A 1,096,250-nucleotide genomic window follows, 5' to 3' on the forward strand; every position below is an offset into this window, starting at 1 on the left:
CATCAACCCCGACTTTTACAGCGCAGAGGGACCCGCTGCCCGTCCCGCTTGACGGACAGACGGACAGACACAGACGGACGGGCATCGGCGGCGCGGAGGGGGAGTAGTCCTGAGGAGGCTGCGGGGTCTCGGCCCCGGGGACCGAAACTGGCGCTTCCCAAGGACCTGCGGGCCCCGAGGGACCCCTCCTGTCCCCCGGCCCCAGCCTCGATCCCTGCACCGCCCGCCGAGGCCGAGCCGCTGTTCGGGGCAGTGGTCGTGCAGGGGGAGAGCGGGGCTGGGACCCCCAACTGCAGCTCCAGCAGAGCTCCAGGGGGAACAGGACTAGGACCTCTCCGGTGAGAGCAGGGCTGGGACTCCCAGTTCCAGCAGAATTCCAGGGAGAGGTCCCTGCGAGGAGCCGGACAGCCGGCCCGGCTGTGTGCGGGTGGACACACGTACCCCGGTGTCCGGCTGGAGTCCCCGGTGCAGGGAGCGCCCCGAACGCTCCGCCGGTACCCCCGCCCGGCTCCGGAGGTCAGGACGGGGCGGCCCCGGCCCGGCCGAGGCGCGGATGTTCCCGGCACCCATCGCACCGAGGAGCCGGTGACCGGCGAGCACAGGTGGGAGGTGTCCGCGGCGAGCCCCGAGGGCCCGGCTCCTGCCCCGGCCGGGGACCCCGGTGCTCCCGGGATGGAGCAGGTTGGCCGGCGGGGAGCAGCGGGACAGGCTGGCGGCGGTGTCCCGACACAGGCCGGGGCTCGGCGGGCTGCGGGGAGTCCCGCACCCTTGGACTCCCCTCTCCCTCCCGTCCTTCCCCCCGCACCCCAGGAACTCACACAGCCGGCCGAGGGGCAGAAGGCACAGCGGGGGGCTCCGGGCTTGGCCTGGGGGCGGCTGCGGCATGAAGAGCATCCGCGGGGCGCTCAGGCCGGGCGCGGCTCCGCGGCCCCCGATGGCAGCGGCGTGCGGGGCATCCCCCGCTGCGCGGATTCACTTTCCCTTGATCTCGGCGGAAAATGTTCCATAAAGATCCAGTTTGGGGCCTTTCGACTCCCTCCCTCTTTGTCTCCCCCCCCTCCCTTTTCCCTTCCCCTCCTGTTGCTGACGTTGCCGCTGTCAATCACGTCCCCACAGACCGGCTCTGGCCCGCTCCGCCCGGCCCGGCCCGCTCGCCCCGGCCCAGCCCCACTCCCGCCCGACGGTCCGCACCGGGGGGCACCGGTGGGGGCAGCGGCCGCCCGGCCCCAGCGCACCGGACCCGGCCGCGGCCTTCCCCGGCCTGCCCCGGCGCTGAGCCGGGCCTGGCGGCGAGCGGAGCCGCTCGCTGCTCCGGGGGGAGCCCGGGGAGGGGGCACATCCACGGCACCACCGCCCCCTAACAGCCCTGAGGGTCCTGGCGCTCCCCACCGCCCGCCGGGGAGCCGGGCCGGGCCGGGGCTGCAGCGGGGCAGGGGGAAACAGGCCGCGCTGGTAGCGCACCTGGTTCGGCGGGAGCCGGGACAGCCCGGGAGAGGTGGTGGGAAAGAGCCAGGATCAGGCCTGGGCAGGGGTCCCGCCTCGGGAGGGGTCCGCAACCCCCGTTCCTTTCCCCGACCCTGCGGCACGGCAGCCGAGCCGTCCGAGTCCACCCGCCTGGGGCCTGCCTTCGGTCACGGGTCTCCCTCTGAGCCCAGGGACGAGGACAGGGCTCCCCGTCCTCCCCTTGTCGTGACAGAGAGCCCCGAGCTTTGCCCCAAGGCGGGCAGGATCTGTGCGGCCACAACAAAGCGGCGGCCAGGCCGGGTCGGCGAGGCCGCCCTGAGGGGAGACGAGAGCTCGACCCCGCACACCAGCCAGCTAGAGGCCCCGCACCCTACGGCCACCGGCACCGCCTGCTCGGGGCTCCACCGCCACGCCAAACCCCAAAATCAGGGGGAGAACCCCCTCGAGTGCTGTCGCGACTTAAAGGCGCCACTTTGCTGTCGCTATTACCAAGACACAAATACATCCCCACAGCGCTGCTGTCGGGGCTGCCAGCCCTGTGCTGAACCGACTCGCACATCCGAAACGCGCCCGGGCTCCCGCGCTACCACCTGTGCCTTTGCCTATCGCGACAGCTCCACTGCCGCTCACCGCGCTATATCGCGACAGCACCGCCAGGCTCTGTTCTGCACCGCGCCCCTCGAACCCCTGCGCACCCCCTCGGCCCCGCTCCGCGCCCGCGAGAGCCCTTACCCGAGCCGGGGGTCCCGGGCGGGCGCCGAGGCTCCGCTCGCTCCCGCAGCCCCGGGCTCACAGGGACCCCGCCATGGGGCTGGACGGGCCGGGGGTCTTATCGGGGTTTTCTTGAAAGTGAATTTAAACCCAAACTCACTCCCACCGTCACGTGGTGCCGAAATTGGGAACAGGAGCAGAATAAAAAGTAAAGTGGGGTCAACCTCGTAATGAACCTTTTCCCCACTCCTACCAAAAAAAAAAAAAAAAAAAAGAAAGGAGAAGGAAAAAAAAAAAGGACCCAGTCGGGCCAGGGGACGCGAGGTTGAGAGCGGCGAGCGGCTCCCGCAGGAGCAGGAGGGACGGGGCAGGTAAGACCAGGCCGGGCCGGGCCGGGCCCCGACGGGGGACCCGCCACCGTCCTGCCCTCGCACAGGCGAAACAGGGGCTGAGAAGGGCCCAAGGGTGAGGAGCCGTCCCGGCGAGGGGCAGCGAGAGACCCAGTTCGGTCTGGGGCTCCCAGGAGCGCTGCTCCTGCCACTGACCTGCCCTGCTCGCCTCCGTGCGCGGTCGCGCTGGTTCCGCGCTCGCAGCTGCCTCTGAGGCACGGGCCGGGCCCAAACCCCGCTGCCGCGGAGGGGCCGCTCCTCGCTTGCACCTCTCCGTGCCCCCCGGTTCCCACCTGCGGGCCGGGCTCCGTGGCAAAGTGAATTTTGGTGTTACTGGTGCCGGGGGCTCCGCTCTGTTTGGGTGAGTCTCCCTGCAGCCCTTCCTCCCGCAGCTGCGCGAGGACAACGGGAATCTCGGCCGCTGCCTGCGCTTCCCTCCCTTAAACGCAGGTTTTTTCCCCCTTGAACAAAAAAGTGCGGAGGTGGCGATCGCAGCTGTGGGGGATTTAATTAAAGCAAAGCCGAAGGCTCCCCCGCCTCCCTGTAGCCCCGGCCTTCCCCGTCGGCGCGTACGGGGGTGCTGGGGCGGTGGGGTCGGGCCCACTCCCGGGCCCTCTCTTGGGTCCAGCCGCGCTCGGCTCACCGTGCCCTGAGCCCGGACAGCCCCTGCCCGCAGCGGGCTCGGGGCCGGTTCCCTCATCCCCCGGCCGGCGCCGAGGGGTGAAGCGTCCCCGCCGCTCGAAGCCTCCGGCCAGGGCAGCGCCGTGCGCTTCGCGGGGGCTCCCGCAATTCACGGCGAGGCGAAACCAGCCCGACTGTCATCACCCGGCAGATAAACGGCCGGATCCCCGACGGCAGGGTGGCTCCTATTCACGGCTCATCAACGCCGAGCCAAGGGAGCAGGGGGAGGATAAGCCCCGCTTTCAGGGACCAGCGCTCCAAACCACTCATCACTGTCACCGAGCTCGCTCATGCCTTGGCCCTAAACACCGGCGATTAATAAAAGTTTACTGTCGCTTTTCTCCAATCGTTACACTCAGCGCGCGGGCCCGGAAAACCCGAGTGGGATCCGCTCCGCGGGATGCTCCAGCGCTCTTCCAGCCGCGGCGGCCGCCGCCGCCCCCTTTCACTGGCTCCTCTTCCCCCAGAAAAACCTGATTCTCTTCCCCCCCTAGAAAAGCTGCCAACCACGACGGAGACAAGGGGAGAAGCGAGCCCCGAGCCCGCACCCGACGATATCCCGCGGCCGAGCGTCTCCGAGCCCTGGGCGAGGCGAGGGGAAAGTCAGGACCGAGCCTCGGCCGAATGGGTTGGCATAGATTTACTGGCTTGAGAGGAAACTCACCGGTTTACACTGCTGAGAAGGGTTTGAATGGATGAGGACTGAGAAAAAGTTGCCGAATTTGGCCAGTAACAAGGCTGGAAGAATGGAAGGCTAATACTGAGTTATGCATGGACTCGGGAGGAATTACACAGCATCAGAGTCGGGCTTCTAAAGAGCGACAGTGCCAAATTTCTAATAACTGTGTAATATGCTTATTTATACCATACAAGGACTTACAAACCTCATTGTGCATAGCAGCTGGGTCATATTTCCTTACCCTTCCATTCCTCAGGCTCTTTTGCCAAGAGACTGGCACCAAACACTTCTAGGCTGGAAGGAAAACACAAAATTTAATCGCAAAGAAACGATGACAAGGAAGCGTGGGTAAGATACGGGCTGACGTGCAGCCCTTTAATCTCAAGCATCTGCCTAAAATAGATGCTCTAAGGGGGTATTGGAAATATGCACGGTTTGAAATGCGAGCGATTCTCAGCTTTTAAATCGTTCAATCGAATTATCCACGTGTATTTCCCTGACCTGACACGTTTGTAGGCTCTAAGGCTTTGTTTTAAACCGTTAAGTAAATATTTTAACGAATGTTTTAAGACGTTGTAAACTAATGTGCTGCTCAGTCTCTGCACCAAGGTCCTCTGAAACTGGGTAAATCAAACGAACAACCATATTTCGATTTGTTTTTAAATATTTGGGGGATATTTGTTAATTTTATCCCAGCGTACCAAGTGTACTTACCCCCGGAATTTCAAGCAAAGACATGTGAGATACACCCCGGCAACGTGTAGCAAATATAATTAAAGTATGAACGAATATTCATGCATCTAGATATTTTTAAAAAGCTTAAGTATTTCACAAATAAAAGCAAACAATTGTGGGGTTGGTTTAACTTTTAAAACTAATATTAATTTGGTCTAAATGCTCTGGATTTTTATTTTTGAATGTGCTCTCTTACTATTTTTTTCAAAGTAGCATCTAAAAAACTCACATTTCAGATCTATTGCACTTTTTTTTTTTTTTAATGGAAGAGACTTTACCATGAGCTTGGCAACGGTCTTCATAAGAATGAATAGTCCAAAGATCACTGCCCTGGTGAATGTCAGACTGAGATAGTCCCCAATGGTATTTCCCAGCCAAAGCTCTGATTTAACTTCAATATATATATTAAAAAAAAAAAAAATAAAAAAAAATTGCTCCAACTACTTTGCAATTGCTTTTTAGTTTTTTTAATGAGAAGAGCCCTAAAGCTACAACATGCTGGAGGATGGAGCAGTCAAATGGAGCCAGGCTGGAATGGGAACGATGGTTTGAAAAACAAAAGCAGAACAAAGCCCAGCGCTGGGAGCACTGTGATTTCTCCACAGCCTGGCTGCAAACACCACAGCAGCCACAGCTCTGCACCCACCGAAATGGGGTGGGGGCTGAACAGGCCCTGCCATTGCCACGGGATGGGGTCCGAGCAGGCCCTGCCAGCGCCGTCCCACCACTTACGGCAGGTCCATGGCTCTGGTCACACAATCCCCCAGCGGGACGTGCCGCGCTCCCCGGCACCGCCGAGGCCTGGAGGACAGCCTGGGACACAGGGAACTCAGGCAGCCCTGTGGGTTGGGGTGGCAGCCACATGTATGCATGGAGAGGGGACAGCAGCCCCAGGGCAGCCCAGTGTCCTGCGGGGACCTTGGAGGAGCGGGAGGAGGACACGTGGAACCTCCTGGGTGAGCGGCCCTGGAGCACACGGGCTGCAGGCAAGAAACCAGAGGCACATCCAAGTGACAACACTGCAAATCACTTCTCACCAGGCAGGAAGAAAAGAGGAGAGGCTGGTCTCAAGCCTTAAATCAGAGCAAGAAACTGCCTTAAAGTATTGCAAAACCAGCCCAGCACACTCATCATGGCTATGCACAGAGCACCCACCCGTCCCCGTGCAGGGGATGAGGGACTCAGGGCGAGTCCTGCCCAAAGGGATTATTTAATTTCTGCTGGGGATGAGGAGGAGGTTATTGCTATGGGAAATCGCTGTCCTCCAGGGTAAACAGAGGAAAATGCTGGTCTGGGTGAGAAATTCCCAGTGGGAGGGATGAAGGCAGCCAGCTGCCAGCTCTGTCTCTGCCCTGGAGCTGGGTGTAGACTGAGCACACTGCCTGAGCCTGCAGTGTGGCACAGTGTGATGCTGTGCCAGGGCAACTGGGGCCAGTCAGGTCAAACTACCCTGTTTAAACGACCCTCACCATTGGAACAGACCCCACTGAGCAAGGCAAGACATAAATGCATGTGCCAGCAGTGCCTGGTGAGCCCTCCCATTCCCTGTGAGGGGGGGCTGCATCTCACACTCCCACTGTTTGCTGTGGTGTCCCTGTGCTGTTTAGATAAAAGCATCATCTCAAGCCATCGGCAAAGCCATCACCTTCCAGGCTGGCACATGCAAGCTCCCACACCCCACCAGAGCCTGCAGCTCTTCCCAGCCAGTCCCTTTCCACCATGGTGCTGCCCAGAGGGAATCCTCCTGGGAATGCCAGACCCACAGCATGAGTGGGGCAAAGCAGGGCTCAGCTGTAGCTATGGGGGAGAAACATCCCCTCTTTGGGGCTTATGGAAAATGCTAAGCCAGGACCAAACAGGGGCCCTGGGGATTTAAACACTTGCCAGATGCCTACGATAGCCGTGTATCATCCCGGGAATCAGTCCTGTCCCGGGTCCTTGCTAAATCACCAGGGCAGATTTAGGGGCGTGAGGCTTTGGGAGCGCGGGAAGGGATTTAAAGGGGCAGAGAGGAGCAGGGAGCAGCCTCAGAGTGTAGGGGAGAGGCACAAACACTCATCTGGATGTGGAGTTGCTGGTGAGGAGGCAGCAGGACGGGATGGAGGAAGGTGAGGTGAGAGGCAGATGAGAGCTGAGAGGAAGGGAGATGCCGGGGGTCTGGGCAGCAGGAGGCTGAGGTGGGAAGGGGCTGCCCTGGGGAGGGGTTTTGCTTCCAAGGGCAGCATGATTGCCTCAAGTTTGTGCCCTGCAGATGAGGGGGGTGAGCTGTGGGGCCAGCCCCAGCCTCAGGGGGATGCAGAGCTGCTGGGGAGCTGGTGGTGGTGAGGAACGAGGCAGGGAGGGAAAGAAGGGGGAGTAAAAGGTTCTTCCTAGGGAAGCAGGTCAGCCAAGCCGGTCAAAATTCACCACTGTATCCCTCTGCTGTCAGAACATGTTAGGATGGGATTTCCCCAGAGCATTTCCCAGAAAGAGGCAAACTGTCTGCTCAGGGTTGGTTCTCAACAGAAAGCCACCCCACATCATCAGCTGACCTCTGGGATGTGGTGACTTGCTGCCTGCTCAGTCACATCCCTCCCATGGCTCCTTCCTGTCCTGGGATGCTGCTATGAAACATTCCTGCAGTGAGGCAGGGCCAGGCCTGGGACAAATGCTCTTCTCCATTTTGGGCATTTTCCTCCTTGCCCAGGGAGCAGGTTTGCTCTGAAAGCCTTCAAGGGGGGCAAGAGCTGCAAAAAGGGATCATACTCCCAATTTCTGGGGGAGTTTCTCAACAGGAGAAAGCAGGAAGGGAAATGATAGCCAAGTGGGATGGGGCCCAGGAGTTGGGAATTTCCTCCTTATGGGACATGACTTGCTGTGGGACCCCAAATTTGCTGCAGGTAGAAGGAGGGAAACTAGAGAGGGGAGGGATGAAGTGCTGGAACAGCATCTGCCCCTGCCTGGCTCCAGCAAGGAGAGAAAGGATGGCTGAGATTCATTAAATAAAGAGACAGGAAAACCTTGCTTAAGGAGCTGTCTGGGAAAGGGGCCATTTCAGGCCTGCTGTATGCAAGTGCCAGTGATTTGGGGCCAGAAGAGACAATTGCTAAATTTTCCTCCAGGCTTGGCTGCACAAGGAGCTGCTCTTAAGCAGAGCAGTCACAGAAAGTCGTGAGAAGCTTACTGGTGCTTTTCTGCCTGGGATAGGTGACCAAGATGGCTCCATCAGGAGAAGAGAAGGAAAAAGACCCCCCAGATTAGCATTTTTCCTTCTCACACAACAGCTCAGGGCACTGACTGGTGGTGCAGAGAGGCCAGGGCAGCTCCAGCTGGAGGGAGGGCATTCCATGTCCACAGCCATGTTCAATGGCACGGGCACAAGTGTCTCACCAGGCAGTGGGAACACTGAAACCGATGGAAAAGGGGCTTCTTGATCCTCTTGGTGAGTCTGCACCTGTCATAAACCAACAGGATGAAATCTGGGAAGGAGCAGGAGCAGTGGGGACAGCAGGAGATGCTCCCATGGAGCCTTGTTGCTGAGTGCACCAGGATGGAGAAGGTTTGTACCACTGAGTGTCATCACAGCCACAGCTACAGAGGGAGTCCAGGAGCTTCTGCCCCTGCCATTCCCTGCACTTACATGGAGCCAGCTATGGAAGGGGGCAAAATGGGCTCTGCCCCAGACCCCAACCACGAGAGAAGAGAGATCCATGATGGGATCTCTCACCTTGTCCCATGGAGATAAGGCTGCTACACATTTGCCAGCTGCTCAAGGGGCTGGCCAGGATGCTTTGGGCCATCCTCAAGGATCCCTAGAAAAGTGTAAAAAACATGGATAAGCAATGATTGTCAGTGCTTTCCACTCAAGCATCCATCTCTGTGTACCACACATACTCAGCACCTCCAGTGAAGGAGAACGCTGTGGTTTTGCCTCTGTGCTGGTGCCACTGACACAGCACAGAAAAGCCTCAGGGCTCAAGATAAATGCCCTGAAACAGATGAAATCAGCCAGGAACACCTGATACTCATTCCCACAAGGTTATGGTAAAGGTTGCGAAACGAAGGAAGTGCTGCACTGGCAGGCTGGCAGCAAATCAAAGCAAATGACATTAATTAAAGCATATGTTAGGAATAGGAAATTAAGCTAAAGCAACATTTCATCTGCAGCGTCTTCTCCGGGCACTTTAGAAAGGGTATAAGTTTACTGTAGAGAAAGAGAAATGAGGAGGCTGGTGCAGAGGATAGATGTGCGGGAAGTTAAAAGAATTAGAGGAGAGTTTTAAAAGCTTTAGACTATACACTCAAGGTCATGTTCACTCTCTGTATTTATTTTGAATTGTGAGTGAATGGGAGGGCTGAGAGTGCTGACTGGCACTGTGAGGAGACTCAGGCTGACGTGGATCCCAGTATCCTCGACAAGGGGGCTCAGCCCCAAAATCCTGATCCTCCACACTCCTCCCTGCACAGCTGCACCAGGCACTGTTGGACCTTGGCACCCATTTGTCTGGTTTTGCAAAAATACACATTGTTTCCCAGTTTTGCTTTTCTCCAGCTCACTCAGCCCCAGGACTTCCCAAGCTCAGCCCGACGCTCTGGGCACCCCGGGACAGGGGCACCACTGGCCCCTGCACAGAGGGGAAACTGAGGCATGGCATGACTGACAGTCTTGGGCATGGAGCAAGCACGGGGCTGGGAACACCCCCTTGGGGAACCATGAGCAGCCCCTCAGCCCCTCCCTCACCAGGTCTGTCTCAGCCGTGGGCCCTTCCTCCTGCTCCCGCCCTGGGGGCTGGCAGTGGTGTTGCAGTCCCAACCCACCAGGCGTGTTTCTGGGGCCACACTGACTCACCAGCCACCCGTGTCATCCCAGGTCACCCAGTTTTTTTCCGTCAGCCGTTCCAGGGCCGCCCGCCTGTGTCACTGTGTCGGGGCTGTGGACGGGGCCAGCGTGGCCATTCCCATGTTCCACGTGGCTCATGGAGGCGACCGGTGGCAAAGGGCATCAGGAATGTCCCCACGGGAAGGGGGTGACCTCCCCACTGCTCAGGCCGTGCCAGGAGCTGTGACACACAGCGGGACAGGAGCACAGCAGGTTCTGCACCCCCTGCACACATCGGGGGGTGGCCGTGCCACGCGCGGGCAGCGACGGGCAGAGGCAGCGCTTGAGTGACGACTGCTGACCCCGGGCGTTCTCCTCCTGCACGCTGCTGCTCCGCTCCTGATCCAGCTGCTCCGTTTCCCCCGCAGCCATAAATTGCACGCCGGGGCCGGCGGCCCTCGCGCGGCCGCCGCTGCCTCCCCACGGCGGGTGTCTGTGCGATGAGTTACGAGGAGCGAGCGCCGCGGCCAGGGCTCGGCTCCAGAGCCCCGGCACGAGCGAGGCAGCGCAGCTCCCTCCCTACGCTCGCTCCAGAGCCCTGTCCCTCCCGCTCCCACCCGGCCCACGCTGCCGTCCCGGAGGGGTTCACCCCATGGGACCCCCCCGTTGCCTCGCGGCGTTCCGGGCAGGGCTGGCTGCGGCGCCGTGTTTACCCAGGGCGAGCGGGCAGATGGCTTGCTGACAGCTTCAGGAACACCTTGTAGCAGTTGCGGTGATTCCCGAGATCCGTTGCTTCCCATTTCAATTCACACATCATGATTTCTAAACCTCAGCTCGTACCTTTTCCCGGCAGAGCTCCCCACCTCCAGCCCGGCTGCGCGCGGTCACTGCCGGCTCGGGAGCGATGGGAAGGGGAACCTGCGGCAGCAGCAACAGCCATCCCGGCTCTGGCACTGCCTCCTTCGGTGGCCTGGGGCAAGTCCCTCAACCTGCCAAAAAAAGGGGCACAAAGAGCACAGGAGCAGCACAGGAGCTGAAAAACACTTAGAGGATGTAAGGCTGTAAGCACTTAGGGATAAAGATTCTCTTCCCATTCCCTTCTCCAGCTGAAAAACGCTTGTAAATGTATGGACTGGAAATAGGGGGCAGTGGGGCCTGAGGTTGGCACATGTGAGTCTCTAGACATCTTGATGCAGAGTATCTTCCCTTGGAATGAGGTCCTGCCATCAGCTGCTGGGGACCAGCACTGAGCCAACCCCACTGGGCTGTGGGAGCCTGCTCAGCCCCTGATGACATTTGGAAAGAGCTCACAAAGACAAAACTGCAGCTGGGACCAAGCCTGGCCATGGTGGCTCCTAAAACCCGTGCAGGTTTGGTCAGCAGGAGGCTCACACCCAGCTTCCCCACCTGGAATAGCTGTTGGCCCCCCCACCCTCCCACAAGGAATTGCTTTCTGGGTCTGGTGGGACCCCAGAGCCAATTGTGGGGACCTCTCCCACAAACTTCCCTGAGCAAGTGAGAACCAGAGCATCTCTCACTTGTGTACATTCCTCTGCCCTCCTTGTGCTGCTATGGTAGTCTTGGCCTCAGGGTGATAAAAGGAGTATGTTTTTCCAATTAAAAGAGCCAAATGCGTTTTCCTGCCAGTATTTAGTCCAGCCTAACATGCAATGTCTACATTTTAGCCTTGAAGAAGCCTCTAGAGACACTGCAAAATAAATCAATACTAGTCCACATGCTCAAAAACAGAACCAATAAATAACTTCAGAGCAGCTTTTCTGTTTACCCTATGAAATTCCCACTCTTGGCCATGCACTTCAAAACAGCATCTCAAAATAAAATAGAAAAGAAAAACAACCCCCTGAGCCCTTCATTAGCGACGCAGCGTGAGGCTCTCCAGCCAGGCAGGGCTGGTTTCAGGTTGCAGGTGCAGGGCCAATTCTCTGCTGACCCCTGGGCTGGGACTCGGGATCGAGGTTGCCTGCACAATGGTTTAAAAATTCTGAATAAAAACCATAATAAATAAATAAATAAAATTTAAAAAAACAGTGCTGCGTGGCTTCTTGTGGCATGGAAGGTGCTGGAGGAAAACAAGCACCCAGGTGTTCGATAGGCACATCCCCAGCCCAGTTCTGAGCCCTGATCCACAGCTCCAGGTGCTGCACCCAGAACTCCTTGAGTCTATCCCAGCCATGGGGGTCTGCACCCCATGAGCAGCCCAAGGTTTTCACCTGGTGTCATTGACGTGTCCCCAAATGTGCCAAAGGGTGGCCCTGGACCTGCTCCCTCTGCTCTTCCCAGGTCACCCAGTCTGGAGCCAGCCAAGGACTCCCCAGTTCTCCCTCCTTTCTGACAATAATAAATGTGTCTTTAGGTTTAACATAAAATAAGATTTACAAGAGCTATTAAAAGGAAACTTAAAGGCATCTTTTTTTCTGCATCCTGTTGCAGAAAGGTCTCATGTGGGAGGCAGGTGGGTCTGTAGGACCCTGATGGGGAAGTTCTGCCCTGGACCAGGTCCACGTGTGTGCAGGGACACACAGTGGTGTGAGCAGGTCATGGGCACCCTACCTGTGCATGCAGAGGTCTGCAGACCCTTCCTCTCACACACTCAGGCAGCAGTGGGGCAAACTGCCAACAGCCAGTGGTGCCATCAACAGCCTGAGCTGGTGACAGTGTGGAAACGAGCCCACAGCATCCCCTGCACAGAGTGACACCAAGCTGCATCAAATGGCCTGGGACGGACAGACGGACACACAGAGCCACAGGTAGCTGCAAATGGAAGGGTGGCAGGAGGCAACTCGACTTCCCCAGCCTCCCACCCCAGCAGGGATGTACCACCCACAGGGAAAACCCATCCACTGGCCAGGGGACAAATTGGAAGCCGTTTTCTTCCTATCCCTCTCTTTCTGCTCCCCTCCCCCGGGGGCTCCCTGTTGTTAGAGGTGCATTGTGGAGGCAGGACAGCTCTGTTAGTCACACATGTCACTGGAAAAGCACACCCAGCTTGGAAAAGCACACCCAGCTGTGGTTAGCAGGGCTGAGCCCAACACACAGGATCTGATCAGCAGAACAAGCCCTGGGGCACAGGGTAACCTGGTGGAAAAGCATCCGGGGGAACCAACCCCAGAATGCTTTTTTTACATGTTGATTCAGGAGCAAAATCTCTGCTGTCCCACCCCCACTAGGAGCTGCTCCTGTCAGAGCAGGGTATGTGTTTCCTCAGGGGCAGAAGCAGCTGACACCTCTCTGGGCTGGGCTCTGCCTCTAAAGCACTGACTACATCCCAGGAACTCCAAATGCCCTTCCCTGAGAGCTCCTAGCAGGGAGGAGCAGGACCAGGAATTAATCATGCTGGAAAAATCAGTGCAACCATTACAACTTTGGCATTCACACTGGTTTGGCACTCACCCCTGTGGCCGGTTTTCCAGACCAGCTCAGTTTTCACTGAGGCATCGGAAGTGTCTGAGCTCTCAGACAGCAGCAGACTCAACACTGAGCTCTTCCACAAGCACCCACCCAAAGCTGCACAGGAGAAGGTGCTGAGCACCTGAAATCACAGCACTGCACCCACCTGCAGAGATTTATCCCCAAAGCCAAGGTCAGCAGGACATCGTGGGCTGGCTGGAGCACAGAGCAGGACAGGACATGCCCACTGTGGGTGCAAAGGTGGAACAGCTTCAGGTTCTCACTGCCAGAAGGGTCCATGTCCCTGCAGTGACCATGACATCCAAAGGATGGGTGCAGGGGGGTAGGTGTGAGCCCTGAGCACAGCTTTGGGCTCTGCACAGGCCCTGCAGCAGGTCTCCAGGAGTCCTGTGGGAAATGGGATGGAGGCAATATCAGCTTTTTATAGTTGGACACCAGAGAAGAAAACACAGGGGGAAAGGGATGCACAGACCTGCAGCTCACACAAGCTGAACCCCAAATGCATCCCAGACTGTGTCACACGGCTCACACCCCCACATCCCTTCCTGCTTTGGGGCCACTGCTGCAGCCTGGGGACCTGATGGCACCACTGCCAGCCCTCTGCTCCTGTCCCTGTCCTGGACAGCGAGGGGAGAGGGCACGACCTCACCAGCCACAGGCTTGGTGTGTGTCACACCCATCACACGCCTGCAAAAACACACCGTGGGTATAAACTGGGCAGATCTGGTGACTGTGGGGCCTTCTGTTCTTCCTGACATCTCTGGGCCACTTCCCCACCCCTTAAAATGCTTTACATTATTTATTACGTTTCATTTAACCCCAGCCACGTCCTCCAAATAAAATTTATTTTGCAGCTGTCATTCAGGTTTACTCTGGCCTTAACCTCGTAATCCTATTGATTCCCTCATTATTCTGGGAGCGCGGGATTGATTTCATGCCTTCTGTGTTATGGAGAAGCCTTTGCTCATTAATCTCACGCACATTTACAAACATTCAATCCTGGTCATTCATTATTTTCTCATTCCCTACATAGCCTGACTCGCAGAGGTTCTCAGCTTGTCTGCTTTGCCTCCTTATTTTGGGGTATGGATGGAGAGAGAACACGATCCCTCCCCTAAAGGGTGTCCACTCTGCATCCTCACAACCTGGACATGAAGCCCTGAGGCAGAGGGTGATGGGTTCCTATGCAGAGAATCACCCCAAAATCGTGCTCTGCATCACCTGGAGATGCCCCAGGACTGCATTCTGCTTGGGAAGGTCACTGCAACCAACTGGGCTGGGAAAAACAGAATACCAGGACAAAACCAGGTTGGAAAAGGACCTTGGGGGTCTCCAGATCAACCTCCTGCACACACCAAGGGGCACCTCGGAGTCAGACCATGCTGCTTGGGACCCTACAAGTACCTGTTGCTGGCAACCACTGATGCACAGACGTGTGCACGCCTCCAAACACAACCCAAGTGTGTTTATACAGTGTGATTAATCATCCTGAGCATTTAATACAGCCCCATCAGAGAGCACAGCACTGTACAGTATATGGAGGAAGACATGACCCCTGTCATAGAGGCTTAGAGTAAAAAATAGGCAGACACTATAGTTCAGACACGTAATAAATCCCACAGAAGGGCCAATCTCAAATATTTCAGCTGTTTCTCCCTCCCCCCCATAATGTATAATTGTCTTTGTTGGATCAATACAGAGGGGCTTTGTGGAAGGAGCGTGTTTTAAGGGAAGATTAATGTAGTGAATTAAAAATGCAGCTAGGAAGAATTCTAATATTTAACTTCTAGGAGGAGAGGGAAGGTTTGTGCGATCAAACCCTCCTTCCAGGATGGGAACACAGTGTCTGGTGGTGTGGGCAGGCAGGGAGGTGTGAGCACCTCTTGCTCCCAAGGACCTGCTCCTGTGGGATGGTGGCAAGAGCCTTCCTGAAGGGATGGATGGATGGATCTGGCCAGGATGGGTGGATTCAGTTAGAGATTTCAATGAGACTTCAGCACGGCATAAACCCCTGTGCCTGGGGTGCCTCTCTCAGCCCTGCTCCAGCCCCACTTGGGCTTTTTGGGCAGGTTTTGTCCCACCACATCTGCCCATGAGGCCATGCACTGTGGTGCTGGGGTGGCTGTGTGGCAGCAGCACATCTCACCCTCCAGACACAGCCAGCAGTGAGCCAGCAGGGCCGAGCAGCAGGAACCTGAGTGATGCTGGTCACTAAACACCTACCATTTATCCACAGCAAAGCCCTGTGATCATTTCCCTGGGTACAGAGACACAAACCCAGAGCATCATACACAAATTAATACCCCTAATCTCATTAATGTGCAATGACACAGGGGCTGAGCCCTCCCTCTGGTGAGCAGAGCAGGGCTCGGCAAGGTGTGCATCCTGCAAAGGCTATCATATGGAACAGATTTAACTGAATCAAGTTTTGATTAAATGCCATAAATATGATTGATTTGGTTACATACCCTCTGTATGACGGTCTGTTTAATTTATTTTTTCATTCTGAGAGGGGATGTTGCATTGATCCCAAACATTAGCTTTGACTACCACCATAAATTCCCATTTTAGGGCAACCCGCAGCAGCCTTATTAATATTTTTACACTTACCCAGCAGTTGCCAGGGTTAACCCTTCAACAACATGCCCAAATTGTGCTGTGCTGTGGGGGCAGGAGGGGTGACCTGAGCCAGAACCAGGGGCTGCAGCCCGTGGGGGGAACTCACCTGTTTTAATGCCACCACTGCAAAACCACCAGCCCTCCAGCAGCTCCTAAACCTGCACCTTGAACCCCTTACAGCAAAAACCCCCAGTCAGCATCTCCACAAGCCCTTTGGCAAAGGAACAGTGCCCCAGGCACTGCTGTAGCGTGCCCAGAGAGGGATGTCTGCTCTCTGAAATCCCACAAAACCCAGCACACCTCTCACCCTCCTCACCACGCCAGCCTTTGGACCAACACTGCTACAGATTTCCTCACAACAGCTTCTATATCTTGCTTTTTATCAAGGAGGGGGAAAAAAAAAGCCCAGATATTTTTTTTATATTACTAATAAATTGGAAAAATGCTTTATGTTTTCAATATATTTTCAATTTACTGCCACGGTCAGTATCTTGGTTGCTATGCATGTTTTATAAGCAATGCCAATGATAACCAGACTTAGCTGTTGATTTTTCCATAAATACCGTGTAATCCACTGAAAGTGATCTCTGGTAACACAGTGTCATTAAAAATAATGCTGAAAAGTGTCAGGGAAACACCAAAAGCAAAAACTAATAAATCACTTCCAAGCACGTCTTGGAGATACTGGAATTTCTGAGGGTTTGTTTGGAAGATAAGCTGATTTTTAATACATATTTTGGACAGATTCTGCAATCCCAGTATCCACAAAGTGCTGAAGAGACACATGAACTCATTCCAGGCTCTCCCTGACCAAAGGATGAGGAGTTTCTATGCACTCAGACTCAAGACAGTGACAAAAGCCACTTTGAGCCCATCCAGGTCCCAGCACTGGGAATCTCATGAGTCCATCAGCTGGGACCTGCTTTACATTGTTCCCATCTCCTGTGTCATTTTATATCATTCCTGTCATAGAATCACAGACTGGTTTGGGTTGGGAGGGACCTTAAAGATCATCTCATCCCACCCCCTACCACGGGCAGGGACACCTTCCACTATCCCAGGTTGCTCCAAGCCCCGTCCAACCTGGCCTTGGACACTTCCAGGGATGGGGCAGCCACAGCTTCTCTGGGCAACCTGTGCCAGGAAACAGAAAACCCCATGGAGCTGTGGGCATCAGCTGGGGGCTGGTGCCTCTTGGGTGCCAGAGGAGCTGGTTTTGGAGTGGGTGTTCCCTTAATATCACCAGGTCCTCCCAGGAGCTACTGAGCTGATTGATCTGCAAACAGCCCCACGGTGCAGCTCACTGGATTAATACCCTGGCACCACTAAGGGGTCAAATTTTGCCTATATATATTACTGAATAATTTAACTGATGATGAAATCCTTGGCTGAGCAAGCTCCAGACAGGGATCTGAACAGCTGAGCAGGACATGAGCTGTGAGGGTCTCTCTAAACACTGAATTATTCAGCAGAAACATTTCTGCTGTCCTCCCTCCAACCCAATTAAGCTTTATGCTCAACTGCAAAGCACACTCCCCCTGTTTTCACAAAACAGTGGGACTGACCAGTGAGTCAGTGATTCTTAGGGAGAAGTCAGATGCAGCAAAGACTTTGCTTAGGATTAAGATCTTTCCTACCAGAGTCCAGCCCAAGAAGGAGTTGAGGCAATGGAGTGACCCACCCTCAAGGAGCAAAGCTGGAAGAGTGGTGCTTTGTCCAGGCTGGGGTTTTCTGCAGCAACAGATCCCTCCCACTCACCCCTTCCTTCTTTCTGGATGCAAACAGCACAAACTCACCCAAACTCACTCAAACCTACACATCCCCCAGCAGGCAAATTTTAGCCTTGTTGCAGGCAAATTTCTCACTCACCTCAGCTCTCTTTTATGAGCCAAACAGTTTGTTCTCACCAAAGTCATGTCCGTCTTTCCAAGGTGTTCTGCCACCAGGGTGATCAAGGGAAAGCATCCAAATCACTCAGTAAATGACCCAGCACAGCCTGAAACACCTCAGCACTGCAGCACTTCAAATCCCAAACAGCTCTCCCAAAGCAGCACCTGGAACGGGGCTGGGCTGCAGCCCTTTAATTAATAAATAAATTAATGCTCTACCATTAATTCACGAGTTGATAAGAGTCCCAAACTTCCCAGGACCCCACAAATGTGACAGGAGGTAAACCATCACACCTCCAGCTACGTGTGGATGGGTGGATGGGTAGCACCCAGCAAGCCCTGTGAAACAGCCTTGGAAATACAAAATCCCAACACAAACCTTTGGCAGCACAAGGGGTTTGTCCCCCTTCACCCTTGGCAGAAGCCAGGAGACCCTCAGCTCAACAGCAGCAGAGTATTTTCCCATGGTATGCTGGCTTTCTTGCTTTAAAAAAGAAAAAAAAGAAAAGAAGAAAAGAAATTATTTAAATTTTCACAGCTCCTTTTCATCTAATATTTAACGTGTGAGAGTTTCTGCGTGCCCAGGTTAGATAAACATTAGAGAAGATTGTTTATAGAAATTATACACAGAGCAGCGCTGGTTTAATTTATCAAAAAAGGTTTTGTTGAAATAAATTCATTTTACAGTGAAACCCACTTAAACCTGCTAAAAGGAGTGACCTTGTTTAAGCAAGACCTGTTTGTGCTTCACCTCGAGGGGCAGCTCGAGCTGCACCACGATACCATCTTCCAGTGTAAATATTCCCCTGCTCTCCCAGAGTGCGGGACATCGCTGGCAGGAGCTGTGCCAAGGAGAGGAGAAATGCAGCTCTTGGCAGCCTCCAAACTGGGGGGATAAAGGGCAGGGAGAACCCTCCAGCCTCTGCCTGTCCCTCTGCTTCGCCTGACACTTCTGGCTTGTTCTTGCACTGGTTGCTGTTGACACCACTGTCATTATCAGCTTGACCACACCGCTCTTATTTGGGGAAATAATAACAGAAATAAGCCAGTAGCCATTTTTCCCCTTCTCCTGAAATTCATTGCCAAGCGGGGAAAAGCACAATCTCTGCTCTCGCCTCCCCTCTGCTGGCGCCAGCAGCACTTGGCTCGTGCCTGGTTTTGCTCCTCTGCTTTAGAAGAGTTAAGATCAGCGAGGACAAACCGGGACTAGGCGGAATACAGGGGGGAAAAACCCACCAGCATTCCTCCCTCGTGGCACGGGTCAGATTAACAGGGGGAAATTAATGCTAGCACGTTTAATGGAGATGAAACGCTTTAGGAATGAGTAGATGCATTAATTTGAAGCATGTGGCTTTAAGAGTTAATCTGAGCATGGGAGCAATACCGGGAAGCACATTCATTCATTCATCCATTCAGGAGGCATCAGCCAGGTACAGAGCTTTGTGCTGTTCCCACAGTCTGGCCTAAAGGTATTTATAGCCTGGAGCTGGGGGAAAGAAAACAGAGAAAAAAGGGATGGGATAAGGGAAACTGCACTTTGGAAGCAGTCTACACAAAATCCACCAAGGCAGAATTAATATTGTCTCGTTAACAGGGGGAGCAATTTGAAATTATATGGGGAAAGGTGGATAAAACCTGGAAAGCATAAGAGCCAGCTCTGATTTCAAAGTCTATGGGAGCATTCCAAGGCAAAGCTTTAAAATTAGAAACAGCATGCAAAGTTACTTTTCCATTGAAATGTCATGTTTTCCTTGAAAAGAGCTTTTTCCATCTCGAGAAGGGGTTTTGTCACCGAGCAGTAAGTGCACCACTCCCGACAGATTTGCTGAAGCAAAAACTCCTGGAAAAAAATGGAGAACCGCATCCGGGTGCTTGGCAAACAAATAAAGGCCAAGGAGGGAAGAGTCTGGGCAGCACATTCCCATCCTGGGAGGTTTGTGGCTCGTCCCGGGTTCCTGACTCCACTTGGCCCCTCTGCTCCCCCACACCTGCCCTGGCACTGCCCATATTGCTCCTTTAGGGCAGTGAACACACCCCATGATGCCCAGGAGGGTGTTTGGGAGCGTATTCCCAGAGGCCAGACACTGCTTGTACCATAGTGTGCTGTATATCTGCTATTTCTCACTTGAGGCAGAGTCAAAAATGAAGGGCAAATACGTCTGCTGGATTCAAGAGTCTTTCCAGCAAATCTACAGAAATCACCACCAGCTGAATTCAGGTGATGCCTCCAGCCTAAAGCACGAGGTTCACATCCTCCAGCTCCTGCTCAGAGCACTTTTGGGGTCAAATCACTTGTGAATGACCTGGGAAGGAGCAGATCTCACCTTCAGCCTTTGCTTGGATGCAGGAGAACCCCAGTGCTTTGGGCAAAGGTTCCTCTGTGACAGCTGGAGACTCACCAGCATCACCCAAGCTGTGACAGGCACAACCATCACCCTGAAGGCCAACACAGTCACAGCTCTCCTGGACGCTGCACTACCCACCACCCTCTTGTTTCCAGGTGGTCTAAATGCCAAACTCCACAAACACTCTGTGAAACCCCCCATGTCCCCCCAGCACTGGGCTGGGTGTCACCAACCACTCCTGGTGCTTGTCCCTGGCCACACCACATCCTGTGTGCTACAGGGGAGAAGAGGAAATTTGGTTTAAGTGGGAATGTAAAAAGGGGATGCAAAACTCTGAGAGGTCACTGGTCCCTGGCTTAGCAGTGACCCCACTCCCCACTGCAAGGCTGATCTTAGGAGTGGGACAAAAAGGGTCAGGAAAAAGAGCACTCCTGACATGTCCCACCACACGTCCCTGGGCAGCCACAAACACACTGAGGGAGCAGACTCCCAGTGCACAGGGGGGGTTGCTGGAGGCCAGACCCTCCCAGTGCCCGTGTCCTGGCTCCCACGGGGCTGGCAGGTGCCGTGGGGACACAGGGACATGGGGACACAGGGACATGGGGACACGGGGACACAGGGACACGTCCCTGCCGCTCCTGCCCGCGCCTCTCCCCCCGGGCCGCCCGGAGACAGCCCCGCTTTGAAGCCGTGCCGAGACTGGCGGCAGCGTCGGGGCTGGAATAAGATGGCTTTTAAACTCGGAGTGAGATGAAAAGCAGCCGGAAACGCATCTAAAGGGTGACTGGAGGGCTAAGCCTGCTTTTCTCATGCTCACTTATCCCGGGCTGCTCCACCAGAGACCGTGTCCCCGGGGAGCCGCTTTCTCAAGCTCTGCTGCCTGCCCCAGTCCTTTGCTGCTCACGTCCCTCGTTCTCCGAGAGGTGAAACAGCAACAGATTTTCAGCAGAGACGCAAAAAACCATTTTTTTATCATTAAATCTCCCGTGGTGTTTCCTGCCACGACTCCCAGGAGCCCAACTCTGGCCCTGAAGCAGCAGCCAAGGTGCTTCACCCCAGGAGCAGCTCTGCAAAAAGGGACACTCCTGTGCTGCTTCTCGGAGCGATTTGGGAGGAGAAGTGGGAGACACAGAGGCCTGTCACTGCCCAGGAGTGGGCAGCGTTCAGCAGGCATGCACAGCACCAACAGGAGAAAAATCACTGCCTTTCCCAGAGCACTCCAGGCTAAACCTGCAATTCCTACGTTTTCTGGGCACCGACCACCTCTGCTGCTAAACTGTTAATGGAACACTATAAAACCCTGCCAGACAGCCCTGTTCCCCACGGTGCCAGGCCACCAGCCAGACAAGTGCAAGAGCCAACAGAGAGCAGGGCTCTTGGGTCTGAGCACCACAGCCCCACAGGAGCACATCAGAGCAGAGACATCACCATGTGCCTGTCGCTCAACAGGGGAAACACAGGGAACACCCCTGGGCACCATCACTGCCCTAACAGAGCAGCCAAAGCTTTAAATCAGGTTTAAAACACCAAAGGACCTCGAATGGCTTTTTACCTATTAGATTTCTGCTCTCCTGCCCATTAAGCCTAATGGAAATGGTTCTGAGAAGAGCAAGCCCGAAATGCTCCCCAGGGATGCAGTCGTGGGCTGAGCACCCACAGCACCAGCTCAGAATTCACTGGAAAGGAGTTCCTCACTCGTAGCCTGCACAGAACCCCTGTGAGAGCTGCTCCTGGCATTAGGAACACAGGAGGCCAGGAGAAGCACGGATCTAATGAGATTTGTGCTAATTCACGTGATTGTTTATAAGAACAACGCCACACTAAGCCCATTAAGCCATTCTGGCTGGCCAGGGCTATCTGCTCCCACCGGCCTGGCCTCGGCTGCGCACCCCCCAGAGCCTGAGGGTTGCTCACAGCAGCTGGGCACACATTTCCCCTGGGAGAATACAGCGTGCACAGAGAAATCTTTGCCATTTCTCCCAACCAGGGCACCCTCAGAAAAGATCTCACTCTGTTTTGATGAGGATGCCCTCCCTACACGGCACCAGGTGTGTGTTGCACCCGTGCGAGCCCTGCAGGGCACGTGCAGCTGGGACAGCAAAGCAAGAGCACCCCCAGAGCTTTCCTGCATCCTGCAGCTGCAAATCCACCACCTCTGGGCTTCTCACTGGGCTCTCAATCAAGAATTTACAATAGTATATGGTTGATGAAGAAGCCCACAGGGACAAACCCTCCACAGCAACTCACTCCCTGCCCCACAGGTCACAGCTCACAGGAACCAGTGGCATCTCAGAGCTGAGCCAGACTTTCTTCCCACCACCCTGATGGAGAAAACTGTTGTTGTTGTGTGTTCCTTTTTTTCTTTTCTTGATTGAATATTGTCTGAGCCCTCCTTGCAGCCAAGGAAAAGGTTACCCCAGTAATCAGCCCCGTGGTGCCAAAGAGTCTGCACCGAACTCAGCTCCGGCCTCCCTGGCTCTGGGGGAACCAGACATAACTACGGGTCTTTAATCTCAGCCACACTCGCTGATAATCTGCTCTGCAGTTTGCAGATAGGGTAGTCTGGGCTCTCACAGGCTCTGGGGATGCACAGGGAGGGCAAGGGGAGGCAGGACCAGGTCCCCTCCCAGGGCTTGGGCTAGTCGTGCATCTTTCTTGCAAACCACCCACAGCACACGTGGCCACCAAGGCACCCAGACTTGATCCTGTGCCCCCACAAGTGGGAGTTTTGGCCTTGGATTTGTGGCAGTCACTTGGGAAATTATAAACAACCCATTCCCATTCTAGAAGGATCACAGGCATTGGTGGGGGCTTAAAGGGACTGAGGTTTGAAGAGGGGAGCAGTGAGATGGGGAGTAGTGGGACCTGCCCTTCCAGTCCTGAAATGGGTCCCCAGAAAAGCACCCCAGGGCACAGGGCAAGTGTGTGAGCTGAAAAAGCCACTTTTTGCCACAAGGAGACACACTGGGGTATCCCAGGGTCAGGGTCCATGGTGGGGCCCTTGTTTGGCCACTCATGTCCTGCCCCACACTCAACCCAGACCAGTCACAACAATCACCAGTCACCCCAGTAAGAGGGACTTCTCCTCTTTGATAGGGCCAAAAGGAAGAAAATACCCTCCATCCTCCTCTTCACAAGGAACAGGACCCTGCCACCCAACCAGGGAAAGAGCAGGATTTCCCCTGGTGTCACCAAAGCACAGCACGTGGCACTATGACAACACCACAGTTCTCTCAGGAGAGCCGAGATTTCTGCCCAGTTCTCCTTCATCCCGGGAAAACGGGCATTTCATGCAGGCAAAGGGCTCAGACAGCCAGGTCTGTCAGTGTGAGGCTGTGCCCGACCCAGAGGAATGGTCTCTGCTTGAAAACAACCGGGGAAAACCAAAACAACCCAGCTGGAATAAAAACCCCTGCAAATGCTCCCTCTCGTGGAGGCTGGCTCTCCTGCTGCCTCGGGAGACTGGGAGAGGTCTTGTCCCAAAACCTTCCCAGGGATGAGGGGCCCTGCAGGACTGAGGGGTGTGTGGGGGCCAGTGACACACTCCCCTCACAGCACTGTGCATCCTCCCCATGGAGCCAGCCCTCGGTGCCCAGCAGGACCTTCGGAGTGAGTGGGACAAAGCAGGCATAGGATGGAATGAGCTCAGGGCTGGGGACTCCTCTGTGTCCACCATCCAGGGATCTCAGGTGCTTTTGAGGCTTTAGCAGCCAAACCACCTTCCACTCTCACTGATGTGGGGAGAAAGTGCAAATGGGGGAGTAGAGGGAAACCCCAGGAAAACCTGTTGGTATTGGCCTTGGCTGAACCCCACTGCATAAAATTTGCCTCTTTTAAAGCTGCTTTGAGGGTGTCCCTGAGGCCTGACGTGGCCTGGATGCAGCAGGGCAGGGACAACAGCACTGCAGCATCTCCACCAGCTCATTATTTCCCAGCCTGGGGAATTATTTCCCAAAAGTCTGTAACAGATTCCCCCCAACCGCACAGGATTTTGCACTGACAACACCTTTGTGCTGGGAACCGAGCCAGGATCTCCACAAGGTCATTTTGCAAAGACAATTAGGTAGTCCCTCGGCAGCGCTGTCTCACTTTAATTAGATCTTACTTCCAAAGAATTACCAAGTGTGCCAGGCCCAAGGCTGGAGGCAAGGACCATTTACAGGAATCAACGGGAAGCAAAGGACAGATGTACCTGTGCTTACATCACCAGTTACAGCAGTGACAACTCGGGGAAGGAGAGGAGCGGCCTCTCCTGCACGGTTTCATCCGGTGATACGTCAGGCAATACACAATCCAGCGTGTAGAAGACACAGCACCAGTAATCCTGGATGCTTGGTGGGGCTTACGTGCCTTGGAGCGAGCATTCACTGCATTCTGAGGGGGTCTGTAGGTGTAGCAGAGTGAACCTTTTCGGCAGAACAAACGCACAGAGAAAGTGAACACAAACCCACACAAACGCCCTCAGAAAGGTGCAACCTGGCAGTGCAGGGGGGCAGGACACAGGGTGTGAGAGCAGGGGACAGAGGGACCAGAGGCTGGGCACATCGTGGGGGGGTCCTGCAGACCTCCCATCCGTGAGGTCTGTAGGAAGTCAAACCCCCGGGATCACTGATGCTGGCACTGGCACGGGCTGCTGCCTCTGGGGAACCCCCCGGGGAGCCCCGACACCGACCAGCCCCCCGGGGAGCCCCGACACCGACCCCCCCCCCCCCCCGGGGAGCCCCGACACCGACTCCCCCCCCCGGGGAGCCCCGACACCGACTCCCCCCCCCCCGGGGAGCCCCGACACCGACCACCCCCCCGGGGCTGCCCCCTCGGCGCGGCCACTTCGCCACCTGGTGGCCGATCCCGGGATAGCGCCGGGCACGGCCGGGACGGGGCTGGGATGTTCCCGAGCCGAGGAACATCCAGGGAAGGAAAAAACCCTGCCTTTTTTTTTTTTTTTTTTTTTTTCACCTTTCGACCCCAGAACCAAGCGGTGCCGCTGCCCTTCGGCGAGGGCTGGGAGCGGTCTGGACCCCCGAGGAGAGCAGCGGAGCCTCCGGTGCCTCCCGTCGGATGTCCCGAGCAGAGAGCACCGTCGGGCGCGGCCGCGCCTCCTCCCTTCCCGGCGCGGCTCCGGGGAAGGCCTGGGAAAGGGCCCGGGCGGGCGCCGAGGGGCGACAGACCCGGCTCTCCCTCGCCATCACCCGGCGCTGTAAACAACCGGAATAAACCGAGAGCCTCCCCTTTCCCCTTTCCCACCCTGCCTCAGAGCAAGGACGGAGCAAACGCTGCCTGCGGCTAAGAACCGGCTTCGCATCAAAATAAACAGCTGCTTTTCCCCTGATAATGTTTTTAAACTACACACACACCCCCACCTACCCCCCAAAAAAACACCCGCACGGATCAAAGTGTCTCTGGGTTCCCAGAACCTGGACCCCGCTGTGTCCTCCCCGCACCCCCGGCCCGGGACAAGGACCGTCCCCCCGCGGGCACAACGGTCCAGAACTGGATGAGTGGGGTCAGGAAACCTGTGAGATGCCTCTGCCTGGAGGAAGGACCCGGGCAGAGGCTCCGAGGGGAAAATCCCTGGAGCGGGCAAGGGGGACTGAGGCTCACCCAAGGCGGGACCAGCTGTGCTCCACACCGGGGCTCCAGGACGCCCCAAGAGGGCTCAGCCCCGCAGCCCCACTGACAGGGCGGGAGGGAGGAGAGGGCCCCGCGCAGCCCCGTAAATCCCCTCCGGGCACAGGTGCGGAGCCGCGGCCCCGAGCGCGCAGGTGAGGCCGGTGCGCGGGGATGCCCGGCCGGGATGGGGGGCGAGGCTTCGCTGGGCACGGGGGTGTGTCTGTGCGTGAGCAGGGGCTCCGCCGGGGTCCCGCCGCTGCCCTTTGTCTATTGATCCGCGATCGGGAGCCGCAGACAGAGCGGCGGCCCCGCGGGTAATTGGGGCTCCAGGGCCGTGACCGCGGCTGATCGCCCCCCGCCCCTGCGCGCCGCGGGGGGCAGCGCCGGCGGGGCCTTAATTGGGAGCCGGGGCCGGGGCTTGGCCAGCTCCGCTTTGTCCCGGGCGCGGAGGCAGCGCGGCGGCAGGACGGCGCCAGCCCGGCATAAAGAGCTGCCACCACCCCGCCCGCCCCGTCGGACCGGGGCTCCTCTGCCCCGACGGCCGCACCCTGTAGTCGCACGGCCGGGGCTGGCCGAGCGGCCCAGATATTCACTGAAATGTTCAAATGGGGGACTGGAACCTGTGTGTGGCACCAACAGGCCCTGGGAGCCCCCAGGGCTGGGGGAGCTCCCGAGGTGGGACAGGACCCTGGCACCACGGCATGCCCAGTTCCATGGAATCATTCTCAGGATGCTGCCCATCTGCATTTCCTCCAGGCTGTGCAGTGTCTGCTCCTATAAACCCCACTCAGCAGTAACAAAAAGCCCTATTTCCACACCCTTCACAGCAGTCAGGGCCTGGGTGCACACAGAGAGGTGCCAACACCTCCCTTGCCCCTTCTGCAAATTTCAGTACTTAAAAGGGGGGTTATAAAAAGATGGAGAGCACAGAGTTTACACAGACAGATAGGATAGGACAAAGAGGGGACAGTTTTGAACTAAAAGAGGGGGAGATTTAGATTAGACGTTTGGAGGAAACTCTTCCCTGTGAGGGTGATGAGACGCTGGTACAAGGTTCCCAGAGAAGCAATGGATGCCCCATCCCTGGAAATGTTCAAGGCCAGGCTGGACAGCGCTTGGAGCAGCCTGGGATAGTGGAAGGCACCCCTGCCATCCAGGAGATTGCAGTGAGAAGAGCCTTAAGGTCCTTTCCAAACCAAACCATTCTATGGTTCCATTATTCTGCCCTGCATCCATGACCCAACATGCTCGGGCAGTGCACGGTGGCACTGGGATAACACACGGGCACGGGGCCAGCAGCACAGCCCTGCAGCCCAAATGAGGGCTGGGTGGTCCTGAAAAGCCACCACTGGGCTGCACAAGGACGGGACCTGTGGCAACGTTCCCCCTCCACGGGGCTGCGAGATTCTCTGGCATGAATCCATATTCCTGTTTACAAACAGCCGCCCGTGGAGCTGTTCCAGCAGCACTATTGTGCTGCACGGCAGCTGAGCGGCCAAATCGGCCGGGGGTTTGTCCACCAGGCCCACGAAACCCTCAGGGCAAGAATGCTATTTTTAGTGTCTGGCCAAGCACCTTGTGCATTTAGCTAAGGAAATTCAGAATTCTCCGCTAACACTGGTGGAGACGTCAGTGTTCAAGGATCTCACTGCGTTGGTGACATGGCACCAGCGTTACCTGCTGGTTAAACACCAGCCCTGGAGGTCACTGGAGCACCCAGAGCTTTATTTTCATGACTTGACAGTGCCCACGGGACCATGGCCAAGCCAGGTTTTGCCGGGTGCAGAGCAGCAGAGCCATGTGGGGGTTGTGCCGGGTGTGCCCCTGCGAGGCCTCCCAGAGCCTTTTCATAGCTGAGGAAAATAATCCCAGCGCAGTGCGTGACTAATCGGTAGCTGCTCATCGAGCTGCTTGAATAGGGTTTCTCAGAGCCTAGGTTTGGCCAGGGCAGGCCTGGAGCAGCTTGGCTCCTGCCAAAACACCCCAATGCCCATACCCCCTGCCTGGGGGGGCCCTGCTCCCTGCCCTCGGGCACCGTCCCTTGGGGTCACCATCGTGAACCCACGCTCTGCTCAGAACACTTTTCCTCTCTCCAGCAAAGAGCAGCTTTGTGCTCAGTGGGCAGGTTGGGATGTCCCACTGGCACCAAGAAGGAAGTGATGTTTAAACACTCACTGTCCCACAGAACCAAGATGGGTGATGTGGCTGTCCCTGACCCACCAGGGTGGCAGGAACCTGGCACGAGGCTCCCCGGCGTGTTCGGCAACACTGTCACCATCTCCCTGCTGTGATTCTCCCAGCCAGCTCAGCCTAAATCCAGCATGGTTGGATTGGAGGGGGAAAGGGCCAGGAGATCCCCCACACTGGCACATGCTGTGCCCCCTCACTAAAAATAGAGCCCATTAAATCGCTACTCATCCTGAGTGATGTTTATTCGGAAATAAGCCTAATTTTACTCACTACACTTCCCTCCTCCTGCTTAAGCCGTTCCCACCCTGCCGGTCTCCCCCCGCCGGCGGAAATGGCCTCACTCCTCTCGCAGAGGCAGCGGCTCCTCTCCCGCCGTCGAGGGACCCAGCGCCAGCATCTCCCCTCAGACACGGCCACGACGGGTGTGTGGGGGGGTGGTCCAAAGCCCCTTCCCCGCCTGCGGCCCCCCTGGAGGGCTGGAGCGGGGGTTCGGGGGAGGCCGAGGAGGAGCCGCGCCCGCCCACGACCCGCCCCGTCGGGGCCGCGCGGCGGCGGGAGCGCGGCGGCACCGGCAGAGGGAGCCCCGCGCCCGGCGCTGCCGCTCCGGCCCGAGGGGGCCGCGCCCCCGCCCCCGCCGCCACCGGGGCCGTAAATCTTCCCGGGAACGGGAGAAGGGTAATTGGTGAGGAAAAGGGCTGTTTGCGTCCTCCGCGGCCGCGCTCCGCAACGCCCCGAGCGGCTGCGGGCGCGGGGGGAGACGTGGGGACCCACAGCCCCCTCGCCGGGCCAGCCACATCCCCGACGGTACCGGCGTGTCCGTGTCATTCCTTCACCATCCCTGACGGTACCGGCGTGCCCGGACCTCTCCTTCACCATCCCCGACGGTACAGGTGTGCCCGGGTCATTCCTTCACCGTCCCCGGGTCACGCCTTCACCATCCCCGGCTCACCCCTTCCCCGTCACCCCTTCCCCGTCACCCCTTCCCCGTCACCGACGGTGCCGCTCTGCCCCGGTCACCCCCTCCTCACCGGTGCCGGTGTGACCAGCGCACCCCGGTCCCCGCCGGTACCGATGCTCATCCCCTCAGCCCGGCGGGACGGCACCGGCGTCCCCTGGCTCTGCTTTCGCGGGTGGCCCCAGGACAGCGCGGGCAGACTCCCGGTGCCGATCCCTCCCGCCGCACCCGGCAGAGCCCCGTGCGCACCTCCGCGCCCCCGCCCGCGCACCTGCCGCGCCACCCCCGCCCGCAGCGGGGTCTTACGGGGCCGGTAAAGGCCCTGAAGGCAGCGATCCCCGACGGGCAGAGCCGGCGGAGGGTCCCCCTGCCCCAAGAGCCCCTTGCAACGCTCCGCCGGCGCGGTGGCAACCCGGGGCGTTTTCTTCCCCCAATAAATAAGGGGCTCGGCTGCGGAAGCTCCGCGCAGCTCGGAAGGGGGGCGGCTCCCAGCGCTGCGCACCTGCGGAGGAGCGGCGGCCCCGACAGGAATGAAACAGGCGGGAGCCGGCAGGACTTCTCCGAGTAGATTTTTTTTTTTTTATTGAAAGATGTGAGAATTCATCAAAACCGAACAGACAGATACCCGAGTAACCAGCACGTTGCAAATCATGTATCTTTTTTATTTTAAAACAAATATAGAGCACAGTCCTGTGATATTTAAATTTATTATACTTTTTTTTTTTTTTTTTGTTCTGGAGTGAAAAATAAAAACCTGAGGTTTATTCCTGCATTCTCTATACCCCGCACTGTAGCGATATTTTAGTTAAGTTTTGGATTTGCTGTTTTTTTTTTCTTTTTTCTTGCAAAAGTCCATTAAAGGATTGAACTCTTAGTTTCAATGACTCCAAAAATCGTTTTACTGGTGGCACATGATTGTCCTAGAGAACAGGCGGGATAAACAATATTTTAAAACACAGTTAGAGAAACCGATATCTCCTTCAATCACAAAGAGCTAAATAGTTTTCATTTACAATATATATGTTCATGTAAAATGAAAAAAAAAAAAAGAAAAAAAAACCTTAAATGCGATGAGTTAAACTCTAAATATTATGTACACACCAATGTACAACTCTGAATAAATTAATACCAATTTGCATATTCTGGGATCCTTATAGCTTATTTACACAAATTACCATTTATTTCATAAATATCTGCCCAGGTACCCACGAGGCTCCCCCGCCGTGCCCGCTCTGCGCGGTGGCTGCCGAGGCGGCTTGTTTTCCATCTTCTGTTTCTTATATCTTTTTTTTTTTCTCCTTACTTTTTTAATTATTTTTTTCTTCCCCCTCCCCTTGCACAGATGAGGGTTTGGCCCCTCTCACCTGCCCGGGATGGGGGCTGGGGCTGGAGTCGGGGTTGCCCCATCCATCAGGTGTCTCCACATGGGCTCGTTACCCCCCCTCGAGCTGCCCGGAACGGGGGAACGGGGTGTCCTGGGGGCTCCGTGGCCTCGCTGGAGTGGGGGGAGCCGCTCCCAGCCCCACAGCTGAAGGGGCAGGTGAGCCCCGCGCTCCGACCGCTCCCTCCTGGCTCTGGGGTGGTGGGTCCGCTTGGCCGGCGGGGTCCATCCCTTTGCTCCAGCACTCCGCTCCCTGTCCGCGCCCACCCCTCGCTCCACAATAAATATTTATACTGTGCTGTACAAAATACCAGTGCTTTCCGCCCCGCCGGGAGGGCTCGCCGCCTGCCCCGCCGGTCACTTGGGGGACTCTCTGCCGGGCGACAGCTCCCGCTGGCTCTCCAGCCCGCTCACCAGTCTCTGGATGTTCTGCAGTTCATTGAGGGACTCCTTCAGGGAGCCCTTGGGGGAGGCGGCGGGGCGCTGGCTGCCCCCCTTGTGCAGGGGCACCTCGGGGAGGGGGCTGGATTCGCGGCTGCTGCCGGCCTTGGAGCCCTCGGAGCCGGGGTTGAGGCTGGCGGGGAGGCCGGTGGTCAGCAGGTTGGTGCTGGGCGGGATGGTGACCGGGAGCTGGTAGGGGCTGAAGCGCAGGCGGGGGCGGCTGCTGCCCAGGAAGGGGTTGCGGGACAGCGGCCCCGCGGCCGCGGCGCTGGTGGCCGGCATGGCCGAGGCGGCCGCCGCTGCCGCCGCCATGTAGGTGTAGGGGTAGGGGAAGAGTCCGCCGAAGGTGGGCATCGGGATTCCCTGTGGAGAGAGGAACAGGGGTCAGAGCTGTGCAGATGCTGGGTCAGAGCTGTGGCGATGCCTGCTGTGTTCCCCCACTCCTGCCTGCCCCCCTGCTGCCTTCCCCCAGGAAAGCCAAGGCAAAGCTGGGACACCTCAGTGTCACCCTAAAAACACAGTGTGGGGATATCCATGTGGAACAGGCTGCGGGATGGGGGTCCCCATCCATCCCAGGCTGATGACACCAAACACAAACCCCTCTTTGAGGCCTGCCCCGTCCCCTCCCTGCGTGCTGCGTGCCCTCGTCTGTGCAGCATCACAGCCCTTTAACCACATTAAAACACATTGTTAAGCAGGATCGATAAATTAGGGGAGTTCAAAGACATCTTCATGTATTTCATCAGAGGGGATGGGAAAGGCAGCACAAGCCCAGGCATTGTGGAAGCTGTTTCAAAGCTGACAGGGAGATGGTGGGATGCTGGATGGGGACAGCCAGGTCAGGCAGGGCCACAGATCCTGACTCTGCCCTTGCTTATGGAAGAACCATGGCAGCTGCAAAAAAAATCAGGATTCCTCCTCAAATCACCCCTGAGGCCAACTTTCTAAATGTCTCTCATCAGGCAGTAATGTCAAGGGTGTCACCCTCTTGTCCCCAGAGGCTGCAGAGGGCCTGGGGGGGACGCTGGGGGCACCAAAAGCTCTTTTCCTGCACTGGGGCCACCCCACATGTCCCCACAGGGAGGTGATGCTAGCCAAGCCTGGCCTGCATCCCCAAAGTCCTCCATCATTCAGGGTGCCTTTTGGGAGGACATGGAGAGGAGGTGCTGGGGCCTGACCAGACAGCAGGGATGGGGATAGGGATGCAGGACAGGCGCAGGGTCTTACCTGAGAGGCCAACATGTGCTGGGAGAGGTGGAAAGGGAAGGGGGTGGCCGTCCCTGCCGCGCCCGGGGCGGATGAGAGGGCTCCATTCTCCAGGCTGCCCCCACCGGTCACCGAGGCCAGCAAGTGTCCCATGCCCATGGCAGAGAAGGCGCCGGGGGCCATGGCGAACTGTCCCGGGTGGATGAAGAGGGGCTGCCCGGCGCCCAGCGGGCTGAAGAACTGCTGCCCGTGGAGGCCGGAGAGCGCCAGGCTCTGCAGGTGCCCGGCGCTGAGGTGCGGGGGGCTGTCCGTGTGCACCATCAGCGGGGCGAAGGCCTCCTTGCCCAGCCCGCCGCCCTCCGTGTCCTTCTTGCCCGGCTCCGTCTCTTTCCTCCGTCCTTCCACCTTGTCCTTCTCCAGGCCCCGTGTGCCGAACAGGCCCTCGCCGGGACCCTCCCGGGGGGATGCGCCATCCTTGACCTTCTCCGGGCTGTGCCTCTCCTTGCCCCGCTCCTCCAGGCACCGGGGGCTGCCGCGGGGCGTCGCGTCCTCCCCGCTGGGGCTGGCGGCTGCCACCGGCCGCTCCTCGGGCACCTTCTCCACCTCCGCATCGCTGTCGGCCCCCGGCTTCTCCTCTGCAAGGGGATGGAGGGGCAGAGGGTCAGAGCAGAAGCACCCAGGGGAGGCGAGGAGCGGGTCACTGGCGAGAGCCCTGGTGTCAGGGAGAGGTTGCGACAGCGAGGCTGCGATCGTTATTAACGAGAGAAACTCATTTTGGGGGCAGAAATGGGCCCTCGCGCTACGGCCGCTCTGGGGAGAAAGGGATTAGCAACAGCAGTCCTGCTGCTCTGCCAAACAGAAAAACATGTTTGATGGAGAACCAAAATCTATTACAGCATCGCTCTCGTTAGCTGCAAACTCCGAGCGGGGGATGAGGAGAGCGGGCGCTGGACAGCGCGGGAGGAAATGGTCCTCCATAGATTTAATTACGTGGAGCTGATCAACTGCGTGCCGTGGATTTATTCCAAATGTGCAGGTTGAGGCAGGTTAAAGAGGCAGTTTTAAGGCAGGGAGTACGGCACAGACCCTCCTAAAAGGGGCTTTAATTTAAAAAACCCCATTGAGCTCTCGGAGGAGGATGGGGGATGCGAGGGGCTGGCGAGGGGAGCTGAACCCCTGCCCGGCTCCACTAAACGAGAAAAGCCTTTTGGTGCGGGTGAGGTGAAGCTCTGCAGGCTGGGGCGAATATTCGGGGAAGCCTTTGAAAGTGGAGAGGGGTGTAATAAACCCTCCCTCCAGCTCGGGAGGGGGGGGGGGGTTGCAGTTTTGATGAAGGTTTGCAGGGAATCGGGCTGGTGGAAAGTTTAAAGAGCAGACTGATAGTGCGGCAAGACAAAACCCAGCATCGAAAAACTGCTACGTGGAGCTGCTGGTTTATTTTCGTTCACCAGCTTGCAGCCCTGGAGTTACAACATTTTTTTCTCCTTTCAAATGAATTAATTCTGAGTTTTTATCCTTCTTTTTCTTTTTTTTTTTTTTTTTTTTAGGGAATGTGAGCTTCCCATGGAAGGCAGGGCACACACCAGTAAGGAGCCAGGCTAATATGGAGAGCGCACAGTCTGCCTTGCCATTTCTCCTTGTATAATATAAATACAAGATATAAACTGTATAGAAGATGCAATATATAGTCAAGATAAAACATATAAAGAGAAAAAACATTGCAACTCGTGAATGCCATTTGAGTTTGCTCAGTTCTTGTCTTTTCCTCCCTGCGCATCCCCATCTTTATTCTCCTTGGTGTTTTGCCTCACTGCCCCCAAGAAATCAGCACACAGCAGCCCTGAGGGAGCAGAACCCCGATGTTTGAGGACGTTTGGGGATGTCTGGGGACCGAGACTCCTCCATTACCTCTGCCGCTGCCCTTGAGGCGCAGGGGGCTGGGGAGGGCACCCACGGGCGAGTGGAGGGCGTCGCGCACGGCCGAGGGCTCGCAGGAACTGGCGTCCGACTCCCCGCCGTCGCGATCGGGCTTGCAGGGCTCCTCGTACATCCGCAGGGACGGCAGCGAGAGCTGCTTCCTACGGGCGAGAGGCAGCGTCGGGCACTGCCCGTCCCCCCGCGGGCGGGCGCGGAGCCGTGGAGGGGACGGGAACACCCCTTACCTCTTCTCCCGCCGGCCATTGCCCGTGTCCCGAAAGCCCTTGGCGAAGGGGTTGTTATCGATTTTCAGCTGGGTGATCTGTGGAGGGGGAGAAGGACAGAGGAGGCGGTGTGAAGCCCTGGCCGCCCCCTCCCCGTCCCCGCCGCCGTCGGGGAGCGCGGGGTGCGCGGCGCAGGCTGCGGAACGCGCCGCGGCCCCGCGTTAACACACCGCATGCTTTATTAAAAATGATGCTGAGGTTTGGGCTTGAATTATTAATGGCGTCTTAATGATAGGAAGTTATTTTTCACGGCCCCCCGGAGGGAAGATGGCGACTGAGCTGCGCGGCCGCTGGTTAAAAGCTATTCTTATCCCTCCCCGCGCCACGGGCTGCCGGGGCCCGGCGACATCAGGGCGCTCAATAATGCATGGCTCTGAAACACGGCCCCGAGAGGGGGCTCTGCAAAAGGCCCGGCTGCCCGGCCCCGCCACGACCCCCGGCCCGAGCATCCCCCGGCCCGAGCATCCCCCGCCCGACGGGGCCCACGGCCCGGCGGCCGCCCCGCTCTGCTTGCGGCGGGCGAGCAGACAAAGTGCTCTTTAATCGATTGTGACTCTTCGCCATAAACTTTACGAGGGAAACAAGCCCACCAGGACCCTCAGACAGAGCTGTCAATTAGCATCAGCAGCCAGGGGTGGAGGTGGGGGTCAGCTTTTGGGTTAAAACACACACACGTACACACAACTCTTGGAGGGGGACGGCAGAGGCTCTCTGCTCCCCACCGAGCTCTCCAGGCTCTGGTTGCTCACAGGGTGACACTTGCTAAATCACGAAAGCAACTAAAATTAGCTTATCTGGCTCTATTTTTTGGCTCCTCCAGAGCCCAGGGCACCTTCTCGGTGAGGCTGCCCAGGCCTGGTGCTGCTCTCCACAGCCTGGGCCTGCAGCAAAAACTCCCACGGCCCAGAAAGACACAACAAACCCCAGGAGGAAATTATTAATAGTAATAATTGAAATACTGATAATGACGTTGGTATTAGTATTAAAAATAGCGACAATAATAGGAGTAAGTATGAGGGTGCACCCTGCTCTGAGGGCTTGGGGTTTAACCTTTCTCCTATTACTGCTTTTTGGCCACTCTGCCCCGAAATATCCTCACGCACACACATGTATGTAAATACACCCTAATAAAGGGGTGAGGGTTGGGACAGGGGTGAGAGCAGGGGCAGGGACAGGGCACAGGGACAGGGCAGGGGCTGCCCGGCCATACCTTGTCGTTCTGGTAGGCAGTGACGGCGATGAAGTCGGTCTCGGGGAACACGTAGGTGCGGAAGGTGCTGTAGGGCAGCTTGAGGATGTCGTTGGCCCGGACTATGTGGAACCTGGGCTGGTACTTGTGCATGGAGTTCAGGATGGTCTGGGTGGGCGAGAGAGCAGAGCCCGCGGCTGCCATCAGCCCCACAATGCGCGGGACGTGCGCGCGTCAAGCTGCCTCCCTAAATAAAAATCCCTTTTCTCCCGAAAACAACCCAAAAAAATAACCCCCACGAATTTGCCGCGAGGAAGGAACGCCGGCGGATGCCAAAGAGGGAGATTTCTTGGTTTTTTTGTTGATGCCGTTGCAGGATCTGCTCCCAAAGAAGCAGGTCAGGCAAGGCAGGCACAGCAGCATCTTTGCGGGTGCTAAGCACGGCAATAAAGCAGCAAAAGGGATCGCCCTGTTTTATTACAACCCTGTGAACGAGGCGAATTTTCAAGGTGTTTCTCGCCGCTTTTCATATTTCCGTCCTCAAAAAATAAAAAAAGTTACTCTCCCTCGCCACCACAAAAAAATAATGTTAAAAGGCTCTGGGTTAGTGTCGGGGGCGGCAGGAGCCGGTGCCAGCCCCAGCCAGCGCCTGCGACCTGAAAGGAGCGTTTCACCACGAACCATGGCAAATTTATGTCTCGGAGCAACGTTGCAGAAGGAACAGACACTTTTTTTTTTTTTTTCCCCCAGTCAGGTGTCTAAAAGCCTCGCCAACACTCAAAGCCGTTCTCTACCCTCTCGTTTTATTTTTTCGGGTTGGTTTGTTGTTTGTTTGTTTGTTTGTTTTAAACCCGAGTTCCCCGCAATTTGGCTGGGGATTTTCGGAAGCGCCGGAATCATCCCCCCCCTCCCCGAGCCGCGCCCCTGGGGCGGCTCCGACCCTCTGCCCCTCGCTGCCTGTTTTCCTGCCCGATAGCGTTTAAATAATTCCCCAACCTGCTGTGGTCGGACTGAAATGCAGAATTCATCGCCCAGAATTGGTAGAGGAACGGCGAAAGCTTGAGTAATTATTGTCAAAGAACGTCGGCCAAATGGCCAAATAATTATCACTTCATTTTGGTTTAGAAGGTAATAAAAAAAATCCCCTCTTTTTTCTTTTTTTTTTTTTTCTTCTTAACCCAAGCGATAATCACCTGCTGATGAACTGTCGGATCGCTGTTATATTGATATAATCTAGACGGGATTTATCATGAAAATGGTGCAAAAAGTCTCATTGAGGCGTGCAAATCTGCATTCCTTTAAAAAAAAATAATCATCCCTCTCCGACCAGATGGGCACTGGCTAAACCCTCATCTCCCAGATTTAACACAGTCCGGATTTTGGACAACGACAGATACCAGAAATCTTTAATTGAAGGAGGCGAACCGTTAAAAACGCTGAATCAAACCAGTTTTTAACCAGTACAAAAAACCCCGTATTTTTTAGACTCCTTCTCTATCGATTTACCTTGCTGGCTATAAATAACCTCGCAATGTATTATTTAACAAAGACGCTGTTTCCTGCCTAAAGAGAAAAAATAAAAAGAGAGGAGGAGAAAAAAAATAAAAAAAAGAGAGAGGAAAAAATCAAAAGAGGAGGGGGAAAAAATAAAAAGAGAGAGGAAAGCTCTCCGGGAGGTGCGGAGCTGCTCTGCCCTCCCCACCTGAGCGGGGTCCCGCAGCTCCCGCAGCTCCGCCGGCCCCGGCTCCCCACTAATTACCGTATCACCAACGCTGCACGATGAACTTTCCCTTTATCGCCCTAAATGCGTGTCCAGAGGCTACAGAGCTGGTTGGGGCGCTGGGATTTGCCCCTCCGTGCGTTCCCGCAGGATCGCGCTCCCCTCGCGTTCTGACCCTGCCTTCTGCGGGTCTCTGCAAACGGCCAACACGCTGCGCTTTCTTTCTTTCCTTTCTCTCTCTTTTCCCTCTCTTTGTTTATTTTGGTTGGTGGGGGTTTTTGGCTGTATTTTTTTGTTCTGTTTTACCTCCTTTAGGTGATGCAGATATGATCAATAGAGAATTAAATAAGGGCTTTTAGACGCAGCTGGTGTGGAGCCGAGGCTGCCAACGACTCCAGCCCTGCTCTCGGCCGCGGGAACCCAGCGCAGGTGCCGCTGCCTCCATTCCCCCGGCCCGGCCCGGTTCGGCTCGGCCAGGCCGGCACTGACAGCCCCTGGTCGGCCGCGGCCCCGCCGCCCCGTCGGGGCTGCTCTCGCTGCATCTCCCGCACGGCCTCGGCCCGCACATCCACCGCCCCAAGTCCCTGTCCCCGCAGAGCCTCGAGGGCCGGGAAGAAGCGGCAGGACAGGCCGTGGAGGCCGCGGATGTGGGAGCCAAGCGGATCCCGAGGCTGCCCGCACCCCAATCCCCCCTTTTCCCCCGGGGAAGGGGAGCTGCCCCCTCCGTGCCGGGCAGGAGCAGGGGCTGGGTGGCTGCGGGACAGCCACATCACCGCAAGGCCCGGCCAGGCCCCGCCGCCCAGCCCGACCCGGCTGGAGGAGCCCTTAAAACCCCGCCGTTCCCCCCGGCCTGGGCAGCACCGGCACCGGGACACCCGCGCCTGCCCGGGGGGCCACACTCTGCCCCGCAGCCGCACTTACAAAGCCGTGCTTGTCCGAGATGTTGTTGGTGAGCTTCAGCTTGTGAAAGGCAACAGGTTTGGCCATCCACTGCTCCCCCGTGGCCGGGCTGTCGGGGTGGATGTACATGCGCTTGGGCATCTCCGGGTCGGCCTTGCCGGCCACCATCCAGCGGGAGTTGTGGAACTTGTACCGGCAATCGTCGGCCGCCACTATATCCATCAGCAAAATGTACTTGGCCTTCTTGTCCAGGCCGCTCACCCGCACCTTGAACGGGGGGAACATCCTCCTGCGGAGAGACCCAGAGAAGTACAGGGCTGTGCCCGCCCGCAAACGACCCCCGACGGCCGCGGCCCCGCCGAGCCCCCCGCACCCCCCGGCCCCGCCGAGCCCCCCGCACCGCCCGGCCCCGGGTGCCGCTCCCAAGCCACCATCTTCTAATTTAGTTCGCTGAGGATTCCCAGACTTCCTCACGTCCCATCGCTTCTCATCCCGCTCTGCAGCTCACAGAAAGCAGGGAAAAGCTCAAAAATCCCATTCCGGGAAATAGGGGGGCGAAAACACATCCTGGTTTTACCCCATTTCTCAGCCCTCCGCCGATCCGCTCGCCCAGCACCCCGGCAGCCCCGCCGCTGCCTCCCCCGGGCCCGGGGCCAGGGCCAGGGCCGGGAACGACCCCGGACGCGGGGAAAGTTTGGCAGGAGGGAAGGAAGCGGCGGGAAGCGGCGTAAACAACGGGAGAGGCGGATTCCGGGCGCTCAATTAACGCGCACGAATTTAATTTGGGATCGCGTTCCGAAAAGTAGTAATTGGAGGGTGGCGAGAAAGCTCGGAGGAGGTGTGGGGGGGGAAACACCTCCGAAAAACTCCAGAGATCGAAACTCCCCGCGTTAATTCTCGGGGGCGGATGGGAAGCGGGATGGAGAGAGGGGCGAGGGCGCTGCGCGGCCGCGCAGGTGCGGGGCGGGCTGTGGGGGCCGCGCGGGGCCGGCTCTTACCTCCCGGACTTGGTGATCACCATCTCGGTGCCCAGCTTGTGAAACTGGTCCCAGAGCTCTTTGGCTTCCAGCGTTACTTTGGGGTCGTCCTCGACCTCCTCCTCGGGCTCCAGGCTCTTGAGCGAGCGCAGATGGGCGGCTTGGTGGTGGTGTCCCAGGGCCGAGACGTGCAGCCCGGCCTCGGCCGCCCCGGCCAGCCCCGGGTCCGGCATGGGCTTCGCCAGCGCCGCCGGAGGCAGAGCCAGAGCCGGGAAAAAGGACGGCTGGGCGGCTGCGAGGAAAGCGGACATGGGGAAGTCAGCCGGCCGGGGTGCGTGGAAGGGGTGGTAAGCCATGGCAGTCCCTGGGAAGGCTGGATCTCTCATCGGTGCATCCACAAATCCAGGAGAAAAAGAGGGATTCCCTTTACAAAAAATGCGCGTGTGTGTATTTGTTGTATTTTTATTTTTTTTCCCTTCTCCTGCCCAGCGAACTCGCTTGAGTCTCTGGAAGAGGAAGGAAAATCAAGAGCACACACACACGCTCCAAAAAAAAGCATACAAAAAAAAAAAAAAAAAAAAAGGCGAAAATCAGCGGAACTAGATTCGGGAAAAAAAAAAAAAAAAGGAAAAAAATTAAGAAGAAGAAAGAAAAACAAAAAAATATCGAGGCAGTTCCCGGCTCCTGGGACTCCCAGTCTGCGGAGGGGAGACAGTAGGTCCTTATTTTTTGTTGTTGTTGTTGCAGCGAGGGAGAGCGAGCGAGGGAACGAGCCCTCCCAGGAAAGTCCTTCTCGACACTAAAATAGAAACAAAAGCCGGGTTGGGGCTGCGCGGGGCTGCGCGGGGCGCGGCGGGGCAGGGGCGGCCGCGCTGCCCTCACACCCCCGCGGGCCCGGGCTGAGCCCCGGCGGGGCCGGCCCGGCTCCGCGCTCCGCGCTCGGCGCTGGGGCTCGGGCTGCTCATGGCCAAAGGAGCCGAGTGGGAACGGTGAGATCTTGTCCTGATCTCTGTAAAACTGTGACTATCTCACATGTCCTTCCTGCTCTGATCCGCCCGCTAATGAGCCAAGCCCCCTTGATTGCTGATTTTACGCGTTTCAGACCAATTGTGGATCTGCATAGGCGGGGTTTTGACAGCTCCGGCCAAGCTCCGGGCTCGGGGGGGCGGGGGGCGCGGAGGGAGGGAGGAAGGGAAGAAGAGGGGGAAAAAAAAAAGGGAGGAAAAAAAAAAAAGAAGAAGGTGTCGGAAGCATCGGCAGTAAGAAAACATGTCAACAGAATAAAATATTAACCAATGACAGAGAAAAGTGCTCGAAATCCCACCCCCGGCTCCTTTCCGCATACCGGGTCAGCCCCGGCTGCGCCGCCGGTGCGGGGCCAGCGCGGAGCCACCTCGGCGGAGCGGGGAGCGGAGCCACGGGGGCGGGGGGCGGCGGCAGAGGCCCCCGCCGGTCTCCGCGGGGGCGGCGGGGCCGGGGAGGGGGGGGGAGAGCGGCCGGGCGAGCCCGGCTGCGGCCGCTTTACGACAGATCCTGGAGAGCGGATCGCGGTGGGGCGCGCCCCGCCCGCCGCTCCGCGCACAACCGCGCACGGCCGCGCAGCGCCGACGGGGCGGCCGCCGGGAGCGCGGCCCTGCGGAGAGCTGCGGGCGGCGGCGAGGCCCCGAGCGGCGACCTCCAGCGCGGGTGAGTCGCTCCCAGCCGTCGCCCCCCGCCCTGCCGGCAGCCGCCCGGACCGCGGAGGGGGGGTCCCGCCCGTAGCTCCGCGCCCACGACGGAGGCGCGGACCCCGCCGTCGGGGCGCGTCGGCTGCCCGGCCGGGGGCCGGCGCGGCTGTGCCCGGCCGGAGGGGCTGTTTACCCGGGCAGGGGGAGGCAGATAAGGAGGAGGGGGGACACTCCGGGGCTGTTTGCTGAGGGATTAGGGCCGGTCCCGCCGCGCCGGGGCCCGGGGGGGGGGGCGGCGGGCGCGGTGGGTGTCCCCTCGGAGAGGCCGGTTTGGAGATCTGCGCTGATTAACTGAGGGCCGCGGTGGCTGAAGAGGGCCCTGGCGCCAGGCGGCTGAGCCCTCACAATAAAGACCCGTCTCTTGTCACTTCATATTTACCCCCAAATCTTCAAAAAGCGCCCTGCCATCCTTCCAAGGCTCCTGCCCCCGCCGCCTGCGCTGCGGCCAGGCGGGACGGGGGGGTGACGGCCGGCCCACTCCTCTGTCCCCCGGCCTGGCCCCCTCTCCGCCCCCGGCCCTCACGCTCCGCGGATGCGCAGCGAGGAGCGGCCGCAGCCGCTCGGAGCCCTCGTGGCCGTGTGTCGCTGCTCCCCGCGCAGGGCGGGACGCAGGGACCTCCCGATGCCCCCTTCCCATCCCGGCTTCTCCTCTTTATCCCTCTGCCCCCGTTCATCCTGCCGATAGCGACCCCCGCCCGCTGTCCCCCGGCGCCACGCGGAGCCCCGGCCCCAGGCTGTTCTCCGGGCCGATCACCACCTGCCCGCGTCCCGCGGCAGGTTCACCTCTGCCCGCACCGCGCCCGGCCCCGCACCGCGCGTCCCCCCCCGCGGCTGCCCCGGGTGGCAGGGCCGGGGGGGTCCCACTGACCATTGAACGGGCAGCGGGGACTGAAATTTAGACCCAATTTGGACTTTGCTTCCTTGCCGCCGCGGAAAACTGCTGACGGCAGCTTTGGCAAAAGTGGGGCTTGCTTGTAATTTTTTTTTTTCCGAATTCCCCCCTCACAAAGCAAAAGCGGAGTCTTTCGTTGCCCCGCGGCGAATCCCCTCAGGCCGCGGCTGTTCTCTCACGGACACCTCGCCTGCTGTTCCTCTGGGCCCGGACACAGCCGTGTCCCCGCGAGGAAAGGTCGCCTCCCCTCGGGGCCACTGCCCGGCCCCCCGCCCGCGCCCCCCGCCCCGCTGTAAACACCACAAACGGCCTCGCCTGAGGAATAAAACCGATCCAGAGCAGCCTCGTCTCCTCGAACTTCCGCAGGGACGCCCCACAAGGGGACTGCGGGGGTAGGGGGATAGCGGGGACCAGAGTATCCACTACGGGCGCGGACACGACTCAGGATCCCGCACCCATGGTCGGGACAGGCTGCGCATCGCCCCGTCGGTGACCGAGCACCGGGCAGGGAGAGAGGAACCGACGTCCTCGGCTCCCACTCTGAGGGCAGCTGTGCCCCGGGGACAGGGGACGACAGCTGTCCCCGCGCAGCCCCCTTCCAGGGAGGGTTTTCCAACCTACAGCGCTCGGGGCCACCGTGTCCGGCTCCCGGGAGCCGCCCCGGCCGCCTGCGGGCCCGGCACTACACCGGCGTGCGGTCCCCAGGCTGGGGCGGATGGAGGCCGGGCCGTCTCGCGAATTCGTCCCGAAGATCCGTCCTGGGGATCTGTCCCGGTCCAGCCCGGAGAAACTGTCCCATCGGGCCGCCTCCGCCCCCCGCCCGCCCCGCAGCGCGGCCCCGCTCGCTCTTCCCCTTTCATCTCTGCCCATCTCCACTCATCATCCTTTTTCTATTTTTAGCCGGTAGACTTAGGCCTTGGCGCCAGGCCGTTTAAGACCTGTCAAAGTCCTTCATATTTCCCTCATGTCACATGGACCTTTCGCTCCCTTCCCCGCGCCATGCGAGGGCCGTAATTTGGATCTGTGAGCTGGTGAGCAAATGCAATTTGCTCTTCTCCATCGCTGTGTTGTCTCCGTGACCCCAGCCAGCAGGACGGCTGGTGTCCTGTCCGGGGCACTTACACAAATTGCGGGTGATTGATGAAAAATAACAATTCTCACAAGCAGCCGGGCCTCCGCCTTCCCCTCCTCCCGGCTCCACCGGGCTGCGGCGGCCCCGCGCCCCGGGGAGCGCTCCCCCCGGACGGGGTGCACCAGCCGCGGCCGAGGAAGGGGCTCCAGGCGAACGGGTTTTCCGCCGGCCCCCCCGTTCCCGGCACTGATGCCACGGCAAGAGGGCACCCCGGGGCCCCTGGCGAGGACGACCGAGCTTCTCGCACCTTCCCAAGCGGAGGGACCAGAGCGGGGGTGGAAACAGGCCGTGCCGTGGAGGGAGGGGGACGGTGCCACAGGACTGGGTTCCACGGTGCTTCCCCGGGAGAAGAACAGACACGGGGATGTCAGAGGCCCCCCAGAGCGAAGCCGCAGGTGCGGGGTGGGGAACTCCCTCTGTCCCGAAGGTACTGGGTCCCCGCGGGACTCGGTGGCCCCCACCAGTCCCAGGGTGTGCCCCCCGGTCCGACCTGGCCCTCCCGCCGCAGCTGGGCCGTGGGGCAGGCGGGGAGGAGGCGAGGGGCGACCCCACAGCCCCAGCAGCTTCCTCGGCCGCTCTTCTCTGCTCCACCTGGAGAGGAAAAGAACCCCACGTGTGATGAATCCATCCTCGTTTGCTCTCACCCACCCGCGTCCACCCCTCCTCTGCTTCCCTTCCGCGGGGCGCCGCATCTCCCCTCACACCCCTCGGCGGGGTGGGAATTCCCTTACCCCCGGGAGATCCCGGGAAAACGACTCTGCCCCCCTCCGGTGCTCCGGTGCCCGTTGGAGGGGACGGGGAGGGGCCGCCGGGCACCGGGGGCCGCCTGATGCCCTTTTATCGACAGGCACCGAGAGAGATGCTCGACCCGACACCAGCCCCGGCCCCGCCGCCCTCCTTCCTCCCTCCTCTTCCTCCCGCCGCGCGGCCGCAGAGCTCCGCGCCCCTTCCGTGCGCAGGGAACCCCGCGGAGCCCCGCCAGCGCGGCAGCCCCCGGGCTGTCCCCCCTGCTCCGAGCTCCCCCTGCCCTCAGACTGTTTAGATTTCTTTCCAGCTTTAAAGAAAATATTTCCAGTAATCCAGATTTCTGGAAAATAACAACAGGCGGGGAGACGCAGACACAAACGCCGCTGAAGTTTATCCAGAGTTTGAACAATTTATAAACACATTTCCCGGCTTGTTTGTCAGGGCGGGCGGCGAGTGACCCCGGCCCGGCCGGGGGGGACACGCGTCCTCCGCTCCCCCGTTACTCCACGTTGCTTTGAGCCAGGAGCCCGCTCAACCCTCCGCCTGATTGAGTTTTAAATTATTTCATTAATTTTTTTTTTTTAATTACGGAGCGCTCTCCCCGCGCGGGGCGGAGTGACCCCCCCTCCAGCCCCGCGCCCCCGGGGCTGCCCAGCTCCCCACGTCGGGGCGCGGCGCCGAGCCCGCACCGAGCCCACTGCCTTAAAAGGCGACGGGAGCCCCAGTCCGGGCCGTCCCAGAGCGGGGGGACCCGCCTGGAACCCGCGCTGGCACCGAGGATGGGAATGGGAATGGGTACAGGGATGGAGGGGCACGGTGGGGGATCATGTAAATCCCTCTGTTTAAAAAACTTCCATTTGAGAAAGTGTGTCACATCCCGGCGCGGGCGCGTAATCCCCGGGCTAATGGCATTATCGCCGCCTCATCGCCGTCATGGGATGGGGCTGGGGGCGAGCACACCCCGCCCGCCGCCACGCGTGACCGCGGCTCGGTTCCGCGAGGAAACGGAGCGCCGGATCCCCCGCTCCGTTGGGGGACCCTGGGGTCGGTGTCGACCCCCCTCCCGGGTCCCTCGATTCCCCCTTGGAGGCAGTATCGATAATCGGGCGCCTATCGATAATCGGGGTCCCGTTGTCCGCCCGGGTTCCCCGAGCGAAGTCCGTCCCGGTTCCCCTGCGCTCCGCGGCTCGTCTCTGAACTCAAAGGGCTTCAACAAACGGCGTTACTTGATAAAATGATGCTCTTGGGCCCCCCACCCCCTTCCTCTGTGAGATTAACAGCGAGGATTTGGGGTCGTCCCGCTGCACAGTGCCCGGAGCAGCTGGGACGAGGCCGCCCGACTCCCACAGCAACGATGTCCCGGGAAAAATCGGGGAAAAGCGGCAGGAACGGCGGTTCTGAGAGCGGAGCGGCGGGGCCGGGAGTGAAAGGGAAAACTATCACGAAGGGCTCCACGATCATCGGTCCAACCTCCCCCGAGGCAAAATCCCCTTCTGGGGAGGGACCTCGCCTGTTCAGGGACAACAGGGCAGGGGATGTCCCGGGCTGGGTCCTGGCCCACGGTTTCTCTCCCTCATTAGTTTTATTTTTCAAACTGTGCCTGGTGGGTGCAGTCCCCACTGGTTGCCCCTGGAAGGGGGAGAGGTGCAGGGCAGCCCCCAGCTTCATGAGGGTCACTCAGCCCTCCTGGTTCCCAGTCCCTTTGCATCCCCAGAAACCCTTTTCTCCCTGTTTGGGGCCAGGAGTTTGGCAGAAGTTACAGGATCAAAGGAGGGGCGAGTGAACCGGCCCTGGGTGGGCAGAGCTGAGGGGGTCTCACATCTTGGCCTGTCTTCTTCAGATGGGATCTGGGAACGTGTCTGGAATCACATCTAAAGCAGGATCTGATGCCGCCATTCCCACGTCACGTGAGTTGTGGGTTTGGTCTAGGTTTGACTTTTAGGATTGCAGAAAATCACCATCTTGTGTTTGTAGGAGAGAGCATTTCGCTGCCGAGAGAATAAAAACAGTCAGAATAAATCAGGAGCTGGTCCTGGGCAGGGATAACACTTTTCATTGCACCTGTCCCTTTCCTGGGTGCTTCACCATGAACAAATCTGGTGTACACCAGCACTGCATGGAAGGGCCAACTCTCATCATCTTTATCCACATTTCCTCCAAGACACAGCACTCCTCTGGGCCCTATTCTGCCAGAGGCACAGAGAGGTGGAGCAGGGCTCTGAAGGCAGGACAGGCTCTTCCCATCTTTCAGTTCTTGAAACCAGTCTGCAAACTCAAACTGCTGTGGGGCAATGCCCCGTCACGGCCCTGGATCCATCTCCGTTCCTGGGCACCTCTGCACTGCACTAAATTTTCTCATTGCCCAGCTTTTTCCTCACTTCTCTGTAGGTCCTGGGCTCTTGTGCTGACTGCCCTGAGGGTCCTGGGGTCTTGGCACAGGCACACAGTGAGCACACTGAGACCTGCCACCCTCAAGCCTCTCTTCTCCCAGCTCCTCGCCTGCATGAGCTCTGCAGTGCCGGCAGATTGCTCTCCAGGCGTGTTTTCCATGGATACCTCAACGGAGGCAGCACCAAATAACAAGTAAATAACAGCCCCCGACGCCGGGCTGCCGGCACAAAGCAAGCAATTGCCCTTCACGCAGGTCACTAATCTCTTGACACATGGTCTTTGAGACCTGGGCCACGGGGAGGGAGGCTGAAAGGGAAGAAAAGATAGTGGGGACAATGGCAGGGCCGCCGGCTGGCTAATAACCCTTCTCCCAGCTTTGTCTGGGTACACTCAGCGCGACGCTGGGATCAATTCATCTCCGCAGAGAAAAACACACTCCTGCCCCCACCGTGGTGCCCGTGAGGGTCCCGACTCGCCGGGCTAAGTGCAGAGCTCGAGATGCTGCAGGTATTAATAGCCCCCATTTTGTAGCCAGCAGTAATTCCCTCCTGTGTTTTCCCCTCCACGCTGAAAACAAATCCTTCACTTCATCCGTTTGTCCTCTCCAGTTGCCATCTGTCTTCCATCCTTCAAATCTCACCTTAAAAACAGTGCCTCTTGAGCAAATCCTCCCCGCCGTCCCCGCGTGCCGTCTCGCCCGGCGCAGGCCTGACACTACAAGCGCTCATTGAAGTGAAGGGGATTTGAGAGTGCACAGGACACGGCGGGATTAAGGCCACAGATTGTGCTCCCCGGGCCGCGCTGTGCCGGCGCAGCACAGCCCGGCCTTGCGGCTCTGCCTGCCTTGGGGCTCTGCTCCCTCCCCTCAGCTGCTCCTTCGCGCCGGGGGGCGGCCAGTGCGCGGGCATCCCCATCCCTCTGCCCTTCAGGTGCTGGTGGGATGGAGGGAAGCACCTGAGCTGACCTCCCTGGCTGCCTCCAGGTCCTTTCCTATGCGGACGGAAGCAGGAGAGGTCACCCCCTGTGCCCCGGCCGGGAGGCACGGGGGGGGGGGGGGTTCACGTGGTGGGACTGCTGTTTGCACAGATGTGGCAGGTGCTGTCTCACATCCTGGCATCCCATCCCATCCTGTCCCATCCCGTCTTGCCCTGCACCACCCAGGGGCAGCATCTGCGGGGCGGCCCCGGCCAAGCCGTGAATCACAGCGCACATCAAAGCGCCGGCAAGGAGAGCACTGCGGCCCCGGCAGCCTCGGAGCGGACAGTGCCTGTGCAGATGTTCAGCAGCAGCTTTTATCAATTACAGACAGCAGCAGAATTTACCAGAAAACCCAGGGAAGGGAAGGGAAGGAGTTCTGGCCAGTGCAGGGGCCACAGCGGAGCCCACGCAACCGTTGCAGCTCCACGGGATGGGTCATTCCAGCACATCACCACTTCCCTCCATTTTAGCACCAGTATAACATTCCATTCCATTCCATTCCATTCCATTCCATTCCATTCCATTCCATTCCATTCCATTCCCCCACGTTCCCCTCCAGCCCTTGCTCTGGTAGGGGGTCACCTGCTCCCATCAAAATCTTGGACTTCTTCTGGAAACCCCCACCTTGCTGGGCTTCACAGGCACGAGGGAGAGATCAGACATGACCACTCCTGATCCAAACCTTTGGAGCTGGTGAGATTCCTCCTGGAAAATAAACCCACACAATATCAAAGCCAATCACATGACCTGTGGCAGTGTGACACTTGGTGTTTTTTGGCTGAGCCTGGCAAGCTCCCACAGACACTGTGGACTACCAGGAGTCTCATGGTCCGGTCAGTCACCCAGGCAGGACAATGGCATCACTCCCACATGACAGCTGGACTTTCCCCTTTCGACAGCAAAAAGGGCAAAATTCAATGTACCTTGAGAGGTGGCTGTAACATGGACCCCCTCATGTGGGAGGAGAGGCAGCGGGACGTGTCCATCCCTCCCGCAGAGGGAGTCATGGAATGGGTGTGAGGTGGGGTGGGAGGCAGGGTACAGGCCGGGCTGCAGGGGCTGTCTCTGGTTTTCTGCTTGAATGAAGCTGCTGGTCTGGACGTGGTTCATAACCTTCAGCCCACAGCAGACCCTTGGCAAAGTCCTCTCCCCAGGCTGTTCAGAAATGAATGTGCTCGCCCGTCGTTTCCACCTGGGTTGTCAGGTACGGCTCCTCCCAGGGGCTGGTGACAGGCTGTGGTGCTGGCCCAGAGAGTCCTCCTTACTGGGGGATGCAGAGACACGGTGCTCCCTCCAAAACACCCCAGGGGGGCCCCGTCCCCCTGCTCCTGAGGTGTATTTAAGTGAAAACACTATCGGTTCTTTCCTCATCCTGCTTCCCACCTCCCCAGAGAAGGGGCTGGGTGGGAGTGGGATTAGTGCCCAGCTGGCACTGGGCTGCCACACGGGCCATGGCACCCGCCTTTTATCAGTGTCCTGTAATAATACTGTAAATACTCACTGGGCAGTAATTACACCCTATAAAAGAAGCAGCAGCCTGTGGTGTGAGCCAGGACCGGTTCACGACACTCGCTTTAAAGAGACGTTTCATGTCTCGTTTATAGATTAGATTTTAACCTGACAACCTTTTAACATTGTATTAAATTAGAAATTAACTTCGTATGACTGCTCACCGTATAATTGACCCAGGGACAGGCTGAGTGCTACAGAATATTTCAGATACCTTTCAGACAGCGAAGTTCCCAAGAAAATTCAGAGCCTCCTCCTTGATCTAGACCAGGGCTTTGCTATTAATTAGTAATTATGATCAGGTGCCAGGAATTCTTCCCGTGGAGGGAGGGCTGCCAGGGAGCAGCGTCCCTGCTGCGCCGTGCCCATCCCCAAGGGATGTGATGGAGGGAAGGAGACAAGAGGGGACAGGGAAGGCTGCAAGCCCCTGACCCTGCCGTCGGTATTTTAGTGTAATTTCCTGCAGCAGAAATTCCCAAGAAAGGCAAAAATTCAGCCTGGGAACTCACTGACAGATGCACAGCTTCAAATTACATCTGAGCCCAGTGAGGGATGGGGTGGCAATTGATGGCACAGTGTCAATGCCCAGGCACAGCCAGGAATGGCCGTGTGTCCCAAAGGCTGGGGGGACATGTGGCACGTTCCCAAGGCTGATCCTGCAGTGGGAAACACCAATTCCAGCACTGCCCCTGCTCGTGGGCAGTGTTGGAGGAGCGAGGGCACAGCCAGGCACGGTGTGGGACAGGGAGGCAGCGACCCTGCCACGTCCCTGGTCCAGCTCCAGCCTTAGTGACTTGTATCCCGCTGTGTCCTGCCCTTTGCTTCCACCAGGGTAAAGGCATTTTCTGGGATAATTGAAACCTGCTCCCAGCACGTGCAGGAGGCGGGAGCGGGAACAAACCCAGTGACATCAGCCAGAGGAGGCTTCACCCTGGTTGGGCCGGGAGGACTCTTCAGTACGAGCCCCAGCTTACACTTGTATTCAATTCACGTTATGCAACGTCCATATTAAATAAATTGAATATTAATTATAATTTTTATACACTTTAATCTCATTACGTGAGATTGAACAGCCCCTGTGCCCCAGTTTTCCACCCCAGTAAGGCTGGTGATGGGAGGCCTGGATGCTCTGCCGTGGCAGGGACAGGTGAGGGGCACAGCTGAAGCCTCTTGACTCTTCCCAATTCTGTTCCCACCAGCTCTGCTCCCACACGTGGGGAGCCACGAGCTCGGAGAGGGGCTCCTGCAGTCCCTGGGACAGGCACTGCCTCCACAGCCACATGCTTGTCCCGGTGCCTTTTCCATCTGTGAAGCAGGCCAAGCAGTGGATTCAATTATTTTTTCCTAGCACACATAAGCCACTAATCATTTATTGCATTAAAAAACCCCCTCGTCTCCGCAACTTTTGTTCCCGTTTTATCCAATTAAAACTCAGGACAAAAAAAAAAAAAGTTTCGTTTTCTCTTTTTTTTTTTCTTTTGCAATCACAAAGACCCGATCTCAGCCCCATTGACTCGCTAATTGTAAGCACTCAGATGGTGGGGTTTAAAGTTACACTTAGCAGCTGTGAAACATTAGGGTGAAGTGATTACAACCTACTGGAGGATACCGAACATTTTTACAATATCTCAGGAGCACAAGGGAAAGACAACAGGAAATGGCGCAAACTTTCCTACCCTGCACAGCAACAAGCCAGAGCGAAGGAGCGAGAAAATAAATGCGGAGACGTGGCGGAGACGTGGTCTGGATCCTCAAAACAATCACTAAGGAAGCCCCGGTGACAGCACCATGGATTTACCTCCTTGCTTGGGCGGTCAGAGAGGAGGGGGAGCTGCACTTTGCAGCAAAACTGCTCCGGGCTTTCTGCTGAGGAAGGAGGACAGAGATCTTGGCAGAATTTTGCCCTCGGTCGGTCCTTTGCCTTCTCCCAGCCTTGTTGCCGGCAAATGTTGTTCTGGGGCTGGGGAAAGCTGCTCAGGGCAGGACAAGCAGGGTCTGTCCCCTCGAGGGATGGGCAGCAGGATGGGGTTTGCCTGGGCAGAGCCCCATCTGGGCTCAGCAAGGCTCAGCATCACCAGCAAAACCAACAAATCCTGAGCCCTACGCACACCCTGCAAAGCACTGGGGAACACCAGCCCTGCTGGTTATACCCAACCCCTGGGCTGGTTCTGAGATTTGATTTCATTTGAACTCCGAGCTGTCACATTTGGAGAACCTTTGACTTCCCACTCCTTTTCAAACAGCCAAACATCCCCCTTCCCATGATTTAAGCCCGCTACACGCGTGTGTTTATTACAGAAACCAGGGTAGGATAAGAAAGCAATATTTCATGTTAATTCATGAAATCTGAACTCAACTTTTAATAGAAGAGCCCCACTTTATGCACAGAGTGATATACAGTCCGCCCTGCTTTAAATGAGACGTTTTGCCTTTTGAACTCAGCAGGAGCCCGCTGCTTACTACTACTGGAAACAGTTTAAAAACCTGCCAGTCCGTGTGTCTTTTGGGGCTCTTTGGTTTATATCATGGCACAACATTCTTGCTGGGCTGCCTGTGACCGCCTGCCAGCCCCTGCACTCGAAAACCCGGCGTTCCAGAAACTCACCTGGAGAATTTCCACGGCAACGGGAGCCGCCCGTCCCAAGTCCTGCGAAGCCCACGAGCCTCTGGTTGTTTCTGCTTTAAGTGGGGTTTGGATCAGTTGCCTCAGCTGAAAACCTGGTCGTGTTAAAAGTCAGGGGCAAACCTCCCCGAGGAGCAGCTTCTAGGCATCATCAAGGAGCAGAAATATTCCCTCTTGGTGCCTGAAAAAGAGTTATCATATGGCTGCTGAGGTCAAGGAGGAGGAAAGGTGGGGTGGCACAAAAGCAAGTGGCACCCCGTTGAAATGGGGGGTTTTTGTGTGTAGGCTACAGGCAGGGCCATGGGTGGGAGCAGGTGTGTGCTGTGAGTGAGGAACAAGGTGCAGGGATGTGTTGAGCCAGACCCTACAGAGTTACTGATGAACCAGACCCTCCAGAGAGATCAGTGAATCAAACCTTACAGACTTATTGATGCATCAGACCCTACAGAGTAATTACTGAATCAGACCCCATAGAATTATGATTAAATCAGACCCCATGGAGTTTTGTTGAATCAAACCTTATAGAATTATTGATAAATCAGACCCTACAGAGTTATCATTAAATCAGACCCTATAGTTTATCAATGCATCAGCCACTGTACAGTTATTGTTATATCAGACCCTATAGAGTTATCAATGAATCAGACACTATACAGTCATTGTTGCAACACACTCAGTTCTCTCTGGCTCACAGAAGAGCTGGAACTTGGTTATTCTGCTGGGTCATCTGTGAAAGTATCAAATTAAAGTTAAATTAACTGCCTCATAGCAATGCTTTTTTTTTTTTAAGCTCTAGGCTTTCTTAACAGTTTGGCTACGGGGCTATCAACAGCAGGGAATTTAGGACATTCTTTTCAATGAACCAGACTGAAAATATTTTGGTACAGCCCCAGTTTGTAGGGTTTTTTTGAATCCCTTTCCCCCCCCTTTTAAACAAAACATCCTGATTCAAAGGAGCTTCTTGCAGACTGGGAATTTCCACATGGCCATATTGCAGCACTTATAAAAAGTGATTTAATGCCTGCCAACAACAAATACATTTGCAATGACACCACTCTGTGTTATGTGCTATCCTAGTTTGTGTGCTCAGTAAGAACCAGCCAAGCTGTCCCAGGCAGGAGGGAGAAGAGCCGCCTTCCTTCCTCTGCAAGAACTTTGTCCCTTCCCCTGCTCCTTGGAAAGCCTGAAAGGAAACAAGCATCACGGTGACAACACAATCCCTTCTGTATGTGTTAATCTGGATTTTGTTTGAACTTTTGGAGCTGACCTTGGCTTGAACTGTGTTAAAAACCCTGACTGGTGTGGACTGACTTGACCCTGCAGTCCCATTTGTGCCAGCCCTGCCCTCAGCCCCTTCCTTACTTCAAGCCATTATTTTACAGACAAAAAGGAACATAGCATTACAGCAGATATAGCCAGCGGAGCTGCAAGTACTTACTTACAGGCAAACTCTCCTCTGATTTCATCCCAAGGAAGTTTTTTTTTTTTCTGCTTAAGAAAGGACTGACTGAAAACCAAGCAAGAAGCTGAAATTATTGCTGTAAACTCTCAGTTTTTTATTAGCGGTTTCCAAGCCTGAAGAAAACAAAACCTTCTGAGTGGCTGCATTACAGTTAAAAACAAAACAAAACAAAAAAAGAAAATCAAGCCCAGGACTGAACTGGGTATTTGGTGTTTGGGGATGGAGGAGGAAGAGGGTGGTCGGTTCTGTGTCCCTTGGCAGGGCTGGTTTGAGCTGTAAGAGTGCGAGAAGATTTGTGGGTTTAGATAGTTTCCTCTCCTCACCATGACTCAAACGGCTTCTATTAAAAACAAGTAGTGGGAAGGAAATTTCATAAGCTGACAGTCCCATCTCACTCTGCTTCTCGACACAAGTTGGCTGAGATGTAGGAATTCGTGTGGTTATGATGTGTGAGCCCAGGACTGTTTTATCAGCAGAGTTATGCGGGGCTGGTTTTGACTGTGCACGTTCCGAAGGGCACAGAGGTTCAGGCTGTTACACAGCTCTGCAAAGCCTCTGATCCGTGATCCCACAACTGAACGGGTGGAGGTGGGTGCTCCCAGCACCTGGTCCTTGTCCCACAGAAATCAGTGGGACAAAGAAGAAGGGCCCCAGCCAAGATGAGGAGCTGGAGCTGGGCTCAGACACCCCCAAGAGATGGGTGTTGGTTATCAGAGGTGCCAAGGCACCACCTAAATATCTTGGGTTTAATATCCCTTATTTTTAATATCCCTTACTTTTAATATCCCTCACACACAGGGATGAGGGAGTGGGGAGGCAAACCCAAGCTAGACTGGCTGCCTAACAACCACTGATGGCTTTAATTAAAGCCCTTGAGTTAGCAAATATGCCCAGAGTCTGGTCCAGGGAGATACACAAAGCCCACAGTCAGCCCAGTAACACTCCATGAACATTGCCATTTAAGCAGTTTCTTGTTTAACTTAGATTTATTCAATGACACATGCATTTCTGGACAGATATCTGAGTTCCAATGAACAACTTTTATAACCAAATATGAGAAATCTGTGACTGCAGTTTAGTCAATTAAGTACGTTTCTAAAATACATGACTAGAAGAAAACCGGAGCAATAGAGAGAATCCTTCCAAAGAACAGAAAAGAAACATTTCCATTTGTAATACTCCTGGCATCGATGAGTGTCAGAGGGGAAGGAGGGCAGCAAGGAGACGCGACGAGGAAGGAACGACATTATCAACCCTGTCCACACAAAGTCCTCCAGTTTCCAGTCTCTCCAGTTCATCCATTAATGCTCGGCACTTGCACCAACGGCGAGAGCTCCTCTGAGTTACAGAAATTCATCTCTCAACACGAAGAAAGCAGAGAGCGGCCGTGAGACCGCGCGCCTGACCCAAAAATGGCTTAGAAATATCTCTCCTCACCCAACCTCTTCCTGAAGACAGCGAGAAAAGGAGCCGCAGGGCTGTCAGGATTTGAAGACGGAGCCTCTTCATATTGCACAGGGACACAGAGTCAAGATTTCGTGAGCACAGTTTCAGGAAGGTCTGAGAGTCGTCAATATTCATCAGGGTAACGAGAACCATCCAGCGCCGCGGGAGCCGGCAGGTGACGGACACAGCGGGATTGTTTAGGCGGAGAGGCGGCTAGTTACCCTGTCTGGATCTCTCCTTGGATGTTCGGCTAATTTAGGGGAATCCCGTGGGGAACAGGCTGAGGGGCTGGTTTTCGTTAGTCGGGAGGGGGGACCGGTAGCCGTCGAAGTTGCGCGGGATGCTGCCGCTGGTGGAGCCAGAGCTGTTACTCAGCGTCTCTATGCTTCCCTCTCGCTGAAGCTCTGCAAGGGGAGAGAGAGCAGGGCCTGGTTAGTGTTTGGGACAAACCCAGAGTGCCGTTAGACAGGCTCTTAACTGACAAATCCCTCATTGCTCCAAGGTTTGCTCATCATCTTTCTTTTCTGGGGTGATCTGGGAATCACTCCCAGGGGATGCCAGCTCCTGGTTCTACTTCCCTGCTGGGCTCACAGCTCACCTGAGCCTAAGAGGAGCTGGAGGGAGGCATTACCTGCTGCCTGGCAGAGCAGCCCCTTCCCTGGGGTCGAGGCTGCTGAGTCATGACATGTCAGGACCTGACAGTGGGGATGCTCATGGCAGAACTGAGCAGGGCACAAAGAGAACAGTGGTAGATGATGGAACATCTTCCCTCCCAGCCATGTGGGAAGGGGCACTGGCAGCAGCACTGCTTACTGCTGGTGTGTACCAACAGTGCCTAACCACTGCCATTCTCCACCTTGGGAACACCAGGGACTTCCCACACCCTGTTATCCTGTCCAAAAGGACGTAAATAACTCTGCTTTTTCAAGTCATAGAGAAAATATCCCCCTTCCTGAGCTGTGCCTCAAAGCAAAGGAGAAAGCAGCCTGGCTGTGGCTCTCCCTCTCTTGGTCACACACACCCAGACATCTCCCCTCTCTGACCTCCCAAAGCCTTTCCTGCTCCCTAATCTCGGAACAGGAGGATTTCTGTGTGTGCAGAGCATCGTTTCCAGCCGTGGCCTCTCTGTGAGCCACTTGAACCCAGCGGTGGCCCCGGCGGCAGCAGCGCTGCTGGGCAGCGTCCCCCCGGCAGCACTCAGCAGTGGCAGGCAGGGTGAGATTAGGCAGAGCCCACATCCACCACAGGAATCCTCTCCCAGACACGCGGTGACAGGGGACAAGAAATATTCCGGTGGGTTGCGACTTCCGTCTGCGCAGCCCGGGCTGGGACAGGGACAGGAGCTTCAAATAATTCCTCTGCTGCCAAGGGGGAGAGAGCACCTAAAGGGGCTCCAAGAGAGCTGGAGAGGGACTTTTCACAAGGGCATGGAGGGACAGGACAAGGAGGAATGGCTTTAAATTGAAACAGAGTACATTTAGGCTGGATATCAGGAAGAAATCCTTCCCTGTGAGGGTGGAGAGGGGCTGGCACAGGTTGCCCAGAGAAGCTGTGGCTGCCCCTGGATCCCTGGAAGTGTCCAAGGCCATGTTGCGATAGTGGAAGGTGTCCCTGAACATGGCAGGGGGGTGGAACTGGATGAGCTTTAAAGTCTCTTCCCATGCTATCCATTCTATGGTTCCCAATAAGGCACAGGGGTGAACTCTTGGAGGAGACAGGCAGCTTTCCCTGTCCCTGCATCCCGAGTTTTGCTTGGCTGGGATGCAAAGGAGCTGGTGGAGCTGTAGGAGCAGTGCCCTCTCTGCTCTCTGCAAAATATTCCTGCAGGTCCACAACTTCCACTGCTTCACCTGGGATATTTTACCTCCTGTGAACGCCCTGGCAGTCCTTTTGCTGCAGTGAGACTATGTGATAAGGGCAGATCTATATATAAAGTGCATGGCAAAGCAAAAAGTCAGTTCTTCCCCAAACCAAAGAGCATCCCACCTTCCCACCCCAGCATCCTTGGACACTGCCCTGCTCCCCTCACCACCTGAGCACTGCAGGGCAGCAGCCAGGCAAGCACACACCTAGCAGTGAGGGCTGTGGGATTTAATCCCTCATCCCCAAGGTAACCTGTGATGGAGATAATCTGCCCAGGATACAAGGGAAACAAATCAGCAGGAAGCTGGTCACCCTGTGAGCAGCAGTGAGCACGACCTGGGCTGTGTTCACCACCATGCCTCGCCAGTACTGGGTGAAGGAATGTCCCTGTCTAAACCTCTTCATTCTCCTCACATCCTTACTCTCCCATGAGTTCAGGAAGTAAAACCAGTAATTTAAATCAGAACTGAGTGGCGTATCCCACACTAATGCCGTGCTTATCCTGTCTGATTTGGGGCTTTTATCTCCCTCAGCACACAGCTGGCTTTGGTTAGACATCCCACGTCAGAGCTCGGGGCGCTGGGCTCCCCCAAACCCGGCGCGGCTCCTCGTGGGGGGACTCTGCTCTCTCTTCAAGCTATAATTGATTTTCGGGCAAATGTGTTTCTAGTAACTGTGGCTGAAGAAGGGAGAGGGACAGAGCGAGGAGCATTTGTTCCCCTGTGGATCCTGCGTGGCTGTTCCTGCTCCTTGGGGCTGAGCTCCTGCCTGTCCATGCCCACACCGTGTCCTGCCTGTCCCTCGGTGCCCTGTGCGGGACCGCACGCCCTGCTGGGATGGGATTTGGGGGAATTCGGGCTTTTCTGGGGTCTGCAGGATTTCTGCAGCCGACAGTGCTTGTCACCTCTGCGGGGGCCTGCCAGGGGGTGGCACTGCAGAGACTGATGCCAGCCAGGGAAAAAGCCTGGATCAAAAATCAGGAGGAGACAGAGCGGGTGGGCGCAGGGCCTGGACGGGGTCCCATCCCAGCTGTGTCCCACAGCTCCGAGCGTGGCCGCCCTGAGCTGCCCTTGCTGCTGCCAGGCAGGAAAACCTGACAATTCATGACAGGGAGGGACAAAACAGAGGGTATGGAAGGTGCAGGGGGTCAGGAGGAACTGGAGGGGATGACGTCCAGCCCTCTGTCCCCCTCTGGGTTCAGAGAGTGCCGGGCTAAAACCCGAGCAGCTCCCACATCCGAGCTGCCACCCCAAGCGCTGCGGATGGGACATCCTCGCATTCCCCATGGAATATGAGTCCGGGCGCTCTCAAACAGCCCGGCACTGCAAACTCTGGAACTCATTAGCCAGCGAGGCAGACGAGCAGTGTATTTTGATACCCAAGGAAGCCCTGTAAAAGTGCCGAGCGCTGCCGCAGAGACACCGCCGTGCTCAGGAAATTGGGCTCTTGCCCTCACCCTCGCCCGGCGCTCGAGCACGGCGGGGTCACGCCAGGGGGGCAATTAGCCTTTACATGGTCACCAGGGACTACCTGCCCGCACGTCTGACCCCCTGCATCCCCGTCAGCACGTTTCCCTGCATGCCCCTAAATCGGCCTGCTTCATTAATAAAAAAGAAAATTTAAAAAATCCCAATACTTAATATTATTCTTTCCCCCAGCCCTTCCAGCAGACCAGGGCACGGCAGAGGGACATCGATGCCATTCCCATGGGAAGCTCAGACAAGGCTGGGAATGGCTCCATGACATGGGGACAACCCTCCTATTACGGACTAAAAACTGGAGGACGATTTCTGATAGACCCGATGCCTGGAGAGACCCAACAAGTGCAGAAGAGCCACCACGGTGTAGTGGGGCTGTGGGTACCAGGAGAAGCCAGTCCCTAAAACAAAAAGCAGCACCCTGGGATGGAACAGCCAAGCCTCGTGGCACAGCTGAAAGGGACTGAAATACTTCCCAGACCTCAAGAAGACCCATCACACAACCAGTCAGACCACTGATGCCCTCTGTGCTGGGAACACGCTGCTGGAAAGCACAAAACAGAAGCAAACCCAAGGATCCCCTCATGGAAGGATGGGGCTGAGGGGCAGCAGAGCCCAGAGCAGCAGGATCAGGGCTCAGCACCGTGCCAGCAGAGCAGGACATGGCTGCCCAGCAAGTGATTTCGTTTACTCCAGTGGAGTTACGCCAGGAATGGACTTGGCCCCAGCATGTCTGAGGGTTATTGTATCTGCATTCCCCCATGCATATACTGTCGAGATGTATTAACTTCCTTAAATGTACCAGTAAAACAACCTCTTATGATACACTTTAATGAACTTGTACAGTAGCCAACAAATTGTGCATCATATAAAACCCATTCGGCCTTATAGACTCTCTGGCTATTTTGTAATAACTGCAATTTGCTTCTGCTGAAGCAAGATAACCAGGGTTGAGAAGTCAGGCTTTGCAGAAACCTAAATATTTGATTTGGGGGGGAGTGGGTGGGAGAAGGAAGAAAGGGGCCTTTGGGAGCTATTTATGGGGTCAAAATAACATGAGACCTGCTCTTCTCGTAGCATTTCCACCATCAAGGAAATGAAATACTGTGAGAAGACCAGCACTTGCATTATTTTGGCCCCATAAATGGCTCCCTGAGGCTTTCAGAAGCCCGTGAAAAACAAACACAAATACAAATAAATGCTAATACTGGAAACGTAAATACTAAAACCTGCCCATGTCCCCGGAGGAAACGACTCACAAAGTCCTGACTGCCCTAAAAAAAAAATTAAAAAAAAGGGAAAAGAGACGAAGGAGCTGGAACATCTGCTGAAGCCATGAGGAGAAAGTCACTTCAGGGGAGCTGGGAACAGCCCTGCCTGCGCTTTTGACAGTAACAGTAATGGGCACCGCTGGCATCACCCAAGGTCCCAGGGTAACAGGGATTTTCAGGGCACACGCGCTCTCCACCGCGGCGGAGGCGGCAGCAGCAAAACTCCTCGTGGCTGCCGGTGTGGGGAGGGAAGGTGGCACAACCAGTGGCCAGCCGGGGTGCCCACCCCACCCCAGGGGAGCCACCCCATCCCATGGCCCCACACCACGCTCCAGGGCTGTGGGAACATTTGGAGAGCAATGGGGCATGGAAGGAGCTGCAAGCAGATGCTGGTGCTCCCTGCCTGGCAGCGCTGCCTGCAGGCCTGCCCGCAGCCTGGCACCGGCACGGCCCTCCCGCGGGGTGGATGGTGTTCCAGGAGAGACTGAAAATGAAACCTCCCAGGAAACATTGCTTGCTGCTGATATTCCCGACAGCCACGCTGTGGCCAGACTGTCCTGTCCCTTGTTCTGCTGCCTGAGCTGGCTGCCAAGGTGGAGGGGAGGAGGAAGAGCAGGAGGAGCTGCTCAGGGGACAGCCTGGGGTCTGCAGGCCTGGGGCAGCAGTGCCATTCCCTGTCCAGCCAGGCGGCTGCACCCTCAATTCCAGAAAGCTCCAGGGACTGTCAAAGGACTCTGACAAATCCAGAAAGGTACAAAGCCCTGCCAAGCTTAAATGTGAAATAATTTTCTGGGGTGCATTAATCTGATGCCTGTAGAAAATCTATATAAGCCCTCTTTTGCCCGGAACACTCATAAATTATGCTGCCTTCCTTATCCGTGCTCTCCTGCAGTGGCCCTCTCAAAGCCCTGGTATCTCCTTTATGTCTACTCAAAAATCTCCTCTCCGGTGCATTATTTCTCCTAATGGTTTTTCCTTTCTCTCTCTCTGTTTGCTTTCCCCTGTTAAGCACAGTTTCAAAATATCCTCCCAAATCATTTGCTGGAAGAGCTGACCCTTTCCTCCTTACCTACGGAGGGGCTGCCCAGGCTCCGGCAGAGCCCGGCCGGGATAACTGATACAATGACAGCAGCCTGATGTGTCAGGGCAGCGGGGAAGCGGCAGCAACTCTGAATACAAGAATTATTCTTCATCATCTCAAACTGTCACAACACATTACCCTCAAAGCCGCAGCTCGCTGAAGGAGTGACCCTGGACTGAATGGGAGAGTGCTCGGGGAAAGAACTAATTGTAGCCTCTTTTCACACGTCAGTCACTTTTCACAGCACCAAGCCTTTCAAGCTCAACTAATGTCAAGTTCCCTTTTCCTTTTGCTGGGCTGAGTATTTCTGATTTTTAAGGATGGCATTTTTAAAGGAACAAGGTCTCTGGCGAGGGATGAGGCCAGGGAGGGGAGGGAAGGAAGCGCCGGAGTGAGCACGCATCAGAAAGTCCATCAGACGCCCGAAGACTCGTTAGGAATTAGACAATTAACAAGTAGGAATGCAGGAAGCGGGGTAATGGCCAGCAGAGCTCGAATCTCCTCGATTTCATTTCTGTCATTCACAGCAATTGTTTTGGGGAACTTCCCGGGCTCTGCCGTGCGCTGAGGGGCCGCAAACGCGGGAATGGACTTGGCCCCTTGCTGAAATCAGGATGCAAGACAGGCATTTTCCAGCGGTGGGGGACAGAAACAAGGTGCTGCTCACTAAACCCACCTCTCCCCAACCACACAAGCAGTTTTGAACAAACGGCTAAAAGGCCAAAATTCGAGCCTCATTTTAAAACCAAAGACAATTCCCTTCCTCTGGAGGAGAAGTGAGGAGATTCCCTGCAGATAGAGCTCTGGGAATGACAGCCTGGGGGCTCTGGGGCAGGCACACATAAGGGCCCTTCACCCCTCCTCGTCTTTAACTGAAATCCTGACATATTCTGCAACAAGGACTATTTTTTCACCTTTACATTTACACAGTGCCCATCACGGGGGACTTGCAGAACCGACTGGGGCTTCTGAGTGTTACTTATTAACTGTAATGAATAATAATTATGTAGCTTCTGCCATCTGGATTCTCACTCAAAAGGGTCCTATATAAAGGGATCGCTAAAAGGCAATTTGTATCAACACAATGGAAGTCTTGAGGATCTCTTAAACTGTAATTTACACAACGCTCCCCAGTGAATGGCTTAGTTAAACATTTTAATTTTCCTGATTGCGGATGTGCTCCCCCGGAGGAGCTCACACTGGCCCTGGACACAGACACGGTGCTTGTACACGGAAAATCTCCATCTTTCAGTATTTAGACAACATCCCAAACTCTGCTGGATGCTTTTGGCTCTATTTCTGCATGCAAATTCACTAAAAGCATCATAAGTGGTGCCCAGGGGAACCAGTGCTGCTGCCTGGGACGTGCACGGTGCCGTCCAAGGTGGAGAAGAGCTCCAAAGCTGACGTGAGGTCAGAAACCGAACCGGGATGCAGAAATACTGGGATGCTTGGAAATTGCATTATTGCTGCTGCTGTTGGAGGTTTTTCTTGAGTATTCCCATTTTTTTTTTAATGAAATGCAATTATGCTAACGAGGGAGCTCTAATTATAATCCATCTCCACCACCCTTGGCGGCTGCTCCGAGCGAGGACCTGCGGAACTGGCTCCAGCCCTGCCAGCGGCTCCGGCCCTGGGGAGGGCAGAGGAGGGCACCACACCCCCGGGGGAACCTGCACTTTTGGGTATTGGGATAAACAAAAATCGTTAATATTAAATCACAGTGGAACGAAAGCACCGAGTTCTCATAAAGGCTCTTAATTTTCCTTTTAATTTGAGATGGCTGAAATTTCTGGGCAAACGTATTTTTTGTATTGCTCCCTTTCCAAAGGGAGCACAGGCAGAAAGTCAGTTCTCAGTTTTATACATTATGATAATGTTTAAAAGTCAATCAAAGCTGCTCCCTGCCCCAAGCCTTGTGCCTGTTTGCCTGCACTCCGGCACCCAGCACAGGCAGCTGTGGGAACAGATTTACTGTGATGCTTTGGGTGGCTGTGATGACCTTCTCCTAAGAAATGCTTCATTTTCCTTCTTTTTAAACCAGCAGTTTGAGAAAAAGAGATTTTAAACTCTATTCAAAAGAGAAAATTAAAAAAAAAATTAAAACTATGGCATTCCAACATTGAAAATTGATTCCCACAACCTGAAAGACATCGAGGTGCCACAAAAGCACCTCCATTAAATTTTCAAATAAAGAAGACTGGAAAACACTGCCTGAACAACTTCTGTGAAATCAGGATTCAGTGGCCTATGTAAAATATTAGTTACTGTCAAACTACCTTACAATAACTCCAGTGCTGAATCCACACAGAGTTGGCTCATGCCGTGCACTTGGAGATGAAACTTGGCATCTTGGAACAAAGGTGGCAGGATCCAGCAAGGAGATGAGGATGTACAGGAGGCAGGAGAGAACCAGGGAAATGAAGACTGAGCCTTCTGAACATCTGAGCCCCTCTGAGACCCCAAATCTAATTTCTGGTGCCTGATTTCGCTGTGGAGATGCCAAACAACTTAACACTTACAAAACGGGGAGGACACCTGAATTTACAGGAATGTCTGGGTCTACTTCAGGCACAAAGAGATTGGGGAGATAAGGACAGAGCATTTTCATGCATGAACTTCTGAAGAATTCTGTCTACTGAAAAAAAAAAAAGGCAAGCAGCTTGTTTACCCCTTTAAAAAGAGAATCCAAGAAGCTCCACACGACTCAAGCCCATGGAGTAGGAGAGACCCAAGACTTTGGCATCTCGCCAGACTTGACTCTGAGCATTTTATGGAAGGTCAAAAGTGCACCAGATAAAGGACTGGCATTTAGAGGGAGAATATTCTTCATGAGAGGCACTTTCACAATGACTCCAGTGCTTTTAAAAAATAATCTCGAGTTTCCTAGAGCTGTATGTTTTTGTAAAAAGGTTTAGGATGTTTTCCTACATAAATGGCACTTCAGAAGGATGAGCTGCTGATTTTAGTCAGCATGTGAAATTTCAAAAGCTACCACAGTCAAATGCTTGTAGAAAACAATTTCTGTAGCCCATCACATCCTGCAAGCCTTGTACAACATTTCCAAAGGAGGTTTTTAAACGAATACGAAACTGTGGTTGTTTGGGTTTAAAGGACTTCTCTCCTGCCCCTTCCTGAAAGTTTCACTATGTTGCTACTATAAAATCCTGTAAGATATTCTGTATGTAATACATGCTTTCCTGTGTGAGCCACTGTGTAGGCAAGTTTTTTAATGTATTTAGGCAGAACTCTCTTGCATCTTCAGTTACGCAAGCAGCACATCTGTGTATATCAGACCAAAAGCATTTGCAGAGAAAACACTGCATTAAAATTCCTGGGTTTGGTCTCTCATTCCCAGGGTTATGGGAGTGCCTCGGATTGCTCAACACTGACCCCTCTGTCAGCCTCGACTCCACAAAGGAAATTACAAATTCAAAGTAAAATGTGTGTTTATGACACCTACCAGCTCCGTGTCCTGCACCCACTGGACTCTTGGGATCTTACTCAGGAGTTCTGGAGGCAATGCTCCTATTCCTGAAACACCAGGCTTCTATCCAGAGCAGGTGTGGACCCCACGTGTGGATCTGAGCATCCCTCTTCCCACCAGAGATGGAGCCACTCAAGGTCTCGGGATGGGAAGGGTCCTGTCCCAGAGGAGGCTGCAGCAGGAGTGTGATGGCCAGGAGCACTTGGGGAGTGCTGGGGGGCTCCTTCTCCTCCTTGGGCTTGGCCAAGCAGTCCCAGCAAAAAGGCTGGGTAAGAAAAAGCTGCCTGAAGGTCAAACCCACAAACCTGGTGGTCAGCTCAGGGTCTGGGCGGTGCTCGCCAACACGCTGCATGGGGGATTTCAGACCTGACCCTCCAAATTGCAGTTTCTTTCACAGCAAAGACCCAATTTTTTCCTCTGTGTGACTCTACCTCAGTCAGGGGGCCTCCTTAAAAATCCTCAGGTGGGAAGGCAAGGCAAGCCAGAGGAGCACAACTCCTGTGCTCAGTGCATCTTGCGTGCGTGCACTCTGTGCTCCTGACACAAACACATTGCCAAGCTCATTTTAAAAGTATAATATTACAAAGCAAAGTAATTCTGGCACAACTTCTAGTACTTCTGACACAAAGTGGCCTTTTGGGCCAGTGAGAGGCTCTGGGCTGTTCCCCTGGTGCAGAGTGATGCTGAGGAGGAAGCTAGACCAGACTGGAATTTGGGTTTGATTCAAAGGAAAAGTTAAAAGTCTGGGGGAAGCAGATGCTCAGCTGGTCCAAATCAGAAGAATTTTGTTGAAGCTCACGAAATGATGTCACCACAGCCTCAGCCTTGCCTGCTCATCTAAACAGTTCAAGGCTCTTGAGTGGGGAGAGCTCAGGTGGAGATCTGAGGAGCAGAGCCCTCCTCCTCTCATTTCCCCAGAGCTAGTTTAGTGTCACTGAGAAACTCCAAACCCATCCAAGTAATCCTAATGCAACTTATTTAGTCTATCTAGTCAATTCTTTTAAAGATTACGTGGATATGGCTGCTTCAAACAGACCAGTTTTCTATGCACAGCCCTAATTTTAAGAAGCACTCACAGCTCGGCCCCTTAAAATCATGGCTTTACCTTGGCTGAGTATTAACCCAGCCTGGAAAAAACAACAGGCCAACCTCGTGGGCTCTCTCCCTTGAAGGATTGCTTGAGGCTCTTAATACACTCTCTCTTATTTATACAGCTCCAAATTCTGATGTTAGACATAAATAGGAGAGGGCCTCGATAAAAATGACATCTGAAGCTTAATTCGGCCCTTTGTTAATGGAGCTGTTCAACACAGCAGCTCCCATTTGTGCTCCTGAAGCCAGAAGGCAGCTGGAAATAGTAAACTGGACGTTTTTGCTTTTTTAAAAGTCATATTTTAAAAACTGTTCTGAGTATTGATTCTATTATGCCTCATCTTTGTAGTTACACTCCTACAAAGGTGTGGATGAGCTGCAGCTGCTGGAGGAGCACGTGGTGGAAGGTAACCCTGTGTGAAACCTGAAAGACCTGATGGCAAACCAAGGCATTCCTCTGGTCACATCCCACACAAAAGGCCATTTAAGTCATCTCAGGCTGGGCAGATCCTGCCTTGCACTTGGGCATCTGGCAGTGAAGTTCACATAAGTACCTGCTCCTCACGTTGTGCTCCTCTGCAGACTTTTCGCTCACATTTTGATGGGTGACCAGCCACGTTTCCAAAAGATAAACCAAGGAGGAGACAACACAATCCTGGCATAATATAATAAAAATATTTTTTTAAGGGTTTGGATAAAAGTAGCCCTGAGTGGAGGCAAGAAAGCACCCCCAAATCTCAGGTTAGGGATCTGTCCCTGTACAGCTCCCCTCCCACTGCTGCCTCCACGGCTGCAGATGAGGGAGGAAGGCTGTGAAGTTAATCTGCCCCTTGATTAGGACTCCAAATGTCATTTCTACCTGACATCAGGGCTCTGCCTGTGCTTTCCATTCCCAGCCACTCCTGGCTCCTCGCTCCCATGCCATGACACCAAGTTGGAGCTGGAACAGAGGCAACAGGGCAGGTCCTGGCTGCTGACCCTGCCAGCACCTTCCTGCCTGCAGCCTTCCCAGAAAAACATCTTTGGAAACAGCCAGAGAAGTGATACTGACCCTTTGTCTTTCACAACACCATCAGCTTTTGGTGTAAACACAGAGTTCATGGGTTGGGCAGTTACTGAGAAAGTCACTGACCAAGGGAATAACAAATAAATACCAGAAATAAATAAATAAAAGAAGATGGTATTTTAGCTCTGGGGGTCTTTTTGGAAAATGGGATAAAATGAGTCACACATAAAAGGGCAGTAAACAGTTTATGTCCTGGAACAGCCATGTTACAGTGGAGTGTCCAGAGGTGACACCACCAGCCACATCAGGCCCTCTCAAATTTGATGTCTTTTCACAACAGTGGATAGTTGCTTCTAAAATTCATCCCCTCACCACCTGCTTCTGTCTGCATGGAAAACTAATTCCTTCCTCCCCAGGATGCAGGACAGACTGTGGGGAAGCTGCTCCCTGCCCGTGGTGGGAAATGCCTTGGAGGAATCTCCAAGGTTGTGATGTCTGAGGAACAAGGAGCAAAGCCAGAGAGCACCAAAGCACCATCACCTCACCTGAAGAGACAGGAATTAAAGGCAGAATAGAAGCAACAGGAGTGGGGGAAAAGCTATTTACATTTTTTTAGGCGTTTTTACTCTTTTTTCTAACTTAGCTCACACATTCTCAAGCATGAAGCCACCACTGATGTCGTTTCACAGGGCATCACCAGAAACACAAAGAAAAAAAGCAGCTGGTTTAGGATCTTTTTGTCTTTATGTTTTGCCTCAACATCCTTTTCGTTCTCAGTGAAGGTACAACTTTTACACAGCCCCATTTTTACAGGAAGAATGTCCCTTTGGAGGTTCCACCACCTGCATGAACCTCTGCAGGGCCCCAAAACACCTTCCCCTTTTGTGGGGGCAGCAGCACAGATAGTTTATTCATTTCCAAAATGCTTCCAACCAATTTGTCATTTTTTTTTTCTTTCTCTTAGCATTTCTGGTCACACAATATTGAGCAATAATAACCAGAGGAGGATGAAAACTGCTGCAGCTTGAGAAGTGAGCTCAGGATATGATTCCTCCTCACCGGATGCCTGGAAGATGTCACTGAAATTCTCTCTCCCTCAGTGCAACCCGTGTGGAGCCAATATGAACTCCCAGCAAAGTGCTTAAAAAGCCATTATTTATAATAACTGTTAAATGATGAGACATTGTTTACCCAGATTGTAAGATAAATTCTCACTTACAGAATGCTTCCCTGACCGTCCTGAACGTCATCTGGTTTTTATTTAAATGCAAAATGAAATTAGGCTCCCAATAACACAGCAGAAGAATTCAATAAGATGGGGCTTTTCACTTACAGTTTAATATTAACATTTTCCCATAAATGTTAATGAATAAAAGTCTACTGTTTTATGTATTATCCATGGTGGGGAGACAGCAGGCTAGGAATGGAAGGGAAGCTAATCTTTTCATACCACAAATTAGGATATATACTTCAAGGAGAACTAAGCATTCCCAGCATTGCCAGGGACCTGGCCACAACCCTGCTTCCTCCGGGGGCAGCCACTGGATCTGGTCCCACAGGGATGCTCCAGGGAGTCTCCTTCCCCACTGATCAGTGAGATCCTCCCCCAGCCAAAATCTCCTTTGGGTTTGTTTCTCCTTTTCCCTATTGCTCTCTCCTTCTGCCTGACCACATCCCCTAAGACACCCTACAAGCATCAGACAGCCAACACCACCATCAGCCAAGGCCTGATATTCTCAGACTCCACCATGGATAGCAAGGCAGGATTATGGCAAAAATCAGTTATTATTTGCCTGATCTTCTGCCAGAGAAAGGGGTGATGAGAGGTGAGGGCAGAGCTGCAAACTGCAGCACAACAGGAAACGACACAGCATCCAGAGGGGTGGGAGAAGGACCTGGAGATGGCAGAGGTGGCACTTTGGGGGCTCACCAAAGGACCTGTGCCTGCTGCTACCAAAGCAGGAGGTTTGGATCCTGCTGTGGGAGAGGGGCTGGGAGCACTGGAGGCTGCAGGGCCAGAGGGTTGGCTCACACCGGAATATTTGCATTGTTTTGGCTCTTGACCTTCCATTTACTGCCGGGGGTTTTGCTGTGTTAATGTGTATTTTGCTGTTTGGTGACTCATGCTTCGTCCTACCTCCCTAATAAGTGTTCATTTAACAGTTTGACTGCTTAACAATTTATTGCACAAATGGGTTTCCATTCCACAGCCTCCTCTCCCATCTCCCCCGGAGAGGGCAATGCACAGTTTATGAGAGTTTTGTGATGGCCTGTGCTGCACACCCCAAAAATCAGCAAATACCAAACAGCTCTCTGGGGCTGCTGGGCTCGGGAGGAGGGACAGGAACTGTCTTGTCTTTATTCTGCCACCACCTCAGCAGCTGCAACAAGTTTTGGCTCACAAAACAGCTGTAAAAATACCAGTTCTGGTTCAAATGCTGGGAGACGAGGGCTCTTGTACTTACTAAGAGAGATATGCTTGCCATAAGTCGTATTCTACATAAAAATACCATGCAAAGAATCCTAAAAGGAATGACAAGGTAATTATAGAGATTAGAGATGGAAAAACCCTGTAGTCTCCTGCCCCCTGCTCAGTGTGGGACCACTCGGTGTGGGGCAGACTTCAGGCCTCAGACTTTTAAAGGGAAGATTTAATAAACACTGAGAAACATTTCTAAATATTTAGAAAACTCAAAATAACAGATTTCCAAGCCAAGCTGTGCAAACAGAACATGAATTTAGAAAACTTGTTAAAAAATCAACAGCTTCTGCGTGCACCCAAATATATTTCTTTGGATTAGCAGGCATCACCTCATGGGCAGGATGCTGCATGTGGAGCTGGGAATTCCCTGTGGGAATACCTACCGTGGCTCTCCTCTTGTTCCCCCTGGAATTAACAGCAGAAGCCTCAGGGATGCAAACAGCTTAATGCTTTAGGAGGGACTCAACAGACAGTCAAACGTGAGCAAAGCCAAGCGAGACAGGACAGAGCTTTAAATTTTCCTGTGAAATTCTGGAGTATTGCAGTTAATTTGCTTCATCATTAGGAGGAAAAACAACAACCCAAAGCAAACCAAAACAAACCCCAACAACAATAACAAATCTCTAAGGAGAAAGGGAACTGTGTCTCTGCTCACCACTTTGAGACAAAGCACTGGAAGGAAAATGTCCAGTTCCAATAATGTCATAACCTGATTACAGCCTGACCAGAAGAGCTAAAACACTTGCAGAACAATGAGTAAGGAATTAAGTTTTAAATTGAGTGCTGGCCCTATCTCGTGTCACTTCTTTATATTCCAGTAGAAAGGACACTGCTGAGCTCATTGCATCCAGAGCAGTGTGGATGCCTGGATGCAGACACCATTTAGTCATCTCCTATATGTTCCTCCCCATTTCTCTCTCCGGGAGGAATGACAAATCCAGAAATGTGACTGCACTTTGTTTTATTATGATATCGATTTTTCTGCAAAGGGAAAAGTGCATTTATCCCCCAGGTCTGTGCGCTGGCAGGAAAGGGTTAACAAAATGTTTATCACAAAGCTGGCTTCAGAGTTGAAAGTAATGTGATCAGTAATGAATTTTGTGTTACATTAGGTTGTATAAATGGACAGACAAGCGCAGACAACAAGTGGCCAGGAGTCGGGGCTAATCTAATGATGTAAAAATAGAGACAGCACCAATTATACTTGGGGCCAGCTCAGAGCTCCTGCAGGGACTGCAAATGAATAGGTACAAATCAAATTACTGACTAATAGACGCACTACAAGAGAGGGCAGTCAATGCTAAATACATTAGGGCCTTGTGACCTCTCTGCTCTGAACAGCAGAATCCTAAATTTGACTTAAAAAAAAAAAAAATAAATCAAAGAAACTCTTGTTCGTTTAAGGAGAGAAACAGAACAATGTTATTTGTGAAATGACTTGAGACACTTTGATTTTTTTTTTTTTTTGGGGGTTGTCCCCCTACGGCCACGTTAGGTACGTGTAGCCCTTGGAAAGCTGAGAGAGGGTTTGCTTTTTAGAACAAGGAAAAAAAATATATTCTTTGTGCAAAAGTTAAGACCTGATAACAATACAGTTGTGTTACATACCAAAACATTTCAAAGCCATGTGCCTCTTTGTGGTGATGTTTTTTACTGCTACTTCACCGGTTGTGTCTGTATCAAAAATAAAATATTTCTTAAAAAAAATGCCTTGATTTAATAAGAAGAAAAAGAAAAGGAATCTCCCCACACCACAATTGATAATAAGCAACTTGTTATCGAATGGCAGAAAAGTCAGAGTTGTCTTGTGGCTTCAGTGCTCCCTTTAGAATTTTTCTACAAACAGCAATGAACTTAAATTCACACCAGAAACATTCATGGTATCAGCATTGACATCCCCCTCCCCCTTAAATAATGTATGACCTGGAAGAACTTCCACTAAAAACTCCCAGGGCCGGTGGCAAGATGGATTTGGAGACCTGGGAAATTACAGGGAAATGAAAAATGCTCCCTGGAAGGGCTGTGGGATGGGACTGCTCAGGGACACCCTTGGGCAGGAGAGAGCAAGAAGCCCAGGCTGAAGTGCTCCATGTCCCAAAATGTGTGCAAGGCCAATGCTCCTCTTGCCCAGCACTTCAAAAGTTGTGGCTCCTAAAGAGCCGGAATTTTCCTTCCTTTCAAACGAGGCCCATCCAAATAAACCTTTTGCAGGAAGAACTGCACTGAGCTCTTCGACTTATTTGAGGGGGTAATTTAATCTCTGACCCTGGGATGAATATTCTGAAAGCTCAAAGGCTGCTTTTAGCATGGATGTTATTTGATCCACCAGTGGGTTTGCTGCCTGAGCTGGTTTTGCACTGAACCTGTGCAGAAATCTCTTGGCAGAAATGCTCCACAGAGGGAAAATCCACTGCTCTGTGTTCCTACAGCCCATGTCTGAGTTAGGATTAGGACCATCTGAGGAGAGAGAAGGGGAAAACTGTCTTGGGTAAATTAAAAGGAAGAGGAAGGAAAGAATGAAAGGAGGGAGAGGCAGAGAGAGGGGAAGGTACCAATGGAAGCTCTTACTCTATAAATGGCTAATCCTATTCCTGAAATTAAATGTACAGCTACATCTATGCTCAGGTGGCTGCTGATCTTTGAACAGAGCTTGTGACCACAGTTATCTTTGGAAAAAATCCCCAGGAAGGATGTTCCTTGCACAGGAGTCACTGGCTCGCTCTCCTCCCTCCGCTTCCCACCTCATCCAGGCACACCAGGAAACGTGTGACTTCACCTCTCTCCAAGCCCCAGATTCCACAGAAAGATCTCCAAATCATCCTCCTGCAAATCTCAAAGGTGTCCAGACTCGAGTTAGACTCAGGCTGGTGTAACCACATGGCTTTGGCCGAGGACCAGGATCCCAACTGCCCGGAACACCGATGCCGGGTTTCCTACGGGCTATTCCCTAACAGCACGTCTAATTAGCTCCACTTACTTACATCCCATTAATCAGGTTAAAGAGTTTGCTTCAACATATGAGCTTCCTTCATCGCATTATGAGTTTGTTCATGACGTTTGGAAGGAATCCAGATGGTTTCCTCCGAGGGCCAGAGGTGCAACTCACCGCTGTGCCACGGGGCTTCCCACGGGCTTGGGAGTTTTGCAGGAGTTTTGGAAGAAATATATATTTAAAAAAACCCCAAACATCCTCTTGCTCAGACTGTAATGGTTTGGTCCCCTATGATAGACTAATTTTAAATATTAAGCCTAGAAATCACCAAAATACATTTGAAAGCTTGAAAAACGTACTTGCTGAAGGAATAGGTGAATCAGAGGATTTACTGATTACTAAATTGTATTTTTGGAGGGAAAGATTTCTAGCCTGGGCTGGCAATTTCTGCATGTCCAGCTGAAGTGGAATGCTGTCAGAGATATTTGTCTCCTGAAAGCACAGTTTCATAAATCACATAAATCTTTTTTTTTTTTTGGGAATGCACTGTGAAGTTCCAGCACACACTCAGAAACTGCACTGCAAATGTAAATATTGTAGCTGCTTGAAAACAAAGCTTTGCAAGCAAAAGAGGGCACTGACCACTAACATTTGGGAGTAGACCTAATTTTTTTTTTTGTCAGTGAGAGTTTGACAGAAACAGCAAAAACATCTTTTTGCATCTTTGCCAATTTACGCCCTCTTTGGAATTAAATGTGTATCTGGGCTGACAGCTTATGTACAGCAGACTCCACTTAAGATAGACATGGGTCGTCTGGATAATTGAATAACAAGGAGAAAAGCTGGTTTCCCAATCAAGTCAACTAGCTGGATGACTGGAGTTATCATTTAGGTCACGAGGAAAGGAGATTTTTGGGGGGTCATTTTCCAGACCTGGTTCTTCTCCCATCCACTGTCCAACAGCCCTTGGCAACCAGCTGGAGTTGGAGGTGGGAAAGACCCATCTAATTCCCCTTCCCTGCAAATGCCAGATTATCCCTCGTGTTTTTAGCATCCTCCAGTTTGATGTTTCTGGAATGACCAATCTTTGGGTCATTTCTGCCTCTGCCAGTAGCCAGGACCCAGGGTTAGTGTTGCCATTCCTGCTCTGCAGTGCAAGGGGGCAGGTATCAAAGACCCTGTGAGTATCTACCCCCCCTTAGGTCTGTGCACCACAAGCACATGCTTCCTCCTCACTCCTGCAGCACATCAGCCCTGACTACTAAATAAATCTCTGTGTCAGCTATGCCCTAACAGTTAAGGCATTAAAAGAATCTATTTATCTCTTGCCATTAAGTGCATGTCAGGGCCAGTTGAGCACTTGACAAAGTCTCACTGTCCACCCTACTGCCCATTTTTTGTCCACACAGTGGACCTGTGCACTGCATGTGCTCCATATCTCGACATTCCGAGTTAGAAATGTTCATTAATTCGTGTTGCAGCTCGAGTAAGACTTTGCAAGTTCCGTTAAATCTCTGCAAAATCTATTTAAGGACTGAAGCGAATCCAAGGAGCACAAACAGGGGTTGCAGCATGCACAACATAAAGGCATGAGCAAGTTAAAATAAGCCATTTTAGGATTATTAGAAGGAAGATTATAACTTCCACAATTCTGAGTCCAATGCAGAAATATAACCACTGGTTTTGGAAGCAGCGCCAACATAAAAATCAACTACCAACAAGCAAACCTTCAAAACCTTCAGTGTGTCCTTTTCTGCTGAACTCTTTGCTGTCCTTTTGCTGCAGTGAGTGGGCAGCAGAGAAAACAAGGAAGAAAACTGCATGTTTTCAAAGCTAAACCAGTTCAGCTGAGGTTGGGTACAATGTAAGTGCTTTGGGGAAAGTGAAAACTCTCCTACTTGTTACGAGGCAACAAAGACGCCTGTTCTTTGAAGCCAGGGTAATGTAGCTCCACACTTATCTTCCCCCATTTATTAAGCAGCAGACAGATGAGCCCTTCCCTGTGCTCCCAGCCTGAGGAATGGTGCTGGCAGCCAGTGCCAGTCGACTCCCTCGGCAAGTGCAGCTCTCCAGGTACCATCTGAGCAGGAGAGAACTTTTTATGTCTGTCTGGTAAGAGGAGCAGCTCAAGAGCTGTCAGGGGATGGAAGTGGAAAGGGCACGGGAGTTCACCGCCTTATCACCAGGTTCTCTCTGCTGCTCTGAGTCACCACATGCCCAGATCCTGAGAATAAAGTATGTTAGTGGTAGAGAGAACCCCACAACAGGCAGGAAAACACAGAGTGTTAATGAGAGCAGGAGGAGGGTGGTGGGATGGGGTGAGCTGGGTCAGTGCTCACGTTACTCATTACTGCCACGTACATTTGCTGCTCTGAGTTGGCACCCACCTTGCACTCATTAGGAAGATTTATGTGTCTGGAGTAAAAGCAGGGAGAAATCTCTCTGGATGAATTTTAGCTCAGTGATGGTATCCCTGCAAACAGCTCCTTTCTGCCTTTACACCTGCAGTGCTGTGAGCCTCAGCCTTTGCCAGAGAAGTTGGCTCTCACTGCCATCAGCTGGGCTTGGTGGAAATGGAAGGAAAATACAGGGCTCTGCCTCTGACAAAGTTCTTGGTTTACAATATAATATACTGTGAAGTCTCCAGGGCAGTCAGTCACCTTAGCTTGGCATGTCTGGAAGGCTTCAGCTTTCAGAGAAGGTATTCCCCTCACCTTTCCCCTACCATCCACAGCCTGAGGGGTGCTGACCCATTATCAGCAGCGGATACCCTCCCAAAGTTCACACTGATCACAGTGTGGGTCAGTAAGTGATGAAATATGTGCCTTTCTCTATTTTCACAGCCTGTTTTTTCCACCTTCCAAGCCCTTTACAGACACGAGCTGATTAAACTCCACACCAGCACCGTGAGGCAGCTCTATCCTCACTGCAGTGATGGAGCTCTGGAGTCATGGACATGTGAAGTGCCTCATCCAAGGCAACAAGCTGGTGAGGATTTGCACCAGATCTCTAAGAGACCCACACTTAGTCTTCAACCAACTCTTTCTGTTAATACCAAATCTTAAACCAAATCCTTTGACTTCATTTTTCCCAAGATGGAAATCAGAGGAGAGACAGTTGGAAAGGTGACCAGTTGGGTTAAAAGGGCTTAAATTCTGCTCTGAATCCTTCTCCTGCAGACTGTGGGAGGCAGATGCAGTTTTTGTACCTGCTGTATGTGCCCAAAGGTGACCCACCTGCAAAGCAGGGGAGGAGCCCTGGTGGGAGAGACCCTGAGCCTTCTGGAGGAGCGGGAAGAGCTCAGAGCAGCACAAGACTCTCAGCAACACATGAGGGCAAAAGCAAAAGGAAGAGACAACTCCTGCCTTACACAGCCTTCCTGAAAGGTCCAGGGGTTGGCATTCCCACACCCTTCTGCCAGAGTTCCTCCTCTTTTTCTTTCCCAGGCAAGCTGCCAGAAGGGCAACAAGCGAGCTGGCAGCTGATGTCAGGAGCCACCATAACTGTTGGGTGTTTTTACTAGAGGTGTTTTTTAGAACAAGTCAAAATTAATGGAGACAATAAAACCGCAATAGCTGCGTTTTAATTTCTGAGCATCTCCTACCACGGGGCCCCTCCTGACAGCATAATCTCTGACGTGCCATTCCATTTACTTAAACAGATGATATAATTTATCAATATAATGGACACTGATGAAGATGGATTAATTTGGATTACAGAACCAGCGGCTCTATTCAGGACACAAAATGAGGATATGTGTGATTATGACATTGTTTGGAGCAGGGTGGGCAAGGGCAGCAATCTGCAGAGAAACTTGGGTGCTCCTGAGCTGGCAGGAGAGGGAGGAGAGCCCTTATGATAAAGGGCTTCACGTGCCAGTATTTTTCTTCAAGTTATTTAAGGCTTCTCAGACTGTGTTTATGGGAGGTATCACTATGAATGACCTCGCTCGCACTGAGATATCCCCCACCCAAAAGTTAATCAGAGAGAGAGAGAGAGAGAGAACATACAGAGAAAAAGAAAAGCAAAACTTAAAACAAATAAATAAATAAAAAAAAATTAAAAAAACAAAAATCACCATTGGGTGAGATGTACGTGATCTCTGATCACACCTCTTCTTTGTACCTGTTCCTGATCCCACCATGTCCCTGCTGGGGGATTCGCACATCGCGTCGGCCAGGCGCTCCCGCAGGCCCTCCTCCGTGTGCTCCATGGAGGACATGTGGCGAAGACCGAAGTTCTCGGGCCAGCTCCCGCACACCTCCAGCAAGGTCATGCTCCGGTCGAAGGCACCTGCAACAGACAAACAGGACACGTTTGGGACACGTTTGGGACATGTTTGGGACACGTTTAGGACATGCCGGGACCGACCTCCTCCCGCGCGGATCACGAGGGAAAGAACAAAGCCCCTTTTCGCGTCTGGAGGATGTGGAAAGGTAATTTTGGCAACTTGGTTGTGAGTGTTGGTGCTACCAGCACAGCAGAGCCTTAAATACTGACCAGCCGAGACCAAGCAGTTGTAAACGAAATTAAAATAAAATTAAAATACAGACTCAATTCTGGTCTCGCACCAGTGAGGGTCGCAAAAGCAGCATAATAATGCAAATGTGAATGATGTGTAATGTTAAAAAAAATGCACTTTTAAGTATATGTTAGACATCTAGAAATTATTTTTCAAGTTGATTTGTCTTGGTGTTACCAGCACAGCAGGATTAGATAGAGCCCTAAGTACTACTGACCAGCTTTGAGCAAGCAAAAAGGTTAAATTAAAAATACAGACCCAATTCCGGTCTCACAGCAGTGAGAGTCATGAAAGCAGCACAGTAACAAAATGTGAATGACATGCAATGTTAAAAAACGTACATATGTTTTTAAGTACATGTTAGACAACAAGAAATTACTTTTAAAGTTGATTTGTCTTTCACTGGGCTGCTGCTGAGATCCTTTCCCCCCTTCCTACCTCACACAGTGGAAACAGTCAAGTCATTTTGTCTTTGCCAATAGGCAGAAATTTTAGCTAAAACCCCTTTCTTGCACTTAAAACAGAGAACTGCAACAGTGTGGCAGAGCTGCCTTGTGTCTGAAGTGTGTTTGCTGAGGGAAGAAACCAAGCCCTTCCCTCAGTCTGGGGTATCTGTGGGTTTTCTCTGTTCCTGCCTGGTGAAGTTTTAGGTCAAACGTGCTCCAAGAGAGACTCTTTCACCAGCAGCACGTTCCTGAAGATGCTGGTTCTTGTGACGGAGCGCACGTACCTACAAAAGACACTTCAAATAACCCCTTGACTTGCAGTTATTACCTCATTCACAGCAGGGTATGATGTTCTGCCGAATGCAAAGATTAGATTCCGAATTCAGGATCACTTCAAAGTACAAATTAAAATGATTCTCCTTTATTATACAGCAAGTCTTCTGCGAAGGCTTACTTAAATCATTCCCACTTGGAACAAGATTACAGTTATGCTTTGTTGCTTCAAGCACATACCATTTACTCCACTATTAGGTAACCGAATATGCAGCGTTTATTGTGCCTGGTTTCTGCCAGCCTACGGGAGGGGGGGAGCGGGGAGGGGGGAGAAAAAATGCAAATGCCAATGTTTCTCAAAGTTAAAAGTACATGAAACACGTCCTTGTTATCAGGCCTTTGGTTTTCCCCTTTGATCAGCCGTCAGAAACTATCTACACTTGTAGTCTGTGACTGTACAGCTTCACAACACACCCCCTGCCACTGACAGGTGGTAATAGAAAGGGTGAGAGACCAAGCCCCGCGGCAGGCGTCCCTTCCTCTGATAACGTCCAAAGTACCGGGTGATAACCGTTAGTAAACACTCGGGCAGCCAGTTAATCCATACATCAGCAAAGAGGGGCAGATAATTTTGAACTCTAATGGCACGGACAAAAGCACCAGGGCTGGCATTTCAGGGATTTATATGGGCTGCAATGGTGACTCCTGGCTCCTGAATTTCATCGGCGCGCAACAAACTTTGATTTATCTCCTCGCCTGGCTGCAGAGTGGATTCCTGGCACTAGAAAACCATCAACACTAAAATGGACCTCTACAAAATGGGACCGTGGCTCTTATGTGATACATGCACTTGAACTCTGGATGAATCCCAGTTTAAACCAAGAGGAGGAATGACCAAATATTTCAGCTTTTAATGGGTCTTTGGATTTATAAGGTTGCTCCAGTCTACTAATTTGTTTTAAAGCAAGGGTTCTTGAAGCTTGTTTGAGAAAATGCAGCGAGGAGGCGAAGTAATTCCGGTGATGTTTAAGTCTCTGAAACATTTTCATGATGTCAGCTCTCCTAAAGGCAGGAGGAAAAGCAAAATTTGATCTTTTTTTGAAGCTTTTTTCCCCCCAAGTCATCCTTCTACAGTTTCATGCAACCCTGAGACTCCCACTCTGCACATACTCCAAGACCCCATGGATTTCAGCTGTTTTTGACAGGCCTGTTCACATACCCAGAGAGCCACTGGGGGGGCTTTTAAACCTGCTTCCCAAACCCCAGGGAAGCAGCGGAGGGATGATGAGCTCCCACAGGTTTGCAGGGTTGTGCCAGAGATGAGAAATCTCCTCTTTCCTGGTGTCTGCCTTTATTCCTGAAGTGAGAAATGGGAGCATTTCTGCTCCTATAAGCAGACACATGAATAATAAGGCAAATGGCTTTTGAAGCTCTGCCAAGATGCCTGCTTATGTGTACAGGGAGAAACTTCGTGGAGCGCCGGGCTCTGGCTCCTGAGATACTTGAGTGAGAGCAAAGGAGACAAGTGCAGCGTTACCTCTGCAATCAGGGCCAGGAGCTGCCAAAACTTCTTAGCAGCAACGTGTGAGGTTGCAAGTGTTAATGCAAATGCAGGTTAGAGGGATTAACTGCACTGAAAGTTTTCTTGTAAAAAAAAAAACCAAAGCAACCTGTAAGGCTGGGGAAGCTCTAGTTTTATCTTTCCTCCCTTTTCAGTCCTTCTCCACGTTAGCAGTGCACATCTGGCAACAGCATCCATGTCCAGACATCCAGCTGTGATTCAGCAGCCACCGCTGCACCCCGTGGGTGAGTGCCCTGCCTGTGAGTAACAGGAGAGGTCTGTGCACCAGCATCTGCTCTGTGCTGCAGTGGCACCCACAAATTCCTCCTTATTTCCATACACACATTGATAAAAGGTGTTCCGGGTAAAGCTGAACACGCAGAGTGTGACTGAGGTTATTCCGGGTGTGGGGGTAGAAAATGGGACCTTGCTTGAGCAGGCAGGTCCTTTCCTACTGTAAATCCCTGGCTCTGTCCCTCTCTGATGTAAAACAAAACCGCTCCAGCAAAAACAAGACCAATTGTCATACACCTTCCTGTCTGTCCTGCCACTGCATTGGCAGACAGCACATGTATCAGAGTAAAATGATTTTTTCAAGGCAGAATTAGGTCCTGGGTATTTTTACACTTTGGAAAATTCTTCTGTGGAGTGTGTGTGACACGGCAGTGGGCTGGTTGCTCCCAGGAGCCTGTGGGTGCTTTGCCCTCCGTGCATCGTTCCCGACGGCACACGGGTTAATGGCATTAAACTTACACTGATAGCAGCTCACCCTATCTCTGCTATTTATTAAATTGTAATCTCTCTCTCTCTCTCTCCCTGGCTGCCTCGCTCTCCCCTTTTCAATCCCAGTATCTCACTTGATAACGGATCAAATTCCCCATCGCCGGCCAGCGAGAAGTTTACAAATAAACCTCAGTGGAGCGTCCCCGCTCCCAAAATCCCCCAACCCCGCCGCCGGAATGTGCCTGCAGAACCAGCGGGGCTGAGAAAGCTCCTGCTGATTCCAGGGATTACTGAGGGTTGAGAGAAGGCAGGCTTTGCCTTGTGCTGCCACTGACAGACCGCTGAAACCCTACTGACAGCCACCAATATCAGACCCTGACGTGTGAAGCCCAGACTTCCCTCTGTCCCCCGCCCGGATACGGCTTTGGCAGGGGAACAGGTTCCACCTAAAAGGAGCAATTCATTTAGAAACAACTCAAGAACCAGCAAATTGGGTATTATTTGAGTCAAGCAATTACTAGTGAAACCCTGGTGAAACCTCATTAAATCACTGAAAAAAAAAATCCCCTTGACTTAAAATTATGTCGATATTTCATCCTATTGCACAGTGTTTTCAGGCCAGCAGAACACTCACTTCTCTGCTTATTTACTGGAGATGAAACTGGGTGGGAATAAAGACCACCAGCCTTCTTTGTATGATGTCCAAGCATCATCCCAGACCCACAGCACTACCAATAAAAAAACCCAGATCAACCCAAATGGAACAAGAATGACCCTTGGATTGACCATTTGGGTCAAAAGTGCTTTGTTTTGCAATTGCAGTTTAAGTTTACACTGCTCCAAATGCTCCGAGCTAATTCTGCTCCACACACAGAATTTTCCAATTACAACTCTAATTTTTGCCTGAAAACAACCTCCCACTTCTCCCCTTCCATGGATATTTGTCTCCATTTTCTCCCACCACTGCCAATGGAGCAGAATCAGGTCCTCATCTTTCTGCTTAACGTTTCTCGCATTTTATTAATGGCAAAGGCTTCTGTTATTACTCACACCAAATTACCTTGCTTAGACACACAGGATTTAGCATTGCAATTGTTTCAAGGCTTTTAATATAAAAGCAAAATAAATTCTACAGAAGTAATTAAAAAAAACCCCTCACCCTAAACCTTGGAAATGTCCTTTCATTTCCCAGCCCCACCAACCAAGAGCGAGAAAACCAGAGAAACTTATTTTCTCCTCTGAAAAAATTTAGTAGTAAAAAGTATTTTTACAAAATGTTTTAATGCTTCTAGTGTGTTATTTTTCTAAGTCAAAATAGCTAAGCTAAATCTTTCACCATAGCCCTTTAATTCGAAAGCCAGGGAAAATTTTTTTCATTAAACCTCTGGACGGCTTTGTTTAAAATATGAAATCAAGTAGCTCCATTTCCTGTCTTCTAAGGAACAGTAAATCAAACAGAGAACGTTCTCCAAAAATACAGTAATGGTTCTATTAAAGAGCTTGACAGTTTTGAGCCTCACCTCGCATATTGCAACATCAGGGTGAGCAAAAATAACAGAGTCAAGGGGGGGGGGGAACGACCTGCCAGTTTTCACTGATAGAAGATGCATCCTGATCAATGGGATGGGGGTTGACCCTGTGTGATGTTGTACCTGGGGGGTACCAAGGGGGGCTTGGAGGGACAGGAGGGGTCGCCCATCACTTCTCCTGCCTCTTCAGAAGCAAGAGAGGGCTTTGAAGGAAGTCCCAACCCACTTGGCACTGGCCATGCTGGTGAGCACAGCGGGGGCAGGACGGAGCTGCCCAGAAACACCTTGGCCGGGAGCGGGAACCCCACGGGCGTGTGAGGGACCAGCACATGGAAACCCTTGCCCAAAGCAGTGAGTCAAACTGTAACAGACCCCGTTCAAACATTAAGGGTTGAACTTTCCTACAGGCCCTGCCAATTCCCTTCCGTGCCATAACTTTGTGACTCCAGGGGGAATGGTACAAAGCGGCCGCTCTCAGTGCTCCAACGGGGATCTGCCCAAAGCCTCATTTGAGGGTGGAGGAAGAAACATCCCCCTGACCTGCCCCAGATCTGGCTGCTGACCATGTGGCACGTGCTGCTGATCCCCACCCATGCACAACTGCCATGCTGCAGTCCCAGCCCCCTGTGGTCAGCTCAAGTGGGACAGAATGCTCCAAGAATGCTCCAGCTCATCCCCGTGAACCACTGCTACACCAAGGTGTAAGTGCTAATTACTGCCTTTGGAAACGATGGCAGGAGCTTCAGCCTTCGGAGTGACTCTATTCCCTGTCATCTTCCCTCCCACAGAGTTTCTTTTTTTCCAGAACCTCTCACAGTTCTGTTATAAACAGGACATTACTCACCAGCCCTGTATCCTGTGAGTGCACTTCATTAACGGAGCCTTCGGCCGGGGTACCCAGTCCCACAGGCAACCAACACTTCCAAATCCCTTTGAACTCCTGGCTGAGCGAGCCCGAGAGGTTCCTCGTCCCTCCCCAGCACTCCAGGCTTGTAAACAAAACCCCTGTTTATTCCTCTGTCAGTGTTTCTAAAGGAGCTCTGAGCAAACATGCAGCTGCCGGGAGCTGCCTCGGGAGCCCCCGTGCCCAGCAGCTCCATGGGATGAAGGATGGTCCAGAAGGAAGTTGCCCAACCACTGCCCATGTCCCACACGGCCACAGACTCAGGACAGTGGCCAAGGCAATGATGGCAACATTCAGGATCACAGTGATGTCGTGGTGAAAGCTCAGCAGGTCCTTAGGGACCATCTCACCCTCCTGCTCCTCCTCACATCCTGAAAAACTCCATCTCCCCCTGCACAAGGGGTTAACCAGGGGCTCAGGAGGAGCATTTTGGATGATTAGGAGCATAGCCAGCGATCACAGCCATCCTGAAGGCTTTCAAACACGAGCGAGGCTGCAATTTTCAGAGCTGGAGCAGCGAGACATTTTTATAAATACATAAATCTTTTCAAGGAAAAACAAATATAGAGGAAAGAATGTAAACATTATTGTAAAATGCATAATAAAATGTCTGTTGTTTGTTAATTTTGCTCCTTATTATCCAGCCTATCTGTACCACCGATGTTGAAATATTTGCCTTTTTTTTTTTCCTTTTTTTAAACTCTCTTATTCATTTAAAAATAGTTTCCTGCATGTTATATGAATAAGCAAAACCTAAGGTCCTAAATCCAGGGGAACTTTGAAGTATGAAACCCGTGGTCTATGGGAACTATGTTTTCATTAATCAAAGTAGATGTTTCTAAAGCCATCAGATTTATCATGACTGGATTTCATATGTGAAACCCAATATACACACAGACATACACTGCTTGTCCTTTTGGATTAGTGCTGACCTTTTACTCTCCTTTCTGAAGGATCTGCCTTTCCTCAGAGCAGGGCTGCCCTGCTTTGCCAAAGGAGCCTTGACAGAGTGCGGTTCCAACTCTCCGCTTTCTGTGTCTGAGGACGAGTCTGGGCTAAGGTCAAAACATAAATGATTAAGTGTATTTATTAAACTCTGCCTTTGCCTTGAATGCTCCCAGCCACTCTGTTAGATGCCATCCAAGTGCAGATTCCTGCTGGCAGCACACCTGGCCACCAAACCAGGCACCCCAGAGCTGCCACCACACGATGCTGAGCCCCGCAATCGCGACGCTGAGCGAAGCCCCCCCAAGCCCCTTGAGCACTGCCAAGAGCTCCTCCGGCCCTTGCTGAGCTCCTGGCTTCCCCAAGGCATGGAGGTTAGTGAAAGGACATGGCAGAGACTGGATGGCTTAAAAACCAGGAGGCAGGATGTGACATCCATCCAGAGCAGGACTTAAAAGATAAAACGCAAAAAAATGCGCGTTCGGTGTCAACGGGGGAATTGATGCCGTGGTTTTGCAGCACCAGAAGCACAGGACTTTGTCATCTTGCTCTGAAGAGTCATGTGGGGGCTGGGGCACAGGTGGGGACAGGTGGGTGCTGTCATGGGCTGCAGGCACCCATGGAGAAGGTGCAACTCACCCCCAGCCTAAGGAGCACAGCGCACTGAAAAATCAGATGAGCGCATTTTTCCAATACTGGATGCCATTTATCCAGCTGTCTAAAAGCAAAAAAGGAGATGGAAACTACAGTATAAGTGGATGCTATTATGATTTTAAAAACAAAATATCCCTTCGTAATAAAATTAATTTCCAAGAAATTCCCTCCCCCTCCCCAGTCCCCTCGAACAGCAAGATTCCTGCATATTTTAACGCTTTAAAGAATCAGAAAGCCTGGAAAAAATCAGGAATGCTACAATCAGCCCCAAACCCCCTTAGAGATTAACATTTCTTTGTATTTAATCCTGGCATAGAGCAGAGTGTCCTGAAGGACAGAGGGCTCTGCAGGAGCCGGGGTGGGTGTGAGTCACCAGGTACGACTCTGCACAGCAGAAAAACTTCACCTGATGTTCTTTCAACCTCCAGGTCTGGAAATTTCATTAAAAAAGGATTCGCAAAAGATCTTCAGCACTTCTTAGTTTTTGCAAGGTTGGAAATGTTTTCTTGTGGTATTCACATACTTACAATTCTCAGTCCTGGTTAAAATTAGAAAATCCAGTAACGTGTTTTTTTTTTTTCTTTTTTTCCCTCCTAGTAAAATTTCCCACTCTCTGAAGATCTACGACTTAGCTAAGCTTACAAGAAGATGATTATTGAGATTTTCAACAATGCCTAGGAAATTTAAACACGCAGTGAATTCCATTAAATCTCAGTGGAGGCTTTTTTAGAGGAGTCTTTATTTTGTTTGACTTCTCAGCTGAAGAAAAGCCACGATTTTAGGATGCTGTGGGGAGAGCTGGGTAAGATGCAGGAAGGACACATCTGGCATTTCTGTGACACTACAGAATGATCCTGATTTGCCTATTTGTTTAGATGCCAAGTAATTTCTGAACTCCTGGGAAGAGGTTTGCAGGCCTACCTTGCCTTAGTGAGGTGGAAATGCCAATTCCACTGCAGGGACTGGAATAATGCATTACTTCCCTTAAGAAAACAGCAAGATTTATCTTGCTTATTATCAATCTCGTGGCATGTGCAAATGCACACATATATATACATGTACAAAGGACACATAATGGATTATAAAAGGCTCATATTTACCCACAAGTAAGGAAAGATCTGACAACTCATCGGGGTTTTTGGGATAACTAAGATCTTATGTTACACTTTGAGACACAAGCGTGGATTTGTCATATTGCTTGGGAGTTAGTGGTAACTGCTCGAGCCAAGGAATTTAATTCTGATTGTTTCATTTGAATTAAAAAAAAAAAAAATCTTAAGTGCTGAAAAAACATTGGAACCGTGCTATGTACTAATATATCACTCAAATTGTAATAGGAGACTCTTTCTTGTGTAATAGAAACAGAGAGTGTAATGCTTGGAAAGGCCAAGTTCATTGTGGGTACAGCTCATCTGCAGCTGAATGCTGGGGATACTGGATTTTAAACCTGCTGCAAAGGAAGGGGGGGTGTCATTTCTTCTTCATAAGTAATTTGCAGCCAGAAAAATGTTCACGAACAAGGGGAGATAATGGGCAGCTTGTTGTCAGCCAAGAGAGGCTCCCAGCAGAGCATCTGTGGGGAAGCAGCTGAGCATCGATGCTCCGGAAACACGAAATTTCCTTTACATCACTGACAACTTGGTAAGAGAGAAACTGAAATATTTTTTGCATTATAACAGCAAAAGTTCCTCTGGTCTCATATCACCTTTCCCAGACGAAACATTTCACAACCCAGCTGACATATAAACAGAAACCAAAATATTTTCCTAAGGTGCATCACTAATCCAGCTCGGGGCCTCCGACTTGTAATTTATTTATCTTACCTCACTATGAGATAATGTAAGCGCCAGTTCCGAGCTACTGTCTAATAACTACTTGTACATGGGATAAATAAATCTCATTTGCAAACACCAGGCACTCGCTGGGTGTTTGGGAAGAGCTCACAGGGTGACTTTTCCTGCTGGTCTCTCTGCCCAGCACGTGGATGGTCACACCCAGCCCCTGCCATCGCCTGCAGCACAAGGCACAGAGTTATGGAAGGGTTTGGGTTGGAAAGGACCTTACAGACCACCTTGTTCCACCCCCTGCCATGGGCAGGGACACCTCCCATTATCCCAGGTTGCTCCAAGCCCTGTCCAACCTGGTCTTGGACACTTGCAGGGATGGGGCAGCCACAGCTTCTCTGGGCAACCTGTGCCAGGGCCTCCCCACCCTCCCAGGGAAGGATTTCTTCCTAATGATGAACCTTCTGACACTTGTTACCATTCAACTTATTAGGGTTATATCCACTGCTGGACTCACAATTTTAACATATTTCACAACCAGCACAAGATGAATTCAGGTATTAAACCAGGGTGATGGAAATGTCTGTGTCTGGGGTAGCTGAGCAGCTGCTGTGAGGATACAGCACCACCAACATCAGGAACTGGTTTGGAAACTCAGCAACTTCTGAGTGACCAAGATCAGGGAATGGAGGAAAGACTGCAAAACACACCTAAAGGACCAAACTATTTGCTGAGGCAAACCAAATTTTCAGTGTTGACAGAGTTTTATTGCTCACACCAGGGAACAGCTGGAACATCAAGGTTTAACCAGCTCACCCAAGCCAGGGCTGCCCAGAATGAAATCTTCTGCCTGAGGACAACCCAGTGCAATGCCACATCTTCCTACAAAGTATGAAAACATGGACAGGACTTCCAGACCCACCACATTCTGCCCTGGGCAGGCAGCACATCCCAGGTACTACTCTGTCAGCTCTGGGCCTTTTGGAAACTGCTCACTCCAAGCCTCTGGGTCCCTCCAAGAACACCAGGAAAATGTGTTTCTTTAGGGGCTACAGAGAAACGTGAAATTTTATGTTTAGAAAATAATAAAAAATTCAACAAAACCTTAAACTTGTTTCCTTGTGAGCCTTCCAAGTCCGGGAAGATAAATTCTTTTGGCCCGATTCTGAATTCATTAAAAGCATGTGCCAAGTTGCACGAGCGAGTTATCTGAGCTCCAGCAAAGGACTGGACCTACAAAGCACTGAAATCTCTGGTCCTGAGCCAGCTTAAGCATATACTTACTTTTAAGCATGCAAAGAGCCACAGTGACTTCAATGGGGGTATATATATATGCTGAAAGTTAAGTGTGTGCTTAAGTGTGCTGCTGGAGTGGGGCCAGAGCACTCGGGGACTCACAGCACCAAGGTCTGATCTCCTCCCAAACCCCATCCAAGGCAGGGATTTCACTCCAGCCAGGCAGGACCCAGCTGGTCAGGAGCCAGCAGCCCCGTCCTCGCTGTCTGAAGTTTTCCTCCGCATCCATCGAGGAGGTTTTGCCCTTGTCACTTGTGTTATCCATCAGGCATCTGGTGGCTGGATAAGGCAGAGCGACGTTGCAAGGTGAGATGATGGAGTGAAAAAATGATTGCAGCTGGCATGTCCCAGCCTAAGGCTTTCGGTCATTTAACTCATCTCCCTCTCATCCCCAGCACAGACTGCACTCAAAGGGCAGCAGATTTACCCTTCCACAAAGCTCCACGTTGGCACTTGGAGATTTGCAGGAACAACTCCAAGAGCAAACAGGATTCAGGCAGCGGCGGCTTGCCCTTCATGGCCAACAGCAAAGCTTTCAGGAATAAGCAAGAACTACTTAAAAAAACCCAGAGTCACACAAGGACTTTGACTGCCTTGAGTAACAGCACCGTTTTTTCACTTGACAGCAGCACTCTGACCTCCTGCTGCAGGAATCACTACAGGTGACCAGAAGGGTGTGCCTGTAGGGCATCATCCTTATGGGGACAAATTAAAATGGATTTTTTTTCTTACTTTTCTTCCTTACTTCCTACAAGAATAGGAAAAAAGTGGGTGCACCAAGCCAAGCAAACGCAAAATAAATCACAGTTAAGAGGAGTGTCTGATAAATCACGCTGTGCTGTTAACTCATGAAACATGGTGTGCTCTAAGCTGGAAGCACAAGAACTGGGTTTTTACAGTCAATTTTCTTCTTTATTTCTTCAGTAAACCCTATTTTGGAGCAGTGATGGCAAGGACATACTTTTCACTGATTTATGATGCAATATAACCCCCAATGTCATTTGGGATGCACCATTCCACAAGGAGTCACCCGGTACAGAGAAGACACTTGGGTGTCTGGAAGTCCAAATCATGATGCCCCAAATCCCTGCCTGACCCAACAGGCTCTGTCAGACAGATTTCCCTGGATCTGTGAAGAACTGCCCCAGTTTTCCCAGCACTGTGGCCCCTCCCCAGGACTTCCAGGATGGTTCAAGTGGGTGTTTCTCACTGCCTGATTCAGCTTTACTGCACCCTCAAAACACATTTTATAGCACCAAGAGGCTTAAGGACCCCAGGAAAAGTGGGATCATTCACACCTGGAGCTGCCCAGTTGCACATAGGAGAGAAACCCCAGGTCTCTCCACAGGGACCAAAGCACTGAAAATCAGGTGCTGTGACCTTCTGGGTTGCAAACACCCAAATCCTCCTGTGAAATCAGCTTCAGCTCATGTGAATAGTTTGATGGTCATAACGATGCTGCTTGCCAAGGAAAGATGGATTCTGAGAGCTGCAGTCTCCCATTCTTGTGGACAATAAATATTCCACTTGAGTCATGGCTTGTACGTTTTTGAAAGGATAAACCTGCTCCTAATAACTACGAATCAAAAGAGAAGATTCCAATTTTTATGCCAGAGAGCTAACAAAAATCTTCAGTGTGTTATAAACAAGTATCTATCATTATAAACTAAGTCCAGCATGTAAAAATCCAAAGATGGAGTTTATTGTCCTTAATGGCTGAGAAATGACAAGAGTGTTTGGTTGAAAAGGAATTTAGCAAGAAGTAGTTCTGTACAAGAACCAAAACCTGTCTTTAAACAAGAAAATCACTGCTGACAGTTTTACAGTAGAATTAAGCCGCGGTGAACTCTCAGAAGTGGGGCTAATCACAAGTTTCTGGGGAATTTAATATGGAAAAGAAAGCTGATTATTAGGGAGACTCCCATAACTCAGGTAGAAGCTGATCCTACACCTTTTCCAGGCTAAAACTACGAGTGAAACCGCTGATGTTTTGCAGAGGGAACTGCTTTCTGCAGCCTGCTGAGCCACCTCCCTTTGGTGAGCACAGCGAGGATCTACGAGCCCATTGGATCAACTTCTGCTCCAGCTCCACCCTCCCATCAGCTCAAAGCATCAGGAGGAAAAACTTTCAAACCAGAGAGGAGGTGAGGAAGCTAATGAAGATGTGAGAGGGATGCACCACTCGTGATGATGTGGCTGTGTAAATTCAAGGGGAAGTTTTTCCTCCAGTGGGCAAGCTCAAAGGTGGAAGCCATCCAAGGGGAATCTCTCAAAAGCCCTGGACAGCAGCAAAAAATGTGACAAGAAACCTGCCAAATGTTTTAGTGCTGTGCTGAAAGATCAAGGTGAAAGGAGCCTCTGCGCTGGAAGCCTTGGAACAAAGACAGAATTTCCTGGAACGGAGCATGTAACTGTTCAAACATCAACCCATCATCCCAGTTGTGAACTGAAGAAATAACAGTAATAATTTTATAGAGAGGGGAGGAAAAGGAAAGGGGGAGAATTGAAGCACAATCTTTTGCCAGGTCCAGGTAACACTGACCTCCCAATCTGCAGATTAATTTAAATCAAAGAATGAGAAAAAACAGGAAGCGGGACATGAGATGAAGGAAAGGGAATATTTCTAAGTGGCCAGATTGGGAATGTATCCTGGGAGAAGTCACTTCTCCTAAGCACTGTTGTTACCTTTGATGTGCTAAAGGTTCAACAGAGGCACGAGGAGTTTCCTAAAAGGGGAATAGATTCCAAAGGTACGTCAGGGCACGTTCAAAGCGCCGGGGGAGCGGCGGGGCAGCTCTGGTGTCTATCAAGCCATGTTTATTGATGTTCTTGCTAGCTGAGGCAAGGTTTGGGAACACGGATCATAACACCATTTTTATACCCTATAAAATGCGCTGTGAAGTGATGAGAAATGGGAATTGTTGAGCTGCTCCAGGCAGGTCCGTTAGAAAGGAGCGTGCTTTTTTCGTGAGGGCTTTTACAACGCACAGAGCAATTCTCTTCTCGCTGTGGAAAAAAAAATAAAAATTGGGAACCCTCCAAAGCATGTGTTTCACAAATCTCCAAAAAGTGGAAAACAAGATTCCAAGAGGAGAAGTGTAAGAACAGAAGTTCAGGGCGAGCATCCTGTGTGTCCCGCGCTGGGGACTGAGAGGGCAGGGACCAGCCCAGGACACTTGCAGCCTCCTCAGGCTGTTTGCCTCATATCTGGTCTTAGGATGGGATTTGGGACTGCACTGGAAGCTGGTTATCCTTCCTGAAATCACAGCAGAGTTTGTTTAATTGCATTCAAAACAGGAGGCAAAAATTGAGATGTTTAAGATCACCTGCATTTTCTGCTTAATCGAGCAGAGAACTGCCTTCTCATTCCAAGGAGAGAATTAGCATCTTAGCACCTTGTCTCTCCAAGACATTTGACCTTTGTAGCTCTACAAAGCAAGACACTGGCTAATTTTCATCTAGTTGGGCACCGTTTGGAAACTACTGAGGAAGTGGGATATGTTGGAGGTGTTTTGGTGAAATGTTTAAACTGGAAAGTTGCCACTGAGCTGAAGGCACCTTGTCCCCAGAGCCCCTGCAGCCCTGCCAGGGTGCAGTGGGAAGATGGTCTGGAGATGATAATGACCTTTATGTGCATAATCCCATCTTTTCCATGTCAACTTTGAAAGTCAGACCCAAACACCCAAACCCACGCCCACATCTGGACATGTCAGGTCATCAGCTGGGAGAAGGGAAAGCATCCCTGCAAAGGTTTTATCAGGATGATCTTCTTTGGGTAAATGAAAATAAGGTTGCAAGGATTTCCTTACTGGAAATGTTTCCAACACACTCTGAGTACTGTGAAAACCAGGGCAAATGGAGGTAGAAAAATAACTCTCCAGCTTTACATCTGAGTTTTGTTGATACTCTTGTGACCAGCCCAGTCCATCTTACACCTCAGTTTCTCCATCTGTCTAATAGACGTGAGACAACAGAGCTACTTGATTTCAGTTTTCAAGAAATAAGTATCTGGGAATGCTCTGAGGTTTCAGTAGCAAGTCACTGCATATTGCTGCTCACAGAAGACCCCTTGTAGTAACAATATGACTCTGGAACACCTCGAAAATCCAAACCAGATGAGTTCAGTGCCCATCTACATCAAAAAGCTGTCTTTTTCCAGACCATGCTGTTGTTAGGTCAGAGAGCTGCAAGGCTTTGGCTTCTGTGGGCTGAGCATCAAAAGGTTCAGGCAGGTTTAGAGACCCCATCCTAATTTCCTAATTCTCACAGAAGTGGAGACAAACAGCCTCAGCTGAACTGGCAATCTCACTGTTCATACAGAATGCAGTTCACCTCTGCACTGAGAAGGCCAATATAAGATTTAAGACCCATTTTCAGGGCTTAGTAAGACTTAAGTGGTGCACAGACCTAGGGCCAGCCTTTGGCACAGGAGGGGATTTTACTCCCAATAAACTACCAAGAGCCCTTAGTGCAAATTTCTGCAGGACCCTTGACAGGATGACAGCTACAGAAACATAATAATCCAACAGACTCGTAACCACTGAGTCCACGTACCCTCCTCGTATAAATAATAGGTCCAAGACAAAGGAAGTGGGAATTAGATGCTTGTGGTGAATTGCAGAGAGCCAAAGACCTTATACGATACCCAGTACTTACATCTACACTTAATTAGGAGTGAAACTGCAGACATGAGACCTCAACATGTGGTATTCACATGTGGGCTCAAAAACACTGTCAAAGCCAGTTTTCTTACGGTTAAAATGTCGGGGATGTGATGCACAGGGAGAGTCTGGAGGTGGCTGATGGACACACTGTGCCCCACCAGCTCCGAAGCTCACGCCGGGGCCGAGCGCTGCCCTCGCACCCCCTGCAAGCCAGGCAGCCACAGAGAGGTCCTGAGATGCCTGTTGTAAGCACTGATTGAGCAGTTAAACCTAAACAAGATGAAATCTGAAATTCAGATGTTAGTGTCAGCACTAATAGGAAACAGGATGCAGCTACAACACAGCTCCAGTGGTCCAAGTTCTGGTCTCAGTTACGGCCCGGCGAGTCCAATATGATCTACATTCTGTTGTACATTAATGAAGGACTGGGTCTCATAGAGCTTAAAAACAAACATGCAACTTTTTTTGACCCTGTGTAAAACCCCAGCAAGATTTCATCCAGGAACAGACACAAACCTGCTTGTTGTCCTGATGCTACTTCACTTCAGAGATGCCTATGGCACTCATGGTCTACTGGTGAAATCCCAGTTCCACCAAAACCAACAGGAGTTTTGCCAAGGCACTCAGTGAAGGCTGGGTTTCACCCCAAATCTTTGAAGGAATATAATTTTCAAAGAGAAAAATACATTAAAACCCAAACAAATGCTTTTTTTTTTACAGGTATTTTAAACAGCTTTCAAAGAAGTTATCTGAGAGTGCAACTGTGTGGATGTCACTGTCACGTTGTGTATGAACAATCCATCATTTCTACAGCACTGCAGTGAGTTGGACTAGCTCTCAGCGAACAAAACCAGAGACATCTGCAAATCGGATTTAAAACCTTCTTTTTTTTTTTTTTTTTTAAACAAAATGATTAAAAGTTGAAGAAACACTTCCATATGGAAGAATCTTACCCCAACAGGTCACCACAAAGACACTTCAAACACAATAAAACAGGAAGTGCTAAAAAAAGCATAGCAGCTCACAAAAACCCCCACAACCTTTTCCACAGAAAAAAAATATATGTCGCCCTGCGAAGAAAAACCATTTGGCAGCGTAATGTGTCTTTAATCTGCTCAATTTGCTTATTATAGTAAAGGGTTAGAGGAATTTTCAAGCAGTGGCCAAAAATACTACAATGATATCCTCCCCTCGAAAAGTAAACTTACTTAAAGTGAATTAACTTCTTCAACTGAAATATTTCAAAGCTCAAAGTGCCCCCATTGAAAAGAAAAAAAAGCTCCTGGCCACAAGGGCTGGTTTAACTGCTCGAGGCCAGGACCAGCATCGTTTGCCCACGCCAGGCTGTGCCAGGTTCTGCTCCTGGACAGCCCTGCAGCACTTGCAGCAGGGGAGCAGCAAACACCCAGCTGAGCTTCTCATGTGCCTCTTATTGGACTTCAGAAGGGCAAATGCACTTTGAAATGAAATATTCCAGTATTCCTCAACCCTAATCCCGATGGTCGCATGCACAGGGCTGGGAGCGTGGAGCACGCTGGAGCAGAGCCCTGCTGGCACCAGAGCCAAACTCAGGATTACCCCACGTCAGAAACAAATTGATTTTGAGCCTATTGATTTGCCAAATTGCTTATCGGGTTTGAGAGCCTTTAAAAGTCGAGATAATAGTTAGAGGAGATGGATACAACCCAGGGAAACCACACTCTGTTTGTGCCAACCCTCACACAAATGGGGCACGGGGCGATTTTAGTGACCATCACTCCTGATCTCCACCCCACTGACCCAAGTGTTTGGTCATGTTAAAGCTGATAATTTATAAAAATGGCCATTTTCCAGGTTATCTACAGTTAGGAAACCATGCATGTGACCAACTTGCAACTGCCTGTGGCACAGCTGGGCACAGCACTGAGCCGGGGGGAAGCACCATCCCTCCTCCTGGCACCACAGACACGCCTGGAGGAGGCCAACAAAGACAATGAGAGGAAAACTTAAGGAAATCAAGGCTGTTTGCTCTTGATATTTAATATCCACGAGTTAAAGACAGAAAGGTGCAAAAAGCTTAATAGTATTTGTGGCTGAAATTAAAACTTTAAAAGGAACTTATAGTGAACAGTAATGTATGCAATGACATCTGGGACTGTAATCAGCAAACTGCTTTCAAGAGCTGCCAAAGCAAACAGCCAAATAACAAATCCACTTTACAGATCATCAATCTGGTCGGGCACTTGCCAAGGTAAATAGTACAAGGCTGAAGTTTGCTTTGCAAACCAGTGAGCTGGGAGTTTAGCAAGGCCTGCTTCCAGGACAGCAAGGCTGGGGCAGGGTCCTCGAGGGCTGGCGCGGAGGGAAGTTCAACAATCCGATACTCAGCCAGTGATCGGGGTGTGTAGAGAGATGAAAGATAACCAAAATTAGGGATTAAAAAAAATAATCAGAGGGATTCAGGCTGTGTTCATAACCCACTTCACGACGAGGATTATTAGTGCTGGTACAACTCAAACACAGAGCCTCAGCTAAAGCAGAGTTTATTGTAACGCTGCCTTGCAGATTGGGCAACACTTCATGGGAACTCCAAACCTAAGACTGAAAAAAATTAGTAGGAAATGAACCTTCTTTTATTTTCAAATGAGATAAAATCTGGCTCCAACTACCATATTTTACATTTTAGGGAAGAGGATATAAAACATCAAACAGTGATTTTTTTTTTTTCATTATGAATGCAAGAAAGATAATTTATGGCGGCTGCAAAACATTTATGTAAGAAGTAAAGCCTTTATGTTCTGTATACAATTTATAGGGCTGTAAAAGAAAGAAGTGAAACAACTGCAGCCATAACATGTGCATTTATGAATAATAATTGTAAGTCCACTTTGCTAAATACAACTTCTGCTTCAGAGTTCATTCCTCAGTTGATTGGGAAGTCCTCGAGTGCAACCTCAGACTTGTTTAAGGTTACACTCTTGGCTAAAAAGGGAGTTTAAGACAAAATTGCTCAGCAGTGTATGTCAAGAACTGAACAGACTAATACTACAATTAATGTAGAATATTTTTCAACTGGTGAGAGATGGCATGTTCCTGGTGGGAATTACCTCAGCTCTGCCTTCAAGTACAAATATTTGATTTTTGCTGCAGTCAGTGGGTTGCGACACAGACTGAGGAGAACCTCCAGCCAGGACACCCCACGCATGGCTCCTCATCCCTCACCTCGGGGTGAGACAGAGATGGACTCATTCCCTTATTGCAACCAAAACCCCATTGCCTAAGTGCTCTGTTGATAAACACAAGCCAAATGTGATGAAATTGGCCCAATATTTACTGCAGGAAAGGTGACTATTAGCACAGCTGGGACATGATGGGGACCCACAGGCTGGGGCTGTGCCTGCATGTGTGTGCAGGCAATTAAATGCACAGTTACCTCCATTTTTGGCATTTATTTGTCATTTCTCCTGGGGTGAATAGGCAGCACGGTGAAAGCTGCAGGTCCTTCAGCACTCAGGAACCTGTACAGGGGTTGCCTCCAACCACATCCAGGCTCTGCACCCCAAGAGTTCCTACTCCATCCCCTATGGCTTGATCACCATCACCTGTTTTTTCGTTACAGTAAGTGCCTCAAACAGTTACTGCAAGATTTTAGCTAATCAAAGCACGATGAAGCATGGGAACAATTTAGAACTGTAGTTGGAAATAACTAAGTGGATCCCCCACAGGCACAAAAAAATCCTGATGACGAACCCTTCATGCTAATCAAGAGGTCCTGTATTCGTAACGAGCCGAGTCTCACGAACGCCCGTGCGGCGGGGCCAAGTTCCCACTGGGTATTTATGACACTGCCTGCTTTGAAGGCCTCAGCTTTCCAACTCCAGGCACCATTTTCCTGCCTGTATCCCACAGACTGTTCTCGGAAGAGCACAGTTCTGCCCCAGCAAACTCCGCTTCTCCACGGATCCCACCGATCCACGTGGATCTGTCCGGTGGCCGCTGTCCAGCCATCCACCTCCATCCTTCCCTTACACTCCAGCTCTAACGAGGCTAATGCTGACCCTCAGCTTCCCTCGGGGAGAGGCTGGACTTAACTCACACGGATATCTTCTATTTTTGGGAAGCTTTCCCTTCCACTCCTGTTTCTCTGAGGAAAGCCAGCATCTGGTATCACAACACAAACAGATATGGCTTCCCCAAACACCGAGCTTTCAGAGGCTTGGCAGGATCCCTGCTCCGCGCTGCGAGGAGCTGCCGGTGGCCAAATACACTGATAAAAAGGATGTGTAACTCCTCAACACTATCCATGATGGAAACAACTGCAGCTCTCACTGGAGGTCAGGACGCACACGAAAACAAGCCGACATGTGTAGCAGATTACAACAAACACATGGCCGAGATGGACTCGACAGATCAAATGTTGGAATCGTACGATGACACATGGAAAAGCGGGAGTTGAGCAGGGGGAAAAAAAAAGAGCAAGGGAGAGCCCCATATGTTCAATTAGCGAGATACAAAGCTTTTGTTGTATACCAAAAATAGCAAATAAAAGTCTGTTGTCATTTTCGGAGATCCAGATGTGTTTCATTTCCAGCTTCACATCTGAACGTGTGGACCTGCCCGAAGATGAAAGGGAGGAAAGTGTGGCAATGGCTGAAGGGTATAATTACATCAAAACTCTTCCTTCCAAACAATGGGTGATCGCTTTCCCCCCCCTGCACCTGACGTGGCCCAGCCTGTGCACGAGCAGGAGAACCTCCTGTGCACGAGCCCAGCGCCGGCTGCTTGGCATCCAGTGGGATTTTACCTGCTTCCCAGAGCAAGGGCTGCTCCTTGCAGAGACATTATCTCACCAACATGATCCCTGCTTGTGCCAACAGCTGGACAGGCTGCCCCTCCCAGGCACTGTCAGCCCATTGCCTTGGCTCCCGTGGTGACGAAATCACATCCCCGTGGGAGACATGGGCTGCAAGTGGGAATTCTTGGTGACCAATGAAGTCTCATTTTTGATGGTTACTTGAAAGATCCCACTTTTTCAAAGAACAGTAACAGGAGCAGGATTTATACTTCCCGAGCAGACTCTCAGAGGGCAGAAGTGGGTGCCAAGTCACGAGCAGAACAAGAGCTACCTGGCCCGCGAGCGTATAAAGCAAACACCAGTCTATAACCAATAAACACAAGTTACTTAGGTAGCACTCAAACAAAACCAGATGGTCTCATCTACTGCAGGTTTCCCTCCTCTTTTCTCATTTTTTCCCCTCGTTGCTTTTGAATTTAAATTGTGTTCAAACAAGGAACATTTGCCAACGATGTGACTTCCCAGACTTCAGGTGTGCCTCCCTGGTCTGACAGGCTGTCTAATTAAGGCAGGAGTTTATTCCAGCAGCCTTTGGAGAAGGAGTTATTCAGGTATAACTCTGAAGACCCTCAGCAGAGCACCTGGGGAGACTTATCCTGGTGGTCACCGGGACCATCTCCATGCCCACACCTCCCACATAGCAACGTGTTTCTCCTCCTGGCATGGCTTGGGGCAGGGTTATTATCTCTCATTCACAAATGGAAAAACTGAACACACAGAGATTCAGTTACATGCCCAGGATCACCCAAGAAGCCTGTGGCTGAGCTGGGATTAGACCTTGGAGCTCCCCAGTCCTTGCCCAGCTCTTAACCACAAGACCATCCTTCCTGAGTGCTTTCATGTAGTTATATTTATCTTTATGTAGGGTCATCTTGGCTCCCATTATGAAAAGCACATATGGTTTCCAGTCCTCAAATTGCCTGGGTAAGGGTTAAATATTCAAATATAATGTTATTCCTGGCATTTATGGAAAAGTTTCTCAGTGCTGACTCCAAAATCCCATGGCTTTTTTGGAGCTGCTGCTCAGTATCACTGATAGTTATAAACAGGCTTGTCACTGCCATGCCTGTGAATTGATAAAAACAAAGTACTTTATCCAAAGGACTCAAATGAGGGTAAATGATGAGAATGTGGCTATGCATTTGCATTTGCTAATGTTCTAATATGAATTTTATATATTGAATTTTATATAAGTTATAAGTGCTACCAACAGAATTACAGGAAGAAGAAAGGCCAGTGAATGCTGCTGCAACAACCTGTGCACACCCAGCTTAATCCAGCTCAGATTCCGTGTGTTAGAGAACTTTATAATAAATTCTCAACTCATAAACCCCCTCTGGACTGCAGTGAACAGCTGTAGCACACAAAAGGTTAATCACAAAAGAAATGACACAAGTACCAAATACAAACAAGCCCCTCTTACCACCCCGATCTCATCAGTGCCGCTGCAAAACTGATTACTAAAAGAAATCCAAATGGCAAAGCCACTGGTTCCAATCTGTACTTAGGGGATATTTTGGGCACTGCCTCCACCTGGGGCTGTGGTTAAGCACTTTATTCCTGATTCAGCTAAACCAGAACTGCTGCACTTCACCTAAAAAGGCCCTTTGGTCTCATCCAGACCATTCCAGTAACCACCTTGTGATGCCAAGAGAAAGGCAGCTCTGGCTCATGGTCAGGGGTGCAGTGGGCAGGTACAGTGCCCAAGGCATGACCACTGTAGAGACAGATGGTTTTACACCCTGGTGTGCATCCAAGCAACTTAATTCTTCCTGTATTCCTACACTCTGTTGTACTGCTGTGTGTAAAGACCAGAAAGGAGATGAAAAAAGGAAGATTTACTGTCACAGTCTATCTTCTGGGTTAGTAATGATTGATGGACTCTGTGTTTATATCTGATTTTTGTTTCCACTCTGTGTAATGTATAAAGGAATAAGAGGAGTAATATATCTTGCTCCCAGAGAGCAGCAGGCAAACAAACCCCTCCTGGCATCACTGCCAGCACCACCATGGGGGGCTGCCCTGGCAAGCACCAAGGGACAGGGGCTCCCTGCATCACCCCCAGCCCCCTGCTGCTTCCCCAACAAATGTCAAACTGCCACTCTGGGGGGGGTCATCATGTTTTTCAGCTCCTCCAGAAAGGATGTGGGACAGTATCTGCACGTGTGGCTGGGGGAGCACCGATAACCGACACCGCGTTCTGCCCCATCTGTGCCACGTGCAGCTCTAAGATACCACGTCGTGTTGTTCATGCAACTGTTCACTTAATTATTTTTAAAGAGATCAGCCAAAACAAGGAGAAAACACGTTCCACATACCAAAGGCAGTTGGATAAAAAACCCTTCCTGCACTCATTAAACACCGTGTCAGACGCTCACCAGGCACCACACTTTTCAAAGAGCTGAACGTTTACGCCATCGTTACTAATATTCAAGATACATTTGAACTCAATAGGTTAGGAAAGCATTTGATCTCATTGCTGCACAGTGCAGAATCCCAGTAGGCTGGATTTCCTGGTAGGGTGAAGTATTCCGAGATTCCTTAAAATCTCCACTTGTTCTCCTCTAGTCCAGCACTAACACCACTGCTGCCCTGGGGAAAGCAAAGTGCTGTGGAGAACAAAAAATCTGTGTGATTCACTTAGTAACCAATAGCTGTGGCCCCAGTTCAGCAGAGGTCCAGGAACTGACTGTAACTGTGCCCAAGCTGACTACAGGAGCCAAAATCTCAGCCAACACCACAGGTCGCCCAGGGAGGTGGAAGATGCCCCATCCCTGGAAGTGTCACACTGGACAGGGCTCTGAGCAGCCTGATTTGGTTGAAGATGTCCCTGCTCACTGCAGGGGGTTGGGCTAGATGTCCTTTAAAGATCCCTCCTGCCCCCCCAAGGCAGTGCCAGCAGTGCCCACTCAGCTCTTCACCTGCCTGGCCCTTCAAACAAACCCCTCAGCATCACTTGGCTTTAGCAGCAGCTGCAAGAACACCCATTCTGGCACCCAAGTCTGAAAAACTGCCACTGCCATGTCCTTCCCAGCCCTTCCCCACGTCCCTCATCAGCTTCATCACACCACACTCTCTGTCTATTCATACACGTGTTAAAGAAATGTGCTCTACTTGATCACTGAAACAATGCAAGAAAGATGGAACAAAAAACCCAACCCAAAGCCACAAACACCAAAAAGTTGCAGCAGCAAAGCTGAGGGGAAATGAAGTGTGGGGTTGGAAGGAGAAGGCAGGGTCAGGGAAGGGCTGGGAGCCTCTTAAACTGGCTTTGCTGTGGGATAAGATGCTCATGTAACTACACCCTTATTAGTGTTATTTTTTTAAAGCTGGATCATTTCACAGATCTGCTTTAAAAACATGTCATAAATGAGATCTGCTGCAATGGAGCAGTAATATGTGCCTACAGCTGGAGCCTGAGAGGAGCTGTGCTAATTTAGCCCAGCTGAAGACCTGAGCCTGCACTACCCCAAACTTCACTTCACCACTCCGAAGGGGGGAAAAAGTCCTAATTGCCCATGCACTGCTCTTCCCTCAAACGTAACCCCTGTCTAGAAGATTAATTTTCTCAGTACTAAAGATTAAAAAAAAATTAAACAACCTCCTCCAAGCCATCGATTTAATTTAAGGTTTCATTTCGAAACAGCTGGACAATGTCCAGATCTTCAAAGTTTTGACCAAAAATAGAAAGTATATTCTGCAACTGATTTTAAAGATCTGTTCTGTTTATTTACTTATTCTAATATTACCACAAGCACTCTTTTAAGAAATGAACCCCAAGGGATTCCTTGCCATTCAGCCCCCTGACAGGGAGGCACCTGCACTCCTCACCCTCCATGCAGGTGGTGATGCCAGGGCAGGGAAATCCAGGTAACTACATAAAGGGATTACCTGGCACTCTTTAACAGGGTGGCAGGAGAGCCCTTTGGCTTTTTAAATACCCAAATGAATGAGAAGTGCCTGAGGAGAGGAGAGAAGGCCTGGTATCCCTGCAATCCCAGCTTCCCACTGAAAACCAGGCAGGAAGGGAGCACAGACAGGAGCTGGAGCGCTGGTGCTGCATGAACACCATGGCATGAACATGCAACCCAAGGTGCTGCTGCTCTGGGGTGATACAGGTCCCTTGTCCATACAGGCCCTATACAGCAGGGAGAGAAGAAAAACAACACACACAGACAGACTGTCCTGTCAGAGCCCCCGTGTCTTCCCTGTGGAAGAGGCACCACCGCAGCTCCTGCCTCTGCCACAGCACCCGAAGCGCAGCCTCGGGCAGGTCACTTCATCTCCAAAGCTGTTCTGCAGCTGCCTCAGCAGCACAGACAGTTAATACCTCCTTGCACTGCGAAGCACAACTCACTAATGCCTATAAAACAGTGGGTGCTTTCCACATGCAAGTGCGAGGAGGAGGCGGGGTGGGGCCGCGCTTTCAAGGAAATGTTCTGCGGCGATTACACCGCGAGAGACACCCCGGCCCTGCCAAGTGACAGCATTAGGAAAGTATGTAGACAAAACCCAAAAGACAAAACCTTTTTAATTATGGCCCTGGCACTTGAGCGACGATTCGTTTTTACGAGGCTCCGCGCGAGCGACTCGTGCTCCCGCTGACGGGCGCGCACGGCTCGGAGGAGCTGGGGATGGGGTTTGCACGGGGCTGGCACCCCCACCAGTCATCCTGCTGGGATGGGAGATGTGCCTGCCACCTCACAGGAGGAGAAGAAGGGGATGGGGAGGGCAGAAAAAGTCTTGTCACTCCTGTTGAACAGCAGAGCGAGCGGGTGATGGAGTCACGGGTCACACCTGGATCCAGGGATGCCTGGTAGGACTCTCCTTCCCCACCTGCTCATGTGGCCTTCCCCATCAATGTGGAAGCTGGTCCTTAAACACTAATTATCCTTGTTTTTTCTGACCTTCTTGTTCAAATCCTGGTAGCTGTTGGTCTAATACTTCACATGTTTTTAAAGACATTCTAGTATTTTAGGTGGTTTTGTACTTCTAAGGGATTGAATGCGTTTCCACTGGAAGACTCCCCTCAGCTACGATGGGAAGGAGCACCATTCCTGCAGGAAAAACAGGAATGTGACCAGAGAGGAGAGCCTGAATCACAGCTGGTGTCTCTGCCACCCTGCCAGGATGCCAACAGGCAGCACCAGGACCTCCCCTGCCTTCACCCACCACGGCGGCAACTTCTACTGCTCTGCCACATCTGCCTTTTTGACACGTTCTGCATAAATAATTTATTGTGGAGACAGATTAAAGTTACAAGGCATTAAATCTTGCACTTTCAGTCTCACACAAGTTTTCAGAACTGCTGGGCCTGGGGCTTGTTTTGAGTAGCCTGGAGGGGGGAAAATCCACAGCGCTCCCATGATATATGTCAAAGTAAGCTGCTTTTTATTTCAGTTTGGGAAAAGTTAAGTAAAGCAAACCCTCGGATCTAAGCTACGGGATTGAAGGAGCAGGTCACAAGGAAAGGAGGAAATTCAACCATATCCACATGAATGACTTAATTTTGGTTTCTAAACCCATATCTGATTAACCAAAGACTCCCCTTTTCATCTAGTGAGTACATTAAACACAAACAGACATCCATCACAGAGCGAAAACAGTAATTACTATCTGTTGAAGCCATCACTTCCATGCCATTTGGCAGAGATCTGTTCATGAAAAGCCCATAATTTGGCATCTTGGGGCAGTGAGAGATGATGCTCAACACTGGCAGCCCCATGGGTCACTCCACTCACGGGAAGAGCTGAAGGGCATCCACTTCTTTAAACCCCTGAGCATCAATATACTGTAGCAGAAGCATAAAACTCTGCTAGGATCCTTTCAAAACCACCAAGCCACTTAATTTTTTCCCCTGTCTCTCTAGAACAGCTGCACCCAGTGAACTCTCTGCCCATTTAAGAGTCAGACCGAGATTTTTGGTCCGGGTTCAGACCCACGACACAACGGTCTGACTGATGCAAAATGTAAGGACTTGTCACCAAAGCCATCCTCTGGGAAGCTGTCTCAACACTTGGCTTTTGAGCTTAATAAGATCCTTTTCAGACCTACTGTTATCTGTGAAAGATCAGAATATGGAGCAACATTTCTCAGAGATGTTTAAAAAAAAAAAAAAATTCAAGTGGGGAACCTCTAACAGATCAAAATGTCTCTAATACAAATATATTCTAAGAAACAATAATACTGGGGTGGAGGGCTGGTATTTTTGCAAATTACATTGATGAACTTCAAGACACTTGGGAGCTGGATTTCTCACAGGGACCGTTCTGCAGAGCTGCACCACACAACCAGAGCAGCAGAGAAGGGACAACAGATAAACATCAACTTCTGGTGGCCCTTCCACAATTTATGAAAACCGAGTTAAGAGTCTCAGTCCACTTAACAAAGGCATCCAAAAAACAACCAAAACCCAACCAAACCACATAATATTCTTCAGTTTTACATTCCAAAAGACTTTTCCTAGTTGTCATTAGATGGCACTTTTGTTTGTGAGCTGAGCAGAGACACCAAAAACGGAGAAATTACACAGAAATAGGATTTTAGGCTATTCCTCCCTCTCTAAAACTGGTCCCTGTACACTGGGATGGACCCACCCTGACAAAGCCATCCTGTGCACAATGCTACCAACACAGCGCTCTCATGACCTCCAAATTCACTTATTTTAATAAAACATGCTACTCCAGCCATCTGACATTTATTATGCTTAAGCAACATAAAATAGGAAAGAAATATCTATGACCAGAAACAACCCTTCAGCCCACTTTTATTGCCAAGGTCCTGAAATTCTTTTTTTTTCCCCCCCTTTCCTCTTCACCAATAACAGCCCCCCCACTCCACCTTGCTGCTGGAATATTGCAGGAAATTCCCTGAAGGAAACCTTAACATGGATGGCAGCTGTGCAGTTTGAAGCTGAACAGGGCTTTATTTCAGGGGTTTGAGCTGGACTGAATGTTCCCATGTCCCGTTCTGAAGGTGCAGAACACTTTTCCTGCTCCTTCACAGAGCTTTCCTCATGGAAAGGGCTGTTAAGCATTGGAAAGGGCTGCCCAGGGAGGTGGTGAAGGCGTCCAAGGAACGACTGGATGTGGCACTCAGTGCTCTGGGCTGGGTGACAAGGTGGGAATGGGTCACAGGTGGGACTCCATCACCTTGGAGGTCTTTTCCAACCTGAATGATTCTGTGTTTTGAAGCACTTCCACAGTGGAATGAACGCTCAGAGAGACACGTGTCCACTCCAAAAAGTCCTGGAGCACCAAGGCCGTGCCGTGGGATGTTAAACCTCACTGGGGATGTTAAACCTCACTTGGCAGAGCCATCCTGCTTCAGATGTGGGAGCCAGGCAGGCGAGCAGAGGAGCTGTGTGTCTTTAAGCTCTCGGCCCTCTCCCCGTGCCCATATATCACTGCTCCATGCTGCGGTGGCTTTCCTGCCTGCTGCTCAAATTTGTCCAATTAGACACGGCCCCACGGGGTGGAATTCAGTGTGAAATGTGCCCTACTGATGTCTGCAAATTAACCAACACACAGACATGCTGCTTTAAGGGGCCTGGAAGTGACAGGCAGAAAAATGCCTTGCCCAGGACAAAAGCAGGACTGGCTGTGCAAAAGCCCGGATCAGCCTGTTAAGGGATTCCCAGACTCAGAAGGTAAAGTGTGTGAGCTGCCGTGGCACTTCGCACCTCAAGCTGTGCTGTCTCACACCACTGACCCCTCCATGGCGACATAAGTCTCAAGAAGAAGCCAGGATTATCTGTCTAAGAGCCTTACATGTGTCATGCAAGGTCAGGTGCCAACTGCAATGTAAATTAGTAGTTAAGAGTATTGGTAGCTAGACAGATGCTGGGAGCCTCAATTAGAAAGAAAAGTCAGATTATAAGTAATTAAGAGGTACAAAAAAATGCTTCAGGAGATAAATACCTAAACTGCCTGCAGGGTTTTTTGGTTTTGTGTTTTTTTTTTTTTTTAAATAAAGCATGCATTCCTGAGCTCTCCCAGATTCCACTTGGAACATCTCTGTAGACCCCAAAGCTGGTCTCCATGCAGGCAAAAATCCCTGGTAGTGCTGGTGTTAGAAGGAGCAGAAGGGGAATTCCAGAAGCAGGTGTATTTATTGGGCAGAGCACACCACCACAGCTGCTAGAAAAGGGTAAGCTTTTCATCTTCTGCCATTGAGGGGTCCCACAGCTTTCCAAATACACGTGTAATTTAATAATTTCTGGTTTGAATGTTGTTAAAGAGGAAGAGTGACAGCTCTGTGTCCTCTGAGAAGAGTTCCTGCTGCTGCTGCCCCCCCCAGACTCAGCACTGCACTCGAGTAACCACAAGCCCAAGCACTCACAAGTTGCTGACGGCCTGGTGACCTGAATTCATTTTATAAAGACCTATAATATCTGCAGCACAGGAAGGAAATAAAATCATGAGTCTCCTTTTAGAGACAGGCAAACCAGCGTGGAAAGTCTAAATGATCCAGCCTGGGGCCCAGGAAGGGTGCCTTAGCATCCCACCTCCCCTCTTTAGGTACACAGCATTTGATTTTTATTCAGTTCTTAGCACCTTTCCTTGAAAGATTTGCCACATTTGCCCACTGGCATCGAAAGATTTGGATATTCAGCCAGCTGAGAAGAGAACTTTTAAGACTTCAGAGCCATCACGATTTAAGAACTCAGCCTGGAAGAAGTTAAGCAGACACTTGAGGATATTCTGGAAGCAAGGGCAGAGCAGTGACCTTGGTGGGACAGGAACTGTGGGGACCACTGGCCCCATGGGGTGTGTCTTACACTTCAGAGAGCGTTAAAACACGGGGAAAACCACACACTTGGGCTCCTTATCGGGGCGCTCCAGCTTTGAAGAAGCCACTCACTATTTTTAAGTGTTTTTCTTTTTATTTTTTTGTGAGGCCAAAAGACTGTAATGGGCTCCTGAGAGCTCTGTGAGACGACAGTAGCACCTGCAGAGGACTAAGGAACATTTATGTCAACAGGGAGCTCAGTGCTAAGGCAAGCACTTCAAAATCCTGAGAAAATTCTTCCAAAATAGTTTCATGTTTCAGTTTGCTGTGTTTCCAAAATACCCCCTTCGGGGGGTCGGGGGGGGAATGCTCCTTGTTATTTTACAAATCATTCTGTATTTTCACAACCATAAATCACGGCAGGAATTGACAATCTCCTGACGTTGATTAAATGGCAGCTGATCCCTGAAATGATATTACCACTGTTTGTACAACACCTAAGGTTCCCCAATGCTGTTATGCCCTGGACAGCCCTAAAAAAATCCTCTGTTTGCATTTTCTTGCACAGCAAAAAGATCATGAGCAAATAAGCTCAAGCAGAAGAGGGTGGAACCCAAAATGCTGTTGCTGCCATGCAGATGTAACACTTGAATGGGGTAAAAGAGAGTAATGTAAAATATATGGTTGATGTCAAAGGATAACTAAATTTTTTACTTCCAAAAAAAAAAAAAAGCATATTTATGGTAAAAGTATTACAATGCTACTGTATGACCTTCCCACCAGAGGCAAAGGCCCTGAACTGCCCTCTTATGTCGAAGGATGCCCGAGACAGAAGCATCAATCACTCAGATAAATGCAACTATCTCTGTGGTTTTACTCTTATTTTTGTTATTTAGAATCATAGGAGAGTTTGGACTGGAAAGAACCTTTAAAGCTGATCTAGTCCAACCCCCCTGCCATGGGCAGGGACACCTTCCACTATCCCAAGTTGCTCCAAGCCCTGTCCAACCTGGCCTTGGACACTTGCAGGGATGGGGCAGCCACAGCTTCTCTGGGTAACCTGTGCCCGAGATTCGCCAATTCCTTGGCGAAAAGGCAATTTTTCTCCCCGAATTAAAGCTCTGGAGAAGTTGTACCTCAGCAGAGCCCCTGTGTGCAGCCCTACCAGCCTCACCAAGGGGAGCAGCAAAGAGGAGAGCGGGAGGAGAAGCCGTTTGGGAGCCCCAGGGAGGAGGAGCCGCTGGTACGGGCACCGAGCCCCTTCCTGCAGGAACAAGGAGCTCTTGGTTATCAGCAGGCATAGGGCTAATTGAAGACCCCATCTTATGCTCACAAGTTTTGCCACAGGACAGGGAGCACAACAAACTCCTTTGTAATTCAGATCACAAGTTACAGAGATATTATCCTGTGACGATGAAACTTCCCTTACGCAACGAGCGAGGGCTGGACACGGGCGAGGGAAAGACTGGGAAGTATTGTTAACATGAACCTCTGCAAAGGGTTTCTGCATATTTTTGTCACCCTTTTGTCCTTTCAGAAGCTGTGTGGATAGTTATGGCAGGGCTGGCTACGTTATCTTATGTACTAAATCCGCCTAGATCTGTAGATGATGTCTTAGGGGGTGAAAAAGATTAATAAGGAATCACTCCAATGGCTTTAGGACAGCTAAGAATCTTAACCCATTTAACCTCCCCTAAAACACACAATCAGATCAGAGGAAGTTGTAGGAAACTCATTTCAAAGACTCCAGGCGACACTTTTTAGGTCAGATTTACAAAGCTCATTAGAATGAAGGTCTGTTACTTTAGATTTTAATACTAAGACATACTAAGAAACCCTCTTGCCCCATTTAGGAAACACACAAAGCAAAGAATGCAAATTTTAAAAAGAAACTTAATCTTAATGCATGTGTTCTGCCACCAAATCTGAGTAAAACCCTCCTAGCTTATGTTCTTACGGAAAATGGGAGAAAACACATCAAAAAGGGACAACAAATGCCTATTTATTTACATCTTTTTATCCTCTGAAGCAGCACATGTACAGGGAATATGATTCTTTATAAATTACATTTGCTTTGGAGGAAACAGTACTATTGAAGCACCACGAGCTACTGATTTTTCTGGTTCTTGTCACCTTCCTAAAAATCTGTTTTTCCTAAAGGTGGGAGTGTGTGTGGAGGAGCTGGAAGGTTGTTCATGGATTCATGGCCACTGATCAGCATCCACTCGCCCATCTGGGTCCGGTCCACACACAACCACAAGGAGAGGGGAAGGAATGAGGGTGGTCAAGGCCCCTGCTCTGTTTTGTGCAGAAAGCACAAGAACTGAAGGCGAGCTCTGGCTGATCTTCTTTGTGATAAGACAGTGCCTCTTAAGTAGAGGAATTAGGCCAGAAAAATAGAAAAAAAAAAAAAAACAACTACAAGAAAAGCATGTCATTACATCCCCTAATATGATTGTACATATCTGGCCAGGTTTTGGTCGAAGGGAAACGGCTTCCCCAACTTGAAATAAAAAGGAAGAGATTACTTTGTGCAATATCAGAATGACAAGCCATCAGAATTCTGTGGTTAATTAGGAGGAAAAAGTCCTGTGTAGAATGAGGTAGATGGCTTGGCAAACTTTAAGTTTAATCTTGTGATATCTCCTAACAACAAAAGGCCTCCATGATCTATCAAACAAATTTATAAATGTATGATCAATGCATTTGACATGTTATTTAATTACGATTCTTCGTGACAGAGACAATATGAAAAACTAGTGTCAACATTCTGACAGTGGAATAAATAAATAGATGTAATTATTTCTCATACTGATCCCAGATGAATTGTAATGTATCAGGCCAGACTGCAGACCAGAGTTCTAAGGTTTCCTTAATATGATAGAGTTTGATGTAAGGGGTGTCATGTATCCAATATTTTGCTGTTTTATTAGAATAAAAAGCTCTCTGGGGATTTCAAGTTCAAATGGTCACAAGTCTCCCTCTTCCAGTGCTATTGTGCTTAATGCAAGCATAAGCACGGAAATATGTTCAGAAAAATGCTAGTACAGCTGGAAAAATCAAAACATCAGCCCGTGCATGAATCTGAAAAAACCCCAAAACACCCTGTGGTTGCTCAAAATCTACCCCTAGATGCGATTTCTTGGTGATTTTTCCCTGCCCTGAGCACGTGCCAGTCTTGGAAGAGAGGTTTGGACATACATGTGATGTGTGTGTGTGGGCACTTCTCAGGGACAGGCCCGGCCTGGAGGTTTCTGCAGGACAAACCCGCTCCCCGGGGCAGAGCTGGGCCTCGACATTCCTTGTGGAGGAGAGCGGGGAGCTGGAGCGGCGGGTCGGGCCGAAGGCAGCCAGCACACTTGTGGCCATTATCACACAGACAGGAAAGAATGCACTATCTGTTCCCTGGGCCAAGAGAAATTAGAGTTAACATTTAACATGAGGGAACGGACTTCAAAGGCGAAGCCAGCTGGATTTGAATAATGGGAGATGAAAATGCTAACACCAGCACAAACTTGCAGGTGGTCATATTTGGCTGGGAAGAGCATCCGCCGTGGAGGAGCCTGCACAGAGCAACCCTGAGACAACACTGCTGCTGTGGGAGCCAGGAGGGCTCTGGTGAGCTGGACACGAGTCATGGAATCACACAGCATGGAATGGGTTGGGTGGAAGGAACCATAAAGATCACCTGGTTCCATGGGCAGGGACACCTTCCACTAGCCCAGGTTGCTCCAAGACCCGTCCAACCTGACCTTGGACACTTCCAGGGATGGGGCAGCCACAGTTTCTCTGGGCAACCTGTGCCAGGGCCTCACCACCCTTCCAGCCAAGAATTTCTTCCTAATATCCCATCTAAACCTGCCCTCCATTTCTGAATGCTTTGGCAATTATATGGCCACTGCTTATCTTACTTTTTAAAAATTCCATTTGAAGGCAGCAAACATTTAATTCTCGGCCATTATCAGAAGCCAAAGAGACATAAAATATTGGCTTACAGAAGCTTCTGGTACTGGGGAGAATCTGCACACCCAGTGCTTGAATTTACCTGCAGACTGTGGGTTAGTCCTGCCCTCAGCTCCCTCCAAAGAAGCCTGGATGCAGATAAATCCCTGACCTGCCCAGCTTTCTGCACGGACAGAGCAGGGCCAGAAATATCTGCAGTGTAAGGGAAGGAAACAGGCACAGCGCTGCGTGGCAGGAATTTAAAAAGGAATAAGGACTGACATGGAATACAAATATAGCTGTAAATTGAGTTTTAGACAACCTTGCATGAAGCACCAGGGTAAGATTTGCTGCGGTGCCTGTTTTGAAGCATAACCCAGCGTTCCCTCAGTTGTTAAGCAGATGATGCTAGTTTTAACAAATGAAGCTGGATTAATTTAAAGTATTTAAAGTGATCAGCAGCCCTTAGGTTAACGAACATATGTCATTTTCTTCCAAGTTTGTGTTTTGATGCAAATATCCTGCCAATCCGGGCTCCTCGTGCAGGGAAGGTACCTGAACCCTTGGCTACCTGCCCCGGCCCCTCGGAGAGGCTGCACCAGCAGCTGCCACGGGATTAATGGACAGCAACCTTCGGGGAGATGGATTGGGGAGGTCAGGGAGATGCAAACGGCCGTGACACGTGTCATGGATCACTGTCTGCTCTGCCCACCGCCCTCCCCGGCCGCCGCTGGGAAATGGCAGAGCTCGCCCCAGCGAGCCCACTTAAAGGGCTAATGGGTAAATGCATAAAACTATTAAATGCATAAGAATCCTCTTCACCAAATGGCAAAATATAATGAAAGTTTAAACGGTTAATTGAATAAACCTCTTAAAGACAGAGTGCACCAGGGCGGGATGTTTAGCAGTTTCCCAGTTTGGTGCCGCGGGATTCCCGAGGCGCCGTGTGGAATGTGCCTGGATCACTCTCTGTTCACCCAACTCAGGCTTAGCACGGTGATCATCACCCTGAGTTGCTTTCCCCACCCTTGCTTTTAAATGCAGAAAGGCCTAAAAATGTTATTAATGTCTAGTGAAAGGCAATGAGCTCCCAAGCTGCTGCTGCTCCGGGTGCAGCGCTGCCTGAGCTGGGAAATCCTCCTCCTGCAGCCTGAGTCAAAGGCACATCAAGGAGACAAGAAACCAGGAGTTCTCTGCATGGTTTTTGGAGGATGGGTTGTTCTGGTTGGCTCTGGTGATGTCAGAGCCTGTGGATGCTCCATGAGCCACGAGCACGGCCCTGAGTAACATCCCAGGATTTTGGCCTTTGGCAGTCAAACAAAGTTCAGAAGGCTGTGAACCAATTGCAAAAGAATCCCCCAAGTGCTGCATTTTGGGTTTATTTTGGACTACTTTGGACACAAAATCTCGTTGTTGCTATTTGTAAGGGGTGGAACCTGCGATAATTGATGTTCTGTAGAGATTTCCTGGGCAATAACTGGCTTCTCCAGAGATAAGCACTGCCTCTGGCCTCATGGTTTATCCTCCCAGCAACAAGATTACTGCCTCATAAAACAATTGCAAAGCCACAGTACTGTTATCCTTTAAACAGTAAAAGAAGAAGGAAAAAAAAAAATGATTTATGAAAAATACCATGATCCTCCACAAAGCAGAGCCTGAGCGACAGCAATTCCAGCGACAGTAACTAATCTAATGGTGCATTAGGACGGCACAAAGAAGTAGATTTGGCCACTGAACCAGAGTCATCAAAGATTAGACCAGCTGGATTCACAGCTAAGAAATGCTTTTCCCTATCTGAGCACAGGATACACTGGAAGTTGTTTTATGATTGAATGTCTCCGTGGTAAACGATGCGACTTTTTGGATAAATCAATGGCTGATGTTGACAGGACAGAAAACTCAAGGAGCTGAGGGTGGCTTTGAAACCCAGCTTTCCAAAGCTAAGCTAAGAAAAACAGACTCCATCCCAAAATAAACCTGCATTAATGTATACTGAAATATGTATAAATATGTATAAAATACTTATGCAACGAGAGTCCGTAACACTGCATTTTTAAAAAATATTTATACAAAAGCTATAATTATTTCTATCAAAGGAGAGTGTGCCTAGCCACCTTTTATACTAAATGAGAAAAGGAAATAAATAAGGTGGAAAAAAATCAGGATGAAAATAGGTGAGAGAAAGGAAGATAAGGAAAAAAGGAAAAGAAGGGGGAAAAAGGAAAAGAAGAAAAAGGAAAAAGGGAAAAAAGAAAAATAGGGGGAAAGGGAAATGAGGAAAAAAAAAAGAACAGAAAAGGAAAAAGGAAGAGACAAAAAAAGGAAAAGATGGAAAAAAGCAGAAGAAAAATGGAAAAGAAGAAAAAAGCTAAAAAAAGGGATAAAAGCTTCAGCTGCCCAATGTCAACAGAGTTGGAACGTACATAGAAGGACAAGAGACTTCTTTACACTATCTCTCCCAAGTATGAGCTGTGGGCCATCCAGCAAGTTAAAATATCAAAATATATTAAATCAGTCAGTGGCATTTAACCTTAACATACACACACTCATGATATATCCACCAAATATAGATATTAAATATATACCAACCCCAAACATATGTTTCTAGATCTCCATCTATACACTACAACAAAGGAGAACAGCCTCAAAGGAAAGGCACCAGCAACAGGATTCCTTTTCTCTATGGAAAGCTTTTGCCATTTGGGAGACACACACACAGCTCCCAGCATATTCAAATAGTGCACATATAACAAATATTGGTGTGGTGTCCAGGAGCACCATCAAAATCAGACCTCCTGGACGTGTGGAAGAGTCACAGGACAGCAGATAAAATCTGTCAGTGGGGTTACTAGTGCTGGCAACTGTTCTTAGTTCACATTCACAGTGAGAGGTGCTCCCTGCTTGGCAAAAAAATTGTCAGAAGGGACAGGAAACCGTTTCAGTGCCCAAAAAACAGAGCCTCTGGGATGGAAGGTCACTAAATAAGACCAATTACTTCGTGGTACTTAAGTCTCCAAAGGGGAATCCAGGAAAACAGTGCTGGATCTGGCTCAAGATGCTCCAGTGCCAGGAGTACACTGGGATATTGTTAATGGGACACAGGGAACTCAAACATAAATAGTGAGCGGGATTTTCCTTGCGTTGGCTACAATACATATGTTTGTTCAAGAAAAAAATAGCTGGAGCAAGAAGACATGCACGTCTGGTGTCGAAGAAAAGCCTGTTTGTGTCAGATACAGTGGGGAAATTGTTCCAGAATAGTTCATCTTTAAATGAAGATCCCCCTAATAATGTTGCCAAGGTCTGTGGCACTCGGGTTTTTGGCTGTGGAAGTGCTGCAGCACAAGTCAAATCTGCCCTGGTCTGGGCTTTAAATGTGGATATCTGACATTTCACTGTGTTTTCAAGGAGTGGTTCAACTTCTTTGTCACTAGTGGTGCCACTGAGCCTCATCCTCCCTGCACACAAGAAAAGTGGCCACAGTTAAGGCAAAGGTAAAAAACCAGGAGTTCAATCCCAGTTCAATAAAGAGTTCGGAAAGAGCAGCATTTGTTGAATGTTCAGAATTGGATTCTGGGTCATAATCAATGAACACAGCTGGGAATAAGAGAGTTAAAATGCTTCCCATCTTCCTCCTTTGTTGACTAAGAATCCACTCATCCCTACGTATGTGCCTGTCCCGCCACTGCCAGGGCAGTGATGTATCCTTAGGGCAGTGTCACCCCTCAACCTCCCCACACTCACACTGCTCCAACACCTTCTACAATAAAAGGGAAAGCCTCCCTTCAAAAGCCCGAGTTTTGGTCTTTATGAGCCCAGAAATGCCTGTAATTCACCACCAACATTTTTCACTCGTGACCTCTCCATTCGGAGTTCCCGATTTTCTTCATTACACGTTTCTAATTTATCACAACCTCAAGTGCTTCCAAAGCCTTGCACGTTCTGACACAACCACGGGCAAGGTATTCCAAGGAAACCTCTGAGCTGATTCATATTCTCTCCCCTCTGACACCAGAGGTTTATGTGATTTAGGAATAACAGAGCTGCTAAAATTAATGGCTGAAGGGCAAGGCATTCTCTTTGTCACATTATATATAATGCTCTGGTTCAGCAACAGAGTAGCTGGATTATTTTGATTCTTTACTCCTAGTTAATTACAATTAAAAGTAAGACTGTAATTACCTTTCTTGTAAACTTTGGCCTTAACTGCTGAGCACAGCAAAACAGGAGGAGGCTTGGTTAACCTCAGTGGAAAAAAAAATAAAGGGTTTCTTCTGAAATAGCTGGAGCCTGGGCATTCAGGGGGAACGTTCCTGGGAGGGTGAGACAAAGGCAACCCAAGAGCCAGAATCAGACAGATCATTTATAAACCAACAAAGCTTCAGGTGGGAGGGAAGGGGGGGGAAAGGACTCGCTGACCCCCCGGCAGCTCAGGGGGACACACCGTGTTTCCCAGGGCTGCGATTTTCAACCAAGAGAGCTCAGTGCAAACCTTCCCCTGCTTCTACTTCTCACTTTTTATTTATTTTAACAGTTCACTGCTATTGTTTGCCTGGGGAAAGCAGCTGCTCCTCGTGCCTGCTGCATGGATCTCCAAGGGATTCCCTGTTTCCCTCTATCCAGGGCAAACCACCCACTTTGTCCTGGCTTTGCCGATGGGAACTCGGGGTCCTGCGCTGCCCTAAGACTTCCAGTCCCCATTTTTCAAATAGGACCCTTTTTTCTCTCTTTGACTACAGAAGAGGCATCTCCAGGCATTTCTAACACCAGCCAAAGGATTGTCCTGGGCACACACAGGAGCTTTGCAGACAAACAGACGTGTCTCACTCCAGGTTGTTCTGTCCCTGAGCAGCCCCACGGAGAGGCCGCTCGTGCAGCTGCAGAACTGGCCTGCCAGGAAAGAACAATCCATAGGAAAGGGAGACTATATTTTAATTCCATGGCCATGTCTGTGCCAGGCCCAGCCCAGCCTGGCACCAGGAGGATGCCCAAGGGCTCCCACTGACCCCACCAGACGACGACAAACGTGCCATTGTGGCTCCATCGCCTTGGGACACACGGACGGACAGAGGGGAGGAAGGAGGGAAGGAAGGAAGGAAGGAGCTCTGGAAGACAAAGTTGTTCTTTGGACAGCAATTATAGATATTTAGAGATCTCAATTAATAGCCACAGGAGGAACTTTTGATTTCGCAGCGTGTAATCACTTCCCCATCCACGATCCAACGCTGGAGGTTCTGGGGAACACAGTTAAGCCATGGAACAGGCTCTGTCATAAGCACCATTATCTTTTATTATTATGGAGAATATCTAAAATGTAAGTACGTTAAAAATTCCATTTCTCCAGAATTAATTAATTTTTCAAGCGTTCCCTTTCTCCGGAATATTTTCTTTGGTGAATTTTTTTAAATCTTTACAAGCATTTGTCTATAGGGTTTAGTAATAATAAGTGTAGGAGGAAAGAAACATAAAATAACCCAAATCCCTGCCCAACAAATGCTGCTAGTACATAAACTTTATAAATACAATGTTGGCAGATTCAGATATATAAAAAGGTAGCTAAAAAAAAGTAAGAGCCATAAATAATGCCAAGTAATAAAGGAGGTGAATGTTTTTGTTATTAGATTCTTTCATTGTATAAATCTGTTTAATAAGCTGGCTAGGAATCATTGATAGAAAACAGACTGCTTGTGGTGTTACAGATCAACCTGTTCTAAATGTTCTTTCCTACGCTCTGTGCCAAGCAATACTTTTTACAAATACAATTTAAAAATTGAACGTTCTTTCATCATGCAAAGGGAGCAAATGGCACTAAAAGTCAGGAGGCACCTTTTGAAGAAGGCACGACACGTGTCTGCATCAGCAAAGCACAAAATCTTTGTTTTCCAAGTGTTTAAGTCTGCTTGCTGTGATTCAGAGTAATTAATACCATACATCTGATTCGTCAAATGTGATCGGTGGATGTGTAAAACTCTTGATTTAGAAGCCTTATTTCCCAACATGTGTGTATTTTTGGAAAGCCCCTATCATATATTTTTCTTCAGAAGTTCATGTAAAAAGTCTGCAGTAACATTGCACTGTAATGAAAACTAAATGTTGTGAAATGTTATTGAGGTCAGCGATGGGTTTGTGACGTTAATCTCTGTACACTATTGGTTCTCATTACTGTGGGGTATTTTTGGTTTTCATTATTCCTGGAGGAAAGGACAGAAAAAAAAATCAAGATGCTGTAACCCAAATAAGGAAAAAGGAATAAACACTCAAATGCAAAAACGAAGATGACAATAAGAAAAAATAAAACCCAACCCTTTAGGGTGTTATTGGATAATAAACTGCTGAACCTAAAAAACCACCCCACATTAAAATGTTAAAATGCAGACGGGCTTTTGTGTGTTATTAGCACACAGATATCCTTGTTTCTGCTTTACATTTTTTTATTGCTGCATCGAGTTCTAGCACAGGTGGTTTAAGAGTGCAGCTCTCATTATCCTCATAATCATTTCAGGTTCTGCCCCCAGTCCTGATCTGAGCCCAAACAGCTCCAGTTTCAGTGGCTCCTCAACTTTGGGAACCTCATTCAGTGATTCACCAACTGGTGCTCAGGAAGACACTGAGGTCTCCAGGAAAGAGCCCATTCTCAGACTACATCAGAAGGATAAATTATATAATCAAAACCAGAAATAATATCATCAGAAATAGAGATTATATCATCAGAAGTAGAAATTCAGACAGGATGTCTGAATTTATTTTAATTTACCATGAGTAGATTTGTACCCAGTGGTACAACTCAGCTGCACTGAGGGCAAGAGAGCCCCTGCCTGTGCAGCCACTCCCTGAAATCCCTGACACACACCCAGCCAGGATTCCCTGTGCCTCACATCCACCCTGCCAGGAAAGCCCCCAGCACCTGCCCAGCTGGGTCCTCACACTGTGTCCCACCACGGCCCAGCAGCGAGTGTGGAACAGGCTCTAAAAACTGAAATGGCCCCTTTTTCAATTAACAGCCTCATCTCTAACGAGGTGCAGATTTATCAGAGGGAGCCCTCGGAGAAAGTGAAGCAGGCAAAATTCTCAGCAAACACTGAGAGTCAAAACCCCCTCTGCCCATCAAACTAATGAGGTGTGTCCGAGCCCTGAGTGCTCTGGGAACAGGACACTTCCAGCTCTAAATCACCACTTTCAATCAGCCTGTGTTGCCGTGACTGACTGTAGCCACCATCTGTGGCTACTGTGCCACAAGGGATTTGCCGGGGGTCTCACCCTCACTCCTGTGGGATAAGGCAGATGCCGTGGTCCTCCCGGCACCCTCACCCCGGGGCTGACCTGGCTGGGGTGGAAGTGGCGGATCAGGTGCTGACCCCACACCTCCAGCGAGGCAGGACAGCTCCTCTCACCCTGTTGCAGCGCCCCGTGGAGACCCAGAGACCTCGGGGTGCTTCAGCTGCCACTTTCACAGCTCCCACCGAGCTGTTTGACACCTAACAATGAGCACTGTTTATAATGCTCCCAGGAATGTAAAGATTTCCTGAAGTGCTGTGCACAAACATCATCATATAATCCCCCCGAGCTTCAAAGCCAATCCCAACAAGTAATCCCGCAGATAAACAAAGCTAAATCTCTATTTGCCAGCAAAAATAATGAGCAAACATTAGGGCTATCAGTGTATTGGAGGTCCCCAGCCTTCCGAGGGAAGATCTCAACTGTCACCCAATTTATGCTGTGAAGCCCAAATCTACTGTAAATGACAAAATCTAATTAAAACGAGGGAAACTGCTGCAGGTAAACCCTTCAGAGCAACTCTGCTAAGATTCATAGCTCTGCTAGTCTTCATTTCAATGAGCTGTTTGCAAACCTTGCACTCCCAGCATGGCACTTCAGCCATGTGCCTGGCCTAAGTGCTTCCTCATGCTGTATAGAATAGATTTATAGCTCAGATCCACACTTAGGGTATACTATTGGTCAGGTTATCTATGACATGCTCAGGCTCTCTCTAAAATAACAGCATTAAACATTGTTCAGCCTCAAGAGATACTGAGATGGGTTTAAGCTCTGTTGCAAAGAACTCCACACAGACACCAACCTATAGATTTACAGCTTCTTTAAGGCACTAACAGGAAAGAGGAACTCCACTTGTGTGACACCACAGCCATAAGGAATGGACACCCCTGGGGGAAAAGGAACTAAAGGAACTGCAGAGGTGTCACTCCAACAACTGATCATCACAGTTGCTACAGTGGCAAGGCAATGAGGAGATAAATCAGGTGGTTGCCAGAGGTCTGCTGAATAATTAAAGGAAGTAGCACACTGCAAAACAAACAAAGTTTTCATTTCTTTCCAGATACTTGCAGTGCAAGACAGTTTAAATCCTGACCCGGAGCGCTCGAGCAACTTTGTGCATCCCCTCAGGATGGACAGTGTGGATAACGTTCCTGAGTGGAGGAACCACCACAGAACCTGCTGTATTTGTTTCAAGATTTTCCAGCTGATGAGACTAAGAGCCTGTGTGAAACACAACCAGGACACAGCACTCACCAAAAGCATTGCTGCACAACCCCCTCAGAGCGAGGTTAATTCTTTTACACCTTGTTCTTATCAGCATCGTTTCATCTTCAGGGTTTTTTTTTTTAAATTAACATCAAATTCCAACAACAACACTAAATGCCAACCCAGGGCCAGAAAAAAAACATGAGCCACAGTGACTACAAAGCAATGGTTCTGCATCTCACCCACCAGGACAGCAAAGTTCTGGGTAACAGACCACGTGCTCTTTCATTCCCACCACCAGCCGAGCACAACTTTGGCAGGTTTCTCAGAATGTCCCTTGAAGCCACCCATCTTTTGAGGAAGATTCCTTGAAAACAGCAGTTTCCACTGCACTTGGTGGTTCTCTGACTAAAGGCAGCTCTTGGAGGGACCATAGAAATCCAGCTCCAAGTCTCTTCTCTCAGTGACGAGCGCTTAGGCGCCGTAAGCAAACACCGGGAGCTGATGACGCGTCAGATATACGAGTGTTTTCTTTGTCAGCAAATGTTTGCTGACTGGGGCTCCCCCTGAGCTGAGGTTTCCTCTTTTTCCTCCTTCAGATTTATTGATTGGAGCCAATAATGGCGACTCAACTCTTTTTTTCGTCGCCAACCAGCAGAATCAAAGGGGGAAATTCAGCAAACGGGGAAGAAAATTGGTGTTGGTGGAGCAACGTTTGCCTTGAGAACACGAGGGTGGGAAGTGGCAGCGTGTTCAGGAAATTAGATGTCAAAACTAGTAAAAACATGTTGAAGTGGATATTAATGGAGGCTTAAATCACCCTGAAATTCTTGAAGAAATACAAATCTGTGTTACTATGAAAACGTAAACACAGTTGGAGAATAGAACAGTAGGGAAACTACTCTTGCCTTCTTATTATTAAATGAAGCTTAAACATTCAGTGAAATTAGGTACTGAACTACTCTAAACCCAAGGAATAATGGAATGGAAATAATGGCTCTGGGTGTCTTGGTCTAGTGGGAGGTGTCTCTGCCCACATCAGGGATGTTGGAATTAGATGATCTTTAAGGTCCCTTCCAAGCCAAACCATTCTATGATTCCATGATTGAAGAGCCTCTGCTTTCATCTGAAATGGTAGTAAGTGGAAATCTAGGATTTTCTGCATAGTCTAATTTTTTATTTATTGAAAAAATTCCTCCCTCCAAAACAATCAAAAAATGCTTTTACTGAATCCAAGAGCCAGATCAAATGGAAGGAGTTTTGTTGCTGAGATTCAAGTTCAAGGCTCTGTTCTTCCTTTGCAGGGACCAAGAGCCTGACCCAACGCTCAGCAGACCTGGGAGCTGTGTGTAACACGGAGTTTTCCTTATCTCTTCCAGGAACAGCACAGTAGAAGGGAAGTGGAAAGTAAATCCCCATTTGCTAATCTGGTAAATGTTATAAAAAAGTGAAAAAAAAAAAATAAAAATCCTGATATTTGTCGGGTTTATCTCACTTCAAAGAGCACGGAGCAGGAGAAGGGATTTTGGAGATGCAGGGAGAAGCTATTTTTAAAAGCAGCCACAGGACTGTGAAATAAGATGTAGGTTTTGTGGAAAAAGCTTTCCAGAGTTTTTGGCTGTCCCGCACCTCCAAACTCGATTCTTTCCAAGAGTTCTCACAGGGAATTAATGATAAGTGACCACGAGACTTTGACAAAGATGTGATTAGGAAATGAGAGGCAAAAGATGGATGTTGAGGCTTCAGCCACCGTCAGGACTGGCTGGTGCCCTCCTGCTTTTGTCACTCCCCTGCTGGCACTGATGTGTGGTTGTGGCTCTGCTGGTAGAAGGAAGCAATGGGAGAAGGAAACAGAGAAAAAGGAGAGATTCAAAAATGGAAAGGGGAGAAGTGGTTTTACCAGTTGGCCCCTCAGATGAGAGCACCCAGGTCCCAGCAGGACAGGGAGGCTCAACCCCTTTTCTCCCTGCAGCAGGACGGCGCTCGGGAAGCGCTCGGCGGCTGCGGCGCCTGGCTTCCAACAAAACAAACTTCAAAGCAAACTGAATTAGGCCAATGTCAAGAGCTTTCCAAAGTCTCACCCTTAAATCCTTAGTGCTCATAACTCTTCCTGAAGGAAAGCAGATAGTCAGGCCTGTGGATCCACGCAGGCACTGGAGACCTCAGTTAAAGGGACTGAGCCTGGATAAGCCCCACCAGCGAGTTCACGCTCTGAAAAAGGTTAATCTTACCCAATTTTCCATGCTGGGCAAGTCTGAGTGTGAGGAGTCCCTGGGAACAGAGACTTCTCAGGAGAGGTTGCTCAGGGAAAGGGACATCTGAGAGTCCCTCCAGCCCTGACAGGGTGCAGGGTCCAGCACTGCCCTCCTTGAAGGAAAACTCCCATTGCACAAAAACCTTACGGGGAAAACTCTGTTAAAAACAGTCCCTCTTTGAAAGGTCTGCTGCAATTTAATTTTCACTAAAGCTCCTTTCCCAGTGCTGGACACACACACCTGTCCCTGGAGCAGCTCTTTGTGTCACTCTTTGCATCCAGAGGTGCACAAACCCCAGCCATGAGCCTGCAGCCATCATGGTCTGCAAACAGCAGCAGGGTCCAGTGAAGAGGCTGCAAACATCTGGCCTTTCAGTTTGAATAAAATCGACTTTTTAAAATGTAAAAATCTACACTGAAGCCAAATCAGACTTGGAAACATCTGACTAAAAACACCTCCTTACTCAAGAGCCAATTTGCACAGAACAACCCTCCCCATAAACAGCACTGGAAGCAGCAAGGCAGGAATCAGAGCATCTCCCCTCCTGAGCAACCTGAGAATCACAACTACACCTTTTAGCACTGAATTTGGCCCATTTATTTTATAAAACACTTGTTCCCAGCCTGCCAGGGCTGCTGGGCACACTTCACACTGCAGCAGAACAGATCAGTCCTTAAGTCACAGGTTCAACTTGAGAACGAGGGCATTTGTTTTCTTGTCTGATCAAGGTCAAAACTATTAAAATACCCTTAGGTTCTCAGCCTAGTGAAATGAACTGGTAATACATTTGGCAAGTTAATCTGTGGATTGCCTTCTCACATGAGACCAGCTGTTGTGTTTCTAAGTACAAGCAGTATTTACCTCCAATAATGAAATGACTGAATATAATATGAAAAAAAAATAATCAGTGTTCCCTTGCCTACTGCACAGCCCTGGGTTACACTTACAGTCCTAATAAACTGATTTGTCAAACCCGTCAGGATCGAGGATGATCATCTGGATACCACATGAACTAAAATACATGTAATTATAAGTTGTCCATTTGTTCTCTTTTATCTCCCACATATCTCTCCTTTGCTCTCAGCTACGTGTGTGTGTTTATGTGCAACCAAGCATTTAGCTATGGGTCTAAACCCCAGGCTTTTATTACCACTTTTACTGTAGTATAACACCAGAGAGTTCTTACTTCACGGAACATTCATGCAGAATAAGAATCTGGTGATGTCACTTTAGTATTTCAATGCACATGGACACCCTGTACATACACACACCTACAGGCAGATATAACATATTTCCCAACCTAAATACAGACTCAGCTCATCTATCAAACATGTCCTACAGCTGAAAATTATGGAGTCAAACATAATTTGATTCTAGTTTACTTCATTTCCTAAACGTTAGTGGCTGCTTTCTTTCATAACATTTATTATTATGTAGAGGAGTAGATATAGGACCACACTGCTACACAGGAACTAGTGTTTTACTTCTACCCCTTGAATCAGGATGTTAGAAAACACCAGAGGTGTATTGGTGAATATTTATAAAGGTTAAATATTCTCTTTTTCATGTACTTATACGAGCAATATTTCATAGTGTGTATTTAAAATATATATATGGCAAGGAATAATCTGAACAGACACACTCCCTGCCTTGCAGAAACTTTGACAGAAAAACAGAGAGCAGGGCACAGAAAAAAATTATAAAGGAAGATGTGGGAGAGATTATCAGTGACAGGGGAGGAGGAAGAATTTCCTGGAAGATGTCAGTTTTAAGGAGGGATTTGAACGAACGGACAGCGAGGTGCTGGAAAAGGGGGGGGAGAAACCTCAAGAAATGGTACCTGAGGGTGAGTAAGAAACCCTGAGGAGGAGGATGCCAGGGAAGGAAGGTGTGGAAGTAAAATCAGGCATGAAAATGAGCCCGGGAACAGACACCAGGACAAACAAGCTCAACTTCTGTGGGACTCCAGCCCTCTTTAGTAAGAGGAGGAAGGGACCGGTGTGTTATCCCAAGATTTCCTGCAGCCTGCCCTGGTTGGAATATTAAGACCAGTGGTTACAGTAATGAAGTGGTTTTACTAAACTTCATTAAGCTCATCAGTCAAAATAAACCATTTTCATGAACTTGGGGTACAAAGCTGATTATACAACTCTACCTGAAGCAAATACAGACTAAATTCAGCCCAAATACTCATCTGCAGGTGGGTTATTACTTCCACAAAAAAAAATCAGAACTCCTTCCATGTTAGAACTGTTTCAGATTGCTTCTAAAAGCACTGGTTTAAGAGAGCTCCTTTTTAACATCTTTTTACTGATAAAGATGTCCCTATACAGCATCTGCACAGAGTCATTGGGGTATCCAGTTGGTTTATAACATCCTGTTCAGATCGGCCATAAAGATTTCAGTGGCCACTGCAAAACAGCATCTCCTTTAAGATATTTAAGATATTCCTATTTATAAAGCTGTCAGAACAGCTCTGAGACATAACTGCCTGGTATTTAAGTCAGAAGTTGTTGATCTCCTCTACTGAGCTGTACCCAAGTGTTCCAAAAACAGTTTGGCTACTGGAGGAAGTTGGGATTTCGGACACTGAAATTACACACCACCATAAACTTATCTAGAAGAGAAATGCCCATTGCTAACAACAGAGAAAAAACCACATATTTATTTTTTTTTTTTAGTAAGGACTTAAGCATTTTTAAACTTCACTTAAGATCCCTAAGTGCTCAACATGCCCCTGTGTTGTTCAATCAGAGGAGGGAGTCCTGTCTCCACTGCAGCCAGCGATGGTTTTGCCAGTGATTTCAATACAGGCAGGATTTCAGTGTCTGGAGCACAACAGAGCCAGCAAAGCTCATGCTCATCACTGATCTGGAGGTTTTACTCCAGCAAAACTCCCAGGACTTGCATAAAGGTCTTTAGATTTGGCTCTGAAGCCAGGGAGTAAAAGTGTGATTTACACCAGCGTGGCTCTGCCACCTGGAGAGAACTGGCTGCTGGGAGGGGACAGGAACCATTGCACAGGATTCCACACTCCCCTTCCCAATGCCAAGCCAAACTCCCACTTCCTACACACACAGCTCATTGGAGGGTTGACCTTTCAATTCCTCCATCACACCAGTGCCAGAACTTTCACAAGCTTCTCCATCTGCAAGCCCTGCACAGACAAACATCAGATCGTGACAGCCACAAAATCTACAGCTAATCCACAGGGAGAAAGAATGGGGAATGAAAGGAAGACTTCAATCACTGAGAGGAAGTGCCAAGGGCAGTCGAAACACCTCTCAGGACTGGGCTAAAAATCTGCAATCCTGGCAAAGAGAGCCCTTCCTGGGAAATTATAAATCAGCTGGAACAGGCTGCCCAGAGAAGCTGTGGCTGCCCCATCCCTGGAAGTGTCCAAGGCCAGGTTGGACTGGCCTTGGAGCAACCTGGGCTAGTGGAAGGTGTCCCTGGATGAGCTTTAAGGTCCCTTCCAAGCCAGGCCATTCTGTGATTCTCGGATGGAAGCCTCAGCATGGTGGTGTTTCAGTGACTGAGGCCCTGACTCTCCCCCTGCCTCGCTCCAGGCACAGAACTAGTCACTAAATCATGGACTGCATTACACAGTTCCTATGAGTTTCTTAAAAAGTCACTGGAGAAGATGAAATAAACTCAAGCTCTTTTTCTCAGGTGCTGAATCCCATCTGGGACGGATCCTGGCCCTTGGGCATTCATAAACACCCACAATTTTTTCCAGATATAATAACAGTTCACACTTATTGGCTCCCATATGGTCATTTTAAAACACTCAGTGGAAATAGTCTTATTCTCAGTTTGTAAGAGGGGAGAGTGAATTCAACTACAGACTATGGGAAGTAGTGGCAGAATCACAAATAAAACTCCTGTCTTCTGACCTCTGGTTCTCACTCCTTCCCCCACACATGTGAATTTTCAATTATACACACCCCAGTAAGAGTCTAAAAATCCAGGTTTTGGTCCATCTCCCTCCTCCCAGTATTGAAAACTCCCTGTGTTTATATACAAATCAGACTTGGAAAAGGTAATTTTCTAGTCAGAAGAAATTCCCTCTCTCAACACCCTGAGTGGGAAGATGGAAGCAATGCCAGCAGGAAAGCTGGGAGCTGCACAGGGAGCTGGGAGCAGGACAGGCCACTCTGGGCACAGCATCCAAAAACTGCCTCGAGCACAGTCACTACAGGGTGTCCCTAAATAGATCTGTTCCGTGCCTGAATCCCAAGTTTCTCCCTACACCTTTCTATATATTTAGCTCATTAGAAAAGCCCCTTTTGCAGAGGTGCTAAAACAGAAAACCAGGATGGAATACTTCAACCCTGGCAGATAAACTGCGAGACTGAGCTCCCCAAACTTCTCCAGACTTCAAAGCCCCGCAGATATTGTTTAATCAATGATAGAGCTGCAAGGCCAGCTGTGTTCTTCTGTTTGTTCTTACATGCTAATCCAAGTTTACCAAAACTGAGGGATTTTGCATCTGGGGTATTTGGATTCAGGCCCACTCCTCTGGTAACCTGTCCTTGGCCTCTCCTTCCGCCTCTGTGTCACGTTCCATCCCTCTCTCCGCCGTCCCTTGTGCTTTTTTAGTGCTGCTTCCCCTGTCAGGGAGATCAATAATTGCTTTGTCATGCTTAGGGACAAGACCTCTCTGCTCCTGGGTTCCCCTGCAAGCCCACTGTGGGTTTAGACAGAGCTGACATTTATAAACAGCGTCTGAAAGCTCTCTGGGCTGTGCCTTCATAAATCTCACGATATATCTCAGTTCTCTGCCGCTTCCTGCCCCGGGTTTTAGGCAAGAAAACAACAAAGTGCTCGTAAGTTAATTATATTCAAAGCTGAAATGTATGAAAAACTGAACTTTTTAGGTTTCAGAGACCCTTGTGTACGTCACCTTTGTCCCCAAACCAGCATCAACCTTTTCTCTGCACTGCTTCGTCCTCTGCTTCTTTGTGTTCTTACCACTTCCTATTTTATTTGTGAGAGCCTGAACAGACACAAAGTACCACGAGAAGAAAAATAAAGCAAAGACTGGTGTTAGGTAAACAATGGTGAGGGGGTACAGCATTGTTTGGGGTTGGCACTCCCCAAGAACAATGTTGTTTGGCGGGTGACTGTGGGGCAGGAAATAACCTTTGGGAGCCTGTGACCCCTCTGCTGCCACGGAGAAAAACAACCTGGTAAAACCAGGAGTGGTTCCTCCAAATTGTAATGATTTGCCCCAACGAGGGCTCTGTTGAGAGCCTTAAGCAGAAGAGGAATGTGTGATCGCCGGGTTTGGCTTTTGTCCCTTTTTTTTTTTTCCCCTTTCTACAGAACTAGTCTAACAGAAGGCAGCTTTTTCTCCGAGTGTTTCACATTTTTCGAGCTTCAGTCAATTGTGTTTCTAAATCCTTTCAAGATCACCCTTCTGGGAGCACAGCCTCTTCCACAGGTTGCCTCAGCAGAGAGGATTCTTTGTCATAAAAATGCTATTACCATTAGGGCGTGAAAAAAATACCCATTTCACAGGCTCCTGGAGTCCAGACTAATCTCTCCCCTATCCCGCCTCATCTCCTGGCAGAGGAAAGGGAACAGGGAGCGGGATCCAGCTCTCTGCTGGGAAGCTGTGAGGGTTGTCCGGCGGCTCCGGGTCCCGGCTATCGCGGCTCGTTTCTGACAGATGGCTCCTGCAACCACGGCCTTTTCTCAGGGTGCTCTATCTGAGAGGAAGGAAATTGAGATTCCACCCCAAATCCCAGCACATAGTTCTGAGGATTCCCACATCTTCCAAGGATTAAGTTGCCACATGTACAGCCTAACGTGCCCCGAGGTCCAGAGCGAGGCACAAATTTAGAGGGTTGGGTCGGAAGAACTGCTAAGAGGCTACAATCCTTTGCAGTTTGCCCCAAAGACATTCAGGAAGGGGTTTCAGGAGGAGGAAAGAGATACAACTCTGATGTGGGATGAAAGAAGGATCCAAAGGACCTGAAAGAGCATATCCTTGCTCAACAACCAAGAATAAAGACACAGCCTGTATCTACCTACAGAGCAACCCAGCTGTGGGTCTCCAAAGGGTTGGAGACTCCAATGCCAGTATGCACAGGACAAACCTGAAGGAGAAAGGTGGATAAAGTTCTTCCCTGTGAGGGTGGGGAGGCCCTGGCACAGGTTGCCCAGAGAAGCTGTGGCTGCCCCATCCTTGAAGTGTCCAAGGCCAGGTTGGACGGGGCTTGGAGCAACCTGGGCTAGTGGAAGGTGTCCCTGCCCATGGCAGGGGGTGGGACTGGATGATCTTTAAGGTCCCTTCCAACCCAAACATATGTTTCTATGATTCTGTGATAAAGGTAATTGTCTCCTGTTTGAAAAAGCAAGACAGTGCTAAGGCAGAACGAGGCAAAAGCCTGAAATAAAAGTCACCACCATGAACTGGACTGACAACTTTAGGCCTTCCCAAAACACAATTATCTGGAGGGGCTTTTGGTCATGAGTTTGTTTTAAACTCTGCCACCAGGCCTGCCATCTACATTGCTCACAGAGAAAATATTTTATCCCCTACACAAATGCACTGGATCCCCTTCAGCAGGACTTCTGCTGAGGGGAAGAGTAGGAAGGTTCATGTGCACCACACAGTGACTCAAAGCTCCATGTAGATTCTAAAATAATTTCCCTGCCACTTTCTAGATAATTTTCAAGTTAATTTGAAAACACTTAAATTATCCCCTGGAGAGCAGGAAAACAAAAGCATAGAAGAACCTGGTATTATCTTAAAAGACAACCGGACAAAATTTATCCCTAATTTAAGTCAAAGGTGATGTTTTAAACCAGGGCTGACGTATCCAGCATTTCTAGACCATCCTGACATATTTCTTCCTCCCACCCACAAAGGCAAGCAGGGGATGTGCTGGGCACACCAGCACTCATCCAGCCACAGACCACTGGCACAGAGGGGCGAAGCCCATGGGAAGCAGTCGGTGCTACCACAGCATGATCGCGCTCGTAATCCCGACGGGATAATCACAGATGTTGTGACCCACTTAAAAAATGAGTTCATTTTCCAGATATCCAATTTCAGTGGCTTTTTAGGACATTACCCCCCTGTAGGTTTATGGGCAAATGAGTGTTCAGCTTATTCTCCATCATTTTCTGCACCAGTAATGCTATGCCATAGCAAGTGTGAAATTAGGACATAATCTTTAAGCTGCCTTGTTTTCTGGATGACGGATACTTGCTTTGCTAATAACCCCAACCTTGCAGGGCTGCATTCCCTGGGAGCCAAGGCAGCACACGGAATTTTGTGCTACCTTGCCAGTCAAAAATGCCTTCTTAAATTAGTCACTTCCACCCAATCAAATCTTTGACACGGATGCAGCACCAAAGAGAAACCAGGGAATTTCAAAAGGAGGGAAAAGCGAGAAATCAGGTGGCAGAAGGAGCGAGAACACATGTTTTTTCATCAAGTCATCCTTGTAATTGTACTCTGTGTCCAAACCAGGGAAAAATCCCGGTGTCCAGAAGATGCCAGGGATGGCAGGAAGCTCCGGTGGGAAAGAGGGAACCTCTCCCCACACCGGGATTCGTTTTTCACTTCTCCACGTCCGTGTGACCAGGTGCCCAATTTAAAGTCAATCCCATGCAATGCTGAGGCTGACAGGGGTAGCCTGGATTTCCTAATTCTACCTATGCTCCTGCCTTTTTTTTTTTTTTTTTTCAAAAAATACAATCGGCATGGAATTTTTTAATAAAAAGAGGAATCCCAAACACTTACTGTAACTATTTTGATTCTGCTTCTAATACAGATAAATTAAAAATGAAAGATTTGCTTGTTTGAGGGATTTTTTGCAGTCCTGGTTACTTCTTCCCCCTGTTGGGAAGCGACACAACCCGATGTGTTAATTCCAAAATTTCCTTTACACGGTATTTCTGTTGTCCTTCTAGAAGAGAAAACTCCTTGTAACTACTCAGAAAACCCAGTGATATTTGTTTTAATTGTGCTTCTCCTCTTTGAGTCCCTTTTCATGCAGGGCATTTTTGTAGGATAGCAACCACTGTAAGGAGAAGTGGGGAAAAAAAACCCTGTATATTCCTAAATTAGCATTACCTTCTACCAGGAAGAAGATGACCTTTTCTTCCATAAATGACATGGTACTTCCAGCCAAAATATAAGTGATTTTCGATTTTGATCACAGTAGAGTAGAAATTTGGCCAGCCTTTCCTCTAGACAGAGACATCACCCCTGCTGATACTGCTGTCCTTGGGAAGTCCATCCCTTGGAAAGCCCATCCAGGCAGCTTTCAATCACATCCCAGTACAGCTACAAACACAAACTGTCACATGAGAGCAGGCATAAAGTCCCTCCCAAATTTCTTTTAAGAGTGCAAACTTAACAGTCCAGCTGAACTAATGAAGCAGCAAAGCTTTTAAAAATACATTTCTAAGCTGGACACGCTCCAGTATCCTATTTCCAAATGATTCCAGTTCAACAGTTACTTGGGTTTAAGCAGTCCCAAACCAAACCAGTTTTGGCACACCAAAGTTTATAATTTTTAAACGTTCCAGTCTTTGCCTCAGATTTAGAAGTGTTTTGCAGCTTTCAGGACTTGGCTCAGGGGTGTCAGAGGAAAAGAGATGACAGTCAGTCAGCAATGCTGACGAACAGCCAATCCCAGAATCACTGCGGTGGGAAAAGACCTCCAAGATCATTGAGTCCAACCTTTGACCAAACACCCCCACGCCCAATGAACCCTGCCATGAAATGCCACATTTACCCTGTTTTTTGAGCACTTCCAGGGGTGGTGACTCCACCACTTCCCTGGGAAATGTTCCCTGGATGTTCCACCCAGCAGAGATGACCAAAAGAGCGGCGACTTACTGAACCGCCGGACAGCAGGAAGAATTAAGGGGAAGAAAATTGGATTTTTTTTTTTTCCCTTATAAGCTGCATTTCACTTCTTCACACACCACAAAAAAATTCCAGAACCAGAGCGCTTCCCCTGTTTCAAAATGGCCTTTCTTGGAGGCATTTCCTCCCACCAGAAGGACACGCTGCGCCGCTTCGTAGCCGGCGCTTTCATTCCCTCTCTTTCCAACCCAAACCACCGAACCGGTCGTCGCTTCCCACTTCTCCCCAAACCACTTTCAGAAGGAAAAACACACACACAAACACCGGCTGAGCTTTCCCAGCGCTGCCTGTGGGTGGTAAGGAGCGCCCAGCCCGAGCCTTTTCCGTGCGAGGCGACGGCTCCGCTCGGCGAATCCACAGGCCCGTGGCAGGTCCTGCTTTTTCCAAAACGCTCTCCCCAGCTGCAGCGCATTACCCGTGGCAACTCTGCTTGGATCTTAAATGGGTTTTGAAGCCATGCTGTCAGCTGCCTCCATGTCACCCCACTATATTATGATTGAATCTCCTGTTCCTTTTATAGAGTTGTTCTCTCCTAATAAAACACGGCCTGCTGGTCTGAGCGTCGGCATCGCCGCTCGGGGCTCTGATAACCTCCTGCTCCGCTCCCTGCTCGCCTCCAAAGTGCACTTGGGAAGCGTTCACCCCAACCGGGGCCGGATCCTCAAACGTGCATCCAGCCAGCCCCAGAAAACTCGCCGTGTTTATACAATATCTTGACCCCACCCCCCATTTCTGGTTATTTTAAGAGCTCATACTTTGGAACTGGGCAATATTCCTGAGCACATGAAAGAACACACGGAGTACAAACAGCTATAAATGAATATCTGCAATTCATTGCGGCAGCCGCCTACAAAGGTGATACCTTCAAGCTGTTTGTCAGGGTAAACCAGCAAAAAAAGCTGTTACTTGTCAGCTTTTGGATAAGATACATTGCAAAACAATATTCATTTTCCCTGGCAAACGCAAGCCCCACATTTTATAGGTGTGAACTATTTCCAAACTTCAAAACTGTACCGTAAATGAACTGTGAACGGGTAGAAAAACAGTTGCAAAGAAGCAAATGACTTCAAATGTGGAGAATTAAAATAATCACAGTTTATTTTTAATACGTTTAAAGACTAAAAATATTTTCACCTTCCATCCTACTGCATTTGAACAGGATCCATCAACAAGAGCTTATAAATCTGTTATTCTTAATGGGTTTCATGCCAATGTTGTGTTTAAAGTCATGAGACTAAAAGAAAAACTACATTCCTGGGGCATAATGTTGCACAGTGAAACAGAAATGCTTCGCTGAAATCTAACTTGACAACATTTGTTGTTAGGATTTCCAGGACTTTCATCAGGGATGTTTCTCAAAGAATCCTGTCTCGCAGAAATTGTTTTTGTCGTGGTAACAGACTTGACTATTAATGAGAAAACAGTAAGAAGCTTTAGTGTCCTAATGGATACTAAATGACCTGGAGGATCTGAAACACTTATGTGCAGGAAAAAAAAATACATATGTGCAATTCCTTTGGCTTGGGGTATTTGTTAGCTGGGATGCAATGTATTAAAGGAGGGAGCTGAATACATGTGGGAAAACAATAGTGGTTTACATATAAACAATATCATTAACTTTTGCAAGTCAAAAAAAAATAGTATATCCTGCTTAAATGTGACTTTCACAAATCAGAAGAAAATCAGGTCATAATAATGGATAAATATGCAGTGCCTGGAAGCCTCTGTACGTCCTCAAGACAGCGAGGCTACGAGCAAACACTGACATTTGACACAGATACAGCTGTTTAAAATATGTCTTCATCCTACTCGGACGGAGATAGAGGCGGAATAAAATTCCCCCAGAATAAACCCAAAGGTTAAAAAAAAGCAATCTAAAACCAGATGCTGCGGAACGTGCAAAAATGAAGATGCAAATTTAATTTCGCCAAAGCCGGAGGGAAATCCCCGCCGGCGTTCACGCTCGGTCCACCTTTAGGGAGAAGCCCACAAAAGTTACACAAAAATCAACAGCAATAAATATTTTGAAGGAGGAAAACTCTGTAAAGTCTATTCATCTGACTTTCTGAAATGGTGCAAAAATGTTACCTACTCCCTGTGCAGTTATTAGTCTCCGTAATGTAACATAACAGATACTTTCTAAATCCTTTTAGGCCTTCTCCCCCTCACTGGAAAGATCATCATTTTTTTATTTCAAAGTGGATTTAATAAAGAAAAGGAGTGCTGTTAAAGTAATACGTGAGGCTTTGACATTAAGCAGTGCAACCCTGCAGAGTCGGCAAGAACAGGGTCTCTAATCTCCAGTGATTTATAGAGGGCTCTTCCTTCATCTCTGCACTCAGGGAGGGCCAAAAAGTTTAGAGACAGGCTGGCGTCCCCCCTGCTCCACACGGCCAGCTCCTGCTGGCCAGGCTGCCGGCACAAACCTTTAACCACTTCGCTGCTGGCTCCCCCTGCACCCATTAAAGGGCCTTTTATTTATTTGTATTTATAGAACAAAGTGATCTCAGAGTTAAGTAATGCCCACGGAGGTAAATGTTTATGTCTGTCATCAGAAATTTATAAGCAGAGGAGGGGGGAAGCTAATAGGCAGAGAGGAAAGACCAAAACTATGCCGTGTTTGATGCTCCTCTGAGTAAGCTCTGAAAAGCTCCGAGGAGAAACACATCTTAATTAAAAACTTACAAATATATACAGTTCATTTTGAAGCTAAATAACTGAATTACAGACACCAGACAGCCTATTACCAACTGAAGAAGAATGTTTGCCTTATACTGGCTGAACGCTACGCAGAAGTTCAAAGAATATGTTTCCAAACACAAATGCAAGAAGCTATTAAGCTCTTGTCACAAGACAGAAATATCTCATTTGAATGGATTTCAAATTCATCAATTTTTTGAGGGAAATGACCAGTTCCTTCTGCACTGTAAAACCACAGAAGCCTTTGCTGCTCATCGAATAAATTAAACCTGAGTCTAACATGAACTCAGTGCTGGGAGATTTGCATCACCACCAGGAATTCAACTGGGTCAAGAGGATTAGAATAAAACTGAAGACATGGTGAAGTCATGCTCAGGCACCTTTTCCTGCACAGGTGACCCCTCTGAGTCCAATGGAAATTACAACCAGGTGCCCACAAAGTCCAGCAGTGCTTTTCCCTTTAAGGTCAATGTATGTCTCTGTATCCCTTGATAGTTTCCTCTCTCCTTTCCCCGGATTCCCAGCAGTCCCAACACAGTAGGACTCCATATAAGAACACGAAAAATCAAACTAAAATTCACCACAATGTTAACAGGTTCTGCTGTTTCCCATTTGGAGGAACACACAGAGAAGCCACAAAACACGTGCAGAACCTCCCTGCGCTTTTCCAGACCCGTGGAGGTAACAGGGGCATCTTTTAGCTGCCACTCCTTGGACTGGAAACTTTCTGGTCAGATCAAGCTGCCCTTGAAAACTGAACCCTGCACAAACATGTGCTGGATGTTTTAGGTTTGTTTTTTTTTTATATATATTCACACAAAATTACCCTAAAAGGTTGGGGAATGGGAATATTGACTTACTAATTCGACATTCATTAACCAGCATATTGCAACCTATACAATATATTGGCACTCAAGATGCATTATTTTAAAGCTTGCTGAATTTTCTTTTGAGTGATTGAGCTCATTCCTTACTCCTTCTCTTGCCAGTGAGGCTGAAATTCCCCTATGGAGCTGTCTCAGGGATAAACTTGGAGATTAAAGTTGCTTCTGTGTGGACACTCTGCTCACAGGGCACTTTTCCCGTGTTCCCAGCAGCAGGGAGGGCAGGATGGCCAGGCTGGGAGCCCCAGGGCTGTGATGGGGCAGAGCACTGGGTGTTTCTGTGGGTTATTATTGAGGGGGCTGCAAACACTCATTTTTCTGTGCCTAAGAAACAATCCCCGAGTTGCAAAGGGAAACCCTTTATTTCATTTTTACCTTTGACTCCTTTTGTTTAATCTGACAAACAGATGCAATTTAGGCAGGGATGCTTTAAAATTAGCTCAGATTTAAGATGATCACAGGATGTTACTTTATCCCAAAGGCTTTCTGTGGGCTGTTTCAATAACACTACACGTTGTACCCTTGGTGTACCAACGGGTGCTCAAGCAGGGCTGTCAGAGGGGTGTGTATGAACACCCAGAATGCTGGAAAACACATGCCATGCTGCTGCTTTTCTTCCCATTTAGGAAAAAACCCAGCAATCTGAGCCCGCTGGGTACCAGCCACGCTGCACAATCAACTGTTCTCAGGGGGTTTAAAAGTTTAGGTTAAGATTTTTCACACAAGGAATGGGGTAGGAGCATCCCCCACCCTCTGTACGATGTTTAATGACAACTTAATTTAAGGTACAGCTTTCTTGGTGCTGATTGTCACCCTGCAGACAGCATAGAGGCAGCCCCAAGCTGAGGAAGATGGAAGGGGAAAAACACTATGAATAGAAAAACCCTCTGGGCAGCAGGAAGGACTTGCAGGTTGTGCCCACACCACCTGCACACGCACTGAACAGTACAGGGGGGCTCATCCTTCTCTTCAAGGGTGAGTGGTGTGAAGCTCCCAGGGAAGGAAGGGTGCTGGAGCTGCCCGTGGATCCTGCCCTTTCCCTCCCATCTCCCTGTGCCTACAAAAGGAGTGGAAACTTGGCAGGCTGGAGCTCCGAGCGCAGTCAAGGGTCGGGAGCGGAGACCAACTGCTCCCGTCCCGCGCCGTGGGAATCACACCAAAAAGGTAACAGAAGCTGGGGAACGTGCTGGCTTTTCCATGGAGCCTCCCAGCACCAGCCCTGACAGCTGGGCAGGCGGGAATGGCTCCTTCCCAGGGCTGGGCCCTGTGCTCTGGGCAGTCTCTAGAGCCCGGCTCTAGGGAGCTCCTGTTTCCCAGCTCGATGAAGGACTGAGCAGGGTCACGGCCACTTCCCTAAGGGATCCAGATCTCCTGGGATGGGCAGGGTGAGCAGGGTCACGGCCACTTCCCTAAGGGATCCAGATCTCCTGGGATGGGCAGGGTGAGCAGGGTCACGGCCACTTCCCTAAGGGATCCAGATCTCCTGGGATGGGCAGGGTGAGCAGGGTCACGGCCACTTCCCTAAGGGATCCAGATCTCCTGGGATGGGCAGGGTGAGCAGGGTCACGGCCACTTCCCTAAGGGATCCAGATCTCCTGGGATGGGCAGGGTGAGCAGGGTCACAGCCACTTCCCTAAGGGATCCAGATCTCCTGGGATGGGCAGGGTCACCCCACGAGCAGCTCCTGCCACATTCGGCCCCGCCCCAGGCTCAAGAAAGGTGTTAACAGTTAAAAATTCCTTTTCCAAACACGAGTTTTTAGACAACTTAATCCTTTAACACTTCTGCTCCCTGAGGGTGAAGGAACTGAAACGGGAATTTCAGGTCTCCAATCCTGCATCAGACAGGAGATGGCATTTGGATTTTCTCCTGCATTAGACCCTTCCCATGCAATAGTAACCAGAGCAGGTAATGGAGCCTTAAATGGCCCAGTGCTGATGCTCAGCAGGCCTGTGACAAGCTGCTCTGGCAGTAAACAGGGCTTATCAGGGCACCCACAATTAACTGCTGTAACCAGAGAACGTAAATCACTCCAGCCCGGCAGACGTGTGATCCCAATTTGCACCTCATCCAAGTCAGCTCCATCTACATTATTTACACAGCCCTGGATCTCGGCTGAACTTGCTGTGGGATGAATGTCTGTGCTTAATACAACTGCAAAAAAGTAAAAAAAAAAAAATCAAAAGTAGAGGGGGAAAAAGAATTTCCTAAGATGCCTCTTAGGGGGTCCCACTGAACAGCCCACCAGGTTCTGATCATGACACAGCTTCTAACTCCATTCTCAAAGTAATTTTTACTTGCTAGTAGTGAAAGGATGAGGTTCTACATTTATTCTGCAGAGTGAAGTGATACAACCTGGGAAGCCACAACTTCCCTCAAGGCTCCTAAAGCAGCAATAATCTTGTTTTCTTTGTACAGTTCCTGGCACATGTGAACCCAGTGTACAGCTGGTGCCTAAAGACACTACTCCAAAATAAATCTGAAATGCAAATAACTTATTTAAACTATAATACAATCACATTTCTTTTTATAGTAATCATAAATCTCCTTCTTTATTATAATCACATCTTATCACATATAAAGTAATTTAATACAAGACCTACCTTCCTACACGTTATTGCATTAAGGAAAGCAAACTTTTCCAGTGTTATTTATTTCTAGGAGAATCTCCAGGAGGCACTCTGGCTCTGGAAGGATCGTGGCCTAATTTGTATTTTAGAATAAATTCTTTAGCCTTCATTAGGTCAGAGTTGCTAAATGAGCTTTAGTTAGAGCTCTCTCCAAGTGAAAAAGTTCCTGAACACCCCGAGCAATCTGAGAGAGGACATGTGGGAGATTATCCTGAAACCACAGGAGCACCACATCTTCCACGAGATGGAAACAGATCCCAAAATACATCCCTAATTCAGCTGAAATTTCAGTGTGTGCACACAAGTGCTATAAACAGGCTACAAACCAGAGCAGCTTCAGGCCAGTGGGAGGCTGGTTACAGGGCAAGGAGAACTTTGCTGGTTTGCTGAGGACCTTCATCCACCAGCTCCCCCCAAATAACCTGCCAGAAGAACGAGCACGACGAGCCACCTTGACATCGTCGTGATCCGAATTCCAGCCTGTGGAGCTGCTGCAATTTGCCCTAATTTTTGAAGAAGGGAGGCTCTGGGTATGGAAGAGACTCAAGATCTCTCAGAGGGATGACCCTGCCAGCAGCCACCAGCCAAGCCAAGCAAACAGTTAATGCTGAGGGAGCCCAGCAAAGTCCTGCCCTGCCACAACCCTCCAGGCTCCCCGAAGGGAAGCCAACACGCTGGGCTGTGGTTACCTGCCCCACTCCCTGTTGCACAACAGGAGATCCCAACAACCCCCAGCCACTGTGGCACCACGGGTTAGGATCCCATTAGGAACATATTTTGCAACCCACATAATAAACACTTTATCCGACTCAGTAAAACAAGCCCGGAGGCAAAAATGAGTGTAAACACAGGCACAAAACAACTGATATGTGGACAAAATACTTGACAAAGTGAGGGTCAAAACTTGCCAAGCATCATTCTGAAAAGCCCATGGCTTTCTAAAACAAGCTGTGCTTTTTTATCTTTGGTTTACCAAAGATTATGTGCAGCAGCCAATACACCATCAAAGCTCAAACCTCAAGTCCCTGCAATCTCCTACCCATCAAAACACTTCCCATGGTTTTATTAGCACTAACAATGAAGTCAATGGCAGAAGAGTCTGGCCAAAGCCAAAACAAGAAAAACCTCACACGCCATATTTTGCACAAAATGAGCAGAAGACTTGTGAGAAAGACAGTGTCATCTAGCAGGGAACCACAGACATGGAGCCTCTGTATAACCAGCTCCTTCCCCAAGCAAAGGCTGATAAAAACAGATAAAGAAAAGAGCAGTGTAAGAGAACAAACAATCCCACCCCTCCTGTTCACAAGAAAACCTAGGATAAGATGGGCAGATGAATAGGCTGAAGCTCAGTGTGTCTGCAACAGGGAGTACCAAAACTTCTTTCCAGTGAAGGGTTAGGGGTTGGAAAACCAGCTGGTGACCTGCCAGCAAAACCCCAGCACCCTTCTACTGAACAGCAGTTCTGAAATCTTGAGGAGTGATTTGGAAAGGACACAAATAAACCTCTGCTGTCGAGCAGGGGGATGTTTTACACCCAGAATTTATCAGCAGTGGAGAACCCTTCCCATTACACCTGAGCCACGATTTCCCAACAGCAGGGGCAATAAATACATTGTGGTGCCAATCAGGAAACACCAAAAATGTGCTGAAAGGAGAAGTTGTTCCAGCCAACAAGGATCAAGAGAGAGAAAGGTTCAAACAACCCCCCTGTACCCTGTCCTGCCTCCCTCCAGTTCTGCTCTGCAGGCAAAATCCAGTGGTTAAATATGTTGTAGTGCTGGAAAACAAATTAAAACCTCAACACTGAACAAGGAAAGGGTGTCTGCTGTGGTGGTTGTCATTTAGAGAGGAAGAGAGACTTTAGAGAGACTTCATTTTGCTCCCCACCCCTCTCTTCCAGTTCTGGGGGCTGAGTACCCTGAGGACAACAGAGTTTACTGTTACAGACTGAGGCAAACAAGGCATTGAGCACCTCAGCCTTTTAGTCACTATGTTTCCCCTGCATCCAACAAAGGAAGGAGATTCTCCTCACCCTCCTTTTGTTGATGATGTATTCGTGGAAACATTTTTGGTGTCTTTTTTAGGCAGGTTTAAGTTCCAGTCGGGCTTTGGCCATTTTAATTTTCTCCCTGCAAAACCTCACAACGTCCTTCATCCTCCTGAGATGAGCTGAACCAGCAGCAGATTTACTTTCTTTTGCAACCACTCCAATGTTTGGTGGATTTAATTCCTGTCTGTGAATGGGGGTGTGTGTGTTATCAACACACACGAGCGAGGACATTGTACACTTCTATACAAGTGATTCAAACAACATGAATCAGGAATTCCTCAGCTCAAATTCCTTAGGATGTAGGGAAGCTAAAGACTGTCTCAGACACTGCTAAAATGCAGCAGAACAGCTGTGGGCTCAGGATCCTACGAGAAGTTTGAATTCCCAGCAGAGTTTGCAGCCGGACGTCTCCCGGCCATCCCACCCCACCGTGACGTCCAAGCTCCTGTGTTTACAGTATCCATAGCCAGGAGCCGCTTGATGGAGCTTATACTTGTCTAATTACAGCTTAGCAATTATAAGCAGAGATCCCAAGTATAAAATCAAGCATTTTGGTCAGCTACAGGCTGAATCAAGCCATAAAGTCTCCTCCAGCAAGTTCCTACTTGTCACACGCGGTGCCACGTTTCGGATGAGACCCAATGCCACCAGCAGCAGGCTCTGAAACACCAACTTGTAATTCCAAACTTTGTTTACAAATTCAGCTACATGGCAAGAAGTATTCTGAACTCCTAAATGGCCAAGCTGGACAAAATGGTGGAGGTTTCCCCCTTTGAATTTCTAATGAGTTTACAGGCGGCTGGGTTTAGAAACCCTGTCTCTTCACGAGGAGGAGAGGAGAGGCTGCCTGGGGACATTGTTTATTAAAGCCTTTTGTTCAATTTACAGATTGAAACAAATAATTGTGGAGACGTTTGCAGCTACGGAAAAAACGTGTTTACAAAGTGGAATAAAACCCAGACTAAATACGTTTGGATTACAGCAGATCAAAACATGCGAGTTTCTAACACAGCACAAAGGGCGGTCAACGCCACGAGGACAGGAGGGAAGGCGCCACTGAGTCATGGGTTTTATAACAATCTGGTCACTCGAGAGATTTTGGATAGTTTTACTCTCAGAGTCCTAAGCATGCAAGAATCTTAGAGCCACACTCAGCAGTGACCAGCCCTCGAGATCACAGACAACCCGTCCCGGGGACACCCACCTGCTCCTGACAGATGCTTCCTAGGAGGAAAGCAAGCTCCCTGACTTCCAGCTGATATTCCATTGGAATATTTCTTGCTGCTTTACTTGGGTTTTGGTTTAAATGCAAAACCTGAAATTGCAAAGCCCTGTTGGACCATCTCAGCTGTCCCTCCCACACACCCAGCACTGCTCTCTGCAGAGACATCTGTCTCACTCCACATGTCCTGCATGGTGAGGTTGTTACCTCTCAGAAGGTTATTCTGTAGCTTAACTCTGATGTTCTTGGGAAAATATGCTCTGGATACTGGATAAACAATCCTGATGGCTGAATTGTGTTAACAGTACTTAGATTGGATATTGGGAAAAAATTCCTCCCTGGGAGGGTGGGGAGGCCCTGGCACAGGGTGCCCAGAGAAGCTGTGGCTGCCCCATCCCTGGGAGTGTCCAAGGCCAGGTTGGATGGGGATGGAGCAACCTGGGATAGTGGGAGGTGTCCCTGCTCATGGCAGGGGGTGGCACTGGATGATCCAGTTCCCTTCCAACCCAAACCATTCCGGGATTCCGTGATCTGTCATGGAGAAGGCAATTGTATCCCCTGCCCCACCAAGGGGAATTAGATCAGTGGAAAAATGGCACAAGAGGGATGAAGTGATGTTCCTAAATGTGAGCTCTCAAAAGCCTATGTAAACAACAATTTCCTATAATATCTTAAATAATAACACAATGACAGAATCAAGCCCTGTCCGTAACACTAAGGGGAATTTCCAATAAAAGATAACTATCACCATTTAAAAAAAAGGGACAGAATTAATCAACCAAATTGTTCTACAAGTTTACAAACTCCATGCAAAGGAAAAGAGCCATTACTGCAAATGGAATACCATGACTAAGGATCTCTTAGTAGCACAGAAGTATTTTCTTAACATCAGTGAAGTATGTTAACTAATATTATATTTAGTCAGCTGAACTCCTCCAGGGATTAAAGGCCCACTGTGCCTAACAAAACTTTGTCTTGAAACAGCCTAGCAAATGTTATTTTAGCACAAAGTATTTGATAGCTAATCATGCTATAAAACTATAAAATAAAGTTGTGTTTATTGGTACAATTAATCCCTCCCTAGCCCACAGGGCTACAAAAGAAAATGGGGGGATGAGGGAGTTCAGACCAGGGGGGTGGGGTGAGAAAGGAGGGATTATCAGGAAGAGGGAAGGACCAGGATTGAAGCAGTGGATGTGACTTCAGGGAACTATTCACAGGGAACTATTATTATTATTATTATTATTCCAGTTGTAATCAAGAACACCATCCCCATCTGGGAGTGCCTGAGAGAGGAAAAAAAGGCAAATTTCAAAAAAAAAAAAAAAAAATCCCCCCCGACCAGAGCTGGACATTTATAGAACCCCACAAAGCACTAACACAGCAGCACCCAGCAGGGTCACTGCACAGCAGAACATCCCCAGCCCACCCCAACAAATACATTCCCTGAGATAATGCAAATCACAATTCTTTCCCACTGTCTGAATCTGCTAAAAGCTTTCCCAACGAGGAACGACCTGGAGTAAAAAACCCCCCCAATGTTCTGTGATAGAAGAAACACATGCTTGAAATCCAGCAAGCACGTTAATTGTGGTTAATATGTGAATCAAATGAGGAATGTAAACATCACTAACACTCAGAGCCTATGCAGTGACTTCCCATTTTCATTTTTACAGCTCTGGCATTAATAACCACCAAGTGCTTACAGTTGCCAAAGGCTTCTCCTGCACTTCAAATCTAAGTTACTGGATATTAATGGACAGGAAATGTTTCTAAGCCAAAATGTGTAGTGCCTTCATCTTGAATTAAAAAAAATAACACACCTGAGGGCAACGAGGAGAAAACTTGATAAAATACAATTTTATACCGCTTTTCATTAATCTCTGTAGGGAGTGATGAGGGAGAACAGTCAGAAGTTTACTGTGAATCCCTCCAGGAGGCCTTTGGGATGGACATTTTATGCACAAAGAGCTATAAAATCTCCAGTGATTTAAGCACCGATCCACAGAACCCCAAATCCCCTTTGGGGCAATGAACTATTCCCAAACTCCAAAGGAATTCAGCCCACAGAGGCCTGGTTGGTTCTCCTGAAGCCCAAGGCTGATGGTACAGCCGCTGGGCCAGGTGAGAGCACGTTCCCTCCCTGGTTTAGTCCAGGAATAAAACCTCTTCCATACACTTTGCAGCACATACAATTTGCATTTTTAAGGGTGATTAACCACATAGCCATAATTTTCTCACAGAAGTGTAATTTTTCTCTAAGAAGTGACTACAGTTGCAATGAGGAAACGGGGAAATGAATGACAAACAGCGCATGGTGTGTTTGTGCATTCCTTATCTTAAATTCCAACGTGGATTAAAGACAGGAGAGCTCTGATAACCCCACCTCATGTCACTGTGTGGGACTTGTGATCACTCTTTACTATTCCCATGCCACGGGTACCTGATGGTCCCAGCCCTAGGAAACGTTTTACACATTTTATTAATACAGGCCAAGAAGCTGCCAGACCCCAAAAATTCTGCTACGAGACTGGGAAGAGAAACTACAGGTGGCAAAAACAGCTGCCAAAAGCAAGATAAGAGTGAGACAGGCATGATGATTAGCCTGGGAAGTGATGATCACAGACATTTCAGTGTCCTCAGGCAGTTGTTGGACTGGTCACAGGCTCGGGTTAATATTTGTATTAAGGAAAAGCCCTTGGGTTCAATTGAGATCAGACAAATGTTGTGTGAGGTACAAGTAGGGGACAAAAGCTCTCCTCAGGAGAGTGTCCTCCTAAAGTACACTGAGTATACTGTATTATTATTACAAGTAATTGAAATTACAAATAGTATTCCCAGCACAGCATCTCTGAACACAGAACAGCAGCTCCTCGGTGCTGCTGGTGGTATCAATCTGCTGACAAAGGCAGTGCTAGTAACAATTAATATGCAGGAAAAATTGATAGATGGCGATTTTTCCAAAATAAATCATCGTTTGATGGAGTTGTTGCATTAATTCCAAAGATTAAAAAAAATAAACTCTCGGGATGGAAATAAACACAGCGCTTTTAAATGAACCTAATAACATGAAAGTAATGAGTTTGGAAAACAGATGTGGGAAAAGGCAAGTGAAGGCTACAATACACTCCACACAATCTGGGGAGGAATGATAAAAAAATTTACAAGCTGTTTTGAGGCCCGAATAAAAGGGGTAATCAAGGCAGGCTGGGTTATGAGCGGGACGGGCACAGCATCCTGCAGCAGAGACTAAGCAGAACACCTCACCCTCCTGCACTGTATGCAGAGGCTTTCCCGAGCTGCTGGAGCTCCTAATTCCTGCTTTGGCAGTTCATAACTCACAGCACGTTACTGTAAGGCCTTGTCACCCTCTCTTTTCCCCCTGTTTGTTTGATCTTTGACATTCTGCCGGGGCAGAAAGTGCCCGTGCGCCGTCCCAGACAAAGCGTGGGGCAGCAGGGGAAACAGAAAAACCCAAACCAAATCATGAGATAACATAATACCCCTAAAGAAAGATACCTCAGTGCAAGACAAAGTGCACCCAGAGGTTATTTCCATGATGCCTCTCCTGTTAACCATGATTTATGACAACATCTCTGCAAGGCACCCGTCGGTTCGCGGAGGACGTTCGTACAAAGCTGTTCTCAAAATGGCACTGTGAGAAAAGTCCCCTCTGCAGTTGTTTTACTTCTGCCTCCGAAAAGCTTTCAAATTGAACTGCTAAAGTTCAGCCAGCATCTAATTTTAACCGTGAGTTCCAGGAGAGAGTAAAGCTGGTGGGAAGATTACAGAGTTCCTTGAAGCTCTGACCTACAACAGGAAGAGAGTTGTCAGCCTTCATGTCTCTCACTCTAAATCCCAAGGGAAACAACACTGGCAGAATGTTTTATAACACGTTCCCACTGTAAAATTTTGTATTTGAGAAATATGATGCTTGCTCACTCCTTCTCCTGGACCTTTGGTGTGTCAGTAAAAACAGATGACCTTAAAATGAGTAATTTTAGTTTTGTCTTTACACCGCAGCTCGGGTACTCAGGGTTCACAGGGCTCTGTTTACAAAATCACAGAGAACTGATACTACACAAGAGCAACACATGCACCCACACCTTTAAAATATTAGCCAGGAGCTGGCAGCTTGTAGCAATGTAATAAGGCCTTTTTTCTGCCTTCTCAGGTTAACTCTATAACTCAAGAAATGCCCCCACGAAGGCTGCAATCTGGGATTTTCATAAGGAAGGCTGAAAGGCTTCTGTCAAAGGGCCAAAAAGTAGCATCTGCAAAACAGCTCAGGAAAGAGAAATTAAAAATAAAATAATTGGATTATGATCTCCCAGCTAATGAAATCAGATACACTGTTTTTCCCCGAGTCATGGATTTTAGACAATGCACAGTGGTGCAAGCCTGGATCCTTCCTCTGCTGCTCTAACTGCCCACGGGATCAGGATTTCAGGTGTTGCACAACATCAGGAATCAAACCAGGAATACAGCAGAGAAACTGAATCCGTTTTCATCCTGACAGTGATGAAGGTGTGGTGACAAATAACCAGCAACTGGGCAGGATATGAATAATAAATATGGGAAAACTGTTATTCCAGTAGTAGGTCTTTGAGTTCACGGGCAGCTGAAGGAATTCAGTCACCCTGGATCAGCTTAAATAACATTTTTTCCCCTGCTCCTTTTCACTCCTCAGCTTTTCAGTCCCTGGGAATGATGCCCTGATACCTGAAGCCCAGCTAGAGGGAAGCAGAGGAACCCCAGAGCTCTGAGCAAACCCACATCACCCCGTCCTCAACGCAGACCTCGGGATCTGAGCACGGCCGGGAGGGAGCAGAGGCAGGAACAGCTCCTGAACTTTCTCCTCTCCTCTATTCCTGCAGATAATGAAATCCAGAAACACTATTCTGGGACACAGTTGTTACAGACCTCACATTATCTGCTGCTGACCCTCGACTGAGACGTCTCTTAGTCAGGGATGATGATTTTTGCGCTCATGAATAATTAGTTTTGCTGGTTTTAAGGAAAAAAAAACCAAACAAAACCCGTATCTTTTAATCAGAATCTAAATGAAAAAATGCTAAAAGCTATTCCCTAACATCTGCCAGTTGAGCATAGATTTAGAAATAAAAAATCAAGAGGTATAGACTCATCTCAGGGAATTATGTGTTCAAATCCTCATTTATGGAGATGAGAATGGAAGTGTTAACGTTCAGAGTCTTCTGCTGCAGATCCGAGGCTTTAGGGTGGCTTAATGAGTCACTGTCTGAAACCAAGAACAAGCTGAAGTTCCTCCCTCACACACACACATGCACACACTGAATTTTGTGTATAATTACTCAGTTCTGAGTAATGACAATTTATTAGATTTTCCCATCAAGCGCAGGAGTTGTTAATGTACAACATGTTGCTAATACCCAGGGTTCTTTCCAAGAAAAGCCAGGAATTTTTATTGACCCAAGTGTTAGATGGAACCACGCACTTCATCCCCCCCATTTCTCTGTAAAAAGGGTTTTGAAGTGAACTCAGTGGCTGTGAAAAGCAGATTTTTCTAACCAGGGGATCCATTTCTAAGGGTAAAAGAGCAGTTTGAGAGCCCTGAAAAGAGTCTGTACAAATGACCAGCACTGACTTCCACAGTGAAATAAAGCACAGCCAAAGGATAACTCTCACGAAGGAGTGACTGGAGAGCAATTGTGTTCCCCTTGTATTTAATATAACATATACCACTGCAGCACTTCAGAAAAATCAAATTTTATATTATTCTCAATACCTGGGGGTTTCCACAGAGCTGGTTGAGAGGGAGAAAGGGGGAAATGTGGGTAACAGAGATACTGAAGAAGGACTGGGTGTACTGGGTCACCAGCGAGTCCCATTTTGACCTCTTCCTAACAGAAAACAGCAATGAAAATGTCACCAGGAGTCCCAGAAGCCACGATATTATGAACTAAACTAACTCCTTGCCAAGGTTGTTTTCCCTCACCACCGTGATCACAAAAAGCAGGAAAGTTACCACGTGGAGGAAACAATCCATCCCCACGGATCCCCTTGCCCTGTACAAGCACCAAGCCTGGTGGGCCAGTGGTCCACCCCCACCTTCTACCACCCAAATGCCCGATGGAGACAAGGAATCCTGGAGAAACGAGCTGAGTGACACCAGCCCTGGACCTGGAGGAGACAACACCTCATCTGACCAACATTCACAGGGCTCCCAGCCTGGCCATGCCACCAAGCTGCCCCCTTCTTCCCTCACACAACAGTTCTGGGCATATTTCCCAGAATCCCAGGGTGTGTTGGGTTGGATCTTAAATACCATCCAGTTCCAACCCCCTGCCATGGGCAGGGACACCTTCCACTAGCCCAGGTTGCTCCAAGCCCCGTCCAACCTGGCCTTGGACACTCCCAGGGACAGAGCAGCCACAATTTCTCTGGGCAACCTGTGCCAGGGCCTCCCCACCCTCACAGGGAAGAATTTCTTCCCAATATCCAACCTAAACCCACGCTCTTCCAGCTTAAGGCCATTCCCCTTTGTCCTGTCACAACACGTCCAATTTATTATGGATCTTGCTGGGACAACACCCTCGTGCTCCTCAGCTCCTTCACCAAGAGGCACACCTGGCACAGGCCCCCGGGGAGCAGAGGACGAGCTCTGGGAGCGGGTGCCACGTTCCCTCCCGCGCCGGCACCGAGCGGATCCCGGCGGACCGGCCGCGAACCGCGGCAGCGGGACCGGGCCGCTGCTCCATTCCCAGGCTTCTTTTATTTATCCATTTCTATTTTAATAAGCAGCCTGTTCCCTCGGCCCCGCCGTGCCTCCCTCCCCTCGGAGCCCTGGGTTATGTGAAAATGCGTGTGCCAAGCGGCGGGGGCGTGGTGAGGGCTCCTGGCTCGCCGGGACATGCTCCTGACGTACTGTGTGGTCAAGGAGCCGGGACTGGGGGGCCTGAACGAGGGCCAAGCCTTGCACTTCAGCTTCCTGACCTGGCAGCCATTCAGAGAGACCCTGCTAAGTGCTATTTCCTAAATACACCAGCTTTTCATAACAATCTTACCACATTGCTTTCCTTTACAAGCTCTCTTAAAAGAGAACTGGACTCCTTCTGGTTAATCTACACAGACTGCATTTGGAAGCCATCAGAAACTGAACTGTAAACAAAACGTTATTAATGTGTTGTAATCTGCCCTCAATGTTCCAGATGAAAAGAAAATGTTTTATAGTTTTGGAGTATACATTTTAATTGCCTTTTAAGAGTGCATATACTTTTAGTGCTCTCTGTTATAAAACTGCAGTATCTGTTTCTTGATAACTGTTGAATGATCTCAGCTATTTTTATTAGGTTTTCTCCCCCACCCTGGTCCCCCTTCCTTAAGCTACCACCACTGCAAGGCTTTTCCAGACCGTTCCTGATACTAGGCTGGCAAAAAGTTCCACGTCTAAGATAAACTCCATTATAAACAACTCCTTTACAACATCCCCTCACTATAAAAACACCCGGATCTAGAAAATTAGTTCTTTAAATGAACTTAGAATCCAGTTACTCTCGGTAAAAATCTGATCTAAATAAGGGCTACACTGAATTTCCCAGATTTTCAGACCTTCCCTGCTCGGTTTGCTCTCAGTGCCTTGTTCCTGTCGTGGCTGGAAGTGCTTGGGAAGGGATGCAGGAACTTGGCAGTGGAGATGTCACGGCCACCCCCGCCCACTGTGGCTGCCAGAGCTGGCAGAGGGCACGTGGCACTGTCCCAGCCTGAGCCACTGAGAGAAGGTGGGCTCGTGGTAAGATCCTGCCTGAGCTGTAAGTCCCAAATTCCTCAGGATGCAATTCTCCCTCTGGAACTGGGGAGCAGAGCCTGGGAGGGTTTGTTGTGCTCAGTCGTCTTCCCTCAAAGCAAACGCTGGCCTGGACAACGAGGCCTTTCGGTCCTCCTGGGATAAATGGGAAGGGGATCACAAAGTTACCTGGCAGGCTTTCGGGGTATCTCCTTACTAGAAAAGTACTTGATAAAACAAATAGAAATCCAGGGTCATAAAACTAACCATGGGCTTTGTCGTTCATGAAGCTGCAGTTTCAAAAGGCGAAGGGAACCCTTAAAATGCTCCACTCCAGGAAATATCAGGATTTTTGACATCACTGTTATCCTGTTTGTATTAGCAAACGTGCTAGAAAAGAATGGACTTAGCTATCCAAATTTAGCTGTGCACTCCTTAAACCTCAAAGCCTGCTCTCCTAGAATTTGGTTCTTAAACACCTTCACTCTTTGTTTCTTTTGAAGGTAATTAACTTCTCAACCCCCCAACATTACCTCCAGCTCCTCCTGTGATGTCTCTAACACCTCCCTAATACTTTCTTGACTTGCAAGATACTATTACTTGATACAATGCAGGCCAGGATATTCCACAGGGCCTGGAGAACAACCACTTTGCAACGTTTTCCTCTTTTAAAATATTTGAAGTGGCAGAGCCCCCCCCTCACGTGGGACTGGGATCCACATAATAACTGCAAGTGAACTGCAGTTCATCGTTGCTCTTTTGGTTCTTTTTATCTTCAAAATCATCAGCGCCTGTTAATTTTTTTTTTTTTTTAATGTTGTTTTTAAAAACTTTTTTTTTTTTTCAGTATGCAGATGTGCTTGTGAAGATTAATGGACTGGGAACACTGAAATCTTGTATTAATCAACTACAAGGGAAGGCAACTGCTGAGTAAAATTTTCCACAGCGCTGCACACAGGAGTTTATCCAGAGAGCTCCTTGTCTCGGAGGATTTTTCTCCTGGGCCTTCTCCGAGGCAGTTTGGAATTCTGCAGTGGCACCAGTCATGGGTGACTCTTCCCTGCTCAACCGTTCCCTGAACAAGCCACACCACGGGGAACCTGTCAAGGGTTCATCATGGTTCCTCTCATCAAAAAAAGGTGATTTGCCCCACGTGCCAGTTAATCTTGGCAGCAGCCACCCCTCCTTGGAGGTTCATCCCTCCAGAGAGCAACTTTCCCATCAGGACCTCGGGCCAAGGAGTGAAGAGCCAGGAGAAGCAAAATTCCTTCACCATGAGGGTCATCAAGGCCCAGCACAGCTGCCCAGGGCAGAGGTGGAGTCACAGTCCCAGGAGGGATTTAAAAGATGTGGCACTTTGGGGACACGGTTTAGTGGTGGCCTTGGCAGTGCTGGGGAACTGCTGGACTCCGTGATTTTAGAGGTATATTCCAACTTAAATTATTCTATGATTCTACATGCTTTCAATATAGATGATATGGAGAGAAATTTGCTTTCTGCAACAGGATAATGAAGGAAACCCAACCCCAAACCAGCGACTGAGAGCAGAGTGTGCGCCCACATTTCATTAATGGATAGGTTAATTACACCAATTTTCTTACTAATTGGATCAGCTCAAACCTGCTGCATGGGAAGTGTCCTGGCAGACAAAAATGTTACCAGAATTACAAAAACAACTGGTTTCTCGAGTTATGTAATTCCCCCAATTAAGCAATTCCTCCATTTGTAAAACAAACCCAACCAGGGCCATTTTTGGGCAGTTTTGACTCATTTTCAGCACCGTGCTCCTTCTCAGTGCTGATGTCCACAAAATCCTGCCCCATCACTCGTGGCAGTTGGGTTCATGTCGGTTGAAATAATTGAAGAGGATCTGCCAGAGCGCTGGGAAAAGGTCCTGGTGGAAAGGAAAACCCACCTAAGCTTTAAATGCTGCTTTTGATATATAAACCTTTGAGGTTTGGAAAGGTTGATCACAGCCTGAAGAACAACCACCACCCGTGCTTGGAGCTTGGGAACTGCTACAAAGCAAAGTTTTCCTGCGGCAGCACAAGGCTCCAAACTCGGGTGGAATTTGCCCAAACCAGAAGGAGTTGGACATCACACAAGAAAATCTTTTCACTGATCACGTTAAATAGTTTGTCAAGGCAGGCTGTGGTGAAGGAGAAAGCTGCTGGCCCGTGACCAGTTCTCTCCCCTCACCAACAGGTCCCCACTCGAGTCAAACTGAAATTACTAAATCAACTGAAACCACCACGAGGAATAAATGTGAGTAAATAGTCTGATTCTATGAAATCAAAAGGCAAAACCAATTTTACCTTCTATTTTTAGCTTCCTGAAACCAAACAGAAATGCTAAAATTTTTTAGAAAGTTAAAAAAAAAAAGAAAAAAAGAGAATAAATCACTGTTTTTCATGACATTTTCTATTCAAAGCCCAGGGACCTTCAGAATAAGTATTTTTAAGGACTGTGCTCCTGACAAGTTGCATGTTAACACTGATTGAACAGTTCCTATAGGCAGCAGGAGTCCCCAAGTGTTTTCTTCTGGAAAGAAATCACAGAGCTTGATGTGAAACAAAGAAACCCACAAAAATTATATTTAGCTGATCTCTGTATCAACACAATTTCATCTCCAGGGAGTTTCTGCCATCACAGACATAATATGAAATTTCATGTGAAGTTCTGGAAGTTAAATAACATCCCACCTCCCAGTACATCCAACCCAGAGCAGAATTAAGAGTCTCCCTTCCCCTACATTTAATACCACTGAAGGTCCATCTGCTGAAAAAAGCAGATAAATGAACCCCCACTGCAGTTTGTAAAAGAGCACTGCTTGGGAAATAACCTTTTGAGCCACTGGAAAAAACTCTTGAGTTCAATCAACTTTATTTCCAGTACAAAAGCAATTAGATTTTTCCCATCAGAAATCAGATGAAGTAGTAAATTAGGATTTGCCAGTGATGGGAATTCTTAACTTGTGGCATAAATAGAATTTCCTTATTATTATTTTCGGCTTTGGCCATCTCTGTAAACCTCCCTTCCCAACACAATGTGTGAGAGAAAAAGCTGTATTACAGAGTTATCGCAGATACCTACATTTAAATGGAATTTTCCTCCTTCTTTTTAAGCAAAAGCTACTTTAATTAAGCTTAAAACAACAAACAATCAACCTACAAGAACCAACAGTCTTGGCTGCTGTTCCATTCACCCATTTCAGCAAATCTCCAACCATTTGCATCCCTGTTCCCCTCAGGATGCTGCAGCTATTTCTGTGTGTGCATCAACCAGTTCCAAGAAATCAAAACACAGATAAAAACGCAACTTTTAAACTGGTTTTTGTACAGTCAAGGAAGGTGTTTTGTAACATGCGATATTAATTAAAATTAAATAAATTATAATGCATCTGGAGCATCCAGAGTGGTTCCTGCAGCAACAGCCTCAGAGACAAAATAGTTCAAAGTCTCTTCTTACTTAAATAATGGGCATTTTTTGAATACAGCTCATGCTCTATGAGAAATACACTTTTCTTTCCCCAGTACAGCTCTCACTGCCTGATGAAACTTTACTGAGGACCCCTCCTGGCTTTGACTCCTCCTCCACCACGAACCTTCTTTTCTTTGACTGTGATTGAATTTGAACTGTTTTAATGTGAAAGTGACTATTAATTCACAATAAATCCATGATGCAAGAAATACAAAAGGTGGGAACTAGTAACTCCAAAAGAGCTGTGCAATGGCACCCAACTCGTGCCCTGCTTCCTTCTCCTTCCCTCCCTGGATGATCCAGGAATAAAGCTACTGAACAGAGGAGAAGGGAGAAAGAGAAGAGGAACTAGATAAGGCCACAGATGGGAAAAATTAAGACTGGGAATAATTTCTGAATACAATACTGGCTACCTGAAGTCTGATCCAAGATTGTTTCTTAATTAGCAATGCAGGAAATATTGAAAAGCAAAGCTGCTGGACTGAACCTCTCCTGCAGACAGAGCCTGTTGCTCACATTTATCCATGGATCATTCCTGCTGACGACTCCTTGGCAGCTGAAAGTACATTCAGACTGTCTGAGGAGAGATTCTAAAATCTGAGATTCCCCCTGTCAACAGCTCCATGACCATCCCATCTGCAAAGCCTCGTGGATCCTCTTCTGTTTGAACAGCAAGGATGTTTTCTGATGGATATTGCAGGTTCTACGGACACTTGGATCTAGGTTGTAAACCTGGGTCCCCTAAATCAGCAAAGCACCACTTCAGTCATCCCACTGTGGCACAACTTGAGTACAGACAAAAAGCAAGGACAGCAGATGTAATAAATACAGGATTTCTTCTGGCCAGAAACCAAATACTGGTGCTGGAAATTAAATATTGTCATGGAAAAGCCTCATTGGGGCATCCCTGCTGCTGAGAACTGGGGGAACACGGAGCAGGAACCTGATTCCTCCCCACAGCTGGGAGGAGAAACCCTCTGATGGCCTTCCAGGCACATGCCAGACAACCTCAAAGGAGACAAAGTCCAATATCTGCCCTCAGAAAGCAGGTTTGGGTTCCTCCTCCTGCACCGTTCCCCCCTCCAGGCTCAACAGTCTCCAAAAAAAAGTCAGGAGTTTTATGGGAAGTGGCCCAAAGTTGCCCAAAGTCCTGGTTTCCAGAGGGAGAAGTTCTCCCTTGAGCCACGACCATGGAAAATGCTGAGTGCTGGACTGCAAAGCCAACAGGTCCTGCACCACAAAAACCCCTTTTTAGAACAGCCACCACTTGAAAGGTCACGTTGTAAAGTCACTCGATTAAAATAGTAATTAAAGAGTAAACATTAACTCGCAATCTTTCCTTAGGTCTTTCTTCCTTCCAGTTGGTATCATTCCTCCCAGACCAGGCTGCACCTTATGGATCTGTGGGTTTATCTTGATGAAAAATCTTTAACTTCTCAAGTTTTCAATGGAAGAAAACGAAATGTCCTTCCATTCAAAAAGACCTGCTCTGTGCTCTCTGAACTCCCACGGGATCGTGACTGCAGCACTCACATATTACCCAAATTATTTGTCACTGCTGGGACAAAAGTACCCTGAAACACGGGCAAAACTGCCATGATAAAGGAAATTAACTCTTAATGATTGTGAACTTTTGTTCTGTGCAAAGAAGACAAAAGGTAACTTCTTGCAGACACTCTGGATAGTCCTGACTGCTTGAATTTCAATCATTATCCCTCAGTAAGGTTCTTCAGAAAACGCAGACAATAAAAGACTTTCTTAAAAAAGAAGCTGAGATAAACCTGGGCACAAAAAACCCCCATCAGGTGGATCGGGGACCAGCCCCACTCCATGGCAATTAATGCAAAGGCACTGATTTGTTCCAGGCTGATGATAAGGTCTCCTGGTTTAATTTTAGGAGAAGAACTTTCATTTTCTGATTGGCAGTGAGAACTATTTATGACACAACCAGAAAACCAAAGTTTGGCTTTGCAAGGGACTGATTGAAGCCAATCCCCCTCTGGAGGAGTGAAGGGAAGGCAAGTCTGAAATGGGCAACAGCACTCCCTTAAAATAAAACCCAACTTCTGCCTCACATCCCCTGCCTCCTGCCCACCCTGGAGCAGCTCCACGAGGATCTGAAGTTGGTATTTGAAGACATTTTCCCAGAGAGGTGAAAATCACCACAACTCCAAGGACCATCTGAGATCCTACACAGATGCCAACTTTTTTTTCACAGCGAGAGGAAATAACAAAAAGAAGAGAAAGTCAAATAAAACCACAGCAACGCCATCAGAAAGGCAACAGGGAGATAAACAACAAGCTGCCTGTTGTATTCTCATTCCTTATCTCAGAGAAATCCTGGAGGGTCATGAACATCCACTCCAAGTGCCACAACATCCAGCCCAGTGCTGGCACAGCAGCACGGACACACGGACACAACTGTTTATCCCATTTATTGGCCTGCAAGAGTTTGCCTGAGCACTGACTGCAATACTTGGCCCTCAGTTCTCTGTGTTCAAAGAGTTAAGCTCCGTCCTGAGAAGATAAAAATCTCCATTTTTACGACTTTGTACAGCTCCTACCCGAGGAGGACCCAGCTGCAACTGTAACATTCCGAGCTCCGAAGGTGCCAAGTTTTACTAACTATAATTTAACCGGCCCAGCTGACGCAGCCTCCAAATTCTTGTTTGGATAATCAGCCTTTGTTTAAATATGGACTGAAGGGAAAAAAAAAAAAAAAGAGAGAGAAAGGGAAGAAAGAAAGCCCAGGCCAGCCTTAGCCTCCAGGCACGTCATGTGAGCTGATTACCCGCAGCAGTAGCAGACACTGGTGCACAAGAGCAGGATTATTTTGCCAGTATTGCTGTTAGGGTAACACAGAATCAGAGCTTCTCCCCCCAGCCCCCACCCTTTCTCTTTTCTTCCCTTTTCTTTCCCCCCCCCTCCACAATTCACAAGTCTTCTTTCCAAGTTCAAATGAAGTTTAAAGGTGAAAAGGGCAAGAAAGTTTCATGACTGGCTGTTGAAAGAGGGAGAAATAACCAGGGTCTCCAAGTTTGCATACACTAAAAGCTCAACAATTTTGCATTTTGCTGCAATTCATAACCGTACAAATCCCCTTTGTTGGGTCTGTTTGGACTGAAATTAAACACTTGTTAATAATTTATAACTTAATATCATTAGAAAATAATAATAACTGTCAAGCGACTACATTCAACACATAAAGCAACTTGAGTGGCTCGTTAGATTATTTGTCACAGCAACAATTTCTATATATTTTAGCTTATTTCTACTGGGAACAGCGGTTAAAGAGCCACCCAGCTTGCTTGGAAACCATTTCTCCACCAGCTGGGAGCAATTCCCAAATTGCTGCACCTCACCCACATCCAAGTGATGCTGGCTGAGTTTAAAAGCACTTCAGGAGGTGCCTTGAAAGCGCTGGAGGAGGGATGGCCAAGGACCTTTGCTGCTCACAGACCAAAAATGCATCCCCACAGCAACGTGGTGCACGTGGCTCACTCTAAATCCCACATCTCAGTGGAGGTGAATCAGTGTTTGGCCAACAAACCCACTGTCAAAATGAGGCACTTGAGAAAGAGAAAATTTTTATATTTTATGTCTGCTGGTGAGGGACCTGAGCCCCACGAAGCACAGGGGCCAGGCACAAAGCTGCCTGCAGGAGCAGAGGGTGCTGCCTTCCCCAGAGCTTAAAGCAAACAGGAGAAATACTTGAGGTGTGAGGGGTTTTTGAGGAGTAAAATTCACTTTTTAAATGTCACAGGCTCTGGTTGTTCTTGGAAAGCCAAGAGCCTTCCTGTGCTGGGCAGTTTGGAAAGATAGACAGGATCTCAGAATGGTTTGGGTGGGAAAAGACCTTAAAGATCACCCTGCCATGGGCAGGGACACCTTCCACTTATCCCAGGTTGCTCCAAGCCCTGTCCAACCTGGCCTTGGACACTTCCAGGGATGGGGCAGCCACAGCTGCTCTGGGCAACCTGTGCCAGGGCCTCATCACCCTCCCAGGGAGGAATTCCTTCCCAAAATCCCATCTAATCCTGCCCTCCTTTAGGTTGAAGCAGATAAATATAAAAATAGATGGACAGATAGACAGAAAACCAAAGTATTCAAATATTCTTCAAATACAGGCAGTTCCCCTAAATCAGGAGGATTCCAATACCTTCAGGTGGAACAAAGCAAATCACATCTCTATGTACTTGCCAGGACCTTAAGTGATTAAAATCAATGTAATCTCCCTCCAGTCATGTCAATATTCATCAGCCAGAGTATCCCAGTCCATCCAAGATAAAAGCAGCCATGCAAATGTTCATTATAATGGACAAACTAACAGCTGGGATCCTCTGATATCAAAGATCATCAGACATCCCATCTATTTTATCACTTTTCTCTCCCTGTGAGTTCCTCTGCCAATTCTACTTTTGTTGCACGTTAATTTATGAAGTTAGAAAACATCAATTTAAATACACAAAGCAAGAAAGTTGGAAGTTCAGATTAAAAAATTAGTCTGCCCCAACCCTGAGTCGTGTAAACTGATTTAAGTCAGCGGTGCCACAACAACTGACATTGGTCAGGGAGCTGCTCTTGTTTTCATCTATTTATCTGATATAATTTCTAATTTACTTACTGAATGAGTCTCTTGTCTTTTCATTCCTGTCAACTCCTCTTGATTTTGTTTCTTCTATCCTTATATACAAATAGGCTTTGGGATCCTTTTTAAAGTGACCACGTAAATGAGAAAGGCAATAAGAGAAATTGTATTTTATTTCATTTTATTTCGTTTTTAAAATCTCCTGTGCTTGGCCCAGAAATCAAATGGTGCCTAGAGAGGAACCAAAAGATGCCACTCTGGTTGGTCACAGTAGGTCCTTATAAGTTGATTTTTTTAGTTCTTTAATCATTAGTTAAATGTGGAAGCTTTCCTTTTGTGTTTTTTTTTTTTTCCCAGTGAATTCTCTCAAACACATGGAAAAAAAAAGATATGAATCGATAAAATTGATCTATGCCATGTTTTTACTTGAGAAAGGATTACAAGGTTGAATCTTAACATTATATACTTAAAACCATTTCTCGTTCCGCCGCCTTTACAGCTCCAAAAAAAATGTACATTTTGGAGACAAAGGCCTTTATCCTCTTAAAGGCTGTGGATTTCATGCCAATCTCCCAATGTAAAGCAGACTTCAGGCTCAGACCCCAGAGAAACGGTCTCGGAAAGATTAGATTTTCCACCACAAAATAAATCCCTCGTGTGGTGAACCATCCAACACCTCCTTCCTCCCAAGCGCTTGTTCGACACCGAGAAACCCCCCCGGCCCGGCCCAGCCCTCTCTTCCAAATGGAAGTGGTTTGATCATTCCTCTGCTCCCCTGCCAGCCACTTTTTTTCCACGTGTAAAATTTCCAGAACTGTCAATGTACCTGAAAATCTATTGATTTTTCTCGGAGTTTTTTGGTTTGGTTTTTTTTTTTTTTAACAGGTTGCTCTTCATATTAATGAAAAAATTTAATTCTCCTTGGTGATGTAATGTAGGTAAACTCACTGTGAGTGATAGATGATGAACATAGTGAAAAACTCTTTTAAATCAGCAAGGTATTTTTAAGAGTTGCCCATCAAAGGTGTGCACCTCTAATAAGAACAGTATTAGGAACAGTATATTACAAGGAATTAATTTTGCCAAGTATCTGGCAGCTCAACAAATACAAGAGGAAACTTTCTTAAACTACCCCTGTGGTAGAAAGGTATTTTGTCAATCATCCCCATACTAGAAAACACAGATTTTTCAGGATATTTCAAAATCCATTGACAGTAATAAAGTAGGACAAGCAAGGAAAGGAGGGAAATATAGACTCAAACACAATGTAGCTGCTGGGGATTAAATTTGAACACCACCAAAGCCACACAAAAAAGAATAAATTCAAGAATCAGAAGATTAAAACTGCATGTAGTCAGCGTGGGATTGGTCAGCTCCAGATGGAAACTTTCTTGACAACACACAGTTTAAATTCTAGTCAGGACCAGACCGTGACTAAACGCTCCCACAATTTTTTGAGCACATCACTCGTTTCCTACTGGCTACTGAAACACAAAAGACATCTCCTGCAAACATATAACTAGAAAAAAAAAAAAAAGTGCAAGTAAAAGCCATTTAGGTTTCCAGCAAAGACATAAAAGCAAACCAGCTAATGGACATCCAGGGTAGTCAAATCACTTCTGCAAAATCCATTAGTTACTGAAAGTTCTGGAGGGCTCAGTTTTTACAGTGAAACCTGTAAAAACTCAGTATCCAGTTTCTCTGTTGGGACACTGAGGTGTGAAGATCCAAACGAGGCTGGAACTGAACTTGTATATTTGAACCTTTTGAACTCCATCTGCCCTTCATAAATTACTTTACCACCGGCTTTAACGCGTTCCGAACCCACCGCGCAAGAGAGAGGAGGGATCGCTGAAATAACTGGAAATGGAGCTCACTTTCTAACACTTCCAGTGGAATTTGCCTGGGTTCAAAAGACAAGCACCTATAACTGAACTGGGGGATGAGAAAAAGCTTCCAGACAGGGCAGTGAAATAACATCTGTCTTCACACCGCGAGAACAAAGCAGCAGAGCCCCAAACCCAAACCCAGCTGAAGGGGATGGAAAGGGCCCCGGACAGGAACAGACAGTTGCATCTGGAAACACTGTCAAATGGAAGCAAATCCCACAAAATTCCCAGCTGATGCAAGAACTTGGTGCTGCACCTCAGACAGGGCCGTGCTGCTCTGGGCAGATGTGGCTTTGTGATGCTGGGAGTCCTCCCAGGGAGAGGATCACCCACAGGGAGATTCACCCTCTGAGGGAAGCTGGAACAGCTTAAAAATTAATCCAACTGCAAGGTAATGACCATAAAGATTCTTCATTAGTTCTGAGGTGCCTTAAACTGAAAAAAAGAGATCCCAGCAAAGGAGGGAACCCAAGGGCAGCTCAGCAGCTCAAACACGACGTTTCCTGCTTTGCAGGGACTGTGAGCAGGTTCCTCCTTGTTAGTTTTGAGGTTGCCAGCATGTTTACAGACAGTCAATCACAGGGATTTAGGAGAAAAACTAAGGCTTTATTTGAAGTCCAGAAGAATGGAAAGGCCGGTTCCCAAATGAGACAGGGCATTATCACAAGCAAAACAACCCACAAAGCAGATACTCCTCCTTCCTACACCTCCCCAGCCTGCCCAGAGCTCAGCACCCAAAGCTGTGTGCAGGAACACAGAATCCAAAGCCTTCACAGGAACTCTTCAGCTCCTGACTGCACAAGGGATTTCTTTGGGTTCAGGAAAGTCACCTCATTTTTTTTTTTTTTTTCCATCTGAGATTTGTCATTTACAAATGAGGAAACTGCCCATCTCAGAGGAGAGCTATGAGAATGTGCTTTCAGGAGGTCAACTAATATAAAAATACTGCTTTTCCCTCTGGATTAAAATGTTATCATATTATATCTGGACACTGTGTTTCAACTTCTCTTTAAAGTGATCTTGCTAAGCAGCAAAGGGACACAGCAGCTCCCATTCACAGGTCACCTCAGGTCTCCTGAACAAACCATGCCCCGGGCTTTTAGTGAAACTCAGGAATTCCAAAAGCAAAGCACATTGCCCTCAGTCCAAAAAAACGCTTCTGATTCGCAGAATGACACAAATGTACAAGAAAAAAAAAAAAAAAAGGATGCCTGATTATTTTTTGTAATGGATGGCTTTTAGATGGGCAGAGCACACTTACGCATTTCCTAAACCCCCAAACGAGGGCTTTCCAACAATGGCCTTGTGTGAAGGGCTGCTTGCTTATCAAAAAGACTCAGAAAAAAGGAGAGAATTTCAGGGGTTGAACTCTTGAGTTTTAACCCTGGACAAGGAGTCAGATGCTGCAGCAGTGTGTGCTCCCGGGTGCTGTGGGCAGGCAGCCTGCCCCAAGTACCCGTGCCCTGAGACACGATGCCACCACAGCTCTTTAATCCTTCAGATTGATGAAGCTGCATGAAATTATTTGACATTTCAAAAGCAAATAAATCATAAAGAAAAACGACAAAGCTTTCTGACTTTCTTCCCATGGAGATCCGTGTCACAGTTTGCCTGTTTAAGCAATAAGGAACAAGATACGTGAAAAATCTTATTAAACGTGTGCTTGCAATTTATTGAATTACCATCTCCATTAATTATGGCCCCTAATGAGACGTTACAAGTGCCCATGTGGACAGTCCAAGCCAGATGAATGAACACAGATGTCAGAAAAAATGCTCACTAAAGATCAGGTAATTTAACCTGTTTTACTTCCCACTTGCACGAAGGAAAACTTGTGGTTTTGCATTCCCTCTCCACCAGCACAGACTGGCTTTTTTTTTTTTAACTTGGTTCCCCAGCTTGGAAACGAGGCATGGATCATTTATAGACTTCTGAGGTTTGGTGCAGCACTTTCTGAGGATCACTTTGCACCATGGCACCACATTCCAAACCGGAGGGACGCGGGTACAAGCCTTTAAAAAACCAGGCCGACAGCCAGAGTGGTCATCAATAATTCTTGTTTAAATATATTAGCAACATAATTTAAAATAATCCAAGTATCCCACCATCATGCACAGGATCTACAGTCATTGCATCCCATCAGCCACAAAGGACCTACATTTCTGACATTAAACAAACAGTAGACAAGGCACCAAACCCAAATCCCAACAGGCCCCTGGCCAAACCCTGTCCCATGGAATCCAGCTGTTCCAGGAAGCAAAGGTATCCATATCCCAGCTCGTATCCCTTGGAGCTCATAGGTTTTGGACTCAGGAGCAGCAGCAATAGGTAAAAGCAGGGGCTGATCTCCTCTAAGAGCTACGGGTTCATCTGCTGGGGGCCTCACAGAAGAGCAGAGCTCAGCCCTGCCCGATGCAAACGTTAAGTCACAAGAATAACATTACATAATGTGCAGCAAAACGTTCATTTACAGGCATCAAATCAGGCTTTTTTTTTTTTTTTCTCCTATGTACAGCACACCATCCACAGGGTGGGATGGCATGAACGAGTCAGTGTTACAAACGTTTCTGGGGGTTATGCCACTTTTGGTTTATATTTTGTTTCGCTGGTTGATAACCTCCCAGCCCAGGAAAGCCATGCTGCTGGGGAGGTACTAAATCACACCAAAAGAGCTAAGGTTTTTAGATGAAACAAGAAGCTGATTACACATGCACCGAGGATACCAGTCACTAAGCGTTTCTGGATTGCAGGGATAAGATACTCTCTTTGCTTATTACTGCCTCCTTGATCCAAAGAGATTTAAGCAACTGTTTTCAATTAGATGTTTTTTAAGCTAGTAAAACTGCATCCATAAAGGCATATTTATAGAACAACTTAAAACTAGAAGAATTAAAACGGCTACAAAACTGATGAATTCCATTCCCCCACCAACCCCCCCCCGGCCCCGAATCGTTTACTGACCATTAACGAGCAAAAAGCACTGCAATTTTAAGAATTAATCCACTGTTGCAAAATTAAATCAGATACACTAGGAGGGATAATGACAAACTGGTGGCTCCAGCGTTGTCAGTTTGCGGGTGATACAAGTTCAAGTCGTCTGTGCTAGTGGCCACTCTGTTGGAACAAACATGAACATAAAAGGGAACATTAAAAGTGCAGCAGCACCAACTGAATCAATTCTGTCACTGAGGACGCAGCCTATAAGTGGCAGAGGGTAAATATTGCATTTTAGAAATGACCTGCCCAGTTCCGAGGCCGCGAGACCTCAGAGCACTGAAATAAAGCAAGACACAGCCATGGAAGTAAATGAGAGAGAGAGAGAGACTATCCTTCATTTCCCTCTAAATTCCAGAGCACAGGAGCCTGGCAGCGTGGCTTTGCCACACATGACTTGCTTTCAGCCCCGGGAACCCATGACGGGCGTTCTGAGATCTGCAGGAACAAAACCCAGCTTTGATAGTTTTCACCCGACAGCTGCTTCAACAAAAAATTTGCCTAAAACACTCTGCAGCATGTGACTAGAAATCCCTGCAGGAGGAGTCTCCTCAGCTCTGCTCACTGAGGAACACAAGGCCAGGGCAGAGGCTTCCCCACGAGCTGCTCAGGCCTCTGCCAAAACCAGGAGCATCACTGAGCAGCTGCTCACTGACAGCTCAGATCCGTACCTGGCTGGCCCAGGTTGGAGGCAAAAAGCCTGGTGAGCAAACCCTGCTCCAGCCCTGCCTAAAAACCACCTGGAGAAGCTCAAGGCATCCCCAGTTTCACCTTCCCTACGAGCCCGATTTGTTCCTACCTAAGCACATCGTCAGGAAAACACTTAAAAGCACATTAAGAGATTCAAATACATCACTTAAACATACATATTTTATACACTTGATACCCTTCAGGATCAGACCATAAACACAAATGGATATTACAAAGCATGAAGAAGGGGCTCAGCTTTCTCCTGTTGCTGTGGCCTTGGCCTGGGCACCCTGTGGTGGGTGCTGTGCCCAGGACAGCCTGGGAATCTCACTCCTAAAGCACAAACCTTCATAGGGAAGCACAAGGATATTTTATTTTTTATTTTCCTTTTTTTTTTTTTTTAATTGAGCCCCTGCAGCTCACATTTGCTTCATGTGCTGAAAAAGCACAGGCTACATAAGGAAATTTTAGCAATTATTTGTGGTGAATTTACCTACAGAGTTACACACAGGGTCTATTTTTAAGGAAACTCTTAAACCCTGAAGCAAGGAATTGCCCCTTGGCTGTGCAGCACCTTGCCTGTCCCCAATGGGATAAAAGCCCATTTGGGAATAAAGGAAAGGAGACAGAGAGAATTCAAGTAGTGACATAACCAGTGCAATCCTACACTGGTTTCTGTTCCATGATGTTAAAGAAAAGCTGCAGTTGATGGATTCACCCCTTAAATCTCTCTGTATTGATCCTGCACAGCCCAAACCTGCCTGGATCCTCACACACCTCCAGGAATCACATCGTGCACCCAGAGGAACCACTGAATCATTCAGGTTGGAAAAGACCTCCAGGGTCACTGAGTCCAACCAGAAGATCCATAACTCCATGGGACACCCTTCTGAATGAATGGGACTGTGATTTCTGATTGATTTGGATCTTGTTTACAAGATCCTGTTTACAATGTGTTAGGAAACAAGATTAAAGATAATTCATCTTTGTTCATGGGAAACTCAGGAATAGCAAGGCCAATCCAATGCCTTTTATTCACCGAATGTCTTTTTGCAGGGTTAAAGGATGGCTCCTGTGAGAAGAAGTCACAGGGTAGAACCAAAAGCCAAGTTTCATACAATTATATCCAAATTGGCAGAGCAAAATACGAGATAGAAGTGAACATAAAAGCAAGTGAAATAACACAGACAGCGAAGCAGCAAACAATCTTTGCCTAAGGCACAACACTAATGCAAGACTGACTTCAAAGCAGCAACTGAACCAGCACAGGTGACAAACAATCTGCATAATAATAACAATAAACTTCAACCAGCACTGGCTCCTTTTTCTTCCCTTAGTCAGGATCCAACCCAACGGGAAGGAGCAGCACGTGGATCACCATCACCCTGAAGTGCATTCTGACTGTGGGATGTGGCACTTGGTGCTGCAGGATGAGGGGAGGAGAGGGAGGAAAAAGGAAGGAGAAGGACTTCCAGCTCTCATTCCTGGCTCTGAGGCTCTGGCACACCAGGTACCCCAAAGCCTCCAGTGGCCTCAGGTCTCAGGTGCCTCACTGGGGTGTTGTTATGTACAGATAAATAATGTCTGCAGTCTGAAATACTTCATGTGAACACACAGCTGAGCATAAAGCTCTGCCACTCAAAGAGTGCTGTCAAACAAATACTGCCAGATTCTGTGACTCCAAATACGAGGTTAGTACATCCTACAAACTTCTGGCTCGATAATAACCTCCAGAATTTCAAACAGATAATCCCCAAGCAAGTTCTGTTCTTGCTCATAAAACACTTTTAACATTTTTTTTTTCATTTTGGACACTGAACAATGTATATAAACGAGATACAGCACTTTGGCTACAAGTTTCCTCCAACAAACGAGGCTGAGAGAAGTCCCCCGCATCAGAAGCTTTATTCTGCCTATTTCTTTTTGTTTTGCTAATTGTAATTTATAATGAACCTCTTCCCCAGTAAGCTGACTCAGGGAAAAACCACTCTGAAAGGCATCAGCTACTGATGAATTGTTTTTATTAATTAAGTTAGAGAAACAAAAACCACAGTTGGTTTTCAGTGCTGCAGCTCACAGCAGAACCCACAAGCTTGGAGGCAGAAAGAAGTGTGAAAGTCAGAGCTCTGCTCTGCTCCATTTACTGGGGGGGCTGAAATCCCACGGGCAAGGGGGTTTTTCTCTCTCTCTTAACCCAAAGATTTGGTCCTTGGAGCAGCTGCTTTGGACTTAAGAAAGCACCACAACAGCCACTGCCTTAAAAACTGCAATAATGGGTATTAGGCAGAAGTAGCTTTTATAACACACTGATATTGGAGGGGTTCAGCTCGCGACGGGCTTTGCTGAGAGAAGAGTAGATGGAAGAATAGAGTTAAGAAAAGCATTTAATCCTGGTGAGTCCCAAAGACCTTCAGATTTTCCCTTGAAGTTTTAGCAGCCAAGAGATTCAAGTTTTATTTTCACTCAGGATTTGAGACTGAGGACATTGAGGAGAATCTCTGGATTTAGGACATTTAACCAGCCAACAACTCCAGCTGCTCTCGGTGCTGGGACATCAAGGAAGGTGGGGTTCCCTTGCTGGGATTTCTCCCTTTAAACATGTAATAGATGGAGCAACTCATAATTTTCAATAAAACTTTGGGATTCCCTTATTTAAGCCAGAATCCTCTTAGAACAGTGATATTTTATATCACGAGCCCTATTTATAACCAGCCTCTACCTCTGGCCATCAGCTCTTCTTCTGCTTGCCCACTCACCACTCTTCTATCCAATCTCACTCATCTTTTATGGAAAGGACCAAAATACCCTAAAATGTGCACATGCAATCAAAAGGAAGTTTATTCACACAGTTAGGACATGCTTTTTCATGCACTGCTGGTTACTGGAAAGTTTAGCTTTTGTTAGAGGATAGAAATAAAGCAAAACAGGAAAGTGGATATTTTTCTTACTTATTTCAAGTGTACATATTTTGGGTAATTTTATTTTTTCCCTGTGACACAGAATAGAGACTCTTCTTGGAGTCTGTAATAGCCCTCAGCGTGTTTTCCACCAAGAATGCAAAAAAGAAACACTTTTTCTGAACAAGTCATGGAAACTGGTAAATTGAAGACACAAGCCCTCATTGAAAACCTATAATTTTTTAATTAAATTTACATGTCAGTGGATCTTTTGAGCTTGGCCTGTATGTTTTTTATAATGTACGTTTCCCGTGCTTTTTTCCCATGGGTATTTCTGCACTATTTCTAAACTGGGATTACTCAAGTCGAAGTGTGATAAAGGGCACATTATAGTTATATTAAGCAAAATGGGGAGGAGAAAGCTTTTCCATAGTCCAAAGAAAGCTGTGCCCAGAGCTTCATTTCTGGTAACAAGCAGAGCAAGGCAACCAGTCAGCTAGAAAGTGCTGCCATCAAACCAACGCTTTGTCTCGGGAAGGAGGGATTCATTCCACCCCGCTTTGTTCTCAGCTCAAAAATAAAGGTTGTTCTCTCCCAAAATCGTTAAGTCCTGCTCTGGGGTATCATGGAAAACATGTTGTGAGCTCCTTGTTGTGCACTGGTGTAAGCTGTACGATTCCTCTTTGGAAGAGCTGGCGGAGAAGGGGGGATTTGTGAACGCGCGGTGGGTTCCCGGCTCATCCCTCCGCTCCTCCCGGCGCTTTCACGGCCGTGTCGTTGCTCTTCACAGCTCCCCCCAAAGATGCAGGAGCTTGCACGGTGCCCACAGTGCCTGGCCCAAATCAGAAGGACTTGTCAACAGCGCTGCAGCCTCCGAGACAGGCAGCAGCTGGATGGGGAAGGGAAGGCAGGAAAGGAGGGCACGTCAGCTCAGAGCGGCAGAAAAGGTTTTTCACGGCAGCTATTTGCAACCCTCCAAGGAGCTACAGAGGCTGCCCATTAAAACCCTGTTAAAACACTTCTGATGTTGTCAGCAGTGGAGGGCTGAAAGAGCACAGTGATCACTGAGATACTATCTGCCTCAAGCAGTTCACTGGTACTGTCAATAATATGAGCAAGAAGGTACAAGATGAGCAACAACCTAATTCCTGCATCAAAATTTCATAAACTCCCTCAGCTGGTAAACACTGGAGATGTGGGCAAACACAGGCCAGCCAATAAACCACCCAGAAAAGATGACCTCTGGGCTGGCATCCTTCCCGAAAGCTTTGAGCCTGGAAGTTAATTTACACTTTGAAAGCAAGGCAGTGGAATGGCAAAGGGAAAGCAGGAGGGATGAGGTGATGGCTCTCCCATCCCATCAGTGCTCCTCAGCTGCTCCTCAGCTTCACCAGAGGATAAACCACAGCACCACTTTTAGGCACATGCCCTTCCAAATATCCCACACTATAGTCTCTCCCCTCTGGTCTCTCCTTTGATTTTTGATTGATTTTCAGTGGCAATTCCTTGGGGTGGTTTTTGCAAGTACAGTCCTGCCAGGCAGGAAAATTTGCCGCTTCTTGAGGAGAGCGATGCCTTGCTTGAAAACAGACCTCCTGATGTGCCAGGGTCCTAAAACTGTGAGCAATGATAGAATCATCTCCTTCTCTGCTACTCTGTGCTCATGAGTAAGTGCTACTCCCAGTGAATAATGGCTGGAGAAACAGGGCCAAGGTGAAGAGTTATTTATAATACAGTAGCCAATGAGTAAGTGCTTAGTTATGAATTTACTGCTCTGGCCACGATTTCATGAGAAAACGAACAGAGCCAGCTTTTGGGTTTCCAGTTTTAAAAGCTGCACACCCACTAAAAAGTAGTAAAAACAATTTAAGAAGGATTGGGGTGGTTATTTATAAAGCAGCTATGACAGAGATCGTGTGCACCTCCAGCTCAGTGCAAGAGAACCAGGGATGTTTTAGTTCCTCAGGTGCCTCCTTGGGATCGCTGTGGCAGGCAGGGAAAGTCCTAGACTTGTACTAAACCAGATGCTTCCCCCTTTTCACCCAATAAATACCCACTGCAGAGGGCCAAAAGCCAGAGCTCGCTGGGAATGAGGCAAAGAATTGCTCAGTTCTGGGTTTGGGGGTCACAGTATCCACCCCCTTTTTAATAGGAAGTGGCTGTGCTGATAAATGTCAGAACAAACTTCTGCCAGGTGCTCCCTGGACCTGCAGAGATGCTTAGGAATAGTTTTTAGTTGTTTCTGCCAGCCCAGAACGAAGCAAAAGGTATTTCTAGAAATGCATTACTTTCACCCAAAGTAGTACTGCTAGTAATAATAATAATAATAATAATAATAATAATAATAATAATAATAATAATAATAATAATAATATATTTTGGCATATTAAAAAAACTGATTAGGAAAATACTGGGGCAACAGGATTAAGCTCACCACTCTTCTGAATTTCCTATAGTGAAACATGTGATGTCCCAGTACATCCTGCAGAATAAATGGGTATTTTCCAACTCCCACATTACAGGCCACGACTTACTGGTGCTAATTTGGATTCTTATCCCACTGCAGTTGGGATGGCAAGACACTTGGGCTTGGCATTGCATATCTGAAGGCTGGTTTATAGGAAGGGCCTCTGGTTTTTACCCCACAAGGACATATGGCTCAGATTTGGGATGGAAGCAGACGCTTGGAAAAGCAGAAGTAAAGATTCCCCAGGACTGCAATTTAACTCTGAGCTGCAAACACACAAGGGATGGTTTCCTAGGGAATTCTTAAACCAACTGCTGGCTTTACTATCTGTTGTGCTTCCAGCTTGGAGAGTGCAAGGGGTGTATTTTCACCTTGACATACAAAGTTAGATGTGAAACTAAGCTCTTCCCTCTTTCTTTGGGGAGCTGGTTGTTTTGGGGCTGCTGAGCCCGTTACAACTGGAAGCCTAAAATTAGCCTAAAAGCCTAATTAGGCACTTTTACGAACCCTAAGTATCTTGTACATTTTTACTTTTATAAAGTCCTCTTTCCCCCTCTCCTTTATCTAAAGGAAAGTTAAAACCATTCAGTGTCAGAAAGAAGGACTATCAAGAGTAATGACAGTCTTACTCCCCTGCTCTCAGTTAAATACCTGCCTTTGTACAACTGTTCCCCTTCTTTTATTAGCTAAATATTGTGGCACCAGAGCACAAGGAATAAAATTACAACCATTTGAGATGAGTGTAACTTTCACAAGAGTCAGATATCCCCAGCAACCCGACAGTCAATAGCCCAGCACAAATTAACTCTGGCAAATAATAGGTGTGTTGACCCTAAATTCATGAGGCAATAAAACCTACCAACAGCCCGTTGTTTTTAAAATACTCGGGCAACTTCTCAGAGACAATATAGTTTTTGTTTGGGAGCAAGAAGATCATTAATTAGGAAAGCTTTTAAAAAAAGTTTTATTATCATTAGCAAGAACTAACTGGGAAAATAAATTAACTTACAGCATCTGACACCAAGCTTGGAAAGAAAGGTATTAAAAAGCTAGATCTGCCTAATCCATGCATGTCCCAAGGACTGCACCCCATACACCCTCTTCTCCACAGATTTCCATAACCACAATAAAAAAATTAGATTTCCTCCCTTTCTTATTGCATTTTGTGTTGGGGTTGCTGCCAGTACAGATCTGTTGGATGGTGCAGTCACAGCGACAGAATCTGAACCAGCTCTGTCCACCTCTTCAACTCCACCACAAGGAAAACACACTTGGAAACTCAACATAATAGTCTGTCCTTCCAACTCTGCTTATTTTCCTGAGAGCTTTCTAAGAACAGGTACAGTTGTCCTGCTGTGTGAATTCTTATTCCTTGAAGGAAAGCAAATTTTTCTAAATATTTTGAGATTCTGTTAAAAAAGAATTTTAAAACAACACACCACAAAAGGTGGCCTAAAATATTTTATGGCTTTGAGGAAAATTCTGTTTTCCCTTGCCCCTGGATGCTTGCTCAGGGACGCCACAATGTCTGTCAAACAATCACTGCCTGTGAAGGAGAGCCCATAATGACACTGTCCATTATTTCAACCATGCCAGCTAAGGAATTATGAAAGATTTATACCTACTTTAAAATTATTTAGCAAATGTCACACAGCACAGCAAAAAAAACCCCACGGGCACATTATTGAGAGGGCAGCAGAGCTCTCAGCCCGATGCCCAGCAAGAGCAGACTCTGCAAGCAAAGTGTTTATGTGGCCACAAAACCCTACAGTGACAAAACATCTTTTTTTTTTTCCTGTTTTTCTACGAAGGAAGAAAACACAGAATTTAAATATCACGCAATTTAAGAAGGAAAATTAAACATTAATAACACATATAAAATTTTGGAAAACGAAGGGAGACAATTGAAATGCCCTTGTAACAGCAGCAGCTCAGCACATCAACCCCGTGCTCCTGCCTGATTTAAGCAGATGATGCACTTCCCTCTCTTCCCTTTTGCTCCAAGCCTTCCTTCTATGAGAAGTCAAGTAATTAACTTGCCAGGGGAAGAAATTTTCCTCTTCAATACCTTTACATTTGAGGAAAGCAAACTCCTAGAGTGCTGATGCCAAGCCCCAGAGGGCAGAGCCTCGTGCTGTGCCCACCCTGGCCTAGACCACCTTAAATCCCCCCCCGAGCCAGAGCTGGACACCCCCGTGATGCAGCAGGGCCCACAGTGTCCTCCTGCTGGGCTGGAGCTGATCCACAGGAAATATGAAGGGAAGATTCACGCTCAGCTGCTTAATGGGAGCTGACATGGCATCTCCAGAGAGAGAGAAACTTTGGATGTCAGGCAGGTTAGCACAGGGCAAGCAGACGGTCAATAAAATATTCAATAAAGTACTCTGATATGATAGATCTAATACTGTGGAAAAAGCCAGAAGTCCCCCTCCTTTTTTTTTTTTTTTTTTAAATAAGAAAATGAGTTTAAAATGGTCTGTATACAATATTAACCTCCCAAAGCTTGAAAACAATTGTGGCTGGGTTTTGAACTTGTTAGAGAAGGTAAAAACGAGTAACGGCTCATGGAGCACAAAATGCTCTTCTGGGGACAGGCAAAGTGGGTAATTCAGAATAAGGGCACTAAACCTCTCCAAAATAATTTTACAACTAGTTTCTAATTATTTAAAAAAAAAAAAAAAAAAAAGAAAAAGAATATCTACTGATCACCTCATCCACCTGATGCTCAGGAAAACAGGCACAAACCTCACCCAGCCTGGATCCCAGCAGAGATCCCGACCTGAGCAATGCCAGGGTGGGCTTCTCCCCTCCCCACCTGATCCAACCTGCTGCTCATTTTCCCGAGGAGAATTCCTCCCAGATCTCCCCTCTGAGCAACTTGCCCAGGACAGCTCCTTCATGCCCTGCTGTCAGGGACTTCTCCACTTGTGCCCCCACGTCACCGGAGCCGAGGGGTTGGCAGGAAAGCCCCGGAGGGATCAGGGAAGCAGCCAGGCCATGTGCAGGGAATCCCTGCAATCACTCTAATGAAGCTAAACCTTGGAGTTTACATAAAAGGAAAATTAAATCAAGCACTGGAGTGGATTGGAAAGAAATACACCAGGAGATGGATAAAGTTAATCACGTTTAGTGGAGGCTAATGCTGACCTACTCAGCCCTGCCTTGGAGATCCCTTGGACTGGCTGGAAGTTTTACTCTATGGGAACACAGAGCTTGTACCAGCTGCCCTGAATTCCTGCAGAGCTTTATGTGTGCACACTGCAGGAAAAGCACCACTTCATCCCTGCATCACTGCCAGAGATCACGGATGGGAATGCTGGAAACAGGGCTGTGGATTGTGGCTCGGGTGCTCCTGAAGCTTGGCTGTGTCCTCCCAACCCTGCAGACAACAACATGTTCTACAGGTAAGTCAGAGGAAAACTCCCTCACCTCAGCAAAACAACAAGAGCAAAATTTCATCCTTACATTATATCACAGAATCACTGAAATTGGAAAACCCTCTAAGAGCAGTATCAGCCACACAAACCCCACAGTCTCTTGATGAAGGAGCAAAAGATTAGGATATGAATCTGTCAAGTTTGGAATATTTTTTTCTGTACAGCTCTGTTAAATCACTGAAGACAATAAGGCTTCAGTATGTTCTGAGAATAGCTCATTTGTCCTTTATTTCAGTGCCACAGAAAAGATTATTTGCAACTATTCACTTCCTTACAAAATATTCAGATTCTTCAATGAAAAGCGTTTCCCACATTGTGGAACCACCCACACAGCCCCATTTGAACGTGAATGAAAAGCTCTGCTTGATGCTGCTGAATATATTAACCTCTCCCAGATCCCCAGCCCTGGTGAGCCACCCTTCTCCAGCATCCACAAGGAACAGTGTGGAACACAAGCAGGATTCTGTTGATTACGGACAAATAAAGACAACAAAGGCATCAGATGATGTTGACTGAAATATCAAAATCTGCTTCATTTCTGGCAAACTGACCCAACATTGAAGCTTGCTAAGAATTAATTGTAATGTGTAACAGGCCATAATTAGTGATGGGATATGAACATTTTCCCTTTTCCTTTGGGCTGCTGGTGTCAGCTTTGCCCAGTTTTAACTCAATCAGAAGCCACTGCCAGTTAATGACCAGTTAGTGGTCAGTGTGAAACAGCCTCGTGGTTGAAGTCCCTTCCCTAATCACAGGTGCCATCACTGTGACAATGAGCACTCGTGACAGCAACCCCAAACCAAATGATTGAGGGAACATCCACTCCCATCCTTCTGCCTTTTTAAGAAAAGTGTAACTTGCTTTTTAGAAAGCCCCCTGTGCTCATAACCACCTTGACACCTCACCAAACTCTCTGTGACACCCCAGATGAGGACAGGGGGGGTAGGACCCCTCTCCCTGTGCAGGACCTGCTGCCACAGCGTGCTCAGAGGAGGGCACGTGTGGGGCAGGACACTTGTGGGGTACAATGACCTCAGGTCGAGCAGTGCTGGAGAAATGACAACTCTAAACCAGCAAACCCTCCCATCTGCTGGTTCATATTTACTGAGGGGCTTTAAACCTGAACAACAGCTCTGGGCTAGTCCTCTCTTGCAGAACCAGGGGACACCAGGGGACACCTCTCCACAGTGCTGGTTCCTACAGACCCTCGAACGTTCTGAGCTCCACCACGTGCTGCCAAGAGCCAGCCCACAAGCCTGGCACCTCCCCAGCAAACATGAGCAAGAATCACCAGGATGAACCCACCCCGAGGGTTCAGATTACCCAAACACCCCAAACAACCCCCTTTGCAACTGGACCAGAACACGCTGCAGTCCCACAACGTCACTCACTCAGCCATCAGCTCTTTCAGTCCTGTCCTTCTCCCCCAGTTTTCCTCATTTCCCTGCCCACGTGTCCCTGCCCTGTGAATCCCAACGAGGTGAGGGAGGCTTAGGCCAACGTGTATCACTTTTCCCTCCCCGTCATCCCGTTTCACTGGGAAATCTGACTCTCCCATCTGTCCCTCCCTCCTGGCCCCATCTGGTGACACTCACCCAGCCCGCCCGGCTCCTTTAAGAGCTCACTGAAAGAGATGTCAGAGCACTGGAGAAACTCAGAGGGGAGGAGGGGGAAAAAAAAGGAAAGAGAAAGAAAGAAAGAGTTGCTCTTCTTTGAGAGCTGGCCGGAGTGGAGAGCTATCTTCATAAATAGACAGGAAACAGAAAAGACTAATGTTGGGCAGATGACAGATCCCTGAATTCAGTTAACTGGCCTTCAAGATATGAACTGTTCTATTAAACATAGAGGCATTATGTTGGTCATCCACTTTAAGCCCAAGAGTGATTAAAATGCTGGCAGAAAATAAAAACTGGCTATTGAAGAGCTTGCCCCGAGGTCCTAATTTCAAATCAAATTTTACAGCGCCGCACAGGAACAATGGCAGCCCAGTACTCCAAGTCTTCTTTTTGTCACTTTGTACAAAGAAACCCCCTCAAACTCTCTCAAAGAACAATGGCCCCTCTAGATTCGCAACTACGCCAAGAATGGGCTCAAACCATACAAAAACACATTTTAAAAATACATTTTACACTGCCCTTGACATTTGAGATAAATAGAAGCCAATGCATTGAAATTCCAAGTATTTTTTTTTTTATATCCCTTTCACAATGTGAATTTTTTATTTTCTCCAGTCTACTTGATCTTTGACATTCTGGCCTCTGCAAGGGAAGGACACAGCAGAGCAGTCAAAGAAATTAATTATGCAGATAATTGCATTTTATTAAAATGATTGCTGTAGCAGGGAACGCACCGAACGCCAGCGACACGAACCTGGCCCCCCTGAAGAAACCAAGAGGACACAAACAGTTCATTTTTAATCGAAAAACTTCTCAGCTATTAACATTTAATTATCTGTTACCGATATATGGCACTAGCTCAATTATTCTATTTTTCTATATGTCAGGTTGGCTTTTCAGTCAACCCCCCCTTTTTTAAAGTTCCTCTGAGCTGCTGCAGGTTCCCCCCTTTCCTACAGCCCGAGTTTATTTGAATTTTGGCAGCTTGGATACAGCCAGTTGTTTCCTAGTGAACAGCACACAAGACCATATGTTTCAACATTTAAGCAATTCAGAATCAGAGGTATAATTCTGAGTGTCCTTAGCAGAAATTGTACATTAAATGCCCAAAGGATCTGAGCCCTACAAGAGATCCAGCCTTTTTTAGCACTTTTCCCATAGCAACAAAACCACTCCACGCTACTTATTTCGTCCCCTGGAACCACAAGCATGTGGAGAGAGTGGTGAGCTGGCTGTGTGTCCTCAACAGCAAGGGACAAGCAAGTACAGCCTTTTCCCTCTCTCTTTCCTGCACCTCTTTCCCACCAGGATTCATCCCAAATTGCTTTCGAAACACGCCCACGGTCAGGACTCGTACCCAGTTTCTTGATTTGTGGCCACCTACTTTTCAGAAGAAGACATTAATCAATAATTTCTCTGGGCCAAACATGCTGCTTGTGTCGTTCTCTTTATTTCTGGGATGATGAACATCTCCAGAACTGTGGATTTAAGCTCAGACACAGCCAAGGCACGCGATGCCCTTGTGCCCGTTTGTCCACTCTGGTGTGAGGTCACACAGCCTCCAAACTGCACAAGAATATCCTAAAAGTAGGTTCAGAGAGATAAAAAACCCCAACAGATCCTGAGGGGATCTGTTCTCTTTATTTGAGATAAATAGAAGCCAATGCATTGAAATTCCAAGTATTTTTTTATATCCCTTTCGCAATGTGAATTTTTTATTTTCTCCAGTCTACTTGATCTTTGACATTCTGGCCTCTGCAAGGGAAGGACACAGCAGAGCAGTCAAAGAAATGAATTAACAGATCCTGAGAGGATCTGTTCCATCAGTGAATCTGTTTTGAGTGCTCACTGTTTTCACCCCAATAATTTCACCTGCAGCACAACCAGGACGAGAACGGCACCACAAGATTAAAACTGAGTGATATTTCCTGCTGGAAGGAGGGGCACAAACCAGGGAAGCCCTCAAGGATCCGAGGGAAGGCTCGTCCTTGTGCTGGCCCTGCCCACGATCCCCCCGGAGTCACACAGGACATCCCGGATCACGAGTCGACCACGGGGTCGCAGCTCCTGATCCTCGGGCACACAAACCCCACACTCCACATTTCCCACTTTCACTCCCTTCTAACCACTTCTCTGAGCACGTGCCGCGTAACAGTCACTTATTATCCAATTTTTCACACTGAACTGAAAGAGGAAACGGGTTTTTCCCGGAGTGGGAATGTGCCATGTAGGATGCAGGGATGCAGGACTGCCCTGCTCCAGCAGCCTGAGCCTCTGTGGGGCTGTAACCACTCAACAGGACTCTTATTTTCATCCTTTTATTTTTTTTCCATCCCATATATGTAAGGAAACTGAAGCAAATATTTGTTTACTTGAATTTACTTAATTCACATTAATTAAATACTCATTTACTTCAGTATTCCAACTCATTTCTTTCTAGCTTTCATTATGACACTGGCATTAAATAACAAATATTAAATTAATAATTATAATTTCTAGACACAGAGTGTTTTCAAAGCATTTTCCCTCAATATCTAAAGGCTGTTTTCCTTTGGTGAAGGTTCTGCCTCTCCTTTTGACTTGGTACCCTGGCATAGAAATTCCCTCCGAATGCCTGAGTGATTCTGAGTGATTAAAACAAGCAAACAAACCCTCTAGAAATAATTCCATTTGTGGGTATTTCCTTTAACAGCATTAATAATCTAATGCATTTAAAAGGAAGATTTAGAATTCTAATTCACTTGTATTTCACGGGATTAAAAATGCAATAAATGTAATATAGCCACGGGATAGAAACACAACCAGATCATGGAGGTATTTTGCCAACAGCCATTCCTGTTGTGCAGGAGTCCAACACCTTTGTAGGTCATTTAAATTTTCCTTCCTCAGTCTGTAATGCCCAAAGAAAATATTTATTGCTCAGACAGGCCTGAAAATACACATTCACTGGGATCCAGCTCAAAGAACAGACTGAGCAGGACTGAAAACAAAACCAAGAATAGCTTTGTCATTTAGAAACAGATTTAAATCTGGTACCCAGTCCTGGGTGACCTGCACACCTCACAGAAGACACGACCTTCTCTAAATTCCTTTACCTCCTGTATCATCAACTGCCCATTTCCAACAAAGTGTTCAATAAACCAGCTGATTTTATTTCTTCACTCTGAAATATCACAGGGAAGTGATTCTTTCAGAAAAAAAGAACACTGAGAGGGACTTGCTGTAGGTCAGGTCCAAGAGAAACAATAAATACGTTAATAAATGTATTTTTGAAAAGGAAACAGAGGAGGGAGAGGAATTCCCACTCCTGGGAGTGCTGGATACCTGGGCATGAGGAGCCCCACATGCCCTTCTCCAAGCAGCCCAGGTTATTCTTATCTCCTTTTTTCCCCTAGAAATTCCACCCTGACCCTGAGAAACTGTCATCCAAACAAGGCCATTTCCATGAAATGTATCTCCACTGCGAAAACATGCAAGGAAAACATTCCCATCCCATTCTAATTTTAATTTGTGCTCAGTTTCAACGCAAAGAACAGGCACAGCTGTCTGATTTCCTCCTCCAAAGAGCCCCCAAGTTTCAAGTTCCCTGCCCAAAATATGAAATTAAATCTATGGGATTTTTAAGGCACACGAGGCAAATTAGCATTTAGGAAAATTAAGCTTTAATGAAATAAAATGCTGCTGAAATATTACTGGACTCTCTGGCTATATCTAATGGCAAGACTACTAAATAAAGCCCTTATAAGAAAAAAAAATGCACACTGAGGGAAAATAGGGCTGTTATTTTTAACACTGATAATTTTGTTTAAAAGAAGATTCCTTCCTGTGTTTCATCATTTTACGTTGTGCGCTATTATAGAAACTGATGTGGGAAAAAGAGATCAGAAAAATCCAGGCCCGGAATATTATGGAAAAAAGAACCACCAAATGTAAAGGTCCTGTAATATTTGGTATCTTCAGATTTTTCTGCACTGGTTCACATGACCCCCACATTTATTTTTAGAAAGGCAGCAATTCCCACTTGGACACGGTGCAATACCTTGTACCCGAATGTTGCTTTGCACAAATAAACCATAGAAAGTGTTGACTTAAAAATAAAACATTGGAAAAGGAGAAAGTTTTGGGGGTTTTTTTTCCCCCCCCTCTGCGAAAATTTCCGGAAAAGCCGTAAACAAAGGCAGGTTTGGCTCGGTGGTTGAGTGGCTCTGTTGAGCTGCTGAGGATGGAGAACATATCAAACCTCACAGAGTGAGGAAATGTTTGTAAAACAGTCAGTAAATCACGGGCAGCGAGGTCACCGCGTTCAACGGCGGGAGGGACACTCGGCCAAAAGCCCAGCTGTGAAAGGGCGGGTGCACAGCCGGGCTCTTTGCTCACTTGGTCTTCTTCACGTCCCAAATTTCGTTGGAAGAAATCAAATAAACCTCTTGAAAAGCAGGGAAGACGTAGGGGATTGCAAAGGGAGGAGCTCTGCTGGGGTGACACGCTCGTCCATCGGGTCATTCCAACGCTTGGTTCTGTTCTCGTCCAAGCTGGGAAAGCACCAGGGAACTCTGCAGTGGAAGCATTTCCCTATGGATTGATACCTTTCATCTCAAGGATGGAGCTTTAAATTCCTGCTCTAAATTCACAACCCCAAAAATCTGCCCTGTCCCAGAAGCGGCGTAGCCAGAAGGTGAATTATACACCTTTAAATACAAACCCCTGTGTGAACAGTGAGAGTGCAGTTCATCTGATGCCAAAAAAACCCCAAAATCAACCCAGGAATGGTTATTTCAAGTAGAAAAGTTGTCATGGAATCACTTCAGAGCATGGAGAGATTTATCAAGTGACTCACCTGCTACTGTAGGACCCCGAGCCCACGTCACGGCGCTGGCAGGGGATGCAAAGGAAGCACTTAAGCACATACTTGACTCCAACTCCTCACATGTTTGAAGTTAAGCATGGATTTAAGTGCTCTGCTGGACTGGAGCCTATATGCTGGACAACCACGAGGAAAAAAAAAAATCCTTCCAAATTTCTTATATATTACACCTCTATTGAAGTGCTGGGGTTTAAGTGGCAGCTCACGAGGGGGGTTTTCGAGCGTCCTGGTTCCTCTGTTCGCCACCTTATGAGACCACAGGGTGAGGAATTAGGGAGGAAAACTTGGCCTGCAGGGATGAAAGCAGTTTTTGCTTTTTGGGAAGAACCCATGGGGCACTTCTCCTTCCTTTAGGTGGCAGAAAAGGGACACTGTAGTTGGTAGGGAGGAGATTAAATAAGGAATAATTTGCTCGATGCCTGTTAAATGTAGGTACGAACTCCAGCACAAAGCCACTGAAGTTTAGTACCAAAGTTAAATGTCTTCTTGCTTCATACTGGAGAAAAAAGCAGGAATAAATATTCAATTGAGGGGGAGGCAGTTTTTCTTTTACATTATTTTCTGCTTTGCACTCTAAATCCTCTCTTTTTGTCTCACTGCTGCTTTCTTTATAAAGCAAAAGTTTCAGTTAAAGTGGCCCCTGAATCCAAACTCAGCGTGTTTTAGACAAACTCACAGTGTGGTTAAAATGCTTCTCCTCATCACTGACCCAACCAAACCCTGGGGCCTTAAGTGATTTTTTAAGGCATGTTTTGGGGGGTTGCTCGACAGCTAAAGATTGAAACTTTGCAAGTGAAACTCAAACTGCCTTTAAATGCACTTCAAATCCTGCAGCCACGGGTGGGCCACCACCAAGGGCCACTGGGCCACCAGAGAAAGCAAGCCCTGCTTTGCCAGCAGGCTCCAGGGCAGGTGTGTGTTCAAAGCTCAGTGTCAAGGAAAAGGAAGGAAGGAAATGACTTTAAGCTGCACTGAAGTTCTTATTTTCGCTGGGTTTGCCGCTTCAAACCCGAAGATGACTAGTGAGGAAAAATATTCACAGTATAAATTTCAGACAGAGAAGCACTAAAGGATAATTAAGCAGTGAAGTTACATTTACAGGGGACTTGCAAGGATCAAGTAAGCTAACACCAAATAATAAAAATTGAGGCCAACTGTGTGTATATGACATGGCAAGGCACTAATTCTCCTGACACTACACTACAGAACTAGGAGTTTCTGTAGCATATTTAACAAGAACTCTACGATCAGTGCAAAAGGAGGAAGAGGAAATTTATCCTAAAGGCAAATAACTGGAGAACAATAAGACCAGAGGTTAGTTTAGTACTACATAAACCTGAGAGTGACTTAAAATAATTAAGCCACAGTAGTGCAACTTCAATCATTTCACCTGGCTCTGTTTTAAGATGAGAGACTCTCTCTTAAATGGAAAATCCTACGGGGAACTGATGGACCTGACTATTAATTAACCAGTCCTGTGTGCTGAGCATTTCCATTTGGTTAATCTTCTGGAAAGGAATTACTGTTTCATTTTATGAATTCTTCTTCTTTGCTCATTCCACGAAGCTTTCGGCATGTCTGCTACCGCAGAGTTTGTTTTCCAGCCTTTTCTCCTGCTTTGGCCCTTCCTGTTCAGGTTCTGTTCAGTTCTATGGATCAGTTGAGCAGTTCAATGAGATTAAATCAACAATATGTCTTGAGCTGCCAGTACATAAGTTAAATTTTACCTCCCTTAATCCATCTTATGTGCTCCAGAATTGTGCTCCAAGTACCAGAGATATTAATTAACAGACAACACATGTACTATTTTATTACTGAAATTCCTAAGGAAAGCTCTTGCTGCCTAATATTACTTTGCCACCTCTTATTTAACACACAACCCTTCCTTCCACTTCTGCATCCGAGACATTCTTGTGCCTCTCCTGTCTCCAAGATATTCAGGGACCATCCCAACCGCCCCATCTCAGTCTGCAGGAATCGGAATTTGTTTATTTGCTACCAATGGAGCTAAAACTGTCCTGAAACGCTTCAAAAGGGACTGGTGGAGCTCAGACATTCCCATGGAGTGCTGTTGTTCCAGATGGTGGCTGCTCCTCGAGGAGAAGCCCACAGATTATGCCATGGAGGCTGAGTTCTCATCCCAGCTCCGCATTTCCCTCGGCTTGGCCTCAGGGAACGTTTCCCTGCCCGCTGCTCTCAGCACCACGTTTGTTACAGGGAAAAACAAACAGGCTTTTTTAGGTTTTGTAAGGTAGGTTGTGTGCCCTGAAAGAGCAGCTGATTTGACCTGGATTCTGGACTTGAAATTATTCAAGCACATCCCATGAATGTTATCGGTCTCGGACATTTCCTACCAGTCACCTCATGAAATATAGTTCAAATACTTTAAATTTTCTCTCACTCTGCTTTCTGCTTCTATCAAACGCTGCAAAGAGACAAATTTACAATAGTTTCATCATTGCTGATCCAACTATTGTTATTTGTGAGGGTTTCTAGCAGTAAACTGCCACCTTCAGCATTATTCTTACACGTGCTAAGCTTTATATTTTCATCGAATTATTTTGTTAACACAGGCATCCCTTAATGCAAATGTCTTAATGACTACTTTGGAGTCTCAATGCCATGCATGCCTCAGTCTTTTAACTTGATACACCATCCCCATCTACTGCTTTAAACTTCTTGTCCCATTCAGACAAGATAACACAGAGCCCACTCAATGCTCTTATTTTGCTGAGCCCTGTTTCACACAAACTAAGCAAGCTGACACTTTATAAAATTAACTCTGACAAGACAGAAGTCTAGCAAAAATCTTTAAGAAGAAATGAGACTGCTTGGCTTTCACAATAGCCTGTTCTCTCTCTCCCTCCAGTGCTGAAGCTTGGCTCAACCATCCACCTCTGACAGTAACTCCTGACACCTGGTCTTCAAAACCCCATCTCAGAAAGACAAGAGTTAAGAGAAAAAATTCAGCTAGCAACTGAATGGGGTTTATTAATATGTCTATTAATCCTTCTGTCAACTGTTTGTGGAACTGGAACCTCTCTAAAGTATTCTGATTTATATATTCTGATTTTTACATTCTGATTTCTACACGTGCTCCTTCAAGCTGTAAAAGTCTCAAGGTACATTTTCCATTAAAAAGAAGTCGAATGACAATATCCGAGTAAAAATGTAGACCCCCCCCTCTTCAGCAAATGCCCTCCTAGCTGGACACTGCAAAGCCACTTCGACTCCCCAAATATCCTGGGCACACATTTCTATTTAAAACCAGCCCTCCTGCTGCCCTTATCTCTGGAGGAGATTGCTGGCCCTGCACGGGCTGCTCGGTGTTTCCAATTTCCTTATATAACAAGGCTCCAATGTGGGGAGGAAGTGGGCAGATACTGAGAAATCAGGGCGGATAAAAAGCACTAGACCCGTAACCTCCGGGGTCAGGAGGTTATGACTGCAGGGCCCAACAGTAAGGTGGAAGGATGTGTTCAGGTAGTTTTAAATTACCTTGTTTTATTGGTCTTTTCCAAGAGGAAAAGAGATAAGATCAAATCCAGAAGATTAATATCACCTACATGAATATACACACGCAGCCAACACGAGCTTTACTTCTTATTTCCAACTGTAAAGTAGTTTGAGTGTTCAGAGGTTGAAAAACCTCTCCCCTGCCACACTGCTGTGATTTCACAGTTAGAGGAGCTCAATCCTGACCAGCTACCCAGGAGCTCTTCCAGCCTCCCTGCAAATAACTATTCCAGAACCAAAAGGTGAATTTGTGTGACCATAAGTTGGTTTCCAAATCCTGAGAGGTGTGGGGACACCTGTGACCAACTGCAAATGGAAAACACAGCTTCAGCCACGCGTGAGGGGTTTTACGTGCAGCAGAAAGGACAGAAATCCTCTCCCCAGCTATGAAGGGGTGAAATCCCAGTTTTTAACTTAAATGCTCAAGTGATGACTTCATGATTGTCAAAGAACTGACACCACTGGTCAGGATGGCAGGAAACAGAAGTCGTAATGTGACATTAATGATCACAAAACACCATTAGCAACTGTGGGAGAACTTCCCCGACATCACCACGTGGATGGCAAGGATGCTGAAGGAAAGAACATTTAATGGCTCGTGGCTGCCCAAGTTTCTGCTCTGACTTGACTGTGCCAAGAGCACACTTAAGAGTAAAAGCAAATTGTATGAAGAACAAACTGTATCTGCTTGTTAGAACTCAGAGAGACGCAACCAGCAACTTCTTTCTCTCTCCTTCCATTGGTTCTGACTCTGTGAATGCTCAGAAGACACGAACTGAGCATAAATCTTCACATGATTCTTCAATCTGCCTACAAATGACCATGACATTGCACATAAAGCATTCTATGGAATATATCTGCTTCCCCTTCCAAGAGTTAAGGACTGTATCAGACGCCGCGATAAACACACAAAACCGAGCGTGAATACCAATAAATGCAAGCCTTCCGCCTCGGAAACTCCTCACTTATTTGATTAAGTTAGGTGAAAAACAGAGCAGTCATGCTTGTAGCTTTTCTTCCTCTTTCCTTCCCTCCACTCTCTTTATTCCTAATGCGAATCGGAAGTCTATGTGGAGCAGCCTGGCTAGCCCCGGTCTAACCTCCCCATCTGGAAGGGAACTAACCAGCCTTGGGGCTACTTCCAACCCTTCCCAGCTGTTGGCTTTGGGTTTTTTGTTTTTGCGGGCTTGAGAAAGCATATTTATATAAATGATTGCCATATCCTTTGCCAGCTGTTGACCCCGCTCCGGGCCCGGCCGGGGCATGTTTTTCATTTGGGGGGCGGCGGAGCGGGGCTGACCCCGCCGGCACCTCCACGCCGTGCAAACGGCCCCACGCGCTCCCCGGCAGGACAATGGGTGCCCAGTGCTGCCCCGGCGCTTCCCTCCGGGCTGGAGTCACACAGCCCCCCGAGCTGGAAGCTGGAAGGGCTCAGGAAAAATAAATGATGAGATTCCCAGCGCCGGCCGGAGCCTTCCTGTCCCCGGCAGAAGCGCTCGGAGGTTTCAGACCCCGCTCGGGTTTAGCAGAAAAAGGTTAAGGAAAACACACAGGGGAAAAAAAAAAAAAAAAGGCATTTTCGCTCTTCTGTTTGGGAGCAGAAAGTTTCCTGAGCTGAACTGTCAAAACATTCCCGGGCTGTTTTTGTAGACTTGGTTTTCCCCCCGTGGAACTGCAACCCGATGGATCTTCACTAGAGTGCTTGAAAAGATTTGCAGCTAAATAATCAGCTAAACCAATAGTAACTAGTACTACTGCTACTACCAAATCATAACATCCAACTCTAATGATTTCCAACTTTCACATCAAGTGCATCTGAGCAGGAAAACCACTGTCTGTGTATCCCAGAGCACTGCTCTGTGTATGACACACATCACACATCCCCATCACCTGTAGCTTTGCTGGAACAAAACTGGTCTGAACTACAGTAAAGAAATCCTCTGAGAAAGGGAGATTCTCCCAACAAGCCCTTCTGAAGCACCAGCAGCTGCTCACCTTGGCTGGTACCTCATTAACCAGCCCTGCTGAAGTTAAATGGGACACAGACAATGAACTCCATCCAGCCCTTACAACTTTCATAAGCATTATCAGATTTTTTGATAATAAGTAGAGGTGGCATATGTGTTCTGTTTAGTATGCAGAAGAGCCTCATTTTATTCTCAATGCACAGATTTAATTAAAAATAAATTTACTGTTAACGCTTAAAGTGGTGCCAAGATTATCCAAACAGAAGGTTTATGATACTTAATAATTGATAAGGGGAGGGAAATTCACAGATTGCAAGTGATTATTATTTAGTAGGCCTGTTTGCAAAGGTGAAAGTGGCATTACAGCTAGCCAAAAGGAAGAAAACCCTTTATCATTTGTATGATTAGAAATATTTGAATTTAGCAAACACTCTGTAGAAGCCTTGGGAATGAAACCCATGACAGACCCCGACTACTTCGGATAATATTGAAAGTATTCAAAGTGTTTTCTCAACCATCAGAGTCAATCCAATTCTACACAAGGGATGGGTTATTTTATCTCTCTCTCTCTTTTTTTTTTTTTAATTTGGGCACATGTTGGAGATCAGCTTCTTTAAGGCCGGGATTCTCCGCTTGGATTTCAAACCAGCTTTAGCACAATGTGCCAGAAATTTCCGCAAGTGCTGAGAGAATTAACTGATGGGATCTTTGAAGCCTCTCTATCCCAGATTAACTAATGCAAAATCTGTGAAATCACAGTTCAATCTTCTTTTTTTCCTGGCTGGATGTGTTTGCAGCGGTCGGCATGACAAGATGCTCCCCAAGCCATCTGGCTCCTCGCGCAGGATTTGAGTCGGAAAATTAATAGTAACACCATTGGTGTGCACATATTGCATCAGTCCAGACACGTAGGCCTGGTTACACAACCCCACGCCGAGGTTTTGTAATTCCCCCCACAGGTCCCACAGGCTGGAAACGCCGAGGTTTGCCCGGGAAAAGCTTCCCATAAAATCACGGGAGTGACGAGGGAGCGATTCCACTAAACCCCGAGCCCGGGGCTGCCCTGCTCTGCTCACCTCTCCCCTCATTTCCCAGGGAAAAGCTGGACTTTGAGCACTCCCCACAGAACAAAAAGGGGGGAAAAAAAATATTTTTCTACTTTCATGTATTATGCAAATATAACGTCCATAAATAATGCAGCCCCCTGCTTTCAATAAGTGCTATCTCGCACGTATCAGCCGAGGAATTAAACCCTTCTTTTAGGACTATCACACTCCAGACGTTTTCATGGATGAGGAAAAAAGCTCTGGTAGAGGCAGGCTGCAAGTTTTATTTACAAACCAAATTCTGAACATCCAAACAACAGGACTGGGGGAATTTAAAGGCAGCTTTAGACAACTTTTTTTCTTTTTTTTTGGTGTAATTCAAAACCCCCATGATTCTACATGAAAAAAAAAAAAAAAGCTTTTTGGCAGGAGTGATGCCTCCCAGAAAAGACTTTGGGTTGGAAGAAACTTGTATAAATTATCCATGTTAGATAAATTGTGTATTAAAATGTTACTTTAAGAGATTATTTTAGTTTGGTTCAAGCTGAACATCTTACTATATTTTACATAATTCAAAGCTTATTCCCATTAAAATTCATTAGATCTGTGTATTCAAATCCACAAGGTACCTTCGGGAAACACTAAGCTCGTGTTTAACTGCAACTGTGAATTTCCAGCTTTCTTTAAGGGTTTCTAAAGAGGGTTTTCTGGTGCTGCAGCAGAGGTTGCCTGGCAGAGGAGGCACAGGGAGCTCTCGGGGAAACACCTCTGTGTCAAACACACGAAAAGGATGGGAACAGAGGGAATTTCAAACAGGTACATCCACTCTCCGAGTGCCCCGTGGTGCAGGGAGGGTGAGGGCTGTACACGATTCCAAACACAGTGTCACTTGTAAATACAGGGAACATTAATGGGAACAGTTTTGTCTCTTTTCCCGGTGCTGACGGACTGCAGAGCTGTGTGTGAAATAGGGGAAAAGCCTCGCACTCCTTTCCTCCTTAGGAATTTTTAAACCCCCTGACGGTCCCAGGAAACACAGCGTAACAAAGTACATAATAAAAAATTACTTTGCCTTCAGAGCATTCCAAGCAACAGCATCTATAAAAGTCAAGGAGGTGAGAGATCCTCAGGGAACACTCGGCTCCCTGGAAGCCTGGCGGCTGCAGCGAAGCACTGAATAAACAAGGCACTAACGACCATCCTCCGCAAACACAGCCCGGGATATTTTTGGGCAGCACTCCCGTGTTTTCCCTCTCAGAGCTCGTTTGGAAACACCTTCGGGGGAAGTGCTTTTAGAGGGCTGCACTTTCTCAAAGGCTGCTCACCCAAACCACCCATCACCGCCGCAAACCCCCGGTTCAGGTTATTCCGGGTCTGCAAATTCCAAAGGGAACTGGCAAAGGTGGAAAAACTTCTGCGTGTGAAAGATTAACTTCACTTTTTTTGTCCCCTATGCCATCAGTCCTGAGCTGAGGTTTCAGTCCCAGTCACTGCCGATGCCTTTTATTCTGTGACGTGTCGGATTAGCCCGAGACTGCTCCAATGGAAAACTCCCCCTGCTTCCAAAGCAGAAGGGAATTAAACCCTTCCATGAGTAGCTTGCCTTCGGTGCAAAGATCAGGAAGCCCATAAAACCACACAGAGATAGATACAAAACACAAGAGACTTTACCCTGCCCAAAAACCCCCCCAGAATTCAAACCCTACAAAACCTCTTGCAGCCCAGTCCTTCGAGACACACCAGTTTAGAAGGTGCTGAGGCCCCAGTCTATCCAGGGCTGCACCAGTTGCTGCTAAACTTAGGTTAATAGCTGATGACCTCTTCCATTCCTAACCCCGAGCTCTGACCTCCTGACCCGCCCCGGTGCCGGTGTTTATAAGCATGTTGCCACTGGTGTAAATAAAAAAGGAACACAATGTGCTGAAATTGTTACTGGTGATGACAACTGACACACATTTTACACCGCCAGTGGGCAAACCCATCAATAAATAACTCCAAAGCTGTTGGTAATGTGTTTAGAGCTTCTTGCAGTGGTCCTGTCATTTGGGCTGGTTTTCTTCTTTTTTTTGTGGGACAAACAGAAAGCTCCCAACGAGGAAACCAACCGAAATTAAGGCAGCTGGTGGACAAGGTTTGCCATCAGCATTACACCACAGCTGCATTTTCTACCTTCCAAGGTATTCCTTCGAGCACCAAAAAAACCCCATGAAAATCTGCTGCACCACAGCCTGTTTTCTAAAAGCTTCCAAGTGAAAAAGCACGTGGCTCGTGATGAAAATACAGGTTTGGAAGGTCCCTGGCCATGGGGTCCTGTGAAAACTCTTGTTCTCTGGGCTGTCCACAAGTTAACCTAAGCAAACTTTAAAAAAAAACCCCACAAATAATCCTATAGAAATGCTTGGCATAAAAATAAGACAAAAGGACAGACTGTAACTTTCACCCATCTCTTAAAAAACCCCCAACTATCTTGTGGTTTTTTTTAATTAAATAATTTGTTTCTAAGCTTATTGTAACTTCAGTTTTAACCCAGATCAGAGTTACAAGGTGAGGAAGTTTTTAATATACACAACTGTATTTTACACACATTCAAACACACCAGAACATGGATTTCTGTAATGGAAATTTGCACTTTTTACTGAAGATATTGCAACCATGCATATATTTTTCTTAATTGAGGTAAATTGTTTCAAATTAAAAAGTATGTAGGGTGTAAAGGTGCACAGGACTTCTTCTGGGGCAGCCCAGGAGTGCATCCCTGGCTGGGCTCTGGCAATGGCTCAAGTGGAAACACAGAGGGAGGAAAAAACAAAGGGGAAACCACCAATTCTAAAATGTCACACAGGTTTCAACATCTCGGAGTTGAAGCAGTTTATTCTGACCACCTAAAGCAACTTGTCAAGTAGGAAATCCTGCTGCAAAGGCCACTAACAGCACAAAAACTATAGAGCATGGAAAAGAGTGGATTCCTGACAACCAGCTGATCAGGAAATGCAGAAAGACATAACAGCAAAATGTAAGTATTTCTCAGACTCCTGTCAGCTGCCACGCAGGGTCTCACATTTTAACAGGGAACAGCTAAAATCTATTTTCTCTTATTGCTGCTGCTACAATTTGACGAGACAAAAGGTCCACGAACACGCTCCTAAAGGCACAAGTTACAAAAACCATCACAGCAGATGTAACAACCTATAAAACACGGTCAAAACCAGCCATCTCTCTTTCTGGAAAAGAAAAAAAACCTGATTAAGTGGAATCACAAAATCTAATTTACATTCTCCCATTTCCCACTGAAATTCCCACTTTTGGGGAAACGCTCCCTGCTCCCAAGTTGTGCCCGTGCAAAAGGTGCTGTGACAGGTTTCTAACTGATTTTTTTTACACTGTCCAAGGGATAAGAGGGACTTGCAGGAGAAGGTTTTCTGCCCTACACTCATCCCTCATTTGCCCATCTTAATTCAATTAAAGGAAGTAAGGACGGTTTGACCGATGAATGAACCATATTTTAACTGAGGACATTTCTGTGTAAACTGGGAGATACCAACCACTAATTCTCAGCCAGTTACTTCCGATCTGCAACTTTTATTTTGAAAGGTCACGGCTTGGTCACCGAAAAGACAGAGGATATTAAATGCTGGCAAGGGTTGTACAACAGTGCAAAACTGCAGGCTGATATCAGGAGGTTTCAAACTCAAATGCAATTTATATGCAAACAGGCTGTATTTATTCTGAGCTGTCAGTAGCTGGAAGTTAAAGCTTTAAAGCAACCACTCTTTAAAAAAAACAAACAAAAACACCTTTAAAAACCTCTTAAAACAACACAAGCCAGTGCATTGTGTGTTTATTCCTTGGAAGGACATTAAGGAAGAGATAATTTTTCTGGTTCCCAGAGGATTTCTATTATATTGGTGGGAATTGCTATACCCAGGACACCAAATGTATCACTTCTGTGGGTTGTAAAGGAAACAGGTACAGAAACATCCCAGCTACCAAAATTTATCCCATTTATTACTAATTTATACAAAAGACAAGGTGTGAAGCCTGTGACAGGTCAGTGTGAGTCTGCACATATCCATAGCTACCTGGAACACAGTTCTGCTCTCAGCAGTGGTATAACCCTCTCCTTTGACTTGGAATACCCTGGAATATTGGGATATATTTTAATCTAGCAGAGAGGTTTGCAGTGGAACAGAAAGCAACAGCATCAAAGCTTAATTTAAACATGTTCTACTATTTCCTGAGGGTGTAAAGGAGATGGTGTCACCCAAGCTCTGACTCTAATGAGGGCATTTGTTTCTGCATCAAGTAGAAAGGTTCTCCATCCTCATCCTCCTCCCAGACATGGGCACTTTGCTGCTCCTGCACTGCAAGGCCAGTGGAGAAAATCCCTTCAGGTCCAAGGGAAATAAAGCAGCTTTGATTAGGCCCATCCAAATGAGCAGGAGCAGCATAATACAGGGGTGCAACAACACTCTCTGGAGAGTATTATTAGACAAAAACAACATTTCAAGGAGAAACAGGTATTAATACATTTGCAGGGCTGTGCCCTCAGCACCTTCTGGCCACTGCTCTTCACCTCACTGCATAACAAGAGGTGCTACAGTCAATGACAGAGCAGGGAATGCTACAAGAAGGGTATTTTTAAGGAAATACTTGCTGACAGCATGCTGAAATGAGGATAAACACATGCCTACTGTTGCAAAACAGCAGCAAAGGCTGAATTTTTATTAAATAAACACGGCAAACAAGCGAGCTCCAGCCCACAGGCAAGATGCTCTGGCACAGGGAGGTGAGGATGATGAGGTGTGTCCTTGACCAGCTCATTGGGAAGCTCCTCCTGAATCAAACAGTGTCAAGGAACTCCCCAGGGGTTTAAATCTGAATTTCCACTGCAGAATAAAGAACAGTAGGACATGTCCACACCAACGACAAGGCCAAATTCCAGATCAACAAGGGCCTCTAAATGTGCCTCCTCTCACTCCCTCTGCTGCCTTGGAGCTCACTGGAGATCCCTCACAGCCTCTCCAGACAACAGATTATCAACCCAAACAGCTTCACTTCAAAAATGCAGATTAGAGTTCGTGCAGTTTGGGTTTGGTTTCTAAGCCAATCTGCTGCCAGGAGAACTTTGGTGAGTCCAAAGCCACTTCTAACCTGTCACCAGAGAAGTGCAGAAAATACCAAGCAAAAGCTGCATGTTACAATTCTGCTGCTGCTTTTCAGATACAAGAGAGGAGTAAGAGGCACATGGCTCTCCCCACAACAGACTTCAGCCAGGAGTTGGGATATTTTCAGGTTTAATTTTAGATCAGTGGTCTCACACACTTGCCCCTTTAACAGGCACTCAGGTTAAAAGGGAACGCAATAAATTTCAATTAGGATGGTGTCTACATTCACTGAGAAGATTAGCTGCTGAAAATATAAAACCCCTGACAGGTTTTAGGTCTCACATTTTGGTGACCAGGCAGAATTGGAGTCGCTTCTGAAAATCTCCCGTTTGGACCTCACAGCACAGACCACCCTCTCTCCTTGGATCTGTGCTTGGGTCCAGCCCCTGATCCCTGCCCAGGGTCCCTCCTGGTGTAAGGATGGTTGTTCAGAGCTGATATCCCATCCCTACAACATCATGCTACAAAGAGGGTCCTCTCCTGCCAAGTAACTCAGCACAAGCTCCTGGTTAAGTTTGGGCTCGAGGCCAACCAGCACCATTCCCCTTGGAACAGCACGTGTTCGTGGTAGGAAGTGTCGTGGCTGTTCCCAGAAGCAGAGAGTGAAAATCCAGGGGACAGGAGAAGCAAATCAGCTTTGGGAAGGGGACCATAACAACGTGCCGGGAGCGGTCGGAAGAACAATCCCTGCTTTGAACTGCACTGGGACCTTACATGGATTAAATGGCCCAACTCCAAACATTCCTGCTGGGAATCAGCAGAGCCCGTGCTCAAACCCACTGCTGGACCCAAACAGTCACACCAACTGCCTGTGCAGGCAGAATCACTCCTCAGAGTCGGGCAGCAGAGCCAGTGTCATAAATAAAGGCCATCCAGCTCGAGGGACGGGCAGGAGTTATTCCCATTTGTGAGCCTTTCCTGGAGCGAGAGCAAACTCCACGAAATATTCCTGCCTGCCCCGGTGTGCACGAAGAGCCCGGAGCACATAAATCTGGGGGAATATTGCTCTGAGAGGGACCAGGACAGGCACACACCGGTGCCCACACGTGGTGTACACGATTTAAAGGGAACAACAGCCTCCTGGACGTGGGTTTGGGGTCGCTGCATCCGTAGGAGTGTTCCCACATGCCATGGGGTGCCGGGGTGGCAGCGGTGGGACCGTGCCCGTGCCGCTGCGTTAATGACCTCGCAGCAGTAGACAGATCCAGTCCTTCTGCTTTTCTTTCTCACTGAATGATTTCCCTAAAGCCAAAGCCGGGCAAAATGCCACTAATGCTGCCGTAAAACTCCCGCTGCGTTAGGAGGGAGGCAGGCGACTGAGGGTTAGGAGGTAATCAAGCTTACAGATTAAGGCTCGCTAAAGCTACAAGATCAGCACGGCTCGGGGTGTTTATTAACTCTTTGAAAACCAAGATGCACAATTTCGTGTCACGTTTAACAGGAAGGACGTTTTCTAACCACACACCTGACAGCTGAGCCGCTTTGGGGGGTTAATTCTAATTTGAGCAGAGCGAGGAGTAGGGAAGGAACGCTCCTTAAACCCCTCCTCAAACCCACCTGCATCACTTTCAGTATAAAATGTGCTTCAAACCACGAGACTGCACGAGCAGAAACCTCCCAAGAATCAGAGACAAGTAAAAGCTGCCGTCGTTCTCCCCCTCAAACGCTGCTCTTTGAATTAAACCAGGTGTGCCGAAATTCAACCAGCTCAACATCCTTCCAACCCACTCACTGCCTGAAAGCCTTGACCCGGGAATCCCTCCTCGGGAGCAGCGCAGAACGGGTTAACTTCTGCATATGAAATGAGGTTGCTGCAATCTGGGTGTTTTTTGTTTTGTTTTGTTTGTAACACAAAGCAAAATATACTCTACAGATGCTTGATTAAAATGCAACAGCTGTTTATGGCGGAGCATTTTCCGCTAATTTGCTGGGGCAGATTTTTCAAGGAGCCTTGTTTTATTGCAGCTTCATTTGCATAAACATTCATAGACCACAGCGGTCTGGCCACTTGGCCCTGGCTTGGCTAATATCTAAGGTTTAAATTCAAATTCAGCTGAGCCAGCCACTCCCAGAAGGGAAAAAGAGTTTTGAGGGGAAGGTGTTCCAGCCCTGCCCCGGATCTAACCTGCACTTTGTACGTATTTAACTTCCCAATCCAAAACATTTCAGTTTTTGGCATCGTACACAACTAATATTTAATCTGTTCTTCACATCTGTCTGGGTAGGCCTGGTGCCTCTTTTTTTTTTTTTTATATATATTATTATTTCCCTTTTGTTTATTTGATCTGTTACATTCCTTAAGCTTGACGACTAATCCAAATTATTAACAAATACAAAAGGGTTTATGTAAATTATTGTGATGAACAAACCCAAATCACAATTAAAACATTGTTAAGTGAATTAGACAACAATGGCTGCAGCTTCCCTATCATAGATTGAGGTGGATGGATTTGAACTTTATTGACAGTAGCAGCAGAAAGCCTTAATCACTAAGCACCAGCACAGTCTGGGTTTCGTAGGGTAATGACCCATCTATATATTCATAACAAGGGTCTCATTCATCATAATTCATATTAAAAAAAAACCCTCTTGCAAAACTAATGGAGGGAATGTGTGAAAAGTGATTGGATGGGTAAAACTCCATGGGGCTGGAAAGGCTTTAATTGATTTTATTGTGCTGTGTCTAAGCCTCCTTGCCCAGTACATCAGATCTGTATCTAACTGCATTTCAATTGATTTTCACTGATAGGCTTCTTTCTTATGTCTAGGGCTTAAGTACTAAACTAATAAAAGGATAAAAGACTTGGTAATACAGATTTTGAAAATAATGTGCACGCATGATTTCTGCAGAATAAAATGTTATGATGTGTGTTTGTCCTGCCCAAGTGACCGCAGCCAAATGCAACCCAAAAAAATGCAACTAACACGAAGGAGATTACTAAGGGTGGGGGGGAAAGGGAAGAAAAAGAGAGAAAACAAGGAAAAAACGTCCCTTGGCTAAAATCAGCTTGATTGTAAGCAGACTTGACTTCAATGGAGTTGTACCTGCTCACATTAGGGCTGATTTTGACTGATATCTCAAACTTGATTGAAAGAGATTATAATTCATTTCAGATGTGGGTTAGTTCATCACCATTTTAAATAAGGAATCATATTCTGATAAAAGTACCAGAGGTACACATCCTGATAAAATGACCTAAAGCAGAAGGAACTGGGTTTTAACTGGGTTGGGATGATCCTTTCTTTGGACCTTTCAAACACATTCATTTTTAAAGCATCTAACCCGTGGCAGTGACATTCTGACAGATGCCAAACTCCCCTCAGTGCAGCTGCATTTATAACCCAGGTCAGGCTCAGCTTATTCAAGCCCCAGGATGTTGCTGAGGGGGCTTTGGATCAAATGACCCCTAGGAAGTCACAGAAGGTGCTAATTCACTTTGAACAACTCATCATAAAAGCAACAGGTTCACCTAAAGCACGTAAATGTAAACACCCAAACACAAGGGGAAAAAAACCCCCCTAAATTTGGCAAGTGGAAACACCTCCAAAAAGCCATTTTCCCTGCTATTTATTGCCCATACCCCACCACCACTGGGTAATGCTGCTGCAAACAGCCCTATCTGCTCCTCAGATGGCTCCCAACATCTGTATAACAAATGATAATGTACAATAGTTGTTCTGGGTTTGTGTTCCTTTACGAGGCTTGGTGTTGATAATCTCCAAAGCACACCCCTGATTCTTTAAATTAAACATAAGAATCTTGTCTCACAGTACAGCTAGGTTATCCATGTGTAAGAGCCCAAGCCAAGTAATTACACATCCGCTCAAAGGATTAGACACATAAGATTTCTTTAAATTTTTAATAAAACTGCACAGCTGTTGTAGGGAAAAAAAAACTCTTTTGTTCTAGATTTTTTTTTTTTGAAAACCATTAAGCTCAAAGTGATTCACAGTTATGCTTCAAGAAAAGTACTTTCAAAGTATTTCTGTTAGGTACTTTTTTTTTTTTTTTTAAAGTAGATTTAACATCACTTGAACCTCACGGCAACAGATTTGAGCCAGGAATAACCTCATGGAAAGGTATTTGGTCAAGTTTTGAAGAACATTTCAAGAACATCCCAGAACACCTGCAAAATGCATTTTACTCAGCCACAGAACCATGTGCAGTGGGGACATAAAACCATGTGACATTTGGGTTTGTGAAGTCAGGCTGTGGGATGAGCAGAAAGATGGTGTTTGAAGGGACCACACGATGGGACGTGATGGACACAGTCACCCCAACAGCCTCTGCTGCCCTGAAATATGGATCTGACTGCCTTGGGACGGGGCCACCACTGAGAAATAACTGTGGGTTGGGAAATGCCCAAGTGCTGCTGCAATGAGCACGTGGATCCTGCTCCAGAACTGGAGGGGCAGGTGAGGTGTGGAACCACACACTGCTGGAAGTTCATCAGACCAGCCCTGGGAAGGACAAGGGAAACAAGAAATAGGGGAGCAGCACATGTGTGCTCTTCAAAAGATAAACGAGGGGTTGGAATGAAAGCAGGACCTGGCACTGGTGACACGGGCAGAGATGGAGGAAGTGACACTGAAAGGGCTCCAAACAAGCTCCAGCAAAGTCAGGGTGAACTGGAGAGAACCAAAAGACTGTGCTGGTCAAACATGACCAAGGAAAAGGTCTTTACATGGCCTTCAAATGTGAGGCTTTTGGAAAGAGAAGGAAGAAACCAGGACAAGGATGCTGATAATGAGGATGGACCATCCAAAAGAGAGGGAAGCTCCTGAGGACTGTGACCAACCCAGGCACAAGGTGTGTCAGCACAGAGTGCAGGGCTGGGAATGCAGGAGCTGGAGAGGCTGTGAGGGACTGGAGAAGGTGACTCCTGGCCCAAGGACAGCCATGGGCTGGCTGGCACGGCCGTGCTCCAGCACACACCGCAGAAAACAGGGATTTTATCTTGTTCAGCACAGGGGAGAGATGTCATCTCACACACCCCCCATCCCCGTGTTCCAGCTGAAAACTTGAAAGGGATACAAAGCAGCCTGACGAGGGGAACAGAAACCCTGGCTCAGATAAGGAGGGAGAGCAGCAGGGCTCCTTCCCATTCCAGCTGGGAGCCAGGATGAGCACATGACCACACTCCACAGACACTCCAGGGAGGGAAAAACTACTGAACTTCAAGGACAGCACCAGCACAAACCCAAGTGTACCTTAAAAGATCGAGTACAAAATGCAGGGGCAGAGCTCTGGCCAAAGACAGAGGGACACAAGTCTCATCCCCATGTCCATCCTGGTTTTCCAATTGAAGTATTTCAACTTTAGCTTTGCACTTAGTGTACATTTACCACCTTAATACCTTTGCCATAATATGCAATATTACTACACAACAATATGTAGGATTTAAAAGATAAACTACAGTATGTGGGTATATTTACAGCGAATCTAAATCTCTGAAGATTTTAATGAACTGCAGCTGACCTTGATCAGTGATTCAAAGCCCAGAGCAGCTTCTACTCTCTCACACATTACTAACCTTTGCTACAACATTTATCAATTTACCTTCTTGATCTCTCAAGCAGGTCATGTTTTCTAATCAGCCACTAGCTCAAAGACCCACATCCCAATTAAATTACTGAATGAAGACATGCTGGAATGTAGGCTTCTTTTGAAAGAATTAGCACAAAATACACTTAAACACTGGATTTGCCGTGTCTGAACTGATTTTTTCAAACACTTCTATGGAATATGCAAGCACAGACACATATCCTGCTCAGAACTGTTAATGTCATCCCCGAAACACTCTGTTTCCTTGGATGTTTTCTGGTTTTGCTTCCCCAAGTGTTCTGTGCATTAATTCCAACCTGAGCTTTAAATCATCTCCTCTGAGCCACGAGCTCTTCAGACACTGCCTTGTCTGAAATCTTAGGGTACAAAAAAAAAACCTACACAGCTGTTTATTATTAAGCACAGGAGTAGGTTGCAAGTAGTTTTAAGTCTGTGAAGCTAAGTTAGATGCTTATTAAAATGTCCACAAAAGCTGAGCCCAATTTTCCCCCCCCTTTCAGTGCAGAACATATATTGAAGGGGTTAAATATCCAGCTGTGGGGGTGCAATGTCCAGCTGTGGGGCTTCATGCAGCCCCACAGGGCAGTGGATCCTAGAGCAAAGTTCCCAGAGCTCCCTTCCCAAGGGAAGGAGGATTTGGGGCGGTGGCAGCGGCGACCCCCCAGCATTGCAGCCGCCCCTTGCTTTGGTTTAAGAAGCAGATTGAGCCCCAAGTGGCTGTGTGCTGGCCAGGCCAGGGTGCTGACAGAGCCTGGCGTGTGCAGTAGCTCATCCACACGCCCGGTAGCTCGGATGCTTCCTGGATGTGATGCACATGTTGGGAATGCCTGTGCCCAGCATGTGCAAAACCAGTCACACAGGAGGGGGAAGAACGGGAACGCGGCGTGCTGAGCCTCCCAGCAGCCTGGCTGGATGGTTAAATAAAGATCACACACGCTGCTGCTGCTTTTAACAGCGCTGCTGCAAGCACAGGGGAGGAGGAGGAATCCCCTAAAAGAGAAGGAATCCCCTGACATTTGTGTTTTTATCCTTGTTTCTATTTTTTGCTGCTCTGGGAATTAGCAATCGGCAACGACGAACGCTGTCAAACCCCGAACACCCAACGCTTCCCACACACACAAGTCGTGTTACAGCCACTAAGACAGAGATGACAGACATTCAGAGCACCCAAGGAGCACCAGTTTCAGATAAAAATTTAGATTCCAGCGGGGATTCCTCTGATTTTGAAAATCAGCTTCCTTGCCCTTACAGCTCTAGCTCTCACACACTCGTTTTCTACCAGACTCAACACTTCCCCCACTTTATCATTTCATAGTAAATTCAGACTCACAAGAAATGAGAAGCCACATTTTATGTAACACAAAGAGTTTGGATTATTTTAGTTTTCACCAGGGTGCAGGAGATGCCAAATCTGCAGGTGCAGCCTGTGAGAACCGTGTTGCTGCTGCTGGAAATCTGCTGTGGAGCAAAGGCTGCAGCACCTGGAATCCAACAGCAGCACCACAGGTTCACAGGGATAAGAGACCTCAGGAAGGTGGAGGGATCTGAGGTGTGGAAAAGGATGAGAAGTCCTGAACTGGGGAAATCCAGTCAGGTGAGCTAGTTCAAAAAGACATCATGTCTTCACAGCAAACTGGTCAAATGCTGCTGAATTTCTATTTTAATTTTCCTTCTCCGTGCCCATTCTTCAGCTACAGGATGAATTAAATTTATTGTATAAAATACTTCTGATGTCTAAAAAGGGGAGTGTTGAACCCCAATACTTTGGGGGTTAAATGAGCTGCCATTTCTGGCCCCTGTCCATCCTACTCTGTGTTACTTCGTAAAACTGCCTCTAATTTATTTAAATTGTTTTTCCTGCAATAATTACAGCAAAGATCATTTCCCTGCACTAATGCCAGGGCTCTGCCACAGGTAACAGCTCAGGACCTCTTCCTTTCAGGAGTACTTGAGGACACACAATCCTCACAGGTATCATATTTTGATGCTGCCGTCACTGGAAAATAAAAACATGCTGCAAAAACTGTACGAGAAAACACTCCTTGGTCCAGGCCTAATTTATTTGTTGACAGAGAAGATCTACTGTGCCTAATGTAAAGTTCAATAGAAATCCATGTACCACAGATATCTCGAATAGTAACTGCAATAAAATAAGCTCCACATTTATCTGGCTGTTAAACGCAGCTCCAAATGTATCGGTAAAAAGGAATCAAATTTGGTTATGGCATAAAATATATTCCTTGCCTTCCAAGAGCAAGCCACCCCAGCTCAATCCATCACAACAAATCAGTGCTGTTAATCTCTCCCCGGGCCGGGATTTCCAGCCGTGCTCACGGAGCGGGAATGGGAACGGGGCTGCCCTCCCCACCTTGCCACAAACCCAGGGAAGAAAGAGCAGCAGCTACAAATACCATTGCCCACAGCAAACATCAGCCCTCCAGATGGCCTGCTTTGCCCTTGGTTTTGTTGTTATTTTTTAAATAAAGCCCTCAGCTGACGGGCGGGTCCTGAGTGGATCCTCTCAGGTTTGCTCCCAGAGATCTTTTAATGGGATCCTCGGAGCTGATCCACGCAGAGCCAGGCACTCACTGCACCACTACTACTTACAGAGTCATTTCAAATGGTGACAGGAATAATTTACAGCAAATATTTATGACAAAAAAGAAAAATAATAGTATTTCATCAGCTCCTCCAGCTGCTGTTTCAGTAAGTTCTCCTCCAGAAGGATCTACATTAAAACACTGAACACTTGTACTTATTGTACATATCTTCCCTAATTAAAAATTCATAAGGGCAAGAGGATTTCCTTGGTGAGAGATCCAACATGTTTCCTTTTGCCTTCAGCTTCCTACGCTGGCTACTGAAAACACAATTCACTAAAAATGAAATAATTTGCCCGTTTTAATGTGGCCTGAGCTTCCTGTCAAGGTTGGGACCTCATGGAGACTTTTGATCTGAGTTATTCTTTGGAGGCTGTAACATATTTTAAGAGCAGATCTCCTGCAACCCTTACTGAAAGCTATGGGGAATAAAATAATAAAGAAAAAAAGGTGGTGGGGGGGAACCCTCCGTTTATCAAAGTCAATGGAAATACAAGGTATTAATTATGCTAAACGAAGAAATATGAGGATTTGGTTACTTTTGTGGGTCAGAACTACCTTACTGTGGTGCTGCCAGCAGCCCTGACCTGTGTGCATCCCTATCAGCTGCGGGATCACATCAAAGCAGGAGGGAGTGAGGAAAGCAGCGGCCAGAGCCGGGGCCAAGGTCAGCGGGCTGACTCCAACCAGCACATTGTTATCAACTACAATCACTGATAAGGACACGACCTTTTTTTTTTTTTTTTCTTTTAAGGCACATAAACGGAGGGGGGATATCCCTGTGCCCCGTGTGCCGAGAGGAGGAATAAAACTGCCCAGCACATTTCAATTGTCAAACGGGCACCGAGGGGGAAAAAACCACGCCCCGGAGCCCGGCGCTGATAAGATCCACTCAGATCCCCGGCTGCAGCTCCCCTGATTGGGTTAACCGAGCTAAAACACAGGGCAGAGCACAATTAAAGCCCAGGGGAAATTGTATTTCTCCCCCTCCAGACGGCTCTTGTGAAGTTTCATCAAAGCAAACCCCCAAAAATGTCTTTATTATAACGGGACCTACAGCAGGAACACACGTAACCCGAAGTAAGTGGTGGTGGTGTACAGCAGTAAGTCACCTAGTAAAATAAAAGTATATTTTCAATAAAGATTAGCCCTGCGTTTTATTCCTGAAAATTCTTTGATCAAGTAATTTTGGACTACATAAAAACCAGCCAGACCTCCCTAAGTGAGCATTCCTCCAGAGGCTGTTCTGCTGCACACAAAATGCTGCAGTTGCATCCGACTCTACTTCAGGTGATGTTCCCCCTGTTCATTCAAAACACGTCACAAGTTTTGCTCACATTTGTTGCAGATGCATTAGTTTGGAGAAAAGGAAAGCTCCAGATACAGACAGTCCTGTTTCCCAACCAGAATGAAAAAATATTTTTAAGGTATTTCAGTATTTTAAGCTTTCTCGAAAGCCCTGAGAAAATTACACCGAGGAAGGCAGAATATAACTGAAATCCTTAATGATTTAAAATGCCAGATCTAATTCATTCCCCTTGCAGTCAGAATGAACAAGAAATCAAAATGTTAACACTGTGGATCATCTTGGCTTTTGCAAACCGAAGTTAAACACTAACTAGTTTACTCTGTGTGCCCAAAATATTTACTAGCTCTGACTCAGATTGAAACAGTATAAAATATGATCATTCTGGAGTGCAGAACAGTTCTTACACATACAAAAGAGGTAATGAGGTGAAACTGGAAGGTACAGAGCTGTATCTTTCCAATCTACCTACAGGTCTGGATTTTACAACGTTTTTTCCCCCTAAGGGGACCAAAAGAGTCGTATGTGGTGCTACGGAATTAAAGGGCTACGAGTATTTCATGTACTTTTGGAATTTAGGATGAAGTTAAGCGTAGAAAACACAGTCAAGGAGACTGTTTAAAAGCCCGTGGAAGGAACAGGAGGATGTAGCCTTTAATCCTTTAATAAACTTCACTGTCTGTGCCAGGAGGCAGAGAGAAAAATACATTTTACATTTTATAAATAGTCGTGAACATAAGCTAAAGCATTTTGCCACTTCTGGGAAATCAATAAGCAAAAAAAAAAAAAAACAAAACCAAAACAAAACAAAAAAAAAAAAACCCCAAGCCACTCATTTGCAAATAATTTATGTGGCTTTTTTTGCTAATGCAGGACAATCTCTCTGTGAAAAGGAGGGCAATAACTTTATTATGCTCATAAATGCAATGCAAAGCAAAGGGAGACTGATGCCCCTGCTCTATCTGCTGAACAACAGCACAGCTTCGATCAGGTACATCAGAGGCTGGGGAGCTGCACAGCTCCTTTGAGTGAGGCCAAATTACAGCGCAGACGGAACCAAAAAAGCCACAATGTTTAAAATACATCAGAGAAAGCTGCTGTTTGTCACTGCTGAAAAGTGCAAGGAACACGGGACTGGCATTTCTGCGGAGGAAACACCTCTGGAGCTGCCTGGCACTCCTGCCCGGGAGCAGAGCTGCCATCCCAAGGCTCTGGTTTTCCTGGGAAAGGAGTGCAGAATGAGGCCAATTATCCCCCAGCCCCGATCCCGCTCCTGAATCCACCCAAACAAACGCCAGGCACAGATTTTGGGGCGGGGGGAAGGGTCGGCCCCCACGGCTCAACCATCACTAGACACACAAAGCTCCTTAGTCAGGTCTGAAGATCAGAATGTAGGGCAGGGAAAAGAAAGACCATCCTCCTCTCCAGCTGTGTGGGACACGAGCTGGATAATTACTGCAGCATTCCCTCCCACACGGGGGGATCCTCCTTTGGGAAGTGGGAGAGGAGCCCTGGAGGGGTTTTGTGGGAGTGGTGCCCTCTGAACACCCCTTCCCCAGGCAGGGCCAGCCCGGCACGACACGGCACAGCAGCGATTTCAGAGTGGTGCCTGTGGCTTAGGATTCAACAAAACCAAAAAGTTTATATTCCTTAAAAATGCCCCAACTTCACCAGAAACTTCCCTCTGAAGGGGGAGGACAGGTAGCAGCTCTCAGGGATTCTGCTGCTCAACCAGGAACCCAGCTTGCAAGTCCATAATTCCACCCAATCTGCCCTATATCACTCTAGTTGGTTTTTTTTTTCAAAGCTTAGCTATTATTTTATAAAAAGAAGGATAAAGGAAAATAGTAACCCGTGTAAAACTTGTATTTGCCGTAGGCTGTTAATGCATTGTGTTACTGCTTTGCTTGCAAATGTCTAATAAATTACAAGGGCTGCATAAAACCCTTATAGAAAACATCAGCTCATGAGTTAGCCCTGTCTTGAACACCACAGAAACAACTGATATAAAACATAATCAAAGCAAAGACTGCTTGAAAGTATTTCAGAAAGTTGTTCGGCTTTGCTATGGATTTGATGGTCTCATTTCAAAGGACAAAATGTTAAACTTCTCCAAGACTAAAGAGAGGGGGGGGAAAAAAGAGTTTCCATTTGTGCAAGAGAAAAGCACAAAACATCCATGATTAAATAAAACTTCCTGTGATTGAATCTGACTACCATTTTACAATATTAATGCTAATGGATTATCATCCTCTTGTTTGCATGTTTGACTTCGGTTCCCATAAAAGTTGCTTGTACACAGGATCAGAGGGAAATGGCATTTCAGAGACCAAAAACAAAACACACACACACACAGAGGCTAAAAAGCAAAGGGCTACAAAATCAGCAACATCCAGACAATAATCAGCTCCACAATGTCAGACCAGGAAGTTCGGGCAGCAACAGAAAAAGATGCCTTCGGAAAAAAAAAAGAAAAAAAAAAGACAAGACTTTTAGGAAACAGCAAAATTAAACCAGGAGTAGATATGTAAAATAGATGAATGAAGACAACGTCTTCCTGCACCGAGGGAGTTGTTTAAGGAGAAACAGTGTCCGTTTGTGGGCAGCGATAATACTTTCCATTCAATAGAGTTTGCAGCTTGCTGATTCATATGATTGCAGGCTGGCGCCCCGCTGGCGAGCCCCCTCCGCTGAAATTAAATCCACTCTCCTCAGTTATAAATTATAATGCTCTATAAACAACACTCCCACTGGGAACGGCGAGGGAGAGAGAGCTCTCTGCATAGTCCACTCACTGTTTAATGCTCTGCTCTTCTGCCACAAACAAGGACTGTATGTCTGCCACAGACAGCACTCTGGCTGTAATTTATATACTGTTTGATGTCGAGAGCAGGGAGAGGAAAGTAGGATTGTAATGCGAGTCAAAGAGGAAAAGAAGTTGGAAGTGGGTGAGTGTGCAAGGAGGAGGAAGGATGGAGTGCATTTTACACACATATTTTATAGATACATCCCCGTGTGTATCTTTGCTGCCCCCCAGGAATTATCCCCCCCTTCCAAAAAAAAAATAAAAATCTGGAATAGCACTTAAAATAAATGAGACGTGCGACGCCAGGATCATTCCAGATCAATCAGGAGCCATCTCCACGGCTGAGACTTGAAGTCTGTTATCCCAGAGAATATGAAAACGTTACAGTGATAAGGATTTAACTACAACTGACAGCAGCCCAGCAATTCCCAGCCCAGGCTGACGTGCTCTTCCTGGAGCGCCGTGCCCACCGCGCCCGGATCCACGTGGTGCTGCCGGAGCCAGACCCACACCAAGACACCCAACTGGGGCAGCTTCCTGCTTATTCCCACCTTCCTCAGCTGTGCTGGGCACGGGGAGACCATTCTGGCTGCTCTCCACGATTGTTATTAGTTATTTTTAAAATCAACGTGCCACAGACACCCAACTGCTCCAAACACACACACACAAATGTGACTTTTTTTTTTTTTAGCCAAACAGATTAAAAAATGCCAGAGAAACTATGCCTGCTGTGGGAAAGATGCAGACTCCAAGTAAAAAGTATATTATTATCTCTAAGAGCAGCCTAGGTTAGGCGGCTGAGAGGGAACTGGGAAATGCCCCACGGGCCAGCGGGAGCTCTGTCGGGAGCGTAAACCAGCACCAATTTCAGAGCAGAACCCCCTAATTATTGTCATGGAAATTGCAAACTAACCCGTGAGAGAATGACAGAGCGCTCAAGGGAGCGGACGTGGGGATTGAGATGTCCATGGCTGAGGATTGTGATGAATGACTGGTAACTCAGTGATCCACTGCCCGACCAGAAAATCCCAGTTCTCCCAGCACTGGCACAGCCCAGTCACGTGCAGCTCTCCACAGAGGAGTTTTAAGACTTGCATTGCCCCCAATGTTTGTTTTTTTTTTGGTTAATAATATTTTTTCAGTTTTCCCCCAAGCCCCACCACTACACCTTTTCTTCTCTTTATACTTTTGGAACCGAGCAGCTTTTAAGTTTGGGGGAGGAAGGGAGGGTAAAAGCCTCCTTTACTGTGAGGTTGAACCCTTGTATGTCAAATCTGGCCTGGAGCAAATTTTCACAGCTGAATTATAAACCCTGTAAACAAGGGTTTATGATGGAAACGCTGACACAACCTTAATTACAAACAGCGTGAAGTGGGGGAGGCTCTGTAACACACACTCCTTTTCACTGCCAGTCCTCTGGCACTGCCAGCCACGGAAAAACCAGTCCTGCTCCTGCTCCTAAACCCTCACTGCTCAAGCAGGGGCATTTATAGCAAATCTAGTTGCTCCACACTGTCTTTTAGAAAAGAAAAAAAAAAAAAGAAAAAGAAAAACACACCCTTGATTTTGTAATAAAAGTATAATGTATAGCTTAAAAATAAATTAAATAAAGGAAACATTAAAAGATAAATGGAGCAGGATGCTCTATGGCTGAGGTAATTTGAGTGGAAAGGGAAGGAGGGAGTTTACATTAATAAATGATTAAAGGCCTTAACGAGGGCCTATCTGGTTGAAGAGAGGAACATACTTCTCCACCTCTCCTCCTTCAGCCCAGCTTTTTTACATTTGTTCTCAATGCTGATCAATATGGTTTTCATTTAGTGATTTCCATAATGCCATATGTGATCTGCTCTCCTGCCACAACGAAGGCAGAGGGAGAGCTGAAGTCATTTGAACGTTCTCGCTCGCATGTCTGTCCCCAATTTAGAAAATAAATATCTATTGAGAGTTAGAGTTTCCTCCTGTCTGGGAGGAACAGGGCAGGATTTGCATATGCAGATTGCAAAGCCTGCTTTTCTCTCTTCTCCCCCTCCTTTTTTCTTTTTAATAAATAAAAGTGATGTTGAAGAATATCTCCCCCCCCCCCCCCAGTGTTGCAGTGAGTTTGTGTTCTTGTAATGAAGAAGGAATATTATTAAAGTTTAAAACTGAATGAGGGTTGGCTTCCCTTTGCTCCAGCAGAGATTTGCTTGGCATCCCAAAAAAGCAAAGGTTTTCTGTCTGCTGAGTCACATTGACCTGCTGGATACCATCAGAGACCACCTCAGATTGAAAAGCAAGAAAAATAAAATGTGTATTAAGCCACACATGCTTTCAACGTGCCCTTGTCTTCGTGAGCAGAGTCTAAATCAATATTGCAGAGACATCACCCTTGTAAACTGAGCTCTTCTCCCCCTCTCAGAGTTATGCTTTATGGTGTTATATAAATGCTGTAGCTGGTTAAGAAGAATGCAAGACTGGCAGGTGCCTTCTGGAGGGTTGGAACTGGGGTTCCTGCCACCTGTAAAACATCCCTGGCACGGGAACAGGGCAAGAGCCAGAACTGAACTGTAAAAACATAAATGGCTTGTGACAGACAAGACACCACAGCAGATCTAAAGGTGTTGGGCAGCCAGTTGAGCTCTCTCTGTAGTCAGATGTCACAGGAAAGGATGAAACCAGAGGCTTCTAAACCCTCCCCCTTTGGCTGCAATCACTTCCCAAGGATGCCTGACTGTGACTCAGTGGCTCTGTTCATAAAAGTGAGCCACAGGTTCAAAGATGCACTTGAGAGTGTCATTATTTGGGGGATTCCACCACGACCCAAATTCACAATTCCTCACCAGGGAAAAGGAGATGTGATCTCCTGAGTTACATTTCCTGCCTGCTGTGGGTGGGGACCAGCAGCCCCCCCAGGGATGCTCCAGCTGGAGCACAGAAATCTGGGCTGCAAAGGGGGGATTCTTCCCAGAAGAGGTTTTGCTTTTAATACACAACATGTAAACAAGCGAAACAGCACAGGAAAAATTACAGTTTGCATTGAATTCAAGATCCAGGCTGCTGCTCTGGCTTTACAGCCGAGCAAGGAAATTAGGATAAATTAAATGTTGGATTACAAAGGTTTCAAAGTTTTACTGGTCACTCAGTTGAACAATGAGCCATGAAAGTATTACTTGAGTTGCTGTTAATAAAACTTGCAGTTCATTAAAGGTATCTGACGGAGAGAAATCCATGTAAATAGGGATTTGTGACTGGTGAGCCACTTTTCCATCATAAACAAACTCTCTTTGAGGTTCAAAGAGTTTAGTTAACGATTTAAAGATTTTTTTCTCGTTGTTTTCGTGCATTGCCAACTCTTTGTCTACGAGAAAATAGCTTGAAAAAGCTGCTCCTTGTACACATTTTCCAAGTTTCACAAATTCCTCTAGATATAAAATACAACAATGGAAAAAACCCCCGCTGCTGAATTCTGAGAAGGATGTCAAAATTAAAATACCCTGATGATATTGCAAAAATTATAAAGGTTCTCCCTCTCTCTGGAAGTGCAAAGCAACATTAAAAGAATTTCTTCTCCTTCTGCTTCTATCACACTTCTGCATCTCTGTTTACCCAGTGTAACTAATGGTAAGGGATTTCAGCTTCCCAATTATGATATTGCATTGACCTAATTGGGTTTCTGCAGGGCTTCAGGGAATTCTGTGCTTAAAGACTTTGTTCCCACTAAATTAAGAAAGATGTAGAAGCACGGCAGCTTCAGGAGGGGACAAATGAACCTCCTGATCCAGAGCTGGAGAAATAAGTTCTGGAATCAACGGAAACACAACCCCCAGTGCCTCGAACTGCAAACCCCTTGCTGGGATTAATAAATCTGAGCCTGAAGAAGGGCCGGGAAAGCTCCACCGACAGCGCGTCCCGAGGATCGGAGCCGCCAATCCACGGGCTCCCAGTGACCTCCCGGCCAATTACAGCCTCATTGGCAAAGCAAACAAGGAATTATTGGCTGTTTAGTCGGGCTTTTCTTCTCCCTCTCGCTCCCCTGGTTCTCATTCTGGTTTTTTCTCCCCTTTTCCTGTTAGGCAAAAGGAAAAAAAAAAAAAAAAAAACAACAAACCAACCCCAAACCCCAAGCAAGCCCGTCTGCAAACACCTGATATTCATCTGAGTCGCTGCAGTTGTACAGTCTTGTTAAATTGTTACCACCTTTTCCACAAGCAGTTTTGGCAATTAACCTCGTGGTCATACACTTCAAAGGGAACAACTGTTGAGTTTAACCTCCTTGAGCTACCATGGATTCCTTTATGATTTTTTTCTTCAAACACTTTCATCCCTTCCAAAAAAAAAATAAAAAAATGCAGACTGATAAGATTGGTGTTTATTTTTCCATTTTGTCAGTTTATTAAGATGACAAAATACCTCGACCAGTCACCACCAGTTTGTGCTCCTCCAAATCTGTGCAGAAGGAAGCTCTCCTATTAATTCACATTTCTAAGGCAGGGTCTCTGCTTGCTGGAATCCATGGATATGATACATCTGACCTCTCCTTGCCCCTGTTTGCAAATCTCTCATATATTTCTCACAATGCCCAAAAGCTCTGAAAACAGAGCATACAAGTAGAGTTAATGCTGAGGACATGAGAAGCCATTAGAAATATATATATATATATATATATATTTTTATTCTTTAAACCCCCACCATCACAGAGAGACAGGACTACTTTGCACATAAAAAGAGCTAAAAAAAAAATAAATTCCTCCACCTTCAATTAGAATACCAGTTAGTGGGATCAGGATCTGTGTCAGTACAAACCAAAGTTAACTTTTCCTTCTGACTAAACTTTTGACTACAAAATATATTAATTTACCAGACCCTGCAGCTGCTCCTTGAGCAACTGGACAGTCAATGATAGGAAAGTACCAAAGCAAATACTACAGGAGTACGATCGGATTACTGGGAATGTTGTTTCCCCCCCACATTTACATCCTGGTATTGTAGCACTCTTTTTTCTTTTTTTCCCTCCAAAGTAAATCACAAAAATGTAAAATGGGGTATTCTTTGGAGAGCCAAAAAACAACCCCCCAAAAAAGGTGTTTGAATGACTTTTGGGTAAGGAGTGAGCACACCCGGCCGGGTTGGTGGAAGCATCACTTTTCTCTGGCTGCAAACTGCCCTGGGTGGGAGAAGGAACAAAATCCTTGTCTAGGGAAAGAGTGGAACAAAAGTTTCGTATCTGTCTTGCAGTGCAAGAAGGGGAAGCATTTGGGCAAGCATATGGCACGTGTTTCAGCTTGTGAGGGAGGAAAAAAAATAATCCCGATGTTCCGTGCAGTTCAGACCAAATAGAAAACTTATTCTGACTATTCTCATTTGTCAGAGGCTTTTCAAAACTAAGCAGATCTCTCTGTAGCTCCAATGTCAAAGGAGGAAGGAACCAGTGGGTATTGAGTTTACATTTTAGGTTCTCTTTTAACCGTTTCCACTTTTAATTTTAATATGCTTGTCAACAAAATGAGAAACCGCTTCAGTCAAAAAAAAAAAAAAAAGAAGGAATGAAAGAAAGAAGAAATTAGCACATTAAATGATACATGGGTCTGGTGCTATGTTGCACAGTTCAGTGAACCCCTGCACAGATCAGCAAGATGGCTGGAAATGTCTCTTTCCGTCTGTTTTCCATCTCGGAAGGCTGTGGACTCAGCAGAGTGTGAAGAGTGCCTCTCTCCCCTCCGACCGCTCCTGCTCCCCCCCCAAAAGCCCCTGCAGCAGAGAGCAGGAACTGGAGCAAATGCTTTTGTGAATTAAGAGATCTTGTGAGCGTAAATTTGGTCAGGCTGCTCCTTTCTGCAGGCCAGCCCCGGCTGCTGCCCCAGGATGTGAACTGTCAGTTCGCATAGCTGGTGATGAGTTGCAGAACCATCAGGAAAGGTGAAGACGGCAGAAGCAAGAAAGATTCAAGACTGGTGGAAATCATTTCACAAGGAAAATTTCAGCCATCAGTGGGAGGAAGCTTTGAAAAATGCTGCCATTTCCGAGTCAGAACGAAGGAAAAATTAAATTACTGCCGGTGAGGCGAGCCAAAGTCGCATCTTACCCCAGGGAGAGGTTTGATAATGGTAAACATTTGACAGCTGGCCTGAAGTTGTTATCTTGTTCTAACAGTTGTTATAGTCTGAGTGAACATTTCTGATAAGAGAACAGAAAGAAAAACACTAACCCATTTTTAATTTCTTGCTTTCTGTGTTTTAAGCTGCAGTGCCCAGAGCCAAACAGGTTTAAAGCCGTTTGCCACCATCGCTCCGATTAAAGCTTCGGTTTTTACACCAAGCACTGGACCAGGGTTGGGAAGGAAAGGCAGCACCACGTCAGCTGGATGACACCGAGGGGGCACAGCAATACCTTGAGAATAATTTAAAATAACTCCAACCCACTCGCTTTCAATAGCCCTTAAATATCCCTTCTCTGTTTCACCACGAGCAGTCACAAGAATTAACCCCAAATTAGAGTGAAATTGAAAAAAATTAATCAAGTTAAATACTTAACTTCCACATCTACCACAAAATCTTGTTTCGGTGTTACTTTACTTCAAGCTGTTGATGTACAACCACAAAACTTTAATTCCTTTATTATTCTTTATTAAAGAATAACTATTTGGACACGTTAGAAAGGCAGCAACCTCAGTTCCACCTGAGAGGAGCAATAATGAATGACCCCCAGTTCTGTTTAAGCAGAAAAAGGTATGCTATCTTCACAGGAAATTTAATTATACCTCAGGTTTTTTGTGCTGGGTTGTTCCTGACAAAGCCTGTATTGAGGAGGGAAACACGGCTCTGCTCTGTCCTGCCATCAGCAGCTCCTCCTTTAGGGAAACAGTGTGGATATGGAAAGTACATTACATGTATGTCAAAATCCAACTACCACTCTGGCAGAGGAACGTTCTGGGTTGGTTTGGTTGGTTGGTTTTGTTTCTTTTTTTCCCTTTTTTTAAATCAGGAATGCATTTCTAGGCCGTTTAATGCAGCTTAACCTCGCGCGACGCGGGCACCAAACGTTTCCCTCCCGTTCGAAATAATTCAGATGAATTTGTGCCGTGGCTATTAAACTCTCTGACATGGACTGTGGGCAAATCTTCCTATCAGTGAGCACCTAAAACCTGCCTGCCCAGCGCCCAGGGAGCAGGCACACCCAGGTGGCACCGGGAAAGCCGAGGGATCCGCTTTCCCTGATGGTCATGATCCCAACCCCAGGCAGACGATAAGGCTCCAATTAGACAGGCAGCATGTAAAGCTTGTCCCTCAGATACATAAATTAACTCCCCAACTCCCTCTGTATCTCCTGCATTAACAGGTAGAAAGTGTTTCATTACTTTTGCGAACGACTCTGCCCCGTCTTGAAGCGGGAGGGTATAAATTGATATTAAAGTATGGTATTTTGAGAATGTTTCAAAGTAAGGTCAAACTCGTATTAAAAACCTACTAGTGTAGGCTAAAATAACAGTCTGGCTGAGCAGCCTTCGGTGCATCTGGGTTCAATTACCCACTACATCCTTGCTATGTTTTCTACCAGCAAGAACAACGCAAGCAAGGCTCGGAGTTCACGAATAATGTCAAAGTTAGGTTACTCAGAAGAGGAATGAGATAAATCATCCAAATATCACAGTCCTATTGGCAGACAATTTTTTTCCCCCCCCTTCTTCATCACCGAAAGCAGCACAATATTGCATAACAACAAATAGAGGACAAAAGTCCTCACCTCGGGAGGAAGAGTGAACCCAGCTGGAATGCTGCTCCCGACACACTGGAGCAGGGAATGAAAAGCACACGCTGAAACGATGGCTGGAAAAAGAGAGGCAGAGCCCAACCTAATGCACAAAGCAAACAAACACGATTTACCACACTGTCACCCTGACTGAGCTCTTTTTTCTTGGTGTTTGACCCTGGAACAATGAGGCTGGATTAACAGTCATTATTTGCATTCAAGGAGCTGTCGTGTGGAGCAGGAACTGCTCCAGCACCAGCCTGAGAAACAAGGGAGGCTGGGACACTCGGGGAAGGGTTGGCTCCCTCCTTGCTGACTCGCTCAACAGCACCCAAAACTTTGTCCAAACACAAGTGTCTTGCTTTCATGTTGGCAACTGGTTAATGAGGATTTAAGAGCTGGCAGGGGGAGGAAGGATACTGGGGGCTCCACTCAGCAGCACCCCGGGTAAGTCCTGAGGATCCCATCAAATCCAACACAAATGGCCTAAGACAGACTCCAATGTCACCAGCCCTCCCAAGGGACAGGTGCCACATCCTTGCTCCACACCTCAACCTTCCTGACTAGTCCCAAATTGGGAGGTTGTGCTTAGATCCTGAATAAAACCACGACAGTGTCTCTGTCTGCAAAGACAGACGCTCCTCCAGGGAACGTGAAGATTGTCATTTGCTTCCATCAAGGCCCATAAAAAAGCAATTGTCAGTAAAGTTGCTCAAAATTATGTATGTTCTGGGATCACTGTACGAAGTCTTTTTAAAGCACCATGTTTAATTCCGAGCAGCTCTGCAGGAAACATGGTAAAAGGCAGCAATAAATCACCACCATCCAAACTCGTGGTGCACGAGGAGTTAGTTCATCCATTCTGGAATTCTATTTGCATCAAAGCAATAACACATTTGCAAAATGATCAATCAGGTTAAATTTAGAGGAAAACGTGTCTTTTACCCAGCCAGTGCTTGTCAGAACCCTCCCAAATTAGAACAAAGATTTCACATCGTGCAGTATCCAGTGCCCCGTCGTATCTATATATTTATTATAAATTCATATGACTGTAATGTACCTAATTATATAAGGTCATTTCTTATAGAAAAGCACAAGTATAAAAGTTTGATGCCAGAACAGTCTGGCTGTTTATTAATTTACTATTGCAGATGAGAAACCCTGCACTGTCACAGGGCCCTATGCAACACACTCCTGCACTCCAGAAAAGCAACCTGCCCAGCTCACAAAATATTTACCAGCCCCCAGAACTCCGGGATGAAGGGGTTCCAAGGCTTGGTCCCTTCCCACATCCACACAGGAGCCACGTCTCCCTCTCCCAGCACTTCCCTGTTTCCCTGGAGACAGGCATTTACCACCAGGGCTATAAATACTCGCAGGAATTGGGCATCTTTGGAAGCAAACCTTCCAAGCCATTTGCCATCTCAGGAATGTTTTAACTTCTGGAGCAGGGAATGGTCTCTGTTGGAAAAGAATCTGAATGCAGCTCTCTGATGGGCCAAGGTCAGAGCTACAGGGAGGGAGAACCATGAGGGAAAAGTCATCCTGGGTTTAAATGGTGAAATAACACCTTGAGCAAAAACTCCCAAGTATTTTGGGATGGATAGGACTGAAGATACCCATTTACAATAATTGAATTTCAACTCTGTCATGAACCAAGCACTTCTCCAGCCAGGAAAAAAACCCCAACTTCTTTTGCACATGGTACTCAGGTAAAACTTTGATTAGTCAGGCACTAATGAGCAGAGAAACAGCAGATTCATATTTTATTCTTACAACCCTTAACATCTGACTGGCACAATGGTAAATCAAAGAAAACTTCATTATGAAAACTAAGTTGTCAGGTATAAGGAGTTAAATGCAGCCTTGCAGGGGAGAACAGAGTTTCCCCCCCAGCTGCTTTTTGGAGCAAACCACCCCAAGCATGTCAGAGTTGGATTCACGGAGCACCAGAACAGTGTTTGGTACATTAACATAAACCTGCTCACAGCCCAGCTGACTGAGGTCTGCTTTTATGGCTTGATCTTGCTCCACCTGAGCCAAATTCAAAATTCCCAGGTAAAATAATCATCCCTCCCATCAGACAGGGTGATTAAACACTGAGACACACGATCCACAAACCCCAAAGCAATCCCTGTTTCCCTGCTGGATGTGCTGGGAAGAACTCGACACTGAACTGTGCAGGGGGAAGAGATGAAGTCCTCTCTCCCAGGACAGGTTTAATGCCTGCACTAAACCTGTTCAGGGCTGAATTTACTTCCAGAATTTCAACCCTTCCCTCGCATGCTGGAACTGGGAGGTCTGGCAGAAGGGGAGGGTGGGGGGCTGTTTGCATCTTATGAAGAACAAAGAGAAGCAACTTCAATCCAACCTTGAAACAGAGCTGCAGGCAGAATGGTCTTTTGTAAAAATGATATTCCTCTGACGCTGGTGTGTAAGTATCTGCTCTTATCTAATAAAAAGAGCCTTTTGAAGTAAGTGGTTGGTTGGGCTGTGCCAGTGCTCGTGTTACTGACGCAGAAGAAAGGCCTCCTGAATGCAGCATCCAAAGGCTTTGTCTGATCTGCAGCACTTTGAACCATAAAAGCAGCAAAGAGTGAAAACAGAAGGGAAGCCAAAGTGCTTAATACTGGACAGCGACTTTCTTTAAACCTCTTCTGCTCCCTAATTAACTCCAGTGACTCTCCTGTGCCACAGCAGTGGGTGGTGGGTGCCTTTCCTGCATCCATGAACATCCAGAAATCCAGAAGGTGCACGGGGGCACGGAGCAGAAAGAAGTGATGCTTTGCCTCCAGTTTTTGTGGTTGTTTTTTTTTTATTTTTTGCTTTACAGCCAGGGAAGATTTAGATTAGACATTCAGAAAAATTTTTTTTTCATGGAAAGGGTTGTGAAGCATTAGAACCAGGGAAGTGGTGGAGTCATCACCCATGGAATTGTTCAAATATGTGTGGATGTGGCACTGGAGGACACGGTTTAGTGGTGAAGGTGGTGGTGCCCCTGGGTTGGACTTGGTTGTTCTAAAGGTCTCTTCCAACCTTAACAATTCTGTGATTCTAAGATTTGTGAAAGGACACATCACTAAGGAAGTGTTTTGAGAGGGTGACTAAACCCAACAGGAAACATGCAATGATTCCATGATTTGTGAGACAGAGCTAAAGAAGTGTTTTGGGAGGACATCTCAAATCAATATGAAATAACCATAAATCCAGGCTCTTCTCTCCATTTGCATGTTATTTATTATAAAGTGGGCAAGCAAACAACACTGAAATGGAAAGTTCAAAGATTCTCTTTATATAGTTTTCTAAAAAATCATCACTTTGGAAGTTATCTGAAAAATTTACACCAGAAATGGATGATTTGATTTGATGGTAGAAAAATGCAAGAGGACCACTGAAGCCATTCAGTTCCATAAAACAGATGTAGAGGGCAAGTTTGTCTAGAATTTAGCCAGCACTTCTTAAGTGGCCTTCTCTTTTTCCAGTGTGTTGGAACTGCTGAGATGTCACTCACAGAAGAGCAGCCATCACTCACCCTGGTATTTATGAAGAATTCATAGTGGCAACTCTTCAGATGCTCTGGCATCGTTCTGAAGCACCACGAATTCTACACTGGTGTTTTGGGAAGAGTTGGGGACCTTATTTCCAGTGCATTAAGAATGAAGGTGGGGGTTTTTAATGTATATATATGTATTTTTAATGTTCAGGTTTATTTTCTCTTGAGCCCTTTAGGGCTGTGAGACCCTTCAGCTTTTTCCAAGGGAGGTTTGTGCTTCAGAGTGGACAACTTGACTCGGTGCTTAAAACACTATGTGCCCAAAATCCCAGTCCAAGAGGCTACTGCTCTACTGAGCAACTCAGAAATAAGAATCCAGGGGATATTATTTAATTCTGCAACTTTGGAGAACAGTTGTTTAGATTTGCAGGAGTATCACATTGCCTGACACTGAATGTCACCAAAAGGAACACAGACCAAGCTGTCCTTGCTCTGGATTATCCCTCTCAAGCTCGTGCACATCCAGAACCTCACGGTGCTGAATGCAGCCCCACTCTGGAATTAGCAAATTCTCTTTAAACACTCTCCATGTGATTACTCCCTAATGAATAAACAAACACACATTTACGGCGGGGGAGATGTCACGGTTCAAAAAAGCAACACAACATCTCTCAGCTACCCTTTCTTAGAACCCTGATATGCCTGTGCATAAATCAAGCCCTTCTCTTGCTTGGGTAGCCCCTCACTGAGACGTGCCCATGGTGCTAATTCAGAGCAGAAAACGCTCTTATTCCAGGCCACTGCAGTGAAGTGACATTTACCTAATGCAGCTATAAATTTCCTGATAATTAGTGGGCAGCTGATGGTGATGCAAGCTGACTAGTGCAGCAATGCCAGCCTCAAACTAGCTCTCCAACACCCACAAGTTAATCAGATTTAAGCCCAAAAATGTCCAAAATTCGAACCAGTGCAGTGGCTCAGAGACAAAGGCTGGTGCCACCGAGCCTCCACCAGTTGCTGTGATCTCTTAATGGCCCAGGCACTGTTACTAACGAGATGGAGCTCCCCTGTACACTCCATTTCTCACATCAAAAAAAAACAAAACTCACATGACTTTTCACTTAGAAACAAGTAATCAGCCCTTCCTGAATCCTGGGCAATTGTGGAGTAAATGTAGAGTAGCTCACATGGAACTAAAACCCAAGCGGCGCCTTCAAAAAAAGTAACTTCCAAAAGCCACTTCTAAAATTTCACAAGCCTTTGAGACTCCTCAGCCAGTTCACCTGGATTTTCAAAGTAGCTGAGTGATTAAAAAAGTTTAAAGAGAAGTCTAAAAACCTGCCACCAAATCACAACCTTTCACCCATCATGAAGTGCAGGGTCCCCAACGCTGCTTCGTTCTATGGCACTACCACACAAAATAATTCACTTTGACAAAATGATATTAAGGAACCTCAATTTTTTGTTTTCTTTTTCAAACCTAATGCTGGACAATGTTTATAATTCTAATACTTGGGAAGTATTAGAATTAGAATCAGTGTAAGACTGATTAAATAGCTGCCTTAGATGTACAGTAAGTTTATTTAATGCCGCAAGAACTACTATGGAAGTTGTAAGTAGCTTCCCAGACAGAGAGAAAACACAGACCCATCCTTTAAAATACTTTCTCAAAACAGTCTTTGACCTTTTGGGTGCATCATGAACGAGGCCAGTCAATCAGAGAAAACCCTGCTCCCTGCTTTTCTCTGGGATGAACTGTTTCTTTATCACACTATTTTAGGAAGAAGAACCTTCCTGCATGATAGGTCAGAATGTTGTTCTAAAGCAAAGCATGAGCTAAAAATCTCATGAGAAAGTTAATTAACATTTGGAAAACACCCTGAAATTCTCACTGAATGCAAAGGGCCATCCAGAAATTCTCACTGCTCAGGAAGTGTCCAGCTCTCCACTTCATTCCCAAAGGAGGGGAACAGGGACTGCCAGGATGGCACAGGAGCAGTGCCCACATTCACCAGTGTGCCCATCTCTGGGCTGGGCATCAGATTTACCCTTCTGGGACACAGGATCACAGCACTTTCCTTTCAGTTTTGCCTGTTGCCTTGGATAATTAAGCACAGAAAAAGGGATGAAGAGGCCACGCTGTGCTGGCAGCAGTGGAGTATCCAGGGGGGCTGTGCTGGGACTGTCCTCTCTAACACCTGGAAGAGGTGATCTTTAAAAATGAAAAACCCACAGAATGAAAAGAAACCCAACCCCAAACTACAACAGGGTGAAACCATTCCATTTATCTGTGTTTTGAATTCTTAGTTAATACAAGTGTCAGACCATCCAGACCCTACCAATGTGCTTTTGAGATCTGTCTCTGGTTACACGTCCAACACTAGATAGGAACTTTCTGACCTCTCTGTGATTTAAAACCTGGTTGTGAGCATTACTTTTTGTCCTTCTTTTTTTCCTTATTAAAAAGGGCAGTGAGGAAAAAAAGATGATTAAAGATATCAAACAAACACCAAACCTCCTGTGAATGGACTGTTGGAAAATAAAGTACGATTTAATGACGTGAGAAATTAGATGAAACTGTCAAGTTTAAAGAATCTTAAAATGGTTAACAGGTCAAAACATAAAAACTTCTTTATGTATAGAGTGAATATAAAGGGAACATGGTAAGTATCTGCCAAGGGTTAATTGCAACCCTGCATGAAAAGCAGTTAACAAGTGAGAGTTAGAACACCCAGGAGGAAAAGAAAAATTTTTCCAGTGCCATGAGAAATAAACAACAAGGGGGAAATATTTCCTTTGGCCACTGTTACCTCCTCTCCAAAAGCTCAGAGGAGCAGTGGGAATGCCAAGGCCTGGTTTGCTCTTGACTCCCTCCGAAACATTTGTCTTCATTACCACTCTTTTTAATCAGGGCTCCTTCGTGAGTGTTTCTGCTCAGCCCCCAAGGGGCAGCTCTCGGCTGCGATAAATCAGCATCCACACCGCAAGTCACTAATCAGCACTCTCAGGGAAAGAATAACAGAGGAGTGCAGACCACTAAAGGCTTGGAGGAACCTGAAGGCTCGGTGGCCTCGAGGAAGAACGGCCTACATCAAAATAACAACCCAGTGAACCATCTCTACCTTCCAGGCTCAGCAGGACTCGCACTCGGAGATATTATTTAAAAGCCTCTCGCACGCGGATTGTTCTCGCTGGATAAAGGGACTTTATTGATAAAGAGGGGCTGTGCTCTCACCCTTGAGCTTGGTTCCACTAATTCAGTGTATTGCACTTGTGCCTCCTGCTAGAAAGCATTCAGGGAAACAAACTTGGTAATGGACACCTCGTGCTGCTGTCCTGCAATTTGTAGAGGGGAAAAAAAAATCAGTGTACAAGGAAACTGGAGAGGAGGAGGAAAGGGAAATGGATAGAAGATAACACATTCCCAAGACACCTCCTGTATCACTGCAATGGAGGAAGAAAGTATTTTGTCCATTTCTCCTGTTTTCAAAGGCTATTTATAAACACAACCAAACAGATATCATCTTAAAAGGAAAATATCTGCACAGGTTGTCTGTGCTCAGACCCAATTCCCTCCATGTGATCCCTTTAAAACTACTGCCTGATCCTTCAACTGCAGAAACAATTAATGCTTCTGCAGTTGTTATTATTCCTTAAAATTGTCCAAATTCCCAAGTCTGCACCAGTTCTTGCCAAACACATCACAGAAAAAAGCTGAATGCACACCCAGGCCCTCCTGCCTTTCCCCACAGTGGGAGCCAGCACCACTGAAATAACCCTACGGAGCGTTGGCACCCAAATTAGCAACCTAAGCATCCTCCCATCCAACAGCTGTTAAACAAAAATCCCAGAGCAAGCTTTTCCAAAACCACAATTGCAGCCAGCCACAGGTTTTTTTCCTCCCCTGTTAAGACTCATCTCTATGGTACCTGGAAACCTGGCCCAGGGAGATAAAGTGATTATGGCCATACATGGAAAAATCACAGGAAAGGAAGAATCTTCCACTGTTGCTACTTCCAAAGCTCAGGAAGGTCCCAGGAATCACATCCCTCAGCAAGGTGATTCCAGCACTGAAATTCAGCATTACTGTAGAAAACCCTTTTACCATCCTAAACCAACAAACCAGAGCTATTTACTGTTGCCTGCTTCCTTTTCCTTGAAGCTCTGGACCATATAAACTGCAGAATGGATTCAGTTTGAGCTGGGAGGTGAAGGAAGGCACATGAAAATGCTTCTACACAGCCCAAATTTTGAGGTCTAGCATGTGCTTCACTGGTATTTCCCTGGTGGGAGGCACAGCCATAGTCAAGTCAGCTTCTGAGACTCAGACACCCCTAGTTTTGGATTCTGGGTTTAGCACTGACTTAAATTAAGACAGGATGAAGGTCCTGTGCTTTAGCAGCAGCAGATTTTGCCTCTTTGCAAGTGTCCCATTAGCAGAGGGTCTCTGTCAGGGTATTAAGAAGCTTCCTCAGGACCTGGAGTGGCAGGACCTCGTGCCTGACCTCTGCCAAACTACTCCCAAAGCAGCAGAGAGCAGCACTGGGATGGAGCAGCTTCTGCCCAAAGGTTTGATCCTGAAGGGAGGGGAAGCAAGAAGAGACAACCTTTGCTATGAACTCATCGTGAACTTCTGGAGAGTCTGAGGCTCATACTCAGGTTTATTACAATTACAGGGGTTACCGTGAGCAACATAAAAATATTTACTGTGGAACCAAAATACAAGTAAATAATCTGCTAATCATGCTTACTGATTAATACTCATTTGAATTTTAGAAGTTATCTAGGTAGCTAATTTCAGATCAGAGCATTCAGTTGATAAACTCTGCTCTAAAGCCTACAGCTTTAGACTATAGTTTTAGTCTAAACTCTGTTCTCAAGTCCACAGCACTTTTGAGTGCTACAAATAGGTGGCTTAGGAGAGTTAGAGATGGGTTATATTGGAGGAGCTGCTAAACCAGAGCGTGGAATGTAACAAAAATATTCCCTCCATCAGCCGCGCTCCGCTACTTCAAAGAATTCAATATGCTCCAGCGTTCCCTTCCCCGAGATGAAAATCGTCATTTAAGTTGTCTGGTCCCACTCCACTTAAATGATCCTTTAATTTCCTTTCTTATCCCCGAGCCCTCAGGTGGCTCGGGCGGCGCTCCCTGCCCCGGGTCGCGGGGAGAGTTCACAGCTCCTCTGCTGAGCTCCTGATCCTCTCCCCAAACAGCCCTTTCCTGTCTCGCTGGGCCTTGCGTGATGTGCAGCTCGGCCTCCTCGGCTGCCAGGCTCAATCCCTGCCCCTTCCCCCTCCAGCCCGGGCCTGACATCCGGAACTGACTTAGGAAGTACTCTAATGGTTACCAAATTTTTGGGAACTGCCTCAGCTTTTCGGAGCTCGACACATGTTCGGTGCAGGCAGCGCCCACCGTCACCACTTGACCTCGCGGCAGCCTTTGACTTGCTGATTTCTCTCTGCCCCCTTTTTTTTTTTAATCCCCCCCCCCCCCGAAAAAAACAAGAGAACTTTTACCAGATAACACATGATGTAAATGCAAAATTATGTTGTGAAATGACTGCAAACATGCTGTTTTCCAGATGTTTGACGAGACAGTAAAGGAACAGCACAAAGAAGGGTCAACAGTTTCCGTCAGAGACTCTGCTGGGTTCCACGTGAAAAAAAAACCAACCAAACCAAAAAAAAACCAAACCCCAACATTCAGATCTCATAAATTCAAGGGGCTCTGCACGGCTGACAAGCCATTTAGACTTCAGAAATAAAACGTGAGGTTCCTCTGTCATCTGCCAAATTTCACTCCATCCATAGGTGGTTAAAAGCCGTTTGACTGTGAACATTCTACGAATTTCCTAAACCCATTACGGCCTCAAATGCACGAGACTGCCTGGGAATCACTGCCTGGGAATTGCTGCCCCTGGGAAAAAGCTATCTGAGGTAAGCAGGGCTGCATCCTCTCTTCACTTATAAACACAACCCCAAAACTTCACAGCAGAAAACGATCAAAAAGAGTTGGGAGAAGAGATGAAAGAGAGTAGCAGCTGCCAGGCACTTCCCCTCATCCCACCACACCAAGAATGACCCACGCTGCTGCCACAAGGAATCCCAGCCTTTGTTTTTCAGCAGCTAATCCCCAGCTGATGCCAGAAGGACAGACAGATCCCCCCGTGGAGCACGAACGCTGCGGGGCCCCGGGGAGCTGTGGAGCACTGGACGTCTTTGCATGAGTCCATCAGGATTGGCAGGGCTGGAATTCCATTTCTTTCCAACTCTGCTTCCCCTCGCAGGACACAGATCTGTCCTTCTAGACCAGACCATCAGCATTAATTGAAATCATCAGACTGTCCTTGCTGTGCTTTTCTTCTGTCACCTTTTCCACTCCAGCGATTTTTACAGCCTTGTGATGGGCTGGGTGATACATTTCACAGAAACCCAACGGATTCATCTTAAATTTCAGCGTGTTTCTACACAGGAAAACACCAACCATCATTTACAGACAGCTGTGCCAAAATGGAAGCTCTGGTTCCAGCCCCATTTGTCAGCGTGGGATCCACTCCATGCAGGATCACTTTTAAAGACGTGGCTCAGTCCCACCCTGCTGTGTTTACACGGGTGCCTCAGACAAGGGGAGCAAGGTCAGGCTGCTGCTCTGAAACCCAACTCCCACCCTGCACCCAGAACATTCTGGATGCAAGGAAAGACACCCGGTGTGGCCGTTCTACACCAGGATACTGATGATGTGATTACAGTGAATTATGGTATGTCTTTACGTGAGAACATCACCACTGAGAACATTTTAGCTCCAGACAGAGCATCTGTGGATCTCTCTAAAACTCCTGGTCCTGTTCTAGCTGCACTAATCAATTCCCCTGCAGACAAACCCCGAGCCCACAATGAAATAATTCACTATATTCAGCAGCAAGTAATAGCCAGTAGTTGGCAGCACGGTCCCTCTACCTCAGCCACATGCCTTGGGGAAATCTCCCCTGGCTGGCAGAAAACTGCATCTAATGGTATGTTAGGAACATTTTTGTTCTCCTTCTCTGCAGTAATCAGGATAAAAAGTTCATGTGCTCTGCCTGCCTCACTGTCCAAGCAGGATATTCCTCTTCCAGGAGAATCTGACTCAAGATGAGCTGGATTTCCCTGGGTTACTGACTCAACAAAATCCCCAGCTTGTCTTTTGCTGTGTTGTTACAGCATTAAAATATTGCATGAGTTGAAATACACACTTAATTTTATTTACAGTGAAGGAAATCAGTCCTTTGGTTGTGAAAGAGTTAATAAGGAAGAAAATCACACACAGTGCGTGTTAAAGGTTAGAGGAATAATCAGTCATTTGAAAAACACTACATAAACATTTTTCCGGATGCAATTTTCAGTCCAAGGATACATTTCCCAGTAGAAATCAGCAGCTAAAAAGGAAATCATTTAGTCTCCATAAGTGCCAAATTGTATCCTGATTTTTCCTGGTCTGGCTCGACTTTCAAAACTAGCGGTTCAACTTCTGCAATCTTTCACCCAATGACTATATAAACACATCCTTATAAGACAGACATAATCCTTGGGTGGGCCAATTTATGTTGGATTATGAAAATACTTAAAGTACAGAATCGTATAATGACTGTTGTCCTTTGGTTTCCACTAAGAGGGGAAAAAACCCCTCCCTCTAGCACAGACAGTCTCTGCTCCTTCCAAAGGCTCCCCGCGACAGTCGTCTCCGGCAACTGTGTCAACATCTCCTGAAAGTAATTAGGTACCACTAAATTTATTATTTAGTTATCACAAGCTCTATTTTAATGACACCTAATGTGACATGGATCTGTTTAGAGCTTTCACGTGCAAAGGGGGGCAGGGGGGGAAATAATCTCTGGCAAATTGTCCACGTGTCAACGTGGTGAGTTCCTGCCCGGCGCGAGGGGAGGGGACGGAGCTGTTGCCCACCCCGGCCAGAAAAGCAGTTCTCACTCTCAGAAATACTTTGGCTACTCTCTGTTTGGTTAAAGGTTATATAAATAGTAGCTTTAAGAAGGATAAAACAATCTCCATACAAAGCAAACATATTCCTTTGTGATTTACTGCTGCCCGATGCACGTACACACACAATACCCATGTAGAGATGTTCACCTCCAGAAAATTATCTGCTCCTGCCCACTTGTACTTTCAGTGATGGGACTGAGGGACAATGGAAACTTTTCTTCTTTGTGGAAAAGGTGGATTCTGTTTTTTCACTTCCCTTCTGAAACTCTAGAGTTTTTACAGGCAACTACAAAAGTCAGCGTGTCAAAGCCAACAGTATCCGATCTTCAACACTCACCATGTGGTAGAACAGAACTTTCCTTTCCCTACAATGTATAAAGTTATGTGTAAGAAGACATTTTTCTAGTCCACAGAGAGTAGAGGATAAATTATAGTGATAAGATCTGGAAAAGTTTGGTTGGAAGTTAAGAGATTTTCACATCTGTGTCTACACATCCATGCCTTGGGAATAATGTATCTCGAGTACCAGTCACATAAAAATGCAAGAAATTGTTCCTCTCTCAAATGCAGCAAAATCATTCATTGTACTCATGTCTGCACTTTGACTGGTAGCTCACAGCAGAGATCTCAGCTAGCAGACTGCTTTCTCCTAATTTCAAATACCATCAAACGTGTGTATGCATTAAAAAATACATAATGACTAACATACACACATCTTAATTCACCGTGACATTATTCCCTCTTTGAGCTCGAATAAGTTAATTTATTCATGCTGTTCAAACACAGGCTGAGTGATACTGCAGTGAACCTGCCTGTAACACCACGGCCAGCCTGATTTATGTCCCTGAAGTCAATGACCCTCTTTTCCCTTTGTTTCTCAGGGCTTTGGGATTCACCTCCACTACTTTTCCAGGCAGATTCCCACATTGTGTTACGAACAATAGTCCAATGTCACGTCAACAACAGCTGAGGAATTACTCCTCGTTTATTTAAATCAATGTAATGGTGCAGCCTTTCATGAGCCTCGTGCAGAACACTTGCAGGCATCACACAACAGGAACACAAGGAATTGGGCTGTTTGAAATGCTTCTGGAAGCTTTTCTGTGCCACCCCAAGACTGGAAATCAAGTCAGATGTGCAGCCTAACCTTGTGTGGACGCTGCCTCCCTGTCCAGCACAGCTACTCAGGCAACAGAAATCCCACACACTCCTTAACACACCTTTCCACAGCTTTATTCCCATGAAATAAAAAGAAATGGAACAAAATTATTTAAGCCATCAAGACTCTCGTGCTTTTGTGTGGTTGTCTAGGACAATGTAGGAACTATTCCAAAGGCAGATTATATTATGAACCTTTAATTCAGTGAAATAATTATTAAAAACCACCCCCCTATTCCAAAAACACTGGAGTAACCATGTAAAACACACACTGAGGTCCTCCAGTTTTAGGATTGAAGTGCTATTCAGTGTAACATCTCAGATGTCCACTTTGTGCTACTTCTTGACAGGACAAAACATTCCAACAGGTTCAACAGGGCACAATTGTACCTGACACACTAAGGAAGCCCCAGCCCCTCTCTGAACCACAAACCAAAAGATTTTGTTCGAAAATCAAGAATTTCTGGCCGACATATTTCACGTTCCTTTCGGGTTTTACAACCCCCTGCCCCCTGAAAGCCACCATTATTTCCAAGTGAAGAAAGAAAAGGGAATTTGCCCCCGTTTCTCCCCCGCTCCTCACCCCGCCATTGTCCCCTGTATCTGTTTCCAGGAAGCCCATATTCATTAGGGTTAATCTGCCTACTAAATGAATAAACAAAGGATTTCTCTGTGGCTCAGGGGGCCAGGTGAGCCGATATCATCTCCCGACACAGAAAATCATCCGCACAAATTCCGCGCAGGAAATTACCTGCTGCAATCCCACACCTGGGATCGTTTGGCGAGCGCCTCAGAAATGTTGAGTAGATGACTGAAATCAAGCTAATTATATATTATTTTTTTTTTTAATGCAGGTCTTCTATCGGGAGGAAAAAAAGGCCCTTCTAAAAATGTGATGTAAAAAAGGTCTCGGATCTCTTGGCTTGCTACACTTATTAATAGCTCAGAAAACTTCAGAAAACTTCCTCCTATGAAAATGTTCTAGGATTTGTGTGATTAAAGTATCCTGCTTACTCACTTAATGACAGTCACCTCTGGCTGTCTCCACACATCAAAGTTTACAAATTGTTGCTGTAAGAATCTAATGAAAGCTCAAAAAAAAAAAATAAATCTAACTGAGATGACATAAATACAGCACCTAATCCAATAATATCCACCTGCACAGGGGATTCCTCACAGGGACACAGATGGAAGTGCTGTTAGTTTGCATATTTTTGGGAGATATCAGAGCTTCAGTTTGGGGAGCTGACACCAGAAAAAAGGCCTTCTTGTGGAGAAGCAAATCACTGAATGACGGATTGGTTTGCGTGGGAAGGCATCTCAAAAACCATCCAGTTCCACCCCTGCCATGGGCAGGGACACCTTCCACTAGCCGAGGTTGCTCCAAGTCACATCCAACCTGGCCTTGGACACTTCCAGGGATGGGGCAGCCACAGCTTCTCTGGGCAAATACTGAGAGATATTAAGAGTACAAAGAGAAGTTGGAGGAATTTACCAAAAACCCCAAAGATGAGATGGGAACAAGCATTTCTTAGTTGGAAGAGGATGAACCGTGCACATTATGGCAGAAGAGGAACCAACACACGGATCAAGAACTACAGAAAACACTGTGGCAAAGGAGGGAGACGTGTCCAGCAGCTGCAACTGGGACTGACGGAGACCTGGGGAGACCTGGGGATCAAGGAGACAAAATTCAAGAAAAGGAGGCACACCTGGGCAGAAACAAACCCCAAAGTTCACAGCTGGGCAACGGGGAGGAAGAAAGGGCAGGATTTGGAGCTGGCTGGGATGAAGGGTGCTCCCAAAGCTCCGCAGCAAAGGGCTCCCTCCCTTCCCTCCCGCGACCACGGGCTCTGTTTGATGTTCCTCAGACAGCAAGCAAGAAGAGATAAATTAAAACTGAGAACCTACAGAGGGCTTTGATCCTATTGCCTGGAAATATGTACAAGAATATTTTCTCCAGACGTACTTTTTGCTATATATGGAAACCAAATGCTGACTAATCATATAAACCTTATGGTGCCTGAGCACAGCTGTAATCTGCAGCAGAACACTGTCACAGGGGCAGAGGAAAATGTGGAAAACTAAAGAAGTTCGCTGTGGTGCTGGGAAAGAGGAGAAAATGGTGATCAAAGGCACTGGAGGCCTGATCAGACAGGAGGGAGAGTTTCTAGCTGGTTAGCTTTTAAGATACAAGTGACATATTTATGACTTATTCTTGTATTACTGAACTTTAACAGTCCAAGTAATGATTATCCGTTTTCCAAGTTTGGAGAAAAATGATTGTCTGAGAGACCTGCTGACTCAGGACGGCGGTAATGGGATACAAAAGCCTGAATTTTGGTTTATTGGTTTATGGATAGAGTCATTTAGAGCTGTTTATCAACACATGGCCTCATGTTCCAGGCACACAGAGGGATGGGACGTGGACAGAAGCACCTCCATGGCATCATCAGGGGCCAGCCCAGCTCGGGAGCAGCTCCAGTGTGCCTGGGGAACGTGGGGGTTGGATTTCTCCGGGGACTCCTTGTCCTCTGAAAGGACACCACGATAATCTGCAGAAATGGAACCAATTTCCCCTTTGAAAGGACAAACCATATGGAACTTCTACATTCTTAAAGGGATTTCAGTTTACGGGAACGGGGTTATATCAGTCCACAAACATCGGGATGGAACTTTGTTTTTCGAGCTCGCATTCTTGGCTGCTAAGACACTGTGTTGGTGGTTTTATGTTAACAAAGACTGTGGAAACACACAAATCCCTTCCACTGGTGACTAAACATCAGGAGAGAACATACAATATCACCAAATCTGCTGGAGAACGGGAGTAACATTTCTGAGCAAATCGACCTCAAGATAAACCTCTGCAATGCTACTGCTTTATCTTTAAATCACTTTTTTCAATCAAATCATATTCCTTCAGGATTCATTAGTCAATGTGAGCGACCACAGCATTTAGGGAAATGCTTCTACTGAGTGTATAAAAATCCAGTGGTCTTTCCCATGGTGTGGTTTGGAATTCCACATGAACTGAAGGGAGCTGATAAGAAAGATGGAGAGAGACAAAGGCTTGGAGGGACAGGAAAAGGGGAAATGGCTTCACGCTGCCAGAGCAGGTTTAGATTGGATATTAGGAAGGAATTCTTCCATGTGAGGGTGGTGAGGTGCTGGAATAGAATTCCCAGAGAAGCTGTGGCTGCCCCATCCCTGGAAGTGTCCAAGGCCAGGCTGGAGCAACCTGGGCTAGTGGAAGGTGTCCCTGCCTATGGCAGGGGGTGGAACTGGATGGGCTTTAAGGTCCCTTCAACCCAAAGCATTCCAGGATTCTGGGTTACAGGGATCACCCAAAGAACATCTCAGCAAGCTGCCACTGGCACAGGATCACTTCCACTCCCTTCCCACTGACACACTACACGTATCTCCTCAGCACCAAACCACTGACTGCCTTGTTAATTGTGAAATTTGAGAGCACAGAGCACCCCAGTCAGCCTTTGCTGCTGGAGTTCATCAGTCACCTACTGCACCCCCGGCACAAGCAAGGGGAGAAACACAAACTGGAAGGGCAGCATCAGTTCCTGCTTTTCACCTCGAGTGCTCATCAGCATGGCACAGCTAATTAATGCTTTCAATAGGTGTTAAAAATTCCTGGGCTGCAAGGCAGCAAATGCATTCTGAGCAGGCAAAGGCAAGTGGCTACAGTTTAGAAGCACAAAGGTGAGATAATGGCCTTCCACGTCACTGAACTGTCAGCCTCGTTTAGCACAAAGCCCGGCATCTGGAGACTTCAAATCATACAGCCGTTTAAAAATATATAGAATGTTAAATTAAATGACAAACACGGGACATGTCACCTTTTAGAGGCAGAAATGTAAAACCAAAGCATATGTTCTCCAACTGTATTTGCTTCAGGATCAGCAATATTTTTGTAACCTCATTAGGTTCTCGACTTGGTTTTAAACATGGAAGGATGGATGGACAAATAAGTAACAGGTCCTCCACGTGATATCCTCAATTATGAGTCAGTCTTTACTAGCAAAATAAATGAAGAACACTGGGTTTAGCTCTTAGAAAGTCTGGAAGGTCAGGAAAATTTCTGCAAGCTCTCAGGGATAAAGTCACTGTGTATTTCGAGTTCTGAATCTCACTGAGTCAAACCTACATTTACAGACAGCCAGGGATGAGGGGAAGGTGATAAACTCTTCTCCCCAGCATCATTTGGGTACCTCTGCTGCTCTTCTGCCACTCTTGGGAGCCCAGTTTGCCCTGGAAAAGGGGGGGTGGGCTCCTGCACCCCCTCACCTGCCACCCCTCGGACGGATTCGTGTCCTCCCGTCACGTTCCATCGCGGCAGAGCACACGTTAGCACTTCACGGCTTGCACAATGTGCCACTGAAGGGTTATTAAAAGGCCATAACTAGGCCAATAAAGCTGAATTTTATTTGTTCACACAGAGCCGAGGGGGAGCAGTGCCCTGCTGATGGCACTAAACAAAACATCACACCCACAATCCAAATTCTTCGTCGAACCCCTGCTATAAAAGCAGGTGAGTTAAAAGTGGCCAGTTTGACACAGAGAAGGGAAGTGCTGAAGAACAGTCATGTCAGGGGAGTACATCAGGCAGAGCTGGTGCCCCTCCACCTTCCCCTCCTCACCCCCAGCAAAACCAGTTTTATAGCACAAGGAATATTTGATACCCCCTAATGATCACCAATTAATTAATTAATGGCCTCACTGAGCCAGAGCATCTTTAAGCACGTGGCTGTGCATCCTCCCAAGGATGGATCTGCAGGACCAGCACAGACCAACTGCAGCAGAACTGAATTTTTTTAATTGCCAGCCAGATTCCCAAAGTTTCAGTCACACGTTTCACTGGAGAGAAAGGAAAAGGCACGAGCCAAAACTTTGAAATAAAATAATGAAATGGTGAAGCCCTGCTTGCAGTTCAGCTTACTGGGCATCAAAGTTTAAACTTTGCTTTCAGCCTCGCTTTTCCAAACAGGCTGTCACTCACCATAAGATGGGTTAAAAATAAGAGAGAGCAAAGATGAAATGTAAATGATTTAAATGCATGCATATGTTCTTTTGTAAAATGCAACATGCAGCTGCAAGGTTTCTCCTCATATTTTGGACACAAATCAAGGGGGAAATGGCTCACTTATGATACAGTGAATTTTTTATCGAACTTCAGTGGTAAAATGTCTTGTCCCTGTAAGTGTTTCACTGCATACTGTGTGCTGCTTTGGGTTTATTTTGGGTGTTTTTTTAGAGCTTAAATAGGAACACCAAAAGCAAAAGACTAACACCAGAGTATTCCTTTTCTTTTCCAAATTCTTTCATGGCAACTTTCTGATTCTTAAAGAAAAAAAATCCACCAGCAACACAAAAACTCTGCAGATGTTCCATGGCCATTTACTACATCTGACATTCAATCACAAGTTAAGTTTTGAGGACATTATGTCGGCTTTTAAAATGCATTTTAAGTGATGGGCAAACAGCAGAACACACAGTGGTTTGCTCAGCATTCCCGCTGTAAATAAGAGAGGTGAAAGTCTGAAGAGCTGCTTTTCCAATTAATGGGAATGCAGTGAATGGGAATTGCAAGGTTCTGACTGCAACAGTGGCTTCTCCTGCTTTTTTGTATCAAGGCAAATTTAGGCAGGTACTATCTTTGTAGAGGGGCACAGTCAGGGCTATTTGTAGTGCCCTAAAAAAGGCCACAAATTAGAGAGATCCCAGTTCTTGAGCCGCTTTTCTCCCATCAGCATCACCACAACCTGGAGCAGAGGAAACGCAACACGAAGGGAACGACGGAGACACCAAACCCAAACCCTCCAACCCAACCCGGGGCTCCCCAGCGAGCTCCGGCCCCGGTGCCAGAGCCTCACGAATTCCAGGAGCTCTCCAGCAATCCAGGTGGGTCGTGCAGAGCCAGGGCCAGCTGTGCCTGGGACAAGTGCCTGCTCCTGCGAGCAGATGTGAGCTCCAGGGAGAGCAGCTGTGCCGGAGCCCCCGCGGGCTCTCCCACACGAGGCACAAATGGTTGCCCGCCGTTGCTGGAGGGAGATATCAGGGAAGAAAGACTTGGCAAGCCCAGGATTTCAGGAGAGGAGGGGGCCTGCACCCCACCTGACCTGGGGACATGGGGTTTTTGATAGGACTATTACAGTCACACAGCTTATAAAACAGATTTGGAAAGGCTTTCGTGTCGGGTTTGGGATAGGATACGAAGGCCCCAGGAATCCACTGGGAGGCCTTAAAGCTGTGGCCAAACTCCAGAAAAAGACATATGTTAGTCATAGCACCACCTTTTGCTTTTCCCTGATCCTGCTCCATCTTACAGGCCTGTTCCCTGCACGGCACAGGCCTCAGTGCTCCCAGAGCACCTCTCACCTGGAGAAATCCCTGCTAACAATGTTGATAATCCCAAACCTGTTCTCTGTCATTTACCCACTGTGACCTGCTTGTTTTCACCTTCCCAAGGGGAGCAGCACCAGCAGGTTTATGCACACGGAATAACTGGCTTCCCGTGCTCCGCATTCCAAGACTCCGCGTTCCTTTTGGAAGGAGGTGATTCCTGGGTGGGATGTCCCCAGAGGTGCTCAGGAGTCAGAGCCCCCCAGCTGGAGGCACTGCCAGGACCTGCTTGCACCTGAGAGCTGGCTGAGGAGGAGGATGGTGCCAAACAGGGGCTCCTCTCACCCCACATTCCCCTTCCCGGCTCATCCCACATTCCGGCCGCTCTCCACAGCAAACACTTGCTGGCACCAGCTCTGGCTCTTTGGAGCTCTGCACCCGGAGCTGGGGCTGTAACCAGCACCCAATTTAGCTCGGGTTGCAATAAAAAGTGAAAGTTAAAAGCAGTGCAAGCAGCAGATAAAGCACTATTAAAAACTGGCTGGGACGACGCCAGGGATGGAGTCCAAGGCAGGGGAGGAGCCACGACTCCAAGCCAATGGGTATTCCACAGCAGTGGATAATTAAGGAAAACAAAATATTTTCCATGTGTTTCTTTGCCCCTTACGTCACCGAGGCAATAAAATATATACACAAGTAAGTACCAACAGGCCATATTTCAACTTGGATATAAATATTTACTTCCAGCAGAGAACATCCTTATTTCAGCAAGAAGCCAGGGTGAGGAGGCTGTGATTGTGACACCCTCCAAGCACCAAACTCCACCTTCAAACAGATCAGTCAGGCACTGGATCTATCAACCCAAATAGCTCAGTTTTGTGTGTCATACACCTCAACTCACACTTGTGCTCACTCATCCTTATCACACCCCAACGGCCAATTGCTAAAACCCACTCATTTTGGATTAGCAACGGTGAAAATAGGTACATTTGCTGATATTACAGTAAAAAAAACCCCTGTGTGAGGAGTGATGCTCTTGTTTAAAGCTGTGTCAGTAAAGATCCAGGTAAAGTCTTTCCACCACGAGCAGTGGATTGGGCCAGATAAATTAAAAAAATCAGATATTAAACCTGTGGTGGTTTATAAAGCAACAAGTTTCTGTGGCTCTGGAAATATTAACTGTCAAACATTTCATTATTAAAGAACAAAGTATTACCCACAAAAGAATATATTATCTGTAGTATGAGGAAATACTAAAAAGCTAGTGTTCACTAAGGAACTAGCAGACATTGCTTAGCAAAATGTTGAGCAAATACTTCAAAAATACTTCAAAATATAAAGCCTAATTTAGTGAAATCACTTAGTAAGAATTACTCTATTCTAAACTGGGAAAACTGCTTATAAATGAAAGCTTGCCCTGAAACAACAGCAACTCTAAAATTCACTTGCAGATGGATGTTCAAATCCCCCCCTTTTAACATGCACAAAGAACACTGTTTTAAAGCCACTTCAAGCAGTCCAGATTAATAGATGAGCTTAGAATCTATTACAGGCTTATAAAAATATAAAGATTTGCAAAATGCTTCCTTTAAGCACTGCAGGAAAAGAGCAGAAATGTCAATGAACAAATACCACACGGTGTGTTATTTCTGTGCAATCTCTAAAAACACAAGTACAGACACTGAGGTTTCTGGATCTCTTGTAAGTTTAACAGTAGCTGGGAGCTCTTAGATCTCAAGCTATAATAAATATTGTATCCTACAGGAGCCCATCGGGAATCTCAGCTCATGTGTTGCTCCACGGAAGATTGTGGTGTCAGATATGATTAGAATCAACACTTTCCACTTATCCAGAGCTTTAAAGCTACCTACACACAACATTAACAACTGCTAAGGACAGATAATTAGGGGCATATAAGACAATATCATATTAGGAGTGAGTTTTAACTAGTGATGTGCAAAACACCCAGGATATTAAGATTTTTTTTTTCCCTCCCCATAAATAAACCCAAGGCACTTCTGTGCTGGACCTGCTGCTGTTTTTCAGCTGACAAACCATTATGTGAGCTGAAGGTGGCTTCCCCAACTGGAAGTCAGCTCCCAGCACTTGAGTGATGAGACACTGCAGTGCTGCATTAATGGCCCGCGGAACACGCGCCCCACGGGTTGTGTGACACGAGAACAACTGTCTGGGAGCAGCAGGACTGGGCCAGTGACCATTAGCGTGGCCCCTGGAGGCCCCACTGCAACTTATCTTCAGGGAAGGGGAAGAAAAACCTCATTCCCCTGTGTTTGGTTGTGATGCTGGTCAGGTCACAGCTTGGCTTTCATCGAGAACGTGGGAACTGCTGGGCCAAAAATCACATTATTGGCCAGGTGAAGGAGGTGACCAGGCTTGGGGGATTAAGCACCTTGAGGAACTTAAATTGCTTAAAATCAAACTCAACTCAAGGCAGCAATGTCTAGAAATCGTTGATTTTTGATCTTCACTTCCATCAGTGAAGTTAATTGCACGCTGCACTATTTTTTTAAGCTGACACACACTCGTGTGCTGGAGCACAACCACCTTCAAAGGATGAACTGCTTCAGTTACTGGGAGCCTCCTCAGCTGCCCCAAAAGCAAACTGGATGAGGAGTAACAGCCCCCCCCATCACTACCTTGTGCTGTGCAGAGTGAGCTCCCACCTCCAGAACCGACTAAACCACTCACAACCATCCCAGAGAGGGAAATTAAATCAGTATATAACGATTCTGCTGCCTTTCAGTCACTGCTCCCGTGCTTGTCCTCTCTCCACTGTACTTCTCCTGCCTGGAGAAAACACCCACTGGTGTTTCAAGACATTAATGCTACTCCATGTCTCCCTGCAGCTGAGTCTTTTCCCAGCCCAGGCAATGATCCAGCAGCAAGTGCCCAGTCAGTAGTGTCAGGTCATTTTAATTTCTCCTCACATCTCTCCCCAGTCTATAGGGCATAGCTGGTTCTGGATGTAATCATGTACACTGCCTTGGCATCCTGGAGCCTGTTGAAGTCACTTCTGTCTTAAGGCTCTCTTCAAAAATCATCAGATAACATTTTCTCAAATTAGATGAAATAAATCAAGTTGAAAACATTCTAAGTACCAGAATTTTGCATTATGCAGCTCATGCACACACATGCTTAGCAAGGCAGATGAGCAGGATGGAGAGAGCAGGAGCACATGTGAGTGTGTGCTATTGCACTGAGGAAACAGATACCTGACATATCCCACAGGCTGTCACTAGTCAAGGAATAATGCATAAACTCATGCAAATCAGTAACATAATAACCATTTTAAATAGATGTATTAACAGAATTGGCACAGGAGTTACTCCAGGAAAGAACCACAACTTAAACTCACTTAACTTTAAGCTGAGGGGATGCAGAAATCCAAACCAAGCAGTGCTGGGTACATTTTTGTGTTGCTGAACAGGTGATGCCCTCTAAGAGCAGCTTGTTCTCTGCCCATTATTAAAACCTCTCAATTGCTGTGAGGAACAGACCAAGGGCCAAACCTCTCCCTGGGCTTCAAAGCTCAGCATTATACTGACTGCAATCTCTACCTGCCCCACCTTTATCCCAGCCAGGTAATTACAGGTTGAGGTCAAGGACTCAGCCCCTATTGATTTCATCTCTCTGCAACGAGGACCCTCCAGCCCTGCCTGGCTCCACTCAGGCACAGCAGCTCAAGCATCCGTGACATTCCCGGGCCCTTCCAGAGCCTGGGATGGGAAAGCAGGCACGGCCCAGGCCTGCCAGTGATTGCCTGTGGCAGGAAGGACAGCCTGGGAATTGGTAATGCCGGTGACTTCATCTGCCAGCTGCATTCCCACATCTTTACTACCTGAATAACTGAGCTGCTGCCAGGCAGCACTTTGTGGTGTGCAGGGCTGGGCAATGAATATTTGATTGTGCAGACAACAGAGAAGAGCTCGGCTGGTTTAAGGTGTGACAGCACAAGTGTTGATTAAATTCCAAGGGAAGAGAGCACTGCTGGACAGTAAGGATTTGTCCTGTGGTCCCTGTCTCCCAGGTGTGGGGATGAACAATGAAAGGGCCTTGGCAGGCAGCAGGGAGGGAGGGAGGAGAGGCCAATTCCCTCCCCCACAGAACCCAAGTCAATCCTCCTGTTCATTAAACCCTCTGCAGGCACAGAGTTATCTGTCCATGACCAGCCAGTCGCACACAAAGAAAGGGAAGTACTAAATTACAAGCTGATTTTAAGTGGGCATTGATTGAAGTAACCAGAAGAGAGCTTAGTGTTGTCAGAGTTTCATACAACAGTAATAAACAAGCTTCATTAAAAAATTATGTGCATCCCTAAGAAGCACAGCCAGGTTTCAGATGAGAACATTAAGGTGCCCCCCACCCCACACACAGTCAAAGAAGGGGGAAAAAAATTCCTCAGGATCTTTTTCTCCTACAAATTTAATTTTGTTCATTAAATAATACCATTCATTAAAATCCTTCCCACTCTAACTTCTGCTTTGGTCCCAAGCAAGACAAAAACAAAGATTCTATTCTATGATCTCCTCCAAGCAGGAAAAGGTTGATGCTAAAAAAGAGATCAGACAACTTCTTTGTCAACGTTCTCCTACACCACCAATGATGCAACCAAGTCATTATTTGGCTGCTGGGTGTCCAAAACCTCTTTGTGTGAGGGAATAAACACGACTTTTCATACACACAAATGCAGCCACTTCCCTTAGCTGAGCAGGGCTGACTCACTGAGCACACCTGAGCCCACACATGTGCTGCACTTTGAGGGCAACACTTGCCCACACACTCAGTGCAGCTGTGTGAGCAAATTCACTGTGCTCAGGAACTGCTGCAAACCTTTTCCCTGGGGGTTCTCTAGCTCTGAACACTCAGAGTTGTCTGTACAGGTATCCCAGCCTCCCTACACTCTTAATTTCTGTATTATGGATTATTCATGGAGCTCTATCAGCTTTGATTGTTCAGGTATGGAACACACATGATGTGCATCACTCCTCCACAGGCCATTGCATGAACATTCAGAAAGGTGCCTGGAAATACTCAACTGCATGTCTGGCCTATGCTCATATTTTCTACATTAGTCCCCACTATCCTGTAGCTCTGCTCAGCTGGCCCAAAATCAGATCTAATGCACAGCAAAAAAAGAAGGAAGAGCATTCAGTGCACACAGGTAATGCAAGATTTCCAAATCCTGCTTGCAGGGTGGTTTTCTGCAACACAAGACAGGTCATTCAGCACCAATGTTTCTGGTCACACCACAGACTGTGGTGCAGGGTTGGTTGGTTTGGGTGTGTAAAGGGTGTGACCTTCAGCTGCAGCATCTCCTGCACACGGAGCCCCCTTTAAGGTTTTTCTTTCATCTCTGGTGTCTAATAAAGTCTGAAATACAACCTGACTTACTAAGGCTCCCCCCAGCTGTGTCACAGGCAGAGCACACTGTGGGAAGGACGGACACAGAGACACTCCTGACACACAGTCAGCAGCTACTGCCTGCACAGCACTGGCTCTCCTGCTGCATTATCAGTAAAAGCTTCCTGCTTTACACAGATTTAAACTCAGTGTTGGCCCTTTAACATCTCCAACTGGCAATCTGGAACAGCAGCTGGAATTACAGCGTGTTTAATCCTTCAGGGTATATTCTCTCCATGATGCACACGACTAAAATGTGTGCACTGAGGGACAAATGTCCAGTAGCTTTAGGTGACTGCAGCTTTGCAAACTTCCCTTCAAGATTTGATTTTAAAAAAATGAACCAGAGAAGAATATCTCAGGGGAATTTTGAGTTGAGATAACCTGCCATACTGAAATATAGCTTTTTTTTTAATTTATCCAAGGAATGGTTATAAAAACAACCATCCAAGTTAAAATAGCATTGCAAAATTTCCTTATTGATAACAGCATTAGTTTTGTAAGGAAATCTAAAACCCATGACATACTTCTTAAAGGCAGATTTTTGAAAATTACCTGATTGTCATAAGCACAACCCCAGTTTTACAGACGTGAAAATCATGATAAAAAAAAAAAAAAAGCACATAAATTTCTTATTAAATGCAACAACAGAGTTGTCACCAACGGGGGGAGAAGGAAGGAAGCCATCAAGAATGGCAGGAGGATAATGGGAGATGATAAACATGTACTTGAAATCTTTTGCTAGGAAGAAGAAGTGATGAGTCAGATAAGCAGAGGCGCCACATGGGTTCTATCTCCAAGCAACAGGCAATGAAACCTCCAGATAAGCATCTTCATAAAGTGCAACGGGCTCAAATCACAGGGCAGAGCTGAAGAATCACTTCCTGGGTCAGCTCAGGCAGGAAAAATTTATGACCTACTTAAAAAAAAATCCTTCAAACCTAGAAATGTATTTTCCATAAAGAACATCAGCCACTGGGGGCACGCCCTGGGAACAGCAGGAAATGGGAATAATTGCAGCACCAAAATGCAATGGTGTGCATGAGCACTGTTTAAATAAAACCTTCACATCCAGAGCTGAGCTCAGTGTCATTTTCTGCACATCTCAGAGATGGGAAGAGGAGAAAATGAGCATAAAATACTCCACTTTGCTGGGCCCTGGTACAAGAACATCTCAAAGTCTCAGAACACAGTGTATGGTTTTTCCTTGTGTCTCCTTTACTCTGTAGCAGAATTCACAGCCCTGCACCATCACACATAATCTAAAATTTGCACTAATTTCTGCATGGGAAAGGACAGGGCTCAGGCAATACAAAAACTGATAATAGATGGTGAAGCCCCTGAATCAAAAGTCAATTCAAATCCAACCTGTCTGGCAGTGAAGTAAATAAATCCCTGCCATCAGCATGTCCCTTACAAACCCCATGTATTGTTTATAAGAAACTTATGAGGTGCTACAACAAAACTGAGTCACTGCTGTACAGTAAATATATCTTCAGCATCCTAAAAACTTATACAATGGGCTGTGGCAACTGTAATATGGACACACATGTTAAAGGCATTAAAAATGGAGCTTCATCACCTTCACATGGGCCAGTTCATATTAAAGCTCCATCCACACCTCAGGAAAAGTTGTTTAGCATGGAAGAGCTACAAGTCCTATGTGTTCATTGCTTCTACTGGAGGTGGAATAACAGTTTCAGAATGGTCATATTTCAGAATTATTACACATCCCTGTCACAGGTAAAGGCACTGCCCCTACACAAGAGGGAAAATTCCCCACCCTGATAATCCTGATATCTCTGTACCAGCTAATAGGGAGGAACAGCTCTGCCATTAATCACTCTGAATCTCCAGTGTCACACACACAGACAGAAGCACTCCTGTGATTCAAACTTGTAACCTTTCAGGGCTAACAGGTATAGATGAACCAGTCCAAAAAAAAATTATAATGGATGCATCGATGTTCTCTTCTGTATCAAACAATTATTTTCAAAATTACTCTGCCTTGTAGTAAAAGAAACAAAATTCCCCTTAAACAACCAGCATCAGATGTTTGTCTAAGCTCAATGTGAATTAATTTAGCGACTTTTAAATATTTGAAAATGGAATTTATAATGACAATTCTCAATATCCAAAGTAAACGTGGTTATTATCGAACTCAGTTATAAACACATATAAGAAATACCCTGCAATACCCAAATAAATTCATTTGGCAAACAATGGAGTGTCTTGGACTCAGCATTTATATCAATAGCAGAGTCTGAAACAGGAGCTTTTATTTTAACTCTCTTTAGACCACCCTTCAGAACCCTGTTTCTGTATGTGTTACAGTCTCTCTTTACAGTTTAACCTCAATCCAATCAGCAGCCTCCAGGGATTTTCAAATCGCTAAAGATTAAAATCCTCTCTGACTTGACTGTTTGACTAATGCTGTGTGTTTAATAATTCTACTTGTGAGAGATTTTATTTGACAAAATCCTGCTGTGTGGACCCTCAGACGCTGCACAGCTGCACTGGAATATAAAGCTCTGCTGCCCTTGTTTCTTTAGACAGGCTACACCCCACCACTGAGGGGAAAAAGAGAACTTTATAGCACATATATTACTCTGTTGATATTAACATAACCACTGTGGTATTAAATTTACACACCCCTTCAGAGCAGAGTAGTGAAAATGTGCCCATTACACAAACATCAGATAAACTCTCCTGTTGTCCTGACTGTTCACAGAAATCAATTACATTTATGATTACATTTCAATGAAAGCTCTTTTATAAATGAGATGGAACTGTAATATTCTCTGCTTCGGGCATTCATTAATAAAAGCAGTTCAGTGTTAGTATTTGTAAATGTTCTGCTTTTTAGTTTAGGCAGATTTTAGCATTCTAGAGCTCGTGTTAAACCTCACGTAAACAGTGTGTCCAGATCTTACCACAATGCTGGTAAAAAAAACCAAACCAACAAGTCCTCATGATGGCAGCACTCAGTGAGTATTTGTATAACAGCACTTCCCCCGGTGTGCAGCTGAAAATCACAATACCCCTCAAGCCTGTGGCAATGGTTAGTGAACATTTACCAGAGGAAAAAACCAGCAGGTTGATGAACATTGACTGAAAATCACGATACCCCTCGAGTCTGTGGCAATGGTTAGTGAACATTTACCAGAGAAAAAAAACCAGCAGTTGATGAACACCATAGAAAACCAGAAATGAAGGTGTTCCTACCTGAAGTAGCATCGATGACTGTGGAGACCCCTCTGCGGTCGGCGGCGGGCCGCGGTGACCCCGGCATGCTGACGGGCTCCGAGCGCACCGGCTGGATCCTGCGGGACACACACGGTCACCTCGGGGCACAGCCAGGCCTGAGCCCAGCCCTCAACCAGCTGGAGCCACCAACCATCGACTGGTTGTTTCAAAATGTGTTTGAAGCTGTCAAAAACTTTGGTTTTCCCTTCTCCCAAGATCTGGAGAATCCATCTGGAGATGGATTGAGACTCACACAAAAGGAGTGTTCCCGATGGGAGCTCTCAGGGAGCCTCAAATGGAAGCGCTCACCCCACCCAAGCTGCTTAAAAAGCCTCCAGCACCTCCCCAACAGCAGGTGTTGTCACTTTAGGAGAAATGACTCGTTTGTAACTGCCCACTCCTTTAGTAACATAGATCCACCTGAGTATTTTTTGAGACTTACACAAAGGGAGTATTCCCAAGGCATGGCTCAGATGGGAGCTCTCAGGGGGTCTCAAAGGGAAAAGCTCACCCTACCCAAATAGGTTAAAAAGCCTCTTTCCCCTTCTGAACAGCAGCATTTTTTTTGGTAATTTTAGGAGAAAAGACTCATTTGTAATTGTTCATTCCTTTTGTAACACAGATCCATAGTAGCATTTTTTGAGACTTACACAAAGGAAGTCTTCCCAAGGCATGGCTCAGATGGGAGCTCTCAGGGAGCCTCAAATGCAAGTGCTCACCCCACCCAAGCTGCTTAAAAAGCCTCCATCACCTCCTCAACAGCAGGTGTTGTCACTTTAGGAGAAAAGACTCATTTGTAATTGCCCACCCCTTTTGTAACACAGATCCACATGAATATTTTTTATTTCAGTTTTCTTTCTTCATACACACACAGATATACAATAAAAAATAATATGTTTGACAGCCATATCCTTACTCATGGCAATAATTGCAAACAAGGAGAAATCACACATTTCTAACCCATGGATTTCCAGTCTGCCCAGTTTTAATGGGATTAGTCATAAGATCCATCTCTCTTATTTTACTGCTAAGAGTTTCAGACAGAGTCCCAAACCATCCAAGTCCCTACCACAGAACTCTGGACTCCAAGTCACATGAGGAGTCAGAAGCATGGAAACTTGTTAGATCTGGAGTTCCTGGACACAAACACATGGTGCATAAAGCTCTTCTACAAACCACCAGTAAATACAGACCCACAGTTGCCTTCGCTCTCCTTCCTTCCCTTCCCTAGGCCCAGCCCTTGCCCCCAGTTCCAAATCAGCCAATGTCCAAAACCAGATGAATCAAATACATGAAAAAGAATTACAGGGAAGGGACCAAAGGAAGGGAAAAAACCCAAAAACCAGGGAACAGGAAAACATTCCAGAAGTTCACTTACTGTTCCAACACACTGACCGCTGATAGTCAGCATCTAAATCCAGGGCACAAAGCTCCCACTCATGGCTGAGAAAATGGATTTATTAGAGGATGCTGAGCAAGGCCACCAGGCTTTGTCCTGTCTTTCCCTGTCGTGTGCCCAAGAAGGGGCAGCAAAAGGAACCTGAGCTGCTTGGCCTGCGTGGGTTTTTACTGGGGGTGAGTCACGCGCTCTTCTGAGACTCTCATCTGGACAGGCCTGGTGAAAGCTGTGACACATCCTGCACAGATGGCCCCGTTTAAGCAGGAGGCGAGTTATTCACACAGCAAATGTGAAGCAGCTTGGAAAGGGGCTGTGTTTTTACCTGAGACTGTTGAGATCGAGATCGTCCGTGTCGAAGTCCAGCAGGGGCTGGGGGGTGTCGCTGGGGCCGTGCGACTGCAGCACCGAGGAGCTGGAGGAGATGACGGTGGTTTGGCCCGAGGGGTGGATTGTTTTGAACTGGAACTGGGGGCCCATCCACAGGCGTCGGTGGGGCCCCGTGTGAGTCACTATTTCGACCTGTGGGAAGGGAATGTGGGAAATGATGAATGCAATGAGAGGTTCCCTCCGAATGCTGAGCGCCCGGAGCCCGGCCGTGTTCAAGGGAAAAGGGTGTTCGGAGCCGTCCATCTGGAGGAGGGTCTAACAAGGGAAAGTTTGGAATGTCTTTGCTGGAGAAAAGATGTGTTAGCCAAAGCCAAGAGCTTCTGGCAGAGCCTGGAAAGTCCATGAACCTCCAGCCTGAGGACACTGAACCCTTGTTCTGAAGACTGACGCTCCATCCTGGCCATCCCCTCACCTGCTCCTGCTCATTCCTCCCCTTGCCACAATGAAATATGTGCTCTAACTCGAACCCAATGAAACTGCCCTTGTGGTGTAACCAACAGGGGAACACATTCCTGCCTAAATCCACATGGAGCAGCCAGAGAAAATCCCATCCCGACCAGGGCAAGGGATGCTCTTTTGGGAATCTCATTGCAGCTGCTTTGTGGAAGTTCACACCTTTAACAGCGCTGCTTCCCACGGACACAGCGCGAGCTGGATTTCAAATCCAAGCTCATAATTCCTGTTGGCACATGTGAGGAGATGGCTGGCAGGGAGCATCTTGCTGGGAAGCACAAGGTTTGTAACCGAGAGCGATGGGAAGGGCCCTGGGATGAGCCCGGGTCGTGTTGTCACCACGTAACACAAACAAGGGTGTGCAGCAGAAGGGCAGCCACACACAAATATACTCATTTAACCAAAACTCTGACAATTAAACCAGAGGTGGGGTGCTTGTGTGCACTGAACAACTGCCCAATATTATACAATAGGCATATTTGGGATATTTACTGCACGTACACACAGAGACAAAAGTTTCACAGCTCCAAGGCTGCTTCCAAAAGGCACAGAGAATTCCTGTGGTGTGTCTAACAATAACTTCAAATATTCAAGTTTTCCTCTGGGTGCTTGCTCCCTGTGAAAGTCTGGATGGGGACTTTGGAAAAATAAGTTGTTTCAGTAAATGAAGCATCCAAAATATTTTAAAAATGTCTTTTCACACTGATAACTTTAAACGTGATGAGCAGCAATTCTGATGAAGTATTAAATAAGGCAACTGTAGGACTGCAAACAACCAGGAAAATTTAAGATGGTAACTGGAAAATTAGGCCTTGTAATTAAATAGGTAAACAAAGCATAGAACTTCTGTAATTATAGAATAGAATCATTAAAGCTGGAAAGATCGTACAGCACCAAAAATCAAAAAGAGCTTTTAAAAATCAGAAAAGGGGAATATGAAATAAACATATTAAGCTCTGGCAAACTCACACTTTCAAGACAAAAAAAAGACTATTAAATTCCTATCAATTCTGCTAAAATAACAAACAGCAGAAATATAACTCAGTGAGGGAATTCAGGAAAATAGATTTTGTGTACACATGGCAGAGATGTCCACTAGCAGTGATTGTCAAGCTTTCAGAGGCAGTTTGAAACGCTGGGTGCTGGTGAAAGACAACAATCCCCCAGCCTGGGCAGCGCTGTTTCCAGCCCTGCACTTCTCTCAGCCTAACTCAGCTTGGCTGCAGCCCTTTCTGAGGCAAGTGGCTTTTATGTAGCAGTGTAAATTAGGCCACAGATAAAGTAATCTGTATATTTTAAGCTTGAAACCATCAGTGTCACAGAGCCGAGAGGTAAACAGATGCCTTTGCAATTTTACTGAGGCTACGGCCAGATGTTCCTATTCACTCTCCTGTTGTGTGCAGGACAAACATATTGTATCTACTTCCCACTGACAGCACACATTACCCACTGTTCTAATTGAAAAGCTGAAGTGAAGGGCGGTGTTTTTTCGCTGCATGCTGTTACTGTTGATAACAACACTTTCATTTTGAAAAGCACACTCGCACTTGGGGCTTAATCTGAAGTGGCTTTGCTCGGGGAGCGGCAGCGCCTTCGTGCTCCGAGGGCTATCACCACCCCTTCACTCAGCAAAAATTAACCATTCTGGAAGCATCCTTGGAATTATCTGCCTTCTGTGACATCAACTGGGAATTTTTTTTAATTTTTTTTTTTGCCTTGTAAATATATTTGCTCTTTCAGAGGGATGGGTGTGATGAAGTTCAAGAGGTCTTTAGTTCCGCTGACACCTTTTATCGTCCAAGAATTAGTGATAAACAGACACCCATAAGGTAGATTTACCTTAATCTCTTTTTCCTGTGGTTTTCTGCTATACCACAAAGTCACCAGAAGAGTAAAATAACTCTCCAAAAAGTACTGGAGAGGTGGAAAACTACAGTTGAGATCTCAGGGATAGAAGTCCTGCTGACTGCCCTGACTGAGCTGTTCCACCACCTTTGTGCTGCGAGAAATTAGACCCAGCACAGACAAATGAGATGTCTCAATGTGCAGCCACAGCTGGAACCCCAGGCCAGGGAAGTGGATTCCCATGGCAGGATTCCCCAGTGAATGTGCTCCTGGACAGGTGGAAGCCTAACCTCTCATTTTAGGAGAAAGCTGTGTATGATTTATTCACCAGCGGGAGAAGCGAATCCCATCCATGAATATTTCATATTTATGCCATACACCCCAGCAACACATTTAATGCATCACTCCCATAACAACATTGTTCTTAAACCAAAGGAAACCCACCTAATTTGTCAGGATGAATTCCATGGATCAGGTACCTTGTAATTGCTTCGGCAAATCCAGAGCATTTGTAAATGTTATTTATTTATTTAGCTCTAACCTTTTATTTCTAACAGAAACTAATTCTCAGTGTATTATTCATGACCTACATTCATAAACTGAACTTCTATTTTGAGCCAAATGGTCAAGTATTTACTGAGTTTTTAAAGAGGAGCTTCATTGACTGAGACAAAGCAAGAATGGATAAAAACACAAAGATTTGACCTCATATAAAAATATTCCACCAAGCAGGATGATTTCAAAGCAATATAGTGTTTATATCTAGCTATAACTCACAGGAATTATCAGCAGGAAATGCAGATAACCAGAAAAGGAAGGAAGTAAACCATTTTTATGGTAAAATGCAGCACAGTCACCACCCAAAAGTCATTTTGCCAAGCCAACCTCCTTTTTCGCGTCTGTCAGCAGAAAGAGGGAGAGGGGTAACTTGCTGCTGCCAACTGAAACTTCCCACTTCATCCTGAGCTTCCCAAAGATGTGATTGTGTCAGTAATGATGGGGCTTTGTCTGTTTTTATCTAATTTGTTTAAAATGTAGAGGCCACCAAACTCACACCACGTTAAACCGGGAGCGAACGAGTTTCACCCACAGCAACACCCCTGGTCGTTGGAAGCTTACTTCCCATTTGGAGGGAAGGTGTTAAATTTACTTCCAGTGGCTAATATTCCTGTTTTCCTGAACTGGAACACCCCAGAAATGTACCTGGGACAGCCACTCCTCGTCCTCCTGCCCGCTGTGGTCGGAGGCCAAGCTGTCGTAGGACTCGTGCCGGGTGATGGGCCCAGGGCTCCCCGGTGGCACCACTGAAAAAGAGCCAAAAGAAGATGAAAAATCAGATCCGCTGTTAAATGAATAAAAATCAGATCCACTGTCAAATGAATAATATAATAACTTTTTCAATAAGTTATTGGTACAGCAATTTTCCTAAAATCTGCGACAACAGGTTTCCGGGAAGCGCAGAAAGAGCTCAAATGTTGACATCAAAAGGGATGACAAGATTCCTGTTCTTCAACTTGGATGCATCCATAGAGCCATTGGGAAAACCCATTGGCTCTTCTCCTTTTAACCTTAAGTTCTTAAAATACTGAAGTATTTTTACAGTCACACAATTTTAAAATCACTCAAAGTTTTGAAAATTATTTTTTGCAAATTAATTTTTCAAAACTGTGTTATTGCAGGGTCGACCTTTCTGTGTCAGGTTTCCAACCACCACAAATGTTTCCAGCCATGCTGTAAACCCCCCAATAACTGGAGTTTTAATGGCAAAGCATAAATACCCATAAATTTGGAATGCCTCTGGAACGTGAACAGCACAGGGGCTGCAGAAATCCATGGAATAAAGGGAATCTCATCCTGCTTGTGTGAGTGGGTGTCTCAAGCTCTGGAGCCATGAGATACCATGCACTGGATATTGGGAAGGAATTCTTGGCTGTCAGGGTGGGGAGGCCCTGGCACAGGTTGCCCAGAGAAGCTGTGGCTGCCCCATCCCTGGAAGTGTCCAAGGCCAGGTTGGACAAGGAGCAACCTGGGATAGTGGGAGCAGCTTGGGATAGTAGGAGGTGTCCCTGCCCATGGCAGGGGGTGGAATAGATGATCTTTAAGGTCCCTTCCAACCCAAACCATTCCATGCTTCCATGATCTGCCACACTCCCTGCACACACCCCTCCACAGCCCCTGGGTCAGCAGTGTCTCTTCAGCAGTTTTCAGACAATATAAAAACTGCCTTCAACTGCTCCACTGCAGCCATGTCAGACCTAAGTCAACAACTTTGGGATGTGTCTGTCTAGTCCACACCAAACTCCTTTCAAGAGAACACTCCCCCCCTTCCAGGGTCACAAACACCTGAGGATTCCCAGGAAAATCTGAATATGAAACCACAGTGCCCAACCTTCAAGCTCTATATTTGAAACCAAAGAAACAAACCCTTATTCTGACACATTTTGCTGTTGTCCTGATGTTCCCCACATCCCCTGGCTCCCTCCACTAAATCCTCCTGCCTGTTCCAGAGGGCACAGCTGATCAACTGCAGGCTTTCCTGTTATTGAACTCCCTGACAGGCTCTTCGTGGCTCCAGCAGATGGTTTTGCTTTCAAACCAACGGGAACTTTATGGACTGCTCTGAATTTTTTTTGTTCTTTCTATCCCAGGGGCAACTACTAGAGCTGTCAAGATTAGGGAAGCTGCAAAAACACAGCCCAGGGAGCAGCATCCCCCCTGCTCGCTCACCGCATTTCTCCCTCGTGGAATGACTTCTACGTTTTCCTGGAGCTCCGAGACAGCTTTACAGCAAGGAAGAAATTATAAAAAAAAGTAAAAAAATTAAAAAGTTGAAAAAAATGATAGTTTGGATGCTGTGCTGCAAGGCTCTTCCTGAGGAATCACAGCTTTGCACAGGTCTTGTGCCTCCCTGCAGCTCCCGAGCGCGGTGTTAACTCTTTCCACCCGAAAAGTGACGACATGCTGAATTCCACGGAAAAGCTCTGCCTCAGAGTTCACCAGCAGGGCAGCACTGATAAAGCCTCAGCTGGGGTCAGCCCTCAGTAATTTATTTGCCTATTTAATAAACCAGTGTTTCTGTCCCACACCTATCACAAAAGCAGCGTTCAGAGGGGCAGGTTTGGATCCGTATCTGGGATCCGTAACGCTGCTCCCGGTCTCCACTCCCACCATTCCCAGTGTGCTGGGAGATAGGACTTTCTAAGACAAGTGATCCTTGCTGGAGATTTGCCATCCCTGTGCTGCTTATTCCACATATACATATGGTCATTTTTTTTTTCAAGTTTAAAATGCCCTTGAAGTTGCAGGAACAAACACGGTCTGAGAATGCAAACCCCATTTTCCCCCCTCATTTCTGGGTCACGCACCTCTCACATCAGTATCAAGTTCCAAGATGAGATTAATTTAAGCCCAGAGGGACATTTCCAGGAATTTGAGCTCAAAAGTAATCTTTTATCTTCCAGCTTAATTCTTTGAAAATCTGAATTCACACTGGAAATTACGGCAGCCTCTCCCCCACCAGTGGGGCTTTTCTTATGCTGCAGCAAAGAATTGTTTCAATTTCCCAAGAATTTCACTATCAGACAGGATATAAAATAATTAAATTAAATTATTCCGAAGCTTTGCAGCAAGCAGTGTTTTTTCTGGCACTCCTGGAATTCCTCTTTCATTGGGATAAGTCACAAATGGAGCACACACAGACCAGGAGCAAGCAAACCTTTGCTGCACAGAGGTATTTTACTGGCAATTGCAGGTGGTTTGCACCTTCCTCAAATAATCAATTCAATGCCTTGTGTCAGAGCTGTGCCAATTTTTAACCTTTTCTGTTTTTACACCAACATCTGGAACAAACATATATCAAATATCAGAATGCAACTGAGTTTGTTTAATTGAGAAATACACAAAGGGAAGTGAAAAAGTACAAAGAAAACAGGTGTTTATTCAAAATCTAAGGTGAGAATTAGAACATACAACTTCTGTCCATGCAGTATGACAGGACATGAGTTTCTAAAGTCTGCTTGTAAAGGCTAATAAATCTAAAAATAAGCACTCAAAGGCACTTCTGAAAAACTGCACTGGTACCTGCAGCAAAAATCAGGGTTTGGCCATAAATATTTGGCAAGGGGCAAAAACCAGCTCTGAGCTGCCCAAAAGGAAGAGTAGCACTTTTAAGCTCTGTCCTCCTTCAAGTGAAAAGTGATGCAGATCAACTCTAAATGTGGAATATATTCCTGCCCCTGCACCCTGAGCAGCTCTGCTGAGCCACTCCACATTTAACCAAAGGGGCTGAAAGAAACCACATTACAAATGAAGTTATTTGTGTGATAATTGTCAGTGCCAGGAAAGCTGCACAGAAGGGACTGTGGGGACAGAGATTTCAACACAAGCCAAAGCAAAGGCTGAAATACAGCAGAGCTGATATTTCCCTGGAATTCTCTGGATGTGATTCACACACTTTCATGATTAAGTATGAAAAAAAACTAACCCATTGTTTCAAAACTTCCCTGTGACATTTAGTGACAAGTAAAGAAAACAAACAATTTGTATTAATCTCAAATAATTTGCATAGACATTTCTGACACGTGAGCAGCACCCAGACAAATACTCACGTTTGAGGAATATTGGAATTAACATGCAGCGGGTTTGTTCATAGATGGGCTAATTATACAATAAATACCTAGAGCAAAGACAAATCTTCATTCAAAGATTATAAATTGTCATCTTTCAGCAGCATGAAAGTGTTGGAACAAAGAACCACTACAGCTCAATTGTAGTGCGTGCACTTATGGTTTTAATTTGGGAACAATAAATCATTAGTTTTACTTAGTGCTGTGTACTCCTCGAACCAAAAGGTTTTAATTTTCTCATTTATATAAATAAGCTTTGCACAAGTCAATTTAATTGAGAGTTATATATGAAATTCCCGATGTGCTCTTCTCTAAGAATGTTTGTCCAAACTGGGAGCAAACAAAGGCGCTCGAGGACTATAAAGCCTATTTGTTTGGTGCACATGCCTGCAGACAGCCCCAGAGCTTGCCTTTATTCCAGCTAAATACACACTTCCAGGCTGAAATAAGTTTCTAAAATCCAGTAGAAACAGGCCAGTGTACTCCTAACCAATCCATTCAGCTCTGGTGGCAAACAGGTACTCGGGATAAAAGGACACATCCTTGGTTTCGTACAAATCCCACCCTAACATCTGATTGTGATGCTTTTCCTGTGGTTCCTCAGTTATACCTAAAACAACCAGAGGTGGTTTAGAGACCTGAGGTAATCACAGGCTTGTCAACAAGCTTCAGGAGTGCTTCTCCCCAGTTGGATTTACTTCATGCTCCTCCTGGAACTGCTGGCATTGGTTACCCCGTGTCACCCACGACAAGCACGAGGGGATGGTTCTGCTTTAGGTCTGCAGGCAGCCCCTTCAAATTCACCTCACAGATGTGATCTCCCTCCTGCCAGAGGCTGGTTTTGGTGTCCCACAGTTGGCTTTGCCATGCAGTGCATACCCAAGGAGCCCTCAGTGAGTTTGTCAGTGAGTTGGGGCTCTGTGCCTGCTCTCCCTCTGCTCGTGTCTGACAGTCAAGAGAAGATCAGAGGTTCATTTGGAATGCTCACAGCCATGTTTACAATAAACTCTTTGCAGTCTGGTGATATGCTCTACATGTTTTTACTTGTGGCTCTGTGTTACTGAACCAAGTTCTGGTTTTAATGCAGCTTTCAGCTTGTAAACTTCTGCAGGAGCACAGCAGGCAAATTAAAATATCTCCTTTTACCCAAAACTTCTCCCCACTCACTTTTTTTTCCTGTGAGGACTTTCTGACATCCTTATATACATAAATATCATAAAATTAAGCTTAAAAAAAAGCCCTGTAAAGTAGTTTAGTTGGGCTAAGAGTTATTTCACCCCAACAACTTATTGGAGCTTTATTCAGTCATTATTTGTGTACTGCCCAAAGTTTATTGGTGCTTTATGGACCATCCATTCTCTGTATCAGCATTTTAATACAGGAATAAGTAGGTCTGTAATCAGGATATGAATTCTCCTCAGATCTTCCCAGCTTTGATGACTGCTTTACCTCCTCCTTACTTACACTGGTCTGATGGTCAACAGCCTGGAGGTTTTTTCCCCCAAAAAGGTGTTTAGGCCTCACCATCACTCCTGGTTGTACTGCAAGGCTGGTATATATTCCCTGTGCTTAACTCCAGCTTCCATCTCTAAAGTTCCCTTAGGAAACCAGCCAAGCACGATGAACTTTCAGGCTGGGCAGAGCTAGAACCTGATATTACTCACAGTCCAGAGCACCTTAAGGCTCAGACTGTGAGCACACAATCAGTTCTGCACCAAAGGAGAACATACCTATCCTTCCCCGAGTTAAAGAACAATTCCGACCGCACGAACCCGCGGCGGAATCCATCTGATGGCCATCTTTAAAGAATTATGGAAGAGGTAACCATTTCTATAATTCACCGACTTCAAAAGTATGTTTGACATTATTGTCGGGAAAATTATGTTAACCATGGATTACTGTTACAATCAAAGTGTGCAGTGAGAAGTCAAGAGGCTCAGCAGTAAATTTTCAAAGCGGAGCGTGGGGATTTACCCGTTTGACTCCCATTAACGGCGATGGGAGTCGCGCGGCCAAATCCCCGAACACTGCTTTGAAAACTGACCCCTGCGTGTCCACGGACCCCGCTCTAAGGAGTTCCAGATGACCCTGCCAGAGCAGTAAAGAACCATTTCAGCATGTGCCCTCGTTCATTAGGGTTGTTTGTACACATCTGAAAGCGTTTCCATCCCCGGACGCCGCGCTGCTTCCAGCGGTCGGTTTGTAAGACGCGGGTTAGGGAGGGTGAGCCGACAGAGCCACGCACGTGCCCAGGTGTATCCCTGCATCAAACCCTCAACACACACCTTCCCAGCACCCAGAGCACCTCACAGAGGTAATTTTTATCCACCTTGTCTATATTATTTCACAAACAGCAATTATGGCTGGAGAATATATCGTGATTTACTCCACTGCTCACGGGACCATGCAGCTCTCTCATGACCTGACCCCGCTCCCATTTACCCCAATCAGCCCATGCTCAGGCAGAAATTAAATTTGCTTCCCTTTAACACTCAATCCTGGTTCCTGCAGGGAGCAGAAAGTGCAGGTTACAGTTTTAGGGAAACATAGTTTTCCCTTAAAAAAATAGCATGAACTGCAGTTTCATTAGAAACACCTTTTCTGGAAGGGGACCCAGATCAGTCTGGAATCTGTTACACCTCCAAGTGTAAGAAGTAAACCTGAAAATTCCATTTCCACTCTTTGTGCCTATTGCCAAAAAAATCCAAATACATGTAACAATTCTGTAAGAGAAATGCACATTTGGAATCAAGTTTCACTGGGAATTCTGTAACTGTACTCATAAAAAAATAAATATAAATGTATATATTTCTAGCATATCTATTTAAGATCTGCAACAGTTTTACATGCAGTAAAAAATTCCAAATTTTAAATCGCCAAAATTCTTCTCCAACATATTTTACCTGTTTCACTTATATGTTCATACAGATACCTATATCTTTAATTGATCAGCTCTATTATTTCAAACTGAGTTCCCTTGTGATAGACATTGAACATCCCCAGAGCAAGGGCCAGCTCTGGCCTCCCCAAAATCACCCCACCACACACCAGAGGGGATGTACCATAACCTGTATTCTTGGGAGGGATCAAACCCACTGTTAAATACTCACACACAAAAGAATGCAAGGAGGAAAATGGAGGTAGAACACTAAATGTCCCTCTCAGCCCCAGTTCATTCACCTGGGAAGGGCTGGCAGACCAGAATGACCAGATTCCTCCTGTGTCTGTGGTGTAACTCCTGTGGCAGCAGCTTGGCTGTGACTCCAGGCACCACGGCTTGGTTTTCATAGGATCTGTCTTCACAGCTCACAGTCCCACAGTTATTTAATACACCCTCCCCTCCCACCCTCCACACTGCTTTCCACAGTATTCACCAGCTCTGTGTATGTAATTTTTATTTCCATCAATGGAATGTAGGAAAGGAATATAAATGGGTCATAAAGAACCCCAGTGCTGCTGGGAGAAGCCTTGCTCAGGGTGCACAGCCTTCATGAGAGGGAGAAGGAAGTGCAAACATGATGTCAGAGTTACAGAGATTATCTGTATAAATGGTGTTATCATTTAGCCCAAACAAACAGCAGGGGAAGGCTCACCCCTTCCCTTTGAAGACAATGGATAGTTACTAAATTGGACTTCTAATGAAAGCCACTTTCAGTAAAACACAAGATATGTGCAGCAGTTGGTCCAGAAATGAAAATCTGCTGTAACAGCCAAAAGTCAAAGGCAGCTATAAATACAGGCCTTAATCTTTTCAAGAATCCCTTAACAAAGTCTATAAAACTGATCATATCTTCAGGCCCAACTCAAGAGCAAATTCTTACTCAGAAATAAGTAACAGCCCTGCAAGTATTACTTGGAGACCAGGACAGGGACAAAGAAGGAGAATGCAGAGTACTGGTTTGAATCCCAACATCTTGGAATACAAATTACATTGCATTTAGAATAAACAGTTAATGAGGCAGTGGCAGCCTGGGCTACAGGTCCATTTTTCTGAGGGAGAAACAATTTGCAGAAGCGGTCAGGGCGGGATGCAGAAACAACTGCACCATTCCTTTTAACACAACAGAAATGCTCTTTGATTATTTAAAAGCCAATTGCAAAGATCTGTCTTCAAAACCTCCTATTGCAGGTTTAATAGCAGAGAGGTGCAAGTACACTTACCAGCAACACTGGAGTAAAGTACAGACTTTTGTTTTAACAAAATCTATATTTATACGATTACATTTCCTATGGTTGAGGGCAGCTGTAATTAATGGATTTCCCTCCTTCCCCTAATGCAGTCATTTGTCAATTTAAACACAGAATGCCCAATCAATTTTGATGTATTTAGTAAGCAATTTGTCAGAGTACTGCATACCAGTTAATATATTAATTCTTGTCACTGGCCCACTCCTGACAACTGCAGGTCGTGTCCATAAAATTGGTCCTGATGAGCCAAAACTCTTGCCTGGAACGTGAAGGTGCCCTTTCCAGAGCCAGAGGAGAGAAATCAGACCTCAGTTTATTCAATACCTTCGTGGGGCAGTTTTTGGTCTAATTCAGGGGGTTTATTCATTAATGTGTTAGTTGGCCACCTTTCAGATACTGCAAGTCCTGTCCAGCCCTCCAGTGCAATGAAAAAGTGAATTCCAAGTGGAGGGATAAGGAAGAGAGGAAAAGAGAAGAATGAAACAAGGATGGCAGACTTTCTGCTGTGATGCCAAGTTCCCTATTTCCATGGAAATTCCACTGTGTGCCAGGCTCGTGTCTGTGTGGATTCAAATGTGCCAGGTTGGACAGGGCCTGGAGCAACCTGGGCTGCTGGAAGGTGCCCCTGCCCATCCTCACAGCATCCTCAAGAGTTTATGCTGCCAGAACCATCCTAATTCCTAAGTATCAAACAGCTGGAAGAAAGCAGGATTTAATGACAAAACTTGGCAGTTCTCTGGAGAAAGCCAAGTCCTTTCTATTTAAAGTTCCTGTGGACACCAAAACCTCTCCTGTGCACGTGTGTAGGGCCTTGCATGACTCTCCTCCCACTGCAAGGTCTGCTAGGAGAGTCTAACTACATCACCTGATGGTATTTATGCTAGAGAAAAAACAATCAGGAAGAATAAAATGTGACTTAAGATTTCCTTCTTCTGCTGTGCTTAGATTTAGAAGTTGCTCAAGACACAGGGAGGGAATACCAGAGACACAAATAAGCTAAAATACTATGGATTAAATCAGAAAAATATCTGAGTCCTAACACCCAGCATTGAGGATCTGAGGATTGTAATAAATCTGGGGTTTTGAGGGATGAACTCTTATGGAGACAACAGCGAGTCTGGAATCTGCTCTGTGAGAAGTGAGGAGGTCTCAGGATGGGATATTTTCACACTGACCAACTGCAGAAAGCCTGAAAACAGTTGGCAGCAGGATCCTGACACTTCCTGCAGGCCAGCAGGTTGTGGAATTCCACATGCAAGTTCACTTTCAAGCCACGAAGGGTGCAAATCTCCCGCTCCCCCCTTTCTCCCCTGTGCCCAGCCCTGGCCGTGCTGACGAGCTCAGGTAGGCACAAACTGCACACTCTCAGCCAGGTTTCTGCAGCAGATGTCCCAGATGACCCCAAAGCAGTGGAACAGCTGTGCTGATCCACTTACAAATACCCTTGGGATAAAGGTCTTGGACACTTGTTGGACAAAACCTTCCTTCAAACAATGGCTCCTTGTTCCTTCCCTCTGAGCTGCGAATGCAACTCCGAGATTCTTCAAAGCCATTAAAAGCTGAGCTGGGTGTCAATAAATGGTTTTTTAGATTATTCACTGTTCAGCACCAGAAGCCACCGACCTGGTTTATACTTTTGGAGAGGCTGAGGAAGGTTTTTGGCCCCGTGTTTTGGCACCAAAGCTCTCCTTTCTGGAAGGCTGCCCGTGCAGCCCCGCGAGCAGCCCTGCCAGACGTCTCATTGTTCTGCCGGGCTGCTGACAGAGGTACTCTGTGCTAAAAAGCACACTGAGGGTTTTTCAATGACCCAGGGGGGGCAAAGGTCACTTATTATAAATGGATAATGAGACCTAATGCAATGTTCCGAGTGTGGACAAAGAAAGGGTCTATCCATACCCCCTTGTGACTTGGTCATTCAGGCTTTTATTTCCCCTGCACACTTAATGGAGCCAAACAATTGGTAGAAATGCTATACAGGGCTGGGGAGGAGCTGCTGTGCTCCACCTCGGGGACAGAGCCAGGCAGAGCCCCTGCACGGCGCCAGGGCTCTGGAGCATCCCCCCAGCCCCTGCCTCAGCCACCTCCTGGCAATGAAAGGCCCTGATGGAAGCAGGAGCACGTGGAAGCCCAGGCTGCAGGTCCTGGCAGAGCTGCAGGAGAGCAGGGCCACAGGACCCGGGGCAGCAGTTATTTACCAGGTGTCTGGGGCTCTGCTCTGGGAAACCTGCTCTGACTCCGTTTTTTTTCAGGAATTCCACTGAGTGGAGTCATACTGAACCAATCTGAAGACACACACAGATTTCTCTGTTATGTCATTTTTAACATGTCCTCTAGATGATTTTTCGTGTTTATTATTCTGTTTGTATTTGGTGTTTATTATTCTATTTTGGTGTTTATTATTCTGTTTTTCTTTGCATTTTCTCTGCATTTCATAAAGACTGGAAGTGGCATCAGTGCCATGATCTGGCAGATGAGGTGGTGGTGGGTCAAAGGTTGGACTTGATGATCTCAGAGGTCTTTTCCAACCTCTGTGTGATTTTCATTAAAGAACTCCCGTTATGTGAATTAAAACCCGAATAAAAAGTCACATAATTCAAATAATACAAGTTCATCATATTGTTGGAATTTGGCTACCCCTCATTCTCCTTCCTTTACAAAGTTTTCAGTATAAAACCATTTGAAATGTGCAGCAATTGAGCTGTTAAAAAAATGTTAATGAAATACAGAGTGAGCACCATCCACCCCTGATTTTAGGTGTGGGATAAATGTGACCTGTGCATGTGATACTCACAGAAAGGCTTTTGTTCAGGCTCTATCTTTGCAAAACACGGCTTTTAATTTCAACAGAAACTAAAAAGCAGACAAAGTACTTACACAAAATGTCCAGAATTCTCCAGAGAGCATCCTGTGCTCTTGGACCCACATGCAGTAACTGTGTGCTACATACAGTAATTTCTATATTTCTGTGCAGGGGAAATAGCTGAAACAATATGGATGATAAAGACATCTAAAACTGGAGCAGAGAATTTGGGAAGGGGGAGGAGGGGGAAGAAATTTGCCCCAAGCAGGTGAGCTGCACAAATATAGGTTGTAGTTGTGAATTAAAACTAATTTTGGAGACTGGCTGAAGACCACTCAGCAGCAACAAATGCACAAGCAATGGATCAAAATATTAACACCAAAATAAATTATCAGTACAAGCACATTGTGTGGCAGCAGTTATTTAAAGTACAACATGAAGTTAGACTTATGCTCTACAGTTAACAACATCTATTACATGCTTTGCTATAAATTACTAACATACTTGTTGACATGATTGTACTCTGTGTTTCAAAATATTCATATGAAAATTCCAGTCCAGGCTTGCACACCTCATTTTTGACAGGCTCACTTGAAAATGGTGATCTGTGTTTGTATCCTAAAACATAGAACCAAAATACACCCTTGCACTGACCCTGGAGCTCCCAGCAGAACCCTCTTACTTAGAAGTGGAATTAAAATAAGGCAGGGATTCAGCAAAAAATTCTGCCCAAAGTGCAAATCTAATGGTGCTGTGCACTATTAATTACTTTTTCATATTCTTGTCCACCTTTTGAGTTTCATTCCTATCTTCTGTGCAGCACAGGAGGAAGAACCTAACCCTGCAGGTTTCCAAACACCCTGGGCTCGTGCAGCAGACGCACAGGGAGAAGCAACAGCTCAAATCTGGCCCCAACATCCCTTTTTCCCAGTCACACCCAAACTGCCTCCTGGCCCACATGTCCACTGGCTGCATTTTAAATGTCCTGTCACAGCCCCTGCTGGCATTGGCTGCACTCACAACTGTGCAGAGGGTCTGGTTTCCCCAGGGGTACCCTGACAGATGCCAAGAGTTGTTCCCTTGTCAAACTTGGACTGTTACATTGCTTTGATCCTCACTATACCCTGGATAAAACAGAGGCTTGCTACTCACTGATAGTAGTCTTCCCTTTTTTGAATTGTCAAATAAAACCTCACAAAGATACTAATTTGTCTGTAAAACCCAAACATGGGTTTGTAAAAAAAATACATATATATAAACACACACATACAAATTTTACCTATAGACATAGATATATAAATGTCTCTGGATATGCCATGCCATGCATATTGGCTCCCTGGGAATGATGTGGCTGGTGGAAGCAGTGCCAAGGTTCCTGAGGGAAGCAGCTCCCTGAGGCTCTGGCTGGAAGGAGCCCAGCAACCAGGGGAGGGGGAAAATGCAGATGCACTCACTTGTCACTGAATTCATGTGGAATTCACGAGAGGAAATGGCAAAAAGTGTGAGAAGGAACAAGGTGAGGAAACCCTGAGGACTTCAGGGGATCCAGTGGGCCCTGCTCTCAAGTCAAACACTCCCATCTTGGCTGTGTGACAGCCTCTCAACTCTGCTTCATGTAAAAAATCCCAAAATGACATTCAGTGCTCCACACAGTTAGTTGTACACTGAACATACACTGAAATTATTACAGGCTGAAAAACCAGCTCAGAAAGCCCCACTCTGCAGAAAATGTGCACATCAGACAAGACAAGAAGTTGTCAGCTACTCACAGCCAGCCAGAAGATACTGGTAGTACTGCACAGCATCTGCAGCCAGGAGCAGAGGATGGTTTGCATTAAATGGTGGTTGGAGCTCATTCCACTGAGGAGTTCTGAGGTAAAACACAAGACTATTAATATTTAAGCTAATACAGAGAATGTAAATCAGTGTTTCTGTCATCACATGCAATTATCTATACAAGCTCGCAAAATGTTTGTAATTATTTAAATTAGCTTGTTCAAACACTGCAGCACACCACTGGCAGTGCAGCAGCAGGGCCAAACCCTGCAGACTGTGAGGCAAAGACAATTCTTCTTTGTTGACTTGCAGCATGGATTGCACACACACACAAAAAAAAAACAAAAACAAAAAGCCAAAAAAAAAACCAAGAGGGAGGTTTAGATTAAGTTGGCAAATATGTTTAGGACCATTGTATGTCATGCTGACGTTATATAAACACACAACAGAAACTGGGGAACTTTTTTTGTTCTGTTCACCAGCACTGCTCCCGCCCTGGGAAGGCATTGAGCACTTTACAAACTGTGAAAATAAAGCTGTGTAAAGTTAGGGGCTATTGATCCAATTAGAATTTTCAATTCCATTACAACCTACTCATTTCAACAATAATGGCCCCGAAGTCTGTGTTGTAATTTTAATTAGGGTGGGCCATTCCTAAATAGCTTGGTAAATCAAGTATTGATCAGTCCAGCCCAGCCATGAGCAGCACTAAGGAATATGGGAGCCGAGGAAAATCGATGGGAAAATATTTTAAAATGTCCAAAGCACTGAGGACACTTTCTCATCAATTTTTGTTTACTTCCCTCCACCTGTCAGGAATAATTTCTTCAACTGTCTTAAGAACTGCTACCTTCAGCTGGCTCCCAGGATAACTTGCCTAACTCTTTGCAATGCCTCAGTGTGGAAACCTCCCTCCTGTCTCACAGCAGAATTCTGGACTTCAACACCACTAAAATAATTGTTTCCGGTCCTCATATAAAAAGTAAATTACAATCTGATCATTTAAAATCACCAATTAATAAGGAGCTCTGTTGATTTGTAAATATGTTCATGTAGCTCCACGTCCACAGAAGTATTTAAATGGGACACATAAACACTAACAGAACTATATGGGATTTCCCATCAAGTGTCCCCTCCTTCAATGGAACACTTTAAGAGTCTTTAGGATGAGTTTTAAAATAAAAATATGAGTGATGCAGGTCATGGAAAAAAGAAAGATCACAACCACTTTCTGGACCAAAAGAAGGCAAAGTGAAAGGAATGAGCTACCTAACCAAAGTCCAGCTGGCTCTGGGGCAGGTCAGCATTTCCAGGGGGGTGTCATCACTGATTTTGGGAGCTGTGCTGAGGGGCCTTGGCTCCAGGACGTGCTCCACCAGGCTCCCATAACAGCTGATGATGTACAAGGACTCCACCACAAACTGCTTGGATTGATCTGTTTGCAAAAGGAAAGAAAATCTCATTGCAGCAGAAACAGAGAAAAACATTTACAGAAATAGCAGACTCTGCGTTCTTTTAAATCTTTTCCTCGCTGGCAAAAAATGGGAATTAAAAGAAGTGAAAGGGCTGGAAAGACAAAAAGAAAACTGTGCAAAGCACACCATTTCCCCCTTGTTTCAAAAAAATACAAATATCTCATAAAAGAGAAAGAGGGTGGAACAGAGTTTCTTGCCAAGGTGTGTTCTGGGAATTATAAACCCCCAAAATTTGTGTCTGGACATTTGCTTTAGCAGAGGTGTCTCACCTTTACCTCACAGGCTTTTCAGTGCCCCTTCACACAGTAGCTTTGGATTGAACTATCAAAGTTTGTTTTCTCTCACTGTATCATAATAGAAGATCAATGATTTATTTCCCTAATTAAAATGTCTTGTTAATTGTCCTGTCTACCAAAGCACCCCAACCGTGTACCCAAAAATCTCCATTGTCAGGGAGTTTAAGGAATAAAATCCACACTGATTTCTCAGAACTTGTCACAAGATGAGAAAACAAAGCATTTAAATTTAAATTTAAATTCACAAGCCCTGATTTTGTCAGACACCCACCTTTTTCCCGCTTCAGACCGGAATTGTTTGCAAACCACGACCTTGATGATCCAAAGACTGCGGCGACACAAAACTCTCCCCCCACAGACTTACTGGGTGAAATCTGGGGAGCTGGTTTGGATTTGCTTTAAAAGAAAGAACAAAACAGAATTATACAAGTTAAAAAGGAAGGTGTCCCTTCCTTAACAGTCATTTTAACCTCCTAGTTCAGACTATCTGCAGTTCCCATAAGACTGAGCAGGATTTACAGATGCTCAGTGTCTCCCAGTGATAGGTCCCAAATTCCCCTGGATCACTGAACTTATCAACTGGAAGAACAGCACTGGCTCCTAATGGAGAACTGGGCTGTTTAAAAGACCCAATATTGAATATTGACATCCAACAGAAACAATTTCAGAAGTGAACACAAACACTTGTAATCCTCAATCCTTTGGGAATGAAAATACAGATTCCGGGGCAGCCATTCCAGGTGGGGGAGATTTTCTGGCATTTGCAAAAGAAAGTCAGGAATAACCTGGGCTGCTGCTCAGTTCTAACTCAGCACAGCACTGAAACCACGGGATATAAGAAGGGGGAGAGGGAAAACATGCAGAGGATAAAGGGAAGGGAAAGGATGCAACACTCACGAGCCACGGGTTAGAACAGACCAGGAATTATATCAGGGAAAAGCAGATTAAGAGACATTCTCCTCTGCAACCACGATGTGTATGGAGCAGGTAAAAGGGTTTATATGGAAATTTTATGTCTGTTTTCCTAAAACACCACGCAGTGGTTCCTGCCCACAGGAACCTGCAGGTACAGAACACTGCTGTGCACAAACTCAGCACTGTGTCCAGAGCATTGCCTGTTTAAACCAGATTAAACCAGGATCCCACCCTTTCCTTAAGGGAAAAGCTGTCTCAGAAGTCCACACAGGATTTCTCCTTCTCCATTTTTTTTTCTTCCCCATCTTTTTAATCAAATTATTTTATATTTCTCCATCTCTACTCTCTTTCCCTGCTCCCTTCTCTTGCTGCCTCTTCCTCCTTTCCTTTTTTCCTCTACTAATATATTATTTCTTATTTCTTCTACTAATTTCTTGCTCCACTCTATTTCAGCCTGTGATTACACCACATTAACCTGGTCAGTTTTAAGGAACAATCTTCAATTTTTAAGCAATGATCTTCAGAGAATGGTTCTGAGTGTGCATATAAATGTGTGCAGACAAATCACTGCAAGTGTTACAGTGCAATTAAGCAGCAGAAAAATACTCTGAAGTGGCAGAAAACAATTTAAATGTTGTATAATTGTAGTTAATTTATACTAAAATACCACACATACTAATAAATCACTCACATAGCAAGCCAATGTATCAATTAGAAATTGAAACAAAAATTCCAAAGGAATTCCATCACATTGATCAGAGATCATGGAAAGATTCAGACAAACTTCCATGGACTTGGATCAGACCTGAAGCTCTACAAGTGGGAGAAGCTGGAATGTCCCAAAAGAGCAATTGCAATTTATAGTCAGTAACTCTGCTATTGAACCACCACAAAGCACTTAATATCCAACTGTTAAACCTCCAGCTACACATGGCTGGGTCAGAAACTCTGTTCCAAAAAGTTCCTGACTCTAAATATATTTATTCCCTTGCTTGCAGTGGCACAGCACAATCTATATTAGGATATTTAAATTGATAGTGTGTTAACTAATAAGTGTTTTATTAGCTGGTCATAATAAAACAAGAATAGATTTCTTTCACTTTGAAATAATCATCTGTCACACAAACAGTATTTTTAAGCAAATTGTATGTTGAGAACTATTTTAGCTCTCGCCTTTCAAGTGTTCCCACACTAAAATTCCTTCAGAAATTAAAATAGAAATGCATCCACTAATTAGAGCCTTGTTACTGGTCTACATTTCAGTAAAGGATTGTTTTTAGTAAAGAAGATTGTTCAGAAGGACAGTGTCCCCCATCAGTCAATACAAGGCACACCACGAGCACAGGTCTCACTCAGCCACACTCAGTCTTAGGAACTCTTGACACTACACTCTCCTAATATTCTCAATATTCTCAATTTTTACTCAACACAACCTGATGGATTTATGAAATTATCATTTAAATTATTAAAATAACTGTCAGAGGTTCATAAAATAATTCAAAATGGGAAAAAAAATGTGGAAGTAAACGCTACTCTCAGCTACAAACTGGAGCAAACTTCAGCAGAGACAGAACTGATTTCCACTCCTTCAGGCCCTGAAGCAGAAGTGAACCTGGGACTGTGACAATACATTTTTCTTGGGTTCTCCACACTCTTGTGTTCAACCAAATCCAGTCACAAACACTCTCAGAGGAAATGGTCCAAGCTGGGTTCTATTTCCACCTTGTCTCTGAGATGTACATCTTTCAAGGCAGGCACTTAAGTGTTGGTTTCAGTGCCAGGACATTTTCCCTCGGAGGAGGATGTTTTGTAGGCAGAGAGAGCAGAACTTGTAAAACACAGATTACTCCTGTGGTTAAACTCAGCCCTGCTGGAAAACAAAGCAAACAAACAAACAAAAAAAACCAAAACACCCCCAGTGCATCTATTGGTTTGGACAGAGCTCTGAAAAGACTGCTGAGATGTCAACAAGTCTCTTCTGAAACCTCTTGCAACTGAGGGATTTTTAATTTTACCCCCATTTTCCTCCATCCCTGAGTTTTCATCAACACATTCCAGCTCCAGTTTCATCCCTTCAGCAAAGCTCCGAAGCCCAGTTATCCTCAGCCATCAGCAAAATACATTTTCGTGTCATTGTGATATTTTAACAGCTTGGAAACTATAAATCCTCGTTGTTCTGCAGATGCAAACACCCTCTCAGCTTTATAAATGATAACAAAACAATCATGTTGAAGGTGGGTGCTGAATGACTTGTTTCTGCTCTGAACTCCTGCTCTTTCCTTGCTCTTGGCTTGTCAGCACTTCATAAATTATTCCAAGAGCTGAAATTGAGGCACATTTGGCCTCACTTTTAAAAAACAGTTAATTTTAAAAGAATCTTCACAATATAGTAACTTCCAAAATGTTGTGCCAGAGGTTTTTCCTGAAAAGGGAGGCAGGAAGAAGCTCAGGGTGTTGGGAATCAACACTAAAACCAGGACAGCGAAGCAAATGGGACCAAAACATTCCCCATTATAATTTCAATCTTCATTTCTTTCAAACATTAGAAACAGCAGCACTACATGTAAGACATCAGAAGAATGAAAAAGCAGTTTACTTTTTCCTCTCTGGTTCTACTCAACTGTGCAACTACACCTGGAATTCAGTGAGACACAGCAGCAGTTTTATCCCAGTTGTATCTCTGCAGAAAACTCTATCACAAATACAACAGTAATAAAAACACCTTTGAAATCTTGTCCTTTTAGCTCTTGCTCTGCTGTAAATTTAATAAGAGCTGTGTCTCCACTGCAGACCATGTCACATCACCTGCCCCTGCTGGAGTCAAAGTCACCTCCAAAAGTCAAGTTAATGCCAAAACCTGGCTCAACATCACAGGATCTGGGGAAATCTGTGCTGTTATTAACTTTTCTAACACAACTCTGGAGGGTTATTTCCATTTTAAATGCAGAAGCACCGAGATGGAGACACAGGGAAAAACACCCACTGGTATTTTCTGCTGGAATGGCACAAAGAGAGATGGGAGGGAACTAAAGAGGAAAATTAAGACATCACTTGGTCAGAGCTTAAAAAGCAGTGAAGGGACCCAGCACAGCGTGGAAGTTCTTTCATGTTGCCAACACAACAAGAACAGATTAAGACCTATGGAAACTATTCAGTGCCACCACTTGTTGACTTTGTAACACACCAAACTCTGCCCTAATCTCTGGGAATGTACTGTGCTAGCTCTCTATAAAAATGCTAAATAGTTACAATATTTTAACTAGTTTGCATTTTCTGTTCTATTTTATTGATATGAATTAACATTAGTAAACTATTTTGAAAGCCAGAAGGCTGTGCAGTTCACAACTGGGGTTCCTCAAAGAGCTTTATGTCTCACAAAAGTCTTCTGGCTCCTAAATGTACCTTTAAGTTCACAGTCAAACCAGTGACATGAGTTTTAAACAATAAATGAATTGCAAATGTATGATATGAATAAACTGCCTTATAAATTCCAATATTATTAATCAATAGTAAGAGGCTGCAAAGACTGAGAATCACTTTGATTTTATATTTCCAACAAACACGTGAGAGTCATAAAAGCATTTATCCACAATTCCACACTAAACCCACCAAAACACTGCTGAAGGGAAAAGCTTTATCTCAACTACAAAAGCAGCAATAAAAGCATCAGGAGAAAAATCCTGGGTGAAATTCGCAATTGCACATAAAATTACCAAAAAAAAAATCCCCCTCCAAGTACATAAATTTTAATTAGTTCATCGTTGTGCCTCAAACAAGGAAACCAAAGCCACGTTTCCAGTTGTCACATCACGACCAAAGCATGGAAAAGCAGGGGAAAGGAATGGTGGGCTCCTTTATTCACCAGGCTCTTCCCTGTCAAACCTCCACTCATTTTGTTTACAGAATTTTAGGTCTCATTAAGACCTTAATGGAAACAACATGATTTCTTCCCCCACCCAAAGCGTGTTTTTTATCCTTAATTTCTCTGCAGACTTAGCAAGGACCATATTTCTGAGCTTGCACTGGCATTAAACAAACCACAAAAAGAGTCTTGGGAAAGACAGGCAAGGATTTCTGAGCCTATTTCCTATATTCCCCCCCTTTAATCTCAGCCTTTTAATCTTGCCTCCATCTCAACTCATTTCTGGCTGATAAATTTGTGCACGGGGTGACTGCCACAATCCCCTGCCAAAACTCTTCCTCCAGAGCCTCTGGTGCTCTTAGAGCCCCATCAGTTAAAATTCTGAGCTGTGTCATAATCTACATTTGGAAATGGGGTTTAGGGAGATGCTTCAGTAATTAGAAATTCTCCAGGGTTAAGGCAAAGTCCCCTTCTTTCCTTTGCTTCTCCTGGGTCAGCTCCCATAAACCCCACAACTGTCCTCAGCCTTTCCCTAGAGAGGTTTGTGTCCCAACGAAGCTCTGAAGAAATTCTTCCTGCTGGACACAATATTTTGGCACAGACACAAGGGGTGATGAACGTGGAACCAACTTCCAGCAGCAAAACCAGGAGCCACGGACAAATATTCCAACAGACACTGACAGGAACAGCTCAGCAGCATCTCGAGCTAAATTAAAAACAGGCAGAAAACCCCCAACCCCAAAAGAACCAAAGCCCCAAAACCTCCAAGCTGAAAGTTTTTAGATTTTCTAAGATACTCCCACTTCCCCAGTTCTTGCTGCTCAAAACTTGGACCGCCCAACCCTCATCCCATTAGGAAATGGAGGTGATGCAGCACTGCTCAAACACTGAACCAAGCCCCAAACCCAAAAAACTTGTTAAAACTTGCTCCTTCTCCTGTCTTTATTCTGATAACATGCTGCAATTTTTCCTATTAAACCAAAACCCCCTCATTATTTCAAATATCCTGATTTTAACAGCACTGTTTCCCATGGCAGGGGGTTGGAATGAGATGATCCCAAAGGTCCCTTCCAACCCAAATCATTCCGTGGGGTTTTTTTCTCCAGTGAAATCAGCTTTTCTTTTTCCAGTGCCCATTTTATTTGCTGCACCTCTCTCTCCCTGCAGTACTTTACTGCCTACTCACTGCTAATCTGGCTTATTTTCCAGAGGTCATCATCGATGTTTTCTGTCTGTAAGCAACTTAGTGCTCCAATAATAAAGGAAGCAATATAGAATTAAAAAAAAAAAAAGAGCCTTGTTTGGAAAGACATTGCAGTAATTTCTGCCCACTTAGAAATAATTTATTTTTTCAACTTCCCTGCTACTTAAAAATTAAATGCACTCTCAAAAGTAAAAAAGAAATCAAGAAGGTGAATGCATTTCTTTGCAATGCTCGGGGGTGAACACACATCTCATGGTTTGAAAGTGAAGTTATGGGGGTGGAAACCTATGGATCAGCCATGCAGGTAAACAAGGAAATTAATCCAAAATTAAGAAGTCTAAGCACAGAGTTATTTTCAGCCAGGACAGCAAATGGATTTATAGGCATGCTGGGTTGGAACTGGGAACTCACCAAGGAGCTTTTATGGAAAAACATCCTGCTCCAAACAGGTAAGGTCTTCACGGAAAGGGGAAAAATGCACAGAAATTAGATGAAAACTCCATTCCCAACAAGTCCACTGTACATCATGCCATTAAGATTTACTCAGAAAGTCCCCAGAATAGCTTGTGGAACCCTTCCTGATGCCCTGTCCTGGAAGCAGCACCCTGAGCTCCCACCCAGCACAACCCCCCGGGAAGGCTCCTCATGCTGGGACACGGGGAGTGCATCCGTGCAAGCTGGGCTCGGGGTTACAGCTGGGGTTAGACTCAGCTTAGGGCTCCTTCCTCACACCTGCTCACACATCTCAGGCAGTGGCAGATATTAAAGCCAAAAGTGACAGGAAAATTAGCACCAAACCCAACAAATCCGGGGGTGTTTCCCGAGAAACGCTGAAGGTCCGAGTGAGGCAGTTTGACAAATTTACTGGGAGGAGGCAAGTCCTGAGTAAAAACAACGACAGGTATGAGCACAATGAATCCAAAATTAAAAAGCCTAAAGCCCCCTTTTAGGGGAAATCACTCCAGCCTTTTGCCAGGACAGAAATACACCTTAAATTCAAGATCTTTAGCAACTCTGTGACCCAGCAAATCTTCTGCCCCCACATCAAAGCTTGCACAGATGCAGGAGGGAGAACCCTGACTTGGTTCAGAGGTATCTGATGTTCAAATCACCAGACACAGAGCTGAGTGCTTTTGGCCACCCCAATCATTTATCTACACTGTGGTTTTATTGTCATTTTTGTTCAGGTATTTTGCACAGTGGGTGGTTTTTAAAGTGGCATCACCCCCATGAATCCGAGGGCATTTCCAACGGGTATCTCCCTTTAGAAAGCCATTGCCACACTGACATTTGCATAAAATCTGAAAAGGAGGAGCAGGAGGCAAATTTGGAGCTACTTACATGCCCAAGGCTTCTCTGATTCTCATCTGGGCTGTGACATCAGCCCCAAAATCGCTGACTAATTGATTTTGTAAATGCCAATGGCTCGTTTTCCTTTTTCCACCCTGACTCAGCCATAAATCCTGGCCAGTTGAAACAGGTGGAATATTTTCAGGCAATGAACTCCCAGAAAAGGTGCAGCACTAAAGCACTCAGCCACAGGCCTACACAGTTAAAAGGATACCAGCCTGATAAAAAAGGATTCGGTGAACTAAATCTGGCACGAGCACAACATCAATGAATGAAGGCATCCTCCCAAAAAAACATTTAGGTGGAGGTACAGACCTAAAACACACATCCCTCAACATGCAAAGATGTAAAAACCCAATAAAGAATAGAATATTGTAGAAAAACCCACTATTTTTAATTAGTACTATAGGCAAAAACATAATGAAGAGCTTCTGAGCTCTGTGTAAGGGACTGGTCTTTAGTTTTTTGTATCTAATAGATGTTTAGTCAACATTTTGGGGGATAGAGCTCATTTGGTAGAACCAACCACCCTTCTAGACCTAATATATCATCTTTGAACAGAGAGAGAACCCAGCTGAATTGTCTGAACTGTCTGATCTCCTCCGAAGCCAACCCTCAGCCCGAGTCAAAGGCCGCTCTAACGGCTCAACAAAAGATGAGCCCAGCACTATTGCACTGCTTAAATATTTAACTGAAAGCTAAATCTCCTGCAAGACCCACAGCCAACACAATTTAAAACACAGAATGCAGCTTGTGTGGAAATCTGAAGGGTCACTGCAGAGTGGTGGGATCTGCCCGGGAGCTCAGAGTTAAATTTCTAAATTATGATCACGGAGGTTTTTTTGGCAACTGTTTTTTTTTTTTCTTCTCTGCCTCAGTGGCTCTGTCTGCAAACATCAAGCAAATGACACTTAGCTGAGCCCATTAGAACATTTCAGAAGATAACACAGGCTTTTACTTTCTCCACAACATACTACGTTGAGCTGATTATACTTGCAAATGAACAAATTCTCCTTATTTTAATTACAAATCGACCCAGGTGGACACAGGCTTCAACTGAAGGTTTTGTTTGGTTGGTTTTGGATAGAAAATCTTGTATCACGAACAAAATGCAATTACACTTGCAGAGACCACAGCAGAGCCTCAGGAAAAAGCTTTAAGTGCGAGAAAAACAACTCAGCGTTTCCTTTCTGCTCACGAGACCTGATTCCTTTAAAGACGACCATTTTTCCCCCCTCTATGATATTTATATAAGGGATTGTTTTCCACTCTTTCCTTCCCATAATATGGATGGAATGCTAATTGAGAGCGAGAGGGAGAGCCCACAAATTAGAGGAGAACCCAACCTTGAAGAGACAGCACCAGATGGCCGCGCTCGGTGACAGTCAGAGAGGCACAAACTCACCGAGCTGCCCCTTCCTCGTGGCTACTGAGAAATTCCAGAGGGAAATCAGGGAAGGAAGACGACTTAGGATTCAAAATTCTGACAGAGTTTTCCCAGTGTCTCACCTCATTCTGAGTTTGGGTGAACTGAAAACCGAAACGCTTTGATTTCGCGTTGTAACGTTTGATAAAAGCTATTTAAGCTTTTAAATGTGCAATAGGCATTTATTCTGACCCTCGCTGGGACATGTTGCCATGTCAGGAAGCTTTTCATAAACAGTGAGATCTGAGCAAAATTTAGTGCAAGGAACTGTATTTCATATCAATTACAAATCATTACAGCACTTGCTTTATTCCCAGAATGTATTGCAGAAGCTCAAGGTGACACAAAACACGCTTGAGAAATGGGTCCAGCTTCAGACAATTGTGCTGAATTCTTGGGCTTTACTTTTAACTTTTTAATGGACCTTTTCAGCTACTTTTTCCTACTTAATTGTATCATGACCCCACACTGTGGGGTGACTTTGCACTCCTTGTTTTTGTTTGCTCCAGCAGCAGAACCTGGGACAAAGGAAGTTCTCTGGCACAAAATGAACCAAACACCAGGGATTTGCTGTGCAGAAATATTAGAATGGTAAAATTGCACCAGACACTTTACCTATTTCCCCCTTCCTCACTGGGGGTGGAATGAGGGATGAGTTAAGATAGAGGGGATAGAGTTTCATGTTTAAAAACACACTGTCTGAATCTCCTGGCTGGATAAAGGCAAGGTTTCTCCCTTTCCTGGAGGAAACACTGGATGCCTCTGTTTTGACAAGGCCCAACTAATGCAGGTTCCATCCTGCTGTTCACTCCAGCAAGGATGAACTGGAGAGTGAAGTATGATCCAAATATAATGACCATGTCCCTGGAGGAACTTAAAACAAATACTGCTGTCAGAGGAGCCAACTTGGACAAGAGTTTTTCTTTCGGGGCAATTATTGTATCTTTTCTTTCCCTTTTTCCATGTCCCCACGTTCTTACCAACTGGAAACAAACTGCAACTCATCCCACAAACACAAGGAACACTTATAAAGCTCCTGCAAAGCACAAAGCTGTCTTCTAGAATGTTCTGATTCACTGCCTTTTATAGACACCGAGATGGATCATCCAGCTCTCCCCCTCTCAAATCTATAAGCTCTTTGTAAATGAGCAATGAATTAACCCATTCACCAGCCCTGACAAGGAATTCAGCATCACTATTAAAAGTTTGAGAGGGAAACTGAGGCATGGATATATAAAGACTTATTAAATCCAGCTCTTGTGCTGTCCTGCATCCCCCTGATCTTTAAAACATCCGATGCTTCCTCACTCATTAGTGTTAGAGCCCCTTTGGGAAAGCCTCTCTGCTCCTTCAGGATGTGCTGACAGCACAAACTGCAGGAAAGCCAGGCAATGGGATGGCAAAATGTAGGGACAGAGATGAAGTGCTTGATGGAGGTGAGGAAATTACAGTGAGAGACTTGAAAAAGCAAGGAGAGAAGCAAGGGAGAAGGAAAGGCCAGCGATGGCAGCACAGGAGGTGACGCTCCCAGACACTCCCTGCCCAGAACAGGGGGTTTGTTCACAGCAGTGACTGATCAGGACACGTCCCAAACATCTACGTGATTGCACAGCACAGAAAAAGCACCTGTGATGAACAGCACAGTCAGGACACAACTCCAGACTCCCTCCTTCACTCCCACGGGGCTACAGGGGAACACTTCTGAAAAATTTACTGCCCTTCCACCTGTCAAGCACCGTGACATGCTCTGCAGCTCTGCTCCAGACACATGGTACTAAGGGCACTGATCAGTCCTTTCGGTACCTGGAAAATATTTTGCTGTCTTGGATACCAGCAGAACAAAACCCACCCTGACTTTGGGGTTAACAAAACCTCCAAGACTCCCTGAAGACGTTCGGAACTAAAGAAGCTTTTTGTACGTTAAAAGGAAGGTCAATCCAGACTTTTCATTTTACAGCATTTCAAGCCCGATTTTGACTTTTAGAGCTGTGCTGCAACAGATGAAATTTTTTTAATTTTTAAGGCTACAACAGCAGAAGAGGAGTGAACAGAGAGTGTAAAAGCCAACTGCCTCTGAGCTCCTCTCCCCCTCTGATCGCTGCACAGTCGCAAGGTGAAGCAGCTGCTCCCAAGGAAGAGCCTTGTTTCCTCGGAGCGCTGCTCAGAGGTGCTGCCCATGTAGGTGTAAATACATCTGTCTTTTGCCATTTGCAGTAATGCAGCCTCCTCCTCTCCCCCAGTGAGGCAGATGGTCCCTGTCCTGTGGAAAGCTCACACTGCACAGCCCCGCAGTGCGACGTGTTCGCAGAAATACGAGGGCAGATGTTAAATATGTTAAACACACGCTTTGCCCCCTGGAGGTTTAAGTTAAGGCTGTTGTCTCAATTTGGTCATTTTAGGCATGCCAGGCTTCTGGGATGCGAGGCATTCCTCTGAAATGTGCTTTATAAATGCAGCTTTTCATGTTAATTCGCTGTGCTTTCATCAGATATTTTGGATGCAGAACAAATGAAGGGAGCCCTCGGCTCAGTGTGACACGGCGACGTGGGCCGGGCTGGAAATTATGATCCTCATCCACCAAAACTCTACTTACACAGCAGGGTATTTCCCAGGACTGTTGTCTTCCCCCCTTGCATAAGCCTCACTGAGCATTTTAAATTTAATTAGCTTTTAAAATCGCACAGAACGGGGCAGAGACAGTCAGTGAATAGTATAATTTATGGGAAAACCATGAATATGAACACTCTGAATATGTTTAAGATATTCAAGAATGAAATATTCCATAAAGTAATGCAGACTTACTACACATGCAACAATTTTAGAAAGGTTTGCTGGTATCACCAAGCATTCAGGAACAGCCTTTGTAATGGGTTTTGCATGAATTATTATTGCAAACCAAGTGTTTTTCCCCAAATCCTGCTCCTCCCCAGCACTCCTGTCCCCTACCTCCCTGGCAGGCCTTCAGGTGGATTTTTAATTCCTCTCTCTGCCTTGTCCCATCTGGTTCTAAGTGTCTCTCCCAGTTCCAGGAGCCCAGATTTCCATTTCTGTCCTTCCCTGACCGTACTCTTCAAGCCACAGTTTCATTATTTCCCCTCTTTGAGGAGCTGTGACTTCCTGCTCGTCTCCTTGCACACCAACCTCCCCCTCATCCCACCTCCCTTCCTGGCCTCATCCCCATCACACCTGGCTGGGCTTTCCACATTCACCTGACCAGCAGCACAACCTTTTTTTCCCCTCACCTGGGTTTAAACTGCAAGCAGGAAAAAAGAAGGCAAAAATCAGCAGCTGAAATGTGTGTGTGGAGGAAGCTAAACCCCAACACGACCCTCAGACTGCTTCTTTACTGTTTCCTAAGTTCCATTTCCAACTCTCTGTGAAGTTCAGGGATTTCTCTGTGCTGAGGGCAACTGTGTGTTCAGAGCTCATGATCTGGCTCCATGAAATTCCAGTTTCCATGGGTAAGAGCAGGATTGTTGGACAGACACGTGTGTGGATACACATTTATGTGCACACAGATCAAGGTTCTGATGGTCACCAGGCACCACTCAGTGCACCAAACAACACAGATCTTACAGGATGGCCTGGATGCTGAAGCACAGATTGTGGGAATTACTCAGGGAGAGGGGGAATATCCTGAAAAATAATTCCCAGTTCATGAAACACAAGGTAAAAATTCCCCTCACGAGCAGAGTTTGAGCAAGAAAGCACTGAGGCAAAGGAAGGCAGTGCCTGCACTGGGCAAAAAGCAGGAAAATGTTAGGAAGCTGGAGGACTCCCAGTTGTTTTGTCCAACAACATGCCATGCTCGATCTATTTTCCTTAAAAATGTAAAAACCCTCTGTAAATTAATGGATGAATCAGACTTTTAATTAGAAAATATTCAGGGATTCGAAGCACTAAAAATTAAGAGGGAAAAAAATGTACTCATCACCCAGTAGCTTTCTGTGTTAATTGTAATAAGAGATTTGAAGTTTAGAAGTATCAACTGTTGAACAGTGTGAATTAACTTAATATTGTTATAGTTTATGAAGCTCACAAAAATCTTCCTAGTAATTGTATGTATATTTAGAGGAGCTTTTCCCAACAAATATCCTGAAATGCTTGATCCTGGCCCAGTGAGAAGTAGCAAAGTGCAGCTGGCTCTGGAGTCCACACGTGAGTTACACAGTCCAGCACAGTCACTTCAGAGGAAAAATAAGGTCAAGGAAAACAGCAGGATTAAGTTCTGCCTTTCTGCTCAACCTGCCTTTACTGTCTTTGCAGCTCTGATAGTCAAAAAAATCAATTCTGCTTGAAAAGGTTGGAAATCCAAACAAACTTTTCCAAAAAAAAGAAAAAAAAGTAAACCCGTATTTTATTCTGATTGAATACAGCTCTGCTCATGTTTCATTCCCATTCCTGGTGTGAAAACTTCTCCTGAGCCACCCAAATGAATATTCCTGAATTTGCAGAGATCTCTTTGCAGGTTTAATTCACTCCTCTGATGCTGGTTTTCTTGTCTCCTCTTCCCCCCCAACCCCTTCTGCTGCCAAGTAAATTCCGTACACTGGAATTAAAGTAAGGAATAAAACTAATTCTCACCAGTAACCCAAATTCTTTGCCCGTGAGTGATAACTAAGAAGGTTAAGGAAGGTTTGTGCACTCACCCTGTGCGTTTGGTGATGGTCCCCAACGTCATTGGCTGCTTGATCTGAGCAAGAGGCAACACCACAGTCAGGCTTGGAAGAGGCAGCAGCCGAGGGTTCCCAGGGTTGTTGTTTGTGAAGTTGTTGTAAGTGTCTTGGCTGTTCAATTTACCTTCATGGGAACAGAGATGGGAGAAAACACGTTATTGGGATTTTTGTCTTCGTTTGGCATTTCTACATCGGACTGAAATAAGATTAAAAAAAAAAAAAAGCCCCCAAAAATAAACCAAAAAAATGATCTCCCGTCGCAATTAAAAAAAAAAATCTGAAAAAATTCATCTTCAGATAAAAAATAAACGGCAATGGAGGCAGCAAATACTAATTTTATACAGGGGGATAAGCAAGGATTTCCTTCCATGGAAGGGAAATGATTCCTGCTGCTGCTGCTGCTGCCCTGACAGTTTTGTTCACCAACAAGTATTTGAGTTCGATTTGAGGAACAAGCTCTGGATTCCAACTCTCTATTTAAAAAGAAAAGAATATCTGGAAGGGAATTATTTTCCTAAAGTACCACATACAGTGTCGGTAATTGGAAGTCCTGAAAAGGTCGCTTTTGTTGTCCCAGTGGATAAAGACACAGAGAATAATCATCTGCAGAACTAAGGCTGGGGGAAAATCTCAAGTAACTATATAAAATAAAACCAGGCCAAACTACATGTAAAAATCAAGAAAGTATCAAAAAAGTCATAAACTTCATCTTTGTTCAGAAAGGAGAAAATGAAACATAGGTACTGAAAAAAAATGAAAAAAAAAAAAAAAAGGAAAGGGAAAACACAAGCAGAAAACCCCCGAGAAGCCTAAATTTAGCTTGTTTCAAAGAGGTCTGTGCTGGATGGATGCCCAGTCTGGATATGCTTTTCTTACTCCCTGTATCACTCTGTAGTCACAACCTTTCATTCTTCAGTTGGAAAAGGAAACGAGCTCCAAATTTCATGGACAGTAAAGAAAGAAATGCGAAGAAACCAAAGAAAGAAGTTAAACAAAAAAAGGGGCCAGTCTGTTTATAGCAGAATCAAAAGTGCTTTAAATAGACAAGCAACCATGAATTAAAAGGTTTAGATCATTAACTTGTTTTTCTGTGTTCCTGTAATGCTGTGAAACGCTGGCTTTGTTCTTAATCAAAAGGGAGCCATATTGGGAATTAGGTTCCTAAACAACTGCTGCATTCTACACAGATATTATACAAATCCCAGGCCAAATCCATACAATCTGCCTCAAGAGCAGCCACCTTTTTTCAAGGAAGAAAAACAGCACAGCAAAGGGTTTCTCACAGGAAGCTGCCTGAAAAGCTTTAATGGTCCTTCAGATGGATTGAAAATAGGAAAAGGAAGGCGGAAAAATCTTAATGAATGTCTCATCATCCTAAAGACACTCAAGGCTTCCTTCACCCTTCTTTTAATACTATATAACTGTGAGCTTAGGGGGTTTTATTGGGGGTTTTCTGCAAAGTCCCCAGAGCTCTGCATGTCAGGCTGGCACGATAAGAGAAATGCTGAAATCACAGAGTGGATTTTGTGGGAGTCTCTGCTCGCTCAATGCGTTTTAAGAGAAATGGCCAGGCTTTAATGAAGAACGAGCCCATTGAAGTCCCAGACAGCAGATTTCATTAATAGCAATTTTCCTGCACCAACATGGAATAAAAAGAAAAGGGAAAAAAACAAAAACAAAACCAAAAAAAACCAGCCTGGGTCAGTTTTAAATTAAGACTGAGATGCAATTAATTTTTTTAAGATTAGCTTAATAATACAGTCTTGGTTCTTGCAGAAAGGCCCATGAATAGTTTTGTGCATTATTGTCTAATTAGTTACTGTTCATGCAGCCAAGGCCTCTCTGAGAGTGTCTCCCTCTCCCATCTTCCCCTTGATCCACATTTGCACAGCAAACACCCCCAGTATCTGCAGAGGGGGCTCCAAATCTGCCTGTAATCTGTTTTCTTTTACTTGTTTGGAATATAATGATTAACTAGGAACTCCTGACCCAAAGGCTGTGGTAACAGCCCCTGTCCCCTCTCAAGGCACATTTAATGACCCACTCCCAACTTCCATGTGGTTTTCCACATGCAAACCCATCAGCTGATTTGATGGAATATTTGCATGCAGAGGAAGGAGGAATTTACAGACGTCCTTCCAACACAAGGATGAGCTGCTCTACTTCCAAGCAAGTTGAGGAATCCCAAGGCAGTCAGGGATACTCAGAAAACTGCAGGATTAAGTCACTCCCTCAGAGCTTTTTATTAATTGTAGTTATAACATCCTGCAGTTCTCAGCCTCACACATAAGAAAACACAGAGCAAAGGGAAAAAAGCACTAAGCTATTAAGAGAGAATGAAAAGGTATAAAAGAGATGCTGAATAGGACCAAAATCTAAGATGATTCCCCTTTGCAAAAAAAACCAAACCAAACCAAAAAACGTTCAGCATTTAATTTGTAAATATATATTTAGAAGTACAGCTTAATCTGATGTATACAAACCTCAATAAAAAATTAACTAAAGCAGAGCTCATAATGCACAGCCCAACCACGAGAAAAAAATTCAGCTGTGACAAATGAAAAAGCTGTAACTACCAAACATATGTCACAACAACCATTGCCTGCCAGCCTGTATTTTCTGCAGCAACATTCAGTTGCTTAACTGCGAAAAAATGTAATTAAAAGTGATAGAAGTAAAAAATTCCAAGTTGGAACGCTGCAGAAAGGAGAGAGATTATTTCTGACAGTGAAGTTGTTCTTCAGAATCTAAATACAGTAATATTAAGATGGTGTGGACCATTAAGGTTAAAGAAAACCCCATAATTTTCTGGTGTGCTGCTGTAGCCCTCCAGAAATTGGAAAAATTCCCCTTCCATTCCTCCAGCCTGTCCAAGTAGGAAACTCCTGCAGTAAACAGGAGTTGTGTGTGCACAGGGCTGCTGGATCAGGCCAAAAGAGCACAAAGAATGCAGTCAAGCATCAACATTATTTCTACAGCTCGAGCAGTTGTTGATTCACTGTCAAAGGACGGGCAACAAATAAGCCAAAGTTTAGGTCTGCTCGAAATATCCAATATTTTTCATGCAGAACCCTGAACTCCAGTTACCTCGGGACACGTGCACAGCGCACTCAGCTGTGAGGGGGAACTGGGTTGTGCACTGACAGCTGCACACAGATCACATCCCACTGCCTGCTCAGGGACACTTCCTGCTGAATTCAGAGAAATTCAGGGGGATCAATGGCCACCCTCCCAGTCCCATGGCAAACACGTCCTCTCAAGGCTCACTCTGAAGGTTTCCAGGGGAGCATCCCGAGGGAGGGGGCTCCTTCCCTCGGTACTCACCCGGAGCTGATCTCAACAGCCCTCAGGACCCCGTGCAAGGCAAGTCCCTTGGGTCAAGTATTTGTCGTTCCAGGGGCTGCCAGGGAAGAGTTGTTTGGATCAGAGTTCAAGAGCTGTGCACGGAATGCATTAAAGCCAGTTTAGGCTCAGCTTTATTTTCCCATGTGCCTGCACTCCCTCTCCAGCCCGGGCCACAGCTCAGGACTTGCATTATTTCCACTCAAGGTATGAATTCCTGCTAAACCCACAACAAAAAATTCCTCTGGTTAATCCTAATTCAGCCTTTCAGATCTCCACTGGAGAGAAATAAAAGAAAAACAGGCTTATGTCTCAATTTAAGCTGCTGGTAAATCTCTTACTAATTTTACTAAGGGACTTGCAAAAAGCCAGGGATGCTGTGGCTCTGGAGTCTGACTGAAGTTTATTTCCAAGTGCAGCTTTACACACTGGATGAACTTCCATACCTACAGAGACATGGAAAACCAGCCTTACACACTGGATGAACTTCCATACCTACAGAGACATGGAAAACCAGCCTTACACACTGGATGAACTTCCATATCTACAGAGACACGGAAAACCAGCCTTACACACTGGATGAACTTCCATATCTACAGAGACACGGAAAACCAGCCTTACACGCTGGATGAACTTCCATACCTACAGAGACATGGAAAACCAGTGGGTTCTGCCTTTGTACCTGTTTGCTGAGAGCCTCCAAACCCACCCCCATCTTATCCCCTCTCCCCCAAACCTGAGCCACGCTTTTCCAGACATTTCATTCCACGGATAACCAAAGGCAAAACGCATTAAGCTGAGGATAAAAGTGAAGAGAGCAAACAACAATGTGCTTTGTTGTCAGAGGGAGGGAGCGGCCGCCGGGCCGGGCTGTATTCCCAGACCAGCCATCACTGACAGACTCACTTCCACCGAGGAAAACAGGGAGGCCTGAAAGGGCCGGACAAAAGAAATCCCAGCAGGCAGAGAAACAACAAATTAAAAGCGCCATTATAAAACACAGATGCTATAAGGAAAATAAACTTCACAAGATTTAGTGGGTTTTGACAGAGCTGGACATCTGTGGAAAAGCCATCAGGAGCAGCTCCCAGGTATGGCTGGACAGGCATCTCCTCCCTCCTCACCACGGCCTCTCTGGGAAGAGTCACCCTCAGCTCTCCACACACCTTCACCACTGCGGTGCTCCTTTATCAACAGCCACAATTCTATTTATGATTATTTTATTTATATGTGTTAAACCCATAAGCTGCTCTTCAAACATTTGATCAAATCACTCTGTTTTCTAGCTGTATTTTTGGATAAGAAAGGAAAGCTACTCCAAGCAGAAAATGTGTGAGACTTGCAGGCCTCTAACACCGTTCGAAAAGCAATCAATCGACTGAAAGCAATTAATACAGTAACTTGTCCTCTTCTGATCAACTCAGAGCCTTGATGAGTTCAGGCCAGATTTCAAATTGGTCAGTGTCTGAACAGAGGACTTGAGGGCACTGCTGTCAGAGCCCATCTCTGAGGAGAGAGGAGCAAAACCACCCTGAGTTTTGCCACTGTAATGACACAATTCCACAGCCAAGTGCAGCCCCGAGGAGCACGTTGTGCATCAGCACCGTGTGGGCAGAGTTATGGGATCCTGAAAGAACCAGTTTGATGCAGCTCCACTGTATCTGTATATACGACCTGCCTCCCTGTTTGAGTACTGCTTTTCTTTGCTGTCAAGAAATTCCACCCTGCCAGCGAGCAAAGCAAAGAGGACTTGGCCCAGACAATTTTTTTTTTTCTGGTAGGAAAGTAATGATCAGAAGGATTTTAGTTTTTCTATACACTTTACATGAAAAACTAAAGTGGTATCAAGCACCTCTCAGCCTTATAATAAAATGCTTCTGTGTTGATTTTTTCCATTTTTGTTCCATTACTCCAATACAAAAAGCTTAGTAATGCAGTGTCATTAAAATTCAAACCCCACTTGATTAGCTTTTATATCTTACAGTATTTAACAGACTCCATTTCAAAGGGTACCACGTAGTCTACTGACATTAACACTACATATAAACAACTATAATTTGGGAAATAAAAACAGTAACTCCAGGCTATGCAATCATGTGGAGGCCGAGTTACAGGAAAAAGAACCGTGTTTGGCCATTATTTCTGTTTAGTGTAACACTGAGGATTCCTCAGCTAAACATTCCCTAATCATATAATGCAAGGGAAATAAAATCCTTTCTAACAGGCAGGCAGAAAAAAAAGAAAAAAAAAAAAAAGGGCAGGAAAAACAGAAGTGTCATGGACGTGGTGGTTTATTTTGCTTTGCCTTTTATTCCACACAAAAAAGTTTCCCGGATGAGAATGGAAAGCTTCCCAGCTCCAGCTCCAAGACTTTCACCCTCGCTCCTGACCTTTTCTCAGACATGTTCCAGTCTAATCTGTAATCTACTACAGTCGGAAGAGGAAACAGCAGCGCCCTGGTGAGAAACGCTGCCTTGTGACCCGAGGAGGGAGCCCAGCGGAAGCAATGCTGGCTCACGGAGCCCTGGGGAAGAGCCTGACAGGCAAAACTCAACAGCCTCCGAGGGAACACGCTCGGCACCACGAGCCCTGACTGCTGCCAAAGTGGGCTCTTGCTTTCATGGTTTGTTTTAGCCAGTTGAACGTGTGTTATCTTTCCTCGTGAAATGTTAAGATGCTTTCCTAGAAAAAGTCAGGAAACTCATTATTTTAGTTAACGATCGCCTCTCAATTCAAGTCACATTGCCACTTCCTTCAATTGTGTCCTATCAAATTTAAACTCATTTCACACCCTCAATATTTCCAATACAATTAGGCCCATTAAAGGAAGAATATTATGTCTTGGCTACTGCATGTACATGCACTTCATGTAGCTACTCAGAGCAACTTTTCCTCCCAGCTAAAGTGGTCCAAGTCCAAAACCTGTCACTAATCTGATTCCACTGGAATGGATGGGAGAAAACAACGCAGCCAGTTGTTTGTGTAACATTTCAAAGCTCTCGATATCAAACCTTTGGAAACACAGCTGCACTAAATCTCACAACTGTCCTAAGGAAGAACTTTCTCCCTGTTTGCATCCAGGCAAGGCATGTGATGGTGACAGTCAGAGTGCTCTGCCGAGACGTGCAAGCGCCAGCCCAAGTGTCTGAGGCCCTGCTGAGCCAGAGCCCTCTGCCCTCTCACCCCAGCTCCTTGAACTCCAGCTCTTCCAACTGCTCATCAGCCTCCTCCACTCCAGATCTGAACAGGACCTCCCAGCAGTGCCTTCCTCCTCCTGAAGTTTTCCTTCTACTATCAGAAACTTTGCCCCCCAGTTACAGAGTGTCCCACTGATGCTCAATGATCTCCTCTTGTCCTGGGCACAGGAACTGCCATGACCCCTTTGCTGCCTGTACCTCTACCTGGCCAAAGATGGATTGTGAAAGAACAGTTCCAACCTCAAGCTCTACCTGGGATTTGAACCTGTCATTTACTTATACAACTACTGATGGTACAGTACAGCTGGTCATTTTTCCTACCTCCTTGTGTATTTCTTCCTTCCCTGTATGGAAAAGAAATTACACTGACAGTCCAGAGAAATCAAAAAGGAGAGGAAACCACTCTGCCAGAACAGCAACCATGTTCTGGGCCCCATGGCACCTCTCACAGCAGTGAAGACATCCACAGTGTCAACTGCCTGGTGCAAAAAATAACTCCTTGAAAATCTGACACAAATACCTGCTTCTTCTTCCCTTGCTGCTTCCCATCCTCACTGTGTACATCCTCACACCACTTTGCTGTGCTAAAGACAACAAAGGTGTCTTGAAGCATCTCCTTAGAAAACAAACCCTCTACCACACATACAAATCTGGCACAAAGATAATTTTTCTGGACTTATTTAACTAAAAATACTGTTGGTGCAAATCTCCAGCCCATTTATGGGCAGAACTCGAAATAAACCCCAGGAAACTGGTTTGCCAGCTGTTGGCTCCGCAGGCAGCGGCGGCAGCGCTTCAGCCGGGCTCTTCCATGTGGTGGTTCCCAGCCCAGAGAGCCAAACTGGCCCTCCTGCTCTTGGGTCATGTCCAGGAAGCACCAGGCACAGGCAGGGTTGGGTCCACACCTTGCCATCCTCTCTGAGCCAGACCTTGCACCTCCAACTCTCCACAGATGGAAAGACTCCAAGACCAGCGTCTTGTAACTACTACGGGTGTAGCTCCGGAGTGTTTCTGAGCAAACAGGCAGGAGCAGTGCCATCCTCCCCTCCTGGGCACTCTGGGCCACAGGCTGTGGCTGCAGCTCCCACAGCACTGAACTGGAGTTTGCAAACCCTTCTGAGGACAGGACTCTGTGAGCTCAGACTAACACTGCACTAATGAGGTTATCGCACAGGCAGCCTCCGGGCACTGTGCAGAGACTCTGCTACTCCGATTCCTTGCACATGGGAATTTTGCTAACACTGTCTGCTGGTGAATGATGAAGCGCTTGAGAAAACAAGTATGTACTACTGCTGCTGCCCCTTGTCACGTCTATCCATCATAATTCATATCAGCACAGCTCTGAAGTCAAAGCCTCCTTTCAGGGATGACTCCGAGGCACTGCAGCGTTGGGAACTCGGGGAAATTCGGGCGTCTCACACTCCTCTTCCAAATGATACAGAATAAAATGATCTTCAGGAACCTCATTTTTTTTGTATCGGGACAGAAAAACTGATCAGCGCATCTTAGAAACTGCAGAATTTCTAAGACATCTGGGAATTTCTGGAGGACATCTCTGTGTGCAGCTGTGTCGGGTGAGAAGACAGGGAAAGTTTAAAGGTAGCTCCTTACTCAAAGGCTGAGCTTATTAGAATTGAATTTTGTATTGATGATAAACTCCATATTAACACATCTGTGATTTTTTTATCCCCACCTTTTTATCTCTGCCTCATTTTCCCCTCTAGCTGCAACCATTAGCACAGATATTTAGCATCTGATTTCAATCCGGGTCGAATACACAGGATTTATCCCAAGTTATGTGGAAGGAAAAAAAAAAAAGTGCCTTGAGAACCACTGCATTTGAGAACTTGATAATAATATCCATGGGTAATTATAATAAATGGCTTGTCTGAAACACCCACAGAATAGGAACTGAAGCAAACCACGGCAATCTCTCCCTCCTGCACCCTCCACACACCCTCGGCAGCTCTGCTCTTTTACCCATGACCGTTGAGGATGTTTTCTGGCTCCGTGACAGCATCGTGACTCAGGTCATGAGAAGTGTCAAAGATGCATTTCCTTGAGATGGGAAAAAGCAACTGATTTTAACAGCCTGCAAAGACTAAGCAAAAAAGAATAAGCCCAATCAGCATATTTAAGGGTAAAGATAAACCTTTTAAAAGATACGAGTATATTTTATTTCCAATCTTAATGCTTACGTTTCTTTCCACAAAGTGTTTGCATTTTTCAGACTACCAAAAATGCACATTTGATTAAATGCCTTACTTAGGAATAATAACTGTGCTGGAAAAAGAAAGGACAATAAGGGCAGCACCCATTTACTGCACAATCCATCACCAATCATATGGATAGGGAGTCTGATTCAGGCTGCAGGCACGAGGGAGCAGCCCCAGATTCCCAGAATACCCATTGCCAGGGGAAGCAAAAGGTGTTTGGGCTTGAACCCAGCAGGTCCATCAGATAAAATGATTGTTCCCACCAGCTCTTGTCCCATTCCTTCCCCTCGCTGGTTCCTCACACGGAGCTTCACATGCTTTCACCTTCCCTCATGCCAAACCTTCCTCGTCATACAACACCCTCCATACTTAAACCTCCTCCTTCAGCTGATACAGTCTCTTGAAAAACTCTGGATTCTACTTTCTCACCTTGTGATCAAACATCCTACAGGCCTGTATCAGGTGAGCAAAGCCACTTTTTGTCATTTCACTGATCGCAGCTCCCTCGAGCCACTTACATTCCTTGACCCACCAACAAATGCCTGGACCCTGCTGTCTCCCCTGCACTAGACCTCTCTTCTCCTGCCCTAATTCCTGCCTTTCCCCTTTTGTGCTTTGGACACAACCACCATGCAAGAACCATTCCTGCACTGCTCCTTCAGTGACTGGCTCTTTTCAGCTGCCTTGTTATTTCAAAGCTCAGTCTTAGTGATGGGTTTTATGCTGATTGCACTGATTTCTCCCTAAAACACCGTTCAGCTGTACACAAGTGTATCTAGCCCTCTGCACAGACATATAAGGCACACTGAGAAGACAAAGCTGAGTGTGTTCCTTCTCAGGGATCATTAATATTGTTTATCAATTTCCAATTGGCAACTGAAAACCCGATCAAAGCGATGCATCAGCTGCAGGATGTTGTTACTACTCCCAGCGTAGAGAAGGAAATGCACCAGCCTGTCCTTTATATCCCTGGTTAACTGGGAGATTTGCGGATGACAAAGCATGGGTTTACTGTAAATTAAGAGGAAGCAATTGAGGGAACAATTGAAATAACCATAAAATCCCAAAATGTCATTTTAGTAAGTCATTTTCAGACAAACGCTTAAAATTCCAGTCACCGCTCCTTGCACTCCCTCGGTACCTGCCTCTCACACATCAGCACTTGACCCTATCAAAATTTTCTTCAATGTGATGTTACCAAGACTGAAATCATCCATCTTGACAGGAAAACTTCAGTGGGACGCTCACATGTGGTAATCCAGCTCCCGCCTGCCTTCCCCCTTCCTTTCCCCCCGCGATCCATCTTTGCCATCGCGGTCTCCTGTGCACTGCCGATCGCTTCCCCTCCGCCTGCCTACCCACAACCTTTGCTCTGACCACTGCTACGGCATTTGCTGGGCTAAATCACTCACTCAGAGAGTTTTACACTCCAGATCTCAAGAGCTGCAATTCCCTTCTGATGTCTGTCTCCTTCAATCTCCGATTTATCCAGAATATTCACAGCTTCTCTTTCAACTATTAAGGCAAACATGTATTCGACCCCAGTTTACGCTGCTTACAAAAACCTGCTTTAAAATAACTTATGTACAGACACGAACTTCCCTGGTGACAGAATTTATCAGTCTACTTCCCCATTTATCTGAAGGGAATGGATCTTTTCCTTCCACTTCAGAAACTATCCAAAATATACCACCCACTTCTTCCACTCCACTGACTCTTTATCCATTACCAAAAAAAAAAAAAAAAAAAAAAAGAGGGGGGAGAAAAAAAAGGTAGCTAAAAACACAGCTCATTTACAACCAGTAAGCTGCTGGCCAGTTCCCAAACTGGTGCTTCCAGCTGTTCCCACCTCTTTTCCCGGCCCTACACGTGGGGCTGCTCTGGGCACTTCCATCGCCAGCCCTGGGACTGCTCCAGAAGGAAGGAGTCATCACAGAATCATAGAATCGGTCTCTAAAAGCCGTTAGCAGGAAATTCCCACCAGGCAAACTAAGTCCGTTTCTCCCCAACTGGGTTAAAAACTGCGAAGAGAAACTCCAGGTGAGGGCGTGAAACTAAGAGGGCCGCCGGGCGCTTCAGGCCAGCGAAGGCGGAGGGTTTATATTTGCAACCGAATAAATATTTATAACGCTTATACGAGTAGCTCAGTGCTTGTACGAGTGGAGGGGGGGACAAAAAAGGAGGTTTCATCCTCCTCGCCACCATCTGCCCGCCGAGCAGGGCCCCCCTCAGGGCCCCCCTCAGGGCCGGCCCCGCCTGAGGCGCCATGCCCGGGAGGACGGCGCCCCCTGCAGGCCGCGCCGGGCACCGGCGGGAGCGCTGAGGGGACCGAGGGAGCGCGGGGAGCCTCCAGCTGCAAAATCGATAAAAAAATAACCGGTTTCCCATCGGAAATCGATAAGTAATGACATTAATGATCCGCCAGAGGGAACGCGCTCGACTTCTTGTCTTCTCGGAGCGCTCCGTGTGTCCGTGCGGAGGGTTAGGTACACTCATGCAGCTCCTTCTTCTAAGGAGAAATTAGTGCAATCAGCTTAAAAGCAGTCACTAAAACCGAGCTTTGAAATAAGAAGAGAGACGCGTTCAGGCTTTGAACCGAGGCTGCAAAAAGAACTACGCGAAATTACATCTGTATAAAAAAGAGCCGGGTGCGATGCTGCGGAGAAGCACAACAATCCTACGCAAATACAAACGTTAAATTACATTAAAACTACGGGCGATGCTGCAGCTTGATTTACTGCTTTTACACATTTCTGAAAACCGCTTTTATCGAGAGACGCTGCAGATCGCAAAGGGAAAAATTAAACTCCACGGAGAGTTTTCAAAGAACAGTTTCCAGCTCGTGTTCGCAGCGTTTGGAGTTAAAACTCCGCGAAGGAACTGCCCTCCGGTGCTTTAAGTTATTATACAGTTAATTTTCCTCGAAACTATTTTTGTCTGCCTCTCTCTAAATAGGTGGTTTCTTAAGTGAGTGTTACTTAAAGGAAACCAATCTGTTTTTCAGGAAGGGCTGATGATGTCAGTCCTTTCAACTCCGCTTTCCCATAAGAATTCTTCTAGTAAAAGGAGTTTCACTCTGGGAAATAGTGAAAAGTAACGTGAAAATATTTAAAGCATCTCAGGGCTGCATGTTTATCGAACTTCCAGTTTTATGCCTGGATTTTAATCATGTTGTGATTGTAACAAATGAAGGAAAAGCGAGACGAAACCTTTTGACTTTTAAAATTAGAAGAGATTTTGCAATGAAAAACGTGCCATACTAAAATATTTATGAAGAGATAAATACAAGCCTTGAATGCACTATATCCAGAACAACATGTTTTTTCACAATTCTAAATTTATCTACTCCATCTCAGCATTGGTATTAAATCTGGAAAAAACCCCATGGTGTACTATGAACAGTTTTTTGGCAAAATTATGCCATCCAAATAAATACTTCAATCCCCAGCAAAATGCAGGACAAATTCAGAGAGTATCATATTATTATGGAATGGTTTTAGTAGGTGTGGATATATAGGTTGAATCTGTGTTTAACTTACTGCATAATAATAATAATTATTATTATTATTATTTGTTCTGATACTGGAAATCCCTGCAGCCAGCAACAGAGAAACTGAGCTGAGCTACAGAGACTTTATTTCACTTACTGGTGGTGCAAGAAGTAATGACAATAACACTCTGTAAATTTTAATCTGCAGAATAACAATACTTAGAGAGAGAGATATTTTTCAATCTTCCAAGTAAAACATTACTTTTTAACACCCAAATGCTCTTTGCTATTCCCATATAGGTGTCCTGAGGAGACCAGGGACACTTTTGCATCACCAAGGACATAGTTTTGTTTTTACCACTCATCCCTTAAATCCCCACATCATACCTGTGAGATAGGTAAGAACCATAAACCCCATTTTATACAAGTAAAAAGGTCATGTAAGGCCAAATTCTACCCCAATATTCACCCCCACAACCAACTGATGTCGTAATAGTCTTATAATAGTAAAAGCCCATAAAAGGATCCCAACCCAACTCAGATATTCCTGACAACTCTGGCAATCCAAAGGAATGACAAAAATACAACGTCGCTGGAGTAAGAGACAGAGCAGCCCAAACAAAATCTCTGTCGGCTGTAAAAGGTGCAAAGGAAATATCTCTTTATCATCCTCCCTTTAACAGTTTACTTCATTCTGCTGAAAAGAACAAAGCCCAGCTATGATTCATTTGGAAATGAAATCATCCCCAGCCCCAGTAAGGGCTGACGTTGTGTGGGTAAACAGTTCCTGGGGCGCTCCGACAAAATGTAAATAGATTGCCTCGCTGCTATACACACAGCAAACAGCTTCGGCTTGAAACTGGGAGGTGAAAAATACCACAGAGCACGAGCTCTGAAAATATTTACCAGAACAAAAGCTAATCACAAGTTGCCATCAATAAGTTAGGATTGCTAATCAGAAAAAGAAGATAAGGAGCCAGTGCTTTGTGCGTGGCAGTCCGTTCTTTTGGCACGAGGTTGTAGCAATGAGATTTTAATGCAGAAGAAATATTAGTAGGAGGATTAACAGCAGGGTTTTTTTTTAAATTGGGGTTTATTTAAAGTTTTCTGGATTGCAAAGGACACCAAAAAAAAAAAATCTTCCAGTTTGCCACAATCTCCTCTGAATCAGTCACCTAATCAACAATTTGTCCCAGTGCAAAGGTGCTCTCCAGGACATGGCCTTTGGTTTTATTTCCATTATAATCAGCTGCATTTAGAGGGATGATTAAGGAAAGCAATGGTTATTCTTCTTGAAGAAAATTACAAAATTAAAGTAATTCCACACATGGGGAACACACAGATTATTACTGCTGTCACACATCACAAAACTGATAGACAGAATCAGCTCAATCAAATTTACTAAGGGTTGCAGAGCGAGTTAAAAGTAAAATCCAGGACTGCTCTTCCCTCTCTGGAGTACTGGCTTACACTCCTGTCACCAGACTGTCCTAACTCCTCCAAACAACAATCATTTAACATTAGAATATGGGAAGGAGCTGTTACAATCTGAGTAAACACATCTTAGCTCACAAATTAAAATAATCATCAGTCTCTGGCTAATGCAGCTGCCACACACACAGATAGACACACACATACAATCCCTCTGCTGAAAGTCCCTGTGAACTTCAGGGTTTTGGTTTTTTTTAACAAGTTGATGATAAATGGCTTTTTATAAAAAGCCTATAATGGGGTTCAATATCCTGCCTGCCTGCAGCCAGGTAAACTGAAAGATTACTGAAATGAAAAAGCAGCAATAAAATTACTGAAAATATTACAGTGTTTTCTCAAATGGACTTTTTTAAAATGGAACCATTTTATCTTTCTTTTTCCCCCCTAAGATTTTTTTAAGACAACTCTGCTAACTCCTCTACACGATCCCCGCAAACTTCTCATGGAAAACTTTCCCAAGCAGGTTTGTGAGTTACCAGCACACGGTCTGAGCTCGTGTCCAACTCCAAGCCCTTCATCATCGAAGTGATGAGCACAATCTGTGTGAAATCCTCCAGGAGCCACAGTTACCTTCCTGCCTTAACTGCCCGTGCCCACGTGCAGCCCTCCAACAGAGCTGACTGTTTAAACAGAGCTCATTCTCAAGCCATGATCTTGAAAGAAATCTGATTTATTATCTTTCGGGACAGACATTTGCCAACCAAAGTCTCAGAACTCTTGGGACGCTCCCCTGAAAGCTGCTCCCTTTCTCTCAGGGACTCGGCCACGCACAACCTGCCCACCACTGAGCATCCTGGGGGAGGTGGAACTGCTGAGCCTTCTCTCAGAAAGAAGTGTCAAATCTATTCCAAACTTCAAATGCCCCTCAGAGCTCTGCAAAGGCAACAACTTACTGCAGCTCCCCTTGACAGAAAACAGAATTGGCTGGATGAAAGCTACACAAATTGATAGTTCCTTCCTCTCCTCTGTGTGATGTCAACAGTTAAAAGGGATTTGCCATAGCAAAGCTTTAGCAGTCCCCAGCCTGTCTCAGGCCTGACAGGCTGAGCTGCTCTGCAGCAAGGACAGAAAGTAAACTGGTAGATGATACACAACTGTCTGCGAGGAGGAGGAAACTTCAGAGCACGTTTTGGGTGCCTTCCAGTGGCTCCAGGCAGAAGAGCAGGGCTCCAGAACAGCTCTGCACAAACCTTTGTTCAGAAAAGTCCAAAGAAAGGAGAAAATACAGAGGCTTCTGCTGAGACAAGCCTGGTTCCCTTAATAATCACCAAGACATAAAACAGTCCCTTTGACTCTGAATCCCCACAAAGGTTCTCTCTATAGCAGAGAGCCCAGCACAGAGTTGGGCTTTCACAAGCACCAGCCCTACTCATAATTAGGGAAGAGGGACTGTCCTTGGCCATTTTGAACACTCTCAGACTGGAAAAGGGTGGGCACCCCAAACAAACTGCTATTGAAACTTCACTTCCATGGAAGTTGTGACTTACTCTTAATGGAAAGGAGGCACAAGGATGCAGCAAATCCCGAATCCAAACAAAGCAGCTTCTAGCACAGACCTCATGAAAGAGAAAGGCAGAAAGAATGGCAAAGACAAAACTGAAGAAGCTGTGGCAATGATGATTTTTGAACATTTCTGAGGCTCCCCTTCACATCCTTCGGGTGTCTCCACCACAGGACCAGGATGGACAGATCAATTCTTACAGACTGTTTTCCCTTTGCACATTATTTGTCACATTGCTCACACACACACACACACACACACACAAAAAAGTGGACAAAAATCTGTGCCATCAACTTCCCACTGTCTGGTTTCCACATTTCTCCTCGAGTAGCATTTATTGCAGATATCCAGATGTGCTTCCTGACCACTGGGGCCGATGAGCAGTGAGAATTTTAGGTAATGGCACTTGAACACAGACCAGATTACTGACCTAGATGGAAACTAGAGACCTAAAGACCCCCAAACTTTCAGTTTAGAGTGGAAATCATTAACACATCTGTGATAGCATCGTTTACTTGAGCTGCAGAACTAGAACTGTCCTTCTGAGGTACGTCCACCTTGGCTCATTCCTGTAATACCTGCTTACATCACATATTTTTGCACAAAACCCGCAGCACCTTACGTTAGGAATTCTTGCTGATATAAGGGGGAGGGAAGAAAGGAAAGCAGTGGATTTACCGTGGAGGGGTGAGCCAGAGGGGCTGCTGGACAGGCCTGGCACGGGGCTGCAGCGTCCCCCTTGCTTGGACGTGAGCTCCTGCTCGATCTCCTCCAGCCCCGCGCTCTTCTGGAAGCGGCTCATGCGATTCACCACCCGGGGGGACATGTGTGTCCTCACACAGGGCTGGCCCCCGTAGGGATTGATGGGAAAAACGTGGGAAGTGCCCCGCAGCGTGCTGACCACCACCCAGCGACAGTCGTGGCTGAAGGAGATGTCCTGCACCTGGAAAACAGGGGAGAAGCGGGATGGAGTCACCAGCGTTCACGTGGGAAACAGCCACGTCTTACACCAACACAAATCTTAACTGGAAAAGGGAATAAAAGCATATTTTATATAAATCAGAAAAGCATATTTTATATAAATCAGCTCTATGATTGAACATGAGCAGCAGTGTAATACCCACTGCCAAATTTTGGGCACTTCTCAAAAGATTTCTGAGATTTTCCTTTTCAACAAGGCCCGAACTTAACGAAAACAAACCACGCTGCAAAGGGCCACAGAAAGCCACAAGAGCCTGGTGGAAATTTCAAATAGAACTCAAAGCTCTAAAAAGAGCTGGGAAATCATTTCAATTACATGTTTTGTATTGGCTGGTTTAATTTGTAGAGATTGCCCAAAAAGGGGGAAAAGGAGGGATGAGAAGGAAGAGACATCTCACCACTGGGCCTGATTTTGACAAATCCTGGCACAAGTCTTATTTTAGCTTAAAATGGCCAGTTTTGAAGCAAATACAAAAATACAGTTAAACATTTTCCACTACAGTTACTCCTTGCATAGATCTCAGATACGAAGTCCAGAAGGATTTAATTCTCTTTTAAGTGTGCTCTACACAACGTTTTGATGGAAAGCAAATTCTTGTTTCTGAAGGAATGCTTGAAAAGAGAGATTAAAGTTTGTTTCTAGCCCGGCCCTGGCAGACAACTCAAGAAAACAAGTAGTGGAGGTTAAAATGATTTATCATAGAGAAAAAAAGTCCTAAAACAATTCTTCCAAAATTGTTTTTAAAGGTAAAAGCTGACTAAAAAGAACCAGTATGCAAGTGGGATTTACCACAGCAAACAAACATGCAGACGAAGGATTAGTTCTCATTATATTATTAAACAGCATAAACTCCATAAAATTCTTCAAGATTTCGCTGAAGCCAGTTTTACAATACACTAGGTACTCAAATTGGAGTAAACACTGATAAAATCTTGACAAATATTCCAGAAATGCACTCCAGCTATTCCAGACAAAAGCAGCAAAGTATTCATCAAAGTGCAAGTTTCCAGCCGAGCCCCCGAAGCCTTGGGAGATAAAAAAAGGATTTAAGTCTTGTGACTTGTGACAAGATATTTGGCTGACAGACTGTCGGGACACGAAATGCTTCATCGACATCACACAGATAAAGCAAAAACCAGCTGCACACCTGCTCCTTCAGTCCTGGGGACAGACCCCAAGGACCCACCAACCACACAGCTTGACCAGCCCCCCAAAATCAGAGATTCTGCTCTTCCTGACCTACAGTCACAGCACTCAGAGCTCTGAGTCTGCTCACAAAGTGCTTCACCCCCACAGACGGCTCAAAAAAGGGTTAGAGACCCCACAGGGATTAAGGAGGGCCAAAAAAGGAAACCCCAAAAATGATGGCACCGAGGGTATTTCTGTTTAAAGGGAAAATTCTCCTGGTCAAAACCAAATATTAAGAGTTGTGTAAAAACTGCCACCCTCAGTCACAACAGAGCTGTGAGATGACAGAGGGAAAAAATGACATCTCACCGTCCCGTGCAACAGAAGTGTGTGTTTCTACTTCAATACTTCCAGTTGGCATCCTGGGGTTATGGTGTTGTAAAAACTACACACAACAGCCCTGGCACATGACAACCCACACCAAGAAACTGGGAAACAATCACTACAGGATGTTTTTTTTTTTCTCTCAGTGTAAACATTAGACACAGAAATAGTATCCCTGATCTACAGGAGGAAAGAGTGGAACTACATAACCCAAAATGCTCTCTTGCAAACAGCCCTCGGGGTGTGCAGTCAGGGTATCTGAAAACATGGCTGAAAACACAGAGGTACAAGGCTTTTAATAGTAATAATGGGGAAAAAAGTGTTGACAGACGAGTGTGCAGTGAATTAAGATTTTTAGGAACAGGGCCACCAAACCCTCCTCAGCAGTGACAAAAAGGCCTCTGGAAGCTGCTGTCACACAGGCAGGAATTCCACCTCTCTCCTCCTGGTGTCAAACACAGCCTCGTTTGTCCTCCACAGATAAACCAGGAGTAACAGAACCACAGAAATTCCAGGAGGTAATTCAGGGAATATTTCCAATTCCAAGGGCAGAATTAAACACGTTCATCTCAGACCAGCCCAAATCCACCTGTGCCCTGCGAAGGAGCCCGGAACTTTCCAGCAGCCCTGGAAGAAGGCAGCGGACCAGGCTGAGAGGAGAATGCTCAGAAATGACTCCAAAAAATCAAAAAATCAGCTGTGTGTGTCCATGACAAACCCCATAAATCTTCCACCACGCTGCTCCTGTACATTACACAGAGTTCTTGACTGCTCAGAGTATAAACAAACTGCACAGTGGCCCATTAGTGGTTTTCAAGTTTATGCTAAGCGTTGCAATTTATTGCTGTCCTTTAGGCTAATGTACTATTATTTCATGTATTTAGAATATATTTCTGGATTTGTTGTTAATTATGATGTAATGTTTAGATACCAAAGATCAATCAAGACCCCATAGTGTTTACAGACACATGTTAATAAAGCACAAAGTACACCAGATCTCTCACGATGCACAGTTTATTCTATAGCTCAAGGTCAACATCTCATTTAATACTCACGTCTGTAATTCAAAATTTTATCTATCCTCCCCTGTCTGGGGCAGTAAAGGCAATTACAGACCTGAGATTTTGCATAACTTGGGAGCCCTTAAGATGTTTTCAGTTGCAATACTAAATCCTTTCGTGGGAACATCAGTGCCCTCTCCCAGTTTTACACCCATTTCTTCGGAGCAGTTTGGTCCCTTAAGCTTCACACTACATTTCCCGCATATCCAAAAGTCTTGGTGAAATCCCTGGATACCTCAAGCCCTAATTAGAAGCACCAAAGCCTCTTCTGGCCCAAAGGAATGCATTTAAGGCAACCACAGAATGTTATAAGGGCAACAAGGTGCATCCTCCAATTCTCTCGTGTCTAAACAAGGATCCTGAGAGTCCCACCCTCAGCTTCCTTCGGCTCTGCCACTTCTCTCACCTTCACACAACCCTTTCCACCAAAGAATTCACTTCTAACTCTGTAAATTCTTTTCAGTCTTCCCCTCTCTTCAAAGAATTCCAGAATGGTTTGGGTTGGAAGGGACCTTAAAGCTCATCCAGTCCCACCCCCTGCCACGGGCAGGGACACCTTCCATAGCCCAGGTTGCTCCAAGCCCTGTCCAACCTGGCCTGGGACACTTCCAGGGATCCAGGGGCAGCCACAGCTTCTCTGGGCAACCTGTGCCAGGGCCTCACCATCCTCACAGGGAAGGATTTCTTCCCCAAATCCAATCTAACCCTGCCCTCTGGCAGTGGGAAGCCATTCCCCAGTGTCACTGTCACTCCAGACTCCTGTAAATAGTCTCCCTCCATCTTTCTTGTCAGCCCCTTCAGGTCCTGGAAAGCTGTAAGTAGGTCATCCCAAAGCTTCTCTTCTCCAGGCTGAACAATCCCAATTCCCTCAGCCTTTCCCCCCAGCAGAGCTGCTCCAGCCCTCTGATCATCTCGGTGCCTCCTCTGGACTCACTCCAACAGGTCCATGTCTTCCCTGGCTCCCCCTGTTTTCCTGCAATCACTCTTCTATCCTTCTACCTTCCACTATCCTATTTCCCCGTGTTTCCAACACTATGATGTCAAATCCTCCACAAAACTGAATTACAATGTAGCTGCCCCGTTCAGAGCCTGCCCCAAGCGAGACAGTCGGGTAATTTAATCCCTGGAGTCCTACAAGGACACACCAAGTGCCAACAGCCCTCCCAGAGATCAGCTTTCAGGCCTGCACAGATCAAAAATCACTTCTGATATTACAGAACCACCAGTGGGGCGGGTTGGAAGGGGCCACAGTGGGTCATCTGCTCCAACCTCCCCCACTTGCAGCAGAACCCTCACACAGGTACTGGCACCTCTTTTCTTAGCAAGGAGAAGGAGCTTTCCTGGGCTGTCCCAGCACCTCCCAGGCAAATCCACCCCTGATGCACGTGCACCCTGCAACAGTCAGAAAACAGAGCTCCCAATAAAGAAATAAAGCACATTTTGATCTTCCCAGTGCTCTTTTTTTTTTCCCCCCTACAGCCACTTTTTCAGGTGTGGGGAGTTCCACCAGCTGCCATCTGTATATTCTGGTGCACTTCACTGCATTTAATTAAACTTTGATAGTTAATTGAAACAACAGTGGAGAAGGCCCAGCAGTGCTGAGGCAGGAACTTGACCTGTTCATGCTCACTGTGCCGTGTCACAGAGAAAACACACCGTTATTTGAGGCACTGGACTCAAGTATTTAATTATGCTGTGCAGAGAGATGGCAGAAAGCAAAAACCACTATCATTAACAATGAGAAAGAGCAGCAGCACTGAGGAGCTAAGGGTCGAAATAAATTAGAAAACTGGTCTGCACCTGAATTTTTTTGGTCGAGAAAATTAAGGAAATGATGAAGCAACGAACACAAATGAAAAAATAATAAAATCATGGGCTACACAATAAGATTTATCAGACCCACACAGACCCAACTCTGTCTCCCCAAGTCCTCAAAACTGATTTCAGATGCCAGTTTCTCCCTGGGCACAGGGAGATGCTCGTGTGGGGTCCCCCAGCCAGAGCAGAGCTGCCTATTAATAACTGAAACTACAAAGGCCACTGCTCCGAGCTCTGGCTCCTCAAGGCACTCAAGCTACTTCTAATTGCAGCAGCTTCTTCGTGTCTGCTCCCATCCAAGACTGATCAACTTCCCAAAATCAATCTTCATTATTTCAAGTCTGTCCCCGGCTTATTTCCTAGAAATTAGAAAGTCTCTCTTCCAGAGACTATTTCAATAAGTCCTGTCTGTCAAAGGACAGGAAGGAATTTCTCTGGCCATGGAGGTTCACCTCGAACGTTTGTGAGCTGTTCCAACATTTCACTCCCCGGACATGGGACACGACACAACCTTGCCCGGTCCCTGTGGAATCACATCACAGGAACATTCCTGCATTCCCTGGAAAAGTGGCAGCCCGAGCTGGAATGTTTTCCTCATTCCCTGGGTTTGCCTGTGCCCACTGAAGTCAGCCAGAGCAGCAGCAGCAGCAGGCTGACAGTGCAGGAGGTCAGGGAGGGCCCTGGCCACGGGCCCGCTGACGCTATCGCTGCGTTTATTTGTTCTGGGCTGAGATAATTGTGTTTTCAGGGATTTTGTCTGTTCTGTTTACGATTTCAGATCAAAGGCAAAGGATCATCAGGTGACGCTCTAACTTTCATCTGCAAGCAAATGAGCTTCCTCAGTTCAGAACATGCTATACCTTCATTAAAAGCCTTCCAGAATGCTCCTGGGGAAAAACATGAGTGTGGGAAGTGTTGACTCACAATGCAAGAGCTGCAGGACAAGAAAAGGTATCCTTGACCAAACCATGCACCACAGACACGGGCACATTTTTCCTCTTTGCAGCTGAACTGTCCAAATGTGGATCCTCTGAGAGCTTCAGGTCTCTCTCTGGCACAGTTAAATACAACCAGCACTTGCAGTGGACCTTCCTGGTGTTACTCAGTGCCTCAGACATGCTGCTTTTTGTCCTCTTAAGGGGAAAAAAAAAATAAAATTCAAAGTGTAAGTGGCACTTCAGGACTAGCAGATCTGAATCTGATGTAACCAAAACAGTGACTTCTGTCTGTGTTTGCAGAAAAGTGACTTTGAGCATTGTGACCTCGGGACTTGCATCGTGAATCATCTGAGCTCTTCACATCCTTCCATGGCCATTGTCCCTGCAATTCCCTTCTGAGGCAGAGCTCCCCTTTCCATCTCACCCCATCTTCATCCCAGTCACAGGAAAGTGGCTTTCTTAGGAAGTGACTGATCTTCACAGTCCCGACCCAATGTTTGATTCAGCACAGAAGGCTTCTTCCTGTATTTGCTGCTCAGTGTCAGCCAATGCAACACAATTTGCAATAACAGCACTTTAAAACTCAATAATGCTCTGTTTCATCGTTCAAGGCACCCAGGAGGAGAAAAGGAAAGCTGGGTTAGGAACAGTTCTGGAGGGACAGGAATAATGCTGCTGCTCACCCTGAATTTGTGTCAAGGGGAGGGGAAGCTCAGAAACCCAACCTCACCAGGAATGGTACCTAAACATCCTCAGCACCAGGACACCAAGTGGGCTGGCAGGGACAGGCCCCTTAAATGAAGATCACTGACATGTGGGTGACATGGAGACACTGCTTGACTGCAGTACCTGATCAGAAAACACCCTCATAAAGTCACAACACTTGCTTCTTTTCCTTTAATGCACATTAAGTGTGCAGCTTAATCCACTTAGGATGCTTCAGTTCAGGAATGACAGAGGGGACTTCCTCTCACTTCCTCTTAGGAGACACATGAGAAGTACAAGCTCCTGCTCTGCCCTCCAACCACCAAAGCCAAGGTAAAACAGAGACCAGGAATTCTGCAGCCCTGCAAACAGGGACATTCCAGGGCTGGGATTCCAAACTGGGGGAAATTGCAGTTCACACCAATAAACTTGGATCCCAAATTTCTGCTCCCAGAGTGAAAATGGCCTGTCCTGTGTTACACTGCAGATCCAACACGTCTTGGGTAAATCAGTCTCACGGTGCATTCCATGTGAAGTCCATTTGTGCAGGAGCAGGGATCCCCTGTGGAAACTTCTGTGTGTCCAGAGCTCAGGCCCAGCCACAGAAAACCACCTGAGAGTTCTAAAAACACCACCCATGTACCAGTTCTTTGTCCATGGACTGAATGGTCTTATATTCTCAGTAATTAGTATTAGCAAGAAAAACACTAATGGAGAACAAAGCAAAAAAAAAAAGCCTGTGAAAGAAGGAGATTTTGGGAATGTGGGGTGAAGCTCTGCTGGCCAGAATCTCGTGTCCAAAAGCAGATGATTTCAGCAGGGACATTAAAATCCCACATATAACACGGGCATAATGATGATGTTTAACCAATTTATCATGGGTACTAGCTAAACAAATTCTGACACTGATAATCACTCATGTCCATCAACACAAATTAGAACTTTTTATAGCTCCAGTGCAGAAGGTGACCTTTAAGACCATTGGCCTTGATTCACAGTTAGCTTTAAACCAGGGGGGGGAAAAAAAGGAAAAAGGTCTGGTGGCAAATGTATAAACACTGTTCTAACCAGAAAGGAGGTACAGAGGCTCCCAGTGTGGGCCACAGAATATCTGCATTGAGGATTTTACACTGAACAGTCTCCAAAATTCATGTCTAATGCTACTCATACGTGACATTTACACAACAAAAGAGCAGCACCCCATACTACTCTTCTCACTAAACAGCTACAAATACTTCTATTCCAAAAGAAAACAATAAAACAATTCATCACATTCTGTAAATCTTTTAAATGCTGTGTATTGAGGATCACAGGTACCAATGGAATATTGTTTAATTATCCAGGGAGCTGTGAAACTCCCACCAGCACACCTCAGACTGGTTAGAATTTTCCCCATTTTCCGCCATTCCAAAAGCCATACTGTTCACATCCCAAATGGAAACTGTGTGGCAAACTTGGAAAAAAATTTTACTATGTTGATTCTGAGGATTTTAATGCAATGCTTTCACAGAGATGCTAATACTATACCCCAAAACCCCGGGTATCAATAAGGGTTTCTTCTCTAAGACATGTTCTGTTTGGTTTCCAATGTGTGCCTTGAAAACAAATTTATCAGCTGTAAAAACCAGAAGAACATCTTTGTTCCTTGTGACTGGAGTCCTGTGCTTTGGTTTTCAATATTGAGTCTTTGTATGAAAGGAGAACAAAAATAACTCTAAAACATTAAACACATTATAGAACAGGCTCAATTAGATGACAGAGTGTGTGTATACACACAGATCTCATTGCTCTGTGCATTATTTATAAAAACTACTTGTTAGTACTATATATATTATCCCATAGGCACAGTTTTTCCTAATTTCCTCTCACTTTCCAGATGGGTTATTCCTTCTTATAGCAAACCACTACCTATAACAGTAATTACACTTTTTCAGAATGGCAGCAGCAAAGCCTAACTTAAACCATCAGCAAATTAAATTCACACAGATTGAAACATTATCAACCACTGCTACAAGCAACAAGGTTTTCAGATTCTACTTGTTACAGAGGCAAAAAATTGAAGGGAAATGGCACAACTCATAGGGAAAAAAAAAAAGGTTTGAAGGAAGTATAATCAGGGTACCACACTAATCCCAGCTCCCAGTGCCAGGGTCATAATCACAGCGCCCCAGGCTTCTCCCTGTCACACTGCTTTACATCTGCCAGGCTGTCACAAGCCCGTGCTCGCAGTGTGTAATTGCATCAGCGAGTGCAATCCTCATTTCTTAGCCCGTGGTGACAGTTTTATTTCTGTATTTAGAGCGGGTTCCTCGGCAGTTACTCAGTGCCACGAAGGTGGGGCCCTCCCGGTGCCCCAGAGCGACGCTGGGCTCGAGCAGAGCCCCGGCAGTGCCAGCAGGAGCAGCTCCCTGTCCCCCACCCTGCCAGAAAATCACCTCACTGAGCACTGTTTAGAACAGCAGACTTGCCCACCCTTGGCTAACATCCTAACCTGGGGTTCCACCTTTCAGGGGGGGATTTCTCAGCTGGGCAGTTGGACACGTATCACCGCAAAGAGAAGTTAATGGCAGCCCTCTGATTAAGCCTTCCCTTCAACTCTTTAATTGTCTGTCTGTGGCTTTTACCACCAAAGGCAAGCACAGAGCCTGACAGTTGCTCCACGGGCACGAGACAAATGTTGAACATGTTACATGAGAAAAGGTTAAGTGCAAACACAGCCAATAATCGGGGCCCTTTGGAGGCAGTGCCAGAGCTGAATAAATCTGACAGCACCTCATTGCAAAGGGCAAGAATTTATTCTTGTCCAGGTTAAACGCTCTGCTCTTATCCCTTCTGTGGCTGGAACACAAGAAAGGCTCTTTGTGTGCTGAAACAAACATTAAAGTGCCAACATACACAGAATGTATAAGGTGTCTGGGGATTATTCTGCAGCAAAAAGAGTTGGACTTACTTTGGCTTCAGTCTCTCCCCTGTGAAGTGTGTACAAATGATGGACAGCACTTTGTGAGGATGACCAAGGATGTGTCAGGATTTGGAAAACATGGAAATCATGGCCTAACGTGTCAGTGGTGACCAGCAACATCCCTGGGTAAAAAAAAACAAAAAAAAAAAAAAAAAGAAAGAAAAAAAAATTAAAAGAAACACAAAAGCACAAGAGATTAATCATTGCAAAAGAAGAGGCTTAAAATGTCTATCTAAAAAAGCAAGCGTGGCTTACATTTGGGTTTCTGGAAACAGGAGAAAACAGACACAGAAAATTAGTGAATTGAAAGGGATTCACCTCGTAAAAATGAATCAGAAATTCAGCTGAAATCATATTCACAGTATTACTACTTAATATCTTATTAAGCATTCATATAGTATTACAACACAAATCCATAAAAAAACAACTGAAAAATCTGAATATTCTAACTAAATTTGAGAACTGTGTGACCAATATGAAGCATTGAAATGATGGATGTTACAGCAAAACCCCAAAATGCTCTTCCCTAGGCAAGACTGATGTCTCCACAATAACAATTTCTGGAAGAAGAGACATTATCAAAACCCAACCAAAACAACCCAGACCAAACCAATCTTGAAGAAGCATCTTTCTTATAAATGAAAGAAACTGATTTATTGGTGAAAGGCAGGCAAATCAGAGTTGAGAGCTTTCAAGTGAAATACTAAATTAGGTATTAACTTCATTGAAAACAGGTCACTGGTGGAAGTACTGAAATGATTCCATTAAAAGATCAGCAAAATCACAGTAACTTGTGTTTGTTACTTACTTTTTTCTCCCACTATGAGTCAGTCCATAATCCAGTTTTTAAACATTTATAAACATATTTGAAGTCGATTTGCCATAAAAGTGCATGATTTTATACCAAAAATTAGGTATTTTTGTACATATAAGAGAAGTGCAGCATCCTGGCAGAACACAGAGCTATGGCAGCAAACTTCAGATTCATTTTTCTGTATAAAAATGTCCACAGTACCATGCTTATCAATGAAATCTAATAAGTTATCAACCCAAAGTAATCCTCTGGCATTTGATTTCTGTCAAATACCAAGTGGTTTTAGCAGTTTAACAGTGACATTCTAAGCAGTTTTCAAGGAACCCATCTGTTAAAGGAGCCCAGGAATTCCCACATAGCTCTGTTGTGATGACTCTCCACATAAGGCAAAACTGAAATCTTTCATCCTTTAGGAAGAGAACCTTATCTCCACGTTTTACATGACACCTATTTAAAGGAATAATGATTATCTCACTGCTGTCATAAAAAAGCATTTGCTTCCTTGGGTTATTTACACGTGGCTCCAGGATTCATCTTCCCCTCAGACACAGACAGGACACATCTAAAGCTCTCACAGCGTCACCACTGAAGTCCCATCTTATGACACTTGGAACATTTTAGAATGAAACTGGAATAAAATCCTCTTGTGCACCGAGCAGCTGAGAAACAGCCTCTTAGCAAAGATTAATTAATTTTTCTACTGGGCCACCATTCCATCACTGGATTGGTATCCTGAGTGTTTTCCCTCCTTGGCAATCCTGGAATCCCCCTTCCCTTCAGCCCACATGGAAAAATTTCAGTGGCCAAGGAGGCCTTGACCTTGTGGGCCCAACTGAGGGGTCTGTGAGGACATGTGAGGCACAGCCCAGTCCCGGCCCCTCCAACCGGGACAACCCGGAATCATCAACGGCTCTGTGGGAGCACCAGGGCTGCACCCCTGGGCCCCTCAGGAAATCAGCATCCTGAGAGGGCAAACACCTCCTTTGGGGCAGTGAGGCCCACCAGCAGCAAGGGACAAACTCAGAGAAATCCAAATGGCATCAGAGACAAAGCTGCCCTCGAGTCTCCCCTCAGCGCGAGCAGCGAGGCCGGTGGGGCCCGGCCGGAGCGCGGCCACCCACGCAGCTCCCACCATCCCTCACCGTCACACCAGCACGGCACCCCAGGCCTGACCTCAGCAAGATCCCCTCCAGCAGACATACTTTTACTGTTACCGGCTGGGACCGCGGTCCCGGGTGTTGGAAATGAAAGGGAGTTTGTTATGGAGCTGAGAAACCCGGCAGTGCACTGGGGTATTATGTTTGGGCGGGAAGGCATGTGAGCTGAGGTTGGTCTGGATGTTAATGTTGGCTTAACTGGCAATTTCCTTGATTTGTAGTGACTGTGTTGATAGGAAATACAGCTAAAGTCGCTCCGGTGCAAGTCAGCCAAGTCTTTAGTGTGGGATTATGCACACAATTTGCATTAATTCTGTTCTGCAACATCACAAACTCCACTTCCCTCCTAGTGAAGTGTGCGGTCCTCAATAATATATAGCATTTCCAGCAGAGAAAGCTGGAAGCAAACTGGGGCTTGTGTGCTGGAATTAGGCTGCCACTGTTACTGGAGCAAGGATATTCCAAAAGGTCTAATTCAACCCAGTAAGAATTTATTTTCCCTATTCCCGTGTTTTTCTCTGCTCACATGTCAGACAGCTTCATACAGAAGTGGAGTGTGCTTTGAGTCCTTTTGAGTTCTCCATTATTCCCTTTGGAGAAGCTGGAAGAGATGAATCCATGAGGCTCCTCTCAACAGTGAGCAGACAGCCTGAGCAAACGCAGAGAGTTTTTTCTTCCCCCAAAGCTCTAGAAGTGTTTTATAAACCCGGACACAGCGCTGAGTGCACCCAGAGATCCCAGCAGAGGTTCCCTGTGGGATCCCATCCCACAGCACGGTGTGAGGAAGATCATAAAAAAAATACTTTAAACGAGCCAAAAATCTGTCTGGAACTGGGGACAAAAAGCTGCCAGTGAAAACACCGGCACCCCCCCCCGTGTTGTCCATCACAGCCATCGGTGTTTGGCCAACCGGGATCTCGTTTCCAGCGCCGGCGAGAACCGCAGGTGTCTGCGGGCAGCCAGTGAGCCCACACGGGATAGAATTTCACCTCACAGCCCTTCCCCCAAATCCCCAAACCCCTCTTTAACCTGAGCTTTAACCTGCGGTGCACGAACCCCCGGAGCCCACGGTGGTACCTGTTTGTTCACGGCCCGGATGGCTCATCCCTGCGGGCTCTGATCGCTTCCAGGTGATCCACACGGTCCTCGGTTCCACACCCACGTGCCTCACCTTTGGGTTTTTCAGGGGTTTCGTGGGTTTTGGGTCTTTTTTCCTGTCTTTGCTAACTTGAAGGAGCCCAGAGGTGAAAGATAATACATTTGTGGGTGGAAAGGAATTGACTTAAAAATAGAAAGATGGGTGGTATCTGATCTGGCAATTTTGCCTAATCCAAACTCCTGCTGCCTGTCCTGTTTGGAACAAATGCATTTTAGTAGATGAAAGCCGAGGGGAAACAGGCCCTTCGCTTGTTATTAGCGACTCTTTTTCAGTAAGTTAAAGCAGGACCTTTCACACCCACATTTGCATTTCAAGTACAAATATATACTGGCAGAACTTGTATCAACACGGAGGTCCCAAGCACAACACCACAGATGGGAAAGAACGTGTATTTATAAAACAGCATTTTGAAATGTCTTCCTCACCCCTGTTATTCAAACAATAAATCACCACTGGTTTAGAACACTGCGCTTGGGTTTTGCCGTGGTATTTTCCAGCCCTCACACTGAAGAATCCCGGTTTTCCATTATCACAGCTCAGCCATTTTGTTGCTCTCTCCATCTCCCTGCAGGAATACCTAATCCCAGCAGGGAAACTTGAACTGGAATCCTGGTCCTCACCTCACTTTCACTTTCAAGCGCAGGAAACTCCAACTCGGCTTTCTAAGAGACCTTGTGACAGTTTTCCCAAAAAGTTGTTTAGACGGAAATACGGGTTTAAAGCTGCCATAAGTTCAGCCCGGAATGTTTTCTCTTGTGATGTACTTTATGGATGAATAATCAGAGATGAAAAGTGAATAATTCTTGAGGATTTCCTGCTTATTTTTCAAACTGGCAATAATCCCTGTTTAACAGATAACAGCTGAAGTCTTGCATACACAGGACCCAGTGGAAATTTATGTGTAAAACAGACATTATTTAGAACGTATCTCACTGCAAAAATTCTGATTTGGCTTATCCATAGTAAGAGGGTGCAGCCAGAATAAATTAATAACTGTTTTACTGTGTGACTGTTTTAAATCCACGAAGCTGATTAAAATCCATACTTAAAGGAGGAGATAGATATCCTAGATGGGAAAAAAAAATTAGCAAAGCTTTGTTTTACCTGCCCTAATTTACAGCTTCCTACTTTTCCTGCATTCTTTTTGGGAAACAATAAGCTTCTTTCAGGATAGAAAAGTTTAAAAGCACCGGGAATACATGCATAAAAGGAAAAACTGGTACAGATGTAGACTGTGGGCTAAGAGCTATTTATGCAGTATCAGAAGACTAAACCAGACTCTGGCCTGGCCATAAACTAAGCCCACGCCCTAAATGAGGTGCCAAGCCACAAAAAGCATTTGCGTCAACTGGGAATACAAGGAAAAGAAGGACTTCTAATTATAGGGCCTGGAAGCGGAAGCCCAGAGTGATTAGGAGTTTAGGCGCTGCTGTATGTTTATCTGGGAGCTTCCTCTCGCTCGCTCTGGGCCCGGCTTTGATAGATGAGGCTTGGCCTAAAGGGTGGGATGGCAGTCGCCGCCGGTACACGGAGTTCTCCGCAATCCCAAGGAGCCCGGGCGGGCTGCGCCGGCACAGAACCCTTGGCAGCTCGGCGTCGGCGGGGCAGCCCCGGCGGCAAATTAGAGAGCAGGGCCTGCTCTGGGCAGGGGCTGGGAAGCTGGGAGAGCCGAGCAGCCCCAGCACCCCACCACATCCTATTTATAACACCTCCCGAACTGCAGAGCTGCCCATTGCCCGGGCAAACGGGGCCCCGGAGGCTTCACCTCGGGCTGGAGCTTCACGGGGAGCTTTGGGCTCCACTGGGCAGAGCACGGGGCTGGGAACACCAAGGCTGGGGGGCTGAGCCCAGATGAGCCACTCGCCAGATCTCGATGATCCTCAGGGATCCCTTCCAACTCCCAGTATCCTGTGACTCTAAATTCCCATTTTCAGAGGGACAGGAGGGTTTCCCACCTCCCAGAACGATGCCATTCTGTCACCACTCACTGAAGGACTCGACACGTCCGAGCTGGGTGGGATTCCTTTCCAAAACACCAAGGGCAGGGTTGGGAAGGCAGGCACACATCTGCATGGAGGGCATGTGAATCCATGGATATATTCCATTGGGAAGGCAGGCACACATCTGCATGGAGGGCATGTGAATCCATGGATATACTCCATTAGGAAGGCAGGCACACGTCTGCAGGGAGGGCATGTGAATCCATGGATATACTTCATTGGGAAGGCAGGCACACATCTGCATGGAGGATGTGTATCCATGGATATACTCCATTGGGAAGGCAGGCACACATCTGCATGGAGGATGTGTATCCATGGATATACTTCATTGGGAAGGGAACTCTTCCATTTCCACGCACAGCCATGGACAGACCAGTTCAGTCACTGCACAAACTATTTGCACAATTGGTTAAAAATATGATCTTCTCAGATTTTAAATACGAACTTTGATCCCATTCAACGCTCTCCAGGTTTCCAAATTCCAGGATCGGAGCGCTCAGAAGAACCACTCTGACTTCCAGCCACTCCTGATTCAGTCCACATGGATTTCTCCCGGCATTCCCACCTTCCCCATGCTCCTTGCACAGCCTCCTGCTCCCCTGCAGCTCTCTGGCAGAAGCAGTTGCAGACGTATCTTGTTAAGATGTGACAAAGTCTGTATGGTTTTGTGAAGCATCTGACCCGACCTATGAACAGGAGCTTTATTTATACTCATTTCACTCCTCTCCCGGGCTGATGGGAGTCAAAATACTGCCAAACATCAGTGCTGCTCAGCCCAGGGAGACTCCACATGTAACCTCTGCTCCAGTTGCAAAAATTTAGTCCCAAAGACACTTAACCAAACAGAGAAATTCTGATTTTAACAAAAATTCACCACAAAAGAAACACAAGGACGTAAAGATACCCAATATATTCAAAATAAATATTTTCTAAAAAATCCCAGCGAGTCAAAAGGAAGGGAAGAACAATAAACTATTATTTTGTGAATAAATAACTCCCTGTGACTGTACTCTGGAGATTTCTAGACACTGCAACGCTCAGGACAAGGCAATAATTCAAGTTGAAAAACAAAAGTCAAAATAAATAGGAAAATAAGTAATTATTCTGTCATTAAATAATTACAGCTCATTTCCCTCCAGATGAGTGCTTTTCTGCCCACTTGCTCTTTTCAATGGGAAAAACTTCTGCAGGGATGTTCCAATTTCAACCTCTTTAACAATTAACTCAAGGCCACCGTCATGTTTCAATACAGAACATTTCAATAATCAGAGCAATTTCAGGTCTGTTAAAGGTGCAGTCAGGCATCCTAAGGGGGACACAGTTTAATCTGTTTTACTGCTGGCCCAACATTAATTTTCTCGTTATTAATGGGTGGAAAAATCTCTTTTGTAGCCAAGGGAGCGTAATTATTTTCAATTTTCGATGTGTTGCACTTCACAGCTCCCAGCTGCTAAGCTGGCAGGAGCAACACTCCTGGAAAGCAGATCATTTATTTACCACAATTAAAAGAAAAAAAAAAACAACAAACCAGGTATGTATAAATCAGCACCATCTTTTGGTTGCTTACTAACTGAGAACCTTGCTTGAAGGACTCACTTCTTCCTCTCCAAACCCGTTTCTCTGGAATCTTTTTTACCACCTTGCCATTAATTCCATATGGATCAAGTCTTACAGCCTCCACCTTTCCAGCCTCAGGTAGAGGTCCAAAAACTCATCCCATTCTGCACATGCAAGGAGTGTGAATTCACACTTCTCTATGCAATATATGTAATAATACCTATTAATTATGTATATTGGAATGCACTTGCCCCATCCCATCCATTCCCACACTGAGTGTGGACTCTGCTACAGCTACAGAAATGTTTTAATTATTGTATTTTCAGTTTGTTTTTAAGGGCTTGTACCGAAAAATTTTGGGTCTGTGGCTCCCCCTAAAAGGGTGAGAAGCCAGGACACAATCCTGCCTCTGGAAATTCAGTGTGGAGAAAAGTTTTTATGGAGAAACACTGTCCCAGGAGAAGACCACCAGGAAGCCTTTGTAACAAAATGTCCTTTTCAGAGGCTCTAAGGCTACTTACTTGCCTTAACAAATTGGCAGTTGAAGCACAACCTCTTAAAAAAAAAAAAAATCAAATAGAGGATAATTCTCATCTTTCCTGGCTGCCCACAGCCACCTACTGGGTTTGCTGTACATATAGTTCTTGGCAGTGCAGCTTTCCCTCCCCAGACCCACTGAGAAACGAGGCACAAACCTGCCAAAAACAGGAATGAAGGATTTAAACAACCTTCAAACAGACCTGTAAACTTCTCCCTTGACCCAACTCCCAAAACAAACCCAAGTAACAGATAGGTTTGTATGGATGCTCCTGGAAATAAGGAATAAAAGCACAGCAGTGACAGCTCTCCAGTGGAGCCCAAAGCCACAATCCCAGTTGGAATCAGCCAGTCCCAGCTCAGCTGCAAAAGGGAAACCCTGGAGCTGGGAGGGAATAAACTACTGTCACACATTTATTTGTTGTGTCAAACCTGGTCCAATCAGCAACTCGAGCTAACCCAAAAAGAATATTCATCCTAGTGGTTCATATTTCCATAAATCCTCAAAAAAATCCCGATTTTATGACCCTGAACCACTCCAAACAAAGAGAATGCATGTGTCAGCTCCAGCCCTGACTGCAAGTGCTCACAGAGAAGTTCCACTTTCCCACCTCAAAAATTCTGTCCCACACGAGCCACGGCCTGCAGACAAAAGACATCACTGCAGGCAAGAGATTTCAGCCTTCAAAAAATAATAAAGGTGGAGAACAGCAATAAAAATGAGGGGTTTGGTTATTCCCAGGCTCCTTGGTAGCATTTCTAAAGCAGCTGGTCCAGACTGAAAGGCTGAAGCTCCCGTTTCCCAGCCCAGCATCATTTCCAGTCCTCACACGAGGAGGGAGGGGAAAAGAAATTCTCTGAGTTCTACCCCTGTGTCATCTGAATTAAACCCTTCACCTCCAGAACTTTCAAATTCTAAATAATTTCCTTCCTGCCTTCTTCGAAACACCAGCAGGGAAAGCAAAGATATTAAAAACTCGTTTGTTCCACGTTTAAATAAAAAGTTAAAATAATAAAAAAAAAAAATCAATACTTTCAGATCGGTGTTTATAAAATTTAATTAAGCTTGGCACGGCTATAAAATTTTCTGTTTTCCTAGAGAGTGGAGAGGAAACTTCCAGTTTATCATGAAATTTGGGTAACAGAACTGGTAAATAAGGTAGAAACCCCTGTCTGGAACTGATTTCTGAAGCACTGATCTGATTTCCTTCCTTACAGACTCTGTTTTTATTGTATTATCTATGGCTGTAGAGAACTTGCCCAAGTGTAGACAACAATGAATTTAGCAACTCATATTCAGCTTTAGCACAAATAAAACATCCATAATTCGCCTTTAAATGTGGTGAAGTAAAGACAATTGACTGAAATAAAGCTGCAGCCCAACAGACTCTAAAATTACTCTTAAAAGCACATACAACAATTCCTGCAGTATGGAGAGATGTGTATAATTTACACACAAGTTGGTTTTAATTATCACAGTTCATAAAGGCCTTTATACCTCCGAGCTGCCTCAACGAAGAGAGGATTCTGTTCGTTTTCAACGTGGCAAAAATGGATAAAAGGGTCCTCCCTCCTGAAACCCAGACCTTTTAAGCATGACCAGCTTGCTAAGAGGACTAAAAAAGCAGATTCCAGGCTTGACCAGGGCTGTGATTTACAGAGATCCCACTTGGAGAAGCCCCACCGAGGGCGACTCCGGCCCCGCCGGACGGGGCTCCCTCTCCCCTCCCAGCTGGAGCCCCGGCCGGGGGGTTCCAGCCAACACCATCCCCGCTGCCATTAAAATATTTGTTTTAATTCTGACCCCAGAGTCACAGCTAATAAACAAGAAAGGCAGGCAAAAATTGGAAAACAAACTGAATGCAGCTGTCGGGCTGGACGGCCCACAACGGCTTCACCGCGTCCCGCGATGCCACGAGCAGCGGGGGCTGCTCTGCACTTCCTCTGGCACAGTTAAACCAGGGACATTTTACTGGATTGTTACTGGATTCTTATTGGATTTTGACTGGATTTTACTGCCCTCTGAGCTGTGGGCAGCAAACAGCAGGCAGTGATTTCCTGGGGGCTCCTCACCGGGACACGGACGGTGTTTGTGTCGAGTTCCATCACTGCCCTCACACACGAGCCAGCAGCATTTTGTGTCTATAAAACACGGTTGTGTGGCAGCCCAGAGTCCACTCCAACATATCCAGGGACCAGAGGATTCATGTTTTAGGAACTACTCAGAAAGGCATTCCAGAATGACACAAAAACCCCACCCAGAGGGGGGAGACACGAAGCCTCTGCTGCTCCACGGACTCCCCAAAACTGACTCGTTGTCCTCAAAAAGTACTATGTTTTTTAATATGTCTTTATAAAAATTAATTAAAAAACACCTTTCCAGAATGCACAGTATTAATATGAATTAGAGAATCAGGAATCTGAACATCCCTGAAAGGAATCCATTCAGAACAGGGCAAAGGGAGCCACGTCCTTTTAAAATTGTAGACACAAAGAACTGAGGATTAAACATCAGGGTAGTAAAGGAGCCAGAATTTTCAATTTGTTTTGAAATATATGGAGGAAAACACAGGTAAATTTAGTTTGCAAAAAAATTACAGCACATTGGTGTGTTTTTCAAAGATGTACCCCCCTCCTCTCCTCAGCCCTCAGGTTTGGGTTGTGAAGAGAGAAGAACGAGCACCTCACAGCCCTCCAAAAGTAACCACTGTTTGCTTTCTGTGGTTTTTAATTCAAAAAATAAAAATAAAACCAACAGATATTTATTTTAAATACGTGGAAATCCAACTTCCAAATAAGTGATATTATTATATTGAAATAAAAAATAAAAACAGGAGGGAGACTTAAATCTCCCCAATCCCACTGCAGTGCTAATTCCCAGTCCCAAATCCCACTGCAGCCCTAATTCCCAGTCCTGCCTCAACCCTAGGTATTTGCTTCCACAACTTTGCTCCAATCCCAGGCCCTTACATGAAAGTGAAACAGTGAATTCTTTGGACCAAAAAGCAAAGGAGCAGCAATAACCCAAAGCATGTGAGTGAAGCCATGCAGGGAATTTCCCTGGCAGCCCCTGCTCCGGGTGGGATGGGACAGGAACAAAGGGAATGAACTTTCATGGACACCACAACTGGTGAGGTTTTTTTCCTCCTTTGGAAATCAGTGTCTAATACAACTTAATGAAAAATGAGGATATTTGCTGGGTTCCCTCAGTCTCCAGTCTAGACACTCTCCAGTTCAGACTAATCCAGTTTATCACTGAGAACCCTTTCCAAGTGCAACATTTAATCCTTCCCTTCCCTCTCCCGTTCCCAGCCCTGCACACACTCACCAGTCCTGGCAGCCTCTCCCCAACACGTTAAAAGCTTGGAGGCTTTGCTGTAAACATCTTCATTTCAGTGACCCCCCTCTGGGGCTTCCTGCCTTTTGTGGACTTCCAAAACCTAGTCCAGGTCACCTCCACCCAGAGTTTAAATAATGAGCTTTACATTAAGTAGCAGAGAGGCTCTAATGACCACGTCCTTCTCCAACTGGTTTCTTAATTAGATAAACGAGTATAAAATCTAAATATATAAAAATATATGTAAATATTACAGACCCATAAAAGTTCAAAGCCTCCTAATGATAAATTCTCGCACAATCTTGCACTGACAGAAAAACATCTTAATAACCAGGAAAATATTTACCTAATTATTTTTTTTTTCCCCTCCTGGCTGCATTTTAATAATGGCAAAAATTCAACCATAATAAATAAGGGACCTTGGTGTCAATGCTGCTGCTTTACCTCATGCAACAGAGAGGTTTTACTGGTTATAAAACTGTTACTGGTTGTACATGGAATCATGGAATGGGTTGGGCTGGAAGGGACCTTAAAGCTCATCCAGTCCCACCCCCTGCCATGGGCAGGGACACCTTCCACCAGCCCAGGTTGCTCCAAGCCCCATCCAACCTGGTTTTGGACACTTCCAAGGAAAATATGATGCACAAGCTGGGAGCAGATCCCCACTTCTGCAGCCTGATTAATTAATTTAAATTACCCACTGGGAATTAGTAACCAGCACGATGGTTTTTTGTCTGGACACTCTGCCCACAGTAAGCTGGCCTCCAATTCAGCCAAAACTGAATATTCAAGCTACAATAAATCAAGCCAATGTTAAGGCTGACTAAAAGCATCCACACACAAAAGCTTAATGTGATTTTCATTTAATAAGTGAATTAAAGTAACTGTTCCTAGAGCCTCTTGGTCAGCACGAGCCTCTTGCTTCCACTGCACCAACATCCCTGCCAGAGGGACATTAATAAAGCCTCCAGATTATTAATATTACTCCACTTCCTTGTATTATTTATTCTCATCTTAAAGACTTTTCAGAAAAGGCTTAAAGTCTCTGTTCAGAACCAAGGGGGGGACTTGGGGCTGTGACTCTGCTGCAGCAGCTGCTCCCACAGACCATCCTGTGGGGCTTCAATGGAGCAGGTTGAAGAATTAATAATAATAATAATAATAGTAACATTATTGTTATGATTATCATCATTATTATTCCCCAATCCACCAGGAAACTGTGCTGTAACCAAGAGCCACTCAAGAGCCTATGGCTGATCACCCACAGCTCCCAAAAAACTCACAGATCCCTGGTTCCTGACAATCCACAGCATCTCTTGCCTGGCACTTGGAAGTGCCATAATAAATCTAATAAATCATGATGAGAATGTTATTTATTCAATATTGGATGGATGTCTAAGAGAAATCAAAAGAGGAGTACTCCAGAAGAGGGACCTTACCCTCCTGTAAGTCACAAAAGCCACCACTTTTGGCCTATTGTATAAATAATCTCCATTTTGACTTAAAAATGTAGAGAAAAACTGTGACACCACAGAAGGAAATGGTACAGGAAACACTCAAATTCTGAATATTAAAAAAAGAGAACAACCAGAAGTGCCAGGCTGGCTGAACTGGGAACCTGGGCTGGATTTCTCAGGCACATTTCCCAGAGCAGAGCAAGGATGTCCCAGTCACCAGCAGGACCAGTGTCCCCCCAGCGACACCACCACGGCACTGGGAGGGGTCCAGGGGGGTCACATCATCCTTCCTGCTCTTCCCACTGGGATAAGGACCCCCTCAGCATTCCATGGCTGCTTCCCAAAGCCTCCAGCAGCAGCAAAGAGCCAGGGAGGAGCAGTCCTGGCTCCCTTTTATTGCCCCACCCCACCTCTTACCCATTAAAATGAAAAATGTCCAGCACAGAGCCCAGAACAAGGTAGGAAGGGACCTGGCCTTTAGGAATTCCATAGGAATGGGGAATTTTGGGCATGAGATGTCTGGCTGCACATTTTCAGCTGTGGCAGAAACCCTTCTCTCTCCTCCACCCCCCATAAAATCCCCAGCAACCCATTCCCAAGAGTAAACCATCAACTTTTCCTAAAAATTAAAATTTGCTGTGTACAGGAAAAAACCCAGAGAAAACCTGAACTGCCAGGGACTGACATTTTCTGCTTTATGGCTTTTTTTTCTTTTTTCCCTTTAATGATAAACATGATTTGCTGCATGTTTTAGCCTGAGACTTTTACAGTCTCCCTAAAAATCAGCTGCCTCAGAAGCTGTTATGACCAGAAGGGTCTGGGGAAGAGAGAGATCCAGGGCAGCAGGGAAAAAACAACTTATGGTGCCCCCTAAGTATGTTCAGAAGGGATATTTCAGGTTTGTTATTTTTTTATTCACCCAGATTTTCAGAGCAGCCACGGATCTAATACCAAAAAAAGCTGACTGCACATAAATTCCTTTGAATACCTCAAAAAAGATGTATTTGGGGGGAAAAAAAAATCTGACTGTCATTTACTGACTCCAGGGAGCCTCTTTCCTCCCATTGGATTGTTCCTGGAGATCCAGCAGTGCAGCAATATATTCCCAAGGAGCTGTTCTCACAATACCCACCCATTCTGTACTCTTATTTTATCACAATTAACTTGTCCCCAGCAGAAACAAAACAAAAAAATGCATCTTACTGGCAACTGATTCCTTTAAAATAGAGCTTGAAGGGGTTGTGGCACTAGTTCAGTACACAAAAATCATACCTATCTTCCATCTCCACTGACCTTCAGTGCCTTCCAGTGTCACTGGTGGCTTTATTTGGGATTTTTTTAAACACAAACCTGCCAGTTTTCACAGAGCTGAACCCCTGGGCAGCTCACGGGCCCGTGGGCTGAGATGTGATGAAATTAAATTTATCAGAGAATAAAACAGTGCAGCGAAACAGAGCAGAGTTCCCTGTTTGCCTTTACAGCACAAGTTTGCAGTTGCTGGGCTTGAGATGAGGGGCAGAAGTGGTTTTTCCCTGCAAGCAGCCAAGGACAGTATCAAAAGCCACCTCTTGTTTTGTTGTCTGTAATGAGCTCGGTCTGATTGCCAATATACCACTACAGAATGGATTGAGATGATGTTACAGCCCTGGCTTCAAACAAAACCCTGCCTTGATGTTAAATAAAGAGCACAGAACCCTGGGCTAAGTGCTGCTCTCAGTGGAGAAGAGTTTTCTCCTGGTTTGCTCTTGCAGTGCCCAGGACACGAGGGATGATCCCCCTCCCTCCTGCAAACACCCCCGAGCTGGCAGCCAAAACCACCAGCAATTAAAAAAGGTCTCACCCTGCTCCATCACACACAAATTACTGTCATTGCAGCACCTGAGCAAAACAAAGAATTTGATCCTAATAAAAATATTCCAGTCATCTGCAAAAATACCCTTCCATTTTAAAAATAAGTTAATTCGGTTTTCTATAAACATTCTGCTGCCCTTAAATTTATAAATCCTAAAAACTGTCTTAAGGAGGCATTTAAATAATATCCATAAACCATCCTAATTTAGGCAGCTGTATTTATTTTCACCTAATTAGCACTGCTCAACTCCAGGTATCATCCTGCTTCCAGGGCACAGAGCAAAATGACTGCTCTGGAGTAGCTGATTCTCACTTCAATGCACAGAATTCCACAAAAAAAATCCTCCTAAAAGAAAACCCAGCCAGATGAGAATACAGCTTTTTCTGTCACAAACTCCCAGTGAAAACCCTGTGAACTGCACAGCTCTATTAAAGAGTTCTGACACAACAGATGGGGTGTCAGAATAACACCAACTGGTCAGTAAAAGTGAAAACATAAATGACAGACACGGAGTTTTATTCTCTGAAATGTGACTTCACCCTCATGATCTTCATGGCATTTGCTGCATTATAGAAATTGTTAATTTAGGCCAGTGGAAGCTGTTGATTCCCTGACTATCTCCCTGACATCAGCCAAATTTATTGTCTACAAATTATTTGTCTACAGATAATGAAAGTGTTAACTGTCAGGTTAATAAGATTTATTAATCCACAAGGTTTGTATATCTCTCTGCTGCCCACAGTCACTGTTTGTTTATAAAGAGGAAGGAGAGAAAGAGGTAATTTTGAGGAGTTCCTTACAAGTATTTTGAGATTAGAGTTATTTCACCCAGGAGAGAGGGCAGAATCAACAACCAGATCATGGCAGTGGAAGTTACTTTTAAAACCAGCAAAACGATTTTATTTTCATATTTATGGAGGAATATAATCTAACCCATGTGCTGCTCCTCTGGGTACCTGTGGACCACAACATCTGGGGACCTGGCTGGCAGGATTCCAACAGATGGGAATTCCTCAGGGACAGACTGAACCTCCTGACTTTTACCAGAGTACAACAGTTGCTAAAGTTTGAAATCCCCAGCAAAGACAAATTACAGGAAGGGACAGACTGAACCTCCTGACTTTTACAACAGTTGCTAAAGTTTGAAATCCCCAGAAAAGACAAACTCCCCCAAATATGACACATCCAGCACCGAGCAGGGCACGGAGCTGGGCACCTGCAGGGGTCACAGTGGGACCTGCAATCCCTCCCAAGCCCTGGAACACATCCCAGCAGTATTCACTGCCTGCATCTTGCTTACAGCTATCACAGGAAGCAGGAAAATCTCTTACCACTGGGGTTAAAGGCCATGCAGCAAATGGGCTTCTCGTGGGCAGGGAAATGGGCCACGATGCCGTCGCTGTCCGAGTCCTCGCTCACCAGCACCTGCAACAGGGACAGGGGTCAGCAGGGAAAACACACCTGAGGGAAAAAGCCACCTTACTGCCACAGGGATTGGTTTATGAGATGCCCAGAGTGGTGCAATTCCCAATAAAACTGCAATATATAACATATATAACAAGTCACATATAACAATATAACACAGTCCTCTGGAGTTTTTTCACATAGACACGAGACTGCTCCAATAACTAGTGAGGATTATGGTTGTTATACCTGATCTCCTATTCACTTGTCCTATTCAAACAGGACAAAACAGTGAAATATTCCTGTTTTGCTCTATGATTTATTCCTGCCTGTGCAGCAGCTCGTTCCAACAGGACTCTGTGCTGTGCAGGAAGAGATATTTGAGGTTTCCACTTCCCTTGGCTGAAGCAAAAGGGCTGGGACCTCTCTGGATGCCCATAATGGAGGGGTCTATTGCCCCTAAATTTGTGAGGGAACTCTGCTGCTCCTCCAGCTCTCCCACAGCAGGAGCTCCCATCCCACCAGGCTCCCTGGAATCACAGAAGGAGGATCACTGGAATTCCACTGGAGAGGGCACAGAGTTCTTTAAACACATGATTTTCTGTAGGCAACAACAGGAGTCACACAATAGAAGGGAAAACAAGAGGCAGCACAGAGACTTTTAAAGAAAAGGGGATATTTAATCCTTAAATAAACCAGATTTTTCTCTGGGAGGATTCAAAGCACACAGGGCAAGTGAGTGGAAAACCAGACCAAAACCCCCAAAAGAGTGGGTTTGCTTTCCATCAGTCACACAGGTGGGAACACTAGAGGGATCTGCATTTCCAATGGATGCAAGAAATGCCAAGGGCTGGGAATGTGGATGGAAGCAGCTGCACTGGAAATAGCAGCTAACAGGAGTTTTCTCTGTCCTGAAACTGCCTCAGCGAACACCAGATAAAATGATTACAAGGAGTTGTTCATCAAAACCCCTTTAAAAAAATCATGCTCTCATAAAATACCTTCCTGTGAACAAAAAAAGGAATTAAAAGATAGGAGAGAGCTTTCACAAGAGTGGGAAATTCAGTGGAAAATACCTGGACTGGGATCAGTGTTGTGCAACATCTTCCAGAGAAAAGGACAAAGGATGAGCTTTTGGAGTTTTTAAACAAAAGCCAATTTGAAGCTGAAAAAACTCCTGAAGCTGACTGTGAGGACATCCAAAGGGACACCCAAAGGGACACATATCAATGTCTCACTGAATGAAAAGCAAAGATATTCTTAGATTTATAGAAAAGAACCGAAATTTGTGTGGGCACAACACATGCAAGAGCTGCAGGGGTATTTTATTCCTTGATTACATCATTTTCAAGACTAAATTAAGCAAAACAAAGGGAAAGATCTGTCAGAGAAGGGCTTAAAAAAGCCACCTCCTTAACAAGACACTTCCAAACCAATCTGAAGGTTTTTAATACTTCCCATCCCGAGCAGATATCCAAATGATTCGGGGATATTTTTGTGCTTCAAAAAGAGGGGCTCATCTTTAAGTGTTTAAGGCAGTCACGGAACGGGGCCGGAGAGTCGGCCCTGCCTGGCTCTGGCTGCTCAGCTGCCTTGGCACTGTCCCCCCACACAATTATGGCTTTTGCTTCCCCCTCGTCAGCATTTCGTGCTCGCTCCAGAACCACGAAACCAAAAGGTCTGGAGATCTTCCGAAGGGCTCTTCAAAGAGAGCCTCTTCTCCCCTCAGCCTGCAGCAACTGCACTCTGATTTCCCACACATCATCCCCTCACGGCCTCAACGTTTTGCTCAAATTATAAACTAACACCACGAAATAAAAATATTTAATCTAGAAACGTGTAGGTATCAACAGCACCTAAATCACTGCTCAAAAACAGCTGTACGGGGTAATTCATGTGCAGGCTGTAAACTGGATTAATTCAACGTGGCTTTATTTTAAGGAAAAATAAAAGTGATAAATGCACTGCTGTTATCACCCCCTGTCCAGCAGACAGGGGAAGATTCCTCCTTTTACTCTGCGTGGTAAGGTGATCTTTAAATATTTTTCCTCTGGAAATACGATACAAAGCAAAAATGTCACAACATTAAAAGTTGTCAGACACCTCAGTTACACCACTCTGAGAACACAGTAAAGCCCAAATCTGTATCTGTAGGAAATGTTAACAGATTCCATGCTTTTTCTGCCAATCACTGCTTAAAATTATCTTCCTGAAAAAAAAACACTCCAAAAAGGAGTTTTTAAAAATCTCCACTTCTCACTGTAAAAGCTGATTTACAGGTCCAGCAAAACCAGCCCTTATGAGGAGCTTTCAGATTTAAACTCAAATGTGTTCATCTCCTGCTCTGGCCAAGTAAATTAAAAAAATATATTTAAAAAAAAAAAAAAAACACAAAAGCACCTTCATTACTCAAAAATGTGGAAATCCTTGGAGAATGTGACACTCAGGGCTGTGATGGTGCCACCCCACACCCTCTGTGGACACCTGATCCGTGTCCCTGCCCAGGACTCACCACAGGATGGACAATCTGGCTTTGGAAACACACATGGAAACAGCACTTGCTGTTTCAGAACACTGAAAAAAATGTTCTTCATCTTTTTCAAATCAGCAGGAAGACATTTTAGGAACAGAGAAAAAGTGCCTTGCTTAAAATCACTGATTTCTATTTAAGTTTTCAGGATTTGTCACATCCTTCCCCTGCCCTCCTGCACAGCTGGGGAAAACACACGTCCCTTTTTACAATTCCAACACTACAAAGGAAGGAGGTAAAAAATAAAATCCAAGGGATTAGATTTAACATCATCAGCCAAAGAGCCTCTTTGGGAATGTCCCTCCCTAAAATGCCACCAACCCAAAGCCTGGTTCCCGTCCCAGGTCAGACCTTGCACAGCTTCAAATCCCAGGGTGATTTTCCCCTTTTAATACAACCTAAGGAAGTCAAAATTATGCTGATGGCACACATGCTGCCTTAGGAATACATTATTTTCTGTATTAGAGATCCTGATGTGGATTTAAGTGCCTCAGTACAGCAGGGTTTGTATCAAGCTGGATGGATCGAATTGCACAGATTTCGGGTGGACAAGGATGAAACTGGAACTGTGCAACAATTAAAAATCATCCCAGGCCTCTGTCACACAAATGTCACAGATTTTAGAGCCTCTCCTGGCAGAGCTGAAGTGGAAGATGCTGCTGGAGGGACTTGCAGGGTAACAAATGGCCCCTCAAATCAACACCCACATCGTCCCACCGGCTCCTTTCAACCAGCTGATGGTTTCTTACCACTGCAAACAGCAGAGCTGGAAATTTTTCCTGGAAATCACAACAGTGGGACAATTTCCCTAATAACACACCCAAGTGCTGTGGGGGAGCTCAAGGGAAGCAGCTCATTCCCCCTCCCAGAGCCCACAGGAATCCCCAGCCTGCAATTTTTTTCGTGCCAACCAGGCTTCGTTCTCCAAGGTGGGGGCCTCTAACCACCCTACTATTAGGAGTAAAAGGCCTTACAAAGTCTCTCACTGAGAAAGGTTCATAAATCTGAGCATTACTCACTCACTGAGGCTCCTCAGGGTGCTCGAGGACCTTCCCTGCAGAGCTGGCAAAAAACAACCGACGAGAAACGGACGCTCGGACTGTTCCACCCAGACACCCTCGCAAAGAAATGAGCACTTGTACTAAATGTAACAAAGGAATAAACATAATAAACTGCAATAAATGAGCTATTCCTGATGCCCAAACAGGGTTTTACCAAGAGAGTTGCAATAAGATTTTCCAAAGAGCTGCCCAGGACGGAGCCCGTGGCCGGACACGCCGAGCCAAGGCCGCGGCTCCCAAAGCAGCTCCAACAGAACACTGAGAGAAGGGTCATCAAACCCTCTTTATCTCCCTCAAAAATGAAGAGATAGAACACCAAGGGCATTGTTACATTTACTACCAGCCACCAGTGTCTGCTCTGAGGGCTGAAGCTGCAGCTTTTTCCTCCTATGCCATATTTTTCTTCATCCGCCGTATTTTCCGTCCTGCTCAACAGAAGCCACCAGTAATTATGACTCCAATTATTTTAATCTTTAAAGGCAAATTACACCACTTATCCCAGTGGAGACATGTTTTTAAATAAAACATGAAAGTAACACAAGTAAAAAATGGGCCCAAATCTAATCAAGCCGGTCCTACTCTTAATACAATTAAGAAAGAGTAATCCCATCATCATAAAAACGAATAGCTTTGGCAATAATTATAAATATGAATATTATATCATAAAGATATCTTGGCTGATGAGATCTCCAATGGTTTAAATAGCTGAAGGTAGGGTTTGATTCAGTTCCTACCCACAAACACCGACCCCCTCAGCCTCCCCCAACTTACAGCCAAGGTCAGACATCAGTGGAAAGGGGCTAAAAGTGATAGATCTGTGGCATTAAACTACTGCTCTCCTTTTAATAGAATCCAGCATAAACTCAAACCAGCCCCGTGCTCAGCCTGAACCATTTATCTGAGACAAAAATGTCTTCTTGACAAAAACCAGATCTCCTTTAATAAAAGTGAGGCAGACAGTATTATGCTCCCAGGGAATCCTGGTGCTCCTTTTTTATATTTACATATAAAAAGAATTCTTCTGTAATACACAGAGACATAAAAAGTGAAGAAAATCGAGGCTAAATGTCTGAGCAAGAGAACATCAGGTCAGGCTCTGTGAGAGCTGCTCCCAAAATAAAAGCCCTGGTGTTAATGACCAGTGGAATTATGTCCACAGTTAAAGTTTTATTATGGAATATGCTCTATTCTTTGAGCTTCTCCCTGCTTCAGACCAAAGTTTCCCAACAATTCCTGCTCCTGATAAGCATCTTGATTTGGTTCAATTGCCATCAACTCCTCACCAAATGAAAATGAACTTTTGAAACTGCAGCGGTCGGCTGGTCGTTGGGTTGGTTTTTTTCCCCTGAAAATTCCTCTTTAATGCAATAAAAAGTTAATAGGGAACAGGGAGGGAAAAAAAAAAGCCCCAATCACATTTTAAAACATAAACAGATCAACATGTTATCTTCTTCTCCTGAGTTGTTTTGCAAATATTGCCCCAAACCCTGGCCTGGGTCGGGGATGAGCCGCTCGGCGATGGCTCGTCCATCACCGGGTCCTGCATTTTGGAAGGCCCACATCATTTCTCTGTCAGCCAACTGCTGGATGTTGAACAGATTTGACATTCAAGCCCCCAAAAAACTGGCGACTTTTTGAGCAGGGTGGTTATTGCAGCCTGCACGTGGGTGGCCCAGTGGATGAATTAATTAAAATACAGAAAACAAAGGTCGAGGGGAAAATAATTTTTGCTTTCAAAGCCCGAGCCAATAAAGTCTCACACATTTAATTCCAATTACTGCAAAAAAAAAAAAAAAAAGAGGACATCTGTAGGGCTTTAGTTTTAGCCATTTCAACTAATTAACAGATTCAAATAAATAGTGGTTCCATCCAACTGAAAAGTTTGCTAACACTTCATTAGAAGGAAGTTTAAACAAGCACACAACCTTGTTAACATACTTTGGTTTACCACAAAGTTACTTGGGCATCTCGATAATTATTTTTATTCCTTTCACAAATATCTCATGACAGCCAACGTCAATAATTCTGCATTCCTCTGCATTTATTTAATGACCTCATAATTCAAATTTTCTTAAAGTATCGCCAATTAAGCAAGTAGGAGCTATCACATAAACAACTGCTGGGGATGGGAGTTTACTACAATATCTACATTCATCAGGTTTATTAAAAATATTTCCCCATATTTAATCCTGGGAGATTCCACAAGGAGACTTCTTTGGTCTCTAACTGCGTGTTTTTCAGTGGTGAGTTTGCATTTCACCCCCCGTGCAGTGCACAGAACACATCGAGTTCCACCTCACATTCCTCATGTTTGATGTCTTTGAAATGGGAGAAATAACAAAAAAATTAGTGAAAACTTAAAGCTGCAAAAAGTCCCTCTGGCTTGTAACCAAAATATGTTCCCTAATCTTCCTACTGGCAAATAAATTGCTGTATTTGCACAGAGCAGCTCAGTCCATCTTTAAAACCTGTGCTGTTGTGCTCAAAGGAACCGGACAAGCACTTGCCTAATTAATTTGCAAGCCTTTAAATACATTTATTTTTTTAAAAACTCTGCTTCCCCACTGAAAAAAAGCAGTTATTCTTCCTCCAAAATGATGTCCTTGCCTGCCTTAGGTTTACTTTCTCTTTTTTAAATCAGATTTCTTCCTTTCTCTTTTTTTACCACAGGTTATCTTAAAGATGTATTCATAACTTGGAAATTGTTTTATTTCACTGCAACACCCAAGTTCTCAGGCTGTGCAGGTCGAGGGAAATCTTTATGGACCTGAAGGAGGGGAGGGATTTATTTAATAATAAGAAAATAACTCATTCCTGCTTCTGAAACTCCCCTCGGTTACAACCAGGCTGCCACCCCTCCTGGAAACCATGGAAGCAGCCACAAATCTACACTGAGGGAGGGATGCAAGGCTTTCCAAGGGCTGATCCAGCCCAGGAAGCACTTGGCTGGCATTCCTAATTTGGGGGTTCCCAAGGAGTGCAGGGAGAGTGAAGTCTGTGATGGGCACAGCGACGAAACCCTCCCCGGAACAGGCACGAGGAAAGAGGAATGCTGCTGTTTGTTTGGTCCCACCCAGACCTGTTTATTCCCTGAAATCTGAAAACTGGGATGACAAGACAAGGGGAAAAAAAAGAAAATCTCTTCAGTGAAAGAGTGGCCAAGCAGTGGAAGGGAAGCAGAGTCACCATCCCTGGCAGCATCCAAAAAACGAGCGGACGTGGCACTTCATGGGATGGGGGGATTAGATCAAAGGTTGGACTTGATGATCCATCAGGTCTTTTCCAACCTTAATGACTCTGTGATTCCATAAACCAATAACTTTGGAAAAAACATTCCATCAGGAAAACAGGGAGTGACCCGTGCGAGGCAGTCGCTGGACGGCGGCGGCTCTCCCCAAAACCCCCCTTTTCTCCCCAAAACCTGCTCCATCCCCTGCCCTGCCAGCCACAGGCTGGGCACAGCTACTCTGGGTGACCACTGCCAGCAAGCAGACTGGCCCCAGAAGAGCAGAATAATGTCAGAAGTCCACAGAATGAGGGATAAGCTGTGGAATCAGCTGGATGCTCCCCCACCAGCAGCAGGCCCAGGTAGCTCAGGGAGCTCCTCGCCCGGTTTCAAGGTCAGATGTGCTAAAACACTCCCCTGAACTGAAGCTTCACTCAACTCTGCCATAAAAACCAGCCAGGCCAAACACGTGCCACCTGCCCTGGCCTGGCACTCCTTGCCCAGCACACAGCACCAGATCCCTGCCAGGCTCCTCGGGAAACACCCAAAATCAGGCTCCAGCACAGCCAAAAGTGCCCAAAAACTTACATTTCCCCTGGAAATGGAGCTGGAGGGACAGGGAAGAGCTCAGTGGGGACTGGGAGCAGCCAGGACACGCCTCATGTGAGGAGGTTCTGTGCTGGGGCCGTGGGGAACGACCAAGTACAAAGTGTATTCAGTTATTTTTAATCAACTTTCCTTTTGCTAGAAGCACATTTCAGCAAGAAAAAACTGTTAAAAATAAGTCTCCTGCACAGTGAAAAATCTAACATTGCAAAAGAAAGGTTATTGTCATTCCCTGGAAAGAAACACAATGCTAATGCTGAAAGCAAATCCCAGCACTGAAAATAATAATCTGACAGATTTAAAATAATAATAATAATAATAATAATAATAATAATAATAATAATAATAATAATAATAATAATAATAATAATAATAATAATAATAATAAATCATGCATATTTAAAATTAAAATTAATAATATTGATAATAATTAAAATAATAATAATTTTATTAAAATAATAATCTGACAGATTTAAAACTTCAGCTCACAAAAATATGAATGCAGCACACACCAACAATTAGGACATCCAACTTGGAGCCTCCTTCCCTGGAGATCCAAGGCAAAAATGATTTTCCTAGAACTGATGGCTTATTTATGTTAGAGCAGCAGTATTTGGACAAGGCAAACGTTATCATTTTTACAACTACTCTCCTATAGTGCCCTTTAGGCTTGAGAGCTCCCTACTATTGTTAAGGTCAGAGGACAAGTTCATAAAACCTCTAAATCATACATAACAAGTCTTAAAACCCTAAGATCTATCATTTTTTTTTCCCCCTAGGCCTGTGCAGAAGAATCAAAGCACAGACAACGAGGGGCAGGAATAATGACCACATTAAAAAGGCTTCATCAGAAATTTATGAAGGAAAATTCTTCTTTTTTTTTCCCTGGTTGTATATGAAGAGCCAAAAGACCTTTGTTTTTTTCCCCTGGAAACAAAAACAAACCCCAACAGCCAACAGAATTATTTTAAGACCTGACTCTTAAGATCTTAAGTAAATAAATTCTTTTTCCATCCTCTTTCTTTCTTTTTCTTTCATTTCAATTTTGGAAGAAAAGGCCCATAATGTTTTCTGAACAACCCCCTTTCAATGAAACATTGCTTGGTTAATACTTCCAAAACTAATCCTCAGGAACAAGCACAACAGGGTTTTTAATTTTGTTTTGTTTCTTTTCAAGTAAAACATTTTCTTTTCCCACCTGACTACTGATGTGTCCTTAATACCTCACCTGCAATGAGCACCATAAACACAGGGGGAAACAAGAAAAAATAAAGGCTTTGTCTTTTTAAATTCAATAAATGGGACCACGAGGAAAAAAAAAATATTACCAGTTACAGAATAATGGAGTGTGTGGGAGTTCTGCATAAACACTGGATCCAGGACCAAAAATTAAATGAGAGAACAAAACAAAGTAGGACATGGAAATCTTCTCTGCCCTAAAGACAGTAAAATACACCCATTTATAGGGGGTGTGATAATGGGATGGATTTTGTAACAAATGGTTTTGCCTGATGCACTGTATGTATATTATTACATACATAATATACTGTATGTATATTATTACATACATAATATATTGTATGTATATTATTACACACAGCAAATTTATTATATTCTTGGTAAAACAGTGCAAATGCCTCACAAAACAGCTGTGTGGTAGCCTTGAGATTTATATAAAATTATAAGCTTTTATAATAAACTCCACTCAGCATCTTTTTTTCACCTGGAATTCAACAGTTCTCTGCATTTTCTAGACCATCACGTTTTCACATTAACAAATATAATCAGGCTCCACCTCCACCTCGGCTGATCAGCATCAATCAGTGTCAATTAGGAACAAGTGTCTGAGAGACAAAATGTGACACTTCACACTCTGCCCTGTCAAAGTGTCACATAAATACCCTGCAAGGACGATATTTATATATTTTGGCTTCGTTTCAGCCCCGAGCAGGACTTTATCTCAGCGCTGCGGGACCGGAACGAGCACCGAAAAATCTGATTTATTTTTCATTTTCAAGGGCGTTTCGGTGAGGTTTCAGTGCAAATGCAGGTCCTGCCTGTGTGCTGACATTACCTGTCCCTCTGCCACCGTCTCGGTGTCGATGATGGTGACGATCCCGGGCACCAGAGGGCTCCGGCGGAGGTTGCTGTGAGCCAAAATCTCCTCCTCGGTGGCTCCCGACGGCAGCGTCCCCGTGAGCTGAGTGACCACCTTCCCAACCATGGTCAGCCCCGTCTTTATCGTCTGCCAAGAGGAAAAACACCCAATAAATGACATTTTAGGGCCGCGGGGTGGATTTATCTGCAGTGTTTTCTGCATGTGATGTATCGGCTGCAAAGGGCTGGAGGAGGAACAGCTTGAAAAAATTTCACCTCGGGTTTGGAATTCAGTTATTCCAAAGCATTCTTCAAGAAAAAAAAAAAAAAAAAGAGTATTTTAACGTTTAAATGATTTTTAATATTTTAAGTATTTCGGCTTTTAGTTTCTTTAATTTTGTTTTGACTTCTTTCAAGAGCCTGGGAAGGATTAAATGATGAGGCCGAGCTGGGTGTGTAGGAGGGCAGAGCTCACACAAAAACACCCTGAGATGCTGATCCTGACAGAGTTTTGTCTCCTGCACAGGGCAAGGGATGGGATTTGGCCTTTCCTGGATCCGACACACTCCTTGGCAATTAAAGCCTTTTGCACCGTGAAAACTGAACCTGGGATCAAACCCAGGAAAATTACAAATGCCCCTCTGAAGGTCCTGGACAGCAGAACCCCCGTCCCCAGCTGCACATCCCAGCACAAGTTCTGGGACTTTCCAGGCTCTGTGTGTTTTCCAGACGTGGCTTTTGAAAACATTTTCACCGCACCAGCTTTTATCAGCTAAAGATGCTGGAGATTGTTTTTATGTTGCTTTATTTTGTTTGGAGAAAGAGGGAGAGTAGACACAGTAGGAGAGATGAGGATTTAAAGCAAAACAACCCCGACTACAACTTGAAATGTTTTCTCCTTGAATCAAGGACTGCGCCCGGTTTGCCTGCAAGAGAACTGAGCAGATTTATTAGGCAATATAAATAAGAAATAGCAAAAGAGATCAGAATGGAATGACACTGTAACAAGCCAATTCTTAACTAAAAAGACAAGCTAAGCTGCCTGCTAAATTGAAAAGGGAAAAAAAAAAAAAAAGGCACCCAGATGCCAGGCTGCAAAAACCAAGAAGCGGCCACAAATCAATAGCAACTGCTTTGTTTAGTGCTAAAATCTCGAACTGCAGTGATTAGAAAACACATTAGTGTTCATCAATTAGCAGCCAAACGTTTGTTTTAATAATTCATGGGCAATGAGTTGTGGGTGTGCTGTCAGGAGAGCCCGGGCAGGGCCCAGGGCAGCAGGCGCCACACGGTATCGATGGCCAGGAAGGCTGATTAACCTCTGAGATGCCTCTGCTGATGGACTCACCCCATTACTGCTAATGGAGATACTTCCACTTCAAAATCGAGCCAGGCCTTGAGCACAGTGATGGCTTTTTGGGGTTTAAAGTCTTTAGTAATATCCTGCCATTTGTTTCTGATTATTTCTTTTTATACCCAGCGACGGGCGGGGAGTGGAATAAAATGAGGCGGAGGGATGAGAATTGTGACATAAAGCAGGGACTGAGGGGTGAGGGACAGACTAAAATAGCCACCACGGGGAGGGGGGGTCCAACTCTCCTCCCAAAAACTGACCAGGCAGGGTTTTTTTGCACTTAAAATGCCCTAAAATGATTTGTTTCTAGTTTATCCAGCAGGAAGGAGAAATCAGGAAGCGCCACACGGCCAAGTGAAAAAAGGCCAAAAACTCTAATTGACCTGTTTTAGGAAAATATCTTTACTATTTATACCTCGAGCGCTGGGATGACACAGCGCCAAGGAGAAATTTAGAGCTCTCCAGGAAAAAAAACTCAAGTGCTTCTCGAGCCAAATGAATTCCTGCCCCCTGGAGCAGGAATCCTGAGGAGCAGTGGGTGTGCAGGGATGAGCCCATTAGCCCAGGACTATCAGTGGGAAGCCATTCCAGCACCGACTGCCCCGTGCTGTTGTGTATATTTGCCAAACTGCCCGGGTAATCTTTAACCTTTCCCAGGCCATATCAGCTGTCCCTCCAGCCATTAGGACTAATGACCTTGCTCTCACATAAGCTGTTAGTCCTCATTAAGGAGTTATCAGGTAACAAGAGAAAACAGATGCAGCCTTTGCTAAATCACTTTACCTCGCCGGGATTAAAAGATATGGAGAAAGAATCAACCAAAGAAGTTATGAGGTGAGAAGGAGCTGGTTTATAATTTGATGCGAGACATGTGACAGACCAAATACATTTTAAATGAAATAGGTTAAAGTTTGCACTGTCCCAGCTCCTCTGTCACTGATGGGAACCTGCCAGTGAAGTTTGCTTATAAATAAAATTAAAATCCTTGATCCAGTTCCTTTTAAGCAACGATGCACATTGTGCAGACACACATATTATTTATAACTCACATCCACCCTATCTACTTAAAAACAGGATTGCTCACGTTCATTTAAATATAAAGAAATACATATATTTAATTAAAATAAATATATGCACTCATATCCCATTTAATTGAAGAATAACTGCAGCTTTAATTAGATGAAAAGAATTAAAATGCATCATTCGGTGCTTTTTAGGCTCTTTTGTTCCAACAAAGGCCTTGCATCCTTTTAGAGACAACACAGTATATTGCTCCTGTTTCTCATAATAAATGCATTTTATATGATTTATTTGCTGTCAAATGAAAAATCTATAGAAAGCAGGAAGATATCAAGAAGATCTGCCTTGGGTGTCAGCACAGTTGAGCCTCACAGTCAGTGTGAACAAAGTGAACGTTCAATCAATTACAGATTCAAGTTCAAACTAAATATTTGTGGAAATATTCAGGCTTTGCAAAGAAGTTTCCCTTTCCTGCTCTTGCCCCATGTTCTGAAAAGAGGGAAGATAGGGAATAAAACTGTTAGGAAATTCCTCTTAAGCAGAAAGTGTGAGCTCCACTTGAACACAGAGTGTGCTGGGACACGGGGGGACCAAAGTTCTCCTCAACAAGACACGGGGAGAAAAGAAACAAGAATGTCTTTTCCTAATTCCCCTTCCTTGCTGCATCCAAAATGGATAAATATGGACAATTATAACAAAAAAAATTCACATTTCACCTGAACATTCTCCCATCAGCAACACCGTTAGGTAATAATGGAGTTTGTTCTGAAAGTTAATCTACTTCCATCCTACTCCATCCAGCAGGAGGGAAAAGAAACTTCATCCCATAAGGAACAATATTTTCATTTTTCCAAACACATGAGTTTCTATCCTTGATAACAATGAACCTAAATGGGAATCTTGAGACATGTTCTATTTCCAGAAGTTTTCTGCTGGGTCAAATGATAGAAGTTATCAGAGTTTTTAGAATAGGAACAGCAAGAAAAGCACCAAAGTGTGGAAAATCAGAGATAGAGTTGGGCAAGATGTGTGTGTTTTCCAGCAGCAGCAGCAAGCAATGCTCCTGCGAGATGCATTTAAGGAGAAACAGCAAAAAGCTCAATTTTAAAAATAAAATCCTCCTGGAAATCAAATGGGAAGATGACACAAAGGAATTCTTCATGGTGTCACCTGAATAACAAGAGTTCTGGCACCAGTAACAACCCACCCAAACAGGATCACAGCTTTGACCTTGGCATTCTGAGCCAAGAGGGACCTTTTGAGTTGATTAGGGAGGGAATTCCTCGAGTGCAGGACACAGCAGGAGCTCCCAGGGAGGACAAAGCCACTGTCACCACCAGGACACATCTCCTCAAAAGGAAAACCATGAAAGTCAGTATTCTGTGCTGCCACTGAGAGGATCTCAGAGGCAACTCTCCCAAGTGGCCCTGCTGAAACCCCTCTTTGCTCTCAGCTTTTCCTCTCTTTTATAGGAAGGTCCTTTCACTTCCTTCAGGAAGAGACTGGAACCCGAACAGAGAACAGGCTGGAAGCCAAGGGAACCTGGCAAAACAAGAACTTTAACAGAACCACTTCTGAACCAAAAGGGGGAAAAAAAGGAGCTCCACTTCCCAAAGAGCTGCCACCTCTGCTGATGAAAGCAAAGGGATGACAAACCACTGCAGGCTGAGAGGACACAGCAGCAGGAGAGGCTCAGAAGTGATGGCTCACATAAGGATGGAGTAAAGCTGGTGGTGAGGCAATGAGATGGACAGAGAGCACCAGATATTTGCCAGCAAGTCAGCACTGGAGTTATCAGAGATGAAAACTCGCTGGATAACAAGCCAAGGCTCAGTGAACTCACTAATAAATTAAACATTTCGGAGTCACAGTTGCCTTATTTGCGGGTAACAAATTAATACACTGAGGCTGAGACAGACTCAAGAGCCAAATGGTGCAAATATTTAAAAGTGTATCAGTATTAATCTTGTCTGTTACAGTAACAGTGAGGAGCACAAGCCATGTGCAAACACCAAGTAGTGCAGACACTGTGCCCTGGGGATTATCCCTTTTCCTGACTCTCACTGCGAGTTTATCTCCGTACAGAGGCAAACAATCTTTTCTTTCCTATGATTATAAACACATTTTATCTTCAGGATCTACTCACATGATGCAATAGCACTACTTCAGTGTGATAAATTCAGCTTAACATCGGAATTTCTGGATTATGCTCCTTGGCTAGTGCAGCTCAGCAGGGAAGGTCATCAGCTGCAGGGATCTGTTTTGGAGGATTTTATCACATCTGATCCAAACTGTGGCTGATCACACTAAGCCAGTCACTTCTTCAAACTTATCTCTGCTATAAAAAGAGATGTTCATGATACTGAGATTGAAGGAGTTTGGGGAGAATTTCCCCACACATCTTTTTTTTTTTTCCACTCTGCTGATGGTGAAAGTAGACAGAGATGCAGCAAATCACAGCAGGAGAGGAGCAATTCCAGTTCCCCTCAACTATGTAAAAAACTGTGATTTTTCTCCTCCTCCAGCCACACTGGGATTGTGAGGGAATATGTTTGTTTTTATGTTTTGTTTTTACATGAGCTGGCCTGCCCTGTGTCTCTCTTTGTGGCTTCTCCTAAGTGTTGTTTTCTCCAGTGACACTGAGCCTTCTTGTCCTGTGCTGTCATTTCATTCCTATTATTAGGTTTGTTTTGTTGTGCATATCAGAAATGAAAAGGCTCGTGGTTACAGGGAAAGCTTCTAATCAGCACCGAGTTCACCAGGCAGGGCCAAAACTCACCCTGTGTGTGTCTGTGTGTGAGAAAAAGAAAGCACTTGGCAAAATGTTGGAGCTGGGGGGGAACAGTTAAACAAAAGTTGTGCATACTCTGTCCTGTTTAAGAGTTTTCCAAGCCATGGTCTTCCTTTGGTATTATGAAACCCCAGATATTTCTCTGAAAAGGGGGATATTATAACATTTGAACCAAGAAAATGAGGCAATGGGACCTATATGTAAACAGTCATTAATAAGCTCTAACCTTCAAAGCAGGTGATTAATTAGCTCCAGGACTGCACTGTCATCCTTCAGAGAGATTAAAATGCACAGTGTGAGTGTGATGGAGCCCGAGAAGCACCAAGCACTTGTAAAGTCACTTTTCATGATGCTAAAAGACTAATAATTCAAAATGTTGATAAACTTGTACCATTAGGAGCAGCCATTACACAAACCCATTTTACTGTGACTTCCCCCCTAATATGAAGAGCTGCTTGCAATAAAGAAAACCCTTAAAAATCAGCTCAGGCCTGGGAATACTTTGTGGAACACTCTGTGGAACACTCTGTGGCTGCTCCCAGATCTGCAGGGTCGGGGAGCACAGGCACAGGGTGCTGATGCTTGCAGGGTTCTCCTGTCTGGGAAGGGAAGGGGGGTGATGACACACAGCCCAATTCAGCAGGGAAACCTAATAATTATGTTCCACGAGAAGCTCCCCCCGAGCAGATGATGGACTCACTTTGGCAGCACTAATGACTGTGGCAGTGTAAGACTGGATGTTGTCTCCACAGGCTCCACCACGGGATTGATGGCATCGGATCAGCTACGAGAAGAAAAGACAGCAACCAAGTAACTACTATTAAACTACACAAACCCATAAGCCATTACCAGAGCTCTTATTTATCATGTACAGTGGTGTGTGTTTTTTTTTTTCCCCTACAAATAGCAGAAAGCCCTGCTGAGACACTTAACCCCTTTTTATAATCTTCTGGGTGCCACCCAGACTGTCGCGTCCTCCGCTCCAGTTTTCAATTACCAGCTGAGTAGTCACTGAGAATTCATAAACTTTTGAAATGGTGGGATTTTTGGTCTGGCAGCAATACCACAAATAAATTTAAATAAATATAATCAAAAGCTTTAGCCGTGTATATGTAACATTAAATATCAGACATTCTAAGAATCCGAGTGTGGCTTTTCCCCCCCCCCCCTCTTTAGGAGCAAAGGAGATGACAAAGGAAAAAGAGCTGCTTGAAACTTTACATTTAATAGATTAAAGGAAATGTATTTTGCTTTATATTGCCTTCCTGCAAAATTAATAAATCAAAACAAGACTCTTGTACCTGCCATCAGCCTACAAAAGGTTCTGCCTTTGAACCCTAAATAACAACAGAATCTCTGCTTCTGACCAAATAAAATGATAAAAAACTATAGGCATTTGTTGCTTGCACACAGAAAATGTTGCCTGTTTGAGCTAAAGAAAATTAAAAATCACTGTAAGATGGATTTGTTTCTACAGGCTTTTCTGTCTTAAGTATCTAAATAAAAACAGCTAAACTAGAGAGAAAGGGGAAGCCCACAGGGAATTTACCTGGGAACACACAAACCATTTAAATTCCCTTTGTGATGTAATTCTTTTGCAGATCAGCAACTTATATTTTGTCAGCAAAATGCAACTTTTTAAATCCCAGGCTGGCTGGTTAAGTTTTACAGCACCAGGCAGGCGTGGCACTGAGGCAAAGGCAGGCCTGGGTTTGGGAAGGAATCAGTTGTGCTGGGAGAGGTGTAACAGCAAATGCATTTCTAAAGTCTGCCTCTGATAATTCCTGGCTCAGCTCTAGAAACAGCTACTCCACTCACACAGGTGGAAGAGAGGAAAAAAAATCTGCTTTGAAATAAAAAATAAGGCTTTAGAAGCTGAATTTAGACTTTTCAAACACTCTGAGCTTTAAATACACGATCGCACCCCTGGTCCAGGGCTGGGTAAAAGGAGTGATCATTTCTTTGCTTGGGATCTGTTTTCTTTGCCTCTAGAAACAAGAACAATTATCTAAATATTTTCTTTTTTTTTCCCTGAAGCTTAACATTTTCAACAAAGATGTTCAGAAGTGGGTATTTTGATGCTATTTTCTGCATTGCTGTGCTGTTTCACACAAACTCACGGGCTCTTTCCAGACTCAGCCCCCCCCCAAAACAGAATTTAGGAACTGTTTTGCCTTCAGAAGTGTCTATAATTAAGTGCTTTAAACTTTTAAAGCACAAAAGGGGTTGGTTATTGAGTTACCTCACTGAAAACACACATTGAGGGCTTGTCTTCTCTGCCTCCACATATTTATGCCTTCCAAGTTCATGTGCACAGTAAATATATGATATATAAAAATACCTATTAGGTCTGTCATTTTAATGCAACTCCTCTTACAGACCTTCTTTTTCACACACCTTTTTCCTGAGACTTTTTCTTTTCTTTTTTTTCCCCCTACATATACAAAAAATCTGGAATGAAACCCAGAAGTATTTTTTGCAATTAAACCTTCCCTTACCTTATTTTCTGCATAAGCAAGCCAACGGCTTCCGAGGGCAATAGGATTCATGTTTGGCCCTGGACAAGGATAGCAGCCTGCAAAGATGGGAAAGGGAACATTAAGAAATATCTTAATGACTTCTCACAAAGAATTCTATTTATTGCCAAGAAAACAAAAAAAAAGTCTAAACAAACCTCTTTGGGTTGCTAATATCACTCAGTGGATGGTTGCATTTTTGTTCCTCCAGATAAGGCTGTGGTTAGATGAGCTATTCTGAACATTTAATTATGTGTAAATAACGATTTCTCCTTATGTTTGCATTTTTAGTGCCATTTTGATACAGTGGGGTGAGGGGATACTGAAGTTTGACCCGACTGGTTCTGTATCTTCAGGTTTTAATTCATTTTATTTGACTGCCATTTTTCTGTTGGTGAGCAGTTTGCTCACTTCGAGCTCTTCTGGATTTTTTGTTGTAGGAAAGGGTGCAGTGTGCTTTGGGTTTGGTTTTAATCATTCTACACAGAAGCCCTCAGCCTTTCAAAATGCTTTTGGTTTTGATTTTAACAATTTTATATACAAGCCCTCAGCCTCTCACTGTGCTTTTGCACCCACTTAACTTTACACAGTGAGAGAATTTGTAATTCATTTAAAATCAGCGGCCACCTTTCCATTTTTCACCTGCTTTCCATTACCTTTACACTGCCATTAAAAACAGATACACACACAGATAAAGATCAGAATAAAACAGAGAATTATTCCTGAGGATTAAAAGGTGAAAACACCTATATGAGAAAATAGCTGTGAATGAAAATATGGCAAGGCTTAAAATAAATCAGGCCCATGTTAAATGGCATTTAATGAATAAAGTTTAAAAAATACATGTTTTTAATGAAATTTTATAAATAAGACATTTTTATAAATAAAATTTTTAAAACTAATTTATATTTTAAAAACCACATTAAAAAAAGGGAGGAGAGAAAATGAGGGAAAGGAGACTATGAAGCAAGTGGTTAATCTCAGTTTTCAACAGCCAATTTAGTAATTTAAATTCTCTCATGGATTGCCCAAGATTTGATCACAACATTTAAAATCTTATAGACATGTGTGTGTGATTTAAAGGAGCCCTGGGCAGCTGGTCCTGTGTCACATCTGAAGGAGCGCTGGGATCAGGGGAAAACCAGCATTTTAGGAGAACATACATAACACACAACTGTAAAATCCTAAAAAAAAAAAAAAATTAAAAATACAACAGAGACAGCCAGCTAAGCTTTTATTGCCCCAAAATCTCCTGTATCAGACTCTGACACTGCTCTGCCAAGCACAGGGAGAAAAGGCAAACTGACCTTCGCAAACACTCCCGACTTTGTGAACAGGCCCCAAAAAAGCCCAGAGCGTTTGCTGAGGGGAACAGGGCTTTTATAAGCAGAATGGCTTTATTTTCAGTGCTTGCAGAGTGGTGGCAAAGGTTGTGGGAGGGCGTTATAACAGGTTTAAAGTGACTTTTGACAACGTTTTCGGTGCGTTCTGCCAGGCCCGCGCAGGCCCCACTGCCGCCGAGATAAACCAGCTCTGCATTTCATCTTTCAGAGCACAGCACTGAGGGCACTGCAAAATCTGAAAGATCATTTCAGAGGTCATAAAGGAAGGGAAGGAGAGAAAGTAGCAATTCATCCAGTTAAACCCATCCTGGGCCGGGAAAAGCAGAAACCAAAGCGAATGTTTTGCGAGGCCTCATCGCCGCCCCGATCTCAGCAAGGGAAACGGATTCTGAAGAGATGATGCCACAATTGTTATTGCCTTCCAGAAGGGCATAAAATGTGGGCAGCCAGAGCCTCTTAAGGAACAGAGTAAGCAAAAAAAAAAAAAAAAGGTTGTAAATACAACCCTGGGTTGTAAACACAAACATTCTTCCGATGACTTTACGGATCAGGACCGGAGAGGTTTTAATGCCGACTTCTGCCTCAGCAGCTCTGATCTGGGTCAGTAAAGGCATTCAGGTCCCCCACATCTTTTTGTCTTTCTTTTTACGGATAAAATATAGCACTAAAAACTGCCAGATGATAACCCTCATCATGTAAATCTCTACAGTGACTTTAGAATCAGGGATTTATGTTTCCCAAACTCTGCAATACCCCCACAGGAGAAAAACTAAAGGAGTCTCAGCAATTCAACAACTCACAGCAAAAAATGAGTCCTGCTTGGAAAAGGGAGCTGTTCTCAAATACTTCAGCGAACTGAAGTAAATGAAGAACTACAAAAAAGCATCCTTCCAATCAAAAATTGATCATGTAATAGAAGAGTTACTTGGGAAAGCTGGGACTGCCCTCCACAAACCCACTGGTGGTGGTTTGTTCCATGAACTGGGCTCAGTCAATCAGACTCCACACACAAATCAGCCAGTTCTAAGAATAAACTCCACAGAGGTCAACAATTCAGCTCGGTCCTAAACTCTACTCTCCAACACGAAAAACAGCATTAAAAAAAAAGAGCTATTTCCTCCCTTTCTTTTCTTTGCAAGTCTCTGCATTTCGGAGAGCGAGCACAAGGGATAAACAAAGGGTTATACTTGATGGGAAGGAAAAGCAAACTGTTTTTCTGCTTTCCAAAAAAACAGCTGGAGTCAGCAGAACATCATCTGCAAGGCAAAGGAAAAGGCAGACACGGCGTGACCCACCAAGCTGGGCCATCCAACCCTCACCAGCCTCACTCTCTTAAAGATTAACTTCCAATTCTACTGGACTTCAAAACAACAGAGGAAAAGGCCATTCTAAGCAGCAACAGCAGCAACTTTGGTGTGTTTACAATAGGAATGAACATAATGAGAATGCAGAACTAACTGTCAAGGAGACCAAAGTTTCCAAGTTTTAATGACAGCATGGAGAGGTCATCCAAGAAAGCATCGCTGAGGGAAAGGCCTTCCAGAAGTGCAGCAAACCAAGCAAGCACCAAAAAACATCTGAGCTTGGAGCAAGCTGTAGTGGGCCTATCACCCCCAAAATATAGGTGAAAAACCTACTGGGAGTGACAAGGTTTTGAGTACACAGCCACTCTCTCCCTCTAAATGCACGTGAAAAAAAAAGTGGAAAAACTATAATTTGAAAATTAGAATGGAAGTGCAAGTTTGTCTGCTCATTTGATTCAGTTCCTACGGCCAAAAATTCCAACTAGGCAACACTGAGGAGTACAAAACAGGCTCCCTCCAAACGAGGACTTGGCTAAGAGCACCCTGGTACCTCATATCCTGTGCCTTGGTCTTCCCATTTCCAAGGCACATGTTTTACCTACACCAAAACAGCATCACAGATAAAATTCTTTAGTGCTACAGTTTCTTAGTTTCTTCCCTTTTTTGAATAAAATGATCATCTGAAATTGGATTATTATGATTAATTGGATTCAAAGATGCTTCTAACATCTCTGCTGCTCTGCTCATTTTATATATTTGGTTTTACTGAGAACACAGGAATGTCAGAAGTTACAGTTCTCCAAAGAGCTACACAAATGTTTGCTTAGTGAGTGAGCAAAGAGAAGGTACATTTATCTTACATTATTTTTCAATTACTACCCTTGTGCTAATTATGAAAATCCCTACCCCCCCTCTGGAAATTCATATCCATAAGCCAACAATAAACCAAATGGCCTCTCTCAGGTGTGATGACCATGACACTGGGATGGGATACAAGCAGCAAACACCAGGAATGCTGGGGAAGGCAGGCTCCAAAGGAGGAACTTGTTTAAACCAAAATTATTTACCTTTAATCATCCAAGGGACTCGCTGGATATCACTAAAAATCAGTGAAGCAGTGACATCGTGTATTTTTAAATAAACAGCTCCAAGAACCCACTAAAGCTGTGCTGCTTCTCTGATAATCAATGTGTAATTCTTGCCTGGGCCTTACAAAACACACAGCACTCCACAGGAATGGAATTACACAACTACATCCTCAAGAACTGCACTCCAGAAAGCAGATCCATGAGGGGGAGCACAGAGAGGGAATATCCAATAAATAACTGCTACAGTGATACTGCTGTAGCAAAAGCATTGTTTATTCCAAGGAAAACAAATCATAAAAGTTGTTTTATCTAATATTTTTTGTTGGGTTGTTTTTTAGTTTTGTTGTTTTGGTTTTGTTGATTTTGTTTTTTAGCAAACCAATTTTTTTGTTTGTTTATAAACTGTATAAAGTAATATTGTTTATAAATTCCTCTGGGTCCCTCCTAGATGAAAGGCCCTGTGTAAATGTTATTCCTCTCATGCTGTCACATACTTCCCAAAACTCTTCTATTGTTCTTGTACTTCCTTCTGTTCAAGCATCACCCATAAAATGGGTGGGAGAAGGAGATGAGCTTTAAGGTCCCTTCCAACCCAAACCATTCCATGATTTTGTGCTGGCCTGGAGCAGAAGAACTGAATTCCCTCACAGATAATTGTGGAAGTACCACAGATTTATTTTTTTTTAAATTATCATCATCATTATTATTAGCATTCTTACCATTACTAGCATTATTATAGCTATTATTGTTGCTATTATTATTATTTTCACTACAGAGATATTTTTACTACTTCCCTGTCCTCTCTATCAGGGCAGTTTTAAGCATTTGGACTTGGATGATCCCACTGTGTCCCTTCCAGCTCAGATTATTCTATGATTTTACTGTTACTCCAAAGGTCCAAGACCAACCCCAGAGCTTTTACCAAAAATGTTCCTTAGGCCTGGCTGTTTAATTTAGCACAAATTTGCCTGATTTCAGGACAATGTTTAATCTCAGGTTCACTTTTTTTTTATGTTCAGAGACTTGGACAGTGATAAATAACAACGTTAGCACTGAGGTTGCTGTTCCTGGGCAGGACAATGTGAGTGAGATGGCTTTGTTTGGCCTTTAACATTAAGGATTTGGGTGCTTTAGATAGAAATAACTTGTCTAGAAACAAACAGCACTTCCTGTTTTACATGTAATTTTTACAACTGTCAAAGCCAGGAGATGTGACAGATTCACATCTCGGGGACTTGATGCAGGTTTTGTGTTGTATTTCTATTTTCCTGCAACGTAGCAAAACCTCCTGTGAGCAACCAAGTCATTTGTTTCCATAAATCTGCCCCAAAAAGCCCTTCAGAAAGTCTTTCAACATCATCCTGGAATGGTGAGACACTGGTTCCCACAGCCAGGAAGAAACACTCTTATAAATAAAACGCTGTTAAAAAGTAAAAGCAAGATCAAATCAACATTTCTCAGGCAAGGGACATAAAAATGACATGAAGGGTTATGTGTTCATATATATGAGTGTGCATAAAGATAAAAAGTGTTTAAATTCACAGGGACACACTCGGCTCCTCTTCACTGATCAAGAAAATACTGTGACTCAGGAGCTGTTCCCCACCTGCCTCCAGGACTTTCCATCTCCCCCCCAGACACAGGAATCCTGGCAATGATTATCCCAATTATTCTGTGGGGGATAACCAGGAGAAATGCCACTCACTGGGCACAGCTGAGGAGGGAAATGTACACTCAGAACTTCCTCAAGAACGTGACTCTTCAGCCATTAAACCTTTTCAGAAGACGTCCAGAGTTTTTCACTTCAAAGCAAAGAGCTCCAACTGCTCCCTGGGAGCCCTTCAGGGAAAGGAATTCTACCAGAAATGCCCAAAAAAGATGATTTCCAGACAAACTGAAACCACCCAGTGTGAATGTCAGTGCAAACAGCAACACCAAGTCCAAATCAGAGCATCCAACACCCTTTGGTTTGGGGTTTTTCCCTTCCTTGGAGAGGTGCATCCAACATCCACCCAATAACTTCAGGCCTGTGGTTGGGTGAGCCTTTGGAGACCCTTCCACACAGTGAAATACTCTGACTAAAATCTGGAAAATTACCTCTCAGGGCTCTAAGCAGCATCAATAGAAATGTGGTGCCAGCTAATGGCTGCAATAACTGTCTCCATCCCTGGGGAATGATGGATGGAGGATTTATCAATATGAGGAGTGGAAGGGCAGGAGAACCTGAGCAGGCTCTCGTTATCAGCCCCAGAGATGATGCCACATGCATGATGTTATCTGTGCTCATCTTTAGCCAGGGCCCAGGGGGTGGGAAGGATAATTCTTCATGGAGAAGAAAGTATCCATCATAACCATCAGCGCTCACTCAGTAAGCAGTTTTGGAGATGGGTTGAGGGAGCACTGATGGAATAGAAATCAATGAAATTCAGCTTTTCTGCAGCTATTGTTCAGAGCAAAGGAGGGGGGAGGAAGCCTCTACATCACTCTGGTTTCTGATCACGTGCAGAGTTCAGAAAAGGCTCTGAAATGAGCCACGATAAAACCCTTAATTATTGAAAAAATCTCTTTTAAATCCACACCTTGACAGTCACAACTAGGAAAGGCAACACTTTCTGATCATAAGCATCAAATGAATTTCTTTTTTAGTTTGGCCACGTGAGCACTTAAAACAGGGCAGGATGTGAAGTTACTGCTTGGCTTTATCCTCCCCTTGGAGCAAGGCCTTTCCTAGGGAAAAGGAGCTGGGAGAACAGTGAGGGATGGAAGTCACTGCCACAGGCTCTCTGCAGACCCATGCTCTGCCTTCCCATTTAAAAATCACAACACCCCACAGGGTAGATTATGGGATATCCTGGTCATTTTTCCACAATGGCTCCAGTATGTTTTCCCTCCACCTTTAAGCACCTGCCTTAAATCCCCTCAGCCAAGGCTGGAGCACCTGTACCCCGAGGTTCTGTTACAAAAGGCACAAATAAAACCTGCTGGCTCTCAGCCAGCCCGGGCAAATCAGCTCATTTCCATCTAATCCCATGCAGAGGGGAAAAGAAAGGTTAGTACTATGTCAAATTTGCTCCAGAAAAAAGCAGGAAATGCAGGAGCTAAACATTCCAACAGCAGCACGAACTCGCCCGTGTTCTACATCCTGAATATTTTATGGTGTATTTATTGTAACAATATATTAAGCTACACATTCAACCACAAAAAAACCCCCAAAAACAGAAAGACAAACACTCCTCACGTGCAAGGCAGCTGCATTAGCATTTCTGAGGGGCTTCAGAATTCCTGACACTGCTTTTAATTGTACCTTCTGCATTTGATTTCTATGTGTAGCCAGCAAAACAGAGCAGAGCTTCTGTTGGATGTTTGCCTTTGAGCTGCCTCAGGGAGGTTCCAAGGCTCCCACACCATGGGGTTGGTTCTGATGGAAGATGTGATTTCCACATCACAACCAAACTGGCTTGAAAAATAAGATTTTTTTTTCCTACAGTGGTTTAAACCATAAAAAAAAAAAAAATCTTCAGAGAGCCAGTGATCCTCATTAATATTTTTGACCTTTTAGGACCAAAAGCAGTCAAATATCACAGCTGAGAATCCTCTTCATGCTGAGAAATTCCCTGGGCAGGTGGTGACATTGTCACAGCCACTGTCCAGCTGAGGTGACCAGGGTGATCCAGCTGCTCCTCAGGCTGTCCTGAGGAGCAGGGATGCTCCAAGAATAGCAACAAAGACTTTAAAAGACCTTTTCCTGAGCTTCCTATTCAGGGAGTTCTACTTTTTCAATTTAAACTGGCACTGTCTCGTAATAAATTTTTTTTTTTACAAAGGCAGCAAGAGAGCCCAGTTGTGGCCAGTTGGCTGCCTCCCAAAAATCCCTGCAGCTCATTTCCATCCCATTCCAAGCCCAGCACAGTAACTTAAGCCTTTAAAGATCCACTCTCAGGTGGAGGAGATTTCAGCACATGAAATGGGGAGAGCTCAGACCAAAGCTTTGCTGCAGCCCCGGCGTGTCGGGGCACGACACCCACCCTGGGAAACCAGGGAGCTGCAGAACCCTGGGCACAGCTCCCAGAAATCCAGTTAGCCAGGGAAAAAGCACCTGGATTTGCCCACTCAGTGGGCACAGGCCACTGTCGAGCTGAGAGGGGCTGGGATGGTCCAAAACACCCCAAAAATTAGGGTGTTCCTAATCAAATTTGGGACCCCAGAAATGTAACAGTTAGAGAAAATCTTGAGTTTCTCATATTAAAAATGCAGCACAGCTTGAGAAATACACTGTGATTAGGGACAGCTCGGGAGGTTGGGATTTTTCAACTCATTTGCTCTTTATCTCCCAAAGTTTTATTTCGTCCTCTTTAAGTTCTGCTGCTGTTCCATTAAAAATGCAAATCAAAGTCAGGGTAAGGAATAGCATTACCCTGTTCCTCAAAATACAGGTCAGTGAATTAATGTCTAAAAACGACTGCAGTATCTTTAAAAAAAAAAAATCCACAATAAATTAACTGGAATAAAAATAGTACCAAAATTCTCAAAATACACATTTAACTGAGGGTTTGTTTTTTTTTTTTTACTTTTGATCTAAAATAAAGCAAGGCTGGTACCCTAATTCTCAGTCCAAGAGGAGTAAGGAATAGAAGGACACAAATAAGTCTTTTCCCACTTGGTTCCTGTCACTGAACCCCAGCAGATTTCCAGGATCTTCCATTCATGGATAGGAAGAACCTGACACCTATTGGCAACTTTAATATTACTGCAGAAAGCTGCTTTCCCTCAAACTATCCCAAGTAACAGCTTCTCCCAATGAGATTTTCCTATAAATGCACAGATAACACAAAAGATAATTCAGAACTTTTCCAATTGTGACTGAAAATATGTCCAGAAAAATTCACACTCTCCTTTGGAATAATAAAACTCTGACCTTTCCAAATAAATCATGAGCTGCTGGAGCTTTGGGGCCTGGTAACATAAGGACACATTAAAAAAAAAACCACAATGTACCTGAGGCTAAAGAACAACCAAAAATGAACAGTGGGCAGATCACTGTGGATGTGGTTTTAATTGCTGCTTATGTGGATAATCTGAAATTCCAGTCCTGAGGCTTTTACATGTATTTATATTTGTACAGAATGAACAAAAGAATTCCTCAGCTACTTCTGGATGTCAATGTGCTAAATTGATAATTAATAATCTACAACAGTGAGAAATTAGTCACAGCAATAATAAATATAGAAGGGAGACAAGGATTCAAAGAGTAACATTTTGGGGGCTTCTGGAGCAGGAGATTTCCTGCAAGTCCAAAGGAAGACATGGAGACCTGCCTTGAGGATTCAGAAACAAAACAAAGCACAGAATAATAGAAAAAAAAAAGAAAGCTTTGGGTTTTTTTACATACTGGTAACGAAGAACTTTTTGGTGAAGGTGCAGCTGTCAAAGGCAGCGATTTTCTCCTGCAGGACCACGACCAGGATCCTGCAAACACAGAAAGGGGAACACGTGCTTCAGGCATTAAATGCAAGGGCTTAAAGATTCAATAGCTAAATGTAATTATTTCAAAAGCATCGACAGGAACTCTGCAGTGATGAAGTGCCACGTTACCCAGCCCTGGCAGTTACGGAGGGTTCTCTCCCCTCCCGACCACACCACCTTCACTTCAGGAAGCACAGCAGATCTGATGCCCAGCAACACATTTATGATCTGCCTCCTGCAGTAAAAGCTCCATTAAAAACAAAGGATGGGATTGCAAAAAAAAAAAAAAACCAACCCTGAATTACTTTCACTGACTCAAATAACAATCAAATCAACGACGGGCAGAACAGGAGCTAAATTTGAAATAATCCCATTGCCCGTCTCGCTGCAAAGTTATTAAACCATTTCATTTACTAAGAGCAGGGGAGGGTTTAATACCAAGAACATCAGCACACAAACACAGCTGAGAGAAGCAGAACCTGTGTCAATAAGCAAAATTACAGGTGTATGTTTATGTATTTGCTTGTACATGACACACTTTTGTTGTAAAATACCTGCTCATCACCAGAACTAAAGAGCAAAAACCATGCAGGGAACACTTTGCTGCCTGAAAAATTGAGGCCAAAGATGCAGATGTGGAAGCTTTATAACCAGGATACACCTTCTCCCACACTGAGAACTTCCCCAAAGCAAGTTTTTAAACTCTTGTATGAGAGGCTGGAATAAACCACCTCTTATTCTTGCTTATTTGTATTATCCACCTGCCTTGGTGAAGGACCATCAGTTCTGGCAGCAAAGGGGTATTTCCAAAGGAAAGCAGGAATTTCTTCCCTCAGTGCCCTCCCTTTAAGCCAGGGATGTGATTGCACCATGTCCAGGGGGACCTGAGGACAGGCAGGGACCAACCCAGGAACACGGAGCGAGAGGAGCACCAACGTCAGCACCACGGGCTGGGAGCAGAGTCCCTGCCCCAAATCCTGCCACCAGCAGTGCCAAGGGATCAGCCAGATCCTCCCACAGGCATCCTGGCACTCCTCTTCTGCCTTAAAAACTACAAGGGGGTTCAGTTTTGTGCGTGTCTGGCAGAGATGTGAATTTAAAATTAACTCAGGAAAAACCCCGAACTCGTGATTCCGTGAGCACGAGAGATTCTCTCTGAGCTCTGGGATCCTCAGCCTGCAGAGTTGTTTGCTCTCCACCCCAACTGAGAGATGCAGCTTTATTATTTGACTCACTGGAACATCATTCCCTGCAAACCACAGGCTGCACACCAGGAATGCTTTGGGCAGGAAGGCAGAGTCTGACACAACGAGGGAGCCCAAAGGAGAGGGACATAAACCCCTTAGTGCTGGTTAAACTCTCCATGATCCCATTTCTCCAGCTGTAGGTGGATGATCAAGGATTTCAATGATTCCTGCTCACCCTGAAAGGAGCTTAAATGATTTCAGATGCAAAATGGTCTGAGCTCCTTAAACAAAAGCCATTGGGGAAGCACATTGGGAGATCCCAGCTGAAATATTCCACGAGAAATGCAGAACCAAAGCTGTGCTTGCAGGAAAGACAGAATAACTGTATTTATTATTGAAATTTTCCATGCCCTGACACAGAAGCAATGCAGAGTAACCCCCTCCTTACCTCTTGTTGCAGTGGAGGTCATAAATGGGAGTTTTGAACTGGATGGACTTGACCATCTCTCCTGTTCTCAGGGAATACAGATCCACACAGCAGTAGGGAGGGCTGGTGCTGAAAGGAATTAAAAAAAAAAAAAGAGATTTTAATGGAAATAAGGGTATTTTAAAAATTGCTTTTTAATTATTTCAGCCTCCTTATATTGCTGAGCACGCTGAAGGAAAAAAATCACAGAATCATTAAACTTGGAAAAGACCTCCAAGACCATCAAGTCCAACCCTTGACCCAAGGTTGGACTCATAATTCCAGCAATCCAAGGAGAAATGCTGGAGAAGAAAGGGTCAATATAAGCCTTCTCCAGAGGGAAGGTCTGCTGAAAACTGAATTATGATCTCCACAAACCTTTATCGTGCAACCACTGATCAAACACATGGTTTCTCCTGCCACAAGGAAGACTTGGGAACAGCAGCAAAATACAAGCCAGGAAATTTTAGAGGACATTCCAGTTAAAAACTACTCCAGAGAGCAACACTGTCCTCCAGGGAGGAATTCCTTCACCCACATGGCTTGGTTTGATAGGGGCACATCACCCAGGATTCACATCACATCTCTGACGGCCTCGTCTCCTGAGCCACACAGATCTTTTCAACTGCTCTGCGTCACTTTTATCATTTCAATATAAATAAAACTCTCTCCAGGCCATTTCTTAATAAAAAGGCTGAGTGGGAGAAAGTGCTGAGTGCTCCGATAGGGCCGGGGAAGGCAGTGGTGGAAACCATTTTCCAGGCTGAGCAGAGGCTTTGATGTGGCAGCTCCGTTCCACAACACCTTCTTCCCCCTCCAGGAACACATTAAAATGTTGGCTCCTCCTGGGTCAAGGAACAGGAGGGAGCACGAGCTGCCAGCTGTGCAAACATCTCCTGAGCATTGGTAAAAAGAGGGTGTTTCCCCTTGCCCAGATCTGCTTTATTTTACAGAGTTTAACACAATTCCTGCCACGACACCCCCGGAGCTGCCCGAGAACATCCAGGAGGGCTGGGGCACAAATGCCAACTGTTTGTGCCTCCAGATAATGAACTGGTTCATCCAGCAGTGGGTGACACCCAGGACGTGCACAGAAACACAACTGGCACAGAAATAAGAGGAAAAAAATAAGTCTTGACATTTTGCCTACTTCAATTCTTCCCAAAATATACATTTTTCTAGGCACATACCCGGGCTAAGGACTAGAGGGTGCTATTTATTACTTCCAGCATTTCAAAGGCTCTTCAAAAACACTTTTAAAACAGTGAAACAGTCTAATTCCTTCACATTAAAGTTCATTGCTGCTCAAAAACACAAAAAACTTCTTTAATTAAAGTACTTTGTTACCTACAGCAAATAGTGATGTTGCTAGAAGGGCACACAGACCCTGATTTCAAATCAGGAATCACCAAAGTTGATACAGATAGAATTCTCTCAGCAGAATTGATTAAAATCACTATTTCCACACCAGCCTGTGCTGAACAGTCCCATTTTTCCAAGTTGTGGGTGATAATCCTGTCGCTCAAATGATAATAATAGTTATTATTTTGTCACACCTTTCCTTTGGCTGATCATGGTAAGACCCCCCCTACCAATGGTTTTTTCAACCACACTGGGTAAAAACCAGTAACAGAGTTCAAGTATTCTCATGGAATCACAGAATTCCAGAAGGGTTTGGGTTGGAAGGGCTTTAAGAACTCATCCGGTTCCACCCCCTGCCAGGGGCAGGGACACGTCCCACAGAGCAGGGTGCTCCAAACCCTGTCCAAGCTGGCCTGGGACATGAAGTATGGACAGGTCAGTGCTCTGAAAGGGAAGAAAAGCAAAACAAAACCAGAGGACAGAGTTAATTAATTGTATATTGGGAAAAACCCAGCCTGAACCTTTCCACGGGGAAGCTGGAGCACGATTTGTGATCTTTGGAGTAATATTATTAATCTGTTGAGACCACAAAGGCAATGCTGTTCTCCTCAAGGGCCCCAAAAGTTTGCTCAGATTAACAGATTTCAAGACCAGAAGGACCATCTTCTCTTTCCAGGCCACGCACAGAACGTCCCAGAAGCTCAAAGAAATGATTCTTTACCAAGCAACCCAATCTTGTCTGAAAAGACTCTGACCAACAATGGGGCCTCTATTTTTATGGTGAGTTGTTCCAACATTTAGATCGTTTCATTTTTATGAAATCACTTCTCAGTGAGAGACAGAATTTGTACATATTCTGCTTTTTGGCCTCTGTGTCTCTGTCAACAACACAGAAAAGCTCATTGCATTCACTTATCTTTTGTGTGAGTCACTAATAACCCAGAGCAATCCAGGCAATAACTAATAGAGTGAAAAAGACTTTTAAGCCTGAAGTTGTAAGGTTTGTTTTCCAGCCCTAGTCCTCCTCTGAGCCCTCATCAGTACTGCAGTTCTCAACTTCTTTCTGAAAGATGCACACCAGAATGAAAACTTAAAAAAAAAAATAAATAAATTCAACTATTCATTCCTTAAACACCACTGCAGAAAAAGCTTTCACTGGGACTTTCATTATCTAATGGGCTCTCTGCATCCCACCCTTGCACAACAAAAGCTTGAAAACTCCACTCTGTAAGTAATTTTCTAATTCATGGTACTTAACAGATTCATTCCAAACCAGGAAAAGCAGGGGAAGATTTCTGAGAAAGTGCCACTTCCCCCAAAATGGGGGTGCACCAGAGAAATACAAAGCAGTAGAGACATTTTAAGTGCACCACAAATTTGCAGAAAAGCATGGGAACACTTATTTCTAAATAAGAAAAGCCTGTACCAACCTTAGACACATGTTACTAAAATCTAATCCTTTAAATACAAGGCAGGGAATTATTTGATACAGCACTAAAATATTTGTGCTAAATACCAAGAGACACAAACATCACTGTTGCATCTCCCTCAAACTTTCTGATCAACTCTGTCAGCCCAGGAAAAAAAGCTCCACTTTATCCTTTACTTCACCATTTTCATCATCTCATGGGCACATAACAGAGAGGTTTGTGCACATATTGGTGTTATTGCAACAGATACCACAAGGACAGGACCAGCAGCTCACAGAGACAGTAAAAGGGGAATCCTTGTAGATATTAAAACACTTGGAAACCTCCAAATCACTCTTGTTCTGGCAGCTCTTCCCACTCCGGCATTCCCAGCAGATCACAGTCATTTCTCCTGGTATATTCTGGAGGAGACTTTGCTTGTGTGAAACCAAACAGTGCTTTTATACCCAATTTACAAACCTGCACTGGCTGCCTTCAGTCAATCTACAAACATACACAAAACTGGAGAGATTTCTGTAAATGTCTGAGAACACAGATTAACTTCAGAGCAGAACCCAGCTGCATTTATCACACCTCTACTAAAGGTTAACATTTCTATGATCAGCTGCATGATTTCTATGATTAAGCTGCAATCTGGCAGATGTTTCCCCCAAAACCACAAAATTAAGTAAATTTAAAGAGTTGTCTTGCCCTTTATCGTCAAACGCAGCAGAATTCACCACTGAAATAAATGCAATGAACAAAATGAAGTCATTTGTGCTGCCAAAACAGCCACAAAGATCCTTCAAGATCATCCAAGATGGCCCCAAACCAACAGTGTAGCAATCTTTGCAGATCAACAGCCAGATGTCACAGCTTAACAGGAAAAGATCAGAATTCTGGGGGCACAACCCTGAGGGCAAACTGAGGGTGGGACAGCTCAGCTCCAGCCAAATCTCACCAAGCAGAGAATCCTGTGGAGCCACAGCCAGGCCCAGACTTTATAAACTGCCAGTACTTCCAGCACTCCAAATCAACACCAAAGCTTTTTTTTTTTTTGCTCTATTTTCAGGCACTTTAGTGGACAGTATTTTCTGATCAGGTAATACAGAGGGCAGCTGATTAACACAACACATCCCCAATTAATTGTGTGTATTTGAGGCCTGTTCCTCTGCAGCCCACGGACACTGAAGGCTTCTCTGTGGGGGAACACTCAACAACCTGCTGCTGTTAACACGGCTAAAGCCCTCTGAGGGACCAAACATCCCATCCTGGCGGTTCTTGTAACAGATTTCTCTGGCTTTTGGGTTTGCTTTTCCCTTCCTGTGCTTTCCCCCTGTGATTCATGGGGCTGACAGGCCCCATTGGCATCTCCTGCCCTCACCTGCCATCACCCCCAACAAAGGCCACGCTAAGCCGGCGGCTCCACAGCGCCGTCCCAGAGCCCGCACCAACCACTTTGGGGATTCAACATTAAGCACAAAACCCTTGTCCCGACCTGTTCCATCTAAAATATGTTTGCCCTTGGTGTCCTTAACGGCCCAGGGAACTCCTGGGGTTGTGCAACACTTCATCGCCTCGGAATTAAGCGGCCTCTGCCTCGGGTTGCAGGAGAGGGATCATGAGAAGGGATCTGTCAGCTGCTGAGGGCTCTGCTAAACCTTAATTGTTTCGATGCTAGTATATGGCTCAAATTACAACTCTGGAGTAGCTTGAAAACAATCCCATCTCCAGGAAATAATGAGAGGGTTTTAGGGTGCGTACGAACCAAAGCTGAGCAGGAATGAGCTCAGATCTGATGGGTGAAGCATAAAAGTGCCGGGAACAACAAAGCTCCGAGGTTCTGGTCACACCAGGTAGGTCCAATTTTCCCCAGGTGCCCATTAATTACATGTTCTTATGTCTTGCTTGGCTTTATGACTCCACACAGACCACGTTCGACAGAATTCTCACCGTAAATGAACTCGCCGAAAGCTCTGACATCATGAAATGATACCTGAATATAATTCCTCTGAACATGGAGTCCTATGAAATGATACCTGAATATAATTCCTCTGGACACGGAGCCCCATGGGCAGCAAAAGGAATCTCCTGCTTTTCCTTAAACTGCTCCTAAAGCTGAAATCCTCCACAAATCGCTCAACACCAAAGAAAGCATTAGTTTGTGTTGCAGCCTTTCTCTCGGTGAAGCCACATCCTTTCCTGGAGAACTTTTCATTAAATTGGGAGTAATTTAATAGTTAAATGTGGCTGATGCTCCCAGGAGGAATTACAGCTGCCAAGGAAAGGCCCACAGAAATACCACATTCACAGTCACCCAACAGAGTGATGCTGAAATGTCAGATACACTCATTCAAACTGTGCAGGCCAAACTGATTGAAACATTCAGTGTTATTTTGTTAATGCCTCCTCTGTAAAATAGGATGATTATACAGCACAAATATTCTATTAATAACTTAAAATCACAATTCCTTTTAAAATCAAGTCTGTGAGCAACCACCCAAAAATGCACAAGGGGTCTCCTCAGGTGATATTTTGAATGTATTACCTGGTCAGAATTTAAAGAAAGAAGGGATTAAACAAGATAATTTTTAAGCACATGCCTTACAGCTTTTTCATGAAGTAGGAGCCTTCTAAATTTCTATTTTGAATTACTGAAGAAACATTTACTGAGTTCTGCATTTAAATTCAGAATTTTAAAGCTACTAAAATATTATTCATTGTGCTTCAAAAGAAAAAACAGCCCACAGAACTAAGGGAAAAAAATAATGATATCAGATTTTACTGGATTCCATTTATCATGTTTTAATTGTCTTTTTCTGTGCTTTGGAGATTTAAAGGGGCCTCCTCCACGTGTGAATGGTTGAGCTCAGCAAACTCCCCCCACGTTTTCTCTGCACATGAGATATTTTTGAAGGAAAGAAAAAGGACGAGAAGGACTCGGAGAGCCCAGGGTAAGAGAGAAAATGGCATTTACTGAGAGATGCCAAGTTCAAATACTGTCAAGCTGCAGAGAGTTCCTCAAGTGGCAGCAGTCGTGGAACAATTCGGACACAAGGGGTGGAAGTTGAAGCAGTTTGCAATCAGCTGCTCCAACTACCAGTGAGAAGTGACAGCCCTAATTTAGGGGGAAAAAAAAGAGACTAAGCAGCATCTTCTGTGGATTGATTGGTCCTCAGAAAAAACCCAAAAACTTAAATCATCCTGAAATTGCTGGTTTGCAAAGCACTTTAAATCCTCCTTGCAGCACATAACACAGAAATAACCCTCAAACATACAAGAAAACCTAATCCCCGACCGTTCCCCGGCTCTGTCACGTTGATTTATAACAGTTATTTCCAAGACAGACCAAAAAAAACACCCCAGATGCAAACAATTACTCTATTTTTGTAGGCAACAAGTGAGGTGGGTGGTAACTGAGAAATTGGGAGCGCCCCTGTCACAATATTCCCGTTTTCTCTCCCCACATCAGAGGCTCGTGGGGCCTGAAGGGCCACTTTGATTCCAGCCCCGCAGGCATCGGTGGGGACGTAACGAGGGTAAAAAGTTCAACCCCAGCTCCACAACCAGAGCCCTGCCAGGAAGAAATCTCCTCTCCTTCGCCGGGTTCCTCCTGTCCCCTCCCCGAGAAACCACGTTTATCCCCGTGGAGTTTGTTCCTCTTCTAATTAACTTTACAGCGTTTACAGTGTTGAATAATTTCAGAGGGGAGTTTGGAGTGGCCCTGGAAGCAGCAGCAGCCCCTGGAATGGGGCTGGGCATTATCTTTTCCCCATGGTGCTGCTTTCTGAGTTACTGGGGGGAGGTTTGTGCTCCAGCTGGTTGGATCTGGATGTGCATTTATCCTCCCATTTATCCTCCCCCTCCTGGATCGTCACACGCAGGGAAATGAAACTGTGCCTGGGCTCAGACATCTCCTCACTATCCCAAGGATTGCCTGGAAAAGGGTTATCTTTTTACAGCTCCATAAATCAAAGCTTGAGAAGGTCAAAACTACCCATAGTTCTCACCAGCTGGTCAAAGCTTGACCCCAAATACTCGTTTTCTTCCAGTTTTGATCCAAGATTAGCAGTTTATTATAGTTCAAAGGTTATTTCTTACTCTGGTTCGCTCAGGCAAACATTTGGTGTGGCAGAGGAACACCAGAGCTTTCCTACCCTGGGTATTTACACATGGAAACACCACCTTATTCCTTTAAAGCTGCATCTCCTGGCACTTGGAACTGTGAGAAAACTCACAGAATTGCCAGTAAACACCACTTCAGCATCACAAAGCCAGCTGAAGTTTATTATAATCACAGAAACAACTCCCAAGAAAAAAAATCCTGGGATCTGAAGAGCTCTTTTTAAGATAAAGAGCATTCCATCTTTAGCACACAGCAATCCCATCCAACATCACTACAAGCAATTTAAGCTACTTTATTCAGGGGTTGCACCTCTCAGGATCTTAAAAGCTACCACAGAACCTGCTAAGAACTGAATTTTCCTGCAAGGATAATGTTTTTCATGTGCTGGAAGGGCAGGAAATCTTTGCAAGGCAGCTGACATGACCACTCTCTGCACTTCATGATTCCTCACAATTTTCCAGCAGCACAAGGGACTCAATCCCTCAAAGGTAACAGAACTGAGAGAGCTTTGCCCAACTTAAAAGGTTCTACTGTACTTTTTTAGACCAAAACCAATTAAAGTTTGCTCTCTAGAAATTTAAACTTCTCCAGGTTTGGGAGCCTTTAAAAAGCGAGGCCGGGGAGAAAAATCCGGCTGAGTTTTGTGGAGCCTTCAATAAAAGACCACAAATATTCAACAGACTTCATGAAATCCATGTCATGGTGTCCAACACAATGGAAAATCACAACCAGCTGCCCACCCCTGTGTTTTAGATCCAGAGTGGTGACACCCTTTGCCCTCTCCATGGCATGGCTGAGCCTCTGGCACTGCCAGGTGAGCTCAGGGCATCACCACGGCCTGGGCAAAGGCATTCCAGGAAAAATATCCCGGGGAGAGTCCCCCTGAGCCGTGTGAGAACTGTGAACAAGGGCTCCAGTCATGCACTCCCTTCCCTTGGGGGATCCTTCCCCAGAGCTTTGCTCCTTGACAAACCATTTCACAGCCAACTCACTTGAAACATTAAAAGCCACCAGACACTTGGAGCTGGACACTGGATTTTAGCATTGCCCAGTGATTTTAACACATTAATGTGAGAAAATATTAATGCTTTAATCACTTTTTTCTGTTCTTGCTCACACAGAGCTGCTTTCTACCCAAACCTGAGCGTTCCCAAGAGCACATTCCTGAGCTGCAGTTGGGTTAAGGTTAGCAGGATTTAATCTGCAGTAGCCACGTGAATAAAACATGCTTCCTGAAAATCTGCTGCCAATTGATTTGCCTTGTAAACAGATCAGCAGGGGAAAAAAAAAAAAAAAATGCTGGCTAGCCAAAGTTATACATTTTGTTTGCTCCAGCTACTCCTCCTTCTTTAATTTACCCTAATTTCCTCTCTCCTCCCATGATTAAAAAAAGATTACCTCTTGCTTCTCATGCCCTTAAGTGACCTCCATCCAATTCTTCAAGTCATCCAAAATTTTCCATCACTTGACACCATCAAATTAATGCTTCTTTCTAAAAATATATGCTGGAGAGCCAAGAGGCTGCAGTGTGGACAACTGACTGAGCTCCACGAGGTCTGCTGGCCCCAAACTCTGACTTCTTAATCTTCTGCCACTCATTGCTCAATCAGCTACACCTGATCCTTATCCCATTGAGGCCCTGGCACAGGTTGCCCAGGGAAGCTGTGGCTGCCCCTGGATCCCTGGAAGTGTCCAAGGCCAGGTTGGACAGGGCTTGGAGCAACCTGGGCTGGTGGGAGGTGTCCCTGCCCACTGGGCTTGGAATTCCATGAGCTTTAAGGTCCCTTCCAAGCCAAACCAGTCTGGGGTTCTGGGATTCCATGACCTGGGCTGCACCTCAAGGAGATCTTCAGGGTGTTTTTTCCCATCTCCTGCTGAACAATTCATTAACAGAAGATGAAATGTTCCCATCAGGAACGCGGGGGTTGGGACAAATCACTCGTAGGACTTTCCCCTCCTTTGTTTTGCTCTGTTAAAAGAGGGGTGGGCAACAGAATAAAACATTACAGGAAGGAGTGAGGCCACAGCTCAGGGCTGAAGTCAACCCAAGAAATTCCACCCTCTGTGCTCACTCCCACTTTCACCCTCCAGCTGACTCAGCTGCACTTTGTGAGCAGCTGTTTGCAAACCAGGTGACTGAAATCATCTGTCTGATTAAAACAAAAAAAGAGCATTATTTGATACTTGGATTATTTCTGCCATCCCCTTTCCTTCCCAACCAGCTGAGGTGCCACAGCAGCAGCTCAGAGGTGGCAGCACTGAGGGGGTGAGGAGGGGTTTTAAGGTGTCTTTGCTGCCAGTCAGTGAACCCCAGAACCACCACAAACCCACAGCTGGGCTGAGACAAGCCTGGTTTGCATTTCCTTCCAGGAATTCTGCCCCCTCCCTGTGATAAACTGCTCAGCTAATGTAAAAACCAAAAAAAAAAAACCAAAAACATAAGGGAGGAAAAAAAAAAATCTTTAGGCTAGAAACAAAGTTTGGTAACACATAATTAAGCATGATGGGGTAAACACTTGAGTCATCAGGTTTAAAGTGTTTAAAATGTTCTGTGCTCAGGAGAGGTGGTTTCCTCCATCAGACACTGCAATTACTCAGCTCTCTCTTCCCTGCCCCTTCTCCCTTCCTCTGCTCCTCCACACACTTTTATTTCCCTCCTGCCATGGGCACTTCTATTTTTTTTTTTAGCTTTCTTGTTACCTGTATCATCTACTGGAGGGCAGATCTGCAGTCACTCAAACCAGCATTTACTTCTTAATAATCTAAAATAAATCAAAATTATCCTGCTTGGTTTCCCTTTAAATTTCTCCCTTGGCTAAAACGAAGCATTTACTGAAATTAAAGATATTGGTGCATTTACATTTGAGCACAACAAAAAGCACATTTGAAGGTGTTTTACACATCCAGTGTGTTCCACATTGTGGCTTCAACAACCCATATGGGGGAAAACAGGAATATCTTCATGGTTCACCAGCCAGAAAATCCATTAATATGCACCAAAGCCCATCAACTAATTCTGTGTGTGTGTAAAGCTGTTTGCTTTGTCACCAGGAACCAGCAGGCACGTCTGCACAAACCTCCCCAAAACCCAAATTCATGTAGATGTTCCTGCTTTTTGGGCTCTCCTTCAATTTGCAAATCTTGTAATCTAAGACTGGAGTTGACTGAACCAACCTCCAAAGCAGCAGGGATGTATCAGCCAAAAAACACAGTCTGGTTCCCATTTAATGTGTCAGGACTGCATCCTTTTTGGGGGCTGTGAAAACTGTTGTTTTGAAAAGATTATGGAGTGAATCACGGGCTGGTTTGGGTTGGAAGGGGAACTTTAAAGATCCTCCAGTCCAGCACCCCCTGGGAAGACACTGCAATCATTTTACTGGGTGGAAAACCTGGCTTTGAAAGCACAAAAAATGTGTGGGCCAAAAGCCAGCCAGAAACACAGGTAGGAGGCAGAAGTTCCATCTTATTGCTAAGCACAAAATGATGAGAATAGAAAAAAAAAAATCTATTGTCAGCATCTGGAAATTAATAACAGGTAACAATAAAAACCAATTAGGAAATGCCAAAATCACCAGGGGTGTTCCCAGGAAAAGAGCAGCAATAGGTGCAAACTTGAGCAGAGGAATTAAAAGTCAGAACTCTGGAAGAATTAATAGGAGAAATCCAAGTGATGATCAAGGCTGAACTGGTTTTTTTCTCCAGAATCATTCCCTTTGGCACATGACCCTGACACGTTTTAGACAATAATCCAGGTGAGTGGAGTAAAAATACCAAGTGCTCTGGAATAAATGCTGCAGGAGAAATGCAGTATTTTCTTCAGTTTATGTGTCCACCACCAGAAAGGTTTACAGGAAACCAGAACAAAACCCCCAGTTAAGAGCAGAACTAAAATCCTGCTTGAGGTTCCCAACAGAGCCACTGAAGGGTCCTCCACAAATTGTTCCTTCTGCACAACAGAAATATAATCAAATTAGCTGTGAATGTGACAGGAGAAGAAAGCAAGTGCAACACTTGAGCCAGTCTGAAAGGAGTGTGACTCCAGCTGAGGGCAAAGCATCAAAGATCTCTTCATGTGAGAGCCCCACACAGAAAACAGGCTCTGAAAGGGCTCCCAAAACCAACCTGCAGCAAACAGGAAACACAGAAAAGTGTTCTGGGGTTTTCTGTTGCAGGTTTCTCACCAAGAGCAAACTGGTTCTTTATCAATCCCCTTTTTTTTTAATGATGGGTTTTCTGCTCACAGGGGAAAGTCTGGTTTAAAATTATCTGTTTCAGATATTTCACTGCTGATAAGAACTAACCCAAACCTCTCCATCCATTCTGAAAATATATGAGGGGTTTTGTTTTTTTTGTAGAAAAGCAGAAACTACCCATAATCTTTGAATTATTTTCCATTAACTAAAGGAATACAATACAATATTAATACAATAATACAATTATTAACTAAAAAGTGAAAATAATGACCCTTACAGTTTGTCCATTTCTGAGGTAGCTCAGCCTCTAAAACAAGGGTGTGAAGGAAGGTTTTTTCCAACCAACATATCCTTTATAGATATAAATACACTGCCTGGATCAAGACAAACTCCTACAAGAGCAATATTTACATCTCTGGTGCCACACACTCTAATTTATAAACGTTATTCTCACAGGCCAGGGGAGAAAAGGAGAAAAAAATCACCATAAACAGTTTTGCAAGTTGCAAACACGTTAAAAAAAAAATAATCACTTCTCTGCTGTGGCTTTTAAATTAAACATTTCAATTGGGTAACAATAATATTGTAGTTAAAACACAGAAATAAACCAGAGAAATGTGAAGGTTTGACAGTCTTCCTCCACACCCAGAGTGATTAAATCCTTAATTGAAAAAGGTGTGGCCCTGAATTAGTCTTACAACTGTAAGAAGATTTGCTTCAGCTGCTCAGCCTTTGAATGGCTGTGTAGGGGATTACCCCTGAAAAGCAAATATTTTCCTGTAGGTAGAGATATAAATCCCGTGCATTGTCTGAACTGAGGCATCAAACAGACAGAAAATATCTTAAGGGCCTCTTCTGAAGAGGAGAGACACAACCACCCTGGCCAGAGAGACTGTAAACTCATTTTTCTAACTCAAAAGAAGTGGATTTAACACATATTTTGCTGATAAACAGTGTGTGGCTGTAACAATGAAATCATTTGGTGCCTGGAGTTCATGTGGGACGTGACTGCTGCTTGAAAGCATCTTCTAATTACTTTTTAAGACACAAAGATTGCTTTAGACACTTCACAATAATAATTCTGACCAGGATTAATGTCAGGAAAGGTTAATCATAGAATTGTGGTTACGCTGAGAATAAAATAAACTTAAAATACCTCTTTATTTACTTTATATCTCTTTTTTATTCCTTTCCAAAAGCTCAGATCATAGGAAAATGCCTGTTGACACACTGAAAAGGAGTTTAAAACCACATCCCATGAGCAAAAAAAAAGAAGAGAGCTTTAAAGATGTCATTTCCTGGGGCTTTTAGATGATGTTAAGATTTTATACATGACTTTATATCCTTACCCAGAGGATCCAATGCTTTTGCACACACCAAGCAGGGGCCGTTTCTCAGAGAAATTATCACATTTCTGGGCACCTGGGAAGAGGGAAAACAAACAGTGAGACAGAGCTGTTTGTGCCACCTTCCCAAGCACAGGGAGGGGCCAAATCTGTGGGGAGGATATTGAATATACAACATAAACCTGTGAATAGATAACATAAACCAGCCTGGACAAGAGCAGTGACAGGAACATAAATTGCAAAGTCACAGACACTGAAGAACTGGCAGAGATGGGACAGAATAACAACCCCAGGAGCAAAACCTGGCCAGGGCTGGGGAGTTGTTTTGGTGCCTTCCCTGGGGGTTAAGGGTTCTGTGAGTTTAAGGAGTGATATTTGCTCCCTTTGCTCTGTTTCATGAAGGACTGGCTGTGCTGAGGTGTCCCCAGCCCTGGCAGGGTCTCACACCTCACTCTCCACCTTGTTCTGCTGAGGGGCAAGTGGAGCAAAGAGTGCCCTGAGAGAAACCCCTTCTCCCTCCCTGTGCCCAAGAGAACAACACCAGGTCACATTCCAAGAAGTTCCACCAGCAAGAGATTTAAGCCTTTAAGAAAGAAACATCCAGTAGAGATTCAGGCTTCTCCAAGGGAAACCCCACCTCCAACGCCAGGTTTGAGCTGGTTTTCAGAGTGGTTTCCCCAGCCCAGCCCCAGGTTGGTTGTGCCCTGCTCTAACTCAGCTGTGGGACAGTTTTCCCAGCCCTGGGATCCTCTCCCAGCGTTGGGATGAAAAGCAGCCCTGGGTGCCCCCGGGCTCAGTCACACCTTCACCCAGCACAGTCAGACTGTTAAAGAGGCCACACTTCTTAAAATTGGGCTTTAAGAGTTTGGAGAACTTTGCTTTAACTGCTGCACAAACAGAAATAAAACTGAAATTGAGCCGAAAAAAAATCTCCCTTCTGCCTGTGAACGGTGTTTTCCTGAATTCCAGGGCATGTTCCTCCCCAGCTTCAACAGCAGAATAACAACCAACACCACCACTTCTGAATTTCCTCCGTCTTCTTTCAACCTTTGCCTTTTCCATTATCTATCCATAGCTCTGGATGTGTGTGGTGAACAATGGAATTTCGATTTTTTTCCCCTCCCTTACACGCCAAACCCTTTGATCTCTAAAGAACATCAGTGATATAGCCTGCTGAAAACTTAATTCTCAAATGTTGGTGTGCACAGCACTAAATCATTTATTCAGAAGGGCACAACAATTAACAATATACATTTTCACATAGCAGACTCTGTTAATTATTAATAACTCGGGTACATGCACTTAATTTGTAACAAACACTGTTCAGTCCTCTCATTTTTAGGAGGAGAAGTCTTCCCTCCTACACATTTGGGTATTTAGAAAAAGTCAAATGGGTCCCATCAATAACTCCAACATCAACAATAGCTTTGCAAGTAACCTAAAACAGCCAAATGGATTTTCCTTTTATTCCTATTATTTCAAGGCCTTTTGTGAGTCAAACCTGGACTGTATGTACTGACCTGTGAATTGATAAATGAAAACATGCAGTCTCCTTAAAATCTGGCAACCCATTTGTTGCCTTCATGTGCAGGGAACACATGAATTTGTTCTGTTCCCTCAGCGAGGGGGAAATGCTGATTTCCAGGGGTTCTGACACTGATTTAAGCTGAGCCAGGATTTCACCTGAAGGATTTAACTCTGCTTTTTTTTTTTTTTAGGGTTTAATTTAAGATTTATTAGAACGAATCCATAGGTTTCTTTAGGGTGTAGTTCTCAGTTTAAGGACAAGGAAGGGGAAGAGATGTGGTGGGGAGCAGAGGGAAACCAAATCCAAAGGAATGCCAGTTTTAATCCCCACGGCACAGATGTGCAAAATTTCTACAATAGGTGCTTAAACTTCTCATTTTGGTCTGTAACCACCAAGGCCTTCATTTTTAAAAAAAAAAAAAATCCATTTTCTCCTCCAAATACTTTCAGAATGTAAATATTAATACTGTGGCAAAGGCTCATTGTGGTGAGGACTGGGAGGGCACTAAATCAGGTTAATAGCTGCCCCTTCATGGGATTGCAGAGTGCCATGTGTTGGGCTCTGTGCTGCTTAATGCAGGCAGTTCTGGGGTGGGATTTAATCTTCCAAGTTGTGGGGGATTAATTCTCATTTGTAAAATTGTGTTTATTTGCATGTGTGATGCACTGAGGTTGCACACACCTGCTGCACACACAGTGTTTAACGAAATGCAGGGGGATGATTGAAATGAAAAGCAGCTCCCTAAATCCTCCCAAATACAAAAAGTATTGAAATCCTGTTGCAAAGTCTCTTTCTTAAACTCCTTTTATTCTAAATCCTTTTAATTCTGTCATATAACACTACAGCATTTATAAAATGCTGAAAATCCTGACAAATCACACAATTAAAGTAATGAAAACTGCCCTTCCTGCCAACGAGGCACCACCTTATCTACAGCCCCATTTAGCTAAATGATGTATGTTTGGGTTTTTTTAAATGTAACTTCAGTTAGGAGACTTAAAATTGAAAAAAAAAAAACAAACCCACATCTGTGGCTAAAGGAAATGTCATACAAATCAACATTTAGAACTTTATGAAGCCAAAAGGTTATCCACACGTCAGCTCAAAGCAGCTTAAGCACTGTCCTGATGAAACTGTGAACAGAGATTTTGGGGCCTGCTAAGGCCTCCCAATAGTGCCAATGATGAGAGCAACAACAACAACAGCAGCACATCTTTATGCAGAATAAAAATGAACCCCAGTGATTTCCACAGGAACTCAAAAGCTGCTCAAAGCTCTGAAAACTCCCCCCGTTTCCCCCGAGTAAGAACTGGCTGTGTTTCACATCTGTTCAGCAGTGGCACATTTGCACCCTGGGCTGTGTTTCTCTGCTCTGTAATTCCATTGCTCAGTCCCAACACAGGCAGTTCACAATGCAGTGCATCCCCTGCCTGACTGAACCCCTCCTGTTTCCACCTAGTCCTCGAAAATCAGGTTGCATTTGTGGTCCTGCCCCACATCAAGCAGTACCTGGGAATGCACGAGGCCACGGGGCTGGATTCATTATGTATGGCTTCCACTCCCTCTTTTCCTGCTTCTTTTCATGACTAGAGGGTTGATTAAAAAAGAAAATATCTTCCTTGCCATTTCTCAATCACTCTGATTTTGTGTCTGCTTTCTTATTGAACACAAATGAAAAAAAAAAACCAAACAAAAAAACTTTGAAAGAGAAGTGACTCAAGTCAGTCCTAAAAACAGTGGGTGAATTCTTCCCCCAGCTCCAGGGCAGCACCTACAAACCCTCCATGTCCTGCAGGGATGAACTCTGACTGCATCACTCCCTCTCCTGCCTGATCAGTGGTGCTGTGGCTGTTCCCTCACCCCAGAAATCCAGGTGCTCCTTTAGGATTCACGTTCCTGACCGTGAACATCCCGTTATCCCACCTCCCTTAACTCCAGCACCACCCAGGCACTCCAAGTTTCAAAGTCCCTCTCCAGCACCTGTGGTACAACACCTGCTTTTTACACCCCCAAAAAAGTTATCATCCTAAAAACCCCCCTTCAACTCCTGTTATTTCCAGCTCTGCTCCCTCCTCAGCCCATTCCACCCTCCCATTTCCAAGACAGCAACAGTGGCTGGAGAACATGATCTTGGCAACTCTGCCACACAGAGGCCTATAAAAAGTTGGGTTTTCTTCTTTTTTTTCTGCACAGCATCATAGTTTTAGTCTCTGATAATTATACAGCTTCTCTACGAAAAAAAAAATCTTAAAAATGACCTTGAAACATTTGTTAGAGATCAACGTTTCCAGAGTCCCTCAGGAACTGAAGATGGATAGAAAGGTTTTATTTTGATTGAATCTTGTTTGAAAAAACTACTTAAAAGACCTACCAGTCTAACTGGGTAAAAGTTTAAGGGGTGCTGGTCGTGATGTGGCCAGAACTGAAATGGGGGCAAAACAGGTCAGTCCAAAGCTTCAGAGAAATTGGGATTTTAAAATGCTGTGCTCCAAAATTCTCCCCTGTAATATCTGTGGGAACCTTACTTGCTGTGCTGGGCAATTCCATCCTGTAATTTGTGCAATCCAGGGACATTCATCATCCCAGAACAACCCACAGAACAGGCAGAGGACACCAAAACTCAAACACCTGCAGGACCCACCTCCACCAAAGCAACCCCGGCCCCGAATGCTGCTTGTTCAGCTTTGCAGGGCCAGCCAGAGCCTGGAATTAGTTTGGCCTTGGGGGATCTCAAACCACTGAGCCACCCACGTGGCTGAACAGGCACAACCCTCCCATCTGCCTCCCTTCAGAGAGCAACCCAAATATCAGAGCTCTGGGAATGTACCTGCACAGAAACCTGAGTCAGCTCCGGAGCCTCAAATCCCGTTTTCCCAACATCAGAGATGGGAGCAGTGGAGAACAGCAATAAATCTGCTGCAAAATTGCAACTTTCAACAGTCTCTAGTACCTCTGATTTCTTTTATTTCCTTTCTTGTTTGCTTTCTCCCCATCCCCCTTATCAGTCAATTGGACTAAACAGTCCAGTTCCCTGGGAGATGCAGGGCTGTAATACCATCTTCCTGCAAGCAGCACAATCTAGAAAATGGCAATAAATTAATTCAGCTGGCTGGGGGAATTTATTTTCATAATGCTGAGACGTGGAAATGGGTTTTACAGACAGTGACTGATCTAAAGTCCATCACACAAGCCTGTCACCGTGTCCCTCTCCCCGGGAATTCCCACACACAGGGCTGCTCCTGCAGCTTTCCAAGCTTCTGGATTGATTTTTAAATGGGACAGCACAAGGCAAAGCAGGTATTTGGCCAGGGGGCTGTAAAATGACCTGGGGTAAGGAATGAAAAATGGGAGGCTGTAGCACTGACTTACTTCAGAAAGCATCAGTAATCTGATTTTGCAGGTAAAAGAACAGCAAAGACAACTGAAGTACATGTATTATTTCCTCAGCACTGATCTTACAGATATATCTGCAATGGACCCCAAAAATGAAGTCAAAACACAACACATTTTTAAAACTACTAAAAGAGCTCTGAATCTTTTTTTTATCAGTGACTTTTGCTTGGTTCTCTCACCATCTCTAACTACAGAGATCTTCCCAACTGCATTTCCTCTTCACAGAGAACTGTAGCTAAATTGAACTTATTTTTTACTGAGACAGAAAACCCCAGTGCCCAGCCCAGCAGGCACCTGGACACAAGGAAATAATGCTGAAATAATGCCAGCACCCAGCTTTGGAAGGGAAGAAGAGCCAGGCCAGCTCAGATGGCTCAGCAGGTATTACCTGTGGCACAGCAGTGCCAGGGCTCAGAAATCCTCTTCCTAAGACTGAAATTATTCTCTCATAGTCTAAATATCAGCTCTGCAAGCCCCAAATCTGGTCAGAGTGAAAACCTTCAGTCCCCAAGAAGGCCATTTAAATTGTCAACTGCACAAGGTGATTAAAGCCATGTCTCCTGTGGAAGGCACTGGTAGGTACAGCCTGACCCCAGAGAAGAGTTAAAGATTTTTAGCATTATTTACAGAGATCTGTCCATTTTTCATGGCCAGGCTGCAGAGCAACCCCTTGCCATGGCCATGAGACATCAAAGCTGTGCAGTGCTGGGCCAGGTCAGGCCTTGCCTGGTCTGTTGGCTCAGCCTGGCACAGCTGCCAGGTCAGAGCAGCTCCAGGAGCCCGCGAGCTGCCCCGGCCTGGCACAGCTCCTGAGCACACAGACCTGCCCACAGCCCAGCTGGCAGCTGCCAGGGCCACCTCCAGGGCCACGAGGAGCACTCAGAACCTGCTCCATCAGATTGGAGGAGGCCTTCTGTGCAGGAGCCCAGCTCAGCTGGAACACTGGGGCATTGTGCCGGCCGCAGCACAGGAGCTCACATCAAAGGATCACAGGGTCTGGAACAAAATAGTTGACAAACTATTAAGTTCTGCTACTGCAAAGTCACCAAGTTGAAGCCATGAGCTTTCCTTTCACACCTGGGAATGAGCTGCTTATCACCAACTAAGATCTGTTTTCAGGAACGTGCCAAAATCCATCCACCCGGAGATTCCTCTTTTCAATAATTCCCTTTTTACAGCTTTACAGTAAAATAGTGTTTGAGCCTGCTGATGGTAATCAGCTTCTCCTTTACAAACTCCTTTTATTTTGTTCAGAGTCATTAAAGCTCATGTGTTAGTTATCTAAGGCCTCTTATTACAGCTTTACTTTTATCTGATTCCAGATACTGGTCAATGATACATTCATGTACTTTTAATCAAAGATTTATTTAAAGCAAGCCATGTAAAAAGAGACCAAAACATGTTTTTAAAAGGTTTGGCTTAATTTAATATGAGCTAATTTGAATAGTTTTCTAATGTAACAACCACCATTGTCAGATCCTAAATACATGGAATTTAGAGACAAAAAGACAGTAACTTCTGGAAGGAGTTCATGAGCAGTGGAAGTTGACTGAAAAACCAAAAAACACTATTTTATTGTCAGAAGAAAATAGAACTTGCAGGTTCCTCAGTTAATTCATTTTCATTTCCATTTCCATTTACACTTCCCTTTCTCCTTTTTTCCCCCCTTTGAGAGAGGAAGGGGCACAGACATCCCTTACTTAATACATATAATAGCAAAAGACAGCTCATCAGGAATTGTGCAGTGTTCCTGTAAATGGAATGAGAGGCACAACGTGCTTGGGAAGTGTTTTACCTTGTTATTTTAACCTATAGTAGTTACAGAACCACATACACTCATGCTTTGTATATTCCTCTGCTCAGAAAAATCACCAAGACAACATAAAACGAGTCCATTAAACCTTGAACTTTCTCCATTTGCTTTCTTTGAAGCACACAAAATTGTTATAATTTACTGGGTTTGTAATACTCTGAACAATTAGATTTTAGGCTGTTATTTTTTGAGTTCACTAATTAATTCATAACTTCTTACTGAAAACTGTAATCCAGCATAACCCCAAAACACTTTGGTCATATCAGATGTTGGCAACCCATTTAAACCAGAGCCCAAGAGCTGGGAGGCCTTTCAGAAGTCTACAGTTAGATGGTGTTTGGATTGAAGAGGGTCATTTTTAAAGGGATTTGCTCGTTGTACAGTTGCTTAAGTTTTGCATCAAGTTCTTCCAAGGGTTAACTCAATTTCTGGAACAATCCTGTTAAACTAAGCAGCTTGGCTTAGGACTTGCTAAACCAGTGTTTAAGCAGGGACAGAGAGGAGGTGCCTGTTGGCACTCGAGGGATGACAAGAGTTCAACCCCTAAAAAGGTCAAACTGAGGAAAGTTTACATAAAATTGAACAAAGCAGAAGCTAACCCCCCAAAAAACCCACATTCTGTTGTTTTGTTATTTCTACTAGAGGGGAAAAGAAGCTCTTCTGAAGAAGTTCTGCTGGATTATGAACCACATAACTGAGAACTTACTGATTTGTGGGGCAGGTAAAATCCGTGCAGCTCGAACGGGCCCGTGGCGGATGGAGAAGAGCTCCTGAGCTTCACCACTGATCTGCAAAACACAAGGGCTGTGAGCAAACAGCATAAAAAACCACAGATGCTTATAAAAATAGACATATTCAGCAGGTGAGACAGTAGGTACAAAGACACTGTAGCAAAGGGAGGTGGGGAAGGAGGTTGGGAAGACTCTGCCTTTCAACTGCGACTCCTCTAAAAGGGAACATCTCTTGAATTAACTGTTGGTGACTACACATCGTGGAAGAAGCAAGGCTTGAAGGGGACTGCTGAGTAAAACTCACAAAAATCCAAGGAATCTGCCACACAAGCATCTACCCCACGTTTCACCTGGTTCTGAGAAAGATGCCAACTGCCCGGTGCCCGGGAGCGGCAAACACGGGGGGGAAGAGACGGAGAATCCCGTGTGTTGGTTCATTCCAGGCTCACCAGGTGTGAAAACCACGGTTAAAAACAGGTGGGCAAACTGCTGAAGTGTGTCACTAATGGCAAATCTTGAAAAGATTAAGCCAGGGGTGGTTAAAAGATGGATTTGCAGACTTCCTGCAACGGTCAGTCAGAGCGTGTTTTCCTGACTGCCTGGTAACGGATCCGACACGGGACGTCAAACTCCAGGAAAATGGCAAATGTTATGAAGCTCATTTCCAACCAACCAACAGCTTAAAACAGATGTAATGAGGCTCAGAGCACAGCCAAGGCTGGCATAGAGTTCTGCCAAACAGGCAGCTTACAATATCAGAGGGGAACACGATTTGGAACGAGGTTCTTAGGAGTCAATAAACCGTAAATTCAAGTGAACTTTTGGAAATGTCACTTTATGGCTGTTTCCATTTCTTTCTGCACTCCAGCTCACACGTTCAGAAAGCTTAAATGCTCCTACTGTTTGACCAACAAATCCTAAATACAGCACTCCAGGCTCTCAGCTCAAGTCTAGTCTAAACCTCAAGCCTGGTTATTTATTATTATTGCTCTGGATAACGTGGAGAATGAAACCCACCCCAGTGAAGCACAAGGTTTAGGAAAATTACTTTGAAAACACTATTTACTACAGAGCCAGCCCACCTTTCTGCACACAGCAACCCAATGTAGAGAACTCCTGCTTTTCCCTGTTATGCCTGGAATAACAAAGCTACACAAATGTGGGGAAATCACATTTTAAGCCATTTTAGCTTTGCAGACAGGTAGCAGTTCCACTGAAATCCAGTTGGCATTCAAGGATATCAATTACCACTGCTGTTAGTGACACCATCAGAGTTATTCCTGGTGAACAAAACCAGTTTTAAAACTCTAATCAATATGAGAATTCATCCCTTGGTCTACCCTTCTCTTATTTTATTAGGCAGATGTTCTCTGATCACAGTGGATTCTCCTTTGCCCTCCAGCAGCATCCTCTGAACACACATTATGGTGCTTCAGCTTTTGCAAAACAAGTTTAATTCTCTCCCAGGGACAGCCAGAGGCCTCTGCTCTGAGCAGCTTCTCCACCAGATTCTACACAAGACACAGGAATGATGGTCAGGAATCAGCTCAGTGAAGGTTTCCTGATTGATTTTAACTGCTGGTGAGCTGGGAGGGCAGTGTGGAAAAAAAAACCCATCAAGATAAAAACATCTGCATCCAGAAAAAACAGCTTGGAAAAATGTAGAGCACAGCTAAGCAGAAAATGAGAAAAATTAAAGAGAGAAAGAGCAATAAAGAGATGAAAAAACTGAAGACAGCAGCACGTTCTCTATTCATCAGAACACAGCAGCTCTGGGAAAAGGGGAGGGAGGAAATGGAGAAGAAGAAAAATACAAGGGTTTTGGAACTATTATTATTGGCAATTAAAGCTTTTTTTCCCCTCAAACGGTGAAAATGCTGTTTCACACGTGTCTGCACAACACTGGCCACGAATGAAAACAGGAGGGAAAGGAACCAGCACAACAAAGGGACGGAAGGAGTGATTCCCATAAAATACCCCAACCCCATCCAGACACCTCCTGCTCCTTTCTAACTCTGCCAGCACATCAGCCCCAGCTCCCACCTACTTCCAATAAAGTGCTGGTCCCCAAAGGAAGGCACACTAAGAAGGCCAAACCCTCTCAGCTCAGGTTCTGCTCTTAAATATCCTGAACTCCAGGAGTCTGTTTATTTAGACTGGGATGCCAAGACCTGGTAGAGCTTAAAGCTGAGATTTTCAAAGAAAAGCCTAAAATGTCCAAATACAAATGTAGTTCATTTGTACTGAAGCATTTAACATGAAAATCCCAGCCCAGCTCTTCTCAGGCATGTAATGCTTTTACTTTTTAATAATTAATAATCACTACTTGAAAGATAATTCATTATTTCATACTGGGGGGAAATGCCAGAGAGAAAGGTTCAGTGGAATAACCAAAGCCACAGGATCTGACAGTGGCAAAGATGAGATTATAAGTATTTAGCTCCTGTTTTGAGACCACTGCAATGTTTAATACTGCAGGGTAACAGGTCCTTTCCTCTCTGCCTGTGTAGGATCCTACATCATGGCATGGTTTGGTTCCAAAAACCTTCAACTCTACAGCTCATGTGCTCCTGGGAGCCAAAAAAAGAGCAAATTTTAAGACATGCCCCCACTGGAGATTCTATAATGAAAATAAAAGATGCCACCCAACCACTGGCATCTCGTTTGTGAAGGAAATTCAGATTCAGCAACAGGCACCAAAAGGAAAAGTCTACAAAAAGTCTGGACCTACAACATGGAGCAAATTAAAACACCAATATTTAACCTACCATAGCTTCATAAAATAACAGGGTTTTTAAGGATTTAAGTTGTGTGCCCTTCACTGTTCTATAGACAGGGACCCACAGAAGGCTTTGCACATTGTTGGGCCATGAATTAGTCAGAGCCTGGTTGTGCCTTGGTTTGCTTGGCACTGAAAAATGCATTAGGGCTTTGAGTTCAAGATTTCCTCTGACCTTAATGATATTTTTTTAAACACTACCACCACCAGCAGAAGCTTCAGCCATTTGCAATCTCCTAAAATTCTGAATTAACTGTGGTTAATGTTATGGCCTTCATTTATCTGTGGATAACACAGACCTTTACCACCAGTGCTGAGGCCACACAGATCAGATCTGTCTCTTCAGGGGAGAGGGGCTGGATGGGCTGATCCTCCTGCCAGTTCAGCCCTGAGAGAGCTGAGTTTCCCTGTGAATGGGACACTTATTCCTCCAGGAACTCAGGTGGAACGAGGGACCCCAGGCAGCCCCACCAGCTCCATCCCTGCCAGCCCGGGGCACACGTGGGCTGGGCAAGGCTCAGGAAAAAGGCTCCACATCCCATTACCAGTCCCTGGAGCTCCACAGTCTCACACATGCACAGACAAAACATAAATAGACTTTGTGAATTGAAAACAGAGCTGTAAATTCTTCAAAAAGCACCTGTGAGGAGCAGGGCTGGGGCTGCCATTCTGGACGGGCTCCAGCTAAGTAGCAAATCCCCGTGGCAGCTCTCAGAGCTCTTAAAAAGGTTTTCCTTTCCCCATTCCAAAAGCCAAGAATACTTCCCCAAGCAGGTTTCAAGAATTGGATATTAAGCTGTAAAAAGCAGCTCCAGGTACTTGTTGTGTGGAAGAGTGAATCCAAGCTGACGGCTCCAAGCTGGTCTGAGAGAACATCTCAGCTTTCCACAACTCCCAGGCCTACGTGGAAGGCTGGAAGCAAAGAACACATGGATTCACATCCCAGCCCCCTCTGAAGTCTTCAGCACCATCTTCCAATGCCAGACTGAAGGAGGAAGAGCTCCTCTCTCCTCCACTTAAGACATCTTGAGCTTAAAATATGACAGCCCAGAAATCTGGAGCGCTGGTTAATTTTCGATGACAGAGCTGCATTGTTTGGGACATACCAGTTTGCACCCATAAAAAACACTGAACAAAGGAAGTTTTGTTCACACTCAGGATAAACTAATAGTTTCCAACCATAGAAAATGGTTTTCACATGGTGGGGGAAAAAAAAAAAATATAAAAAACGTCAAACATACACCAAAGTGAAAGAAAATTGAGTTCGGAACTCGATGTTTAAACTTCTGTGCAACTATAGAAAAGGAAACTGGGGAGTTTGTAAAAGGAAAAGGGAATGAACTGGGATGTTATGACAATAAGCAATTGACAGATACCACCACAAAATATTGCTGGATATAATCACACTGGGTTAAAGACAACTTGCAGTCATTGCACTAAGAAGAGAGTAGGGAAGGACTGGAAGCAAAAGGATAAACTTTAACACTTTAGTTTAGAAATTCAAACAGTCTGCATTTCCATTCAAACCAAATATCTTTAATTATCTAGAGATCATAAGGACTTAGATGCTCAAAGGATGTTACAGACATCTACTCTAGTGACTGGACTGAGTGTGAAGTGGCACCCAGTGCTTTAAATTATGGCAGTGCTATTGATAACTGTGCAAGACTACAAAATTTCTTGCACACTGTGCACACATCCTCAGTGTGAAAACCCCAAAGCCTCAGAAAATTGTTTGTAAAGTCCCTCAGACATTTCCCAGGGTTACTAGGTCAGGTTGTTATTCCATTTTTCCAAGTGGCCAATGCAAGCCTGGACAGTGGTTCCCTCTAGCAGGAGGTCTGGACAGAGGAAGGATTGCAGCTCAGGATACCACAGCCTTGGAGTATTTTTGCTAAATACACATCTGTGCTTGTTATTAAAAGCCCCCTTTGGTAGTTCCTGCTTTATTCAGCTCCACCTTGATCTTTCCTTTTTAATTCCAACACGAACCATCGAATTAAGACAATTTTTCTACTTTTGAAACGTCCGGTCTACAACGAAACAAAACTTATCTGCCCCAAAGGCAGCCAACGTGCATTTCCCTGAGCAGGAACATCCAGAGCAGATACTTGGACACCACGTGAGGCAGAAACCAGTTCCAACCGCGTTCGAAACACGGCACTGGGAGCGAGGGGAGAACCGAATTCCAAACAAAACCGCGCCGCGCAATTATCAAATAGGAACCTCCAGCCTCCCTTTGGTGCATTCCCAGATTTCTTTAAGAACACTTTTAACCTTCCCACCCCCATTTCCAAACAGAGATCAAAGCAGAGCCCTTTTGGACGGGCACCTTCCGCTCCTTATGCAACAAAGGCTGCGCTCCCCACCCCGCTGCCGGGGTTCCAGACACCATCCCCGGCCCTTTGAAGCAGCTTTAATGGGATCTCCCATTTGCAAAGTCACACCCGTGCAGTCAAAGACCTGAACTCCGAGGAGATGTTAATGTGAAAGCACTCAGACTGCAGAGAGGGCTGCCGAGGTGTGGGCAAGTCAATGTAACACCATTACCGGGGAGTGTGGGCTTAGGACCTGTCATAAACACTTCATAATCACTCACCCTCCAACCCCACTGCCTGCAACACCTTATTAAGTGCTGAATAGAGCTTCAATTGTAGGAATAAAAAAAGCACAATGCTGCAGATAATGGCCTTCCCGAGGAGATTTTCACATAAATGTCAGATTGTTGCTTTTTCGGATTAAAAGCTTTTTTTTTTTATAAAGTGGAGAACGCAGGGTGGTGGTTTCTGGTTTTTTTTTCCCCCCCTTAGCTGGAATAACATTGCTTAATTACAAGCTAAATACTCAGCAAGGCCAAGTAGAAAGGTTTGTCTGATACCAAAGGACACAAAGAAGTGTTGCCAAATAAGCTCTTAAATATCAAGTCAATCACACGACTGCCAAATTTTGTTGTGCTCGAACTAAATAAGTGAAAAAATGCAAAGGAGAAACAACAATGTGGACAAAACCCCACCGGGTTATGCTCCTTCTAGATGTGTTGGATATACAAATCCTGCTCTGAAAAGACATTTAAAACTGATGTTAAGGACTGTGACAGTCCCCAGGACCATCTTACTAACACAGGAACCACTCCAACAGTGAATTTGTACTGACAAAACCTGCACAGGTCCGAGCTGAACATCCCTGGATGCGGCCTCAGAATTTCACAGAATGTACAAATGAAGGGCTGACAAAGTGATCCAGTGTCTCTACAGCTGATATTCTTAAGGTTGATGGCAAAACATCTCCACGTTTGGTATTTTCTGCATTTCACTGCCCTTCTCCCCTGCTCATCACAAATACTCCTGCAAAACCTGAACAGCGCTCAGAGAAACTGCCCTGCAATTTCAGTTTTGCTATTTTTTCCTCAAATACTAAATACTAGCAAAATCTAGGAATTAGGAAGAAGTGAAAAAAAAAAAAAAGACAACCTGGTTGTGTGGTCCTACTGAAAAGAATGTAAAAAAGAAGGTAGGAACAGCCCAAATTGTTGCTCATTCAGACGTGAAGGGGGAAAAGGAAGAGAAAAAAAAATGAGGGGAAAAAAAAGAGAAAAAAATGAAAAAAAAAGAGAGAAAAAGAAAGGGGAAAAAAAAAATCCATAAACCTAAAGAAAACCCTTCTTCCCCATTAGGAGAAGTAGAAATCTGTACCTTAATGCACTGCTGACAATGACACTGAGGACTCTAAGCCAGGACAAACAAAGTCGTTTAACTTGTCATTTATGGGCGACCTCCATCAAATTATTTCACGTTCACTGCAGTTTAGATGCAGGCAGGGAATGCAGGGCTGGCTACACCGAGGTGATTGTCCCCATCCCAAAGAACTGAACCACTTCCATTCTTCCTTCCCTCACCCAGGGGAGATCCAACCCCACTCTGAGAGAGTTTGGACACAAAGCCCTTCAGGAGGGGGGCACAGAACCGTTCCAGATTCATTCGGACGAGAACATTTCAGCTGGATAAAACAGGGGGTTCTGTAAGGATTCTTCAGCTCAAGATGTGCTCCTGAGGGGACTTTAATTAATTAATTAATTAATTAATGAAGCGCCCGTCGCTCGGTGTCGCAGCGGCCCCGTGTGGGGGGTTCGTGTAAATGCACCGCGACACAAAACCACCTCAGGGCCAAGATTCCCTGAGTTTTCAGGGAATTACAGGAGGGGCTGGGTGGGAAGGGACCTTAAAGATCATCTGTTCCACTCCTTGCCATGGGCAGGGACACCTCCCACCATCCCAGGTTGCTCCAACCTGCCCTTGGACACTCCCAGGGCTGGGGCAGCCACAGCTTCTCTGGGCAACCTGTGCCAGGGCCTCGCTGCCCTCCCAGCCAAGAATTCCTTCCCAATATCCCAACTAACCCTGCCCTCTGGAAGTTTGAAAGACAAAATCTAGTGTAAAAGCAGATTTTTTAAAAAATTATTAAAAAAAAAAAAAAAAGAGTGCCCAAGGCAGCTTCAGTGTCTCATTTCAGCTTTAAAAACATAAAATATAAACCCGACTCAAAGTCAGGTTTTGCCCCTTTAAAAACAAACCCAGGAAAGTCAGAAATGACAAGTGTTTTCTCAGGACAATGTTATTTTGGTTGAAATGTCCCTAATTTTTGGATTAAGCTCCTAAACTTTAGCAAACAGTTACAAAATAACGAAATTTAGTGAAGTACATGAGGTGTTACTCCACCTCTGTCAAACCCTCCATCCAAGGCAAAAGCCCAGCAGCTCTTTTATTTCCTCATCTCTGGCCAAAAAGATGCAATCAAGAGGGGAAAAAAACTCTCCCACACTTCCTGAAATTCAATTTAACTGAACTTTAGGTGTAGAAATTAGCTTTTTTTTTCTACAAACTACTGCTACGTAAACATGTCCTACAAAGGCAACCAAAAAGTTGGGAAAATGTACATATTTCTTAAAAAAAAAGCATTTTAAAAAGGCAGAACTCCATCCTCTCTCCCTTATTCTAAAGGGCAAGGTGTTATGAGCCACTCTGCTTTTTCAAGCTAAGAATTTTATGACCTGCTGTCTTAAACTTTATTCTGTTGTTTGGTGAAATTTGGGGTAAATTCCCCCAAATCAGGACCACATGCCCATGAACCACTGTGCAACACAGGCTGTGACAGCATGAAATCAAAGCCATGGGCACACAATTAAAATTAAAATTTAATTTTAATTAATTTTTTAAATAATTTTAATTAATTTAAAAATGAATTTTGTTAATTTTAACAAAATTAAAACTGCAGATCACACACATGGCAAATGTGACTGTGGAATATTATGAACACTGTCACACACCTGCATTGCTGGGACAAACAAGCCCTGTTTGTGTTTTTTTTCCACCCTTATTCTCTTCTGTTAAATAAAAGATCTGCCCCTTCTGGGCTACAAATTATTCCCTAACATCAAACACAGCTCTCAGTTTAAGTCTCAAAGTGTATTTAACACAAATAATGTGTAAAAAACCCTCCAGTGTGAAGGTACATGAATTCAAGTGTTTGATCTGTGCTCAGTGTTATCCTCAGACAAGCACATTGCACACAAGCCACGTGATCCTGATGGGAAATGGTGGCTTTTGGCACTTCAGAAGGAAAAAATTAAAAGTAAAATATTAAGGTAGCAGCAGAACACAGAGAGAAAACCTCCCTGGCAGGGAGGAGAGGTGAGCTCTGTACTCACAGGGATGCTCCAGACTTGCATTCCATCACTGTACCCAATCAGCAGCAGCAAGGGGGGTTCATTCCCAGTGCTGTGGATTTCATGGAATTCCATATTCCTGGAGGTATCTAAAAGGGGGTTAAACAGCAAAGCCATTAGGAGCAGGTCAGGAACACAAGAGGGTGTTTTCTCACTGCCCCTTTCTGTTGGCAGAAGTCAAAGCAACCAAAGGGGCTGAAATTTTAATGCTGGAACAACACCAAAATATCTTCTTTAATGCAAACATTAAAGACTTTTAACAGAGAAGTTAAAAAGCTTTAAAATTTAAAACAATGGAGAAAAATATTCTGCATTACAACATGGGTTGTTTCTTCCTCCAGGGATTAATGAAACGTGGCAAACTTTTTAAATAGAGAACAAATTTGCACAGAACCAACAAAATGAACATTAACAAGTAGAGAAATTACAGAAATGCACAGACTGGGCAGAAGTATTTGTAGATGTGTTCAATTAATTAAGAAGTAACTACCTGATTGCAGCATCCAACCATCTCTCACTCAGTCCCTACCCTTCCTTTAAAAAACCAGGGAACTGGGATAGACCAAGAGAACAGCTCAGAGCTGAAGTGGGAATTAATCATCATTTCCTCTTAAAAAGGTTGGAATCTGCTTTCTGCCCTAAGTCAGCAGGGATGATTTACTGATATACACTGGAAGTGATAAACAAATTACCTTTTAAGAGTATTTTGTGGCTTTGCTCTATTATTTCTCTCAAAGACCTCCTGGACTCTCCTGCTCATTTTATCCAACTGCTCTTCCTTTCCAGGTGACTCCGAGTTCTGTCACACCACTGAAAACGTACCTGGGACCTGGACTGGATTCAGTTACAGAATGTGGCTTTGAAATCAAACTGCAGGTGACATAAATTCAGTTCTATGCTTTTGTTTTCAACTACCTTAAGGAAAATAAATGGATTTTTTTCTAATTTGCATTTCTTCCCAAGCAAGAGTTTGTTTGCCTTCAGATGAATCACGGGGCCTATTGACTCTGTTTGGCAGGTACTGGGCAAAAGTGCAGCTATCACTTAGAATTTAGGGAAATTAAATACTTAATTTGGAGTCAGCAATGCTCATGGATAAAACTGACTGGAATTATTGTACATGGACCCCCAAAAAAATCATTAAAATAATGAGGGGAAAACGAAGTCATACCATTTAAATCTGCATTTTCAAATCTGACCCAAACAATCTTCTCCTTTTCTTCTGGGGGGGTCCCACTGTAGGCCTGGGCAAAAAAGCAAAAGGGTTGAAATAAGTAAGCTTAACATCCTTTTTTTTTTTTTTTCCCTCCCTCTCTAAGAGGGAATGTAAGTTAAAAAAGAAAAACCTGATCCATGTGTCTCGTTGTCCCCAGTATTCCTGGGAGGTCTGGTTTTCAGGAATGAAATGTTTCCATGAGCAACATAACCATGTTAAACACCACTTACTAATGCAGGAATGACAAAATATACACAGCAATCAATGTGCTGGGGCAGGTCAGAAATGCCACATGAATTACAGCAGGTCAGTAAAGTTAAATACAGTGGCTTCTGTAATCTTTACCTTCAGCAGCTGTACACTGCTTCTAAAAGCAGTGTTAGAGCTCTCACACGAGGTGTTTTATTATTAAAATCCTCTTTCTTTCACTTAAAAGCTTTGCAAGCAAGACTGAGGAAAGAAAGGGACCTTTACTGGCCAGTTTATCTCACTGCCACCTTTCAGGTCCGTTTGTGACAACTTTAATGCAGCCATTTAAAAGAGAATCAACTCTGAACTCCAGCAGAACAGATCCAGGTTTCAGTTCTGGCTTCCACACATTCCCATAAAGAGATGAGGTACAAAAAGGACCTGTGGAGGAGCCCCTGCAGTGCTTCCAAGCTGGAGGTTTTACAGTTCTCAGGAGAAGCTGTGGTGGGGAGAACGTGAGCTCCAGCAGAAATACCAGCACCTCCAAGTGAATTATAACAAAATGCTGAGCAGTATTTGGGATTAAATATGAAAAGAGCCTGTATAATCACTTCACACATGCCAGCAAAGCAATAACACGAGCTAAAAACACCCAAATCTGAAAAATAAGCGTGGGGTTTTACTTTTCAAAACAAATCACATTCCGGGCTTGCAAAGGCAAAACTGATTTGGGAAATAAAACACAGACTGGATCCTGGAACTCCACAGGGGGAAAGGGGTGGCTGTGGAATGCAGCAACCTCCTGAATGAAAGCTGGACTATGCTTAATTTAACCCTGAGTCCAAAATGCACTGCACAAATTGCTGTTATTCAGGGCATTTTTTTATATCATTATCATTTATATCATTGGGAATTCCCAGGAGGAACTCCACGAGGAAACCAAGGCACCAACTAACCAAGATAATCCTTCAAACCACAATCAGGATTGTTTCCTGAGGCTCCAATGAGCTGCAGGGCTCCTCCACTATGGACCACAGCTTTCCAAAGAGGAGAACAGAATTCCTGCCCCTCTGCTACCCAGAGGCCCGAGGGAGGGACCATTCCAGTTCCACATTTATTATATGCAAATATCAAAATATTTATATATAAATTCAATATCCACACATTTATATTGATAAATCTGAATATATTTGTATAGAAATTTATCTGTTATATGAAATAATACACTGACAAAGAGGACTCCCCAGCAGGCTGGAGGAGCAGGGGTCAGGCAGAGCTGACAGTCCCACAGCAGCCAGGACATGCTGGGGCAAGTTAAGGAAACGAGATATAAAAGCAGGAGCAAGTTTCTTTTGCCTCCCTTTCTCCTTTTCAGGTGACAAAGGGTGTGCACCAAGTTGTCCTGCACCAATCCAGCCACAGGTTTACAACCACCTCCTCCCAGCAAACACATATTTGTCAGGGGCAGAGTGAGTATGACAGGCAGTCCCTCCCCTCCCCAGCTCTTCCAAGTTATCCAAGGAAAAGCTGCAATCCTCTTCCTGCTATTTATACTGCAGTTCTTCCACTGTGTGGCTGTGATTTTCATTTCATTCTTACTCATCAGAGGAAGTGTGCAGGCCCACCCTCAGCTGCTCTGCAGCCTGAGCTCACAAACCCCGTCTCAAGATTCACATTCAAAAGGCCAAAACATTTGGCTTTTGTTTTTTCTGGGTTATTTTACTTCATTTTGGTCCACCTGACACACATTTCCACTCAAAAGAAAACCCCTGCACATACCTGTGGCACAACATCTTGCAGGAAGGTAACAACACTCTCCATGTAGGACTGTTCCCTTGAAAACAGAAGGAGAATTTCAACTCCCACTGAAGCTCAGAAATGGTCATGAAAATATCAAATAAGACACACAGAACCAGAGGAAACATGGACAACCTTCAGCACAAAGGAAAATACCAAGTATGCAATGCAATTCAATATACTGCCAAACACTGATAATATAAATATTGGCCTGTAAGTAATGAAAGGACTAAATACAAGTCATAAAAAAGCTCAGTGACACCTGCTTATGGAATAACTGCTTGGGGGGGAGTATAAAACCTAAAAATGAAGGAATAAGCCACGTTCTCCACATCAGGAAATTATCTCTCAGTATTTTTCTCCCTGATTTGGCTGTTACAACATGAAAATGAGGATTTAAACAGGGGATGGTGGGACAAGGATGGAGGAAGTGGCAGCACAAGGGGGGCAGGAGATGGAGCAACATCCTCCCTAAGAATAGCAGGGGGAGAGGTATTTTCAGAAGAGATTTTATAGCTTGGGAAAGCTTATTCCTTCTTGGAAGTTCACCAGCAGCCATGATTTAGGATGGTGTGAAGCATGAGATGCACTTTTGGGGTAGATTTAAAGTAATGCTTTTATTAGCTTAGCCCTGCCCAGGTGGGGAGTGTCTTGTGTAAGTGCTGAGTAACGTGGTGTGGGCAGAGCAGGTCACACAGATGGTGCTGAAACTATGCAAGAAGTTTGGGTTTTTATGCAGTGAGTAACACTAGAGACACTCTGGCAGCAGGAACTACCTTCACACAGTCTGGGACTACTTAAAAAAAAAAAGAAACAAAACAAAACAACTCTTCAGGCAACAGCTTTGGCAGCCCCCAAATTAACTTTTACACTGTTAACAGTTTTTTTCTGTGCTAACTCGAGAGCAACAAAGGAAACCTGTAAACTCCTGGATGGCCAAAGGTGCTTTCTGAAGCTGTGCAAGAGTGTTTTAATAGAAGTGGGAGTGTTTAGCACTGAAGAGTGAAGTCCCCTGAAGAATTAAGCACTGCACACAGCAACACAGAAGGTATCGAAGTCAAATGCTGCACCAGCTGGATTAGTTTTCCTCTCTGAAAACACAGATAAAACTAAAACAAAGTCTTAACTTTTAGAAAGCTTATTCCAGCTCGTGGACAAATCAGCCTCTGTCCAGTAACCCAAGGATTTCTGCACCCCAGTTTGTCCCACTGCTTTGGGCTGAGGCCTCACAAACGAGCTGTGGGTGTCTGGTGCTGATTCCTCTCTGATTTATGTAGGTCACCCAAACTGCCCCTGCACACCTTCAGAGCCCTTGATTATAATGCTTGGCCACAGGTAGGGTGTTAAACACAGTGTCTGAAGGTCTGGGAATGCCTCCCAGCCAGAGTCATCCTGTCCCCATGGTCCAGCTCCTGGAATGGACTTTTCCCTCCCCCAGCTACACGTCAAAACAAATTTGATGTCTGGGCAACGTTTCATGCAGTGCATGTGCTCTAAATCCCTCCTGAGGCTGAAAAACCTCCAGGGAGAGGTCTTCAAAGTGCTTAAAAACAACATAAGCCACAAAATACATATATATATATATAAAAATCTTTCATCTAATAGGGATCTAGAAACTTGACATGACCAGCAGAATGCTGCTGTGCTGCTCAGCACACACAGCCTCAAAAACACTGACATTTGTGAGGTGAGCACAGGTACCTCAAGAACAAGACACCAGGTTCAAAAAGAACAAAAATAAAAAGAACAGATAACCATCATAATCAGCTTCTTGCAGTGTTGTTCTAGTATTATATTCTTAAAGCCTATTTTCAAGAAAAGGTCATTACAAAGGGGAAGTGTGTTTGTGGAGGAATTCTGCAACATAAAAAAAAAAATATAAAAAATGCTTCCTCTGTCACAGGGCTGCAAGACAAACCTCTAACACAACTTTCTGTGCTACAACAATCAGTTTCTTGTGCTCTCCAGCAAAAATAAAGTGAATCTTGATGTTTAAGCACACAGGGGTAAAAACTGAAGGGAATATTTCAATGGAGTGTTATCCTGCAGCAGTGTAAGCATCCCAAGAAAGAAAAACTGATACAAAAATCCCTTAAAGGACAGAAAAAAAGACCATAAATCTTCTAGGCTGTCTTACAGCCCAAAAGCTCTTTTGCCATGAAAGTATTTCCATGTGAACACAATGAAAGTCAGGATGCCCAAGGACAAAAATGGTCTCTTGGGAGCTCTGGCCAAAGAGACAGAGCTGCTTCCTTTCCTCTTGGTTTTGTTCTTTTAAGTTAAAAAAAAAAAAAAAAGAAATAGAATGCTCAACTCTACTTACTGAAGGACTTTAATGACAAGTTTTATGTGTTTTAACATATCCAGTCCAGGGGGCAATGTGTTATTGAAGAGAACAGCAGGAAAGGAGCATGTGCAGCATGTCCCTCTGGCCCAAGGAAGTTTGCACCATTGAACCTCCAGCCAGGGCAGTGTTTGTGCAGCAAAATGGTGCAAACAACAGCAAAACTATGCAACATTTCAGTTTTCTAAACCTGCAGCTTTGCTTTGGTGTACAAGTGCAAAGCATCCCAGGCAGGGAGACAAGTTTGACCTGCACCTAAAAGATGGGAATGAAACGTGTGCTGACTTTTGGAAAACCGCAGCGGCAACACAAGCCCTCCCAGCTGGCTTGGAAAAAAAACACCCCACAAAACTCAGGCAAGGAAGGTCCTTCTACAAGAAAATAAAGAGCATTTCCCTCAGGGCTGCTGTTCTAGAAGGTTCTTACGTGGCAGCTTGAGGCCGAACCACCACCCCTCCTGTGCATCGGCTGGGCCGGCGCGGGGACTCTGTCGCCATCGTTTCTGTGCTCACACCTGCAGGAAACACAGCCCTTTTTAACATCACCTGTGCAAGGTTAATTGTCACAAACTCCCTGACATCTTCTTCAAGGTGGTAGCAGAGAAACTCCACCCAGACAAACCTGCAGGTGCCTTCACAGCACTTCTTTTTTAAGCGAAAGAACAGCACGCGCCAAACCAGCGATTCCTCTTTGCAGTGTCTCACTCACTGCAGCTCCTGGAGTGTTTGTGGAAGCAAAAAAACACCCCACAGACCTGCATGACAAACTGGAAAAGCACCTTCGACTCTCAACCCTTTCAACCCAAACAATTCCACGACTGAAGACAGTGGTACAGGCACACAGGTGTCGCCATCATCACATAAACCCACTATTTACTGCTGTCTTGGAAAATAATTATATAAAAATAATATACAGTCACAACTGCAGTGTATTGTACTCTTGAAAAAAAACGGGTTACACTGAAGCTCACACAAAAAGTGTGGTGGAACACATTCTGCTGTTCCATGTCAGCTTTTCGTGCCACCTGTGAGCTTTTCTTCACACTTCCGTTGTGTGAACGTTCTGGGCAAGGTTCCTAAAGGCAAAAAGCACTTGAGGAGCATCACAGATCCCTGCCAGCTCCTCAGTCCACTCGGCTGTCCCCCCACCCCAAACCAAGGACCTGGGCACAAAGTGAGAGAAAAAAGCCAAATCCCCAACGTGGTACCAATCACCAGCATCGTTCCACGTCGGGGCAGACTCTGTCGGGGCCAACTCATTCAGTGAGGCAAGACAGCCACCCGGAAATTAATTAAAAAAATAATAATTAATAACAAACCCTCCAGGAACACAACCGCAGCGTGACACGCACGTGAAGGGACCGCAAAACACAAAATGGCACGGGAGGGATGAACCCACCCTCGGGACACCTGTGCCCGCCCAGCCCTGAGTGCCAACACCTGGTGCCACCCCCGTGAGGGGAAGGGAGCAGCTGAACACAGCTCAGCCCCTCATCTTCGGGGGTTCCACACGCCTGCGCCCCAACCCGGGCCCCCCGTCCCTCCCCGCGGCCGGGCCGGCCGGGCACCCTCAGCTATTGAGCAACTCCCACCCAAACGCCGCGACCTGCCCGGCCTTTTGTCCCCCTTCTGGCCGCCCGGTGAGCGGGGCCGTGTCCTCGCCGGGACCGCCCGGTGAGCGGGGCCGCGGCCTCGCCTCCCGCCCCGCGCCCTCCCGCCGCACCGCCGGGGGTCCCTCAGGCCGCACGGCCCGGCCTGCCCTGCCCGCTGCCCGCCGCCCCCCGGCCCGCCCCGGCCTCGCATCCCCGGCGCTCGGAGCCCGCTCGGAGCCGCCTCAGCGCTGCCCCGCGCGCGAACCCGCGCGGCGCCCCCTCAGCCCGCGCGCCCCTCACCTGCCGCCGCTCCCGGCGCCACTGACACTGTTTGGGACCCCCGGGGCAATGACAACCAGCGCTCCGCGCCCGCCACCAATCAGCGCGCCGCGGGGGCGGGCCGCTCCTCCAGCTCGGCCAATGGGCGGCCGCGCCGCCGGGCGGTGGGCGGGGCGCGGTGGGACGCGGCCGAAGGCGGGCGGAGCCGCCTCCTCCGGCCCCGCCCCTCGGCTTTGTTTACATCGGGGATCTCGCGAGAGCCGCCGCGCGCACGTGGGGCGGGGAGGGGAGGAGGAAGGCGGGGCCGCGCCGGATTGGCGGGGGTGGAGCCCGCCCCCGATGAGTGACGTCACGGGGCGTGGTCACCACCGTGAGGGGACCGTGAGGGGACCGTGAGGGGACCGTGAGGGGACCGTGAGGGGACCGTGAGGGGACCGTGAGGGGACCGGGCGGGCGTGCGATGAGAGGGTGACGAGCCTTTCCCGGGGCGAGAGCGGCTCGGCGGGGCCCAGGGAAGATGAGCGCGGCGAGGGGAGGACGAGGAACGAGCAGGAAGAGGATCCTGGCGGGGTGAAGCCCCGCGGGGCCGAGGCAGCGGCTCCTGAGGGGCAGCAGCGGGTGTCGCTCAGAATGTGGGTGCTGTGGCAGCGCTGCCCCAGTGCTGGAGAAGAGAAGGCTCCGGGGAGACCTTAGAGCGCCTTCCAGTGCTTAAAGGGGCTCCCAGAGAGCTGGAGCGGGACTTCGTACAAGGGATGGGGTGACACGGCCCGGGGAATGGATTCACGCTGACAGAGGGCGGATTTAAATCGGATATTTCCCTGTGAGGGTGGTGAGGCCCTGGCACAGGTTGCCCAGAGAAGCTGTGGCTGCCCCTGCATCCCTGGAAGTGTCCAAGGCCAGGTTGGACGGGGCTTGGAGCAGCCTGGGCTATGGAAGGTGTCCCTGCCCAGGGCAGGGGTGGCACTGGGTGACCTTTAAGTTCCCTTCCCACGCCCCCAGGCTGTGATTTATGTTTGCAGTGCCCAGCGGTGCCCGCAGCCCTCAGGGTGACGCCCCTGGCCCTGCTCAGCTCAGGTTTCCAGCAGCAGCTCCAGGAATCCACCCTGTGAGCACGTCACCATCTCTGCATACCTGAAGAATTAACCAGCCACCCAGCCAACACCCACAAAGCACCTGTTAGCAGGTTTGCACGTACTGGAGCTTTGTTTCTCAGGAGAGGAAAAGTTGGTGTCACTTGGATTTTACCAAAGGAGCCTGTGCTCACACACCAGGTGTAAATTCCCACTCTTGGCTGTCTCAGCTTTGAATATTAATTTCAGAGAAGCCAAGTGATAAATAGGTGGGCAAAATACACAGGAGTAACATTCCTGCAGGATCCCATTTGGACAGACTTCCACATCCCCAGACAGCACTGCCTTCCCAGCAGGGATGAGAGAGAATTGGACATTTTCAGGAATCAAATCCCCTGGGATTTCTGTAACCATGGTAACAGGTGGCAGGCCTGGTTCCAACCTGTGTTTGACTGTTCCAGCAGTAAAAAATTGGATTCTGTAAATAACCATTTTAATTCCCCATTAAAACAACATTTTAAAAAGTTCTCTTATTGCTCCAGTAAACATTCAGTATAAATTGCCAAGGTCACTTCCATGATAAACCTGTGTGGGATGTCTTGTTTCCTAAGTGGAAAAGGGGAGAATATTCAGATTTGTAATGAATGCAAAACAAACATAAATTTATTTTGGAATAATAAATTCATATTATACTGTTTAATAAATGACAGAACTCGTGCCTGAAATAAAATTAAAAAATGAAAAGCATCCCCTTGAGATTTTCATGTGTTTTATTGAGGTGAACATACACATGGTCCACACAGTCAATGAAAATAGTCATAAAATAATTTAAGAACTTGTGTTGAAAGGTATTAGCAGCACCATCAGTATTGGAATACCAGAAAACACATCTCCAAAGGGCAGTTATGCCTGGATAAAATGCCATCATCTGGAACAGGGGATGGGAATGGCTTTGTTGGATGCTCTGGGGAGTTGGGAGGTTTTTTTTAAAACACACTTTTTTTTTTTTTGCTAAATACTTTTGACGATCATTGTTACAAAAAAATACAACTAAATAAGATACTGCATAGTATTTTAATGAACATAAAATCGACATGGAGGTGTGTAAAGCAAGACCCAAATCTCTGCTTCCACATACATTTCGTTTCTGAGTAGAGAAATCTAAAATTTAAAACCAAAATATAGACCTAGTGTATTCTCTAAAAGACACACCTTAGGTGGAACATATTGGACTACGAAAATACATATCTCCCATTCTGTTTAATAATTTACTTTAGTTAAAAAGTTGTGAAATTCTCCTCACAAGAAGCGTATACAAATCGATGACTTTAGTAAATTAACAAAAAGGATTAATTTTTTGTGTTCGGTTTTTTTTTTTTTCCTTTTTTAAAACAAGGTTTTAAAACAATTATACAAGGAAGAAAAAAAAAAAGAGACTACATTTATATGAAGGAATACAAATTTACACACATTTTACAGTGACTTATACCCTACACATCTACAAAATTCACAGTTATAATACAAGCAAGTACAAGGCCGGGAGGGGGTGGGGGGGGGATAAAGCTGTCGGATACCAAAAAAAGTTTTCTACTTTTATTAAAAAAAGATAAAAGAGTTTCCCAAACTTCCTGCAGCCGCTCCGAGCCTCCCTCAGCACACGCACACGGCTTTCCTGGGCGGGTGGAAGAGGCCGGGGCTGAGCTTCTTCTGCCCGCGCAGGCTGCGCCTCATGGCCAGCTTGGCGGGGGTCCTGCGGGCCGGGGCCTCCCCCTGCGGGCCCAGCGCCCGGCCCAGCCCCCGCCGCGGCTTCTTCACCGCCGGGCCCGAGTTGGATTCCTCCAAGGTCCTTTTAAAGTTCGCCGCGGGCGTTTTCTCCGCCTCCTGCGCTTTAGTTTGGCCGGCAGGGGACACCTTGAAGCCTTTTTGGTCCGTGCCTGAGTTGGCGGAGTTGGAGGGGGCCAGGCTGACCGCCAGGCCGCTGCCGTAGGACTCCTGTGTCCGCAGAGCCAGCGCTTTGCTGCACTTCTCCTCCTGGGGGCCCGAATCCTTCGGGGCTCCTCCCGAGGGAGCGACGCTGCTTTTGGCAATCTCGGTTGGCAGCTCCGGGTACTTGTCTGCGAGAGCGGGGCTGTGCAGGAGGGCAGGGACGGGCTCGGCGCCGCTCAGGCGTGGCCACGGCTCATCTTCCGAAAGCTGAGGGGGAAGGAAAACACACAGTTAGGCTCAAATATAATCACAGAATGGCTGGGCTTGGAAAGCACCTTAACGATCATCTTGTACAACCCCTGCCAGGCTGCACCCACCTGACCACACCTCGAGTGCTGTGTCCAGTTCTGGGCCCCTCAGTTCAGGAAGGACACTGAGGTCCTGGAGCAGGTCCAGAGGAGAGCAACGAGGCTGGGGAAGGGACTGGAGCACAAGTGCTGTGAGGAGAGGCTGAGGGAGCTGGGGCTGTTCAGCCTGGAGAAGAGGAGGCTCAGGGGAGACCTCCTCACTCTCTGCAACTCCCTGACAGGAGGAGGGGGGAGCCAGGGGGGGTTGGTCTCTTTTCCCAGGCAACCATCAGCAAGACAAGAGGGCTGGGTCTGCAGCTGTGCCAGGGGAGGTTTAGGTTGGATATTAGGAAGAATTTCTTTCCATTGGAATGGGCTGCCCAGGGAAGTGGGGGATTCTCCGTCCCTGGAGGTTTTTAAGCTGAAACTGGATGTGGCATCAGTGCCATGGGCTGGGAACCACAGCAGGGTTGGACTTGATGATCTCAGAGGTCCCTTCCAGCCCATCTGATTCTGTGATAATCACAGAATGGCTGGGCTTGGAAAGCACCTTAAAGATCATCTTGTACAACCCCTGCCAGGCTGCACCCACCAGACCAGGTTGCTCCAAGCCCCGTCCAACCTGGCCTGGAACACTTCCAGGAAGGGGCACTGTCCTTTGGGGCTGCAGACAGTGTGACAGAACTCCTCTAAACCTCATCAGAGGCAGAAAAATCCTACTCCAAAACTGAGTTATCATTTCTGCACGTCGAGAGGTGGAAGATGAGACTGGATCTGGGCTGTGAAACCCTGAGGGATCCACAGGCAGCTGCTGTGGATTTGGGGAGCCGTGGACAAAGCAGTGCCTGGAAGCCCTGTCCTCTCCTTTTCAGAGCAGCATTTTCCACCCTGCAGACGTGACCTCCCTCCTTCAGGCACTGCCACAGGGCCCTGTCCTGCCCCCAGGAGATCCATCCACCATCAGGGGGCCAAACAGCAGCAAGAGGCTTCTGACCTTTGTCACACCCGAGTCCTCAGTTACTGCATAACCAGGTTAACAGAGATGGACCAACTCCTCCCCAGTGTCCTCACTGCCCACAGAAAGGTGGGGAGTCAGAGCTATTCTAAAAATGGCTTTATTGCCTCTGGTTTCCTCCAGCTCCATCCCTGCCAGCACTCCCAGCCACTCCCCAGGAAGCACAGTCTCTGTGTGTTGGGCAGGAGCTGTTTAATGATGTCCTGAGAACCAGGGACTTCCCAAACTCTGACCCTCCTTCAGCTCCTCATCTCTTCTGCAGCCTCAGAGAAGTGGTTTTGCCTCATTCCCAGTCCCACCGACAGGAAAATGGGGACAACACATCTCTCCCCATCCACAGGGAGATTATAAAAATTAGTGTTTATGCAGTGCCCTGAAGATATGAATTATGACCTTATTAAAGATTTAATTGTGAAGAAATCCCTGGTTACTCAGAGAGTCCTTCAAAAGTAAATTTCAAGGCCACGTTACTCCACACACCATCAGTGAGAGGCAGATGACAGTTCTTATTTTAAGAAATAATGTGCTGAAAACTCCAGTGCTCACACAGCTCCATCAGTCAGAGCAACACCTCAGGTGAACAAACAGATGCTTTTTGAGTCCCAGCCCAGAATAACTCCAGTTCTCCTTCAAGGTGAGTTCCAGGGCCGCTCAGCACTTGGCAAAAATCTGATCCTGAAGTTTATAAAATGCCCTCCTAAAGAGAGGATAAACAGAATTGTTTCCAGCATCCACACCAGGTTTCCACTCCTCTGCTGCTCCCAACGTGTAAATAAAACCATCTGGGTAAGATTCTTTTGCTACATTTACCAACAGGAGAGGGAAGACCTTTATGGATGGTGTTCCAAAGGTTATTCCTCAGCTCAGCTCCTGCAGGATCCATGAGGAAGCTGATCACACAGACACAGAGCAGCTCTGGCAATGCTGCTGCAGCTCCTCAGCCAAATTTCTGACATTGTGTCTCTAACAACAACTTGGTTTGATGATTTTATTGTGCAAGACATTTAACTTATCTCCAACATCTCCTGCCTGCTGCAAACAGCTGAGCCTGGAGAAGGCTTCAGGGAGCCAAGGAAGGCAGAGGATGGACTGTGGAGAGGGATGTGACCAAACAGGAAAAATAACCCATGAATCACCATTTAATGTCTCAACAATCCAATCAATCTTTATCACTGGCCCCAGGAATACTGGAATTAATTTGGTATTAGTAATTCCTGCCAGAAGGATAAGCAATTAAGAAATACTTCTGTTTAATTGAGAAACTTTGGTCTCCATCTATTCCCAGATTAATTGTTTTGGCAGGTAGCAGCTGTCAGGAGTCAAGGCCATCCCTGCTTCCCTCACAGAAACTGGGATGATCCCTCTGCAGTAAAATTCAACAGTATTAATTAATTCCCAACCTAAATTAGATCATACATTTACCTGCAGCTTTATGTACCAAAGTATTTCTGTTTTGTTCTGCAAATGGATGCTGTTCTCTCTGGCCACATTTGCTGGGACCAGCCAAAGGGGGCTTTTCCCTCCTGTGATGTTGCCCACACCACTGGGATCCCAAAGGATCATGGAATAAAGGCCTTTCCTGAATCTCTCACCACCTGCTTCCATTTCTGCAGATTCTCAGTTCACTGAATCTGCTTAGATGGAGAGGGGGAATAAAAAAAAATACAGACTGTCCCTAAGCCCTCATCCAGAACTGCTGGTTCCTGGATATTCTGCAGCCAGCACAGCTCAGTGACTCCTGTAACAGTTCACACACAAACCAGATGGCACCATTTAAAATTTTAGGAGTGCTTAGAATTCAAATATTTTTCCCCTCAAGATTTTTCTGGGGTTTGAGCTCTTTTCACAGCTCTCCATGGATGGAAGGGGAGGAGACAAAGGTGGAGTTTGCTGTTTTATGAGCAGCTTCTTTCTCCCAAGGGAACATTCCCAACTCCCTCTCTAATTCCTGCTTTCTTTTCCTTTGCCCAAAGGACAGTTATCCACAGATACTGCAGAACATCAAAGGACAGTGACTGAAATCAGGAGCAGCTGGGAATTACTGAAGCAAACATCCACTCACAGCTACACTGCACTTCTTACAGGGGCAAAGAAAAGGCCACAAAACAGAACAAAATAACCTTCTGAAGGGCTCTGCTTTATGTTGATGGTTAAAACTTCCAGCCTCAAGAAAGACCTTCTGTTACAATGTCTCTCCCTCCAACAAAGAACATTAAATCAACCACAGGAAGATAATGAGATCTCCCCAATGCAGAGAGAAATGTTCTTTATATCAACATGTGCTGGTATAAATTAACCCATGAGTTACCTTAGAGGAGAAAATAAAAACCCACAGCCAAACAATCCCAAACCAAGCCCCACAAGGTCAGAACACCCCCACAAGCACCACTCTGCAGCTCCCCAGCTGTGCTGCACCAGGACATGGCAAGGCAGAAGGGAAACTGCAGCCCAACCTTATTCTCTAAGGGGATGTGTTGGTTTTTTCCTTTTTTAAACCTCTGATCCCCAGTCTGATTTCTTCCTAACAGGCTCCCTTGGATTTTGGGGTGAACCTTGGAAAAAACTTCCCCCTAAGAGTGCATTTCAAGCTGTGTGAACCACGTGCATAAAGTCACACTAATAACTTCTTCCACACAGAGGGATCACAGATCCAAAACTACTAACAAACCACCAGCAGCAATTCTGAGAGGTTCCTACATTAATACTCTGCCTCTGGTGCTCCAAAGTCTTTTAAGAAACAATAATAAAAGCTGGCCCACTTCTCCAAAGCTTTGCACGTGGCACAGAAGGTGTCACAACTGAAACACCTTATCTAGACACACAGGGTGCCTGGCCCAGAGTTAAAAACACATTGAAAACATCAAAAGGCAACGTTAAACAGTGATTTAAATGGAGAGGTCAGTAGTTTCTAAGACTATTACTAAATCCCTGGCAATGGTCTGACTCCACCATGCCCCAGGAAGCTGTCTAAGGGGAAATTCCTCCCAGGGGGAGCACTGCAATGCCAGGCTCTGACTCCCTTCTGGGAGCCAGACTATTTTTGTTCTGAATTAAAACCCAAACATTTACACAACTCTTTAACAATCTCCTTCTTTAAACACTTTACACACTGGGAATATTCCTTGCAGTGTGAGGTTTGCATATTTCTTTTCCAAAGCATTAAAAAAAATGTTATTAACGTGGTTCCTTCTGCATCTTCCAGAAAAGTCATACCTGTTTCTCAGTGCTGGCTCAAACCTGAATAACATACAGAGCTCCACATTAAAATACTGCATCTTCCAAAATGAAAGAGATGTTTGCAATCAGATACTGAAGGAGCAGGGCTCTAATTTAGCTGCCTATGAGAATATATCAAACTGTGCAGTCTCTCTTACGTGCTCAGTGCTACCTTTTAAAACACAACAAAAAACCCACTCGGGGCTGAGCTGCTGCCGAGGATTCCGTGGCACATTTACCTTGACAGGGGGGGTGCAGCAGCGGGAGGGGCTCATGCTGTTGGTGTCAGGGCTGCTGTAGCAGGGCCCCTCGGCCAGGTTGAGGTACAGCTCCTCCTCGTGCTCCCAGGGGCTCTGGCTGTCGCGGGGGGGGTGGATGCAGATGACGATGGCGCTCGTGTTGTCCGCCCGCAGCATCCGCTGCCTCCAGCGGCCCAGGGCGCGGCTCACCAGCATCTTGGCACACGACTGCCGGTGCTCTCCCTGCTGGGGACACGGGGGGGACACGTCAGGGACACCTCAGGGACACCTCAGGGCCACTGGGAGGTGGCACAGGGGCAGCACAGCCGGAGGTTTGTGCTCCTGAGAGGCACGGGCTGAAGGAGCTCCAGCCGGAAACACTCGTGGAAACCTCTTCCTTCCACCTCTTCCTTCCACCTCTTCCTTCCACCTACATACAAGTGCTCTAAACCAGAACACTGCACCAACAGCCTGCCTGTGGCACAACCTACAGCCCTCCCAAAGCCTCTCCAGGGTTTAAAGAGCATTTACTGTCTGATGCTCCACTATAGGAATTCCCAGAATCCCAGAATGTGCCGAGCTGGGAGGGACCCACAGGGATCACGGAGTCCAACCCTCAGCCCTGCACAGGTCACACCCTGTCCCTGAGGGTATTGTCCAACTGCTTCTGGAGACTGTGACCACTGCCCTCATCTTAACTGCTTTGTAAAATAAACCAGAGAATAATTTAATTCAGTCTAAGCAACTGTCTGCATTGTGACACGAGCCCTGACGTGAGATAAATCTGATTTTCGGACAGCATTTTGTATAACCTCCTTAGAGAAGGAACACCATGTCCTTTGTTACTGAGAGATACCATTCTGGTGGTCACATTTCCCCAAAGTGACAACCAAATAATAGTAATAATAAACTCAACAATGTTATTTGACATCAGCCTCTACAACTAAGCTGTTCTAACAACTTTATGTTGTGGCAAAACTGAACATGCCCAAATAACAACCCCTTTGTTGGATACTTCATTGCTCAGTCTGAGCAATTTTTAGAGGTAAAAAGTATTAAATTTCCCCTGCTCTCACCACGAAGTACTTCTTCTCCTCATGATCCTGGCACATGGAGATGGCATCCTGGGGTGGGATCATGTTCCAGAGCCCGTCACTGCCCAGGATGATGTATCTGTGTTTCTGGGGGTCGATGGTGTGAACACTCGTGTCGGGCTCAGGGGACACCACAAACTCCCCACTGTAGAAGTCGTAGCTCCAGAGGTCACCTGGCAAAGCAGGAAATGGGTTGGAGTGGTTACATTCCACGGGAGAAATCTCCATCTTGGAAAATACAGATCAGGGTTCCCGGGAAAACCATCGGCACCAGGCTGGAGTCACCAGCAACACGAAGGAATTCCAGCACAGCTGCTGTTCTGCTGCTGCCACCTTCCAATCATATTTAATGCAACAAATTAAGCCACATTCAAACCTATGTTTATGGGAGATCTACTCTCTTCAAACTAGTTTTTGGGACAAGGGGAAATATCAGAGATTAATACCTCGAAAATGGTGAAACCTCAATCGCTGCCCAAAGTAAAACCCAGCTGGATTTATAAAGTCCTCCTCAAACAGGAGTAAGGCCTTACTTTGCTGATCCCACACCAAACCTGCAAATATTCCTGTGGGCAGGTGCCACAGGAAGGGGACAAAGGCAGAGGGGAAGGGAGGAGACTGAGCTTTCCCCTGCTCCGTCCTCTCCCGTCCCTCTTCCCTCTGCATCCCTTGCAGGGCTGCTGGAGCCTCCTTCCAGCTGAACACCCTGTGCCAAACTCCAGAGCTGGAGAGCAGCCACAGGAACACGAGGAGTGCTGAGTTCCAGCAGGGAATGAGAGCTGCAGCCTCTCCCCAGGATGGCCTCAGCCAGGGAACCTTTCTATTTTTACCCCTCCCTCACCGTGTGAATGAGTTGGGGGTCACCTTGGCAGCAACACATCCAAACATCCCCTGCACCCAGTGCTCCCTCCAAACCCTCCTCAGGCAAAACCCCCTCCACCAGAAAATTCCATTTCCATATCAAATTAGTTCAATTTCATTTACCAAGTATATTTGAAAAAATTAAAATCCTTCATTGAAATCAAGAAATAATTTGTGCTGGCACCTTCTCTTTCATTTCCATGTCCACAAACAACTTCCCATAGCAAAAAGCAACAAAAAGTAACATTATTAATTGCAAGCACTGGCTAAGCTTTTCTGTGCAGGACACACAGCTTTAAAAGCAGAAATTAATTAAAATGTCAGAGGTGAGCAGCAAAGAGAAGCTCAACAACTCCAGCTCAAGAGCAAAGGTTTGTCGGGCTCTTGGCTTTTTGCTGCCCTCACAAAGCCTGGAGCTTCTTCCACATCCATCACCACCCTTTTAAAGATAATAAATAAGCTTTTTGTCTTCCTACTTCCCTCCATTAGCTTTGCCTTAAGCTATCAACCAGCTGAAAAGACTCTTCCAGGATGAGGGAAGGGAATACTTGGGCTCAATTAGTGCTCTCCACCACAGCAAGGAGGGCTGCTCCACCCTCATTAACCCAATTCTCCTCCCCAACAAGCACACGCTGCTAATGAGCCCTAATTAACAGCCAAGGCTGCTCATCCAGAGGTGCACAGGGCCCCCCCAGACCCCAGCAAAGCCAGCTGGCAAGGGCAGCCAAAGAAAGAAATCCTGGAGCACAGGAATTGCAGCACAGAAATCACTGGATGGGAATCGCCACCCAAAGTTCCTCCCATCGACCTGCCCTGGATACAGCAGGTGAACAAACAGGAGCCTGGGATCACAGACCCACCCCTGGAGTCCTGGCAGCATCCATTTCCAACGTGCTTAATATTTTTATGCTGCTCTTTGCTTCACACTCATGTAGGAGAAATGACAACTGTCATTCACTGAATCGTTGTTTTAATTAAAATCCTGGGCTGGGTGATAAAAATAACCTGCTGCTGTTTCAGTTGGGTTCAGGGATGAACATGTCATCGTGTCCATCTGCTGCTCTTCCTGAGCAAACTGCCAAGTAATCACCACACTGATTTCAGGGGATCTTCTCCAAGAGGAAGAAGGCTCCTCACAGGGATAACTGGGAATATCACAGTGGTTATAAAGAGGAATACACAATAATTTATTCCCAAAGCCGTAGGATGGAAGAGCATTAAAGCCCAATCAGGAATTAACTGACCAACTAGACCAGTCAGGAGCTACTGGAAGCTCAGAAGAGCCCCAGGATTCACAAACTGAAAGAAAATAAAGCTTTTGGTCCTTAACCCTGCAAAAATTCCACAAGGAATACTTGAAGCCTGAGGCATACAGTGAAATTCTGCCTTCCTCAGCCCAGGAGGAAACAACCAGTACTTGTGACTGCCCTGAAGAACAGGGAGAACTGTCTCTGGTGTTCATTTCTCAGCAGGCTGCTCCATGGACCTGCAGAATTCCTGGCAGGAGGAGCTGCCTCGGGATGCTCTGCCCGGGGAGGGGCTCTCAGAGCCCCCAGAGGCTGATCCCTGTCACAGGGCAGGGACAGTGAGTTGGGATTTATTTTCAGCACAGGCTGAGCCAGAGCTTTGTGGAGCTGCTGCCCAGATGGAATGCTGTCATTCCAATGTCAGCTGTGTGCCCTCCCTGCCTGGCTGGAGACTTGGGAATCACAAACCCGGAGAGCTCAGGAATCACAAACCTGGAGAGCTCAGGAATCACAAACCAGGAGAGCTCAGGAATCACAAACCTGCAGAGTCCCTCCCGGGGCAGCCTCTGCCCCAGCCCTGAGGAGGAGAGAGGGCCAGGGAGGCCAGGCAGGAGGCACAGCACACTCTTCCCTGAGCATTTCAAAGGGCTCTGAAATGTTTAATTCTGGTCCAAAGCAAGCAGAAGGACAGTGACCCTCTGGCAGGCTGGGAAGGAGGGATCCCGTGACTCTGGGCTCCTGTTACAGCACTGCAATGCCAGGCTCTGACTCCCTTCTGGGAGCCAGACTATTTTTGTTCTGAATTAAAACCCAAACATTTACACAACTCTTGAACAATCTCCTTCTTTAAACACTTTACACACTGGGAATATTCCTTGCAGTGTGAGGTTTGCATATTTCTTTTCCAAAGCATTAAAAAAATGTTATTAACGTGGTTCCTTCTGCATCTTCCAGAAAAGTCATATCTGTTTCTCAGTGCTGGCTCAAACCTGAATAACATACAGAGCTCCACATGAAAATACTGCATCTTCCAAAATGAAAGAGATGTTTGCAATCAGATACTGAAGGAGCAGGGCTCTAATTTAGCTGCCTATGAGAATATATCAAACTGTGCAGTCTCTCTCACGTGCTCAGTGCTAACTTTTAAAATACAACAAAAACCCTACTTTTAGCTCAGCTGCTGCCAGGGAGGCAACTGAAGCTCCAAACAAAAACACCCATCACGTAAGTGGGCTGGACTGGATTAAACCCAAAGCCTTCTTAGAGCAAAGCATGTCCAGAAGTCACATAAATCAAGCCTTTCATTCCTGTTTCAGGAGATGCTGCTTTGCATACAAAATACAAAACCAGCTTTTGGTTTTAATAGAGGAAAGAGACGTTGATTTTTATAAGTGGGTCCAAAAAAAAACCTGGTTTGATTAATCCCAGAGCTTTCCAAAGCCCAGTTCTATCTGACAGGGCTGTTGCTACAAAGGGAAGACTTGCAGAACTTCCTTTTTTTTTTTTTTTCCCAGTGCCAGGGAAGCAGAGCTGGGGGAAGTGAGACAAATCCCTGCAAGGATGAGGACAGGAACCACTGGAAACCAGTCAGGCTGAGCTGGGGGGGGATTTTCACTGCACCTCTGGCAAGCCAGGCCTGGAGCCACGAGGGGAGGAATGGAAGCAGTGTCCCATCCTGATTTCCAATCAGGAATGATTAAGGAGAGCTCAGGCTGAGAGATGGGGACAGAACTGCAGGGACAGCAAGCAGAGAAGTGACACAGAAGCACCTGAGGCTTTAAAACTTTCTGCACTCCTTGAGCAGTGTGTTTTTAGGAACTTGTTTTATTTACACACTATTTCGGTCTAATGTAGAAAGGATGCCACCCTCAACAGAAAAGTAAAGCACAGCTAAGAGAACAGGATTTCAACAGCAAATTACACAAATAATTGCATTTGAAATGAATGGTGAATCAAAAGCTGCTCCTAAAGCACTGTTCATCCCTGGAAGTGCTCAAGAACAAGTTGGACAGGGCTTGGAGCAACCTGGGCTAGTGGGAAGTGTCCCTGCCCGTGGCAGGGGGCTGGAATGAGAAAACCTGCAAGAACTCCTTGCAAAAGCAGAGGCAAAGAGCTCAAATGACCTGCAGGAAGCTACTCCCAGTGGCTGGCCTTGAATTAAATCCTTCAAATCAACACCAGGGTGGAATTTGAGGCTTCAACAGCCAATCCTGGGCAGCATCTGCTCAGCTGGAGAAGGAGCAAACCCCAAGAATGCACTGCCCAAACCTGGCTGAAGTTCTGCCTTTGGGAGAAGGGTTTGGGATTGTTTTTCTACATTGCCAAAGGAGAGGCAGACTCCAGTAAAATAATGGTTAAATGCATGTAAAAAACCTGGACCATCATACAGGAGTCTACTGAGATCATCTGAGGTCAGCAACCCCCTCTTCCCTGGGGTTCCATGGAATGTGCATTCAGGGAGCTTCACAAAACTCTGGCATCCAGGAAGTTGCTCTGGGAAACAGGTTCCCTGTCCCTGTCAGAGCCAACATTCCTGCAGCTATCCAGGGATTCCCTGTGCTAGCACACAACTCCTTTTAGGGGGCAGCAGGGAATTCCTGCTCTTAGGAAAAGTCCAACCTGCATGGCAGAGGCTGCCCTACCTGAAATACAGGGCTGAGTCTATTATAGTTCCATATAAAAATCCAGGGAAAGGATGGCTTGTGTTCCCACGTGACTGGGGGGTTTAACTAAGGGGTTCTTGGCTCAGCTTTCATCATTCATTAATTTAAACACCCCCCAAACAGCTCCAATACTTCAGGGTAATCCCTCCCCACAGAACCCACTCACAGCTGCAGGTCTTGGCTCCACATCAGTTCCCAAGGAAAAGGGGAGGGGAACAGGGGAAAAAAAGTCTATAAAATATTTACCAGATTTAGAGCTGAGCTAATTTACCAACAAGAGAGATCCCACATAAATCAAAAAGCCCTTTAAAAGCCCCATTTCTGCCACCACACTGTTAGCAGTGAACTCACCCAGGCTGGGGGATATGAGCTTAAACAGCAGCTTAGGAAAACCACAACGACTTTAGGCTGCACTGGCAGGAACCCCCAAAGCCCAGCCATTAATCACCCTGCTTGTCTGCTCCTTCCTACACTTGCTTCTTGTTTCAAGTGATACCAAGTGTTAGCTTCTCTCTCTACATCCCCTGCTTAGTGCAGCACCTTCCAAAATTACACACAGAGCCAGATTTCCAATCCTGGGACTCCCTGGGATTCATATTTATTAGGAGGTAAATTGGTATAAAAAGAGATGTTTTCATTGCCCAGAAAAGGTCAGCAGAAATAGCTGTGAAAATGCAGAATACTCTTAAAATATTCCATTAGAAGGCACAGAAACCTGCTGGATTCAGCAAAAGCAGCTTAAAGATGCTTCACAGGGACAGGAGGAAGCCCAAATATTTCTGCCTTGTTCTGGGGCTATAAATAAATTAATCATTATTTAAATACTTAAATACAGAATTAAGCATTCCACAAATGCTTATTTTAGGGCAGAAGGGCACTTGTGACAATCAGAACAGGAAAGGGGATGTCAGCAGAGCTCATCTGGCCATAAGGCTTCTCTTGGACCAGGATTCTTTCTGTGCCATGAGCTGAAGATGCCAAAGACTCTTCCAAGGATTTACTCCAACTCCCCAGTCGGTTTTACTAACCACAAAATAAACTCTATCCTACCTAAAACATGGCCCATAAAGGCTTGAAGCTACTGAGAAAATGTCCATACAATTAAAATTTTATAAGAGCACCATTCCACCACTTTGATACGGATCTGGCTTTTAAATGTTCACTGCAAAGTTCTCCTCAAGCCTGGACAGATCCCTGTGTTTTAAGGGAGAAAATAACCAGCAGACACCAACACTCATGAGTAAGAGGCATCCAGTGATTCAGTTATGAAGCACTTCCCAAAAACTATTTGTCACTAGTTTTCCAGTACTGCAATATGCCTTTTTGTCCTTGGAATAAAGTGTTTCTCAAAGACAGTTTCCCATTATTAGTGCTCCCACAAAGGCAAGTTAACAGATAAAACACAGATTTGACTTTCATCCCATTCTGTGCTAAGTCTTAAAGAAAAAAGACTCACCACGAAGGACAGACTGAATTCACCTGCCATCCAGCAACACTCCAGTTTTACCAACCAGTCAAAAATTCCAGTCCTGTTATCTCAGCAAGAAAAAGACCAAGGTGCTCTCCACCCTGGAGACAATGTGCTGCTTATACATTTTCATTTGCACCAGAAATTAAGTCCCATCCTTGTAGGGCTGACACTGAAAACCCTGAAAGTTTTAAGGCGGGTTCTTCTCTCCCCGACGCCGCCTTTTACAGATTTCAAAAAAATAAATCCAGATGCTATTAAAAATATATTTAAAAGGCCCGGGTTTGCAAAAAAGCAAGTGCTTGAATCCCTCGAGCTCCATGTTTGCCCCAGCACAGCACTCACCCAGGGCTCTGGCCACGGCCAGGAAGGGGATCTGGTCGATGACGGTGCTGCGGCGAACGGGGCCGTTGTGGCTCAGCCGGGGCCTCTTCCACACCACACGGTTCACTCCGGACTTGTTGATCACGCTGGAAGCAGCAGAGACAGGCAGAGGTCACACGGGAACAAAGGAGACAAAGCCAGTTAAATATGCAAATCCGGAGGCGATAATGACAACGCCCCCGGGGCAGTCCGAGGCACAATGAAGTGCTTCAAAACACACCGTGCCCCTTAGAGAGCTTCACTCCTTATTCAGCCAAAGGGAAAAGCGAGAGGTGAAGGGCAGAAGAAAATAAAAAAGCAGGGGAATGAAGAATTGGAAGAAACTCTTTGTCAGAGAAAGAACAGAACTGAATTTGCCCCCCTCATCCGAGGACCATCAACACCAGCTCACTCGGGTGGATTTACCACTGAGTTCCTCCTGCAGCTTTCTCCATCTCCCAGAGTCTGGCAGCAAAGAGCAGCACAGCATAGTGGAAACAAGAGAAGAGAAAGGAGCAGCCTGCTGTAGGGATTCCCTTGCAGACACAAAAGGGGAATTGTTGCCAGTTGCTGTCTGCTGGAAGCAGGAGATGGGAGGAAACAGCTCTGTATTTGCATGTGAACACCTGCTCGGAGGCACTGAGCTGGTTTGGCTCTCACAGATGGCACTGAGGGGTCAGAGAAGCTGCAGAGCAAATAACTGGGGCAGCTGCATCAGGCAGGGAAGAAAGAACAGTGTATGAACAGCCAAGGAATAAGAGCTAATGAAACCAGGAGCTAGCAAAGCTTGGTCCCAGACAAGTTAAGAACTAGATACTTGGAAGTTCCTTTCATCCGAGGAACAGCCATGGGTAATTAGGAACTGAGCAGCTCTGGAACAGCCTCAAGATTCCTCATACTGAAGCCATTCAAGATGCACTTCCTGAGACTTCAAAGGCCTTAACAACAAGGGCATGTTGAGCTCCATCCACAGCACTGCAAAGTCACAAACACCACATCCTAAAAACTGATCTCATCCACTTGTCCAACTAATGACCACACAAAGCTCACTTCAGGCATTAGCTGAAAGAAAACCTCATCCCACGCTCAGACTGTTACTAGGAAAAATCTCATTTTAATGGAAGATTCAATTATGCTCTGCCCTTAACTGTTCCCAGTTTGCTCTCATGAAAGAGAGGACATTACCAGGCACAGCTGCACAGTTCCACCCCACTCCTACCATTTGCCTCACAGCCAGCCTGGGAAAAACAGGAGGAGCACCAGTAGAAATAAAAGATTAAAACAAACAAAAAAAAACCAACCTAAAACCAAATTAAGCATTCCTGTAGACACAAAGCTTCAGGGAATGCTGCTCTGAAGCTTCAGAGACTTTCAGTCTCTGAGATGCACAACTTGGAAACGTGCACAGGCACTAACCCAGCAAACTGCAGGTTCCCCCTTCTGCAGAGCCACCTGATGGAGTCCCAGCTGCCAGAGACACAAATGTCTGCAGGTTAATGGGCTGACAGGGCTCTCACATGAGTGATGGCAACAGGAAAGCCTCTGCAGAGCCCTGCTCTGGGAAGGAAGCCGTGCCCACCCATCTGCTGCAGCACCAGGGGAGTGCTGAGCTCCCTGAGCTCCTGGGAAGCTCCACCAAACACGAGCCCTGAGGTTGGTGCCCAAACATTTGTGCCACCTGACGGCCCTGCCTGCTTCCCCCTCACCCACAGGGAACACACACCCACCCCAGCTTGGGCATTCCAGCCTCTGCCAGCTCCTGACAGGGAAGAAACAACTCCTGCCCAGACATGGTGTTCTGACGCTTACAGGGGGTGTTTAAACACAGCAAATCCAAACAGGACTTGGTTTCAAATCTAACCTTTTTCTTTTTTTATGTCCCCTAAGCAGAAGCTTTGAGGAGCCCACTCAACAGCTGCCATTGTCATCTCAGGAACAATGCAGAACACCTGAGAAATTACAGTGGTTTGTGTCAAAATTTGACAAACCCGGTATTCCAGACCTCAGATCATTTTACTTATATGCAAAGGTAATTCTCCCTATCTGCAAAGATAATTTTCTCTAGGTGCAAAGATAATTTTCTCTACGTGCAAAGACAATTTTCCCAACCCCCAGATTCCTTGGAATTTAACAAAAAATAGGTCAAATATCACCATCTCCACTTTCAAAGTGCCGGGTGAACACGTACAACCGTAAGCACACCTCAGCTGGGCTTTTTAAAATTCTGTATATGCCATAAACCACCAGCAAAAAAAACCAACCATGTAACAATGGATCACTGTAACATATTCCCCAACAAACTATAAAAAACAGAGGATAATAGAAATACACTGTGAGATTCAGCTTCTTGCATGACCCTCTGGAAACAAGCTTAGCTCAGTCAGAGCAGCCACACTCACCTGCCCCCAAGGCCTTCGATTCTCTCCCTCTCTTTGGGCAGCTCTGGCTTGTGGTCCTGTGTGACCTCCACAGCTCTCACAAAGTCGTCCTTGGGGTCATCCTGGACCCCCAGCACCACCCCTGAGTCCCCCACGTGGGCCACGTACATCTTGGAGCCGCGGATGATCACCACGCTCGCCGTCGTCCCCGACGTGCTGGGCAGGCCCGTCATGGTCTTGGGCCACTCTGCTGCAGGGAGAGAAAAGGCCAAGAAAAGGCAAGTTTTTAACTCTCTGGAGCTGGGAACGTCCTGAAGGTCAGGATGGAGGGTGTGCCAGGGGCTTGTGGGATGTTACAACAGCACGGTCAGGGCAAGCAGTGCCCCCGGGGAACCCCCACTCTCCTCCCAGCAGTTTGAGCTACAGCTTGAATTGGCACAAACATGGAGATAAAGCCACTACCAAAGCACCAGAATAGGATTCTAAAAACTGCCTCCTCTGGCTTAATATTCCAAGCACCACTAGAAGAACCTGGGGGAAGATGTGCTCCTCAAACAGGATCCAGAGTGTTTCATTAAGGCCTACTGTTCATTTCCCTGTCTGAACAAGTAAAAATGTCACGAATTCCATTACTGTGTCTGGATACTGGACTGGCAATCAGGATTTCTGGATGTTCCTGATCCCCTCGGAAGGAAGGAAAGTGTTCTTTGATTTTTATAGCTGAACAACAACATTTAGGCTGAGCAACATCCCAACTGTTTTACCCACATTTCCTTTGAGAGGACTGATGCAGCTTGTTTAGAGATGCTCTCCTTAACCCAACATCCAACTTCTACAGGAGATACCCCTTGAAACCAGAGCAACAACATCCCTACACTGCTGTCAGCTACACATGGTTAAGGAAATCTCCTTCTTTCTCAACTGCTTTGCCCTCAAACCACTGATATTAACTTCCTATTACACTGCTCTCCCCATCTATGTCCAACCCAAATTTCCCTTTCACGCCTTTTCTATTTTTACACTTACTTCCAAACCTCCACAGAGACATCCCCATTCAGACAGCTCAGCCAAAGCACCTCCTCCCCGCTCCAGCACCCACCAAAATCCCAACTCCAATTCCCAGTTATCAGTTGGTTTCAACTGTCAACAGCAACCTCCTGTTTCCTCTTCACTGCACCCACTCACGTCTCCAGACAAACTCCACGGGGAGACTCATCTCCCTGTCACATTCTATCTCCTGCACTTCACAAGGCAGGAATTCCACCCTGACACAAGCTGTCTGCAGGGAATACCCCAGCCAGGCTGCCAGAGCACCGGGCTCTTCTCTTTCCTGGGACACAACAAACACACCAGAAACAAACAGAGGAGAAAAGAAGAATTCAACACAGTTACTCCTTCCCCTCTGCGAGGATACAGATTTTTGAACTTCCACGGCTTTAAGCAGAACCAAAAAATGAGGAATTTAGGTTCTACTGTTCAGATGCCTGAGGGAAAAGTGCTGAAGGAGAAGCACAATTTATAGGCAGGATGAAGGTAAAAGCTGCATCCCCTCGGCGTGAGCTACCAAGACATCCAGCACAATTTAAACATTTGAGCTCTAACAGCGTTCTAGCTTTGTGTTCTAAATACCAAACCACACTTTCCCCCTCGGAGCAGCTTTATTTCAGGAACACAAACATTCAATCAGCTTATTGGAAGCACTTTGTCTGGCAATTTTAACTGTGGATATTAAATGTAACACATTCCAAATGGGAGGAAACGAGGGAGGGAGCCAAGTGGTAATGAGGACTAAAACCGTGCACTTAACAGAAAACAAGCTGCGACTAATGAGTTTCTGTCAGTGGAACAACCCCTCAACAGCAATAAAACCTATCAGAGAGTCAAATCAGTCTTTATGGGGACGAGGAGACAGAGAGGGAAATCACCCACTTGTGAGAAAAAGACTGATAGAGCAGCCTCAGATTTTAGGCTCGACAGAAGCAGATCTGATCTGCTGCTCAGCAGGGACTGCACTTCGTGCCTTGCTCCTGTGCAGACACAACTATTAGACCCAGCACAGCTCTCTCTTAGGACATTTAGAAATCAGCAGAAGCAGCAAAACCATTGAGTTTTCTTCTGAGCTCAAGTATTAGAATTGAAGCCACTCACCCCCAGGTACCAGGAGCGTGTCTTCAGCAATCCTGTCACCTGAGCAAGAACATCTTCCTACAACAACTTTCCCCTCTACTTGAAAACCACTACCCTTCACTCAGCCTTGTAACTTTGAGCCCATAAACTCATAAACTGGATTTGTGGCTTCCAATGTGAACCTTTACTCCAGAACCTCTTCAGTAGAAATTTTTATTACTATAGAATTAACAGCAAAAATTACCAAAAATTATCAGCAATGCCAAAGGGGTATTTTTGTCCTTTAATTTTTCTGGTACTCTCACAATCAGTGTGGTTTGTGTCTATCCCAGGAGATGCAGAGGGTGATCCCAGAGCTTCCAACAACCAACAGAGCAGCTGAGTGTGGGCTTCCCTCCCAACTGGAAGCAGTAAAGCCTCCATCCCCCACACCACAATTCCAAACTGTTCTTTGACTTTCCAAGATACCAAAACACCCAGTTCTCCATTTCATGCCCACAGTGTCACCTCCACAAGTGCAGCCCACATCATTAAGGCCAAACATACTCTGGAGTTTACAAAACACCTCGAACTGTCATCAAACACTCACAGCCAGAGCGATGTTGTTTCTCCCAACAATTTAAATTGCTTCCACAGCCCCGGTGGTAATTGCTAAACACTCCTTACTAAAACAAGGCCTGCTGCACTCTGGCACTTCACCTCTCTGCCTTTGGTCCCAGTGACAAATAGCACACCAGGGATACCACAAGCAGAAAACTGAACTCCTTATCTTCCCCCCCATGCCACCTTCCCCTGCTCACACATCTTATCACCCAGCTCTGCAGCCCAGGAGGGCACCCACCCCAACATCAGGGCTGGGGGCAAGTTCTGCTGCTCCTAAACCTCACACACCCTTTGCTCTCCACACAGAGTGCCCTCGACCCTGCTACTCCTTCCCCTGCATTTCTCAAGCATCTGACATTTGCACAACTTCTCCATTTTGCTGTTCAAGAAAAAGGAAAACGAAACTGTTTTGACGTTATAATCCCCCCCACCCCTTGAATCACTTCACTGAAATCCCCCGGGGGTGCTCAGAGTGCAGTTCTTGCTTTTCAGGTTTCCCTCCCGAGCCCAACTGTCATTATGTCACGGTGTTTTGGATCCGATTTTCCCGTGTTCCACACCCTTCTGTCTTCATGTGCTGGATGCTGCTGTTGTATTTTTTTCTTCCTGAGGCTTTTGAACACATAAATCCACACACAGTACACACACACTCTACACATCCTATATAAACAATAACCATACTCTAAACCATAACCTTCACCTTACCCAGAAAAAAAAAATACCTTTCAAAAACTCAATTCTTCAGTCTCACTAGACGCAGGGAGAAGGAAAAGCACAGGAATGATGACTGTCACCTGTCTGGGCACTCTCTTTCCTTTACCCTCCCCTATTTAGGACCCCTGCAGTATTCTATCCTCCTGCAGTTAAGCAAACAATATACAGAATATTCAGGATACCGAGCGCGTTCTCTATTTTGGCAGGGACCCTGCATAACCCCCGATGCTCACACAACAACACGAGTACCCGTTATACACCAGCCACATTTCAATCCTTCCATCAGGACTCACAAAAACAACTGGAAGCACACTTAAGGAAAAAACGCCGTCTCAGCCCGGTTTGTTAAAATTATTTTTTTTTAAATGATCCCAGGGAAATCTAAGCGGGAATCCCGCGCAGTTCCCCAGGGCGACAAGGCGAAGACCTCCAAATAAACCCGGTTTGGAGATCCGACCTGTAACACGCCGAAAACAAACCGCAGCTCTCCCATCACACCATTCCCAGCTACACAACAGCGCGTCCTCACCACCCTGTGTTTACATCTCTTCTCTCGCAGCCCGCGCTCCAGTTTTTCTTGTTCCACCGAACCACTCGAGCCGAGACCTCGAATCCCACCCCGCGCTCTCCCCATTCCCGGCCCAGGGCCGGCACAGACGGAGGGGCAGCGATGGAGGGGGAACTCACAATAGTGCGGGGGAAGGAAAAGGCGGCTAAAGCGCGGAGCGGCGCAGGGGGATGGACGGCGGGGCCGGTTCTCCCGCGGGAGGGAGCGGAGGGCGCGGGACTTACGCAGCTTTTTCCACATGGCGCGGTGGCAGGCGATGAAGCCCTTGCGCAGGGCCGCGCACACCTCGGCCGGCTCGGCCGAGCCGAAGCCCTTCTGCTTCTTGATGAAGCCCCACAGGTTCTCCCGGGCGAACTGGGCCGCCTCCCGCCCGCCGTGCCCGTCGCACACGGCGAAGAAGGCGACGGAGCGGCGGGGCCGCCGCCCGGGGCCGCTGCCGGGGGGCTGCGCTCCCTCCTCGGCCGCCCGCGGGGTCCCCCCCCGGCGCCGCCCGCCCTCGGCCGGGGGCTCGGCGGCGCCGGGGCCTGCGGGCGCCGCTCCGCCTTTGTGCGGCCCTGGCGGCGGCTCGGGCTCCACCACGATGTGGGTCACGTCCTCCATGTATTTCCTGCCGCCCTGGTCCGAGAACACGCTCACCCCGAGCGCGTACGGCCCCTCCATGGGGAGGAGGAGGAGGGGGGGGAGAGGAGGGGGCAGCTCGCCCGCCGCTCCCCGCCCAGCGCCGCCGACAGCGAGGACTATTGCGGGCGTCCCCGGGGCCGCCCGGGCATGTCCCCGGCGCCTCCCGCAGCCTCCCGGGGCCGCTCCCGCCGCGCTCCCTCCGCCCGCCGGAACGGGAACGGCGCCGGCAACGGGGCCGGGCCGGGCCAGCGCCCCCTGCGGGCCCCGCCCGGCACCGCCGCGCAGGAAGGGGCGGCGGGCGCGGCCTCGGCACCGCAGCGCCCCCCGCGGCCACCGGCGGGACCGACCGCGGCAGGAGGGGGGACCCCGGGACAGGAGGAGGAGGGACCCCGGGACAGGAGGAGGAGGGACCCCGGGACAGGAGGAGGGGGGACCCCGGGACAGGAGGAGGGGGGACCCCGGGACAGGAGGGCTCCGAGCACACACCCCCCAGGTGCCAGTAGGATGGCAGCTACTGATTCGAAGCGCGGGACTCCACCCGTTGCTCCAGTGTTACTCCGGCCCCAATCTTTCCCTGCTATAGGATGCCCTGTTACTCGGCCCCCGCTCTTCTCCTTCCCTGCTCCTGGAATGCTGGAGATTCCCCAATCCCATCTTTCCCTGCTCCGGGATCCCCTGGGTGTTACTCCAGCCCCACATCTTTCCCTGCTCCAGCGAGCCCAGCACGTTATCCTTCCCTGCTCTAGGAACCCCTGAATGTTACTCAGCCCCATATCCTTCCCTGCTCCAGGACCACCTGGGTGTTACTCAGCCCCCCATCTCTCCCTGCTCCAGGAACTCCAGCATTATCCCAGCCCCTCCATCTTTCCCTGCTCCAGGATCCCCTGGGTGTTACTCCAGTCTTTCCCTGCTCCAGCGAGCCCAGCACATTATCCTTCCCTGCTCTAGGAATCCCTGAATGTTACTCAGCCCCATATCCTTCCCTGCTCCAGGACCACCTGGGTGTTACTCAGGTCCTGCTCCAGGAACTCCAGCATTATCCCAGCCCCTCCATCTTTCCCTGCTCCGGGATCCCCTGGGTGTTACTCAGCCCCCCATCTCTCCCTGCTCCAGGAACTCCAGCATCATTCCAGCCCCTCCATCTTTCCCTGCTCCTGGCTGAAATCCCTGCTCTCCCACTTGGACAGTGATCCCTCTGGAATTACACATCCCACAGGACATGCAGGGTTTCCACTCCTGACTATTTAAGCCAGGAGGGGTTTGTGCATTTGGGTTTTAGAGCTGAAATTCTAGACCTTGTTTTCCTTGCAGCTCCCAGAGCCCCTTCCCACCCCGGTGAAAAGCACTGTGGAATTTTGCAGAAATACTTCCCCGGAGATAATTGTTCAGCTTAAGGACTGCAAGGCCTTTGGATTTCCTTCCCTGGACCACATGAAAGTCAACGGTATTTTAAAAAAAAATAACAAATGTATCACCGAAGCTTTGGATTCCGGGAGCTCCGAGGGATTTGCAAACCTGTTACAACCATTAATGAATTAATCCCCACTAATCCAATCAGATAACGAGCCCTCCCTACTTTCCAGGTGTTTATACCATCAGATCAATCACCAGATCAGCAGCCCAAGATAGAATTGCTTTAAAAATCTGACCATTAAGTTTCATAACAGTACTTTAGATAAGTCTGTTGGACACTTCAACGGCCTGTAAAGGAGATAAAGATTAATTTGAGCTCTATACAATCCCAAACACCTCGAGGTATCACTACTCCCCTTTTAATTAGCATATAAAACATGGGCATGGCACATTAATTGCCAGGCCTGCAGCAGATCCACTGCCATCCACATCACAGCACACACAGAAAAGGGGAGGAATAAATATTTTACAATTCCTTTTTAGTACAAAGCAGCCAGGAAATGAGGAAACCAACTTAAAACCACTGACCAAAAAAATGACAAAATAAGATTGTCACGTCTGTGTCGTCACAGGGATGACTAAAGCCCATCACTTCCAAAAAGTACAATATTCCTATTTCATAGCTGGATGAATGTGGGCAGGGGTGTTGTCATGGGAGGATTAGTCCCATTCAATACAGGTGATGCTTTCCCAAACAATTTAGAGTGGAAAATCACAAGCTCCTCCAGGAACAGAACCACACAGATGGACTCCTTTCCCTGTGCCTGGTGTCAACACACTCTGGGGAGCCTGGCATTTGTAAAATTTAAGGAAACAAAGGGGAAAAAATAGTTATGAGGGAAGAAACTCCTCTTCACACCCCGAGGTATTTCTGTCTTTTTATATCCAAGTGTTGCTTTTGCCTTTTCAAGTGAAAAAGTGCCTCGTTTCTGTCAATACTTCTACAATCAAGGCAATGGCAGCACATAGAAATCATACCTACACTCACACATTTAATCAAATTACAATACATTAAAGATGTTTCTGCCTGCAACAACTGCATTCCCCAAACCACTGCTGGAAAACCAAAGTGCTTCAAGATTTACAGGGCACACAAAAACCAGCAGATCCTCCAGCAACTCAAACCATATTTCCTCATTTTCCTCTGAAGTCCTTCAAAAAAAAAAAACAACAAACCCTTTCAGCTAAACCAGACCCTCACAGAAATAGGAACACATAAAAGTCTGAGGACTCAGGGAGGAAAAAATCTTCTAATAAAGATGAAGTTTGATGCAGGGAGAAAAAAGCTTTTAATAAAGAAGCAGCTTGATGGGAAGTTTCTCCACTGCAGGGCCTGAGTCACAGGCAACAACTGAAGGGCAACTGAGCATTTTTTATGGACCTCTCACTTGGATATATAAAATTGGGGAGTGCTTCCCTTGGGTTTGGACCTAAAGGAAGCAAATGCTAAGCAGAAACTGCCCATGGCCCCTCAGCTATTTATTTCTAATACCCAGCTCAGGTTAAACAGCTCACAGTTGAAAGCATCTTTCATGTGAGTAAAAAGTCATTTAACATAAAATGTTTCTAACTCAACCACAATCAGATATTTACTTGACCTTAATGATAGCTTATTTCTCATTTTGGCTAACAGTTACTGAAATAAATCCATCTCAGAGTGGCTGGAGTTAAAAAAAAAAATTGTCAAATAGGCTTAAACTTTAAATTAAATTAGTTGCATTTCTCACTGCATCAGACAATAAAAGGAACCAAGAAAGGGACACTGAAATTCCTCCTAATTCCACAAGTTCTGGGTGGCCACACAAGGAGTTAACACCTCTGGGGCTGATGGATCATCTCCACATTCCCTGAGGTCTGACCATAAGGGCACTGGCTCTCACATCTCATCCAGAATGGGACCCCTGAACTGATGCACATGAAAAACAAAAAATGAAAATGTATTTATCTGGGTTGCAGCAAACATGAAAGGAAGGGCAAAAAAAAAAAAAAGCAAACCACCATCATTAAAAAAAAGATCTGACAAGTTCATGTGGATGCTCTGCATTTAGCTCTTGTTTTAGAGCAACAGTCTGTTATGTTGGCTCCTCTACAGTTTAATGATTTCCTGTTAAGAATTTAAAATTAGAAGCCTCCAACAACTTCCCCATAAACTATTTTCAAGGTTCCTTTAATATCCACATCAAGGAGATACAGTAGGTTCATATGTTATCCATGTCAGTTCGCTTCCTTCCCACTTCAAAATAAGCACATTGCAGGGAAATTCAGCAGGTTTTTATTGTTTTCTCAGAACCTTTTTTTCCTCACTAACCATGCCCAGCTATGGTAATTAAAAAAATAAAGCTGTTCACAGACACAAGCTCGTATTTAAACCGTGACAAAACAAGAACTGCTGGTCTAATGTGAAAAGCCTCAACTGTGCCAGGATTATGATCCCAAATCCTGATTTTCCATTGATGAGTTAGCTCGAATTTTCAACTGCATCCACACTGAACTTCATCCTCGTTACCACATTCATTTGACAAACACAATTTTGCTCTTTGACAGCTCTCTTACCTTTGAGGAAAACATGCAAACAACACTCTGGCAGCACATGAAACAGATTCCATGTTTTTCATCCAGGCTTCCTGGAACTATAGTCCTAAAAGAAAAAAAAAAAAGAAAAAGACAGTATTTATTTATTTAGCAATAATTGCAGCAGTTATACTACTACACCACATTTATAAAATTATTTGAGACAGGCATATAAAAGGCAGAGCATCTGCAGGGCTCCCCTCTCAGTTCCTCACTGGGTCAGGGAAAGGGCTCACACAAACACTGATCACCACTTCCCTGACAAGAATCCCTGAATCCCCATCCATACCTACCCCCTGAAAATGTTCATTATGTGAACACTTCCTAATTGCTTTCAGTTAAAGGCAAGTCAGGTGAACCTGCAGGTCACCTCCCCTGACCTGAGAAGGCAGCAGTGAGAAAAAAGCAGCAGGAGAAGAGGCAATTCTGCTGCTTCCTGCATGACCTTTAACCAAGGGACAGCTCCCAATTTGGCTGAAATATAAATCTGCAAGCACAACTAAAAAAAAACAACCAAAGGAACAAAAAGAAAACAAACCTCTTTGCAGTTTGCAGCTCAGCCACAGAGTCAATAAGTTGTGAGACAAAGGCAATGCTGTTACTTTCTGCAGTGATTTTCAGACCCAATTGGCTTGTTAGTCATCAAACTATGGTTTCACCAACGGATTTGGGAAAGAATCCCAGAATGGTTTGGGTTGGAAGGGACCTTAAAGCTCATCCAGTCCCACCCCCTGCCATGGGCAGGGACACCTTCCACTAGCCCAGGTTGCTCCAAGCCCTGTCCAACCTGGCCTTGGACACTTCCAGGGATGCAGGGGCAGCCACAGCTTCTCTAGGCAGCCTGTGCCAGGGCCTCCCCACCCTCACAGGGAGGAATTTCTTCCCAATACCCCACCTAACCCTGCCCTCTGGCAGTGGGAAGCCATTCCCCCTTGTCCTGTCACTCCAGGCCCTTGTGAAAAGTCTCTCTCCATGTTTCCTGCAGCTCCCTCAGGCACTGGAAGGCCGCAGTCAGGTCACCCCAAAGCCTTTTCTTCTCCAGGCTGAACAATCCCAGCTCTCAGCCTTTCATGGGAACAACCTCCTCCAGCACTGGTGAGCTTCAGCAGCTCACTGCTGTCCAGAAAAAGTAACTCAGTACTCAGAGCTGGTTGGGATTTTAGGGGTTTTTAAGGATTTTGAGGCCTGGGGGGAGCAGAAGAGCATCAGGCTCCAACCACACTCTACTGAAACAGCACAACCATCTTCACAGATGGAAAATCTCTTCCATACGAGCTCCTTCCACACAGAGAACTCCGACAACCAAGGGGTTGTTTGATCTCTAGGAGCACTTTTTTTTTTTACAATTTGAAGACTGATTAGGTTTTCGTTATGCATTTACCCATCACAAAGCTTGCCTGCCTCTCCTTCCCCTCCGATGACACCCAGATGTCCCTCCAGACGCTGGCCACGTGAGGGGTTCAGAGGCCCAGCTGCAGCTTCAAAAGCTCAGATCCCAGCAGACAGACAGACAGACAGACAGGCTGAGGGCTTTTCCCTCAACAGCAGCCCTCACCACACGCTGCTTTTTTGTTTTGTTTTGTTTGTAAATGTCCTTCAAATGTTTCCCTGCATAAAGAAGACAAAAGAAAAGAGAGGAGACACCACCAAAGATAAGGATATCCATCAGAACCTCTGCCAGCAAGGCTGCAGTCAGAGGGATTTTCCAACATCTGCAATTATTAATGAGCAATTGCATTAAAGGGATTTACTGATGTGCAAATGCACGTCATTGCACGGAGCCACTTTGCTAAGAAGTTCCCAATACAGATTAAGGAGGAAAAAAAAAATCATTAAACAAACAGGATAACTCCTAAGTTTAAAGACTTTCAGAGGACTAATAAATTATTTAATAAAATAGATTTTTGTGGGTCAGTTTTGCTGCTAAATATGTTACTTTGATGGTTACCTACTATCTCAACATTAAACACAGACAGTGAACTGAGAACTTCATCAGCTCTCTAATAACACCTTTAAAGTAAAATAAATATTTAATACAGAAGAGCACCAAGTTGCTCAACACACAAATATATTAAATCACACAGTATTAATAAATAACAAATGCTTCTATATTTAAATTCTATTTCTACCTAGAGATTAAATCACTTTTGCCATGAAGATTATTCTTCAGGCTCCACCAAAATGAATTGTGGCCTGAATACATAACATGCTCCAGAGAAAGTTAATACAACATCCCTCTTTCATAGATACATTTATTTCTTCTCCTGGAACATGCACATTATAGTTTTGTCTACAAAAAAATTACCAGGCAGTAAAAGGTGTAGCCTGGCTTATTTTTCAAAACATAGTAATTTATCAAGAAGATAAAGTCCATTGCCACGCTGCTTGAAAAGTATATTTACCTTAGCTATTATTTTTAGAAAAATTATTAGACCCTTTATTTTAAAGCAAAAAAAAAGGGCATTATGAGTTCAAGAATTATCATTTTTAATATATTAACGATATTTTTTCCTTCATGCACTGAAAAGCTTGTACCCTCCTAACAGACCCCCAACCTTCCCAAACTAGCCCTCCAAAAGTAAGTGGGATAAATAGCCTCTCCTGGAGGGGAGGGATAATTGCCAACAGAAACCAGCTGTATTCCCTCAACTGAAATAAATTCATTTAATGTCAGAAAATGAGAGAAAGACAGCCACCAGTAGGAAAAGCAGAAGGAAAAAGAGGACAAAGCAACGTTCCGTGGTCTGTTTATGTGGCATTCCTTTCTTCCCACCCCATAACATTTCTTTCTGCAAGTAAAGGACAGGGAATAATGTCCTCTCACAAAATGGGAGGAATAGCAACCATTTAGGATTATTAAAAATAACGTGCCCAAAGTGCAGAAGCTCTGCCTCCTATAATTCTTAAAATAAAAACAAAACCAAACAATAAGTCCCAGTAGCAGTCCTACATTAGCCAAGAAAACCAAATTAAGACTAGATAGAAGAAGAAATATTTCCCAGTATAGTCAGTGCACCAAGCATTTGGGTTTTTTGTATTCATGAGTTTGAAAAATGCCAAATATTTAACTCTGAATAAGAGTTCTGTTCAAGACCACATTAGAGCAGTCACACTTGAGTGATATCAGCTTGGTGAGATTAAATCTACACCAAGAGTCCTTACCTGCGTTGCACTGGGGTAGTTAAATCACTGGCTACACAGGGTGGGTCTCGTTTAGACCAAATGACCTAAAAATCTCCCACCTGTGTCTGGGAACCACCCAACACGTTCCTAGGGGCGTGTGTGAGCCCTGCAGGGAACACAAATTGGGAAGAGAAACATGCCTTCAAGAGCTTGCTGAAGATAATGAGGTCACAGGGCTCATTTAAGGAGGAAAAGGGTGTTTTTACCACATGGCAGCCAAGAAGGGAACACCACAGAGGTCAGAAGAATGTCACGTTCAGCAGCAAACCTCCTCAAACTCCGGGTGCCCAGGTGTTGCTCATAGGAGCTGCCAACACACCTGGAAGTCACAAAAAGCCCAATATCAGCTGCATGTTAGCACAGGTAAGCTGTAAATAATATTTACACTCTTAAAGAGGTTTAGGCTGGGCGGGCCCTGGAGCTCGGCATGAGGGGGGATGTTCATTAGGGTGGGATCTCTGGATCTCACCCGCTCCTGCCAAGGCAGGGGCACCTGGAGCAGGAGCCTTGACTGCATCCGAGCGGGTTTGGAACGTCTCTGGAGAGGGAGATTCCACACCCTCCCTGGGCACCTGTTCCAGTGTTCGGCCACCCCCCTCCATGTAAAGAACTTCTTCCTCCTGTTCAGGTGGAACTTCTCGATTGCCTTTGCTCCTCCTCCTGTCGCTGGGCACCGCTGGAAGAGGGTCTGGCACCATCCTCCGGCGCCCACCTTGGAGATATTTAATGTGCGCTAACGAGACCTGCTCAGCCTTCTCTTCTCCAGAATAACCAGGCCCAGCTCCCGCGGTCTCTCCTCATCGGGGAGACGCTCCAGACCCTCCATTCTCGGCTGTGCTCCCTCACGTTCCCCCGCGGCCCCTCGCTGCGCCCTCAGCCCCGCGGCGGTTCCCTCGCGCCTCCTTCATAGATCCCCCGTTACCGCTCCGGCCGCAGCCGCCCGCCCGCGCCCGGGGAGGGCTGAGGGACCCCGGGAGCGCCCCGGGACACCCCGGGGCGTGAGGGGGAACGGGCTGGGGGACGAGAGCCCCGGGGCGTGAGGAGGGCAGGGCTGCGGGAGCCCCGGGGCGTGAGGAGAACCAGGCGGGCAGCGGGACGAGAGCTCCGGGAGCCCCGGGGCGTGAGGAGAACCAGGCGGGCAGCGGGACGAGAGCTCCGGGGCGTGAGGGGAACCAGGCGGGCAGCGAGACGAGAGCTCCGGGGCGCGAGGCGGAGCGGGCGGGTAGATGGACGAGAGGCCCGGGGCGTGAGGGGAAACGGGCAAAGGGGGACGAGAGAGCCGGGGATTGAGGAGGGCAGGGCTGCGGGATCCTGCCCCGGGGCGTGAGGAGGAGAACGGGCGGGAGGCGGCGGGAGCCCCGGGGCGTGAGGCGGGGCGGGCAGGGCGGCGGGAGCCCCGCGAGGCGGAGCGGGCGGGAGGCGGAGGGAGGGAGGGGAAGGCGGCTCCGCACAGCCAAGATGGCGGCGGTGGAGCTGGAGTGGGTGCCCGAGACGCTGTACAACACGGCCATCTCGGCCGTGGTCGACAGCTACGGGCGGGCGCGGCGCCGCGACATCCGCTCGCTGCCCGAGAACATCCAGTTCGACGTGTACTACAAGGTACGGGGGAGGGGGGCGGCCGAGCGGGGCCCCGGCCCGGCCGGGCCTGCGGGAGCGGGAAGGAGAAGCGGCCCCGGGGGTCGGCCCGGGCCTGGCCGCGCTGAGGGGCCGCGGGGCCCCTGAAGGACGGGCCGGGGGGACCGAGGGCCTGTGGGGCCGCCTGGGCTGCGGGTCGGGCTCGGGCAGGGCCGGGGCCCTGCGGGTGCCCCCGGGAGCCGCCCCGAGGCCGCGGTGAGGGGCTGGGGGAGCCCCCGAGGGGACGCGGGCACGGGGCCCGTCCTTGGGGGCCGGGGGGAAGGGGCCTCCTCGCCGTTGGGGAGCGGTTGGGGCAGGATGAGGCCAGGCTGGATGTGTTGGAATATGTGTTTTTCCTTTTCGCCTTTTTTTTTTTTCCCTTTTTTTTTTTTTCCCTTTTTTTTTAATGTATTGGAGATGGTGATGTCAGTGGTTGAAGGAGCGCTTTGCCGTGCTCTGGTATTAATGATCTGGTAGGAACCAGACGAGAAGGACTGAGAGTCGTTTGACGGTGTAGTTTATTAGCATTAAATCATTCCTTGGTGAAAGGACTGTTTCTCATTCAGCTGCCCCTGAAATGTAGAGAGTTGCTGTAAAAGGTGTACTGAGATGGTCCATTAATTTCCATTGTCCACTAAAGAGACATTTCATCCGTGTGCAGGAACTGCTGGAAATGAGCATCATCAGGAGAGAAACAGTGGGTGTAAAACCCTCCCCAAAAACCTAAGATGGGGGATAACTCTTCTTTCCTCTGCCGGCGAATTTCTAAAAATTGAGGATTCCTTGAGTGAAGTAATCCTTTAGGTGAATTTTTATGAACCAGAGGTAGTGATATCCATCATATACATAGAGAGTAATAGTATTTATAAGGAATGCCTTCAGTGGACACAGGGAAGTTGTTTCTGTGGCATTGAAACGGGCATGAACATTTTCTGTGTACTGGTTGTTACTTGTCTGCCTTGGGTGTTGAGGAGGATGGAAACCCCTTTTTACCACACATGAGTGTGCTCATGGATAAATGATGTGATTGACACATGGTAATAATCAGATTGGTAATAAAAAGATATGGAAAAATATTTTGGAGGTCACTTTTAACTGTTAGTAGGTATGACCTATTGACAAATAAACTTCCTTGGCATTGCCTGTCTTCATGTTCATTCAGGTGAGAGGATGGTGCTCTGTGGGTTTTAAAAGCATAAACCCAAAACCTCTGTGTGATGATAGAAATGTCCAAGTGTTGTTTAAAAACTCACCTGCAGGTGAGCTTAATACATCACTGATTTCTGGTGCTTTTATTGGCAGTGTTCAGTGGTTGCATTGACTCAGGTTCATGGGGAGTTGTTCCATGATGAAAAAAGGTCCAGCAGCACATCTGAGTTCTGAAGAGACCTTCTGACCTGTTTGTTCTGCTCGTGTGTGTTGGTTTGTTGTCTTGTTGGGTAATAAATGTGCTGAGTGCCTGTCCCCAAAATAATGTTTGTGTTGTACTGACAGTATTGCTGTTGTTAGTGACTGTAATTTCATAGTCACAGAATGGTTTGGGTTGGCAGGGCCTTAAAGCTCATCCTGTTCCAATCCCAACACCTTCCTCTAGCCCAGGTTGTGCGACCTGGCCTTGGACACTTCCAGGGATGGGGCAGCCACAACCTGGGCCAGGGCCTTGCTACCTGAGATATTTTTTCCCTAATATCCACTCTAAACCTCATCTGTGTCAGTTTGAAGCCATTCCCCCTCGCTTTTTCTGTTCCTTCTGTGTTTTACAACAGGACAGTCTTTGGTGACCTGGAATGTGTGAGGGGCACCAACATTCCTCTCACCAGTCTGCATCTCTGGGATGGCCCACAGGGAACAGGAAAACTGGGCTCCTCGTGCAGTGAGTGTTCCTTGGCTGCCCAGGGCAGGCTGGGCTTCTGCTCCTGCCACTTTCCTGGGGAGGAGAACCAATTTTAGGCCAGGAGCAACCTGGTCTAGGGAATGGCATCCCTGCCTGTGGCAGGGGGTTGGAATGCCATGGGCTTTAGGGTCCCTTCCCACCCAAACCGTCCTGTGATTCCATAACTGTCCTCTTTAATAGTCACATTCAAATGAGCTCATCCATAAATGTCCCTAAACCCTGGATGGGATGCTGAGAGATGTCCTCAGCCCTCACTAAACAGTGTGTGCCTGCAGTGAGTGCCTCAGAGCCCAGCCCAGGGTGCAGATCTCCTGAAACAGTGTTTGCATTTTCCTGTGCACCTGCAGAACTCTTGGGAACTGGTTCTTGCTGTCTCTCTCTGCCTGGTGACAGCAGTACAAGTGGTGTAGCTGTTCAGTTCTGGATACAGTTACTTGGAAAACCAGGTGGATTTTAGTGCCATTTCAGCCTGGTGAGCCATGTGCCATTCATCCTGACCATCCAGAAGTAGAATTTCCAAAGTAAGACAGACTAGAAGACTATTAAATCTTTGTTTGGCTGCCTGGTGGTGTTGCTGCTGTGTTGGGGTGGTGTCAGTTGTTAGCATCCTGTGGAACAGGACTTATCCTTCAGATACAGCTGAGGAAAAGTGGTGTGTGATTGAGGATTTGCACCAATACACCTGCATTTAGACCCTAAAAGAGGCAGAGAATCCCTCTTATGTGATCATTAAAAGATAAAAATAATTTTTTCCCCAATCTTTCACATATGAGTGAGTATAATTTGGAAGGAATGGTTTGTTGTCCAGCTCCTAATCATGGTTTGTGGTACTGGAGAAGGTTCCACTGATTTTTGCAGAAAATAAACGGTGGTGTCAGTCAGGTTGTATTTTGATATACAGATATTAATTGGCTGTGGCCATACAGAACTTTTTGTATCATATTCATTGATATCAACACTCAAACTTAACATTTGCCAGGCTGGCACAGGTTTCCCAGTGTGTTCAGGTTGATTCAGAAGCCACAGATCAGATCCAGCAGCAGGGACAGTCACTGTGCTGGGATTTAAAAGGCAGGAGAGTGCCAGCAGAGTGTCTTGGTTTTTTCCCCAGGGTTCCCTCTGATCCAGTGTTTGGCTCTATTGTCACAATACATTGCCTGTGTTTATTGAACAAATTCAATTAGTTTGAACTTTAGGTCTTCCAGAATTGTTAAATTCTGGGACTTGAGTGAGGAGCCGACCCTGGGGTGGCTGTGGGATGTTCCTGGTGTGGCTTTGGTAAGAGATGGGTCCTGCTGCAGATCCCAGGGGCAGGCAGGCCCCTCACATTGAGCACCTTTGTCTTTCTGGAGCATTCTCAAACAGTGAGTAAAGCTCAAAACAAGGAATATCAAATAATCATGACTGTGGTAAAACAACAAACCTGTCCTGGTTCAGCAGGGTGTCACTGGATATCTTTTTTTTTTTCAAGCAGTGTTTGACTTTTCCTTGCAACCATTAGAGGCAGAGCAGGACACTTGGGAGGATATCCTGGAAATTTCCAAGCCTACATTTGAGCTAAAAAAATATTTAAATGTCTTATTAATCACAGCTGTATTTTGAAGAGCTTAATAACTAGTATTGTTACAAGTAACACCTGCCTCTGGAGGGCAAAATAAAAATGTGCTCACATATGATATTTTATTTCCTTTGGGTGTTTGCCAGGTGTGTGTATATCCTGGTTGGGTTGTTTCCTAGTTAAACTAGTCAGGTTCTCTTTCCTCTTGGTTGTTTTTTTTTGGGCTGGGGAGAAAAGAGAGAGAGAGGGTGTAGTTTTTAGGAGCCAAAGAAAAAAATATGCTGGATCTCATTTAACTGAGATCCAGCATATGAGCAAAATGCCAAAATTCTACATCAAAAAGTGGTGACAGCTGGAATAAACTGTAAGTCCTCAAAAAAAAAAATCAAATTACTGTATTTTGTAGTTTGTTGGGGTGAGGATGGAGCTCTGAGGGAGGGTGTTCATGTAAGGCATCTCGTTTTTGTTGGCAGAAATCAGATACTGAACTCTGTAGTCAGTGCCGTGCACAGAATTCAGCTCTTTCCTCCTGTGCCTCAGCCTTATGTTCTGTTTTGTGTAATTATCTCATTACTTTGGGTCTCCAGGTGCTTTAGTGTTCTCTGTCCCAGGTATTTGTTGCAGTTAATCACTGACAGGCTCATCTTGGACTTGTGTTGGTTAACAAGGAGTTTCATCCCATGTTTATTTTCCTTTTGGAATGTCTTTTCTGGACTGTGTGGTTTTGGTTCTTTACAATTGATTTTTCTGGACAATAATTTGCGTCCAGTGTTGTTGGAATGCTTTCTGATGTGATCATTAACCACAGGAACAGTTGGGGATGACATGAATTTGGTTTCCATCACGTCTGGGTGTGTTTTGAACCAAAGAAAGTGAGCAAACAGGAATTTGCTGACTGTTCCCAGCAAGCAGAACGTCCGTTCCCTGCATTGCAGCACAGATTGAGCTCAGGGATCAGGTTTGCTGAGGAGGGATCATCAGCAGTTCTGTAAATCACAATGAAACTGTCCCATGTGAGGAGGAGAAACTCCCCCTGAAGTGAAGTGTGGCTGAGCTTCCCTGCCCAGGGCAGCACAAACAAGGTCCCCAGCTCAGCTGTGAGGGAGGCAGAGCATCCCAGAGCCTCCTTCTGTGGGATCCTGCTGGGACCCCCAGTGGGATTTCAGACACTGCTGGTTTGGGGTCAGACCTGAAGCATGTGCTGGTTTGTGGTGTGCACCCCCCCTGCAGCCCCCCTGAGTGCTGCTGGAACCAAACCTGCCCTTCTGCAAATCAAACCTCCCTCTGAGGGAGAATCAGCACCTCATGAGTTTTTTCCAGTTATTAGCACATGCCTTGTTTCTCTAGTCTAAATTTAGATCTGAGCTGAACCATCTTTCCTTGTTGTGTCTTTCCTGGTTTGAAAGTTCTTGCCTTCTAACTTGTATTACTCAGATTGCTTTTTTTTTGAAGCTCTACCTATGGGACATATTTTCTCATCCCAATATCCTGTAGCTTCTCCATTTTTTACAGTCTCCTTGCTGAGTCTGAGACAGTAGAACTCATCACAATTGAGATAATGAGGTCACACCATGAACAGAGGTGTTTGGCTCCTGCTGAACAATAATTCCTATTTCCACTTCATTTCCTTTGGGCTGATTCAACTCCAAAGCAAACTGGGTTTTCCCAGTTACTGCTGAGGAGAATCCCCCACCTGTGTCACTGGAAGGCTCAGACTTGTGTCCCTTGTGAAACACAGACTGTGCTGCTGTGACACAGAGAGCAGGTGGGGAGTGTTTGGGGTGTCCAGAAGTTGGCTCTGAAGCCAGAGTGTGGTTTTCTTCTTGATTATTTAATTGATGGAGGTTTGTAAGGACCAGCCTAGTAATTGTCAATATGTTTTCCAAGAACAGTTGAAAAATTGCATTTTTTATGCCTCAAACAATCTCCAGTAGAACCAGGGCTTGGCTGGAGGTTTGGAGATGGTTTTGACACTTAAAAGCATTGAATGTCCCTAAATTTCCAGCTGGTTGTTTCCCAAGGCCGTGCCCCTGCCCCATCTGTCCTGACTCATTTGCCAACAGATTCATTCAGTGCACTGTCCACTCAGGAAACTTTGTCCTTCCTTGTCAGGTGGGGAAGGAAGATGGTGGCTTCACCCAAACTTTTTCCCCAACTCCTGCAGTTTGTGAGGTGCAGAATCCTTCCCCAGCCTGGCAGGATACTCCACGTTACGTTGTTGGGCATTACAAAACATGCTGGGGAGCTCCTTGGATTTCCTCTGTAATTCTTACTGCAACATCCCTATTTTTCAGTCCTCTTCCAAGCTGGAGCAACAGGAGCATATTTTTCAAATTGCGTGTTCAGTTCCTCCTCTGGAGGCTCCTTGTGCAACTGGTTGGAATTAACCTCCAGCTGCTTTAAAAAATAACTTTTAAAATGATTTTTTGTTACGTTTAGAAGAAGTTGGTTTGTTGTTTGTTTTGTTTTTTTTCTTCAGCTTAATCTACTCAGGGAGAGAAATCCAACGAGAACTTTAATAGAATTATGATATAATAGATAACAAGTTAATGTTATTAATTTATTTAATTGGGGCCACTGTGATGTGCAGCTTTTGCATGTTTAGGTGAGTGTGTTACAGGTTCAATATTCAGCCTCAGATCCTGTAGGAGGGTCAGGGTGGATTTCCCACAGCTGGATTGGGCAGGTATGTAAATAATATACCTGTATATTAAATTTATACCTGTTTGCAGTGCCAGAATTGATGTGGCAGTGGGAGCTGGTGGAGTCCCATTGCAGCCTTTTAGTCATTTTTCCATTGTTAGAGAAAAAGAAATCCCTGGTAGGCTCCAAATAGGTGAAGTTGGTGTCTAGAAGGCATTTCTCTGTTCAGAAAAGAACAGTTGTTCAGGAGCCCAGGCTCTGCTGTTCGTGTCAGGACATGTTTTCCTTGTATCACTATTTTGTTTTGTATTTAGGGTTATGTAGCAAGGCTGTGGTCAGGAATTCTGTCTCTCTGGAGCTTTGACAAGAGAACCATTTCTTCAGTCCTCAATGAACAAATGAGTGTTGCTGAATCTCCTGGAATTACTTCACAGTTTGACGTGTAACTCACTATTTCCATGTCAAATCCTGTCTGAAAATCTTGCTGTAACAGCTCCAACAGTCCCAAGAGGCTCCAAGCTGGGTCAGTTCCTCGAGGGAAGGGGTCAGTGGTGGTGGGAACGTCCCAGGGAGATTTTATCTCTACTCAGAGCAGTGAAAACTGGCACCTTGGACCAGCCTTTAGGTGTGCCCCAAATAATTGATGTGTCAAAGCTGGGGGGAGTTTGGGCCCTTCCCTCCCACCCCACCAGGGCTTTCATTCCTTGGCAGTTTAGGAATCACATGGAACAGTGGGCACAGTCCCAGATGTGTTTATGTAACCTCATAAATATTAATTTTAACAAGTCTTACTCCAGTTAGTTTTTGGTGAGCCAGGAGTCTCTGGGGTTTTCAGTTACCACTGCTCAGTGAGAGGAGGGAATGATACCGGGCTTGGGAATTGTGCAACGTGTGGTGGGGCTTTGATTGCCTTAAATCCAGGTAAAACACCTTGGGGGTGTGCCTTGGCTCCCTCCAGAAATGCTGAAATATTGACAGGATGTCCCCCTGCAGTTTGGGCATGGAAAACCAGGCCATTTAAACCCCCTTTTTTTTTTTATTTTACTGCAGAAAATATGTTTCAGGTTTTATAGAGCGTTTGCCCTGAGACAGCTGTGCTGGAGAAATGAAACCATTTAACCATGACTGTAGCTTTTAAACACACCACCCTGGCTGCTCCCTCAGTGCCAGAGAGAATCCAGCTCTGATCCCTTTGAAGTGCAGGGACACATCCCTGCTTTATCTGAGCACTAACTTGGCATGCAAACTCGCTCTGGTTTTTTAAAAGACTTCCTTTTTATTTATTATCCCCCAGAAAAAAACAGATAACTGAAAGGCAAACGTTCATTTCTGGCAATTGACGTTATTAGGTCAAAGTATTTTTGGAGGATTTTTTGTAGGTGCTGCTGTTAAAATAACAAACTTGCCGTGCTGTGGAGTCAGTGTCATGTGCTTTTGTAAGAAGAGTTGACTAAAAACTAAATTTCTGGCTGGAGATGTTCTCACTTGCTGTGTTTGGAATATTAATCCATCAGTGTTTGTGAGAAAAAGGTGAACCAGGCACAAGCTGCTTCTCACTGGAAGGGTTTTAAGCCCTTATTAGGACTGAGAGGAATATCAGTGTTGTCATTAGAGCCCTGGGGGTACCTGTGGCAGGTGTGCAGTGGTGCTTCCTTAGGTCCCAGCTGTGGGTCAGGGGCTTCAGGATAATGGGAATTAATCACTCACAGTGGGTTTTCTGACCCTTCTTTGCACAGTCACTGTTGTATTGTTGTACCTGTGTAAATCCATGGTATTTACATCCTCATGTGGCACAACTTCCCCCTGCTCTGCATGGGCAGGTGTCTCTTGGTTTGTTGTGAAGAACTCCACAGATAAATGTGCTGATCTGCAGGCACAGATCACTGTGGGTGTGAAACAGGCCCTTGCTTTCAATAACTGCAGGAACAGCTGCTCCAGTTTTCCCATTTTCCAAGGAGCAATTACCTGGGGGAGCTCAGGTGTTAATGGGGCCAGGGCTCTGCCTGCCTGGTGCTGGGGAGTGCTGAGTCACCCCTTGCACAACTTGGGGTTGGGGTTTATTTGTATATTGTGTATGTGCATTGCTGTGCTCTGGTTTATGTGTCAAAGCTCTTAATTGTGTTTTTTGCTGACTTTAGGGGTTTCTTGGTTTTCTCTTGGGTTTGTAGCTTATGTGTGGCAGTGTTTTGGTGATGCAGGAGGACACAGACACTTGAAAATACATTTATAGATTAAAAAAAACCCCTTGAAAGCCCCTCTGGAGCTCTCCTAGCTGGTGTGCTCAGCTAAACACTGCACTTGTGTCCTGTGGTGATACCCTGTGGTGATTCTGGAATTGTTACTTTTTTAGCCTGCTGGATTTCAATGCTCTGAAGTCTCAATTTCCTCATGAGTCCTCTTTACCATTAAGCTAAATTTCCCAGAAAAAAACCTCAATCTTAATCTTAAAATTTAACTTCCACGTTTTTTTTCAGCTTTACCAACAGGGCCGTCTGTGCCAGCTGGGTAGTGAATTTTGTGAACTAGAAGTTTTTGCAAAGGTGCTACGAGCTTTAGATAAAAGGTGAGTGTCTTAACAAACCAATAATTCCCATTTCAGCCCTTAACCTCTCAATCTTGGGAGAAAGGAGGGGGGAAAAAAAGGTGCAAACAAGAAAAACAAATGATGCAAAACCCCCCTGAGTTTCTTGTGGATGCCCAGGCAGGCCCTGAACTGTGGCAGTCACAGCACCCACGTCCTGCTGGCTTAGCAAATCCTGAGGGAAGGGTTCTCCTGCTGACAGGGTTGCCCCAGTTTCAAGAGCTTTCCTGTCATTAAATATTGCATTTGTGGTGTTGCACTCAGAACTCGACTGTTTCAGATCAGATTCCTGGTGACTGGAATGAGCTCTGAGTCTCCAGACTCTGCACGTGTGTGATGTTAATGGAGCCATCATTGCTCTGGCTGACTGCTGGGGGAGGGGGGATTTGAGGCTTCCTCCCTCCTCAGTTTGGGCTGAAAACCTTGTTTCCCAGTTTGAATGTTGCCTGGGCAGGCTGTGGTTTCCTTCCACAGGAGGGTGTCCTTGTGAAGAACTCTGTGTCCCCTCCCTTGGTGTCAGACCATCCCACAGCTGTGATCCCTGAGCCTGGAGCCCCCCAGGGATGCTGGTCCTCATCTGCTTTGGGTCTGAGGGAGGCTTGGGCTTGATTTCTCTCCTGTGAACTCATGGCACCCCAGAGCCAGTGCTCTAAAAACTTCATGTGGCATCGAGTTCTGCTTTCTTTTGTTCCAGACATCTGCTCCATCACTGTTTCCAGGCTTTGATGGACCATGGGGTCAAAGTGGCTTCTGTCCTGGCCTATTCCTTCAGCAGAAGGTGCTCCTACATTGCAGAGTCAGATGCTGCTGTCAAAGAAAAAGCAATCCAGATTGGGTTTGTTTTAGGTAACTGCTGCTTTCTCTGTGCAAGCTTCACTTAATCTAACTTCTAATTATTTTCATGTTAATGTCTGTGACATCTTTTTAAAGAACTTGTGTGTTTTGGGATGTGATTTTGAGAAAATTCCCTGGTGTCCTAAGAAAAATACACTGGATTTGAATATCTGAGAGTGTATAGGCTTTTCTATTTCAAATGGTTTAGACTTAAAATTTCTTTGCAGATGTGATGCTTAATGTAAGGAATTTAAATGTTTTTATTACTGGTAAGTTCTTCTTGACAGAGAACTGTAGGAAAACTAGGTCATACCAACAAGTCATGCTCAACTGAAGGAGAATTCTTTAATTGAAGGAGAATCCTTCTGCTCTCAGATTTCATCCTTTTCAGTTCAGGGCTGGAGGGTTTGACCTTGACAGGATTTCTGTCTGTAGATGCAGGTCCATGAAATAAGGAGTCATCTCCCAAGACTTGAGCAAAGCCTTTATCCCTTGGAAAGGGTTCCCATTTCTGTCCCTGCTGTTTTCCCAGGGGGGTTCCTGTCGGATGCAGGCTGGTACAGTGATGCTGAGAAGGTGTTCCTGTCCTGCCTTCAGCTGTGCACCCTCCACGATGAGATCCTGCACTGGTTCCGTGCCGTGGAGTGCTGTGTGAGGTGAGCTCCCCTTCATTCCCGGGGGGAATCCACTCCACATGCTCCTCTGCTGCTGTGCTGCACCAAAACACTCTGCTGGCCAGAGCTGAGGGTCAGGAGGTGCTTGTTCTGCACTAATCCCTGGGTTTTCACCATGTAAGCTGGCAGCACAGAACAGTGGATAACCCCCCCTGGTTTGCTGCCCTTCCCAATAGCTCCTGGGAAGCTGGCTGGGCAGTGAGAGGGGCCAGCACCCTGTTTGCTCAAGGCTTGTTGCACAGGAAGGAATGTTCAGTGTTGGACTCTGCTGAAGTTCTGTTTGCTGCAGGAAGAATTTGCCAAATCCAAACTCAAATGCTACAGATTCAGAAATAAAAGCAAAACTTACCTTTCCTGGTTCAGATCAGTGAGTTCTCTTGCTTCACAGGGATTAGGTGAAGATCTGGATGTGCAGCTCTCCAGCTCTTGTGTGCACCTTGAGCCACAGCTGGAAACATTTGGGAAAGATTTTTTTTTTTGCTGTTAGGAGGCATTTGGGTTTTGAACCTGCCTTGTTTCTCAGGGGCCTGTGGAGATTGATATTGCATTGACAGAGATCATATTTCAGTTTTTGGTAGCTCTTCCACCTCTGTGTCCAGGTGAGATGAACTGCAGCCAGTGGCCAGGTGGGGTTTGTTGGGAACACCAGGGATCACAGGAGTTACCTGGGGGCTGCTGAGCAGAGCTAGGACAGGACTGAACTTTTTTTAGCTGCTGCAAAACAGAACAAAGCATGTGCTGTGTTGAATATAGAGCAAAACTTGTTTGGGGAAGCTGCTCCAAAAAAAGCCCTGCATCTTCTTTATGGCTGGGCAAACACGAAGAGGAAAGAGGCTTTGCCAGGAGCTGCTGATGTGCTGTGCCAGCCCCAGGGCCATGGCAACACTGCTCTGCCTGCTTCTGCTGGCTGCCATTCCAGCAATAAACTGATGCCAGGAGACTGGGCACACGTACCCACCTTCCAGAACTGAGGAGTGATGGATACAGAACCACAGTTAGGACTTGGTGCTTTGCCTTCTAATTAGTCTAAAAAAAGTTCCCTGGTGGTATCAAGCCATTTGGCAAGCTGGGGAAGTTGCTTTAAATAAACTGTTGCCTTCTCTGAATAGGAAAAAAAAAAAAAAGAAAAGAAGGTAAAGAAAGGGAAAAATGAAACTCTCTGTTGGACAGCAGTCGTGGAAAGGAGATTTTCATTTTGGGCTGGGAAAAAGCATCCTGTGTTAGAATGGACTGGGTTTGGTAGAGACAGCCATTGTTCCCTGAGGAACATCATCCCTCTGGGCAGCAGCAGGAATGGGAAGATGTTGTGGCATCTCCCAAACCCACTGCAACCCTTATTTGGGATTGTGTCACACTGAAAGGGTTTAAAGCACTCGGAGAAGGGCTCAGTGTGTGAAATCCAAACACCTTTCTGTGGGACAGAGCAGGGATTTCACTCAGCCTCCTGACTGCAGAGAGAAACTTTATGTGGCTCCCACCTGATCCCTGCTCCAGGAAATCTTGTTCTTACAACTGGCTTTGCACTGGAGGCTGGGGGGAGTTTTAGGGAAGCAAAACTCAAATCCAGTGTGACCCTTTAAAAAAGTGGCAGCTCTTGCTCTAAATGCTAATAAGTCTGAGCTCTGGGAGTTGAATTAATGCACTGCATTGGTAATAGAATGGAATTCACAAACATGGGAAGTTTTGTGCTGTTTAAGCACGACTTGGTGTTTCCTTCTAGCAGCAGTAGTAAATTATGTGGAGAAGCTGGGAAGACTGGAGGTTTTGATGAGCTCGTGTGCTGCTCTCCTGAGTGTGTGGTGCTCCCCTTGGTTTGCTTTCTCTGGTTATTGTGTGTTAAACAACGAGGTACAAATAAATAACACGAGGATGTGGTTCCCCCACTTCATTGTTTCATGTTTTGCTGATTCTTGGGTTGTTTTTTTTTCTGGTGGTTTCAGACTTCCTAAGCTGCTGTGTAACATTGTGTTGGCTCCCAGAGACTGGTTTTATTGGGGGAGGTTAGTCCCCAAAAGCTGTTGTTGCAGACATCAAAGGAGGTTCAGAACCATTAGCATAAACGTCCCGAGGCCTTTTCTCTTCCTCTTGTCTTTATCTTCTAGAATTCCTTTGGATTAATAAAGGATTTTTGTTACTCAGAGCTGGATCACATAAACTCTGCTTATCCTAGAGGATTGGCTTTTAGGTTTAGCTTGGTTTTTTGGGAGATTTCTTTGTTTTAAGACACTATCACTGAAGCATCCAGACACTGGATAGGATCTTTCCCAGGAGCTTATCTAAATTGCAGTGCTATCCCCACTGGCTTATGCCATTACATGGGATTTGGGCTCCAAGGTTTTGATGTTGCAGAGCAGCTCCCAGCTGAATGGTGCAGGCAGAATGGTTTTGCCTCTTTGGGGAAGCTGTTTGCTTAATTTCTCTCCAGTTTCTTCATAATTCCTGTCTCTTGTAGCTGCAGTGTTCCTGTGCCCAAGCACACAATGCACTTGCACATCGTGTTTGGTTCTCAGACCATATTTAAGGAAAACTGTGGGTGTTGCTTTTCTCTGCCTGTTCCTGAGCCTGGTTGCTGTTTGCCCCTGGAAGGCTGGTGTTTGTGGAGCTGCTTGCAGGGTTTTTGAAGGTCTGTTCTTTGATGTTCTCTTTGTGCAGCAAATGCACATCTGTCATGTGCTTGCCTCCACTCCCTGCTTGGGAAAAGGGGAACTTTATTTCCTTTCCTGTCAGTGTTTGAGTTTGATGATGCATTGGGTAGGAAACCGAGGGACAGGCTGAGTTTTTAGGGTGAACTGAGCTGTGTTTCTGTGCTACAGCACCTTAAATCTCTGCTTGGAGTAAGTGGAAACAGAAAACACACTTAGAGAAGAAAAAAATTTGAGCAAAACCTTCACTGTTCATTCCTTCCCCCTTAACAATTTATTGGGAGTTTTATCCTAAGGTATCATAACAGGAATAAAATGCTTTTGCCATCCATTAACTCCAAGTTGCAGCCTGTTTGCAGTGCAGCACCACTGGGTTCTGGTGTCCTGATTCCCAAAGCCTTGCCCTCTGTTTTTCAGTCTCTGTTACTCACTGTCTAATGACACATTCCCAGGGGGGCCAGGGGAGGTTCATTCACCCAGGTTTCATGTGTGCTCCATGCAGGCATTTGCCATGGAGCAGGAACAGCTGCCCTGGCTGGGAATCCACCTCTGCCCCCTGGGCTTGGAATATGATAAGGCACCCATTCCAAATGTATCTCATTAAAATAAATAAGCATCAGCCTACACTAATGAAAAAAATGCTTTACTTTTATTTTAACTTAAGTTGCCAGAAGCTGAAGCTGTTACTTCTCTAGAGGAACAGGAGGAGGTTTCACTAGTGCTGTGTGTGACTGGCTGCCTCCTGAGGCTCCTGTGAATCCTGGAGAGGGAAAGGCAGTGGGATAGGAGAGGGCAGGGCAGGGAGAGGATGGTGGAGTTATTGTGGATTGGGTCAAGAAAATATTCTCTTCTGGTGCTGCTGGATCTCATGTCAAATGACTGTGACTAAATCTTTGGTGAGGAAACCCCAAAAGACAAAAATGCCCATTTGGAGCCCTGGGCTAGGCAGGGTTTGAGGGGAAAGTGCAGAGATGCAGGAAAAGGAGCTCTGTGTGTACTCAGTGGCTGTCTGAGGTTACCATCCTTTGGGAAGCAGGTGGAAGGGATTTCCTGCTGCACAGGACAGGGCTTTGGGAATGGCATTTCATCAGGATTGAGGAGAACAGATTTTATGAAAAATAAAGCACAAAGCCACCACAGCAGGCTGGTTCAAGCACTGGATGTGCAAAACTGCATCAATATGTGAACTCATTTACATCTCCAGCAGTGACAATTCCTGCTGTGCCAGAGCCAAAGTGCAGCCCCAGAACTGCTCTGGGAACAGAATTGTGTGTTCCTGACCCCGGCCAGGGCAGTTCTGAGGGTGCCACACCAAACTGGAGCACAGGTCCTGTGAGGAGCAGCTGGGGGGGCTCAGCCTGGAGAAAAGGAGGCTCAGGGGAGACCTTATTGCTCTCTGCAACTCCCTGAGAGGAGGGGGGAGCTGTGGGGGGTCAGGCCCTGCTCTCAGGGAATAGGACAAGGGGGCCCAGCCTTAGCTGTGCCAGGGTGGGTTTAGGTTGGACATTGGGAAGGAGTTCTGTACAGAAAGAGTGATCAGCCACTGGACTGGGTGGGGTCACTGTCCCTGGAGGTGTTGAAGCAGAGCCTGGATGTGGCTCTGGGTGCCAAAGTAGGGTTGGATCACAGATTGGACTCGATGATCCCAGAGGTGTTTTTCCCAGCTGGTTGATGCTGTGATCCTGTGTGTGAATGATTCCCAGCCTCCCTGAGCTCACCTCTGTGTCCCCCCAGGTTGCTGCACGTCCGGAACGGGAACTGTAAATACCACCTGGGGGAGGAGACGTTCAAGCTGGCCCAGTCCTACATGGACAAGCTGGCCAAGCACGGCCAGCAGGCCAACAAGGCCGCGCTCTACGGCGAGCTCTGCGCCCTGCTCTTCGCCAAGAGCCACTACGACGAGGTGAGGGCTGGGGGCTGCCCCTGCACCCTGCTGGGGGTGCAGCATCACCCACATCCTGATCTCCCAGTGCCCAGCACTGCCAGAGAAACCCTGGATGTGCCAGTTTGTGTGTCACTCTGAGTTACTCCACGTGACCGACGCTGGGATGTGTGATACCTTGGTGGGATGGGTTGGTCCTCTCTAAGTGTTACAAAAGCTTCTTTTAATGGGTAAAAAGGTATTTGTTACCACAAAGCTTTACACCTGTTTTCTAAAAATTTTCTCTAAATTTACACCACTGTGTAAACTCTGGTTTTCCTTTGGCTCCCGAGTCCACTGACCAGGGTGTTGTCCTGCACAGTGGGAATTGTGAGGATGACTTAAAGATTATAAAATAATCTTTATAAAAACATCTTTATAAATGTTCATAATAAATACAAAAAAAACCCACAAAGCCACCACAGCAGGCTGGTTCAAGCACTGGATGTGCAAAACTGCATCAATATGTGAACTCATTTACATCTCCAACAGTGACAATTCCTACCGTGCCAGAGCCAAAGTGCAGCCCCAGAACTGCTCTGGGAACAGACCAAACTTTTTCAGTTTGGTCTGAAAAAACAATTGTAATAATACATGCTTAGGCTGACATAAAATACTTACACATTCAGTATTAACTTAAAAGTGGTTTTTAGGTCAAGTTCCACTACACGTAAACAATTGGACGGAATATTTGAAATTTTGGAATGTGAATGAGCAGCTTTTCAGAGCCAGGTAATATTTTTCTTGCTGTGGTGAAGTTCCAGCTTCATTGTGTTGGTCCCTCTGTGTCCCCCAGGCCTACAAGTGGTGCATAGAGGCCATGAAGGAGATCACGGTGGGGCTGCCCGTGAAGGTGGTGGTGGATGTGCTCCGACAAGCCTCAAAGGTGAATTTCAAAGCTTCCACGGTGCTTTTGTACCTGATCTGCAACCCAGAGCGGGTGGGGATAGTTTGTATCTCCAGAGTTCTTGGGACCAGCTCCATTTCAGGAGCCTTGGGCAGGGATGTATTTCTGGGGTTTTTCCTTCCTCAAACTGAGCTTCAGCTGCACAAATGACCATCATGACAACATTAAGCTGTGAGCTGCCATAAAAAGGTGCTCTCTTCCCTCTTTGATCTAGACAGCACAAACCCTTCAGTCAGGCATTTCTGGCAGAATAAAACAAGTTTATTAATACTGTGATCCTTTCCTTAAATAACTGCCAAGTCCTTTAACAAGCAGAGGGGTGTTTTGAGCTGAAGCCAGCAGTGAGTGCAGCAGTGTGTGGAGCTGAGGGGGTGCCCAGCTCCTCACGTGCTCCCTTTCCTCTCAGGCCTGTGTGGTGAAGCGGGAGTTCAAGAAGGCTGAGCAGCTCATCAAGCACGCCGTGTACCTGGCCAGGTGAGCAGCACTCCAGGAGAGACCCTTTTAGGATGAGGCTTGACTTGCCTTGATTTGTAACAATGGAAGTGTGTTTCTTCTCCAGGGAGCATTTTGGAGCCAAGCACCCCAAATACTCTGACACGCTACTAGACTATGGGTTTTACTTGCTCAACGTAGACAATATCTGCCAATCTGTTGCCATCTATCAGGTAGGCAGCAGGACTGTGTCTGGCTTGGTGTTCTCAGTCTGAAATGTTGTAGTTAATTCCTGGGGACAGATAATAGTTGATTTATTTACTGCAATGCTGCTCTTTAAAAAAAACCCGAACACTGCCAACTATGGGATTTTTCTTTCTGTATTCTTTCCCTGACTTATGTGTCCTTCATATATTCAATGTCTCAAGTATGTAGAGAATTTCAGAGGCAGTGGGGTTTTGTCCCTTTTTGCCAGGGATTTTTTTTCTGTATTAACTGTGGAATTTTTGTCTGGCCCCCCTTGCAGACAGCGCTCGATATCCGGCAGTCGGTGTTTGGAGGTAAAAACATCCACGTAGCCACAGCCCACGAAGACCTGGCTTATTCTTCATATGTTCACCAGTACAGCTCTGGCAAATTCGACAATGCACTGTGAGTGCAGCCCTTTGGGGGTCTGGCAGCACCTTTACTGCTGTAAAGGGGGAAAAATGTTCTGAAATGATCCAGCTTTCCAATTAGGATTTAATGCATGTTGATTGCTGTAGTGTTTGGGGTGTTGTGTCAGCTGCTGACTCAGAGAGGTACCTTGAATTTTTTTATTTCCACTTGATTTCAGATTCCATGCTGAACGTGCTATTGGCATTATAACTCACATTCTCCCAGAGGACCATCTTCTCTTGGCCTCTTCGAAGAGAGTGAAAGGTACTTCCCTTGGCTTGAAATCCTTCCTTGGGATTTGTTTATCCTGTTCTCTTACAGACAGTGGAGCTTGAGTTGTTGTTTTCAATGGAGGTGACTCTGGGTGTTTGTAATCCTTGTTGTTCTCTGTCAACACACCTGTAAAACACAAAGAAAACTCTTTACAATTTGTCTGGAAGGCTTTGAGGGGTATAAAAACACAGAATATACAAATATAGGTTGTGAGCTTGATCCCTGGGGGTCCCAGTTTGTGCCAGCCCAGGCTGGTGAGATGTGTCCAGGGCTGGCTCTGTGCTGCCCACGGGGAGCCCTGGGTGTGCAGCACAGTGCCAGCCCCTCTCTCTGCCCCCAGCACTCATCCTGGAGGAGATTGCCATAGACTGTCACAACAAGGAGACAGAGCAGAGGCTGCTCCAGGAGGCTCATGACCTGCACCTCTCCTCGCTCCAGTTGGCCAAAAAAGCCTTTGGGGAGTTCAACGTGCAAACAGCCAAACACTACGGCAACCTGGGCAGGCTGTACCAGTCCATGAGGAAGTTCAAGGTGAGACTGGGGGTGTGAAGGGCCTGACTTCATCTGCAAGGCATCCAGAATCTGTCCCAGGGGAGGGTTTCCAGCGTCCACATTTCACAGCCTCAGTCGGTAGTTTTGTGCTTGGAAAACTTGTGCTTTATGATTCATCCCAAAAGCTTTGTGCAGAAACAGTCCATGGGGGTGCTTGATGCCCTCAGGGGGTGACAGAGGGTTTGGTGATAGCATTTAATGATCCGCTTCATTAAGAATTTGGAGAACTTGCTTTGGTTTTGGCTTTGTTATTTTTTGCCTTTTCTAAAATACTACAGACTGTTCAGCAACACAGTTGTGTTTCTTTAAACCTTTTCCTCTGTTTGTGGGGTGAGAGGTGTCTGACTGACCTGTGTGATTTTGACCCTCCAGGAAGCAGAGGAAATGCACATCAAGGCAATTCAGATCAAGGAGCAGCTCCTGGGCCAGGAGGATTATGAAGTCGCCCTCTCCGTGGGCCATCTCGCCTCCCTCTACAACTATGACATGAACCAGTATGAAAATGCTGAAAAGCTTTATTTGAGATCCATAGCAATTGGTGAGTGACACAGGACATTTAAGTGTCTGCAAGTTTTAGTAAAGAACTTGATGAGATACAAGATACTTTATTTCATATGGGTGTTCAATGTAAATATGGGGTTTTTCTTTAATGTTCTCCCGGGGACTGAATTCTGAACTCGTGTTATTTTTAGTGTTCCTTCAGAATTCATTGAAAACAGACCCATTAAATACATTTTGGATTTTTGGCCAGAACCTGAGTGCAGAATGTAGTCAAATTTTGAAAGAAATGGGCAATGATTGTGCCCATCAGAATAACTCCTCTCATTAAATATTTGTCTTGCCTGTTACCCTTTGCAGTGAATTTTAATCCCCAATCAAATGCATCCTTGGGCCATGCTGTAGCCCAGGTTTGGGGCATAGTCGTGCTTCATACAGTTATGTACAGTGTGTTACAGAAAACAAATATGGTTTTAAGGTAGAAAACAACAACAACTTCACTGTTTAAATTGAATTTGGAGTGTGACTGGGGCACAAAGTGAGTCTCCTGTGCAGGGCTGTAGATTGTGCACGTGTAAAGCTGTGGTGCAGGTGAGATTGTAGAGTCCCTGAGGAGCAGTTCCAGCACCCTCAGAGCAGGAGGTGGATGGAATTCAGACCATCATCCAGGAAGGCTGTTGATAACACTGTGTGCTGTTTTGTGCTCTTGATTTGCCCTGACAAAAAAGTTCAAGCCGTTGCTAAAAATGACCTGAGCAATTGCGGCGTGTGGACGTTCCACCTCTGAATCCAGTTTTCTTTTGGATTCCTTTAGGAAAGAAGCTTTTTGGGGAAGGATACAGTGGACTTGAATACGATTACAGAGGTCTCATTAAACTGTACAATTCCATTGGCAATTACGAGAAGGTCTTTGAGTACCACAATATCTTGGCCAACTGGAACCGGTTGCGGGACCGGCAGTTCTCGGTCACGGATGCCCTGGAGGACGTGAGCACCAGCCCCCAGTCCACGGAGGAGGTGGTCCAGTCCTTCCTGATGTCTCAGAGCCTCGATGGACAGAGCAGCTAAGAACTTTGGTCACTTAACCAGTTAAGGTTTTCTCCTCCCCCCTTCCCCCCGAGTTCCAGGGGGGAAAAGTCATACTGTGAAATCTAAACCATGTAGTTCTCTGGGGGCTGGAATTTGCATTGAAACACTGGTCCAGTCTACTGAAGAGTGCCCATACGGATGAATGTGTGTTCAATTCCTCTCAGCATGTGTATGGCATGTTTAGTTCGGCTCACATTTTTAACTTGGTATTCCCAAAAAAAAAACAAACAAAAAAAAAACCACACCCCTTCTTTCTCTCTTCTTCCAAAAGGAGCTCCTTTGCAGAAAGTCTGCAAGAAAACATTAAATAAAACTGTTTGAGTTCAAAAGAGTTGCATTGTTGTTATGGATGGAAGGTCTCACCGAGAGCTTTCTGCTGATGTAGAGAGAGAGAGTAAAAGCTGTCCTCTGAGGAGCTGTAGGAGAAAGGTCTTTCTGCTGTATCTTTGTAGCAAAGTTGATGGGAAGTAGCGAGCACAGGGAGGATGCCCTGGCCTGGGCTGCTGCCTTACCGAGAACCACTTGGGAGCAACATGAACCGCGCTCGGAGTGGAGTCCCCACCGTGTGCTTTGTGATCCCTGAACTGGACCAGTGCTCACCTGGGGGCAGGACAGACCCCCAGCCCAGCCACCCCGCTGTCCTTGGGGCCACCACCAGTGCTCAGCCTGAGCAGGACCAGCAGAACCCACAGTGGACCAGCTGCTAGAAACCGCTTTTGGACCAGTGGCTTTAATTTAAGCTTTCTGCCCCTGCTTTCACTTTGACAGTAGGAATCTTTCATTTAGGTGTCTGATCAGTGCAAATGATATTCCTGTCATAGATCCAGAGCTAGGAAGTTCCTTAGCCAGGGCATGTCTGTACCTAGTGAGCTTCTCCAGCCACTCTGCCAGTGCCACAGGCAGAACCAGCCACGCTCGACTCTGCTGCAGCCACCTCTGCTCTCCTCTCTGATGGGCTTTCACCTGCTGATGGAGGCCACTCCTTGTTTATACAGAAGAGTTTTGTATAACAATCCAGTTCCCTTTTCTGTTTCTGACAACACAACTTACTGTACAGTTCACAGGGGTCAGTGGAAAATGCCAAAAAGCACAACAGGTCTTTTTTTTTTTTTTTTTTTCTGTGATACTTCATTTCTACATTAAACACCAGTACAACCAGAAACCGGTTCCTTCCCGTTCCTTCCCCAAGCAGAGCTCACTGGACAGACCTTGGCCATGCCTCTCTCACTGGCTTGTCTTAATCCTTCTGTTGGGGGCTGCCTGCTGGGGTGGGTTTGGGTGTTGTTCTGGGTTTGTTTTATTTCTCAGTGTTGAGGTGATATTTGAAGGTCTGTGTGACATGAACTGGACCTGGCTCTGGTGGTACCTCAGTTCTTCCAGCGGGTTCTGGCTTGGGGGAGTTTTCTCTCCTGCTGTTTTCAGGGGTTTGGACCTTGGCCAGTCCCAGCTGGGGCTGGGCCAGCTCTGGATGTTCCCTTTGGGGTCTGGTTTGCAGTTGGTTTCTGGCAGGGAAAGGTGCTGGATGGTCTTCAGGGAAGAAATAGAGATTTTGGACATGATTTAATGGCTCTTTTAAGAAGTGAAATTTTATAGGCCAATAGTTCATATACTGGTGCCTTCAAGTGTGTTTTGGGGGGAAAGGCTGAGTAATTATCAACTTTAAAATGCAGTTGTGTAGTTAGGGAAGATTAATGATTGCATGCTTGGGATGTCTTCACTGAGGGGAAAAGAAAGGTTTGCATAAAACCCCCTGTGGTATTAGGACTTAACTGCAGTATGGCCTCAGCAGCTGCTCAGTGAAAATCCAACTGTATGTGTGGACTTAAAATCTAATTTATTTATAGCAGATTTTGTTTATGATGTGTAGGAACTACAGACAAATTCAGCTGTAAAAGGCAAAACCTTTTTCTCCCTGATGAGTTATAATGTTCTCATGAGTTCTTAAATCCTGTTAAAACTTGTTTCCAGTCAAACCAAGTCTGTAACAGTGGTGTCAGAACTCGGGCAGGGAAGTGGCTCAGAGCTGTCCTGAAGAAGCTGAGTGGTTCTGTGGCTCTGAGCTGCAGGAGTGGGTCCCTGCCCTTACCCTGACATCCTGTGGAGATCCTTTATCCACTCAGAGTCTCCATGTCCAGCCTCTGACTAAGGAGTCTCCGGGCTCTGAGGTCGTGTTTGGGATGAGGAGCATTGTTTGACTGCCACCATCTCTTGTCCCAGCCCTGCCCTGTGTCCCTGCTCCAGGTTTGCCTTCAGCCAGGGCAGGTTCACCCCACAACCAAACGTGTCCCATCGGTGGCTTTAGTCTCAAACCTGGTGGAGGTCACTCCTTTTCCTTTCCTAAAGCCACTTCAGGATGTTGTCTCCTTGGTGCTTTGGCTTGTCAGGAAAGAATTAAGGTCCTAAAACCCCCGGAGAATTCTCGTTGGCAGAGGATGTGGCCAGGAGCTGTGCCTGGGCCGTGCTGTGACCCGGGAGGGCTCTGCTGAGCTCTGCCCGTGGCTGCAGGAGCTCCCAGCCCTGGGCTGAGCTCCCTCCTCTGGGACAGGGGGCTGTGCTGACGGCTGGCACTGTTTGGGGCTGGCAGGATGAGGCTGCAGCTGCCCTGGAGCTCCTCTGGCTCCGGGAGCTCCTCCTGCCGGGGCTCAGGACCCGCCCGGGAGCTGGGATGGCACAGAACCCCCCTGATGGAGCTCTTGGAAGTGTCCCTGTTGGCACCTGGAGCCAGTCTGGAATGCTGTGCTGCCCTTATGTGTGTTCCTGTCTCTGCTGTTCCAGCTGGATGTGTCTGAGGAAGCTGGAGCCCCATGGGATGGTGCCAGAGGCAGGGAAAGGACTTGTCCCTCTGGGCCAGCGTGGGTCGATCTTGTAGTGGGGCTCCAGCACTGCCTGACTGCCCTGGGCAGAGCTGGAGGAGCAGAGGTGCAATTCCCTACATTCTCTATCCTGTGGGGTTTTCCAGGAGCAGGGGGTGTAATTCCCTATGTTCTCCCTACTCTGGGGTTTTCCAGTGCCCTGCCAGGTGTCCCCTCTGGCCGTACCCCAGAGCAGTTTTCCATATGGGTGTCAGTCCTGGCACAGGGAATTAATTATTGGCATTTATAGGCACACAAAGCACCCCCTGGCAGCTGCACAGGGGCTGTTTGGTGCTGGCAGTGACAGGGGAGACCTGGGAGTGGAAATCCTGTGGACATGCATCTTTTGCCTGAAGGTGAGTAAATGAATCCCCCCAGAGTCACCGGGTGCAGTGGGGAGGACGGGTGGCACCTTGAGGGAAATTATTTTCACTGTTGATGAAGTTAAACCCTTAATATTTCCCTGCCATGTTTGGTCAGTGAGGGGTGAGGCCTGTTTTCCATGCAGTTGGGGGGGAGTGAGGAAGGTGATGTCAGATTCCCCCCGGATGTTACGGAAGAGGGGGAGCACACCCGCATTTGAAGAGCTGACAGAAGGGGAGGGGGAAATGTCTTTGCAAGTCTCTCTCTCAGCTGCTCAAAGTCAACAAGCCAGTAATTAACTTGGCCCCTAACAGTTGTTTGGTCACTGTTGTAGCAGGATAATTCCAACCAGGGAGTGTCTGTGTCTGCCTCGGTATCCAGCTCTTTGGATGCTGCTTCACTCCCTGCTCTGGAGCCAGACCTTTGGTTCCAGGCTGTTTCCTTTTTGCACCCCGGTTTTGTTAAACTGTTCTGGAGGGTTTTGTTGAATTCCAGCTTGCCAGCACAGGGGTGTTTTTGTGACTCTCCAAAGGAAGTTTTCCTGTCCATGTGCTGCAGTCTGGAATTCTCTCGAGGTGCTGCTTCTCGTGGTGCAAGATGCACATGGAAGTCAGTTCCCTTTTCCCAGCCCTGCATGTGGCAGAGGATGAAAAGGTGCCTCAAACAGGGTGGAAACTGTTGGCAAACGTCCCCCTGGGTGCTGTGGTGGGGCCGTGGCTCGGGCTGGCAGCAGGTGACACAGGGCAGGGATTGCTGTCACCACCCCTCACACAGATCCTCCCTCCTCTGCCTGGGCAGAGCCTGGTTTTATCTAGAGCCCGTTGTCTCCCTGTTTTCCCGAGTTTCCCAAGGGAATTCCTGGCCAAACGCAGTTGCAGTCGGGGGGTTGTCACCTCGTGCCGCTGGGCCCCGCGAGGGCCTCGGGGCTCCCTCCATCTAGAAATCAACTCCAATTCCCACAGAAGCCTTGGCAGCGCTGGGAATGCTCTTGTCCCTCAATCTCAGGAACGTTCTGGGCAGTGCCACAGGTGTCCCTGGGGGGTGGGAGGCTGGGTGTGCTCTGGGTCTGGCGCTCTCCTCGGTATCTACAGCATGAGTGGCCTTAGGGAGTTTGTTGAAGTGCACATTTTCTTTTTTTTTTTTTTCTTTTTTTCTTTTCAGAAGTAAATTTTAAGATGAAGAAGATATATACTATATAAATATATAGAGCTATTTAGAAACTGGGTCTGTGGTGCACAAGTTCAGTGTTGGATCGCTCAGTAATCGTCGCAGGTACCATACGTGTAACTTCTCTGTGTATCCCTCTCTGGGAAGCAATGTTGCCATGGTAACTACAACTTTACAATTTCTTTACTACTTAATGATGTGAATGAACTCTACATTTTATTGAATATTACCAGGTTCAGTACTATTTTTATACTTTATTGAACTACAGGGGATTTTAATTTAATAGCATTTAAAAAAAAAAAAAGAAAGAAAAAAAAGGTGTTGCTTGAACTGTATAACTGTATAAATGGAAATACTCACACTAACCCACCTCTAAACCAGAATCTCTGCCTGTAGTGCCACTTTCATTTATATAAAAGTCTCTTGCTCATGACCAGACCTTGCAGACCACCCTCCCTGTGGTGTCAGGGCGGACTTTGGTGTCCCCCTGCCCCCGACTGCAGAGCCGGGCGTTGTCTGTGCCCATGAACCATCCCCTGTTTGTAACCAGCATTGTGATATTCTGTAACTGTATTGCTCAACTGAAATATTGACCTAATAAATAGAGTGTTCCTGCAGCCTGAGGTATCTGCACTGACTTGGTTCAAACTTTGCTCCCAGCACGTTCCTGCCTCGGCAAAGAGAAGGTGTTGATTCCAGCCTTTGTGGGCAAATCCTTGTGGATGGGGCTGTGGGATGAGAGAAGGTGTTGATTCCAGCCTCTGTGGGCAAATCCTTGTGGATGGGGGCTGTGGGATGAGCCTGTGGGGTACCTGTGAAGTGGGAACCTGTGTTACCTGCAAGATGTGGATCCTTTGCAGCTCCTTCCCTGCGTGTTGGTCTTTTATTCCCCCTCTGAAGTAGCTGTGGAAATATGGAAGCTTTTCGTGCAAGTGAGCAGGGAAGTGTCTCGTGTGGCTGCCTGAGCACAGGGGGGGTTGGAAATGGGCTTTTCTAGGGGGGGTTATTTTCAAATCCTCAGGTTTGAGTTGCTTCAGTGACCCATAGTCCCTCATCCCACAGGGCTGAGATGGGCATTTATTTTCCCCAGGGAAATGGTGGCACTTTGGAAGTGCTGAAGATGAGCTGCTGAGCACAAACCAACACAGGAGACTGTAAAAAGTTCTGTTTCCTTCAGCTGGTACCAGGGAAGAATCAACAGCAGCAACCCCACAACTGCTGTGCCCAGGTGAAGGGGGAAGGGAGGTGGGAGGCTGTTGTGCTGATTTTGGGGGTTACACACCCAGTTCCTCCCGGGGATGACTTCCCTCCCCGTTGGTCTGAGTGAGGATCAGCTCCTCCTCCTGTGACAAACAGAACCACAGTCCCCAGAACCTGCCTGGGGCTGGCTGGGCTCTGCCTGCTTTGGGGTTTTCCAGACATCAGGAGAAATGCTCCCTTGGGCTTCCTGAAGCTCCTCCTGGCTGGCACAGCTCTGGTGCATCCCTGGCAGGGCCAATTCCTGCCCCGGGGCTGCCTGGCCCAGGGTGACAGTGCCGGTGTCACTCCTGCAGGGCTTTGGGCAGAGCAAGTTCTGCTTATTCCTGACATCCTTTGTTTCTCCCTGAACAACATTTCTGCTTCCCCTGGCACAAAATGTGTGTCACTGCCCTCAACTGTCACCAGTGGCCTTTGTTTCCATCCCTTCAGGTTGTGGTTTGCAGAGGGAAATGGAATTTTGGGTGGTTTTTCCCTGTGGTTTGTTACTCATTGACACTTTATAAAATGCATTCAAATCTTAGTTTCCTTAAGAGCTAAAGCCAAGGTTGTGCAACAATTCCATGAATTCCCTGATGTTTCATGGAAAAGGGCCCAGGAAATGCACATCCCAGTTGTCAGGTCTGCTCTGGTAGTGCTGCTGCCCACCAGCTTCCAAAATCCAACAGCAGGAAAATGCAATCCCTGTGAGGGGCACTGGTGCATCCATGGTTTATTCCAAAGGTTTTCTGATCATGCTTGGAGCAGGAACCTTCGAAGGTGAATCTTTCCTCTTTGCCCACATCACCTGGTCAGGAAACTGAGGTTATTTCTGGCAGAGCTCAGTTTTCCTGGAGAGCTTTCCTGTCACTTCTAAGTCACCTCATGTCCTACTGGAAAAATTGTAGGATAATCCAAGTCTTGAGCAGCCTTTAATCTTGCTCAGTTCTGTCTTAAACAAGTGTGACACTGAGGGCAGACAGGATTTTTCTGATGCAGCCACATGTGCTCCTACACTGGGTTTACCTTCAGCTACAAGAAATATTCTGTTCTCCTGAAGACAGAAGCTGAGCCCCACCCACCCATCCCAGCTTCAGCATGAGGGAGTGAAGGATCTTTTGGGGTTTTTTTAGGAGCCTAAAGGACTTCTGTACCAAGCTGTTGATGTTTCCTTAAAACCTGGATTCTGCCATCAGTCAGGTCTGGCCAACCCCAAAGCCCAGCCAGGATCTTTCAGAATCACAGAATCATTCAGGCTGGAAAAGACCCTTAGGATCATCAAGCCCAACCCTAACCCAGCAGTGCCCAATCCCCTGAAGAGGGTTTTTGCCACAGCAAGGGAAGGATCAGCTGCTGCTTCCTCCAAACACTGCTCCTCCACTGGGGTTTACACAGAAGGAACAATGCACTGGAGGTAGGTCTGGGACTTCCACAGCCCCAATCCAGCCTCAGTGCTGGGGCACAACTGTTGGGAATCTCCAGGATAATAATAATTAAGGTCACGTGGTTTCAAGGAACAGAATTTCCATGTTGCTGGGCTGAAGCTTGTTGCTATGATGCTGCAAGTATTGCAGGGGTTTGTGGTTTTGGGAAACCATGGAGACAGTCTTTATTCCCTGCTTTTTGTGCAGGTGGTGATGCTGTATTAACCAAGTTCTGTCTTTCTGTTGGTCTCCTGATGTTGTCTGGGAACCTCAGAAACAAAAACCCCCCAGGTGGAAGGCAGGAGTGACACTGGTGAGCCCAGTCTGTGCTCTGGGGCTTGGCTGGGTGGGTTCCACATTTGGTTCCATCCCCGTGTCCTCAGGAATCCCCGGGGACAGCAGCTGCTCTGTGGCCCACCCAGGCTCACAGGCAGGAGCAGCCCCAGGCCCCTGGGATGTTCCTGCCATTCCAAGTGCTCTGGTTTCCCGTGTTTCCCGTGCTCTGTGTCTTGGGTGCATTTCCTGGTGCAGGAATTGGCTGGGGGGGTTTTCCCTGTTCCTCCAGGGAAGCAGCCAAGCAGAGGAGGATCATCCCTGGAGCCCCAGCCAGCAGGGCACTGTGGGGCTCCTCCTCAGCCTCTGTCTGGCAGCTCTGGGGCTTTGACTCTCAGTTTGCCAGTTTGGGTTTGAAGTGCTCCCTCAGAGCTGTCACAGCCCAGACTGGACTTTTTTAGGGGCAGAGAGAGAGAGACTGGGGAGCAAAGGGGATGAACATCAAGATGGCTCCAAGTGCATGAGAACTCCCACAGGATGTGTGATTGTACTTCAGCTGCTTGAAAAGAGGCTCGTGTGGGACAAACCCTCCTTCCCTGGGCAGGCTGTGGCACCTGTTTGTGGCAGAGCTGATCTGTCAGCAGTGGCTGTTACCATCCCTGCTGCATTCCCCCTTTGAGGCTCCCAGGCCTGGCTGCCAAACACCCCTGCGACAGGTCTGGCTGCATTTTTGCAGTGGAACACACACGTGTGGCCTGGCTGGGGTGGGCCCAAAGGCAAACCACAGCTATGCTTTGACATCCACACTGCTCTGGGGAGACACCCTAATTACCACTGGCTGGGATGGCTCAGTCCCCACTCCCTCCTGCTCTTCTCCCTGCCCGACTGCTGCAGCCCCAGCACGGATCCCGCCCTCCCTGCTCATCCCTCTGCTCCAGGGGAGCAGGGAGAGGCTGCTCCTGCTCGGTGACAATGTGACACTGGTTGTGCCAGGCCCTCACCTTCCCAGGGGTGGTGGAGGTGACTCTCTCTGTGTCCCTGCAGGTCTCTGAGGAGGCAACAGCTGATTTACAGCTGCTGCCGTGTCCGTCCTGTGAGTCCCGAGCTGGGCTTTGCTGAAGGACAGCAAAATGGCTTAAAAAAAACCGAACAAAAGAACAAACCCCACTTTTGGAGATATTTCTGTGAGCAAAGCACCCCAGGTTGACTCATGCCTGGGCAACAGCTCTTGCTCAACCGTGGGGCTGTTGGGAGGAAGCAGCAAAGGGCTGAGAGGTGAGTGGTGAAATCCTCACCCTGGGAGGTGTCTGTCTGTCCTTCCGTGCTGGCACCCAGCACCTAAACCTGTGTTTTCAAGCTAAAGCCCTTCCCGGCACCCTGAGGGGGCTGGAATTTCCCAGGCATTTCCCAGGCATTTTCGGTGGCCGGGGCTCGGGCGCGGGTTGCTGTGGGCGGTGTCGCTGCCGCTGGATGTCACTGTCGCCGTGTGGCACCGGGAGCACGGCGGGGGCGGGTCCCTGAGCTCCGAGGGAGCGGTGGAGGCACCGCACAGCTGGATGGGGAGCGGAGTGGTGGGAGGCACCGCACAGCTGGATGGGGAGCGGATTGGGTGGGAGGCACCGCACAGCTGGATGGGGAGCGGATTGCTGAGCATCCCTTGGGTAGTCCCAGGGGAAAATAACGTTCCTTTCGCCAGTTGTTTGGCTGGTTGTTTTGTGGTTTTTTTTTTTTTCTGTTTTGTTTTTAAACAAACCCTCGCAGAGTCTCCGAGAGCCCAGAGCCTGATTTCTTCCCCAGGCCAAGCCGTGGAGCTGATTTCTGCAGCCTTCAGGAGCCAGCAGATTGCAGGGGGAGAGGATGCCCCGTTCCAGCTCCAAGCTGACAAGTGGGTTCCATCCCCAAGTGGGTCTGGGATTTGCACCAAGTCTGAAAACAAGGAGTTGGGACTAATGTTTAAATTCAGATGAGTGGAGCTCTTTAATTATTATTTTTATTAATTAAATTATGTGAATACTGATTTAAATTTTTAATTTTTTAAAAAACCTAAAAGCCCGAGTATGGAGCAACGGGGAGGTGGATCCCTAATTTTAGATGACTGGGGAGCAAGGCTAGGAATCACTGCCCTGTAGCCTCTCTCCTTAAGAAAACCCCCCAAATCACCACGTTACCGTGCTGACATCCTCACTCACTGACCAATTCAGTATCGACCCCGTGGGTTTGTGCTCGCTCAGCCCAATAACGAGGCGTTTCCCCGGGATCTGTTCCTGCAGTGCCGGTGCCCCGGGATCCGGGATCTGTTCCTGCAGTGCCGGTGCCCCGGGATCCGGGATCTGTTCCTGCAGTGCCGGTGCCCCGGGATCCGGGATCTGTTCCTGCAGTGCCGGTGCCCCGGGATCCGCAGCCTGTTGTTTGTGCTCGAGCAGGAGCCGCCTGCTCTTCCCTTCCCACAAAGGGCAAAGATGCTTCTTTTTCTCCCACTTGTCTTGCATAACAAAAGGCGTTTGTCACCCGTTACATAAGGCGGCATTTGTCACTTCTGTGGCCTTTCTGGAGGCAGCTCGGCCCCAGCACATCCCTGACTAATTCCTCTCCCCCACCGCTTGGGCTTTGCCTTTTTTTCCACCCTTGGGAAGGGAAGATGTGGAGTTGTGTGGTTTGGTCGTGGTTGGTTCGGAGAGCAAAAGGATGGGAAGGTGTTTTAGGGGGTTGTTTGCTCCGTAGTCCTTGTTTTGAGGGGGCTTGTCCTCAGCAGAGGTCGTGTCCCAAGCCCCTGGAAAGGGCTGTGCTGGAAATGGAGCTCCATTCCCCGGGTTTAAGGAGCAGGAGCACCTGTCACCACCTGCCTCCCTGAGCTGGCAGTTGCTTTTTTAATGCCTCTTCTGAATCTCGAGTGTCTCCCAACAGGAATTCGTGTCTGGGGTTTTCTCTTCACAGTAAGGTTTGATTTCCTCCTCGGTGGAGAATCTTTTTGGAGCCTTAAAAGTAAATAAATGGGTTTGTTTCCCCACAAACTAAGAGCAAAAACTGCAGCTGGTCTCTCTAACTGCAGGAGAGAGCTCTTAACCTGCAGCCTCAAACTTATTTGTGGCCTTATCAGTGCCAGCTATCAAATGGCCACAGCTCCCTTTTAACCAGAGCAGGCAGTGTCCCAGTGACCCAACAAGCCTGTCCCTGTTTTCTAATTTATTCAAAACAATTTCTTAGTTGACTTTTTTTTTTTTGGTAGACCTGCTTCTAATTATTTTTTTTATGAACTCCTGGAAGTGTGTATTTCTTGTGGACCTTTGAACTTCCTGGTGTGCCCAGCCTTTGCTCAGGAGATATGTTTATGGTTGGCTCTGAGTGTGCTTAAGAGTGTTTTAACCCTTTGGAGCTGAATTCCCAGGGAACTGTTGCAGTTCCCTTCTGTAGGAGATGCTCAGGCACAGAAATGGTTGTTGGCAAACACAGGCTTTGCCTGAACCAGTCGCTTTTCTCCTCTTCCCCCAAGCCCATAAAGGTGAAAGCTGCTCTTCCCTAAGCATGGAAAGGGTGATCCATGAGCTCAGGGGGCTGCACAGGAGCCCCTTCACTTGCCCAGGGGTGTTGCTGGTGGGCAGCACATTGAAACCCTCGTGCTGGGCAGGACCAGGTGCCACGTGGCCTCTGCTGGAATTATCTGTGTGACCTGTGATTCTCTGGCAGTTGGATCGAGCTGTGCAAGTCTGCTGTTGATATCCAACCTCCCTTCCAGTGCCTGGAAAGGCAGGGCCAAAGTCTGTGTCCAGGGGCCCATTGTGCTGGGAGTGTCCCTGCTGTGGTGCCACCAGTGCTGGGTGAGAGGGGACAGAGCTCTGGGTAGGGGTGACCCTTCCCCTCTGCCAGGGCTCAGTGTCTCCTCCTGCTGAAAGCTGCAGAATGAAATGTCTTGTCCTGCTTTTTGGCTGCCTCTGCCAAACTCCTGGGTTTTATTTGTTCCCTCTCTCTTTCTCACCTGAGGTGCCACTGACTTTTTCTACTGTTCAGTCCCTCCCAGTGTGTCCTGATGGAGGGTGTCTGTGCAGATGATCAGGGACTTGCATGGTGGAGCCCTCTCTGCCCAATACAACAGTTGCCTCCCCCCCTGAGCTGCCCAGGTCCTTCTCTGTGATCTGCAAATTGCCAGATCCATGGGTCAGTCTCCAGCTCATGCAAACCTTTCACCCTCTCTTTAAAAAGCCACCAGTGACAAACCCTGTCCTGAGGCTCAGGGGCAGTTTTGTTCCTGCCAAATCATTCCAGATTGGGTTTTCAGAGCTGCTTAATGAAGGTGTTCAATGCTCATTAAAAGTCCATAAGAATTAGGTGCCTAGTTTAGGTCCCTTTTGGAAATGCTGCCTCTAATAAATTACAGGGTAAGCAATGGTCACCCATTGCTAATGGCACCAATCAAACAGGGGCTGGCAGCCACTGGTGAGGTGGAAATGTGTGGTTGTGGGTCACTGGAACCCCAGGGTGTTCTGTCTGCAGCTTTTATTGGTGGCAAAGGGGCTGTGGCTGAGCTGTGACAAACCCAAACCCTCAGCCACTGAGTGTGCACCTCCCTGGGTTGGGGATGGGGATGTTTTCTCCTGCAAAGGGGCAAGGGCTGCTCTCCCCTGTGTGGGTAACTCCTCCACTCCTCCTTTGGAAAGCAGCACTTACATAACTGACCTCAACACCAGCTTATGTTGCCTTTTAGAAGATGCTGAAGTGTGTAGGAAGGGAAGTCCTTCCCTCCCTGACATCCTGCTCCCTCAGAGGGTTGCTTTGTTTGCAGCTGTGGGAGCTTGGTGGGATCTCTGGGGCTCGGGGTCTGCACCTGCAGTGGGTGCAGCACCAGTCCCTGGGCATCAGTCAGGATTAGTGTGGCCTCTGAGGGTGCAAAGTGCAGCTCTGAGTCACAGCCCTGGCTGGGCTGGGTTGGCTGTCAGGGAGTGTGGGTGCAGCTCCTGGGGTGGGCAATCACAGTTTCCCTCTACAGCTTCTGTACCAGCAAGTCCAAGATGGGTCTTTCTCAGCTCTCCCCCTGCCCCTGCTGAGCCAGTGCTGTGGGGAAGCTCTGCCCTGAGCTGGGGATGGTCCCATTTGATGGGGAACAGGGACCTTGGGCTGCACCCTGGGTGTTTTCAGGGAGCTGCTTGGAGTTGAGACCTCAATTCCCATCCCAGTGCAATGGGAATTCAAGGTTGCCTCCTTCCCAGATGATGGTGAAAGCCAACAGCAGTGAGATCTCTCTCTCCTGGGTGACATCTCTTTTAAAGCTCTCCTTTTTGGAATGAATAAACTGCCCTTGCCAGCAGGAAGTCTGCAAAGGCTTGGAGTTAAAGGCATTTGTTTTGGACATTCACTTCCAGGCGAAATGCTTTCCCAAAGGGAGACACGCTGGGCTGGTGGTGGCCTGCCCAGTCAGACAAGTGCCATTGTTGTGTCCCTGGACAATCAGTGTCACTGCTGCAGCTGGGACCCCACTGGGCTCCTGTGCCAGGTCCCCTCTGGCACCCAGAGCCGTGCCCAGGGCTGCACAAAGGCCCCTCTCTCTGGGGGATCCCCGGGCTCTGGGCTGAGCTCTGGGTGGTTTTGGGGCCCAGAGCCCTGGGCAGGTGTCACCTGGGGAAGGACCCACTGCTGGGTCTGGAGACAGAGACAGGACCTTGTTTTCAGGCTGTCTGAGGGAAGTTTGGCCTTTACCCACGATTGAATTCCACAGTGACAAACATCCACAGAGACAGGCCCTCCCCTCAAGATGTCTGCAGCCTTTTCCCTCCTGTGTCTGCTTTCTTCCTCCCCCTGCCTCAGATTCTGCTGCCAGCTCTGGCTGCAGGAGCCTCTCCCAGGCAGATGCAAAGGCAATTCCCTGCTCCCACTGTGCAGTGGGGTTTGCTTGGACCATCTGAGGTGGGTTTACAGCTCATTTAGCCCATGCTGGGATTGCCCAGGGTGTTGTTGCTGTACCCAGGGTGAGCTCTGCAGAGGGAAGCAGTGGGATGGCACAGCTGGCTGGAGCTGGGCTGCCTCAGCCTGGCTCTTGGGAGGACTCTTAGAGGTGGTTTGGCTGAAGGGGATGTTGAAAATGCAGCTGGTTTCCCAACACCAACCGCCCTCCTGCTGCTCCTGCTCCCTGCACTGGTGACATCCGTCCCCTCTGGGGCAGCTCCTCTCCTTTTCACCTCCAAAGATGTAATCCCAGAAGTTGCCATTTTATGTCCTCACCTCTCAAGTCAGGGGATGGAAGGGCAGCAGGTTCCTGGCTAATGGGAGCACAAGAGAAATGAAGCTTCTCCAGCACGAGCTTTCACCTGCATTAGCAGCCAGATTAGAGGCCACTCAGGAGCTCTGGGGACAGAAGCTGGTTGTTAGCACAGGCATAACCCATATTTGCATGGCCATATCTGTGTCCTTGTGAGATTACAGCTTCCACACAGCATGTGACTGCAGCATGGAATGGCTCTCTTGGCTTATCATGTGTACACTTTGCCTTTCAGAGGATTGAGAAGGCCTTGAGTTCCCCTTGAAAATCCAAGGCTTTGTTCCACCTCTCAGTGTCCGCGGCGCTCAGAGCTCAGCCAAAGCCAGGAATATACAAGTGGGAGGCACAGATGGACTTCTCTGGCCAGGCTTCCTCTGAGGCTCTCACTGGATTTAGAAGTTGTCCATCAGCCTGGTTCACTGCTGTGAGATCAGACACGAGATGTGTCTTTGAGCCCTCCCAAGGCTGTGGCTGTCCTGCTTCCCCCTCTCCTCTGGAACACAACTCTGCTTCCTGCTCTGAAGGTGTTGGAAGGTGGCGTAACACCGACCACAGCCACGTAAATCCGTGGGATTATATTGCCTGCTGATGGCAGGAATCCTTTGGAAGGGTGTTCTGGTTGGATGGGGAAGAGTACAAACAGATTCTGCATCTCCTGTTTCTCCCTGGGAAGGGAAGGAGGGTGCCAGTCAAACACACTGTACTGTAACAGTGCACCTCGGGGAGAACGCTTCCCTTTCCCCTGACAGCTCTCCTGTGAATATTAATTTCTGTGTTTGAGTGTCTCCATCTTCCAGGAGCTGTGCAAGTGCAAACATTACCCAAGTCTTGCAGTGCAGAGCAGGCAGGGAGTCAGAGAGGAAGCAGTTGGGAAGATGCTCTGGGTGTGCTGCTGTTTGTAATTTGCTGCTCTGGGCAGATTTAGCACCATGACCACGTGGGATGGGATGGATCTGGGTGCTTATGGTACGTGCAGGCAGCTGATGTGGTATTTATTTACTGACAGATCACAGGAAGGAGAGCTGATAAAGGCAGATAAATATGCAGGTATTTTGCATTACACTTAAACCACCTGCCTGTCCATGTGGTTTAGTTAAACACAAACTCCAACCATCAGTGCCAGATGTCTTGCAATGTGATGCCAAAGAGGAATTGGAACGAGGAATGTTTTCCAATAACCTGTTCTTCCCAGGAGGGTGGTGAATGCTCCATTTGATGGAATGATCAGTGATACTCAGCAGCTGCTTGGACTGTAGGGGTGGAGGCTTTGCTAATTCCACCTGGAAATTCCTTTCCTGTTGCTTGGGGGTGACGAAAACTTTCACAGCCAACCAAAGACCTGTCTTCTCCCTGCAGATAAATACAGCTCAAGTTAATAACTTGTCTGAGGGGAAGAGATGTGAAGGAGGATTTGGGCCAGCTGTTGTTTCTCTGTGGCATTGTCAGAGGCATCTCAACATGCCACAGGAGCTGCTTTTTGGTAAGTGTTGTCCTTGGCTTCTCAGCCAGCTCTTCATGAGCTTATTGATGGTGTTTGCTCATGTCAAAAAACTTTTTTAAGCTGCTTGAAGTCCTCAGGAACTGAAAGAGCATTATCAGCTTCCTCCACACTTTGCAACGTGCACCCTGTGAGAAACAAGATAGTTAAAGGCTTTTCTTCTTATTGTGCTTCATAAGTTTTTATGCAAATTGAAATAGGCATTATTAATGAGATGTTAATAAGCCCATCCCTTTGGTGCCACTGGTATAACAAGTTGGCTGTCTCTTTATAGTGAAAATTATTTGACTTCTATTAACTTTTTGGATCCCATAATATGAGCTCCCTGGATGATGTCTGCCTTGCTCACTTCTCCTCCCTGACAAGGTTACCCCCCAGCCCAGCAGTGAGTCAGAGAGGACTGGAAAAGGAGGAGACTGGTTCCCATCTGCCAGGGAACAGGACAGGGGATGGCACGGGATCAGGGGGATGTGCACAGAGCTGGGTAAGTCAAACTGGAGCCCACACAGGGAGCAACAGAAAGAAATGAGGGAGAGACGAGGCAAAAATAAGAAAAGCTGTAGAAGAACAAAGGGATTTTCCTCTCTCTGCAATACAGAGAAATCAAATGTCAGGCCACCAGAAGGGGTTGTCCTGTCCTGTTATCCCTTCCCAGTCTTGAGACTCTTCTCTGAAGGACTCACTGGGGAAACACCTTTTCCATGTTGTATCTGCGCGTGGGAAGAGGATGGGAAGTAACAACTGGTCAGAGCAAGTGGGTCCCAGAGCCAGGAGACCCCCCTGCCTCAGGTGTGTCCCCTCCTGCAGTCAGGGCAGCCTGGGGTTCAGAGCCTCCCTCCCTGGCAGAGGCTCTCAAGCTGTCCCTCCCTCCCTGTTCCTTTGGCAGATTTTGTCACCTGCCCCCAGTGATCTTGTTCCTGGCACAGGAGTGTCAGACTGGGATAACTGCCAGGGCAGTGGTGCCACCAGGCTGGGCTGAGGCTTCTGGGCACGTGGTGAGTGCTGGGGTGGCACGAGGTGGTGAGTTCAGGCTGCTGGCACTGGCCAGGCCCCGTCCCTCCGTTGTCACCGGTGCCCTTTGCGTGCCCATCCTGCCTCCCTCCTGCTCTGGCCCTGGGCCTGACCCCCTGGGCACCAAGGGCTGCAGAGCTTGGAAACTTCCACTGAACACTTCAGTCCATGGATTTTCCAGAGGAAGTTCAGGTTTTGGTTTTGGTTTTCTTTTGGTTTTGGTTTTATTAAAAGGAAAAAGCAAGGAGTTTCCCCTCCAGCCTGCAGAAGGTCACTGCCAGGAGAAGTGGCTTCAGTTCTCTTTCTTAAAGCCTTCAACACCCTGTTATGCCTCAAATAATGAGCCCAAAAAGGCCAATCTTCTTTAGGGGATGGTTTCAGTCTCTTGCATGATGGTGCAGGAGGGAGGCTGGAGTGAGACACAGGCTCTGCTGAGATTGGCAGAGGGGGAAAAGAAGCAGTGTGTGCCATTTAATTTCTGTGATGTTCTGATTCCCTCCCACCAGCCTGGAAATGCTGAATGTGATCCTTTGTCTGGCATATGGGGATTTGGAGAACTGTTGCTAATTACAGCACTTGTGCCATCTCCCTTAAATGGCTTAAATAATATATTAAGTGCTTTTATGATCTCCCCCAACACGCTGGAATGCAAAGAAGTGCATTTTATGCTGTTTATAGTTTATGGCTGGAGTAACTTATATAACATTAATCTGCAGCAAAAAAAAATGGGTTTTGATGATTTATTGTTTGTGCAGTTCCCAGCTGGGGCTCTGGATGCTCAGCTCCCCTGGTGCTGGGGGTTCTCCAGAGGCAGGGCAGGCAGTTCCATCTTGGAAGGTGGGATCTAATCCAAGGGGAAGAGGCTGTGGGTGGCTGCAGGGAATGGTGGATGCCAGGGAAGGGTCGTGGGATGCCACAGAGTTCAGGTGAGTCTGATGGCAAAGGGACAGAGTGTGGGATCTGGGAGAGGATCACGGGAAGTCACATTGTAACTTATTTAGGGAGTATTCCCGTTATTTTAATTAGCCTTTAATTGGAAATTAGGAGCAGGTTATTAAGCACCATATCTAGAAGTGGGAGTATTCCATGGTCTAGACTAGTGCTTATCCAAAAAAAGAAAGGATCTTTTTTTCTTCCCTTTTGTGTGTTTTTTTTTTCTAGAAAAAATTCTTCTGGTTCTCTGTTCCCACCCAGATTCCCTTGTCTCCTGCCTCGGAATCTCCACTTTCTATTCCTGTTATTGTAGCTAATGTTTAAAGAAAATGTGAGAAGAGTGGAAGAGTGTGCTGTGAATGCCTTGTTGCTGTTTCTGGTGTGAGGAATAATTATGGAGCAGCTGAGCAGTGCCAGCCAGGGGCTCCAACAACCTGGGAAGACACATGTTGGGAGGGCACACAAACCACAAAGGGAATTGGTGAGAACGATGGAAAGATTGGCATGTTCTGACCTGTAATTTGGTTTGGTTTGACACAGCTCTCTGGAAAATCACAAGTTTTGTTAGAATACACTGGTAATTAGCAATATTTCAGCTCTTTGAAATTAAAGCATTGTGCAGGCTCTGCAGAGCAGGGGGGGGAAAAAAAGTGTCTTTGTCTGGTTTTGTTTGCTAGGAGCTTGAAAACAGGGAGGTGAGAAACTCGTGTCAAACCTTGAAGTATAATTTTGCAATTAAAAGACTGAGGAGAAAAGTGTGATCTGAAGACCTTCGGTTTTCTTGCTGTGACATAAAATTAACAGCTATCTTCATTCTCATCCTGGTTTAATATTGCTGCAGAGAAGGAAGCAAAAAGAACTCCCCAGGCTGGCTCCAGTGGGATGGAGGAGCTGCTCCTTTGACAATGACAGGGGACAGGCTGGGAGGGGAGGGATTTGGGTTGGCATTAGCCTGGCAAACGTCTGCACAACGCTCTGGATGCTCTGAAGTGATATATTTCTAATGCTAAAAACAGAGAGATGCTCTCTGGGAGATGTTTAGAGGCATCTCCAGAAGATTTCAAGGTCGTCCATGCAGCAGCTTGCAGGGATGCACAGCTGGCACCTCATCACTAAAGCCAGCAGAATCTCAGCTCCAAGGCTGTTAGCAAACTGTGTGGGTAAAAATAGAAGGGTAAATTGAAACTACCTGAGAGTGGAAGAAACAGCTGGGAAGTGATAAGAGGCAGCAAAATGAGTGGAGAAACTTTTGCCCATCATCGTGGTGTCCAAGTGTTTTATAAGAACTTCAAATTGCTCCTTCCTTGAATGTACCAATTTTCTTTTTCAAACTGTGACAATTTGGCAACCTCCATTGACTCTGAACTTGTCTTCTGTTGCAAAGAATCTGCTCAAGAGTCTACTCCATATCCCAGGCCTAATTTTTATTACAGTAGCTGAAAAGAGCTGCTAGGCCAAAAGCTCTTCTAGGAGTAGCTGGACTTCTACCCAAAGGCTTTTATGGATCATTTAACAGTATGTTTTACAAAATAAATACCCATGCAAATACTTAATATAGTAGGCAAAAATGTTGATTAACCTCTAATGCTTTACCTTGCAGCACAGGCACAATGAATCCACAAAAGGGGGAAGGCAAAATGCTGTTGGAGCTACTGGTTTTGTTTTGGGAGCCCACTGGAACACTTCAACAGCCCCTGCACGTTCAGCTGGAATGACAGGGACACAGCCTGCTCATCTGTGTCCTGCTGTGACTCACTGCTGCATTCAGGCACTGGGGTGGGATGTGGTGGCTGGAGCAGATGGCAAGAGGTTGGGCTATTTTTGTTGCCTTCTTGGCTTGATCAAGCAATTCTTCCCTGACTGATTACAGGCATGATGGTATCTTAGATAATGCCCCTTGATAAAGGCCTTTTAAATCCTTAATTACTGTCATTAGCCATTTGACACCATAAAATAGAGCTGTGTTGTTTCAATGTCTTTCTGTTTTACCCCTGTCTGTGGGGTGTCTGGAGTGTGCACAACAAAACCAGGGAGCTGGAGCCTTTGGATCCCAACCAGAGGTGTGTGCCAGCACAGCAATGTGTGTGTGCACACAGTTGGATTTGCCACTGTCCAGGGCTCTTTCACTCTCTGTGTTGGGAGAGCACTGAACTGAGACATCAGCCTGTTGGCAGGGCCAGGAGGGCTGGCAGGTCCCTCTGTTTGGGGATGTCCTTTGTTGGGTGTTTGAATTGGGTGGAACCTTAATTAGCAAATAAGAAGCTTTGGCCTTGCCTTCCAAGCTCCGAGGCAGAATTAAGGGAAGCACAAGGATGTGCCAAAGACAGGGCAGCACAGGCTCCGTGGCTTTTGTTTTACTCCGCTGCCCTGCTGCTTTGAGATGCACTTCCCACTGTAATCAGCTGCTGGCAAAGCGCTCCCGAGCTCGTTCCATGTTTGATGCTCTGGTGTTGCTCTCTGTGTACACAACAGCCAGAGTGCTGCAGTGCTGGGGACCCCGTGTGCAGCACCTGGGGAGCTCAGAGGAAGAGCAGCCCTGCCTTTGAAAGGGGAGCTGCCCCGTGGAGCCGCGGGGCCGGGGCCCTGCCCGCTGTGCGCCCGGGCCACGAGAGCTCCTCTGCCCACAGTGCAACCCGGGCTTTGCTGGAACACACTCAGCATTAGTCACTCCTTGCAAAGCCACTCCTTTCATTTGATCCTCTGGTATTAATTATTTGCACTTCCTCTTGTCACAACACATTTTCTTTTTGCTGCCCGGGATGGAACTCGCAGAGAAATCCTTTACTTCCATTCCAACCACACAGCGGTTTCTGCCTCCGGGAGAGCACGGGATTGCTTTTATCAAACATATTTCTTTTCCCTTTGTTTCCTGATGACAGATACTACTCTTAATCTACACAGAGACAACACTTTGAAATGGGAGATCCACGTTCCCGTCAACTGTTGTTACGTTATAAATCACAGCGTGTCTCACTCGGTGACTGACACACGTCTGGCTCGCAGTCTGCCTCTCTTTTGTCGCAGTTTCTCAGTGCTAACAACAGCCTTGCCACAGCTCATCTGCTCCCTTCCCTCGGTGTGCAGCCCAGCAGGATGATTAATTCTGTCACACGTTCCCTGGGTATGGCACAATCAAACAGGTTGACAGAAAATGGGGAAGGCCGCGGTGTTTGTGGGAATGTCTGACGCGTGACGCTCACCTCGTGACTGTCGTGAGCTGTGGGCCCTCGGTGCTTCTGGGTTGGAGGAACAGCAGCAAAGTCTGTGAAGGAAAAAAAAAAAAGGGCTTTTTTCCCTGTTCTCTGTGGGCCTTGAGTGTGATTGTGCCACCCTTCCACGCACAGGGAAGCTCTGCTCAAGAGAACAGTGAGAGTGGAGGGAGCCTTATGGTGTTTTTTCTGTCTTTCAAAGGCATCTGCAGGAAAAGTGGGGGATCACTTACCCACAAACCCTAAAATAGCTCTGGGTGTGACGTGTCCCCCTTCCCTGGGCTGTGTGGATACCACTGTTATTGAGAGGAGCTGAAGTTATGGGTTGAGCAGTAATGTGAGCAGCACTTCTGGGTGGCTTCAAACCTGGCACGGGCTCCCTGAGCAGAAACAACCAAAAATAGGAATTAATTCTGTTATAAAGGGGGGGCAGAACTAAACAGAGGGAGCCCACAGCTCAAGTGAGGCCTGTGGGATGCTCCACTTCCCTTGCTGTCCTTTCCTGGGCACTGCTGTGCCCCTGCCCGTCTCTGCCACCCCCTGAGCTGCAGGTCTGTGTGGCACTGGGGGTGTGCAGAGCAGGGCTGTCACTCCTGCCTGTCACCCCCACGCTGTGCTGGCACTGCAGCTCAACCCTTGGGACACGGGGATGGGCTGGTCCCTCCTGCCTCCCCGCCCTGCCTGGAACTCAGCAGGAAAAACCAGGGGCTGAGGTGCCAGGAAGGAGCAGGGGAGGGTGCCAGGCAAAGGCAGCTGTGCCAGGGGGGGTGGGGATGGGCAGCTGCTCAGGTCAGGGGAGTGCAGGGGATCTCTAGGGCAGGGGGGAAGGAGAAGTGTCCTCGTGCTGAAAACGTGGGAAAAAAATCCCACCCCTCTCCCTCCCTGGCTACACCCCCTGCAGCCCTGCCTGCCTGGAAGCACAGCCCCTCAACCACGGGGGTGATTGCTGTGCTTGCAGAAATGCAGTTGGACTGTTTGTGGCTAAAAAAAATAAACACAAATTCGGATAAAAATGGGGTGGGGCTTCCTGAGAAAGAAGAAGATAAGACTTCATTTTCTTATCTGCTATTAAAACTGGATCCTGGAATTATTACCTTTCTCTTTTTAAATTTTCTCTCTTTTGAAATGTTTATTAAAATTTAATGTAACTTAATTTAAAAAAAATTAAATTAAATTTTTAATTTTCCCCCACAGTATTTCACCCCATGTTGGCAATAGTGTGGGAGTACAGCTTATATATGACAACAATAGGAGTGTCCTGGTAAGAATCTGTTCCCTTTTTTATTCCCCTCTAGTTTATATAAATCTGTAACAAACGTCACCCTCTGCTACTACTCTAAACCACTTGTTTCATGGAAAATGTGGCAGCAGTTTCAATTTGCAAGTGTAGTTTTGCTGCTCTTTGGGGAAGCCTTTTGTGTTTCCCCTCTGCCTCTGAAAAATCAGAATCAGGTTGGCAGACAATGATTTGGGGTATTTTTCTCCTCCCTCAGTTCACTGTAATTAGAGAGATGTGAAACCATCCAGCTCTGAGCACTGCAGGCCTGCAGCACTGAATGCTCTTATTGCACCTGGAGATCTCTGCCACCTTCTGCTCTTCCCAAATATTTGGGGTGTGCTCTGCTGCGCTTCTGTCAGGGCTGGCTGTGAAGCAGGAAGGGGTAAAAGTTGTCCCATGTTTGTCCAGTTCCAAGCAGCCCTTATGAAATGAATGATGTCCCAGGGTGGGGAGGCAGATACTGGGGAGAGGGAGGCACAGATCTAGAGCCCAACGACAGGGCAGGGCCTCAAAGTTGAGTTTTTTGGCTTCTGTTTTCCGTAGACTGGAATCAGGAAATCCTCGACCCTACACTGCTGTTCTCAGAAGGGTTTGTGAGTCCCTGCAGCAGTTCCACAATTCCTTGGCTCACCTCTTTGGAGCTCAGGCCTCTTTGCTGTGACCCCAAACACCCTCTCCTGGGCAGGTGCCCTGTTCCCTGTTCCTGGTGGCCCTGTGGACTGCAGCCCCTCCCGGTGACAGCTGCCGTGCCGAGGGGGCTCCTGCAGCTCCTGGGCTGCAGTAAATACCTGCTTTGCCACAGGCACTGACAGTGATGCAAAGACACTTCAAGATATTTGCTAAGTGCTCAGGAATTAATTTGTGATTAGTGAATAATTAACTGAACCCCAGCAATCCAGAGGACGGGTGGGCAGCGTGATTTGCATGTACAGCACTTCTCTGTCACCAGAGGAGCTCAGTTCATCTAATACAACTCTGAACTCGGTGCATCTTAATTTGATTTACCTTTGACATGGCATTTAAACAGTAGCAACATCTCCAACCTTGTGCTCCCCAAGAAGGCTTCATTAAAAAGTTAGTGCCAGATCCAATCCCTGGTTAGCACAGGCAGCCTTATCTCAGGGTTCCTGCTCCAGTGCCTTGGAGAACATGCTTAATTTAATGTGAACAAAGGCACTGCCACCGGGAGCCTCCAGCCCGACTTTCCACTCCAGAATATCTTTGTTATTAAATTTGGTGCATACAGTGGGGCCAGTAAATTATTTTAAAGTACCCTTCAAACAGAATTCTGCTGGTTGTTAGACATGGCTTGTATCTCTGGGACGTGAGAGGTGTCCCTTTGGTTGGGCTCTTTTAGAATGTCATACAAAAATGCAGGGTGAGTCTTGGAAACTGGGAAAAGCAGCAAGTTTTAAGGAAACACGTATTTTTTAAGCATTCTGGAAAGAGTTTTTTTATTTTTTAATATGAAATGCTAACCATTATTATGAACCATCAATCCCTTTTCCTTCCTCTAGAGGAAGGAACTCCTCACTAGAGGTTTCTGCTCCCTCATTGGTACCAAGTCAGCTCCTTGTGACTTTAGGCTGCTGGCAGGATCTGATTTGTAATTATAATTTTAACCATTCATTTTTTTCATGATTTAGCAAGGGAACCAGTTGTCAATAAACCCTCAATACTGCCTAGTAATCTCTGCTGCCTGAGAGTAAGGTTTGTTCATGCTACCAATAGGGGTACTGTTATTCTCTCAAATATTTTAAAGACTTTATCTAAATTGAAAGCTACTTGTTGAAGGACAATATCAAGAAGAGATGTGTAAAGGTAACATGGAAATAAGAGGACATATATCAAGAGAGCTTAAATCCTCTTATTCCTACCTTTACATTTACCTTTTCTCTTACCTTTACTCTTTAAATGATAAATGCATAACAAGTGGCTGGTGGGTGAAATATGTTTCCACTAGTTTTGTTTATATTTTTAAAAAAATCACTTAAGCTTCCCCCCCTCGTCCTCATAGTCCATATATTCCAGAGAGGCAAAAGTAGCAGATTTTTTTTCTTGAATAACTATGTGTCACAAATCTAAGACAACAAACAGTTCAAATGACGGCAGGGAAAAAAAATATAAGGAGGCTTTATGAAACTTATTTCGTTTGTTGTGTCTTTGCACTTGGGTCACATGAGGAGAAATTTGGCCTTCGAGCTCCCTGTCTCTGCGAGCAGCGTTCTTGGCTTTGCATATCAGATATGAAATTTGCCTGGAATGTTTGCTATAAAAATACCTACGCATGAACTTACATCAGCGAGAAAGTAACTTCGGCGTGACCTTTCTGCAGCTCTGATGTGGCAAGATCATTCCCTGTGGAAACAGTAACTTGGGGAATGACTGGCAACTGGTGTTTTCACAGGCTTTGTTTCAGTGCAGGAACAATCCTTGGAACAGGCCGCCCTTGGAAATCAATGTTTTTCTTTCAAGCTCCTTATTTTCTGCTCAGGAGTGACCCAGGGTAGGTTACCAGGCTTAATGTTGTAACAAAGCCATTTGGGAAATCCTCCCATTCTGTGCCAGTGCTGGGCTGAATGCTAAAAGCAAACACGCTGGAGAACAGCAAAGGGCAGAGGTGGTTTTGATCCTTTTACCATTCAGCACGAGTTTCTGTTTCAGACAGTGAAAGGGCATTTTAATGGAATGGGAAACTCCTACTGTCACCCTGTGGTTGCAGCCCTGCTCCTTAGAGGACTTTTTGAGGAGAACCATCATCCCCTGTGAGGTCTGACGGGCTGAAGGGCTGAGGGTCCAGTTCCCTGTGAGGTCTGACGGGCTGAAGGGCTGTTCCCTGTGGGGTTTGAGGAGGATGAAGGGCTGTTCCCTGTGGGGTTTGAGGAGGATGAAGGGCTGATCTCCCCGCGAGGTCTGAGGGGGATGAAGAGCTGATCCCCCTGAGAAGTTTGAAGGGCTGAGGGCCCAGTTCCTTGTGAGGTTCAAGGGGCTGGTCCCCCTGTGAGGTTTGAGCAGTCTGAGGGTCCCGTTCCCCGTAAGGTTTAGAGGGAGCTCATCCTCCCACAGCGTGCTGAGGCCGTTCCTCCCGTGCCCCGAAGCTTTTTCCTCCCCGGTCTCCCCGGGAAGCTCCGCCACTTTCGCAAGCGCCAAAAATTGTGAGAGAGAGACAGAGAGAGAAGCGCCAGCAAAACCCTTCCCACCTCCTCACAGGGCCCTTCCTCTGGGGCCGCTTGGGCCGAGACAGAACCTTAGGCAGGACCCGAACCATCAGACTCCCGCTTCCCGCCTCAGGACCCCCCCGAGGGCTGAGGGGAGAATGGGGGGGGGGGGCGGCGCCCGCCGAAAGGAGACGACGCGCGCGCCGACTCCTCCCCCTCCCCTCACGCCGGCGACCAATGGCGGCCCCGCCCTGCGCGCGTGCGCGCCCCCGCTCCGCCGCCACGTGACGCGGCGCGCGCTCCTCCCCCCCCCCTCCCCTCGCTCTCCGGGCCCACGTGACCCGGCATGGAGGAGGCTGCGGGGCGGGCGCGCGGCCGCCTCCTCCCCCCGCCCCCCCCGGCAGGCCCCGCCCCTCCCTCGCCTCTTCCCCCCCCCCGCCCCTCCGCCCCTCCCCGCCCCGTCCGTCGGTAGCGGCTCCGCCGGGCGCCGCCGCCGCGGCCATGGACTGAGCGGCACCATGGGCGCCAAGGAGTCCCGCATCGGCTTCCTCGGCTACGACGAGGCGCTGCGGAGGGGTGAGGGCGCGGCGGGGACGGGGCAGGGCGGGGGTGCGGGTGGGTGGTGTGTGTGAGGGGGGGCTCCCCGCGCTGCCCCCCGGCAGCGGGCGGTGAGGCGGCACCTCCATGACGGACCCCGCGCGGAGGCACTTGCGCCGCTCGGGCTTCTCCCTCGGGCTCCTTCCCCGCCCCCTTTCGCTCCCCAGCACACCGTCATTTATTTATTTATCCGTCCGTCTATTTATTTAGGTGTCCCTCCATCTATTTATTTCGGTGTCTCCCCCCTGTTTCACCGCGGAAGGCCCCCCCCCCCCTCCGCTCTCTCCCTTCCCGTCCCCACCGCCAGGACCCTCCCGCCGCCCTCGGCCCGGCCTTTCCCTTTCCCTGCCGCTTCGCCGGCTCTCTCCCCCTGGATAAATCGGGAAATGCTGCCATCCCGGTGTGACAGGGCTGCCTGTCAGCTCCCGGCTCTCCCATCCCTCGTGTTTACTTCCCCCGTGCCCGGGGATCGCGCATCTGCAGCCGCCGGGGTGGGGAGGTGGATGTGGCGTGTGCGGGGTTTTTTGGGATCCGTGTCGCTGTTCCAGCCCCGTTTCCAGAGCCCTCCTGGAGAATTTAAAGAGGAACGCAGCGAGGGGAAAACATAAACAAGCTGAATGGTGAATGCTCGCAGCTGCAGGGCTCCAAGGCGACAGCAGCTACACCCTGGCAGCTCCCTGGCTCTGGAAGTGATAGCCAAGTCCAAGGACAAAGAGGGACGGGAATTTTCGGCAGTGAGTGGTTTGCAGGCAGGGCAGGTGTTTGTGGTCGTTGCCCCGTCGTGCGTTCCCGGGGTGCAGGGCAGGTAAAGCAGCTCACCTGTTTGATACGGGAAGCCTTGATAAAATCCACGAGCTCAGGCCAATCTATGGCTGCCCTTTCTGTGAGAGGCATGCCAGGAGTGATAAGGGAGAGCTGGGTGGAACCGCTGGGTGTTAATTGAAAGAGAAACAGTTTGATGTGAAAGGGGATTTTTATGAAATATTTTCTGGTTTTTTTTTATTTGTTTTTGTTTGTTTTTTTCTTCTGGTGGGGGCCTCTGAGGGGATGCCATGTCGGTAGGAAATGGAGCAACGTACTGTCAAGGAGGAGAAACAAATATGTGACTCAAACTCACGTTACATGTTTTAAACGTAACAGCCCTGAAGAATTTCACTGCTAGTGAAAGTATAGGAAGTCTTTAAAAGCTTTGGTGCGTGTATTTTTAGAGGAGCTGGAGTCACAAATGCAGCTTGGTAGAGGTGTGAAGTTGAATATACCAGGAAGAGTTTGAAATAAGCTCTTAGGTGGAAAATACGTTCATTTGGTCAAAATGTGTATTTCAAAGTTCATAAATAAGAAAAAATGAGTGGTTGGAATTTTAACGTGAGATTTAAATGCTCCAAACTCTTAAGTTGCTCTGGATGTTCCATAATTAATAAGATTGATCTGTTAAAAAGTTATTTGAAATTATTTCTGCACAGTGAATATAATGTTTTCCTTTGTTGTTATTTTATTTCATGTTATTCTTCTCTATATGAGACATTTAATACTGTTTTTCTGTAGGAGAACAGAAAGGTTGTTTTAGGCACTGTGTTATAAATTGATGTTTTGCTAAATAACTATGTTGTTTACTTAACCAGTGAATCATTGTATGTATAAAACAGGCTAGTTATCAAAACATTATTTGTTAGACCCTTCTTACTTGCACAGAACTGTCCTGGTACTTGGGGCATTTCTGTGGACACAAACAGAGATAATGGATAAACACAAACATTAGAAAAAAGAAAGCCAAATCTATTTATCTCTGATTAGATCTGCTTTCTCTGACATTGGTGTCTGGTAGATAAATGCTGAGAAAGTTTTGTATTAGGTGATGATGTACAGGTTCTGAATTCTTTCTGGGTAATCAGTAGTGGTTAACCATGCTTGTAGTGATCATTCAGAACGTGGTGATCATATTTTTGAGGCACCACCAGTTTTAATTTCAGTTGTTCAGAACATCTGGATAAATGCTGCTTCAGAAACCAACAATTTTACTTACTGCAATTCCATTTTGGGAGTCAGCAAAGGTTGTGAAGGTGAGGAGACTTGTTGTGGTTAAAGGCTCACAATATAAATAACTGTAGCTAAAATGTAACTTCTGCTGGAGGAGATGAAAGAATGACAGCAGGCTGGTGTTGGTGGCCTTTTCCACCCTGGGACATGAGGTTGTACTGCTGGGTGATTTTTCTCGGGATGGGCACCCTGGACTTGTCTTGTGTCCACCAGTGCAGGTCCCAGGGAGCCACGTTGGTCTCCCTGAGATCCAGGCCTGGCTGTGCAGTTTGGGAGTGGAAAGGAAGGGATGCTCTCTCAGACATCTCTTTTCATGAATTCTGCCACTCATGGTCACTTATTTCCAGTAGCCAGAGGGGCTGCTTTGGGTGCTGCTGTGGGATCTGCTCTTGTGGGGAGAGCCCTCCCTGGGCCTGCAGAGCTCCTTCCCAGGAGGGATTCTCTGGGAGGAGGTGAAGTGAGAAGTGCTTTGTTCCCAACTGAGCATCAGACTGTTGGTTACCGTGTCAAACTAAGTTGGTGATGGCACAAACTGGTCTTGTGGCTGGTGAGTTTGTTGCTTTTTGCTTCGTCCTGAGCTCCAACAACAATTTTCTTCCCAGGGCAGTGCTGCAAGTCAGGCAGGGTCCTGGTTTGGTTTGGTGCCTTTTCCAGCATTTCCACTCCTCTCCTGCCCCTCTGTCCATCAGGATGTCTGGAATTGCTCAGTGTTAGGCCTTGCCTTAGGCCAAGGAGGTGGTGCTCTAAAATCTGCCTTATTTTTAGTTGTTCTGCTGCCAGTCTTGACACCCAGTTCCTTAAAAGTGCTGTTGTTGGGCCACTAAAACTTCATAAAAGGAAGAACTTTTTATGACTTTTGTCTTATCTCCAATACTGTTGTATTTTATTACTGCTCTATTATCCCAGCAGCTCCTGCACTGTGTTGCCTATAGAATATTTTAATAAGTATTCTCCAGGAAAGAGATGCCTGTGTGGTGTTGGTGGCCAGTTTATTTGAGATCCCTAAGGACTGTATTTTCCAGTCTCTCTCAATGTGTTCTGCCTCAGTAACTTCTGGAGGATAATCACAGACTGAACAGAAATCCATGAAGGTGCTTGAAAGTTATGAAACTATAGAATGTGTGGCCAAATTTTCTGTGAATGCTCCTTAGAGCAGGTCTAACTCAGGCCAGTTCCAGCTTATCTGTGCTGAATATTGAGCCAGGTGATGGCTGAAACACAAGAAATGTCAGTGAATAATCATGGATCTGTCAGATTTGGGCTACAGGGGAAGGCAGAGTTTTCCTTCTGCTTGAAGCAAGGTGGAATTTTTGTGTGCAGGGTGGGAGAAAGGGAAGTGCCCCAGCATGGTCAGGGAGTGAGGGGCTTGGAGGGATGAGTGGCTGCTGCTGAATCCATTTCACTGGGTTTGGGTTTGTGCACAGTGAGAAAAAGAGCAAAAATAAAGCAGGAAACCAGTGCTGTCGCTCAGAAATGTAAAATGCTGGCTAATGGTGAGGCAAAACTGGCAGGTGTATCAATTCCACAGGTTTTGCCTCTGGAGAGCTCATGAAATAGTCATTTTTGAAGGCAGTTTTCCCTCCTCATTGTGCACCTCGAAGGTGGTACCGGGTGGAGGACTCCAAGCCCATCAAAGCGATGAAAACCCACTTTAATCCACAAGCAGGTTGGTTTTAGTGTGTGTGCCAGTAATGACTAATGTTGTGTGATGGGCAGAGGATAAATCTTGTTAATGACCTCTTGTGCCTTGATTGAATTTGAAAAATAGCTACATTTGTTTTATTTAAATCAAGGCAAATATATCTGGTGTCTGATCATTAACATCCTCCAGTACAGATGTAATAAATCTGACAGAGGGATGATGGAGAACTTGTGCAAATATATAATCATCTATTTGAGGTTGTCCATCTCAGCGTGGTGACAAATCCATGGACTCAACCCTTGAGCCCATGGAAAACCACTTTTTATTGCTCCAAATTATAAAATTAACTTCTTAAATCCCAGACGCGTTTTTAGGCAAAACGATCAGGGAACCATTTCAGTGCTTTATTCTCTTCTCTCTGCATTCCAAGAAGGAAGTTGTTCTACTTTATTTTCTATCACAACTGAAAAGCAGTGCTTGAATATTATGGGGAGGTGAGGGTTCTTCAGGGTGTGTTGTTTTTTAGGGGGATAAACCTGTGTCTTTCTGTTTGTGGAGCTCTGAGTTTCAGAGGCATGTGATGAAAATGCCCAGATCTCTCTCAGCCTTTTTTTCCAGCTATCAGGATGAATAGGAGCCACTGTGGAGACAGTCTAGATTATACAGCCAGGCTTGTTATGCCAGCCAGTATTTGATGGCTTTAGGGCTCTGTCATATGATGAAAGCAGGTATGAATGCACAGCTTCACACTTCCTGTTTATAAAGCTGCAGAGCTGCAAGTAGCTGCTCAAATTCACAGGGCAGTAATTATTTCACAACCTTGGCATTCAGCTGTGATGCTTGTTTTGGGAGGGCACCTCAGCAGGCTCTGCTGGGCATGGACTACCAGGGGGGAGTGACTTGGGGACTTTACTTAAACTGCCCCAAACTGATGAAGAGAGGCTGCCTTTTGGAGAGTCACAGAATGGTTTGGGTGGGAAGATCATGTAATCAGTCATCACTGCTTGGTAAAGGTCAGGCCATGGGCAGGGACACCTGCCACTAGCCCAAGTTGCTCCAAGCCCTGTCCAGCCTGGCCTTGGACACTTCCAGGGATCCAGGGGCAGCCACAGCTTCTCTGGGCAACCTGTGCCAGGGCCACCACCCTCATGGGAAGAATTATTTCCTAATATCTAATCTAAACCTACTCTGTCAGTGTGAAGCCATTCCCCCTTGTCCTACCACTCCAGGCCCTTGGAAATAATCCCTTTCCATCTTTCCTGTAGCTCCTTCAGGTCCTGGAAGGCCACAGTTAGGCCTCTCCAGAGCCTTCTCTTCTCCAGGCTGAACAGTCCCAACTCTCCCAGCCTTTCCTCCCAGCAGAGCTGCTCCAGCCCTCTGATCATCCTGGTGCCTCCTCTGGACTCTCTCCAGCAGCTCCATGTCCTCCCTGTGCTGTTCCCAGGGCTGGAGCAGCTCTGCAGGGGGGTCTCAGCTGAGGGGGCAGAGGGACAGAACCCCCCACGCTGGGGGATCAGCCCAGGGCATGGAGGGTTTGCAGGGCTGGGGCAGGTCCAGCCTCTCCCCCACCAGCACCCCCAAATCCTTCTCCCCACGGCTGCCCTTGATCTCTTGGAAGAGAGAGGGGTTTTATCTGTAATTCTTCGTCTGCCAAGTTGCAGTGACCACTTTCTCTTCATTTACTTTGTGTTCCAAGTTTAGAGAAGTGTCCTCGGGGGTTTTCAGCCTCTCACTTAGAACTACCCCAGTTCTTTCCTGCTGGAAATGAGGAACATTTGTGTGGTGAACTGAAGTCAACTGACACTGAGGTTCCTTCCCTGAGATGCCTTCTGTGGGCTTTGGAGGTTCTTTATGAAATGCCAGTTGAAAACTTAGGAATTAGAGGAAAATGTTGCCTTCTGCTCAGGCTTCTGGGGGTGCTGTGGTTCTGTTGGAGCCCATTTCATACCTTTTAGTAGGTTTTTAGTGATTCTTAGGTGGTTCCCAAGCCCAGCTGTTCCAAGCATGGCAGAACCTTGGTGAGTGCTCAGATGCTGGATGTGCACACAGTGATGCAAAGTCTGAGAAAAGAGCATTTGTGAGTGTAGGCATTTCAGAAATAAAAAGAAGTTGAACATCTTAAAGAAAAAAAAAACCCTCAAAACTTGAAATATGATTCAGTAAATGTTGGGAATCCTCTGGTTTCTCCCCTCACAGGTGAATCATGTCTCTAAATACTAGCAGTCTCACAGATTAGCTGCAGTTTTGTCCTGTCAGCATGTTGCAGAGATTCCAATCAAAGTGGTCAGGAAAGCTGCCAAAGGAGTGTAAACAGATACCATTCCAGCCATGGGGCTGGAGGTTAAAGGATAAGCTGAACAAATCCTCATTTTGAGTGTGAAACATCTTAATGTAAGTGAAAAGACCACTATCAGCCTATTCTATACTTAATATATTTTCTTATCTTGATACAGAGTAAAACTCAGTGCTGCCAACATTCAGTTGTTTTATAGATGATGTGCCTCTATATCTCACAGCTCTCACAGACCCACTGGGCTTGTTGGGCTTTATTTCTTGTATTTTAATCAATGAGATCAGTTATTTTCATGGACACCTCTTTCTAGTCACTTTGGTTTTTCCTCCTGTAACACCAGGCCTTTTTTTGATTTCTTTTTTTTTTTTAAATATACAAGCCCAGGGAAAGTTGTTGAACTTTCATCCTTGGAGGTTTTCAAGCTCTGCCTGGACAAAGCCCTTCAGAAGCTGGTTTGAGTTCAGCCTTGACCCAGTTTCAAGCACAAGGTTGAACTGAGTGACCTCCTGAGATACTTTCCAACCTGATAGATTATCCTATGGAATATTTGTGTTTGTGTTGAATTTGGTAAAGCCTTGTTTTGATGAAGTCCTAAATCTACCTGACAGTGTCCTGCAGAGAAGAAAAAGAAAAAGACAAAGATAGAAACTGGGGAGTCTTTCAGAATGAGATGAAGCATCTCTAATGAAATGTGAAAGAAAGAAAATAAGAGGGGGCTGCTTTGAATCCTGTTTACTTGACTCAACAGTCTGAGGCTTTCTGGCTCCTGGCACTGCAGGAGGAATGAGTAAAACAACCCTCACCCTTTGCTCTGCTCTGCACTGTCTCCTTTCATAAAATAAGTAAAGCATTCAGTTCTTTAGTACTCAAAAAAGATGAAATCAGATTAAAAACCGGGCCTGTGAAGGGCTGACAGGCTCTGTGGGAACGGGAGGGAACGTGGCAGCAGCAGGTGATGTGGGGAGGGGAGGCAGGAGGTGTCTGCAGTCTGGAAATCCAGGTTATTGTAGAACTCTGCTTTGAGGTGGGGCTGGCTGGGATTCCTCTGTACTTAAAAAACCAGGTGTTACCAATATCTGTCCTCTTAGAAAGGACAGCATCTTCTGAAAAGGGAGTGTGTTTTTGGTCAGGTTGTGAATTCACACATTCACGTGAATAACCTGCTCTGTGGGGAGTCCTTGAGCTCTCATGGCTTCTGTGTGACTTATTAATTATTATCAAAATAATCCTGCTCTTTTTTGGTCCAAGAAGAAATTCCAAATACAGTGAGGACACAGGAAACCAAGGGAGGAGGGGTGGAGTAAGTGATGTGTTTTCAAATACTGGGATTGTTTCTGTCCACTGACTGCAGTTATTTCAAAGACTGATGCAAAGCAGAACTACCCAGTTGGTTTTTAGGGCTCTTAAAGGCCTCCTTTAAAGCCTTTCTTTGCCTCGTGATTTCTTAGTTTGAGTTTCTGTGCAGGAAAGAAAGTTCTGGAGGTTAATTCTAATTAAGGCTTCCAATTTTTAAGTCTTTTAAAAACAAGTTATTTCTTAATTTGTTCTATTGCTTGAAGCAGGTGCTTTTTCTTTATGTTACACTTAGTCTGAATTATTGTGAATGTCCATGTGATATTTGCAGTATTGAAGAACTACAAAAAGCATCTTTAACATTTAATTTTCATATGAAAAGGTCGTTTACATAATGAGACAATGAAGCCTTTGGGCAAAGATGAATGTAGAAGAAAAACCCATTAAGGTAGATTCTGCCTGAGAGTTTGAAAGGGTCTGATTCACAAAACTTTGAATGCTGGATTATTGCTGGCACTTACTGGAATAAAAATCCCCTGCTCACCTAAAGAGTGGCAAAAATCCTAATGCACATTTTCTTTTGTGATTTCTTCAGGGACACCTTACCTTTGGTAGTGATGGCTGGGTCTGTGGAGCTTTAGTATTTCCAGCTTAGCTGGGTAATAATACCTGGCATTTCTTTTTTACCTGATGAATTCTAACCCCTCTGAGGTGTTTTTTTTTTTTTTATGGGCTTGTCTTCAGCTGATGTAGCCCCTATAGGTGGGGACAGGTTTGGAAAGTGCATCACTTTTAAATGCTGTTTTATTAAACTGGTGTGAAAGCTCCTGGGTTTGTGATTTTTGATGGGTGTAACCTGGTTTGAGACCGTGGTTTAACACAAAGTTTGTCTGCATGTGGGTTTTGTAGTGGTTCACCAAATCTGCTTTAAAAACTGCTGCAACTTATAATCTGTGTAGACCATTAAGTCATTCATTATAATGGCAATTAAAAAAAATTCCCTTAATTATTTTAGTGTATTACTTTATTATATGTGCCTGAGTTCTAGAAGATAGAGGTGTGAGATTCTTGATTAAATAACTCATTTAACAAAATGACTTTCTGTTAAAAATACACCAACATTTGCAAACGAGGCCTTTATTTGGGGTTGAGTAAAAGAGGATGTGGCTGAGCAAGGTTTGGACAAGGGATAATGAGGCAGTTTGGAAGGATTGGTGTTTATTTATTTCATTAGTTACCGTAAAAATGGTGCAAGCACTGAAACAGTGACTTCCCTGAGGTGATCCCTGTCACAGGGAGGGTGACCTGGCAGATCCAGTGACATTCCCTGAGCTCCAGGGGCTTTGAATCCTCCTTTCCCTCCTCCTTTTAACACAGAACAAACCTCTCCCCTCCCATGGGAATGACAGGAGCTGTGCTCACCGTGGGCTGTATTTGGGGCAAAATGGGGTGTTAATGATAGTTTTAATCCCCAGAGCTGTTCTGAGGTGGAATGCACTGCAGAGCAGAGTTCCTGGGACAGGGATGCTGCTGGAACCCCAGGGATCAGCCCCTTCCTCGGGCTGGGGAGCAGCAGACAAACCCAGTCTGGCTGTGTCACACACTGCACTTCTGACTTTTCCAGTGGTTTTAAATAGGCACTGAGACGTTCTGTACCTTCAAATGAGATTTGGCTTCCTTCTGGTCGGGTTCTCTGCAGGGACAGGGACAGGCAGTGGGAGCTGGGCTGGAGGGAGCAGCCACAGCAGCATCAGTGCAGCACAACTACAGAGGCAAAAAGGGATGGATAACACTTATTTTGATGATTTTTTTAAAATGTCCAAAGCCTTTGAAAGCTGTTTCACTTAGTTTAGAGTCTGAATTAGACCCACGAGTTATGAGAAGCAATGTCAGCAGGCCAAAATAAGAGATAATTGCATTCTGTATAAAAATACATGCTTCATCCTTTAAAAATAAACCCTCTTACAGGCCCTTCTGAATTCTTCCTCAAGAACAGTGGTTTTATTCACATTATAACTATCTTTCTGTTAGTTGGTCTTTCAGTTGTCATAGTTTGATTTCATGTGAAGTGTTTAATATAGAATGTATGCTTCTGTTTCTTTGTGTTTTGCCTTGGTGTTCCTCATCCCAAACACAGGGAGAAGGGCAGTGCTCTGGGGCTGTCCTGGGGCAGCAAAATCCTCAGCTGCAATATTTGAACAGGGAGATGCTGCTGTCTCAGTGGGATTGTACAATCCCAAGGCTGATTTAGTTGGATTTTTTTTGACAGTTAAAATCCCAGAATGGTTTGGGTTGGAAGGGACCTTAAAGATCACCCAGTCCCTGCCATGGGACACCTTCCACTATCCCAGGTTGCTCCAAGCTCTGTCCAGCCTGGCCTTGGACATTCCAGGGATGGGGCAGCCACAGCTTCTCTGGGCAACCTGTGCCAGGAACTCACCCCCCTCACAGGGAGGAATTTCTTCCCAATATCCCATTGTATATTTAACCTATTTAACCCAAATTTCCCCTCTTTCAGTTTGAACCCGTTTCTCTGTGTCCTATCACTACAGTTCCCTCTCTGGTTTCCTGGTGGGTTCCCTTCAGTCACTGGAATTGTTTTAAACCATCAGTTTTACTCCATTACTTTGCAAAATTTGCTCTTTTAAAATTCGGAGACCTTGAATGAATAATAAAAAAAAAAGGTGGAAGAAAAACACAGAGCCCTAAACAGAACAGGAAGAGCCAGATTGAATAAGTCTGTGGATGTGGAGAAAAAGAACTGAAAGTGTTGGGATAGTAATTATGAGAACTTGAGTTTTGCAGATTGAATTTGTTCTAAAAATGAACTGGAATGTGGCATCATGAGTGTATTTTGGGCTGAAGAAGCACTTCTTTTCAATGCCTGTTTCTGGCTTTTAGGTGTTACCCAGAACCAAAATCTTTCTCTGCACTGGAACTTTCCTGGTCTCGTAAAGGAGATTTTTAGCACGTTTTCCCTGGTGATGTGATACGGTTAAATCCTGGGGTTTAGTGTGAAAATTGAAAGATTTTCACTTGGCACAAGCTGAATTCAGCAGCAGTGCTTTGGGATAAATCCTGGAGCAGTCAGGACAGCCTGGGCTGTGTCCTGTGAGGATCTTAGTGAAGGTTCTTATCAGTGGAAAACTAATGTGAGAACTTTTTGGTCTCTGCTTTCCAATCTTGCAGCAAAGAGCATTATTTTTTTCTTTTCCTGAAGAACTGTAATTGATCTTTTTGCCAGTAACAAATCTAATCACCTTGTTTAAAGAACAGTGGTGTGAATGTCTTGTGAGAACTGATCTTGCTCTTTAAATAATGAGGAGATTGCAGTGATAGATCAGAGGAGAAGGAACCACAAGGTGCAGGCATTCCAGTGCAGGCATTCCAGTGCAGGCATTCCAGTGCAGGCATTCCAGTGCAGGCATTCCAGTGCAGGCATTCCAGTGCAGGCATTCCAGTGCAGGCATTCCAGTGCAGGAATTCCAGTGCAGGAATTCCAGTGCAGAACAGTGGGCTAAAGATGTGCAGGAGCCACAGTGTCACAGGGAGGGAGGTTAAAAAGCAGACTATAAAATGTTTGGTAAATATAGACTCTTCTAAAATGTCGATAATTTATGATGTGAATGTGCTGCTGCTCCCAGAGCCTGGGATGTCCTTGAGGAGATCTTGTGAGTCTCTGCAGGGACTCAGGGAGAGGTTCCAGCTGCTGCTGTTGAGGGCACTGGAGCTCTGGGGTGTGAAGTGGCTCTAATCCCTGTTCTGTTCCCGTGGAACAATGGGCAGTGTGTTCCTGTGAAGCTCTGAAACTGGAGTCATCCCATCCCTCTGAGCAGTGGGGTGACTGGGAGCTGGATTCCCATGCAGCTGTCACAGGCTGGGTCTGAATGGGCTGCCTCATTCTTCCCACTGGAGGACCTTGGGAATAATCTACATCCAATGCTGAATATCTTTAGACATAAATTTTGTGATGTAAAACTGGTCTGGAGTCTTTCAGGATAATTCTAAATACGAAGGGTCGGATGTTCATTGAGAATTCTCTGAACAGGAGATGGAAATGGTTTGGAAATAGGAAATAAACCCCTCATTCAGTTCCTGGTGTTCTCCCAGACGTGTGATGGGGTCCCAGAACTACCCCCATGGTAGTTTTGATTTTATTTCCTGGCTCTCCAGGCCCGTGTCTCCCTGGGAGGTTCTGCTGTTGCTGCTCAGCCCCTCCCAGGTCGTGCAGCAAACTCGTTGTTGTGTGTTTTCACCAGTGCAACAGGAGGCATCAATCTGTGACCTGGCACTGCAATAACTCCCTTTGCACCTGAGTTTGAGGTTGTGTTGGAGACAGATGTGTCCCCAGGAGTTGGGAGTGGGAAGGCTCAAAGTACAGAGCCTTTTACTGGCACATAGATACACACAGGGAGTGTGTTTGGGCCACAACACTCGACTTGCAAGTGAGTAATACTTTTCTTCTGACTTCAGAAATGAAGATGTAGCAGTGTGTAAATATTATCTCAATCTTTTATTATTCTTGTCACAGTATTTAAGTGCTGTGCTTTACTAGACTTGGCTCTTTTAGCTGCCAGAGGGAAACACTGGAGTGAGTGTTTGATCCAAACTACACCAGCAACCCCAAACCAGAACTCCTTCCTTGCCTCTCATCCTCACTGAAGGTGATGGGAAGCTCTGCCTTCCTGTGCACGAGTTGCAGGTTGTGTTTAACTTTCAGGCTCAGATTATATTTGTTTTATTTAAAGAACAATTCCTATTACAGCTGCCTCTAGTGTTTTTGGCACTGTTGGGAGGCAGGATATGAAATATTTGTTATATTACGATTTATTTTGTAGCGAGGTCCTTATGTGGTGTTTGCATTTACATAGTTGGCATTTGCCTTTCATTTTAACAGGCTGTTTATTTCTTGGAAATGAGTTCTATATTGTAATTTTGTGAATCTTAACAAGCATAAATGTCTACATGATTTTTTCATGGTGGTAATAAAGTGGGAGCAGCTTTTTTGAATTGTGACAGAAGATGCTCTGCTCACCTCTAACAATCCAAACTTCCAGTGTGTTTGCCAGGAAAACTGGTGAAGGGACAGCTCAGAAGAGCAGAGTTTAACTTCTCATCTAAAGAGGACTAAATATTAATTAAAAATGCTGAGAAGATTGAAAGCCAAAATGATCTCCTGGGAAATCACGGACAAACCATGACAACTGTGCAGAAAACAGCAGTGGAAGGAAAATTAGGGAATGAAAAGGTTGGGAACTCAGGTGCAGACAGACATCCCAGGGTTGCTTTTAGGGCTTCCCACACTCCTGATTATTTTTAGTTGATGTTTCTGTCTTTTGGAGGGGAGTTCAGTTCTCAGTGGTTGCTGCAGGATCACTTGTGCTCTGTTTAAAACCACTTCAAACTTGCCCCCCTTTTCCCCTCTACCAAAGGACAGGAACCCGTGGGGGAGAAAGGTGCCACCCTGGGATGACCCAGGGCTGGGAATTGCTTCGCTCCATCCCTGAGAATGAATTTACTAATTCTTTAATTGGTGACAGCAATTACTTCTGTCCCTAATATCACAGTCCACTGTGCTCGATTCCCCCTGGTGCAAATGGTAAAAGTGCCTTTGCTGCTCTGCAGAGGTTTGGGAATGTTCAGCTTCTTTCCGTGGCTCCCAGGGTTGGACCAGGATTCCTTTAATTCCTGAGGATATAAAATACAGCCAATAAGATTTATATGCTCAGATGGTGGGAGGATTATTGCCCTGTTGTAATTATTACCCTGGCTGTTGGGTTTCCTGGGAGGGCTGTCCCCAAACCCGTGCTGAGGAGCTTTGCTTTGCAGGCACCATAATCCCAGCAGTGCCAGCGTGTGTCCTGCTGGAGATACAGAGGATAAACCAGGCTGGGAATGCTGGCATTCCTTTGGGAATGGGAGCTGGGAGGAGGGAGCTCTTTGAAGATTAAAAGCATCACATAAATGTGAAGTGTTGGTGTTCCAGAGAACTGGCCAATCCTTCTGTAATGACTAAATCTCCTTCCACTCCCCGCACAGGAGATGTTAAACCTCTGATATGCTTTAAATCTGACAAACCAAGGAGAGCTTTATCCCCAGGATGAGCCCCTGCTACCAAAACCAAAGAAGAGGCAGGAGGAAAAAAAGTGCAGCTGGATTGAATAATTCCATTTATTTATTTTTTTTTAAATCCCAAAACTCTGGTGTTATCCTTAAATTCCTGTTGTTGGTAAACAGCAGGAGAAGACTGGCAAGTCTTTAGTGAGGTGCTCTGTGGAAATCCAGTGGTGTCATTTTTGATACTCCAGCTCTGAAAGATTCCTTAAGAGTGGATTAATTTTTTCCTTAGGGGAGGCAGGATTTTTTTCTTTTTGTCTGTGTTTTTGCCCAAAGTATCCCCCAGTGGGTTCCCTTTTGGCAGGGCTGTGTGGGTGTGGAGGTCGACTTTTTACTCATAGCTGGTTCATTTATCCCAGTTGCAGTTTGTTGTGCCTGCTTGGGGCTGTTCCCAAACATTCTTTATGTTCACTTGCTCATTTTACCTCTTTTAGAAGCTTTTTTAGTAATTGCTGCAATTCTTGACAACTTCATAACTGCAGCCATTAAGTCACAATAAAGACTAATGAAAAAAGTAATAAAATTTCCATGTATAACTAGGATGAAGATTCCTGGGGGAAATATTGAGCGAGTGATTACAGGGAAGATAATTGTCTGGTTAGAGAATTATATGCCCTGTGAGTTTGATATCGAACCTTTCAAATTGTCACTTAAAAATCAAAATATTAGAATCCTGCAAACCTGAGCTGCTCCAGACAGGTGAATTTTCCTTGCTTTCTGAAGGCTGAGCAAGTTGCCTGTTTTATTACAATTCAGGTTTGGTTATATTTAGTAAAGAATAAATGCAGTGTTATGCTGATGGTTGCAAATTATTGCTTGCTTTGTGTGCTTGAGATCTGCAGGGCTGGGGGGGGGATTTTGTCTTTTTTAGCAGGTTGGTTTTCATCAGGTGGTGCCATTGGAAATTCAGATTTTCTGTGTGTGTTTGTAGAGCACTGTGGGCATTTTGATGCTTGTGTTTCTGGGGGAAAAGCACCAATCCTACTAGAGAGAGATTCTTCAGTCAGATGAGCTCAAGGTTTCTTGACCCTTCACCTCAGCTGACCTTTTTATCCTCTGGTTTTTTTTCTTCCTGCTTATGCAATCAATACTTTGTTTCCTGTTTTGATTTTCAGCGTTGTGGATGTGTTGTGGTCTTCTTGCCCTGTTTTGGCTGGTTTGGCGTTTTTTTGCTGGTAACTAGGATAAATAATTTCATATATTCACATTAAATATTTGAGGCTTTTCGGTGGTGTTGCTGCTGCTCATCCTGGTGGCAGCGAGGATCTGCACGTTGCTTTTGTGATTTTGGTGGTGTTTCTGTGTCCAGTTAATTCCAGATGATGTTAATTGGTCAGTTTTTAGCAGCCAGGGCAGATTAATTCCACCTTCCCTCAGTTAAACTCTTGGGATTCTGCCCTTTTGGGTGATTAAAGCAGCTTTTTAGTAGCTTGTAGTGCTTTTGCAGTATCTGAGATCATTTATCACACATCTGCCTGGTGTAGACTAGAATTTATATCCATTTTAGTGTGGAGAGAAGACACAGAGAGGTTAAGTGGCTCTTGCCTGAATGTTTCAGGCAGCATTAAGAGTTCAAATGCTTTTACTCTTCCCCTTTACTCTGCTTTGGAAAGCTGTGGTTTGTATCTCATTCCAGCATTTTACATCAGTGTCTTTGGATTTTGAAGAACAGGAGGGGAAAAGCATTGTAAGGGGAGGTGGTTTTTTTGTGGCTGATCTGACTTTCCAAGTAACTATTAAATAGGAATTTAAAATGCATTTATTGGGCTCGTCCTCACTGCCTGTGTCACGCAGTAATTATGTTATCTGAGCTGCAGAAAATCCACTGGGCCTGACTAACCACTTCTAACCTTTAGACAAACTCACTTCCAAATGAACATTTGTTTCTTGTAGTGCTCCACATCCACGTGTGAGCTGGTGCAGCTTCAGCAGCAGTGCCTGCTCATCACAATGTTGCTGTTGCTTCTCCTCAGTGCATCTCTAAATCCATAACTGGAATTTCTTTGCCATTTGGGAGCAGCACTGTGGGAAGGGGAGTGACTCTGGTTCTTGCTTCAGGTGCAGGTTGGTGGTGCCAAGAAGAGAATGTGGTGCATGGCAGTTCTTCACTCCTGCTGTCACTGGTGTCCTGGTGTTGCATCATTGACAAAAATAACAGATACATATAATTAAGGAAGATTTTTAACTACTTGCTTCACAGAATTTGAATAAAACATTACCGAGGTAGTTTTTGCCAATCTTAGTGTAAATTCCTCGGTCTCTGAGGAAGTTTCCCAGAATATGCACTGTAGGTACTTTGATTAGTGAGAAACTGGCTTTGATGTCACCGTTTTCTTCTTTATCTTTCTCCAAAACAGGAAGTGAACAAGCAAAAATATCAATATTAGGTGTATTTAGTCATGCAGTCATATTTTTCTGATGACTCTTAATAAATCTCCCCAGCAGTGTGGTAACAGCAGAGCAGCTTTTGCTGAGACAAGGGTTTGTGTCCCAGCTTCTGTGCTCTGAAGTTGTCCAGGGCCTTTCAGGGTGACCTTTGTCTGGGAGGGACAGGGGTTGTGCTGCACCTGAACTACACACAGAGGCTTTTAGAGCCTTCCAAGATAAAAGCCAAGGAGGTGGGGGTGGGATTAGAGCTGCAGGATGTGCAAAGAAAAAAAAAGTCTCTAAAGTGAATAGAGATTCTCAGATGAATAATTGTGGCTGCAGAAGTTGCCAAAGCTCCACTCCAACCCTTGGTTTTCTCCAGCTCAGCTGAAACAGAACTGGAGGTGCCTCTAAAGGTGCCTCTAAAGATGAGCTTTAACATTCCAGGCTGGGGAAGCAAAAGGATTAGTTTCTGCTGCTGGAAGAGGAGCTCTGTGGTACGTAAATTAGGGGTTTATGTGCACTGTTTGGGCTACAGTTTTTATACAGAACAGACTTTAGCTGGAGAGTGGTTGATGGGCATGTTTAAATATTGCAGCATTTGAGTACTAGGCAGTAAATGCTTCAGACAATTAACCTGGGTTTCTCACACCCCTCTTAGTTTTAAGGAGGAGGAGGAGGAGGGTGGTGACTTCAGCTGTGTTCTCTACCCTCCTTTTCCAAGTGGAACATCACCTCTGGAGCCCAGACTGGGGGGATCCAACATGAGGCTTCTACAGACATGGAGCAGATTTTTTTCTGAGCCAGACTCCTGCTGCTCCCGTTTGTATCAGTGGCAGAGCTGGCAGGGATCCCCTCTGAAACTCAGGCCAGCTTTAGAGGTGTAAACTTAAGGTTTACCTTGAGTTGGGCACCTGCACTGGCACAGCTGGAGCTTCAGAGAGGGTTTTAGCCTAAAAGGAAACCCCCAGGATGACCTGGTGATAAATGTGAAGGTTCCAGCACGAGACTGTTCTGGAAGGCACTGCACAAGTCATTACCTGGATAGATGGGAATTAAAAGCCAGAGTGGAGTTGTACATTTATATAAACAGCCTTGAGTTTAAGTAACACTCTGAAACTAAAAATACCCGGAGCAGTTGGTGAGCTGGAGGTTTGGGACAATTACTTGAAGCTGGGTGACATTTTTAGCTGAGGTTGTTTCATTTAAACTTTATTAAACAAACTGGAGCTCCAGTATTCCCTGGAGAGTTGGATGCAGCACTAATCTCCTGTTCAAGTGTCTCCAGCTCTCCTGGAAACCCTCCAGCTGAGGTAGCACTGAGGTCTGTGTTAGCAGAGCCAGCCCAGCCACAGTGACAGCCTGTGGCTTCTCCTTCTGGGGAGAAGACCATTTCTTTCAGTGGTGACTTTTGGAAGTAGGCAGATATATATATATATATTTTAAGAATTAACATACAGTATCTAACTACTGAAACTTGCTTTTGTTACCTTGAATGAGACCCTTCCAGTAAAAAGTTCACTTCTGTGATTTGGAGGTGTGAAGAATTAGATCTGCAGTTCCAATTTCATCGCTCTCCCCACAATAATTTTGAGGTGCCATTGGGAGGTGTGATGTGGAGGTGGCTTTTGCTGTGCTCAGGAGATGGTTTTTGCTGCGTTGACTCCCATGAACTTATTTGGGGAAGTTTGAAGTTTTCCTCTGTCAGTTCATGAACACAACAGCAGTGTATTTAGTGGTGTCTGTCTCCTGTGTCTGATGGCAGCAGCTTGTGAATGGTCTTTTGGAGGTGTTCGGAGAGAAATGGCTCCTCAAAGTGTTTGGGCTGTGGAAAAAGTGAATAAACTTAATGAAAGAACTTCAGGAAGCAGGGTTGTCAACTCTATTTACATCTAAAAGTAGGATTAAAAACACCTCCGTGGTCTGTGATGCTTCACGTGCAGGGCTTGTGGAACTGAGAGAAAAAAGGTGGCTTTGGGGGGTGTGAGTGTTCTAATTCCTAGTGTTGGTGTAGTAATAGATGTATTGCTTCCAGAAATAATTCCTTTAATAATTTAAGACTTAGTTTTATTTCCTCTCAACACCCCATCACGTTCTATCTCTGTGTTGAGTAATCGGTACTTTTGGTGTTGGGATTTTGTGTTCAAATATTTTGTCTTCCAGCCTCCCAGTAAACACTGATAATATCTTTGATTTATACTCTGCTCATTTCAGTTGTACTTCGGTGTGCCTGCATCTAAATGTCTAATGAACTTCTCTTTGCAAAGCTTTGCAGATGATTTGAAATGGGCAGCATCAGTCATTTTAATGGCTCCTGGGGAAGGAATGGAAGTAATTACCTTTCCTGTTAGTCCATGACCTGTTTTGTAGTTTCTGCATGCAAACAATAATATTAAGTGGTCTCTGGCACTAATAACTTGCTTTTGAAATATAACATGGGCTGGCAGTGTCAACTAATCATTGTTATTAAATATCCTGATAGTTTAGTTCTCTTTGAAGGTCTTGGTAGTGTTGGTGACCAGCCTTGTTCCCAACCTTCTCCTCACCTTCACTGGCACTCCAGACACTCCTGCATGTCATGGTAAATATGTTTATATGGGACTTTCCTGTTCCCAAGCACTTCCTGAAGTCCACGCTGCTCTAAGCATCAGGTTAATTAATGCTTCATTTGCATACAAACTTTTTTGCCAAATGACCCCCAACCTGATTGGATGAACTGTGAGGAGATCAAAAAAATTAATATGGGGAGAAAAAAACCCCCCAGAATGCAGAGTCTGTTTTTATTAAAAGTGTGTGTGTGTAGGGGTATAAAACCTGCAATAAATGGGAATATTTTCCTCAAAGAACTGTTGCTAGATTTAGTCTGGGATCCAGGTTGTTTGCTTTACCTTGCCAAAAGCACAAAGCCAGGAGCTTCCCCTTCCCATGTTCCCTGAGCAATCCCAGGCTTTTGCTCATTGAACACCTGGTGGGGAGTTGTCCCTGTTGGCTGGAAATGTTCTGTAGTTCTGCTCTGCATCAGAGGTGAGAGGAGGTGAAGCACTTCAGTTCTTTCTTCTTTGAGTGCTCATTAAAGCATCACATGGAAAGGCACAGCCAATGCCTCTCTGGACAGATGTTGTTATGAAATAGTGAGATTTAAACAGCACATGAGCCAGGTAACAGCGTTATCCCAACATTCCTCTGCCAGGTAATTAAAGCCTGCTTGGTTTAGTAAAACAAGATCTGTGATAATGCTGCTCATCACTGTGCTAATTGATAGCTCTGGTGCTGTGTGGGTCACACTGGAGGTTTATTTCTTAGCTGCTTTGATTTTATTTCTTTTTCCTGGTCAGAAGTCCCCAGAATCTGTAATAAAACTTGAGCAGAAACATAACCCAATTTCTGGTGTTACACACAATTGTTAAGTGGAGCCAGTGGTCTGTTTTGGTGTTGACAAGGATTAAAATTAGGGAGGAATGTTTTAATGTGATTTACTTTTAAGGATTGATTTTTCTTTTGATGAATGAATTAAGTGAAATGCAGAAGTTTTACTGAGGGCTGGATTAAGCCCTCGAGGGTTCTGTTTTATTTTGGCTGACAAAAAGCCCTGACAAGCCTTTGGCCATGTCAGTGTTGATTCTGTCTGGCTCGTGATATCAGGGTTAGGAAAATGCCTTGCTATAAATACAGTGGCACAGCTCCCATGTGCAGCATCCCCTCTGCAGCTCCTGGAGGAGAAATAACCCCCCCCTGCACCACGTGGGGACTTCCAGGGGGCTCTGGGCCAAGCTGTACTATTCCTGAAGCTTGGCTTTGGACAAAGGCCTTGTTTTGTTCCACGAGATACTTCCCTTCTCAAACACTTTGTTAGAAAGTTGCCTTGTGCCTGTAAAGTTCTTGAGGGCTTCCTGCTTTCCAGGAAGCTCCCAACCCGGGGATGGATGGGATGGCAGCAGGTTTTCCACATTTACAGCTGTGGACAAGCCTGGGCAGGAGGAGCTGGCAGGCAGATTTTGGCTGTGCAAGGGAATCTTAGGTGAAGAATTCCATGTACTCCCGAGTTTCATGCCTCCTAAATCATGCCTCATGAGCATGTAGTGGTGGGGAGGTATTTTATTTTTTGAATACACAAAATCAGACTTCACAGGATGAAGCTGCTTGAAAGATGCTGTTGGAGCTGCTCTTAATAACATTCCCCACTGTTGTTGCAGATAATTTCTCTGGCTTGCATGCAATGTAAAACTGATCATAAAACTGGCTCATTCTCCTTTGTGTGACAATAATGGGGCTGAATTTAGAACAAATTATAATACACCATTGAAGTCAGAAAACTTAGGCAGTGAACTGGTGTTCACACTGATGTTAACTATAGGTCTGCTTCCCTTCTCTCTTTTCAAGCAAGATTAGATTATTAGATCTCATTTTCCAGTAGTCACATTTCCCCATTATTTAGGTGAAATCATGCATTTAATTTCTTTGTGTCTCTTTATTGGAAAGGTAAATGTAAGGCATACAGAATTCTGGGATTCCTTAGGCTGTTACCTTTCTCTAACACCTTTATTGACTGAGTTTTTTCCCCCCCTCTGTTCTCAACAGTTACAGACATAGAGCTGAAGAGGCTGAAAGATGCTTTCAAGAGGACTTGTGGCCTCTCCTGTTATATGACCCAGCAGTGCTTCATCAGGGAAGTTCTTGGTGATGGAGTCCCTCCAAAAGTTGCTGAGGTGAGCTCTGAACCTGCTCTTTTCCATTTGGGAAGCCAAATGCAGTGGATCCCGTGGAGCTGTGGGTGTGCACACACAGATGTGCTTCTACAGGCCCAGGAACTAACTGAATTTCTTTCCATTTTTTCCTGGGTTTTCCCTAAGTGTTGACAAAGAGGATGATACTGCTGGCTTCTGTAAACAGTTTGGGTTCTGTGGGGGTGTTTCAGGCTTCCCAGGAAAATTTTCAACGTGTGTGAACACCAGGGAATGAAAAGGAGGGATCTGATTTGCCCGTGGGTTAAAGCCTCTCTTCAGTATTAATTTCTGAGGGTGTTTTCTGGGTTCTTTGACTGTTGGTAGCCCATAAAACTAAACAAACAAAAACATCAATTGCATACAATTGATTTGAAATAATTCATAACAAAATTCTCAGCATTTTGTATTAGCTTGTACTATTGTGTCCCTTTTATGTCAATATTAAGGATTAAATTACTGATTTAGTCACAAATAGAGGTTCTGGGTTTTCACCTGTCTGCTGGCTGCTCTCTATTTTATTTTTTAAAAATCTGTCCTTAAAGACACAATTTTGGTGATGGTTCTGTCCTTTAACACTCATCATGGTTATACAGCAGTTCTTGGGTTTCCAGGTGGCGAAATAAAATTAGTGGAAGAATCATAATTGGTTTTTGATGGCATCTCATCAGAACTCATCTCAAAAACCCAGTGCCAATGATGGTACTTGTCAGGCTCAGGCAATGCAGGGTCATATCTGAGAGCTTGAATACTGTAAATTTGGACAAAATTTGGGGTTGATTCTGCTCATACTGAAAAGGGGGGCTTTGTAAACGCTGGCTGCAGGATGGGGAGAGGCAGGCAGAGTTACCAGGCAGCTAAAGACCTTGTTCTGGCTTTTGAGCCTTTCAGTCATTAAAATAGATCATTTGGAGCCTCAGGTTGCTGGGCTGGCTGCTCTGCATGTTCTGAGTAATAGTTCTTCATGTCTGAGTAGTGATGGGCCTTCAGGAATTTGGTAAATTAAAAACACAGGAGTTGTGCAGCAGGAACACAGAACAGGGAACTGAAACCAGGGGAACTCTGGTCGACAGTTTGCATGGTTGTCACACACACAGACCATTATTTGCATGTTCAGGACAGGAGTGTTCTCCAAAGATCTCTTGGCAAATGGAGTTGGGGATAATAATGAAATGAACTGAAGAGCTGTGCTGTGTCTGTGTTAACTGCAGGTGGGGAGAACCATGAACAGCTTTTGGTTTTAAATGCAGGGAAATAATGGAATCACCATCTGCAGTTGTGGGCACCTTGATAGTAGAAGTGTTGTGCAGAGGAGGTGGAAGGACAGAATCATCATGATGATGATGTTTCAAGAAGGCTTTTTTTTCCTAGTTTTCTATTTTAGGCTGTGAAGGAGAACAGTGTTGAGAAAGGAGCTCCTAACTTTGGCCAGTGCAGTCATTTCAGTGACTCATGAGATGATATCTGTTCTAAATACCCACATTATGATGCTGAGGTGGTTTGTGCCCAGCATTCAGTGATCCTGACTGAGGAGCTGAGTGTCAGTGCAGCTTCTTCTCCAAATGTGACTCACTGGTTCCCAAGCTGCAGCCCCAGAGAGGCAAGGAGGAGAGGGATGATGCCAGCAGGGACAGGAGGGACACGTTGAGGGGGCTGCCAGAACAGGAACACACACTTCCCAAGGACTGGGAGAGGAGAGGGGTCAGAAGGATAAAATCAGGAGTGAATCCAGGACATTTTATACTCTGGAGAAAGGAGCCAGGAGAACGTCTTGAGCATCTCCTGCTCCCCCAGCAGCCTTTACTGGAGCTCATGGGCACAGGGCCAGGGATTGGGACCCAAAGGGAGCTGCTTGGATAGGCTGAGGCTGCTTTTGAACAGAAAAGAACCATCTCTTTATACTCTTCATGAAAAATAAGGTGGCAGACTCAAATCTTACAAAAAAGCATTACTTTGTACCATGTAATTGTCCTGAATTTTGCATTGCGAAATGTAAGTTGCTCTGATAGTCTGGGTGGGGCTATTTTAAGTAAAGCTGCAACAGTATTAGGTAATTTTGGAAAATTGCATCATATTTTCATGGTGCACATTGCTACAATTTTCTCAAATAGCACATTAATGTGAAAAATTGTGGAGCCCCTTCTCTAGACATGCACACTAATCTGTCTTATATATTGTTCTGTGGCCACTCAGTGTTTTTAAACTCTTCCCAAGGAATGATTAAGCAGCTAAACTCAAAGCAATGCCAGCTGCCCGTGGTCATAATTACATACATTAAATACAGATACACTGGGCATTCTCAGAGAATTCCTTTTCTGTGTTTGTATCAGGAGCAGACAATGCATTGAAATAATACATAGATGTAATATTTGGCATTCAGCTGATACCATAACTGAGATGTACAAAGTTCAGCAGAAGTGAGGGGATGTTTTAACTGCATATTTTAAAAAAGCAGTGATTCCAGTGTGTAACATAAAGGTAAAATGCCCACATGGGCTGTGTAGCCTTGAAGGCACCTTTTGAAAACAGAATAATTAGCCATAAAAAGTGTGGAATTCAAGTCTCTGCCGTGAAGCCCATACAATCCCTGTGCCCAAATAAAGCCCAAATTTAGTTTTAATAATTTAGCCCTTCAAGCATTTGGAAAGGGATTAAACTTCAGTAATAGAAGAGGATGAGCTGAGCACCCTGTGGAAATGAGTGTGCTTGGGCAGAGCTGTCTGAGAGCGGGATGAGTCTGAGGCTCTGCAGAATGTTTGCTGGAGGATTAAATCCTCCTCTGTTATTGGTCTCATTTACACTGATGTGCCTGCAGACATACTTTAATAGTTTTAAGAGGATAACAGTGGGAAGGGGCTGGATGGGGTGGACCAGGAGAGGATTTTCTGCAGGTTTCTCCAGGGAGTCTGCAGAGCAGTGGTGGATCTGGTGTAGCCACTCTGGGTTAGGTGTTCCCTTATCTCCTCCTTGCCACCACAGCACTGTGGGGCTTGGCCAGGTCTAACCAGTGCCCTTGACAGCCCAGGACTGGTTTTGTTTGGTCACTCCCAGTCCTGGCTTAGTTTTGCCTTGAGGTGGAAACCACCCCTGTGATAGTGCAGTGACTCACAGCACTCTGACCAGCCTGGCCTTGAGGATTCAGCACTGGGCTTGGGGGGAAAGAGGGGATAGAAAGAGGGATTTGGGTTCCAGGAGCTTTCTTCTTAGTCCAGTTGTGAAGCTCTTGTAGAATCCCAGCTCATCAGGTCCTCGAGGAAGCACAGCTCAGGCTGAGCTTTGTCATCAGACGTTTCTGACGCTCATTTTTGAGCCTCACACCATCATCCTGAAGAGTCTCAGAGGTGACACGTGCCACCCTGGGCAGGTGTGGAAGTTAGCAGCCATATAGTATATTCTTTGGGAATTTTCAGTTGTCTTCTTCTGCCTTTTTAATAGGAAAAGCTGCAGGTTCAGCCCTCCCAGCAATGTCACTGCAGCTGCTCACAGAGGTTTCCTCTCAGAGCTGCTGGTTTTGTTCCACCTTCACTCAGAGTTGTCTCTGAAAAGTGTCACTTAGTGATTTACATTATTGAAGTGATTAAACTACCAAGGAAGCTAAATTTTCCTTTATTAATACCAAATAGTGGTCAGCAGATGACCTCAAAAGCTCCTGTTTTTAACAATGCAGGAAGATTTTATTTTCTCTCACGTCCATTTCCAGTGTTCAGCTGCTTGTTTTAAGGTAATTAAACCTTTTGTGGCAGGATTTTGTTGTATTTTGGTTTAGAAGTGTAAAAGGTTCACATGAAATATCGAATCTGTCCACAATAATTCTGAATCTGCTATTGGTATTTGGCTAAATTGTTATGTAAGGAATATTCTCAAGGCTTTACTGGAGAAAAGTGAAAAAATCAGTACATTAAAAAAAACCCCAGTACACATCCTGGTTTTAGTACTGTTTATTTAGATTGTAATTCAGATGCAAGCAAAGTAAACACTGTTTAAAATACAACACTCTTCCTAGTAGGAATTGATCTCTGGTCCTTTGTCTTCCCCTCTGAAAAAGTCCTATTTAATAAAGAAGTTCAGCAAATAAAGGCTGCTGTCCAAACCATGAGCAGCGAGAAATCCCTTTGTTCTGCTCTTTTCCTCAGCAGCCAGACTGGATCCTTTCTCCTTATGCTCAGATGCTCCCTGTGATACCTGTAAGAAAATCAATTTATAAGACACACTGAAATAAGAAGTGTAAGAATAACAGATAAGTTCTGACTGCTTTAAATTCTAATACCCGCTGGAGATTCCTGTCTTGGGATCCTGATGGAGTGCTGCTGTTTGTAGGAGTAGATTTGGGATTGCAGGAGGAGCCTGTGTTGGAGGAGCAGTACAGCACATGTATTTTCGTGTCCACTCTGGAGAATTAAAGCCAAGGTGATGAATTGCAACAAGTGAGTTGGTAATTCTTGTTTGCTGGAAGGAGTTGCTGCCTGTCCTAAAACAGCAGAGTGACTTCATGTCTCATGGGTCAGTGTTGAGTCACTGCTCAGGTGCTGATGGGGCACTGAGCCTGCAGCATCCAGGCTTTTCCTGGGGAAGGCTGCAGCCTTTTTCTTGGGAAAGGTGAATTCTTCAGCCCTTCCTGACCTGTGGCTTTTCCTGGGAAGGTTTTCAGCCTTTCTCGTGGGGAAGGTCAGTTCTTCAGCCCTTCCTCAGCTGGGTTCAGGTGCCGCTCCGTGGATCTTCCATAACTTCTGGGTGGAATTCTTGGTCTCTAGAGCTTTCTCTTGGAAGCAGGTGTAAATCCTGCTCTTAGAGCAGGGCACTGGACTGGAGCAGTCCCTCCAGCAGCAGCTGCAGTGTTGGGATAGTTCAGGCAGAGCTGCTGGAAGGTTGGTTTGTTGGGTTTGGTGTGTCCCACCTTTCTGAAGCAGCAGTTGTTTGTGTCTTACTGGAAGTGCCTCAATGAAACACCTGATGCTCCAACAATCCCCCTGATGGTTCTGAGAATCCAAGCCCAGCCTGGAGGAGATTTCACCTTCATTTCCCTGCTAAAGAAGTCTGGGGAAATAACCCCATGAGTGGGCCAGAAGCTGCCTTCACTGGCGGGTTCTGACGTGGTTTTTGATATTGCTCTTCATGACAAGTACCTGTGTTTCACTGTACCCTGGCAAGGCTGTTTTACAGGTACCAGAAGAGCTACAAAAATGTAACAATTCATATTTGAAGCCTGTTTAGGTGACTGGGAGGAGACAAGCCTAAAACCCACATGAGATGGAGCCTCAGTCTAAGCTGTTGCTGTTACTTCTGCCCTCTGTGTTTGCCCTGCCTTTGGTTTTAACTTCTCTGGTTTCCTCTCCTAGGTTATCTACTGTTCATTTGGAGGAATATCCAAAGGGCTGCACTTCAATAACTTGATAGTTGGATTAGTTCTACTCACAAGAGGCAGAGAGGAAGAGAAAACAAAATGTAAGTGGTGTCACTTTTAGCAGCAACAAGATTGTGGGTAGGGAGTGCAAATACACTTCTGGAAAGCAAACAGGAATTGTGGTCCCTGTTCCTGTATGTAACCAGGGCATACATTTTCCAATAAAGACAGGCTCTTTTAAACATTTTTAGCTGTGTTTTTTGAAATTCAGTGCATTTTTGTTTCTATAATCATCAAAATGAAATATATGCTGTCATCTAAGGATCCTCCAGAAAGCCTGGGGATCTCTGGCTGTGGGCAGGGGAAGGAGGATGGCCTTGATAATTTTCAAAACAAATGAAAGCATCTGCCTGCTGACTTGTGTTGTTTTGTCTTCTTTGTTAATCTGACTTGATAGTATTTATTTTGCTTTTGATTACAAAGGTAAAAGAGAATGGACATCTTGACCTGAACTTTGTTTTGAGCTCTGCTGGAACTGGATCAACCAGAGTTTTTATTCCTTCAGTCCTTGCACAGCCTTTGGCATTCCCAGCCCATTGTAAACTTAAAATCTGACCAATGTCACTGCCATAGTTGTTGACACACATCTCTGTTTCCTCAGATATTTTCAGTCTCTTCTCTAATGAATCTGGGAGTTATGTGGTCCGTGATGAGATGGAGAAGATGCTGCATGTGGTTGATGGGAAAGTCCCAGAGTCACTCAAGAAATGTTTCTCAGAGGTATCTCATCCAGCTTTTCCCCTGCTGCATTTCCAAGAAAATAAAAATTACCTTAAGTAGTTTCTTTTTCGTGCTCCTGCACATATGGGAGCAAATTGACCTTGTTTAAATTGGGTAAAAGCTCCCAGTTTTTGCTGTTGTGATATTAGAGGTATTTTGTGGCTGTGAACAGCAGTTTGGTTATATAAATGCAGGCATTCTCCCTGCTCCTGTACTTACTGTGCTGCTTTCAGAGATACCATTTCCCAAGGGTAATCATGTTATCAGGTACATTTAAATACTAATATTGCTAGTGGGAACTTACTCATTAGTGTGGCCATTTTATTGCAATTAGGGGAGAAATCTGGAACATGGATCTGAGAGGGAAGAAAATCTGCATCCTGGATTTAAAAATGCCTGCCAGCAGTGGGTGCTTAAAAATAACAGTTTTATAGTATTACTGTTGTCTCACTGTTCCTGCCAGGAGCTACAACATTTATTTATGCTTCGGGTTGTTTGAGAGATGTGATCTTTATGAGCCTTTGCTGCAGTCCTGCTCCAAAACAGGGGATTGGTGCTTGTAGATTTTCACAGATGATTCTTAGACACCAGAGATCCTGATGACTTGTCAGCTTTTGTGCTTTGGTGGCTTTGTTTGTTATCAGAGGGCTAAGATCAGCAAAATCTAGACATGACTGTACATTCCACTGCCAAAGGGGTTGACCAGGAGCTTTATTTGTGGCTACCAGATCACTTCATTCCCTCAGATTTTCTTGTCCTTACTGAAGATAACTTTGGTTCTGGGCTTTGCCTGAGCCAGGCTCGTTGGACCTGGCCCTGGGATCGTGCTGGATTTGTAGGCAGTGATGACATTCCTCAGTCTTGGCTGGAATCACAGCTCAGATGGACACTGCAGTCCAGCTCTGGACCTGACCCACGCTGGTATTTCCTATTTATAATTTCCCAGCAGTGCATGGTGTGATGAATTGCCCCCTACGAGTTTAACTGCACGCTGTCCAAGAAATCCAGAAATGCTTCATGAAGGCTTGCAGGAAGAGGAGTATCAGCCTGGCTTCAGAGCATTTTCCTGCTCAAGAAGATGCTGCATATTGATTATTCTTTTCAGATGAAAATAACCCACTCAGCAGGATTTACTGGGCTGATAATCACCCTCAGCCAGTGCTGGAGAGTGAGAAGGTTTAATGCTCCTGCTCTGGGCCTGCCTTCCTGCCATAGGGAGGGTGAGCTGATGCTTTCAAGGATGATGTTTAAAGGTGCATCAGCTCTTCAGAATTATTGCATGTGCTCAGCTAGAAGTGGAAGCTTTAAAATAAATCAGAGTTTTCCTTTTGTTTCTGAAATACAGGAAAGAAATTCAGGCATACCTGTGTTGCTCCAGTCCCATCATGGCTCAGCTGTAAACACTACTTGCTTCAAATGTTTTTTTGTTCCTCCTATCCCAAGTTTTTCTGTCCCTTTTCCTTGTCCTTTTCCCTAATCCATTGGAACAATTGGAGTGTGACACAGCCCCTTCTGTGTTTACAGGGAGCAGTGCAAAAAGTAGAGGGCAAGAGTGGAGCAGGTAGTGAGGAAATGATCTTGTCTCTTGATCCAAACTGTTAGAGAAATTGAAGAATAATAAATTAAAGAAACTGTGAGGGTGGGGAGGCCCTGGGTTGCCCAGAGAAGCTGTGGCTGCCCCATCCCTGGAAGTGTCCAAGGCCAGGTTGGAGCAACCTGGGCTAGTGGAAGGAGTGGAACTGGATGGGCTTTAAGGTCCCTTCCAAGCCAAACCATTCTGGGATTTGTTGGAGGAAAATGTAACAGTCTTTAGTGCAGGGAAAAGAGGCATGAAAAGGGTGAGTGTCTGTACCTGGAACAATGGGAATATGCAGCAAATGTTGGGCAGTGCTGGTGCAGAACCCCTGGAGCAGCCTGGCCAGGGAGTGCTGGATGTTCAGCTGTCTGCAGTTGGCAGTTGCAGACAGTCCGTGGCCAAATGTGAGTTGTTGGAATCTGCAGAGATGTAATTCAGTGAAGTTTAATGGGCTGTGATATGAGGGGAGTTTAAATAATCAATGACTTGAAACCTCTGCCACTTTGCAGCCCCCTGTTTATTTCCCCTGGAGATTGGAATCTCCATATAATGAGTTTGTCTCCTGATAATGGGTTTGCTTTCATTTGAGTTGGTTGTGGAGGTTCTGTGGAAATGAGGCTGCTGATCCCGATGGTTTCACGGGCACAGCTTGGAAAGGATTCAACTAAATGGTTTAAACAGCCTCTGAAATTCTGTCAATGTGCTGGTTTTATGTATTCCTGGAGCTCCATGGGACATCCAGCAGGAGAGACTGAAGGGGGAGATCTGGGAATGTCACGGTCACATGTGTGCTCCAAAGTGGGTTTTAGTCAAAAAATGGACATGTTACTGCAGTGATTAATCATGGCATTAGTTATTCCCAAATCTCATTTTTCTGTGTTAGGTGCTTGTATTCCTGCACAGATAGAACAGCATGTTTATGATTTTATAGCAGCTGTTATTTGGCACGTAAGAGCTTTTGCCTGTGATAATAAATTGAAATTCATAAGAATAACCTACTCTGTTTTGATTGTAAGTAACCATTTTTCTTTGAGTCCCTTTAGCCTGAGTTTCAGAGGACACAGGTTTCCAAAGGCCACATTGAGTAGGTGTTTGAAGTGCAGAGAGAAGTTCATTTCCCTCCCAGTGCTGCACTTCAGAAGGAAAGGGAAAAACAGGCACAAAGCTCCAAAGAGCAAAATCATTTCAGTCCTTATTTTTCGAGGAGATTGGCCCAATTTTCCTTCCTCCAGCTGGATGGTTCCTGTTTACTGCTGCTGAGAGACAAACAGCTCCCCTTTTCTGCCCTTTCTTGCAGGGTGAGAAGGTGAACTACGAGAAGTTCAGGGTTTGGCTCCTGCACAACAAAGACGCCTTCACGTTCTCGCGGTGGCTGCTCTCGGGGGGCGTCTACGTGACCCTCACTGATGACAGTGACACCCCCACCTTCTACCAGACCCTGGCTGGAGTCACCCACTGTGAGTAAAGGGGGCTGCTTATTCCCATCTTCAACAACCTTTCACATTTCAGCTCCTGCTCTGCCACCCTTGGTCATTTATCCCCGCTCGGGGATAAATTCGATTTGTTCTGTGCTGGCCCGTGGCAAACATTGTTCTGTCCAAGGACAGTGTGGCTCTTATTTTTAAGAGTTATCAAGGCTGCCATTGCAACACTTCTAAGAGAACTTCTACTAGAGGTTTGCTACTGAGCAGGTTGAAAAAAAATAAAAATAAAGGTATCTTCTCTTTGATAATTAATTTTCTGAAGTGGTTTGCCAGTAATGCTGGTCTTATATTTAGTCTTTATAGTGGATCATTAAACTATTGAGACAGTTGAGAAAATAATGCTTGCTTCAGAAATAATTGTTACCTCCTCATTTGCTTGGGCATTAAAATCAGTGGCATTCCTGGCATGTGAGACAGGCAGGGAACTGAATTAACTACAGAGGAGCCTCCTCAGGATTTGCATTTAGGAATAATCTCCAAAGAACAAGTGCTTCCTTATGTCTCTATTACTGTAAAAGAAGGAACAGCTGGTTTTTAAATTAAATCTAAAACCAAAAGGCTGATAAATTAGAACTGATGCCCAGTTGTAAGCACCCACTGCAGTAAAGCATCCGAGGGATCCCTGGGATTCCTGGGAGAAGGGGGTTTGTTGTGGAGGTGGCAGGGATTTATCTGGTGCTGTTTTCTGTGCTCTCACAGGTTGGCTTTGTTGGGGTGAGTGTGGCATTTAATCTCTTTAATAGGTGGGTTACTTGAATAAAGTGACATCCAGGTTTTTCTCTTGGTTTTAAAAATGAGCATTAAAATTATTTTCGGACCGTCTGAAAGGAAAAGGCATCAGAAAGTCAGGTTTATAAACAGGCAATTTATTTGCATTACACAAGAGGCTGCAGGAGACCCTGAGGTTCCAGAAGAGCACTGAATATTCTGAGCTCTGAGAGATGAGGCTGAAAAACCCCAACCCTCTGAGTTTTGGGGAGTTCAGCCCTGGGCAAGATCTCGAGCTGGGTCAGTGTGAGATGGTCCCTGTCCCCAGCCTGGCCAGGTGTCCTTCAGCCTCAGTGTTCAAAGAAAGCTTTGCCCCAGGCCTCTGGATGGAGCTTCATTTGATTTGGGGGTTTTTATGCTTTGAAATTGAAACTTTCCCAATGGTTTTTGCTGTGCTTTTTTTTCCCCAGAAAGTTTATTTATTCTGAAATCGAGGTTTATAACTAGAAAAAAATTCACTTTAAATTTAAGAGCTACTGTTTTTAATAGATTTTGTTTCCTATTTAATGTTGTTTTCACCACTTCTGGGTTTGATATGCCTGTCACTGTTACATCTGCAGCCAGGCCCTGAACTGTGTTCTCACCTGGATGTGCAAAATACATCATTCAAGAAGGAGATGATCTATAGACTGAAGAGCATAATACTCTACTTTACCCAACCAGTCCTCTGTTGTTATGTCAAAAAAAAGTGTTTCTACTTTCAATCTCTAGACTAAGTGATTTTTTTTTTTTCAGTTTTAAACCAAGAATTAGAGCAATTAAGGCTGAAGTGATAATTAAAAGCACAGTTAAGGAGAGTGGATGAGAAGCTTATTAGGAAAAAACGAATGAGGGCAAAACCTGTTCTGATTCTTGGAGAAAAGGTGGTTCCCCCATCACATTTATTTCTCCTGTTGTAGTTACTTTTTATCCCTTTTCATCTTCTCATCTCAGATTGCTCAACCTTTGTCAGAACAGACTCCCAGTTACTTAATCAGCCTCTGCCTCAGCACATCCACCAGCCCTGAAATCACCTCCCTCTGCCTCTCTTATCTTGCAATTCCTCATTTTTTAGGGCTGGAAATTCAAGTCATATTTTCCTGTCCTTGCTTTTAATCTCTCTCTGATGGAGTTGCTCTGTAAGAATTTCATCCCCCCCCTGTGAATTGCAGGGTCTGACACTGTGAACTGAGTTACAGGGGGAAATATTGAGCTTTTCTTGTCCAAGAACCAGGTGGTGTGGTCACTCTCTGACGTGTTCTGCTGGAGAAGTTGGAGTTTTAAAGCCTTGGGAAACACGTTTGCAGAATTTTGGGTCCCTCTTGGGCGTTTCAACACAACTCATGTTCTCAGAGGAAAAAAAATAAACTATTTTCTATATATTTTGATATATTTTTATATATTTCTACAATTTCTGCATTTTTCTGTGCATTTTTCTGTGCATTTTTCTGTGCATTTTTCTGTGCATTTTTCTGTGCATTTTTCTGTGCATTTTTCTGTGCATTTTTCTGTGCATTTTTTCTGTGCATTTTTTCTGTGCATTTTTCTGTGCATTTTTCTGTGCATTTTTCTGTGCATTTTTCTGTGCATTTTTCTGTGCATTTTTCTGTGCATTTTTCTGTGCATTTTTCTGTGCATTTTTCTGTGCATTTTTCTGTGCATTTTTCTGTGCATTTTTCTGTGCATTTTTCTGTGCATTTTTATATTATTTTCTATATTTTTTCTATTATTTTTCTCTATATTTTCTCTATATTTTCTCTATATTTTCTCTATATTTTCTCTATATTTTCTCTATATTTTCTCTATATTTTCTCTATATTTTCTCTATATTTTCTCTATATTTTCTCTATATTTTCTCTATATTTTCTCTATATTTTCTCTATATTTTCTATATATTTTCTATATATTTTCTCTATATAACTATTTGCTATATATTGCAGCAGATGACTGAGAAATCACACTAATAATTGGTGGAGTTCCCTCTTTCTTTACTGAGAACTTATTGACTGAGTGAAGGTAGAACCCAGTGAAAAATCAAGTTTTCTGTGGGTAGGGTTAAAAAACTGACACAAAACATCTGAGAGTGTTTGACTCTTCAAGTGCCTGTGAGGTCTGGGGTGGAGCTTTCCAGTGCATCCCAAAAAACCCCCGGGGGGGTTGTTGTGCCCAGGTTTGGGAAGCTCACATGCCAGTTCTGTTTGGAGCCCCAGAGAAAATGAAATTTTCCCCAATTCCCTTGTGAGAGTGCAGGAATCTCATCCAGCAGATGCAAGAGTAAGGAAAATATAAGTGCTGGAGCACTTAGGAGTAATTTCAGCCTAATCAGGTCAATGTAAAGAGTGAGAAATTCAGCTCAGGAGTATTTTTATCCCAGCTGAGCGAGTAAAACAGCGAGAGCTGCTGTGACAGTTGCTGTGCTCTGAAGGAAGGCTGGGATTTAAGGCTGGGATTTAAGGCTGGGATTTAAGGCTGGGATTTAAGGCTTTTCCCTGGAGAGTCAGTGCCTGTTGAAAGAAACCAGTAAGTGAAATGATGTTTTTGGTAAACTGAGGCAAACACTGTCAGAGAACACAGGGAAAGAGGGAAAGCTTTTAAACTGACACTTGCTGGGGCAATCAGGAATTTCCTGGCCCTGGATCAGACCCTCTTCCAGGCCTTCCCTCGCTCTGTGCTTCCATCCAGCTCCTGGAATAACACGTCAGAGACGTGAAAAATTGCCCTGATCAAAACAGTGAAAGTTATTCCCATCGATTCAGTCACAGAGACCATTTTATTGCAAAGCATCAGTGGCTCCATTTAAATTTGCCTAATGAGCCCAGCTAGCAGGGAAACAACGGAATCCTAATTTTTCATCTGTAAATAACACTTATTTTGCTCTGCAGATGTATTGAATTATGTTTCTCAACACATAATTAGCAAGGAAATTTTAAAGTTGCAGGAATCTGCCCACACTTGCTGCTTTTAATCAAATTTTGTTCCATCTCACTGAAATCAGAAAGATGAATCTTTCCATTTGAAAGCTGACAAAATAACTCAAGTCTATCTTGGACATTTGCTCCTAAAAACCAGTCTCAGAGATATGAGTCTGTCTTGCACTTGAGTACTGACCAATTAGCAGCAGTTTGGATTTTCTCAGTTTCATGGTATGATCACGTACATTTAGATTGCTGTGTATAAATCTATATTTAACCCATCCCACTGAAGAGCACTGTGGTGTAAATCCCACGTTGCTGTCACACAGACTCAGGTGAGACCTCACTGATTTCCTTCCTTTACCTGGAAGTGTTTTTCCTGCTGCAATGTAGGTGCTGGTTGCCTTTTTTATGTGTCATTTTGGTGTGTCTCAGTGTCATGTAATGGGCTCAGATGCTCAGATTTCCAGTCCTTTTCCATGGGGGCAGTAGTCACATTTATCAGAGGGGTTCCTGCTTTCGAACTGACAGAATGTTTAATTTGTACTTCTTTGTTACCCAGTTCTTGTGTCACTGAGTTGTGATTAAATAACATCCCAATTCTCCTTTGAATTGAAGAGACTCTCCTCTGTTGTCAGAAAAATTCATCAAAGTGCTCCTGCTCTTCCTGCCAGCTCCTGCCTACTGAGGGGCAGTTAGGACAGTCTGTAATCAGGATAATAATTCTATTTTAGAGCAGACATTTATCACTAATTTAATGTAATGAATGAGAGGAGCCCTGGGTAACCAGACAGGGGGGTGGAAATGGAAGAGTCAGCTTTTGAAGCAAGATTGGAGCTGAATGCTGTGGAATTAGCCTTGTCTGTCAGAGCTGGGTTTGTCAACCTGTGGGCTTTGTGGGAAGCTGGAGATGGGAGAGTAAAAGCAAAGTGAACTGAGGTGATCCCTTCCCTTTGCTCCCTTGAAATGCCTGTCAGGATGTTAAATACGTGTTCTGGAGCTTTTCCACTTCAGCTTCTTGAAACACCATCTCTTAGTCATATCTACAAGGCAATTCTGAAGATTTTAGATTTATTAAAGGTGCTTTTAAGAGCATCTTTCCTTCTGTGCTGCTTTCTCCAAGTGTGTGAACACTTGTGCTGTGAGAGGAGCTGTGCTGCTCACCCCTCTCCTGTGCTGTTCCCATCTTAGGGCTCTGATAATCCCTGTTCTGCTGGAGAGAAACCTGGAGAGCCGTGTCTGACACAGCCAAGGATCTCTCCTGGCCAAGGCTGTAACATTCCCTTCTCCCTGGGTTTGTTTTTCAATTAGGAAAAGCAAAAAAGATGAAAGTGTGACATCAGCCCGGGCCAATAAGTAAAAGCCTCAGCAAGCATCACTTAAGCTGCATTTTGCCCCTTGTTATCCTCTTAGTTCCCAGGCTATTTTATGTCTTGCAAAGCAGCTCTGGGTGCCCAGGTCCCAGAGTGTTCTGTGGGTTGATTTTAAAGCCACAAACGAGTGGGTTTAGTCAGAAACAAGGGTTTGTGTCAGGCCTTCAGCTCTGCTCCTGCCTCGCCATGAGGAGCCGCCGGCGGGGACGGGGAGCCACCTGGAGATCCTGGGAAGCAGCAAAGCAGGCCCAGTCCCAGTGAAAATGTTGGGAATATGGTATGTTTCTGCTGCTGTGAGCCAGAGAGGATTGTACCAATAGGTGGGTAAAAATTACCAGAGATGCTTCGTGAGTTCTGGGCCTGGGAAGAATTGTGATAAATGGGGCCTGAAATGAAAACATGCTTCGAAATTTTTGTTCTAAGACAGGGGATTATTCATGGCTTGCTACCTATGGAATATTTAAGGAGGATGGATGATTCATGGCAATGACATTAAAATGAAGGATGGGGGGGTTTTTTTAGTATTTATCACTGTCATCCCACCTGACTCGATCTGGTCTTAAATTAACCCATTTTTAGTAGATTTACAGTTCTAGATGCATATTTTGGCTGAAAGTGTTTACTTGTTCTTCCTTTACAATATGAAGGCTGTGCTTTAGGTGTACTTGACATTATCACCCCTCTGATTATATTTGTCTAATTCTTAAGGATCTGAACCAAGAAATGCTGTTCATGATTTTACAGACTGTGATTTTTACAGATTTACAGACCTGAAAGGTTTTGGTTATTCCTAATGGACAAGTGATGACACAAAACAGCAGGTGGGAGTAAACTGGTAGTGTATGGTTAAATTACACAGGTGTGTAATATCTCCATGAGACCTCAAATGTATTTAATTAACAAAAATGAAAAAATTACTTGGCCCAGAAAGTCTGTTCTGATGGGTTTGGAGTACATTGTATATGTGATACATTTTTTTAAGTAATCTGAATGAAAGTCTAGTTCACACTTTTTTTGATGGGATTTGAACAGGCATGAGGGGGAAAAAAGGTTATATTTTGAAAAGATAAAATCCTTTATCTATGCAAAACCTCTTTAGAATATGGAGTTTGGTCGTGCACATCAACATGTTTGGGTATTAAGTGCAGTCTGCCTTTCTCATGCTTCATCGAGGTTCAGCAGCAAATGTATGTTCCCCAAATTGCCAGAGATTTCTTTCAGTTCCCATTTATGGAGGAATAGATGGTGCACTGCATATCCTGAGAGTGACTTACACGATTAGGTGCAAAAATTCACTCTGGAGAAATCAAATTATGCAACAGCTGCTTTCTCAGCTGCACTTCAACTTCACGTGGGCTGCAATCCAGTAAATCCTCTGGATTTTGTTACCTGAAACTATTGCAGTGGGCCACAGTTCCTCGGGACTATGAATGAAAAATACTCTTTTGTCACATTTTTACTTGTGTTCAACCTAATCTCTGTAAGGCTGATTAGTGCTAAGAATGGTATTTGCTGCTTTGCCAGTTTTACTTTCTAAAATGTTCCTCTTTTCCTCAAAAGTCAGTGCACTGGGGCTGCTGTAATACAAGTGTAACACTTATGCTAATACTTATCAGCTGTTCCTTTAAAGATGATTATGGGAAAATTCTTTACCTTTTAAATGTCCATGTCTTTTCAACCACTGCTTGAACTGAAATGCTTTCTGATAACCTTTCTTCTTGGAGATAAAAGAACAAAACAAGTTGCCCCTGTAGAAACCTCTGTAAAGTACAATTAAAAACCAGAATGCAGCTAGGTTCTGCTGTAGATATTTGACAATAAAACAGTCTTTCAGTTCTTAATTACTGAAGATAAATATTGGAGCTGCCAGGCAAAGCAGGTTTCTGCAGATTTACCCTTCACCGAGGGCAGGAGGAGCTTCCTTGAGGTTTTTGAGTATCCTGGGTGTTGCATCATTTCAGGAGCAAAGTGCAACTCCCACACTTGTTATTCCTCCTTGTTACAAGGTGGATTAAAAGGGAGCAAAGTGATTGAGGGAACAAGGGAACAGGAGCACACAAATGCTGCTGTTGTGTTTGCTGATGAGAGCAATGCATCTGTAAATGGCAGTGCAGTTGTTTGGGATGTCACCTCCTGTGAGCTCTCCTGTCCCTGCTGTGACCCCCTGACACCTGGAGAGGTGACAGGACTGAGGAAAAGTGGATTTGATTTGGTAGATTGTCTCCTGTGTTGATACACTGGCTGTTGTGGGGAAGCATGTTGTTAAATCATCAAGGCACAGTGATGGAGACATCCCCTGGGTGCTTTCTGTATTTCCTTGTAGTTCATGGAACATTCCAGTTCTCCATCACTTGACTGCTCTGCTCACGTCTGTGGCAGCCCTAAGGTATCAGGGCTGTGATGGTTTCAAAGAAATAGCTATTTCTCTTTCTTGATTTCTAGTAGAATAATGTTCCTTTATTTATTTAAATTATTGCTTCCTTATGTGTTGGGGACAGACTTGTGGTGATAATAAATCCAATACAGGGTAATGGATTTAAACTGAGAGATATCAGGGGGAAATTTTTTGTGGTGGGGTTGCCCAGAGAGGTGGTGGATGCCTCATCCATGGAAACATCCAAAACCAGCTGGAATGGGGCTCTGAAAACCTGATCCAGCAGAAGGTGTCCCTGCAGGGTGACCCTTAAAGGTCCCTTCCAACCCAAATGACTTTGTGATCACAACCAGGAGCCAGGAGATGGTGGAGCAGGGAATTGATCCAGCTGGGAAGGAGGGGGAGAGGAGAAAGGAAATCAGTTTTTCTTCTGGATCAGCTCTTAAGTCACTGTGTAAGTGCAGCAGCAGCTGGAAATGATGCCCTGGGGGTGCTGAGCCCACCCTGGGGGTGCTGAGCCCACCCTGGGGGTGCTGAGCCCTTCCTGAGGGTGCTGAGCCCATCCTGGGAGTGCTGAGCCCTCCCTGGGGGTGCTGTATTTCCTTGTATTTCATGGAACATTGCAGTTCTCCATGACTCAGCCCTCCCTGGGGGTGGGAGGCAGGGCTTGGGGTGGGTCACCTCAATGTGCCCCCAGAGCTGCACCCCAGGGTCTGGCTGTGACTGCACAGAGCACAAGGGACGTGTTTGCACTGATGTCACTTTTCTGGCTAAAAATACCTCCCAGGAAGATGCAAACCCCTTCCACTCCAACTCCTTACATTCGACTCAGATTTTCCCCAACTTTCTGCTGCTGAGGGTGAGGTGTTGTGTAGGTTTTGATGCACCAAATGGTGTGCTGGGTATTACAACTTATTGTGAATTACCTAAGTTACTACTCTAAGTAAACTCCTAATAACAGAAACAGGGTAAGAAAGAAATAAATTTCCAATTTGACACATAAGTTTTTAGGGGGGGGGAGCTCTTCTTTTCTTAAGCCTTACAGGATTATTATTGTTTCTCTAGACTAAACCAGGCCAAATAGCTCAAGTTAAACCTATTAGAAAGCTGGCGTGGATTTAAGGGCTCAGAACCATCTGGGAATGAGATCACACGTAGTGGTGCTTAATATAGACAGCTTTGTCATTACACATCTATTTGAGCACCAATTAATTTGCACTGACCTAAAGCAGTGTTGTGACACACTTGCATATGTAAAAAGGTTAAAAGTATTGTTGAGCAGAAACTTAATCTTGTTATATATGTATATATATTTATATATTTAATTTCAAGGATCAAGCATAAGACCAGCATTTGTGGATGAGGTTTGGAAAGAAAGCACAAGTCCTTCCTCTGGCTAATTTTATTTACTCTTGTTTAGCACCTTGTTTTGCTAATTGGTTTTGGGGTTTGGTTTTTCCCCCTCCCTCTTTAAATTGCCTTATGAGTTCCTCTGCATAAAGTGTCTGTGGGTTTGTGTAATCACTCCCTAATGTTGAGTGGGATTCTAAATGATTCTATAGTATAAATAATAATGTGAAACAAACTCTTTTATATTTGGGGAGAAATGCTGAATAGTGTTAAAATACTGCATTAAAATTTAGCCTTGTTACTGTATCAGAGGGCTAAAAATTTCAACAGGAATTGAGCCAAGTACCACATTATTTTTTTCCTAAAAGATCTGAGATTTTTCAAAAGTGCTACTTTACTCTCTTTTTTGAGGGTTTAAATACTGGATGCTTTGGGAAAATAAGATATTGCACTTATAAACTACCTGTTCAAGAAACAGGTGAAAATGAAGAGGCTGCAGGAACCTTTAGCAGCAGGAAAAGCTCCTTTCTGTATCTCTAAACACTTGTGATGGTGCTGCTGATGCTGAACTCCTTGTTGGGGAGTAGGTGAGAAGGTTCTGTGGATAAAGAAGATAAAATCTGATTTCTTTTTGTTGGTTGTGCAGTGGAAGAGTCCGACATCATCGACCTGGAGAAGCGCTACTGGCTGCTGAAGGCTCAGTCGAGAACGGGACGCTTTGACTTAGAAACATTTGCCCCCTTGGTTTCCCCTCCAATTCATCCATCTCTGAGTGAAGGTATGGAATGGGATCAGGACTGTGAGGAGGACACCCAAAATCCTGACAGATGTTACGGCTTCAAATTGGGCCTGTTCTAAAATGGCTTTTAGGCTTCGATGACACGATCGTTCCGCTGGGTCCTGACCCTTGGGAAGTGGGAAATGAGGCCTGAGAAATCCCTGTTTGTTGGGAAATCTGGAATGATGGGGGAAGTGATGTTTCATTCTTAGGAGTTGTCAGGAAATACAGCAAAAATTCTGTGTAAGTTGCCCTGTAGCTGCTTAAAATTTTTCACTGGGTTCCTTAAGATTCTGTCACGACAAACTGAGTGAGAGACCCTTCCCCAACAGTGCAAGTTAAGGAAGATTTAATTCAGGACACTCACTCAGGAGGTTTGTGTGTTGTTATTTCTATTAATAACCCAACTGGTCTGTCCAGTTGAAGCCACTCTGGTCAGAACTGGAGGCTGCAGTTGTGCAGTTGCCATTTGCTGCAGCACATCAGGACATTCAGGATCGTTCCACTTGCACCCAAGTGTTTTGTCTGCAGTCCAGGAGTGGCAATTTTTTTGTCACCAAATGCTTGGCTTTACTGACAAGCAAGTAGAAAATGGGAAATTCATCTGCAGTGGATGCAAACTGTTAAAAAAATCAGAGCTTATGTCCAATTCCATAGGGATTTATCCCCATATTTTTTTGTTCCTAAGTGTGTTTTATCTATTTAGTGATATAAATTTCCACAGCTGCTGTGGGGAAGCTTGAATGGTTTCTGGTCATTCTATGGCTTCTGTGGAGTCACTGCTGCTAAAAAAAAATAACATGGGATAAAAAAGGTTATAAGTGCTGAATGAATGGAATTGATAAGTCCTCTGAAGGCTGGTAACTAAAGCTCCTGAGGGCCAAATTTGCAGTGAAATTCAGTGATTTCCATAGGAATTTCTGCCAGGCACATTGGAAAAGTGAAGGCATTTGGCATCTGAGACTGTTTTGTCCCTTAGCCTTTGGGAAAAGGCCTGTCCTGACCATGCTGGTTCAGGTGTTCCCTGTAAATCAGAATTCCTGATTCCCTCCCCAGCCCTGGCTTGACCAGCGATCTGATTCACCTTGAAATGGTCTTAGTGCTGCTTAATTGTCTTTATTACACTTAATAAGAATAAATTACAAGTGTTTGTACTTCTCCTTGCCAATGTTACCCATTAACCCCTCCTGGAAATGCTGAGTGTGGGACTGTCAGGTGCTGTAACAGGAGATGCTTTTGTGGTTTGCAGGTTTGTTTAATGCTTTTGATGAAAACCGAGACAATCACATAGATTTTAAAGAAATTTCCTGTGGGCTCTCAGCATGTTGCAGGGGACCCTTGGCAGAAAGACAGAAGTGTAAGTATGCAAAATGTTAACTGTTAATTTTAGAGGAGTTTTTTCAGTTTGAGGTTTAGTTGTTTTCACATTTTGAGAGGTTTTTTTCCCGCTGAACAAATGTGTGTCTGGGAAAGGTTGACAGACTCTGGAAGTTAAACAAATTACAGGAATTTTAAATATCAATGTTTCCTTTTATAAAGGATGATTAAACCTAATTCTGTATATTTTATAACTTACCAGTAGTTTCACATAAATTATCAAACTGGGAAAAAACCGTATTTCCGAAGTTCTTTTGTAGTGCTCTGCATCATGATGCAGAAGTGTGTATCTCAACAGAGAAAGTGCAAACACTTACCTGCTCATTATATATAATATAAACCAAATGTCCTATTTGATTGTCTTGTGCTAAAACAGCATGTTGTGGCTTTTCACTGCCCAGTCCTCAGCTGGCTCCCTGCAAGGTTCTGGTGTTTTGAGACACTTTTTGTTCCCTCCTTTCCCAAAGCCATATTGCTGCAACTCAAAAGCCATCCCTCCCTGGAAGTTTCTGGATGCACATATGTTCCCTGCTCTGTCACAGCAGAAAACACAGCAGAGGATTGCAGGGATCTAGATTGCAGTTTATTAAACACAGCTGCTCCACTTCCTCCCCCCCCCACACAGATCCTGCCTCATCACCACTGCCAGCACTAAATCAGCTTCTTGTGACTCTGCAAGAGGTAGAAAAGGAGAGTTGTTGAGTGGCTCTAAGTCGTTCCCTCCCCTCCCAGTTTGTTTCAAGGTGTTTGACGTGGACAGGGACGGGGTGCTGTCCCGCACGGAGCTCAGGGACATGGTGGTGGCACTGCTGGAGGTGTGGAAGGACAACCGGACGGATAAAATACCCGTGAGTTGTGCTTGGCTTCTTAGTCCTGCCCCTTCTTCAAGCCATCCTTCCAAAGCTGGAAGGGGAACGTTGAACAGGCTGCCCTGACCTCCCTGACCTGAGGAAGGTGGATAAGTGGGTGTGCCTTGCCTTGCACAGCTCTGACCTGCCCAAAGCAGAACCAGTTCATTATTGTGTCTCTTCTTCCCCATAAAGAAACCTCAGCTATCAAAGCCCTCAGTTCTGAATTACATACTTATCATCAGCATCCCTTACAGTTACATTTTTATTCTGAATTCAGCTCCAGAGAGTGCTGGGAGACTCTAACTCTGGTTTCCTGTCCTTCTGTTTAAGGAGCTGGACATGGGTTTGGCTGAGATCGTAGAAGATATTTTGCATACCCATGATAACACAAAGGTAGGAATTTGCTGTTCTTTCCTTGTCACTTTTACACCCCTGTATCTTCAGTTTATTTGTAAGGAAGTAAAACCTTTCTTTAGAGCAGAGACGGGTCAATAAAAGAATCTCTTTTAAGAAATGTCACTTTTCCATTAAAATTTACCACGTTGTTCTGTGAGAGGTTTGAATTTTATAAGCCATTTTTATATATGAAACTCACCCAAAAATACATAACCAGATGAAATGAATTTGAAGCCTGCACTGTGTATCACTAACAGCAGTTTTAAATCTGATGCTTGCCTGGAGAAACTGTTCTTTTGGTTCATGTTAAAAATGATCTTATGAAAAAGAGAGCATAAGTTTAACTTCTATTTTATGCTGTGTAAAGACACATTATCCTCCTGTGCTGGAATGTACCTCTGTGAAACTATGGAGGGATCTGTCATGACACACAACAAAAAGTCTTTTTAGTTTATACTGTGCTTTAGAGTGAGCTGGGTGTAAATCTTTAATTATGTCCTTGCTTTTTGGGGAGAGGAGATTTGGAGTTATCACCCTTGAACAACAGAGTTGTTTCCATTATTTCATCCTCTGCTCCACTAATTGGGAAAAGTGTCTGGAAACTATAAATAATTTATGAAAACTGTAAAGAATGCCTAGAAATGCTTAATTACTTGTTTGAGTAGTTGTTTTGCTTGCTTGGGCTCCAACAAAGTGGTGGGCAGATATTTTATTGCAATTCTTTAATTGCCAAAGCAGTGGAATATGTGGCTTCTCTCTCTTTTCATCCTTTGAGGGTTTTATTGTTTACTTTTTTAAAAAAAAGATAATTTGTAAGCAAGTGTCCAGCAGTCTTGATTCCACAAAGAGTTAAAAAAAAATGACTTAAGTCTTCAGAATATCTTTCCTAGTTGCATCATCAATGGAGTGCTGGAAAGAGCTGATGGTGCAGTAATTACATAAATTATTTAACCTCTTTTTGTGTGTTAGCTTTGACCTGGGTGAACTCTGGAGAAAATGGCCTGTAAGAGCAGGCAGAGTAACTGCCACTGCTGGAAAATTGGCTATGAATTATATTACCATATAAAAACTCAGATTGATCCCAGCCCTGGATGGTTGGAAAGCAGGAGTGACGCTGGGCAGTGTTTCACTGCTCTGACTGGGCAGGGGGTTCACAATTTATGGCACTTGTGTTGTTAGGGGAGATCATGAACACTGGATGATCCAAACTGGTTTTTCCCAACCCCCAGAGGGAGATGATGGGGGTCTGAATGGATGCAGGGGGTGACAGTGAAATCTGAGTGATGGAGCACAGGTTACAGCTCATCCTCTCCTCTCAAAGCTTTTGGGTTCTCTGGGTTGGGTTTTTTATGCTAAAACTGGATTTTTCTTCTTTTAGTGGATCAAACTTTACTGTCAAAGTGGTGGGTGCTAGTTTTTATCAAACTTGTACAATAAAAGTGTTGTCTGGTGTGAGACATTTAATGAGCATTTTACTAGAACTCAATGGTTTGATGGTTTTTCCTTCCCCTTCCCTCCTCCTCCCTCTCAGCTCGGACACCTCACTCTGGAGGACTACCAGATCTGGAGTGTGAAGAGTTCACTTGCCAATGAGTTTTTAAATCTGCTTTTTCAGGTATGTTTACTGGAAATTTCAGCTTGACAGTGCTGGAAATGAACTCCTGAGCTCCTTGCATGGCCATGAAGTGCAGGCTCAGCCCTTGTGTCAGCGCTGCCGCGCGAGCCCGGGCACGAGGGGCTGTGGCTTTGCAGCTCAGCTGCCCTCACAGAGGATTCTCAGCTTGGTTATTGTTCCTTTTAGTGGGTGGAGATGCCTAAAGCACAGGTTGTTAAAGTGAACCTGGTGTAGTGTTTAGAAAATGGAATTCCAGCTGTATCAGCAGGTGTATTTTCCATCAGACAAAGGCTGACTTCTCAGAGGGGTTTGGTGGCCAATCTTCACCAAGGAAGTGACTCAGGGAAGGAGAAAAATCTCTCCCTCCTTCCCTTTAGATTTTGCAACCAGTTTCCCTTTCCCTTTGCATTTCCAGTTTCCCTTTGCATTTCCAGTTTCCCTTTGCATTTCCAGTTTCCCTTTCCATTTTCTGCTCAGGCCCTCTGAGGTGCCTCTCACTGCTTCCTTAATGAGGAGCCCTTGGAAGCTGTGATATCATATCACTGCTCTGTTGCAGCAGCTGAGGATTAAGTATGTGCTGAATTTGGTTTTAATTGAGCTTGAATTGGATTTCTCTAAATCCTTAAAAGCCATATTTTAGCTCTGGCTCACTTTATGCAGGGGAAAAAAAAAAACCCAAAGAGTATTTTCATGCACTGCAGTTTGTTCCTTGCCTGTTTTCTGTAGAGGTTGATACTTGGAGTTTCAATAATGATAATAATAATAATCCTAATTTAGGATTCACCTAAATTCACCTCCAGCCCTGTTTGAGAGTCTCAGTTCTTCCAGGGAAGGCCAAGGAGAACCAGTGGGCTTCATTCCCATCTTCCCAGTGAATCTTAAACAGTAACAGGGTCAGATTGTAGCAGAAAAATACTTAATCAGAGAGAAACTGTGTGGTTTGGGCTTTTTTTAAAATAAAGTCATGGCAAAAAGCTACCTGAATAGCACATGCTGATTCTCCTGCTTGTGACCCAGGACTACTTTATAAATTGCATTTTGAATGACACTTTTCCAAGAACTTTAGGGCAGCTAAACTGAGTGAGAGTATTCTGAGGCCACAGCTGGAAAGAATAACACCAGAAAGTTCTTCAGATTCTTTTTATCTCTGATTGCATCAGGTTTTGCTTACATTGCAGCCTTCTCAAGCAGGGCTGCCTTTATTTTTGACCTGTCTAGCCTGAAATATCCCATCATAACTTAGTATTGATGAACTAACAAATATCTCTGCAATATTGAACCTGTAATAAATCTGTCCTGGTGCTGATTGCACATCCCCAGTGTCACACACTGCTCACTGGGAGCCTCATTTACAATATATATATTTTTTTTTAATTCCTGGCACAGTTTTGCTGTATTTTGACTTCAGCTTTTCATTTTAATTTTTATTTTTTTGACAGCTGTGTCAGTGAGGCACAGGGAGGGCAGGGCCTGCCATTGATTTGTCTGGGCCTTTGAGCTGTGTCTCATCCACAGACAAAAACCAAATATTCTGAGTGCAGCATCTTGGAAAGCTTGTCAACAAATTGCTTTGTTTGCAGAGGGGTTGGTTTCTCTGATGAATCCCCTATTAGCTCGGTGTTGGATGAATTTAGAAGGGAACACCAGGACCAGCTGTGTTGTGGGTGCTGGAAAATCTGTTGCTTTTCCCCTCAGCTAATGACCTTTCCTTCATTCCGAATGTGAAATGGTCTCTCTCACTGCAATATAAATTTAAATAAGATATTTTATGGAGAAATCTCCAGATGAGATGCAAATCAATGGCCTCAAAAGAGATATAAGGCTGTAAATCCTGGTATGAGGAGCAAAACTTGGGACTGTCCTCTCCTGGGAATAAAACCCCACCCAGGAGATGGTGCTTTTTCTCCTGTGTTTGGTTCAGAACCAAAAAGTCTTAGATATAACCACTTCTCCCTGTTTTTCCCCTCTCCATTTTGTTTTAGCCTTTAGTTTATCCTCTTCCAACACCTTCTGCTCTCCCAGTTCCTCATTCCCTCTCTCCAGTACATCCAAGCATCTTAATTTGTGTGTCTGATCCGTGTCAGTCCTGGGATCTTGCACAGCTTCAGACCTGAAAAGAATGAAAACTGTATAAAGAAACTAAATAATACAATATATGATAAGCTGTATAAGCTCTGATAAATATAATAGCAATAAACTATATAAATAAACTACATAAATAAACTAAATAATGACAGCTGTTCACCTCTTGGGGCATTTGACATTCTTGGTGTCTTTGTCTTAACAGCAGGAACAGGTTGTGACTCTCATAACTCAAAACACTTCTTTATTTATTTCAATTTTAGTTCATCTTGCTGCATAATTTAAAAAAAAAATGCTGTAAAGTCCCATTGGAGCTGGTTTTTGCTTTTGTTTGCTGTGTGGTTCTTGACCAGGACCCCTTTCCTTTTGCAGGTGTGTCACATAGTGCTGGGGCTCAGACCTGCCACCCCGGAGGAGGAGGGACAGATTATCAGGTGTGTGTTTCCCTCAGCACCTCCAGCGTTTCAGAAGCAGCTTTTCTGATTGTCCAAAGCCCTGGGAGTGCCCTGTTTCAGCTCACAATTCATGTTCTCTGTGTGCAGAGGCTGGTTAGAGAGAGAGAGCAGGTATGGCCTCCAGCCAGGGCACAACTGGTTTCTCATTGCCATGCCCTGGTGGCACCAGTGGAAAGAATATGTCAAATATGTAAGTATAATTATAATAATCCACACTGAATGAGTGATATCTTCTGTTTGTGAACGTGTTGATGGAAATATATTGTGGAGCAAACAGCTGCTTACCAATAATGCTTGAAATGATGCATCTCCTGTCTCTTGGTGGCAAATAATTGTTTCCCTCATTCCTGCCTCTTAAAAGTAGTACTTCCCTCAAGTCTTCTGATCCATTTGGTGATAATTTGGATTTGATAAAAAATTTGCTTTAGTTGGGACAAACACACACACTGGGCATTTTCTGGGCAAATCAGGAGGGAATTGCTATAATTTGATTTAGAGAGAATGTGAAAAGTAGCCCCAGTACCTGATGGTGATCAAAGGAATCCTACTAAAACCTGACAGTCACTGGTGCTCTTTAATACCCTCCAAAATGTTCAAGTTAAAGCATCACTGTGAATTTTACAGAAGAAAGAGCATTTACTAGAATTAAATTTAATAAAATGTAACTGAGGTGGAGATAAATATCATGTGCAGGTTAAACAAGTGAAATAAACTTCTCAAAGGAGTTTTATATCATCATAAGTAATCCTATGAGTATTTGATTTGTTTTATATAAACAAATAACTGAAAGGACTCAGAAAACTGCAGTGTGTGTGTTAACTAACCATGTAATGACAATTATTCTTTGTGCACAATGAATTGGACAAACGATGCCTTAAATGCCTGAAATAGCAGGTAATTTGATCCTTGTCCTGGTGTAAGTGCTCAGATGTGCCAAGGATTTCATCCCTAATCCTTTGCCTGGTGGCACAAGGCCATTAACTCAGAATTGCTGTGAAAATGCTGCAGGTTTGGGGAAGGAATGTGTTTTTTGTTCTTGTGCTTGCTGTTCTCATTTAACCATGTGAAATTCAGCAGGGACAGATCTTCAAATATTTATAGTCTGTAATTAGAGCTGTCTGAAATGGTTGGATTTTTGTGTATCTAGATAGAGAAAATTCTGGCATTTCTCAATTCTCACACTGTGCAGAAGGGTTTGTTCCATCCATTGAACAATTTTGCCTGCTCATTTCTGCAGAGTTTTCACTGGTAGGTGTGGCAAGGATTTTGAGTAAAGCTTGTGTGATGTGCCAAGTGAATTTTGGTGGTTGTTCTCGCTGCCATGTCTTTGATAATGGCTTATAATTCACTTTTCTGCCCATTTTAGGATGCAAAGCCTGTTGTGATAGAGCCTTCATCTGTCCTGAGTGGAGGTAAGAATTCCCTCGTAGCTGCTCCAGCCAATCCCTCAGAACAGGGAGAAGACAAAGTGGGAGGTCTTAATTACTGCAGTGCAACAGAAGAAAAGTTTTCAGATAATATTTCTACTGCCTCAGAAGCCTCAGAGTCCAGCAGCAGCAGTAAGCACCTTATTTCCTTGGAGCTTTAATGTACAACAGCTCTTGAAAAAAACCTCCACCCTGCATGGAACCCCTCCAGCTAAAAACATAACTCACTTTGGATTTTAGGACTTGGAGGATCATTAGGATCTTTTAGTCTTTTTTAAACAGCAGTTCAGCTGCTTTGAGTAGTTTCCAGAATTATTTTCAAGGTGGTTTTTTTGTCTTATCATTTGTTTTCTCTCTGGATTGTCCTCACTTTAAGTTGTTTAAGCTGGTGCCTGGTTGGTTCTGTACTCTGCCATGCAATGAGATGGCCTCACATACCAAAAAGAGGAAAAAAACCAGCAAAAACCATCAGGAAAAAGACAGTTGTAGTTTTACAGGGTGTGTGATTTATATTTGAATGAGTTTGTGCAGATCCTGAAGCCATCTCTGGGAAAGAGGAGATTTTAGTGATGGGTTTCAATGAGGTCTTGTGGGAATTGGAGATAATTTTTTTTTCTTGTAAGACAGCTGAATGTTGCATCTGGTACTTTAAAATCATAAATTCAATTTAAGTTAGATCAGTTGCTCTGATAAATTTGGGGGATGGGGTTTGGGGAAAATAAAGGAAGGGCAGGAAGAGAAGACAAGTTTTAGCTTAAATGTTCTTTTTCTATTTTTTTTTAATTGACATTTAGATTTAGTGTTCTGCATGACCAAAGCAGGTTCTGTCAGAATAAAATCATTTGCCTTTTCAAGGAAAAGTAAATAAGGCATTATTGCATATATATTCAGTTTTATATGTGAGACATTCAGGAGTTTGATATTCAGGCATCCAGACAACAAGCAAATGCTCCACACATTTGCTCACACAAACCTCCTGTTTCAAGCCTGTAAGTGATATTTGGAGCTCATCTATCCACTCCTTTACCTTTTGTAATAATAGATAGATATTAGATAATAATAGATAATACATTTATCCCTCTATGGTGGGCAGAGTTGCATGTTTAACTGCAGTGTAAGGAACAGCCAACTTGAACAACCTTTTTTTTAAAAAAAAAAAAAGAGAGTGTAACTCATTCCTTTATATCCTGGGGAATCCTGAACTGAAATTCTCCTTTTCCCTGTGTTCTGCTGCAGACACCCTTTACCCTGGGAGCCCAGGCTCTGAGGTGTGCTTTGCCAGGCAGCACAACACTTCAGACAACAACAACCAGTGTTTCCTTGGAAGCAACGGGAATGCTCTGCTCCAGCTTAACCCTCAGAAACCAGGAGCCATTGACAACCAGCCCCTGGTGACACAGGAACCAGTGAAGGTGAGTGTGAAGAGAGGAAAACTCAGCTTTGTGTGTGTTGAGCTTTGTCAGCTGGTGTCTTAATTCCAAATTAACCCTACTTTGTCACAGAACAAAATTTGACTTTCTTACTCTTATTTTAAGAGGGGGAAAAAAATTGTGTTCTACTTCTAAGGCTACTTTGTGTTTTGTGAGAAAAGAAACATTCAAGATGTCCTTACACTGGGAAAGGTATTTATGGAAACACAGCTTGCAGCATTAAATGTAAAATACTTTGATAATGAAGCGCTTTGTTATTTTCCATCTGAGGATGAGTTTATTGCTGTTCATAACAGAAAACCATTAACTAAATAGTAAAACTCACAGGTTTTGCAATGTTGATGCAAGTAAAAGGTGAAACACAGCCCAGCACCATCAGTGATGAGCAGGGATTGGACTTCTCCATCCAAAGTTGTTGGAGGAGGTGACACAAGAGAGAAACACATTATGAGTTTTATTCTGGACAGGCTTTTAGAGAAATAGTAAATAAGGAAACTTGCATGTTGGTAGTTACATTTAAATACCATCTTTCAGCATGAAAAGCAGTTGCTAATTGCTACTTAGAAGGTTTTTTTAATAATTAAAGAGTGTTCTGTGTTCATGAACTAAAATCATTGTGGCTGTAAACTGATTTTTCCATTTGAGATGTGACAAAACCCCTCTTTTTTCTTTTTTGCAAGGCTGCCTCCCTAACAATGGAGGGGGGGAGGTTAAAGAGATCTCCACAGCTGGTGGAAGGAAAGGACTATGTGATGGTACCAGAACCAGTCTGGAGAGCACTTTACCACTGGTATGGAGCAAATCTGTCCTTGCCCAGGCCGGTAAGTTGGGATTTCAGACACTTCACTTGCCATAACCACTGAGATAACACAAACCACCTCATTTATCCAACCCCCTGCCAGGGGTACCTGCTCCAGTCACCTCCCACCCATCCTAAATGGAGAGTCTGGAAGAGCAAGGTGGGAAAAATCAGTCTCCAAAATGGACTTGGATAGAAAACTGTGGATATTTAGGAGGAGGTTTGCAGCACAATCCCCAGGAGGTGCTGCAGCAGGGCAGGGGGTGCTGCTCAACTGGTGGTGATTGCTAAAGCAGCCAGAAGTAAACCTGAGATCAGTTTGAAAGGCTTGGCATCAAAACACTCATCTTGAGGAGCTGAGGGAAATTTTCAGCTGGTCTGCAAATCCTGTGAAATGAAAACTGGGACACCTGCAGCTCTGCAAACCCTCCTCTTCTCCCTGACAATTCCATGAAGTGGGGGAAGGCAACAATTGCTCCTTCAGATTGGGTGTCATAGAAACACAATGAGCAAAAACTTGGTGGAGAGCTAAAAAGCAGATGGCAGGAGGGGAGCCCGGGGAAGGGGAGGGGCAGAGCCTGTGCTCTGGCACAAGAGATGCTCAGAGCACTTCAGAGCTGCAGTTTGTTCACCTACAAATGGTGTAAACTTAGATTTTTTTGGAGTGCCTTCATTCCAGACACTGGTTGGTTTGTTCTGTGTCAGGCAGTGTCTTGTAGGAGCTACACTTAAAAAGCCACCGAAGGGGTTTTTTGTTGGTGGCAGCAGAGATGAGGTGGTTGGTGTCACAAACATCCAGTGTCACAGATGGGAGGGAATCAGCTGGCTGATTGTTGACAATCCTCTCTCTCTCTTGGCTCCAGTACTGACAATTATTTTACAGTGAAAAAATCACTGGCTTGTGTTACCTCCTCCCACACGTTCTCCATGGAAACAAACACCTTTCATGATCCAGAAAAGGCCACAGCACTTTATACACAAACTAACGTGCTTTCTTCTCAGCAAATGTCATCACTGTTGTCTCTGTTGTAGCTGGAGTTTAGTGCTGTGGCACTTCAGTGGGTTACATTGCTTCTCACAGATGAAGTGGGTTTTTTTCTGCTTCACACGGTCACAAAACCAGTGAACATTCCTTCCATTTGTGCATGTCTGTGTTTGGGTACATCTAGGGAGCAAAACCTTGGTAGAAATGGTGACTGAAAAGCTGCAAAAAACCTGTCTTGGGGTGATTCCAGCTCTTTCTGTCAACATATCAGAATGTAACAAAAGCAAGTTTTAGTCTGTTCTCACAACACGAAGGTTTTAATTCAATCCCGTAGTTCAAAAAAGTGCAAAACAAATGTCTTATGCAGCACATGTCAGTTTGTTCAACAGCTGTGAAACTTTCTTATTGAAGTACACACTGAGTGGAATTAATGAGCTTCATTGTAGAGTCACAGATATTTCAGGAATTATAAAAATGTTCTTTCTGTGGTGTGGTGCAGACAGCTATGCTCCACTAACTAAGGGGTTTGCTCTTGACAACCTGCAGCTAATAAGCTCCAAAAAAGTGCTTAGCAATCAGTAAACTGTCATTCCTGGGGATATTTGCCCACATAAGGAGTTCAGAAGATTTCTCACCTCCCAGTAGAACAGTTTATTTTTCCTAACTGCTGCTTCCCGTTCCCCTTGGGATTCCCAACCTGCTTGGAACACGGGGTGTCTCTGTGCTGGCTTAAAGGTAAACCAGCAGGGGAAATAAACCCAACTCAAAAGAGAGATTATAAATCAGAATAACAATTTAATAAAATAATACAATAAGTACGATTATACAGACAAACAGTTGGTTTTAACCCACCAAACCCAAATGTATAACCCAGCACCCTGGGGCATGAACAGAGTGGTGTTCCTTGGGCCCCCTGAGTCCAAAGGAAAAGGAGAGGGAAAAACCTGTTGGTGAGAGTGTTTGCAGTCAAGTTGAGAGTGGTCTTTCCAGTCTGGTTGAGAGTGGTGGTCTCAGTCTTCCTCTGGATCCCACGAGTGGTTAAAAAAGTCCCAAGACCCCAAGATTATCTATCCTCCAGTCCAGGCAGGAATGCCCAGTGCCTCCCTCAGGGGTTCCACAATGGGTGTGACCCAGTTTATACCCTGAGGAGTCAGGGCTGGTCTGGGCAGAGGGTGTAAATGGTCTATTGATAACAGTTTCTGGGCAATGGCATGGAAGGCTCTGGAATACCCAGTTTTGGGTTACACCCATGCAGTGATGAACTGGTCCCAGCTGTTGTAACCAGGACACTCTCCCATGTGTTTTGGACGTGTTTAGGTGATCAAGAACAGCAAGACCAACGTGGCAGAGCTGGAGCTGTTCCCGCGGTACCTGCTGTTCCTGCGGCAGCAGCCGGCCACGCGCACCCAGCAGTCCAACATCTGGGTCAATATGGGTATGATGAGCCTCAGAATGTTCCCTCAGCACTTACCCAGAGGTAACTTAAGAATGCAGCAAGAATGTGCAGTTTCTGAGCCAGCCCCGGGCTGTAGGAGCTTCCTGGCACTGTGCTTGTGCTCCAGCTAATCACCTCTCGGCACGGTGAGGAGCCAAAGGCTTCCTCCTGCCCTCTCCTGAAGGAACAGGCACGGGCAGCGTTGGCAGGGAAGTTGATTTGCATGGTTTACTGTAAGTTGAGAGGGAGAAATGAGCACTGCAGGAACTGAGCTGATAAAGGGCAGAGCTGGTCGTTCTTGTTTGGATTTTTGTAGCCGTGGAATAGGTGCCTCTGCACCAGGCTGGGTGTGTGCATCTCACAGTACAGTGGCACAATAAATTCAATTAATGTTCAGTCAGCTGGTTCTGAGCTGCTTGGGCAGCTGGGCTTTGATGCCCAAAATTATTTAATGCTCTTTAGAAAGCAGCTGAATTAATGGAACATTAAGGTTATTATTTGTTGCGGTTCAGAAAGACAATTCAATGGGAGGTGTAAACATGCAGCTGAAATCTGTTTGTCATAACTGTGGTGGTGATGCTCACCACAGGACTGTACAAGAACCATGTTTAGATTGTGATTTAGATTTCAGCTGGGAAGTGCTGCAGGATTTGTCCCCAGTTTTCCTGCATGGCTGCAAACCTGCCTGGCACGAGGGGTTGGAAGGAATCCCTGAATCCCATTTGCATCCACAGGGACAGAGGTCCAGAAATGGGCTCACCTGGCTCCTTGAAAATTCAGTCCTTTAGCCTTGGTAGTGTTTAAAAACCTCCTGCAGCTGCTCCATTTCTCCCTGCTTTTATGGAATCTAAACCTCAGGTGTAGCCAGCAGCTGCCTTGTGTGATCGAGTTCCACCACAGAAACTGCCTGCTCCCAAATTCACCTTTCCCACCTGACCTCATCCCATGGAAACCGCTTCCTTTGGACCTCCTCAAATGCCCAAATTCAAATAAAGAATCTCTGCCAAATTTGATCTCGATTTGGAATCATTTTGCACTGCACTAATTCAATCATCCAATCAGTTATTAATCTTGTTGAGTTCTCAAATATGCTTTCTTGCTGTAATCTTACAACTAATCCTCTGATCCCTAATCTCAGAAAATGCTGTTTTGTTTTCTTTGGAAAAAAAAAATGAGTACTTTGCTTGGTATACTGAAGCAAGACTGATGCTTTGCTGACTTATGATTAGAGTATAGTTTCCTCTCTTGTCCAATTGCATGGAATAATATAATGTTGCATCTTTTCACGTGGTGTGTTCATTTTATTTTATTCTTTTTACAGCAGGGGTAGAATGATGCCACTCCTCAGGTCACTTAAGCACTGCAGTTGCCAGTTTGGGCTTGGCTGGATAGTAAAAGCTTGTCATGAGTGTGTTACAGACCTGTCTCTGTGGGGAACCTCCAAAGTTTAAACTAAAACAGCTCAAAAAAATTAAATCTCAAGTCAGTCTCATCTCTTGTGCAGATGTTTTATTCGAAGATGAGCTGACATAAAGAGCAACGATCTTGACTGATGATGGAATTAATTTGTGTTGCAAACATGAGATTGTGGAGAGATTTTGGTGAAAATCCTGGGTGCCATCACAGAATGTGTTTTGAGGAATTTAGTCATTAGGAATACTTTTGTTGTGAACTCCAGGCTGATTCCATCTGCACAGATCAGCCTTTGTCTCCACAGAGGAGCTGAAGCTACTCCCAAGAATAGTCAGACTGACTTTTTTTGACCTTATTTTTTATTTACGATGTTCTCTCAGAAACAAAATCCTCAGGAAAATTTGAAGCCCTTTACTTTGAAATTTTACCTTTGCCTCTGATACTGTGTCTTTAAGAGACAAAAAGAACAGTAAAACTTCTTTGAAATGATTTGTTTCCTGTGAGACTCTCAGGGGAGCCATTTTCTAATAGGTTTTGGTACCAAGGCAGATAATTTATCTCCTTTGTGATAGCGAGTTTTTTGTCCCAAAGGGTCAGGAACAACTGATTTTCCAGTTTATTTTATCCATAAATACAAGCAGTAGAATTGTCTGGTGTTTTTGGCAGAGGCCTGATGGTAAATGCAGCGTGTGAGTTGTTACTGCTCTGATTGCTCTCTTGGCCTGGGGGTCAGGACAGGGGATGGATTATCTTCTCCCTTTCTCTCCTGATTGTGAATCCAGGGAATGTCCCTTCTCCAAATGCTCCTCTAAAAAGGGTCTTGGCTTACACTGGCTGCTTCAGTCGGATGCAAACCATCAAAGAGATCCATGAATATCTGTCCCAGAGGCTGCGGATCAAGGAGGAGGACATGAGGCTCTGGCTGTACAACAGTGAGGTAATGGGGGCCCTTCTCCTTCCTCTCCTCCTTTTCAGCTATTAAATATCATATTCCTTTCTAGAAACCATTAAATACACCTGCACAGAAAAATTATAGTGGCCATAAGTTTAACTGCTCAGGTTGGAAAACTCTCACTCCTCGTTTTCCAGAGGTTTTTTGTGCACTCCACTGTTTAATTTCATTGCTTTGAGAGTGTTTTACATCCAGAAGTAATAACTACATGAAGGGGGTTTTTTTTGTCTCCTGCAGAACTATCTCACCTTGCTGGATGATGAAGATCACAGACTGGAATATCTTAAAATCCAGGATGAGCAGCATTTAGTAATAGAAGGTATAAAAAGGGCCTACCATTAGTTCATGCACTAGAAATAGAGGTTTACAGAGGGAGGTGGTGGTAGAGCCAGCTTAGGCAAGTTTTTACATAGTTTTCTCACAATTTATCTTGACACAGATGTAATTTGTCCTTGTTTTGAAATGCACTTGATTCTGTTGCTGGCTCATAACAACAAAAAATAGTAGTGATCACTCATGGAGTGAACAGATCCCTTCAGATCTGGGGAGATCCTTGTTAATTATTAGAATAAGCACTGGAAAATCTGCTGTCTGGTGTGGCTGGAGTGATGCCAGTGTAAGAATGACTCCCAGTAATGATTGGAAACATGGAGATGAAAACTAGCAAAAATAATAACTAAAAATAAGCAGATTTCCAGTCTCAAATTTTAGAGAATTTTAATTAAACCTCTTCAGCTGTGTAAGCTCTGTGGAGTAAGTAAAATTTTTAAAAAAAACCTCTCTTTAAATCTGTTTCTAGTTCGGAACAAGGACATGAGCTGGCCAGAGGAGATGTCTTTTATAGCAAACAGCAGTAAAATAGACAGACATAAAGGTGAGTGTTTCAGCAGAGTGACTGAATCATGATGGGAAGAAAAGTCCAAGAATGTTTTATGCTGAAACAATTGTTTTTAATCTAAGTGCTCTTAGATTAGAGAGGTCTTGTATGCCTGTGCAGCTTTGCTTGGTCTTTATGTTAACTGAAATGCTGGAAATGTGGTGGGTTGAGGGTGCAGGCAGATAAATCTGTAGGTGTTTAGATACAGAAGTAGTGAAGGATACCTAGCAAATTTTGCATTTTGTGTTTATTATCTTGGACCTTTTTGAGGTAAGGAATTAATTTTAACAAATGAATGCAGAATTTTCAGTACTGTAATTAGAGAATGGTTTGTCTGGATTGTGCTGATGCCTGTGGTGGGTCAGGCCCAACCAAACACCCCAATTTCTGTTAAGCAGAGTCGAGAGCAGGTATTTTGAACATCTCTTGCATCTGTGCTGCTGTAATTGGGAGCAGGTTAAATGAAATTGGTTGCCATGAAAAGGTCACATCTTTACTGATAACAGCATTCTGAATTTTCACATCTGCACAGTTGATCTGATGATGGGGTTTTTTTCTCAGTTCCTACTGAAAAGGGTGCTACAGGGCTGAGCAACCTGGGGAACACGTGTTTCATGAACTCCAGCATCCAGTGTGTCAGCAACACACAGCCTCTCACTCGCTACTTCATCTCAGGAAGGCATCTCTATGAACTTAACAGGTAATTATCTGTGGGAGACCGTTGGCATTTGAGATCCTGCAACATTTATTCCTCCTGTTCTGAAAGCTGAAACTCAGTTTAAAGAAATCTTTTCAATTCAGTGTTATCAGCTCTGCAGCAAATACTGATTAGATAACGTGAAAATATAACCTCTCGTTTCTGGGAGCCAGAGGCCTTTCCACTTCCTTGTTTATCTGCAGGCTTGAACTGGGTTTCACTTTTAATATGGTATTAATTACTTTGTCATTTCTAGGACAAATCCCATAGGAATGAAAGGACACATGGCCAAGTGCTACGGGGATCTGGTTCAGGAGCTGTGGAGTGGGACTCAGAAGAACATTGCACCCCTAAAGCTGAGGGTGAGTCTGTGCTGGGAGTTAGGGGAGAAAACAAGAATTCCTTCCAGTAAATATTTCAGTGGACTTTTTCCTCATGTTACCTGTATTGCAATGGTTTGGAGACTCAAAATAGTGTCTCCCCTAGAGAAAGGGAAGGAAACCTGGATGTGTTGGAAGTTGACTCTGAAGCCGGTGACATCCTGGGCAGTCAGACATCCCCTTTGCCACTCCAGACTCATCATGGAATTGCCTTTCTTGCCTGTAAAGGGTGCAGGGAAGGTGTTCAGGAAGGGGCAGTGCCAGGGGCAAATGCCCTGGAAGAGCAATGTTCATCAGTCCTGGTGCTCAGGAATTCTGTGGAATATGTGGCTCGCTGGTTGTGAGGTCAAAGGAATGACCTGGTATGACTCAGAGGTTGTGGGATAAAATAATGGCTTTCATAGCCCTTTCTAGGGACAAAAGATGATGCATTTGCCTGTAAATGAGCTTTTGTTCTGCAAGCAAAGGGGTTCCCTTTAGCTCTTGGCAATGGAATTTGTTCCTGTTGACAACACGTGTCTTGTCTCCAATATCGTGATTTATTGTTACAACTTCTGCTACGTGATGTTAAATTACTTTGTCATCTATTTCCAGTGGACAATAGCAAAATATGCTCCAAGATTTAATGGCTTCCAACAGCAAGACTCCCAGGAGCTTCTGGCTTTCCTCCTGGATGGGCTCCACGAGGATTTGAACAGAGTTCATGATAAGCCATATGTTGAACTGAAGGACAGTGATGGGCGACCAGACTGGGAAGTAGCAGCAGAGGTAGGGCTTCAAATTGTTTGTGTGCTGGGTTTTTTTGCCCTTATGACACTAAAATATTTCAAGGTACCTGATGATCCTCTCAGAAACACTTTAAATTGTGTCATACCTCGATACTTCCGTTAGTTGAGAACTTTACTTATGTTGAAACTCAATACTTGCTATTTATTAGAAGTTACTACACAACTTCTGTGGAAATAATTTGACTCCCATAGGCTTGTGTAACTTTGGAGATCAAAGGAATAGCCTTCAGTTTCTAACTGTTATTATTTTTTTCGTGCTTTGTTTCAGGCCTGGGAAAACCATCTGAGAAGAAACAGATCCATTGTTGTGGATTTATTTCACGGGCAGCTGAAGTCACAAGTGAAATGTAAAACTTGTGGCCATATAAGTGTTAGGTTTGACCCCTTTAATTTTTTATCCTTGCCTTTGCCAATGGACAGCTACATGCACCTAGAAATTACAGGTGAGTGGGGGTGTTTAGCTCCTTCTAAGCTGTCATTGCTAAAATCAAAGTTGTACGTGTAGAACAGCTCTAAAACATCACATTTTCTTGTGTTAGTACTTGTTACAGTCACTTTAATGTAACAAGAGTTCAAGAATTTTCATTGCAGTACAGTTAAACTAAGATAAAACCTTTAAAAACAGAACATAGATGGCCCATTTTCAGCCTTGATTAAAGGACACAGAAATATGTAAAATGGAGATTTTGGGAAGTTTGCTTCTGTCCACTGTGTTGTGGAGGTTGTCTTAAATCTGTCTGAAGCAAAAATAAGGCCTAGGGGAAAATACAGTATGGGTCATGAACTTTGCAATGAAGGACCCCTGTATTGCTGGAAAAGAGGCAAAAGAAAAGATCATAAAAAAGTGAACCAAATTTTGAAACCATTTTGTACTGCCTGTGCAAGAAGACATTGTCTGATGTTTGCCTGCAGGCCTTGGAAGTTGACTGGGAAAATAAAATATATCTTCAAGCAGGGAAAAAATAAATTCCAGTTAGTAGGGAGCTGTAATGTATTATTCTCATTAAAACTTCCCTGGTTTGCTGACCAATGTGTTTCTTTTCCCCTTTGAAGTAATTAAATTAGATGGTACCACTCCTGTTCGATATGGCCTGAGACTGAACATGGATGAAAAGTACACAGGATTGAAAAAACAGTTAAGTGAACTCTGTGGGCTCAAACCAGAACAGATCCTACTTGCAGAGGTGCACAGCTCCAATATAAAGGTGAGAAGAAAAAAGATGAATCATTGTCTCTTTTTGACATTGTTTTGTGTACAAGGACTCTGAAATAATTGAACTGAAAGTATGATTAAAGAGTCAGCTTAGCTGTATCTCTACATGAACTCTTGTTTCATTCTTAAACAGTAATTTGGCTTGCTGTAAATAAATTAAAATGGATTGCTAATGATATTTTTAGGAGAAAAGCATGGAATCATCTCGAGGTGATAATTCTCAGAAGTGAGGAATTCAAACACTGTTGAGGTGGTGGGGGCATAAGTAATGACTGGCTTAGTTCTGTGTGGTGTGTATGTACACCTGTAGATATATTTTGCTGTCACTGCTTGAAATGAAACTTGAAATGTTCTCAGTGTGTTTAGAGAACCATCAGTTCCTCTCAGGTTTTGCTGCAGAGGGGTGGGTTCCTTTATTCTTCTAGAAAGGGGTAAGAAATCAGATGAGAGGGAGAGAGAGGAGCTGCTAGATACACTGTTTTCAAAAGAACAAAGCACGTTTGGATCAGATAAAAGATGGAAATGGCTGACTGACTTTCCCTTCTTCATTGAAGAACTTCCCTCAGGACAACCAGAAGGTGAGGTTGTCGGTGAGCGGGTTCTTGTGTGCGTTTGAGATCCCCATCCCGGGATCCCCCACGTCAGCATCGAGCCCTGTGCAGACAGGTAAGAGAAAACATGGATTGTCCTGTTTATTTAAACTGCACACTGCCCTGGTGTTGAGAAATCCAGGAGAAAGCTTTGCTCCTTGTAAGAAGTTAAAAGGACAAGAGCTGCGAGCGGGTGATCCACCGTGATCCCACACGGAATGAGAGGATAGAGATCCTGGGATCAGCTCTGGTTGCTGTGGGTAACTGAGAATTGAATTGTCTCCCTGCAGACATCTCCACTGGGCCCTCAGCCAACGGAGCCCCCACCATCCTGATGAACGGGGACCTTCCCAAGCCCCTCATTCCCAACGGGATGCCAAACACTGTTGTGCCATGTGGGACCGAGCGCAACCCGCCCGGCTGGGCCCTCAACGGCCACGTGCCCTCGCTGGGTGACAGCCCCTGCACAGGGTACATCATTGCAGTGCACAGGAAAATGGTCAGTGGGCTATGGGCTGGCTGGGGGACACACTGGGAAAGAAACTATCAAAAAACCAAGAATTTTTAATGTCCATGTGGTAATTAATCTTTATTTCCTAAGAGGAGAGGGAGCGTGAATGCATTTCCCTCCTGTGCATCGTGTGAAATGTAGAATATTGTACACGACTGAAGTACAGATTTATGTTTGATGTGGTCTAGTGCCTGAGTAACATGGCCATAATATCATAAAATACAAGCATTTTTCAAGTCAGTGTTCAAAATTTACAGTGTTTAATAATGGAAATAGAGTGTTTTTAGTAGAATTAATGGTTAATTTTAATTGCCAGAGCAAGGTCAGCACCCAGGTAATGATGGGCCCATGAGTTAATGCACCTTTCCATGTGAGTCCTTTTATTTCCTGCACACAGATGAGGACAGAGCTGTACTTCCTTTCATCCCAGAAGAATCGTCCCAGTCTCTTTGGAATGCCCCTCATTGTCCCCTGCACGGTGCACACCCGGAAAAGGGACCTGTACGATGCCGTGTGGATCCAGGTGTCCAGGCTGGCCAGTCCCCTCCCTCCTCAGGAGGCCAGTAACCATGCCCAGGACTGGTGAGTGCAGCCTCTGCCTTGAGGGACCCAACACAGTGCCTTAAACTTGGTTACAAGGTTTAAAATTAAATTAATCGCTGTCAGGTTTGATTTCTCATAATAACGACAGTGATAAAAATACCTCCTGATCCTTTTTGTAACAGTTAAATGTTGCTGCACTTGAAGGTTGGCTTTACACAAATGGGTTGATTGATAATTATTCATATCTGGCAAATTTAGGCCATGTAAAGGCAGGTTTTAATAGCTTAATCTAATCAAAATTATAGTTTTAAGTTTTGTTTGGGTTTTTTTAAGTAGACGTAAGGCTGGTTAAGGGGGTATGGCAGTGAGTGAGTGCTGCTGTTTGATGTTGTGTTCTCTTCTGTTTCAGTGATGACAGCATGGGGTATCAGTATCCCTTCACCCTCAGGGTAGTTCAGAAGGATGGAAATTCTTGTGCTTGGTGTCCATGGTACAGGTAAATTGTCCCTTTTTTCGATTTACAGCAGGGAATCACTCCAGCAGAAAGGTAATTTATGGTAATGGCTCTGTGATGCATTTCAGACTTCAGAGGTAATATCAAACAATAAGAATCTAGAATCCAATTTCACCAGATCTCTCCCAGGGCAGACTTGCACTGTAGTGCAGCTTCTATGGCTTGGGGAGCTGAAAGCTGGCACAGAAACTTTAAATTAGGAGACAGACATGAGATTATCAAAAACCCCTCAGAATATTCTGTGTGTATGTGCAGGCACGTGTCCCACATGCTTGGATGGTTTTGGGGGGTTCATACAAACCCCAACTTCAGATGTAAATCAACTACCCTTGTGAGTTCCTGTGCCACTGGAAGGGTAAGAACTAAGATGGGCAATAAGGAATTCACCCTGGAAGGATGCTTGGAAATTTTCCGAAACAAAAATTCCAGGCCCCTCCTGGAGAGGTATTTGGACATACACTCATTAAAAAAAAAAAAAGTGTCTTGCAGCTAAATAATCAAGTGAATTGGTTATCATGGAATAAACAAAGCAGTGTAGTTTTTGGGGTGATAGATCCTGGAATGGAAGGGACCTTAAAGCTCATCTCGTTCCAACCCCCTGCCAAGGGCAGGGACACCTTCCACTGAGGAACCTTCCCCTGGATCATCTGCAGGCAGAGGGTTGGATTCACCCAAATGCTTCAGTTCCTCATCCCTGTTCAAGTTTTGTGGGAACACAGCAAATGACTCTGAGGATTGTTGTATAAAAACACCTCTGACCCCGAGGCCTGGCCTGGAACCCAGAGGGTGCACGTGTCAAAAAACAAGGAGCAGAACTGAGCAAGTAAAAGCCCCTGGGCAGTTCCTGATCCAGTCTGACTTTTGGGTGCAGGTTCTGCCGGGGCTGTAAAATCGAGTGCACAGAGGACAGAGCCTGTGTGGGCAGCGCTTACATCGCTGTGGACTGGGACCCCACCGCCCTCCACCTGCGCTACCAAACCTCCCAGGAGCGGGTGAGACTCCAGCACAAACCCTCAGCCCTTCAGCTCTGCTCTGAAGCATGACCCACTTCATCTCTTTTTTAATTTATTTGATGCTTCTCTAGTCCGTTTTCTCTTGATGTAGATTCAGTGATCACGGAGCAGTATATTTGGGTAAATTGATGTCAGTGTTAGACCTCTTAAGTGGTTGAATAGTGTGGAAGGGAAGCTTTTAAGCGACCACAGCTGCCTGTTGTGAGTTGCTTTTGATCTAGTCTCTATAATCTATTACAAAATATGTTAATTTGATGAATTTTTGGTAACTATAAACAGTTATGCATGTGAGTAAACCCATTTCCCCATTGAGTCAACAAAACCTATGTAAAGGTAAAAACCTGTGCTTGAGTTGATGTGGAACAACTGGTCAAACTTGTGAGTTGAACCCATAAAAAAACCCTATGTAAAGGTAAAAACCTGTGCTTGAGTTGATGTAGAACAACTGGTCAAACTTGTGAGTTCAATCCATAAAGCTGTGCCTTATGGATAATCTGTAAGCAGAGCCCAAGAACAAGGACAGTGAATTATTTTTGTACCTCCCTCTTCAGAACTGAAATGAAATTTTCTGCTAAAACTGGGCACGTCCAGTTTTTACCTTCCATTCTAAATGAGTCCCTGAAGTTATTTGTGTGGTGCTGGGGGCAGAGCCTCCCTCTGAGCAGTGTGTGTACCTTGGCAAGTCAGATGCAGTTTTCTGTGCCCTCAGATCGTGGAAGAACACGAGAGTGTTGAGCAGAGCCGCCGGGCTCAGGCAGAGCCCATCAACCTGGACAGCTGCCTGCGAGCCTTCACCAGCGAGGAGGAGCTGGGGGAGGATGAGATGTACTACTGCTCCAAGTGCAAGACCCATTGCTTGGCCACCAAAAAACTGGATCTCTGGAGACTTCCCCCTATTTTGGTATGATCTTTTGTGTGGTTTTCCTCCACAGCAGCAAACCCAAAGTACCTTGTTCCCGATTCTGAGTCGCTCGCTGTGAGGAAGGTGATTTGCTTTGCTCACAGCCTCAGGAGGGGACTGGCTGAGTTTGCTGTGTGCAGTTCTGTCAGGCAGGCAAATAAAACAAACCTCAGAGTTCCTTCTGAATGTTTGTAGCTGCTCCATGGCAGGAAATGGTGGTGGTTTGTGATCAGGGTGAGCTGTTGTGACACCGAATTCACGCTCAGATGGGCTTTCTGGTTACATGATCTTTACTTGGGCAACACCTGCATTTCTTATTTTTCAAATTTGGTTGGTTATTCAAAACAGACAGTGCTGATCACTGAGTTGAAGCAACCCTTTCCATCAATTCCCCATGAAAACATTAGTTTCATGTTTTACCACCTTGATCCCAGAACCCAAGTTGTCACACGCAGCTTTGTCACCGTGTTCATTAGCAAGCGATAAAACGTGTATGTTTTGTGAAAAACTCCCTTTAAACAGTGAAATTACTCACTGGGATGTAGTTGTCCTCCTATAATTTTCTCCAACTTCTCTCCTTAGATCATTCACCTGAAAAGGTTTCAGTTCGTAAACGGCCGCTGGATAAAATCCCAGAAAATTGTCAAATTTCCCCGAGAAAATTTTGACCCAAGTGCCTTTTTGGTACAAAGGGATCCAAGTCATTTCCAAAGGAAGGCCCTGACGCTCCAGGTGGACACGGAGCCACGGAGCCTCCCAGGGGAACCCAGGAAAACAGAGCTGCAGAGCTCTGGCACACCAGGGGAAGGAGAGACACTCAACAGGAGCCCGTCCTCCCTCAACACTACTGCCCTCAACAGTGTCAAAGGTAGGCAGTGACATGGGGACATTCCAAAATCTGAACCTCTGAGTGTTTTGGCCAAAGCTCCTCACTCACTTGGAAACATTTCTTAGTGTTTCTTAGTGAAGCTTTACCATGAAAAACCAAAGAAAAATAATAAAGTTGCTCAATGCCAACAGATACTGGCACTCGTGTAAGTGGGCTGGAATAAGAGTGAGGAATGTGCTCCTGCACAGAAGAGGTAAATTTCAGTTTCCAGGTGTGCACAAAGATAGATTTTTAATTCCATACATGACTCATTAGTTCTAATGAAAGAGTGGTTGTTTTTTTTTTAATGTTTGATTTTTAAAAAAATCACTTTTTGAGAAGAAACCCAGACTGTGTGTTTACTCGTCTTAGTAATCCACGTGCTTTCTGTTTTAGCATCTCCATCTCTGGGGAGGAAAGGTGGAACCAGCTGTCCCTCGAGTAAGAACAGCAGCCCAAACAGCAGCCCCAGGACTTTAGGGAGGGGCAAAGGGCGGCTGCGGCTGCCCCAGCTGGGGAAAACCAAACTGTCCAGCAGCAAAGAGAACTTGGACGCCAACAAGGAGAACGGTACCGAGCAGGAGCAGGGGGATGCCCTCACCAAGGGGCACGTGCTGGGGGGCAGCCAGAGCGAACTGTGCGGTGCCCAGGAGGGCGAGGGGCCTCTGGCCAACGGGTACCTGTGCGAGCAGAGCTCCTTCAGCAACGGGCTGAGCGCGCAGGGGGACGCCCACAGCGAGGACGACGGCGCCGACGACCAAAGAGAGGACGTGTGTGCAAACCCCATCTACAACCTTTATGCAATCTCGGTACGTGCGCCCTGCGGGGCCGGGGCAGCCTCGGGGGGACGGGCTTGGCACCAAATGCCTCATTGTGGTCACTGCACTTGGGAAGGAGGACGAACTGGCACTGAGTCCAACTGAGGTGTCTCTCTGCCACCTGTTTGTTCTGCTCGAGTGTGTGAAGTTAGATCGTCGTGAGCCGTTGTCGCGCGCGGATAATGAATTTGTGAGTCCTTTCCTTGATCCAGAACTGATTCTCTTCTTCGTTTCCTTCAGTGCCATTCAGGAATTATGGGAGGGGGTCATTACGTCACTTATGCCAAAAACCCGAACAACAAGTGGTACTGCTACAATGACAGCAGCTGTAAGGTAAATCACTGCTTCTTCTAGCAAACAGTGAGTGATTTTTCTAGCAAATGATAATCTGGTTACTTATTGCCAAAGAAACTTACCTTATAGAGTCATGGAATCGTGGAATGGTTTGGGTGGGAAGGGAGCCTAAAGCTCACCTTGATCCAACCCCCTGCCAGGGGCAGGGACACCTTCCACTAGACCAGACACTTGGTGAGGGCATCTCAAAAGCTGCATCAGAGAAATATTAAAATTATTAACCGAAATTGTACATGAGGTTTTTTCCAAGGTGACATCTGTTCATCAGCTGTTCCCACACTTAAAGATGCTTATTTTGTGCAGAGATGGGAAAAATTACTAAAAATAGGAAGCCAAGAATATATTTTCATGATGGGAGCAGTTTGTATTCAATTAGTGAATAATTCAGTTCCGATGTTTTTAAGTATTTGCATTTATCACTATAAAATATGTCAGACTTCTCCAGTAATTGATGGAGCCTGATAACAAATAAGAGAGCAAAAACGTGATTTTTTTTTTATTATTTGTTACAAACAGACAGTTAAAAAGAGTTTCCAGGACAGTCTTGTGTGTTTTAAGTTCAGTGACAGTAACACGATCATCCCGTTGCGTCTCCCCGCCCGTGTGTTTTCCGTGTCCCAGGAGCTGCACCCGGATGAGATCGACACGGACTCTGCCTACATTCTGTTCTACGAGCAGCAGGGGGTGGACTATGCCCAGTTCCTGCCCAAGATCGACGGCAAGAAGATGGCAGACACGAGCAGCATGGACGAGGACTTCGAGTCCGACTACAAGAAGTACTGCGTGCTGCAGTGAGCGAGGAGGAGCTGCCCGCCGTGGGAGCAGGGCAGGGGGGCACCCTGCAGGGCAGGGGACGCCGAGGGTGTCCCTGGGACGCGTCACCCACGCGTGGTTGTCGCAGCCCGTGGGCTGAAAGCACAAAAAGCACCCCCTGGTTACCCAGTTAATATCCAGTAGTATCGTTTTGTTCTGTTTTCTCACTACGCGCTCTGAACGTTTCTGATGTCGGACATCAGGCTGAGACTGCCACTGGCCTTTAAATCTAATGGTTTGAGAAAAGCCACCCAGGACCAAATAAGAGCTAAATTAAATAGTCCAAATAAGAGCTAAACAAAGTAGTGTAGAGTTTACCAACTGTTCTAACAACCCCCCGAGGCTCTCGTTAGGTTTAAGGTAATGGGGAAAACCAATTTGTAGTGTTGTCTTCGGACAACATGATATTGCTACCTCCTTTTTCCTGCAGTTTTATTGCATTTTATTGGCAAAACAGGGAAAGCAAGAGAAGGAAAAGTGCACAAACCGAAAGAATTCTCGTCAAGAGTAGGAGAAGTTTCCAGTTTTGCCACCACTGATGTGTGTCCGTTGCTTTCTTTCTGTGTGTTGGGAGCACAACCCAAATCATCCTTTGGGAAGAGATTCGTTTCTGCACTCGAATGGTTTGTTCTCTCGTGTTTCCTCCCCGTGCTGGCCGTGCACATCCAGCGGGTTTCAGGAATGGCTTTTCTGCCTGGAGAGTGCTGGCTCAGACCTCTGAGCTGCCTCAGGCTGCAGAGAGTAGCTGTGGTTCCACTCGTGGGGTCTTTAAAGCGTGCACGTCGCACGGAGCGTTCCCGGCGCGCGGAAGGAGAGACGCTTGAGCTTTTATGTTCCATGACCGGTGTTGCTTTTTAAATTTGCACTTTTGAAAATGCATAGAATTGAATTGAAAAAACCAGAGTTTGGTTTTTTGTTGTTTGTTGTCGTTGTTGTAAGGGCTCTGGAGTGAATGGCTGTGAATTATCCACTGTGGATTTCCAAGGGAGGCGAAGCTGTGGCTGTCAGGGAGCTCTCGTAGCATTCATGGATGGAGATATTTTTTTTTTTTTTGTTTCATAATTTAATGGAGTTTCTTGGTTTCAAAATTTGGTTGCCTTTTCAAATTTTCTTCTTCTTTTTTTTTTTTTTTTTTTTTTAAACAACAGTTTATGCAAATACTTGCAATTAAACCAGAATTGCTTTCCCTGCCCTTGCAACAGTGCTCTGTAACTCCAGGGGCCTGTTGCAGGAGGGAAGGTGTGACTGAGTCTTAGCAGAGACTGGAAAAAAAGATGGTTGTTTTTTGAGCAGGCATTTCCTTGAACATTTTCAGTGTTAAGTCGTTTGCATATCTGAATGAAGATAAAAATCTCACTCTTTTGGCCTTTTTTTTTTTCCTTCAGCTGAGTTCAAGCAGCTCATTAATTTTGTCCTGTGTCATCTTCCCAGTTCTCTGAATTCTTTATCTTCACTGACAGAGCTGTGACTTACGTGGTTCTCTGAAATGAACCTTTGGATTCTTCCTGAGGGGTTTTCCAAGGATGCCAAACCTTCAGTGGGTTTGTCACTCCCAGGAAGGTCTGAGCTTTCTCCATGTGAGGACTGGAATCAGCTGGTCTGGCTGTTCCCTCCTTGGGAGGTTGTGCCTCTGCAGGGGCAGCAGATCTGTTCCAAAAATGGGTATTGTCTTACCTGTCAGGTGTTGCTCCTTATCCTCTCTGGTCTTTTATCTTTCAAGTGGTCTAAACATTGAGCCTGAAGAAAAGCAAACATGACTTGGGAATTTCTAGGGTAGAAGCTTTTTCAATACCCACTTGTCTGCTCCTCCCTCAGCAAACTCCATGAAAAGTGAAAGATTTTCAACTGATTTACTTTAAAATGTTTTATTTAAGCAGGTAGCACAATCTACTAATGTTATTTGATCTTCTGTGTTTGTTACATTGGTTGTAATTAATTTTTTAAATTAAATTAATTCATAAATTAGTAGTAAATTTATTAAGTTAACTATTAACTACATTCACTTTGTAAATTATTGTATAAAAACTTATTGACAATGCACTGACTTTAGAAAGATGTTAATGTACATAAATACCTTGTAAATAAGATAGTGTTGATGTACTGGAATATGAGCTGTATTAAAACAAAGGTATTGGTAATTGTATATGGAGTGAACCTGTTTATCTGTAACTATATTATTCAAACAAATTAAATACTGTGGATGCAGATGAAGTGTCACTTCTTGTCAGATAATTTTTAATAACTCTTTTCCTGCTTTCAAGTGTCTGTGCTGTTTTCATTCAGCTTAAATGTGTTTGTCAATCCAAAAAACAGGAACGTGGGACTGAGCATCCAGCAATTCTCTATTGCTTACCAGAGGTGAGTTGGGTCCTTTCTCAGTGGAGTCCCTTGTTCAGTGTTGCTGTGGACAGTAAGTGTGGTTATTCTTTGGAAACAGTCCTTTTCCAAGGTGGAAGGAGCCCTCAGGTCTGTGAGGTTTGGCTCTCCTGTCTCTGGAGGGAGGAGCTGCAGGTCCTCCCTGGACAGTCCCGGGGCCTGACGTGTTCCTGCTGCTGTTTCTCCCAGTTTCTTGCTTGTGGATGGTGCTGAGACATTTCCTCTGAGCAGACACTGCCTGGGAGAGCTTTAACTGCAATTACAGTCGTGCTTTTCTCCAAAAAGGAAGAGAATCTGGTGGATTCTGGAAACTGGACCCAAGTGCAGGGTGAGCTGTGCCAGGAGACACAGGTTGTGGAGGTTCTTTGCTTTTGAGTGTTTCCAAAGACACTGTTGAGCTGGTCATGAACAACTGTTCTTATTTTATGGCCCTTCAAGGTGCTAAATGGATATTTATCCCAGGATTAGCAGACATCAGGATCATCACCAGGATGATCCAGAGGAGCTGGTGTCCCTGGAAGTGAGGCCCTCTCTTGCTGTGTTTGGAGGGCTGGTGCAGCACTAAGTGATGACCCTCGAGCTGGGCTCAGTTGTCTTTACTGCCTGGGGTCATTCCTCACCAGTGTGACCAGCCCACAGTGTCACTGGAGTCACTGGGGCATTTTCAATATTGGAATTTGAATTTCAGTGAAAGAATTCCAGTCTCTAGTTGTTCCTATTGTGCATTTCCTCTCTTAAGGCTTTGAGGTATTTGAAGTGCAGTTTAAAAAGATTAAAAATTCTAATTACCAGAGATGTTCATGTGTGCTGTTGTCAGTGGTAAAGCTTTTATTGATTCAGAAGTGTAGGAAGGGCCATTAAATAGATGCAGGGATCATATCCCTGCCAAAACCTGCAGCCATTTTCTGCTGCTGAATCCCTTTTCCTTCCCAGATCAGAACTGTGCTGTCTCAGACAAGGACTCTAAAATTAGCAGAGCCCATTTTGTGAGATGGGAGGGATGTGAAATGAGCTGTGCTGGAATTTTCCCCTCATACCTTTTTGGTGCTGGAAGTGCCTGTGCTACACTTGAGGGTGGTCGGTCAGCCTTCCTTCAGACCTGCACCCACCAGCTGTGCCTTCTGATCCCTCTCCTGGGAGGGAGGGGAAAGATGGAGCAGGGAAAGCATCTTATTTCCCCTGGTGTGACAGGAGGGACAGATGCACCAACTCCTGAGGGTGCCCTGCTGCCAAAGGAGTGCCCACTGTCCCTTCCCTGCAGGCTGACAGTCCCAACTCCAGAGGTACTTCCCGTCTCCATCCAACTCTTGAACCTGCTCTGGAGCCACTGTTGTGGCCGGAGTGCATCCCCCTGCTCCCTGCCCTCCCACAGGAGGCTGTGTCCCTGCTTTTCCCTGTTTCTAAATATCTGGATATCATGGATTTATCCCTTATCTGCCATCAGGGCCCTCAAGTGCCCCGAGAACGTGCCGGGCTGCGGCCGCTGGCCCAGGGCCCCGGAGCATCCGCGAAGGTATTAATTATACCTTTTGTTACACTTGTTCCCTCAGGTGCAGTAAATTGGAGCAAGAAGTGAGTGAAATGCAGCCATCCATGCCTGCTGATTTATCACTTCAGGAAAATAAAACCCTCTCAGAAGCTCGGGAGATTGTGCCTTTTGTTTGGGACAGGCCTCCAACTTCCTTGATGGCGTGTAAAAGATTTCCTGTTTGTGAGAATGGAAAGAGGTGTTTGGTAAGGTCCCTTAAACCAAATGAGACACAAATGAGAAAATATGGTGAGGATGCTCCTGGATTTGATAGAAATTAAATTTTCAGAGCCTGTTTGCAGAATCTGAAAGTCCTGCTCAAGGTAGTTGCTCACTTCAGGAGTCTTAGGAGCTCACAAAAGCTAAAACACCTGGGTGACATCCTGGCTGGTTTATGATACAGGCACACAGACTTTTGGGGTTTAAATAATGTTTTTCCTTGAGGCAGTCTTCAGCATTTCCCTAGTTTTTGCAGTGTAGACCTTTTGTCTGGGGTAAAAAGCCCAGCAGGGTCTGAGGAAGGAGAACTGAGCAGGACGTCAGGGTGTCCGTAGGACACGTGGGCTCAAGGAGTTGTTCCTATAAGGGCAGAGCTGAGAGGACAGTGGGAAATCAAGCTTAGTCCTTTATTTAGATGGCACAAAAAATGACCTCAAGACTGAAAATCACAAGGAGAATTTCTGTTGATTTGTTACATTTCAGTTGTTGTTCAGCCACTGGTGGCTGGAAGCTTTCGGAGCTGGTGTGGTTGGTGGTGATACCCCTGGAAAAGGCACGGGAATAAAACCAAGCCAGGCTGCTTTCCTGTGTTTATTCCAGCTTGTGAGAATGCAAGAGGCACCAGAAGCAGGTATGGATGCTCATTTTGAGACTAAAACAAGATAAAATACCAGTAGGAATAGAACATGCATTTGTACAAAAGCCCATCCAGTGGCTTCCCCCTGCTAATTGTGAGAGTAGAAAACAAATGGAGGAAAAATAATGGCAGAATACAGCTTTTATTTGATTTAGGGTCATTCCAGACAGCTCTTGAGCAGTTACCTGATGACTGACCCTCACCTTCTAACTTCTAACAGTGCATTTAAAAACACTGAGGAGAGCACAGATGTCCCCAGGTGGGTCACAAGCTACTGGGGGGGATCGGAGTTCATACACTCCCATCCCCTGCAAGAAAAATAAACAGAGCAGCAGATGCTTGAGAGCCTTTGTTCCAGTGTTTGTGTGATCTGACAATACAGGACTCCCTGTACTTGGATATTATTTATCTCGGTGCTGCTGGAAGTTTTTTTCAGCATTAGAGTTTTATTGGGTGCAAAGTCCAACTGGACTGGCTGGGGGAGCTCTGCTGTGTGGGGACTGTGCTGAGCATTTGGGAAGTGTTGTCTCAGTCTGTTGTTCCTCAGCTCTGTGTAACAGGCTAAAATCCCACGTTCTTCCCTGATCCAGAGTTTGGGAAGCACAGGCAGCTCCTTGGGAAGGGGGCCTTACCAAGGCAGACTCTGTTTTATCTCATGACAGGAACAGAGACATTTTCCTTTTACTCAAACCAAAGGGATGGAGGGTTTTTTTTTTACTTTCTGTCTTGTCCACAGACTGTAACATCCACTTCATAGAAATGAAATCATAGCACAGGGTATTATTTGGCATAGAACTATTGAATCATAAAATAATTTGGGTTGGAATGAGCTGATCCAGTCCAGCACTGTCCTCACTGAATTAGAGCACATCCTAATGCTGCAGATGATGGTGATTTAAAAAAAAACTACGTAGATTTTGTAAATTAGAACACAAAAAGATATTTTCATTTCTGAAATATCTTCTTTTTACTTTGGTTTGTCATTATTCTGTCACAGTCAGGTCATCTCACTTAGACTTTCAGATCTTGCCTGCAAATGCAGAGCTGTGATTTCCAGCTTCTTACTGACTCTTCTCCAGCTTCTTATTCCCACAAAGTATCCTGCAACTTTTATTGGTTTTACACTATTAATTGGATGTTTTGGTCAAATTGAGGTAGAAGAAGGATCTAGATTGACAAATGAATTGGAATAGTGGTGGATTACGTGCTATCTGTGTTTGGAGGCAATGAAATAGTTTGAGGCAACAGGTTTAGCTCAGTCTTAAAACCAGGGAGAAGTTTGGCCAGGTATTGCTGCAGCTCTGGGTGATCTTGGTTTAAATTTGCTGAGTATTAACCTAAAACTTCCAGACTCAGAAGGGTTGAACTGGCTGAGTTTTTGAGCTCTGTGGTTCAGATGCTCTTGCAGCAGTTTAAATCCTGGCTCAGGGCTTTGTCGAGACGCTGGAGGTTTCTGTTGTGAGCCACCACCAAGCAGAACAGAAAGCTCGATGGATTCTTTTGTTACATGATGTTTTCCTTCTGATATTTAATAAAACCCCTTTGGAGATCTCTAAATCAAAGCCATTCGTGTTGTATCAGAACATTTCTTCAAGGGGCAGGAAAGGATTCCACACAGGAAGGCCCCAGTGATGCACGGGGCTCGTTAGCACACGCTGCCGTCGCTGACCTCGCTCGCGCTGGTGAAGGTTTGTTTGCCATGTGCTCGTGCCTTTTTATCTCCAGTTTTGATTATAAAAATGTTCCTGTTTAAAAGACCCACGCCAGGGAATAAATCTCTGGGCCCAACAGCCCCTTTGAGCACAGGCAGCCCCAGCATTTAACTTGTAACAAAGAGACTTTTGGTGGAAGCTTTTTGATAAAAAGTTGGCAGCATATCAGAGGAGCAGTTTGGCCATGAGATACGAACAAGGATGTCACTCTGGATGTTTTAACTTCTTACCTTTCCTTCCAATTATTTTTTTTAAATGATTATGAATGAATTATAAACCAGAAGATGATTACTTTCAGTGTGGGTGTTTCCAAATAGTGCCTCAATTAAAGAAGCCAGTCTGTTTTGCTTTTAACATAATGCAGAGATCTGGCAGCTCAATGAGATACTGCTGTAAACCAGCAGCAGTTTAAAGGAGTAAGAATTCAGAGTGACCTGAAGAATAATTAGCTTTTAGCACAAAATCTGTCAGGATGAGGAGCTTGGACTGTTATTTAACTTATTTGATTTAACTGGGACCAAAACACTGGTTGCCTTCCCTCTCGTGTGAGTGGCAGGTGGTGGAAAACAGCAGAAGACAAGGTGAGGGTGAAGAAGGGTAGAGTTCAAATAAATAAATAACATATATTAAGGGCTGATTAAAGGAAAGGTAGGACACAGATGTGAGCATCCCCTCTGAATATATTTCACTCTGAGCTGGGTTTGCTCCTGCTTCCTTCAGCTGCTGGGTTGGATTGCAGGGCACAAAGCAGACACCTCCTGTACCTCAGCCTGGTGTCCCAGGCAGCACCAGCCCTTTGTCAGCCCCTGTCTGCTCAGGCAGGTTATAAATCTGTAACCTTGCACTTCACCTTTTGTGTCTTGCTTAATGACCTTTTCAAACTCAATGCAGGGTGGCCGAGGGGAAGGGGATGGGCCGTGGAAAAGCTGACACGTCCGCAACCTGAGCTCTGATGGGTCTGATTGCTCCAGTCTGCTGAACAAAACTGCTTTTTCTTTGTGGGGAAGAAAAAGAGGGACAAGGGGGACAGGGAAGGGTTTTCTTAGCCGGGTTCTCTGTCTGTAAAATGCAGTTACCTGCTTAAAGAAGAGGCTGCACTCGTCCAGTATGAAAACAGACTTTTTACACAAATCTCTATTTCATTTTCACAAGCTGTTGTTTCAAGAGCCTCTTGTAAGAGCCACTGGAAGTGTCATCCTTCATTTCTTTTGCATAAAAAAAGATCATTTCAAGTTCTTAACAGGCTCTTCTTCTGTTTCCCACACTACTAAATTTAATATACACAGACTTGATATAAAAATATATGATAACTTTTATGTGAGTCCATTAAAGTGTATATTATCCCTAAGGAATGTCTTACTATAAAATGCTCTCCACTTGAATGAAAGGAAAACTGAAGTTTCCCACCATTTCAAACCGGGACAATAATTTATTTTGGTGATGATTGTAATGGGTATTTTGGGTCCATGTGTACAATAGTAAAACTGACACTGTTTTCTTTTGTTTATGTATTTTGCTTAAAATAAAAGATGACTCCAAAGGAAGGTATTTGAGGAAGAATGCTTGCAGAGAGGGGCCACATTTATTTTGGCTGGCTGTGCTGGGCTGTCAGCTGGACACCAACCTGCACAATTCAGAGAGACCTTCAACCTGCTCCCAGCTGCCTTTACCACAACAACTTGCAATGCAGAATCCCCCCCTCACTCAGCTGACCTGGGCTGACAGTCCCTTGCAAGCTGCACCAAATACTTTCCAGTCATTTTACTGCTTAAGATTCCCCAAATAACTGGAATACCAAAAATGTGTTGTGGGCAGGTCACTTGTACTGTTTGCAGTCTGTGCATGTCCACGGTTGTGCTGTGCCCTGTCTGACTGTTTCTAGTGGTTAGGCCTTAACTGAACTTTTATTTCAGTCTTACTGTTTTTGTCTTGTCTTTGCAGTGACCTGCTGGGCACTTTTTTAACAAGAGGGAAAAAAGGAGCGAGGAGTGGGAAGAGAGGAAATTGCCACCCTTTCAGTATTAGAAATAATGTCCCTGATGGCAGAGGACTCGTAGAAGTCATCAGTGATGATTAAATTCCTCTTAATAAGAACAAACAGAGCTGTCGATGGAGGATGTGCTGCAAGGAGCTTCCTATGGAATCACCCCATCCAGATGCTACCCCAGGAGTGCTCAGGGCACTGGTGCAGGAGAGCTGTCTGTCCTGAAGGTCCCTGGCAGGTGAGTCTGGAGACAAGGCAGGCAGAAGGGTGGGGAGCAGCGGGACGGGCTGTGCCCAGAACAGTCCCTTTGCCACGGGTTATCCCGGGATAACTGACTGCTCTCTAATGAGGGCACAGGATGTGTTAATCACTCCACTCCAGCGGTCCTGACAGGAACTTGGCAGCAGGTTCCAGCCACCCAGGCACTGAGGCTGCAGGTTTTATGGCCGTGCCCAGATGCGGCTGTGGGGCTGTTCTCCCTCGTTTCCTCGGGGAGGAGCAGGTTACACTCTCACTGCTGTGGGCTCTGCTGGGGACAACTGGTTTGCAAAGTAAACTGTTGTTTTCTCATGTGTTGAGGGTTTTCTTTTACCCCCATCTCAGTCTTTATTCTTATTTTTAAGCGTGTATTTAGTGTGTTCAGCCAGAAAGTTGAAAATTTCAGGCAGCTCTGTGTTCTGCAGAAGTTAAACACTTACTTAACCATTTATGTCTTAGTCAAAGGAGAGAAAGGAGCTATTGGAGTTGATTCCATCTTATAGAGCTTACTGTGCATGCTTTTTTGTAAATGAGTTTAGCTCTCCAAGGTGCTTCTGCACATCCCTGGGTCCCACAGCCCTCCTGTGAACATGTGTTACCTCATGTTGGCAAAACCAGCTGCTGGTTTCACCAGCTGATCTCTCTTTCTTGAGGCTGAATCTTTCCTGGGGTCATTTGGTAATTGCTGAGAAACAGGCAGGCAGGATTTTGCTTTTTAATAAGCCTTATCCGAGGCATTTATAAATCATGAAGCGTGGATTGCCTGCAGTCCCAGCAGGTCTTCCCTGTCCCGGCCTCACAACAGCCCCGTGGCTGCAGCAGGAACTGCACTGGCTTTTTGAGCGCGTTTCCGTGCAATCTGAATGTTTGTGTTTGATGAGCTTTAATAGCTGTTTTTCAGCATAAATCAGCCTGGATGCATCACGTGTCCACTCCTATCCGTGGGATCATAAACCCCAACTTCCCGTTTATGCCCTGGCGCCGCAGTAACAACGACGGGAACAACAGAAACCCCTTTCAGGGGGTTGATGTGAGTGACACCAGAGTCCTTGTCACAGTGCTTGGTAAGACACCGTGTTCCTGCCAATCAAACTGTTGTAACACCGCTGGAGCAAATGGAGCCCTGGCGATTTCTCCGCTCACAACCTGCTTTGTGGACTGAGCTCTCTGTACACAGGGACGCTCCTGGGACTGCAGCTGTCACAGCACACAGCTCCTAAAATGTTTGAGCTGAACCAATGATCTGGAGCACTGAAATTCTCTGGGGAGATCAAATGAGTGGTGAATCCTCCCTTTTGCTTAGATGTGTTTGGCATGAAGGGCTGCACAGACAGCGGGGTACCATCAGTCACTGTGCCTCTCAGCTGACAGGGCTGGAGAAGCTTCAGCAGCTCCATGGTTGACTTTCCGTCTTTATCTTGCTGTTTTAAGATTTAAACTCCATCTCTTATTTGCCTTGGGGAGGTCACTGCTGTTCTCCCAGGGGTACTGCCAGGTTCAGCAGTCACTGCTGGGTTCCAGGACATAAACCATCATGTTTTACTGCATGTAAGAAAGCATTTTGTGCAATGCTGAGAGCTTCATGTGCCACAAACTCAAATGATTGCAGGTTTACAAAGATACTGCATTCTTGATAGGAAATGTCTATGATTTATTTAGAATTTAATCTCAACATCAGCACAATCAGCAAAATGTAAAACTTCTGCCTTTCTTTGTCTCATATAAATTCTTCATAACTACCCATCTAATCACTAATCCATCAAGATCTTTCTCTTACGTGCTGGGAACAACGAGCAGTCTTGGTAATGTGGGAAGGGAATGGGTGTTGACATTATGAAGGTAATTTCAGTTGATGAAAAACAATATAGTTTTGAGAGGTAATAAAAAGGAAGGGCACGGAGAAGTTTAGCTAGAGATAGCTGGGAGATGGATTACGGGAAAACAAACCCCATGGTCATTAAAACAGTATCAGCTGTTCAGATTTCTTTTTACGTCCAAACAGTGTTTGACTACTGGATGTCTAAATCACTTCAGAAGATATTAATAGGTAAAAGATAATAAAATAACCCAAATTGATTATGATCTTATACCGTTTACGATATAACTTTAAATGCAAATTGCGTTCAACTGCAAGAAGGGAAATGATGTCCCAAAGGCATTTCAATTAATTGCTGTAGTTAATTACACTCATAATTTTACTTGTGTGACTAATTATAATCAGGTTTTATCGGTGTATATGGATTTATTTCTGATGCTAAAAGCCCCAAACAGCAGGTTATTTTTAGGAAATACATTTAAACTTCATAATGGAAACTGCATGTTCCCATTCTCAGCAGTTGGCTGGAAGGAGCTGTGTCTGTTCAGGAGGAGTTTGGAGGAGATCAGGAAGGGAACGTGCTGAGGAGGGGTCTGGGGAGGTCACTGTGGTGCTGCTGATGATGATCCACTGCTCACTCTCCCAGTTTCTTTGATCGCTTTTCATCCTGTGTTGGGCACCAGAGTCCTCGATGGTGGCCCCGAGGTCATCAGAGGGACTGGAATTCTGCTGGAAAGGCACTGGAAGTGATACCTCTGTTCCCTGCAGCCGCTGGTGAGACACTTTATGGGGGCTCCTCGAGCAGCCAAAGCAGCGCTGCTTTTGGGGGTGATGCCTGCAGATTTTTAGGATTTTTAACTTTTCGTAGATTTTAGAAGTAGTTGTGTAGTAAACGTAGATTTTAATGTAGCTGTATAATCTGTCACACTTTAGAACAGTAGTTTACACATACCCAACCCTACGACCCCATTTCATATCGAACTTCCTAGATTCTTTTAGTTTGTTTAGACTTCTTTCAAGGCAGGCCTTCATTCTGTTTAAGACCATTTGCACCCCAGGCCTCTACAACAAGATCAAATCAACTTTCAAATACCTTTTTTTGAGATGCAATGTTTGCCACAGTGTCTCTACCACCTGAACCCTGGGATACAACCCCTGCTCCGTGGTGGGGTGTTTATTCCCTGGGATGGGGCCCCGGGGTGAAGGAGCTCCCCTCAACCTGACGGGGACCCTCAGGAAATGGCGGCCAGCAAAGCTAAAGCTTTGGGGGGTGCCCAACCCCGAGCCTGCCACCCCTGCTGTGCCCAGAGGGAATTTTTTGCCTTTCCTCCCCTTCTTTTCATATTTTTCCTGGCTTTTTTCCCCAGCTTTCTTTTCCCCTTGGTTCGTGTTTCCGTGGCAGGGCCTGGCACCAGCGCCCGGCTCTGTCATGGCTGCCGTGGCCCCCTCAGAGCCCGGCCTGGCCCCGCCACCTCTGGAGGTGAGTCCGTCCTGTCCGTGGGGAGACAACAAACAGGGAAATAACACCGGGAAAAACATGGAGCACAGAGATGTGCCAGGTGGAGCAGTATCCCGGGCACAGGATGCCTCAGTCCTGGCTGCCTCCCCATGGGTGCAATCCCCTCAGGCTGGATCCCCTCAGATGTTTTACAGGGCTCTGTAAGCAGCACGAGACACGTGGTGTGAGTGAGGGGGGTTTGAGACATTTCTTGTGGGCGAATCCCTCAGGAATGTGCCCAAACACCTTCCTCCCTTGTGTCCGTGGGAGCAGCCCCTTGGGCTGGGCAGGGTGGTGGGAGGATTTCCTTTCCTCACTTGTGTCCCTTCAGTGCATCCCAGCTGGAGTTTTATTGCCTTTTCCATGGATACGCATTAATTTACCGGTAAAACCCATGCTCCAATTTTTTTATAATGTAATTTGTATGATTTTCTCCCATATGCAATGTTTTCCACAGTGCCCTCTGAGTTACCAGGTCATTTGTTTCTCTGTCACTGAATTGTTTTTAAATCCCATCTCATTTTAGTGCTTGGTGGAAGAAAATCACCAAGTCCACTTTTAACTCTCTCAAAAAGAGCATCCTGTCTCCAAGGGTAATAATTTTTCATAGAATCATTTATAGAATAATGGAACCATTTAGATTGGAAAAGACCTTTAAGATCATCGAGTCCAGCTATAATTTTTGTGTTTAATGTTTGCTCCTGGGCTGCATGTCCTGGGCAAAGTACAGCACCAGGCAATGGATCCCCCTGTCTCTGGATCAGAGCTGGTTGATGTTATATATGGTATTAACACATTTGTTAAACCCCAAAACCAGCCTGGGAAGTTCAGTAGGCTTCTCTGTATCCTTTTTTTTTCTTTGCCTACGGGTGGTTGGATGGATATTTTACATGGATTTGCTGCATGGTATCTTTTTAACTGGAAGGCTGCTACTGTGCTGGCAAGTGCTGTTTTTCCTGTGAAATCTGCTCCTGGATTTGCCACGAAGGAAAGGACAAAGCAAAAGACTTTTTCCTCTTCTCCCAGCAGCCACAGAAAATTAATTTTGTACAGACAAGTGCGTTTTGAGCTGGTGTTTGTCAGAGGAGGAGCTGTGACTGTTCAATGGAGGCGCCAAGTTTGTCAGAATTCTTTGTGGACAATGTAAATATATTTCTTGTGAGTAGTGGTTTGGTTTCCTTGTCTCTTTCTGCTTCCTGAGAAAATGTTTTGCTGAAAACATATTGTATTAAGAAGTTTTGTTTTGTGCCTGCCCCTCCTGTCACCCCCTGCTCCCGATGTTTGCGAAGGAGCGACGCCAGGCTTGTGTTCATGTGGGAGAGCTGCTCCTTCACCTCTCACACCTCCGGAGGGTGCACTCAAGTCAAGGTCTGATCTGGGAAGGAGCTTTTTGGATGTGTTGTACAAAGCTATGTAATCTCAGCTCGGAGTGTTTTTAGGAACAGGGAGGATCTGCTGATCTGGTGAGTCCCCAGTTGCTGTTCAGCGCATGAATGGGCTCTGCCGTGGCAGCGGTTCCAGCTCTAAACCAAAGTCCAAGCTGCTTCCAAAGGACAGAGCTCTGGTAAGCAAAGCTACATCCACACTTTGATAATCTCCCAAATGTTTTGGTCTTTGCCCTCTTGAGCACCATCACTTCATCCATCTGGTTTCCTGCAACCCAAATGCTGCTCTACCTCCCCCTTGATCCAGATCAGCAGAGCCTCTGCTTGTCTCTGTTTTAAACCCCAGACTTTCATCTCTAGTGAATTTTAATTTCCAGTGTAGTTTCATTTTCTCTTGGACTCCAGTTTTCAGCCCCAGAAGACAAACAGTCATCTAGTCTGGCTCCCACAGATGTGAAATATGTTAGTGATGTTCTCTGCTAACTTTTCTGTACGTGGGAAAATAATGTTCTTTCTGGGTCCTTCTAAATCCTTTTGTTCCTTCCCCCACCCTTTCCTGTATTATCATGGCTTGGCCACTTGTCCTTCAGGAGTTACTCTCGTTTCCTAGTGTCTTCACAATATAAGAAGTTTCATGCCAAACACAGCATAGACAAAATTCCTGACAATCAGCACCTGAGGCTACCTGTGGAACAGCAAATTACTTTTCCATAACCATCTTCACAAAGGCAAATCAGACGTCCCACTTGAAGCCTTCCTGTCTTTTACTGCATTTTAAATGCACTGTATTAATTCAGTGCATCAGTGCTGGTCCTGTCATTGTCACACCCTGTCCCAGAACAGAACGTGTCACCTGAGTGCAGAGGAGACTCTGCCACGGGACAGCCTGAACTCAATCACTGTCCCAGGTACAGACTGGAGCATTTCCCTTTTCCTCATTGCCACAACACTGAGTCACTCAGTGAAATTGTGATACTTGTCTAATCAGGTTTTATTCATGCTGAGGTTGGTGCAGGAGAGGACTTAGAGAGGACTAACCCTCTTCTCAGCAGATTTTTGTCTTTCTCTTAGTTCTAATATATTTCATAGTAAATAATTTCCTCCCACACTGGAATTAATGGCTGTAAATACTTGTCTCTATCTCCATGACAAACTGAGGCACAGCCTAGTGAAAACTGCCCCAAGTACTGCAAACCCCTGCCCCCCTTCCCCAAAAATGCAAACCCAACCCTAAACCCTGCCCTAAACCCAACCCTAAATATTGTGAAGAAAACAGGAGAGGGGGAAAAAAAAAAGTCACATTCCTGTTCTGAAAGAGTGTTTGTAGATTCCCCTTCAGCAAGGACAAAAGAAATAAAAACTCAAACCAATTCAAATATAGGTCTCTTTCAACTTTAATATTTTGTTTATGTTTGCTCCTCAAAAGTCCTTCAGTTACATAAAAATACAGTTTAAGTATTAATCATTCCTTTAAACATTAAATAGGTGGATTTGCTTTCCCATGTGTGTCTTTAAAGCTTATATTATTGATTGATAAATATGAAAATAGTTCCTCCCCCCCCCGTTTTTTCTCCTTTGGTGAGCTGTGGTTACTCTCACTGCCAGGATTTTCCTGAAAATGGCCATATAACTGCAGTATAAAGTCATCCCTGCAAACACTACTTTAAAGAAAAAAAATACAAGTCTGCTAATATGAAATCCTGTTTTGGTGTGGCCAAAATCTAAAATTCTAAAAGCAGCTGTAACGTGTTACAACATGAGGAAACCCCTTTCACCAATATCTTTTCTGTAAGTAATTGGGTGAGATCTGAAGGTGTCAGTTCAAATCACAGTCTTCTTGGAAAAACTGAGTCTTCACCACATGTGAATATTGCAGGTATGTTATTATTAAAAATTATATATATATATAATAGAAATATATCTATAAGAAAGAGCCATTTCTTGAGCTGTCCCATTTTATTAGGCAGATAAAAACTATAAAGGATCCTCAGAGTCCCGTGCTTCAAATGCAGCCCTCCAAAGAGAGGGAATTTCCACAGATGTGCCCCTGGTCCGTGGGGATGAGCTTCCCTGTTTCTCTGAGGCACATCATATTGACCCTGGCATCCCAGAGAAGGGATGAATAAATAAGAGAGAAACCCGACAGCCAGAATCAGGAGATCAGGTGAAAGGAATCCAGTGTCCTCAGCTAAAATGGATTCAGATCCTCAGGGGAAGAAGGGGGGTTTTGTGTTAGATGAGGTTTGTCACATACCCTTCCCTAGGGGGGGTGACCCAGATGTTGCTCCACTGTGTGTGAGCGTTTTTCTTTGCTCTGTGTTGTACCTTCAGGTAGGACAGTGTGGGATTATAGGAATGACTGCCAGGTTTGCAGTGTTGAGTGTAAACATACTCCAAACAAACCCCTTCCCAGGCACTTAAGAACAGATTCCTCTTGAAGGTCCTCTGTACAGCTTGTCAAGTGTCCTTCCAGTGGTGTCTTAAAACTACACCACTGGATTATTTGCAGATAATCCATCCTAATCCATCCTAATGTTTCCTCTAAGTGTTTTGCTTTGGTTTATTTTAAAAGTGAATCTTTGCAGCTTTATCTTACAGTTCCTTTGAATTCTGGTGGTTTAGTGCAAGGGGTTTTTCTGTAAGAGCAGCACAGTCCTTGGTTAATGCCTGGAGGAGGACAGGGTTACACTCTGGACTGAGATATGATTCACGAGTTGGTAATTAGAGAGGCTGCTTGGTACAGAGAGCCAACAACAGCAAGAATAACAAAAAAAAAAAAAAAGGACAAAAAAAAAGAGGAAAAAAAAGAGCAGAATGTTGAATGAGGTGAGAAATGTTCACTGGGAAGGAGAGCTCAGGAAGTACGTAAGTGTGAGGAGCAGCAGCAAGAGCTTTGCCGGGGGCAGGACGATGCTGGCGCTGGACCAGGACACCTTGCGCTCGTTCAGGGGCTGGACGGGCCGGAAATTTTCAATCATGTGAGTTGAGTTCTTCCCATCAAAGTGCAGAGCTGCAAACTGAGAGAGCTGGAGGCAGGGAAGGAGAGAACAGATCGTTAAACCTTCTTTTTCCCCGCAGGACTCTGGGAATTGCGGTGTCGCGAAGCCGCGGTTTTGAGCGGTGTGGGTTCGTTAAAGCTCGCAGGAAACACCGTGACAGGGGCCACTGCCAGAGGTCACCCACAGATGACTCCTGCCAGCCTTGGAAATCAGGGGCACTTCCTTTCTGTGTGAGCCAAATGCTTTGTTCACCTCAAGAACCTGGTCACCCCCGTCCTCCTGACGCACGCGGCCCTGTCCTTGTCCCCCACGTCACAGTGACACAAGGTAGGAGCACGAGGATTTCTGTCTCTGCCCCAAATTTCTCACAGCACTGTGTGATGCTGAGCTGTGCCTGGCTGAGCCCTGCCCTGTGACTGAGGGACTGTGAGGAAACTGTGAGGAAACTGTGAGCAAGGAGCTAAAATCCAGGTGCTGGCCCTCAGCCAGGCCGTGCAGCCTCCGGACAATCCGTGTTTTCGAGGCACTCGTGATTCAATCTCCTGTTCCACTCTACAGGTCAAAAATGGGCTGCTTAAAGCTGATGCTGATAGGCTCAAAGTTTGGATTTGGAATGATTCTGTTCTGGTCTCCTGCCAGCGGGAGAAAAGCCATGAGGTTTGGGAGTGAGCGGGTGACAGCAGTGGAAGTGGTGCTGACGGAGCGCTGAGCTGGGCAATTACCTGGGGGCTTTTCTTGGCTTTCTTTTCACGTCGTCATTTCCCCTTCCTTCCCCTTTCCTGCCATTTTTCCTGAGATGATTCAATAGGGTCGATCAGCTGGCACTCGGGACTACATTTAGGCTGATGCCAAGCGAGTGTGTGTTTGGGACAGGGCAGGGGAGCAGCTGGTCGGGCTGTGGTGCTGGGGGAGTGGGCAGGCAGCCCGAGGGGCAAAGCAGACCCTCCCCTGTGACTCACCTGGGGAAGGCTGAGCTCAATTGGCATCTCAAATATCGTCCAGATGACGCCCTCGAAGCAGTCAGGGGTGGTGAGGGAGCCCTCATAGCGATAGTACCTCCCAAGCTCTTCCTTAGGTGGGAGAAGGGAGCTCAGTGGCAAAGGATCCATCTGTGCTGACAGCCCTGAACAAACCACAGGGAAATACTGCCTGTAACACTTGTGGCTGCAGGTTTTGTCCACACTTATCTTCAGCCTGATCCCCCCATGCACCTCCCAGGTTGCACAGCTTGTGAAACCCCTGTCACAAGTGTCTTTCTTACCTTTGTATTGAATATTCTCTAGTTCATTTAGAAGAGCTGCATAATTTTTGTTTTCCTCGTCAACCTGAAATGGAAACATTTTGATTCCAAATTGTGCATTTCTCAACCACAGGTTGCTTTGAATTAATTGTGGCTAAACCAGGAAAGAACCACAAGGGTAAAAACCAGCAGCAAGCAGGATGTAGAAAGGGGTAGAGGAACTAAATGCTGACAGAATGCCTGCAGAAGACAGGGAGGGTTAGATCCTGTGTACTGCAATATTGACACAAACAATCACTCAGCCAAGTTGCTGGTAGATTTGAGATGGGCAGTTAAAAATGTGACTGCCTACCTTTATAAAGAAGGCAAGCACAGCCAAACCATCCTTGTATTTCTTGGCTTCTGCTACATTTGGAACATCCTCTCTTATGTGGACAAGGTGCAGCTGTAACACAATAGCCAAGGCTCTGGTTAGTGAGCAGTGTCCTCACTTCCATATTTCCACTCTCAGACTTCCCTAGGAGATCCAGCCAAGAGTTTTTGTGAACAGCATCTTGAAAAGCCAGAGTTCTGGAGTAAAATCCATAACCCACCAGGGTTCTCACCCACCTCCATGGCGTATTTCTCTCCATCTATGCTGTGCTCTGAGCCAGGGATGTACTGCTGCACTCCTGGGCTGCTTTGCTGCAGACTTGGGACCCCCCAGTGCAAATGGAATTCTACTGCCTTGTATTTTCTTGCCAGACCTCCACCTCCAACTTTCGGGGATGCATCCAGTGTTACCTTAACTGGGGGGAAAAAAGGGAAATTGTTTTAAGGGCAAAAATCAGATCATGCATTGATAGGATGTGAGAGCAGAGATTCAGATTTATCCAAAAGTTCTGGCTTGAGTTTTCATACCAAGTGTTCCAGAAATTCAGCTCTGCAGAAACTGAACTCTTACAGAATTATAGCTGAGTTTAATTTGGAATGAATTATAACCATTATGACCTCAGGAGTCAGAGCTTCTTCTACCTTTCAGAAGACCCTCTATTCCTTCATTTTTTGTCTAGGAAAACACCCTCTATCAAAGTATTCTTGAAAGTAAATTTGATCACAGTTTATTTGGGTTTAACCATTGTTTTAATCTCCTGTTATCTGCACTGTAACATTTATTTTAGGCAGGGTTTAAAGATATTCTATTTTAATTTAGAGTAGTGCTGCAATTTAAGCCTAAGCATCTAAGTCATTATGTCTGTTTAATGTGATGTTTGATCTGCTGTTAACAGCAAAACCAAATGTTCTTAGGAGATATTCTTCTAGTTAGACATCACCATCACTTCCTTGATACGTTTGACATATAATTTTAAATTTTACTTATTAGGATCTCTGCATTAAACACAGCACTTTTCTCTGCATAGGGGAATTCTGGATTGCAGCCCCAGAGGAAAATTCTGGATTGCAGCCCCAGAGATTTCATTTGTGTTCTGAATTCCAAATGAACCTGGAGCTTGCATGAGTCACTTAATTCCTTTGCATTTTTATCTGTAAATGGATAAGTCACATATCTTTGTGGGCTTTGTTTATTTAGCTTGTGGGACCTTTGAGACACTGACCCTTGCTATCTGCCCATCACCAAACACAGGGATGGTTTAATCTCACCTGGAGCTTCTAATTGCAGTGGGTATTTATGCAATAACTGTTCCAGTGCTGTACTCATTTAGCCCAGGAACTGGTTGCCCTCAGAAGGAGGAAATTTTAAACCCCTAATCCTCATGCATGGCTGGGGAAGATGAGAGTTCTGAGCAATCCTTATAAATATTAATTTTTGTGTAAAAGGGACTGCAAGGTGGACATTCTAGAGCACCATTCTGTAATGGCAGAGTCATTAACCCACAGAAGTCACTGCCTTTTCCTTCTGCTCTGTCACAACACCAGTGTTTTAAACTAGAATCTCTGGCTGTTCAAAGCTCCCCAGCTGCCTTCCTACCCTTCCCTTTTCAGCCAGGAGGTATTTGCCACTTGCTGCTTTCTGCTTTAAGGATTTGGCAGTTCAGATAACCCATCTGAGATTTTAAGAACACCTGAAGATAATTTAAAATAAAATACACCACAGGTTTATTTTTAAAGCTGAAGTAATTGAACATAATTTTGTTGAAGCATCATCATTACAATTGCTCTTAGTGAAGAAAGCTGGAGGAAGTGCAACAGTTCTAAATTACTCTTCACTGATTCACTGTTTACTGAATCAATAAGTAGCTGATCAACACACTCAGGTTACCTTCTGTGTGCAGAGAGAACAGGTTTAAATCTGAGAGGATTTCAGCTCATTATTTAAAGAACTAGTAGGACTCACACACCACGAGCCACTGGTGGGATGAGTGTCCCAGGTGATGTTTTTATTTCAGCAGAATTCTTTGTGCAGAAGCAAAGTTTGCAAAGGGCAAGCCCAGAAATGAAAGGTTTGGGAGCATTCAGCAGAAAATTATCTATCTCTGCCCAAAGGGTTGTCCTGAACCCCTCTACCCACCCACATCCTCATGCCAGGTGCTGTTGGGGTCAGAGGTTCCCTGGACAGCTCTGTTTGGGCACATCTGTAGGAACTATTTCTGCTGAGACACTCAAGGGCCATGCCCAGAACCCAAAAACTTGATAACTCCCACAAAATTCCCAGAAAGTCTTAGCTCAGACAGTGTTCTGAAAGTTTCACTTCTGAAATATAGGGCTGATATCCTGTCTGTGCTTCCTTGCTACAGGGATACCCAGCACTGTGCCCAGGACGGGGAAGGAGCGAACGCTGGTTCCAAGGCAAGGCACAGATAAATCCCACAATATTTGGCAGTACTTGCCTGTATGTCCATTATTTTCCACATTCCACTTTGAAGACCCTTTCCCATCATATCCCTCAAAAGTCAGAGGCTTGAGGCTCTTGTCATAAACGACATTTCTGGTGACAATGTTGATGGGGGACTGTCTGTCCCCGTTGCAGGCGGCGTCTGTCAGGTGCCACTGGTGAGGATCTGTGGCAGGGTGAAGGAAACAAGTTTTTTCTGTAGACAGCAAATCCCTCATAAAACCAAACCACCCAACCAATATATTCTTGCTTGGGAAAACTGGAGACATCAGGGTGATCTCCTCTGGAGCTCATTTGGAGTTACTTTGAAACAAAATCAACAGTTACCACAACCACAGGTATCTTAAAAACACCCTCCCCCGGGTATCCTGTTTAGCACTTATGTGTGCATAAAGCATTAAGTGCTGAGTTGTGTGAATTTTTGCATTATTTCTCTCCAGAGCCCCTTTGCAAAATGGAATAATCACAAATGTGATTGGAGAAAAATCACTTGGTCAGCTGTACCTTCACACTCCGGGTGTTCACACTTCTGGGACCGGTAACACCAGTGGCTTCCCACTAGAGAAAAAGAAATCAAACCAGCAGATGTTCAAAATTAGGTGAATGAAAAGCTGCACAAGTTGTCCCCCCCCAAAATCAGCAGTGAAATGGCTCCTCAGAGAGTGATGACTGGGCACATGTTTTTGAGAATTCCTTGGGGTTTTCTGCCCAATTTTATTCCGGTAGGATGTTTCATTTCTTAGGTATCTAACCAAGGAGGGCTGGCAGAGGTGAGTGCTTCAGCTGTAGAGCAATCTTGAGTTGCTAAAGACTCCTTAGCAGGGTGAAGAGCACCATGCAGCAAGTCCAGCTGGGTTCTGATATCCCATAATTTAGAAGAGATCCTAAAACCCCGCAGTGGACAGCTCTGCCCTCTCTAGATCTCCTCCTGGTCTTTACTGAATCAGTTCCTACCTGGTAACATTCCCCCCAGCAACAGTTCTAGCAGGAATCAGTAGGACTCTGGGTGGCTTCTAAACAATTTGATTTTCAAATCTTGGCTTCCGCAATTTCTTGAGGCAAAAGTTCCACATTTGAATACACGTAGTGTTAAAATAAATTCCCTTTATCAGTTCTGCACTTGCCAGCCTTTCATAGACTTGTAAATTCACTTATGCAAGAGGACTTATTTCACTCTGTTCCAGGAACTATTCTAAAGGTTACTTGGTGCCATAGGGAATTTGAAGAAATGAAGGATCTCACTTCCTGGAAGACCTGAAGGATCGTTAGTGTAACCTAGCTGTGATCCATCCCACAGAGATGGCTGAGAATTTTTGCAGTAGAACATCTTAATTTTATTTTTTCATTGCCAGAAGAAATGCAAAGTTCAGAGGAAAAGAGCTGATTTAACTCAAGTATGTGTTGATCTAGTCAGGAAAGGAGGGACTGTTTTGGTTGTCACAGGTTCCTTCAGTGGCTCTTTATGACAGTTCTAAACTTCAAAAGGACTTGGACAGGAATAGTTCTCTTAAACTATCAAACTTTAATCTATAAAAATTCAAAACCTCTTATAATCATGATTTAAACTAGAGCTTCTGTTTTCTCATGATTAGTGAATTATAGACATTTTAGGAAATGGCAAATCAATTTTAAGGATTATTATGGAGGGGTCCTGTCATTAGATTGCTAATTACCAGAATTTGTAATTTATAACACACCTGCTGGAAGGCTCATAGTGGCTTTTACCACCTTTATCTTGATATCAGTAGCAGAGCAATACATCCATCCATTAAGGATTTAGAAGTTATAAACAGAGCCTTGACATAAAACACGGGCAACTATAACCCAGAGGGAGACTTGGACAAGCTTGTGGCAATTAATAGAACCTTGAAAAAATGAGAGTCCCAGCTTTTCTTTCACAGAAACTAAATTTATGCAGAAAACCACAAATGATGTTGACTCACTTTCTAGTTTAGCAAGTGTTTAGTAACACTGAGAGGAAAAGTAAACAGCACTGTTGGTTTGTGTGGGAAGAGCCGAAGGGATTTCCGTGGTGTTGTTCCATCGATGTTTTTTAATCATCCAAAAAAATCCCTTTTGACAAGGTTTTATTTTTTGACAGACTTCTGATCATACACAAAATTTCACCTCCTAAACTTGCTGGTTGCATTTTCCCAGGCCATGACCTGCAGCTGAGCTCATCCCCAGCGGGGCACGGCAGGACCGGGAGTTCCAGGCACAGGATGTCACCAAGGGCCTTCATCGATATTCTGATCAATAAATGCCCAAAGAATGCCAGGTAAGGAGACCTTCACATGCTTGGTTGTGTTCCATGAGTCAATGTTTGCTTGGGTGGGTGACTCCAGGCATATTTTTGGCAACTCAGTGGTCAGCCCGTGCTTTAACAGTTCCACACCAGCACATCAGGATTGGGATTTTCTTGGCAATTTATACATGAGTGAACCTTTAGGAGAAAGAAAGCAGGGAATAACCTGGGCATGAGAGGACAGGCACCTGCAAAGATTTGCTCTCAAAGCCTTTGGGAGGTGAGTTAAAGCAGAGAGGAGAGAACTCAAGGTCAGGTGAGGAACCCCGGGCTGTTTACCCCAAACTCCTGGGTTTGCCCAGGGCCTTGCACAATGGCAGGTGAGCAGGGCTCAGACATCAGAGCTCTACTGTGATGCAAATCGGATTTTCCTGTCAGTAGGATTCACAATTGGGAGTAAGTGCAGCCAATTCATTGGGGATAAGGTTGTGGAGCTTTTAAACCAGGGCTGTAGAACCATACAAACCAAAGACAACCACAGCAAACACCAAGGGAAGGTAAAGGGAAGGTAAAGGTCATGGGATCACGTTGTCAATGGTCCTGAATCAGCACCTCAGTTTTGTGGAAATGGGTTATGGAGGCTTTTACTGCTGAGTTCACATCCCACGCTTCTCAAACAAAACAATCACTGGCTTTTTACTGCCTGAACAGGTGCTGGCAGGTTCTCTCAAAGAAACCTCAATCACTTCTGAGTAGACTGACACCAGCCCTGAAAGGCTTTCAGTCATGGCACCAAGATGAAGGGGAGAAAAAAGATTTTAAAAATAAAATGAAATTTAAAAAATCCAGCCCTCGGTGGCTACAGCTGCCTCACCTCCAGCACTCAGGAGTGTTCATCCCTTCTCCTGTTGAATCCTAACTAATAGTTAGTGTCTGAGTTTTGCAAGGGTTCCAGTGAGTTCCTGGTGTCTATGAACAAAGACAGGATCTGTGTTTTCTATCAAGTCCTTATCTCAGTTGTGGTTTAGAGAGGTGGATGGTATCAGTGAAGTAGAACAGGATATAAATTCAGCATTTCATAAGAAAAAGGTCCTTAAAGCTGTTAAACCTTAAACAATGACCTAATTAAACATTCCAGAATGCCTGAGCAAACAGTGAATTAATGTTTATTGTGAATTAGATACATTTTTGGTTGACAGCAATGGAACATTGGAGAACAGGACCTTTTGTGTAGATACTGCTCAGGAGGGACCTTCCCCAGTGTCACTTACAAGGAAAATTTGCCTTTGGATTTTATCTGAGTCAGGTGTGATTCCTCCCTACGTGTGGGGACCTTATTACGTGACAATAGTTCTTTTTTTCCCCTGAGCTTTAGGGCTTTATTTCTGAAGCAAGAAGGAAAGATACTTGTCACATCCAGTCAGTTGTCTGTGGTCTTAGGCATGATTAGGCCCTAAGGTATGTTGTCTAGTCTGGTCTTAATTGTCTGAGTGGCTCCTGCCACTTCCCTTAGGAGGCTGTTCCACAGTCTATTAGCCATCACCATCAGGAAATGTTTCCTGTGGAACAGCTTACGTTTTCCACTTGCTTATCTGCATCCCTTCACTCCTAGAAATATGCCTGAACCACCCTAAACAATTCTTTTCCCTCCCTGGTGTTTACAGCATTCAAGTAGTTCCCTGCTAATCTGTAATTCCTGTTCTTGCTTCATCCATCCTTTGTCCCATCTCTTGACACCATTTCAACTTCCAAATCCTTCATCCCTCTTTGTCTGAGCTCCCTTTCTTACAGAGCCTGAGTATCCCACCCTGCTCTCCTCTCACCTGGCTGCTCTTTCAGTCAAACCTCCTCAGCTCACCCAGTTTCTTTCCTGTCATTTATTTTGTTGCCTGGAGAAACGCAGCAGAAAGTGGATCTTTCAGTGTTTATTTTCTGTTTCTTTGTTTTTATAGCTGAGGTGCTGAAATAATTACAGTGATATATATATATATATATATACACACACACACCTGGACCTACAGTTACTGTATTATCAACTATTTATCAACTATATTTTGCTTTTACCTTGTGTTATGAATCCTTGATTTAAGTAGTGATGTACCACACCATAGTTGTCACATTGACTTTACAGGTTTAATTTAGAGCAGGGCTGAACTGTGCTGAAGGCCTTCTCTTCCTCCCCAGAGTTCAGGACAGTTAAATTTAGGGAGTCTCTCCTGGCAAGCGAGCAATCCTACTTATCTCTGTTTCTTCCTTGTCAAACTTACAACTGGTTTCCTGACCAAAGCCGTTTTCTTGGCACCGGGAATAGCTGGAAAACAATACAATTACGTATTGTTTTCATTTCATTGTAAACGTTTTCAATTGTTTTAGCTATCAGGCCTCGTTTGGAAGCTCCAGGCAGAAAATTCCCCCCGTGGAGAACTCCCTCTTCTGTTCAGCCGGGCAGGCGGACGGACAGCGCTGCTGGCTGGGAGCCAGGCTGGGAGCAGCTGCCAAGCTGCTATTGTGTGATCTAGGAAAAGACCCTTAAGCTCTTTGGACCGTGCTCAGATTGCCTGAATTCCATAAAAGTTCCTAAATCTACTTTGTCCTACTTGTTGCCTGTTTGCTGCCCTACTTGGACCCATGGAGCCCGATCTCGGAGTCAGTGCCATGGGACAGGTGTGTCCTGGGGGCTCAAAATGCCCTCTTAACTTGTTCACATGCACAAAAGACTCACTAGAACAGGTTTTGTCCCTCTGACAAAGTGGCTGAAAGTCATGAATTTTACATTTGACAGCTATTTTTATTAACTGGATTTAATCTCTTGAAGCGCGAATGACTTTTATGCCGCGAGCAGCCTGAAGGAGTGGGACAGCAAGAATATCCTGTGCTGCTCTTTAGTTCCAATCCCTTCTCCCTTTCACTGACTGACTCCTTTGTTTGTCCCTTTAGCCTCTTGTCACCCTTTCAGCCACGTCCTGGCTGACCATTCCCTGTTCTCTGGGACACATTCTCTGACCATTCCCTGTTCTCAGAGAGCCCAGGCTGCCCTCGGTGCCAGAGCTCTCCTTACTGCTCTATAATCCACAGTTTTCAAATCCATCCCAAAACCTGCTGTCACCTTTGCAGCCTTTTCCATGGAAGTGGCAAAAGCTGGTTTTGCACGTGGTGTATTTTTAGCTTTGGTTTGTGTTGAGCTCGTCCTAATTTTAGCTGGCTTTGTAAAACTTACTATTTTTAGGACAAAAGACAAAACAACTTAAAAGCAGTTGTTATCTGTCTTTGTAATTAATGAGAATGCTGACCACAAGCTCAGCATGTATAGATAAGCCTATTTATACATTCTTAAGTGTTACACATCCTCAGGAAGCCCCAATCAGCCACTTTGACAGACAAAATCAGTTCCAAGTGCTTACTCCTAAATTTGTGTATCCTAACCGTGTAAAAACAAGTGTTTGTCATCATCCATTGCTCTTCTCTTCACTTTTACCTGGAATTCTGGTTTTCATAATGACATATATCTTTATGCATGTACATTCCAAGGTATTTAAAGGGGATTTAGCCTTGAAAATGAGCTTTATTGGAGTGGTGAAACATTACAAGTCACCACATCTGATTTGAGCACAGTGTTTATAGTTTGCACGTGTACACATAAATCACATGTACACATAAATCACTGGCTCAGTGAGGTCTTTGTAACACACATAAACTAAAGCAAAAACCCAGAGGGTGAAGGATTCTAACTGTGCCTTAATAACATCTGCAAACTATTTCCTTTGTGTCAGAGCCAGGAGAACGTTTTTAGCTGTGACCTGTGATACTGGGGTAGCCTCTGTCATAGATCTGTGTCCTCATAAATGTGCTGTACAAAGACAGAAGCTGGTCTTTAACAAAAAAAGGAGTATCCAGGGCTAAGGTGATTGGCCTCTGTGAGGGATTTTGCCTTGCTTTGTTTCATAAAAATATGATTCAGAATTTTTCTGAAGTATTTTTAAAATTGAATTCCAGCAAACCCCTTTGTGGCTTTACTGTCCTTTTGCAGTCTTTTATGCTGAGTTTATAATGACTGATCTCATGGCTAAAAATGTAACTAAAAATCTAATAACAGGCCATTAGATATATTCTGCAACATAACAAAGCATCTCCTGCAGTGCCAAAAACAGGGGGAAAAAAAGCCTGTTCCTGTGGAGACAGACACTGGACTTTGCAGCATGTCCTGAACACCTAAAGGCTCTTGCTGGTTATTTGGGCAGCTGAGAGAAAAGTGTCTCACAGCAGCACCTGTCTCTGAAAATGCTTTTCTGATTCCAATCTTCAAGATCTCAGTGTAAGAGCCAGGAGAAAAGGTGGCTCCAGTTTTCTCAAGAGTCACAGTGCCCAACTGGGGATGTTCCAGTCCTTATGCTGGTATTTTTGCTGTAGGAGAAAGGAGAGCATTTATTTCTTAAGCTGGGGTCATGTCACTTGTCACCTGGGTGTGGCTGCTGTGTGGGGCTTCTGCCACGCTCCTGTCCTTCCCCCAGAGCTGAAGGGCAGCAGGACAGAGCCCTGGAATCTTGGATGCTGGTGGAGGAGGAGGTGATACAGCACATTGCAGTCCTGCATGAGGTCAGCTCCAGCCTGATCACACAAATTGATGAGTCTGGAGTGTTCTCCTGCTCCTCAGGCTGATCCCTAAATGCAGCATTAGTAATGTGACTGGGGCCACTGTGTCCCTGGAAAACTGCCCATTCCTGATGTGTCACCAGGAACAGGCTGCCAGGCAGGGAACAGAGAGGCTGGACTGGCAGCTGGGATGCCCTTGGATGCATCAGCTGAGTAAAAACCTGCCTGCTCAAGAGCCTTGATGCCCATTGAGGCACCTCATATCCATGTGCTGCCTCAGGCACAGCATGGATCAAACAGAGCAGGATTCACCCTCGTGGGTGAGGGTGGGGGCAGTGTGGGATTCATTCCTGAGGGAGGCAGCGGAGGGGGCCTTCAAACCCTTCCACGGGTAGTTCTTTAAGGGCAGGTCGGGATCTGTGATGAATGTGGATCTCAGCAAGACCTGTCTGCACAGCACACATCCTTCCCAACCCCATGCAGGCTGCTGGGAAGGGCTTCAAGGCTCTCCTGGTCTCACACAAAGTCAGCCAGTTGTGCAACACAGATTTATCTTGATGTCACACCTGGCAGGCTGCAGAAATGTGAGAAATCCCATATGTGACTCTCCTACTGTCTCAGAACTGCTTGTTGGCATCCTGCCAGTGATACACAGGGCTGTTCTCTGCCTGCTGGGCTTGGTTCTCTGTCCCCCAAAATGAAGCAGGGGGAGTCCCTTGCTCTCAGTGCACCCCCAGCATCCTGACAAAATCCCCAGCACACAGGGGATGACTGTCATGACAATCCTCAGATAAACCTTTACATCTGTTTTGGCAGCCTGAAAGTTGCCAGGGAGGAAGAGAAGAAACCCCTAAGCATAAAGACCCTTCTTTGAGATCAGAAGCCTGTCTGCACTGAGATAGTCAAGCAGCCACTTTGGGATAATGTCAGTGACAGCTTGTCAGCTATATCTACTCATGTGCTGGGTTAGAGTGGTGGAGAGAGGGAAATTCAGGCAATCCATACCTCCTAAAGCACCTATGGATCACTGCCTAAAGCAGCTATGGCTTACTGCCTTTTCTCTCTGTTCCAGGTCTTGCACTGCAATTATTATTATTATTCTTTCTTAATCAACTGAAAATGCAGCTTTTCATCCCAGAGTGTGCCTTAAGTGCAGCAGCATCCCAACTTTGCCAACCCTCAAACGGATTTGGGATGCAACCATCAGTGTGTGTGCAGTCCACACCATTAGAGCTGGAAAGGGAAGAAGTTACAGCATCTCTTTTTGTGCTGTTTGTGGGGCTCTTGGGTATCTTTTGAACGTGAATGGCCCTGAGGAAGCCCCAGAGTGAGAGCTGACGTCCATATCCGCATGGTTATGTAAATTTTATGTTCCTCAAAGTTGAAAGTATGTGAGCAGAAATATAGAAAATTAGAGGAATCATGTTCTATCAGGCAACAATCTGTTGGAGCACCAGAGCATGGACTGTGGGAGATTGTCCCCTCATGGCTGAGCCCTGCTCTGTGATAAAGTAAAAAGTTAAAATGTGCTGGGGTTCATTCCATTCCTCCTGAAGAAAATTATTTTCAGTAACAGCTGGAGCTTGCTCTAACCCCACCTGAAAGCTGCTGGATGGATGGATGGATGGATGGATATATATTCCTGCTCTCTGAATAGTCCTGGAATGAATCCACCATTAATAAAACCTCTCTCAAATATTGGGAACTTTCCTGCTGGAATTTGCAGACCTTTGGCCTCTCTTCTGCCCAACAGCAGCACCAGATCCCTGGGCTCTCAGAGGAATCAAACCAGCCACCTGAGGTGCAGCAGTGCAGCTGGTAAAGGAATATACTGAGACCTGTATAAATCAGTGGATGTGAGGCTGGACAGAGCTTTAAGGGAGATTGTTTCTCTTCCAGGTGAGGTGAGTGCACCTTTGTGCCCCGGTTTTCCTCTTGTAGAATGGGGATAACAAACTTTCCTTCCTTACAAAACCCTGGAAGGGCTATTAGTAGTAATTTTAAAAGCCAGGTGCTTTGATATTAAGACAGGTCAAGGCTGAAAGCAATTTGAAAGATTAGCAAACAGTCATTTGCCTGTTTAAGTGTGGGGAGTGATGAACTGCCCAGATTAGAACAGCCCAGGTGGAGGTGAGTTAAATGAGCTGGTCAGGGGATCTCACTCAAGCTGGTTCTGAAAAGGGGCAAGATGGAAGGGAAATGCTTGGTTTTTTAAAAAAAAGATACCTTCTGAGTGTAACAAGAAGTAATTGATTCTCAGAAGTTGAGGTTTCTTGAAATGTGCAGCCTTTAACTTAGCATAAAGTATCCTGTGAAGCTTCTACTTCAGGAAAAGTTTGGAAAAGAAGGTGCAGGTTCCTTTTGTGCTAATAACTGTGTAGTTTGGCTCTACACTTGGGGAAAAAAGTGGAATTAATCAGGATTAGGGCAAAAAAACACCCACAAAATGTTATATGCATCCCCTATATTACTTCCATCTGCTAAAGCATTAATTATTAACACTTATCTAACATAAAGTCACAAAGGCTTTCTAGATGGTCATTCAAGTTTCTGTAATACATCCCTTAACAGAGCAGCAAATTTAGCAAAGTGTTAATCAGTCAGTGATCAACAGCAAGCAAACACTGGTTGTAGACTTTGGAAAAGCAAAGGCTGTTTGTGTTTGTGTTTGTGTTTACCTGTACCACGGGAGGGAACCTCTGGAGAGAGAACAGAACACGAGGAAATAGGGACTAAAGGAGAGGGAAGGTATCGGGACTCTCAGGTAAGAGCCTGGAAAAGGCAAGTTCCTGAGTCCTGGAGAATTAATTAAGAACAGAGAAATAAAATCAGGGAAAGCCCCTCAGCTTCCCCAGTGCTCAGACTGGGCTCCTTAAGGCACTTTGTGCACCTCTGTTACCCAAAGTCTCTGAACCTTGAGCTCCTTTAAAAGCATCTCCCTTCGGTGCTTCCCCCGACACCTCTGATAACACCAGAGCTCTCTTTCCCTCCCTGCACTCTGGTCTAGTTTAGGGCAAACAATAGACCCTTCTTTGCTTTGAAGAGCTGCAGGGTTTAATTTTGGGGCTGTGTGCCTGTGTGTGCATAGGAAAGGGGATTTATTCAATGTTACAGCATCGCTGATTAAATAGAAGCATAAAAATGCCTTCTGCATTTTTCAATACTAATTATAGATCACTGTTTAATCGAGCCATGGTAAGTGCTCAGTGTACTTATGGTGCCCAGGGAGCAAAAATAGATGGGGCTGCTGGGCTGATGCAGCAAAGACATATTGTTCACTCTCCCTCAGCAGAATTTCACCTTATATCATAAACAGCAAAGCAATAGTAGTGGAAAACCAAAACAAGCTATTTGCTTTAAGTTTTAAGGAGTTTAACAGGGAAAGAAATCATGTTTCGATATAAATGCACATGTCTAATTAACTGTAGAGATCTAGTCAAACCTCATTGATTTTCCTTGGAAGAGGAAGGCAGATAGAATCTCTAAAGGTGAAAAAAAAAAACCCCAAACAACCCAAAAGCACTCATTCATTCATGAGAAAAGCCTATACTTGATATTTTACCCCAAATAATAAAACGCAGAGAAATAAATAAATCATTGTTCATTTACCATATGGAAGAAGCAGAAAGCCTGTGCTGTGTGTCCTGACACTCAGACACAAATCAGAAATCAGAGTAACCTTAACACAGGGTTAGAAAGAGCAGGCAAGGACTTACCTACTGCCTCTGTCTTGAGAATGTGCAGAGAGAACAGAGCAAGGAACAGCAATTCCATTCTCTGTTTTAAACAGGCTCAGTGTTGGAACCAGAATTGATTAGACTCCTCAGGACGTGATCATATTTCTGCTCTCAGTTTTATACTGGAGTAAGTACTCCAGGACAGACCTGAAAGCCATGGCAGGAAGGTGAACTCCTCCCCTTTGTAATTTCTCCAGATTTACCCTGCTCCTGATTTGCCTAAATTTATTCATTCTCTAAAATGAATGGCAAAGGGAATGAGGCTCTTTGGCACTGAGCCTTCAGTGAATAACTGAGACTTTGCAACCTGTGCATTTTTAGTGACCTCTTACTGAAATGCTACGTTTTTATTTAGTGGTAGTTTTTTTCCTGATAGCCCCCATGACATTTGATTAATATGTGTGTTAAAGTTGGTGTTTTCTTTAAAAAAAACCCTATGAAACAAAGCCCCAACTGCCCCCATCCCTACCCCACAGCCTGCAAACAGCTCCTCAGGATTGCAGTAGATTAGAGGGACTGGAAAATGGGAATTCTGTGTGCAGTGACAGGAAATGTTTATTAGGTGACATGCAGCACCTTACTTACTTAGTTAAGGAATGGTACTTTTTTTAATAATCCTTTTTCTTAACTTTCTGCTTCTGCTGCTATAATATAATATATACAGACATTTTTTTTCTGTCCCCTTTCCTATCTGATTTTTTTAATTCCATGTGCCTGATTCAGTGGCAGCTCAGACTGTTGGTTCAACAAACAGAAAAGCGACACAACTACTTTTTGCTCTGCTATAGACACTCTGTCACCTTTTAATTTGGGTTGGGATTTTGAAAACAAATGAGGGAGTGAAACAACTTCTTCCCCTTCCCCAGATGGTTCTCTGTCCACGCTGGGTTGGGTGGGAGAAGAGCAGGATGCCCGACCCAGAGCTTCTGCCTGAAGGGGTGGATGGAGCGAAGCGATGCCGTGCCAGCAGATCTGAGCATGCAGAGTCATCCAGCAAGGGCTGAATTAAAAAACGAGGAGCCAAGAAAGTGCTTTTTGCCTTCCCCAAGAGCTGCAGCTCCCAGAGCAAGGCTGTGCTGTCAGCAGAAGGGTGGCACGGGCTCAGGACCTGCAATAACACCGGCACAGCTGACTCACGAGCAGCTCTTTTATTCATAAAAAAACCGGCTATAAATAACCCCCCAACAATGAAGAGCTGCTGGGGAGTGTTTTTCCATCCTGCTCTAGGCAGTTAGAGCCCGCACAGAGGATGATTTGCCTAGCACATGGTGATAAGATAAATAGTTGCTGCAGTGACAAGAACAATAAGGGAATTAGTGGCATTTTTTCACTTCCGAGCGCGGTCCCGGCGGAGCTCCGGGAGCAAGGTGAGTCCTGAGCACGTAGGGCAGGGAGGGGTCAGGTGCTGTCAGCCCTCCAGGGCATCCACGAGACACTTCACTCCTGGGGATAATCCTCAGTGGCAACCTGAAAGGACACTCTCATGGATTTTTTTTCACTCTGTTTCTGTTAATTCTCTGAGAGCTAAAAGCCTGCTAGAAACTCTCCGTTCAGGACTGAAAATAGGGTTAGAAATGTTGATCTTAAAAATCAGGATTCTTGGGTTGTTTATTTTCTTTTTTTTTCCTTCCCCCCCAAACCTTTCAGCCTATCACTATTAAAGTGACAATAAATTGCACTGCAGTCATATCAATTAAGCTTTTATTTGTTCTAGGAAGTGAAGGCACGCTCGGGGAAAGACATTCCCTCTCCTTATGAAGCCTGTAATCTAAATAAGCAGGGCAGACATCATATGATCTCATTTTTTTCTAAAGAAGCTCACCTGGCAGGTACTTGGTTATCAGTTCTCCATGGCAGTGCTCCACCTTGGGATAATTTCGAAAGGAATTACTCTGTGAGTTGGTTTTGGACATTGAACCTAAAGACGTGTGAGGATCCTGGTCAGAGAAGGTGAGACTCAAGGTTAAGCAGGGAGGTGACAGCAGATCACTGAACTCCAGGCTGGTTTTTCCTGGCAGAACTATTGCAGTTGTGTCCATAGCTACAGGGGAGGTGGGAACACCAAAACCTGCATTTATTTTGTTGCCTCGAGAGCCACAGCAACAAAGGTTTTGGGGATGTTCCCCCAGCCTGGTTTCTGGAACGTGTGAGGTCTGACGTTATCCTGCTGCTCCCAAGGGAAGTTTGGGGGGGATGTGGTGGTTTGTGAGGCTTTCACAAGTCTGAGCCACAGGATCCCACCAAGTGCTGAGGGGAGAGAGGCCAGAGCTGCCCCCAGCCCTCCAGCTGAGGGGCTGCATCCCATGTCCCAGCAGAAGGGATGAGGGCTGGCTGGGGCTGAATCCGTGCCAAAAAGGCAGCAGAGACCCTAAGCCCAGGCTGTGGCTCAGCTCTTCAGGCTGGAGACTGAGCTCTTGCTCTCAGAAGGAAAATCTAAGGGTTGTGAGGGTCAGACTGGCCCAGGGCCAAATCCTGGTCACAAATGATCCAGGAGAAATCACCCCTGCCATGGGAGAGGGAAGCACTTCCAAGAGACTTCAAACCCAGATGAGTTTTGTGACTGGGAACCCCACCCTGTGTGTGAGAAAACGCACTCAGTGCTCTTCAGTTACTTGTGTGCTGCCATTTTATTCGTTACAGTTCCCACACCACTGAACAGGAAATCTGGAATTTCACAGCTCTTGGTGAATCACAGTCATTGGGCCTTCATCTTCCACGAGGAACGTGGGCTGGCTCTGATCCTCCCTGAGTCTGCTCCGTTGGGAACAAGCAAAGGTCGTTTCCATGGAATACTCAGGAGCAGGGATAAGATGTTTTCTGGCTTCTTCACGTCTAAGTTATCAGTGGAAGGCTTTGCTTGCCATACACCTGGTTTTAGGTATTTATTCCTGTTTGTTTCCTTTTAGACAGGACAGTGCAAGTTCTCAAAAGGTGAAAATACCAGTTCTGGCTCTGGATAAAGAGGAAAAGGGTCTGGTTTGGGGAGTATCCTTGCAACAAACCAACTTTGCCAATATTTTGTGGCTTGTTGGTAACGTGCTGCTGAACAGCACTCAGAGGCTTCAAGCCTGATGATTATCTGATTATCTTCACTTCATGTGCCTGGTGAGGGCCGTGGAAAAAGAGCTGGGATGTTGGATAACTCCAAACCCGTGAGGCAAAAACTCCTCAAAGACAGAGGGGGGGGGGAGCAGAGCTCTCTGTTTTCAAAACATCCCAGAAAAATCTTGGAAGGAGATCATACGTCCCATTTGTGCCTTCCTCTCCAGAAAGGAAGACTTTAATCTGCATAAATTAAAACATAAACTGGATAAATAGGCTCCTTATTTGTATTACTGCCCTTCATGATTGTTTCTTCTTTGCAGGCCCTGTGATGGCCACTGAGAGAGTGAGCAGGTGGATGTTCTGCTCTCACTGAAGGTCATGGCAGTGAACCCTGGATCCATGGAATGACTCTGAATGCCACTTGAATCATCATTAAAACTTCCACCTGAAGCTTCTCATGTCTCCTTCTCTCTTCAACATGTTCAGTGATTATTTTCTTCTCCACAGGCACAATCATCAGGTAATTATTATTGAACTTGGAGATTCTCTACAAAATAAGGCCATTTCTTAACACATGACATGTATCAAAATAACACCAATTCAGACAGATATAAAAATGTAAAACCAATCATAGAACTAAAAGAAAAACAATTCTAGAACTAAAAAATGTTGTAGAAGGCGAGGTCTAGATAGGTATAAATCAAAGGCTGCCAACAGCATGGTACAGCCAGTGTTTGAGGTGTCAACCTGAGCTATTGGAGATTAGATTGGGTTCTCTGGCCTTCTGAGGGATCTTAAACAAATAATGTGATTGCTCTTTTCCCGTTTATGGGATGTAGATAACACTCTTTCCTTGAAGATGTAGAGTGAGGTAAGTACCATGAAGATCACACAGTTCCTGGAATATGGGAGTAGAAAAATGCCCTTGAACTGAGGTTGTGATGTGCAGAGGTTTGGATGTGTAGCAGCTCTGTCTCTGAGTTTTCAATTCAAAGTAATTTTCATCTGGTTTTGAGAGCTCCAGCTGTATCCCAGAGGGTTGGAATGCACAAACCTGGGGGTTTCTGTATGTTAAAGCCCACTAAAAAAAGCAGTTTCCACACTAATATTGTCTCCCTTAATCTAGCAACATTATGCTAATTTTTATGTAATTCTATTAGGGAAATAAGATTACAAAGCTTTTGTGAAGAGCTGTTTATAGTACTTGATATTATTTTAATTACCTTCCCATCTCATTTCGTTCAGTGCTTAGTGCTCGAACGCCAAATTTTCAAATTAGAGCAATTTCAAGTAGCATTTTCAGGAATATCTGCAGCATTTCAGATCATTGAAAGGATTTGCTGACTCGAGGTGTTGGCACTGATGAGGTGACAGAAATAGTGGAGCCCTTGTTCAGCAGCAACCTCACACCAGAGGTGTGGCTGACAGGGAGGGTTCCAGGATGCACAAAGGATGGTTTATCTGGGACACTGGGAGAAGAATATTTTATAGGATGTTAAGACATCCACAGGCTTGATCCGTCATTTTGCAGCCCTTTATTTCTATATAATCATTCTTTGCATTTTTACGTGGCCACCTGAAATACTTAAAGTATTTCTAGTACATAATTATTGTGTACTAATTGCACACTAACCTGAATACACTTTCATACATTTCAATAGGAGAAAAGGAGCCCTAGAATTTTCCTTTTCAAGCTCCACATTTTAGCCTGAATTTCTGATGTTTTAAATTTGGCAGAGCTATCAGAGCTCACAGATTTCCTGCTCTAGAGCTGGAATTGCTGCTGCAATGATCAGATGTCAGTGCTGAATGTGGAAAGCCCATGAACTCAGCTGAGCTGCTTGGCAGTATCACAGTATAAAATTGTTACTCATGGGAATTAATCTTTTGTTAGGATGACAGTGAGAAATGAGTTAAATCAGAATAAATTCGGACATAACATGGCTTTACCTGGGTAATTGTACTGCTCACCTGAACTGCTCTGCTGGTTAAAATCTCCCTGTTCCCACTGAACCCTGTATTTTGTTCCAGCAGTGCCCTCTGCTGAGAGCATGGAACGTGTGTCCCAAAGGCTTTTTTTCTCCAAGGCTCAAGTATTTTAAATCCAGTTCTCAAAAATCATTTGCCTTTACAAAGATAGAGAAAGAAAAGATATAATGATATCGATGTTGGTTTATTAATGTGCAAGTCACACATTAAATAAACACAAAATATCCTATAATGAGCATGAGTAGTGATGTCTGCTGTTGTTTACCTACATTCTCATCCAGGAATTAAGGTGGAAAAAAAGGCATTTTCCTGACTGCTTAGGCAGGAGCTGAGGGCCAGGTTGGTGACCCAACACTGATGTTCTTATTTCAGCTCCATCAGCCACACACTCCCCCCTCCAAACCCACAAAATTCTGCTCTCTGTTTCCTGAATCTCTAATCCTTTATCATCTAATTTATTGGTGAGTTAAAGCTGAATTCATATTAATTAAATTTTAGACTATCCTTAAAGAATTTTAAACTACTGCTGTGATCATTCATCCTCTCAAGATCTGGCCAGATTTCACTGCTGGCAGAGGTTGTTTTCAGCAGCTCATCCGTGTAGCAACAAATATGTTTTCCAGTTTGGGCTGTCCTAGCAACTGAACGGTAATTGGCGATGCCCTGAGGTGGCAACCCAAATATTTAATACCACACGTGGTTAAAGTTTAATCCACTGTCATGATGATGATGATGTGGCAACAGAAGCTGCGCGTCAGGGTCCATTCCCCACCTGGGGAACAAGGTGGCAGCAGCTCTCGTGTGGTGTGGTCTCTCACGGAGTATGGGATGAGTGAAGCTGACCTGGCTGAGGGCTGAAAGGAGGATTTTCCACCATGAATGGATTTCCAAACTGCTCTGCTAACTACACAGACATCTGGAGTCATTCTTTGGTGCTTGCCCTGGGCATCCCCCAGCTGACCATCAACGTGGCGTCTGTGCTCTTCAACTGCACCGTCATCCTCACCCGCCTGGCCACCAAGGACCTGCACAAGCCCATCTCCATCCTCTTCTGCAATTTGGCTGTTTCTGATCTCTTCACCAGCTTCTCTGGCTTTTGGATTTCCACGCTGTTCATCACCAACCCCGACATCACCATCTTTGGGTCCGAGGACATGCTCGCCCCTTACGCCTTGTACACGACGTCCATTTTATCCACCATCTACAACCTGGTGAGCATCGGGGTCGAGCGGTACCTGGCTGTGGCCAAGAGCATGAGGACGAGATTCAGGGTTGCCAGAAACCACTCCATAGCCGTGGTTTTCACCAACTGGGTCCTTGCTTTCTTTCTGGGCTGCTTGCCACTGATGGGGTGGAACTGCCTGCACAGGGAAAAGAGCGTCTCGGTCCTCTACAGCCCCTTCTGCGTCAACTACCTCTTCTTCATCGCCGCCCCCAACTTTGTGGTGGCCTTTATCATACCTCTGTTCACCTACCTCAGAATCATCATCATCCTGAGGAGGAGGAAGCTGAGGATGAAGGCGTGTGGGCAAGCCACCGGCACCTACAAATCGGCTGAGACCCAGGTGGCCAGGACCAGCATCTTCATCTGGCTGCTGGCGCTGATCTCCTACGCCCCGTTCTTTGCCGGGGTCATTTTTGATGCCACCAACCACCGGTGCCACGTCGACCTCTACCCGGGCGTCTACATCTTCAGGAACTGCACGGCCATGCTGATCACCATCAACTGCCTGGGCAACCCCCTCATCTACACCCTCAAGCTCAGAACCCTGGGGGCCAAGCTCAAGGCTCTGAAGTGCCTCTCCACCAACAGCGTCCGAGCCTGCGCCATCGAGCACATCTAGGTGGGGCTGCCCCTGCTGCAGCACTGCCTGGCCTGCCCAGCGGAGCCAGGGGGAGCTCTGCAATCACTCCAGATCCAGGGGGATTCAAAAAACACGTGGATGTGGCACTGGGGGGCACAGTTTAGTGGTGGGATGATGGTTGGGCTTGATTTAGAGGTCTTTTCCAACCGTGTTTCCTGTGATTCCATTCCTGAAGCCCAGGTGCTTCAGCACCCAGCGAGGGGGAGGTGTTGGGGTGCAGAAACCAGTGTGGGCAGCCCTGAGAGGGGGGCTGGACTCTGTGCCTCCCAAAGCCCTCAGCAGCCAGGAGCTGTGCTGCCTGGCTCTCCTTGGGCAAGTGGCTCAGTGTGTGCCCCTGGTCTGTGTTGCCTCCAGCTGGGAGCAGGGGAGCTGTTTTCCTTGGAGATAAAAATAACTCCATTAGCCCTGTTTACTTTGTGCTGCTGCTGCTCTCGCTTCGCTGCCCAGACTCCCATCCCTGTCGTGTGGTTTGTATGGCTTTGAAGGCAGTTAAATGGCTGGAAAATTCTCAGCAGTCTGGGGGAAATTGTCATTTTACTTTCTCATTTACACTCAGTCAAATTGTCTCTTTGACTGTTGGATGAATCTTTATTAACAGGGCACTCAGCCCTGTTTTCCTGGGGTAATTTTCACTGCAGTGTGTAGCTGGATTACATGTTTTTTGTGAGACATTTGTGGCTACATCTTTCATATTTCTGCTTATAGAGGCACACTTGAGTCCATGGCTTGTGAAATTTGTGCTGTTCCAGGTGACAACCTTGGCTGGATCCTTCAGGATCAGAACTGAAGTTGAGTTGCCTGTGCAAAACAAAATAAAAATGTCAAGACCAAGCATTTTGTAAAAGAAAAAGGTCTTACTCCCTCTCTCTCAAAAAAAAAAAAAAAAAGGAAAGTTGGCTCCTGAATATTTATTATTTATTTAGTAGATATTGTTTCATCAGATCCTAGTGGAGGTGGATGTTTATTCTTAGTTACACAGGGATATGTTCTAGAAGAATCTCAGAGTTCAAACTTCTGATCTCTTGCCTGAACCAAAGCAGGTTTATTTTCTCTTGCCCCAACCAGAAGCCTGGTTTTAACAGATCTGGTGACATCAGCCCACCTTGCTGGTTTTTTAAAGTGCTCTCAGATGCTGCTCTGTGGTGTTTCATCAGTGTACACCAATCAAGTGGCATCAATAATCCACACAGTGATGATGTTCTCACGTTCATCACACGCACAATCCAACCCAAATCAGCCCTTCCAGCACAGACTGGAGTTTCCAGGGATTTATTTCCAGTTTCTTTGCTTTGATGTTGTTGTTGTTCTTTCCCCACTTCAAAAGGTTTGAGTGAACTGAGGGAAAATCCCATTGCTCTGATCCTGGCTGGGTATGAGAAAAGAGATGTTTTGGGTAAGAACTGGGAAGTGCCATCACATTAACAAATCTGATACTCAGTGGTTCCCTTTACTGGTGACAAACCCCTCTCCTGTGCTGCTTCACACTGAAGAACTCCAGGGATATTTCTTTTGTCTGAATTGAAATTCAGGTATTTAAGGAAATGGATGGCCCTAAGTGACACAGAATTAAAATGAATTATTTAAATGGATAATATAACTCAGGCAAGATAATTTCTTTTCTCCATTGTTTTTTTTTGTTTTATTTTGGAGCACTGCTGTTCTATCAGGGACTTCTGGGAACTCCACCACCCCCAGCCCCAAGAAGGGTCTGGCTGGAACCTGACATCTGTATTTCACCCTCAACAACAGGAGGTTCAACCCAAACTTCCCACAGGGCAGGTGGTGAAGATCAACCCGGGGTGGTTTTTGATGGGATATTTGCTATATGGTGTAATTTTTTTATCCACTTCCATATTGACATTGGGAAGGTGACATGTCAGGAGCAGAACACTTGATGTGTCACTGCCCATGGCAGTGATTGTCCCTGGGAAAGCCAGGGGGACAGCTGGGATCCTGCCAGAGCCCTCCAGAGGGTCCGGATCTCCGTATCAGTAACCCTCTCTCTCTCTCTGGATATATCTGTGTATATGTCTATATCTCTCTGTATCTCATCTCTCTATATCTGTACATCTATCTAATCTCTTTCTCTCACTCTCTCCACTTCCCTCTTCTCTCTCCCCTTCATATATAATCTCTCTCTATAGAGATATATATCTATAACTGTACCTCTTTATATATCTGTAGATCTCTCTCTGCCTCTGCATCTCTATCTCTCTCTATACTTGTAGATACATCTCTCTAGATATCTGTAAATATATCTTCCTATATGTCTGTGATCTCTCTTGTATATATCTATAGATATCTCTGTATGTCTATAGATCTCTCTCTCTATATATTTATAGATATCTCTATATATCCATAGATCTCTCTCTCTATATATATATATAGCTCTCTCTCTATATATCTAGATTTCTCTATCTCTCCATATATATCTATAGATATCTATATATCTATATATCCGTCCACCTTTTTCCATCTCTATTTCTATATAATATAGAAATCTATATCTATATAAATACCTAATCTCTCTCTCTATTATCTGTAGATACCTATATATATATATCTATAGATTTTCTATATATATCTATAGATCTCTCTATATCTCTCTAGATATCTCCGTCTCTCTCTCTATCTGCTGATATCTCTAGACATCCACATTTTCCATCTCTATTTCTATATAATCCCGGTCCCCGGGGCGGGCGGGGCCTTGCTCGGCGCTGGATTAGCGAGCCTGGGGAGATGCGCTCGGCGGTGGATTAGCGAGCCTGGGGGAACGCGCTCGGCGGTGGATTAGCGAGCCTGGGAGGGCGCGCTCGGCGGTGGATTAGCGAGCCTGGGGAGATGCGCTCGGCGGTGGATTAGCGAGCCTGGGGAGATGCGCTCGGCGGTGGATTAGCGAGCCTGGGGGGACGCGCTCGGCGCCGCGCTCGGGGCTCGGGGGCGCGCTCGGGGGCGCGCTCGGGGGCGGTGGATTAGCGAGCCTGGGGGGACGCGCTCGGGGGCGCGCTCGGGGCGGCCATGAGGGCGGCGGGGCCGTGCGGGGAGTGCGGGGAGACGGGCACGGGCCGGTACCGGTGTCCGCGCTGTGCCAGCACATAGTGAGCGAGGGGACAGGGCCAGGGGAGCGGGACACGGGCCGGGACCGCTGTCCGCGCTGTGCCGCCTCGTAGTGAGCGAGGGGGGCACGGGGGGCAGGGCCCGGCGGGTCTGAGGGCGCGGTGAGGGCGCGGCGGGCTCTGTGCCGGTTCGGCCCCCCCCCCCCAGCCCCTCACGCTCCGTTGTCTCTCCCGCAGCTGTTCCGTGCGGTGCTGCCGGACCCACCGCGGTGAGTACGGGCAGGAGGGGCGGGCGGGGCCGGGGCTGCCCTGGGGCTGACCCGCTGTGTGTCCGCAGAGCGCTGCGCGCCGCATTCCAGCCAGGAGCGGGACAGGGAGCGGGGCAGGGAGAAGGGTCCCCCCGCGGCCCCGCCGAGCCCCGCACACGGCCCCTGGTCCCTGGAGGACATCCTGGGCGAGGAGGATGAGCAGGACCGCGTCCCGCTGCAGAAACTCAAGCTTTTAGGTGAGTTTGGGAATTCGGGAGTCAGCCGGGTATGGGGATGGTGGGGCTTTAGCAGAAACACTCCCCATTCCCAGGAGTTCTGCTTGGAGCTGCTCCCAGTCGTGCAGCTCGTTGCAAGGCCTTAAAGAGTTAAATATCAGATATTTGGCCTTCCACCAGTCTCTTTGAAAGTTTATTTGCAAAATAAGGAAGGTCTTAACTTCGTTTGTAACCGTTTGAGATTACTCCTATTTATCTTTTTTTTTTCTTTTTAAAGGGGAATCAGAAGAACTGAGGGCTTTGCTGCTGAACCCACACCTCCGGCAGCTGCTCCTCACCATCGACCAGGCAGAAGACAAAAGCTCCCTCATGAGGAGGTTCATGCAGGAGCCCCTGTTTGTGGAGTTTGCAGATTGCTGCCTGAGGATTGTGGAGCCTCCCGAGAAGGAGAACATCCTCCCCGAGTGAGCACCTTTTCCTTTCCTTGAGGTTCTGTGCTGCAGAGCTGCTCCATTCTGTGTCTTTCCTCAGGGTCTGGTCACTTTGCCCCTGGATTTCAGTGCTCTGATTTCAATTTGGAGTAGACAGAGATTTTTAGAGACTTGGGGGTTGAACCTGACACTCTGCAGACCTGCTTTGTGTTGGTACAGAAATATTGGCAACCGTGGCAAATGTTACTTCACAGTGACAATATTAAATATATTTGCATTTATTTTAATCGACAAATACTCTGAAATGTTTTTGTTCGTTGTTTGGGACGGTCAGACACCTTGACAAGGCGCTGAGCAGTTTATTTAAAATGACATACACAGAGAAGCTGAACATTTTCGAGACCCATGAGCAAGAAAAGGACGGTACAGAGCACCTCTGATGAGACCATGGGCAGGGCAGTGCTGTTTGGGGAGCTCTGGAAACGCCTGGCAGCTGTGGGAGCTCATATATTTTGGTCATAGAGAGAAAAAAGTAAGAGCCCAGTCTTGCTTTTCCCTGAGACATCTGCTCTCAGTGTTATGTTGGCTGCTCCTCCCTCCCTCGGTCAGTCAGAAGTGTACCAGTGTTGGGGAACACTGGGGGTCAGTCAGGAGGGTTGTACCTCTGAGAACCCAGCAGGAATCAGGAATATTTGCATTATTTGCTCTCTCATGACCAGCCTCTTGCTTTTCCAGGTAGTGCCAGCAGCCTTCAGTTCAAGTATTTATTGCTTAGAACACCTGATCTGGTTTAGTTGATTGTTCTCATAGTGCTGATATGTCCTGTAACATGTGCCTGTGTGGAGGAATGGCCCCCAAACCCCCCAAATTTGACCTATATTACATTACATTGTGTTTTACATACAAGGCATCGAGGTGGAAGCTCTGAGGTAGCAGCAGATGTGGCCGTTGAGTGATTTGAAAGCAGCAGCTTGCAGAGAGCCCTCCCCTGAAGGCAGAGGTGTGCAGGGGCCAGGCCTATGTGGGCAGGAGTTCCTTTCTGTCCAGCAGGATCTGGTTGAATCCCGTGATGGAACAGGCATCCCTGTGGGGGCTGACGTTGGAATAGTGCAGGGGGGACTTCCTGCAGTGGAACCTGACAGAGCCCTGCAAGGAAAAGAGGTGGAGAGGTCAGCTGGGGGGCTGGCCAGCTTTTGAGGGGATTTTGTTGTTCATGCTTAGTGTCTCTGAGCAACTAGTGACTGTGAGGATTTTTAGTACAAATGGATTTAAGAGAACTGAGTACCAATACTGTAATTTGAACTGGAATTAGCTTAAACTCTGGAGATTGGAGTGTTTAGTGCTGAACTTGCTACTGCTTCTGCCCACCTGCAGTAACTGTGACCGCTTCTTGCACCCAGAATTTTATGCAACCTCAGAAAAGTTTCCAAAAAAACCACCAAAGTGATTTGTAACAAGGTGCAGTTTCTGAGGGCAGCCAGTGGCTGCAGCTTGTTGGTAGGAAATGGTATCCAGGACTATTCCTGAACTCCTGGCACCCTCCCCGTGCTGACTGGGGTCCGTGAGGTGGTTACCTGTGGGAGAGCCCTGATGGAAGCGATGCCACAGCCCAGGGAAGGGCTCTCCAGCCTGGAGCAGCCGCTCTCCTGGAGCCCCCTGAGCCAGCCCAGCAGCGCCAGGTCCCGGCGGGGCCCCGTGGCCGTGACGGGGGCAGCAGCCAGGACAAGGCCCAGGGGCCAGAACTGGACAATGGCCTGCCCAGGCCAGTCCAAGGAACAAGGCAGTCTGGCCGGGATCACCGTGGCTCCAGGAGCTGGGAACTCCTCCCCTTCCCCCTCATCCAGTTCTGCCGCTGCCAACGCGGCCATTTTTGCCTGGTGGAGATAAGGAACAATGTTCAGCGAGGTTCTCAGACACCCTGAGCAGAATTTAAAGAGTCTGGAAAGGAGGGAATCTGAGAGGGCAGCAGACCCTTTGGGGCATTCCCATGAAGGTAAGGAATGGGTTTATGCTGCAGAATAGAAGCAGGACTGGCATCCTCTGCTCTTCAGCTGGAGAAGAGTTTAATGGAGCACTGACAGTGCTGCTTTTGTAGTTAGTTGAGGCAGAGCAGTAACTACTAAGAGGGAGATTCCTTCTAAAAAAAAAAAGCCTCAGTGACTGAGTTCTGTGCTTCCCTGTCCCCACACCCTCACCTTCCATCTCCTCCAGCCACGTTGGATGACTTTGGCAGCCCCGCGCGTCCTTCGGAACCGGCTCCTGGCCAGCCAGGAACGGACAGCTGAGGATTCAGTGGAAACAAAGCTGAGCACAAACAATCTCAGGAGCTCTGGCACACAGTGTAAGAGGTGGCCCCTGCCACTTTAATCCCCCAATATAACTGGAAATGTTCCTTGTTCTGTTGTTCCAGCCACATTCTTGTGGAGTTACCTGCTTGGATGACAGTTGCAGACCGTTTTTCCTTGGCAAACTTCTTCTGCTTAAACCTCCTCCAGCAACACTGAATGCAAAATGCTTTCTCATTTAACACCTCTGCTCTCCTGGCTTCCAGTAGCTCCAGCTGCAGTGGGGACAGGAGCCTGGAGTTAGTGCTCAGGGCAGAGTTCTGCTCTCAACTCTTCCCTTTTCTGCAGCCTCTTGGTGCTTGTCAGAGAGCCACATCCTCATTCCAGTGTCCTGTGACTGCTGGATTAGGTGTGGGAAGTGACAGCACTCCATTAGTGCTTATTAGATAATATGGAGACAAAAATGTCAGTAGTTGGGGGGTCACAGTAGCAGCTGGCTTAAAACCAGCTCCACTGAAGGGGGTTCTATGGCTGCATCCTGCAAGCTTGGCAAAGGTACCTCTGTCTCCTTCATCTTCTTCCCCAAGGAAGCTGTGTGGGCCAGTTGGAGGTAAGGAAAGCTGTAATCTTTCCTGGAATTGGGAGAATCCTGACAGTTCTAGACACAAGTGCAGCTCCTTGTCCCTTGGCTCCACATTAAACAAAGTGCTTGTGAGGGCTGGGCTCTGATGGATGCCTGACTGAGTTGAGTAATTTGAAGGAAAATGCCCAATTCTGGTCACACTGGCTTGGCAGGAGCACTGCCCCCACCATGGTGATACCTGTGCCAGAATCCCCATTGGGAGGGTGAGCTCCAGAATTGTCAGCCAACTTACCACAGAACTGGCCAGGAATACTTTGGTCTTCCCACAGTACACTGAGGGAGTTCCTGCTCCACTCCCTGTTTGCTCAGCAGTGGTTTGTCCCGTAACAACGTTCTGCAGGATCTCAAGAGCAGCAGAACGTGATGCTTTGTCTTCATCCATCACTGGAGTCTCGCCTGGAAACGAAGCATTGAGGAGGAGGAGTCACAAGACTTGGAAATCAGGACCAAGGAATGGTCTTCACACTGGGATTTCTTGGCCATCTAGAGGGGGAAAACCTCCAGCAAGAGGGGAGGAGGTGATGGTTGAGAGCACTCAACCTCACTGGGGTTTGGGGTAAAATGGGACAGCACAGATTTCACCAGGTGCCAGCAACCAGACAACCAGTGTGGGGGGTGTTTTGACTGGGAACAAAGAACAGAAAGCAAGGAATTGGACTCAGCCTTAATGTACTGAAAGGTGCAGGAGGGGGAGACAACTTGTGCACGGGTCTCCAGCCTTCCCAGGGCATTGGAAGCAGCTACGGGGTCAGGTACTGAGCAGGACTTTATTGCAGCAATTAGAGGTTATTAAAACCATTTGTGGGACACAGTGCACAGCTTTTTACATCATGAGACAAAGAGGTTGGCCAGATGAATCTTAACTGCAAATTCAGACGTAATTCAGAGCTGCCCTTGAAAGAGATTGTGTTGTTCAAGGCAATGCTGCTGGAGTTCCTGCAATGGGCTTTGTATCATTCCATCCTGGATACTGTTTGCTTTTCTGCTGTAAATATTTCTAAGGAGATGAGAGCATTTTAAGGTACTGAAAACAAATAGGAGCAATTCTTGCCTACAGGAAGACATCTGGTGCCTGTGATGGTGTTCATGGGGCCGGGCTGATAAGGGAACCAAAAGCTTATCCCCGTGTTTGGGAAATTTGTTTTGCTTTGTTTGCAGCTTATTACCCCCTGAAGATAAAAAGGACTAAGAACCTATCACACAGAGGCTTTGCAGCTAATGGGTTTGTAATTGAGGGGGAAAGATACAGTGTGTAAGTAATTTTCCAGCCTGTACTTCCTTCCTCCACTCCATTTCCAGCTGGTGAATGGATATCCAGACATTTTACTTATCTGAACAGGCTGGTACTTACTGGTCCTGCTTCCTGCTGGTTATGGAACAGACCCACTGGGTGAAGATGGGATTAATTTGGGAAAGAGAAGGGGGTTGCAGGAACCTTCAGTATTAAATGTAACCTCCTGATGAGCTCCTCCTTTTAGGGGTTCACAGCAAAGGCATTACCTTGTAGACTGGGTTGTGTTTTTTAAAGTCCATCCTCGCTCTTGCTTAGAAAAAGAGAAGTTTGCAAAAGGTGGAAGAAGCAGCAGAATCCAGGTAAGCTGGAAGGTCAGTGATTCAGCAAGGAAGCAAAGTGGGGGAAAAAAAGAAAGGAAGGAGAAGGAACATGAGCCAAAAGGTAAGAGGTTTTCAAGTCTGCTACAGAACCAACTGTAAATCAAATGATATTGGGTGGGGAGAACCCCAGACACCACTGTAACTGTAATTGTTCCAGCCAAGAGGAACACAGAAAACTAGCAGTAAGAGGAAAGATTTTAAAAAGAGCCTGCTGTAAGCATTAGGCTAATTAGAAACTCCAACTGGTGACAGATTAGAGAAGTATTCTGAGAACAGAGGTGTCCCTCGTGCTGAGCACAGTAATCACCTGATCTATGCAATATCAAATGGGTGCAGTGGTAACTTTACTTGATGGCAGAGGGATTATCTGCACAAACACACCTTTTTCCTCAGCAGTGTGAGAGTTGCTTTTATCACACACTCTTCTTTTACTGGGCCCACAGGACTTTCTCAGCATTTCGTAGCGCTCAGTGAAACGTTGGAAGGGGATCCTGGCAGACAAACACACAGTGAATTCCAGGGAAGAGTCACCACTGTGGCAAAGAACTTATCCTTTGGGGGTAAAAGCTGCAGAATGGCTTCAGAGATCCAGTGCAGGGAATGCAAACAGAGTGATGCCTGAAGAGTCACCAACAGGCAAGAAAGTACAAACTCCCAGTGGTGCCTGTAGCAAAGACTGGGCAGGAATTGTGCTTGGTTATGACAATGATGAGCTTCACCCCATCAGTGCTGAGCTGTGACTATCTCAGGCCTTGCTCTGCACCCTCTAAAGGTGGTCAAGAAAGCCCAGCAAGGCTCTGAGATGTCTACACTTAGATAAATGCCTTTTGTGATTTAATTTTAATTGCTAAAAATGTTGCTGCGAAGCCACATTCAGTCAGAAAAATTTTAGTACATAACAATCCACATCAAAACATCTCTTCCCCAGCTTCTCAGGCTGGAAAGGTACAGTGAGCTCTCAGACAGCTTTGAAAGCTTTCAACTACTTTGTAGTAGTTTTGAAGCCTAAAACAGAGTGCAAAATATTTGGGTTTCCTTGCTTATAAGCTCTTCTGAATAACTAATATGCCACTAATTGCTGCAGAAGTGGGTTATGCTCAAGAAGTCTGGACTCACCTGACAGGGAATCCTGCTGCACTGATGGTGATGGCTTCGACTATTCCACATGCCTGCAGCTGGCTGAGAACCTGAGGCATAAATTGGGATGGTTTAGGTGACACTCTGTGGGAGCTGCTCCTCTCTTGTGGTATCCACACCCTGACTGACCGAATGCAGCAGCAGGTGAAAAGCCAGTGGGGGTATTTTAATACTATTTTCTCATTATTTTAACACTATTGTGCACTCAGCAAATTCTATGAGTGTTTAAAGTCAAGGCAGCAACACTCCAGCTGCTTGTTTTCCCATCAGATGAGGGTCTCTAGTTATAGCTCTGCTCCCAAAGTCCTCAGCTGGTCTCATCCAACTTGTCCTGCACTCCAGGAGCAAGCAAAGCTTTGTTTGGGGAGATCCCTGTGTGCCCAGGGCTGCTGAGCACTCAGATCACCCTCATCTGTTTGAGGGCTGGGAGGGCAGCACCCCAAATAACCCAGGAGTGCCCTGGGAAGAGAACTTCTCCTACAGCAACACATAAGTTGCACCTGGAAGAGCTGCTGTGCTCACAGGCTCTGTTCTGGACAAGCACCACCAGTGACTCTGAAGGGAGGTTTTTCTCTGCAGCCTCAAAGGAGAAGCAGCTATTTCAAAATGTGCTGTGAGAGGAGCTTTGCAATGCAAAGGCCCCACAACGTCTCCAGGCAGCTTCTCAGTGAGGAAGGGCTTTGGAAAAGTTACCTCTTCTCTTTTAAAAGTCCTGGCCTTGCAGTCAGCATTGGGTTTGATGCAGCGGATGTAGTGTGGGGTGGTCCTGTTCAAAATCTGCATGAGATGTTCCAGGGAGCTCTGCACAAAACAGACACAGGAGGGATCAGGGACAACTCCTCCACAGGGAGCTCAGCTCATCAGGGGCCTTCTGTCAAACCCAGGGAGCTGGTTTTTTTTGCAAGGATGGCTTTACAGACTCAGAGCAATTCTACAGGGACAACTTGAGCATAAAAATCCACTCTGGGGATTCTTTCATCAAATTGTTGATGGTAAATTCAGAAAGTTTCCAAAATTATAGCAGGGCCATCCGTTGACACCAACCTCTCAAGAGGAACAGGTAAGAAGCAGCCTCAAAAAGGCAGGTGCCCAACTGTTAAAGGTAAAATCAGAGGGAGTTAAGACCCAGACAATATCAGGAGTCTGAAGCTGTTTCTGTTTTACAGCTGTTTCATTTTTACATCATTTACTGATCTTCATCCAGCTCCTGTTTTCTCATCTAGTCATGGAGGCAGCTGTGGAAAGCAGGAAGCTGAAGAGGATGTACCTTGAACTTGGACACCACTGTAACAACAGGTGCTCTGTTCTGGGTTTTGATGTTATTCTGGTTGTTTTCTGTCACAGGAAATAATTTTTGAAGCAGAGAGTCTTTAGAGTTCTGCAAAACATGGACCAGCTCTGGTGGAACAGCATCCTGCAAACACAGACATGATGTGTTAGAATCTGGACTTGGGCAGACACTGCCACCTCTGCAAATGACTGAAAATTCCACATAAATAGATGGAACAGTATTTCTGATGCCAGCTTTGATTTCACCACAGCTGCAGTTCCAAATCTGACCGTGTCCATTCATTCATAGTCAGATTTGGGAACAGAAAACAATGTTTGCCTGAATATTTAGCAGATCCAGTCAAATGTGTGACTGCTCCCTCCATTGTTCTTGTTATTCAGCTTGAGTGAGCCAGAAGCCTCAGCACTGGTTTAAAAGGACAGTCTGCAGCAAACGTTAGAAAGTCTGTTAGAAATATTCCTTTTAATTAAGAGATGGTGTTTCATTGCATCACCTATTTTACTTATTCCCTGATGGCACAACGAGGCCAAAATTTGAATACTTCCAGAATTTCCAGTAAAGTCCATGCTCTTGTTTCTCATAAACTCACCAGATTTTTTTTAGGGGAAATGAAGCACTCTATTTATGGTTATAAAAATATCCTGATGCCATTAACAGTTCTGCATCCCCAGGAATGGGAGAGGCCCTGATTTGGTGATGGTCCACTTAATCCTCAGCTGAAAGGTCTAACAAAGGAATTGTTTGTGATGGACTGAAAACCAGAGCAAGAACATTACCCAGCTACACATGGCCTGAAGGATTTCTTTGGAGCGAGGTATGTACATCCAGCACACACCCCTGAATAGAATACACTTGTTAGTGGTGCTTTGATTTGGTCTCTCTGAAAACACCTACCTTATTTTTCTCCACCATTGCTGCCAGCTGGTAGCAGACTTTGCCAGCATAATGTGAGATGATGAAGTTGGGCTTCTTACTAAACCTGTCTCGACCTAAACACTGGTTGCTAGACAAGGCTTTCTCAATCCGGGTCTGGAACAGGGCGGGGTTGGAGGGTCTGTTCAGGCGACACTCCTGCAAATGAGACAGGATTTATCACAAAGAACTGACTCTAAAAGATGAACCACTTCAATTTAAAATCAACAGCCTTTTTGCTTTTACAGCATGCCAGCCCTGGAATACTGGGGGGGTGGGGAGGATGGGAAGTAACTGAGGCTTCGTATTTGAATCAGAACATCCAGGATCAGAGGGAAAAAGATACTCAGAATATGAGGGAGCAGTGTCATGATTACTCTGAGAACGGAGCTCTGCAGACATTGTATATCTGACAAGTTTTCTGTTCATACTTTCTTTGGTGTTGTGGGACAAAGGCAGGAAACCAGGCCAAAAAAGTTCAGGGTTCAGATCACACTTACCTCGTTCAGCAAGGAAAAAATGCTGAGAGGGTTTCCCTCTAAGAGATCAAGGCAGTTCTGGTTATCCTGGTAGTTTATGAATGACCACTGCAGGCCTTCAGCTGCATATTCTTCCTGAAGGAAGAAGGAAAGGATTATCCTGCAGCAGAGGGCACCAGAGCCTGGAACTGTGTGTCTTGTGCAGTTGATGCAGTTAATGTTTAATGAGTTAATCCCAGCTCAGCTGCTCATCCAAAGCTCAGCTCAAGTTTAAGAGCAAGATGAGAAAAAAAAACCAAACAAGGGTATCCTTGCCCAGGTAGCTTTTGAGTGTGGATCAGATCCTGCTGCAACAATTTGTCTGAGTATTTGGGAACCTCACAGATTTATAAGAGTGAGCTGCAAGGCTGATTTAGAGAGTGAACAGAGGCTACAGTCACACAAAGCCTGTCCTGGCTGTGCTGAGATTTGCCCTGAAGGGCAAGGAACGTGGAGAACTCCTTCCTTAGGCTGGGACACAGCCCTAAACAACCATTGTGTGCCAGGCTTTACTAACTGGGCTCCTTTTAAAGCCTGATCCAAGAGGAAGTACAGAAAGATATTAGTTGAAATAATCTGCACAATATTTATGCTGAACTACAGGACAGTCTGTCAGGAGTGTTTAACAAGCTCAAGCTCTGGGCAGTTATTTTAAAAGTCTCCTGCCAAAAGCTTGCTCAGCACAGCCACTAATGGCATTTAAGTGGTTTGGGCCCCAGCCAGAGGCAGAGAGGTAAGAGGGCAGGCAGTGACTGGGAGGGGAGCAGCAAACAGAGGTCATGGAGCAGTTTCAAGGCAAGTAATTGTGTGCTTGAACTCGGTTTCCATCTTCACTGACCATTAACCCCTGGCACACTGATGAGGGCAGGCAGGGAAAAAAGCCTGGGAATGTGAAAGCACAAACTGCAGTCAAAGGAACACTTATCTCCTGAACAAATTGACAAAGCCATGCTGGGAGGCAGGAGGTGCCAGTGTGCTGGTGCCATAAAGAAAATAATTTCCCAGATTATGCAGTTAATGGCAAAGAGCAATGTGGTAATGGAGCTGCACTGGGGGGGAACTGGAGCAGCCCTGGAAGGGACTCTGCCCCCAGAGCACTCAGGAGAACTGGAATTAGCAGTGTGTGACCAGTGAGGTGAGGGACTGCAGAGCCTTTAGCGTGGTGCAAATACCTCCTCTAGTGTGAAACAACACAATTTGTGAGCATTCCTAACAAACCCCAAAAGCTGATGCACACTGAGGTTTGGTTTTACAGGTACTAACACAGCAGCTGGTTCGTGGAGCTGCTCCCCTGCAGCAGGAGGCCTCCCCAGGTACCACGTGGGTGTTGGGGTGACAGGGGTCTGTTGGGCTCTGCCTTCACACTGAGCTCAGTCTGGGAGCTCCCCACTCTTTTTTTTGGGACTCTGTGCTTGAGGAAGAGAATTAACATGGCTATGAGCAGCAGCTTCCAAGAGAATCTCTAGGCTGCACTTACCTCAAGAATTTAAAGTGTTCAGCTCTTTGAAGAAAACCAAACAGTTTAACAGGCAGAGTTTAACAGTGGAGCTGGATAACAGGGAACAGATTTCCAGTCCCCAAGACAGAAAGCTGTGTCATTCCACCAACTGCCCCACACTCTCCTCTTTAAAAAGCCACTGTTACATCCCACTGGTTTCTGTGGCATTACTTACTGCCTGAAGGTTGCAATCTGACCAGAGGCACAGAAATAAATACAATTGAAGTGACAAAAGATGCTATTTTAAAATTAGATTTTTTTTCTCTTACTGGGGTCTCACCTGCTGTGCCTTCAGGTAGTGTGCTACAAAGTGCTGCTGCAATTTCTCATTGGCATAGTTAATACAGAGCTGTTCCAGGTTGTTTTCAGGGAAGGCTTCAAAACCATAAACATCCAACAGGCCTAGAAGGAACGTGGGAAGACAGTGAGCTTTAGTCTAGGAGCAGCTTGAAGGACTTCCAGTGAAAGCAGGGTGGAATATGGAATATCCATACCTATGAAGCTGGTCCACACCGATGGATCTGCATAGATGCTCTCATTGATGACCAGAACGAGCCACTCAAACAACCTGCAATGACAGTGGGATGGGGTGGAAGCTGCTTGCAGGGCAGAGTTCTGATCCTGCTGTTCCTGTCGGTGTCACTTGGAAGGAACAGAAATCTCTGGCACGGAACAGCAGCACTCTGAAGGATTCTCTGCCAGTGCACAGCAGAGTGAAGGGGTGTTGAGAGGGGAAGGGAGGGTTACAGTGATGGAATCCAAGCAGAGAGCCAGGGGAAGTACATCCCTCTGGCCTCCCTCTTCCCTCCCCAAGGCCCCGGGGGCTGGCACGGCCGTACCTGGCGTAGATGACTTTGGCCAGGCAGTCCCTCCTGGTCTCACACTCAGCTCTGGAGCAGGGCTTCTTGAACACCTGCTGCTGTTTCCCAGCAGTTATTGTCCGAATTGTTAAGGATTCCAGTAGTTCCTCCACAGGGATCTTCAGCAGATCTCCAGTGGTCTTCACAAAGCCTTGTTCAGGAGGACAAACAGTGCCAGGTTACCTGGATGCAGATCCTTTAAGCTCTGGAAGGTCTATAGTGTAGGAAAATGACACTTCCAGGAGCTCACCAACTTTAATGTGGACTTTGGATCTTTTTTACCCAAACTTGGGAGCAAGTTTTGCAAGACCAGACTCTTAATTTGGATGTAGAGTTCCCCTAGAATTTCAGGTACTCCATTTAAAATGAAGCAATACCAAGCAATTCTGAAGTTTGCCACACTGAAGTTGGTGTTTTTTATAGAGTCTCTCTAGTCTTTGTTACTTGTTCACCTTTTTGGAGCAGAGACCTTGAAATCCAGGCAGACAAATCAGTCATGGCCAGAAAAAAAACAGGGAAAAACCAGAAAATGTAGAAGAATGAGTATTTGCTAACAAAGCATTTAAGATCTTGCTAAGCTGAGCTGTATGAAAAACAATTTAATATTAAATAGAGCTTGTGAAATCCTAGCAGGAAACTTCACTGTTCAGGACAGTTTTGGTTCTGAAGGAAAACTAGACCCACGAGCCTCCTAAAGACATGCACCACCTCTATTTATGCTGCAATTTTAGCAGATTATCTGTTACTCAGTTCAAGTCTTTATCATGAAAACTTCAAAGCTTTCATGTTAAAAGCCCTGCTCTCCACTTTGGCTCAGATTTCTGCAAAGTCTTGTGATGTCAGGGTAAGATTGCAATCAAGAGTCACAGTTCTGCCAATAATCCTGCTGAAATCACTGACTGATGCTGAAGTTGCCTTGACCTGTCACAGAAGGATATTGTCTCTCAGAGCAGGGGAGCATTAGAGTTTTGTTTACTCACAAAAACAAGCTTAAATTTTGGGTTGCTCATGACCTTGATAGTCTATATCAGCAGAAGGTGCAGTAATCCTTTCCATCAGGCATCTGCACTGAGATAACAGGACTCCCTGGAGCATGGCATGGTTGTTGCCTCACCTTTGGTTTTGTCTTCCAGGTCACAAGGCTGAGATTCATCCACTGGATTAGAGAATTGGATGTTCCCAAGGTGGAGAAGGCCTGACAATACCTGAAACAAAATCAATAACTGAGGTTTTTAAAACAGCTCCCCTCCAAGGCAGTGTCCTCTGAGCCTTCCTTAACCCCAGGAACAGGACAAGTCAAAGCATTTCTGCACCAGAAGAAGCAAACACATTCCAAGCTTCTGTGTGAATCCCTCATGCTGCAATTCCTGAAGGAAAACTGCAGTTCACAGGTAGAGGCTTTTAGTTAAGATCTAATATTTGGCTGTGCAACCCCACGTGTTGCTGCAGGAGCACCAACCAGCCCATGCTCTGCACGGACACAGGTTTCCTTCTGCAGCAGTCCCACAGCAGGAGGACACTCCAAACCCCCCCAGCAGCCTCGTGGTGTCCCCTCTCTGTACCTGACCTTGAAAACATTGCTCTGCGTGGAGCGCTCGATGCCCAGGTGACACATGGCAGCTCTGGTCACCTCGAAGCTGTCCTCTGCAAAGCCAGACAAGGGCTGGTTAAAACAGAGCCAGGCACACAAACACAGGCAAGCAGGACACTGCACAGCTCCAGCTCGGCTGGAATTGTCACAGGACACCAAGGGAGCCAGAGGCAGTTGGGGTAAATCCCCCAGTACAGGCTGGAGAACCCAGTCCCTGACTCAGTGCTGCCTCTGTGGCTCTGCAGTGAGGCAGCAGGTGCTGAAGCCCATGCAGAGACAAGACAGTTTCAAAACACAGCCCCAGAGATGCAAATTCACCCAGGTTGAGTTTTAAGATTTAATAGTGCAAACTGAAACTTCAAAAGAGTCCCACTAATGCAGGTGGCCCTGGGGCACGGGATTGAACAGGACATATTTTTGCCTGCCTTCCTTTAAAGTTCCAGCTGTTTTTAATGGACAGTGAAACTCATCTTTACCATCCAAGTTTCTTTCAGGATTTGGCAGCCAGCGGTACTCAGCCCCTTCTGGAAGGTTCCACTCCAGCCTCTCCTCTGCAGTAGCACCTTTTGTGATCTGGAGGCAGAAAACAAGGTAAAGATTGAATTGTGCCTTTGGTATTTACAGCTCACAGACAAGGAAGAATAACATACTGGGAGGGTGATTTAATTTGGAAGCCTGGCAGACAGGGAAACTGTTAATTATTGAAAGTTGCAACTGTGCTAAATCTGGTGATTTCATCCCACTGTTTGTCAGAAATACGCAGCAAAATTAACTGAAGGCAAACCTGATAAAAAATGTGAAAGTTTCTTTCATTGGGGGCCTGATAGGCAACTCTGGTCTTCTCCAAAAGGAAAGTCTGAATGGAAGCACTACTCAGATGGTGGAATCTAGAGGGGGAAAAAGAGCAAAGATTTCAACAAAACCTCTTCACAGATTCCAACAGGTGCTGTGTTTTGTGACACCAACTGACTGTGAATGCTTTGCAGTTCAGTTTTGTGCAAGCCTAATTTCGTATTTCATTCAGAGTTCTTAACTGCATCTCTCTTCTTCCACTGCTCTGTTTGAGAGATCAGGGTGAGAGCTTGCAGAAACAAGAAGGGAAATAATAACACTGTGAGCTGCCAGCAAAACCAAAATACACTCTAAAGGCAGATCAAATATTCTGTGGCAGACTTCAGCAACAGGCTTGTGAAGGTTTAAAGGAACAAGACAACAGGGGGTTGACAGAGTGATTGTTACCTGTCTAGCTGGAGCTGGATGTACTTCCCAAAGCGGCTGCTGTTGTTATTCCGCAGGGTACACGCGTTGCCTGTGGAATTGCCAGGGACAGAATAATCAGAGTGGTTCCACTCTCCCATGCAGGCCATACAGATTGTAAGGGTGATTTGATCCTGTATTTTGAGAGTTTACTTTTAAGGAGAGGACCAAGACGTAGCTTGGATTTGTGTGCTAACAAAGAAAATTCCCACAGTGGCCGTTCCTGCTTTTTGCTGTTAAAAAAGCCTCATTTACCAAATGCTTCCATGACAGGGTTGGAGTCCAACACTCTCCTCTCTATCCTTTCCACAGTTTCATTGCCTTTTGGGGAGATAACTGAAGCAGCAACAGAGGCATAGAACTTCATAAGGCAGCGAGAGGTCCAGGTCTGCAAGAGAGAGGTTTGACAATAGGGCCTTGTTTTTCCCATGTTATCAGCTGTGTCAGTGAGTGAGCAGTGCTGGCTGCTGGAGACACAGTGTGCAGCTGGTGGGGAGGCTAAAGAGAGGGACTGTGTCAGGCTGATAGCTCTGGTTCAGTGGAAACTCTGTGCCACAGACACATTGAAACACTGTTGGAGTGGGAGTGCTTTGCTGAATGGCAGTTTCATTGAGATGTCACCATCTGGAAGCTCAGCCAGAATTAACAGCCAGTGTCTTAAGATGACGGGAATATAAACGGATTTTGAGTCATTAACACCCAGCAAATCAGTTTGTTCTCAGGCTTAAAAATACCCTCAATATTGTCCTGAGCAGGGAAGAAGGGCCCAGGGCAGGCTCTGAACTCTCTGCTCCATCTAAGTCTCTACACAGGGTTTGCTGAGACCCACACGAGCTCCCAGACAGACCAGGCTGGGGCATCACCTCAGGTGCAGTTCCTGTTGAATGATTCAAACCCAGCCCTCCCAGAAATGACAGATGTCACCTGAAGAGCAGCTATATTAAGCAGAGTGTGTTTAACTGCAGCAATCACTTAATGCTTCACACATATTTCAAGAGAGTCACACTGGAGCAGACTGGCTACGTGCTCCATCAGAGGGGGTTTTAATTCATCTCTGCTCCTTCAGTGCAACACTCTGCACTACAAATCACTGGCAGATCTCAAAACTTAAGAGCAGTGTCATAAAAAAAGAAATTTTCTTACCTTCCCAGCACCACTTTCCCCACTCACAATGATAGACTGGTTCACAGGGTCCATCTGGTTTTGGACGTTTCTGTAGGTTTGCTCAGCCACTGCAAAGATGTGAGGTTTTAAATCCTGGCAGTGAAAGAGAATATTCAGATTTAAGAGAACAGTAATTACAGAGTTCAACAGCAATGGATAGTAAAGGTCATCTCACATTTACCTGAAAACAGTGCTGCTCTTTTCACAGAACTAATATTTCACTAGAAATGGGTTTTAGCTTTTAGGAGTGTTTTGCTCACACAGATTTTGAGGAGCTTGACATCTGGGTTCTGCAGAAGGACAGTTATTTCAGATACAAGCATTACCTGAGGACGAAGTGCAACATGGTACTCTCTCATAAGCTCAGGGGAATAGAGGCAGGAGAAAGGCTGGAATGGATTTAAAGCCACGAGGCTGCAGCCAGCATTGGTGTAAAACAAGTTGACTCTGTATCTTGCTTGAAGACATCTCAGAACTGAAAAACACACCTTCTGTTAGCACCTTTTGCAAAGTGTATTTGATTCATCCTGAGCCTGTTTGGAACAGAAATCCTCAGGTATGTTACCTATTAGGTTTAACAGAGAATGAGGTGACCAAGAGAGAGAGATGGGTCTAATGTACACAACGTCTTCAAGAGTTGTCCTTGTTTGTAAAAATCTTAAGGGATCTGCTATTCCATTCAATGAATCCTCTGCTTTTATGGGGTTTCACACAGTCCTAGAGGGCAAATCTGTTCCCTTGCAGAAAAAACAGGCAAAAAACTCCCCATCTCTGCTAGGAACAGGCCTCAGCTGCTTCTAACAGCATCATCTTTAAAAGTTGAGGGAGGAATTTACTTTTTAAGACCAATTTCATGGCTATATTTGGAATCTAAGTTAGAGCTCGTTTTCTGATGTGTTCAGTAACACCAAACTGCAGTGCCAAGGTCCTGCAGGAGTCCTGCAACAGTGTTAACTCACACCTGGCTGCCTGAACCAACACCACCCATGTGAGCTCTGCATGCAGAGCGTGCTAAGTGTGACTTTTAAAGGCTCAGAACAGGCTTTAATAGGCTTTGAATCTTTAACTACAGTGTTCATGGCCCTATTAATGCAATGAGAGCAGGAGCTACCCCAGATCAGTAGCCAGGGAAAGTGATTCCTCAGGAGATCCTCCCCTGGCTGCTCCTACCTGTCGTGGTTGTCACTGGATTAACTTTGGTGAGGTCATCAAAAAGGTGCAGTTTCTCTTCATCACTGAGGAAGGCTCTAACTTCTTCTTCAAATGACTCACTGAGGTCATTCTGGATGACAGAGTCTCCTTTTTGGCCATTTTCCTAGAGGGGGTGTCAGATCAGCACCAGTCAAAGGCTGAATCCAGCTGGACTTTCACCTCATCCACTATTCCAGCTCTTCTACTGCTCCCAGGTCCAACTGTGGACCAACACAACTGCAGTTTTCCCAGCAGAGACTTTCATTTTCAGGGTACACACACCACAGCCAGGGGAGAGAAATGGTGGTTCTGGAAGAGCTGGCCTGCATTAGCTGAAGATTTGTCCCCTTTGAATCACCAAAAATGTTCAAATCTTTCCCTCTGGGCTCCCGTGCCCTTGACAATATTGGCTGGAAGGACACACTTATTGTACAAACATAATGGAAAACTAAGAGAGATTCCAGGTCCTGTTTGTCACTTACAGGGAAAGGAGAGGTTAGATAAGAAAATGAAGAAGGGAATAAATACCCTTAGGGATGTGCTAGGCACCTGCCCTGTTAAAGCCAAGGGCACAACAAAGATCCCTGCCTGCTGTTGGTAGCACAGCTCAAACCCACAGTAAATAGGTCCAGTCAATTCATGAAGTAGGGCTGAATATTTTTTAGTAGTTACCTAATCTTGACTGCATGGAAATAAGCCAAGAATTCTTTCCTGGCAGTAAAATTTAATTAGCACACACAGTTCCTGGTTTTCTCTTTACCTGCTTTGGCATCTTGTCCAGGCCTGTGGATGGGAACGCTGGAGAGGAGCCTTACTTTAGGGTACTTCATTCAAATCAGACTGAAGGATCCTTAAATAAGACAAAAAGGCATTTAGAACCAGATAACTCTGGACATGTCAATCTCCAGAGGCAAAGCCCAAAGGCTTCAGACAGAATTACTGATCCCAGTGGGACCAGGCAACACTGGAAGCCTACCCAGACTATCAGTGACATGTTCTGCTGCCCCTGCAAATAAAGCTGACTTGGAGAGAATAATGAACCTTTCCTTACATCAGGAATAAAACACTTTGTTTCTCTTGAATTAATAAAGCAAGGTTTCTGGGCAAGAAATTGCAACTTTTTGTTAAATTCCTTCTGTTTGGCCGAATAGGAAGGATTTGTGGTCTGAGGGCACCCGAGGAGCCGCCAGTGCTGTTGGAAAGGCTGTGACTCAGAGAAGTTTGTGCTGCAGCAGAAACGAGATAGGCTGCTGTCCCCTTCCTGCTTCCTCTGGAAAACTGTGGAGCCAACCCAAGGTGAGTCAAGCCCTTTGGATTTCTTTGGTAAACACAGAGATTCCAGTCACAGAGCCAGGAAGAATTCTGTCCTTCCAGCAGCCGAAACTGCCATTACTTCCACTCTATTTCTAATTCTATCTCTATTTTTAATTCTATTCTAATTTTAATTCTATTCCAATTCTATTATAGTCTATTATATTCTATTCCAATCCTACTATACGATATTCTATTTTAATTCTATTCTAATATATAATATTCTATGCCAATTCTATTTATATTTTTCTATTCTATTCTATTCCATTCCATTCCATTCTATTCTCTATTCCTATCCCATTCCTTATTCCATTCTTACCTGGCATGAAAACACCACTTAGCGCCACGTTCGACCCCTGAGCTGATGCTCGCAGAGCTCAGGGCACCCCGTGACCCCCATCCCAAATCCCGCCGGTCCATGCCGGTTCCCCGGGAGCGGCCTTTGTGTCCGTGCGGGATCCCGGGGGACGCGGGATCCCTCCCGGCCGCTCCCTGCGGGTGTCGGGAGCCCAAGGTCGCCGCCGCCGGGCCCGGGGCGGGAGCGGGGCCGGGGCTGGAGCGGGCGGGCGATGCCGGGGCGGCGGGAGGCACGGGACGGGATGGGAGGGATGGGATGGGACGGGCCGGGCGGGGTGGGACGGAAGGGGCCGGTGCGGGACTTACCGCGGGCGGCAGCGGGAGCGGGGCCGGGCGGCAGCGGGGCAGCGGCGGGCGGAGGAGGCGGAGGCTCGGGCGGGGACTCGGGCGGGGATTCGGGAGCTGCGGAAGCGGCTCCGCTGGCGAAAGTGCGGGCGGCGAGCGCGGCCGGGCTTTACCTGCGGGCCGGGGCGATGCGGGACACACGCACGGCCCGGCCCCGGCCCCGGCCCCGCCGCTCTGTGCCATCGCCCCCCGCCGCTCTGTGCCATCGCCCCCCGGTAAGATCCCGCGGGGAGACAAAACCCGCTGGCTTTGAGCTGTTCATTAACGCTGTGGACGTTTCACGGGTGTTCTCCCGGAGGTGGAGGAGCCGGGCTGGGCTGGGGCTGCCTCGAAGAGGTGCCAGGGGGGGATTTCAGCCGCCAGGTTTGTTGCTGACCTGGCATCGCAAAGTTCCTTGAGGTCGCGTTTTTGCATAACTGTTTCATTTACACTATAGAGAAGATGGCAAAGTGTGTTCTGCAGAGCGGGACATACAGTAAGATTATTCGCAATGGGAATGTTCAGTGGACTATCTGGTATTTAGAGACCTTAAGCACAAATATATGAAGAATCTTGGAGCGCAGCAGGATAGGTAATGCTGGAGCTTGTCCAAGTCTTCCATGTGCCTGTAACTCTGCTCAGCTTCCCAGGCCGCTGTTTCTAGCTCGGGGGGTGCTGCTCTGTGTTCTTTAAATTGAAAAGTAACTCAATAACTCCTGAAATCAATGGTGTTTTAATGAACTGGTACGTAAGATTCCTTTTTAAGGAGTTCTGACACCCCTGTTCTGTGAATGATCGTGGACCAGAGGAGAACTTAAAGGGTTACCAAAGCAAAGGACATTACCAGAACAGAAGAGAATGTGGCAGAAGGTGGGAGGAAGTGTCTACAAGGTGAATGGAGCCAAAGAAAGCTGAATAGGTGTAAAGATGAACACTAGTTTGTTAGTAGGTAGAAGTATGCATACTGTAAATTTATAGGGACAAGTATTGCTTGTTGATAGGTTGAAGATGCTTAGCTCACAAACCAGAAATGAAACTAGTTCCTCTATGAATAGAGGCTTGAAATAAATAATAAAGGATTCTCTTGCTGACCAGCGAGGGTGTCCGTGCCTCAGTTGCTACAAAACTAACTCAAGGTCACATTTGTGTTTTCAGAGGAAGAAAGAAGAATGTCCCAAAAACAGCTGAAGGAAGCCTTTATCAGCAACCTGAATGGAACTAGTTTGCTGGAAATTTCCGTGGGCTTGTCCCTGCCTCCCCTGTGCCTGCTCTGCAGAGGGCTCCTCCTGATTCTGTACCACCTGCACTATGGAAAACCTGTAAGTTCAAGGAAATACAGCCTGCTGCTGGACTTCCTGGTGCTGGTATCTCCTCTGCTCTTCTCCTGCACGGTCTTGTCTCCAGTCCTCTTTTTCGTGCCGGTTGTCCTCGCCGCCTTCTGCGCCGGAATATTTTCCAAAATATGCAGCCAGAGAAAACAGGAGAGCAGAGTGCCCTTTGGGCAGATTGTAAAAGAGTTCCAGCAGACGTACCTGGATCCCGAATACATTCCAGCAATAACCGTGTTCCGTGTCTATGTCAATGTGCTGACAACCATCAGCATCTTGGCCGTGGATTTCCCGCAGTATCCCCGGCGATACGCCAAAGCCGAGACCTACGGCACGGGAGTTATGGATCTGGGGGTCGGAGCCTTCATCTTTGGCAACGCTCTCGTTTGTCCTGAGGTTCGACAGAAGTCTCATGTGGCACAGCCCAAGTTTTCCAACCTGGCCAGGCAGCTCTTTTCCGTTTGGCCCTTGGTTTCCCTCGGCGTGGGGCGACTGCTGAGCGTTAAATCCATGGATTACCACGAACACACGTCCGAGTACGGAGTGCACTGGAATTTCTTCTTCACCTTGGCTTCCGTGAGACTTGCAGCATCTCTACTTTTAGCCATATTTCCTAAAAATAAGTCTTGGATCGTGGCTCTGACTCTGGCTGCACTTCATCAGCTCATTCTCAACACTACCTCTCTGAAGACGTTTCTCCTGCACGGGAGCAGCGGCAGGGACAGCAGGGTTGGATTTCTGGATGCCAACAGGGAGGGGCTGGTCTCTCTCGTTGGGTATCTGGCCACTTACCTGGCGAGTGTCCAGGTGGGGCTGTGGCTGCTGCAGTGCAGGAGCTCAGTGAAGGGCTGGCTGGGGGCACTGCGGGCCCTGGCCCTGGCAGTCGTGGTGCTGTTCGTGTCCCTCCACGTGTCCCAGGCGCACACGGACCCCGTGTCCCGCCGGATGGCCAACCTCTCCTTCTGCCTGTGGGTCGTCGCCCACTCCCTGATGTTATTTATCTTCTTTGTAGCCACTGATCTCACCTTGGTGCTCACAAAGCTGCTGGTGAAGGGCTCCAGCGTGCCCTGCAGCTGGAGCCTTGCGAAGCCCCCTAATTCCAACAAAAAGCTCGGAACAGCGGGAAGGGAAGAGGAGCTGCCCCAGCCCTGCCTGATCAGTGCTATTAACAAAAACCAGCTGCTGTTCTTCTTGCTGGCAAACGTCATGACCGGTGCTGTGAATATCCTGGTAGATACAATCCACAGCAAGGCTGCCTTTGCACTATGCATATTGCACTTGTACATGTTTGTTAACTGTTTAATTATGTCTATATTGCACGCCAAAAATATAGTATTAAAGTTTTGGTGATTTCCACTCTGAGTGGATTAGTTGGACTTCGCTGTAGTGGAATGGTGGTATATGGAAAAATTAGTATTTTTCCTGTGTGTATTACAAAAATTAGTATTTTCCCTCCCTTTTCCTGTATTGCAATAATTTATAATTTAGTATAGATCTTTATCATTTAATATTGATTATTTTTTATTGGTCCTCGTTACCAGATTATACAGTCAGTGCTGTTGCCTGTTGGAAGTTGTTGAAAACTTAGTTCCTGAAAACTTAGTTTTTGAGATTGCTGAATATTCCTGCTGCTCCTAGGAGTGAATTGTATTTACAGTTAGTGAACTGTGCTCATACCTAAGGGCTGGTGGAATTAGGTAGCGATGTATGGAGGAGAAGCCAGATGAAAAGGAAGAAAATGAGTAATTATATATAGAGAGAGGCTTAGCTGTGTCAAGATTTACGTAGTTAAGGCCCTTGAATAAATAATAGATAAGAATAATTCTTTATACAAAATATATTGAATAAGTGGATACTTAAAAATATTTTTGGCCCCGGTCCTGCAAAGATTTATGCATATGCTTGACTTTGATGGTAGTAATTGTATGTGGAATGTTAATCACATACCGAAATCTAAATTAGCCTTTGAATTAAAGCTAAATTTTATTTCCATCCTCGCTGATGAATACAAATGAAGACCCTGGATAAAGTGTGATGCTCTGAAGGATAAACTCTACTGCACATGAATTCATAAAGCAGTTGTTGGAGGTTGTGGTGCAAATAATAAGAGCAGCACAGCCTTTTATAAGAAAATACAAAGATCCCAAACTCATTCACCCCCAACCTGCAGGACCAGCAGGTTGTGACAGCTTATCTTTAGGAACTCTGTAAAATAGGGACTTCAGCTTTCAAAGTACTCAGGGCCCACCTACTTGTCTGTAAAATGACTTGAAACAGCAGCTCACTGAATACTGTATTTTGACAGGAGAGATGTCTTCCAGGGGGAATATTTGGTATTCATTTTTATTAGCAAACAAACAGGGTGCAGGTGGAAAGAAAGGCTCTGCAGTGGCAGGGCCTTGACAAGGGATGTGCTCAGTTTCTCTCTCTCAGTCTCCCTGCAAGGCCAGAGCAGAACCCCCTCTTTGTGACAGTTCTTCCTGATCTCAGAAGGTTGCCGAGAAGAGAGATATATTTAAAGAGCGTGAGGAATTCAATAATGGGATATAAATACTTTAGAATACAGATGGTAGTTGATGATAGATGGCTGATGTCAGTCCAGTTACAGCAGTGCACAGGGGCCATATTTCATATTTCTCCTCTCTATCAATTGTGATGAATCATAAAACCTTTGGAGATTGAGCCTCTAAATCAGGTTCCTTGAGGCAGCCATGCTGTGGAAGATTCCTAAACTTGTGAGGTTCTCTTAGCCCCTGGCCAACAGAAGGGTGAAGTCTGAGGATTAAAAGCTGTGGCCATGCTGAGTTCCTGCTTGTTTGCTTCCAAGTGAAATCCAAGTAGTCTCCAGAATTAAAGAGATCTAGCCTGGTTTATCCTGGGGACAAATACAATAATTGGCAACAATGTCTTAGAAACAGTTGTGTGTTTACAGCAGTTTTCTGGTAACTGGTGGATGTATTTATTTTAAAGCACTTTCTAGCCTTGCCTAGGGAAGAAAGGCCTCCCTCATGAACTGAATGGCACTGCTCATTTATGCAAAATTACTCATGGATATTAATTTTTGAAATATTTCAAGCCCAGGCCCTGCAGTGAGTTCTGCCTGTGAGCACAAGCCTATGGGTGTGATTCAGAACCAAGGCATGAACTGGGTGTGACAGGCAGAGCTGTGTCTGGACAAGCACGAGCTGCCCAGGTGCCAAGTGCTCTGGGTGAAGCAGAAATGCTGTGGGAGGTCTGGGCTGTCTGGGCAGAGCCCTGGGAGCTCCACACAGGCGGGTTTGCAGCACAGCCAGTGAACCAGGGGCATCTGGTTGTGCCAGGGGAGGGTCTGGTTGGACATCAGGAGGAATTTCTTCATGGAAGGGGTCTCCAGGCATTGGGAGGGGCTGCCCAGGGAGGTGTCCAAGGAACAACTCAGTGCTCTGGGCTGGGTGACAAGGTGGGGATCAGTCACAGGCTGGACTCGATGGTCCTGGAGGTCTTTTCCAACCTGAATAATTCTGTGATTCTGCAAGTCGTTCACCACTGAATTAATGAGGGACAATTAATTCTCATTGCTTATTGTCAATAACAAATGCAGCGAGCTCTGCCCTGAAGTGTGGTTATTAATGCTGAATATTCAGGCCATGAATACAGATAATTACCCAGGCCCCTCAAAGAGCCCAGAGGTGCAAGGGGGCATTCTTTGATCCCGGGGTCTGTGGGAGCAAACAGCACTGCAGTGGGGCTGAAAAGATGTGAGCAGTGAACAGTCTGCAGGCACTTTCTCCACACACACACCCCAGGGCTGTCAGCTGGGTGCTGCAACACTGCATTTCACTTCACTCCGGGCTGTGTTTTGACAAGCAACCCATTACAGATCAAAGATATATCAAAAAAAAATCGGAAACTTTTATTTAGTTGTTACATAATTAGTAAAAAATTAAGATATTTCAACTGTGAACACTGAAATGGTTCAACCATAGTGTGCCACTGACTTAAATAACAGTAAATCAGAGGACTGGGGAAAAAGAAAGTGTTTTGCCTTTGCTGCCATAATTTCACCAAATTACCTTTTTGTAGGGCTGCAAGATGGAAAAAATATGATGAGAGGGCAGAGCTGATTACATTTATCCTTAACCTTTTGTTAAACATTAGTAACTTCTTAACAGATCTCATTATTTTTAAGGATCTCATTATTTTTAAGGATCAGCTCCTTAGCATGCCTTCCCTTTCAACCCGGCACTGTCTCTTTTGAAGTCAGATGTTACAATAAAGATTGCAGGCAGTATCCTATTTCAAAGCCGCGGTGTCCTCGAGAACAGGTATTTCTTCCAGGCAAAGAGGGGCATGCAAATGAAGGCAGGAAGGGGCTGGCTGCCTTTCCACTGTGTTGCAGACAACAAACAAACAAGCTGCGTGTTCCAGCAACGAAAAAAAAAATTAAAAATCCATGGATAAAAACTGTATGAAATGCGATGGTGCTTTTCATACGTAAGGTCATCAATGTGCAATCCAATAATGAGAAATTTGGGCACTGCTGTTGATAGGATCCAGCCACGCTCTGGGAGTGGAGGGGCTCAAGTGACACAGGAACCCACACCCTTGCAAAGAAAGCGTTAAGTTCACCTTGGTTCAGGTTGCTCACAGAGCTCTGGTGTGAGAAATATTCTTTATTATAAAATCCCAGCTTTTCTGCTGCAGAAAAAGATGAAAAACACACCGACTGCAAACGCTGCAAGCGCCGTGTTCCCGTTAGAGATGCTGCACGAGGAGCTCGAGTAAATGAACTCCTCCACTAAACACGGGTTTTATGCAGACACGAGAAAAAAAGAACCCAAAATTCCTGCTCTTTAATTACCTCCCCTGCATTTTCTCGTGAGGACTTCAATGTCTGTACACACGCTCGCACACACACACACGACAAGAACGAACAGATCAGCCGGGTTATTTAATAGCTCGAGAAAGGCGCTGGGTTTGGTGTTTTATTTATTTTTTTTTTTTTTTGGCCGCTTAATTGAGGCAGCCCCAGGATTTCGGGCCGGTTGTGCAGGCGCCAGCATCCCTCGGTCGGAGCAGTTCCATCCTGCCCTGCCTGGCCGGGGACCAGGCGCGGAGGGCTCGGGCGGTGTCTGAGGCGAACTCACAGAACATCCCGGCTCGGAAGGGACCCACAAGGGTCCAATCCAACCGAGGGCTCCCCCGAAACGCCACGGAGCGCCCTGAATTCCGCGCACTTCTGCCCCTCCGCGCCAGGGCAGGACCCTGCCGGGGCCGTTCGCGCCCGCGGTAACGCCCCGTGAGGGGCAACTCGAGGCGGCGGCGGGTTTTAACCCCCCTCCGGGGCTCCCCCCGGGCCTCTCGCCGCCCAAACCGCCGCTCCCGCGGCCGTTCCGGGCACCGGCCCAGGGGCCGTTCCGGGGCCGCCTCCCCGCGCCCCGCCCGCTCCCCCCGCGCTCGGGCCCGGCCGGTGCCCGCGGGCGGTACCGGGCGGTGCCCGCGGCTCTCGCGAGAGCGGGGCGGGGCGGCCCCGGGGCGGGCGGCAGCGACGAGGAGGCGGCTCCGGAGCCCGCGGTGCCGCCCGCCTGTCACAGCGCCCGGGCCCCGAGCGCCGCCAGCACCCGGTGAGGGCCCGGGGGCCGCGGGCAGCGCCCCCGGCGAGGGGAGGGAAGGGGGGACGGGGGGACGGGAACCCGGCCGCCGCGCGGGGCTGCTCCCCGGCAGCGGGCGAGGCCGGGCAGCGCCGTTCGGAAGGGGTGGGTGTGCGGCGGGACCGCGGTGCAGCCCCGCGGGGAGGCGGCGGGGCGGGCGCTGCCCGGCGGGGAGGGGCGCCCCGGGGGCAGCGCCGGGCGTTGTGGCGGCTCCCCCTGCCCGGCCCGGGGTGCGGAGGAGCCGCAGGGCCGCGCCGGGCCGGGCCGGGCCGGGCTGGGCGGGTCCCGCCGGCCGCGCTGGGCCGGTGGCGGGCGGGGGGCGGCGGCTCCATCTCCTCCTGGCCCTCCGCTCCCCGGGTCCATGGTCCCCGAGCGCTCCATCACCCCACGGGGCTCCCTCTCCCCCACTAGTCTCACTCTCTCCCCACCAGGGTCCATCTCCCCCCATTGGTCTCCATCCCTCCCAGCTGGGTTCTGTTCTGCCGCCGGGTTTCCGTCCCTCTCAGCTGGGCTCCATCTCCCCCCAACCGGGCTACATGTACCCCACCGAGCTCCATCTCCCCCCGGCTGGCTCCATCCCCCCCAAACGGATCTCCATCTCCCCCCCCGCCTTTCCAGCACCCCCGCTCCCCGCGCCTGGCTTCACCCTCCTTAACCGGGCTCCATCTCCCCCCCTGGTGCTCCATCCCCCCCAGCCGGGTCTCCGTCCCCCCCGTCCGTCCCCCCGTGTCCCGGCGCTCCGTGCCGGTCCGTGCCCAGCGCGGAGCCGCCCGGCGGCCGGGGCGGGCCGGGCCGTGTTGAATCAGGCGATGCGGAGCGCAGGCTGTGTCTGGGTGTGCGTGCGGAGGTGGTGAAAGTGTGGCGGGGGAGCGCGCTGGGTGTTTACTCCGGGGCTGGGCCGCTCGCAGGCAGCAGCAGCAGCAGCACAGCGGGGAGGAGGAGGAGGAGGAGGAAGAAGCGGCAGCAGCGATGGCGCGGCTGGTGGCGGTGTGCCGGGACGGCGAGGAGGAATTCCCCTTCGAGAAGAGGCAGATCCCGCTGTACATCGATGACACGCTCACGGTGAGTGCTCCCCCCCGGGGGCCGCCCCGCGTGTTGCAATGCCCGGGCCGGGCCTTCCCCCCCGGCCGGGCCGCGCCGGCTCCTCGTTCATCGCGGGCACTCGGCGGCTCTCGGCGTTTAAACTGCGCTGCCTGTGGCAACTTTGGCTTTATTTTTTTTTGTTTATCTGATCCGCGGCTCCCGAGGCGGGCAGGCCGCGGAAGAACGAGGGACTCGCCGGGGCCTGGGCACAACTTGTGTTGGAGCCACCGGCGTGTGTCGAGCCCAGAGGTGGAGCAAAGCCATTTTCCAGCCGAGGAGGAAGGGAGCCATGTTAACGTTAAAGCCCAGCTTAAAACCCTGTCCTTATCCCGCTCCTGAACAGACGAGAAAAGGCTAAAGGTGGTTGTGAAACCTTTGCCTTAAAGTCAGGCTTATTTAGCGTGCAGCAACGTGCTGCTGTGTCTGCAGGATCTGAGGGAGTTTCCCATTTCTGAATTGAAAAACGTGGTGTTTTTTTTTTGCTTTTTCTAGAATATTCAGTGGAAAAATCAGCTAAGTGCAGCTTAGAGGCTTTCTGGTCCTCCTTCTCCTGGGTTTAGAGGAAGGCTCAGAAATTGCATGGTGGGGAAACACATTGCAAAGTGAAAAAAAATTCTCTGGCTAGCCAGTTGATGTTTGTTTTAATTTTTAAGGCATGAAAATAGCGGGTAGAAAATAATAGTGCACTTAGGTAGTGTAATTTGGTATCTTGATTATTTGTATTTGATTTCTCTTTGCTGTCAGTGTGACAGTACCTGCTGTTACTTTAAATGGTATAAAATGTGGGTGCTTTAAATTCCTGATCTCATGTTTAGTATGGAGGAATCCCTGAGGTTTATATCAGCTAACTTGGGCAACTCTGTAATATAATTTCTACTGGAAGGTGTCCTTGCTTGTTGCAGGGGGTTGGAACTGGATGATCTTTAAGGTCCTTTCAACCCAAACCATTCAGGGATTCTTCCATCTTCCAGAACAAAATAATTGAGTATCTTCAGACAGTCCCTTACCCTCCATCCAAATTATCTGTCTTGACCTCATCTGGTTTTGCTGCATCTGAAGAAAGGATCTTTGCTGTATTTTAGTTTTGATCATTTGAAGGGTGGCATATTATTAATTTACCAAACATCATCACTGTTTATGTCATCTCTGTTAACTGTGCTTATACATGAGGCAAAGTTTCCCCCACAGTTGTCCAGAACAGTATCTATCTGTCCTAAAGGGATTTATGACCTGGAAAACCCAGCACTGTGCAGGAATAGTGTAAGTTTGTGGTTTTGGGTGTCTGGGTCACGCCTTTTAAGTTGTTTTGCCCATCCATTCCCCATGGAGTTTTAAGCTCTTGGTTTTCTCTCTCTTTATTTTATTTTCCTTGGACTCCCTAGTAAAAATTACCCACTAGCTTGTGTCATGTAGACTTGCCATGCTCTTGTTACCTTTGTTGTGTGTAATAGGTTGAGAAAGAGAGAACATTCAGCTGTACCAGACACAGACAGATGTCTTCAGCAGGCCTAAAATTCCATTTGTGGTTTGGTCCTGGAATTTTAAGGCCAGGCCCAAACTCTGTGTAATTGCACTGTGTTGTTACTGTCCTGCTGCTTTTTACACTGTCCTTGTGATTGAAAGGCTCCTCCAGCTGTAAATCAGTTTTGTATCCATCTGGAGGAGAGGCATTTATGCAAGTGCAAGTCATCCTTACCATGAAGAAATCTTATCTTGGGTCCATTTTTTTTCCCCTCCCATTATTATTGTTACAAAGTGCTTGGATTTCTAGGTGGTTTCTGGAGGCTTTTGTTAAATAAATCTGCAGAAGCAAGTGAATGAACTCTCAGCTTCCTTGTCTGCCATCTATAATTTATTTTTAAAATCCTTAATGAGAACAAGACGTGGAGCTGTCTTTGGAACAGAATTTTGCATCTGCAGCACTATCTGTAGAAAAATAGTGGTTATTGGTAGTAACTGGCTTCTGCTGACTTCATTTAAATCACAAATGTTACAAGTAGAGGGACTAACTGTCTGTTAGTCACCTGGAAGATTTAATCTTAGCTTTAAATCTAGAATCAGTGGCTGTAAATTAGGAGTGAATGGCCAGAGTGCTCTTAAGCTTTGTAGTAGCACAGCAAGCAGTTGAGGTGCAGTGAGATACTCAATGGGTTGTGCACCACCACCACACTGCTCAGCTCCTTCTGGCTCAGCTAGAAATGAAAGGAGGTTTGAATATTGAACCCTTTTCATTTCTTAAGCAGCTTTTATGATTTCTAGGAGGCATTCCATTTGATGTGGTATTATGGGATTTTTTTTTTCCTTCCAGTTCAGGGTGTGATGGTGGTTGATGTTTAACCACTTAATAAAATCTCAGCAGACACATGAATTAATTTAGCCTTTGATTCTTTCTCTCTGTTGTACAAAATACCTGAGGGTGTTGTCTGATAGTGGGAGATGAAGGTGAGGGGGGGGGAAAATAGGCAGATTTATCTCTTGCCTCTCTGTTATTAGCAGATAGAGCTTTTACTTTTGCTTGTAGCTCATGCCCCACAGAAACACCAAATTAACAGGGTAGGAAACCTGTAATTCTGCAGCAGAAACTGGTGCTGCTGCTTCGTGTGGATGGAGCAGGGGCAAGGGAGGCTGGAAGGGAAATGCGTGAGAGGTTGGAGTTGGCATTGGCTGCCCTGCACAAAGATGAGGCAGCTGTGCTGATGCTCAGATTCTGGCACAGGGGAGATCAAAATCCTGCCTCGCTTTCTGCCCCCAGAGAATCGGGGTTTATTTTGGAGCAGAGCTGAGAGCCTGTGAGAGTGTGAGTGTGTGAGTTCTCTGGAGAGAGGGGTGGCACTTAGGCAGCCAGCAGGGACTTCTGCCTCAACTGGGCAGCTGAGGGAAGGTGGAGGGAGGAAAAGGGATGAATCAGGCAATTTGGGTTGCTGTTGATCAGTATTAGTTATTCACCCAAGTTGTCGTTTTGTCTTTGGGATTTTAAAGTGAACTTTCACTGTTCATATTGACAAATTCTCTTTATTTTCAGCTTGGACAGGAACATAACTAAGCCAGGCTTTACATGTTTTTCTAGTTGCTTTCATTTTACTCCACGGTTGCACAGTTGGATTTTCACCTGAAAATTATTTTACTGATTTCTGCCCCTCCCCAGGAAAGTGCCCTCTTTGTTTCTCAGTAATTTGATAAGAAAAATTATTAATTACTTGCAAGTAATCACATTGTTCTGTAGGCTTAACATTTTACTCTGAGCCTCTTGAGAGTTGCTGCTGCAATCACACAAAACAAACTATGCCTTGGAGTACCTTGTTGGGTTAATATGGTTTTAAATTAGCCTTTGGAGGAGTCGACTCTGTCATTAAATTATTGTGGCTGTTTCTTCATAGCTTTATAAATTCACTTTGGCTGTTGGATGCATTTGGATCTCAATGTGTTGGAGTATGTTATTTTTAAAAACTGAAACAGGGTCTCAAGGCATGTAGATAATAATATAAATTCTGATGGTCCATTTAGCAACTTTTGCTTTGTCTCAAACAGCTATTTAAGAGTTGCCATTTATAAACTACCTCTAGAACATTGTATTAATGAAATATTTATTACTTTGCTGGGACATTTACTATCTTAAACAGTTACTTTTATCCTTTCCCAAGCTCCAGTAATCATGTGAAAAGTGTGAGCATTTAAGATAATTTTTGTCTTATTTCTCCCAAGAAAGTAAAACAACTAATGTTCTGTGTTTGGCTTTTTTTTTTTATGAAAACTCTTTTTGAAATTTTTTTTCCTCTCTTTTTACAGATGGTGATGGAATTTCCTGATAATGTGCTGAACCTCGATGGACACCAGAATAACAGTGCACAATTAAAACAGTTCATTCAGGTAAGTACCTACTCCTGTTTTTTACTTTCCTTGGGTTTGTGCTTTTGCTTCTCAAGAGGTTGTGACTCCTGGAGTGACTTAAGACACGTCAGCACCTGTGAGCAATCCCATGTTGGTACCAAAGTGCACTGGGCTCCTTTGTTCCCTGGATTTCACAGCATTTATTACAGGTTGTCCTGTCAGGAGGCAGTTGCTGCACGTCTGGTTTGGACTGAAAACTTACCATGGAAACTACACTTTCTAAATACATTTTTGATTCTTATTTTCCTAACTAGTTTTGAGCTGCTTTTCCAAGTGGAAGTGGGCATTGCTTAAGGTTGAGTTCCTGTGGTTGGTGCCGTGCCAGGGTAGAATTCACGTGCCAGTTTATCTTCATATGTAGTTGAGTAGTGAGAGGTGGTTTTGTGGTACCCCTGGAGCTTTAATAATAGAGATAAAAGTGCAGCCCTGGCACACCTGTAGCAGCTGCAGGGCTGTGCCCTTGGTGTCCAGAGGAGCAGCCCCGTTGCTGCTCTGCAGTTGCACGCCCTCTCTCGTGGTTTGCCAGCATGTGCTGCCTGTCAGACAGAGCTGTGCTGTGAAAATAGCTCACTCCTGCTTTGCTGTGACTGGTGCCATTAATTACAGGAAAGAGGATTATTGCACAGTGATATTGCTTGTCAGATGATTTGATGGGCCTGCCTCCAGGAGCACAAACCTTAAATGTTACCTGGTGATAGCTCTATTTTCATAATGTGTTACATAAAAGGAGCTGAAAATATTTTCTCTTTTCAGCTGATGTATTGACACGTTCCATGGGTTTGCTGAGTTCTCTCATGTTGTGGGGCCTTTTCTTTCTTTCCCCAGAAGTTGTGACAAGGCATTTCTGCACTGGGAGTTTTTTGAGTGGTGTGATGTGACAATAATACAGAAAATACTATCGTGGCAGAACGTTCCCAGTGCAGATCCAGCTGTGCTTTGTGCAACCAGGGCAAAGTGACCCTCAGTCAATAAATACACTGACAGGATTCTGCTCTGACAGATGATGTTGGGAAGTGCCAGTGGTGCTGACAGCCCAGGTGTAAATGTGTGTGTTGGAGTGTGAGGAAGGGACTGCCTCTTCTGCAGAGCTGTGCTAGTGGCAGTTCAGTGTTGCTGGAACAGCAGTGAGAAGGACTAGAAGGGTATGTGCTTTTTTATGTGTGCCTGGATGTGTTTGACAGGGGGACCAGGAGACACATCTACAATTGTTTATTGATGTCAGCAATATTAGAAGGTGTTGTCTTTAATGTTCTATGAATAGCACACATGGAGTGTTCCCTACTGAAGCAGAATGTTTCACCCTGAGCAGTAATGTGTGCTTTCTTTGGTTTCAGCTGTTGGAATTGGAATGGGAACTGGCATTTGGTCTTCCAGGAAAAATATTGTTAAATTGTCTTGGTCTGAGCAGAACAAGTTTGTTGTAAATGAGATTTCCATAAATGCCAGCGAATTCATGAATTCCCTTTCTATGTGCCAAAGATGAGTGTGAGAGTAGAAGATGAAAACTCGTGAAACCCTTTCCTAGAACATCTGTGCTGAGGTGGAGGAAAAGGGTTTCGCGATCGGAGCGGGGACGGGCGACGTTCATCCCGAAGCAGCACTGGCTGGTCGGAGCGGGAGGAGGAGGAAACAAGAGGAGGAAAATACTCTGTGCCTGTTTTTTTTTAACGCTGGCACGTGTGGCTGTGTTGCAGAGACACAGCATGCTGAAGCAGCAGGACCTGAACATTGCCATGATGGTGACGTCGCGGGAGGTCCTGAGCGCCCTTTCCCAGCTGGTGCCGTGCGTGGGCTGCCGGCGCAGCGTGGAGAGGCTCTTCTCCCAGCTCGTGGAATCTGGGAATCCAGCGCTGGAGCCCCTCACAGTGGGGCCAAAGGGGGTGCTCTCTGTGACTCGCAGCTGTATGACTGATGCAAAGAAGCTTTATACACTCTTCTATGTGCATGGGTGAGTGTCTTGGGGCTGCCCGGGGGAAAGGAAGGCTGCTGTCTGTGCATTTGTCTGTGCATTTGTCTGTGCATTTGTCTGTGCATTTGTCTGTGCATTTGTCTGTGCATTTGTCTGTGCATTTGTCTGTGCATTTGTCTGTGCATTTGTCTGTGCATTTGTCTGTGCATTTGTCTGTGCATTTGTCTGTGCATTTGTCTGTGCTGCCTTCCTGGAGACACTAAATTATCACATCTTGCATCTTAGAGTTCATCCTTGTCATAGAATCATAGAATCAGCTGGGTTGGAAGGGACCTCTGAGATCATCAAGTCCAGCCCTTGATCCACTACTGCTGTGGTTGCTAGACCATGGCACTAAGTGCCACATCCAGTCTTGTCTTCAAAACCTCCTTGTCTTTTATATCCATGTTAAACTAGTTATTGCCTAAACTGGGAAAAAGCAAACCCAAAACTTAATCTGATTTTCATATCACCAGTTGCAATGCCATGATGGCAGTTAAAAGATACCAATATCTAAATGTTGGCATCTATAAATATAAATATATTCGGCCATTAATCTGACACAGGCACTGTGGGGTTTTCGTGGTGTCTGGAAGAAGAGTGATTGTTTGCCTCGCTACTTGGCATGGAAAAAATAAAAGAAAACAAATTAATTAATACCTGCCCACCAAAACTTTCTGTTCTTGGGTAGAAAGGTAACCCTGAGAAAGCGAAACCTTCTGGGTTTGGTGAGCACAATAAATAGCCCCAGTGCCATTAGTTTCTCAGATGTCAGCAGAGCAAACAGTGAGTGCTCAACACGCTGTGCCTTGGCCTTCCAGTTGGCTTCAGCTCCTTCTTCTTGCTCCAGTGAGCAGGAAAAGTAGGAGAGGTTAGTGCAGAGCTGAGGAGATGGAGATCTGGAGAGCGAGGTAGTGTAAGAACAAGTGCTTTCCAGAATCCTAAGCTGGTTACATTTCTTTTTCCATAGGTCCAAACTGAATGACATGATTGATGCAATTCCCAAAAGTAAGAAGAACAAGAGATGTCAGCTACACTCCCTGGACACACACAAACCAAAACCTTTGGGGTAAGTTCCGATTCAATCTCAAATATTTTAAGAACCAAAGTATTGATGAGAATTTATTTTTAAGCATTGAGATCAGTTCTTACACGATGATCTGTTTGCCAGAGTTATAGCTGGATTATAGCAGACCCAAATGGGGGAGAGGAAGAGAAGCATCAGGAGTTTTGGGCATGCTCAGGGCACGGGTGGCTTCTGCACTGTGATGGAAAGACAAACTGGTTCTTATGCTCTAGACCAAAAGGATTGATCAGCAGATTTTCTCACATGGAGGTGAACGAGTGCATGCTAAACAAATATACATCATTTTGCTTGGGATTATTAAAAATGCCTTGCACAACTGTTAATCAAGGGCTTTATTGTGGTCGGGTGCAGGGTTAAAACTGGGACTCAATAAAATGTGTTTTCTCAAAATGTGACGGCATGTTTTGAACACACCACTGAAAAATATGCATGTATGCCAACTGGTTAACCAGAAAAACACCCCCTGTAAATCTGTTGTGGATTTTGGAAGTGGTGTTTTTTGTTGGGTTTGGGTTTTTTTTGTTGTTGTTTTTTTTTTTAATATGATGACCAATAAATTGTGCTTGGCTGGAGTGTCTGGACCTTTTTTAGTCAGTTGTGTTCTGCTCCTGGTTGAGTGTACAACCTGTGAAAGTCGGTTTCCAGTTACAGGACATGTATTTTTCTATGCAGATTTGAGTCTCTTTGGGTTCAGTTAAATCCCCTGGGATACCAGGGATATGGAATTTGACACTCAATTTTTGCTTGTGCTCCCTCAGCACAGTGGTAACTAATAATTATCTCCTATTATATTTTGGTTTACAGGCCTTTCATATAATTAGTTTAAAGCTTATGTTACACAGGATCATGAAGGTATAGGGGTATATTTTTTTTTTTTTAAATAAAGCAAATTCATAGCATTATGAGAGTGGGTTTTGGTTTTTTTCCATATCTTTAATAAGTTTAATCTTTTCTGTGTGAGAACACACGCCGTGGAACTTGGAGTTGGCATTTTGGGCACGGCAGAACAGTTCTCCAACTGAATGAATAGAGAGGAGAGCACTGCCTTTATTTCCACAATTCATGCTGGAATAAATCCCCTTAGTGTTTTGGATGCAGATTAATAGGGAATATGTGGAAGAGCAGTATTTTATTATAGTGCAAGGAAAACTTTTGGCTTTCTCAGGTCATGTGGCTCGTGGGCCATCAGGGTGGTTTGCTACAGAAACATGACTTGCACTCCCTTGCTCAGTCAAACCCCTTTGTGCTGGGCAGAAGTGCCCAGGGTGTATCAGCACTGATATTTCTCCAAACAAATCTTCCTGCAGTGGCACAAACCCACTCCAGCTGGGCCGTGGAGGCATCCAAGGGAATTGTCTCACGGAACAAACCTTATTTATCAACGTAGAGCTGCTGCTCTGCTTCTGTGCAAGAAACTCCTTCAGATGAGTTGCATCTGTTGGGCATTTCATGCACACAAAAAGGGCTTTGAGTTGTAATTGTGTGTTTAATTAGAGGGGTTATGTAACCAGCTAATTCCACTCGAGGGTTGCTTGACGTGCTCAGTTTCAGTGTCCCTGGGTCATGGCTGCTCGGTGCCATTTGGGGCTCAGGAGCATTTTAAACTCTCAGAAGTGCAGGCCCTGTGCTCTGGCAGACGAGATCATGGCATATATAAGTACTGCAGTTAGGAAATAGAGGTGCTTCCTCCCATTTTCCTGCTGTGTTGTATCCATCCATGAGCTCACACAGAAGTGATGAAGTGTCCAGTGTAGACAAGCCTGTGAGTACACATGACATGTGATTTAATGTTTATTCTTTGCTCTATAATTTACTTTTAGCTTATCCAATAACTATGTCATTTTAGTATTTTTCTGGCAAATTTTTTACATTTAATATAGTGTGTTTTATGTTTTTTTTTTTTATGGTAGTAGACATGTGGAATTTGGGGTTTTTGTTTTGCTTTTTTCTTTTATTATTTTAGTGAATTATCTTATGAAATTTAATCTTAAAACTTATGTATTTTTATAAAGTAATATTCTGAAACATTACTACTGGTTTTCAGCTGTAACTTTAAAAAGTTGTGATGAGTCTGGATTGTAAACGTGGACAGCAAAATTTGCATCTCATGTCTGACCCAGACTTTCTTAGAAGTTAAGGCTTAACCTGTAGAGAATTCAAAGTAAATTAAGGAACACAGCAGCATTTTCGTAGGATTTGCTTAGGAAAAATAACTAGTTCATAATATATATATGTTATAGGTCTGAAAAATGTTTGGTAATACTATGTGACAGTGAAGGGAGCAGTAACAGACTCAGTACAAAGAAATTAAAAGCAGTTAAAAGTAGAGAAGACAGGAGGAGGAGGAAGGAGAGCAAGTGTAGCATCATTTTCTGCTATGGACCTTCCCAGGGAGCAGTCAGGTAAACCAAAGAGGCTTTGCTTTGCTTCTTTCCTAACCCCCCCCAGGATAATGTGCAGCCTTTTGTCTCCTCTGGTTGTTTTGCAGGGGCTGTTGGATGGATGTGTGGGAGCTCATGTCCCAGGAATGCAGGGATGAAGTAGTTTTAATCGACTCTAGTTGTCTTCTAGAAACCTTAGAAACCTACCTACGAAAACACAGGTATGTGAAAGGAACAGAGGGTTCCTTCTCAGCAAGACACCTGCAGTTTAAAAAATGCAATAAGTGTGTGAGAAGTGTGTTCACACAGCGTTTAAATGTGTGGAGGATTCTTATGCCAGCCTTTTAAAACTGAAGATCTCAGCTTGGTGGTGACAGAGGACCCTGCAGGTTGCATTGGGGCAGTGGATGAGACAAAGATGGTGAAATGTTCTTTGTGTTTTACCTGTTGCTCCAGGTTATGGTGGGGGAAATGTGGAGACCTCGGGTGAAGTCATAGCTGCTTGTCTTCATTATTTTGGTTAGGATTAATTTACAATTTAATGTGTTAAAACTGTGTATATTCATTCACTCTTTCACAAGTAGCCCACTCCAGGATTATGCTCTTAGGCTTTCAGGGAGTATGTGCCTGTTCAGCAGCAGATTTTAGGCTTGGTGTTGCCTGTAAATCACTGTTCTAAACCAGTTGTTTATGACTTGCAGTGCTGGTGCTGTTAAGTCTCTCTTGCAGGGCAGAAATAAGCCACTAAATTATGGTTGCATGTGTGCAGTAGCTGCTGTGCTGATTAAAAAGTTTTCGTTTCCAGCAGTCTCAAGGTTCTGATATGAACTGTGGGGGCACAGATGGGTGTGGGGGTGGCGGTGCTGTGGAAATAACACTTTGGAAACAAAATAACTTTAATCTCCTGTGACATTAAACAGGGCTTTGGCAGCGTTCCTGCTGCTAACCTGCAATAATATTGCTGTTTTCTTTGCTTTCACCACCGAAACTAGGCAGGTACCATAGTTCTGTCACACAGCAAAGTGTGTTTGACTTGGTGTTGTCAAGCTGGACACACTAGGAAAGGGAAAAACACCATCCAGGGCTGGCATGGAGAGCCAGTTTTTCAAGCTGAAATGTGAGCAGCTTGTCTGACTTGCATTTTTAGAGTAATGCAGCAAGAGGTTTTGTAGCTTCTTGAAGGTTACTCCTCTTATAACAGAATGAGCTTAATTGGGTTGTATTTTAATTACAACAGACTTTGTAAGTGTGCTCTTCTCACACATGAGCTGTCACATGTTTAAAATGAATGTGTGGTGTTATAAATAAACCTTGTTTGGCTATCAGCACAGTAATCTAATAATTCAAAATATGCTTAAAGGTGTTTGTAGTGGAAACAAACACTGCTCTTGTACAGCAGGGGCGAAGAGGAAACTTATTTCTTATCACTTGAGTACACTTTAAATAATTGCTGTAAGGTAACTTGGAGTGTGTTCCTTGAGAGGGATTTTGTCCTGGCTTGTACTAAGGATTCAGCTTGTTCACTGTTAGATTTCTGATCTTTGAATGAAGGTTGCATATCCACATCCATGTAGGAACTTCTTGATATTAACAATTAGCTTACCTTTTGCTTTGGAGCATGAAAGTTTTGATCCCCAGACTTTTATATATGGTAGGTGGGATAATTCATACAGGCAATTTATTACAGAATCCCAGAATGTGCTGAGCTGGGGGGACCCACCAGGATCATCCAGTCCAACCCTCAGCCCTGCACAGGCCCATCCCCAAGGGTCACCCCTTGTGCCCCAGAGGATCATCCAAACCCTCCCTGAGCTCTGGCAGCCTTGGGGCTGTGCCCCTGCCCTGGGGAGCCTGGGCAGTGCCCAACCAGCCTCTGGGGGAAGAACCTTTTCCTGAGATCCAACCTGACCCTGCCCTGACACAGCTCCAGCCGTTCCCTGGGTGCTGTCCCTGGTCCCCCCAGAGCAGAGCTCAGTGCCTGCCCCTCCTCTGCCCCTCTGGAGGAACTTCTAACTGCAGTTACAGCCAAAATCTTGTTACTTTCCCTTTTGAAGTGACACAGAGCTCCCGTGCCCCTGTTGGAGCGGGGTCGGTCAGGCCCGACGCCCCACTGGGACGGGAGCTCAGCTGTGCTGTGCTTCCCCCAGGTTCTGCACTGACTGCAAGAACAAGGTGCTGCGTGCCTACAACATCCTGATCGGGGAGCTGGACTGCAGCAAGGAGAAGGGTTACTGTGCTGCCCTGTACGAGGGGCTGCGCTGCTGCCCCCACGAGCGCCACATCCACGTGTGCTGCGAGACCGACTTCATCGCCCACCTCCTGGGGAGGGCCGAGCCCGAGTTCGCAGGAGGGTATGAGTATGTAATTGGCTAGAGTGGGCTATCTAGCGCTTTGCTTCTTTATTTTATCCTTCAATGTCTTTTGCCAAAGTGGTTTTTTGTGCCTCCTGGCTGCGTGATGAACCCGTGACTGTGAATGTTGGGAGACTCTGGAGGTGGCGCCTCGGAGTAGCCGAGGTTTCATCTGTGCTTTTGACTTTCAAAATGCATTTAAAGAAAGAAATTGCCCAGTGTCTCCTGGTTCATTGTTCACTGCTTGTCCATTGGGGTGTTCAAATATGCGAAATAGAAAGACAACCTTGGTTGACAGTTCTGCCAAATGCCAAGTGTTCAGGTTAATTTTGCTGCCATTTTTTGTATTACAGTACTTTCTGAACCTGTTTTAGCATCTTAAAATCTCCCAGTGAAAAGTACAGTTCTGAGCTCAGTATCATAGAATGGTTTGGGTTGGAAGGGATATTAAAGATCCTTAAAAGAGACCTTCCTAGTTCCAACCCCAATACCTTTAAAGCTCAGTCACAACTGTTTAATTAAGAGGGTCAATCCTTTTATAATGATTTTCCCTCAGTAGATGATAGATTGAACAGATTGAGAGATAATGGATTGACAATGAGCAGATTAATACAGAAATGTTTTTGCTTTGTACGGTAAGTAAGGTATAAAACTTCTTTGTGTGTTTATCCAACTTCAGTTAACTGATGGTGAAGTATTTGCTGCAAACTCAATGCATATTTTAGGAAACAAAACAATGCATTAAAACTGGCATTAAAACTGCTGCTCTCTCCTGGTAAGGGCAGGGACTGATGGGGTGACTCCTGAAGTCCGAGGTGGGAAGGCACAGAGCTGTTCCCCAGCACAGTGAGCCCGTCAGGAGCTCAGTGCTGGCTTTGACCTGGTCCTTTCTATTTTGCATCCGCATGTGGCACAGCAGAGCCAGGGCGAGAGGCTGCTCGTGCCAACAGAACCCGCAGCTGCACCCAAACCGACCCGGCAGCCACTGCTCTGATCCCTGGCTTGGCTCCCAGCTGCTTTAACAAGGCTGTGCTTTGGTTCCACTCCTGTGCAGGCGCAGGGAGAGGCACGCCAAGACAATAGACATCGCCCAGGAGGAGGTGCTGACCTGCCTGGGCATCCACCTCTACGAGAGGCTGCACCGGATCTGGCAGAAGCTGCGGGCCGAGGAGCAGACGTGGCAGATGCTCTTCTACCTGGGGGTGGATGCTCTGCGCAAAAGCTTCGAGGTAAAGCCAGTTTTATCTGACTGTATCTAACTCCATCTTCACTGCAGTTCTTTTTTTCTGCTTTCTCCACATGTTAGGCTTCAAGGGTGTTGCAGTGACTCCCTGGTTGAGTTGTGTGACATCCCTGCACAGCACAGCTGTGTTCTGATGTGAAATCTGCTGGAATGGAAAAGACTGAGCCTTGCTTTTACTTTCAAGCTGCATGTTGTAGTACACTGAGCCTTCTGTGTTTTTAATTCACAGTTGTTTCTGTGTTCTTCTACGTGATGGCATTTAAAGTAGGTCAGGTTGCAGCAGTTTTTATTTGGTTTATGAGTAAAACTGGAGGATGTGCCTTTGAATTACAGACATGATTGTTAACTCCTGCATTCCATGTGTTCCAAATACACTCTGTGGCATCTTGAGGTTCAGACAGAACCCCACGTGGTTCCTTTAACATATACCAGTAGTTCATGTTAGTCAATAGTTGGTATGACAGATCTTTTTTGTTACCTTTATCTTCCCTTCATAATGACTGTTCTTTCTCAAAACTTCTAAAACATCAGAGAAGGAGGAAGAAAATCAGTTTGGGAACGGTCATAGTGGAACCCTAAACTAGTTCTTGGAGTTTTTTTACAAGTAATTTGTTTTTAAAATACCAAAAATTATATGGAAGTTGCCTTGGATTGGGAATGCTTCAGCATTTTTGTCAGGTTTTGCCTTGGTGGGGTTTTAAACTAGTAAAGTATGGAGCTGAAAATCCATTGACATTGTAAAACTCAGGGAATTTTACTGGTATGCAAGGATGGCTGTGAATTTGAAATACAGAACTTATGTGGGGCTCTTTTCTAAGCTGGGTAGGAATGATGGGGGCTCATTTTGGCTAAAGGAATTTCCAGAGTGATTTGGGGAAAAAAACCCTCCAAAATAAAACCAAGCCCTTTGAATTTATTTTTGTCTCTGTAAGAGCATCAATCCAGAATAGTTGAGTAGTTTAATTATATTCTGTTAACTCTGTACCTGGATGTGGCATTATGATATTTGTTCTAAATTTAGTATTAAGGAACTTAATTAGATACCTGCTATATTTTGAGATACACCTACACTTCAGGTTGGACTGCCTAGGAAATGAGTAGGTTTTTCCCTGCTTTCCCTGGATAAAGAGCTGCAGGAATCCTGTACCAGTAGTTCTGATGTGGCTTTTTTGTGCTGCTGTGTTAAATAATCAGAGGATCTACCACGTAAACAGATCCCAAAATGCATAAAATTCAGCAGCTTTTCACTGAAAATTGTGAATCTGGGCCATAAGTGAAACACAGAGCTCCTCCATACAAATATCTTCAGCAGTCTGAACAGAGGGAATAAACCTGGATGGGCATTTTTCTTCTGGATGGGCATTTTCAAGAGTTGTGTTACTGGGACTTTATGACTGGCTGCTTTCCTCCTCCTTTTTTATAAATGTGAAAGCTTGAATTGTGATAACTGCTATAAATAGATCTAACCTCTTGCAAACAGATGGCTGTGGAAAAAGTGCAAGGTATTAGTCGATTGGAGCAGCTCTGTGAAGAGTTTTCGGAAGAAGAAAGAGTGAGAGAGCTGAAACAAGAGAAGAAACGCCAAAAACGGAAGAACAGACGGAAAAATAAGTGTGTGTGTGAGATCCCTGCTCCTCTGCAGGCAACAGAAGAGAAGGAAATCAGTCAGGCAAAGGTAAACGGGGCTTTCAGGTGCTTCATTCATCAGATCTCTGTTCGTGGTAGGATTCTTGAGAGGTTTTTACTGTATTTTTGGGAACTAGTTTTGGTTACTGGTGGAATTTAAAACTTTTTCAGATTAGTGCAGCCTTTGTAAAGTAGTTACCTGGAACTCCTCAGCTTTTGGGGGCTCGGGGTTTCTTTTTTTAAATCCTAAATCTGGGGTTTAGCTTATGCCAGAGTATTTTTCAACTGTAACTCCTTCGAGATCACTTAATACAGGAAATCAAATGCTGCTTGTAGACAATTCCCATTGAATTTTTGGAGAGGAGGAAGCTTTAATTGACTAAGTGCAATTATTCAGGGTATGTTGACTGAACTTAGTTGACTGTAGGTCAGACTACTGTAGGAAGGTTGGTTGGAATTTGTTTAGTTGTCCTGTGCTTGTGAAGAATTCGAAGCAATGCTGTTATCAGTCAGTGCCAGCTGGTTTTTGTTGTGGAAGGAGTGTCCTTTGCAAAGCTGCTTTCAGTGCCTGCAAGTTTGTTTTGTTTGTGTTTTAAGGAGAGCTCCAACTTCACAGAAAGCAGTTGCAAAGCCTGTGGTAGCACCGAAGAAGCCAACAACTGTGTAGAAGTAATTGTTACTAATGAAAGCACCTCTTGCACTTGTCCCAGTAGTGGTACCCTATTAGGTTCACCTAAAATCAAGAAAGGTATGTTCAGTGTTATTATTTTTCATTTTTAAAAACATTTGCTTTTTAGGGGTAAACAGGGCTCAGCTGTTTTTAAAAACAATTGGGTTTTTGGAGAGATGCTCCAGTGGAAGGTTCCCTTGGTCTCTAGGAAGGTGTCCCTGCCCATGGCAGGAGGGTGGAACGAGACGATTTTTAAGGTCCCTTCCAACCTGAAGCAGTCTGGGATTCTATGAATTCCTTTTTGTAGAGGCATAACTGAAGAACATGCAGCAGTTCCTGTGGCTGACAGTGATTTTTGGCTTTGCCTCAGGTTTATCTCCACACTGTACTGGCAGTGACTGTGGCTATTCATCGAGCATGGAAGGCAGTGAAACGGGGTCTCGGGAGGGGTCGGATGTGGCCTGCACCGAAGGCATCTGCAACCACGATGAAAATGGTAGGTTTGGGAAGAAGATAATAAAGCTTTAGTGGCCCCAAAACTGCAGTAGCTTAGAATTAACATCTCCTTTTGCAGGAGACGATCCCTGTGTCCATCGCTGCGACGACAAGGAGGAGGATGGGGACAGCTGTGTGGAATGCTGGGCTAACGCGGAAGAGAACAACACAAAAGGCAAAAACAAAAAGAAGAAAAAGAAAAGCAAAGCTTTGAAGTGTGAGAATGACCATGTAAGGACCATGGCTCTGCCAGATGCTTCTCTAAATGCTTACGTTTGAAAGTAGTTACGGGAGGATTTTAAGTCCCGTTTGTGCCAAATGCTGAAAACGGGGTAACAGGGATCTCCTGTTCCCTCTCCATCCAAGTTTTGGAATTGAGGTCCTTCCTGGAGTAGGTTGTGGTGGAAAGCATCTCTACTGTATTCCTAAGCATGTGCACTTTTGCTCACTCTCAGTGAATTAACATCCCTGCCCATCCCAGGCACACATTTAAAAACACCTATCCTTGCTCTCCTTTGAACTCTCCCCTTTTTCCCCTCTGCTTCCACCTGAAACTCGAATGTTCCGTATCAAATACCACCGGGTAGTTCATCCCAGGCTTGTTTTCCATTTCAGATTCAGAAGCTTGGAAGCTGTCTGGCAGATCCAGGTACCAGAGAGACCTCAGGGAATCTCACGCACACAGAGTTCCATCGCGACAAGACCAAAGACACACACGCTGAGAGCTGCTGTAGCGCAGACAAAAGCGGCCAGCAGTTGCCTTGGTTTGAGCATATGAAAAATGTGTCACAGTTTGCAGAACCTACAGAAATGTCACTCGTTCCTGATACTGGAAAAGGTGCCAAAAGCTTAGTGGAACTCCTTGTAAGTAACGGCTCCCTTGGAATTGGAGGTTGTAGCATCCTGCTTTAAGACTCGGGCAGAGGGTGGGGCTTAGAACTCAAATCCCACTGAGGAACTGTTGGACTCCCAGTGTTTAGTTTGTTTGCCTGGTGCACGTTCTCTGGGAAGTTTATGGCTGAAATGCTTTGCAGGGGAGGAGAAATGCAGTGGAATGCAGTGGCAGAAGTGTTCATTGTCAAGGGTTGCATTATTCCATAACATGAAGTGGGCATTATTGCTGCCCTCAGGCCTCAAATGTTACTTCCCACTGCAGGCTCCTTGGACAGCTTTCTTCTATCTCCCTTTCCTTTCCATCTCCTTCCCCTTATTTAGATCCTTTCCTCTTTCTTCCCCCCCTTTTTCCTCTTTCTTTCCTTCCCTTTTCCTCTTGCCCCTGCTTTTTTTCCCCCTCTTCCCCCTCCTTTTTTTTTTCCCCCCTCTTTCTTTCCCTTCCTTTTCCCCCAAAAACCTCAAACGAAAATCATCCTCTTCCCACATGGAAATGTGAATGATTTCATGACTCTGTGGCTGCCTCTCACCCCGGGAAGCAGCAGAGCCCTGGGTGTGAGCTGGGACTCGGGCTGTGTGTGTGTGTGTGCCCCCAGATGTGCTGCAGCTCTGAAATCCCCGTTCCCCTTCGCAGGATGAGTCCGAGTGCACTTCTGACGAGGAGCTGTTCATCTCCCAGGACGAGATCCAGTCCTTCATGGCAAACAACAAGTCTTTCTACAGCAACCGGGAGCAGTACCGGCAGCACCTGAAGGAGAAGTTCAACAAGTACTGTCGCCTCAACGACCACAAGGGGCCTGTCTGCAACAGCTGGCTGGCAACAGCTGGAGCCAACTGAGCCCGGCCCCCTCTCTGTCTGTCACTGAAACTCGAGATGACTACTGCGCCTTCTCCTTCCAGACTTAATTTAGTGACTTAACGGCAAAATTTTATCTTAAATTAATGTGATTCTTTTTTTCTTGGTTTTTTTTTCTTTTTTTTTTTTTTTTCCTCTGGGGGAGGCTGGTGGAGGTGATTTCCTTAATTTTGTTCTTTCTCCAGGCTTGTATCTTTAGTTGAGTAGCTGTGCAAGCCTCTCTTCTAATTTAAGCCATCTCTTTTCATTCAATGTTTCTCTTCCTGTGAGACTTACAAAGAAGCAAACTAGTGGCAAAGTAATGTTGTACCTATAATTCTGTACAGAATGACAAGGAGCTGAATATAAGATTTTACAAAGTAGACATCCATTTGCAAAATGTTTTGGATGTAATATGTTAAAGCGCAATGTGCAAAATTTAAATAAAGAATATTTATTAATATGCATAGTAAAAGTGGGTGTCTATATTTGTACTCTGAGCACTCCTTCCCAGCAGGATCAATTCCTGCTGGTCACACAGGTGGATGGCTGTGTGGAGGGGGGGGTGTAAGGTGAGGAAACCTGGCCTGGGAAAGGACAGATCCTTGCAAAAAGCAGCATGCCAGGCTCTGTGCTTTTTGAACAAAGAGAATCACCAACTCCCCCACCCTTTCTTCTTTCATAAATATCTGTACGTCAGACTTTTCACAGGTTTGGGGTTTGTTTTTGTTTCTATTAATCTGTTTCTTCGCAAGTCTCTGGGAATTACTTGGGCATCCCTGACCCTTGTGAGGGGGTTGACAGCACCTTCCCAGAGCTGCTCTGCCCTCTGATCCCTCCCCAATCCCACACTCAGCTGGGGGTTGTTTGCAGGGTCTCTGCTCGGTTACCCATCCCTGCACCCGCAGGGCTGATTGGATAAAACAGCCCAGTTTTTTTTGGGATTCAGGGCGCTGGAACACGAAGCCCTTTGAGCTCCCTCCCACCCCAAACCCTTCCCCGGTAGCTCTCATCTCCCGGGGGGAGGCAAAGCCCAACCCAAACATTCCAGCCGGGCACGACGCACCCCCACGCTGGGGCTGAGCCCCCGCAAACTCAGCGCACGCACCGTGGTGGGCGTGTCCTCGTGGTGGGCGTGTCCCCGCGATGGGCGTGTCCCTGGGCGTGCCCGGCGGGGCGGGGCGGGGCGGGGCGGGGCGGGCGGGCGGTGCATTGTGCGCGGCGGCGGCGGCGGGGCCGGGCCGGGGCCATGGAGCGCTGGACCGGCCGCGTCGCGCTGGTCACCGGCGCCTCCGTGGGCATCGGCGCGGCCGTGGCGAGGGCGCTGGTGCAGCACGGCATGAAGGTGGTGGGCTGCGCCCGCAGCGTCGACAAGATCGAGGTACCGGCACCGGGGAGGGCACCGGGGCGGGGGCGACTCCCCCGCGAGGCCGCGCCGGCGGCGGGGCCGCTCCCCGGGTCACCCTCGCCGTGTCCCCGCCGGGGTGATGCCGAAATCCCCCTTTCCGGCAATCCCCTCCCTCCATCCCCCCCGCCCTCCATCCCCGCCCTGCCCCGGGCTCTCTCTCCCGGAGCCCCCGGCCCCGACGGGAGGGTGGGAGTTGCCCGAGCGAGGAGCGCGTTCAATTTTGGAGTGTTTGGTTTTTGTTTTTGTTTTTTTTTGAGACGCTTCTTATCGTGGTTAAAAATAACACCTGCCCGGCCGGCCCCGGGAACGGGAACGGGCTGCGCGCGTTTGGGGCTTCCAGCCCTTCGGCTGTTTGGGAGACGGGATATTTTTGTGATTTAATGATAAAACAGAGTTTCAGCCTTTTGGGTCCTTAACGTGTGGCTCGCCCCGACGAGGAACATCGTCAAAAACCTCACGGCGTTGGCTTGAAAATAAAGATGCTTAAAAGAAGTGTTTTCTCTCGATCCTTCTCGTATTGGGTGCGTTTTGTCGGCTCTGCCTTGCCGTGGCACGAGATAAGGCTTATTTGCTATTTAAGAAGTTTCCACTAAGGTAGGAAATAAGTTGTAGTCAGCTTAAATATTGCCGTGCTGGTTGTTTGGTGCCCAGGGATGCAGAGGAGATCTGTACAACATCCAGGGCTTGTGTTTCCTTAGCCAAGGTGATAAGGATTCACCCTGACTGCGCCAAGAATAAATTGTCCAAAATTCACGGGAACCAAGGCTTGGCATTGGTGGTGTTGCTGAGTGGGGTTGAGTAAAGGAATGCTTGGAAGAAACAGGACTTTTCCCCCGTTTTTCACTGCGGATCAGAAAGATGCCACTTGCAGAGAGAACACACCAACGTGACTTATTGAACTGTCCTTTGGGGCTTTGCTTCTAATTTTGGACTTCCCAGCTTTTTGCTGCTGTGGTTTGCAGGGAAAGCTGAGCTCTCCAAAGGCTCTCCCACGTGCAGCTGACGGTGTTTAATGTGCTTCTGCAGCCTGGGAGGCTCTTGGAGCCCCACGGTCCCTGGCAAAGGATGCTGTAAAGGATGTTGTTGTTTCCCGTTCCCCTCCAAAAAAGACAACAAAGTTGTTTCCAATGTTGCTGTTTCCAGTAGTTCCTTTTCCTTGGGTTTTGTTTTGGAATCTTTTCACTTGGTAAAGAAATCAGTGAAACTTGGTGTTTTCCTTCGGTGCTGCAGAAGAGTTTCCTTCCTTTCTGAACCTCTTCTGGCCAAAACACAGCATGGATTTAGGAATGGGAGTTCCTGTAAAGGCTTTGCCTTTCTGTTGGCTCTGCAGTGGGTGCAGCCACGCTTGGGTCAGTGATTTCTGGGGTTGCAGGGGGTGCACAAGTGCTGAGCAGTGCTGGGGCTGCTCACACCTCCCAGCCCTCTTGTCGTGCTTCAGAAACACGTGTTCCCAGGGCAGCTGATGTTTGTCCCTGTTTCCTCCCTCTTCCCTGGGCCCGAGGTGTGTCTGCAGTGTGCTGTCATTTGTTTTGGTGGGTGTCTGGACTGTGTCTTGCTCCGTTGCTATTCTGGGTTTATTTATTGTGAAGCATGTTTCCTTAACGAGGAAGAAAATCCCAGAAGTGCTGCCTGCTTGGGAAAGGGAAGGTGGTGGAGCGGGAGGTGACCCAGGGTCACTCTGGGAATGGGTCCATCACCTCGGCCTGGCTGCCAGGGATGCTGTGTCAGCACAGATGGGGCTTTGTACCAGCTCCATGCTTCAAATGAGAGCTGAGCTTTCCTCCAGGTGCTTCACCTTGGGCCCTTCCTTTAAAAAAACAAGAAAAAAGGAAGATATTCAGTCTTAGGACTGTCGAGCTGCCGCCGAGGGTTGGGATTTTTGGCTGTTGGAAGCCACGTCAAGGAGCAGGAGCTGGTGTTGGGTGTGGGATGACCGTGCTGTGGCTGGCACTGTGGGTGATGCCAGACCCCATCCCTGGAGCTGCTGCAGGGCTCCTGCCTGTTGGATGCTCCGGGCAGGAGAAGGAGATGGGAAGGGCTGTGCCGTCAGCGCCCCGTGAGCGTGTTCTCACCTTGGCTGGTGGCTGCATCACCAGAGCCATCCACAACCTCCACTCCTCTGCTCTCCCTGGCTCCTGGTTTCCCGAGTCACTGTTGGTCGGGAGCAGGAGGATGGCATCCCTGCAGGAATCCTTGCTGGGGATCCCAGGAATGCTCTGATTTGGGAAGCACAGCTGGGATGTAAAGGGCAGGATGAGGTTGCAGTGCTGGAGTCTGGGGCTGGAAAGTGGTGATGGAGGGACAAGAGGAGAGGAATATGAAGGAGCTGAGGAGTTGGGGTTGCCAGAGCATCATGGCCATAGTTCATGGAATCATGGAATGGTTTAGGTTGGAAGGAACTTTAAAACTCATCCCATTCCCCCCCTGCCATGGGCAGGGACACCTTCCACTATCCCAGGTTGCTCCAAGCCCTGTCCAGCCTGCCTTGGACACTTCCAGGGATGGGGCAGCCACAGCTGCTCTGGGCAACAAAGTGACTGCAGGACAAATCTTGTTGCTGTTTTAAAACTGAATAATTTGCTAAATACCACCATGGATGATGTTGAACATGATGATGTTCAGAGGAGCAAACCAGGAAAAATATATTGAGGCAGCTTGAAATGGAAAGGGGGCAGAGAGTAGGGTTTAAACCCAGGAATGCAATCCTGACTTTGTAGCAGAAAAGCATCTGTTTTCATCAGTGTTCTGCACGAGTCACCAGTTTTAAGGTGAAGTGGCTGGAACTCCTCTGTGTTGTGGTTTTATAGCCCACAGTAAACTGGTGACTGAAAGAGCAGGTTGTCTCGTGGAAATTTTAGCTCGGGCAATAAACACTGTGTCAAGATTTCTTAATCTCTTGGAAAATCAGATAAGGGCTTGAGGCAAGATAACAAAGGAATTGCAAAGTTGCGGGTTTGGCACTAAACCTGTGTCGAGACCCCAGTGCTCTTTATTTGACTTTTGAAATAAGAACGTTAATGCTTAAAAAACCCTGCAGAAGTATCCTTTTTTCCCTTGCAGTGGCTGGATTTGCAGTGCTGTCCCTCCCTTGCTCCCAGGCAGCCTCCTGTCCCCCCCTCAGGCAGCTTTTTCGAGCGGAGGCTCTTCCTGCGGGTCACCCGACGGTGACTTTTAATAGTCAGACATCGAGGAATGAAATATAATTAAAAATGGCTTTATTTTACTTTTGCATGCCAGGAGGTAATTCAGGTTGAAGGCTTGTTTTAAATGCCAAGCCTGGAGGTACTAACAGCTGTCAAGGACTTTTTGGCGTGTGCTCGCTGAGCGTTTCCTGCTCCTCAGACACGGCCACGGGTTCCAAGTCAGGAGCTTTAATGAGGCAGCCAAGCGTTTTTAGCAGCCTGCAAGGCCAGGCTTTTGGGGGAAACTGCTCCCTGGGAGCTGATCACCTTCACAGGGACCCACTTTGCTGGTCACTGGGGTCTCCAGTGCTCGGGGAGACTCCTTATGATTTACAGCCACTCCATCCTGCAGCCAGAAGGCAGAGGATCCCTCTGATGGCTTCACTTCCAGGCTCCTCAACTTTCTTCCTCCCAGTGTTTTCCAGAAGTTTATGTTTAGTGTCTGACTTCTTGCAGCAGCACAGATAAGGGAGAGTTTCTACATGCGTGGGACAAAATGTTCTCCCCCCACAGCTGGCAGCCCCCTTTTTTGCTCTTTTATTCCATGTGATCTGTAAATTTTATTTCACAGGATTTTTCCCAGGGATGGGGGAAGACTTGGGAGGGTTTGTGGTAAAAGCAGATGTGGTAAAGGCACATGGGTATGCCATGGGTTTTCTCTTGGAGTGCAGGGAGGTACAAGGCAGGGAGCTGTTTCCAAAGGGTTTGCAGTTGATGATAATTTTTTTATAATTAAAATCAATGTATTTTTATATTTGTAGAGAATGGCAAAAGTGCTGGCAGGAGCTCTCCCTCCAGCTCCAGTGTCAGAGCCCTGGATCCATAGCATGGCCAGGGCTGTCACTGATGGGAGATGCTCCAGCTGGGACAGTCCCACCCACCTGCTTCATTTCAGGCAGCACCTGATGCTGCCACACCAGAAATCATCCAGCAGCTCGTTCATTCCTTGGATACCTTGCTCCAGCATGGCCAGGGACATCATGGATGTCGTGCTCCAAAGGAAACCCATCTTTTCCTCCCTTTGTTGGAGTGTGCAGAGCAGGGCCGTGCAGGGAGCAATAAATGTGGTTTAAAATGCAAGGTGTAGCCAATTCATTCCAATGCATTTGTGACAGGTATTGATCAAAGGTAACATTTATAACCAGGGAGGGCTTTGCCAAGGTTAGATCTTGCTCAGGAAACAGCCTCTGATAAGCTGAGCTGTTGATTGCAGGTTGGAGCAGCCCAGTCTCTGAAGGGGTCAGTGCTCTCTTCCCTAAGCGCCAGGGCCCTGTGGGGTGAGGAAGGAGCTGAGTCTTCCTCGTGGGATCTGAGCATCCTGAGCAGCCATCTGGGGGCTCTCTGGCCACCTCCACCCAGCACTGCCCAGGCTAAAGGTGCAAGGGAGGCTCTCCACCCCTTCCATGCTCCAAGCAGTTAATTAACAGCTGCTTGTTTCATAGTAGGTGAATGTGGATTTAATCACTTGCATGGTTTAGAGGTCACCTGGTGACATTTTGGCCTCCCCCTGTGGGTGTCCCTGCAGTGCTGGGTGTCCCTGGTGGGGTCTGTCCCTCTGCCCCACAGCCAGGGATGGGTTTTCATGGGGTGTTCCCAAAACCACAGGTTTCACCTCTCTTAAGGCAGGAGGAGCAGCTTCAGGCAGGGTATTCCCAAGGCATGGTCCCTGTGTAATAAATGACCTTCAGAATCTCCTTGGCCTCTGGAAGGGCTTGTTTTGTGTTTGACAAGGCCTTGCCTCAGGGATGGTGGGTACTCAAGGCCTCTCAGGTGCTTTTATTGCCACTTGTCCCTGACCAGATCCTTTTCTGATAAACAGGAGAGATCCCATAATTGCAGTCTTGAGTGGTGGGAACAAATGCTCTGCTGTCCCCATGGTTTTCCTGAGGCATGAGGGGGAAGAGCTGGTTTTAAACCAGGTTAGAACACCCCCTTTCTCCCCCAAAATGTGCTTTAAGAAGGTCTTATTGCAGCAGCCCCCCCTTCTCTGCTCCTCTGTTCCACTGGGCTTTGCAGCAGAGCAGCAATACCAGGGCATGTCGTGCTCACAGCCCTAAACATAAATAACTGAGGCTTTCCTGGGATTTTGGAGATGGGATGGGCTGGGGTGTGTGTTCTGCTGTGTAACGAGGCAGACCTGGGAGCTGTCCCGTGCCTGTTTCCCTGTGTAAAACCTGGCAGCTGCTCTGGGAAGGTGGGAGGGTTGTCTGGGAGCAGCATTGGACATGGAGGGGCTGTGTTTTGGATTTATGGAGAATGTCCTGGAGCAGGGAGGTCTGAAAGGAGCTGGCACAGCATTGGGGAGAAAATATGATGGAGAAAATAATGGGTCTCGTTAATAGTTGAAGCTCTGCAGAGAGCAGTGGCTGTGCTGAAGTGGAGCTCTCACCCTCATCCTGCCAGTGCCCACCTGGGAAGTGTTCCCGGTGATTTCCTGGCTGGCAATACCATCGTTGGCCCTGCTCAGCCCCGGGTGGGTTCGTGCCCACCCTGGGTCTGTAAAATGGGGGCAGAGGACCCGTGGTCTTGCTCCTGCAGCCAGACCTTGCTCCCCGTTGGGCTCTGGCAGCTCAGCACAGCTCTGCCCAGCTAAGCCGGGGATTAGCCCCGGCGCGCCCGTGAGCGGCGTTGGCGTTGGGGCAGATGTTTAATCACAGCCCCTGCAGCTGGGTGGCCCTGGAAGTGCCAATCCCAGAGGCTGCTCTGCTCCCACGCGGGGCTGGGACATGTGGGAGCCCCCGTGGTGCCCATCTGTGGGTCCTAAATCTGGGCTGGGTCAAAATTCAGGACCCATCATCTGGATTTTGGTGCCGGGGCGCTCCGGGGGCTGGAAGGGGAAGGCCCCCCGTGCCCCTCCCGGCGTGAGTTAATCTGCCTGTTCAGAGAGGATTCCTCGGGATTACAGGGGCGGGCGGGAGCGATGGGACACGGCGATGCTCCCGCGGGGATGGTGCTGGGAGAGCGGGAAAAGTCCCGGCTCTGCCAGCTCTGGAGCAGGGCCAGGGCCACGCCGAGGGGTGTTGAGAGGAGAAGAGGCCAATCTCGTGCTCTGACGTCGGGGACCTGCTGTTCTGGTACTGCTGGTACAACTCTGGGGTGACAGCCGTGGTCACACCGAGGGGAGGGCTTGGTCCTGCTCCGTGGGTCTTCCTGGGACCCCGAGCTCGGAGCTCAGCAGTGGGCTGTCATCTGCTGCTGCTTCATCAGGATACTGGGACTGGGAAGGGGTGAGTCCCCCAGTGATCTGGGAATGAGTCCTGGGAGCACACCTCAGGGGTGCTCCCAAGCCTTCCTCACCCTGTGTGGTGACAGGCTCGATTCTGTTTGTTATTCAGGGTGGGCATGGGCTGGTTTCCTGATATACTCAATTACAGACGTTATTTAGGGTGGGCATGGGCTGGTCCCACCTTGGACCTTCACACCTTGGATCTTCAGGGTATGGCTGGTTTCCACAGACCTCTGACCACACCTCGGACGCGTCGCCGGGCACCTCAGACCTTCCCTGCTGCGAGATCAGGTGGAGCCTGGCTTGATTTAATTCCACCAGATCATCTTCCCCGGCTCCCCGTGTGTGGGGATGACACACACGAGGCACGTGCCGAGATCTGAGGGTGTCAGGCTGGAGCTCTGCCCTCCCAGCCGAGTGTTTGGGGTTGCCTTGGCAATCCGGGCGCTGCTCCAAGGGCGGGTGGAGCACCAGGACAGCGGCTCCAGCCTCAGCCAGAGCTCTGGGGCTGCCTGAGGATGCCAGGGAAGGGTCCACATGCTGGGTTAGGTGGGAACCTGCGTTGTGCAGGCTGGGGCTGGGGCTGAGGAGCAGCCAGGCTCCTGTGGGGCCGGGTTTAGGACAGTGGCACCTCAGAGGGAGGCAGAGATATTGCTCTAATGAGCTGTCATCGGGCAGCAGCGTCTCCTCCTCCCCCACGCCAGCCTGTGGTGACGTGATCTGAGCAAGCAGGGAAGAAATAAAAGGTGCCTCCAGCCTTGCCATGAGTAAGGAGGGGTTGTGTGAGTGCCTTGAGGCAGCAGGGACCTCCAGGCAGTGCCAGCGGGGCGGGCGGGCTCGTGTGTGGCATTGGAAATTGAAAATTAAGTGAGCTGGGGAAAACATAATCTTGGGTGTTTAACTACTGAGAAAGGGCTTGGAAAAGAGCAGTGTGAGTCTGGAGCAGCGTGGGAGGGCAGTCAGCAGCTCTGGGAATGGGTGACTGCTCAACTGGACCCTGTTTAGCAGGAGTCTGGCTCCAGTGCCTGGGAAGAAGGGTGAAGTGATATTTATCCTTGGATCATATGTGGGCCAAAAGTACCCACAGCTCTAGGAGGGGGCTCAGTGTGGTTATCTCCATTTTCCAGTGGGGACACAGCTCTGGATCTTGCCCACAGGGCACTGTGGAAATAAACCCCAGTCTAGTGCTTTATTCACTGTACGTCTCTTCCTCTATTATGCTGTTGTACTGTTATTAAATCTTAATTAAAAGAAGCTTCAAACTTGCCAATCAGTGAAATGAAAGGGTTTGTAAGCCTCCAGTTTTCTTCCACAGCTGTGATGCTGTTCATTAGGATTTTTCTCCTTCATTTCCTATGGATAGCACAAGTAATTGGGGTGACTTAGGTGCTTTTCCAGTTGGTTTCTTGGTGCAGTTCTGTATTTGAGCACAAGCTCTATCAGTAGGACTCAAGCACCTGTGATGAATGGCAGGTTAGATTAAAAATTACCTAATGGTTTCTCCTGGCTTTAATCTCTCTGAACTAAACATGTCTGAAGTTAATGGGATGGTTTGCCAAATAAAGCCCTACGTGGCTCTTGTCTTTTTTTCCTCCCCTTAAGAGTCCCTTTACATTTTTATATCAATTAGTTTTGTAAAACTGTTTTATCAAGACTGATTGTAGATGCAAGGCACTGTGCCCATTTCAAGTGTCATATGCACAAAGAGCATTAACCCCTTCTGGGGAGAACTGATGGAGCCTCAACGTACCAAAACCATCCCAGGAATGCAAGGCATCCTTTCAGACTGGGTAGCACATCAGAATTGAGGGGTTGCAGTGGATGGCTCCAGGTTAAATGTTTTAACATCTATTTCTTCTTTATGTTGCATTATCCCAGTTTGTACCAGCAGCAGCAGCTCCTGGCTGTCCATTCCCAAGCATCCAGTGATAATGGTGTGGGACAGAGACACTGGAAGTGTCCAAGGCCAGGTTGGGCAGGGCTTGGAGCAACCTGGTCTAGTGGGAGATGTCCCTGCCCATGGCAGGGGGGTGGAACTGGATGGTCTTTAAGGTCCCTTCCCACCCAACCCATTCTGTGGTTCTGTGCTTAGGTTTTATTTCAGACTTTCATCTCCAGCCACTGAAGGCTCAGTGTACTGTGCTGGTGTTGCATTATGTGGTGACTCTCACATTGTTTTTGAAATGTGGAAAACCAGCTTTTTTTTCTTTCCTCCCTGTGCGTGGTGTGCTCAAAGTGAAATGAGAATTAATTGAGTGACTTAACGGATGCTCTGAAAAAAAAACCCCTGCAAGCTCCGTGACTCAGAGAGTTGCTTTTCCTAAGTCTCTTGAAAACTTGCCTGCAGTTGATGTTTCTTTGAAGAGCCCGTGGTGATGACTCTTTATCTCTGGATGGTTGAAGCACGTTCAGCCCCCTTGGATGTCAGTGGTGTTCAGCACTTGGTTTTCAAAGAGAATTTGTTAACACAAGTGCAGCCTGAGAGATGAAAGGAGCCGTGTTGAGTCTCGTTCGAGACACCAGACAGGAAAAGAAGGATCTCGAGAGATACTTGATTTCTCTGGTCAGCTGTGGCAGAGAAGCCTTTCTCTGAGGGGGAAAGACCTTTCTCTTGATGCATCTGGAGACTGACTGGGAAAACAGGATGGGCAGCTCCAGCACCACAGTGCTGTCCAGAGCACACAGGATGGGTCAGGTTGGAGGGGACAACAGTGGTACAACCCCCCTGCTCAGGCAGGGGCATCCTAGAGCACATTGCACCCCTTCTTCCATCTGCCCCTTCATCTGGGCTGCAGCCTGTGGGCAGTGGGATGGAGAGAGCCCACTTAATTATCATTACAGTGATTCTTCCCATAACCTTGGTGCCAGGGAAGTGACTGAGGGACCCTTTGCCCATTTTTCCCTCTTTTATCTTTGCAGGAGCAAGGCCCCATCCCTGGAGTGGTTTAGCACCTTCCAGCAGCCCTTCCTACTGCTTTTAATTCTCTAAGTGCTGCTTTTGCAGATTTTTTCCCCCCAGCTGGTTTTTTTCAAGCGTGTACTCTTGATCTTTGAAAGGAATATATTTTTTTTTTTACCATTATCAGCACAAAATCAACAACACTGCGTGTACAGCAAAGTGCAGCCAGCCCCGGGGGGGCACAGAGAGGTAGGATTCAGTCCCTGGGGCACCTTTGTTCGGGCAGAGATATTGTCTAGCTCAGCCTGAGCAGAGCTCTCCGGGGATCCTGATGCTGCTGGGATGGATCGATCTCCAGCTGAACTCGGCGTGTCCGTCCCCTTCTCGCTTGGTGCTGTGAGAGCAATAATAATCATTCTTGTGTTACTGCAGTGCCTCCCCTGAGCTGATAGTCAGAAAGGAGAGTGGAGTCTGGACCAGAGCTGTGGAGCTGGGCTGGTTTTTGGCTTGTGGCCCTTGGAAGGTGTGGGTTCCTGGAAAAGGCAAAGTGGAACAACTTTAAACTCACTGCTCAGGGCCTTGGCCCAGCTCTGGGGTGGGCTCAGCTATTGGGAAACACTGAAAATCATTTACCAAACAGAGTAATTAAAATGAACACTCGGGGCACAGAGAGAGGTTTGGAGCTCCTGGAGTCTCTGTCCCTGTCCTGAGCAGGCACAGCTCCCAGCCCGGAGCTGTTCCACAGCCACCTTCATGTGCAATCACTGTCTGGGGTCCTCTGCTTCCAGCCAGGAGATTCCTGTGCTGGGCCTCGCTCCTCCTTTTATGAAAGGCAGTGAATCGCAGTCCTTGGAATGCGGAGAGGAGCTGGGAGGAGTGGGAAAGCCGCCTGTGGCAGGGGCAGAGCTTTATTGCACCCGCTGCAATGTCACGTCGGCCACAGCGCCGTGGGCGACGGCGTTCGAGTGATTTGGTGGACGTTCGTAGCCAGAGTCCATCTCTCCGCGGGAGCCAGACATCATGTGGCTCTGGCCCGGCGCTGGGAGCTGTCACTGTCGCTGGTGTGACACATCAGGGATGAGATGCTGCTTCTCATTAGCATCAGGGGGTAAAGGGCATCCTGCGGAGCATGTGGGGCGGTGGCTGCAGCGCCGTTAACGCGGGCGGGCAGCAGCAGCTCTTGCCTTTCCCCTGCTTTATATCACCCAGTCTGATAAGAGATCGGGACGTTTGGAGGAACTGTTGGAAATGGCTAATGAGGAATTGCCAGGTGTGGGATTGCCACATCCCTAGTCCGTGCAGCAGCCCCGCAGAGCTGCAGCCCGGTGCCACGGCAGGATTTGTCTGTGTTTTGCCAGCACTGTTCACCTTGAGCTGTGCTGCCTGGGGTGATGGACGAGCACTGAGGGTGTCCTCGAGCTCAGTAACGTGAAGGCTGAAGCGCTCAGCCTCTCGTGGGTATCGATATTTCCTCTTTCTTAATGAGCACCACGGTGGTTCTCCCCTGGCACCTGCTTCTAATCCCGGCTCACGCAAAGCCGGCCGTGGTTTGTCAGCCCTGAGGTGTGTTTTATAGGGAATGGCTGGACAAGCTGCTCCACGAGGAGAGGAGGCTGATGGCTGTTTTCTTCCTTCCTTTCTCTTCCCTAGAAACTGGCAGCTGAGTGCCAGAGCGCTGGCTACCCGGGGACCCTCATCCCGTACAAGTGTGACCTCTCCAACGAAGAGGAGATCCTGTCCATGTTCTCGGCCATCAAGACCCTCCACCAGGGGGTCGATGTTTGCATCAACAACGCGGGGCTGGCCCGCCCCGAGCCCCTGCTCTCGGGGAAGACGGAGGGCTGGCGGACCATGATAGACGTGAGTAGTGCCCCTGAGGGAGGGGGAGCTGGGCCAGAGTTCTGTTTCTTCTGGTACTGTTGTCCCGTCTACTCATTCTACGTGTGCAGAGCTGAGCATCTGCTTCCCAGCCTGCTCTGACATGGCCTGGGTCTGCTGCTTGGGAAGTGGAAAGCCATCCTGCCCTGCTGAGCCACACGCCTTCACCCTGGAGTGTGGAAACACTCAGTACCTTCAGTACCTCAGCTCACTGGCTTTCTAGAGGGTGATGAGCCTCACTCTTTTTTTCTTCCATAAAACAGGAAATCGAATGCCAAGTGCTGGCTTTTGTAGCTAATCCTGTTAGTTGTAGCAGTGGGTTGTAAAATGGGCAGATTCTTTTTGGCTTAAAAAGCCGTAACGCTTTTTGTCTTTATAGCCTAATTTTCTGCCCATAATCTGGTTAGAGCTGGATGTGAGCGAGGCCGTTTCATGTGCCAAAGAGGGAGTTGTGCAAATGGTCCATCCCATTTACAAGCAGCACCTCTCCCTGGGTCTTCCTGTCCTGAGGTGCTGCTGGGCATCTTTTTGGGACTTCACTGTTTTTTGTCATTATGGGGTGGCCCTTTTCTGCACAAACCAGTGGCAGCCACAGGGGCTGTGGGACCCCGGGGCAGTTTGTGTGTCCTTGCAATGGCCCTTCCTGCAGCTCTGGCCAGTGAGGTGCTGAACCAGGAGCTTTTCACAGAGGTGATTTCCCCTCCTGTGCCACCTACTCCTGTGCACGAAAGCATCATCCTCACAGGTGCAGGAGTGGAACTCAGGGCTCTGAGTGATCCTTGTGGCACCCTCAGCAGCTCTGAGAGCTTGTCCTAGTGAAGGGAAGGACATGTCTGTTGGAAAAGCAGCTTAGAGCTGTGGGCTCAGGGCCACTCTTTCTGACACCGGAGCTGGCAGGATCTGTCAGCTCCCGGGGGCTGTTCCTCCAGCAGCAGCCTCGGGGGCTGTGCAGAGCAGAACACAGAGGCACTTTGAGGCCTCGGGCTCCTGCTGCCGGGGCAAGAGCTGCCATATCCTGGCTAATTAAGTTCTTGTTAGGATTTTGGCCGGGCTGCCGGCCGCTGTGACCGCAGCCAAAGCAAGCTCAGCTCAGCTTTGTCTGCCCAGCCAGGCTTTTGTGGGCTGCCCAGCCCGGGTCACTGCACAGCCGCATCTCCCGGGCCCCGGTTGCCATGGAGTCTTTAAAGAAAATTAAGTGAAGTGTAGCTGAGGCTGAGCTGGAGTTTAGGAGGGCACTGCCTGGCGCTGTCTCGCGGCGAGCCGGGTTTGGGGGTCGCCTGTGCCTTATAAACTCCTCGTGCTGGTTGCTGTGACCGTGTGTGGGTGTCTCTGTGGGTGCTGCGTGTCCCCCCCGTGCTCCTTTGTCTTTGTTCTTCTCACCTTTTGTTCTCTGTCAGGTGGGCAGGCTGGGGGGACTCGTGGCTTTTCCCAGCTGAAGGCCCTTCCTCTCCCTGTGCTCCCTTCCCTGGACTGCTGGGGTGGGAGAGCTCCCTTTATCTCACCTTCCACCTCTCTTGGGGAGAAAGATTTTGGAATGGGGATTGTCCTGTGTGAGACACTTCAGTGTTGGTGTTTATGGTGGCTCCAAGTTTGGGAGACTGGGGGATCCCCCTCCTTGTGGGTGATGGATGGGGTGGTGGCCCCACAAGGGCAGCCTTAGGAAAGCAGGCTGGGAGTGTGTTTTATTCCCAGAGGTGATCTGTACAGCTCCATCCGCTCTCATTGCTTGGCAAAAACGCTGTTGTAGCACTGGGAGCAGCCTGAGACACCCAAGATTTCTTCCTTCACTGGCAGATATTTTCCTCTCACCACCCTCCCAGCAGCTGGTGGGTTTGTTGTGTAATGGAATAACCCCTTTAATGCAAAGGTGAGGCCCTGGGGAGCTCCAAACGCTTCACCCACCTCAGCCTGGGCAGCCTGACAGGCCTGGGCTTTGCTTTTGGTCCTGCTGGTGAGTGGGAGGAAGAGCTCAGGGTAATTCCTTTCGTTGTGTGCCCCCGTTTTGTGGCTGCAACTTCCCTGCTTGGAAATCTCTCTCTCCTGGCTGTGCAGGCACTGGAGTGGCAGCACTTTGGGGAGGGGTGTGCAGTGACAGTGGGGTTTGGGGAGGGGTGTGTGGTGGGTTTGGGGGGGATGTGCAGTGACAACTCTCCCTGCTGTGCCACGCCAGCCCCAGGGAAACTCTCTCCAGGCCCATTCCTCTCAGAGGGTTGGGATGGGGGAAGGCTGCCAGCACCTTTCACGGGCCACTGGGCTTTGCAGAGCTATGTGGGAGCAGGGAGGCTTCTTGCAAAGGTTCCTTGGAGAAAGGTGTTAGAGAGCAGCAGGGTTTGAGGTGCCTTTGGAGAGTTCCAGTGTACTTCTGGGCTGCAAGATGGGAAAAGTTTCTGAGCAGCCATCAATCTATCGATTTAAGAGGCATTAGGGCCTTAAATTAAAGGCATTTTTTCTTTTTGGTAAATTGATTTTTGTTTCCATGCATTTTTTATGAGCTTTGAGGCTCTCTCTCCTTCCAAGCTCCCCTCTCAGTATCCCTATTCTTGCTGTACATCTACAGTCAAACCCATGTTATCATTTGCTTATTCCTCTTCTTTTTTAATGTTCCACTTCCTTGTTGTCTGGTGTTTATTCCCAAGGGGGGAGCTGCAGGGGTCTGATGTGAGGAGCTGTGGATGTGTTGCTTTACAGCAGCACAGAGCCCAGCGTTGCCAGCCAGGAAATCCAGTGTGGGAGCAGGAGGGAACGTGCTACCTCAGGCAGGTTCTGAGCCCATCACCTCTTGGTTCACAGTTTCCCCCATTTTCTCACTTGTTGGTGAGATTGTGTTTGACTTGAGGCCGGAGCAAAGTCCTCCAGCCAGCCCTGATCTGCACAGGGGGGGCTGGGGCTGGGTGCTGTGCACCCACGGGCTCCAGGCTCTGGGATTTGAGCAGCTCCTTCACGTTTTACCTACTGACCTTTACAGCCAGGAACTCAGGCTGAACTTTTCATTTGCACTGTTCAGGGCACAAAGCACTGCAGCACATCCTCTCGCTCCTCTAGACACTAAATGAGTTTGATTCTTCTTGGCATTATTCATTGGTCATACAGGCTCTGCTATTCTTGCTTTTATAAACCATCTGTGCAGAGATATGTTCTCCTTAACCTGCCTTTCCAGATGTGCTTTGGAGCCGGGATACTCATTTTGATGCCTTAGAAAAGGCTGACTTTGTGGGAAGTGAAATGCTCAGCACTTCTAGGAATGGGATCTTTTATGTCCTTCCAGCCTGGCAATGGGAACTCATTAATTACTAGAAAATGTGGCATTGTTGTTTCTGTCACATGAGCACACGGGGCTGTCCCAGGCTTGCTGTCTGGGGCAGGGTGCAGGTGTGTTGGCCAGCCCTGCTAAGGGACCTTTGAACTTTTCCTACTTAAAATAGGAACGAGGCAGAAAAATGTCTTGTGTGGGCATTGGTAACAACAGCCTGGAGGTGGTACAGCCCTAAGACCTGCTCATTTTCCGGGCGTGCTTTTAGCTTCCCGAGCTCCTGTTCCATGTTTTGAAATGGGATTTCAGTGCAGAATCCAGTGGGAAAAGGCAGGGAGGCAGTCCCAGCTCAGCTGCTTTCCAGCCAGTTGTTCTGTTGTACCGTGGTGTTTTATCACACGGGCTCGGGGCTTTCCTATGTGGCTCTTGATTAGTACCTTACTTTGCCAGTCACTGTCAAACTGTTGTACCTCTGCCCACGAGGGGAATCGCTGCTCAGTGAGTCGGGGCTGGAGCCGGGGCTCAGGCTTTGGGCTGATGTTACCCTCTAGTGGCCTGTGGAGATGGAATCGGGGAGTCCCAAAGCCTGCACACGCCCTGCCTGCTCTGGGCTTTGCTCCAGTGCTGAGGGGCCACTTCTGCTGCCAGTCTGCCCTGTTTGTTCCTTGCACAGCCCAGGTGAGCTCCCCACCACCAGGTCAGGGCTGTGTCTCTGCAGCTCCAGGCACAGGCTGAGCTGTCTGGCAGTGACTCTGTGCTTGACCAGAGTGCACTTGGATGAGGGTGACGACTCTCCTTGTGTTGCCTGGGTACTCCCACGGGCAGATAAACAGGCTATTTATGTGTGGCCAAGACAAAACCCACAAGCATGGCCTCTTGTAATGAGTGGGAAATAACGACCAAGACAAAAGCAGTGACCAGGAGATCCTCCAGCTGCCCCTGCTCCTCTTTGTGTGCTGCTCAGTAATTGCATCTCTCAACCCCAGCCCTTTCTGCCTCTCACTTTCTGGTCTCCACACTACTGTTCCCCTCTTACCTGTCCTTTTGTGCTAGCAAGCCTAGTTACTCTGCCTCACTCTTGTTTATAAGTTTCCCAGAGATGATCTCCAGCCCCCTCCCATATCTGTCCCTCTCTGTCCACATGGCCTTGTTCCTGCTACAAACCCGTTTGTAGTGGCACCTGCCTTCTGATTCATCAGAACTTGAGTTCTTCCTGGGTCTTTCATTCACAGCAGTGTGTTTAAACTCGTCTGGCCTGCTCATTTAGTTGGCAAAGTGACACACTGTTAGGTAGGACCTGCCAGGCTGTCCTGCCTTGGGATGGTCACATCCTTTCTGGAGGCCTTCAGCAGACACTTTCAGCCACTCTTCCAAATCTAAACCACTGTGAGCTTAAGCAATCAGCACTGCTGCTGAGACTCCTGCTCATCAGTCTTGCACGTACCTCTGGGTCCTTTGTATTCCAGCTGGGAGAATTCCCTTATCTGTCTTCCTGGAGGCTTTGACTCTGTGTTTTATGGTCAGGGAACGCTCAAGGCAGCTGTGCATTAGTGGTGGCACGTTGTGGAGGTGACAGGGCCGAGTTTAACTGAGCCACAGTGTGCTTGTCCAGACAGCAAGAGCCTGGAAAGCTCTGGATCCTGTGGTACAGGACTGGATAAACTGCCATGCCCTTGCTTCTGATCCACTTAGGGCTGAGGCAGATGTCAACAGGGTGACAGGTTGGTGGCTTTCCCATGCACAGGGTGACCTGCCCACTCTGGCTCTCCCCGTGGCACGAGGTGATCTCTGGCTTTGTCTGTGCCCAGGAAGGTCTTTGCTGGCGGTGCCTCCGAGCGCCTGGCGCTCTGACAGCCAAGATCTGGGGATTTCCTCATTAGCTAACTGACCTAATTACCTGCTGTCAGTGCCCTGCCAGCTGCCCAGACACCCGTGTGCTCAGTGCTGGACAGAACAACCGGCTTTGTCTCCTGGGCAGTGCTGCCTGTGAGGAGAGGGGGGTTTGCTCTGCCTTAGTTTGGGCTCTACCCTCACACCCCTAAAATGATCAAGTCCATTTATTTCTGGCAGAGGCTGGGACTGTCTGACAGAATGGGGTATCTGTGCTCCCCTACCCCCTCTGACCCAGCTCATGATGTGGGGTGTGTGTATGTGAATTCCCCTCTGCTGGTGTTCCTGCTGGGAATTGCCCTGGGAGAGGGACTGGAACCTGCACCCCTGGCTTCGGGCATGAGAGGGACAAGTCATGGAGTGCCAGGCAGGGCTGCTGGGCTTCATTTCTTCTTGTTTCCTCACCCCTCAGGTCAATGTGTTGGCTGTGAGCATCTGCACCCGAGAGGCCTACCAGTCCATGAAAGAGAGAAACATTGATGATGGGCATATAATTAACATTAACAGGTAAGTGAGGGGGGATGTGGGATCAGCCACAGGGGTTTCCTCCTCTTCCCTGCGTCGTAGAGAGGATTAAGCACTGGAGCTTCAACCTTGGAGTGAGCTGATGGTGCCCAAGGAGGGGTTTTCCAAGGATTGTGATGGTTGATTTTTCAAACCACTCTTTTAGTCTTTGCTGGTCTAAAGCAGGAAAGACCAAAGCAGGGAGTAAAGGGTGATGTCAACCCCTTGTGGTGGTGCAGGGCTGAAGATTGAAACTTCTCAACCAGCTCCAGAAGGCAGCCATGTGGAGAGGAGCCCGTTGGGGGGTGTGTTCCCTGTGGGAAGGGAATTCCTCCCGTAGCCACCACGTCACCCTCTCTGCATGTTCATGAGGGTGGTTTGAGTATCCTGGTGGGACACTGCTTTCCTCCCAGCTCTCAGCACCTTCCTTTCTGCTCTCTCCCCAGCATGAATGGCCACAGTGTCGTGCCACAGTCCGTGGTGCACTTTTACAGTGCCACCAAGTACGCGGTGACAGCCCTCACGGAGGGGCTGAGGCAGGAGCTGCGGGAGGCAAAGACTCATATACGAGCTACAGTGAGTACTGGGGGCAGGCTCTGGGGGTTTTCCCTTTGGAAAAGAGGCAAGGGGATGCAAAAACAGTCCTCAGCACACTGGGAATGTTCAAAAAGTCCTGTGGCCAACTGTCCCGGGCTGCCTCTCTTTCCCAGGCAGAGTTTGGGGCTCAGAAGGCACAGCTGCGTCCAGGGAGAAACTCTTTGGGAGCATAAAGGGGGCATTGAAGAAGCTTTTTGGGTGCACAAAATGTGGGCAGTTGCTTGTCAGGGAGTGATGGGGGGGGTCACATCAACAGAGGGGGGCAGTCAGGCTGGGCTGCTTGCTCTCAGTCAGAGATTTTCCATGTTTTCCTTTGCTTCTCTGTCCCTCCGGGGTGTGGAGAGGGAAGTACCCACCAGCACTTCCCCAGAGGTACCTGCCACAACAACCATTAAGGCAAAGTCCGCTCACTTCAACTATTCCCCTAAAACATGAGTAGGAAAGGAGAATAGCAGAAAAAGAGATGAGGGGTTTTTTTGGCTTTTTCAGTGCTAAAAAGTTTTATCTCCCTTTTTTTTTAATTGTTTTACTGAAGGGCAATTACAAATCCTATTAGGATGTGCTCTGCTTTTTTCCAGTGTATATCTCCAGGACTGGTGGAAACGGGATTTGCTTTTAAACTCCATGATAATGACCCCGAGAGAGCTGCTGCAACCTATGAGAGCATTCGGGTAGGACTTGGAGAACTGGACACGGAGGGAAGTGGCTCTGATTATAGTTGAACAGTCTCTCTCCTGGCTAATGCTTCCACAGAGTGCCCAGTTCTTTCCAGGATGCCCTCAGCACTCCCAAAGTCTCAGCCCTCAAACCTCAGATTTTGCACTGGTATTTACACACCGTGTAGGTTTTCATTTGGGTTCGGTTTCCAACTCCCTATATTCTTCCTTTTATTTTGATGTTTCTGTAAACAAGTATCAGTCAGCTTTGACATTTTGCAGGCTATGATTTCTTTGTTGCAGAGAAGATGTAACAAGCAAACGTTCCTGCTCGGGGAGAAATATAAGAGCGTGTTGTCTTGCAGGTGGCACAGGATTTCTTGTGCTTCTCTGGGAATTTTTGATAAGGATGGCAATACCTGACCTGGCAGAATTACCGTGCCAGCAGTAAAACTACTCACAGCAACTGAAGAATTATCAGCACCAGATATGTCCTTTGTTAAATCTTGAATGGATTACTTTTTTCCTGCTTGCTTGCATCTTTCTGACATGCCCCAGTGACACTGTCGAGACTCATTATTGATGGTTAGGAGAGGGGTGATCTTGTGGTTAACTTCCTGCAGTGCCCTTTGACTGAGAATCCCTTTGCTGTCTTTGCAGTGTCTCAAAGCTGAAGATATGGCCAATGCTGTCATCTATGTCCTCAGTGCCCCCCCTCATGTACAGGTAGGCTGGGGCTGGGCTGGGGCAGGGGCTGAGGGTGGAGGGGGGCGAGGGCTGCCCTGACATTTGCTGATCAGCCACTGTATCAGCTCTGAGCTTAGTGAGCCTGGGCTGGGGATTAGTGGGGATCACGTTTGTTTACACTTCCCTTATGGCAGCTCTGGGATTGCACTGCCCAGGCTCTGGGATTGCACTGCCTGGACTGGTCGCATCCCTGCAGATCCAGCAAAGGCTGAGCTGACTCTGTTGTTTCCCCCAGAGGGTGGTTGGGCACTGCCCAGGCTCCCCAGGGGAGTGGTCACAGCCCCAAGGCTGCCAGAGCTCCAGGAGTGTTTGGACAGTGCTCCCGGGGACAGGATGGGATTTTTGGGGTGTCTGGGCAGGGGCAGGAGCTGGGCTGGGTGATCCCTGTGGGTCCCTTCCAGCTCAGGGCATTCTGTGATTCTGTGACTGCAGAGGAGGACTGTGCAAGACAGAAGGAATGTGAGGGATATGGGCACGTTCTGCCCTTTTGGATGGTGCCATCTGAGGTTTGCTGAGAGTCTCGAGTTGTGCCAGTCGCCAAATGACGCCTTGGGCCCGATCCTGCCGAGTGCTGAGCACCTCCCCGAGGGTGTGTGAGATGCTTGTGCTGCCTCAGGGACTCCCTCCTGTGGAACAAGAAATAGGTGACCAGCTCTGAGCTGGAGGCAGGGGGAGGCAGGAGCCGTGTCAGTGCTTCCCCTGTGCAACACGAAAGCTCCTGTTGTGAAAGCAGACTTTGATCACGAGAGGCTGAACAGCCCCTCGTGTGGACTCTGCTCCTTGGGGCAAGACGTGGCCGTCTTGACACTGGATCCGTGGGGATGACTGGCCTTGTTGTCCTAAAGAGATAAAAGGTCCTGCCTGTGGCTGAAAGATAAAAGGTCCTGCCTGTGGCTGCTGGAGCAGTGCTGCTGCTTGGCCCTCTGGGATCAGGGCCCAGCCGAGGATGTGACCCGTGACACTTGGCAGCCGGTGTCACCTCTCCTGGGCACGTCTGAGCTTTTATCCCTCCTGCTAAAGGCACAGCAGGCACATTTCACTTCTGCTTCTTTCTCTGCAGTGCAGCACTTCCCGTGGGCTCCAGTAAAACCCTGCGTTGTCTTTTCCAGATCGGGGATATACAGATGAGGCCCACGGAGCAGATCTCGTAGCAGGAGCAGAGGCCCTCGGGCAGCACAGTGCATCCACTCCACTTCGGACCCTCTGGCAATCCAGGGTGTCAAAGGCTGGCTGGCAACGTTTTAATCAAGTACCAAGGATCATGTTTGAAGAATTGTTTTTCTCTCCCTCTCTCTGAGCTGGTGCTGGTGCTGAGCCAGTTTGAAAAAAAAAAACAAACAAGCAACAACAAGTAGTGGGTCTCTTTTCTCCCCCACTCCTTTGTGAAACTGCTTAAGAGTAAAATGTATTTGATGATAATGCAGGGAAGTGGTTTGTGGAAGATTGTTGTCTCCAGGCTGGTTTATTCTTCCTTTTGCTTTCTTTTCAAGGTTTGTTTGATCTTAGTTGCTGATGCTGTGTCTGGACCTATGTGAAGTGGCACAAGATGTTTGCCAGCTTCAGTGTGCTTAGGGTTTGAGATTTTCAGTGGATGTCATACATGAATCCATCTAATATTTGGGTTTATTTTCATCAGGTTGATTACTGATGGTGATGATGCATGTGGTGTTTTCTATTTCTTTTGTATTCCACTGCCCTAAACCCAGCATACAACCTTCCCCACCTCCCCCAGCCCTCCTTTCCCGTTCACATGGATCATGCCTGCCAAGTTTGGGGAAGTATAAATGTGTGTGCTTGATATTTCTCTTTTTTTCTAGGTAGGTAAATAGTTGGAGGAAAAGTACCTGTACTTGTGCAGGTTAGAACGATAATCTCAGTGGCATAGTTACAGTAAGAGTGAGTTGTTTGGTATTTTTAATAAAAACTAAACGTGTGCTGTCTTGTGATCACCTCCACCCGTGGTATCATCTCCCAGCACTCTCGATGTTTTGTATGTGATATTTGCATGCATTGACACTTTTCTGGAAACGTGGATCAGTCTTAGAAAGATGTCTGGTGCTGCTGAAATGCTGGTGCTGAGGAGCTGGAAGTTTGTCGGGAGTTTGTTTATGAGGAGAGATACAAACTCGGAGAGAGAGAGAGTGAAATGAACCGTGCTGAAGGTGTCTGAGACAAAGAGAGACTTGTAGGGGTGTTTGCCTACAAAGCAGCAGGTGAAAGGGCTGGGTCAGACCTCGTGTTAGTGCTACACTGGTGCAGCCCCAGTGTTTTGCTCTGGGTTTACTCTACTTGAGAGAGGAGAGAATGGGCCTCAAAGCAGACATGTGCAGAGCTGGAGGGCACTGGAGTTGTCTCGAGACTCTTTGCAGTGTGGTCTGTGTGTGTCCAACTTCCTCTGGAGCTGTTGGACACGTTGCCTTAAGATTTCAGATCCGCTCCTGCTGGACTCTGTGCAGTGTTTCTGAGGGCAAATGTTGGCTCAGGTGGAGCTGGGATGGTCAGTTGGTCGGAGCAGAGGATTGGAGAGCCTGAGAAATTTGGGTTTGGATGGTTTGGCTCACACCAGGAGAGCTCTGGGAGTCCATCTGTGTCACCCCACCGTCAGGGAGGCCAGAACTGGGCCACTACAACATGAGTTCAACTCCCTGCACAGCCTCGGGCAAGTCACTTTTACCTCTCTGCCTCAGTTTCCCCATCTGTAAAATGGGGATAATAATACTTACCTACCTCACAGGGGTGTTGTGAGGACTCACAAGCTTTTGTAAAGCACTTTGACCACAAGAAGCGCTGTGTAAGTGCTGAGTGTTGTATGAAGTATTATTATTAATGAAACCTTGTGATACCTAGAATTTCCTTGTGCCAAAGGTGAGCAGCTGTAGAAGGATACAAGGAGAAAACTGGCAAAATGTTCCTTCTTAATGGCAAAACAAAGGCAATTTGCCCCACCCTTTTTTTTTTTTCCCTGTTTATCAACCCATGCCCATGGTGTGTTCTGTCCATTCCTCATTCCTTTCTACTGACAAGTGCACAGAGCCTCCTCTCTGGATTTGGCTTTTTAATTTACCGTGAGTGAAATTCTTGCACAGCTTTAGTGCACTGCCCTCCTCCAGCTTGTTGAGGCCGTGGCTTTGTGTGGGTTCTCTGCACAGAGCAAATCCAGCAGGTGCTCTGTGCAGTGCGTGCCATCTTTTTTTAAGAGAAAGGAGTTAAACTAGGAGTTGGAGGCCAAAAAAAAAAAAAAAAAGAAAAAAAATTTGAGAAATTTGGAACTTCTGAGAAGGGAAAAAAAAAACTAAGCAGGGATGTGGTGAAACATTGAATTGGTGGCAGCAACTGCGTGCAAAGTTCAGCAGATGTTGAAATGCGTGGCTGAGGAGGGACCTAACTTATCTCCCTGGAAAAGGGGGATTTGGAGAGAATTGCTCAAGAAGGGACAGTTTGGGATATTGCTCCCTGCAAACACAACCTGGCTGCCCTGCAGCCCTGGAAGTTGTTTGGTTTGGTTTGTTTTTTTTTTTTTTCCGCCCCTCCTCGAGAACATTTGTAACATTTGCAAGTCTTGAAACTGTGCCCAGTATGTTTTTCCACTTCAAGTGTGTTTCCAGGGGATGATTCCTGCTGCCCGTTCACCCCCCCCATGAAGCGCAGCCCGCGGAGGGCTTGGTGCGGGTTGTTTGGCCTCGTGGAACCTGGTGGCACCTCCAGCCACCTCCCTGGGATGAGATGGGACACGACCCTGAGGCATTTGAAACCCCCAAACGGGAGGATCAACTGTGTAATTTATCAGTAGGTTTCTAATTGTGAGCTGTAAAATAAAGAATAAAAAGAGAGGCACACTGTGGCTCGTTGTGTGTTCTGTCATTTTTGTGTTAAAAGCGTAACAGCCTTTTTACTGTTCCCAGCTAAACCTCTGTTTGGTGACAAATTCAAACAGAAATGTTGTGGTTGTTTATGGGAAAAAACATAATTACTTTCTAGAGCAGAACAGCATCCGGGTGTCTCACAGATAACCTGTGGAGGCTGGACTTGCCTGTCCCTGTTCAAATGGAGCCACAACTCCAGAGGGGCTCCCTGAACTCCCCAGGTGGGCTGGGTTTGGCTAAACTATGCACGGGTGGGCTGGGTTTGGCTAAACTATGCAAGGGATGAGCCCGGGATCAGGAATGGGGGAAAACCCGGACGGGATTAGGGCCAGAATTGTCACTGGTAACTGAAGGCATTTTGTTCCCCTGTCCCCTTTCAGGTTGACCAAGCACAGAGGCCATTCCTGAGCTCAGCTTTGCAGTCACTGAAATACAAAGTTTTTGGAGATAAGTAAGGAATAGCTGAATTATTTTCCTATTAAAAGTGCTGTACCTCAGGCAAATGTGACCTGGCAGATATATGAGCTCAGCCCACGTATACATATATATCTATATATAGATGTAGATATATAGTCTTAACTCTCATTTTTTTGGGGAGAAGAACCATGAACACAGTTGGCTCTGGTAACCAGCAGTAAAACATGATTCTACTTAAGATCTCTGAACCTGTTAAAGAAATCTGATGATGGTTTTGACACCTGGAGTAACTTAATGCTTCAGACTAATGAAATAGAAAAGGACCGAAACGCTTTTGCTTCTCTCTGCAAACTCCTTTTAGAACAATGCTGTTGTGGTTTGTCCCCCATGACCCATGGGGATAAACTCCTGCAAGCCCCAAATCCATGGCTGTGCCGACCTGATGCCCATTTGCCCCCCCTTGGCTCCCCAGTGATGCAATTAAACACGGATGCAGCATTTTGGGGTGAAAGCTGCAGATTCAGGTGGCGGACCCCCGAGCCCGTTCTCCCCGCGGCCACAGCACCTGCCGCCATCCCCGAGACACCCAAGAGGTGCCTTTTGGGGACAGTTCTCACGCTCCGGGGGTTCCCCATCCAGCCCGAGCCCTTGGGGAGCGGGGTCACGGAGAAGCCCCCTCTGGGGGGTCACCGCCCTTCACACGCTCATTTCGCCGCTCATATTAAAACCACCCCCGCTAGACCATGGCCAGTCCCTTCCCTGTTTCCCCAGCGTTTAGGGGAACCGCGATTAAGCGGTTTTAAAGCTGTTTCGTGGTTAATTAAGCTCCTGTTAATTAGCTGGGGGGGATCGCGGCCTATTCCCCTCCTCGCCGCCAGGCGGCGCTGCCGCGCGGGGCGGGGCCCGCGGGCGCCGCCGGAAGCGGAGCGGGCGGGGCGGGAGCGGCGGGGCCGGGGGGGAACCACGAGGGTCCCCACGAGGGTCCGGGGGGGGTCCCCACGAGGGTCCTGCGGGGCCGGGAGCCCCTCCAGCCCCTGCCCGTGTTGTGCGGGTCTGGAGCGGAGCGCGGTGTTTTCCCTCCCCCCGCCGGCTCAGCCGGGGCCGGGAATTGAACGGGATTCATCCCCCCCCCCGTGGGCGCCCATGGAGCGGGCGCTGCTGCCCCGCGTGTGCCGCGCCCTGGGGCTGTGCCGGTGGCCGTGCGGGCCCCGGTGGCCCTGCGGGGTCCGGCACCGCTCCACCCGCGAGCAGCCGCCCCCGCCCGCGGGTCGGGGCGAGGAAGGTCCCCCCGCATCCCTCCCGCGGGGCCCGGGAGCGGGTCCCGGCTCCGGCGGCTCCCGGGACACCCCGCGGGGACACCCCCGGCCGGGGCACAGAGGGGCCGGGCGGGGGTCGGCAACCGGGCGGGAGCTGTGGCTGTCGCAGCTGGATGAGCTCCCCAGGGCGAGGAAAGGGATGGAGCGAAAGCCTCTGCGGCTGGAGAGGACTAAGGGCTCGGAGATCCTGTTCGGGATCGGGCCGTGCTCCCTGGCCCTCAGCCAGGCGCGCAGGGACCTGTTCCGGCTGTTCCTCAAGCAGAGCAGCTCCCGGCGGCCCGTCATGAGCGAGTTTGTGCTCCAGGCCACGGCCCGAGGGGTCCCGGTGCTGCACGTCCAGCGCAGGGAGCTGGACGAGCTCTGCAGGGGTCAGGTCCACCAGGGAGTGTGTCTGGAGGCCACCCCGCTCCGGTTCAAGAGTTTGGAGGATGCTGAAACGCCCGGTTTGGGGGATGATGCGAGTGGGAAGCGGCAGCTGATCTGGCTGGTGCTGGAGCAGATCCAGGACCCCATGAACCTGGGGGCACTGCTGCGCTCCGCGTACTTCCTGGGGGTGGACAGAGTGGTGACCAGCCACAGGAACAGGTACGGGGCTTGTGCATCTGCTCCTGCAGCTCCTCTTTCCTTCCCTGCTGGCTCCCAGGGAGGTTTCCAGCCTGCATCACTCAGCAGCTGTTCAAAGAGCTTTCTGGGGCTGAGCTGGGGAGCAGGGTTTTGGGTGGCTGCTGCTCCACAGGCAGGCTGAGGGATGGGGTATTCCAGGCTGGGAAGGAACCCTCTCTGGGCACTTCTTGTTTTAACTCATTTCGTGTTTCAGTTGTCCCATCTGCACAAAACTGCTGGGACCTATTTCCTGGGTGAATTCCTGAGCCCTCCTGCTCTCCATAGTAAAAAAGCAGCCCTACAGTGAGGGGGATCTGTAGTGCACTGGTTGGAGTAGGTTGCAGAGGCAATAGCAGGGAATACAGAGACAGGAATTCACCTGGATTTCCTTTTTTTGCTCTCGTATGACGCTTTTCCTTTGTTTTTCCCTCGCAGCTGCCCCCTGACTCCGACAGTGAGCAAAGCCAGTGCTGGAGCCATGGAGGTCTTCGATGTCTACAGCACAGATGATCTCCAGAGCTTTTTGAAGGTAGAATGATTCCCTGTTTTTTTTCCCCCCCTTTCCTTCGAAGAAAACTCAAATATTGCCTGTGTGGATCAGGAGGAGGGCTGAGTTGTTTGCAGTGTCTGTGCTCCTGCTGTGCACTCCTGTTTGCTGCCGGTGGTCTGTGCTGTGGGACCACCAGTGACAGGCACCCCCCCCCCTCCAGCCCCATTCCATCGGCTGGGATGGGGTGTGGGTGTTTTTCCTGGAAGCTGGTGGTAGCAGGATAGCCCTGTGGCTCTCCCACACTCGGGCTGTGAGCTCAGTATGCTGGGATCTGTGTCCCTTCCCTCCCTGGAGACTGGAGCTGTGCCTGGAGTGTGGCAGAGGCAGCATCCTGGGGCCCAGGCACACGATGGCAGCATTGGGCAGCCTTTGGAGCAGCCTTTGGAGCAGGGAATAGAGGAGAAAGCAGGGCTGGTGAGCTGCTGGAAATCTTTTTACACTGTACCTGTGCAGTGAGGCGAGATAGGGCCCTTTGCAGAACATGCTGCAGAAGGAAAGGGAATGCACGTGGAAAAACGGGATTTAAACTGAAACAAACCCGGGGATGTGGCTGTGAGTGGGCACAGTGTGACTGCCCTGACCCCTGTGGGGGTCACCTGTGCCCTGGCTGGGCTGGGGACACGTTGTGTGCACGAGGGAGCTGCAGGATCTCCAGTTCTGCCCACTTGGTGCTAGAAATGGGTCTGTGGCAGCTGGAGCTCAGGGTGATGGTGAAATGAAAGATACATAAAATACATTGATATTTAATTGAAAAGCTGGAAGAATCACTTGGTTACTGTAAAGCTTGAATTATGAACAGTTTGAGCCATTGCAGCAGATCATTTAATTGGACCTGGACTCACGGGCCTCACCCCTGGCATTGCCTGGCTGGAGTAAATTTGATATAACATGGTGTAAAAAGTGCCAGTTTCCCAGGAAATGAGGCTGGCAAGAAGCAGCAGCTCTTTTATTGTTAAAATGGATTTCCAACACGAATAATTAAGGCTCTTTTTACCAGGGTGCAGGAGGGAGGTTTGGTTCTCTGGTTATGTGAGGCACTGAGTGTTGAGTGTTTTTGTGTGAGCTGAATTTTGGCATCTGAGTTTGCAAATGTCACTGGGGGCTTCTGCAACTTCCAGTGCACTGCTCTGTGCATTAGCCTTGTGCTAATTTGTTTAACACTACTCTTTTTGCATGCTTTCCTGGCGAAAAAAAACCTTCCTAGAACTGTTGCATGAGCAGAAAAAAAAAAAAAAAAGCTTTTCAGTTGCTGTTTGTTTGCTTACTGAACTGGAATAAATGCCAGAAGGAAAATTACTTTGTTGTTGTTGTTGTTTATTAAGTCAAGGTTTGTGTGCTGATAGTGGGAGGACTTCGGTGGTAAAAATTCAAGGGATGCCAAAAAAAATACAGAAAAACCAGTCAGCTTAACTGAAAATATAAAAAAACCCCCACCAGTGTCTTTCCATAGATGACTTATTTTCTTTTTAAGCTCGAAAAATTGGCAACTCTTTAATATTTGTTTCCCTTCCTTTTCTAGGCTAAAATTGCAGAAGGCTGGGAAGTGGTGGGAACAGCCAGCAAACCCAAGGATGTGGAAGATGTCCCTGTCATCAGTTGCTTGGAATTTCGGTGGGATAAACCCCTTATTGTAGTGATAGGTATCTGAATTTCCAGAGCTGTGGGCTGGGTGGGGGTGCAGGTGTGAGGGAACCATCGGGGGCAGGTTTCACTCCAAGGCTGCAGGTCTGTTATGTCACATCACACTTTGTCTGGAAAAGAAAAGCAGAGCAGGACTCGTGGAATGGTCTGGGAAACAGGGACCCAGAGGAGCAGGGGGAGCTGAGAAGCCTCCCAGGAGGAGCTGCAGGAACAAGCAGTTTGTGTGGGGAGGTGAGCAGCTGCAGAGGGTCTGGGTGGCAGTTCCAGTGCCGGGGCAGCCACGGTGTGGTGCTCTGAACTGTGCTCTGTGCTGCTTCTGATCCTGTCCCAGAGCCCCAAGCCTGGATTTTCTGTGTGGGTGAACCCCAGAGGTGAGGGGGAGCCCCAGAGGTGTTTGCTCCTGCTGTGCAGAGGCTGTGCTGGTGAACGGTGCCACGTCATGGCTCTGTCATGTTTCCTCTGATAAAAACAGGAATATATTGTGCCCAGGTCTGGAAAGAGCCATGAGGAGCTTTTGTTTGGCATAGTCTGAATGCAAGGTTGGGCTTTGTGGCACAGAGACCATCACAGGGAGCAGTCAGTGGCTGTTTTTGTACGGCCAGGAGAAGGCAGGAGGTGTTGGCTGCAGGAGCAGGTGTAATCTCTCCCTGTTGGGGCAGTGGGTGCCACTCCCCTGAGCCCCTGACCGGGGTAATTCCTGCAGGGCTTCTGCTCCCTCAGTGCAGAGGATACTGGCAAAGGATGCTGCTTTTGTGGGCAGAGTTTGGGGTCGTGCAGCCTCCCAGAAGCTGAAAGGAAGGGCAGTAAAGAACCTCCCCCCAAAGTGGTGCTCCAGGCCCCTGTGTGTGGCTGTGCTGTGTCCCCCCACCTCGTGTCACCTGGCACAGGAGCTGCTCTGAGCTTTCACACCTGCAAGTCGTGCTGGCCCCGAGCCACGGAGGGGCTGTAATCCTGCCCCGTGCCGCGGTTCTCTTGGCTCGGGAGACATTCCTTTAATTAAAATGTTTATTGAACCCCTGGAAATACTGACAAGACAGCGCCGCAAATCTGGCACCTCTACAAGATGTGTGGAGCCGTGTCACAAAGGGAGCAGGCAGGGCTGGCAGCACTGCTGATGGGCCACAGAGAAATGCATCCCAGAAACGGCGACAACACCCGCAGAAGGGAAGGGGGTGAAAGTGGCAGTGGTGTCGTTACCTTGAGTTATGAGAGATTTCTCCAGGAAAAAGTCCAAATATCCTTTTGTCAGGGGAGATTGGAGGCTGATTGGTAGATGCATGAGGAGAGCTCCCGGACCTTGCAGCAGTAATGATTTCAACTCTCTGCTGAGCACTAACTCTTCTCTGGAAAGAAAATTGAACATTACAGTCATCTGGTGCTGAGGTGGTGGGGAGAAACGTCCTAGATCTGAATATGTAGCGTTCCTGCAGCCGCAGAGAGCAGCAGAGATAATTCAGCCTGGGAGTGAGCTTCCTGGCACCACACGGATTGTCTTGTAAGTTAAGTGTTTGCAGACTCCCAGTGCACCCTCCTGGCATCCTGGCTGGCTTGGCAGGGAGAGATTTGGACAGTCCAGCTCAACGTTGTGTGCGCTGGAGCTGCTGCTGGAGGTGACAGGCAGGGCTGGCTGCCCGCAGGGCTGGGAGCCTGCTGGGAGCAGGAACAGATGGGGAGCACTTGGATGGCTGAGTGAGGAGAGTGCCTGGGCAATTTGTTCCTCTCAGACCTGCAGTCTGTAGCTCGGGGTTTAAGGCTGTGGTTTAAGGGGTCGAGGGTTTTGTGGAGATGCTCATTTTGTGTTTCTCTGCTGCTGCCGCCGCCTGGGTTGGAACTTCCTGCCCTGGGAACTGCAGCTGTTGGTGGTGTTGATTGTTAAGTGGGGCAGGAAACCTGTTTTATCATTTCACCGAGCTCTGACACTGGGCTTTGAAGTGAGGAACAAAACTAAGAGATGGAAGTTTAAGATCTGAAGTGGGAAGTGTTTTGTTCACCAGTATAAACCAGGTTTTAATCTGATTCAGTCAATACTCCCTCCCTCGTGTCACACTGTGCAAGCCTTTTTGCCCTGAATTTATGGTTCCTAATTATTTTAAACAGCTAGATCCATAAAAAGCTTTGTAAAAGCTGGAAGCAAAATTGGTACCTTTATTAGGAATCGTAAGACCCTTATCAGGGACAGGAGAGGATTGCTCCAGGAGCCATTGCACCTCTGGCAATTGCTGCTGTCCCAGTTGGAGAGTCCCAAGGGAGTGTGGTTTGGGAGGCTCAGGAGGCAAATATGACTGTAAGTTGTAAAACTTTTCTGTGTTGAATCAGGAAAAAGTAGGATGCTATTTTTGGGGGTTTTTTTAAGCATCCCTGGAGAGCCAGGTGTAGTGATGAAGAGGCAGGTTGGGCCGTGGGAGGCCTGGCTCTGATTCCTGGTGTCACTCTGTGACCTTGGATAACTCCCCCAGGCCTTGTCTGCACTGCTGGCTTACAGCAGGAGGGAAAGAATGGTTGGGATGGGATTTGGGTTTTATGAAGGTTCATTCACCCCAGCCAAAGGCTACCTTTGGCAAATGGCTTATTTCATCTGGGGAGGTGATGCAAGATGCATCCTCTTCCTTACCCAGAAGTGCATCCTGCCAGTTAGAGCAGCCCAGCAGAACGAGAGACTGGGCAGCAGCTTCCAACCAAAAAATGGGAGTAATGGCCCTTTCCTTCCCTGTATGGTCAGAGGGATCACACAGATCCATGTGTGGGGAGCTGCTGGAATAGACACCAGGGAAGGAACTTTGGGGCAACTCAGCCCAGCTTGCTGAGTTTGAAGGAGTCTCCAGTGGCACAGGAACGTGGGCTGTTAAAACTTCAGGGAAGTGTCTGAATTTAGGGTAGCTGAGTGAGGCCATGGGAACCCTGGTCAGGCAGGCAGAAGCCCCAGGTGGGCACTGTGAGAGCCCTGGCAGTGCCATTCCAGGACCAGTCTGGGGTTCAGCCAGGTCAGGGTATGGCTGTTGGAGGGGAATGTTTGGCTCCCACATGCTGAGCCTGCTTTGCCAGAGGTCTTTGGAACGAGCTGGCTATTCCTGCAGCTGTGTAACTGTCTGTGTAGCTCTAAATAATGAATGTGAAAGAATTCTTTGGGGAGCCAAGCGGGCTGGGAGGTCCCTGGTCCTCTGCATTTTCACTTGTCTGCGCACAGGATTGTTTAAAGCCTCTCCCTTTCCATTTCCCTTTGTGACAGCGTGAGTCAAACAACTACTAATGACCTGGGATAGATTTCAACTCTGTTTCACCAGTGTATCAGCCCAAACATATCAGGGCTGTTGGATGGTTTAACAACTAATCAATTGAAGCCTCTGGTTAAACTGTCTGCATGCACAAACTGCACCCAGCCGGTGGTTTGTGTGCTGGGAGGGCTGAGCCCGTCACTATCAATAGGGATGTGGGATTTGCTGGACCAGAGCAGTTCTGTGGCCTCTTGCCTGCCTTGTCCCAGTGCCAGCAGCCCGTGGGCACGGGCAGCTCTCTGCTGGCACAGCTCTGCTTGTGCAGGGGCTCTCTGTGCTCGGACAAGGCTCTGTGCTTTGTGCAAGTGTGTTGCACAGGTATTCCTCAAAAACACTCCTGATGGTGGAGAACAGCTGCAGGAAGGGAAGGTGGCAAGGTGCCTGTCTCAGCTCTGGTAGGTCTTGGCTGTTGCTGCCTGGGAGCTGGTGAGGTTCCTGCTGAGCTGAGGGTGAGGGTGTAGGTGTGACAGAGCATTGGCAAGGACTGGGCTGAGGAGGGGGGGAAAGGGATGTGGCAGCAACTGCTGAGCTGTGTCTTTCTCCTGCAGGTAGTGAAGGGGAGGGCCTTTCCCTGGAGACACAGCTGCTGTGCCATCGGGTGCTGGCCATCCCCCCTGGCAGAGCCCTGCACCCCGGCATCGACTCGCTCAACGTCTCTGTTGCTACTGGTGAGAGCAGTTCTGAGCACAAGGGCATTGAACTCCAGACTCCCGTGTTTTAAAAACCAAACATCCAGGCCCACAGAACGGATTTCTTGTGGTTTTTTAAAAAAAACCAAAAAGCTCACAATATTTATTTATTTTTACTTTCCTGCAGGTATCCTTCTGCACTCCATCTGCAGCCAGAAACGGAGGCACGGAGACTGAAATCCTCTCTGTGGTGGGGGAAGCTGCTCAGCATTCCCTGGCTCTGTTCAGTGTGGATATGGAAGAGCTCTTCCCAGAGTCTCCACCGTCCCTGCAGGTCACAGGCAGAGCCCCACTGGCTGATGCAGGATGCCACCAGATCCCTGGCTTAGTGCCCAGGGCAGACACCTCCTGTCCTGGGTAGCACTGGGGAGGAGCAGCTCCAGGGAGGGGAAGGACGAAGCCAGCCCTGAAAGCATCCAGCTGTATCCTTCAGTTTTGGCAGGAAAACACCCAGGGGTGGCTGTGAGCTTCGTGCTTGTCGTGCATCACTTGAGCTGTGGAGAGAATTTGGGCTGTGGGGGGAAAGTGCTCGGGTGGTGCTGCCACTGAGCCAAGCCCTGTGCCCACCCTGAGCCCACCCTGAGCCTGCTCAGCAGGGAGAGGGAGTTGCCAAGAGCCTGCTGTGCTTTGGAACCCTCAGCAGGGACTTCCCCATGAGGAGGTGGTTTCTCTGTGTTTGGCTGTAAAGCAGGTGTGAGCCCTGCCGAGGGATGGGTGTGAGCTGTTGGAAAAAAACACACAGCCCGTGGAAATAAAGCTCCTGGAAAGTTTGTTGTAGACTCGAATCAATACATTTTGTGTCATATATAAACCCAGAGTGTGATTAGCAGAGCAGAGCACTTCCTTCAGGTGGGAATAGAGATCTTTTTCCAGGAAAGTTTCCTTTCCTTGGTGGGCCTGATCCTACTGGATGCTGAGCTGCACCAGCTTTGGGGTGGGGGTGGCTTCATTTGCAGATATCCTGGATGAAAACCAGACTGGCTAAATTATTGAGAACCAAAAGAATGTTATCACTTAGCACCTTAATTATTTTATTTAGCTACTGTGGCCCTTTGCATAGGATTCCTCATTAACACTTAATTTACTGTGCCCTTTAGGGATAATTTCAAACCCTGCTTAGTCTGCCCCCTCCCCCACTTCCAAATGAACAAGTAAATCACTCTGAGTGACTAATTAGGACTTTGAGCTAAATGATGTCTGTAAACTGGTCTGTGGAGGGTTTTTCCCTGGGAGGGTCTGGCTGGTGTGTGCTGTGGGACTGGGGACACCCCAAGTGCCTGGGATGGGGGCCAGGACAGGACAAGGAGCTGTTGAAAGGTGTCCAGGACTCACTGCTGTGGCTGTGATGGAGGGAGTGCCTGGTGTGGTGACAGGTGTCCTGATCTGTGCCCACACAGGACAAACCCCAAATCACTCCAAAACAACACTGTCGTGCAAACAGGGTTTTGTTGCCCAAATCTGAAGGTGAGCTGGTTGCTGAAGAACCATGAACTGGTGCAGTGTAAGGTGACAGCTGATGCATTTGGGGGGCTGAGTGTGCCCTTTTCTCTCTTTTTAAAGCTGAAATGAAAAGGCTGCAGGCCTGGAGGCCTCAGCCAGCCCCGTGGTGCTGCCTGCCAGCCGTGGGTGCCCCAGCAGAGGGTGCCCGTGGCTCAGATTTGCTCCTTTTTCAGAGGAAAGATTCAAAGATTCAGCACTTGAATCCTTCCTCTGGAGCAGCAGGGATCAGGGTAAAGCTGTTTCTTTATTCTTGACCCCTAGGTAAGTATATTTATTTCCCATCTCACTGCTATTTCTACCTTTTTACTGCCTTTTTTTTTTTAATTATTTTGAGCAGTGCTGTAACAGAGGAGGCACTTCCTGGCTCTGTGTGGTTGGGAAAGCTGGGTGCTGTCAGTCTGTGCTCAGCCATGTGCTCAGCCCCTCTAACGAGGAGGCAGGTGAGCAACCATGGAACAGCTCCTTTACTTCTGGAAGGCTCCCAAAAAGCTTTGAAACCTCAGTGCCCACAGCAGCTCTGCCAACAGAGTGAGGGGTACACTGAAGTTCCTGCCTGTCCATCACCCCTGCCCTGCAAATTTCCCAGTCCTGTATCCACAGAGCACCTTGGTTTGGCACTGGAGCATCAGACAAGGCTTACTGGGAGCTGCCTGAGGCTTGAATTTTCTGAGGTAGGAATCTGAGCACGTTCTGGGGCCGCAGCCTTGAGTTTTCTGCTGGAGAGCTGCAACACAGGGCTCTTCTGGGTGCAGTGAATCCCACTCTGGACAGCTCTGCTATTCACATTTATCCCATCTCCCTCAGTGGTGAGTTTTAACCCCACTCTCTTCCACTGGGATCCACCTCCCCTGACTTTTGGTTGTACCTGTTGTGTCCTTCTGCCCCAGCCCCATCCTGAGGGTCGTGAGGAGCACAGGGACCCCTGCACTCTCCCACCTCTGGAGCTGGAGCTTGGTGCTGTGTGACTTGCCCCTGATCTAATAAATGCAATCCATTAATTGGATCATTGCCTGCCTCTCCAGTTAATTTCCTGGATATTTTTAAATGTTAAAATGTAGTTTTTATAGTCTTTCATTATTTTTAGCCCTAAGCTTGACTATAATCATCCCTGTAATGTAACTGTAAAAAAACTCCCAGCATTATATCATAAAGGAGGACATTAATTGTCATTTTTTGTGTACATCAGCAAGATCAAAACATGTTTCCTGATTACTTCTGTTTGTATATAGAGCCCCTTTGATATTTAGATATGAATAAAGTGTGTGTGTGTAATTTGAAAGTCAATTCTTCCCTCCCTGCTGCTTGTCATGGATTCCTTTCAGAGGCTTATTTACCAAATTGATTTTAAAATTTACTAATTGCCCTTCCAGAATGATTTCTCAATAATCAAAGTGTCTCTAAGCACAGTGGCAAAATATTTGTCCTCCTTGGTTCAGAAGATGATTTGGGTGCTGGTGCTGCCTTATCTTCAGTCAGGGGAGAACACCAATGTTCTCATCTCCCCAGGCTGACCCCGGGGAGTGCTGGCTGTGCCCACAGCTCAGCTCCTGCCCCACATTCCACTTCAGTGCTCGCATTATCCACAAAAAACCTCGTCCCATCAGATCCACCCTGGAGGCCGGTGAGGTCTGGGAGGCTGGAAGGGCTCTGGGACTGGGAGCACCTTTCCCTGTGCCAGGCTCAAGCTGGTGGCACGGCTGGAGGGAGCAGTGTGGGGTGCTGTGGGCCGGGGCAGGAGCTGGGAATGCTGCCCACGGGGCACCTCTGGAATTGCACCTCTGGAATTCGCCGCCGCGCCAGATCCCGGTTTGTAAATGTAATCAACCTTGAGGTCTTGTTGCTTCCACAGGTGCAATTAAACATTACCATCTGCTAATCCGTGATTAACGATGTTTACAAATATGCTACAACATGTTAAAATGTGCTGGCACTCTTTGTTTTGGTGTTTTCCCCCCCCCCCCCCCCCTTTCTTTTTTCCCTCCCCCTCTCCCTGTTCCAGCACGGGAGCTGTGCTGTGCTGCTGGAGGTGTCACTGGAGGGCTTTCCCCACGGAGACCTCCTCCTACCCCACTGTTAATTCACAGATATTTTGTTACCCTTATTTAAAAGTGCCGTCGGAACCCCAAACCAGCTGCAGGAACGATGATTTCAAATCAGAAGGTCAGTGCTGCTAAACAGGATTTAATTGCACTGGGGGGGTTGAGGTACAAACTGACGAATCTGAATAATAAAACTTTGTGGGGAGCGACATATGGTGCAGTTTAAAGCAAATTTTTATCGATCATCCCACAACTGATGTGTTAATGGGATGGCAGTCGTCGCTTTGGGTTTCGTATCGACGTGGGGTTTTAATAATGTCACACAGGAATATTGTGGAAGGGTTTATAATTATTACAAAAAAAAAAAAAGAAAGAAAGAAAGAAAAGAGTGTTTTCTATTAACTGCCTTTTTCTTTTCCAGGAGAGAGGAATACATTAGGTGGCTGCCATGTGTCCTCCAGATCTAGGTTATGTGTAATTGCTCGGTAATTGGTAGAACCATGTAAAAGCCATGGTATTTGCCAGCAAACCCTCCTAAGTCACCATGAAATTGGAGTGTGATATTTATTCTCTGCAAAACTTGCTGCCCCGACGTTGTGCACACTCGGGTTTGGTCACTGCAGAGGCGTCTCTGAGCTGTGTGTGACACCCACAGGGCTCGGGGTTGGCACCGGGGTCACCCCAGGGCTGGGGGGGCTACTGGGAGCTGGAGGGGTTGTTGTGCCTTAACCTGCCTTGGGCTTCAGTCTCAGGGTTATTCAGAGAAACACAGATTGGTTTGGGTTGGAAGGGACCTTAAACCTCATCCAGTCTCACCCCCTGCCACGGGCAGGGACACCTCCCACTAGCCCAGGTTGCTCCAACCTGGCCTTGGACACTTCCAGGGATGGGGCAGCCACAGCTTCTCTGGGCAACCTGTGCCAGGGCCTCCCCACCCTCCCAGGGAAGGATTTCTTCCCAAGATCTCATCTAAATTACGGCTATTAATAATCTAATATATATAGATTAGAAATACTAATAATCTAATAATACTCTAATTATTACAGCTGTTTCAAGGCCCAGCTCAAAATGATGGAGGTGTGGAGGTACCTGAAGAAGTTCTCCTGATTCCAAAGGACAGGGAATAGTAATTGCTCTAATGATGCTTTTTGAAGCCTTTGGAGATGAAATATTTGTGAGTACACCAGGGGTACATGCACAGGTCACCTGTATTTTAGCTTCTAATTAAGTAGGATGTCCAAATCTGTTCCCAGCTTGGCAATTTCTGTGATTTAACCATGACTCTGGTTTGGAGGACTCCAGCCCTGGGGGGGTGTGTGTGGCCTCACTGGGAAGAGACTCCTCATGAGCTTTTCCCTCAGAAAAGGAGGGAATGGGAACTGTGTGGGTGGGTCAGTGATGACTCCTTGTGGCTTCCACGTGGCTTTAAACACAGGCAGCAGTAATTGCCTTGCTTCTGATCAATAGTTTTATACACTTTAAAACTGTAACAGAACACTGTGAATTGATGCAAAGTTAAACCTGCCAATTTTAAATTTTTATTTATTTTTTTTAAGCTGGCCTGTTTTAGAAGCTGCAGCCTCAGCAGTGTTAAAATAGTTAAAAATAAGAAATAGTTAAAAATAAGGGGGGTGCCAGAGTGGTTGGCATTCCCTGGCAGAATAAACGAGGTGGTGGCAGCTTTGCCAACCCTCATTAGCACCTTCCAGCAAAGCACAGCTTATTCCAACTGTATCCCAAGTCTTCTGAGGCTGGAGATTGCTACTGTGCCTAATATGCATTTTTATATAAACAAGGGTACTAAATGGCCCTTCACTTCCCTCTGTAATGTCTTTTTTAATGGAAGGTCCTGAATTAAGAACATATATATACGACTCTAAGAATTTTCTAAGTGATATTGAAAACCTATTGTAAAGTAGGATTTCTCCTTGCAAAATTATTTTAATGAGGTTCCAGTTTATTTTCTGGCTATATTTTACTTATTTAATCCTCCAGAGGGGCTTTTCAGAGGCAGCATCTCATTTTCAATGCAACTATTCTTAACATTAGGGAAAACTACCTTTCTGAAATGCATGAAGGGAAAAAAAAAAAAAACCCGAACCAGAGGAAGATGTACGAGATAAGAATAAACTTGAAAAGCTTTGAGGTGGTTTATGGCTTCTCTGGAAAGAATAACAGTTCATGTATTTTTGTTATGGTGTGGTTTAATGATGCTTGCAGAAAAAAGATAAGGTAGAAATGGAAATATAAAATTAAACCAGCAAAGTGAATGTGATTATTTTAGTTACCAGTATTACCTGGGGAAAACGCTCTCGGGGTTTTTTATCTAGACTAAATATTTGCTTTTCTGAAAGGGAAGGCACGAGGGTGGGAAGGGAAATCTTCCCGTGGTCCAGCAGCTGTGGGAAGATGGAGGAGACTGTGCTGCTGCCCCACGGCAGGTTTGGCACAGCCCCATCCCGGGGATTCACTTGGCACAGGGCTGGTTTGGCCAGGGCTGTGCCAGTGATGAGGATGATGATGAGATGACCCCAAAAGGGGCTTCCCAGCCTCCCCTGTGTCTGTGCCACTGTGTCACTGTGGGTGACCCGAGCAGGGTGGGCAAGGAGCAGGAGGCTCCCACTGATGTGTGTGCCCAGGGTGCTGGCCTGATCTGGAGGATCCAGGTTCCTACACTGGCATCTGGGCATGGCTAATTCCCTGGGAGGCATGGTCTTGTCCCATCCCTCCCCTCCCACCCCTGGCTGGGGGTGCAGACCCGGAGCCCCTGCGGCAAAGCGCTCGAGGGCTGTGACACCTCCCCAGCCCCAGGGCTCCCAACTTCCCTGGGCAGATCCACATCCTCCCAGCCCGAGCTGGGCTGCTGGGGCATCCTGCTGGTTGTGCAGTTTGATGGAGGCTCGACAGGATCAGCCAAACTCAACTCAGCTCTGGCACAACAGGCACAGCCCCAGCTGAGCCGAGCTCCCGAGCATCCCCCTCCAGCCACGGGGTCGTGAGAGGTAAAACCTGAACTGAGCCTGATGTGTGGCCTTGAGCCTCCCTGGGTAGTTAATTTTGCAATTTCTTCCATGGAACTGGAAGGGCAAAAAGTTTGTTTATAATTAAAATTCTCGGAGATTTATACTTTAATTCAAATAGCTGAAAAGAAGCGGTTCCTGCGTAGGTTTCTTCACTATCAGAATCTAAACCAGATTATTATGTAAATTTTTTTGATCCTAAATTCATTATAATATTCAATTTCAGGAAATGCTCTTGACCATCTGCTACTGCTCTAAGAAATGAGTCTTGGAGATTGTTTACTACCAGAAGTATTGTAGGTATTCAGGTTTGATCAGAGTGTAAGGGCAATGCACAGATTTCTGAGTCTGGTTATATAAACCCGGAGCTCTTGAGGCCATGAGTGAGCGAGCTGGAAAGTGCATCCACAGCAGCAGCAGGTTCTGCTCTGCCAGAGTGTCCTGGCTCATCCCAGCTTGTCCTGGCTTGTCCTGGTGTCACCCACAGCGGTGACTGGAGGGTTCTGGTCCTTCTCTGTGCCCTAGGGAGGCAATGTGGATTAATTCTTGATCTCAGTAAAAGTGGTTTGAGATCCCTGGGATGGAGACTACCAGGAAAGTATAATTTGCTGTTGGTTGTAACATCCAGACTTGCCCAGGGAAGCCATGTGTTGACCCCCAGCTCTTGCTCCTGGTGACCAGGGTGATGGGGTGAAGCCCTTGTCCCCCCAGCGTGGGGCTGGGAGCCCAGTGGTGCCACTGAGCCCTGCTGAGCTTTCATCTGCTGTTTCCCGTGTGTTTTCCTGCCAAAGCTCATGTGCCATCAGCAGTGTCAGGTGCACCCCAGAGCAGTGACAGGGACGCTCTTCCCAGCTCCCAGCACTGGCTTTTCCTGCCATTATTCGGCCCCTGCAGGACACTGAGAGATGCTGCTGCCCTCCTGCTCGCTCCTGCGCCTTTGGGGTTGGCTTCAGATGGAGGAGGAATGTGTTAAACGTGGTTTCTTTTTCTTCCACCACGGCCTCGCTCAACAAGTGCAGCACCCACGGGGCCGGCGGCCGCTGCCGATCGATCGGGGCCGTTCCTGCCCTTCCCGGCCCCCGCGCCCGGTATCGACGGATCGAGCGGGGCTCGGGCTGGGAAGCAACGGCTGCTGGCAGGGAATGGAGGGGGGTGGGCATGGCAGGGGCGTCCCCAGGGCTCTGCTCCTGCTGGGCCAACAGCAGAGCATCACCCCAGCACCCTCCCGGCACAGGGTCGGGCTGGGGACGGTGTTAGTGTGGAATTCTGTGCGGGATTTGGGGAGGGTGAGCTGTTAACGGGGCAGAACAGACTTTGCAAGGGCACTGGTGGCTGTCGGGGTGCAGGGTCTGTGCTCGGGGGGTGCCTGTGAGCGGCAGCAGGGGGGTGATGGGTGGGTGCAGCAGTTTCTGTAGAAGCAGATGCAAAGGGCTCATGGCACTGCTCCCTGAGCAGCCAGAGGGGTAACCTCGGAGCACTGCCTGAGGTCGGAGTTTTAGCAAACCCAGTGTCACTGCAGGGCTCCTCTGTACTATCAGCTGCATGTAGGAAGGCAGGAAAATTAGTGTGTGGCCTGTGTCAGGGCAGGGTCAGGTTGGATCTCAGGAAAAGGTTTTTCCCCCAGAGGGTAGTTGGGCACTGACCAGGCTCCCCAGGGCAGTGGGCACAGCCCCAAGGCTGCCAGAGCTCCAGGAGGGATTGGACAATGCTCTGAGGGACAGGGTGGGATTGTTGGGGTGTCTGGGCAGGGCCAGCTGTTGGACTCGATGATCCTTGTGAGTCTCTTCTAACTCAGGATATTCTGTGATTCCATGTGGATCTATGGGACAGGGACTGTTCAGCAGTGCTTGGATGAATATTGGAGTGTAGAGTATGACAGAGAGGGGGTTTTTGTTCCTGTTATTCTTCATTCATGAACAAACTCTGAAACCAGCCTTTCCTTATCTGGAGCTGTCCCAGACTTCAGTGATCACTAATCTCCTTATTTCCCCTCCTTCAGGGAAATTTTAACTCTTGTCCTCTGCTGCTGAGTAGATCCTTAAGCCGGTAATAACATGAGACAGAGGGAAGTGATCAGCCTTGTCCTGCCCCTTCCCTGGCTGAAAACCACCGAAGAATTACAACAAAGTATTAAAAAGGTATAGATTTGCATTCAAAATGACATTCCTGCTGCTGAGGGGTTTGGTTTTACCAGGGTGCAAGGGAAGGTGTAGGCACCTTGTGCACTCTCCCTCCCCTTTGCCCTCTCTCTGAGCCCCCAGCAACTGGGACACCTCCCAGCTCATATCCCTGGGATTGCCCAGGATGGGATCCCTGCAGCCAACAGCCGCTCTGGTGGCTCATTCCCCTCTGAATGTCCTAATCCCCCGTGGGGAGGGGATGAGCAGGGTGGGGGACCTTTCCCTGCTGGCCAGTGATGCTGCAGTGGCACGTGCTGGGGGGGGACACACAGGGGGACCAGGGCCACGGTGGCCTTTGTCTGCCTGTGCCAAACAGATGTGAACAAACCCGAGTTCGATTTCCGAGACCGCCTGGGGAATATCACTAACTAATTATAGAAAACAGAAGATGCGCTCCCCTCCTCTTGCATTTTTTGATAAACATTGTCTCCTCTCAACAGCTGAGTATTTAATTAGTGTTGATTGTTGTCTGCGTGTTCAATAACCACTCATCAGGAGGGGGGTGTCCGCTGGGGCAGCGTGGCCCGGAGCACAGCGGAGCCGAGGGTGTTCATAATTAAGGATGCAATTTATTTGAGTAAGTCATGTGTACAGCACCCTGTGTTTTAGGTTAATTTTCAAGGTTAAAGGGTAAAAAAAAAAAAAAAAAAAAAAGAGGGTAGCTCACAACTTCGGAGGGCGAGGAGCGACGGTTGGAAAATCAACACTGAAAACTGGGCAGGGAGGAAGATATATATATATATAAAATATATATATAAAAATATATATGTATTCATACATACATGCATGATACATCCAAGCCTCTGTGTGTGTGTGTACATGTGGCTGTGTGAATGCTCCCACAGGGCTGTACATCCTCTTTCCCTGCAGACTGTGCCTGTTTCCCAAGTTTTCTCTGGAAAAGGCTGCCGTGTGGAGTAGGACTCTCCAGCTGTGGAAAGGTTCCCTAGGAAGCATGTTGGATGAAAAAGAAAAATCAGCTTTTGCTCGGTGCTGCTGGGTGTGGGAAGGGCTGAGGTTCACCAGCAGTTCTGTTTTATCAAATCCTGCCTCGTGTTTGCCTGTATTTACCTAAGGAATACCGATGAGCACCAGCATCCCTGTGTGCATCCCGTGCCACGGGGGACAGGGATTTGGCTTTGCTTTCCAAGCACCACAGGGATCACTCCCATTTTAGGGGAGGAGAACTAAACCCTGTGGTTTTAAAGGCTGTCTGGAGATATGGGGTAAGTGGAGAATTGGGGTAAGTGGTCTCTCTTCCCTTTTCCCAGTGACCACACATCCATGTCAGGCTCGTGCCGATGTCCAGAGCAGGGTGGTGAAGGTTTAGGGACATCACTGTCATTGTGTGTGACCCTCTGAACTGGGCAGGACTCATCCAGGTCCTCCACAGCACTGGGAGGGCCTTAGCCCATGGGGAGGGGGACAGGCCTTGGGGACAGTCCTGTGCCCTGCACAGCCCCTTCCCTGCTGGCAGGGCGGTTTGTGCGCTGGCAGGGGGAGCAGCAGCTAAACTAGTAAATAAGCAAATGCCCGTCTCCTCCCTGCGTGGCTTCCCCTGTATTTATTCCCATGTTTCTCCTGCTGTCCCCCTGACAGCCGGGATGGAGCTGTCATGCCTTGGTGGCCACCGGAGCCAGCGCCCGATCCCGCGCTCACGGAGGGGCCGCACACGGAACCCCCTGCCAGCAAAACGGGGAGGAAAAGCAAATCCAATTACGTGCCATTGATTTCTTTCCAAATTTGCCTCTAATACACTTTTTGACTACTCCTTGATTTTTTTTTTAATTTTTTTTCCTGTTTTCCCTTTCTCCTCTCCCTCCCCTGCCCACTCCCACAGCAGCAGCCTCCTCCCGGGAAGCGAGTGGCTGCAGCCCCTGCACTGGACACGCCGAGCCCTGGAGCAGTTCAGGAGATCATAGCCCGGGTTTTTTTGCTCTTAATAGGTGGTAGGGACGATCTGTGAGCTGAGCCTCTTCCTAAGGGACAGGTAGGACTGTACATCTTCCTTCACTGCTTTTTCCCTCCCCTCCTCTTCTCCTCTGTCAGACTGACTGTTGTTTTCAGTGCCAGCGTCCCTGTGGGCAGAACTCTTGGCCACCAGCACCTCCTCCAGCTCTGTGGGTGCTCAAGAGGCAGCAATGGGTGCCCCATGGGCTGCATCCAGTGCCCTGGTGGGCATGGGGGAATGGGGTGGGCAGCGGGGTTCTTGTGCTGGTCCCAGCCTCTGGCAGTGATCAGCTTTGCTGGGAGGCAAGGGAAGGCTGGAGTCCTGCTGGTGAGCTCTGGGCAGCAGCTGAAGGGTTAAAGGCATTGGGATGTGGAGGCACAGGTCAGTCCCTGGAGCTTTCTCTTGTCCATCAATATATTGAATACCCACTAATCTGCATCGGTGGGATCTGGGTGTGACCGGTGTAGAGTCACAGACTCCTTGTCCTAAGGGACAGAAGGGCTGAGAGGGATGCCCAGGGCAGGTCTGGCAGTGGGCTGGAGGGAGGTGGGACAGTCTCCTCACCTTCCTCACTTCCCTGGGTACAGTCTGACCCATCGCTTGCAAATCAGACTCCTAAAAATGTTATCAGCTCTGAAAATTAAGGAAAAAAAATCCAGAAGGGAGAAAACCCCAAAGATTGCTCCATCCTTTCCTTCTGTGGAGGATCCTGAGGCCACGTCCTCCTGACCACGGCCACCAGGGATATCTACTCATCACCCCAGTATTACCAGTGCCAGGGGATGCATCCCACACCCATGTCACCTCTGGAAAATCCCACTTCCAAGAGAGTGGCCAGCTTTATTGCATAAGGAGATGTATTTAGGCCGAAGGCAGTTCAGTTGTGTTAATTATGAAAATCTAAAGATAATCTATATTTAATGTCAAATTTTTCTCAAATTTACTAAAGAAGGAGGAGAATATATGCGCGCGATGACATTTAAATGAAGAACAAGGTGCAATTAGACTCCAAAACGTACAGTAGACTAATTGGGAGAGGATGACAAATATAGTTATCATCAGCAACTAATTAGGGCCCTGCTTTAGCTTTCCCCGCTTGATTAATCTTGACTAGGTGTTAATAAGTTACGCGGGGCCGGCCGTGAGTTGTGAACAGGCTGTTTGTTGCTCCGTCTGGCGTGGCAGGGAGGTGGCTGGTGCCAGGGGGATGCTGGTGGTTAAGGGGGTTTGATTTACTGAGGAGGATCACGAGGACACGTTTTTGGTGCTGGAATTGTCCCCACCGTGGTCACTGGGCTGGCCACAGCCTTGGAGCACGGAGGGAGGAGGAGGATGAGCACCCGCGCCCGGCCCCGCGTGCCCGGAGCGCCGGCTCGGCGCTGTTGACACATCCCTTGTCTCCCAGATTTACACTCTTATCTTTTTGCATTGAAAGGTAAGAATAATAGTAAAATGTTAATGCCACACTCTACATATAATACTGTACGTAAACGGATGACATGACATGGGAGGCAGATAAATCACCGATGCCTTCAGACAATAATCTGCGGGAGACAGAATAACACATGAGTTCTCCCAGCGCAGGAATGTGCTTGGCAAAACGGGCTTTTACGGCCCAAACCTTCTCTGATTTTTACTGGTGCGTCTCTTAGACCTTGATTTTATAAAATGAGACGTATTTTTAAATGTGGTGCTCCCTGCTCGAGCTGGACACTCGGTGCTGTGGGAGCCTGGAGGTGCTCGTGGGTGAGTGGCTGCTGAGGCCTGGTGCCCATGAGGATGGTGAACGCGGTCACTAGGGCTAAAATGGGAAGGAAAATATGCTTCTGGATAGAAGACATCTGGGGGCACATCCCTGGCACAGCTTTCCTTGTGGGTTTGTAGTTTGTTGCCATTCCCCAGGGAGGCTGAAGCCCTGTAAAGGCCTGGCTTGCCCGTGGGAAGCTGCAGGGCGAAAATTCCCATGGCTTGGCTGTGTAGGGATGGGATGGACACGGTTCTACAACCATCCTACAACTGTCCTACACCCATCCCAGGCTGCAGCTGTGCTGGAAAATATGAAAAGCCAGCCTCCTGTGCTGGTCCTGCTCCCTGAGCACCGTTCCCAGGTGGAGAACCCTCGGTGGGTGCCGTGCCACGAGCCCCAGCACCGAGTGGCTGAGCGGGGACGGTGCCACTGCCCTTTGAACGTGGCACCTCTGCAAAAAGCCCACCTGGGAGGGCCCGGGGGGGTGTTTCTCCCGCGTGGTCCCCGGGGTGGGGGGGGGGATGCAGGGAGGAGATGCCGCTGACAGATCGAAGGCTGTTTTCTCCCAAGAAACAATCCCGAGCCGGTGGTGGGAGAGCAAAGCCATTACCGCGGAGGATGAACTTGGCTCAGTCGCCATGGAAACGCTGGCCGGGACCCGGCGCCGCTCGCGTGTGCACGAGGCCCGTTGACCTCACTTAGAATTATTACCTTTAGCCAAATAAAATAATTTGTGTTAATAAAGAGACCATTTTCTCTCGGCTTCCAAGCGAGCCTTCCCCAGAAGGCAGAGTGACTCCTTAATTACACTTTTACTGCAAGGTGATTAATGTTCAATATGTGATACTCCGTTTAAATAAGTCGCTTATTAACACCTTTAATATGTTTTAATTTTTTTTTTTTTCCCTTTCCCTCCCCCCCCCCCTTCCCCCTCGCCTGGGCAGCGGGAGGGGCTGTGCAGTGCTGGATAGAGCTCTGATATGAGACATGAGGGGGTGTGGGCACCCACGGGTGAGCCCTGGGCCCCTGAAAACTCCTGGAGGGACAAAATGATGGGAAGCAGGAGGGAAAATCCCAAGTGTCAAGGTCCAAAGGCAGCAAAATTTCAGTGGGGAGCTCGATGTGCAACCCACTTTGCTTTTTGCTGCTGTGAGGTGGCTGTGGGTGGTGTGTGACGAGTGGGTGAGGGCTCAGCCCTTGGAGAGGGACGTCAGCAGCTGTGGGATGTTGGGTGAGAGCTGCCAGGCTGGGCTGGGGGCAGCCACAGCAGGTTTGGAGGCTCCCACCACGTTCCAGCTCTGCCCAACTCCTCTGTGGCCGCTGGAGATGCCACAGTCCTGTGGGAGACATGGATAGAACAGGATGGTCCCAAAGAGCATGTTGGGGCTCATCAGAGTACTAAGAAAATGGGGGAAAGCCCCTTTTTTGGTCATTCCTGTTAGTTATGGAGGGGCTGTTTTGGGGGTGCCGTCCCTCCCTCTGCCCAGAGCAGCTCCTGAGCGGAGGTGGGTTGGAAAAACATGACCTGCAACATCAACTTTTTCCCTTTGGATACTTGGATGTGGCTAAACGGGACCCTGGTGCTCCCCTGTCAGTGGCACCCTTTGGGTAGGGCCATGGGATGGTGACACCAGCCCTGTCCCCAGGTGAGAAAAGATGGGCTGGGTGTCCCCACGGGCTGGGGAGAGACCCCAGGCACTGTGCTGGGGCTGGGAAACCAAATCCTACACATAGAACATGTGTTGTGGCTGAGGCCATTGGGAACACCACAGTCTGGAGGGATAGAACGGGAAGCCCACTTGGAGTGACTTGTTACACCTCTTAGAACAATATATATATATTTGACCAATATAAGTATGTATGTACATTAACTGGGCCGTCAGAAATACAGGGGACTTTTCTCTTTCTTCCTCAAACCAGCTGGTTTGGAAATGCACAGTTCTGGTCTCCTGAAGGAAACACCTGAGCTGGGAATGCTCCCTGGAAAGGGGAGCCAGGATCAGGGGATCCCCAGCTCAGGCTGTTTGCTCCTCCCTGCTCAGCTCTCAAAAGAGAAAAGAGAGAAATTTGAGGCACCTCCTCCCCTTCTGCATGTAGTTTTAAAGATATTTTTGCTCCTGGTCATTGTTTGGTCGGGTGCTTTTCTGGTGTTTAAAAACAGAAAGAGATTTCCCTGTTGCTGCCTGATATGGATTGTTCCTCCTGATTGCAGCTCCACTGCTAAATGAATCTTTGGATTTCTGCTTGGCCCCTCCATTCAGAGCTGGGTGGGGGGATGGTGCAGCAGCCCCAGTGCCAAACACACCAATTCTGGGCCAAACTGCCCCAAAATGCAGCTCCACATAGAGTTATCTGACTGCCTCTTCTTCCCTTTTACCTGCTTTCTGCTGGAAATGGGGTTAATTATATAAATCATTATATATTATATTATATTATATATGAAGAAATATTCTCTATATTATATACAGTATATTATATTTGGGGAAACATTCAAGGGAACTTGTTAAAGAGCTGTCCTGGTGGCTGCTGGGGGTGTGTGTGCACTGGGAACCACTGCAGAGCTGAATAAAATTGTGGGAACAAATGATTTCCAAACGAACTTGTCCCTTAATTCATCAGTGAGAGCACCTGAGGAAGTGCTCAGGTGCTCCCAGTTACCAATCTGGTGGAGCTTTTCCTTGAGAACCTCCTTCCCCCAACCAGGTTGCAGGTGAGGAGGGCTGAAGGTTATAAATACCTGAACTGCCCATCCTCTCCTGCATTTTATTTCCTGCCTGGAGCCTCCTGAAGGGAATTACAGGTTTGTTGTTATCTTTTTTTTTTTTTTTTTTTCAGGAGGTGGGGATTGCTCCCCTGATTTTGCTTTGCTGGCTTCCCCTTTTCTTTTTCTCTTCTTTTCTTGCCAAAAGGCATTTTACTGGAGGGGTGCCTCTGAGACCCTGGCTCCAGCTGCTCTCCTTGCCCTGAATTCCTTCACTTTATTAAAATCCTATTAATAGAAAATGCCCTGTAGAACCCTGTAAGAGAGGCAACACTTCTGGTTTTCTCTTGCTGTGTGTTTTTTTCGGGGGTGGGGTTTTTTTTTGATGGTTTGGTTTTAGTTTCTCATTCCCTTTGAGTGGTTTGGAAAAGGGAAGAACTTGGCTCGGGCTCCATCTGTGGAAATACTAAAGGAATACTGGAGGAAATGCTGCTTAGCTGGTGTAAATACTCAGACCCCTGTTAATTTCAGTGCTAAATTAGATGGTTTTTAAGCTATTTATCCTGTAAGCTCCAATAGAAAGGCATCAAACACCCCTCAGCCCCCTCCCCTGTGTGGCACCACAGGTATTTGGGAGTTTATTAGTTCAGAGGGCTGAGCTATGCATCATCTGGCATTTCCTAACAGTCATCTATTTCAGGGCTAATTCACATCGAAAATGAGCTTTTATTGCATTAAATAAAACTTCAGGTAATTCTGAGAATAATATTTCTTGAATGTTCAGGGCCCAGGGAAAGGCTCCAGCCGAGCTGGTGCTGTTTAATCCTCGGGAAGCTGGAGCTGGGGCAGTGATGGGGGGCAGGTGTCTCCCCTTGCTCCCTTTTATTTTCCAGTTTGGCACCTTCAGCCCACTTTTTCCTTGCAGCTGGGTATTTTGCTCTGTAATTTCTGATGGCAGGTCAGTGCCCTCTTCCCAAAAATAGAGACCAAACTTTCAGGGGTGCTTGTTCTGGAAGCTGTGAGCAACCAAAATTCAGCAGGGGGACCCCACCCTGTGCCACCACCAGCAGTGACAGGACCTCTGGGGCCAGTGCTGGCCCCTCTGTGCCATCAGCAAACCCCTGCTGTCCCCAAGCCCCCCTGTCCTCCCTGGTGACAGCCCAGCCCAGCCAAGCAGCACCTCCCCTACGTGTTTAAAAAAACTCCTTTAAAACTTAACAGTGGCCAGTAATGAACCAGCAAAGGTTTATTGCCTATAAAGGATGAAATTAATGTAAGTTACCCTCATAAACTCCCCTGATTTGTGCTGCTCCTTTCTGTTCCCTCTGTGTGTCTCTGACACCTGTTCTGAGCAGCTAATGGGGAGCTCCCGGGGCTGACGAGCAGGTTAATTAGCAGGTGCCAGCCTGGGCTGGGTGGCACCTTCCAGGGCAGCCCAGGATGCCACCCTGGCCTCTGCCTCCCCCAGCAAAGCAGAGCCACGAATTCAAATTCTCCTTAAGAGGCTTCCTCACCATCTTTGCAAAGTATATTTTCCTGATGACTGCTGGATGCTAAAGGTCTTTTCTCCCTCAGTCCAGTCTGGGCTCCTGTTTTCCACCAACCAACTGCTCCAAACTCCCACATTATATGTGTATAATTCTCAGGAAAAAAAAAAATCTCGATTTTTCTCTAACACTCACTGTAGCTAAACCAAAATGAGAAATTCAGCCAAAAAAAAAAAAAAAGGCACAGAAGACAAATATACAGAGGCTTGTACCTCTGACTTACAGTCTGCAGAGTGTTTTTATAGTATTTACTTATTTTCCATAAATTGATGAGGCTTAAAGGGGAAGCTAAACTTTTAGCTGATATGCAGGTGAAATAATATTAAATTCCCATATTAAAAGATCATCATTAACCTGTTTGGTTTTTATTGGACTAACAGTAAACACAACAAGCTGTGAACAGGGTGTTTAATTATTTCAATGAATATTCATAACATACAGGACCCTTAGAGGAAATAAAGAGAGGAATTTGTTCCACAGCAACTGAGAGGTTGGTAAGGAAAGGCTCGTCTTTAAATTGAGGGAGGAAAATGAAATACACCTGCACTGTAAATCCTCGGTGAATATATTGATATTTTTATTTATTTATTTGTGTATTTATACATACATGTTTAAGAAATGGACACACCTCTAACCAAGGAACTTACTGGAGAATAATTTGTTTTCTCTGGGCATTAGGTGTGTTTAGAACAGCTTTGGTTTAACTGGAGGTATTTGGAGCCTGATGCTGCAGCACCAGAACTCAAAAGTCAGGCAGCATCACTGATTTCTGTAAACCCACCAGGCTTTGGGGTTTAGGCTGCAGGGGTGCCTGGAGTCCCTCTTTTTCCCTGCTTCCCAAACCCTCCTTCTGCAGTTTCCTGCAGTAGCTCCAGAGGTGTTTTCTGCCCTTGCCAGGTGTTTGGGGAGTTGGTTAAATAAGAGAGACCAAGTGATCTGCACAGTTACTTACTGAGAGGCTGGAAGAGGGACCAAAGTCTTTTGTCCTGCATTATATATAAGGGCACATGTATTTTTAACTGGTACAGGAAGATATATGTTATACAGCCCTTGATACAGACAATAGGATTGGGTGCCATAAAGGGACGTGTGACTTGTGAGTTAAGAGACTTGGTAACTTGTGGAATGATGGTCTAAAATGACTTTATTTTATAGCTGGCTTCTGCCATCTGAGTGATGTTGCATGTATTGGTTGTATTTATAACTTAATAGCTTTTCTCAATTTTATTATACTTTTTATGATGCTTGTGGCTTTATGGTACTTCATAATTTTTCTCAGATTCATTAAATCCCACTGAGGGTGGAGCAGGTAGTGCACTCTCTGTGCCACGGGGCAGTGTGGAACCCAGGCTGGATGGAGCTCTGAGCAACCTGGGAGAGTGGGAGGTGTCCCTGAATGGAAGGAGATGAGCTTTAAGGTCCCCTCCAACCCAAACCACTCTGTGGCTCTGTGATAACCCCCTGCAAAGTGCAGCAGGAGCCTTCTCCAGGCTGAGTTCATGCCATACAAGGTGAAGCTGGGACTGAGGGAAAGGATGGAGTGGGTGGTGATGGCTGAATTTTGGCAGCTCTGGCTTTGGTATAGATAAAATTCTGTGGAGTTTCTCCAATTTCTGCATTAACCTTGGCATCTACCAAACCAAAAAGGCTCCAGTAAACAGAGCACAGCAGAGTTTGGTAGATACCTTTCTGTTTTGGCAGATGCCAAGTCTACCAAAGGTGACATTTGGATGTTTTGAAGGCTTTCAGTGGTTCTGGTGTCACATCCTGCAGTCTGGCTGATGTCACCCCCTCCTGGCATGCAATGTCCTCTCACTGTGGCCACAGAGGGACTATTTGTATGGGAAAAACATGACCTCTGCAGCTTGATGGCTTTGCTTGGTTTCCTTCTGCCCTTGATGATGCTGGATTTAAGACAATTTGGAGCAGGGGAAGCAGCAGGAGGAGCCTTGGTGGTGTTGCCTGGGCTGGCCATGGTGTCACAGCAGTGTGAGGAAAGGAAGGTTTCCAGACCCTGGAGCACGTGGCACCCATGGAAATGGCTTAATGGCTTCTTGGAATGTTGGCAACTCTCCTCCCCTGGGGCTTCAGTCCTAAGACTGTAGTATCCAAGACAAAACCAGCAGCATCTTGTCATTCTGTGGGGGTGTTTTTCCCCCTTTAAAAAAAAAAAAAAAGCCAGAGGCAACCAACCCCAGGAACCCCCAAAATCACTGTTTTTAAACAAAAATGGCATTTTGGTTAGTACAGAAATAGAGGGCAAGGTGCAGAGAGGCTGCAGGCCCTCGAGGGCAAGTGCCATGAATTCCTGGTGCCCAGGAGCTGGGGCTGTAATTGTGTCTGGAATAGCCCTGGTGGAGGAGATGCTTCCTTTGATGCATTCCCCGGGGATAATTCCTTTTGTACAGTTGAAAACAATTCCATTCCCAATCCCACTTTCTGGAAAACGGGGAAAGGTGGAGCTGACTTCTCCAAGAAGGTCTGTGTCCCCAGGGGAGGCCAGTGGCAGTCTGGGAGGGGGCCATGGGGAGGCTGGACCCCCTCACCTTGCCTCCCTCTTTCTGATCCCCAGAGATAAGGCTCTTCCCACCTCGCCGCCGCCTTCATTACAGGCTGTTGGTCTGCGGGACCGCAATGCATTTATAATTTTTATTGTTATATCTTTTAATTTTATTTTGCTTTCCTTGCTGTCTCGGAGAGGGGGAAGATAGGAGTCCATATTTATTACAGAGCAAACGATCTACCTCCGCGAATGTATGTATCAGTTAATTTAATCTCACCAGTTTTATTTAAACTGTTTTTCCTTCCTTTCTTTACTTCCCTCCTCCCGCCTCTCCCCCCCCCCCCCCCCCCGTTTTTTTTCCTCCTCCTCCTCTGGGCGCAAGGTGATCAGTTTGTTTAAAAAAAAAAAAAAAAAAAAGGAGAGGGGAAAAAAAAAAAAAAAGCTGGGAAGTAAAACTATCCCGTGCCTTTTATAATGTGTATTGAAAAGGCTTTTTCTGGTTGCTACGGCATCGCTGTGCCTTTCAGTGCTCACGCCTGTGTGCCTCCCGTGGCCCCCGTCTGATTGACATTTACAAATTACCAAGCTGAGAGTGTTCAATCTTTGACCCGTGTGTTTCTATTCAGCAATGAGTGAGATTTGCAAGCATTTTGTCATATAATTACTGCAAATCCCTTGAAAATTTCCACAACAACGCCTAGATGAATGGTAATTTGTGCAGACAGCCGCTGGTGCCTTTACAATACACTCAGATGCAAAACAGTCTAATTTTTTTTTTTTTTTTTTTTTTTACCCTAGGATTTCTGGGGTGTGGGGAGGGGGGGAAATGTTCTGCATGTGAGTGTGTTGTAAAATATTTGGATTGCTAGATTTATTTGCTTACACAGCCTATATTTGTGCTGATTTTATTGTATTGACTGTATGCATTTTTTTCCTCCCATTCTACAGTTTTATTGTGTGTTGGTCATATGCATACATCACCCACATTGTTCTCTGGGAAATTTATTCCACCTTTCAGCGTGCTCTTGATAGGACTTATTGCATTACTAGTTAAGTGCTGAGATTTGCTACTACAAAGATTTGAAACAGCCCCTTGTAATGTTTATTTGCCAGCCATGGCTGAGATCATATGTTTTCATAACACTTGGAGTACACCTGCATTTTGAGGGCTGGCAGGGTTGGGTTCTTTGGGGTCTTGAGGGATGGACTGGGTACCTCCCCAAATTGGGTAGCCAAGGGGGAGAGCACCAAAGAGCCAGAAGGAGGTGGATGTCCAAACACCTGTTGAAATAATCATATACATTTATTTGTGAATTACCTACAGAATCACAGAATTGTTTAGTTTGGAAGAGATCTTTAAGATCATTAAGGCCAACTGTCAACCCAACACTGCCACCATGTTCACCACTAAACCTATATATACAATCACAGAAGCATTTACATTGGAAAAGATCTTTAGGACCATCGAGTCCAAGTGTTCCACCAGCACTGCCAAGCCCATGTCTCACATGGAGATGTAGTGCCACATGTACATGGCTTTTAAATCCCTCCAGGGATGGTAACTCCACCCCTGCCCTGGGCAGCCTGTTCCAAGGCTTCAGCAGCTCCTCATGTGACTCACAGTGCACACCTGTGCTCGCTGCCTGGCGTGAGAATGGTGATGTAGATTGTTGTTGTTTGTTAAAACCAAAGCAGCCTTGCAGGGGTTGTAACAACCAAATTGAGTTTTGGTGCTGCTTTTGATTTCTGTCCTCTGATGCTGGTTGGGTTCCTGGCCCAGATGCAAGGGCAGAAACTCTGCTTTTTGTGGTTTATTTAACGTGAGGGTCACTGGGCCCATTTCTGGTGCCACCACCAGGAGGGCACAAAACTGGATGTGACTGCTGAGGTGAGCAGGAACACAGGAGGGTTGATGGGGGATGAGCCTGGATGGGGGCTTGGGTGGGCCTTGAGAAGAAGGTTTCCAAAGGGTGACCCACAGGTGGGAGCACCTCTGGGACAAAGGGATGCTCGGGGTGAGCTGGTTTGGGTGCTGGAGCTGAGGACTCGTGGTGGCAGAGCGGGGCAGCTCCGGGGGAGGGCACTTTGTGACCTGCCATGCAAAGCACCTTCCACGTCCCACGTGTTGTTATTTATTCCCACTGTATGTTCTCACTGAGCCAGCCCTGCCTGCACTGCAGCATTTTCCCTTGGCTGAGGAAATGAGGAATCTCCTCTCCTGTCTTTGCGGGCGATTATCCCGAACCCCCGTGAGCCGCAGCAGCTCTGGGAGCTCGGGCAAAGTTGGGCTTGGAGGGATTTCCTCTGACCCCTTCCAAAGGAACCCCGAGCAGGCTCACCCTGTGGAGACCCAGCAACAGGGGGAATGAGCGGGATGGGAAGAGGCCTTTGTGGTGTGACTGGGAGCTGTTTGGGAGAGCACGGGGAGTGCCGGGTCACCGTGACGGATCGGAGGGAGGTTCAGCGGCTGCGGCGTCTGAACAAACCGCTCCTGTCATTAGGCTGGAAATGTAATCTCTGCGAGGGGAGAGGCTATGGTAGACTTAGCAAGATCTGCTCCTGTTATGGGAATTTAATGCACCTGGTAGAAACTAACTGCAGGTCATCAGGTTTTATTGGCGTAGTGCAGACATGCAGGGTGATGAACTGATCTGGCAAAACATTAACAAAGATAAAAAATAATCCTGGGTCGGGTTTTCTGGTGGGTATCATCGAAATCAGAGCAAATTCTGCTCTTCAGGTACTTGTCTGTTCATCCCTGGTAATTTCTGCTGTTGGTGTAGATGGTCTTTTATACAGAGTTCGCAGATAAATTTTTGTCTGACACATATCTAGAACTTATATAGTCACCTACTAATTTAAACCAATTTGCCCTAGGTGATGGGTGAATACACTTGAAAATTAAATGGGTCTGATTTAAGCATCCCTTCTCTGAAGCCAAAGATTATATAATTAAATTAAAAGAAAATGTGTTTTATAATAAACTGTATTTCCTCTTGGCAAAATCCAATTTTGAAACAAGATTGTAATATCATATCTAAAAATGTTTTCCCATGGGTATTACCAGTCTATTTCATTTAATTGTTTTCACCCATCATATTATGAGCTTTCAAAGTAGTGAAATGAGCGTGGTTTTTACAAAGAACAAGGGAGGAAATGGCAGGGAGAGGGAAGGCTGGCTCCTTTCCCAGGAGGAGCTCCTGGAAAACCAGGGGTGGGCACCTCGCTGCCTCCCCCAGGCTTTTGGTGCCTCACCCAGGGTGGTGGAAGGTGATGCCATGGCCAGCACAGAGGGTTTGGTCAAGTTGGATAAACAGCTCTTGGATAAACCTGGGTTTCAGGGACTGTGACTGGCCCTTGGCAACTTGGGTTCTCCTTCTCTGGTGAAGGTCTGGTGCAGGAAGGAACTCAGTGAGTTCCTGTAAACTCTGTAAAGGTTTTTCACTTCAGCAGAGAATATTTAACACTGTGAGTCTGAGCAGCTGGGAGCTCCTTCCCCACCGTGGCCACTCGTATCGATGCACAGGGGTTTGGTGATGCCAATGGTTTCCCTGTGCATGGTTGAGCAGGATCGGGCCCCCAGGCTGAGAGGGACATGTTGTAGGACTGGCAGCTCTTTGGGGTGGGATCCCTGTGAGCACTGCAGCCATCCTGCTATCCCACCATCCCACCAAGGGCTCAGACCTGGGGTGAGGGGAAATGCCATATCAATGTGGGATGTGTTTCAAGTGAAATATGAGCCAATTCCACCCTTAAATATTACACTCATTTTCCTCTCTGTACATTTATCTCTTCATCTCCTGTCCCCACATGCTGAGGGCACTGTGAAGGTGGACAGGCATCGCTTCCAGTCTGCACTTGTGATTGTTGTGGCTGAACAGAAGGGAAGGGAAGGCAATGGCAGCTTCGATGCTTCTGTGGTGATTTGGCAAACTTTGGCAAAATGCTTCAACAGAACAGTAAGAAGAGCTGGAGGTGTGAGAGCAGCCCTCGCTGCCCTGCTCCCAGGGAAGCTCCGCTCTGCCGAGGGGCTGGAGGTGCCGAGAGATGGGGCCAGAGAGCAGCGTCTCGCTGTCTCCGCTCCTCGGGTCCCCGCTGGACCCATTTATTTCCTAGATGGGAATGGGCCTATTCATTATAACCAGGGATACGTTAATCATGGGCAGGAGAGTCGGAAACAGGCCCAGCAATGATAAGCACAAGTGTCTGTGTGAGAGCTCGGCACGAATCCTGCTCTGCTCTCACTAGGAAGGCAAACACTCTTCCACTGCAAGAACAGGCACAGGTCCTTCATCCCACAGCTCTCCCTTTTTAATTTAGAAACCCCTCAGTCTGTTTTCACTCTTGTTTTTTGCCTTTTTTTTTTTTTTTTCTGTGGGAGTGCCTGACAGTGTGGGGTGTTTCTCAAGGAAGAGGGTCCTGAGCAGGTTCTGTAGCAGCTGTGGGGTTTCCTTGGCAGCTCTGAGCATCCCCACCACCGCAGGCAGGACCGTGGACACAACCACCTTTTTCCTTCTGCATCTTTTCCCATCAAACATCGACTTTTCTGCTGGAAAAGCTTCCCAGGGCTCATTGGCTTTTTAATGCCAGGGGTTACACCGCCCCCTCCCCCCCCAAAGCTCAGGGACAGATCGAGTCAGTGCCAACTCGATGTTCGGGGTGCCCACAGTCATCTGGAGCCCCCCCAAAATCGAAGCCACGTTCGGGATCACGGAGTGAGCAGCGCGGGGCTTCCCGGGCTCCGCAGCGCTCGGCGGCCTCATTAAATCCTTCAGAGCCTTTATCAGGGACAAAACCGTCGACTTTCCGGGAAAACGTTGATTAAAGCAACAGCGAGCAGGAGTTGAAAGGCTAATATTATCAGTTTTAAGTCGCTGGGGTGGTGTTTGCCCGAGGTAAAACAATCGTGCGGCGGAGAGCGGTGATAAGCGATGCTGCGCCCGAGCCAGCCCGGCTGTCCGAGGGCATCCCGGGGACCCGGGGGGCACCGGAGGCGGCGGGGGAAGGACGGGGGTGCTTAGATGGGAAGCGTTTTCCGCGGGCGTTCGGCTGCTGTCAGCCATTTTAGGTTCTGAATCCTATTTCCCTGGTGCTTCCAAGAGAAGCTTTTGGGGGAGTCCCCAGCTAAAACTCAAATTTGCATTTAAATGGAGATTTTTTTTTTTTTTTTTTAATGAGCAGGATGCATGGGAGACTAAGACTATTAGGTTTCCTTGTGGGAGAGTGCAGAATTCTCTCACCTTTTCCATCCCACCCCCTTCCCCAACGCCTTTAATGCACACTTTAAATTAGACATTAAAAAAAAAAGGAATAGTGCGTCTTTAAGGAGAATATAATCATAAACAAATAAGTCTGGTTGCCCTTGCAGCAGAACTAATCTTCCCTCAGCTGAGCTGTGATATAGATCAGTAACAAGAGCCACGCGCAGGGGGTTCCTTTGAAATGCATAATACCTCCTCGTATAAATTGGAGTTGGTGTGATGGAGCTGTGAGATGACATATTGTGGCATGACCCCTCTCTACTGATTGTGGGTGAACCCTGCAAAGGTAAATCTAACACGGCGCACACATCAGACAATTTCATTTTCATCACCCAGGGACAAAAACATGGCAACAGAATCTTTTCAAATGATAATCTGCATGCTAGGCGGAATATTTTCCCTTCCTCCTTCCCTTTTTTTCTTCTTCTTTTTTTTTTTTTTGCATGTTCAATTCATGATGTAGGTGAAAGGAATTATAAATTGCTTCCAAAGTTCATTCATTCCCTTCTTCTCGTTCTTCCCTTTCTTTCCCTCCTTCTCCTTTGGCTTTTGTTCTCTCTCCCTCTCTCTTCCTCCCTTTCTCCCGCCTTTGTCTATTTCTCTTCCACTTTTTTCTCTTCTTTCTCTCTTATTTTTATTTTCCTCTTCTTCCTCTTTACTATTTTTTTCTCTTTTCTTTTTTTCTACATTTTTAATGTTTTTTTTTCTTTTTCCTCCCCCCTTTTTGTCTCCTCTCTCTCTCTCTCTCTCTTTATTTTTTTCCCCTCTTCTTTCTCTTTTTTCTTTCTCCATCTGAAAGTTTGGCTTTGTGTGTGTGTGTGTGTGTAACTGATTCATTCTTCTCATCCCCTCAGGGACATCCAGTAATAATGATTTATAGGAGTGCAAAAATCTATGCTCTTGCTGTTACCAACTAATATCCCTCCTACCCTCCAAAAAAGGAGTTTTCTTGTAGACCATCTCTCTGTGCAAACCTTCACCCTTGCTCCTCTCCACTCCCTTTGCCTTCCTACATTTTTCCATTCAGGCATTAGGAGAAATCAGCTGTTTTGCATCATGCCAACCAGGAATATACAGTCCTGCAACATCACATCTCACCTAGAACTAGTCAGAGTGACTGAAATGATGCCATGGCTGTTCTTTGTTCTTGTCTCCAGCGGGTTTGTGTTGGGTTTGATCCTTTGAGACTTAAGAGCAGTTCAGAAAAATCCCCTTTAAGGTGGTGTCTCTAATTCACCATAAACCATTCCCACCCCAAACCAAGGCGTGTTTGCCAAAGGTATGAGCTGCCTGGTGAGATGGGAATGGTCAGTCCCTGTCCAAGGAGAGGAGCAGGTGGTTTGTGGAGGCCTGGAGGGTTTGCAGTGGTGGTGGTGACCTGTGGCAGTGCTGGTGTGCACCTCGCTGGGGCTGTGGCAGCTCCAGAGGCATTGCCTCCCTTGGGCTCCTGTGGCCAACACTCATGTTCAGCATCAAACACACAGAGAAATGAATCTGAGTGGTGTGTCCAGGACTCCTCCCTGAAGGCAGAGGAGAGCTGGGAAGCTGGGCTTGGAAGCCACCTGGTAAGAGATGCCAGTCCTAGCACTGAATCCTCTTGTCTGTCCATTTTTCCTGCTATTTTTTGTGTTAATTTATTGCTCTGTTGATCACCATGCTGGCACTGCCTTGGGCTGGCTCTTTGTGGAGGTGGCTGTGATGCTCCAGGCCCCCCTCTGCATGTACCTCTGATGTTCTGGGGACAGTTCTGTGAGGGCTGTTGATACCTCTCTTCTTTCCTCAGTGGGATTATTGGTGGCACAGGACAGGGGTTGCTCCTGGGTGTCCAGTTGCCTTCCTCCACTGTCCATCCCCGTTTGCTGGGCTGCAAGGCAGCCCTGGAGGGAGCAGAGCAGGGACCTGGTGCTCAGTCCCCTCTCAGCTCTGCCATGGCTTTGGGACAGCCCCGTTGCTTATCCGTGCCTCAGTTTCCCCACCACTATAACGCACCTCTGAGAGCTCCTCAGCTTAATTTACAGAGTGATGTGAAGGGTTTAGTGATCTCAGAAGCCACCAGCTCTTACCCCCTCAAGAAGTTCCATGGGCGCAGGGAGAGACACCGACCCTGCTCGGGAAGGAAAAACGGACAAAACCTCAAAGATTTTTTTTTTTTTTTTTGATGCACTTTGCACAAACGTGCTCACAACTAAATAATCCCACCCAGGCAGGAATGAGAAGGTGTTAATCTGCTCCCAGATTAGGACCATCACGGCCGTAATCCCTGATGCCGAGTGACACGGCCATTGCGGGCGTGAGGGAGTGACACAGAGATGAGTTTGTCGGTTCCACCTCGAGTGATTGTCACCTCCTCCCCGCCCGGCAGAGGAACCAAATCGAAGGAGAAAAGGTCAGGAAGCCCTGGTCATCCTCTCCCTTTCTCCCAAATCACTCGTTCCCGCGGATGGAAACGAGGAATGACAGGTTCCCGCGCCGCTTGGGATGCAGGCAGCCCGGAGTGAAACAAAAAGGAAAGCTGGCTGGAGCAGGGGTGGGCAGCAATGAATGTAGCCTGTTAATAACGCACTGCAGAGGCACGGGGGGCCTGCTTATTGTTCGTGGCATCTGCTAACACCAAAGTGACAGTGACAAGTTCTTTGATTAGAAAGAGGTCCCCACCACCTCCTCCCTCCCGCCCCTGCGGAAAGGTTTGTGGAAAACACCACCCTCTGCTTAAAACCCTCGATGCAGAGGGAGGTCAGCTGGGGAAATGGACTTTTTTTTTTGTCTTCTCTTTCTGTTTTGGTGCAGAAATGTCTCAGCTCAGGTCCTGGAGAATCTCAGCCTGAAAGCACTCTTTATTCTGTTTTTGTTTTTTTTCTTTTCTGTTCTTGTTTGTTTGTTTGTGTAAGTTTGTTGGTGTAGGTTTGTTGTTTGTTTCGTTTTCTCCTTCTTTTTCCCATTCTTCACGTATTTTTTAAAGGAGGAACCATAAGGATACCACTCATCCTTCTCATAATTGTTGCCCCCCCTGCAGTTATCCTTCATGTGAAGAGCACCTTCCCAAAGTGCTTCCCATGAGAAGTTGTGGTCAGTTTGGGTTGTTTTGCAATGCTGATTGCTTTCCTGCTTTTATGCAAATGTGTAATTACTCATCTGATCCTTCTCAAAATTATTTTATGACCAAGTGCTTTAATTTGGGTTTCAGGGACAAAGTGCTTCTCTGAGAGGGCCAGAGGACATCACAATTAGCAGGACCCAAATCCTGGACACCCCAACCCAAACCAGGCTGTTACTCCTTTGAGGATGGAGAGCAAAGCAGAGCTCTTCAGCCAGGGAAAAGCAGCCTCAAGAAGGAGAGGGGAGACATGGCATGGGGAAGGACATGATGACAGGTAGGGAAGGTGAGAAGTGGCTGTGGGACTGTCTCTGTTGAGGCAGGTGAGATAACCCAGCTCTGTGATGCCTCACCCAGCTGCAAAGCTGCCCAGAAAATGATCTTCTTTCCATCATATTTTACTTACAGGTCCCCTTGGGTCGTCTTCAATGGGCTGCATGGGATTATTTTTTTTTTTCTTCCTTGTGGTTTGTTGAAAAAAGAAACTTTTTCGCAGGAAACATGGGGGAAAAAAATCCTCCCTTTTTCTGGTGGGAAAATAAGTGCCAGTTCACCTCTATTTCTGTGTAAATGGGGTTGTTAAAAAGAGAGACTGTGCCTGGGGAGTGCAGAGTCTTACCTGTCTCGTAGACAAAAACCATCATGACTGACAGCACGAATTCAATGATTTTGCTGCATTTTCAGTCAGAGAGGAGAGCTCAGAAATGAGAGAAAGAGAAATGCACACTGTCAGGTGGAAACTGCTTTCCCAGCATTGTGATTTTTCCCTGAGAACTGAAATCAGCAGACATCTGGGCTGGAAGGGTGTCAGTTTGCAGGCAGCAAGCTGGGCTAAAATATTCACAGATATCTGTAATAAAACCTGTGTTATTTTTAGAAGAACAGCATAAGAAGTTACCAGAGCAAACCAAGGGACAGGTTCCCTCTCCCTGGTGCTTGTGGGGTGCCTGACCCCAGGCAGATTTGGGGTTTGCTTCCTTGGCTCAGCCACAGGCAGGGGCTCTTGGCTTGGGTGGCTTTGCAAAGGGATAACAGGCTCTGAGAGAGGTTTTGGTTCTTTGGATCCTGCTGAACACTTGATTTCTCCCCTTTCTTTTAAGATCAATAGATGTAATGGCGGGAAGGATCTTTTGTAGGTGTTTCTACCTATTTTTATACAAAATGAAAGAGGCAGCAGCAAATATAATTCACATTGGATGCAAGAAAAACACTCTTAATGATGGTGACCAAGCACTGGAAGAGGAGCCCAGACATATGAGGGAATCTCCATCCTCGGAGTTTTAAAATTCACCTGAAGAAGGCCTTGGGCAGCCAGGTCATTCCTGAGGTCAGTGCCTTTCTGCAGGAGCACAGTGAAGCTCTTTCTCACTTTTTTTTCATCCTTCACCCCTCACCCATCTGTGCAGGAGATCCGGGGCTGGAACCTGATTTACAGCTGCACAGTTTGGCCCCCAGCACCTCCCTGTGCTCTCCACTCACCTCCCATGGCAGTGGCACACCCCTGGTGCCCAGGGTGGGTGATGCCCATGGCCAAAGCTCTGTGCTCAGAGTAAGCATTTGCTCAGGTGGGTTTTTGGGAACAAAACATCTTCTAGGTGCCTTTATCCAAAGCCCAGACTTTTGGGGCTGGTTTCTTGACCAAAGTCAGGCCAAACCAGAGAAGAGGAGCTGCCTGCTGTACAAACCCAGCAGGGAGTGTGGCTGAGCTTTCAGAGAGGTCTCCACGGCAAGTCTGTTCCGTTGGCAGGAACTTTTCCAGCCTCTTTTCCTCCTCTCCCTGGGTGCTGCTGTTTCTGTGCTAAGCTGTACAGTTATAGATTTTAAGATAAGGTGCTTTTGTTTCCCAGTTCTGTCTGGGTCACCGTTTGGAACTGATATGACAGGCCTGAGGCTAGTATAGAAATTTGCTACAAGTTCCCATTTTGTGAACGTGTCGCCAGTCAAATAGCCTATTTACTCTCTCGGGGATCTATTTTTAAAAGTTATTAGCAGATTACTGCTTTTCTATCAACCTCAGGCACCAATCTCCCAAAGATACTATTGTACTTTAATAAGGTGCATTTGATAATCCTCAGATAAAGGCATTTGAAGTGTGGGGGGGAGGAGAGGGAGAAACTCTTGCACCGATTCATCCAAGGGACACACGGGCTAGAGAAGGGTTAAATATACTCATGTTTCTAAATGGCTGAACTACTGTATGTTGTAGTTTTCAACTGCAAATCATCTTTAATAGCAGACATCACGGGATGGCTCATTACATTAAGCTATTTTTCATGCTATCTCCTGTAATATCCTTTAATCCAATGCGTTTCAAATCACCTCGGGCTAAAATAAGAGACATAGCGATGTAATAGCCTAGTGTATTAGTGGGTTAATTGCCCTGTTGTACTCTCTAGTAGATATCTCTGGAATGAGTTCTATATTAATTGTAAATTGCTTAATACATTTAACTCCTTGAGCAGCTTGGCCCTCCGCCCCATCTTTAATGAACGAGAAAACTTTGGAGTTGTAAATAGTTGTTTTTTCGGTGGCCGACACCACAGGGTGCCCGGCCCTTCCCCACAAGCACATCATCCTCCTGGCGCTTAGGGAGAGTCAGCCTGGAGCACTGAAAGGAAATTCCTGCTTTTTCCTGGAAGCTGCAAAGTTCTGCTCCAGCCCTGCCACCTGCAAAGCCCCCTCACCTCACCTGGAGGGTGCTCAGGGCCAAACTTCCAGAGCGGGATCCGGGGAGGAGCAGAGCTGGGACTGTGAAGACTGTACAGTTGGAGAGGGGGGAGGAAAAAATAAAGGGTTTAAATAATACATAAGATTTCAGCCTCTGAGTGCCATGGCCAGAAAGGGAAGACGGATGAAGTGCTCTGCAGCTCTGCCAGAGGATGCAGCGGCGGGTCACTGACACAGGCGGTTCACAAAGTATCGCCCATAATGTGCAGGAGCCAGTTTTCTAAAATTACTTTTGCAGCACTAGGCAGACGTGCCTGCAGATTTGCAGTCACTTTTCTGAAGATTGGAACATAAGTGTCACTGGGCTACCAGAGGGTAATGTCACTAATTTCTTTGGATTGCTCCCAGTTTGCATCGGGGGGGCGGAAGAAGGAGCAGGCACGGCGGAGGTTGGAGGGGGTCGTGTGATTTGCAGGTGAGACATTTTGTATTCATTTCTTCGGGGACGTTCTGGTTACTAAGAATCCTGGCAAAAGCGCTAGTGTCAATTTAAAGGAAAGGCACAGAGGAGGAATGCTGAAAAGCTCCTTGCTTCGGAAATTTAGAAGAAACTCTCTCCTGAAGTGCCACCTACTGCTTAAAGCCAACAGGATTGCAGGAGCTGAGGTGAGGGGACAGGTCAGTGGACCTGAATTTAACCTGTGAGACCAAAAGTCCCATCCACCTGGTGTGCCTGGCCTGGACTGTGCAGCTCAGTCTGTCCTGGAGCAACATGGCCATGGAGCAGCACGGTGACTGTGTTATGGATCTCTTTCTATACATCTTATGTCCATGGTATATTTTCTGTATTAAATAAAATACTCAGAAAGATGCAATTCAGAACACTCGCCACCATGGCACGTGGCAGCTCAGGGGTTTAAATTTGGATTTTCTGGCCTACCCTGCACTGCCCCTGGCTCCTGCACACATGTACACACACAGAGTGATGATTATTATTAGTACTCTTATAATTCACATAAGTTCATATATGATTACTGCAGATTGAAACATCCAAGTAGAAATTTCCAGGGTTAACAGAGAACGTAAATAGTAAACTCTCAGAGATGGAGGTTTGTTTGGGAATTGATTCCAAATAATGCTCTTTGTCCTTTGCAGTGAAGCCGTGGAACAGGGTGATGGTGAAGTGGGCTCTGTGTGCTCATCAGGGGAAGGAGGATGGACTCTCACTCCAAGGAAGTCAATTAGAAGTTATCCTGGAAATCAGCCTCTCCTTCAGTCGCCTTTGTTCCAAATCCAGCCAAACCAAAAGGCTGCCTTGTTCCAGTGCCACCGAGGCAATTTCTTTTGCTGTAAGGTAACTGCACTGACTTCAGTGGAATTACTTCTGATTTATGCCTTGTGAAGTGAGAGAGGAGCCAGACACACGGGTAATTCTGCTCCAGCATTGCCTGCACCCAGTAACAAAACAACTCCTTGCATTTACATGAATAGTTAGGTAGGGCTAGAAGAAATATCACCCCTCTGGTTTAAAACATAATGCAAAGATAGTCGGGAGATAATCTGAGTGAAAATTTTGTAACTTGTAGAGGAAAATTCCTGTGAAACTAGGGAGCTGGTTGTTCTTGGAAGGAAAGACACAAAGTGCTTAGACTGCTGGAAAAAAAATCCATCAAGTAATTCTCTATCTATAAAGTAGGTGGTAATGCAATCTGAGCTTAATTTTGATGGCACGCTGTACTTCATAACAGTGACAACACCTTAAAAATGTAATGAAAGGGCCTGATTTATTACTGAAATAATCCATTTAGCACTCCAATAAATAAAGGGAGAAAATACAACCAATGTTTCGACAGAGGGGGGAAAAAAAAAGAGAGAAAAATTGCAGTGCATAGCAGTTTTCTGGAAATGTATCCAGAGTCTGTGGCCACATGTTTTGGGGTTGATTATTTTTCTGAAGACAAATATAAATTCAAAGTCAGATTTAAGATTTAGGCCTGATGTCCACTCTGCATTCTGATGTACTTTAAAACCTGCAGCCCTTGGTAACACGAGGACCGGGTTTGAATGACGAAGGGGAGGAGAAAACACTAACTTACTGCCTTACAAATATTTGATTTTGAATATGCTCTCATAGCCATTATTAAGTGCAAAGCACACATGTTTTCCCCTCACGCCAAATTTGTTTTAATAACACGACGTTACTTCTGCAAATGTCAGCTCCAGCCTCTCTCTTTCCGTGGCACTTGGCCCACAGTGAAGGCTGGCAGGTTTTATGCTCCCTCTCCATCACTCCTATTAATCTGTTTAATCTGCTGCAGGACCTGGCAGTGGCAATGACAGTGAAAGCAATAAAACCCTCCCGTGGCAGATGTCTGTATTCGGGTGCCACGTCCTGGATGCTGTGCTGGAGAGGAGAGCTGCTGCTCCTCCAGGGATGGAGAAAAACTTCCCAACACAAAGAGCCTTTCAGAGAAGGAGCTGGCTGAGGAGGGTGCTGGACTCCCACACCAAAAGTTTCAAGGCCATGAAGGCTTGGAGGTGACCTGAAGGGAGCTGGCAAGAAACATGGAGAGGGATGGTTTACAAGGGCCTGGAGTGCCAGGACAGGGGGGAATGGCTTCAAACTGCTAGAGGGCAGGGTTAGATGGGATATTGGGAGGGAATCCTTCCCTGTGAGGGTGGGGAGGCCCTGGCACAGGTTGCCCAGAGAAGCTGTGGCTGCCCCATCCCTGGAAGTGTCCAAGGCCAGGTTGGATGGGGCTTGGAGCAACCTGGGATAGTGGGAGGTGTCCCTGCCCATGATGGGAGGGTTAGACCAAAATGATCCTTAAAGTCCCTTCCAACCTGGAATATTCTGTGATTCTGTGGTGGACCAAGCTTTGAGGAAGGACACAGAGAGGATGAGAATGTGGCTTTGCAGGGTCTGCTGCTTCCCATGAGGAATGGTGGTGGCAGCCGTGGTTAAGGGGTTCTCCTGCACATCCCCAGGATCATGGACAACGTAAAGCCAAGGTTCAGTATCATCCTCCTCCTCCTCACTGTGCTGGGGGGTCAGAGCAAGAGGTGTTGGCTGAATCTCAGCACGGACAAGAGCACGTTGCATCCCCACCTCCCAGCCCAGGAGTTGGTGTTTGCATCAGCCAGCTCTGCACAGCATTTCAGTGAGCTGATCAAACTTAAAGGGAAGTACTGTGGGTGAAAAAATTAGGGGAGAAAACAGCAAATGCTGCCATGTGGCCCATTTTGGGGGGATATTTTGCTTTGTGGCTTCAGATCATCCTCCACTGGTGCCTCCATCCCTTGTGCCCACATCTCAGGCTGGAGGAATGGCTCCAGCACCACCATCCCACTGTGCCCTGCCCGGCCCTAATTGGCCTGTTTGTTTGGCAATAAGTGATTCCTGCCTGTCTCGGGGTGGATTGTTTTTCACACCATTAAATGAAGTTCTGCCGTATTGATCCCTGTTTTTCCAATTTGAAGCCTGAAAAGTGATGAAGACATTTTCTTGTTTTCTCATGTACTTTTCCCCTCAGTTCATTTAGGTGACCTGTCTTTAGTTCCTTGCTCTGCTCGCTGTAATTGCTTCTTCAGAGTAATGTTGCACCGTGAGCTCGGTGCCGCAGCCGGGGCGGGTTTTTATGGAAGGATGAAGGAAGGCGAGGCTGGAGTCATCAAGCAATGCTAACTGTGCAAGGTTTGTCACAAATGACATCTCAATAGCAGCCTCTCTTGCTGGAACCTCACTAAAACAGTGCAGAGGGTGAGGGCAGGACCTCGGGACAGTTTTGTCTCTTCGGGATGTTAATATTTTGCACAAGGGATGGAAATGTTGTGCAGTGTTATTTTTCTTTGGGTGCAGGTGTTGTTGTTTGTGTCCTCAATGCTCAAATGTTTGCATTAGATTTTGCCAGGGATCTATTTTTGTTTGGCATTAATGGAAAGGGTGGATTTCTTTTTTTTCCCGAAGAGATCAATAGAGCGGGTGCTGAACTCAGGTTTAAGTGGCAAATTTAATTAAGGAGGGAGCAATGGTTGCTCCAACTTGGCCTCACTTGCAATTATTTAATGTTTGAGGTCTAAACTGAGCCCATAAGCACAGAGAGCTTTCCAGTGGCATCAGTAGGCTCCAGACTTGCAGAATTTACTGATAGAAACTGAAGTGCAGCGAAGGCTGGGGCAAACATGGGAGGTTGGGATTGTTGCCTGTATCCCTGAGCTGTTCCCATGAGCCTGGCACAGCCTGGGATGCTCCAGCTGGAGAGTGGGAAGGCAGGACCACTTTGCTGGCTCATAGGTAGGGACTGAATTTAAAGCTGGAGTGTTTCACAGCAGCATCTTGGGTATCTCTGCACCCCCAGGGGCTGCCTCCCCATGTGCCCATGTTGCTCTGAAGTGAGGCAGGTGTTCCTGAGACTCTGCAATACTCCAGAGGGTTTGTACTCCGTCTTTTCGGTTATTTTTCCTCCTCAGTTCACAGGGAGACACATAAACCATCCCTGTTTTGAGGAACTTGTTGCTTTGATTTCTCATGGAAGTGGATTTTGTTGGCTTTGCAGTAAATGGTGGCACTTTGTTCTGCTTTTCCTTGCAGGAAGGGAGTAAAGCAAGTGCTGTGAAGAGGTGGGATTGGCAAGTCCCATGAAGGCTGGGAGAACGTGTCCCAACTCTGAGAGGCTTCCCAAGGGAGCCCAGCCCTCCCTCCCTCCCTGCTGTGATGTTGCTTATTAAAGCAGCAGGGGGGTCTGAGAACATCCAGAGCAAAGCACGACTCAGGTAAACTCAGGTATTGGCAGGATGAATTTATTCCCTGTTCCTGGAAATAATCCTGTTGGGAATGAGTGGCCTGGAGGAGAGTCTGGAATCTGCAGGGTCTGGGGTGCAGGAAGGCAGCTGGGCAGGGGAACTTGCAGAACCAGGCACTGGAGGGAGACCTCAGTGCACTTATTAGGAAGAGGATTATTCCATTTATTTTGCATTGCTCTTTGTATTATTATTTTTATGCACATAAGCCTGAATTGTGTAAGAACTTCACTGCCCAAGTTGGGTTTGCTCGCAGGGAGCACAAAATGCAGAGGAGAATTCTTTCCTTTGAATATCTTCTGATCTAAATGGGTGGGAGGTGTGGAGAGAGGGGGCTTTGGGGACAGGATCTGTCTTTGGTGCTATTGGCATCTTCTGTCATGAGGTCCCTGTTCCAACTGGCCCTCTAAAGTGTTGTCCCAATATATAATGTACACAAGAGGTAGGGAAAGGGATGCAGCAGAAAAACAAACTTGTGCCAGTGTATTATTCCAAGAATGACAAAAAAATCCAGTGTGCAGTTTGAGAGTATGATGCCTTACAGACAAGTGGAGCAAATCTTGGGAATAATGTCCACTGGCTCTGAATGGGATGATCCATTTCAAAAGTGTAATGTACTGGATATAGTAAACAGCAGAAAGTACACAAACAAGGAGGCTTTAGTGATTTTTCCTTTCCCACCAAATGTAAAATCTCTGGTAAAAGGCTAAAAATTAGGAAAAGGTGTAGTTTGCAGAAATAGCTGATCTGTTCCTGAGAGGATTTCGGTTTTTTAATTTTTTTTTTTTTTATTGTAAACTACCTTATGACAATTGGTGATAAAAGAGCTTAGCCTTTCAAAAATCCATTTTAATAGAACACCGTATGACCTCATAGATATGCATAGGATTTAGAAATAACATGGATTTTAATGAAGGCACTTGAAAGGTATGGTGCCATATTGCAATTTTATGGAAGATCTTAGATTAATGAAATTAAACGTGAACTGCATTGTTTAGATGATGAACTTAAGGTCATATCTGCAGCATTTGAAAGAGAAACCTTGAGTGGAGGGTGTAGAATCATTGATTTAGACCCTGGTAGACAGCTGAATAGCAAGCACTGAAGCATGAAGGTAAATTCCCATATTTCATTGTTAGAAGGTTAGCTGGTGGCTGCCAGCTTTTCAGTGATAATCACCAACCAATTCCACCCTGTTTCAAAAAAGATTTTGCCTTTGTGTGCTAAGACACTTTTAAAAACCATTACTGCTCAAAGCAGGGGCACGCTGTTTAAAGAGAAGCTATTTCTGCAGAATGCAGGATGGCAATGAGTTGATGCTGTCCTTGGATAGTGATGCTATTAAGTTCATTAGGATCATCATCCATTTAAAATGCTTATAAGGAGGATTGTGACTGTTTGCTGGAGACGCCAGAGGCACCTCCTACTGCAACTCCCAGCGAGGTGTCATCAGTGATTAGCTCTTTTGCTTCCTTAGGATTTTTGTGTGAGACAACGGCCCTTTCAGGGTTTAAGTCCCGTTTCCATCCTCAGGCACACGCAGGGAATAAATGCAGGAACATGCACATGTGTTAAACTAATAGACATGCCTTTGTACAACAGGAAAATTGCAAGGAATGGGACGCTCAGGCCTGAAGAATAAGTGATAATAGAACGATACTGGCAATTACTGCTGGAGAACAGTGTTGTCACAGGGGGCAGCTCGTGGGGATGGAAGGATGAGGGGCGGGGAAAAGATTCCCTTTCGACAGTTTGCTGTTAAAGGGAATTTGTCAAGGATGTTAAAATTAGATCTAACTGGGCCAGATCCTCAGATGACATAAATCAGCCTATAGTCTTCAAACCACGATCTGGCCACTTCCTCCTCTTTGTTCTTTCTTCATCTTTATTATCTGCACCACAACCCTCCCTGAGCGCTGCCGTGGTGCTTCCAGCCCCATTGTCTTGGTGCTGCAGCAGCACAGTGAGAGGAGGTACTGCCACTCTTTTGCCTGCCCTGCACGTCCTTTTTTGCTCACAACACCCACACATTTTACAAAACCTGCTAAGCCAGTGGGGGAGATGGGGGACCTCACCCAGACCGGGATTTAGGCTGAGATGTCGCCATCACTGAGGCGATCGGTGTGGACTGACCTGTCTTCAGCAAGATGAGCTGCTTTCCACAATGACAAAGTGATGGAGTTGCCTGTAATTAGTGCTGTTGGGTAGCAGAGTGGGAACACTGAAATGGGAATCCATCACCCCACACCCAGCCCTGCTGATTGGGAATACAGCAGCACTTAGAGAGCGTTCAGCTTCTGGTGGGGCCTGCTGGGGTGCAGGGGTCTAGCTGGGTACAAGAGAGGGCAAACCTGAGAGAGATGCTCTCAGGTGGGAACTGAGACTTCTGTGTCTAATATGTTTCTATGTATGTTCTCTTCCAGCCTGAATTTTTGGCAAGCAAAGCTAAACTCTGCCACATCGTGAAAACCGTGTGAAAGCTGCCAGTAAGGAAATTAAATAAGAAATAGTGTCAGATAATGGTTGCAAATGTGCTATGATCACTCTTTTCATTAGAAACTTCCTTGTTTCCTCCCTGGTGTGCACCACAAACAGCTTGCACATGATTTATTTCTGTGTATTTGGGAAGGAGAGGCAAAGGGAATAAAGTCTTTGCCATTAGATGTTTTAAAAGGCTTTTGGGAGATTTAGAGGCACGGTGCTTATTAAAATAAATGGAAGCCGTGTGTCTAAATCCCCTGGTCATCCTTGAAAGTCTTGTCCCTAATGTTTATCTTGCAGCCATTTCCAAATGGGGCACTGCACATCCCATTTCCAGTGTGTATCTAAGTGCAACTGGACAGCAAACCCAGGCTCACACGGGGGCCAAGCCCAGCTCTGTGCCATGTCCTGCCTAATGTTGTGAGTAAGGAGAGGGTGTGATGGTACAAAGCTTTGAAACGGTGCAAAGCATTTTCTGGGAAACTCTGGACAGAAAAAAAGCCCAAGTCCCACGGAAGCAGAGGGAATGTGGCTCCCCTGTCCCACTCCCAGAGGTTTCTGCTGTGTGCAGCTCTTGGTATGGGACACACTAACCCTGCAGTGTCCAGTCCTGCAGAGCTGATTTGCTGAGCTTTTTAATAGATGCATAACTTTCCATCCTGTTGTAAATCTCCCAAAAAAAATTTTATTTATTTTTTTTTTTTTTAATTTTTAAAGGAAACTATTGGCATTGGCCACTTTGGAAATGCTGACCCATTGAGTCTAAACAGGGAAGTTTAGGGCATGTTAAATATCAATTGATTATAAACCCCATATTAATTGACGTTTAGCAGCCCCACTAATGGAGAGGAGCTCATTACATAGCAGTTAACCCTCCACACATATATATTAAATAATCAATTAGTATTTATTTAACATACAATAACCTCCCTATTAGAGCTAAATTAAAAGCCTCTTTATGGAGGCCTTGCAGAAAGCCCTGCACTGTGCTAACCTGGAGCCAGGAATTTGCATTAAGAGCCTGAATCTTTGTTACCTCTGGAGACCCCAAGATGATTTTAACATGTCAAGCAAAAGAATAGAGGGGTTGGGTTTGTTGCAGTCACTTGGCCCTGCTATGAGACACACTCAGTGTGGGGAGGGAGCTCTGGGAAGGGGGGTCAGTGCCAAAAAAGTTGGTGAGTTGCTGCCTATGTGGTCCTGACCAGATGCTGAGACCTGGCAGGTGATGGGTGAGAGGGAAACAGAGAGATTTGCCCACAAGTAAAAGACCTTTGAAGTAAAAGAAAACTATTTTCAAGTGTAAAAAGAAAGGAGAATGAGGAGAGGGACGGGCAGAGAGTAAGAAAATACAAAAGCAAAGAAGTGGCACGGTTGGGTAATAGAAATAGGGCAAAGTGGGGAACTCAGAAAAGGAATAGCTGAACTAAATTGCTCAAAATGAGCCTCTCCTGTGCTATGTTCTGAGCTGCCATTTATATCTGTGTGGTGTATTGAATATTAGCAGGTGGATTTACTCCCATCTCCCTGTGGCCTAAGGTGTGACAAGGAGGGGTATAGCAGGGAGCTGTGCTGTTTTCCTTGGAGCCCAGGTGAGTTTTATATTGGGGTCTAATAGCCCCAGACCCTATTCAGAGCTGAATTCCATCACACCCCTATGCAATAATCTGTTTTCTGGTGGGGGGAGGCTGGGAGATCAAGCAGCTTCTCCAGCAGTCAATTTTGGTTCTTAAAATGGAGCCAGCTCAAGAAATTGTCATTGATCCACTTCTGAACTTGGAGCAAATTTCCATAAAAATAATCAGATCCTCTCAGCTGCAGAAGTTTTAATGCCCTGTGTGGTGGGACAGGCAGGCTGGGAGAAGAGGAGCTGAGCAGTGATTTAGGTTCCTGTCCCTCCTCTTCGCTGTGCCAGTTCTGAACAGGGAGCCAGGGGATGGGAGATGATGCCTTGGCTGCTCTCTTTGTAAAAACAAATCTTGGCAAAAACAGGCAAAAGAAAGCAAGTTGTTTGGTCTGATCCTCAGCAGATGAAAACTGGAGCAGCCTTTAGTAAGGTCTAAAAAGCTGAATTAATTTTGGCACCTGAGAAGGTACCTGGGAATGTGGCTTGGCTGAAACCCCCCCTGGAAGCTCGGAGGAGCTGTGACACTGGGGGGGCTGGTCCAGCCTGGAGCAGGTAATGACAGGTCTATCCCAGATGTGTGAAGAAGAGCAGGGACCCTGTGGAGCAGCCCCGATGATATGGGGGGGTTTAGACACGTGTGAAAGAGGGGAGGTGTGTCCCCCTCCTCCCCTGACTGCCCCCTCCAGAGGGAGAGGGAGAATCCCAGCATGTCCCAGCTGCAGAGTGAGAAAGGGAGCCAAGGAGATCCGGGGATGACAGAGATGGGGCAGAAACAGGCAAATAACCACGGATTTGAAACATCAGCAGGCAGTTTAATGAAGGGACAAGCAAAATAAAACTGGAGGTGAATGCCAATGCTGTTTGAAGGGTAGTAATGAAGCTGATGGAAAAATTGCTTGGATCTCAGGGAAGACCTGAATGGGATTTTGCTGAGAATTTATTTGTGTTTCAGGGTTTTCAGTTCTGCCAAGGAGTGTAACACACACACACACACACATCAATGCCTGCCCCTCCTGAAACTCGTGGGGACTTTGCTGTTTGCTGCTCACTCCAGTAGAGAGAGACCTTCGAGGTCTTCTCCCCCCAAGGACAGCACCAGTCATCTGAGCAAGTGATGGTCACCTGTATTCACAGGTATATGATGTATTTTTAGCACTTGCAATAAATTACTTCTTTTTCTCCTTACAGCTTCTGGAAGCGTTCCCAGCCGCTGGCCTATTCATCAGGATGGTTACATTTCTGCTGCTGAAAAGAAGGAAGTACCTTTTTCTCTTGCTCTTCATTAGCATGTGGGCACAGTGTGAGGGACTGGCTGGGGAGGGAACCCCGTTGTGAGCGGCACTGGGTAAACACAGCTGAGGTGACAGTGACAGTCCTCATCACAGAGTGTCAGCAATTCAAACAGCCACGCCACTCACGGGCTCTGAGAGAGGGGGAGAAGGAAGAGCAAAAAGGAGAATGTGACGGGTTGCAAACAGGGATTTGCGTGATTTTTGTCGTAGGTGTGTTCATTCTGCAAGTATCTGGGAGGAAATGCGAATTAATTTTATGCTGGCCAGGTCCATGTGTTGGAATTTTATGTTAGATACGTAGAAATTTCTTCCTCTTGTAGAAAGAGAGAACCAAAGGGCTTTTGGAAAATTTCAGGAAATTATCCAAGGCCAGGCTTTGCCCAAAGGGGATATATTATTGAGCCCTAGGGAAAGGCAGTCTTGCTAATCTATTAATAATAATAATAATAAGAAAGTAGGAAAACAGAAACAGCGGAGCAAAAACAAACCAAAAAGCTCCACTGAACAAGACGTGATTATTTCCATGGAAAAATTTCCTGGTGGTTGGAATGCACTGGTGTTTCCTAAAATAGCCAATTTGATCCCTCTACACTGCAATGGTAACATCAAACCCAAGAAATTTGGGAAATTAGGCTAAAGATTTTCCTATTACCCTGAAATTTTGCCTTGGAGAAATGACAACACAGACAGAATTTCCTTGGGAAAGAACTGAGTAAAGGATGTTGTGAAATTATTTTAGTTAAACTGACTGCAATGCTAAAAATGAATCCTGGTGTAGGACAGCAAAGGAACTCGCACTGGAATATTAATTCTGCTTCCAATCATCCAAGGAGTTCAGTCACTGAAGTCAGGGGAGAATTCAGTCTGCCTGCTTTCCACGGGCTTTGGGGAGGCCTTGCCAACGCTGTTCCTTCCTGCTGGATTCGCCTGCGACTCCTCAACGTTATTAGTGGAAATAATTTCCTCTGTGGAGAAGTGGCTGCCTGTGTCCTGCTGGAGTGTCTCTGCAGTGGATCCCTCCATCACATCTCCCCTCAATCCCAGTAGGCAGCTGTGCCTGCAGGGTGTTGTTCAGTCTTTTACCCAATTATCCAGGCACAGAACACCCATCCCAAGCTAATCAGGAAGGACAATCTTCTCTGGGTGAAAACACTCTCTGAGGGCTCACTTCTGCTGTGGTGCCTTCAAGGAATGAAACCACTAATTATAGGAGAGGAGTGTTTTGGATTGTATCATCCACGATGTTAGAAGCAGAATCATAGAATCAGCTGGATTGGAAAGGACCCCAGAGATCATCAAGTCCAATTCTTCTTTCTCTTTTTTTTTTTTTTTTTTTTTTAATCCAGTCCGGTACTCCAGCCAAAATCCAATCTGGGTTTTCCCCATTCTGTACTCTGGGAAAATCCAGTCCGGGTTTTCCACCATTCTGTACTCCAAGAAAAATCCAGTCGGGGTTTTCCACCATTCTGACCCATTCCATACTCCAGCAGAAATCCAGTCCGTGTTTTTCATCATACTGTACTCTGGGAAAAATCCAGTCCGGGTTTTCCACCATTCCGTGCTCCGGCCAAAATCCAGTCCGGATTTTCCACCATTCCAACCCATTCCGTACTCCAGCAGAAATCCAGTCCGGGTTTGTTTTCACCATTCCGTACTCCTGGAAAAATCCAGTCTGGGGTTTCCCCCATTCCAACCCATTCCTTACTCCAGCAGAAATCCCGTCTGAGTTTTCCCCCACTCCCCCAAAGCAGCCCCGGGTCCCCCCCACAGAGGCACCCCAAGGTGTGACCCCCCCCCAGGTGACACCAGAACAGTGTTTTATTTATTGTAACAAACACGGAGGATCACGATGCAATGAATTACTTCCAAAAAATCAGCCCTAACCCCTGTAACTACACGAGCACACAAGGAGTAAATGCAGTGTAGCAGCGTGCACCAGCCACTGGCGCCCATCTCAGGTGGGTGCGAAGCAGCCACGTTACTGTATCAGTCTCAGAACGTAACAGGGATGCAGAAACATCTGTGATGGCTTTTAGGAGAGCCCTAGAGAAGTGTTCTACAAAGGGTAGACCAGTGAAGCAGTACAGCACAGATTTATTGCTGTCATACCAGGCTGCTACTCGGGCTACAGGTCAAAGACGTCGAGGGAGCTGGTTTTGTAAAGATAGTTCCACATAAGTGTTTCATTAGCAGCACATACCTCCTCAGCATGTTGGCTGAAGGACAAATTAAACAGCAAAAAGGAAGTCAAAACTTATTTGTCTTCTAAAAGACCAGTATCTGTATCCTAAGTAAAACAAGTCATCGTACCAAAGCGTGGCTGAAGATTAGAGATTTGGAAACTCCCTCCACAGGTTCCTATGACCTGGGATGTTTATTTATGTATTTTATCTAATGATTATGTGTATCCAAAACACATGGAACTGCCCAGAGAGCAGGGAGCAGAACCTGGGACTTTCTCTTGCTCGGAGATCACTAGGCAATAAACTGAAGGACTTCCACAAGCTCTCCATGAACTTCTCCTGAGACACCAGAATGCCCAGTGAGCACAGCTCCTTTTCCCAGAGCTTGGAATTAGCTGGAGGTTTAAAGTCCTGCTACAGGTGAAGAACTGACTGTGATTCTTCTCAAAGACAAGTGGTAATTATATTCCACACATCCTGGGGAAGTGCTCAGCCAAAGAGTTATTGTACAAAACCACTGCAGCAGCAGTGCTTCCTCTGGCTGCATTTCAGAAGGGACAAAGCAGCAACTTCCCACTTGTTCAGAACTCTTCCCAGCTTTGTTTTCAAAATAAAATCTAATCCCAATGTTCCAAGAGTCCTAAAATTCCTGGATTAAATTTTATTTGGAGGCTCGAAGTCTTATACCAAAGAATGGAGTGCTCAAGTCCCTTAGGTCTAATCCTTTACATATCAGCCTGTGAAAAAAATTAAAATACTATGCAATATGCTACAAAAAACAAATTAATCTTCTGTAAGCAAAAGTTTGACTGGGCTAAGTATAACTCACAACCTAGTCCAGAAAGGGAGATGAAACAAGTGGTCTTATTTAGTGCTCAGAACCAGTTACATTTTACTCTTTATTCACACGTCTGATTTTGGAGCAATGTATGACCATAGAATCAAGTCACACCTCTTCAGAAGACATCAGGGAAACATCTCCAAGAGATGCCAGCCAGGGAAACTGAAAACCACCTTTGCACATTTTTATACAGAGGAATATGCACTCTCTCACAAAGGAAATTGTAACCATAACAAAACAAAACAAATCACCAAGTTATTTTTGAATAAGAGAAAGGGAGCTCCCAAGGCTGAGAATCCCAGGTACCCATCCCATGGCTTTGCTGTGCCATTTGACCCCTTCCCTGCCTCTCTGGTGCTCCCCTGGTGTTCCCTCTGTGAGGGACTCTCCTCTTGGAAAACCCCAATCTAAACACAAGCGTGTGGAACTGAATCGAGTGTAAGAATAAATAATTTCTATCTGTGAAGAATAAATAATTCCTATCTGTAAGGAATAATTCCTCTCCGTACCCCATCACAAATCCTCAGCCAGCAGGCACCAGGGCAGAGTAAAATGGTGATTTTTTTAGCTGTATCATCTCACAGGATTTCCTGTGAGGGGTTGCTGGCAGCTCATGGCTCTGCTGATTCCAGCTCTCCAGGCTCCCATGGTGGCTCTCCTGCTGGAATGCCAGAGCTGCCTGCTGGGACTCGGCCATAAACTGTGCAGCTCAAGGAAGATGTTGCTTGTTTTGTGAAGGACAGGATGAAATCAGCCCGTGTACATCCTCCATCTATTGCCTCTCTGGGCAGGGAAAACATAAACGCCGTTCCCACCATTTTATTTATTGGCTTCCCTCTGTTTCCTGGGAAAAACCTGTTTTTTAGTACTTTTGTGTGTGTGTGTGTGCTGAGCCTGTGTGGGGTAAGGGCGTGTGTGTGTGTGTGTGTTTAGGAGGTTAAAAAAAATTTCTTGCTGTCAGCAAGTGATGTTACAAACCTGCTCTGACAAGGCTGGTTGTATATTTACAGTTGGTGAGAGCGAAGGCTTCATCAATCTTCACGCTTTGAAAGGGACAGGCCCGCTCCCATGAGCACCTGCTCCGGGAGAACAGCTGAACTGTGACTTTCCAGGGAACTAGCTGTAAATTTTAGCCATTCCCCCCGCAGCCCACGCATGCTTGAGCTCTTTAACCTTCCCAGGCTGGCAGGAGTCCCAGCAATCAGTTTAGTGCAAAGACTGGGGTTCTTTTTAATTAACCTTTTGTTTCCCGCTGCAGGTGTTTCAAAGTTTCTTAATGTTAAAAAGGAAGAGGGAGGGGGGGAGAAAAAAATTGTTTGCAGAGGTGCATCCACTTTTTCTATGCTTGGTGATCAAACAGGATCAGCCTTTCTCAAGTTTCCCCTCCACATTTGCCTCTGGGATGTGGGTCTGTGCCAGCATCCCCTGGATCTGGCAGCACAGGATCCCTTTAGGCACCTGCAGAAAGTATTCCTGGGAGTGCACTGTAGTTCTGTCCTCAAGGCCATGTTTCCTTCCTTCCTTGCTTTTCCAATCTGCTCCTTGCTCTCCAGGCAGCCTTTTCCAGACACTTGACCCCCTGGGCGTGTTTTTGCTCTGTTTAATTCTGTTTGGCCTCTCACACCCAGCCTGCCCAGCCAGGGGAAGTTTGATTATGGACTTGCTGAATTCTTCTTGGTCTTCCTGAAGTGCTCACTCTGTGAAAAGAACAATCTCAACCTTTCCTGCAACTCCAGCCTGACCAACCTGTGCTCGACCGTCTTCAAGGGTCTGCTGGACAAGGCTGGTGAGCAGACAGAGTTTAGAAAACACAGTAGGAAGTCACATGGAGAGGATTTAGATGGATCATGCTTGGGAGGTGTAGCAGTATTTTGTATGTAAAAGCAGTTGGTTTACTTCAGGCAGGCTGTCCTATTAATAAAATAAAGATATATCCCTCTGGGAGGGAAATATTCCTGCACTGGAGGAAAAGGGATGTATTGTCCTGTTTGATCAATAGAATTATTAGTAGAGCAAGGACCTGTTGTATTGCTACGAAAATTCGTATGTGGACATTTATCACAAGGAAAAAAATACATTTAAGCTCCACTTAAAACAGTAAAATATATCTTTGAGGGAAAGTTTCAGACTTTTCTGTACAAGAGGAATAATGGTTTCTATAATTTAATAGGTGCTAAATTTGGTGAGGAGTGCCAGCAAATCCATTTCACATAATGATATTTTATCTCCCTTGATATGGTCATTTTCATGAATGTCTTTTTATTGGTTCCCTTGTCCCACAAAGTGTCCAAGGTGGTTCTGCTCATCCTCAAATGCCAAGCACATACAGAGGCAGAGATGGCTGGAGAATCCTATTAATAATGGTTGCACAAAAAATGGGCAGGAACTGCATGACAGTTAAATGTGCTCCCTATAAATAAAGAACATTTCTATTTGACCCTCAGGGCTGTGGCTTTTCAGCGCTTACTTTTGTAGGAGTTAAGGTGGTCACAGCTATTACAAACTAGAGATAAGCTTAAGAAATTCAGGTGAGGATAACAGGAAAAAAAAAAGAGGGTTTCCAAAGAAGATTTCACTGAAAGTTTCAGCTAGAAAAAAAAATCTAAAATTGCCCTCAGTGAGGGATTTTGTTTGCATAGGCCAGGGCAATTTGCTTCTTGGAAAAAGGAGTCATTTATTCTCTCAGGTATCTAATTGCAAATTCACAGAGCCAAACTTTTTCCTTGTGTAGCTCTGCTGAGATGGATGGGAGCATTAGTTGTGTCCTCAGTCTGTATTGTATATAAACCAAACCTCACAGTTATGGCTTCATTCTGGCTGGTGCTTTATGCTGACTAGAGCTAGCAACCACAACCTGTGACTGCTATCACAAAAAATAAACTGAGTCTCTGGAAGGGGAACAGAGAAATTCTTCTTGGGGAAAAAGAAGGAACTTGGAAGAAAATCAGAATAAAATGGAAGGAAGGGGAAAACATACAGGTATGTATCAAAAAGGTAGTATATTGTATTATAATGTGATCTATACATTTGGTATAAAATGGCCCAGAGAAGCTGTGGCTGCCCTAACCCTGGAAGTGTTCAAGGCTGTGTTGGATGGTTGGATGGAGCAACCTGGGATAGTGGAAGGAACAAGGGTGTGCCAACATGTGGTCCTGAAACCGCAAATTTGGAATGGAGCAAGGAGCAGAAGAACTGACAGGATGAGCTGTCACGGGAAACGAAGGGAAGACTGAGAAAATGGTTATAATAAATAATAAGAAATGTTTCATGGGCCAAAGGAATAATAGGTCAGCAATGGGAAGACTCTAAAAGCTGCTGAGAGTTATTGATAGACATTGTGTTAAAAAAAAAAAATCATAACTAAATCCCTGATAGTTTTGCCTTCAAGTTCACAAAGGCAGGTGGCAGGGCAGGTGCCAAAGTGGAAGACAAATTTCCTTTTGCATAAAGAAGAAATATTGAAGGAAACTGAGCAGAGGTGACGGAGAAATTAAGAGTGTTAAAAGACCCTGAAAGCGTGTGGTCCATGTCAAACCCCCTTCAGGATTTCTAGCTAAGTCAGCAAAATGCATGAAAAATCTGTTGAGGGAAATGAGAACCTCTTTGGAGACCAGTAATGGAGAGATCCTGTGAGTGTCAAGTCCAAGGAAGCTTTCCAGAAAGGAAAGGCAGTGGTGCAGAGGAAGGTAACTTGCATGGCCAGGAGGCCAAAGTCTGTTTTAATCTGGGGCTGCACTAGAGAAATAGTTAGGGTAAGTTATGAGTTTAATTAAAGGAAAACCATCAAGGATTAAAAAATTGGAATCTGTGCCAATAAAGGGAGAAGAAAACTGACAGCGGCTTTCTAAGGAATTAATGCAAATCACAGGCCAGGGAAAAGCCAAAAGATATAACTTCTGCTGTGGCAGGAAAGGTTGGATATAACACAGTCGGGAAGCACAACTGGGTAAAAGTGACAGGTGGGGGATGTGGAAGTGGCTGGTCAAGCACTGGCTGGTGGGTTCTTGCCACTGAGCTACTCAGGAGGATGGGCTGGCTCGTGCTGGGAGAAAGTGAAGGAACTTCAGGACAAAGTGGTTACTGAGGTGAATTTAAGGAAGCACAGAGACAAGAGGAAGGGAACAAATACCACAAAGATTTGAGGGCGCCTGGCTTGGGAGGGGAACCAGCAACCACGAGTTCAACCCGAGCGCTGATCGGGCAAATTTCTGTGTTTCTGCGACAACTTTCAATGAAAGATTCTTGATTCACACGCTCTTGAATTAAATAAAACCCCAGGCATTGCCCAAGTGGGTAAGAGCCACCATCAGAGGTGGTGCATCAGACTTTGTAAGGTGAGGAGGATGGCGGGGCTGTGGGGAAGGTGGGAAGGTGACCAGGCTGTGGGGAAGGTGGGAGAGTGGAAAGTCTGTGGGGAAGGCAGGAAAGTGGTGGGTTTATGGGGAAGATGGGGGTTCTGTGGGGAAGGTGGGGGTTCTTTGGGCGAGGTGGGAAGGCAGTGGGTTAGGAGGGAAGGAAAGTGGTGGGTCTGTGGGAGGAGCGGGCAGCCGCAGTCTCTCCCCTCAGCCGAGCATCCTCCATTCCCACCTCAGCCGAACCGTCCCCCGGCCGCCACTAGAGGCTGCTCCACACCTCATTAAATAAACACAAACAACAATTAACGCGGGAGCCCCAACAAGGGGACCCTGCCCTCCCGTTTCCCACCCAGCAAAAAACGTGCGGGACGTCTCCGAGAGCCGATCCCCGCAATAAGTTTATTATGCACTGCGGGAGTCCTGCTCTGAGGTCCCAGCGATCCCCGCCGGCTTTGCCAGGCAGGGCTTTGCAAGAAGCGCATCTCCACAGGTGCCCCTTGTCCTCTCTCAAGAGGAGATTTGCAGAGGTTGTGCTTGTGAGGTGGGTTTCTTTGTCTGGCAGCCACGGCCACGTGCGGTGTTGGTCCCTTTTGGAAAAAAACAAAAAGCCAGCGACAACCAGGGCAGGGCTGAGATGCTCGGGGGGCACAGCCCCGGGGCCGAGCCGGGCTCAGCGCCACCGCTTTTGGTTGTTCCCGCAACTCGCCCCCGAACCCGCAGCAGTTGTTTCACATCTCGGTTTCTGCCGTGAGCGGCCGCTTTCACAAAAACAATGTACAACTTCGTCCGAGCGCGTTGCTGTTGTCTGCCCGGCACCTCGGGCCGCTGCGGGAGGGAAGGTTTTATAGGCTCCACGTTTGCAGTGAGTAAATACCAGCATTTTCACCTGCCTCCTTCCTCCTCTCCCCAAAGCTCAGGCTCTGTTTCCACTCCCTCCCACCCGTCTTCTTTTCACCACCAACTTCATCTTATTAGTTTGCAAAATTACAGCCTTGCTGTAAAACCTGGAATTCTGAACTGAGGAGAGCCCCAGCAGCAACGCTCGTATTTTCATTTTGTATTTTTCACCAGTGATGTTTGTCCAGGGTTGGTTTTATTATTGGTACTATTTTTTTCTTTTTTTTTTTTTTTTTAACACTGCTCTGGAAGGATAAAGCTGGAAAGCCCTATCCATTTCCTGGAAAAGCCAGTTTCTGTCTGTCAGCATCTGTCACGCCATGTACACTGTGATTTAAAAACAGCTACAGCAGTGGACAGACCAGGCTAGAGAAGGGATTTCTCTCACTCTAATTCTCATATTCATTGGCCCACTGTATTTGTTGTTTAGTCCCTGTGCATGGGAAGGCTAAACAAGAAATAACCATAAAAGAAGTGCTGGTTCCCTCTTTTTGCACTCCCTTTTTTGAGTCCTACACAAGGCCAGGAGTTGGGCTTGGTGATGCTTATGGATCCCTTCCGAGCCAGGATATTCTATGATTGGATGTCAGGGAGATGTAACTGCATCCACACCGAGTGGCTCAGGGTTTGAGGTTGCATCTGGCCACCACTCCCAGTCCTGAGCACGCTGCTCCCATGCTGGAGTGGTGCTGACTCCAGTTTCCAGCCAGCTTTTCCCCCAGGAATGCTCGTGTGCAAGGTGGGCCTCGCTTGCCTGCTGCCTCTGCAAGGACTCCAGGCAGCAAACGCCACTCTGCAAATTCAGAGCCACAGATGAGTGAAGGTGGTACAGGTGTAGCTTGGAGGCTCCTGACTTGCAAATTAACATCATTTCTCAGAGGCAGGTGTGACTGTGGGTAGCCAGGAGGGCAGTGGAGTCATGGATACATTATGCAGCCTTCTTCTTGTACTTCAAAAGGAAAAACCAAAGAGAACTGACATATGAAATGTGAGAAATCAAAACTTAGCTGTGCCATTAGGGAGACTGTAAAGGCACCACTGCCTGGGTCTGGGAGGAAGAGAGGATTTTTTTGGGAATGAAGGCACTGTCAGCTTTCACATCTGTTCTAGCTGGGTCATATCTATTAGCTGGGTGTTGTTTGAAGGAAAAGGTTAAATTCTGCCTCAAAGAAATTGAGAACTCTTGGCTAATGAGGTGCTACAGGTGTGTGACTGGGGACAGAATGGAGCCCAGGGTTGGTACAGCCAGACAGGCACCACTTCCCTCCTTCCAACCTTCCCTGGATGCTGCTTCTGCATTGTGAAAGATACCTCTTGTCTTCCTCTTTTCTTGTCTGGAAAGCCCTCCTGTAGCATTTGCTGTGTTTACAGCTCTTTATGGGACTTGCAACTTTGGGGTTTCATTGCTGCTCCATAATCAATGTTAATTCTTATTTTATGGTTTTAAAAATCCACTTGCTCTCCCCTTTCAAGCTCTGTAAAATGCCCTGGTGTGTCTTGGGATGATCCTATTTTGTTTACAGATCCCTTGCTATTGTAAGCCTCTGTCTTTCGATGGTACAGTTACCAGAAAATGGATTAAAGATTAAATGAACATGTTGCTTTGTTTGTTTGTTTTTAATGAAAGCTGTTTTGCAATTAGCTCTTTATTTGATCAAAGATTGCATCTGAGTTAATTGTGTGGTTTTGCCCAGTCTATGTTTCTTTCTCTGAGACAACTGGGTCAAGTTTTGTTTACACTGTGACCCACATAAACTCCATGGTAAACCACACTCACTCCTCATTCTCAGGACCAGAGCAGCACAGGGAGATGTGCTTGTAAACTAAATTAAAGGCACAACTTTGTGTATGGTTATTTGATGTCAGCATGTCTCACTTTTTCAAGAGAATTTTCATCCCCTGCTCCAGCTGACATTCCTCTTTGGGTTAGGTACTGGATGAATGTTACAGGCTTCAGCAGAAGCTGTGTGTGCTCCTCTTTGATATCCCTCATGATGTGTGTGTGGTGCAGAAGCTCTGCTTTGGGCTGTCTCAGTTTGGAAAGCCTTTCAAATGCTGTTCCCCCCTGTTTTGCAGCGCTGTGCCAGCCTTCAGACCGTTCCTCTTCCAACCGTCTCCGATGCTCATTTCTTCCATCGTGGGCTCCTTTCTCCCCACACAGCTTTGAAAAGGTGAGAACAATTCACGAGGCATGGCTGGTACCAGCTTTGCCCCAAACACTCGTCACTAACAGTGGTTGCTGTGAGCCCTGTACTTGATATCCTCCCCCTGGCCCTGGCTGGGCCATTCTCACCAGGGTCACTGTCTAGTGCTGTGTCTCTTAGAGACCATTATTTCATGTCCATGTGATGGCTGTCTAGAACACAATATGTTCAAGATCAAGACCTTTTTCTTCTTACACTGTCCCATCATATGGACTAACTGTAGAATTAGTCTTCCCATCAACAGCTCCGTAGATATGATTCACAGCCCGGTGATCTCTGCCAGGAGAGCTCAGCTGTCTGTTGGGATAGAGAGAGCCACAGAGAAACTGGTGCAGGGGTTTGATGACCTGTGTGAAGCAGAGATGAATCTGGCCCCGAGTGTCTCTCCAGCACATTCCTTTAGCAATTAACATTAGGTTTTGTCCCCAGTCCTTCCATGAAGTGCCTTTGCTGGGTGCTCTCCACGCTCTGCAGTGGCGCAGCGAGGGTGTTTGCAGAGACAGTGTCTGGCTTTGTCTTCCTGCCTCTTAGGAGACAGCACCTAGGATGCCTTTCTGGCCCGTAATTCGTATTGTTCTGCGTGAATAACACGGCCTGATGATTGAGATCCACTACCTGGGATCCGAAATGAATTGTTTGCTTTCTCAGGAAGCCTCGGGCTGGTCCGTTCCCTTCCCCTTTGCACGCCCAGGCGTCCGCGTGTTCACACAGACGCACCGGGGCCGCGGCGCGCGGCAAATTGCTTATACACATGTAAGCAAATATCTTCTCAAATCATCTCTTATCGCCAAGTGGGGTGTGGTGCTTGTTGTTCAAGGGGTTGAGGTTGCCTTTCAATCTGCCAGGGCCAGCCTGACACCAAAAATAAACAGCATAAACCTGGAACGGTTGTCACAAGGGGCAGAGAGAACTTGTCAGGCAGGAGTGTGTGAGCCGGCGAGATGATAATGTGGCATGACACTTCTGAAATGAGACACCCGTTGCCATGGTGAGGAGTCAGGAGGGACCATCTCTCCAGAGGCTGAAATAAAACATGCTTTAAATGATGTTTGATTAGAATTTAGATCATGTAACTGAGTGGCTGGACCTTTTCTTTTTTTTTTTTCCTGCCCCCCCCCCCCTTCCTTTTTTCCCCTCCCTTTTACTTGTTGTCGCAGTCTTTGGCTGCTGGCAGAGTTCACTTTGGGAAGAAAGGGCTTTGGGTCCGGAGCAGCCCCAGCTGTAACCCCCCTCGCTCCACCACTTCCAGCGTGCTGAGAGGTTACTTAGTTCCATGCCCAGTCAATTATGCTCCTTGCTAACTCTGCTTGCATTTTCCACTTGAGTCCATCATAGTTTAAACCAGTTAAAAATGATTCCCTCTGTTCTGGAAAACAGTTAATCAATAACACCCTGAGAATATTTCTTGTCTTGGTTTGCTTTCCCTGACCAGTCTACTCAGGGTATCCATCACCTTGTTAATATATATTAAAAATGCAGCCCATGAAGGCTTATGCACAAAATCCTTCTTGGACTTCATATTGAAGGAGGATGTGAATGTGTGTATGTGACAGTCTGGGTGGTAAAGGGAACCTGAAACAGAAAGGATTGAGAGAATGATGCAAAACAATTGTCCTTGTGGCCTTGTAAATGGAATAGAATGTTTAAAAGTAATTTTGGCTCTGTTTGCAGTTTGAATGCAGCACAAAACCAAACGTATTTTTCACGTCTTCCCCATCAGAAATGGACAATGTAAGAGCTGGGTCTGGGGTATGGAGCTTTCTAACTCCATGGTGCTTTCTGAGATGTCACAGTCTTGAAGCAAGTATCCAATGTCTGGATAAATCTGCTAGAAAGGGATTTATTCCAGTACTGCCTGGATGCAGACAAAAACACTCACCAAAGAAGGACAAATGCACCAAGTCCTGCTAATTTCAAGATCATCTGAGGGCCAGCTATTTATTGATGTAAATCAGCACACAGAGTACCAGGGCCTAAGCCTTGCCAGGTGTCAGCTCTGACAGGCTGTGAGTGGAAGGTGTTAAAATACAAGAGGTATTTTTTTTTTGTGGATGCTGGAGTGAACTGAGTTTGATGACTCACTGGAGTCACTGTTGAGTCCATGCTGGATAAGTCAATGCAGAAGCAGATGTTATTGGCAATTTTTTGACTGAGAGGCAGAAAGTCAAATGGTCAGGGAGGCTCTACTTCACCCTACACTGTACAGAAATACTTTGTACAGTGGTAAAATTCCTGTGGAACTGGGAGCAGGGCTGTGTGTGGTAACTAATAAGGGTATCGATACATGGACACTGCAAATGAGCTTCCCCTTTATCAGTGTATTTAAATTGTGACCATTTGCTTTGTTAATCAAAATATTTACACCAGGCCAGTGAACCTGTGACTACAAGTAGGTTTTTCAGGGCTATTAAAGCCCCTATGCAAGACCACACTCGTTAGAGTTCCTATTGTGTGCATTTAGGGGAAAAAAAGGCTCTGTAGTGGCTATGCATGAGCCAGAGTGTATTCTAGGAGCCAGAGGATGCCCTGTAATTTATGAGAGACAAAGAGGTACATTAGATATTGTTAGAATACCTAATAATCCTCTGGCAATAATTTATTCAGCTTGCAAGGTTAGGATCTCCATAATTCTTGGTTGCAGTCTAATGAAGACTGCTGATGCTTATTATATATTTTTGTGTACATTAGAGGTACCTGTGAATATATGGATACTGTTCTTGCCTCCTGCCACCCCACTACTCACAGAGCTGCCAGTGGGACTATATCGTGCTGTCCATTTGTCTAAACAGCCCAGGAAAGCGCAGCAGCTGTATTGGCTTCTTGTCAGTGCTCCTCTGTAACTTTGTGCCAGAAAATCATCTTCTGCAGATTTAACCTGCTTTCTTCACACTATTTTGCCACCCCTGGCTCTGGGGTGACACGACCATCGTCAGGGAGTCGTGGGCTTCAGCAGTTTGTGCTGCCCCTTGGTTAGCACAGACAAACCAGACAGATGCTCCCCCAGAAATTTTAAACTGGCACTCAAACCTGACGTATTTGTTGGTGGGATGGAGTGCAGTGGTCTGGACTGAGAGGAAAAAAACAAGGAAGAAGAGAAATCCAGACTTTCCTTCCCTGAACCCACTAAGTTTTTGTAAAAATTTTGCTCCAAAATCAGTTTATGATTCCACCCTAAGGTCATTTCCAAGTGATTAACTGCCATCTGACAGTCCACTCCTGGATCTTTGGTAGCACTACATGGGGTTTTTTGAGCTTTATGATCAAATTTAGTGGTGGTCACTGCAGCCAGGTGGATGAAAAATACCCATTTCTTCTCCACTGTTTCTTGTATTGGCCTCAGGGATTAGAAAAGTAGGTCTTTTATTTAGTTACATTGTCAGCAGCAATTTGGATGTGAGTTCAATTGCTTGGTTTGGAGTTCAAATGTTCCAGCCCGAATGCAGCCTTGTGGACTCGTAAAGCATCCTGGAATCTGCTCTGCTGCCTGCCCCACGGCCACGTGGAGGAACAACCAGGGGCTGTGACGGTCACTGCTGGGTGTGAACACCGAGGATGAGATGGAAGGAAGGCCAGGGAAGAAAGGGAGAGCCCTGTTTGGTGGAACAACTGGGAGTGCAAGGATGAGAACCTCGCCGAGGGCGACGCAGACCTTCGATGGGCGGGCGTGTTCTGCTCACATCCCCCTTAAGAACCGTGGGGAGGAAGGGGTTAAAATGATTTAACTATGGGGCTTTTTTTTTGTGCATATTAATTGGGTATTGCTCTGTTTTATCGCTGCAGTGCACTTTGTGCAGCAGTTTTAAAAATGCTTTAAGTAACGTTTGCTATGCTTCCTGCAACCTAATCTGCCATATAATTTAGGTTACCCATGCCATGGAATTTGCTTAACACTGGCAAAGAAATTAGCCCCGAAGTGCTGGAAGATCCCAGAGCTGTTGATTAGGGGTGTCTGATAAGAGCACAGGCCTATAATGATTTTATACAACGTTTTCATCTGGTGGCTCACCCGGTTTTGGAGGCAGTCAGCGTTTTGATCGTGGAGATGCACATTTGATCCTCACCACCAGGAAAGAGCCATCGGAAAAGCCACTCTGGCAGGCTGTGATTTGCAAGGCTACAGTATTAAACAGTCAATTCTTGGAGCAGAGCTGTGTTTCTCTGGCCTTGGCTCAGGCCAGGTCACTCACTGGGGCAGCGGCACCAAAATGGCCAAAAGTTCTTTCTTTCCCCCTCCTGGTTTCCTGGACAGTGTAAGTCCCTGTGGCTTCTCTGCAGTTTGGCAAGGTATGGCTGCTCAATCCACCTCTAGGTCTTCATCTCCCATTTCAGGGCAACATTTCTTTCCATTAATTTTACCTTTATCTATTTTTTTCAGTGAATCCACAGCGAGGTCCCTACAGAACTGTAACCCTTTATAGGGTGTCTCTTTGAGAATGCCTGATTTCTGCACATGGCTGGCTGGAATTTACCCTGCCTGTTGAACCTCAATGCATCTAATCAAGTTCTGGGTACAGGGTTCCTCAGGATAATTAAGAAAAAGCAAAGAAGAAATGATCTGGAAATTATTATATACCTTCTTCTTGAAGTACCTTCTGTGGAAATAAGATTTTTTTTTTTTTCTTGAACCAAGCCTTAAAATCTACAAGATTCTTCCACAGGCAATTTTCCAAGTTTTCTTTTTCCCATCATATTTCCACACTCTCTTGTGTTCTCTCCTTTGGCCAAAGCACATACCACAACATTTGCATGTGCTGTTGTAGCACACAGCTCTTCTGATCCCACATCAGGTGTCAAATCTTTAATATGATTTCCTACATGTTTGACTAATCAATGCAGAACATCATCATGAAAGATAATTTTACCCTCTGGCACTTCAGGGACAGGATAATGAGGCCTGGTGTTTTCCATTTTTTATTCTTCCACGAGAATCTACATTTTTTAGTCCCAGCTAATTGATTTAAGTTCATGGAGGAAGGGTTTTTTTCCCCTTTCCCTTCCAGTATCTTGGATATTAATGGATTCTGGTGAGCTAACGGAGCTGTGTGATCAGTGTGTTTAGAGATTCAATACACTGCCGTTCTGACCTTTCAGAAGCCAAGGGAAAAACATCAGGCCCAGCATGTTGATCCCACGTGAACACTGAAATCTCAGGCAGGTTGGAGCTGCTCGAGCTGCCTGGACAGAGGGACTTTCTCCAGGAAGGGAGGGTTGGGAATGGGACAAAGCCCATTCCAGCAGTAGCTGGATTCCATCCCTCTGAGAAAAAATACATGTTAGTCCAAATATCCTTCCCTGAGACAATGAGAATTAGCAAGTAAGAAGCTGTTTCTCTTACTGAGGCAACGCTGGTAGCATGATATAACTGATCAAACATTTCCCAGTCAGTGATACTGTCCCTGTCGGCCACAGATCCACTGGATTCACTGGTTGAGACCTAAAAGGAGCATATTCCTGCTGCAGCATGTACCTGAGGCTCTAAAAACTGTGAGCCAGATGTGTTTTTATGAATAATCCCTGTATTTTTTCTGTATTTTACCACCATTAACTAGAGTTATTCTTGTATTATTATTTTTTTTTTTAGGGATGGCAGCAGCTTATGACAGATTTGTTTAGGGTTAGCCCTACACATAAATTAGGCGGCAGATAAAATTTAATTTTTCTTATAACAAAAGCCTATAGCTCCTTAAATTGCTCATTTAACATCACTGAAAAGTAATACTCCACTTTAGAATGGACATCGTATTAACTTTAAAAGGCCTATTTAAAGTGACGGTTGTCAGTGAGTGAAAGCCAGATATGGTAATTTGGAGTTACAAATCAGAGTGAGGAAACTGTGGAATGGACAACCTTGTTAACACAAGCGCGACGGAGGAAGCACCGGGGTCAGAGTGCCAGCACGGAGAGGAATAAAGACACAGCACCAAAAATATGTCCTATAATTAGGGCAGCTGTAAGAGTCAAGGTTGAAGATTCTTCACCATGACATGTCTGATATAGAAAAAGTGATAGCCAAGAGTAATCACTTACAGGCACCGAGCCTTAAAGGAGCAGCTCTGCTCTCACCCCGGCCGGGGCAGGGGAGCCTGGCAGACAAAGAACGGGGGCACGGGGGGGCTCTGAATGGTCTGAGTGGAGAAGGGGGAAGGGAGGAGCTGGAAATTTCAAGGGTCAACACTCAAAGGAACCAAAAACTAGAAAAAAAATTGCTCACCAGGCAGAGAGGTTTCTGATCACGGTGTGGAACAGCGGCGGCTCGGAGAGCAGGGGGGTTACCCGCTGTGTGGGTGGGGGTATCCCGGGCTTAGATCCGAGTGGATGGGCACAAAATTACCTCTGGGGGGGACACTGAGGCGGGAAGGTGACAGGAGGAGGCTGGCACAGTGTGTGTTTGTGACTGGATGGACACAGGCACACCGGGCAGGGGAGAACAGAGCTGGGGAGGGGAGAATTTGGTGGGCACACAACCACATCCAGGTGGCCACCAAGACCCAAACCCTGAGCACTGAGCAATCGGGGGGGCACACACCCAGCTGGATGGGCAGCAGGATGTGGGATGCACGGTTGCTTTCTCCACCTCTGCCTTCCCCAGGTCCGTGGAGGGGAGGGGCAGAGGACACCTGGGGCCTGGTGCAGACCCTCCAGGTCACCCTGCAGAGATCAACCCTTCCTTTGGGCCTGGCAAGGGAAGCAGGAGCTGGAGCCAGTGTGCAGCACACCCTACTCTTCCTGTGGGAATCTCCATGGAGGTAGGGTGTGTGCACAGGAAAGGAGTGAGGAGCTCCCTCAGCACCCTGGCACTGTGGGTGTGGGGGAGCTGGTGGGACCTGGCCTGGGGGGAGCTGGGGAATGCTCTGCTCTCCTGGCTGCAGAGGAACACCCCTGAGAGCCAGGTCAGAGGCGGGAGCAGGGGGCAAGGTGACATTTCTATTAGTGCAGAATATCTCCATAATTCTGTTTCCTGGGAATCCTTGGAGACCTTTGGAAACCTTCCAGGCTTTCTGTCTCCTCTGTGACCCCCTCTGGCACTGGTTGTGTGAAAGCCCCAGGAGGCTGTCACAGGAGAAGCCCTCTCCTCTTCTGCTGCCTTCTGCTGTATTTCCTCGGGGAACGATCCAGTCCAGGCAGTTAATGTGGAGTGACATGGGCACATGCTTTTCTCCCTCAATCCCCACCTCCTCCATGGGATCCACTTGAGAGGATAAAGGAGATACAGCCTGAACTAAGTGCCTTATCCCCAAATACTCTTCTTTCTCTACGTTAAAGTCTATTCCAGGAGAATGGCTGTAATGTAATATAACCCACCTCCAGCTGAGCACTCCTGTCTTTTGTCAGAAAACTGGAGCACTTGGGATCTCTGGGAGCTGGGCAGGGCTCTCTCTCCAACTCCACATTTCCGAATAACCCACAACACCTCCTGGGACAAGCCCATTCCTCACCTAGCCTGGATCCTTTCTTGCAGTATTTAAAGGTTGGTAAGTAACAGCAGTGAGCCCTAAAGAGAAGGACTCTCTGACCTTGCTTTGGGCTGCTCTCTCCCATTGCTATCACGGGTTTGGTTACCTGACATCCATTTTTCCCTGCCAGCTTGTAGAGCCAAACCTTTCTTCGAGGGCAGGAGGATCAGCTGCCTCTGTGGACGTCCACGGTTTGATTTGCAGCGTGTTCACCGTGGGGTTCAAAGGCCGAAGGGAAGAAGAGCTTCTCCTCTGCACAAAAACCCCGGGAACAAAGTCACTGTGGCACCAGACACAGAGTTTTCTGGCAGATCAAAGGCCAGGAGTCCTTCAGCCCCTTTGTCAGCCAGTTTGTTTTGCCTTTGTCTTTGCCAACCTTCATTTGGGGATGCTAATTCGATTTTCCATTGAGAGGTACGGATATCTATATTATTTTCCTAAAACTCCAGAGAATATTATAAATTTCTTTTTATTGCTTCCAGCCATGTTATTTAAAGTAATTAACCTTAATTTATAAATTTTTATATCAAACTGCCTTTTAACTTTTAGAACTGGCAGGAGAAGTCCATTTCCCAGGGCTCCTAATAGTTCTCCATTTAATCAAAATTCATCCATCAGATTCCAGTGTTAAATCATCTTTTAATTGGGAGTTACATTCTGGTTAATAGTTTTATAATTCGCCGCCTCTAATAGTTTTTACCACAGGGATCTACTCCATTTTTTCTCACTCTATTATTCCTGGTGTTCAGCAGGGACATTTTAAAAACGTTCACTTCCCCTGCCTGTTCTTTGTGATCTCATTAATTCTTGATAGCAAGTTCCCTTTCTCCTCATTACTGGAGCATAACTACCTTTATCACTAGGTGAAACCTTACTCATTTCTACAAGTGCTCTCCAATTTTTTTTATTATTTTTTTTTCTCCTCTTAAAAAAAAACAATCTGCAATTTATTTCAGAAAATAAGATCCTGTGTACTGAGTATGGTTGTGGTGCTTGACACTACTGAGATTTCAGAGTGGAGAATTTCTGGGGCGAGAACTTGCTCTGAGTTTGTGTTTGCAGTGTTTCTCCCAGTGGGGCCCTGACAGGAGTTGGGTTTTCTAGGAGATATTTCCAATTAAAAATAGAAACTACTGATGCTAATGACATGAGAAAACAAAGGAACTGATTGACAGGAGTGGCAGATCTTTTTGGAGGGGGTCATTCCATGTGACCCACATGCCTTTTGCCTGGGATGTGCTGTCACCTGCAGCAGAGGTGCTGCTTTACTCACAGGTAACTCCACAGTGTAGCACAGATTGTCACAAACACCACATGCAAATGGCCTTCTTGGATGCAGCTGAGCAGCCAGGGCGGTGCTACATTAGCTTGGGATCCTCCCAAACCCATAAAAACAGCCCAAGGAGAAGTAAATAACGTTGTATACGAGGCAGTAAAGCCAAGCTTGTTTTTTTTTTAAAAAACGCCTAGAATTAGCGTAAAATTAAATTTGAAACCTTAATCCTCCCGAGGGCTGATTCTCATTTTGCAGATCCACAAAACCTCTGCAAATTACCCCACCAATCCTACTGACAGCCTTATAGGAATATGTTATATTGACTACCCGAAGTCAGGCTCTGCAAAGGAGAGTACGTTGTAAAGTGCCACTGGAGGGAGCGAGGAAAAACAATCTCCCGGGGTTTATATCTTAGTCCCCTGAACAGTCCCACAGAATCATTTCATATATAACTTCCTGTAAGAAAAATAGGATGGACAAGTGTAAACAGAATTATTATACAATTATAGTGGTCCTTGCAGTAACTATAACACTGTCCACTGTAATTTTTATGTCTCCATAAACCACCAGCCCTGCAGGATTCCTTTGGCTCTTCTCTCGCCCCACGTGGAAATGTAATAACTTTTCCCACTTACTGCATGCATCAGTGCAGTAATTTGATATGACAATGATTACAAAATACTCCAGCAGTTTTAATTGACTAGTGTTGAGATCATATCACCAGCACCAGACAAGATCTTATCTCCTGTATGACTTCCATCCCGCCTGACTGGGACAATATTTATGTTAATAAGGATCCCAGGCATTAGCCAAGTATTAAGTCCTCAGCTGTGGTGACTACATTTAGATGCAAACAATAATTTCACAGGCTGCTGGCCGCCCTTCCCTTTGAGTGCAGTGGGGAAAAATAAACAAATATTTAGGTTTTTGCAAGGTACGAAATACATCGAAGGAGGTTTTTATGCCTGGAACTCAGATTTCAGGATTCCTTGTGAGAAATATGACTGTAACTCAGCATTAAAAAGTCGCCAAAGCTTGATACTGTATCTGAAGAAATTACCATAGGTATCTGAGGCAGTATTATGCCTCCTGTATGCAGAGCAGGCAGACTATTACCTCCTCTTTTGTTGCTGCTGCAAACATTTACTTGGAGAGACCTTATTGTCAATGAGTTTTTGACAGAGGTCAGAGTATTTCTGAGTGGAACTGAAAGAGGTCTGGGACTTATATCAGACAGCTGACAGCATCAACAATGGTGTGTTTACTCATCCTGCATGCTGGAAAAATTAATTAAAAGTGTTTGTGAGGTGTTCTGAGGCAGCAGGAGCCTTAACGTGCCTTTGCTGTTGAGGATGCTGGTCTTGTCTGTGGGTGGAGGAAACACTGGGAAGGGGGAAGGGGCTGGAGTATGAGTGTGATGAGGAGGGGCTGAGGGAGCTGGGGGGGCTCAGCCTGGAGAAAAGGAGGCTCAGGGGAGACCTTCTGGCTCTTTACAATTTCCTGAAAGGACGTTGTGGTGAGGTGAGGGTCGGTCTCTTTTCCCGGGTGACAGGACAAGAGGAAACACCCTCAAGTTGTGCCAGGAGAGGTTTAGATTGGATATTAGGGAAAAAAAAAATCATGGAAAGGATTGTAAAGCACTGGAACAGGCTGCCCAGGGCAGTGGTGGAGTCACCATCTCTGGAACTGTTCCAAAAATATGTGGATGTGGCATTTGAGGACGTGGTTTAGTGGTGAATGTGGTGGTGATGATGATGATGATGGTCATCTGTAACAAAACATCTGTGAATCACCCTGCCTTTTTAACATCTTTCTGGTAAGGTCCAAGAGGGCAAGTTCCCCAAAACATTTCTTTTCCTTTATAAAAAGCGTGGCTTGAAGATTTTTTTTTAGTTGCGTTGCAGCAACAGCAAGTTCCATGCACAAAGCAAAAGGATGAGATTTCTGGGATTTTAGACACCACTCAGTGACAACTAATTGAAGCACCTTGCAGACTTGTGCCCCAAGTTTAGATAAATCCCATCAGTGATGCAAATTACAAATTGGTTGGACATTAAACCAGTGCCTTTCATTTTGTGAATGTATATATATACACACACATAAATACTTTTAATATTTGGCTATTTAGAATATTCATTCAAGTATTTTCATTCTGTTACTCTTCACTAATGCATTTTTCAACACATTTCTCTCGAATCAGCCCAGTCTCCTCTTTCATGAATCTTTATCTCTGTCCAATGGGCATCTTTATCCCTGCCCTGATGTTCCAGTGTACAAGACCTGAGCTGTTCATAACCCTAATCGTGCTAAAACAGATGATTCATTACTGAAATAGAAGAAAGAAGGCATTAAATATTGGCATGAAGGAGAAAAGATAAACTGGTGCCAGAAGGTTCATCTCTATCAGCTAAAGTGTTTGGGGACCCCACAGAAATAAACCCAGGGTTATAAATATTGCCCTGGATTAGGAACCTGGAAGGAAATCCAGGAGAATGAACTTCTGTGCCCTGTTTTGGACAGTGGTCTGCCTGTGTGGCTCCCACTGAGGGTTCAGGGCTGATCAGAGGTGGAATGTCCCGGGTTCAGTGGTTAAAGTTTTGGGCTCAATGTTGTAACTGTGGGCATTCACAGCCATGAAATAACTCAGGAAACGCTGAGAGCTAAAGAAACCTTGTGGGCTCTTTTGAGTGTGGATCTTGGGGACCTTCATCTGCTGGCATTCCCTGTCAGGTAGGAAGATTAGGGACTTCTTTTTGTTTTTTTAAGGCAAAAGGCAGCTGAGTTCAGTGGACTTGAGGAGCTGAGGGCTTGAGGAAAGGATCAGGTCCTGTAAAACTTCTGATTAAACAAGAAAAACAGGGAAGCAACCCTACACAGGAGAATTGCACTGCCATGGAAGAACATCAGCGCTTTGGAAGGTGATAAATACCCTTGTTATTTACTAGTGGCCAGCACAAGCTGTTCTTTGGTGCACCAGCCCAAACCCTGAGGATGGCCCTTTGATGGGAGGTCAGGGGCTGGGCAGGGAGGGCTCAGGCTGCTCCCCCAGCACAGCTGCTGGCACTTGGCATCACCAGGACCCGCAGCTGCGGGTGGTTGGTCAGAATTGGGGAAATAAGAGAGGAGCTGGGGACCACCCCTTCCCTTCCAGGGGGGGTGAAGTGTTGCCTGAGCCCGGCTGCTGCAGGCTGGGGGGCCACGACCTGCTTGGGAAGCTGCTGCTGTGTCTCTGAGGCTCCTGCCCGTGGTTCATCTCCTGGGAAAGGTAGGACATTCCTGCTCTCTTCTCTGGGGCTGGGACGTGGAGGAGGTGGGCGAGGATGTGGCTGTAGCAGTGTGGTGCTCCTGGTGTGCCCGGCAGGCTGTGTTTGGTTCCTTGTGCTGCTGCCTGGCAGAGAGTGAAGGGGTTTTATGGCTCTGATGGTTCGTTTCTCCTTCTCCGTCCTCCGGGGGTGTGCCTGGAGGTCTGGGGCTGCAGAGTGGTGTCTGACTCTAGGCTAGGGGCCAAAGTCTCCTCTGGTGAGAGGGAATGAGGTGGACTTTCCAGGTGGAATCCCCCGAGTTCAAAATAAATACGCGGAGTACAATTTTATGCCCCTTTATCACTCAGGTGGTTTGTGAGCAGTGGCTCTCTGGAGCCCATGAAATAACGCTCCCTCAGGCACAAACGAGATGTCCCTGGAGAGCCAGGGAATCGGGCAGTTGGGAAAACAGCGCTGAGCATCCCCTCTCCCCGCCGCCGTCGTGTTCAGCTGCGTGCTGTGATGTAAGGCAGCCCTAAATTACAAGCAAACAAACACAACCCCCTGTCGTTCTTCATCTCTCTGCTGTGTGGGCAGAAACTCATCTGGTAGCCTGGAACAAAACGCCTGGGTGGAGGGGAGCCGGGGAGGCGGTTCGAGCCGCTCCTCCCGCGGAGATGCCGCAATTTAGTGAGTCATTAAGAAATAATACAGGGTGTATCGCTCTCTCTTGTTCTCTCCGCACACAGTCAAACAGAAAATATGCAACGTAATCTTGTGCATTTATTTGGGGTGAGGGATAATGGCCCTCAGACTAAACACCAGCTGTCTTTAAAGGAAGGGAAATGCTCTGTCTGCCCTCCTCTGTCCCCCAGCTGACTGCTGTACTTTATTCCAAAAAGTGGCGGTGAAGGGGGGAACCCTCACAGAACTAATTTAGGTAAAATTTACACTCCTTGATTTTGTGCCTCTTCTTTTTCCCTCTCCTAGTTTTGTAGCTATGATGCAGTATTGATCCAAAGATCTATAGGATCATACCATGGCTCCAGGTGGGTGGCAGAATTGAGGCTAGGCTTCATTTCCATCTGAATGGCGCAGAAAATAATTCCACTTTCCAGCTTTTATTGCTCAGAACATTGCATTTCTCTCTTTGCAGTATATAGGAATTAGCTCTGGAGGAAAGAAATGATTTTTTTTTCCCCTCCCTTGATGTAGAGTGGAGCAGAAGGATTCAGGAAGAAGTAATGTAAGAAAGCAGACAGCAAGCTCATTGCTGTTTGAATTAGGTGCAGCTGGATTGCTCTAACGAAATGGGACTTCTCATCTGGGGTTCAAGTAGTGTTTCTGCCGACGGATGGTCTCCAGACTGCAGGTTCCTTGTCTGGCTCCCTGCAGCAGTGATAAATACAGGGATGGCAGAGGAGCAGGCAGCAGTTCAGCTTTGTTCTGGGCGCCGGTGCGAGGGGATGCACGATGGAAATCAGCAGGACTGCTGAAGGGAGAAATGGCTGCAGCTGGAAAACACCTCTAACGGTGGCTGGTGGCTCGGGTGGGTCGTGTGAGGTGCCAAATCACAGACCTACTCACCTCTTGAGCAGTGTGGGATGGACTCCCCTCCTGTGTTAGAGTGTGTGGCACAGCTGGGGCTCCTGTACCGGTTTCCTGAGGCTCTCTGTGTTTCCTGCAGTGGCTCTGGGCTGTACTGAACACTGGCTTTAGGGATCAAAGCAACTTCGTGGCTCCCTAGAGCCTTGCAAGTAACCGAGTTATGCAGATGTGAATTTGTAGGTGGGAGAGAAACCCACCTGCACGGTCCAGATTCCTTTCATGGCACCTCACTGCTGTGCACAGAGGGGCCACCAGCACCAGGATGGAGGAGAACAGGTGACTGAGCTGCTCCTTGTTAGGTCTTGTGCTTGTCCTCCTCTCAAATCATCATCTTGGTGACAGGGCGTTGAGTTGCCTGGTTCTATTTTTCCACACCTTAAAGCAAAGACGTGTGTGTGGTTCAGTGACTGGGGAGAGCAGTTGAAATGATGACCCAGCCTGGACTTGTGGTGTGGACAGAGTTCATTCAGTTTGCTGTGTGAATTTAGTAAATTAGAAGTAGTTTTTCCCTGCCAGAGAAGGGAGGCTGCCACTTGTTCTGAACTTGGCAACCTTAGCTCACACCTCTGGTATTGTATCCTGCTAGAAGAGTTTTCAACAAAGCTATTTCCTGCTAAAGGGGGGGGGAGAGGGAAGAAATTCAGTACCATGCCAAGGTAATAGTGCTGTCTGTGCCCCTTGTGCATCCAGGGAAGAAAGTAACTGGGAAAAGACTTTCAAAATCTTCTAATAAACACAGCTGTTTATTATTTACTGTTACCATGCTACCAGTGATTTTAGAAGCACAGATCTTGGGAACTCCTTGTCAGTGCCAGTGTCTCAGGCAGGAGTCGAGGGGAAGTAAAAAATAATCTACGAGATTTTAGGATAATTTATGAAGGTTCCTGTAACACTGTAACTGGCAAGATGCTAAATGTTTCTCACACCAGAGCCGTGCTCTCAGGAGAATACCTGTCCTTATGAAGCATTTACTTCCAGCACAGAATAGATGCTGCTGCTGCCTGGTGTCACTTCAGTCCTGACATTTTACATGACAGCAGTGGGATTTCCCTGCCCTGCTTGCCCAGCTCGTCCCCCCCATGAGGGCTCAGCCTGGGCAGGTCCCTGTGGGTGCTGCTCTCGTCAGCACCCTGAGCTGTGCCTGCCTCGGGGGGAGCGTTTGGAACGCGCTGAAACTCGGCCACGGGATTTGTGCTTTCTGTCAATGACAAGTGGAGCAAATATTGACAGTGCTCTCAAAGACTCCAGTTACTGTTGCTCTTGTTAATTCAGGGCAAAATTTATCCTCGTGCCAAAGACCCGTGTTAGTTTGTGCTGTTGAAACAACTGGATCCCTTTTTTTTTTGCTGTGTGGGTAATTTGGGGAATAAGGGAGAGATCTGAGAAAACCAAGGGTGTGTTTTGGTTGTCTGCTGGACTTCTTTTATCCCCCTGCTTTTCTTTTTTGTTTCTCACCTTGCATTGGACTGCACGTGTGTGCAAAGGTGTAACAGGTTCTGTTATCGGGGCTCTGCTCTCAGATAAATCATTTTGATTATTCCAGGCAATTTGAACTGGGTTTGGGAAAAGAGAGACTTTAACAAAGTGCTCAATTAAAGGGGCAAAGACAGACACAAAGTCGTTTTGGTTGTTCTGATTGTCAAATGCCAAAATGAGCTGCAAATCCTGGTCCTAGAGGCTGAAGCACAGGCTTTGCTTAGGCTGGGGATTTTGGCCAAGTGTGCTGACACAGGAACAAACCTGGGCAGGGCCAGGTGAAGCTCTGGGGTCGAGGTGTGGGTGGTTTGCACTAGTCAAGCTGAGCCTTGCTGGAAAACACCTGGTTGGTGTATGGATTGGTTGCTTTTCCCAGTTAATGTGATGGTTTTGCTCGTAATTTGTGCCACTGTAAAAGGCTGAGTGCCCTCCTTGGCCCTCCAACCTCTCTGTATCTTGTAATCTGGGATTTTGAGCACTTGGAAATATGGCAAAGGGCTACAACACCAGAGAAGGTGAATGGCAAACTCCCTTCCAGCTTTGCTTCCAGTAGTCAGGTTTTGTAAGGCCTTGAGAGCCTCAAGAAATGTGAGGGGAGGAGTATGTGAAGGCTCTTTGCCCCTCAAATGTCTAGCTTGGATTATGTGCAAAGTAAATTGTAATGTTCTCTGCATCAATATTCCTTGGATGCAAAATCCTGTGAAATTTTCCAAGATTTTTTTTTTTTAACTTTTGTTACTTCAAGTTGGGAATGGGGGAGATGGAAATACAGAGAACAAAATAGTAATTTTCCTCTTGAAGCTCATGAACTTCTGGGTAAAGCCCAGAGCATCTATTGCTTTTAAAGACTTGTAGATTTAAAGAAGGAAAAGAAAACCCCAGCATAAAAAACAGACATGGAAAAAACCTGGATTAAACTGTCACTCATTCACAATCTATCCAGGAAACTCATCCATGCCCCTACAGGTAGCTAGTTATCCCATCAGGAATTTCATATTCTTGTCTGAATCCTGGAACACAAATTGGTCCAGCACTATGGGTCTGCCTTGATTAGGGTCTGCTGACACAGATGTCCCCAGCGTGTGTTCCTAAAAAGCCTGCTCAAATAACTGCTTCTTTCCCCAAAGGGATCAAAGGTTGAGATGGTCTTTCCAGAGCTTTAGCCAGGCTGTGCAAAGCATCTGCAAAGTTTAATCCCTTAACCTTTCCTTCCCTCCCTCCCTTGTCTTTTTTTTTTTTTTTTCCTGGGACAGTATAAATGGATTTTATCTTTTTTTTTTTTTTCTTTACAAAAAGACCCAGCTATTACTTGTGAGGAACCCCTGGAAAAGAAAGTGCAGCCTTGCTTTTTATCCAAGAGACACTTGGGTTTGGGCTACTCTGTCAAGGATAAAGCCCAGAATGCCTCTGTACACTTGTGCAAATATCTAATGTTGACATCTTTTGCCAGCTGCTGTTGTGGCTTCCTTTTCCTTGATGGACAAAATCCTCTCGTGATGTGGCCTCTGAGCACCGTTATAATTAAAAGAATTAAAATTCAATTTGAGCTATTGTCGTTACACAATGCAAAGTTCAACACCACTGAAGGTTGATTTTATTGATTCCATATTGGGTACTCCATGGAAATCAGTTACCTTGACACAAACATGGTATTGGCAGCAGAAGGCACAAATGGTCCAGCCCCAGCCCTTGCTCACTTTGATTTTACTGTTAGCAGCACCTTTCACAAAGAGCAGCTGTGGCAGCATTTCTGTCTTAAAACGTGTTATTTCAAGATCACTTTGGTCCTGGAATTATCTCCAGCTTAAATAGCCATATAAGATTTACAGCCTTGGCAGAAAAATGTATGTATGAGAGTTAAATGCTACAAAGCTTGTTAAAATTGCAGCTGTCAGTGGCAGCAAGGAAGCCTGTTCTTCCTGGTAGCTTGAGTGTTTGTCTGGCTGCTGTTCCCTTGCACCCTTTACTATTCATGTATCTATTTTCTTTATTTTAAAGCCTGGACTTAAGTAAAGTTTATCTGAATTTTCCAAATCCATTTCATTAAGAAACAATCAACTGTCACCATCAACTGTCTCTTCTCTGTTCAACACAATTATTTCCGAGAGACTGAATATTGACTTGAGATCAGCTCTTTTGAGTGTAAGATGCTTTTAAGCACTGATGAGAATTGTTCCTGCTCTCCAAAACTGCTCCTCTAAGCAGAGCAGCTGCAGTTCATGCTCGATGTAGTAATGGTTCACTCAGACATGACAGCAGCCTGGACACTGGGAAGGTTAAAACTGCTGGGAAAGGGACACTGAGTGGGGTGTGAAGAAATTTTCCTGGAAGGTAGGGAGGCACTTGGACAGAGCATGGAAAAGGCTGATCTTAGGAGACTTCTAGTCTTTATATCAGTGTTCTCAGTCTGGGGAAGTTATTTTATATCCTGGTGTGCCTCTTTGCTTCAGAGCTCCTGTCTTGTTGAGGTATAGTGAAGCACTAATAATGACCAGGGATTGAATGGAGGTGGGAGAGGATTTCTGGACAGCTTGCTTGCCTCCATGAGAGGCTCCATCCCCTCTCCATGCCCTGGGAGGATGAATCAGGAGCGAGGGAGCCGCTTCTGAGACTGAAGCCCAACACGGGAGTGACCACAAGATGGGTTCTGCGTGTGCTTGAACTTCTCCAAGTTGTTCCCTCTCCCACTGCACTGGTTTGCCAGTCCCACCATCTTGTGCCTTGTCCAGCAAGCACAGGATGGCACTGAAACACAGAGGGTTTGAGTCTTCCCCTTGGTAGAAAATCTGGCTGGGGGAAGAGCCAAGGGCTGGATTACGAAGCTGTTTGTGTCTGAATGTTGCAAATCTGAATCCTGCCTCTACAGGCAGACCCGGGGATGCAAGTGGGGTCTGTGTGGATCCACACAGCTTATCTGGGGTCGGGAGCTACCCTGGGGCTGAGAAGTGACGCTCCCCAGCGTTCCTGGGACAGCACTGAGCCAGGCTTAGGGCAGGGAACACACCAGCCCTTGGCTGCTAACGCTGTGTTCGGCACATCCCGAGCTGCGGCGTCTTCTTGGGGGGGAAAAAGCTGTTTGGGAAGGAAAAGTGTTGCTGGTTGTTTTGACAGAAGTCGTAAACTGCCTGGGAAGACCTTGTCTGCACATTCTGTGACTGCTGCTCAGCTCATTGCTACCTCATTAGCAAGGAGTTACCTAATTAGCGAGGCAAGCTGTTAATTATGTGTGTAGTGCATTACTCAGCTTTAAAAATGCTTTTAGCTGTTAAATATTTCAGTGATAAAGAGTTGCCACTAAATTATTTCCCGTTCTGTGTGAATTTCTCTTTCGTCTGTCGGAAGGGAACAAACCACCACAGACCGGGGAAAACCAACTGGATTGCAGGTGACAGGCTTGGCACTAATGAACAGTAATAATTTTTTTAAAAAAAATTATAACGGAAAAGACTTGGTGAGGTTAATAAGGCAGTGGAACCCCCTGCGTACTCAATCAGGCTCGATAAGAGAACAAAAACTACATGTTTGCTAAAATAACTTTAAAAAAACAAATAACATTGACTTTCCACACCTAGTGGAGACCAAATTTTCACTTGCCTGCATGCCTGCTCTCCCGGCATGCCCGGGCCTGCCGCCGTTCCGGCTCTCCCCAGGACAGTGTGACTTTGATTTTTGACTGCTGGGCAATCTTTTTCATCAGATGGAGCTGGATCACGAGGTGGAAATTAGGTGTCCCTGCATCTCCCCACTCCTTCGGCTCACACGAAAATTTTGTGTCGAGCACATGTATCCACTTCCCACTGGCCCCGCCGCGTGAGGCTTTGATTAGCAATTATTTCTGAGATATTAAAAAACACAATAGATGTTGCAGGGCTCTGGATTTTCAATTATGATCATTAGTGGAGAAGAAAGGCTGTGGTCACAACTCGATAGTTATTTCTTCACGTCAGAATGTGAGTTACTGGCGTAGCCTTATGATCATGTGTGCATGTATGCTCATGTACCAAACACTTTTGTGTGTTAACTGTGTCTCTATTTGCATTGATTAGTTGGATTCTGAGTTTTACTTTTTTTTTTTTCTTGTGAAGGACTGAATCAACTGAAGCAGACAGCACAGAGTGCTTTGTTCTTGATCTCTTAGCAATGTGTCTTCACCCTTACCCTGCTCCTCCTTTCTATATGTGAACTAGGATGATAAAATTTTAGATTTAGCTTTATAGAAGAATGAAACCACTTGAGCCATCAGTGGATTAAACCCAGAAGGGGCCTCTGTGTGCAGGTGCTGGCTGTGTGGTGTACATAACATCTCAGTTCTTCAGCTGTCATTAGGCTCATGAGGACACAGCTCTGTGTTTCTTAGCCCCCTCATCTCTGGAATAAAGGTCTCTTCAGTGAGCACGTGTTCACCTGGGGACAGTCTTGTGAGCAGCTTATTTGCTGTTGGTTCTCAGGTGTGTAAGTGGATGTGCTTGGTGTCAGGTGAACATGAGCTTCAAGTGATCTCTTTGGGGCCCTGAACTACAGGACTGTTGTATCTGTTGGCTGATGCCTTGCAGATGCATTGCAAATGTCAGTGGCATCATCCTGGACTTTAAATAGTGCATTTCCCAAAAGGTGCTGGCGTTGGATTCTTAGAGAACTACTCAGGAACACAGTTGTGGAGCTGAGCTAATCCAGAATACTGGAACACTGCATGATCAAAACCGTGCATCACCTTTAGCTGTCAAATTAAAAACAGCCTTTGAAATAAAAATCCCGATCTGAAAGTACAATATTTGAAAATGAGAGAGTGCAGAGGAACCCTGTATGAGATGCCCAGTTCTGGGGGACAGGGCAGGTACCCCACTTTGTGCAGCACCTGACACTGGGAGGGGTCCTGGAATGCTCCTGAAATACGTGACCTGTCCTTCCAGACCCAGATAAAACACATTGAGGTGGTGTCTTAAAAGTCATTGTCCACTCTCAACTATTTCAAAAGGACTTGTGGGTAGGGAAAAAACAAACTTCCCAGTGCTCAGTTTCCTTTGGGGTGAAGCTGGAGGTGAAGAAGAAATATTTTGGGCTTCCCTCACTGATTGCACTATGGGTTTAAATTCTTATTTGATAGTCAATAAAGATAAATGACACCCCAAAATCGCCGCTGTTGCAGGAGGGAGCTGCACTTTGCAGAAGGGGCTTTGTGGGATCTTAACGTGCAGCCGCTTGTAAAGGCTCGGGGAAAAAAAATTTTCGACTGCACATTATCTGAGTGAGCTTCCATATTTTACCGTGACACCGACTCCGAGACTCATTTCCCTGGGTTAAGTAGTGTGGGGTGAAGTATCTGCCGCTCTCCTTCTCCCTATCCATCTGCTGCGGGATCCTGGGCGTTTAACCTGGAGCGCCTGCTGATGTATGACCAAATCAGAGAAAAGAGCCCGCGCTGTTTAACCCTCTCCCTTTGTAGCTGCACTTAATGAATGTCACACAGGCCCACTATAGAAATGATGGAACATCCATTCTGGCAGCGTGAACAGAGCCCACCGTGCAATGATGTGGTGAAATATGCTGAAAATATTCGCAGGAGCCCGGGAACATAAACCCATGATTATTTTTTTCCCTTAAATCTCAATATTTTAGCCAGTTTCCCCCTCCCCACGTAATAAAAGTGCGGTTCCAAACAGTGTCTACTTTTTTTGAGGGGGAGAAAACTCTATTTTCTTTTTAATGTGGCTGTACCAAATAAGCTGGCTGTGCCAGCTTATGCTAACCAAGGTGTAATTATGTTGTCCCTGCAGGTCCTTTTGTCTTTGTAAAAAATGTCCTGTAAATAAGATTGCAGGTCTTAATGACTCCATCCAGTAATTTCTGGGCTAAATTCAAAAGTGATAAAAGTAGGGCTGTGACTTCTTTTGCAAAATTATTCATGTGCAGGTGTGCTGTCTGCTGGCCCAGTTGTTCTACCTTCACTCATGGGGAGTTGTTAAGAACCTTTGCTCCTTGCTGAGAAGTTGCTACTCAACATTTTGGAGGCAGGCAGGAGTGAGCTGTGAGTGAACAGGGGCACGTAGCCTCAAAGCAGCTCTCTCCACGAAATGCAAGAGTTTAATCCTCTCTCCTTTCACCATTTCATGTGTCTTCCTCCACTGAACTATCTTTTTCACCCCATCTGGATACAGGCCACCTCCTGCTACTTCTCACCTCTAAACCTTGCCCCAGGTCTCCTCTTCCCTCTGCTCTTCATTCAGCTGGAGAGAAAACCCAGTGAAACTTGCTCGTGGTTTGTGTGGCTGTACCAAGCCTCCTTCAGTCGCTTCACTTTCCCTAAAGCACTGTTATTCATCAGCCCAGTTTAAAAATAAATAAATCTGTTTTCTCGCTTCAAAAAGAGAATCTGAAAAGCTGGTGGCTAATTACTGCTGTTAGACTCGGCCTCATGCTGGCAGCAAATGCTTGTCAACTGTTCTGTCAAAGACTAAGGGAAGTACTGAAATTGTATAATTATTGTCTGTGTGTTCCTGTTAAAGAGGGTGTTGTGTTCTAGCAGTGCTTTTCCATGGAATTCCTCCCCAGATAAGAACACCAGCACCCTCGGGTGTCTCAGAGTGCCTTCCTAGTTGACATACTCCTAATTTACAAAGGCTCTGTTTATACTGGAGCAGGGAGACTGGGAGAGGTTTGGAGCTCAACCTTTGCTTCCCCGAGATAATCAGCAAACAGTGTGAGAGTGTGTGTGTGTGTGAACACAGTGTATGTAAATAAATGGAGGAAATACTATCACTGGGACCTTCATTTCACCCAAGCTATTGAATCATCTCATCATAACTGCTTGTTATTAACCGAGTGGCATAATTCCAACTTAAACTTCCCCTTTGTTTACTGGGGACTTGCTGAAGTGCTTGTGCTGAATGCTTAATTTTCAACCTTCTAGCTACACGTGTTTATGGAAGCACCAAGCAGTGTTTAACTCAAAGATCTGGAACTGGGTGTGAATCTCAGCTTTATTTTTAAAAGAAAGTTTTGCGTCTGTGCTTTAGTAGAGAAAAATGTTATGAACATAATCCATTTAAATATAGGATGATGGAAAAGCAGGAGGCACGCTTTCTAATATTTACACAGTCACTTCAAAACACCAAATTGTTCATTCTTTTAACTTTCACAGATTTTTCTCAGGAAGCACAGGCTTTATAGTGTCTGCTTTCCCCAGTCTGTCAAATTAATACTGCAGCTCCACTTGAACCTTGATTTGTGTTCTGATGCACCAGGCAGGAGCATGGCCTGTTGTAACTGCACAGTGTCCAAAACACCATTTTTGCCATTGATACAGGCAAATTCCTGCTGACATTAATACAGCAATGTGGAGTCCTGGTTCTTTTGCTGAGTCAAAAAAAGAGCAACTGCACGTGAACCTGATTTCTGGTCAGCAATTTGACCAAAAGGGGGATTATTTTCTTAATATTGCTCCCTTTTTCTCCCCCCTGTTGTCTAATGTTCATAATAAAGCAGGGCTAGTTCTGCTGTAGGAGAAAACCCCAACAAATTTACTTTATTTACTGGCACAGTGGAGGGAGAGGGCTGTGCTGGAGCTTCTGGTGCTCCTGTTGGCTCGTGGTGACTCAAAACACATCTTCCTCCTTGCAGCTTCTGCTAGAGCTCAGAAGAGGTGAAAGCAAGTTGTTAATGGTATGTGCTGCTGCACATCTTAATGTGTGTGATCAAATTAGGATGGAAAGGTGGATGTGGCTTGGAGGCTGAAGGACTGTGTGTGGAAGAGCAACAACAGCTCCCCCCTTCTGGAGCAGAGTGAGGGAAGGGAAGCTCCTCATGGAGCAGGGCTGCTGACAAATCTCTGTTGAAATGAGAAAAAGGGTAGTAAAGGCATCTCAATAAATTAATTTGGATGTTTAAGTGATGCTGTTAATCCTTTCTGTAAACAGGACTTTAACAACAAGCTGTACCTGCTCTTTCTGTTCTCAAAGGCTCCTCTCTGGCCTTGCCTTTCCCTGGTGAAGAACCATCAACCCGATTAACATATTAAATGAGGCAGAACCCAGTGCTATCCCTGCTTCCCCCTGGTGTATGAGCAACTTCCAGATCAGCAGTTACAGCCATCCTCCACCCTCCAAACCCAGAACACCCCTATTTTAAGGACGTTGTGCCGTGTGTGATAAGAGGACAACAGACAGCAACTGTCAGATTTTGAGTTCTTACTCTTCTAAAAAAGGTTTTTCTTTAAAGGCCTTTAACTTTTAGAGTACCTCTCTCTGCCTGTCCTTCTCTCCTGGCACAACTCTATGCTCAGTGCTCGCGGGCTCTGCCCAGGAGCCCCTCACACCCCACTTTCCCCACCCCGGGCAGCCCTGACAGAACGGGCGCCCCAAGATAAATGGGCACCTTCTTGCAGGGAGCTGAAAATCGAACGGCCCCGTGCTCATCTGGAGCTGAATAGATTGTCAGAGAGCCTGGGGACAGGGCGAGGGGGGCACTGGGGCAGTGCCTGGCGCGCTGTCCCGCTGCAGGGCTGTGTCTGACCGTCCGAGCAGGGCGCTCTGTCCGTCCCACACCAGCCCAGGCTGCTGCTCCTGTGCCATGTGGGGCTGGAGGGGGCACAGGAGGGGCTGGGGGAGGGGAGAGGCGCGCATATAAATCATTATTGGCGAACATCTCAGCTCTTGAGCCGGGCTGTCGCTTGCCGCTGCTCGTGGTGCAGCCCAGACATAAATCATAATTCCCCTACAATAGATCCTTTTGCAGCCGCCATCAGGAAAAGTGTGTTGGTTTTATCGATTTTTTGACACCAGGGCCCTGGCAACGGCCGCTCTGAATCATTATGAAATGAAACTGATTAGGAATTCATGGAATACTAAATAAACTTTACGAGCCCGTTGTAAGTTTTTTGATGCATGGGGAGCGGAAAATGAAAACTAATGATATAAAAATTACACAGCGTGCTGAGTATTATTATACTGCTATTGATTTGTTTCAAACTGTACATCAAAATCGAAGTGTGCTGGGTGTGCTTGGCTGCAAGGCTGATGCTCAAAAGCTTTTGAGGTTGGTTTTTATTTTTTTTTTTTTTAATGCTGGCTCCAGTGTTTTTTTTGCCAGCCGGGGAAGGTTGTGCCACTGCAGAACTGCTCAAGTGCTCCCTGCACCTGCCAATTCTCCTGCAACCACCCTCTGCATGGTTATCACGGGCTTTATTCTCCCCTTTGCATGTGGATCCTCACGAGACAAAAATATATCGACGAGGATTTTAGCCTAAGTGGATAACTCCCCCCCCCCCACACACACTCCTGCTCTAGGGAATTTTACTTCTGTTCCTTAATAGCCAACATTGTGAGGGAAGCCCAAGACACTTGACAAACATTTATGCAAAACTGCACAAAGGGATCATTTGTTCTGCCACTAACTGCAGCCACCTCGGGAGTGAAGGGTAACAGCTGGTTATAATGCTGCCCATCACTTTGGGGCAAGAAACAGATAACTTGCTATTTTTTAAACTTTTCTTTCTATAAATAGATAATTTGTAACGTGATCGTAATAGCCCTGTCCGGACTTAAAATCAATGGATATAATGAGCAGAATCACTGTGATCTATTTGCTTCCTATTTACTATTTTTGACAGCAGAATTTAACAGAATTAAGTAAGGGAAGAAAAGGGTAAAAAGGCTGGGATTGTTCCAGTGTCACCGTGAGACAAAGTGCTGAATAAGAGCAGGGGTGTGTGTGGTTGGAGGCATTGCTGGTAGTTCATTGCATGTTTTTGTTGGAATAAAAGGGATCCTCAGCTGCAGTTTGCTGTGCCAGACTGGGAAGGTCTCTGTCCTGACTGCATCAACGTGGCTCTGTATTCCACAGCCTTCCCAAAGTGCCCATCCTGGCCCACTCCTGCAGGCAGGATGCTGGGGGTGATGCTGCAGCTTTTGTTATTATTTTCTATAGGAAAAGAACCCCTGTCCTTAGGTAACTGCCTTTCTTCTTTATGGTGTCCATTCTGCTTGAGCTTCCTGTGTTGCAGACCCACCATGGGACATGAGCTGTTGTGTCTAAAGCATTATTTGAACAAAGCTTTTTGTCATTTGGGTGCAAAAACCAGCTCAGATTTAGAAATCTCCTGTGGTATAAATGGATTTGGCAGGTGATGGGAACAGCAGTGACAGAAAGGGCTGTAACAGAGCAGGGAGGTGCAGAACCAAACCTCCTTCCTGCTCCAAAATTAACACCAAAATGAACCACTGCTGGTGTGGGCACAAACCCTACGGGTGCAAAGAGCTTTTGGGTATCATCCACTGTGGGCCAGATACCTGAGCTATGCAGGGTTTTGCAAAATCAGTGGGTTTGGGATTCTGGGAGTCTTGTGAGTGGGGCTGCAGTGAAGTGATGGAGTTTTTCGAGGAGACAGTGATCACAGGGCTGTATCTCTGAAAACAAAGGCACCTGCAAGGGCAGGAGCTGTTTGTCCAAGCAAGTGAATATATTGTGATAAGGGGTTGTGATGTCTGATGGCCTCAGCTCCTGGAGGGGGGACAGGTGGGGTCTCACAGGGACGTGGCTGCTGCCGTAGGATCATCAGGCATCTGAGCTGAGCTCTAATGCAGGGGACTTCTTAGGGTCAGCTCTATTTCTGGCTACCAGTGCTGGTGATCATCTCTGGCCTAAGCATATTGCCTGCAAATGAAAATGTAATACCAGTGAGCAGGGAGAAAATCCAATGGAATCAAGAACAAGAGAGGAGGAGAAAATTTAAGCAACTGGAAATAAGCTGCTGATCCACAGAGGGCTAAGCTGCCATGTCCCTTGGTAGTCTCCTGAGGCTAAACTTCTCTGTAGGTAAACCTCATGCAGGTCCTCCTGCATCCCTGATGGACTTGGATGTCACTGCTCTGGGCTGCACGTCGAGCACCAACCTGTAAACTGGGATCTCCAGTTTGGGGGAGTTTGAATCCATGTGTGAGGAAGCCATAAGGTTCTTCATCCCACAAACAGGTCCTTGAGCTCCTTTCTATTCCCAAGCCCAGAGAGCTGAGTGTGCAGAATGTTAGTGGTAAATTTTATGCTTTGGGCCAGGAGGTCTCTGCTCAGGCAGGTCTGTGGCCATCATGGTGTTGTCCATGCCACTCTTCTCTTCTCCTCAGGTCAAATGTGGACTGGTTAGAAAGAAGCTGCAACTTTCAAATTCCCCTGAAAACTTTGCTCAGTGCGTTGGAAAAGCAATCTGGGGAGTAAAGCTGAGTATCCCTATTTATTTGGAAAACAAACCAACAAGTAATGTTACTTCAAGGTCCTGGTTCTGCTCCATGTCTGAGCAGCCTGTCTAGGTACAAAAATTATATTGTGTTCTTTTTAGCCATTGTATGTGAAAATACGATGTATTGAAGGGAAAACAGCTTTAGTGTTTTCCACTAGACTGGGAGGTGTGTTTAACTGTCAGACCTTGTGCAGATCACAGGGGAGCTCGAGGAACAGCAACTGCTGCACGTGGGGGAGCAGGGTCTCAGTTCCCATCCTCCCAAGTCCTGCCACAGACTCCCATAAATTCCTTGGCAACTGTGGGCTTGTTACCATCATCGATGTATATTTAGATATTTTTGTCTGATGTAAACAGGGATTCATCTTAAATTAAGGCAGTTTTTGGTTCCATACCACATGCACTGTCCTCTTCATCTGCCCTGTCAGTATGCACGGGCGCTGGGGATTTTTCTAAGATATGTATATTGAATTTAGATTTGTGCTCTTAGTACCTTCGCTCATTCATTCAGAGCCATATTGACTACATAAATTGAGTGTTACAAGTAAGAGAGAGTTTAGCCATTATTTTCTCAGTGATTTGATTTAATGGCCTGGGTGTTTTGGCCATTACTTCTGGCTTTTCATTTGCATGGATTCTTGGCTCTGCTGATTAGCATGCTTTTTATATTCACCATTTAATTTTTTACTCCCCTTTTGGAGAGGTGACTGTTTCATGACTAAATAAATTCCTGTGTCTGTTTTGTGTCTTCCATACACACACACATATATAGGACTACATATATGCTATATGTAGGGGTTTTTTCTCCCATCTCTGCTGATTATACAGAGTTAAATGCAGCTGTCTGTGTGACAGGAATATTGTGTACAGTGTGTGGAGTGATATACAGGTCACTATATTACTGATGAATAAAAGTTTCCTCCTAAGGCAGCTGCTGCAGATTACTTAGTGCTTGACACGGCGTGTCTTTGTGTCACTGTTACCGGGTGAAATTAAATCAGAACAGGAAAATATTAATTTAAAGTAGGGGATAGAGGCCGCTCACTTCCAATTACTCTCTACCCTGTCAGCTTTATATGGGCGCAAACAAGGAAGGAGGCTGGATTAATTGCTTTGGACTCTGCCCCACTACAGGCCCAATTATAGAAACATATTGGCTCCCAGCACTATTATATACACTGCTGTGCAGGAAATTGTGTGAAATTTTAACGGATTTCAGATGTAATAATAGAGAACACGGTTCAGGACAGCATTAGCAGGCTGGGTGGAATCTTTACGGATGGGTTAAGGTTAAGCTGTTTGGGGGTCCTTTGTGTATTAAAGGATCATCTGGTTAACCCATGTACTGGGAGCTTTTGATACTGGCCTGGGAGCAAACAGAATAAAAACATTCATCCTCTGACAACAAGGAGCTAAATCCTCAGTTGGAGCGAGGGCAGGAGCGTTCAGCGCGAGGACGGGGAGCGCGAGGGCTGCGTGTGGGGGTCCTGGTGCCCAAGGGGCCGTGGGAAAGAGCCTGGCATGGCATCAAACACGCTGGGGTTTCTGGATTGCTCTTAAGAAACCATCCCTGGCTGATTTCTGCCCTGTGTGAGACCCACCTGCAAAGCCTGGGTCACCCCAGAGGCAGAGTGAACAGCACTGACACCTGAAGTGCACGTGGGATGACTGCTTTGTGTGAGGTCGTAGGAGCAACCCTCAATTCAATATTCTAGTTAAAATCTGTTCAAGATTTTTGTTCCTGCAGCTATGAGTTCCACCTGCTGTCTCATTCCTTTTTCTGTGTTCACACCCACGTGTTGAAGGTGCTTGGTAATCTGTGTGTGCACATATGTACTGTCCTGCCCCTCTTCCTCTTATAAAATCATTGTTTGACTTGCAGTAGCCAGAACGTGGGACTTAATCCAAAGACAGGGGAACTCTCAGGACTCCTGAATCTCCTGTCAAATTCCCATCCCTCTGTGTGTGCTCATGTGTGGAGCATTTTTTTTTTTTTAGTGAGCATTTATTATTTTAGTGAGTTTATTAAGGGCTTATGTGCAATAAGTTAACTGATAAAGGCTTCTCAGTGTTTTGTTTCTTTGTTCTTTCTCTTGCTTTTGTGCACTGAGTATTGACATTGGGCCAGTTTTCATGAGTAAGTTGGTGCCTTTTTGGGTTCTTTCTAAAGCCAACTGGACAATTTGGCTTTGGAACCTAAGGCTGATTTTTGTGGATCCCTTCATTACCCTTGTCCATCTGAAAACAGACCCAAAACCAGGTCCAGAAGATCCAGGGGGTGCCACAAGCCCTTGTGAATGCTGGCAGGTGGATCTGCCAGGTGGGTACTTTGGAAGGCAATAGATCTGATCCACAGCTGTGGAAGAGGAGGAGGTGGTGGCTTTCTGATACATTTAAGGTATTAGAAGTGAGGAACTAAGAAAAATCTGTTGACTCTCTGCTTCCTGCCCAGACGAAAGCACTGAAGTCACTTAATAGATGCACCTTTGATGTCCTGCCTGCCAAGAGCTTTGTGGATTTGGTTTCACAACAGCCCTGTTGTACAGAGTGAGGGCAAACTGTGAGTTTAGCAAGTGTCTGTCACAGTTCCTTGTCAGTCCCACAACAAGCTTTGCAGTCTTTGACTCTGTGATCTTTCAGACTGTGTGATCTCCAACACTTCCCCAGCATTTCCTCTTTGTTGCTTATGGTATTTCAGTGGCAACTGCTGAGGATTTTGGGGGGATGTTAGAGGAGGGGTGGCTGGTTAGGATCATAACAAAGGTAAATCTGGGCTTTATTTGGACTTGTTTTCAGCTGGTTTAACTGGGTAAGGTTACCTGCTCTAGAAAACCACGTGGATGAAAACACAGAGCCCTAAAGAGCTTTAAGTGCAACTTCAACCATTTCTGTTTCTTGAAGTACCCAGAGAGGGACCTGAGCTGATTTTGGGAGGCCAAAAAGCGTTAGCAAAGCATTAACAAATAAGACACAGTGTCTAACAACCAGTGTGGTGGGATTGTGGAGTTCTGCCAGCCTTAGTGGGAGTGCTGTGTCAGTGGGGGCTGAGTCTGGAGGCAGCCCCATGACCTGGGTTGGGGGCTGTTCCCTTCATTCCCTCCTCAGCATATCTCGCACATAAATGACAGTCTGTGCCTCTGAACGAGATACAATCAAAATGTTACAACAGAGGTGGTGATTTAGGGTGGTAGGGAAATGCATAAAGAGCTGTCTGGAGAATCCAGGGTGGCAGAAGCAAAGTAAATTCTGACCAGGAGTGGTTATTGCATGGCAGGATCTTTGCTATTTTAGTCTATTTGTCTGAGTAAAGTCTGTTTAGCTCCTGGATGATTATTTGGAGGGAAGATGCATTTCCAGCTTCAATCTTGCCTTCCTCCAGCTCTGCTCCCTGTCCAGAGAACCTCGAAGGGACTTCAAAGTGTTGCTTTTATATTTGCAGTTTGTGCTGGTTTTAAAGCAGGAGGGGGTGAAGGGCTGAATTTATGATGTTTGGTTTGGGAAATCTATTTTTGTTGCCTTTAACTGATTGTCTTGTAACTGTGTCTGTTATGAGTGGAGAGCAATGTATATATATAAATCTCGGGAGACACGTGCAGAATCTCACTCATGAGCAGATGACAGTGTGAAAATTCCTTTCCCACTGAAGGTGCACTTGATACAGTGATCTGGGGAGGAGGGGGATGCAGGGGAGGTGAAGTGGTACAGCTTGGCCTGAAGTTTCCATCCCTCTGGCAGAGCAGGGGGCAGTGCTGGAGGCATTAATGCCAACAGTCTGTGGAGTCTGCCAAGCACAGCTCTTGCTGTTGGCATGGTCTGTCCCAAACTGAGAACTGGTATTGGCCCCAAATCCTTTGGTATTGACCTCAAATCCTTTGGTAGTGACCCCATCTGACAGGGCTGTGGAGAGCTGGGGGTTTTTTTTTGGATGGTACTTCCAGCAGATCAGGCTCCATAGCAGCCCATCAGGACACGGATTTTTCAACTGATGGAAGAGTTTTTCCTTCTCTGCTGGGTCAGGGGGTCTGAGAGCTTCCCATCCCCATGGCAGGTCACCTTTGTGCCTCAGGGTGCTGAAGTGGTACAAAGGCAGGTCCCAGTAGCTCTTGAACCTCTGAAAGGGAAAAACAATGAAGAAAGGTGCAGATGACTGTCGTGGGAGGGGACACTGGATCACAACACAGTGACCATGTGGCAGCAGTGAGTTGTCCTCCAGCCACCTCCCCTGTAGTCAGTGGGAACCTGATGCACAGCCCTGTCCTTTGAGTAGAAGCTACTCTAGTGGTTATCTCCAGTAATTATCAGCTCCTTTAATTTTTTTCTAGCAGCTTTTAAGAACTAGTGGGTGGGGTTTGGGGGCAAAAAATTCAGGTGTTGTTTTTAAAGCCTGTGAGATGGATTTGCCACTGATGTTTTGAACACAAAGACTTTAAAGGTGCCTGCGAAGCTGAAACAGCACAGAGGGGGTTAATACTCTGCTTTGTTGGGTTTGACCAGGGCCCATGGTTTTACTGCAGCAGTAAAGTCACTTTCCTTTTATGTTTAAAAGCCAGCAAGGAAAAATTGCAATTACAAAGACAACTAAAATCTTCACTGGTACTCAACAAGGTAATCAGTTCAATTGATTTTTTTTTTTCCTCCTCTAGTCAAAAAAAGTAAAGTTAAATTCTATCCGTGGCTTTTATATGGAGAAAAAAAAAAATCTGTTCTCCGAAATGCTTCCTGGTTTTAAAAATACTCTATTTTATTTGCCCTATAAATGCAAACTTATAAAATGCGATAAGGGATCTTTCTCTTCTCCCTGCACAGACAAGACCTGAGAGCTCCCTGCTATCCCTGCATGGCTGCCAATTGCCCAGGCAGATATCACTCCATTAGTCATTAGCATCTAAATCATTCCACTTCTCATTCAGGTTTACTGGGCTGTGATGGCTACTGGATTCATAGGACACCTGAGCCAGGTCTTTTGTACAAGGTCTCCTGGAGCAATTGATTGTAAAAAGACAGCAGGAGAGCAAACCCCTGGTTTCTGTGCCCTTTTGAACAGGGAGGAAGGGCTGTGCTGCCATGTGTTTTCTCTATGAATTATTAAAATGTTGGGTTTTTTCCCCCTGAAATATTGTACAAGGATTGAGTTTGTGCCGTGCATGGGAGTGCAACACCCTGGTGCAAAGACTGTAGGGATTTTTTTTGGGGAAAAAAATAAACAACCCACTTAATTTTCAAGTGTGGTATAATAGGAGCATCTCCTCACTCTCTTTCCTGGAGTGGCAGGGGGATGGGGATAAAGGAGCTCCATGGCAGAGCAGCTCCATCAGAGGTCTGTTCTTGGGGTATTATAATTAAAATGATAGTTAATGTCATAGTTAAGCTTGATCTTTGTAGAAGCCAAGTCTAATTTACACAGATCAGTCTTCAAAATCTAATGTGTGAATATGGCTTTAAAATTGCTGGGAGAGCTCAATGGATTTTAATACCCAGGTACTGAGGAACAGGCTGGGTGTTTGTCAGCTGTTGATTTGTGCTCCCCACAAGAAACAAAACATCACAAAATATTGTCTGGGGGTTTTTTTTTCCCCTATCTTGTAAAAATGTCCTTTGTTAGGGTGGAAGAGGAAAAGTGAAAGGAGGTGTTTTGACAAGTAACTTAAAATGTAGCTGATTCAGATCCCATAAACAGAGAGCTGGGTTTGTGATTTTTATTTTTTTTCAGGGTTTTCCTTGAGAGATCTGTGACATTTAGGAGAACACGGTGCAGCACTGGAACTTATCTCCTGGGTAGACATTGTCTAAATGCAAATCTGATCCTTGGGGTCTGTTCCCTTTGGGAATTGCTGAGACTCTGGAGCATCTCGACTGGGCAGTGCCTAAGATGCCCTGTCCCAGTGGCGTTTTGTTTAGGGGCTAGAAGATGCCTTTCATCTTGAGGTCTACAAAAAATAACCAACCAAAAAAAACCCAAACAGAAGCAAACAAAACAAACAAACCAACCTAACCACAGAACTATTCTTGGAATTTCATAGGGCAGGGAGAGAGAAAATGAAAGTGAAAAGCACTCAAAGAGCTGTGATCCAGCTCTTTCTGTTGAGGGATTGTGTAAAACCCACAAGGAGAGAAAGAAATGCCCACCACGCGTTCATTTTTACTTCATGGTTTTAAAGGAAGTGTCTGACTTTCCATGAATATGCTGGTTTGGGGGTTAACCCTTCCAGCATCCACGTGCCATTCCTTTGCCTACAACTCCTTGCTTGTATTACAAGCAAGCTCACATAAATTTCTAGCAACCTAGTATCCTTCCCAAGCCCTCAGGCTGGAGGGATCTTTGGATTGGACTGGATTTGAAAATAGGTCCCTAAGGTGAAGGGCCAATATATCAAACCAGTAAATCACGTTTTATACCAACTCCTAATAATGAATGAAGTGCCATTTCATACAATACCTAAGTTAGGATTTTATTGATTAACTCTCATCTTGGTGTTCCACCCAAATCTAAGATCTATTGCCTGCTGTAATTTTTACATTAGCTGTCAAATTCATCTTGTCTTCCCAGGGTTATGATGTGTACGGAGCAGACAATAAAAAACATCACAGTTTCCGTGTTTATCTAATGAATATACACAGGCCAGAAAGATTAATAATGATTTGATGGGCAGAGCCAAGAGGCAGGAAATGCCTGTGTCCAGGGCTGGAGTGGGGGGACCAGGATTTCAAATTAAGGTGAGGGCTGGAGGAGGATGATGCTCCCTTGTCTCACCCCACGCCTCCCTCCTCCCCCTGCCAGGCAGTAATGGATGATGGGAGTCTCAAGGAGGCAAAGATGATGATTTTTTTTTTTTTGTGCATAACATGAAGGAGCAACGGGGAAAAAGGCTGCTGGTAAACACTAAATTAATCCTCTGAATGATTTGTGAAGCCAAAGCTTTGTGCTGGTGCTGGGAATCCAAACAAAGCCGCTGGCGTTTCACCCTGGCATTCCTGCCCTGTGGAAATAATTATTTTTTTGGATGTCTTTCCTTGTCTGTTTTCTGGTTAATAACCACTTGGGGATCCCCCGGTCTGGAGCAGAGTTCTTGGCGGTACTTCCCTGATCCTCCCCAGAGTTTTACAGCTGCTTTTGGGATCTCGCTTGGCCTTCGAGGCTTCACCCAAAGGCAGAGGTCGCCGCCGTTGGAACGGGAGAGGGAGCCCTTATCCCGGGCATGGCTCTGGCCATGTCCCCCAGGGCTGGGGCCACCTCTGCTCCCGGGCACAGCTGAGGCTTTGCCTCGGGGGACCCGGGGAAGGGGGAGAATATAAATTCTCTTCCTTGAAGCTCATGGGATTCAGCCTTAAATCCCTGCGAGCTTCGGTCCTGCGAGCTGTGAAACGCAGGGATTTGTGGCTCTCCGGGAGAGGGGCAGGGGAGGTTGGCTCTGTTTGTGGAAGCGCTGGGAAGGTGCAAAGGGCTCGTGTTGAGCCGAGCACAGAGCCCTGCCCTGCGGGAGGAGGTGTCCCGGGCTCAGGGATGCGGAGCGGGAGAGGTTTATCCGCGGCTGTGGGAGCCGGAGCTCGCATATGTGCTGTTCTGCTGGCCGGGGTCTGCCTGGAGTGTGATGAGCTTTAAAGAGAGGAGCGATGCGCTGAGGGGGCGTACGGGGAGCAGAGCCAGCGTGTGCTGAGTCAGGCTGAGCTCGGGCTCCGAGCTGCTGGAGCCCCTCGCTGTTCCTGAGGGCTCCCAGCCTGGCACTGCTCCCTCCATCACCTCCCGACCGAGCAATGCCTTTGCCAGTCGTATCCTCGGCTGTAGTTTGAATTGCAAGCTCCTCATGGCAAGGACTTTTCCCTCTGTCGCTGGTCCCGAGTGGGCCCTCAGTTTGCTGGGATGTAAAGTGGGTGACTTTTCCAAGCATCCCACGCCCTGCAGTTCTCCAGCCAGGTTTGGTGCACGTCACGTATTACATCCCAACCCCTCTACTATCTGAACAAGCAATCAGATCACAACCTGTTGAAAAAAATTCTCTTTATTAAAGAGAGTAACGAAGCCTCAAAACAAATGTCTTCCGCGCCTCCTTTCCTCCCTTTCTTCCCCTTCGGTGTGTGTTTGCATTTTTCTTTTATACATCCCAGCATGAAATAGTAACACATTACAGCACAAAGCAAAACCCCACTTATCTAATCTTGACTCTAATATGGGATAGGCTGTGTGTGGGAGGGGGGGCTGCAGCTGAAGGCAGGAATGGGCTGGCAGAGCTCACCAGATCGCTGCAGATACGGGCTGAGTGAGACAATTGAACCAATTATACTGTTCCGGGGACTTCAATGAGATGGGAGAGCATTTCCTGAGCGCTGGTAGAAGTAATCAGCATTCCTATTCATGTCAGCCCCCGTTCTGCCTTCGCTGTGCAGAATGGAGCATCTCCACTCGTGGCCCCTCGGACAATTCCCAGGCACGCTTTGCCCGAGAAGGCTCTTGTATCTTACTCTTTGTCCTGGTCAGAATTTAAAAATCACTAATTACTTCCCCCCCTCGAGTGCATGCAATCATTTTACTTGACTGAGTAATATTTTTGAGTCTCCCACTGAAACGTTGGGTTCTGTCTGGGAGTGGCTGGTTTTCCACCTCTGTAATCATTGCATTTTGGCAGCTGATGGAGGGACCTGCAAGTCAAACCTGAAGGTGGTGGGTACATTACAAAGTGCTTTGTAACACTTTGGGTGAGAGGAAGCAGAATGACCTGTGCTGTTTCTTTTTAGCACCATTTAAGCTGTAAAACCAGCCAACCAACTCTCTTCCAAATGTTGGCTGCTGAGATTGACTGCAGTCATGAAGATAACGGGGGGGAGTATTTTTCTCTTAAGTCCACAGCTGTCCTAAATCAGCCAGGGGATCCTGGAGGGCTCTGAGCACGTTGGAACACTCGGCATCCCAGCCAGGGACATAAAGACACCAGGCAAAATGTCACTTGAAGTGTTGCCTCTTCTTTAGCAGTAACTCTGCTCCATAAATGCAATTGATCTCCTGAGAGAGGAGGGATTTCTTCAGCAAATGCAGGCTTTGTGGGGAAAAAATATATGAGCTGTTGGGCTTCTGTTCCTTTTGTATGTTCTCCGTACCCAAGGCCTCCAAGTGTCACAGCAACCATATGGGATTTAGGGAATGATGTGTATAGGGTTACTCACTCTACACTGTGCTGCCTGGTTGAATTAAAGTTGGTGCAGGTTTAAAATAATTTCAAGCAATATAAACTGAGAAGCGGGGGTTTAATTTTTACTTAATTCAGTTTTTTTAGTACAATATTGTTGCTGTTGTCAGATCTGTGCTGGATTGTGGGTTTAAATCAACACAAGTAGGAAGTTTTGGTTCAACCAGGTGTAAGTCTTGCTCTGTCTGGGCTGAGAAGATGCTGGAGCATCTTCAGCTATTTTGCAGGAGGGGCTGGGGGAAGAGCATGCAATGGTGGGAGTTTTACAAGTGTCTGAAAACAGAACCTTATAATGAAAGTGCTTCCTCAGCCATAACTATAGCGTGCTGGCATAATTGGAATGCTGAGTGGTGTGCTGGGTTTAGGAAGGTAATAAGAACTGCAATCAGTATTAAATAAAATGTATCTTCCTTTAGGGGAAATAAATGTATATTAAATCAAATATTCATGAATCCAAGTTAGTCTTCATACATTACACAAACAGTTTTTCAAAAATGCAGCTATCCAAAGGCCGGGTGTGATGTGTGTAAAGGAGAGGGAATAGCTCTGAGTGTGCCCATGGGGTGGGGAAGGGCCTGTCACCACCCTAAGGAATGGAGCTCTCTGGGCTCCACTGAGGTCTCACCTGAACACAACGTTTGAGAGTGGTCTGAATTGTGCAAAAGTTTAAAAGAAGTGAAACTTCCTGTTTATAATATTTGTCATCTCCAGCAAAACCTGGACATCCACGTTAGCCTTCCAAGAACAGGAACCTGAAAGGGGCAGTGGGTTTCAGTTCACTGCTAGTTCAGTTCACAGATATTTCAGCTGGCTCTGTTACCAAGGGCAGGATTGGGAAGATTCACTTTCCTGTCCTCAGGACACATTTCCAGCTCCTGTGAACTCCTGTGTTCCTGCCTGCCCTGACACACACAGAGGGGAGGGAGAGCCTCCAGCAGGAGAGGCAGAGCAGAGCATTCCCCCTGCCAGCCTCCAGCCCAGCTGAGGACCATCCTGCTGGCAACACCCTGGGATGTAGGAAAAATGTGAAAGACATCAGGTTGGTACCAACAGTGAGTGTGGATAACACACACTTGTGAGAGCTCAGGCTCCTCGGGGGTGGGATGGCTTCCTGCTTCTCACCTGAAGGAATCCTCTGTGCCACCCTGGTCCAGAGCCCTGCTCGGCTCTGAAAGAATGTGTGTGTTGTTTGTGACAGGGGCTCTCTAAGCTTTGCAGCCTCAGCCCTGGTTTCAGCACAGTGTGGTGCCAATTTGGCTAAAAGCGTGGGGTTTAAGGTGATTTGATTTAGTCCCTCTCGAGTCAGGCTGTGCTGTTGGCTAACACCTACATGTTTAGGAGCCAGGGTAGTAAAAGTTCAGGGTTGGTAAAAGCAGTGACAAATCTGTACTTGTTTCCAGAAGAGTTTGTTAGTTTAATCAAATTGGACTTATCTTGACTTGTGTCAGCAAAATTCTTCTGTGCAGTTTATGAAATGTCAGTGCTTTTATCCAACAGCTACAATCAATTTGCTGTTTGATAAAATAAGCAAACACCTACAAGCTGCATCTTTATCCCTGTCTGTATAAACAGAGGGGCAGGGATGCACAGGGACAGGTTCTGTTACCTTCCTGGGGCGAGGAGGGTTTCATTCCTGAAGGCTTCCAAAATAGCTGCACACAGCCGTGGAGAGAGGGCTAATTTGTGTCATTTGCTGAAACCACTGGGCTCTTCTTCCCAGCTTGGGGAATTATTGATTTTATCACTCTCCGACCTTACACGTGTCACTGCCTTTGTGCCTGCTGGCCTGTAGGAAGTGCTGTCTACTGATTCACAGCTGAAGAATAATTTTATTTTATTTGTGATTACTTGCCCATTTTTGGCTCATCAGCCATGCATTCTTGTTCTTTCTGCCAGGCTTTAAATCTTCAGGGAAAATGTACATAATGATATAAAATACCAAAATTAAATGTACCCCTTTCCCTGCCACCCTGCCTCCAGTCTGCTGCAATCCAAATACTTTTATTCATCTTGGTTCAGGAGTAATGTTACTCTGTAAAGACTCATCACTGTCCCATTGATTTCATTGTCTGGGTGTCTTTTCTTGGATCTCTGTAAGTTGGGAAGTGGGGAATATGATTGCAGATATCAATACTTGAACGTGTAACCCTATTGAAGGGCTGTCAGGCTGGGTGAAGCAGGCAGGGGTTGCTGTGTTATTGTGCAGCTTCCCTGCCAAAAAACTCAGTCCCTGCTTTCAGGAGTGGAGGGGAGATGAGCAGAGATGCTGTTTGGGAGGAGGGGTGGTTGTAGGGAGGAAATATATGGAGCATCTACCAGAGCTTGCATGGTACATTAATTGTCTGTAGCTTTTTCCTTTCCTTCTCAAAGCAAAATTAATTATGGGGAGGTGATGTTCCTTTAATGAACATCATTTAATTTAAAAAAACGGACAAGGATACTATCATTAGGTCTCTTACTTAATGTGGTGTGTTTTCTTAAGCTAAATTTGGTTCTCGTTGCCTCGTGGAGGTGAAGAGAATCCCCTTTCTCTGGGATCTGAGAGAGGAGAGAGCATCTTGGCTGCTGAGCGCCGCTTACAAACAGGGAGTCCAATCTCTCCTTGCCTGTGGGGGACACTGCTTGACCGCTTATTGCATATTTGATCAGTTTATTTCTGGATCTCGGAGTCTCCGACGGGTGTCAAGGTGACAGTCGGGTTCAGATGAATTGTCAGGGCAGGAATGGGAAGGCAGGGACGTGCAGTGCCTGCCCTGCCGGGCTCCCACTTTGGAATCGCTCCCCCTCCTTCTCCCTAAAGTACACAAAGGTGCCCAGCGCTGGCTGGGAAGTGCTTGTGGGCTGACAAGAGCTTAATAACATCACTGGAGAGGGGTGGCTTTGCTTTTGCCCAGCGAAAATAAGCTCATCTACAAACCACCTCTGCTCCTCTTCCCACTGCCACTCTTCATCAGCTGAAGGATGTAAACAGGCTGAGCAGCGTCACTGCCAGGCAATCCGGGTCGGAGGGGCACCATTCCCCCCCCAACCACAGCTCCCCCCTTTAGCAAAGGGCACAGAAATGAAGGGCTTCAAAAAATAACACCAAGAAATGGTAACAAGAGCGAGAAGTCCAGGCTTTAATTAAAAATACAGGCAGCAAGGCTGTAAATGGAAGGGACCGGCAGCAGCTTTGGCTCCAGGTGTTCTGTGCTGTCACATCAAATCACGGGCCCGAAAGGTTAATCTTAAAATTAAATAGGTGATACCTATTAAGAACTGTGCTCTTACACTTGTAAAATCAAATGGGCTGCTAAACACAACTTAACTTCACAGGGTGCTTTTAAATAAAATGGTCAAAATTAGGATTTTTTTTTTTTCACATAAGGAGAGCGGTGCATGTGGGGGAAAAGGACTTGACTTTTATTCTAATTGCTTCTACTTGTAAAGATGGGATGTGGCATTTCTGGTCTGGTTTGTGGCTATCAGCACTGTATATAAAGTGTGATTCTTGGTATGTGTGTTATCTTGACTTTAAAATCTAGGCTTTTTAGGAAAAATTAGACCTTAAGTTTCAATGAAATAGGAGCTGTTCCATATAAATGGTTAGGAAAGAAAAACCAAAACACCTCTGCACTGAATTGCTGCTGAAGCTTTCTGGCAACAAACTTGAGGGCCAGAGAGGAAGATCTCCAACATGCAATACCCACTTTTAGTGTTGCTGCTGGGGCTCCCGAGCCTTTGCAAGCCCGTTCTCACTTGCTGTGGAGGATTTTGGATCAGACGGTAGTTGCTGTGCTGCCAGACCAAGCATCCTCATTTTCAGCTTGTTGTTTTCCTTTGGCGTCGAGTGGCTGTTTGTAAATGAGCTGTCGGTGACACCCTAGTGACTGTGTTTTACTTGATATTTTATTTTTGCCTTGAAGATTTTTGGCAGGGGTTTAGCCTCCGTGTGTGGGTACAGAAGTATCTACTCTCCCCCTCTTTTTATTTTTATTTTATACAACACATGCCACCCGCTGCGCGTTATCTGCTCCCGCTGTCGAGGGGTTATTGCATTTGTCATCTCCTTTGCCATGAGGGGTGAGATGCAGCATTTGTTGATATACAGGAGAGCTGGCACTTCCACATCTGCGAAATGATGTACTTTGGGAAGTCAGCCGAGGTGAAAAGTGCCACGTAAGGGTAAAATGTTATATGCCTGAAACAATGTCCGTGAGCAGTGATCATCTCGAGCGCTCACCTCCGCGGCTCCAGGGTTCTGCCACCCAATCTCAGATGAACTCGGGGGTATTAAACACATGCACTGTGCTGGCTGCTTCCCTGTTATCTGTCCTGTGTGCTCTGAGCACAGAAAAATGCTCGCTCCTACATACTAAAATGGGATTTTTTTTTTAACCTAAAGAAAAGTGTATTCCATTGTTATTACCTTCATTCCCAAGCTGTGTTTACACTCTGATAACTGCCAGCCTAGTTTCCAGCAACAGCTGCAGATAGAAAAGATTACCTCTGTATTTTGAGCATTTTATTGACTTGTTCAATAGCACTTTTCTGTTATTTGCTGTGGCTGGAGGGTCTCACCGTGGGGCAATGTCACCAAGAGGTACCAGCCCCACTTCTGCTACCCCCAGACACAGCACTGGTGTCTGTCTCTGGACACAGCTCTCAGCCGTTCCAAATTTAGGTGACTGGGGAGCAACTTGTGTACTTTGAGGCTCTTGTCCTGTCTCTTAGTAGAGCCTGAACTTGCCACATCACACATGTGTGAGGGGAGGGAGGTTAAGTTCATGCACAGTGAGCTCTGTGTGATGTGGAGGTGCCCGTGTGGAGCAGGAACCTTCTCTAGAACCTCCTTGTCTGCGTGGTTGGGATTGATCTTTGTTTTTCACGCTGCCTGTAGTTTGTTTTTAGTGCTGCTTCGGGAGCACTTTGTTGGCCAGGCTGTGAAGGCTCAGTTAAGCTCTTGGCGTGCAGGCAGGGCACAGACCGAGCTAATCCCCTTAGTGCAGCGGGGTCCTCCACAGAGCGGGTGACAACTGCTCCCAATCCTGCCGGTCCATGGGCAAAACCGTGTCCTTGGCTGGGCTGGGAAGAGGCACAGGGCTGGGTGGTGCAGAGCAGGAGGACTGTGGCTGGCTGGCAGGGGATCCCCAAGGAGAGGGCTGCTGGCAGCCTGTGCCAGGCTCTGCTGTCACCCACCGCCTGGGCGGGTGCAGGACGCCCCTGGCTCCCCCACTGCCCTGTCTGACAACATCAGAGGGCGCTCTGTCATCTTCACTTGTTTTACTCGGCATCACTGGGTTTGGGCGGTGGGATTTGCGGGGTGGGATTCTGTGGGGCGGGCAGGAGGACGGGTGCCAGCGGAGCCCGGTGCTCTGCCACCAGCGCCCACCGCCCTCTCCCTGCCAGCCCCGTGCCCTGAGCGCCGGCTGGGCTCGGGTTTGGAGACAGTAAATCTGTAACATCGCGGTGAGGCTCCAGGCTGGGGTTTTCCCAGTGGTTTGAGAGGGGTTGTGTCTGGTTTCATCCGGAGCAGTGTGTCTAAATCCCCCCCAACGCTGTGATGGCGAGGAGAGGAACTCTCAGTCCTGCTCAGCCGTTCTGTGTCCCTGCACATCCTGAGAGAATGTACTCACCTTGCCAGTGCTGTGGTGTGGGAGCTGCAGGATGAGCTCTGTCATCACCACTCGGATCAAAAGCCCCGTGGCTTCTCGTGAGCGAGCAGGTCCTGAGGGGCAGCAGCAGAGCAGCCCCACGGCTGTGCAGGAGCTTAATTCACCTCCAGCAATTCCTCCCGAGTGCAGCAATCTCTTTTGGCTCTAACAGTGTACTTTTTAGTTACTGGAGGAGGTTAAGTAACTCTGCTGATCCATCCTGTTGTTAAGTGAAGGTAGCAGGGTGCCAACAATTAAAGAAGTAATTGTTCAATTGGTTCTGCAATAATACTCATTGATTCTTTGTTTGAAGTGATTCGCTTTTCAATCCTCCTGCATTTAGAGATCTTGTTTCACCTGTGTCAAGGCAAGTTCAGGAAACCTAATTAACTGGGTTTTGTTTTTTTATAATTAGGTCCCTAAAATAATTCATAGGTGGTGTTAATAACCCCATTTAAAAATCTATTAAGCTTTTGGAAAAGTTGGACAGAATCCTCTGTGCTGATTTTCTTTTTTTTTTTTTTTCTTTTCCCTTCCCTCCCCTCCTCCCTCCTCCTTTTCCCCTTGGAGATGTGGTGGTGCTTCTTTTTACAGCGCACTAATTAAAAACAGTAGGATTATGGTGGGAAATAATATGCATGTGAGGTTATCATCCACAGGGCAAGAGGAGGCTGCTGCCTCTCTCCCCCCGCCTCGCTCCAAGGTACACTCTACATCTTTAGCTCGAGCTGGCAGAGTTCATTAAAGGACAGATTGCCTGTGCATGCTGCAAGGACCCTTGGCATTTGCGAGGCTGCAAGCCGGGTCCAGAAGGGGAATGACAGGAAGGGATAATCTGTGGAAAACGCTGGGCTTGGATCGTCCGCCGCCACTCCTAAAAGGCAGCTTTCCTTTTAGGGCAGACCCTCCCCAAAGGGCTGTCTGCAGAGAGAGAGAGAGGGGGGTTTTCAGGCATTTGGGCATTTGTCTCATCCTGCTCCAGCCCCCTGGCCCTGTCCTGGCACAGTGGCCGTGCCGGGGCTGTGCCGGCCCCGCCAGCCCTCGCCGTGGGGAGCACCAGGGCAGCCAGAGCCTGCTGGCCCCCCACGCTGCCCCTCAGCACGTGTTTAGACTCCTTTTAGCACGAGTAAGGAACCAGCTGCCCCATCTCACACGAGCTGCTGGCTGGGGAGAGGCTTCTGCTGGTTGCTCTCTGCTCTCCCGGAGCAGGTTTCCATCCTCTGTGTGTTGAGGGGCTCTGCTGCCATCTGTGAGCGGGAGCAGTGCAGGGAATCATGTGCCCTTTGGGATGCCAGGGCTGTCTGACATGGACACTATGAGGAACTCCAAGGCAGTGCTGCCTTGTGGTTGATGCACGGTCATAGCCAGCTTTGGGCCCCAGGAATGCTTTGTCCTTCCTCCACTTGTGGAGGTGCTTGTGTGTGTAAACAGTTCCCTCAGTAAGATTATGGAATTCCATGGGATGGGCACTTACCTTGCCCGGGTGGTCAGCAGGGTTGGGAAGGCTTTGTCTTGGAGGGTGGGTCCTGCTGTTCTCCCCGTGCAAGGGATGTACAAATTCTGAAAGCAGACACAGCAGGAAGATCCAGTTAAACCCAGAACTGCCTGCAAGGGCTGTCCTCAGCATCCTCAGGGGAAGTTGCAAACCATTTTTGCCTGGCAGAGCCGGTGGCGGGAAGTGCAACACGACCTTCTCTGTGGGCCCTGAGGCGTGTCGTGCGTCCTGAGCAAGATACAGGAACGGCATTTTTCCACCATCACATTTTCTTCCTGAAAGTCAAAATGTAAATTTTTTTATTACCCCTCATGAATGTGACAAAGTCCTACTTAAAAATGTAAAGATTCCCATCTTCACGTGCACCATAAAGGCCTTTGTGTTCCACGTGAAGCCTCCAGACTGTTGATTTATTATCGAGCTACAATGGCTGGAGCAGGAGAGCGAAGTTAAATCTACAGAAGTGGCTGATGTGACAAAATTAACAGTTGTCAGCAGCGGAGAGGGGAAGCGACTGAAGGCGAATGTTAATACTCAGCAAACTGTTGGGTGGGGAATTCAAGTTGACTTCACACTCCAGTTGGAAAAATCCTCCTGCAACACCAGGTATGGGGTGAGGGGGATGCTGGGGAGCAGGGGCAGTGCAAGGGGAACGCTGAGGAATATGCAGCTGGAGGCATCTGTGCTGTTTAGAAGCTGCAAGGACAGCAGAGCCTTCCTGGGGAGAGAGATGGCACTGGAGGGTGACAGACCCCATGGAGCACTGTCCTGTCAGACCCACTTGCTCCCACAGTGTGGGTTATTTTCTTAGGGAGGAACGATTGCTGTACAGGGGGACTTGGGCAGTTCCCATCAGTGTTTGTGGCAGCTTGAGTTTGGGCTTGCATAGCTGGAGAATTTTAGGCCCAGACAAGAAGACAGTTCAGGAAGGGGATAAGAAAAGCAAGCTTTATTTTTTTTCAGTTTGAGCCCAGCTCTGGGCTCTTGATGTTACTTTTGGAGCTCTTGATTCTACTTTTCTGAACTGACAGGAGGGGCAGATGTCACCTCTTGAAAGTGGAGCTGAGATCTTGGGGGGTATGAGGTTAATTATGGGGTTATTTGTTATGAACTTTCTGAATCAAGAGGTTTTGCTGAGTGGGCTGAGTCTGTGACGTGCAGTGGGGAAATCTGGAGCCCTTGTCTAACAAAAGGGTGAATCGTGTGTTTGGGGAAATTGTTTATAGTGGCCAAGGGTTAAAGCAGTTTGAGATGTTTTCTGTCATCTTCCAGGCATCTCTTTTCACCTTGACTTGCAGTTTTGTGGCTTTCTTATATACAAATAGCTGTGCCATTCCAGCAGGGTCCCTCTTGGGTTATTGGTGGTAGTATTTGCTGAAGCAAACCACCTCTTCTCCCTCCCACCCCCCCCAAATATCTTGAGTTTGTGGCTTGCCAACCTTTCCTTGGGAAGCATGGATCACAGTTTGAGTGGAAAAACTCCTCACAAGGCTCCAAAGCAAGATACTTTCCTGTTAATTCTGTATGGAAAAAGGTTAACACAAGATGAATTGAATTATATTAGTGAAAACTGCACCATTAGAAGAAACCTCTTCCCACAAAATGCACAAATACAGCTGAATTCACAGAGGCATTTTGGTCTTCTGCACCAGGAGTATTTGTCATCCCAGAAGAAAGTGGTAGAGGCTTGTTCTTCAATGCCTGGCATGTCACTACATGCTGTGAAGTGCAAATAGAGGAAGAAAAATTAACACATAAAAGAAATGTACTGTTTCTGCAGGAAAATTAGCTAGTTAAAGCTGAGGGAACTGGCTTTTTAATAAAAAAAAAAAAAAAAGAAACAAACCAGCAGAAAACAGCATCTTCTTTTTGCTTTGCTGGGGAAAAAAAAACGAGCGTATTTTATATTGCAACTTGGAGTGCTCTGAGCTGGAGGAGATAAGACTTTGCATGAGAGGGAAAATTAGTTCCTAGAAATACGTAAAGCTGGCAGAGTTCTGCAAGCCCTGTGGTGTTTGCAGGGCTGTAGCTCTCAAATGAGCACCGACTGCAAGTGTATGTGACTGTAAGGAAAGGGGAGAGGAGGAGCTGGGTGCTGTTGCATTGCATGCACGGATTTCTCCCTGGAAAAGCACCCCTGCAGCCTGCATTCCCTCCTCCTCTCCCCCACCCACTTACATGAATCAAGAGGGTCTCAGACTGTTGCTCAATTGTGTAAACATATTGAGTGTGAAAGAAAATAATCTAATTATTCTGTGATGAGGCACCATCAAATACTTTAGATCCATTGTGGGTCTATTTCTTGCCTTTGTTTTGTTTTTAAAAAGGATTTTGAAGGCTAATTGACTTCTTGACTCATCCCTTGATACTATCAGCCCTTATGGATTTAGTTGACTTCAGGGTGAGTTTGTGAGGTTGAGCCAGGATTGGGACTCCAAAGAGTAGAAACTTGCGAGCAGTGAAGGCTCTGGAATAGTTTCCCTCCAGAACACTTGGGGTGTTGCTTCCCAGGAGCTCTTTGAAGTCCCGATAAAGGTGTCTCAGAGCAAGGAACGCTTGCAAGGCTTCTGTCTTCCTTTTCAGGATTATGTTGTGTGTTTACATCAGAGATTTTCCTGAGTGAAGTAGGAGAGGGTGGTGTGAGCAAGGAGCTGCTTTGGCTGGGAAAGGAACAAAAGGCTCAGCTTGGGTCCAAGAAAACAAACACCAGCTCTCCTGAGTGCATCTGGTGGGATCTCAGCAGCTTCTAGTTCCATAAATGTGTTCTTAGAGGAGAGAGGCTTTGCCTCTGACCAGCAGCTCAACCTGTTGATAAATTAGGAAGGTGGAGGTGACATTGCAGAAGGAAGATTCAGGCTGGTGAGGCTCTGGTTTAAAGGGCCATCAGCTCGTGGTTACCACCCTTGCAGGGGTGAGGTATTACAAGCTGCAGTTTGCTCCTTCCCCTCTGGAGACCTGGTTAATGGAGAGGAAATAACCCCTGCCTTTACCTGCTGTGTGTTGCTGTGTGCTTGGTGTCTGTGTCACTGCTGGGCTCAGCCTGGAGGTGGGCAATGCTCAGAATGTCCCAGCTCTGCTCTCTGTGCTGAGGTGAACCCCTTAACCTCCTGGTGATGCTGCTGGTGCCTGCGAGGGGTGGGAGCTTACAAGGTTGGTTTGGTACTGTAAGGCTGCTCTCAAAGGTCTGTGGTTGTGGATCCGAGCCCAAGTGATTAAACGAGGCTTATTTTGGATCACAGCAGGATCCCTTTTTACTCCACAGGCTATAAAGTAAAAGGCCACCCAAGCTTGTTCCCTTCAGACCTTCTCTCTAAGCCTGAAGGGTAGACTCTAAGCTGCAGTCTGGCAAGATGTCTCTGTTTCCCTGCTCCCCACATCCTGATACAAGAAAACCGCCACCTCATCCTGGCCTGGGTGTGATATCATGCCCCAAGTCTGGTCTTTGCAAGGCAAAGGGCATGAAGGGGCAAGGGAAGACTTGCTTGAGACCTCCTGGCAGTCGCTTTTAATTGCAAATGGTGTGATTTTAAAAGCAGGGGGAGGGAGAGCCCTTGCTCCAGGCTAGGGAGCAAGAGATTGAAAGCTTGCTGCTGTGGTCATCAGAGGTGAAGAATAAGTCATAAATGATCCAAGGGCAAAGGCCAAATATAGACTGATGGCTGCTTTGTTCCCTGCAGCCTTGGGAAGGACCTTGGTGTGCTCTGCTGTGCTGGAGGCGCCCGTGGGCTTAACCCTTCCCTGCTCAGCCAGCAGAGAGGATTCCAGCAGTGGATGCTCTGTGCTGTTGGTCTGGGTGTTGATCTCCAGGGGGGCTGTTGGGTTGGGAATCTCTTGCAGAAGACCAAAACCTGCTGGGAATTTCTATGGGGGATGGCAAGGAAAGCAGAAAGCTTTGTCTTCCAATTGCTTGAGCAAATACGTGGGGTTGTGGTTCTGAAACTCCTGGGAATATTTGCTTCAAAATGTCCTGTGGGGAATAACTTTTTTGTCCTTTTCCAAAGCAAGTTCATCTATTTGCCTTGGTTTATTCTCTTTAAATGAGCACCTTAAAGTTAGGACCAAAACTCATGGTAAACTCCTCAGAAGCTCTAATTCCTGCACTAAAGGCTTTGCTTTTGGTCTAAGTCTTGGATGGTCACAAATCCCCAGTGTGACACTGCCAGGACATGACCAGGCTTTCCTTGTAACCTGATGGGTCAGGTCTACTCTCTTGTTTAGCTTCTCTTTTTTCCTCTTCTCTATCTTTGCCAGCCTCTCCTTTTACCAGTGTTCAACACTGATATTCCCGAAGTCCTGCACACAAAGTGCTTGAGGTGTGCTGAGACAGCCAGTGACATGTGAAAGCTGGGCAGGGCTGGTCCACCAGATCACCTCCTTTCAGGGCATCAGGTGCTGGCCTGGACCCAATGCCCTGCTCCCCCATTCCTGTCTTTCCCCTTGGAGCATCAGCCGGGGCAGAGGAACTGTCCCCAGGACACCGTGGTGTGGAGAACGGACTTGTCCCAGTTGGGCTGACCCCGTTCCTCAAGTGGAGCAGTGGTGCTGAGCACAGGGCCTGTCTCTGCCCTCCTGGATGGCTTTGTGCAGCTGGCAGGGCTGGCACCCCTCCATCCCTGCCCGTGGTCAGTGCCAGCAGCCACGATATGATCTCCCCGAGGAGAGGAGCTTGTTGGCTTTGTAGCTCCGCTCGCTGCTCCTCCCCCTCCCTGCTCCAAATGAAGTGTCTTTCATCTTTCAAAGAAAGTGTAAAGAGAGCAATTCCCTTAAAATATCCGAGCTGGTGCAAACAGTACTGCAGGCTGGCTGTGGAATTTGGCTGAGCTTAAAAGCTTAGGACCTTGCAATGGGATGGGGTTCTCCAACAGAGGTTTTCCTGCTGGGGTCCCTCGGCATCCTCCTGGCCCTTTCCCATGGGATACAGCACAGTCCAGTGCCACCAGGGCTGGGACAGGACATTGATGTGGCTCTTGGCTTGCTGTCACCTGAGCCATGGGTGTAAAGTCCCCCTATGCCTCAGTTTATCCTTTTGCTCTATTTTACAGATGGTAAAAGTTCTTCAGCACCTGGATTTGTGTATTATTGCAGTGGGGATGTGTAGGGCTGGGAAAGAGCAGATCTTACAGCCTGAGAGGAAAGGGAGCTGAGATCGAATTCCTTCCAGGTGCTAAAGTTCATTTTACTTTATATGCAAGTGAGGCATCGCTGTGCTGGGAATTAAGTTTATTCTTATCTGCATGGGGTTTTTTGCTGTGGCGATTCCTTTGTGGGTTATTCCTTAAAAATTTCAACCCACTGATTTTTTTTTTTCTGGACCAAAATTATCTCAGCATCAGCTTCACTGAAGTTTAATGGAGGTGCACTAGGGAAAGGGAATGCTTTAGCCCATTATCTTCCAGGAGAGAGGCAGCAGCAGGATTTTCTCAGTTCCTTGCCAGGCAGACCAGAGGCTGGTTTCTTGTATGTTTAAAATAATAATAATAATAATAATAATAAAAGAGCTTTACTTCCTGATGGGGGTCAGCAAGGGGTAGGAGAGTGTGAGTGCACATTTCTTTCCCTTCCATGCCTCGTGCTGACGGGATACTCGGGGAGCAGGGAAGCTCTGTAGGGAAAAACCAAGGCATGCCTCAGCCCGTTGCCGCGGCAGTCCTGTGCCCTGCATGCATTATTCCTCGAATCAAAGGGAGGAATCGGCAGGAGGAATGTTTAACTGGAGCCTGTGATCCTCAGGTGTGACACCGGGGCCCCGCCGCAATGAGATGCACAGTCATGCTCTCTCCCAGACGCAGGGTTAAAGATTTGCTTGGGGCCAGTCAATAGCACGCACTGAGTATCTTCCTCAAGAATGTGTCTGCTCTTTTCCTGCCTCCAAGTAGCAGCACTTGAGTCTCAGTCCCCTACTTGAATCACTGCACTATCTCCACTTCATCAGAAACCAGAGTTGAGTCTTTGATGATTGTTGTGACTCACGGTGTCACAGAACTACTTACCCTGTGATTTCAACTTTAATCACTGATCCACTATCTATAGAGCTGCCTGTGGAACAGTTCAAATTGTAATTATAGGAAGCTCATCTGCTGCAAGCCACAAAGCAGGCTTTACCATATGCCTTTAAAGGTGAACTGATGTCATGATGAAATAACTGTGTTTTGCTGCAGATTGATACCACTGGCTGGGAAGTTAACATCCAGCATGAAAGCTCTGACATTTTGTGCACCGCGCTATCGCTCTCTTAAGTCATGTTAACCTAACATTCCCTGTTGTTTTACAAGGGATCTGCAGGTAGCTGGGAAGCGTCCTTAGGTGCCTAAGGATGGGGAGGGGGCTGGTGTGGTGCTGGGGGAACGTGCTGAGCTGGGTCAGGGAGCTGTGCGATGGTACCTGTGTAATTCAGGCCCAAGAACATAGAAGTGTTTTCTCCTTCGCCCCTCAACTGACCTTGGCATTTATTATGGTTTTTTTTTCCTCTGCTTTGAAAGTTATTTACTATTTTTTTTTTTTAGAGTTACTGCTGTCTATGTCCATCTCAGAAATCTTTCCCCAGGGGCTGTTTTCTGTCTCCCCTTGCCTGAGTGCTAAAACCTCTGCCCTGTACTCATTGTTTCCCAGTTTACTAATGAGAGAATATTCATACGCTGCAAAGATCAGTGGTCACACAGGACAGGATGCATGTTGCAGGGAAGTGACTTGCCCAAAATCTTAGTCAAAGTCTATGCAGAGGTTTCTGTGGGTGTCTGCAGCACCTTGCTCCCCAAAAACCTGGGAGGGAATGCCAGAAGCCTTGGCAAAATTACCTGGCTCTGAACACATGCCATAGGAGGAAGCATTATTTGCCTTCTCAACAGCAAAATGAAGCTGCAAGGCATAAGGCAGTTGAGAGACCTCTTTTCCAAGGCTCTGTGAGGGAGTTTGGAATGGTCTCTCAGCCTTTTCCCAGCTGTGCAAAGCACAGTGTTCAGACTGTCTCCTGTTCCTTGTACCTGCAGCCCCCAGTTTGATGAGAAGCAAAGTGGAGATGGCAGACTTTGCTGTGAGAGGTCTCTCAAAAGCCTTCAAAAGGAGTGAGCAGTGATGCTGTCAGGCTTGTGGTAGAGGTGGTTGTGCCCCTAATTCTTTGTTCAGCTCCTCCTTCTCTCTGGGTGTGGCTGCATTTCAGTAGTGACGCATTTGAAGGGACTTTCAGGAGCTCAAAGGGTCCCTGTAAGTCCAGCCCAACCTTCTCTCAGTAAGTTCTCTGCCTGCTCCTGTTCTCCAATTAAGCTTTTGCCATAAAGTTGGGAAATGAGATCTGTAAGTCCAAAGTTGACAACCCCTCCTGACTCCTGGGCTTCCGGCTCTCTGCCTGTGCTTCACTGCTGCTCCTTCCTCCTGCAACTGGCCACATAAAGATAAGTAACGAAGATGGTTTTATTGCAAGCAGCTGGGGAAAATCACGTTGCTTCAGTTTCCATAAAATAGCCGAGCCTCAGCTTTTTTATCCTGCCCATTCGCACATCCACTATAAAAGGGACATCAGTTATAAACATTTCCTGTTTGTGCATACAGTCTTCCAGTGCTTATGATGTATAGACTGACAAAAGGCTTAATGCTTTGAATATATAAAACACAAGGCCTGTGCAATGGAGGGTGACAGTTGCCCTTTAATGTTCTGCTTTTTAAAGATCAGGGTAGAGTTCAGAAAGCATAGTCATGAGGTTTAATGATTTAATGGGGACGACTGGGGAGCAAAAATAGTTACTACACCCTGGGGAAAAGTGGTTCCTCATACATATTACTTTAGCCTAATGGCCTATGAATGCTTCCTCTGTGGCATAGGAGGGTGTCACGGTACATAGACTCTATAATACTGAATGGGTTGATTAAATGCATATTAAACAATACTAAATTGGAAAAAAAAAAAAGGCGCCACCAACTGTATTTATTCTGTTCTTAGAAAATGTTGTTACTCATTCAATTTCATTTGTGATATTATTATAATTTTCCCCCCATTTCGTGCTCGTGGCAGAGCGAGGGAGCCAAGTGTAAACACCGCTGATGGATCGGAGGTGGCCGAGCTCGCTCCTGGCGGCGGATGGGGAGGTGGGAGAGGGGCTGAGCGGCTCCAGCGGGCTGGAGGTGGCTGCAGGTGGGGTCTCCTGAGAGCGCCAAACAAAGCATTTAGTTGGAAAACGGCCTTTTCCTTTGCCTCCCTGCTGGGGCAGGTCCCTGTCCTGTGCTCGGCGCGTCCCCCTCGCTGTCCGAGGGCTTGGTGTGTGTTCTCTGGTGGCTCCAGCAGTGCCACCTCCCCAGCACCCCATCGGTGCTGTCTGATGTCACCAAACCGCGGTCACGGGTGGCTTGAGGAGGGGGATGGCTCAGCCTTCCTGTGCAGGTTGGTGGGAGGGCAGACCCCGAGTTCCGCTCTCGGTGTCTGGGCTTTGTTTCCGCTGCCTGACCTTCCCTCCATCCCCGGTCCCTGCTCGCGGCCGTGCAGAGTCACACCAGGACAGCGGCTGCCAGGGCAACCCAGCCCTTCCTAGGCAGTTTTGAGGGAATGTAAACACTCCTACAGCAGCACTTTCAGCTGGGCTTTAGGACCAAAAAAAACCCATGTGCTGTTGGGAATATCTCCCAGTTCCGAATATCTGTGCAAATTCACTATTTTCTGGACAGACTTTTTCTGTTAGCGTTCTGTGAATTACTAGACATTATAAGAAGTCTGATGTTTTTGGAAATCACCTGACAGTTCTGCCCAGGTGTTTCTACACCACAGTATTGTCTTGTGTAGGGTATGTGTTAATTATCACCTGTATTTCATCTCTGACATGTATATTCCCTCCCAAATCTTGTTACCTTGATGAATGAAGTATCTTCTTTTCTACAGCTCTTCCACCAACATGGATTTGGTCTTTTCTTTTTCCTTTTTACTGCTTCAATCAGTTGCTTTATTCTGCACTTTGTAGTTTCAAACACAATTTACAGTTCACCACGCTGCAGCAGTAGCTGGAGCACTGAGCAACCCCAAATTAAAGGGAGAGGAAAAATTGCCTTTGTAATAAGAACGGCGGCAGGGTTGCAACCAGCAGAAATAATAATTTGCCTGGAGGAAAAACAGCAGCTGGAAGGTGTGAGTGGAGGGTTGTGAGTGTCACCTGGGTCTGTAGGGTTTGTGGGACTCTTAGAGACAACTTTTCCTTCTGTGTCATTGAAGTCTTGCTGATCTGATGAGAACAGGGTTCAAATATTCACTCACATCACTCATATCTGCTGTGTGAACTACCCAATGTATTCTGGGAGAACATGAATGTGAAAGGAATAGTCTTTAAGGCAATCTAATGGTTTTGAAATGACAATGTCATGGGTTGCAGCTCCAGCAGTGTCTCTGATGTCCATGCCTGTTTCAGGTCTAGTCCCAAAAACTCGCTCCATGTCTCTTTATTTTGAGCATAGAATCACAGAATGGTTCAGGTTGGAAAAGACCTTAAAGATCATGCAGTTCCAACCCCCTGCCATGGGCATGGACACCTTCCACTAGAAAAGAAAAGCCCTTTCCTTTGTCAGTGGGCATGGCTGGAAGCTTGCTTGGATGAGCTGCAGGAAGAGCCTCCTTTACTGCCCGTGAAATTCCCTCCAACATAAACACTCATCCCAGCAGCTGAGGAAAGGACCTTCTCTCCCCCTCCCAACAACTTATTATTGATGGAAACATTTTATAAATAAACATCTCTAGGTAACATATTCCATAAAATATCTAATTATAGATTATTGGATTGAACATTTCTTGCTTCAATTAAGTGATAGTTTTTCTCCCCTCAGGAAGCCAGCTCAGTGCTCTTCCTGGGGAAATTATGTGTATTTATTCTACATTCTATAGGCAATGGCTTTTTATGTTGTTAATAAATAAACTACAGTGCAGTGCTTTACCCTAAATAAAACTAATGGAGGTCAGACTTTGCTTTTTTTTATTATTTTCCTGATCAGATCTCTCCTACGTTGTGGTCTTACAGTCTTGGTACGGTGCACTTTGTAAGGAAGGAAATGAAAGGCAAAGGGAATGGAGAAAAATGCATAATGGCTTGGAGATCTGCATCTTGTACCTCCCCCAGACCAGATGCCTTAAGATATTAAAAAATAATAATAAAAGAAGGCTGAAAGCCCAGGATTCAGCACTAGTGTTGAATTTCAGCCCCATTCATCCTCTGGGCAGCTGTTCAGATCTGAGAGCTTGATTTGCACCACTGCCAAGTTGGCAATGTTTTCTCAAAAATTTGCCTCTAGCTGAGTCTGAAGCACCCCCCGAAGTGGTTGGGTTTTGCTTGGTTTAAATCCAAGGGCTCAGGCTTTGGCACATCTCTTCTGGCTCCAGGTGGATGCTGCAGCTCTGAGCTGGACTCTGGTCTGACCCGAAGGGTGGTGGTGGGGGAAGCCTAGTGGAGCTGGGATGTGGGGGTTTGGTGTCTCCTGAAAGAGCTGCTGCTGCTCAAACACATGTTGGTTCAGAGCAGCTCTTTGTTAGAGCATGGCCTGACCTGGTGAGGCCCTTGTGGACGTGGTCCCTACGAGCCACTCGCTGTCACAGGATCTTAAAACCACCAAGGTTGGAAAAGACCTTTAAGATCGAGTCCAGCCCTTAACCCAGCACTGCCAAGGCCACCAGTAAACTGTGTTCCCAAGTGCCACATCTACACACCTTTGAAAACCCTTCAGGGATGGGGACTCCACCACTGCCCTGTTCCAATACTTGACAACACTTCCAGTGAAGATTTTCCACTCCTGCTCTTATGTCCCCCAGCTGTTTGAAGCTGGGGAAGCTGGAGCTCAAGCTCAGCTACCTGAAGGGACCTGAAACATGGCAAGCTGAGCTTGCAGGCTCCTCCTGGATTTGCATGGAGTCTTTGAGATGGGCCAGCCTGTGATTTACCCCTTGGCCACCTTCAGCAGTCAGTGCAGTGGAAGTGGCAGGACAGTGTGTGTTGGTAAGAAGATGTGAGTGTGGCTCTGAGGTCTTCTGCACTCTCATCCTCAGCAGAAGGGGGGAAAACCCTAATCAGGGAGCTGCAGCCTTTCTCTTGCTCCCTTACCTGCCATTTTAAACAAATGCAAATTAAAACCCTCCATCGGGTTGGTTCATTCCCTTCCTTCATGTAACTGATGTTATTGGATTTTTATGCAGCACATTACACCCTGAGCCATGTCTTCTACTATTTTGCTTTCAAATTGTATCTCCTGCCATTTGTGTCACATTTAAAATGCTAACAGTATAGAATGTCATTTACAGAATCGGGGCGTTTGCTGCGGAAAATTAATTTGACTTATTCCTTCTGCCTGTTCCTATCTCCAGGCCAATATTATGCTACTCATTCTACAAGAGTAATACTTAATGAATAGGACTATTAATAATGTCAAGGTCCATGGGGGTCTTATGGGTAACGGATAGGCGTAGACTGTAAGGGGGCAGTCACCTGACTTCGGTTAATGTTCCATGAAAATATCAGGCAGTGCAATGTAATTATGGAGCAGAGGATAGTAAAAAAAGGCAGGGAACTTGGAGTTTCTTAAATATTTTTTCAAATTAGCCGGTGCTTTTTCGGTAATTTACCTGAACCTTTGTCAGACCAGGTGTGAAAACTGTTTAAAATTCCAAAGGAAAAACCAACAACTGGGTACCTGATTCATAAAAAAGGGAGTACGGCAGAGGAGTTTGCAGTGCTAAGCAGGAATTGTGTGTGTTTGGGGGGTGTGTGTGATTCCTATTTGCAGGAAATAGGAATTGAGAGGAAAGGGGCTTTGTTTGTGTTTTGGGGTTGTTTTTTTTTCGGCTCTACGTGTGTCTAGGGTTTAAAAAAAAACAAAACAACAAACCTATCAGGGGAAGCACAAAATTAACATCTATAATGGAAAAAAATTATGATCAGAAGAAACAAAACTCCTCTTGCTGCTATTTTTTGTGCCACTTGCTGTGCAAATCCCAGCCAGGATGGGATGAGGGCAGGGGCAGGGCAGGGTGATGCTCCTTCTCCCCCCACTCAGAGCTGCCAGTGATGCAAATGCAAGTGTCAGCGCACATTGAGGGGCGAGGAAGAAGCTTTTAGAGCCTAATCCTGCACTTACTGGAAGCATTTTTTTTTTTTTTAAGTGGGTTTAACAGGGGTGTGATTTGATCCTCAGATTTTTCTAAGGTACTTGTTTCTAAATCCGAGTGATGTCCAGGATTATTGGGTATGTGTGCAGGAAGAGAGGGATAAGGAAACTGGCTACTGAAATGCAGCATCTCAGAACAGATTTTCAGGTTTTGCTATCATTTTTGGTGGTTTTGTGAGAAAATGGGATCCTGCAGCTAAATCTCAAAAGGGATCTTTGGAGACCTGTTTAGTTGCAGGTACTTTTGGTTCCAGTTCTCTGTGTGAAAAGTGGGTGCTGCCTGGCTCTCTTGCATCGTTGTCTTGCTCTTTGGGACTACTGAGGTTGAGGGAACAGGTTGAAAATTTTGGTCCTGGATTCCCAAAGAGCAGGTGAAAGGCTGTGAAAAGGGTGGGTGTCATGCAGCAAATTCACCTTGAGCCTGCTGTCATCTGTTCCCAGGGAGTTCACATTTCCAGATGCTGCCTGTGGGCTGAAGCTGTGTTAGAAAAAGAGGTGGTGAGCCAGGCTGGATCACACTGGGGAGAGATGGCACTGGCAGAGCCTTGGGGTTCTGGTGTCCCAGGAGCTGCTGGTGGAGGTGGCCCAACAAACCTCTCCCACCTCTTTCCAGAAGTCACTCTTTGGGGCTGCTGTGGCCCCTGGATGACATCAGACCTCCTCAGATGGAGGGGTGGGCTGGCATGTCCCCCCAGGCCAGGAGCACAGGCTGTGGCAGCACAGAGCAGGACAGCAAGGAATTGCTCCATCTTGCTTGGCTAGAGGTTGAATGCCTGCCCAAAATGCCAAAACTGGAGAAGGGAAGGCCAGAAGGTCTTTTCTCAGCCTCTGACCATGCTGGTTCTCAGGGGTTATTTGAGCCCAAACCGTTTCTCTCTCCCATTTGTGGTCGACAGGGCCCGTGTGTGTGGGACTGAGGTCAGCACCCACGTGGAATGAGGAGACCCTTCCCATAACTGAGTGGTGGACAAGCTTAGCTTAGCACATGGGGCTCCCCTTGGTTCCTCCTACCCCTCTTCTTCCTCTCAGTGTTATTTTTTCCCCTCGAAGAAGCTTTATTCATATCTGAGCGTGCGTTAATGTGGGCAGCATTAGGCAGCCCCAGCGTGTCTCGTGGCTCTGTGCCTCACTAATTCCCACTATTAGGCCACCTGCTGGCACCTCCCTCCCGGATGGAGCCGGCTCCTCTGCCACAGTTTGCCAGGAATAAACACGAAGGAGACAAATGAGGCCGGGCTGGTGCAGCTCTGCCGGCTGTGCCCCTTCCCCACCCAGCACAGGCTGTGCTCAGGGGGGCACAGGGACCTCCTGGGGGGATTGCCTTCTCCTCACCACTGCTTTGGGGCCGTGTTTGTTCAGATTCAGGGGCTGGACTCTTCTTCCCAGCCCCAAGCTGGGAGCCACGTGGGTGTGACAGCGCTTGGGTTGGCAAATTAAACGTTGTGTCCTGATGCTTTTTGGACATGTCCTGCAAGCACATGTGCCACTAGACTTCTTGACCTTGTGTGAACTTCAAGCAGTTTCAGCAAAATCAGTGAAGTCACCCTGAATTCCAATTGCCTTTAATTCCCAAGCATGTGAGTCTGAGAGAGGTGGGTTCCCAAACAAACATAGGAAGCTCTGCCCTCAGCCAGTGATGCCAATCAGGAGTTGGATGTGTCCCACAGACCCTCCAGCTGCCTCTTGGGAGATGCTTTCATGGTTGAGGCACAGAAATATCCTCTTAGATTTGGAGACAGTGAAACAACAGGTATTTCTGCAGAGCCCCGTGGAGGCTGTTGGTGCCCTGGTGACTCTGGGGCACAGGAGATGTGGCTGCTGGAGCTGGGGAGGTGCAGGGGGACACGGGGCATCCCACGGGTGAGGGCAGCTGAGCATTTCCCAGTGCCTGTCTAACTGCTCCCTCAGCCAGGGCTGGACCCAGAGGCACTCGGGTCAATGTTTAGGGCATGAGGGACAAACCCACAGAAACAAACAAATGAAACCCAAACAAACTCGCTAAATATTGACTGTAAATTGAAAAGAACTTTACTTTGAAGTTTTTCCGTGGTTGAAAAACATTCTTTTAGTGATGCAGCTCTGGGAGGAGGAAACCCCTGACTCTCTCTGAGTGGAGAAGTAGCTGTCCAGGGATTTCTCTTAAACGTACCTGCTCTGCTTTAATAGGCAAACCAGCTGATTTCTGTGATGGTTTCTCTTGACTCTGGGATGTCTGATGGGTGTAATGTGTAAATTTTTAGGGGACATCCCTGCTGTTGTCCCTATTCCACCTGAAAATCCGCACACAGGTGTATAACAAAGGCAGGTCTGAGCTCCTGGAGCGTGGCAAGAGGCAGCCAGCCCAGCAGCCTGGTGTGTGTAGGTGAGAGCCCTAAATCCCTGGATCACAGAAGCTCAGGGGCCGTATCCACAAACCAACACAGCTGCTTTCCCTTCGACCCCTATCTTCTCCTGCCACTCTTTGATTTCTCCTCCTGCCTCAGATTTACAGCTGCCTTGTCCAAATATATTACGGGAAATAAAGGATAAAATGCTTTAAAATCCTACCTTCCCAAGCTGGAGAACAGGCTTGGGTGAAAATAAACGAGCTGGTTTGTTATATTGCTCAGCCTCTGTCACGTGAAGGTGAGGCCTCCTTTTTTATTATTATTATTTTTTATTGCCACCCATTTGCCTTCATTATAATTTATTTGTTAATCCATGCTCCAGCTCATGAATTTTGCATTTGGGGAGGTGGAGGGAAAGGGGAGGGGGGATTCAAAGCACCAAAAAAAGATGCTGGCCCACTTAAAGGTGAAGGACACAGTTGGAGGGCAGGGCTGCCTCCCTGGCCTTCCATCGTCCTTTTAAAAAGGCAAATATGCAGTCAGCAAAAAGAGAAAAAGAAGGGGGGGAAAAAAGCCTAAAGACTTCCCAATTAATAATTATTCTGATGGCCTCAGTGGGATTCAGAACCTCACAGGTCAGAGAGGACAAATTCAAAGCCCCTTTTACCAAGCTCTTGTCCTCAGGTGAGCCAATGGCTTCGGTGTTGTGCTTCCATGTCTCCCATGCCAAGTTTCCTTCCTTCCTTTTCGTTTTCTTTTTTTTTCTTCTTTTTTTTTTTTTTTTTTATGAGGCATCCTGAGTGTAAAAAATATGGCCTGCCTTTATGGTGCTCCAGCACGAATGAAGCTATAAAATTATGAACAGTTTTTATGATGGCTATTCAGGGGATGCTTTTATATTGATGGTGCACATGCTGTATCTATCTTTTTTTTTTTTCCCCCCCTTTCTTTTTCACGTCCCTTCTTTTCCCTGGAAAAGGTGGCAGGATACGTGTGTGTGGGGGGGAAGGATCTGGCATGGGGGGGGGGGGGGGGCTGTGTAACTATTTTTCATGCATTTAATATATTAATTATCCGGTAAATGCTCCCTGGGCTGTACTTGGGATGCCGAAGAATGACAGCTTTTCAGTGAAGCTCCAAAGGCAGCCCATCAGCCCACAGTGTATTATGTCGGAGAGGTCAGGGTGGGGTTAATGTAACTTTTTATTTGCTGATTTTTCATAGATGGGAGCAAAGCTGGTAAGGGGAAAAAGAGAGAGAGAGACTGAAAAGAAGGTGCAAAAAGAGCAGAGATGATGGCCGGTCTGTCACGGCCCCCTCCTGCCTCCCAGCCCAATCCCTGGCAGGCAGGTGGGTTATGCAAACCAGGGAGGTGCTCACAGCCTTCTTGGGATGCTCCTTCTCCAGGGGCTTCTCTGCAGGAAAGGGGACAAAAATCTGTGAGGGGAAAGTCTGTCAAAGAGACAACAGTGATGAGAAATCCCACGTGCGGCAACTAAACTCAAAATAGATCATCTGTCCTCGCTGAAAAGAGAGATATCCAGGCACAAAAAAAATAGCAGGAGGAAATCTTGGCTGCTCAGGGGTTTGTAAAGCCAAAGGCACTGGTGAATCTAAGCTGAGTGTGGGGGGGATGCTGCTCCTGATTCACCAGATTTTTGCCTCTGAGAGGGTGGATGGTCTTGGCTCCAGTGGCAGGACTGTCCCTGAGAGGACTTGAAGCGCTCTGGAGACAAACTGCTCCTCCCTGTCCCCCTTTCCTTCCCTCCCCTCCTGCTATGGAGGTCTGGGGCAGCCCTGCTCTAATGACTGGCTGTATCCAGTATTGATCTCAGTGGTAATAGTGGTTTAATTCTCATTTAAAAGGCCTGTGAATGATCTCAGGAAAGATACTTAAAAGAAAAAAAATAATAATCCCATCTAAATCAAGGTGGACAAGCTAAAGAAACTTGAAACAATTTCAATCTTTTAGCAAGAAATTCTATGGCAAAGTCTGCTGTGACTGAGCAGGAGGGTCTGTGTAGCTTTAGCAGAGCCCTGTCAGGCAGAGGTAGCTGCATATGCAATGTAGTGTTGTTTTATTTCAGCTAATAAAAATAATCATAGTGTTGCATATATTTGGTTAAAAAATACCTTTTGTGCATGCAATATACATTTGAATGAGGAATGTGTAGGGGAAGGGAAGGGTTCATGTGTGCGCATTTACCCAGGGACGCTCCTATTATGTTTGAATTGAGTAAAATACGTCCCACTGAGTGTAATTACCACAGTTTTGTTCCTTTGGTTTTCCATATTTTAATGCTCCAAACAATTCTAAATGAGTAGGATTTGGTTGTATCGTGTTCTTTGAGAAACTGAGTTTGTCCTTTATCCCTTTCCCCTCCTTGTACCCCCTGTGCTGACCTGGAAAGAAGAGGTACTTTCCAGTTGTATCCACTGCATCAGCTTTTCCCCTGTGTTGTCAAGATAGGGATCAATTTTGCATCTATGGGTTTATTTGGGACCCTTTCCTGGAGGCCTTCAGCCTCCCAAACCAGGTGTTGGTCCAAGAGCACATTGTAGTAACTGCTTTCTCCAGAGAGCTGCTGAAGGAAAAACAGGCCTGAACAAAAAGTCCTGGGTAGAAGTTTTTTCCCCAAGGCATGGAAGGGTTTGAATTCTAAGGCAAAAGGTTTCATAAGCGGGTTTTGCTGTGCAGAATAAGCTGAGTATGTTGGAGAATGGAGAGCTGAAATTATGTGAAATGAAGGGTATGAAAAAATCAGAGTCCGCGATCCGAAGTTGTAGGAAAGTGTCTCTTGGACTGGACACCAGTAACGGCACAGTCAGTCTGTAACAGAGGGCCAAGAGGAGATACTGGCCTTTCTCCTTTGATATCTTATCTGCACATGTAGCTCAGACACAGTGCACAGCTTCCTCAGGTCTCCCAGGGCCCTTCCTGCCTGGAATCTGGCTGGATCTGCTCCCTGGACAGGTCCCATCCTGCCCAGGGAGAGCTGCTGCTCTAATAAACCACAGCTCAGCACGCTCCCAGCTCCTTTTCTCCTGCACTTTGCAGGAGAAATTAAACACTCTATTATATTTTTTCACGCTCGTGTTTTTACATTTCAGAAATGTAAAATAAACAGAGCAGCAGCTGGCAGGTAATACAGGGCACACACAGAAACTTCAACACAAACACACCAAAAAAATGCGGCAATGGCCTGAACTTCTGCCTGGCAGAAATTGTTTCTGTCAATATTTTTAATTTCAGCCTGGGGAAGGGCAGCCTGAATGAGATGGAGAGCTGAGCTCTAAGCAGATGGTTATTAGAGAACTGATAAGCCTATTCTGCAGCTAAATATCTGAGCACAGAAATCCTCCTGGAGCTTTCTGCATCCCACTGACTGGGAAAACTTTTGCACATTTTAGAGTCACCTTTGCTGACCAGTTTATTTAACAACTAAGAAGTGTGTTTAGATAATTGTGCTTTATTGCAAAATAATGTAATCTAGGAAATTAAGTTTAAAAGCAAAAAGCTGCATCTTCAGGGTCTCCCTCCCTTATTTTTCTTAAGGTGTCTGCCAATTCATAGCCCTCCAGAAGCTTGCTGTGGGAAGACCTTACATGTTTTACTGAGTTGAGTATAAACAGAACAGTTTAAAAATTTATTTCACAAAATGATGCCTTTACTATTTATGGGCTGGTGTCAGTGCTAAACCCCTGAAATGGACTGGAAGCATAACTGTAGCCGAGTGACCTTTCCTCGTTCTACTTCAGTAACTGCATCCACAGGGAAGAGCAACTGAAACATCAAAGCTTGGTTTTGTTCCCTGAATCTTTGGACAGTTCATGTGAGTGCAGAAATGGGGAGTGCAGGACGTGCCATTGATTTTTGGTTGTTTTCCTTGCCCCCGGCTACTGTTTCCTTCCAGCGATTCCATGTGGCAGGAAATCTGTTTGTTCTCTGCCCATCTGTGCCAAAACTGTCCTGAGGTGGGATCCAAATTCCCTTTTGGTTCTTCAAACAAAGGTTTATGCCGCTGCCAAGCCTCAGCAAGGGTGACAGGGCAAGAGCACCAGGATCTGAGCGAGGGTTTGTGTTCTCAGCACAGAGGGGGGAAGTCGGGGCAGTCTGACAGCAGCTCCCTCCAGGGCTGGTGCAGCAGCTCCCCAACACACTCCAGGTGTTGTGGTGTCTGCTCCAGTTGTGATGAGACAGGGCTGTGGTTGATCAGCTCTAACCCCACGTTCAGGTGGTGCACAGGTATTGGTAAAACTCCTGGCAAACGCTGGAGAAGCTCTTAATGGAGAAATAATGGCCATGAGTAGGTTGATGTGTCAGCTGTAGGTTCTGTGGGTGGCCCCAGGCCTTGCCTTGAGTGTCTGTGCCACCTTCCCCCATCCCCTCTAACCATTAAACCAGGGACAGGGTGTACTAATTGCTTTGAAACTTCATAATAAAATATTTTGGCTGAGAACAAAACAGCGTCGTTGTGACTGCTGAGATGACTCACAACTTGGTGTCTGTCTGTAGATCACACAACAGCAAAAAACAGATCAGCTAAAACAGCAGGTGGGCACAGAGCAGGTCCTTTCCCACTTCTGTTGGCATCTGTGACGTTGTAGGAGGAGTCTGGGGGGACCTCAAAGCCCCTGGAAAGGGGAACCCTCTGGGACTGCCTGTAGGGAGCTGGTTCATCACTGTGGGGCAGAGGGTGTCACAGCCTGGCTGCCCTGGAGCAGTTGACAGCCACCACCACCTCAGCCACGGGAGGAGTGCTGGACTGAGAGTTCTGACCCCATAAAACTGGTTTGGAAATGCAGGCATGATTAACTTGCTGTAGATTTATGTGGAATTAGTATGTGTTTCAACACTGGTGTTATAAAGACAGGTTGCCCTCATCTAACCAGCTGGGCTTTACATGATTCCAGAAGGGCCCTCAAAGTGGCAGCTTTAAAACAACAAAGGAGGGGAGGAAAAGCTGAGTCTGGCAGGTGCTGTATTAACTGCACCCCAAATCCTGCAGGAGACCGAGGGGAAAATGTGTTTTCAAAGGGGGAGAGGATGTGGGTGATGAGCACATGCTGTTCCACACGGTACAGCTCAACTGAGGGACTGAAATCAGTTTGGGTACCACAGGAGGAGCTGTGGCTGCCCCATCCCTGGAAGTGTTCAAGGCCAGCTTGGATGAGGCTTGGAGCAACCTGAGGTAGTGGAAGGTGTCCCTGCCTGTGCCAGGGGGGTGGACTCAGTGACCTTTACAGGTCCTTTCCAACCCAAACTGTTTCATGATTCTACAAATCAGGGGCTCTGCTGAGGTGGGGTGTGAGCTGGAGAAGAAGGTGCTTTAGAGAGGAGGTTCAGGTCTCTTCCCAGTCTGGCTCACAGGCTCGCACTGTTTGCCTTTTCCAAATAATCTTCAGCATTAGAGGAGTTGTTCTTTGGCATCCCCACACGACAGGTTGCCTCTCTGCAGAAACACTGTCTTGTGGTGTGTTCAGGGGATGGTCCAAAAGCTGCTCTTGCAGCCATGAGCCAGAAAAGATCTGCTCAGATCAAGAGGAGAGAGGGTCCTGCTGGAGGGGGACTGGTGCTGGTGGTCAGAGGAATATGGGGATCCAGGAGGTTGTATCTGCTTCTCTCTCTTTCTCTTGGATAGTGATTTTTAGAGCTTCTAAATCACCCAATAGCTCATGTTTTAGGGTGAGTGCCAACCATCCAGACGAGCTGCGGATGAAGGATCTATTTTTGCTTTAGCATATTTTTAACCTCTTTTTTGTTGTTCCAAATGCATTCATGCCAGATTTAAAAAAACAAACAAAACCCACAAGGCGCCCAGTGAGACTCTTCCATTTGTTAACACCTGAGAGAAGCCTGCTATGATACAGGGACCCTCTTGTTCTCTTGGAATTAGTTACCTGGGGAGTTGGGCAGGGCAAGCTGGGCAGGGACACGCCTGTGACCTGCCACCACGTGTGCTGCCCTCCCAGAAGGACCCCTCATCCCACCTGGGATAGGCTGCTCTCTGTCCCTCCTGGGGAGGGAGGCCAGGTACATGCCCCCAACTAAAAGTAGCTGAATAAAATTCCAACTGCTACAGTACAGAGCTTTTCAAACTCTTCACAGCCTGCGTGTTGTGCCAGAGCAGACTGAGCTGTGGAGGGTGGTTACAGCACCCCGAGGTACAAGATATCTGAATGGGGATGTCCTTACAAACTCTTCCTTTTCCTGAGCACTTGAAATGTATTTTTCTGGCATAAGAGACATGTATTTATCATATAGTGCATATAGAGCTTCCTTTAATGTGTCTGTATGTTAGTATATGAGTAGCTGTGTGACTGTACATATACATAATATACTAGGCCTTGATTCTCTCCTGTTTCACAGACAGCATGAGCAGTGCAATGTGGCTCTGTAAGGATATATTTGTTGGTAAAATTAACATTGGGGTGGAGGCTGCGTGTGGCTTAATTTTTTTCATTATTAACGTTCCCTACATAGTTATTCAGTTATGTAATCACAGATGTCACAGGGATTTCTCTGCGTTTCTTGTTAAAACACAAGCAAACATCAGCATTGCCTCCACCAGTGCACTGAACCTGCAACTTCTGGGAGGTGCAGGGGGGGCCAGGCAGGTGAGGGGAGGAGAGGAGTGGTCAGTAAAATCCAGACTATTACTGAAAATAATCAGGAGCAGTTGGCAACCCTGCTCCTGCATATTCGCCAAGTGCTTGGTGATTCAGCCCTTCTCCATTTTCAGGCCAGCGCGGCCGTCACTCTGAATTATTTTCAGTGAGCACTTCTATATCTCATGTCAGTTCCCAGTTCGAACCCATCACCGAGTGTCGAGGCTGCGACGTGCCGTACATGCCGATGAGCATCCCCCCCCTTCCCCTGCTTTGCTATTAACCTTTCCTTTTACCAGAGTTACCCCTTTGTCCTGCTGCAGTTTGCAGTGCCTGATAGAAGCAGCTGCCTGTGGCCAAACGAACATCACATTTACATTTTCTTTCTTGAACCGAAGAGTGAGACGAGGAATTGCAGTAAATGATCTCCCCTTTCTCTTTTTACCTCCCCCCCCCAATCGCCTTTAATGCATTGCCTAGAAATCTATTTCTTATCTAATTTTACTGGATGGATCAACAGGGCTGAGAATGTAACCCTTTGTCATCTATGGAAATCTTTTTATCCCATAAAAATGATTAGATTTGATGCAATTAGGATTATGAGGAGGTGGGGGGGGAGCCTGAGAACAGTGTGCCTTGTCTGCTGCTGTCTGCTGACACATTAACAGCCTGTTTATTAACTGCTTTACATTTGGGCTACGAGCAGTGCATTCTTATGCCTGATGAGCCCGGCGAAACGCGCCCCGTGTGCCGGTAGGAAATCTGAGCCGCACTTTTTTCGGCTGTCCCCCTCCCACCTCTCTGCATATGAAACCAGGAGGAGGGATTTAACTTGAAACAAAACCCCAGAGGCTGGGGAAATGCACGTTTCCCGTTTGCCACTTCTCTAAGCGTGGCTTGTGTTGGTGTCTCATCTGGCAGGGAATGTGTGGATGTGGAGCTGCTCCTCTTCCCCACTGCTGCCTTTGTGTCATGGAATGGTTTGGGTTGGAAGGACCTTTCAAGACCATCTCATTTGAACCCCCTGCCATGGGGAGGGACACCTTCCCCTGGACCAGGCTGCTCATCCCTTAGGATGGGTTTGAGGGAGGTAAATGATGTGTGTTGGCTTCCTCCTTACCGGACCTGGAGTCAAATTCTTCATCCTCTTCTACCAATGTGACTTGGCTACACCTTCAGCTCAGACCTGCTCTTGGGGGAATTAGGATTTTAGTTTTTGGAGATAATCTGCAATGTTTTTTTTCCCTCTGAAGCCGTCAGAAAGAGAATATATATAGGTTATATCCCAAAATCTTTACAAACACGTGTTCCACATCCCTTTGGCTTGCTTGTGTTCCCGAGCTTCCCTTTGTCTCTATTTCCCTATTTGTGAATAACAACTTCTGGCCCAGAGAGGACAGGATCTGATTGTGAGTGATACAGGGCTCAAAGAAAAACTTTACATAAAAACAATGGAGTAAATTAATGGTAGGTCCTAGAAATTAATGAAACAAGGCTAAATAAATCTGATATTGCACAAACTTTGCATGCAGGCTTCCCCCCTGAGCAACATCTCCCTGTGAGAGGCACTGAGCTGTGTGCTGGTGCTAAAGCTCTTCTCTGACACAAGTCAAAGGCCAAAATCCAGCCTTTGTTTCTCCTGATTGCCAGGACAGTGAGAATATTTAATTTCCAAACATCTCTGTGCTACTTAATAGCAATTTTCCCCGGTTTTGTTTGCATATCATGAACACTCTCATAAGGGTGTCGCTCACCACCCCTCTCCTCTCTGCTTCTGCTGCTCACCCTCTAATTGCAGCTCCGCTTCATGACTTTTAAGTGGCTAAAAATAACTTCAGAAATAAGTTTAAGCGTAGCAGCTGCACACACCCCTCCATGTCACGCTGTGCCTGCCGTGACAATCGGCTCCCAGCAGTTGGCAGAGCCCTGCTGGGTGGATGCTGGTGCGGGGACAGCTGCCGAGCACCGCGGGCCGGGCTGGCAGTGCCCGTGCCAGGGACATCCCTGCTGACACGCCAGGTTCAGAGGTTGGGAGATCCCTCCTGCATCATGCCAGGGAAACACAAGCTTGTAGTTCAGCCCTTGCATTAAAACTATTCTTATTTAGCAGCTTCTCTTTAAAAATCACCTTCTGGGACCTTTGGGGAGATTTGCCGGTGCGAAGGTCTGTCTGCCCCGTGACCTGAACCTGTCCATGTATCTTATGCTAGTGAGGTTTTACAGTGTTTTAGTGGCAAAAGAGGACACAGATGACTTGTATTCCAGCTAAGGAGGTGGAATGTTGGCTATTACCTGTTCCTCAATAAGTAAAGTGAAGCTGGCTGGGCTCCTTCCTGCTGCGGGAATACAACCCTCCCCAGGACTCCCCCTTAACTGGGATAAGGCTTGTGCAGTACTGGGCTAAGCCTATGTCAGGATCAATGCTCCTTTCTCTCTTTTTTTTCTTTCTCATTTGTTTTTTTTCTTAATTGTAAACTGAAGAGGTTGGACAATGGCAAGTCTCTCCCCTTCCCTGGAGCTGAAGGCGAGGGAGCCCAGCAGCTCGTGGGAGCAGCTCGGAATCGAGGCAGTGACCTTGCAGTTTGGCTCCAGCTCATCTCTGCATCCCGGCAAAGCCATGGAATGGGGGATGAGCCTGTGTAAGAGCTGATGCTTATTAGCCTTCTTCCTAGAGGGAGAAATAGCCCCTCATTACCAGGAGCAAAGCAGTGTCCCCTGTCAGGCAGTGACCGAGACCTCAGCAACTTTAGCACGCGGGGGCACATTTTGTGATTTACAACTACCAGGCAGCCTCGGCAGCGCTTCCACAGCCACTCCTTGTGCTCTAGATAGATAAGCCCAAATCCCTCATTTGAAATGCCAGCAGCGAGACCCTTGAAGAATTTATGCAGCATCTTCCTGTCTCTCCTGCCCCGCTGCAGCTCCTCTCCCTCCGGGGAAGGTGAAGGCTCAGCCTTAAGACATCTCGGATTCTGAATGTGCCAATGTTGTGCCTCCCCCCTTGACTTCCAATTGAAAAAGATTACAAATAATGTTAAATAATATAGTTTATAACCTCAGGGCTGTTTTCAAACGTGTATAGACCAGTTGTCAACAGGCAGAGAGGAAGGGAAGGGAAATTATAGGCTGCACAAAAGAGGAAAGTAAAAGTGAAAGCTCCATAAAAGAAAGTGGAACTATTATGGAGCAAAATGCCAACTCATTACAAAACAGCCAAATAAGAGAGAAATACAGCTTTACCCGTAATAGCAGTTTACAAGGGAACATTGTATTGCAACATAACGGTGGTGCTATAATTTGCTCTAACAACTCCAATTATGCCTTTTATTGATTTGGCAACACATTTAATAGGAGTAGCCACACCTCTTGTGTTACAAATCATTAAAGGTGTTGAACAGTGTAATTTTAAAATTGTCCTTCTCCTACAGATGTCAGTGTGACAGCATAATTTCCCCTGATTTCTGCTATGTAAACAGTGCGTTACAGTAATTTCCCCCTTACAAAGCAGAAATGTTGTCAGCCTGGGTTTTTTTGTGCAGAAACATCCATTTAATATTTTCCCCCCAGTCTATTCTCCTAATTGCTGGGGTTTTTTCCTTTTTTCCTCTTTCTTTCTTTTTTTTTTTTTTTTTTTTAAACTTATCTTTGGAAAATAAACATACTGTTTTGCCATCTTCTACAGCAACCTTAATTGCTACTTAAATCTTCAATATGCACTTAATATTGGGGAGGTAAAACCGTTTTGGTTCAATTCTGTTCCACTTCACTCAAGTAGTGTTTCAGAGCTGGTTAAAAGCCGTGTATCTCCTGGCAGCAATTTTGACAGGTGATTGCAATTCCAGCACCAGTTTCCTTGCAAAACTCAGAAAGCATCTTGGAAAAGAATCGAAACTTTTTCTTTTTGTGTTCTCTACCACAAAGGGTGTAAATTTTGTGTAGGAACTGAGGAGAAACCTCTTGTGCTCAAGTGAAAGGTGTCCCTGCACATGGCAGGGGGTTGGAACGAGGGGGTTGGAAGGTTCCTTCCAACCGAAATCATGCTTCTATGATTCAAAATAGGGATTTGGAGAGACATAGGGCTTTGGGCAGTTTTATCATGCAGGCCTGGGCTCAGTAACCAGCTCTGCTTTCCCTAAACCTTGGAACAAAAGCTTGGTTTTAGGAAAAACAGGACAAGATGTTTGACGGGGCGAGTTTTGGCATTCACACTTGCTGAAAAGCCAAGGTGCTGTTTCTTGTGGTGGTTTGAGGATCTGGCTAAGCCTCGCAGAGACCTTTTCCACTGGCCTTTGCTCCTGGAGCATGGGCTGAGCCAGGAGAACTCCTTCTCCTGCCTGCAGCTCCATCAGCCCATGGGTCCCAAGGCAACGTGGCCGCCGGGCTCGCGGGGGGACCCGGCAGACAAAGAATGTGTTTCCCCTCTCTCTTCAAGCTCATGCAGGCGGTGACGTGTGTAAATGAACCTGACAAGCTCTTTGAAAAACAAATAGAGGCCACCAACCAAGCTTTTGGCACGCCAACATGCCACATGTTTACACCAAAAGTGCCACATTGCCCTGTTTGCCCGCTCCCAGCGCCCGCCCCGGGCAGCAGCCGCGCGGTGCCTCTCTGCATTTGTCTGGCTCCAGCAAACTGTCTCATTAACAGCTGTGTGGGGAAGCAGGAGGGGGCAAGGGAAGAAGGGGGGGGGGAAAAAGCCCCCAGCCCCGAGGAGGGTGACATTTTTCACGCTGAAGTGAGTAAAGCAGCTCTGTGTCCCGCTGCCAGGGCTGACCCCCGACCCTCCCCATCTGGCAGCCCCAGAACAAAGCGCGGCGAGCCGGGCTGGGCCGACACCCCCGGCACCCGGGATGGGCAGCCGGAGCTGCCAGGGATGCTCCAAGGCATTTCACACCCACGTGTGTCCGCAGGCGCCAGACGGAGCCGCCGGGCGTTGGGCTGGGTCCAGGCAGGTGTGTGGGAACATCCCGGTCAAAGCTCTGGTGGTGGCGGCTCTTGCTGTAGGAGGGACAATCCCACCAGAGGGACAAGGGACCTGCAGCCACCCACCCCCCTGGGATTTGCCCTGCTGCCCCCAGGGGTGGGCCGTGGTGGGGCTGTCGGGGTGCCAGAAGCTCAGGGTTTGGAAGGATTCGGTTCTTGGCCATCGCATCCGTGTGCGGCTCGGTGCTGGGACACGGTGCATGGAAGCACTTCAACATCTGGAAGGCTTGGCAGCCAAGAGGGCTGGATTGCAGCAGTCACTGCCAAGCAATCTGCAGGTGCGTGAAAGAAAACAATGTTGGAGTTTGCCAAACAAACCCTCTGTAATTACCACCCGGGCCTGGTGGTTGTGAATTAAAGCGGAAGCCGGAGCTCCGACTCCAATGGAATTCTAGGCAAATAATTAACTAAGAGTGACTTTATTGGATTAATTTAAACTTGTTTGTGGAAATCTGGTGAGCAAAGCCGCTCTCAGCTTTCTCAGATGTGTAAATGCATTTCCAAATAACTCCTGGGAGCGGGCTGGGGCAGCAGTGGAGCGTTGCATGTGGGTCACGCCGACCCTTCCACGGGAGAGGAGCAGGGTCAGATTTCTGGCACCAGCACTGCTTTTCTGTCAATTAAAAATTGGGGTTTTTTTTTCCAAAAGTTTTCCATAGTTCCTTGTACAAAACACTCTGCTTAGGCAAATATCCGGTAGGGAAAAGGACTGGGGGAAAAAAAAGTGTTAGCAAGGACTAGAGAAAACTGTTTAAAAGTGAAGGAGTCCAAGATGTGAGTGCAGCAGGAGGGGGAGGATGGGGTGCTGTCTGCCTGTCCTGGGGCAGCTGGAGGGACATGGTGTGTGCTCCTGTCTTGTCCTTCTGCTTCTGGAGAGCTTTGGTTCGTCACAGGATTGCCAAGGAGTGGAAAAGCAGCTGAGCCTCTGGCTGCTAAGCCCACTGCAGGTGACAGTGAGCTGGAGGAGGGAGGAGCCAGTGTTTTGAAGAAGTAGAAGCAGACGAGCTTTTGGAACTGCCTGGGGTATCTGGTGTGGGACGAGGGGGGGACCGATGCGCTGAGCAGATGAATAATTTTCCTGGGAAGACAGTGGCAAAATTAAAACGTAGCTCTCAGAAGACATTAAACTATTGCTTCTTCCAAGAAGTTTGGCTGTGCTGAGAGAGCTGAATACAATGGGCTTTCACCCCTTTTAGTGAACAACACGCGCGTCCCCTCGGGCCCGGCCGTGGCTTTGTGAGCGGGAGCTGGTCTGGTGCTGGAGGGGAGACTCAGGGAATGGCAGCGTGGGCTGTGCTGGGACTGGGCTGACGTTGGGCTCTGAGCAGGGTATTAACTCCAAGCTTTTCTGGGAAGGAAATTTGTTTTGCTAGAACTAATCGTTGGCATGCATTTTTCATTAGCGTTATTATCCCGAAGAAAGGCTGCGGTGAAGCACTCGGATATTTGTTACCTCCGGGGGAATTTTACAAAGGGGAAACAGGGCTGAATGGCAGCTCCTCTTGGTATTCTGGTGTGATGCCTCCAAACTGATCTTCCCAATCAGTTCAGACTTAATACCAAAGCCCGCTCAAATATACAAATCGTAAGGAAACATTTCAGAGGGTTTATAGAGCTTGGTTTGCCTGAGTCTTCTCCAGATGGAAACTGGGAGTTATTTTGCTCTTCCTGGTTTATACAACTGTTAATAGTGAAAATTATTCCCTATGCCAGGCCCCTTGCTGTTCAGCAGGTTGGTGTGGGATGTGCCAGGTGTGTGCAGGCCAAAAGGGAGTCCGGGAGACCTCCTCTGTGGCAGTGGCTTCTGTGGGAGCCCAAGAAGAGAAGGGCTGAAGGGAGGTCCCCACGAGGGGAGAGGAGGAGATGGATGCACGGCAGCTCCTCTGTAAATGTACAGCACAGCAGAGATAATTTAAAAATAAGAAAAAATTCTCTTGGCTTACTGAGGAATCTTTACCTCAGCATGGATATAAAACAAATTAACTGTGATGTAAACAGGAGGTTGGAGAGGCTGCGACTGTGATTGCTGGTGGAAGGATATCGAAAGTAGGGTGATTCCTCTTTCCATAATGATTTTGGTTCCATTTAAGTTGGAGATCAGATGCTCCCCAGTAAAGATATAAATTATAAAGGCACTAAACTTCAGTACCAATAAGCTCCCCAAATTTATTTGCATTTGTTATCTGGCAGTTTCATTTACAGTGAAGAAACTTTCACTGTGGATCAGATCTTTTTAATATTTCCTCATAACTTCCCAGCGACAATCAGTTTTTCCATTAGGAGAGATCAGACACATAAGTAATACTGAGAGAGCAACATGAATACCAAGTCATTCATTAGGAGCAATGCCACTGCCATGAATGCTGAGTGGATAGACTGTGAGGGGACACTGAAAATTAAAGGTTATTCTGGGTTCATTAACTTCTGCACTCCTTTCTAAAACAAAACCTTGGGTGAGAGCAGCCTTTGACTCCTAAAGGGGATCTCCTTGTTCCCTAATTTAAAAAATATTAACATCATTTAACTATTTCCCCTTTCTGCTTAATATGTGCAAGAAAAAAAAGAAAGTGTTTGAATCAATGTTGGTGGAAGTGAGGAGCACAGGGAGAACTGTGCGTGTGACCGTGGCTTTGCTTTCCTTTCACCAGGAAGCCTTTCTGGCACCTCTGCCTCCACGTGCAGCACCTTTTTTTTGTGTTAATTAGCCATGAGGGCTTTCTGGAAGCAGGTCCAGCCTGGTGGTGCTCCCAGGTAGATTCCACTTTCTGTGACTGCTCTGTGCCTGGGGTGTGACATCCCACGGTGCCAAAGTGACTCCTGCTTGGCTTGGCTTATCTTGTCTTAGTTGGGGCTCTGAGCAACCTGGTCTGGGGGAAGATGCCCCTACCCATGAGATTGGAACAAGATGAGCTTTAAGGCTCCTTCTCACCCAGACCATTCCGTGGTTCTATGGTCCCACCCAGGGAAGAACAAACCTCCCCATCACCCTCTCACTCCAGTGTCCCTGCCCAGTATGGCCCCCTGGGACAGCACTGGTGCCCACTGGGTGAGCAGCAGGCAGGGATTGTGGGTTACTGGCTCTAAATGCCCATCTTGATTCTCAAACAAGGATCCTGAGCACCATATCCTAGTCCCTCACTTGACCTCCTTGGAAGCATTTAAAATCAAGCTACAGCAGCATGAAGGGGACAGCAAGTCAGACTAATGCAGCCTTTAATATCACATAATAGGTGGATAACAGGTCCTCAGTGTGGAAATACAATGTTTTTAGCTGAAACACGCCTTCCCTGCTCTCTGCTCACGTACTTAACCAAACAGGCAGAATCCCCCTGCTCGGAGCAGTGGATAAGGCCATTTCAAACAGTGTTTCTAAAGCCCTTGGTAATTCCTGGATGGAGATATGAGAGAGCAGCTCTCAGCAGCTCGCTCTAAAGCCGGGAATAATATTTCTTCCTTACGGAGTCTTATGTTCCTACTATTTTATTCTGATTTTCTGTTTGTGTACACAGTCTGTCTTTAGTCAAACAAAAAATACCACCCTCAACTGCAAGTAGTTTGGTAGCAGAAGCAGTTTGTCTCTGCTGCAATCTCAAAGGCAGCAGATGCCATGGGCAGAATCGGGGCTGCTGTGTGATGGTGGTGGGTGTTAAAGCCTGCAAAGAAAATGTCATTTGGGTGCAAGGTGGCCCTGTGCTATTTCCATTCCAGTCACCATAACATTGTTTTGCTTTCCTGGGCTGTTTTTCTAAGTCTTTGGGTTATTATCCTGTAAATGCCACTCATGTACAAGGGATACCTTGGTGGGTGGTGTGTGCATTGGTTAAGGACCAACAGACAAAAAAGGAGCTTTATTATGCAGGAATTGGTGCGTGGGAGGAGCGACTGCACAGTCCAGCCTGTGATTGTTTAGTTCAGTTATTAATCCCTCAGATTCCTGGGGTAATAACTGCAGGTGACTCCATCACTTTGGTGATGGAGAAGAGTGACTGAGTCACCAGGGAGGAGCTTTTGTTTGGAGGTGAGGAGCAGAGGTGCTGTGTAGGTGATCTTAAAGGCAATCTGAAGCTGTAGTTGCCTTGCTGTGCCTCTTCCTCAGAGCCTTTTTTCCCTGGATTTGTTGGGCTTGTTGCAGTAGTTGCAGAGCAGGAGTCAGTGAACTCCCGGGCTGGTTTGTCTGTATTGAGCCCTTGGTGTAGGAAAGCTCCAGGCTGTCTGCCTTGGTCTCCCTTTAGCACAGTGTCAAGCACATCCTCAAGTTCATGTCCACCCAGCCCCCAGGTGGGAAAGCCCAAAGTGCAGGGTGCTGCCAAAATGTCAGCTGGGTGGAGGTGACTCTCAGTGTGGTGACCCAGGCAAGGTCAGAGCTCCTTCCAAGCTCCTTCCCACCGTGCCTGAGGCTCTGGGAGTCTCCACCACCTTCCTCCCATGGAGGTGGAGGAACCCCCTCACCAGCCCCATCTCCCACAGCGTGGCTCCCCCCTGGTCCTGCACATGGATCTCGTGGCTTCCTGGGCCACGGACCTCCTGACTCGCCCGCGTGGCCGGGAGTGAGGCACAGCCGTGTTGGACTTTTGTTGCAGAGCCTGAATTCGTGTTCCTGCAGGGAGGGGGGAGAAGCCTCAAATTTTATTTTTCCTCCCTTTCCCCTACATGAGTTAATCTGTTTAGCTTTTTAACCTGTGAGCCGAAGGAATTCTCAGCCAGCGACAACGGGAAGCTTTTGAGCTGGGGATGAAGGAGGTGGAGAGGAGAGAGGCTGGGGGAAAACGTATGGGAGGTGGGGCTGGCTGGCGAGATAAAATATCCTCCTGAATTTCTGGCTGGAAAAATTACGCTGATGGTGGAAGGCGAGAGGTTAAACTGAGGCAGAAAAGTTTGTGTCAGCCCTTTTCTGATTTCTCCCTTCTGCAGTCGCCACCTCCTTTTCTCTCCTTTCTCCCCCGCCCCACCGTACCATACCCCCCTCCCCGGCTGGAAAGAAGGAGGTTTGCTGTCTTTGTATTTTAACTGTAGCAAAAAGATTAAATTGTTTACGAGCTGCGAGCCCCGGCTGCCTGGATGAGCTGGGAGAGACAAAGATAGACAGTCTAATTCTCCGGTGTACTTTGTGCTTCCGTCCCCCTGCGCTGCCACTAATTCTTTTATCTGGCCCCAACACTCCAGGCATTATGTGCATTCATAAAAAAAAAAAAAAAAAAAGAAAAAAAAGAAAAACCTAAAAAAAAATAAAAAATAAAAAACCCCTAACTGAAGCAGGCAAAATTACTGTTCTCTGCGCTTTACCTCTGATAACAATCTCTTGAATACTGATTACTTTTTTTTTCCCCCAACACAAAGCGACCAACACAAGTTGGTCTTTAACCCTTTATCTTTAGCAAGCAGAAAGACACGAGGAACATCTTACTCAGTTGGAAAAAAAAATAGCATACAGAAGAATTACTGTTATCTCCTAGCCAGAAGAGGAACAGCAGAGATAAGAAAAGCCTGAAGAATTAAAAGGAACGTTGCATTTGGGCTGTAAATTCGTGCTGAAGCTGGTTCTATTTGTCTGTCACTAGGGTTCATAATTTTTCGAGGTTGTTTTGATAGACTTATTGTGAAGACTGCATAGAAAACTCATCAGCATTTGTTGCCTCTGAGCATTATTGTCAGTGGTAACCGCATGGTTATAGACTGGAGGAAGATAATGGTTGAAGTATAAAGGAGATAAAGGCAAAACCTCTTCTCATTAAGGGCTATCTCCACCTCTGCAGACTCTACAGTATTGAGTGACTGGCGCTGGTGCATTGGGCATAAATTATAGCAAAAAAACTAAAGGCAGCATCATTATTTCGAAAAAGTTATAATGACATGCCACAAGCTTAAGACCTATTTACTCCAAAGAAGGACAATAAATACAGAGAGAGCTCAGTGTGGAGTGACCAGCGCTGCCTCCCCATCGATTGTACCCCCCTGCACATCTGTCTGCTGAAAGGCAGCACCACTGAGGGGGCCTGAGCCAACCTCTGTTGTACCCACACACCCCAAAGCCCGGATGTTTCCCACTGAGTAACACCCTGATGGAGCCAAGGAAGGGACCTCTGGAGTAAAAATGTTGTTTCTGTTTGAGTTTTAACTTCCAGTTTGGGAAAACTCACCCTGGTCAGATCTTTCCTTGGAGGTTTGTGCGGTTGGAGTCACCTGAAAGGGTGAGACCGTGTGAGTCTCTCCCATGCAGGTGGTGGTGTCTTGGTACCATTGCATTGCTTCCCTACCCTTTCCAATTTTTTTTTTTCAGATTACTGTTCTGCAAAGGGATAAAGTCTCCTTTCCATTGCTCTTTCTGGGTGCTGCTCTTTCCCCTTTACGTCCTCAGTTGCTCACAGTTTGATCTCTTTATCTTCCATGTGGTGGGGGTAGAATTATGTTCAAATTCAAGCCAGGTCCAAGCAGATAAAGCACACCCTGAAGTTGTTTTTATTGGGCAAGCTTGTAAAGAACACTCTGTACACCTGTAACTCTGATTATCTGGAGCTTTCACAGGTACCTTCTACACTGGAATTAGTTTCCAGTGCCCCTCTGAGGAGGAGGATTTTTTTGCAGTTGGAGAAACTGAGGCCCAGAGGCTGGGCCAGGCTGGAAGGTTTGCTGGCAGCCCTGCCCGAGCCCCCTCCCAAAGCCCTGCTCTAATAACTGAAGCAAGTGCCTTTCTAGTGATTGTGCTGGATTAGTGGCCCCAGAGGCTCCTAATCTGCTCTCCATATGGCGCAGGCAGGGCGAGGATCTCCCCGCTCATCTCCCGTTGTACTTCAAGGCTGATTAGATGGGACGGTCCCCCGGGATCAAACCCGGTATCGTCTCCCCAGCCCATTCAGGTCAGGTTTGCTACTGCAGTGCCCAAAAGGATGCAGCTGCCCTTGCTGCTTCTCTCTCCCTCTGCACCATGGACCACGCAGTGCTGTCCTCTGTGGGTCAGAGCCCACTCAGCACTCACAATATTGTGACATTCATACAAATGTTCTGTTGTCACAGAATTACAGAATCCCAGAATGATTTGGGTTCGAAGGGACCTCAAAACTCATATCCTTCCAACCCCCTGCCACGGGCAGGGACACCTTCCACTAGACCAGGTTGCTCAGAGTTCCATCCAACTTGGCCTTGGACACTTCCAGGGATCCAGGGGCAGCCACAGCTTCTCTGGACAACCTGTGCCAGGGCCTCACCACCCTCACAGGGAAGAATTTCTTCCCAATATCCCATCTAAACCTACTCTCTGTCAGTTTGAATCCTTTTCCCCTTGTCCTGTCACTCCAGGCCCTTGTAAATATTCTCTCTCTTGCAGGCTTTCTTGTAGGCTCCCCTCAGGTGCCCAAAGACCAAATTAGGTCACCCCAAAGCCTTCTCTTCTCCAGGCTGAACATTCCCAATTCTCTCATCCTCTCCCCATCATAGGGTGGTTTGGTGGGCAGGAGGGGTGATCACTGCAACCCTGGAAGCGGGGCAGTTGTGGCACGTCAGGACAGGGAGGCAGCTCACTGCTGTCTCTTGGAAGCCCTCTGGCACTGCAGATTTCCCAACAGCTCCGTGGGGATCGCAGCGTTCCCGCTGCAGCATCTGGGTGAGGATGCAGAGCTGCTCTGCCCCGTCCTGACACAGCACCTCGTGCTGCAGGGTGAAGGGTGGCACTGCCATTCCTCCAGTGGCTCCTGGAAGGCAAGGGGCACGTCAGTGTTTGGTGTTTAATCGGGTGTGATCAAGCAGATGCCGAGGGGAGTATTGGCTCCATCTGTAACTCCAGGAGAAGATTGGGAGGAAATGTGAATTCTGGTTTCATTTCTGAAGCTTCCTGTGAAATAGTGTCTAGTCTGCAGGGAGATAAGAGGAGCAATGAGGCTGTTGCACTTGATTTGGAGGTTGTTCCGCCGTTGCCACCAACTTATTGATAATTTTGAGTCTCGCTACAAATCACAGCAGGCCCAAGAGCTGGTTGTTGATATCTGCTCTGTGTTCCTGGCTTCAGCTTTGTCATCAGCTCGGAAAGGAGATCGTGGGTTTGGTTTCCAGCTCCAAAGCAGAGTTGTGGCAGCTCTTTCTGGCAAACGTTGGCTCTGGTTTGGGGACAGTGCTGGGCTCTGCAGGTACCAAGAGTGAAGCTGTTGGGTTCAGGGCCTTAAGCAGGCTGGTGGGACATGTTCCCCTCCACTGTGCAGCCACTGCTGATGGAGGCACACATGCAATTCAATGAGGATTCAGGCATTTGGGTGAGAACTAAGGGAAGCTCAGGAATTTCCTTGCAGTGCCTTTCCTGGGATGATTGGCAGCCAGCAGGGAGGAGGAGGCTGCTCTGTAGATGCAATGTTTGTGTCTCTGTCCTGAGTGGGCTTTCCAGATTGGTGATAACCCCAGGGTTGGCTGAAGAAATGTCACTCTAAATACAGGTATCGACCTCAATAGAAATATTTTCATTTTACAGTGTGAAATGCCAACAACACTATCTACCTGATGGCTCACAGATTATAATGTCTGCTCCTTACCAACATGGGTACGAGGCTTCCATTCAGGCTTACAATAAATACAGACATGGGTTGCAGTAATATTTCATTTTTGATGGCATAGCCGTGGGTTTTGGTTCTATAAATCAGGCTTTAGAAAAGGAATACAGCTTTGTGACTGACTGAATAAATAAGTAAATGCAAATGTAAAAGTCTTTACAAATAATAATAATAATCATAATAATAAAGCCCACAGCTTTCGAATGGACATTGAGGATCAACCAGAAAACATTGCACTCTTGGTGTGAATAGGAGAAATCAGTTGGGTGCAGCATGCAGGCGGGTTCCTGATAAACTAATGCTCCTTCACACAATTTACAATCCAACTGAATTCATTTGCATGACAAAATTGGCTCGGGTATTCATGTGTTGCAGCAAGACAAGTGTAACATTACAAAGAACAAGTAACCATGGGGAAGGTTAATGCAGACAATAAGGAAATACAATGACATGAATCGGGTTCTTCTTTTGCCAACCTTTTATCTGAAATAGAAAAATAACAAGCTCCCACCCCCCATTCCTCCTAGGGAATAAAAGAGTTGTTTTGTGGAAAAGGGGGGAGGGAGAAAATGTGCGAAGTTGGCAAATAAAGATCTGTAATTTCCCTATTCCTGCCTCGTGGATTTGCAACTGTGTGTTGGTGTGTGCAAGCAAGGTGGGAGAGAGGAAGGACAGGATACTGTTATTTTGGAGGAGATGAGCAGGTTGGTGTAACATGCAGCCAAATGGAGTTGATCCAGAGGTGAGGGACATGTGGCTGGCACTGCAGTTCAATATTCCAGTTAGGTCACTGCCATTGGGTTGAATTCCATCCTCTCGTAGCAGAATATCTGAGCTCTGTCAGCTTGGACAGAGCTCCAATAGAATGAGCTCTGCAGGACACGGGGTGCTCACTTCTCTGGAAGGGCTGGTGGGTGTCTGATGGCTCTCTGAAGGTGCTGAGCATTCCTTGCAGTTATTTGGGTGCCTGTGTGGGACTGGGCAGCTTCTGGGGATTGCATTCCCAGCTGGCCTCTCAGTACTCCAGAATCCAGATCACTGCAGAGGCTTCCCTGACTGTGGAAGATTTTTTTGCCCAAGTGAAGGTGAGTCCACATGAGACAACACTGGACACACAAGGCTTGGTGATGATCTAATCAGGGTTTCATTTGGAATGACATGGACAGAATTCTTCACCGCAACCTGAAAAGCACATTATTCATTTCTTTAGTTAAATTAATGTTTAAAAAAAAAGCTCCAAAGGGTGGAGAACATGTTAATTGTTCCAGACTCCTGTCTTTGGGATGAATCTCTGCTCTTGCAGGGTCTGGGTTTGCTGCAGAGGCCATACAGTTGGAAAGCTGAAAGCTTGTGAAGCTGCTCTGGTTCCAGGGGTTTGGAAACTTGTGCCTGTGTCTCCGTCACGTGAGCGTGGTTTGGTGCACACCAAAGTGGTTTTGGTGCCTCCTAGTTCAAAGAGCTGCCTGGGGAACCGGGGTGGGAGACCACGAAGGGTTATCCTTGGAGGGCTTCCCGTGGGCTCAGAGACATCTCTGCTCCTGGGCACTGCTGCCTTTAGCTCAGCACTTCACTTAGTGCTGCAAACACTGGGCAAACCTCTTGCAGCAGGAGAGGCTGCACTAAGTGCAAATTCTAAGTATTCCAGCCCAGAATTGCTGGGAGAGAGGAGCTGTGCTGGCTAATTGGCTGAATGCTCAGAGCATGGGGGAGCTGGCTGGGAACAAGGACCATGTCACTCTCTGTGAGCAGACGGCATCCTTGTCCTCATTGTTCTCCAGCTGGAGTGCTGAGCTCCCTTTCCAGCCGGGATTAGAAGCTCTGACACAGGCTCTCTCCAAGTGCCAGGGCCCCTCTTCAGATCAGCTTTGCTCAGCGCCACAGCAGGCCAGTCCCTCAGTTGCCATCTGCAACAAATCTCTAACAAGTTGACAAACGACTAATTTTAATTTAATCTTTCGGTTTCCAACTTAATGATGAAAAGGGGGGGGGGGGGAAATAATCCGGGGAAGGAAGTGCTCACCCACATCTTCCCTTCACACCGTTCGCTCGATGGGGGAGTTTCGGTGCCAAACTGGTGAGGAGCACAACGAGAGCCTTACGTTTTTGAATTAAATTTAACCCCGGGGTGCCGCTGCTTCAGAGCCTTTGGAGGCAGAGTTGTAAATCATGGCAGCAGATTCTGCTTCTGATGAGCACTTCCCATCATGATGACATTTAAACTATTAATTAATTAGGAGAGAGCGAGATGAGAAGATTTGGAATTCTCCCCTTTGGATAATTACCGTCGAGCACATTTGTTACTGTAATGAACGAACAGGATGTGACTTCAGCCAGCGCGTTCGCCCCACGTGTGGGTCTTGTCACAGTAGTGCTATTTTAGCCTGCCTTAAAAGGAGAAAGAAGGTATTTTTTTTTTTCCCTTGCAGCCATAAATAAGAGATCATCTGTGTTGTAGCGTTTTGGCAGAACTGTAGTTGGGGAGGAGGGAATAGGTGGTGAGAGCGAGTGTGACTGTCAGGTACACTGGGACCAGAGCCTGGCAGCTATGCTGGGCTCTCCCAGTGCAAATCCAACTTGGGATTTCCCCTTGGGCAGCTTGAGGCTGTTTGAATTCTTACCAAGTCCATCAAAGCTGGTGAAAACCTTCTTCTTGAAACTTGTTTTGTAAGGAGTTGTGTGTTGGCAGGTGTGTGCAGTGGGCTCCTCTGGCACGGGCTGTGCAGTGGCAGTGTGAGTATCACAGTGGACATGCTGCTGGTCTCCTTCCTTTCAGAGAGATTATTTGGAAGTTTTCCTGGTTTTCCCCGTTTCCACGGGGTTTTGTCCTCTCTAAAAGCAGAGTCACTGCCCTCTTAACGGCATCGCTGCTTCCCGCCGGCAGAGATCCTTGTTTACTTCTCCAGTGTTAATAAACCCTTCCACAGATAATCCATCTTGCCTGGCAGGATCAGTTAAAATGGGGTGAGGCTGCTCCACGTCCCTTGGGCTGGCAATTTAACCCCAGTTGTACCCCCACCTCTAAACCCACATTTGCAGGACTGCTGGGCTGGATGATCCCGGTCTCCGGTGACTGCAGCAGCACTAAGGATTTAAGGATTGCATTTGTATTGGCTCTTCAAGGGTAGTTACGGATTGCAGTCATCAGTAACCTGGAAGGCTTAGGCAGAACCTCCTTGCTGAGGACATTGGCATGAGAGCTTTGCCCAGAGCCTGGGGTCCCCCGTAGCAGCCCCCGATGCCCTGGGACAGAGAGCCTGCGTTGTGTTGGTCCTGTGTTTTGGGTCACTTGGAGCTCCCAGGCATTCCATGAGCCTGATTTTCCAGAGGAGAGAGCTCTCTCACTGTTTTTAGCTGCAATGGCTGGCCCTAGAGTATTATCCTCAGGTGATCTGACAATTTTTTTTTTTTGATAGAAACATTTACATTTTTTATTTTAAGTGGAACTGTCTCTTGGTACTTCTTCGTCATCTTACTCATTTTAACCTTCCAAAGAGTTTTTCCTCCTGGATGTGACCTATTGATATTTTTCTGCTTAAATGCCTCTGTTCAAAGTTCCTGGGTGGTTCTTCGCTGTCCTACATGGAGCGAGTCTGGGCTCCCTCTAATTCCTGGTGTATAAATATCCACCTTGAAAGAGCCGCCGTGCTTTGACCTCAATTCGTGCTGTCTGTGATCTCGCAGGGCTCCGACCTTCAGGGCTGCTCTCACCAGTGCAGACTCTGCTCAGTGATCAGGGAAATAGGGATGTGGATGACTCGGGTATTTTTAATTCGCCAAATTTTCCCTAATTGCTGCCGCTGTTCTGGAGCAGAGAATTGAGCCTGGTCATCAGGTCCAGCCCAGCCATGTGCAGTGCTGGGGATTGCTTTGCTAGAGGAGGGTGATCTTCCAGCATCCTTGTCTTGACAAAGGCAAACCTCTGGTGTGGAGCTGTTAGCCAGGCTTGGGTCACTGGGAATCTCAGGATGGGATGGGCAGAGCTGCTGTTCAGCCTCTTGGAAATGTGGCCTGTAAACCAAAACCCCTCATGAGTAGGAGACCAGGCACAGTGTCACAGCCTTTTGCTCATGGTTGGTGACCCACCACCCTGGTGGGGACATGGGCAGCTTGGCTTTGTCCTTCAAGCACCCACTGAATTCCCAATTATTGCTCCTATAGCCTAGGGAAGATACTGGGGAGCTTGGGGATCTGCTGGCTCTAAGCTGCATATAATAATAAAGACACATTAAAACCTCCATGCTGTATCTGCAAAGTAGAGTGGGTGTTTTGGGCTGTGCCAGGTGGATTTTCACAGGAATTGGGTTGGTTTAAGGTTCAGGGTCGTCTTCAGTAGATAGAAAATGCTGTAGAAGTTACTGTAAAGGAAAGGACAATCTACAGCTATTTTGTGATAACTAAATGTGTGGATTTTCATCTGAAATATCATTGTAAGAGTGTTCTCCTCCTTCCTCAGAACTTTTGTCACTTGGGACACTGATCTTTCCACAGACAAGCTGCAGGCTTTGTGCTGCAAAAAATAGAAATACTAATTCCTTTTCTGGAAAATCAAATAGTTTTCCCAGTGGAAAAAGAAGTGGTTTTGATGCACTTTTGTGGGAGGGTGACAGCGAAATTTGCAGGATGTTTTAGCCTTTGCTTCTTTTTGTCACTATGACTTGGAGCGGAGGGTTCTGGCTTTACTCTCATTTCTGGAAAACTGGGTTTGATTGTGCATCTCTGCCAGTGCCCACGTGAGACAGGGACCCAAAATGACACAGACAGAGGAAAGGTCAGCACAGGGTGGGGTTCATTTTATTTAATGATAAGTGGGTTTGCTTTTGATTTTAAGTTCCTGTGATTTATTTTTTTTTTCAATTTATAATTAATTGCGCCGAAAATATCGGGGTGTTTGTGGAAAGGGCTAAAAATTAAATCTGAATTAAAGAATATTTGAGGGGTGTGATATAATTAAATTGTTTGTGCTCTGGTATCAGACGAGATGATACCAAAAACCTTTGGAGGCAGATAAATGCTTCGTATGTAAGTCAGAAAACATACAATCAGGCAGCAACAATCATCTTTCTGGAGATTCCAGATAATCCGGGCTTCAAAGCAAAACCTGTGTTTTGGAATATTCATTCTCTGATATTCAAACACCCAACTTTGTTCTTCTAATTATTATTATTCTTTTGATGTTATATCAGAACAAGTGCTATGAGGGTCTTAAAAAGGGCAAAATAATTATTTCCTTTATATCTTAATACCCATGTGATGCAGAGGCTTTGGTGGAGAAAGGAATATTTTTTTTGACAAATCCAAAGGGGGGAAAGCTTGGCAACATGGTACAGTTGAGTGTAACCATAAATAAAACCCTGTGTGAATTCCCCCTTGGAGACACTACAGATCTATTGAACAGGGCACCCTCTCTATAAAAATTGTTCTTGAGAGGTAATAGCAAGCTATACATTATGAAAAAATATAGCACAGGGATTTGCTGTACTTGGAGCAAAACTATGAGAAAAATGGTGGGAGGTAATAAGGGATTGTCGTTCCATCCCATTAGAAATGTGTTTTATTCCAGACACCCAGATTTTATCTTCCCCCTGCACCTGAATTAGAAATGAAACTGCCAACTTTCTAGGATGTGCAAGGATCCACACTGTAATGTGTTTGGGGGTTTATTCTTTATTTTCCTTTTTTTTTTTTTTTCCCTTTCCATTTATTTTTGGGAAGCTAATTAGGGCCAGCATAGATAAAGCACACTGTGTGTTATGGGCTTGTAAATAACAGAAAAGGGTTTTCTTGGGAAATTTGCACTAGGACACACAGGAAGCTGTGAAATCAAATGCCACAAATATATATTGTATTCTCCACATAGATTAAAATAATAATAAAAAACCTCTCAATCCGGTCATACACAGAAGGGAATCCTCTAGGATTGGACTGGCACAATCCTGTAAAAGAAGAAGTTCAGTAAAAAAAAATCCACTCATTTCTAAAGAAATTTCCCAGATTAGATTTGTAAATCAAAAACCAATATATAACATGCAAGAATTGATCTGTTTTATATTCCTCAGTTACATTTTTGTGAAGCACATTTAGAAGATTTAGAACGTATTTGCGCCTGCTGGTTGAGCCATTATATGCTTGAGTTCATACATCTATTTGTGAGGCTATAAAACAGGCATCGACTACCCATGTAAATTGTGTTCTCCACAATAAATTATATGCATACTTGCAAAAATACATAACTGCTGTTGGTTGGCTTACGTAGGCTGAATACTAATGATGTTTAAAGTTGTATTGTCCCTCTTCTCGGGCCTAATTTAGCCTCTACATCAAAAATTATGTAGGAAAAAACACTTTATCCTCTCGCTGAGAAATAAAATGGCACTTACGGGCATCCACATATCTTTCTTTTATGAAACACCACCATTTTCATACTAATTTTAGCTGCATAGGGTTCATGGAAAAGTCTGTCTCATGCAAACCTCTTAGGAGACTTCAGTGTGTACATTCACTCACGGCTACATAAAATGTGGTTTTTTTGGGGTTTATATCAATGAGTTGGGGTCTGTGCGTGTGATACGCAGTTGCAGACAGCACAATCCTTTATGACAGTCAGAGAATTTTAAATTCCTGAAGTTCAGAGAGTTTTTTTAACCATGCCCCGGGGTCCAGTGCAGCACCAGGAAATCTGGGAACCCACGGGCAGCAGCACGCAAACGTTGTGGCTCTTCCTCTCCCCTCTACCTGCTGCCCATCCCGGCACCACCGGGTTAATTAACTGGGTTTGCTCATATTTCAGTTGTCTGGAGAGCTGTGAGAGGTGTCTCCTCTCACAAAGGACTGACCCCGGTGTCCCCATTTTGGGTCACTTGCTGTGGCGCGGGGTCGTGCGGCCCCTGCGCCTCTCCGGGCACTCTACATATTTTAATGGCAGGGAATGTCCTCGGAGCAGAAATGGATGAAGGTGCCCAGTAACCTTCACACATGTTCTTCCTCCCACCTCACCCTTTGCTCTGCCCTCCCCTCCTGTCGTTCTGCACTGTGGTGATAACATTTCCCTACCTCCTTTTCAGCCTCTTTCATTAACCTGCTTTATTTATTACTTTCACAGTTCATTCTTTCCTTGCCTTTCTGCACAAATCTCTTTCCGGGTTTCACCTCCCTCAGTGTAATTTCCCCTTTATTCCTGTCTTTCTCTATCTCCTTCCCTCTGTTACAGTCCTTCCTTCAGCTACAAATTCCATGTCTGCTGCTGCAGTCCATCTCTGTGTGTGAGGTGACCGGGTATCCCAGCTCTGCCGAGTGGGAGAGCAGAATTTTCCCGTCCTCCTTCCCTACCCGGGCCAGATGGGGAATATGGAAGCTGTCACACACTTCCTCTCCTGCCCAATGATGTGTAGGAGAATACTATATCCCTTTTATTAGATTCACATCTGGGCAGAGGGATGAGAGAAGCAAACCGCCTCCTTCTTCCTCACACAGAATATCCTGATTTCCCTCTAACTCTGACATGTGTTATCACCACCACCCCAGCTGTAATTTTGAGGACACTTCTGGAAAGGCTTAGGCGGTGTCTCTGGGGACAAAGCCCGTGCAGACACGGGGCCAGCACTCTCTGGTGGCACAGGGATGTGCTGTGTGACTGCGAGTGGCAGCAGGGCTGCGGGAGCTGCCGGGCACAGGGACACGCTGGGAAGCTCAGCCCTGCTTCTCCAGCCCAACCTCTGCCACTCTCACTCTGAAATTTAGGTTGGATCCCAGTACTAGCACCGTAAAACTCTCCAAAAAGCAGGTCACAGGATTTGTTTTCCCAAGGCCCTGAGCTGGGAGGGAGGGAAGGGACAGGTATGGAGGTGTGTTCGTCACACAGCACTGGAGAGGACACCAGTTCATGCAGGGAGGACAGAGCACAGCTGCCTGAGACCTAGCCTCTAGTTGCATTTCTAGTTTTCCTGAGACCTACTTACTGTTACCATGCCTGTGTTTCCATGTACCAGCTCTGGGTGGCTTCATGCAACCCTGAAAACAGCTCAGAATGAGAGCCCGAAGGCCCCTCTGATGAAGGGTTGTGATGTGAACAAGGGTTTGTATGTGGTTTAAACACATCCACGTAATTTTCTCTGTTGTTTTTCTTTGTTTGTGATCAAATTTTCAACTTCTGGAGGGAAAAAAAAAAAATCTTTCCTGGAAAAGCTCTGAGGTGTCCAAACAGCAGAGGATTTGTTGGGGTTTTGGGTAGGAGCAGCTTTTGGGACCTGGGCTGTGGAAGAGCAGATCACATGTGTGATGTCTGCACCTCAGTGGAAGGGCAGACAAAGAAAATTACACTCTGTTCACACCCCTTACTGCTGATTTATTTGTTGTCATCCTCCTGGGAATCCACGTGGCAAAACCTCAGTGTCATGGTGTCGCTTGGGAAGGGGTGGCAGATCTTCCCAAAAGAGCTTTTGGGAGCAGAACTGGGTGTTTATGTCCTACCACAGCAAAGCTCCAGAAGTGCCTGTAGTGCTGGGAATCCTTTTGGGACAGGGATGTGGTCATGGCCATGTGTCCCTGAAATGCACCCTCACTGGGCAGAGCAGAGCATCCCCAAGGATGGGTCCCATCCCAACCCATTAGCTGAGTGTGTTGCTTTAACACCACGTCTCAGAGTTGCAGTGGCTGACAAAGTAACCCAGATATAATTTTCCTTTGTGTCATTTCTAACCACTAAAATTAGTATTAAGAGACACAGAAAGCTCAGTGGAGTTTTCCCAGTTTATCCTGCGGCTAATCTTTTTATATCTCTCTTTTTTTTTTTTTCCCCCCCCTTCTCTAAAATCAGGGGGAGGGGAAGCCCTTTCACTCCCTGCAGCTGGCATGTCTAAACTCCTAACATATGTGCTTCTTATCCAACATACAGTAGCTTAGGACTTTTCAAAAACACAGAACCCCTGAATCCAATAAAATTGCAAATTTCACTGTATTTCACAATATCCTAAATAAACATGAACAGCGTGCATTTCTCTTTCTGGCATCAAATATTAATCTGTCCGTGGTCGGAAATGTGCTTTCCATCTTGTGTGCGCTCACATTGGGTAAACACTTGGGAGATTGCTATTCCAGACCTTTCATTCTCTCCTAGAGTCAAGAGCATGACAAATTTTTCTCCTAATTACACCTGCCACTGTTTGCCTTCTAATACTGTAAATCCTCCATCACATAGTTTTTCAGATTCAGGATTAGGTTCCTTCTCTGTCATACAAATGATTGGAGGTGCAGTGAGCAGTTGGCAATGCACATTAGGAATGTTTGGGGTGGGTTGTCTCTTTTCTATAAGTGAGGAATCTGCGTGAACTAGAACTAGATCCACGTTTAACTTGTGATGTTGAACCAGGACCTCTGGGTTGGATTTTCTGGGTGTTTTGAACCAGCAGAGCCCTCTCCCTCTGCCTGAGAGCACAGCTGTGTGCTTGGCTCTGCTTTTCACTTTGTTTGGGTTTGGCTGATGCTGGAAGTGATGTTATTTCGTGTTTCCTTGTGTGTCTTCGTATTTGTGGGAGAGGAGGGAGTGGGCAGGTGGCAGCTTCCTTCTCTCTGGGGAGTTCCTGCAGTGGGATGCTCTCTGCCACCAGGACCAGAGCCCATCCCTGGGTGCTGTTTTCTGGGCATTGTTGGGGGTCTCCCAGCTCTGTGCTCGTGGTCACAGCATGCAACTGTTGCAGTGTCCCAGACTGTCATGATAGTCCTCCCCATCCACTCCTCCTGCATTGCATCTCAGGTCATTCTGCTGGGAGAGGGCAAAGCATGAGACACTATTATGGATCAGGACCCTCTTGTTCTAGGTGACATTAAACAACTGAGGTTCCTCAGGTTGCATCGAGGAGGTTTAGCATAAGGATGTAAGGTGTTGTAGCATAAGCACACTGGGACCAGAGGTCCAGAAATAAAGAAGTCTTGGGGGTGGCAGAGGGTCCCGGTCTGCTCAATGCCCCTGGGCTACAGCAGGACCTTCATGGGCACCATTCTAGAGAAGCTGTGGCTGTCTCATCCCTGGAAGTGTCCAAGGCCAGGTTGGATGGGGTTTGGAATAACCTGTCTAATGGAAGGTGTCCCTGCCTGTGACAGGTGTTGAAATGAGATGGTCTTTACAGTCCCTTCCAACCCAAACCCTCCTATAATCCCAGAGGCATGTGAAATCCAGGGGCATGTTTCTGGAGGTTGTGCTGCATCTGCTTTATTTCGGTTGTGGTTTTGAAAGTCGAGCTGGTTCAGGGCAGGCACTGGGAATGTGTGGAAGCAGAACACAGCGGTGCAGGAAGACCCACAGGCTGCCCTTGCCCAGGATCACCCCTGCACTTTGCAGGTGGAGCAGCGGTGGGGGCAGCAGTGTCTGACAGATTTCCCTGCTCTGGCTTTGTGTTTAAGTGAAAGCCTCTTGGGCAAAGAGGCCGTCTCGCTTTGCCGGTACAAATCCTCCATTAACGCGCTGCAGCAGGGGGGCAGAGAAATTGGGCCAGCTCCGAGCTAATCGAGAGTTAATACACAAATGATGAGCCGGGAGGAAAAAAAAGAGCGCATGTGATATGGGTGAAGGACACGCAGTGAGGAAGAACAGCAGCGGAGATGTCCACGGCGTCCCTCTGCCTGTGCTCAAATTGGCCGTGAAAAGAGTTCGCGCGCGACCTTGGGATGTGTTGGTGTCCCAAACCCAGCGTGCGCAGGGCACGGGGGACACACACCACTCCCGCACCGAGAGCAGACACGGGTGTTGTAGTGTGAAGGTCAGGCTGGTGCCTGGTGGGGTGGCAGCAGAGGACGGGCGCGTTGGCGCTGTTGCTGGCGCGCTGTGCCGGCGCTCGGCGCTTCCAGCGCCAGGAATAAAATAGAGGACTCGAGCCCAGAGAGATGGAGCGAAACAATTTATTTGATTACTGGGTAAATCAGCAAAAGCTCCTTGTGGATGGATCGGCCGCGGTCGCTCCGTGGAGCGGTAACTTCTCTCTTCTTGCCTCTCAGCGCTTTTTTTAGCCGACTGCCGAGGAGACAATAACTCCTTCCCTCCTAGCGGGCTTTCAAAAAGTTACGTGTTTTTTATTGGCAACCTGGGCAGAAGGGAGGAATTTTTTGGTTCATTATAAATGGGTCTCAATTTTCAAAATATAAGTTACGAAATTGCCCTCTGCCTGATCTGTTTCACAAGAGTGGCTGTTTTGGATTCTCTTTTTCTTTGAGAAGCTGGAAGACTGACTAAATTAACGTTTTCTTGTGCGGTTTTTACTTTGTTTGAAAAATTCTTGCTTGTAGGAAAAGCTTTTTGTTTATTCCTTGTGTGAAATCCAGTTTTCTTCTTGCTGTATTCCTTTAGGACAACCTCTTGAAGGTGCTGTGAAACAAGCACCTCCAGCTTTGGATGGGGCACACTCAGTAGAGGGGACTTAGGCTACTTAGATTATTCCCACGCCCCAGCACAACTGTGAAAATATTACTTTTGTAGCAGGGAAGTAAACCTGCGTTTAAGATGAAAAATCCATGCTTGGTGTTCCAGTGCTCCATGACCACAAAGGGCACCTCTTGTTCTCAACCCACCCTGTTTCCATTCAATTCTTCTCCTCCTTGGTGCATTAATTAATGGGCTCTTAACTAATACCATTTAGTATAAAAGAGGTTGCTGGCATCTGGTGAGTGGGCAAAACATGGTAAAATTGCTGTTAAATGAGAAAGGAGATGTGGCTGCGGGTTAGTGAGGGCTTTCTGTGTCGTATCTTGAGTTATTGGAGGGAACAAAGTCTTAACTGGCTGCAGGGCTGGGCTGGGGGGATCCCTGGGCCACCTCCCCTGCCAAAGAGCTGCAAGGGGAACACAGGGATGAGTTTTTGGCTTGGGATGTCTCCACTGGCTTATCCTGCATAAGGGATGGCCTGGTCTCTCATGCTCCATCAGCATTTCAGTCTGGTTTGTGTATCAGGTTCAGAGCTGCAGGTCCTGACGGAAGCTGTGCTTCCTCAACAGCCCCACCTCTGGGCTGTGAACAGTTAAATAACTGTAATTGTCTTTTTGGTCGAGTTCCCTTTCAAAGTGAGGGGTTTGAGGATGTTTTAACTGAGAATAAACAATTCCCATTACGTTTGTATACTACACATGGAAATTTTGGTTTTAAAACCATCTCGTGTCCAAATACAATCTTAGAATTGAAGCTCCTCCAAAAGGAGGGTTCAGGCTTCTCATTTCTCTGCTGGATGAAGTCTCCAAGTGCCAACTTTGCTCCCAGCATGAGCCTTGAGGCAGATCAATCCTGTTGTAAAGCTGACATAACCTCCTCCGTGGGCCCCAGCCGGCGCTGCACCGATGGAGGAGTGCCCGCGCTGCTGCAAAATCCATCCTGCTCAGATCTGGATTTCTTCCAGTTCTTCAGAAGCAAACGGCAGCCACTGCCACCAAAATCCTATTTGTGCCCGATTGCCATCCCAATACCATTTCCAGGGGTGACAGGCATATTGGAAAGGGCTGGGCAGAGGCCAGGCTGGGCACTGGCTGCATCCCGGCCCCGGTGATTTACGGCGGCCGCGGTGGTTTGTGGCTGTGACCTGGTTGTGACCCCGGCAGATAGCAAGGCAACGTTTGGGTGAAACACAAACAAAAGGTTAAATGCTCCAGTTCTCTGCTTAGACAGAGCCAATCACTCTGAAGAGACTGTGTCCCCCCTTTAATTGGTTCTTTATTTCACGTAATATTTCTTTCGCTTGCCTGCGCCCGCTCTCTCCCTCTCTCCTGCACTTGTCCACGCAAACTCACCCACTCGCCCTCCTTGAAACATCTCAACAGCAGCCACTTTAAACCTGCGCCGCAGCTATTTTCTAGCCCTCTTTGCAGAGGGCTGGATAACATCTCCATCACACGGGGCACGTTTGATGAGTTAAACCTCTCCAGGGTTTCAGCGGTTGCTTCCAGGGCTGCGCGCGCGGTTGCCCTATTTTTCCGTGGGTGGATAACGCGGTGCCTGGCACGGGGCTCTGGTTTGGCAGCGTGGGCACTGCCGAGGCATCCCTCCCTCCTCCCAGCGGGCTAACTCCGCTCCTGAAACGCCAGTGAGTCAGAGACAATATGTTGCAGATCAGCAGCGCAGGGAGCGTGTGCGCCAGGGAGTCGGGAGCCGCAGGAGCATCCATCGCTTTTGTCTCCTGCTCATGGCAGGGAGAGGAAAAGAAAAGCTGCAAGCACCTCCCAGACCGCCTCCTGCTTCCCCAGCAGGAGGAATCCAACACCAAGGAGGCCAAACCCCATCAAATCTGTGTGTTGAAAAGCTTCCAGAAAAATTCACCTTCTAATTGACTACACGGTGCTTACCCACGTGTCATCACCCCCGTGCGGGTTTTTAGAAAGCACGTACAGTGAAGGCAAAATGGAAATGGTCAAAGGGTGTCCTGGTAAAGAGGGATGACAAAAATCCAAAGGCAGATGGCTCAGCTCCCCCCCCCCCCCCAGCTGACACATATAGGAAAGGGTTAAAATAATCAGCATTTAACTCAGCAGACACAGCTCTGCATGTCACACATACCTTCTCCCAGCTGATGAACTGGCTCTCAGGCAGGTTGGTGACATGCCCGAGATCAGACAGGGAACTTAAGGGGGTTTATGCTAAACAGGACCAGCTGCGCTGATCCAAGCTGGCTCTGTGTGACCAAACTTCCCCGATTCTGCAGAGCTGGGAAAGCAAAGCAGCAGGAAAACCCAGGTGTCCTCACTTGGAGTGGGATTGGCTGCTCCCGCTGATGAATGAGCGCGGGACATAAACGTTGAACTTTGATTAATTCCCAGTGTCCAAAACCTGCTAGAACTTGGCCATTTGGCCTCATTGAAAGCGGCACTCAGATGTCACCGTGATAGGAAAAGCAGAAACCACCTACAGCAGCAGCAGTGGCTGTAAAACATCGGGAGAAGGAAGTGACAGCTCGGAGTCATCTCACTTACCATCCCTAAAGGACTGCGCCGGCATAAACCCGCGCGGCATGAACGGATTCACTCACAAGTTACATCAACAAAGCTATGATGAATTGAACTAAATGAACTGAGGCAGTCCATAAAAAGTGTTTGCCTTCATTTTAGTCCCAGAATTGGAGTTTATGAAGTCGTTGTTCAAGATAAATAGGAGCTGCTGCAATAAGTTCAAACTAGTTTAGAAAACTGTATATCCCTATCCCAGAAATGGTGGGGGTTTTTTTCACCTCTGAGCACTAATGTTTTCCTTTGGACTGTTTACAGTTTCACACTCGGGTTTGACCTGAAGCATCAGCAATGCTAATGACATTTAAAAATAACGTTGTGGATTTATGATACTGTCATTTAATTCAGAGGTTTCAAAATACCAGATCAGACATTAATTTCTGTTATTTGCTGGTGAGCAGCTCGGGGGGGTCCTTGGCACACTCTGAACACGCTGAGAGCCAGCAAGGGGATGGCTGTGATTCTCCTGGGCTCCCGTGCACGTGCTGCCTTTCCCCCTCCTGCCATGGGCTGCTCAGACCTTGGTGCAGAATGGCCCTACCTGCCTTACTCCCTGTCCTGTACCCAGCTCCAGAAATCAGCACTGAAAATGCAACATGAGAAGGGTAAATCTCAATCTCTCCCCAACCTGTCCCCTTCAAACCACCTGAGAATGCTCTCATTGAAGCGAGGAGCTGGATCTGCCTGTTCAGAGCTGGAGGTACCACCCTGCAGCAGCACGAAGCCATTGCAATTCCCCTGGCAAATATTCAAAATAGGTGCACACGTGCATGGAGCTTTTCAGAATATTGTAATTATATTTATCTTCCTGCTCTTGCTTGTAAATTTTTTTTTTTTTTTGGTGAGTGTGGAAGCTTAGAGCTGGTGTTTTATGATCCAGGCTGCTCTCCCCCACCCCCTCACAGCGAGCTGGCAAGATGTTGTCAAACGCTTCCCATGTCGCTCACATTTGTCAGTTTAAAAGGTGTTGCCCTGTTTGCCATAAACCAGAATATAGCACAGTAGCCTTTCCCTGCAGTAAATTAACAGCCAAGGCATCAGCTGAGCTCCCTACACCATCCCCAGAGACACTTGACCACTGCTTGGACTCAAAGTGGTGCTGCAGAACTTCTCCCTGAGCCTCAGCATCCTGGGCAGCACCACGAACACCACACAAACGGTTACCTGGTGCTGGGGTCCTTCTGGAGGAGAGGACGGGAAATAATTGCGGTTCTAAAATAAGCACTCGCTCTCTCGTTGGTGTTAATGAGCGAATGGGATTTAATTAATTTGGTCCAGCAAGTGGGTCACTGGTTTCCCCAGCCAGAGGAAGGTGTCGCGGATGGGGAGCACAGCAGAGGACGCTGCCCCTTAAACAAACACCTCTGATTTTATACAGAGAGTTTTCTGGGCTTTTTTGCTTAACTTTATAACCTGCTCAGGGCACTTTGGGGGGCTGCACCTCAGACCTTGCAAGACACCAGATGAGAAACTCGACCACAGTCCAGTGGCTAATCTGTCATGTGTCTGCCAGCCAAATTCTGCCTCACCTAACATGGATGTTTTTAGCTTGTGTGGAATTAAAACCCCGGCTTTTTACAGCCCCGTTTCCAAAGTAATAAACCCCCAGCTCTGCTGCTTGTAAACAGAGTTAATGCAGCCACAAACAGCGTGGTTGGAAATGCAGCTGCTGCTCCCTGAGGAACCCAAACAGAACCAGGGGGGACCCAGGGGTGGAGTGCTCTCCTTGGCTTGGATTTCTCACTTCTGCTCAGTATTTCTGACTCGAGCTGGTTTGTATCCACCACCTTTTATTTAAACGTAGGAGGGTTTTTAAAATTTAAATTAGATCTCGGAAAATAGATACTGTGCACCTTTGTGTTGGTAAGAAAAAGAAGTGGTGTCATTCATGTCAGATAATTGGTGGTTTTAGCTCTCTGCAGAATAAATTACAGCAGTCGTATAATGGCCTTTCATCCAATCACTTCTCTACTCCAGATCTAGACTTGAAATGAGGTTTGTTGAAAACATCATTTCAGGGATTATTGACCACAGCAAAACCTTGTTGTACATGTTCTTTGTATGTATTGAAAATACACGACTTAAAAAGGTAATAGTTGGTGCTTTGCCAGTGAATTGGAAGCTGCTCCCCGGGATCGGTGGGAGGTACGAGGCTCTCGGAGGGGGGAGCACGTCCAGTCTCTCCTCTCCCTCCAGAAAGAGGGTGGGATGTGGGGGTTCAGTGCTCCAGGCACCAGAGTCACTGGGAAACCACCCTTTGAATGCTTTGTGGGCTCAGATGGTGGGCAGTGCTGTATTTAGCAAGGAGGACTTCATTTAACCCATTTGTTTGACCAACAGGCGAACTATCAGGGGTGTTTGGATGTCTTTGACTTCTAAACTGTTATCTTCTGTGTGTTTAAATGAGCATTGTTTAGGCAATATGCAGAAAGGCAGCGTGGATATGATGAGGGAGTTGTACAGGTTGCTCTTTAGGGTTTGATTGTCTTTCTTGTCATATACTTACAGTCCCTCATGCCTGAAATCCTTGCCCCCTTCTGCAGCCTCTCAGCACTGCAGAAGTGCATTAAGATAATCTTATATCAGGTGCCAAAGAGTTCAAACCAATCTTTACGTGAGAAAAGGTTAAAAGACAATGTGGTCATAATCTACAAATACCAACGTGGGGAAGAATGAAAGACAGTAAAAGACTCTAAAGCTGAACAAGAAAAAAAATAAAATACAGAGCAAGGTTCCATGGTTGGAGACTGATGGCAGAGAAATTCAAATGAGAATTGAAGTGTGTGTTTTGACAGTCACAGTAATTAACCATTGGAGAAAATTGCCAGGGGATATGGTAGATGCTCCATCACTCACAAGTTTTATAAATAAAGGCTGAATGTCTTTATAAAACAAAATGCCATTTCTTGAGGGAAAAGAAAAAACTTGTGGATGAACCATTGGAACTGTGTCTGTTAAATTCCTGGGTGTGAGTTCGAATCAGAGGCCAGCTCAGTGGATTTGAATCCAGGGACTGCTGGTCTGGAGCCCTGGATTTTGGGCAATACAGACCCTGGTGTTGCCTTGCACTCTTTCAGTCATTTTTTGCTCTTACAAATTAAGGGACTCGCTGGCTCTGAGCTGAGGGACATAATAGCCCCCCACCAAAACTGAGCTGGTCCTGCAGCACTTGTCACCAGGAGTAGAATAATTGATCATTTTCTTGACTAAGGGCCAAAGCACCTGAAACTTGCTCACCTCTGTCTGCTGTGGCATGTCCTGAAAGGATAAATGCTTGGAAAATAGTCTTTTCCTTTTATGTTATTTGTTCCCTTTTCCCACTTACTCTCATTTCAGTCTCATACAAAACCTGACAGCTCAGGTAAAGGTTCTGCAACAATCGCTCTCTAAACCGAGGGAGGGGATTTAGAGCCCAACTTTGCACAGGGATGATGGGATTGAGGTTTGCCAGAGCCCTGAGCAGCCTGGGAGACTTCAGCTCCTCCTGTTTCTGTTTCACTGTTTAGTTCCTTGTATTCAGGAAAGTTCCCTGAGCTCCTGCCTGGGACCAGGAGGGAAGAGCCTTCCCAGATGCTCTCGCTCATTTATTTTAATTTACCCCCCCGACAATATTGCAACGGGCTGTAGAAGGGGAGGGGACACATCAGCTCTGTCTCTGTGCTGGGGAAGGGCTTTCCTTGCCTCCTCATTTTCCTTCCAACCAAATTATCTGACTCCTGCCAAGAGGCTGGATACCGGTCCAGCCAGAGCCGCCCCAGCGCACACGTTCCGTGCTGATCTAAATGAATCCTGTATCTTTTTATATCCCTGGCAGTGCTGCTCGCCCTGAGAAGGTCTCAGCACTCGACTGCTGTCTGTTATGTGGCTGCTGCTGCTCCTGTAGCTAACGGTTCCTTTGCCTCTCGTCTGTCAACCCACCGTGGCTGCCTCCCATTTCCCTCCTGCTGCATCGTTCAGCTGTTTGGAATTTGCTTCCAAAATGCACCAAGTGTATTTTTTTTTTTTTTTAACGTCTCCAGATGGATACTCGCTGTTCCCAGTTTCTTTTAAAGCTGTGTCGTTTGGGGAGAGCATCTTGTGGCCCCTAAGGAAATAACAGACACAGGGTGGGAAAAGACAAAAAAAAAAAAGGAAATAAAAATCCCTCTCTTTGCTTCTGGGTGGAGTTCACATCCAGCAGATCTGGAAGAAAATCCCAGCATTTGGAGAATTGCAAAAATTCTTCAGAAATAGAAAATGTTTTTATCCTTTTTCCCCAGTTTGTAGTGTGTGGATGCATGGTGAAAAGCATACTGAAACTGTGACTTTTCCCTTTGGATCTAAACCTGCCTGTGGAGAAATATGTGAGGCAGGAGTAGGATCAGTGGGAAAATCTGATCTGGAGCGAGAAGGTGAGATGCTGGATGCAGTGATCCAGTGCCCAACAGAGCTACAGGTTCCCAGGGAGTTTTTTCCAGGGGTTGCAGTGGGCTGGAGCAGAGATCCTTGTGGATGCACCTACACTTGGCTGTATCCTTGGTGACGTCTTTATGGTTTCCTGTGGATAATGGGACATGGCTGAGCCCAAAGCCACAGCAGACCCTTCTGTGTCAGTTCAAGAAATTACCACTCTTCTTCCAGAGAACATTTTACCAGGTTCCTCCTTTTCCTTCTTTTTCCTGACCTTGGGAGTGAACCACATCCAGGGCACTGCCCACCCCAGCAGCTCTTGCTGCCCATCCCAAACCCCCCACACTGGCTCAGCCACCACTTCCTAATTTTGACCCCGTGCTCTCCTTGCTTTCTCTCCTCATATTATTGACAGCCTGGAACAATTATTCCTCATACTCCCATTGTAAAACAAAGGGGCTTTTGGGCTCTCTAAAGGCAAAAAAGCATTGAGAAACAGTAAAAGTCCATCTATTCTGAGAATTACAAAAAATCCAGCAGTGCAGGTTAACCCTTGTGATTGTGGCATGATCTAAACCTTTGCCTGAATGGAAAACACTGCAGTTTATTGAGCAAGGGAAGGAGGTGAGGGCTTTGCCAGGAGGGAGCCCTGGTGACAGGTCTGAGGGTGCTGACCGTGAGTGTGGATGTGGAAGAGAAAAATACCCCTTCAGGAGGATCAAATATTGTCCTTTTTGAAAAATCAGATTTGATTGAAAGGGTTAAAAAAAAAGGCATAAACAAAAATACAGTTTTGGAAGGTGTAAAGAGTTATGGTGAGGGGAGGGTTTGGAGCCAGAGCAAAGCTTAACAGCCACGTTATAAACCCTGAGAAGAGGGAAGGGGTTGAGGGGAAACCTTGACCCCTGATGAGGCTTCCAGGTGCTGTTGTGGCGATAGCCTGGCCTTGCTGTGGACTTCATTAGCCAGAGGGAAAAACGTCTTCATCCTGCAGAGCACCCTCGGGGGACTCGGGTTAATGGGAACCAGATCACGGGGCAGCGCCGGGACTTTGTCAACTCTGGAGAAACAAACCGCGATTGGATTGTTCCCTCCGTGAGGAGATCGGGGAGGAGATAGGGTCCAGCTGTCCAGCCATCCAGGAGACTAATTAGTCCAATTAATTAAGAAGTTGCTCCGTGTTTCCCCAGTGTCAGGCGGGGCTCTGAGAGAGAGAATGACAAGGGTGTAGAGAGCGAGAGGTCACAGGGAAAGCTTAATGTCTGTTGGGGTGGATACACAGTAATTAAGTGACAATAGACAGGAACTTTGCCGCTGGAAGAGTGCTAATTAAAACCTGTAGGGTCCTGTTCTCCCTCTGGGTGTGCTGCATGTGCCCCACTGGCATAAATGGGACCGATCCAGCAAGGAGCACTGGACTCTGTTGGTACCCCAGTGAGTCCTTTGCTCAGTGGCTCTTGCACAGGTGCTTGGGATCTCAGATGGCTTCCTAGACCTCAGGAAAATCTGTGGAGAAGTGAGATTAGGTCTGTTTTATGGCTGGGAAGACTGAGGCCTGAGAAGAGCTCCTCCATGCCCAGGAATCCCAGTAGGGAAGCTCAGGACTGTCCCTCAGCAAGGAGCATTTGATTTACTGGGGACCTGCTCAATGAGGCTCTCTGCAGCGAGATAACTTGTACTTTTTGGTTTATGTGCATAACTACATGTCCTAGCTCCTTCTTATGACCCAGGAAGACCCTTTCTTCCCCAAAGTGTTTGGTTGGAGGCAGGGTGGCACCCCAAGGCCACGGGCAGCCTGAGAGCAGAGAGGAGACCCAGTGACACCGAGCAGGGTATTTGCTTTTCTGCTGTCTGTGCTACCCATTCTTCATACCCACAGCAGGGAGATCCATCCTCAGCCGAAACCTAAGCAACAAATGTTAACATTTCATTTTAAAACCTAAGCCAATCCACTTTATAATCCAGACACGGCGTCCTGAGTGAGCATTGCTGTTGGATAATCACACACTGGTGTGGCCTTTTGCCCCCGTGCCTCGCACAACACACCCGAGGCATGAGATTAGGCTCCAATAATAACACACCCCGTTGTGCCTTTTTGCTCAATTGATAAACCTGCTGTATTAGGAGATATTGTCATAAAACTGAATGGCACCCTGTAAACCTGAATCACTCTCTCTTCCATGCAGCCAGGGAATTAGATGTTCTAGCTCCTGTCTTGGCTTTATTTCATGTCCGCAATATGCAAGAGACTACATAAGATGCTGCTTTATTGTTTTTAAAACAACGCCGGTGCTGTATAAATATCTATTTTATATACTTTGATTCCTGTCTCACTACTATGGAACCATGCAGATCGTTTTTGGTTTAAATCCTGCCTGGGAAAGCAGAATTTTACCCTTTTTTCCTGCAGAGAGCACGCAAGGGGGGACGCTGCTGCTGTACGTGTGGCTCAGCATGGAGCTGAGTGTTTTCTGTTGTGATTCCAGGCTGCAAACGTGCAAGAGGCACTTTGCCAGAGGCACCTGTCTCTGTGCAAGGTGGACACCCCGGTGCACAGTTTCTGGCCCTTTCCCAGTCTTGCTACTTGAGCTGCAAGTCCATAAACAGAGCCGAGAGAGCCCGGGGGTGCTTTGGGAGGGTTTTTGGTGACGGACATGGCAAACTAGAAATGGCAGAGTAGAAACAGTGTCTTCTTTCCCCTGCAAAACACGTTTCCCATCCCTCCCTCCCCACCTTGCGAAGTTCCCCGCGTGGTCGGGACGCGTTTACGGAGTTGCGATGGGGAGCGGCGGGATGGCCGGAGCCCGGCGGGTTTCCATCCCTGGCTCCGGAGCACATTGATTAACAAAGCGGCGTTCCGGGGTGGCCGCCGGGGCCGGCCGGGGCTCCCCGCCGGGCGATGCTGCTCGGCCGGCACGGGAGAGGAGCGGCCACTTCTCCCCGGGTCTGTCCCCTCCCCGGGCGAGGGATTAACCGGGAAGTGATACAAAAGGCACATATGCTCCTGTGTCCAGTCCTGTCTATTCATATGTGTGTTACTTAGCCTAATAAGGATTAGACTTAATGAATTGGAAGGAGTTAACAATATAAAGAGGCAATAGAAAAAGGCCTAAGTAGTCGTAATTCCATTTCATGTAGCTTTGGTGTTGCTTTGCTTTCAGCGAATAGGTGTAATCCTCTTTGAAATCAAAGGTGGTACAAAGTATGAATTTAAATTTGACATTTACAGCTCCTGTAAGATTTAGTATTCCAGAAAGGTTTGCTCTTCAAGAGGGAAAAAAAAAAAAAAGAGGTGCCATCTGCTCTCCAGGACCGTCCCTCCACACGGCTCCTGCACAAGAGTTTCTCAGCAGAGGGGCTGTTCTGGCAGGAGAAGTGCTCAGGCCTGGGGATGGGCAGTATCTGGAGTCACACCTCTACCCTTTGCTTTGAGGGTTGATTTGTTTTAACTCAATTAGTTTGCAGAACAGTGTGTGTTGTGGATTGCTGTGTGGTCAGCAGGAGCTGCAAGGCTCCCCGATGGTCCCCGCCTTCCATCTCACTGGAACTCACCTCCCAGTCTGGGTTCCCAATGCCTGGTGCCAGTGAGACAGGGATGCTCCACTGCCCGAGCACAGCCACAAGGAGAGGAGTGCAGGATTGACTTCCTTTCCCACACCTCTGCTAGAAGGGAAATAACAGTCCTGCCTTTGATGGCTCGTGAGCTAAACCCCAAACCCTGTCTGCAAACATGTCTGTGTTCTCCTAACTTAAACCCAAGATATAATTCCCTTCTGCCATTTCTCTGTTCTGATGAGTGGGTGGGAGATGCTGGTTGGCCTTGTCAGAGGGTCTCACTGGCATCCTGCCCCCAGCTTGTGCCAGATGGGGTGGGCACAGCTGTGCCTGTGGGGTGGCTTGGCTGCCACCACGCTGGGGATGTGGTGACACTGGTGGTACTTCAGCTGTGTTTGTCCTGTGAGTGATGCTTTCACCACTCACAAGGCTAGAGGTTTTTTTGAGGGCTAAAGAGAAACCACTGGTCTTGTGTTATCCCACAGAGGTGTGTTACCATGAGCAGTTTTACTGAAGAGAGTGGAGGGGTGTGGGTGTAAAATCAGCCTGACCAGAAAACACCCTGGGACCACTGGGGTTCCCTTCTGCTGCTAAAATCTGCAATAAATGGAGCTGCCTTATTTTCACCTGCAGCATGGGATGCCCAGAATAAACCTGGAGCTGTGGGCCAGGATCATGGCTTCATGCAGAAAACATCTCTGACAACTTTTAAAAGCACATCTGCCATTTGGACCTTCCAGTGCTTTTGTTGTATGTTCAGCTTAAAACACATAAGTCTTCCCATACCGTTGGGAGCAGCATCCCTGGGGAAACCCCAGCCTGGCACTGTGGTGGTTGGGAAATAGGAAGCTACAGTGGTGGAATTTGGGGTGTTTGAGCTGGCTGGGGGTGCCAGTCTCTCCGCTCCTCCCAGTCCCCCCTGTACAGTGTGCATCAAAGCTGTCCTCCAAGATATTTTTTCCTTGCTCCTGAAAGCAGACAGGCTCTGCATGGAGGTGTCATTTGCCGCCTGTCCCTTATGTCATTGATTTTTAAGTCGTTAATTAACGCTAGGTGTCAGCCTGGAAGATGAATTCTGGCCCTACTCTCCCTTCTCTTTTGTTTTTTGGATTGTAAATGTTATAGATCTCCCATGATGGAGGGATGAGGGGTCAAAGGACACAAGAGCATCTCTGCATATGTGCACACAGTCCTCCTGAACTGCCCATCTGTATCACTCAATAGATGGGGACGGGTGGTGGTGGGGGGGGACATCCCTTTTGTTGCCTGTGTCACTTCAGATAGAGACATATCAGCTCTGGATGGGTGCTGTGACCGTGTGGGGGGGGCACATGCACACACAGGGGTAGGGGATGTTCTCAGTGCTCAGCTGGGCCAAATTTTACCAGCTCTGCTGTTTCACCAGTCCCTGAGAGATACAGAAGGGACCATCCACGTAAAGAAGGGGGTTTGCTCCCAAGATGCTGCTCATGTTCTGCTGCAACTCCACCATGGAGGAGGAGGGAGCAAGTTTTCTCCTGCAGATGTATTTGGAGCCCTTTGTAGTGGTCAGAATCGCTGGCCCTGTTCAGTAACAACTGGAATTCAAAGCTGCTGGTGGGGTTTTCCAGGCCATAACGAGATGGGATCAGTTTGCCCTTCTTAGTCCAGCTGAGTGGCAAAAAGCCCAGTGTGTTCCCTGGGGTGAAGTGCAACTGGTGCCTCAGGGCTCATCCTCCTCCAAGGCATGGTGGCAGTCGCTTGAGGAGGAGACTGATGTGTCTCCCTGAGCTCCATGTGCCCAGGTGGAACAGGATCCTCTGGTCCCCTGTGCCACTGGCCCTGTGGCCCATGAATTGATGTGATCTGGGCCACATTGACTTGGTGTCCCATCCCTGTGAGGAGCAGCAGAACCCTAGAGCAGCATCCCTGGTTCAGTTGTCAGCAAGTATTTAAACAACCTGAGTACAGAGACAACAGAATACAGAGACAACATACAGGTCTGTGTCCTGAGGGTCCCTTGGTGGGGACGTCCCAGGCTCAGCTGCCCCCAGCAATCCTTTCCCTGGTGCCAGGGTTTGATCTCCACGTGCCACGGCGGCGTCACCGCGTCAGGCGGCGCCGTGCGGGGGGGGGGGGGGAACAGCTTTTGGGGTGGGGAGGTACCGGCTCGGAAAACAGCAAAAGGCAAACTGCAAAAAAAGCACCAGGGGAGGAGAGCAGAGCTCTTGCACAAGCTTTTATTAGCAGCATTAGCACTTACCAATATAAAGGAATGAGGCGTGACGGGAGCGGATTGGCTCCGGCGGATGGGGAAGCGGGACCTCGCGCCCGGGTGCGACGGGGGTGGTGGTGCTTGTGATGTGCTCTCCTTGGAGAGCTCTGAGGAGACCTCTCCACCACGGCTAGGCTGGTTTAAGTCAGGTCTGGGTCTGGTGTTTGCTGTGCTGCCCGATGCAGTGGCTGGCACTGGTACCTCTGGGTGGGAGAAGGATTTCCCCTACTTCACACCTGAGGAGTTGGCTTAAACCAAGACTGGACTCAGTATCCATTGCAAACTGTAGGTATCCATGAACCACAGTCAGTGGAAATCCTCAATATCACTTCCATCATCCTCTCTTTCCTAATGCTTGCTAATTTGTGGTGCATCCTCGTTCTCAGCAGCCACATGCTGCTCCAGACAGCTCTGAGGAAGTGGGTTTGTTTGTGTGTTTGGACTTCAGTGGAAGGAAAGAGAATCAGAGAGGAGGCAATGCCACTTGACAGGCAAATGTAAACACCCAGAGCCTGCATGTGCTGTGCATAGCCCCTGGTCAGGATACTGAGGATAATAACAGCAAAGCATCCAGTTTTGCAGCAGGAGCTGTGTGTTGGGCATTCCAAAGGATTAAGGAAACAGGTACTGCAGGATTTGGGGATTTGTGAAACCTGATCTGTTCCCAAAGGCCCAAAATGGAGTGTTTTTCAAAAATCTCTTTAGAGACTCCCAGGGGTAAATGTTATCTTTACTAAGGGCTGTCAGTGGTGTTCCCCACCCACACAACCCCCCAAAAAAAAAGAAAAATAAAAGGGTGGAAAAGTGAGAGGTGTTTGAGAGCTACTGACAGAGCCTTCATCCCAGCATCCCTCTGGTTTGGTGCCTGGATTTCAGCAGGAGCTGCTCTTGGAGGGCCCCTGTGACCATGTCCCTTGGGTGTGTCAGTTCTGGCTGCCTTTGGTGTGGTATGTCCAGTGCTAATGAAAAGTGTGATCTGATTTTGGGATGTTCTTGGCTCTTCAGGATAAGTAATTCTGCTACCAAATTGTCTTTCTGGTATAATATTGTATTACAGTGTGATATGTATGAGAAGTCTTGGGATTTTTCCCTGCTTCAGTTTCTATTCCCAACACAGTTTTTCGCTCTTGATCACAGCGTATTTTTCCTTATTTATTCCAGCAGAACAAATTCACTTTGATACCTTTGAACAAATTCTGCTCATTATGGTGTTCCCTTCTTCGCCTCGGTTTTGTCACTCTTATTTTCGTGCCGTGATTTTTCCTTTCTGCCCTGTTTTTGCTCACTGACCGTGGAGGAGACCTGCATCTCACACTCTTCCTCCTCCCCACCTTCACCCGGGGAGAGGTTGCTCAGCGCTCAAGTTCACTGCCTGCTCCCTTCTTCCCGGAAAACATCTCCCCTTGGCAGTAACACAAACAAGAGGGATGAGTGGGAGGAGAAAACCGTGCTGCTCCGTGGAAGTTTGGCATGTTTGACTTTCTGGAGGCTGTTGATGGACTGATTGATGACGCCGTAAAAAAAAAAACAACCCAACTCCGGGAGCGTAAATTGCAGATGAGCCTCGGAGGGGGCGGCGCTGGGTTTTCCCACGCACGGATCTAAGCCAGGCTGAGCTTGTTTTCTGCCTTGGAAGCTGATCCAGCCACACACTCTGTTAATCCACTGTCCCCTCACTGTACTGTAAATCAATGGCAGGTCACAGCCGAGCGTCTCCGCGCGCGGGGGTTAAGAGCGGGCGCAGCCCCGGTGGCTCGGGGTCACTCCGGCGTCACAGGCTGAAGGGTGATGCTATCAGGGGTGGGATTTTGGGGGTGAGCTTTTATTGAGTGGGAGAATAATACCTTCTGTGGTCAAAAGGGTTTTTTCGTGGGAGAGCTTTGGGTTGTGCAATTAATCATTAGCTGCGTTTTGCTCCTTCTTCCTCTTCCCAGAGGACACCCGGGAGCAGAGCTGAGGTCATGGAAAGCCCTGTGTCCATCAGCCAGCTCTTACTGTCATTCCTCCTCTGCTGTTTGGAAACCTTAGAGTGTTTCTATAGTTCTGATAGTTTTTTCTCGCCCTGCCTCAGTTTTCCTCCTGAGAATTTCCCATTTTCTGCATCTTTCCTACTTTTCCACGTGTGTATCCATGTGAAACAGCACAGATGCACTGAAAAACTATAGAAAGTTCTTAAATCACTGTTTTACAAACTCGAGCTGTGGCTCATGATAGTTAATAAAGATTACTCAGGTCTTGCAGGAGGCTCCTTGGGTAATGTCAGATATTTGGGAGCAGAGGCTCTGTATTTAGGCAGGATTGGTAGATTGGGGCATAACAAAAATCCACACCCAAAGAAAGTGTTTGGCCAGGCTCCTGTGTTTCCTCTGGCTTTGGTTCACTCCAGGAAAACACAAACCTGGCTGAACTTCCCAGTCCTATGGGCTTGTGTGTGTGCTTGTGTGCTGTGGAAGGGTTTTGGCTGAGAGCAGAAGGATCCCCCTCTATGGCTAAAGTTCACCCCTGTGCATAAATCCCTGCAGAATTAGGTCCCTGCTGTTTCACAGCCTTTGGGGACACTGATCTGAGGCCTGGGTGACCCTGGGTATGATGTGTCCCATCCTGCTGGGAGCATCTCTGGCTCCGGGTGTGCTCCCGTGGGGAGGTACCGTATGGAGAGGGGGTCTTGTGTAAAGCCAAGGGCCAGAAAGCAGCAAAGAGGCACGTTACTTTAAATCAAATGCAAACCCACAGCCAGGCCCTGCTTTCAATAGGATGCTGGCTCTGGAAAATTTACAGTATGCTTGGTTAAGGCAAGTAATTTTATTCCGTAAGCAGCGCTGCACTGTGGGGTTATTGCAGTGCTGCCAACACAGGCTGTAAATATCTCTAGACAACAAAACTATTCATTAAAGAAATGTACCTTCAGACGTCCAGCCTTAAGTTTGCTGACACTTAAATACCCCTCTATAATGCTGCTCGTTATTGAGTTTGACTGCAGCCATACCCCTCCGACTCCGTGTCCGGAATGGGAGATGGGGGATGATCTGTGGGAATGTGCTGCCTCTTGGTTAGCTGATTCCTCCCTTCCCTCTCCTCTTAGCTGTCCTTAGTGTGGTGATATCATGTCATCCTCCAGCCCAGGACATGGGTTTCACACTCATCCCTCAGCCCAGATCTTTCATCCCAGTCTTTGCTATTTTCCCCATTCAGGACACGCTATTGTTGAAGTGACATCTTAATGCCAGTTATCTGATGGATCTATTACCTGTCTCCCTACATAGGGATGAGGGAAAGAAATGAGAGAATCCTTTAATCATTGGAATTGGAGAAATTATAGCTTAGGCAAACCTCTAACAATGAACAACAGTGACAGGACCCGAGGGAATGGCTGGAGCTCTGTCAGGGAGGCTTAAGTTGGATATTAGGAAAAGGTTCTTCCCCCAGAGGGTGGTTGGGCACTGAACAGGCTCCCCAGGGCAGTGGGCACAGCACCAAGGCTGACAGAGCTCAAGGAGTGTTTGGACAGCACTCTCAGGGGCAGGGTGGGATTGTTGGGGTGGCTGTGCAGGGCCAGGGATTGGAATTGATGATCCTTGTGGGTCCCTTCCAGCTCAGGTTATTCTGTGATTCTAAGAACTTATTTTACAAGTTAGCAAGTTCCAGGTGTTTCACTTAAATGGATGGGCTTACTCCAGCAGGGAAGTCTTTCCATCCCTTGGACCCACAGGGGATTTGTGTGGGCAGGGGGTGAGAACATACCCCTGTTTTCCTAACAAAATTTGCCCATTTGTCCCTTCAGGTCTAAAATGGGCAGAAGATCTATTTATTAGGACGTGTAGTAGATAGGACAAGGGGGAAGGGTTTCAAACTCAAAGAGAGCAGGGTTAGATTAGGTATTAGGAAGGAATTGTTCCCTGTGAGGGTGGGGAGGCCCTGGCACAGGCTGCCCAGAGCAGCTGTGGCTGCCCCATCCCTGGAAGCGTCCAAGGCCAGGTTGGACAGGGCTTGGAGCAGCCTGGGATAGTGTAAGGTCCCTTCCCATGGCAGGGGATGGAACAATATGAGTTTTAAGGTCCCTCCCAACCCAAGCCAGTCTGGGATTCTATGATCTAGGAAGTCTTTTTTGATATGAAAGGACGTTCTTCCCACATAATTCAGCACCTTCTACCAGTTCCAGAGCAAATGAAATTGTATAAATAATAATTAACAGCAACAAATGTAAAGATTTAGGAGAGACATGCAGGAGCAACACTTAATGGGCAGGCAGGGCATCTTTCATGGGACATGTTAACGAGGCAAACATTGATTGCTCAGCGTTGTTTGGGGCGGACGCGCTTTCCCCCAGCAAACGCCTTTTCCAATTTTTATCATGGTTTGGGAACAACTTCTCTCGCCCTTCCATATTGTGGCTCTTATAAACAAGTGTTCTGTTTAGAAAGACGTGTTAAACTGTGTTAAGTAATGTAAGCAAATAACACATGTGCTGCATGGAGATCCTTCCCGTGGCGGCCCGGAGCTGCTTTGCATACTGATTTGTGGCTCTGCCTTTGCTGCTGCTGGCACCTGATCTTTCTTGCAAACGAGGCTATTTTGCCTCAAGGGTTCTCTACCGATTAAGTAATAAATAAATAAGGGTAAAATGAACCTAGCCTTGCCTAAAATAATTTTGGAGGTTAAAAAAAAAAACCAGAAAGATGGAGGGGGGGGGTTTGCTATCGATCCGAGCTGTTAAAACATCGCGGCGGCTTTTCTGCATTAAATGGAGATGGGTTTGGGGGGTGAGTATGGAGAGAAAGAGTGAAAAATAACAACAGGGCATGAGATTAAGGGGTTTATTTGCTAGCAGGGGTTGTTTTGTTTTTCCTTTGCTATTCCTTACTATCCTCCATGTGCCTGCAGAAATGTAGCAGATTCTCCTGAACTCTGTTCCCTCTAATGAGCATTGTTTTTGAAAGAGGGCTTGCAGAAGTTTATTTTTGGAAGCCCAGAAAGGAATCCAGCCCTAAATCCCCTCTCTTCTTAAACTCTCAGGTTCCATGGTCTGGCAGGCCAAGCACACAGGTTTGTCTGATGTATTAAACCTGACACCCTCTTATCTAATGGCCTTCAGATGGTCCCTGTGATAGTAGCCCTCCTGATAAGCCGCAGGGACTGGTGCTGCTTTCCTTTGCCTCCTTTTCCTGTGCCTTGGCATCGCTCACCGTGGTCAAGAGACCAACCACCTTCCCCAGAGAGGTGGGATGAGCTGCCACCAGCCTTTGCAGCTCACCCAGAAGTGCCTGTTCTGTGCAGGGGGTGCTCAGGGAGGAGACGGCATTAGGGACGGTGCTTTTTGATGTGTCTCACCTGAGGTGTGGGAGGTGTTGCTTTATCTGAAAGAGAGCAGGGTTAGTTTAGATGTTAGGAAGAAATTGTTCCTTGTCAGGGTGGGGAGGCCCTGGCACCCGTTGCCCAGAGAAGCTGTGGCTGCCCCTGGATCCCTGCAAGTGTCCAAGGCCAGGTTGGATGGGGCTTGGAGCAACCTGGGCTAGTGGAAGGTGTCCCTGTCCACGGCAGGGGGTGGAACAAGATGAGCTTTAAGGTGCATTCTGTGATTCTGTGATGTCTCACACACAAAGATGCTCGGGGACAGAGCAGCAAAATGGTTTACCCAAGATGCTGTGATGGGCTCATGTCCATCCCCAGCCTCCCCCTGCCCATCCCTGTGGCCTCCTGCCCTCTGTGCCCCTGGCTGTGAGTGCAGCAGGTCAGCTTGTGCTGCTGGCAGCGTTGGCTGTGGTCTGTGTTTGGAAAATAAAAGGAAAGCAAACTCTATAATATTTTATAGCTTCTGCCATGGTGGTGTCACACCCCTCTGTAGTAACTGCAGTGCTCAGCTTGACGTGAAGGGTAAGCCAAGGGCAGGCAAAAAAAAAAAAAATCCTTGTTTTTTAATATTGTTAAACTTCAAGTATTCCAAGTTGCTACAAATAATAAAGAGTAAATTTAAAAAGGGACTGTGAAAAATGGGGCAATGAACATCTGTGCTGTGCTGATTTATCTGGTAAAAAATAAGCAGAGGAGTGAAAGCAGGAGCAGGAGCAATTTCTCAGTGGCGTTGGGTTGTTGCAGGGAGTGTGTTTGCTGCATGGCAAGGAGCAGCGTGGTGCTGGGGTGAGAGGCGAGACCCCCAGCCCCCGCCGCCGGAGCCTCTGATGTTAATCTTGGTGATGGGGAGGGAAATATTGACAGCAGGATGGTGCTCTCTGGCTTGAATGACAGGCCATATGTTTGTAAAATAGTCTGAAGTACCAAATAGAAAAGGCCTGGGCGAGTGGAGAGAGACGTATTTTCTCTTTACATGTAAAACTTCCAACACTTGGCAGGAGCCCAGCGACAATTAATCAGCGGGAGCCTTTTAGAAAGGCTCTTCCTGGGAAATAAGGGTACAGAAAAATCCTTTAAATTAAACATAATTTAAAACAAAGTAGTGTGTCAATAGGGGAAAAAAAAAGGGGGGGGGAATGGACTTGCAATAAATACAGATTACTTGGTATAAATCCATCAGGCCTGATCCTGTCTGTGCCGCCGTGTCTCGCTTGGCCTCGGACTTTTGTAGAGGATGAGCAGGATGGGAGGCCTGGGGGGTGCCCTGAAGGGCTGCAGGCAGCGAGGGCTGGGGCACAGAGTGGGGTGGGAGCCCCAGGAGCCCCCCAGCCCCAGGGAGCTCTCACCATGCAGCAGTGAGCAGGAGAAATGCTGCTGGGGGCAGGGAGAGGAGGAGGAGGAGGAGTAGATCGGATTTCTAAGCACCCTTGAAACCAAAGCTGCACTGTTTATAAACTTCCATAAATATTAATTGATATTTAATAAGGTAGGCAAACACAAGGGAAAGTATTGTTTTGGCCAACTCCTACACAGCGATCCCAGCGAAGCGTGAAAGAGTTTGTGTAACTTTCCTCGGGGGTTAAGAGCAGGTCACAGAAGGTCCTTTTTCCTGGCCGGTGTCCCAGCTTTTTAAGCTATAAGGGAACATAGGAGGCTCCTGGGAATCCAACCCAAATACCTGCTGTCTGCAGGGTGAAACTCCTTGGCTGCACGCAGTGGAGGGCATGGGCATCGCCGCCCCGCACCCGGCCCCGGATGGGGCTTTCCGGGGGGATTAGGCTGGAGAGGGGGTGACTGTTTTGTCAGATGGGAAGTCTGATGAGATAATCAGGGCCGTTAATTGATATGCTTTCCCACATAACTTGACAGTTCAAACAGGTGGTGAATAGCCCTTGCACTAATTCACATCGGGCTGTCGTCCCGTGCCTGGGCTCCGACTTGGGCAGATAAAATGACAGAGAAATAGGTCAATGTGGAAAAAGGACAAGCTTGGTGCTCCCCAGTGCTCCTCGATTCCCACCAACCCTCCTCTGTAATACAACTCCCTTACATGGCTTCTTTATGTAATCCTAACTACCAAAGGGTGGAGCAAAATTCAAGGGAATGTGTTTCCTCCGAAGATTTTTGGTGTCTTGCTGAGGTTTTGCTGCCGGGTCCAGAAAAAGAATCATGAAAATATTTAAGTTTTATTTCTAGTTCTCCTATTGTGCATGGGCTGATTTGTGGATTTGCACCGAGACTTAGCGGAAAAAATCGATGTCCAATAGAATGGAGGCTGATATTGTAAAATTCAGATCTAAGATTTTCTGGCTGTAGAGCTACACTCGGAGTCAGTCTGTTACGTGGACTTGCAGTGAGTTCTTGGAGAAGGGGGGGGCAGATATGAGGCTCCTCTTCTTGCCAGCTCCACTTCCAGAAATGTGGGAATGCTTCCAACCCCACTCTGCACCTGGGCCAGCACCCAACTCCTTCAAGCTGGCAAGGTCGAGGTTCCAAAACCACAACTCCTGGGATATTTCATTACCCTTGTACATGGGGAATAGCCAGTTCTGTAGAGAAATCTCCTCTGAACCTGCAGCTGGAATGCCAGGGTTCTATTTCATGAGAAATTCCATTTCTAAGTCTGATTGCTCAAGAGTGGAGGGGAAGGTAGATCAGTTGGAAGAACATGATGGCTCCTGGGCATCGAGGAACAGCTGGAGGTTCTACAGAGTTTGGGGTGGAGTTATTTCTTGTCTTGTTTTGCCATTCCTTTTTCTTTTTATTTCCTTCTTTTTGGGGGGTAAGAAGTATCCTTATCATTTAACCAGATGCACTTCTCAACTGGCGAGGATCCCTCCAAGCTGCACCTCCTTTGGAAAGCACTTGGCATCCAAAACCAAACGCTGAGTGCAGAGCGAAGCACCGCTGCCGGTCTTCAAATCACACACAAAGGCAGCCCTGCAACAGTCACCTGTCTGTGTCGAGTTCACCGGCTTTAATTACAACACCCCACAGTGGAAATTTCACAAAACATTTTATCCATGTGTAAAAACTGAATTAAACAAACAGACCCCTCAAGAAAGCCTTGCACTTGTCACCACGGAATCTGCGGCGGGGCAGGGCGCTTCCTGCTCCTACACGTGGGTTATGGCTCGGGGTTGTGACAGGGGTTACCTTTGATGCAATGCAGATGGAAAAGGAAAATGCAGGGATTAATCCCCCTCTCCCAGATTATGCAGAAGCGTGAGCAGGTGGCGGGGGAGGCCGAGCCCTCTCCATTTCTCATTCTGTCGCGGCGCTGCGTCTGCGGCGCCGGCCGAGCCTCTGGCGAGTGTGTTATGTGATATAATTGTGAGATGGAAAACAGCGAGGGAACTTCTCCCTTTGTGTTTCAAAGGCCACGATGGCATCTTTGTTTGATAAAGGAATTGGATTATGTCTAATCCCCGCACTTGGAGACGTTTTATTACTTAGAAAACGCTTTCTTGAAAGCATCTCCGCCGCCGCAAGCGGGGTGTAAAATACCGCTAAGCGGGAAAGGCGATGCCAAGTTTTCCAGGGATGAGTAGAAATCCTCGGATCCTTTCTTTGGGGGCCGGGTTCAGATATAAGGCGTTTTTGATTAATTTTCAATTCTGAAAGGAGAAGCCAGGCTGTGCCTTTTCACGAGGATCTGATGAAGAGCCCAGAGCTGGAGCCACCCAGCCTCTTAGCCAGGTGCTTAAATCAGTTTATGCCCCCGATTCAGGATATTGTGCAGGAATTTAGATTCTTTCATGATGAATAATACATACATGAAATGTGAGCTCTGTAAATTTAGGGAAACGAGCTGTCAAGCGACCCGAGGAGTACAAATGAGGAGGTGAGTGCCACGAGCACAACACACAGTGCACATTGTCTCGGGAACTTCCTTTGGCACCGGCGGTGGGACACACTCGGCAGATCAAAATAAAAGCTCAAAGTGGGGGGAGAGGAGTGACGTGGCCAGAGAGCGTTCAGTGGTTTGGATCGTTTGTAATGCCATGACAGGCCTCCAAGCCAGGAGGTGAGGGCTCCTGGACCCCTCAGGAGGCTCGTGTGGGCTTTTTGGAGGAGCACGGGTCACACAGCACCCGGTTCCTCCTGGCTCGGCAAACTTGCTCAGAGCTGAGAGTGAGGTCCCTCTCACTCCCTGTGCTTTTATATTCCCTGTGTCCTTGCAGCACAAGTGCTTCCAAGGGCTGTCTCATTTCAGTGGTCAAAGTTCCCAGGGAAAAATATCTGCTGAGTTTTGTTACTGGTGCAGATCAGCCGTGCTGGGAGAAGAAGCCTCCCCTCACCCTGGGGAGGTCCAGCCTTTTAAACCAAGGTGATGCCCTGCCTGGAGCCGGCGTTGTGCCGCCAAAACCAAACCCTCTGACCCTGAGCAGGCATTTATCACAAACTGAGGGCTGGGCAGGGTTCACTGAACTTCCAGCAGGGCTGGGGCTGGGTGGGAGCTGGGAGAAACTCTCTGGTTTCATCTAGGGCTGGCCCAGAGTCTTGAAGCTTTTTTTTTGCCAGAAAGGTGAGCAGTGTAAAGCTTGGGAATGGAAAGGTCTGGTGGGAAAAGATACCCTGCACTGGGGCTGTGCCCTGAGCTCAGCACCCTTTGCTGTGCTCCCACCCAGACCTGCCCACACGCCCTCCTTGGCTCCAGGGAGCTGGATCGAGACCGTCTCATCTCTGCTCTTCCCTTTCCTTGTAAATCATATTAGTCCAGTGATCCTTATCTCCACGAGCATTTGGGGTTTAGAAGTGCTCCAGGTTTTTTTCCCCCTTTAGATCCCCTTTAAACATCATTTGTGTGGCCTAACTGCAAGTTTTCCTGGTGAAGCCAAATGCTGCTTTTTCCAGAGGAGGCACAAAACCAGGCTCGTGGTGGATGCTTGAGGGGACTGGTTTCATTTTGCCAGCTCTCTCTTAAATTAGTGTTTGCTTAGGAAATGTCCTGTGCTGTGGTCTTCTGATACACGTGGTGGGTTTAGGAAGGAAGGTCCAGTGGAAGGTGTCCCTGCCTATGGCAGGGGGTTGGAAGGAGATGATCTTTAAGGTCCTTCCAGCCCAAACCATTCCACAATCCTATGAGTGCTGTGCAACCAGAGCACCCCTTACCCCAAGAGGAGCACAGGGATGTGCTGGGGTGCACAGGGCAGAGGTGAGGCCTGAGCCACCCTTTCCAGCCCTTGGAACTAAAAGCTTTTCTTCTGCTCTCCTGAGCTCTCTGCCTGCCCACACGGGAGATGCGTTGCCTTCTCCTCGCTGACCGGTGGCCGAGAGTAGAGATGCATTTTATTTCAGAGTGTTTCGCTATACAACTGCTTTTGAAATAAGGAAAAATGGGGGGAAATTGCAGTGGGCTTAGCAGACAAAATTGAGCAGTTGACTGTGGCAAGGCACACAGTACTTAAATGCAAGAGCTGATCTAATCGTTGTTCTCGAGGAAGCTTTTTGCTGCATTTTAGCACACAAAGCTTTTCGTTTTCTCTTTTGTGGCTTGAGCTGCTATTTAAGAAAGCAAAAATCAATAAACCTTTCCAGCTTTCAATCTTTTGCCCCAAAAGGTGTTTTTTTGGGTAGTGTTTTGTCATTCATAAGCTGTGGCGACAAATCCTTGACATCATTCGTGGATAATATCGATCAGCTCTTCCGTTGCGCCAAAGGACAAATAGAAATCATTTATCTGTCTGGACTCCAAAACAGCAAAAGACAAAGGGCTCTGCCAGCCACCCATGACAATCAGCAGCTGAAGGTATTAGCAGGGGGTCAAGTTCAGAGGTCAGCGGTCAAACAGGTTGTCATCAGTTTCTCACAGCTCTCGGGGTGGAAAAACCCAGCTGGTTTTTGTGATCCAGCTCCAGGGAGCCTGGGACACTGGGTGCTGCTGGCTCGGGGTGCACCTGCCCCGGGGTGCTACCTGCCCTTCCAGAGGGTTACTGTAGCTTTGGGTTAATTTCTTGTAAATACAGAGGCTTAACCCCACCTTCACTCCATGACTAAGGGCCAGGCCCAGGCAAACCTGGAAGCTGCTGTTTTCCAGGGTATCCAGGCTGATGTCGCTCTGAGCATTCCCAAGATCCGTTTGTTTTGATGTTGTTAAACCATCTTGTTCAGTTTTCTGCACCTGTTCTGGGAACAGCCTCTTCTTGGCCACAGGGCCCTAAACATGCTGCTTCAAATCTGTCTTGCATGAAGGTCTTTGCAAAAGCCAGGAGATTGCTGAGGGATGTGCTGATCCGGCTGTTTTTCCTCAGGTGCCTGGACAGCATTGAGGGGCAGCATCAGCCCTACACGTGTCCTTGTTCTCAACACCAGTGTCACCAAATTAGAATGAACAAACATTTCAGTCAAGATAAACTGGGGTTGCTGTATGGCCTCAGTCCCAGAGGGAAAGCTCCCCTGGTCATATCTCCCTAGACCTCGGAGCAGACTCTTACCAGTGCTCTGCCACACACCTGGAATGTTCTTGTGTCAGTGCTGAGCCCGAGGTCTATGGGATCTGTAAGAACAGAAAAAGCATCTAAAGCAAACTTGCTGCCTTTTGGGATTTGATATTCCTCGTTGGTATCTACTCTTCATAGCAACTCCTCTTTTCCCACATTCTCAACACTTCTGGGGGCTCTCTCCCCCTCTCTCACCCCCATCACCACAGTTATTCCCAATGTTTGTGTTTTGAGGGGGCTGGCAAACAGAGATCCATCTTGTATTTAGCCAGGAGCGCCCTGGTGGAGTTTCTCTGAGAGATTGTGCTCACGTGGTGCTGACACCTGGAGAGGAACACGCTGCCCACGCGCTCCGAGCCACACTTTATTTAAACTGTCACAAGTTCTCTTCTGTTCATCAACAACTGGCTGAGGCAACAGAGGCTTTCTTGCAAGAAATGGCATCACACAGAGGTCTAACCAGGCTCTCCCTTTGCATTTTAGACAGATAGCTGGGGAAGTACTTGTGCAAACACAAATTCCCACTGGATAAGTAATCCGGGTACGCGACGCCAGGAGCCAGCGTCGCTCCTTCACACCACAAAGTCAACGTGGTAAACGTTGCTTAAATTTCTTCTGGTGGATAGAAATTCTCCCTTTTATTTTATTTTATTCTCCCAAGGACACTGTCAAGGTCACCACGGATCCTGATGCTCCAAAGAGTGTATCAGGGATACAAACCCATTTCACCAGGCTATTGTTGTATGTATCCTCCTGTGCATCCAACTTCATTTCCACTTCAATTTTATCAACCTTCCGCTGGAGACTCAAGGAGATAGGAAACAAGTACTGACACGAATTAGCCCGGAGATTGACTGATATAGCTCAGCCCAGGGAACCCTGGGTAAAACCTTCTCTGGGCTCTTTTTCTCTTGCTCTCTTTCTGCCTTTTTTTTTTTTTTTTTCCTTTTCCTTTCCCTCCATCCACCCCTTTTTTTTTTTATCCACTACAACTGTCTTTGTCAGTCACCTGTCAGAGATGTCACCAGTCCTGTCCAGGATGACAGACAGGGCAGGAAAAATTTTGATGGGGTAATTTGCCAGGAATACCCAATGTGGCATATTAAAGATGGCAGAGGGTGGCAAAGGCTCTAGGGAGGAGATTCCCTGTGGGTGAGAACAGCTTTCTCTTCTCAAAACTGCTCTGAACTCTGCAGGTGCCCACCCCTTTGCTTTGGGGAACACCTGGGAGAGCTTCCCTGCCTTTTGGGAGAGCTTCCCTGCCTTTTGGAGAGCCTTTGCTCCTTCCACTGACCTCTCAGTGTGCGTAGGGTTGGCTGGGGAGTTGCCCCAACCTCCCCCTCTTCACCTCTGCAGCTCCTCACCTCAGGGCTGGGGGGTGGGAAGGCTCCAGGATGGATAAGGCAGCAAGGGGGTCCTGGCAAAGGCAGGGGATTGTTCCATAGGGTCCCGTTGGGGCTCCAAGTAGGGAGCATTTGGCTCGAGCAGGGTGGGACTGGAGCAGCACAGGGCTCCACTTCCTGCCCTCCCCTCAAACTTCAGCCCCTCTTCTTCCTTGGGGTGTAGGAAATTTATGCCATTTGGGTTCAAAAAAGGCTCCTAGAGGGAAAGAGAAAAGGGAGAGAGAATGAAAATGATTTTAATTTTTTTTTTGGCGTAGAAATGAAGCTGATATTGAAAGTGAGTAAATTTTAATGAAACGGTGCAAAAATGACATCATTTACTCAGAAATCATTAATTTGTCAGCATTAATATTTCAGCTACAACATTGCCTGTCATTCTGTGCCAGCAATGACTGATAAATCTATAAAAGTGTGCTGCTAATTTACTGAATATTTATGTGCAGTGTCATTTGCAGAGTAGGATTTGAATTTATTTCACTCAGTATTCAGCTGGAGAACATTTCTAACAAACCTAAAATGAACAGCACCAGGCTGTGCAAAGTAAAGCTGGCAAAACTTCTCAAATAACATTTTAAAGGGAGAGGAGCCCTGGCAGGAGCTGCGGCGTTTCCCTGGGATGAGGCTCTTCCCAGCCCTGTATCCCAGCGAACGCGGCGTGGGTGGCTCGGGACAGGGCACGGCAGCTGCCAGCCCCGGGGCTGTGCTGACACATATTTGTCACATCTATAACATTTTTCATCCTCAGACCTCCTCAGAGGTGTCAGCTTATCCGTTCCACCTCCCAGGAGGACGTAACACGTGTCGGGAAGGAGCAGGCACTCCCGGAGCGGTGGTTCGGTGGGAATTTGTGTGTCAGGTTGGAACAGGCAAGTGGAAAGTTTGCAGAGCTGGGGTGGGAAGTTTAATGAAATGGTGCAGGGGGAGAGGGACATTTTGGCAAAATCGTGCAGCCAAGGTGGGCTGGGGCTGGTTTGGGTGATCCCTGTGTGACGTGGGGCCACCTGCAGAAGACACTTTGGGTCCCCAGCACGGAGCAGGGAGTGTCCCTGTCAGGCTGGTTCCTTGTGGTGAGGGTTGTTTTTATCACACCAGGGCCTTCCTGCAGCTCCCCAGTGTCCATGCTCCCTGCAAACCTCCCAGGAATGCCCTGCTCCCGTGGCTCCAGAGAGTTCTGGTGCTTCCTTGGGCGGCCGTGGGGAATCCATCAGCTGGAGCGTGTTTTGGGAAAGGGAGTTCTTTGGATGGACAGCTTGGTCACAAAAATGTGATTTGGGGGTGACAGAACCCCTTTTGAAGTTCAGGCTGAGTTAGGATAGTGCTTTCGGGGAGAAAAAAATCAGAAATGAATTTTTTGGCGGCAGGAAATTCAGGTTTCCCTTTGGCAACTTGAAAATGGAATTTTTGAGGTTTTTTGTTTTGAAATTTCAGTTTTGGACCAAATTTGCCAAGGGTTTTTTCACCTTTAACATTACAGATTTTTTTAATTAAGTAGGAAGTTCCATTTTGAGTTTGATAGCAGGCATTGAGTTGGTTGTTTAGGGTGGTTTGTTTTTGTGGGGTTTTTTTTGCAAACCCAAACATTTGGCAGGCTCTTTCCCGTAACCACTCGGGCTGCAGAACGAAAAATACCATCTCAAACTCTGAAGTCTGGGTGTTCAACACTTTTGGGGCAGAACTGCCCAGGGTATCTGGGAGGTTTGAGGCTCAGGAAGCTGCTGAAGGTGAGCACTGAGTGCTGCTCACCACGGGCCACCTGCTGGGCTGTAGGGCCACAGGAACTGCTGCTAATTAACAGGCATATTAATCCAAGTAGAACACGATAGCCTTATTATAGTCACATTTTTCACTTTCATCAGAATAATATCGTATTATATTAATATTTATTTCTGGCTAATGGGCTGTGAAATGAGCTGGGGGATGTTCCTGGTGGGATGTGGGGTTGGGGGGTGGGAGCAGTGGGGCAGAGGGAGGCTGTTACCTCCCAGTAACCAGCACAGCCTGTGCCCCTTCCATCCTCTCCCTTGCCCAGGCTTGGGAATGTTGGGATAGGTGGGAAATGGAGGTGCCAGCGGTGCCAGCCCATCCTGATGCCACTGTTTGCACCGTGCCTTTGTCCCTCCTCGCTTCCCAGGCAGAGGGAGAGGGAGGACAGCTCAGGATAGAGACAAGCTGGACGATGCAGAGCCTTCAGCCCTGACAGATTTGGGCATGGCTGTCAACAAGATGGAGATTTACTTTAAAGAAGGGGAAAAAACCTTGCTTACACTCCACCACTCACATCTATTACTCTGGAAAATAGGGATGGCGTGAGAGCAAGGAATAAATCCCTTCTAAAAATATATTTGGTGAATGCATTAATTTTCCTGTGCACGTGGAAGAGGGTAGGAGAATGAATTTTAAGCTTGATTCATTCCCCCAAACGAATCTTAAGCCTTTTAATTGTTGAGTGTTGGCATAAAAACATATTATTTATGAAGCTGTGGCTTGGTTCTACATGGCCCCTGTGCCTTTTTCCTTCTTTTAAAGCAAATCTCATTTATTTCTTCCTAAAAGGTGCTCTAGAATCTAATATGAGCATTATGAATATTTAATTTTCCAAGCAGGGTTTACACAATCCCGGAGCGTGTGGCGGCTTGGCCGGTCCCTGCACACCCAGCCTGGTCTGGGGCTCAAGGAAGTGGCTGCATTTTGCTCTGCTTGGTTCATGTCTACCAATCCCCCACCAGGAAAGAGGGAATGGCTTTAAGCTGAAAGAGAGCAGGCTTAGGTGGGATATTGGGAAGGAACTCTTCCCTGTGAGGATGGGGAGGCCCTGGCACAGGTTGCCCGGAGAAGCTGTGGCTGCTCCTGGATCCCTGGAAGCATCCAAGGGCAGGACGAGTGGAACTGGATGAGATTTAAGGTCTCTTCCAACCCAAACCATTCTGGGATTCCGTGATTTACCACCCATCTCAGGCTGCTTCATTCCCCTGGCATCTGTTTCTCTAAAATCCGTGTGTGTCACAACAGGGAAGAGAAGCCCCAGGGAGACCCCGCGGTCGTAGAACTTCAGTGGCCTTCTTGGAGGGGAGGTGGTAACGCAGCAAAGCCCTTCCCCAGGACAGGAAAACCCCTGGTCTGCGGCTTAATCGTTAGTAAAAAATTATTTCCTACAGTGTTAGAGATCTAATTGGTCCAATCAGAAGGCAAATTAATGATGGCTCATTTGAAGGGATCTGCATGTGTTCGTGCAGAGGCTGCGTTCCGGAGGCTGGGAATGCTGTCCTCTGCAGCATGAGGTGTATCCCCTGAGAAGTGACTTTGTGCTGGCTGGGTTGTGGGAGAAAGACAACAATTTCATTATTTTTATTTTTTTTTAAAACTTATAACACATTTTCCCTGTCGCTGTTGGGAATTTCCCTCTGAAACCAAAGGAATGGGTTTGTGCTGTTAGACTGGACACTCAATCCTGTATCCACCCCAGATCAAACCCCTTTTCTCCTGGGAAAACATTTTATTTTCCAATTTTCTTTACAACTTATAAGTTCTATGTTTCTTTAATGTGGGAAGGAGCGTTTTTCTGTCTTGCAGCCTGACTTTTTGCAAACCACTGAAAAACTGTCCCTTTTCTCTTCTGTAAAAATCACACTCCCCACACTACAAGGTGGGCTGGGAGAAAAAATTCTTACTTAGTTTGAAACAGAATATGCTCTGAGATTTTAGGATGGACTCTTCTGGACCTGTGCCATGGTTTATGTAGATTTATCTCCTGTCCATACCCTGCAGGGAGGGTAAAGCACGTGCCAGCCTCAGACACTGCTCTCCGCCAGCTCCCGAAATCCAAAGCTTTATTTTATTCAAAATACATTGAACACTTTATACCACCAAGTTCCCACAAAACACCCCACCTGTATCTATGCCTTGTTAATCCTGATTTTCTGCAAGAGTGGACAGTAAATGATGTGACCCCCAAATACACAGCAAAAGCACTTTCCAGAGGCATTTTGGGCAGCCTGGACACCTCCCCGGTGTCCCCAACTCCATCACCCCCCGTGCACCCCTGGCTCAGACTCCAACAGAGCAGTCACTGGGCAGCTGCTGGTGTTGCTGCTCCTGAATACCTACCACTGCTGTATCCTGCTGTGTTTTTTGTGGCAGAGAGGGTCAGAGCCCCTGGGAGTTTGGGAAGAGGCTCGGCATGGCAGCCCCTCCCAGCACCCAGCTGGGCATCTCCTCCCGCCCCGGGGCCCCCTTTGTGCTGCAGCCCAGCCCCAGCTCCAATGTTTTCCCTTCCAAGCCATTCCCTGCATTAAGCTCGGCTTGCCCGAATTGTCTCACCTTTCCCCCCGCTCTGATAAATGCTCCCTCCGCAGTTAATGTAACCTCCCCGAGCGTCCTTCATTTGTCAAAGATCGCAGCCTTTTACGGCGGGTCATTATTTCACCAGGAATTCGAACAGAAATATTTCCAGTCCACACCAAGCGATCTATTTCGCTTCCCCACCCACCACATTAGCCTCTGAATACTCTCATTATACCATTACTAATTAGAAATTCTCTCAAATTGGCGGCTGCATTAAAAAAAAAAGACAGTGTGCTGAGCATATGGCATAATATCCTATTAATGAACACTCTAAATTCAAACTCAGGTCAGCTGCTCATTTCTTGCTCATGACACCCAGGCAAGGGGGGGAAAAGCAAGCTCTTTTTTTTTTTTCTTTTTTTTTTTTCCCCTTCTAAAATGCATAATATGGAATGCCAGGATACAGCAGTGCCTTAGGCCAAGGCTTTATTTTATTTGGCTAATTTTTTTGGTACAGTTGTAAAAAAAAAAATTAAATAATGTATGTATGTATACATATGTGCGTATTCATAAACCACAGTGGAAGCCACGTGCTGGCTATTGCTCATGGAAGTGTTTAAGAGGAGCAAGACAGGCCCTGTGTGCCCCCCAAATATCTCTGAGCATCTCGAGCGCAGTGAATGTCATTTGAGGTTGTGTTTTGTCCTGCCAGCAACAATGTGTTCGGTGCAGGGATGTGAGAAAGGAGAGGAACTGCAGCACACAGACTTTTTTTTTTTCTTTTTAGTTAAGTGGGCTAATTGTACCAGACACTCTCGCCGTGTGAGTGACTTTTTGGGTTGACCTCACCTTGTCCCTAATTGGCAGAGGCTGAGCCGGGGTGTGATCTGGTGCTGCTGCTCACAGAATTCAAGCTCAGCACTCCTCAGGCGTGGTGATCTGGGGGTCACTGAGCAAAGGTGTTCAGTGGGGGGTTCTGGGTCCTTCCAGGGGGGCTCAGCAGCAGGGAGAGTTCCCCCATGGCCACTGCAGCCCCGCAGCCCTACCAAGGTGTGGGGAGCGGGTGAGCTCGGCCGCTCGCTGTGAGTTGCTCTAGTTGCATTTTCTAGGCTTGATGGAAGTGTGCCAGAGAGTGGGAGGGCTGGGTGTGAGTGTCCGTGTGTTTCTGGGGACAGGCAGAGGTTACCTGCCTTCCCGAGGATTATTTGATTGTGTTTTTTCAGTGAAATTCCCAATCTGGTAAAACAGCAAATCCTTGCACCTTCCTCCTCTCTGGGCAGACCGAGCTGTCGGGGCTTTGGGTCTCATCAGTCTTGTTGTCACTGAGGTTTATAAAACCACCAAATGATATGATGTCAGCTGATTCTTTAATGGGATAATCATTAGCCAAGACCTGAGTAAGGTGTTTTTTTGCCATCACTAATTTCACCTCAAGGTGAACGCACAAGGCAAAACCCCCGGGCTGTTTGCTGTGATGTGTGTGCTCACTTTGGGCCCTTGCACCGACTCCTGCTCCTCCTTCTGGGACCTGCCACGTGCCCTCGGTCCCCTGTGTTTGTCACAGCAGGATAAGTCACAGCATGAAGGTTGTGACTGTTGTCCCTTGCACGGGTGCCACAGGGCTCCTGGCTCCAGCCCTAAGAGCCTGGGATGAGATCTCATCCCTGTGGTTGCTGCACACCCTCCATTTATCCAGGATATCAGCAGCAAAGGCTGAACGAGGGTGAGGGCTGCATTGTGCAATTTGACCTTCCAGTTAAAATTGAAAAAGTTTTGGCTTCTCAACGAAGTGAAACTTTTTGCCTTGAAAACAAATATTTTTGTCTCATCAAGAATCCAATTTTCTGTCAAAACAGTTTTCATTAAATATTTCCAAGCAGCCGCGGGTTAGTATTGATTTAAACTGTTACAAGAGAGAGAAGAATGAGGCTTTGTCTCTACAAAGATCATGTTTGCCCACCAATTAAAATTACAGTAGAAGTGAGTAATCGCTGCCGCCTCCAAAGGGGGGTTGTTTAATGAAACACATGGTAATTATCCTCGTTTACTTGCAGAGTCCAACCTCACATCCCAGTGAGTGGTCAGGACCCCAGGCACGGAGTGATGGGAGCAGGAAGCAGGGCTGGGGGGGTTTCTGGGGCTGTTGGGATGGGCTGCCAAGGAAGGGAGGTCTTCTCCTGGGAGGGCACCTGCAGGAAGACCTGGCCTCCACCCTTGTGTTGCCCCCTTGGTTTTCCAAGTGTTCAGGACCTGCCGCAGCTCTTGATGGACTCAGAAACAAATTGTGGCTCATGGCAGTGGATGGGAACGAGGGCAAGTGCTCTTTGGAAATCATGGAGTTGGGCCGTCGCTCATCGGAGGCTTGTTGAGCTGCTGTGCTCCTTATTTAGGCTTTTTCTAGAAAATTCATGTGTAGCTCTCTAAAAGTTGAAGTGAGGTGCAGGATTGTCCATGCAAGGGGGTTTTCTGGTGCCGTGATGGGGAATTGGGAGCAGGATGGGTGGTATTGGGGTCACTCAGCCTGGGAATGGCAAGGGGCTGGAAGAGGCATGGAAGAGCATCCAGGGCCACATCTGTCCCTTCCAGCCAAGTCAGTCTTGTGTTCTGAGGGTTAAAGCTGAGATGAGTGCAATGAAGCCCAGGAAGAATTGAGGTTTTATTTCATTGGCACCGGGGTCATTCCTGATTTAATTATGTAAAAATTAATGTGAACGTCTTTCTTGGTACGTATAGGCCATCCATGGAAATTGAATTGGGTGAAATGCTGGTTAAGCTAATCACTTGCAAGTCATTATGATGGCTAAGCACAGGGATGTTGTAATCTGTTGGGACTTCTCAGAGACCTGATTGAAGACCAAGTTTAAGACCCACAGGTTTAATCAGAGGGGATCAACGATGTTGCACTGAAGTGATTTTCCTTTTAGCAAGGAGCTCTCAACCATTTCTTCCTGCTATGAGAATCCATGTTGTAAGTCCAAGGGGGTTTTTGTGTGCTTCCCAAACCATTCCCAACCTGGCAGTTGTGGACAGAGTTGTCAGATCCCAGGCTAACGATGAGCCCCTGAGTTTCACCAACCAGAAACACCCACGCTGCAGCGTGGCACAAAATACTTGGATTGTTCGATCCTGAGAGGATCCATGCTTTATCTAATCTGGCTTTATGTATCACCAAGTTTATGTAACTAGGTTGGATTATGAGACCAGTAGCCTGTATTGTACCCCAGGATTTGTGTTAGGTGGGCAACCTCAGCCCCAATAAGAGACAGGCAGAGGTGGGATCCGTCCTTCCCACGGTGTGTTGTTCAGTGCTTTGCTGATCACCCTGCTCGTGATCTCACTTCCATTTCTCCTATGAATTTGCCCACTGTGGGCTCCTAGTTACAGCTTTGTGCCATGCCTTTCTCTGCTGCAGGGAAGAGCCCTCAGTATCCGTGTTTTCCCCTTGGGAAGCTGAGTGTACATATCCTGTTCTTAGGAATGCACTCGTGTCATGCAGGTAACACCAGTTTGCCCAGTGTGTGTATGTGTTGATCCAACAGCTGCACTGCAGAGGATGGAAAATAGATGTTTATGACTGAGTTCAATGTTTTTTACCTGCTGTTTCTTACTGACACCTTGACCTTCCTGTGCCCTTCATATTCCCAGCTCCAAGGTCCCCTCGAAGGTGGCACTTGCCAATGCCATCTGCAGCCACGCTGCTGTAAAAACACACGGCAGATTGCCACGTGTATGGGGAGGAAAGATGTTTAATCCAAAGAGGAGAGGGGAAAAGCTGTGTCATGATACCCTATGTAGGTGGTGTAATCCTTGGGAAAAATCCTAGCCCTGGTCATGCAGCAGCCTTTCTTCCCTGAGAGTGCAGGGGCTGCAGGTTCTGGTGTGTGGGTTCAGTGCAGTCTCAGCTGGGACAAGCTCCAGTCCTGGCCCTGCTTGTGAGCTGTGACCCCACTGGGGGTCCTGCAGGGTCTCTTGAGAGCTCGCCTTGCTTCTGCAGCCATTTAACCATCTTTCAGCTGAATGTCATACTTATAACAATTAATACACATTTCAAAGGAAAAAAACCTAGAAATCGATATTTAGAAGCGCACGAACAGCTTGCAGAGTGTTTTATCCATCTGTTCCCAAAAATGACCACCTTTGTAGGTGCCTGGAGGGTGCTGGGCCTGAGCTGCTTCCCAGGCTTTGTCAGGAGCCAGCTGATGTCCATAGCAAATCAAGATGCTTGTTGTAATGTTCACAAAAATGTAATTTGATTTGCCTTTGTCAACAAAATCTGCGGAAACATCCCCTGCCTGAATAAATATCCCTGCAGGGTAGCACATGCTTTGTAAATAATTTTCATTGTAACCCCCTCTTCCTAGCAGGGTGGAGAGTTGAGAACATTCATCAAGTCTCACATTAAGAAAATAATTTTCTTGTACCTAATTTGTGCAATAAATAAAGTCCACAATTTCTTGCTTCTGCAGCAAGGAAATGTAAAGAGCTGAGACAGGGGTTTTTTGACACTGGGTTTCTTTTTGATGGCTATTCCTACTTCAGGCCAACAACTCCCCAGGAGTTTGGGATTTGGGGTACCTCGTCTTCAGTGCACTCCAGCACAAAACAACCCAAAGGAGCTTTATTTGCCAGGAGGGGGGTGAGAGGCTCCTTTGCAGTGCACCCCAAATATCAAGTCTCCCAGCCCTTTCTTGGAACAACACCTTGGATGCTGCCAAGGCTGGGTAAAGCTTTACCCAGCTGCAGGAGCTCTTAGGCCAGGCCTACCCAGCACACAACTGGCACCAAATAAGGTTATTTTTCAAGTAAGAGACTTGCAGAGATTTGCTTGCTTGCAACCTGCACTCATGGCTGACTGCAGAAGGAGGGGGAGGGTGTTGTGGGGGTTCTTTTAACCTGAATAATCTCTAGAGATGGAGCCTTAGCTGTCTGCTTTTTTCTTCTGATCTCGGTTAAGGTTCATCCAGAAGGAGCCACGGGAAAAGCACAGTCCTGCTTCCCCCCAGTGACCCTGAGTGTTGATTCAGAGCCCAGCAAAGGCAGCACTGCTCTCTCTGGTGGTCTCAGCTGCCTCTGCTCAGGCTCTGGCAGCAGCACCAGGTCCTCTGCACCTTCAGGGGTCACCTTCAGCTCCTGCCCCTCGGGCACTGCTCCCAGGCAGCTCTGAACGGGCACATGACAAACCTACAGGCCAGGGCTCAGTGGCCAGGAAGGAAACGGGGAGGGCAGGGAAGAGTTTTGGCTTTTCATTCCCTTCACCTTGGGTGACCAGACTCTTAAATTCCTCCTTATCGATCCCAGGTCTCATCGGGGAACTGGAGCACAGGTCTGTCAAGCTGGGAGAATACCAAGATAGCTTTGTTTTTTTCCTTGTAGAAATGTAAATCTGTTATTTATATATATTTTATGGATGGCATGTTCCTATCCCCAGGCATTTTGCATTGGAATTCAACTCATTGCAAGCCTATTACATGTTCACTAACTATAAACCATCTGATTTATATTCATTAACCAGTCGTAGACAGCAGCAGTGGCATAACTTTAGCACTGGACATGCCTCAGTCGACGGGTGAACTAAATTTCAGTTAATTAAGGTGCCGTAATTGTTGTCCAGTACAAGTGTCTTCAGGGCATTCACTTTGTAAATAATTTTTCACCCCAACCTTTCTGCATACTTGGTTGCTGCTCTGCAACTTTGTTGGAGCCATAAATTATTGGGAAATCTGCTCTCCTGCCTTTCTGGGAGGAGAAGGTTCCTTTTCTGCCTCTCGCCAAGGACAGCGACGGCGTTAATGATTAGCAAAGTGCAGTGGGACTGAGGAGGAAGCAGTAGGAGGATTATAACCCCCCAAAAATAGGAGGAGTCTCATCTCAGGAGAAGGCTGGTGCATGACCACTGCCCACCCATGGTCAACCTCGGCTCACTTTCTCTGGAATATTTTTGCTCAGAGGTAGCAAGAGGAGCTTATGAGGTTGAGCTTCACCTAAACACAGCCTGGCTCAGAGGAGGCCTGGAATGAATCCTTGGACAGGTTCAGTCTGGTTGCTGAGAAATTCAAAGCTGAAACATCAAGAGCAAAAGAGCAAAGTCAGCTCCCAGCTTTCTGCTCTGATCTCCACGGCGTGGAGTTCACAGCCTGAATTCACAGGTTGGGGGCTGTTCCCCTGCGAATCCTGAGGTCATCCAGGAGAACCTTTGGCAGCAGCAGTCCAGAGGGAGCAGGGATGGAGAAATCCCTGTCCCATCCATCCTGGGTGTCTGAGACCCCGAGGTACCCCCATGGGGTCTGGGGTTTTAGTTAGGGAGGGCAGCAGGTTGTCTGATGGGCCCAAAGCAAGCTCTGGGTAGCCAGGAGCTGGGGGGTGATCAGTGTGAGCAGCAACTGGGCAGGATGTTACAGGAATGTGGCATTTAGCTTCCTCTTATTATTTTTTTACCCCCTTTGGATTACTTGCTGCTTTATTTTATTTTCTCATAATTTCAGATTTGGGGGGGGGGGGGAACCTCGTGGAAAGGGGCATTTCCTCCCCTCCTTTTACACCCAGCAGGTTGGAAGCCAAGATGGAAAGTGTTTTCTTGTACTTGCTGTGAAAATAAATGTGGGGCAACTCTGAAAGGGGCCAGTCCTGAGGCCACAGAGAAGGGCAGCCCCCACAGGTGCAGTCAGCACTGACCAGGACGTTTTCCTTTTGCTTTTTGGATATGGGGAAAAAAATACCTTTTTTGTAGAATGTGTGCTGTAGGTTTGGGCTTCCTGGGTTTGGTTGATGTTAAAGGTGTTTCCCTCAGTTACAGTTCTTGGGGACTGGTGCTTCTGGTTGGGCTGGGACTTGACGTGCAGTGTTACCGTGTGCCCCCCGTGCCCATCGCCGTGTTTTCGTGGTGGAGCCCGAACAAGGAGCTGGATTTTCACCTGTGCTTAAGTAATGGAGCAAAAGCCAAGTCTCCCCTGTCTGCTTTCCTTCATCCAGCGATTTAGTGCATGTCAGAGCCGAGGCAGCTTTGAGCCTTTGTGCCTCAGTAAATTCTCCCGCTCCGCGGTGAGCACCCGCAGACACCTCTGTAGTGCATGAAGGGGGCACTGGAGCTTCTCCATTTGTCTGCTCGAGCTTCCTCTTGATCTGACAGCTCCTTTGCAGACCTGCCCGGCAGCAGACATATGCCAGTCTCTCTGATAGTTCATGTTCACTTATTAATATAAAGATTCAACTTCACACTCGCCGGAGTAAACCTTGCATGATGCCTCTGACAGTAATTCAGTTGTACCCTCAATCAGATGCTGGATCTCCAGGCCATGGCTATCCCGCTAGCCTTTTCCAATTTTTCACTACACCAGTCATGAATAAATCACCAAAACACATCAGATTGCTGAAAATGGAAATACCAGAGACAGGCCCCAGTTCAGTAGTCAAAGAGCATCACCTTCCTGCAGCAAGCAGTGCACGCTCCGTGCTCCCTTGTCTGCTCCTCACATCCCGTCCCGTCAGCCAGGGGCCCCAGATGCCTGTGAATCACCAGTGTGCACCCTGTGCATCCCAGCACACGTGGCTCCTGGCCAGGGAGAGGTGATTTCCATTCGCTGGATGTGCTGCCAGACGAGCCATCAGCAGTACCCAGATGCTCTGAGAGCAGGGCTTGCCCTCCCGTGCGTGCTGCAGACAACGCTGTGCACCTTCAGGGCTTGGGAGCAGAGAAAGAAACAAAACAGTTGGTTTTTCCAGGCTTTCCCCCTGCCCTCAGTGAAATGCAGTTTGCAGAAGCCCTGAGGATCTAGTCCTTCCAGCAGTGACTGCAGCCCTGAGCGTGGACAGGGGACTTGTCCTGCCCCAAACTCCCCCCTCAGTGGGTGCTGCCTGCACCCTCAGCTGGTACAAAGCAGGGTGGCCCGAGGATCTGTGCCTTGGCTGCCCCTCTTTCCTGGCACTCCACTGCTGTGCAGCAGCACCTGCTCCCTTGGAAGCCAGGGATGCACTGGGGACAGGTGGCAGGGGGATGCTCATCCTCAGTCAGAATCCTCAAGTCTGTCAGTTTGATTTCTGCTGGTCCTCCTCTTTAATTTGGGCATTTTCCTCTGCTATAATCCCCTCTGGATGGGGGTCCCAGGTAGTGCAGGCAGGACCCTGGTGCCCAGGGCACCTCACACAGGGGCTCCCCTGCAAATTCCAACCCCCTCCTTTTAGTTACCTGCCTGATGCTCCGTCACTCCCGACGTGATTAACCTCTAACCCTCCTCTTTGCTCCAGTCTGGAAGCCTGAATGGTGCCTTTTGAAACTTGAGCCAAAGGGTGAAATCTTGGTTATGTCCAAACCGAAGGGGCCTTGCCCCTGACATGGGTAGAACCAGGGTCTTCTCACCCTAATCTACCCATTACAAACACAGGCATGTTGGTGCCTCTCCCATGTGGCTGAGCTCCTCCAGCATTGTTCTGTGAGAACTCCAGATAAAAGGAACTGCAAACTAGTGTTATTTAAATCACTTTGGGTCAGAAAAATAAACTAAAACTTAAAAAAAAAAAAAAAAAGTCCAAATCACCACTTATGAAATAAATCAATTTCTTTAAAATTAACCTCCTTAAGTTTGGCATTAATTCTATTTCTGTAAGGTTTGTCTGGTTTGTAATTTTGTTTTTTATCTGTGTTGTTATATTAAACCCCGTGCTAATAAAATGTCAAATTAAAAAAAAAATTAGTATCCCTACTATTGCAAGAAAACCAATAAAATAAAACCTTACAAGGGAAGCAAAAGAAAATTTCCATCATTCTCTCCTTAACCGAAATCAAAATTAGAGTGTTATTAGAAATTTCATTAGGATGGAGCAGATTGGTAATGAAATTACATTCCAGCTTTCCACAAACCCAATGTATTAAGTAGGTTTGATCAATGATGTTCACACAATTAATTTTGTCTGATTGCTGAGGATTACTTTATCGACAGTCGCATTTCACACTTGTGGGGTTTTTTTTTTTTTGTTTCCCCAGTAAATTCTCCACGATGTCAGATCACATGATGGCGACGCAGGGCTGAAGCCCCAGCTCTCCAAGAGGCTTCCAGCGGACCATGACGGGAATCAAGGTAGGGATGTCACTGCTTTTAATTGTGCTCGTTATGGTGGTGCTTATGGACAACCAATGTCGGGGCTGCCCGGGAACCCTGAGGAGGTTCAAGCAGGGAAGCAGCGATGGAGGGAGACCATGTTCCCGCTGTCCTTGGGCTGTCTGGAGACTCTCGGGGGCCTGGTCCTCTCTGTCGTGGAACTGGGGGGTCTCAGTGCCTGTATCGAGGTGTGTTCTGGATGATCTGCGTCTCTGAGCTTGGTTACAAACTGGTACCACTGGTTTTGCTGGGTGCAGAGCCAGGCTGGGGTCTGGTGCTGCTGCAGGAAGGATGTGGGGATGCTGCTGGGATGGGACAGCCAATTCCATGCGGTTGGATGTGTTAGTTCAGTCTCAGTGTGTCTGGAGGCAGCACGGAGGCAGGAAGGAGAAGGGGAGGGCAGCAGCTCCATAAATCACAGGTTGGTTTGAGAGCTCTGCTGCTGGTTCTGACTCGGGTCGTTCTGAGCAGCAGCAAGGATTCTTTGAGGCTTCGCTGCCTGTAGCAGGTTTCTTGTCCTTGGTTGTCACCCTTGTGCAGGCAGGGAATGTTTCTGGACCCCTCTGTGCTACCCTTCAGTGCTTCATAGTGTAATTAGATGACTTCTGTGTGAGAAACTGAAGTCCATGATATTGTAGAGGCAGAGTGAGGTGAACTTTTAAGTCGCCGGAAGGAACTGGTTCCGTGGTTTGGGTCCCTGTGTCTTAGGAATGACCCCGGATTTCAGCTGCTCCAGCGAGATTTTGCCCGCAGGACTCCTTGGAAAGCTTCAGTTGTTCAAGACCTGGAAAGGAAAAGCCCTTTTTCTTTTCCTAGGGATAACCTTTGCCGTATTTTAGGCACTTTCTGCTGAGTACCCAGCTGTATGTTTGCGGTGCCAGGGAAGGGGGAGATGCCCCACCGTGGGGTCAGCTGCCTGCCCAGGAGGAGGGAGGAGCACGGGGCACACCACGCTCCTGCCCCAGCCCCTGGAGGCTGTTTTCTCTGTGTACACACAGCAAAGATACCAGGGTCTAATTTTGAGAGATGAGACATCTCACCTGTCAGAAGCTGAGTGAATTAGAATAAGAGTATGCTTTTTCTTTTTTTTTTTTCCCTTAAAACAGCCCAAAGTTTTTATCAAGATGCCATTTATCGGCAGCACTACCAGCCGCTAGCAGTAGGCATCCTGCCAATCATTTTATGGAAATAGGGAAGGACTTTAATGTTTGGATGCCCATCTGAATCGACTCTTGTTCATGTCAGCAGATCTGATGTGAAAGCAAAGGTGCCCCTATGCAGTCTAGTTACCATCAAACCTGTAAGTGTCAGCATTTTAAAGGCAAGGAACACAATGCTGATGGTGGGCAATGTCACTGGTTTAACCTATTTCAAAGACATTAGCTCCTGCAGTGTCTTCCTGCTCCTTGTCTCTCAAGGATTAGTTATGCCCGAAGTGCACCTGCTCCGTTAATCTCTGCAAATAATTATGGAGATACCTGCTTATCACCAGCTTCCACTCTTAACAAATTCATCCATTCATCCCAGCCAGTTACCTGCAGGAGTAGCCAGCAGCTATTGCACTTGGTCTTTAAACTCTGGCATCTCACACAGTCCTTCAAAGCAGTGTTTGGATGGAGCTGCTGGAGTTACTGTGCTCTGCAGAGGGTCAGCAGGCAGCTCTGCCCAGCCTGGGGCACAGCCACAGCCCAGACTCCAGGGGCAAGATCCACATGGACCTGCTACCTGAGAGCTAAAGCCTTTGGGGACAAAGCAGCCTTTTAGCCAGGGGTGAAGGGACACTGCCCAAGTCACCCTGTGCCCAAACCACCTGGTGATGGTTGGCGAGCCAGGGTGGCACTGGGTGGACTGGGTGGTGTGATGGGATCTCCTGTCCTTCTGCCTCCTTCTCTCTTTGTCCTCTCCACCTCCCTGGTCTCCAAGCTGTGTGTAGTTTGGAGCAAGGATTTCTGGCGGTGCCTAAAACCACTCTGCCAAACCGTCAGTGATTCCTGCTCCTCATGGGTTCCACAACCACCTCAGGGACGCAGAAGGCTGAGCCGGGCACCGCTGCTGCCTGGTGCTATCCCTCTGCTCTCTCCCTGCCCTCCATTTGCATAGCATTTCCATCATTTTAAAGGTCAGGGGGTTTTTTTGGAGGTGATCCTGAGGGTTTCTGGTGCTGGGTGGGTAGGAGAGCACAGGCAGGAGGGTGCAGGCAGCACAGGCAGCGTGGCCTTGCACGGGCACTGCCGGCGCTGCTGCTGCAGCTGTTGACACTACAAGTGATTAACATGGGTAGGACAGTGAGAGGGAAATAAATAACATCCTAATCTCTGGCACCATCATTCCTTTGATGAGAACAAAAAATATGAAGACTGAAAGATCAAAATAACTGTATTAGAGCATGAAAAGGGAAATGCTCTTTTAACCACCGCTGTTCAGATATATCTCCTCAGATCTGACATGCTGTAATATATTTGTAACACAGATATATATTAGGGGGTAAAGCTGGTGATTAATTTGCTTTACCTTTTCAGAGCATATACATAAAAACCTACATTAGCAGAATTAGCATTTTACCTGTCTTTGAAGATCTCTGCTTTGAAATGTATAAAGTCTTGTCGATTTTATGTCTCTCAGAAGAATAAGAGTTGTTTTTTCCCTGGAGCTTCCCCCTGGCCCACCTCCTCCCCAGTTTGCTGGCGCGGTGCAGGCAGAGATGCTCCAGGTTTTTTTCTCTAATTACTGCATCAGCACCCTCCAGGGCATTGCTTTAGCTGCTGCCCATATTCACCCCTCTTGACTCATAATTGCTGTTGAAGCTTCTGAGACTAGAGATCAAAGTATTCATGTCATTCATGTTTCTGTCAAAGGTCTTATCGTCAAAGCACCAACTATATTTCGAGAGACGTCTGCTTTTCTCAAGAGCAACAGACGAACTTGGCTTTGCCTCCTTTTTTTATTTTTTTTTTGCCTTCTCCTCCTCGTTGCAACGTTGCTGCAAGGAAATGCAGGTGCAGGGAGGAGGAAGCAGCAAGGGGCTGCCCAGGCTGCACCCCTGGAAATTTAGTTATTGATTGCCGAGGAGCGCTGTCCCAGCCAAAACTGCTGTTCCAGATTTCTTTGGCTGACCTTCCCTGTGCCCCCTGCCTGCCCGTGGAGGATGTTAGAGCTGGAGTTGTCTCTTGTTGTTTGCTTCTGGTGTTTTCGTGGTTCCCCAGGAGAACTGGGGTGGCCAATGGCTGGGTTGGCCCTCAGAGCTCAGGCACTGCTCCTCTCCTCCCTTTCCTCTGGGCGTATTTTCCTTTGCTGTATGGACAGACTGGCAGCTCCTCTGGACCCGGTGTCGCTGTGTTTCCTTTTGTGGAGGGATTTTACATTAGAGATAAAAATAACCTTTGTTGTTTGTGATTTTTAATGTAATTGAAATTTGAATTCAGACAGCTTAGCAGAAACACTAAGCTCTACTTGTCCTGTTTTCCTTAGGGAAAGAAACTGTGGATCAGGGTTCATGGGGATGCCCAGGTAGGGATGCCCAGTGTGCAGGTGGTGATTTGGCAGCACATGCTGCTCTGGGGGTTCCTCTGCGAGTATTCTCATCCCACTCTAGTGCCTGTGAAATGCTTCCTCACCACTCATAAACCCCCTAGGAGCAGCAGGCCCTAAGCACAGCCTGTGCTCGTGTGCTCACACTCAGCCACACTCCCATCCTGGGTGGTTCAGAAGTTTTTCCTTGTGCCAGAGCTCCCCAGGTGCCCAGGCTGGAAGGGCACAGGTGAACCTCAGCCCTGCTTCAGGAGATGCCCCAATGCCCACTGACCCTCCTGGCACACGGGGAGCAGCAGAGCAGCTCCACTCCCTGCCCACTGCAGCAACTTCTGATGAGTTTCTCTCCGAGTCCTCAGAATTGGGAGCAGGAAAAGAACTTTATAAAATTCTCCACAACCAGCCGAGCGGAACCTATTTTCTCTCACAATGCAATTAACGGCACCAACATTTACAAAATATGATTACAAGCACTTTGGTTAAGTAGAGGAAAGTATATTAGATAGCAGCGAGGGGTTGATCTTAATGTGCATTTTTTCGAGAGACTTGCATTTTCTTTGTGCAAATAAAGAGGCCCTAAATTCTCCATAGGCACTAAAATCAATGCAGTGGAACCATGATAACAAACACAGGCTCCACTTTTTGCTACATCCCCCAATTAATTAAGCCTTTCACGGGCATGTAATTAGGAACATTAGCAAGTCATAAAATTGCCGTGAGTCTCTAAATTATGTGCTGGCCCTCAGCAATTTGTTTTTAATTCCTTTTGAAGACAATGGCACTGCGGGGTCCCATAGATCTTCATAGCAGCCTACTGTTTACTTCTTTATGGCTCTATGAAGATCTAACTGTTTTCTACTGCTCCCAGATGCACCCGCACTATTTTCTTGTGCGTTTTCATTACCTGAGTTAGATTTAAAGGGAAACGGCGTCGGCGCGTCCCGCGACCGGAGCAGGGAGCAGGGAAGGGAGCAGGGATGCTCTGCCAGAGCCTGGGCTGCTCATCACCCAGCAGCCACCACCACAATTTATGCACTTTTGCGTAGACCGGAGCGAAAGGCAGATAAATAAATAAATAACCGGGAATCATTTCGGGGGAAGGTTTATTTCCCTGTTATTGTGATTTACTCCTCCTTGATGAGAGAGAGTCTCTTCCGTGGCGGAGGCGCAGGGGAAGCGTTCGTGCGCTGGCAGGGTCAAGAGCAGGAGAAAGAAGTAAATAGTGGAAGCAAATTGTTTTCCCTTCCAAAATATCCTGGGTCGTTTACAGCTGACGGGTCACCAGGATAACACCCGGACGCGCGTTCTCCTGGCGGGATCGTGCCGTGATGGATTTATGTACCCAGCTGAATGTTTGGAGCTGATTTTGGGGTTTGATGCGTCCGTCTGTTGGGCAGTAGAAGTTGAACTGAGCTGCCCAGCACTGTGTAGCTCTCACTCCTGCCCAGCCGTGGGCCTGTCCTGGTGTTACCACTCGGCATCCCGGCAGTGCCGGCAGACTCCGAGCGGGTGTTGCTTTCCAGCCGTTGCTCACCGTGGCTGCTTGTTCCCCTGAGCTCTGGTGATCTGAGTCAATTAGTGCTGTTGAATTACAAAACAGGTTCAGTGATAATAATAAGCAGAGACTGTAGTAAATGAGGTGAATTCTGGCTCGTCTCCATCCAGCCGCCGTGGCACTGGAGCTTGTGGCCATCCCCGCCCCAGGACTCCTGGCTGCCTCCTGTCCTTCCTCCCTTCAGGCATCCTGGTGCTGCCTTTCCCTTTGGGTGGCAACAAAAAAAACCCTCCATGCTAATGTATTTTTTAATGCAAAGTGGAGAATGTGTTATTGCTGGGCCAGGGGATGTGTCAAAAAGCAGCAACCCAGAAGGAAAACCATCCCCAGAATCCTTCGTCTTCACCACTGCTTTCACTGCCTGATTAAGCTTTGTTTTGGGGCTGGAAGAAATATCAAGCCGAGCATATTATAACACTGTGCCTTCTGTGTGAAGCAGCAGCTGGACAGAGGGTGTAGATGTGGATTTATCAGTTGGCAGCAAGAGAGAAAAAATTGGGGAGCATTTGCAGTTTGGTGCACCAGGATAGTAAGGAACAAGGTGATGCTTAAAGGATGCCTGAACTGCAGAAAGCTCAGTAGCTCCCCTCTTAAAATCCATTTGTATTTCAGTGTAGTCCTGACTTGGGTGGGATTATAGTGTCCAGCTGGGGCAGAGAGGGCCAAGGTCTTCCCTCAGCTGGTCCCAGCAAGCCTGGAGGAGTGGAAGCAGCCTGGATTTGTTTCTGCTCTGCTGGCTTGGGAGCTGCGCCACGTCACGTGCTAAATTTCAGCTTCTGAGGTGAAATGCTTTCTGTGTCCCTGTGGGTGTGGGCTTTTGTGAATTTACTGTATGAAAAGGAAGACTCTGTGTGTGAAGGGCAAGCGAGCCAAAAAACCCCAAAAGCCAAACTGAGAGACACAACACAGACTTTCAGCTGAGACTGGCTCCTGTATGCCCATGCCTTGTACGCCTGTGCCCTTTGGATTTACTTGGCACACAACCTCGGATAGATGGGAGCGATGCAGAGCCTTGTTCAGCTGTCCCAGCCTCCATCCAACACCAGTCCTGGCAGTCCTGGCCCCTGTGCTGGCCTGGCTGTGCCACACAGCCCCAAGGAGGAGGAGAAGGAAGGCTGTGCTCCTGCATGTCTGCTGCGCGTTATCTCTCCCGGTTTCCATCGGGAGATGGTATCGGTGGTGAGGGACCGCTCGGTCCCTGCCTCCCTCCGCCGAGCAGGGCACGGGGCAGATACCATCTCTGCTCGGGGAAACACTGTTTGACAGCGCAGATTTATCGGGGGCCTGTGGGGAGAGCTCCGTGCTTGGAGAGGAACAGCCTCGCTGGCCACGAGGCACAGGCGAGCCCTCGGCTGCAGCCCTGCCACCCCCGCTGCCTGTGTACAAGGGGTTTGCTTTTAAACCCAATCCTTCTGTCTTACTGTGAGCGAGGGTCTCCTTTTAATAGGCATGAGCAGTGCAACCACGAGATTTCATGGTCGTCTGTAAAGTTTGAGGGCGTTTGGAAGGTCTGGGGTTGACACTGTCCCTGAATTCCCGGTGCGGGCAGTCCCTGCCCTGCTGGAGCTCTGCTCCTGCTCTTGGAAAAGCTTCCAGGGATGGGCTGGGGCTTTGCTGCGCCGAGCTGTTCATCACCCTGTGCCTCAGCCCGGCCCCAGCACAGAGTTCATTCGCATGCACAGCCAAGCAGAAACAAAGGCACACATAAGGATTCTGCCGTGTCTCTGCAAGTCCAGGCACTGGAGTTGAGTTTGCCTTATTTCACAGACACAATCCCCCAGGATATGGGGAATGGTTATTAAAAAGCCCAGAGAGCAGTGTCTAACCTTGAGTAAGTGTTTTCTTGTTGTCATCCAAAGATCTAAAGAAAATCCTGGAGAGAATACATGGTGAAGACATATATTATAGTTGGAGCTTTTTATCTCACACATGTGACTTTGCCTATCATGAACTGTACGTTTTTATTCTCACTAGTGGGACAAAACTATATCCCACTGCAGCATATATCAAGAGGAAGAACATTGTACCTTCTTTGCATTAATATAAATAGCTGTTTAGGACCGATTCCTTGGCCAGATACTACCATCTTACCTGTCCTTTATCTAAGATATTTGGCATGTAGCTCAAGTTTGGTTTATTTAGAGTCAGGATGCAGCAGCTTTTACATATTAAAGGTGCATTTTAAAAGAGCATTTTCTATTCTAATTTGGGGGGAATGGAGCTCTTTAGGGCATTCAGGGAACGATGTCCATCTGATTTACATTTCCCTTGTTGGAGCAGAGCTGCGTACGCATATTAGAATGTAAATAATAGTGATGGATACATGTATCTTTAAAAGATCCATTTTCTCTTTTGACTAAGGCATCCAGGAGAGGAAGGAGAATGTAGATCACTTTTACAGGTGGAAAATCAATCTTGTAAGACAATGTGCGTGACACAGGAGCCAACCCCTCCTTTCCAAGGAACTTGGTGCCAGGGTAAGAGGCGCAAAGTTCCCAAAGAAGTCCCAACTGGCATCCAAGGGTGGGTGATTTGCTGGTAAAATGTTCCCTGTTTTGTATATTGTGGCTTGAGGAATTTCCTGGGCTTCTCCCAGATCTCCCTGCCAGCACCACTGGAATGCCAGGGTTCAGATCTCTCTCCAGACCATTGCATCCCTGTCACAGCAACACAGCAGTGTGAGGAAACACAGGAATGGAAAGTCTGAGATAAAATTACCCCAAGGAAGGTTGAAACTGAGCACATGAGTTGAGCTCTGCCCTGGCTCCCTGTTCTTCTGTGTGTTCAGCAGCAAGTTGCTTCAGGAAAATGAGAATTAGGAGGATTTCTCCTTCATGTTGGCATTCTAAAGGTGGCAATGTGAGCTTTGTAGCAAAGCCACTGCTGGATCACTGTTCTTCTGGGAATGCTTGTGTTGTGCTAAAGGCTTTGCTAATGCTTACTGACCCAAAACGAGGAGCATGAGCTCACTTTTCAACCTTGCTGCTCACAAAACTTCTGGGAAATGTGGGCACCCCGGGAATGCTGAGTGAGTTTGGGTCTGATTTCAGGAATGCAGGGTGGCAGGTAATCATTGACTCCAGCAGCAAGCATGCCTCTCGGGTTGGTAGCACTTCTGCTCCCGTGTTGGATTAACCCAGAAACTCCTGCAATAAAACCTTCCCTGGCCAAGGTGATTTGTGGTGAAATCCGGAGCCTCCGGTGAACTTTCTCATTTGTCTTTGGCTCTGGCTATTTTCCCTCCAACTTCAGAGGTACCAAAAGAAAAAAAAAAATTAAAGTCCCTTGATCATCACAAGGGGAAATTAAATCTCTGGGCTTAGCCCTCATTTCCCTCAGCCTTCCAGATTGTCCAGTAATGGGAGCAGAGCTCATTTCCTCTGGGATCCCTTTGCTGGCTGGTCACTCCAAGCTGGTGAAGAGGGGAGGGGGCTGGATGTGTGAGTGATTGCCTGCAGGAAGGGGGTAGGGAGATGAGCCAAGATACTGGTCTTGTGTCACAGGAGCATGAAATTAAGCAATCAGGAGTTGGTGGAAATTGGGGTTGTTTACAGACCCAAATAAACAAACTCTCAGAGGGGGGAAGGCAGGAGCAGAGCCCAGAGATCCTTTGATGGTTGGAGGGGCTCAAGAAATGACTGGATGTGGCACTCAGTGCTCTGCTCTAGTTGACAAGGTGGTGATCAAAGGACAGGCTCAATGATCTTGGAGGTCTTTTCCAACCTGAATGAATCTGTGGTTCTGTGAAGTGAGAGGGACTGGCCAGGAGGCAGGGGAGAGGGAAGGAGTGATGCAAACTGTGTGTCAGAGGAGCAGCATGAGGCAGGAATAGGGTATATCACCATCCTGGTGGGAGGAAGCTGAAGGATACTGAGGAGCAGCAAAGCTCTGGGAACAGCTCCCATTGCAACGTGAAGTGAAGCCCAGAGATAGAGACTGAAAGGGTGGGAGAGATCCGGGCTGAAATCTGGTCCTTGTTAATTGTCTGTGCATTAATATGTGTCAGCTATAGTTACATGCTGCCATGTAAGAAAACTTTACCATTGCCTCATTAACCTCTCCAGGTCTGATTTTGGCAGCTTTCAGCACACCCTGTAAGGTCCATTTAATTAGTGGGATATTGGATGAGCGAGTGAACACTGAGGCCAAGCTGCTCTTTCAGCTCAGTTTGAATATAATTATTTTGATTACATATTTGTCTTAATAGTGAACACTTCAAACACAAACAGGCAGCTTTAGATGTGGCTCCTGAAATCCAGACTGGGCAGCGTTGCTGTTCTGCAGATCACTCTGAAATGAGATGTGATGGCCAAGAGCCATGGGAAGGAGGGAATGGAATTTCAGGGCACTGGTCACCTCCCAAGCCATTTTCCTCCTTTCCAGCCCACGTGCTTGGTTTGCTCAGAGAAACGTCTTTGCATTTGGGGAATGGGAAGATTAAAGAATCCCAAACCCCAGGAAGGAGGGGAAAATGTTTCTCCTCGATGAGCAAGGCCACTGCCAGAGCCTGGTGGGATGAGCTTGGCTGAAGCAGGACAGCCCAGCCCTGGCCTGGGACAAGCCTGGGTGCAGGGTGAGAGCCCACGCAGGGAGTGGGTGACACTAACTCGAGGGGACAGTGCTCAGGGGCTGTGTGACAACAGAGCAGATCGACGTCAGGCGTGAAGGCAGTGGCTTTCCTGTGCTCAGACCGCAGTCACAGAGCCTCTGAATCATGAGGCTTGCAACCAGCAGGCATAAATTTATACTATACAGATGAGAACTGTGCCTGGGAGACAGAACATCTATCTCCTTTGCACTTATCTGCCACCGTGACACAAACAATCAGAGATGATTCTCTGGCACAACAAACAGCAAAGTGTCTTCTTTGTCTTTGCCTCAAAGGAAAACACTATAACACATCTTTTTGGCCCGTGCTTTTATCACTTACTTTTGTTCAATAATCTTCCTGCCCAGTACACAGGATTTGGCCGTGTGTGTGCGTGTGTGTAATAGGAAATCTGCCCTGTTTGCAGCGCCTGAGCACAGGCGTGGGGAGGAAATAAATACACTGTCACTGGGGCTTACGTGGTTTGCAGCAGCCTGTGGCTTAACCTCAAATCTCTGCGTTGATGCTGGATTTTCTTTTCTTCCACGGAGCCTTGGGTGTCTGGGGATGTGGAAGAACAAGCCTTGAATGATTCAGGGGAGCCTTTGTGGGTCTGCGAGTGACCTCGCTGCGTGTCAGGAGCTGGGCTGGGGGAGCGTGTCACCGATGGATGCAATTCCTGATGGACAGCACTGGCATCATAGCACAGCACAGGGCATCAAAAAAGCACCACAGCTGTGTCTTACCCCCTGTTCAGGTCGGGATGTTGATTCTGGAACCTAATGATGAACAGTAGCAGCTCACCAGGGACCACTGGTCACTCGGATGCGGCGATGGGGCTGTTTGGGGTGGTGGCTGTGCTGGGATCTGGGAGAAGGACTTGCTGCTTCTTGCTTTAGGTGGAGGGGGGATAGGCAGAAACTGAGTAAAATATTTAGGAGGTCTCTTAGTTCCGCTCAGCAATGTTTTCTAAGGCTTCAGCAATGGATAGTTTGGCCATAAAGGCGTCTCTGTGCAGGAGAAAAGGCCGGTCCCTCTGCTGAGGGGTGAGCATAGAGAGGCTCGTCTGACTCCGAAGGTCACAGCCGACAATCGGAGCAGCTCCCAGGCCCTGCCAGGCGCAGATCCATGTGGAGCCTCCCAGCTCCACATCCTGTGCTGCCCAGGGATGTGACTCGCCTCAGCAATGCAGGCGCAGCCCTTGGGATCGGCGCGGTTAGGAAGAAAAATTGCCTTTCCCACTTCACATTATGCTGGTTTGAATAGGGAAAAGAGCTTCCCCGGCCTCGGCCCGAGGGTCACGCCGCAGAGGAAGCCTGACAGCTCCCACCTGGCCACAAGGCTTTGGGATCTGGCGGTGTAAGGTACATTCCTGGTGCAGGTGGATGGTGACAATTAGGAATGGTTCTACCTGTGTTCTTACCTTCCCCAGGCTTGGCTGGCACAGCCCCCTTGGCCAAGGGAGCCTGTCCCTCGCTGCTGCCACAGGCTGTGACATGATTTTTCAGGCGTTAGCAACGTGTTTGCTGTTCCCTATTTCAAAAGGAAAAATGGAATCCGATTGCACCTCAGATGCAGACAGTCCCTCGCACAATATTTCCTGCACCTCCTCTCCAGATAAGCCACCTTTTAAGATGATGTATGGTAGCACTTACCTGTTATAGTGTTCCAGCGAGCGAGGGCTGGGGAGATCCACTCCGGCTTCAGTCACAAGGAAGCTGATCCATTTCAAACATAAAGTTGGATGAATGGGGCAGAGAAAATGGGAACCTGGCTCCTAATGGGAAGATTTCACCCCCTAAAGTGTTGTAATGAAGCATTTTGGAGGGGAAAATAAGGGGAAGAACAGCCGGAGGTGGGCGGCAGGAGCAGGGAACGGTTCGCGCTTTTTTTTTTTTGCTTTTTTTTTTCCCCCAAAGGCAAGAAGGGGAAAAAAAAACCAGTTCTGGTGTTTGTTGCATCCCCTTTTTAGATTGAATTCCAATTTGTTATTAGCATTTTATATTTTTTCCCTTCAGCTGATTATGTGTGCAGATTAAAAACGCCTTATCTTTGCAGCGCCCCGGCCCGCGCTCCGTCGGCTAATCCGGGGGGACGCTATCATTTACACGGTGTGATGATAATACGGAAATCTCATTCACTTGGGGCTTTATATTGTGTGTTTATTTATTTTGAGGCGCCGGGTTTTAAGCGCCGCTCATCATCTCCGGGCCCGTAATCTGCATTCCACCGTGCAATTAAGAGGGATTCTCCGTCCTTCCGCACAGCCCCAGTATTGCGCATCCATCATGTGCTCCTCCCGGGCTCCTCTCCCAGCTTCGAGAGCACCGATGCAAATCACTCCCCTGCAACCCTTATTGATCCCAATGTTTGTTGATTTACCGTGAATTCTAACCCTCAGAAAGTCCGTCGGGCAGGGTGAGGGGGAAACGAGGTGTTTTCAGTGCTCGCCCTGCAAACTGCAGACCCGGCTCAGCCCTCACGTCCCCGGGGCCACCCGGTGAGCAGGAAGGTGCACCCCGAATTCCAGGCTAAAGCACGTAAATGAAGTATCATTTCCTGACTTCGCCGAATCAATACCTACTTGATGGTGACTTAAAAACACCAGACAGCTTCCCTAGACCGAAGCCCTTGGATAAATGAAGTTGTCATTGACTTCTGGTGTATCTGGTCTGTGTGAGATCCTAATTAGGACAGGATCACAGTAACGGGGGGAGATAATAGACCTATTGGATCAAGTCTGTCTGCCTGTAACTGCAGCATATTATCCCCCTGATATAAGCTGGACCCGGTGCTAAAGAGTGAACTGCTCAACTCTTAGGTGGCTGTGGCTTGGGATTGAAAAAATGCACAAAACTAGTGGAAGTGTTTCCTGGAAATTTATCAGGAGGACATTAAGTTTCCTTTCTGGTGTTCCCTTTCCCTGCTCTAGTAAAGAAAAGACTTTTTGATGAAAAATCTAAGTTGTTGAGTAAAATTATAAACGTTTTTTTCACTGCAGAATGGGGCTGATTATAATAAATATATCATAGAATGCCAGAATGATTTGGGTTGGAAGGGACCTTAAATAGCATCTCATTCCAACCCTCCTGCCGTGGGCAAAGACACCTTCCACTAGGCTGAGGTGCCACACAACACACAGAGCCCCATGCGAGGAGCTTGGCCTCTCTGTGGGGCTTTTTGCCTGTCTTTGGGCAGCTCTGTGAGAAATCCCAATGTCACATGAACTCTCCTGGGCATTAGTGGGGCCAGCCAGGCCCTGACTGTGGTTACATGGGATTGACAAGCCCTTCTTCTAGGCAAGATGTCCCTGCCCGTGGCAGGGGGGTAGAACTAGATGATCTTAGATGATCTTTAAGGTCCCTTCCAAGTCTGTGATTCTGTGACTCCCAGCACTGCTGCCATCAAACCTTGCAGCTGGGCTGCTTGGAGCTCAGAACTCACGGGAAACATGGGAATAATCCTTGAAGCAGGTTCAGTCTGGGTTTTGGGATATCTGAGCTGCTCCAAGCTCAATCCAATCCTTTATTCTCCCAAGCTGCATGTTTTGTCCCTGCATCCAGCCCGGGCTGCTGCCCCACACTGCTCCTGCCCTGGGAAGCTCCAGGGATCTCCCAGAGCTGTGGATGCCCAGCACCAGCATCCAGGGCTCTGCAGCCCGGGGAGCTGCCTCGTGCTGCCCAGAGAGATGTTATTTGCAAAACCAAAACCTGGTGAGCCCTTCACCCCCTGCCCAAGGCGGGAGCCGGGTGTGCCCTGCCCTTTTGCCTCCCTCCATTTTCACCCCTCCTGCTCCTCCGAGCTGCCCTGTCGGATCCGGAGCTTTCGGGAGATGAAAGTGTTGGGAGAGCGGCGGCAGCGGAAAGCTGTTTATTTGCTCTGCGGGTGCACAAGGCCCTGGACACATGGAAAAGACTCTTTGATTAACGTCGGCTTCCTCTTGGCACTGTTTGACGGAACAAGGCTGAGACACTCCATTTCAGTGAGCCTGTGTCGAGCAATGTGTATTAGAGAGTCCTCAATTTCACACGTGCTTACTCCTGAGTGAGCTTCGCATAAAAGGATTAAGGAGAGAGGAAGTGCAGAGGAAATGGGATGTTAGACACCTTGTTAAACGGGCTGTCAGGGTTTCTGGAGCGTTCATTCTAACTCTATTCCACTCTGCATAGAGGGCAGGCCATTACCCGGGGATCACAGGGGCCTCTTCGGCGCTGCGAGTCAGGAATTACTTTTAAAAAAGAAGAAAGCCAAAGCAGAGATGAAAATAGTGACGTGTGATTGTTGTCCTTGTTGTTATTTTATTCTGGTTGATGTTTCTGCCCCGGGGGGAATCTGGGATGCGATTAGCAGGAGCTGCAGGTAGCAAACCTTTAGCTGCCTTTCCCCAGTTTAGTTCAGCACCTGGAAGATTGGCCAGGAGCAAAGTGGGAGAGGAAAACCTGGGGCAGGTCAGGAGGGGAGATGCTGATGGCAGGGCTGGGCACTGCCCCAAGGAGAGCAGAGGGCACCAAGGCACCTCCTGTGCCCCACTGTCCCCACGGGAGGTAGAGACAGCAACTACTGTGCCCTGGCATTTCCCTCAGAGAGATGCTCAGAAGGTTCCCAAACTGATGCTGGAGGTTTGCAGCTGGGGGTTCCATGCTGGCTCTGCTCCGAGTGGCTCATGCTGGGATGGATTCTGGAAGGTTCAGAAGCATGTACCCCTCTGTTTTCTGGATCTGACCCCAACCTGTGTGACTTAGACAAGCGTGTCATGGTTTCCTATGGAAAAAGTAAGTGGGTTTCCCAAACTGGGATGCCTTTTCATGTCCCCTCAGCCCTGCCACGGGGTTTCGCAGGGCGGCTGTCAAGGGAAGCGGGTGCTGGTGTTCAAGTCAAGTTTATAAGTAATGCAGTTTCCCATCAGGCTGTTTCCTGTAAGTCAGATCTGTTTTAAGAGCTGTGATGAAGCAGGGCTTCAGAATCCACTCTATGAGCATCCAAATTAAAAGCTAAATAGGATGTAGCTTTCACTTTGGCTGTATCTTCATATGTCAACACTCATTATCCTCATATGTCACTGCTCGGCAGCTTCCTCCCTGAGCCTCATGGCAGCAGCTCTCCTCTCCTCTGTGAGCATCCCTGGGAGCAGGGATGGCTTCCTCCCATCCCCATCCCCACTTATCCAGGTGCCTGCTTGGACACCAGCGTGGTCAGGCTCCTTTGGGGGCTGGGTTTACTCACCTCTGCCCCACAGCAGCACACCTCGAGCTCCACACTTGTCAGCAAGGAGGGAAACACCAGTGGCTGAGCAGAGGGAGAATTTGGGGTCTTTCACCCACTGCTGCCCTTGGGGAATTGTTTCACCTCTCCTGTTGTCACTCCTGGCAGGCCTGCAGAGGTGTATGTGCACAGATAGCTGTGGGTTCTGGCATGAGAAGGCCCATGTTGGTATAAAATAGAACCTCAGTTTGTTTTTCTCAGAAATTACTGCTGGAGCATCGTCAGGAGCAGTGCTGGTGCTGGGAGCCATGGGGCCGTGGTGGGGTCGTGGGCAGGAGGTCCATGTCTGTCACCTCTTTTTGTTCCATCCATTTGGGCTTGGGTTTTTATGTAGAAAACCCCAGGGTTTGCAGTCATGAATAATTTTCCAGCATAGGCCAGTGGGCAGCAGCATCACAGAGGCCTTTCCATGGTGTGTGGAGGGAGCAGCCAGGTCTTGGTTCTTTATCCCATAGCTTTCCCCACCACACCACCCTCCTTCCCCATCACAACATCCTCCTTTTCCCCTACTCACAGCTCTCTGCACCTCCAGGTAAGGGTTTATTGGGAAGTAGGAAGGAGAACAGTAACAGCGGTTTTTGGGGCAGCAAACAGGAGCTCTGACTCTGGCCAAGAACTCTGGGGAAAGGCAGGGATTTCACTCATTCCACATGGCTTCAGGAGTAACATATATTGATAATAAGTGATGTCATGTACAGCATGTCAAAGCAGTAGGAATGGTAAAAAACCTCATCTGCCCCCCAAACTGCCCTACCAGTGGGGAGAGGGGGCAGCTCAGGCATGGGACACCCTTGGGATCTGCTCCAGCACCCCAGTGCTACTCCCCACTGCAGCTACCCCTGTGCTGTGCTCCCCAACAAAGAAACCTGTCAGCCTCCAGGGTGGGCAGGAAGACAGAGAGCCCAGATAAAATTATAATTCCTGACTTAAAACCGGGAGTGGGGAAGAGGCAAGTTTGGCCATAAATAATCCCACACCTGGCCTTTTAATTCAGTTATCTCCCGGTCAGGAAAGTCGGATCTGCTGTGTGCTGTGGTGGTGCCAAGTTAATTACTTGAAAATGAGTGCCTGGGGTTGGACCAAGAATTTCTCATCAGCATTCAGCACCAGTGCCACGGTGTGAAGGAGAGCCCGGCGCGCTCTCGGCGGCGGCTCGCTGGCAGCAGGATGAAAGGGAAGGGGAGAGGGGCACTGGTGGGTTTGCTTTGCTTCTGAAGAGGCTGGAGCTTGGTTTAAAAAGCACTGAACGTGGTGGGTGCTAGATTTGTTGTCCTCAGGCTGCACTGGGCACTGGTGGGTCAAGGTTCATCTTTGGGGTGGAGCTGAAGGGTTTGGGGTCAGCAGAGCCGGGTGCTGAGGGCATGGGTGACAGCAACCTGAAAAGCAAGAAAGGGGAGCAGGTCCAAACTGCACAGCTGACATGCTGCTTCTTCCCCTGGGTCTTGAAATGCCACTTCTGGCGTGTTTTAAAGGGTAGTTTTGCAGGGGATTTGGGATTAGTTGCTTGGGATGCTGCTCAGGCCACTGGCAACGCCCAACCCTGCCCTTGTGCACCCACAACCCTCAGGACCATCCATGCCCCTCCAGCCCCAAGCCAGCCCCAGGGCTGGCAGCACAGCGAGGAGGGTGGGCTGTGAAACCCACGGCCTCTCCCTCCCCCTTCCCATCCCACCGGCGCTCGCCAGCTGAATACAAATGTGGATATTACAGGGCAGAGGGGGAGGCGAGGAGGTGCAGCTCCAATACTAAATAGCTGGGCCCTTTAAGCCGTTTGGCCAGACCTTTATCGTTAAAAAGGAGGAAAAAAAACCCGTCTCTATAGGATTCTTTGAGTCATTGCTTCTTATGTGTAAACAGAGGGCGGCAGCTTACACAGCAAACTCAGCCCGGAATAGCTTGAGGTGATTAACAGTTGTTTGATTCCTCGAAGATTTCCACATGCTTATGCCAATCCAACTGGGAAAGGCAGAATAAATATTTTGAAATATGCCCCTTCTTTTGTAAATTAGGCATGATGAGTGCTGCTTAACCAGTTAGCTCAGAGTTACAGCGTTGGTTTTGTTCAGCAAACAGCAGCAGAAGGGCAGCGCTCGTCTCCTCTGTGCAGGGAGCAGAGCTGGGGCTGGAGGGTGGGGGTGCCTGGGCTCACCCTGCCAGAGATGCTCCCTGGTGTTTATACCCAGGTTTACTGGAGGAGAAGCAGCAGCTGAAGTGAATTTAGCAGCATCCTGCTTCCCAGTCTTCTCACCTTAACTCCCCTAAATCCCTCTCCCTTAGATGATGTGAGTGCTGACCTTGCTAGACAGTGTGACTATAAATGGTAGCAGGTTTTGCCTCCACCAGAAGAAGGTGCTCGGGTGAGCTGGACCAGCTTAACCCCTTGTGAGATCCCTGGGTGAAGGAGATGGGTGGGTCCTGCAAAGGGCTGCTGGCTGCTCCATCCCCAGTGACAGGATTTGGGTGTTAGGAAGGGCTGTGCTGTTGGAAAGGTTGTTTGGGGTCACAGGCACACCAGGAAAGGGAAATAGGAAAATTAGGATGGTTGCTTGTCCAGCAGCAGGTGCCTGACTGGGTTGTCCCTGTGCCCAGGGCCAGCTGTGTCCCTGTCCCTGTGGCAGCTCTGTCCCCCTTCCCCAAGAGCTTCCCCAGCTCCTGCCTATCCAGAGCAAATATTTACAACTGATGTTTATGGTAAAAGAAAACTTTCTCTTTAAAATGAGTTCTGGCATCCATAGTTGCTTTCCCCTTTGTTCATCCTCAAGTGATGGGGTAGTAAAACACAAAGAAATACAGAATCACTTGAACCATAGAGGGTCTGCTGAACAGTTCCTCTGTTCATTCCCATTACAGGCAAGGAGCAGAATATCTCAGATTTAGTCCAGGTTTTATAACAACACTTCTCAACCCACCTGGGGACCACAGAAGTGCTTTACATGCATTAATGAAACCAACAGTGCCACCTCCAATGGGACAGTTAGGTTTTATCTCCCCTTTGCACGTGGTCAGACTAGGAATCACCTCCCTCAGTGTCACCATTGGGATTTTATCCAGTGACCAGCATGTGTTGGGCTCTCAAATTTAGATACCCATCCTGATGTGCCTGAAAGAAACCTATTGCTATTATTCACTTTGATTTGACAAAAGGCAGGATCTTTTCCTTTTCTGCCTGGACAGGAGTTGCTGGCACAAAATGACTTGTCAGGGTTTTTTCCTTGCCTGGAGAGTCTCCAGGAAAACCAGAGCTGGGAACCAGCTGCTGTTACCCCCATTCCCTGTTCTTACTGCAGGGGGAATTCCTTGTTTTACCCCAATCTTTCTTCTCCCAACAACTGTCTTGCTTTCAGCTTCCCTAAAATTGCACCTTCTTTGTCAAATCTACTTTCAAAAAAATCTCAGAACTTCTGGACCATATGGCAGCAGAAATATTAAGGCTGAAGGGAAGTACTTTATTTGCCAGATAAATAGGCTTGGTGACACTTTGGATATGTAGAAGGTGGTGAATAATTTCTTCTGCTTGGGCTATATATCCTTAGAGGACTCGATGAATTTTTCATTCTGGAAGATGTGTTCAGGTCATTAATTGCAGTTTGCCACAGGTCTGTTCCACTTTTGTCTGGGTAAAGCCTATCTCCTTCAACATACAACTCATTTACCCTTTGTAAGCTGTGTAACATTTGCATTGTAAATTGGTTAGCTTAACTTAATACACGAGTAACCTCAGCAAACCTTTGCAAAGGATATTACGTGCACTGTTAGAGAAGACAGGGCCTGCTCCTACAGCTGGGGCTGGGCGGTGTGGCTTGGGGCTCAGGATTCTCCCTCCCCACAAACTCAGGGCTCCAGCAGCTTCTCAGCCCCTCCAGCCACCTCCACAGCCCCGGCTGGAGCAGGCACAGCCCCCGTGCTGAGGCTCGTGGAGGGTCCCTCTCCTTTATGGAGCTGCACTGAGTTCTGTTCCCAGTCGCCGTGGGTGCAGCCTGGCTCTGCTCTCAGCTCCCAGTGGAGTTGTGTTGGGAGTCTGTGCCTGGAAATTGTCTTCTGAGCCCTGCAAAGTCGGTGCCTCCAGGCAGTGCCGCGGCTCTGGGCGCTCGCGCTCGGGGCCGTCTGTCACAGTGGCACCGTGCCCGGCCCGAGGTTTGGCTGGAGCGCTGCCCGAGGGCACAGGTGCCAAGAGATGATGGTTGGTGAGATGCAGGCAGCCCCATCCGCTGTCCCAGCTCCTGGGAAGGGGTCACAGAACCGCAGAATGGGTTGGCTTGGAAGAGACTTCAAAGTTCGCCTTGTTCCACCCCCTGCCATGGGCAGGGACACCTTCCACTAGCCCAGGTTGCTCCAAGCCCCGTCCAACCTGGCCTTGGACACTTCCAGGGGTGGGGCAGCTTCTCTGGGAAACCTGTGCCAGTTCTTCACCATCCTCACAGGGTCTAAACCTCTTTGACAGTTTGAAGCCATCCTCCCTTGTCCTGCCACTCCACCCTTATCAAAACTCCCTCTCCAGCTCTCCTGTACTCCCTCCTACCAGAGGATTGCTCTGCAGGCATCAGTCTCCCAATGCAGGCAGGACTGCAGGCAGGATCCCTTGCACTGCCCCATCCGGCTGCCTGCACTTCCAGTAGCCTCTATTTGCATGAAACAAACCAAAATAATTTAAGCTGCTGTTCCAGGGCCGAGCATTATTAATTCCTTGGAGTGAGCCACAGCTCCGGGGTTCCTACAAGCAGCGCAGAGAGGAGCAGGGCGCAATAAGTATAAATTGAGTGAACTCCAGAGATTGGAATAAGAGCTGTGAAATATTGCTTCGGGCCCAAGAAGCGCGTTCAACCCATTTTCAGAGCTACCTGAGGGAGAGGGGGCGAGACTGGCAGACGACAGCTCGCGGGAGTCGGGAGTGGCGTGAGTGGAACCGGCTGTCCCAGTACTTGTGGCCTCGTTGGAGTCAGGAAATTTCTGAAAGTTTTCTTTTCGTGAGGTTTTTTTCTGCCCCAGTTTTTAAACTGAAGCAGTTTGGAGGAGTTCAGCCAGGCAGGCAGGCTTTTGGAATCTTTCCCGAGCAAAAAGGAGGCGCAGCAGCGTGGGGTGTTTGACCCTCAGTCTGTGCAGCAGCAGGACCACAGACCCCCAGCTTGGGGTACCCTCCTGGCCACAGGGCCCAGTGCCAGCCTGGCTGCCACCCCTGGGGAGTGACAGCTGTGCCCTCTGTTACTCAGTGCCTTTGGCACTGGTCAGAGCAAGCCCTGAATCCTTGCAGGGTCCCTGTCACGGGAGAGGAAGGTAAACCAGCCAGGCAGTGAGCCTTTCTCTCCTCGTGATTCCCAAAATGATCCATCTGGATAAAAACTGCACAGAGAAGGTGCTGTCCATGTGGCCAGTGGCTCAGTACTGCTCCAGCCAGCACTGGAGATGTCCTGCCTATTTACCCAGGACAAAGTGACCCATTTGTATATGTTTTTTTAGGAAAAGGTCATGTGAGAATTAGCACAGCCTCACCCTCCTGTGCAATCAGCACCTCTGCCTTCCAGGGGGCTTCCAGAGCTCAGCACTGTGCTAATCTCCTCAATAAGAGAAGATAAAAGAATGGAGGAGCTGATCTGATATACCCGGGGATAATGGTTGGCATTCTCTGCCTTCAGATAAGAGCTTGGTGTGTAAAGGGAATAATCTATGCAGGGGAAGGTGGTGTGTATGAGGGCTGGAGGTGCATGAGTGCGATTTCCCTGAATCTGCCAATCCCGTGGGATCACCCCGGGCAGCTCCTGCTTTGTGCTCTCCAAGGTCCCTCCTGTCACCTCCCAGCAAGGGCTCCACTGTGCCAGCAGTGAGACTTGCAGACTCACCTCACTGGTGAACTTGCACAGTTCCCAGTTAGCTGCTGGCTGTTGCCAAGCTGGGTTTTGCTGTGGTGTTTGGGATGATGTTGTTCCCTGCCTGGCACAGCTGACTGTGCTCCTGCTCCCACAGGAATTACTGGGCATCTCCAAAATGGTGATTCCATTTACCATGAAAAATGATGTCTCCAAGATGACCACTAGCCTATGTTTCAGAGCTGTATCTCTGCCTCTCCCCTTTGCTGCCTACCAGACAAGGCACATCCGTTGGTTCTTTTACAGGACTGGGATGGGAAGGAGCATCTGGAAGGTGGCGAAGAGGGGAGAGTGTGTGTTAAGTAGTACCTTTGGCTGAATAAATCAGAGAGGTTGCCAGCAGCCTGCCACAGTAAATATGCATGTTAAATCAAATCAGATCTGCTGCAATAGTAAAGATTTAATAGTAGGGGTTTGTTTTCTCCCCACCATAAACACGGAGATGTGAGCACTTCATGGTGAGAACATCTGTGGACTGGGCAGGAGGTGTCAGAGGCTGGATCTAACATGCAAGGCTTCTCTTCTGTGGCCAATTAAACAAATTGCAGCAAAACACCATTTTATTAGTATTTGCCCATAGCAGTTGCCTGCTGCAATAAATTTCCTTCAGGCACACTCGAGAAAGGGGAGGAAAAAATTGGCACGTTAACTAGTGAGTGGAGGAGGGAGCACACCACGGCACAGCCTCTGGGGCCACGGAATACCAAAGTGCCTGTCTCCAAAAACAACTGCTCTGCTTTATCATAAACGGGGTGAGTTATGAGCTGCTCCACGGAGCACCATGCACAAATAATAGTAATGAGGAGGAGGCAGGAGGGAGGGATGCTCTCCCAAAGCAGTGGGACAAACAGGAGGTGTGCTGACAAAACTTATCCCAGTGCCTCTCCTCTCCCCTTTGCTTAATTGCAACTTAAAATCTTTAAGAAGTCATCCTTGTCCCTTTACCCTGAGCCTGTCCCATCCTCATGTTCCCGTGTGCTTCTGCTTTTAAGCACAAGTTTTGTCTCTTTTACAGTTTTTTTTCCTTTTATTGCTGGTAAGGGAGAACTGGTCTTTATTTTTTCCCACGCAAATGGGGGCTGCAAAGTCAGCCAAATCCACCCTCAGCATCACTTTGTTGGCATTTCCTGGGATTTCTCAGGTCTTAATATGCCAACACATTTCTTGGCTGAAGGCCTGGCATGGTTATAGGCAGGGTGTGACATTTTTCAGTGTGGCATAGCCGAGGTACCTTCTGTGTCTTATACTTTTTGGATGATGGAGAGCTCAAATGAGACACAGATTTCCCCCCCCCCCCCCCCTTTTCTCTCTTTCCCTTTTCTATTCTCTTTCCTGGGCCAAAGCATCACCATCCAGCTGATCAATGCCCCATCCCCACTGATAACCAGCTCTCTCATCTCTCTCACACACCAAGTGAGGAAGCACTTCAGATCAAACCCTCCTCTCCAGAGAGGTCCTGGGACAATGGCAAGTACCAATAAATACCCCAAATCGCCGAGGTTACAGCAAACAGATGGTGCTCGTGCTGCACAGATACTCTCTGCCGCTGAAGTGCTGCAAGAAATGACCTATTTGTTGCCTGGTTATCTCCATATTTTACGTTGGAAGCACCATTCATATCTAAGCAGTGTCACCGTTATCCCGGGAATTCCTCATTTCCTGGTGCAGTTATCGACAGCTCGCGCTCCCAGCAGCCTCCTGTTGCTGTTTGCTCTTCCCCCTTCCAGCTTTTCAGCGTGATCAGCTAAAGAGATAACTCCAACTGCACTCCTGATTGATAGCAAATTAATGTTCAACAATTACCCCCTTTAAAATACGCCGTTTAAAACTGCCTAAAAACATGGAGTTTTTCTCCTTTTTCTTCTCCCCCCCTCAAGAACAACAAAATCAAGGCAGCAGATTATTAGTGGACATTAATTATCTATTTTTAATGAAGTAGCTGACCAGCCTGGCTGCTGATGGATTAGACCTCTGAAATTATATTGCTCTTGATACATAAGATATGTTTAGATGGCATCAGCCTCTTGACTTAAGCATGGATTTGATTTATACTTCATTAACATAATTCCTAACACACCGCTTCTCTGAAAAAGAAAATTAGTGTCTAACCAGGAGCTAACAAGTTTAATGGCTTGCTTGGAGGAAAACATAACCATTGACTGTGAATAAGCAACTAGAGGCATTAATATGTTGCTGTTGTTGTTGTTGCTCTTGGGTTTATGAATCTATATTTATAGGGAATATTCCCATAGTGCTGCTGTGGATGGATGGGTGAGGGCAGAAAGCCCTTGTGTGTGTCCAGCTTTGCATCAGGTGATTCCTTTGTCAGCTGGGGATGCAGGTGTTGGTGTTGGCCAGGCTGCTCAGGATGCAAAATGGTCTTCCCAGTGCTCCCAGTAACCAGTGGTGATGACTGGGACTAGAGGCCCCATCCAGCATTCTCGAACTTAGATTTGGATAACGGTGTCTGGAGGCAGTTGGCACAAAGACAATACAAAGCATGTGGAGATGGACACGTTGGGCTTCCAGACACGATTCTCATTTATTTCCATTTTGCAAATACTGGGTTTACTGATGATTGCCTGCTCAAGTTTTCTATCAAAGAAGGCTTAGCTAAATAGCTGGCAAGCCTCTATTCTTCTCTTCTCTCAAAAAACGAATAGTCCTTTTTTGTTCTTTAAATTATACCATGTTAGCAGACAAACAAGGCGAAAAATCGAAGTAGTCCAAGAAATCTAGGGGGGGGCATGAGGGAAACAAGCTCAGCCAGAGAGAAGGCACCCTCAGAGGAATGAGGGATTGAAATACTGGGAAGGAGAGGGACAGAGGGAAGAGGGGGATGGCTGCACTGAAACAAGAAAGCACAGATGGGTTGGGGTGATGATTAGCCCCCCATGCACAGCTGGGCTTGAGGCTGCACCAAAACTCCCCCTGTGCTGCTGAACTGACCCCAGCATTTGGCATCTTCTGATGTGGGTGATGGAACTCTGACCTGCCAGAAGTTTCTGGTAACACATGAGATCCTGGCTGGCACAGGATTGCATTGTGCCTGTCTCTCCAGGGCATGACAAAGCTGCTGGGGATCGTCCAGAACTTTATGCTTTAAACTGTTGATGGTTTTTAGTTTGTGGGGTCATATTTTAGGGTTTTTAATGGTGTTTTGTACCTGATCTGGAGGGCATGCTGCAGCCACAGTTCTCGCTCTGGAGGACCCTTCCACTCCCTGCCTGTGTCTGGCAGGTCCTCCTCCTGTTTGGCATCTCAGCACCTTGGGCTTTGATTAATGAGGTACTCTTCCCTGCGCCGTACGAATCCCTGTTACATTTGGTGCTTATTAATTACAGCACAGCACCGTCAGCACATTTAGAATTGGGGTCCCTGCTTTTCTAATTCCCTTCTTATTTCACGTTACTTTTTTCCCTGGTCCCATCTCGCCCGTGTCTCCCCCTGCTCGGGGTCACTGATGGATGAGGTTTCAGCAGCAGTGGGTGCCACGCTGGCCGAGCCCAAGGTCAGTGCTGGGAATGGCTCCAGAGAAAGCAGCTGTTCCAGAGAAAGCAGCAATTCCCTCCTCAAATCTGCAGTGCCCAACTCCCTCTGTGGCTGCTGCCTCTCACCTCGAGCTGGCTCATTCTTTCACACCCAAGCCCGAGGCTTTTCCACTTCTGCATCCTGCATCCCTCCTTGATTTCATAGAAGGGTTCCAGCCTCTCATCGGTCAGACTTGGTCCTCTAAGTTAAGAAAATCCAGGCACTTGCTCAATGCTGAGCCCTGGGGGTATTTTCAGGGAGCAGGTTAGATTATATCTCTAGTTGCTCTGCTGTTGTTACTGCTCCTGTTCCTCTCATCACTCTGAGTTGGGTTTTAGGCAGGACAGTGCCCAGTTCATATTGCTCCATGTTGGATAAGAGTGTTCAGTTGTCTTGGCTGAGGAGGGAGCTCTGCCACCCTTGTGTCCAGCCCCAAGGAGCACAGGGTGCTCCCTGATGGCTTTCCCTCCCCTGGCACAGAGCAGATCTTCTCTCTTCCTTTCTCCCACACCTTTTGATTAGTAAAACCTGATCATTGGGATGGGAAAAAATGAGGAACTGTGGACAGCAACAAAGATGCTGATGGTAACAACTGGCACTTGGGCAGGGGCAGGTGTGTTCCATGCACTGGGCACAGGGCAGCTCTTGCAGGATGTGGTTTGGCCACAAAAGTGGTGTAGTAAAGACCGTGTGCAAGCTCTGGTCGTGTTGGTTCCCAGTTCAAACACAGCCATGGATAGTGATTTGGGGGGATTGCGCCCAAATGACAGGGAACAGGCTGTGTCACCATCCTTTGCAAGTGTTGGGGCACTGGGGCTGCCACCCCAGGAGGATGGCAGAGCTGCCAGTGCCGCCCCAGCAGCCAGAGACAGGGCACACTTTCATTAACCTGTGGCTTCACCTCTCACAAAGCAGTGCAGAATTGATAACAAATGAACATGCACCATCTCTGCCTGGAGTCACTTACCTGATAAACACCCTGGCAGGAAGGGGCAGGCACGATAACGATGCAAACACCATCCCCCTTAATCTGGTTTTAAAAGTTTTCTCTGATAACGGGATCGCTATTTTATTGCCAGTCACTGTTTAGCTCCTTTACATGACCGAGGTAAACACCACAGTAATTTATACTGTCCTCCCCGATCAGCTTCGCCCTCTTTTACATCTTGCCTTGCAAATAATAAGGCAGCCCACAAAGCCATTTGTTTCCTAATGACAGGGGTTTCCATAGTGAGCAGATTAAGGAGGAGGAGATTAGAAGATTATACACCAGGCAGGATTCACAGGTTTATGGGGCTTTGGAGATCCAACGATTAATGCATTTCATAAATGAAACTTTCTGTGGTGACAGGTAGAACGGAGGGAACTGTGCGTTTTAATTGGCAAAATTTATTTAGCAATTTTCGTTGAGGATGCTTCAAGCACTCAGACAAGGCATGTACAATTATCAGGTCCCACTGCTCCAGTGTTGATAAGGGTTGGTAGATTTGCTCTGCCAAATTTGCCACGGATGAGCCCTGTGACCTGTGTCTGCCCAGGCTGAGCCCTGCACCCCTTTCTCCTCAGGGTGCTGGGGTGGCATTGATTGCTTTCTGTCTTCAGTGGTGGAAGGAGCAGAACTGCTTTTCCATCAAAGGAAGGAGCAGACCTGCTTTCCCATGGGGACTGTATGTGCCAGAGGCGTTGTTATTTATCGTGGCCCTGCGATCGCAGCCCAGCATCTCTGTGCTGGGCAAGGGGTGCCACAGGAGTCCTGTTCTCGTATAAAATACACCAGGGGGTGAAGTGGAGATAGTGTATTGTGGCAAATAGCTTCAGTGGAAGGACTAGGACAATTAGGGACACCCCATATCCACATAAAATCCTCTGGAAAGCAAGGTAGCTGCTAAGGGTGAATGCAGCAGTGTGCTGGTGTCCTGGACAAGAGGGGTGCAGGGAGCCGAGGAGAGCTCAGCTTGGTGTTTGAATTCCCCCCACAGAATCCCAGGTTTGCATCAGGAAGCTGAAAATGTAAAACCTGAAAAACTGTGGGAGGGACCCAAAATATCTTTTATATATACCCTTTGGCCAAAAGAAGCTGAAAAGGAAAAAAAAAATGGGAAAGAAACCGTGACAGCGTTCTTCTCTTTAATTTCCTGATGAAAAATCAAAACAGCAGGAAAAGAAAAAGCGCTCGCTTTCATTTTGTTGGAAACCCAATTTTCCATGAAAAGTAGGTTTCAATGGAAAATTTCCACCTCTCCCCTCTCCCTTGTGAATTGTTTTAACGCTGGCTGCCTTCTCCCCACTAAAGCCCTTGGGAGCTGTCTTGCTTGAAGGGACACCTCAGGGCTGGAGGGGAAGGATGCAAAGAGCCATTTCAAAAGACCCAGGAGGACAATTCCTGATTAGGTGCCTGAAACAGGCTGTGGAGACTTTGATTTCTGGCATTTTGACCTACATCCAGCGAGGCCAAGAGCTTGTCTGGGTTTCTCCACAGCGTCTGCGCTGCGGCACCAGCAGCTCCTTGCTGGTGTGTTCACCTCACAGAGCCAAGCAGGGTTTTGGTCTTGGTGTGGCTGAGGGAGAGCTGAGGCTCAGGGAAATCAGGGACACTCAGCATCAGCCCAGCTCTGTCTGTGGAGTAGCATCCAAGCCCCTCTTCCACCAGCCATGGGAGCCACATGTGGGGAAGGGCTCAGGGTGGTTCTAATAGGGTGGGGTGACTGTCTCTGTGCTGGGGTTGACTTGCTCTTTACCTGGTCACTGAACAGAGAAGTCATGGATTTAGCAACTTTTTTTGGAAACTCCCTTCCCCTCTCCCTGGAGGTGGTTCCTGCAGCTTGGTGCCTGCCTGTACCAGGACAGGGACCTTTTCCGAGACCATCCTTCTGCCTCTTTTCCCATTGCTAAAGTCGTTTTCAGTTGAGTGTTTAAAATTAACAATAAGGGCAGAAAACAAGGCACTCTGGGCTTTTTTTAAGGCAGGATGAGTTGATGTCCAGGTGTAGCCAGAGGGTGATGGGAACCTGTGCTCCAGAGTAGGGGCTTCAGGTCGTCCTTCCAAGATGACTCAATCAACTTTGGCTCCTCAAACAATCCCCCGGCCCTGCCAAAAGAGACAATGGAGACAGGGCTCCTGAACCAAAGGGCTGGGGGAGCCCTGTCAGCCTGGATTACAGGAATGCTTAAGAGTTAATTAAATTACAATTTGCTATGCTGCCAGTTCACATGAAGCTGCAACATCTGTGGACGGATGGAGGGACGGGGGGAGCCGTCCTGCCTCTGGGGCTGTGGGTCTCCACCTGCTCTCTGGCAGTGCTGCACTGCAGCCAGGCAGAGAAGCATGGAATTAATGAAAAGAGCCTGATTTCTGATACAGTACTATCTGTGGCTAGCGGCTTTATTTTTAAAAATCTTCAAGGGAAGAGTAGCTGAGTGTGGGCAGCTGTTTGCCCCGGGTCTCAGGGACATCGGGACAAAGTTTGGCAGTGCCAACTTGCAGAGTGAAAAAAAGCATGCTAGGAAAGTAATAATTTTAGGGGGGTTCTGCATTTGGTTCAAGCTATTAAGGTTCATTTTTTAAAACTTTCCTCCATGACCACTGGTTTTATATATATATGCACATATATAAAATTTTCCTATTTTCCCCTAAATCCAGGATCTAGAGCTTTAGGAAACTTGTAAGACTCTCACAAAGGGCCACAGAGCCCCAGCAGTGATTTGGAAGTCTGTAGGCAGAGTTGTTGTGTCCCTGCATCCCTGGATTTCACCACTTTGAAGTCAGAGGGCTCTGAATTTGTAGGTCTTTTGAATCAGTTGATCGGTCTCTCTGATTTTTTTTTTTTTCTATTTCCCTGTTTCCAGCCAAATTATTAAAGGCTGAGAGCAGGAGCTTCGCTCCAGACAAGTGCAGGCACATGCACACAACCTGAGGAGTAGCAGGCGAACACTTCTGCAGTAATAAGCTCCATGCTGTGCTCAAAAAGGGCACTTAATTTTTCATTCTTAAATGCTGTGATGTTCTTGTCTTCCGGCTTCACCAAAACTCCTCCATGGAGATGGATGGGCCATGCAGAACACAGTTATCAGAAAGATTAAGCCAGGACTTGTCATTTTTTATATCAGCGAGCAGTCAGGTTGACGAGTGATGTCCTCTTAGCTCCTGGGATGCGTCCGGCACCTTTAGTGCCAGTAGTAAAAAGGACTATAAAAAATACCATAGAAGAAAGGGTAATGATGAAATTTAACTGCTCCCTAGCACACACCTGGGGTCTAGTAATCTGGGAATGGGGGGTTCAGGTGCTTCATCTTTTACTGCCTTGTCCTTGTCTGTAAGTTTAAGGTCCTTCCACTGAACCATAACATATTGTGGTCACTGAGAAGAGCCAGTCCTTGGCCCCTGGGCAGCCCGTGGAGACAGGCAGGGATGGCTCAGTGCAGGCAGGGGGATGCTGAGCACTTCTGCCTTCAGCCAGCTGGAGAAGGGGATGCTCAGCTTGGAAGGCTTCATCCCAACACTGTGACATTTGTACCAGGAACATCTTCGTGGCGCAGTTTCCTCCCTCTCACTTGTCTCTTGTGCACGTTACCGACCAAGGCAGGGCGGTCAGCAGCGGTGGGCACTGCCAGCTCTGGCCAGGGTACCCAGGGTGGCACAGGCACCTGGGCAGGTGAGTCCCTCTCACTGCCTGAGGCAGCAGCTAGCAAAGGGACAAGGTGATGGAGACAACTCTGTGTGTGTTGTATGTAAGCAGTCAGCATTACTTCATCACATTTCAGGATCGCGGCCCGGCCCGGTGTTATTAATCTAAGAAACAACTGATACTAAATGATCATGCTACATTAAATTTATAGACCCCTGCATATAGCTGCTATTGATCTTTTTTCAAGCACCATAAATATGTGATGGAGTGTGTATGGCAATACTCTCCCCCCTGCCCATTAAAGGTGGTTAAACTTTTCATCTCTGGGTCGGAAATGGGCGATGTGTCTCTGCGGGCAGGGGCAGCCTGGCCGGATCATTTGGATTTTAATTACTAGTAGGTGGGGGAAGCTTCTCCAGCAGAGCAGGAGGGAAGAGCTATTGCCTTTCTGCTTTTCCTAAGTTGCCTCTTTCTCTCTCCCTCTCCCTGCCTGGGATCTGTCACTTTTCCTTATACATCTCCTGTCCCTCCAGAGTAATGCAGTGATGTGATTGCTCTAAATCCCACGTTCTCGATCCAGCCCCGCTGTTTAAGTCACCAGCAGCACATCAGAGCTGGGGGGGTTCATTTACAGGAACCAAATGAGGGGTTGTCTTGGATTCAGGAGAGCAGCTTTCACACACAGAGAAGCTTGCCAGTGCTTCTGAGGCTTTCCTTTGGCCTCCAGCATGTGTCACACTGCTGGGGGTCTGTGGTGTGCAAAGGGACATCACTCTGTGATGCACCCAGTGGCATGGGCTGTGCAGATGCTCTGGGACAGGGACACCAGGTACCTCCAGAGCCTGGAGGAAACACCCAGACCCTCAGGTACTGCTGTGACACAAACAGGGAACGGAGATTTGCAAATCATCCTTCAGCATAGCCTGGAACAACTTATATCCTAGAGCCATCTAGGGGCGAAATCCCAGCTCCATGGAGCCAAGGGGAGCTTTGCTGTGGAGTTCAGAGGGGTCAGCACTTGGGAAGCAGTGATGTTGTCACTCTCCTACGACCTTGTGGTTCCCCCAAACTCATGCTGCAATGATCAGTATAATGACTACCTGTCTCTTGATAATTCTGCTCTGGCAGGGGCACTGGGGAGCAGGGGCTTTGCCAAGGCCATTCTGAACAAAGGCCCTGGAAAATCAGCTGGAAATCTTTTGGCTTTCTTGCTTCTGCTGATAATTTGTGGTGTGTTTCAAGTGCAGATCAGGAAATTGGTGCTTGAAAGAGCCTGGACAGGATGTGAGGTGTGAAACCCAGAATCTGCATTGAAAAGAATGTATAAAAAATGTCTCTAAGTTCAGAAACAAAAGCAATTCTTGACTGAGCACCCCCATACAAGCCCCAGAAATACTCCTGACTATGTTGGGAGGACAAGTGAGCAGCAGGGGCTGTACCTGTGTGTCACTGTCACTGCCTAGCCACTCTCTCCTGCTTTTCCTACCCCTTTGGCTCTCCTGCCAAGCAGTGCAAAAGGAGCCTGGGCTCAGATTCTGCACCACAGCTCTTCTGCACCACTCTGTGCCTCAGTTCCCCATCTGAAAAATGGGGTCAGTGATGCCTCTGCAGAGGAGCAGGGGAACACTGGTGAGACCCTTGGCTGGGAGGTGCCACCACTGTGCCCACTGTCCTCCTGACAATTAGGTCCACTTATGGTGGCAGAGAGGGGATAACTGGTGAGCAGCACAATACCCTCTGTCTAAATTATTCCTCCTCCTCCTCTACAAATGTCATAGCAGAGATTAGCCATCATGTGTCCTTAAGTATCCCATTTATCCCAAATGACTCTGAGCATGTTAACTGCATTTAGATTAAAATGAGCCTTTACACCCACAGCATCTTCCCAGTCTGGCCCAGCCCCTGCCTGGCCCCTCATTTCACAGTTACAGAGCTAAGGATGTAACTGGGGATACCCAGGCTGCAGGACCAGGATGTACATCACTACCATGGGATTTTCATTTTCCCAGATAAACATTTTTCTCACTACTGTTTCAGGACAACTTTAATCCCTACGAAATTCTCTTAATTTTGATTTGCCAGTCGTGGATTCCTTTTCAATTAACCTCAAAAAGCACCAATTAAAGAGAATAGTGCCACAATCACATAAGAATAGGCTACACCAAACCCTTTAGAAGTGTTTTAGCACCAAAAATTAATGAAGGTCAAAACCAGCTTGCAAGGCAGAGTTAGTTTTTGAATGGGAAACCCCTAAATTAATGTAAGCACAAGCCCACAAGTCTTTGGAAAATTTGAGGTAGATTTAATTAAGCTCCTAATTACAGAACCAAGTTTGCCTCTCTGATATGTATAAAGAGTTTTGAACGTGTTGTAGTCTCAAATTGAAGGCAGAGAAGTCTGCACATGGAACCCCAACATCTTCCTTGGCTCCGTAACTCCCTCCAGGTGGGATTGCTGGTTCTCACTGGTCCTAGTCCAACTCCCAGAGCCCTGGTGGGATAGGAGAGTTGGAAACCCCTCAGGATCTTTGTCCTTGGTGGTGAGAGGACAAAGGCAATGGGAAAAATCTGAGCTGCTCCTGGGCACTTGGAGCCACACAGTCCAAAATCCAGGCAGATGGCAGAATAAATCCCACAGGGCTCAGCAGCCCCGAGCTGGGGAGGAGGTCAGGCCTGGCTGTGTTCCTGAATCCCTTTCAGCTCGAGCATCCCCCTCAGCACACGGCTCATCTGCTTTGATGAGGTGGGAAAAGATCTGTGGTGGTGCACGTGTCCCGGGTGACTGATGACTCCCTGTCCCACACAACTGATGGTGGGAATAACTTTGAGTTTTTTCTTGTCTCTGTCGGGATAGGGATTGGATGGTGGGGATGCAGTTGTGAGCAGAGAGGATGTGCAGGCTTTAGCAGTGGATGGGGTGGAGTTAGCCCTGCTGCTGGGATGGAGGAGCAAGGCACAGGCTGCAGCAAGCTTGGGAAGCAAAAGCTGGCAGCTCAAAATTTACCCAAAATTACTGTTATCAAGGACATGGGGGTTTTGGGATAAAGAGTGGGATGATGCAGTTTTACCTGCTTTGAGGCCAGTGATACTTTGAGAGTAAAACACACTCGGGGAGCTTCATCTCTGCTGTGACCTGTTTAGCAAAGGGCCATGTGAGCCATGAAGATAGTCCTGTCTTGGGGACAGCTGCTGGGCCTGACAAGGAAACTTGAATTGTAGAATGGTTTGGGTTGGAAGGGACCTTAAAGATCATCTTATTCAACCCACCTGCCATGGGCAGGGACACCTTCCACTAGAACAGGTCGCCCAAAGCCCCGTCCATCCCAGTGAACTCCCACCATCCCAGTGGGAGCATCCAACTCACACGTTGACCTAGAGGACCACCACCACAGCACGGGGTGGCCACTGAAGGCCCTCAAGCCCCAGGAAGCCCTCATCCGTGTTCCCTGGCCCTTCCTTGCCACTCCTCCCTCGACACCCCCGCCGTGGGGAGCGGTGACGCCGCTGGCGGAGGCGGCAGATCAGCCCTGGCAGCGTCAGTGCTCTGCTCATCTGGCTGAGTCACCAGCACTCCAGCAGCAAGTTAGAAAGAACCAGGTTAGCACATCGTAACATGACAGAACTTTCGGGAGCTCAGGCTGCTTTTCTCCTCTCGTTAACGTCCCCCGGGGCCCGCGGTCTCTTTAGTGCTAACACAGTAACGAAGGCCACAGCCTATTAATTGCAGTGACAATGATAAAGGAAGAGTCAGAAGCAGCTATTTGTCTTTCATGTAACCTCGTGCATCATCACAAGATAAATGAAAACTCATTTTCTGCTTTGATTCAGTCTAATTTTTCAGGGCCCCCGAGGCAGGTTACAGGAACTGTGCCGCTTCATCCCCATAAAAGTGCCGGCCCCGAGGTTCAAGGGTCAGGGAAAGTGCACGCCCGGCCGTGAAAGCCTGTCTCTCCACAGCCTCCCAGGGGTGACGTAAAAGCAGGAAGGGGTCTGCTGCTCATCATCATTAAATCCCCATTGAAAGGCGTTGTCCAGGGCCTGATAGATGATCCACGTGGCAAAGCGACTCCCTGTCCCCAGTGCCCCTGGTCACCTTCCCAGGGGACCTCGGCCGGACCGGCCAGTTGTGCCCCTGTGTCCATAGGCACAGGGTGGGGGAAGTTTGTGGAAGGATTTCAGGGAAAGCACCTCATCCCAGCTCTCTACCCAAAATTATTGGTCCTGAGGACATGTGGAGTCTGGGATAGAGAATGGGATGATGTGGTTTTACCTACTTTGGGGTCATCAATACTTTTGAGAGTAAAACACACTTGGGGTGTTTCATCTGTGCTGTGACCTGCTTAGCAAGGAGTTGTCATTGCAGAAATGACAGGGCTGACTTCAGTATTTGTGTAAAGGGAGGAAAATGCCCCAACATTATGTCAACAGCTGTCCCCATCTCTCACCCAGCAGCCTGGTCATGCTTTCCTGCCTTTTGATGTCCCTCATTCTCCTGGGACCTCTCCTGTGGCAGCTCAGAACCTTGAAACATCATCTCGTTCACCTCCAAGGGATTGCTCCAGGCGTGGAGTGCCCTGTGAACCCTGGGGTTTGCTGGCTCAGGCCCTCACTTTGTGCAAAGGCTGGTCCAGGCTGGGGAAGGAGCCTGAGAGCTGTGCAGGAAGGTTTGCCAGAGCTACAGAGCAGAATTAAAAGAGAGAAGAGAAATTAAAAAAGTTTAAAAAAGATATGTTTTGTAGGGGATTAGCCCATTCTAATCAAGAGGAATCAAAACCCCATCACACAAACTGGTCATGCCTCTTCTGAAAATTTTAGTGTTAACAGTGTACAGTCCATTAACTTGATTAATCATAATATAATCTTGTCTGCACGCTGCACTGGTGTCTTCTCCACCAATCCCCAAAACAGCTTTCCCCTTTTACACCTCATAACCCACGTTTCCCTCCTGGTACAAAACAGAGCTGAAAATAGACACAGCCCCGGCCATCCAGCGATGTCCTGCCCAGCCTGGTCCTGCCACCCTCCTGGCTCAGGGCTCGCAACGGCACGGACGGGGGCTCCCATATGTCCAGGTTTCCCAGCCTGGAAGTTTTGCCCAGCCAGAATTTGTGGACTTTGGCCCCGTGCCTGGATTTCCGGACATCCGTCAGCCCACTCGTAGCGGTAGCTCCAACCGAGCTGTCGGATGTCTGGAAGCCACGGAGCAGTGTGTTGTGTGTGTTGTGCGGCTCCGCGAGGCCCAGAGAGGCTTGGCTGGCAGAGGGCTGGCATGGGGGGCCTCAGGGATGTCCTGGGGGTCTGGCTGCGGGCAGAGCTCCTGGCAGAGCCAGAAGGGATCCATCTGCGTGGGCACTGCTGCAGGGTTTGGGCTTCAGGCTGAGCTCGGTCTCGTTCCTGGTCATGACCCTGGGGGTGATGTCCTGCTGCCTTTGGAGAAGGGCTCAAAGTGACTCTGTTGGAGGTCAGGAGTGAAAAATCACTGATTATTGTGTATGAAGGGGGAAAGGAGTGCTGAAGGGAAGGTGATCATGGCTGTCCAGGGCTGCACCCACCTGACAGCAGAGGCACCATGGGCTGGGCTGATGCCCTGTTCTGGGACAGCCAGTGGAGCAGTGCTGGGCTGCTCCCCCAGGCCTGGCAGGGCTCTGTCCATTCCCTCCAAAATGTTGGATTTTAACTGATAATATCATTTGCTTCCTAAATGCTGGATAAGAAAATATCACCAGGGCATTTCCCCAGTGCTGATTTACTGGCGTCCGCTCCAGCTGGGGCCAGCGAGAAGCCTAATCTGGGGGAGATTTGAATGTTATTGGGATTCATGAAATTTTGCTCTGTTGTTGTTTTAACTTGTTTTTGAAGGCAAAACAAAACTTTGAGAAATTTTAAACTCAGCTGGGAGTGTTTCATAGCCTAGGATTTGGGGACAGCAGCCGAGCAGTTGGCTTGGAGGACGCCTTCTCCCTGTGGTGTGGGTGGAATCCCTGTCCCAGAGAGGGGCAGTTCTGGCAGTTCCCTGTGCAATTCCTGCCTCAAGGCTCCAACAGGATTGGCAAACTCAAGTTATTTGACAGTTGTCTCTTCCACATTTGTCCAGGTGATAAATCTATCCCTGTTGAAAGGAAAGGGTTTCTTCTGGGGCTGGGATGTCACTCGTCCATGTCACGGGCAGGAAAGCCCCGTTCTTTCTCTTGGAGCCTCACATCCAGCCCCACAGAGGGGTGTGCTGGAGGATTTCCAGGAGGTTGTAGGTCTGGTGAGGAGGTGGAGCAGAGTCAGGGTCAGTCCCAGCTCCCTTGGCACCCTCCACCCTCAGGTTGGAGCCCGTGGGACACACAGAGCAGCAGTGAGGGGGCAGCACGTGAGGTTTGGTTCTGTCAAAGCCCACAAACAGTTTTAAGAAGAAAGACTGATTTCCCACACCGGCATTTCCTGAGGGGATCTCGTTTCATTTTGAGGACTTTTGGCTTTGCTTTTTGCCCTTTTGAAGTTAGTTATTACCAAGGTTCTGCGGTTCCTTAATTATTCTTCTCAGAAGCGCAGAGAAAGAAGCATTTCTCATCTGAAAACAAGGCAAGCGCCCTTGTTATTTGGGTTTTCTCCTTTTCAATTTTTATTTAAGGAAACGTGGAGTGAAGTGGGGCAGCAAAGAGGGACTTAAAGAGCAAAACGAGAAATAAAGACCAAATAAACACAAATTCTTCAGCAGCAGGATAGGAAATGTGTATTTCTCTTCCGTTTTCTCCTGTTCAGGAGGGAGGGGGAAGGCTTTGCTAACACATTCAAATGAATTTGATATTCAATCAATGAAGATTAACTTGCCCAAGGTAAGATGGTTTTTACATTCATAAGGAAGTCAAATACGATTATGCATATGAGGAAATTATACAGAGATGAGTAGAGTATAATGTATGATAATTATTTGAAAGGATATACTTACACACTGATTAGCATATCTTGAAGACCAGACAGAGATGGAAGAATAGAAGGTAAAGAGATTCCTCAAGATGAACAAACTGTATAAAACTCACTTCCCAAAAATCATAGGAGTTGGTTAGAAATAGCATTTTCTTATGGATGGCAACCTTTAAAAAAAAAAATCCTTCACAAGTTCACCTCTTGATTAGAAATATTTAAAAAAAAATCAAATCAAGCATGTGGGACTTGGCTGGGAATATCCTTCTGCAGAGGAAGGATGGACACAAAGAGATGAAAGGGGAAGGACAGTGGGACATCCACGTGCCTTTGCTGGTGTCAGAGCAGTGTGTAACCCTCTCCCACCAGAATTAAACAGCAAGAGTGGTTTTCCCCATGGGAGGCAGGTCCATCCCAGGACATGCTGTGCCAAGAACCAGCCCCATTGGTTTCATCAGTGTCATGTTGTTCTAAGAACAGGCTGGGGTTTTGCTTTTGCTTTGGCATATTTTGGTTTTCCCTTTCTGGCTGGTGTGGTGAGAAAGCAACATTTCCATCTTTCCATAGCCAAAATATTTATCTGTTCTCAAAAAAAAAAAAAAGGTAAAAAAAATCTGTCATCCAAATTTGTGAGTGGGACCCTCAGTTTGTGTGTGTGTGCATGGAGAGAACAGCTGAGATGGGGTTTGTGTTAAATACAGGAGAAATATTGTAGCTGCTTAAGCAAGGGCAAAACAATGAGCACAGCTCAGTTAATGAGCTAGAGGAGCTCCCGTGGTGAGGGAAGTGATTAGAATGCGCCGGCCCCGCTTTTGTGTTGTTGAGGATCTTACGGCAAGAGGGATTCTCCAGGCAAGAGGCAACGGGACCTTTGAACCTTTCCACCTCTCCAGGGCAGGGGCAGGAAAATACAGCCTGGAATAAGTATATTCCTGTGTCTGTGGGTTGTTGCTTTAGCACTGAGTGATGTACAGCACTGGTAACTTGGAGTCTGTTGGGGGATAAGCATTGCTTGCCTCTGGAAGGAGATGGTCCACACCTGGTGGGACAATGGCAGAAGAGGTGGTGGGAGATGCTCCGATGGCATTTGGGATCAGGGGGTTGGTGGATGTTTAGTTTCAGAATCCAGAGAGCACCTGGGAAATTTTGGGTGCTATGGGAGGTGGGCTAAGGATGACAGCAGGCAGCTGCAGTGCCATGGTGTGTCCAGCTGCTCCGAGCAGAGTCCCATGGAGATGGAAGGACCAGCTTCTCTGCTGCTTCAGGACAGTTGAGTGAGCTCCACCGGCTGATAATTTTGTTTGTTATTAAAAAATAGAGAGAGAATGGCACCCTCCTTCCCAAGAACCCGCAGTTTAATGGTGAGTTTTAGGAAGGAGATCCCTCCTTTGCTGCCCTGAGGTCCATGCTCTGCAGCAGGGGCACAGGAGACACCAGGAACAAACATTTATCTGTGATTTTTCTGCCAAAGGAGAGAGCAGCTTGTCCTGGTGGATCCTGTGCCCTCCTACAGAACACAGCAGCCCATTAGGTCCATTGCCAATAGAAATGCCCTTTTATCAGCTGCAATTATGCATTCCTACTGCTTGTTTCTCCACACCATCACCCAGTGGTGCACTGGGTGCCTCTGCCCCTAAATCTCTTTGCCAACCAGCAGGATAGGACAGGCAGGACAAACAGTCCTCCCTGATGTGGGGGACACATCAGCCACACAATCACAGGGGTCCCTCTCCTCCGAGTCACCCCTTCCAACAGACCTGTGGGTCCCTCAGAGGCTGATTCAGGATGGGTTTGTGCCACAACAGGAGCACCAGGTCCTGAGCATCTCTGGCCAGGGCTGTGTGGGGTGCTGTGGCTGCTACATTTTGTGCCATAGCTGCTGTGTGGTGACAGCCAGAGCCTGAGCGAGAATCGCCGGCTGCCGCTCTCCGGCGCCAAACTTGCTTTGGGAGCTGGAAAAAGGTGCTTATCCCGCCGTTTAGAGTGTTCGATGGGTTTGAGCTGTTTGCTCGTCGGGCACAGGTGCTCTGAGAGGTGTCCCAGGGCAGCCCAGGCTGTGGCACCCTGAGAAGAAAGGCGGCACATGGGGACGGGCAACACGAAGTCAGCTGGCGCCCGTCCCAGCCCGGCATCTGCACCGGCGGCGGAGGCACCACAAAGGCCGGGAGGGATTGCAGCCAAGGGAGGGGGCGGGGAGGGAGGGAGGGAAAGGTGATTTTATAGAAGTTGAATACATTTGTCTGGCAGACATTTCCTGGATCCTGCTTCGGCTTTTAAGAGCAGCACTGTAAATTCATCAACACCACATGATTTTGTCAATTCTGACAGCTAACTTCAATGTTACGACAAATCTGGCCCCAGAGGATATTAAGCAAAGACGCATGAGCCTATAATTTTCTGCTTCCACGTGTGAGATGCTATAATGATCAAAAGAAAATGACTTTCTAACTACCACATCTCTTTGTGCTGTTTTCTCCATGCCTGCTGCACTAATTGAATCACCCCAGAGCCACTGTATCAATTCTAACTTCTGTATTAGGATTTAATCAGGCATGTGGACAGACCAGCTTGGAGAGGTGAGGGGCCTTTGTGAGGTGCCCATCTGCCTCTGACATTAAAGCCGCTTCCATTCAAGGCGGACTGAGCAACTTCAGGGAAATCAGGCTGTGGAAGTCCAGGGAAGCGATCGGAGATTAGCTGGGGAGCGTGGCTGGGCAGCTCACCTCCAGAGCTGGCAGGGACCTGGGGAGGGCTGTGTGGGCACAGGGCTTTAGCACATCACCCAGTGGCCAACTTGCCTGGAAAGCAAGTGGGAAGTTGATCCCAAAGGTTCTCTGGGAGTTCAGCCCAGTGCCAAGCGCCCTTCCTGCACCGCCGTCCAGGCACGGCGGGGCTGAGCCCGCTGTAATTAAATCAGAACGAGGGAGTGGCTGGAGAGATGTGCTGGGAAGGGCAGAGAAAGGGGTGGAGTGTGCTGGGCCCAAGACAATGTCCCCGGAGCCGCCGACAGACGGTGTCTCTAAAGGTTTGTTCCCCCAACTGCCGCAGCAGCTGCGGGAACGCTCCGGGCTGGGCTGGGCTGTTCTGGGCTGGGGCCTCTGCCTGCCCATTCCTGCCCCGCCGAGAGCAGGGGCTCCCAAATCATTGCCAGCCATGGCACATTGCAGTGCATTCCCGGTGGGAAGGTGCTGGGTGGTCAGCTGTGGCACCGGGATGCTCCGGTGAACCCCATCCTCATCCCTGACAGCTCCTTCCTTGGCAATGTGGGCAGGCAGGGCTTGGCAAAGGAGGGGAAGGGCAGCGAGGGGCAGCACATTAATATCCATTGTTTCACCTGAATAAAGAGCCAGGAGTGTGCTCCCCGCTGGTTTGACCTGCGTGGGGCTGTTCTGGCCAGGGCAGGAAGGGATTTGCTCTTCAAAGCGCCGTCGGTGGGATGGTGGGAGCCGTCCAGGGATTAAGTACCTGCTAGAAGTGAAGCATCCCCCCTGAACAGGGATGTAATCATAGGCAGAACCAGGACGTGCACCGCTCCATCAGAGCCAGCCGAGGGGTGGGAATCAGGTCCTGCAGTTCCCTATCCTATCAGGTCGTGCAGTTCCCTATCCATGTTCTGACTCTGATCCTTCTCCCACGCGTGGTGTGATACATGGCAGGAGCAGATGGGGATGTTGATGGGGACTGGGATGGGAGGGGGTCATCTGGCACTGAGAAGGTGGCACAGAACACTTGGCAAGTCACATCCCTTCACAGTGGGACGTGGCTCTTCCCAACAGTGGGATCTCGGGTGGAGATAAGCAGGAGCGTTGGAACCTGGGGTGCTGGGGTTGTGGGAGGACGTGGCTGAAGCTGCCCCCTCTTCCCACCCAGCTCTGATCAGCTTCCAAACCCCCTTGAAGGGCTGCTGCCTCTCACGAAACGGGGTCTTAACTACCTGATTAAATCTCCCCAGCTAGAGCGGTGCAGGCACTAATTTGAGGTCTGTTCCCAAACTGGGGATTGTGTTGTTACTTTATTTAAAATGCACCGATGAATAGAGGCAGGGAAGGAGGAGGGTGATTATATCTGCCTGCTTGGAATTGAGGAGAAAAGAGTGGAGAGTCCCAGACCCCAGAAACATCAAAGCCAGAACAAAAAACCTCTTTCTTTGAGAGCTGAAAACCTTCTGCTCCTGAAAGGGGCTTTAAGTGGTGGCTCTTCGTAGTTCTTTCACGCCAACAGCTTTTCTGCTTGTAAAGGGACAGCTTTGAGGACAGGAACAAGCCCTGGCTAAAGGGTGGGCTGGAGGGAGAGGAAGGCTGCCTGCGAGCTGGGAAAGAGCTTCGGGAATCGAGGAGAGCAGAACGGGAAGGGCAGCCAGGGACGGTCACAGGCGCACTCACAGGCAGGTTTGGGGAATCACCCAGCAAGGAACTGAGCCCAAACGTGCATCCCTGCCATGGCAGGAGCGGCTCCTGCCCTGGGCCGTCGGGGAACGTCGGAGGAGGGCAGGGGGATAAAGGAAGAGCATCCACGCTCGGCTGGCTCGGGGTGCAGATGGAGCGGGGGGCAGAGGGGCTGCCGTGCCCCTCTCCTCCTCCACACCCCCGCGGGAGGGAGCAGAAAGGCCATAAAGGGAGGGTGAGAGAGCCATCACTTGCCGGTCCCCTGAATGACAGGCCCTTGAGTGAGGCACCATATGCCGGCTCATGCCTCCCGATCGGGAGTTTTGTCAGCGGGCGCTGGCTGCACAAATTGGCACAATTCAGCTCTCGAGCTCCTCAGCTGGTCTCCACACCCCACTTGACATGGGAGCGACCTCTCCTTTGTGGGTCCCGGGGAGAGGGGAGGGGGGACCCCAGGGTGGTGGCGGATGAATCGGAGGCTGTTCCCCCTCGCATTCAGATGGCCCTCGGAGAAGGGGAGGGGGGAGAGGGAGCAAAGGTGCCCAATTAAATGCACATTTGTAGCCGATGCCGAGTAAACAGTTGATTGCATACGTGGTGCTGGGTGATGGGGGGGCCAAGCAGCACCCGGGCACCAGCACCAGCTCCGTCCAGGAAAACCTCAACACTGTTATAATTTTTTACTTTAATCATCCCGGTCTGAGGGGCCGGCAAGGCCAGACAGGGGCCAGGCTCTTTGCTCTGATGTCTGGGCTTCTTTGTAAAAAGAAGTAAACGCAAATGCTCTGCAGAAAGCAGATCCTTTTATTTAAAAAAAAAAAAAAAAAAAAAAGTATATTGCAATAGAAAAAATTGACTTTTCTCGTGTACGGGCTCCTTGCCATCAGCTTGCGCCTATGAATGTGTAGCTGCTGTAGCAGGTAGCAGTGTTGTCTGAAGCCTCCCCAGACTGAAATGGCAAGAGGGTGGCTGGTTTGTTTGTTTGGCGGCTGAAGATCAAAATGTTTTGAATCATTGACATTGCTCCCTTCCCTGTTCCCTGCTCCCCTCCGTGCTCGGCCCACAGGAAGCGCTGGGCACGTCGATCTGTCGATGGCCAGGTGATGCTGCGGTGCTGGCAGGGAAGGATTTTCTGTTCCAGCTGCTCCTGCCATCTGGGGAAATCAAAAGCAGGGGATTGGATCAGCTGGTCGAATTAAAAAACGTGAAACTTGTTTCAGCTGAGTTGTCTAATAGATTCAGCAAAAGGTAGATCAGCCACTGTTTTTCCTTTGGAAAGGAAACATTTTTTAATCTGTTATACAATGGAAATGCCCCATGGGGGATGATAAGTCTTGTCATTTAATTATCCTTTAGGCTCCTGTGTGTTGGTTAAAAACTCTCTTCATTTGGTTCTTCCCCATATTGTCCTTGCCTATCTAGTGTGGCGGGGTGATAAGTCCAAGGAAATACAAATTTGGAGAAGAGGAAGGTGGGTGGGTGGGTGGGTGAAAGGAGCTGTTTCTGCCTTGGCTTCTCCAGCTGAGCAATGGGACCCTTCCTGCTCATCACCAGGAATTCAATTAACAAGCTACAGCAGAGGGAGGATGGCTTCTGGTGCCATAGGGATGCTTTATTAAGCCTCTGTCCTTAAATGTCCTGTGCAGAAATGGACATTCCTTGTGCTGCTGGGATGAGGGCAATAGAACCTCCCTGGCAGGTCAGTGGTGGTGGAGATGTCACCTCGACCATACAGTACTGGGAGAAGGATGAGCCGGGGCACGGGGAGGTGCCAGCAGCTGTACTGGGTGCACTGGGTGGGATGGGGAGAGCTGGAGCGGGGAAGAACTGGCACAGCTGTGATCTGCACACTCCTGCCTGTGCAGGGCTGGCTGCCAGGGGCTCCCTGGCAGGAGCTCCAACGGGAACCAGGCAGGGAAAATGAGAAGAGGGCTGTGCAAGTGTCAGATTTAGCACCCAACACAGTGCTTGTGCAGAAAAGAGGGATGTTTGGCTGGATTGCCCATGCTCTGAGTGGGATGAGCAGGTTTATATGCTCCAGTCCAGACAGCCCTGGGAGCTGTGTCCCTTCTGGCACTGGGGAGGGGACAGGAGCGAGCCTGCAGCTCCAGCTCAGACCCAGCTGGGGAGGGAAAGGCCTTGGCCCCGCTACCTTTGCAGCACTTGGTGTTTGGATCAGACAAAGGCTGTTGCTGGATTCGTGGCATCTGTTAACAGACTACTGCTGTCATTAGCTGCAACCAGGCATCTGCTGCTCCAACCCAACACGGAACAGATGCCAGTTTGGAAGCAGTGGGGGCAGGGAAACCCCGAAGCTCTAATATTTCACTTTTGCACCGCCGGCCCTTCACAGTTGGCAGCGGGGCCAGTTACACCTCGGCGACGGCGGTGCCCAGACAAACCATCCCCCCTCACAGATCCCCCACACACACATCCCTGCCCCGAGCGCTCCCACTTCGCTCCCCCCGGCTCCGTCTGCAGCACGAGCCCGTTCCCTGCTCACACAGATCCCTCTATGGCCACGTGCAGATCCCAGGGGGGCTTTGGGCATGTGGCGCTCAGCGTTGGCACCGGCACAGCCAGCTCTGAGCTGAAGCCACAGAGTCAGCATCACCCTGTGCCAGGCTGGGAGAAGGCACAGCTCCAGAGAGCGAGGGCTGCTCCGGGAGCAGGGCTGTGCAGGGGCACTGTCCAGCCCTGCAGACCCTCAGCTTTGAGGTGATACATTAATAATAATAATAACAACAACAACAATAAGTTTTAAAAGTAAGGATATAGGGGCTTTAATCTGCCCAGCCTTCACTTTCATATTTTCCAGGCGTGTTCTGGGATGGATGAGGAGAAAAGGGGAAAAGTGCTTGCTTGTCCTGTGGGGTTTTCCCCCTGATACCATACAAATGGGAAGATGAGGACCCTGTGCTGATGGGTAATGAGACAATATCAATGTGATGTGTTGTTAGTACCGTACCAAATAGGCTTTTAATTTTCTGGGGAGGTGTGGTGCGTCTCTGCAGTGCCAGCATCAATCATCGTCACCAGGGCCAGGTCCCGGCTCTCCCGGGGGCCCTTCATTGTAAAGGATTCCCTCTCCCTCTGACCAGGGGCTGTTCTACCTCCGTGGCGATGCCTCTCGCAGACTAATTGCTGATTTGTTCTTCTTATGATGATGGAGCTCGTGTCACCACAAAACAGAACATTAGGATAAAGTCTTTAAAGTGGCCGTGCAGCTGGAAAACTAATTTACGGTCCCTTCTGGTTAAAAAAAGAAAAAAAAAAAAAAGGGGGTGGCATTGGTAGAAAGGACATTTCCTATGCCATTAAGGGTTGGGAATGAATATGGGTTTGGTTATAAACTCCTCAATACTCACCAGGGCCATTATATCTCTCCTCCTTTCCTCCCAAATCTTTGTGACTAACTTTTCCTTTGGTTTTCTCTGGCTCCCTGGGGAACTGGCAGTGCTCAGGATATTTCTCCTTGTGCTGGGGGCTTTTCTTGCAGATGGGAAGTGCCTTTCCTGCCTTGTAGTTCCTGATCCTCCAGTCCCACAGCCCTGGCCCAGCTCTCCTTCCCCACTGTGGGTCATATTTACCAGAACACATTTGTTCTGGCTCCTGAAGTGGAGCAGAGGGAAGTTGTCAGGGACACAGAGGACATTAAGGTGACTTGTCATTGTCATTGGGATGGCCTTTGTCTTGGATGGGACCACTGGAAAATCTGTTTCTGATGCCTTGGGAGCACATTTCCCAAAGTACTTTGGTATGTAAGAGCCAGTCCCATGGAAAAGGAGGGGATTTGGCCTCAGTGGTCATGGGCAGGGACTTTGGGAAGTTCTGGAGCACCCAAGGTGGGGTGATGGGCACACTGGTGTTGTACAGAATTGTGCCTGGGAACTTCCAGGTTACAGCTCCTGTTCCTCCCAAATAAGGAATGTTTGTGGGTGCTTTCCAAGCATCAGATTTTTCAGAAGGGTTAAATCCCTTTTTCCTACAAAGCAGTGCTGAGGTGGGTGTCAGCCCTGGGGTGGAAGGGAGCACCTCCCCTCCAGGAGCCAGACTCTGCATCCCCATTGCTCTCTGCTCATCACCAGCACAGGGGCCAGAGCCATGCAGGGGGAGAAGGGACAATAAGGGAAAAATGTTTGTCTGAGAAGCTACTTGGGGGGAAAAAAAGTATTGTTAAAAAAAGAAGGTGGCAAAGCGGTGGCTGCGGCCCCTTCCCCAGATGCAATCCCACTCCTGTAATTTCTGGGGGAATTGGTTCATCTTGGGTGCAGATATATTTGTGTCAAGGTGCAGCTGCACAGATAGCCTGACTCTATGCATAGTAAGAGGCTTTCAGAGAGAGAGGTTATGCCCAGAGCAAGGCCTTATCAGAGCAAGCTGCCTGCCATTTATCTGCTTCCCTATCAAATATGAAAACAGGCCTCAATCTGCTGCTTCTATTTTCCTTGTGAAGGCTATGGGTGGAATAATAATTTAGTCCAGTTTTTTTGTTTCCAGAGCTAACCTTCTGCCAAACTCTGCTCTTCCCAACTTCCCTGGGCAGCTCAGCAGTGGTCGTGCCTGGGAGCCCACTGGGCTGGCACCGGCACGTCCATGGGTCCCAAACCTTCAGGGAACGGGGTCTCTGCTCAGGAGGGGGGTTTACATGTGTCATGATGTGCAGGGCTGCTGGAAGGTCTGCGATTTAGCACTTTAATATCATTGTCATTATTCATTATTTGTATTACAGTAGCCCCTAGAGGCCTCGCCGGGTCCGGGACTGGGTCCCTGTGGGATGGGTTGGGGGCAGATGCAGCCCTTGCCCCATGGCAGCAGGATGGGATGTCCCAGGGACACAGGGGGACATGTGCTGACCCCCAGGCTGAACCTTGACTTTTGCAAAATCTGGATGTGTCCTTAGAGCCACCCTAAATCGCAGGGTGTCACCCCTGGGCGCTGCAGTAGGAGGGATGGGGACATGTGGGACGTGCCCAGGGGAAGAACCCTGGAGTGATGGGGTTGTCCTGGGGATCCCCGTCACCTCTGGCCACACTCACCAGCCCAGCCATGCCCTTCACTCTTATACTGCACAACTTTACCATAAACTCCCACGGCCCCAACGTGGCTTGTCCCCCTCAATTCCAGCCTGGCTCGCTGGGTGGAGGATGGGGGGTGACCTTCAGGGACCCCCTGACCCAGGGTTGTGGCAGCCCCACTCAGGAGGTGGCAGTGGGAGAGGAAGCCCAGCCCAGCACCCCACTCCTCCCTCCCTCCCGTCCATCCTGCAGGGCCTCCCTGCTGCCGTAATAAGGCCTGAAAAGCCACTGCTTACATTTTTAATTCCATATCTGTGTCTAACTGCTGATGCTAAACTGCGATCCCACAGCTTCTGAGGGCAATGCGATCCACATGTTAATATTTTAAGCCAGCCACTAATATTTTTATGTGGGAAATTGAGATTTTCTACGGTTGCTGGATGAGCAGGCCGTTTCTCCACGCTGGAGTATGAAAACTGTAGCTGAGGAAAACATTATTTTACATATTTGTATTTGTTGGGGCTGCAATCCCGTGCTGGGAAGGATGGCCATGCTCCAGCTCCTCACTTGTCCCACTGCCCCAGTGTCACCAGGACGGCACCAAAGTGGGGTTTTATTCATTTATTCTCTGATAAAGTGGCTATTTTTCCTCAGACCCGTCTTTCTCGTGCAGCCGAACGCTTTGTATTTTTAAATACCCGAGAGCAGAAACCTATTTATAAAACTCAGGCTACTCTTGACAGGCCCCATCTAAGCAGCTAGAGAGGCAGCCAAGGGAGGTGGCACTGCCCTGGTCACCTGACTGCCACCAAGCCCAGTGCTGAAGTAGCAGACAGCCCATCTGGTGCCACGAGTGGATGTGAGAGGCAGTGCCTTCCCCAACGGCTGCCTATAAATCACATTTACGAGTGCAGTCATGGTCTAGGCAGCACTGGCTGGACAGAGAGCTTGGCAGGGCTGTGATCAGGGTCATAGGTGGCTGTACATTGTCACCCAAATGTGGGGAAGCCAAAGCTGCTCCAGGGTCAGCTCCAGAAAGTGCACGGAGATGCACAGTCCCACATGGAGGTGCACAGTCCCACATGGAGGTGCACACTCACACATGGAGGTGCACACTGACACCCAGAGCTGTGCACACTCTCACACACACGTTTGACCCTCATCACAGCCCTAAACCTCTGCTGACAGGCAGGCAGGCGGTGGCAAAGCTGACATGAAGTGTAGACAAGTGCCCGTGTCCCCAGCCTAATCACTCCATCTCCACGGCTGCTGACACACTGCATTATCAAAATGTGTGGGAGCACAGGCTCAGGCCGGGCTTTGGAGCTCAGTGATGGCTTTGGCAGCTCAGAGTTTAACCCAGGGCCTCGGCTGTGCCACGCTCTGCGTGCTGGGAGTCGGGGCTCTGCTCCACAGGGCTCTGATGTTGACCTGGCACTGCTGATCAGAGCCTTCCTCCAGCTCAGCAGTGGCTGGAGCTGGGTCTAGGGGTGCCATGAGCAGACAAATCTGGGGACACCCCCTGCCTACCCCCTGTGGGGACTTGCAGGGCAGACCATGGCACAGTGACCATGGCACAGTGACCATGGCACAGTGACCACGTCACTGCACGTGCCCTGACACCCCAGAGAGTTGTGCAGTCACAGAGAGGATGCCATGTCCAGAGCTGCTGCAAACCTGGGGGGAAATGGAAGTGGAAATAAGGGAAACTCCAAAGAGCTTTACCCAAAATACGTGGAGAGAGTTTTTTTCTCAATCACAAGTTTTCAGCTTTAAAAGAAACAAAAGATGTGGGTGTTCAGTAAACTGGAACTTCCAGTGCTGGAGGAGGCAAGAGATGGAGTTTGCTCTCTTGGGGTTTCCTCCCTCCTCGCCATCCACCTTCACCAACCTGCTCCTTGGACATGAGGTACCATGACAAAATACTGTAGAATAAAAACTTCTGGAAATTCTCTCCACTGCATAAAGTGGCCTCTTTCTGCTGCTGAACATTGAAAGTGTTCTTGGGGTCTGAGTGGATTGCAGATGAAGGTGGATAAATATTGAGGCAGATGCACCTCAGTGTCTTTCCAGCAGTTAAATGTGCATTTCGTACGTATGGGCCTTAACGAGATCCTGCCCCGCTGGTATGGATTACTGTGAGAGAACCTGCCAGGCCCACATCATTGTTTAAGACAAGTCCATGATGCAAATTGGCAGCCAAAGCACTGAGCAGTCAATACAGATTAGAATTAAGTCTCTCCTCTTGTCCACAACCAGGGGCCCTGCATTGATCGGGTTGCGAACGCCAGGAACAACCTGGGCCGTGCCCAAAGTGGTGGGGAGGGAGCAGGAGCCCGTGCCCAGCTGGGACTGTGCCATCACCTCACTCCCCTCCTGGTGCCTGCCCTGGGCATCTGCAGGAACCAGTCCCCAGCCAGGCAGGTAGAGTTGATGATGGTTTATAGAAGAGGCACCTTAAGAAATCCGGGAAGGGGAGCATAGAGGGGTCAAAGCTGTGGTTTGACACAGGCTGAAGACTAAACACACATCCAAGCATGTCCTGCCCTGAGGCCTCTTCCAGCTATGCTGGAGCTGGCAGAAACATCCACTGCTATTTTCTTTTCCTCTTCCTTCATTTTCCCAGATGACCCCACTCACACCCTGCTTTGCCTTTTCCATCAGTGATCACATCAGTGGGATTTTTGCCTTCACGGATGTTGGAACAGGGTTTGTTCATGCAGGACCCCACCCATGGGGTGCTTGGAGGGCATTTGCACATCACTGCTGGCACAGGAAGGGTTTATCTTGTCCACCAGCAAGTGGAAACACACCTTCCTGAGGTACCAGCCCCTGGGTGAGCAATGGCCATTTCAATGGTTTCAATTCCCAGTGGGCCCATCAGGCAACCCACGCTCACCAAAAACTGTTTGAATGCTTAAGAATAGTGAGTACATTCATAAAACTCGAAGTCTTTGCCTTATAATTTGTCTCAGAGAATGAAAGGTGATTTTTTTTTTGATCCCTTGTTTCCTGGGAATGCTTTGCCTGGCTGTGACTTGAGCTACAGTTCAGGAGCCGCCTTTTCTCACAGGGCACCAGGACACCCCGACTGCTTTAGGTGCCATCAAAAACGAAATCAGTTGTTGTTTGGTGTTTCTGGAAGCACAGCTGGGGGTATGGCATCACTCCTGTTTGTTTAGCAGGGAGGCAAAGGGTTTAATGATTTCTTGCATCGCTTCCGTGGAGGATCCGGGGTGTCCTGTAAGGCCGTGATAGCAGGTTTCCTCGTGCTGCAGAATTACCCCAGAAATGCAAATATCTCTATCAGTCAGGATCCAGAGCAGCAAACCCACAGCCCCGAGTGACCCCCAGCCCTCCTGCTCACAATCTCGACCTCTGGGGCGTTTTCTTCTCAAAATAATTTATTAGAGAGAGGCTGCACGAAATAATCGCTCTTTGTTTTTTCCCATTTGTGTTCTCATGCAAATGAATTCCCACTAACTTTTAGTTTCTGTATTTCCCAATTGTCATGCAAAACTCATTTCTCTGAACTGTATCTCCTGCTCTCCACTTTTTTTTCTTCTCCCCGAGGAGATTCCCTCTATTATGGCCAAGGGCAAAGCTTGGGTGCAAGGGATGTTTTGTGTTTCAGCACAAGGTCAGGAGCCTTTCTCACTCCAGCAGGGTCAGTGGGAACAGAGCTGTCACCCCCTGCTCCTTCAGAAAATGGGGGGCTGCAGGGTTAAAAGACTTGGAAAAATTCCACAAGGGGAGAGAGATAGGCAAGAGCCAGGTCAGGTTCAGCCTAAAAGCAAGACTAAGCTCCAGAGCTGAGCTCTGTGAAACATCTGGACATAAACCAGTGGGGATGGGGCTCTTGGGTGCTGGTTCTGGCCACCCCGTGATTGACTTGGCCACTGGGCCATCCTTGCTCTTCCCTGCTCAGCATCAGCCTTGTCACTGACCTGAAACTTGATTTTCTCAGCCCAGAAGTGCAGCCACAGTAGTAGCCAAAGAGCCCCATACCCTGTGTAGAGGTTTGCATGTGCAGAGCCTGCAGGCTGCTGTGACACAGGTGTATCACTGAAAAGCTGGGGGTGAGAACAGAAAATACCAAATTACTGTTCCTTTCCCATTTCACAAAAATCTGTATTGTGGGGTTTTAACTGTGATTTTGGTGTTGTTTTTTTTTTTCCCATGAGATATTCCTGTTGCTTGGGGCTGGAAGATCCTGGTTTTCATAGAATCACAGAGAGGTCTGGGTTGAAAGGGGCCTTAAAAAATCACCCTGTTCCAACCCCCTGTTTGCCTCTGGCCGGGGCTCTTCCACACCAGAGCAGCAGCCTGGTTGCCCTCCCTGCACTCTGCCAGGCAGGTTTTCCCCAGTCACCCCCTCTGGGAACAAGCTACCTGGTCAGGGCAAAACAAGGTGAAAAAAAGATCACAAGCAGCAATATTGTGCCTGTAGAGCTAAACCTTGGGAGAGCCCCCGGCAGCAGGGTGGCCTTTGTTCCCACTCCCTCGCCCCTCCGAGCCCGCCTGCCTCCCCTCTCCCAGCCAGCCTTTGAATTTTTATGCCGGTGCCTTTCTTTGCATTGACCAGAGTTTATCACATATCTCTGGTTGGGATCCTGCCTAGCTTAGCATAAGACAAAAATGGGGGGGGGGGGGGGGGGGTGGTTTGGAGAAAAAAAAAAAATCGGCTGAATAATAGGACGGATTTGTAGCAGCTGAGGATTTGCATTCAAATGTTCGCCAGCCTCCTCTGAGCTCGAGTTTTATCATGTCTTTACAGCCAACAGCTTGTTTATGAATAAAAAATGTGGCATGAAACCAGAGGAGTGAGTTGTCTTTGTTTTGTCAAGTGTGCGGAGACAAAATGCTCCCTTCTCACAAGTCTTCACTTCATACAAGTCTTCTGGGACGGGGGCAGCTGGCCGGGGGCTGCTACCTGCGCGTTGCCATGGCCGGGGGCACCCCGGGCACCCTCCATATGCATGAGCGGGACCCGCCGGGCGCCCGATGCATAGCAGCCCCTGCTTTGACAGGCAGCCACTTTATTAACTCATTAAGCTCATCTTGTTCCTTTAAATGCGGTATAATTACAAATAAAGCTGTCACACTTTGTTTGCGGTTATATAATTTAGCTAAGTGCCGCTACGACCTGGGCTCGCAGGAGGGAAAGGGAGGTGACGAGCCCGGGCTGTCGCAGGGGGGAAGAGACGGGGGAAGTTTGAGGCTGTTCTTGACGTGGCTTTGCCAGTGGGGACGGGTCTGGATCTGAGTTTGGGGCTGGGGCTGGATGCAAACCAAAGGGTGAGTCCGCGATAGCACCGTCAGCTCCCGTGTCGGCACAGGGAGCATCCATCCATCCATCCATCCATCCATCCATCCATCCCTGCTCCCCTCGCCACTGCTGCAGGACAGGGAGAGCCCCCGGCTCTGCCGTGCTCGTGCACCGAGCTTGTGGTTCCTTCATTTGCAATTAGCAGGGCGCTGGCGCCATGTTCCCATGGAATGGGAACGTCGGCGGTCTCTCCCCGCAGCCCTGTGCGGGAGCAGAAGCGCGGGCGAGCGGGGCTGGCGTGTCCCCACCTCTGGCTCCAGCCGGAATACAGAGCAGGGCTGGAGCATCATTGGTAGTCAGGGCACAGCGCCGGGAGGGACGCGGGGCTGCAGAGCGGAGTGCGAGAGAGGAGGCGATGGCATTCAGAGAGCGGGGGGGGAGCGAGACGGGGAGGAAAACTTGGAAGGGAAATGCTGCGAGCCCTCTGCTTCGTCTGCCTTCAGCGGGGGAGGCGTGAAAGGCATCTGCCGCTTCCTGGTGTTGGGAAAACACTGCTTGGAACGGGGATGGGGCTTAATGCCGGGGAGGGGGTGACACGCAGCAAGGGTCTGGAGGAGCTGGCAGAGCTGACAGAGGATATATCCCACTGGAAAGCATGTGGGTTGTTGAAGAAAAGACTTTTTTTTGTGTGTTATTTCTCTGCTTTTTGAGTGACAGGAAGAAAGGATAAATGTTATACAGGTGAGAATAATCAAAATTATGCAAAGAGGTTTTTTGAACACCTGATTGGGGTGCAGTTGCTTTCCTTGTCAGAAAAGGAGAAGATCTTCTCCTGGCACAGCCTCTGCCTTTTGTGCTCCGTCTCTGTTCTCCCAAGAGCATTTGGAAAGGGGAAGAGTATTATATTGGGAAGGGAAAGATAGAGGGATCAGGTCTGGGAGAGATTCCAGCCACAAATACTTAAAGAAGATTGATAGAAGATACATTCATGTGAAAGCATGCCTGACTTCTCTGCTCAGGAAAGACCTTCCCTGGCCCTGGGGAAGGAGCAGAAAGCCTCATGTTTGCTTGTGGGGATGGCAGGGAAGGTCTGGCCCAGCACTCTGGTGTCCCTGGGAGCTTTACTCTGCCTTCCCTGGAGCTGCAGGATGAGGCCCTGCATCCACAAAAATGCAGACTGGGATCTTCCCAAGGGCTGAACAAATCAGCACCTGATTAAGGTCCCAAATGGCTTCGGGCCTTCTGGATAACCCTGCTGTTATGGCACTAAAAGCTGATGGGATGGTCCTTGTGGCTGATTTGTTCCTGGAAGAGCTCCTTTAGAGCTGGAGGGGGATCTACAGTTCCCAGGGTGCCCATCAGGACAGAGCCCAACAGGGAGAGTGGCAGATCCTGACAGGGAAAGTGGCACAGAGTGACAGGGACCATGGCACAGCCCTGGGGCAGGAGCCAGTGCTGGCACATCCTCGTGGCACAGCAGCCCTCGCTGCCCTTCTTTGTGCATGGCTGGGGCAAAACCTGACCTCATCCCAGTGGGATCAACGAGGTCCTGCTCTGGCTTGGACACTCTGGTCCTGGGAGGGCAGGGGCCGGGTCTGTCACACCCCACACGCTGTAACAAAGAGCAGCTCCTGTCAGAGCCCTCCCAGGGAAACAATGGGCTGTGAGTCGTTTTCCTGGTTTTGCAGAAACTCCTCTAAGGCCGTGTCCTAGATTTAGCTCAGGTTCTGATAAGGCTGAGAGAGATAAGTCCCAGATTGTACTGCTGTGCCCAACAGACTGGTTACATCGTGCTTGATGACACTTCAGACCCGTTGTCATGACCCCATATAATCCGGCATCCTGGACCATCTGACACACATTTACACTTAACATTTTATTAGAGACTCTATAAATGAGATCTCTTTGACCTTCAATCCTTGGCTAATTGCTAGTTTCATGTACAAGACTAGCCTAATTTTACGTGATAATTACCTGAAAGTGGCAATACGTATGGCATTGCATGTTTGAAATGTCAGAACTGGAAAAATATCAAGTGGCTGGAGTCTTAGGCAAATGGAGGGAGTGGAAGGGTCAGAACAATATACTTTACTGCTCAGATGATGGAGAGAGACTATATATCGCCACAAACCCCAGTAAATAGGATACATCAGTAATAAATCCCATGCATAATGTTTGTTGAAGGGGGTTGTGTTGGCGGGTGGATGCTGAGGCATCTGTCGTAAAACAGAAAGAGGTGTTGAATTTGCAAGCATTTCAGTCACTCCCTCAACTTGTTTCTTTTCACCAAGGAATCCCCACTGTCAAATAATCCTGAATTTCTCCTGCCACGCTGGTACAAATCTGATCACCTCCCACCATGGGCAGTGAATGGGTGAGGGGTGAGGACCTGCAGTGAATCAGCCCCAAGGAGGCATTTGGGGGGGGATTGAGGGAAGAATCCTTGAAAGAATCCACCCAGACCAGCACCAGTGTCCCAGGTCCGCCCTGGCTGCTGCTTTGCCTTTGCTGGAAATGTGATTATTCCTCTTGTTTGCTTACTGGGGTGTAACCACCAAACAATGTCGTGTCCCGTATTTGGATTTAATTAATTGGTTGATAAGATTATCATTAATGAAAATAAATTAAAATCACTTCAGTAATTATTTCACTGTAAACATTATTGACAACACTTCCTAAATACTGTAAAGTCAGATTTAAAGCCCTGGTTAGGAGTCTTGGGTCGTGGGATCACTGTAATTAGAGGTGGAACTGGAATTGGATTATTGAGCATATCCTCACAGAGGGGCAGGTTGTGTCCACGTGTATCTCTCTCTCTATATGTATATATGTTGTTGACATTTTTAGCTTATCAGTTTTCTGATTCTGCTTTAAATGTGTCAGTGATGCTCCTCTGCAACAGATGTTTTTATTAAACTCATGAAAAATACATTTTCAGGTTCTCAGACATCCCCCCTGATTGAAGTTGTCTGAAATCTTACAGCCCATTTTTAGACACTCAGCCCTGGTTTTTCCCCAAGGCTCCATGCTGGTCCTGCTCCGTGTCCAAGCCAGGGACAGGGATTTTAACGTTTCCAAAAGCCATGCCCAGCAACTGGGGGTTTCAGCACAGGGTGCAGAGGGAAGTTCTCTCAGGAAAGGTGAGGAGATCGTGGCTTCATCTGTTCTTGCCCCTCTGTGTCTGGCTTGGAAAAAAACACAGCTCTTGGAGGCTTGGAAAAAGTGCAACCCTAAACCCTTCTATCCCTGCCACGGTGTTGTCCTGCCTTTGGGGACAACAGGAGGGTTTGGGGTAGTAACACTGTGCCTGTGGTTCCACTGCTCCTGGCCAGGAGTCTCTCAGGACTTTGGGTCCAGACTTGAGGAACAGGATTTGGGCTGCAGCATCTTTCTCCATCCCTTTTCCATCCTCTGCCTTCTCTTGTGGCAGTCTGTGATGTAAATAGTGAAAATACTCTCTGGAAAGGAGCCTCAAACAATGTTTTAATTAAAGTCCTCAAGTTATAGGGTTAGTTTGCAATCAGAGGCAGAGCCAACTGTGTGCTCCCATCCTGTGCCATCAATGTTTGTAGGAGCTGGGGATGGAAAGCACGTGGACACGTCACCACACAGCCCCTTCCTCCGGCACCTCGTGCTTCCCACTCTGCCAACAAATCACAGTTGGAGACAAATGGCAAAATTCAGGGAATTTGCAGCACATCTTCTCCCTGCCGTGTCTCAACCCCGGCCTCTGTTTTCTCCATGTAAAAAACTAATCCTTTTAGAAACATGTAAATAGGGAAAACAGATCCAGTGTCAGCCCAAACCACGTCTCCTCCCAGGTGTTTGCTGGGATTAAGCCCTGAACTTCTCCATCCTTCTACCTAAACTGATTAGTGGCTGTTTTATCAGATGAGAGAATGGTAAACAGCAGAGTAAACAGGTCAGTGATAATTTCAGTACAAAAGCTTTAGGGGAACAAGGGATATTTGAACTTCAGCCTCCTGTGGCTGCCTCGGCCACGTGTGGAAACCCCCCCTCAGGTTGCTCATCTCCCATTTCCACCATTCCCTGGGATGCCTGGGCTTGGGGGCTGTCACAGCAGCCCACTGGGGATCCCTGGGTGTGAAGGCAGGGCCATGAAGGACCCACCCTTTATATCAGGCACTGTCTCCTCTTTGTTTGCTCGTTCTTTGGCAGAGTGGCCTGTGCAGGAAGGGCCCTGCACCCTCCCCCTGCACCAGCGCTTCCTGAAGGCCTGGCAGTGTCAACCAACATCCCAGGGGATCTGCAGGGGGATTTGGGACATGTGCTGGCTCTAACACCTGTACTGGCAGTGGGGCTGGATGTGTGCTGTGTTATGGGGTATCTTTGCCATGCAGTGCTGCACACTGCTGACGTTGGTATTCCTTCCTTGGGAGCCGGGGCAGAGCTTCATCCCTGGCTCCAGGCTGCAAGGTATCCATACCCAAAACTGCTGCTGACGTGGGAGCAGCAGGATTTCACTCCCCAGGCAGTTTGCCGTGTTCTTTTACACCTGCAGGTTTCCTTGGGTAAATCTGTTTGGCAGGAGCAGGGCTGAGCAGCCCCGGGCTCTGTGCAGACCCCGGGAACGCGGTGACCCACATTCTCTGGATCCAATAGCTGCTCCACAGAAGTCCTGGTGTAAGGTACAGCGGCTTCAGGCTGTTGTCACACCTGCCTGCCCCGAGGGCTGTGCAGAGCAAGGATCCAGCTCAGTAGCTGTACAGGTATTTGGGCTGAACTCTCTGGGAGTTTTGCCAAGCCCAGACATGTGGAAACCTCCCCTGGGAGCCCACTCGGGGCTCTCCATTGCAAGGAGGTGGTTTTCTGTGGAGCAGCACTGCCCTGGTTCTCCCTGCAGCCCACAGAGATGTGGCACAGCCCCTGTCAGAGGTTGGTGCTGGTCAGGACCAGCCCCTTTCCCTTCGTGCAGCTGGAGCAGTCACTGCTCTGCCCCATGCTCCCAGGCTGGGCCAGCGTGGTGGGATGCACTGGGCTTGAATCCCACAATAAATGTCTCAGTATTTGATGGACACAGGCAGAAGAAGTGATGGTTTAACCTTTGTTCCTAAGGCCAGAGACCCCCTTCCACAGACCTGCTTGCCAGGAGGTGCTGAGCATCCCTGGAGCCACAAACGTTGGGTTTTGCCCTTTGGGTGGCAAGAGCTCATTTTTGAATCACAGAATCGTCAAGGTTGGAAAAGACCTCCAGGATCATCGAGTCCAACCTTTGACCAAATCCCACCATCCCCACTAAACTGTAACACAAAGTGCCACATCTGCTTGTGTTTTGAACACTTCCAGGCTGCATTTTTCTCTCCTGTCATGCCTGTGGGCTCCTGGCACGGTGTGTGGTGGGTGGGACGCCGCTGCCCTCGCTGTGTTGGGGCCGCAGGAGGTTGCCCAGTGCTGGGGGGGCTGTGGGTGGTGTGGGAGCCCAGCATTCCCTGTGTTCCTGGGATGTGTCCCTCCAACAGGCAGGCGAGCACAAGCATGCGCCCAGATGCTGCCTCTTGTGCTATCCTTAAAACATGCATCATATTTTGTGCTGACTTAATGCTACATGGATAGTTGTACTTTCCAAGTAGCTGGCAACCCTTAATCAATGTTAATTGGCTCTAATTAGCATATGTTAATTAATGATATTTACTACAAATTAAAGGTATGAGTGCTCCCAGAGGGTTTCCTGTTCATCCAATTAGTGCCAATTAGTTGCAATTAACACGTGTAAATGAGATGCCATTGAACCCAAAACAAACAGCACATAGTCTGCTGTACTCGCTTGCAGTTGAACTTGAGCTGCGTGGTGGCACAGGGAGGGGAGAGGGGCTGCAGAGGGCTCTTAAATGCCTGGCAGGTCTCTAACATCTATTTAAGCTGTCTCATTACGTCTAATTTTGTCTCTCATTCCGGGCGAGCAAGTTGAAGGAAAGTTGATCTGAATAAAAGCCCTTGGCAGGGTAAACAGGACGTGTTTTCGTGTCCTGCTGGGCTGCGAGGAGGACACGGCATTGTTCTAAGAGAACTCCCATCTGGGTGTTTACACCTGGTCCTGGCCTTGCTTTGGGCAGGAGGACATGCAGCCCCAAAGTCGAGCTCCTTCTGTGCCCACTGGGAGTGTGGAGGGACTCAGCCAGTGCAGCTGTGGCACAGGAGGAGCCCGTGGCTGTCCCACAGGTCACCTCAGCTAGTTCCCCAATCTCCCCTTGGTGTTTTTCCCTGGACAATCTTCAGCTCCATCATCAAAAGTGGTGCTCTTGGCACTGTTCTGCTTGGGTTTTTGGCCTGCAGGTAAACACATCCACAGAAGTTTCCTGCCCTGGGCTCTGATTGCACAGGCAGCCTGGCAGGCGGCAGAACAAATTGTCATAATTGTGTTTAATTAAAAAGCGTAAATGGATTATCTTCAGGTAAGGATGATTTATTTAACTAATCAGTCTGATCACAGAGAATGTGCAGTCTGGAGATGGAAATCATTTGGGGGAAATGGGTAATTCCTTTTCCCATCAGCCCCAGAGTCAGGCAGGGCTTTAGCACAAAATCCATCTTGGCGAGCGGGGTTAAGCTGGGAACACACCCCTCCATCCCAAGGGATGTTTTTAAACATCCCCTCACCCACATCTCTTGCACCAAAGTTCTTCTTTTCCTTCTATTCCCCATTTTCAGGTGAAAACAGCTGCCTGGTCCTGTTTTTTGCATGGTTTGTGCCATATACTGTGGGCTTAGTACTGGGTTCTGTGGACACACAACCCCTCACCCCATGAATCCCATGGGATGAGGAGGATAACCCTGGGTGGAACAGAGCCATCCCTGCAGCATGGGGGGCACAGTTCGGACACTGAGCTCAGGGCCAGGCACTATAAACACCAAACAAGCATAATTAATTGACCATCTGCTTGAAAAGCCAAGAACAAGGTGGCACTGAGGTGTGACTGCCGTGTCAGGAGCCCTGAAATATCTCTGGAAGTCGGGTGCTTTGGATACCCTGAGCTTCTCCTTGGCTTTGTGTGAGTGCTGTTTGGTTTTTGGAAGGTGGAGGTGCTCCCTGGCATGATGCAGAGCCTGGAGCTGGGGGGTTTGTCACTTCCAGGGGCTGGCAAGGAGCATAATCCAAGGGAAGGTGCCAACCAGCACCTGCTCATCCAGACAAGTGTCTTCACAGCCCTCAGTCCTCACCTACCCACATAACGATTCCCTTGTTGTGGTTGTGTGTTTGGGGAATTATTTGAAACCATTACAGCTCGAGCTGGGAAATAAAGCACCTGTGGTGTTTTCTGTTATTCCTAAGAAAATTCTCCTTGTGTTTAATAGGTGATGTTTAATAAAAATGAAAATGAGCTTATCCTGAGCAGGCATGCACGCCAAAAGCTGGCATTTAAATTAGAAATTATGATTTAATAACTTGTCAAGGAACTCACCAATGTAACAGCGTGATAATTATTGAAAGGAGGCTTCATAAATACTGGAATATCATGATCTGGTGTGAGAACCGAGCTCGGAAACGGCCGGTGATCTCTGCCAGACCCTCAGCCCTCACCAGGAGAAGGCTCCTGGTGAAATCTCTGTGATCCTTCAGGCATCTTCATCCTGGGGAGGATGTGCCTGGAGTTTTGCTTGGTCTGGGAAAAGGTGTATCCCAGAGGTGCTCTGTGGGTGTGAAGGGAGGACAGGGAGCCATGGGTGCTCTTTCTAATAGACCCTTTAAATTACAGTCCTGACTTCCTGTGGGTTGATTGTGGTGTGTGGCTCGCAGCTGGAAGACCATTATTTCTGCTATGATTTACAGAGCACTTAAAGCTAAATCTATGCAGTATTGAAGGTATTGAAGTATTGTAACAGATAATTCCGTGTCTTTAGGTGTGACAGGACCCCTTGGCAAAATGCTTGGTTGGCAGGAGGGTGTGAAAAACCCAGACAGAAGCAACTGGCAGGCTCAGGTTTTGGTTTCTGGCTCAGCCTTGTGTCCCAGGGGTTCCCAATGCCTTGCTCATCCTGCTCCTTTTTTCCTTACACAGAGGAAACTCTTGGGGATGAGTGGAGAGAGGGAAGAAAAAATAACAGCCTGTGAAAGTGATGGGGAAAAATTGCTCTCCTGTTTCCTCTAAACCAAGAAAATGTCAAGGAAAAACTTTCATTCAGATTTTTTCCTGTATTTTTCGGTGAAAAATATGTTTCCTTGGAGAAATTTCAGGTCATTCTGTGACTAAATAGTGAGTCTGCTCATTATTCTGTCTGGCGCTCCAGGACTTCTTTTTTTTATTATTATTTTTTTAAGTGAAAACAACTTGAGAGAGGGAGAAAATCCCTTTGACACTAAAATCAAGTAGGTGGATTTGAAAGAAATTGGAATGACCTGGGGGGGAAAAAAAAAAAATCTTAGTTGATAATTTTGAATTATAAAATGAGCCTTGTGGCACATGAGGGTGACCAGGGAGGCTCGGGGGTGACCACAAGTCGTGGCCACACAGGCAGGTGAGGTGCAGGCAAAGCACTTCCCACCCACCCAACACCCCCCCCCCCCCCCGGCGTCATCTCCTTCATCCCAAAAAACACCGGCAGTTTGTCGCCGGCTCTGGCCGGGCTGCCACATCTCTCACCTCCCCTCGCCAGCAAATGTGGGGCTGGCAGAGAGGTTAAATTCAGGTCACAGGTCTCTGAGAGCATCCATCCCTCGGGAAGGCGCGGGGTGCCCGCACCGGGCTCCGGCAGCGCCGAGTCAAGGTGAGAACGGCGGCGGGCCCGGGGGGGGTCACAGCCCGGGGCTTCCTGCGGCCCCCTCCGACCAAACAGGGCTTGTGGGGAGAGATGGATGGTAAACAACTGCGCCTTTGAAGAGTGACAACGGGATAAATCACCCGGTTACTCCGCTGCGTTATCCCAAAGAACGCTGGCTCGGGAACGCCTCCCGTCGTGCCACGGCAGGGGTGGGGGCTGAATGCAGGACCTTCCACAGAGCACAGGGTTGTCCTGTGCCCACCTCTGGCCAGTGGCCATCTGTATGTGACGCCCATTCAGCTCCCCCAAACACCTCCTTGGCTCCACCGCCCTGGAGCACCCAGTGCAGAGGCATTTCTGTGTCCAGCTTCCCCTGGAATTCAACAGATCTGGGATCAGAGTTGTTGCCTCATCCAGGGGTTTATTCCAGGGCAGGAGGGATTTCTCCTCTTGGCCTTGCCCCTCTCTGCTGTGCCGTGTGGTCCTTCCCCAGCCTGGCAGCGTGTGGGTCCGTGTCCCAAAGGCACTTTGGCACCTCAGTCCAGTGAGTTTCAGGCTCGCATTTTGTAGGAGCATAGTTCACCCTGGGTTGGAAGGGACCATTGAGTCCAGCTCCTAATATTTGTTTCAAACCAGTGGGGTTGGTTGAATTTGTTCCTCCAAATTCACAGCCCAAGGCTGAGCTGGTTTGAGCCAGGTGTCACTGGGAATGGGCACAACCCTTTGTTTCCACTAAATCCACAGAAAATGTGGCTTTGTGTCAACCCCACTCCTGACTGACTCCAAAATAATCCTTGTTTTAGCTGAATTATGTGTTTCTGGACACCTTTCTTCATGCTGGGCTCAACCAAGGCTTGACAAGTTCACCGTGCCCCTCCTGCTTTCCCCTCTGCTCCCAATATGGGATTCCCAACTTTTCACTGGACCTGTGTGAGGACAGGAGGGTGGAGAAGGGCATGAGGAGGAAGAGGCACCTTCATCACAATGCACAGGTTTCACTGTGGCTTAACTAGGACTTTCCAGCCCCTGGGCATAAAGTTAAGCAGGTGCTTAAAAGCTTGATCCTGAGCCACAGAAGTTGGATGTTTTTCCATTAACTGGATCAATGTTCTTGATCACTGACTTGATCAATGGAAAACCAGGGATCTGGCCGTGGGACCCTCCAGGGTGAGGGCCAGAAGGCTCCACACCTTGCACGGTCCTGCCCATAATAAAGAAGAAGGCAAAAAAAAGGAAAAGGGAGAAAAAAATACAGGGAAAAAAACCCCGAGGAATGGTGGAATGAAGTTGTGCTCTCTCAGCTCTCTCCGGTGCCCGGGTCTCCGTCATTAATATTGAGCAATCCCTGACAATACCTCTCTGCATTTTCCAAAAGAATAACTATCAGCCTGGTAAACAAACCTGGGGACGCACGAAATTCAGCAGAATTTGTCTCATCTGTAGAGGCTTTATGATAAATGTAACAAGGCAATAGGACCAGGCAAAAAAAAAAAAAAAAAAAATTAAAACGTAGCAAATTGACATTTGGAATTGAGCTGGGATGTGCTCCGGGAACGCCGGCGTCTTATCGACAAGGGGGGGGGGACCTGCAGCCCTTCCTTAAACCCCAACCACACAGGCTAATTTATATGCAGTTATTCACGTGTGCAGTAAATTCCAATTATGTTTACAGATGTCTGCTTAACATTTATGGAAAAGGAACCTCAGCATGGCTGAAATATCCTTATAAGGGTTTGGACTGGGCTCCTTTTTTTTTTTTTTTGCCATCACCAATTTAATTATATTTTGCAGATTTATTTAAAAAAAAAAAAAAAAAAAGGCAGCTGAGCTCCCTGATAGAAGGTTTAACATCTCATGCAGGTATTTTGGTTGTGTGACCATTTCAGAGTTGTTTTAACTATATTTTTTTTATTTTCGTGTCAACTCAGGAGTTCAGTTGATTTTTTTTAGACACACAAAAAAAGCAGCAACATGTCAGGGCAGTGAAAGATGAGCAGCTTTTCGTGTGGCTTCCCGCTGTAAATTAATTTTATTCTTTATCTTGGAATTTCTTCCCTGCCCAGGGACCTTCACCTGGCCAGGTCCCTCAGGTAGTTGGGTACACACCTCCAAAGGTGCATTTCCTGATTCTAGGGGTAATGTGGATTTCCTAATTTTAGTAGTAATAAAAAAACCCATGTATTTTCCAGATAGATGTGATTTTCCCTCTCCTACCCTGGGCTCTGAAGGTGGATCCAGTCCCAGGGGGTGACAGCTCCAGGATGGACCTGCCTGGTCCAGCCTCACACCCTTCCCTGGGACGAGCTGGACCTCACAGGGGGGAATGCCCAAGGACAGGGTATTTTCTGTTAATTCTAAAATTCTAAAACTGCTCTTTTCAAGCATTTCTCTTCCTTTCTCTGGCTGAATTTGAAACACTTGTGCATTATTACAGCCTGTGTGAGTAGCAGCCTGGTTGCGTATTTGTATCTGTCTGGGGATGGCACGTGTTCAGCTGGGCACCAAGCACCAGGCACAGCCCTGGCATGATCCTGGAGCATCCAGGGCAGGGATTTCCACAAAAATCTGAAGGGTCAGGATGCTTTATGGGTGCCTACCTCCACTTGCTTTCCCTCTGGAAAGCAAAGGTGGTGCACACTCACCTCTCAGGGCTCTGCAGTGATGCAGGAGTCACCCCAAATGACACCCTGGTGTCCTGGATGGCATCAGGACCCCAAACACGACTGTCCCTGTTGGTGTGCAGTGACTTGTTTTAAGTATTGCCACTGGAAAAAGCTTCCCCATGGTCATTCTGAAAGCCAAACAAGTCGGTGTCTTGCGTATGAAAGTGCTCGAATTCAAATGAGGGAATGAGAACGGCATCGGTATTTGGAAATGGCATTTCCCTCCCGCGTGAAGCACCAGCCCTGTGGAATATTAATGGGGGGTTTTAAAAGCAGCAGTAGGAAATCTCCTTTGCAGAGCACGCACAGCCCTAAACCGCTCCTCAAACACCAGAGCGGCCCCGCAGCGCCACAGGACTCTGCCCTCGGCGTTTGCTCGTCCAGGCTGTGGTCAGAGGTGGGAAGGGAACCTCTCCCTGTGTGTGCTTCCCGGGGCAGGGACATAATCTCCTGCAGGTATGCAGAAAAGATTTGTTTGGAATTAGCACCCTATCGATTTTGTGCGAAGGCAGGCGAGGGCAGGGATTCTGCGCACGGCTCCGTGGGCACAGAGCCCGGCGCCGCTCCCCGCTGCTCCTCACCTTGTGCACAGGCACCACGGGCACGGAGCTGCTGTGAGAGCTGAGGGCTGGCCCCTGAAGGGAAAGGAAACACTGTCCTTCGTGACAGTGCTCCTCTGGAGCAGCTTCTCTGGTTTTACAGGAGAAGTGATAACAGGGACATAACATGCGGTGTGTGCTTAGGTTGGTTGGAGAGAACGCAGGTGACCCATGACTTGGAGATCCATGCAGGGATTCCCTGCAGAGCCCAAGCTGGGATGAGGACAAACACCAACACTCCATCACAGAGGTTCAGTGACCCTTTGGGATGTCCCTGTGCTGGCAGCAGGATGTCAGGCCGCATCCAAGGGCAGCAGCGTTTAATATGTGGGGTGCTGAGTGGGGAGGGGTGCGTGTCCTGCTATCAACAACACGGCATGGCAAGAGTTAATGAGAGATTTCAGGGAGGGAGAAGAGGCAGACCATGCTGTGGGGAGAGAAACTCCTTTGATCTGAGAGCATATATGGAATAAATACATCAGATTTTAAAAGCAAGTTTTGTTTATTAGTACAGTCTTAAGGAAATAAATTGTACATCATTAGGAGCGACGTGTCCTCACCAGCCATCGCCGTTATTATTAACACATTTATCTAATAACCATGAGAATTTCCTTCAGCCATTTATTCTGCAATCTTAGGGGCTTTACAAATATGAACTAATTGCAGCAATGTAGATTTTATTTCAATGACTGAAAAAACCCACATTGGCTGGGAATTCTGCAGACTCACAGTTTCCGAGTCTGAACATCTCGGGAAGTTTCCGTTTTCATACGTACACGACAACACCAGCACAGAACAGCTCCTTGGCTTCAGTGAAAATGGTGACGTTTCCCAGGCAGGAGAAAGATACTTTGTGAATCTGTTCACTAGGGTTTGGGGTTGCCCCTAAAGGAAGTGCAGATAAATAAGGGACAAGGTTTACTTGTTTGTAAGGAAAAGCCTCCAGTGCCTCTGTGGTTACGCTGGTTTGTGGGTGCCTCGACCTCTGCTCTCTGGAGACACTTCCACCTGTGGATAGAGAGAGATGAGAGGAGCACACCAGGACCGGGCTGACACAGAGCCCTCAGTCCCCAGTAACTCATGAGTGACAAACGCAGTGACTTAAGAAGGGTCGTGGGTAGGGAGAGGAGCAGGGAGTGGCTCCCGCTGGCTGATGAGCCAGGCTGGGTGTGCGGCCCCGAGCGTGTTCCTGGGAGCAGCTGACGTGAGCGGCTGTAGTGCAGGATGTTCCCAGCCAGCTGCCAGGAGACCAACACACAACTGACGGCATCCAGCAGGAAAAGGGCTGATTCAGACCGTGGCACAACAAAGCCAGGGGTGAGCAGCCTTTTGCGTGATGTTTTTGCCACTTTGGAATGATAATGCTGCTGTGGGGTTGCGTTCCCAGTGCGGATAATGCCCTGTGCCAGGCTCTGGAGACACATCCAGCCCTGGAGAGAGCAACACACATGGGGTCTGGAGGGTTGGTTTTTCACCCCACCCACCAAGGAACACAGTAAAAAAGGGAGCTGAGAGGTGAAATGTGTCTAAAGTGGGAGTTGGGAGGTTTGGGTTGTGTCCATCTCTGGCTGACCCTCGAGAAGCTGCTTCCCCCCCGTGCCCTCCTGCCCTGCCTCACCAGCACAGTGACACTGGCAGGGATTGCCAGGCCTGGCTGGAATAACAGCCCAGTGATGCCGAGGAAGGATTATTTTAGAACAATATGTGTTTTTTAAAGTGAGCTTCTGAGCACAGAGGGTTGGTCTGTGGCAGTGCCAGTGTGTGGCTCTGCCCTGTGTGGGTGCTTGTCCTGGAGCACAGCGGGGGACAGCAGAGCACTGGCAGGCAGGACCCTCACGGCAATGCAGCTCAGCCCCTGGCTTCTCCTGGAAAAAAATAGCTGGAACTGGTAAAATTTCACATTCTAGACCAAGATGATCTGGGTTTTTGTCTCGAACACAGTATATTGATGCATTTCAGAGTAATGGGACTGTGGGTGCCACATCCTCGCTGTCGCACTGAGATGGGCTGGTGTGCGTCAGCAAAGCTCAGGGCACCTCTCACAGAGGAGGGGAAGGACGCAGAGTTTTTATAAAAAAATGTGCATTTTTTTATAAAACAATGTGTTTGACCACATCTTGTTGCCGTGCTCCAGTTCCGTGCCAGTGGGGTGGTGATGCTCGATTAGCAGCTCAGGTTCCACACGCAGTGCAGCGCTAACGAGCCCTGCCTGGAGCGTGCAGTGACCTCTTTGGTTCCCTCCACATTCCCAGCACTTGCAGCCACGGGCTCCCACACCACGGCTGCCTCTTACCTGGCTCTTGGCCACTTGTCCCAAGCAGACAAAATTTCATGCTGGGCTGGAGGCACCCGGGAGTCAGGAACTTGGTTGGGCTCAAACTGCACTAACCCAGCTGCCTGGGTTTGTGTGTGGCCAATAAAGTGGGGAAAGGCAGGCTGGGCAGAACCTCTGTGGCCTCTCAGAACCCTTAAAATAGAAACCTATATAAATAGGATATTATATAGTAACGTAACAAACAGAATCTATGTATAGAAGATTAGTCAGGAGTCAGGACTAAGCAGACAGACAGAAACACAGCCAGGAGCTCTGGATCCATTGTCTCACCTGGCGAGGGAAGCTCGTGGTTCTGTGGTACCTGGTCCAGGGGATGCTTTTTGATCACCCCAAACCAAGCCCTGCTCCTGCATCTGTGGCAGGTAGGCAGAGGGCAGCGCTGGTTTCCCACCACTGCAGGCATATTATCCCTGCCTTTTTTTGGCATAGTCCTGTTTGTTTGGATTTCAGTTATTTTCCCCAAATGGTCTGTGTGATGATGGTGTCAGACACCAAAAACTGACATTCTGCTGGTGACAAAAACCCTTTTAGGCCGTGAATTCTCTTCTCCAGCTGCTTGTGAAGGACAAGTAACGCAGCAGCCCTTTCTCCATACGGATACAGGAAGCCAGTGATAGTGTTGGGTAGAGGAAAACCTCTGTGGTTACTGCTTTCTAAGCTGGAGGAGCTGCTTCTGTTGGGAAGGAAGGCACTGTCCACCTCAGAAAGAAGAGAAACAAAGAATTTGGCCAGGGTCAGGCAGCAGGTCAGTGGCAGGAGCAGAGGGAAAGGTCTGGGCACCCTCTTCCCTCTGACACTGCCGACGGAGCCGCTGCCTCCACGCAGGATCCCGAGGACGTGTCAGAGAGGTGGGGGAGGTTGCCTCTCACTCCCAGGGAAGTTCAGCGACTGTGAAATTAGTAAATTACACAGGCCCACAGAACTTAGAAAAACAATATAATCCTGGGGGTACTGAAATAATTAATTTGCTAATCAACTACACCTTGCTTTTTTTAATTTGCAAATAGCGCTCTGGTTTGATTTCCCATTTCAGCCACCTCCAGGAAGCAATATTTTGGGCAACAGAGCCAGAGGGGCCCAAGGCAGGCCCGAAGCCCCCCCCCCCATGTCACCCCGGGGGCTGCAGGGCACTGGGGGGAAGCAGCCTCTGCATGGCAGTGACCCCAGCAAGAGCTGGGCGACGCTTTAGGAGGGGCTTTGCTGTGCTCTGGATCCAGCCCCCAACCTGGGAGGGAAGAGCCGGAGCCGCAGGGCTCCCGCAGAGGTTTTGTGCTGGTTTGTCTCCTGCTCTCGCTGCACCCTTGTTTGCTTTAAATCACTTCAAATGCGGAGGCTGTCAGACAAGACAATTAACATGGGGAAGGGGGAAAGTATTACCATCCATTATTTGCCATAACATGAATTTAAGCCAGGAAGTCAAATGATAAAATATGTGGTGAAAAGTGTTGGTGGTGGGAGTGCCTAAATGAGTAATAGCCCTGGGCTTCTGAGCCTTGAACTTAACGTGCTAAGTAAATCCCCGAGGTCAAAAAGTATGAAAATTGTTGCAGCTTGGGGAGATATATTTTAACTTTGGAAAAGGTCCGTGCAGATCCGCTGCCGGGGTCGGGGAGGCAGATGCTGAGCAGCCGCCGCTCCGGGGCTTAGACCGATGTGGGGGGGTGGGTGCTTGTTTGGGAGAGAAAAAACGAGGAGGCTGTTTGGGGGGTGGTGGGGGCTCGTCTTGGCCGGGCGGGATGAGCCGGGAGCGCTTTGTGCCGCCGGCAGCGTCGCCGAGGGGTCCCCAGCGCCGCAGCTCCGCCGGGAGAAGCGATGGGAACAACCGCTGCAACCCCCCGGAGCCCCGACGGGACGGGGCGGGCCGGGGGCGGCGGGGCCGGGGGTCGCGGGGGTCCCCGCTCTGCTCCACCGCGCCCCAACTCTTCCCCTTTAAAACTCCTTCTGCCGCTCGCGCTGACCACGCGGCTGGATTTATGGAGAGAGATGTTTTAGCAGAATCCCCCCGAGTCCCCCATCAGCCCTAAATCCCCAGCCCGCGCTCCCTGGGAGCCCTCCTGACACAGAGCATGCCAAAACAGCTTCGTTTTGCCTATGCATTAGCAATCTATTTTACCTTTTTGACATCTCTCACACATAAAACCGTAAGAGAGAAATAAAATATCTGTCTCTGGGCGAAAATAAAGCTTTGCCTCCCTCCTGATCTATAGGATATAAAATAAAGCCATGGCTTTGATAGTGGCTTTTCCTTAGACTGGAGTTGCTTTTGCACACACGGAGACAATGAAGATGGATGAGCCGGGAGCGGTGCATCCTCCGGGGGTTCGCTTCACCCTCTTTTTTTATAGCCCCCCCCCCGCCCCCGCTACCACTTCACTTTTCTTTCTTTTCTCTTTTATTCGTCTTTTATCCGCCCTTTAACAACGTGAAGGACCCCGCTCAGCTCTCACACACCCGCACCCCCCACCGGGCTCGCCCCGAAGGCCCCCAGGCTGCCCCGCCGGGCCCCGCTCCCGGGCGGGCTCGGGGCCCCCCCCCCGGCCACCACCGGCCCCTTCCCGGCCACTTTCCCGTCAGTCAGAGGCAGAGCCGCACACCTCGGATTTGTAATTATTTATTAACTATATTTCGCATAAACAATGCATGAGCTTGGAGTGTAAGCGACAACATTTAGCGACGTGGGAAGAAACCCGGGAGGGCTAATCACGGGGGAGGGGGGCAGGAAAATAAATAAGAAAAAGGAAAATGAACAGAAAAGAAATAAAAGAAAAGGGAAAGGCGAGCGGAGCCGGGGGGACACAGTGCCGTGTTTACCCTCAGCATCGACCCGAGTGTGGCAGGATAAACTGGGACCCTCTAATACATAATTTAAAGATCTTTCTTCTTCTTCTTCTTCTTTTTTTTTTTTTTTAAAAAGCTCTTTTAAAACAAACCTGGCGACGGATCCTGTCCAGCCATGGGGTTTATTGCGCGGGGATGTTCTACAGGCTTAATTACATCTTAACTTCAATATTTGGATAGTGCATTAACCGCATATATATTTAATCAGGCGGAGGCGCTCTTTCTGCGGGGGAAAGTGGTGGGGAGGGGGGTGAGAGATGCGACCCCCACTTTCTCCACGGGCTGTCCCCCCGCGGCGCTGCCCGGGGTGGCGGGGGGCGCTCCGGCAGCTCCCGGAGGGGAGCGCGGCGGCGTCTCGGAGCGACCCCCGCACCCCGGGCAGGGCTCCACCGGGATGCGGAGGGGTCGGAACGGGAACTCAGGGCCTCCCCCGGCCTCCCCCCGCGGCGGGGATGCTGCCGGTCACCGGCTCCGCCGGTCGCGCAAAGCGCGGTCTCATCCCCGATCCCGTGCGCGGTCGTTGTGAAAGGTTAAAAAGGACGGGGGAAAAAAAAACAAAATCAAATTAAAAATGAATAGGGAAAGAGGGGAAAACTTAATGCTGTCGGGGGAGGGACATGGTGGAAAGTGCCTGCGAGCGCGTGGGAGGGAAGTTTTTGCCTGGTTTGGAGGGAGGGAGCAGCTGGGGATGCGGGGATGCCCCGCAACGCACCGCGGTGGTCCTCGGCGAGAGGGCTCCGGTGTTTGTACGGCACCGGTGCACCGTAAAGGAGAGAGAAATCCCATTACCCAGCGCAGCGGTGGGGAAAGGGGGATGATAAACAGGGTGATGTTTAACTAAAAAGACGGGAACGACACCAATAAAATGCAAATTTAAACTCGCCTGAAAAGGACTTTTCCCCCCTCCTTCTCTATTAGATTTAAAATGAATTTGAGTTTGTGTTTGGGCTTTTTGTTTGGTTTTTTTTTTTTTTTTGTCTGTTTTTTCTAGTCTTTTATTTTCACTCCTTTTTCTTTTATTTTTTTACTCTTTTACTTTCTCTCTTTTTTTTAACCTTTTTTCTCTATTTTTTTTTTTTTTTACTTTTTAATTTTCTCCTTTTAAAAACATCTTCTGATGCCCCTCTTTTTCTCTTTCTTTCTTTTTGTACGCTTCTAATGTCCCTCACCGAGGCCGAGCGAGGTTGCTCTGGAACATCCCGGCCGGCTCTCTGCTGAGCACGGGTGGGGTCGGTCCCGCCCGGGGCTGGGGGCTCGGACCCGGCCGGGAACGGATCTGGGCGAATTGCGAGATGCAGTGAAAAACAAAAAATCCACCCCGACTCAGAGGCCCGGCCCTAGGAGGGGACTGTGCCGCCCATCCCCGTGGCTTTGGGGGATTTTTCCCCTCCGTCTGGGGCTCCCGTGGGTGCCCCACGCCGGGACACGAGTGTCCTGGGGGCACAGAAGACTCGAGGGAGCCTGGGGATAGCGGGGTTTGATTTTCGGATCCTGCTGGAAACAAGCGCGAGCACTTTCTCCTCTCAAACGCCTGCTCTGGGTCGGGGTTCCCGTTGGGGGGTGAGGCGGATGGGGGGCACCCACTGCCCCCTCCGGCCGGGGGGAGCAGCCCCCCTCGTCTGTGCTGCCACTTCCCCCGGGCGGGATTTTGGGGGGGTTGCTTGTGTCGGGGCGGGCGGGCAGAGCCCCGCGATAATCACAGCGGTGCGGGGGCACCCCGGACCCCCGGGGAGGTGGGGGTGGGCAGCGGTCTGTGCCCCCCGGGGAGCAGGGGAGAACCAGATGCTTTCGCTAGCGCCTGGGAAAGGAGAAAAAAAAAATCGCTGTGAAAAACTGGTGCTTGATGGACACGAGATGCTCATCTCCTTCCCCTCATTCATCCCCACCGACACATGTCACCGGGGGCCGCAGCCGAGGGTCGCGCTCCCCTGACGGCTGCCCGCAGCTGTCGCCTTCCCGGGCGGCGGAGCGGGGCCGCCCGCCCGCCCCGGCCCCGCGGCTCCGCATGAGAAGCGGCCCATGTGCGGGGGCACCGGGCGGGGGGAGCCCAGGGCTCTATTGATCCCCGAGAGCGGCGGCAGAGCGGCCCAGCAGCTGGGCGGGGGGAACCCTGCGCGCCCGGTGCGCGCCCCAACGGGGAGGGGATGGCCGCGAGGGGGGACCTGCGAGGGGGGCAAAGATGATATCGTGAACGCAGCCCCCGGGCTTTTAAACACCCGCAGGAGCTCCGAGGCGATGTCTCGGCCCGGGGACAGCCCCGGGAACTGGCTCTGCCGGACCGGGCAGGCTCCGCACTCCCGCCCGTCCGGCTGCCCCCCGCGCGGAGCGGGCTTCCTGCCTTCCTTTTCCTTTTTATCTTCCAATTTCTCCTTCCCTCGCTTTTTTCTTTTCCTCAAGGATGAGGAAAACAGACGTGAAAGAGAGCGCGGTCGGTGGGTACAGGCGGGGGATGCTGCGGGTTCCGGGGAGGGCCCCCCCGACCCCCGCGCTCAGCCCCGGCTGCCAACCGTGTGTGTAACCCCGGGCACGCCGGGGCCGTTCAATCCGCCGTTCCCTTCCTAATTCCCCGGCGGAGGCTCAGCCGGCCCGAGGGGACGGTGCGGGGCCGGCTTCGGGGCTGGCGGGGCCCGGGACCGGGTGGTGACACCTCCCCGGAGCGGTGGCTCCCGCCGGCCAGGAAAGCGTAAAGGAAAGAGAAACCTCGTCCCTCCGCACCGCCCCGGTACCGACCGACCCTTGGAAGGTAAAAGCGAATTAATCTTTATTTACCCCCCCCAAAAAAAAAGTCCATCCCGGTAGCCGGTGCTCCTCGGCCCGGGACGGGCACTGCGAGCGCCGGTAACGGAACCACCGCGAAGTGACCGGCGCTTTCGCTCTGCCCTCGGAGGCCGGGGGGCCCCGGGCCCGCCGCCCCCTCCCCACCGGCGCCGCCCCGTCGGAGCTCACGGGGCCCAGCTCCGGCCGCACCGCAGCGCTCCTCCCGGGACAGGCGGGTTCTCCTCAGTTCTGCGCAGCGCGGGAGCCCCCGCGCCCTCGGGCCGCGCCGTTCGCGACAGGGGAAGCCCCGCTACACCGGGATCTCGTTCGCCGCCGCTCGCCAGCGAGCCGCTCCTATACCGGACCCGTGACCCTGTGCGGGGGGTGCCAGACCCCATCGAGCCGCCCCGTCTCCTCGCACCCGCCGTCTCCTCATCCGCGCACCGACACGAACCTACCGCTGCCAGCGGGCTCTGGTGGCCGTCGGTGTGCCGGTCGCCGTGCCGGTGGGTCGGCGTGTCTGTCGGTGTGCCGGTCGGTGTTGTCGGTGTGTCTGTCGGTGTGTCTGTCGGTGTGCCGGTCGGCCGGCGGGCCGGCGCGGGCGGAGGCGGCGGCGGCGCCCCGGCGGCTCCTATAAAGGGGCGCGGACGCCCCGTCCGGCGCGGGCGCGGCGGGCGCGGGGGGGCGGCTGCGGCGGCGGCGATTGGCCGGGCCGGGCCGTGACGTGCGCGCGCGGTCCATAAGGCTGCGGCGGCGGCGGCGCCGGGACCATGAGCAGAGCCCCCAGCGCGGCCGGACGGCGGGGCCGCCCCTCTGCCCCGCGCCCTCCGCCCGGCCCGGCCCGCCCGCCCCGGGCCCTCCGCACCGACACCGACACCGCCCGGGCCATGCCACGCCGCGCCGGCTCGGCGGGGACACGGGCGGCCGCCGCGGGTAGCGATGCGCGGGGGTAGGTAGGGCTGACTGGCGGACTGACGGACTGACGGACGGACTGACAGACGGACGGACGGGGCCGCCGAGACGTCGAGGGAGAGGGAGAGAAGCGAGAGCGAGCGGCGGAGCGAGGAGCGGCGGAGCGTGTCCCCGTCCCCGCGTGTCCCCAACCCCGCGTCAGGGCGATGTCGCCGCGGCAGCAGCCACAGCCCGTCTGACCGCCGCCGCCTCTCCATGTCCCGGCTCGTTATTTATTATTATTATTATTATTATTATTGTTATTATTATATTTTTTCCTCCTTTGATTTCTCTTTGGGAAAAGCACTTTGACTCCTGACTGCTCTACCTCAGACCCGAGAAAAACTCATCACGCTCGCTTTTTGGCGGTTTTGTTTTTAATTTTTTAATTTTTATTTTTTTCTGAACGCCGATCTTTATAGCCGTTATTGTTTTATTGTTACTATTATTATTATTATTATTATTATTATTATCCGTGTGGTTGGTAGCGGCCGGGATCCTACGGCTGTGTCGAAGCGCTGGGCAGTGGGGGGTTCTCCTGTGTACCCCTCCTAGGACACTCGAACGAAGATTTTTCTTCTTCCTCCCTTTCTTTTTCTCCTCCTTCACTTCTCCAAGGCTTTTAAAACAAACACATACACTCACAGAAAAAAAAAAAAAAAGAGAGAGAGAGAGAGGGAAAAAAAAAAAAAAAACAAAACAAAAAGCAAACCTACGCCGGTGTTGTCATCTTTTTGAAAAAAAAAATTGTTGTTTTAATCTTTTTTTTCTTGACACCTGGGAAACCGCTGCCCCCCTCAGAACTAACCAAAGACAATGGTTCACTGTGCAGGCTGCAAAAGGCCGATCTTGGACCGGTTTTTGTTGAATGTACTGGACAGGGCTTGGCATGTGAAGTGTGTTCAGTGCTGTGAATGTAAATGCAATTTGACAGAGAAATGCTTTTCGCGAGAAGGCAAGCTTTACTGCAAAAACGACTTCTTTCGGTAAGTACCGGCCCTGCCGCTCCTCTCCATCCGTTTTTCATCTCCGTTTTTTTTCTCTTTATTTCTGCTGTTTCCCCCCGTTGTCAGCGGGACCCACAAGCGCCTCTTCCCTCCCCGTGACACGGGAACGTCTCGAAGCGCTGTTATTTCTCCCGGTGACCGGCGGCGGGGGTCGGGCCCGGGGAAGGGCCCGTCGGGCCGTGCGTGTCGGTGACGGGCCGATCTCGAGTTCCCCAAAGTTCCTCTCCAACTATCGACGGGCAGAGCGGTGCGGGGGTGCTGCGGGCCCGTGGCGGGGGGTGTGCGGGGGGCGTCCCGGGCCCGATGCTGGGAGCCGGGGTGACCCCGCCGGGGCTTTCCGCGGCCGTGAGCGCGGCGCTGTCCGGGTCGGAGTCCCGCGTTGTTCCCCGCACGCCTGGGCCCGGTGCCGCCGGGGAGGGCCCGGTGCGGGCGCTCCGCGGGCCCATCGCCTCCCGTCCAAGCGAGCCCAGGCTGCCCCGGAGGGCAGCGACCCTTCCCCGCCGGATGGATGGAGAGGGCAGCGGGTGCCGACGCTCTCTCGCCGCCGCTTCCCCCGCGCATCCCGGCACCGGGATCAATCCCGGGCTCGGAGCGGCCACCGGTGCCGCTGCCCGGCCGGGCCCCGCCGCCGCACTCCGGCGAGGAGGGCAAGGACCGGCTCGGGGCCGGGGCGGCCGCAGAACCCCGCAGCACACCCGCACAACGCGCGGCCAGAGCCCCGCAGCCGCTTCTTCCTGGGCACGGGGACCGGCACTGCCCCGAGCCCGCCGCTCCTCCGCGGGGATCGGCCCGGCCCTGCCCCGGTCCCGAGAGCCCCGCGGGGCCGAGCGGGACTCGGGAGGCCCCCGGCCCCGCCGCGGGTCCGGCCCCGCCGTCCCCCCGGTCCCCGCGCTGGCCTTGCCCGCACCGGCGGCTCCTCCGGCCGGGGCCGGTAGCAGCGTTCGGAACGGATGGAATTTCTGCGTGGTGCTTATTAGAGCGTCGTTAACGCGGTGTCGGGGCGCGGGGGACACCTTGGGCAGCGCAGCCCCGGGGTCCATCAGTCCCGCAGCCCCGCTGCCCAGGTCGATTTGATTTTTATTTTTAAAAAAATACAGCTTCAAGAATTCCCTCGTTAGGAAGAGAGAGCCCTCCGCGCGGGGACGCCGTATTTTGTTTAATTGCGTTTTTGCACGGCCAGGCGGGGCGAGCGGAGGCCGCGGTGAGGGGCGCGGGGCCCCGCGGCTCTGCGGGCGCTGCTGACCCGCTGCCCGGCCTCTCTCCGCAGGTGTTTCGGGACCAAGTGCGCGGGCTGTGCCCAGGGCATCTCCCCCAGCGACCTGGTCCGCAGGGCGCGGAGCAAAGTGTTCCACTTGAACTGTTTTACGTGTATGATGTGTAACAAGCAACTCTCCACCGGCGAGGAGCTCTACATCATAGACGAGAACAAGTTTGTCTGCAAAGAAGATTACCTAAATAACAGCAATACTGCCAAAGAAAACAGCCTGCATTCAGGTGAGGGAGCGTGGCCCGGGTGATGCGGGCTGGGATGTGCTCAGCCCCGGCTGCTCCTTGGGATGAGATGCTCTTCTTCCTTCTTCTCTCCTTTCCTTTCTCCTCTTCTTTCTCCCGTCTTTTCCTTTCTTTCTTCTTTTCCTTCTTTCTTCCTTCTTTTTTCTTTCCTTTCTCCCTTCTTTTCTCTCTCCTCCTTTCCCTTCTTTTTCCTGTCCTTTCTCCTCTCCCTTCTTTTTCCTGTCCTTTCTCCTCTCCCTTCTTTTTCCTGTCCTTTCTCCTCTCCCTTCTTTTTCCTGTCCTTTCTCCTCTCCCTTCTTTTTCCTGTTCTTTCTCCTCTCTCTTCTTTCTCCTGTCCTTTCTCCTCTCCCTTTCTTTTCGTTTCATTTCTTTCTCCTCTCCATTGTCTCTCCTTTATTTTTCTTCTCCCTTTCTCCTCTCCCTTTTTTCTCCTCTCCCCTCCTCTCCCCTGTCGTACTGCGGCCTGTCCGTCATGGTCGTTATTTCCCCCTGGCCGCCCCCGGCTGACCATGACCCGGTTTGCTCTCCCCCAGCCACCACCGGCAGTGACCCCAGCCTGTCCCCCGACTCTCAAGACCCCTCCCAGGACGACGCCAAGGACTCGGAAAGCGCCAACGTGTCCGACAAGGAGACGGGCAGCAACGAAAACGACGACCAGAACCTGGGGGCCAAGCGGCGGGGACCTCGCACCACCATCAAAGCCAAACAGCTAGAGACTCTGAAAGCCGCCTTCGCGGCCACCCCAAAACCCACCCGGCACATCAGGGAGCAGCTGGCACAGGAGACTGGCCTCAACATGCGGGTCATCCAGGTACCGCCGCCTCCGGGCACCGGGCACGGCTCCGGGGGATGCGGGAATGCGACTCTGGGGATGCAGGGATGAGGAGCGGCCGGTGCCCGGCACCCCCCGCACGGCAGGGCTGGAGAAAGCCCCGCCGACCTTTTAAATCGTTGTTACCGAGGTGCCCCGGCAGCTTCCCGGTGCTTCCCAGCCCGTCGGCTCCTTCCCGGGAGCCGCGGGTTTATTCTCAAAAATCCTGAAGAAGCTGAAAGTAGTTTCGAAATTAATAACCAGAAATGTGAGGGGTTAATGGGTAAATAAGAATGACAATGCGCTGGAATTATTAAAAGGTTTATAAACCCGCAGCGCTGGGGTAATGGGGGGTTAAAGGACCATTAAAGGCGAGGTTAGATTGGAGAGGCTCAGTGTGAGGGTAATTAGCAGTAATCTTGTCAGGGTAATAAGAATTAACTCAATCATTCTTGACCTGCAGCCGGCGGGGAGCGGGGCCGCCGTCACGCGTGGGTTTGGCCCCGTTTGGAACGAGAAGGAGCTGGGCTAGGGGTGCACCGGCAAAAGAGACGGGGAAAGGGGAAAAACGCGACCCTGGAGTGGGGATGAGGATGGGAACGGAGAGGAAGGGGGGTGCAGGGTGGCGGCGTGAGCGGGACCCCCGATGCCGCGGCTCCCGTGACCGGCGCCTCTCCCGCCGCCCGCGCAGGTCTGGTTCCAGAACCGGCGCTCCAAGGAGCGGCGGATGAAGCAGCTGAGCGCGCTGGGCGCCCGGCGACACGCCTTCTTCCGCAGCCCGCGCAGGATGCGGCCGCTGGTGGACCGGCTGGAGCCCGGGGAGCTCATCCCCAACGGGCCCTTCTCCTTCTACGGAGGTGGGTAACGCGCTCCCCCCCCCGCGGCCCCTCACCCCCTGTGCCCGCGGACACCCCGTGCCGGGATGCACGGACACCCGCGGGGACACCAGGGGGACACGCCAGGCTCCCGGCTCAGCTCCCGGCAGCGCTGCCCCGCAGCCCTGGGGCTGCCCTGGGGCCGTCCCGCTGTCCTGGGGCCGTCCCGCTGTCCTGGGGCCGTCCCGCTCGGCTTCCCCGCCTGTCACGGGACTTCCCTCTCCCGGGGGTGGCCGTCGCGGCGCTGCCAGCAGGACCGCGGTGTTCCCCCGGTGTTTTTGGGATGCCGGCTCGTGTCGGTGCCTCCGCTGCTCTGCGGGAAGGGAGTCCCAGGGCTGCCAGAGCCCGGCCAGCCCAGGAACCAGTTTCCCCTCGGGTTCGTGGGTGACACCCCGAGCCCCCCAGCCGCGCGGCCCTGGGAGCGCTCCCGCGTCGTTCCCGCTCAGGTGCCCGCCTGTTACCTTCCCTCTGTCTCTCCTTGTCCGCCAGATTATCAGAGCGAGTATTACGGCCCTGGAAGCAATTACGATTTCTTCCCGCAAGGACCGCCTTCGTCTCAAGCGCAGACCCCCGTGGATCTCCCCTTCGTGCCCTCCTCGGGGCCGTCGGGCACCCCGCTGGGGGCCATGGACCACCCCCTGCCCGGACATCACCCCTCCAGTGAGGCTCAGCGCTTCACTGACATCATGTCGCACCCCCCGGGAGACTCGCCCAGCCCCGAACCCAACCTGCCTGGGTCCTTGCACTCCATGTCCGCGGAAGTTTTTGGCCCCAGCCCCCCCTTTTCGTCGATATCCGTCAACGGTGGTGCTAACTACGGCAATCACTTGTCCCACCCTCCAGAAATGAACGAAGCAGCTGTGTGGTAGCTTTAAAACGAACTGGGTCTTAAGTAAGTGATGATCATCTAGTCTGCTTATTGTTATGGTGTACAGAAATGAATTAATATAACATCTCTCCTGCCCTAAGACAATATTACCTTGGGAACGAACTGAATCCAATCGCTCCAAGGCAAGCTTTGCTCTAGACCAGGACAATCTCCATGTTATGGTTGTATCAAACAAGCGAGGGGACTTTTTTTGTACCATTGACAAAGAAACTGGGGAAGCTGTACAGTAAAGTGCTGCCATTACCGTAGGATGGCGTGAGTTTGATTTACCCTGTTGGATGTCATCCTAAGAGCCACAATCCTTAGAAACTTCTCGTTTTAAAAAAAAAAAAAAAATAAGAAATTGATAATTGAATGAAGGAAAGGTCAAAGAAAAGGGGAAAAAAAAAAAGCTTCAAGAACTCTCTAGCGGTCCCGGTTAAGGATGGTTCTGGCATTATGAATCTGTTTGTTCATTTTTGTCTCTCAGAAAGTTCGACAACAAGAAACTCTTTTTAGCTTCAGCCATTTCAGCCTGCTGACGATCAGGTGGGACAACTTTTCTTTTTTCCTTTCTTTTTTTTTTTTTCTTTGCTGTTTTGGTTTGGTTTTGGTTTGGTTTTTTTGTTTTGTTTTTTTTTTTTCCAAAAATAGCAAATACTAAATATTAAGCCCTCAGCACCAACTCTTCTACCTTCACAAAGCTACACGTACAAAACCTCCTCATCATAGCAAAGGTCACCACCCAGACCTCTAACGAAAATGACTTGAAAAAACAAACAAACAAACAAAAAGTATTCTACCTTCACAGAGAGAGAAAAGCTAAACAAAAAGACTCTATTGAACTAAAAACAGTCAACTGTTTACGTCTAATGTTAAATTCAGGAGCTCAATGTTTTACTAATAAATCCTGTTTTAGAAAAACCTCTTGTTCAAAAGCAAAAGATTTTGAGCAACCAACCAAAATAGTTCATTTTCTTTTCTGTAGATGTTCTAACAGATTGCAGGGCTTGTGGTTCACTGTGCTAGTTTGTAAAAGGTGTTGTTTACAGAAGGCAAAGAAAAAAAATCCACAAAACCCAGACAGTTGCCAAATAAAGTAAATATATAGCACAAATACTGTAAGGTGCTTTGCACCAGCAACCCGAGAAGGTGTTTAAAAAGTGTTACAAGGTTAAAAAGAAAAAAAAAAAAGACAAACAAACATCTTTGCTAATTTTTAGTCCTGTTGAACATTCATGGAATTGTTAATATGACTTATATAGACCCACACAGGTTTTATTTTTGTGTCTTTAAAATAAAAGTCCAAAATATTTAAATTTTATGGTCAAATATGCAGTCAACAGCTGCTACTTTTTTCTTTATATATTAAATTTCTCATATGTCTTTTATTGTTCTAATAAACCTAAGCTTGTGTGACCTCCAGTGCATATTAGACCATTCACTGTATGAAAGAAAACATGTTGGATAAAATTTGTGCGTTTTTAATAAAATTAGAAAATCTGATGTTTAGATAACTTGTGTTTCATTCGATGTTTTGAGCAATTTTTGAAATTGATTCTCTTGAGTAAAATAGCCCTGAGAGAGAATGATCCACTCTGCTGATAGTCCTGTAGAGCTCTTTTGCTTCGGTAGGAGCCTAAACCCTGGTGTCGATGCAGGGAGCGGCCAGAGGCAGCTCCAGCCTTTCTTTCCATCTCCAGGCTCAGTGGTCGAGGTCCAAATACCCTGTTAGGCTGTACATGGAATTTTAAAATTGGAAACTAAGCAAATTATTAAATATCCTCAGTTATTCGTGGTCTGTGCTAAGAGAAAACATTCAAAATGCTTATTTGATGCGTAAACAAAATTGTGTTGTGAATGTAAAATGCTTGCAAAGATATGGTTTATAATTGATCCGGTTTTAGTTAATTCTCCAAAGATAATTTTGGGGGGGTTTTTTCCTAATTGGATGGTTTGAACACAGCGTAACCTCAATGTCCTGAAAGTAATTTTAATCCTTTTTTTTTCTTTAGAGCTGAGACAAAGTCAATTGTTTAACAGCGTTTGGTCTTTCTGAAGTTCTCTAAAGGGCAGAGGGGGAGAATATTTTTCTTTGCACTAGATAGAGACTCATTTTCTCGGAGAAAAATGAAACAGAAAAATTCTAGAGCCTTGTGAAATGCCAGATTTCATGTTTTAATTAGAAATCATTGCAGAATCCTAAGCATTCAGTTCTTCAAAAGCAAAAGTCTCACTTATTCCAGGAGGACTTTGACGTGTGTTAGAAACAAAGAGTCAGGTTCGGTTCTGAAAAGTCGCTGGTTCCAATGTTTTCCACCAGCTGAGCTGATGGAATGGGATGATCTGTAATTGCATCTTTTCCTTCGTCTCTCAACTAACCGTGGCTCAGGCTTCTTTTTTATTTCATGCAGACACGGAATTTGACGCTAAACCCCAGACTTCTACATTCCCAGTGATTCCATTATTTATCTCTTTGGACTGGGGGGGGGGGGGAACCCACAACCTCAAAATGCTTTAAAGTTGTATGTTTGTAATATTCAATGGTGATTTTTGATTTTGTTCACTACCTAATTTCTATGCCCAGCAGAGGGGCCAACTAGATGAAGCAATAGTTCACTTTAAACACAAAATGTCTTATATAATAATAGTATAAAGATAAAAACTATCTGCAAGGGATCTGTTAGTGTTTCTAAAAAAAATAATTCATGCTTTATTAAATACAGGGGAGACTTCTTAAACTCCTGGGCTCCGTGTCTAACTCATTTATTTGTCTTTTGTACTATTGCCATGTTTTGTTGCTCTGGTTTGCATTTATATAAGCAAAGGAATGGGTGATTTATTTATTCCAAATTTCTACTTATCTGGGCAAGACAAATACTGCTGTTTGTGCTTCTGGTCTAGGCTGCTGGTTTATTGTTGAATCAATTATTTGAAATTAGAATTTCACCAAATAGGCTTGGTTTGTAAGAAAAACATGTCTGCCAAGTGATTGGGGGTTTCAGATATTTTTTTTTTCTTTAATTTGGTAACGAGGTCCTTGTACAGTTTATCCCGTGCTCGTTTGGGCAGCGATGTGATACGGTTCAGTTTAGGTCAGTGGCTCTAAAAGGGAGGGAGGAGAGCCTGTCCTTTTGTCAATGCTCCCATCCCTTCCCCAGGGGCTTTGGGGGGAGCTCAGGAGCCATTCCCGTGCTGGAGGCCGAGCGTGTCCCTCGGCGCTCCCGGGGCTCCGCTCCGGAGGCCCCGGCCCTTTGCAGATTTGAATTCCGTGCTCTTCAGTGCAAGCTCGGTGCTTCTGAAGACCCTAATCCAGCAACAATTGCACAGTCAAAACTCCTTTTGAAATCATTGTCACGTTGGGTTCTTGTAAGCCCTTGTTTACAAGAGCATTTCCATTGACTCCGGACGGGCATTCCGTGGTGAATGGAGGTCTGTGGGAGAAGGGCCTCGAGGAATTGCTGCTGCTGGGGTGGGTTCTCCAGGAGGAGTTGCTGCTGCTGGGGTGGGTTCTCCAGGAGGAGTTGCTGCTGCTGGGGTGAGTTCTCCATGTGCATGGTCCTTTTTTCCCAGCAGGAGCGTGGGTGTGCCACGCGCGGCTCTCCGTGCGCGCCGTGTAACGCCACGAGCGCTTTCCGAAGTAATTGCTCTCTTTTGATCTTTTCCTCCCTCCGCTGCCGCCGGTTTTCCGTGACCTTGTTGCCGTGTCCCAGCGGAGGGGACGTTGCAGCCACACGGAGCCCTGGCTGCTCGGCCGGCTCGGGATGGCAGCCGTGGGGCGAGCGGGGCCTGCGGCGCGGAGCAGGGAGCTCGGGCTGGGAACGTGCCGGGCTGAAGACTCGTGCAAACCCCCGTGGCAGACACGTCCCCGTCACTGGGAGAAAGGTTCAAGGCACGTTTTGTGAGTATGACCCATATTGGGCTAATCTATGTGAAGGAGGTTTTTCGGAGGTTGACAGGAATGTCTGTAAAACGCCAGGAATTTCCAGCGGCCAAACGGCTGCTTTTGGCCCCCACCAATGCTCCTCTCTGCCCATTCCAGGCCCTGCTGGGATCCACTCACCCAGACCTTTGCTTGGGGATGGAAGGGGATTTGGGAAGATCTGTGTCCCAGGAGGAAGAATGTACTTAAATTGTGATTTGTAGATGAATAATGTATATATACATATATATTATTTTAATATGCACCCCCAGATGCTGAGCGATGGGTACATGATACAAACTGATAAATAAATATAATTTTAAAATATCAGTGGTGATCTACATACTTTTGCCATCCAAGTAGTGGTGGGTATTGCAGTGTCTCTAAGAATGACAAAAGGAACCATAGTCTTGATTTTTTTTCCTAGAACAAGTGTGTTGCCTTCAGGCTTTGCATGTTCTTAAAATATGAAATTTAAGCATTTGCTATCTCCTTTTCTGTTACTACCCCAGCAGATAAATTCGTATCTATTAAGCATAAACAATTGATACCTATCCTTATACACTGGTGAGCTGGGAACAGGGAATTGTGATGCTGGAGCAGGTTGTGGAAGGTCTTTTCTTTGTGTCTGCCATGGCACTGGGGCGCTCAGCATTCTTCATGCCAACAAAACACCTATGAAGTTATAAATGAAACTAATGGGACAGTTAAAATATATTTTTATCATAAATCCTTCTGGGATTGCCATCTTTGTTTCTTTGTCAGTAGTATTTGTGGTGGTTTAGCTACAAAATACGGGGTGGTGCTTGGAAAGTGGAGTTTGGTGCTGCCTGGAGAGTTTTTCGTTCATTAAATGCAGAATTTCAAAGCAGAAATTGAAGAGTCAGTGTGGCCTTACAGTGAGGTGGCCTCCAGAATTCTGTGTCTTTGGGGTTGCTGGGACTGTGATGGTGGGGAGCTCCTGGGACTGGTGTCCCTGCAGTGTTCTTCCCACCGGCGCATGGGATCACCGGGTGGATGCAGGTTGTTGGTTTTATTGGCATCTCGTGGTTCAATTCTTGGAGCATCCCCTGGCCTTCTGCATGACATTCCTGGGACAAGGGGCATGGCTGGGCTCTCTTACACCTTCTGTTACAGGCTGCCATCAAATGCAGGACCAGCTCTGCTTTGGTGGTGTTCAGTGCAGTGTCCAGAGCGTGGTTTTGGCAGCTGCAAGAATTAGGGATATTTTTCCTGCTTGGTTTTACAACAGGCTTTACTACTTCCTGCAGAATCTGCCCCTTTACAGGGGCTGCTGGGATCTCACATGGTTTGGAATGCAATCCTTGGCTGTGCTCACCAAGGAGCCCAGGTTTGCAGGGCAGGTCTGGCGTGGTTTTGTCGGAAGGTTTTCGTACAGTGTGAGAACCATCACCCAGCACAGACTGTAAACCTGGGCTGGAAATTCCCCCCTGGCTCTGACAGAGCTGGAGTGAGAGGAATTCCAAGGGGTTGTGGTGAATTTTGGGGAGTGAAGCCCACGGGAGATGCTGCCTTGCACACTTGGCTTGTGCTCAGCATCTCCAGAACATCTGTGTGCTGCTGTGTCTGTGCTCAGCAGAGCACACGTGGGGTTTGCACATGTTGGTTTTCCTTGTTGAAAATCAGATTTTTTGCTCCATCCAAAACAAGTTTTCATCTAGTTTTTAAATTGACTTTGGGTGGCCTTTAAATTTCTTATCTGCTGAAAGCATCTTTAGGCTGTGGATCTCTTCAGCTCCACTCTACTCCTTCTATTTTTCTGTGTAAGAACCATTAAGGGTTGATAAAATCTTTAAAACAATTGTGGATTTTGAATGAGTGATGGGTTAGAAATATCAGAAGTACTCAAGTAAATAAAAAGGCAGAAGAAAAATAGTAATAAATATTTATAAGGAGAGGTTTTTTATGTACATAATCTAAATTTCCTGTTACGTAATTTGTTTTAGTGGTGGGTTTGCGTGTGCTCTTTTCTGATTTATTTTTTTTCTTCTTTTTTTTTCCTCTTTTTTGCTGATAAATTGTCTTTCTGATTAAAAAAAAAAAAAAAAGAAAAATTTTAAACGAACTGGCGCGACCGAAACGAAAAAGGTCAGTTTGGAAAATGACATTTTCCGGCCAAAGTGTTGGAAAGATAAGCTCAGCCCTGGCTTGTCGCTGGTTTTGGCCAGCATGGAGCCCTCTGTATATGGGTCAAATCCTAACCTTGATAAAGCAATGCAATTAAATTCAGCAGAGGCGGCTCCGGGGGCGGGTGATTCCCGCGGATCTCGCTGGGAATCCCGTCACAGACGGGTGTCTGCGGCCCCACTTCTCCAACACAGCCCTTTATTTATGTGTTTCAGTAAAGAAACGGCTCTGAAAAATGGATTGGTGTTACTAACCTGTAATTATACAGGCACGGGAGGATGATACGGCCCTTCCCTGCCAAAGCTTCCATCTGATCTGACAGCTCCCCAAAAGCTGACAGGATCCACAAATGAGTGGCAGCAAAAGGCTCTGAGTGGGAGAAATTAAAACTCCTTTCTGTAGCACGGACCGTTCGACGTTCATTTATTTATCTGCTCTGTGTTTAGGGTGTTATTCCCATTTTAGCAAACAAGCATGTAAATAAAAAGCAAAATTAAGATGGGGAAAATGCCAAAGAAATGATGCCAGTGAGGCTGATGCTCCTGCTTAGGGTTTATAAGCAGGCCGAGGGTTTTACAGAACCGGCTGCGAGGCATAAAAAGGCTTTCACGGGCGTCTTAAATTAAAATGTATTGATATTTTTTTTTTTTTGTACAAATATTCCCCCCGCATGATTATGAGTCCCAGGCACGGCAGCATGGTTTGAGGGCATGTGAACCAGAAATTAAAACCGAGCCTGAGAGCCTGATTTAATTACCCTGCTAAGTGAAAGGCAGAAGAGAGAGAACAAACAGCGGAGAAGGCGACTCTGTGGGTGAAACATTTTAACAATCCGTGACTTTCATGGGCTGAGTTTTTCTGTTTGATGTGGCTTTGTATTGACTGGATCTCCTTGTCGAGAGTTGTGAATTAACGGATCCCGTGGCTGTGGGGAGTGGAGTTGGGGGTAACCCGGGCACGTCCCGGCACGTGGGGGTTCCCCCCCCATCTGATCCCACCTCCTGCTTTCCGTGGATATAACTGATGGATGCAGGACGGAAAAGGAGCAGCTCTATGAGCTCTGCCAGGACCCCTCGAGTTTACAGCTGCACCCACGTGGATTTTAATGCATTGCTGGATGGGGGATTTATACGGAGCAATTGTCCCATTAGTCTCAGTGGGTGAAATCCTGATCTCGCCGGCTCGAGTGGCAAAAACGCTGCGACTTCAAGAGGATCATTTTTTACTCCGAGGGACTAATGCGAACTCGCCGTGTATTTTTTATTAATTCTATTGGGTATGTTTTATTTAACCATCACTAAAAGCCTCTCTCCCTTCATTAACAGGGCCATTCATTATTTGTGAGGGTAGAGAACATCCCTTTTTCACTCTGAGAGTGCAGAGGTTTGAAAATGCAATTACGCAGGGGTAGTCTTGGCACTAGTTCTTTGGCTGTGTGAGTGGTTAGTTACTCCTAAGTAAATGCACAGGTAAGCACTTGTTCCTGCTACTTAATTTTCCATGGATTTATTTCTCCAGGCTCCTCCCTTTGTTTATGATGGCATCTGGAAACAAAATACAGGCAAACTCAAAGGGAGGAAAAAAAAAAAGAAAACCTAGAAGCAAAGCCAGGGAAGACACACTGTGCATATCTCCTGGTTGATAAGTTTCCTGGTTGATAAAACCACGTCTTAATAAATAAATAAATAAAACTCAGTGCTTAATTTCACGTTGCTGCAGTGACAGCAGCCCCACACCCTGGATTATGCAGAGCATTAGAGCCATCCATCGTGCCGTGATAAAATAAATACAAACTACACAATGAAGCTGGATTTTATGCTCTTGAGCCTTTCAAGGTTGGTTTTGGTTTTGTTTTGCTATGAAAACAAGTGTTTTCAGTAAACATTGCTTTTAAATAAATGGAGCTGTACATTGTCTTCACGGTACCCAAAATCTCTGGGTTTCACAGGGAAGGTCCCAGGGGGGCTGAGAAGGGGGGAAGGTATTTGTGGTTTTCCAGCCTTTTCCCTCTCGGTGCGTCCCAGGTTTCCCCGGAGCTGGTGGGAGCCCAGGCTGGAGGAGATGGGAATTACTGATATTCCTCTGCCCTCTGTAGGAGAAGCGCCCGCATGAGCCGAGCTGCGGGATGGGATCCAGCTGCATCCCAGCATCCCGCTCTGCCCGCGCCTCTCCTCAGCTCAGACCACCTCTGGACTCATTTTTAGAGCATTTAAAGGCAGATAAGGAGCAGGGAAGAGTCTCGTGTCGACCAGAAGGGGATGAGCATCAGCCTGCTCAGGTGGCTGCTGCTCCTTTGCAGGTGAAATCCCAGCACTGGTTGTGGGAAGCCCAAATCCTGGAGCTCAGGCTGACCCCCTGAAGCTGCTCATTGTGGGGTCTGAGGTTCAGATCTACATCTGCAACTCAGATTTGAGATGCTGATTTGGGTCCCTGCTCCCTTATAACAAAATACGTGCCGACCTCTATTGCTATTCCCCAATTTCAGGCAATTCCTTGTGTTTTGGGGCAACCTTACCCCAGAAAGTGGCCATGAGAGGCTCTCAGAGACAACTCCAGGAGTACCTTTCCTTGTTAACACTCCCCACAGGTCACTTCTGCATTGCTTGGCTGCTGCTCCTAGGCCAGAGTTTGCCCCCAGGAGCCAAAATTACTGGATTCACTGTGGTTTGTATAACTCTGGTGTAAATCTGATGTAAGGATCCATCTGTGTGCAAGGACTGGGGCTGCCCAGAGAACCCAACTTTTGGCTCAGGCTGCTGCAGGAGGGACCCTGGCTCCAGCAGAGGCGAAAAATATTTACCACACAGGACAAGAAAACAACTAATGCAGCTTTGAGCTGGGGCTAAAAAATCACAGTGTTGACTTAAAGCAATAATAGTCACATTCTGTATTATTTAACAGGATTTTGCTATTATACCACCTTTATCCCAGTACTGTAAGACCTCAGTTCTCCCCCTTTGAGGTACACAAGTACCACTGTTCCCCCCTTTAATGATGGGGGGACCGAGGCAGCAGGCAGGGGGGCTCAGGGATGCTCTGGAGGGGTATTTATTACTGTTACCCCTGGCCGTGCCCCCCGAGCACCCCAGCCCGGGCAATGGAGGGGACATTTGCGAGGTCCTGGGACCCGCTGGGCCAGAATGGAACCCGGGGGTACCCCGCGATCCCTCCCGGCCGGCGGGCCATCGGACCCCCGATTTCTCCCAGCTGGGACCCTGCGGGACCCGCGATCGCTCCCCTCTGGAACTCGACGAGACCCCCCGATGGCTCCCGGTTGGGACCCTGCGGGACCCCCCGGTCTCTCCGAACCGGGACCCTGAGGGAACCCTCGACTGCTCCCGGTTGTGACCCCGCGGGACCCCCCGATATCTCCCGGTTGTGACCCCGCGGGCCCCCCCGATATCTCCCGGTTGTGACCCCGCGGGCCCCCCCGATATCTCCCGGTTGTGACCCCGCGGGCCCCCCCGATGTCCCCAGTTGTGACCCCGCGGGCCCCCCCGATGTCCCCAGTTGTGACCCCACAGGACCCCCCGATGTCCCCAGTTGTGACCCCGCGGGCCCCCCCGATGTCCCCAGTTGTGACCCCGCGGGCACCCCGATGTCCCCGGCTGGTCGCCCCCGGCCCCGCGCTGTCCCCGGGCGGGCGGGCGATAGGACCCAGCGGCCGGCAGGCCCCGCCCCGCCCCTCAGGCCCCGCCCCGCCCCTCAGGCCCCGCCCCTTTGCCCGCCCCGCGCCCCCCCCCAAGATGGCGGCGCCCTTGGCGGAGCAGCTGCGGGAGTTGCTCGACCCCCGGCCCGCCCTGCGCGACCCCGAGGACGACGCGGAGGAAGGTGCGGGAGGCCCGGGGGAGGGTCGGGCACCGTGGCCCGGGCCGGGCGGGCGGGGGGTAGCCGGCGGGGGCGGCCCGGGCGCTGCCGGACCGGCCGCACGTGGCGCCGCGGCGGCGGCGTGTGCGGGGCTGGGCCCGGGCCGTGCGCGGGGCCGGGGCCCCTCAGCCCCTCCGGGCGCCCCGAGCTGCGCCCCCCGGCCCCGCGGCGGGGGTTACCTCGGCAGCGGGGTTATTCCAGGGCTGGGGCAGCCGCAGCTTCTCTGGGCAAAACTTCCCACTGCGGTGGTGCCAAGACTGAGAATTCCAGGGGATCCCTCGAGTCCCGCATTCTGCCTCTGCCCCTCTTGCCCAGCCATTCCATCCTGCCGTTCTCTCGTAGCTGCGGTGACTCTTATTTAGGGGAGGTTTGGTCGGTTTGGTTACGAGCAGGAGGGGTTTTTTTTGTCTCCCTCTGTGCGAGGCATTAACATTTCGAAACACGCGTTAAGAGCACTCAGCGATTTGGATGCTCGACTGCTCGAACAAAGCTAACCCTGTAATTTGGCGTACGGGGCGTCTTGCACATGAGCGAGAACAGGGAGGGAGGACGGGGTGGTGTGTTCTCTGGGCTGGGCTGCTCTGCTCCGTGTCCTGGAGAGGATGGGCCTGAAGGAGGGTAATAACCACAATTGTTTCCTCTGTTGAGCCTTTCTGAAATGTTTACGTATTTTTTTTAGTGGCTCGTGTATAGCAAGAGACCAAAGCGCATCTGAATTGGCGTTTTCCTCTTTTAATCTGTGAGTTTGGAGTGAGTGAAGGCATTCCAGCTTTGCAGAGTCCTCCACCTGAAGGACTGTTCTCAGGATCCATGGAAGGGCTTGGATAGGCTTGGTTTGTCCAGTGCTTCATGCTTGTTCTCTAAAATAAAGAGGAACCCGAAAGGTGTGAATGTAGGTGATGTTCATTCCAAAAAAAAATAATTCAGCAGGATTATTTTGGTGTCTGTTAATAAACATCAATCTCTGCATTGCAGGGGAGCCCAGTGGTACCAGACCTGTGCATGGGGAAGTCCAGAGTTCTGAAAAAGGGTTGAAATTGGTCAGATAACGTAACATCTCCCTTCCTCCTGCAAAGGTTAAGCTGGCAGGTTATCACAGGTTATCACTGAGGAATCACAGGATGTTTTCTGAAAAATACCCCTGGAGCTGTCTTATCTCCTCTGCTGGATCTGAAGTGTTACTTTACTCAGTATTTCCTAGGCAGGACTGGTGCTGATCCTCACAAAACCTGGCTGTGAGGCTTGGTCTCTGCCTTTGATTCCCCAGGAACCTTTTCCCCCTTTGCTGGAAATTACTGTGCTGGCTTTCCTGCACCTCTCAAAGCCTAAAAACCAGCTTCTTGTGTGAGGCCATGTTCCCATCCAGCTCACCAGTGCACTGTTGTTTGTAGAGCTTGAGAGGTTTCCTGTGGCTCCTTCCTGCAGCTGGTTCTTGAAGACTGGAATTCAGTTCAGTTTAGTCACCCCTTTCCTTTTTTTTTTTTTTTTCCCCCACAGCTACTGTTGCTAAAGTGATTGACAGATTTGAGGATGAAACCTCAGATGACATTTTGCCTGTTGGTAACATAAGGAAAAGAGTTTCAGCCTCTCTCTTGGAAGCTGATAAAAAGTACAGTGGAAAAGCCACGTCTCGCAAAGCTTTGCAAGAAGAGCTCTGGGGAGATGCTCTGTCTGAAGAAGGATCTGGTAAGAAATCTCATTTTTCCTCTTTTTACTAAACTACTCCAAATGTGATGTTGGCATGGGACTGAGCCAGTGCATCTGAACTGAGATGACAAACATTAGGGCCCTGTTACAGGGCAAGAAACAGGTACAATTAAGCTGGACACATTGAGGTACCTTCCTGGAATTCTGGCTGTATTTTTTGGCCTGAAGGAAAGGAAAACTCCAAAGAGAAGGTCAGTTCCACAGGTTGAGGAATCAGAGGTAAGGTGAGGTTCAGTGCACTGACTGAACGTTGCATGGGGGGGAAAAGAAACAGCTCCCATTTTTAAGCCAATAGATACAAGTTTATACAGATTCTCATTTTAAAAAGGCGTATTTAAAAATGCACATAAAAATTCTGGCCACCTTGTTTCCTTGTGATGGCCTTGTGTGATGGGAAGGCTCAGCCATGGATCTGCTGATCGTTGGCTGCAGAAAATGTGGGCAGGGATCTTTCTGTGACTCTGGCCTTCTGTTTCCATTTTTTAGCCCAAACAAAGGGTAACATCATCCACAGGTAAAACTGGGCTCAAACAGCCCAAACCTGAGCTGTTGCTGATGAACCCTGCAAAGTGGCACGTTTTTCTGACAAGAAAATAACTTTTCTCTCTTTTAATTATTAGTTGAAGAGGCACTAGATGACTGGTACAGCGGCAGTGAAGGTTCAGAAGAGGATGACAGTGCAGGCACTAAAGCAGAGGAGAAGCCCAGCAGTGACCAGGAGGATGACTTGAATGATGGTGAAGAGACAGATCCATCTATCAAGGACAAGGCACCAAAGTTCAGCTTCCAGAATATCACAGACTTCGAGAAATTTGCAGAGGGGATGGATGATGCAGGAAGCAGTGAAGGGGAAGATGAAGATGAAAACGAAGATGAAGATGAAAATGAAGATGATGATGCCAACATGGAAGAAGGAAGTGAGGAGGAGGAAGAGGAATATGGGAGTGAAAACCACGACGATGCAAAGGAAACCAAAGACAGTGAAGACGATGGGGGGGTGATGACCTTCTCCAAAGGCCAAGAGTCTGAAGAAGTAGAGAAGGGCAAAGCTGTGAGGAACCAGCTAGGTTTGTGCATGTTTGCTCTGTGTTTTGACAAGGCTGTCACCTTGCTGACACTGTGGCTGTGTTAGGAGCCACCTCGGCATGTTGACATGCTGTTAGCACACTGCATGTGCATGCTGCAGCAGCCTCAGACACTTGCAAATGTTCTGCCAAGGCTGCTGTGCAAGCTGGTGTCACTGCTGCTGCAAAAGCTCATGTTGTGAAGTGTGTTTATCCACCAGTTTATTCACTTAATTGAACCAGTGCTGAATATACTCGTGGTACCAGTGTGGGGGACGGGGACTTCCTGCACTGCTCGTCCTGTGCAGTGCTGCTGATATCACTTTGTTTCTATTCAAAATGCAGCACTGAATGGAATTTCTTCCTGTCTGCCCTGTTAAACTATCAAACCTCCATGTGCAAACTGTCCTTTCAAACAGTAAAGCAGAGGGGTGATTTGTTTTTGTGGATCCCAGTTGCAGTTGGGATCGTAGGATCGGGCTTTGCCCAGAGGCACCTCGTGGTACCAGTTTTGTGCTGGGTCAGTGCATGCAAAGATCTGCCCTAGCCAGGACTAATGCAGCCCAAAGGGGAGGGGCTGTGCTGTGAAGTCCTTCACGGGGCACAAGTGTTTTGGGTTGCTGAATAATTGCTTTATTTCCTCTTTGTCCTGAAGCACTGTGGGATCTGCTAATGGAGGGGAGAATCAAGATGCAGAAGGCACTGGTGACGGCCAACAGGCTCCCCCAGCCAGACACCTACCCCAGGTTCAGAGAGGAGGGTGGACAGCAGTTTGACAACGCTGTGGAGAGCTGTAAGAATCCTTAAACCTTTCTCCTTTGGTTAGACTCTGCTGCAGCCAGTGTGTTTTGCTGTGTGGGGAAGCACTAATGGGAAAGTGAGGGCTTTGAGTTGGACATGCCTGTAGTAGTGGCTGTTGGTTTTCACTGCATTAATCACTGATGAGGTGCTGTGCAAACAAAACCCAAACCTCTTTCCCATCCCAGACAAAGAAATTGTCTCCCATCACCCATGTCTGTGTGTGCCTGGTTGGTCCCTGCTGGTGGCCTGTCATTGCTTACACCATGTTGGTGAACCTCAGCTCAGGTCCTGCTGCTGTTTCTGGTTTCTGTTTCTAGTGGGGATTGAAGTTTGTTTATCAAATTTAACTTTCATGCTGTATCTTAGAAATAATTGCTTTCACTACTGCAGTTCAGAGCACAGTTGGGATGGTTTGTCCAGAGACACCTTGTCCCAACTTTGTGCTGAGTCAGTGAATGCAAAGATTTGCCCTAACCAGGAGTTCTTCAGCCCAAAGGCTGTGCAGTTAAATCAGCAGCAAATGTCTTGCCAGCTTGGAGCTTCTTTATCTGTTTATATCTGAGGATCACTGTTAATGATATCGATCTGATGAGATTTGTAGTAGGTTCTGCAATATGAAATAATAATGAAATAATAATGTACAGGCTCCAGTTGATAAGTGCAAAGCACTTGCTTCAGTGTGTTGTGGGTCTGTGTAAGTTTTAGAATTGGACACTTTTTTTACTGGCCTTAAATGCATGGGGAGATAGTTATGTTATCCTTTGGGATAAATTAAAATTCTGCAGGTATCAGTTGGTGTCCATTTCTCCATGACATGTTTGTCATTTTCTGGCAAAAACCACAGGGATGACAATGTTTATACAGAGAATCTTCTGTTTCCTTATCTCACTAATCAGAAATGAATGCACTTCACGGGATGTTCTTTCAGTGATTTTGAATAACAGAGATAAGCTCAGTGGCCTTTTAAAGCTTTCCATTTTGGTTATCCCTTTCACTTCCATTTCTGCTTTCCCAATCTTGAGGAGTTTCAGCTCCTTAGGTGAACACCCTGTGGAGGATCCCAAGAACCCCTTTCTGTGAACCCACTTGGTAGGAAACAGTGTAGTGGTGTCCAAAGCCTCTCGTGCTGCACATCAGACATCACCTGAACCCTCAGATTTGCTCTGGTTCTCCACCCCTTCAGCCACACCTTGTAGTGATTAAGAAATTTTGGCCTGAACTGGCACAAATCATCTCAAAACTGGATGAGGAGCTTTGGTCATCATTGCCCATGACCCTGAGTGTTGCCCCTGCAGCAGGTTTTGGCTGTGATCTCGTGGCTTACACCTGATCAGAACATGGCAGGTAATCAGCTTATCTGGAGTTACAGCAGGGGAGGCACTTTCTATTTTAAAGTTGGCTCTGCTGCTTTGACTGAAGTGATTAAGGACAAAAAGGCAAACTCCCAACAATGCTGTGCTGACCTTTCAGTGAAACACACGTTATTAATGCTCTTAATGAGATGCATTACAAACTGCACCAGCTCCATGTTTCATTACAGGTCTAAAATGCAATATCATTAAAGACCTTTAACAGAAACAATGGTTGACATTTTGATATTTCCCATAAGCAAAATACATCCAAGAACATGGAGTATAATGTCCAGAGTGCAGCAGAGGCTAATCCTTCAGTTGTCCAGAACTCTGAGGGAAAATCCACTGTTAGTAACTGCTCAGTGATTCCTTCTTCTCGTAATCTGGGCAGGAAAGTTGTAGCAGTTCACTCTGATATTCCTCAAAGCTCAGGTTTGTGTTCTGTATTTGATCTTTGAAAACTAATAAAATAAAGCTGCAGTGACCTGGGCAAAGTTAGCACAGGAAGTGCTCTGACAGACAGGAAGTAATGAATTTAGGAACATTCTACTTCTACTACTCTTGTTTAGTGTTTTCCCTAATGGACCAAAATTATGTTCCGTTTTTAGTGCTATTTTTTAAAACGAAATCTGTAATTATCCAATAAAGCAGGCTACAATAAATAGTCATTTTGATGAGCTCCACTATTGTGTGCAGCTTTCACTGCCTGCAAAGATGCTTTTTCCAGAAGTTACAAAGTGCATGAAATAAGGAGTAAATTTATATATCTGAAGACTGTAGGGATGTAGTTGGTGTTCTGTGGCACAGACCCTTTTCTCTCTCACTTTGCTGTGCTGGGCCCTGTGAGAGGGTTTGTGTCTGATCACAACTCAGCTTTACCCCCTGGGCTGGGTCACATCTTCACTCACAGAGCTGCTGTGACCTGGCAGTTCAGGAGGTCAAACTAAAGTCCTTTCTGAAAAGACACATCATAATATATTTAAAGTTCTTTCATGAATTGATGCACCTTGATTTATGAAGGGGGAAAAAAATCTCACTATAAATCAGCTTCCAATAAAAGTCTTAATTTTTAGCTGATCAAGTGCTTTAGTGGCTTCTAGAAAAATAAGCTTTTTTTATTCAGTTCTGACCAGTGATTTGTGGGCTGGGTAAACATTTCTGGACTCCTGAGTTCTCATCCCAGTTGGTTACCAGCTTATGGGTAGGATCCCGTTCCCCAGACAGGAAAAAATGGAAGAATTGTGCATGGAAAAAGTGTAAAGATGAGGTGAAGGCAGGCCTTTGTAAATCCTGAGTGTTCAGGTGGTTCATTGTACGTGATGTGCTTCAGCCTTGGACAGGATTTGGGATAATCAGGACACTGGTGCTGCGTTGGACTGGATGATGCTCTCCTTTCAGGGAAACCCCAGCACTTCTTTCCAAATCCACTAAATAAATTTGGCATGCTTTCATCACCTTCATTGAGCAGGAGGAAATGATGTGGTGCTCGAGTTGCACCAGTGAGTTGGTGCCAGAATTGCAGACTGTGGGTGAACACTGTTGGATGCTGAGGGCAGGAGGCTCCCAGTGCTCTCTGAGCTCCTGGACAAGTCCCTCCCATCCCCTTGCAAGCTGCCCCAGGATGCTTTCAGTAACTTATCCCAAATCCTTCCTTTTCTCACGAAGTTTCTGCTCTGTGCTCACGGGAAGGATGAATATTTTTGAATTGGAAAATGATCCTTTCTATATTTGCCTCTTTGGTATCTCCCACTTAGACCAACCCCGTTGAGGTGGTGGAATTCCCCAAGGCCTTGAGTATAATTGTGTTAAAGAGTAGACAGCAGTGCTCCCTCCATGTGCAGGTTTAAAGCCAAGTGTGAGTGAAAATGGCAAGGTCATGCTCATTTTCCAGGTTTTGAGATTGGAGGTTACAAAACCTCAAGTGTTTAATTTATTATTTTTGTAATCTTTTATGATTTTTTTTTTTTTAATGTTGCAACGTGCTTTGGACAGTCTTAGATTCCTGAGATCTCAGGTTCTGGTAGATGATTTACTGCAAAATTGCTTATAAATTGAAGTAGAAAATGTTTTGCAGACCTGGCAGCTTTCAGGCTTCACACCCATTTGTCACCCAGCATTTCCCTTTGTGTATAGAACAAGAATTAATTAGGCTGCACTGCAGGAAAAGTTTATGGCCATAATTTATATAGGATGAATTTCTGTTTAAAGAGACAGCATTGCTTTGTTTGCACTGTCTTGCTTTTTATTTCCCTTTTTTTTTTTTTTTTAATCTTTAATTATATTTCAGATTTTTTCCTGTCACCCTTTTTACATACAAATTGGAGGCCGAACTGTGATCATGGAGCTCGTGTTTATTCCTGTTTGGAAAAAGTCTGGGTGGTTTTTAGTGCTGAAATCAGAGTGGCTGAGCTCTGAATGCAGCACAAATGTCCAGGGTTTCCTGCCCTGCACACACGAGCTCCCCCAGCTCGGCATTCCAAGGTGCTCCTGCCTGGAGTGGGCTGTTTCTCCAAGATATATTTGTATTCTCCTGCACTGTGTCTTCCAGTCTAGTCCAGGGCTTGAGATGTTGCCTCTGTTTGGGGTCTTGCACGTTCAATTAATGTTTTTCATAATCAATGCAAGTCAGAATTTGCAATCTGCTCCTGATTTGCACATTAAAGAGACCCATTAATTAAAAATTCCAATCCCTGGCACGTTCCCGCAGGATCCTTGCATTATTTACATAGAAAAGGAGTGCAAGGTGCAAGTTTCTGGGCTGTGTCTCTGCACAGATTGCTTGCCTGCCATTCATATTTCACTGTATGTTTGCAAGGGGCAGGAAGGTCAGGAGTGGATCTCACGAGAATGTCACCAAAAATCACCTCAAGGGCAAGGAAGAGCCAAAGAAGAGGTGGAAGTGAAGCAACATCCCCTGTCAGGATTGAACAGTTCCAGGGTTTGGGGCTTGTTATGTTAAATCTTGATAAAGTGACAAAACACCACAAATGATTGAGGGGCAAGGAGGCAACAAGAGCTTTAAAAATTAAATCCCTCCATCCACAAAAGCCCTGGGTTTCCCAGTACGGGCACGTAGCTCTGTTCTTGCCATTTTAATTGCTTTTTCTTTATAATTCTTGGTTAAAAATACTAAACTGGGAATGTTTCAGTGACTAATAACTTTATGCTCCACAAAAAGAGCTGGGAATTCCAGCCTTTAAGTAGTATATTGTGCTATTTTCACTTTTTAGTTGGTGAGACGAGTTAAAAATGTACAGAAACTCAGGTGAGGATTTTGCAGGAAGCAAGAAGCTGATGGAAATTGCAGGACTTTGAAGGGACAAGTGGTTGAGTATGTTTTTGTAAGTATATGTTTTCACTTCCCAAGAATTCAGGAGGTACCTGAAATGTAAACTGCTCGCTGAATTTTGTTTGTTTTTTTTTTTTTGGCTTTGACTCCATCTGTCAGTGGATTAAGAGAAAATACCAGAATCCTGTATTTCTATTCCTCAGCATAAGCTAAAGATAATTTCAAGAGAAATGGGGAAAATAGTGGTTTTGGTAAAAGATAGATATGCAGGGTCTGTCAGGATGGATTTGCTCACTGAAGGAACAAAAGGGAGGACAACAAATATTAACTGTTATTTACTGTTTCTAGAGCTGTGGTGAAGTTACACAAAGATTTGTGATCAGTGAGAAAATAAACCTGAATAAAGTGAATCAGATTAAATAAAAAAAAAAAATCAAATGCAGTGCTCCACGTGCTTGCAAGGCCATTATCCCCAAACCTGCTTGGATTATTAATGGATTAATGGAGCAGCAGCAGGGAGCTCTGCCTGGCAGCAGCCTCAACTTGCAGCACAGTGCCTTGGCTGCTGCTAACAGACCCAAAATTTATACAGCTGCTTCAATTCTGCTGAAGTTTGTACATCTTTTCTCAGTGGTTCCCAGTCCTCCTTTCCTTCTGCATCCTGAGTTTGGACAGTGGGATGTTAGAGCAGGGGCACCTCTTAGCCCTTCACCCTGCTTGAGGTTGGGTGTGGTGAAGGAAGCACAGAAGAAAGATGGGGAAAGGGGAAACAAGGAGAAGGAGTGTGGAGCTACACGTGAAGTTTGCAGGAACTCCCTGTCCAGAATTTACTGCAGCCAGTTCATTCAGCTCAGAGTCAGTGGCTGGATAACTTGTGGTGTCCAAGGCCAGGTTGGACAGGGAGCAACCTGGGATAGTGGGAGGTGTCCCTACCCATGGCAGGGGGTGGAACAAGCTTTAAGATCCCTTCTAACCCAGGCCATTCTGTGATAAGTTATTCCCTTAAGATGTTACATGTCTCAGGTGCAGCCAACAGTTGCTATTCCATGAAGTTTTATTGGGAAGAAGAGCTGAAAGGAGCGCTTGGAAAGCTCTGCAGGATTTGGCAGGGGCTGCTCGAGGCCGGGTGTTTGTGGCCTTCTGGGAAATGAAGGAGTTGTGGAATTTTTGTTCCTAAAGCTTTGAGTGACCCAGAAATGGCTGTTTCTGGGGTGGGAATAGGTGCCTTTGTAGCCAGTGTGCTGGGAAAGGACCGTGCTCCCACCTGGAGCTCCCTGGACCCTCACAATAATTCCCTGGGTTGGGCCCTGGGTACAGCAGGTTGGTTTAACTGCTCCCGTGACAAATACCTGTGGCTTGTGACTAAACAGCACATTTGTGGACAAGGCCTCTTAGGGCTGTGATTAAGAATCCCACTTACATTCATTGCCAGCAGGAGACCTCCAAGGATGCCATGTGTTCTCTGGTTTTACATTCTTGCATATTAAACCTTTCTGTATGAGTGCTTCACACTGAATATCTTCATTTTCTTCTGGGCTGGTTCTGCAATATTTAGTAGACATTCAAGGCAGAGGGATAGGTTGTCTTTAGTGTCTGTTCATTATGTGTTTGTATGTTCTCAGTGTTTAACAGAGGATTTTTGTTGGGTTCTGTTAATCCCAGTCTTTAAGAAAATATATTTACATTCTATGCAATGTCCAGGTAAGTCATGTTGAAGAGGCTGATTAAGCACAGACTGACATTTAATCAAATCAAGTCCACTTTAGGTACCAGAGACCCTGTTCCACTTCATGTGAGAGAGGATGTGCCTGGCAAGGTGTCCCCCTCTCTCCTCTGCCTCACTCCTCACCTGTACCTGGCTGTTGTTGGTCACACCTGGTTAGAGAAAAGCTGCCTGATGAAATGTTCTTTATTGACACAGGCTTGGAATTTTTCAGAGAAGCCTGCAGGCATCAGCTGTCAATAATTCACTCATTATTTTGTTATCATCTCTATTCCTGGATTGCTTTTAAAACTATAAAATATATCCATACCTACATCTGGAGATGTTAATGCATTAATACAGAGCAGGGTGGGTGTCACAGGGGAGGGGGGAGGAACTGAGGCACAGGCAGATTACACAGTTTCCAGAGGCATAGAGCAGTTACAGGATTAATTGGTGCTAGGCAAGATCATGGACTTAAATATATTCTCGCTTTGAAGATTTTACTGGGAGCCTGCACAAATGTGTGACAGCAGAACTGGGTTTCAAGCCTGAGTGTAAATTATTGTGATCAGATCTAGCCCACTTAAAACTGGTAGTTCATTTTAATTGAATTGTATTAGTCTGGACACTTTATGAATACAGAAAACATCGGGCTTGTCAATTCGTGCAGGGCTGAATGTGATTTAAATGGATGTGGATGCAGGTGTCCCCAAATTTCACCTTTTCTCTCTGATCTAATGAAGAATCTATTCAGCTCTTTTTGGGACTTTGCCAAAGCCTGTTGACATTAATGAAGACTCTGCTCTCGACTAAAATAAATGAATGAATCAGACCCTTTTTCTCTGAATTTTGTTGCAATGATCCTGTGCTGTGGAGAGCTTTGGGCAAGGACTGGGGTCAATGAGGATGAGCAGCTCCTGGGCCAGTGTGTGCAGGTGCCAGCGAGTGAGAGGGGAGAGACATGAAGTGAGAGGCTTTAGGGAAGGCACAGGACTCGAGTTTGGAGCTCTGTTATTGTGGGAATGTATGGTCAGGTCATGAGGTCCGTGATGTTTTTGTGCTTGTGCAGAATTTGGGCTGTGAGAGGTGCCAGGAAAGTGTTTTTGTGGCTTGTCATTCCCATCTGTGAATTGTTCAGAAATTCTAGGTGGGAGGTGGTGGAGAGATGCAGGACATTTGTTTAACATGCAGTTTTGGGCTGTTTTCAGGAAAAAAAACCTCTTGCCCTTCCTCATGGAGTGCCAAGGCTTTTAGCTTGTGGTATTTAGTATTTTTGAGCAGAATTGTCTCCTCTTGTATAGGTGTGGTAAAATAAGTGCTCCCATTTGATAGGTGATCTCCATAGCCCTGTGTGTTGGACACTGAGGTTGTTTAAGGTTAATTGGAAAGCTGCCTTAAATTCTAGAGCAAGAAATGGTGGGACAGTCCCTGGTGGGTGGCCTGATACACCTGAACTCCAAACAGTGGGATTACACCACACTTGATCAGACAGATTTGCTCACATTTGAGCTTCTCAAGATTAATAGCTAATTAAATTGATTTTAGCTAAATATTTGTGCATGTTAGTCTGTATGCAGCACAAACAAGATGCAGGGAAACAAAGGCTTTAAAAGTGTCCAGACAAGCATGTGCAAATGTCAGCTAACTCGGATTAATTGGCAATTGGTTACCTTGAGATGGAAACTCGGTGCTTGTCATGATAAATATAATTAATGGCCTGGTATTATATGGAGAGGTCAGTCTAGATGGGCTAGTGTTCCCTTCTGGCCTTAATATCCAGATAACTATGAGATTTCACCTTTCCTCTTCCTTTCTCCTCCCTGCCCATGTACTTGGGGATTCCAGCCTGGCAGAGGCAGGAATGTGTGCTGTCAGCCCCTTTGCATTTACAGTAATGTAAAACATCAGTTTTTATAAATCTCATTTTACCAGCCCCGTCCCCTCCCTGCTTTGGGTTGATATCAAAAGATGATGGTTGAGGGGAATCAGTAGAGCATGAACTTCATGGAAGTGTTTCTCTTTCTCTCCCTTCTCAGCTCTCCCCCTCCCCCAGCCCTCTCTAATAAAACCCCTGAATACCCAACCTTTATTCTGTTGTTGCATCTAGTTATTTTCTTTACTTTTAGCAAACTCATCTGTGTCTGATCCTGTTGTCCTTCCTGTCAGATGCAGCAATATTGGAGTGAAAGGGCTAAATTGAGGCCGTTCTGTAACTCTTTGGGAGTCAGCTGAACTGCTGGTGTGAAAGAGGGGTGCAGCACTGGCTCCTTTGTGCCCAAGGAATACAATTTTCCCCTCTGCAAAGGCTTTTGCATCATTTGCATTCCAATGGAACCAGCAAATTGGGCCTTCGTGTGGAGCAGACCTTTGCAATCAGCAGCAAAGTGTCTGCCTTTTTGCTACTATGATTTGATAAAATTCCACAAACTCAGTGTTTTGGGAAGCGTAGTGGGAGTGACCCTCCCATATTTTCCCAAATTTGGACAGATTTACAGGTGCTTTGTGCTAGGGTTGAGCTGAAGTCTGTGAGAAATGTGTATGTAACTGCAGCACCTCTAAAAAATCACCTCCAGCCTATCATTTAGTCTGGGCTGGCTCTTGTAGCTTCTGTGAGAGGCTTGTCAGCAGCCTTTTATTGCTGTGCTCCCTTGGCTTTGGGGGCCCCAGGACATGCAGGGGTGCAAAGCTGAAGCTGGGGGAGCCCTGCCTGCCCCACTGTCCCTCCTGCTGTTCCTTACACAGTGGGAATTCCAGCCAAGCTGTTGTCCAGAGCCCCATGTTTAAGATGCGATACCTGGAGGAATTCCCCCGCCTTTTCCGGGCTGGGAACGTCGTCCTGCTGTTGGGAATATAGAGCAAGCTCCAAAAGTAATACTGACAGACTTCAGAATTATGATACACTGGAGCTCCGGCGTAATTCTTTGTTGAAGAAGTTAGAGGCCTAAAATGTTAAGGCTTATTGTTATTCCGAGTTGATAATCTCTGCCTTGCTTTAATAATTTTTCCTCATGCCTGGATAGCCTGCGAGTTGCACAATAATCACTCACACAGCTTTGTAATCAATGCCCAAAGTAATAGGATTCCGCTGGCCAACGGCAATTAATAAATTTGTGTCTTTTTTAAAACACTAGCAAGTCGGGCCTGAAATACGACTGACTGGCTTTCCTCATTTGCATATTTATTGCAGTGGAAAAATTCTTGCCGAATGATTGATGTTGAGCCTGCCTCTTGAATTCCAAACAGCACATTATTATGAAATGAAAAATGCCGGCCATACAGTTGATTAAAGTTGAAGACAGTGGAATCGGTGTTTTTTAAGATTGTGGGAGAATTAAAGGCATATTTTAATAGATGTTGACAAGAAGTGAACTAACAAAAGCAAAGCAAAGGATTTGCTTGAAAAGATTTAATCAAACGTGTTTCGTGGGGGATTAATTGCTGGGGATGACTAGTGCAAGTGGCTGGCTGGTGGATTTGAATGAGCAGTATTGTTCCGAGGCCAGCGGATCGAGGGCCATTTTGACCTGGAGTTTAACTCCTGTCCCGCAGCCCTTTGAAAAGAGGGAAAATTCCCCCTCTTCATCTGAATGCTGGGATAAACACCCGTACCTGATAAAGATTCTCCTCGTTATGTGCAGCTATTAAAATAAAAGAGGTTGGATTCCTCTCCTCCTTCCCATTTGCATAATGTGGCCGGCGCGCCCGCTCCGTGTGGCAGGGACATGGAGACTCTCCGTGAGGACTCTCTGTGGGAACACAGGGACTCTCTGTGCTGGCAGGGGGAACGCTCCCCGTATTTGGCAGCTCGGCTTTTGCTCTGCATCCCGTTGTTCCAACACCAGCTTTTGTGTGTGAGCACTTCCACAGCCTGTGGAGGTACATGGAAAATGAAAAGCCAGCACGGCGATGATATTCCTGTGATGCCAGATCCTCAGATTTAATTGAGGGGAAAAAGCAGTTAATTCCCGGTGTTGGCGTGGGCTCTGAAGTCGAGCTGAGGGCTGGGCAGGCGCTGGTTCCTGCTGGCACATCCTGGGGAGGGTGTTCTGTGTGTGTTTGGATACGGTGTGTGCACAGCAGAACTCAGGCTGGGGGAAGCACTGCCACGGCAGCGCCCTGCAAGGTGCCACATGGAGCAAAAATCCTGGGAGGTTTGCACCAATTTTAGGATCTCCTCCCTTACCCGTTGCACTCAGAATCTCCTGGATTGATGCACCAGGGTCAGGTGGGAAGGAGGTGCCTGGTGGAGCAGTTTTGGGAATCCCAGGGCTTGGCTCTGTGAACGCGTCGTGCTTCAAATCTGCTGGATGGGTGGACCGGGGTTATACAGGGAGGAATGTGCCCAGTGGAGAAGTTTTGGGAATCCCAGGGCTTGGCTCTGTGAATACCTTGGAAAGCCTTGAGGCTCCAGCTCTTTTCCACGGGCTCAAAGCTCCCTGCTGCTCCTCACCAGCTGCTGCTCTCCACAGCTGCTTGGGAAGATGGAATGAGACCCCATTTTTAGAGGTCATGGAAAAGAGCACAGATCTTTTCTTGTGCAGGAAGCTGTGGGAATGCTGGAGTAGGAGCATGGATGAGCACTGAAGCCATCCTACATGGCACTGTGTGGGCTTCCACAGCAACTCTGCGTGTGGAGAGGATGGATGAGGGGGTAGAGCCTGGGGGGTCAATCCCCTGCCACCAGGAGCCCTCCCCAGTCCGAGGGGGTGCCACCAGCACAGCCAGTTTGTCCATAACCACTGGCATTGACAAAATTGATTTTTTGTGGTTTGAGAGCAGCAGGACAGATTTCATCTCTGGTGGGTCTCCTGACACTTTGATACATGGCAGTGCTATCCCTGAGTGGAGCTAAATACTCCAGGGCTGCTTCCTGGCTGGGTGGAGGGATGTATAAAATGAGAACGTGTGAGGGAGTATTAACAGAAAGGCACACTTTGATTTACTGGTGCTGGCTCCCAGCTTTCCTGGTGGATTGATATGCTGCCTGCTGGACCTGGAAGAACTTTTTCACTCCTATACACAAAATGAAGGGGCTCCTGTGGACTCTCAAAAGTGACTCTTACAAGTTAGTGTCTTCCCACAGACACTCTGAGTCCCATTTCAGCTGGAAGTTTTATTCAAACCACGTTTGTTGTGTTCTTGGGGTAGCTGCAGATGGATCCCACTCAGCATCCTTTTCTCTCTCCCAAAGGGCAGCTTTAGGAAAGGTTTGATGGAAGGAGGGGTTGTATGTTGTCCTGGGATTCATTTACCTCCCCCACACACAGAGTTTGAGTTGTCTGGGAGGATTTTAGATGCCATAAAGGGATCAGCTTCCTTAGTTTTTAAGGCAGTACTGAGTCACCTGCCCTCACAAACAACAGGTTGGATGTGCAGACGTAACTCCTGGAAAAGGAGATAGTTTTGAGATCTTACTCACTGATGATTTATGGGCCAGTGTTAAAGGTGTCAGTTGTGACACTGGTGTTGATAAGTAAGGTGGAATATTTACCCCAACATGTTGGAGAGCAGATTATAAGGGATGCAGCAAAGCTGCCAGCACAGAGTGGGAGAGAAGGGGTGAGAGAGGCACCAGCTGGGGTGAACTGTGCCAGCAAAGTTGGGTCGGGAGGGTTTCACATTCCACACTTTCCAGCTGCTTTCGCAGTGCTGTGTCTGCAGTCACTGACACTGTCCTGGGCACTGTGCTGGGAAGAGCAGCTGGGAATAAGCTGTTGGCATCAGGGTCAGGGGGAGTAGGGGCAGGGCAGTTGTAGAGTTAACAGCATTGTTTCATCCTTGGCTGGTTTGTGTCATTACCTTCTTGGTCCTGGAAGCTTTATAAACAAAACCATCAGGGACTGCCTGGGACCTAACACAGGTCATGGCAGTGGGAGATCCCTGCTCCATGGCCAGGGCTGGCATTGCCTGTCCCTGAGAGGTGTCACTGGCTTTGTTCTGTGAAGGGAGCAGGAGGGACAGACCTGATGGTTCTCACATGTGAAAGCTGCGAGCTGGTCGCCTCAATGTGCTGGGGCGTTTGAAAGCTCAGTGTTTGTGGCTGTTTTCTGTTTAATTGTGTGTTTCAGACAAGGAGCAGCATTACAAAAAATGTGCTGGGGGGCAGGTAGGGAGAGCAGGAGGGTCAGTGTCCGGCTGCCTTTCCAAATGGCACAGTTTGCACCCCTGAAACAGTTCTGTTTTGTGCTGCCTTCGTTCACAAATGGGTTCAGACTCTTCCCCAGAGCAGGGGTGTAAAGGCAGACAAGGGCATTAGAGGGAAGAGAAGATGAAGAGCAGACTGGGAAGAAAACAGTCCCTTCTGGAATTAAACATGAAATGGATAGGGCAGGGCTGGATGGGAAGGGAGCAGGGTGACACTTGGCTTCTGAAGTTGAGTTTACAGCACACTTAAGCAGCCAACAGGAACAATGAGAATGCCATGCAGTAATGCTATTAAATGCACAAGGACTGAAAACACGGAAATTACCCAGCTGTAAGAGGCTCCTGATGAAGCCACTGCCTGGAATAATTAGCCCTCCCACCTGGTTAGACGCACAGCCATTGTCTTCCCTGCCCTCTCCATCCCCTTCACTCCAAATAAAATTGCTCCCCATCCCCACTTCTGTTGGGGTCCATATCTCATAGCCCGGGGGAGCTTGAGCCTGTCTTTATTTCCTTGCCTGCTTGCCGTGGCCCTGCTATACCCCAGAAGAGCTGGAGTGCTACTCCAGTTGTAATTGCCAGGATCAAAGCTGCCTGGGGTGCATTAGCACTGCTGCTGGAGGAGAGGCAGCGGGGAGAAAATAAACAGTTTCGGAAGCTCTGGGGACATTTAGCTGTGTTGCAGGCAGTGGGAAGGATTTTGCTGGTGTAAGCTGTGCACTCAGGCTGGGGTGGGGGCACTTTGCTTTTGCAAGTGATGCTTTAGCTGCAGACACGCACAACAAATGCATTTTTTAAAGGGCTTTTGTCTGTTTGTCTCGTGGAATTGTTTTGATGCTAACACACGTCTGATTTACAAGTGCAGCAAACCTAATCCGTTAATAGGTTTATATAGAGGAGTTGTCAGAACGTATCTATAATGAACCCTGGGCTCGGGGAGGATGAATCCAACAGCTGATCTGCAACAAAAATCTTAAAGCATCTTCTCCTTGACATTCCTGTTACTGAGGTCAGGCCGTAATTTATCTGAAGATGGTGACAACTGAGCAATATCACAGTGGTAACACGAGGGAGATTGAGACCTCTGAGTGTCTGGGCTGATTTCTGCTGGCACTGTCTCTGTCTGGCTGAGGAAGATTTGCTGTTCACTCTACCCATGATCTCTGTGTCCCCCATTAAAAAAAGAAAGAAAGAAGGAAAAAAATCGAGTGGCGAAAAGTTCTCTCTGTTCTTTTGTGCCAAATACAGAGGAGGAGGTTTGGGAGTTAAGCAGAGCAGCCCTGCTGGTTTCATGGCACAGGAGGCTCTGGGGAAGTTCCACCTCCTCACAAATCCACGTGCTCTGCCAGGCAGAGTGAGTTCAGTTTAGGTTTTTGGGTATAAGTGTGCCAAGTGTTTTACCTGGGAGAGCTGACCCTGGGATTGATGTGTGGCCATGTGCAAAGGGAGAGTTTGTGTAGGCCCAGGCAAACACTTGTTTTCTATGGCAGAGTTCTGCAGGGAGGCTTGTTGGTTGCCACAAAAGAACTATTTTTAAAGAACAGATGCTGTGACAGTGTGCAGTTAACCTGTCCCATGGTCAGCTGCAACTCTGTGTCCTTGGAGAACATATAGTCATTGGAACAGACACTGTTTTTTCTCCATCTGCATGGATACAGGAAAATGGTCAGGGGCAAAAGCCTTTGGATACCCAGCATCAGATCTACATTCAAGATTTGTGTGTGAACACCCTGGAGTGCAACTGCTCATCCCTGTAAAACTCACCTGTATTGATCATTTTATACCTCTCCACACCAATCTTTTCTTCCCTTTTTTTCTGAGGATCACCAGGCCTTCAGTTCTACTTTTTGGGTCAGGATCTTGTCATTAAACTTGCCAGGTCATTGTTTAAGTTTCCCCCATAGTTCAGATCCTGCTACACTTAATTTTACTTGCAGTCTAAGTTCTCCTCCCTCCTGTGTGGTGAGCACAGCGATGGTCAAAGCCCTGCAGGAGGTTGGGGTTTGGTTTTTCTTCTTACAACATGCACATTGTGTACAAGAAGGGAAAGTCAGAGGTCAGTGTGGAGGGCCTGTACATATGTGCACTTTCCCTTGTGTCATATTATTCAAATGAGTCTTGCTTCTGCTGCAGAACTTACCACAGGAGAGAAACGAGTGAGTCAGCAAAAAGATTGTTGTCACATGTGTGTTGCTTCTTTAGGATGTTAATCCTTCAGGCTCTGCAGTGGGAATGTTTGTGGATGAAACATTAGATCAGTACACTCCCAATGTGCAGCCAGGCAGATGTTTAGAAGGCAGTTCTGCCTCCTTTCCTCCCTTCTTAGGAAAGAAATGTTCTCCCCCAGCGTGGTGGTGTTTGACATTAACAGCCATAAATCAGTTTGAAGATAAAACCACATCTCTAACTGATTATAGACAAACAGTTAATGGGACATGCAGCGGCTGCGGCAGAAATTCTGATTCAAGATGAGAAACTAAGCACTGCAAAGCTGAGTGTTCACCAGGAGCAAGAAATTGTCACTTGTGTCTCTTGCTCTGCAGGTTGTAAAACTCTGGAGGCCTTGCTGAAAGTGCTGGTGGAGCTTCAGGACGAGCTGCTTTATCAGTACCCAGGCACGAGGCACCTGGTGGATGGAAAGCAAGCAAAAGCTGAGAGGTAAATACAAAAATAGGCAAGATATTTCTGAATCTTTCTGAATCCTTTGTCTCCAGCAAACAGGACAATGCACAGCCTTCCTGACCACCCAACAGTTGCTGCTGTGTCTGGGTGACAGATACTCCGGACAAATGACCATTTGAATTCTTTCTGCCTTGTGGGATGTGTGTTATGTAGTTTTTCTGATAATGGAGCAGGGGCTAAGCCGTGGGCCTTGTGCCAAAAACACCACCGTGGTGTGGAAAAAGCCAGTGGTGGAGGGGCCACTGAGAATTCACACATTGCCTTAGAGAGGTGTAGGGTGTTCAGCCTGTGTGTTTTGTTCTAGTGAGGATGAAATCCCGAGCAGCAGCGATGAGGAGCAGGTGGATAAGGCCCAGGAGAAGAGGAGGAGCCTCCCCAAGCGAAAGCTGAAGTTTGAGGACTACCCCGAGTTCATCGCCAAGCGCTACGCGGAGCTCAGGCCCTACCGGAACAGCGTCCTGCAGAAGTGGCACGACAAGACAAAGCTGGCAACTGGCAAAATGGGAAAGGCAGGTCTTGGCTTGTGTGTGCTGGCGTGCTTTTGTTGAGCAGAGATTTGGGGAACAAGCGCGAACTGAAAGAGAGGAAATTTAGGTTTGGTATATGAAAGAAATCCTTCCCTGTCAGGGGGGTGAGGCCCTGGCACGGGTTGCCCAGAGAAGCTGTGGCTGCCCCATCCCTGGAAGTGTCCAAGACCAGGTTGGACAGGGCTTGGAGCAACCTGGGAGGTGTCCCTGCCCATGGCAGGGGGTGGAAGGAGATGAGCTTTAAGGTCCCTTCCAACCCAAACCATTCCATGATTCTAAGTTTATTTGGAAGTTTTGTATCATAAATGTTCCAAGTTAAGCTGAGAGGTAACACAGCAAGAACTAAATACACAGAGACACGCTTTTCCCCAACCTTAGAGGAGTTTGGAAAGAAGTTCAGCCCTCACATATCAAAGACATAAGCCTTTTGTTTTGAGCAGACAGGCAGAAATAACATTTTCAGAGACAAACGTTTTCACAAGTTTGGGGAAAAACTCTTAGTTGGTGTTGGTGATCTCCTGACCAGACATCTCACCACAGCCAGTCTCCAGCAGCAAATAAGCTCTGTGAAAATGAAAATTATCAGCTTATTATTGCTGATCTCCAAGCTGTTTATGGTTTCTAACAGAACTGGGGCCTTTTGTGGCTCTCCTCCTCCGTGGAGTGTACATTTAATACAATGGGTAATCATTTCACCCAGAGATCCAGGGTCTCCTCACATCTCTGAGTTGGTATTAATCATTGAGAAGTTAATCTGAACCAGAACAGCAAAGGCATTTTATTAAGCCAGGCGTCAAGTTGCCTCAGGTTGGGAAGGGAGAGCGAGGGAGAAACAAATAAAAAAATCCTAACAGAAATCCCTGCGACGCAACCCAAACCCCCTCCTCTTGGAATGCTGTCTGCTTATCCACTGACATGGAAAGATAGGGGAACATTGCTGCCTTGAGGAAAGGCTTTCTGCATTATCTGACACTGGTTAATGCTGTTTGCAGGGTTTCGGTGCCTTCGAGCGCTCCATCCTGACTCAGATTGATCATATCCTGATGGACAAGGAGAGATTGCTCCGGCGCACCCAGACCAAGCGCTCCGTGTACACCGTGCTGGGCAAGCAGGAGCAGGAGCCCCAGCCAGCCCCCCAGCCCGGGCCTGAGAACTCGGTAAGGGGGCCTTGTTCCTGTAACTCCCCCTGCAGCAGCGGGGAAACTCTGCACAGCAATTAGCAGAGAGAACGAATCTCTCGTTCGTGAGAGATTTGTGGAGGAGACACCTGAGTGTTGGTTCCTGCGGTGTAACAGCTAAGGAGAAAATGTAGTCATTTCAATTCCAGTTTTATGGTGTTTGCATTATCTCCCCTCCCAGTTCTTGACAAGGTTTGGGCTGGGATTGTGCCCCTCCTGTGCTGGAGGAAGTGATGCTCACTAAATCTGCTTTTCGAGGCTACAGAACTTGCTTTTTATGCTGCAGTTCAGAGTCTTTAACCCAGAAAGTCACTTCCAAAATTGTACTGCATATAACCTACAGAATACATTAGTGGTAAGTCCGTTATTAATTTAGTATTTAAGAATGAATAAATACTCAATTCTGAGAGATCAGGTAGAATTACTGCACTAGCAAGATGTATTTTTGCCATTACATTAAAAATATCTGTAGTATTTTGCCAGAAAGACTTTGCAGAGTCCTATTTATTTCCCAGTAAAGGTATCATAAATCTATTTTGGCATTGGCAACGTTTCTGCCTTACCTTTGAATGTATTCCTAGTCCTTAAAAGCTTGTTATGTTGGGAGTTTTTCTCCATTCCTTCATATCATCAAGTGTGTTTACAGGCTGCTGCACGTGATGTCATTGGAGTTAGGGACAGAAATATTCACATATGAGCTTTCAGTATTTCCTTTGTGCTTCCAGGAAGTGCTCCCTCCCTCAGATTCCAACAGACACCTGAAGGACATAGATGAGGAGATATTTGATGATGATGACTTTTATCACCAGGTAGGTGATGGTAAATGTGTGGAATTATGCCTCCAGTTGGTTTTTAATACTTACAGAGATAATGCAGGTGGTTCTGTGCTCTGTATTTCTTGGTCCTGTGAAACTCAGCTACCTGTTTTAACATCCAAAATCTCTGTGGATAGCTCAGGGGACTTTGCTCTCAGTTTTTGCTGTAGGGGGCTGTGTGAGCTCAAACCTGGCACTGCTGCTCTGGGGGTGTCAGGGCTGCAGGGTGAGTCTGAGCCTGTGATTCTCCCTGGGGAATGTTGCTACACAAGAGAAAAAAAATCACTGAATTCCCTGAAGGTGACTGTTCTCCCTGGGCAGAGTCCCATTATGAAAAACAATCCTAGTAGACCCTCAAAAGCACCGAAGTTACTCCTGTCTCAGCCTGAATCATCTCACCTACCAGCTGAATGGGAAAACTGCAGGGCTTCTCTGGCACTTCTCTTGGAGTCATTCCAGCTTGGATCTGGGCCAGTCATTCTTTTAATTTGCAAAATTCTTAGAAACAAGGAGACTGCACCCAGTGCACAGAAACCTTGTGTTTGTAGCTTGTTTAAATAAAGACAGTGCCAGCTTTGTGAAAAATGGAAGTTGTCACATATTGAGGAATACGTCACTGTAATTCCTTCCCCAAGGCATGAAAACCTGAGTCTGCTTTGATGATCCACAGAGAGCTTGAACTTCAGGACTAGACAAATATCATTATATCATTAGAAAGGCAGAAATTTTTGATCTGAATAGTGTTCAGAGTGTCTAGTGAAGTGTTAGGGCAGTGGAAGAGAGCTGTTGCCAGGTGCTCTGGTAACTGATTTAACCAGAAGCATTTGAATTTTTCCAAAATTTAGGGTTTCATGTACAGAGCCAGGACTAGGGGTAAATGAAAAGGGGTATTAAATTGGTAATTCTTGTCTGTGTTTTACCAGTAGGAAATACAGAGAACTTTAAACATTGCCTTTTTTTTGCCCTCCGAGAAGGTTTCCAACACACTGCCAACCCTTCTGCTGTAGATGTCCCAAGAAAATTTTTGCAAATCTCACCTGGTGCAGAATCAAGACAATTTGAATATTTAATGTTTGTGAGGGATCTCCTCAGGGCAGTCTGCCTTGGAGCCAGGATTGCATTCCAAGCTACAGCTCCTCTCCAGGCTCTGTATTTATTGTAGGTGTGTCTCCACTGCTGTGGGTTGAGCAGCATCTCTGGGGCAGGGGAGGATGCCAGGCCCCCCTGTGTAGGCTCTAAGTGGTGATCAGAGAGTGTCTGTCTTGTTGGGACCAGGAATTGAAAGAGCCAAATCTGTGAGGTGGAATTTGGGGGCCAGGTGGACCCTAAGAACAAAAACCAAATTAAGTCAGTGTAACAAAATCATGGACTGGTCAAGGAGAAATAGCTGAGATTGACAATCCGTGGACCTGTGCAGAGAAGGTGCTTATTGGCCATGAAATGTTAAATTTTCAAGAGAAAAATAGCAATAGATGAATGGCCCAGTCTTCCCTTCTAATAACTTTAACTCCGATAAATCGTGATTTCAGAAATATGACTAGTCCCAGCTTAGCTTTTCCCCTCGCTGGTTAATTGGGGTGCTGGGGTTAATCTAAATTAAAACTTAAACTAATAGAGGTCATTGAGGGAAGAGAATCACCTGAGTAAAACAAATGGGTCTGCCAGGCACAACTGTATCTTGGCCATTTCCCAAGAGGGAAGTGGCAGCAAATTGGAGTTGTTTCAGCACTCGGCAGAGGTGAAGGATGGGTGACACGGGTTTAATGCGCGGCACCTCCGGAAGCGTTCCAGATTGCATCCCAGGCTGCACCAACTGCTCCTGGATAGGAGCAGGACCAGCCAGCAACATCTGGCGGCACAGCAAGGGATGGGTGCAACTTTGGGAACCCCATAGATTCTAAATATGGTGCTTAGCCTGGTGCAGGCTTTAATCACTTCCCACTCCTTGGCAGCGGGCTCCGACAGCTTATCCCGGCCTCGTACATCACGCGCGGACATCTGCTGAGCCGCCAGGCAGCCACACATTCATTTTCCTTTCTTGCTTGGGGTTTTTTTTGCATCCCTCCCTCCTTCTCTTCCTCTCTCCCTCCCTTCCGCCCTTCTTCTCCCCTCCCATCCCCACCGTGCTTCCTGGGAGAGATGATCCGCACGGATTCCCGGTGCTCGTGGGGACGCAGCCCCGTGCCAGCCGCCACCCAGCACCTGTTCCACCGGCCTGGTTAATGTCCCGTGTTCAGTGGGATTTGGCAGAGATTGGAGCTGTGGCCGGTTCAGTGATAAGGCTGGAGAAAATGGCTGTGTGTTTTCTGTCACCTCCCAATTAAATGGGATTCATAAAGTGCTTTCCTTTATTTGTCAGGGCGCTAAGCCGGAGCTGAACGCGGCATTCAGAGAGGGGAGAGTGCAGCACAATAGAGCTGACAAGGCCCTGAATGGGTTTGCTTTCACGTGGGTCATAACTGTGCAGTGCTTTTGTGTGTGTGTGTGTGATTGCATGTGTGGATATAAATAAAATGTAGGAAAGGAGCTGGTTCTTCAGGAGTGCTCAGCAGCGGTGCTGGTTGTCGGAGCTGAGGGTGCTCCCAACCTCTGGCCTCTGTGCATTATACTGATTGCAGGGTGCATTTCAAGACCTGCTCTTTTCTTCCTATTTAAATCTACATCCAGACTTTATTTTTTTGGGGTATCACTTTCATTTTTCTAAATAACATTTTATAATTATTAATTTATTTTGATTACTGCTTAAAAGGTAAACATTCGGACAAAGAATAGCACTGGAAACCAACTTCCTCTGAGTGTCAGTGGGAAATTAGGCAAGTAAAAATGAACAAGAGCTGATGAATGTGCACAAGTTAATGATAACAGAATAAGTAGCTATACTGTTTTATAATAGATTATAATACAAAACTCGTTAATGAAGATGTTTTTCTTGTGGAAAAACAATTTTCTTGTCCAGGTCTTGGTGTTCGGTAGAATTCAGCAGGTGTGTCTGGGGGAATTTTTTGATGATTTAGGACTTAACTCTCTTCTGCCTGTTCATCCCACTTTGCCCACTTCTCCTATTCTTCACTTGTTTTATAAGCAAACACAAAATTTTTATTGCAGTGCCCGTGTTGAATGGTGATGGAAAGCTGAACTGAATTATGCAAGTGAAATATTTTTATTTGGGTTGCACTGAGTGGGAATAGTTAAACTGTTTCAGAAGAATCCTCATCACTGGCTAGAGCCAAGTTCCTCTTCTTTTAAAGTCTCCTTCATATGTGGTTTTAAGGGAAGAAAAAGGCTTTTTATTTTTAGAAGTCATATTTACGTAGAATTCATTACAGCTGATATTGCAGCATTAAGACTTAAAATTCCAGCCTGCTACCAGGGAGCTGCTGGTCTGACATGCTACAGTGGAGATTTTATTATTAGGTTGAAATACTCCTCTGGTAAAGGAGAGAGTGGAAATTGCTTTATTTCCAACAGGAATTAGGTTAGTGTTCATATGCTAAGTGTTCCACTGGTAGCAGCTCTTCCCAGAACAAATGTTCATCATTGATGGCAGCAGGTATGCCTAAGGAGAATTGGGAATATACATAATTCCTTTTTTTTTCTCTGCTCTCCTGCTCCCTCCTCCCCTGGTTTTGGTTGTGTTGTACGTCACTGTGTTTTATAACAACCCACAGTCACCAGCCTTGTCCGTGGGCACCACAGCTTCAGAAGCTGAGAGCAGCCAAAGGGGATGGGGAACATCCAAGGAAACACTAAAGACTTCCAAGAGGGGTGGCAGCAGCTTGCCAAGCAGGAATGCCAGTGGCTGGGGAGGAATGTCATCCCTGCACACAGCCTCACATTGGCATAGCTGTTCCTGCCTGGGAGTCACCCCAAGGTGTGAAAAGCAAGGAACAGACTTAGTCCCTTCCTTACCTACACCCTGACTGCTCAGGGAGGAGCTGATCCTGGAGAAAATGCTGGTTAGCTGTAGGACTGCTGTCTTGCTTTATTGCTGTCCCTGTGGAGTGGCTCTGCATGTGCCTGCCCACTCCTGCCCACTCAGTGTGACACTTATGCTTTTACAAGAGACCAAGAAATCTCACTGATTTCCTTTTTCCTGTCCTAGTGCTCAGAATCACAGACTGATTTGGGTTGGAAGGGACCTTAAAGACCACCCAGTTCCAACTCCCTGCTGTGGGCAGGGACACCTTCCACTGGAAGGCTCCCCCAGCTTTAATCTGAGTAACACAAAATAAACCTGCACCTCTCAATCTCGTGCTAAGACACTTCCAGATCAATTTGTTTCTGTTCTGAGTCGTACTTTTATCTAAATCCCGCTGTGTGGTTCTTTAAATCCCACTATATCACTCCTTAAATCCCACTGTGTGGCTCTTCAGAAAACTTTACCTGATGGGGTGAATTTCCCCTCCTGTCTCAAGCAGTTTCCTGGGCCCCTTCCTCTCCCAGGAATTTGATAATGCCATAAACAAGTAATTACTAATCCAGTGAACTATTAAAAGTCGATAATGGTGAAGAATAGAGAGAAGACTGGCTTTGTGACAAGCTGGTTTACCTTAATTAAACCGGTGAGTGATTAATATGGACAGCTGATCTTGTGGCTTTAATTAGATGCATTTAGAGTTTTGTGTGAATAAGAGATGTCTCGAACCATCCCACAGGTTAATGGCAATACAATACTCTTATCACAGGCATGTATCTTTCAAATGGCTGGGTAGATGGTTAATAACACGTTTTAAAGCTTGATTTGGAACTTCTCTTAATGGGTTATTAGAAAATAGGCAAGTCTGTGCATCTTACACAAACCTGAATTTGAATAAAATGGTTTTCAATAAGAGACTGTCCGCAAGATTTCGTCTTGCAAATTAAGTTTTTGTAAATAGATTTCAGAAAAATAAATTTTAAAAAGTGTTTCAGGGGGGTTTGAAGTAACATTTGAGCAGCAGTCTTAAATTTTCTCTGGTGTTGGTAGAAATCCAAATGGTGTTACACTGCTCCTGAGTGGAGCTTGAAAGGAGAAAAGGAACAGCTTGTTTTGTACCTCCAGGCAGAACTCAGGGCAAAATGTTTGCTGAGTGAGTCCTGGGCTAGAAACAACCTCTATGATTTATGCTGTTGTTGCAGGATAAATTCATATGATTCACCATGTCTCTTGGAGGACTAAAGCAGAAGAAAGTTAGATTGGATAGTAATGAAAATACATTGATAAAATGCAGCTTTGACAACTTTCTGTTCAGGAGTGACTTTGCATTTTCACCAGGAGGGAGGAAAAGCATCTGGTGGTGCACATCTTCACTTGGACTCAACAAATTGCATGTAGCTTCTCTCTTTTTATTTCAGAGTTCCTCACTAATAAAGTGAATATTTTTTTAGGAGTGACAGAGTGTTCTAGTAAAGTTAAGCAGCTGCTGATAAACCTAAGTCTGGGTTTCTCCCGTTTTTCTCATTGTTTCAGAATCCACAGGCAGTGGAATCTGTTTCTGTTGCTTCCAGCAGGTGACTGAGCTGGGATAAGCAGTGCAAGGCTCTCCTTTTCCATTGTGTGCAGTTGTTTTCAAATGAACATTGTCAGACCTGTGTGATATTATTATTGTTGAGTCAGGGACCCTGGCAGAGCTGTGCTCACCTCTGGGCACACCTGACTGGGGGAATTCAAAGGCACCAGTGCCACTTGCAAGACAGAGCAGGTGCCTTTGATGCACTGTGGCACAAGTGACCCGTGCCTTCCCTGGCTTTTCTGAAGGTCTTAATAACACCAGAGAAAAGTCATTGCTTTTGTTCCAATTTTATATCTAAGCTTTGTAAACTCGAGCCCTTGATATACTACAGATGGACTTTCTTTTTTAATTTGATTTGCTCTGTAAGGTCTAAGACAAGTGAGCCTTTTGTCAGGAGGCTGATTTCAGCCATCCTTAACTCTTTGTCTCAACTGGAAATTCTTAGGGGTCTGCAAATCAGAAAGGTCAGCGACTGTAGTATTAGAAACACTGATAGATAGTGCATGAAAATGAGACCTAACCTCTAAAATGAAAATTGACCTCTAAAATGAGAAATGAATCTCTATTACCCTTGAACAACACCCTGATGGCATTTCTAAGTCCCTCTAATTTCGTGCAGTGTACTTTGTGTGCATCTCTTTAACTGGCGTGGAGAGGGGGCCCTTTAGGGTGGATCCTTTAGAAAGCAATTCCTGACTCTGCTGTGGGTTTTGGCTTTGGTGGCAGCCAAGGCAGGTGAATACTGATGGTGTTCTTGTGGGAACACTCTGGTCTGTGTGAGTAGCTGTGGATTGTCAGCTCTGGTGTGCTCAGGACACGGGGCAGTCAGCTCCCATCTCCAAACCACCCCAAACCATCTCCACAGGCTTTTCTTCCCCCATGTGGTTGGTGGTGCCTGGTTCTGCCTGGGGAGTGGTTGGGGTGGTGTTATTGGCCAAACTCTGTGGAGTTCAGAAGCAGGCACGTGAGGAGCTCTCTTGGCAAACATCACCCCTTCCTTCCACAGAAAACCAAACTGGGATTAGCAGCTTCCTTCTGCTCCACATCACCTGACACAGTTTGTCCTTCTGGTTCCAGCTTTCAGTAGGGGCAGCTCAGAGTTGGCAGCTGAGCTTCTGGACGTGGCTGTGCTTCGTTGCAGTTGTGTTTGCTTCCATGGGAGACTGAGCTGAGGGTTTTGAAGTTCAGGGAAGATGTTAAGGAGGGAAAGCAAAATAGGATCTGTTTCAAATCAAAGCCTTTTGATGCCGAAATTGCCTAACTCAGACTCAGTCTTCACACATCAGGGCTCAACACTGATAGTGATTTACTTACACTTCCTAGTTAATAATTAGGCATTGGGAGACACCATATATCATTCCTAATGGAATATATGGGATCTGATGAGAGTTTTCTGTTTTGACTAATAAATTTTAACCAGAATCACCAAGCTTAATGAAATACTGCGGCTTCGGAAGTGTTTTAAGTCTTGTGCTGGGAAAACAGTGTAGCTTTATTCAGTAAATGAATTTATCATTCCCTCTGTATCCCGAGCCCTGGCTGGCTCTGGAGCAGGGGCTGAATGCAGCACACTGAACTAGAAGGCAGAAAACTAATCAAATCCTTAAAGACCAAAGGCAGCGAGGCCTGGGCTGACTTTTTCAGTGGTAGCCTCTGGCTACATCCACTTTTATTTTAGTAACCATTGTTAGCATGATTTATAACTTCAACCCCAGACATGCTGTTTAGATGTAACAAGATGCTTTGCAGCTTTTCTTCCTATTTCCTAATTTCCCTCTTGCTCCTGCTTTATTTTACTTCTCCCTCGTCTTTGTCTCCCTCTGCTCTTCCCAGCAGTGTCCCCAGTCCTGCAGTTGACACTGTTGTGGAAGAACATTTGGAACAGTGGAGGGCCTTGTCAGTGGCAAGGTCAACAAAACTAGTACAGGAACCTGGCCCAAAAGTGCATCTTAGAATCATGGAATGGTTTGGGTTGGAAGGGACCTTAAAGCCCATCCAGTACCACCTTCCACTAGCCCAGGTTGCTCCAACCTGGCCTGAGACACTTGCACAGATGGGGCAACCACAGCTTCTCTGGGCAACCTGTGCCAGAGCCTCCTTCACAGGGAGGAATTCCTTCCCAATATCCCATTTAACCCCACTCTCTCAGTTTGAAGCCATTGTTCTGACCAGGATGGGTGTAGGTGTAAGATCTTGGCAGCACTCCTTGTTCTCCCAGTCTGTGGATTTCTGGGCCACCAGGAAGAGCAAGTCCTTGTGGAAATGTCCTGCTCCTCAGTTCCCTGGGAGCGTGGGATGTCTGTGTGTGACCATCTCCGTGTGCCTTCTCTGCTCAGCGGTTTTCCCTCTGCCTCGTGCCAAGGAACAAGATAAGATGAGACAGTAAACACACCTTAATGCTGGAAGAGGAAGAAACCACTAAAACCTCTCTGCACCACTTCTCACTGCTGTTCCAACCCTCCCTCCCACCTTGCTTTTGACAGAATATTGACTAGAAACCAAGATCCCATTTCTGCTTAGCCTTAAGGGCAGCTGTTTACAGAGTGGCGGTGTTACACAGGTTTACTGTGTCGTATGTCTGTGTAACACTGGATTTGGATCTTGTATTTAGCTGCCAGAAGTGACTGTGATGAAGTGGGAGAGATAAACTGATAGATTGTGTGCCAGAAAGATGTTGGGAATCAATCAGATAAACAGGGCAGAGAAGTAGCTTGCTGTTTTCTAGTGATAATAAACCAGTGGCCTCTCTCCTGGAATTTTTTAATGTAATTGCTGCAGTAATGATCTCCAAAAATAAGCAAATAGGAAAAAAAAAAAAGTAGTGGCAGGTTTTTAATTATGTTTGAATCACTTTTTTTTTTTTTTTTTTTTTTTGGTAATGTGATGTACGCCCTGAAGGAGAGGAAAGTATAGGGTGGAGGAAAAGCATCCTGCATCCTTTCTTCCCTACTGTCTTTGTGGAATTGCCTGGACTCTGGTTTCCAGGTGGGGCTGTTTCGGGTGCTTCTGAGCTGAGGCAGTAACTTCACTGGGTGGTGAAGTGTTGGCATCTCTAAAGCAGTCAGTGCCCCTCAGTTTTGGAGGGTTTATTTCTGTTCTTGGTGTTAATATCCTGGCTGATACCCAAGGCACAGCACGTACAGCTGACAGGGAGTGGTGATAAACATACAGCACCAGTCAACTATCCAAAAAGGCTGTTCACAATATTCCTTGGCTGCAGGAAGCAAAAAGGACAAACCCCAGCCCTCAGGACGCGAAAAGAAATAGAAAAGCCTGTTTGAGCATTCCTGCTCTAGCTGTAAAAATGATTTTGCTGTGCTGTTCCTCAGAGTGAGTGTTACTGCCCAGCAGGGCTTGACTTCTGTTGGGCAAGTGCTTCAGGTTCCCCCCTGCCCTCCCCAGACAAAGTGTGGGGTGAGGCCTGTGGGGCTGAGCTCTTCCTGCAGTTCTGCCTGTGCTGAAGGGAAGACTGAACTACTCCTGGGTCCATCTGAAACTGTGCACAGAAACTATTTGTGGTGGCCTTCGGTGTTATGCCCCAGTCACAGATTCTATGGGGATGTTTTGGAAGAGGGAGATGACCTACACTTACTCAAACTTTTACCATAGCCATTGGCTTTTTCCCTTGGAAAGCTCTTTGTGCATAGCAAATGTTGCAAAGCCTCGGTTTTGGCTTGAGGTCTTCTAGAGAGTTTCAAAAACGAGGCCCTTGGGAACCTGGCAGCTAATTGTTAATTCTTCTGAGAAACCTGTGGGCCTGTTTGCATTGACATGTCCTTACTGGGCTGTAAATGGGAATTTTGTCTTTCTTCCAGCTCCTCCGAGAAATGATCGAACGTAAAACCACTTCCCTGGACCCCAACGACCAGGTGGCAATGGGCAGGTAAGGAGGGAGTTGTCTGTAACATCACCTTCATCCCAGCACTGCATTCCAGCAACATCACCTGTGGCCTTCCAGTCCAGTTCATTGGAGAGGGAAAAATACTGAGTTAATCTGGAAAAACATCTGGGTTTAAGAAATTGCCTAAGAAATTATTAAATGTTTATGATGTTAGTCAGGAAGCTCATCCCCTGTAACATATTCCTTAGTTATGGATCACACAGTCTGACTTTTAAGCTGTGCCCTGGTTTGTGTGTGATCCCCTGGAGACACTTCCCAGATATTTCCAGGTATTTCTGTCTCTCAGTGGTTCAGGCAGCACTGAGGGAATCCATACCTCTGGAATTTGGCCTGTTTTCTTTATGAACTCTGACTTGTTGTTTTAGAGAAACAAACCTGTTGTAGCATCAGTTAAAGCAATTCCTCTGTATACTATATATGCCTGCTGCAAGAAAAGATTCTCTGCAATTAAAACAATATCAGGGAATGTTTCCTGCTTGCAAAAGTAAATTGTAATTCCATGCAGGGAGGATCTTACTTCTCTGTTTTATTCTGGAGTGAGAAAATAAAGAACCTTCCAAGTGCCACTTCATGAGCAGTGTACATTTAAATAACCACAGGCTCTACTTTGGAGAAGTGTAAAAGCAAAGGAAGGCTGGGAATGCTGGAGTTGGGCTCTCCCCTGAAGCAACCCATGGGGTTATGTTTGGAGGGGGGAAAAAAATGCAGCAGGGAATTTTGTGATGGTGAAATGACTTTTCTCCGTGTAAAATATTACCCAGATTTTAGTGCAACACGTCAGATTTATTTTGTGTACGTCTGGAATATTATGGCAAGCTATTCACTATAATTTAACATGATATAGACAAAATTGCATTTAAGTAGTGATTACATTGTACATTTATCAGACTTTACAATAAAATAGATTACAGTAATTAAGATTATATTAAGATTGCAGTAATTGGATTTTGCTAGATTTTTTTCCCTGATGTTGAGTTTTCATTGTATAAATCAGGTAAGATGACGCTCCTTTTAGTAAAAAAAAAAAATAAATAATATTTATAACTAGGAGAAGTTTTTCCCTGCTGGAAACTTTGTTGACTTGATGAAGTTCTGTTTGAGAAGTGGGGCCTTCAACACAGTTGGGGATCAGATGGTGTTTCTGGAGGTATCCAGTGGCTCTAAGAGTTGTGTACCTGTTGTTTTCCATTCCCCAGGCAGTGGCTGGCCATCCAGAAGCTAAGGAGCAAAATAAAGAAGAAGGTGGACAGGAAAGCCAGTAAAGGAAGGAGAATCCGGTGGGTGACAAGCAAACACGAGCTGTGATTTGGCCAGCTGAGGTCTGACAGCACTGCCTTGGCTCTGGGGGCTGATCCGTGACTTTTAGGGCAGGATTTCTTCCTCTGGGGAATCCTGATGTTCTTTGAGCCTGGAATAAGGGCTTGGTTGGTGCAGCCTGTGGCATTGCCCCGATCAGTCCTGGCAGGAGTGTTTATTGGTCTCAGGAAACACCAGAGAGAGGCATCCAAACATCCCTGAGCGGTTTGGGGCCGTAATTTCCAGGGAAAGCCAATGAACACCTCCTGTGCAATATATATTTCACTGACTAAAACCTGGACAGCTGCTCAGGGGCAGATGTGTGGAACTGCCTCAGGTAGATCTCTATTTCCCACTGACTGCCAATTGGAATTTGGTGTCTAATCTCTCTTTATTGATAAGTCACAGCTCTCTTTAGCTTCAGAACATTTCACTCCTGGATCACTAATTAGGGTTGAGCTTGGTTGTGTTGGCAGTGGAAGAACCTTCCCTGTGGAAGGGGAGGCAGGCTGGAGAGCTGAGTTTTCCCCCTTTGCAGAGCAGATCTCCCAGTCTCCCTGAGTTTAGCGTGGCTGCATGATTTGTGGTGGGGGAGGATGCTGAAAAGCTGCTCTGCTTCCTGAAAAATCTGTGACATTAACCATCCTTTTGTGAGTAAACTATAAATCCTGAGTTTAGATGGCATCTGATAGAAAGTCAGTGGAGTCAGTCTGGGTCAGGCCTGGCATAGCAATTTTTAAGATAGATGTCATAGGATAATTTATTGAAAGAGGGAAGAGCTACTTTGTTGGCCTGAAAAGCCCATAATTATTGACTATCAATATTCTTTTCTGTCAGCATCACACATAATTGGATATATTCATGATTCAGTCAAAACTACTGACAACATCACACAACTGAGGCAGACTCGTAAAGCTCCAGGAATAATGGGGAAGTCTCTCCTTGTGTGCAGTGTGTGTGTTCAGCATTCCTGGGAGAGCAGCCATCTCACCAAGCCAATTGCCTCTTACATCTTAGGGGCCTTTTCTTGCTCCTTTAAATAAAAGTTGCAGGGAAGATAGCAATAAAAGAAAAAAGTCTCATTGTCTGTGGTAAGGATTAACATCAAGTTAAGCTTTAGTATCTTTTCAGAATAGGCAAGTAGAGCCCAAATGGGTGTTTTTGATTAGTTGGTTCTTCCACTGAGGGACTTGGTGTCACCCCAGACAGATCCCTTACCCTCTGTTCTTTTTATTCCTTCTCTAAAATTGGGATAGCAATGCTTAAATTTCCTTTCATGAAGGAGTTTGAGATCCTGGAGAGCAAAATGTTTAATACTAAGTTTGATCTGTCTCCTTTATCCTTCCCTTTTAGCAAAGCTTCAATATTACATCATGTTTGGATAAAATATACTGGTTTATTGCAAGGGCTGAGGAGCTTCAAGTGCTTTCAAAAGCAGTCAGCCTGCCACCTGACATGAGTACCTGTCCCCTTCACAGACAGGGAAATTTGGGCATTAAGAGAGGAAATAAGCTCATCCAAACACTCCCCAGTCAAGAAAGCTGGTGCCTGAAACTCTTCTGCCCCTCACTGGGACGTGCCCTTTCTTGGGACAGACCTGAAGGAGTGATGTTTGCACACCTGCTTGTCATGTCAGTGATTTTTGGTCCTGTGCTGCTGCAGCATTCTGTGAATGAAATGAAATATTTCGTGTCTGCTAGACTGGGATTTTCAAAGTCCTGATTTAAAAGGTGTGATTAGATCTGGACAAACAACTCGTGTCAGAGAATTTACCTGAATTGCCACGTCCCCGTGCCAGACTGTGGCAGTGTAAGCCTTGATCTGTTTGAATCCATGGCAGTGTCTCATAAGGGAGCTGTTTCAGAGCCCAGGCTGTTGACCTGTCGTTTGTGGCAGCACCAGCCCTGCTCAGCTGTGCCTGTTCCCTGCCTCCATCATTACAGCATCAGGCCAGGGCAGTTCCTTCCATTACCACTGACAAAGACTTGATTGTGCAGAGAAGCCCTTGTGTGAGGGTGAGAGTGTGCTGTGCCTGAAGAGCCGTTCTGAAATGGGCTTGTGAGCTAAAAATCCCCTCGAGGGAATGTTCCTGCATAAGCAAACAAAAGGGAGTGCAGAGGTGACAGAGTGGAAAGGTGATTCTGGGCAAATGCTAGTGAATCCTTTTGCCTGCTATTTGTCAAGCTCTAAAAATAGCAGCAGCCTGGATGAAACATTTCAGGCTGGGGTAGGCAGGTAGTGCACACCAGTGCCTTGGTTTGGAATCCCCTGCCCTCAGACACGGAGTTTAAAGCCACCTTTTCATTCAGAGGTTTTCAGTACCCTGTTAAATTTTATGTTGTGTCCTTGAATACAAGGCATGAAATGCACTACAGTGTGGAAAGTGGGAAGGAGATCCTGTACCTGGGGGTGCAGGACAGCTTGCAGAAATATTTTGATGATGGGAATATGCCCCATCTCATCTTTGCACGGGCCTTTTGCTGTCTTCTCCTTGCTTGTTTTTACATGCTCCATTTGTAAGTTATTCAGGGTAAGATTTTCCGACTATGGACATGGCTGCAGAGTGGGATTTTCATATCCTTCAGGGCCCTGCATACCACAGAGCAAGGAAGAACTGGTAGCAGATGGATGCTGGAGAAGGTCTGATGCTCTGATGCTCCTGCTGCCTGCAGTGGGCTCTGGGCACAGATTCCAGAAGGTGATTAGGATGCCAGCTGAATGGAAGGCTGGAAAGGAGTGTGTGTTTCTCTGACTTCTCAGGGTTGTCTGTCTGGGAGTCTGATTAGGGACTCGCACACAGTTAATGGAGTCTGTCTGTCCTCTTCCTCACTGGGATAAAAAAGGATTTACTTGCTCTTCAGTTCGTTGTATCATCTGATTATTTTTGTGTCCATGTTGTAAGAAAGGAAGAGGGAAGGGAGGGGGAATTGCCAGCTACAACTGGTGACTCATTAGGAATCAGCCCCCAGGAAAGCCAGTGCTTTTCCTTTCAGGGGCTGGAGTGGTTCTAGTCCAGCAGCAACATTTCATTAATAGTCACTAATGTGCTGCCTGCTTATTTCCTGCACTCCTCAGGTATCATGTGCATAGCAAGCTGGTGAGCTTCATGGCACCTATTGACCACTGCGCAATGAATGATGATGCCAGGTGAGTAATAGATTAATTATGTTTCTCAAATGGCTCCATGACAGCGTGGTATTGACCTGTTCTTCAGGCTGTCGCCCCCTCCATTCCTTCTTATCACTTCACCATTTGTCACTGGCATCATAGCCTGGGTGTCTTGGTCACATCTGTCCTGGCAGCCTGGCTGAGCTTTCACTCTCTTAATTGCTGTGACTCCAAACAAAGAAGTTTTCATAAATCTCAGTACCCACATTTTGATTCCTGCTTTTAAAACTCCTCTGGTTTTGAAATCTTCCAGTTTGAAGGAATTTGTTTGGAAATAGGCAGCTGAGTTACCTGGTGTCTTCAGGTATAACCAAAACTTAGAAAGAACTTGTCTTTTAACAGAAATGGCAACTTCTAGATTCTGGCTAATTTGCATTTTCCTAGATTAGTTAGTAATTGGAATAATTCTGTGAAGATTCACTCAAGAACCTAACTGTTCCTTGTGTTTATGTCTATTTAAAGAGTGACGAATTTTGTTGGAAAACTAAAATGATTTCATGTGCTAATTAGTAAAGAAAATATTAGTAAAGTTTTGTGCAGAGTTACTAAACAGCTCTCCTACATATCCACCCATATTTCTTCAGTATTACATTTTTAAACTGCATCTCGAAATGCTGAGCTCTTTGTGGGAAGGAGGTGGAATAATTTTTCCAGTGAATGGATGTAGAAAGCTTGAGAAACATCTTTCCCCTGGGTTGTGGAACATGTTTGTGCTTTGTGAGGGAGAGATGTCATTTGTCTGTTTGCGAAATGGAAACCAAATACCTGCTGTTCCTTGGCTGCTGCCTTTTGGGGGATTGCACTGACTTCTGGATGAGGAGTAAGCTGGGGCTAAGATGTTTTGTGTCCATAAGACCTGTAATGTTTCATCATGTGTGTTTCTCTGAGTTTCTTTGCTTTTTTTTTTTTCCTCTTTTTTTTAAGTGAGAAAAAAACCCACCTGCTCTGAATTTTTAATATTTGTTTAGGTCCTCTCACCACAAAAATAAACATGGTGCAGGTGCTGGGTGAAAGCTATTCCTTCAGCCATATAAAGTGCTCAGTTCTTCCACCCCTTACCTGGATCGTAGGAAGAGAGGGACAGAAGTGGTTTGAGCACTGTGAGATTAGACATGCACACTTTTGTCTATTTGGCAAATAAATTGAGTGTATTTTTGTTTCTGATCTGCAGGGCCTGAGCTGGCAGCTCTGTGTGCTTCCCAGCCAGCAGGGACCTCCCTACCTGTATGGAATTAGTGTCTTTGCTGTTTTAGATAACACCAAATTAAACATGGAGCAGGATAGATGTACTTCCCTGGTAGAGTCAAACTGTCCTGTAGGAATGATTCTGGGATGTGCTGCTTGTTCCCCACATCTTTTTGTCTGAGGGTAATTAGCAGGTGGCAAATGTGTTACAGGAAGAACCAGTTGGTACCATTTTCATTAATAATCTGCATGCCTGCAATATTTTTCTTAGTATTATGTCCAGTTGACTGGTTATTATTTATGCTTTAGGAATTTAGAATGAGTTTGGGGTGTCAGTTGTATTTGGCTGCAGTACTTATTGCACTGTTCTGCAGGCTGGGCAGGCTGCAGACCCCTGCTGAGCCCCCAAAATTAAGGCAAGCTTAGCTCACATGGGGTGTATGAGGGAGAGGGAGGTGAAAAAAAAGGGTGAGACCGACAATACGGGAGTTACACTGTGTGTGCTGTCCCCAGAGGTGACATTGCCTCCTCCTTCACAGTCCACCGCGCTCACTTGTGTTCCAAAAGTTGCACAGAAAATGTGCTCTGTGAGCCAAAATCCTGCAGCAAGCCAGAGCAAACGTGGAGTGAGTGCATCAAACAGCTGGGACAGGGGAGTCATTCTGTGCTATGGCCTTCTTGGGCCTCAGCTCCCCCTCATGTGCCATCCTCCTCTGCCATCCTCACACCCCTCGCTCCCCGGGAGGCACCTCGAGCCCCCAGCACGGGGCCTGACCCCCAGAACTGGTGCAGCTCGTCCGTGCCAGGCTCTGTCCTCACAGTTCTGGGGGTGGTGGGGACAGTGTGGTTGACAACATTTGTTTTCCTGGGAGTGTGTCCTGGTGTTTGTGCCCACGTTGAGCTGTTGCATCGCTGGCGCGTGTCACCGAGCGTTCGGTGGCAGCAGCAGCTGCTGCTCATTGTCTGACTGCGGGAACTTAGTCCTGACATTAAGTTTATGAGTCACTTTGGAGGCTTTCCATGCTCTCTGCTAATGGCACTGCGGGCACTGAGCCCCTGTGCTGGGTTGGATGTGTTGATGTGTCACACAGCAGGTGTGCCCGAGGGCCGTGCCGTGCGGGCAGCTGGATCCCGCTCTGCCAAGGCTGTGGATGGGGCAGGGATGGAGTCAGGCTGGGCAGGTTCTGTTCCTTGTTCTCCCAGTGGCTTCGTGGGTGACCTTGAGCAGGTTGCTCTGTGTTCTGATTGCTCTGAGCCACAGAGAGCTGCTGGTGAGATACTACTGCCTGTTTAGCAATAGTGATTTTAGTAGTATTTAGTTTTTCGACGTACACAGGAAAGCTTTTGTTTCAGACACGAAAATAGAAGCCCGAGCTTTTCTTGCTGTTGCCAAAATGCCTGCTGGTTACCTGCAGCACAAAGAACATGCCTATCACAGGCATCACAGTCTTCCTTTAGCAGTTCTCTGCAGCTTTAGTCCTAATGTTGAGCTTAAATTTCCCCCTGCTGTAATTTAGGCCTGTTATTTCTTGTCCTGTTCCATGTGGGCTTTGAGAACAAATTCGTGCTTCCTCATTGCAGCAGCCCTTGCACGTTTGGGTGGGAACGCTTGTGAAAACCTGGGTGTTACTTATCAGCTTCCTCCCCAGTTTACACCATTTGTGTTTGCATCCAGACATAAAACATATTCAAAATATGGTCAGAGCCTGAAAATCAGGCCTCAGTAGGTGTTTTGGTTCAGCTCTCCCAAAGTGAAGGTATCTGCTGCTGTCACTCGTGTTTCTGAACATCAGAGCCACTCTCTAGGGGTCACTTTACAGCTCTGTTTAAAATACCCTTGCACCAGCCATAAAGACCTCTGTAGCAGCACCCAACTGTACCAGACAAAGCAAGAAGAATTCAGCATCTGCAGGTGAATCAAAAAGGAAAGACCAGGCCTGTACACTTGAGAGGGAAGCAACAATGATAACAGCTTTCCTTTGTGACAGAAGAAGGTAATTTTATTGTTTGCAAGTGCAAATTACTGGATTGAAAATGCAAGTATACACTTCACAGAGACATGACTGTGCTCTGAGCCACTTCGGGGTTTTTTTTTCTGGTCAGGCACTTAAAAAGGCACGACCCCAAAATAAACACATGTCTGAACAATGGGGTGCTCTGCGTGGTAGTGGGAGGAATTCCACAGTGTCAGTGAGCTGTGTGTAAAATGGGTGTAGAAATAGAGCTGGCAGAACATTCCCCTTGGGTCCTACCAGTGGCCTGATTCTCCTGTGCATTTGAGCTGTTTTACACTGCTTTGGATGTGCAGAGAGACCTTAAAACAGTGCAGTGAACTGCTGGCTCTCCTGGAGTGGAGGATTTCCCTGTGTGCTGGTGGCTGTGGGATGCCCAGGACTTCAAAGAAATGCCTGTGAGGAGGAGCAGCCTGAGCACTGGGAAGAGAAGGGGATAAACAATCACTCCAGGATTGTTTTACAGCCCGAGTTCGAGAAGAGGAACGTGCAAGTCAAATAACTGCCTTTGTCAACATCACTGCCACTTTCTTTCTTGTTCTTGCTGCTGGTTGGAATAATAGCACTGGTGGAAGCAATTAATCTTCCCCTTGCCAGTTTTCCATGCACCCTATGCATGGGCATGGCTGTTTGACCCTGTGCTCACATATATTATGGTGTAATGTGTGGGACACTGGTGGCCTCCAGCCCTCCTCTGTTTTAACCCCTCTTTGGTAGTATTTTAAAACATACATTGGAAAGTGATTTTTATGGTTATCTTGGGATACATGTTTATAGACTTTAACACATTTATTGTCCTCTTGGGCCAAGGTTTTTCTAATCGGTCCAAGGTCATTGCTATGTAAATGGCCTGACCTAAGACAAGGGACCCGAAGGCAAAGCTCTGGTGGTTGTACAGAGGAGAGGGGAGCTGCCTTGGGCAAGAATTGCTCAGGGTTAGAACAGGGTTGGCTGTGATTTCTCCTGGGTTTGAGGGTGGTATCCTGTAGGTGCCACTTCTTGGACTTGCCTTGAAATAGGTTTTTCCCATCGCCATGACCTGGGGAGCTTCACATCCTTCAGTGGCCCCATGTGCAGCAGAACTGGGAACAGCCCAGTCTCCTCTGGTTTACACCTTGGGAAATGAGGCACACAGAGATGATAGCCTGTATCTCCAAAGGCTTTTGGGTCCAGAAATCCTTGAGGAAAGAGCCGTAGGGAATGGCCAAAGGGGACACAGAAGGTCTGGGATAGAGCTGAGGTTGAACCCAGACCTGTGCAGCCACCTTCAGCTGGCCCAGCTCCAAACAGTCTCATCTTTTAGGAGCTCAGACATTTGTGCACTTGAGAAAGCTCCTGTGCCAGGTAGGTGTATTTATGGGCGAGCTGAGGCTCAGCATTCCTGCTGGGGCCTCCAAGTCTGTTCCAAGTGAGGTGTTTTCAGTATGTGCAGGAGTGGGTCCAATGCACAGCCTTGTTGTGGCAAGGTCAGGTAAAGCCCCTGTTCCTGGGAGGAGCTGTGTGTGGATTTGGGTTTTATTCTCTCTGCCTGTCAGCTGTGATATACAGATCTTCAGATCTCTGCACTGTCCGTGTGTGTGAGGAACAGAGACTAAACAGAGACACTGTTATTAGACACAAGGTCTAATATCAAATTACTGCAGAGTTTGATGAACATCTGAATTTCACCTCTGGAGGACGGTGACTCGCAGGAGAGACATCCTTAAAGGACACAGATGTTTGGTACGAACACCTTTATCTCCCAAGATGACTCAGGTTATTCTGACAGGTAAAACAAGATTGTGCAAATATGCAACAATGATCTAATCAGCTGGAACAACAGCAATATTTTAACTGGCGCTACCTTTTAACAGCATCATTAAGGGCTCTCATTACTCTTTTATTAGAGGCTCACTCTATTTCTTATCAGATTACAGAATGAACATAACTCATGGCACTGATTTGATCTCTTGTTAAAGAGGATTACAGCTTTGCATTAACTTGGATTGACACGGTTTATAATTTGCTGTTGATACACATGCTGGCGGTGTCACATGTTTGACCCCCTCCCCACAGCACCGCCGAGGAAAAGGACACCCATACATCATCATTAAACATGGCACCCAGTGCAGAACGGGAGGCAAAAGGAGCCTTTTCTGCAGGAAAGTCAGGCAGGACAAAGGAGACGTGTTCCCAAGTGCACGCCGAGATTCCGAGCGGGGAATTGTAACTGGGGGAAGGTGGGGAGGACGTGTCGGGTTTGTTTGTACCTCTGCAAAGGGATCTTCATTAGGGAGGAGGAATTTGCATCCTTTATGAGCCAAATTAGAGGGAAGAGGATGGCCCTGATGGGACTGTGTCAAACCAAGCAGTGTCACCACAATGTGGGAGCTGGGGAAGTTTTTTCCTGCTCTTCTGAGACCTTTCCATGCTGTGTTTGCCCCCAGTTAGAGAACCTGTCCCTGCCTTCGGGCAGCACTGCTCCTACACCTCGTGGGGTGAGCTCAGCCAGATCACCTGTTGGCCTGTGGTGGAAGTGACCTTTTTGTCCCTGGTTTGTAGGAATCCCTGGTATCTGCACCTCTGTGTCCTGGCTCCCTCCTTCCAGCTCCTGTGTCCTGCCCAGCCTTGCAGGGCTGCATTTCCCCGACACAGGGGGCTTTTTCTTTAGCAGATGGTCACAATTTTGTGTTTGACTTTGGAAGTGCAGACTTAATGCAGCAGAACTGGGCTCAGGGCAGGACTCACTTCTCGGAATCCCGTGGCCAAGTGCAAGAAATGAATCCCCTGCCTCCACAGTCCCGTTGGCCTCAGGTCATGTGTGGCACAAGAGCATCCAGCCCACTCTTGCTCTTGCATGAGCCTGCTGGGAGGCTGAATTAACTCACAGATTATCCAGCTGCCAGAGAGGCTTGGATTAGAACATTTCCCTTGGATCCAGCCAGGACGTTGTGTATTTTCCTGATCAGCATTCTCACTTCAGTGCAGTTGCTTTGTCACAGTGTGTCTCTGCAAGCAGAGGGGGGTACGTAGTAGGAAATCCTGGTATTAAAAGATTAATTTGCTTATATGACATAAGAGTTTAATAAAAAAAAAATTAAAAAAAAAAAAGGTTGGTGAGATACCAGCCTTTAACTTTGCTCACTTTGTACTTTGGGTATTAAAACACCATGAGAGGGGATTAATGGAGGAATTTGGGCTCTGCGATTGTCAATCCAGTACCTTCACCACCACAGAATTCCTGAGAGGAAGCAAAGCCCTTCTTTCTGGAACAACTAAACCAGTGGCTTCTGTGCTGCATGGCACAAACCTCGGTGTTGGTGTGAGAAAAGTGATTCTGAGTTTATTCAGGCCCTGCCTGGAAGAAGGACTGTCCTGCTTTGGCTTTGTTTCGGGAAACAAAGGGAGAGAGTATGAACGTGGAGGGCAAGTTTGGAGTGTGCAGGGCTCTGATGTTTTAGGGAATTTGGGGTGTTTGTGGCTGGGTGGGAGGGGGAGTTTCCTACCTGGGCACTGGGGCTGCTGAAAGAACCCCCTCAGGGGAGACGTGGGCTCTCTTGGGAGGGTGCTGTGTAACCTGCTGCACACCTGGGCTAGAAGAGAACCTGGAACAGAAGCAAGAACATGTATTGTTCCTATGAAACTAAACCTGCTTGGCCTTATCCAGAGGCACTGTGACTTTGGGATCACGGAATCCCAGAATGGTTTGGGTTGGAAGGGACCTTAAAGCTCATGTCATTCCCCCTCCTGCCGTGGGCAGGGACACCTTCCACTAGCCCAGCTTGCCCAGAGCTCCATCCAACCCGGCCTTGAAATTTCTGCCCTTTGTGTCTCATTTTGTTTGTTTTATTTAAAATCCCCCCAACCTTTGACTTGGCCTTCACCATCAGCTCTTGGAGGTGCAGTTTAACTCTCCACTTTAACCGGGGTGTCAGAAGGGCTGGTGTTTGCACAGGTTGTGTGTTTTCAGCTGGCAGGGTGAAGTGGTGACCCAATGTGGATGGGCTGGAATCATCCTGTCCCAGCACTTGATTTCTGACATCCCTGTAAGGAGAGAGGCGCCTCTGGTATGGAAATTTCCTTTTTAAAGGGGGAAAAAAAAAAATAACCTGTTAAAGGGCTGCGAGATGATTTGTCGTCTTTCCTTTGTGAGACAATTTGTCTTCTCCTGCATCAAATCTGTTATAAAACAGGCAAGCTGTGAAAGAGGGAAATCATCCCAGGAATATGGGGCATTAAGGGGCACAAAGAATGCTCCCCTCCTGCTCTCCTGCACAGGGCATTTCCCATGCAGCATCAGAGGCTGCTCTGCTCAAATACCCATCCAAAAACTGACTGAGAGGGCATCTGATGTAATTCCTGGGGAAATTCCAGCTACTGGAACACATACCAGAGGAGCAAGCTGGAGTTGCCTGCACATCCCTGTGTTTTGCTGCCTCTCCAGCCAATTTGCCCACATCCTTTATGCTTTGTGCTGTAAAAGCTCCTACGAAAATGCAACTGGGACCGAAGTCAGGATGAGAGAGGGTCCATCTCTGCTCCATCAGGGATATCCTGAGCTCAGAGCTGGGGTGAGGGGAACGTTCAGAACTGGTGGCAGGGACAGCAGGGATGAACCCCAGGTCTGGTTGTGTTTGGGGAATGGTACCTTGGGCACCAGCTCTCCATCTCTCTGCTGCCCTCCCACTCCCCATTCCCAGATCCAGCCTCTCAAAACGTGCAGAGTCCCTTTGTTTAGGGCAAGAACCAGCTTTCTGAAACATTTATAAATCCTGTGCCTGCTCTCGGGAGACGAGCCAGAGGTCACATGTCACCTTCCATAATTCAAAGCCGTGAGGCTAAAAGCATTTGCACAGGCTCCGGGGAAGGGGGGGGGCCCGATCCTGACCCTCCTGGGCTGGAGGGAATTGCAGGAGACCTTTGTGAGCCCCCCTGGAGCACGGGCAGGGTGCCGGGAGCGCCGGGCCGGGGGGATGCAGCCGGAGCTGAGCACTCAGGGCTTGGGAAGGGAGTGAGTGCCATCTCGTGGGGCTGGACACAGAGCCCCGGGGCCCTCCCTGTGCCACTCCAGGGGTCTGAGCCCTGCTTTTGGGATCCCCACGTCACCCAGCACCCCGAGGGCTTGTGCCTGCAGAGCCGGAGTGGGGAGTGCGGGCTGGAAGGGGTGGGAATACAGAGCCAAACCCACACCCAGCTGGTTTGGGGTTTGGTTGGAAATTAAGGCTGCTTTAGCCTTTCTCTAGAAATTAAAAAAATAAATGGTCTCAGCTTGTTTTATCTTCCTGGTCTCTTTCCTATTGCCTATAGAGTGTGTGTAGCAGCGATACCTGGGATTTGGAGGGGGGTAAAATCCACTGAGCATTTAGCACACCAAGCTCACCTGGAGTAGCCACTCCTTTTATTCCATTTTTTAAGAAAAAAAAATCATTTTTACAAAAAATCATTTTAAAAAAATCATTAAGAAAAAAAAAAAGCTTCAGCTTTATTTTATCTTCCTGGTACCTGCCCAGCTTGCTGGACACCGAGTAACCTGAATTTCACACCACTGGACAAAACATTTCTTAGGGTACAGACAGAAAGTTTTCCAAGGAAACAATCTGCCAACTTCAGTTTTCATCAGGAGTCCTGTGTTTTCTGTTCTTTCCTGCTCCCTTTCTTCATGGGTGTTCATGTTCTGTCTTTTTCCAGTTTTTGTGAATTAAAAATTCATAGTTCCCAGTGGAGGAGTGGGGTTATATAGTCATTTCAGTACTGCTTGTGGCATTTTCTAAATTATCTTTTTTTTTGGGTAGAGGAAGAGAAGAAGTAAAAGGTACAAGGGAGAAGGCAGAGACATTGGTTGGAGGGTATTTTTACTAGAAGAGCACTATTGCCATTTTAATAAAAAAAAAAAAATAAAGCCACCAGAAACTGAATTTTCCCCCATAATATTGTTCTTCTATTAGTTCACAGAACTGTATTTAGAAAAATGACTATAATTACACAGAGTGGTACAATACTGGCTTTTCCCACGTGCAGGTACACATTTGGTTTCCCTTTGTACATTTGGTGGCCAAAGCACCTTCCTGGGGATCTGTTTAGAATTTTGAAGATTCATATAGATTTATAAAATGTGCTGTTGCAGTTAATATTCACTCTGTGTGTGTGTGTGTTTCCTTGGTCTCTGTTGCAAGGATTTTGCCTGTAAAATGTGTGTAGCAGCAATACCTGGGGTTTGGAGGGGGAGAAAAGCCCAGTGGGCATTTAGCACAACAGGCTCACCACCTGGAGTAGCTGCTCCTTTTATTTCATATTTTAAAACAATGTTGTTGACCTGAAAAGCCCAGTTTTCGTGGTGGGGAGGTGACACAGTGCCTGTGCTGTCCCCTGGTTCTGGAGCCAGCTCAGAAGAAATGCATAAATAATTAAGCCAAGGTACTTACACACACATGTTTTATGGCAAATGGCTCCGTGGTCCGTGATCATTTTTTTCCAGAAACAGGTTTTATGATAATACAGTAAAAATATTAAATTAGAAAATGCCTCACTAAGGGTGATAAAACCTTACTACAGTGGAAATAGGTAATTATCCCCTCTACAGCCTAAATGACAGTTTAAAAGAAATAAAAATGTTAGTGCTCATTACTTGCTTTTGTAGGTTGCAATAAAGGGTAAGTTAAATTTTAATTCAAGGAAGACCCCTGTATCGACCTGCTTCTTCCACACTCCCCACCTGAGGTGTGAGTACTCTTAATTACCTGCACAGGTTATTCCTCAGCACATGCTGCCTCCAGACCCTCTTTGTGCTAAAGTCACCTTTCCTCCAGCTGCAGGTGACACACTTGCAGTGGGGTTGTTACAACTCAGTGGCTCAAGTCTGATGTTTCATATCTGTGGGTGGAGGAGAGAAATTTTATATTTTTTTAACCAAAAATCCAAGTTCATTATGCATAGCCTTAAGGGGGCTGAAAGTATTAAAATCTGCACTTACCCTGGTGAATTGAAACAGAGACAAGGTTAAACCTGGAGGATTGATGAGTTTTACTCTCTGCATGGTTAAATCCTGCTGAGGGGAGAGGCTGTAAAAGAAAGGGAGCCTGGATGATGAGAAGAGAGGGGAAAAAAAAAAAAGGTTGGGTTGTTTTATTATTTTATTTTTTCAGGGTGAAATGTTTGTTCTGTTTTGGGGATGGTTTGGGGGTTACCTGATTTCCCTCCTCCTCCTGTCACTCTGCTGGGATGTCTGTCCATGATGTGTTATCCAAACAGCTCCACTTGGATTTCTGCTTCATCAGAGGTTGCTGTGCCTGGGAGGATGAGGCTGTGGGGTGCAGGGGAGCAAACCCACCAAAATGAGGACAGAAACCTGAGGAATTCTCCTCCTTGGGTTCTCCTGCAGTGGGAAAGGCCAAGGCAGGCTGTAAAGGAACAGCACTCTGGGGTTTTGCCTGCAAACACAGCAGCTCTTGCTGTCTTTGGTGGGTTTTTTGGGGTCTCCCAGTGTGCACACGTTGTGTTTGAGCTTTCTCACATGGCTGGGGATGTAAGAAATGAGTGAACGTGTAAAGGAGAAGGGCCTGGAGACCTGGAGAGGGGAGCCTGTTCTGGAGAAAATCCCCTTTGGGTTTTCCAGAATGCCTTTAGGGTGGTTTGAGGCAATGGGATCACTTGGTTCTCACTCACAGCCCTGGGGTTGTTACTGTTCTGGGAAGGGAAAATCCCACCCCCCCCATGTAATCAACACCCTGCCCTGTGTGTGCAGCCCCTGACAAAAGGCTGCTGCTTCAGAAAATGCATTTATACAAAATAAGGCAGAAATACCTCTCCCCCAGCTCAGGTTACTCTGGTTCTGAAATTAAAGATAACACCAGCCCCACTTTTTTTTTTTTTTCCTTTTTTAAAGGGAAATTTGCTCCTGTTATCAGAATTGCTGCACGTGGGATATTAATTGGAATCTTGTTGCTGGGTCATTTTCATTGTTTTTCAAGTGCTGTCCAAGAAAATGTATGAAAACTAAATTACAGTCCCACGTAGGCTGTGATTGAATCCTCCTTACGGCTCCGTGGCCTCGTACATCCTATTAAAATATTCAATCTTGTTTTCTTACTTGAAGAGCCTGTCTGGAAAGGGCAAACTTATAGAAGCCCTCATTCTCTGGAGATACGAGATCCAGCCACGCTGAGATATTTCCATATTTCTGTGCTGCCTGGGATTGGTCTCACACGAGTTTCCCCCCCACTCTGTATTTATTAATGAAGGTTGTTGAATGCGTTTTTAATTACACGAGGCCTTTTCATTTGGAGTGGCAGCCTCTTTTTCCCGTTTTGACCTTGAAAAGTAACTTTTCCCTCTCCCACCTTCCTTTATTTTTTTTTTTTTTATCCCCAGGACGGAGCTTTATCGTTCCCTGTTTGGAAAAATCACGAATGGTGAAGAGCTGGAGCAGAATTAGGATCAGGCCCCGGCTCCCGACGTCTCCTTGGCTCCCTGAGGCTGCCCAGGAGCAGGGCAAGGTCTCCCCAGCCTCTGGTCTGTCCCTAAAATCCTGCCTGAAGGAACATCAAACCTAAATCAGAGGGATGAGTGGGGACACTGAGCCTGGCTGAGCATCCCCCCTTTCCGGCTTCAGTGCTTCCTCCCACACACAACCCATTTTTAACTGTTCCCTTTAAATTCCTGACCTTGATTTTTGCAATCTGGGCACAATGCTGGGGGGAAGGGACACAATCCAGCCCAGCAGGGACCACCAGCCCCCCCATGTGGGTCCCCCACAGTTGTGTTGAACCCTCAGAGGTTTTGATTTGGGAGTTGGGGGGGATTTAAATGCCCTGTTCTGGTCGTTGGCTGCGTATCGGGAACGAGGGACTTTATTTTTCACCAAGAGGATTTAAATGTCATTTACATAATTAACATGGCCTTAAAACAGAGCAAGGGTGCTCTCCTGTGCTGGGAGCTCCCAGTTCACATTCCAGCTGTTGAATGACCACAGGGACATTTGCTGACCACACCACGGGGTATGTTGGGATATTGCTGCCGTAGGAACCTCCCGGGGAATTTTCCAGCCCTGCATTGATCCTGAACACTCAGTTCTTTCAGCTGGTCGTGACTCTGAACCTTTGTGTCTTCACCATGGCCATGACACCCCGCTGAAGGGTGTCAGCACAATGTGAAACTGGGCAGAGATGACTCACCTGAGGGGTTCGTGGGGTTTTATACCCAAAGGTCAGAAGCAGGATATCAGATCCTGTGGGGAGAATTTGGGATTCTGCTGTGATCAGTCCCAAACTGAGGTTATCTCCTGTGAATAACACGTGTGTAGCAGGCATGGCTTGTCCCACAGAGCTGCCCTGTCCCTGGGTAGTGTTTTGGGTGATGTCATTAAAATGGTTTGTAAAGTGGTTGTCCCGGTGTGATCCGTGCAGGAACGGCCCTGCTGGCTCAGGGGTTCCACTCTGGTGTCCCCTTTCACAGAGATGGGGTGAAGCAGCCAACTGCCCCATTCCTGACCTTGAAAAAGCCAAGGGATTTGGGGGCTTTTCCCTGCATAAGTTACAGGGTTTTTACCAGTTTTGCAATGGGTGACTGAATTTTACTTTTTTATTCTTTTTTCTTATTAAGCTTGAATAAAAATACATCATTTTTTAAGGCTGTAACGGGTTAGATGGCAGGGAGGGGAGCCCCCCTCTGTGCCCTGTGCTGCCCCTGAGGGTGAGGCCCAGGGTGGAGCAGCAGGTGATCCCATTTTGCATCTCCTTGCAGTGATTCCCCCCTTTCCCTCACCTCCTGCTGTGCTGCTCCCCCAATCCTGCCTCTGCTTGGATGTGTTGCTCCACAGTTTTATCCCTCTTTTCCCTTAGCAGCCTCTCTGTAGCCAAATTTTTGCACTTCACTGTGTCCCCAGAGCTGTCTGCAGCTGATATTAATTAATCCTTTTTGCACCTCATCATTACAGATTTAGTCTCCCTTTAGTCACCTGCTCCCAATAAACGTCTTCCCAACACCCCAGTGAGATGTGGAGCACAGAGTCCACCACAGCAAGGGAGACCAGCTCAGCTGCAGCTTGTGTGAAGTCCTGGGTTAAAAACAGGACAAAAAAAGCTTCTCCTTTCCCAGTTCCTCCCTGGTGCCAGGCTCAGCTCCCCCCCTGCCCTGTGGAAACATGTCTGGTTTTCCTGGGCTCCAGAAAGCAAGTGCCAAGGTGAGTATTGACTTTGGGTGTCTCATGGATGAATAAATCTCTTTGCTCTCTCACAGCAGAGCAGAGCTGCAGCTCCAGGGAAGTGCATCCATCTCCCTGCCCCTCCCAGCTCCAGTCCAGGTGGGAACACACGAAACGTCACCGCTGGCTCCTCACCGGGATTTGGGATCCCACTGCTGACCTCACCTACAGCAGAGCCCCACAGTGATGCCCATCACAGGCAAAGCACCGCCCAGGGCTGTGGGGAGAAGGGCCAAAGGGTCCTGGGCACAGGGAAGGGCTGATTTTCCAGTCCCCTGTATCAGGGGGGCAGCCCCGTGTTCACTGGGGAGCTCAGCGTGGGCTGTCACTGGGCTGCTCTAGCTCAGAGGGGCCTCCCCAGCTGTGGGGTCTCTGGGTGTGACCATCTCCCATGGGAAATCCTGGCAATGTCACGTCCTGTCCCCTCCATCCACTCCCCCTCAATTCCAGCTCCCCAACAACAGGTCCCATGTGACCCTGAGCCATCCCAGCACCTCTGACCCCATGACCTGTCCCTGCACTGACCTGAGCAGCAGCAGAGCCCTGTGCTCCTCAACATGATTAAAATCTCAGGCTTTGAGAACCACAGTTCTTAGAGGCACCGAGGGGAGGAAATCAGCTGCTTCCAGCCTGTCAGTGGGATGGCATCGGGCTGCTCGTGCTGTCAGTGCCCAAATTAAGGGGGTTTAGCAGGAAGCCCCCTGTCCCTGCCCCGCTCAGGGTTTGTTTCTCTGGGCTCTCTGTGGCTGCAGCTGTGCCACCCCCTTCCCGTTTGACTCCTGTGTCCTCTACAGCTGTAGCACCAGGGCACTCCGTGGGGTTTTTTTTTCTATTTTCAGTCTGGCTGTAATGTTAAAAGGGTAATATGAACCACTTTAAATGTGATAACTTCTCGTCGGTATTGTTTGAGGAGATAAGAGCCCAAGCCCCACTAAGCACGCTTTTGAATTCACTTATCAGTGTTTAAGCAGCCTGTTCCCCCCGTCCCCCCACCAGCACCTGGGTTGTGGTGACATGGGGAGAACCTGGGCTGGTGGATGAGGCCCCATCCCAGCTCTGACCTTGCTGCTGAGGGCAGCCCTTGATTCCTGGCAGGAAAACAGGGCCCGTGCCTGGATTTGAATATGCTGCAGGAAAAAGTCCAGCCTTCTGTAATCCCTGAGGAACCACCCATCAGAGCCAGGGGCTTGCCTGTGGCCAGCAGTGGCTCCTCCTGGGGACAGCAGGACGGTCTGTCCAGGGGGTGCATGGACACAGGAGGAGGGTGGACTCTGCATTACCAGTATCCCCAGTCTGGCTCAGCTCCCCCAGTTCCTGGAAGCTCCGGAGTGTCCGACACGGCCCGGTCAGAGCTCTCGGAGCTGTTCATACAGACACAGATAACCAGGGTGATTTCCACCAGGTTTTCCTAATGCTGCCAATCAACAGCAAGTGAGATATCCCCCTCCCCCCAAAAAAAAAAAAGAATATTAATTCTTTATTAATTCATGATACAGCTGCTAATTAGTGCCTCCACAAACGGGCACCACACCTCAGCCAAACACGGCGCAGACTTGGAGGCGTTTTGGGGCCCGGGGTGTGTGGAGGGAGGGACAGAGGGTTGTGTTAATCCTCTCCCCCCAACCCCGCCACCGCGAAGAATTTCAACTTTCAGACAAACAACTTCATTTACAAGTGTGTCTCTAATTAGCTGCAGAATTAGTAAAGCAGAGTTTTCCCCCCATAGATCGGCCAAAGCCCCGGGGGAGGCTCTGGAATGGAGAGAATCGCATTTCCAATTATTTTGTTGAATTGCTAATTTAGTTATTGTGCCTGGCGTAATTGTGATGGGTATTGGGTGTGCAATTCAATTTGTTTTAAATATTTGTGGGAAGGCTGATCAGTAATGGAGCTGACCTATTTCATGGCCCAAATTGAGAGAAGAGACTAAAACAAAAAACAGCTACAAAGCCCCAGTTTGTCTCAGTTTTTATTTTGATGTCTCTCATCCCTCTTAAGACTGTTGATGCAACAAAAGGTTTACATTAAAAGATGATGGCACTTTGATCTTGGGCTTTGGAGAGCTTACAGCTCTGGTACGTCTTTCCTTGGCATTTTAATATGTAGATATTTTAGGCTAAAGAGTTTTAAATGTGATTCTGGAGTTCAGCAGGGTCTGTCCCCTCACCACCCCCTATTTAACTATCAGGATTCTGGTTTGAGAAATGAATGAAAAACGAACTGCTGGAGTTGTGTTTGCTCATGTGGGCAAATTTAACATCTCACCTTTAGTGTGGGGACCTCCCAAAAGGTGTTTGTTGAGCAGGTTCCCAGTGGACACCCTTCAGCCAAGGGTCCTGTGAGTCTTTTCCCATGGGCTCCTGCTGAGCAGGTCACAGAATGACTGAGGTTGGAAAAGATCTTTAAGATCCTCGAGTCCAACTGTCCCTGGGAGAGGGTCCCTGTAGTTCTCCCACCACCTCAGCAGCAGCTGCCAGGGCTCAGTTTTCCCTGTTTGTCCCAGTCACTGTGATGTTAAAGGTGATAGTAAATCATGGAGGAGGAACAGGACCTGCCCAAGGGCTCAGGTGAAGGGCACGGCCAAGCCCCCGAGGTGCTTCTGCTCCATCCTCCCACCAGACCTTGAGGGGTTCCACATAAACCCTCCCCACAAACATTTCCCCTGTTCTTGCCCCAAGGAAAGCAGAGCTCCCCCAGGGTGCCCAGGACAGGGGGTGACAGATTCCACTCCTGGCAACAGAGCTGTAATTCATTCTTTTTTATTAAAAGAAATTGAGGTAAGTGAAATACTTCAGCACCAGCGAGAACCGTATGGACCAAGGGGGGGTCTCCCCACCCGGTGACCGACCCACACACCTGGGGACAGCACAGGTGACCTGGGGACAGCACAGGTGATGGTGCTCTGGCAGGTCCAGACCCCCCAGGACCCCCAGGGCTGGTGACAGACCCTGATGTCAGCCCAGCACTGATGTTACCCAACAGCTGGTTTTTTGGAGCTGCTTTACCCCCAAATTTAGTGGAGCCTGAGCCAGTGCTGGAACACTGAAACAGGGGGGGCTGCTCTGCACAGGCCTTGGCAGAGCAGCTCCAAAGGGGTCGGGGCAGTGGGCACTGGGACACTTCCCCTGACACCTGCAGGTGTCCTGGATAAGGGACTGACTGGTGACACCACCAGTAGGAATTCCTGGTGACAGGGAGGAGCCCCATGAGTCACCCTCTGAGTGGTCCTGCCTGGCTGAGACATTCTCTGTCCGTGTGTCCTGCTGCAGCCCAGCTTGGCATAAGCAAAAGCATCTTTGGGGCTTGTTCAGGGGGCTCTAGTGGAAAATAAAAGTCTTTTAAATCAAATTAGGGTTCTTAACTATTAAGAAAAAGCGAGTCCTTCAGGTGGGTGAGCTCCGCTGGCCACGGGCAGGGGAGCTGTGACCCCCCTGTGGCACCTCCAGTCACTGGCCCCAAAGGCAGAAGGGCTGCATTGCACTTCAGAAGGAAACAAGGAGAGGTGAGAGGCACTGGCAGCATCATTGATTAATTCTCTCATAAAAACAGCCCTTCTGATTCCTGCTGTACTAGAGGAGGGACTGTAAAATCTGAAATTCTTCCCAGACCATCACTGGCGTGAGCCCGGTCCTGCCCAGACCGAGTTCTGTAACAGGCAACTTTTCTTACAGTCAGGAGGCCCGTGGACATAAAAAAAGTGTAGGAAGAAGCTGGGAGGCCTTGGCTGGGTCAGCCTGGGGGGCCCTGGGCTGCTGCCACCCTAGCACTGCACTTACCTGCCTCCCAGACACTTATTCCTGACCACTGGACTGAGATTACCCAACCCAGCTGTTTTTACATTTCCACCTTCCCAGGTGAGTGACAGTCCCTTCCCCTCCCCAGCCTGCACCAGGACCAGCCCAGCACAGGCAGCTCCGTTCCAGCTCCGGAGCAGAGGGGGGAGATGAGAAAAAGCTCCTTGGATCCTTCTGCAGTTCTAACCCCACTGGGATATTTGGCTCTGTCCTTTCTCCCCTCTCACCCCAGCTGGCTGGATCAGCCTCCTGCTACTGATAGGAAAGGGATGAGCACTTACAGCCAGTGTCCCCACAGTGGGGCTGCCACATTGTTATCCATCAAAACAAGCGGGGAAGGGAAAGCAAAAACACTGAGCAGCTGCACTTTGGTCTCTTCTTTTACCTCCTCCCAGAAGGGCCCCTCACACAGTTCACTGACCTGTTCTAAAGGAATTGGGCACAAAGGCAAAGCGAGCGGGGGTCAGCGCCCAAAATCCTGCCCCGCCACCTTCGCAGCCCTGGGAAGCCCGGGAGCCTCCTGGGGGCACAGGGACAGCCCTGGCCACAGCGGCTGAAGGCTGGTTTTCTGCTACTGAAGAAACAAGACAGACGTGTGACACACAAATCACCCCTGACAGGGCCGAGGGGCTGCCGGGGGGGCTCCCACCCGCTCCCGAGGCAGAGCCCGCCCGGGTGACAGGGGTGACATTGGCACTTGTCAGCGCGGAGCTGGGGTGGGAGGGGAAGGCAGGCAGGGGCACGGGGGGACCACCCACAGCCCCTGCTCTGCCGTGCCAAGGCCTCACGGTACCGGAGCACCTTCATCGCCCGGCGGAGCCGACGGCGCCCGGACGCCGCTCCAGTCGTTCAATAAATAAGGTACAGCAGCACAGCCGGGACTCAGTTCCGCAGGCGCTTGTGTTTATACATTTCCCTCATGTCCCTGGCCAGGGGACACGCTTCCCCTGGTCAGCCTGGTCTGAAAAGAGAAAGCTGTCCCTGCTGGCAGCGTTTCCCTGAGCCTCCCCGTGGCGGCACAGCCGAGACACAAAGGGCAGGTGGGAGCTCCCGGTTCTCTCCTCGGCGGCGCCGGGCAGGGGGAGCGCGGGGGAATCGATGCTCTTACGTCGAGGAAGGAGAGTCCATTGTGGAGAGGATCCGCACGACCTCGGCTCGCTGGGTGGGTGATATATGCTGGGTCATGTGCACTATGGAATCCATGGCAACCTCCGGATTGGCCTGGACCAGGCTGGAGAGAGGAGGGAGGTGAGTGACGGCAGCCCCGGCACCTCCAGAGCATCAGACGGCTCCGGCCGGCCGGGGGGGCTGGAATATGGGGCTGTGGGAAACTGGACACAGCACTGGGTGAGCTGTGAGAGCCGAGCTCTGCTCCCTGTGGCCACTTCCCTTGCTGGTGGCAGACGGGCTCAGACACACGTGGGGATTGGAATCCCGAGAGGCCGGAGTGTGTGGACCCGGGATATGGGAGGGCAGGAGCTCCGGAGTGAGCCCCGACCCCACCAGCAGCACTTGCCAAGGGCACCCACATTCCCCCTCCCTGGTGATTTCTAACATCCCAGTTCCCAGGGCAGCCCTCACCTCCGGATCTGCTTGAGGACATAATCCCTCGAGATGTATTTGATGTTCTCCTCCACGACCGAGCGAACGCCCTCCTCCTCCGTCAGCTGCTTCTCCAGCCACTCCACCAGGTCCTTGTTGCTGTCCCACAGATATGCCTGCCAAAATCCCACAGGGTCAGCCCATTCCCAGCCCTGGCCACCCCTGCCCGCTCCCCACACACCAATTCCCAAATATAGCAGCTGGGGGTGACACATCTGGCTGGGGTTTCCCAGTGAGAGGGGCTTCCACAAACACAACTAACAATTAGCAAAAAACCAAACTTTTTTTTTTGCCTCTCCTGCCATAAACGTGACAGAAAGGAACCCAGGAGGTGGTTCCTTGGCCAGTGCTGCAGCCGAACGAGCTGCATCACTCCCCTGGGATGGATGTCCCAGATAAATCCCAGCTTCCCTCGTGATCAGCTGCCCAAATTCAGGTGGAACACAGCTAATCCTGAGATGCCGCTGATCTGGGGCTTCTCCCAGTGCTAAACCATCATGGGACCCACGAGTCCCCACCACCTCCAGAGTGACCCAGTGTTGGTGTCCCCCAGCAATCACAGGATCCCTGATCCAGCCCCGGGGCCAAACAGCCCCTGGGGCAGGTGTGAGCACAGCAGAGCAGGTCAGGGTGTCTGGAACCCTCAGCAACAACCCCCTCTTTGCCTTTTGCAAGATCATTTCACCTGATATTTGCTAGATAGTTGACTACGCAATAATTCAGGAGTGTGTGAGCCCCTAATAGCCTTCTCGCTCCTCTCCTCTCCTCTCATTTTCTTTACAAATCATTTAAGAATCGTTTTGTTAATGGTTTCCGGAAAAGCAAGTACTGCCATTAGCACTCATTCATATTTATGTCATTTTATTTGGGTAATTAAACACAAAGCTCCTCATTTAAAGGTGCACTATCCTTCTCTGTTATCACTAACCAAGTCAAAGTCAGAATGACAACGAGCTGGGTGCTGTGATGCCGTGGTGGCACCTTCCTGGCACCCCCTGGAGCCCCCTCGGACCTCCCTGGCACCCACTGCTGTGCCAGTGGGCCACAGAATCATGGAATCACAGAATCATTAAGGTTGGAAAAGCCCCCAAGATCATCGAGTCCAGCTGTTCCCCCAGCACTGCCAAGGCCACCACTGACCCGTCCCCAGGTGCCTCATCCACACGGCCTTTAAATCCCTCCCGGGGTGGGGACTCCACCACCTCCCTGAGCAGCCCCTTCCAATGCTTGACCACCCTTTCAGTAAAGAAATTTTCCCTGATGTCCAGTCTAAACCTCCCCTGGCACAGCCTGAGGTCATTTCCTCTCATCCTGCCCCTTGTTCCCTGGGAGCAGAGCCCGAGCCCCCTCAGCTCCCCCCTCCTGTCAGGGAGTTGCAGAGCCAGAAGGTCCCCCCTGAGTCTCCTTTTCTGCAGGATGAGCCCCTCCAGCTCCCTCAGCATCATCCAAGCACCTCCTCACTGCCCATCCTTCATTTAATAATTTCCCAAGTCCAGAGTCCCTCTTCCCTGGGACTCTCAGGATCAGCTCCTTCCTGCTGAGGGTGTTGTTACACCCTCAGGTGAGAGCCATGAGGAGTCATGGAATGCTTTGGGTTGGAAGAGGCCTTACAGCCCATCCAGTCCCACCCCCGTCATGGACAGGGACACCTCCCACTATCCCAGGTTGCTCCCACCTGGCCTTGGACACTTCCAGGGATGGGGCAGCCACAGCTTCTCTGGGCAACCTGTGCCAGGGCCTCCCCACCCTGACAGGGAGGAATTTCTTCCTGCCCCAGGTGCAGGGCCCATCCCAGCCCCAGACACGCTTCAATAAAAACCAGGATTATTTTATTTTCTTGAACGCTGTGATTGTCTCAAGCCAGTGATGTCACTCCTAGATTTTGCTTATTTCATTGTTTTTCCTTATTATTATTTTAAACTCGTCAGGTTTCACTCCCTGGCTCTGCCCCTGCCATGCAGCAACATTCCCTGCATACAAAGGAAGATTCCAGGGAAGGGGGGAAAAAAAACCCCAACCCAGGAAGCTGCAATACAGTCGCAGACCTGCGTAAAGCTCCATTTACCCAAGAATCCCAAAGCTTTTAGTTTAGGAGAATATTTAATACTCTTATTAATCATTTTTAATCCGTTTGCTTTTAATTAAGAAACAGCATGATGCTTCCCTATCAACATATGCCAGGGAGCAGATTAATTGTGGCTTAAGATAACTCTCCTTGATTGGTGTAATGTATTAGCTAACGAGCTGCCCGCTTTTGGAGACGCTCAGACACTACCTTGGAAAGGCTGCTGCCCTCCAGAGAACATTCCCCCCCCTTCTCTGGAACCCCTGAGTGTTTGGGACTTTAAAAATGGAATAAAATAAAAACAGAATAAAAACTAAAACTAAAAAAAAAAAAAATAAAATTTTAAAACAATAAAATTAAAACAATAAAATAAAATAAAAACAAAATAAACCAGAATAGAATAGAATCAAATAAAATAATATAGAACAAAGTAAAATAAAATAAAATAGAACAAAGTAAAATAGAACAGAGTAAAATAAAATAATATAAAATATGAAGTAAAATAAATACCTTCACTGTCCCTTCAACCTCCACAAACCAGCGCCTCAGCATGGCCTGGATCTGCCCGTCTGTCAGCTCAGGGTTGGCATCGTGGATCTTCTGTTTCACCACGTCCTCCAGGAGCAGCCGCCTCAGCCTCCAGTAGAAGAAGGTACGGGAAGTTTTCCAGTCCAGAACATCCTGCCCAAGACACAAGTGGAGAAGGGGAAATGAGTGAGGGACAGTATCTACATGGAGAGGTAAATACACCTTATTCCCAAAGGCAAGAACAGGCTTGGACTCATCCTGTACATGGTTATACCCCAGCACAAGAGAAATACAGAGATTCCCATGTCTGAGGACTTCCACCCTGTCACACCATTTGGTCACCAGGAACTACACAGAATCATTGAATCCCAGAAAGCTTTGGGTTGGAAAGCTCCTTAAAGGTCCTTAAAGCTCATCTCCTTCCAGCCCCCTGCCTTGGAGGGGCTTCCACTAGACCAAGTTGCTCCAAGCCCCATCCAACCTGGCCTTGAACACCTCCAGCCCCCTCTGCCTCCCACAAACCTCCTTCCTTCTGCAAAAAGAGATGGAGCTTCCCCAGTGAGCAGCACGGCCTCGGCTGGGACACTCACACCCAAGGGGGAGGGACTAGAAAAATCTCACTGGCCACAGTCAAGCTGCTGGTGAACCCCAGGAGTGTGGGGTCTCACATGGAGCAGGTTCAGGTGCTGGGACACCCCATGTCCTGGGGCCAGCAAACCATGGAGAGGGCAGCAACAGTCCTGGGGCAGAGGGCTGTCCGTGGTACCACTGGAGACTGTCCCTTCCCACGTGCCAAACCCTCCAAGCACATCCCCAGGGAGGCTCTGGATACTCACAGTGATGGCCCCTTTCTCCTGCATCCGCCCGGGCGTGTCGTGCAGGTCCGCGAACTGCACGGCCACCTGCTGGTACATGGGCAGCAGGAACTCCTCCCGCTCCTTCAGCTTGGCCTCCAGCTCCTTCCTGTCAGCTGGGCTCAGCTCGGGGGTACCTGCAACCACAGCCACACCTCACACACCTGGGGAAGCCCGGGGGGGGCAGGGGTGCAGCTCCAGGCAGTCCAGGACAGAGCCCAGAACCGCCAGCTCCCAGCAGTGCCCTGCAGAGTCCGAGTCAAATCTCGGAGTTCCAGCCCGGAATTCCTGCCATGGATATTCAGGCAAGAGCTTTGAGGGTGTTTTCACCATGGAAACTCTATTGCATTTAAATGCCAACGATCTGAGCCATCAATTAAGTGACATTTACGGGACTTACTCCTAAAAAAGAATAATGTCCCAACACACAGTTCATTTAGCAAGGAACACGGACGGTGTAAAACCACCCCCACATTTCAAGTTCTCCTTTAGGCTGGTTCCTGCTGGAGCCCACTCCAGGGGCTCTGGCATCACAGCAGGAAGCCAGAGCAATCCCAGCCCAACAAGCACAGATTAAACCACTGGGCAGAAGCTTTACAAAAATCCCCCCAAGAGGGAAAACCTTCACACAGCGCAAAACCCAACGGCAGAACTCGCTGTCACCACACCCAAACGGGCTCACAGAAGGTGATCAGGCAAATTCACGCAAGGAAAGTCCATCACAGGCTTCTAAGCATGAAGATCAGATATTAACCTGTTCTAAGAAAGCCTCTAAACCACACCTGGAAGCTGAGACAGCATCCTGGGGGAAGCATCCCACTGAATCTGCACGGTGCTCCTGCTCTTTCCGTGCACATCCACAGCTCACCCCAACGGACACGATGACCCAGGGCTGCTGCTCCAAAGGGATGAGACCCCAGTGGCCTGAGCACCCCAGTCTCTTGCTCACACACACATATATATATATCTATTCTTTTTTCCAAGCCACAGGCCATCCAGACAACGATCCTTTCCAGGGAAGGAATGTTTTTACGTGCCTACCAATATAAATGTTACCTAACCTTTCGAATGCGAGTAAGAAGGTTTTAATTAAGAGAAGCTCCCCTTATAACCTTCAGAATAAAAAATTATCTATATTTATCCACGTTAAACTGCCAGGCTCCCTGCTTTTAATGGCAATACATGCACTTAAGGCAGCACCGCTCGTGAATTCCGGCCTCTGCCACCCAGAGTCCACCCAGCCAGGCCCAGTAATGATTTAGGTGAGATTAACAAATATGTCAATGTCTATTTTCTGCTTAATTTAAAAGCAGCGTCTATAAAGATTTTTGACTTCTGAACCCTGTTCTCCTGGAAGAAAGAAGGTAACAATGAGGAGGGGGGATAAAGAGTGATTATCCCATCATCGATCGTTTGTCAGGAGCATTTCTTATTCACTGGACTATTGTAAAAAGCTAAGCTCTCGATCAATCCCGTAAGCCCCCTGTACAATTAAATATCTGGGAATGGTTTTCTTTCTTTCCTAGTCAGATCTTGAGGCCTCAGGGTTTTTCAGAAAGCTGGGGCTTTATTTATTTATTTCTCGGGGAGGAAAAAAAAAAAAAAAAGAAGTCTCCTTCCACAAATCTTACCCTGGCAAGGAGAGGGGAGTTAAAATATGGGATTCCTTTGCTCTAAAGGTACTTGACAGTTAATGAAACTGTTCAAGTTTAAATCATAGGAACATTATAGACCTCTAGGTATGGATTGGCTGCTAATCAATAGGGAAACAAAAGAAGCAGCACTCTGAGACAGCCACATTCCAAGAGGAGGGAATGGCATGCAGGTGGGGCACCACAGCAATTTAAAGGAAGAAAGAACATGTGTGACCTTCCCAACTTGGCAGGCAGCACAGGACACTCTCCAAGGTAGCTCTGGAAGTGCCATGAAGTGTCACATTTATCCTGGGCTGCAGTTTGCTCTGCAGCCTCCACGGCCGTCACTACGGATCGTGCCAGGATCACCCCAGAGTGATCAGAGGAGGCTGTGTAACATCTTCATCCTGCTCCCAACACCTCCAAAGCCCACCAAGGGTGGTGAACACAGCAAGACCTCTTTGTTCTGCAGAACTGTCTTTTCTCTTTGCTTTTTCATTCAGTAGCAAAACTGCCTTAAACAGGTTGCACAAACGCCCCGGGGAAGCGGCAATGTCGGGGTACCCGAAAGATTTGGAGAGTCCAAAGCTCCCCAAAACCCTCTGCACAAACACACCCAGTTAAACCAACAAAGCCAGGTTTAAAACCACACATAGGAAATGTTTAACCTAAAATGCTCCTACATGCATCCATACAGGATGTATTTATTCCCAGATGCTTCCTGGAGGAAGCTGGTGGCTCGTGCCTGCCTGTCCCCATCGTCCCCTCTCTGCCATCTCCCCAGGGGAGTGACTCCAGCCTCCCCATCCAGCTGCCACAGCCTGGATCAGGGCTTCCCACAACCTCTAGGAGCAGAGTGGGGCTTTTAAATATGGCCAGTTTAACAGGTTAAACAAAATGACCTCAAGGAAGGTTCCCTCTGACTGCAGAGCCAGGGAGCTGCTGAGTCCATGTGCTTGTTTATGGCTCCTAAGCTGTTCCAAGGTGGGGTTTACTCCCTCACCCTCTGCACAGCCAAGTACTTGTCCATTTTCCTGCTTTTTCCTCAAACAAGCACTCAAAGACCTGGGCAAACCCAACCTGCCACCACAGAGACCGGGTGTGACCCATCCTTGGTGCCTCAGGATCTTCTTACCTGAATCTCACCTTCTCTTCCTCTGCCTTTGACAAAACTCTTGCCAGACACAAATTTTTTCTTCCCTGTGAGGGTGGGGAGGCCCTGGCACAGGTTGCCCAGAGAAGCTGTGGCTGCCCCACCCCTGCAAGTGTCCAAGGCCAGGTTGGACAGGGCTTGGAGCAACTTGGGCTAGTGGAAGGTGTCCCTGCCCATGGCATGGGGTGGGACTGGATAAGCTTTAAGGTCCCTTCCAACCCAAACCAGTTTGGGATTCTATGAAATTCAGCAAAGCTGCCCAGGCAACACCCTCCCAGCCCAGCTGGAGGGAGCCTCTCCAGAGGGGAGAGGGAAGGTCACTCAGAGCCACTCACGTCCCCGGAGAGAAAGGCATTTTTGGATTGTCTCTTGTTTCTTTAAATGAGATGGCTTGTAATTGCTTCACTAAATATTCAGCAGGATTTATGTTATAAAGGTGCAGCACGAACAGCCAGTGAAGGTCACACATGCTCATGGCACAGGCTTGAAATATCCTTGTACAGCGGCACCGTGGGATGTCCCACCCCTGTCCTTTCCCCCTCTGTGCTCCTGAGGTCTCAAATCCAAACAGGTGAAGGGTGGTAGGGAGGTAATTCCAAAAAATTCCTATCTCCAGCCCTCCTGGGAGGATATCCCAGACACCAACTGCCATGGAGGAGCTGACAGAAAGCAGTGCTTGCTCTCCGGGAATTGTGAATTAACACCAATTTAAATGCAGCAGCACTTGCACGTGGAAGCAGCTACTGAAATCAGCATTGCCTAAAAAATAAAGTTACAACCTGACTGGGTTTGCCCAAGACTCCATGAGAGATGGAATTGCAACAGCAGCATTTCTCTTGGATTTTGCTGAAGAGAACAACGGGCATTTTGAGTAATTACAACACTAAGCAAACACACAGCCCCAAAATAGAATTACCAAACTTCAGAACTCCAATCTGACCTCCCAGGCTAAAGCCTGGAATGAGACAGGGCACAGGATGGAAGCTTTTGGCCACTGAGGGAACAAGGTTGTGTCAGGGATGTCCCCGGTCACAGCACAGCCCTCACCAGGTGGGTCAGTTGGGCCAGGTGTGGTCCTGCACCCCAAGATCCTTATTTTCTGAGGGCAACTGCTGTGCTGAAGTGTTGAGTGTTCAATGCCTGAGTGTTCATTCATAATTTGGTAATTTAAGAACAGTTTTAGACGCTCTTTAGCCAAATAAAGTGTGAACCAAGCCAGGAGCCAGCAGCACAGAGTGACTGGTCAGGAACTTAAATAAATTAAATAAATAAAATTAAAAATGCACACCAGCACACAGGCAACACTTCACAGGATCAGCCAAGGAGGATGTTCACACTGTTGCAACACGTGTCAGGTGAGGGGATGCTGCCCTTTTCCTACAGGATAAATACCTGGTAGGGGAAACATGGAAACGCAACATCCAATCTTTGCTCCACCTGCAGCCATTTTGCCATTCCTTTCATTCATATTCCATCCAGTCTTTGCACCCATTACTCTGTGCCTCTGCCACCCTGCCCAGAAGCTGAGTGACGACACTGATTTCCATTCCACTCCTACATGCTGCAGTCTAATTGTAATAAATACATAAAATGGAATATCTGTATTTTTAACTCTGGCCCGAGGCTCGCAGTCTGCATCATTCCTGCATTTCTGGGTGCTCCCTGCTCTCCTTGCACACCTAGCCCGGGTGGGAACGTGCTCTGGGGCAGGATAAGGGCCATCCTCTCCCTCCCTGCCCTTTGCTCCATGCCGGTTGTAAGAGCCCAACTCTGAGTGACACTTTAATAAACCACGGGGCTAATAAACATTTCAGCAATCGTGCTGGAGAATTGATAATGAACAGATTTATGTCAAATTATTCAATATCTGCCAGCCTTCCCTGCTCTCCCACTCCCCAACTGCCAAGTCCAACCCCGGCGTCTCCCGACCGAGCCACCACTGGAGAGCATCTCCCTTCTCCTGCTCCCCAGCAGCTCCGGGAGGGATGACAGCCACTCAGGGGTTAAAGAGAGGCAGTGAACCCCCAGCTAATGAGTAAGAATTCAGCAGGCAGTGTAAGATAAATGGAGCTTTCTCTGCTTCTGCTGGAGTCAGCATGAACTGCGGCCCTGCGGCTTGTTTGTGGCAAATGGAGTGCGCGAAATATCAAAGGGCAGTGATCCAGAAGAAGACCGACTTTGACAAATTTTAAATTGGCCAGAAAGAAAACCAGCAAAAAAAAAAAAGAAAAAAAAAAAAAAAAAGAGAAAAAAATTATGCAATTCAGTGTGTCCTGCAATCTTGGCTTTCCTGCTGGAATTAGTGGCAAAACAACAGCAATGATCACCCGATGCTGGGAGCAATTACGATCCATCTCAGGGAGATGCTTATCAGTGACTGAAGCTTTTAGAGCTCTCGGTATGTACAGTTGTAAGTGACTTGCTCTTGTGTTGCAGTCATTTTAATTAAAGTGTATGGAGTTTGCTGGGAGTAATTACCCTGTAGAGGAAGAGGGAAAAAAACCCTGAACAGGCTCCTGCCTCCTCACATGGCATCGGGTTTTTGAGAGTGTTGGCAGAAAACTCCATCCCATCTTTCTCCCTGCATTTTGTTTTCTGGTGATGCTGCACAGGTCCCACCGGTGGGATCCAGGACAGTGAAACAGGACAGCAATGAGGGTGATGCTCTGCTCCCCAGCCCTCCACCGCTTCAGGATTTACACACTCCAGCCTTTGTCCAGACTCCACTCCTGGGAATGGATCCATCCCGGGAACGGATCCATCCGGCAGCCACGGGCTCTGTTTGGAGGCAGTGCCTTGGTTTGCTCGGCACAGGCAGTGGGTTTATGGTGAGGTGAAGGGAAACACTCCCAGCAGCAATGCTGCTGTGCAGGGCCATTTATCTGCACTGCCCCAGCTGACTGCTCAGCACATTCCCTTCCCCAGCCACACATCTGATTGCTCCGGACACGGAGCTGTGCACAGACCCTCGGGAGGGGCAGCTGTGGGTCCTGCCTGCCTGAGGACCTCCACTGACACACCCCCAGAGAGCTTTTGTTAGGACCCTGTGCTGGTGCCCACGATTTGGGGTAGCCATGCTGTCCCTGTGCTCCTAAAGGGACACTGTCAGGTCTGACAGAGGTCAAGTGAGGTTTTTGTGGAAAGAACCTCCTTGCTGCCACTGCAAACATTAAAACTGGGCTTGAAGTCACAGATTCACAGAATGGTCTGGGTTGGAAGGGAGCTTAAAGATCATCTTGTTCCACCTCCTGCCACAGGCAGGGACACCTTCCACTATTCCAGGTTGCTCCAAGCCCCGTCCAACCTGGCCTTGGACACTTGCAGGGGTGGGGCAGCCACAGCTTCTCTGGGCAACCTGTGCCTCACCACCCTCACAGGGAGGAATTTCTTCCTAATATCTAATTTAAACCTACTCTGTCAGTTTGAAGCCATTCCCACTTGTCCTGTCACTCCAGGCCCCTGCAAATAGTCTCTCCCCATGTTTCTTGTAGGCTCCCTCAAAATACCATCATTAAAAAAGAGAGAAAATATCTTGGATGCAATCAAAGCCCTTGGTAAAACTGCTTTGCAGCCAGACCTCTGATCCCAGCACCCCCTCACCCTTCACCGCTATTATTCTCTTCCTGAAGTGTATCAGAAGGGTTGTTTTGTATACAAATTGTTGCCCTGCCATAAATTAAAAAAAAAGCCAAATAATAAAATGTAACTGCAGCAATAGCCAGGATTTATCAGTCATTTGCAGAACACTTTTCCTCCTGAAGGATCCCAAAAGGCTTTATAAATTCAAACCATACCCACGTCGCACGCTTCTCCCACCACTGAAATGTAGTCAATTTTGGAGGTAAAAGGAGGTTCTGTGAGATTATACTCTTACAGTAAGAGCTAGTAAAGAACTATTTAAAGAGCCTATTCCCCCAAGAGAGGACATATCTGATATTAAGTGCATTTTGCTGAACACTCTGTATTTTGGGTTGTTGAGCGCCGGGATCACTCGGAGCGGAAGGCACAGTAATAACCCGGCACACGCCGTGCTGGGCCAGCACCGAGCACTGCACAGCACCCCCTGTGCACAGAGAGGAGGAGAACAGCCCTGACTCCCTTGGAACTGAGGAGCACACACATGTCATTGCTGCAAACTGCCTCAGACACCCAGTGACAGACCAGCAGCACAAAATGCCTTTGACCAAATTCTTGGTTGCGCAAAACGACACCAGCAGAAGGTTTGGCCTGCGAGGTTTTAGTGAGCTGAGCGACTGCTGGGAAGGAAACTGGACTCAGGCATCTGTAGTGAGAGTCTGTTGTGAGATCCAGCCAATAAAATATATAAATAAAAAAAATAAATCAGTATAAAAAGACGCTATTTACCCATACCCCGGGTGTGCTAAACACAGGAATCTCCTCGCACAGACATACACGCTGCTGGTCTCATCTGGTTTCTTCCCAACTTAGACACCAGTAAATAGTCAGGAATTTGATCCAATGCCTCAGTGCCCCTTTTTGGGGTCTCTCCCACCCAGCAGCCCCCCGCTGACGTACCGAGGCGCTCGGCCAGGCGGATGTACACGGGGTCCACTCGTCGCATCGTCTTCACCAGGTCCTTCCGCCGGAATCGGATCTCCACCGTCCCCTCCGGCTCCAGGATCCCCCCTCTGAGCAGTGATGGGAAGAGAGAAAAGAAAGGCACTTTCAGGTCATCCGACAAGGGGAAACACAGAATGGAATGATTCACTGTGTGGAAGGTAAGAGAATGGGGGAGGGAGACAAAACAGAGAGAGAACGAGACTCCTCTTAGCTGTGATTTATCCACACCAAAAACACCCACGAGGCTCCTCAGGGGTCACGCCCAGGGAGGTGCAGCCCCTCAATAACACAGTGCCCCACCAGGCTGGGAGGTTCTGAGGCAGTTCTGAGGCTGGGAGGCTCTGGGGTTGGGAGGTTCTGGGGCAGTCCTGCCTCCAGGGAGGAGGGGCCGTACCTGCTCTCGCGGTCCGCGTACATCTCCATGTGCCGCGGGTTGATGGTGGGGTCGATGACAACCCAGGAGCCGCCCCGGAGCTCCCCCTGCGGGGGGATGTAGATGAGCACGGGCTGCCGGTACTCCCGCAGGCCGTCCACGATGTAGGCACCGAACTTGAGCACCTGGTCGTACATGTCTGGGGAGAGAGGACACAGCTCCTGGAGTCACGGCACGCCGGTGCTCCGGCCCTGCCGCGCTCGGTCACGGCGGGGAAAAACACCATTGCTCAGCTCTTCCCACTCCTGCTACAATTCCAGCTGTTGTTCTCTGCAGCTGGGAGAGATGGGGCTGAGAAAGGAGGTGACAGAATCGTAGAATCATGGAATGGTTTAGACTGGAAGGGACCTTAGAGCCCAACTCGTTCCACCCTGGTGAAGGTCAACAAAGCCAGCCTGGGGGAAGAACCAGGACCAGAGTAGGGATATTGTAAGATCATGGAATCATGGAATGGTTTGGATTGGAAGGGACCTAAAAGATCATCTCATCTTGTTCCATCCCCTGCCATAGGCAGAGACACCTCCCACTAGCCCAGGTTGCTCCAAGCCCTGTCCAACCTGGCCTTGGACACTTCTAGGGACAGGTTCCTCTCTAGGCAACCTGTGCCAGGGCCTCACTACCCTTATAGTAAAGAATTTCTTCCTAAAATCCAACCTGAATCTACCCTCCCTCAGCTTAAGGCCATTCCCCCTTGTCCTATCACTGCAAGCCCTTGTGAAAAGTCCCTCTCCAGCCTGCAGGGTGTTCCCACACCATTCCTGCTCCCAGACATGGCACCTCCACTCTGGAAATCCAGTCTGGTGACTTCCCATGAAACCACATCTACTCACAGGGCTGCAGGTCCTCAGCTCACACCAGCCCCTCTACAGCAGGTGCCCTGGAGATGATCCATCCCTGATTCCCAGCCAATCCAAGGAGAATTCCCGCAGTTCAGGAAGTCAGGCTGGGTATTTCTGTACTCAACACGAGCACAAGCTGCCCAGTTTCAGACTCACTGCCCTGCACCTCTCCCACAACTCATGTATCGTGCATAAAAACGCACCTGACAGCAACAGAGCTTTTCCAGATCTCCATAAAATTGTGTGTGGGGAGGGATGGGAAGCAGCATTCTGCTCTCCTTCCATTAAAATTTGTTTAAGGCATTTTGCTCAAAATTAATAAGAACAACTCCACTGTGTAAAGACACTACATTGAAAATATCAGCCCCAAAGGTGATTTAAATAAAAAGAGAGAAAGGGAAGGCAAAAGAATTTCCATGAGATTATATAGTTTCTAATGGATACAGTTTGTAATGGAAACTGGCACTCTTGAATATATATGTTTTGTTACATATAATTATATATGGAAGTATTAAATCAAATACACAAGAAATGAAAAATAGTTATTAGGATCATCTAGTCCATCTCTTTGTTCACACAGGACTGTTCTTCCCCAGTGCTTCTGAAAGCTTCCATTTAGAAATCCCACACAATAAATCTACTGCTTCTTTAGGGGCATTTCCACAGCCAAACAGATGAGATTTTCCTCAGTGCTCAGCCAAACTTCCCCTCCTTCCCCATTAATTTCATGTTACTACCCCTTGTCCCACCCTACATAATCTCTCCACTCCTTCAGGCTCACTACAAATAGCAGGAGGCTTTTCAGTGGGTTTCTTTCCTTAGACACTACAGGAATTCATCCCTCATCTCTCCCAGGACACTATCCTGACCCCCCTTCATCATTTTGCTCCCTTGCTTGGACCCTCCCAGTTTGCCTAATTTTTTAAAACACCAGTGCAGAGAGCAGGAAAAACAAGGAGCTCCATTTATATATCTCACACACCTGCTGTAATAAACAGTCTGAAAAGACTGAGACTTTTATTTATCTAAAATTCTTCTATTGTTTGAGAAAAACCACCATTTCTGGGGAGGAACGAGACTTCCAGCCAAGGTCCACTTGTCATTTAACCCTCATTTCAATGTTAAGCATTAACATGAACATAATTAAGCTTTTGACTCTTTGGAAAACACACACACATGCTTTTTTATATTATATAAATATACAAATATATATATACACACTAACATATATAGAGCAAGTGAGAGAGGTGTATAAAATATGTGTGGTATGTGTACATATATATATATATAATATCTATATATATTAGCACTGATGTGATCTCTCCACTTCATTTCCAAGGTCATTGTCCAAGTACTCAAGAAAAGGAATTTCATGTTATTTAAGAGATATCCAATTCTGACAAAGAGAAGAACAATTTATTCCCTCTAATTGGGAATAAATATAAATCCTGGCAGAGACAGTGGGGACTGAGAACCAAACAAAACTCCAACCTTTCCCTTTGTCCTGAGCAAAGAAAAAGACTCAAAAGGGGTGACAAATTTATTACTAATTATACAATTATTTTATTATGTAGTGCTAGTAATAAACCACTTGAAGTACTTTCAGCTAATTCCAGTGTTAAGAAAATAATTGCTTGATTCAAATTATTTTAACTGAATTAATCCTTTACTAGACATTTTTTACTAGTGCTACATAATAAAATAATTGTGTAATTAGCAATACATTTTTCACCCCTGCCACGGGTATATATTTTACTCAGGTGAAGTGCAGAAAAGAGCAGCACCACTTGTTTGAACAGGGCAGGGGGAGGAGGAGCAGAGAAACTGGGGGAATTCGGTGCTTCCTCAGAGCTCCAAATCTCCTTTGGGTTTAGCAGGTGGTATTGGGGAAGTGTTTTATTTACCAGGTGCCATCAGGTGGTCAGGGAAGTATTTCTGTGCCTACAGATCTCTCAGGATCAGCCTTTCAGAGCCATGGAGGAGGAGGAACTTCAGGACCCTATGGTTCTGTACTCAGTTAAGTCTTAACTGTTCAATTTGCCCGCACTTTGAGTGCAAATTCAAAAAATGTCTATTTTTAAGAAATAAAAGTACAGTTGATAAAGATCACATAAATCCGGCAAAGACAGGCCCAAGACACCTGCCAGTGGTGCCCACATCTGACCTCCACAACACACGACCTCCCTGATTTACCTCAACATCGTATTTGAGTGTGAAACTATAAAATATTTGCCATACTGGGACAGCTGCCTCTTCTTGGCAGTTCTGCTGCATTCTCCACTCCTACAAAGGAAAACAGAGCACCAGCTTTACCTGCTGCAGGCGGTAAGTGCCCCGTGGTGCCCAGTGCTCTGTGCTCTGGTGCCTTGGCAGGGTGCAGACTCCATAAACTTAATACTGTGACTAACACACTTAACTGTGTTTAAAACTAACCCCAGACACTTCCATCACCATCGTGAGCCAAGAACACCACAAACATTTTAAGAACAGGCTGTTCTTAATAAGCCACTTGCAAGGTGGAGATGCTGCAGAAGTGCCCCAGTGTTGGGTTTGCAGGAGGGCAGGGAGTGCTCACAGAGCTCTGTCCCGGTCTCTGCTGCTCTGAGCATCGGTGTCCACCCCACACAGACCCCAAGCCTGCTGGCAGCTCTTATCATCACACCATGTGTGTAAATATTGGCCCTCAGTGCACCACCCGTGCTGGGAAGGCTGCAGACAGCTCTGTGCGTCCCCACCGTGCCGGGCAACGTGCCCTGAACCTCCGAAGCTGGAACGGATCTCACCAGCTTGGCTGCATTATCAGATGGGACCTGAAGGTAAACACCAGGCAGTGTTGGCTGAGGCACATCGTGCCCCCTCACAAACCCATGGCACACAAAACCTGCCACCAGCCGGGGGGCTCCGGGATTTAAACCCGGCGCTTTTCATTCCGTCGGGTTGTTTTTTCTTTTATCATTATCATCATCATTATTATTATTATTATTATTATTTTTTATCGTTATTTATAACCTGTCCCGGGCAAAAATAATAAGTAAACCACGAAGCCCCAGCCGTGAGTGACCCCGCAGCACAGTTTAATGTCGTGGGGATTTGCATCCTCTCAGCCCGTCCCCGCCGAGCCCGGGACCCCGGTGCTAATTTCCAGCGAATTTCACGCCTGATGTCCCCCCGTCGTGGGTCAGCGCCGGTTCGCCTAAATAAACCCCTGCCAAATGGCTCCTCCATCTAAATATTCAAGCCAGTTTTTTTTTTCCATAATTTAATTTTGCATTATGCTGAAGAGCCTTCTGGCCGGAGAGAGCTCGTTTGGGGGGGAACCGCCGGCACCGGCGCCGCGAGCCGCCGTTATTTATGGCGTTATTTATTTATTTTACAGCGGGAATTAGACCTCCTAGGCCGACTGGGGAAGAGGGGGGTATTTTTTCCCTCTTTTTTTTTTTTTTCCCTCCCCCTCCACTAATGTCAATTTTCAGCATAGCAAGAGCTGTCTCTAATCTTTTCCTACTCATTACACACAATTTTGGAGTCATTTTACCCACAGTGCAGTCGGCTCCTGGCAGTGTGTTTGTGTGCACTGAGGGGTGGCATAATTGTTTATTTTCCCTCCCTGCATAATCCCCAGCCAGCACTGAAACCAAAACTGCAAACAACTCCCCAAGGGACACAGAGAGTGTCAGGAGACACCACCAGCAAACAAGAGGCAGGAAAATGCACGGAGCAAGGTGCCAACTACAATGGCTCTGTCCTTCCCTCCTCTTCCTCCTCCTCCTCCCAGCTGGGGTGGAGTAAGTTGGGATATGTAATATAAATATTAACAACCTTGTACTGTCTCTTTCCTCCTTGGGCTTTTAGTCCCAAATCCAGAGCTAAACTCAGTTTCTGAGGAACCCAGCAAAGGGCACTGGTAAAGCCAGATCTGGCATTTTAAGGCAAAATAACATTTAAGGTCTAAATAAGGTAAATAAATAAAGTAAAATTACATCAACAACTTGTTGTGTGGTTGGGAAAGCAAGTCACAAAGGGAGAAAGCAGCAGCACATGGAGCAGAATCCACCCTGAAAGGTAACAGGTATTTTCCAGAGGAAATAATTTTGCCACCTCCCATCTTTGCATCTGCCAACTCAAAGGCTTTGCTTTGTGTCCTTCTAATGAGACAGCAGAGCCCAGCAGCCTCTGTCACCCTGTGAGCCTTCCAGAGCAGGAACTTCCACCACGTCGGTGTCCCTGTAACTCCTCCCCTGTGCTGATGAGCTGCCACACACAGGTAAGAGGCCTCTTACCTCTTTAACTTCTTTAAATTCCACAGGAGTGATCTCACACTCCTGGCACCCCACAAAATTCAGAGCAGGACTGTGTGGTGCCCTCTGAGCAGTCAAGACAAACCACCCTCCAGGACACACCAACGAGGATCCAAAGTGCTGGTTACCTTTCATTCCACCAGAGAAACCTCTCCAGTTGGCAAAGACCATCAGGGGCAGCCCTTCCCTGTTGAAGTCCTTGATGGCCTCTGCAGTCTTGAAGGCAGAGTCAGGGAACCACACCTGACCAGCCTGCTGGATTATCTGTTGGGAAGGAGAATCCACTGTTAAGCCTTGGAACACACTCATGTAAGAGCTGACAGAAAAACACAGAAACAGATTCAACAGTGGCTGAGATGTGGGATAAACAATGAGGGATGTGGCACGTGGAGTGCATGGGATCTGCTTGGCCACGGAAAAATTGGGACAATCCTTTTGTCACCAATATCAACAGGAGCATTCCCAGTCACTTAGCTAAGAATGGAGATGGTATGGAAAGCCTGACACTACAGCTGCTGTAAGGAGGGGAAGAAGGAAGACAAAGAAAAGGAGAGGAGAAAACCCCAAAGGGATGAGGCAGGGCCAGAACTGTGAAATCAGACAGGGGAAAAGCAAAATGTCAGAGCAGGAAGACCATGAAACCCTCTGCTCACAGAAAGTGAGCAGGGAAGTGACTTTTGCTTGTCACATCTCCTGGGCCCTTGTCCCTGCACCTCACCTGAGTCCTAAGGGAAGCAGGACTGCTGGGGAACGTGTCTCCTGCAGGAATGGCCAACATGACGGTCCGGGCACCCCTCCCAGCAGCTGCCAGGCATTCCCACCTCACCAGGGAATGGCTACACATTTGCACCACGTTTGAGGGGGAAAAGTCCCACCCAAACAGGTGCTTCTTCCACAGAGACATTTGCAGAGGACAAACAGGGAACAGGGCACGTGTTCAACCCACCTTGGCCTCCGAGTCCAGGTTTGCAGGATCAGCAGGAATGCTGAGCTCCACCGTTCTCGTTTCTACGGCAACTACTCCTACAGGTATTCCTCCCAGCCTGGAAACAAGGCAGACAGATCAGAATTCCTATTTCAACTCTTACACAACTAGACAGTTTTTCCAATTTGCATCAAAATACCCAGGAGAGACAAATAACACATCAAACAGTGGGAGCAGCGTTCTGGCCTTCGGAAGAGCAGGGACGAGCGGCTGGGGAACGCCAGAGGAGAAGCCACAGTTCCCAAAGCCAAATTCAGTTCTAAAAACGGGCACATTCCTCACCGGAAATTAAACACAACAAACCAAACCCAAATTTTGAACAATACATCCACGTCTCCACATCACCCCTCACCTGCCATCACCCCGAGTTTGGGACTGACACCGAATCCAACCACCCCTTCCCACAAAAGCCACCGTGCTGCCGACGACGGCTCCACATTCCCAGGACGGAGTCCCAGCAGAGCCCACACTCCCTCCTCAGCCACCCCAAGCTGGATGACACACGTACAGGCAGGGAAGAGACAGGGCCCATGTGCACTGAGGGGCTGGAAATATTCCCATTCCCTATGATTAAGAGTCTGCTGGAACCCCGTAATTGCAGAAGCCGTCTTAAATCGGTAACTTATAACTTCTATATTAGGGCCCATGTGACCTAATAAAGAACATCTTTATCCAAGTATTACAGTTATTTATTGAACTTGAAAACAGCTCAAAACAACTTCTGTTTTCCATAATACTTCATATAAATTTTATCAGGCCAGCACATGAAGATGCTACATCTTGTTTTATAGTGTGTCCCTGGACAAGTTGCCATAGAATAATAAAAGACAATTTACAGCCAACAGCACACATATTCCAAACATACATACAAGAGATGAGTTTTGGCAGCACTTACAGTAAAAATCCCAGAAGAATACATTCATATTTGTGTTTTTTTTTCAAAGTGCCACTGCTTTTGAAAGGAGTCTGTTTCATTTGTGTTATATATCCCTGCTGTGTGAGAGTCCAAAGCCACTTGGAATTTGTCAGAAGAAAGGAACTGCAAGCAAAGCTGAGCCTGGGCCTGGACAGAGCAGCTTCTGGCTTTGCCAAATCATTGATTTCCACCCCCTGGCACAGGGGCCTAAAAGCCTTTATATCACAGAATTACAGAATCATGTAATGGTTTGGGTTGGAAGGGACCTTAAAGATCATCTCATTCCAACCCCCCATCATGGGCAGGGACACTTCCTACTAGATAGACACAGGTACACACATGGAGAGAAATAAATAATCACAGGATGTTGTGTTCTACACAAATGCAAAGCATAACCAAAACTTGGTTTCTACAATTGTCTGAAACACCTCTCAGAACTCACCTTGCTCTCCCCACCACGACTGTCTGTGCCCAGGGCTGCATGATCTCCATGAACGAACCGTTGTCAAAGAACCCACTCAGCCACTGCCCCTTCTGATCTAGAGGGAGAGGAAAACAGGGAAATATCAGAGGAGGACGGAGGGAGGGAGGAAAGAAAAGAGAGTATCAAAGCAGCAACTGAAACTTGCTTGAAAATTCCACCTGGGGAACGTGGCACTGCCTCCTTATTTATTTATTTTTAAATAGATGACAATACAAGGGAACATTAGACAGCAGAGCATTTGTCTGCCTTCAGCCATCGTGTCTTATTTCATTTCCTAGTCTGCATAAAGGCAGCAATTTATCAGCAAAAGCATCATTTATTGTTAAACGATGGGGTTCGGGTAGCAGAGGGACTTCCCCTGCTTTTAAATAAATAACTCTGGTTTTGTCAAGACTACAAACATTTGTCAAAAAGGCAGTAAAGTCATTAAAGATGTTTTTCAAAACACCTATTTCTATTTGAAAACTTATCTCACATTTCCTCTCTCGATTCTGCCTGATCTTTCCTTTAAAGAAGGAATGTTGCAGAGACCCAGGAACTAAATACGAAAATTTTGATGATGCTTTAGAACTCAGACACAATTACAGAAAACACATCGCTCTGGGGGCACCTGCTTTGCACTGGGGCTTTGGGAAGCTCTGCAAAAAAAAAAAAAAATCCACAAAAAAGTCCCCAAAAAACCCCAAATGCCTCCCAGCTTCACCCCTGGGCACACAGCTCCCGAGGAACTTTTTAATCTGAACAAGCACCTCTGCTTCTGCAAACCCAAGTCCAAAACCAATTAAAAAGTGGAGATCCAAGCACGGTAACCTCTGCTGACTTAAACAGGATGGAGAGTGTTTTATCAAGACCAAACTTGTAATTACTGTGTTCTACATTCCTTGCCTCTGTGGCCCCACTGTAAAATGTGACCATCCATTTCAAAATTATCTCTTTATCGCAAGCCCAAAGCTGATCGTTTAGATTCTGGCCTCGTGTCGGGCGTCAGTTTGAAGAATATCACGGCAATATCTCCTCTAATAAATGGCTTTAACTTTTCACCTAGGAGATATCTGCTTTAACTTATCACAGGGAATCATCTGCTTTCCCTAACGCTTCCACTAAATTAAAATCTGAAGTCACTCGATTTGGGAGCCGGCGTTAGCGGCGCTCAGACAGCTGGATGAATTACTTGAGAGATGATGAAAAAATATTATCCAAAACCAGAAAACTTAGTTTATCACAAATCTCATTTTAGCCCCCCAAACTCATTAATAACAGCAGGAGTAATGGTCACCCAGTTTGCAGCTTGCACCTACACAGGCTGCAACAACCCCAACGGGGGTTCTGTGGTTTGCAGTGGTGCCAATACAATAATTCCCCAAGATCTGCAGGAATACTGGGATTCCTTCACCATACAGACCCTTTGTGAATGGACTTTCCTCTAAATCATAACGAAATCTACAAAAGTAACTATTCTAAGTAACTACGTAACCTATAAAACTAATAATTGCAGGTGCCCTCGGGCACTCAGAACTTACATCCTATTTTTAGATATTTCAGAAAAATATTTATAAAATTATATTCAAATTGTTTAGAAGGAATTATTTCGTAAACTCTGAAATATATTTGGATTGCAGACATAAAGCCTTGCCAACAAGTATTGAAACCAAGGTGTGTTCACTGCATGTCCTGGCCACCACAGAGGGACGTACTCGGGTTGGGGCGCCCAGCCAGCATCCAGCGAGGGTCATAGGGAGCCTTGGTGGGCACAAAGTCAATGGTTCTGTCTATAGGATCCTTGGCTTTGAGGATAGGCACAGGGCTGTGTATATTCTAAGGGAAAAAGAAAAATATTGAAGGCAGTGATTCTCCCAAAACCAAACCCCAGCTCCAAAGGACGTGCTCGCATTTCTCTTTCCCCCCCTGCACACCCCTGAGACTGACGGGACCCCAGAGCCTTGCCAGAGCCTGAAGAGACTTCCACAGTGCTCCAGCCTCTCTCAAACCCCACCTTTGGCCTCCTCTGGCACACATTGTGCTTAATTTGCTCTTGAACTTGTGGCATATCCAGACAAGTGAGGGGCTGTAATTTAATCTCTGGAAGGTGACCAGGGCTCCTGCCTCCTTCCATGCCCTCTTTCCTGCAGGAAGGTCACCTGTGTGTTCACATTGCTCCCTTCCTGGCTGCAGAGCAGCTCACACATATACATCAGCTCTGCAAATTGCTGCCTCAGAGGGGATTTTTGGAGTCATTTCAGCCAGAGACAACCTACTGCTGGCAGAAGGTCCTGTGGGCAGCAGCCAGGAGGCTGATGTGAAGATACCCAAGGCAGTTCTAGGCTGCCCCATATTCCTGCAGCATTTTAAGACAAACACTATTTTATTTACTTAATTCCATAATGCCCAACAGCCTCAACCACCATTTTGTTGGACATAAAAACACAGAAAAAAAACCCAGACAGAGAGAGAGCACCCGGCCCCCAAACCCTGCAAACAGGTAGTGGCACCTTGGACCTCTGCAGGGCCAGGAATTACCTTTGGCATGTAGGAAAGCCACTGCAGGATGGTGTAGACTCCTTCAAAGTCATCACAGACCGTGTCATGTGTCACCCCGTTGTTGTGCATGATCTGGATCCCGCCCAGCTGGTTGTTGGAGGTGTAAACTTCCCGTCCAAGCACCTTGGGAAAGGAAAACGGGAAAACCATCAGGGATGGGGTTGTGACGAGGAGGTGTTGGCTAAGGAGAGACACACAAACCCATCCCTGCAGCACCTCATGATCACTTGGGCACGAAAAGGATGGAGCAAACTACTCCCAAGAGACCTTCCCATGCCCCTTCTGCAAGTAAGAGCTTATGGACACTGATCCCAAGTGATCAGAATGGACAGTGATCCCCAGGAAACAGAGGGAAGGGTTACATTGGATATTGGGAAGACATTCTTCCCTGTGAGGGTGGTGAGGGCCTGGCACAGGTTGCCCAGAGAAGCTGTGGCTGCCTCAGCCCTGTAAGTGTCCAAGGCCAGGTTGGAGCAACCTGATCTGGAGGAAGGTGGCCCTGCCCATGGCAGGGGGGTTGAAATTAGGATTCCTTCCAACCCAAACCATACTGGGATTCTACAATCCCCAAGGGGAATGATACAAGTGGGGAAGCTGAGGCAGGGAGCAGTTTTACCCCTTGCCCTTCCCCAGGCAGCAACAGAGCCAATACATGTCTTAGACCAGCTCAGCTCACTAATTCCAAATTGCTCCAAGACAACTGGTAGGGTGGTTTTTTGAGGGAAAAAAACCCAGACTGGTACAGCACAGACAAAGCCCCAGCAGCTCCTTCGAGAGGCTGGACAGAACAAGGCTGTGGCTTCTCATTCTCTTGCACGGCTCCATCTCCAATCTGAGCCCGGGCACCGCGGCTCTTTTCTCATTCTCCTGCTGTCTCTTCCCATTTGCCCTCTCCCTGACTGATACACTGATCTCTCGGTCACTCGGCTTTCTGCTCCACTGACTCCATATTACTAATAACACCTCTGCCACGGCCAGTTTACCTCATGAAGGCAGGAGCACATCATTACAAAATAAACTCATAACTTTGACATTCTAGCAAATACACGCCGTTTGTTATTTTTATGGGTTGAGTCTTTCTAACAGACAGAGGACATTACACACCTGCTTCATTTGGATCTTAAAAAACCCCTCAAACACACGCAAACAGCCCGGCCTCCCCCACCAAACACCCAGCACTGCTCATTTTGGAGAGAGAAGAGCAGGCAGATGTCACTCAAGGTTTATGTAGAGAATAAACCGAGGCACAGAAGTTACACAACTAGTCCCAAAAATTTAGAGTAAAATGTAAGCACAGTGGTTTAGCTCAGGGATGTTCCCGGGTCTCCCTTCTGAGCTGAAACATCTTCATCTTCCTCTAACAAAATCAGTGCCACGCAAAGCCATGGTAGAAAAGACAGCAGCATAGATTTAGGTTCAAGGATAAGAAAAGCCCAAGCCTCCAGATGCCAGGCACAAGCCTAGCTAAATGCTTTCCACAGAGGAAAATAAAAATAAAGAGGGTTTAAACTCCCCCTCTCTGAACTAATGCAAACGTATGCACATGCAAAATGGGCCTCTGCTACTGCTTATCTGGAGACACTGCAGACAGCTCAGGTTTAGCACTGCTGACAGGCAATGAAACAGCCTAATATACCGCCTGCTCTGGCCCTTAAATCCCTTTTTGGAGATCAAGATAAATATGCAGCTCCTTCTCCCGAGTGCTGCAGCCATTCCAGAGGAGTGCAGGGCTGTGCACGTGCAGTCCCCTGCACGCCCAGCCAGGGCTGTGTTTACCTGGCAGGGCTGGCAGCAGAGACAGCAGGGCCCCAGCCCCAGGGGAAGGTGGTACTGAGGAGTGTCTGGGACATGGATGTGCACAGGTGAGCCCCAGGCAGGTGCTCAGAAGGAGCAGGGAAGGGGAGCACAGGGGAGCTCCAAATCAGCCCCCGACCTCAGCACAGAACGAGCTGCTCCACCCCCAGGGCAGGCACCAGGCACTCAGGGGGGTCAAGAGGATCACAGAACCCCAGAATGGTCTGGGTAGGAAAGGACTTTAAAGCTCATCTCATTCCAGTTCCCTGGTCATGGGCAGGAACTATCCCAGGTTGCTCCAAGCCCTGTCCAACCTGGCCTTGGACACTTCCAGGGATCCAGGGGCAGCCACAGCTTCTCTGGGCAACCTGTGCCAGGGCCTCCCCACCCTCACAGGGAAGAATTTCTTCCTAATAACCCATCTAACCCTGCCCTCTGGCAGTGGGAAGCCATCCCCCTTGTCCTGGCACTCCAGGCTCCTGCAGAAAGGCAGCCCAGAGACAGTGAGACTGGGCCTGGGAACACGAGGGCGACCGCTCGTCCCTCGGCTCTGCCACCCCCACTCCCACCTCACAGGGCTCCATTGCTAAAGGCTGACAAGTAATTCAATCTCCAATTAACAATCTTGAACAGTGCAATGCATATTGCTGTGCTAACATTTCCACAAGAAAATAACCAAGGGTACAAGGGAAGGTGCTGGAGAAGTCCTGAGCTGAGGCTCCTGAAGACAGAACTTCCAAGAGCAAAAGAGCAGCCTTTCCAGCCTCCAAAATATGGTCCTCAACGGGTTTATAGGCATGCCATGTGCATATGAACAATTTTCTAGCACTCCAAACCATCCTGACCAGCTGCTTTCTCCTTTGAGAACCTGAGCTGCTGGTGAGTTGGGACATTCCCTGCAAAGCTGGGCTGGCCGAGGGCCGGGTTGGCTCATCTGTTTCATCCAAGATGAAGGATCTAAAAAAATGACAGCAGAGGGCTTGAATGGGAATCATTATGCAACATAAGTGCTGTTATTATTCCGAGCATATCATGTGTTTATATCAAATATAAGTGCCAGATTTTTATCCGAATAATTTCAATAATTGCAATTCCCATCCCACAATTTATATCATCTGCCAGAAACCCGAAGCAGAAGAGGCACATGCACATCCTATAAATAGCCTATTTTTCATAAACAGGCAGAAATGATGGGAATGAATGTCTCATCAGAAAAAAAATGCAGGAACACAATGTAGGAACTTCAAACCTGGCTGCTATTATGTGCAGTCAAGCCTCGCCAGATCTCAGTGCTCATTTCCAGCACTCGGCTCTTCCCCCACACGGATCGTGTCGTTAGAGGGGAAAACAGCAGGAACAAGAGGAGAGCCAAGCTGAGGTGGGATGCTCCAGCATAAACCCCTTCCCCAGCCCAGCCTCTCTGCAAGGCAGTGGGAGCACAGACAGCTCCTCTCTGCCTGGAGACACAGGGCCCTTCCTGCATCCCTAATCCAGGAATCCGTGCAGTCCCCGCACTTTTAATTTACGAGCGTTCGGTGGGGGACCCTTCTGACTGGGGAACAGATTGGCTCGGTCTAATGCTTGGAGATTATTAAAGTCAGAGCTATACTCCACTATCAAGTCTACAGATCTTTTATTTAGAAGATATGGTGCTCTAAATGCACAAAGAGCTCCCTGTCACCTTCACATTAAAGCCCCTAGTGCCTGGTAAATGGAATTATATAGCTGTCATCTCCTTTCCCCAAAGTTTTAAGAGTACAATGGGCTCATTTTTTCCCACTCCATCCCAGCTTCAGAACTAAGAGACCTACTTTGTATTGATTTAGAGTCTCGGAAATAAATAAACCTGCTTCACCAATGTGATTCACAAGAAATTCATGATACACTATTGCATGATATATTTCAAGCTGTGGCTCCAGCTCTTTTTTCCTTTTGGTGAGTGATGGGGGAGGTGGGAGGTGGGGGGAGCTGACAGCCTGATGGTTATTGGGGATGGCTTCTGACTGCAAATCCAGAGGCAGGTCCTGCTGGTGGAGTCTTTCCCTGCTTCAATTCGGTGAGATCAGAGGGGGAAGGGCAAAAAGCAATTGCACTTCACGTCGGAGGGAGCAGGGGAAGAGGCATCCAGGTGGACATGGAATTGCAGCTCCTTTCTGCACACTCCTGCCTGGAGATGCCAAGGCTCCTCACAGATACAGAGGGAGCAGGGCTCCACAGCTGGTCACAGACAGGACAAACACTCTGTTTGCAGCTGGCAGCACCACCCGTTAGTGGTGGGAAGGTTTGAGCGTCTCGTGCTAATTGATGAGGATTTTGGAGAAAATCAAATATTGCAATCTCGAGATCTGAACTAGTATAAGGCAGGCTCCAGATGGTTTGCTTCTGACCTCTGAAATATTTGTTGCAGCTACTAGAAACAGAAAATTAATTCGGGAAGAAAAGTCAGCTGGGAAATAAAAACCAAACGACTTTTCATTGGACCCAAAAAATTCCAAACGAGAAATCCACCCAAACTGATACTTTTTTTCCTGAAGAGTTCCAGTTTCAGTGAACTGGTATTTTCAAATGAAAAATGCCTTGTCAAACCCCTCCTGCCCCACTCTCCTCTCCTGGTGTAGGGAGACGGCGTGTTTTGCTCAAGGTCACTCCATCAGTCAGTGGTAAATCAAAAGGGCTCAATATACTTTGCAAACTAAAATTACAGCCCCCATCCTACATGGTGCAAACACCCATAAATTCCACTTGTCTCAGTCAGGGGTTCCCTAATCTAGACATGAACCCCATAAACAATATTAATGGTTGTCTCCAACTTGGAGATCTTGGTCATTCCCTTGGTCACCTTGTGGACCCCAAATGACCCCTGTTATTCAGAGACCCCCAGGGGACAGGCTGCAGTGCAGGGACCACTTTCACCAGGATAGTGGAACTCTGTTCACTTTTCAGTGCGGGTTTAGGCTTAATTGTGAGAAATGTGACAATTCTCCAGTGCTGCTCCTATAGTTCCCATCATATGTCCAGAATTCCAGGTAATTTCTCCACATCCACTCTAGAAAAAACTCCCAGGCAGGTCACCCCAGTATCCTCCTGGTGATACCCCAAGAGGGGTGGTCAGGACCAGTTATTCTGGGATATGTTTGAAAAGTTCAGCTCCAATGGAACATTAGGGAACAGTTAATGCTCCAGTAATAACACACCCTGAAGGATCACCAGGATCTGGGATACAGTCTTGGTTGCAGTAAATATATAGAGAGAGGGTTTAGAATACACAGGAGTTTACCTGGGAAGAGATTTGGACAGGCAGAATATAGGCCAGGATGCTCAACTCCTCCCTAGCAGGAATAAATATACACACAGCCCCCCCTCCACACAGATAAACTGATGGAGACCTGTATTAAAAACGATAGAAGGAGGGAGAATAAAAAAAGTCAACAGAAATCTATTAGACTTTCTTCCCTAAGCAAACACCAAGGGACTGATAATGCCATGCCTGGAACGTAAATTGTCTCTAATGGGAACAATACACAAATATCACCACTTAAAGAAAGGCAATTAAAAAGAAAAGGTAGAAATGGAGGGTGGTGGTTGTTTGTTTGTCTGAAGTCCAGGCATCCATCCTGCTCACATCCATTGCTCTACACAGAGCAAGGACCTTTGTGTCACCAGGAGTGCCCCCAGCCAGACTCCCCAGCAACTAAAGCCTCTCACTGGCAGGAAAAGAAATGAATTCTGCTCTCCTCCTGTTGCCAAATATTGCTGAACTGAGACTGATCCAGCCTGGGAGAACTGGGGGTTTGGCTGAGAGTATTGGGATTGTTCAGCCTGGAGAAGAGAAGCTTCAGGGTGACCTCACTGTGGCCTTCCAGTGCCTGAAGAAGCCTTCCTGCTTCTCCCCACCAGAGCCAAGAGTGGGATAACCTTGGGGAGCTCCATGAGAGGAGCAGACCGAGGGCTGAGGCTGTTGAGTGCCAGTTTGTGGGTGACATTTCCTACCCCTCTTTGATCAGCATTCTCCAGCACCCTGCACCCATAAGTATCTCCCTAATAGTCTTGCTGTGCCACTACAGAAAGATTCATATCATGCATTAATAATTATAATGGTTCTTTGAATGACAGGGCTGGCACTTGCTGTTCTAACTCACATGATTGCTCTCACATGATTGCTTTGATCTAATCCCAAGACTGGAGTCATCTTGAGCAGATATTGAACTATCCCTGCCTTGAATCTCAGAAAAAAGAGAGCTTTCCACAGTACAAACCCCAAACAGCATCAGTCTCACAGGGGTTTTATTTATTTTTCCAGATTGTGAAATTCAAGGGTAAATATTAGTGCTGACAATCACTCACACAGCCTGGCTGAGCCTCCAGCTCCTCACCGAGGTCCTCTGGGAGCCTCAGACCTGCCCAGACACCTCTCACCCAAGCAGCCTGTTCCTCCCAAGCCCTGATCTGTTGTCTCACCCTGTTACAGAAGTCTCAGAGCATTCAAGTTCTGCAGCTGCTCCACCAGCTCATCCACTGCTCCTCCTCCTGCCATGGGATGCTCCCACAGCTCACTGCAATCCCACCCCATAACCACACTGATGAAACCAGAGCAGCTGTGCCTGACCCATCCCTGCAAGTGCCCAAGGCCAGGTTGGACAGGGCTTGGAGCAACCTGGGCTAGTGGAAGGTGTCCCTGCCCATGGCAGGGGGTGGAAAGAGATGAGTTTTAAGGTCCTTTCCAACCCAAACCATTCTATAAGATTTTATGATTCCACGATAAATCTTCCCAACCAGCTGACCCCAGTTCTGCTTTGAGAGTCAGGACTGAATTTAAAATACAAAGGATATTCTCTTCTGGCCTCACCCAAAGGGATTTTGGGGTTTTAAATGCAGATTGTCAAAACCATCTTGCAGCAATTATGGTCTGTTGTATCAACAAGCCCTCGGGGACCATCCATCCTCAGGTGACTCAGGTGACATGGGATGGCCCCCGACACATTAATGTCTCACCAGGCACCAGCAGGGGCTGCAGCCATGGAAGATGGGCTCGGGAAAGGTCACTGGACAAGTGCTGGGACCAGGCTGAGGAGATTCTTACATATTTAATATTAGCAGGTCACTGAGTTTGCACTGATCAGTTCATCCCACAGACACCCTTCTGTTCCTCAGAAATGTTTTCTCCCCCTAAAAATAACCCCAATTCACAGTGCCAGAAACAGTGCATTGCTAATCTGGAGAACTGGTTCCTGAGCTATTCCAGGTCCAGAACAGGTTATACAAGCAGACATATCACTAAATTAATATCATTCTGAAGGGAAAAACTACCACAGGAAGAAATCCTGAGGATGGGGTTACCCAAAGCACACCACTGCTGACAGGTATTTTCCAACTGATGAGCTCAAAGCACATTGCAAACACAGCTCAACTGAGGTTTCAAGACCAAGCAGGGAACTTTTATGGCTTTTTGACCCATCCAAGTCAAAAATGTCACCTCATGACCAAGAAGACCATTGGCTACAGGCTGGGAAATGAAGCCCAAAGTACTGAACTAAGGTTTCATATGGCTCATGTTTTAGTGGTTTCTGACCCCTCATCTCCACTGCCTCTTTCCCTGCATGGACACAGACTCCTGGCAGGTGGGATTTGCCCAGCTCACCCTTGGATGTTCTGGATAAACCAGTGGGAGCCACAGAGCTAGCACAGGGTGAGGGCCTGATGCATCCTTCAGGCAAGTCAAAACTGGAGAGTTTTGGGGAAAATAAAAGCTGAACAGGAGAGGAAGGAGAGAGAACAGTCTGCTGGTGAGAATTCCCATCACCTCCAGAAGGGATGACCACTTTAGACATCCTCTTGTGCAGTGAGTGTGTGGGACAGCTCTTCATCACCACTCACAAAATGAACTGCTTGACATTCCAGGCTAAACATCTACATAACAAACTACTGTGTACCCAGCTTAGAGCAGTTCCTGAAACCCTCTGCTAAACCTGGCTTCCCTTAGGAAAAGCCTAGAACATGGATCTGCAGGGAAAATGTGACTGAAAGCCACTATTTGTTTCCATTAACACAACAGCTCAAAGATGGGATTTCTTTTAAACACAAAAGACAAGGAGGAGCAAACTGATTAAAAATAGGTCAGCAACAGACTCAGGAACATCCCTGGGAGGACTCAAATGGATCGTAGCCCTGGAAGCCTGAACCACATAAGCCATGCAGGAATTGGGAGTGCTGGGCTCTTTGGTCTTACTTCCCTGGAAAGGAAAACCCATGGAAATGAAGGTGTTTGTGCAGGGCACAGCACGTCATGTATGAAATCACCCCGTGCTCACGTTGTGACGAGGGAAGGGAGTTGAGGGAGGAGGAGGAGGAAGGTTTTGGGGCTGGAAAAAGAGGGAGGTAGGGGAAGTTAAAAAAAAAAAAAATAAAAAAAATCTCTGCCTCAGCAAAAGTTTTCATTAAAATTTTAGACAAATGATCTCTGTGTCCTTCTCCCATGCTGCCTGGGGCTCCATGCTATTTCTATGCAAATAACAACCTCGTGGTTTATATCTTATTATTTCCACCGGAGCTGCGGCGACATGACCCGAGACGTGTGTGAGGTAGACAGCGACAGAGAGAGAGGGAGAGAAAAGAGAGGGAAGGGAGGGAGGGAGATGGAGTGGCTGCTCGCTGAAGTGTGAAAAAATATTGTCAGGAGTGAGCAGCAAGAACAAAAAAAAAAAAAAAAAAAAAAACAACCAAAAAAAAAAATTGCAGGGATAACGTGTTTATTTCAGCCCCTCTCCCCATGTGAACCAGCATCTTTTAAAATTCATTGGGCATCAGGCGATCATGCACAATCCATCTGCTTTCACTTTATCATTTGCATTTCATGCCTCCTGGCTTTTGATGTGCTGATACTTTGATGCAGTCAGGAGACGCGCATTATCATTATTTCAATTTTCAGGGGGGTCAGCGGGCTCGGCACAGGCGCGTAACACGCTCACCGAGAGGAATGAAATGTCATTTCCACCTCTCCACCCCCTGCTGAAATGCAACGGGGAGACAAAAGGGGTTCGGCTCCGACAGGGCCCCCCCCGCGCGGGGCACGGTCCCCACCGGCACAGCACACCTGGCCCCAGGTCCCGCCCGCGCCGGGAACAAAGACAGCTCAATCAGGGCAGGGGGAAACCCTGCTCAGCTCCCTGCAGATTCTTGTCACCCCTGACAGGCTGGAGAATCCTCAAACCTGCCCGCGATCAGGTGTCTCCCTGGGATGTCCCTCTGACACCGGTGCAGGAACAGCCGGCACGTGAGTCCATCCCCCAGAACCAAACATCAACCTCGGCTCAAAATGATGCTGACCTTGAGCTCATCATCTAAGTTAGAGGTCACCCTCTGGCTTTGGCAGCTGGACCTTTCCCTCTACACCTAAACCCTCAGGCTGGTTCAACATAATGACAATGAACAAGACCAGCAATGGCTCTGCTGGTGCAGAGTGTTCATCACTGTCCCCCCTCTGCTCCCCGTGTACATTAGAAAGAACCCAGCACTTCAAAGGGAAAAGAAATTAAACAACTTCCCAGAAAGCCCTGTCTGCTCTCTGAGAGCCCAACTGTCTCCATTTTTGTGCTGCACATTCTCCTCTGGCAGAGAGGAGACATTTTGAAGATGCGTGTGCAGCCACGAGACTACAAGTAAGCTTTGTCCAGCATCCCCTGGGAAGACAGCATTTGAACACCAGCAATGGAAAAATTGTCCCAAATCTCTAATTGGGAAGAGCTAAAGGTGGCAGTTTCCACTTATTTATCTTTGTTCCAGCCACGATCTCTCCTCAGGAAGATCACAAGAACCAGCAGACCCATCACACACACACAGGAGTGAGTGGGGATTCCCAGGCTCCCCCTGTCCAAGGTTAGGTAAACATTGTTGGGTCTTGCTGGGAAAGCTGGATAGGATGCAATAGGTTCCTCCTACACCTTTAGGAAGGTAGAGGTTCAGAGCTGACATAAACAAATACATCTTTCCAACAGAGCAGGGAGGAGGGAAAAGGACACGAGGGATTAGTCAGGCCATTGAAATTCCTGGGATGGGATAAATCACCCCCAGAAAGCACCTCCTCCTGATTATGCCTGCTGATAGATGTCAGGTGCTTAATTTAGTCTATATCCTTAATTTTAAGTGCCTAAAATTTAGTGAGGTTCATCTAGTCCTAGGAAAACAAGCATTGCCTCCATGGGTAGGGAGTGCAGTTAAACCTGGAAAGAGGAGGAGACCAAACAGCCTGGCCCTGCCATCTGGGAAACTCTGCAGGGCCCCAAGCCCCAGCAAGTGACAGCTGGAACCAGGCAACTTACTGCACTTCAGCAAGCACTAAACTGACTCAATTCCTTTTTAAATGCTGGATCTTCAAATGCCTCTTTTCCTCCCATTGATGCAGGTGTGTGTGATGTGTGTAAGAGATCTAACTGAGGGTAGTGCAGCCTAGAGTTGATAGGATCAATGCTTCATTTTCTGCAGAGCCCCCTTTATTCAGGGGAATAATTCAACGAGAGCCTATTTTCCTTTTATCTCCCATTGTCAGGCAGGCACTCCTGGAAACACAGCTTGCCATGGAGCACAACCACCCCAGGTGCTGAGAGTGCCTGAGAACAAAGCTGCTCGATGGGGAAGGGCACTCACACCACACAGCCTCAACTCCAGGGAAACAAAGCCCTCAGGGAGAGGGATGGGAGCAGAGTGGGCTGGGAGCCGTGTCTGCACCAGACAAGGGGCTGGAGGCTGTGGGATTAATGGGCTTGGGGCAGCAAGGGAGAAAATCCACCTCTGGAGTGGAAAAAAAAAAGAGCCACTTTAGCAGTGAACCTGTTAAGTTTTCTTTATAACAGTCCCAGTTATTCCTCCTGCCCCCACGGCCGAGATTTCCAGCAGGAAAATCACCATCCACACACTGCTCAGGCTTCAGTGCTCCCCAGAATTAGCACAGTGCTGTGGATGGCTGGAAGTTCAGGTGATTCTGGCCCACATATTTGGAAACATGGACTTCCAGACACTGGGAACAGCCCTGTTGCCTCTCTCACAGCACTCCCTGAGAAAGAGATGCTGCTGCCCAGGCTCTGGGCTCCTCCACTCCTGTCATTTAACCTGTGCATACAACCTCTGTGAAAAGCTGCTTCTCCTTCTTCACCTGGCTCCTGCTCAAGCCCTTAAACGTGCAGTTCTGCCCAGGTCCCTGCCAATCTCCAGCCAGGATGCCTGGAATAGTGCCTCTGGCTGGCAATACCATGTTCCTGTCACAGGAAACGGGTACGTGGAAGGAGGATTTGCTTTGCAGAGAGCAAAGAGCAAAGGGAAAGACTGCAAAGGCATGGAAGTTTCCCAGCCCTGAGCCAGTTCTTGATCAGGAAGAGAGCCTGAGAAGGGAGAAGCAAAAGGGTGGTGGCAGCTCCTTGAGGCTCCAGCAGAACTCACTGAAACCCAGAGTTATTGCCCAGAGAAGCCCCATCCCTGGAAGTGCCCAAAGCCAGGCTGGAAAGGACTCGGAGCGACTTGGTCTGAGGACTGAAATGCAAAAACTCACTTTGTTGAGGGCTCCACAGCCAGTCAGGATGATGTGAGAGTTCTCCACCTGGATGGTCCTCTGGCCCAGCCGGACAATGTAGGCCCCAATCCCGATCGCCCGACACGTAACCTCAAAAAAAAACAAAAAAAAAGGGAAAATTGCAATGCCATTGATTTCTGTCTTTCCACACAGCCCCAACTTATCGACTCCAACATCGAGATAAAACCAGGTGTGTTTGTGACAAGGCCATAAAATCTCCTCTCACTGCGAAACTCCAGAATCTGTTGTGTTCTAACACGCAGGAGCTGAACATACGTGTATTTTATTTTTAAAAAAAAAGAGAAGCAGCGACTTTCAGACCGAGCAAACATAAAGCCAAATGACTAAAGTGTTTTAAATTGAGTCTGAAAGGGACCCAGCCCTGTACTGGTGCCAGGAGCATTGCTCAAAGCCCCCAGGAGCCCATTTCCTTCAACCAGAAGGCCGATCCCAGGATCTCTGGGATATCATTGCAGGATTTTTAGCTGAAGCAGACAATACAATTTGAAGAATAGAAAGCAGCGGGGGATTACCAGGCTGATGGTGATAACACTTTCATAGGCTAAAGATGATTCTCCAGCAATCATGCCAGATCCTCTGAGGTTCTCTACTCCAAGACCGTCGTCCTTGCCGATAATATCCGTTATCTTGTACCTGAGGGAGACACAGACACAGCCTTTGAGTCACAAGGTCCAGTGATTTGCTGAATCAGTTTGCTACGAAGAAAATGAGAACTGACTAAATATCATTAAGGTTCCAAGGAGGAACGTGCATAAAACCCGGCCAGGACCCGTGCACGGCTCATCCCGAGCACCATGGAACATCCTGCAGGAGCAGCAGCAGTGCCAGAGGGAATGCCAAGGGAGAGGAATGTCTGGGAAAAGTGTTCTGAAATTCCCACAGGGCATGAGGAACAGGCTGATTATAGGCAAAAGGCAAGAGAGGAAGAGAATGCAGCCAAAGGCAAAAAAGAAGAGAACAAGAGATTACAAGAGGCTTTTACCTTTTAGGTTTTCTTTACTTCCTTCTTCTAAGCCTCAGCCACGACTTGGGGTCAGTGGGGGTCAACATGGCCCTGCCCCAAACTAGGCATCATTGAACAACCCCTAACTCACCTTCCATGCCCTGACCACACACAGCTCTGGCTTTCCACAGCCCTGCACCCTAAAGAACGTCCCAGCTGAGGACAAGGACGTGCCATGCATGATCCAAGGATTAACAGGAAGCTTTTCATTCCTACCTGGACTCTCCATTTTCCTCCACGTGCTCACAGTGAACAGAGTTCAGCGCGCTGACCTTCTTGTAGTCTTGAGGAGTCAGGTACAAGTATTTGTATCCCTGCAGGGAAAGACAGTTCATTCATCTCACTCTCACCTCTAGTCCCTTCCTGATCCCAAATAACCCCTTCCAAAAGCAAACTTTCATGGGAGCAGAATTTAATTCCAGAGAGTGATAAGAACACCCTCTCTTAACACTGGAGCTGCAGCTGAGGCCAGGAAAAGCTGGGAATGTTGCAGCATTTAGCCCTAACTCCTTCTGGATGCCCATCACCTGCTGGAAGATCATAAAATCATATCATAAAATGGCTTGGGTTGGAAGGGACCTTAAAGCCCATCTCACTCCATCCCCCTGCCATGGGCAGGGACACCTTCCACCAGACCAGGTTGGTCAAGGCCCCGTCCAGCCTGGCCTTGGACACTTCCAGTGTTCCAGATCCAGCAACAAGGAGAACTTTGGACCTGACAGTCTGGAAAATGTCACCCTCACTTCTATCGAAAGAGGTGGTGTAAAAATAAGACTCTTGTGGGCTGTTGCAGAGTTTCCCCCAAATTCCTGTGCCTCCTTACCTTGTATGGGTTATCTGGGTCTTCCCAAGCCACGTGGAACATGTGCCGGATCTCCTCAGCCAAACCAATCCTGGCTCCACTGTTGGCAGCCACGTAGATCCTGGGGATGCCCTGTGCCCGGGCGAGCTCCGAAGCCCTGAGGAACAGCACATCCTCCTGAGGCCCAAAAGAGCCTATTTTGTAGGTGATGTCATTGCCAACGACAATGATATCCCGGCCCTCTGGATACTCCGGGGTCTTCAGAGTCATCTTCCAGGCCACCATCCCAACCTGCAATCAAAGAGCAGAGAACAGCAAAACATAAATGTGCATCTCTGAGATGTGGTGCAGGGGAACCATGCAGGGACTGTTTCTCTTGGACCTTTACTCCCTTGGGCTTGGCACGTTTTCCTTGGGAACTGTGGTAACAGCATCTCTGGCACGCTGCCAGTGCAGAGCACAGCTGGAAGGACTGGATCCTCCACTTTCCTTGGAGCACATCCCCCACTGCTCTCACCCCAGCCAGGACACTCACACTGTCCCTCCCTCTCCCCACTCAGGGATTTATCCCAGGTCCAACACACATTCTGCCAGCATCCCTCTCGCAGGGAGCTGTGTGCATTCCCTGTGCCACAATCCACGTGCCTCCTCACAGAGTGAAGAGGGATGTGCTGCTGCACAGGATTCCTGACCACCTGCTTAGGCTTCCCAGGTATCACCCCAGAACCTTGTCACCCTGCCCTCAGTTTAAAAATCTTTTTATTTCATTATTATCTCAATTTTTATCCCTTGCCCTTCCTTTCATTTCTTCGGCTCTCCCGTTTCCTTCCCAAATTTGTGCAGCAGTTTCTTTCCAGACCTGCCCGGGGCAAGTAACGTTTTTTGCTGCATATTTTTTCTTTTCAAAGATCACGGGATGATCTCTCCTGGCCCATCTCCTGGAGATCAGCAGTATCTGTCCCCTGCATCCCCCATCCCTCAGCCGCCGCTCCGGGAGCCGGCCGGCCTGGAATGCCATTAACAGATGGAAATAGCAGCGTCCCTTGAAAGCCACATGCATCACCCAGTCCCCGCTTGCCCAAGGATCATAAGCTCTGAGTACACATCCCTCAAGCCGATTGCACATCCTCTGCAATCAAGGAGGGCTGAAACTCTCATTGCGGAGCCGCGGAATTCTGAGCGTGATGAACTAAAGCGGGAGGGGGAGAGGGGAGAAGCAGCAGACAGATCTGTGCCATTTAATCCAAATCAAAATGGCACAATACACAGTCGAGATCCAATCAGCATCTGCAATAAGATATGCCATAATAGGCTCATTAAAAAAAATAAAGAGGCAGAGGAATTAATCAAAGGGTCATTGGAAGTAAAGCAGGCAGCAATCCAAAATATTACAGCCGGCTGCCGGCAGATCCTTCCCTTCCACCTCCCCTTCCCAGAGCTGAGAGGGCAACTTAACAGAGTGAGGGTGTCTCAGTTCACCTTCTCCTTGGTCTTGGTTTCCTCCACTGCTACTCTGATACATCAGAATGGATTCATTTGTTTGCCTCTAAATATTTGCAGAATATTTACAGTTTCACCTTAGCATCCAACTGCAGGGTTTGGAACAGAGAGATACTGCAGCAGCTTCAAAGACAGGAGCATAAATCCCTAATTTTTTGCTAAAATACCAGTATTGTTGCCAAATTAAAGGGAAAAGTTATAATGCTGTAAAACAAGTGGATGCAAATGTTGGTCTGGCGCAGAGACCAAGGGAAAACCAGTCCAGAGGCTGGGAAAGGAGCCTAACTGATCCCACACATGGCCAGAGGGGTTCCTTGGACTCTGCTCTTGGATTTTCACAGCAGACAACAGAAGAATTAAGGTGAAAAATGGAGAAGAAAAGTATATTTTGCCCTTCTGACCTGACTGTGCAGGAAAAAGAGATGCCAAGGGCTGGATATTGTCTGTGTTCTCACTCTCACCTGTGGGCAAGCTTGTGATTAGAAACTGCAGGTTAAAAAATTCTGCAAACCCAAAGTTAAAGGCTCCAAGATTAGCACCCAAAAAATCAGGGGTGCAGGGATGCCCATCTCTACCCCAGCACCTACTGCAGCTCAGCTCTTCACCATAATTTAAAGGGAGTTTTTTTGCATAACTAAAATCCTTTAGTGGGCTCTCACCAAATCTTTCTGATACCACACTTCAAAAACCAGCTTTAGTCACTGATAGAAACCCACACAGAAATGAGGAAATAGTCCCTTTAAAATACACTGTAAACTTATGCCAAAATAGCACAGAATTAACAGTAGCTGACAGGTTTTTGCCTGAGTGGTTGTTCCCTTACAGTCACACTGATCCCATCAGCCAGGACCATCCCAGGAGGCTCCAGCACCACCAGGAACAGAGCAACAGGAGAAATACTCAGGCTTTGGGTTTGCTAAATACTTGTCACCACAGTAAACTGGGACATAGGAACACATAAAGAACTGCCAGAAATCCACACAACAACCACAACAAACTGGCAGCCAAGTCCTGCTCCCACCTGAGGCAGGTGAGTGACTCACTCCAGGCCTGTGGGGCCAGTGATGGAGTTCTGAGTACCCAGGGCTGCTCCCACAGTCTGTCTCACCCACCAAGAGATCTTCCTCACTTCCATCAGCTTGATGATTTTTGACAGCACAGAAAACAGGCACATTAAAAGCATTTCTTATTTAGAAAATTCAGATTGTAACAGAAGTCTTGGAATATTTCCCTAACCTGAGATCACGTGTCCTCTGCATCAATAAAATCCCTTTTGCCAATGCTCACCAATAAAATAGCTAAAAATATCCAGCCAGGGCACAAACTCTTGAAAATAGTTTATATCTGATAAACACGGAGCAACCACATGCAGTTTAAGAAAATTAAAATCAAAAGTGCACCACTATTAACTCGTGTGTCTTGTTGCCTCCCCAACTCATTGTGTGTTTTGTGCCATTTATCCAGTAATAAAAACCACAGGGATTTGCACAACTAAGGATTTTTTTTTTTTTTTTGCAATGAACAACCCAGATTCGGTTGAAATTTATGGGCAGTGGAGGATGGCTTTTTATTTCTGAAAAAAAAAAAAAGGAACAATGAGATTTTTAAGTTAACGGCAGCACGCCAAAAACTGGGGAGTTCCCAGGTTAATTAGCCAGGCTGAGCTAATCACCTAAGAGCACTGGCAGCAATAGTGGGTGATGGTGAGTGGCCCTGGCTTCAGAACAGGCTCTTTTTAAGAGGCAGCACAGTTTGGAAGTGCTGTTCCTGCCACAGTTCCATTCCCAGCACACCCAGGAGCAAAGAAGAGGGGGAGGGAAAAAAAATAAAATAAATAAAAGCAGGAACCGTCTTATTTAACTGTTTTTATGTTGGCAAAATGATTTGTGCCCCGGTATTTCCATAAGAAGTGGGACCATTATTCTCCTGTAGGAACACATTTGGTTTGAAAAGTATCAGTGGGCAGCACGTGGAAATCAAAGGGGATGAATTATTCACCAGCCCCGATCAGGAGCGATCATTATTTCTGATGCTCCGAACTGTGATTAGGATTCAGCGCTCAGATGTCATTTGCTCCCCGAACGGCCCCGGCCCTGTGGAATTGCACACACACAGATTGCACCCAAGTTTCAGGTGTATAATTTCACACACCCCCACACCTTCTCCCACCAGATCCTGGCCTTTGATGTGACCATTAAGAGACGGTAAAAGCGGCGCGGGAGCGGACGGCGGCTTTTCCCGGCGCTCGTAAACGCCGCTCGTTTGACACACAGTGTCAACACTAATCATGGCCTAAAATTAACACCAAAATTGACTTCAACATTAATTGCGCTATCGATGGGAGCAGTAATACACACACTGATGCAGTTCCACATTGACTGCCGGTGGCAGCCGGAGCTGTTGACAACAGGCACCGAAGGGAATGGGGAAGGAGGCGATCCCAGGCTCCCTCCTGGAGGCACAGCAGGCTCTGGGCAGAGGGAAGGCAACGCCAACAGTGGCTGGGAGAGGGAGGTTTGCAGGCTCTTTCTGCAAGGATCTGTAATTCCTGGAGAAGCAGAGCCGACAGAACCACAGAATCACAGAATATCCTGAGCTGGGAGGGACCCACAGGGATCACCCAGTCCAGCTCCTGGCCCTGCCCAGACACCCCAACAATCCCACTCTGTCCCTCAGAGCATTGTCCAAACACTCCCTGAGCTCTGTCAGCCTTGGTGCTGTGCCCACTGCCCTGAGGAGCCTGTTCAATGTCCAACCACCCTCTGAGGGAAGAACCTTTCCCTGAGATCCAACCTAACACAGCTCCAGTCCTTCCCTCGGGTCCTATCACTGGTCTCCAGAGAGATCAGCAAAGGTTTATTCTACTTCTCTCACACCAGGGTGGTGTTGAACCTAGGGTCTTTACACCAGGCTTCAGGTTTTTTATTTACATCCAAATTTGGAAACCTGATTGTGGGTCTTGACATTTTTCAGCAGGACAACAGAACTTTGGGAGCCCTTCTGATAATTTTGTCTTGTCCTGTTGTGTTTGTATTACACAAAAGTTTTACGTGTTAAAAATACATATAAAACATGAATACATTTGTGTGTTGGAATTATCATACAAAGTCATAGCAGGAAAGGAAATGCAGCGGTGGTGGTGGTTTAGCACATGAACACTGGAGATGCTGAAGTTCAACACTGACAAAAGCCCATTTTTCCCTCCTGCACACGCACATTCCAACACTGCTAAATCAGGGAACACAGGCTTTATCTCCCCTTCACAACCTCTGTCTGTTCAGGAGCTAAACTAGTGTTCCTTGGCTCACCCAGGATGCTGAATCACTTGGCTGAACAGCCATGGACAAAGCGTATCTTAAAAAGGAAACAAAGGCATTCCCGGGAATTTTACTCGATGTAGATACAGCAATTTCGGTATTTCATCATTTGAATCTGTTGCTGGGAACTTCAGATCCAAAAAAGAGACTCCCTGCACCTAAACTATAACCAAAAGCTTTCAAATTTTTATCTGGAGCACGAACCACCCCCCAGGAAAAGGGCAGGATGCACGTGGTTTGCCAGAGGTCGTCCAACTCCACGCCTCGACAACGGTGGAGTGCCAAAACCCAGGATTCCTTCATCCTCTTCTTGGCTCTGGACAAGGTGTCCCTCAGCGATGCAAGCGTGGTGGTGGCAGCAGAGCCAAGCACGCTGGCACAGAGCTGAGCCCTGGGAGGGAACGGCTCCAGCACGAGACGGGAAAGGTGCCACGGAATCACGGGATCAGCGAGGCTGGAAAAGACCTCCAAGATCACCGAGTCCAACCTTTGACCAATCGCCACCTTGTCAACCAGAAAATGGCACTGAGTGCCACGTCTAGTAGTTCCTTGGACACCTCCAGGGATGGGGAGTCCACCCCCTCCCTGGGCAGCCCCTTCCAGTGCCTGGCGACCCTTTCCAGGAAGAAATTCCTCCTGAATTTCTTCATGCAGCACTCCTGGGCTGAAGGAGATGTGGATTCACACTGCCTTGGTTCCTGCCCATTCCTGCTGCAAGCCCACAGAGTCCCCTGTGAGCAGCACCACTGGCTTCTCCTCCAAATCAAGACCTTTTGTGATGAAGCTTTCCAGCTAAACAATAAGTAACTTCCCCCCTAGGCAGAGAGTAAGGCCTGGAAACTTCATGTGGAATAGTTTCATCTGGTGAAGTTACAGATGGATAAAGATACATTAGAGAGCAACAGACAACCTTCATTAGGAGCTTTCCTGTGGGCAAGAACTTTCCTAACTGTGGTGTCCATGTGATCCACATACACGTGTTCAAAGGCATATATCAAAATACAGAATAAAACTCTGCCCCACCACGTCCATCTCTGCTCTTGCAAGCCTTGGATTTGGGGATTTCATAATCCTTTAAGAAACCTGCACCTCTAGCTGCTGTTCTAATTCCCTGTCCCTGCCATAAAACACAGGAACACGGGGTGACAAAGCAGAACGTTCAGTGATTAAGCTTTGCTTGTATAAAATTTAACAGCTACAACCTTTCCACCCCCAGGAATCCAGGGAGCTGGCCAGAGCATTCCAGGAGCCCTGTGCCATCCTGACTATCACCTGGCCAAACCTTGCCATCTACCCAGGAAAGGTGCTGGAGCCAACGCTCCGGCAAACAGCTCCGATTATGGATTATTTCTGATCCTTGTGCCACTGAGGAGGAAAAACTGTGACATCTAGTGCCGGTGGGGAAAATGACACATTTTCCATGGACACCAGGAGAGAGATGAAGGGGGATGTGGGGTGTTGCTGCAGGCACTCCTTACATCACTTTCTCCTTGTCCTTGGAGATTAGTCAGGTCTTATCAGCGGCTGGAGCATTCCCGGTGCCAGAGGATCAGGGTAAATTGGAGTCAAAACACATGAAGTGCTAAAGAAAAGCATCCCAATGCCCAGCTCAAGGGTGACAAGGACTATATTGAGTTCTCCAGCAGGCTGAGGGAATTACCTTTTCACACTGAGATTTCAGCTAATATGCTAATCTTGGGAACAAAGGCGCCCTCGGTGGGGTTTGGAGGGGGTGTCACCGAGCTCCAGGTCGTGTCTCCAGCACAGCAACGGCACCAGCACAGTGTGTTGGATCCACTGCTGAACTCCAGCCCTGCTCACTGCTCTGTGCTCACCCAATTCCTGACTCTTTCAGGTATTTCCCCATCTCAGCACAGCCACAGAGCCCCAGCAGAGGCTCAGGTGACAGGCAGGACAGAGGCTCCCAGGACACCCATCATCCCTGGACACTGTCAAACAGGCTGAGGTGCTGCGTTCTTCCAAACCCTGCCCTCCAAAAGTAGCACACAAACACCTCTACCCCACATACCTGATGAAGATCTCAGTCAGAAACACCAAAGACTGAGGGAAAAAAAGGCTTCCACTTATTTAAAAAAACTAAATTAGCAGAAAAGCTAAGTCTTGTAAACAAATGGTGCTATAACCTATGTTATAACCCTGGATAAGTATCAAGCTGTGGGATGAACTTCATGTTTTCTTCCTAAAGACATTTTAGAGTAAAATGCATAAAATTACTAATAACTACAAGTGGATTTTTTTTCCTTCCACCTATATAAACTCTGGACATTTCAACAATCCATATCCATCTTGAGATTCAGACTGGAGTCAGACTGAGCATCCACTTCTGGTGCTTAGTTCTTGATTTGCTCAGAATTGTACAATAAATTACACCCCATTTGTCCCAAAGTCTGTTCAGCCATTACTCAGGAGCTATCGACTGATTCTGCTGATAAAACACTGTTGTCTTCAGCTCCCTCCTGTACCTGCTGCTCTGGGAATTATTTACAAACTGTTCTCAGCTTCTTAGTGTGGCACATTCAGTCTTTCTTCCAGAAATCCTATGGGAGCAGCCAGATCTTAATTGGAAGAGTCTCACAGGTGAGCAGGGGGGTCAAAGCAGCCAGACTGGTAACAGAGGGGACATACCCCCCCAAAAAAAAAAACCACAACCCAAACCAAAAAAGGACTAACTAGAGGCCAGGATCCAGTTCACAAGCATAACATGAAGGATCCAGAACCAGCAGAAAGCTCCAGACAACATCCAGGATTCTTTTCAGTCTAAGGAAAACTCTTGGATAGTGAAAGACCTTGAGAATTCCCATTTCACAGATTTTCCTGAAAACACAGATGGATGAGCCAGTTTTGCCCAGCCTGCTGCTTGTAAACCCTGTGAGGACAGGGAGAATCCCAGCCTCGAGTCAGGGCAGGGATTGCAGCTCTGGCCAAACACGCTGACCACAAATCTCCTGGGTTTGATGCTGGTTTCTCAATTTCCCCTGCCAGCTCAAGCACTGAGGGCACTCAGCTCAGCTGAATGCTTTAAGAGGAAGAGTGTCTTGACTCCTTTTCACACAGAGGAAGTGTAGCTGTCAGGAAAGCCAAGCCCTGGCTCCCAGCAGCCGATATCCCGTCAGGGTTCCCTCTGGCAGTGGGGGAATGGCTGGGTCTGAGTCTCTGATCCAAAACAAGGAGAATGTTCATAGGAACCTAAATGCACTCAACAGCAGCTACCTTTACCACAGACAGGAGTTTCCAACACAAATTTCCTCTTTACTAAGAAACATATGAAGGACAATCTCTCCAAAGACTTTGGGTTCAGAAAATCAGCAACTTGCACTGGGAAGAAGGAAAAATAATAATGAAAAATCTCACATTTACTTGGGAAGTTCCTACTTCACCTGTCAGCTCAGTGGGTCTAACCTGGAACCAGCTCTTGCTTCTGGACCTCTGGGGCACAGACTCCACTGCACTGACCATCAGGGGTTACCAACCCAAACTGGGGCAGTGCTGCATAATATAATATTCACAAGTAGAAACCCAAGTACTCTTAAAATATTAAGAAATATTTGTCTAAATTATGCTCTTAAAACCCCAAAGCAGTCCCATCTGACTGGGATGGGAACAAACTGAAGCACTGGGATCTTTGACTAAGGGCACCAAGCAAACCACTGCAAAGCTTGGGAACCTCGACTTCTCCACTGGACTCATTTCTTTATGGATCATCTCTCCTGGAACACAATTTTTGGGCTTCTGGACTTTCCAAGTCCAAACCTGAGAACAAAACTCTTCCTTAAATTCAGCCAAGGTTAGAGAGCCAAGGCAACGTGCCATATTTTGAGGACAGTTCATCATTGTATCATATGGAAGAAGCACAGAACCAATTAATATTTCCTCCTGCTCCTCGTGGCACGTCTCCTTTTCTTATGCAACATTCCCAGCTACTGCCACAGAGATGGATTACCCCAAGGATCTTTGCTTCCTGGCAGATAAGATGCTGTATTTCTCTGCCCAGATGTTATGCAGAGTGATTCTTAAAAAAAAAAAGAATGGATCCACTTACAGCCTCAACAAAGCAAAGGATTATGCTCTGAATTTATCCAGCATCCTGCCTTTTCCTCCTCCACCCTGCAGTCATCCTTTCCACCTTTGGAAAGAGAAACTAGAGCCCCCGTTTGTGGAAATTTGTTCCCTCAGCTGAAAGGAATTAAACTACAAAAGGCTAAAGTCAGCTCAGGCAGATAAAGCAAGTGCAGCAGGAGGAATGAATCTGTTCAGCAGCTCCTGATCTCTGGAATGTCACCTGTCCTTCAGGCTGCTGCTCGGATCATCCGCTCCCTCCTGGGAATGAGTGTTACTGTGTGCAGGGTGCTGCCAACAGAACCCAATACTGGAGTCTCCAACCTCATTCCAGCTGCACATCATCCTACAGTGGCTCATCCAGCTGGGATAACAGGTCCTGGTCCCTTCCAACTCAAACCATTCTGAGATTCTGTTCTATGATACACCTCCAGTAGCCAGGTGGAAAAATATGGGGGAGCATCATGTTTTCCCCAGGTTTATCCCACTTTCCAGTGATTCAGCCCCTTGGTGTAACAGCCACAGGGGCAGGGCCTGAATCTGTGCTTTCACAGAATCACAGGATGGTTTGGGTTGGGAGAGACCTTAAAAGCCCATCTGGTTCCTGCCATGGGCAGGGACACCTTCCCCTATCCCAGGTTGCTTCAAGCCCCATCCAACCTGGCCTTGAACACATCCAGGGATGGGGAGTCCACAACCACTACAACCTCTCTGGGCAACAAGATATTTGATAGATTACATCAGCTTAGATTAATTTAGATACCAACACTACACACACCACAAGAGCCGTGTAATTTCTTGACAGATTGAGCCCAAGAAAGTCTACCAAGGGTTAAAAAAAAAAAAAAAAAATCTCCTAATTTTTTTTGGTGGTCTTTGGGTACAGAATCTCTTATAATAAGACTATTTGTATTCATACTGGCAGAGTAAACACTACATGTTCATGCCCAGGCAGCTCTGTGCTTGTAATTTCAGCAAGAACAGAGCGATGTCCCTGAGGGACTTTGCTATTTCCCCAGCCACCATCCACTCCAACGCTGAATGAGAGTGGGGAAGGAGAGAAAGATGATGGCATAACCCTCCCCAGCAGCCCCAGCTTGCACCAGGAATGCAGGGAATAGCTCATTCCAGGTTTAATTAGACCAGTTAAAACATTTCTCCCCTAGCCCAGCAAGAGACAAGGCCGCAGTGCTCCCACAGTCACCATTTGCTGATTAGGTGCAATTTGCAAACATCGTATTCCAAAGCTTCCCCTGACAAGATCCACGCAGGAAAGGGTGATGAAAACCTCTGTTCCCTCTCATCACTACACTTGATGTTTTTGAACAGAGCTTTTTTTGCAAACCTTAAGTTGTATATTTAGGAAAAGGCTGATGCTGGTTCAGCAACGCCAAGAAAAAAAATAAATGATACCATCACTTAGAACTGTTGAAATTTAAATTACTGTAGAGCATTCACTTACTGATTCCCATCCAAAAAAAACCCCACATCTTCTAGTAGTTATCTTTACTCTCCAGTCATTCCAATGCTGCAATCTCTGGCTTCCTAATGGAAAGACACCTCAGCAAAATCCTACCATGACACCAAGGCCTCCTCCTATTTGAGCTGAAGGAGTAACTCCATCACCCCCAGCATTAGCTCTTTATAAGTCTTGAGTAAATCCTTCTCAAGAGGGGAAAGTTGCACACACCTTGTCACAAACTGTGTGGGAAAGATGGAAATGGAAGCATAAAATTGTGGGGTTTTTTTCTGTGAGGTGTTGTTTTTTTTAGCAAATGAAAACATTTCTATTTAGTCTTGTAAAACATATTTTCTCAAACTCAAACCCCAGTTACCTGGAATAGCTGAATGAGCACTTTTTAATTATGAAGGAAAACCAGCATAGGCACAGGTTTGAAATGGAATCATCATTTACTATGGAGGTTAAAATACCCATTGTATGGGAGGTATTAATTTTTAATGAAACAAAAATCTCATTTTCAAGAGTGAGATTTTCATCTGTGAAAGGCCGAACGAATAGATTTTGTGCCTGGCTGGTAAACTTTCATTACGATTGTCAAACTCAGCCCAAGCCACAAAGTACTGCAGGACATGGAAAGAAAAGCAGCAGGGAGGGAAGTGCAACTTGCCTCGTTTCCTCCTGGCAGCCTGTTCATGTGCACGAGCTGGCCCTGGTCATCCAGCACCAGCTCCGTGTACGTCAGGATGTCTGGAGGCAGCGGTGTCGGCGGCAGGAAGGCGTGTTCATTCATGGAATTCCAGAGCTTAATCAAAGACTAGAGATGGAAAGATAAATGCCTGTTAAGAACATCACCTGCGAGTATTTTTATCCAATCCACTCCACTGTGACTCAATATTCCCAACAGGACATCCCCCAAACATCCCCCCCTGCCAGAGGGCGGGTACCAAAGTTTAGAACAAGATAAAGGACACCCACCTGCCGAAACATCTCGGGGATGTCATAGACATAGGACGTCCCTAAAGTCTGTGCCTGGAACCTCTTGGACTGCAGCAGGTCTTTGGTCACGTAGGGGGTATTGATCAGCATCCCGTGGAGTGGTCCCTGTTTATCCCCATAGGCCTGGAACATGATCTGTGGGACAAAACACGACCAATTACTGCCTGATGCACCGGTTCTGTACAGTGAGCTGACCCAGATTTTACCAAAAATCATCAGGATACTCCACAGTCTGATTGTTTCTGCTCTCCACAAGGATGTCAGTGCTGGCATAGCCTGGAACACCGTGCTCCATCATGCATTACTGCCCTTTGGAGACAGTGCTGGACCATTACCGTGCAGATCCCGGCATCCCTGACTTATTGCCGCGTCCCGGCGGAGCACAGCGAGCAGAGCCACCTCCCCCAGAAAAAAACCTGCGACTTAGATGACTTCCCATTCCCCAGTATTTCCCCTGACGCCGTGTCTGTGCCGATGGATGGTGATAGCTGGGAGCAGAGAGGAGAACTCCGTTATTTATGGAGTGGAGCAGCGCGGGATCCGCGGCTCCGCCGGCTGCTCCGGGAAGCCGGGTCAAGACTTGCATATGTCATTTGGCTTGAAGTTTTGATATTGTAAGTTTAAAAGATTTTCCCAGAGTAGCAACATGAATTATCAACTGCCAGGCTTCATGGCACTATATATTCCACTCGGCCAGGACTCGGAAGGGAAGGTATTTCAACGGAGAAACAGGAGGAGCTTCGCTGAACCAGGAGAGTTCAGCCCAAATGCTGCTCAGCCTGACAGAAGGGACATGATTGGGATGTTGTTAACAGAATATTTCTAATTGAAGATGAATTAATTGAAGAAGTCCACTAGAGATAGAATTCAGTAAAGCCTGCTTTAGTTTTTAAATTAAAAATGGCAGGTTTTGCTCTCTTCACACTTCACAAACATTAATTGGGGAAGCAGCTTCTTTAATGGGAAACATACTTGCTGAGTGTTCGTGAAAGTGCCTGTGTTAGGATCTGTTTGGATCTATTGGGATCTGTTAGTGCACTTGGGGTCCAATTCTCCTTAAATCTCTGGAAAGCTCCAGAGCACTTCTGTGCGAACTGGAGAAGTCTGTGCTGAGCATCCCCACTCATCACTACTGAGAAACAAGAGATTGGGGTCATCCTCTCACCATGAACCCATTTTCCCACTCCTCAGAAGCCATGGAAGTGCCCAGCACATCAGTAATATTTGAATTTTTTTAAAAGAATTCTCTAAGTTCAAAATAACCCTCTGAAAACACAGGAAAAAATCTGTGTTACAGATCTGAACCTGTAAAAACTCCCATCACCAAGGTGAAGATTCACCCAAGTTTCCTAAAAAACTCAGACCTTCAAGCTTTGTAAGAAAAACCTTCCTCCCAACTGCTCAGAGTTGACTGAAATAATTGCACTCAGTATAATTTTTTACTAGAATCTGGTTTAATATTCTGGAAAAATATGAAGTTCATCAGGGACAGAGTCCAAGAGGAAACAGGACCTTCACAAATGACTGACCCAATTAAAGGGTTAAGCTCAGCTCTGGAGATTATTAAAATGTTCTTTTCTCTCCTCATCTCCCCTCAAAGGCAGAAATGAGGTAGAACACACTGACACTATCTGTCCTGGGATCTCAGGACTGGATGGACTCCTCGGTCAGTAGCTTCCTGGAAAAATTAAACAGAGAAGAGGGGTAGAAAAGGTGACTCAGCACTTTGTGTTCTACATTCACAGTGCCCAAGTGATTTATTCTGCTGCTACTCCTGCTTGGCAGAGAGATGATTACAGAGGGAGATGTAAACATTTCTCTATTTAAATATTTTCCATGCATCCCATGCTCCATGGATTTTAGCATATGTAGGTATTTCAGTTAACCACACTATTCCTGCACCATGAAAAACAGAAATACCAGGACAGCCACAACCATTACAAAAGAGCCCATTATGCTTCATAAAAATGATATAAAAGCACCTTCCATAATTTTATATCATCCTACCCAGGTCATTTCCTATATCTTTAGAATTTAAAGGACAAGTTCACAGATTTTCTCCATCTACTCAGGGAAATGTACAATTAATAATATTTTTTATTGCGACCTACAGGATGAGCACCAACAGTGATTCCTTTTCTATTACTTTTCTGAGCACTCTGAGGAAAAGTCTTGAGGAAAAGCGCTGCCCAAACTGAGGCATGGACAAAACAACCCGAGGGCACGGACAAAACAACCAGAGGCCTTGCACTTTTACCTAAGTGATTACATTTTCATACCTACTGCAAGATTACCTTCACATCCTTCTTCCTCTGGCAAATTTGAATGGCAATTTGAAAACATACTATGGGGGTTGGAGCAACCTGGTCTAGTGGAAGGTGTCCTTGCCCATGGGAAGGGGTTGGAACGAGTTTAAGGTCCCTTCCCACCCAAACCACCCTGTGGTTCTGTGATTATTCTGAAAACACCATAAAACACGGAAGAGCTTCACCAGGTACAATGTGTCCCCCCCACATAACTTGCACATCCAACCCTGGAGCCGGACGGATGTACCTGTCCCGTCCTGGAGTCCGTCACCTCCTTGTACAGGCTGATGTCCAGGTAATAGCCCGACTCGTTGGTCAGGAAGAGCCGGATGGGAATGGCCTTTCCCGTGGGCGTCAGGCGGATGTTGATCTTCAGCTCGGCCTGGAGGACGCGCAGCTTCCAGAGGCGGCTCCCGTAGCGCATCACCATGGAGCGCACGGACTCCTCGATCTGCAAACAGCACAAGGGGTTCCCTCACCACACACGGACCAGCCTGGGCTGGGGGAGGTGTCCCTGCCCACGGGGGTTGGAACGAGGTGGGCTGTAAGGTCCCTTCCAAATCATTCTGGGATTCTTTCTGGATCCATCCACTGCTCTGTGCCCCCTCCATCCCACTGCCGAAGGACCTGCTCCAAGGGCAGCCCGGTGTGATGAAGAGAGACAGAAGCATCACACATCAGTGTACATCCAGGGATATTAGGGGAGCTTGGTGGCCTGTCCCTTCTCATCCTAAGCCTTGAGGTGGGCAGGCACTCAGCCTGGGGACTGCTGAGGTAGTGGGACAGTACTGGATTGGGATGTTGCTAATAGAATTTTTCTAGTTGAAGATGAATTAATTGAAGAAGTCCACTAAAGATAGAATTCAGTAAAGCCTGCTTTAGTTTTTAAATTAAAAATGGCAGGTTTTGCTCTCTTCACACTTCACAAACATTAATTGGGGAAGCAGCTTCTTTAATGGGAAACATACTTGCTGAGGGTAACAAGTGTTTGTGAAAGTGCCTGTGTTAGGATCTGTTTGGACCTATTGGGATCTGTTAGTGCACTTGGGGTCCAATTCTCCTTAAATCTCTGGAAAGCTCCAGAGCACTTCTGTGGGAACTGGAGAAGTCTGTGCTGAGCATCCCCACTCATCACTACTGAGAAACAAGAGATCGGGGTCATTCTCTCACCATGAATCCATTTTCCCACTCCTCAGAAGCCATGGAAGTGCCCAGCACATCAGTAATATTTGAATTTTTTTAAAAAGAATTCTCTAAGTTCAAAATAACCCTCTGAAAACACAGGAAAAAATCCAGAGATCTGAACCCGATTCACACCCCTCTTTCCTCATGGCTCACAGAATCTTTATGGTTGGAAAAGACCTCGAAGACCACCAAGCCCAACCCAGCACGGCACAGGTGCCTCTCCTTCACCTGCCTTCCCTCCCAAGGGAGGGCTCACACCTGGGAACTGTGGGATCCAGGGAAGCCAAATCCTTGGCCAACAGCTCCGTAGCACTTGTTTGCACAATAATCATGTTTCGCCGCCCGCGCCGCGCGGGGCTTTAAATCAACAAAGCAATTACCACTCGGAGCTGGGCCCTCTGCCGTCCCATTAAACTTCATAAAATACTACTGTGGGCACAGCGCATATTAAAAGAAGGCAATTTATAGGCTGGTTTTAACATTCCTCAAAAAAAAACCCCTCTCTTTTCCACAGCAGCTCAAGGAAAAGTCACGGTACGTATCCGAGGGCAGCCCAACTTCCAGGGCTGAACGTCCCAGCTTCTTCTAAACTTCCTGGGAACTAATGATTTTGGATGTGCCCAGAGAGGTTTTATTCAGGAGCGATTTAAGCCACCAATTTTTAATCACGATTTAAAAGTCAGCAAGCAAGAGAGAGTTATTTTGATACCCAATTCATCTTTTTAAACTTTCAGTTGTTCTCCCAAGGAAAGGTCAACTCTCATCTTTGGGTACTCATGAACAGAATGTTGATTTCCAGCAAAATTCAGCTTTTACAGTTTATTTGGGCCTTTCTTTGTGGTGGTTCTGCTAAGCACAAACATGCTTTATGCCTAAACACTTTCATTAATGCATAACAAAGCTTAATGTTCATTTCTTTATAATGTTCATTTCTTTATAATGTTGATCTCTGTGGTTTCGTATCAGAGAGTGGAAATGAGGCACTTTTGTAGCTGAATTTACAGATTCTTTTTAAGGTCTGAATTTATCTCACGTTTTATTTGGATGAAATCTGGACTTCTGTAACAAACGGGAGCATTTAGAGCTATTTCCTCATTAAAACTGTTCATCTCAAGCACACAATGAAAAAACAAGTTTTTAGCTTCAAATACAAAACGTATTTTTAAGCACTGTTCCTCAGTTGACCCAGAGGAGGTGAGCTGTGCTGCTTGAAGGACACAGTGTTTCTCTACTTACAGAAATATAAGTAGCTAGTTCTGAAGTCTAACATGTAATATTTATTCATAAGTGGAAAAAACCCCCAAAGCTCTCTTCCTTTGTGTGACTCTAAGGGATAGTCCAGTGCAGGGCTACGGGTTGGACTCGATGATTCTGTGGGTCCCTTCCAACTGAGCACATCCTGGGATTCTGTGATTCCTCCCTGCCAAGCAGGTTCCTGACATGACACACACCAACTGCTTGCCTTAACTGGGGACATTACAGTGTTCTCTCTGCTTTTGGAGATAAGTGTCCCAGGCCAGGTTGGACGGGGTTTGGAGCACTCTGGCCTAGTGGAAAATGTCCCTGCCCATGGCAGGGGTGGAACTGGATGAGCTTTAAGGCCCCTTCCAACCCAAACTAGCCTGGGATTCTACGAACAACAGACCATTTAATTCTGGGAAGCGAAGCCCTAGAAAAACAAGCAGAGCTCAGGAGGGGGTCCCACCTTGGAGGGGTCCATGATGACGGTGGGCACGAAGTTGAGGAAGATGTGGTTGCAGTCGGTGCGCACGTTGGTGTTGTTGAAGGCCACCTCCAGCTCATCCATGGCCTCCAGCAGCAGGCGCTCGCCCTCGTTTTGCAGGTACTCAAAGGAGGCTTCCTGCCAGATATTGCCAACAAATTATTGACTTTCCACTCACAGATCACAGCCCAAGAACACAGAGACTGGAAAAGTGGGGAAGGATGTGATGGAGAGAACAGGGGTACATGGGTGTCAGCAGGATGTGCAGCCCTGAAGCAGATCCATTCCCATCACAGGGCTGGTGCTCCCAGTGCCTGGATTCCACATCTGGCTGGTTTGTGCCCTCGTTTAGTTCAGAGTAAATTTGAAACTAGACAGGGCAAACCACTGTTGCTTCAAAATCCACAGATTTCTGACTATCCACTTAAGCCCCTGAAAAACCTCCCCGAAACACGGGAATACCAGGACTTCAGAGAGATGGTTCTGCAGAGCCACCACAGCACTCCACACAGGCAACATGTTCAGTTTTAATCTAAAACCCCCTGCAGGTTCCCAGGATGACCCCGGGTTTCACACACTGCCTTGGAAAGAGCCCTTGCCCAGGTGACAAACTCACCTTGGTCACCAGGTCCGAGTGCCTGATGATGGCCCTCACGAAGAACCTGTAGTCTGTCACCTCCGTGCCCACCTCCACCTTGGCTGCCCCCAGGTACAGGTGCATTTTGTGGTTGGCACAGGGGATGGCAGTGAGGTCGAAGTTCCGCATGCGGTTCAGCTCCAGCTGGAAAGCCAGAGCCGGCTCCAGGTGACGGTAAATCCGGTCCTCCTCGAACTGGAGGCACCGTGCAGGGAGAAGAGGGTGGGAAAGAGGAAAGGGGGTGGAGAGGGTGAAACACTGAGGATAAGAACTAGACAGCACCCCTTAGAAATTTCATATTTAGTTAAAAATGTAAAAATTCAAATTAATCCAACCCAGAATCTTTTATCTTGTGCAGTCATTGGTACTGAGAGTTGACTTTTTACAAGAGCTTGGAGTGAGAGAAAAAGGGGGAATGGCTTCAAACTCAAAGACAGTAGGTTTAGATGGGATATTAGGAAGAAATTCTTCCCTCTGAGGGCAGGGAGGCCCTGGCACAGGTTGCCCAGAGAAGCTGTGGCTGCCCCATCCCTGCGAGTGTCCAAGGCCAGGTTGGACAGGGCTTGGAGCAACCTGGGCTAGTGGGAGGTGTCCCTGCCCATGGCAGGGTTTAAGATCCCTCCCAACACAAACCATTCTGTGATTCTATGAAGGCAGCAGGTTCTCAAGCTCAGCCTCCCCATAAAACCCTTTTTTTTCACAGAAACCAGAAGGTTTGTCTGATTCTAAGGCCTGAATCACTGTCCTGCTTTCAAGAAGCAGCTACATGAAAGAAGGATAAAGCCAACACTTAGAGACAAGTATTTATATAAAACCTACCTTATCCCGGGCACGGAACGTGAAGAACTTCGGGAATTCCCTCTGTTTGAAAATAAAAACAACAGTGTTAGTCCTCCCAAAGTGGGCACTGATCTCCCCAGAGTGCCCACAGGCACGCCTGAGGCAGCACCACAGCACAGGCCATGACAGAAGTTGTTACCAGCTACTTTTTCAACATCACAAAGGTCGTGGAAAATCAAGTCACCCTCAAGAAGACCCTCAAGACAGCAGAGGTAGCTTAAACCTGTCTCTGCTAGTGCAACAGAGGTTACTTGATTTGCTTTAGATTATTATTGTCAATTATTAACTGACAACAACATGGAAGTGTCCAGACAGTAGTGGGAAAGGAAACCTTTTCTAGTTCTGCTATGATTAAGGTTCCCATGGAAATGTTTGGGAGCCACACAGAGATATTAACACTCTTATGGACACAGATGTACACAGCACAATGGTTTTATTCTACAGCTCTCTTCATACCATTACTGCTGGAAATACTTTCTTGCCAAGGAAAACTGTGAGTTGCAATCAAATAACTTCATCCTCCTGTGTTAAACAGCACAACAAAAATCCCCCAAATTCGATTGGGTTTCTTGATTTTGTTGCACAGATAAAACCCTGGCAGGGGCTTGACAGTTTTGTGGCATGTTGTACAAGTCTTAGAAGAAGAGAGAAAGACTAGACAGCATCCTTCTACCTGTCCTTCCAGTTCCATCCAAGCAAATCCATCCACTCCTCTGGAATTACACTTTTCCTGGAACTTTTGTCAATGCTTTGCACCAAGGCCAGCACACCAGCTCTCTGTGCTAAAGGTGACCTGAGAGAACACACACAACTTGCCAGAACTGTCTTACTAAGCAAAAAAAGAAGGAATCTGACTTGGAGTCACCGAATTTCTGGCTCACGTTCCACTGTCAATGAAAGATGGGCAACCCCAGCACGAGTCACTGTGACAAGCAGCAGCACTACATAAACCATCACTGAGCAACACAGATTTTAAGGCTAAAAGTAATATTCTAGTTAGTCATCTTCCTTCCCTCCCTATACAGAACAGTCCCCAAACCTCACCTGATGACTCTCAGTAGAGCAAAAATAACCTGTTTGCCTGGAATGTGTCTTCCAGACCAGGCACAAGAAAACCTGCCTGAAAATTCAGGCTCACCCAACATACTCGTGGCCTGTGAGCACTAGCTGCACTCTAACAACCAACCACTTCCATGTTTCCTCTCTTCTCCTCCAAATCCCTCCTACCTGTCCTCCTCTGCACGCTGCCAATTCCTCCTGCCACCATCCATGCTCATTCCATCACTAATGTAATTGCTTCCAAGGCATCTGAGTAGTGTGGTGGGCAAATATCATAATTAGACGTGCACTCACACAAAAACCCTCAGTGCTCTGGTACCAAAATCCAAAAGAGTGCTCCATTTCCTAGGCAGAAGAATTATACCCCTGCTGTGTTCTAATCAACCAACCATCATCAAGACAATCAAAATAATTTGCCTAAATTAGCCAATCAAGACACCCTGCAAACCAGAGAATGCGAAAAGCTACAACAGAAATCATCATAGTTGATTATTATACTAATAATCACGTTAAAAACCTAATGAGATGAGGAAATTGGAAGCTTGCTGGAGCAACTCTCTATTACCTCAACATGCTGGGAACTAATTATATAGACTGTAATTAAAACAAAAACAAACCCAAGCCCAGGCCTGGCTAAGTTAATAGTTGGTCCAGTAATAAAGGGGATAGAATAGGAGACAGTAATAAAGAGTGACACAGCAGATCCCAGAGGTGCTCCACAGACTTTGCAGACAGATGACACACCAGGCTGAGGAACCAGGAGCATCCCCACAGTCCATTGTGCTACACGGCAGGGCAGGGAAAACTTGGGAATGACTCCTTTTGTTCTGTGCCTCCTTTCTGACTCTGACACATCCCACAGTACTTACTCAGCTACTCATATTTTTTCATTCCCTAAACAACCATTCAGTTCTCTAAAACTTCCTTTTTTAAATCTAAAACCTGGGTTTTCTTGCTTAAGGTCCCAAAAACTCTTCACAGAATCCAGCTTCCTACCTAAGCTGTTCACTGATGCATCTCTACTGTATCGTGAGCAATTCCCATGTGGTGACACCCACATTGGTTCAAAAACTGGTTTTGCTGACTTATAGACTAGTTTTCCCTTCATGAAGCTTCCTAAGCCAAGTGTGTTGAGCACAGGATGGATTTCTTGCACTTTCAAGACTCCTGACAACTTCCAGCATTGAAAAGTAGATACACAAGGGATAAAAATCTGTTTCACACCTTACATTGCCACCTTGAACAGGGCTAAACCAGCCCTGGCAAAGAAGTAATTCCAGCAGTGAGAGTACCAAACATTTCCTACCTCACTGGGGCACTCTGAAATTTAGCAAGTCCCTTTAGTTACTCCTCTAAGGGGTTTTAAAATCAGTAAGAAGCCAAAAGAAATCACCACCCTACATGAGAAACACAAAGATTTCAGTGGTATTTGCACTTTAGAGTAGGAAACAGCACTGAAACACAGGGGATCTTTGTTAGTGTGGCATCCTGAGCTCAGCCAGGCAATGAGAGAGACTCCAGCACCCGAACCCTCTGAATGCAACAGGGCAACACCTGGGTTAGCTGTCAGATGTCAAAATAAATACTTATACACTTCAATCTGATCCCAATGCTGGCATTAAATGCCTGGCTGAGATCCAAATGAGAAGCCCAGAGTCCCTTCCATGTGTCCTGGCCTCACGTCAGGAACACCACCGGGCTCCAGGCCCTTTTTACTTACGTGGAATCTCTGATCCACCTCATAGTTGACCTGTTTCCTGAAGTCCTTACAAACGAAACATTCAAACATGGGAAGAAAAAGAAAAAAAAGCAGAAGACAGCTAGCAATTAGGATTAAATTCAAAAATGAATTAATTCAAGAATACGAGAGGTGTTAAGATTGTTTACAATTCATTGTTACAAATTCATTTTCTTAAGCGAATTCATGGAAACCATCTCGAATTTTAGAGGACAAAAACACTGAAGAGAGAACTAAACACAGGTAATACAGCATTTAACTTGGGGAAAAAACACATCAGATGTCAATGGCACTGTGAGCTAGACATCAAAGAGTTCTGAGCATCATGAGAGATATTAAAATACCTTTTGTGCTACCAGGAAAGTCAGCCTCCGAATCCCGTGATCAATCAGGACTGATTTCTGTAAGAACAAGGATGGGATCAAGTGACTGGATTAGCAGAAAAAGAACAGACAGAAAATTCCTCCACAAACTGGAAAAGCTCCACAGATCCTCCTGTCCCTGTGCTGTGAGTTCCTCGTCCACCTCAGTCTCCTCACAGCAAGGACTTCCCACCTGATGATCCTCCAACAGCATAAATACCCAAATCCATTAGATCTGAGCAGGCAAACAGCTAAATCCCAAGAACACAGAACTCCAGCTGAGCCTGACTAACCAGGAATGCAGAAGAGTCCTATCCTAGTCTTGCAGGAAACATCATTGTTCATTTGCCAAAGTAAGTTGGGTGTTTTTTCCCCAAGATTACTTTTTGAAGGGAGCACAGTGTGGAGACATGGTAAAGCCATGGAAAATGATAGGAAATGATGGAAAAGGAGGTTTAAAGGACATAACCCACAGAAGCATGTAGCTCATACATGACATTGGCACATGGACAGCCCAGACTGAAGGGCAGATTCAGGAAGGAGAGGGATTTTTATAAGGGCAGAGAGGGACAGGAAAAGGGGCGATGTGTTTAAACTGACAATGAGCAGGTTTAGGTTGGATATTGGGAAGAAACTCTTCCCTGTGAGGATGGTGAGGCCCTGGCACAGGTTGCCCAGAGAAGCTGTGGCTGCCCCATCCCTGGAAGTGTCCAAGGCCAGGTTGGACGGGGCTTGGAGCAACCTGGGATAGGGGAAGGTTTCCCTGCCCATGGCAGGGGGTGGAACTGGATGAGCTTTGAAGTCCCTTCCAACCCAAACCATCCTTGGATTCCAGGATTCTACACTGCAAAGGTGTCACTTATTCTTTCCAAACATGTGAAAGAATACCCCTTGTGTTGCTGCTCCCTCAAATTCCACTGAGCCCCGTTTCAAAGGAGTGCTGCCACCAGGATTTGCCACACCACTGATCCTTTGAAGCATTAAGATCTCGTAATTCTCCTCTTTTTAAAAACTTTTTCCCCTTTCTCCTCCTTTTTCCAATTTAAAAGCAAAGAGCACAAAAAGAAACAAGAACTCAGCTCGGGCAGGAACAAACCAACCCCTCTCAGCACAGCCTGCGACGTTTCACTGAGGTTAAGCCCTCTGAAAACAAGCAGCAGTGACTATATTCATGGCAAGAAGAGGAAGAAAATAACTTTAATAATGCCATGATTTAAAAAGCAAAAATTGTTATTGCTTTTAAAATTCCACAAGTGGCAGACAATAACAGCAGAGCAACAGGATTCTGATTACATGGTAATAATGTGGGTCTCACAGCAAGGCCACAGCTATTACAGAGCGATTAGCCATCAGCACCTGGAGAAACTCCATTTCCACTGACTGCCTCAATCTCCTCCACAAGTCATTTACAAGTATATGATCCTAATTTCTATTAAAAAAACCACACACGACATGCTGGGACTAGAAGATTATTTGGACAATTTGGATCAACCTATTTGATAGTTTAATGTGGTTTGGGATTTTTTTTTATTTCTTTTTTTTTATTTATTTATATTTTATGTCTTTCCTTTTATCCCCTCCCATAAAACGCCTGGAGCATGATCAAGCAGATGAGAAGCAGAACCAGTTTTAATTCTTAGGTTTGATTATTTTCTTTGCTTAAAGAGACAGGAAGCTGCAGAAGCCATTTGGATGCCAACCCTTCATTTCTGCAGGACATATTCCCACCTTCCACACTGGGAAGTCAGAAGTGCTCCCATAACCATTGCAGGTACCACAAATCCCAGTCCCTGAGGGGATATTCACCTCCACAAGCTGGTTGAGTTCTTCACACCAACCAGAAAAGCAGGAAGACACCAGAGAGGACACAAGGACACTGTCCTCAGGCCAGGTTGTCTCACAACTGACCCAGCACTAACATCTGGGACTCGAAAGTGTATCCCACACTTGGAAGGAACAACAGAACATGCCAAATCAACTCTACCCTGGGCCAGAAATATCATGTGAAATGGATGCTCCAGCATGCCAACAAGGACAATAAATTTTAATTGCATTAAGACTAACATGCTACAGACATAAAGGATATTTTAATGTCACTTCCCATGGCTCTTACTCATACAACAACTTGACCACTAGAAAAAGGGATACAGAACAGTTTTCCAGACCATCTGGAGATAGTTACTGAAGGTTGACCTGATGTGTTTGAAACCTTAAGGGTCTTTTATTCTTCCAAAAACTGAAGGGAATAACTCCTGACCTGACGGATTAGAAAGAGAAACAATGGCCTGGTGGCTTCAGAAAGGTGCAGCTACATCCAGTCAAAGAAGTGGGAAGGTTTTAGATGGGATAAATTAAGGATGTAACTGTTGAAAACAAACAAGAAAACCCCAAACCTATGTAACATACTGACTTCTCCTAAGGCAGACAGAATGTCCTGCACAGTCAGACAGACCCAGAGAGAGAATCAAGACAACTCACCTTGCTCTGTGTGAACTCCCTGAACATGGCAGCCAGCGTGTCATCGTCGACATCGCTGTCTGTCTTAATGGCAACGTTGAGGATGTGGATGGGCTCCTCCCGGGCAGTCTGCAAGGGAAAGGAAATATTCCCCATAAATAAAGAGCTGACACAGTAGCACCTGAGAGTTCTCAACAGAAGCTCCCTAAACCCAGCTCTAAAACGGAGGCACCCTGGTGAAAATGACCCCAGGGGAGCACATTGAAAAACAGGGACAAGTGTGAGGGAAATCCTTGAGCAAGCAGCCTCATAAATCTGCAGTTTCACAGAAGTCAGAATTAATGTCCACAAACAGCAAACAGGAGCTTCATTTGGAGACTGCAAGTCTGAGGGTCACCTCTGACCTGGGTAACCCCAGTGAGCTTCACTTGGCTGCACACAGGAGGCAGGGTCAGGGCCCCTCTTTATAGATGCAGCACAAGCAGGACACTGGAGGACTCTGGCATCAAGAGAAGTAACTAAATTAAGCAAATTCAAAGTGTGGGGGCAAAACAATGTGACTTTTCATACACAGAACAACATGAAATAAAGTGGTAACATCAATTACATTAGAGGTCCAAGAAATTACAAATTTAGCTTTTAGAAGCCATTGGTTAACTGGAAAAAACTGAGTGTGAACAGGAAATTACCTTGGTGAAGTGAGGGGAATGTAAAGAGAAGGATCTGAGGACATTAAGGTTGACACTAATATTCTGGAACAAGGCTACAGTGCTTACACACATCAGGATCAATGGATCAGCTGAAAACCAAGCCCCTTCTGGACACAGGCTGTGTTCCAACAGAGCTTCCCACTGGGGGGGGCAGGACAGAGTGTGCAGCAGCTCTGTCTCTAAGGGAAACTGGCCTTCTATCCCTATGGATTATAAACCACCTGCTTCCTCTGCACCTGTTCTCCACACCAGTGCAAAAACTGAGCTGTTCCACTCAGCTCTTCCTCCTCAAAACAGTTCTCAGAGCGAGAACAGAAGGAAGAATCAGGATGTAATAATGTGACTGAGGGTCTAAGACAGAAAACACGGCAAGTCAGACTTAGGGCAGAGGCAGCTGAAGATGCATTTTGAGACCCTGATGCACAGAGAAGGTCTGGAAACCTAACAGTGGGTCTGAACTCTCAGTTACACTGCTGTGGATCCAGTAATTCTGCTGAGGCTAAAAGCTATAAACGGGATTTACATGGAGAGTAAGAGACTGAGCCACAGTTTTAGAACAGAGTTGGAAAATGACCACCTACTTCCAGTCACCTGCTGTGGAACAAGCAAACAAATCACACACATAAATACATAAAGCTCCCAACTCCTGCTTTCCAGTTGGTGAAAAGCATCCAGCCTGCAGTCCCTGCATGCTCCTGCTTCCAGCCCAGAGCAACCTCCAGGGAATAAACCACCATACCTTGTCCTCATCGTAGAGGGAAGCGTGGCCAGCTTCGGGGAACGTGGGGCTCTGCGGGGGAGAGTCGCAGAAACAACCCATCACTTCATCAAAGATCCTGCAAGGCACCACAGGAGGATCAGTCACAACACGCTGCTGCATCCAGCACTGACCCCCCAAATCCTGCTGCTGAGGGGGAGGGACAGCAAAGGGCTGCTTCCCTTGGCAGGGCTGGACTCAAAGATGAAGAGGAAATTTCTCAAACCAACACAGAGCTTGGATGGTCCAGCATTCGACAGAGACCTCGTGGGTGCAGGCTGAGGGCTCTGCTGGGGGGTTTGCCCATCCCAGAAGGTTGGAAGCAAAAAGAACACCTCCTCCCACACACATCTGTGTGAACAGGAGTCTTAGAAGAAATCAGCCCATTTGGAAATGGTCTCCAATCAGCAGAAATCAGGGATGCTGATCCTTCTGGCTGCAAACTGCCCCTGCAGCAGCCGGAAACCCCAGTCAGCTCAAGGAGACAGACACGGGCACTCAAAAGCAAACAAGCTCAGGACCCAGTTCAAACCTGACTCCAGACAAAGCAAAGACCGTGTCCAGTCCTCCCTGGGCCCAGGTAGGAAGTTGGCCACACAACCAGCCCTCCCCCTTCCCCACACACCTGACGAAGTCCTCGAAGGTGCGGAAGGAGACCATGCCCCCCATCCGCTGGCACGGCGGGGTGAAGGAGTTGTCCAGCAGCACGTCACTCACACTGGCCACGTGGACCATCCCATAGTGGTTGAGGTTGGAGGAGAAGGACATTCTAAACAGCAATCCAACAGGAGCACAGTTAGTAGGGACAGGGCAGGGAAGAGCAGCACTGGAAGCAGATTTGTGCCTGTGCTTTGCCCACCAGTGTGGCTGTTTTTCCAGGACAACTGTTGGATTCCCCAGCATGCCAGACCTGTCTCCTGCAGAGTCCCTGCCAGGCCTCTGGTGCCACTAATGCCCTAATATTTCTGTTCAAGAAACGACTGGACGTGGCACTCAGTGCTCTGGTCTGGCTGACAAGGTGGGAACTGGCCAAAGGTTGGACTTGATCTTGAAGGTCTTTTCCAACCAAAATTATTCTGTCATTTTAATGTTTTTTTTTAAAAGACCCACAATGATAAGGTCAAGACTAACAGAAGAAGTTTTCTCACACAACTAAACAGACACCCTTTCTCTAGTGACCAGAACTGGAGCTTGCCTTCTCTGCAAGAATCATTTCTAATTTCTGAGCTATGCTGTAGACTCAATTCTCTGAAAGACTTCAACAGCTCCCTGCAACACAGTGAGAGCTCCAAGACTGCTCTGAGGAGGAGCTGGCCCAGGGCAGAGCTCTGTGACACCCTCAGAGCCCCACACGGCCTCACCTCACCCTCCCTGAGCCTGGGAACACATTCACCAAGGCAACTTCTGTCCTGCCCAGCTGCTCCCACAACGGGAAAACAAAAAAAAATAAATCACGGAAGTGATTCAGCACAGCACATGGTGGCTCAGAGCTTGGGAAGTCAAAAGGAAGCTCAGCTGGTGTGTTGGATGAGGTGCCAGGGCCATCCACACACACCCAGGACCTCGCTGAGTGTGGCTGACACAGCTATTTACCAGCTTTACTGAGATTTCTTTCTTTCCACGTCCCAAAACCACTGTGATATGGCCCTAAGTATTGTGTTAACAAGCCTAAAGTATCATCAGTGTGATTAATAGCTCTCCATGCTTAAAGTCACTCTGTTTCCACAATTTATCTCTGATTAAGACCAGTGAGACTTCCAAGCCCATTTTTACTATTTGTCCCTAAATAGGCTTGTAAGCAGTAATAAATAATAGGTATTCACATTTTGAAAGGGGGAAATTTTTCAGGACATGCCTTGGTGTACATTTCTTACAACTAAAACAAAAACTACCACAGAACAGGAACTAAACAAAAAAAGACAGCAGACGTTCTTCACGTATTATTGAAAACAAGAAATAACTTTTCAACTGAGACACTGGAGGAAAAATTAGCATCCAAACCACAACAAAACATGCTGTCAGCTGTTGGAGATGTAGATTCATCTATGGTGTGAGGGAGGTGAAACAGCCTCGACAAATTCTTAGCTACAGACAAGAAACCAGAGTAGCAACAGGTTGGGCTGGGAGGAACTGCCTGGGTCACTGTGACACCCTGCCAGAGGGTCAACAGCTCGGAATCCAGTGCCAAAAGAGACCCTAAAACCAGCAGTTTGCTGTGTACCATACTGCAGATGAGCTGAGTCACCCAGCAAACTTAATTTCAAAGATTGCTGCATGCAAAGATTTTTTTTTTTTAAAAATGGTAAAGGAGAGCTGAAAACATGTTTTAGACAAAGGAAAAGGAAGAGTTATGGTTGAGTTTCCCAAGTAAAGAGAGGGGGCACTACAACAAAACATGTTAAAACATTTAGGATTAGGCTACTTTTTCTAATCTGTCTTTTGAAATTTTAAAAGATGACAAGTACCGTACCTGTTTAGCGTGGGGATGTTCCCTCTGTAATCAAACAACCACAGTTAGTTACAGACTGGTTAGTGAAAGCCATAATAAAGAACCATCATCAAGCTGATGCACAGACGAGCAACAACTTTACAATTGACTGACCCCCAATTTCTCAGCTTTCAGGGAGAATTCACTGTCAGGGGCCCTGAGGAGGCACCACCGCCCGACCTCGCTTGCCATGGGCACGAGCCAGGCCATGCAGAAAACATGCAAGTCATAAAACCCCCCAGGAAAACACAGTGGGTTTGCAAGGTACCCCATGTTCTTATTCATCTTTTATTGTCCCCACTTCAAGCCCTTTGCACACACCGAGTCAGCTCCACAAAGCAAGACCAGAAGGGAGTTTGCACTCCCTGACAGAACAGCAAACAGCAGAGATGCAAAAAAAAATGACCATCTCACACAGGAAAAATTGCAACAGGTTCAGGAAATCCAAGCCAAATCCTCCTTGCCAAACCTCCAGGCTAAGCAGCAGCCCACGCACCGGCTCCCACAAGGCAGGAATAAAACAAAGACACACAGCACCGGGCAGTGATTTGCATTTTCAGCGTTCAACACCAAAAAGAACAAGCTTAAGGCTAAAAAGAACAAACTTCAGGAAAATTTTACCATTCCTTTTATAACATCAGTCCAACTCCACATATCTGCATGCTGACCAGGGCTTAGTGATGCACACAAGGCAGAGGGGAGCGAGGGGCACGTTTTCACAGCAGCAGAACAGCCCAGCCCACAGCAGGTACAGCCAGGAGAGCATGAGGTGGGGTATTGCTCATTCAAGATGGAAAAACTGACGTGCAAAACAGTAAAGGTTAAACTGGAAAAAAAAAGAAATCCATGCACACAGGAGGCTTGTGCAAAGAGATGAGCAAGCATGAAAAGATGGAGAGTCTGAGGAGCACATAACTGGACAATCCCCCTCCCCTTCACTGCAGGAACCTGTAGGAGATCAAACCACAGACTTTCTTGACATCCTTGACCATAGCAAGACCTCAAGTTACTGGGCATGAAGTCTTACTATTTAATGACCAGTGTATCCCCATGGTCACACTGTTAAATATCCTGTCTGTCCCTGGTCCTGTCCCAAACTGGTTTTGTCACAGCAGAGTCATGTTCACTACAGGGTGGGATGCTGGCTGCATTACTGGTAGGGGCACAAAAACATCCCATAATCTCCTTAAGCCATACAGGAGAAAGTAAAAAAAAATTACCTAAAAACATATCTCTTACGTTAAATAACACAAGAATTTAATTGAATTTGAGGCAGTGGAGAGGGACACGGTGCTGCAGAGCCTGTGGTCAGGACCGAAGGGGCCAGAAGGCCTCAGGGGGTTGGGGCTATTTTTTGAGCTTGGCAAGTAGTGGGAAAGCTGCATGTGATCTACTTCAGTCGGAAAAAATAGTCTGGAGAGGACTGGCAGTTCCTACCCCCGGCAGGAACGCTCCTGTAGCCGTCCCTGGAACGCTTTCAGAAAACAGGGAGAGGAAAAAACAGCGTAACAAATGTTCACTTCAGCCTCAGAAAGGGCACCCTGGTGCCATGCTCCAGGAACTGCCTCCAGCCACTCAGGACAGAGCTGAAGGGACTGTGGCAGGAATGGCATGGAGGAAAACAGGAGATCCAGTGGCTGGAGATGGCAGGGAAAATGGAATAACAGGATTCAAGCTGCTCAATGTGGGGCTGGTTTCATATCTACAGGTCATCACATCTGTGAGGGCTTTTCCTAACAGGAGCTAAAGAAGGACATGGAACTTATGGAGCAAGTCCAGAGGAGGCCACAAAGTTGCTGAAGGGGCTGGAGCACCTCCCCTCTGGAGACAGGCTGGGAGAGCTGGAGCTGTTCATCCTGGAGAAGAGAGGGTTGTGTGGAGACCTCAGAGCCCCTTCCAGGATCTGAAGGGGCTACAGGGGAGCTGGAGAGAGACCTTCATCAGGAACTGGAGTGAAAGGACAAGGGGGAATGGGGTCAAACTCAAAGAGGGGAAATTTAGTTTGGATACTGGAAGGAATTCCTCCCTGTGAGGGTGGGGAGGCCCTGGCACAGGTTGCCCAGAGAAGCTGTGGCTGCCACATCCCTGGAAGTGTCCAAGGCCAGGTTGGATGGGGCTTGGAGCAACCTGGGCTAGTGGAAGGTGTCCCTGCCCATGGCAGGGGGTGGAACTGGATGGTCTTTAAGGTCCCTTCCAACCCCAACCATTCCATCCTTCTGTGTCAGAGCCCCCCAGCAGCGCGGGGGGTGACATGGACACAGCGATGGGGCAGTGCTGGCCCTGCTCCCCTCAGCCCCCTCCCCGGAGCTGACCTCAGGCTCACTCACCTGCTCACCACACCAGCCCCAGCCCTTCTCCTCATCTCTCCTGAGCTTCCAAAAAGGCCCTTCTTGGCCGGGGACATCGATCTCACCAAGGATCTGCTCCACACCGATTCCAGCTCTGCTGTCACCATCACTCCTGCTCCCCCCCACCATGCACCTCCTGGGGAATCTCAGTCTGGTTCTCCTTGTCCCCCTTTTCTTTCTTTTTCCCTTTTTTTGTCTCAGACAGGAGCTCTCTCTCCCCCCAGACCACGGCCATGCATGCGAAGCCCCGCGGGCGAGCTCCAGCTGCGAGCGAGTGCCAGCACAGGGCAGAGCTTTTGAAATGAGGCAGCAAAGCAGAATCAGCTCAATAACCCACTTGTAGTTATTAACAGCAGTACCACAGGAGAAAGAGCAATTCCACTGGCTCTGACCAGTGCCATTCCTCTTATGTTTCTTCATTTCTGTTGAAGAATCTAACCAGAAGGCTGTGAAACATGCCTCAAACCACACATTTTGATTGGGTTTTTCCTCTCCCTCTTTCTTTCCTTATTCTTCTGCTCCCTCTGTGATTCAGCCAAGCTGAATCTGCTACTGAAGTCCAATTTGCATAAAATTATCATCGTTCCATTCAGTTTGCTGCCCCTTCCACAGCCCCTTCTTTGCTCTGCTGGAAGATGTTGCCCTTTCCGAAGCAGGCAAGCCAAGGGAACGGCAGCACATTACTGCTGCCTGCTGCCTAATTAACATCAAACCTCAGCACAGAGCTGCAGGGATTTACAGGTGTCCTGGAATCATTTTCCCCTCCTCCCTCCCGATGCAAACCAGTCTCTCACAACAAGGAGGGGACCTCGGGCTGATACCCCACAAGTTATCCCTCTGGGGCTCTGGGTACGGTCAGAGCCCACAGCAGCACAGCTGGCTCACTCCTGGCATCCAAAGACTGATGCAAGAGGCTGTTGTAGCAACTAGTCCACAGAAAATGCTCCCATTTTGTCAGAAATCCAATTATTACGGGTACATAATTGTAAAATTACAGTAGGAAGGAGCTCACACACACTGCTTTAAAGTGTAAGCAAGTTCTGGAGTTCTTAAAAAAGCACTGTTTGGGAAACAGGGGTATTTAATCTGGCTTTCAGCCTTCCAAGTGGTTTCTACCTGTAAGTTAAGGAAGAGGCTGACAAAAAGGAACAACTAAAATATCCCATAGATGATAAAACATCAAGAGACAGCAAAGGAGAGATCATGCACCACGCTTAAGCCTTGAAATCAGCAACATCTAAGTCCAAGGAGGGTGACAACAAACATCCACGAGCACAGAGAGAGGAGATTCTGGGCAAAACCAAGCACATGCTAGTTGAGACATTTATACTGATGGAGATACCCTTGGACAGGGCTCAGAGCAGCCTGGAATAGTGGAAGGTGTCCCTACTCATGGCAGGGGGTTGGAACAAGATGGTCTTTAAGGTCTCTTCCAGCCCAGGCCATTCTATGGTGTGCTGGTGTGAGACATCTTGTTTATAAAGTTTCCAAAGTAAAACTTGCTTTAAAGCTAAGCAAGCCCATTATCAAAACCTAAAGTCTTCGCCTGCAGTGCTAAAACCTTCCTTACTTCCTCCTTCCAATGGCACATCCTGACTAAGTTCCCTCAGGGCACCTCAAGGCCAAGTGTGGCAGCTGGGGGTGGCACATGGGACAAAGGGAAGGTGTGGGCTCAGTGCCCACACGGATTGGGAAGGCATGGCTGAGGCACCAGGGAGCAAAACTGGCTGGGTTATACTTCAGTTTCCTTTGGGGCTCAACATATCAGAAGGCAGAGCCCTGTGGCATCACTGCCATACCCAAAAATAAAGGTATATCCAGCACCTCTAAGTCACCTTGTCAGCACCTGTCTTAGCATCTGACACAGGGAACACATCCACCTAGGAGAAAAACATGGATCTGTTTTGTGGGAACACGTTTACCTCTGAGTTCTTCCCCTCTGATCCTCCAGGATCTGCTACTAGGGAAGGAGAAATCAAGGGAGCAGCTGAACACCCTGGCCAGGGGAACGTGGGGAGCTGGAGAAAAGGGGATGCTCTGGGAGGAGCAGAGCAGCTCCAAGAGCTGGCTACAGCAGACAATGTCCCAGTTTAATTTAAACCTTACAGCTTCAGACATAAGAAAGGCTGTTGGAAAGCAGGAGAGGAGAAGGGATTAGAAGAAAACACTTTTGTTGAGAAAGCACTATAATTCCCTCTCCTCGACACACAATGTTTCTTTGAACAGAAGATTTTAAGCTAAGATTAGGCAAGGCCTGTTTCGTGTGCTGAACACCTCAGAAAGGCCTTTCAGTGTCTGTCACCTGGGCTGCCACCCTCACAAAGGCAGCTGAACTCTCTGAACACCAGTCAATATTCCACTCGCTTCCCATCTCAGCAGGGCAGGCAGAACAAGAGGGAAGCAGAGAACAGCTCCGAACAGGGCTCATTTCTTCCTCCCATCTTTTCTCCCCAGGACTCTGGCTGGCTCAGAGAGGCAGGTTATGCCAAGGCAAGAGCTCTGCACACAGCAGTTGTTTTTTGCAGTACCCTCTGCAGCGTGGAGCCATTGGCATCCCGGAGATCCCCTTGGATCGCCCGCTCCAGATTGGATTTCTGCAGCCGCTCTGCTTGGAGAGGGCTCACAAACTCCATTTGCTGCCAGATGGTGACACTGCACTGCTCATCTGCCCACAGTGGGCAGAAGGAATGCTGCTTGGATCTGGGAAGCCCTCTGTGATTTCCATTAGAAGCTGTTTTTCTCCCTAGGACTCTCCCTCACCGTCGGGATCGGGGTGGATTATTACAATAGGATGTTTTCTTTTAAACAAATAATTCCCCAAACAGTTTCTGCCCACAAAACCCACCAGGAGCAGGTTGCATTTCAGTGACTTTGTCAGCAGATTTAACACTTTTTCTGTCCTCTCTGCTTCCATTTAAAGCTTTCCTATGGGCAGCTGATGGAAATCTTTCCATGGGCAAAAACACAAAGTCTGAGTCCAAGCTGTGATCAGGCAGCTCAGAAGTAGTGATTGGGATTGTTTCTGTCACAATTAAGTAAAGCCATAGCTGGGTTAAATACCAATAAAAAAAGAATTTAAATATAAATTCATAAATTTAATTAGAATTTAAACCATTATCAGTTTGCCATTTTCTCTACATGAACATTTGCTTCAGTAAAATTTGAGCTCTCAAAGGTTCACAGAAATCTGACACAAAAGGGACCAGGGTTTAAAAATATCTAACAAAGTGCTGAAAAATGTGTGGCATCATATAACACCAGTTCCAAAAGTGAATGCTCTCTTAAGGGCTCTGTGATATCTGCTCCTGGTTCACCAGCCCTGCAGAGCCTCAAGGGGCATTTTGGGATATTTTGGCTTTGGGGTTTGCCCTTGGAATGCATTTTTAGCTTTTCAGTCTAAAAGTTCGTGCTACAAAGATACAGCAAAGCACGTGATGAACACAGAACATGGTCAAAAACAACAAAAAAGACTTAAGCAGGACAATGTCAGAATTTTGGGATTTCTGTGTCTTGGGTTTAACACCAGGGGTGCCTTCAGAGCTCCTTAAATCCACACCCTCAGCCCCCGGGCACCCTGTGCTTCACACCCTGGGCACACAACAGCCACGCCAGAGGGAGAGCAAGAAGCTGCATCAAGCACCAGGAGCCAAAATCATCCCTGGCAGGTGGAGGCACCTCAAAGGAGCAGAACCTTCCTCTTCAGGTGGTGAACAGGCCCCTGAAGCTGCTTCCCTCTGCACAAGGGCTGCAATGCATTTGTCGCCCATCAGCAGCACCGATGGCTGAGGAGCAGAACTGAGCTCAGAACGTGGTCCCAGCCCGTTCAGTGCAAGGGGAGAGGAGACTGGAGGACAAAGAGCTGTTCCTGGAGCAGGAACAGTTCTCTCCCAGCTGACCTTGTCTGATTGTGTGCACAGAACAGGGCAGTGGGCAGCATGGGCAGGCCAAAAATCCCCAAGCAACATAGGTAACTGAGGCCAGCAGAGAAGAGATGGAGAAAGAACGAGGAGGGAAGAGAGTATTATAAAGGGGTACTAAAAATAGTATGCAATTATTGACAAATATTCCAGAAATGTAGGAACCAGATGAGCCCAAACTCATGTCCTGCCTGCAGCAGGAGTGGCTGGTGGGGCTGGCTGGGGACAGCCATTCATTTCCAGCAAACCAGGGCCTGAAAACCATTTCATGAAAGGTACTGATGGATTCCCAACGAAGCGAGACCGGACCCCACCAAAAATAAAATCGGGAAAAAGATGCTTGGAAACAAAGGAGGGAAAGAGCAGCGGTGCAGGAGCAGCACAGACCAACAGTGGCACCCGGTGGCCGCGGGGCCTCACTGCGGCCAGCACAGCCAAACATCAAATATCAGCTAAACACCCTCCTGAGTGAGAAAACACAGCGACTGACTGACCTGGCAGATGCTGGAGAAGCAACCTGGTCTAGTGGAAGGTTCCCTGCCCATGGAACAAGATGATCTTTAAGGTCCTTTCAACCCAAACCACTCTATGATTCAATGATTTGATTATTCTGTAAGCTCTGATAAGCGAGTTTGTTTTTTTTTAAATGCACTAGAGATGCCACCCTTCTCTAGACAGGGCAGCAAGAGCTGATGCTTTTGGCTGCAGTCATGAGAAATGCAAAATATTGACTAAAAACCAAACTATGTCAATTCCAGCATTTTATATAAAACACTCAAATGTGCATCTTGGTCTGCTCCAAAAAAAACATCTGCTACAGAAGATGTCACCTTATCCAGCAAAGCCAAGGGGGAAAGTAGAGCCAACACAAACAGAAAGGGCTGGCAGGAAGGGGACAGAGGCTGTTTGACTGTTCTGTATTAAAGTTCTGAGTAATTGATTATTCTGTCTGGAACTGTATCTTTTGGAAGGCTTGGGATTCAGCCAGGACTGATGTTCTAGAGATAAGTTACTGCCCAAGCTGAAGTAAAAAATCAGGAAACACATGAAAACTGTATCATATTTAAATGAATCCAAACTGCACAAACTACAACCCCCAGTTCCTGAAGTTTTAAACAACTCAGGAGAAGGAACTGGGTAATGTAGGTTTTATCTTAAGAAATTTATGCATATTTGAGGCACTGGGGCTCTCCCTTTCTCCACCCATCCTATTGCAAGTTATCTTTGCCAAGGCAGGATGAGCCCCTCACAGAGCTCCAGCTCCAAAGGCACCCGAAGACGGGATCTGACCTGTTGGGGTGGGAGGTGGGCAGCATGAACTGGAACTCCACCACGCAGGTGTTGTCCTTCAGCTGGCGGTGCTGGACACTGTTCAGCTCGTAGGCAATGTAGGCCCTCCGAACATACACCTGGGGACAGAGAGGCTGCATCAGCCCCACCCGGCTGGGGAAGCAGAGGGAGAAGGCAAATAACACACCAGAGACTTCAAAAATATTAAAAACCAAACAGGTGCCTCCAAATGAGTACCTAGATAGAACTCTAATTCACTGAGAATTTGAAGGTGTTCTTTTGAGGATGGCCAGTCTGGCAGGACAGAACAATCAGGATTATGGCTCCATCCTCTGACAGCAGCTTCACTTCTGCTTTCAACCACCTCAGACCTCTTCACACATAGATAGTTTGAATTTGAAATTTCAATTATGAACATTAATGCTGTTAAATGCCAGACTCCAAGTGTGCCCCATTCCACACAACCTACAGCTCTCTTGATCTTGCAGGGTAACAGTGCTCAAAACAAACCAAACACACAGAAAAATTAAAAATACTCATTTTTTTCAATGGGAATAAACTTACCTCCAAAGCTGCCATTCTTACCACCTGGTTAGTGTGGTAGAAAAAGTTGGGGAGCACATCAAAGATGGATGTTTCGGATAAAATGAGTTTCTGGAAGAGATCACATTAGGCAGGGATTTAAAAGAGAACCATCTTGCAAACAGGGTCAGGCAAAAAATGAAAAACCCCAAATCAAGTCTGACTAGCTCTGATTTCTAAGCTTTTCCCATTGTTCATCAAGGATGATGGACTTTTTATATTAAATCGGAGAATATCTGAAGTTGGAAAGGACTCACAAGGATCACTGAGCTCCTCACAGGACCACCCAATGCTAAACCACATGATGAGCAGTGACATCCAGAAGCTCCTTGAGCTCTGGGTCACGACCACATCCCTGGGGAGCCTGTTCCAGTGCCCAACCACCCTCTCAAGCGAAGAACCTTTTCCTAATGTCCAATCTGAACTTCCCCTGGCACAGCTTCACTCCATTTCCTCGTGCCTGGTGACCAGAGAGAGGAGATCACCACCTCTCCTCCATTGTCCCCTGTGAGGAAGGTGTAGACTGCCAAGAGGTGATTTTGATATCAGCGGAGGAACGAAAACAAAACAGGGGGCAAAAGCTGGAAACCAGACCAACACCACTGAAAGCCACAAGGACCTTGGGACTGGAGGCGAGATTTATTACAGAACCACGAAGATGAGCAAGGAGAGGAGCGTGGCAGGTACCTGCAGGTTCTCGATGCAGAACTGGTGCCCGTACATGTCGATGGCGGACAGGAAGATGGACTCGACCTGGTTGTGCCGCAGCTCGTAGGAGGGCAGGTGGGAAGCGATGAGAACCTGGAAAACCACAAACACCGGGAGTGTCAGTGAGAGGAGCCACGCTGGGCCATGGGTGGGAAGCTCCATCCCTGAACGGCTCTGCTCCATCCCTGAAGAGGCGACCGGTTCCTCCTGGGAATTCTGCGGCACCCGAGGGATGCTGCAAACTCCCTCCTCTCCCCAGCCTCATTTGTTTATCCGCTCTGTTTGTATCATTGGCAATTCCCCACAGAGAAAAGGAACAGCTTCAATCAAGTTCCATCAGTGCATGTGATTTAGCAGTGCAGAGCAGTCCTGGGGATTGCCGGGCTGGCTGTTAATTGGGAAGCAGAGCTGGCAGGGAGCAGCTGTGGGAAGGCCCACGCAGAGCTCTGGAGCAGGGGAGACAACAGACACCAGTGCCAGGTATTAAATACCCGACATGAAGGATGCAGAGATAGAAAAGGGAAGCAGCTTGCAGGGAGAATGAAGTGAAAGAGCAGCACAGGGACTGCAGCACCCTCCCCAGTTGCTGCGGGAGAGGTTCAATAACAGAATGGTTCAAGGACACAAACACAACCCTGAAGGAAACAGAAGGTCACTGAGCAGCTTCAAACACCCTGTTCATTTTGAATAGTCAAGCTAAGAAATGAAAGGAGAGATCTCCAAAGTGTCAGTTTTCCTGCTTTAGACTTTTAGGCTGGAGATAGGGACTGTGGAATGAGAGAAGTGATCAGACTCCGGGGTCAGTGTTACCACAAAACCACTGCGCCCTCTCACCCCTTCCTGCAACAGAGGAAGAGTTAAACCAAACTGCTAAAGAAGAAGCTCACAGCAATATCTGTGTGGCCACATAACATTTAAATTAGTTCTGCACTAGAGTCTCAGAACTGACAGTATCAAGAGTTTTTCCAATTATTTTCCTGTTAAAAAAAAAAATTCACAAAATGCAACTCAAAAAGCTGGAAGAAACCAAAAGAGCAACATAATCCTTTGTGATAATTCCTTAGCAGCTGCAAAGAACATCTGGTTCTTGTGTAAATGGCTCTCTCTGTCCTCTATACACAGGGATCCACAATTGTAAGGCAGCTGAGGAACATGGAGAGCATGTCCTTGCTGTTCCTGCACAATCCAGGCAGGCTGTGCTGGTCGGTTTGCAGATGACAAAGCCACCAGGAGCCACAGTGACCATGTATTTCCACCTCCTCTGTCACACAAACCATTGGGCTACTCCCAATTCCCTCCTGTGTGAGCCAGAAAAAACTTTTTGGAGGAGCAGGGACAAAGGAATGTATCTTAACTTTAAATATTACAGTGATTGGGAATCCACTGCAGTCTCAGCCTGTCACCACAGTCAATCACTGGTTAATGAGCTTCACTGTCAAAGCTGCTCACAGTATCTACTCTCTCCATTTGAACAGTAATCAAAACAAACATCAAGAGATACAGACTTCCCAGAAGGGTGAGTTCCAGGCAGGAACAGTTCCATACTGAATCAGGGATCAGCTGGGATTGCTGGACACACTCCCTTACCTGCCGTGCCCGCAGGGCCACCTTGGCATTGGTCGTCTTGCTGAGCTGGGTCAGCTCTGTCAGAATATTGATCAGCTCATCTGTCAAGGTGGGGTCACGGCCACAGAGCTGGTCCTGGCAATGAACAGAACAGGAAATTATTAGAACAAGAGGGAAACCATCTTCCATCCTCCCTCAAAGGAGTTCAAGCCTGGAATACAAACACATAACAAAACCAAAGAGCATAACTACCAGTGTTAATGCTGTTCCAAAACTCTTCTGAATTCTTCCATTCAGTAAAATGCAAACAGTAAAGACTTTCTTCCAAAAATAGTTTTGATTTCCACCATGAATAATCCCACAGTCTTTGACTCTTCTTCTGAGCCTCCCACTCCCAAAGCTGAAAACCCTCTAGGAGCCTCTAACGTGTTCCTTCCACACAGCACTTAACAGCTTGTCTTGGTAAATTAATCATAGGAGGGAAATGTGAGATGAAACAGGAATTTGCCATGAGAAAGAGCTGGTGCCTTAAAGTTTTAAGATATTCTGAACACCTACAGTCCAGAAAAGGCCCTTTGAAGATCCAAGAAATAGAAAAGTATAAGAGGAAACCTCTGTGCAGCAGGTTAGATAGATAAGCCTGTCAGAGAAAATAAAGTAAAAACCAAACACAAATAACACAAGTCTCATAGACTGACTGACAAGAACAGCTCATGAGATTCCAAAGCTAAAGAGCTTTTCCCCCACATTGCTCTTGATCCCTTTCTCTCTGACCCCACTCAAGCACAATGGCACCTCTAGGAACAACGACACAGGTCTCTCAGGGAGAGACCCAAATCCCTCTGATTAAAAAAATCTAAGCTCCTAACTCTGATCAGGTTGTTGTCCCCTCCTAACCAGTCTTGGGCCAGCAAACGTTGCAGTGATTGCTCCCAAAGAAAGTTTTGTGCATTTATCCACTCCAGGACACTGTGGGAATTCACAGTGAATAATTCAAGAACTGCCTTGGTCGGATTTGAAACACAAATTCCAGGGTGTTGTAATGTTGCTGCTCCAGGTAACAGAAATCCGACAGGACACGGGACTCCTGCCATGCCACCAGCCATTCCTCCTGCTAAGGCAGGTGTGTGCATAGAGCAGCCAGTTAAGTACAGAAAATGAACATACAACAACAAATCACACTGTATTTCAACAAATATATGAAGGATGAAGTAGTTCCCACCCTGCCTTAGGAGCCTGCTGGCTACAAAAGGTGAGTGATGGCAGCACAGCACTATTATTAAAACCATCCTCGGAGCCGCTTGTTAGTAATGGATTCCTGGGATACATCAATAACAGCCACAGAGGCATCAAGGTACTTGGACATGTCGCTGCCCTTGGACAAACTTAACCCACCCCACAGAAACATCTTGGCCACCCATAAAACACCACAGCCTCCACCATGGTGACACCAAACGCGCCACCGGGTCCCTCGGACGTGAAGAGTCAGGTGGAAGAGGAGTGACTGTCATTTGTTTCACAGCATGTCCTGAAACTCAGGGAAAGCCAGCTGAGCCATGGGTGACCAAAGGCACATTGCCCCTCCTGAGCCCCTGTTCCCACTCCAGAGAAGTCCCTGTGACACCCACGAGGGCAGACCCCGTGGCAAGGCGGCACCGTGCTGGCAGTGGCCGCTCCAGCAGCACTTGGGTCACCCAGAAGGGTTCATCCACCTCTGCTGTTTCAAATTCCAGCAAACTGGGATGTTGGCCTTTACTTGAGCAGAAATAACTGACAGCGGTGGGAAGAGCAACCACACAGGAAGGGAAAAGGAAAGCTCCTCGAGGCCTCCCCGCACGCCCCTCGCTCCCTCAGACGGCCAAGGCAGGGCCCAGCGAGGCCCTGCCTCCCCGACACGGCCTGTGCAAGGGGTAACGAACCAGGCCAAAAGTTTCGGTCCCATTTTAGCAAGAAACAATCGGGACGACAACAACAGAATACAGCCGGGCGCTGGCTTCGCCTGCTCCGATCGGCAAAGGCAGCAGCGAAGCCTCAAACCAGCTCTTTGACAAGGGCTAACGCCTCGCCGGCACCCCTGTGTAATTACACACTTGAGTGACTGGACTCTGAAGAAAATTGAAGGCCTGAGCTGAGAACAGCTGCCATTTTCTCTCTCCATCACGCCAGCATGATTACTTGAGAAATGAACAGCCCCGGCTCAAAGCTACTCCAGAATTCTCAGAGGAAATATGGCTCCGTGTTCAAATAATGAGATTCTTAAGGCAAGCGTTACTCACAATCACACCACACACCAAAAAGGGAAAGGGGAGGAAAAGAGGGGGAAAAGGAGAGCCAGAAAGAAAGAATTCTAGGGTACTTCCATCTTACAAATGAGAATTTAAGAAACCCAGTCTCGGCCTAGGAAAATTATGATACTTCATTTGCTTTGGAGAGTTATTTCGTGGATGGCTACTTAGGATATATTTTTGGCAGTAACAGACCATATTATGTTTGTAAAATAAAAGAAGAAAGAAAATGAGTTTGGGGAAAAAGAAGAGACAGTATTGGAATCAGTCTCTTAAAAAGCAGGACACCCAAATCCAGTCTGTTGGAAATCGTGTTGTAGTAAAATTCATCCTGCCTTGAGGAAGGTGAGCACTCGTTCTGCATCAAAGCATCATGTGAGACAAGGATTCTTTGGGCCATTTTAGGAAACAGCAAAAAGAGACAGGCCTCAATTGGGTTTTTTTAATTATTTTTTCTGGGAATGTAATTTACTGGGAGTTTTACCCATTAGAGTGGGAATGAAGTTAATGAGGACTGAGAATTTTCATGGAGTAACAAGCCAGAAGAACACAAGAAGGAGATGGTGGCACGAGGATTCCTTGTGTTTCTGAGGTGGAATCTATGTCTGACCATGAGAAATTCCAGCCCCAGGAGATTCCCATTCCCTCTGTAAGCCCCTGAACAGCCACACACATCCTAAGGGGCAAAGGCCTGATCTGGAGTGACCAACTCTGGGCTGACACTGAGCCCTGCCAGAGTCCTTCATGCAGCCCAAGGACAGCCAGTCCAAAAGCACCACTGCAGACCCCAGACAAGACTTTCTGGGACTCCACCCAGGGAGGAGGAATCACTGCCAAACCTGTAAGACCAAACTATGGCTCAGCAAGGAAGAGCCCTCAGGGGCCTCGATACGGGCTGATGCCATTCACTACCCACCACCCACCTCCCTCCCTTAGCAAAGAAGGACCATAAAAATCTTGCTGCTACTACAGAATTACCACCACAAAAAGAAACCACCTGCTTTTCGTGGGTTTGAGCTGCCAATGCAGTACCTTTCCAAGCATCCCACACACAGGAAGCAGCAGCAGCAGACACTTACAATGAGCATTGTAACCAGCAGGTTCTTCTTGGTGACCTGGGCGTGTGAGAAGATGTAGTTCAACACCGCGTTCATGTCACTTTTGTTCTCCTCCCGAAGGGTGAAGACACACTTGTCATAGTGACCTGCAAGCAGAAATGCACAATTTTTTCCCCAGTCTTCACACCTCTGTGTCAAGGAATACAAGTTACTGATGTGTCTTTATCTTTCTACGTATATTTTTTAATAACCTCCTTTGCATGGTACCTGAAGGGAGTTGACAAGAAAGATGGAGAGAGACTATTGCCAAGGGCCTGGAGTGATAGGACAGGGAGGAATGGCTTCACACTGCCAGAGAGCAGGGTTAGACTGGATTTGGGGATGAAATTCTTCCCTCTGAAGGTGTGGAGGCTCTGACACAGGCTGCCCAGAGAAGCTGTGGCTGCCCCATCCCTGCAAGTGTCCAAGGCCAGGTTGGACAGGGCTTGGAGCAACCTGGGCTAGTGGAAGGTGCCCCTGCCCATGGCAGGGGGTGGAACTGGATGACCTTTAAGGTCCCTTCCAATCTAAACCATTCTATGGTCCACACAATCCATTTTGGGAAGGAAGCATTCCCACCACCACAAACTGCCAACTTTAATTCAAACATCCTACTCTTATTAAACAGCTCCTACACCAAATGCCTCCTTCGTGAGCAATACAGAGAGGAATGGTTGGCTCAGACTTTCATTCAAATGACAACTGGAATGAAATAACAGTAAAAAGCCTTGCACCATCCTCTACTATCAGCAAATTGAAGTGGAAATGAACCTGCAGTAGCATTAGGCTGGTGCAGGTAATGGAGCAGGACAAAAGAAGAGTGGAATCTGAACTACCTGTAAGAGCCAGAGCCTTGGAATTAGCCAGGGCTTCATTGCCATCTTGTGCCTGGATACAGCAGTGCAAGGCATTGATTTCACCTCAGCTTCAGACTGAGCTCATGGACAGCAAACAGCTTCCTGGCACTTTACAGCAGGTAACTCAGTGACTTTTGGTTTCACTGCACTTGATTTCCTCACCATAGAACTTAACAAAAAGGCAAGACAGAACTAAATTATGTGGTGAATTTAAATAGGTTTTCTGATTCCAGTTTTTCCTGCAGAAATCAGGAAATACAAATCAAGCTTCCAATGTGAAGATTCTACACGTGGAATATCCAAGCAGGGGAATTCACCAGTGGTGGGTCACTGCTGACAGAGTCAGGGAGGGAAAACTGCTTCACCTCTGATCTGGAACAAGCAGAGACCACACAGAGTGGCTCAGCCTTAGTGAGCTCAGTGAGAGACCAGAAATGGCAACACACCTCATAATTCTGCAAGTCTATCTTTTCACTCCAGGTCATACAAAAGTCCTCAATTAGAGGATCAGGAACTCCTATGGAAGTTATTTGTTTGAAGTTACAAGGAAAAGGAGCATTTCTACACTGAAAAGAGACCAGAATCACATCATGACACAGCGGGATAACCAGAATCATTCCAGTGGCACGGGATGTAAAAGAAGAAGGACAAACCACCAGAGGAAAACCAGCAGAACAGACAGATCTGGAGCAGAGTTTGTCATTTGCCTCTTGAACACTCTTACCATGAAAACTCAAAGGGGACGGAAGTTCCTCTACAAAAGCCAGGATCTGACTGCAGACCCTTGAAAACAAGCCTGGGCAGCTCACCCTCACCATGAAGTCAGAGTAAACCGCCTTGAAGGGGCCCATGTGGACTTTCTGGGACCAAGTATGGCTTCAGAAATCAAATCCTTGGTGTGCTCAGACACTCACCGTGCTGGAACTGAGTCTCCACCTTCAGGTACTGACGGAGCAGATCCATCACCACGGCCTTCATGTGGCCCCGGATCCCACTGCGGTACCTGCAGACACCCAGCACGGAGTGAGCCTGCTTGAACACACAACCCCTGCCTCCCCTGCTGTGGGGAGGAGCTCACATTTTGCAGGACACCCCTGCAAATGGCTCACCTCTGCACGAGCTGCACAATGCTCTGAGTGTTCATGAAGAAAACCTCCCGCTCCGACTTGCGGTTCAGGGTGGCGGCGTGGCTGTCCAGGATATTGGCAATCTGCAAGACAGCAACCACATGACAGTCCTGGTTCTGGATGGGATCATCTGGCTGAAGAGCCAGCAGAGAGTCTGAGAACTTCCAGACACACCAGAGAGAGCTCCAGCAGAGTCCAGTAAAAGCCAAAGCCTTACACTGCTGAGGAAGTTAATGACCTGACAATGACACAAGAATCAACACATGATGTATACAGTGGAGAAATCATCCTCCAACATCTCCTGACCTGGTCAGGCCTTCCTTGGCTACAGTTATTCTTTTTTAAGGTGCAAATTGCACTGCAGCACATGTACCAGGTAAAAAGCAAACAAACAAATGCCCACAAAGTCACTGGTGAGATTAAAGTGTTTCTAAACCGCCTGTTTAAAGCTACACCGAGCAGGGAACACATACCCTTCAGCACAGAGGAAGGAGACAAGCCTTTAAGTTCAAGTGATACAGGCAAGCATCTTTCATCATGAAGATCCCACGTTCCAACACACCATTCAGGTTCAATTAATCTCCAGGTAATTTAAAGGAACCTTCTGCCCCAACACAAATCAACTTTTATCCCTCTGTAGAAGTGTGGTTGATCACCTGTTGGCTGGGAAACTGGCAGAGGACTGATGTGATGTTGCTGGCATATTGGGCCATCTCTTTCTTGATGGACTTCTCTACATTGGGTGGGATCCGTCCAGACACACTGGTCATGATGTCCTGAAGTTCCAGCAGAGGCAAAGATGGATCTCTCAGAGTCTTCATCAGCCGCTCCACCCAGCCTTTCACCTACAGAGAGACAAGGCAGTGTAAAGACAAGCATGAAGAAGAGAATAAGCAGCAAGAAGGGAAAAAAGGAAAGGGGACTCTCCCATCTAATGTTGGACATCAGAAGGAATTTCTGGGTGGAGTCCCCATCCCTGAAGTTGTTCAGGATACGACTGCACGTGGCACACAGTGCTCTGGTCTGGCTGATAAGGTGGGTCACAGGTTGGTCTCCATGGTCCTGGAGGTCTTTTCCAACCTAATTGATTCTATGATTCTGCTGTGACTAGACCTCTCCAAGAGAGAAGGACATGGATGCACAAGGTGTGCTCGGACCCTGTGAGATCTTCCTCTCTGGTGAGACTGACCACAAGAAGTCTAAGCAAACCCAGCTGAGCTGGCCACAGCAGGGCACCACTGCCCTGACTCTGGGTCCTCTGGCTGTGACAGGCAAATTGGCCAACCCTGCCCTGAGCTGAAAGAATACTGTGCTCTGGCTCTGCAACAAGAAGCACCCAGTACCTTGCTGCTGAAGAAGGGCTCTGGCAGGCAGTACCCATTCATCACATTGACCAGGTTGTCCAGCACGTAATGGAAGATGCGATGGAGTTTCTCCCCTCTGAGTGCTGTGCTCTGGATCTGGGGCAGGGTACCCGTGTGCAGCTCAGCCTGGAAAAACAACAGTGGCACTGACCCCCCTCTGTGGCATCAGCCAGGGGGGCAATGTCCAGGCACCCTCGACTGGAGCCTCAGATTTAGTTTGGAAGGATTCCCAGAGCGGAAAAGGCACTTGGTTGAGAGACACAAACCCACATTAGTACTGAGGTAAGAAGAGACAACAGGAATGGTAGAATTATCCTGAATCAGAGAGAGAGAGAGAATAATCTTAGTCCAGTCCTCAACTGAGACAAATGAATGGTGAAGTGACAATTCCAGTACAATGCACAAATGGGAAACTGGTTCACTGGACCATCTCGTACCACTCTCAACATCATTCCCCTATTAAAAACCCCAACAACATCTGTGCTTCCTGCAACTCCTCACCTGCTGAACCCTGCTGGGATCATCCAGCTGGAGCTTGGCAATCACACAGCCTGGGTCCAGGACTGCCCCTGGCCGTTTGACATAGTGGATGCAGCCTGATTCCCCTGCTGATACCGTCATCACCATTTTCATTACCTGCACAAGGAAAACAGGTTACACACTCAGCTTCCATGTGCCCCAAAATGGTTCTAGTCTTGGGAGGCAGTGTCCCACCACAGACAGACCTACATGAGCAGCTTGGCATTCAGGCTTTCCCAAAAGCTTACAAACACACACACTGGGAACAAACCCAAACACTAAGGTGAATGGGAGAACCAAATAATTGGCCACAAATCAGTGCAGCATGAAGCCATCCTCAGGAATGTCACATGCTCCATGCTGCCAGAACCAACAGGGACCTAGGGAGGTCCCACATTCAGCACAATGAACAAAGCAGACACAATTTACTGCTGCAGCTGCTGGACTCCAAAGGCTCCTCTCAAAAGCTACAGCAACACCTTCACTTTGAGCAGAGGGAACCAGGGTCACCTTCTAGAGCCCTCAGACAGCTCTTCCCAGACAGAAAGGCTTTCTTAGATCAACCATGGAAGCTCCTGCCTTTGGAACAGAAGGGTTGGGCACGGGGGAACCACCTTGGTTCTACCCTTACTATGCTCTACCCAACTGGAAGCACAAGGACTGTGTAGGTGGTTCCTTCTCAGTCATGACCCTGTTGCAGTGTAAAAGCACTTACATAAAATAACTGGATCTGTGTCTTGATATTTTTCTCCTACACATTATCCCCAAGTGGTTTAATTGCCCCTCTGTCATCACACACCCTCCCCTCCCTCAAATCTGTTTTGAGCCACACACTCCTACACAACCCCTCGTGCTTTCCTCACCGAGATGCAGACATTGCTCATCCTCCTCCTCTGGAAGAGTTAAGTAACTTCCAAGGGAGAAGGGAGGAGTGACACTTATTAACTCATCCGATCAACCTGATAAATGATCAGGTAACCAGAGAAGTCTTAGTTTCTTACTTAATCCTGGCACATAACTCTGCTTCTGAGTCTGTGCTAATACTACAAGTGGAAGGTCTGGGGCTTTTTCACTGGACACCTGCTCCTGCTCCTACAATGGTCTTCTTCACCACCGCTGGAAAACACGTGGATCCCACTCTCCCTTGGAATCACAGCAAGATGACAACCATGGTCTCACTGCTGAGAAATTCTGCTTAGCACTGGGTGTACAGTCATTAATTTTCTCCCCACTCCATCACTCTCACTGATTCCTGCTTTAGTCCAGGTTAAAACACGGACAAAACTTGGAAAGGAAGTGCTGTGAATTATCCCTCGTGCTCAACCCCCAGTTCCAAAGCATTTAATATCCCTCCCCCTCAGCTGGGCAGCCAAGTCAGTTCCTTGAGACTCTTTTACCTCGATTTCTGCAAAGCACTGGCCTGCAAACACGTGTCCCCCATCCTCCACCACGTACTGGATCAGCTTCCCCGCCGAAGGCGAGCGCAGGATGGAGGGATCGTTCTCCTTCTCAAACACACACGTCTTGTTCCCTATAGTGATGCGGTACCTAGGAAAGAGTGGGACAAATCACTGCCACAGAATTCCCTGGGGAAGGCAGGGGAAGGGGGAAGTGCATTCTCTCTTTCCCTATTCTAGTTCAAAATAAAACTAAAGGAAAACACCTCAATCAACTGAGAGGTGGAGATTCTGTAGTATTTCAAGCCCAAAAGTTATCCAACATCTTTGTCCTCCTGACCAATTTGTTAAGTTTCCAGGAACAGAACCCAGCAGGTGGAGCAAAGGTTCACATTCCAGACCTGGGGATTTTCTGGCCTCACTGCTGTGATCCTTGCAGGGAATTTTGAGGGAATGCACTGAAACAGCACATCTTGTCTCTATTTCTAAAGCAGCTGTGGAGTTTCAAGGATTTTAAAGATTTTCATGTTCTGGTTTTTGGTTTTTATAATCCCAAAGGGCATTTTCAAAGAACCAGCAGAGGAACAGGGACTCCACATTGGTGCACATTCAGATCTCCCTTCTAACACTAACCAAGATCTGCTCTCCAGGTGAAGGCACCTCTCCCTTTAAACTCATCCACAACACATCTAGGAACCTCTTCCTAAGAGAGAATTCCATTCCCAGCTGATCTTTGGGAGGCATAAAGTTACAAGTACACCCAAGTTTGACTTGTATGTAAATGTTAAACATTAATCTGCACCTGTCCACTTCTTCTTTCATGTAGGTGGTGTAGCTGCTGCCATCATAGGAGAGGAGCAGTCCCCCATCACTCAGCCTGTGCACATCCACTTCCACACAGGAGTTGTTCATGATCACCACGTAGGAATTGGGAGACTGCCGGGTCACCTGCAGGTCCACAGGAATGGCAAATATCCCATGAATTAAACACAGCATTGAGAGTGCCTTAGTTGCCACAACACACACAGTTTTCCAAGCGCTGCAATAGTGGGAATTAAAGAAGGGGAACAGAGACATTTGTTTTCATGTAAAAAAATTTGGGGTCATAAAGCCAAGCATTTGGCAGTCAGGAGATGCCAGAACTAATGCTGTCCATGAATCTCAATTTAATCCTCTCACACTCAAGGCCTGACTGTGGAGGTTTGATTGTGCAATCATGGATCACTTCTTCACCCTGATCTACGGATGAGTCACGGTCGCGTACTAAAACTGCATAATGGAGGAGAGAATTTGGGGGGAAAACAGAGAGACTCTCCCACAGGGAAAGCAACAAATGCTCTCCCTAGAGAGAGGGATCCTATCACAGTCTCTGCCCCAGAGCTCCTTTCTGAAGCTGGGTAAATGCCTTAAAGAAACTTCAGCTGCTGCTCAGTGCCTCTGTTCCTCATCAGAGGGGTGCCAAGATGAAACCAGGGAGGTGCAGGGGTGCAGAACACTCAGAACTGCAAAAACCAGCATATGGTCACATCTACAAAAAACTTCACCATCCCAAATTTGCCCAAGGAAGCTAATGAAGATTGCACAGGCAACCTTAAGTCTTATATTTCCTAACTTTTGCATGTCTGGTTTCACAATATCAGGTTTTGCACTCAGTAAAGAAAGAGCAACAGTAAAGAAACAAATTGCTACAAATTCTGTCACGTTGATGGGTGAAAAACCACATATTCAGAAACATCAACTGAAAGTTTTGGTCAACCTGTAGCAGTTTTGCCTACAACAAAGTAATTTTCACCCTACGCAGAGCATTTCTTGACTCCAAGAGGTTGAAATGTTTAAAGAGACACTGGAATGGAAAGATGGGATGGGGTGTTATTATAAGAGAGGTTATACTGATTTCTTCACCCACTGAAGCAGAGAAAATAAACCCTGTTCAGGTGTAATTCCCATAATTACACGTTCTACAAAGACTAAGCCAGAGCAGCACACACAGACATGTCCAACTCCGTGGCAGGAGGATGGTTTTCCCCACTGTCCATCGTACCTTCAGCACATACTTCTTCCCCTCATAGATGAGTTCCACGTCCACAGTGTTCAGCAGGGTATGAGCAGGCAAGACTTGGCCCCTGGGAAGAGAAGTACAAAACAAAACTGATCTTCCACAAGCCACCAAATGGCTACCAGGGGTCCAAATGGGTTCAAAGATGCATGCAAGGAATTGGGAAACGGCAGCAGAGAAATGGGAGAAGGTTTTTATAGAGTCTCTTCTTAGGAGAGACATTTATCAGTTTGACAACGTGAGCCCATCTCCCCCCAGCTACACAGGCTGGCTTTGCTCTCTTTTCCATTCACCCAGGGGTGATTCAAGATTCCCTAATGCTGCCCTCACAGCACACAGAGAAAGAACTCCATGTTTCTGAGCCATTTCCTGGAGCTTCTGCCAAAAGTGCCAGAAACCAAACCCATCTGTGCAAACAGCAGGGGATATTTTGGGGAAGTGCACAGATACCTGCCAGCTTTCCCAGGCCAGCGGAAAAACAGCTTCTTGGGGCAGTGAACAGTCAGCAAATAACAAGCCCTGAGTATTTCTGGACTGGATTGAACAAAACTTGTAAGTCAGAACTAATTACTAGAGAGCACTTGTGCTTTTACCTTTCCAGGGAGTGCAGGAAGTTGGAGACGCTGTTCCGTAAGCTCACGTCAGCCACGTGCAGAGCCCCACACACCACTCCCAGCATGGTGTCAGGCCTCTCAGCCTGCAAAGAGGGGACACAGGGCACAGTCACACCTCCTTCAGCTTCAGCCCAGTCTGGAGACCGGACAAGAATCACCAGTCTCAGCTTTATTTTTGATTCGTGGTCACCGTCTCTTTAAAGTTTAGTTGCTGTAGCAGCCATATAAACTCTGCACAGAAGCAATTACCTCTGTAATTCCTTAAAACTACATCTTTTTCTTCCTGGATCAAATCTTGAGACTCCAAAACACTTGTCTTAATTCCCACATGCACTAAAGATGCTTTTCTGGCCAACTTTAAGACCAAGTTTCCCCAGCAGGCACGACCCGGGGTTTTGATATACATAAGAATTAAGGCCAGTGAAAATTCATTAAGTGGATATTAACCACTCCTAAATCCTCATCCTTTTGCATCAGCACACAGCAAGCCCTTCCCCTCCTCTTTCCCATCTGTATTCCTGCAAGGAAAGCAGCTGGACCTGCACTTTCTCAGCGATGAGCCGGTCCAGCCAGCCCGTGTCGATGCGGTTCTGCTGGAAGCTCTCCGTTTCCAGCAGCTTGATCAAGTACTCCACAGTGGTTCGGAAGTCCCCTCGGATGGACAGCTCCTTCAAAGCCACCACCATGTTTCTGAAAGGGAAAAGAATCCCTCTTATCTATCCCATGCTAACGGTGATGTGCGAGCTGGCAGCTCCAGACAGCTCCCTGTGAGCTGCTGGGAAAAGCAGCCTGAAGGGAAGAGCAGAGCATGTGCACTGGAGCAAGGCCCTGGATGGCATGTTTGGGAATGAGAGAATATTGATTTTCTTCAACCTGCTGCTGGTGTGAAGAAGAGCAGCTCAGTGGGATCAGGAGTTCCCCCTGCTATCACCTCACCACCCAGGCACCCCCCACGTGTCAGAGGTGTACAACACACTTGGTCTCCATCTCACCCAGAAGGATTAAAAACATGGAGGACAAGTCTGACAACCCTGTCCTAGGACCAGATGCTTTAATATTCCACACCACAAGGGCACTCAATGGTTTACGAACCATCCTAGGGCATCGGCATAACAAGTCAGCAATGTTTTTTCCTGTTAGGAGTCTTCACCTGAACACTTCAAAGAGGTTCTTCCAGCAGCAGGGATGCAAGGCAGGGATGAAACGGGCAGGAAAAGAGGAAAGAAAATTAAGCAAAAAGTGTAGAAATGTAAGTGCAACGTAGTGGAATTGCAAAGCAAGAGGGATGAGAAGCCTGACCATGATGTGGAAAACAAGGTATAGAGAGGGAAACTTCTCTTAAAACTCCTAGAAGTAAGGAGCCTTGTTTTTCCATGGCAGTTTGGATCAAAGAGGACAAAACTAAGCAATTTCCAAGGCTCTACCACATTTCTGACTACTCACGAAATGGCTTCTTCACGATTTTCTCCCCAGGAGAAGCAGTGACCAAACTGAGAATCAGCAAACTCATGGAGCCCTCCTGCAGCAGCAACACTGAAATAGCCCCAGACGTTCTTATTGCTGCGGAAATTCAGCTCCTGAACTGTTCCAGAACTGGGCTTAAATCCCTGTAAAGACAGACAGACATTGCTCTACATCCTAAGGAAAAAGTAAATAATCCAGAATTAGGGAAGCAATTAGAGTTCTGAAGGCTCTTAGAACACCTCTTAGTGCTGCAACCTGATATACACATAAATAAGTTCTGGCTGTGTCTAACCAGAGCCCAGAGAACCATCAGCCAAGTGAGGTAAGGGAAGAATCTTTTGAATTTGCTGCCAAAATTTTCAGGAGCAGCAGCAGGGATTGACCCAAGGTGTGAAGTCTGTGGTGAGCAGTAACTACAGAATTTAAGCCCTCACCTCATCAGGATTCTCACTGGTGATCCGTGCAGCGATGACATGGCCACGGGGACTGGGGACGTGGGCTGAGTTCTCAAAATCAATAGTTGTGTCTCCCCATGGAGAAACACCATACATCACCCGGATATCCTTGATCCTGTGGAGGGGGACACCCATGGCAATCTAAGGAGAAAAAGAAATATTAAAAGAAACCACCACTAAGTTTCTCTCCTCGCAGACCTGAACATTCCCATTTCCCAGGACAGCTGAGCTCAGTGTAATATCCACCTTAAGCCCTTTAGTCAGTATTTTCCATTGACTGATTAAAAGGCTCCAGGGAAAGCAGACAGTGCTAGGTCAGCTGAGGATGGGCATTAGGCCTGTTAAAAATACACTGAGGTCCCAGTGAGACAGAAGGGTCCTAAGTGGTTATAGGAAACCGTGGAATTTTGCAACTACAAACCGTGGAGAGAGTAACCTGCAGAACCAGCTGCTGGCTGCATCTTATGGAGTAAAGTCCCACTTATTCTGTTCATTAGTTGGAGGCTTTTTATAGATAGAGTTCAAAAATGAAGTAGAAAAGCACCTAGAGCCCTAATATGGTGTGAGGGGACTGTGGCATTCCCTCACTGCTGGAAAAGCTTGGGGCTGGGAAGAGGGAGGGAGTTGGGCAGCACACAGCCCCCCCCCCGTTTCACTAAGCCTTCAGCAGAACAGGTTTTTCATGCTCAGGCCTCTTCCAGGTACCACTGATCAAACACTTCTGAAAGCCTCCAAGAGCACAGGGTCCTGCCCCTGGCTCACCTGGAGCACAGGACCTGCCCCTGGCTCACCTGGAGCTGTGCTGCAGGCAGGTTGACATCAGCCACCATCTCTGTGCAGGGATGCTCCACTTGCAGGCGGGGGTTGAGCTCCAGGAAGTAGAAGCTGCCATCCTGGCTGTACAGGTACTCCACAGTGCCTGCACTCACGTATCCCACCATCTTGGCAAGCTTCACAGCACACTAGGACACGGGGAAAAAACAGGATTTCACTTCCAGGCCTCGTGCTCAGTTACCTGCACCCTGTTCATCCACCCCATCCACTTCAGAACTTTGCTGGCGTTCTGAAACACCCCAAAGCTTGTACCAGGCCTGAGACCTGCACTCAGCACTAGACAATTCACACAACTCCTGCAGCTTCCTTTTAATGTGATAACACACATTTAAACCACACTTCTCTCCCATTTTGGGGGTGCAAACATCTTTGAAGGGAGCTCTACTGCTGTCTGTGAGGACATGGGACTCTGTCAGCGTGGAAAGGTGAGTGGCTGCCCACACCAAGCAGTTTAAGACACACAAGTCCACGTCGCTCTTTTAGAAAAGATTCAACAGTGCACAAGTCTAGTGACATAAAAGCAAGAAGTCCTGCCTGTTTCTGGAGCCCGACCAGGAGAAGGGAACCTGCAGAGCCACCCTCACCTGCTCCATGTGCTCAAACACTGTGGAAGTTGCAATAGAGGCAGGAGCCTCCTCGATGATCTTCTGGTGCCTGCGCTGCACGGAGCAGTCCCGGCCGAAGAGGGAGATGGCATTGCCATACTGATCTGCCAGGATCTGCACCTCCAGGTGCCTGGACTGCTTGGCCAGTCTCATCACAAAGATGGGAGAGCCCGGCACTTCAGTCTGGACCTACAGTAGAGACACAAGGAACAGGCAGGGCACCTCTGGTAAACACCCATCTCAGTCACAACCAGCCCAAGTCATTTCTGGAGCGAGGAACATCCACGTTATTTCCCCTGGGCCACCCAAAGCTCAGTCATTTGCTACAGTGGCCTCAGAATCACCCAACCTGAACATTTAGAACAAGGCAGCACAAACCAAGGGGAAAAGTTACCTGTCTGAACAGATTGGGGAAGTCATCTGCATTGTTAACTTTCCTGATTCCTTTTCCTCCTCCTCCTTCAGAAGCCTTGATCATCACAGGGTAGCCAACCTCCTCAGCAGCCTGGCCAAGATGGGCAGAAAAAGAGGGGTAAGTACAAAAAGGCAGCAGAATCAAGTTGAAAAGATCATTATTTCCCTGTTGATTCGCATCCAAGCTTCCACATCTGACTCTATTTAGCAACCAATGGGATAGAAACCAAATATCCCAGTTTGAGAGGGTGTCTATAGTTGGAAAAATCAGCAGGGATTTTGTGACTACAGAGAACTCTGGCCTCTCAAAGTGATCACAAAATCTTTTGTCAGTGCTTCAGTGCCACTAAATTTACAAACTGACTGGATTTTGTACAATACAGAAAATCAGTAAGCTAGGTAAAACAGAAAAAAATCATATACTCCACCCCCTCTCTTCCCAAAAGAAAACTCCACATCCTGTATTGTGCCAGGAATATTTCTTATTCTAGAAATCTTCCTCAAGGAAGGAGGAAATCAAGTGTGAGGTCGTGGATCTTTATTAAAAACACCTTCTTCCTGCATTAAACAAGAACTAGAAGAGAGCCTTTAATGAAACACAGCCTTGGACCCAGATTTTGCCTCTTTCTGCTAATTCTCACCTAATTCTGCAGGCTGGGCCCAAAGATGTGTGAAAGATCACTTCCCAGCTTCCCAGCCCCAGCTCTGAGGCTGCAGCCTCGTCCCACAGTTTGCACTCCCAACAGAAGCAAATCCAGCCTCTGGGTCTCCCCAGGTGTGCAGGCACAGCCCCTCAAACACCCCCAGAACACCCCCAGGACACCCACCCGCAGCCCGTCGTCCGCGTCCTTCACGTAGCCCTTCTCGTAGAGCTCCTGGGGAACGTTCAGGATGCGCTTCTGGAGGTCGTTTTCCTGCCAGTCCACTCGGAGACCTGAAAGACAAACACCACCCTCCTGGCTCCCCGTGCTGCAGGGCTCAGAGAGAACCCACGTGTGGGACACGGGGGACACGAACAGCAGCGACAGCTCCACGAGGAACCAGGCTGGGAGCACCCAAAAAAGGGAGAATGTGGAAGGTAAACAGACATTCCTCGTTTCTGGGGAGCAGATCTTTTCATCCAACACATTACATCCCCCTCCATCTACCTGTGAGAAGCAGGATGTTATTTACAGTGTTTTGAAATGCCAGAGAGCTTCCACAGAAGCAGAGCATGGGCTGTGGGCTCCAAAACTGCACACAGTCATGGAATGGTTTGGGTTGGAAGGGACTTCAAGATCATCTCTTTCCAACTCCCTGCCATGAGCAGGGACACCTTCCACTAGACCAGGTTGCTCTAAGCCCTGGGTGTATCAGGTGAGCCCATGAGCATAAGCTGTACTCTAAGAAACAACCTTTTCCATGTTTCCTCACCTCTCCAAATCCCTCCTACCTGTCCTCCCCTGCACACTGCCAATTCCTCCTGCCACCCTCCATGCTCACTCCATCACTGATGTAACTGCTTCCAAGTGTGGTGGGCAAATACCACTAACTTGAAACCCTGAACAGATAGAGCATCCCTAGGGACACATTTCTGAGCACAGAGCTCCTTAAAAATTAGACACGTTGAAGGGGAAAAAAAATTAGGATGATCTTGATAAGCACAGGGCAAATTCCTTCTTACCACTGCCACTCCAAGGAAGGGTCGGAATGCCGGCGGTCTGAGCCACGATGGAAGAAGCAATTTTATCTCCTAAGGCCCACATGGCTTGGCTTGGAGGACCTGCAAAGAGCAAAGACAATGCATGAGAGAGACATGAGCAAAATCAAACATGAGGGAAATGCCCAGAAGTCTAATTTAGGTAAAACTCCACTCTTCCCATAAAACTGAACCCTCTTTAAAATGAGAACAGGGACATTCAGGAAATCTTTTCTGATTTCTTATCTCAATATTCAAAGACACGCTGGAGAACTTGCCCCTTCTTCCATACAAGGACCCCTGTAAAGAACAGGTCATCCGTCTTGCCCTTGCAAACCATTCCTCAGGGTTCTCTTTTACACTCAGGATTTTCTATCTCACTAAATCTGCCCATCTTAAAGTAAGGACCAGACATCAGACCAGCAGTGTATCTCCTCACCCATGAAAGCAATCCCGTTTTTGTGCAGGAGTTCTGGCAGTTTAGGGTTCTCAGATGCATGGCCCCAGCCAGCCCACACAGCCTGCAGGAGAAAACAGCATAATTCACCCTTTGTTGGAGGAAAACAAGCAAGTGAGCAGAAACAGAAGCACTTCAAGTCGGTTTTTTCCCTCACTGAAAACACCCTCAGAACATTCAAAAGCCAGACCAGCTCCTGAACTACACGGTGTGTTTAGTTTAAAGGCTGTCTTGTATCTTGTAGGCAAGTCCAAGCAGGCTGCTGCAGCAACCTGCTGAGGAGGAACTGGGTGCAGGAAAGGGAAAGGGTGAAGGGAACCTCCCATCTCCTGCAGATATTCCTACTGGGAGATCACTGCACTGCAACATGCACTGCCTTTGGGTGCTGATACAGGTTTGTAATTTCAATTTCTTTGTCCTGCCTTGTTCACCAGATACCACTTGTTACTGAAGGAGAGATGATTGCTCGGTGTTGCCTCCTGTTCTGGAAAGTATCTGTGACACTTCTCACCTGCACTGGAATCCTCTTGGCAATGTCAAGGATGAGTTCCACATTTGCATAGTTGTTGTTGTTGGGTCCCCCTGGAACGGGCACGTAGTGATCTGCCATTTTAATATACTCTGCAACACAAAGTAGGTCTCATTTGGGTTGCAAATCTAACAACAGTACTTGGTCTAAAACTCCCTAAAATTTACAGTTATGGAAGTATCACAGAGTCACAGAATCATTGAGGTTGGAAAAGCCCTCCCAGACCATGGAGTCCAACCTGTGACCATCCCCACCTTGTCCCCCAGCCCAGAGCACTGAGTGCCACAGCCAGTCCTGCCTTAGACACCTCTGGGGATGGGGACTCCACCACCTCCCTGGGCAGCCCCTGCCAAGGCCTGATCACCCTTTCCACGAAGAAATTCCTTCTGATCTCCAGCCTGACCCTCCCCTGGCACAGCTGGAGGCCATTCCCTCTTCTCCTGTCCCTTGTTCCCTGGGAGCAGAGCCCAACCCCCCCCGGCTCCCCCCTCCTGTCAGGGAGTTGCAGAGCCAGAAGGTCCCCCCTGAGCCTCCTTTTCTCCAGGTTGAGCCCTCCCAGCTCCCTCAGCTGCTCCTCATAGGACTGACTCTAAAAAGTACTTCTCTCCTCCCAGACACCCCTGTTACTGCCAGAACACGACGTAGTGGACACGCATTCCACCCTTGCATCCCTCTGGACACGCAGGTGAGTGCCAGGAGAAGGCTGTGCACCTTCCCCAGGTTTACAACTCACCTGCATTGGCCTTCAGGTCCTCAGGAGTCACCATGACAACAAATCTGATGGCCCTTTCATTCCTGAACATCTCGTAGGACCAGCGCCGGATGGACCTCATGCACTTCACTGCTGCAATGCCATTATTTGCTATCAGCACCTGAGGGGAGTAGAAGCTGGGATGAAACAGAGCCTAAATGGCACAAAACACTAAACAATTATGCAAACAGGTTTTTCCTCTGCAGACTTTTTTGCCCAGTTTGGGGCTGTGCAGTTTCCTTGGCCAGCATCCAGTTTGTGGCCCAGCAGTTAATTCAGAACCCAGCTCTTGATCCACCATAAAATTTTAATGTATTATGTTTTGGTTGGACTAAAGAGCAGAAGGGCACAGAGAACAGGTAAAACAAGTGGCTAAAACTTCCAATAGCTGACAGAGATCTCATCCATCAAATTATGTATTTTTAAATATATTTTTTAGTGTTTTTCCAGTCTACCTTTGTTATGTCTGTCTATAAAACCCCCTGGATCAGCAGAAGTGCTCTGGCTAACTCATATTTCTCTTCCTCTCACATTCAGCTAAAACAATGAGATGTTTATTTATCATATATAAAAGAGAAAGGAAACACAATGATTCCAGGCAGAAGCACAACTTCCAAACTCAGGACTATTAATAATTTGATACCTGCAACCTACAGCCTTAGAGAGAGAGAAGTCACAGCTCAGGAGAGGAGAACAAAATGCAATGTGCTAAAAGGGGTCAGTAACTTGCCTTTTCAATAACTTTATTTCCTCCAAACCGAGTGACAAATTCTGCTGGAGAAGCAACAGTGAAATCCCTCTGCACATCCACCTTCTTCCTGTCCCGGCCCTGCTTGACAAGGTGCAAACCAGACATGCTGGGCCTGAGCAAATGGTGGGAGACAGAAACAACTTGTCAGTGCAGAAGATATGGGAATATTTTGTAAAGTTCCCCTTGACCACATTCCCCAAGCAGAGGAGCAGAATCCCTCCTTGCCTCCAGACCCCCATGGCCTGCTCCTCAGTTTTACAGGATGGCTCTTCTTCAGTTCTCTCAAAAATCCAGGTTACCTGGAGAAATTCCAGCTGTGCCAGTATATGAATAGGTAAAAATATGTTCACCATATGTTGCTGCCCAACACAGAACAACAGTGTTCCACCACCTTGCTTTCAATCCATCTAGGGAAGCTGGGAAACAACCACAGTGATTTCTGGCTTTGGCAAAACAAGCTACAAAGATCAGCCTCTGTAAGGAAATCCTCTTGGGGAAGAACAGCAAATACATCTCCAGGTGGAAACGAGAGACTCAGACTGGCTATGGAAATCATTTTCCAAGAGTTTTCCACTCTCCAGTCTTTAACATCTTCCTCAAAAGCTCTGAGAGCCAGAGGACAAATTAATCACGTTACTTCTACTACACACAGAGAAAGCCAGTTTTGTGTCTGCCAAGACCAGCCCCGTGTCCTGCCACCGCCTTTGTGTGGGCATGGCACAGTCACTTCCCGTTCTTCTGCTTCAGCTTCCACAGCAACAACAGGGATAAATCACCCTTTGGCTTTGATTTGGTGAGGTTGAAAAAGCTGAAACTGTGAGAGGAGACACAACAGAAAAGCCAAAACCTGCTCTTCACATCGTGTGTCTGCATGATGGGGAAATAACGAGACACTTTTTATCTCACAGGCCCTGAAGTGTTACCTCCCAGATCACCCTATGTTTTACTGATCTTTTACTGGATTTCCTGTGCTTTTCCTAACGCTCCTGCCACCAGCAGGATCACAGAACCCTTCTGCAGGAATGAGCATTGGGAAGGTGTCCAAAAATCAAACCAGAGCTTTGGAAAGACCCAACAGCACCCAAAGGGTTGGTGCCACTGGAGGGGCGGGCACTGGCACCATCTGTGCCCAGGAGCCACAGGGAGCCCACAGGAACCTCTGGCCTAATCAGCTGCTGAGGAGCTGCTCCCATTGAGCAATTCCACTGGGAAATGGGATAGGATTCAGCTGAAAGTAGCTGGAATGGCTGGGGGAGGGCACGAAGGGGAAACCAACCCCGGGAGAAGTCAAAGCACGTACAACATCTTCTACCAACACAGCCACCAAGGCCAGGTAGCCCAAGAGCTGTACCTGGAAGTTCCCTGCCCCAGGTGAGGGCTGGAGCATCCCAGCTGGAATGAGCTGCTGTTAGAGGGGCCTGGCCACATCCTGACAGGAGAGAAATGTATTCCCCCTCACATTCCCTCACAAATACATTCTGGCCTGTGAAGATTTGTCCATGTGGAACACAGACCCTCCTGAACCCTTCATCAGGAGCACAGTAACACCACAGACCAGCACCTTGATAAAACAATCTGCTGGTGAAAGAAACCCCGACCAAACTGTTCCAGACTGTCCTAGAAGGAAAAACAACCCTCCAGGTAAGGCAAGATCAGTGCCCAGAGCTGACCATAAAGACATGCTTATCTACCACACTCAGGGTGGAGGATCCTTCCCCCCACTCCACCCTCACACACACACCATCTCCTGGGGCTGGGACATCCTGCTGTGCACAACCCTGACGTCCTGAGGACTTCCAGAACAGCATGGAAGCACATTTGCAGCACTTGAAATTCAAGCTTTCTCTCCCACACGTGAGATGCTCCCACAACAAATGGCTGGTGAAGAGCTTCAAGTTATAGCCTTGGAACGTTGAGCTTGACTGGGACGTGCAAACCTGTTCCAAGCACAGTGGAAGGGGATTTAAAGCAATCCACGAAGCCAAGAATGGGAGAAGTGAAGGTAACAGGAAAACCAGAACAACAGGATGATTTTAGAGCCTGCAAAAAACCAGATGTCTGTCTCCCAGTGACATTCTGGGACACATAAATGGCTTTACTAGGTCAGACCAACTACATCCAGTCTAGTAACTTATCTCAGAGAAGAGCAGGTAGCTGATACTCAGAGAAAGGTAAAGAACAAGCTCTGTGTGCACAAGTTCATCCCCTTGTACTTTCCCTCCTTCCAGTAAGCTGCACTTCCAGACATGGTCACTGAACTTAGAATGTGTTCCTGTGAGCAAAAGTTCACACACTCCTGTGAATCTCAGGAGTCCACAGGCAAGAAAAAGAGGAAATGTGTAGTTATGGTTGAATTTCTACTAAATTTGTGTATTTAGGGGGTCAGAGTCTTCATGGCAAGGAAGGAACAAAGTCTCACAAGAGTGAGACAGGTTTATTCATTGCAGGGTTATTGAGAGCAGTCTCAACAAAAACAGAAAAAAGGTAAAAATCCTGAGGTCAGAATTTCAGAACATGTTTAGATATGAACTGTCCTGCCAACCTGAAATTACTACACACAAAGATACTGCCACAGGTACAGTGTCAACAGAGCCACAGGTTCAGCACCCAGAATAGGGCACAAACACTTGTTTATAAGCAGGTACAGCTCAGTTTAACTTGTGACCATACCAAAAACATCAAGTTTACTTATTAATAACCACAGGCTGCACATTGTAACCAAAACAGAAGAGTTTGTTTATTTTTTTTTTTTGCTGGGTAAGATGAGGTAGAAGCTGGGCAGCAAGGAAGAAAACACACTGAGCTCTGAACAAAACAGATTAAATGCTGAGTTAGTGACTGGCAACCCTATTAATCACCTGGCCACAACTGCAGCGTTCTGTGATGGAGGAATTTCCAAGGTGTTCACCCCTCCTTCAGAATTTACAGGGGTTAGAAGTCGTGTAGCATCTTAAACTTTTCTAACCCAGATTCCCCAGCTGGAATGCACCTGGCATCTCCATCACACACTGCATGCACAGCACTGCGAGCTTCCAGAGGACAAAACAAACACCAACATCTCAGGAAGCATTTCCAGGACAGAGCCCAGCTACGAGGAAACGATCAGCTCAGTCATTCTTACCTCTGCAGCATGTGATACCTCATCTCCTGACTCTGCTCTGCAGAATCCTCCATGCTGCCTCAGCGCAGCAATTAACAGATCTCAGGGCTCGCTTACCACTCCTCTAACGAAGCTGCAGCTATTTTATTGCTGCCAGTTCTGCAGCTCCGAGCCCAGCAGGGAAAAAGCTGCCAAGAGCCTCCTGCCCTCGCGTGGCTCCTCCTCGGAGCAGCGGCACTTCCCCGATTGCTTCAGTCCCGCAACCTCTGTCCCCTTGGCTTCCACCAGCCCCGAGTGCCCCTTCCCGTGACGCAGCAGGCGCGGAGGGGACCGGCCTCCCTGGCGTCACTCGCGGGGAAGCAGCTGATCAGGAAAGAGAGAAAATGATCTACAGGTTATGTAAGGAGGTTTAAACGCGCGGCACCCGCACACGGGGCTGCTCCGGGCCACGCTCCCAAAAGGGGGGTCACGGTCCCAAAAGGGGGTCATGGTCCCAAAAGGGGGGTCATGGTCCCAAAAGGGGGGTCATGGTCCCAAAAGGGGGGGGTCATGATGCCAAAAGGGGGGTCATGATCCCAAAAGGGGCGTCATGCTTCCAAAAGGGGGAGTCATGATCCCAAAAGGGGCAGTCACGCTCCCAAAAGGGGGGTCATGATCCCAAAAGGGGCAGTCACGCTCCCAAAAGGGGGGTCACGCTCCCAAAAGGGGCGTCATGCTTCCAAAAGGGGCGTCATGATCCCAAAAGGGGCGTCATGCTTCCAAAAGGGGGGTCATGATCCCAAAAGGGGCGTCATGCTTCCAAAAGGGGGGTCACGATCCCAAAAGGGGGGTCACGCTCCCAAAAGGGGGGTCACGCTCCCAAAAGGGGGGTCACGCTCCCAAAAGGGGGGTCACGATCCCAAAATCACGGGCTGTGCAGCCTCCCACCCCTCTGTCAGCATCCACAAGGACTCTGCTCCAGAGGCAGGGGAGCACATCCTCAGCAGCAGTTTTGGGGTGGTTTTGGGTGGGTTTGGGAGGATTCGGGGGGGTTCGGTGTGGTTTGGGGGGGTTGAGATGGTTTGGGGGGTTGGGGTGATTTGGGGAGGATTGGGGGATTTGGGGTGGGTTTTTGGTGGGCTTTGGTGGTGTTTGGGTGGTTTTCTGGTGGGTTTGGGGGATTTTTGGGGGGGTTTGAGGGAGTTCTGTGAGGCCAGTCTGCCCCAAGAGTTGGGGCAGCGTGTGTGGGATGTGAGGCTGGGTTTTCAGGAGGGGTGGGGAGGTGGCAGGGAAAGCGTTTCCAGGGCTGCAGACAGGAATGTCACAGGCACACAGACACGGTGGGGAGGCTGCCAGGAGAGGACACATCACACTGGGCACCAGCCTGGAAGCTGGGACACCCTGGACATGTCACTTGTGTTTTCTGAGCCTGTTTCCCACCTATAAAACGGAGATCAGATCACTCCAAGTGCTGGGAGAATAAACATCCTCACAAGCAAAGTGCTACAGCACAGCAGGGTCAAAAAACATCACTGGAGGAAGGGAGAATGTTTACTCAGTATCACAGAATCATGGAATATCCTGAGCTGGAAGGGACCCACAGGGATCACCAAAGTCCAACTCCCAGCCCTGCACAGGAATATCAAGCACAGACAAAGACATAAATTGCAAATTTTGGGGGTAGGGACAAGCAAAGGCAATGACTGCAGGAGTGCCTTGATGATCAAACCTGGACTGAAACAAGGTACAGCAGCTGGAAATTTTTAAATGTCAGGACACTTGGGTCTGTCCTGGTGTAGGGCCACAGCCAGGCAGCACAGCTTTGATCTGGTGCACACACATCCCAAGAGCCTGAGCAAAACACAGCCACCCAGGAGGGAATCACTCAAAAAAGGAACAAATACCCAGGGACAAAGTGTCACATTGACCTGGATGTAACCTCGAGCCCTGAAGGTGAGGTGGCTGAGGCCAGGACAGGTGACACGGTGAGGAGCAGCAGCAGGGGCACATCCAGGGATGCAGGAGGGCACAGGGACAGCAACACACTGTGGAGTGAGGGCAGCCTCACACTGCAAATAAACCTCACCAGAGACAGGAGGTGCCAGGGAGAGAACAGAGTTTAACAAACCAAAACATCCCAAAATGACGTAGCTACCCAGGAAGTCATTGCCTCTCACCTGCTAGCCTTTGTTCCTCTGTGAAGAGCAGCTCAAACTACCCAATCATTAGGTACACCAGAAATTCCCCACTTAATTCATGTTAAAACAGAAGTACATAAGAAAAAGCAACTTGTCCTGCGATATTTTCCAGCCCTGTCTCCATCCTGAGCAGCCTCACACCACACCACTCACCCAGATGGTACCAATCCCTGCTCCCACCTTCCACAGGGAACCAATCCTGCCTCCCACACCCAGCACATCTGGCTCCAGCCACGGAATTCTGCTCTCCCAGGTTCTTCACCATTTCCAGACAAGCCATCACAAGGACAGGGAATCACGAATTTGCAGACTCAGATAAAATCTGTGCCACTTTCTCTTCTGGTCGTCCCTACATGAGACCAGCAAAGCCCAGCAAACACCCAGTGACTCCACTCCACGTTTCATGTAGCCCATGGTATATTCCACCATTTTCAAAACAAAATACCTGCACAGTCTGTGGTTCCTTTGGATATCCCGGGTTTGATCTCGAGATTAAAATCTATACACAGTATAACTGAAATTTGATTTTTCAGGTTTTGTGAGAACAGTGTCCTAAATATTTGCCTTTCTCCGTAAAAACCACCCACAGCCCCCAGTCCAAACGATTCCTGACCATTGTGGCTGCAAGGAAACAAATCCTGTGTGTACACACAGCTCGATGTGGCACTGGTTAAAAACATCCCCTGCTATGAAGGAAATGGCCACGATTTGCTGCTGGAGGAGCAAATCTGGAGGAGCAGCTTCAGCATTGGTTAAAAATATTCCCTTCTGCCAGCTGAATCCGCTGCTGTGAAATCAATGGCCACGATTTGCTGCAGCATCCCCACAAAAATAAGCTCCACGAGGATGTGTCACTGATACAGGACTTACCACCCAACACACACACACTCCCCAAAGCTCACTTTCCACACGTAATGCTCCTCAAAACCCAAATAGCCCACGAAATCCACCCCCTCCTCAGAGCCCAGGCCTGCTGGCAGACAAAGGGAAAGGCTGTGCTGTGCTCCTCCCTTCCTCCAGCCTCCAAGGAAAAAGCATTCCTTCCAGACACATACCTGAGGCACATCGCAGCCAGGAGCCAGCACTGATCCCAGCACTGCCACATGCCAGGGGCCAGGGGTGACGTGGCTGTGGATTCCAAAGGCAGGGATGCATGAGCTGCCTGGTGTGAAAGGCAGCCTGGAGCAGACTGCAGCACACACACACACACACACACACACACACACCCCAGAGAAAGGATTTGGGATTATTTCCCTCTGGATTCTGCCTGGAAAGGGTGTGGAAAGGGCAGCTCTCCTCTTCCATTTGGGCTTTACGTTTTGTAAATATGATGTGAAATTGTCTTTGATCTGGGTGATAAGACTGAGGCAGCTGAAGCCTTCCTAAGATCTGCTCCAGATTTAGCTCTGCCCTTCCATCCTGTTTCACAGAGAAAGAACAAGCAGAAATGCTGCCCAGCAAGGGATGCAGAATTCCACAGCTGGAATAAATGGTTCCCTATGCCTCAGGTAGCAGGCACTGGAGGCAGCAATCTGCACTCAGTCAAAGACAGTTTTGCCCATGATTTTAAAGACAGAGCAGTTGGTCTGAATGCAGAGATGGACAAAACCAGGGCTTCAACGTACAGATTAAAAAAAATGAACCTTGACTCAGCTCTGACAAAGGATGGAGCCTAAGGACTTCAGGAATTAAAGAAAGGATGCACCATGAAAGAACAGAACCAGTCCTCTCCCTGCTCCCTGGTAAATAACTCCCATTCCACGGTAACACAGAATTCCAGCAGCCATCCAGGTATGTTTTTGCTTAAAGCAGGGTCTTTTTACAGAGCCCAAATGGGGATTCCTCCCAGATAACCAAGTGCCAACTGCTGCAGTGGGTGCAGATTTTAAGTGCTGTGAAACATTTGTTTGTCGGACATTTCCTCTTCCCAAACCACACACCGGGCAGTTTATCTGCCGTGCTGGATGTGTCTGGGATGGGACCATACCCAGGATGCACATCCCAGATCACTGGGGATCCTTGCAAGTCCCACAGCAACACCACAGCTGTCATTACAGGAGGGAAGCTGATGATTTAAAGCTCCTTGAGTTCCTCTGGATCACACATTCTCTTATACCATGACCAGAACCACCTCAATCCCCAGCTCTTCAACACATCCCGTTCCCTCTGACTGTTCCTTCCAAGGTATCCTGCACTCAGCTCCACGAGTCTCACGCCCAACAAGCCTCAGCCTCCTGCATATTTCCTTCCTTCTTCAAATTCACCTTTCAGAACCCATTGCTCCACCATGTCCTTCCCACTTAGACCCACGGCACCACGTTTTCACCCCTAAGAAACACCCAGTGAATCCAAACATCAATCCAAATTCACAGCCAAGTTTGAATCAAATGGATACCCGTCCTCCAGTTATAAAAGTACTGGCAGAGCTTTACTGCTACATCCTCATGAAGCATAAAATTCCACGTGTTCCTGGAGCAACAACCAGCCCAACACTCTCCAGGTCAAGCCCTGGCACCAAGATAAAAGTTAACAACAGCAACAACAACAGTACAAGATAGTCCCACACTGGAGCCCGGAGCGGAATTGGAGTCCTTGGCAGGGAGCCCTCCCCGTGCTCTCTGGCAAAGTTCAAGTGCTGAACAGATCTGATCTGCAGGAACACAAGAATGGACCTTTCAAAACCAGAATTAAGGGGTAGGTGGGGGAATCTCACATTAAGTTTACCTGAAGGAGGACATTCTTGCCTGGAAAGCACAGTGCAGCACATTCCAGCTCCCGCTCCCCGCGGAGTCAAGAGATCCCAGTTATTCCCCAGCCTGGAGATTATTTGCTTTCCCTTCCTAAAATAGGTTTAATGACACTTCCTACTTTCATTGACAGCTTTTCCTGCAGCCACTGAGGACACCAGCACTAGGCTGTGAGGGGATTCCACACGTCCCAGTCTGGGGGAAAAGTGAGGGAATTCAGCAAAATACAGGAGGGGGCACTAAAGTATTTCTGATAGAGACCAAGTGACCTTGTTTACCTTTCAATTAGAACTATGAGATAAGTAACCATGTGAGACGTTGTCATGCTGTGGTATCTCAGCCAAGTAATCTTTGCACAATCTCCCAACAAATGACAGAATTTAGAGATGATGTTTCCCCTGTTAACTGAGGTCAAAGGGAGTAAAATAACTTACACCAAAATAAGAAGAATGCAACTTCTGACAGGTATGCAGAGGAGAAATCTGTATTTGTTCAGGAAGAAGAGTAGTTTCCAGAGGAGAAAAGAGCTGTAATTCACAGGTTATTGGTACAACCAGGGCACAGCCAGGAACCCAAACCACCTTACGAGTCTCCTCTTTCAACACACAGAGGAGGAAATTCACTTTTCACTCCAGCTGGATGAAGTCAATGGCCATGAGCTGCCAAGCAAAGGAGAAATCCTGGATTTCCAATCCAAGCTGGCCCAGTCCCGGAGGTCCTGCGGACACCACAGCACATTGTACCTCCCTGCCCAGCTGGGGATAAAATCACAGCAGCACCAACAATCTCACAGGATCACTGCTCTGCAGGGCAACCTCCTAACCACAAACTGCGGGGCTGCAAAGGAACTTTTTCAGTTCAGAACAGGCTCAAAAGGACCCTTTCTTACCTTCAGGACTCTGTGCAGTCACTCCAAGGCTGGTTCCTAAGCAGGCACCCTGTCCCAGTGCCAGGCTGGGCACACCAACCACTACTGTCCAGGCTAACATTGAGGCATTCTTCCAAATTGCCTTTAATAGATGATTAGTTCTGCTTAAGCATCTCAATAATTTATTGAGACTATTTACTGAGGAGTCCAAACAGTGTTGGGTGCGAAGGGCTAAACTCTGTGGGCTTAAAGCAGAGGTAACAGCTGAACTACATCCAAAAATTTGGCTTTCAGCTGATACAAGTGGATTGTCAGGTGACTCTGTACACCCATGTCATTGCTTATGAAACCAGAGCCCTGATGTATAAATACCAGAAGACATCCAGGTTTTATTCTATTTTAAACAAGAATTTGATACAAGATACTGTCTTGGAAGCTAGACATTAAATTTAGCAATAATCAAGAACAATTTATTAAACAAAGCAGGGCCCAAAGTCCTCTCCAAGTGGTTTTCACAGAGAAGTTACTTAATCTACCACCGACACTTCAGAAAGCAGCACAGCAACTGTATAACAGCTCACTACAACACAAGGACAACTGTATCCCAGCTGGAGTGACTGGAAGTGCTGATGGAAACTTCTGAACTTAAAAGACAACACGAGCAAAAAAAAAAAAAAAAAAAGGAAAGAGAAAAAATGGTACACTTGGGTTTATTCTCCAAAGGTAAAAAACACAACAAAGACTAAATTTTGCTGATGCAAACTGTACACAAGTGGAGAATTTTCTTCGAGGTCACTTGTTTTCCACGCTGGATGCTGGAACTACAGAGCAAGGAGGGCGTTTACACGATTGTTGTTCCTGATAGTCTTTAAATAAAGCACAGCTACAAGGAGGCAAAGCACCAGAACACCCCAGCCTGCGTGGTTACTCTCCCCACACACCTTTTGTAAGCACTGATGTTCCACACACCAATTTAAAGTTCGTTATCAGAGCGTGGCTTTCCCAACCCCACGGAGCAGCGGCCAACTGGCACAGCCAAAGGTCTTCATGGATCTCCCGTGGCATGAAAGCCCATATCGTACAACCTGTCCCAGCAAGAGTGTCTTTAGCAACAGCATAAACACTTAACAAAGATCAATAAGGTGATGGATGAAAGAGCAGAGCACACACGCTCTGCGTGCTCCAGTGGGAAACACGGTCGGCACATGGACACCCCGAGATTGGGCAGGATGCACCCATGGAACACCCCAGCCCCAGCAGAGGAGGCTCTCAGCAAGGATTCCAGCTCTCAGCAAGGATTCCAGCTCAGACACACCTGCTGTCATGGTTTAACCCCAGCAGCCAAGCCCTCACAGCCGCTCACTCACTCCCCACCAGCAGGATCGGGGAGAGAATCCAAAGGGTAAAAGCTGGAAAACTCGTGGGTTGAGGCAAAAACAGTTTAATAGGGAATTTTTAGTTGTGATCTTTCCCTCAGGAGGACTCCTCTGCAGCAAAGCCCCTCACCTCAAGGACGAGCCATCTCTACCTTTGTTCTGTGGGAAAATAACCAGCAAATGGAAAGATTTTTGGCCACGTCTTCAAAAAGAACCTGCCCCTCGTGTGACCCGCTGGTCAAACTCTGCAGAACTCCCCCTGACTTAATCTTTGTCACTTTACCAAGTGTGGTACCTCTGTGATCACCAAAGGATGCTGGAAGCAAGAGCACCTGTGTTCCAAGAACTCACTGTCACAGAGGGACTCGAGGCAAGTTGCTGAACTTGTCTTTGCTGTTGTCTTTGTCTCAGTTTCTCCATCTATAAACACGGTTTAGAAATCTGGTGAAAGGGACAGCCATCCTGATAAGTATTTCAACTCATCTGAGTTTATCTTAGAAAAACAGCCTGTAATGCTGTAACTTTTTTTTTTATTTGAATTGGCATTTCTCTCCAATTTAACTCGAAGTCAAGAGCTCCCAAAAGCGACTGCCAAAGTAAGCAGGTTACAACAGAGGTGCTCAAGGTTGCACCCCTATTGCATGAGGGCTCTCTGGTGCCAGGCAGTGTCCTGGAAATTGCTTGATTTTCTTTCTCTGCTATTGTCTCTTTCCACATTCATGGTTAGGTGCTCATCCAAGCTCTCCTGTTCCTAAAATATATATAGTTACAGTTTCCTGCTTCAGAATTACCTTTTGTGCTGGCAAATCATTGCAGCTGGCAGGCTTTGGAAAGGTAACCCTCTGTAAATTTGCTTTAAGGCTTTATATCTGTTGTGTAAGTGCCAGTTGGCTGAACATGGTCCTCAGGAGGACTATGGCAACCCTCTAAAATAGAGACCACTGTCCCCCTTCTGCCCCAACCTCAAGAGTCTGCTAATATGTGTTTCCAGAAGCTTCTCCCAAAAGTGGGAAGGGAACCACCAAAAAAAAAAAAAAGGAGATTAAAATCCCTTTGCACAAGCAATGAAACCAGCAAAGCAGAAGAACAAAGAGTAGCTGGCTGTATAAATATCTACTACTGGTTGGCAAACCCAGAAACCTTTCTGAAATGAACCACCTCTTCAACAGCAACAAAGTAAAGGTAGTGAGGGATTGTCCAGTAAAAACTGGAGTGGGATTCAGACTGTCCTGTGTGTTCCTGGAATGGGATGGCACCTTGTCAAAAGGCAGAAGGAGAAGAGCAAGAGGAAGCTCTCCCAGGTTTGGCTCTGACCATGGGGAGGATCTGCTGGGAGAACCCCAGGTTGATGGGCACCAGAACAAACCATCACCAACCTATTCTTGCAGGAACCAGCAGACAGAAAGGTTGTAAATTATACCCAGCTGGAAGATGTCAAGGACAAATAAATACTAAGTAAAAATTTCCTTCCTTGCATGCTAAAAATGCTTGAAAACAGGGGACTGCCAACTCCTGCCACAAATTTGGATGTTAGGAAGCCTTTTAACACTGTCCAAAATTATGTTTTCATAAATAGAATGAGTACAAACAAACAACTGCAGGGCAGTGGGAATTCAGATGATGGTGAGCAACTCTGTTAAACCTGAAGGAGGTAAGAAGCTGAGCTTTGGGAAGGATCCATTCCAACACCCACATTTATCAGTTAGAATCACAGACCACAGAAACTGTGTTCTGGACACCCCAAAAACACAAGATATCCAGACTGCATCAGGGAAAATCCAACAGGCACATCCCTCTAGTGGAATGCAAATCAGCAACACCTAAAAATAAAGGGGACTCTGGACAAGGAAATATCTCCAAAGTCCAACTCATGGCTCACTTGAGGCACAAAGAATTAGGAGTAGGAGTGGAGCAGCCCTGAGACCAACCCCTCCCTGAGCTCAGGCAGCAGCGACCACATTAAGTCTTGGTTTATCACCACACTGAGGGACACCAATGTTTTCTACAACCATCACAATTTTCTCTGTCCAAACCAAAAAAACATTCCAATATGGAGTCACTGATCCCACCCAGGGGTACTGCCAATTCCCTGGCTACATACAAAGCAGCAAATTCCCTGCAAAGACAAAATAAGCAAATATTGTCCTTGTCTCAACAAACAACGGCCCAAAAAGACACAAGTGAAAACTTTAAACATCTCAGTCAACACATTTCCATTTTCTGAAAGCCAGGACAAAACAAGGCAGGACAGCCAAGCCCATAACACTCAACAGTTGAGATGTCTGGAAGGTGCTTAAGGAATTCAGGCACAGATATTCCACTAAAACCAACGGAAAACTGAACGTTTTGACAGAGGTAAACATACAAGAGGTCATTTAGAAACAGAACACTGAAGCATGTCTTGGCACAACAAAACCATCTGAAGCCAAACCTGGATACAAAGCTGAATACTTGGATTGTCTTTGGAATGGTAAAAAGATTGGAGAACCACTTTTCCATACCTCATATGGCTTGTCAGGCCATCCTGAGTGTTTGGAAGCCCTAGGTCTGAAAGGGAGTCCGAGCAGACAGACACAGGTGACAAAGACCTCTCTTTCTCCTCCAGCAGGTCCAGTTTGACCAAGGAGCTCGTCTCATCCTCCGAGTTATCCTCTGACACGGAGCCAATCATAAAGCGGGAGTGAGCGTTCGGCTCCAGGGATTTATCAGGTTGGGAAGACTCTTCCATGGCTCCCCCAAACTGGGCCCTCAGCACTGTAAGGGACAAAAGAAAGTCAAAAAAAACCCCAAATCTGAGGTCAATTCCTGCCACTGAGGGACAAAGAGGAGGAATTCTGGTTCACTTCTGGCGGGAAGTGAAACGTTGGAACGTCAGAGCTGAACCCAGACAGACCCAGGATCCAGAACAGTTCTGCCCCAGTCACTGACTTCTCTGTTTGCACAAGGACTCGGAGATCCAAGAGCTGGTCACTCCCACTGCTGCAGAACCTGCTACCTTAGACAAAGCTGCAGGAGTCACTTAAAGGACTTCAACTACCCAAAAACACCCCATACCAAACCCCAAACCTACAGATAAGTGTAGGACTAGAAATCTCAATTTCTTATTTTACTGTTGTTCTTTAGTTAGTTACTGGTGACATGTAAAACCCAATTGCATGTGGTCCTGGGCAACCTGCTGCAGCTGAACCTGCTTACAGGGCTTGGACTCCAGAGGCTCTTCCAATCTCAGCCATTCCACAATTAAAAATTTGTGTTGAAACAGGATCTGAACTCTGGGACTCACTTTGTGAGGTATTGGACATATCATTAATTACTCTAGTCAAATAATGGGTTTGATTGATCAAAACCATCCTTTTCCCAGCCCTTGCAAGGTACAAGACACATTAGCTCTTACATTTTTTTCAGAAAACCTCATGCTTCTTAGGATTCTTTTAGGAATCTGAGCTGGTCTGCCAGCCAGGAAGGCCTGTGACCTCACCCTGACTTTAACCTCTTGGCCCCAGATCATCCCTGCCAATTACTGAATACACTGAAGGTATTTAATGTATTGAAACTTAGTGGCATTATTCACAACTCTCAGAGGAAAATACAGAAGTTCAGGTCTCCATTTTCCATTAAAAAATCATTATATAAAGAGGGAAGAATCTCTGAATACGGGGAACTCCAAGCCCTGTCCAACCCAGCCTTGAACACTTCCAGGGATGGGTCTGAGTGTTCCAGAGTTCCAACAGGGAATGAAAGCATTTTCTTCAAAATTAAAAGAACAGTTACAACTGAGGAAGAGCCATGACAGATGTGGAAAACAAAGGAGCCCCTCACAGCACAAAGGTGGATGGGGAATGGAGATTTGATACCCCCTGCTCTGCTGGGGTTTGATGCATTTACATGACAACTACAGTGATTACATGAAACACGTCATTAGAAAATAAGGAATGCACTAACCTCTTGTTAGCCTTGCAACCTGAGCAGTTATCCACTTCCAAAACGAACTGCAAAAGAAAAGGATTAGGAAGTAAGTATTAGGGTTACTGTGAAGCATATTCCCTGTGTGTTTTCCTGGCTGGGAGCCTTTGAACTGTCCTGGAATAACCACAGGTACAGCACAGACTGGCTTGCTGGCTCCAGGCACAGAGTGACCCAGGGGCTGAGCCTGCAGTGCCCAACTCCAGCCGTGGCACCTCCTGCCAGTCCATCCTTCTGGAAGCTTCTGAGCGAGGTGTCAGCACCCACCTGACCGTCCCACCTGTCTGTTAAGTTCTGCTTCTGAAAGGAACGACGTGTTGTGCCAGCACTGCTGGCCTGTGTCAAACTCTCTGCCTGCCAGCTGCTGACCTGCTGCCCGACTGCAGCTGAACCCCAAGGAGTAAATCCCAACAACAACCAGAAACCTCGGGAAAAGCTGGTGGCTAGAAGACACTGCTGGCATATCATATCTTTACATGAAAAACCCAGTAGTTCATCCACCAAACTGTGGTAGAGCAATACAGACAAGGAGGAGACGAGGGGACGTGAACCCCCAACCTCCCAAGAGGGTCTTCCCTATGCAGAACAGGCTGTTTGATGCCTGTAACTCCCACACCACACTGACATCCTGAACTGGTGGGAAAACCTCATCAGTCCTGCTAATTCCAGCCATGTTACTCCAAGCACAGGGATGCAGCTCCATATGAACACGATGGTTTGAGCGGCACAGGAACCTGGCCCGTGTCATCACACAAATGGGATGTGATGGTGGCTGCAATGAGAGCCCAGAAAAGCACTTGCAGCCAGAGCAATCCCTGCTTCCCATCAGTAACTGAGAATTAAAAACTCATCCAACTGGCTCATGCACTTTTACCATGAATGTACTTGACTGAATTATTTAGATCAAATCCTGTGTTGACATCAGTCCTCCCACAAACTCCAGTTGCTCTGTGGCCATGGGCACTTCATTTGACAGAGACATCATTAACCATTTTATAACTGAAAAGTCACAAATATCTGCCCCACATGGACATGAAAAGCATTAAAAAAACCCCTGGTTTCGAGGGTAGAGATGAGAAGAAGGGGAAGCAGAACCAGAAAGTCGCTGTATCCATCTGTGATGTGCACACTAAACCATGCAGGGAGATTTCTTTAACTGAGGTGCTCAGATAGCACAAAACTCGAATCAAATGTTGTTTGTGCATGTAAACATGAAGACAGTATTTATGTGTATGTTTATCCTGGCATCAGATCACTCCTAAAGATTTTCATCCAGACAGATTTACTGTTGGCACAATTACCAGCGCCGAAGAGCTCTGGGATGCAGCCAAACTAACTCCAACTCTATCTCATGGAAGACAAACCTTTTCTAATTTCAATAACTAATATATTAAAAAGGAAATTTCAAGGCTTTTTGGGGTTTTTTTTTGTAAGCAGGGGAACAGGAAGAGTGAAGCATTTCACTCAAATATTCCATGAGAAACCCACCCACCCAACGCCACACGCCCTGATCCCACTGCCACAGTCAAACAACTTCACTCCCAACACCTGGTTTGTCCAACTCTGCTCCAGAGAAATGAGTTATCCATGAAACCCCACTCAGGTTTATTTCCCAAGGCACTTCCAACCCCTTGGAGCCCAGTCCCAAAGCCAGGAGTTCCTCTGGGGTTTTGCAATCAGCACTGAAGTGATAAGCTTGGCTTGTTCTCAGCACAGCTGAGAGTCCTTATTCATATTTAAATTAATTTCAGCATTGTCTGGGGCTAAATGAAACACAGACTTTCTAAGAGATCTCCTCACTGGAGCCTTTGGATTTCAGTGCTGCAAACGGAATGTGCATTGTACACTGTTATACTGTATATATACAAATATAGAGGCATATTATATATACACAAAAATATAGTTATATATACAAATATAGAGTAGTATTTCATATATACAGGTACAGAGGTACATTTCATATATACAAATACAGAGGTGTATAATATGTGTACAAATATAGGGGTGTATCATATTTATACACCTCTGCACATGGCACTGGCTCTGAAGTGTAATTGCCACAGTTCCTAAGAAGCACCTTGAATTCAGCTGAGCACCAAGATAAATTCGTGTGCCACGAGCCACTGCACACGTACTGTTTGTCTTAATACTGTTGAGCTAGACCCTGAAAACCAAAATTATCTGGATTGTCAGCTCTAGTGGGCCATGGAACACCCAAATCCTGCTCACACCACGAGCAGCGACAACTCTGCAATCCCAACCCAAAATGTGACGTGTCTGGTTCTGCCTGAGGGGAAACAAACCCCCATTCACTCCTCCACAGCTCTGCTACTACCATTAGTCACATTTTTGGCTTGACAGTGAAATGCACATGTAACAATACAAGACTTCAGAAGTTTTATAATAGTTGCACTTTAAGATCACTTCTGCTATTGTAAAATACGTCCAGGCATGAAATCTGGATAATGGAAATGAAAGTTTCTTATCTTTCCAAACCATCCCATTCTGAAGGCAAATCCACTGTGAAAAGAACATCAATATTTCAGTGGAAATAAGTTGTAGGTTCTTTCAAAGAATCAGAATAATACTTCTATAATATTGCTATGTCATATAGAGAGGAAAGGAATAAAAGTAGTTGTATTTAAAGGTCTCCTGATTAAAGCCCAGGGATCTGTGGCATTGCTGGTCAACACGAACCACCTGAAAGTGATGAACTGGATTTGTGCTCTCACTGCCCTACCTGAAGGAACCCAGGTAATGGAAAACAGCAGAGGAAAAAAGGTAAAAACAGATTAAAAAGAGATGACACCTGTGTAACAAGGCAATTACTGAGTTGCTTCTCCTGCCCACAAAAAAAAAAATCAGCAAGGTGCTCACCTATACCAGGGCTGGGGGGCAGTTTCCAGGTCGGGACAGGGTGAGGGGATGGTTCCTGCACCCAGAGGGGCCCCCAGCACCGAACACCCCCGGCGTTGCTCCGGGCCCGGCTCTGCCAGGCCGGTGCTGCCCCGTTTTAACGTGCCCAGGGACTGCCCCAGCCTGGCTCCAGCTCAGCCCTGGCTCCACCTGAGCCATGCCTCCTGGTTAATCATTGGGCATTGCTTCACTTCCCATCCCAAAATGTCCTCAGCACATACCAAACACCCTGTGAAGCCCTTTGGGTTCTAACGCCCGAAATTCCACGTCCACTGCTCTCTCCTGGGGCAGGTTGGGATCCACAGCACAGGAGGGAGCCAGAGCTACTGGAGAGTGTTCAAAGGAGGGACACGAGGATGGGGAAGGCTCTGGAAGGGCCACACGAGGAGCACTGGGGGCACTGGGTTTGCTCAGCGGAGCAGAGCAGACCGAGGGCAGAGCAGGGCAGGGCAGGGTCAAATTGGATCTCAGGAACAGGTTCTCCCCCCAGAGGGTGGTTGGCACTGAACAGGCTCCCCAGGGCAGTGGTCAGGAGTTGGACTGGATGATGCTTGTGAGTCCCTTCCATCTCAGGACATTCTGTGATCCTATGAATGTATGTCCAGAGGGGAGAGGTTCTAGGTATCTGGTTTTCACATTTACTGTACTGACATTACACACACAAACCTCAATTTACAAGTGGAAGAGACGCTTCCCAGGTCTCCTCCAGTCAGATGTGTCTGTGCCAATTCCAAAAATCACAGTCACAGAATATCCCAAGTTGGAAGGGACCCACAAGGATCCCAGAATCCTGGAATGGTTTGGGTTGGAAGGGACCTTAAAGCTCACCTCATTTCACCCCCTGCCACGGACAGTGACACCTTCCACCAGGTCAGGTCACTCCAAGCCCCGTCCAACCTGGCCTTGGACACTTCCAGGGATGGGGCAGCCACAGCTTCTCTGGGCAGCCTGTGCCAGGGCCTCCCCACCCTCACAGGGAAGGATTTCTTCCCAGTATCTAATCAAGTCCAACCCCTGGCCCTGCACAGACACCCCAACAATCCCACCCTGTCCCTCAGAGCATTGTCCAAATGCTCTTCGAGCTCTGTCAGCCTTGGGGCTGTGACCAAACCCTGGGGAGCCTGTTCAGTGCCAACCACCCTCTGGGGGAAGAACCTTTTCCTGAGATCCAACCTAAAACTCCACAGAGACCAAAAAAAACCCTCCATATTTACAATTCTCCTAGTTAGCTAAAACACTCGAGACTGTCTAAATCCCGCTGCTTTTGAGAGAATTTGGCATCACTTAAACCAGTTTGCTGAGTATTTCCTGCCTGCTAAACCAGAACGCACTCCACTCACGCTCTGGATACTTATTTTTAACACGGCATTTTTCATTTTAAACTTCCCCGAGAAGACTTTTAAGAGACGCCGCGAAAAGGCGAGGCGGAGAACAATTCGCTTTGCTCCGCAAACCCGCTTTTTACAACTTCGCCGCTCTCGAGCATCCCGGGGAGGGGGGGCGGCCCCTCGGCACAACCAGACCCGAACTCTCGCCCGAGATCCTGAAATTCCCCCCGGGGGCTGGGAGAAGGATGGGATGGGATGGGATGGAGGAGGGATGCGCCGGGCTCGCTCCCCGCCGCCCACGTGTTGTTCCACCGCGCGGGGGGCGCGGGGCGGCCACGGCAGCGACCGGACCGGCGGCACCGGGGGGGGTACCGGGGAGGAACCCAGAGGGAACCGGGGGAGAACCGAGAGGGAACCGGGGGAGAACCGGCCGGCGCCGGGAGCCCCCCGCCCACCCCCGCCTGCGGAGCGGCACCGACACCGGGCCGAGGAGCCCCGAGGCGGCGGCGCTCGGTGCTCCATCTCCCGCTGGCTCTTCCCGGTACGGCCCGGCATCCCGTTACATCCCGCCGGCCCGGCTGGGCACGGCATGGCCTGGCACGGCATGGCCCGGCCATCTCCCGGCGCCCGGCCAGCTCCCGCCCGCCTGGCCCAGCCCCAACCGCGCAGCGCCGCGCCCGCCGGTGCCGCGGAGCCCCCCGGTGTGTCCCCTCCCTCGCCGTGGGTCCCCCCCCGCCGGTGCCCGCCCCGCCCTCACCTCACGGTGCCGGTGCAGCGGAGCCGCCGCGGGCCCCCGGCCTGGCGCTCCCGCCGCCACGCCCCCGGACACGCCCCCTCCCGCGCAGGCCACGCCCCTCGGTGGTGTGATCGGGGTTACTTCAGGTCAGGGCCCCCCGCGGGCCACGCCCCATCATGCGCAAGGCGCGCTCCCATTGGCCGGCGGGCGGAGGGAGGGGGCGGGGGGCGTGGCCACGCCCCCCGCCCCCTCCCTCCGCCCGCCGGCCAATGGGAAAGCGCGTGTGGGGCGGGGCCGAGTGTGGCCTGAGCGGGGGGGGGCGGACACACCCCTTGGACAGGGGACCCCCCCCATGGCCGGGACCCCCCGAACAGGGATCGGTGATCCAGGGATCGGTGATCCAGGGACTGCGGCAGCTCGGACAGGAAAGGCTGAGGGAGCTGGGCCTGCTCAGCCTCGAGAGGAGACACCGAGAGGGGACCCCATCCGTGGGGAGGGGTCAGAGGAATTGATCCCATCCCATCCCATCCGCTGGGAGGGGCGGGGGCACAAGAGGAATTGATGCCCAAAAATTTCCACCTGGACAACGAGGAAGAACTTCTTTGTTGCAAAGCGACCGAGAGCTGAACAAGTTACCCAGGGAGGGTGTGGAGTGTCCCTCACTGGGGATATTCCAGAACCGTCGGCACGCAACCCATGTGCTCTGGGATGGCCCTGCTGGAACAGGGAGGGGGGATCAGACGGGACACTTTGGTCCCTTCCAGCCTGGCCCATGCTGTGAGGACCCCAGCCCGGCCAGGTCCTTGCACACGAGAGCCCCACGTGGCTGCTGCCCTGTCCCTTCCCTTGGCACAGGCAGGGGACAGAGCTGATAACAGGTGGCAAGGACGGGGCAAAGCGCTGCCAGCGCCTGTCCTGCCTGTCTGTGACCTTTAGTTGCCTGTGCTGCAGACATCCGATGAATTAAAGAACCACCCCTCCTCCTTTTTCCTTTTTTATCTTTTTTGTTTTATTTGAACTTTGAGGCATCACGGGGTTGGTGCAATTTAACTGGGATGAGTAACTCGAGTTTAATTCCCGATGCTGCTGCATCTGGTCACCTGTGCAGGCTGATCCTGCTGGAGCCTGGGGGGTACAAAAGCCCAAGGACCTGCACAAACAGCTGTGGGGGCTCTTCTAACAGTCTTCAGGCAGGGCCCATCACTGCCAGCCCTTCCAGGGATGGGGCAGCCACAGCTCCTCCTCATGGGGAAGTAGGGTTTTCCTGTATTATTTATATTTTTGGGTTCTTTATTCCTGCACTTTACACAAAGCGTGATTCCAGGTCTGGGAGGACATTCCTGACAGAGCCCACCCTGGCTCTGGGACAGCCTCAGGCTCACAGACACTCCAGCAGCAGGAGTGCTGACGGAACAGTGAGTTTCCTGAGCCACACACTCCAGGGCCAAACTCCAGGCAGTTTCTTTTTAAGATGCATTTCAAGACTGAGGCAGTGTTAGAGGGTGTGAGACTGTGCTTGAGGAAACTACGCTGACTTGGGAGCACATGGGGGGATATGTGCCTGCTGCAGGCAGGAATTACACAGCCAGAAAATCTTATTTGGGGCTTTGTAGCTAATGAAATTACTGGGGGAACAGATCATGTCCTCACATCCATCCATCCAGACCAAATCTGGAAAATTCGGGCATGGACACTTTTATTTATAGATATAAATGTGTCTTTTACATAAAGACTCTTCCTCTGGTGGAGCATTTTTGTGAAGGAGCTAAAAGAGAAAGGTTGTCAATCACCTCCAGTCCCAAATCCCAGCTCCTGCAGAAGTGAGGGGGAGTGCTTGGCTTGCTGAGGGATTGGTCCCAAATCACTGATAATAACCACATACAGACCTTACAAAACCTGGGATTACGACAGGTGCTGAGTTCATCCTCGCTGGTGCTCCCAGAGCTCCAGGCGTGCTAAAACCTGCACCTGCACACTGCCTGTCTGCCCTGCCCAGTGCTCCCAGCCAGGCACAAACACTGGGGGGGGAGGGATTGCCTCACACACCGAAATCCTGCGGCGACGCTCCCATCCAAGGGCAAAGAGAGGCACGGACACGTGGAAAAGAGCAAGTTAAACACCTTAACCTGAAAAAACCCATGGGTTTGGAAGGTGATGTTTTTGGGCTATGAGGATGGTGAAGGGTCAGGGGAAGAAGCCATGTGAGGGGTGGCTGAGGGCACTTGGTGTGTTCAGATGGAGCAGAGCAGACTGAGGGGAGACTCACCAGGGGCTGCAGCTCCTCCCGAGGGGCAGCTCCGACCCCTGCTCGGTGTGACAGGACCCAGGGAACAGCTGGAGCTGTGCCAGGGGGGTTTAGGTTGGATCTCAGGAACAGGTTCTCCCCCCAGAGGGTGATCAGGCACTGGAACATCACATCACAGGGCAGGACAGTTGTTTATAGCCTGTATACATACAGCAGAGAATAGATCCCAAAATATTCCGTATGTTATTTTACACAAGCAAACAAAAGCTCTGGGCTTTATCTTTCCCACCTGCTCTTCCCACTGAATCCAGCAAGAAAATCTCACCTCACAGTGAAGAGGTGGTGGTGGGACACTCCCTAGAGGGAAATGTGATTTCAGAGCAATTACCATATGTGATTTGGAACATGTTGCAGGATAAGGAATACCCAGCGATGACTACTGGCCATGCTGAATCAAATCCCATATTTAGGACAGCTGGGGGGTTTTGCTGTGACTTACACAGGAGCAGAAATGATTCAAAATGTCCCTCAATTCTTGACTGAAATAGTTGCAAAGGATTAGGTAAAAATGTGTTCAAGCTACAAGTTCTCTCATGGAAAGGGCTGTCAGGCAGCACTAATCTGTGTTTTAATACAAACACACAGATTCAGAAAGTTCAGACCCACTTTCCAACAGTTTTACTGGATTTTGAATCATAACCACATTCTGCTTTGGAGAAGGGGTGGTTAAATCCACACCTTTTCCTATCATGCCCAGAAATTGGACACAGGACATTATTTACTCTCATTCCATGACTTACAAGCACGTGCACTGTGAACACGTGCCACTCCATTTTTTCAAAACAAGGAAGTTTGGCCTTAGTAAAGCACGTAAATAAACTCCAAAAAAATACAGGGAAATTGATTTTACCTTTCATGACGCCAAATTCGGGTTCCATCTCTCTTCCCCAGGCTCTGATAACATCCCCAGGGCAAACACAGGGCAGATCATCCCAGGTGAGGGGGGTTGGTGACACATCCAGCCTGGCACTGCTCATGCCCTGGCAGGCAGGTAATGGAGAGAAAGGTCAGATCCCTTCTTAAAGCAATATCATGGTTTAGCTGTTTTGAAAAAAAAAAGCCTTATAAATGGAATGATAATCTTCACAATGCTCAGGTCTGTCTGTTTTCAGGGACAATCACTCACACACCACCACATTCTCTCCAGGTGAGCTGCCATCACTAACACAATCCACGAGATGGGCTGTTCGTGGGCCCAAGTGCCCCTACAGCTCCAGGAAGTGCCCTAAATCCTCCTGTAAAGCTGCAAAGTCTCAGCATTCCCAGCCCAGGAAGAGAAGCTGCAGAATAAATGAGAAAGTGAAAGTGAACATCCAGTAACGGTACAGGGAAAAAAAACCGCATTAAAAATAAACATTTGGTTTGTCATTATTCATAACCTGATTCTCCTTCCAATATTTTTGCATTTTTACAGGCTGAATTTTACATTCCTAAGGATTTCTATCTTGAGCAAATTGCATAAAAATTAGTGAGTATAGAAATACAGCCTAAAAAAAGGATACTGAAGTGAAGTGTATGAGGACAAATTTATCAGGAAGGCCTCCTGGGCATGGAGCACATCCAATGGTCCTCACATCAGCTGTGCTACTGGAGGTTCCCAAACTACCTTATCTTTTCACACCTTTACTATTGTGGGTTTTGGTGTTGGTTTTTTTTTTTTCTCAATTCTACTCTCAGCTTTTCAATTTTAGATGGAAAAATCATTGAACTAAAGCAGCTGAATACACTGAAATAAAAAACCTGCAAAAGAACGCAAAGAGAATGTTTTACACCACCTGATAGATTGTAAATATTAAATATTTATACTGAAATCCATCCTGACCCACCATGAATATCTGAACTAAACAGGCATGCAAAACAAACACTGACACACAAGCCCTTGAGGCTCCCCATTTGCTCTCCTTTTAAACTTAAACATCTTAAGTAATATCAACGCTTATGGAAAAGTTTTCTGGAGTCTCTGGAGTCTCAGCCACTTGAAATGTCGGCGGTTATTTGCAACTGAACAGAAATATTTTATCCTTCTGTGCTTGGGGACACAAACCTGTGGTTATTCAGCATTTCAAAGCCACAAGCTCCGGAGGAAAAGGTGATTTCCATCGCCCCCGTGTGTCTAACGCAGAAAACGCCAATTTTCCAAAAAAAAAAAATCCATCCCACAGCCTGGAGAAATCCCAACGGGACTTTTAATTCACCTGCAGACAGCGGCCTGGTAATGTTCCCACTTATTTCTGCCTGGAGTGGGACAGGAGGGCCCAGCCCTGAGCCCTCTGGATGTCACACACACACGGAGAACAAACACCTGAGAGCGTTTCATTGGCAGAAACTATCAGTAAATCATTTCAAATAGCAGGTGAAAATGACCTCATTTGTTAAAACCCCTGAGTGGCAGCACGTGAGCACATTAATTCATTCCAAATTATCCGCTTGGAACTTCCTGGAGTGTAACTGGCATGGTAAATGTGCTCCAGTGAGAGGCTGGGAATTAAACTGAGACCCTTTGGAGCCATTTCACACGTGCCATTGAACAGCCACTGGGTGGTGGCACCTTTAGGCCTCTGCTAAGCTGGAAACCATTTGAAGAGACTTTAGAAAAAAAGACTTTTTTTATCACTGCTCCCTCCAGGAGCCATCAGGGGTCTGTCCCTTCAGTCCAGTTCAGCCAGGAGATGTCACACCAAACACTACTGATCTGAAAAACCTGTAAGACTCCACAAACTGTTCAGTGTTCCTCGTGAATATTTTTCCTTCCCTTGCCAGAGGCAGAATAGCAAGACCTTACACAAAAATATCCAAAGCCATGGTCATCCATGGCTGCAGGTCTCACCTGAAAACATCCATCACCTTTCCCTCACCTCTCCCTGGGAACAGCAGGAACCAGCTGTTCACCCATATGTTGATTCCTTCCATTAACCACCCAGAGTCTTAATTCCCAGAGGCAGGAAAAACCTGTTAGCAATAAATATTTCACTGACATTCCAAACTCTGCCTCTCCCAACTTCTGATTTTTTCCTCATAATTTTTCACATGCATTTGGAGCCTGGGCAAAAGGAAAAGGAAATAAATTCCGGTATTTGTAGCCTTGCTGTTAAATCCCAACAAGGAACATAGGTGGACAAGAGGGAAGGGCTTCAAACTGGTAGACAGGAAGGTTAGATGGGATATTAGGAAGAAATTCTTGGCTGTGAGGGTGGGGAGGCCCTGGCACAGGTTGCCCAGAGAAGCTGTGGCTGCCCCATCCCTGGAGTGTCCAAGGCCAGGTTGGACAGGGTTTGGAGCAACCTGGTCTAATTAACAGCTAATCTAACCCTGCCCTCCTTTAGCTTAAGGTTTTGTGTAAGCATAAACCCAAGCATAAATATTTGAGGTCCCTGTGAAATACCACTTACATTGCCAGCACCGGGGCACCATAAGCACACAGAGAATCACTTACTATTTGTGTTAAACCCCATTTTAACTCAGCATCACCGTCACAATTGCCCCAGGCTCCCCTCAGGAACACAGGGCAGCACACGAAGCCACGCGGAGGTGACAAGGGACAGCACGAGGTGTGAGAGCCCCTGTGCCAGGAGGGCTGTGCAGGCTGTCTAACAACAACAATTACGGCTGTTTCAAACAAAGCAACCAGATAAATCCTTCCCCAGCTTTGGGGGTTTATGCAAGACTCGTTAAACCCTGCTCAGGTCCCTCCACAGCCCAAGCCCACGAGTACCTGGTTCACACAGGGAAGCAGCAGGGATGGCACTGGAGAGCCCTTTCCCCATGAAAATCAGCCAAGATTTCCCTTTGCTACCTCAGGAAGTGAAAGGACGAACCTGAAAGGGTGAATAACCGTCAGGAACCATTGGAAGCCGGGTGTAGTGACTGGGGCGGGGGTGTGAGCGCGGGTTCCTCCCGGGTGTGCCCGCGGTCTGAGGGGGGCCCTGGGACGGCGAGGGCTCTGCCGTGCGGCACACCCGGCTGGCTCAGCCTCTCCTGAGCCTTCCCACGGGGGACCCCTGAGAGACCCCCCGGACCCCTCAGGGCCGCCCCAGCCCCCCGGGCGGTCCCGGCTCCCTCAGCCCCGCTCGGGGCGGGGCGGGCCCTGCGGCGCTCCCGGCACCCGCCAGGGGGCGCCCGCGCCCCGCCCGGCCCCGGCGCGTGCGCACGGCGGGGCGCGCGCGGGCCCGACCCGCCGCCCCGAGCGAGGTGAGAGGAGGCGGCCCCGGCGCGGCCCGCCAGGGGCGAGGGGGCGAGCGGGGAGCCGGGGCCGGGGCGGGGCGCGGGGGAGCGCGGAGGGCGGCGTCCGGGCGGCCGGTGGGACGGCGAGGGGGGAGCGAGCGCGGCGCCGGGAGCGCGGGAGCCTCGCGGGCCGCGCCGGGGCCGGGAGGGGGCGGGGCCACGCAGGGGGCGGGGCCTGGCGGGACGGGGGGCGCCCCCTGGCGGGGAGGGAGGGAAGGGGCGGCCGGGGCTGGAGGGGGGGTCGGGATGTGGGATATGGGATGTGGGGAGTAGGGATTGGGATATGGGGATATGGGATATGGGGAGTAGGGATTGGGATATGGGGAGTAGGGATTGGGATATGGGGAGTGGGGATGTGGGATATGGGATATGGGGAGTAGGGATGGGATATGTGGAGTAGGGATTGGGATATGGGGAGTGGGGCTGTGGGATATGGGATGTGGGATATGGGGAGTAGGGATTGGGATCTGGGGAGCAGGACATGGGTGACTGGAGATTGAGGACCAGGGTTTGTGGAAGTGGGATATGACGAGGGAGAAAAGTCTGGAAAGAAACAGAATTTCACTAAGGAGAAGCCCAAGCCAGTCACTGTGAGACATGTCAGAGATCCCACACGGAGAGCAACACATTCCCTGGTGATGGAATGAGTGTAGGACCTCCCTGTGCAGGAGCTGGTGGATCAGGCTGTCCAAGGAAGCTGCCACTGTCAGCACTGAAATGGTGTTGGCAGGAGCAGGGCAGTGTTTGCACTGCTGTGCCCGAGCCATCCCTGACCTGCTCCTTCTCTTCCCAGTGCTTCTGGGAGGTGCAGAACACTTCCTTGCACTCCACCTGCTCATAGCCATGCTCAGCACATCCATTCCCACAGGAACTCTCAGTTTGGGACTGTATCCTGGTCACTCCACATCTCCTTACGCCCCATCCCATCTCCCCGTGTTTGATTCCTCCTCACACCCAGAGAACAGACCCTCGGCCCTGGGAATGGTGTCTGGAGGCTGTGACAGCCCTTTTGCTTTCTGTTCAGGACCTTCTGGGAGGATCACACCTGGAGGGGGCTGCAGAAGAGAATTCCCTTTGGACTCCCTGGTTGGCACAAGGCTCCCACTCCCTGGGTGTTTGGGCAGGACAGGTTTTACTCCGAGGAGCAGGACCAGCACCCAGGGCAGCGATGGAGCGCCTGGCCTCCTTCAGCAGTAAGTGCCAGCAGATAATTAACCTCCCACAGAAAAGCAGGCACAAGGATTTCTCAGAGCTGTGGGATTTTGTGGTCACCATCCCTGGAAGTGTTCAAAAAACACGTCTGGATGTGGCACCTGGGGACGTGGTTTAGTGGTGAAGACGGCAGGGCTGGGTTAGTGGTTGGACTCAACTCAGAGGGCTTTACCAACCTAAACAATCCTGTGATTCCATGACATGTGGAAAGGGTTTGCCATTGTTTTAAGAAATCAGCAGCCATGGGGGAGGGAGACAGAAACCAGCAGGATTTGGTCCACAGAATCACTTCTTTGTCCAAATTCTCAAGAGCACGAGGACTCAAATGATTCAGTGGGAATTTGGGTCTTTTTTCTGCCTACTTCTTATAGTTGAGCTGGTTCAAACCCATTTTCTTGGAAAAGAATCATAGAATCGTGGAATCTTGGAATGGTTTGGGTTGGATGGGACCTTAAAGACCATCCAGTCCCACCCCCTGCCATGGGCAGGGACACCTTCCACTATCCCAGCCTGCTCCAAGCCCTGTCCAACCTGGCTTTGGACACTTCCAGGGATCCAGGGGCAGCCACAGCTTCTCTGGGCAACCTGTGCCAGGGCCTCCCCACCCTCACAGGGGAGAATTCCTTCACAATATCAAATCTAACCCTGCTCTCTGTACGTTTGAAGCCATTATAACCTGACAGTCTGTTTATTTTGACCACTTTGCCATGAACAAAATATGAAAAACTCACAGGGCAGTTTCATTCCTTGTCGAGAACCTGAGCAGAGCCTGAGGTTTGGACGGGTTGCAACAATCCTGTTGATGCCTTTGCAGCCTCAGCAATGTGCTCTGTGAGTCCAGCTCGAGGCACGTGGATGGGGAGTGCTGCTGCTGTGCAGAATTCTCTGCAAATAAGGTCTGGGCTCTGGTCTTTGATGCAGAAGATGAGCACAGGATCAAACCAGGCAGCTGGTGCAGCCTTGCTGAGCTGTACCAGGAGGCTGCTGCAGAGGAGATTTTTCCTTTGGGTCCGTTGCACAAGTTTGGGTTTAGCCCTCAGTGTTTCAGGTCTAGCAGAGATGCAGTGCCAACATCTCTGCTGCAACTCGTGCTGAACAAGGAATATTTAACATGTTTGCAGAAGGGAAGAGATGACACGCTGAAAATCCATAGAATTCACTGAGCTGGGAGGGGCACAGGACTCCTGGGGCTGGGCACAAGTGAATTTAGGTGGTGCCAAACCAGTGCCTGGCTTGTGTTACGTGAGGTTTTCCTTTGGTTTCCCAGATGACCCCTTTGACAAGCCCCCGTGCCGAGGCTGCTCCTCGTACCTCTCGGAGCCCTACGTGAAGTGTGCTGAGTGTGGGCCCCCTCCCTTCCTCCTGTGCCTGCAGGTGAGTGCCAGCAGCAGAGAAGAGGCACTAAATTCCTCTGAGGAAGCCATCAAAGGCCTGGCTGGTGCCAGGCTGTCCACAAGCACATCAATAACTGGTCTCTCTAAACCTGTACCAACACACTTATTTGCTCAGGGACAGGGAAACGGCAAAGGGGATGTGGAGGATGAGGAACTGAGGCAGGAGCAGGTGAAGGAGGTCTTTGTGCAGCAGCCAAAGACATGCAGTCAGCCTGGCTGGAACCCAGCCTGCTGCTGCACGTCTGGGGGAGGATCATTTCTGTCATTTTTTTACGGCATGGAAAAAAAAATCCATCCAGAAACACCCTTCCCCTGTCCACACACATTTTTTTCCCCCTCCCAAACAGAAAAGGAAAACCTGAAATATTAACATTAATTGTTTGTGACCAGATGCAGTTCTTTCAAGGTAATATGTGTGATCTGATAACCACAGAAAGTACTGCTGGTTTAGTTATTAAATGAATAAGTTTGTGTTATTATTATTAAAAATGGGCAGTAACTTCTAAAAAAGAGCTGAGTCTTGTGCTCAGGTATGTACAAAATACACAAAACCCTATTTTGTATATTGCGTGTATTTTTGCTCATTTACCTGTACTTAAAAAAAACCCAGATACTTAGCTGTTAAAAATAGCTGCAAACCATGCTGGTGCTTTTAATCAGAGAACCAAGATTAAAGGGAAACTGTGTTTTCAATACTTACTAAATGCTCTGTGTTTTTTTCCTGAAACAATCAACTTTAAAATATAACACTACATTTTTTTTCAGCTGCCTGACTTTGCCATAAATACTTACCAAAAAAATTTGGGATTCACAGGAGTTATGTCTGAGGGCAAAAGACAGGCAAGATACAAAGATTAACACGATTTTAACCCAGATCTTTCTGCCATTTGATGGGATTTCTAACATTACATCAGAAAAATTGAATATATCAGGTGGGGAAGTTTTGGATACCCAGTGGTCAGAGAGTAAAAGGGAGAAAGGGACCAGTGAAAATGTTTTCAGGGCAGAAGTAAGAGCCCAACATAATGGTGATCTTTTGTTCTGCAGTGTTTCACCCGAGGATTTGAATACAAGAAACATCAAAGTGATCACACCTATGAGATAATGGTAAATATTCCTTTTGGATAACACCTATTCAGTCCTGAGCTTTCACAACTTCCCAGGAGTGAGACACTTGCTTATTAATATTACACTGAAAGATTAAGTGATGCAATTCTTTGATTGAAAGGTTTAGAACAATTTAAAAAAAAAAATCTTCCATGATTGCAAATTAAAATCCACCTGGAACATACTGGGGTAGTGGAGTCATTTAAAGCTGCATTTTTTATTGTGCCTGGATAGCACAGTGCACCTCACTAGACTTCCAGTTCTTTAGCCGTGTAAATCAACCTCTGTTTCCCTATCCTTGTTTTTTCTTCCCCCAAATTAATAGTTTTTAAAGTCTTCAGTAATTTTTGCTGTGTTTCATAACACAACATCATTGAATTACAGCTGGGAGGTGCCACATGTGCCAGGGTTTGCTGTGGTTGATGTCCCAGCACCCCAAATAATTCACCAGTTGTTCCATCAGGTTTCACAGGACACAGTGAAAGTTTAAAACTACCAGAATTATCTGCTGTGCTGCCCTGTGGCTTAGAACTTCTTTGCTCTTCCTGAGGTGGGTTGGAACGGAGGGTCACAGCAGTTTGATCTGCCTTTCTCTTCTCCAGACATCTGATTTCCCTGTCTTGGATCCCAACTGGACAGCTCAGGAGGAAATGTCTCTCCTCGAAGCTGTGATGGACTGTGGATTTGGGAACTGGTGAGAATTCAGTGGTTCAGCCAATTTCAGTGAATAATGGGCAGTTTTTCCTTTCATTTCCCTGGATCTCACTGTTGAACACACCAGTGCACATTGAAAGTTCAATGGTTTATTGGGGTGAGACACTAATTTAGCAGCTAAAGTGGAAGACCTGTTCCAGATCCTGTTTTCATGAGTTGTTTGTCTTCTCCTTCATGAAAAAATAGCTGTATTAAAAGCACAGAACCCCAGCATTCACTGAACCAGAACTGAGAGTTCCTAGGTGCATGTTGCTGCCAGAATTAAGACTGAGAACTGGTTGCAATGTGCTGTCGAGTACACTTTGGTCTGCTTAGCAATACAAATAATCTTCATTTTTTCCTCAAACATTTGGCCTTTTTCAGCCTTTACCAAATAAAGGAAAAACTGACTTTTCATCCTGGAATCTCTTGCATCCAGTTTTGAGTTTAACAGACAGTAAAATGATTGCTGCTGGTAGATTAACTTTTTTTAAAGTCCTCAACTTACACAGCCACTTTATCAAGACCAAATACTTCACATTTCTAGTCAACCACTTTTCCAGGAAAATTTTGTGAAGGTTCCTAGGATGTGTTTTGTACGACCATTTTGGTGCTTAAAAAAAATAGAATCATGGAGATATGGAATGGTTTGGGGTTGGAAGGGACCTTAAAGCCCATCCAGTTCCACCCCCTGCCATGGGCAGGGACACCTCCCACTATCCCAGGTTGCTCCAAGCCCTGTCCAACCTGGCCTTGGACACTTCCAGGGATGGGGCAGCCACAGCTTCTCTGGGCAACCTGTGCCAGGGCCTCCCCACCCTCACAGGGAAGGATTTCTTCCTAAAAAAAACCTGTTTAACATTGCTTCATGAAAGGGGAAACCAGTATCCACTTAAAAGCACAGGAGGAACTTAGGAAGTAGAATGCAGTTCCAGACTTAGAATTTGCCCTTACCTGGAGTTAGAGAAATGTTTGAAAAGCCCTCAAATAACAATAGTAAATTTCCAAACCTGTCAAGGATTTGGTCCATCCCATCAGGCAGGGAGTTTCTCATGCAAAGAGAGTGGTTTGCATTTTTTGTGGCCACCCAAAACGTGCTCCCTCTTACACTGTATCAAATCTGAGTATTGGCTCAGTGTTGGTACTGAAAACGTGAATTCATCATCACAGGGCAGTTCTCTACACACAACACAATCACTCTCTTGCCCAAAAACATCTTTTCCCACTAGGGGAATGAAAAGAAACTGGACATTTCCATGTCCTTCACGTGAAGCCTCCCCCTCTCCCCACTCCAGGCAGGACGTAGCCAACCAGATGTGCACCAAATCCAAGGAGGAGTGTGAGAAGCACTACATGAAACACTTCATCAACAACCCCCTGTTTGCATCCACCCTGCTGAACCTGAAGCAGGCAGAGGAGGTGCAGCACCAGGAAACAGCCATTCCCTTCCACCGTGAGTATCCCTGCCTTTAAACCTTTCCTCTGATGGTGGGTATGTTATTGTGTATACACCGTGTCCCAGGCCTAACTGCTGATGTGATTCCTCACAAAACCACCCCTTTCAACTCTGCTGATTTCACACCTCTCTCTTTAAAACTGCCTGTTAAAAAGCCTGAGCTAAATCTCAAAGCAATTTAACGAATTCTCAGTTTTTCCTTGCATTTCACATCTTTAGCATTCCCCCAGTCTGGCAGCTGCTCCTCTCTGAAGCTCCCCAGCAGCTCTGGCTGAGATGGTTGCTGGGTGTCTGGAGGTTTAAATTTCCCAGTAAAGTGGTTAGAGCTAAACAGTAGGAACTGGGCAATTTTGGTTCTGTCCCTGGCTGTTATTGATTTTTTTATGTGACCTGGGCCAAAACAAACTCTCTGTGCCTCAGCTTGTTTTATCTGTAGCATGGGACATATAATGCTCAGCTCCTGCACAAGTGTATTGTGAGCCTCAGACTATTATTGTCTGTAAAACACTGAGCTCCTCAGCTGGGAAGTGCTGTAAACATTGGGAGTTCTTCTGGCTTTAATTGCAGCTCTGTCAATGGCCCCCAGAAGAAGGCAAATTTAACACTCCTGTTGCTATTAACTGAAAGAACCTGCACGCTGAGCCCCAGGGATCTGCAGAGGTTTATGGGGGAATGCTCAGCTCTAAAATGCAAAGTTTACATTTTATTACCTATTTATTACCTTGAATTTGTGTTTGACTTTTGGGAGTACTACAAAGATGTCAGATTACTGCATTTTTCTCTGGATGGACTCAGTCTTTTTCCGACTACAACTCTAAACAAAAGCCCCATCAGGGTATTTTTCTTCAACTAATTATTCCCACTTTTCCTGAAAAATAAACACTTATTTACAGATCTTTAAATAAAAAAAAAAAAAAAGACCCCAAGCCCTACACAACAGCTACAAACCTTTGTTTTTTCCAGCTGCTGATGATCCCCCACGGCCAACTTTTGATTCCTTGCTCTCCAGGGACATGGCTGGGTACATGCCAGCCAGAGCTGACTTTGTTGAGGTAAGGCTGACTCTTCTCCCATTATTTCAAATTTGCTGCTGAGTGCCAGCTCAGCACACACACACCTGTTTGCTCCCTGCCTGTGGGTCTTTACTCTTCATTTTAAAACATCAGGAGAGAGGACAGGACTGAGTGATGCTCTGAGTCTTGTGGTTTAGTTTAAGGTTATCCCATGAGGAGGTTTTAAGGTTATCCTGGACTCTGATCCTTACGGGTCCCTTCCAACTTGAGATATCCTGCAGTTCTGTGATTAAACCTGGGGATTAATGAAGGATTTGATGACAGAGGTGGCGCTGGTGGCCTGCAAAGCTGGGAGCAGTCAGTGAGGCTGTAGGACATGCTGCTGCCACCAGATGTCCAGCCAGGAATGCCCTTGCTTAAGCAGAGTGGATGCTGAGAATTAGATGCTCAGCCAAAGGGATCAGCTCCAGCACTATCTGCCTTAGGGAAGCACACAAGACCCTGCTCCAGACATGCCTTGTAAAACCTGCCCTCTTTTCAGTGCTTTTAGCTGTGGGCCCAAGGCCCCAGTTCCTGCTCCTGTCCATGAAGGAATGATTTCAGCCATACAGGAGCTTGGTTTTGTACATCTGAGCAGAATCAGCACCAAAGTGATTGGTGAAACACAGGACCATCCCAGGAACCCCACCCTATGCCTGCAAAACGCTCTCAGGCACAGGGTGGGATTGTTGGGATTGTCCTGTGGAGGGTCAGGAGTTGGACTTGATGATCCCTGTGGGGCCCTTCCAGCTCAGGATATTCTGGGCTTGTATGATTCTGCTTTCCATCCCAGTGGGTGGGTTCCCATCACATGGGGGTCATGGTTAATTCTCCTTACCCTGTGCCAACCCCCTGCTCCAGTTCCAGCCAGGGGGGTGCTGTCACACATTGCCCAGGGAAAGCTCCCCTGGGATGTTTGTTGCTCAGGGATGGAACCTTGAACCGCTGTGTTTGAGGAAATATCCCTGTTTTCAGTCCTTCTGCTTGTACTGAAACTTGAGACCAATATTTTAGTGCTGGTGGGTGACAATGTATTAATCACCTCTGAACAGGAGTTTGACAACTATGCCGAATGGGATTTGAGAGATATTGATTTTGTAGAAGATGATTCAGACATTTTGCATGGTAAGTCCCATATTTTTGTACCCTGTCTGAAAACAACGTTTCAGAGTGTCTACACAGCTTTTCATTGAGTCTCTTTCACTACACACTTTAAAAGTGTGTACATACATTTTTACTGTGTGGGTTTTTTAATGTTTTTTTTTTTTAATCTATGTTTTTATAATGTGTTTTTTAAAATCTCACTGGGATTTAAACACCGGCATTTCTACGGTCCTCACTTTCAAATCTCTTTTAAAAGCTCTTAACCAACTGATGTACAAATGGTATTTAGGTACAGAATAATGCACCTCACTCACTGCTGAAATACAGCCAGTTGTAAAGTACAATAGTTAGTATAATGGTTTAGTAAATATCTAAATATCTGTGATCTCAGGGTAGGTATTAATGCAGGCAGCAAGGAGGTGCGTAGTTTAAGACCATGTGAAACACATTTAAGCTGCTGTACTCTTGAAGCTGTGTGATTTTTCATGTGTTAAGCATGCCCTGAGTTAGAGCAGCATTAGCTGTGTGTGACAACTCCCTTTTTATTCTGAAGATGATGGTGTGAGTCCAGTTACTGCTCTTGAGTTTCTGTGAACGTAGCTGCCTTAATAATAGGAAATAACAGGAGTTATTAGAGTGACATTTTAATCCACAGGGAAGAAAAGATCCCACTTTTCCCCACATTTATAAGTACATGCAGTGTTTAAAAGTCCTGTGTTTATGCCTCAGAATTCTCCCATCTGTGTCAGGCAGTTCTAAGCTAAAGCCTTTGCATCCCTTGGAGACAGACAAATCCTGTTACGTACAGACAGTCCTGCCAAAGTTAAAAAAATCAGTTGGAAATGCAGCAGTGTATGCAGGAGCTTTAAAGAATGCAAACTCCCTTGGCCCAGGGAAGGTTATGAGAATCGTATGTCAGTCCCTGCTCCCTTTTAACATTTATTGAAAGGGGGACTGGCCTGGGGCCATGTCAGGCATTCATCATGCCAGCTCTCTACTGTTTCTTTTTATTGCTATTGAAAGATACATTTTCTTGCTTCCGTGTCCTATTCTAGGTCCTGGTAAACTGAAAAAGCAGAATTATCTTCTAGTTCTGTTCATTAATGGGGAGATTAATGTTCACTAAAGCAGGTTTTCCAGCGCTGCCTTCCATTCCCCCACCCCTCCTTCCTCCCATGCACAGTTCAGCCATTTAAGGTCTCTCTTGCTGTTCTCCTGGTTAAGTTGTCACTGAGTGCAAGAGTCAGATTCCTCATCCCTTCAGCAGATCCCAGAGCTGCACAGGGACAAACCCTGGGGTCTGTCCCACTCAGTGTCCCCACAGTGCACAGGGAGGAGAATGTCAGAGCAGTCAGTACAGGCAGATCCTTTTCCTGGCATATCTGCCACATAAATTGTAGGGTCCTGGAATGGTTTGGGTTGGAAGGGACCTTAAAGCTCACCTCATCCCACCCCCTGCCATGGACAGGGACACTTTCCACTATCCCAGGTTGCTCCAAGCCCCATCCAACCTGGCCTTGGACGCTTTCAGGGATCCAGAGGCAGCCACAGCTTCTCTGGGCAACCTGTGCCAGGGCCTCCCCACCCTCACAGGGAAGGATTTCTTCCATATGTTTAACCTAAATTTCCCCTTTTTCAGTTTGACCCCATTCCCCCTTGTCTTATCACTGCAGTCCCTCTCCACCTCCCCTGTAGCCCCTTCAGATCCTGGAAGGGGCTCTGAGGTCTCCACACAACCCTCTCTTCTCCAGGCTGAACAGCCCCAGCTCTCCCAGCCTGTCTCCACAGGGGAGGTGCTCCAGCCCTCCCCTCAGCAACTTTTTTGCCCCCTCTGCATTTCCTGCAGGGATAAGTTCAGAGACTCCTTGAGCCCCAGGTTGTGTTCAGACCCTTTTGACCACGGGTTTGTCCTCCTGGAGCTCAGCTAAGTACTGCTAGAACTGTGTCTGCCTGTGCTCCTGCCCCCCTCCATCCTGCAGCAGGGACTTCCACAATCGAATTAGGAGTTGGGAATTTAATTATGTGTTGTGTGAAAAAATACTTCCCTCTGTCTGTCCAATCTTTTGCCTGATAATTTCATTGGGTGTTCTCCAGCCCATCCTTCAGTTGTCTTCAGTGTTCAGCAAGGGAGGTCAGGCATTTGCTCTGGGAAAACTGTTTGGCAGAGGGTGTGGAGTGTGACCAACTACATTTTGGATCTCTCTGCTCTCGGGAACTCTGGCATCTGCCTTCCCACAGCTGTCCCAGGTCTGCCCACGTGAGAGAGAAAGCCTCTGAAAAATGGAGTCCCAGGGTCTAGCCAGCTGTTTTTCTTTCACATGAGGCATCTCGGGGAGAAAAAGAATCCTTTTTGCAAAAAATCTGGAATGAGATCTTTCCCTTCTCCAGAGTTAATACCAAAAAAAAAAAGGAAGGAGCCACATCCTCCCCTGTCCTGCAGTTTTAAAGATCTCAGCTGCTGACTTCGCTTGAGAATATTTTGCAACCTAATTGTGGGATTTCACAGAGCAGAAAATGGCTCAACATGTGGCTCTGAAGGCAGGGATGGCTTAAGAAGCCTTTGTACTCTGTAGCTGACAGGCAGAGATGGTTGAGAGGCAACCTGGATGTAAAGGTAAAGATGTAAAACAGGGGTTTAACACATTTTACAGCCCAGGGAAACCCACATGGGGCCTCACAGCAGAGATTAAGGATCAGGCTGTGAGAAAATCCTCTGTTTGTTTTCCTGCCATGCATTAAACTTCACTGGGTTCAAGATTAATTTTTGAAAACTACTTTTATATTCTGTTTTCTGAAAGTTCCTCAAGCTAGACCCTGAGAACACACCAGTGTAGTTCCTTTGGTCTCTCTTTCCTTTGGTTCACAAGTCACAGATCAGTTCTGCAGTGTTGAGGCTGCACATCACACAGGAATATTTGATGCTTCCATTGGAGTGGAATTCCCCCTCGTTCTCTTTCTCCCACATTGCTTTTCTTAACATTTTTAAAAATTATTTTTTTAGAAGTTCTAGATCTGAGCTGCTTGATCTCTGTTTTCTGATGTATTATATCTTTTATATGAGATACATACATAATTTTATATATATCATATATTTTCTCTGTTATATTTCCCTGTGTCACACTAAGCAAGTTCTTGGTATTCCCACAAGAAAATGCAATTTAATACAAGGTGAAAAGACTCCCAGGCAGCTTTTATGAGGAACACAGAATCTGTACCTGCTGCCTCACCAGCTCCTCCCACCTCACAGGAGGTCACAGGCATCCTTTGGTCACTTATTGATATTGGTGAGATGGCAGAAACTGTATGAAATCTCTCATATTTCAATTAAATTCTGGAATTGTTCTCTTTTATTCAGTGCTGGCACTACAGTAAGGGAATGCAAATATATATTGCAGTTACACAAAAACATAATGGACAGATCAAAAGCACCAACCAGTTACAACCCTAATTCAGCCCACAGTGCTTGAATATTTCATGAACTACAAGTTTTCATCAGGCTGAATTAGAACGTTGGTAATTTATCTTTTTCCCAGCTTTCCCCCCCCCCTTCTCATGTAAATGATTTTCACTCCTAACACTGCAAAGTAATTGCTGAAACCACAAGTTTAGAAGTGAGTGGAAATAGGCTGCAAGTGGCAGGGAAGTTTGATTTGAAGCTGCAAGGCCCTCAGTGTCCTCCTAGACAGAACATGATGTTTATTCCTTTGTGGAGGCTCCTGACATGCTCCAAAGGCAGATAACTGTTTGCCATGGGTCCTGCTTTCCTCCAGGGAGGGTGAATTTGGACTGTAGCCATTAAAATTTGTCCCAAGCCTGGCACACACTGGTCACGCAGCCTGTTTACTGGGATTAGTTTGCATTCTTCCCATTATTTGGGCCTCCCATGCCAAGCAGGTTCCCTCGCAGGAAACAAAGGTCTCACTCATTAGCGCTCAGCAAAGTTTCTCGCAGACCAAACGAGGCCCAAGAGGAATGAAAAGCAAAGAAAAAACTGTTTTGGACACACTTCTGGAGAAACCAAAATATTTTGGGTTTGTTGGGTTTGTTTTTTTTTGGAGTGGAGAAAGGAGCCTTGAATTTCTGCCTATCACCGGGTCCTTCAGAGCTGCACCAAGAGCCTTATCAGTGCCCAGAATGGACACTGGGAACGCCGTGTCAGCTTGGATTATCTCACATTACCAGGACAAACAGCTGCCTCCCTGCTAGGATCCATGGGGAGAAGCACAGGCAAATCATTCTCATTCCTGCAGCATCTCCTCTCTCATTTCCATGCAGTGTGTAACAGTGTAGTAGTCGGAGTTATTCATGCATTCCAGATTTGGTAATCGCCTGGTCCTGTGTGAATATGTCTATTAAAAACAAAAGCCCCTCCAAAAGGCCATGTGGCAGCAAATACTAATTTTTCTGTGGGCAGGAGCTCCATTTTTTCCCTTCATTTGCTCCTTCCCCTCCCCAGCTGATCATCATTTCTTTAGAATATTGTGCACTCAGGTGAAAGCACCAAAACGCTGGTTAGAGGTGCATAATTACTTGTGATATTTATAGAGGTTCTCCAGTGCAGTTTCTGCATGTACTTATTAAGCTCTGCCCACACAAACCCCACGAAATAACAAGCTGGCTGAGCTTGCAGAGGGTCTAAAAACTACAAAAATATTTTCTATAAGTTGGCACCAATTCCAGCCCTTCCTAATGGATTTCATTCATGTTTAACTTGCTGCGTTCCCAATTTCTTGTCCCCACATTTGAGCAGGAAGGAGAATTTGCTCTCTCTGCCTGTTCTTAAATAGGGAAACTCAAATACCTCGTTATGAAAATACACAATGATGCTTGGAAACGCAAGAAATTTGCAAAAATAAGTAGGAGCATTGCACCACCCCTCCCATCTCATATGGAACCTTTTGCTTTGAGATTAGCATCAAATAATTTGTGTATACTGAAGATTTTTTTTGCTTGGGATCAGCAAGTGTGGCTCCTGAGTGAGTTCCCTCAGCCTCTGAGCTTCAGCTGTCCCTGTTTGTATGAAATTTGATTTCCCAGGGGGATGCACGGATGAATTTCCCAGAGGCTGGGGGCTTCCTAGTGTTTGCACATAAATACATGCTTAACACAGACACATAACCACACTTCTTAATTGCATTATTAATTATTTATCCGAGAGTGCAATCAATAAACAGCCACTATCAGTTTTGCTCTTTTTGTGTAACTACAGAGAGAAATGGATTCTGAGTTCTGCCCCCCTTGGGCCACCCCTGTTCCCACAGCACTGGGATGAAAAGGGACGTGCTCTTCCCCTTTTTCCAAGGGCTGGTTGTTGTCTCACAGCCTCTAAACCACGGTCAGGGCTTAAAGTCCCTTCCAAGAGCATTTGGAAATGATTAATGTAAAGGAAAGAAAAGCCACCATGAAATCAGCCAAAATGACCCAGAATTTGTGTGTTATTTAACAGAACGAGGGGGGGGAGGTGATAGGTGTCTCTTTATCTTGTCTTTCAAGAATTTCCCCCCAAAAAAAAGAAGTTTATTAACCGGATGGTTACAGGAAAAAGGAGCTGCAGGATCTGTGAGTGGATCAGCCAGCCTGCAGACAGGTTTGATTTTGGAAAGGACATGATTTCTAATGAGCATGGCTTTTTCCTGGGCTTCTTCACATTGTCCTGAACTGTTCTTTGTTCTCCTGGCAGACAGATAAGTTTGGAAGTTAACAAGCTGGAATCTTCTGGATGTTTTTAAGAACCGTAGCAAAGGCCACTTTGAATCTTCACAGTTCAGATCTGGGCCTATTTATTGGAGTTCCTTTGCCTGAAGATGATACTTCAGATCCTTTTAAATCTGATAAATTTGCTTTTCAGAGGAAATACTTAACAATTGCATGTGTGAAGGAACAAATAAGTGCTGATAGTGAAACAGCCCAAGAAGGAAAAGAGTTCTCAGGATCTACCCAGGTTCATGTTTACATTGTATTTACAGTGATGAATTTGGAAGGAGTAAGCAAAAAGAAGCTTACACAGGTAGCACATACTGCAGGTTAGTGTCTGGTGAGCTGATGCCCCTGTAAAATTGCCACAGGACTTTTAAAACAGCAAAGCAGTGACCATTTCAGCCTACCCTGAACAAAAGGACTTGAAAATCAGCCTCACACAGTGATCACTTATGAATTCTTTAATCTTTTTATTTTGCAGCCCTGAAGATTGCAGTTGTAGATATCTATCATTCCAGGTTAAAGGAAAGGCAGAGAAGGAAAAAGTGAGTTTTCAAATGTGTTCCTTTGCTTCATTAATACATCCTGGTCCCCAGTGTTCCAACACACCTTATGAGGTCACATTTGCAGGGTGGAAACTGAAACGGAATTTGGAAAACCCATCACAGATCCAGGGCTGGAGCCAGACAGAGAGAGGCAAATCTCTGTTCTTTCCCTCCCTGTGCAATGCTGATGGATTGCACATCATTAATTTCCTACTTCAGGGGGGGAAAAAAAGTCTGCCAGGCTGTGACTAATTGCTGGACCCCCACTTTCTCCACAGAAATATTTGCATCATTATTTTTAATTCCTAGTGGTCCCTAAGTTAGTGTTCCACACTGAAGATAACTCAACTGCTGACGTGAGGCTGAATAATTTATTCAGTTCATTGGACAGCGTTCTAGAATGACTCAGTCTATTAATTGAATTAAATTTTATTATAACTTTCACATACTTTGTTCAATATTTAAAATCATATCTTGCTAGATTACTCCCTGCTGGAAGAATTAGTGATTTGGAGTAAGGCTGCTCCAGTCCTTCTCCTCACAGAACAGCAAGTTCTGCTGAGTGACAGGGAAGAGTGGATATGGATTGACCTGCTTCTCTGTAATTCAGAAATAAAAACTATTTAGGTGGTGTAATTTCCACGATGATCAATCATGTCATACTAAAGGAAAGTGCCACAGGGCTCAGTTACATCACTCAGTGTCAGGTTTTGTGAAGTTTCTAAAGCAGGGTGGGACAAAAATCCAAAAAATGACAGAAAAGTGTTGATGTCACCCTCAGAAAGGTGCCTCTGCATGGGACAGGAAGATTTTGTCCATGCTAAAGGAAATGTAATGGATTTTATAGAGCAAGTCCCAACCTGACCCTGACAGCCCAACTGCTGAAACTGGGGACAGATGTATTTCTCCTGCCCCTGCCTTTCCCTCTGCTCCTTTCCCTGATCCTGTCAGGAGCACTTTGAACTCAGTGTTACCCCAATCACTTGGCTCTTTTTAAAAATCCAAGCTGTCATGGAGAAGTGGTGGGATTTACAGTCCAGCTCTCCCCTTGCTCTAGCAGAGGGACATTTGTCTCTCTCTGAAGCTGGAAATCATGTTTGTGAGACACTCTTTACCTCTGATTTTGGAAGGATAAGTTATAAGGTGTTGTGGATGTGAAATCTGTGCCTAAAGAAGCCATTCCCAGCCCTTAAAGAGATTGCAGCTCCCTTTGTGCTCAGGGCTAATGCACACCACTATCCAAAATGTGCCCTGATTAAAGCCACACTGCCTCATGTTTCCATTCCAGCCAGCTCAAGGGGTATGGAAATCTCATTCATGTTTAATTTTAGACCCCTCTGATGGTCTAAATCAAAGTTTCTTCTGAAGCCTTTGTGTTTGTGAGGCAATGCAGGAGTTAATGGCTCTTATTAATACCATTTTGCTCTCATTTACAGAATTATAAGAGATCATGGCCTGATCAACCTCAGAAAATTTCAGGGTGAGTATCAGGTGTACCTGCTTCAGTCCAAAGTGGCAAAACTTCACACATTCAGCATTTCCAGGTCACCAGTGTGGTTTATTCATGCTGGACTGTATTCAGATGGTACAAATTCCAGCATATTTCCTGCCCCAACTGTTTCCAGCCGCCTGGCTCTAACTACTCCCAGCTCAGTGTTTTAGTTATTGCCTCGAAATTGCTCTTCAGAAGCATTTCAGGCTCTGCTGAGTAGGGAGAAGGGGGAGGAAGGTGAAATCCAGGCCCTTTGAATGCATCTCACTATTGTAAGAAATGACCAGACAGCATTTAAATATCACTGTTTGTGCTTTTAGGATTTTAAGGGCTGTGTGACTTCACTGCTTTTTACTCAGCAGTTTGTAGTCGTGACACAAAACCTCCCGAGAACGCGGAGCTTCGGGCGGTTCAGAGGCTGGGAGTCACTTCACGTTCCACAGGCATGTTTTCTCCCCACAGCAGGAGTGATGTCCCTTTTTTGTCCCTTTCTGGTGTCCCTCTTTCCCCCTCCCTGCAGTTTTGGAGAGGCGGTACCCGAAGGAGGTTCAGGACCTTTACGAGACCATGCGACGCTTCGCTCGCATCCTGGGCCCGGTGGAGCACGACAAGTTCATCGAGAGCCACGCACGTGAGTGTGGGGAGGGCTCCTCAGCAGGCACACCCAGGGCTGGGCATCACCTCATCCCCTAAATATATCCCACTCCTGGAGGGCAGCTGGTTGTTTTTCTCCTCCCCCCCCCCCCGACTACCTCAGAAAAACAAATACGTTTGTGGTTTGATTACATTAAATGAGCAGCAAGTGGGGTTTTTTTTTCCACTAAACTGTGTCCCAGTTCTTTGTTTGAGTTCTTGGTTGACTGAACATTCTGGTCATGTGTTAGAGGTGATATTTTTTTTTATCAAAAGACCACTGTTTATTTACTGGGACTCTGTATCACGGGAAGAACAAAATCCCTATATTATGTCCCTATGGAGGGATTGGGAGCTGGCAGCAAATTGTGAATTCTTTGAAAGATACAGCTTAAACTATTCTGTGTCACGTAATTACATAGTGCAGTGGTCATTATGTCCCTTACCTTAGGGGAGAGGCATTGTTCCATCCCTGAATCATCTCATGGCCTGCATTTAGGCAAATTCCAGAAGGAGTCACCACATCCTGCTTCGTTCCGTGACTTAAACTGGGAAAATTGTTGCTCATTAGGAGGAACAAAGCATTTACAAAGTTGTGACTGTGTTTTCAGGACACCCTGTGTGAAATACCAAAAGCATGAACCTGCAAAATCACGAGTCCCATATGGGAGTGCTGCTCCTGCAACCTGGTTTTGTTGTTGTGGTGACAACAAATCCTCAGGTGAACCTGACAGCCAGGTACAGGCACTACACAGATCTCCTGAGCAGCAGGAGGAAACAAATTCACAAGGAAACTTGCTCCCTGTAAAACTGAGCAGGAGGGCAGCTGATAAAATATCTCTGAGCAAAAGAAATATCTCTGAGCAAAAGAAACTTTTACTGATTTAATCCAACTGACTGCAAAAAAACTGTTGTCTGAAAGGAAAAATTTTGGAGGATCCAGTTATGAAAAATAATAGTTCTAAAAGAATATTAGATACATAAGGAGCCTGGCTGGAGGAGTCTTTCAAACTTACTGAAGTGCCTTCCAGAAATCCCACATTATTATTGTTTGCCTTGTCCAGGGTATGGCAAAGTGGCTGTCAATGCATGAAGAGAAAATAACTTTTCTGAGCACACACAAATGTTAGAAACCAACTTAAATCTGTGACCAGGGAGAGCTGGGACACAGTGGGTTTGAGATCCTGTGGAGGGAGGTTAACCCTGGCTGTGGTTTGTGTGCTCATAGCTGACCTGGTCAGCTTAGGCAGGTAAGAAATAGCCACCTCCCCAATCCACCCCACTGACCCACTTCTGTTCTTTGGGTTCCCCTCCTGCTTCCTCGTGGGGTCAAACAGTGGAGTTTGAGCTGCGAAGGGAGATAAAGAGACTCCAGGAATACAGAGCAGCAGGAATCACCAATTTCTGCAGTAAGTACCTGATGCATTATTCAGCCCATTCCCATCCATCACGGAGGGGAAGGATGATTTTACAACATTCAGGATGTGTTGAATAAAAAGACACTTTTTTATGAAAGGCATTTGCCTGGCTCTGTGACTGAACAAGGCTTCAGGAATGATGCACAGCCCAGCTGGGCTGTTTTAAAGCTGGTTTGAGCCATCAGCTGGGAGATCCCACTGTCAGGCACAGCTCTGCTCTAGTCACCACTCTGCAAAAGATGCAGAGAAAAATATCTGTGCCATGGCACAGTGGTCTCAGGGCTTTTTCTCTGGACACTTTCACTGCCTGTCAGCACATGTGATATCTGGAGAGAAGCCTAAGACCTCCACTTAAATGAAATGGCCTGGAATTGGACCATGGAAGCCTTTCTTTGTTTGTTTTTGGCCTGAAATTAATGGGGGAAGGGGTGCAGGGTGGAATCTAATCCCTTCTGGTGCCAAGCAGTTGTCATGAGGGAGAACAGCAGAGCCTGGGCCAGAGCTACAGGGCTTCCCACTTATTCCCTAAAGCAGGAAGCAGCAGTGTGAGCACTGTGCCCGAGGCAGGTGCTGAGGAGGGGAGGTGTGTTTGCCACAGGTGCCAGGACCTACGACCATCTGAAGAAGAGCCGGGACGAGGAGCGGCTGAAGCGCACGATGCTCTCGGAGGTGCTGCAGTACATCCAGGACAGCAGCGCCTGCCAGCAGTGGCTCAGCCGCCAGGCAGACATGTGAGCACTGCCACGGGGCCCCCAAGAACCTGCCCCATCCCTGGGAGTGTCCCAGGCCAGGCTGGACAGGGCTTGGAGCAACCTGGTCTGGTGGAAGGTGTCCCTGCCCAGGGCAGGGGGTGGGACGGGATGAGCTTCAAGGCCCCTTCCAACCCAAACTGTCCTGGGGTTCTGTGTTTTAGTTAACATCAAACACATTTTCCTGTGTGATAATAACAAATTAATTCCCAATTTACTGCAGCAGGAACAAGCTGCAAAATTCAGAAGTGGGTCGTTAGTTGAGTGCAAGCAAGGAAAGGGACTAAGGGCTCAAAACCCTCAGTTTTCTCTGGTTTATATTTCAGGAACTGAACTGCTGTTCATAAAGTCATGGAGGGAGATGAGGTCTTTATGGATATTAATGAGGGCACAGATGACACTTGGAATATTTCAAATGATTTTAGATGTAGGAGCATTATTAATGTGTCGTCACCCTGCATGAGCACTTTGATTTAAGGAGCAAGCTGCAACGTTAAAGGAAGTGCATCCTGTGTGCAGGAGATGGTTTGGAATTTCCCCAGTCAGTCTCCACCGAATTTGTTATTGTGTCCTCCTCCACATTTATTTTTTGGTGGTTTTTTTAACAAGTTTCAGACATGGTCTTCAGTGTAGGAGCACTAAATATTTCAAAGTCCTGTTGATTTCAGATCAGGACTTGGGCTATGCAAGTTGAATGGTATCATTATTAGAAGTTGGGGAAGAAGTACTTTCAAGGCCAATATATGCAGCCATTCTTAAAAAAAACATGAAGGCAATTTGAAATTTTCCTTTCTTTCCAGTGATTCTGGCCTGACTCCCACGGTACCAGTTCCTTCAACTACAGGTAGGTGTTAGATGATGTCTGATAAAAACCCATCATATCTTTCTGACAGCCTTTTTCTGACTCTTTCCCAAGTGCTACAGTGTCAGTCTCAAGCCTCATGGTTAAGCACTGCTCAAGTCAATGTTAAATCAATCTGCAGCTCATTCCACTTGCATATCCTGTAGGACTTTTCTTTGAATTTCTGGATTTTTCTGACTACAGGTCAAAACCCATCCTAAAGCTACATTAGCAAGGCAGGAAGCAAAAGAAACTTCACATTCTTTAAGCACAAATTCTGGGTTTTTTCCCACTATGAAGACCCCAACTTCTTTCAGTGCCCAGTAAGGACAGATTGAGGGACCAGTCAAGGTCCTCATGAACATAGAATCTCCCACCCCATTTGTTGAGGTCTCAGGGTGATATGCAGTGAATGAGACTGGGATAAAGTTTCACCATAAGGTTGTTAAATGTTGCCAGGGAAAACTGGCTTTAGCTCTGTCCCTACGCCCAGTTTTTATGTGGATGCTGTGAAACCACTTGAATCAAACTTCTCAGAGGTGGACACTGAGTCTGTGTGTTCTTCCTCATTTCTGCCAGGAGCCTTGGAAACTCGGGTCAGGATACCGAGCAATGAGTCAGTGTGCTGTGCACCGTGTTTTAAACATATTTGGTGATGGCTAAAATCTGGTATTTTAGACAGAAAATAGCTTGTGTATCTCAGGGCATCAGAGTCCATGAAGTGAGGACAGTCTCTCCCAGATGAAGGTCTGGAACGAGGAATGAACTTCCTTTTTTGTCAAGTACCCAGTGTCCCATGAAGGGGAAGAGCCTGGGAGCACATGGGCTGTGCTGCCTGTGGAGCTCTGATGGCACACAGTGTTTACAAGCAGCATCACATGTTGAACAGAACCCAAACAAAATACCATATAGCTGCTAATTAAGCAAACATCCTGCCTAGGGAACGGCGGGATGCTGCGGAAGAGCTGCCACGTGGCTCTAATTAAAGGCTGCATCACACTGAATATACAAGAGGGCAAATTAATGCCTCACTTCTAGATTTGGTGCTCTTAACTTTGCAGCCTTAATGTGTTGTCTTCAATGTAGTTTGTGTGTGTGTGGCATTTTCTGGGTTTATAAAAGAGTAAAACCAAATTCTGCTGCGTCTCATCACAGCACACTCGTTCCAGGCCTTGGGAAGAGGGAGCAGTGCTGGGAAGTAACTTCCTCTACACCTCCCACAGACTCACACTCCAGCTTCTCTAGTCCTTCAGCTCCCCTGATCACTCCCCACACGCAGCCAGATCCCGTCTGTTCCTGCAGATGCCCAGGAGACAGAGAGACTCCCCAGTGCCAGAGGCAGGCCCTGGACAGGGCAGGGTCTGGAGCAGCCACCAGCACAGGGAAAACAGAGCTGCCCATTTCCCAGGGTCTCATCACTTTGCCAGATTTGGGAAAGTCATCCTGGGATAGAGACCTATCTGTAACAGTGCTAAATATGCAACCCACAGCACAGGGGCAAGAGACTTTTAAAAATGTGAATAAATGACCCAAATTTTGTCCTGAGCTCTGGAAGTTAAGAAAAAATGCTATTATGCAAAAGAAGTCAAACCTGCAAGTAGACAGCCCTTGTGGAAGCTTAAGCTGTGCCAGTTACAGCCCAGCAAAATTATAAACAATAGTGAAAGTGAGAAACAGCAGATGACCTTGTGATAAATATTTCTTTCAGGACTGTTTATCGTAACAGACAAAAATAAACCTCCAAACTGCGTTTGCTTTACAGTATCTGCACTGTATTCAAAGGCATTTAAAGAAAACTCTGCCTCACGAAGTTGTCAGCAATGCCAGAGAAATTGGCTGTGTAATCACACCAATAAATAATCTCAGCATCCTTACAAGGCCCTGGTTTCAGGGCTGAGGTCGGTCCCGCACACCCTGGCACACCCTCCCTGAGCTGGTGGAGTTGGGTTAGTCAGGAGGCTCAGCCCAGCTGAGCCACGCTCGGGGCCAGTCTGACAAAAGCTGCTGTCTTGCAGTTCCTCCCAAAATCCAACAGCACAAGAGTCTCAGGCAGCATTCACAGAGCTGAACTATGTCCATTGCGACATCAAACCTTTTATCAATCAGCACAGCTTTATGCTAAGCCCTAAATAACCCTGTCTGTAAACACTTGGATCACTCTGGGTTAACGTCAGGCATTGAATTCCCTCCATAACACACCTCAGGAACAGCCAGGACCAAACTGCTCCCGGTTGTTGAGTGTTTCCTCTCTCACCCCTGCAGGCAGACGGAGCGCCCCACCTCTGAACCTCACAGGGCTGCCAGGGACAGAGAAACTCAACGAGAAGGAGAAGGAGGTGAGGAAAGATGGAAAGATCATCTCTACAAAACTGTACCTTCCCAGCCCAGGGCTGCTCACACCGTGTCTGGGGGGCTGTGAATGTCACCTCAGCCACAGGCCCAGATTGCTCTTCCTGCTCACAAAAATCATTCAGGTTTTCCAGCTGGCTTCTTAATTTCCTGTACCACACATCCAGCAGAGCTGCAGCAAACTGGCTGATTTAGCAAAGAAAGGTGCAGAGCACCAGGGTGTTTTTAGGTGCTGTTACAACATCCAGTGTGACACCCTCCCTTCCTGCATCGTGAGGCTGAGCAGAAGGGTCATTTTTTTCCTAATGAACACTGGTTATCAAACTGGCAGAGGATTTCCTCGAGGGCTTCACTGGACAGGTCACTGAACCTGAATATTGTGGGATCATAGAACATCCTGAGCTGGAAGGGACCCACAAGCATTATCGAGTCCAACTCCTGGCCCTGCACAGGACACCCCAAAAATAGCAAATCTCCTCCTTTTATAGATACCTCAGAGCCAAACCTCAACCAGCTGCAGTGGGGTTTCACTAATGTGAACCATGGAGGTGATAACAGTGTTCTTCTTGTGGTTTTTCCATATTTCTGCTTTACAGTGCATCTGTCAGGGTTTTTATATGCACACGTGGAAGGGCATGGGATCGGGCTGTCTGTAAGCCCTGAGTTGTTATCTCAGCCTTGTACTGCAGCTCACAGCCCCTTATAGGGCCCCTGCATTCACCTGAAGCACAGGTGAGATCACCAGAGCTGACAGAAATGGGGCTGCAGCCCCCAGCACAGGTGAACATGCAGCAAGGGGCCTGCTGTGCATTTATGACTCAGTTTTTCAGCCCAGTGTAGCCCTGTCCTCTAATTCAGTGGAAAACTATTGAAATAAAAGATTATTATTTTTTAATAGAAGTCCTAATCTGTCCTTAGATTGCCCAGGGCAGATTGCAGTGCACATGAGGCACAGCTGTATTCCAGCCTCTCCCTCCATGTGCGTGTGCCCTTGGCTGGAGCTGGCAGCACTGGGAGAATCAGCTCCCAGCTCCACGTGGAACGGGCATTTCTGGCTCTATTCGGCACAGAAACAATGGTGACAGGGCATTAGTGTGGGGGGGGAGTCTGATTGCCTCGTCAGCTGAGACAGAAAGTCTGAGGTCCCGGGAATTCTGCAATTTCCTATCAGGGAGGGACGAGCATGAAGCATTTCCTCACTAAGGAGAGGAGACAGGCAGGATCCCTGGTGGGAGCTCCTGGAAGGCAGCTGGTGCTTGGGAACTGAACAGGAGCTGTGCAGCCATACAGCTCAGGGGCTGTGGAAAGCAGTTCCTTACCAAACTTCCACACATGGAATGCCCTCCCTGCACAGCTTCCATCCCAGGCTTCCGGAGGGGCCGGCGGAGCTGCTTGTGTGGAAGGTATTAAAGCCCGACTCTGCAGGGGATTAGCAGCCAGATGCCCTCCCTGGCTCCCGGCCAGCGGGCCCAATTGCTGCTTGCAAGTCTGGCATCTGCTTCCCGGGGTTTGGAAGGAGCAACGCCCACACAGAACACACTCAGAGCTGTGCTCCTGCCAGCCCAGGGCTTGCTTTCATCCTCCTCCTTTATTTTTCAGTCAGGAATGTTTTTTGAATGCAGCAGCCAGCAAGCTCCTCCCCTCCCTACCTGTGGATCCAAGCAGCTCCTCCTGCCATTCCCGTGTGCCTCCCCCGTGCAAAAAACACCACGTTGGAAGTGTTTGCAGAAAAATATTCCCCGTGTTCCTCCCCCAGCAGGGATCTGGGAATGGAGGAGCATGACAAGTGTTGGTGTTTATTAACTTCACCTTTTGTCTTGCAGCTCTGTCAGATGGTGAGGTTGGTCCCTGGAGCCTATTTGGAATATAAAGCTGCTTTAGTGAACGAGTGCAACAAACAGGGGGGCCTGAGACTGGCGCAGGCTCGAGCCCTCATCAAGATCGATGTGAACAAAACCAGGAAAATCTATGACTTCCTGATCAGAGAAGGATACATCACAAAGGCCTGAGGACAGGCAGCTTTGGCTGGAGCAGGCAGATGTGGAGAAGCTTTGAAGTCACTTTGACAGCGCTGAAAGATTTTACCAGTGTTGAATGAAGGACATTTCCTTTTGTTTGAAACCTTTTGGGGCTTTTTTTTTTTTTGGTAAAAACAAGTAGGGAGCTTTGTTAAATTGTATGAATGCTGACATTTCTTTGTCTGGGTTCCTTTTGACTCTGCTGTTGTCAGAATTCCTCTGCCTCGGAGCGCTGGAAAGGATCACATGCCATATAAGCTAATCTTAAACGTGGATGGGCATTGATTCCTCACACCTCTGTGACTGCAGAGCATCACGGTACCTTTATGCTGACAGTGGCACAGAATAAGGCCAGAATAAGTCCCACTTCGTGCAGTACAGGTATAGAAATGCAGTCCCCTCCCTCCCTGTGCTCCTTCCTAAATCAGTGGCAGCTTTCAAAGGTGACAGCACGTGCCCCAGCTATAAAAATAGAGCTTGCAGAGGTCCGGCCTTTTTAACTTAATTGTGATAAAGGATGGGAAAGGACATTGCAGGGAGTCTCCTCAACAGTTGTTACTTTTATGTGGTATTAGTACATATCCCAGCAGGAGGGCACTGCACAACCCAATGAGCTTCAGCTCCTCGCCTCTTATTTGGGATTGTCAAATTATATATAATCCCCCGATTTCAGTCTTCGGTTTGTTGGGAAGGCTGGAAATTACAGCCACTGCAGCCTTTGGGAACAGGAATAAAAAGACACTCAGAACTCAGCGTTCTCCCACAGAAATTAAGGAGTGGAGAGCACAAAGCTCCTGTTGTGGGGTTTTACTCCCTCAGCCTTGTCAGCAGCTTGCCCACTGACCAACAAGCAGTGAGGAGGAGCAACAAGTTACTGAACACACAACCCCCCGGTCACATCAGCTGATCCCTGTACAGCTTCAGTACAGAACATTTGGATTTGGCAATAATTGGATGATGAAGATGGTTCTTTGCAGATGCAGCTCGGCGTGGCTTATTGCACAGCAAATTGTTTGTCAGACTGCTTCCTGCTAAGGTGTAATGCTGGAATAATGTCCCATAGAAAACCTGACAAACTAAAGCAAGTGGCATGATGGCTCTCAAGTTTGGGATCTCGTGGAAAAGATGAAGTGAGCCACAACTACACCGATACCTGTTTAAGGTGTTTGGGTTTGGGTGGTTTTTTCCCCAAGAGTAATTATCCTGTGGACCTGAGGTGCCACTGAATGTGAAGTATTTTGGTTTGTAATAAAATCAAAATGACTTGAAACAATCTTACATCCACGTCCCTGGACTCCGAGTGAAACTGTAAAGGTCACGCAGCTGCCTGGATCTGTATCCATCAGCTTCTCACCAGGAGAGGGGAGATAAACGCACAACAGCAGCTGTGGGGATGGGACGGCTGCACTTCCTAGAAAATAATGCTATTTAAAGAAAAGCAGCAGTAATAAACTACATGTTGAAGATTAAAGTCTGTAGAAATTGAGACCCTATAACTGGGAATGCTGAGGGAATGACGGTGAGCTGTAATGCCTTGGGAATGTGTTTCCCACTTTTAGCATTAAACAACCAAACTGCTTTTCCTTTGCCCGGCCTCCTGTGCCGTGAGTTGCACCAAAAAGCCGTAGAGGAGCCAAAAACTCCAGGACCTGCTGGGACCATCCCGGGATCAGCCACATCCTCACCCACTCAGTGACATCCCTGTGCCCCAAAGGGACCTGAACAGGCCCGTGAGTGTGACCTGCTGCCAGCCCTCACCACGGCCACGGCCCCACAGCCGTGTGGCCCCACACACCCACCGAGGCACAGCCACCAGAGACACCCCAACAGCAGGATCTGGGGTACGGATCTGCTTGTCACATCGGCTGGGGCCATTGCCCAACGCTCTGGGAAGGTGTTTTTTTGGGAGAAAAGCTGCCCTGAGCTCCCGGCTGCCTCTCACGCCCCTCCTTTAAATCCCAGCTCCTCTCCTCACAAAATGTCTCCGTCACCGCGTTCCAGACCCGGCTCCCCGAGCTCGCTGTCGCCTCGGTGTCACTCAGGGAGGCTTGGAAGGGGGATGTATCTTTATCTGGGAGGCGCCGTGCGCAGCTCTGGCACTGTGTAAGTAATTAACACTGATGAAAAGTTGGGGTTGCCATGGATATGCTGCTCCAGTTACAATGCGCGTCTCTCCCCCTGCCCAACCCTGCAGCCCCCGGGGGGATCAGAGCCCCGTTCACTGCCAGGCCGGGGGTGTTTTGGACTGGGGGACTCTTAAGGGCGAGGCAGCCAGCTGGGATGTCGGGGAGGATGGTGGCTACTCCAGCTGCTCCAGCCCTTGACACTGGCCGGCTCCTCCGGATACTGGCTTGGGAAGCAGCACCTGGGGTTTCCATGCTGCCCTGCCTCACCCCAACACAGGCTCCCTGGACAGCTGCTGCCAGCGAATAGAAACACAAGAAAAAGCTCTTTTTGAATACCTCAAGCTGACCATTCATGCCCTTACTGTAAAAAAAGGAAAAAAGCCCCAAACAGTCCACACATTCCTTTTTTAAGAGCTTTGCTGCTAATGGGCCCGCACTTCACCTCACCTGTTCTAGTGGAAGGTGTCCCTGCCCATGGCAGGGGGTTGGAACTGGGTGAGCTTTAAGGTCCCTTACGACCCAAACTGTTCTGGGATTCTATGATTCATACCTGCCTTGAGTTAGCATTACACACCTGCCTAGTGCTAGTTTAGGGGGGAGGAATTAAAAAGAAAGGGAAAACAAAGGGAAAACCTTCAGCTGGGGGTTGTTTCAGTGGGCTGCTGTGTGGGTCCCACACACGGAGCACTCCGGGAATGCCAAGCCCTCACTACACACCATGGGCTCACGGCTGAGCTTAATTAGAGACTCAGGTGAACATGAAAGATTAAATATGGAACAAGGCCGGGGACTGGCAGGAGATGGGCGGTTTGGGATCTCGGGGCCTGCAGAATTAGTGACACCAGGGCTGGGGTGACGTGGGAAGGCTGTGGCTGCTCCAGCCCAGTGCGGGCTTAGTCACCACTAATGAGGTATGTGCGGGATGAGTCTTCTTCGGGGCTGTGCTACCCGCCTGTCATTAAAGCATCAGTGCTGGGGGATTTTTTGGGACTTACAGCTGCCGTCACACCAGCAGCAAATGCACTCGGCCTGCTGGTGACTCAGCCCGGGAGGTGGGGGCTGCCTGGAGCAGATCCCGGGGGCTCGTGCTGCCCCGGCACAGCACGGGCTCCCACCAGCTCCCACCGCGCTCCCCACGGCTGCCCAGCGGAGCAGATAGCACCGATAACGAAGGCATGAGAAGCTCTAGTTTTAGTGCCTGCTCGAATTCCCATCAGGTTGGGCCTGTGAAACCTAAACCACCTCCTTGGGAGACAAACACCGCGCTGGAACGGCGGCTTTCCAGCCGCGGTTGGAGAAACCCCAGAGCTGGGAAAGGGAAAAATCCAAACCACGCAGCAGTGCCCCATGGTGATCTCTGCCCTGCCAGCAAACTGGCTCGGTGACCTGCCGGGAAAAACCAGCACGGATTTATCAGTGAGTGTGGAGAAAGCACTCACAGTGACACAGGAAAAGCAGACGCGTTCCCACTGCGCTCCCTGTGACTGCAGCTGATGGAGAGTGTCGGAGAGCGAACCCACCAGCAGCCTCATGCACACAAATGCCTGCAGCCCCCATCCCCCTGTGCCCCCATCCCACCATGGAGACGAACATGCTTCCACAGGGGAACCACAAGCCAGCCCACACACACCAGCCGTGTGTTGTCACTCCACGGCAGCGCTGGGTCAGGACTGTGTGGGAACCCAACAGGTGAGACAGCGTAGGGAAGAGCATGAGGAACCCAGAGATGGGGTCAAGCAGCAGTTTGGAGCACACAAGTGTCCAGCGTTTTGGGTCTCTGCCCCACTGCAGGCTCTCAACAGCCCCGAGCAAGGATCACCCTTTGCTCCAGGGAACACACCCTGGGATTCCCTGAGCTCTCCATACAATCACCAGCATCTCATTTCTTCTGCAAAGCCTGTCTGGAAAGTCAGTCTTTTATGAACCAGCATCTGCAGACACCAGCACTCCCCAGCCCTTCCCATAAAATGGGGACAGGAGCTTGGAGCACCCTGTGCAGTGCTGGAGGGACAGGAACTGCCAGAGCACCCTCCAGGCTGGGCTTCCAGGGGGTGTCTGGGGAATCTGGGATGGGGTGAGCCCCCAGCTCAGCTGGCCAGGAGGCAGGCAGTGATGTGCAGGCTGGGATGGGGAGGGGAGGGAGGGAGCCTTGGTGGAAGAGGCAGAAGGAGCAGCGAGCGCCTTTGGGGAGGTTGAGCTGCCAGGCCACGTCAGTCACCAGCCCTCACTGCCCAGCCTGGCCACAGAGTCTGTCCCGGGGTGTGGGGAGGGGGTCAGGGAAGGACACAGAGCATCCCCTCTGGGCCAGGCCGGAGGCACACACGGCACAGCTCTGGCTGCACAGCCCCGTGACTCAGCGGGCGAGTGCCCGATGGAACTCACCCCACCCTCCCGAGGCCAAACAGCACCCAGGCACCCTCTGTGCCCAGCATCTCCCCGAGGGAGCTGCTGAAACACAGCCCATACCACGGGGTCCCTGCACAATGCACCATCCCTGCACCCCTGCTACTGAGGGGCCTCTTCAATGCAACAAACACACAGTGGAGCCGTGATCCTGGGGAGTTCAGGGTCACCCAGAGCCCGTCAGAGGGAAAACTGGCCTTGGGGCACAGGCAGCCCGACCAGGTGTCCAGGAGCAGGCAGGAACCCTGGGATGCATGGGCAGGGCACGAGGATTGCCCCATGGCCGAACACAGCCGGGTGCAGCACAGCCAGGCTATGGGAATGCTTCCTGCTTCACCCGCTGGCCCCGTGAATCACAGCACCCATGGATTTGGAAATGATCACACACCCTCACAGCCAACTGCACCTCAGCCACATCCCAGGAGCCCCTCAGCCAAAATCCCCCTGCCCAGGGAATGTGGCCATGGACTGGGATACGCTGCCCCTCTGCTGCTTGTGCTCCTGGAAAGGGATCAAACCCCTGCCGTGCTGTGACTGCCCTGTGGTGCTGTGAAATCCCTGCGGTGTTGTGACATTCCTGCCTCCCCGGCGAGGCCTCTGCTGACCCACATTTGGCCACTGAAATCCCATGTGGTGACCCAAGCTCGGGTTTTGTTCTCTCCCATTAAGGAGCTGCAGCTCAGGGATCTCTGCTCCGCGCTGTCACCTCGCATTGAGCGCCAGGCGGCCGATGGCTCCGCGCCTGGATTTGTCCCCAGGAGATCACTCCCGCCTCCCTTGGGTCCCTGCCGCCATCAGGGAGGCCAGGAGGGGAAGGCAGCGCCCCAAAATCATGCCACAGCCCCCTGAAGGCCTCCAAGGTGCCATTCAGGTGGGCTGCGGGTGCTGCCAGGACACTCAGCGCCTGTCATGCTGTGGTTTGACCACCCTGGATGGAGTTGCTGCTCCCAAAAACCAGGAGGTCCCAGTCCCTGGGCTTTTTGCCTCACATAAAGACCTTTTTTTACATCACACCCGTGCAGGCGGTGGAAGGCGGGGAAGAGTAAACTCTGGCGTAGCCATGGAAACTGGAGAGGATGGATGGATGGATGGATGGGTGGCAGCGGATCCAGGCACTGCCACGGCCGTGCAGGAGGCAGGAGGCAGCCACCTGCTCCCCACTCAGCCTGCGTGACCCTGAGCACACCTTGATACAGAGCAGGAGAACACCCGGTGATTAAGGTAATGGCCCTAACGACCAGTTAATGGACTGTGGTCAGGCGCTCCCTTCGGGAATGTGCCCGGGACCCACGGACCGCGCTCACCCCAGCACGGTGCGGATCTGCCAGGCTGGGCTGGGTAAGGTGGGTTTCACAGATTCACAGAATATCCCGAGCTGGAAGAGACCCACAAGGATCAGAGTCAAGTCCTGACCCTTCCGACACCATCACCCCCAAAGGCACTGTGGGGTGCCATCAAGGGGGGCTGGTCCTGCTTCAAGCATCTTGTCCCCACACAGTCTTTGAAACTTTTCCAATAGATGCACAGTTCCTATGGGAAGGGGGAAAACCTGCCCACAACACCATGTGTGCCTTACAGAAGAGCTGCTGCTGCCCTACCTGACCTGGGCTGTACCTGGTGGGAGCACGGGCTGCCTTCCCAGGGCTGGGGGTCCCACAGAGGCCCTGCTGTCCCCCCATACCAGGGCAGAGAGTGAGCAGGTACCTGAGAAAGCACCCACTGCCCAGCCCCTCCCCTGTGCTCAGGAGCAAACCCTCACTGTCCCACCTGCCCCTTGTACATCCATCCCGGCCAACACTGCTGGCAGGAGGGGTGGGGGCCACCAGCAGCCCCCAGCCACCACTGAGTGCCCCCAGCTCCCAGGAGTGAACCCTTGCCCAGGGTTCAGTGTGGGGAGGAGCTGACATTCCCTTTTAGCTTTGTTCCCTGCTGTCTTTTCTGTGTCCCTGGGTCAAAGGCCTCCCAAGTTTCCCTCTTCACATCTTCTATCCCACACTATGAACACATAAAACTCCCGGCAGGGTGAAGGTTAAAAACACGAATTACACCAGCATTGAAAACACCTGTGCAGTTGTGTGAGTAGTTAAAAACCACCCAGGACAAGGAACTGGAGCTGTGCAAGAGCCTATTTCTCATTCAACAGTGATGAGGGGGAATGAGAGGTTTAGATACTTGGGGAGGGAACCCCAGAGGCTGCAACCCCAAAATCCATCCCTGTGCTGCCTGTGGCCAACACCACCCCAGGTTTGCACCGCCAGGGCTCCGCTCTCCAGCCAAGGGCACGGTGCCTCGACCTCAGCTCTGGGGGGACACCCCAGGGGGCTCAGCTGTCTCTCAGCTTCTCGTAGACTTGTGATCACCCGGGGATTCTTCTCTGCCCCCGAGATGGTGCAGCTCCAAGGAAGGCAGCAGAGGAAGAGCAGAGCTGATGCAACACGGAGGCAAAGCAAACCTTGGAGCTCGGAGAGCCAAAACCCTCACATTTTCATTTTTTGGCCTTTTGAGGTTTTCTTAATTTGTCTATTTTTGTTCCTCGCCCACCTCCGCGCTGAGTGTGACGCGAGCCCTCGCTGGAGAGGCAGGGTTTTAAGGGAGAGCGCTGGCTGTTATAAAGCAGTGAAGCTCTTGGAAAAACAGCCTCTGGAGCAATAAACAGATTTGGAGCTGAGGGCTGTGAGGGACGGCTCCATCTGGGCTGCTGAGTCATGAAACCTGCCCGAGCGAGATACCAGCCGAGGGCTCGGGCTGGGGGAAGCTTCCTATTAGGGATTTTGGCTATTTCGGTCTGAGCGTGCGACAGCAAAACCGGAGAGCGGACAAAAGCGGGCTGGGGTGGCCACGCTTCGCTCCAGCAGCTGCGGGGTTACGGTGGAGGCTGCCCTCCTCCTCCTCCTCCTCCTCCTCTTCCTCCTCCTCTCCCAGTGCCAGCCTTGTCCCGTCCCTGCCATGGGGGTGAGGTGGTGGGAGCACACCCTTCACCTTCACCCCCCAGTTTCCAGCCATACTCTCCCCTTTGCCATGCATATTCCCCAGCCCCAAGCATCCATCCAGAACGATCCCAGCCTATGGCATCCCTCTCCAAGGACCTGAGCCCACTCTGACATGGCAAGGGTCCAGCCTGGCCCCCAGCACGGTGCCAGGAGGAGCCCTGGGAGTGAGGGTCCCCCGGGCCACCCCCCCATTCCTTTACCCTGCTCCCAGCGTCGGGAGGAGCAGTGGCTGTGGCTTGGGATGTCCCTGTCACAAAAAACAGGTTTCTCTCTGTCCTAGGGCTGACCCCCTCCCCACCCACTGAGCCAAGGGATTTGTCCCCACGTGCTGGCAGGGTTCCCACGGGGACGTGACATGTCCCATCCCT

The 1,096,250-nt window shown here is 47.4% G+C and overlaps 17 protein-coding genes and 9 long non-coding RNA genes across 67 annotated transcripts; 15 read left to right on the top strand and 11 right to left on the bottom strand.

Annotated features, from left to right (window-relative positions):
• Window positions 1–29,059: 29,059 nt before the first annotated feature.
• On the bottom strand, window positions 29,060–39,795 carry TBX2 (T-box transcription factor 2). Its single transcript, XM_064678047.1, has 7 exons — window positions 38,531–39,795; window positions 37,554–37,821; window positions 34,934–35,080; window positions 33,685–33,761; window positions 33,431–33,600; window positions 31,544–32,157; window positions 29,060–30,679 (listed from the first exon to the last, which is right to left on the bottom strand). Exons 1-7 carry the CDS (start codon window positions 38,893–38,895, stop codon window positions 30,233–30,235), a joined length of 2,088 nt encoding a protein of 695 aa, XP_064534117.1. The 5' UTR covers window positions 38,896–39,795; the 3' UTR covers window positions 29,060–30,232.
• A 6-nt stretch (window positions 39,796–39,801) lies between these two features.
• Window positions 39,802–41,469, top strand: LOC135425606 (uncharacterized). The gene is made up of 2 exons (XR_010435666.1): window positions 39,802–40,195; window positions 41,247–41,469. It is a non-coding gene; the product is annotated as an uncharacterized LOC135425606 (long non-coding RNA).
• Window positions 41,470–52,937: 11,468 nt separating this feature from the next.
• BCAS3 (BCAS3 microtubule associated cell migration factor) lies at window positions 52,938–369,230 on the bottom strand. Of its 10 annotated transcripts, none has more exons than XM_064678037.1 (26): window positions 369,131–369,230; window positions 367,666–367,753; window positions 364,878–364,932; window positions 362,865–362,937; window positions 361,676–361,782; window positions 353,168–353,249; window positions 345,731–345,803; window positions 333,274–333,381; window positions 331,565–331,641; window positions 322,423–322,499; window positions 320,625–320,708; window positions 314,737–314,907; window positions 305,167–305,260; window positions 289,954–290,087; window positions 280,666–280,930; window positions 264,724–264,874; window positions 257,710–257,754; window positions 251,589–251,713; window positions 250,816–250,981; window positions 249,540–249,640; window positions 237,361–237,461; window positions 233,795–233,991; window positions 232,053–232,150; window positions 74,234–74,401; window positions 68,785–68,850; window positions 52,938–53,820 (listed from the first exon to the last, which is right to left on the bottom strand). In XM_064678037.1, exons 2-26 carry the CDS (start codon window positions 367,734–367,736, stop codon window positions 53,672–53,674), a joined length of 2,838 nt encoding a protein of 945 aa, XP_064534107.1. In that variant the 5' UTR covers window positions 367,737–367,753; window positions 369,131–369,230; the 3' UTR covers window positions 52,938–53,671. The 10 variants fall into 10 exon arrangements, 9 of the variants coding, with proteins under 9 accessions (XP_064534107.1, XP_064534108.1, XP_064534109.1 ...); XR_010435660.1 differs by having other exon boundaries at window positions 53,686–53,820; window positions 74,221–74,401; XM_064678043.1 differs by having other exon boundaries at window positions 53,686–53,820; window positions 74,187–74,401.
• LOC135425362 (uncharacterized) lies at window positions 114,989–116,871 on the top strand. The gene is made up of 3 exons (XR_010435568.1): window positions 114,989–115,173; window positions 115,251–115,478; window positions 116,701–116,871. It is a non-coding gene; the product is annotated as an uncharacterized LOC135425362 (long non-coding RNA).
• A 1,701-nt stretch (window positions 369,231–370,931) lies between the features above and the next one.
• PPM1D (protein phosphatase, Mg2+/Mn2+ dependent 1D) lies at window positions 370,932–391,867 on the bottom strand. 2 transcript variants are annotated; one of them, XM_064678049.1, is made up of 6 exons: window positions 391,233–391,867; window positions 387,018–387,246; window positions 384,601–384,725; window positions 377,999–378,189; window positions 376,923–377,165; window positions 370,932–372,372 (listed from the first exon to the last, which is right to left on the bottom strand). In XM_064678049.1, exons 1-6 carry the CDS (start codon window positions 391,666–391,668, stop codon window positions 371,830–371,832), a joined length of 1,767 nt encoding a protein of 588 aa, XP_064534119.1. In that variant the 5' UTR covers window positions 391,669–391,867; the 3' UTR covers window positions 370,932–371,829. The 2 variants fall into 2 exon arrangements, with proteins under 2 accessions (XP_064534119.1, XP_064534118.1); XM_064678048.1 differs by having other exon boundaries at window positions 376,923–377,168; window positions 391,233–391,866.
• A 1,266-nt stretch (window positions 391,868–393,133) lies between these two features.
• Window positions 393,134–400,237, bottom strand: LOC135425604 (uncharacterized). 2 transcript variants are annotated; one of them, XR_010435662.1, is made up of 6 exons: window positions 399,290–400,237; window positions 399,003–399,115; window positions 398,776–398,902; window positions 396,995–397,221; window positions 395,596–395,680; window positions 393,134–394,194 (listed from the first exon to the last, which is right to left on the bottom strand). It is a non-coding gene; the product is annotated as an uncharacterized LOC135425604 (long non-coding RNA). The 2 variants fall into 2 exon arrangements; XR_010435661.1 differs by lacking the exon at window positions 393,134–394,194 and adding an exon at window positions 394,296–394,472.
• Window positions 400,223–419,894, top strand: APPBP2 (amyloid beta precursor protein binding protein 2). The gene is made up of 13 exons (XM_064678050.1): window positions 400,223–400,395; window positions 408,980–409,068; window positions 409,781–409,932; window positions 410,453–410,576; window positions 414,971–415,139; window positions 415,954–416,043; window positions 416,471–416,538; window positions 416,624–416,729; window positions 417,023–417,147; window positions 417,332–417,417; window positions 417,767–417,957; window positions 418,351–418,516; window positions 419,291–419,894. The coding sequence occupies exons 1-13, from the start codon at window positions 400,255–400,257 to the stop codon at window positions 419,542–419,544; spliced, it is 1,761 nt and encodes a 586-aa protein (XP_064534120.1). The 5' UTR covers window positions 400,223–400,254; the 3' UTR covers window positions 419,545–419,894.
• A 4,012-nt stretch (window positions 419,895–423,906) lies between these two features.
• Window positions 423,907–444,499, bottom strand: LOC135425605 (uncharacterized). 3 transcript variants are annotated; one of them, XR_010435664.1, is made up of 4 exons: window positions 443,355–444,499; window positions 438,163–439,831; window positions 433,091–434,477; window positions 423,907–428,806 (listed from the first exon to the last, which is right to left on the bottom strand). It is a non-coding gene; the product is annotated as an uncharacterized LOC135425605 (long non-coding RNA). The 3 variants fall into 3 exon arrangements; XR_010435665.1 differs by lacking the exon at window positions 423,907–428,806 and having other exon boundaries at window positions 429,246–434,477; window positions 443,355–443,415; window positions 444,258–444,499; XR_010435663.1 differs by lacking the exon at window positions 423,907–428,806 and having other exon boundaries at window positions 429,246–434,477.
• Window positions 444,500–444,611: 112 nt separating this feature from the next.
• On the top strand, window positions 444,612–512,299 carry USP32 (ubiquitin specific peptidase 32). 6 transcript variants are annotated; one of them, XM_064678052.1, is made up of 34 exons: window positions 444,612–444,791; window positions 465,140–465,267; window positions 470,619–470,724; window positions 471,285–471,403; window positions 474,277–474,436; window positions 483,866–483,997; window positions 485,247–485,354; window positions 486,107–486,222; window positions 486,556–486,618; window positions 488,153–488,236; window positions 490,691–490,752; window positions 490,861–490,963; window positions 492,140–492,332; window positions 493,437–493,612; window positions 494,311–494,451; window positions 496,732–496,891; window positions 499,045–499,199; window positions 499,452–499,533; window positions 500,014–500,088; window positions 500,653–500,791; window positions 501,045–501,150; window positions 501,763–501,936; window positions 502,225–502,399; window positions 503,010–503,161; window positions 503,724–503,835; window positions 504,050–504,258; window positions 504,668–504,852; window positions 505,223–505,309; window positions 506,199–506,319; window positions 507,050–507,241; window positions 507,824–508,109; window positions 508,506–508,918; window positions 509,168–509,260; window positions 509,903–512,299. In XM_064678052.1, the coding sequence occupies exons 1-34, from the start codon at window positions 444,734–444,736 to the stop codon at window positions 510,074–510,076; spliced, it is 4,839 nt and encodes a 1,612-aa protein (XP_064534122.1). In that variant the 5' UTR covers window positions 444,612–444,733; the 3' UTR covers window positions 510,077–512,299. The 6 variants fall into 6 exon arrangements, with proteins under 6 accessions (XP_064534122.1, XP_064534126.1, XP_064534124.1 ...); XM_064678056.1 differs by having other exon boundaries at window positions 444,614–444,791; window positions 492,140–492,185; XM_064678054.1 differs by having other exon boundaries at window positions 444,615–444,791; window positions 496,732–496,849.
• Window positions 512,300–516,188: 3,889 nt separating this feature from the next.
• Window positions 516,189–523,287, top strand: LOC135425610 (uncharacterized). Of its 2 annotated transcripts, none has more exons than XR_010435668.1 (2): window positions 516,189–522,104; window positions 523,149–523,287. It is a non-coding gene; the product is annotated as an uncharacterized LOC135425610 (long non-coding RNA). The 2 variants fall into 2 exon arrangements; XR_010435667.1 differs by having other exon boundaries at window positions 523,152–523,287.
• Window positions 523,288–524,883: 1,596 nt separating this feature from the next.
• On the bottom strand, window positions 524,884–541,299 carry CA4 (carbonic anhydrase 4). Its single transcript, XM_064678059.1, has 8 exons — window positions 541,131–541,299; window positions 531,084–531,137; window positions 530,575–530,745; window positions 528,356–528,534; window positions 528,099–528,191; window positions 527,768–527,831; window positions 527,466–527,629; window positions 524,884–526,533 (listed from the first exon to the last, which is right to left on the bottom strand). Exons 1-8 carry the CDS (start codon window positions 541,186–541,188, stop codon window positions 526,345–526,347), a joined length of 972 nt encoding a protein of 323 aa, XP_064534129.1. The 5' UTR covers window positions 541,189–541,299; the 3' UTR covers window positions 524,884–526,344.
• LOC135425609 (lysophosphatidic acid receptor 3-like) lies at window positions 531,134–548,900 on the top strand. 3 transcript variants are annotated; one of them, XM_064678060.1, is made up of 4 exons: window positions 531,134–532,857; window positions 538,487–539,318; window positions 543,792–544,029; window positions 544,517–548,900. In XM_064678060.1, the coding sequence occupies exon 4, from the start codon at window positions 547,061–547,063 to the stop codon at window positions 548,027–548,029; it is 969 nt and encodes a 322-aa protein (XP_064534130.1). In that variant the 5' UTR covers window positions 531,134–532,857; window positions 538,487–539,318; window positions 543,792–544,029; window positions 544,517–547,060; the 3' UTR covers window positions 548,030–548,900. The 3 variants fall into 3 exon arrangements, with proteins under 3 accessions (XP_064534130.1, XP_064534131.1, XP_064534132.1); XM_064678061.1 differs by having other exon boundaries at window positions 539,168–539,318; XM_064678062.1 differs by lacking the exons at window positions 531,134–532,857; window positions 538,487–539,318 and adding an exon at window positions 541,349–542,518.
• Window positions 548,901–550,901: 2,001 nt separating this feature from the next.
• ZNHIT3 (zinc finger HIT-type containing 3) lies at window positions 550,902–552,316 on the top strand. The gene is made up of 4 exons (XM_064678076.1): window positions 550,902–551,148; window positions 551,344–551,375; window positions 551,444–551,611; window positions 551,868–552,316. The coding sequence occupies exons 1-4, from the start codon at window positions 551,069–551,071 to the stop codon at window positions 552,056–552,058; spliced, it is 471 nt and encodes a 156-aa protein (XP_064534146.1). The 5' UTR covers window positions 550,902–551,068; the 3' UTR covers window positions 552,059–552,316.
• MYO19 (myosin XIX) lies at window positions 552,284–570,044 on the bottom strand. 5 transcript variants are annotated; one of them, XM_064678063.1, is made up of 25 exons: window positions 569,957–570,044; window positions 568,743–568,832; window positions 567,962–568,106; window positions 567,118–567,266; window positions 566,771–566,884; window positions 565,883–566,015; window positions 565,610–565,679; window positions 565,155–565,257; window positions 564,847–564,943; window positions 564,347–564,423; window positions 563,894–563,984; window positions 562,759–562,930; window positions 562,414–562,487; window positions 562,200–562,321; window positions 560,404–560,517; window positions 559,886–560,062; window positions 558,968–559,114; window positions 558,394–558,501; window positions 557,680–557,750; window positions 556,945–557,054; window positions 555,182–555,345; window positions 554,452–554,581; window positions 554,217–554,302; window positions 553,596–553,895; window positions 552,284–553,167 (listed from the first exon to the last, which is right to left on the bottom strand). In XM_064678063.1, the coding sequence occupies exons 2-25, from the start codon at window positions 568,752–568,754 to the stop codon at window positions 553,039–553,041; spliced, it is 2,895 nt and encodes a 964-aa protein (XP_064534133.1). In that variant the 5' UTR covers window positions 568,755–568,832; window positions 569,957–570,044; the 3' UTR covers window positions 552,284–553,038. The 5 variants fall into 5 exon arrangements, with proteins under 5 accessions (XP_064534133.1, XP_064534134.1, XP_064534135.1 ...); XM_064678064.1 differs by lacking the exon at window positions 569,957–570,044 and adding an exon at window positions 569,613–569,859; XM_064678065.1 differs by lacking the exons at window positions 567,962–568,106; window positions 568,743–568,832; window positions 569,957–570,044 and having other exon boundaries at window positions 566,771–566,859; window positions 567,118–567,237.
• Window positions 564,873–572,678, top strand: PIGW (phosphatidylinositol glycan anchor biosynthesis class W). 2 transcript variants are annotated; one of them, XM_064678073.1, is made up of 3 exons: window positions 564,873–564,961; window positions 569,134–569,278; window positions 571,130–572,678. In XM_064678073.1, exon 3 carries the CDS (start codon window positions 571,144–571,146, stop codon window positions 572,650–572,652), a length of 1,509 nt encoding a protein of 502 aa, XP_064534143.1. In that variant the 5' UTR covers window positions 564,873–564,961; window positions 569,134–569,278; window positions 571,130–571,143; the 3' UTR covers window positions 572,653–572,678. The 2 variants fall into 2 exon arrangements, with proteins under 2 accessions (XP_064534143.1, XP_064534144.1); XM_064678074.1 differs by lacking the exons at window positions 564,873–564,961; window positions 569,134–569,278 and adding an exon at window positions 570,045–570,210.
• A 4,106-nt stretch (window positions 572,679–576,784) lies between these two features.
• Window positions 576,785–595,543, top strand: GGNBP2 (gametogenetin binding protein 2). Of its 4 annotated transcripts, none has more exons than XM_064678068.1 (15): window positions 576,785–576,905; window positions 577,841–577,994; window positions 581,802–581,882; window positions 583,598–583,851; window positions 584,822–584,920; window positions 587,179–587,340; window positions 587,427–587,540; window positions 589,467–589,676; window positions 590,725–590,899; window positions 592,394–592,588; window positions 593,137–593,287; window positions 593,580–593,705; window positions 593,784–593,935; window positions 594,320–594,568; window positions 595,230–595,543. In XM_064678068.1, the coding sequence occupies exons 2-15, from the start codon at window positions 577,902–577,904 to the stop codon at window positions 595,431–595,433; spliced, it is 2,265 nt and encodes a 754-aa protein (XP_064534138.1). In that variant the 5' UTR covers window positions 576,785–576,905; window positions 577,841–577,901; the 3' UTR covers window positions 595,434–595,543. The 4 variants fall into 4 exon arrangements, with proteins under 4 accessions (XP_064534138.1, XP_064534141.1, XP_064534139.1 ...); XM_064678069.1 differs by having other exon boundaries at window positions 576,786–576,905; window positions 589,467–589,670; XM_064678071.1 differs by lacking the exon at window positions 587,179–587,340.
• Window positions 595,544–596,644: 1,101 nt separating this feature from the next.
• Window positions 596,645–619,508, top strand: DHRS11 (dehydrogenase/reductase 11). Its single transcript, XM_064678075.1, has 7 exons — window positions 596,645–596,811; window positions 607,796–608,005; window positions 613,576–613,670; window positions 614,114–614,243; window positions 614,843–614,935; window positions 615,581–615,646; window positions 616,777–619,508. The coding sequence occupies exons 1-7, from the start codon at window positions 596,680–596,682 to the stop codon at window positions 616,816–616,818; spliced, it is 768 nt and encodes a 255-aa protein (XP_064534145.1). The 5' UTR covers window positions 596,645–596,679; the 3' UTR covers window positions 616,819–619,508.
• A 1,394-nt stretch (window positions 619,509–620,902) lies between these two features.
• Window positions 620,903–628,803, top strand: MRM1 (mitochondrial rRNA methyltransferase 1). The gene is made up of 5 exons (XM_064678077.1): window positions 620,903–621,848; window positions 622,302–622,395; window positions 623,936–624,056; window positions 627,878–627,997; window positions 628,146–628,803. The coding sequence occupies exons 1-5, from the start codon at window positions 621,091–621,093 to the stop codon at window positions 628,193–628,195; spliced, it is 1,143 nt and encodes a 380-aa protein (XP_064534147.1). The 5' UTR covers window positions 620,903–621,090; the 3' UTR covers window positions 628,196–628,803.
• An 8,216-nt stretch (window positions 628,804–637,019) lies between these two features.
• Window positions 637,020–684,471, top strand: LOC135425621 (uncharacterized). The gene is made up of 9 exons (XR_010435670.1): window positions 637,020–638,747; window positions 659,384–659,582; window positions 660,547–660,766; window positions 661,217–661,922; window positions 662,820–663,001; window positions 665,452–667,101; window positions 668,325–669,471; window positions 678,781–678,875; window positions 683,284–684,471. It is a non-coding gene; the product is annotated as an uncharacterized LOC135425621 (long non-coding RNA).
• Window positions 684,472–874,248: 189,777 nt separating this feature from the next.
• Window positions 874,249–877,874, bottom strand: LOC135425618 (uncharacterized). The gene is made up of 2 exons (XR_010435669.1): window positions 877,707–877,874; window positions 874,249–876,289 (listed from the first exon to the last, which is right to left on the bottom strand). It is a non-coding gene; the product is annotated as an uncharacterized LOC135425618 (long non-coding RNA).
• Window positions 877,875–878,023: 149 nt separating this feature from the next.
• On the top strand, window positions 878,024–886,013 carry LHX1 (LIM homeobox 1). The gene is made up of 5 exons (XM_064678079.1): window positions 878,024–879,185; window positions 880,474–880,700; window positions 881,252–881,529; window positions 882,221–882,386; window positions 882,894–886,013. The coding sequence occupies exons 1-5, from the start codon at window positions 879,016–879,018 to the stop codon at window positions 883,271–883,273; spliced, it is 1,221 nt and encodes a 406-aa protein (XP_064534149.1). The 5' UTR covers window positions 878,024–879,015; the 3' UTR covers window positions 883,274–886,013.
• A 7,061-nt stretch (window positions 886,014–893,074) lies between these two features.
• AATF (apoptosis antagonizing transcription factor) lies at window positions 893,075–940,880 on the top strand. The gene is made up of 12 exons (XM_064678091.1): window positions 893,075–893,173; window positions 894,707–894,895; window positions 895,537–895,983; window positions 896,636–896,773; window positions 911,815–911,929; window positions 912,258–912,462; window positions 913,473–913,637; window positions 914,384–914,467; window positions 923,781–923,848; window positions 925,063–925,143; window positions 928,238–928,309; window positions 939,874–940,880. Exons 1-12 carry the CDS (start codon window positions 893,089–893,091, stop codon window positions 939,935–939,937), a joined length of 1,713 nt encoding a protein of 570 aa, XP_064534161.1. The 5' UTR covers window positions 893,075–893,088; the 3' UTR covers window positions 939,938–940,880.
• On the bottom strand, window positions 937,246–938,819 carry LOC135425624 (uncharacterized). Of its 2 annotated transcripts, XR_010435672.1 has the most exons (3): window positions 938,691–938,819; window positions 938,477–938,582; window positions 937,246–938,376 (listed from the first exon to the last, which is right to left on the bottom strand). It is a non-coding gene; the product is annotated as an uncharacterized LOC135425624 (long non-coding RNA). The 2 variants fall into 2 exon arrangements; XR_010435671.1 differs by having other exon boundaries at window positions 938,477–938,819.
• A 3,567-nt stretch (window positions 940,881–944,447) lies between the features above and the next one.
• ACACA (acetyl-CoA carboxylase alpha) lies at window positions 944,448–1,058,157 on the bottom strand. 10 transcript variants are annotated; one of them, XM_064678088.1, is made up of 56 exons: window positions 1,058,099–1,058,157; window positions 1,053,077–1,053,123; window positions 1,051,636–1,051,888; window positions 1,038,846–1,038,978; window positions 1,038,098–1,038,236; window positions 1,037,347–1,037,456; window positions 1,036,818–1,036,899; window positions 1,036,364–1,036,462; window positions 1,035,528–1,035,634; window positions 1,034,681–1,034,791; window positions 1,034,266–1,034,475; window positions 1,033,639–1,033,809; window positions 1,032,827–1,032,988; window positions 1,032,372–1,032,535; window positions 1,031,468–1,031,618; window positions 1,030,908–1,031,011; window positions 1,030,300–1,030,381; window positions 1,029,061–1,029,206; window positions 1,028,259–1,028,409; window positions 1,026,844–1,026,978; window positions 1,026,322–1,026,468; window positions 1,025,635–1,025,823; window positions 1,024,961–1,025,061; window positions 1,024,766–1,024,854; window positions 1,022,977–1,023,101; window positions 1,019,634–1,019,747; window positions 1,018,026–1,018,139; window positions 1,017,321–1,017,410; window positions 1,016,757–1,016,875; window positions 1,009,184–1,009,207; window positions 1,007,339–1,007,482; window positions 1,006,696–1,006,792; window positions 1,005,268–1,005,375; window positions 1,002,772–1,002,828; window positions 1,002,410–1,002,454; window positions 999,610–999,651; window positions 998,770–998,985; window positions 998,136–998,291; window positions 995,493–995,696; window positions 992,919–993,074; window positions 992,611–992,757; window positions 981,609–981,878; window positions 981,002–981,099; window positions 980,295–980,415; window positions 979,741–979,851; window positions 968,388–968,531; window positions 967,565–967,685; window positions 965,829–965,925; window positions 964,432–964,528; window positions 963,614–963,749; window positions 958,310–958,487; window positions 957,871–957,983; window positions 950,530–950,684; window positions 949,676–949,846; window positions 947,080–947,216; window positions 944,448–946,729 (listed from the first exon to the last, which is right to left on the bottom strand). In XM_064678088.1, the coding sequence occupies exons 3-56, from the start codon at window positions 1,051,860–1,051,862 to the stop codon at window positions 946,603–946,605; spliced, it is 7,044 nt and encodes a 2,347-aa protein (XP_064534158.1). In that variant the 5' UTR covers window positions 1,051,863–1,051,888; window positions 1,053,077–1,053,123; window positions 1,058,099–1,058,157; the 3' UTR covers window positions 944,448–946,602. The 10 variants fall into 10 exon arrangements, with proteins under 10 accessions (XP_064534158.1, XP_064534157.1, XP_064534150.1 ...); XM_064678087.1 differs by lacking the exon at window positions 1,058,099–1,058,157 and adding an exon at window positions 1,055,975–1,056,130; XM_064678080.1 differs by lacking the exons at window positions 1,009,184–1,009,207; window positions 1,058,099–1,058,157 and adding an exon at window positions 1,055,975–1,056,081.
• Window positions 1,058,158–1,059,756: 1,599 nt separating this feature from the next.
• On the bottom strand, window positions 1,059,757–1,064,526 carry LOC135425632 (uncharacterized). Of its 2 annotated transcripts, none has more exons than XR_010435673.1 (2): window positions 1,064,198–1,064,526; window positions 1,059,757–1,061,362 (listed from the first exon to the last, which is right to left on the bottom strand). It is a non-coding gene; the product is annotated as an uncharacterized LOC135425632 (long non-coding RNA). The 2 variants fall into 2 exon arrangements; XR_010435674.1 differs by having other exon boundaries at window positions 1,064,095–1,064,526.
• Window positions 1,064,479–1,089,951, top strand: TADA2A (transcriptional adaptor 2A). 2 transcript variants are annotated; one of them, XM_064678105.1, is made up of 16 exons: window positions 1,064,479–1,064,570; window positions 1,065,628–1,065,796; window positions 1,067,083–1,067,189; window positions 1,068,257–1,068,316; window positions 1,068,919–1,069,010; window positions 1,070,305–1,070,462; window positions 1,071,429–1,071,517; window positions 1,072,570–1,072,642; window positions 1,078,800–1,078,863; window positions 1,080,300–1,080,343; window positions 1,080,876–1,080,986; window positions 1,082,326–1,082,397; window positions 1,083,005–1,083,137; window positions 1,083,956–1,083,999; window positions 1,086,259–1,086,332; window positions 1,088,169–1,089,951. In XM_064678105.1, the coding sequence occupies exons 2-16, from the start codon at window positions 1,065,772–1,065,774 to the stop codon at window positions 1,088,352–1,088,354; spliced, it is 1,332 nt and encodes a 443-aa protein (XP_064534175.1). In that variant the 5' UTR covers window positions 1,064,479–1,064,570; window positions 1,065,628–1,065,771; the 3' UTR covers window positions 1,088,355–1,089,951. The 2 variants fall into 2 exon arrangements, with proteins under 2 accessions (XP_064534175.1, XP_064534174.1); XM_064678104.1 differs by lacking the exon at window positions 1,064,479–1,064,570 and adding an exon at window positions 1,065,314–1,065,408.
• Window positions 1,089,952–1,096,250: the final 6,299 nt, after the last annotated feature.

Source organism: Pseudopipra pipra, chromosome 21 (genome assembly GCF_036250125.1).
Source record: "Pseudopipra pipra isolate bDixPip1 chromosome 21, bDixPip1.hap1, whole genome shotgun sequence".
Lineage (NCBI taxonomy): Eukaryota > Metazoa > Chordata > Aves > Passeriformes > Pipridae > Pseudopipra > Pseudopipra pipra.

What these genes read in the sequence shown, in the direction of transcription:
- PIGW (XM_064678073.1), top strand. Translation starts at nt 571,144, where the DNA reads ATGTCCCAAAAACAGCTGAAGGAAGCCTTTATCAGCAACCTGAATGGA.
- USP32 (XM_064678052.1), top strand. Translation starts at nt 444,734, where the DNA reads ATGGGCGCCAAGGAGTCCCGCATCGGCTTCCTCGGCTACGACGAGGCG. An exon ending in CCCTCAGCACTTACCCAGAG is followed by an intron (nt 496,892 to 499,044) that starts GTAACTTAAGAA and finishes TTGTGAATCCAG; the next exon opens with GGAATGTCCCTTCTCCAAAT. An exon ending in ACAACCTTTATGCAATCTCG is followed by an intron (nt 508,919 to 509,167) that starts GTACGTGCGCCC and finishes CGTTTCCTTCAG; the next exon opens with TGCCATTCAGGAATTATGGG.
- MRM1 (XM_064678077.1), top strand. Translation starts at nt 621,091, where the DNA reads ATGGAGCGGGCGCTGCTGCCCCGCGTGTGCCGCGCCCTGGGGCTGTGC. An exon ending in ACCCCTTATTGTAGTGATAG is followed by an intron (nt 624,057 to 627,877) that starts GTATCTGAATTT and finishes TTTCTCCTGCAG; the next exon opens with GTAGTGAAGGGGAGGGCCTT. An exon ending in CAACGTCTCTGTTGCTACTG is followed by an intron (nt 627,998 to 628,145) that starts GTGAGAGCAGTT and finishes ACTTTCCTGCAG; the next exon opens with GTATCCTTCTGCACTCCATC.
- PPM1D (XM_064678048.1), bottom strand. Translation starts at nt 391,668, where the DNA reads ATGGAGGGGCCGTACGCGCTCGGGGTGAGCGTGTTCTCGGACCAGGGC. An exon ending in CGCCATGTGGAAAAAGCTGC is followed by an intron (nt 387,247 to 391,232) that starts GTAAGTCCCGCG and finishes CTCTCCCTGCAG; the next exon opens with CAGAGTGGCCCAAGACCATG. An exon ending in GGCCGTGGCCAGAGCCCTGG is followed by an intron (nt 378,190 to 384,600) that starts GTGAGTGCTGTG and finishes CTGCTTTGCCAG; the next exon opens with GTGACCTCTGGAGCTACGAC.
- CA4 (XM_064678059.1), bottom strand. Translation starts at nt 541,188, where the DNA reads ATGGAATTGCTGTTCCTTGCTCTGTTCTCTCTGCACATTCTCAAGACA. An exon ending in TCTCAAGACAGAGGCAGTAG is followed by an intron (nt 531,138 to 541,130) that starts GTAAGTCCTTGC and finishes CTTTTTCTCTAG; the next exon opens with TGGGAAGCCACTGGTGTTAC. An exon ending in AGAGAATATTCAATACAAAG is followed by an intron (nt 527,630 to 527,767) that starts GTAAGAAAGACA and finishes TGGTTTGTTCAG; the next exon opens with GGCTGTCAGCACAGATGGAT.
- GGNBP2 (XM_064678068.1), top strand. Translation starts at nt 577,902, where the DNA reads ATGGCGCGGCTGGTGGCGGTGTGCCGGGACGGCGAGGAGGAATTCCCC. An exon ending in GAGTTCGCAGGAGGGTATGA is followed by an intron (nt 589,677 to 590,724) that starts GTATGTAATTGG and finishes ACTCCTGTGCAG; the next exon opens with GCGCAGGGAGAGGCACGCCA. An exon ending in AAAGCTTAGTGGAACTCCTT is followed by an intron (nt 594,569 to 595,229) that starts GTAAGTAACGGC and finishes TCCCCTTCGCAG; the next exon opens with GATGAGTCCGAGTGCACTTC.
- AATF (XM_064678091.1), top strand. Translation starts at nt 893,089, where the DNA reads ATGGCGGCGCCCTTGGCGGAGCAGCTGCGGGAGTTGCTCGACCCCCGG. An exon ending in AAGCAAGCAAAAGCTGAGAG is followed by an intron (nt 911,930 to 912,257) that starts GTAAATACAAAA and finishes GTTTTGTTCTAG; the next exon opens with TGAGGATGAAATCCCGAGCA. An exon ending in GACCAGGTGGCAATGGGCAG is followed by an intron (nt 923,849 to 925,062) that starts GTAAGGAGGGAG and finishes TCCATTCCCCAG; the next exon opens with GCAGTGGCTGGCCATCCAGA.
- DHRS11 (XM_064678075.1), top strand. Translation starts at nt 596,680, where the DNA reads ATGGAGCGCTGGACCGGCCGCGTCGCGCTGGTCACCGGCGCCTCCGTG. An exon ending in GCTGGCGGACCATGATAGAC is followed by an intron (nt 608,006 to 613,575) that starts GTGAGTAGTGCC and finishes CTCACCCCTCAG; the next exon opens with GTCAATGTGTTGGCTGTGAG. An exon ending in GTGCCCCCCCTCATGTACAG is followed by an intron (nt 615,647 to 616,776) that starts GTAGGCTGGGGC and finishes TGTCTTTTCCAG; the next exon opens with ATCGGGGATATACAGATGAG.
- LHX1 (XM_064678079.1), top strand. Translation starts at nt 879,016, where the DNA reads ATGGTTCACTGTGCAGGCTGCAAAAGGCCGATCTTGGACCGGTTTTTG. An exon ending in TGCAAAAACGACTTCTTTCG is followed by an intron (nt 879,186 to 880,473) that starts GTAAGTACCGGC and finishes CTCTCTCCGCAG; the next exon opens with GTGTTTCGGGACCAAGTGCG. An exon ending in TCAACATGCGGGTCATCCAG is followed by an intron (nt 881,530 to 882,220) that starts GTACCGCCGCCT and finishes CCGCCCGCGCAG; the next exon opens with GTCTGGTTCCAGAACCGGCG.
- APPBP2 (XM_064678050.1), top strand. Translation starts at nt 400,255, where the DNA reads ATGGCGGCGGTGGAGCTGGAGTGGGTGCCCGAGACGCTGTACAACACG. An exon ending in CCAAGAGCCACTACGACGAG is followed by an intron (nt 415,140 to 415,953) that starts GTGAGGGCTGGG and finishes TGTGTCCCCCAG; the next exon opens with GCCTACAAGTGGTGCATAGA. An exon ending in TGCTCCGACAAGCCTCAAAG is followed by an intron (nt 416,044 to 416,470) that starts GTGAATTTCAAA and finishes CTTTCCTCTCAG; the next exon opens with GCCTGTGTGGTGAAGCGGGA.
- LOC135425609 (XM_064678060.1), top strand. Translation starts at nt 547,061, where the DNA reads ATGAATGGATTTCCAAACTGCTCTGCTAACTACACAGACATCTGGAGT.
- ACACA (XM_064678088.1), bottom strand. Translation starts at nt 1,051,862, where the DNA reads ATGGAAGAGTCTTCCCAACCTGATAAATCCCTGGAGCCGAACGCTCAC. An exon ending in ACCTTCGAGGACTTCGTCAG is followed by an intron (nt 1,006,793 to 1,007,338) that starts GTGTGTGGGGAA and finishes GGTGCCTTGCAG; the next exon opens with GATCTTTGATGAAGTGATGG. An exon ending in GTGTTATCACCATCAGCCTG is followed by an intron (nt 979,852 to 980,294) that starts GTAATCCCCCGC and finishes TTTTTTTTTGAG; the next exon opens with GTTACGTGTCGGGCGATCGG.
- MYO19 (XM_064678063.1), bottom strand. An exon ending in ACTTTCACATTTTTTATCAG is followed by an intron (nt 564,944 to 565,154) that starts GTTTGCCTTCAG and finishes TTCTGCCTCCAG; the next exon opens with ATCACAAAAGGTGCTACTGC. An exon ending in CCTGGAAGACAAAACCAAAG is followed by an intron (nt 562,931 to 563,893) that starts GTGAGGCAACAA and finishes CTCCTGAACAAG; the next exon opens with GCTTTGTGAAGACCACTGGA.
- ZNHIT3 (XM_064678076.1), top strand. Translation starts at nt 551,069, where the DNA reads ATGAGGGCGGCGGGGCCGTGCGGGGAGTGCGGGGAGACGGGCACGGGC. An exon ending in CCGCGCTGTGCCAGCACATA is followed by an intron (nt 551,149 to 551,343) that starts GTGAGCGAGGGG and finishes TCTCTCCCGCAG; the next exon opens with CTGTTCCGTGCGGTGCTGCC. An exon ending in GCAGAAACTCAAGCTTTTAG is followed by an intron (nt 551,612 to 551,867) that starts GTGAGTTTGGGA and finishes TTCTTTTTAAAG; the next exon opens with GGGAATCAGAAGAACTGAGG.
- BCAS3 (XM_064678037.1), bottom strand. Translation starts at nt 367,736, where the DNA reads ATGGCGACAGAGTCCCCGCGCCGGCCCAGCCGATGCACAGGAGGGGTG. An exon ending in CAGTCATTAGTGCTGCCAAA is followed by an intron (nt 314,908 to 320,624) that starts GTGAGTCCATCA and finishes TCCTCTTGGCAG; the next exon opens with ACGATAAAGACGGGGCTGAC. An exon ending in CCAGTATCTTCTGGCTGGCT is followed by an intron (nt 237,462 to 249,539) that starts GTGAGTAGCTGA and finishes GCTCTTTTTCAG; the next exon opens with TGGTGCCACCGGGGAGCCCT.
- TBX2 (XM_064678047.1), bottom strand. Translation starts at nt 38,895, where the DNA reads ATGAGAGATCCAGCCTTCCCAGGGACTGCCATGGCTTACCACCCCTTC. An exon ending in CTGCCTACCAGAACGACAAG is followed by an intron (nt 33,762 to 34,933) that starts GTATGGCCGGGC and finishes CCCCCTCCACAG; the next exon opens with ATCACCCAGCTGAAAATCGA. An exon ending in AATGGCCGGCGGGAGAAGAG is followed by an intron (nt 33,601 to 33,684) that starts GTAAGGGGTGTT and finishes TCTCGCCCGTAG; the next exon opens with GAAGCAGCTCTCGCTGCCGT.
- TADA2A (XM_064678105.1), top strand. Translation starts at nt 1,065,772, where the DNA reads ATGGAGCGCCTGGCCTCCTTCAGCA. An exon ending in CAACCTCAGAAAATTTCAGG is followed by an intron (nt 1,080,344 to 1,080,875) that starts GTGAGTATCAGG and finishes CCCTCCCTGCAG; the next exon opens with TTTTGGAGAGGCGGTACCCG. An exon ending in GTTCATCGAGAGCCACGCAC is followed by an intron (nt 1,080,987 to 1,082,325) that starts GTGAGTGTGGGG and finishes GGGGTCAAACAG; the next exon opens with TGGAGTTTGAGCTGCGAAGG.